The sequence below is a fragment of the Podarcis liolepis genome, assembly GCF_965112155.1.
Source record: "Podarcis liolepis genome assembly, chromosome: 17".
Classification (NCBI taxonomy): Eukaryota; Metazoa; Chordata; class Lepidosauria; order Squamata; family Lacertidae; genus Podarcis; species Podarcis liolepis.
Window position 1 is genome coordinate 32,056,395 of NC_139571.1, and position 1,153,433 is coordinate 33,209,827.

Here is a 1,153,433-nt window from a genome sequence, read left to right on the forward strand (position 1 = left end):
GCGGACCTTAGTTTGCTGACCTATGGTGTAGTGTACCAACAATTCTAAATTAAACAAACAAACTCGCCCCAGCTATCAGTATGCTGGAAACACAGCAGTAAGGAGTTAAGGGTTGGTCCGTCGGTCCACCTCAGATTTGGCCTGCTTTTTCCTGCAGCAGGCTACAGTAGGCGACGTTTGAGCCTTACAAACAACCCTTTGAGGTAGGTTTGCTTAGCCTGAGACACAGACACTTCACCATAGCAACTCAGCTTTCTTCCTGTTAGACTTGAGGCTTTTCAGCTGTGGATGAGAATGCTTTGTAAACCAGAATGCGTAAGTTATTTTAAAGGAAACCTATAACTGTTCCTTTGCAGTGTGGTGAGTTCAGCAGGTTGGGGCTGTTCTTTCTCTCTCTCCTCTCGCCCTCCCCGTCCCCTCCTTGTCATTGTCTTTTTGGCAGATTTCCACTGTGTGAGTGAGTGAATTAATGGCACAGAAGTTCTGTTCATAGGCTGATAGACGCAGAGCGACTTTGCAGCATTATTCTGGAGTTGTGTGTGGGAGCAGCTGGGTCACTCCTATCACAGAAGCATGAGCTTCTTCAAAGCATACCTTTTGAAGGCCATTTTCGTGTAGGACTTCAAAGTGCAGCATCGAATGGTGTGTAAGCCAGGTTAACGCAGGGTAATGCAATTTATCAAATACTGAGAGTGGGGATTTGTTTACCGTCTTCATTCTTTTTTCAAGAGAAAAAGTTAATTAACAAGGAAGTCGTTCCTTAGCATCTGATGAATTTCCATCCTATGCAGACGCCTCCTCAGTCTGTCATGTTGATTGTCACATGCGACATTCTTACGCATATCGTGTTCTATCTGAGTGCTGCAACTGTTGGTAGGATATTTGCAACTAAAGATAAATTGCAGGGTGTGTTCTTTTAATCTTTTATATGAAACAACTTTCAAGTTCACCGTTTTGAAAGCAGAACTTTATTTTTGCCATGAGAGCTGTTCTGAGAATAGTCACACTGATCAGAGGCATTTAGATGTTTATCAGACCAATCCCATAAAATGAAACAATAAAAAATAAACAAAAAGAAAGAGAACTGTCCTTCATAACACTGTGCCTTGACTGATTGTGAGGGTGCACACATTTTGGAAGGCAAAGATGCAGAGCTAATCAGATGGTTGCAAGCTTTGACCTGGCCACTGATAAAAAATCTAGACGTCTACAACTTTGACGGGATCAGCAGTTGTTTTTAGTTTTTGTTCAGTATTTTTTTTACTGTAATTTTTTTAAAGATGCCTTTAAACACTTTTTATCCAGCCTTTCCACCTAGTTTTATAACATTTATTTCAAAAGATGATGTGTCCCCAGAGCAGGCAAAAGCGAGGGAGGGGGTTATCAAGGACACGTGTGTATACACATCTATGCTAGGAAGTAAATATACACATTCAGCACTGCTGGACATGTTAGCATCCATTTATCAAAGAGTTCCATATGGGCTAGTCTTCCATATTGGTTTCTATTCACTCTGCCAAATGGGCAAAAAACTCCTTTGCTAGTCTGTTGCTTCTGTATCGTTCTGGTTGAGTACAGAGGCGTAGAAGAATCATAGAATTGTAGGGTTGGAAGGGGCCCCAGGGGTCATCTAGTCCAACCCCCACTCCATTTCTTCTCTACTCCACTCCACTCCACTGAGAAGTGGAGAGAAGCAATTCTGAATTTGAATCCGCCCTTCATTCTTCCACTGGGCTGAAGAGTAAGACAAATTAGCTTTTCCATACCCACTTCAATTCTCAGGTACTCCAGCAATGAAGAAGCGAATCTGAAATCATCATATCTTCATGGGCCTTTTTGCAGCATCGCAAATAGCATCTCAGTTAGCTGAAATGCAAATCCACTCATTTATTTATTCTGTGTGGGCTGATTCCTGGGACAATGCAAATGTGTATTCTGTTATTGCTGGCCGTAATCCAAGCGCCTGGCTCCTGGCAGCAACACTGAGCGAAGGCCACACAGTGCTGTTGTGGCCGCAGCGGCAACAAAGGCATTTTTTCAGGCCGCTTCACAAGTGTTGAGCCTGTCAGCCCATATGAACAGGTGGCAGACTTTTTGTTATTATTCTTTTGCATTTGGTGCTACAAGGCACCTAGATATTTCATGCTGGCCCCTAGGAATGTGTCGGTGTGGGTTTTCTTTGGACAAGTTCTATGGATTGCTACGTCCTAGGAATTTCAAACATTTTTTCCTGGATTATAGATATAAACACAAAGGTGCCTGGTAAGTAACCAGACTCCCTAGAACTCACATCCTGCTTCTGAGCTTCCCAGAAGCATCTGTCGGACTCCTGTTAGAAATGGAAAGCTGGGTTAGATGGACTTTGGTTTGAGCCAGCAAGGGATTTCTTATATTCAGAAATACAAATTTAGGCGAGGCGTTCCAGTTTCCTCACTGTGGGCTTTCCCCCTTCCCTTATTTTATCATACTTGCATTCCACATTTTGCCCAAGGAGCTCAGGGTAGCGTGTGCCTCTTATTTATACATACAACAACCTTGTGGTGTAGGTAGAGAAAATAAAGTGTGCTTTGCCCAGAAACTTGAATGCAGGCCTCGTTAAGTTCAGATCCAGTGTGCCATGATAGAGAGTATTCTCAAAACAAAAAGGAATAGTTTAAATGATTTCCACAATGTATGTATATTTATTTGAGAATTTATAGGCTACCCTTCTGATAGGTGTGCATATTTGGCGTGGCTTGCATCCAATAAAATAATGTGATTTCATGGTAAGTTCACCACAGAAAATATAGGCTGGAAGACAAAAGTTATCACCAAACAGCAGAAGACTGGAAGGGAAAGGAGATTCCAGCTAAGCGCGCAGAAGAACTTTCTGGCAGTAAACTTTCTGTTTGATAGTGGAACAGACCCCCGTGAGAGGTGATAGACTCTACTTCCTTGGAGGTTTTTTTTTGGCAGAGATTGAATGGTCACCTGTCATGCATGATCTAGTTGAGATTCCTGTGATGTAGGGGTTAAAAGGTAAAGGTACCCCTGATTGTTAGGTCCAGTCACGAACGACTGTGGGGTTGTGTGCTCATCTTGCTCTATACACCGAAGGAGCCGGCGTTTGTTCGCAGACAGCTTTGGGTCATGTGGCTCGCATGACTAAGCCACTTCTGGAGAACCAGAGTCGCACATGGAAATGCCATTTACCTTCCCGCCGGAATGGTACCTATTTATCTACTTGCACTTTGATGTGCTTTCAAACTGCTAGGTTGGCAGGAGCCGGGACTGAACAACGGGAGTTCACCCCGTCGCGGGGATTCAAACCGCTGACCTTCTGATCGGCAAGCCCTAGGCCCTGTGGTTTAGACCACCACCACCCGTGTCAATGTAGGGGTTAGGACTAGGTTATCAGCAGGGTCTCAACTAAATCTACAATTCTATGATTCCAACGACTCAGCTGTTGAGTGGTCAGGTGAGCGTTGCTGCCCCCCATGCATTGGTCTGGGTCTTTAGATGTCACTTACACAAGTGTGTCCAAATATGTCACACCCACTATGGAACAGAATTCCTTGTGATGTAATTTCTGCAGAATGCCACCTGTCTAGAATGTCCAGTGGAACTTCCTCAAGTCATGTGGTGGTGTGCATGGCAGGCATAGATTTCAGCCATCTTGACATGGCGATGATAGAGGCCTTTCCCCCTTCTCTGAACTTCCTGGTGCACACCAGTACCAATTTGGGTTTCCTATAAACTAATGAGAGAGGATCGCCTAGCTCGCCTCCCTGAAGAGAGAGCGCTGCATACTGCCAGTAGATGGGCACACTGCGTGTGTGCCCAGTGCTTAATCTTTGTTTGAGAGGAATGAAAAAACATGAACAAGCCGGTGATGTGGATGGCTCTAATGGGAGATTGAACAGGTATGATAAGATCGATAAGTTGAATAAGGACCATGATTTGATATGACTCTCTTGCCCATAGTAGGTGCTATTAGAAAGGCCTTCAGTGGCTTCCCCATATACATGGTTGACAAATATAACCAGAATTTGAGGAAGGACAAAGGAAGCTCAAGTGAAGAAACTGCTACCTGTGTCCTGTACATGGAATTGTTTAGAATTATCTTCACTATTAGCATGTGAACTTTTTCTTCTCAAAGTGACTTAATAATAATGATAATAATTTTTATTTATACCCCGCCCTCCCCAGCCAAGGCCGGGCTCAGGGCAGCTAACAAGCAATAATAAAAACAAGTTGAATGAATACAACTTAAAAACAAGATTAAAATACAACAAAATATTGAAACATTAAAATATTAAAATGCAGCCTCATCACAGGAGGCGAAAGGAAAAAGAAAAAAGAAAGGGGGAGGGAATAGAACGCGAACAGATATTTAAAGAGTAGTGGGACAACCCTTTCTTATTGTTTGATGTAGTCTTCTTTTGCTGTTAAAAGGGATTTCTTCTTGAAAAACATTATTTTTTAAAAAAAGGATATTCACTTCCCCAGTTCCCTTAATATTCCCGTTTGTTTCATAGCAATGCAAGACTGGAATGCACAACGGCGCCAGATGCCGTAGGGGACATGGGAAGCAACGATTTCCTGGAGAAAGATGGGCACGAAAACCTGGGGCATGACTTCATCAATGGGACCACCAGCGGCAATGCGGAAGCAGCCCGGAGGCTGGCAAAGCGTCTGTATCATCTGGATCGATTCAAGCGGTCTGATGTAGCGAAGCACTTGGGGAAAAAGTAAGGATCTGGCTGTTCATGTTGCATCTGCAGAATGATAAAAAAAACATGAAAAGTTCACTTTTTATTAATGTGGCTTTTTTCTTTTCCTTCTTTCTTTTCCTGCATCTTAAGCAATGAGTTCAGCAAACTTGTCGCTGAGGAATACCTCAAGTTCTTTGATTTCACAGGCATGTCTTTGGATCACTCACTCAGGTAGGAAATCTCTGTGTCTTTTCCTGGGTTGTGTCTCATCCACTGATAATGTGCCTATTTTAAGGTGTGCCTTCGCACTCTTAAGGTGGGTTGGCATGATTGCCCCTGACCCACCCAGCAACAAGCCTCTTCCCACTCTGTCCTGGGCCTGACCTGCCTACATGCATTGAATATAATGTACAATCCTGCACACCTAGGCCTTGCTGGCCCATAATCCAGACCTGGCAAGACACCAGCATGGATTCTAGTGTTTTGCATCTATGCATGGACTATTTGTCCACCCTGTGACCTTTCCATCACTTGATTATTGGGAAGCCCCCAGGTTTGCATGCCAGGTATTGAACTTAGGGATTTGTAAATCCAGAGTGTGTTTCTTATGACTGAGCTATGATTCCTTCCCTGCGCATGGGCTTCTTACCCAAGCTGGGGCTTGGAGCAGAACGGTCAGAACGGAGCAGGAGCTGGAATCTGGCAGACATGATCTATCAGTCCCTCTTTAGGCTTTTTTAAAGAAACCACAGATAGGTCTGCATTCTCTGTGCTTTGTAATTCTTGAGTGGCGAAGACTTAAAACCTATGAAACACCTCCCTGAACCCCACAAGAGCTTTATTTTTTTAAGAAAAGGGAAAAAGAAAGGGGGAAGCGAGAGAATAATAACAAATTTGGAAAGGCTTGCCATTGTGTGATCTAAAGACTGAGGGAGACAAGAGGTAACAAGATCTCTATGAAATATATATAGGGAGGGGAGATGAGAGACCCCAACAGCTGTGCTACCTTAAAAAATATACAGCTATTTGGATTAGCTGGATTTTGGAATGTGTATCTAAACAGTGTGCTCTCTCTACTGGAAGGAAGATTTTAAGGAAGCTCAGCACCCAGCAAGTCCTAAGTGTGTGTGAGAAAGATAGGACTACATTTGGAGAAAAAGGAATCACAGCCAGTCCTAGTCCCATCCCTCAAATGTCTGGGGGTGCAAGAAGTGTAACAGTGGTTTACACAATCTTTCATTTTGTGGGGGTTGTATTGGAGTTGTTTTTTCCTTTGCCTCCCCCACCCCCCTTACTGTAACACATTTATTGAGAAGCAACACATTCTAAGGCTGGAAACAGGTACAGTGGTACCCCGCAAGTCGAATGCCTCGCAAGACGGAAAACCCGCAAGACGAAAGGGTTTTCTGCTTTGGAGGCGCTTCGCAAGACGAATTTCCCTATGGGCTTGCCTCGCAAGACGAAAGCCCATAGGGAAATCTCCGGGGACCTCTTTTAAAATGCTGGCGGTCGGGAGCAAAGACCTTCGCCCACAGCCGGCCCCCAGAAGAGGTCCTGGACCTCTCCTGAAGGCCGGCGGGGGGCAAAGGTCCCTGCTCCCCCCCCCGCCTGCCTTCCCGGGACAGCGGAGACTTCTCCGCTGCCCCAGGCGATCCCAAAATGCTGGCGGGCGGGAGCGAACGCTTCGCTCCCGACCCCCAGCATTTTAAAATCTTTGGGCGAGTGTCTGCAAGCCTCGCGCGCCCGGCAGGAGGTCCCGCCGGGCGCGCGAGGCTCGGGCGGCAGCCTGCGGCAGCCTGTCACCCGAAGCACGGGGAGCCCTTCGGAGAGCTCCCCTTGCTTCGGGCGAATGCCTGCAAGCCTCGCGCGCCCGGCAGGAGGTCCCGCCGGGCGCGCGAGGCTCGGGGCGGCAGCCTGTCACCCGAAGCACGGGGAGCCCTTCGGAGAGCTCCCCTTGCTTCGGGCGAATGCCTGCAAGCCTCGCGCGCCCGGCAGGAGGTCCCGCCGGGCGCGCGAGGCTCGGGGCGGCAGCCTGTCACCCGAAGCACGGGGAGCCCTTCGGAGAGCTCCCCTTGCTTCGGGCGAATGCCTGCAAGCCTCGCGCGCCCGGCAGGAGGTCCCGCCGGGCGCGCGAGGCTCGGGGCGGCAGCCTGTCACCCGAAGCACGGGGAGCCCTTCGGAGAGCTCCCCTTGCTTCGGGCGAATGCCTGCAAGCCTCGCGCGCCCGGCAGGAGGTCCCGCCGGGCGCGCGAGGCTCGGGGCGGCAGCCTGTCACCCGAAGCACGGCCGCCCGGAGCTTGCGGGGCGGGAGGTGGGAAGAAGGGCCTCCCCTCCCACCGCCAGCCCTCAGAACAGCCTTCTGAAGGCTGGCAGTGTAAAGAAAAGCCCCTGTCCCCCCCCCCAGCCTTCAGAAGAGGTCGGGGGACAGACTGTCCCCGGACCTGGTCTGAAGGCGGTTTCCCTAGGAACACATTAATTGATTTTCAATGCATTCCTATGGGAAACCGTGCATCGCAAGACGAAAAAACCGCAAGACGAAGAGAATTGCGGAACGAATTAATTTCGTCTTGCGAGGCACCACTGTAACAGCTTTTTAAAAGTGGTTTGAGAGAGATAGTACTTCCCATTGCGTTTATACATCTAATTTTTCTCCCACTGTTTCCTCTGCTGAAACAGCTTCTGCGGGTTTTGGAACAATATTAAAAACCTGCAATATTTGTTTGACTAGTAGAGGTAAAAGTAGGAGCTGCCAAGCTAGCAGTTTGAAAGCATACCAGTGCAAGTAGATGAATAGGTACTGCTGTGGCAGGAAGGTAAATGGTGTTTCCATGTGCTCTGGCTTCTGTCACAGAGTCCTGTTCCACCAGAAGCAGCTTAGTCATGCTGGCCACACGACCCAGAAAGCTGTCTGCGGACAAATGCCGGTTCCCTTGGCCTGAAGGTGGAGACAAGCGCCGCATCCTGTAGTCGATTTTTGACTGGACTTAACCGTCCAGGGGTCCTTTACCTTTTCACTTTGCAAAAGCTGGATAATGTTGCTCTTTTGAACCATATTCAGTTCTCTGAAAATGCTGTCCTCTGTTTCCAACCTCAGTACAAACATCTTTAAAGGCTACAGAAATTTCTGGTCATTGACTGTAGTAAAATGACTTGACTTGACTCTTTAAAGGCTGGTTTAACTCCCCCCTCCTCTTTTTACATTTTTTTCTCAGGACATTCTTCAAAGCCTTTTCTCTTATTGGAGAAACTCAGGAAAGAGAGCGAGTTTTAGTTCATTTCTCCAACAGATACTACCAGTGCAACCCAAATGCCATTTCCACACAAGGTAATTTTACTTCCATTGCTTTTAAAACATTTCCATTCCTACCTTTCCTCAGGCAGAATTCAAGGTGGCTAGCAACAGTAGAAAATTAAAGCAACATCACGGTAATGCAAAGATAATTACGCAGGAAAGACAACAAAGTCAAGGGAAAACAAACACACCCACTCAAAGCAATTCCCAGTAAAATTAGAACAATTTCCCAGTGAAGCATAAACACACTGAAGGCCACAGTTTGGCTTTGGCACTTGTCAGATCAAACGGCCACTGTGATTCCAACTGAGTCACTCCAGTCTTTTGAGATCTAGTCGGGGAACAACGGAAACCTAGAAATCTCAAAGCAATAAGGCAAGATAGAATATGCTATTTGTTGTCAGGTTCAAGAATTGGTTAGGACTAGTGTTAGGTATTTCCATTTACAGGAGGGAGATACCTGGATAGCAGCCCCCCCCACCTGATGCCCTCTAGATGTTTTGGGCTTCAGCAATCCCAGCCAGCATCTGAAGAGCTCTGGCTTGGGAAATGATTAATACAGTGGTGCCCCGCAAGACGATTGCCTTGCAAGATGGAAAACTTGCAAGATGGAAAACGAATCTCCTATGGGCTTGCTTTGCAAGACGACAATGTCTTGCGAGTTCCTGCTGGTTTTTTTTACTCCCCCCCCTTTTTCTAAGCCGCTTATCAGCTGATCCGATCAGCAGATAAGCCGCTAAAAGCTGCTAATAGCGCTAATCCGCTAATCCGTCAATGGGCTTGCTTCGCAAGACGAAAAAACCGCTAGACGAAGAGAATCATAGAACGGATTCTTTTCGTCTTGCGAGGCACCACTGTAATAATAATACATCATATTTGGGTGTTGAATGCCCTTGTCTCCCACTTAAAGCACCATATCTTCTGCCACATTGCTTGGTGTATGTGGACCAGCTTCTTTCTCTCTGTATGAGGAATGTATTTTAAAGAGGTGGGCTGCTAGTGTGTGCTGAACTCTGCCCCTGTGCTTTTGCCCTGTAGCTCCTTGGCCTCAGGTGCTTTTCTCCCTTCTAGGTTCAATGGAGCAAAAAAGTACCAGGGTGGTTGGAGTGTGCAGCATATAATCAGCAGGTGTGGATGGGTTCTGCACCACCTGGTTTTGTTCCTCTTTGCACCCATTTGTTGCACTGGTGACCTAAGGGAGCACACCCAAACCTCTAGATGTGTTTCAGCCACTGTCACATGCAGTCTGAGCTAAGAAGCTGAACAGAGAACCACATTTAAAACTTGCCTCTACTATGAACTCAGTGCAGGACTCTAATCAAATCCAATGGAATTTCCCCACTCCCCACGTCTGCAGTGGGTTAACAACAGCAGGAGCAGCAGCAGCAGCAACAATAGCAATAGTACTGGCCTGCCTCTCAAGACTTACTTAGATAAAATTAACACCCTAAAGCACTATAGAAATGCTATATTGTCCATGAAGCATTATATCTTGTCCCACTTCTCTCTCCTCCTTTGCCACCAAGGGCTTTCCTGAGCCCTTCTGGTCCCATCTTACCTGTCCCATCTGCCACTCTGGCTGTCCTTTGGCTGATCTCTGACCCTCCATTCCCTGCTTTTGCTTTGCTCTGCTGTTCAGTATAGGTGGTGATGAGGATATGCCAAAGGCAATGTTGATCTCTGTAGTCTATCCTACATTACTAGGGACGCAGGTAGCGCTGTGGTCTAAACCACTTAACCTCTTGGGCTTGCTGATCAGAAGGTCAGCGGTTCAAATCCCCGCGACGGGATGAGCTCCCGTTGCTCTGTCCCAGCTCCTGCCAACCTAGCAAGTAGATAAATAGGTACTGCTGTGGTGGGAAGGTAAACGGCATTTCCGTGCGCTCTGGTTTCCGTCATGGTGTCCCGTTGCACCAGAAGCGGTTTAGTCATGCGGGCCACATGAGCCGGAAAGCTGTCTATGGACAAACACCTGCTCCCTCAGCCTTAAAGCGAGATGAGCACTGCAACCCCATAGTCACCTTTGACTGGACTTAACCGTCCAGGGGTCCTTTACCTTTACCTATCCTACATTACTATTAAAAGCATATCCCACTTTCCTTTCCCCCCAATGGACTCTTACCCAGGTACATTCACACCTTGGTTTCACAAGTCCTACAGTACAGTACTGGGGTACTCCCAGACTATTTATCTGTAAATAGCTGCAGTAATCTCTAAAGGCAACAGTAGTGAGCACTAATGATCTAAACTGAATATATAACATGTAACTCCAGAGGCAGTTTATCTCTCATTGCCAGATGCTGGAAATAAACAACATGGGGTGACTGTCATTGCTGTGCCCTGCTTAGGAGCTTCCCCACCTGTGCCAGGCACTGTCTCTCAGCATGACCTACCTACCTCACAGGATTGTTGTCAGGATGAAATGGGGAGCTGGAGAGGCATGTGTACTACTTTGAGCTCCCTGGAGGAAAAGGTGGTGTATAAATGTTATAAACAAACAAACCAATAAGACATTGAAAAATAAATATGCCCAGCCACTTTGGAGGCAGCGCTGAGCTGATGGAACAAGGCAGCTATTTTCTTCTCCAATTATTCCTCCTCCTTCGTGCATTTGCTTTATAGAATAAGGCACCCCCCCCCCAAATCCTATGATTTAATGTTGTCATTGGGGGAGCACAAGGGGAGAATGAAAAGGAAAAGCAAAGGTAACAAGGTGAGCAAGCGCTGTTACATAGGCTTCTTTAGTTTCTATTGGAGGAATGTGGATTAAGGAATTTAGTTAATGGCTTTTGTGATGATGTAGGTTTAAAGACAGGGAGGTAGTGGAAGACAGGAGTGCCTGGCGTGCTCAGGTCCATGGGGTCATGAAGAGTCAGACACAACTAATCGACTAAACAACAACAACAAGGTTTAAAGACAGGAATTTAACGGGGGCAGGAACAGAAAGAGGTGGCATGCTGTGGGTGTTCTGTGGGGGTGAGGGTCTTGTTGAAGGTATCAAAAGGGCCAATCCTTTTACATTGAATTTGGGCTAGTCTGGTGTTGGGGACAATGACTTCAGTGAGGCTGAATTTGGTTAAAACCATTGGCTTAACTGGACTGTAGATTGGGTTGTAAAAAGTCAGACAAAACCTTTGGAAGGTCAGCTTACACGGTTGAGGTTGATATTCATGGATCTTTGACATTTGTGGAGCGTTCCTTCAAAGCGTTTGGGTCCTAAACTTAGGAGGTTTCACCTTCCCGCCCCCTCCCAAAAAAGGAAAAAATTGGGCTAGCTGTTTCTCCCTTCCTCCTTATCAACTCTTATGACTTCATCTCATGAGACGGTCTCTCTTGATTACTGTCATGCATTTCTTTATAAGCAAATTGCTTTTGGAAGAAGAAGGGAGTGTTAATTAGGCTTCAGGGGGGTCCCAACTCAACGTGAATCATTCTTTCATAAGCAGATGTGAGTAGTAGGAAGTGTGATTTCTCTCCCCCACCCCACCTGTCTGTGTGACTTTCTGTGTGTCATGCTTGGGGTGTTTTCCCTCCCTACAGATGGAGTCCATTGCCTCACATGCGCAATCATGCTGCTGAACACTGACCTCCACGGCCATGTGAGTATTCTGCAAATTGTCCTGTTTGCTCAGAAATTTTGAACTGCTCTTTCAGTATGCTTGTTGCAGCTGAGTACTCAAGTCCTCGCAGAGTCGGGTTGAAGCAGCCAAAAAGATTTCAGGTGACATTGGCAGAGGTGGAAGGCAGTTGTGTGAAGAGCTTATGAAATTGGCAAGGGAGCCAAAACCAATATGAATGCGTCCCATAAGAATGAGGGCCAGGCTGGATGCAGTGAATTGGGCAAGTCTGGAAACCCAGTAGCTCGGAAGAGGAAGGCAGGTAGAAGAACAGTTTCACAAGCACAGAGGACCAGCCAGATTTTGGGCACCGGAAAATCTCCCAGACTATTGGATTTCAGGAGACCCTGAAAGATGCAATGCAAGGAGTGGATTGGGATGGGCTCTCCTTGATCACCTGATTTCCTTACTTAGGGTGATGTGCCTGAAAAGCTGGATGTTCCCTCTTGGCCCAGTTGTATAGGGAGTTGATGTCTGGCCTGCCAGACCATTCAAGCCCCAGTGCAAGCAGAGCTTGTAAATCATCCTCACAGCACAAACTACTCCAACTTCAAAATCTGAATGCCTGGCATCCCTGCTTTGTGCACAAAGGGAGGCTATATATAGATGGCAACTTCTCAGAGGTTTGGCAGCCATATTACAGAGCCATTCTTATCCAAGATACAAATGGTCATGTTTTTTTCTTTGTCCTACCATGACCTCTGTCAACCAAATTCTGTCGTGCTTATTTAGCTGTACTCTGGAAAAAAACCTGTCAATAACTCTACAGAAGTATGAGCGTCATTTCTGCAGGAGACACGTATAAGTTCTGTTGCGGCTGTTTTTCGTGTTTAGCAGAAAGTTCCCGTGGGCACTAACACACAACCATATACCGTATTTTTCGCCCTATAGGGAGCACCGGCCCATAGGGCGCACCTAGTTTTTTTTGGGGGGGGAGAATAAAGAACCCCCCCAGGCGTGGGGCGGGGGCGGGGGAAGCCCGAGCTTTCCTGACCCCAGCCCCCAGAACAGGCTGCTATCCGCAAGCCTTGGGAGCCTGTGGGAACCGACCCCTCTTGCTCTCTAGGCTTCAGCGAAAGCCTGCATTCGCCCCATAGGACGCACACACATTTCCCCTTCATTTTTGGAGGGGAAAAAGTGTGTCCTATAGGGCGAAAAATACAGTACCCCAACAGTTTTGAACAACTATTTTAAAATGAGTTTTTAAAAATGTTCTTATGTGACCTTTAAAAAAGAAAAAGTACAAAGCTGTATCTTATCTCAAGTGTTCAACCTGGGTTGGGGGAACAATAGTTGTGTGCCACTTGGTCACATTGTTGACTGGCTTCCCACAACTATGGCAAGTGCCTGCAGCTGAGAGTGGCTGAAAAGGGAGTAGTGACTCACCTTCATTAGGTTTGTACAGTTACCCATTAGCCAAGGCTGGATCAGTGTTAGTGACCTCATAGAGGTGAGGGGGAAGTTGCTCTTCTTGCTTCATTAAGGTTAAAAAGGAAAGAGAAAAGATCTACACGTATCCTGAATATTAAAATGTAATTTTCCCAGGCATTGCTTTGCTGCAGTGTCAGGGTAACATGCGGGCACTAGGTGGCAGAACATGCATAGCATTCTCTGAACTGTTCATGCATCATCAGATGAATGTGCAAATTCCTATCTGGGCCTTGCATTTTAAATCCACATGTAAAACAGGTATCACCATTGGCCAGAAAGCAAAGGGTCACATACTTGAGCTTCAGTTGTCTGGGTAAAGAAGAGGTCAGATGCCAAGAGGCCCACCTGAACCAACCTGAAACTAGCTACCTAATTTCGTGCTTGTTTCCCAGAAAAGGTCTCTTGTTTTGGGCAACTTTCTGCTCTCATCACAAACTTAGGGCTACGTATAAAATAGGGTTACCAGACGTCCCTGTTAACTGGGGAGAGTCCCCGTATTTGCGAATAAGTCCCCGGACAAATTCCATCCTCGGAATGTCCCCGGATTTCATCTAATGTCCCCGGGAACCGCAACAGCGGCAGTCTCAGCAGCCTGGAGCAGTTGGCTCTGGCTGGCTTCAGGAGCTGCTCGGAAGTCCCCATATGATGGTGGTGCAGGGACTCTAAGATGCAGCTTCCGGGCTGCCTCCACCTTCCCTCCGAAAGGCAGTGTGAAGCCTCGCTTCCCAGCTGAGGGATCCCTGCCCCCTGCTGCTTGCACGCAAGTAGGAATGGGATTGGGGCTGCTCCGATGGAAAGGGAGGCATCTTGCTGCCTGAGCCGAGCCGCTGCTGCCGCTCTCGGCCCTCCTTCTCCGCCTTGTATGCCTGACCCACCCCATTACCACCACCAAAGAACGAACAACTCAGGGGCTGCCCAGGCTCTTGGAAAAAGGAGATATAGAAGCCTCAGAGGAAGGGGAAACGTGGTGGTTGAGGTCAAGGTGGCGGCTGCCCCTCTGCTACCGCCATCGTTGCAGCACCAACATCCCGAATGTGTATTAATTAATTAATTAATTAAAGTGTCCTCGGATTCATTGGAGAAAAAAACCTGGTAACCTTAGTATATGAACTGTAACTCTTATTTGTGGTGGTGGCATTTCACTGAATTTCTTTACAGGGGGTTAGAAATTCCCCCAAGAGTTTCATGTGGTTGGGACTTGCCAGCAGTGGTGGCAAGCCCCACAGCTTTTTAAGGGCACAGCTTTTCTTAAGGGGTAGGATGTAGGGGAGAGGGTTGTTAAAAAAAGAGAAAAGAATCCTTTTGGCTTGACTTCATTGCAAACTTAACCCTATTTTCCCAGAGCTGCTCTTCTCAGTTAAGTTTCCATCGCCTTCTTTCTGTTGCCGCCCTCTGTCTCATTTGCCCACACTCCCATTAAATTCTACTGGCTGCGGCAACTCATGTGGTTTTGTGAATGACATCATGATGTACTTCGGATCTGATGATATCACATATGCTCATCAACAAAATTATGTGGAGTGCCACAGCCAGTAGGATTAAGCAGCCACCTGGGCAAGTGAGGTGGAGGAGAACGGAGGTGGCAACAGAGAAGAAGGGAAATGGCGCCGAGTAGCAGCAACAGCCAGGAAAACAGAAAGGGTGTCAAACAGCATTGAAACCACACAAATATTTGTTAAGGTGAGTAGTTTGCTGTTAATCTGGCTGTTGTGAATGAGCAGGTTCTGAAGTTGCTTGCACAAGCGGCTTCCACATGGTTTTTAGCATTTTGCTTCTGCCACTACAACTCCCAGTCACTACCTGAGGGACCCATGGCTTTGCGCGGAGTGCAGGGAACTTCACTAGAGAGTTGGAGAGCAGTACAGCCCCTCTGCCTGCATACTCTGGACTGAAATCCAATATGATTTGGTATTTAGCCATTGGTGAAGCCTGAGAGATACGTAACTGGAGATTTGATTTCCAACCTTTTTAGATGGTTTCTGAAGCTGAAATGCACTTCCTCGTTTTGCTAAGTGTGAGAAATGCGTAGGGCCAACTTTAACTTGATAAAGCAATATTTCCCCATCACTTTTGTGTCTTCCCTTTCCTTCGGAATGCTTATCCTAACTGATAATACTTTTTGTTTTTTGTATTGCATTGTTTTTCTAGGTGGTAAGTTGGGCATTTATTGCTTGGAATGTAAAACATAGCTTGGAATGCATTGAACCAGATTATTTGTTTCCTAACTATAATTCAGTGCTTCATCCTGTAAGCATGTATCAGGATTTTATTTTATTTTTAAACTGTTTTAAAAATTTATATACATCTTTTTTCTTTTTGAGCCCAAAGTGGTTCACCGTACATGAACACACCCATCAATTGCAGTATTTTTCCATGTATAAGGCGCCCCCATGTATAAGACGACCCCTAGTTTTTTGAACCCAAAATTAAGGGGCAGGAAACCCTAAAATAGAAGTAACATTCTGGACAATCTGCAGCAGCAAATTGTTGATCTTTCTTTGGGCAATCGCCCTCAAAGTTTCCAGCATGAGGTGCATGCAGTGCATGGTGGTGCAAAGGCAGTGGCTAGAGCACCACACGCTCACCACACAATGAGAGCCAGTGTGGTGTAGTGGTTAAGAGCGGTAGACTCATAATCTGGTGAACCAGGTTCGATTCCCTGATCCTCCACATGCAGCTGCTGGGTGACCTTGGGCCAGTCACACTTCTCTGAAGTCTCTCAGCCCCACTCACCTCACAGAGTGTTTGTTGTGGGGGAGGAAGGGAAAGGAGAATGTTAGCCGCTTTGAGACTCCTTCGGGTAATGATAAAGCGGGATATCAAATCCAAACTCCTCCTTGGTGGTGGCTGCTGCTGTGGGGAAGGAGGCTCCTGAATCAGATGCCGAGAGAGAGCCTAGGGAAGGCAGCGCTCGCTCTATGCCAGCCCATGCCGTTGAGCAAACCTAGCTGAGGAAGGTGGTGAACAGGCTTGGGATTTGAGAGGGGAAGAGAGAGAAAAAGGAAAGAAGAGCGATGAAAGGTAGCCAAGGCAGTTCTTAGTGGCGGCGGCTGCTCTTAATCCGGTGGTCAAGCCAGTGGGGGCTTCAGGAGGCGAGCCAGTCACCAGCGCACAGCCCAGAGAGGGAGGGGAAAGGGGGTGGCGGCCCCAGGGAACGCCTCAGCCCACCCAAGCCAAAATCCCGAACATTTGCTCAAATATTTTAAACCTCACCCCCCCCATGCTCATGTTCTGTGTATAAGATGACCCCCAATTTTTTACTCTTTTTTATTTTAGCAAAAAAAAAAAAAAATGGTGCATAGCGCAAGTGCTTGAATTGCACAGGGATGTATGAGAAGGAGGTCCAGGGTTTCCACTTCCACCAGGTTTTGGATCCAGCTTGGTTAAAGAGGAACCCTGGTTTGCTTTCAAAGTGGCTTAATGTTACTGTTGATGAAAAGGGAGTCCTTGATCCCACAGTCCACTGGCTGAAAAAGAGGACTTTAAAAGAAACCTCATAATCGGCAATTGAAAAGCTTCTTTCCCCTCTTTTGGCACTTAATTTTGTACAGATATATTCCATTTTTGTGAGGGTTTAAAATATATATATATATACACCATAACTTTCTTTTCAGCTTGTCAATTTCAAGCTCTCGCTCTGGCCGCATGATTCCAGCTTCTGTTTGTGGCAGGACCTTAATGTTCTTGGAATGCAACTCAGTTCCATAAAGTGCTTTGATGGCCATGGTTGAAAAGCCTGTGCAATTGTTAAGATTCATCACCACCATTATCCTAGCAGGATCACTTTCCCGCTGATTCCCCTCTTCCCAGTAGGGTTGCCTGTCTATGCTGATTTGTATTTTGCAGCTGTGTTCATGCAGACACCCTTACAATGTCTCTTACCCTGGGATTGCTGCTAACAACTTGGTTTTTAACTTAACATGGGGGGAAATATCAATTAGAGCTTTTAATATGCAACTCATTTTATAGGCTACTGTCCTTTTCTTTTCTGAGAATTGCATTAATATTTATGTGTCATTTATCTTTCAGAATATTGGCAAAAAGATGTCCTGTCAAGAATTCATTGCCAACCTTCAGGGAATGAATGAAGGCAAAGATTTCCCAAGGGAACTCTTGAAGGTGAGGCACTATATTATCTTTCCGTTGTGGGAATACAACATTAACTCTAACTCTGCCGTCCGGCTGTGCTAGGGTGATGCTTTCAAAATGATCGAGCTTCTTGTACTTTAATGATTTTTATTTGTTCGTTAGAATGAATGGTAATACATGTGATTGGCATATAGCAGGCACTATCAATTTATCTTTGATGTTCTAGTTATGGACATTTATTTTGACCACTCCTAGTGCAGCTGTTCCCACACTCTGCACTGGGAGAGGGGCTGAAGCCATTACACCAGCACATTGGATTCTGCCACCATTCTAGGACAGGGATGGACAAGCCTGAGGCTTGAAGGGCCTCCTTTGTTTTTGGTTTTTACTAGAATCTCAAGCTTCACCGGAGCCAAATGATGGTGCATGGGGGCTTTTGTATATTTAGGACAGTATGCACCTTAAATAATTTTGCACAAGCAATTATTGCTTACTCAATGGGACTTCCCCCCTCTTCCCCTCTCCTTCCTCTGCTTGCACCTTGTGTCATCCTCAAGTCTGCTCCAGGGGGTTGGGGAAACCCCCAGAACAGATTTAGGGGTGCAGGAAGGAGAAGGGGGGAACATTTAGTTGCACCGATGGAATGTTCTCCTTATTTCTGTGTTGAATTCTCCCTGTAAGGTTGTATCCACTGATAGTCATATTCAGAGTAAGCCCATTGAAAGTAAGGGGTCTGACTAACTTAGACTTCTTAATTTCAGTGGGTCTACTTGGAATAGGACTAGCATTGAATACAACCCTTAGCATTAAGGACCAGAGTTCGTTTGAGCACATGTTTAGAGTAGACATTTGTTTTCAGGATTAGATCTGACCTGACAGTCGTTTCTCAGGCATATGTGCGCGCACACACATAGTTTCCCTGCAAGCTTTTTCTTGGTTCAGTAACCTAATGGGGGTGGAGGACCATTTTCGTGTTTGCTGCTGTTTAAACCATTGGGAAGCAAAACCTCACTTGCCGATCTGCTAAAAACTACTCCCATGGTCTACCAATAGATCACGATCTACCTATGCCTGCAATATGATACTTGGAGCAGGAAAATGGGACGCACCATTGATGTGTCATGGCTGCCAATGCTTACCCAGCAGCATTGTACCAAGGGAGGAAGTTATAGATGAACCAACGTTCTCTGATGCAGCGTGGGTTATGGGTGCAGCAGTATCCCAGAAGCATCGCCATTGCCCAGAAAGCACAATCCCACCCCTGAACCCTGACTCACTGAACAAAGAGGAGGACAGGATGTCAGCAGGCAGTGCTAATATACTATCTCACAGTTGGAAACAGAATACCTGTCCTTAGTTTTGGGAGCTGATTGAGACAATATATGCCCTTCCTTTCTAGTGTAAGAGTGAACAGTGCACCTCCAGTTTTAATTTAGAAAACATGTGGCTTGAGTATCAAAACTTTGGCAAACATTGCCTTAATATTAAAAAGGTAAAGGGACCCCTGACCATTAGGTCCAGTCGTGACCGACTGGGGTTGCGGCGCTCATCTCGCTTTATTGGCTGAGGGAGCCGGCATGCAGCTCCCTCATGTGGTCATGTGGCCAGCATGACTAAGCAGCTTCTGGCAAACCAGAGCAGCGCACGGAAACGCTGTTTACCTTCCCACCAGAGTGGTACCTATTTATCTACTTGCACTTCAACGTGCTTTCGAACTGCTAGGTTGGCAAGAGCAGGGACCGAGCAATGGGAGCTCACCCCGTCGTGGGGTTTCGAACCGCCAACCTTCTGATCGGCAAGTCCTAGGCTCTGTGGTTTAACCCACAGCGCCACCCATGTCCCTTTGCCTTAATATTAGTCCATGCTTAAGTCTTCCGAGGATCATGGATCTGGTGTGTGTGTTTACAGGAAAATGAGTTTAGAGGAGTGAGTGAAATTGTTTCTGGCCCTGTTGTGCTCACAGGCATCTTAGCATGCCTTAGACCTCCATGTGCTTGTTGATCAATAAGATCAGAACAGAAGAAACTGGATTCCTCTCCAGGCTTCTTGATCAGAGCTGTTTTTATGCAGCATTGGAACCTGCACGGCACCAGAGGCCAGATGTAGCAAGGACAATGCACAACAGGGGCCTTTTGTTCATATACGACTCCCAATCCAATAAGGTATATGGAGGCAGATCTTGCTTCAGCACTTGAATTGTCCAAACTGGATTGAGACTAGCAAGTGCCTTGTGTAATAAGCGAAAGCAGAGAAAGCCAGACAGGCTTTTTATTAGAAAGCTAAGGCTGCCTGAGGAGTATTTATGGTAACAGGTTTTTTTCTAGGTAGCTTTGGAAAGAAGGTGCCTTTGGGCTTTTACATTTGAATGGAAGATATAATTTGAGATCGGGACATTCTGTATGGTACACATTACTGCTTTTCTCCCCTTGCGTGCCGAGTTGCATATGTGTTCACTCAATTTGTTCCAGCAGACGAATCTGAATAGTTGGAGAAGCCTGAGTTTGAGGTGCTGAACATTCCCCATTGTCGGCACTAATAGGAATGTTTCTCTTTCTTTTGTCCGATTTGCTTGTGTAGGAACTGCTGGTTGCTACTGCATTTAGTTTGCAATGGAAGATTTTTTTTTAAAATGATGTTTTGGTGCACAAAGAAGTGTGACTTGAAGTCTTGTAACACCAGCAAAGGAAGACTTATGTTGATTTTTTGGTCTTTCCTTTTGTTGTGATCCTGAATGAAACATATTGATACTTGGAATAGAAAAGTTCTGTATGCCCCCTGCACTGCAGTTGGAATCTGGAGGGTAAACTGGCCTAGAATTTGGTCTAGGGAGGGTTAGGAATAGCAAATAATTTCTATCTGTGAAGCAATGCAGATCTGGGCCTGAGCGGAATTGGGATGGGAGAATTACGGAAAGTTTCAGGTAAGCTGCTATAAGTTCCTTGGAGGATGGGTGAGAAATGAGTGCAATAAACAAGCCTAGTCAAACTTTACTCAGTGCTGGATTTTTCTGCAGTAGAAGTAGCCAACTTGGTGCTCTCCCGATATTGAGGGCTACAGCTCCAATCCGCTCCAGCCAGCATAGCCAGCAGTCAGGGGTGATGGGGAGTTGTAGTCCACAACATCTGGAGGGCTTTCCTGTGGCTTTCCGATTTTTTCCACTTTGAGGGAGGCCTCTCCCGTGAAGAATCTACCTGCATGCTGCAAATAGGTTTGTGGGGCATATTCTAGGGAGAATACAGTGGTACCTTGGGTTACATACGCTTCAGGTCACATACGCTTCAGGTTGCACACTCCACTAAGCCAGAAATAGTGCTTCAGGTTAAGAACTTTGCTTCAGGATAAGAACAGAAATCGGGCTCTGGCGGCGCGGCAGCAGCAGCAGGCCCCATTAGCTAAAGTGGTGCTTCAGGTTAAGAACAGTTTGAGGTTAAGTGCGGACCTCCGGAACGAATTAAGTACTTAACCCGAGGTACCACTGTACTCATCTTGCCCAGGGTACTTGGGGGGGGGGGCTCTCAGTGTTTGCCCACATGAACTGAAGATCACACTGTAGAATACAGTCTGCGCTCTCCTACAGCTGCATTGAAGGGGGTCAGACCTCACCTGGAGTACTGTGTCCAGTTCTGGGCACCACAGTTCAAGAAGGACACTGACAAACTGGAACGTGTCCAGAGGAGGGCAACCAAAATGGTCAAAGGCCTGGAAACGATGCCTTATGAGGAACGGCTAAGGGAGCTGGGCATGTTTAGCCTGGAGATGAGGAGGTTAAGGGGTGATATGATAGCCATGTTCAAATATATAAAAGGATGTCATATAGAGGAGGGAGAAAGGTTGTTTTCTGCTGCTCCAGAGAAGCGGACACGGAGCAATGGATCCAAACTACAAGAAAGAAGATTCCACCTAAACATTAGGAAGAACTTCCTGACAGTAAGAGCTGTTCGACAGTGGAATTTGCTGCCAGGGAGTGTGGTCGAGTCTCCTTCTTTGGAAGTCTTTAAGCAGAGGCTTGACAACCATATGTCAGGAGTGCTCTGATGGTGTTTCCTGCTTGGCAGGGGGTTGGACTCGATGGCCCTTGTGGTCTCTTCCAACTCTATGATTCTATGATAACCGCAGCTGCATTGAAGGGGGTTGGACTTGATAACCATTGGGGTCCATTCCAACTCTGCAATTCTATGATACACTTTTAATAAATAAAATAAAAGCGAAACTGGTGCTTTTATTTAGGCTGGTACCCTTAGGGCTGAAGGGCTGAAGAATATCAGCTCTTAAGCCTCAGCAACCGAAAATAATTTCCAGCCAATATGTTTTGGGGTAGAAAGGCCTAGCTCTGATGAAGGTTGCTCATCTGGTCTCCCCACATCCCTCCCTGGTTCCCTAGATTGGAGCCGCTGCTTCTTTCTTGGCTTCTGTCCTAGACAAGTATGTAGGAATTATTCAAGCATGTGTTTTTAAAGATACTGGCTCTGGCTGTTTGTGACTGAGAAAGCTTCAGCCAATGTTGACAAATCAGCTTATTTATAATGCTGTCTTGGAGAGGTGCAGCGGAATGGCCCCAGACTCTAATTACAGGCTCTTATTGACTGGATCGATCTCGAGCGCCGTATTTAAGCAGCCCACTTAGTGTAATAAAGGCAGCTTCCTCTTCATCCCTCTCTCCCAGATGTATATCTTTCTGCTAGCAGATTGTACTTTTTATGACCGTATTCCAGACATAGTCCTCCCAGCTGCTCTAAATGAATTGGCCAATATCCCCCAGTTCCTTCAGCTGGAATGAAGATTAAAGACCTGTCTAGGCTAAACGTGTGGCGAGGATGTTGCATTCCATCAGATCTCTGGCTGGTGTAGCTCAGTTCTAAAAAACCCGACGACGGTTGCCTTAATTTGGATGTGCCTTGCATATCTTCTGAAATGAGAAGAGAAAGGAGGTTGTTGAAACTGTCTGGTTTCTTCTTTCAACAAGCCTTGAACTTCCTTTTCTCCTTCTTACATTTGGTCAAACAAACTCAAGTCTCTTGTGAAAGGGGGCTTATTTGTATGTTATATAAAGGGATTAAATGGTTCCTCTGGTAAGAGTTTTCAGGTGTGGGCATGCACCACCGGGGGAGATTTGATTTAAATCAAATTGATTCACGATTTAAATCACAATTTAAATGACTAGTCAGTAAGACTTGATTTTTCATTTTTCTACAGAAAGACTCATTCTTGCTGGTATAATCTTATAATAATAAATTTTCAGAATAGTTTTTATAGCCATATCAAAAATTACTGATTTGGTTATACTATTAGAAATACATAGACAGATCATTGTGAAATCATTGCGAGGTTTAATAAGTTAACTGTTTATATTTGGACAACTTTTCTGCTGTACTTTATTGGAAGGAGGAAAATAATCATTTCCTTAATAACAATTTAAACAACTTATTTACCTAAAACAATAACATTATAGCATATGTTTGTTAACTAATGTGGTTAAACAAAACAAAAAAACCAAAAAACAAAACTTAGACTGAGTTTTAACACACATGAAAAACTTAAAACAAATCCTTATTTCCTGATGAATAGTCTTTTTGGACTATAATATAACTTAAATAGAAAACTATATTTAGAAAGATTTTTCCTCCAAAAGCATTTTATTTAAAAAATCTGATTTAAATTTTAAAAATCTGGTTTAAATTTTAAAAATCTGATTTTTTAATATATATATATTTAAAAATCATTGATTTTTATCCACCCTGTGCAGCACACATAGAACAAAACCACCTCTTTTCTAATCTCTTGCATGGGAATGACTGCGGTGTAGCTCAGGGCCATAGGGGAAGGGGAGCCCCCAGTGCAGCTCCTGCGGGGGGGGGGGGCTGGAAAAAATTCTAGTTGTTTGCAATTATATCTATCTCGTTATATTCAATTGAGTTCCTATTGAACAAGAGAAAAGAAAGCCCCATTTGGGATCTGAGGCATAAAGATGTAGAAAGAAAGTTACATGTTGCAGGGAGTTAGTACAGTGCGTAGTAAGCCCAGGGAACTTGGTGCCACAAGGTGTGGTGATGGTCACCAATTGAGAAGGCTTTAAAAGGGATTAGACCAGGGGTCAGCAAACCTTTTCAGCAGGGGGCCGGTCCACTGTCCCTCAGACCTTGTGGGGAGCTGGACTATATTTTGAAGAAAAAAATGAACGCCCCACAAATAACCCAGAGATGCATTTTAAATAAAAGGACACATTCTACTCATGTAAAAACACGCTGATTCCTGGACAGTCCATGGGCCGGATTTAGAAGGCGATTGGGCCGGATCCGGCCCCTGGACCTTAGTTTGCCAGTGTGGTGTAGTGGTTAAGAGTGGTGGACTTGTAATCTGGTGAACTGGGTTTGCTTCTCCGCTCCTCCACATGCAGCTGCTGGGTGACTTTGGGCTAGTCATACTTCTCTGAAGTCTCTCAGCCTCACTCACCTCAGAGTGGTTGTTGTGGGGAAGGAAGGGAAAGGAGAATGTTAGCTGCTTTGAGACTCCTCCAGGTAGTGATTAAGCGGGATATCAAATCCAAACTACTACTACTCCTCCTCCTCCTCCTCCTCCTCCTCTTCTTCTTAAGCCAATGCAATTCTGGGCTGCATCAATAGGAGTATAGCGTCTAGATCAAGGGAAGTAATAGTGCCACTGTATTCTGCTCTGGTCAGACCTCACCTGGAGTACTGTGTCCAGTTCTGGCCACCACAGTTCAAGAAGGACACTGACAAACTGGAACGTGTCCAGAGAAGGGCAACCAAAATGGTCAAAGGCCTGGAAATGATGCCTTATGAGGAACGGCTAAGGGAGCTGGGCATGTTTAGCCTGGAGAAGAGGAGGTTAAGGGGTGATATGATAGCCATGTTCAAATATATAAAAGGATGTCACATAGAGGAGGGAGAAAGGTTGTTTTCTGCTGCTCCAGAGAAGCAGACATGGAGCAATGGATCCAAACTACAAGAAAGAAGATTCCACCTAAACATTAGGAAGAACTTCCTGACAGTAAGAGCTGTTCGACAGTGGAATTTGCTGCCAGGGAGTGTGGTGGAGTCTCCTACTTTGGAAGTCTTTAAGCAGAGGCTTGACAACCATATGTCAGGAGTGCTCTGATGGTGTTTCCTGCTTGGCAGGGGGTTGGACTCGATGGCCCTTGTGGTCTCTTCCAACTCTATGATTCTATGATTCTTCCTATGGATTAGACAACATAATGTAGGATAAAGCTATAAGTGGCTGTAAGCTATAAGTCCTGATGGTTATATGCTACCCCAAAGATCAGAGGCAGCATTCTCTGAAATACCAGTTGCTGGTAGGGTGGGAGGCAGAAGGGGGCGGGCATAGCCTGCTTGTGGTGTTCCAGAGGGGCATTGGTTGGCCCCCGTGAGAAACAGGATGCTGGACTGAGAAGCTTTTGGGATGCTCTTGAAACATGTCTGCAGCTGATAATGCTGCCAATGGAAAATAGATGTGGCAGTCTGCCCTTCCTCAAGGGCATTTTTCATACAACTTAAGAGGCGCAGGTATGTGAAACATCACTTTCTAAATTAAATATGGGAGGTGGCTTAGAGGGAACTCCTGAATACCTACAGCCTCCTTTCCCCCCAAGCCTCCCAATGTTTCCTGTTGGATTTGCTTGGTATCTGTGGGTCCACCAGATGGCACTAGGCCACCGTGGTAGCAGCACACCAGTTGTGTTGGACTATCTTATCTCCTGTGGGACTAGAGACGCCCACTGCCTGTAATTAATAATAAAACAGGAAGCGTGGAATAGATTTTATCTCTGAGTCATAGCTCTCCCTCTTTTCTCTAGCTCTAGTCCCATTTTGGAGGTTTCTGCTACATCAGTAGCTGCATCTGAAGGAATGGTGTAGTCTCTTAATAACCTTTCTGAAGGTTTAGTAATAGATGGTGGGGGTCAATTCTACTTTTCTAGAAGAAGAGCTCACCACGAACTTCTCCCTTGGTTCTCTCAGAATGCCAATGGCGTCCACCTGAGAAGTGGATGAGATGAGCTCCTGTGAACTCTGGCTAGAAAAAAAGCTCTGGTGGTAATCATAAGAAGCTATAAAACAGTAGAGTTGTTTTTTTTTTAATTATTTAACCCTATGAGTTAAACTTGGCTCCAATAGTTCACTGTACAGCTCTGACCACTCTGCCACCTGGCTCCTCCCTCTGCCCATCCCAGTAAGCATCAGTGAGGCTATTGCTGTGGCTTTCCCTCAACTGGACTTCTTCTGTAGCCCAAGGGCAACTATCAGAGCTGATGTTTCTGGCAGGGAGGAGAGAAGCAGAACCCTGTAGCCAGCGTGGTGTAGTGGTTAAGAGCGGTGGACTCGTAATCTGGTGAACCGGGTTCGCTTCCCCGCTTCTCCACATGCAGCTACTGGGTGACCTTGGGTTAGTCACACTTCTCTGAAGTCTCAGCCTCACTCACCTCACAGAGTGTTTGTTATGGGGGAGGAGGGGAAAGGAGACTGTTAGCTGCTTTGAGACTCCTTAGGGGGAGTGAAAGGCGAGATATCAAGTACAAACTCTTATTCTTATTCTTCCTCTTCTCCCTTTCTGGCCTTTGGAAGGGGAACCAGGCAGGGCTTCCACCTGCTGTAATGTTCTCTGAGCTGTGTGTATGTCTAATCAGCTGATGGGTGAATCCAGAGTGTGTTTCTTTGCTCTATAGTTCCAGGAGTAAAGGTTACCTGGTTTGGATCTGCTCAGTATCTGAACGAGAGAGTGCCTGGAAGTGTCACTTACTCTCCTGTAAGCTTCTTGTGATGGACAGGATATAAATATATCAAAACCAGCCCAGTGCCTTGTGACTTACTAGGCATAAACTGAACCTGATGGCTTCTTGGCTGTATTTTTTTTTGTTTTTTGTTCAAAGGCCACCATATCTGGTAATCAGAGCTTCCTGGTTTGTTTATTACTGTGTCATTTCATAAATATGTATCATCTTCCTTTTCTGAATAGAAATATTTTATTCAAAATAGTGGGCAAAAATATAAGAAAAGCACAACATTATAAAGCAACATTATAATAGCAGGAGAGATGATAAAGCAGTGAAAGGAGAACAAAATATTAGACCACCTGCCTGAAAGTAGGAAGAGAGGAGAGACAGTCAATTCTCAACAGAGAGAGGATCCCACAGCAAAAGTGAGCAGGTCCTGTCTCTGGTATACAGCAGCCATCTTCCTGGTGGTGATGGGCAAGAGAGCAGAGTTATCATAAAACACGGGCAGGTTCATGTGGGCCTTAAGGTGACACTTTCCTCAATCTGTTTTTGGTGCTTCAAAGACTAGTACTAGCACTTGGGGCCCAACTTGCACTTGGGGCCCACTTGAGGTAGTAGTAGTAGTAGTAGTAGTAGTAGTAATAATAATAATAATAATAATAATAATAATAATAATAATAATAATAATTTGTTATTTATACCCCGCCCATCTGGCTGTGTTTCCCCAGCCACTCTGGGCGGCTTCCAACAAAACACCAAAATACAATAACCTATTAAACATTAAAAGCTTCCCTAAACAGGGCTGCTTTCAGATGGTTGCATTATTATCATTTTTAAATTGGATACAACAGGCCGAGGTGGAGTGGGGGCAAACAAAATGGGGAAAGTGCAGTAGTGGTGGATTTTAAGCTTTTCCTCCTGCACGGCAGTCCTGACAAGAATTGCCTCTAGCTGTTATTTGACTTGCGAAGGTTGCTTCCATTGGCACCAATAGGAGCTCCCTTCTCAGGCCAAACAGCAGAGTGTTTCTTGGAGCGATGGTGCAAAGATTTGATGGTTGCCAAAAGCATACATCAGTTTGCTTAAAAAAACAAGGTTTGTGTGTGTGTGTTTGTGTCTTGGTGAATCGTTAATATTGCTTGTAGGTGTTTTGAGGTGCTAAAAAAAGAAAGAAAGATGCAGCAGTAAACATTTGTAAAAGGCCCTGCTTGCTTCCTGGCTGTCATGTTCGCTTCTGTTCTCAACTTTTTGTTGTCTACTGCAGTATTTTCATATTATTGTGACTTAAGAGTTTTGATTGATATTTGTTTATATTACTTTGGATTGCTTTTTGCCCTCTGGTGTTTTTAGCCATCTTGAGCGCCTCATTGAAAAGCAGGAAATAACTGGTTTAAAAAGTAAACAATGTGTTTTTGTGTTTTTTGTTTTGGTAATCTAATCTTGAAAATATCTCGCAGTACCCCTTTATCAAAATCTTAAATGATGCCCCTGCTGTTGCTTCTTCTGCTTGAGACCACTCTAGCCTCTTTGCCTGATTTTTGTCTGCTCAAAATTAGCTGTTGTTAGAACAGTAGAGTCTTCAGAGGTTTTCATGATGAGTACAGCTAGTACTTCAGGAAGTTACCCCAAGCCATATGCCACCAGCGGCATATGCCTTGCAAATGTAACGCACATACGGTCGTGGCAAAAACCCCACTGCTTATAATATGTGTAGGTAGTTCTGAAAGCACTACGTTCACACGGCATTTAAAAAAAATACACAGCACCACCACCTAAAATCCAAGGAGATCTGGCTTCATATGTCTGCAGTTCCACCAAGTTTTTTAGGTTTAATATGTAAGTGTAGGTGGGTTTAAGATGGACAGCTGTGTGCAGAATAAGCAGCCAGATCAAAAATAATCGAAATATACGCTTAATATGCATGTAATGAAAATGAGTGAACACAGATGCGGCTCTCACAAGCAGGTGCATTTGTGCATTTTCTCAGAATAGTTTCCAATGTTTAATCACAGCATATTCATAAATAGGAGCATGCAAAGAAACTTTTCGTCAAAGCATTGTGCATGTGTGTGTGTGTGTGTGAGAGAGAGAGAGAGAGAGAGAGAGAGAGAGAGAGAATTGTATGCAAACCGGTTTTTTTGTTTTTTCTTGTTATCTTTTTGCTTTGGAAAACACCAGACACCAGAACAGGGTTGAAAATTCAAGGATGAGATTTTACCTTGTATTGGAAATGAAGGAAGAGAGAGAGAGAGAGAGAGAGAGAGAGAGAGAGAGAGAGAGAGAGAAAGAAAGAAAGAAAGAAAGAAAGAAAGAAAGAAAGAAAGAAAGGACTTGTGAGTGAAATGGAAATGTATGTGCCTAAATGAAGCTGTATACTGTAGTTGGGTGTGAGTAGAATAAGCAGGCATGTTGATGATAGTGCATGCAATGTACAGTAGGTGTAGAGTGGGAAAGAACCGAGTGAGAGGGAGATTTACAGTCTAATCTATGTGACTATGCATAAGAAACAGAGCAAGTACAAGACAGATTCTCTGCAGTGTATATGCAGATATGATTTCGGAGTTTAGCTACCGGTAAGTGAAAGCTAACTCTTATTCAATAATTGGGAGTGGATAGGAGGATCTTATGCTCTCATATACCACAGGCTTTATCCATGGTTTAAAATCCCACTCACAGTTAAAGGGAGATGTCGGTGATTAAGGAATACCAGGCCTCTCACTTAGCCAAGATTCTGACCTAGGGCTTGAAGCTGGGTTGTAAACCCTACTTAACTTGGTTACTCTAACTGCAAATTGTGCTATTTGTAGTTAGGGTGGGACTGGAGAATGAGCAGATACTGGAGAGAGAGAATATGTGACCTGAAATTTCAAGTAAGGTAGCCCCAGTATTACATCAGTATCAGCCTAATTGTATGTGAGACTTTGTTGAGCAGGGCCAGCTCTGCCGTTTGGCAGAGTGGGCAGTTGCCTCAGGGTTGCACAAGTGAAGAAGGCAATGCTCTGCTGCTTCGCCTCCCAAAAGACAACTAAGTCTTTGCTTTTTGACACTAGGGAGAACAACATACCGGGGGCCGGGGGAGAATGGGAGATGGGAAAGTAACAATGGGCAAATAGTAACTGATGTTAGCGCATCGGCTTCATCCAGCTAGCGAGAAAGATGGAAGGCGGAAAGCCAAAGGTTCCATGAGGAAAGTGGGTTTTGAGGAGGGGTTTGACAGAAAACAGAGGCCTTTTTTCAGGTGTTTTTTAAAAGTTATTATGTGAAGGGTGGTGAATTAGCTCTGCCTTACCCCCACAATGCCTGTTTTCAAGTTGGAAGGAGATTGTCTGCCGTGTGGAACCTCTTGTCTGAGAGGAGGGTTTCTATGCAGTTTGGAATCCCTTTGTTTCAAAGCATGTGGGTGAAGGAGGTTTCAAAAACCGTGGGGTGTCTCCATGGATACAAGAGGGTCTCCGTTGCAGACGGTCCCTTTGCCAGCTCAGAGAAGGTGACCAAAACTGTCATGGGGCAGATCTAACACTTGTCTCCACTATTCCCCCCACCTCCCTAGGGTGGGAACTTAGGAGTTTAAATAATGCTTGAACAGGGCTTGGACACTGCGTAGATCCTCTGAGAAAGAATTCCAGGCATAAGGAGCAGCAAGGGAGAATGGGAGAACCATGGTTAGAGTGTCATGCTAGCATTGGGGGCAACCCAGGTTCAGTTCCCGAGCCAGCAATGAAGCTCCCTTGGTGACCTTGGGCCAGTCACCCTCAGCCCCTCCTACCTCACTAGTGATGTGAGGATGAAATGTTTGCAGGTTGAGGTGCAGAGGAAGAACCATGTATGCCACCTTAGAATGAATCACAGATTCAGGTGAACTTCCACTGTGCAGAGGTGGCTGAAAAACAGCAACCTGAGTAGCAGCTGTTGCCACGAACCGGTAGTCTACCTGGTCTGTCTTTTCGCTGCTTCTGTCCTCCACTTCAGCTGTCTGTGTGCTTTGCTGTGTTCCAAGAGTTCCAAGACTGGTTAGTGGTCTTGGCACATGCAGGAGACGACAGTTTCCAGACACAGTGGCTGTATCTCTGCCTGGAGCGGTACAGCTTGCGAGAGCAGAAATAAAATGCAGCCAGCTAGAACGTGCTGTTGCAGCCAGATTTTATTGTTGTGTCTCCTCTCTGTGTCTTCACACCCATCACTTCTTGAACTCGGGGACAAAAAGTACCCAGGCTTTTAAGTGGCAAAATACACATATGTCTCAGTCACTTGTAAATGGTGTGTACACATTTAAATGGCCATGTTTCCCTACTATGTATGGGGTCTCTATCCTTTTCCAGTTGTTGCTTCCAAGCATTTAATGAGGACTCTTCCTTCATTGTCTGCTTGATTAAATCTTTTTTTATAAAATAAAATAATGACCCGGTTTCTAACCGATTTAACTTGGCAGGTGCTGTTTTATTGATTTTGTGTTGACATCCAATTGTTTTCTCTTTATACTGTTTCTGTTATTTCTTATTGGCATTGAGTTATTTTTATCTACCTTGCTGTTGTAATCCAAGGTTTGCTACCTTAGAGAACCCAAGAATATAAAAAAGAGCCCAGCTAGATCAAGCCAATGACTCATCTAGTCCAGCATCCTGGTCCCACAGTGGCCAACCAGACGTCTTGGGAGAAACCTGCTACCAGGAGCACAAGAGCACTCTCCCCTCCTGCATTTTCCAGCAATTGGCATTCATACGCATAGTGCCTTTGACTGTGGAGGCAGCTCATAGTCAACATGGCTAGTAGCTATAGGTAGCCTTATCCTCTATGAATTTCTCTAATGCTCTGTCAATGCCATCAGGTTAAGTGCATCACTACCTCCTCTAAGAGCGAGTTCCGTAGTTCAACTTATGTGCTGTGCAAAAAAACAACAACAAGCCAAAACTTTTTTTTATCTTTCTTGAATCTTTCTACATTCAGCTTCATGGGATGTCTACTAGTTCAAGTGTTAGGGAATGGGGGGGGGGAGGCTTTTCTGCATCCACTTTATCCATGCCTTGCATAATTTCACACACTTCTATCATGTTACTTCTTACTCCCCATTTCTCTTAAGTTAAAAGGTACAAATTGCAAGGTTTCCTCATAGGGGATTTTGATCATTTTGGTTGCCCATTTCTGAACCTTAACCAGCTCTGCAATACTCCTTTTTAAGGCGATGCAACCAGAATTGTACACAGTATTCCAAATGCAGTCGCAGCCAGAGATTTGCATAATGGTATTATGCTATCTGAAGTTTGATTTTCAATTCCTTTCCTAATGATTCCTAGCATGGAATTTACATCCTTCCCCCCAAGCTATCTCACACTGGGTCTAAACCTACATTCAGCTATCCACTGCAACCCCAAGTTCTTGTTCCTAGTCAGTCACCGCTAGTTCCGAACTCTTGACCACGTGTGTGGAATCCAGCACATGTGTGAAATTTTTCCCCAACATGCAACACTTGTTTACACTGAATTGCATTTGTCATTTTGCTGCCCGTTCACTCAGCTTTGCAATGTCCTTTTGGAGCTCTTCACAATCTCTTTTTGTTTTAACAACCTTGAGCAACCTATAGTATCAGCAGATTTGGGCACCTCACTGCTCAACACTAACTCTAAATGGTTTGCAAACAAGTTCAAAATCACAGGTTCCGATACGAATGGTTGGTGGGTTCCATTTTCTGCATCTCTATGTTTGAAATGCTAGGCAAATACACACACTTACATATGCCCATTTTTTTAAACATGCACAAACCATTCGCAAATGACACATCTGGGGATGTTCTCTGCCATATATATTCTACCAGAGTTCAAAATATAAAATCTGTATTGGTACCTAGGCGGTGTCTATATCGCAGCAGGTTTGCACTGATGTGGTTGACTCTTTATCATGTTTCATACTGTTTTGCCAGTGTTGGCTATTTGGTTGTCCTTTACAGTGTTGCTTTTTTTTAAAAAAAGATATTTTGTGGCAGTGACCAACTTTCATCATGACAGATACAGTGGTACCTCTGGTTAAGAACTTAATTCGTTCTGGAGGTCCGTTCTTAACCTGAAACTGTTCTTAACCACTTTAGCTAATGGGGCCTCCAACTGCTGCTGTGCCGCCGCCACCCAATTTCTGTTCTTATCCTGAAGCAAAGTTCTTAACCCGAGATACTATTTCTGGGTTAGCAGAGTCTGTAACCTGAAGCGTCTGTACCCCGAGGTACCACTGTATACCCAGTGGTCCAAAATTGAGCGAGGAAAACGGGACAATCATCCCTCAAGGATACCCCAAACAGGATATTGCTTCAGCTTCTTAAATAAACCTGCCTACTTCACATTCTCTCATCCTCAAAGGGCCCTTAAAAATTATTTGCACGTGGTCCATGTTTCCATGAGCAGCTTCCATATGGTTCAGATAACATTTAAATAACAGAGCCATGTGTGAGAGTGACAGTCATGTGGGTCTTGATCATGGACTCATCACCTCTCCAGGAGGGAGAGCGGGGAAGACCCGGGTGGTCCATTCTCTCTTGTTTGGCTGAGTCATTTAAATGTCATATACTGGAGCTGCTTCCATGCAGCTCCCTGGCATTGTTTCAAAGGGTCCTTAAACGGTAAAGTGTTGGAGTTGGTAGGCATCTCTATCTGCGTTCATAGCAAGCAGCAATAGATTGAATGGGAATTTAGACTGCATTTCCACCATTTCCGTAAAGATGGTTCTGCTGTATTCTCTCCCCGCCCCACTGCCCAATGATCTTTGCTTTAAGACTCCCACCCACCCTCCAACGCTGCTTGAGTTAAATCAGAGAGATTCAAATGAGTAATTTTAAATTTAAATCCGCTTTTCCATTGCACTTTAGATATTCCTAGAAAAAGAAAGAAACACCACACATTTATTGGCCTGATATAACCTTTACAAATGTTGATTTTCAATGGAATACAGGGGATATATATATATCATTGCTTAAATCATATAGAATTTTACTCTTTTCTTCCAACTTGTACCTGATATTACTTAAATGATAAATTGCTCTTTCCTTGTGACTTTTTTTCAGTTGTGTAGGATAATAAGTAAACTGCACACATTCCACAATATATTTAAAAATACAGATTTCTGTTTGCCTTTATTCCTGTGTATACATGAAATAACACTGAGCAAAACAACCTCTTGTAGATAACATGTTCAGAAATTTTTAGAAGCAAGCATTGGTAGACTGAGAAGTGCTTTTTTCCTATTAGATGGTTTGTAAATTTGGTTAGTAGTAATAAATATTTATGATTTTGAGAACTGTGCAAATTTCAGGCCCCAGACAGCTAGGGGGCATAAAAAGTCACCCGGATAAGCTCAGAAGAAGAACTATTTTATTGGGATTCCACAAGACTCTGATTTGAAACTACATCTTTCTAATATTTGACCTAAAGGCCAACATATAAACATATTTCATTTCTTATTAATGGTTATGCATTGGAAGAACTCATCGTTTTCTATTTTGTTATACAGTATTTCCACCCCTTTAGCTGTTTGTATCCTGTTGCCTATTGTAGGTTTCTGCCTCTAATATTCTTACTGTCTGGCATTAATTGTCTTACGGCATATACCAGTAAGCATAACAGAGAAAGCTATATTTAAAATGTCCCATGTGAACAGAAACTGACTTGTTTCATATGTGCCAAAACAGTTAAAAAAAACTTTTACTGGCCTGAACGGGAAACAAACCGGAAAAAGAGGTGAACATGATCTAGAATTGCACTAGAAAGTTTAATGATATGACTCCCTGTGGTTCACAACTCTTTCTCCAAATCTCTGTAGTCTTGAAATCCACAGACAAAGATTTTGTGATCAAAAATGGACAAAAGAAATAGCGCATTGGGATCATATAGTTTATTTTAAAAATCAACTCATTACTAGGAGAAAAGTCCTTTTCCAGTTCATTGTTAAGTCTAGAGAAGCACTGAGATAATAGGAAATGTCAGTTACCAAATGTTTCTATGGTTCCCACTGACTCTGAAATGTCCTTAAGGAGAGATATATGTACTCTCTACTGCTGAAACCTGTTAACTACTTAGCACAACTCCTGGCTGAGATAACTGGCAAGTGCAAGACTGCATTGTGCCATACTGTCCATCTTAAATCCCTTCCTTCCTTCCTTCCTTCCTCCCTTCCTTCCTTCCTTCCTTCCTTCCTCCCTTCCTTCCTTCCTTCCCCTCTCCATTTTCCAAAGAACAACTGTTGTATCAAGTTAGGGCCAAATATATTTAAAACAAGCTTGGAAAGGAGAAAACTGCAGCAATCCCTAAATGTGTCTTAGTTTAATAAAGAATTATGGCAGAAAAAGAAGAAATGCAAATTTTGCACACAAAATGTTGCTGTTTTGGTTTTGTGTTTGTGCTGGAAATAGCAAGGAGTTTACTAGCTGAACATTTTAGGTCAGGCTTTCTGCTGAATTTTATCTTTGAAGCAGGGTTCCCCCCACCCCTGTACAATAAAAGCTATTTCTTCCTGAATTCTTAATTTTTCCCAGCTGGTCTGCTCGCTTGCTCTGTCTTCATGTTGCCTGCCCTCCCCATCTTCCCCTTTTGGAAGCTGCAGAGAGGCATTTATATTATTTTGCTGTCATTCTCTTGCACTTTAATTAAAGATCTGTTTATCTGACTCTTGATTTTTCTGTCTGTCAGGGGTCCTACCCACCCTGTCCCTGCAAAATAAACCTTTGATTAAAGTGAATTAGTGACATTGTGTGTGATCCAGACCATTCATTTCAGATGGCTAAAGGCAAAAGGGAACAAATGTCCATTCACTTGCTTTACATAATGCAAAGTCATCCTGGGTTGACTGCAGTGTACGTAAGAGGCTTAGAAAGCAGAAACCTGGTTGTTGAGTGGAGCTAGCTGTAAAGACCACATTGCACTTATCATTTAAGCACTTGCTTTAGTTACCAGTTAGTTTTGGGGTCCAATTCAGAGCGAGGTCCCCAATTTTTAAGGCTGAAAAAAAAGGGTTATCTGAAGGGAATGCCTTTCCCCATATATTCCCCTGTGGACCTCAATATAATTTGGAGAGTCTCTTCTGGTGTCCACAAAGTGTGGCTGGTGAGATCTATGGTTGAAAGCCTGCTCAGAGAAGTATTTTTTATGTAGGCAAACACACCAAGCTGCCTCCTTCTCAGCCTTATTTAGCTGGGCCTTTGATGTGTGGAATTGGATGCTAGATCAGGTTGTTAATCTTGGTATACAACTGGCATCTATTTTAATGGTTTCTGCTGGAGCTTTTAATGACTGTTATTGTTGGGACTGATTTTTATTGGTTTTGCTCATGTTGCTTGATTTGTATTTGCATTTTTAATTATGAGCCTGTGTGAGAGCTGTGCCAGCGCAGAGGAAGATAGTCTGAAAATGAGAAAATAAATGTTGAATGCTTCGTGTTGTGTATCATCCTACGTTTTGCCACTTGACTATGGCCTAGTTCTTGCAAACAATAAATGAGGACGTATATCTGTATCTTAGCTGCAACACTTTAGATGGAAAGTGCAGTTCCCATGACTGAATCATTCACATAACACTTGGCCCATATCCTTGCACATCAAAAACTATATGACTGTCTGATTGACATCATAGTTCTCTGTGTGATGAGACATTTGTATTTGTGAAAGAGAATTCAGTTATGTGGGTCTTCAGTAATCATAGATTTGCAATCTCATCTCCTCTGCATGAGAAACAGACTCCCGCTTTTTTGTAAGGGCAGAGGAGATAGACATTGCTGTTTAAAACTATGGGTATTGCTGAAGGGTAATGGTCTGGTTCAACCTTCTCCAACCTAGTGCCCTCCGAGCACAATTCAAAGTGTTGCTGCTGACCCTTAAAGCCCTAAACGGCCTCGGCCCAGTATACCTGAAGAAGCGTCTCCACCCCCATCGTTGAGCCCGGACACTGAGGTCCAGCTCTGAGGGCCTTCTGGCGGTTCCCTCCCTGTGAGAAGTGAGGTTACAGGGAACCAGGCAGAGGTCCTTCTTGGTAGTGGTGCCCGCCCTGTGAAACACCCTCCCGTAATCACTGTGTACTTTATCTGTCCTGCATCTTTCAACATTCAGCCCACAAATTCTGGTGTTACTGGAGACAGAAAAAAGCTCTTCTCTCCATCCACTTTCTCCATGCCATTAATAATTTTACAGACTTCTATCATGTCACCTGTCACGGGAAATGGGGTTGCTTGTGTGTAAACCTCCAGCCGTTCCAAACTGCTTGGGGGGGGGTTGTGTCTTTCTCTGACTGAGCAGCCCTTGGCGCTGCTGCTCAGTCGCTAGCAGAATCCGTGAGTGGGCGTCTCCTAAATTTCCTCCAGCATAAGAATTCCTTAACGGACAACCTTCGCCTCGCCTCTCTGCGCGGAAGCCTTCTGCGCAGAGTGGGCGTGCCGAGTGGTGGTCCTCCGCCCTCCTCACTGACTTCACTGGAAGAGTCTCGGAGCCTCACCTCCGAGATGCTCTCTGCCTCTCCCTTCTTCCTGGTGTCACCTGAACTTCCTTCCCCAGATGACGTTCTCTCTCTTCCCTTATTCGTTCCCTCTCCTGCAGAATTTGGGAGCCTCGCCTCTCCCCTCTGCTCTGATGTCAGTTCCCTGACATCACCTCTTACTCAACTTTAAACTAAAACGTCCCAAATGTTGCAATCTTTTCTCACAAGGGAGTTTGCTCCATCCCTGTTGATTATTTTTGTTGCTCTTTGGGGGGCCTTTTTCAAGTCTACAATAGCTTTTTGTCCTGAACTTGTGCAGAATGTTTCTGTTATTTTTTTTATTACCCCTTTGTCACCACAGCCAGCACCTACCACTCCCCATTAAGGGAAATCATTTCCAAAGTAATTCTCCTTTAATTAAAAACGCCCGTGCCCTAACCCTGAGAGAGGCAGTGATAAAATCTTTGTTACCTCCCAAAATGAAGGGAGTTGAATAAACTCTGCCTGCTTTATTGTTCAGTGTTTCAGTTAGTGATGAAGCATACAGGCTGTTTTTTGTTGCCCGTTGCTATCTGAATTACACATTCAGACATTTCAATAAAAGCCACTTATTAGAACCCACTTAAAGTTGCTAAGTGATAGTAAATGCCAAATCCCAAATCAGGAAAGCACATAATGGGAACCATGTATTTGCATGCCTTGCTCATCATTCCTCTCAAAACTCAGAAGCTTTGTTTCAAGCAAAATCAGCCTTTCCCAAGAACAGCAGGGTTCCGTTTGTTATTGTTAGTGTTATTATTACTTAGGGAAATAAAGGAATAACTCAAAGCCCTGGCCAGCAGCAATAGGGCAGAACAAAGCAGCAGATCTATCAGCACAGCAAAAGTCTTGCCATTTTGCGTCAGGGTACAAGGGTTGTGTGTGTGGTTCTACTGTTTTGCTGCACAAGGCCCAGTCGGGTACAACAAATGGGCCAGCTTTGGATCCATTTCCAACCCTGCTGTGCTCCATCGTTGGGCCTTATGATGGCTGCTGCTGCTGGGAACACCTCTGGCGACAGCTACACGTTTCTGCTACACGTTTAGTGGGCACAGTGGGGGCCTCCACCACCCTACCCACCCACACTGGTGGAGCCTAGCAGAGACAGATGCTTCTGCCTTATCCTGACCCCTTCCTGCAGCACAGCAAGAGATTAGGATTGCTCTGTCCATGTCCATTGTTTTATCTTGCAAGTTATGCATCCATTATGTGGGACAGAACAGAGGCTTCAGAACATTTAGTTTCCCTTCACACACTTTTGACACTGAAGTAAATTTCATTTCTTTTTTTTTAAATAATATTTTTATTCATTTTCCAATACAAAATTATACAATCAGAACATCTTATTTATCACCAATTTCTCCTTTTTGACTTCCCTCAACTCGCCTGGTAATCCTTCATGTTACTTACTTCTTCCACATTTCTTAAATTAATATTGCACTACAATATTATTTTACTTTTTATGTTATTTTTAAAACAATATTTCTAACTTATCTTATCACAAAACTTCCTTAAAACTTGCAAACGTTATCTGATTATCACTTAATTTTTGCATATATTCTGTAAATTTTCTCCAGTCTTCTGTGAATCTCTGGTTGCGTCGATTCCGGATCCTTCCTGTTAATTTATCAAGTTCCACATAGTCCATCATTTTCATTCTCCATTCTTCTATCGTAGGTAGCTCTTCTTGTTTCCATTTCTGGGCCGAAGTAAATTTCATTTCTGACAGACAGGTGGCTAGATAGGCTCCACATGAAGCGTGGAGGTGATGGCTAAGATCTACTGTGGCATAGTGACTGTGTATTGATTTACGAAGGCATGGGCATATTGGGTCTAGGGTACCTCAGGGATTGCCTGAACCCTAATATTCCAGCTCGATCACTGATATCATTTTCAGGAGTATTTTGGTCGTTTCTTGCGTTGGTGAGGCTCGTTTGACCACAATGAGAAATCGGGCCTTTAAAATCATTGGCCCAGTCTTGTGGAACAAACACCTGTAGAGATTCAGTAGGCGCCAACTTTTAAACTCCCACTAAACACTTTTCTATTCCACCAGGCCTATGCAGGCAATTAAGAGTACATCCCGCACAATCGTCTATTTATGTTTGTTTTTAATTTATGTTTTGCTTTTAACTTGTTTTCAACTTTTTATGATGTTATTGTTTTTATATTGTTTTATGTTTTTATATTGTTGTAAACTGCCGTGATATATCTTTATGATACAGTGGTATGTAAATATTTTTATAGATAAATAATAAAAGACTTTTTAGCAATTAATGGTTGTCATTTATAATCATTAAGTACGTTTGCTATATTTTGAGTAAAAAAAGTGAGTAAAGATGAAACCTAGTAGCAAATATATTAAGCCTGATTTGGGTTGTAGAAACCTAGTTTCTTTGCCCTCTTTAATATCCCCAGTTACAGTCAAACTTGTTACATTACATATTGTAGTTGTTTTATTAGGAGATAAAGCCTGAGCTCCCTATTAAACGTTGTTGTATTCAGTTTTGTTTGTTTTTTAAAGGGGAAAAAAGGCATTTGGGGAAATAGCATGTTCCAGAATATTTTGAATCTTTCTTTGGAATTGGGAAATCTCTTAATTCAATGTCACATATATTCCGGTCCCTGTGACATATTACTCCCACTTCAGTGTGGGAAGGAAACAAATTGCCAAATATGTCCTTTGATGGTCCTCCCACTGACCTGCTAGAAAATATAAGTTCCAGCCTGCAAGTAGACTGAAGGAGAAGAAGAGAGATAATTTACACCAGCTCCTTAAAAAAACTCACCCCCCTCCCCATTCCCTACTGTTTTGGGAATTATTAGCATGCAAATCTGTTTTTTAAAATGGCAAGGGTAATTCTGTGTAAACAGCTTAAAATGTTTCTTTCCTCAACTGATGAGATTGGTTGTTATTTGGATATTACTGTTTTACCTCATTACCGAGCAGCTTCGTTTGGCTTCAGTCAGGAGGATATTTGTCACCATGCAATTAGCATAGGAGGTCGCACGGCTATTTTTAAAAATCATACATTTAAAGAATCAAGCAAGATTTCAGCATTGTCATGATTAGAATTATTATCTTCTGATTCAGGAATTGCGCCTGGAAAGTAGGTTTTAGGGGCAGGGAGACCGCCTGGGGCAAGGAGACCTTCTCCCCCAGGAGTGCTGAGGCTTGATTTGACAGTCAGCTGTCCAGTTACTGGACCAATGTGAATATCGCTTTCTGAATAATATCTTCCTGTCCCAGAAGCACTTAAAAGAAGCATTCATTCAGAAGTGGCAGCATTTCTGATGGCCAAAGAGCCAGGGTTATGACTGGAATGGACATAGCCATAGCACCCATCTATCAGTGAGCTGCCATTTTGCTTGGAGTTTGCCCACATGAAAAATACCATATTCTGGTGCATGCACCTCCAGCAATGTAGCATGAATAATGTGTGAGGTGTCCCAAAGAATTATGGTGCAAAAGCACTCTTCAAGCCCATCTAAGTGAATGCCTTCTTTCATATGAACTTCCTGAGATCTTCTATGGAGCCCTTGCTCCATCTTTGAGCGGTGGAGAACAGGGGTGGCAAGCAAGAACTGCTCAGTTGTGGCATAGCATTTTTAAAATGTCTTTCCTGAGGAAGTCTGCCAGGCTTAGCACCTTGATGATTTTAGGCAGCACTAGTTCCACCCTTTCCCCTTGCACTGGCATTGTCCCACTGCTCCTCGGGCTTCCTCTGACAAAATGGCCCCGCTGTTCCAGGATGACTTTGTGTCCTATTGGTTTGGTTCTCATTCTAGCCACTTCCAGCCATTGTAGCAGTGGTATGATTGCACCATCATTCATTCAAGACGGCAGCACTGTGCGTAACTCCTATTGGCTTCAGCGAAATTGGTTTCTGCTAAACAAGCAGAACATTGTGCAGTTGTTGGCATCTGTTTATCTTGGGAGATAGTGGATGGGTTAGCCATTAGGGGTAAAGTCAAACCGTTGGAGAGTTATAGCGCCTGCTGTGGCTGTAGAGACCGATACGGGAGAGACATGTTTTATTGCAGCTGGGGCAGGTGAAGGCATCCTGTTTCGCTGTTACATATGCACCATGGTGTTTCTTCTTTCAATGCAAATACTAGAAATACATATTTATATGGAAAACTAAATGATGTGCCCTGTCAGATAGGGTGTGTATCTTTGGGATCAAGGAAAGGCCTAAAGAGTTAAAATCTGAAAGCTGTAATGATATTAGTCATTTCCACGTAATGCATGAAACATCTTCTCTTATCCTGTTACTGGAAACCATTTTGGTCTTTGCGCACTTAAATGATAAGTAGTTGCTCTTGGGTATCACTGGTTCCTATAGGTACACAGACAGTAGTTTGAAGTACTGGTAAATCTCGAGAATTCATATAAGCGATAGATATCAAACTAATAAAACACCTCAGCAATTGCCGCCATGACACTGTTGCACAATTAAGGTTGGAAGCCACAAGGCCATGGTGACTGCCACTAATGCTTTTGTTTGGGGAAAATCCATAGTTCAGTGGTAAAGCATATGTTTTCTATCCAGAAGGTCTTGGGCTCAATCCTTGGCATTTTCAGGTAGGGCTGAGAAAGACTCCTGTCTAAAACCCTGGAGATCTGCTTCCAGTTAGTGTGAGCTAGATGGACCACTTGACTGATTTGGTACAAGGAAGCTTCCCTATGTTACAGTTTACTACAGATTGTTAGATGTAGAGCTGGGCGGGATACATCTTCTGATGGAGAGGACATAAAATTAATCCATTATTGCTTTCTATGTTATAAGAACTTTGTCCAGTACAATCATGTCACTTGGTTACTATAGTTTATTGGAAGGCTTCAAAAAAAGGTTGGGTTTTTTTTGTCACTTGACTCTGGCTTAAAAACTGTGGTAATGGATTCTTCTCCTTTTGTTTGTGTAGAAAGCGGAGCCCTACTGAAAGCGCCATAGGTAGAGTTTCTCCAACTCTGCATCACAAAGGCCATCTAGGATTTCTTTCCACAGTGAAGGGCAGGTCTTTACACCAGTGTTACCGTTTAACATCTCTAGGTATAGAGTTCCATTCATCTCAGCTAATTTAGATATCCAGTTCGGCCTAATTTATACAAATGGCTTGGGAGGCATCCAGAACTTTGGGAAGATCAGAAGCTAGCAGAGCCGTTTACTTGGACACTTGTTTTTATGTAGTTCCTACATGGTTCAAGGTCTGCACAACACACAGCTCCTCCCCAAACAGACTCAACCATTCTTCTCCAGCGATGGCGAGTCCCTCTTTGAGAGAGGTAAAGGCACTTATGGAAGGAAGTTAGGCGTTGTGCCCCCTCCCCTGGGGGAGTTGCACATTGAATCCGCCTTGTTTCATATTCCCGGAGGTGTTCCAGCCAGGGATGAACTTTCGGCCAGAAGTCTCATTCCCATCTCCCTGTCATGTAGCCTACATGACTTAATAATGCCACACTGAGTGTTCTTTTCTTGCTTGGTGGCCAGTGATGGATATTGTGGGATGGAGGGAGCATCACAGATTCATTACTACAGTGGTACCTCGGGTTAAGTACTTAATTCGTTCCGGAGGTCCATACTTAACCTGAAACTGTTCTTAACCTGAAGCACCACTTTATCTAATGGGGCCTCCTCCTGCTGCTGCTGCGCTGCCAGAGCACAATTTCTGTTCTCATCCTGAAGCAAAATTCTTTACCTGAAGCAGTATTTCTGGGTTAGCGGAGGCTGTAACCTGAAGCGTATATAACCTGAAGCGTATGTAACCCGAGGTACCACTGTATATATTATGTGGTGTCAGGGAACTTGACACCAGTCAGCTCTTTTCAGCACCTGCCCTGTGCTTTGAGTAGTGTCTGTTTCTTCCCTCAGGAATGTTTATTCTGTTTTATAGTCTGCTTGGAACAAAATACACGTGCCTTGTAACAGTTGGAATTGTTGCATTACATGTTCAGATTCTTGCAGTTGTTGGCAGAATGCTTGGAGGTGGGAGCCTAATCCTTCCATGGGTAGTTCACCATAAAAGGTGTTCTCTCTCTCTCTCTCTCTCTCTCTCTCTCTCTCTCTCTCTCTTTCTCCCCTACCCTCCAATATGTCGTCATCCTACAATCAGAGATCATGGCAGTACTTGCATTAATGAAACCTCCTTTGCAAGCAGCCTCCCAAATCTTAGTTTCATTGAAGGCTCAAATGTGAATCATTTAAACCTGACACTTAAGAAATTTCTAAGGATCCCAGTACCCTGGAATTCATGGAAGATTTAGTTTACTGTCAATAAGTGTAAAAGCCAGTTGTGAAGATTGTTGAATCTGTATCACTGATTGAGTGACACAGGTAGAATAGGATTTAAATAGTACTTTAATTTAAAGCATTTAAAGTATGAAAAGAATAATTCTAGTAGATGTTTCTCAGTACTTTCTAAGTGTCTAAGCTGATAATTAGAGTGCATTCTGTGTTCTATTGATAGAAAAGGTACAGTATATCTAAAAGCCTTCTTGATGATACTAAGGAACAAAATTGAGAATAAAACTTTATGTTGAGGTCCCACTCCAACCTCGGTGTGTGTGCATCGATTTGTACAGGTTCGTGTTAATAGACTATTAAACACACACATAATTAATATTAAGGAAAGACTGAAAATAAATGTGATGTTTATCATATTGTGTTGTCATGTTAACATTACTTTATGGGGGGGGGAAGGAAATTCTTAACTTGAATATCTATTCCCAGCAGCTCCTAGAAGGCAGTCATTGTACTTGGGATGGCTCCTCTCACTGGTTGTGAAGGCAGGACCCCCTTGTTCAGATGATCTCACCTGGTGGGAAGGTCTTTTCCACCCTCCAGACCAGCTGGTGGAGCAAGGACTACCCTTCAACCTCAACAAAGACCCCATTACTGTAGCAGGGCTTCATGATTGACAGCCCACCATTCTGACAGGGCAAGAAGCTTTAGAAATAGAGAAGCACCTAAGGAGTGAATGAAGACAACAGCAATAAACACATTATCAATAGAAGAACAACAGTAAAGTGTGCTAGGAAATTCCCAGGAGGCCCTGACTGCTGCCTCATATGTATGGTGTTGTCAGAAGCCACTTGTACGAACATGACCAGGAGCCAGAAGGAAGAGGTAGGAACTCTTCTCCAGGAACCTCTCGGAATAGAATTTCACCGTTAAGGAGAGACCAAAGGAAAGACTACTTCATACAACACATAATCTGCTTTGGAATTCATTCATACAAGGTGTGTTGATGACCACTAACTTTATGTTTTTAAAGAGAATTACTCATCCATCGAGGACACTTCTGTTAGCCCACATAGCTACATTGAGCCACTCATGTTCAGACACATCTGACTACCAGAAGCTGAAGATAGGCAGGGAAATGGTTGTTCACTTCATGCTCCCAGAGACATCTGACTAGCCAGAATACCAGAGTATCCAGTTAGATGGTTGTTCTTACAATATACTTTTGATGGAAGCTCTATGTTACTCTGGATCTTTCCCTTCCAATAAGGGAATACAGAGTAATGGCCTTATGAATCCACTTGTGAAAACTAGGTTACTTCAAATAAAGGTCAAATAGGTTAGTGAATTATTTTTGGACATGGACTGTGTACTTGTCAGAGCTTGTTTAAATTAATTGAAGCTGTCTGGCTTGCACCGGAATGCAAATTTATGGAATGATTTTCAACAGCAGAGTTGCTGAGCCTTTAATATGGTTAATTCTCCAGTGAGTTGTTGTATTATTCTACATCATTCTCCATTATAATTGTCTCTAATATTCTACAAAGGATACATTTCCTTACCCAGGCATTCTGTCCTAAGTGCAGTAAGCCCAAATCGTATCTACCTGGATGGTTTTAAAAGAGGATTGGACAAATTGATAGAGGATAAGACTATTAATGACTACTAGCTATGATGGTATGTTCTACACCAGCTGTCAGAGGCACTGTGCCTCTGAATATCAGCTTCTAGGAATTGCAAGAGTACAGGCAGCAACTGATTTATGCTTGTCCAGTATGTTTGCGACTGCGTATGCACTCATCGGCCCAAACCTAGAAGTGACCTAAAAGTGTCACAAAAGGGGCAGCACAGAGCAGCCTTACACGGGCTTCACCCATGCGTGTGGGGGTCTGGAATGTGGCTCCCATGCAAATCTGTCGCGGCCTGTACAGTACTATTGTGTTCAGGTCCTGCCTGAAGCCTTTGCATGATATTGGACTAGGTGAAGCCTTTGGCCTGATCCAGTAAGTTCTACTCATGTTCATTCTGCCCTTCCTCCTCAAACCTGGTTCCATTCCAATACCCTCCATGCTCTTCCAAGCAGCATTGGATAGCATCATAAGCTGCGGGTGCATTTGAATCCTGATTTTGTTCATCATTGGTTTCATAAAAACATAAGAACATTTGCTTGATCATACTGCAGTTCCATCCGTTCCAGCTGTATGGGCTGTAGGTCCAGTAGTGGCTGACAACATCCCCCTTGGAAGCACATAACCAGGGCTTGATAGACATGGTAATCCTCTGTTGTTTCTTCCCAGTCTCGTTACCCAATAGTGACACTAAGTATGGAGCCCAGACATAGCTATCATGACTAACAGCTATTGATAGTCCTCTGCTGTATGATCTGGAGCATGCTCATTTAAGTGCCGGAGGTTTGATGAGTGTGATTCAACCACCAACATAATACCTTACTTTTAAAAAAAATCTCGGGGGAATAGCACCACTGGTAATTATCCTCGCCTCTCTTGGAACAGTTTCATTTCCACTGCTGAAAGTGGAAAATAATGATCCCAGCGCTGTCCACGTAAGCAGCAGGGAAAAGATAACACCTGCCCTTTCCCCCTTTCTCCCAGTGGCACATTGATATATCACCTTTTTATAAGTACTTTTCACAGCGAGGCCCTGATGGGTAATTTGTGTGTGTGATCAGACAAATCAGAAAGGCAATGTAGACTGGGGTGTGTTCTTTGACCGTAAAGATTCTAGGTGACAGGAAAATAACACTTCCTTAGAATACACATAAAATTATCCCTGAACAAACAATAGCCCTTTACAGTGCCCAGGAATCCTGAACTTGCCCATGGCATGCGTTCTTGGCAGCTGCCATTGATGCCAGCTGGGCTTTGGCATAGCTCCTTTCTGGAAATAGCAAAGAGGGACTCGGCGTTTATTTAGAATGTATTTCTCTCACCATTAGATAACCATAATTGCTATCTATCTCTTTGAGGGAGGTAAGGCAAGGAGACTGAAATGTACAACCGATGGGACTTTTTAGACAGACTGAAGTCCTAGCACCTGAGTATTAAGGGCTAAAGGGATCTTGGAAGACAAGTGGTGGTGGAGGATGAGTGAAATGCAGAAGAAAAAGGGATGGTGTTGGGGGAGGTTTTAAAAAGGAGCTTAAAGGAGAAGAGGTCCAGGCTATTGTGGAGAGTGGAAGAATAACTACCAAGTGGGTTGTTGGGGGCCAAATGACATTAGATGATGGAAAAGTGAATTGATGCGCATGTTAGTTGGAAGGACGTCTAAGGAAGAAAGATGGTGCTGTTTGGATATGAGGAAACTGGAATGTGATTCAGCCAATGTGGGCCTTCAGGGAAAGAGAAGGAAGGGAGAGAAACAAAAAAGAACATTCAGTTTTGTTCAAGGTCAAAGCAGTTTTCCTCTTTTGTCCTGAACTTACCAATCCTTAGTGTTGGTTGGTAAAGCCTGAAAAGGAGAGAACGGAAAATTCCCTGACAAAATTCATATATAGGATCCCCTAGTCCTTACTGCTTGCTTGTAAGAGGAAAAAAAACTGGCCAGCTGGCTAACTTCCCATTCAACAGCAGCCTGACAGGTGACATCTATCCTGATTCAACATTTCTACTAAGAGAGAGTTTATTGCACTCCCTGTCCTTGGTTACTTACGGGAAGATTGGAAGCTGCCTTGTACCAAGTCAGACTATCTGACACAGTATTGTTGACACTGACTGCCAGAATTTCAGGTAGGATGTATTTCCCAGCTCTGCCTGGAGAGTCCAGGGATTGACAAACAACCAGATTGAAAATGAAAGTTCTAAAGCTTTATTTGCAAAACACATGTTTCCATAGCAAGGTCTTCTTTCCCTCGTGGAGATTGACTCTGGGGAAAAGGGGAAATAGGAGTGAAGATATTGCCCTACCTTGTAAGGTAAAGGTAAAGGTCTAGTCGTGGCCGACTCCGGGGTTGCGGCGCTCATCTCGCTTTATTGGCCAAGGGAGCTGGCGTACAGCTTCCAGGTCATGTGGCCAGCATGACTAAGCCGCTTCTGGTGAACCAGAGCAGCACACGGAAACGCCCTTTACCTTCCCACCAGAGCGGTACCTATTTATCTGCTTGCACTTTGAGGTGCTTTCGAACTGGTAGGTTGGCAGGAGCAGGGACCGAGCAACGGGAGCTTACCCCGTCGCGGGGATTCGAACCGCTGACCTTCTGATCGGCAAGTCCTAGGCTCTGTGGTTTAACCCACAGCGCCACCCGCATCCCTGCCCTACCTTGTACACTAGTCCTAAATTCATACACACAAAAAATGGGGTATACTCACACCCATCCACCTGTCAACGGCCTGGGCTAAGAATCCTGTAACAAACAAAAAGAGGGAAAAGGTGAGTGCTGCAGACATATGTTGCCTCTTCGGGTTATGCTGTGATAGTCTTCTCCAAATTGGTGCCTTCAGATTGGCATTGAGACAGTCCTGCCTTTATATAAGCATGGAAAACGCAAGTCCATCCCACAGGATCTAAAATGCCATTGGGTTGAAAAAGTAGCATTACCTTTGTCAAAAATCCATTGCTATAATCATTATTGTCTCGATATTTGTTCTTTTGATGTGCATGGAAACTTCCATTTATGTAGGTTCAAAGTTAGCAGCTAAGCCCAAATCAGTTCTTCCTCATCTGCTTGGCCAAACCTGCTCATTTTGCTTCTTAGCCTTTGCTTAGGAAGAAAACCATTCATTCCACTCTCACACACAAATGTTTCAGTATGGTTGTCATGCAGTTGCTAAGGCTTGAACTATTTCTTATCATCAGGGTCAGCATACACTGCTCTGCACAGCTCATAACTTAAGTTTTTAATCCAACTGGGTTTAAAATACAGCTTACTTAACAATTAAAAATAGGAGGATAGAATACATGCTTTTAAAAGTATTCTATCTGAATATAACATAAGCATAAATGTCTCTGATAAACATTTAAAAAGGTAAAGGGACCCCTGGCAGTTAAGTCCAGTCGTGAACGACTCTGGGGTTGCAGCTTTTACAGGCCGAGGGAATGATAAACATTTACTTCATTTTAATTGTGGCAAGCCCAGCACCACAAGGATCCTTGAGGCAACAGGGTCATTGCTTGTGGCGTGATCTTCACTCCCAGCCATTTTGTTTTGTTTTGTTTTTAGTATAGCTTTTACTTTTCTTCTCTTCTGACAACCACACTGATATGTGCCCTCAGAGCTGTTCCTCCTTGCACTGTGTTGGCATAAGCATGTATTGCTTGCTGTGAAGGCACACTCTTGAAACTGACAGCTCCTCCAAGACCTTACAAAGTGTTGTAGTGGGTCTGAAGCTTTGGGATCAACCTTCACTTTAAGACTGCTCCAAAGACATCCACACACCTCCAAATGGGGCAGCTTTGGTTTGGTATTTGTGCTTCTTCCAAAGTGGATGCACACCAGTTTTTCACGGGCATTGTGAAGATAGGTTTTTACTAACACAGAAAATGAGGAGGCAAGAAAGTTTCTAAAGTTTGATCTGCTGCTACTGTATTATTCTTATTTTTATATTTGTCAGAGCAGCAGGCAGAGGTGCAATGAAGTCCCCAAATTGTGCAAAAGCAGAGAATCTGTTGATGAGGCTGCAAAGAAGCATTTAGGCAACCTGTTAAGCTTGTGTTCTCTAGGACAAAGCTCTTAGCCACTTTCAAAAGGACCTTTATGACCCTGCCTTTTAATTTTTCATAGCTCCACATCGGTTTCTGTTGTTACAGTGATTGTGGAAAACTTTCCCCTACTCTTTAAAGTAACCCTGTCATATCCCGGGGTGCTAGCATAATAAGGTAACTGAACTTAAACATTCACAACTGAGGTGGAAAAGTCATGTGCTGATGATGGCAGTGCTGGCAGCAGCTTTACATAAAAACATCAGAACTCAGTAACACACCAGTGTTTCAAAAGGCACTGACAAAGTTTAGGTACCTGCCTAAAATATGGCCTCTGCTGTTTGCGGATTATGTTTGTTTACTTGGAAATATGCACAGTTCTCTTCATAGACTGATTATGTGCACATTATCCAGGAGCTGTGGTGAATATGCACAATAACTAGTTGTTATGTACTGCTCATCTTAAATTACCCCCAATGTATATATAAAATGTCCTTGGTAAATCATGGCCTTTAATTAGTCTTCTGTGTGCACTGTTTGATTAATTTAAAATCTTTTAAATGATTTCCTTGGGCTTCATATCCTTCCCCAGGGTCACTAGAATTGAAAACCCCAGATGGGAGCGGGAATATATTTTGACTCTTAGTGCACATAGTTGTCTATGCAGACACGCAGGAACAAAATGCCAATGTACCCCTTCCCTTCCACCTGATAGCTGCCTCCTCAGGTGGCAATTGTTGCTAAATGCATTGTAATAAGGCGCAAATCAAGTGCATTGTGAGAGAAAACATTCTATTAAATGACTTCATTTAAAAAGGAAACTGGATTGCTAATACTCTGCTTCAGAAGGCACTGGGGGAAAATATTACTGGATAAACCTCAACATATAGCAAGGTGGACAAGAGTCATTTGCCATTTATTGGGGGGGGGGATGTGGTGTTGGTTCAGAATGTTGTGATAACATGAAAATGTGCCTGTCTCGTCTGCATTTTGTACATTTTAGTGCTCAATATGCACATTTTGTGGTCAATACTGTGTATATCTCAAGAGTGTTTCTCTGGTCAATATGCATAGCCTTCATGAAACACTGGAGATTGTTCACACTTCAGCATACTCTTTCTCTTAACTTATGCAAGAAGGATAGTTCCTAACTTGAGAGAATGTGCAGAACGCAGCAATTTATGAAGGAGTTTTGTATACTGATGGTTCAGTAAACTTTGTAAGTGATGGTGGGCAGTGTTCATAAATACCTGGTAACTGTAGATTCATCTGAAGGAGTGTGTGTGTGTGTGTGTGTGTGTGTGTTATTAGATAGATAGATAGATAGATAGATAGATAGATAGATAGATATAACAATAGATCTAGCTATTAGGGAACTGTGCCTGGTAAATTGGAACAGTTGGCGTATGTGTGCCCTTCCTGGCATCCTCAGTCATATGCAGTTCAACTTTTGTCTTTACCTTCTCCAGCCAGTGCTGCCAGCTGATACTCCCCCTGTGTGCCAACGTACTAGGGATCAGTTCTCATCTGAGCTTGGTTGCTATGGTTACATGCAATCTGCTGTGTTCTGGGTCTCCAGGAGCTAGAAATGATTTGGGGGGTGGGGTGGGGGGGTTGGACTTCGTAGCCTTTAGGTAAGCACCACCGTTCCCTTATATGGAGCTTACTTCCCCTTACGCCGTTTGAAACACTGATTGGGCAAAAAGCCCCACTCCTCTTGTGCAGCGGTTTACGGGCTGCTTTAGTTGGCGAAACCGATCCAGGACTTGGACTACCATCATAGCCTCTGCCTTTTTGTTCACTTGTGCTGATTTGAAGGCAGAACCGGCCACACTTTTTAAGCCTCTTCCACCAGTTATTTTGGGAACAAAGGTTCATATATGAGCCTTCGCTGCCAAGGCTGGGACACTGGGGTTTTGCTGCTGAGTTGTGTGACCTTGTGTCTCAGTTAACAAATCTGAAAATTGAGAATGAGCATGTAAGTGAGCCATTCATGCCTCTTCCCACCCCCACCCCACAACCCCACCCCCTAAAACTTGAATTGAGACACAAGTTCTAAATCTGCACACCTATGCACAAATTACCTGGGAGTTAATTATAATGGTTAGGTTTTTAAAATAATAATAATAATAGCATTTAACATATATTGCCCTGGTAATCCTAGTTGTAGGTGTGGAGCTGGCAGAGAGAAGCTTGCCTTAAGGAGAGGCAAGATCTGAATGGGGGATTTCTTGATTTCCAGTACCATATCATAGCTACCAAGTGCTTCTGTGTATTAATGCACAGGGCTGCCCAGTAAATCCCACTTGTAATTGAAGCTAGTGTCTGCAGACCATCCTGTGAAAAAGCAGCATCTTTTTTTACATGCTTGTCTTTCCTAAGATGTTTTGCAATCCATTTAGCTCCCACCCTAATTTTCTTTTCGAAGCAGCGGCTACCTGGCAGGCTCGTCTCCTTCGGGGCAGTCTTTTATTTGTGCCGTCTAAATTTTATTGCACCCAGCTTAATGCACTTTGACATGGTATGGCTGGAATACAAGTGTTGCCTGTCTGCAGTCAGAAATGAATTGCTTTTTTGCTTGGCCTTTTGCCATCTGTTCCGCTCTTTGAAACTGATACCCTTGAGCCGCACTGGAGAATGCACCCCCCCCCTCTGTGTATGTGTCTGTGTGTGTGTGTGTGTGTCTGTGTGTATTGGGAAAGGATGGCGATATGTGCTGAGCAGCAGGGTAGTGAGTAGGGGTGGGGTTTCCACCCTTTTATATTTTGCAGCCAGTGACGTAGGCAGTGCCTGGAACAATCACGCTGCCTCAAAACAGTGTAGTTGAAGATGCTCTGTGTGTGTATGTGTGTGGTGGCTGGTAGTGGGGGACCAGCTTGGTGCATTTTTAAGCAAACACTGATTGCTGCAGCTCAGGCTCCACAGAGATTCCTCTCCTTCTAAACTACCTTGAAGAGAATTTGTGAAGTGTGGTTTATTTCTCCTCTTCTGCCCCCCGCTTCATATATATATATAATATATATATATATAGGAGAGAGAGAGAATATTTATTTGCTTTGTGGAAATGATTGGAGTTAATAGTGTCCAGAGCACCAGCAAGGTCCGAGTGAGAGCTACAGGTTCGGTGAAATACCCGCGGGAGGACCCAGTCTGGCGGCAAACTCACCGCTCAAAGTCCATGAAAATTTCCAACTCCACTGAGTTTTCTGCTAAAGAAGCCAAGGTAAATGGATGCAACATTGCATATAAATCTCCACAACATTTCTGGCAGTCCTGAAAAGGGGACGCTGCCCTTGAGTCTTTGGCTGATAGTGCCTTTTATTTCTTACAAAATACCGTGGGGAAGGAATGAGCCGGCAGGTGGGGGCGGAGGGACAAATCCCAGATTGAAGGTAGGTGCTGGATGGATTTGATAGACTTTCAGAGAATGTCTCTTCATGGAGCTGGGTCAATGCTGCCAACTTGGTAGCCGATCCAATCCAGCCGGTGTTTTTCTCTTTGGCCATTTACCTGTGTTCCTGTGCTACATGGGGTGGGGGTGGAGCTGAAGGGGAAAGATCTACCTTGCAATTTCTAGACAGAAATGTTCTACATGCTGATTGCATTTCCCTTCTCCCTTAGTGCGTGTCTGTGTGGGTGGCTTGCATGATTCAGGTGATGTTTTTTAAAATGCATGGCTAAATATTGCAATGAAATATTCATTATTACATTTCTCTCTGTGTTTGTGTGCATGGCATTTTTTTAAAATAAAATTGTCATCTGTGTACTTGGTTTGTCACCGCAGACAGTACTGTATCCAGCTGGCTCCAGCCACCTGCTTTAGGAGCTGTGTGGAGTGCCTTTAACTGTCGTACTGCGTTCTGTTCTGCTGATGTTGTTGTTGTTGTTTTAAAAGCAACATTGTGTAGCCTTGTCTGGGCATCTGCATGTGGGCATGATTGAGCACAAATTTAACCATTGCCCTCTCTGTCTCTTTCCTCCTGTTGCAACACATAATGGCAATGCTTTTCCACTAGCATACAAGTCAGGAAGTACGGTAGCCTTTTATAAAGGAGTGTGGTAAAAAAATAAAATTTTGAAAAGCGTCCCCAGTAAATCGGCAGTATTGGAAGTCAGATGTAAATGCTGCTACTGTTATACCTGTATATGCTTGGTGTTTATGCACACGTTTCATTTCCCTGTTCTTCTTCCCTCTTGCATCATGTTGCCTTCAGGGTGCTAGGTTCGAAATATCCATCTGCATGAGAACCTCACCAGTTTGGGTGGGGAGTGTGGGCGGGCATGCCAAAATCATGTGGACTTAGCAAGGATCTTTAAACTTGCTACCATCCTGTTGTGATTCTTCACAAGGCAGACATTTAAGCTTTCTTGCCCCTTTGCAGGGAAGGGGCAGGACTGGAATCTTCAAGGTTGCACATACTTTTATAGAGGTTCGGTTTCATTCAGGTCCTCCCCACCCCCCAAAGGAATGCCATTGTGGGGGGAAACAATAGAACCTCTCAGTTGGTGTTCGCTTCCTGCAGCGAGATCTAGCTGGTTTGCAGCAAATGAACGATATAATGAAACCCTGCATTTTTACTGATAACCATTGCCGAACGCATGAAGAGGTGTATACATAAATATAACATTGCTGAGCTGGCGCGCTACTAAGCATGCTATGATCATGATTAGTCACAAGGGGCATCCCCAGGGGAAGGGCCACAGCTCAGTGACCGTGCACATGCTTTTCATGCCAAAGGGTCTCCAGTTAGATCCTTAGCTGGAGAAGGCACCTGTCTGAATGAAGGGCTTTGCTCGGGCAGCATAGACAACACTGAGCTAAGATCTGAGGCTATAAGGCAGCTTTCTCTGTTTCTTTCCCCCAATATAGTATCATAAAACAAGTGCCCTACCCCCTTTTCCTGTGAGCCTCTGGTAGCCTGAAATTACTAATTCTCAGTTCTCTACTGGTTGTAATCTAAAGCCAGTTCATACATGCTTATTCGTTTACCATATTACCACATGGTAAGCCATCAGAGTTTACTCAGCCGAAGTCGGCTCAGTCATGATACTTTCGAACTGAGGCAGTTTGTAGACTTGACCAATAGTCACCACGTGATGGTTCATAGTCACCAAGAGGGTTGGGTAACACGTTAAAGATGAACAGCTATATTGTGGGAGAACTTTTAGTAGTCTTGAGAAGTAGTCTTCAACCTTTTTGGACCTGGGACTTACCTTTAACCCAGACATGCATTTGGGGACCCACGTCTTTTCTCTCTCTCTTTTGCCATATATTTATAGGGCAGAAGTGCTGCTATTGCAACCCGCATTGGATCCGGCAGTGATTTCATAGTGGGTCCCAGCCAGCCCACCACTCGAAGACCAATGCCCTAGAACAGGGGTCAGCAACCTTTTTCAGCTGTGGGCCGGTCCACTGTCCCTCAGACCATGTGGTGGGCTGGACAATATTTTTGGGGGGAGGGAATGAATGAATTCCCATGCCCCACAAATAACCCAGAGATGCATTTTAAATAAAAGGACACATTCTACTTGTGTAAAAACACGCTGGTTCCTGGACCGTCCATGGGCCGGATTGAGAAGGCGATTGGGCTGCATCCGGCCCCCGGGTCTGCCCTAGAACCTACTTTAGCCATAATGAGAAACAAGCGTTCAAGGAATGTAGATGTGCTTGTGTGAGCCAGGCCTTCAAAGAGTTTCTTTATGCATCTCAGTCCCCCAGCTGAATTTAGTGAAATCATTTGTGTGTGTGTGTATGTATTTATAGTAATCCCATTTGAGGGCTAGGTCTCATTTATGGAATTAATCTCTCTTTTGTTGTTGTTATTAACCCTATACAGAATATAATAAAAAATATCTGACATACAATAAAAAGGTAAAGCGTAAACATTGAATTAGGCACAGCACAAAGTAAAAAAAGCGATGGAGGGTCAGCCAGGAAAAGAGATAACAGAATGACCTTCAGCATATTCTTGTGAAAGTCATTTAACCACTGAGTGACTTAGTTTCTCTCCTGCCCCCACCCATGTGGTCCATTTATATCACTCTCCCTATTATTTCAGTGAGTAACTAGAACGTGGACAAACTGAATGGAGAGAGCGAGCAGGAGTAAATCCCTGAAGCTAATGGTGCAAGGAGATGCCTAATATATTCTGGGAAACCTTGTCTTAGGAGAGAGCCTCCACCAACTCTTCTCCAACCCTCCCAAAAGCTGTAGGCTAAGGGCTGTGAATGAGTGGACTCTTGTTGCAGGCAAATGTTCATAACAAGTAGGAGAGCCCCAGATCTCAGTTGCTGGAGCTGGGAATTATCCTAATGCACTCTTCTCCCATATAAATGAATAGCGGCTGCCCAGTTTAGTGGGTGATCTAAAAGTGGGAGTACTGTTGTGATGAGGGCAAAGCCTGTCCACTCAAATACTCAGCAGTCCTGCAGAGGCATATCCTGACACATTGCAGTGTCCTTTGTGATGCTCCCTACGTACACAGACCAACAACTACGTACACAGACCATCCATTCTAATGAAGTGCATTTACTGGCTTATAGTGAGCGCTTAGCAAGCGGGGTAGTACTAGTTGAAGTTGTTGCTCCTCAGAAGGGTGGGAGGGAGGGCAGGACCAGCCCTATCAAGCCCCAGGTGAGGCACAGTTCTTTGGGTTGCACCCTGAGGGAGCATATAGATGAGGGCAGGAAATGAAAGTCTGACTAGTACAGCAAGACTCTTTAAAGTGTTGGCCGTGGTGGGAGTTGGGCTCTGCTTTAGACAAAATATATTGGGATGGTGAGTGACATGTTACATCTCAGTAATCTAATGAAGTCACACTGAGATGGAAACAAGCTGCCTGGATGCTGTTTTCTGGAATACAGTGGAAAATGCCCCTCTCAGCCATAGCAGGAAGAAGAAGTGAGATTATGAAATCAGAAATGAGATTATCCAGTTTTGCTTCAAACTCTTCCCCTGCTACCCCAGCCCCCCAGAACTAAAGATTTAGCTGCTGCTGCTTTCTTCTTCTTCTTCTTCTTCTTCTTCTTCTTCTTCTTCTTCTTCTTCTTCTTCTTCTTCTTCTTCTTCTTCTTTAATTGCTTTCTTCAACACACAAAACAGAAGTTATTTATAGATATCTGTTAGCATTTCTATAGGGCTTTTAGTGCAAAATGCTATGCAAGGTTTAATTCATTCATCATTGCACGGAGCTGGTAAATTGAAATTGCACAATGAGATAGTTTAAGAAGCTGTAAAAAGCCCACAGTTCTGGTTGAGACCAAATACCTTAAGTTGTCAAATCTCTTGAGTGCTATATCACATTGGAACACACTGTGTATTGGGGCGGTGGTGGGGAGGGAGAGAGAACTATAAGTGGACAAATGGGATCACTTCCCCTAACAGCACTGCTCGTGTTTACAGAGCCAGCCATCCATTTCTTCCTCTGGGATACTTCAAGCTACTTGGTGCTCAAGCAAGCCAGGTTATCATCTCTTCCCACCCTGCTTTTCTGTTTTTCCTTTTCCAGTTGGCAGACAACATTCCACGGATCTTGGCAACCATGGGCATTTTGAGTCCCCATTGAGCTGCTTGGGACATGGGGGGCGGGGAGGTTGTCCCCATTGGGTTTGGGTTTTTTAAGGGTCTGTTCTTGGTTTTTTTGTGATTTTGTAGACTGGGGTTCTACTATTCCCAGACATAGTGATGCCTCCTCCTTGTTTCTCAGTGGCTGGTTTGTCTTCGATCCTGTTGGCATGGGGACACTAAGTTCATTATTTGAGGGAGTAATGATGAAATGCAAATCCACAAGTGCACCCCCATTCTCTGCTGCCCTGCCTACAAGGCTGCTTCATGTTGTTCCTGAGATTCTGGCTTCCTAAAATTCTTTGGCACCTCTGGCATAATGATTGTGAGAATGCACAGAATGCATTTTCCTGAGTGAGGCAGTTGATTTTGCTTGTTAAGGATCTAAGGTCTAATACAATTTGAGGCTTTGCAAAGTGCGGTTTCCCCCTAGGGGAGCAGCTTTTAAAATGCAATGGCAAAGTGTGCCTTTGAAGAGCCTATTTATTTATTTATTTTGGCGGGAAGGGAAATATATCTTATGGAAAATAACAAAACCACCCAATAATGGATCTTTTCTTTTAGGTTTTACACCCTCTTATTCTGGCCAGGAGGATGAAATTGTGGCCAGGCAGGTAAAATTCTGGCCAGTTAGCAGTCTTGCCATGACAATCCAGGATAGATGTAAGCTTCTACTCCAGATTTCATCTTCAAAGCATACAATTTCATTAGTATAGCCATTGCTATTTTTTATATGACTCGAACATGCCTATTACCGCACAGTGACTCAGGGGTGGAGCTAAGAACGGACGCCAGCTGTCCCAACTCCTACTCATCCCATTTCAAAATGCCAAAACATCACCGCGCGCGCGCGCACACACACACACACACACACACACACAGAGATTTAGGCTTAGTTTAGCTAATCCAAAGCTAACATGGACAACAAATTGCCTAGTCAGTTGTGCGCGTCACTCTGTGTGTGTGTGTGTGTGTGTGTGTGTGTGTGTGTGTGTGTGTGTGAGAGAGAGAGAGAGAGAGAGAGAGAAGTGTGTTGCACACTAAATCAATCTATTTTCTCCCACATGGAGCAGATTTAGTTCATGCCGAGTTATATGCTAGCTTGAGTTTCATTCTCAGCGTACAGCAGTCAATCACAAGTAGCAACGAAACAAAGCTGGCATTGTTTAAAAGTATTGCAGTTCAGGATTTTGAACTGCAAGAAGCTAATCCCTAGACTGGTACGTCATCAATCAAACATAAACATAAAAGCTTTGCAGGCTAAAGCCCAGCTCTTCTTCTTGCCAGTCAGTCATTGCTTCATAAAACTCACCAGCTGGTGTTGTTAAGTGTAATAATGCTCCTTTCTCCCCTCCCTTTTGCTGCAGCTCTTGGTGCAAGGTCTGCTCTGTTAGTCACTCAGATCTTTTTAACTAGCCTGTCCTCGTAACCCTCAGCCATTGTGGGATGAGATTTAACAATTCCAGTTTTCAGTCAGCAATGGTGATAGATGGACACTTCTTATTCCGTGGATCACTTTTTAAAGGGACTCATCGAAAACAAAGGCACTCCGGTTTGTGCAAAACTCCACAAGAAATATGATTTGACACAGGATCCTTTTACATTGCATGCCCAAGATACTTTGCACCTCACCACATTTTGGCAATAACAGTACATTAAACACCTAAACAACTGGCTGCCCTTTCATGACACCCAAAATCAGCTGCCTGAAGCAGCCTCCTTACTCTGCCAGACGTGCTTTGACATTAAATGGGCAACGACAGGTAAAATCTCAGAAACCAGAAAGGCGGCTTGATAAGTTTTTGGGTGCTTCCAAACAGTTGTTTATTGTGGCATCTGGAGATCCTCATGCATGCATGTTTTGTGCAGCATGTACATGAAGCCACTGTCATCAAATGCTAACCTGTATTCCCCCCCCCATTTAATCTGGATTTACTCTTTCCAAGGAATAGTTAATAATTTCCTGTTGCTTACCCATTTGTGATATCTCAGTGACTAATAAGCAGTATTAAACCCCCATCTAGAAGCACTCTTACAGTGGTCACAAACCTGGAAATCTTATTTATCCCATGATTATAAACTTTGCACTGAATTCTGCAATAAATTGTGCACAGTATTAACAATTACGGAATTGGTGGTTTATTGCAAAAAAATAAAAATAGATTTACAGTCTTATGAAGATTACTTGTTCAAATTTAGCATAAGGTATCTCAGGGGTTGAGAACCTCTAGCCTGCGGCTCAGTCTTGGCCCAAATCAGCTCATGAGGCCATTTGTTTGAAAATAGAGAATGTGCAAACAAAGCAGACCCCTCCCCACACGTTGCAGGCCAACTTGACAGGTGAACGAGACACCTAATGTCATCGTGATATCAAATGATTGATAAGTGGGTGGCCCCGCCCACCTGCTGAAGTTGGTCCACATGGTGAGGGAAGATATTTCCCATTGGGCCAGAAGAGTTGTCCATTTCAGCCGAAATCATTGAGACTTCAGAGTGCTCAACTTTGGTTGGATTGTGTCCAAAACATATAATACTTTTTCAAATCGAATGCTACGTTCCTGTGCTTCAAATATGATCCAGTTGATCCCATGCACATGTGCACAGTTTGGGTATCCTTCGTATGGTAATGTTATTTTTTTTTTTTAGGGCAGAGTATTTGCAGCCCCAGCCCCTGGTTTTCATCTCTTCCCCCAGCGGCTTTGAAAGGATGTAGCCAGGACAAGTTGTGGTGTAATCACTGGCTGTTGAGTGGGAAATGCTTTCTTCTTAAAAAATAAATTAATGAGTTGGAGGTTGTTTCTTTTTTGCCCTGAACTTAGACAGGCACTCAGCTAGCAGTTCCCTCTTCCTGCAGCCTGAAGTGATTCAGTCAAAGAAAATGCTTTGCAATTTGATTTTATGGATAGTATAGACTGCCCGGGAGATGAGGCGGGGTGGAGGGGCAGGGAAGGAAGGGAGTGTTAGAATAGTCGTGGAGTGATTTTGATGGTGTGGGGGTGTCACACACCCTCATAGCCTTGGGGATAGGCATGCAGTTGAGCCTCTTCGGAGGACCATGGAAAGCTGCCTGGTCATCACAATACTTGTTTGCTTAACCCAAAACTCTGGACTCAGGTACAGGGTCTTTACCTTTTCCTTCTTAAACTGGAGATGCCCACAAGTGCACCTGCATCCTTCTATATTCAAAGCATGCACTCCCCAGTCTTTGATTCGACAGACTTGCCCAAGTCAAAGGTGGCTTTGGAATAACACATTTCCCCTGTCGTAATATATTTTAAAAATGTTTAAAAGGGCACAGCAAGGACGGTTGTCTCTAGGCAGTATTATGAGCGAACTTGGACTTGCAAGGTTTCCTCATCTTGCTTTTTAATGGAGTCAGCATCACTTTTCTCTTTAAGGGACCCTTTGGCTGACTTTGCAGGCTTAAAAGCCTCCTGCGGCACCAGCCACCTAATAAGTAATGGGTTTCCCATGGAGCAGTTCCTCAGCATTCAGTGGCTTAGGATGGCTGGGCTTTTTGTTTACCAAAATGATTTTCCTCTCCACAAATAAACAGCTGGGATAATTAGTTCAGCCTTCATCTTTCCCTGCACACCTGGTTGTGCTTTTCATTTCCCTTGCTGCTTTCACCTCAATGGATACTTACAAGTGCTTGTCTGGTTAGCCTTGTCAGGTGTTTACAGATGCTGCTGTTCAGCATTTTGCTTTCGAGAGTGAGTCCGAATGGAAAAAAAGACTGGTGTGACACACAGCCTGAATGTGTGGTAAACACCGGAAGCTGCTGTCACCCATGATTCTCTGTGGGTACACCACAGCATCCTTTTTTATCCCTTGGTTTTTCTCCAGCGAAAACCCTATACATGTTGCACTGGAGATCAGAATGGAAAACTCGTTCAGTTTTAGTGCCAACCAGGACTGGGCATGAATCTGCTGTTTTTCCACTCCCATGTTTCAAATGGCTCCAGGGATTCCTTCGTCTTAAGATTTGCGTGCCTTGCCATGCTGCAACATGAAGGGGACTACTTCTGATGACACCATGCAGTGGGCAGTGGGGGATAAAGATAGGAATTGCTGTTTGAATAGGACAGAAAGACTTTTAAAGTATTGCCCCTAGCTGAGGATGGGTGAGTTCGTTGGGTTTGGGATCCATTTCAGACAGTAAAGTATATTATTGGGTGGCATTCAAGAGACCACATACAGCCATGTCTGAATGTTGGCCTTAATTGGAGTGTAGCCAAATAAATACCCTCCAGATATTTTGGACTACAACTCCCATCAGCTCCAGGCAGTATGGCCAATGATCAGGGATGATGAGACTAATAGTCCACAATTTTTGGAGGGCAGCATGTTGGCTAACCCTGGCCTTAGCCTCACAGGTGGGCTATGTCACGCATTATCTTAGGTGCACACCTCAGAATGCAAAAGGTGAATGTAACTGAGTATACCATAACTATTATGCAGGTACTCAGTGACAAATCTGGGTTTGCCTCTGTGTAATGGATTGGTGCCGGACTTAATCTTTGGAGACCTCGGTTCAAATTGCTGATTAGCCCCCAAATCACTGTTATGGCAGAACTGAATCTGAGCCAGTGCTCATACAGATCCGTCTCTAGAGATTGCTTTCAGTGCTGGAATTTCAGCTGGAGCTGATCAGTAATAAAGGAGAGAGTCTCTGACCACGTGCAGAAGGCTTCTTCCAACAAAGTTTCATGATCCAACCAATGTTTCATTACAGATATCGATAGAGGTTTGCTGAGGGATAGAGGGAAGCTTTTAATGTTTGATGCATTACTGTATTTTAATATTTTGTTGGAAGCCGCCCAGAGTGGCTGGGGAAGCCCAGTCAGATGGGCAGGGTATGTATAAATAAATATAATATTATTATTATTATTATTATTATTATTATTATTATTATTATTAATATTCATTTGTAGCTGTTTTGTAGTAAGCATATTTTTCACAGAGTGGCTTGGACCTCAATGAGAACAATTTTTTGAGCAATTCTAAATGTTCACCTATGTAATATTTTTACCTGTAATCTTCCTGGAACAGGAGCTCGAAAGCAGATCAGCAGCCAGCTCTCCCCCTCCAAACAGCAACAGAATTTCCCCAGGTCTTGAGAACTCCACCTACTCATTTGTCAGCAGGAACTGTTTCCTATGGTTTCAACTAGCAATTTCAGCCATTTAAGATTCAAATTAAAATAATTAATTTTCTTGTCTGATTGCAGTTAGGTTTTTCTTCAGGGTTTCAACCCTCAGTCTCCAACCTGCTTCCCTTTTCAAAATACATACATTCATTCATTTTCAAAGGGTTAGGTTCTGGGGTGGTGAGGGTGTTCTTCAAAAATATTTCCAGTAGCCCCAAACCTTTCTAAGGGCTCGGAAGCCTTAAGTCCATGATACTATATGCTTTTTGCAAACTGTGGATCATCCTTAAGCCTAGCACTTACATTAAGGAAGCAATTTTGCATTAATGTTTCAGGGCTGTGGGTGGGCACCCTACATCTGCTGGGCAACAGGGAAGGTCCGATCCATGAAATTCCACTCTGTCTCAGATCTGCATGAAAACAAGACTAAATCCTTTCCTTCCTGGTTCTGCATGGGCTTTTAAGGGGAAACAGGCTGTGCAGAACCCAAAAGGCAAAAAAATCATGGTTTGTTGTTGTTGTTGTTTTTTAAAAAAACTATTCAATGAGGTGGTCCAAGGACTGCTGCGCTGCCTCTGTTCCTATAAAATACATTTCTTTTTAAAAAAGTTTAAACAGGTAATCTAGCCACCCACAGCCTTGAGCATCTAGCATACAGAGTTCCTTGCTGCTGCCTGCTTTGAATGCAATACAACAAGTCCACCTGGGATTGATGGGTTTTAATGACCAGTTGTTCTCGGGTGGAATGGCTGCCCCTAATAATGCAGCCATGGGTTGTTGTTTTTTCTTCCTCCGTAGTTCCTCCTAAGAGCAATGCAATGTTATCGAGTCCTGCTGCTCTCATACGGGTTTGCAGTGTGCAGTGACAAGGAGCCCCATGCACTAGCTAAACGCTCCAGGCTGTGAGTGTTTGGTTTACCTGTCATGACAAGAAATATGTTTTATAGGAACAGAGGCACTGCTACAGCACTCAGACTGCCTCGTGACCTGGTCCAGGTCATGATCCTTCCGGATTGAATCAGGCGAGTCTGCTTCAGAATCTGAGTTTGGTAGATTTAGAGCCAATTTAAGCATGGTGTTCTCCTACAAGGACTTCTCAGCAGCCACAGACATAGGTAAAGGGACCCCTGACTGTTAGGTTCAGTCGTGGACGACTCTGGGGTTGCGGCACTCATCTCGCTTTACTGGCCGAGGGAGCCGCCATACAGCTTCCAGGTCACGTGGCCAGCATGACTAAGCTGCTTCTGGCGAACCAGAGCAGCTCACGGAAATGCCATTTACCTTCCCGTCGGAGTGGAACCTATTTATCTACTTGCACTTTGACGTGCTTTCGAACTGCTAGGTTGGCAGGAGCAGGGACCGAGCAACGGGAGCTCACCCCGTCGCGGGGATTCGAACTGCCGACCTTCTGATCGGCAAGCCCTAGGCTCTGTGGTTTAGACTACAACGCCACTGTCCTGTAAATATGAAGGATGCACCTATCAAGTTGTGACCTGCAGGCTTTCCTCATGCTAGTCAAAGGCTAGAGTGATAGTCTGCTCTCATTGTTGTTGTTTAGTCGTTTAGTTGTGTCCGACTCTTCGTGACCCCATGGACCAGAGCATGCCAGGCACTTCTGTCCTCCACTGCCTCCCGCAGCTTGATCAAACTCATGCTGGTAGCTGCTCTCATTACTGGGTACCATATTAACATTTGAGTAGTAGGAGCATGACTTAAATAAGGGGAGCTGCTTTATCCCCCATATAGGACTACAGTAAATGTAGTATCTTCTTGATGCTTGTTTTTAACCAGCTTGAAGCATTCTGTTTAAAACCAGAAATCGCTATTATACTATATTGGAACTGATGTTAACATAGCTCCTTAGTGTACTCTCCACTTGCTTCTATAGCAGGGTCTAAATATGTCTGTGGCTATAGTTTGCCAAAGTGTAAATTTCATCCAGTTATTAATTTGCCCAATTCATTAATTTAAGTACAGTGCGCACAACCCCTTTCACGTGATTTGAATCTCAGGATACCCATAATAGGGATGCAGTTTTAATAGGCTTAATTGGGATATTAATCAATTGCAGCTTTAGCTGATTGATCTGTGAGGCCGCAGATTTAATCGATGGAGCTGTGTGATGCTTCATTTTGAGGCTGTTGCAGTTCTGGCACTGAAACCTCCCAATTTTGCTCCAGTGCCCTCTTGTATGCCATGCAGAATAAATAATTAAAAGTCTCTTTGGGCTCGAAGTGCCCAACCTCATAGGTGTCTACATGATTTGCTGCTCTGAGGTTGGCTTTTATTTATCACCATCTGTGTTTCTGCATCATGTGTGATGGGTTCACTCCGTTGCTTCCAGGTCAAAGACAGAACAAAGTTACCTGTGCCTCAGGGGAGGCTGTGTCATATGTCTCTGTCTTGAGTTGATAGCCACTCCCAGTTTAATAAGGTAAAAAAAGAAGGCCTCGATATCAAGAACTGGATTTCTGTTTCTATGTTTGTTTTTCTTCCAGTCTGTAAACTGTTTTTCTCGCATCTTTTCCTGTCAGCTACATCATCTGCTGCAATTTGTGAAGACTGAATAGCCATTTCATTGCTGTGTCCGGTTCTGTTTAGGGCAAGTGAAGATTAATGGTTGTGCTGGTTAAATGGTTTTAAAGTATTCATCTTATTAGAGTGATTTAATTAAAAGTCATAATGTGAAATCGTTTATTATTTAAAATCATAGCAGTAAGATATGAGAGAGGACAATAAATTGAGGCTAACAGCTTACAAATTATGTGTTCTTTAGTTGCTGATAATAACCCATGCAAAGTCCTATTTATTTGAATGAAAGATAATTATGTGGAGTTGGTGATGAGTAGTGAAGTTGCTAAAGTTTGCAATTTGTTGATTCATAATACTAACTTTGGCAACTTACTGGGGAACCCGCGGCTCTCCAGAAGTTGCTAGACCACATCTCCTATCATCCCTGACCATTAGCCACGTTGTTTGGGGCTGATCTGGAGAGCTACAGGTTTCCCCACGCCTCTTAGAATACTTGTTCTGTCCTGAGATGAGCATTTTGATCCAAAAGAACTTCACTATCTCAGATTGTAATCCAGATTGTTGAGAAACTCATCCCTCAGGCTCACTCACCTGTTTATCTGGTACCTTGAACCGCCCTGAGTTCTATGGATGAAGGGTGCTATGCAGAGTTAAAAAAAATAATTATAATTATAACCCTGCTAGGGCAGTTTTTCAGGCACCAGGTATCCTGGAAAATGTCACTGCTACCACCTATCTGATAAGTGGGAAGCAGGCTGCGAAGTTGGGACTCCATGGGCAGTAGATATTATTGAGATGAGGAATATGGCTTGGAATAAATCTTTCTTTCTTTCTTTCTTTCTTTCTTTCTTTCCTTCCTTCTTTCTTTCTTTCTTTCTTTCTGTGTGGGGAGCTTGGTTTTCAAGCCCAATTCTGAATTGAATCAGGTTGTGAGGTGCTTATTCCATCATTAGGAGTGAAAGATAGTGGTATGTGTCATTTGAGATCCTGTAGTTGGAATTAATGAGATAATTGAACATGTGCTTCTCTCTGCCATTGAATCTAAATGAGCAGAGGATCTATTTCGATATAACGTTTTGTAAATGGCCAAGTGTTTCTATTGCTAACTAAACAAGTCCAACCCTTGTAGACCGTGTGGCAACCATATGTAAGCTGCTCTGAGTTCTTTGGAAGAAACGTGGGGCTTTAGTACCCATACGTTAAACTAGGTTCAGTTAAAGAGGCTGCTTCTATCACAAACAGGCATATGGCCAGGACATCCAAGGGCAGACAGAGCTCAGGGTCGTACAGACAGTCACAGGCCTTTTGTGTTTGTTTTTTTGGATGGCAGCAACATCCTACTGGATGGCACCTGTAGTAAACAGATGGTAGCTGTAATAAATGCTTTTTGCTGGCATATTAAGACCGCATGGTTTGATCTGCATGTTTATTCCCTTGAACAGGAGACTTGTAATAGAGAGGGTGTTCTGAAAGGCCATTCAGTCTTTGTGTGATTTATATTGCCTCGGAGTAAAGGAAACTGGCTGATTCTGTGGCAGAAAGTTTGTGTATCTCTAGCAAGAGGGAGTTGTTGCTGTCAGAATATGTTCTTTAAAAACATGTGAAATTGTTTAGAGCCTCAGGTCGGTATCCACGGTCTTTCAGAGTCAGATTAAATACAGCTCTTTTGTGTGCATTCTGTTTTATGAAACCAGTATTGTCCCGAGCAACAGCTACAGGCGTTTGAAATGGGCTGCTTGCTTTTTACATCATAGGGATGGCTAGGTTGATATGCTAAAAAGCATTATATTTGTATAAGTCTGAGAGAATTTGACATCAGTAGGCGTCAACAGAGGTGCACTGGTGCTAACATGATCTTGTACTACTGAAAAACAAGCATGGAAAGAGAAAAAGTAGTGTCCTTTCTAGAGACAGTGGTGTAACCCAGCACAGCAAGGCCAACATGGAGTGCCCCAGATGTTGTTGGACTACAACTCCCATCATCCGTGACCATTGGGTCATGCTGGCAGAGCAACATTTGGAGGGCACCATATTGGCTACCCCTACAGAATAGGGTGAGCTCCCGTTGCTCGGTCCCTGCTCCTGCCAACCTAGCAGTTCGAAAGCACGTCAAATGCAAGTAGATAAATAGGTATCGCTCCGGTGGGGAGGTAAATGGCGTTTCCGTGCACTGCTCTGGTTCGCCAGAAGCGGCTTAGTCATGCTGGCCACATGACCCGGAAGCTGTCTGCAGACAAACGCCGGCACCCTCGGCCTGTAGAGCGAGATGAGCGCCGCAACCCCAGAGTTTAATGGTCAGGACTTAATGGTCAGGGGTACCTTTACCTTTACCTTTACAGAATAGGAACCTTCTGGAGATTCTCCCATCAGGGCCAGCCATAACTAAATTTTGACTAGACGGGTGTGTTTTCTAGACCAGAGTCCAAGAGTTAAGTTGCTGGAAGTGGAGCTGGAGGCTTGACCTTAGACGGGGGGGGGGGGGAGCATCCTGGGGTCTGTAGGCAGCAAATATTGCTTTGAGAAGGCAAAGGCAGACTGCCAGGCCCCTAGTATTTATACTAAGGCTGGTCAATGCAGCGGCTTCATGCTGATTGCCTATAGCAGCGGCCATTGTTGTACACTCTTTCCCCCTACTTTGTCAGAATTCTGTGACAGCATATGCCATCCATGGTGGCTGGTGGCTCACTAGACTAAATCCCAGAATCAAGTCAGGAGGTTCCTTGACGTCTCCGACACCCACACCCTTCATCAGTGGACTCCAAGTTTCCTCAAGCCAAGAGTAGTTGAATTCTGTTCCTCATCTATCCCCTGGGGTAGTGGGAGGGGTGGATGGTGAAGATGACAAGGAAATTGGTTCATGATCTATTCATTTTCTTTCAGGGAATGTCACTAATGTATTGCATGATTTAAAAATGGAGGGTTCTTGTCTGTAAAAGTTTCAGAACACCACAGGGAGGCTGCAGTTGACTCTAGGAAGGTTCACATGTCCCCCATCACTACCACCATTATGTTGAAAGTACATGTCAGGAGGTTATTGGGTTATGCCAGCTTTGGTCCAGAGAACTGGTGAGTGTGGAAGTCTGAATGCACAATTGGAGGATGGGTTGATTGCTACGTACTGTTGTCATGATTGTGGGGTTAGCTGGCACAACCCTCTGGCCCTGTCTTGCATCCTTTGAATGCATGAAGGAAGTCATATCACATACATACACTCGCCATCCGGGTGGGACTACCTGAATAGGATATTATAGAAATGCTGAATAAGATATTATAAAAACAAGCAACCTCAGGGGATGTTAAGATTTTCTGGCAGCCAGGAAATAGAAACAGACTGAAGAAAATAACGATTGACGTTAGGGAGTAGAAGGATGCAATCCAGGGGGGAAACAAATCAGTGCAACAGCACGAATGCACAATCCTTCATTCATATGGGGAAAGCTATAGCTCGGTAAAGCTGTCTACTTTACACACACAATATCCCAAGCCCAATTCTTGGCACCTGCAGGGATGGCTGAGATCGACCCCAGTTTGTTGTTTTGGCTATGCATGGTCAGCATAATCAGTCAGCCTTGGTTCCTGAGCTATATAAAACGGAACAGTGTGTTATGGTTCTTTTGTAAAGAGAAGGTGTAAAGAATCTTCCCTCCGTGCCCTATCCCTATCAGCTAAACTAAATGCTTTTTGGCTTATAGGTTATAGGTTTGGCTTATAGGTTGGACCCCCAGTTTGTAAATAAAATTGTGTTTTCTAGAACATTCTGTAACTCCGGTTTCAGGCATGCAAGAACTTTTAGAGGGATTAAAATCATACTTGAAATCAGGTCTGGGACTGGACTCTGCTCTCATCTGGAAGGAAGATTGCCTGGGAGGGTGGACACCAGGTCTAAAATCCTTGAAAGAAAGGAGAGGCATGCTGAGTGCAATAAGTAGTGTCAAAGAAATAGCAAAAATTTAGCATTTTTGCCAAATCAGGCAGCACTTGTTGCTAAGAACCCAGCATTCATATATGACTGTACATACATAGTGAATAGCTCCTGAGTGACGTTACGTATCCAAAACTCCAATAGATATCTTATAGAGGTGTTTACTTCAATACAGAATCCATGTCTAGGTGATACAGTCTACATGTTTCGGAGATTTCTGCCATACTTTTTATGCTTCCATTCCTCTAGGTTGGGGAACATTTGTCCCCTTGCTAAATTTCATCTTGCACCTAGGCATTTTCAGAAAACTTAACGTATGCCACCGGGGTGGAACTACTATGAAACTAATCAAGCTTAAGTTTCAAGGCTCCTAATCCTGGAGGGGCCCCAAAAGAAACTATAATACATACTGAGCTGTAGTAGTTTATTTTTTAAAATAAATAAATAAATGGTGGTGATCTATCATGGAACAACCCCATTGAAGAAGAAAACAGTGGTTACACAGAGCTTGTTGCTGGTTGTGAAGAGGCCCCCATGACAGTTCAGGGCCCCCAAATGGAGATCTTCCACTGTATGCCCCCCTCCTTAGGAAGAGCAGGTTTAAAGAACAGCTGGCAGGCATCATTCTTGTGGGCACATATTCCAGGAGTGGCACCCAACGCCACCCCCAGCCCTGCTGATCTTTTCTGAGGGAAGGGCAATTGACTATCACTGCTTTTGTGTGTGTGACAGTACTCACAATTGCCTCTTAATTTGCTGCCTATTTCATATGGGTACCCATGGCACTTTTATGGAGAAATGAGTACCAGCACTTTTTTTAAAAAAGCAAAATAAACCCCAACTCCTGCTAGTGGCTGGTTGGGCACTGCTACTGAGAGGCACTCCAAGATGGCAACACCCTAGTATTATCTTTGTAGGCTTTTGTATTTATTTATGGTATTTTAATAGAATTAAGAATATTTAACAATGAAGAGCACAATTAAAGATAGTGTTGATTCTGTGGGTCAGTGGCTTTGAATAGGAAAAAAAAGTTTCCTCACATCTACTGTAGAAAATGAGGGAAAGGTCTGGCAGAAAGGGGTTGCCAACTTTCTTTCCTGGCTAGGTTCCTAGACCTATGACAGCTGCTTGACACACAGAAATTTTGGCAATGGAAGCTTTTCCTGGCAAAGGGATAAAGGCATAGAAAACTTCATCCACTGAACCTTGTCAGGAAGCTGTTAAAGGCATGGAAGCATGGCCAACTTTAAAAATAAAAATGATCCTACTGGTAAGAAATAGTTGAACTTTCTCTGTAGCTTAGACTCATTCAGGTTAAAAAAAAATCCACATGGACTGAAGTGGTGAAAGAATGATTTATTAAAGACAGCCTTAATAGTGCTATATTGCGCTTGTATGTTTATTTGATTTTATGTTTGATAAACTATATAATAATATATAGCATAACGAATGATTCCTGTTTCATGTGGTATTTTTCTTTTTTGGGTACTGGGAGTCCAAAACCTTAGCACTAACATGTTTTTAGGTAGCCTTAGCTGGTTGTTTTCTATTGTGTGTCAAGAGATGGCAGTCTGTTTTTGTGATGTGCAAGTGGAACATTATTAGTTTAACTAGGGACTAATGTATTATCTGTGGCATCCTGGCAGGCCTCTGGGACTTCCCATAGTGTGGCTACTTCCCCCCAAACCAGAGTTGTGAAGGTGTGATTGATGCCCGGCAACTGGGAATCGTTCTCATCAAGGACATCCCGCCCTCCGCAATAAAATATTGCTTGCTCATACCAACTCATACTCGGAGATTGGGCTAACAATTGATCTGGTCTGAATTGCCATTAAGAATAAGACAGAAACTAATACGTTCGGCACTGGAAGATTACCAAGTGAGAGAAAGAGCAGCCACTGGAAACGGGGAAAGCAATAACGGATTTCTAGCAGTCATTTAGGCTTGTTTTTGTTTCTTCCAAATGGTTTCATATACCCCGCTTGTTAATAGCAACAACTGAACAGCACTCTTGTGCAACGAAATCCACTTCCAGAAAAGAAAAATGGATTTTCCGAGGCATAAAAAGAGATGGAAAAACATGGCAGAAAGTACCACAACCACTTGATGGCAACATTGTGGACTCAGCTATACAGCTACATATAAAACATTTTAAGTGTGTTGTAAAGTTCCTCATGAGAAGAGAAGACTCCCTGGAAAAGACCCTGATGTTGGGAAAGATTGAGAGCACAAGGAGAAGGGGACGACAGAGGATGAGATGGTTGGATAGTGTTCTCGAAGCTACCAGCATAAGTTTGACCAAACTACGGGAGGCAGTGGAAGACAGGAGTGCCTGGCGTGCTCTGGTCCATGGGGTCACGAAGAGCCGGACACGACTAAACGACTAAACAACAACAACAGAAGTTCAGTATACAAATGTGACACTAGATAGTGACAGTGAGCTATGGAAATTTCGATGTATTTTTCAAAACTTTTTTTTTTTAAAAAAAAGCATTTTCACAGCGTTTTTTATATGTGCATAGATTCTACCTGTGTGACCGCTGCATTATTTTTGTGAAAATAAATCAGCACTATTGTTCAAAGTGCGCCTATTCTGGTAGTGACCTTAGAAGTGATAGTTGTGCCTTTGAGCAACCACTGGGAGAATGATGCTCATCCTGTTCTGGACAGGAATGATTCCCCCTAAGACCTATAGCAGCAAAGCTGGGGGTGGGGCGGCTCCTAGAATCAAGCTTTGCTACCTCAACCCCAAGAGCCTCTGTGGTGAAGAACATCTTCCATCTGCTGAATCTGGCATGCCAATTCTGGCCAGAGATTGCCTGGGCATGGTAATCTATAGTAACATTTAAAATTGACTAAAGCATTATATTTGGGACTACCCTTAAATGCTATGTGAAACTGTAGTTAGCTCAGAATACAGCTGCTATGACCAGACTGGATGTTGGGAACAAATTTAGACTAGTGCTTAAAGAACTGGACTGGCTTCTGGTGCATTTCTGAGCACAATCAAACATGTTTGCACTTAATATGGTGGATTGGGACCTCTAAGCAGTGGTGGTGCCTTGTTTATGGAAGTCTGTCTCCAAAGACGCTTACCTTTTCAGCATCAGTCGGTGTGATCTGTTTGTTTTCATAAAGATTGTTTAAAGTTTTGAGTTTTCAATTATTTTAATCTGTTGCTTTTGATTGTTGGTCTTGATTGTGCTTGTTTGATTTTTGTATAGATTCTTATTGATCCTTTTCGCTGCAGGACAGTGCGTAGATGGCATTAAATAATACTAATAAAGTGTGTGTGCATTCATGCGTTTGTTTAAAACCTGTCTGCATATCAAAGAGGCCTAAAATGCAATCTCTTACTGAAACTAACATTCAAGACTCTTAACAGTCATACTATAGGTTTCTCTTGCTGGAGATAAGTGATTGCTTGATATTAAAGGTATCGTAATTTAATATTATTATTTTTTAGTATACTATTTGATATAGGCACCACAGAGTAGGGATCGGCCCTCGCCATATGGGATTGGCATGGTGCTTAATAATATAACGGAATTCTGTCAAGTAAAACTGCCTGTCTGTCTTCACAGGGCACTATACCACCTGCACTTTAAACAGCAATAGACAGCAGTATGTGAAATGATGATGATGATGATGACTGTCAATTGAGAGATGTCTGAAATGTATTGATTGAACTCTCAGTTTTGATTTTCGTTTGCATGTGTGTTTGTGTGTTATTTGGTAGAAGATCACAATCTGGTATTAGGGTAAATAATGTGGGATATTTTTTGTTTGCACAACATTAGCTACTTTACAACTGCATGAACTACAGACAAGCCACAGACAAAGAGCTCTTCTTCAACAAAAACAGCAGAAGAGGCTGTGGTTGAACATCTTGCCTTAAGTGGACACCAGCTGCTCTTTCTTAATTGGCTTGTTTCTTGACATACCAAGGCCTCTGTCGCTGTTCGGCTAGGGAAGGGCATAGGGTTAAAGAGCCCCTTTACCTGTGTCTGGAGAAGTCAAATGTGTTGCTTAAAAAAGAAAGAAAGAAGGATTGAGCTCAGGCTGTGTGTTGTGGCTCCAAATGAAAAGCCCCAGGAAAGCCTAGAAGCAAAATTTGGGCTGCTGGTTTCCTAACTCTGTAAACAATCCAGCATTAATCTTGGTCTGTGGCCTATCACTGTTCAGTACATTGCTTTTGATTTCTCTTATTTGCAGGACAGAACCCCAAAATTCTATACACATACCGTATTTTTTGCTCTATAAGACTCACCTTTTCCCTCCAAAAAAGTAAGGGGAAATGTGTGTGTGTCTTATGGAGCGAATGCAGGCTGCGCAGCTATCCCAGAAGCCAGAACAGCAAGACGGATTGTTGCTTTCACTGCGCAACGATCCCTCTTGCTGTTCTGGCTTCTGAGATTCAGAATATTTTTTTCCTTATTTTCCTCCTCCAAAAACTAGGTGCGTCTTGTGGTCTGGTGCATCTTATAGAGCGAAAAATACGGAATATGCCAACAGTTATTCAATCGTCCTTGATCTGAAGGGTCAGCAAATTTTGATTGCCTGGTATTTCTGCTGTCCATCATTGACCCTGCTCTTCCTCCAAAAGGGGAGAGCAAGTTTTCTCAGTGATCTAATGCTGAGTTTTGGGGCCCAGCATAAGCTCCCTCATCCTACCCAGTTCTAGACTAGGCAAGGGGTTGGTGGGGACTTTGACCGTCACTCTATGGCTTTGAGGACCTTGGAAGTCAGTGTGACATCTCAGTGGGACTTTGGAGAGCCTCCAAAGTCAGTGCAAGGTCACAGAGACCATCTGCTGTTCTCTCGACTTGGGTAAAAAGCGAGTGCTCTCAGCAGAATTAAAAAATGGCAATCACATTTGTGCCACCCTGCTCTTGAATAATATTTTCATTTGTGCTTGATTTTGCCGTATATGGGTGCTTTCATGATCAAAAGCAGCTTGCTTGTGACATTTAGGTCTTTTTTTCTAAATAAAAAAAATCAGCAGTCTTCTGTGTGCGGTCAAGACGAACCCAGTAATTTCTTCTTCCTTTCCTTTTACAGGCTCTCTACAATTCAATCAAAAACGAGAAGCTTGAGTGGGCAGTGTAAGTATATTGTGCAGAATTAATGAGTTTTAAAAATGACGCCTGTTATGGCATTCCGCTTGATATGCAGGCAGCATATGGAACAGATTCTAGATCTTGCAGAAATCCACCCCAGCAATCCAGGGGAGCAACCCACCAAGTCCTCTTGCATTCATTTGCTGTATAGTCATTATTCATTCAGGAGAGCTAGTACAGTATGCCAATTAAGAGACCGAGCTACAGTGGACTTGAAAGGTCACGGGTTCAAATCCAGCCCAAGCCACGAACTCATTAGGTGGCCCTTAGCCAAACCAAGCACTTCTCAGCTTCAGTCTTTCCTTCTATTTGCAATGTAAGGATAATAATGCTGACAACACCTTACAGTAGTGTTGCAAGCATTACTGAAGTATGTTTTGTGAAGCACTTCAGATACTGTAAAACAGACATTTGATAGACAGGATTATCTAGTCCAAACCCCTGCAATGCAGAAATATGCACCTGTCCCATATGGGGATTATTTCCAGGACTGTTCCCAGAATAAAACAATGAAAGTGCAAATACAAAACGCTAGTAAACTAAGTCACAGAATCATAAAAGCCACCACTGAGAAGGCCCTGCCCGCCCTGCCCAGTAGCCACCTGCCTCACTCAGCAAAGTCACTTGAAAGAGGCCCTGCTCCAAAGATCTTCATGTACAGCTAGATGCATATGGAGACACGTGGTTCTTCAAGTTCTGCCTCTCCTAAATCATGATGGGCTTTATAGGGTCAACCTTTGGGGAATGGCACGGCTCAGTGGTAAGAGCATGGATACAAAATGCCCCAGGTTCCAACTCTGGCATCTCCATGTAGGAATGGGAAAGATGTCTGAAAGCCTGGAGACTCACTGCTGGTCGATGTTGTCAGCACTGAGTGAGGTGGACCAGTGGTCTGACTTTTTATAAGGCAGTTTCTGATGTTCTTAGACTGCCACTTTCAGTTGAATCTGGAAATGGTTCATAACGCCCAGTCCCAGTTGGTAATCTAAGTAGCTTCATACTACCCTAAGTGAAGTCTTCAAACTGTCTTCAAAGTAAGCCTCATCTAGCTCATTACAATAATCCTGCCTGTAATGTATATGTAATTTTTGTCTCTCAAAACAAATGCCTTGTACATACACTCAGGGCAGCTTGATGGTTATATTGCCTCCTCGACTCCTGCCCTCCCCTTTGCCTAGTCGCTTGTGCTCAAGCACTGGAGACGCTTTTTAATTATTGTTGCTTTTTGTTGCTGTAGTAATTTAACAGATTTATAGGCTGCTTCATAACATAGAGCCCATTGAAGTGGCGCATGAGATAAATAACAAAATAAAATTCAAACACACAACTTCTCAAAGCAAGAAAACAATTTACTGAGAGATACAACTGTGCCACAAAGGACTGGGTCATTTCAGAAAGCCTTCTTAAAGAAAAATGTCTTTAATAGGCATCTAAACACCATGACAGTAGGTGTCTCCTAATTTCGGCTTGTGATTGATTGCAGAGAACTGGAGCTATGACACCAAGAACCTGGTTTCTAGTACAAGATGAGCACACCTCCGGGGCATAGAGTGCTCTCAAGGAGGCCCAGCAGCGAACATACAGGAGAAGGCAGTCCGCTAGATACCCTAGTCCCAAGTTGTTTAATGTGTATCCAGAAATCGCAGTGTGCCTTTGTTCCTTCCCTTGAGATTATGCAATTGCTCATGTTACTGGTTGAGGGGGAGATCATTCTGCTGCACTGAGTTTTGTTGTTCCAATGGGAAATGTGTCCTTGATGGATAATTTTTCTCATGGCACAGTTTCAGAGTTTCTACTCTGCCTTACAAATGTGCTGTTTCGATGGTGTTTTATGGGAATTTTTTGAAATAGCGGAGATTGCACATCAGGAAAATGTGCTGATTTGTGCATTTGGACCTTAACTCCCTGGTCCACAGAAGACTGGATGAGCTGTCCTCAAAGCTGTAACAAGAGCGCAGGTTGTCAAACCCTTATTATATCCTGAAATCCACATGCCTGCTGTTACTCCGGCTAGCAAAACGAGTTGTTAGCGATGAAAGGCCACTTGTAAGGGTGGAGGACGTTTTTATTTGGCTCGGAAACTTCATCTTAGAGAGAGAAATTAAATCCTCCGTTAATCTGTGGCAGCATGAATAAAACACGTGCTTAGTTTTCGGCCTTTTATCTTCCAGGACATTGTGTCAGAACTTGCTGAGTAGAAAACACGTCTCGGGTCAGATTTCTTCCTGTTGGCTTGTTGTCTCGTGTTTGTCTCTTGATTAACTATGGATAGCTTGACAACGAACTGATATCAAAGATAATTAATTGCGGAAGGCCTAATGTACCCCACTTCGGCTGCTTTCAGGAAGCTAACAATTGGAATTCAAAGCCAAGCATGAGGAGTCCAGTGTCTGCCAAGACACTTTAATCATTCCTCTCTGTCATCCCTGCTTGCTTGACTTCCTTATGACGCTGGTGCTTTCTGTAGTGAGAGAGAATTGTGGCTGTTGTGTGAAGGCTGTGGCAGAACAGAGGATGTCAGTTTAAATGCAGCCGTGCCCATTTTGATGTTGGTAAGAAGGCTGCTTTTATGGAGCCAGCTATTGCTGCTTTAAGAGCTTTTAAGTTACACCAACTGCAGTGGAACATCTGCAGGCTCTTTTCCTGCACTGATGGTGGTTTGCGGGATGAAAGATGCCATAATTACCCGTTCAGTATTACTGAGTCCTTTGCACTCCCATGACAGTAGCAGTCACTATCAAATTGCTCCTGATGATAATGGAAGTTAATTATTATTATGTATTATTATTTATACAGTCCCATTAGTGTACAGTTACAGAGGGGGGGAAATAGGCAAGACCCTCACTTCAAGGAGCATCCAATTTAAAGCAAATGGGGGGGCAGGCAGGGGGGGAATGAGAGGGATGAGAGGCAGGGATGACTTTTGGGATAGGGGAATGTGGGCAAGTGCAGTTACATTGGTACCTAAAAGCAGACCGTTGGAGTAGCTGTGGTCCTTCAGGATTTTCATTTAAATCAGCTGCTGCTTTTGACATGTGGTTTCATCACTGTTGAAATCAGCTGCCAGCCTCCACTGTCTGAACTCTGCCTTCTATCCTGTCCTTCATTTAACCTTCATCCATGTACTTAAGAGTGGCCATAAGAACTTACCTCCCTTCTCCTCTTTCTTCTTCTCTACTGATGGAGAAAGCTGTTTCCCTCTCAGTGGCACTTCCAAGAGTACCCAGTTTTCTAGGGCCATCTTGCTTGTGATAGCATCATGTAGTAGAAACCAGCCAATTTAGGACACATGTGTCATCGTGGAGACTCTGCCCTGAATAACCAGGGAAGGTGGAGAAGTGAGAAGGCAAATGACCAGGGGGGGGGGGGCAGGGTGTAGCAGAGGATGACAGAGGATGGGTAGAACTCTGTGTTCTTTTAACTATACCGTTTTAGAACAGTGCAGTTTAGATTGCAGTTCCTTTGCCAAGAGCTCCCTTGTTGGGCAAATCCCTCCGTAATGGAGAGGAAGCCTCTCCCCTACTACCTTAGTGAAACTCATACCTCTCAGGCTTGGATATGGGCTTTGCAGGTTCATAATGTTCATCACAAAGAAGGGGTGAGTGCATTTGGACCTTAATTCCATATTTCAAATTCTTTTCCAGCTCTGGAGCCAAAGAATTCTGGGCCAGAGAAGAATCTCGCCAGAAAACAATTATTTGGGGCTGGAGCACTGGAACACAAGATTTAGATGGCCCTTGGGAAATGTAGAATCTACAGAATCAAACTTATAGGACTAGATCTTGTTTTGAGAGTGCCCTGCAGCTCAGTGGTTGGGCAGATCCTTTGCATGAAGAATGCTTTCAGCATCTTTGTCTAAAATGGTCTTGGCCCTAGATTAACAGGAAAGACCTCTTTGAAGAGCCCCTACCAGTCAGGATAGACAGTGCTGAAGCAGATAGCCAAGTGACCAAAGTTAAATGAGGTAGCTTTTTACTTTGATAGAATCATGGAATCTTAGAGTTGGAAGGGACCCTGAGGATCATCTAGTCCAACCCCCTGAAATGCAGGAATATGTACCTGTCCCTTTTGGGGATTGAACCTGTGACCTTGGCGTTATCAGCGGCACACTCTAACCAACTGAGCTATCCAACCTGTTTGATCAGCAAGCATATTCTGTACAGTCTACACCACCCGAACTCCTGACATTATACAGGTACTCCACACTTGACAAGGACACTTGCGGAATTACTTGCTTCTGTTTGGAGTAATTTATAAACATCTTAACATTTAGAGGGTAGAATTGCTTTTCTTGATTAGGGCCAAGGGGCTTGGGGAAATGAGCATTAGCTGATAAAACTCGAAATAAGCGACGGCTGGTGTGTTTCTCTTCTACAGTTAGGAAGCAAAGGAGATATTGCAGAGGACTGATTTATCGTCCATCCATGTCAGACTCCTTAAGATGACAGAATTTCCACCAGGAAAGATGTCTTCAAAGGGTGCATTTTACAGTTTAGATAGCAGTTCTGTTAATTGAGACCTGGGCTGTGACTGATTTCAGCACAGAGAGAAAGACAGAATACTTGTATAGCTTTTCTACAGCCATGACAAACCTATCCCAGATCCAGGCTCTCCTACCAAGAAGGTGTCCAGGTTGTAGGCCTGAGAAAGGCCTTTCTTTCTCTCTGACCTTAGTGAATTGCTGTCAACTGGAGCAAACTACATTGGGCTAGACAGACTCTGTATGGTGCAGCATTCATTCAAATGACTGTGGCCTCTCTCCACTGGTGCTGCAAAGTGAGCCCTCTGCCCTGTGGGAAACATTGTGCTGTGCTGCTATGGGTGCAGCAGATGGCTCTTACATTTTAGATCAAATAACAGCCCTCGCTCCCCTTAGTTTATGTCACTCCAGTAGTATTGGAACAGAATGAACTAGTGCATTGCTGATGAAACAGAGGGGGAGAACTTGTTGACAGTCAGTTGGACAAGAGGCGTTCTCTGTCTAACCGCTCTTGTTCTATGCTTTAAACCAGAATCTTGAAGTTATTTACTGCAGTCATTATTTGCAGGATTAAACCGAGTCAATAAGTTCTTGGTCAAAAATGTATGATACACAGAGAGCCGCTGCCCCTGGTTAGCATTCCGACATTTTGCCATTTTAAAAAATGTTATGTCATAGTTCATACATTTTTTAAGAAAAACCTGGAATCCTACATGCCTTTACAACTACATTCTACCTTCCGTTCCTTCATAATCTTTACACTCAAGCGAGAGACGTTCTTAACAACACCAAATCTGGCAATTTTTTTACAACAGTGGCATACAGCAGTGATGATGAGGGTGATAGTATACCACCTTTATCTTCTAAAGATCTCAAGGTGGTGTATATGGTCATCCCCCCCCATGTCATCCTCACAACAACCCTGTGAAGTAGGTTAGGCTAAGAGATGGTGACTGGCTCAGGGTCATGCAGTGAGTTTCATGGCTGCGTGGGAATTCGAATCCTGCTCTCCCAGGTCCTAGTCGAACACTCTTAACCATTACGTCACACTGGCTCTAGTTACATGTCTTACATAGTTAATGCTCTCTTGGGGTAGAAATGTTGATACCAACAAATTAAAACATGCAGCCCCAGGGGAATGGTGCAGAGGTTTTGGTTCTGATTCATATCTCTAAATATAAATATATGAGCCATCCTGCTGAAACTAATAAGATTTCTTGCAGGTTTAAAATTAGGTGTATGTTAGAAGTACTGCAGTTCGTTTTAGACCACAGCGCCTAACATGAAGGAAGGAAGTGTCTTTCCACTTACTTGGTAGGCTGAGGTGATAAAAAAAATTGTTCCTCTCCTTAATCTGATTTTAAAAAGATAAAGATTGCATTGGGCTCGCCAACTGAATTTAGGTGTGTGTATGTATGTAGGGACGCGGGTGGCGCTGTGGGTTAAACCACAGAGCCTAGGACTTGCCGATCAGAAGGTCGGCGGTTCGAATCCCCGTGACGGGGTGAGCTCCCATTGCTCGGTCCCTGCTCCTGCCAACCTAGCAGTTCGAAAGCACATCAAAGTGCAAGTAGATAAATAGGTACCGCTCCGGCGGGAAGGTAAACGGTGTTTCCGTGCGCTGCTCTGGTTCGCCAGAAGCGGCTTAGTCATGCTGGCCACATGACCCGGAAGCTGTACGCCGGCTCCCTCGGCCAATAAAGCGAGATGAGCGCTGCAACCCCAGAGTTGGCCACGACAGGACCTAATGGTCAGGGGTCCCTTTACCTTTACTATGTATGTATGTATGCATGTGTTGTTGTTTTTCCAAATTTGCTTTAGAGATGATGAAGAAAAGAAAAAATCCCCCTCGGATGGTACCGACGAGAAGGATAATGGAACTCAGTCGAAGTCTGGCAACCGCATAGGCAACTCTGGTAACCCTTTCCTGGACATTCCTCACGACCCCAATGCTGCTGTATACAAAACTGGATTCCTGGCACGTAAAATCCACGCTGATATGGATGGGAAGAAGAGTGAGTGCATTTCAATGAGAACTGTTTTCTCTACATGCTGCGATGGAGAAGGGGGGGGAGGGGATGAAATGACCGGAAAGCTACATGGGTGCAGCTGCCCAGTCCAACTCACTTGCCCCCACTGCTGCATGGGAATGGAAGTAAAGGGTGCCGGCAGACGAGTCCAGGGTTTCAGAGCAGCCTTTGCACCTTGCAAGCTGGAAGGAGAACCGAAGGGACGTTCACACTGTACAAATCTATGTGAAGCTTACCAAGGAGGGAGCCCCCAGATGCTCAGAGCAGTCTGTAAGCGAGGCCTTGTAGAAGGAGGAGATGGGAGGGTTAGTGGAGGGCTCCAGCCCCTTCCTCTCTGACTGAATATTTTTGCTGTTTCACCAGAGCTCTCCATTTCTCACCTGGCTATTTCTCTTGCACCCAACAAGTTGTAAGATATAAACCCCTTCCCCTCTCCCTTCTTCACCAGAGCTTTCTTGAAGGGGAGGCCGGTCACTTCGTATACTGATGATGGCTTCCCCTGCTTAGGCCTGGCTCCTTACTTCAACCCTAATCCCTCACATATTCCAGCCCAGGCTACACCAAGCATGAGAGACATGACGAATGGCTTTCTCTGCACCCATTTTCACACCCTCCACCAAACTGAAGGGCTTTCTGTCACTGTCTCGGAGGAAGTGTCTTCAGTGAAAATAGGGCTGGTATATCAATAAGTAGCTGATAGAATCACGAGTTTAACAGCAATGTTTCTTCCAAGGATGTATTCAGAGGGCCTTCTCGGTAGTGGCACCTGCCCTGTGGAACGCCCTCCCATCAGATGTCAAGGAAATAAGCAACTATCCTACTTTTAAATGACATCTGAAGGCAGCCCTGTTTAGGGAAGTTTTTAATGTTTAATGCTGTACTGTGTTTTTAATGTTCGATTGGGAGACACCCAGAGTAGCTGGGGAAACCCAACCAGATGGGCGGGGTATAAATAAATTATTATTATTATTATTATTATTATTATTATTATTATTATTATTAATTCTCAACAAGACATATGCACTGTTGCTTATTTCTGTTCCTGCCCCCATCTTAAACAAGGGGCAGATCCTGAACAGAGCACGATCTTGATTTATATTACCAATGGTTACTTATGCATATATATTTTTTGTCCATGTTCTACTTTGACAGCTCCACGAGGGAAGAGGGGATGGAAAGCCTTTTATGCTGTTCTTAAAGGAACTGTGCTTTATTTGCAAAAGGTAAGAGGTTCCCTGGCAAATACACTCCCTTGAACTCCTTGTTGGATGAAGAATAAAGGAGAGGTGTTTCACCCTGTCTTCTTCCTTCGTTGGCTTGTGTGTGTGTTCTGTGCCCAGAAGCCAAGTGAATGATAGTATGGTCTGCAATTACTTCACCTCTCTGGGGCGCTTTAGATGCTCCCTGTATCTGAGCTGCATTTGGCTGTTTCAAGGAAGGGAGCAGAAGCCGGAGTACTTCATCTCCACATAGTTTAGGGCAGGAGCGGGAAACCTGTGGCCCTCCAGATGTTGCTGGACTACAAATCCCATCACTCCTGTCCACTGGCCATGCTAGCTGGGTCTGATGGGAGTTGGAGTCTAACAATAATTGGGAGGGCCAGAGGCTCCCCAATATCAGCTACTCTAAAATGAGGCTGCATTTTAAATTGCATTTTAACCTGTATTTTAAATTGGTTCCCCCCTGCTCTCTTTTTCCCCTATTATTTTTTTACTGTGATTTTATTGGTGTTAGCCACCCTGAGCCAGGCTCTGGCCGGGTAGGGCAGGATATAAATAAATAAATAAATAAATAAATAAATTATTATTATTAATATTATTATTATTATTATTATTATTATTATTATTATTATTATTATTACTACTACTACTACTACTACTACTACTACTACTACTACTACTATTACTGTTATCCCTGCATTAAGGTCTTATGTGAAGTCAGGGGTGAAGATGAAGGAGCACATGTTGTCTCCCCAACTCCCTCAGAGATACTTAAACTTTCACAAGTTTGGGAAATTCTTCCTCTTTCCCCAGCACAGCACGTGAAACCTGGAAGCACAGGGTACTCAAAAGAGTGGTGCATGTTAAGTCACAAACGTTTCCTCTTTGCTTGTTTCCTTGAAATACCCAGAACACCAAAGTTTTGCCATGAAATAGACACTATGTAATTAGCAAGTGCCAAATGTTTTCACATCTGAAGGAAATTTATGGAGACTGAGGCAGAGATAGAAGGTTACAGGAAACATTTTCTCCCATTATAGATGATAATCCTATCCCTGTTTACAATTAAAAACGAACAGATGGTACTCAGGTTTCTTTGTTTCTTTTTTTTATCCCAACTTTCACAGCAACCGCATTTCATTCTAAGACAGAGAGATGAGCTCCTTTTCTTTTTGATATGTGTGTGTTAGCTAATCCCAAATTCAGCCATTACAAAAGCAATTTTTCAAAAACTGATTTGAAAAATGGAGGATTTTAGCCGACAAGGCAATTGCAGGATTAATTTTTGAAGGAGAGGTCTTTAAGGACATGAATGAAAAGGCACGTGTGGCTTTGAAAAATTACCAAGTGTGTCGGAGTTTGCTACACTTTTGTCATGGCCACTCGACTGCTCTTTGATCTCTTTGATTGTTTTTTTTTATAAAAAAGATAATGTTGTGCAGATGGGCAAATTGCTTACATTTTTATTTTAAATGGTGGTCCGTCGTCAAGGGAGGGTGCCCAGCCGTGGAAAATGAGCCAATAACTGGAACATTTTTGAAGGATTATTGCTTGCAACATAGGAACCTGCCATACTGAATGAGACAATTGGTTTGTCTAGCTCAGTATTGTCAACATTGATTGACAGCGGCTGCACAGGCAGGAGACATTCTCAGGCCTACCCGGAGATGCTGGAAATTGAATTTGAGATCTTCTGCATGTAAGGCAGGTGTTCTACCAGTGAGCTATGACCCTTCCCAGATATTAATGGAGGGACCCAAGGGTAGCTCAGTTGGTTAGAACGTGGTGCTGATAACGCCAAGGTTGCAGGTACGAACCCCGTAAGGGACAGCTGCATGTTCCTGTATTGCAGGCGGTTGGGCTGGATGATCCTCAGGGTATCTTCCAACTCTGTGATTCTATGATAGGTTCTTTAGGTAAGTTTTGATAATACAAGGCCCAACTAGTGAACTTTTAGACTGGGAAGGAGCTTGAATTCAGGTTTCCCTGTCTGATACACTATCCGCCAAAAGGGTCCGGGTTGACACGTTAACTTCATGGCACTGGGATCACTTTAGTGTGGTTTCTTCTCACTTCTGTGAGAGTAACATGAGAAGCTCTGAGCCGCTGCCACTCCCGGTAACTGGAACAACATGGTTGTGGAAGGGGAGCTGCCATATGGGACCTTTCCATTTAGGACCAGGGCTTCTGACATAGCTTTTGCTGCAGTGGCTCTCACAACATGAAGGTAATGTGAAAGGAGCCCTAAGAGGAAAAGAATTTGCATTCTTAACAGGAATGAAAGTAGCTTCAACTGTGGACTTTTTTTCCTAGCAAACATCTCAAGCTTCAACTCCTTTTTCAACGTGATAGCTTCAGAAAGGCATCACTTTTCCACCATCTTGCTTTATGACCTTGACTCAGCCAGTTCACCTCTGGATGCCTCTGCTTTCCCGCTCAGTATTTTTTAAAAAAGAAATGCCTTGATTCATCTCTGCTTCTGTAGCCTAAAGATTGTATCGGCCACAAGCTTAGTCACTGAATGCCAGAGATTCCCTTTTCTGAAACGGAAAAGAAAAGAAACATGGTAAAAGTGGAGAAAAGGAATCTACACAACCCGCAGAACAAACATGCAAAGTCATAGCCTTCAAATGCCATGTTTAATGCCACAGGCCCTGTTTTGAAATATAATTTCTCAGTGGGGGATAATGGAAAATCGAAGAAGTAAGCTGTGAAGAGGAACGAGACACAGAAATTGTGTGACACGGCATCCAGGGTTCTTTACAATGAAGCTGAAGGTAGAAGATACGTAAGGGGCAAGCTTGAACAATTCTGGGAACTGCCAGCTTTTTGGTCAGAGCTAACATTGTCGGACAGCGACTCACAAAGCACTGGTACAAATACCATAAAATCAAGTTCAGGAAATGCTTTCAGTACTATGGCGAAACATCTGGAATAGCTTAGTGAGGCAGGGAATGAGTCTATTGTTTTTTGGCAACTTGCTTATTGGAACTAGCAACATCCAGATTTTTCTCCTGAAAGCATTAAGTGGCATAGATTGGGGCAGGCTGAAACTGCCTGCAGTTCCTAAACAACTTAGCAACAAGTGTCCCGTGGGTTCAGGAGTGGAGCAAATATATCAATATACATAAGAATGCATAAAGTTCCATCACTTGTGTGGTTAACAGATGACGCAGAATGTGGTTGCGCAGATAGGAACAGGCTTGGTTCTTAATGGCTGGGGCCTGTTCGTGACAAAGAGTGCAGGAGAGTTCTGTTATTATTACCTTTATATTTTGCCTTTCTCCCAAATGAACGCAGGTGGGTATGCAAAACGAGTCCATGGGATTGCAGTCCAAGGCTCTAATCCTACGTACACTTATTTGGAATAGGCCCTGTAATAGACAGTAGGATTTATGTCTGAGTAAACACCTCTTATAAAACTCTAGGGAAACACCATGGGAACAAGGGACCAGTGAAGTCCCTGAGATTGATTGCTCAAGCTCCCAGACCCAAAGGAGCCACTGCCTAAGCAGAAAGATTTTATTCATTGCCAGACATACCCCCATCTCTTTTCTTGATCTTTTCTGTTGATGTCAAAAACTTTCCTCCTCCAACCTCCATTGTGAAACGTGAATTGGAATCATTTACTACTAAAATTGTAGGTCTGTTAATAGCAGACGCAATGTCAGTAAAAAAACCAACCGAGGTGTCATGTCCATTGTCAACAGCAGGTGACAGATTATATAGACTAATAAGACTTAGAGGAGGACAGAACTCATGTACCATTGACAGTTTTGTAGAAGAGTGGATTTCAGCAAGAGCAGATTCCCTTGTAGGGTTGGGAAAAGATGGCCCTGCTGAAATTCTCTCTTTTACGCAACTATTAAAAGGCACAGCAGCTTCTCCTCTGTTTCCTGAGCTGTGTTTTTTCCTTGCCATACTACTGTTAACAAGCACACAGGCACAGATCCGCTCACTTGATTTTTATAGCATTGTTTCCCATCCTAAAAAACATACTTTGACTTCCAGTTAGCCTTCCTATATAGGATACATTGCATATTAGTCAAAACCCATCTCCTGAACACGGCAGAATCTATGATTTACCTTTCTTAATATACTGGCTGCAGGCTGTTCTACGGTGAATTTGCTATGGGTCAGTACTGAGCTGAAATTGATTTAATGAAGAGCTGACCTGTAATGTCTGTCTGCTGAAGACACATTATGTAACCAGTGTGGACGCTACTGGAAGTTGTTTTTATGACATTTTTTCCTTAATAATGTTAAAAAAACAAGCAGCCCCCAACAATGTACTTTGGAGATGTCATATAAGCAAAGCATTCACTGCTGGGGATGGGAAATGGAAACCACAGTGGCAGATCAGGGGATCTTGCTACAGAGCAGCCTACTGTGTGGGATTATTTTTTTACTCATCAAGAGTTTTCAAAAGTAGACGGCCAGATCCAACAGTGATTAGGCCCTTAAGAACACAAGACGATCCAAACTTGTTCTATGGTAGGATCTCTCAATCTCTCTCTCTCTGTTTCATAGAGAAACTCCTTCTTGAACATTGCACATCACTCTAGCAGATGATAGGCAACGGTGTCTTGCACATTAGGAAAATTGTAATTGGGAAAACATTAGGAGATTATGATGTGGTAGTAGAGCTTATGTTTTGCTTGCAGAAGGATCCAAGTTCAAATCCTGGCATCTCCAGTTAAAGATTATTAGGTTGCAAATGCTTGTTTTGAATCTGAAATGCTAAAAAAACCCCAAACATTTAAATAGCAGCATTTTTGTTTTTAAATACGTAAGTTAATCCTATGCAGATTTACTCCAAAGAAAGTCCCAAAGAGTTCAACAGTGCTTACCCCCAATTGTTTGCATGGGATTGCAGTCTTAAGTCTCAGTGCAGTGGGATTTATCTCTGAATAAACATACACAGGGTTGTAGCTGCATATGGGATTGTTGGTTTGTTTTTTGCCAAATTAGACGACTCTTTTAAATAACACTTTTGTTTATTGCCTTCTTTTGGAATGTAATCAGGCTTTAAAAACACCGGCACTATATAATAATTTGTACTCTCTTAATTTGGGCTTCTGCAGGATGAATACAAACCAGATAAAGCTTTATCAGAGGAAGATCTTAAGAATGCAGTCAGCGTGCACCATGCATTGGCATCGAAGGCGACAGACTATGAGAAGAAGCCAAATGTTCTGAAGCTCAAGACAGCTGACTGGAGGGTCCTGCTTTTCCAAGCCCAGTAGGTTCCCTTTTGGTTCCTTTAGGGATTCAAGCAAAATATGCTCACAGTCAAGGATGGTGTGTCTTCTCACACTGGATTTAAAATAAATAAATAAATAATTCTTGAATATATGAGAGTATGAAAATAAAAAGGCATAGACTCAGTAACTCAAACTAGTTTTGAGCCAGCAAGCTAAGTGTATCACAGGATAGGCTCTCCATCTTTTTGTTCTTATTGCTTGTGGAATTTTTTTTTATTTACATGGCAGAATAGTTGCTTGTAGCTGAGAGTAGAGTATGCCAGGAAAGGGGAGAAAAGAGCCAGGCCCGTCTTCCAGCTCATCAAACCCCTGCGGTTCCATCAGTCACTCATCAGCCTGACAGCTGGTGCAGTTTAGTATCAGTTCAAATTCCAGTGACACAGCCGTGATCCCTTGTTTGAACTTGCGTGAAGGCATAGACCTGGTGTGCAGCACCCCAACCCTGTTCAGATGTGGCAGCAGATCCTGTTTTGACCCTGATGCTACTGATTGGATAATCAATGCAGCAGCAAGACAGAGGTGGGGTTGGGGTCACCAAAACCTCTAAACGTTTCATTTTCCTTACTGGGCACCTCATCCATTCTTGGTTCGGTGTCTGTACTTGGTTGGGGCACTGCTATGAATTCAGTTGCTATGCCACCCACCTTCTGCCTAATAGACTCAGGTTTTTTTAAAATATTAATATTTTTATTGAAAGAATTTCATTTTTAAAGAAATAATGTGGTACAAATGGAAAAAGGGAAAGGGGGGTGAGAACAAAGATGCATATAAAAGAGAAAGAGAGAAAACAATAATAGCTGAGGTGACAGAGATGGTCCTAGGCTTGACTACACCCTCCAAACCAAACATGATTATCACCAAACGAAGGAAGTTAATGCCCAAATAGAGCTTTAGTCGTTTTCTGGAATAGGGAGTCCAACCAAAAAGCAGTATAAAACTGGTGGTGTTTTGTTTGGTTTGGTTTTGGCCAAAACCAAAGCATCATCTCCATGCTGTTCTATTTTGAATAGTAAAGAAACATTTACAACCCAGTACCCAAGGTGGTATTGAGGAACAATGGCTGGAAGTATCCTTGGCCCTTGCTAGTCACAATTGCTTGTGATCTTTGAGCTTTTTTGTTTTTTCTTTACTCTTGAGGGAACTGGCAAGGATCTGGTGGAGTGCAGCCAACCACTGACATTCTTGTCATTTCCCTCCATGGAAGTTTCAAGCCAGCATAAGAAACTATAACCAAGCCTTTGGCTGATTATCGTTCTGTGGTATTTTAGATGTTGTTTGTGGGGTGTGGGTGGGTGTTTTGTTATGTATTTTGTGTTCTCGTTTCGTATTTTTATGTTGCGAACCACCCTGTGATCTTCGTATGCGGTATGCAAATTCAATAAATAAATAAACTGGAGGCGATAAATACTTCACTGAGAGAGAAAGCTGCCTTGTCGCAATGAACGAAGCAATGAGTAGACTGCTGTTGAAAACCATCACTGAAGTCATTTAATACAGTACTGCAACCTATAGATACGTCTCTCTATTGTGCTATTCTTTGGGAAGGTGATTGAATGTGCAACAGGACCCAGCTGTAGGCAATCCCAGATGACCAGATTATCTAGCCCCTTATCCTTCTGGTTTCCCGGGGACTGTTTATGGGCTTCCTACTGCTCTGGTGGGTGACTTCTGCTGGGAGAATTAAAGAAGGAGTGCCATTCTGTTTAATTATCCTAGATGAATTGATTGTGGTACCCTTCTGGATAGCTTTTGTGGTTTGGGAACACTGCCATGCAGTAATGATCCCTGAAGAAGCTAGACTGCTGCAGCCCCTCTACTCCCATGGCTCTGGCTCTTTCCAGGTTAAATATTTCAGCTGCATTTGAAGCTTAGTGATAAAGCACCAAGTATTAGACAAGGTAAACATTTCACCTATTAGGAGAAGGGGGGCTTCTAGGTTAGATCAACCTCTAGCAAAGGATGGAGAAAGAAGCAGGTGGAATCTTCCAAGCAGTGCAGTCAGTGCCCACTGTCCAGTATTGAGATGCTGAAGTAGGAAATATGATTCAGAGCAGCAGTTCCTTTTAGGCCAGAGCAGATGCTGGAGAGAAAGCAAAACAGACAAGATCCCAGACTGACTGACCTTTTGCTCTCTTCTGCAGGAGCCCGGAAGAAATGGAGTTGTGGATCAACAAGATCAATTCTGTGGCAGCCGTTTTTTCTGCCCCACCATTTCCAGCTGCTATTGGATCCCAGAAGAAGTTTAGCCGCCCACTGTTACCTGCTTCCACAACCAAATTGTCTCAGGTGATTAATCTGCAACCCTAAGTGTATTTCAAGTGTGCATCTAATGAGCCACAGAAAGCTCCCCCGACCCCCCGTTTGCAAAGAGCAAACCATTGATAGGGCAAGTGCTTGAATTTAGGGAAGGGGGGTGCTTGTAGGTGTTAATCCCCCTGTTTGAGGACATTTTTCAGATTAGTCCAGACCCATGTGAGCTGAAGCAAAATGCTGTAGCAAAGTGGAGCAGAGCTTGCAGTAGGAGGTGCTCAGTCTTCCATGAAGGCTAGCCCCAGAAGTTGAAATGATGCTCTTGAGCATGCCTGAAACATTGGACACTTTTGAGGATGGGTAGAAATATTTCAAGTAATAACCAGTAAAATGTTGTTGCACAATTGGTTGGAATATATAGAGGGGAGGGCATGAGAGGCACTGCCTGCAGCCTTCTGCATTCAATACCTTTGTTAGTCTTGAGCACCCATTACTGGAGAAAAGGAAAGGGTTTTGCCCTCATAGTGAGTGGCAGCTACTTAACTTGTACAGGAGAAAGTTTAGGGGTTTACTTGGAAACAGAGTTTGGCTGGAGGCAAAAGTCTTTGCTTGTTCTGCTGGACCCAGCCTCCTTCCAGCCTTTGAGAATCAATCATGTTTTGATCTGGCCCTACCATATCATCTGCAGAACTTCCTAAATTCTGTTAAATTGTGGCAAGAGTGCTGAGACTGATATTTAGACAGAGGCACTTCCAGACAACCTGTTTATTGAGCGTTCATCCTTATATCACGACAATGGCTATATAATGAGCATACATTCTCAGTTGTTTGCAGGGTGGTTAGATGATGTGGCATCAAAGCAAGTGTTATCGCACACTTTCCAGTTCTTTCTTCTGCCACTTTCCTTACAGCAAAAAGTGCAATCTTCTGGGGAAGCAGATTTGTTTCACAAATCATTGTGAAACCTGAATTTGCTAGAACACAATGGAATCCTACCCCAAAATAGCCACTGTCCAGAAGCACACAAACAGACAGAGCCACTTTTGTGGCCAGGTCTCTTGCTCACTTGTTCTTTCTCTTCCTTGCTGCTATGAACTGGGCCTGCAATATTATTTTACCCTGTATTAAATCCCAGGTTAGCTTACAGATTTTGATTATTTTTTGATTTGCCACAGTACAGAAACTGGTGTCTGGCTACATAATTTCCTGTTTCAGCTACCCATTCAGGAAAGTAGGGCCTTGTGTGTTGGTAGAAAGAAGAGAAGGAGAAGTGAAAGGACAGGAGCTGTTTTAAGCCAAAAGGCAGGGACAAAAAGTGTTATGCTTTCCAAGGAGATAAATTCAGGCATAATCTGAGAACCGTCTGTTTTTATCTGTGAGATAGAGAACTTGCCAGTAGGCTCCTGCGTATACTGCAGAGGATGAAATGTGTACTGTCAACTCTGCCTGGCTGCTGTATTAGAAGTTGCTGCTCATATCAAGATGTGACTACACATAGAGTTGCTTTCGCAGGCTCTGTTTCTGTACCCAAGATCCAGAATGGAGTAGATAAGGAAGGAAGGAAGGAAGGACAAGTAACTGCTTCGGGCCCTAATCCAAATCAGGACCATGGCATGTGGGGAGAGCAGGATCTGCCTATTTCCCTGCACAATTTTTCTCCATGAAACCCCCACCTGCTTATTTGCCCCTAAAGATGCCATTTTCTGCAACAGGGGAAAATAGCACCTTTGAGGGTGGTGGGGGATTTTCAGGGGATGCCTGAAGATGCCAGATCAAGGCCCCTCCAGTTGCTATCTCTTCCTTTTTGTTTGCTTTTTCTTTTAAAGAAGCTCAGGATAGAGGGTTCTGTGGTAAACATGTAGTCCAGCCTGGGTCACCATTTTTACTGTAGTGACCCAGTTCAGACATTTAATCTCCCAGTTCCCCAGTGCGCTGTGGGCACCTCCCCCCACCCCCCACATTGTATGTGAATTGCCTCCCCTTCTCCGTGGTTTACCATAACAGTAGTTATGCCAGAATTGAGCAAGCTGTAATTAGCATTAACCAGAAATAGCTTTGAAATCATGCTCAGATAGGTTTATAGACCATAATTTTGAGCAGTCCTCGTTTGTTCTGACCTTAATTGGTCCTGAACGAGAGGCATAATAGTTGTGTTTGCATGCAACGCTAACCTATGGCAAGCATCCCCAAACTCGGCCCTCCAGATGTTTTGGGACTACAGCTCCCATCATCCCTAGCTAACAGGACCAGTGGTCAGGGATGATGGGAATTGTAGTCCCAAAAACATCCGGAGGGCCGAGTTTGGGGATGCCTGGTTTAGTGCTACATGGGCAAGTTGCAGCAACCACTGGGCTCATGCATTCCCCCTTCTCCCAGCATTGTCACAAGAAAAAGATAAGCAGCTTTGAGTTTTGATTACCTGCCGTTTAGCGGTCTGAACCATAGAATGTGCTTAAATTTTACTAAAGTTTGTTGGAAAAAGCCAACTTCATAGCAGTTCATTAGCCACTGCTGTCTGAGTTTGGACATCAAGATAAGCCGCAGTTCATCTAAAATAGAAGTGAAGTATAAATAAATGAGCATCCAATAGTTACAGTTAGCTGACCAGGTCTCTTGACTGACCCTCCAGAAAGTTATTTGTTGGTAACATTTCTCTGTATTTGTGTTACCTGGTTCAAAACAGCCCCTAGCAATATATTATGATACCTGTAGTTCATATTCTTGTCCCTTTCCTTTACATTTTCTAAATATACTAGAGGTTCGCTGTGACATATACTATTGTCTCCTGCAGGATGATCAGCTGAAATCACATGAAAGTAAACTGAAGCAAATCTCCACTGAACTAGCTGAGCATCGTTCCTACCCACCAGATAAGAAACTTAAAGGCAAGGAAGTGGAGGACTACAAACTGAAAGATCATTATCTGGAATTTGAGGTATGTCTGGGTCAGCCATGGCAGAGCACCGTTACAAAGATAGCCGCTGCAGAAACAGTGGAAATTATCCTGTTTCATAGGATAATTAATAGTGGGCTGGCATTTAAATAACTGTTTCAAAGCAAAATTGCAGAATGTCATTTCATGTGGGCAGTAGCCAGATAAAAACGTTAGTAGTTCAAAGTATCTGGATGTATGTGGAATCCAGCAAAAGTGAGAACCATAAATGCTAAATAGAAAAGTAAACTCGAAGGGAGAAGTAGCTTTGTGAGCTGAGTCCCCTTCCTCTGCCTGCTGGCTTAAAGGCTGTAAGGGCAGGTACATATTCAGAAGAGAAACTCCTTCGGTGCAGAATCCTCAGCTGACCCAGAAGGATCAGTTGAGGATTGGGGGTTGTTGCCTGTGTGTTTGTTGTGCATGTGAGTGAGAGTGGGGTGGTCACACCGACCACTGCCACACAACTTCTTTAGGGTTGGCCGAGGGTGAATGCATTCTTTGAGCCAAGAAAAAATCCGCATTTATTGCAAAGCATTCTGGGGCATGTTCTGGGTCTTGTTGATCACCTCGTGTCAACTGAGGGTGCACTGTCAAGCATCGATTCCCGCTGTTGGTTGCGTAAGAAGATAAACAGATGAGGGAAGTGTCTTTCAGGAAAGCTTCTCTGCCTCCGGTGCTTTTCTAATTGAAAGACCTTTATAAGTTTCCCAAGAGCCCTGTAGATTGGGGTGGGGGGTTGGGGGAGGCGAGAAAGATGCCACAACTTTTTGACTGACAGCAGCGCAGGCAGAAAAACACCAGGACTTTAGAATTACTGTATGATGACCCAGCATCTGTAGCCCCGTTTCCTCTTATTACAGCTCTCTGGCGTATACATTATCTGATGAAAAATGAATCAGCCCAGAGCACTATCAGCATTCATCTCACAAGTTCCCTTATTTGTGAGTGACATGCTTTAGCTATTTAATTTATTTGTCTCCTCACTGCTGGTGGAAGTATAGATACCAAGTGTATGGCTGTCTTTCTTCATTTAATTTTAAAGTGGATTTTTCTTGCGATCTTTTTCTGCATGAATCTATCTCTTCAAAAGCTCTTTGGAAAGGCCATTCATAGCCATCTTTTTCTCTCTCTCTCTCGCCTCCCCTTTCATAAAGGCCTTGAAGTCCTCTTGCATTTGAATAATAATGATTACCTGAATTTTGTTTTTTGAATTAAGAGTGTGTGCATTTCCCCCCTCATTGTGGCATGCAAATAACTTGACAATCGGTTTTTCTCCCCTTTGAAAACCGTGTGGGCAACTGGTGGAACTTCATCAACATTTGCACTGATTCATTGGAGACGGGTCAGAAGACGGCATTGTTAAATAAAATTATTCTGGAAGGCCAGAGTGTGCATTTTGCAACTCTTAAAAGCCTTTTTCTGAATCCCAGCTAATCACTAGTTATTTGAGTTAATCACAGAGCCATTGTATGAGGCTGCAGATAGAACTGCCCTACAACAGAGGGCTGCGTGCTGTTCTAGACAGTGAATAAATTCAGCAGTTTGCTCCTTGCAGAAATACATAGGGTCTCCTGCAGCTCAGTATTTTGGGCCTGGTGTGCTTAGTAGATTTGTACCTGGAACAGAATGTGCTTGAAATGCCACAGTCCTCCCAGCCGAGGGGCAGCAAGGGTCTGTACCTTAAAAATTAATTCAGAGCGAGGCCATAACTCATTGGTATGCAATGCACAGAGAAGAGCCAAAGTTCTTGCCTTGGCTTCTCTAGGAATGCCATTTTGACATCATGATACCGAATGCCAAAAAATCTGAACAGAAAGACAAGAACCAGCTATGTGCTTAAGGGTTCGTTGAAGTCTTTCGCAGTCAAGCACCCACCCACCCATCTGTGTGAAAGCCTCTCTTTTGACATACAGATAAAGATATTTACTGCTCAGAAATGGGCAGAAAACAATAAATGGCTCCTGTGTTTTCAGACTTCCTAGCCTATAGCAGTAAAAAGTATCCAGGTCCTGTAGCACCTTAAAAACAAAGTATGCTGAATTACATCCTTCTCCAGCCTTGGGTCTCCAGAAGTTGTTGGACTAGATCTTCTATCACCCTGGACCATTGGCCATGTTGACTGGCCAAATTTGCCCATTTCATTTCCCCACTTTTTGAGACTTCTTGGCTAGTTCATCATCGGGGAAACTTTCCAGGTTGATAGTAATTACCATAATCTAATGCCCTAAAGCCCTTGGAAGTATTAGTCCAATTATTCTGTAGGACAGAAATGTTCAACAATTGGACACGTATAAATGTACAGGTTCTCATTGGCTCTTGGGGATCTAATTGTGTCAATGTTCAGTGTAAATATGCAGTTCCAAAATGAAGGGGAGGCTTCTCTGATTCATGGAGAAGGGCATTATCTACTTCATCAAAGAGATGGGGGTTTGTCTTGCTGTACCTAAAATTACAGTGCTTGTGACTGATCCGGTATATTTTCCATATTAATATTATGGACTGATTGTAAAGACTAGTAACTGGATTTCAAAACTTTGCAACAAAATCTTGTTGAAGCCTTGCTATATAAGTAGACGGCATCCAAGGATTACAGATAAAACAATTCAGGGTTGTTGTTGTTGTTTTGATGGTGTGTACCTTAAAGAACAATAGTTATATGCACACCCAGACATTTTACACATCTTACGAGCTAGCTCCCTGTTTGTTTTCTTAAAAACTACAGTGGTACCTCGCAAGACGAATGCCTCGGAAGACGAAAAACTTGCAAGACGAAAGAGTTTTTTGTTTTTTGAGTTGCTTCGCAAGACGAATTTCCCTATGGGCTTGCTTCGCAAGACGGAAACGTCTTGCAAGTTTGTTTCCTTTTTCTTAAAACCGCTTGAAGAGGTGCAGTTGCGACTTGACCGTGCTTCGCAAGACGAAAAATTCGCAAGACGAAAAAACTCGCAGAACGAATTAATTTCATCTTGCGAGGCACCACTGTATTCTGGTATATTGCCCAAGAAGACATATTCTAACTTCTGTATGTTTTCCCCACCCACCACCAGATAGACATTCCGTCATAGAGGGGGCAGACATTTATTCCACTTGGACTCCTGCTCTCCTCCCCCCATATACCCCCATGCCCCCCCAAATTGGTTTGTGTCAGGAAAATCCACAAAACAACATGTGAGGGGAGGAGAGAGGGGGATCATTTAGTCAGGCAAGTTGAAATACTTGTGCTGACAGAGGAAGCGGAAGAGTATGATGTTGAATTCCTACCACAGAAGACCTTCCTCCCTTAAACCACACGTAGCTGTTGATCTACCCAAATTAGGTTGGAATGATGGAGGAAGTGTTGGAGTAATCACAGCTGTAAATCTGTTCCCTAGAACTTGTTACCGATCCACCTCTTCCAGATGTTCCACACCCCCCAAGTGAGGCCTGTCCGCAGTATGGGAATCACTGCTTTAGGCAAAATCCAATGGTAACTTAGGGATGTGTGGGACATCTCCACCTCCCCTCTCCCAAAACGTTGATAATCTTGGTGAGACTCTTTAGATTTTCCTCAAATTTCCTCAAACGTTTTGCCTGAGGAGGAACCACTATTCCCCCCCCCCCCCCCAGTTTCACTTCAGGGGAAATTTCTGTGGCATCTCAGTTTTCTTGCTATCCATAAGGCAATTTGCTATAGTTATGCTGTGCACTTGCTGTGCAGGTGAGTAGGTCCTCTCACCTGGGAAGAAATCGCCTTGCTCGACTTCCTTCATATATCACTGAAGTTACACTGTAGATTGAGTCTTTCTTTTTCTCACCTTTTTTCTTTTTCAGAAAACTCGGTACGAAACCTACGTGTCTCTTCTCACAGAGGGAGCCGGCAAGGAGTTGCTGAGCACCAATGAGAACGACGGCCTGGGACTGAAGAAATGCCACTCAAGCCCCTCATTAAATCAGGAGTCCCCTCTTAGTGCCAAGGTGAAGCGTAACATCTCCGAGAGGAAAGACTATAGACCCGAAACACCGAGCATCAAGCAGAAGGTTACTTAGGGCAACTGAGGCAGGCTGGAGGAACAACATGATCACTCGCTCTTTGATAACCTGTCCTTTGCAAAAACAAAACAAACAAAAATTAACACATCTGCCTGAATGGGGTGTTAGTGACATTTTCAATTGTAAATTTTTGTTGTTTCTGTACAGGTTGTTGGAGATGTTTTGGCTTCTGACTTGCATTTGCCTAGTTCATTTATCATAAAGCAATTGATCCAGTCCTTTTAAAAAGAGAGAGAGAGAGAGGAGGAAAATAAGGTACAGCGAGGGAGAGATTTGATGATGTAATTATCTCTCTCATCTTTTTATCTTACTTTGTTGGCTTGTAATTTTCATATCTCAAGTCATCTGCTGCTTTCCTGCAGTAGGGCAAGTAACTGGACAAACCGAAGCTTACTGAGTCATTTAGCTTTGTGAACGGATTCTTGCATTTTCCAAGGTGGCACAATAGTAGTCTCACTATTCAGAGACTAGGTGAAACTGCACATCCTTGGGGAAAATTAAGTTTCTAAGTGCTGCAGAGCTCTGTAACTAACATGTGGTGGGAGCCATGTCAATTGCTAGACTGTGAAAAAACCCCAGTTGTGATCTCTGAGCCCCACACGCTGTAAGGGGCTGAAAAGCGAAGGAGAAAAAATGGAGTTAACAAAGCTAGCATACTAGATTTAGACACCAAGGAAGGCTTTTGGTGATCTTAAATGGCTCCAACCAAAACTGGGTTATTTTTCCATTTCATTGAACTGAAGGTTTTTTCCCATGGACTTCTCTGTTTTATCAGCAAGTTGTGCTACCTGTACAGTTTTCAGCAGTATCTTAGTCATACAATTGCTGTACAGACAGCTGTAATGTGTATTTATTTTCCATTGGCATTACGATCCTCCTCCAGAAGTATGTTCAGGCACTTTATAGTCTAAAAGACTGCAGCTGAGAATTTCTCTCTGAATGCTGGAATGTCTGAAGGGACAGCATGTTACTCAGTTCCCTTCTGTAACTAAAAGTCACGGAGACCTAGAGATACGGTGTTTGGAATGACAGCTAGATTCTTTCTTCCTACAAATGAAAAACTGGCTCCATTCCAGCCATCCTGTGCCAGCCAGCAGATCCCTCCAGCTAAAATATCACCCACCATAGATAATGCCCTCCACATTCTGTTTCCTTTCATCGCAAAGAGAACATGGGCTAAGAATAAAAATGATAGATTTTCACGTTGGCTCCCAGAACAGGCAGCTCAAAGTTAAGGACACACATTGCTCCCGTATGTGATGGGTGAGGAACCTGCGGCTGTTCAGCTGTCGTTGGACTGCAACTGGCATAATCTCTGGCCATTGGCTATGCTGACTGGGCCTGATGGGAATTCAGCAAAGTGTCCACGGGTTCCCCATCCCTGCTGTTGATCTGAGGGCAATGTGTGTGTATGTATTTCTGTCTGTCACAGACAGGGTAAAGGATGAGCTTCCACTTTCCCCTGAAGCCATCTGCCTCAGAGATGAGGAAGAAGGGCTATAGTGACATGCTGTACTAAATCAAAAGCCGCCATTTGCCAGGACACAGGCTAGGTGCAACTAGAAGTGTTGCTCTATCCCTCAGTCTCTGTGGCGAAAGGCGCATGTTCCTGGCATTGGCAGTCAGAGTGGCAACTAGTTGAGATTAATCCAAGAAGTGGGACAGGAATCCCTTGTCACCTACACCTTCCCAGGGAGACCCAACCTGTAGCTGAGAATTGTCAGTCCTGTTACGTTATGAAGGGCGAAACCAGCCATTAATGTAGACCGGTTGATAGTCACTGTGAGAATGAATGAGCCCAGAAGTGTGGCATTTGTGAGGCAGTGGCTCGCAGGTTCTTCTGCCGTAGCTCATTTTTCACCAGTGGTTCAGAAAAGTCAGCAAGCTGTCCAGTTATAATGAGAAGAGAGAGACAGTAATAAAGTGACAGAACCGATTAGCATTGTCTGAGAAGGAAGAGGTGACCTTGGCTTCACTCCTGTGTGTATCGTCTCTGGTGGAGTGCAGGCAAAAAGTGAATATGACTTTAAAAAGATGGGGTGGGGGAAAGGAAATGCCCACTGTTTTGAAAGCTGGGGAAGCAGGTAGAGGTGAGGAAAAAAGAGAGATTGCAGTTACCAACATGTGCAAAGCCATGATATTCCATTGTGATTTTCTCTGGCGTTTTCCGTAGATGGAACAAATTGAATTATTCAGGAGCCTTCTGTGTTGCTTGGCTGTTGGCCTCTATGGCTGTTTGCTGAGTGTTGCTGAGTGGTGTTTGCCAACTCTAGAATAGCAGTTTTTCTTGGAATGGCTGTGACGTAGGTTCAGACATGGTGTTCACCCTAAAGTTTGGAGTAGGAATTATCAGGTGGTGGGTGGTATTCACCTTGCTTCCACTGAAGATGCAGAGTCACGGGGTGGTCAAGATTCGCACAGTTAAACCACTGTAGTCTGATGATCAAAGGAGAGGTAGTGACTCTTTATACCCTTCCCTTGGAGGTTAATGAGCTTTGCATCAGCTAAGATTTGGGAAGGGAGGATACATATTGCAGTCATGCAACAACTGGGTGACCCATTTACGACTCTTTTGAAGGAGAGATGACAGTGTGTGTGTGTGTGTGTGAGAGAGAGAGAGAGAGAGAGAGAGAGAGCACAGAGGAGCTGATCCAGTATAATGCCCATATTTGTGTCGGTTACAGTATGCTTTAGGGTGCCCAGATGCACAGCTTTGTAAGAGTTTCAGGCTGAGAAAAGCTGCTCCTTCTCAGTCTGCCTCTTCTGCAACTGTTTAAAGGCACACAAGCACTATCTTCTTTTGCATTTCCCCCTATATATACCCACCCCTTGACAATCTGCACTGTGGGGCAGAGAGCTTTTCTCTTGGCCAGATAGCACTGTCTTGGGGGTCTCATCTGAGAGGTGGGTGACGCAGACATTGTTGGAGGCTTAGGGTTGTACTCACTGTAATGCCTACTCAGAATAGACCCAGTGAAATTAATAGACACAACTAATTTTGGGCCATTAATTGCAGCAGGTCTGTTTAGAGTGAAGCTTAGTTGAATGCAACCCTTAGTACTTGGTACCACTTCCTAGGTGCAAGTTGGCAGTGTCTTTTGGAGCAGTGGGTGGCTTTGTATTCTGGGGGACAGGAGTACTTGTTTTGTCTGCCTGACAGTGGCCCTTGGGCTGGAACTGCCTTTTGTGCAAACCTGATCCCATCACTGATGGTTCTATGAGTCTAAGGATGGTTTGAGTTTGAGCATGGTTTCCAAAGAGAATGAAAGAATATTAAATTATAGAAGATCGATCTCTCTCTCGATCTCTCTCTCTCTCTCTCTCTCTCTCTCTCTCTCTCTCTTTCCCTCCACACACACACACACACACACACACACACACACACACACACTTTGAGTATTATTTTCTTTCCTGAATGAATGAATCTGTGGGTGTTTTAGTGACCTGGATTGGCCCAAAGGCCAATGGCCATCTTTGCTTTAGAAAATTGGCAGGGAGAGGAGAGCGGAAACCAGTAAAAGAGCTGAGTACTGGTAGTTCAGGGAAAGGAAGGAAGGGCACCTGGGGAGATCCGTATCCTCAAAGGAAGGTTCCCCAGTGAAACATTCACCTTGCTCTTTTGCCCATGGATAAAACATAGCTACTACTGACGTGCCATCCTCTTTCCCCCCCCACTTCCTGTTGTTGAGAAGCTCAGGATGCAAACTGAGCCCGTTGTACACCATGTTCCTGTGTGGTAGCTTAAAAAGGCTGGGTAACCACAGAGAAACCTTCTGCTGATCATTTTGCAGTACTGCAGGGCACCAAAATAGCCCCCGAGATAGCAGTTTTAAGTTGCACAATTGAAAGCTGGAGTGTGCTTCACACGTGCTCTCGTTCGCAATGTGTACCATAATGAATGCCGAAGCCTCATTGTGAACATTGACGGAGCAAATAAATTGAAATGCTGCATTTTATATCTGTTCTTTCTTATTTATTTTAAGAACCGTAGGGGAATTCTAATTATTTATTACTAGCAAAATGTCCGTCATGATGACGGAGCATATGTGTTGAGGGAGTGCTTGTAAATTGCAAGGACAACCCCACCCCACCCACCATTCCCACCCTGCACCTCTCAGACAGCATCTCTGTTAGGCCCCTGAAGGTTTTGCTTTCAGTGCAGCATTGTTCCCAAGAGTAGCTCTTTGCTTTTTCTCAAAGCACTACATTTATTTTTCCTGTATATTTGCTTCACGGGAGAAAACTGAAAAATGCACCTGAGGAAGCTAAGCTTTTTCCCCCGCCCCTGGTGACACGGGGACTCCAGCCATTTGGGGCTCTGTTTCTTGGTCACGCTAGAATGCGACTGAACTATGGGTTGTGGCTTTTATATACATTCAGATACTTCTTTTATATTCACTTGAGAAGCAAGCTATAGTTGTTCTGATCTAGCATTTCCATAGTGGTGATAGGGACATACATACTCAGAAAAGGTGAACGTTGATACAAAAGTACATCCCTACCTGGAATTATAAGCCATGTGCTTGACCTTAACTGGGGCCGGTTATTCCTTGAAATTATGCCTTGTTATTCTTTTAATCACTTCTCTTTCTTCTTCTCACCCCTCTTGGCCTTACCTTTCACCCCTGGATCTGTTCTTTGTGCAACAGCTCCACATTCCACAACACAACACTGCAGAGTAGTTTCTACATGTGTATATTAACTTGGCTTGTACAGTATATTTATAAATACTCTGTTGGTTGTACAGTATATTTATAAATGGTTGCTTGGTTGCTTGGTTGCTTGCTTTTAAAATTGAGAATCCACATAGTCCACAGTGTAGTAGCAATCTGGGTTTTCAAAAGGAAATAGGATTGCAAGCAGCGCTTAACCTTCTGTACAAGAATTGACCTTTAATGGAGGGTGGCCGACTAGGCTCAATGGGGTGCTGCTCCACCCATGTTAGTCTCTCAGCCAGTTCCCACTAGCCTACCTTCTTACTTAAAACCAGTCCAGGGAGAGGCACTGGCTGTCAGCTTCTTCCCCCTTAGTCTCAGTGTTGCCCTTGCAGAACTCAGCGGGGAGGAGAGTTGGAATAAAAGTAGAATTAGTTGGCTCTACCTCTCATTGGCACTGGTTCTGTCTACTGTTTGGGCTTCCTGCATTCCACCCCACCACCTTCGATGGGCACCAGCCAGAACTGATTATGAGGTTATGATGAGATGGCCAAAACAGATTAGTAAAGTGTTGCTTTGTCTGCTCACCTACCGCAAGTAAGAATTGTCTCCAGGGAAACCATTCAGGATAGCTTTAGAAAATTCATTTACACAAATGACTAGCGTGGGTATGTGTGGGCAGATAGGCTTATAGAACTTTGGGTTTGGTAGTTTCTGTGGTCTAACTTGCAAAGCTGGCCCATATGGATCTTCAGCCGATGGGTTTTTGCCTAATCAGGTTGCTCTCACACAAACTGAAATGGTTGGAAAGTATTCCAAATGCTGATTGCTCCCCATCATGTGCACATGCGCAGAGCTCTCTAAGTCAGTATTTCAGTTTTCCTCTGAGGAGTCTATAAGTAAACCATAAGTAAACTAAGTTCTGCTAAGCTGAGATCTTGCATCTGTTCCTGTTTTATTGCAATTAGATGCTAAGTAAAAATTATCTTAAAGAAAGAAAGAAAGAAAGAAAGAAAGAAAGAAAGAAAGAAAGAAAGCTCTTCGTTTATTTAAAAAATATGATTTACAGCCTAGCCATTGTTCAAGGAGTCATTTATATTCTCCTTTAATTGTGAATATGACATTCCTGAGCTCAGGAAGCTTCTGGCAGACAGTTTGTATGGCATATGTGCTTGCTTTTAACATCTTGCAGTCATATCTTGCAGCTTCTACAACTTGGCACCTTCCCTGTGCCAAATTTGTGATCCGTTCCCAGGATCACTCCAAATGGTGGATTAAATCAACTTAATTTTCTGATTTGCAATGTGCCCTAGGTACCATTGTCTGCAAAGAGGTAATGTGCTCACGTTTCTCAGCAGACAGACTTGTCTGAAAATCAGTGATTGATTTAAATTCCTCTTTCAGACTGTCAAGACTGCTTTAACTGGTACACGGCAGAACAAAACTGTCTTTTCATCAGGCACTGTGCTAGAGTTTACTAGGTTGCCAGACATGGTTGCAAGTTTCGGAAGAGATTGGGGTCTTTATGTGAATATTTTTAAGCAAGCCTCCATCTCTAAGCCTCAGCTCCCCGTCTGCAATAGGCAGAAGATAGCACTGGGCTGGCAGATAGGGTTGTTGCAAGGCTTGCTGTGATAATTTATGTTCAGTGCTTTGAACACTCTGGAAATGTTCAAGTGCTAAGAATGATTCTATCCCAAATTTCTGGATTTCGTTTTGAATTTGGGCAGAATGAAAAGATGCGGATGGGAGGAGCATAGTGGGTCAGTACCGTGTCTGGGCTATTGCCAAGGAAAACAGGCAAGATCATGAGGCAAAACATGAACCTTTGCTAAATAATGGGTCTTGTATTCTTGATGAAAAGGCCTGTAAAATATTTTGGACAGCTGGCTAGTGTCTCTTCAAAATAAAAAAACAACAATTCTTTAGAGAGGCATATCGTAGCACTTAGGATGTCATACTGCATGTGAATTTTGCCTTGAGAACTTGAATTGACTGGCAAATTTAGAACATAAATTTCACCTTGTACTAGTAACGTGTGCCATGCCTTTTAAGTGACTGTGTGTTGTATGACAGGTAGCTGTTGTGGCAGAATACAATAGGTCTCCTATTGTATAATGAGCTTATTGTTTCTGGGTGCTTTGCTTTAGTCATCATTTCCTATCTCTACCCCCCCAAAAAAAAATAATAATAATCAGCTGTGAATGGATGTAAACTACAGCAAGCATTTGCCTCTTTTTCAGATGCGGCTTTAGGAAAGAAGCAGCCAGAGGCATTAGCTATTTTATTCAGTTTACATAAGGATTGCTGGATAGTAATTCCAGAAATGTTCCCTTTAGTCCAAGCCTTCTCTGACTTCTGTGTTCATAGCAGAGATGGCATTTAAACCGCACGTCCTTCCCACTTGTTTCGACTTACGTTTAAAGTTTTTCTGTGTTTAGAATAGCGGTTTGTCTGAAGCAACTGTAACCACCTTTGCTCAATCCATAGCTGCAGTGAGCTTTCCATCCTCCCTTACGCAGAGGTATGTGAGATTCAAAAGCTTACATATTCATGTGACATTAGAAGTTAGTCCAGTCGGGACCCAGTTTATTTCTTTGTTACCTCTTGAAGAAATGGTGTAGTTGACTTGACATTTGCAGTGACTCTGAGGATGAGGTTTTATTTATTATTTCTAACAGGGAAATGCCAACTCAAGGAGATCTTTCTGTACCATTGTTTTGTGGTTATTCATTTGATTTCTTGGTGGAGACATTTCCCTGTCAAAGCTGATTGTAAATGGTTAGTGGGAGTTTAAAGTAGTACCGCTGCATAATGTGTCGGCATATGAATCAATCGGTTGTGCATAGCAGTACTGAAATGTGCTCATGGGATCAGGAATACCATTAACAGGGACTTCATGCCTTGCTTCTGTTTCAGTAAAATGCCCTTAACACTTGCTTAGTTCCTCCACTGAAATTATACACAAGGGTTGGGCTGGACCCTGCTCTAGGTCTTGAAAGCCCATGTCCTGAGTGGTGAAGCTTTCACCATAGCAACACCGAAAAGGTAGCACTCCATTTCTCTTTTCTTGGATCGCCCAGTGTCAAGGAAGAACATTTAAAGCTTACCCACACTTTAACTTTTGTCTCCCTCTTTCCACGCACAGGTCTGCAGGTTCAGGGTCCAAGCGTTTTATTTTTCCTCCGGAGCTTTTCCTGCAAAAAACCTGCTCTTTAGCGCTCAATCAAAGCAAACATCAATTTGGCTTGTCGTTTACTCCGATTAAGCTTTAAAGAGTGGGTTTTTGTGGGGAAACCTCAGGAGCAAAAGCGGGGGGCGCTTGGACAGAGAGCTTTAAAACGTGGACTGTACCTGGAAAGAGCAGAGGAAAGCATGGATAAGCCCTTAAAGTCAAGGCAGAACATGGAGCTCTTCCCTTCCTCCTAAGCTTCCCCTCTCACCTCTAGTTCATCTGAGGCCTGCACACAGAAGAATCAGAGTTAAGATGGAAAGCATATCTCTCGAGTATCCCTCACATTGAGGGACATAGTGCATTACGCACTACTGCCAACCTCCAATGACTTGATGATCTTATCTCAAGACAAGGAGAGTAGGCCAGACTTTTCTCAAAGGTAGTCAAAAGGGTGTCCTAATGAAAAACATGTGGATACTGTTGTAGAAGGCAGCATGTGGAAGAGTTTGGTGCTGGTGGTGTTGAAGGCTGCCATCGGCTGTGGTGGCTTGTGACAGGTCTTCAGAGCCACACACAAGTCAAGAGCATCAGCCTTGAGTTGAGTTGCTGGAAATCCCTCCTACAATTCCAGCAGCCGTTGAGAATGCTGGTGTGTCAAGGTTGAACTTCAGCAGTCCTATACACAGCTGCCACCAAAATGGTTTGTTCTTGCTGGTACGAGCTTATAGAACATGACCTCTCTGGGGAATGTTGATCATAAGCATAATAGGAAGACAAAACAATTGTTCCTGTGCACTCATGCATGCACACAAAAACACACAAACCTGCATGCAAACAAACTGGTGCAAATTCCTTTGTTACCCCTTTATTTTTATTTTTTTAAAGGAATTGTCCGTGTATATTCTAAGCTAAAATCTAAACAACAACTGAGGTTGAATTGTAGACTATACTAGCCTTCATCCCGTTACACGACTATAACCCTAACCATGTAGGTTACCTGGCCTCCATCAGTCTTGGTTCACGGCCAACCCTTTCCCCTAATTGTTGTCCTTCCACTACTGTTCATTGGCCAATTGTACTATTGACCAATCATTTTCTTCTTAGATACGGAGTAGATTTTGTTATGCCAGGCAGGATCCTGAAGCTACTCTATGTGCCAGGATTCTGCCCATGAAGGTTAATTTCTCCCTATGGGAACAAGAAGGGGCAAAGCACAACCTACTTCCTTCATACCAGTAGCCAAAGGGTCCAAAGCATTTTGTTAATATTCTCTACAGGTACTATAGAATTTCCTTTAAAATCTCTATTCCCTCTTTACAGGTACTAGAAACACAATTTCATATTTAATGAAGGCACTTATGGAGACCCTCTTCCACATGGTAGATGGACTCACTTATGTGGATATTGTTTTTATATCATTGAAATAATATTTTGGGGATTAAGTTTACATTTGCTTTTGGTTTTTTTCCTGTATATAAATACACTTCTGTCTGTTTTACCATTGCTGGAGTCTCCCTTCTATGGTATGCAGACAATAATTTGCCTGATGTTACAAAGCTGTGAGATATCGTAGTTTCCTCCCCAGCCCCTTTCTTGTGTACATGTTCATGACCATGACAACTACGTTTTTTAAAAAATGAGTTGGAATATTCTTGCTTTGGCGCAATGAAAACATAAAGCCTCTTGGATGGATTTTTATGTTTATGGAAGTGAACAAGCTGGTGAAGGATTTCACTTATGTATATGATATATGTATATGTAAAAACAAAACAAAAAAAACTAGAAAAGAAATAAACCAAATGTATTTCATCTGCTGGAACGGAAGGTCATTATTTAAGCTTGCCCTGTGGTACCGTTGCCAAAGAACAGCATAATTATCTGATTGGTTTTCACTTTCTCAGAGCATCCCCACATTGTGAGTCATGTGTAATAATAATAATAATAATAATAATAAGGCACAAATCCCCATTCAGTTTATTTTTTTTATTTTTTTCCATTTTTAAAAAATCGATATTCAGTTTAAGGTAACATTTCGTTTTTCAGCTCCATCAGCTTTCACTCCCAAGTTTTTGTGGGCTCTTGACCCAGTGGGCTGTCAGCGAACACTGCTAGTGTCCTGAGGAAGATTTTGAGCATTTATCAAGCATGGTAGTCCACTGGAAAAGCTATTAATTCATACTGTGTTCATTCGTGCATTTTTCACCCATTGAATAAAGGCATATCACTGGCCTATGAAACCATCCTCATAGTCTAATCCTCTCAATGCTCAGACTGCCTTGGCCAGCTTCTCTGCTAATGCATTAGACCATTCTTGTCCTGTACATCCAGCCTTTTCTCCATGGAATAAATACACTTGTTGACAAACCTGGTGACACTTATGACAATTGTTTTTTTCTTCCTTAAATCACTGTTTAAAACAAATCTGGTTACATAACAAAAAGCATAAGGAGAACTGGTTGATTTTTTTTTAGGCTGATACTTTCAGGGTAAACATTTCACATGAAAGACTGATCACTGGATAAGACCCAACTAGTTCAACCATTCGTGAAATATTTCGCTTTACCTATCTGTAAAAATCGCAAGCAAACACATGGCAAAGTTCTAATATGTTTTAAAGGCTCCCTGGGACTACACTACAGTGGTGCCCCGCAAGACAAATGCCTCGCAAGATGAAAAACTCGCTAGACGAAAGGGTTTTGCAGTTTTTGAGCTGCTTCGCAAGACGAATTTCCCTATGGGCTTGCTTCGCAAGACGAAAATGTCTTGCAAGTTTGTTTCCTTTTTCTTAACACCGTTAATACAGTTGCGACTTGACTTCAAGGAGCAACTAATAGAACGCGGTGTGGTAGCCTTTTTTGAGGTTTTTGGTGATTTTTGAAGCTTTTCCAAAACTTCCGACACCGTGCTTCGCAAGACGAAAAATTCGCTAGACGAAAAAACTCACGGAACGAATTAATTTCGTCTTGCGAGGCACCACTGTACCTCATAAGACATTACTATATATATTTCCCAAACAACATATATAACCCCTGAACTCCATTCCCAAGCCTGGTATCCCCTCCTTGCACCTTACCTGCACACCCTGTGCTTATTGTCCTTGGGCAGTTGCCTCTGGATCACATTTTGGACCTGAACCAAGTCTCTGCGCTGGACCCTGACTTGCTTGGATGGTGTTGCGCCTTCAACCTGCTGTCCTTGGTAAGTGTTCTGGTAAGAGGCTTATATCTCCTGGCACTGGGACATTAGCCTCCAGGGGTACCCACTGGAGTTCGACAGTCAGCATCATAATCCCTTCCCAGCACATCTCTTGCCCAACACAGAGAGAAGGGCTACCTAAAATGGCCAAGCTACCTTTCTTCTGGCAGAGAACCCAAGATAGCGTACACGTGGTTCCTAGGCAGTCAGCCCTCCAGGAACTGACCAGATGCAGACCTGCTTAGCTTCATTAAGCTGGTGGCCTTCAAACCATATTCTGGGATCGTGTTTATCTGTCTTAACGATTTGGAATTGATGGAAGAAGTTGAAGTTCTTGCTTTTCCCATCTTGCCCCGAGAAGTAGGTATGGTGTTGAGAAGTTTTACCAATAAGATTCCTGTTTGCCATTCAGTCATTAAAATTAAGCTGATATGCCAGCTAGCCAGTAAGAGTCACGCTCTTGATTTTACCCAATTTTGATCAGGCTGTTAACCTATCCCAAAATATTACGCTATTACATGAATGTTAATGTCATGGATATTCACCATCTCTATATCATCATCTCTCTCCCCCACCCTGCCACTGACAGCTCTGATAAGCATTTTCTGCTGATCCCTTTAATCTTTACTCATCTCGATTGCTCAGAATACATTAAGCAAGAATGGAATGGAATGACAAAGCAGTAGCTTCAGATTGCAAACTGGAAAACAGTTGTGCCTATTTTGACTGGGGCTGTATATTGTGCATTCAAGCCAAGGGCAGCCTTTGTTCGTCCATTTAAGAAATTCACATCCCACCTTTCGAAGGGGGGGGGGGAGGAAAGGAAGAAATCCTTGCAAGGCAGCTTTACAAAATCTTTAAAGCAGGATCCAATAATTTAAATACACTTAAAACCAGCCAAATCCCCAAAAATAACAGCAGTCACTACCAACCAGCATGCATCATGTGTCATAGATTATTGCACCATCAAAGCCACCTTTGTTTGTTACTTGCGTCTCAAGGTATGAATGTTGACATTGGGGGCAGGGCATTTAGCTCTGCCCTCCCCAAGCCAAGCAGCTATTGCTACTCCCACCATAACTTACACGGGGGGAGCTTTCTCTACAGCTGGATACCTATTTTGGGAGTTCTAACAAACCTGGTAATGGTAGGAGTCACATAACTTCAGGGATGCAGCTAAATGTGAATAACGTGAAGAGGACTTGGGTGACAACTTGCCTGTTGGAATGCAGCTTTGGAGATCAAACATCACAAACCACGCTTCCATATAACCTCATCCTAAAGGGGTACCTTTACCTTTAGGGATGCAGGTGGCGCTGTGGGTAAAACCTCAGTGCCTAGGACTTGCTGATCGTAAGGTCGGCGGTTCGAATCCCCGCAGCGGGGTGAGCTCCCGTCGTTCAGTCCCAGCTCTTGCCCACCTAGCAGTTCGAAAGCACCCCTAAGTGCAAGTAGATAAATACGTACCGCTTTCTAGCGGGAAGGTAAACGGCGTTTCTGTGTGCGGCGCTGGTGCTGGCTCGCCAGTTGCAGCTTCGTCACGCTGGCCACGTGACCTGGAAGTGTCTTCGGACGGCGCCGGCTCCCGGCCTCTTGAGCGAGATGAGCGCGCAACGCTAGAGTTGGTCATGACTGGCCCATACGGGCAGGGGTACCTTTACCTTTAAACCCAGTGTTTTCCAATGGCATACATTTAGTTGTCAGTCATCAAGTGTAGAGAAGAGAGATCGAGGGATGAACATGCATGTGTGAACCAGCCCTTTGTGACACACTGAAATAGCTGTGATGGGTAGTAGGCTACATTTCTATACTAGTAAATAAATACGACACCCACCCCTTTTCCGGGCATCTTCCTTCAGTCAATTTTTTCCCAGGGCTCTTCCCCCATTTCCGCAAACTGTGTGCTCGTGTATATGTCAACAGTGAACCGCAGCAAACCCAAAACACATTTGCAAGCTTTGTCGCATGTTCATGTTGGTCCAGAAGGACTCAGGAAGAGAGTATGAGAAAGAAGAGAATCTCCAGCCATTAAGCTCATAGGCACAGTTTGTGATTTAAGGCACTGTGTCTGAACGCCAATTTTTTGTTGTTGTTCTGGAGTTTCCCCTGCTAAAATCTCTTTAAAGTGCAATTGGAACAAACATCAATCCACAGTATACCTGAATTGATGTTTGCTCCAGTTGAGCTTTAAAGAGCGGGTTTTCATGGGGAATGCCCAGGGCAAAAAATATTTTAAATGCTCAGACACAGAGTGTTAGCTTGCAAACCTCTGCCTGGAAAGAGTGATATGAAAGCCAAGTCTGAATAAACCCACAGTCTCTCAGCCTGTTACCTCTTTCCACCCCCCAATTATATCATCAACATTTTTAGCATATACAGTCAAAACACAATTGCATCTTTTATTTTTGTAGACTCTCCATCCTGTTTTCCATGGAGTTGTTGTTTCTCCCCTTCTGCTGCACCCTATCTTCTATCAAATCATAACCACAACATTATAATCTAATTACTTCTGTTGCTCAAAGCTCTAATCCTCCTTGCGAGCTCATCACACTGACGGAGGAGCGGGAGGGGGGACACGGGGGGAGCGCACCACCCCCTGCACCATCGGGGACACCCCCTGACACGCGCCATGCACCCCCCTGTGCCGGGCACCATGCCCCTGCGGGCAGCATGTCACACGCCTAGAACGCATGCCACACCCAGCAGGTGGGATGTCACACCCCCATGGGTGACGTGCCACGCCCCCGGGATGCATGCCAGCCACGCCTCCGCCTTCTCTCTGCCCCCGGTGACAGAGCATGCAGCTTCGCCACTGGCTCATCATACAGTGGTACCTCGGGTTAAGTACCTAATTCGTTCCGGAGGTCCGTACTTAACCTGAAACTGTTCTTAACCTGAAGCACCACTTTAGCTAATGGGGCGTCCTGCTGCTGCTGCACCGCCGGAGCACGATTTCTGTTCTCATCCTGAAGCAAAGTTCTTAACCTGAAGCACTATTTCTGGGTTAGCGGAGTCTGTAACCTGAAGCGTATGTAACCCGAGGTACCACCGTACTATAATATTTCTTTAAATAGTCCGAAAAAGGCATCCATTCTTCCATAAAGCACTCATCATTTTGCTGTTAATGTTGCCAGTTCTGCCTTGTGCACTACCTTACTTATCTATTCTTCTTTGGTTGGAATTCTTTCTTCCTTCCATTTCTGCGCATATAAAATCCTAGCTGCTATTGCTATGTACATAAAAGTCTAAACCACCTCAAAGGGTTGTGAGGATAAAATGGAGAGAGGAAGAGCCATGTGTGCTGTCTTGAGCATGGTGGAATATACGCTTAAAAAATAATAATGAATCATTAAATTAAATAATACTGCCACCAGCACAATTGACTTATTTGTAATGCCAAAGAAGAGATGAGTAGGGTTGGCACGTCACGTCCAGCAGACCTGAAATCTTACCAGCTGCGTGACTTTCATGCAGTTGTTAAAGGCACCAAAGATGTGGCAGGGTAGAAAGTTGGCATGCTGCCCTTTTGCTCTCTGGTGCCAGAAGGAGGACCAGCCTTGTCTTGCTGTATCTGTGAAAACGAGACTCATCCTGCCAGATGCCAGGAACAAGTACTCTCCAATGCGAATGGAGGAATGTTTGCTTGAATGCTTAAGGCCAGGCAAAAAGCCAAACTGTACTTCTGGTTTTAAAAAGGGGGCGGGGAGTGGGAGGCTACTGAAGAGCAACCAAAAGGAAGGATAAGGTAATCTCAGGCCCCGGGCAAATTCTTGTGTATCTGGAGTGATGCAAATGATCCCCCCCCCCCCTTCTCTGCGACACCAAGTTGGAATGATCATCAGTAGCCTTGCGGGCTGTGCAATTGCAACTGAGAAGAGGGTGAGAAGAGTCACTGAGAAGCGGGGGAGGCCAATTGGCTCTAATGCTAATCTCCCACTTCCCAGAATACAACTGAAAATTAACTGGATCAAATAACTAGCAGCCTTTCTGGTCTGGTCAATTTCAGTTTTAGGGTGATAGAAAGTGTTGGCTTTGGTTTGTCATAGTTTGTCATGTTTGTACCACATTTGTCACTGTATGTACCACATACAGTGGTACCTCGGGTTAAGAACTTAATTCGTTCTGGAGGTCCATTCTTAACCTGAAGCACCACTTTAGCTAATGGGGCCTCCCGCTGCCACTGCACAATTACTGTTCTCATCCTGAAGCAAAGTTCTTAACCCGAGGTAATATTTCTGTGTTAGCGGAGTCTGTAACCTGAAGTGTCGTAACCTGAAGCATATGCAACCTGAGGTATCACTGTACATTTTGCCACATTTCCTTATCAGTTTGCAGTCATCATGAAAATCATCCCAGTATGCATATTTTCTTTACGTTTCCCCCTAATACAATGCCTTATGCTATTTTCACCAATCTATACAGGTTTTTTACACACTTTCCCAAATATACAATTTTTTACACATTTTTTTTAGGGCTGGAAAACTGCATCACAACATTCAAAAAGTGGGAATTTCAATGGACAGCTGCATTTTGGTTTTTGCATTGTCGGAGGGAGCCCAAGCAAGGTAGGTTTGCATTAAAATGTGAAAAGTACAAACTCCCCCTCATGCCTTCATGAACTTAGAAAAAAACCAAACATTTTAACACACTAATAAAAATGCTCTGAGCATGCGGTGGGAGAAGGAATTGTAACTCATGGTTTCTCTTCAGTAAGTGGTCATTATAGTTGCACCCAGTGGTATTTTTCTGGAAAAAGAGGTGCCGGAACTCACCACGAATCCCTCCCTTGTTCTCCTATAATGGTAATGATACCCAGCTGAGAAGTGCTGGAACTGAAATCCAGTGAGTTCTGGCTGGGAAAAAAGCCCTCATTGCACCAAAGCAATGACCCAAACACAAGGCTGTTCCTAACTGGACACTTACGGCATCAGGTGGTGAGTTGCATGTGTTGTTGCTTTTTGAAGTCATTTTTGTTTGATTTTACAAATATAAGTTTATAACAATCCAAATACATATCCATATAGGGGACGCGGGTGGCGCTGTGGGTTAAACCACTGAACCCAGGACTTGCCGATCAGAAGGTTGGTGGTTCGAATCCCCGCAACGGGGTGAGCTCCCATTGCTCGGTCCCAGCTCCTGCCAACCTAGGAGTTTGAAAGAATGTCAAAGTGCAAGTAGATAAATAGGTACTGCTCCGGTGGGAAGGTAAATGGAGTTTCCATGAGCTGATCTGGTTCGCTAGAAGCGGCTTAGTCATGCTGGCCACATGACCCGGAAGCTGTACACCGGCTCCCTCGGCCAATAAAGCGAGATGAGCGCTGCAACCCCAGAGTTGGTCACTACTCGACCTAATGGTCAGGGGTCCCTTTACCTTTTTGCATATCCATATATGGAGATTACTCAGAATCTCAAGACTTCCCCCCCATCCCCTCCATGGATCCTAATGTTAACATTTAAAACTGCATATTATTCCATAATCCATATTTTATAACAGACCATATTGTCCGTTGCATTTGTTACATTACAAGTGTGGTTAAAATCCTGCTAGTTTTTTCACCTGTTTGCAGTGGTCTCCTAATTGGATTATAAATTTTCCCATTTTTAAAAAAAGTTTTTGTCCTCTTGGTTCCTGAGGCTTTCCAGTCAACTTTGCCATTTCAGCATAGTCCATCAACTTGATCTGCCATTCCTCTTTGGTAGGTTTTATTTTATTTGTTTTTTATTTTTATATTTTGGAAATGTACATCCAGTTTTCCCCCCTTTAAATTTTTTAGAGAGTGAGGCCCTAAGCTAAAGCTTGTTTAGCTTATACGTAAATCTGGCACTGGCTATACCAACCTCTGGCATGTAGCTTTCAGACTGAAGAAGGCTCCTCACCCCTGCTTTATATACTACTGGAGCAGAGAAACTTCCTTCCACCGATGGGGAGTGTTGAAGTGAGGGTAGCATCAGAGGACGTGTGCTGTCTTGCAGTTCAAAACGAATGTTCTTTCCACCTTTTGTGCAACAATGCATTATAAAAGGAAGCGATGTCTGCAGCCTGAACACCAAGCTGAGCCACAACGACTCTTTGTTAGCGCCAGTGCCTTTTATTTTAACAGTATTTCTTAAGCACCGGGAATCAAGAATTGTCAGTCTGCATATGCAGGGTGGAATATTCCTGCCAAGCTACCGGGGAGTTACATGCTGTGTATAAATATCAGAATGTACTTGCTTTCCATCTCGCCTCTGAAGCCAAATTTCTCTCAGCCAGCCAAGGGACTGTATGGCCCTCCTGCTGAGATAGCTGGGGGTCTCGACCTCCTCTAAGAACATCAAGTCTCTCAGCTGCCACCCGTCTCACCTAGCTTTCCCCCCACCCCTTAGGAGTTTGTAATTCTAAGCATGCCGTGCTCAAACAGGCCCCATCACGCAAGATCCTTTTGCACTCATGTGCTTCTCAAGCTAGTTCAGTACTTTGACTTTCTTTGAGAGGGGATCTCTTTGTTCATGACTGAGAAACACATGCAACTCAAGAACAGCATTCCAAGTAGATGCTGTAAGCCACATTGAGCATGGAAAGGCAGCATACAAGTAAAATTATTATTTGTTTCTTGTTCCAGAAGGCCGTGGGTACAGATTTTTCCTCAGGGTTTACTCCCAAAGCCACAAGGCAGCGGAGGTTTAGGATCAGAGTTTTCCTTCTCCTAGATGGGCTATGAAGTGTAGGTGGGTTCCCATGATCAAGACACAGTGATAACAGCAAGAACCTTGATTGAATTAACAGAACTGAACAACAGGGGCAAAGCAACTGCTTACATACATTTCTGAAGGGCTGGGCCACTCCCACTCCCAACGTGATTGGCTATCTAAACTACCAAGCTGCGAATCATAGCTCAGAGTTTAAGGGCCAATGGCAGAGGCCCAAATGCTGAAATGTTCTGTGATTGGATATCATGTATTGAATCAGAACACAGGGGCTCATAATCCTTAGTTTAAACTCAAGCTCAGGCAAACACAGACCACTGAATACATAACAGGCTACCTTCCCAAGTTGATGAGCCCCATTTGCCCCTCACTTCCCTCTACAACATGTGCAGAAACTGCCTTCTTGACATTTGGACCCACAATTGGTCTCAGCTGCTCATTCGGCCAGAGCCTGTCTTCGCCTGCAGGGGAAATCCCTAACTGACCGACAGTCTGAGACTGTGGGCATAGCCGGGAGGTGGGGAGGGGAGCTGCCCCCTGGATCAAGTAAAACAATACAAATATTTAACTAACTGACCAATCACCTCGGTTCTGCTCCCCCCTAACAACAGTCCTGCCTCCACTAATGAAAATCCTGGCTATGTCCATGTCTGAGACACACCGGCTACTCTCACCTGGTTTAGCCACCCAGTCAAAGCTATTCCTGGGATGTTTCTGCTGACACATGCCGACAGCTTCTAGGAGCCATAGGTGAGAGCTGAGTGCAGGGTGGGCACCCAAGGTGGACAAACTACTCCAGAAGGATCACATTGTGTCCCCCACCAGAGGTACAAACCAAGGGAGACATGCTGGCTCCCTCGGCCTGAAAGCAGAGATGAGCGCCACACCCCATAGTAAAAATTAACTGGACTTAACTGCCCAGGGTTTCTTGACCTTGACTTTTACTACTCTGCCCCTAACACCACGTACACCATACCCAAATCCAGAGTGGAGTCCCTAAGGATGTGTGGCTGTCACCTTGTACGCCGCCTTCTGGTAACTTCTGCGGCCAAGAAGGTGCCAGAGGTATTGCTCTGCTTTCCTTTGGAGCACATCAACGAGGTTGAGAGGGAGGTCTTGTTGTCTGGGCAGCCCAGGGCCTCCAGATACACTGCCCAGGCCTGCATCCAGGGAGGTTACTTCGGTGCTGCTAGCACAGCAAAAGCAAGGCAGAAGAGGTTATTAGTGCATGTGCTTGTATATGTGTGTGGGCTGGGAGAGGGGATTTGTCTACAGGTATATGTGTGGAGTATGGGACACGGGTGGCGCTTTGGGTTAAACCACAGAGCCTAGGACTTGCTGATCAGAAGGTCAGCGGTTTGAATCCCCACAATGGGGTGAGCTCCCATTGCTCTGTCCCAGCTCCTGCCAACCTAGCAGTTGGAAAGCACATCAAAGTGCAAGTAGATAAATAGGTACCACTCCGGCGGGAAGGTAAACGGCATTTCTGTGCGTTGCTCTGGTTCTCCAGAAGCGGCTTAGTCATGCTAGCCACATGACCCGGAGGCTGTACGCTGGCTCCCTCGGCCTATAAAGCGAGATGAGCGCCGCAACCCCAGAGTCGGCCACGACTGGACCTAATGGTCAGGGGTCCCTTTACCTTTACCTTATATGTGTGGAGTAGAAGGAAGTGTGGAGGGTATCAGTCCTTAGTGTCTCTCTCTCACACACACACACTGTTCTCATCTACTATCACAGGTGACATCCAAGGCTCAAAGGTCACTCTGCCATGCGCTGATCCCTGACAGGTGTTTGAAAAGTAGCAAACACCTCCCCAGAAAAAGCAGCAAACCCAGGAGGGTTATTGAGCCCCGTAATATGTAGCTAGAGGGTCATGACATTCTCAGGCCAGGGCTAAAACCCAGCTCTGATAGAAAACTGCCTAAGAAGGAATGAGAACTGAATTTCAGTCATGGAACTCATGCCCACGTTGTGTTTCTCAGGCAACTGAGACACTTGAGTGGTGGGTGGTAGCTAGCAGTTTCAGCTGTATCCAAGAAACCAAGAAAATCCCAGTCCTGTGTGTGTGTGTGTGCGCGCGCAATTTGTGACTACATTTAAGACAGGCTGGTGTAGTTCAACTCAGGCTGACCGAAAAGCAAAATTATTCAGAAGGCCAATAAAACAGCATAGTCACGCGACAAAGGGGCGGAGGCTGGAATCGAATTTGTTTGGCCCTTTCTGGCAGAGTGACCTGCCATTTTGTGTGCTCTGTGGAGGCGGCAGCTGACATCTGTTGATCTTTTTCTGCTTCTTGCTCGTTGCACAGATTACGGTTTTTTACCTGTGGCAAATTGGTTCCCCCCAGAGTTAGCTGACATCTATGCTGGTGTTACGGTGCACTCACAGTTAGGAATTTTGATAAACGATTTGATGTGTAAAACCTTTGGGCTGATTAAGTATGAAGAGCTCCATTGCTCTGGCATCCAGATGGATGCTCGCTATACTGTTTTGACCAGCTGGTAGGGAATTTGTGGGGGGGGGGGGAAGCTTCACGCTAATTAACAAGAAGCTTGGCAATGATTATTTATTACCCTTCTTTCCACACACCCCACCCCCAAACTTTGTTGTGAAAGGGGAAAAGCTACGTACCCTTTGAATTTCAAAAGTGGGCTTTGCTGTTTGAGACTTCCACACAACCTATTTAGCATTCATCCCGATTTGTTTGCATGGAGATTAGACAATGTTGGCTATTTAATGAGCATTTGTTTATATTTGTTTGCAGAGAGGCTAGATGACATTGCTTCGAAGCAAGTGTTATCTCACACTTTCCAGGGCATTTTCCTTACTGCAAAAAGTCTAGCCTTTCAGAGGAAATGGATTTGTTGCGCTAGACATCCTAATCAACCATAATTGTGCAACCTGAATTTGCCAGATTGTGACAGTGTCAGTGAGAGTCTGGGCATGCCGTGACTGTAACTGCTGGGGGAAGACATGCTCTCAGTCCCAAATTGGGTGTGTGTGTGTCTTGTGACTAGAAATAACCAACCAAAGAACAGCAGCACTGAGAACAATTATATGCCAGAACAATGAGCATACAGATGAAATAGAATCCAGAATGTAAAACCAAAGGAACATTTTTATAACAAGTTATTGTACTCTGACTGTTCCACCTAAAACCAGCAATTTCCAGGACACGCTGTGGCGCTGAGAAATGATTTAACGAAAGGACACAAGGCTTTTGCGAGCACAAAGACAGAAGCTGTGGAGAAACGTACTCGTTGTGTCCTTGGGACTTAAGACTCTGTCATAGATTCAGTCAGACTGTATGTTAATCTAGCCCAGCATTGCTTGTTCTGACTGGCAGAAGCTCTCTAGAGTCCCAGGAAGAGCGTCTTTCCCATCACCTGCTCTCTGACCCATTTTAAGTGGAGACGCCAGGGAGTGAACTTCTGAATACACAACATGTGAACTACTACTGAGCATGACCGGATGCTCTGATCTTGTCTTTTTGGGGTGGCGGGTATTTTGCCTGTCACTCTAAGGTAAAGGTAAAGGGACCCCTGACCATTAGGTCCAGTTGCGGCCGACTCTGGGGTTGTGGCACTCATCTCACTTTACTGGCCAAGGGAGCCGCCATACAGCTTCCAGGTCATGTGGCCAGCATGACTAAGCCGCTTCTGGCGAACCAGAGCAGCGCACAGAAACACCGTTTACCTTCCAGCCGGAGCGGTACCTATTTATCTACTTGCACTTTGACGTGCTTTCGAACTGCTAGGTTGGCAGGAGCAGGGACCGAGCAACGGGAGCTCACCCCGGTGTGGGGATTAGAACCACCAACCTTCTGATCGGCAAATCCTAGGCTCTGTGGTTTAACCCACAGTGCCACCCACGTCCCCACCCACCACTGTACTTATTTTGCTCTCTGGATACCAACCATGGTCACACGGAGTCTTTCTCTATGTGGTGCAGTGATGTTAATGCAGAAACGCTCATATCTGGACATTTCAGCAGCCCACTGGGTTGTTGCCAGAGGGATGATAACCTTACCACTAGCTTGGATAGCACCATATAGTCTTCGCCTTCTGGTTTTTTTTGATCAGCAACCGAAGTTTAAGCTTGAAGTCTTTGAAAGCGTTGAAACAGAGACATTCGAGACAGCTGCTTTTTAGGCAGTCTAACAATCAAAGCTTGAAGCAACTGCTCCTTCGAGGAAGAGGCATGTTTTGCTTCGCTGTGACGTCTTTGGACAGTTGTCTCATTCTCATAGCATCTGTTTTCCGTGTCTTGTAGGTGGTAGCTGCTTTCAAGAGAGAATCCGGCTTGTGTGTGTGTGTGTAAAACCATGGTTTATCAGCGTGCTTGACATAGGAGAGTTTGCAATCAATGGCTAACAAAGTCTTGACAGATGCACCAACTCTTGGGGGGCGAGCTGTCTTCGGACCTCTCAATATTTGTTTGATGAGGGTCCGGCACCCTCTACGTTGAGGGGCCAAGCACACCGCCACAGAAGGCTACACCAGACTGCACAGCCTTGGGAGACACTGCAGGGACTGGTCTTGCTACTCCACGTTTTGGGATCGGACAAGGAAGGCTGAGGATGGTTGTTTTGCATTCTTTAAAATGGGATGAAGTTTCAAGAGAAACATTTCCTTTGTGGGGGTGAATGTCAGAAGCTTCCTTGCGGGAGTAGCTATAAGCAATCAAAAGAGAAGAGAAGGGAAATTGGGGTCAGGGGTGGTCTACTCCTTAAGTCTCTTCTTGGTGAGAGATCTTTCATATACCTTTCCAGTCTTTGAGAGGAGACACTCGCCATATTCCTGAAACTTGCAAACACTTCCCTTTGTCATTCTCAATTTCCCCAGTATGTGGTCAGCTACACAATTGTTTTGTTTTTACTCTTGCAAAGACATTGTTTCTCATTAGATGACTGGTATCTTCTTTTTTTTCTTTTCATTTTTGGTGTTCTTGCCAAGATACCTTTTATTTATGGGAACAATGGGTAAATTGGATTGTTGTGTTTACTGATATTTTAGAGCAATATTCATTTGTACAGAGCATATCTGGCCAAGTGCATCAACGGTATCACCCTCATTCCTCTTGGGAATTAAGCTTGAGACTATAACCCCCCACCCCCCCACCCCCCTTGCGCCATTGTAAGATGTAACTTCCATTAAAGTAAGGAAGGAAGGAAGCAAAGAGATTGATTGTATAAATGGCCTAACCAGCTATTAAGATCTCAGTGTGGAGCAGCAAGGTTTTCCTTGATTTTGTAAAAGGTTTTTAAAATGGCATAGCACTTTGTTCTTGATCGCAGCTTACTGGAACCTGAATTCTCATTACTGCTCCGTCTGACAAAATGGTCAGTCAAAGCCTTCACCATTCCATACTTAAACGGGAAAATATGGCCAGTATGCAACATGGGAAGCAATGAGGCAACACAAAGAACAGGTAAAGGTAAAGGGACCCCTAACCATTAGGTCCAGTCGTGGCCGACTCTGGGGTTGTGGCGCTCATCTCACTTTATTGGCCGAGGGAGCCAGCGTACAGCTGGTCATGTGGCCAGCATAACTAAGCCACTTCTGGCGAACCAGAGCAGCATATGGAGACGCCATTTACCTTCCTGCCGGAGTGGTACCTATTTATCTACTTGCACCTTGACGTGCTTTCAAACTGCTAGGTTGGCAGGAGCTGGGACCGAGCAACAGGAGCTCACCCCGTCGCGGGGATTCGAACCGCCGGCCTTCTGATTGCCAAGTCCTAGGCTCTGTGGTACTGTGGTCACTGTTAAGAAACTCTAGATTGTGGGCTTTTCCACCCGCCTCCGGAAATACAGGCACCATCCTGTGGGTTCACAACAACAGAAAATCTTCCATGTCCAGCAGCTGATTTGGATAGGCTGAAATCCAACACAGGTACAGGGAAGCGTTGGCCCTCCAGGTGGTGCTGAACTACAACTCCCATCAGCCCTAGCAAGCATGGTCAGTAGCCAGGGAGGATGAGAGTTGTAATTCTGCAGCATCTGGCAGGCAAAAGGTTCCTCACAATGGGTCTAACAGATTGGTTCCAAATGGGATATCAAAATCAATATTAAATTTGGTCTTACAACAGGAATAGGGAACTGTCACAGGAGTCAGTAATCACACAGTTCGAAGTCAGAGTTGTCTTTATTAGCAAAAACACCATCTCTACAGACTTGGTTGAGTGTCAGGCCTAATGAGCAGAGCAGCTCATTCCTGGTTGTCTTATTCTATGAAAATCAGGTGCCACCTCCCCACAGGTGTCTAATACCTCCCCACAGGTGTCTAATACCCTTCCTCTCCCCACAGGTGTCTAATACCCTTCCTCTCCAAGGCTTTTCCCAAGCACCCGCAGACTATGCCTGCATGCAGCCAACCTCTCCCCTGCCCTTTCCGTGCCTCTTCTGGTTCTGGGAGACAAGTATTGCAGCAGGAGGGGGAGACACCTTGACTCATCTCTACTTCTGGGACTCCCTCCCCCCACGCTCCTGCTTCAGCTTTGACCTCTTATTCTGGACTGCTCTTTGCCACAGGCTCTCCCAGCTCACTAAGCCCTGTTACCTCTTCAACATCTGACACCTCCTCTTCCCAATCTTCTCTCTCTGGCCATTCATCATTGTCCTACCAACCTTCCCTGGGCTCTGAGCCTTCTTCCCTTGAGGGTTCCCCAGCTGGTTCCTCCCACTATTCCTCTGTGTCCAATCAGTCCATCCATGACAGGAACCTTAACCCCAGAGGCCACGTTTTCCCAAGATCTCTGTCTGGCCTTGAGAACCTTCCCAAGCCACACACCTCACTGATCCTGCTTCTCGCCTTCCTCAAATTACTTTGCCAGGCTGAAATACAGACTTGTAGAAGGGCAATGTCTCTTGCATGCCAGAATGGGGTGTGCGTGTAGAAATCTCCGGCTTTTGCACGGCTGGGACGTAGCCTACCATACAGAGGGTAAGAGTTGCACCTGTTGCTCCAACCACTTTGTCTCTGTTTTTGAAAGTACAGTTGGAAGTACCTTGGAAGTCGAACAGGTTAGTTCTCGAACGTTTTGGCTCCCGAACGCTGCAAACCCCAAAGTGAGTGCTCCGGTTTGCAAGCTATTTTTGGAAGCAGAACGTCCAATGAGGCTTCCACGGCTTCTGTTGGCTGCAGGAGCTTTCTGCAGCCAATTAGAAGCCATGCTTTGGTTTCTGAATGTTTTGGAAGTTGAATGGACTTCCAGGACAGATTCTGTTCCACTTCCAAGATACAACTGTACTTGTAGTAAAATATCCTTTTCAAGTTTTCAGATCTGTTGTCCAGTTAATTGGGGCCTCTTTATATGCGATCAAAAGGTTTGTATTCATGGCCGTACTAGTGGCACTGTTTCTGCCATGGACCCCTCCTTGGGTTTATGTGAAATATGAGATTTGGCAATCCAAGAATCTCACCAGACAAAACAGATGACGAGTGGGAGGATTGTGATGTGGAGCAACCGATATGTGCTATTATTCAGATTTGCTTCTCCGTCCTTGCCGGTAAAAAGAATAAGTGCTCATCAGGTGCTTCCACCAAGCCAAGAACCTCATGCGAAAGGTTAATAAGGGTCACCTCTCTGAATCTTCACCTGTCGTAATTCTTCCTGGCAAGAGCTAAATTCTTAGAGATATGCGAAGTTGTTAAAAAAGCTCCAAGGAGTTCTTTAAAATTTTGCTGGGAAGGTTCATGCCAATAAAAACGACCCTTCAATGAGCCCATCTTCCCTTCTCCTTAACAGCTTGGAACTATTTTAAAATATTCCACAAGGGGTTATCTCTTTTCAAGTTAGCCTGCAGTGACACTGCAGTGCCAGTCAGTAAAACAAGTGACCTTGCTAGCTAGGAATATATTCGTGCCAACGAATGCTCAACTGTGTTAAAGGCCCTTGTGCAAAATTACGGAGGAGGACTAAAAGGAATACAGTGGTACCTTGGGTTAAGTACTTAATTTGTTCCGGAGGTCCGTTCTTAACCTGAAACTGTTCTTAACCTGAAGCACCACTTTAACTAATGGGGCCTTTTGCTGCCGTTGCGCTGCTAGAGCACGATTTCTGTTCTTATCCTGAAGCAAAGTTCTTAGCCTGAAGCACTATTTCTGGGTAAGCGGAGTGTGTAACCTTAAGCGTATGTAACCTGAAGCGTATGTAACCCGAGGTACCACTGTAATGCATAGTTATTCTCTATTAGGATGATTAAGAATAATAATGAATGTTGTTATTATCAATTCTGATTATTGTTTATGAAGACTCCCAAGCTTTATATGTCGGATGCTCCCATCAGCCCCAGGTAGCACAGCCATGTTGCCAGCAGCTAATGTTTGGCGCAGTCCAATACCCACTGCAGGGCCACAGATTCCCCTTCTCTGTCCTAGGAAATAAAGTTTCCTGATTGGTAGAGGATAGTGAGAACAAGCTGATGACTCAGTCCTTCAGCTCTCCTCCTATGAGATGGAGCCAGGGTGGAATGGCTGGTGAAATGTGAGAAATGGCCGTCGCCTTGGCTTTGGTGCGTTGCACACATAAGGCAAACGAGTTTGCCAAGCCTCCTTATTAATTTGACGCTGTGAGCAGCCATGAAACATTTAGAGTCTGTATGAAATATTCAGATTCCTCTGTGGCGATTTTTGAAAGGCTGTGTGCATAATTTAAAGGTAAGTGTAATAACACCAACGTCATTAGTGCTCAGTTTAGGGAGGCAGGAACAGAACCGGAACAATATGAATGTACGATCTTAGAAAAACACCCTCTTGAGCATAAGGCCACACACCAAAAGAATGTCTATCGCCCACACATTTTTAGCTGCTATTTAGTTATGTGTTTTGTCCTACATTCAAAGAGCCCAGAGCATTGTGTATATCCACCCCTCCCTGTGGCGTTTGCCCTCCTAGGTAGGCCATAAGGAAAGGGTTAAATGAGTGTGAAGTGATTGGCCAGTGGGAACCCAAGGGGAGGAGTTAGAGTTGTTGGGAAGTCAGTTGGGAGTTGGAGAAGGAAGAGGGAGGACAAGTCTGTGGGTCGGTTTAGTTTTGATGTGTGAGAGTGAGGGAAACTGTTAGGAGGAGTCAGATAGATAGCTGGGATAATCATTTAGAAGTTATTAGGAAGGTATAGGCCGGTAAAGAAACTAAGATTAAGAAACTGACAAGAAAAATTATCTGAAACCATAAACTTGTTCATGCTTATCAAATAAACTTGCTTATTTGATTTAATGTTAACAACTGTCTAGACTCTGTGTGTACCCGAGAGAAGCGGGTTGGTGGCAGCGGGGAAGCAATCACAGTGGTGGCACAGGGATCAATAGACCGTCAAACGTCCGGGGACCCTGTGTGATCGCCACCCCTCCCCCATTATCTTCACAATAGCCTTGTGAGGGAGGCTGGAAGGCAGAGAAGTGGCAGCTTGCCCAAGTTCAGCCAGTAAGCTTTGTGACTGTGTAATTTGAACTTGGCTCTCTAGCTCAGTCGGTTAAAGCATGGTGCTGATAATGCCAAGGTTGCAGGTTCAATCCCCATATGGGACAACTGTGTATTCCTGTACTGCAAGGGATTGGACTAGATGATCCTCAGGGTCCCTTCCAACTCTACAATTCTATGATTCTATTATTCTGCTTGGTCTGCCGCAGCACTAACCACTACGCCACACTGGCGCTTGTATGTTTAGATTGTTTCTGTGGCTATGAGTACAGTTTGAATTCAGGTAGCTCCCGCACAACTTCCAGAATGAAGAGTTTAACATAAAAGAAAGAACCAGGGGTCTAGTCCTTGAGCTATATTAAAGGTAAAAATTAATTCAGAAATTATGCATATCACTTGTCTTAATGTCGCTTATCTACAGCAACTCAATACTGCTAGTAGCCCATAAATTGCTTTATATTTTAATTCCAAACTGAAAAAGAAGACAAATCCTAGATAATACTTAACTCAATGGGGCTTACTTCTGAGTAGGCATATTTAGGATTGCACTGTTTGTGTAACAAAATTGTATGGAGAGCAAATATATCATACAGATTTTTTGAATAATTGCAAAGTACGGTGACATATTTCTGGCACCCGTCAAACGCACTTCTCTTCCTACACTATAAATTTTTAACTTTTTAATTTGGCTTGAATCAAATGTTTACAAGAAAGGAAACAGAACAGAAAGAAAAGAAAACCCCAATGCAGTAACTGAAATGTATCATGTCATTGAAATCAGGACCAACAGATCTAATTATTCTAAATCCAAATTCTGATTCCAATAATTTTGTAAGGCTGCCATTTCTGAAAAGCCAGAGAATGATCTCTTTAATCACTGCCCCGCGGAAGGATGACAGTAAATCTGTCCATATATATGATGTCTAATAGTTTTGTCAGCCTGCCTGTAATTATGGATAGACATTGCAAGCAATGAGCTAAGGCCATTTTTGCAGAAAGTTCATAAACCAAAGCTGAGTTCTCTAATAAGGTTCATCATCAAGGTAAAGCATGAGAAGAATCGAGACAATATTCTTCCATCGTACTCACGACATAAATCTGCTGACTTGAGAATCATGCCCCACAGTTAAATGGGTTCACATGGTAAGTCTTTGGGGAAGGGATCATTGTTCAACATATTTTTAATGTTTTTTTTTTTTAAATAAATTTATTAAAGAAAGAACAACACAAAAAAGAGAAGGGAATGAGAGGAAAGCAACTAAACAAAGACAACACTGTCAGCTCATCTTCGCAATATATCAATACATCTGTCATCATTTACACATACAGATCCAAATGTCTGAATATGTATCCAGACATGGTTGATGTTTCTAGAAAGTGCATTCAAAAGTAGAAAGGGTATTAACATCTTCAAAATATTGCATAACAGATGGTGAATATTTACCCTCCCAAGCTCAAATTTTAAGTATCTTAGCAAGGACAACAAGTTAGCCCCCCCCTGCTCTGAGGTACCATTTTACAGGAGCCTATGCTGTGTCTCCTGTAAATTAAGAGATTATAAACTGCTTAATTGTTTTGTGGATCTTGCCCCACATCTGATTGGACGTAGCATTCCCTGTGTCTCTAAACCACAATCTTAAGAACAATCTCTCTTTCCCTTTTCAAATTCCAGATGATCTGACAGACCATTTGTTCAATGGCTGAGCAGCTGCTTTTTTTACAAAGTCTATGGCAAGAATCTGCATTTGAGCATTTGAAAAATTGCACAAACCCAAACAGAAAGCAGTCATCATGAAATTATAAAACCGTATTTTAAAATCAAAGTGCTCAAACAGTAAAACACATCCGAAGGCAGATGTCGCTCATAATTAGGCAAGGAGAAAGGCCTGACTAGGAAGGGAAATGAGACGACGCGTGGCTTCAAGTTTCAGTCGTGCAGCCTTCTCCAATAAGGTCATGTTGACTAGGGCTGATGGAAGTTGTCCAAAATATCTTGGTGGCCATCAGTTTGGGGAAAGCTGCAGCAGTGGCTGGATGGCAAGATTTACCAGAAGGGGCAAAGACCTGATCTTGGATGTACCCAAATGCTTCATTTTAGGACCCTTTGTTGTGGTTAAGTTTTTTAAATATCTCACAATGATCAATGGTGCAAATGTTCCTGATGGGGTGCTAGGGGAGGGGTAGTACCCCTGGTGGGGGACGTGTCGTGCTCCTTCTGGAATAGTTTGTCCACCTTTGGTCCCCAATCAGCTCCTAGAAGCTGTCAGAATGCAACAGCAGCTACACCCCGGGAACAGTTTCAACTGGCCAGTTCTTCTTTCTCTTTGGTGATCCCTCATAGCCAAATAACATTGTCTTCCATTAATATGGTCTTAGCAGTGTGTCCATAAGTGACTGTGGAGGCCAATTCTGGATCCACACATCCTTCCACAGTGGGGACATCCTCAAGGTGAGGATCTGCCACACGTGCCTTCCTCTTAGCTCGTTTCTCCCTTTCATGCTTCTTCAAAGTTCACAACGCCTTTGGTGAAGGCTGCTCTCCAGCTGGAGTGCTTGCAGGCCAGTAATTCCCAGTTGCCAGTGCTTAAACTACATTTTTTAATCTTTGCCCTGAGAGCATCTTTCAACCTCTATTGTTGTCCACCGGCATTACTTTCTATTCTTAAGTTGGGAATAGAGTACAGTGGTACCTCTAGTTACGGACTCGATCCTTTCCGGGGTGCCATTTGCACCCCGAAAAGTCCATAACTAGAGCGCTGCTTCTGTGCACACGCTTGGTGCGATGGAGCGCTTCTGCGCATGTTCGATGCACACAGAACGTTTCTGCGCACACATGCATGGCGAAACCCATTTGCAAGCCGAAAGGACACAACATGAACCTAATGCAACATGAGGTATGACTGTAGTCGCTTTGGAAGACGGTAATCAGGCATCTGAACAACATGACCAGTTAAACCAGGTGATCAGCCATTTGATTGCCACTGCATCTCACTGGTTCTCAGAGTTAGGGTTGTCAAAACTGATTCTGGCCAATAAGTGAGGAGCATGTGACAGATCCCACAGCCGGTCCAGCGGCAGAGCCTGGGGAACATCTCCAGATACTATTTTTAATGGCACAATAGTTACCCATTTATTTTGGGGGTACAGTTAAGATAGGGGGGTCGCTGTTGGGGAAAGAAAGACATGGCCTTGCCCCTTGCTTTTCTGGCAACTCCCCTTAAGTCTGGTGTGTGGTGGGCCAAGGTGGCTTTTTACCTGGTTGGGCCTCGCAGTAGGTGAGCAGCTGAACTATAGATGCACAGCCTTCCCCACTTGGGCCTCCCCGGACCTCGTATCCACAAGGCTGGGGCATGAACTGGATACACGGCATGAATATTTCATTCCCCGTTCTCCGAGCGAACTCCAGGCTCCCATCAACAGCACCAGTGTGTCAACATCATCAACAACTCCTTCTACCTTGTTCCTGTCACAGCAGACAGTAGAGTACAGCGGATTCCCTCCTGAACAAGACCTGCATAGTGTATGCTCCAGCAGTTATTAAACACATCACTCACGGAATGATGTGACCTTCACAGGGGATCAGGCAGTAGAGTTGGCGATGCAAAAACTGATACTCTGTACCTGATCGGAATGATTTCTGAGGGAGGCAGGAGGACTGCTGAGGGGAGGGAGGAAAACTCCAGTCACGCTGTATAGCCGCTGCTCTCCAAACAACCGCAATCCTGCCATGCCTTATTTCCCTGTTTATCACAGATGGGTGCCTATTCAGCTCAGTTTTGAGAGTGGAAATATAACACCCTGTGTTGAATTATAAAATGACGCATAATTTGAAATGCTAGCCCCAGCAATGAGAGTGCAATATTTATGAAATTGGATAACAATATTGAAGGGATCAAAGTTTAAATGTTAAAAAGGATAATATATTTTGTTTTTAGAGTAAATGGACAATAAGGGATTTAAACTTAAACTGCAAGCGAAAGTACCAAAGAAACACATGAAACAAGGTTACAATTTGCTGATAAATTTATTTTCAAGAATGCATTGTGCGGGAGATGTGGGGAAGCTCGATGGAAAGTTGGAATAAGCTGTTGAAGGGTTATGATCTTTTTTATTTTATTTTACATTTTTCTTTCTTTGTTTCTTCTTCTGTTTTCTGTCTGTGTCTGAAAAAACGCAATAAAAACTATTTTTTTTAAAAAAAGAAATATAACACCCTGTGTGACTTGGGTGTTTTAGGATGCTGATAGATGGAGGTGGGAGTGTAATGCTTAGGGGTATGGCCATGAATGCATTAGCTGCCTCCAGGTATACTAAAACACTGTGCTGTAAGCCTCTGCCCTCCCCTCCCCATTGCTTGATCTCAGGGGAGCTGTTATGGGCTAGCCCAGGGTCTTTTCTTTTGCTTCCTCCCCCTTCTGAAATCTTGATTTTAAAAACAACTTTACTTACAGGATAGCCAAACACGCTGCAAAGTGCAATTAGATCTCAGTCACCCACTGTCTTAATTTATCGAGAGGCAAATTATTATTATTATTATTATTATTATTATTATTATTATTATTATTACCCCAGCCACTCTGGACAGCTTCCAGCAAAATATAAAAACATAATAAAACATCAAACATCAAAAATTTCCCGATACAGGGCTGCCTTCAGATGTCTTCTAAAAGTTGTGTAGTTCTTTATCTCCTTGACATTTGACAGGAGGATGCTCCACAGGTAGGGTGCCACTGCTGAGAAGGCCCTCTGCCTAGTTCCCTGTGACCTCACTCCTTGCAGTGAGGGAATCGCCAGAAGACCCTGGACCTCAGTGTCCAGGCTGAACGATGGGGGTGGAGACGCTTTAACAACAAGAGACAAGAGTTCATCACTGTCCCCGTAAAGTGGCTTAAGTCTTCATATTTCCTTATAACTTAGCATATTATATTTCCTGCAAATTTGTGCCATGGCCCCATGCCCCAACTATTTTAATTACCTAGAAACATGCAGCCTGTCTGTCATATGGGGGTAAGGTAAAAAGTAAAAGATAAAGGACCCCTGGACAGTTAAGTCCAGTCAAAGGCGACTATGGGATTGCGGCGCTCATCTCGCTTTCAGGCCGAGGGAGCCGGCGTTTGTCCACAGACAGCTTTCCGGGTCATGTGACCAGCATGACTAAAATGCTTCTGATGCAGTGGGACACCATGATGAAAACCAGAGTGCAGGGAAACACCATTTACCTTCCTGCCTATTTATCTACTTGCACTGGCGTGCTTTTGAACTGCTAGGTTGGCAGGAGCTGGGACAGAGCAACCGGAGCTCACTCTGTCGCGGGGATTAGAACCGCCAACCTTCCAATCGGCAAGGCCAAGAGGCTCAGGGGTTTAGAGACCACAGCACCACCCACGTCCCGATGATAATACTAGTCTACCTATTACTATGGTAATACAGTACTAGCCTATCTTACAGGGTTGTTATGAAGATGAAATCGTATGCACGAATCACTTTGAACAGTCAGAGGGCTTCTCCAGATCACTCTCATTTAATGAGCATCCTCTTGATACGCTTGAACAAAGTTTACGTGGGGATTGTACTTTCTACATGGAAGGTTGTATTTCTATTTGATGTGCATATGTTCTAATACGTTTGCAGGAAGGTTATAAGGGAATGAGCATTCATCCTGCTGACACAACTTCTTTGTGCATTCCACATACTTCAGTGCATTTACTCATCCCTTTCCAAGCCACAAAAGTCTATTTCTTTTTTTAAAAAATGGACTTACACTTTCATCCGCTCTAACTGTACAAGCCTAAATTTTCTGATATGTGGCATGTGCTTGAACCCCTTCCAGAAAGTGCTCCATGTATACAACACTAATCTCTCACAACAAATGTAATCGATCTGTAGAAAATACAACCTGAAAAAGAGACGTGGCACGTACTTTTGTAAACCAAGAATTTTTAAAACAAAAATTATTATAAAATAAAAGCAGTTATCACTTATGGTCTTGCCAGAGGTTTATTTTAGCTTATCTTCTCCTGTGTGCACATTTTATTTTGATACTTTTTGTGATGGTCTTTTTTAAATGTAGATTGCAGATTTGAAGTACAAATTATATTATTTTGCTATTTGTCATGTCTGCTCTGTCCTTTGGCTGCCAGCAATGTAATGAACTTTAACTTAATGGGTGCTGCAGTCTAACCAACACCCGTCTGCTCAGGCCGTATGTCTGCAGAATTCATTAGATGAACTCGGCTGTGAATTTTGTGACTCGAAGGCCAAAGATTGATAGCTGCAGGGTGGGGTGGAGGGATACATTAAACAGTGATGTGGAAGTACTTCAGACAAAGAGCGGCAGGTCCTAAGAGTAACGCCCACACAGCAGCACTTGTTTGCCATGTTGGCATTGCTGGAAGGAATCTTGCAAGGTTTCCCACACCCCAATCCATGACTGGTATGCTGATTCGCAGGCAATAAGAATTGTCTCTATGTGCATCTGTAAACAAGCAAGTTGAGGTGATGGCACCACCACAGCAAATAAAATAAGGTGAAAAAGAACGGGAAGTAGCAGAACTTCAGGATACTTCAGGCAGCAGAACTTCAGGCAGTTATCAGACTAGCTCCATGTTTCAAATGCCTGCAAACGTGACACGAAGGCCAGCAACAGCAAATGTGGGAATCCCTTGCAGACCACAGCACTGCCTGGAGACAGTCAAGCTGGGACCAGAGGAGAAATGACCGCTGGGAGGAACACAGAGAGAAGAAATGCCATGGTGCATCAGCAGCAGCACAACCGGACACCTTCACCTGCCCCAGCTGCAGCAAAACATGTCTCTCCCGCATCAGTCTCTACAGCTACAGCAGGCACTGCAACCTTCCAACAGTTTGGCTTCACCCTCAAAAGTGCACTCCTCCATCGTTCCCCAAGACAGATGGATGCCAACCAAATTGATGGCCATTCCTTGAGTTCTGTCCTGTGCTGCTGGAGGAACCAGTCTTGGAACTTGAACTAGCCAGAGCACTCCCAAAAGTGCTCTGGCTAGTTCATGGAGGAAAACAGCAGAGGGGTGATATATTCTAGGCATTACTATTCCAGCCGCCCAGAGTGGCTGTGGCAATCCAGTCAGATGGGCGGGGTATCTCAGCTAAAGCATCTGTGACAGATAGCCATCCAACCTCTGCTTACAAACCTCAAAGGAAGGTGAGTCCTAAATGTTAAGTTGTGGGTGAACATATCAGACGACACAGCGATTCTCCAAACAGCTCTTGTTTATTCACAGGTCAGAAAAGAACTGAACTGAAGGGTTTATCCAGTCTGCTTATATAGAGCTCCAGTACAATGAACTGTAACAACTTTCTGTAGCTATCTAATCACTGAATGTCACTTTCTATCCCTTATTTGCATATGTGGACCTGAACTATCTACAGTATCCCCCTGCTGGCCCAGGGTGAGAACTTCAGTACATAACACTAAACCTTTCAATAATCTAAGTGATTACAGTAGTAGATAGGTAGCCGTGTTGGTCTGCCATAGTCAAAATAAAAAAATTCCTTCCAGTAGCACCTTAAAGACCAACTAAGTTAGTTCTTGGTATGAGCTTTCGTGTGCATGCACACTTCTTCAGATACACTGAAACAGAAGTTGCCAGATCCTTCTATATAGTGAGAAGGTGGGGAGGGGTGTTACTCAGAAGGGTGGTGGGAATGGGAGATAGGCAGATTCCCACCACCCTTCTGAGTAACACCCCTCCCCACCTTCTCACTATATAGAAGGATCTGGCAACTTCTGTTTCAGTGTATCTGAAGAAGTGTGCATGCACACGAAAGCTCATACCAAGAACTAACTTAGTTGGTCTTTAAGGTGCTACTGGAAGGAATTTTTTTATTTTGACTAAGTGATTACAGTTCTCTCCTTTCAGACGGTGGGCAGTAGTGGTACATGGTCTGAATCCAAAAGCAAGTATTATTGTAAGGTCACAGAGCTGGCAACCTAACTCCCATTCTGCCATGCTTCAGCTCATCACTTTCAAGAGCTGGCATGGACTTGAGTCCTGACTGTCTCACGAGGGTTAGGCCCACAGAGCAGTGGGAGGGAACTTGAATGCTTATTTTTACTAGGCTGACAAAACCACACCACCGACTCTGCTTGCCACACTGCTGATCTTGTCCCAAGATGGGAAACCTAGGGCTGTCCAAATGTTGCTTGACTACAACTCCCATCACCTTGTGACCAAGCTGGCTGGAGCTGATGGGATTTGGAGTCCAACAACAGCTGGAGATGTGCTCAAGTTTCCTGTTCCTGGTCTGACCACCATGGTGCTCTCTCAGCCAACGTTACAAGCAAGAGAAAGCCAGTGTGATTGGAGATGTTCTATATATAATGAATATTCATGAGATGTTCTGCTTATTGCTTATTGCCTGCTTTGCCTCCCCCATCACCCTTCTTTATGTGGTGAGGCTAGTAGAGGCTCACTTTTGACTCGGTGCTACTTACCTCATACAAAAGATACTGGCAGCCAAAATGCACATCTACAGAAGGATCTCTCAGGGCAAAGAATAAAGGCTTACTGTGCAAAACGGCGGCTGTGCTGGCGCTAATCGATACTTGCCTGATGGATGGCCTGCCAGGAGTCTTTCAAGCACATCAGTTCAGCAGCGAGATTTTCTGCTTGCTCACTGCTTAACAAAATAAATAGAGATGAATCCAGGCATTTAACATTAAGTTCTGATTCAGGACTCAGATTGTTTAAGATGCATTGCCGTCGCTGCTGGGTTTCATCCTTGTAAAAGCATGCTACGCTCTGAATTGTTTTTAAAAGTGTTTTTGTGTGAATGTTTTTTTTTAAAAAAGAACTGTGCCCTAAATATAAGAATGCTTGGGAAGTAAACATTTTTCTTTGAGGGAGGGGAGGAGCAGAGTTCTGTTTTTCAAAAGAATCAGGCCAAGTATTCCCTTCAGTTTTATAAACTTTGGTTTCTTGCACTAGGCATAAAGAAGGCTGGTCACCAAAGAATTGATGCTTTTGAATTATGGTGCTGGAGGAGACTCTTGAGAGTCCCATGGACTGCAAGAAGATCAAACCTATCCATTCTGAAGGAAATCAGCCCTGAGTGCTCACTGGAAGGACAGATCGTGAAGCTGAGGCTCAAATACTTTGGCCACCTCATGAGAAGAGAAGACTCCCTGGAAAAGACCCTGATGTTGGGAAAGATGGAGGGCACAAGGAGAAGGGGACGACAGAGGACGAGATGGTTGGATAGTGTTCACAAAGCTACCAGCATGAGTTTGAGCAAATTGCGGGAGGCAGTGGAAGACAGGAGTGCCTGGCTTGCTCTGGTCCATGGGGTCACGAAGAGGCGGACACGACTAAACGACTCAACAACAACAACAACTAGGCATAAGCAGCTGCAACTTGGGGAGTAGCTGAGATTGCTCAGCTAGTAGAGCATGAGATTCTTGATCCTTAGGGTTGTGGGTTAAAGCCTCACGTTGGGTGAAATATTTCTGCATTGCAGGGAGTTGGAATAGATGACCCTCAACTCCATGATTCTCAGAAGGGTGTCAAATCCAGCCTCCACCTTACATGCTGTCACTGCCTTCAGAAATCTGGCTTGAGGTGGATAGAAACAGGGTCTTTTAAAAAATAATAATATTACTGTCTCATTGAATGTTCTGCCTACCAGACCTGACCTGGCCAGTTCACTGAGACAGAAATCAGCGGGCCTAACCTAGTTGCAACTCCCTAGTGATTTCAATTAGACCTAAGCAAAATTAAAGGAAAATCATTTGGATTGGAGTCCGTATGTTTTAACCTGTACGGTAGCCACCACAAAAATTAAAGCAGCCCCGTGTTGGTACCAAGTAAATTTTGAAATGATGGGACAAAAGAAGGGGATAAAAAAAGCAAAACCCCCGAATAACACCAATGTTTGGGTGGTTGTTGCTTAAATCAGATGGATGCTTTTAAAAAAGAAAAGTAAACACAGCTCAGAATATAGTTGTATTTGTCTGATATGCTATGCATCATTTCACTAGAAAATTTGCATTATGTTTTGCAGTGGAAAATGTGGATTGTGTGAGTGAGCAACAGCTTAGGTTTCGGTTGGCTTGTGCTTTAATATGATAGGATTAACAACTCTGCCAGGAGAGAATGAAGGCAGAGCCTTAGAACTTTTGTTTGCAATTTCAAAACTTCTCCATCTCTAGCTGAAGAGTCTCCCTGAAAAGCTGGGGGAATATAATACAATTTAGGCTGTGATGTCATATGTACATATTTATGATGAAGTCCTACTGAACTCAGCAGGATTGAGTAGGATTGCAGGATGGCTTTAAAGGCAAATTAGGCAAATTAAATGGAGGTTAAGGCTGTCATTGGCTTCTGTCCAAGAGGGTTAGTTACCTTCTGCCTTGACGGTTGGAGGCAGTATGAATCTGAAAACTAGTTGCTGGGAATCCCAAGTTGGAAAAGTGTTGTTGTGCTCAGGTTCTGCATTTTGGTTTGCGATGGGCGGCTGGTTGTAAGAACAGGCTGCTAGAGTAGATGAAGCTTTGGCCTGATCTGAAGCTTCGGCTCTTCTTACACTTTTATGCCTGAGATCATGTTCCCAGCAGAATAGAGAAACTCACCTAGCAGCTTTGAGCAAGCCGTAGAGGGCTTCTGCATTTTCAAAAGCAGTAAATGGGAAATGACATGTAATGAATTAAAAAGGATGTTCAAAATAACCTTTGTGTAAAAAACACAACAACCTGAAAGCTTTCCTTCTGGGAATTATAGGGACCGAACTACCTAAATTGTCTAGAAATTTATTTATGTATGCTATTACAGCAGCAAAAATGCTACTTGCCCCAAAGTGGAAAGAAGCAGAAGTCCCAGCAAAGGAAGAACGGATACAAAAATTTATGGAATATGCAGAAATGTCGAAACTTACTGGAATAATAAGAAATCAAGATAACAAACTTTTTAATAAAAGAATGGAAATGGTTTGTTGAATATTTACAGATAAATTGCAAACAGATAAAAACATTGGCAGGGTTATTGTAATAACCTGAAGTTTCATAAGAGTACATATGTAAAGTAGATGAACAAATGAGCAAATTAAATGAGTTTGGAAATGCAGAAGATATTTAAAAAATAATAATTTAAGGAACCGCAGAAAGAGGTGGAAAGAAGTCAAGTTCTGAAATGTCAAAACGATTGTAAAATTAGTGAAATGTATAAACTTGAAAAGTATAGATAAATAAAAATAAAATAAAAAGGAGGCTTTAAATACCCTAAGAGAGGACCTGAGGGAAGCCTATGTACTCTGTCAGGTTCACCCCCAAGGAGAACCTTGTCTCCAGGCCTGCCTGCTATTGGCCATCTGTAGGTAGGGGACTTCCACATGTTCAAAAGCATTTGCATAGTGTAAAAGACTGAGATGTGAGCAGGATATGCAGGAAAGGGTGGGAGAGTCAGATGCAATGCAGGACCAGCGGCGTAGCGTGGGTTGTCAGCACCCGGGGCAAGGCAAGTAATTTGCGCCCCCTAACCCGGGGCAAGGCAAGTAATTTGCGCCCCCTAACCCCTAACCTGCTGCCGCTGCCAGCTTCTTCTTGCTGCTGCCTGGGCTGGGGTATTTACGGTAAGGTAGCCACGGCGGCGGCAGCGGGTCCGTGTCAGGTGATCTGAGGCGAGTTGCCGCTGGCGCTGCCGCCCAAACAACACCGCTTGCCCGGAGGAGGAGGAGGGCAGAGAGGCGAGGAAAATGCAACATGGCCCAGCAGCTGCAGCAGCGGCGACGGGGCTGTGAGGAGGGGCTGCCTGGCACGCCCTCCGCGGCCCTGACGCGCAGGGACCGTGGCGAGCGCTGAGAGCCGCTACCAGCTCGTCAGTTCCACGAGACATGGGGCTCTGCTACAGCCTGCGCCTGAGGCTCTTCGGCGACTCCGGAGGTGGCGAGCGCGCCCCCCCAGATGTTGCGCCCGGTGCGGCCGGCCCCCCTGCACCCCCCATGCTACGCCACTGTGCAGGACAAAGCTTGATGTGGTTGGTTGATAATTCCATATCTGGGCAGATGCAGCCATCAGTGATGGTGGTAGTGGTGGTGATTTTATTATTTGTATCCCGTCTACCTGACTGGGTTGCCCCAGCCACTCTGGGCAGCTTCCAGCATATACAAAAAACATAACAAAACCTTAAAATCAGGGCTGCCTTCAGATGCCTTCTAAAAGTTGTATAGTTACTTATCTTGTTGACATCTGATGGGAGCACGTTCCACAGGGAGGGTGCCACTACCAAGAAGGCCCTGGTTCCCTGTAACCTCACTTCTCGCAGTGAGGGAAATGCCAGAAGCCCCTCGGAGCTGGACCTCAGGGAGATGCTCCTGATGTGTACATGCCCTTCCCAAACTGTCTCAGATCCTGATAAATCTTGTGTCCTACACAGGCATTATCCAATCACCTGCTCTGAATCCATGCATGGTACTTACCAGCTAAAGAGTTTCAGGGCATTGGGAGTATTTGATTAAACTGCATCTCTTATTGCCTCTAGGCTGTGCTTTGCTCTGTCATTGTCACCTTCCTGCCATTTCTGATCTTGTCTGCTATGCTTTCCAGAGTAAGTGGCAACATTAACTCTAATGGCATTTAGACTAATAGGACTCACTTACTCCCAGTTCCAGCCCAGTGCTTTTGCTTGACAAAAGAGAAGGGGCTAGAACATAAATTAAGCATCTTGTGTTTGGTGAGAATGCATTGGAATGGCCCTGACATCTACTCTGTCCTCCTGCCCCTTCCTATCAGCAAAATCTAGCTAAATATTTTCCAGGCAATACAAGGGTTACAAACACCTTGGGTTACAAACACTTCGGGTTATAGACTCCACTAACCCGGAAGTAGTACCGCAGGTTAAGAATTTTACCCCAGGATGAGAACAGAAATCGTGCGGCGGCAGCGGGAGGCCCCATTAGCTAAAGTGGTACCTCAGGTTAAGAACAGTTTCAGGTTAAGAACAGACCTCTGGAACGAATTAAGTTCGTAACCAGAGTTACCACTGTAGTGAATTTCTAATCTAGGAGGAAAGTGTCATGGGAAGGCTTAGAAGAGACACCAGCCAAGAAGCTAGACAAGAACTTTATTGTCTCTCTCCAACAAGAACAGAACAGTGACGTGAAAATTCAGATTCCCCCTACATACAACCAAGTCCAGCGCCACCTCGTGTTTAACCACATGATGACACTATGTACAGACAAAAGGACAGCAGATAGGAGGAAATGAGAAGGTAATTTTGTCTTTAGAGAAATGTAGTCGATTTTGTAGCATTATTTTATGTGCATCCAGGGCTGGCCCTGACCTACAGCAGAGTGAAGTGACCTGCTTCATGTGGCACCATCAGAAGAGGATAGATGAAGGCAGAAATAATGCAGGGACACATTTTCAAAAGCTGGACCCAGCAAGAAAGCAATGGATCTGTTAATTTTGGTTTTTTGAATGTATCAATTTATTCAATCAACAATTCAGTTCTCCATATGTCTGATGCAATCTTTCTTTCTCCTTCCTTCCTTCCTTCCTTCCTTCCTTCCTTCCTTCTCCTCATGAAAATTGGTGAGCTTTTTGGTCCACATTTTGCCCCAGTTTCTTCCAGCTATTTTTTGTGATTAATTTAGCCATAGTTCCTGAATTTTGAAAAATGTGCTTTAGATATGCACATTTATATTAATGTCAGCAATGGTTTATATGGAAAGCAAATATATATGGACCTAGCTGTATGCTTGACCACCCAGTTGCTAGCTACAAATTACTTCAATAAAACACATGTAAGCTAGAAGCTAAATAATTCAGCTTACAGCTTTGTTATTTACCCTAAATCTCAAGATAAATGGATTCTTTATTGCATTTTGCTTAAGATGCCCAGTAGCAGGTTGGGCTTTTTATGCTTTGGGGAGGGAAAATAATATAGCCCTTGCAAACAAAGGATTCCTTAAGTGTTCACCCTGGTTAGTTTCTTCAGTGGGCTATTGGAAATTCAACAGAGCATTTAGGATCATGGGATGCTGTCTTGTGCTGAGTCTGTGAGACCATTGGTCTAGCTAGCTCACAATGGTCCATGCTGATTGGCAGTGGCTCTTGGGAGATTCAGATAGGGTCTCTCCCATCCGTACCTGGAGAGGGCAGGGGTCCAACTTGGGACCTCCTGGAAGCAAAGCCTTTCAGCGTCTGCCCAGTTGTAATCACGCACTAGCTTGTTTTCAGCCTCAAATGAAACTTTTTGGTGTGACTTCCCTCTAAGCCCATGGGCATGAAGACCACCAAAACATCTTGACTGCCCATTACTTCATTCAGCCTGAAGTTCAGAAGCACACAGAGGAGGACCCATCATTCTGTATGCTTAGTTATAACGTCCAGGGTTTACTCCCTGGTTAAAGCAGCGATAGGGCTCTACGTGGGGCTCCCTTAGAAGGTGACCCGGAAACTACAACTAATCCAGAATGCGGCAGCTAGACTGGTGACCGGGAGCGGCCACCGAGACCACATAACACTGGTCTTGAAAGACCTACATTGGCTCCCAGTACGTTTATGAGCACAATTCAAAGTGTTGTTACTGACCTTTAAAGCCCTAAACGGCCTTGGCCCAGTATACTTGAAGGAGCGTCTCCACCCCCATCATTCAGCTCACTGAGGTCCAGCTCCGAGGGAACCAGGCAGAAGGCCTTTTTGGTATTGGTGCCTGCCTTGTGGAATACCCTCCCATCAGATGTCAAGGAAATAAACAACTATCTGACTTTCAGAAGACATCTGAAGGCAGCCCTGTTTAGGGAAGTTTTTATTGTTTGATGTTTTATCATGTTTTAATATTCTGTTGGGAGCCACCCAGAGTGGCTGGGGGATAAATAAATTATTATTATTATTATTATTATTATTATTATTATTATTATTATTATATCTGTGGCATCCCCAGATGGCATTGGACTCCAACCTTCATCAGCCCCAGCCAGCATGTCTAGTGGCCAGGGATGATGAGAGGTGGCCCAACACCATCTGGCCCTTTAAATAATCCTCTACCCTGTTCTTGTTTGCATAAATTGATGGGCAGAGATGAGCATGGAGCTCTCCCACAAACACTACCCACCTTGCACCTCTTGCTTTAAGTCTGCAGTCCTCCCAACTGACTTGGAAGTAAGGCCTACTGAAATCAACAAGACTTATTTTGCAATCCTCACCCACCTAGCAAGGAGTAAGCTCCATTGAATTCAGTGGGGCTTGCTTCTGAGTAGGCATGTTGAGGATCGTAGCCTTAGTTCTCTGTCAATGGGATTAGGACAAGGCAAAGGCAGCAGGTAGGTCAGAGGTTAGATACTCCTCCATGATACATATTCCTCCTCATACACATACGGATGTCAGATGTGTAGGACCACACACAGCAACACAGCCCAAGTTTTCAATTCTACATGCCTGGGATTCGTAGCACATTGAATAAGCTTACAGTTTTCAAGTCAGGGTGAAGCTAGCTTGCGAGGAAATGCCTCACAATGCAATATTTCAAAAGGAACTATAAGTTACCTGTGGGTTGTGAGTAATCTCTACTGCAGAAAACAGGTGGGAACACACTGGGACCAGAGTAAATGACAATGTGCGCACACAGCCTGATTCTCTAGTGCCAGTTTCTAGTCCATTTAAATATCATACAGCAAAAAAGGTATTTCTGAGTCTATAAGTCATTAAAATTACAGGCAATAGCAAGATTGCATACTTATCAGCTTCTGTAGTGCCTGATACTTGCTAAATATTAATGCATGTCAGGCAGGAAAATTAACAGCAGCAAATTGTGTCTATACATATTTAATAAAGCGTTCCAATGTATTAAACCATATGATTTATGCTTAAACATGAATATTTATTGCTTAGTACGATTATTGAGGGCCTGGGTCAAATCAACAGATGATTTAACCCAGTGCTAGTCCAATGATGTCAATAACAGCAATGATAATCTCATACCCTTCAACATTTCTCTGATGAAAATAGGGACGTCCTGTTTAATAATAATAATAATAATAATAATAATAATAATAATAATAATACCCTGCCCATCTGACTGGGTTGCCCCAGCCACTCTGGGCAGCTTCCAACATTTAAAAAAACTTAATAAAACGTTAAACACCTGCCGTATACAGGTACTGTATGTCTTCTTAAAGTTGTACAGTTACTTATCTCATTGGCTTGGGGGAACCTCCAACATTTCTCTGATGAAGATAGTGACGTCCTAAAGGAAAATCGAGACATTCCAGGATCAAATCAGAAACAGGGACAAGACTGTTCCTGGGAAAAAAGGACACTTGGAGGGTCTGAAAGGAGATGGTGTTGGACTTTCAGAGGAAGAGAGGAGAACTAGCCCCGCTGTACATCGGGGAGGGCTGTGTGGAGAGAGTCTCTTCCTTTAAATTCCTAGGAGTTTATCTCAGTGAAGACCTTACTTGGAAAATAAATACAACCCAGGTGGTTAAGAAAGCCCAACAGAGACTCCATCTCCTCAGAGTATTGCGAAAGAATGATGTCAATCAACATTTGATGATCTCCTTCTATCGGTCAACAATAGAAAGTGTCCTTTCATATTGCATCACGGTGTGGTACGCTGGTTTGACATCAACTGATAGGAAGTGCCTACAGAGGGTGGTGAATACAGCACAAGATACTATGGGCTGTCCCATGAATCTGCTGGATGAAACAGCGGAAGAACGTTGCCTCAGGAGAGTGAGGAAAATTCTCAGGGATGATTCACACCCTGGCCGGCACTTTCTTGATCTCTTGCCCTCGGGCAGAAGATTTAGAAGCATGATTAGTTGCACCAACAGGGTAAAGAACAGCTTCTATTCATGGGCTGTTAGGCTGCTGAATGAAAAGATAACAACAGGGCAACTGACTTTCGGGTTTGGTGGGTGTGCGTCAGTAAACGAGGGGAATTAAGACTAAGAGAGCTGAGTGGGGGGTGCTCATGTAATCTCACTGCATACAAGTTGTACAAGTGACAATAAAGTATTTCAATCCATCAAAGTTTGGAACTTGGACGAGAGTGGTTGGTTCAATTATGAAGCAGCTCAGCCTGGTAACTTATAAAGACTCTGCAGGCTTCAGCTCTTCCTGGTCCTCAACCAATCTTCTTATGTTCTTATGGCACCACCTCACTTGCTTTCAGGTGGACCAACCACCATCTCCCTTCTTCACAGACAGACAAAACGGAGTCTGGCCTAAGCAACTTGTTCTTCCACCGCTTATGGCACTGAAGTGAACTTCTGTAAATGCGGGACTGTCCCTGGAAAATAGGGGCCCTTGGAGGTCTGCATGTGCAAGATCTTCAGAAATTGCTGTAGCAAGGACAATAGTTGGTTGCCTGGTTTCTCCCAAAGACCATTGTGATGGGCAGGCATGCTCAGTTATTGCCTAGAAATAACCTCTTACACCAGTGAATGATATGCTTCAAAAACAAAACAGTATTTAGCAACTTGAGTGCAAGATAAGCAGGCTCCTCTGGGATAGATCAACGATCTATCTCAACTCACTACTTTTAAATCAATAAATCGCCTACCCACTTACGTTGCCCTTGAGTGCTTATTAAAACGCTCTTGCTCAGTGTTATTGCAAGCACTGACCTTATCCAGTTTGTAATTCTAATTTTTATTCTTTGTTTGAAACTTGGCTCTTTGCCTCAGCAATAATGGAGAATTCACAGCTTGGGTATATAGCTCATGAAAAGATTTCACTGCAACTGCCTGAGGTTTATGGCCTGTAAACTTGGGTGCCGGCTGGTCCTGGCTTTAGAGATTAGTGGAATTATCTAGCTGAACCTCACCAGACAGTAGGTTATTTCATACAGCTCTATCAGCCTCTCTGCGGATATGTGGTCTCATTTTAAATAAGGGCCTGGCTGTAATAATTTGCTCTGGTGAGTAACTTTATATAAGCAGTTTCTTTAAACTCCAGAGGGGTTAACTAACAGGGTAAAGTTCATAAGTATGAGTATTTTATAGATCAAATCTGTATTAAGCTTCTTCTAAGCATGACTATAAATGTGGGAAAGGTGTAGGGAACCTTTGGCTATCAAGATGATGCTGAACGAACTACAACTCCCATCATCCTGAACCATTGGCTATTGTTAATGGGAGCTAATGGGCATTGTTGTGGATCCAATCTGGCCCTCCCAGTGGTGAGTTTGGACCATTTGAACCTTGCCCCTCCCACTCTACCCCCTGTTAAGCAGCAGCAGGTGGTCAGATGAGTCTGGCCATATCAGAACAGTACCATTAGTGTTTGCGAACTAGGCACTATCCTTCTGTTGACGCTGTCTAGAATTGCATTAGCTTTCTAGATCACTGCATCACAGTGCTGACTCATGTTTAGCTCGTGGTCTACCAATACATCCTCTTCCCCCTCCTCTCTCCTTTAATTTTGAGTTAAACCCTACATTTTAAATTCCAAAGTGTCAAAGTTTCTCATCCCTAAATTCAAATGGCAAAACTGGAAATTTTGGTCTCTGTGTGTGTCAGTGAAATTCGTTTCACCTCTATAGAAGACACGGTAACATGGTAAAATTCTAGATAGGTTTGCAAGGGTAAGGATGCCAGGATTAGTTCAGCATCACTCCAGTAACAGATGAGCATATGCAGGGTACACCAGTGGCCATGTCCACAAAATGCAAGGTGGCAGGATCTCCAAGGACATGCTCTATGGGGAATTGGCTTCTGGGAGTAGGCCTGTTGGCAGACCAACTCTGTGTTATAGAGAAAGGCTGGCAACACCAACGCTGCCATATGGGAATCCCTTGCGGTGACCACAGGGCCTGAAGACAAGCAGTCATGCCATGTATCTGTTAGAATTCCTGCTCCATGATTGCAGTCATGGGATTGTTGTCTTTCACATGGCAGTATATGTTTTGAGTGGGATGTGACGGAAACAGGATGTTTGTGTTACTGTGTTCTGTGAAGTGGGACTATTGTCCTTTGTTTCTCTCTCTTTGCTGTCTGATGCTAAAGAGAGAGGGAGCCATGTTGCAGTGCTCCGTGTGTGTTTACATGTAAATAAAGTAGATTATCCAAAATGCTGAGTTGCTGAGGTCTGTTATGCATGATGCACAAACTCTGCGGATCCCTAAGTGTGCCAGTGTCTGTTGGCATTGGTCGCTGTGATGTTCAGGCTGAAGAAAACTTTTGAAGCTCCCGAACGATTGACCAGGAGGGAGAGAACATGCCAGTCAGGCATGTGTCTCTACCAGGGTCCTACTCGAGTGTAGGCTGAGCTCTTGACAGTATCCATAGCTGTGAGCAGAGCAGAAATGACCACTGCGGGGAGACAGAGAGAATAAATGCTGTGGTGCATCTCCAGCAGCACAGTCGGACACCTTCATCTGCCCCAGCTGCAGCAAAACATCTCTCTCCCTTATCATTCTGTACAGCCACAGCAGGTGCTGCAACTCTCCAATGGTTTGACTTCACCCCCAAAGGTGCACTCTTGCACTCTGTCCTGAGACAGACAGATGCCAACAACTAACACCACCAGACCAGCAACCCTCCAGACAGTCCAGTCCAGTTCATGCACGCCCCTGTATGTGAGTATACTTGCGTTTAGAACAAACACACTGCAGGAAACAATCTTCTGTCACTCCAATTCAGTTTTTTCACACACCTACACAACCTACCCAAACATCTCCTTTTTTTGGAAATTATTAAATGTATCATCACAATTCAAAGAATTTATGGGAGTATACGATTTCAGATAGCATGGGTTTCTTTTTTCATATTTGAATGTTCCTCCATGCAAGAAAAACTCTCTTTATGTGGAAAATGAATTCGCCAAGAAGAAACCCACACTAGAATGCTTCTCCCTGACTTGCCAGTTTCTCACACAGACAGGAAGATTTTTTGTGTGTGGGAGAGCATTCAAACACGTTTTTCTCCGCTTGCGATCTGAAATGGTGCAGTCCCAGAAATTCTGTGTATCAGCTCTAAATTGAAGGATGGGCAGAATTTTCAGACGTGCCCCAATTAGAATGTGAAAAGCTGTTAAAGTAAAGGTAAAGGGACCCCTGACCATTAGGTCCAGTCATGACTGACTCTGGGGTTGCGGCGCTCATCTCGCTTTATTGGCCAAGGGAGCCGGCGTACAGCTTCCGGGTCATGTGGCCAGCATGACTAAGCCGCTTCTGGCGAACCAGAGCAACGCACGGAAACACCATTTACCTTCCCGCTGGGGTGGTACCTATTTATCTACTTGCACTTTGATGTGCTTTTGAACTGCTAGGTTGGCAGGAGCAGGGACCAAGCAACGGGAGCTCACCCCGTCGCGGGGATTTGAACCGCCGACCTTCTGATCGGCAAGTCCTAGGCTCTGTGGTTTAACCCACAGCGCCACCCGCGTCTGTTACATGGTTGCAAATATGCACATACATTAGACTGGGATCTATGGCCTTTATATGCCTGTGTATGTATGTATGTGTTTGTCTGTATACATGTGAAGTGCTTTAAGGCTGTGTGGGCCATCAAAATCAGTGTGCAGCCTATTGACTCAGAGCTCACAGAATTGCTCTGGCTGATCCATCTCAGAAGCCATGTGTCCCACATTTTAAAAAATCTTCCTCCTTATGCAAAGCAAGGCATATCAAGAAGAATGTTTGTTCATGGTCCTGTGAGAGGACTGTACCACATGCACGTTTGACCTATGGATGGTTTTAAGCAAGCAATCTTCCATGGGCATTCTGATACATCACAGAGACAACTTTCCAAGTATCTCTTGCTTAAAAATGAGTTTATTTAGGGTTAGAGTGCTAGCCATTTATCAGAGTAAGAGATGGTATTTTGGCTTGTTAGGCATTTGGGATGCTTGGGAGCAGGGAGGAGCTGGATTTAAAGGAGGAAATTTCACTAACTTTCTTTTAAGAATTCTCTAAAGACTTCACATTTGATTTTCTTAAGCCGATGAAACGTAAAGTGGGTTTTTAAAATAATAATAAAAATCCTGAACATTGCCACTAGGGGGCATTGCTTACTTTCATATGGCTGTAAAGAATTCTTGGAAGGTTATGCAAGTTTCTGTGAAGATGCAAAAGACAAATGGGACTTGCAACAAATTCTTGTAGTAAATTCCTTCCCCTCAGGAGCGCTCATGTTCAGTGTTTCAGCCATCCTAGCCATGTCTTTCTCTACAATACTATAAACTACAGTATTGGGGCTCAAGCAAGCCAAATGACCCCAACCCTGGCTGCCTGCTTTTCCTTTAGAACTGACACTCAGTATTCCATGGCTCCTCCTGTAAATAAAGAATGCTCAGTCTTCACTGGGCTGCTTTTATTTATTTATTTATTCATTCATACATACATACATACAGTGGTGCCTCGCAAGACGAAATTAATTCGTTCCGCAAGTTTTTTCTTCTTGCGAGTTTTTCGTCTTGCGAAGCACGGTTTCCCATAGGAATGCAGAGAAAATCAATCAATGCGTTCCTATGGAGACCGTCCGGGGAGAGAGGGGAAGCAAGGGGCGGAGGGGAGAAGATCGCTTCTCCCCGTTGCCGCCCCTTGGTTCAAAAGTTGCCGCCCCTTGTTTCATAAGGGATCTGGGGAGAGAAGGGAAGGCGCACGCGCCTTCCCCTCTCTCCCCGGAGATTGCGGGGCTGGCAACGGGGAGAAGCGATCTTCTCCCCACCGCCCCTTGCTTCAAAAGAGGTCCGGGGACAGCGGGGAAGACGCGCTGCGCTTCCCCGCTATCCCCGGAGCTTGTGGGGCAAGCTTCGTTTTGCGAAGCAAGCCCATAGGGAAATGCGTCTTGCGAAGCGGCTAAGAAAACGAAAAACTCCTTCGTCTAGTGAGTTTTTCGTCTTCCGAGGCGTTCGTCTTGCGGGGCACCACTGTACATACCTCGCCCATCTGGCTGGGTTTCCCCAGCCACTCTGGGCGGTTTCCAAAAAAGATTAAAAATGCATTAAAACATCATTCATTAAAATCTTCCCTAAACAGGGCTACCTTCAGATGTCTTCTAAACATCAGATAGTTGTTTATTTCTTTGGCATCTGGTGGGAGGGCGTTCCACAGCGTGGGCACCACTACCAAGAAGGCCCTCTGCCTGGTTCTCTGTAACTTCACTTCTCACAGTGAGGGAACTGCCAGAAGGCCCTTGGCGCTGGACCTCAGTGTCCGGGTTGAACGATAGGGGTGGAGACTCTTCTTCAGGTATACTGAGTCAAGGCCGTTTAGGGCTTTAAAGGTCAGCACCAACACTTTGAATTGTGCTTGGAAACATACTGGGAGCCAATGTAGGTCTTTCAAGACTGGTGTTATGTGGTCTTGGCAGCCGCTCCCAGTCACCAGTCTAGATTAGTTGTAGTTTCTGGGTCACCTTCAAAGGTAGCCCCACATAGAGCGTGTTGCAGTAGTCCAAGCAGGAGATAACTACAGCATGCACTACTCTGGCGGGACAGCCTGCGGGCAGGTAGGGTCTAAGCCTGCGTACCAGATGGAGTTGGCAGACAGCTGCCCTGGACACAGAACTGACCTGCGCCTCCATGGACAGCTGTGAATCCAAAATGACTCCCAGGTTATGCACCTGCTCCTTCAGGGGCACAGTCACCCCATTCAGGACCAGGGAGTCCCCCCCACCCTGTACTTCTGTCTTGTCAGGATTCAACCTCAATCCATTAGCCACCGTCCATCCTTTTAGGGGGTTTTAGGGACCCCCCAATTGCATTTCTGCAAGGCTCAAGTTCCTCCCAGATGTCTTGATATATCTTTTGCTTGTAACTCAGTGGCCTTATTTTGGCTCACGCCCTGCGGGGCTACTGAGTTTGCTTTTCTAGGAGAAGTTGCTGAAGTAGGCTCCAGGCAGCCTTCCCCAACATACAGTGGCGTAGCGTGGGTTGTCAGCACCCGGGGCAAGGCAAGTAATTTGTGCCCCCTAACCCGTGGATTTGCGCCCACTAACCCTAACCCCCAGATGTTGCGCCCGGTGCGGCTGGCCCCCCCTGCACCCCCCATGCTACGCCACTGCCAACATAGTACCCTCTAGACGTTTTGGGCTATAACTCCCATTAACCACAGCCAGCATGTAAAGTCCCGAGGGGGATGGCTAATAATAGGATGAGAGGAAATGTCAGTGGCACAAAGGGAAGTGGGAATGGATGCTAAATGTGGGGGAAATGCAGAAGTGTGGAGGCCAGTCATCAGTGCCCTCGGATGCTCATAAATTATCATCCGATGAGAACAATCTGTTTCTAATTATGGAGAAGTCACATGTGAAATCCCAGATGCAGAAATGCATCATTGATGCTGCTACTGATGTTCGAGGAAACCCCGACTAAAGAACTGTGGCAAGAGAAATTGATGGACTACGCAGAATTGGCAAAACTGACACACAAACTACACGACAAGGATAACTGTGATTTTAAAGAGGAATGGGAACCCTTTACAAAGTATTTAAAGAAACAACAAAATGAACTGGACTCCTTGGCAGGTTTTGCATAAACATTCACAAACTTTTTATTGATAACATTTAGATAGATAAATTAAGGATCTGTACCGTTTTGTAACATGCAGGAAAATAGCATATGTTTATAAACCAGAGATAGGAGCTGAGGGAAGTCGGGGGGGAGGGGGGCTATGTTTTGGGGAGGGGGGAGGGAAAGAATGGGGGGAATATAAGGATGATATGTTTTTTGATAAAATGTTATGTTGAAATTACGAATAAAAATACATTAAAAAATAAAAATAAATGATGATCTGATGAGAACTATCTGTTTCTAATTATGGAGAAGTCACATGTGGAATCCCAGATGCAGAAATGCATCATTGATGCTGCTGCTGATGTTCGATTAAGACAAGTGGCAAAGAGGTTTGGAAAAACTAATAGTTAAACCACGGGGTGGGATATTTATTTATTTATTTATTTATTTTAAAATGAGACTTGCTCTGGTGGAACTAAAGACTGTGATTGGCTACCGAACGCTTCATGGGCATCATCCTGTGGTCATTTGGGCTCATTTACAGGGCACTCAGCAGCTCAGAACCCACCAGGTCTACTGATGGAGTCCTGCAGCAGTTAACAGGTCCAGGCAGCAATACTAAGGTCTGTTTCTTCAGGACCTGGGAGAGCTCCTAGGAAAGAAGGATGTAGCTCCAGCAATGTCCAAAGCTCATTTGAGGTCTATATTTTCCTCTTCCCATCTTAGGCTTCACCCACACCAAACTTGTAAAGTTCTTGGAAGAGCCACTACCCTTTGGAGTCGTCGCTACCAAAATAGGTGGGTTAGTTCTATTTGGCGGGTTCACATGTTCAGCTGCTCCCATTCCCTTGTCTGACAGGCCTTTGGGCAGTTCTTGGCATGGATGGCAAGTTCTGGAGGCAGAGCTGGCAATGACCAAGCAAGCTGTCAAACTAGCAGACAGAGTAAACAGTCAGAAAGATGAACACTCTTGAGAAGAGGCCAGTGTTTATAAATTGTGCAGATGGGTGAGCCAGGACAGTGTCGAAGGCATAACAGGGGCACATGAAGACACACCAACACCTTGTGCTGCCTGACCATTGCTGAGTTGGTAGCTGTGGCACGACTCTACAGCCATCTTCCTTTGCGGTGCCAAAGGACAACTGGTGGGCCAGCAGCTTTCTCCCCTAGGAAGGTGCAGAGAGTGAAGGTACCTGGTCCAGTTGAAGGTCACTGGTGTGAGAATGTCTACAGTTCCCTGGGGATTCTAGGTCAGGAGCATCTGAGAACTGTAAGACCTCTTGAGGAATGGGATGGCCCTAGCTTATTATCAGAGCAGTCACCGTCAAGCCATGTCAGGGGTACAAGAGCCAAGAAATTATTTAGCTGAAGATTAAGCTGGTATAGTACAAGAAGCACAGTTCAAAGTGTTGGTGCTGACCTTTAAGGCCCTAAACAGCTTTGGCCTGAAGGAGCATCTCCATCCCCATCGTTCAGCCCAGTTCGTTCTGGAGGTTCCCTCACTGCAAGAAGCGAAGCTGCATGAAACCAGGCAGAGGGCCTTCTCGGCAGTGGCACCCGCCCCGTGGAATACCCTCCCATCAAATGGCAAGGAAATCAACAACTATCTTACAGTGGTGCCCTGCAAGACGAATGCCTCGCAAGATGGAAAACCCGCTAGACGAAAGGGTTTTCCGTTTTGGAGGTGCTTCGCAAAACGAATTTCCTATGGGCTTGCTTCGCAAGACGAAATGTCTTGCAAGTTCCTGCGGGGTTTTTTTCCTCCCCCCCTTTTCCCCAAGCCGCTAAGCTGCTTATCAGCTGATCCTAAGCTGCTAAGCCACTTAACAGCTGATCCGCTAAGCCCGCTAAGCCGCTAATAGCGCTAATCCGCTAAGCCGCTAATGGGCTTGTTTTGCAAGACGAAAAAACCGCAAGACGAAGAAACTCGCAGAACGGATTCTTTTCGTCTTGCGAGGCACCACTGTACTTTTAGTAGACATCTAAGGGCAGCCCTGTATAGGGGAGTTTTTAATGTTTTGTGTTTTACTGTGCTTGATGTTTTAATTTGCTGGAAGCTGCCCAGAGTGGCTGGGGCAACCCAGTCAGATGCATGGCATATAAATAAATTATATCATCATCATTATCCCTCACATTCAGATCATGAGAAGGGCCACGATTCAGATGTTTGCTTCATAATTCAAAGACAGCATAAGGGAACCTTGTTCCTCAGCTCAGGACAAGGTGACAGACTTCATCACCGTTGACATTAGTTTATTATCATTAAAAAAAACCCATAGCTCTTTTCATTGTTTAAAGTGCTTCAGCTGAACTTACTCCAGATTCTCCATAGTCAGAGTGACGTCTCCTTTTCCGATTGTTTGGACAACAAGCCAGTGATGGCTCTTTTGTGTCTGTACAGAAAGTTCCCTGGTCTCTCTGCAGGGATTCATTAAGAGCTGCCGCAAGGCAAGGAGAGAGGAAAACCACAGAGTCGAGTGTTGGACTTGGCGTTTAGCTGGGACTATACGAAAAGGAGTTTTAATGTTCAGTGAGTCAGCTTGCAAAAGGCTGCAGGCTGCCTCTTCCTCTCCCCTACCATTACTTGCTCTCGTTACGGTTTTGCAAAATATAGATTATTTTCTTAATGCAAATCCTTTGGCTGTTACTCAAGTTCCCATGTGGAGTATTGTGCATGACATACCATGCTGGAACCAGTTCCATTCTGCCCCTCCTTCTCCTGTTCCCTTCGAGGGAGACAGTGCCTGAGATTAGCTTTGCTTCATTTCTGAGAATAACTCTAGGGGACTCTCTGGTTCTGTTTCAATTGAAATGGCACAGAATAAACCATTTCCACAGAATAAACAAGCATGGATGACAGGCCGGGAGAAACGGCTGAGTCATAAAGTTCCTTTTCCTTCCTTCCCACCCACCCACGCTAGATCAGGGTCTGTAATTTGTGCTGGGGCTTCTCAGCGCTTAGCACGTTTTCAGCGCCATAGCTCAGGGCTTGCTCCAGGTTTTGAGGAGGCCCTGAGAAAGGAGGCTTCTTGCAGGAACCCTCCTCTGGTCAGTGAGGCCTGGTGGATTCACCTGAGCTCCAAGCACTGCTGGGAATTTGGGTCTCGCTCGCCACCCTTTTGATTCCCCACAATGCCCCACAGCAGTGATAGGTCAGAGGTGCAGTGGGAACTTGAAAGGAAGGCTCGGTCCCATAGCTCTCTGGTAGAGCATCTGCTTTGCATGTAGTGGGTCCCAGGTTCAAATCCTGGCATCTCTAGGTAGGGCTGGGAAGGAAGCCTTTCTGAAATCCCTGGAGAGTCAGTGTGGACATTATGGATGAAATATACTCAGAGTCGAGAGTGGATTTCATGCTCTTTATTCAGCTCATAGTGGTGAGGAGGAATGGAAGCTCCCCCAGAATGTCTCCTTTATATACATTATTTACACAATGGGCCCCACGTGATTGGCTAATTCTGGGATTCACCTGTAGGCCAATCAGGTTGCGGATTCACTTCCACCTGGAGCTGGATTGGGTGGCTCCTGTGGACCAATCAGACTGCTGCAGTCTGGATCCTATTGTTCTAGGACCAATCAGACTGCTGCATTCTGAATCCTATTGTTCTACGACCAATCAGACTGCTGCATTTTGGATCCTATTCAACTCAGTACGTAACAATGGAGGTAGATGAACTGATATTCTGATTCAGGATAAGGCAGCTTCCTATGTTCCAAGATCCAGCCACCTGACACTGCTCAGTGCCAGACTAGAAAAAATGAGATAGATAGATGATAGATAGATAGATAGATATAGAGGCCTCCATCAGCTGTGCCCCACTCCACCAGGGTACTGGGGGTCTGACAGTTGCCCAGTGGGGTCTGACAGTTGCCACAGCATAACCCTGGAAAGAAAATACGATCATGTCCCTGAGCAGGTGCAGAGTGCAGAGTACGTTGTTGCTCAGTTGTAGAATAAAATCTTCCACAGAGTTAGAGGCACTCAACTCCAATGATCACAATGGCCTCTGTTAACTGCACAATGCTTCTCAGTTGTGTAATGATTGTGTCTTTAATTTATTTTCCAGTGTGGGTTCATCCGTTGCCCAAATCTTGTTTACTGGAAGGGCATTTTGTTTGCTCTTTTGTGCTCTGAGTTTCCCTGGAAGTCCTGCAGGACTACTGCAGCTGTTTAGATTGGATGCTACCTCTCTGTAGAGAATCCTACCTATGCTCTTCTGTTATCTCTGGTGCTCCACTACATACAGAAAAACCTCTTCACCCCTCATCTGTTATTGACACAAGCCTTACCAGTGCATCACAGCTGCCCTTGGGCATCTTGCCTAGCACACTAGAGGCTTTTGATGAGGCAAATACACACAGAGCGGCGGAAGTGTGCAAGATGTGTACTTGTATAACTTGGAAAAGGAGAGCCAGCCAGCGGTAGTAATTCTGTTGACTTAACCGCAGATAACCACAGGCCAAATATGCAATGGAAACAGATGCACCCAGCACAGTGGCAGAACACGGGGGAAACCACATAGGTAGTTGCCCCGGGCACAAAATTCTTAGGGGTGCAAAAATTTCAATGCCCAGTGTTGCCTCCATGCAGCTATGCACTTCCACCACTGTGCTCCATTGAAACCGACTTCTCCATGCAAACCAGGAAGTGACTTCTCCAGGCAATGGAATGACTCTTCTTTATTTACCTCTGCATCTGCGATTTTCTGGGTGACAAGGACGCCATCAGGCAGTTGAATGTGCATGTATATTCCAGCTGTTTCCCTCCCTCCCACTGCCCCTTGGTGCTGGACACCCGCGCTATGCCACTGGCACAGCATAATTGAATACACATAGGTTTTTTTCCTATATAGGAATTTGCATTTGTTACTCAACAGTTATATTCCAATTCAACAAAACTAGTGAATTCCTGCTCAAGCATGGGAAGGGTGGAAAGAAAAGAGATGGAAAGAAGATAAAGTCCCTACCAGAGAAGAATGGCAGGTCAAGTTGTTGGAATCTGCCGAAATGGCTGAAATGACTGGAAGAATCAGAAATCAGGAAGACCAAAATTTTAATAAGGAATGGGGAAATTTTATAACTTACCTTAAAGACCATTGTAAACAGATAAAATTGTTAGTGGGGTTGGAATATCACTTGTAGTTTAATGGTGAATTTTAGATACAGTGGAGAGATAAAAGATTTGGATTATTATAAAAGATGCAGAAGGAAATGATTAACGGTGGGACCCACAAAGGGGAGGATGGAAGTCTAGGAGATTCCTTGGAATCTTGTTTTTATGTTGTATGTTGGATATGTGACTGTAAAATGTTAATCTGAAAAACCAAATAAACAATTTTCTTTGGGGAAAAAAAAAGAATTCCTGCTCACCCAACACCAATGTTTATAACTCATATTACACACAATTGCATTTTAAGGTTCTGCCTTTCACCCTCTCTAATATGTTTCATGGTCAGATTTGGTGTGAGGCAGCTTCCTATAGACAACATCTCATTTATTCTGAAATGAGGAACTTTTACAGCTCTCTCCTCAAATTGATTATTAGTATTAGTGCACTACGCTTGCATCTTTACCCCTTCCTCTGAGGAGCTCAGACTGATTTCCTGGGAGTTATGCCATTTTATCTCCACAACGTCCCTGTAAGGCAAGCCAGGCCAATAGACCCAAGAGGGAGATGCTCCTGCTAAGTGCGGACGGGAAGAGCAAGTGAGGCCACTCCGGGGGAACACGAGGGCAGAGTTCTCTTGCTGCAATGCCGACAGTAGCTGCCTTGGAATGTGGCACTAGGACTTGCCGATCAAAAGGTCGGCAGTTCGAATCCCTGCAACAGGGTGAGCTCCCGTTGCTCAGTCCCAGCTCCTGCCAACCTAGCAGTGCGAAAGCACACCGGTGCAAGTAGATAAATAGGTACTGCTCCAGCGGGAAGGTAAACAGCATTTAAGTGAGCTGCTCTGGTTCACCAGAAGTGGCTTAGTCATGCTGGCCACATGACCCGGAAGCTGTACGCTGGCTCCCTTGACCAATAAAGCGAGATGAGCGCCGCAACCCCAGAGTCGGCCACAACTGGACCTAATGGTCAGGGGTCCCTTTACCTTTATCTTTAAGAACCACCAGGGATGTGTCCACCAGCCATGCAAACATGTCCAGAAACAAACAAGAGCTTTGCACATATGGACAAAAAGCATTAAGGCCTTGAGGGGGAAGCTTGGGAGCTCTGAACAAGCTCACTGAGAAGCCCTGTGCTCACAAGGGTTTCCCTGCTCTCTTCCTGGAGCGGCAGAATGATCCATGTCCCGGGCGATAAATGACCTGGGAAATGCAAAGCAGGTTCTGTCAAAGAGGGAAAGGGGGAATCCCTTTCAGCTGCCCTCTGACCCGGGAAAGCAGACATGCCGTTGAAACAGGGAAAATCCATTCAGAGGGGAGAATCTGGAGTGGGGGAAAAGGATTTGGATTGGGCAGGGAAAGGGAAGGCGTCTCCTCCTGCCTCCACATCTATGCCACTCACATCTGTAACCTCTCAGAGCAGCTTTTTCAATCATGAAAGGGTGCATTGGTGAGGCACTGCATTCTCTCCCCCCCCCCCCGTCTTTAGATGGTATTATCACACTTCGCAATGTGATAAGCTAGCCCCTGTTGTTGCTTCTTCTGCTGAGTTTGGGTCCTGGACTTCTGCCACAAAATCCTGCCCTGACGACATCACTGATTTGCACAATAACATGTAACGTTGCCTCGGTGGTGGTACTAGACGTCCCAGACAGCAGCGAACAAATGCCAGAGTCTCATGCCCCATTGCCCATCCTCCTCCATAATGCCAAGTTCAATTCACCTTGTGTTCTCCTCAGGAAGAACTTTCTGGTGGTAAGAGCTGTTTGACGGTGGAACGGTTTCGCTTGGAAAGTGGAAGACTCTCGTTCCTTGGAGGTTTTTAAGCAGAGGTTGGTTTGGCCATCTGTCATGGATGCTTTAGCAGAGATTCCTGCATAGCAGAGGGTTGGAATAGAGGACTCTTGGGGTCCCTTCCAGATTTACGATTCTACGATTCCTGCTGGCGATATGCTGAGCATTCCCTTTGCCCTTGTCAGTGATGGCCAATCTATGCTCTGGAGCAACGGCAGGTCACCACAAACGGTAATAATAATATTAAGACTGAGAGGTAAATTAAAATTAAATTAAATTAAGACTGAGAGGTAAACCCAACATAAGGCTGCAGCTTTGGGCAACAGTTCCACGTGCATTTTGGTTATATCTCCTTAAACTGACAAGTAAAAAATGAGATTTCACCCACAGAAGAGTTCTTATTGCACAGCAAATTGGAATGTTGCTTACCAACACTTTAGAAGACATCTGAAGGCAGCCCTGTTTAGGGAAGCTTTTAATGTTTGATGCTTTATCGTGTTTTTAATTGGGAGCTGCCCGGAGTGGCTGGGGAAACCCAGCCAGATGGGCAGAATATAAATATATTATTATTATTATTATTATTATTATTATTATTATTATTATTACCACCATTGACCAGTAGTGCGATCCCATGCATGTCTACTCAGGTCAGAAGTAAATCCCATTTAATTTAATGGGATTTACTCGCAGGTAACTTTGTACGCCTGAATCGTGAGCAATGAAGAGCCTTGTGCAGGAATGTAAAGACTAACAAATTTATTACAGCATAAGCATAACTCATGATAACATTCCATGCATCTGATGAGTTGGGCAGCAATCCATGGAAGATGATGGCATAATAAATCTGTAGGGTTGCATCGAACACTGACAGAACTTCCCTCTCCTCTCCTCTCCTCTGGAACCAGTGCTATTTTTCTAGAAAAAGAGGTGCCGGAAGTCACCCTTGTTCCCTTAGAATGGCAGCGGCATCCATCTGAGAGGTGCCAGAACTGAGTTCTGGTGAGTTCCAGCTGAAAAAAGCCTTGTCTGCAACCCCTCAGGTTCGAGAAACTTTCTGGAGCAGATGTTGGGTTGGATCCAACTCTTAATCTTTGAAGTGCTACAAGACTCCTCGGTGCAGCACACTGCCGTGGCTCTATCTGAAAACCTGAGAAAATGAATGTTACTTTTAAAAAGCTAAGTTGAGAACAATATTAAAGCAGAAACATGTTTCGAAAGTCATTTCCCTTCAAACTGGCCTACTTTAATAATCCAAAGAAGACATATCTCTAGGTTGCATGGATTTTAGTTAAGAGTATTGAGCATATGCTTAAATCTCCCCCTTGGAGAGCAGTAGGTCAGAGAACTTTAGCTGGACCATATGTGCTCTGTTTTCATAGGGTGTTTTGTTTTTATTTTATTTTATTTTATTCTATTCTATTATTTTATTTTATTTTACAGTGGTACCTTGGGTTAAGAACTTAATTCATTCTGGAGGTCCGTTCTTAAACTGAAACTGTTCTTAACCTGAGGTACCACTTTAGCTAATGGGGCCTCCTGCTGCCGCAGCACCACCGCCACGCAATTTCAGTTCCCATCCTGAAACAAAGTTCTTAACCCGAGGTACTATTTCTAGGTTAGCGGAGTCTGTAACCTGAAGCGTCTGTAACCCAAGGTACCTCTGTATTTGCAAATATTTACCACCGGAAAGGACTGACCAAATTCTTCAAATTCACAGTTGAACTGTAACTTTCAGTGAATCCACAGTTCTTATCAAACCATGTTTGTTTTGTTTCTAGAACTGTCATGGCAAGCCAATTAAGGACGAAACCCTATACGCACTAACCTGGAGAGTGATTTTTAACTGAGCTTAGTGGGATTTACTTGTGAGTAGACACGCCTAAGATTTGTGAGAGTGGCTACTACTCATTGCAATGGAGCTTGTTCATGAGAATTTCCCAGTGGATCATGCCCTAAACTTCTGACAAATCCTCTAGAAGTGGATTTTCTTTGCATTGCATTCCACGAGATCTGAGTAGCAACATCTGAACACCAAGATTCTCCCCAAGAGCTTGTTTTCTTCTGCTAAATCAGGTAGCTAACACAGTGCCCCCAACCTGAAAGGGCCTTTTCAGTTGTGGTACCATGACTCTAGTACGCACTCTGTGTGTGTGTGTGTGTGTGTGTGTGTGTGTGTGTGTGTGTGTATGCGTGCGTATGCCATCATTTTATTGGGTCATATTTCTATTGGTTTTAACTGTAAACTGCCCTGCTAATCCCAACTGAAAGACATGGTGTGCATTTTACTAAATAAATAGAGGCTCATGGTAACTCCAGGAACATTATCAACACAGTTCAATGACTTTTTTCTGATGAAAGCAGATGTGTGCCTTTGGCACGCATGCCTCGCGTACGGGTCTATTTGCTTGTTTGGAACGGTGTGTGTTGACAGAACCTGTGGGCTAAGCTGATCGGAGATGGATGTACTTCTGGAAAGTAATCACCTGTGGTCTGAAACAAGTGAGTGATAAATGTCCCTCCCTCTCCCTAAACAATGCCCCTGAGAATCATAGCTGTCAACTTTCCCACTTTTTAAAGGGAAATTCCCTTATTCCAAATAGGATTCCTCGCAAGAAAAGGGGAAAGTTGACAGCTATGCTGAGAATTATGTGTTAACATGTATACTGATCCTAGACACATTAATTGCGAAATGAATATGAACTGGTTATTTTAGGAGAGGAGTAGACAGACTTCAGGTTTATGAGATTATTATTTTTATTAATTAGACCCCAATCTACCAACCAGATCCAGATGCAAAAGATATCAATGCAGAATTATACTGTTAGAATTAGGGGTGGGGGATAAATTTGATGCAGTTTGCTTTTAAAAAGCGAACCAAACTGATTCACACTTTCTGGAACAAAACAAAGCCACTTTCAGAATTCTCACTTCTCTGAATTTTGCAATGTTGTTCTCTGGCCAAGAAACACACAAATATACATATACTAAGGTAAAGTGTGCACCGTGATGGATATATTAGTGAAAATACCATAAAGAAATGTATTTATATTTGGGAAAACTTCTTGGCAAAAATGTGTATATTAGGCAAAAATTGCATACAAACATGGATATATAAAGGGGAATTTGCACAAAAATGCCGGTGAATTTTCAGGAGGGTTTTCTTTTTCTTTTTTTAATCACAAAACTGATGCAGAATTGCGGAGAACTGAATTTAAGACTGCAAAAGTGAGAAACTAGGAGAAAATGAAATGGACAGATACACCCATCCCTAGCTGGAATTAAGGAACAGGGTTCCTTTGAGCACATTCTGAGGCTAGGCATTTGATTTCGGTATCAGAATTGCACTGCACGCAGTCCTTTCACACTCCCACTCCTGGTTATCTTCCTTCATTAATTTATTGTGGGGGGAGGCCATTTTCTCATTGTTATTACTGGGAGTCAGAAACCTTTACTGCAAATCACCCAAAGATCTGACAGGAGAACCTGATCTACCGTCCACCCATCCTGGTCTTAGGAAACCAAGGATAATAACAACAAAATCACCGGGGGGGGGGGGCTACGTTATAATGACAGATAATACATTATCTTCCCTCTTGCTGCAAGACACTTCATTAATTCTCTTTGCCCTCCAAGGGAACAACGGATTCCGCCTCCTGTAGCGTTAAGTGGTTGGCAACTGGAGCCTGAATTTGATTATTACAACTGAGAGCCAAATTGCACCCCCGAGAGCCACACTTGGAGAGGAGGCAAACCACATCAGCACATGCTAAAAGTGCCTGGTATGTGTGGGCGTCTTGGAAAAGAGACGGAAACGCCATTGGCAGGCATCCATCTCCTGTACACACATATAAACACACCGAAAGAAAGCAGTTTGCAGTTGCAAAGCTTAGAGGTGGCCATGGCAAGGATGCATTTTTCTCTCCATCGCCCCAGGGATCCCATTGCCAGGAAAGGAAGAAAATGTCATATTGTAAAGGAGACCAAGAAAAATGATAATTGAGAAGATGTATAAGAAAAGGCGGGACGCAGGTGGCGCTGTGGTCCAAACCACAGAGCCTAGGGCTTGCCGATCGAAAGGTCGGCGGTTTGAATCCCCGCAACAGGGTGAGCTCCCATTGCTCGGTCCCTGCTCCTGCCAACCTAGCAGTTCAAAAGCATGTCAAAGTGCAAGTAGATAAATAGGTACCGCTCCGGCGGGAAGGTAAACGGCGTTTCCGCATTCTGCTCTGGTTCGCCAGAAGCGGCTTAGTCATGCTGGCCACATGACCCGGAAGCTGTATGGCGTCTCCCTTGGCCAGTAAGGCAGGATGAGTGCCGCAATCCCAGAGTCGGCCACGACTGGACCTAACGGTCAGGGGTCCCTTTACCTTTATGAGAAAAGGCAAAGTCATAGCTTGCATGATTTTCAAAGATCTCTTCCTCTCTCTTCAGCCTAATTATGTTTATGATGCATAAATAATTTCAGTTCATAGTCCATAAATGATGCATTCCACGCTTAAGGACATGTGGTATCTAGGATGCCCTCTGATGCACAGAAAAAGCCTCGGATTGTACTGAAGCAAGACCTTATTGGACAAACTGCCCCAAAAGGAGCATGATGCGTCCCCCACCAGAGGTACTCCTCCTCCCCTAATTCTCCATACACCCCAAATGACTCCTGTTGAGCAGGAGAGGGGATTTCAGCATGTGCATCTTTTCTCAGGCCTGTATGGCTCAAATCACACCTTCCAAAATTTCCCCATCCATAGGACTATTAAACAGGAAGCCCAGCAGGACCCCTCCTGCTGAGTCCCTCCTCCAAAGTCCTTTGGCCCATTCCTTCATCTTGCTGATGTTGCGTCTTCATCTGGCCTCTCCAGGAGACAAGAGGTCCAAAGGAAGGAGAAGCGCTGCATGCTCTCCTTCTGGGAAGTGGTGCAGATTGGGGCCAGAGGGCAAGCGAATGGGTAGTGGCGACAACGGCACTGAGCTGAGTCCACGTGACCTAAAATCTGGAGCCAATGCTGCTGTTACAGGCTATCAATGCGTACATCGCAATCCACCCAACCCCAGAAGACGCAATGCGTCTTTGTATCCTCTGCGCACGCAAAAGCACGTCATCTCACATGTCAGCAAGGCCAGGCCACCCAGGATCGGGGGTCCGGTCCTGGCTGCAACACTGTCCCCAAGTGCTGTGCTTTCTTGTTTTCCTGTAGGAATGAATGTCACATTCACAGATATGGGATAAAATAATGGTCTTCCCGGGACTGGGGCACAGGCTAAATCTGCTCCCTGGATGCCCATCCACTAACTATCAAGCCAGAATTTATCTCCATGGACCCAGCATGGTTTCTGTTTCTGCGTCACAGGATGGAGTGTGTTTTTATTTATTTATCCTATTAAATTTTGTCCATCAATCTCTTTCCATGAGTTGCATCTAGAAGCATTTAAACAACAACAACAAAAAACCATCAGCAATAAAAACATCAGTAAATACGATTTTTCTAGGGCCAACATGGGTGAAGGCCGCGATCAAAATCTCCACTTAGAAGGCTTGTTGGAAGAGGAAGTTCTTTAATAGTTGTAAAGACAATGAAGGCAATGGGTATCTAATATATAATGGAAGAGTGTTCTAAAGGCTGGTGCTTCAATAGGGTGGGTGCTTCCTGATAAGAAGATATCCACAGGAGGCTGTCTCCTGGCACAGCCCAATGACCGAATGGGTATTCAAATGGGTGGGGTGGTATTTCAGGTATCCTGGTGCCAAGCTATTTAAGGCTTTGTTTGACAGCACTAGCACCTTTAACTGATCCCAGTTGTTGATTGGCAGCCTGTCCTTCAGCAGTGACTTAACCTGATGGTGACTTTCTGCCCCAGCAAGGTGCTGCATTTTGCTCTAGCAGCAGCTTCTGGCTCAACCTCAGGGCAGCTCCACATACAGCACATTGCAGTAGCTCAACCGAGAGAGTACCAGCACATGGATGACAGTGGTCAGGCTGCTCCTGTCCAAGAGCATCCCTAGTTGACTTACCAGTTGAAACTGCTAAAGGGCACTCCTAGACGTCACCGTGTGTGATGGCCTGGGACTCGGGCTCAGACTCAGAACCAGAGGAGACTCAGTCTGCACTGGATCATTTGCATCACCTGAACCAAGTCTGGGGCCTGATCCTGAAGAGTCCCAGTCTGCACAGGTTCCCCTGCAACAAACACCAGGGGCCTGAGCCTGCCATGGCTCCAGATGTGGGGACTACCTTGTTGCCTTCAGCTGGGCCATCACTTACAGCTGCTCCACTATCGGTTTGGTCAGGGGAGGCTGAGGTGGCCCCTGGGTCTAGTAACCCACTGACGTCTCCCGAGTTGCAGAGACTAAGGTCTGAGAGAAGGAGAGACCTGAGTACTCGCAGGAGGAGTGCTCGCCTTCAGGCAAAACAGGGAGGTAAGTCGCCAGGGGATCAGGACCGGCCGCTACCCCAATAAAGATAACAGGCTGTCGGACCCTGCTCCAAGTTGCAGGAGCGACATTGCTGTATGCTAGATCCTGCCTGAGACCCTGTTCCTGTCCTTGCCTGGTTTCCTGCCTCGTGTCCTGCCTTGGCCCTGTCGAACTGACTCCTAGAGGAACGTCCAGATTCAGGACAAGTCCTGGACCGCGTTTTGTGGGTTACCCCCAGGCCCAGGAGACCGTGGCCTCTAGAGAAAGATGGTTCCAGGACGACCTCCAGACTACAAACCTATTCCGTCATGGGGTGTATGGCTCCTTCCAAAGCAGGCAATTGACCAGTTACCTGGACTTGTGAACTGAGCTCACCCAGGGTGCCTTCCCCAGGATTCAGAGCCAGTTTGCTGGCACTCCTCCAGCCCACCGCAGAGTCCAGGCACTTGTCTAAGACTTTCACAGCCTCTCCTGATTCAGATGTTACAGAGAAGTAGAGCTGTGTATCATCAACAAACTGATGGTACCGAAATCATCGTAACACAGTGGCCCCAATACCCTGTTCACTGAATTTCTTCAGGTCAATGGTATCAAAAGCCACTGAGATATCAAGCAAAAATAACGGAGTTGTACTCCTCCTGATAAAGGTCATTCAACAAATTGATGAAGGCCAGTTCAGTCCCCAAACCAGACTGGAGCCTGGACCAAAATGGCTTGAGATAATTATTTATCATGGCTGAGCTGGGATGGGGGAGTTCTGTCGGTCCTGGCTCAGCTGGGACATTCCAAGATCTGCCTATTCCAGACTTGCTCATCCTGGGGGGACCTTGGGCTGGCTTCAATTAAACAAGCAGGAGCCGGCACAGGGTGCCCATTCCACTACCCTGTGCTCCCTGCACCTCTCAAATAAGCTCTGGAGGGAGGAGGAGAGGGGAGACTGTTTCGTCTGGCAAGCAGAACTGCTTGTACAGACGGAGCAATAATAATAGCCCAATGTTGAATTCCTCCCCTTGCATTTGGATCTTACTGTTACATGGAAGTGTTATGTTGATAATTTCCCATTGCCAATTGCAGTAGAAGGTGACATCTTTGTGGTAGGTCATGACTCTGGGCTCCAGATCTTGAAAAATCATGCCTTCAGGGGTAGACGCATTTGCATTTCTGTCTTTTATCCATGTAGAGAATATAGGAGCTACATTCCCCTTTGCATCTGGTGACATTGGCCCAGAATCTGAACCCCAAACCCTGGTGCAAAATGAAGAGAAGTCAAACTCTTCCAAAATGCTTTTGCTCTACTCTCTTTAGTATTTTCTTTCCTCCCCCCTCCCCAAAGAAAAATTATATTTAGCAATTGCTCGGTCTGTTTCCTAAGCAAGTCCCGCCATGCAATCAAATGTCAGACTTTCTCAGGGGGGTTGGTTGTGCCACAAAGTCCAAGCTCAGAACTGTGGAATGTATTTTAAGTGCAGCAACCACCAGCTGCCTCTGAGCCTCCCATGCTGCAGACCTTGGTTTCCTCGCTTGTGAAAGAAGAAGCCCTTCTGAGCATCTGGGGCAAAGATCTTGGAAAGATCTGGGGAGGAAAAAAGGCAGCAGATTTTGAGAGTGCCCATGCACGATACGAGATGACAGACAGACCATTGCGTATTTGAAAGTTAAAGGTCGTTTGTACAACTGAACAGTGGCGGGGGGGGGGGGGGAGCACAGGAGCAGTTGCCCTGAGTGCAGAATTGTTAAAGGGCACAACATTTCAACACCTGGTTCTGCCTCAATACAGCTGCACACGTCTGTCGCTGGACTCTGTTGAAAACGGCCTCTCCATGCAAACCAGGCAGTGGCCTCTCCAGACAATGGAACAACTCTTCTTATCGCTGCGGCTGTGATCTCCTGGGTGACAAGGATGCCATTAGGCAGTTGAATGTGCATGCATGCTCTGTCTGTTTCCCTTTCTCCCTCCCACCCACTCAGAACGGCCCCTGGCAACCCACGCTATGCCACTGTGATGAAGGCATCATTTCACAGTGGCATGAAACAGAAAGGCCCTTATCAAGACCTTGGGTGGTGGTTGCAAGTGTATTGCAAGTGTAGCAGGGCAAGGTTTCTCATACTACATAAAACAACTGCTGTGTTGTTTTAATGGCTGCATCATCTATTTTAATGGTGGGTGCCTATATTTTAATGTTTGTGTAAAGGTAAAGGGACCCCTGACCATTAGGTCCACTCATGGCTGACTCTGGGGTTGCAGCGCTCATCTCGCTTTAATGGCCGAGGGTCCCAGCGTATAACTTCCAGGTCATGAGACCAGCATGACTAAGCCGCTTCTGGTGAACAAGAGCAGCTCACGGAAATGCAGTTTACTCATGGAAATGCCGTTTTCCTGCCAGAGCAGTACCTATTTATGTACTTGCACTTTGACGTGCTTTCGAATTGCTAGGTTGGCAGGAGCAGGGACCGAGCAATGGGAGCTCACTCCATTGCGGGAATTTGAATATCCAAAGTTAGTTCTACCTAAATGCAAGTTTTCTGTCCGAGGTTGTAGTCTGGCTGACTGCTGATAACAAAGCAAGCAAGCATTTTTAAAAGTCATTTAAGTCGGAGATGAGTGGGCAGATTTCAAGATGCACATTTACAGAATTCTGAGCTCCATAATTTGACTGTAGTACCAGAATAGAAAAGAGATCTCCTGTCGCGGGGATTTGAACCGCCGACCTTCTGATCCTTCTGATCGGCAAGTCCTAGGCGCCACCCGTGTCCCTCTCAATGTTTGTGCAGCTGGTTGCTATACTTTGTAAACCTCCTAGAAATCCATTTTGGCATTAAGCAGCATATCACACCTTGAGTTGGAAAGGCAGATAGCAAGATAGGATCATTGGAAAGGTGTGCTAAAGAAAGAGGTTGTTATGAAACAAATCCCACAAAAAACACATTACTAATGAATGGGGATGTTTTCATGACCTCGTTATCTGAGGGTGGGGCAACTTACCTTTCTTCTCTTGGTAGCTGCTTCCTTATGCTTACCATTGTATTTCCACATAATACCCTGGATGTTGCATTTCCCCAGAGCATTCTGTAGCATATAATGCACTCTTCAAATACACATTTCCCCTACAATCCGTGAAAGGCCATCTTCACATTTAAATGACACGAATGCCATATTTTGTTTTCCAACACACTGCATTCCAAAAAACACAAAGGAATTGAGAAACTGAAAATTCAACACATAGGGGCATGTGCTGTTTTGGATCTAATTAAGTCCTGGAGTTCGTCATAGTATGTATTATGGTGTATGCAGAACAAATCAAATCAAAACATGATTTGCTTAAAGGGGTGGTGGCAGAACACAATGAAATTACAATGCTTCGTTCCAGTGGAATTTTGATCCACCCTGGATAGTTTTAAAAATAACAACCAATTCTCCCAGGCCTTTGGCTAATTAATCTATGACCTTTTTTTGAACTGTGTGTACAAGGGGAGTTTATTGTTTTGTTTGTTATTATGTTATGTATCATTGTGTTTTTTATATTGTATACCACCTTCCAATCCTCAGATGAAGGGTGGCATTTAACTTGAATGAATGAATGAATATCAACTGCCAGGGAGCAGAAAAGACAGCCATACACACATCCCTGGCTTCCTACCACCTTGTATCTTTCTTTGCGTTAGATTATAATAGATTGTACACCAGGCAAAATACAACCATGTGCAGAATTGCAGCTTTGCTTCTGCCCCCTGCCCTCTGCGCCTGTCCTCAAGTCAACTGATTAATTCTGTGAACTCAGATTAGGTGAATGCCAAGGTCTGCTTTTGCAAACAGCTGGAACAGCTTCTATGAGCTTCTAGTAGTTACCCTTTTTCTAGGTTCACAAAACTCTCTTCTAATCCCCCCTCCCCTTACAGAGGTCCTGTACCTTTAGCAACAGAGCTCTGTGGGTTGTGCTATTGCAGTCCGCAGGTAGAAGAGGACAGGTCTGAAAGCTCAACCACATTGAATAAATAAATAGACCTTTCCTACATACAGGAAATTAGACAATTTGGGATTATCAGTATCTACGTATTAAAAACAAAAAGACAAAAACACCTTAGGCTCCAATCCCATGCTAATTTACTTGGTAGTAATTTCAATTGTACTCAGGGGTGTTTCTTCAAATAGGTGTACATATGTATTGGGCTGCATGTTATCAAACTATAACCCCCAAAGTGCCCTCATGGAGCAAACTGCAAACTCACCTGTTTTGCAGGTATTTGTGGTGCCATTTTCTTCTATACAATGCTGTCAACTGCTCATCCAAGGCAGACTGCATAATAACTATGACTTGTAGTTAATTCAGACTTGGAGTTTGATCTTTGCGGAGCATTTAAGCCTCTTAGGAAGACACTGAATGGGGTCTTTATGTATGTCAAACACAGAGTCATTTATTGCCTCTTTGGGGGTCATTGCATAGTGAGTTAGCAAAGGGATTTGCAAGAGCAACTGTTTTCATTTCTTGGCATTCCTCTATGACAGCATAACAATCATATAAACCCTAGATGAGGCCTACAATTGTAGATTTTGTACCTCATGGTAGACTCTTTATGGAATACAGTGCAGTGAAATTTAGGTCATCTCCAGAATGACAGTATTTTGTGGGAGGGATTCAGGTGCATACAAAAAATGTAAAGGTAAAGGTACCCCCTGACTGTAAGGTCTAGTTGCGGATGACTCTGGGGTTGCGTACTCATCTCGCTCTATAGGCCGAGGGAGCCGGCATTTGTTCACAGACAGCTTCCGGGTCACATAGCCAGCATGACTAAGCCGCTTCTGGCGAACCAGAGCGGTGCACGGAAACGCCGTTTACCTTCCCGCCAGAGTGGTACCTATTTATCTACTTGCACTTTGATGTGCTTTCAAACTGCTAGGTGGGCAGGAGCTGGGACCGAACAACGGGAGCTCATCCCGTTGCAGGGATTTGAACCGCTGACCTTCCGATCGGCAAGCCCTAGGCTCTGTGGTTTATGTAGGTTTGCACAAAGTGAGTTTAAGTGCTCTGTTACCCTGCCACAAAGACCTTTTTGCTGTTAGAAAAGTGATAGGGCAATGGGATTAATGGGAAGACGCAGGACTGCAGCACAAACAAATCAGAATGAATTAAGGGACAACATTGTTTGTCGTATAACCCCCCACTCCGCAAACAAATGGCGAGGAATGCTCAGTAGAGACCAGACATTGTGTAAGTTTTGTGCAAGCAAATCAGGATAAATGCTCAATAAACAGGTCTTCTGGGGGAACCCTGAGAAGAGAGGGAATGACCTATTCCTAGAAAAGCTGCTTGACGTTTTTTCACAGCACAGAGATCAACATTATTGCCTGCCAATGACCAAACATCAGGTTTCTGTTAAAGGCACAGCTACAGTTGAAAAGCTGGCAATCCTGGCTTGTGGGGGTTGAATGAGAAAGGGCAGTGGGAGTCCAGAAACTTAAACTGGAGAACTATCCAAAGCTCACCATGGCGCTAATGCCCTCTGTGGATATGCCATTTGTTGACAATCTGGCGGACTCTGTTTGGCGGACTCTTGCAGGATTTCAGCCCACTGTTTCTGCAGCAGAATTGCTTAGGCAGGGTTTGTTGAAAAAGAGATGCAAAATTATGAACAGCAAGGAGATGTTTCCATGTAATTTTATTGCTGGCAACCTCCTTACCAAAACTTCAGCCCCCCTCACACCAACCAGTGCCAAAATGTTAGGATTTCACACGCCCAAGAAGACGAGAACCTGTTTTAGATCTTGGCATGTTACTCCACTGTAAGAATTTCATTAAAACTGTAGGACACCAAAAGGTGCTTCGGAGGTGAGGAGGAAGCTAACCGAATTAAATGGTTTCAAGAAATGTCGAATGAGTTTGGCCCAGCTGGTTGAAATTCAATTTAGCACTCGACATCGACCCAAATCTGAAAAAGTTGCAAGCGCCTGGAGGCAGGGAAAGGTTAGAATTGAATTCAGCATTAACAGGAAGCGTGAGCAGCAATCGCCAGAAGATATGATTAGAATTGTAGGAAGGCTCCAGACTAAGATAATTGCCTTTCAGGAGGTGACCAGTGTTACTGAAAAACTAAGGAAAAGCATACATAAATGCTGTAATTCGGAACCAGGTCAAAGATAAGCAAAAGTGACTTAGGATATGAAGACCCTGGAATATAAGAAGCTGCATTTATTCATTACTGAGTATCCTTTATTGTGTGTGGGTGCTCCTCTACTTCTCCTGATTTTATTTTGTTTGGAGAGAAAGGCTGTGGTTGACAGAATGAAGAGAATCTGTTCCCATGGCTCAAACCATTTGTTTAATAAATATATGTAGGACGGCAGGGAGAGGAGTGGGGAATTGGCTGGTTCAGAGAGGGCTGGCAAGGGAAGCGACTTTGTCCGTGAGGAAGACAGAGCTTTGCAGGAACTAAACGTTTCTCTCTTGGACCAAAATAAATAAATAAAGCAAAAGCCATCATTCCCCACCCTCCTTTCCCACCAGCCAATCATTTCCTCACTCCTGCACTTTTATGCAGCCTGGCAAAGGGCTGGAGGGACGATGTCTTTCCCATGCTGCAGAAATAGCCAAGGAACCATGTGAGCCTGATCAACAGAGGAGGGAAAGAACCAATGGCAGAAGGGACTCGGGCTCCACACCCACCACCCACCCCTGTAGTGGGAAGGGGCCGGCACCCGGCTGTCTCTCTGCATTGCATGCTTTTAAAAAATGGCTGGCAAGACAACCAGATACACTTGGCGGGTGGTATCTGCCCCTCTGGCATTACGAACTAGACCGTACTCAAAAAATGCAGCACGGGCTGTTTTAAATCCAGTGTCTGGATTTTCCTGGAATCTGGCTTTTGTTGTATAAATCGACTTCTTTGCCTACATGAAACAGAAGATTCCCTCCTGCTAAAGTTGAAAGAGTTAAACATGCCTCTAAATTGACCCATGGGTGGAAGAGATGCAGACTGGAAGTTAGAGAAGAAGGAGAAAAGACAGAAAGAGAAAGAGAGTGAGTTATGGGCATCTGAAGGACTAGACCAGAGAGTCACTGTTCTACCTGGTAGAGATTTGAAGAGAGAGATATAAAAAAAGGAGACACCTGCCCAGAAACTGAAAGCTGAATTCAGACTAAGTTAGTTGAACTTAGTTCACATTGAAATCAATAGGACTGATGTTAAACCATGACTGACTTGACCCACTTATTTCAATGGGACCTACATTCAACTAATTTAACCAGGATCCACCACGGAGTAATTTGGACAGCCTATAATGCAAACAAAGAAATAGGTCACCAAGGGTCATACCACAACAAGAACCCTATTCACTTTTCCAGTGCCAAAACTTTATCTCTCTTGTCTCAATTATCACAACCCCAAATATTCTCTTCCTGCCCTTGTTGGTTTCTCTATTGCTGGGTGTGTGAAATTGTTAATAAATAAATAAATAAATAAATAAATAAATAAATAAATAAATAACACACACACACACACACACACACACACACCCCACACACCTGGCTGGGTTTTCCCAGCCACTCCGGGTGGCTCCCAAGAGAATATTAATATTAATAATAATAATAATAATAAAGTGACAAAACATCAAACATTAAAAACTTCCCTAAACAGGGCTGCCTTCAGATGTCTTCTAAAAGTCAGACAGTTGTTTATTTCCTTGACATCTGATGGGAGGGCATTCCACAGGGCGGGTGCCACTGCCGAGAATGCTCTCTGCCTAGTTCCCGGTAACTTGGCTTCTCACAGTGAGGGAACCGCCAGAAGGGCCTTGGCGCTGGACCTCAGTGTCTGGGCAGAACAATGGGGGCGGAGATGCTCCTTCAGGCATAGTGGGCCAAGGCTATTTAGGTCTGTAAAGGTCAGTACCAACACTTTGAACTGTGCTCGGACTGTGCTGGTCCCATATGGGCCAATAGAAAGAGCCAAGGAGGCCACTTACGTACAGGGTCCCATAGAAAGAAGGGGGTCAGACTGGGCCCGGACCAAAGGCCTGGCGGAACAGCTCCGTCTTGCAGGCCCTGCAGAAAGATGTCAAATCCCTCAGGGCCCTGGTCTCTTGTGACAGAGCGTTCCACCAGACTGGGGCCAGGGCTGAAAAGGCTCTGGCCCTGGTTGATGCAAATACATATGTAATACATTGGATTAATTAAAACAGGTCAATATGCCTGTCTGCCTAGCTATCTGCTATGTGTTCCGCTGTCCTTTTAAGGTATTTAAGACAGGACGGTTTCCATTTTATCTTCACAACAACCTTGTGAAGTAGATTAGGGCGAGCACTGATGTCTTGACAAGGCCACCCAGTCAGCTCCAGGACATGTATCTCTTATTGTGGCTGGGTCTGTAAACATATGCATTCCTTGAGCAAGTGAGCTAAGCAGAATCAATCATTTTCCAACTAGTTTATATGAAAATCTAGCTAACGCAATGTGTATCGTATTACTCTAGGAGGCTTGCTCAGTCCTGGCTCTGTGACTCTTTGGATATTTCTGGGAGTTTTCTTCCAGCTGCAGATAATTGTAATCAGGTTGAGAAGTGTTTTGTGCCATGGCCTAAATATGCTCAGTCCAATGTTAGCTGGCTTTGAGCCTCAAATCCTCAGCGAAGTGCGTAGCCTTAATGTGCTAAACATTATTAGATCTTCAACTTAACTCTCCCACTGACACCAGTGATATTCCAAAGTGCTTAACTAAGGTTGGATCACAGAATCCTAGAGCTCAAAGGGGTCCCTCAAGGGCCATCTAGTCCAACCCCTTGAAAAAGCAGGTGCCCATAGAGAAGTCAGCAAAGGCAGTATGGCAAAGGCAACCAGTTTATTATGGTCATAGACCAGCAATTTAAAAATGGCCAAAAATATAATAGTTATAAGAACAAGATACAATAGTTATCAGAACAAGCCAGAATAAAAACAGGGAGACAAAAGAGTCGCTAACCAGCTAGAATTTTAGCTGTTACTAAAACAATTCAATTGCATGCCCAAGAAAAATATGAATGCAGCTTTGGAGGGGGGGGGCAAACTGTGTGTTCTCTCTCACTTGTCTTCTCAGGAGTGTAGAGCTTGGTGACTGGACAAATAGAAGCAATAGAGCATGTGCTTCTCCAGTGCCTATACTATAGAGACCAGGCATCCCCAAACTTGGCCCTCCAGCTGTTTTGGGACTACAACTGCCATCATCCCTAGCTAACAGGACCAGTGGTCAGGGATGATGGGAACTGTAGTCCCAAAACAGCTGGAGGGCCAAGTTTGGGGATGCCTGATAGCTAATACATTCGTATTCGCTTCCCCTCCCCACTACTCCATAAGTACCCAGGGTGCATAGGACAATTTTATACCTCCCTGCTGCTGTCAGATACCAATTCTGCTACAGCATACAGTGTTGCCAGATTCTGCACAGCAGCATTCAAAATTTGTCAGATGATGACGACCTGTGCCACAAACTAGATTTAATGAACACTCACATCAGGGTGCTCTCTAAACTGATAGTTGTAGTCTTTTATATACTAACCTTTTATGCTCTTCCATATCCATTTAATGTCCCCAACCCTTCTTTTAGATTCTTATAGTCTTTTAGATACACCTTCTGTTTTAATACTTTTTAGCCTTCCGAAATGTTTTACAGATTCTAAATGACTGTACCCCACCCTACTTATGCTGGTCTATGACCGTAATAAAGATCTGATCGATTGGTGAAGAAACTCTCCATGCAGGAAAGTTGCAAAGTCCTGGGACTAAGGTTACCAGTGGATTTTGGCTGCAGTGATAGTGAAAATTCTGGAGCAAGTTTGGAGGCCTCTGTTCAGGAAAAAAGAACTTACAAGGAAGAACGCAAGAGAAGTTCAGGAAGGTTTGTGATATTCCTTGGGCAGGGCAGGGGAGGCAGGGAGGACTCTGCATGTTCCAAACTGTGAAACAGGAGAACATGAGAAAATCAGATGAGTCTGCTGGATCAGACCAATGGGCCATCTAGCCTAGCATCCTGCTTTCACGGGGGCTGACTAGATGCAACAGCACTCTGTCCACTTATGATTCCCAGAAACCAAAAGACTGAGGCAACCTCTGCAAACTCTGGAACATCTTACCAATGAATTTTGGGCACAATACCTCAGGAAACTCTCTTGCGAAAGCCAATTGAAATAAATCTACTTTCATGTGGGACATGTGCAGGAGAAATTCTGGATGGATATTGCCCTTTATCTTTAAGGTGCATTTTTCCAGACCATATGGAACACACATTTGACGCTTTTTCATTTAAATGTCCAACACCTGTATATTCTCCCACTGTATACTACCATGTGTGTGTAACTGCTGGTTTTTTTAGAAGCTTAAATGCAATGCACTATATCCAAAGTTAGTAAAGGTAAAGGGACCCCTGACCATTAGGTCCAGTCATGACCAACTCTGGGGTTGCGGCGCTCATCTTGCTTTATTGGCCGAGGGAGCCGGCATACAGCTTCCGGGTCATGTGGCCAGCATGACTAAGCCGCTTCTGGCGAACCAGAGCAGCGCACGGAAACACCGTTTACCTTCCTGCTGGAGTGGTACCTATTTATCTACTTGCACTTTGACGTGCTTTTGAACTGCTAGGTTAGCAGGAGCAGGGACTGAGCAATGGGAGCTCACCCCGTTGCGGGAATTTGAATATCCAAAGTTAGTTCTACCTAAATGCAAGTTTTCTGTCCGAGGTTGTAGTCTGGCTGACTGCTGATAACAAAGCAAGCAAGCATTTTAAAAAGTCATTTAAGTCGGAGGTGAGTGGGCAGATTTCAAGATGCACATTTACAGAATTCTGAGCTCCATAATTTGACTGAAGTACCAGAATAGAAAAGAGATCTCCTTTCTTAACAAAAACATTGTTCTAGAAAATTCATCTCCATTTTTCTTCATTTCAGCAGAGGGTGCTGGGGTGGGGGCTCATTTTCGTATTGGTTAGCAATTGGGACTACATTAGAAATCCTTGCTCCTAACTTCTGTCATGTGCAGTGTGAGTTCGATCGATGCAGGTATGGCATCTGTCCCGCCCCACCTTTGCGGAACTAAGGCTGCAACCCTGCGCAAAACTCCCCCAGACAGAAGTTCCCCTGGCCTGAACACAGTGGGATTCCACTTTGGCATGCGCAGGTGTTGATGAAAGTATAGTAGCTTTGGGGAGGAGATACCAGGTGGCAGTGGCGTAGCGTGGGTTGTCAGCACCCGGGGCAAGGCAAGTAATTTGCGCCCCCTAACCCGTGGATTTGCCTAACCCCCAGATGTTGCGCCCGGTGCGGCCGGCCCCCCCTGCACCCCCCACGCTACGCCACTGCCAGGTGGGAAACCAAACCAGTCCGTCTGGTCCCGCTCATGAATCTCCCCCATCAGGTCTGATTTAGCAAGGATTTTTCCTATATCCACGTCGCGACTTCGGGGACGGGGAGACACTTGAGCGTCTTAATTCAATTCCCCAGTGGTTTCCTTCCGCGCCTTTGCAGCCCCTCGTCCTTTAAGTTTGGGGCTTGCAAGGCATTCCTCCGCCCACTGCCTTCTCGGCTCCCAGCAAACTCCAGCTGCGCCAAAAGGAAGCGAGCCTTGCAGAACTGTTTGAGAGGAGCCTTCCTCGCGCGCATTGCTCAGCCAAGGGGTCGGGCCCCTCCTCCCCTCCTCGAACCAATAGGTGCCGAGCTTCATTTGCATATTTCTATAAAGCGCCGGCTTGGGCGGGGTGGGGGGCAAGCGCGAGTATCTTGCCTTCGTGCCATTCCGAGGGCGCCCTCCGAATCCTCCCCGCCTTCGCACGGCACAACTTGAGGGGAAACTTTCCCGCACGGACGCCGCCCGCCACCTTGCGCTCGCGGAGCTTCTACCCGGCCTCTGCTACCCCGGTCTCCGGAGCGATGGACAGGCGCGCGCTGCTGGCAGCCCTGTGCCTCGTCGCTCTCGCCTCCCAGCCCGGCGCCCCGAGCAGCAGCAGCAACGCCGCCTCCGCCACCAGCACCACCTCGGTCCCAAGTAAGTGCAGACCCGCACGCAGCCCAGAGAGCGAGGCGGCCACGCGACCAGCGAGCGCTCTGCGAAGCGAACCTGGCTGGGGTTGGCGGGAGAGAAGGAGCGTCGCGCGGCGCCCGCGCTGGCTTTGGGGTGGCGGGAGGGCGAGCAGTAGTAGCAGGTAGACGCGTCGAGCGGGCGGAGTGGAAGGGAACCCGCGGAGGCGGCTGAGGGGCAGAGAGGGCGGGAGGAGGACAAGCGGACGTCTGGAGCGCGAGGATAAGGCGCTGGTCAGTCAGAAGCGGGCGCCAATTTTCGCGGTGGGTCTGGAAGGGCGGCTGACAGGGCGAGCTCACTGGGAAGTAATGCGCGCCGACGTCAGGGGACTTGGCTCCCAAGTTTGAGTGCAGGGGCGCCTCCGGCATCCCGGGACGGTGCCAAGTGTCAAGCGGGGAGGGGGGGGGTGTTCGGAGAAGTTCATACCCGAGGATGGTAGGGAAAGGTATGCGCGGAAGCGCGGAGGACCCTGTAAGGGCTTGTGGCACAGTCCGCGTTTCCGCAAGCAATCCAGCCACGCGTCCAGCGCGCGCGGGATGAGGCGACTTAAGTTTTTGCCGCCTGCCCGCGACTGCGGAAGAAGCAGGTGTGCTGTTTAGCGGTGAACCTGCCCCGCCCGCTAGGGCTTCTCTGTGATGAGGCGCCCTTAAGAGAAGGGCCTGCCGGTTGGACCATTGCGCGGCAGTTTTGTGCGTATTGGCGGGGAAATGTGAGGCGCCGCGGAAGGGAGAGAGAGGGGAGAAGACGACCCCAGATTGGAAGGGCGAAAGGAGTGGGAGTGGTGGCGGCGGGTTGAGATACGTAAAGAATTTTGGGGACGCTTGACGGAGTTACGATGCCGCAGCTCGACGCCCTGCGGAACTTGAGCCGAAAAGGAAAGGCGCGCTGAGGCGAAGGGTTTGTGGGGCTCGGCGTGCGCGTCGGGGAGGCGCAGGTTCTGTGGCTCGGGGCGCGCACGCTGCGAGGCGCGAGCTTCCTTCCCGCCCCTCGGCTGCTTTTGCGCGCTTCCTTGTTGCTGCCCGCCGCCCTTCCTCGTGTCAGCGCCGCCGCCGCCGCGTCAGGAGTGGGCAGGGCGGCTCTCCTCCGGCACCCGCGCGCTCCGGAGGAGTGTGCTGGGCGGGGAAGGGGCCCGCCGGCTGACGGCTGCTGCTGGTGACCGCTAGTAACTCCTCCGCTCGCGAGCCCAGGAATGCCTGGAACGTGGGCCAAGGTCACCCTGGTTCAAGGGCTGCTGGAGCCGGTGCAGGCAGGGAAGGAGGGAGGGATCGTGCGGAGGGAGAGCGGCTGCTGCCTCGGCTCCAGCTTCCGTGCCGTGGAAAGCCTGGCTGGGATGCTCCCTGGAGGATGAAAGCGCCACTCGAGGGAGGGAGGGGGGAGGAGGAAGTGCCTGTGGAAAGTTGTGTAGTAACCAGAGAGGGAAGGGAAGGGAAAAGCGCTGTTTCGCGGGTGTTTTGGTCTCCACAGGGTGCGTTGGAAGTCAGTCGTCTAGTCCTCATGCACGCGCATTTATGTTCTTGTGCCCATTGGAGGCCAATATAGCAACACACACCCCAATCTCCAGATGCAATCCTTAGAGACCCGGGTAGAAAGCTGAAAGGATGGAAGAAAGATTGGCCGTACACTAGGTTTGCAGTTCAAGGGAGATAGATGGAGAGTGCCTAAAATTCTCCTTTCCGCCCCTCACACAAAACTTGGCAAAGTGTTAGCAAAGGGCTTCTCTAATCGCACTGCACACTGCATGTTTTCTGTCTGCAAGATGTAGCCCTTGTTTTCTGGTATATATGCTCCTAGTAAAGTACTTTCGCTGACTACCACCACCCCATTGGGCTCCTTGAAGAGGTTGTTGTTGTTGTTGTTGTTGTTGTTGTTGTTGTTATTATTATTATTTAAAAGCCTTAGTCGGAGTTGCTAGAGTTGTTGAAAGTCCAAAGTTGCTTGTGCAGAAAAAGCACCTATTCGTTGCTTTTTAAAAGCACCTTTCATGACTGTAGGTAACAAGTTACCATCTGGTAAGGTAGTGTTCAGTATTCAGGCTTACATATTACAGATTAGTCACTCTGTGACCACATTCCAATTTTCATATGTTGCATTATTCCAGTCTTGTGGCTGCATGAGCAAAATGGCAGGACTAATGTGCTTTTAACAGATTTGTGATGGGTAGAAACAGCAAGTTCTGCCTTCCCTAGCTTCACATATTCTGAAGTCAAGGTTCATTTTACAGTTCGCTTGCTTGCTTAACAGGTTGTAGTGAAGGAGATCCTTTAACCATGATCCTGGGTTCACACAACACACAAAACCAAACCTTGGCTTAGTTGCTGTGCCATACTGACATAATAAGCCTGAGAAGGAACAAAAGAGGGAAATTCTCCTCTGGGAGGTAGCATGTTTGCATGGTAATGGCAAACCAAATTCTGACTTACCATGGCATGTGAAGAAGGCAATAATTTGAGCACATGTGGATTCTTTCAGAGTTTCTGTCTCATGCTGCTCTGTGAATAACACTAGCATGCATGTCCTGCTCAGGCTTCTTTATTTATATTGGGGGTGGGGAGACCATTCACATTTATTTTGCATGTGTAAGGTGGCAGTTCCATTCCAGAAGTTACTACAATGGATTCAAACACAGTGCAAGCATACCTGTGCTGTATCACTGCCACCTGGGAGGCCAGCATAATAGACCAGATCTAGAGGACATTGCAGGCAGCAGACATTTGGCCATGCCTCTGTTTATGAACTTACAGTGGTGCCCCGCAAGATGAATGCCTCGCAAGACGAAAAACCCGCTAGACGAAAGGGTTTTCCGTTTTTCGTTGCGCTTCGCAAGACGAATTTCCCTATGGGCTTGCTTCGCAAGACGAAAACGTCTTGCGATTTTTTTCACTCCCCCCCTTTTTCTAAGCCACTAAGCTGCTAATAGCCTTTAATAGCCGCTAAACCGCTAATAGCGCTAAGCCGCTAAGCTGCTAATAGGGTTGCTTCGCAAGACGAAAAAAACGCTAGACGAAGAGACTCGCGGAACGGATTATTTTCGTCTTGCGAGGCACCACTGTAATCAGTTCCGGAAGTCCGTTCTTAAACCAAAACTGTTCTTAAACTGAGGCTCGCTTTCCCTAATGAGGCCTCCCGTCGCTGGTGCACTTCCACCACTCAGATTCCATTCTTAGACTGAGGTAGAGTTCTCAAACCAGGACACGTTTTCTGGTTTTGTGGAGATTGTAAACCAAATCGTTCTTAAACTGGACTATTCTTAAACCGAGGTACCACTGTACTGTTAAGTCCTGTGTACTTCACCAGCAAAAGTTTAGGCCAGCAGTCTAAACTGGGCAGAACAGGACCACACATCATCAGCTTGAAACGTTCTATTCTGTGCTCTGAAAGCACACATAGCTAAAATGCAGAAAATGAAAAGAATGACAAGGAGAACTCTTTAGTCAAGTAGGAAAACCCCCAAATATTTTCTTAATCCCCCTTGCAAAATACCTCACTTGCAACCAAGTTAAACACCCATTTCTCAAAGATTAGGCTTGGCCTCTGGTTCACCATCGGGTGTCAGTCGGTGGGCTTTTGTTCCTGATCAGTGAAGCTGTTTACAACATACCACTTGCCAGCCATTGATCACAGCATCTTTTTTGTGTCCTTCATAAAGTCAGTGAGTTACACTGCAGGAAGTTAATGTAGCTTATTTAATACATATTTTCCCTATTTCCATAATAGGGAAAATAATAACTACTTGAAAGGAACTTGGCAAAGCTTCATTTTATTGTGAATTGTAGAATTATAGAAAGTTTGTGACCAATACCTTAACATAACATTGGTCAGTTAACAGCTGAATTGCCAGCTTCTTATCTGTAGCAGTTGTTTCCGGAATACACTGTGTAAATGCTGATACAGTAGTTGCAAATTTTGAGTATTGTTGTTCATGTAAATTGCAACAGTTTTGTGCACAAAGTTCAATAAATGCTCTCCTGCTCTCAGCTGATATGAATGGTGGTTGCAGTGTTTTATAGAGAATACTCTTTCCCTGATTTTAAACTAGAAGCCTTCTTTTCATTTTTAGTGGCTAATGAAGCTTCTCTCCTGGGATTAATAACAGCGTCAGGTGGAGAGGGTGGGGCTTCACTGGAAAACATTATCCCTGATTGGAGGTTTTGATTGGGCCTCCAGATGGTTGGCATTACAAATTGCAGCAATAAAATAATTCTAATTATTTATTCTTCTTAGTGTTGCATCCCGCTTTTGGTGCTTGAACCCTGCTTTTGATGGTTACTAGCATTCCTACTATAAGTAATTGTACTTGAGAGGTAGGAAAAACATTCCCACTAACCTTTACTTGCTTCGTGAATTCTATGATTCTAGGGCAGAGCTTTCCAAAGTTTTCATGTGGGTGACACACTTTTTAGACATACATCATTTCGCAACACAGTACTGTAATTCAGTTTTACTAGAAAACCAGAGGTTAAACTAACCCCTTTCCACCAGCCCCGGGAGGAGCGCGGGGAGCGTTCACGCAGCACACCTGCACACTGCAGCTGACACACTAATGTGTCGCGACTCAGTTTCTAAAGCTCTGTTCTAGGGTGTATAGACTGTTAGTTGGTCTAGACAGTTCATATTTATTTGAGCTCTTCAAAGGTGCTGTAGAAATCTTAACAGTCATATACTGCATAAAGGCAGTATATGTGTATGCTATGTATACTTAGCTGGCAGGCAGCAATTCAAATGAAATAAGCTTGGCTTTTCATGCCAAGATGTCTTGCTAGGTATAAACTGGTAAAAGTTTTGTGTGTATGAAATTATATGAACTTGCTGGAGTTGTAGAGTAGCTAAGTATAGAAATGCAAAGGTGTAAATAAAATAGAGACAGGGTGTTCTTCTTTGTGTTTCTGTTTGGAACAAGAACATTTCATGACCAGAAGTCTATTACAGGGTTTCCTGTATGCATTCTGTATAGTTGAAGGCTCTCTTTATTCCATCCAGAAGTCTGTCGATTCATCACTTAATGGAGCAGCAAAGAGCTTGTTTTAACTTAGCTTAAGACCTACTCAACTATGAATTTCCTTTTCTTAGTGGGCAAAATGAATATTTATTTAGCAATCTGTGATAAACCTAAAGATATACTTAGGAACTGGCAATAGGTTGAGGAGACAATGCATTTGTTTTGCAAGGCTACTGTGAGTAGTACTTGAGACTGACAACAATGAGGTGCGAAAGCTGCCATAAAATATCATAAGCGGTAATATGAACTAGCACCAGTCAGCATAAAAAAAAGAAACCCTGGACCATTAAACAGCATGAACCTGGGAATGCCTGCCTGAACCAAAATTCTTCAGCTAGGACTGAAGGAATAAAACGTATTTCTCTTGAAAGGGAGCTCCCTGAAGATGGCAGTGAGTCCTAGCAGGTTGAAAGGCATTATGTAAAATAAACAAATGGGGGAAAAAATAATTCTAAAATTTATTTAGTTCTAATAAATGCACAATACGGTATGTGTGATCCCAGCCATACTAAAATATTTTCCTTCAGAGGCAGGGGAGCCAAAGAGTCACAGATTCCAAAGTCTGAGAATAATTTCCACAAAAATAAATGAGTTTAATTGCTTCCTTTACTTCCCTTCCACTACACACACCTTTTAGCCTTCCTGGCACCAATGCACAGAAGCCAGTGAGACAAAAGTCCTACTGATTTCAACCCAAGGAATATGGTGCTGGACTCATTTTGCAAATATGGGAATACACCCTTTGAAAATGCTGGCATTTCTTCACCTAGAGCTTAGGTTAGGGTATTAAACATATAACTGTTAGAGGAAACATTGGTCTACTTGGATATGATGGGCTGAATCACCCTGAGACCTCCAGATGTAGGGTGGTATATTAATAATAATAATAATAATATAGATAAATTCCAGTGCAACATTCGTGATTTCAGTGGGAAAACCTGTCAGTTCAATATTTTTGGTGTATATACATCCTAGGATACATGTAATAGCATGATAGCTCTTGTAAAGGTTGCAGAAAGTAAAATCTCAGCCTAATTAAGAGTAATCCAAGTCTCTGTTGTATTTGTACACATATATTAGACGCTATGGTTTCATCATTTCCTTTGCTAGTTCTGAACAGCACTCCACAAATATGTTCCCAGAACATTGTGAACCTCTTATGTGAAACAACAAATTGAATACACAGTTAGATAAACAAAGCAGCTGTAGTACCAACATTTGCTATGTTATGAGAAGGTGAATAAATATTTGATAGGTAGAAGCAGACCAAGAGCTGCCTATTGAGCAAAGGACTGAGATTAGACCATGCTTAATGTTAAAATTAAGCAATCTTCACTGCAAAATATGTTGTCTGCCCCTTTTGTTAAAGAGCAAGATGGAAGCTGCTAGTGAAGTCTAAATGTCTTGATTCAAGTAAAGTAAAATATTTGATGATGGTAGGATTTATAGATAGCCAGGCACACAAGCCAGGAAAGCTTTTATAAACTGTGTTTTGTGAAGTGTGCTGTGTACACACACATGCAGACAGATTACTAATGTTTGTGAATTAACTTGCAAGGCTAATTGGTAATGTGATATATTTTTAAATTATAATGGTATGCATTTTCTTTGTGCGGCAAATGAGTTACATGCTGATGAATTCCATTGTAGCTAGGGATCAGAAACAGGGTGACCCATCTGCCTCTTTAGCTGCTAATACAGCTGCTAAAGCAATGATAGTTGTGGGCATTGGTCTTGCCAGCATCCTAGGATGGGCAGGGGACAGTGGTCCACCACCCTCCATACCATCCTCAAGGAAGACCCTTCAAGAGGTTATGTTTAGCCTGGAGAAGAGGAGGTTAAGGGGTGATATGATAGCCATGTTCAAATATATAAAAGGATGTCACATAGAGGAGGGAGAAAGGTTGTTTTCTGCTGCTCCAGAGAAGCGGACACGGAGCAATGGATCCAAACTACAAGGAAGAAGATACCACCTAAACATTAGGAAGAACTTCCTGACAGTAAGAGCTGTTCGACAGTGGAATTTGCTGCCAAGGAGTGTGGTGGAGTCTCCTCCTTTGGAGGTCTTTAAGCAGAGGCTTGACAACCATATGTCAGGAGTGCTCTGATGGTGTTTCCTGCTTGGCAGGGGGTTGGACTCGATGGCCCTTGTGGTCTCTTCCAACTCTATGATTCTATGATTCTAAGAGAACTATGGCCACACAGGCTGTGTGTGCAATGCAGAACGATCACATTATTTGCTGGCGTTCCTTTTCTTTTAAGTCATTTTAATGTTTTCATGTTTTGTTCTCACATTAGGGAGCACTACGGACAAAAAGTGGGACTTCAGCAGCATCGAGAGCAAATTTTCTTTAAGGACACCTGGGAAACCTGATGAAGACACCTGCCTCATAGTTCCTGGCCAGGAAACCAGTGTAGCGCAGTGCAGCTTCAATCATACCAGTAAAACCTTTGTGGTTATACATGGATGGACGGTAAGAAGGGTTGCAGTTCTCCTGATGCTTCACAGTTGCTTTCTGATTCAGAGCGGTTTGAACAGAGTCTATTAGCGAATTTTCTGTATCATTCTCATATGCTATACTACATAATAATAATAATAATAATAATAATAATAAATTTTATTTATATCCCGCCCTTCCCAGCCGAAGCCAGGCTCAGGGCGGCTAACAACAATAAAATAGTACAACATTCTAAAATCATTTCATTCTAAAATTAATTCAAATCAAATTGATGTCAACCATTGGGCTAGAGTTCTGTGCAGATTGCCAAAGGAGGGAGTCAGGCTGTGCCCTGACCAAAGGCCTGGTGGAACAGCTCTGTCTTGCAGGCCCTGCAGAAAAATGTCAAGTCCCGCAGGGCCCTAGTCTCTTGTGACAGAGCGTTCCACCAGATCGGAGCCCCAGCCGAAAAAGCCCTGGCTCTAGTTGAGGCCAGCCTAACCTCTCTGTGGCCTGGGACCTTCAAGATGTTTTTGTTTGAAGACTTCAAATAGTTGTCACATTTCTGGGTGGCGGATAGCCTTCTGAGCTCCATTTAGTGTTAAAAAGTCTTTAGACTTGTTCTTAGAAATACATATTATGTGTTTATAAGTAATTTGCAGCAAATATAATATTAAGCTTAAAAAATAACTATCATAACCTTTAGCAAAATAAGAGCAGCAGAGTTCAATGAGAAAGCAAGGGCCAGTCTAGTGCAGGGTTTCCCAAACTTAGTTCTCCAGCTGTTTTTGGGACTACAACTCCTATCATCCCTAGCTAACAAGACCAGTGGTGAGGGATGATGGGAATTGTAGTCCCAAAACAGCTGGAGACCCAAGGTTGGGAAACACTGGTCTAGTCCATCATTCTGTTTCCACCGTTGGCCAGCCAGATACTTCTGGAAGCCAAGAAGCTGTCAAGGGTGAGTTGTAGGCAGCTGTCAGAGGTGGTTCAAGAGTCAGGGCTAAGGGGTGAAGTCAGGCACAGAAGAAACACACCACTGTTGAAAGACCTTACTATTCAGGTAGTGTCCCAGCCCAAACAGGGAAAGCTTTCTGATTCAGGAGGGCCCAATAAGACAGGGCCACCCAGAGCATGAGAATACTTCATTGCTGGGAAGATGTTCTTAGCTGAATCACTTTCCAGGGCCCCATATGGAACTGAAGGTTCCCAGTACTAGCCCTGGTCCTTAAACAAGCAGGGCATTAAGACCAGGGCATTGTTCTTGTCTGACTCAAACATCTGGTATTCAATGGATATATTGCCTCTGTGCATGCAGTTTCCATTTAGCTTTCATGGTGAATAGTAGACTTATCCTTCGCAAATGTGTCCAGTTCTGTTTAGGTAGATTTTCATGTTCTGCCTCCATTCCATTGCCTCCACATGCCTCCAAATGACAGTTGCTGGGAATTGCAAGTGGGCAGACCCTTGTGCTCAGGTCTCGCAGGCTTTGCACAGGCAGTGAGAGAACAGGTTGGCAATTGCCAGAACAGGATGCTAGACTAGACGAGTAGAGTTTCATATTCTTATTTAAAGCCATCTAGGCTACAATTGATCACCACATCTTGTGAGAGGGAATTTTGTATGTGTTCACTATACTAATAATAGGTCTAAATTGGAAATTTGTGTATTCTGTGTGGAGTCCCCAGTCTAGGTGTGCATCTGCATTCTATGATTTTGATGGTTCAGGCAGTGGCTGTTTACACAGCTATATATGGGACGTAGGTGGCGCTGTGGGTTAAACCACAGAGCCTAGGGCTTGCCTATCAGAAGGTTGGCGGTTCGAATCCCCGCGACAGGGTGAGCTCCTGTTGCTCAGTCCGTGCTCCTGCCAACCTAGCAGGTCGAAGGCACGTCAAGAGTGCAAGTAAATCAATAGGTACCACTCCAGCGGGAAGGTAAACGGCATTTCCATGCGCTGCTCTGGTTCGCCAGAAGTGGCTTAGTCATGCTGGCCACATGACCCGGAAACTGTACTCCGGCTCCCTTGGCCAATAAAGCGAGATGAGCGCCGCAACCCCAGAGTCGGTCATGACTGGATCTAATGGTCAGGGGTCCCTTTACCTTTACAGCTCTCTCTCTCTCTCTCTCTCTCTCTCTATATATATATATATTCTAAGGATTTGTCATGGCATTTGGCTCGTACAGTAAAGCTTACTTGCTTACTATACTAATACTGCTGAAATCTGTCCTCAGTGATTCCCATCCCCCTAAAATATACCTTAGATGCTGCTATGATATAATTCCCTAATCAAACATGCTTTCCTCTTAGGTTCCCACACTGGAAACCTTTGAAAATTGTGTTAATCTTGTGTGTTCATACACTGCTTCCTTGGTTGGGGGGTCCCTGTGACAGCTTGAGACAGAATAATGTGGTTTCTATTCCTGTCTTGCAGGTGATTGGCATGTACGAGAGCTGGGTCCCCAAGCTGGTAAAGGCTCTGTATCAAAGGGAACCCCATTCAAATGTTATTGTCGTTGATTGGCTGTCTCGATCCAGCTTACATTATCCAGATTCTGCTGCCTACACAAAGGAGGTGGGAGAAGATGTTGCCAAGTTTGTTGACTGGCTGGAGGTAAGCAGTTGCATTCATTTTTAGTGCATAATACATTCAAGGAAGGTTAAAGGTGTAGAATATGTACTATAAACGCTATATATTAAAGCATAGCTATGCAGTCAGCGAAATCTAGCGATGCATCTCTTGTTGAAGTGTGCCACATGGGGCTGCAGGTGGGGCAATTACATGTTTAAATATTCTCCCAATGGAGGGAACGTTCTGCATATAGACTGGGCAGAAGGCCAGACTAGAGAACCTTCTTTCCATCCTATTGGATTTCTGCCCGGGGATTTTTTAATATGGAAGAACATCTGAGAATCCGAGCTGCAGCTTGAAGCGGTACACTTTGGCAAGGATCACACCTCTTTGTCCTTTTTTTCTTTTCTTTGTCCTTAGTCTCCTGGATATATGAATAGTAGCCATGCTCCCCCAACCTTGGGTCTCCAGCTGTTTTTGGACTACAACTCCCATCATCCCTGACCACTGGTCTTGCTAGCTAGGGATGATGGGAGTTGTACCCTGCTCTAGCGCAAGTTGAGTGGGTTTGTGGTAGGCTTCCTGCTGTAGTATTTTTGGACTAAATCGGGGTGAGGGCCACATTCTTGTATAGATAACCTTCTGGGAGCCTCATTCCTGTGCTGGGAAGCACTGGAAGCAAAAGTGGGCATAGCAGTCAATGTGAACTTTACCTTTGTACTGTAGGTTGGTATCCACACACACACACACACACACACACACACACACACACACTGTTCTGCAGCCTCCATCCAAGCAGGAAAGAGGCATGGTCAGAGTTCAAGGAGGAGCCAATCCAGGCAGGCAAAAGCACTCAATGAAGGTGCAAAGCAGCACTGGGCATGACTTGTGTGTGTGTGTGTGTGTGTGTGTGTGTGTAGTCTGGGAGCAGTCCAAGTGCTAGGCTGGCCCCTGTTGCAAATCAGTTCATCAGCTGTTCAGTGTCAAGCAAGATAAAAACTATAGATTTAGAGCTTAATCTTTTTAATATGATTTTTTTCATAGGAGCAATTCAGTTACTCACTGAACAAAGTCCATTTGCTGGGATACAGCCTTGGTGCCCATGTTGCTGGCATTGCTGGGAGTCTGACCACTAATAAGATTAACAGAATTACTGGTAAGCTAATATTGATGCCATTGAGTTAAAAAAGGAAAGGATGAATGCCGTGGTTCCTTCCACGTTACAAAATGAATTATCCTCAGAACAAAACAAGGAAAGGGTCATTAAAATGTTACATAAAGGCTTTACAACCTTTCTGAAATGGGATGTAGTGCTAATAGTTATAGGATTCTGTTTCTAGCATCATCATCACCATCACCACCACCATCATCATTTATTATTTATACCCTGCCCATCCGGCTAGGTTTCCCCAGTCATTCTGGGCGGCTCCCGAAGGATTAAAAACAGAATAAAACATCAAATATTAAAAACTTTCCTAACAGGGCTGCCTTCAGATGTCTTCTAAAAGTCAGATAGTTATTTCCTTGACATCTGATGGGAGGGCGTTCCACAGGGCAGGCGCAGGTGCAGTTGAGAGCTATTTATATCTGTGGGAATTTTGCCATTGAACTGAATGAGAAATGGGGAGGAATTCAATGTTACACCAATCCATTGGTACAAGTATTTCTACTTTCCTGACAAAACAAATCTTCCCTGTCCTCCCATTAGGGTTCTTCCAATCCTCATTTGCGGAAAGAGAGGGGGCAAAGGCCCGTTGTGCTAGTGGGAGACCTTGCACTGTCTTCTGCTAGAATGCAAGGTTAGGTGAATCCGGCCTATGGAACTCTACCACTAATATTCATTCTTTTAGACCAGAGTTTTCCAAATTGTGTGTTGTGACACATTAGTGTGCCGGCTGCAGTGTGTAGGTGTGTCATGTGAATGCTCCCTGCACTCCTCCTGCAGCTGCAAAGGGGTTAGTTTAACTTCTGGTTTGCTAGTAAAACTGAATTACTGTGTCGCGAAATGATGCACCATATGTCTTTAAAAAAAGGGTATCACCAACATGAAAAGTTTGGGAAGCTCTGTTTTAGACAATGTGCCGTACAAAAGCATCATACTTAAAGGGATTTCTAACAGTTTTCTTCCCTCCTAAGGTTTAGATCCTGCTGGCCCGAACTTTGAATATGCTGATTCATCCGTACGCCTTTCCCCAGATGACGCTGTCTTTGTAGATGTCTTGCACACTTTCACAAGGGGTTCCCCAGATCGCAGCATTGGAATACAGAAACCTGTTGGGCATGTTGATATCTACCCTAATGGAGGTATCTTCCAACCTGGTTGCAACGTCGCGCAAGCCCTGCTCCTGATAGCAGAAGGAGGACTTCAGGGTGAGTTTTCAAGTCTGATTCTTAATAAAGGCATAAATATGGCCGAAAGCTAGTGGTTAATTGTGTTCATATGTGCTACTGAACATTAAATTCTTCTGAAAACTTGCTTCCCTTTTTTCAGATCCTTCGCAGAAACACCCATTAAGTTTGTACTTTTTCTTGTTTGAATTCACGCTTATTCCAAGTTTAGCTAGATTTTTTTTTTTTTAGTTTCCCAATCACATTATCAATTCTCAACTGGGGAATTCAAGAGATGCAGTGGATGAATGGTTAATAAAACACTCAATATTCTCCAGAGGTGTTATGCATTAGAGAGCTGCTTATTTTAATGTTGGATGGCTAGGTCCAGCATATCCACTGCAAATGGGGACTTGACCCACAATATTTTACTAGTAAAATACAATCAACAGTGTCATAGAATACATCATTCTTAAATGTGTCAGAAACACTCATTTTTAATTTATGATAGCTTAATCAACTATGGGACGCGGGTGGCACTGTGGGTTAAACCACAGAGCCTAGGACTTGCTGATCAGAAGGTCAGCGGTTCGAATCCCCGCAATGGGGTGAGCTCCCGTTGCTTGGTCCCTGCTCCTGCCAACCTAGCAGTTCGAAAGCACCTCAGAGTGCAAGTAGATAGCTAGGCACCGCTCCAGCGGGAAGGTAAACGGCGTTTCCGTGCGCTGCTCTGGTTCGCCAGAAGCGGCTTAGTCATGCTGGCCACATGACCCGGAAGTTGTACGCCGGCTCCCTCGGCCAATAAAGCGAGATGAGCGCCACAACCTCAGAGTCGGTCATGACTGGACCTAATGGTCAGGGGTCCCTTTACCTTTAATCAACTATAGCCTTCAAGGTAATAGTATTTAACCTATATCATATATATGTGAGAATTGATCTTCATGCTGGTCCCTATTACATTGGTTATTTCTTCTTATCTATAGTGAAAATCCTTACATTGGAACGAGCAGAAAAATCACACTTCTTCTTTTTCTAGGGGGGAAATCTGCATCATTGAAACTTACTGATTTTGGCCTCCAAAAAGTCAAAACTGGAGGCCATTTACTGCGCCTGCATATATTGTATATGTTGTTTAACAAAGGGCACGCATCTGTAAGCTGTGCATCCGTAACGTAATGGCTTCCTTTTCCTTAAAGACGCAGATCAGCTGCTGAAATGCTCCCATGAACGCTCCATTCACCTCTTCATCGATTCCCTCTTGTACGAGGAGAAACCAATCATGGCCTATCGCTGCAACTCAAAAGAAGCGTTTGACAAAGGGCTCTGCTTGAGCTGCAGAAAGAACCGCTGCAACAACTTGGGCTACAAAGCCAACAGAGTAAGAAGCAAGAGGGGCACCAAGATGTACCTGAAGACTCGAAGTCAAATGCCTTACAAAGGTAAAAGTGGTGATTCTAATCTCTGGGGGGTTTTTTGTGCGTGAATATATATAATTTAAAGAGAATGATGGAAAAGCCTGGTAGTTCTCTTGCATAGGCACTACTTATTCAAAGGAGCTTGTGCAGGAACCTTCCACCTGAATCATGCCTCTCTTTCCCCGAGTAAGGAGAGAAGCAGGCTGCGGCCGTACCAGCTGTTTTGTCTGGATCTGACATTGTTAATTTCGCTGGTCGCCCACCTCTGAACTGAGTTGGGTCTCCCCTCAATAACAGCTGGAATCAATCTAGCCTACCTCAGATACTGGCACAGACTAAATGCCTCTGAGGGCCATATTCCTACTAAGCTCTTCTGGTTAGAGCAACTAAAAACAAGTGGCTGGGTGCAAAAGTGTCACAATAAGTTTAGGGCTTAAAATCTCCAAATGGAGAAATATTTGGCCCTGAGTTCACATGACCTTAGAAATTGGATCTTTGACCAGAATGCCAATCGAGATAGAGCATCCATTATAGCTGCTCGTTACTCTTCCTGGTACCCCCAAATTAAGATCAAACATTCAAGACCTTGAGACACCGACTTTCCCATGACTGAGTGGGGCATTTGTTGAACTAAGGTTCCAACAGATGCCCTCAGCATACTTAGAGGGGAGATACCTGGGAATTCCCAATATGGAACGCAAATGCATTGATGGATGCAATCAGGTTGAGGATATCATGTGCTACCTGCTAATTTGCCCCCACTGTATACAGTATAGGGCCAATCCCCCTAGGAAGTGGCAGTCGAACTCTGATTAAAGATCTACAGATGACACGCCTGGTACCCAAATTTGCTCTGGCAGCTAAGAAGCTCCGTTCCAGACATGTTAATGCTCTCTAATTTTAAAATTTCATGCTGTAAACTTTTTATGCTGCAGACTTTTATAGGGTATGTCATGCAATTTCAGAGGAAAGCTTTGCCTTGCCCTCAGCTGTACATTGTAAAGGCCTTTGGCTATGCACAATAAATTGATTGATTGATTGACATTGTTAATTCATTCCATTATTGTCCAGAATCCAGTCACAATGCAAAAAAAACACAGCATTGTTTGCAGATATGAGATAATCAGATAAAGTTCTATGATTGGGTATAAATTGATTTATTTGTTAAATTTATACCCCACCTTTCCATCACATGATACAGAAGGTGATTATCAATGGATTTTATGATCTTTTGTTAACTGATGGTGAATAAATCTTACAAAACTGACTTTGTGACTTGGATGCAGAAGTGTTGATATGCTTGAATAAAAGTAGTGGCTTCTAACTCAAGATAATTAAAAAGAATTGAATTTAGGTTTTTCATCTGTTGTTTTTGGTCTCTCTTTTTGTTGCTTAGTCTATCATTATCAAGTCAAGATCCATTTTTTCGCAAAGGTGAATACAACCAAGAAAGACCAGCAATTCCGTCTCTCTTTCTATGGCACGAAGGATGAAAGTGAGAATATTGCAATTTCACTGTGAGTATTGACAAACAACTGCATTTATTTTGGGTAGTAGAAAAATGTTAAATGTATGGACATACAGACAGACACACAGAGTTATACAAAGACTCTATAATCAATCAGTCATGCAGAGGCTTGCTTCTCAGTCTGCATCTTGTAGTCTGACTGAGTCCAAAACACACACCTCAAAACACTTCCGCATACAAAGGCAGCCATCCAGTTTGAGAAATAGTTAAGGAGCTAAGCAGCTATGCAGGGCAGAGAGTAAAAAATCACTTTGCCTCTTTCTGTATTATGGGACTCAATTGACCAGGTATGGCAAAAGCTTCAAATTGCTTAGGAGTTGTGTTGTGTAAATGATAAAGCTATGAGTAGAAGTCATATGTGTTGTTCTTTGTGTATGCAGATCTCCACCCATTCACTTTAAAATAAAATAAAATGAAGAGTTCAGTAGGCGCTGTATTTTTATGCCCTTATGTCTCGTGACTTAATCACATAGATAACTGAATTTTTATTGCAGAGTTCCTCTAATCATATCTTTGTGTACAAAGATTACAGTCACAAGGCAGTTAGGGCACCTAAGTCTACCAGAGATTTAAAATTAAATCTGAACTTCCTTCTCCCATGTGAGATTCTGTGGGCAGACGTAGTCTAATACAGTGGTACCTTGGGTTACAGACAGTTCAGGTTACAGACGCTTCAGGTTACAGACTCCACTAACCCAGAAATAGTACCTTGGGTTAAGAACTTTGCTTCAGGATGGGAACAGAAATCGTGCTGCGGCAGCAGCGGGAGGCCCCATTAGCTAAAGTGGTGTTTCAGGTTAAGAACAGTTTCAGGTTAAGAACAGACCTCTGGAACGAATTAAGTTCTTAACCCGAGGTAACACTGTAATGGTATTGAACAATGGGTTCTGTCTCTACTTCATGCTCTTGTTTTGAGTCGTCTCAGCTTGGTCTCTTGCAAGCCACAGTCCCACTTTCTCTCTCGTGTGCCTGTGTGGATGCTACAATAAGGATTGACATAGTGGGTAGAATTGATTATTTAGTGGAACATCTTTGCTCCTATACATGTTTGATACGATGTGTGCTATGTCCTATGAGCCAGCACCTTAGTCTTTTCCATGTTTCCTCATTTAAGAAACAACTGCATTCTCAGATAACTGAATTCTTACAAGGTTTCAGGGAAGTATTGCCTAAGCATAGATTTTCTTTTTTAACAGGCCCGAGATCTCCACAAACAAAACTCATTCGTTCCTGATCTACACAGAGGTTGACATTGGGGACTTGCTCATTGTCAAAATCCAGTGGGAGAAAGGCTCATTTCTCGACTGGGCCGATTGGTGGGGTACCCCTGAGTTTGGCATCCAAAAAGTCAGAGTCAAGGCTGGAGAAACCCAGAAAAAGTAAGAGAATGGATTGTGCTGTGTGTGTGTGTGTGTGTGTGTGTGTGTGTGTGTGTGATTTACCTTGCAGCGCATTTTGCTTTCATCTAGGACTAGTTGCCATCTATCCATTCTCTGTGAAAGTGGTATGCTGAAATTTTCTGTGGATGGGAAACCCAGATGAGTTCAGGCAGGGCTGGTGAACCTGTGGCCCTCCATCGTGGCCCATGGTCAGGGAACATGGGATTTATAATCCAGCAATATCGGAGTTCCACGGGTCCACCAGACTTGAGTTAAAACATCTCTACTAGCAGAGTTGAGAGAGACCTTGGCACCATGAGGTGCACCATGTGAGCGAAAGGCAGTTCTTCTCATGCAAGGGAGATTCCCCTCACCACCAGCAGCCTTCCACACCATATCCCACATTGTTTGAGGGTCCTCTGACTCTTGTGATAAGCTGCTTTGGGGATGCTGGAGGATGGAGAGGAACAGCCCATTCAGTGAGCGGAATACTTGACGCTCTCTGGACACTTTAGACCATGGGTTGGCAAACTAAGGCCCGGGGGCTGAATCTGGCCCAGTCGCCTTCTAAATCCGGCCCACGGATGATCCGGGAATCAGCATGTTTTTACACGAGTAGAATGTGTGCTTTTATTTAAAATGCACCTCTGGGTTATTTGTGGGGCATAGGAATTCGTTCATTTCTTTCCTCAAAATATAGCCTGACACCCCCCCCCCAGGTCTGAGGGACAGTGGACCGGCCCCCCGCTGAAAAAGTTTGCTGACCCCTGTTTTAGAGTGTCTCCCAATCAGAGTAGACAATCTTGAGCTCTATTAGCCAATGGACTGTCTTGATATAAGGTAGTTCCATACAGTCAAACTTCCAGAGAGAGCATAGAGGTGGGCTTCCTGTCCTCTAGAGTGCAAGGAATCATCAATACATTGTGCAGCAAGCAAGGAGGAAATGCTGTGATATGGTCCAGTAAAAGTTTTACCATATAGGTTTGCTGACGGTGTCAATAGGATAATCAGCAAGCAACATTCCCCCCCCCCAGTGTTTTTCTAATTTAGTCTTCTGCTAAAGATCAGACTTCAGTGCGAGTATATAATTGTAATACTTCTCTGCACTATACAGTGGAAGCTTGCAGCATTAAATGTTTTACAAAATATGGTCCAGGATGGTATTTTTAATGTCACAAAATCTTTGTGGTTTGTAAGCATAACTTGCTTCTCTGGAATAATTCAAAGTGCCATATGTATAATTTCATCATAGAAGAAATAAAGTAACATGTTAACCTGTCTCCTCCCTGCAATTATAAAATGCCACTATTCAGAAGACTTTTCCAGTGTAAGAAACAGATTAAATAACAAGAGATAAGACGTTGCATTTAGGATGGTGTATTAATAGCTGTTTCGGGAAAGAGCTATGGTAATATTCTGTGTACTCTGCAGGTTGGTGTTCTGCTCTCGCGATGGATTCTCTTACCTCAAAAAAGGAGGTGGAGCTGTGGAATTCGTAAGATGCCTTGGAAAAAACTCCATTGATCACGATTCATGGTAAGAACTTTGCAGCTGTATCACTGAGAACTCGGTCATGAGTGATGGGTTGCCACCACCTTTCTCACAATTGGTGGGGCAGGGCAGTGGCGGGTTTGGAACTGCACAGGAACAGTGGCGGACATGATCCAGCACTTCTGCCGGTGTCATCACTGCCCTGCCCCACCTAAGTCTGATTCAGGCAAGCTGCAGCAGAGGCATTGCTAGTTAGCAAGGTTAGTATCTTGAGTGCAGCAGCTCCACCCCACCACACAGGTCACTGTAGAATCCAACCCATGCCTGCTCTTCCTAAACGGTGATTAAGAGCCAAGTTTCATTATAAGCAAAATCAGGCGGTGCACTCTTGCTAGACTGTACCTCAGTGACGGGGCCAGTTAGGGCCAGAGGTGCCACCTTGAGAGTGATTAGGTCGGTGTGTGTATGTGTGAGCATCGTGCCTCCCTCCCTAACCTGGGCAGAATCTTTCTGGGGTTTGGGAAGGAGGTGCCAGGCCTCTGACAGGATGCTGGAGCTCTGCTGCCTCTTTCCCAAAGCTACCTGGCTTTGGGAAGGTGGAAGGAGGGCTCTTGGACCCATTGGAGCAGCGTGCCCCTCTCCCTAAGCCAGGCAGAAGCTTCCTGGGCTTTGGGAAGGAGGTGCCAGATGAACATTTAAGGGGTTAGCCTAGACCCCCTAGTCCACTGACCGCACATACTGCAGGGTTCTCCTCGTTCTGTACGTAACCTACTAGGGCATTGTAGAGAAAGTCAAACATAACGCTTCTCTCTGATTGTGTGCAGGCATCCTCCCATGAGATATAATTCAAACATATCCTCTGCATTCTGAGGGAGAGGAAAAAAAGCACAAACCACCAAATACTTGTGGGAATGTTCAGGGATGCAGGAGAGGATATATTGTTTGGTTATATCTTTTCCAACTTGTGTTAACAAGTTCTACAATTTAGCTGAGTAACATTCCCCTTTTTAAACTTGCACAGCGGATGCGTTTGCTCAGGCTCGCTAAAGCCTCTAAAATACGTTTCCTTGTTAATTCCCCATTTAGTCTCTCACAAAAAGATAGACATGACAGTCTTCTATAAAAGTATAAAAAGAGTTTACTCACACATTCTGTTCACAAATGGATCCCAGAAGGCAGACCTAAGTTACAAAAGTAATATACACCCGGAAACTATCCCATAAGGAGACAGCTCCTTTGTCCTCTCTTGGCTGGAAGCCAAGACGAATGTGGTGTCAGAGAGAAAGAGATTGCTGACCAGTCCTGCTTTTTGGTTACCTTTGCAGGTGAGGTCACACCTAACTCTAGTCACATGCAGAGGAAGTCTGTCCCAGCCTAGGAGAAACAGGAAGTTCCGACTGGCTGGTCCAGACATCCCCTTTTATGTCCACTCTAGGGATGTTGTACTTGACTGCTCTTGTGTTTCACATCCCACAATACTGAACCCTGGTGGGCTCATGCTGACAAGCTATTTTAACTGCCCCCTCTTCTGCCTTCTGTCAGCAGTTCCCACCTCCACCCCCAAGTTCAATCCTGCTGTGCCCATGGATCTCATGTTCCTCTTTCTTTGCCACCCCATTGTTTTCTTTTTTAGAGACCAGGTCAAGTCACAAAATAAATATCGGCGCTTGAGTTCCTCGAAGGATAGCAAGTGGGTGAAGAAGTTCCATTCAGGGAAAGAGCCAATATGTTGGCTGTTCGGGGGCTGAACCCATTGAAATATTTATCGGTCTTCTGCAATGCTGTCTACTTTCTTCGTTGCTCTAAGAGACTCTCGCCCAACCCAGGCTATAGACTGGTTGCACCAGAATGTGGTTGGGGTTGCCCAGTTGAACGCACACCCAACTGAAATGAATGCAGTGCAATAGACAACATTTTCAACGAGAATTCAAATCCTCACTGTATTCCCGATCCAGCAAATGATATGCGTGCAGAAGCCTACTGTGAAATATGGGGATGCCCTTCTCTGGGTTAGAGCATTTTTGTTACATCTCAGTATGCAAAAGAGCGCACACTAGCCAATTGTTCTTTTTTAAAAGAAGCCTCTCACATTGCATTGAGAGCAAACTACCATAATTGTCACACCACCTTGTTACAGTTTCTCACTTTTTTATAATGTACTGTGTGTAAAAAAAACCAAAACTATTTATTGAAAGGCTAGATATTTCAATTGATGAGTTTGTATTTTTATAGGGGTTTTTTAATGATCACTTGGACATTTTGCTGGACAATTTCCATTCAGGTCATTCATTCAGTGTTGCATCCTTTGACTGAAAGGCAATAATTTCACTTGAAGGGGGAGGGCAATAGATAGAGTTCTCACTTAACATATTCCTGTTATATACATTTCTCCTCCAACCCTGAACATGACTGAAAGACTGCAGGGTGAAGACTCTGCAGTTGGTCAGCACTTATGTACACTTAGGTATTACTTATTGAACACTTACTTTTTAAATAGGATAATAAATTTTCCAGAGAAGAAGCTAGCAATTTTTTTTAATGTCCTATCTTCATTTTTTAAACAAGAATGCAGTGCATCTGTATAAAAACATATGCACTCTCTGGCACTGTACCAAGCAATTAGTAAATAGGAGTAACGGTGTGTTAAAAGATTGCAGGAACACTATTTCCGTTATCAATTTCAATTTGACAACTCCTAGTCTTGAGCAATTGTTACAGCTGCAATCATGGTTCCTAGGACTAGGATAAAGGACAAACACCTCTTTGTTGCTGGTATACTTAAATTTGGGGATGGAACCTATTTTGTTGCTCAGCAATATGAACAGCAGAAGCTTGAATAACAGTGTTTGTCTGAAATCATCTAGGTTTTAACAAAAAGCAGTATTGCACACTTTTAGAATATGCACACTTTCATATTATGCACAAGCGTTACACCCTTTGAATCAGAAAGTCATGGACACATGGACAAGCTATAAAACAAAGGGGCCCGAAGAAGTATTTACTAGAATGCTCAAAATACTTTAGTAATCATTTCAGTTTTGTAGCTGATAACTCAGTTAAAACAAAAAGCTGTTGGTTTATGAGGATACCGGAAAAAGCGTACCTGGAAATATATATGTACTGACCTCCTATCTCTTGTTCCGAGGGGCTATCTGACATTTAATATTCATTGTTTGAGCAAAAACATGTCACAAATAAATTGTTACCAAAATCCTGTGTGTGGCGGCAAAACTGTGGTCCAGTACGCACGTACCCGAGTCTAACACAACAAACTGCATCCTTCAAGAACATTCTTTTTAAAAAAGAATTTATAATAGTTTAGCTGGCTCAAAAATGATTTCTATGCCCTGATGAACTATGGTGTAGGCATGATAATTTTGAGTTTGATAACTAAGTACTGAAGGAGATCTATAAAGATGAGGCAGTGTTTCTTCTTGACAAAAGTTCATACTTCCATTTTCAAATTCCTGAAAAGTGAGGGTTCAGTATCTATAAATGTATTATGAATTGCACATTTCAAGGCAAAATCAAATATAAATATCAACAGCATTTGATCACCAAATGGTGAAGTATTTTATATGTGAGAAAATAAAACTAGGCTTTAAATGTTCTTATTTATTATCTGTAAAATACCTGTATGTATATGTGCCAAAAGGTTAGTTTGTATATATTGCTGAAGTTATCACGGCTATATGCATAATAAAAAAAGTGCCAATTTTTCTAAATGAGAAATTATCAATCAGCTATATGAAAAATGCTGCAATGAAAAACCTTTTCCCCTCCCCAAGATGCATCTCCATTTTGTACTACACTGAAACATGAAAGCTTATTAAAAGTTAATTTAGAATGAAATCACTGGCATGACTTTCTTTGGAACAGTTGGGGAACTAGAACAGATCATACTTACAGAAAGAAATTTAGCAATGCACTGGAATATATGTGTGAAATTGACACTTTCATCCCGTCTGCAAGCAACACCCTGTCTCCATAAACATGCCCTCTAAATAGGATGGGCAGTCCATTCATATAATTAAAATCCCAGCAAAATATTAAGAAAATGAAAACTTGGTATGATACATTAGGACAGTCCATGGGGGGAAATCAGTCCTTTGTTGCTTTGAGGTATTTCAAATCAATTGTTCATAAGGTGCAAACTGTCCTAGGATCCCTACCAGAAGCTAACTCAATTATGTAGAACGTTTGTGTGTTTCCTTAAACCATTTGGCACTAAGGACATCTCTTACATGGTGTTAACAGTTTCACATTAATTAACTGTTGTGGCATCCCTCAAAGAATATCATCATCACAACCACAATTTATTATTTAACCCTGTCCTTCGGGCTGGGTTTCCCCAGCTACTCTGGGCGGCTTCCAACAAAATATTAAAAATACAATAAAACATAAAACATTAAAAACTTCCCTAAACAGGACTGCCTTCAAATGTCTTCTAAAAGTCAGATAGTTTATTTTCTTGACATTTGATGGGAGGGTGTTTCACAGGGCATGCACCACTACCAAGAAGGCCCTCTGCCTGGTTCCTGTAACCTCATGTCTCACAGTGAGGGAACTGCCAGAAGGCCCTCAGAGCTGGACCTCAGTGTCTGATCTGAACAATGGGGTGGAGATGCTCCTTCAGGTCTACTCGACCGAGGTCGTTTAGGGCTTTAAAGGTCAGTACCAACACTTTGAATTGTGCTCGGAAATGTACTGGGAGCCAATGTAGGTCTTTCAGGATCAGTGTTATGTGTTAGGTCATTTTAATTTGGCGAGGGTGCAGAAAAAGAGGTCCCTGTCTCACTCCTCTCCACAGAACTGCAGTTACTTTTTAGGTCAAGAGGCAAGTTGAGGTTGACAGCCTTGGGCGGCAGAATCCACAGGGTTTAGCAGATCTGGCCTCTGAGGAATGCATCACTCAGTGCCACAGTGTAAGTGACAGCTGCGGCTCACTTCTTGGAAGTCAGATCTGCCATCTGTTCCAGCAGTCCCTTCCTCCACTACATCTCACAGCCCTAGTGAAGGAATGCCATTTAGTGGTTCGCCTCAGTTAGTGGTTATCCCCCCCCCATCTCAGGGAGAAGCAGACAGGCTGCGTGCAGCCTGTCCTCTTCTCCCAGACCTTCCCGCACCTCCCGCAAAAGCCCACATTTCGGGGAGAAGCGGACAGGCTGCGTGCAGCCTGTCCTCTACTCTTTGGGGCTGGAGGGGGGGACCCGGTTCCCCCACCTCCCACAAAAGCCCACAGGAGCCACGCACCCTTCAAGGAGCGCACAGCTCCTGCGGGCTTTTCTACGAGAAGGGAGAAGGGACTGAAGCTGCCAGTCAGTCCCTTCTCCCTCCTGGGGAAAAGCCTGCAAGAGCCGCGGGGACTTTTCCTGCCTGCCTCCCCCCTGCATTCGCTCCATAAGACACACACACATTTCCCCTTACATTTTAGGAGGGGGAAAGTGTGTCTTATGGAGCGAAAAATACAGTAAGTTCAAAACAGTAGCGAGGAGCACAGGAGTCTGTAAATCGGGCTGATGGTGTTTTATATTCAAAAATATAAATTATATTCAAAAATATGTATTGCCCTTCTCCATCATTGATTCTATGATGGCTCTGACTGAGAGCACCCAAATGCAGAGGCCATAAAAGTCTTATTGGTTTCATAAATTTAAGACAAATGAGCCAAATGGCAGCTCTTTTAATGCTGATGCTCTATTTTTGGTTTTCTAGCTCCTTGATTTTCAGGACCTTTTTCGTAAGCTGTTATCAGCTTATCAGGTTGCCCACTTATCCAAATAGCTTGGCTAAATAGTTATGCAATTTTATTTAGAAATAAAATTGTGAGATATCCTGTTGAGAATTGGAGATATAAGAAGCACGCATATGGTCTGGGACTACCCAGTTCGAAGCTTTCACTAAAAGCCCACGTAGCTTCAGTGGCAAGGAATGTTTATTCCCAGCTTCAGCTGATGCACTAGCTACAATAATTTCTGAACTGGGATAGCTTCGTGTAAGTAACCTATGTTCTAATATGTCCAGACATTGGGCTGTCCGTGAAGTTTGTCTGGAAGCTTAAGCTAATGTTTGAAAACACTGCAGTCAGCCCCTGTGTGCCATCCACAAGGCTCAATTCAAGGCTCTATACTAAAGTATAGAGCTGTTGACATCTCTTTAAAAAAAGAAAGGGTCTTTTTTCAAAATGAAAGTTGGTATATACTACAAATAAGAGAAGGCAATGATTTATTTAAAGCCAAAAAAGCTCTCAAAGCTACTGACAAAGATCAGTAGTAAGACAGCCCCTGATCTCAGGCTTGCAATCTAAGAATCCTTCTCCAGAATCTCCTGAAATTAAATCTCCTAAAGGGTCAGTAGAGGCCGCCCCACAACCTTCAAGGAATAACCAGTTCCCACTAAGGGTAGAAGTACTGCACTTCCTTCTAAATGGAGTTACATGGGACTGTTAGAAAGCACAACTCAGCTTGCTGTTGTTACTTGGCTAAACTACTGAAGTAAAAAAATAACCTGGGCAAGCTCAGAAGCACTGATCTCATTACTCCGCTGTCAGTGAATGTTTAGTTAATAATAGCGCTCCACAGTCTGAATTGGTGCTGCCTCCTCAAATAAACTAATATTTTATTTATCTGATATCTGGTATTATCTGGTATTTATCTGGTATCTGAAGAAGTGTGCATGCACACGAAAGCTCATACCAAGAACTAACTTAGTTGGTCTTTAAGGTGCTACTGGAAGGATTTTTTTTATTTTGACTATGGCAGACCAACACGGCTACCTATCTACTACTAATATTTTACCAATAGCTTCCCTTCTACATGCTTCGCTCGTTCTCACCATTCATATAAAAATACCCTGCATGTGCTCAGAGGGATTTTTCCACGACCAGGGAATACGTTTTTGAGACTGAAAAACCCTCTTGAGAAATTTAATTAGTCATACTGAAACTCTTCTAGCTCCACTTTAAATTACTCTCTCTCCCCACCCCCACCCCCCGAAGTAGGAACCTCTTTGGGAGCCTAGAAGTGTGAAGATGGTGAGGGGAAACAGCTGAGGAATTTTGCTGGTCTTATCAAAACTTGTTTGGCTTGCTTTGAAATTTCCCAGATGTTTTGCACAATCAAGAGGTCCCAAGTGTGCCTCAAATCTGGCTTTAGGCAATACTTGAGGCCAAGCTATAGGTATTCTAGAAGCCAAGGGGATTATACGGTGGTGAGCACTGCTGAGATAATATATGTGGTATGTTCTAAAGTATGATATGGATGACATATATTGATATTTCTAGTAGTAATAGCACTAGCACCATTGTGGTAGTGGTTACAGGAGGAACCTGTTGACAAAATATCCATCACTTTAGTCCCGTGTGAGTGAAAGCTGACTTGCAGAGTCAAGACAGTAGACGCAGATCTTTGTCCTCCTCATATGATCCTCACAACAGCCCTGTGAGGTGGTTGGACCTGAGAGATGGTGGCTGACACAAGGTCATTCCAACAAGTTTCAGGGCTGAGTGGGGATTTGAACAGTCCTCTCCACTCCTGGTCTGTCGCATAACACAAGGGGGGACCTTATCCAGAAGGCTTGGCAAGGGGGAGCCTGTCGAATCACACTTTGAACACAGTTCCACAAAGGTGGGGCCACCGCTAAAAAAGCCCTCTCCATCGTCCCTGCCAGAATGTTTGCTCTCCCAGGTGGGTACACAAACAGGGCCTCAGAAGCAGAACTCAAAGTGTGGGCAGGCTGCTCCAAGTTCAGTGTAAAAATTAAGAACCTCAGTAATTATTTCTGAATTTTCACCTATGTATATAAATTAGCAAATACACATCTGTGTCCTCCATGGTTCTACCCCTTGTATGGTCACACATTTCTTCATTTTTGGCTGTGCATACATTGTTAGCATTTGTATTGTATATGCATTGTAAACGTATTCCACAAAGAATATATGGTATTGGGGAAAGGAGGTGGCAGTTGGAAATTGGCAGCTGGCAAGTGACAGTTGGGAATTGCTTGGTTATTCTGTTAGTTGATTCTTCATGAATTGGGGAGTGTGGTGACTTCAAGCAGAAGTCTGTAGGAATTTGTGAGGGAAGGCAAGCTATATAACTTATGCACTGCTACAAATGAGTTTTTTTGAAAACAAAAAAGACTAAACCCTCTCTTGGGATCAAGGGAGAGGAATGCATTGGTGTGTGTGTGTGTGTGTGTGTGTGTGTGTGTGTAATACTTGTTCTTCTACTACTGCCAAACTGACAAGTAAAGATTTATCTTCAAGTCTTGTGTAAGGCATCTATTTTTTATATATATCAAAAATAGCTAATATAAACGGCTACCCTAACACCTATTCTCAAAGATTTGCACTGCTTGCCAGCTAGTTTTCCTGTTCAAATAAATTTGCTAGTTTTGTCCCAGGCCGTCTGGATCTTGGCACTTGAAGGAACACCTCCATCTTGCATGTTCTTCTATGTGCCTCAAGATCATTAGATGAAGTCCTGTTTTGTGTCAGCCACCCTCCCCCCCCCACACTGAATGAGGTAGTTTTAGGCCATTTCTTCAATAGCTCTTTGGAACTCCTTGCCTTAGGCCACTTATTTGGCCATTTCTCTGCAGGTTTTCAGAAGACTTGAGTGAGACTTTTCAACTCAGCAAGGCACTTGGATTGTTAGAAGGCAACTGGTAGTGATTTGATTCAGTTCACATCCTGTTTCTGCTTTTCATTTGTGACTGTTTTATATCAGGGATGTAGAGCCTGGGTTCCTCCAGATGTTGTTGGACTCTACCTCCCATCAGCCCCAACTAGCATAGCCCACAGTCAGGGATGATGGGAAGGGCAGGTCCAACAATCTTTGGAGGGCCTTTCTTATATTGTGGTTTTAAAAAAACTGTATTTTCAGATGATGGAGTGTTCAGAGCTAGCCGACCTGACCGGAAGAGCCCGCGACCAGAAGGAGGAGGAGTACCAGGAAGAATGGAAGAAGTTTAAAGATTATTTAGCTAAATATGTTAAGTTAAACTAGTTGGAAAAACCTTACAAATACCGGATAGGCTTAGGATTGCAATATGTATTAAGTGATGAATCAATATGTTTAATACTGAACTGGGAAGAAAGATGTCAAGAGATAAAGTTAATTTTATAAGAACACTGATTTGGAAAACCGTTAAAATGATACATATTGAAATCCAACCTGGGGGATACGAGGAAGTCACTAAACAATGTTAATTAGATTAAGGTTTAAAAAGGCTATGGTCTATGTTTGTTTGTTTATTTGTGTGTATTTGTTTGTTTAAATTTTGGTGAAAAACTAATATTTTTTTAAAAAACAAACAAACAAACAAACAAACAAACAAACAAACAAACAAACAAACAAACTGTATTTTCAATACTGTGCATGGCTTTGCAATACAGCAAAACACAGAGCGACACAGCATTTACATTTGCCCTACACTTGATCTTAGCCCATACCAGGCCGAGAGGCTCCCTAGCTTTGCAAAATATGCTACTAGAACATGCCAAGTTTTTCTTTTGCGGGTTGCGTCTGTATTTGGGATGCTCCTTGCACTCAGCAAGGCCTCCACTGGAAACGAGTCCCAATTTATGCATGTTACAACTTCAGCTAGGATTCTCTACGCACAATAATGGAACAAAGCAGAAATGCCCACTAAAGCAGAATGCATAAGCAAGGTGATGGATTAAAACAGAACTGACGAAGTTAATGGCTAAAATAAGAGAACCTAATGATGAAGGTTTTGTGGAAGAATGGAACCCTCCTTTTTTTGGATCATTTAAAGAAATATTATCATATGATGAACACACGAGCAGGATTGGAACTATGAGCAACAGATGGGATTAAAGATCATAGTAGTTTTGTTAAGGGTTAAGAGATAGAAGACAACGTGCACTAGAGAGAGAAACAGAAACACATTGGGTCAGCAAGTTGGGGAAAAAGTTTTTTATTATGTATGTGTGAAATTTTGGAAAACGTAATTTTAAAAAATGGGAACAAGTCCTGAGAGATTTTGCATGAAGCAAAATTCTCTGGTGTGCAGATGCACACACACATACACACAAAGAGCCAGAAAACAGCGTGGAGAGTCAAAAATCAGTTTGCTTGCCAGAATCAAATGGGAGGATGAAGAAAACATATTTCCTTGTCAAGCTTCGTAACATAGCAAATATTCAATTAATTTCAGACCATTTTTATTATTCTTGCTTTTAGAGCCATCTTCAGCCAGCTGAGGAAGCGACATCTGAAAGTGGATCAAGATAAAAAGAAAATCCAATATAAAGTTATCTCTACTCCTCTTAAAAACAGTCATGCGAGGGAATGTTATCATATGTTGGCACAATGCCTAGTGACATAGGAAGTTTGATCTTGGCTGAGGTCCCAACACAGTATCAAAGAAATGATGGAGAGGAAACTGGTTTGCTTTCTTTATCCTGCTCAGTTAGACGTCGTAGAGACGTCTCTAGAGGCCCATTTTAATATCAGTCTTAAAATGCAGCCTTCTTTATTAATTCATTTTATGGAGCTTCATGTAGAGATTTAGTAATCTGCATGATATGACTGTCTGAACCCTACAGAAATTCTTTTCACTTCCCTCAAGGCTTGAGGCCCACAGATGAAGATTCATACCTGGTTTTCCAAAAAGTGTGCTTTGCCACAAAATGCAATATTTTGAAAAAAATCAAAAATACTGTTCAAAGGAGAGTAACTTCTTGAAACCATGTGAGATACTGTTAGAATCATAGAACCACAGAGTTGGAAGAGACCACAAGGGCCATCAAGTCCAACCCCCTGCCAAGCAGGAAACACCATCAGAGCACTCCTGACATATGGTTGTCAAGCCTCTCCTTAAAGACCTCCAAAGAAGGAGACTCCACCACACTCCTTGGCAGCAAATTCCACTGTCGAACAGCTCTTACCATCAGGAAGTTCTTCCTAATGTTTAGGTGGAATCTTCTTTCTTGTAGTTTGGATCCATTGCTCCGTGTCCGCTTCTCTGGAGCAGCAGAAAACAACCTTTCTCCCTCCTCTATATGACATCCTTTTATATATTTGAACATGGCTATCATATCACCCCTTAACCTCCTCTTCTCCAGGCTAAACATGCCCAGCTCCCTTAGCCGTTCCTCATAAGGCATCGTTTCCAGGCCTTTGACCATTTTGGTTGCCCTCCTCTGGACATTCACCCTACTTGAGAGTCAGCATGGTTTGAGTGTCAGACCAGAACATGGGAGGCCACGATTCAAATCCCCATTCAGCCACGAAGTTCACTGGGTGACCTTGTGGCAGTCACTACCTCTCTGCCTAACCTACCTCTCAAGGTTGTTTGTGGGGATTAACTGAGGAGCAGGGAGAACCATGTACGTTACCTTGAGCATCTTGGGGCAAAAGGTGGGGTATAAATACTATACTTTTACCTGCCCTACCTGGTAAAATACTGAGTCCAGTCAGGGTTAAATTGGAACATAAACTTCTGTTTATTTATTGCCATTTAACAAGCGTGTGGTTTCATAAACAGTATCAGTCAATTACAATCATGGGGTGCCTACTTCCGCTACCTGCTCTCACTCACTAAACCACCTCTCAGATATTTACTTGTCTTCCTAGCTCCTAACTGTTCCTCAATCAGCTTATTTCGCTGCACTAACTCAACCTACCCACAGACTCTATCCCAACTCACTCCCACTCCAACCAACCTACCAACTCCCAATGAACTCCCCCTTCGCCCCTCCCAGAGATGGTTTTATAGTCCCTCTGACTCCACCCCCTGGGTTCTGATTGGGTAACCTGTTTAAGTATTTCACCTCCATCACTTTCATATGTTAACGTCACAGGCACCATCAGCCCCTGCCAGCATGGCCAATGGCTAGCGATGCTGTGAGCTGGAGACTGAAATGTATCACCTTTTTAAAAGGCCTTCTCCACTTCCCCCCCAGAATGTAGAATGGAGAACAAAACATGGCAAGACATTTTATGAGGAACAGGCATGGTGCAAATGCAGAGCAGTGATTAGACTGGTGAACTAGACCCAAGAGACCAGGGTTCGGATCCCCACTCAGGCATAAAGCTCTTGATGTCACCTGAGACCAGTCACAGTCTCTCAAGCCTATCCAACCTCAGAGGGTTGTTGTGGGGCTGAAAATGGGGAAGAGGAGAACCACGTACGCCACCTTGTGTATCTTGGAGGAAAGGTGAAATATAAAGGTAATAACAGATGGAAAAGTACAAGAAAATGGGGACTATTCCTGGTGTAGAGGGAGAGTTGCAGTGCAGTCTGTGTTGGCCAGCTGTGACTTTCCCTTCTTAAAGAAAATACATCCCATGAAACAAAGCATTTCTTCAGTGCACACATAACCCCCTCTTTTTCCTTGGTGACATTTACTCTACTCGTCTCTCAATGACAGTGTCTGCCAACAGGGAACTATATTCCATATGTCTCAACTCCTGAGAGATGTGGAGGGTTAGATCGTGATTCAACAATCTGCTACGCCTTGGGAACAGTGGGTAGCAGGGCACAGATCGAAAGTTGATGTGGAGTCAAGTTTCATTTCCTAATAAGCTATGCTACCCTGAGGAATAAGTAAGCAATTCCCTGACTGGTGGAAGAGCCTTGTGCCAAGAACTGAAGGTATGAGCCCCCTCACTGTGGCATTTAAACACGGGAATATAGGGAACGGTCTTAGACTGAGCCAACCTCTTTTTTTGGTATATTTTTTATTAAATTTTAGAATATTCATTTAAACAACCTTAAAATACCAGTGACTTCCTTTCTTCTCTCTCCATGGTTCATTTTGCATCACATAAATCCCTGCATATTTTATATAAACTAAACCATTCAGTATTCCATTGTTACATCCACCAAAACCTATTTACACTGTTGAATTTATATTATGCTGCCCATGTTTTCAAATACAGTGGCACCTTGGGTTATAGACGCTTCAGGTTACAGACTCCAAACAATGTCAAGCACACTCCATCTAGAATTTGCATATTACTGGGGTACATGGTTTTCTTTTACTTCCTAAGTTATAGCCCATTCTGCAGACCTGCCATGTCCGTAAACACATGCCTAAGACAGGTGTGCAGACTGTTAGAAGATTACCATGGAATGTCGGGAATTAGCTTTTGTACGTCAAGATTTCATGCTGATAGACATGGCTGTCAACTTTACCCTTTTCTTGTGAGGAATCCTATTAGGAATAAAGGAATTTCCCATAAAAAAGGGGAAATGTTGACAGCTATGCTGACAGAGAAAAACAATTGATTCTCTTTATGCTGCAAGTGCTATTGGGACTCACTCAAGAAGATAACCATGATAGTCATGCTCCTGTCCGCCCCCCCCCCTTTGGTGAAAGTGTTTTGTGAATTGAAGTTTTTTTTAAAAAAATAATAATAATGTAAAGATTAAATTTGCATTTAACTTACAGCTGAGCCACACAATCAGCAGACTTAGGTAAGGTGATATATATCTGTTGCTGGATTGTACCACTTCATAGTGCAGGGGAAGACTAAATCTGAATACTGTAGAATGCTTCCTCCTTATCAAACTCTTGGAACGTACAATAGCATCAGGGAGAAAGTTAACCCCAGATTGCCTGGTTAACTGCACTAATATTTGAAGGACACTTCACTTGCTCTGGATTGTGCCCCATGTTTCCCCTCATTGTATGATTCTGTCGCCTATCACAAGACAGGCTGTGAATCCCAGCTAACTCCCCTTTACTGAACTTCATGTTGCAGAAATGGCATTTGTTTGCACTGGCTTCAGGAGAGTTAATCCGATGGTCTTTGCCTGGAGAAAGCAGTTTCGAGTTCTCCAGCAATTCCTGGCTATCTCTGTTTCAGGTCCTTCTGCTAGGTTGATCTGTATCTCTGGTGCTCTTTGCAATCGGCACCTTTTAAGTTAAGCCACCCATCCAACAAAGTATCTGAAGAATTTCATCTTCCTCTGAGAAACGGTGGTGGAATTTCTCCTAACTGATGCACCAGTGCAAAAGATAATGATAAATTGTGGGATTGCTTTGTGTAAATATTGTTTCACGGTTATCTGTTTCCCTATGGTGTGGAGAGTTCCAAGAGAGAACGTGGTCCAGCACTGGGCAAAGGAAGTTTGAACCCACGAATTTTAATGGACTTGAGTGTGACTAACACCATGTAACCATAGTGTTTTTATGACATCCATTTATATATAAATCACAAGCTAAGAAAGGGGCAGTAACCTGGAAAATGCCTACCTTTAAAGTATCATCTGTTTCCCCAAAGGAAACATGATGCAATCTCAGATTCCCCCATCCCAAAGGCAGCAATTGGCCAGCTGACAGAAGTTCTTTCTCCTTCGCTGGCTGCATTTGAGGACATAGGGTATGCTCAGTGATAACCTTCTCCTCCATGAAATTGTCTTATTCCTATATCAACTTTGCTGAGAACCTTTCATTGCTACTTTGCCTTATCTTCCATAACTCCATTACTACCTGGGAAGTTCTTTCTTCAGCCTTTGACACGAGTTTGGTGGGGCTTACTCCCAGGTACATGAGCATAGGTTTGAAGCCTTCATGACATTATCCAACTGAGAGGTAATTTGGGCAAAGGACGTGGGTTCTTCAGTAAGATAGAACAGAACAGGAAGTAGAGGCATGACACAAGAATTGGAATCATGGCACTGGGTGACTCCATTGGCTTTGGGTAAATTTGAAAAATATACAGCTTGAGGATTCAGTCAGGCCTGCCGGTTATTGGGTACTGAGAATTGCAAAAGTTTAAGGGTTCTTGCGGTCATTTCACTTTGGCCCATATCTCTTTTCTTCCACTGCTGCTATAATCACACTGGACTTTACCCGCTACTATCCTAAGGGCTCTCTTTGAAACCTTATTCCCCTTCCCACTGCCCCACATGGTCTAAATACTTGGATGAAGCATGGTGAGAAAAGACCTCTTATGCAGAGACACAGCTGATTTAAACCACCACCACCAGTTCAATGGAGTCAGCACATAAACATTGTGTCCTGAACCAAATTTAAAGGGGAAGTGGGGGTGGGGGTGATTTTTAGCAGCATGTTTCAGCAGGCTGACCAGGAAAAAACCACACCGATGGAAGAGGAGAGGTCATGCCCAATGGGGTTTGCACAATTCTGCCCCTCTGTTTGTTTTTTAAGAGTAACTGTGACTTCCGCACAGGAAGTGAGGGGAGCACAAGATGGGAGCATGTCATGAGGTCTTTATTAACAGTTCTGGCCAATTATGGTATTAGGAGGGAGATTGCATTAATTACACGAGTTGCGCCCCATGTGCATGCATGCCAGGAAGAGGTTAAGCAGGTCACCCGACCCTAAATTTCATATCTGAAGCCAGTTTGGTGTGACTAGGACTAGGGAAAACCACACTCAGCTAGTACGTTCACTGTGTGACTTTGGGCCACTTCCTATCGCTCAAACCCGACTTAACTCTCAAGGTCTTTGTGAGAATAAAATGGAGGGGACCATGTGTGCTGCTCCAAGCTCCTTTGAGGAAATGTGGGAGAAAGACGTTAGAATGTCACAGTCCTGGGAGAATCTCTTATCCACATTTTCCTCATGTTACCTATTAAGACTGGACTGTAGCATCTTGAGATGACCACTGGGGAAGGACCATATACCGTATATACTTGAATATAAGCTGACCCAAATATAAGCCGAGGCACCTAATTTTAGCACAAAAAACTGGGAAAACTTACTGACTCGAGTATAAGCCGGTTCACCACACCACAAACCTGGTGGTGGCGGCAGCGGCAGAGGAAGAACAAGCAGCCAGAAAGGCTGCTAGTTCCTCCGCTGCCAACAGCGGCAAAGGCAGAGGAGGAGGAAGGAGCAGGGTTATATTTTGACAGTTCATAGTTTACCAGTATAGAAAAAAAAGAATCCATTCCCCTTCAAATCACTGTTCCATTTTACTCACTGTCATCTACACTGACTGGCAGCAAGAGGCCCCATTTCCAACTGGGTTGAACCTGGGATCTTTTGCATGCAAAATATTTGCTCTAACACTGAGCTGTGGTCCTTCCCATTTAGCCATCATTCTTCCCCATGAGCTGCCGATGTTTCCTGATATGCCGTATATACTCAAGTATAAGCCGACTTTTTCAGCACATTTTTTTATGCTGAAAAAGCCCCCCTAGGCTTATACTCGAGTGAGGCGGGCGGCAGCGGCGGAGAGACGAGAAGCCCGAAAGGAGCCCTTTCTCACCACTGGTCCTGCCGCCGCCGCCCGCCTCTCACAAGGGCAAGCATAGGATCCGCGGTTGGGAGAGGCACCATGAAGTTTGTTTGTTTGTTTATTGAAGGCCCAGCCACAGTGGCTAAATGCAACATGTGATTAATAAACTCAAGCAGACAATGATCTGGACTACTAGAAATGGCCACAACTTTATTGAGCTGGATTTTTGGCTCAGGCCAAATATTGATTAATATTGATTAAATTGATTGATTAATATTGATTACATATATAAGTGGTACAGGGCGGTATATAAATTCAATAAATATAAAAAGGAGAAATAATTATTCAATTTTAAAAATGTAAGGGAACTCAGTTCCCCTGTGTTCCTACTCAAAAACAACAACAAAACCCTGAGCCTATGACTTATGTATTTATATATATTATTGATTTTTAATTTCAGATAACGAAACATACCCACAGAAGCGGCAGCAGTGGGCACTGCTGGGCCTGCATGGTGGAAAGGCTTCTCTTCAGCACCAGACACTTACCGGTAGCTCCCAGGCAGGCCTTGTACACAGCAAGCACAAGAAAAGCCAGCACAGCGCCTGCCAGTCCGGCCTCCCACTTGCCTGTCCATTCCCAACTGCAAGGGCTGGCAGACTTGATGACTGGGCCCTCTCACTTGCTTCCTTACTCTGAGGCTTTCCTCTGGACCACATCAGTGAGACCAAGAGCGGGGTCTTGTCATCTGGGCAGGTCAGGACCTCCATACACCCTTCCCAGGCTTGCACCCGAGGGAGGTCATTTTGGTGCTACTAATGCAGCAGTTTGACTTCACCCCCGGAGATACACTCCATTGTCTCATGAGAGAAACGGAGGCCAACAATGTCATTGTGGCTTGTATATGGTCATCCTGCTTGGCCCCTGTGGGGAGCAGGATTAGGTAGGCCTTTGGTCTGACCCATAGGAGCCAACTCCTAGGGCCCGAGGGCTCTTCTACCCCCACCCCTATAACATATTTGAAGGGACCGTTCCGTCCCCAAAGTTGGTGGTGTTATGTACTGAAGTTCTCACCCTGGGCCAGCAGGGGGATACTGTAGATAGTTTTCACTCAGGTCCACATATGCAAATAAGGAATTGAAAGTGACGTTCAGTGATTGGATAGTTACAGAAAGTTGTTACTGTTGCTTTGTAGTTGAGCTCTATATAAGCAGGTTGGCTGAACCCTTCAGCTCAGTTCTGTTCTGGCCTGTGAATAAACAAGAGCTGTCTGAAGAATCGCTGTGTCGTCTGATATGTTCACCCACAACTTAACAGGTGGGCATTGCCATTCAAATGGTGTGTGTGCATTGCATCTTGTGGTCAATTATGCAGGGTGAGGCTTATCTGCCCCCCCCAATATTTTATTCAAGTTGGCACCCCTGGTCTGAACCAGCAGGAATTTTCTTAGGGCTGAGCCAAAGTATGCACTGTAGTGCTCAGTTTTGCTTTCAAAGGCGCCTTGCAATATAGCCAGGGGTTATCTGTTTAAAAAAAGAGAAATAAAACATTCCACAGGAATCTTTCTGCTTCTGCCTGAGCAGATCTTCATTTTGTTTTTTGTTTGGCTTTGCTTTTTTCCAGACATCCAGAATATGCAAGCAGCATAAAAACCAGAAGCCCCATAGACTGATGGGAAAGCATGATAACCAGTTACCCCAAGCGACTCCCAAGGTAGACATAACTCTTCTTCATGCTAAAACGGCAAGGTTTTTCCTCATATCAGTAATTTTCCAAGGCAGGTTGTTCAGCAGCTTATGTCAGATAAGAAGATTATAACTCATTGCCTCTGCTCTGAGCTACTTCCAGCCTTAGTTTTTGGATTGTCTCCAATCCACCGCACAGCAAGCAAAGCTGCAAACGTCAACATGTGCTAATTAAGACTGGGATTGTTAGAAACTTTGCCATTACATATATGCGTACAATCATTTAATTTATATGCCACCTGTGCTTGGTTCAAAGCATGCTCAAGATGGCTTGTGTGGAAAAAACACATAATTACAACATAACAAAAGCAGCCGCAAACAACAAATAAAACTGCAAAAAAAATACATAACCTAAACTTCCTAACCTGCCTTCCTAAACTCAGCCTTCTTCCACTTTTGCTATGTTTGTTCCTTGCCCTTTGCAAGGTATATCTTTTCTAAATCTGACTATAGAAGACTGTCTTGTACTAGCTAAGACTAGTATTGTCTTTTCTGGGTGACCTTGGGCCAGTCACACTTCTTTGAAGTCTCTCAGCCCCACTCACCTCACAGAGTGTTTGTTGTGGGGGAGGAAGGGAAAGGAGATTGTTAGCCGCTTTGAGACTCCTGAAGGGGAGTGAAAGGCGGGATATCAAATCCAAACTCTTCTTCTTCTTCTTCTTCTTCTTCTTCTTCTTCTTCTTCTTCTTCTTCTTCTGATGGGCAGCAGCTGTCCAGGGTCTCAAGCAGAGACTCCTGCTCCCTAACCCTTTTAACTGGAGTTCCCAGGGATCAGATATCCTGCCTGTTCAGCCTTTGCTTTGCAGTCCCTTCTCCAAGCAAAACATATGGGGATACACTTGTAAACATGGCCAACTTAATTTACACATTTTGTTCTTGAATGCACAATGTCGACGTTTGGGGTGGTCAAGGAGGTATGTCCTTCCGTGGGCCTCATCCAATAATTAATCCTGCTCCTGAATATTACTGGGGGGGGGGGAGGCATAGAAGCCACTGAGTTCCTTGATCAGTGTCTCCAAATGCCTATATCTGATCTGACCTCGTCCTTTGGCACTAGAACACTCTTATTTAATCTTCTGCAGAAAATATTACTTGCTGCCCTGTGGCCTTGAGCTAATAGCTGATTTCTCAACATGTGCATGGCCTAAGAGAGTTGAACAGTGCCTTACACAACATGGGTAGTTCTGCTTCTGCATTTTTTCTCCCAGCTGTTCATCTCCAAGTGGGAAAATGAAGCAAGAGTATTTGTTCTGGGTTATGGGTGAACAGCAGCAAAAAGGCAGGAGCTGGTGGCAGTAGGAAGTATGTGAACATTCTCCTACCCTGGATGGAAAATGGGAAGATGGAAACACTCCTGCTTTGAACAGCTGCTAGGACCAGCTTGAAATGGTGGTGACCAAATTTCACAACCCTGCTCCTGTAGTTTGCAGCTAGAGCCATTTCACTTTTTTAGTTGGAGAGAGAAATGATTTGTGTTATTCGTGTGTGGGCTTCCCATGAGCATCTGATTGGCCAATGTGAGAATGGACAGGCCCTTGGGCTGTTGCAGTAAGGCTCTTCCAATGCTCTGAGGCATGTACAGTGGTACCTTGGTGTCAGAGCTGCTTGAAGATCCTAGCTCACAGAGGATCACGCTAGCCAGCGATCATTAAGTAAAAGTCTTTATTGAGTTACAGTTTCCATTCTCAAGCTGCTGCGTGCAACTCTACGTCTAGTAGCTAGATCGGCGCATCTCCGTCTGAGTCTCCGCCCCGTGTGCACCAACTTAATATCCTAGCCCGGCTCCACCTTTTCCGCCTGACTGTCCTCCTCTGGGTCCCTCTACCCCCCGGGGTCTCTTCCTTCCGGGATTCTTCTGACGCTGACCCCCCGGACCCTCCTGTCTCCTTGCGCCGGGCTTTAGGACCTGGCTCCCTTTCCGGGCTGCTTACTGCGCCGCCTTCCTCTGCATTTGAACTTGGCGCGCGCGCCCAACCTTCCACTTTCCGCTTAACCGTTTCTTCGCTCCCCGATGGAGGTGTGGCCACTCCTGACTCGTGCCCTCCCTCCTGTGGTGAGCTGCCAGCGCTTGCCCCCTGGCTCCCTTCCTCTTCCCTGCTCTCTGGCGGTGACGCTGGTCCCGATTTCCAACTGCTCTCCTCTGAGTCCCCTCTGGCTCTATCTTCCTGGGGTGCCCCCCTAGACTCCCCCCTTGCCCTGGCCACTGGTGCTCCTTTCTGTGAATCCTCTGATTCACTGGAAAGACTCGGAGATCTCGGGTCGTCGTCATCACTCATCTTTTCTTCTGCCTCCTCCCCTTCGCTCTCTGTTTCCTCCCTTGCCCTTGCCTCTGCTCCTAAACCCCTGACACTTGGGTTACAGGTGTTTCAGGTTACAGGCTCCGCTAACCCAGAAATAGTTCCTCGGGTTAAGAACTTTGCTTCAGAATGAGAACAGAAATTGTGCTGTGGCGGTGCGGCGGCAGCGGGAGGCCCCATTAGCTAAAGTGGTGCTTCAGGTTAAGAACAGCTTCAGGTTAAGAACGGACCTCCAGAACGAATTAAGTTCTTAACCCGAGGTACTACTGTATAGGATTGTACTGCCTTAGGCACCCTACAATCTCTTGGTCTCAGCCCCTCACCTACAACATGAATACTCATTTATCGTTTAAGGGTCATAAGAACCAATGCAATGAAGCACACCTAGTAAGCATTGCCGTCTTGTTCTTAGAGCCTCTGTGCAGTGGATCCCAGCACCAAACCTTTAGAGATAAATCAGAAACAAAACAGGGACCTTGCACTACTCTGCATTTAGAACTAATAGAGAATTAGTTGATTTGCAAAGATATATGTTTTATATGCTCAGTTGGACATAACATCTTCTCATTCAGTTGGCAATTCTTGAAGCGTATATAGTAAAAAGTGACCCAACAGCCCTAAACTTTCCATTTGTAGATTAACATAACTTGGTTAACAAGACTAGATGGCAAACCATCAGCAGGGACTTGTAGTTTTATTTTTATTTTTCACAGTGCCTTGTGCAATCAGTAAGAGGAACCTCAATGTTTTATTTCTGCCTTCACAATTCATAATAGTGAAGGCCAGTACGCACAGGACAGAGAAGGGCAAGTATTTTTTCACATTATTGGTAAGTGACTTAGGGGAGAAACTACCACAACATGCGGTGATAAGTCCAGATGAATTCTTAAAGTGACAAAGTCGTGGAGGACACATTTATCCATTCCAAAATCCGTAGAAGGTTGATACTTTTATGAGGCCAACCAAAATGTTACAAAATGGTGTGCAAGCTTATCAGTGTACATGGTAACCAGCCCAGCCCCAAGACATTGTGTTGCCTGTGGCAAAGGACAAGATGGTGGCCTCCTCGCATTCCATGTACAAAAGTCAATCAGACCGAGAGCCGAAACTTCCTCCAACGGTGGCAAAGAGACAGCAGTGCATCTGAGGGCAGCAGGCCAATTTAGGGGATGCAGGGCAGGCAGACTGGATGGCGCACACATACTCTAACACGAGGGGCATCAACATAAGAAAACCCTGATGGATCAGGCCAAAAGTCCATTTTGTCCACCATCCTGTTCTCATTGTGGCCAACCAGATACCTGTGGCAAAGGTTTTCAACCTTTTTCAGTCCACGGTTGCCTTGACCAACTACTTTCTTTCTGCGGCACCCCTGTAGGGCTCAGGAGCCCAGTTATGTCACCCCTTGCCTGCAGAGCTGGCAGCCTCTCACCCTTTTTCAAACACCCTCCCTTGCGGAGTGTTCCCTCAGCCTCCTCTCTTCTCCCCTCTCCTTGGGAGTTCTCTGGGAAGCCAGTGCTGCTGCTGTCCCTCATCTCTGAGCCACACACCTCGTGCCCCAAAGAGAGGTGCCTCCTCACACTGCTCCACAGGGGTCTGGAAAGAAGAGTTCCCCAGCCTTAGCACCCCAACGGAGACTGGCCAAAAGTGAACGTGAGGCCAGCACCTTACCTTGGGATACAGCAGTGGCAGCAGTAGGCACTGTCGGGCCTGCATGCACTGGGCCCTTAGCTCCCAGGCAGGCCTTGCACACAGCAAGCACAAGAAAGGCCAGCACAGCGCCTGCCTGCCCGGCTTCCCACTTACCTGCCCATTCCCAACTGCAAGGGTTGGTGGACTGGGTGGCTAGGCTCCCTCACCCACTTGCTTGCTTACTCCAAGGGTGCCTCAGCTCCTGGCAATCAGCACCCCTGGCCAGCCCCAGAGGCACCATTGGGTTGTCTCTGCCTGCCTTTGGGAGGCAGAGATGCGCGAGGGCATCAGAGGATGGAGGGAAGGAAAGGAGGCCAGAGGCCAGTGTTGCCCATGGCACCCCTGACCATCATTCAAGGCACCCCAGGGTGCCACGGCACACAGGTTGAAAACCACTGACCCATGGGATTGGGCAGCCTACAGATTTAAAACCTTACATGTTCTTTCAGATTCCTGAATAATCAGTGGGTAGTTAAGTCCCTTGGTGGCACCAGATGTTTCTGGTGTCTGTTCTTGTTAGAGAGAGACAATAAAGTACTTGTGTAGCTCCTTGTCCAAATGATAAGTTCCACCATGGAAGCAGTAGCGGGACATGCTTTAACCCTTGCTCTGTGGCTTTCTCAGTGCATATTAGGCCCCCCTCCAGTTGGTATTTGCATTGGGAGAGAAGCTCCCATTGCTGCCCATGGGAGCTTCTCCCCCAAGGCAAGTAGCAACTGGAAGGGGTCTCCACTAAGGGTTAGGACTGTCATCAGGGCAATGGATTAACTTCCCTCTCCCTTATGCTACAGCCTCAATTCAGATCAGAATGGTTAAATTTAGGTGTATATACATGTATACATATATACACAAACATGCTGATGAATGATATAAATCTGCTTTGGCCTTAAAATTGTGCAAAGCAGAAAACAGGATACTCCCTGGCTGACACTGCAATGAGTTCTTTCACTTTTATGATGTCTCTTCAAGGGAATGAACTTACTGGCCAGATAACTCAGGCTGGAGATTCCGGTAACCTGAGATGGTGTGTGTATTTTCCAAATATGGATGGACATCTGGAAACACTCAGCCTCATGTGTTTGCAGAAACAATGCCCTGAGAATATCTGCATTGAGATGTGAGTTGATTTGGGCAAGGAGGTGTAATCTGATCAACAGTCTCGATAATGTTCCAAATGCAGGGTTCTCAAGACCAGGTTCTCGATTGCACAGGGAGTCTCCATTGGATACGCAAGACTCCCTGCTACAGAAATTTACTCCATCACATGAGGGGCTGGAAGGAATCATGTGGCCCTGTGGGTGAGGCTAAACCTGTTCCCCCAGCCATCCTGCCCTTTTAGGGTAATAATTCCTGAAAAAGACTAAAGGTATTGTGAGATGGTTCACGAGACCATAACAATGGTGCCTGGCCTGTTGTGGAGCAGTTTGCAATACTCCTTGAAAACCAGGTTTGCAGCTTGAGGGTGCTTTTAGAGCCAGTTTGACAGCTGTCAATGATGTGCCTTATCCCAATTTGAGTTGGTTAATTGACAAGAAGCATGCTCTTCTGCAAAACAAATCATCTGGCCACAGTTTCCTATCACACTTTGCTAACATCATTAGACTAGCACTGCAATACATTGTATGTGGGGCTGCCTTTGAAATTGCACCAGGTTCAGGATACTAGGCTGTTGAATGGGACCCATGTTGTGTTGGCTGCCAGGTTCTTCCCAAGCTCAAGTCAAAGAGCCCCTTTGAACCCCGGTAAGTCCTAAAGGGTTTGAAGCTGGCGTACCTGAAAGACCGCCACGTTCCATGTGAGTCTGCCCATTGGCTGAGATCCTCAGATCTGAGGATCTCCTCCTTGAATACCAGCCATTGAAGATTCAACAAAAGACTGCACGCCCACTGGCAGCACGGTGGGGTGGAAGCATTTATCTGATCTCCTGCCAGGTGAGGCACTGCTGTTTACCAGGAGAGGCAGTGGCAAGGGTGGTGCGGTGCAAACACACCAACGGAGCCAACCCAGTGGTCCTGCCAGCACATTTTCACCGCACTCCCCTCCCCACCACCTTGCCCTTCCTTGTAAGCAGCAGTGACTCACCTGTTTGGACATCTCAAAAGTGACTCCAACCCACCACACTGTTTCCTATTGACTGACTGGCAGAAGCTCTCCAGGGATTCCGGCAGGAGTCTGCCCCAGCCTTCCCTGCAGATTTTCAAGGACTGAACCTGGGACATTTTGGATGCAAACCATAACTCCACTACTTACGTCATTCCCACATTACTATTTCTTACGTACTGTCCATCTTGTTCTTTTAACACACATTTTATTTTATCTGTCTGTAGACAGATAAGCAGGCAATGTCACTTAATCAGGTCTCCTGATCACTAAGTGCTGCCTTGATGGAAATATAGATATAGATATATATATATATATATATATATATATCAGGAGAACAAATTTTTATTCCCTTAAAGGGTCTAAAAAGCTTGATGCACCCAGTTGGCACATAGAATATAGCAGCCCATTTGACGTCAGCGAAGCAGAGGCTGTTTGGAAAACTGGGAGGATAATCTGGTCCCCAGAGTGTGCTCGGCTGCAGTTTTAAGCAAAATAAAGATAAAATTCAAGGTTTGTTTGAAATCTACCACAAATTAGAAAGAGCACGATAGCAGTCGGTAGCTGCTTCCAGAAGGGAGCAAGAAATCCTTGCTCTTCTGCTGTAACGTACAAGTGGAATTGCAACTCGCTTTTTTCACTATTCGAGATGTGGGACTTTTTCCTGTGGGTATCTCTATACATGCATTGTACATTTAAAGCAGTACCATACCACTTTAATCAGTCACAGCTCCTCCCAAAGAATCCTGGGCCCTGTAGTTTGTTTATTATCGCCTTTACAGAGCTACAGTTTCCTCGCAAAGAGGGGTTAATTGTTAAACCAGTCTAGGAATTATAGGGGAAAGAGGGGTCTCCAAACAAATAAACTATAGTTCCCAGGATTATTTGAGGTAAGCCACAAATGACTGTTTAAAGCTGCCTAACACTGCTTTTAGGGACGCGGGTGGCGCTGTGGGTTAAACCACAGAGCCTAGGACTTGCCGATCAGAAGGTTGGCGGTTCGAATCCCTGCGATGGGGTGAGCTCCCGTTGCTTGGTCCCTGCTCCTGCCAACCTAGCAGTTCGAAAGCACATCAAAATGCAAGTAGATAAATAGGTACCACTCTGGTGGGAAGGTAAACAGCATTTCCATGCGCTGCTCTGGTTTGCCAGAAGCAGCTTAGTCATGCTGGCCACATGACCCGGAAGCTGTACGCTGGCTCCCTCAGCCAATAAAGCGAGATGAGCTCGCAACCCCAGAGTCGGTCACGACTGGACCTAATGGCCAGGGGTCCCTTTACCTTTTTAACACTGCTTTTTAAAAAAACTTTTCATTTGTGTAATGCTTTTCTATATTATTATACACAAGCTGAAGAAACAACAAAGATCAAACACCTTATAACAGATCTGATACAATACAATACAAAAACCTAATAATAAAAACATAACTTTCAAATAAACAACCTGTATCAAAGTAATATTCAGTAACTCATTACAATATAATAGCACACAGTAAAATTAAATATCAGCAAATAATAATTAAACAGAAATCCACTCTTAACAATGACAATAAATAATTTCTAAACTATAAAAATGACAGCAAGTCACAGTGCATAAAATAACAATAGAAATCGAGAAGCAAAGACGCAGGACAAAAAATTATCCCTGAACTTCTGCTTTAAAGGTACAGATGGAGCCTCTGTTCCATCCACACCGATGGGCTTGACATACCTGTTGCAGCTGGAGAAGATGGAGACACAGTTTACTTGAGGGGATGTTGAATGAAAAGTTCCAAGAGGGCCTTTTTTAACACCCCACCCCCCCACCCCATTATTTATTTAGTGCCAAAGAGCTTATTCATTTAAGCATGATGACCTGATTACTACCCATGAAGCTTGTCTCCTTTGTATTAAAGGAAATATAGACTTCACTGCTGTAAAAAAGAGCCAGTGTGGTGTAGTGGTTAAGAGTGGTAGTCTCGTAATCTGAGGAACCAGGTTCGCGTCTCCACTCCTCCACATGCAGCTGCTGGGTGACCTTGGGCCAGTCACACTTCTTTGAAGTCTCTCAGCCTCACTCACCTCACAGAGTGTTTGTTGTGGGGGAGGAAGGGAAAGGAGAATGTTAGCCGCTTTGAGACTCCTGAAGGGGAGTGAAAGGCGGGATATCAAATCCAAACTCCTCCTCCTCTTCTTCTTCTTCTTCTTCTTCTTCTTCTTCTTCTTCTTCTTCTTCTTCTTCTTCTTCTAAATTGCTAGTGACGGTCAGAAGCTCTTCCCTCAGCAAGGACCCTTGGGGGTAACAGTGCCCTTTCTGGGGTGAGGCAGCGGACCAGACATTTTCGGGAACTCGCCTTCCCCTGCAATACAGATCAATGCAGACAGTGGGGCATTTTTAAAAGAAACATTACATTACATAAGCTTTACACCACTTTCTCACTTAAGTGCTATTGCAAAAATGTTTTTTTAAGATGTAGTTGAAGAAGCATTGGCTAATAATAATAGTAATAATAATAATAGGGAAACTTGGAGGGTCTGCTGAAGTGGCAAGTAAGGTGACACATTTGGTACACCAGAATTTCCCAACTGCACTGCAATTCCCATTCAGAGGTTAAGTGTGCCTTTGAGGCTGCCATGCCAGTCTTCAAGTATTACACAACATGCAATAGTATGGAGAAAAAAGCAGACCTTTTAACACTGCTGTCTGTACACTGTGCCCTACGCTCTAAGGATAATGGAGCCAGACAGCGCCAATGCATTATGAAAAGGCTGGGAAAGAGACTGTATCTCTTCTGCCATCTTCCGGCCGTTAAAATAGCTACAATGGGTTATGGAGCTTTCCATTCCAATGAAAGTCGCACAATTTCAGATACATTTGAATGACAGGATCTAAATAGTTTTAGTGGAAGCAACAGGTCTCTATCTACCCTCTGAATTCTCCTCGGCAAGAGGAGCTCTGAAGTTCCCTTGAATGTCTCTGTATTTACTTAGTTATCTAAAACATTTTCGTCTTGGCTCATCGTATGGCTTTACAATCTAAAAGCCACAGGGTCAAAAACATTGCAATGTGATAATGGAATCAAAACTTGACAGTAGTGAATTTCTGTTTTAAATTACATTTTGGTGGCAGCTTTCCCAATTGCCTCTGTTTGAATGGTCAGGGACTCTTCCATGGGTTATCAGCAGGCAAATCCTTCCCAAGAGTAAGAGATGCAGTGATCAGTATAGCCACAGCTGTTGATTTCCAGCTGTTGATTGCTGAGTTGCAGCAAGTCAACAGGTAAATATTTTCTGCAGCACAGAAACAGAGTGATAGGAAAAGTTGTAGTGGTTAGATTTCTGTCTTTTGTGGAACTGTTAGAAGCACCTGTCCATTAAGATTCCTTTTAAAAAAAACCAAAACCCACAAATGAGGTGCACTAAAAGTTTGCAATGGGAAATGTTCCTGTTCTTGATTCCAGGCAGCTGGCTATCACCACCTGCAGGATATTCCATTCGCCTCCTCCCATTTTCCCATTACTCCCTCCCAACAGACAGACAGCATTCTGTTTCCACCAAGATTCTGTTCCGCATCAGTGGCTTGCGGTCAATGGACTAGGGGGACTAGGCGAGTTCCTTAAATGTTCCACGTAAATTAGAGTATTCTAGTATTAAAAGCTTGCAACTCCTTTCCAAAGCCTGGGACGCGTCTGTTTGGCTGAGTGAGGGAGCTGCAATGCTCACATGCGTGACATCAGCCAGCCGCACCCCTCCAATAGCTCTCGCAAGCTGGCACCTCTGGCCCTAACTGTTCCCCTACGAAAAAATTCACCGCATGCCACCAGTCCTCATCAAGGTTTTCCTCCCCCTTTAAAAAAAACTTTCCCTATTTTTTGGTACTTCTACTAACTTTGGGGTTCCCCTAAGACTGCTGATTCCTTCCTCTTTCACATGGATGGTACCAAAAGAGGTTTGATGGAGATAGCAAGCTGTTGGCTTGCTGTTGTTTACCAGAAGGATGCAAATCTGGCACATCTGGTGGTGACCACACCTGGTCACCGCACTGACCTCGCAGCCACCTGTGCTGCCCCTCCTGCTAAGCAACAGTGACCCACCTGAGAGGAAGCTAGTGTTGTGGCTCTGTCTCTTCTCTGGCATGGTACCATTTTGGCTTTAAGAGCAAACTTATACTCCAAGAATGAGTTTGCTATTAGTGCATAAGATGCTTTTCAAGAAAACAACAACACCAGTGAACAACTTTGATTTTGTAAATCAGAGACACCATCAAATGCATCGTCTTTTCCTCCTTGAGTGCCTCCTGCTGTAATAATAATAATAATAATAATAATAATAATAATAATAATAATAATAATAATAATATTTATACCCCACCCTCCCCGGCCAGAGCTGGCCTCAGAGCAGCTAACACCAGTAAAATTACAGTAAAAACATAATAGGGGAGAAAAAACCCCAATTTAAAATACAGGTTAAAATGCAATTTAAAATGCAGCCTCATTTTAAAAGAAGCCCATAGATCAAAACCATAAGGGGAGGGAAACATAGGGGTCAGACTGAGTCCAAACCAAAGGCCATTTCTGCTTGCCATCAGTGGGTTTCAGATTGTGCCCCGAGGATCCTTCCTGTGTGTGTGTGTGTGTGTCTGTGTGTGTGTGTGTGGTTTCTAGGGCGCCCTCTTAGAATCATAGAAGAGTAGAGTTCAAAAGGACCATGAGGGTCATTTAGTCTAACGCCCTGCAATTCAGGGATGCTTTGCCCAACGTGGGGCTTGAACCTGAGACTGAGATTAAGAGTCTTATGCTCGACTGACTGAGCTATCCTGGGAAGTATTTTGCAAGCCTTCCTGCACTCCCCTTTAACCTGCAGCATCAGAGGTTGAAGCAGGGAGCACGTTTTGCAATCTTCCCTGTGCTTCTTCCGTCCTCCCACAATATTGGAAGCGCAAAGGAGAAGTGCACATCCTTTGCCAACATCCTACTTTGAACCCTAGGACGCCTTACAAAGTGCAGGAAATCCAGGGCAAATGTCCACAGAGGTGTTCTGCAGTGGATCATGTATCAACAATGCAATATTCCCCAAATACAGGAGGCTTCAAAAATCCAGACTGGGGTGACTGCAAAACTGTATCATATCAAGGAGACTGGTTTCACTAGGCTTCTACTGTCCTGGAAAAGAAAAACATTCAGGGACGGCAAGACTACATATTTCAACCTTCCTAACTACTCAAGTCATCTCCCAATGGAGGCCTTGTCAGGCTAGGATGTTTGTGATGACAAGGATCTGGCTTCTGCAGCCAAAGGTTGTTGAACAATGTACAGTTGCTTCTGAAATGCCTTTTTGCCACTGCCTAGTACACAATTCTGCTTACTCAGGAAAGGCTTGCTCCAAGGTTCTCAGTTTGTGCATGTATTATGACTACGCTGGGGTCAAGTAGGAGTACTTATTTGCCCAGCACATTCTGTTGCACAACATTAGAGAGCTAAGAAGGCAAAAGGTTTTTTGGGGGGTGAGGGAAGGAAACCACGTTACTAGGGAGCCCTGCCATAGCTACAGGGGTGCTAGCTGGGTTTTCTGACCTGGGTGAAGCCTTCTGAGGAGCACCGTTGAGGCTCCCAGCCTGTCTGTCTGTCTGTGTGTGTGTGTGTGTGTGTGTGTGTGTCCCCGCAAATGTGAGTGGCAGGGTGTCAAACTGGGTCTTTGACCTGGGTGATATAAAGCCTAGTTTCGCCCCTGCTGGGGAGGAAAAGAAAACCCATGACACATTTAGAACTGTGTGTCCTGTGCTCTGTGTGAGGGTTTAAGGCTGCAATGTTATACATCTTTACCTGGGGAAACTCCATGATCACTGCAGATGGTGACAGCAGCAGCAAAATTAAAAGACGCCTGCTTCTTGGGAGAAAAGCAATGACAAACCTAGACAGCATCTTAAAAAGCAGAGACATCACCTTGCCAACAAAGGTCTGTAAAGTAAAAGCTATGGTTTTCCCAGTAGTGATGTATGGAAGTGAGAGCTGGACCATAAAGAAGGCTGATCGCCGAAGAATTGATGCTTTTGAATTATGGTGCTGGAGGAGACTCTTGAGAGTCCCATGGACTGCAAGAAGATCAAACCTCTCCATTCTTAAGGAAATCAGCCCTGAGTGCTCACTGGAAGGACAGATCCTGAAGCTGAGGCTCAAATACAAAACATAAAATATTACATATACATATTACATTTGTGAGAATGGAGTTCACCATGATACAGAAGCCCATTTTTATTTTGGATAACGTAAGGGATAAGCAAAATCTCTAGCACTCGCTTAACTCTCCCACTGCAATAAATAGAGCATGGATGAGGAGCCTGTGGCTGTTGGAGTTCAGCTCCCATCAGCCCCAGCAAGCATGGCTGGTGGTCAGGGATGATGGGAGCTGTAGTTCATCAACTTCTTAGAGGACCACAGGCTCTCCACCCTTGCAACAGAGCTTCTAAGAGTTATTGTCGGTCAGAATGATCCACTAAAGCATCACAAGACAGTGATCAAAGTGCCAAGTTTGGCAGAACTCTTCATCAGATGATTTTTAAACAGTGTTATGTATATTCTTGTCAAGATATTTTTATACTGCTGTGCGCCACTTTGTGTGAACTTTGTCCCAAAAGCTGCTTTACAAGTGTGTATAGTTTTATAAACATTTCAATAAATAAATAAAATGCTAACATTCTATGCATGTCTTCTTAGACATATATACCCCATAGAGGTCAATGGGACTGCAATCCTATACTGACTTACTTTGTTGTAAGCCCCACTATGTGCAATGAGACACTTTTTAGTTAGTTGTGTGTAGGACTGTCCTCTAAGAAGCTACATCCACATTTCTGTTTGCTCTGCCACTTCCCCCCGAGGAAACCTGTCATTTAGTGCTGAATCGGAACAAACTACAATTGGATTTATCGCAGGTTGTCATTTGCTCCAATTTAGCATTAAAGAGTGAGTTTTCCAAGGGAAAGCAGTGGGACAAAAGCAAAACAGTTCAGACCCATGCCTAGAAAGCATGAGGCAAGCAGCAAACTGCTCGGAAACATGGAAGTGTGGGTAAGTCCTTAGTTAGGCTCTACTAAGAGACATCACCTTGCTGACAAAGGTCCGTATAGTTAAAGCTATGGTTTTCCCAGTAGTGATGTATGGAAGTGAGAGCTGGACCATAAAGAAGGCGGATCGCCAAAGAATTGATGCTTTTGAATTATGGTGCTGGAGGAGACTCTTGAGAGTCCCATGGACTGCAAGAAGATCAAACCTATCCATTCTTAAGGAAATCAGCCCTGAGTGTTCACTGGAAGGACAGATCGTGAAGCTGAGACTCCAATACTTTGGCCACCTCATGAGAAGAGAAGACTCCCTGGAAAAGACCCTGATGTTGGGAAAGATTGAGGGCACAAGAAGAAGGGGACGACAGAGGACGAGATGGTTGGACAGTGTTCTCGAAGCTACCAGCATGAGTTTGACCAAACTGCGGGAGGCGGTGGAAGACAGGAGTGCCTGGTGTGCTCTGGTCCATGGGGTCATGAAGAGTTGGACATGACTAAACAACAAAAAAAGTGTTATGCAGATCCCAAGTTGCACTGGAGGCTGATAGGACAAAGAAAGGAATCATGACTGATCCCCCATTTTTGAAAATATGAAATCCAGCAGTTTTTATAAGGCAAGCTAGCATTCACCCATGGGCTGCTCTTGACCCAAGAGCTTCCAGCTGTTTACTACTGCTTATAGATTACAGTGAGAAATAGGTTTATATAACCCATCCTTAAAGCTTTATATATTTTCCCATTTTACTGATCAAAACATTTGCCTGAAACCGCATGTGGTCTTGCTAATGCAGCCTACTACAGACCTGGGTCATCTTTCTTCTGTTTGGTAAGCCTTTGCCTGAGAGTATACGAGCATAGTCAGGTCGGTATTAACTCATGCATGCCATCAACTTGTCAACATGACGTTGCTTAATCTTGAGGCTAATTGTTTCCTTCCCTGCCCTTCTCTCTAATGCTCCTCAGACATAGATGGCAAGGGGAAATATGCGAAATTTAGAATGGTCCGTGAGTCATTTACCAATCACGGGGGAAATGTTGCTAAAGTAGTGCAATCTCACATGGTATATCCGGATAGATAAGGAAGTCAGTGGTATATTAGGCTTTAGCTTGTGGAAGTCGCTGGCCACAGGGTTACACAACCCTGCCTTTGCCAAAACAATACCAGTCATTCTTAATATGACAGGAGCAATCTGGGTACATTTACAAGGTTAGTAGTCAGGAAACTGTCAACCCCTTTGAGAACTTTAAAGTGGTCTATAAATAAATCCTTCAGGTGGGTAGCTTAGTTGGTCAGAGCCTGGCGCTGAAAACACCAAGATTGCAGGTTCTTCTTCTTCTTCTTCTTCTTCTTCTTCTTCTTCTTCTTCTTCTTCTTCTTCTTCTTCTTCTAGCACTCGCAGCCGAGTAAGATTGTCTTCCATAAACATGGTTTTAACAATGAGTCCATAAGTGACTGCGGAGGCCAATTCTGGATCCACATGTCCTTCCACAGTGTGACATTGGTTTCTGGGTGGGAGTTGATCATGGTGTGGATTTGCCAAGTGTGCCTTCCTCTTAGCACGTTTCTCCCTTGTGTCCTGAGTTTTAGTGTCTTCAAAGCCCATGACACCATTGGTAAAGGCTGGAGTGCTCGCAGGCAAAGTGTTTCCCAGTTGTCCATGTTTATAATACATTTTTAAAGATTTGCCTTGAGACAGTCTTTAAACCTCTTTTGTTGACCACCAGCATTACGCTTTCCATTTTTAAGTTCAGAATAGAGTAGTTGCTTTGGAAGACGATCATCAGGCATCCGCACAACATGACCAGTCCAATGAAGTTGATATTGAAAAATAATTGCTTCAACACTGACTAGGTTGTATCGATGCTTTTGCAAGACTCTTGCTGGTTATGCCACTGTCACCAGGGTTTCCTACCTGACCCTATGTACCAGGGCTTGTCTCTATTTTCTGGGACTTGCCTCGGTTAAGTGTTATTTTTTGTCTTTATTTTGCCATTCACGGAAATGTTAGGGATGCTTCTTCAAAACATTGATAGTGCAGAGAGCTAGCAATTAAGTCATCGCAGGGGAGGACAGGTGCGCCTTCTCTCTCATGAGCCCTTGCCTGCTGGTAGGACATCTGCAAATGGGCATAAAATGCTTCCCGCCTCCATCCTCCCATAACCTCCCATTAAACCATTGATTCATTAATTGTCGCCAAATATGTTCAAGATCTAGCTGTTTCATTTTTTAAAAAGGTACAATCAGATCCATTATGAGAATAAACACACAACAACAACAAATAATTATACAATTCTGGTCCCTTTCTAATAGACTGTGTCTGATAAAGAAAGCACTGCAAAAAAGGTGATTGCAGAAGGAAGGAAGGAAGGAAGGAAGGAAGGAAGGAAGGAAGGAAGGGACAGAGAGAGAAGGAAGGAAGGAAGGAAGGAAGGAAGGAAGGAAGGAAGGAAGGAAGGAAGGAAGAAAGAAAGAAAGAGGAAGGAAGGAAGGAAGGAAGGAAGGAAGGAAGGAAGGAAGGAAGGAAGGAAGGAAGGAAAACTTCCAATACTGTAGTGATGAGGCTGATGAGATTGACTCGGTATCCTAGGAAGGAACATAGGAAGGCGCCTTACACAGAAACAGACTCTTGTCCCATCTAGATTGGTATTGTCTGCACTGACTGGCAGCAGCTCTCCATTTCTGGAGATGCCAGTGACTGAACATGGGACTTTCCACCTGCCAAGCCTAGGGAGTATTCTACACTGTCTTGGATTCATCACAACACAAACAAGCTACAAAGAGGAGCACTTTGCATTCACTGCATGCATGACATGAGACAACCACCTCAGTTGCGGTGAGGCTGCCCAGATAGGACTAGTGCAAACAGTGGAGGATGCAGAAAGAATGTGACCCCTGATACGCTGCAGTGAGGAAAGGGAGAAGCCCAAAGGGTGGGGAGAAATCTTTCATTTCTTAAGCTGCAATTGACAAGATAGGCTTTGGGGCTTTTAGGCTGATCCTTAGGCAACACCTGCTGATCCTTTGTGGTGAAAGTCATCCTGTATATGTGTGTTTGTTTGTTTCTGTTTCTTAGCTCACCTTCCTACAGCCAGCGGAAGGCTTAGCTGGATATAATACCAAGGGCACCGCATTCAAAGCCATATTGATTCACCACCATGTTCTAAGCAAATCAGATTGTGTGGGAGACGAGGTCTGTCATCACAGAGATTTCAGCTGGATGCATGTAAAGGTAAAAGTAAATGACCCCCTGGACGGTTAAGTCCAGTCAAAGGCGACTATGGGGTTGTGGCTCTCATCTCGCTTCAGGCTGAGAGAACCGGTGTTTGTCCATAGAGAGCCTTCTGGGTCATGTGGCCAGCATGACTAAATCGCTTCTGGCACAACAGAACACCGTGACAAAAACCAGAGCGCCGTTTACCTTCCCACCAGAGTGGTACCTATTTATCTACTCGCACTGGTGTGCTTTTGAACTGCTAGGTTGGCAGAAGCCGGGGCAGAGCAACAGGAGCTCACCCTGTCGTGCAGTTTCGAACTGCCGGCCTTCCCATCAGCAAACCCAAAGAGGCTCAGTGGTTTAGACCACAGTGCCACCTGTGTCCCTTGAATGCATGTAGTCCTTTCAAAAGGGCAAGAAATATTTACTAAATTGAAGAATATATTAAGGACTGGGTCACATCACCTTTTTTATTGTTATGCACACCTGAGTACAAAATACAGTGGTACCTCGGGTTACATATGCTTCAGGTTACATAAGCTTCAGGTTACAGACTCCGCTAACCCAGAAATATTACCTCGGGTTAAGAACTTTGCTTCAGGATGAGAACAGAAATCGTGCTCCGGCGGCACAGCGGCAGCGGGAGGCCCCATTAGCTAAAGTGGTGCTTCAGGTTAAGAACAGTTTCAGGTTAAGAACGGACCTCCGGAACGAATTAAGTACTTAACCCGAGGTACCACTGTAGAGACAAAACTTGTGAATTAAAGCATTCACACATGAGTGGCCATTTCTCTGCACAAAATACACGAGTTTTAATTGTTTTTACTTGCTTGAATTTTATCTTATTATTATGGGAGTAAACAGGCATGTGATACACAAAAGTCATGCCTGTACCCTTTTAAGGTGGAATGGAACTATATCCTAACAAGCGGATCATCTATGCTGTTAAATGAAGTGTCCTCTGACCAGTGGCGTAGCGTGGGTTGTCAGCACCCGGGGCAAGGCAAGTAATTTGCGCCCCCTAACCCGTGGATTTGCGCCCCCTAACCCGTGGATTTGCGCCCCCTAACCCTAACCCCCAGATGTTGCGCCCGGTGCGGCCGGCCCCCCCTGCACCCCCCACACTACGCCACTGCCCCTGACTGAGCTCTCTCTCTCTGTGCTTCTTCTAACCCTTTGTAACGTGGCAGCTCATCAGTCTCTGCCTCATTATCTCCCTCACAGCTCGGCTGTAATTCTTTCTTTCTTTTAATATACATTTTTATTAATTTTTTAACATATCATTTCCAACAGTCATTTAACATAACTTCTTATCTTATACAATATTTTAGACTTCCATCAACAACCTCTGAAGATTTTCCGTTCTTTATCACTTGTTCTGCATTTCTTAGTTTCTCTATTACTTTTAATTATCGTTAACTAATAATTCTCTCCATAGTTCAAGTATTTACTCCAGTCTTCTAAGAATCTCTGGTCCCGCAGATTTTGAATCCTTCCTGTTAATTTATCTAATTCTGCATAGTCCATTAATTTCATCTGCCATTCTTCTTTTGTCAGTAGTTCTTATTGCTTCCATTTTTGTGCCAATAATATTCTTGCTGCTGTTGTTGCATATAATAACAACTTACAATCCTGTCTGTTAACATCCTCCCCAATAATGCCAGCTCGGCTGTACAGTGGTGCCTCGCAAGACGAAATTAATCCGTTCCGCGAGTCTCTTCGTCTTGCGGTTTTTTCGTCTTGTGAAGCACGGCTATTAGCGGCTTAGCGGCTTTAAGAAAAAGGAAACAAACACGCAAGAACTCGCAAGACGTTTCGTCTTGCGAAGCAAGCCCATAGGGAAATTCATCTTGCGGAACGACTCAAAAAATGGAAAACTCTTTCGTCTTGCGCATTTTTCGTCTTGCAAGGCATTCGTCTTGCGAGGTACCACTGTAATTAAAACTTTGCTCATGTGCTCATGACATCGATTCCATAAAACATATTTTGTTGCACTGTGCAAAATATGAGCAAGCCAGGGCTGAACTGATACTACCCTTGCTGGTACCTTTCCCGGGAAAATCAGAGGCTCACTATGTCAGGTTCCTAATGGAAGACTGGACAAATGCTAGAACATTAGCAGTGGCAAAGCTTTTATTGGTGGTTGCAAGAACCAATGATCCCTGTATTCTGAACAAAATGCTTGTTTAACCTGGAGGTAGGCTGTATGAATTGTGTATTGCTTTGTAACGATTTGTTGGGTCTTTGGACCGTAATAAAGATTGTTGTTGTTGTAATTCAGACTGGCTTCCCTCCTCCCTGTCAGCTACAGGAGAAGGGCGAGGCGATCTCCACCATTCATCTTCCTCTTGATTCCAGTCCCTGACTGCAGGCTCCGGGACCCAGAGACACACATGGGCAGGGCAGGGAACGCTGTGGAAGCTGGCACCTGCATGGGCGCACCTGGTTTGCACCACCTCAAAATTGTGTGCCCAGAGCCACAGTCCCCCTAACTCCCCCCCCCCTGCTATGCCTCTGGAATTATGTGGCCATATTCTACCCCCAAATGAGCACCACGTTAGCATGGAACATGGCTGTGTTGGGGCCTTCTTGGTGGTGTCCAGCTTGTGCCCCTAGAAAACACCAAAGCCCCCCCCAAAAAAAACTTTTGGTGTTGTCTGAATCTGACAATGGCCTGGTTCACAGTTCACATTTGTTGTTGTTGTTTAGTCGTTTAGTCATGTCCGACTCTTCGTGACCCCATGGACCAGAGCACGCCAGGCACTCCTGTCTTCCACTGCCTCCCGCAGTTTGGTCAAACTCATGTTTGTAGCTTCGAGAACACTATCCAACCATCTCGGCCTCTGTTGTCCCCTTCTCCTTGTGCCCTCCATCTTTCCCAACATCAGGGTCTTTTCCAGGGAGTCTTCTCTTCTCATGAGGTGGCGAAAGTATTGGAGCCTCAGCTTCAGGATCTGTCCTTCCAGTGAGCATTCAGGGCTGATTTCCTTCAGAATGGATAGGATTGATCTTCTTGCAGTCCATGGGACTATCAAGAGTCTCCTCCACCACCATAATTCAAAAGCATCAATTCTTCGGCGATCAGCTTTCTTTATGGTCCAGCTCTCACTTCCATACATCACTACTGGGAAAACCATAGCTTTTACTATACAGACCTTTGTTGGCAAGGTGATGTCTCTACTTTTTAAGATGCTGTTGTCATTGCAGTTCACATTAAACCTTAGTTAAACCGCATGCTACTCCTGCCACTCCTGTTGCTGCCAGAAACGAAGCCATAGTTTGGCTTAGAGTTATGTCTCTGTATGCTGTGGTGGCTAGAACCCTGATTGTGAAAAATTGGAAAAAAAGAAATAATTCCAAGAAAAGAAGAATGGCAAGATAAACTATTTACTGGTAGTTACGTCGAACGGGCATGTTTGACAGATGCGACCAGAGGTCACAGCAAACAAAAATTTCAAGAAAATTGGAAGAAATATATACCAGAAAAGGCAATGCCTGCAAATTACTACTTGGACTTGTTTTAATTAACTTTTGCAAATTGATTTATGCTTAGAATATAAATAATTAAATGGAAATATAAAGAGAGTAAAAAAGAAGATAAAAGGAAGTAGATTATTATGGTTGATAACAGAACCGTGCAGAGGATGAAGGAAATCATCAAAGAAAATGGATTTGAATTTTAGTTAAAATATACTGTCCATTAGGGTATTTTTCAGGTACAGTACACTTTTATTTTTGTTATGGTTCTTTTTGTTAATATTGTTATTCCTTTTTTGTTTTTCCTTTGCTTTTGCTTTTTTTCATTTTTATTTGTTATATAATATCTGTTATGTTTGTTTGTCTGCACATAAAATAAACAAAATTTAAATTTAAGAAAGAAAAAAAGAGTTATGTCTGAATCCAGGCCTGTAGTTTGTTTCTCACAAAAATACAGTCGTATCTTGGTTGCTGAACACCTTGGAACTTGTACATTTCAGCTCCTGAATGATCGAAAACCAGAAGTGAGTGTTCTGGTTTTCAGACGATTTTTGGAAGCTGAATGTCCAGTGTGGCTTCCACAGCTTCTGATTGGCTGCAGGACACTCCTGTAGCCAATTGGAAGCCGCGTCTTGGTTTTCGAACAGTTCCGGAAGTCAAACGGACTCCTGGAACGCATTCTGTTCGAGAACCAAGCTACGACTGTACTTTGATCGGTCAGTCAAAAACAAATCTTAGTTGCTGCTTAGGGCTTGTTTAGAGACATCACCTAGCCAACAAAGGTCCATATAGTTAAAGCTATGGTTTTCCCAGTAGTGATGTATGGAAGTGAGAGCTGGACCATAAAGAAGGCTGATCGCCAAAGAATTGATGCTTTTGAATTATGGTGCTGGAGGAGACTCTTGAGAGTCCCATGGACTGCAAGAAGATCAAACCTATCCATTCTTAAGGAAATCAGCCCAGAGTGCTCACTGGAAGGACAGATCCTGAAGCTGAGGCTCCAATACTGTGGCCACCTCATGAGAAGAGAAGACTCCCTGGAAAAGACCCTGATGTTGGGAAAGATGGAGGGCACAAGGAGAAGGGGACGACAGAGGACGAGATGGTTGGACAGTGTTCTCGAAGCTACCAGCATGAGTTTGACCAAACTGCGGGAGGCAGTGGAAGGCAGGAGTGCCTGGCTTGCTCTGGTCCATGGGGTCACGAAGAGTTGGACACGACTAAACGACTAAACAACAACAACAACAGGGCTTGTTTGGAGAGAAAGAAAACCACAAATGCAGCTTCAGGCATAAAGCTAGCCCAAGCCGTTGTTTAACTCCTGGCTGCTCAGCAACAGAGCCAGAAGCAAGTGAGGGAGAAGCAAGGTACATGAAATTTTTAGCAGTGTGCACATTTAAACCATAAAGCTGATGTCCCCTTCGTTATTTTCGCCTTCCCAGCCCCCCCACGCTGCACCAAATAAGCACCAAGTTGCCATGGAAAATGGCTGTGCTGGGGAATATTTAAGATAAATATCTCTTATAGTGCTGATCTTGGGCTCTTGTGAAAAAGCCTCTCCTTTGAGGAGGGCGGGACTGAATACAATGGTCCTTGCAGTCTCCAAAATATTTCAAAACAGATGATTTTAAAGGTATTGCATGCACATTTAGAAACAGATTAAGCTGAAATGTTCTAATCCCAGAAGATGTTTGGCGGGATTTCCCACCTAATCCCAGGAAGCCTCTGAGCATATATAACTGCTGCAGATACATCACAGGTATCAAGCCAAGAGAGAAGTCCAAGCTGCTAAGTGAAGACCAAAAAAAAAAAAGGTAAGCAATAATACTTGCACTGATATGTGTTTTGCGTCTTTGTCTGTACTTTTATGGTAAACAGGAATAATAGGTAGGTTGAAAAGTAAGACGAGAGCCAGCTTGCAAAATCTAAACTGCCTTAAGCTCCTTGAGTTCAGTGGAAGTAGCATCTCCTGTTCTTTCACATCAAAATCAAATGACTTGTTGTGACTTTGCGCTCCATTTCTATAATTTCTATAATTCTGATGTCCTGTAAAATGTGTGTGCTCTCTACTCTTGTCAGTTTGCATAGTTAGTGATGGTCATTAAATGCATGGTGCTTTATTATTATTTTTTGTAAACCACACTAAGAACATATGACCGAAGGACAGTATTAAAATAGCTCTAACCAATAAATAAAAAAATGAACATTTACTCCTCTTTCTTTCAATAGCATCCTCCTAATGCCCAAACGAAAGCAGCTACATGAGATCTGCTTATAGTGAATAAGTTCACAGAGTCCAGGGCTGTCTCCCCTGAGAGGCAGAAATTCCAAGTTCTCTGGAATCTTTCTTAATTGACCTGTGCTCTTTTTTTAAATCAGAGATGCCAGAAGGTGGCCTGGGATTGCTTGCATGCAAAGCCTGGGCTCTGCCCTTGAACTATGGCCTCCCCCTAATAAAACGGGACAAGCACAACCCAAATTAAATCTTGACTTTGGATCCTGTCCACATACTGGATTCAGTATCTCAGGTTATGGTATGGGTCTTCTGAGTGGCACTGGGTACCCATCCAGGCTTGTTGACTGTAATATGGTTGGAAAATCTCCAGGTGAATTATTTGAAGAGCAACTGTAATCAACAAATTACGCTAGTAGGACTACAAGAAGTTTTGTAAGGAGAAATATACGAAGGGTTACAAAGTAGAAAAAGATAGAGATATTGGTTATGAGTTTGAAATGCAATAGGGAAAATAAGAAATGCATACTAAGAGATTAGACTGGAAAATTTTCAGACAGGACTGATGAAAGTCAAAAAAACTGAATAAGATGTAAAAGTATGTTTAATTATTGTTGAAAATGGTATGTTAGAATATATATATATATATATATATATATATATATATATATATATATATATATATATATATATCTATATGCGCAGGTTTTGGTGTCTTCGGGTGTCTTCCCGTGTAAGAGTTGGGGTGTCTAGGCGACGTTTCGACGAGGTCTCACTCGTCATCTTCAGGCTGGTGCTTTCGGCTTCTTGTTACTGGAACAGAGCAGGATCTCAGTGTTTGAGTTCCTCAAACACTGAGATCCTGCTCTGTTCCAGTAACAAGAAGCCGAAAGCACCAGCCTGAAGATGACGAGTGAGACCTCGTCGAAACGTCGCCTAGACACCCCAACTCTTACACGGGAAGACACCCGAAGACACCAAAACCTGCATTCCTGTACCCGTGAAAATCTACGAAAGCATATATATATATATATATATATATATATATATATATATATGGAAAATCTCCAGGTGAAACTACAACTGGTGAAAGAGATTTATTAAATATTGCTAGGACCGCCAATTATAGATAGTAACAACAACAACAACTTTGGGAGTGAGATAGATGCCACATACCCAGAATGTTCTGGTCAAATATAGCCACATTGTTCACTTCCACTCCACTTCCATTCTTAATTCCTGTCCCTGCCCATTCTCCCTCTCTCTCACAGTCCACATGTGAATACCTAAGTTCAATTTTAGTAACACTAGCATTCAGTGTTGATTGTATGAGATTGTTTTTGCTCATTGCTCTTAGGGATCAAACAAGCAGAATGAAGACCCTGATCCTTCTTGCCTGCCTTCTGGCCCTCACTGCTCATTTTGAGGTAGGCATCGAGAGTTGCCATTAAATTGCCGTTAAATTGCTGGGCGGTAGCGGTGGCAGAGGATAGTGGTCGCAGGGGATGGAGGCTGGGTGCCCACAACAATTTTTTTGTGGGTGTCAGGGCCCCCTGGAGTTGGCACCTGTTTGGCCCATTTTTGCAGTTCTGGGCAGGCAGCAGAAATGGTAGACTGGCTGATCACATGCTGGCTTGCATTTGGCTAGGAGAGTTGCATGTTTGGATAAACGGTACGATTGATGATGAACTTTGACTTGCCATAAAGGGCTCCTTATATCTACAAATGAAGTAATGGCATAGGAAGAGTGAAGTATTTTTATTTATTTATTTAATTCACGATGGGAATAAGCACAGAGTTAAATACATTTATGTTTACCAATGTCTATGCCAACTCTCCATTGTTCTTCTCTGTCTCCTCTGTCCTCCCAGGCTAGCAAGAGTGGAAGTGGAAGCAATGAAAGAAGGTATTGGAGAGGCTTCCGTCCACAGCCAGCCTACTTCCCTTCCTATGCAAGGAATCCATACTTTCCCTTCCCTTCCTATGCACGGAATCCATACTTTGCACAAGGGCCTTATGGCTACCCCTCACAGAATCCATATTTCCCACAACCACAGTATTATTATGTCTTTCTCCCTGTCAACGCTACCGGTTGAGGTAAGTGTCCATTAAAATGGTAGTAAAGGATTGAGTTTTTTGCCGCTCCGCTAGGGACCGGGTGAGCTGGGCTGTTTTGAGCAGTCATTCAGTGACTGCTTGCAATGAAGGTTCAAGCCCAGCTTCTATCTTTTTCACTGAAGAACTTGGATTCATGACTTCATGAATGGTTTCTAGGACAAAACCCTAAACATTTTGTAAACAGTTTTTGGTGGTTGTATACCTGACCAGGCTAGCCTTCCCATGAGGCAAGGTGAGGTGACCGCCTCAGACGGCAGGATCCCCAAAGGCAACAGATCCCAGTGTAGATCTTTACCCTCCACTGTTCCTGATGTAGATCTTCACTGATCTACTACACAAAATCAAGTGGTGATTCTCTGGCTAAACCAGTATAAAAATAGCAGGCTTTGTTTGGTTTGTGTCTGTGTGTGAATGTGTTCTGAATAACCTGAAGCTGAAAAGCGATTTTTCCACCCTTATGGATTTGATTATTACCGATTCGTTCTTTTCAATTAACAGGTCTCTCTGAGATACGTTCTTCAAGACGGGCTCTCTAAGAAACAATTTGCTTCTGTTGCCACGAATCACCTGATATAATGCATGATACATGATTTAAATTTTTGGAAAGAATTATGCTTTGCAATATATTCCTTTGAATAAATATGTCCAGCATCTACTTATGTTTCCTGTGGGTTGTTTCTTCCTTTCTCTCTCTTCCCTGTCAGGGCCGGCCCCAGACATTTTGGCGCCTAAGGCAAATCAGAAATTAGAACCCTCCCATAGGAGTCAATTCCTAGGAGCTGAGGGGCCAGCCCCCCAAGTTGATGGGTACTGACATTCAAATGGTGTGGGTGCACTGCATCATGTGATCAATAATGTTGGGCAGTGCTTACCTCCCCCCCCCAATATTTTATTCAAGTTGGCACCCCCGAACCCTCCCAATTGTAGTTTGCTAAACGTACTTTTTATATACTGTTGAGGCCCCTCACGCCCCACTACCCTGATGCTGCACCCCTTGCTCCCCCCTTGTTTCCAATGCTGATCTTCTCTTGGGGAATACAGTGGAACCTCGGTTTTCGAGCGTCTTGGAAGCCGAACAATTTGGAACCCGAACGCTGAAAACCCAGAAGTAATTGCTTCCATTTATTAACATGCCTCGGAAGTCGAATGGCTTCCAAAGTGCATTTTTCATTCTCTCCCCCATTGACTTTGCAGCCAGCCCATCGATCCCCCGTTTTCGAACATTTCGGAAGCCAAACGGTCTTCCAGAATGGATTACGTTCGAAAACCAAGGTTCCACCATATTGGAAATATGGGGAGAGAAGATCAGCATCAGAAACAAGGGGGGGTGGAGAACCCGTGCTATTATTTTCTAAAAAAAAAAGTTTAGGGGTACTCTCATTTTCCTATTCATATTGAAATACTGCCCATCAATGAGGCCAAACTTAGATTCACAAAATGTTTTGGTGTATGCATCCCCCTGCGCCACCCCAGGAAAAAAAAGCACCGGAGACAACACAGGAGAAATGTTGGAAATGGGAGAGTCAAGATTAGCATCGGAAACAAGGGGAGGGAGTCAATATAAGCATCTTAAACTAGCAGGGAGCATGGAGATCAGCATCAGAATGAAGATCTTCACTCTCCTCTTCACTCCCCAATTTTACCCGGTGCTGATTTACACTCCTTCCTTCTTAAACGTCACTCTTTGCTGCTTCTCCCTCTTCCCCAAGAGAGGGAAGTGAGGCTGTGAAACAACTCCCTTGAGTTAGGAGAGGTTGGTTGGCTCACGGCAGCTGTGATTCCCTCCCTTAGTTCACCTTCTCCACTGTCTAGGCCCGGGATGAGCAAACTTTTTCAGCAGGGTCCACTGTCCCTCAGACCTTGTGGGGGGCCGGATTATATTTTGGAAAAAAATAATAATGAATGAATTCCTATGCCCCACAAATAACCCAGAGATGCATTTTAAATAAAAGGACATATTCTACTCATGTAAAAATCCGGGCTGGATTTAGAAGGCAATTGGGCCAGATCCGGCCTCCAGGCCTTAGTTTACCTACCCATGGTCTAGGCTGTGCTGCAAACTGGGTTGTTGTTGTCCTATTATTTCTTTGTGTATTTCACTTATTAGTTACTCACTACAAAAGGTTCTCTAAGCTACTGTCAGGGACTGGGCAGAGGAGGAATGGTGGAGACTGCCTCCCCACCCTGACCCTCCCAGGGAGGAGGAAGAGGAAGACAGTATAGATTTGCAACAGTGGTTTGTGGAGGTCACAGCACATAGGCAGATGAAGGGGAAAGTTGGGAAATAATAGGAGAGGAGGAGCAGGCAGAACTGGAGCAGCAGCTGGCGGACACAGTGTCGTTAGAAAGCATTCCAGACCCTCCATCTCCCAGAATCTGGAGAGCCTTAAAAGTAGGGGAGCAAAGAGCTCAAAGACAGAGGGCATGTAGTAGCACCCAGAAAAGTGACGAATGAGGAAGTGGGAGAGATGGGGGGGGTGGATTTTCGCTTGTGACAATGGCGTTATCCAAGAGGCTGGGTTCTATAGCCTCTCTCCATAAAGATTAAAATAAAAAAGAAACTTTTCCTTGTCTTTATACTTTCCTGGGCAACCAGCTGAGAGCCGCTGACAGCATCCTGACAGCTACATACAAAAAAAAAAACAAAAAAAAAACAAAAAAAAAACTCAAAGGCATAACATAAAAACAAAAATAATGCATTGCAGCAAGCCTAAATTTCTTAAATTTATATCCTGCCCTTCCTCTTTCCTCCTAAACAGACCCAGAAAAACAACATCATCAGAAGAAACTTAGCTACAAACAGCAGAATATTTAGCACGATTTGTCAAATGCCTGGGAGCAGCGAGAGTTTTTCACATGGGGTCATAATGGTGTCAATGATTGTGTCTGGTGGACTTCACTGGGGAGCTGCAAGTGGGGAGCCACAACTGAAAAGGCCTTCTCCCATGTTGCCATCCTCTTAATCTCCCTCAGAGGGGTTACCTTGAGGAGGGCCTCAGATGAAGGCCCAAGGACTTAGGTTCATACTAACTCTTCCTCGAATCTGATTCCCACTGCTGTTTAGGGTGAAAGGACAAGGAGGTGAGCAGGTGGCAACAGCTGCTAGTGCTTCTCATTGCTCCTAGCACCCACAAATTTTACTCTTGGCAGCAGTGGCAAAAGAAGTAGCCGTGGGGTCCCTCCTGAGGTTGTGGGCCTTGGGAGTTACCTGAAGAAGCCAACTCCTGACATCAGCCCTGGAGACAAGGAAAAACCAACCTAAGATGCATCACAAGGCAAGGGTGATGGGGCAAAAAGAAAAAGATGCTATGAAGGATGTCAAGGCTGTTGACTTTAATGCTGGTCATTAAAGTAAGTCCCACTAACCTTATTGTGAATTGAAGACTGGTGGTTGTGGAAAATGGAGGCTATTGGTCCCAGTCTGATGACAGTCCCATGTTTAACCAGGTTAGGGAAGATCACTTGGGGCATAACATGAAACTGGCTCCTATGGCAAGGAGATTGGCATTCCATAGTGAGATCTGAAAAATCATATTAGTTCCTGGTTGTATTCTTCAGCAGAACTCACCATGAGTTTTCTGCTCCAAATCCATGACCTGGTGGCTTCCAGTGGGGATGGTAAAACTCACTAGAAGACACCCATGACCACATTGTGGGTGTGGGTGTTTTGGAATGGCAATTTGTCATCATAAGCCACAGCAACATATAGGCCACCTCTCATTTCAGCCTCTGGGGCTTCCTAAACCAAAGCACAACGAAAGCAAATTAAGGGATTATCATCACACAATAGTTGACTTTAAGAACAAAACCCAGTCATTCCTTTCCTTCCAATTCATATCAGCCAAACCACAAAGCTCATCTTGATGAGGCAACAAATCCTTTTTGTTTCCAGGTCCTTCAGACTTAAGTTCTTATCTCAACCCTACAAACATTATTATTCATTAACACGTTTGCATGAATCAAACATGAGGTTTTGGGCTTATTTTTTTTAAAAAAGAAAGATGTGCACTGATAACAGCGATACTGCCTTTGTTGTGACTAATGCAACTTTGGAGAAGCCAATTGGCTGGGTGATAAAGGGGGTCAGGTACAAATAACGTGGATTGCCATGGGACACCCGGTCCAAGGTGCCACAACCAGTTTTTCTAGGAGTGTTGCATTAGGAAGGAACAGTCAACAGGTAGGTAAATTATCTGCTTTTCTAATCAAAGTTGCTTTATATTTTTCCTTGTCGTGTAGAGTGATGCTTAAGATCTAAATCTGCTTTCACCGATTATTTTCTAAGTGGAAGCTGGGCTTAATCAGGCCCTTGATGAATTTATGAATTTTGAGTGAAGAATAGCCTAAAATGACTACAAGAGAGGAAGAAGGGTCCATGGGCTTAAATTAGCCATAGCTCAGTGAGAAAATATATGATTTCATAACACATGAACCTGTGAAATTCATTGTCTGAAATTCACTGACTGAAGCATCTGGAATTGATCCCTCTTCATGAACTATCTTTCTGCCTATCTTAAACAGTATAGTAATACAGAAATTTTCTTTTTTCAAGTAACATTGATTTTTTTTATATTTTTCCATTGTGAATATTATTATTGTTGAAAACATCCCACTCTTTCTTCAAGGAGCTCAACAGGGCTTACAAGATTTTCCATGTCCCTCACCCAGTCCTATTTTTCTAGAAAAAGAGGTGCTGGAACTCACCATGAACTCCTCCATTGTTCTCTTATAATGTCAATGGTGCCCACCTGAGAGGTGCTGGAACTGAGTTCCAGCGAGTTCCGGTTGAAAGAAAAAAAGCCCTGTCCTCCCCATATTTTTCCAAAACAAGCCTGTGAGGTAGGTTGGACTGAATGATAATGGCTAGTCCAAGGTCACCTAATCAGCTTTGTGACCGAGTAAGGATTTGTAATCTGGATTCCCTACTTCAAAGCCAATACTCTAACCACTATGCCACACTGAATTTCTGTTCCTATGGCCTATTTCTCTGTTCTGCTTCAACAGTCAACCTTTCAAGAAATAGCACCCACCTATGAAATGACTGGTTTGGCGAGGACTATGGAGACCAGACGCACAGAAGCTTAGGGCTCCTATATTCTTATCAGACCAGCAACAATGGGGATAGCCACAGTGCCAATGTGAGTGGCGCTGTGGTCTAAACCACTGAGCCTCTTGGGCTTGCCAATCAGAAGGCCAATGGTTTGAATCCCTGCTGCGGTGGTGAGCTCCCATTGCTCTGTCCCAGCTCCTGCCAGCCTAGCAGTTCAAAAGCATGCCAGTGCAAGTAGATAAATAGGTACCGCTGTGACAGGAAGTTAAACGGAGTTTCCATGCACTCTGGTTTCTGTCACAGTGTTTCGTTGTGCCAGAAGCAGTTTAGTGATGCTGGCCACATGACCTGGAAAGCTGTCTATGGACAAACACTGGTTCCCTCGGCCTGAAAGTGAGATGAGCGCCACAACCCCACAGTCGCCTTTGACTGGACTTAATCATCCTTTACCCCTTTCTTTTCTTTTTTTCACCTTTTAGTCACCTTTTCTTCCCAAGAATACCCCAGGCAACAACACTACATAGGGTTGCTATATTTCAAGAAGGGTTTTTTTTGTGTGTGCAAAGTCTCCATATTCACCAATTTTTTAACACTTCCGATATAGCCATACGCCAATTCAGCAAGTCACCACATGATCCTGCAGTAAAGTATTCTTCAGGTTGCTAAAAGAAAGAAACAAATCCTTCTGCCATCTCACGTAAAGTAAGTAAAAAAACTTAGCGTTCACTCACAACCCCTAAAGTTCAACACAATATTGGGGGGACATTTTTTATCCCAAGCTGAAAGTAATGTAATTCACGTGGGCTGAATATTCGGCCCAACATGAATGCAAAAGTTTCTAGAGCTGTTTACAAAGATCAGTAATAACACTAGACAGTCCCTTTGAAGGAGAAATTTAAAATTATTGAGGAAGTGGGAGAGGAAGTGCAAGCACTGTGTTGGTTGGAGGAGGCAAGGAAGTGTGAACAAAGAAGGGATGGTGTCTGGAAAGAATAATAATAATAATAAAAATTTTTATTTATATCCCACCCTCCCCAGCCGAAGCTGGGCTCAGGGCGGCTAACAACAATCAAAATAGTCCAACATTCTAAAAACATTCATTATAAAATTAATTAAATCAAATTAAAATCAAATTAATGGCAACCATCAAGCAAAATTCTGTGCAGATTGCCAGAGGCGGGGGTCAGGCTGCGCCCTGACCAAAGGCCTGGTGGAACAGCTCTGTCTTGCAGGCCCTGCGGAAGGATGTCAGGTCCTGCAGGGCCCTAGTCTCTTGTGACAGAGCGTTCCACCAGATTGGAGCCGCGGCCGAGAAAGCCCTGGCTCTAGTTGAGGCCAGCCTAACCTCTCTATGGCCTGGGATCTTTAGGATGTTTTTATTTGAGGACCGTAAGTTTCTCTGTGGGGCATACCAGGAGAGGCGGTCCTGTAGGTACGAGGGTCCTAAGCCGTATAGGGCTTTAAAGGTTAAAACCAGCACCTTAAACCTGATCCTGTACTCCACCGGGAGCCAGTGCAGCTGGTATAGTACCGGATGGATATGATCTCGCAGCGAAGACCCCATAAGGAGTCTCGCCGCGGCATTCTGCACCCGCTGGAGTTTCTGGGTCAGTCTCAAGGGCAGCCCCACGTAGAGCGAGTTACAATAATCCAGTCTGGAGGTGACCGTCGTGTGGATCACAGTGGCTAGGTCAGGGCGAGAGAGATAAGGAGCCAACTGCTTAGCTTGGCGGAGATGAAAAAATGCCGCCTTTGTTATAGCTGTAATCTGCGCCTCCATAGAGAGGGAGGTATCGAAGATTACACCCAAACTCTTAACGGACGATGCTGGCACTAATTGCACCCCCGCAAGAGATGGGAGTTGCCCCCTCAATCCCATATCGCTCCATCCCAGCCAGAGGACCTCTGTCTTCGACGGATTTAACTTCAACCGGCTCCCACGTAACCATCCAGCCACAGCTTCCAGACATCTGGTTAGTGTATCTGGGGCCGAGTCAGGATGGCCGTCCATCAACAGATAGAGTTGGGTGTCATCGGCATACTGATGGCAACCCAGCCCAAAACTCCGGACAAGCTGGGCGAGGGGGCGCATAAAGATGTTAAAAAGCATCGGGGAGAGAATCGCACCCTGAGGCACTCCACACACCAAGGAGTGGCGCGATGACAATTCCCCCCCAAGCGCCACCCTCTGTCCCCGACCAGAGAGAAACGAGCGCAGCCATTGAAGGACTGTGCCCTGGATCCCCACGTCGGCAAGGCGGTGGTCCAGGAGTTCGTGATCGTCCATGTCGAAGGCTGCTGACAGGTCTAGAAGAAGTGGAAGAAGTGAGAGATGGAGGAGAAGAGTGGAAGAAAAAAACCAGGGAAGGCAAGCAAGGAGAGGGGGGAAAGAGTAGCAAAAAGCTTAAAAGAAGAAATGAGTTGGTGGGGAATTGAGGGAACAAGGAAGTGAATGGAGTTAAGGGAAACTGAGGAAGCAAAAAGGAAAGGATGGGAGGGAGGGAGGATGAAAACAAAGAGGTAAAAAAATAGGTGGAAAGGCAATGGGAGGGTGTTGTGCTCCCCTCTAATCTGGCCTACCACTGCCAGATGGCCTGCACAGGTAACAATAATATTATTGCTACTATTAATATATTAATTATTTATATTTATATAATATTATATTTATCTAATAATGTATAATATATTAATAATGTTAATGATAATAATGAACATTATTATCCTCATGAATAATATCCTTACCTGACAAGTAAAGCAATCAATGTGTACATAAGGAAAACTGTCCCCCCGACTTTGTCGGTGTCCCCCACCCACTGAACTTTGAGACTGGCTATGAGAGTAAGGCTCCAGCTAATTTGTATATTATCCTGGTATGTGGCTGAGACAATTTTTTCTACCCTGGAGTGCAACTGGCACTTGCTTCATGTCACTCAGCTGGTTTCTCTCCCAACAGAAATCATCTGTACCAGATGAGACCCGCCATCCTGTTGCTGCTCTTTTTATTTGTCGCCATGGGTTCCTCTCGCTCGGTGCGCAGAGTGAGTATAATTACTTCACGACAGTCGCCATCTAACAGCTTGATCTGTCTGTCCAATCAACTGAAGTCAAAGCCTAAACTTTGCTCTCTGTTGTGTTGTGCTGCTTGTCTGTGAACCTTGCCAAGGCATATTCAGCAAAAAAAATAAAAAATGGTTCCCCTAGTGCCTCTTAATGTAAGCACAAAAGGCATTTGATAGAGCAGCAGGAATTTTTAAAACTGATCAGGGCCGGCCCAAGACATTTTGCCGCCTGAGGCAAAAGAGAAAACAGCATATCCTCCCTCCCTGCCACCTTATTTTTCACCACCTCACCGCCCTCCTCCTCTGCTTCCTAAAGCAACTGGAGGTGGCCCAAGGAAGCCCCAGCACACTGAAGACACCGGAGGAGAAGGAGAGTTTGGATTTGATATCCCGCTTTATCACTACCCGAAGGAGTCTCAAAGCGGCTAACATTCTCCTTTCCCTTCCTCCCCCACAACAAACACTCTGTGAGGTGAGTGGGGCTGAGAGACTTCAGAGAAGTGTGACTAGCCCAAGGTCACCCAGCAGCTGCATGTGGAGGAGCGGAGACGCGAACCCGGTCCCCCAGATTACAAGTCTATCGCTCTTAACCACTACACCACACTGGCTAGCACCAGAGGGAGGCCAGAAAGAAGCAGGTTCTGCTCTTCCCGGGTGATGCCAGAGGGTGGCAAATGCAGAAGGTGGCAAGCATCCTCTTCCATGGGAGCTTGGATCTGCTGCCCCTCCAGTCTGCTGCCTCACTGAGGTTAATGGATGAGCCGGTCCTGTTGTTGATGCAGGGCAGCTGCACCATTCAAGAGAGTGGTACATGTGACACTAAAGCATACTGTCTTTTTTGTGTGATCAGCCAGTTCGCAGCATACTCTCCCAAATCGGAGATGATGAAAAACGGGACGTGGGACCCCCAGACGCAGTTTGCAGAGACAATTGCACCACCCCTCCCCACTGCCAAACAGGGGCAAAAGCAGCAGGGGAGGGGGCCCTCCCCTTACCCCTGGGCCAAAGCATGAGCCAGGACTCACCTCTGGTGGGGGCATAGGTTCAACAGTGCAACGGAAAGCAGGAGCGCAAGGAGACTCCATTCTTCAGGAGCCGATCTGCTCCTACCCTCGGCTCAGTTCCCCACTCCCCCCAGTGCTGTGGGGCGCATGTCCACACCCACACACCAGCCCCATGCAAAAACACATGTCTTTTGGTCCTGCTGTCTCACGAGAGAGTGCGGAGCAAAAAAACCAGGACATTCTAGGATCCATTCAGAAGCCAGGATGGTTTCTGTAATTCTGGGGTGTCCTGGTCAAATCAGGATGGTAGGGGGATATGTCCATTCAGAACTGAGGAAGGTCTCATTTGGTGGCGGCTCAGTGGGGCTGAACAGCCCTTATGATTCTGAAAGGGAATGTTCAGAACCTGGTCTCCAGTCACATCCAAACCATCCATTCAAAACACTCTTAATACCATTTCAACAAACCACGGCTTCCCGCAGAGAAACTCAGGAACTGCAGTTTCTAAAGAGTGCAGAGAGCTGTCCGGAGACTCCCTTACAGGGTAAAGCTTCCCAGCACCTGTAACAAACTATAGTTCCTGGGATTCTTTGTGGGAAGCGTTAACTGTCGAAGTGATATGAGCACTTAAAATGTGTGTTGTAGGTGTGACCTTCTTCTCTGATCTCTCTCCAAGACCCTAGCAGATCAAAAGAGATGTTTCCACTTGTCTTCATTGTGCAATGAAATGACCAGCGTACATGAGAACATGCTTTGTTTTCACAGCCTAGAAATGGAGATTGGACCAAGTATAGGCCAACGCTTGGACTTCACAACTGGTGGTTCTCAGGAATTCCCAGGCTGCCACCTCGTGTGGTGGTGGTTTTTGTGCCTTTCAAGAAGCCCTCGGTGACCTCTGGTAATGCAAAACCTGTGACGCCTGGAAGAGTTCCGGATATAAACAGAACTAATACAACACCGGGTTCAGAAACAGGAACTAGTGGTAGAGGAGACAGGAACATGGGAAGAGGGGATCGCGACCCCCTGGTCACACCTACTCAACATTGAATTGCTGAGGGAGTCCAAGGTTAGATTTCCTGCATTTCGAAAAGGCAAATGCAGCCGAGTGTGTGTCATGCAGATTAGGTGTTGAGAAGGGGGCTTTAATTTCCCCACCCCAGTGCCATTTATCCTGATCTAAATTGCTCTCTGGAGCTACTCTGTGCTTTGGGAGGCAAAACATACAGACGCTATACGGGCTCCAGTATGCTTTACGCCTTAGCACAAATAGCAGTTGGGTGGGGTGGGAGGCGGGATTTAGGTCAGGTAAATGGCATGAGACGAAAGGGTTAACAGTGGTTCTGAATCCCCCCCCCAGCTCTATTTTCTTTTTAAAGAAATTGTTAGAGAACCAATCATGAATCTTCTGCGCTCTCATTTTGTTGAGCCCCCAGATGCTGCACAGAATTGAAATGAAACACCATGTAATCAAAAGGAATTACAGAGATCTCAAACTGAGTTAGCATTCATATTGGGGTATAGTTGTTTTTTTGGTTCTTTTAGGGTTTTGGGTTTTTTTTTGCTGAATGGAAAAGTAAGAAGGATAAGTATTAACCTTAGCTGTGTTTTCTTTTATTTCTGTTTTCTTCCTGTTCCCCTCAGAGACTCAATAATCCCTTAGTTTCTTTCAAATTTGTTTTCTTTCTGTATTTTGGTAAATCATCTTTATTATCTTTTATTGGTTGAAAGCTAGTTATGACTTTTGTAACCATTTAATATATATACGTACTTTTACATTAAATTGGAAATCCATGTTAAATATCATGCCATTGATATTTTATTTTTTAAAAAATAGTGCTTGGCTGACATGGTGTTTAAATAGTGCTTAAGTTCAAAACACTTTGACCACAGGGTCTGATTTGTAAAGTGCTGGCTTAAAAAACCCAACAGTTTTCTTCAGTCTTTACATCTCTGTACCACATATTAAAATCATAACATGTTGTATACCAACAGAACGGTGAGATCAACTGTGACAGGTGAAATAGGTTGGATGGTATGTTGCATTAATAAGTGGAGCTGAACCAAGCAAACAATTGTCTGTGGCTAACAAATCAATAGCCAACCTGATCTTTGTAAATGGCATGATTGCTGTATTTCCTAAAATGGACACCAGAGGGAGGAAAAACACAAGCTACTGCAGGATAGCATATTTTTTATTTTATATTTTGAAAACAACTTCATAAAAGAGAAATAAACGACATTTGTTTTGAGTTCAATACAATTTCTAAGATCAGGAATTGTAAGGAAACGATTGGAAACATCAGTAGTAATCTTCTAAATGAATATAAGAAAGGCAAATAGAATACCTTGAGCTGTTTTTGGTGCTAGATGTAGGTGTGATGTTTTTATCTTGCACTTGTATCTTGCATTCACCAAGAATCAGAGAAAAGGAAGTCTATTTCAACTGACAGTGCAGAGTCGGAATCAATGCTGGATTTACGTATAAGCTAAACAAGCTATAGCTTAGTGCCCCACTCTCTTGGGGGCCCCCAAAAAATTTAAAGGGAAAAAAACCCCTGGATGTACATTTCCAAAATATAAGATAAAAAACAAATAAAATAAAGCCTACATACAGCAACAGTTCTTTGTGTTGTGTAGGCTCCTATGATGTAAGTAATAGGCCCAACCTGCTAGTCTCCTCCCTAAAATATCACTGGTTTGCTATTATTATTTCATGTTATAGCAAGTTTCTAGAGACTAGATTATGAGTCTTTGTAAATTGAGTGTCTAAAGGAACCTTTGTTATTGCCAAATGCCAATGTGTTTGCATTATTAAGTTTGTTATGAATAAAAAAATCATTTTAAGTTAGGGCTTAATAATTATTTCACTATTAATATACTTCTTCTCAATTGTATTTCAGTTCAACAATTACTTTGATAAAATACATATTTTGTTATGTGCAAGTGCCTTTAGGTACCTATTAGGTTCATAAATTACCATATAGCAGATATTTAACACACACAAACCAGCGGCAATTTGTTGTTGACAAAGGACAGCTGGCTATATAAAGGGCCTCATTACCTTCAGTAGCTTAGGGCCTCATCAAACCTAAATCCAGCCTTGGTCGGAATCATCCAACAGCAAGTGCCACACAATACAGTCCTAGTGTTTGAGGCACCCTGGATTCAGCTGGCCTTGTTCTGCTGGAGCTTCAGTACAGGCTCCTGCAGTTGTGAACCCTTTTTAGCAAAGCAGCTGGAGGAGGAGGAGAGGATAGAGGAGGAAGAAAGAGCTGTTAGTGGAGAAGGAGCCTTTCCCCATCCTTTGGACCCCCTGGGAAACTCAACAAACCTGCTGCACCTGGAGCAGGGTGTGGAGAGCGCAGCTGAAGGGGACAGAGCTGTGGGCAGCCAGAGGAAGGGCCATCCATCTTGGGTCTACCCATAAAAGCAAGTGAGAGACTAGGGTGATGTCTACAATTTCCAGGAACTCTTCTTGTTGTGAGATTTTTGTGGGTGAGCTGAGAATTTATTTGGACCCTGGGTGAGAAGCCAGAGACTGAGAGAGCTGATACATGTAACTTTGTATTAATACAGTGGTACCTTGCTTCACGAAATTAAAAGACGCCTGCTTCTTGGGAGAAAAGCAATGACAAACCTAGACAGCATCTTAAAAAGTAGAGACATCACCTTGCCAACAAAGGCCCATATAGTCAAAGCTATGGTTTTCCCAGTAGTGATGTATGGAAGTGAGAGCTGGACCATAAAGAAGGCTGATCGCCAAAGAATTGATGCTTTTGAATTATGGTGCTGGAGGAGACTCTTGAGAGTCCCATGGACGGCAAGAAGGTCAAACCTATCCATTCTTAAGGAAATCAGCCCTGAGTGCTCACTGGAAGGACAGATCCTGAAGCTGAGGCTCCAATACTTTGGCCACCTCATGAGAAGAGAAGACTCCCTGGAAAAGACCCTGATGTTGGGAAAGATGGAGGGCACAAGAAGCGGACGACAGAGGACGAGATGGTTGGACAGTGTTCTTGAAGCTCCCAGCATGAGTTTGACCAAACTGCGGGAGGCAGTGGAAGACAGGAGTGCCTGGCGTGCTCTGGTCCATGGGGTCACGAAGAGTCGGACACGACTAAACGACTAAACAACAACAGCAACCTTGGTACCCAAACAGCTTGGCTCCCAAACAAATCGGTCCCTGAACACCGCAAACTCGGAAGTAAGTGTTCCGGTTTGCAAATATTTTTTTGGAAGCCAAACATCTGTTTGGGCTGTCAGCATTGTTTCCGAGGTCAATCAGCCAATAGTTTGCGAATGTTTTGGAAGTAGAACGGATTTCCAGAACGGATTGAGTTTGAGAACCAAGGTACCACTGTATATGTAACTGTGCATTTCTGTAATAATTTAAGTTGTCTGCTATTTCTCCAGGTGTTTTTGGTTTTTGTTTTGGCACACAGCTTAGAGATATTTTAACATATTAAGTGTTGAAGAAATAATAAATTTATTTGTACCATGCCCACCTGACTGGGCTAAATTATAATGATACCCCCCAAATAGGTCTAGGGTTTGAGCCAAATTTCAAAATTTTCAAAACAGAGATTTATATCTAAAACATACATGCTTCCGCACCTCAGCTGAACACCTTAATATCCCCCCTACATCTCCAGTTCGCATGAGCCGGAGCAGCACGGGGGTTTGCTTAGCTGAGGTGTGGCTCCCCCTTGCATCACCTGTTAGCTGGGCTGGGAGGCTGAAGAGCCCCAGGAAAGCTCAACTGTGCCTCCAGCTCACGAGGAGACCCTCCCTAGAGCGCGTAGAGGATGTTCCCTTCAGGCTCCAGGGAGGGTCTCCTCATGAGCTGGAGGCACAGCCAGGCTTTGCTGAGGCTGGTCAGGTCTCTCCCCACACTTCCATGGACCAGCTGAGAGGTGCCAGAACACTGTTCCAGCTGAGTCCAGCTGAACAAAAAGCCCTGCTCAGAGCCAAGTGGTGGGACACTGAAGACAGGTCAGTCGATAAGTGGGGTAGGCAAAATGGTTGGGTGCTGAACAACCAACAGGCTTGAGTGAGAGAGAGGAAGAAGCAGAAAGCACTGCAGACATAGGACAGACAGCTGAGGAGGAGGTTGGGGCTGAGGGGGCTGAGGCTGGAACAGATTCCCTGGAGCCTACAGATCCTGCTGTATTCAGCTCCCCTCCTTCCTTGTCTCCAAGAGCATGGAGAGTTTTGCATGTAGCAGAGCAGAGAATGTGGGGTGGGGGTGTGGGGCTCTCCAATGGAGTTTAACACTGCTGGGAAAACAGCTGCACAGTGGAGAAGACTTCGGGGGGAAGGGGGAGCCACAGATCGTCAGTCCTGGCAACTGCTTTGCCGGGGCCAGTCTTGCCCATAGGTTTCTCTGTTTGTATTCTGTTTCCCTGAATAAAGAATCAACTTTACTGCTCATCTCTGAGTCCCTTTGCTGACCTGCAATAGCCCTGACACCAGGTGCAAACAGGCCCTTTACAGGAGGCGGAGCTAGGTGTGCGGGGCTAGCAGCGGGGGCGAGCTTCCCGGGGGGGGGGTTGCGACGATTTCACCCCCCCTGGGATGACACCCAGGGCGGCCCACCTCCACCGCATCCTCTTTCTCTGCCAGTGGCCCTTTATCATAGAACTGTTCTGAAATCCTATGTGATGGCCTGGGAATCGGATTCAGAGGCTGAACCTGAGGAATCCCAGCCTGCAAAGGAGTCCCTGCCTCCAGGACCAGCTGAGCCGGGGCTGGGGCTTGAACCTGAAGGGCCCTCACCTGTGCTGGATCCTCAGGTGCAGGCACCAGCTGAGTCTGCTCTGGCTCCAGAGGTGATGGAGGACCCATTGTCTGCAGGTGCTCCACTCTCAGCCCCGTCAGGGGAAGCTGAGGTTGCCTCTGGGTCCGGTAACCCTCCAGCCTCTCATGAGCTGCAGAGGCTCAGGGCAGAGAGGCGGAGGGAACTATGTTCCCGCAGGAGGAGTGCTCGCCTCCAGGCCAAGAGAGGCGAGTGACCTGTGGACCGGGACCGCCCTATGCCTCGGGGCAAATAAAAGCCAGCCAGCGCAGTCCCAGGTTGTGGGAGCAGCATTGTTGGTAACCTGTTCCTGCCGGCAGCTTGTCCTGCTCTTCTGCCAGAGTTCCTGGCCACACCTGACTCCCTGCCTTGGACCCTGCTTCAGCTTTGACGGACAGCCTCCATACCACACCCTCAACCTCGGACTGGACTCGGACCACGTCGCATGGTAACGCCCCCAGGACCAGCACATCCTTACTGTGGCAAGAGTGGTGTCACCTTGTGCAGAGGACAGGGATAAATCAGGATTGTTGATGTGGTATCCTCCAGAGGTTTTGGCCTCTGACTCCCATCATTCCAGCCACCTTGACTGGTGGTAGAACATGATGAGAATTGTAATCCAAAACATTGGAGGGGCACCACATTAGCCTTAAAATCAGGCCTTAAAACCCTAGGTAAACACTTGGGACAGGTATGGGGGGAATCTTTGGCCCTCCAGATGTTGATGAACTGCAGTTGTCATAATCCCTGGCCATTGGCCACGCTGGCAGGGCCTGATGATCATTGTAGTTCAGCAAATCTGGAGGGCCAAATGTTCTCTACACCTGGCTTAGGAGATGGAGGTATAGAAGCAGCCTAGCTAGAAGGTTAGGGTTGGAGCAGGAATGTTGTTATTGTTGGCACTCATCTGTCTGAAGAGACAATGGAGTGTGCCTCCAGGGGTGAAGTCAAACTGCAGCACCAAAGTGACCTCTCTGGGGTGCAAGCCTGGGTAGTATGTATGGAGGTCCTGGGCTGCCCAGGCGACAAGACCTCCCCCTCGACCTCACAGATGTGGTCCAAAGGAAAGCAGACCAATACATTTGGTACCAGCTCAGCTGCAGAAGTTGCCAGAAGGAGACATTCAAGGCACCAACCAACCGTCTCAGGGACTCCATTCCGGATTGGGGTAGGGTTTACTTCTTAGCCTGTTCTTCTCCTGAAGATGTCCCACAAGGCAGCAGAGGTTTAGGAACAGAGCTTTCCTCCTCCTAGATGGGCTTCCTTCCCAGGTTGCCAAGCCCCACAAGAAACAAACCCTATAGAAGAGGGACGGAGAGATAAAAATTTTAGCGCACAGACGTGCAAAGGATGAGTTGAATCAATGGTTCCTTTATGTGGAGCAGCAAATGTGAATAAGAGAATGGGGGTTCTGTAGGCTCTCCCTGTTTTGGAACCTACCTCTGCTTTATCTTGAGAAAAAAGGAGGCCTTTTTCTCTTTAGGAGTGTTCTGCAGGGGGATTTCATTCTCCTTAGACACACAGGAATAAAGAGCAAGTGTGGGTTGTGTCCTTTCAATATGTTGCACTGCCAGCCCAACTGATTTTGATATGCAACTGATTGCATATCAAACAGCCCAACTGATTTTGATATTTGGCAATTTCAGTGTTGTGAGTCAAGGTGAGTTTGGTGTTACATTACTAGTCACCAGACAACCAGGAAGCCCTTAATTGGCAGCACAAATCCGAAGCTATTTTAGGAGATCAGTATGGGATTAGGAGCACCTTTTGAATCAAATGTGTGCATTGGTTCTTGCTCATTATGTCTACTTATGCTAAGTCTATTATGAATCACATTTTTGCTTACTGCACACTTTGAAAATAGCCCATTTATTACATGTAATTCTTAACCTAAATGGGAAACATTAGTTTCTTCATACTCTAGAGAAAAGTTGGGGAAGTAAAATTATATACCACCAGTCGATCTGTCATTTTCATCTATATTATCACAATCTAATTAACCATCATTTCTGTTTTGCTGATGCTGTGTTCATCTCTACTACAGATAATCTTGAGGACATTTTTGCCTTGTCTAAACCATTAATTATGGTATGATGGTCAGGTTACCCAATTCCAGAATTAGGTGTAGGTTTGGTGCAAGAAGTAACTTGTTATAAATATTCTTTTTGTTTCCTTTTTCTTTTTTGTGTAATTAAGAGAGAGGTGGGGAAGGAGGAAAGCATGAAATCAAGAGGTGATAAGAAAAAGTGGGTGAGTTAAAATATGTATTTTAAAAAATGTATTGCTCGTGTAAAACAATGAATTTCAAAAGAGAATGACCTAAAAATAGGAGTTTTAGGCCCAGTCCTAAATATATTTATTATTCTGGGCACTTCACACTAAGTTTAGTGACATTAACTTCCACCCAAACATATGTAGGGGTTAGGCTGTGTCCAATTTGCAAAACACTTTGCATTTCATTTGAACCGGACCCTATATATGGTTGAGTATCTGGATGCACCTCTGTTTCTGTGGTTACTGTTCAGTTTGTTCAGCCTAAGGATGTGCTCAGAATGTCCGGAGTTGTAAGGGCATTTGCCTAGCTGATTAAAGTAACCAGAGGTAGCATGTTCTGCTGGGTGGGCAAGACAATAAACGCTTCTTTATAGGAAAGCAAGTTGCCAAAGGTTTGGAAGAAAAGCATGGCAAGACTATTACAGAAGGAACTCTTTTTCTTTTTTTTAGACCCCACCATTTTTAATGACTACTGGCCTATACATTCCATCTGTATCAGATGCTTGACACCCCAACTTCAGGTGCTCCTGGAAGACACTAATTTTTTGGATCTATTTCTATTATGGCTCTCAGCCTGGTTTTGAGACTGAAATTGGAATTGGACAGGGGGGCTTGCATCCTCTTGCTGGATCTCTGATGGCCACACCGACCTGTCAAAGGGACTCAGGGGGAGGGGAGAGATTAGCATCCAGTCCACCAGGTAAATCTAGTTCCCCACTCCTGGTTTATGAGACCCCTTAGGCTTCCACCTTGTCCCCAAGCTGTTTAATATTTGCATGAAAGTTCTGGATAAGTTGTCCAGAGATTTGGAGTGTAGTGTCATAGAATCCAGAGAAAAGGGCAAAGCCCACCCCAAATAAACCCTCCAAGGAGGCCTTTGTCAAGCCCACTCCAGCTACTACCCATCTCTTGGGCTTCCTATTCCTTTGGTCCTCCCACTCACAGCCTTTCCTTAGTAACTGCAGCAATGCATCTTCTGTTGTTCCTCTACTTCCTTCCTGAACGAAATAGGAAGCAAAGACACACAGCTTATACCTCATTTCTCCCATTCATCTCCCAACCACCACCACCCAGGACCAATAGCACAGCTGCCTTTGTGATCCCCCCAGGGAAAACACATACATACACTGGGGGGGGGGGGACCTGACCTCTCCCTGCAAATGTTAGGAAGAGTACAAAGGGCGGGAGCGAGCCTAATGGGCATGTGGCGAGGAGGGATGTAGTGATGCTTGCAGGTGCCACAACAGAGGCTCTGATGGGGCTATATGGATGTAGACCCAGAGAATGAATCAGAAGAGCGACCACATTTGCAGAACACATGTAATCTCTCACCCAGCTAGGGCTGCACACGCACCATACATGTAAAGCACATTCCCGCCCCCTCCAAGAATCCAGAGAACTGTAGTTCATTAAGGGTGCTGGGAACTGTAGCTCTGTGAGAGGCAAGCTACAGTTCTCAGGATTCACAAAGCTACAATTTGCAGCACCCTTAACTACAATGCCCAAGATGTGCTTTAAATATGTTCTGCATATTTGTTGTGTGCACCACCTAGAAATGTTTGTGCAGAAGTGCCTTCTGAGTGTACATGTCCCCTCTGTAAAATGGGGCATCAATCTGAAGAACCGGCAAGTTGGCCCAGGATATGGGTGCTCCTGAATTATGAATTATGGTGCTGGAGGATTGAATTATGGTGAATTGAATTATGGTGCTGGAGGAGACTCTTGAGAGTCCCATGGACTGCAAGAAGATCAAACCGATCCATTCTTAAGGAAATCAGCCCTGAGTGCTCACTGGAAGGACAGATCCTGAAGCTGAGGCGCCAATACTTTGGCCACCTCATGAGAAGAGAAGACTCCCTGGAAAAGACCCTGATGTTGGGAAAGATGGAGGGCACAAGGAGAAGGGGACGACGGAGGACGAGATGGTTGGACAGTGTTCTCAAAGCTACCAGCATGAGTTTGACCAAACTGCGGGAGGCAGTGGAAGACAGAAATGCCTGGTGTGCTCTGGTCCATGGGGTCACGAAGAGTCGGACACGACTAAACGACTAAACAACAACAAACAACAACATGGGTGCTCCTGAGGAATAATGACATGTGATCTGAAAGTGGGGTGATGGTGGTTAATTGCCTTCTCTCAGAGGCAGGTGTGTTCCACCCCTCAGAGAAGTGGGTCTGGTTTGGTTTAGCTCATTCCATGTGTGTTCCACCTCAGTGAGAAAAGACTTCCCTCAATAACCACAGACTTTCTGTGACATAATGATACTTGCTGCTAATAAGATGTTGGGCATTGCGTGAAACACAAATGACTGTGTGTGGGTTCGGCTTTGATCACTGCCCACTTGGAAGAGAGTTTAAATTCCATGCAGGAGACAGGTACATCCCATAAAGTCTTCAGCAGCCGGGGAAAGAGCTTCAACAAAGCAGCAGGAAGACCAAGCCATTATTTCTTCTGAATTTGCCATACAACCACGTGGTAAGAATTCCTTGTAATGCCAAGGTTGAAATTTGCAATGTGAATAATGAAAGACGGTGGGGGGAAAACTCATTTTTGATTCTTTCATGCAGGTACCAATTTGAAATATGAAGATTGTAATTCTACTCCTTTCTCTTCTGGGACTGGCAATCTCTTTACCAGTAAGTAGCTTTTAATCTACTCAAGCTTGGCTGTTTTGGTAAGACACATACATACCTAGCAAGCTACAGCAAGGTACACTTAATGCACGGCATAGCTCTGGGCTTCTAGCTGATAATGGTTCAACATGCTTCTCCCTAAATCCAAGCCTGCAGGGCCAGTGAAACTCACCATTCCACATGTAACTTGGCTTCCTCTGTGCTGCAATGCTTTCCCAAACAGGAGGCAACTTCATACTCCAAATATTGACGCTTAGGTGTGAAAATGTTCATTTTCAGACTTTATTTTGTAATCAGCATTTGCACATACCAAATTTCAGCTGGTTGAAAGTAGTATTTTTTGGGTGGGCGGGTGTGTATCCTTATCTCCCCCCCCCCATTTCCTAGGGAGAGACTTACAAATGTCTCAATTTCACACTGTGCAAGTAATCAGGGGACTGCAATGGGCTTTGCCTATGCTACATGCTAGCTTTCTGAAAGTATTTCCATCAGCGGCGGTATAATGTTTCTGGGGCCTGTCAATGTCTTTCTTTTCAGCCTTTTTCTGCTAACTAGTCCCAGACTAGGTGTGTGCTTTCTGTGTGGCAAAATACCTTAACCACATGGGTTGCAATTTATAACACACACACCCCAATTTGAAGGTGAGACATAGAAATGTCCTGCTTTCAGTGGTGTGTGTGTAGTAATTGGGGTGCACTGAACTTTACGTGTGCCCATTTTCAGAGCTCTAGCTCACTGAGAAATACTCATTTTCATTTCTCAAGTGAGCCAAGCAGACAGTAAGGGGTATGTGTGTATGTTTTCAGAGAATGAGAAGGTTTAGAAAGGTTTATATACAGAGGAGAGATTGCCGGCTTGCTTAATTCAAGGCTAGGCATAACAACAACAACAATTTAAATAACTAACAGTTTGCTGCCCTTTCATGGTGTCCCAAATCAGCTGCCTGAGGTGGAAGGTTTCCTTTGTGTAAAGGCAGCTGCTTGCCTTTCATTGCTAATGTTATTTTGCAACGCACTATGTGCATTGATTGTGCCGTTTCTGTGTTTCCCAAGCTTCTGATAGCTGACACACATTTGGCTTTTAAAAAATAATAATAATAAGTAAATCCTGAATTAACATTAGGGACATGCATCAGTTTCAAAGGAAATTCTAAAAGCTTACTTTTATGTATGAGAAAGAGCTACCCGCACACAGAAGCGCCCTCAACCTTGCTTTTTGAGGCATCTGTGTCCTGTGGGAGTCTTACCTGGGGTTGCATGTCCAGACTTTCCCAGAGATATTTGAAATACCGTGGTCAGCAGCAGTGTCTGGGCAAAAATTGTTGAAATGTCCGGGAAAATCAAGACACCTGGCAACTGATGTTGGCAGTGTGTCGTTTTTACTGATTTCCCATAAAAAATAGTTCAGAAACGTTAATTTTGTTTGCGGTTTTGATTAAAAAAACTCAACAACTTTTTTGTCCGCATTTTCACGGTTTGAAATATGGCAACCCTAGTCCTCCAAGGATAGATCATTCTGCTATGTCCCAGGTTCAACCCCTGAATGTCTCCAGTTTAAATCAGGACTGGGTAGCAAAGGTTGTGAAACCTTTACCAGAGGCCTTGGAGAGATTTTTAAATGCTTGGAAACAATACCCAAGAAAGAATAAGCAGTTCCGTGTATATTCCCTTAGAGTAGCAATATTTACACATGTAAATCCAACACTGAAAAGTTCATCAGCAGCTCAGTGCAGATGCACCTGGCAAACACAGAGTAGTGAATTTTATGTGATAATTTATGCCATAAATATAATGCTGCAACTCACAAAGCTCTGCTGATGCTTGATCTCTGCCCATCTCATTGCACAGAAAGTTCCATGTTCTATTTCTGTAGACTTCTGAAACTTCAAGCTGTGGTGCTGGGGAGATGTTGCTACCATGATGCATTGCGGTAAATGGTGCACTGCCCAAGCAGTTGGTGCGACATGACCTATCAGACATAAGCATTCAGGAACTACTGCGTTACTATTATTTCATTTTAGTAGGTTGCAATGATGCTCAGTGGCGTAGCATGGGTTGTCAGCACCCGGGGCAAGGCAAGTAATTTGTGCCCCCTAACCCGTGGATTTGCGCCCCCTAACCCTAACCCCAGATGTTGCGCCCGGTGCGGCCGGCCCCCCCTGCACCCCCCACGCTACGCCACTGATGATGCTGGAACATGAACTAGGTAATTGTCATAGGAAAAGCGAATGAAACGCAACACCAGTGGCAGAGGAAGGGGGTGGGGTGGGGGCGGGCTGCCCCGGGTGTCGCCACTGATGGGGGTGACAAAATGCAGGGCAGCACTCACTGCGGGGCCTGCAGCACGCCTGAGTCACGTGTCTCTCCTTGGAGTGAGGTGGTGGCTTGGGCACCCTCAGGCTCCACGCTGCCCCAAGTGGTCAACCCGCTGCCTCCCCCTCAGCTGTAGGGCGGCTGAGTGGGAGGTGGCAGGCAGACTCTGGAGGCCCCACGGAGCATCCTGCCCCAGCTCGCTCTGCCCAGCAGGCAGCTGGCCCTGCTCTGAGCACAGGGTATGCGCGCCACCCCAGGCGCCTGATCAGCTTGCTCCACCGCTGTGCAACGCCAATCCATTTTGGTGTACTTCATCTGGAATGCATTTGCTTCCTCCTTAGGTGAACCAAATGGGCAGAATCCTTGCTACAAGCAACAGCAGAGAGGTAAGCAGTGTGCTTGTGTGCATGCTTTGTAATGTTAGGAAAGCGTTTTTTAAACTATGTACCGTATTTTTCGCTCTATAACACGCACCCGACCATAACACGCACATAGTTTTTAGAGGAGGGAAATCCGTAGGCATGCCACCCGTAGGCATTCCCTCCATAACACGCACAGGCATTTCCCCTTACTTTCTAGGAGGAAAAAAGTGAGTGTTATGGTGCAAAAAATACGGTATTTCCTTGTCGCTTTTACAAGCTGGATAATTAGCTAGACAAATGCTTATCAAGATGGCAGTGATGCTGGAGACTGGCACAGATTCGTCCCCCTATATACATATTGTGAGTTGCTGGGTTCCCTTGGCAGCTCCTCAGCCTCCCCCCCCCCAACTATTGGTTCTGGCCAAAGCAAAAGGCAGAGGTGGGCCTGTTTCTCAAGGTCTGGCACTGTTCAGCACTAAGCCAGAGTGCACTTTGGGGTGAATTTGAGGGCGAATGCTCAGTAGAGGAAGCTGAACAGATGATCTCTGTGGGAATTAGACTGTGGTTCCTATTTGCAGAGTATGCGGAAGACAGACCTGGGTTATCTGACCCTTTCATTCTCTTTTCCCTCATATAGAAACGATGCAAGACACTCTCATTTAAAGTTAAAAGAATGCATAACTTTTACTTTGTGTACTTGCAGTTGTGATGTGTCCCCCCCCCCCATTGCCCTCACAAGCTGGTACTTCTGTTCAGAAGTTTTGTGTTTCCTGCAAATATTTGGCTTCTCTGATGTACTATCAGCTCTGGTGACAAATGTTCTATAAGGGCTGGTGAAGCTGTGGGTGTTATTGTGCCGTTTTTGTTCTTTTCTTCCTTTTGTGCCAACCCGAACATCTCCCAAAAGTCTTCATCAAAACATTCTGTTTTGTTTTACCGCTGTAGACACTTTGAATTGTTTTCAGTCGAAATAAACTGCCTCCCAAGCTTAAGTACATGTGTGTATAGGAAAACATCCGCAGTACAAGGGAAAGTCAGCAAATTACTATATATCATAGTATATGAATAGTCTACATCACTTCTCCAATGATGAATAATTCAGATTTATCACTTGCAAGAAACTGTTCTGTAATTCAATCCTCAGATACTACGACTGATGCAAAGATACAAAGCCATGGGGAACAATCCACAGCAAACACAGGTACCTTAAAAGCAAAGTAATTGAGGTGCAACAAGTTGGAAAAGAAAAATTAAGTTTTAACTGCATTGTTCTTGTGAATGTGACTTCTCAAGATAATCTTTAACTGCTGCAGAATTAGGTCATAAGTTTAGTTCTGTATTCCTGTGTGCTGGCTTTACCACTGAATATTACCAACATTGAAATTTCAAGGCTAATTTGATGGCTCAGTAGAAGCATCCGGTTAAATGGCAGTGGAACGAGAAATGGAGAACAGGGAGCTTGGAATGCCAACAATTCCTTATCAGACAAGGCTGCCCCACTTCAAGTTGCTCAAAGCTCACTTTAAGCTTCTCCTAACTTAGATTTGGACTTGGACAACACCTCTAATCTTTGCAGCTGGAGACTGAGTACAAGACCCACAATCCTCAGCTGCATATGGCAACCAAGGCTAGGTTCTACTCAGTAAAGGAGGTGCAGAACTAATAAGGAGGGGAATAATGGGGGAGGGTGTCTATATTCTGAGTTTTGCTAGCATTTATTGTGAACATTTCAAGGTTTCTGAGTACACAGTAGGAATGCTTCCAAAAACTCAGGTGGTTTTTGAGACAAATAGGAGTGTGTCTGCACATGTTATAATCCAGGAGAACTAATGGAGTCTATTCTTGCCTCAAAGGGACATTTGGCACCACTACTCAAATAGACTTCTGTCAGTATCCTTATCTTTGAGCCTCTTGCTCTCTCTCTACTTTATGGGACTTCCTCCCAATCTTCAGCATCCCCAGTAAAGCTATTTCTGTCCCTAGAAGCTGATGTGTGGTTTTAACCCCAGCCAAACTGACAGCATTGCTGTCCTTCACAGACCCACAGATACTGAATTGCAAACATTCTGATACACTTCCCACCCAGATATGATGGTAGACGGTAGACGGTAGACGACAGACAGATAGATGATAGATAGATGATAGATAGATAGAGAGAGAGAGAGAGAGAGAGAGAGAGAGAGAGAGATGAAGATAGATAGATGATAGATTGATAGATAGATAGATGAAGATAGATAGATAGATAGATAGATAGATAGATAGATAGATAGATAGATAGATGATAGATAGATAGATACTGTAGATGATAGGTAGTAATAGCTTGCTCTTCACCAAATGGTCCAGGGCAAGTTACAAAAATATCACAATAAAAACAGGTGCAATTTATATTAAAATCATAAAAGACCACAAAACTAACCGATAACAAAGTTAACAAAACACAAGCCCAGAACAGCAATGGATAGGAAGGAAAGAGGAAGGAAGACATATACTCAACCAAAGGCAATCCATACTAGATCTTCCAATAGGTAACAGTGGCTAACTAGTACAACCTCAGTGCAATATAGAATTAATTTCATCATTAGAAAGAGAAAATCTTGGAGCAGTAAGCAACACTTTGGGAGTGCTTTTCTTTATTTCAAACAGAGGCCATCTCTCTTTTAGAGCTGAAGCAATAAGCAAACATAAACCTGATCCTTAAAATAAAATAAAATAAAAACAACGTTCAAATTGCATACTTCATCCTTAATTTGTGTTCCCTCCTTGATGGTAGCAAAGGCCAAGATTGGGGCCTGGATTGCCTCCAGCAAAGCTGGTTCCAGATCAGAATCCATCAGTAAACCAGGTGCCCAATGAGGTAAGCTGGAAAGAATTCATCTCACAAGTCAGTGTTGTGTGATGCGTTTCCATGGTAGTGGGTACCGCTATTTTAGAAGTGCAGACAGAGAAATCAATGCCAGCTGCTCGACTCCAAATTGCAGGCCTTCTGGCTCATGGGGGAATGACCCAGTGGAACTGGTCTGGCTAGGTCCATTAAACAAGATGCTGTAGGTGGGCTGAAAGGAAGCAGCTTAGAAGTCCCAGGCCTTATGGTTTGAGAGCAAAAATGAGAAAAGTTTGCAGCAGGCAGATCTGATATAATGGCTCACATTCTAGAGGGAGTCTGGTGCCTGACTGCCTTCACAGATGAGGCTTCTGTTACTGTTATGGAAGGCTGCATATACATCTGCTCTGTGTGGTTCAAGACAAAGAGATCTGGGCGTTGAATGGGAAGACATTTCTCTCTTACTGCTGGTGTTATTTGTGCTACTAAATTGACTGTGCAGAGAGGAAGTGAAGTGGTTAGAAATACATTTTCTTAAGCCCAAGTTAGTGGTTCCAGCTAGGTCCCTCCTTACTGCACATGAAGGGGTCAGTCTACGGACTGACAAGAATAATGATGATTCTGGGTCTGTGGAAAAACTAGTTCACATTCCTGCAGCAGCAAGTGTAGGACAGGTGGGTCAATCCTATTCAGAATCAGAACTGGGACTAATGGACCTCGAGAGTCCCAAATGCTCTTGCTCTCGTGTGTTTCAGAGCTAAATACCCTTGTTTTGAAGTCATTTCCTTAGTCTCACCTATTTCCACTGGACCTACTTCTGAAGAAATGTGTTTGGGATTACATACAAACTCTTTTCACCACAGCTTGACTGTGGCTCAGATTTCAACTAAGAATATGGGAGATAAATTTGGCATATCTCACGCCCAATACCTTGATTCAAACTATGCTTATCCATATTATTTACTCTGGCTAAAATTCTATACACAATGGGGTTAACTCCTATTGAATTCTGAGTGGGCTGCACTGTCCATCTGTTCCACCATAACCAGCTTTCCAGGTTATATTTATTAAATGCACGTTGATCAATGTGATTCTTTGTCACCCTTTAGCAGGTTGCTCCACTTGAATGGACGTTTGCAAATTTCCCAGTTACTTCCAATTTCCCACAAAACCCATCAGAGCTGGGAGGGCCAAACATGCAAGTAAGGAAGCTTCTTAAAGGGTTATGTGCCGTCTTAAAAGCAGATCATAAATGCATTGTGCTTTTCTAACTTGTAACAGAGATTTGAGTGTTATTTTATTTTATTTCTCCATGTAGTCCAGGAATTATTTTATTTCAGCATATAGTCCAGATGTTGTTCAACTCCAGCTCCCACCATCCCTGACCATAGGCTATGTTTACTGGGGCTGATGGAACATTTGGAGGTCCCCCTCCTATTACCTTCTTCTAGGACCTTGTTTTACCTTTTCCAGTGTTTTTAAATAAAACTGAAGGATACATTGGCCTGGTTGACACATCACAATCAGCCAACCATGGCTAAGCACATGTGTGTTGAGGTCTAAGCCACTTTGTTCCATTCTCCCGTTGTGCTGAGCTAAGCCATGGTTTGGCTTAAGATGTCTTCTGAACCTGTGCTCATGATGTAGCTCTCCCAGACTCTCTCCACAAGCCATAAACCACAGGACAAACCTTAAAGCTCATAGTTAGTCTGTAGAGGGCTAAACCACAAGCCCATATCTGGATGACATGATAAGCCAAGCTATGGTTTATTTGCAGTGCAGTGCAGCTCAGCAGCAGAACAACTGTAGAGGAGAAAAGCAGCAGCAGGAGTCCCCATGTTAGTACAGTCATGCTAGGCCATGGTTTCACTTAACGTGGTATGTGAAGCAGGCCATCAGTTCTTCACTGCTGTGAAACATTCATTGTGGAAGTCACTCAACAGTAAGTTTTAAAAATGAGATTTCAAATGGTTTGATCTTTAAGGGCTAAGCAAATATTCTAGAGCTGCTATTATTGATTTGAATGATTTCTCCTACTCCTCAGCCAAGAAAAGTTCCCAGAGCAGCAAACACTGTATTTTAGTTGCATCACCTGATATCCAGAATACTCTTTGAACATTAGAATACAAAGTAATATCCTGCCTATTAAATGTGTTATATGCTATGACTTTCAATGTTTTTGCATAAATCACTTTTAAAAAGCTCAGTCATTTTTGTGTTACAGAACTTTCCTGGCTATAATGTACTACCGTTCACCCAGATGCTCCCATTGGACCTTAATTCTGTAAGTTATTTTTCTTCCTAAGCATGCCATGTTCTATATTTGGTTTCATCACTGCAAGGTTATTATTTTTTTTAACAAAAAGAAATGAAGAAATCATTTTGGTTTTGCTCTATAGGAAGTTCTGTTATATCTGAAGGTATTCTGATGTAAGAAGACACCATTATTGCTGCTCCTATTACAGAACTTCTATTTATCTAAAAGAGTCAAAATATAATGTCATAAGGACGATGTGTCCCAATTTTCTGGTACATCTCTCTTTCAAACCACTGTCAATGACTTCCTTTTCTTTTTTGAATTGTTAAAGTTGTTGCTCTTTGGGGTTCTAAGAAATACACACACACACACACACACACACACACACACACACACAATATCTCCCAACCCTGTAGCAGCAGGTGCTGTTGCTTACAAAGAGGGGCAGGGGAGGGGCAAGGTGCCAGAGACCTGGGTGCAGTGCGAATGGGCCAGATGAGCCAATCCAGTTCTCCCACAACCCCCCTGCCGCTGTCCCAGTAAGCGGCAGTGACTCATCTGCCAGGAAACTAGTGTGCTGGCTCTGCCCACCCACTGACCTCATGGTCAGATTCAAGCTGGATTGAAATTTCTCTGAAAACAATTTTCTGATAAATGTGGTGAATTTTTCTTTTTTTCTTTCTTGAACTGAACTGCTGGAGAATGTATTTTGAGGGGAAACAGCCCTAATCCAGAATGTAGTTTCTATCAGTTTCCTACTTGAGCAGCACCCCCCACCCAGCTGCTTTTTGCCCCCAAGCTGCTTTTTGCTGAGAGGAGAGGGAATTTTCAGCAGGAACTTCACATAGGTTGCCTGTCTAAAATGGGACCCCATGTCTTCAAAGTCAAAGCACACTTTTTAAAACGCTGCAGATAAAGTAAAATAGTGTTTGGCCCTGTGTGCCCCCGTTTAGCAGGCAAGTGGAAGAGGATCTATGGATCACCAGAGGCACAGGTGGAACAGAACAACCAAAGGGCTTCCAATGTCCCATGGTGGTCTGCTCCTCAAACTGACACCTTTTTCTCAGAGGTTTCTGTCTGCTGTTCCAAACTGTGCTTGGTGCTGTGAGTAAAAAAAGCTGGTGCCCAATTCTCAGGGCTTCACGTTGAGGCCACACACTCATACCCTCCAACATTTCTCCAATGAAAATAGGAACATCCTATTCCATAATAATAATTTCATTCATTATACCATGCCCATCTGACTGGGTTGCCCCAACCACTCTGGGCAGCATCTAACATGTTTAAAAACATAATAAAACATTAAACACTAGAAGAAGAAAAAACCCTTTCCTATACAAGGCTGTTTTCAGATGTCTTCTAAAGGTTATATTTTTACATATCTCCTTGGCTTGGATAACTCCATATTTTGCTGATGAAATATGAATAACTCCATATTCCGCTGATGAAAATAGGGATGTCCTAAGGAAAAGTGGGACATTCTGGGATCAAATCAGAAACTGGATTGGCTTCTGTAAATACAGGACTGTCCCTGGAAAATAGGGACACTTGGAAGGTCTGCAGGCTGCCTGTCAAATGATGCAAACAACGACATTGTTCAAACTGACTCAACATTGTCTTGGCAACATTGTGGCTGCCCTTCTTACCCATAATGAGCTGGCCTTGGCTGAAGGCCTCTGCTATGACAACAAAGCTCATGTCCCTGTCATCTGCTGTGTTTGGAATTAAAATATTGATGGTTCTGAGAAATTTTAATCAGATTTTACATAATTAATTTCAAATGGAGCATTTATTCTCTTTCTGTATTTGTCCCTGATAGTTTCAAACCCTTATTTCTTTTCACATAGCTTGCTATCCTATTGGGGGCATTGACACTTCCTCAGACGCTGCCTGTAGCGGGCGTTGGAACAACTATGCCACAACAGCTGCTGCCACCCCAATCGGTAAGTATTTTATAGCACTTTGAGGATGCGATCTCATACCTGATTTGTTGTTTGGTCGTTTAGTCGTGTCCGACTCTTCGTGACCCCATGGACCAGAGCACGCCAGGCACTCCTGTCTTCCACTGCCTCCCACAGTTTGGTCAAACTCATGTTAGTAGCTTTGAGAACACTGCCCAACCATCTTGTCCTCTGCTGTCCCCTTCTCCTTGTGCCCTCCATCTTTCCCAACATCAGGGTCTTTTCCAGGGAGTCTTCTCTTCTCATGAGGTGGCCAAAGTATTGGAGCCTCAGCTTCAGGACCTGTCCTTCCAGTGAGCACTCAGGGCTGATTTCCTTAAGAATGGATAGGTTTGATCTCCCTGCACTCCATGGGACTCTCAAGAGTCTCCTCCAGCACCATAATTCAAAAGCATCAATTCTTCAGCGATCAGCCTTCTTTATGGTCCAGCTCTCACTTCCATATATCACTACTGGGAAAACCATAGCTCTGATTACCTGGCAGTAAATCCCACTGAACTCTGACCATGCACTTATAGGATGGCACTGTAAACATACTAATGGTGCAAGTCTATATAAGTCTGCTCCAAAGTGAGCAAAGGATGGCGGCTAATAGTGTCTACACTATTCACCCTTCGCCATTTGGGAATTTATGTTGGTGCTAGTGAAGAGATACTGGTGCAACACTAAGAAAAACACACTCACCCTTCTAGATAAGACAGCACAGCTAGAGATTGGAAACTGGAATGCAAATGAGAATAATGTCCCCATAACTTCTGTGATTACTTGTAGCTTTGTAAGGGGTAATCTACAGCTTCCAGGATCATTGGGTCAGAAATGTGCTTTAAAAGTATGGTGCGTATTTTAAATTTGTCAAGGAGGTGCCAATTATGACAACTTTTCTTGCAGATGCTTCCAATTATAGTTGCGCAAATGGGGCCACAGGTAAGAAGTTAGACAAAATTATTTTAATAATAATAATAATATTTATACCCCATCCATCGGGCATCCACTCTGAATCTCTTGGGCTCTTGAAATATAGTTGTCCCTTTCTTTTTTTCTTTTTGCCTGAAAAATGAGGGGCGAACGCCTGCCAGATATTACTGAGCTACAGTTCCCATGATTGCGGACCACTGGCAATGCTTGCTGGTGCCAATGGGAGTTGTAGTCCAACAACATCTGAAGTGCCACAGGGTCCCCATCATTGCCCTGTTCTCTCATTGCACCTAGTTAGCAGTTGGGTGAGGGAAAGGAGTGACCTCACATTCCCTGCCATATCCACTCTCCGTGTGCTGGTGGAAGGTCTGGTGAACTTGTACTACACATATAGGCTCCCTGCATGATTTAGCTCCCCCATGGCCTGGCGGGGGGGGGGGGGCTAATGGCCATGGCCTCGCTTTCCTTGCCCACCCTCCAACATTTCACTGGGAAAAATAGGGATGTCCGATGCCGTTTTTCTAGAAAAAGAGGAGCTGGAACGCACCATGAACACCTCCCTCATTCTCCTAGAATCTGACATTATTGTTAATTGCGTGAGGGAATATGGCTCTAGCTTATTACAGATGCTCATTCTCATAGCAAGGGGAGATGTAGCTTAGTCACAGAGCATTTTCCTCGCAAGCAGAGGGCTGCATGTTCATTCCCCCAGCATCTCTTGGTAGGGTTGGGAAAGATACAAAATACTGAGCTCAACAGTCTGGCTCAATGTGAGGCCGCTTCCTTCCCACGTTTTGCTCTCGAGAGAAACACAAGTGGAAAGCATGGGGATTATTTCTCTGTCCTGGATCTGGCAGGGTGTTTTAATTCCAATGAAACCTGCACAGAATCACACACAGGCAGATAAGATACCAGATGGCGTAGATGCGTGCTAAAGAGCTAGGAACTGGTGGTGTTGCATAGTGGCTACGTTTGTTGACAGACCGAGCTGTGAACAAGGAAGTCCATTTTGTACGTTGGCTCTGCCATATAGTAGTTTGCCTCTTAAGACTACTAGGCTACTATTACTACCAATACTACCCTGTTTGCATTGAATTCGAATAGGTGTGTGTGTGTGTGTGTGTGTGTGTGTGTGTGTGTGTACGCGCGCGCACACACACATACACACACACACACCATTTCTATTGTTTTTATATACTGAATCGTTTCATATCTGTTATTAGCCTATTGTAAATTTCTTTTGGGATGCCTCATGGCAAACTACCCCTAAATGAAATAAACAACAACCACAAAGCCTGCTGGTGTTAGTATGTTGTGTACATTCTTAAAGATATCATTTAAAAATATATAAAAATATTTCTGCAAATTTAGCTTTTACTTACCTCACCCCTCTCCTTTTTGGGGCTCTAGGGTGCAGTGCTCAGTTCTGAAGAAATGGTAAGTAGCTCGCTCCTTAATTTCTTATATTCTTTTCTCAAAATAGTTGGTCAGCAATCACCACCAAGCTGTTTCAAGCCCACCCTGTTAGTGTGGCCCCCTCACTTCTGTGGCCTCCACTACATAAGAGAACAACGAAGCACCCATTCCAAGATCCTGTGTCAAGGAGGGGGAGGGTATGTCAGAATTTAGTCTTGGTTTCAGGACTCAGTACCCTGAGTATTTTAGTTTTCGTTTTGAATGTGAGGAAGCCTTTAGTCAAGGTATATGAAAACTCTGGGCTGAGGGCCAAAACTGGACACCTTGGAACTCTCCCCTGGCCTCCCCTCTATCCACACCTGATGATGCTCTAGGCACAACACACCCTGGCCAGCTTCCTGATTGTGGGTTTGTGTGACTACCCCCTCTGGTCACACCCTCACCCTCTGGCCTCGCCCTCTTTTGGCTCTGACCACACCCACCGCTAGGGACGCAGGTGGCGCTGTGGGTTAAACCACAGAGCCTAGGACTTGCCGATCAGAAGGTCGGTGGTTCGAATCCCAGCAATGGGGTGAGCTCCCGTTGCTCGGTCCCTGCTCCTGCCAACCTAGCAGTTCGAAAGCACGTCAAAGTGCAAGTAGATAAATAGGTACCACTCTGGCAGGAAGGTAAACGGTGTTTCCGTGCACTGCTCTGGTTCACCAGAAGCGGCTTAGTCATGCTGGCCACATGACCTGGAAGCTGTATGCTGGCTCCCTTGGCCTATAGAGCGAGATGAGCACCGCAACCCCACAGTCGGTCACGACTGGACCTAATGATCAGGGGTCCCTTTACCTTTACACCCACCGCTGCAATGTAAAGGGGCTTCTGTTAGTTGGATCTGGCCCAATAATAACTAATAAGGATTGATCTGTGGGTAGGCTTGCCAAAACAAAAAAGGTTCATGTGCGTGACAGTATACCCGTCACCGAATCCAACTTTTCTTGGAGCAGAATTTGGTATTCTCCCATCTCACCATGGGGTTTAGGGAGATGCTGAAGTTCCAACTCAAGCACTGTGGATAAGCAGGTGCACTACATTTCTCCTCCTCCTCCTCCTTCCTCTCTCTCTCTCTCTCTCTCTCTCTCTCTCTCTCTCTCTCTCATGTCCAAAGAGGCTCTCTGTGACGTTGATGTTAGTTGTCAAACATCCTGACAAGTTTTCTATTGCTTTTCTTCTCCCTTTGTAGCCACCACAGTCACAGATCGTTGGGGTTCTAGTCCCTGGAGGAGGATTCTTCCCTTTGGGCCAGGCTCTTCCTGAAGGTCAAGAAGATCTTCTTCCAGCAAACCAGGCTGGTTCTAATCCAGGCAACCTACCATTTCCAGAGGGCACAGCAGCAGCCATCCAGAAGATTTCTCCAACAGCAAGTGATGGTCTGAGTGAGGTTGCAAGCGGGTTATACCCAACCCCCTCGGGCTTCAGACAGCCAGGCCCTGTGACGAATGGTGTGTTTGCCGAACCAACTGCTGGCATGAATATGGAGCCGAGTGAACTCCGGGAACCGCCTACTTCTCTCGTAAGACTTGATAAGGACAATAATGGGAAGCAGCAGCACAATCTGTCTCAGTCACATGTGAGAGGAGACAGCTACGTGCCATTAAGCACTGTGGCAAGTAAGCCATTGAAAGAACCATAAAGGGAGACCTCTCAATTATCATGTCTTCTGTGTATTGTATATCGTATGCAGATGCTAACATGTGTGTGGTAACTGAGTTGAAATTTGCGCTAGGGGTGGTTGGAGGATTTTTTGTTTTTTGAAAAAATAATAATCATTATGGATTGTATCTAACATTAATCCTGCTTAGAGGAGACCCAATGACATTAATGGACATGGGTAACTTAGGCCCCTCAACTTTAGTGGGTCTTAGTTGGATACAGCCTTACTAGTTGGAAAATTTGGAAATTCCCATTCCAGAAAGGGAAATACTCTTTTAACAGCCTTATAACAATGCTTAGCAGCTTTTAATTCCGGCTCTAGATCTTAATGACGAGGGGTTGAGTTGGGTGATAAATATTTTAAGAAAGATTATCGTGAGATTCTTTTTATTTAGTTTCATGCCTCTTTACAGTGAGATCCTTTTTCATAAAGATTCTCTCTTATATACAGGCAGGAATCTTCACATGCGGAAGTTCCATTTAGGGAGGGCAACCAGAATCTCCCTTTTCCCTTTTCCAGACACTGTGCAATAATTCATTGGAAGCCTAGATCCGTAGCCTGCAATCAAGTTCCATATACTGAGCGGCTACTGTGATAAATGATTAATGGCCAAATTACACATGTGGGCAGAAGACCTGAGTTTTTAAAGACAGGAACTGCCCAAATCACATGTAAAAGGGTGCCATTTAAAGTACAAAAGTGGGTGTATGATGTCCTCTGTGCTGTTTTTGTCCTCAACTAAGTCTGCAGGGGCCACATGCCAGTTCCTGCCTGCTAGGGATAAGACTTGTAACAATGCTTCATCCACTTTCTTATATGATGCAAAGCCAAAAAAACAGCAAATTATAAATTCATGGGGGATAAATGTATCCTGCCGAAGATATCAGATAATGAGAGACTGTCCATCAAAGAACACATTCATTATATTTCACGATTTGCCATGACTTGGTGAACAGTGTGCTACAAATGTCCCTTTCCTCATTGTGCCATATTGCATCTGATAGCAATTTCTGGCGGCAATGCATAATAAACAATAAGTCAATAAATATCTTTTCAGAGGCATGTGATTGGGCTTGAATTTAGTGCGCTATTCCAGCTGAAGGTTTTAATCATATTAAAGGGAATGAGAAAATTTTCCATTCACAATATGAAGCTTGTTCTGGTTATTTCTTCTTTATGGTTGCTTGGAAATGTTTGTCACGCTATTACAAATATTACGCCTGAGCAAATGTAACAGCTTGTCTGATGGAACGAGCTCCCCTCGTCCCCATGTCCTGTTCTGGGGTTTCCTCATGCGCACACCCCAATTTTAGGGACACAAGGGGAAAACCCTGTTGCACAAGCAGAGGTTCATTAGCTAACAAGAGTATCATAACAAACGTTGCTCGAGTTTAACAAAATCTAATATAGTTTGAAATCCAAACTAGAGCTTTAATAGCTACTCTGTAATTGGTGGAGCCTCTTCCCACCTCCTAGTTTTGTCTGTTTATCATTCTTCTTGCAGTAATCCCAAGAAAACCCATTAATCCCAATTTTATTTTATTCTTTGGTAGATTTACAAAAAGAAAAACACACACCAATAAATAATTTTTAGAAAGGCGCAAGATGAGACACTGACGCACAAAGTATATTTAAAAAATATCAAGACTCCTTTGCACTCTGCTCCGCTCCTCCTTTCTTCCCACCCAGGGCAGCCCTACCCTCTGCCTGCACACACACACACACTCTCTCTCTCTCTCTCTCTCTCTCTCTCTCTCTCTCTATATATATATATATATATAATTTATTATTTATACTCCGCCCACCTGGTTGAGTTTCCCCAGCCACTCTGGGCGGCTCCCAACCGAATGTTAAAAACACAATACAGTATTAAATATTAAAAATCTCCCAATACAGGGCTGCCTTCAAATGTCTTTTAAAAGTAAGATAGTTGCTTATTTCCTTGACATCTGATGGGAGGGTGTTCCACAGGGCAGGCGCCACTACCGAGGGTGGTACATATTTTAGAGCTGACATGTCATGTGGGGCTGGACCTCAATGTCTCCCCCTCCTGGCCTGCTCTCCAGAAGCCACTACGAGCTGCCCAAGAGAGGAGGCTAGTGGTGGCGGCCAAGGAGAGGCCATGGAGAGGCAACGGGATGCTCCCATACCCCACCCAGAGGAAGTAGCCTGAATCCTCGCCAGAGTTTTCTGCCAAACACTGCAAGGTCATGAATCATGACAAGAGCATTCTCTCTCACAGACTCACCAACCACAGTGTGTCTGTTTACCCAGTTACTATTTCTACACACATTTCTTGCTGCAGAAGCTTACACAGCCCTGGTGATTTGTTGCAGAAAACCCTCACTAAAATGCCAGTAATTGTAGCACAACCTGTGTGCTATTGCTGTTTTCCTGAGATCTGTTAACCCGAGAACAAAGCATGTCTGGGAGAAGCTTTCACACCCTTCAAAAAACAGGGGAGTTGTGAAGCTCCTGCAAGGTGAAATCCCTAGGCTGTCCAGCAAAAACTATCTAAGGTGGCAGGCCTGTGAAAGACCCCCAGAGCCTGGGAGTGTCTGGAGACAGTAGACAATATTGGACTAGATCAAGGTGTCCCAACCTTGGGTCTCCAGCTGTTTTTGGACTATAGCTCCCATCATCCCTAGCTTGCAGGACCAGAGGTCAGGGATGATGGGAATTGTAGTCCCAAAACAGCTGGAGACACAGGTTTGGGAAACCCTGGGCTAGATGGACATATGGTGTAAGGCAGTTCTGTATGCTTCTAGTTCATTGGCCATGTACTGCAGCCCTCCAGGTGCATGGCAAACTTTCCCTAGCTTTTGCAGTCTTAGGCAAGCAGCAAGAGTCATGCAGCTCCACAGCTGGCTCACCATATATCTCAGTAGACTGTGTGACTTGTGATAGATCACCGGTTGTTTAAGCAGCCATCCTGCTCTGTTGCTGTTTGAGACTTTCTTCCAACCAACTGCTGAGACATGTAACTACTGCCTGTCTCTCCACAAGTCTTTGCTCCTCCACTTCTCTCCCTTTCTTCTCTTCTCCGTTTACTCCTTTGTCATTTCAACCCCTCTTCCGGAACTCCCTCCTTACAACGAAGGCACGAGGTACCTGCACATTATTGCAATTTATGAACTGTCGCCCATTTAAAATGGTTTGTGCAGCTGTAATGTAAGTGGCTCTGAACACTTTGCAATGCTAACTGGGCTTCCCTGTTTGCTCAAACGCCCCATCTGGTCTCTTCAGAAGCCACTTATACGTATTGGGTACGCAGGAGACATCAGCTGGGTAATTTGCTAATACTTTAGGTTGCTCATGGCAGCTCCTGGTCTTTTTGTAATTAATATTTGCTCAAACGTTTCCCCAGGCTAATCAGTATTGATTGGAAAGATCAAAGCACTCCCCAATCCTGTGCGATCTTTACTTCTTTTTAAATGAATTGCCCCTTCTCGGACATGCATGGAATCTGAAACGCAGCCTTTGCAAGGAGAATATGAAAGCAAACTATTTTAGGATGGAAACGTATTTCCATTTCAAAGCCCCAAAGAACTATTTCTCTGGATCTTCCACTGGCAGACAAAGTCTGGGCTAGAAATACATTCACTGCAGAGATTGCTTGCCTCTAAAAGCAGTGGCGGAGCTTCATGCTCCAGCACTGGGAGGTGGAGAGCAGGTGGGGCAGGGCATGTGTCCTGGGGGCATGGTGCCCAGTGCGGGCGGGGGGCAGCCGTGATGGCACCCCACTGGGATCGCACTGCCAGGGGCGGTGTGCTCCCCCCACACTCCTCTTCCTCCGCCAGTGTCTAAAAGAAGGAAGCCTGGATAGCTCAGCTGGTTACAGCATGGCGCTGATAACGCCAAGGTTGCAGGTTTGGTCCCTGTATGGAACAGCTGCATATTCCTGCTGTTCCATACAGGGACTAGGTGAGCCTCAGGGTCCCTTCCAACTCTACAGTTCTGTGATCCTGTGAAGACCAGACTTTGTCTGGAGTTCCAGCTCTTCAGCTCACAAAGACTCCAAGGGAAAGCTCTAAGCCAGTTTCACTTCTACTTATGTGGTTGGTTTCACAAAATAGTATTGGGTGACTGTGATTCAACCCCTGCAGTGGATAGGCAGGGCAATATGACTGAGTCCTCAAGGCCACTTAACAGTTACATGAAGCCTCTGGGGGCAGTCTTTAGAAGATAGGTGAGAAGGGGCCACCAGTATGCTGGTGACACCTAGCCCTAGTTTGTGAGATGTAAATGAGATGTGGGATAGTATTTCTTAATATTGGGGTGGACATTATTATTATTATTATTATTATTATTATTATTATTATTACCCCACCCATATAGCATTAAATATTAAAAACTTCCCTAAACAGGGCTGCCTTCAGATGTAATAAAACCCTCTCAATTCAAATTGGATTGGCTATCTCTCATTACACCCCTAAATAATCTTCCCATTTAAAAAAACAGCCCTTTCCCCAATATTCTGTATGTTCTTTCTTCTTTCTTTCTTTCTTTCTTTCTTTCTTTCTTTCTTTCTTTCTTTCTTTTTGCAACTCTGAGTTTTCCAGTTGTCCTTATCAAACTTAAGCCATAAATTCTCCTCCAAGCCTGGAAATAAAACCTTGAAATCACCTGGTTTCTAGCTAAGATTGTACCCTCATTCCTCAAACTAATTGCCCCAAACAAGATTTCTGTCTCTAAACAGGGATGAAAAACTTGGTTAAAATAAAAACAATCCAATTTAACAAACATAAAGGCACACACCTGGGCAATTCCAGACAACAGGGGAAGTAATCACTCACACAACTTTAGTTCATATCTTATATCCCCAAAGTTCATCCCATAGTTTATAATTGGGGTGTTTTTCCTTGAACAGCTGCTTCCTATCTAAATAAAAGAGGAGAGACATAGGTAACTCTCAAATTCAGAACAAACAATATGTAACATCAAAAGGTAACTAAAGATACAAATGGATGAAAGGAGTAAGATATTTCATTCCCAATTAAGCAACAATTCTGTGTTGCTCCAGAACAGGCTTGAGTGGGTCACAGTGATAAATCCACTCCTTTTTAATTAGAATAGGGAGTAACCAGAATCCACTTCTCCACGGATTCCTTTGGTGCTGCTATCAGAAAACTGTCAACCAAAACTATATTCAAAGGAAGATATAGTGCCCATCTCTTTGTTAATGTCAAAGTTTGTATGGTGGGAAGAATGATCCATGTATTCAAGGATGTTTAGCCATCATTTATTTTGCTCCCTCCAGTCTTTGGACTTGGCACAATTATCAAAGCTTCCTGAAACCCAACTTCAGTTCATACAGGAAGTGTATGAAGCAATTGCTCCTTCTTACAGCACCCCAAAACCCAGAAAATAAGTGTTTAAAAGTCCAGTAACTAAAACAAAGTAGTGGATACAAAAATGCATGTAGTAGAGTAAAGTTTGCATAAGATGCCTATAACTATTAGGGATGCAAAAATGTGCCCGTTAGGAAAAAAGTGCCTGCAAAGTTGTATGTAGTACACAAAATTCACACTAAAGTGCTGCTGGATTTTCATGGAGACTTCCTATAGGAAAAAATGCAAACTGATGTAGAAACGTGGAGAAGTGAACTTAAGAGTGGGAAAATGAGAAGCTGGGTAACTCAGTTGGTTAGAGGGTGGTGCTGATAACGCCAAGGTTGCAGGTTCAATCCCCGTACGGGACAGCTGCATATTCTTGCATGGCAGGGGTTTGGACTAGATGATCCTCAGGGTTCCCTTCCAACACCGCAACTCTATGATTTAGCCATTACTAGGTGGCTTGAAAGTTCCAGAAAGACATCTACTTCTGCTTCATTGACTATGCAAAAGCCTTTGACTGTGTCGACCACAGCAAACTATGGCAAGTTCTTAAAGAAATGGGAGTGCCTGATCATCTCATTTGTCTCCTGAGAAATCTCTATGTGGGACAAGAAGCTACAGTTAGAACTGGATATGGAACAACTGATTGGTTCAAAATTGGGAAAGGAGTACGACAAGGCTGCATATTGCCTCCCTGCTTATTTAACTTATATGCAGAACTCATCATGCGAAAGGCTGGGCTGGATGAATCCCTAGCCGGAATTAAGATTGCCGGAAGAAATATCAACAACCTCAGATATGCAGATGACACAACCTTGATGGCAGAAAGTGAGGAGGAATTAAAGAACCTTTTACTGAGGGTGAAAGAGGAGAGCGGAAAATATGGTCTGAAGCTCAACATCAAAGAAACGAAGATCATAGCCACTGGTCCCATCCCCTCCTGGCAAATAGAAGGGGAAGAAATGGAGGCAGTGAGAGGTTTTACTTTCTTGGGCTCCATGATCACTGCAGATGGTGACGGCAGCCACAAAATTAAAAGACGCCTGCTTCTTGGTAGAAAAGCAATGACAAACCTAGACAGCATCTTTAAAAGTAGAGACATCACCTTGCCAACAAAGGTCCGTATAGTAAAAACTATGGTTTTCCCAGTAGTGATGTATGGAAGTGAGAGCTGGACCATAAAGAAGGCTGATCGCCGAAGAATTGATGCTTTTGAATTATGGTGCTGGAGGAGACTCTTGAGAGTCCCATGGACTGCAGGAAGATCAAACCTATTCATTCTTAAGGAAATCAGTCTTGAGTGCTCACTGGAAGGACAGATCGTGAAGCTGAGGCTCTAATACTTTGGCCACCTCATGAGAAGAGAAGACTCCCTGGAAAAGACCCTGATGTTGGGAAAGATGGAGGGCACAAGGAGAAGGGGACGACAGGGGACGAGATGGTTGGATAGTGTTTTCGATGCTACCAGCATGAGTTTGACCAAACTGTGGGAGACAGTGGAAGACAGAAGTGCCTGGCGTGCTCTGGTCCATGGGGTCACGAAGAGTTGGACATGACTAAACAACTAAACAACAACAACAAAGGTGGCTTGAAGTCCTTTCTTAGTTACTGGAACATATTATGGCTTCCTTTCCACCATTGCCACTTATTTTTAGGAATATTGCACCAGAGGCCAGACAGCCACCAATACCGCAGGGCAATTAGGCCATTTCCATTGTCTAGCCAGATCTCTGCTTGCCTTGCTGAGTTCTAAGTAAAGCTATATTTTTCTAACCGCCACAGATTTTGCTTGTGTGTATCAGCAAGCAGAGCACCATCCATTACCAGCAATTTCAACATCGTGTTCTCTGTCTGCCCCATTTTAATTACCGTTTGTGCAACAGTGAAACGCAAAAGCTTCAGAAAGTCTTGCCTCATCATTCTGATCTGAGACACTACTTCACTTTCACACATAACCCAGCCTTCTGAAATGTGCAGAGAGATCAAAACAGGCACTTCTTCGACACCTGCCCAGAAACATCAACTTTCAGCCGTTTTGTCTTCTTCAAGAGTCACCCATAATTCAGACAACTGATGAGTCAAAGTCTGTCTTGGTCCAGTTCCAGCCCCTTTCACAAGCATTGCTGAGGGTAATTTGCTTCTCCTGCCTATACTAGCAGAGGTCACCCTATGGTTCAGGCTAGGCTGCCATCTGAATATTCAAGACGAAATGGAAACAAACTCATCAACATTCACCAGGTTTCCCTCTCTAGCTCTGGGGTTATGCTTCAGGCACAGCATCAAAAGTGTTCCTTCCAGTGTTGTAACGCCAGCCTTTTGGCCACCAACAGGGTGCACAAAGACCACTTACATTACCCTTCTGTCAAGGCCCACAGTGTTGGAATATAAATTGTGTGCATCCCAGAATTTTAGGAATTTTCCATGGACAAAGCTAATATTGACAATGACTTCCATCCAAAATGGCGTCACTATAAGCCACCACCACACCTTTCAACACCACACTTGGCAGAATGTCTGTGCATGCAAGACGTTTCTGACAATTCCTTCATCCAAGTCGTTTATGAAGACATTGAACAATAACGGGCCCAGGACAGAACCCTGTGGCACCTCACTCTTCACTTTTTCCCAGGATAACAAGGAACCATTAATGAGTCCTAGCCCAACATTTCAACCAGTGCACCACACTGGCTCACTTTAGTTCTGTTTGCATGCAAATTCTTTCCAAAACCTTTTCTTTTTCTTCTTTGGTCTTTTTTGTCTTTCTTTCATCATGGATGCAACAAGTACTAAGAATATATTCCATACCCTCCTTATTCCCAACTGCAAGGGAAGCAGGAGATGGTAGAGACAAAATTGACTTTGCCACGAATTTCTGCCTTGTTTGAACATATCTAGAGCACTTAAATAATACAATTTCCATTGACATTCTCTTGAATTCAATTCCTGAATTCTTTAGGCACTTTCAAAATTTCCCCAGAGAATCTGGCTATGTGACAAAGTAATTTTGCCTCGAGCCTTTAATTTAAAGGATGAAAGCAAGTCAAATCACATCACAGTGGAAGTCAAACGCCTGACTGCTGGTTTTGTCCTTTCTTCCAAGTTAAGAGAAAAAGTTCAGTGAAAGAAAAATAGTGCCACAGCAGGAAACAGAGACAGCTTTATTGTTATAATTTCATTTAGACGTGGGGGTATATTTAAAAGGAATATCGAGATGTAAAGGCCTTACGTTAAGGGAGGCATTCAGAATGGGTGTGAGGTACATATATTCTAACTTCATTTATCAGAAATTTACTTCAAATATATATAGTATTTCAAATCTCCCATTTTGGAGAATTAATATTGGTTGTAAGGTAAAAGTAAAGGGACCCCTGACAATTAGGTCCAGTCGTGGCCGACTCTGGGGTTGTGGCGCTCATCTTGCTTTATTGGCCGAGGGAGCCGCCGTTTGTCCGCAGACAGCTTCCGGGTCACGTGGCCAGCATGACTAAGCCACTTCTAGCGAACCAGAGCAGTGCACGGAAACACCGTTTACCTTCCCGCCAGAGTGGTACCTATTTATCTACTTGCCCTTTGACGTGCTTTCGAACTGCTAGGTTGGCAGGAGCAGGGACCGAGCAACAGGAGCTCACCCCGTCGCGGGGATTCGAACTGCTGACCTTCTGATCGGCAAGTCCTAGGCTCTGTGGTTTAACCCTATATATATTGGTTTTAGGTGAGCTTTTAAAAATGGTCATGTGACAATTCTATGCCCCCTTTGAAAAAAAAGTGAAGAAGTGATTTGAATTCTTTAGTATTCAATGATTTTTATCTGGATTCCATGTTCTGAAGGGTTTTTTTGGTTTGGTTTAGGTTTTTTTTTTAGGGGGCATTATATGACTTTATATTTTCTGAAGAATTCATGGGATTTTGGGATGGGAGCATCCTGTTCTTAATGCAGGGGTATGTTCAACATTCATTCACTGTAGTCATTCAACAAAGTGACTCACAGGTGTGAACCATCACAAATTAATCACCTCATACAGAACCACCATGTCATTTCATAGAATCATAGAACTGTAGAGTTGGAAGGGAACGTGAGGGTCATCTAGTCCACTGTTTCCCAACCTTGTTGTTTCTGGACTACAACTCCCATCAACCCTAGCTAGCAAGAGCAGTGGTCAGGGATAATGGGAATTGTAGTTCGAAAACAGCTGAAGACCCAAGGATGGGAAACACTGATCTAGTCCAACCCCCGAAATGCAGGAATCTTTTTGCCCAATGTGAAACTTGAATCCATGACCCTGAGATTAAGAGTCTCATGCTCTACTGACATATCCCAGTCATATGATGTCAATTAAAATTAAATACCTTTTCCAGTAAAGGTCTCCCCCCCCCCTTCAGTAAGGGATCAGGCGTGGTGCTATGGTCTAAACCGTTGAGCCTCTTGGGCTTGCTGATCAGAAGGTCAGCGGTTCGAATCTGCATGATGGGGTGAGCTCCTGTCGGTCTGTCCCAGCTTCTGCCAACCTAGCAGTTCAAAAGCAGGCCGGTGCAAGTAGATAAATAGGTACCACTGCAGCAGGAAGGTAAACAGCGTTTCCGAGCGCTCTGGCACTCATCACGATGTCCTGTTGCCCTAGAAGCTGGCCACATGACCCGGAAAGCTGTCTGTGGACAAACACCGGCTCCCTCAGCCTGAAAAGCTTACCTACAGAAACAGCAAAAAGAGATGGGCTCTTTGGCAGGTTTTGAATAAACATTCTCAATCTTATTTAAGTAAAATATGAAGAAAGACAATGCAATAACATCTAAAGTATATTAATATGCAGAGGATAAAAAATAATGTAACAAAACATAAGGGGAAGATGAGGGAAGTGATTGGGGAGGGTGGAGATTGTAAAATGTAAAATTGGATAATTGTATTTGCAATTTGTTATAACGAAATAAATTTAATAAAATATTTATAAAATAAAATAAAAAGCGAGATGAGCACCGTACTCCATAATTGCCTTTGACTGGATTTAACTGTCCAGGGTTCCTTTGCCTTTACCTTTTACCTTTGCTTTGCTATTAAATTTCTTGAGATGAAATATTACAAAACAATTCAAAGTTTTCATTTCATACTTGTGTACAACAATGCACTCACATCTTTCTCTCTTATCTGAAAAGTCAACATCGTCAACGAAATGTTTCTGGTTAAAGACCACAAACCAATTCCAATTATCATTATGTCTCTTTATCTTGTTTATTCCTTTCCTTCATTCTTGATCCAACACATCCTCTCGTCAGATGTGTTAATGTCAACATAAGCATAACATCTTCTATATCCTGCTCTGTCTGATCCCCCTAGTTACAGGGCATATCCAAGTTCTTGTGGCTGCCATTAAATCAATGATAATTAATTGGGGATATCCAGTGCTTTTTTGGGGGGGTACTCTCATTTTCCTCCTCATATTGAAATACTGCCCCTCAATGAGGCCAAACTTAGGTTCACAAAATGTTTAGGGGTATGCATCCCACTGCGTCCCCCCAGAAAAAAAGCACTGAGGATATCTGTGACTTCCTTCTATGGAGCCTAAAATAAAATTATTATTATCATTAACATTATCATCATCATCATTATTTATTTATTTATACCCCACCCATCTGGCTGGGTTTCCCCAGCCACTCTGGGAGGCTTCCAACGAAAAGTTAAAAATATATTAAAACATCAGTCATTAAAAACTTCCCTAAACAGGGCAGCCTTCAGATGATAGTCAGATTTGGTGGGATAATAACTGTAGGTATATTATGCCTGATTACTGATGAAACTTCCTTCCAGAATACCTTAATTTTACCTGGCTCCAACAGAATTTTCTATGGGCCCAGTTACACATCAATAAGTGGGTGAGTTTGTACATGACTGCTTATATGTAATCGCCTACTGTGATGGGAAATTCCTGGAGAAATTCTAAAACTGGGAACTCATCAGTCAGAGAAAAGTGCTGCAAAACTTCTCCAGAACTACACTGATCAACCCCTGCTCACAGAAACCAGGATGGTGCCACAATGCCCAAAGCTGGGAGTCTGAGTGAATCCCCAAATGTTGGAGTCTTGATGAATCCCCAAAGCCATGAATCTGAATGAATGCCCAGATCCTTAGGCTACCTCAGGACCTCTTTTAACTGCTGAATATTTTGCAGAATTGGTTTCCATCCTTTCCCCCTCTCTTTACAAACTAAGCCTCCCACGTGCTTTACAGATTTACAGAAGCTGTCCCGGTTTCTGATTTGATCCTGGAAAGTCCTGCTTTTCCTTTGTTGTTGTTTAGTCGTTTACTCATGTCCGACTCTTCGTGACCACAGCACGCCAGGCACTCCTGTCTTCCCCTGCCTCCCGCAGTTTGGTCAAACTCATGCTGGCAGCTTCGAGAACACTGTTCAACCATCTCATCCTCTGTTGTCCCCTTTTCCTTGTGCCCTCCATCTTTCCTAACATCAGGGTCTTTTCCAGGGAGTCTTCTCTTCTCATGAGGTGGCCAAAGTATTGGAGCCTCAGCTTCACGATCCAGTGAGCACTCAGGGCTGATTTCCTTAGGAATGGATAGGTTTGATTTTCTTGCAGTCCATGGGACTCTCAAGAGTCTCCTCCAGCACCCTAATTCAAAAGCATCAATTCTTCAGCAATCAGCCTTCTTTATGGTCCAGCTCTCACTTCCATGCTTTTCCTTAGGAGGTCCTTATTTTCATTGGAGAAATGTTGAAGAGCATGAAGGTTGGAGTGAAGGAGATAAGTAAGTATACAACTGTTAGAAGACATCTGAAAGTTTAATGTTTTATTATGTTTTTATATATGTTGGAAGCAGCTCAGTGTGGCTGTGGCAACCCAGTCAGATGGGCAGGGTATAACTAATAAAATTATTATTATTATTATTATTATTATTATTATTATTATTATTATTATTATTGAATAATGGTAAAGGTAAAGGGACCCCTGACCATTAGGTCCATTCGTGGCCGACTCTGGGGTTGCGGCGCTCATCTCGCTTTATTGGCCGAGGGAGCCGGTGTACAGCTTCCGGGTCATGTGGCCAGCATGACTAAGCCGCTTCTGGCGAACCAGAGCAGCGCACGGAAACGCCGTTTACCTTCCCGCCGGAGCGGTACCTATTTATCTACTTGCACTGGTATGCTTTTGAACTGCTAGGTTGGCAGGAGCAGGGACCGAGCAACGGGAGCTCAACCCGTTGCGGGGATTCGAACCGCCGACCTTCTGATTGGCAAGTCCTAGGCTCTGTAGTTTAACCCACAGTGCCACCCACGTCCCTAGGATGGCCCTATTTGGATGTGCCCTATCAGCACTTGCCAATGTGGGACAGCACTGGTTACTTGCCAAATCTCCAGGATTAGCCTCAGGAGATTCCTGGAGATGGAGGTTGATTCCTGGAGGTTCCTGGCCATACCTGGGGAGGGGGCTGGCAACTCATTGAGACCACCAAATACAATCAATTACATTCAAATGCAATAAATGAGATGATATACCTGAACAGTCTACAAACGGTTATTACACAATAAGAGGTACATTACTAAGTAAAACATCCCAAAGGGTACACAGTATACAAATGGTTCAGCTTACACTAATCAGTGTAATTGGCTGACAATGTTAGCTATTATTATCAGCTGAGGAAGAGCATTTGAAACAGTTGGTTATCCTGGAAGGACTGTCCTGCTGCTGCTGTTTTTGGAGCACCAACATCCTTCAACTTATTCCCTGCAAAACACTGCATGAGTTGTGCTTTGTCTGATTTTACACTTACCTTGGAAGGCATGTTGCCTCAAGCTTGAGTGAATCTTTGTGATGTTATACTTGCCAAAAAAAATCCCTTACTTTGGGACATTTTCTTAACTCATATTAGGTGGTGTCACCATGTATATATTGTATGCGGATTGTAAATGAAGATACAATTCAGTAGTGATATAAAAGTGTTGTCATCATATTATTAGACCACCGTGTTGCTTTTGGATTGTCAGATTAACATATAATGTTGACTCTGGAAGAAAACATGAAATGAACCATTAAATAAATCTCAGCTGCTTTCATATATATTTTTCTTTCTTACCAGAAGATGAGGTTATGTCCTTAAATCAACATTTTCTCCTGGTTTTAGTTCATTTTGTACCTGCAGTGTGTCCATGTTTTGATACAGGTTTTGCAACTTGAACAGCTGAGTGGCAGGTAGGTATTCCACAGGGCAGTGTTTCTAGAGATGCAGCAAGGTGGAAAGCTACACCTGTGGGATAGCTACTAAAATGGAGCCGTTTCAGGTAGAACACTTCTGTTGCGGCATGGAGAGGGTGACCGCTGAGGCACCTGGTGTCATAAACAAGATTTCATCTCCATTTTGCTTTGTTGCACACATTCTGTTTTTGTGTTCATTTTCTATGTGTTAGACAATGGTTTCTATAAATATAGACTTGAGGATGCAATTATAAGTAATGAGATATCATGGCTTTGAGTTTTATGTGCTGTGGTAAGGGTAGGTGGGAACTTGCTGGAAGTCTGTAATTCCCCTGCCCTTTTGCTCGGTATTGATTGGTTAGCTGGCCATTTCAATAAGGCTTATATTCTAGAGAGAGAAGTTTACAAATCATTCCTGTGAAAGCTTTATCTTCTGAAGATTTCTCGAGTTGCCTCAAGACAAGAAGGGTTGGGGGATTTTCAAGACAGCGTGAAGGTAAACATTTCTTTCCATCTTCTGTAATAGATATGCTTGGAGGAAGGGGACTGTATTCCATCACAGACAATACTTCTGTCTGAGAAAAGAAAGCAGTCACGACAGCACACACTTTCCCCTGAATTTTTGGTTCTGCTTCAGGCTAGTGGGGTGTGGGTGGGTGTGGGTGAGTGAAGAACCCTGTGGAAAAAAGTGACAAAGCTTACATTACGAGAGCTCAAGGCAAGTGTGCTAGGCCATTTCCAGAGAGTCACTATTTTGTGGGTAGGATTTAATTGCACACTGACAACTTTAGTTTGGGCAATTAAAGTGGATTTGGTGCTCTTGCAGAACAAACCCCCTCCCCTTTCAAAAAAAATAACAATGGGTCTTTTGTGATGAAGGAAGTGGTCAGGGGAAGCACTGGGGGAAAGTAGGATAATAATTGTGTGAAGTAGGTCCTATAGCCTCCTCAGAAACAAATCAGAGTGAATGTTCAAAAACTAGCTGGTTATCATATCAACGCCCTGCAAACTTTGTGCAAGTTAATTAGGACTCACTAAACACAGACCCACCGAGTGTCCCTATTTTCCAGGGACAGTCCCAGATTTACAAAAGCCCTCCTGGTTTCTGATTTGATCCTGGAATGTCATTAGGATGTCCCTATTTTCATCAGAGAAGGGTTGGGGGGCATGGAGTTACGTGACTCCCAAGCCAAGGAGATAAGTAACTATACAACCTTTAGAAGCCATCTGAAGGCAGCCCAGTATAGGGAAGTTTTTTTAAAAAAAAATGTTTAATGTTTTGTTTTGTTTTTATATATGTTGGAAGCCACCTAGAGTGGCTGGGGCAACCCAGTCAGATGGGTGGGGAATAAATAATAAAATTGTTGTTGTTCTTGAATAGGATGTCCCTATTTTTATCAGATAAATGTTGAAGGCGATGTAAACAGTCTTCAGGAAACAACCTTAGTCTTTAAGGTGCCAAATAACTTACTTTGGTTTTGATTTTTGCTGCAATGGGTTGTCATAACTTCTTCCCTAAAATTTATCATTAAGAAACCCTTTCACCTTCCCTCAGCTGCCACGAGGCAGAATGTAATGGCCGCCACAGGCAGCTGATTTGGGGCTTGTTATTGCTGTATTTTTATTCCCAGGGAGAGGCACTTTTCTACCTCAGGTGCTAAAGTAACTTGACTGGCTCTGTGTACAAAATACATTTTGTGGTGTGTGTGTGTGTAAGTGTTTGTTGACTGGGAAGGGCACATAACATTTGCTGCTTTGCTTCAGGCAGCAAAATATATTGGGCCACCCCCAATTCCCCAAGCAAGAATTTCCACATTTGTCTTCCGTTCCTCTATAAGTGAATTACAGGACAAGTGTATTTAATCTAGAAGCCCTGCCACTTGTGGAATATGGCCCCGCTGTGCTGGAGAGCTTGCTTGGGATCAATTCATTAGCATTGCTTTTTATATCTCTGTGCACTCTCAGCCTAAAATTACTTTTTGCAGTGTTAGGCTATAAACATGTGACACAAGCTATTCTTTAGGGAAGAAAAATGTTTGGCACAGGGTGTATATTAGGTAGGCCTGATTGTGATTGTTATGAAAACCCTCATTATCTTGTAGACTAAAGTTTCAGACAGTTTCAGCATTATTCTTATTGGAGATTAGTGAATGCTCAAAACATATAAGCAGCAGAGCCACCAGGAACCAGAGAGGGGTTTACTCATGAGTACAATGGTACTTCTATTTGTGTATGTAGTTATGTATCCTTCGGGATACGTACATGGCAAACCTGGAAGTATTTTTCCAGGTTTCGCCCCGCGCTCATGCGCAGAAGCGCTCTATGTGCCACGTGCATGTACAGAAGCAACACCCTTCGGTTGCGGAAACCTCAGGATCTGACCGGAGCTCTGGAATGGATCCCGTCCGCAACTGGAGGTACTTGCAAAGTCCATTTTTAAAAGGAACAAGTTTAGTTCAAGTTCCTCTTATCCAAAAATGAACTTGTCTGAGTTCAAGTTTGCACTTTTACAAAGCAAACAAATTCACTCCCAGTTCATCCAAGCTCTTCAGTTCATAAAAAGTTTATCCTCACCTGCTTCTATGCTGAAGTGTAGGGTCTGAAATCAAATCAGTAAATGCACACAAGTAATAAGCTCTTTTGACAGGCAGAATAGGTAAAGGTAAAGGGACCCCTGACCATTAGGTCCATTCGTGACCAACTCTGGGATTGCGGTGCTCATCTCACTTTATTGGCTGAGGGAGCCGGCATACAGCTTCCGGGTCATGTGGCCAGTATGACTAAGCCGCTTTCTGATGAAACAGAGCAGCGCACGGAAACGCCATTTACCTTCCCACCGGAGCAGTACCTATTTATCTACTTGCACTTTGACGTGCTTTCAAACTGCTAGGTTGGCATAAGCAGGGACTGAGCAATGGGAGCTCACCCCGTCACGGGGATTCGAACAGCCGACCTTCTGATCGGCAAGTCCTAGGCTCTGTGGTTTAACCCACAGCGCCACAGGCAGAATATTAACAGGTAATGATTCCCCCATAGCTGCATTACAGTACCAGAAAAGGCTTGCCTGTCACACAACTGGCACAAGGCATTGTTCATTTAGTTCCTGTACCTCTCCTTTTCTCCATAAGCTACTCCTGTTGGAAGAGCAGGACTCCGTTCAACAGGGAAGATTCAAAAATGCCTCGCATTCCTCCTTCTGACTGCTTGGCAATAGTGTTAAGTGACGAAGCATCCTTAGACATGCAGAGCATCATGGGAAGGGCCTCCTCTACCATCAGGTTGAGTGTGATGTCATGATTTGGGGCATAGTGAAAAAGCAGCAATTAAATCCATTTAATTATTGATTAAAATAAATTATTTGATTTATTAGCATTGTATTAACATTGTATTGTAATGTTGTATAATAATTGTTTTTTTTCCATCCTCCTAGGGATGTGGGGTTTTTGTTTCAGTTGATAAAAGAACTTCACCAACCATGGGTATTAAGTACCTCAAGCATGGAAGGCAAACCATATTTGTCAAAGGGGTCTTTGCACTGACTATGCCACTATTTCACTGTTTACTATATTTCGTTTCCAGGACCTCATCATCCTCTGAAATTCTTCCCAGGTCCTTTTTTTACTCAAGACATAACATCAAAGATATGAAAAAATGGATCCTTATCTCAGTCCTATTAGGAATCTGCTCTGCAATGCCGGTAACTAATACAATTTTACCTCAAACTGTTGTCCATCAAATTAAGGAGAACCTGTTTCATGCTTTGTTTTGTTACTAGTAGTATAGATTGTTATTTTGGAGACTTGACATGCACAGTGCTTTCCAGAGTAGATGATCCTCTGGTTTTTTCTCCATAAATATCAAGATGGCTTCCAAGACATTTTACAAATGGTTTGAATTTTATATGACAAAGGCCCAGTGTTGCTACATCCCTGCTGCGACTGGGAGCAGATTATGGCCTTGATGGCCTGCTCCTCACACAACCTCTTTGCCTATCCAGAGAAATTTCCCCCCTTCCTTTCTTCTCCCAACATTAACTTTAATTTTTGCTTCAGATGAGCAGCAGCAGAAGCCATGGGCAATGCAAACCAGGGCTGAAAACTATTGTTTGCAAGTCTTACAACATTAAACAGACATGGCTTCCTCCAAAAACTCACGGGAAATGTAGTTTGTTACGGGTGCTAAGAGTTCTTCGGAGACCCCTATTCCCCTGACAGAGCTACAATTTCCATAGTTCTCTGGGGAAATGGGTTGACTGTTAAACCACTCTGGGAACTGTAAGTTCATATGGGAAATAGGTATCTCCTAAAAACTCTCAGCATCTTTAACAAGCTACAATTTGCAGAATTCTTTGAGGGGGAGCCATTATTGTTTAAAGTGGTGTGATGATGCTTTAAATGTGCAGTGCAGGTGCAGCCTAGGTGATGAGGAGTCCCATTGCTTTAATCAGGACTATGTCATGCCTAACCCAGCTTGGATCGGGTCCATTCGTTTTTGTGTCAACAATGTGTGGTTGCACAAAGCTGAATCTGTGGCCATTTTTAGACACCTAAGCCTCAGTACAATATAAATTCCATGCAAAAGAGCAAGCCAGCAATGGCAAACTTGCTTCTTCCCTTTCTGAATACAGATGATTAGCACCTTCCTAAATGTAAGTGTTGCAAAGGGGGGGGGGGAGAGATTCAAGAGATATTTTGTTTGTCCGCAGATGCTTCTTCAACATGCCGGGATACCTGGAAGGGGTGGTATAAGCCTTGAGGTATATTTTACCCCCCACCAGTAGTTGCAAGTACAGTGGAACCTCGGGTTACATATGCTTAAGGTTACATATGCTTCAAGTTGCAGACTCCGCTAACCCAGAAATATTACCTCGGGTTAAGAACTTTGCTTCAGGATGAGAACAGAAATCACGCAGCGTTGGCGAGACAGCTTCAGGTGTTCAGGTGGTGCTTCAGGTTAAGAACAGTTTCAGGTTAAGAACGGACCTCCGGAACGAATTAAGTACGTAACCAGAGGTACCACTGTATCTCTAAAATATCCAGAAGTCATTATGATAACCTTCAAGGAGAGCCGGTCCAATTAGCATCTTAAAATAAGCTTTTCTGAATGATGGTGTTTGCTGTTTTAAATCATTAATGCAGTAATGAATAATTAGCCAGGGCTGCAGTGCTACAGCTGGTGAAAGGCTAGCTGAATTGTCTTAGGAAGCTGTAAATGCCATCCTCCAGCAGAGAGGGAGATCTACAGACAGGCCTTGGCACAGAGAGCCCTGCAAGTGCAGATGTTCCACTAGCAGTGGGGGTGGGCAAATCAAGGCATTCGGGGGCACGTCAGGGCAGCCATGGATCATGGGGCCAAAACGCCCTCATGCCCCTGGCACACCCACAGAATGATCCAGAACCAAAGGCAGTTTTAGCGGTGCCATCAATGTTTTAGCTCTCTCCAGTATATTTTCTGTGATGCTTAAGTAAAGGGGTAAAGGGGACCCCTGACCATTAGGTCCAGTCGTGTCCAACTCTGGGGTTGTGGCGCTCATCTCACTTTATTGGCCGAGGGAGCCAGCGTACAGCTTCCGGGTCAAATGGCCAGCATGACTAAGCCGCTTCTGGCGAAACAGAGCAGCACATGGAAACGCCGTTTACCTTCCCGCCGGAGCAGTAGCACTTTGATGTGCTTTCGAACTGCTAGGTTGGCAGGAGCAGGGACCGAGCAATGGGAGCTCACCCCGTTGCGGGGATTCGAACTGCTGACCTTCTGATCGGCAAGTCCTAGGCTCCATGGTTTAACCCACAGCGCCCCCGCATCCGTGATGCTTAGGAACAACTAAATTCTGTTGCATATGGGCTTTTATAACTAATTCACCACCCAGGACTGTACCTGTCATTATTTACTCTCTCTATCACCTGCAACACATGATGGTTACAAGAGTTAATCTCAACATCACCTAAGAACTGACATGCAGCACACACCTGCTGGGCTGCTGATATGCACAATCTGCTAGTGGAGGTTGGTGCACTAGGGCAAATGTGGCAGTGCCCCCAACAACCTTGATGTGCCCTCTGCCAGCCCCTGCTTGCCTGCCTTCTTACAGACATCCAGTCCAGGGGGTGGCACTGGCTGCCAGCTTCTCACTCCGCCCCCCTCCACCATCTTTGCAGATGTCAGCAGGGAAAAGGATGGGGACCAAAGTAGAATTAGTTATCTCTGCCTGTCATATATTCTCTGGAACCATTTGATAGATGAGAAGGATGAATTTTATGTATACAGTGGTGCCTTGGAAGTCGAACAGAATCTGTTCCGGAAGTTCGTTTGACTTCCGAAACCAATTGGCTTCCAGTTGGCTGCAGGGAGCTCTGCAAGTCACGTCAGACGTTCGGGTTCCAAAGAACGTTTGGAAACCGGAGCGCTCACTTCCGGGTTTGCGGCATTCGGGAGCCAAAATGTTTGACTCACAAGGCGTTCAGGAACCAAGGTATGAATGTACTCTGTGTTAAGAGCTAAATATGAATTACCTTTAAATGCTCAATGACAATATCTTCAGAAAAAGCATTTGCTGACTACCACTTATGGACCAACAGCTTTTACAACCTCAGAGGCCCCAGAGATATTAAAACAGCTGATTAATTCTTATGTAACAAGAAAAAAAAAACCTGTTGTAGAAATATTTATTAGCAGCAAACCAGTTCAATGAACATATATTAAGGGAGGAGCGGAATAAAGAATTTGAAATCTCGATCTCGGCCAAGCAGTGGGAAACTGTGTTAAGCTCTGTAACAGGGTTTCCCAAACTTGGACCTCCAGCTGTTTTTGAACTACAACTCCCATCATCCCTAGCTTGCAGGAGCAGAGGTCAGGGATGATGGGAACTGTAGTCCAAAAACAGCTGGAGGTCCAAGTTTGGGAAACCCTGTTCTATAACAAGGGTGGCTCTGGACCTTAAACAAAGACTCGTACAACCTGCAAAGAAGAAAATTTGACAGATTTTCACCACCCCTTTCCTCTCCTGGACGCTAATGCTTCGGGCCACCCCATGAAACTGTCCAGTAGGAGATTCTGAACAGATAAAAGACAAGTGCTTCTGTGCACAATGCATAAGCAACTTGTGGGAATTGCTGCCACAATGGCCATTAGTTTGGATGGCTTTCAAAGAGGAACAGACCATTTTAATACAGGATTGGTTACTAGCTGTGATACTAGGGTTACTAGCTGTGATAGCAACCTCCACTTTCAGAGGCAATGTATTTCTGAATACCATCTGCTGGGCGCAAAAAGTTGAGAAGGGCTATGGTTTCATGCTGCGTTTGAGGGCTTCCCAAAAGAATCTGGCTGGCTGCATTTGGATACAGGATGCTGGCCTAGACTGGATGTGTGTGATCTGGGTGTGATCCCGCAAGGTTCTTTTATGTTGATCTGACACAGGCATTCTACAATATCAGGGAGTTCTTCCACAATAAGAAGGCATTCTGCATGTGCTTAGAAGTGTTATTACTTGTGTTCCAGGCACTATATCTGGCATCAAAAGATAAGGACCTTGAGTTAAATACCAATTCTGAGCATCAGAAATGGGCGGGGGGGGGGGCAATAAGAAGGAGATGAATATTGCAAAGATAAAATGGTTGGTATTAATGTTGTGGGTTTTTCATTTCTTTTCAGCTGATGAGACAATTGGCGGGACCAAACGTGGCAAGTGTACTCCCGCAGGTAACTGTTGCTAACTACAGATAACCTCTTTGAAAAATTCTCTTTGTAAGTGAATGTAACTGCAATAGAAAATACATGATGCAATTCTAGAATATTTTCCTATATGACAAACTACCCAAAAAATCTGTTGTTCCTTTGGCAATAGAAATCCAATTGTAATAACTTGCTTGCTCAGCAGATGTCTGCTTGCATCTCCAAAAAGTTATCCGGAGGGTTGGGGGATGCCTCTAGAGTAGATTTGCGGGGGCCCAAATCTTCATAGGGGAAGGAGATGAAGGAGTATTCCCATCCTATCTGCTGGCATGATGTTGGATCTTGTCTTAATATTCAACAACTGATTATTTCCTTCTATCGGTCCACGATAGAAAGTGTTCTCTCATACTGTATTACGGTGTGGTATGCTGGTTTGACAGCCCTGGACAGAAAGTCCCTACAGAGGGTGGTGAAGACAGCACATGATATCATGGGCTGTCCCCTGAGTCCATTAGATGTCATCGCAGGAGACCGTTGCCTCAGAAGAGCGAGGAACATTCTCAGGGATGACTCACACCCTAGCCAGCACCTTTTTAATCTCCTGCCCTCGGGCAGGAGATATAGAAGCATGATAAGCCACAGCAACAGGTTGACGAACAGTTTCTACCTGTGGGTCATGAGCCTGCTGAATGGAAGACAGCAACAGTGCAGCTTATGTCCGGGGTTGGTGGTCATACAACAGCACACAGAGTATAACAAGGGCTGAGAGATTGTGAGATGGAGGGGGGCTTGTTTAATCTCACTGTAAACAAGTGGTACAGTGACAATAAAGTATTTCTATATTTCTATAACAATCACATTGTGTTCAACATGTGCACAGCCTGTGCACCCAGATAGTTGCACTGTATACTTTGTTCAACAAGTGTGCGGTCTATGTATCTCTGTATACAATAGCTGAGCTGTACAGATGCATGAATTGCACTGCTTCACACAAACACTTGTGCATATGTAGAGACAGCTTGGGCCTGCAGGCTGTGCAATGTGTGATCAACCCTCAAGCAGTTTAAAAGTCAATTAAAAGAGACAAAGGAAAGGTACATTCTGGCTCAAGTTGGCCATGACCAAGGCTGCAATCCAATCTGCAATTATTTTATGTTCAGTGTGACATATAGCTTAGGAAACGTAGAAAGGATTTGTCTGTTCTACATTGAGAGGAATGGAATCTACTGTGTTATCCTTTACATGTCTTCTCAGAAGTGAATCCCGCTGAATTCATATAGGACTGCAGTCTTAGCCTGGGCTATCTTTGTTCCATTGGTTTATTGGATATACAGCCTATTTTAATGCATGTTTACTCAAGACTAAGTATGCTTACTAGAGAATAAGTACTTACTTCCAAGCAAACTTGCCTAGGATTGCAGCTACGTATGGTCACAAACTAACTTTATCTAGAGGACTATGGATAAAAAGTGCAGAGCTTTTTCTTTCAGAAGGCATTTGGAGGTCTTAGAGTTTAATGCTGTACTTTTGAAAAATCCTGTTGTGCTCTTGTAAGAAAGGCTTTATGTTTTATTCATAGATATGGGTTTATGTTGTCTGTATTTCTTTACTAATTTGTAAACTAACTTGAGGGTTCCTTGGGTACCTAAAGGCGGAATAATTGTAAATACTTCTTTGTTCCACCTTCCTCTTCTGCCTCTATCCCTCTGTAATGAAATATATGGCTGTATTATCGAGCAGAAAAGAACTGGGTATGTCAACATAACAGAAATCAATAAGAAAACCCATTCCCAACTATTTATGATGCCACATTCTAACGCGAGTTTTTAAGAATGCTAAAATGTGAATTGCAGCTGCAGAATATCTGCATTGATTTTTGCCATTTCTTTAGTATGCTCAGGGTTATAGATATGCAGATCCGTTTAATACAATGTGGATACACAACTTTCTTCCACCACATTCATCTTACTATTGGTTAAGAGGAGGACCTCAGCAACATGAAACTCAACAGGTAAGCTGCTTGTGCTACAGTAATTTTGGGAACTGTACTCAGTATAATGAGGATTAAAAATAAGGTGCTTCCAGGCCTTTAGAATTTTGCGGGAGAGATTCGGACTTTAGGTTTGCCCCATTAAAGTGGACTAAAGCCTGAGTTCAACAAATCCTTTTTTAAAAAACACCCAAAAACCCCTTGAGCTTTTTGTGGTTTGGAAAGCAATGGGGAAATGCATTGAAAAGTGTGAGGAGAATGAAATATTAATAGGAAGATGTGCAAAACAGCCTGCAAACAAATCAGGATGGATGGAGGATAAATGTTCATTGTCAAATAAAATATCGGAATGAATACTCAAGTCATAGTCTATTTTGGGCAAAAAGATCAGGATGAATGCTGAATAAACAAGGCATCTGGATGCGATGCAATCGCTTTCATATCTCTTAAATGATGACAGCCAAACTATTCCCCAAGATATTTGCTAGGAAGAATGGCAATTTTCTGTTTGCTGTCAGGGCACAGTTTATAGGGAGAAAGCCCTCTTGGAACACATAAGGAATGATTAAGGATTGTGCTTTATAGGCATTTAAAGAGATCATCTTTATTTCAGTACAACTCAGTCATTAGCATCTTTTGCTAATTATTTGGCATCTTGAATACTAATGAAAGAACGTGAGATTTTGCAGGCAAGAGCCTAATACATTAGATACTTTTTAAAAAGGCATGCACTGCCTTTGGTATCATGGACATAACTTCTTAATGACTGTACCCTTTTCCTTCTGGCTATTTGTCCTCCCACGCTCCTCTCTACAGTATGAAATCAGCATGCCTGTACACCCTCCTCCGCTACCATCTCAGCAGACACCCATTCTGCTTCAGCAGCCTGAACTGCAAGAGCAACCTCTCTTCCAGCTCATAAATCTCATTCCTACAAGGCAAGTCCAACTCCAGCAGTATGATATGCAACCACCATTCCAGCAGAAGCCATTTCTGCTGCCGGAGGGAAACCAGCCAGTTGTCCAACAGCAGCCATCAGAGAGACAACCTCAGCAGGTCAGTTTTATAAACAGGTGACATCTAAGTCCCAAAACCACCAGTAGAGGTTTCAGGGACTCCAGTGCTTGAAAACTGAGCTCCACCCACCCCCAGATGATAGATTCATTTTCCTACCAAAGGCCAGTTTCTGAATTTTTGGAAGATTTTTCTTCCATAGAATTTCAAATTTCCATCCAAAACACTGCTGTAAAAGCATCCAGCCTCAACTGCAAGTTAGGATTAAGGCCTGTCTTTGCTTTTCTTATTCACTTTGCGTCTCCTAGTCTTATGTCTCTAAATGTTTTCTTGATAGATACAGTTACCCGCTATACAAGAATACTCAGGGACATTAGGTCAGACAGTCAGTATAGAATTTTATTTCGTATCGCCTTGAAAAATTAGCATTGAACTCTATGCACAAATAGGCAGCACCCATAGTTTTTTTGATACTTTTCTTGGGTATGTATTATTGTACCTATTCTCTCTATATATTAGTTTTTGCCTTGCATTGCATTTCACTGGATGTTTCTATGCTCCTTTCTCTTGCAAAGCTCTTGGAACCCCACAAGATGCAGCCAAACAGCCACAGCAAAGATCTGTATGTTGATTCTCAAAACAGTCATGCAGCCAGCACACTGATTCCCATAGCTGAACTCTCTTAACATGCAACCCCAGTGGTGCAGTTAGGTGCTTTCAGGCTCAGAACTTTGTGGTATTACAGTGGTAGTACCTTGGGTGAAGAACTTAATTCGTTCTGGAGGTCCGTTCTTAACCTGAAACTGTTCTTAACCTGAGGTACCACTTTAGCTAATGGGGTCTCCCGCTGCTGCTGTGCTGCCGTCGCAAAATTTCTGTTCTCATCCTGAAGCAAAGTTATTAACCCAAGGTACTACTTCTGGGTTAGCGTAGTCTGTAACCTGAAGCGTCTGTAACCCAAGGTACCACTGTACAGGGAAGGTGTGAGGCAGTAATACATATTACTTTGATCATTCCGAAATGTGGTCAGTCAGTTTTTCGGCTAGGGGTGGAAGGAGCTGTCAATTTCAATTCTCTTGGTTTCTCATTTTTCTTAAATTTAGTTCTTCACATTTCTGCAATTCTTTTTTAAAAAAAACCCTCAGCATTTTAATTTGAATTTCTCATAATAAACATATTTTTTCATGCAATTCTGTCTCAAGCACACGTTTTGAAAAGCAATTACCTATAATATAAGGCATTTTAATGTTACCGGTATTTTCATTGACATACAGTGGTGCCCCGCAAGACGAATGCCTCGCAAGACGAAAAACTCGCTAGACGAAAGAGTTTTCCGTTTTTTGAGTCGTTCCGCAAGATGAATTTCCCTATGGGCTTGCTTCGCAAGACGAAACGTCTTGCGAGTTCTTGTGAGTTTGTTTCCTTTTTCTTAAAGCTGCTAAGCCGTTAATAGCCGCTAAGCCGCTAAGCCGCTAATAGCCGCTAGGCCGCTAAGCCACTAATAGCCGTGCTTCGCAAGATGAAAAAACCGCAAGACAAAGAGACTCGCGGAACAGATTAATTTCGTCTTGCGAGGCACCACTGTATTAGCTTTTACACACACTGTCCCCTAATATATTATTTTTTGTAAATGTTGGAGAACTGCATTGCAAAATTTGGATAAGTGTCAATTTTGAAAGATCCATGTGTTTCAGTTCTAACATTGCAAATTTGATGCAGTCACCTTTAAACTGAACCAGACTTCTCACCCATCAATATTTGTGGGTTGGTGGGGGGAAGGGCTCCTGCGCTCATTCTCCTGAGTTTGGCCCTGGACTTATGACCCAAAGTCCAACCTTGAGTGCATCAAGTAAGTATCTTGCACAGGTTTAAGAATGAGCTTATGTCCAAAGTGACTTTTCTGAGAAGTTAAGCTATGCAAGAACTCTGTTTATATGGGTGCTTTCTGCACTATCCATCATGAGGCAAAGCAGTGCATGGTAACACAGAGATCTAAAGCAAAGGCAGTCATCAAGTGTCTTCCTTTCAGCCTTGCTACCCCACATGCACACCCCACATTGACCTCACAGACAAGTCTGGGCAGGGCAGTAAAGGACTAGGCAAGGCATTTCCAAACTCAGCCCTCCAGATGTTTGGGGACTACAACTCCCATCATCCCTAGCTAACAGGACCAGTGGTCAGGGATGATGGGAACTGTAGTCCCCAAACATCTGGAGGGTGAGTTTGGGGGTGCCTGGACTAGGCAATACAGGGGTGGGAATCCCACTTAATCATTCTTACTAGTAGGATTTATTGATCTGTCTTGAGAAAAGCCATCAGTACAGTGAATCACGTAAAATTATTGCAGTACCTTAATCTCACCCAGGAGAGGTGTTGGACACTTCTTCCTTGGAGGTTTTAAAGCAGAGGTTGCATGGCCATCTGTAATGTATGATCTAGCTAAGATTCCTGCATTGCAGAGGTTTGGACTAAATGACCCTCAGGATCCTTTCCAACCCTACATTTCTATGATTCTATACTTGCTGCGAAGAAGTGATGACTTAAGTCCACAGTGTAGGTGCTAACTATAAGAGCAAGAACTGGGAACCTGTGGCTCTTCAGATGTAGTTGGTTTACAACTCCCATCATCCCTGACTATTGGCCATGTTGGCTAGACTGATGGGATTTGGAGTCCAGCAGCACCTGGAAACTCAAAGGTTCTCCATCCTTGTCTTAGGGCATTTTGGCAAGACTACCATTGAGAACAAGATGCTGACGGGCCTATGGTCTGATTCTAAGCTCTTCACTGTTTTGCATGAAACAACAAAGAGTACTGTTCCTGAAAGCAAAACTACTGCTAATTGCTTTTCTCCTTTGTCTAGATGCCACCCAGTTTGCATTACATGTCTTACATAGCCAACCAAGGAGTAAGTATGTTGCATTCATTTACAGGCAATGAAATCCTTATCATTATCATGTCAGGGAGACAACCAAAACATTAAAGGAATATCTGGGGTGCGGTACATCTCTGTGTGCTCTGCGCACAGTATGAGAATGCTGGTGACACCAATATTTTATTATTATTATTATTTTTAGTTTGGATTTGATATCCTGCCTTTCACTCCCTTTAAGGAGTCTCAAAGCGGCTAACATTCTCCTTTCCCTTCCTCCCCCACAACAAACACTCTGTGAGGTGAGTGGGGCTGAGAGACTTCAAGGAAGTGTGACTGGCCCAAGGTCACCCAGCAGCTGCATGTGGAGGAGCGGAGACGCGAACCCGGTTCCCCAGATTACAAGACTACCGCTCTCAACCACTACACCACACAATATTGTTGTCACCCCAGTAGAAGCTGTGGCCAGCCAGCACCAGAACCAAAGGGCAAAGTGGATCTAAGTGCAGCACTTTCCCCTCACAGGAATGAATGGAGAAGGAACTCAGAGATGCCACCTGAATGAGGGCAGAGCTGGCCCTTCCGCTACGGCCAATCCCAGCGCTCCCTTTCCTCCCCACCCACCCAATGTTTTCCTTATCACAGTTTGATTATTTTGTCTCAAAAAGCTCAACAAGAGTATCTGAGAACTAACTTGCCACCCATCTACACATCTCAGCCCATTCATCAGCATAGTCTCATCCTTTTTGTCAATCCCACTAAAATATGACAAACGGATGAAATCAAGGAAATGATTTTTCCGTATGCTGCTTGCAAAAGAATATTTGCATTCTAATTTAGCTATTCAAATGTGTGTGTGTGTGTGTGAGAGAGAGAGAGAGAGAGAGAGGGAGGGAGAGGGAGGGAGAGGGAGGGAAGGAGGGAGCACACTTATGGGAATGATCATAAACTTACCCCTGGAAGCTACACATTGCAATTTTTTTTTAATTTCAAAAGACAGCAAGAATTTTCAGTGAAGGAAAGCAAAACACTCCAGAGCTCGTTAACTTGTTTATGATACACTAATGTTTCAAAGGGAAGGAAATAATATAAGCAGCAATGTGGACTTTTAAACCATGTAGACAGAAATGTTTTATGAAGTACAATCAAATGGGTATAATATGCTTTAAAATGAAGGGTGTTTTCCCTCCACTGTACGTGTATTGGCCTGGGATGATTTGGTCCTCATATGCTGTTTGCTTACATGTTCCTTAGGCGGCTCCTGCCAGACTAGGAATAGTAAGCTCAGAAGAAATGCCGGTGAGTCGTGATAAGTTGAAATATGCCTCCTTAATTACTACATTAATTTACACTGTGAATGAATGAAAAAGCAAATTCTGTCTACAAAGATACCTTATGCCAGTTTTCCCTTACCTGGTGCCACCCAGATCTTGATGGGCTCCAGCTCTCATCAGATCTTGTCTACATGGCCAGCGGTCAGTGATGTTGGGAGGTTTCTACCCTAAAACATCTGGGGGACAGCTGGTTGGGGGATGGGTGTCTTATGCTATAAACATTAAAAGCTAAGTATTATAATAGCTACCATTCAAGGGACTCTATGAATTGTAGTGATGGCATTCAGAGTTGCTAAGGAACATTTCTCGGTTACCTCACAAAAAAATTGACAGTACTTGGAGAGGTCATTACCCTCAAACTGATATAATGCTGATTACAGGATTGTAATGTCAGCAGATCTCCGTAATTCTCCTACATGGCTAGATAAGTATCACAGTACAGGTTCACCAATATTGAGTGATGTATGCAGTTTACCACTGATGCTGGAAGAGAAATATTTGGGAGAAACAAATATATAGTAGGGTTTCTTTTTCTTTTTTCTTTTTTTTTAAGCCTGTCAGTGCCAAGGAGGGTTAAAAAAAAAAAAAGCTTGGCCTTTGAATAAGCAGCCACACCCTTTCTGACACAAAACATTTTCCCTCAATTAAAAGAAACTACTCCAATCTGAAGAGACGCGGGTGGCGCTGTGGGTTAAACCACAGAGCCTAGGACTTGCCGATCAGAAGGTCGGCGGTTTGAATTCCCGTGACGGGGTGAGCTCTCGTTGCTCAGTCCCTGCTCCTGCCAACCTAGCAGTTCAAAAGCATGTCAAAGTGCAAGTAGATAAATAGGTACCACTCTGGCGGGAAGGTAAACAGCATTTCCGTGCGCTGCTCTGGTTTGCCAGAAGCGGCTTAGTCATGCTGGCCACATGACCCAGAAGCTGTCTTTGGACAAACGCCAGCTCCTTCAGCCTATAGAGCGAGATGAGCGCCGCAACCCCAGAGTCGGCCACGACTGGACCTAATGGTCAGGGGTCCCTTTACCTTTTACTCCAATCTGAATCAGTAAGTGATCCCCAACACTAAAATCCTACATTAGACTCTAATTCACCAGGAGGTGAATGAGAATCAAGCCCAGAATATTACATTAAACACATACCTGGCATCAGAAATGCCAGCCCTATTTTTAAATACTCCCTTCTCATCCCAAAACATCTAGAGCAAATGTTTCAGCACTGAAGTCACAGCCCCCACTAGTAACAGAACATGATGTGGAGCAGGAAAACATGCATTGATTCAGTTTGCTCGACGCCTCTCTCCTCCCCTGGCACAAGCAGCAGCAACAAACCACGCTCCCTGGTTTAGCCTTTCATCTGAACCAGGGACTGTTCTCTTGTTTCACTCAGGCCACAGTTGGTAAGCCCAAGAACAAACAAAAGGGAGCAAAGGAAGGGAGTGAAAACCACAATCTCCAGTTTGGGTATAACACTAAGCCAGGGGTTGTGCAAAGCAAGGAGTGAAGTGAGAGTCCCCTGCACATTCACAGCTATATTAACTATAGCTTACCGTAATGTGAAAATACTGCTGCCAGTGTGGATATTGGAAGAGCTCTGCTAAATGCTACTGGGGTGGGGAAGGGCAGAGATTTAAGACGTGGTTTTCATTTCATGGACATGTAGCACTGCTCCCTGGAGACCACCTTTCCTCCTAATATTACTGGGAGGTTGACACCAGTGGTACAAATGGAAATACCAGTGCAAATGGTTAGAGCATGCTGCTGATAATGCCAAGGCTGCAAGTTTGATCCCCATATGGGAAAGCTACACATTACCGCTTACAGGGCAGATGATACTCAGGGTCCCTTCAAACTCTACAATTCTGTGAAATATCTTAGTTGAGATTCTAACTTTGGCAAAATCCACATTTGTTTTTCATAGCAGGGTAAAGCTTAGCAATGGGAATTTATGGCAGTTGTGGTAATGGGACACTCTGAAATTTTTGCTCTCCCAGGGTGGTGGATTTGGCGCACCAGCCTATCACGCACCAGGCCCAAACCTGTTTGCCATGGATGCTAGATATGGAAACATGCAACCGAGCCTCGGTGGGCCAGGTGATTACACTGTGGAAGACGACCAGCTTGGAATAACAGAGCAGCCTGAAGTTCAAGGAGGAGCCAACGCAGGAGCTAACCCTTCAGGCAAGGGGAGCAACATAATCCCCCTAGATGGCACCCAGGGTGGTGCCTTGCCCAATGCCAACAGCAACCTGCTAAACCCTGCGGCCCAGAGCAAAGGACCAGCAGGTGGACCCCAGGCCACAGCAGCCCCTCCGGCAGCTGAAGGGCTCCCTGACAGCTTCATGCCTTTTAACGCTGACGCTGCCATGCCTTTGGATCCCACCATGTTCCCCAACACCGTACCCACAGCCAATGCAGGAAATGAAGCTGGCTACCCACAAGTAGGTCAAGATATGTGGCATTTCCAAGAGCCTTGAGTGCCCTTAAGCAACGCATGCCCACTTCTGCTCCTCAGGTATTTCCTGTGCTTGATGCATTGGCTTAGGAGGACTATTAATCTTCTACACAATGAGCACCAAAGCATTAAATGTGCTAATCAATGTATGCAGCTTGTGGCAGTGATGGCGTAATTTCCCACCTCCCCCGCCCCCCCCCCCCATGTCTTACATTTCACGTCTGGAAAAGCAACAGAGGTGCCAGATGATTAATGGCTAAAAAATGAATTCTGTTTCTGCTGGCAATCGTGGAGGTTCCCTTCCCTTTTGTTTATGCCATTTTAGCTTTCATATGCTTTAAGCCCTCGCCTGATTGATATTTTAAAGAATGATTATTATTTATGAAACCTTTGGCATTAGAAACCAGAAATGCACTCAAGATTTATAAGCAGTTGCGTGTTAATCTGGAGCTTACGGTTGGTGTGTGTCTCTGATTCTGATTAGAAGGCTCACTGTGTTGCATTGATTTATGTAGGCAGCATGTAATAAACTTTTATTTAGCCATATTAATGCTTCTTGCAGCTTGCTTTTCTTAAAATGTCGAGTAAATGACAGCGCAGTTATGCAAAAGCTGTTTGCAAACACAACCAATTCTTAACCCTCAGTTGGGTCACCTTTTCCTTCCCAGATACTTTGCCTACTGCACATTACACGCAGAACTTTCAGGTAACCAGATTTAATTTTGGGGAAGCCAAAGTCCCCCATTCATACACTTCCCTGGGTGGCCAAGGTCATGTCCCTAATCCCCAGGGGCAGCCATCTTGTTTTGCTGCCTAATGAAGAATGGGAAAGTGCTGTCCCTGCCTGCAGCTGAAGTCTCATTTACCAGGGTCACATGGCAGTAGCTTCTGGTGAAATCTCTCTGGAAGCCAGCCAGAAATCTCTCTGTGCCCCCCAGCGGTAGTAGGGGGAGGCAGGGTACCCATGGAGGCACCATGCCATGGGATTGTACTGCAAACCCCATAAACTGAACTGCTGACACACCCAATTTTACAGATGCAACTCCCTTCGCATCCCTCTTTACTTAGCATATAGATTTGCAACTGGAGAAGCCAGGTGTAGCTCAAGGGCTTCCAGCTGCTTTCCTAGCACAGACCTTGAACTGCCAAATTGTCATAATCTAGGCTAGGGACATGTGATGCTGGATCAGAGCAGGGTCCACGCATTCTCTGTTCCAAAGCGGCCAGCCCAAATTCCTCTGGGAAACGTCCATGCAATTCCAACACACTTTGTGAAAGATTTTTGGTGGTCAATCCAATACCTTTTGCTGCCAGAGGCCATCCTGCTACTGCCACCCTCAGGCCCAGGTCAAGGTACAAAACTATTCAAGGGGGACTAAGGCGTTTTAAGAACTGTGACAACATATTCCACAAGCACCACCCTCTTCTTCTTCTGACAGACTATTTGCTGCCCTTTCATGACACCTCAAACCAGTTACCTGTCTTTACCTAGACCTGGTTTTATTTCTTTGGCTGGAAGGAAGGAAGGAAGGAAGGAAGGAAGGAAGGAAGGAAGGAAGGAAGGAAGAACTTGCTCTCCCACTGCCAGTTGCGCCAGCCTTCATAGACATTGTTTACTGGAGGGGTTTTCCAGTGATAAAATAAATTACTGTATTTTGACCTGCTGACCAAATGAAGAGTCTGACAGAGAGTCTGGGTTGAACTAGAGCCTCTTTATAGAAGATTAAAACCCAGAGAAACCCTGCAGAGGGCAACACTATTGCATACCCTCCAACATTTCTCTGATGAAAATAGGGATGTCCCATTCCACAGCAACAACAACAACAACAACAATTTTATTATTTATACCTGCTCATCTGACTGGGTTGCCCCAGACACTCTAGGTAGCTTCCAACATATATAAAAACATAATAAAATATTAAACATTAAAAACCTCCCTATTCAGGGCTGCCTTCAGATGTCTTCTAAAGGTTGCACTGTTACTTATCTCCTTGACTTGGGGGTCGCATAACATAACTCCATATCTCCCGACATTTCTCCCATGAAAATAGGGGTGTCCTAAAGATCATATCAGAAACCAGGACAGCTGGAAAATAGGAGCCCGTGGAGGGTCTGCTATTGGTGCAGGAGCAAACCTGAACCCAACTGCAGCCTCTAGAGTGCAGGCGCTGGAAGCATGGCTGTCCAGCCTACATTCTACTTCCAGACTATACCCTGAATGTGTGTAGGAAGGCCTATACTGCTCCACCAGCAAGGCTCCATAGCTTCAGGCTGATGAAGCAGTTTAGTGTCAGAAGCAGCCCATATCCCACCTCAAAGCCCAGACAGGAAACCTCAAGGGCAACCCATCACCCTGAAAGGTGCCTAAAGGGGGTCACCAGGCTGAAACACAGCTGCTCCCCTTCCCCCACCTGAACTCCCACAAAAGGGGGCAAATCTCTATTTAGTCCCCTTTCCTCCATAGCTCACCCATTGGGCTAGTGAGATGGTTATATCCTTGCAACACTGGTCTGTCTTCAACCACCATAGCTGAAGATGAGCCTGGCCATCAAGGGTCAACTGAGAAAACTGCTCCATCAACAAACTGGCACTCCCCAGAATCAGAAGTGCCAGAGAAAATCATTTGAACAGTGCACCACCTGTGCCAGACCTGATCACCTCTGGACCACCCACTCCAAAAAATGTACCAAACATGTACCAAGCAGCCAATTGTAAAAGCTATGTCAACAAAACAAGAGCCATCCATCAAGGCCCAACAAATAAAAATCCCAGGGCTGACAGGCAAAAGGCAGATTTAATGTCGCATTTGCCCATCAAGGACCCACTAACACAGTTCTGAACCATACAGATCAAAGGAGGTATAGGAAACTGTGCACAACTGATCTGGGATGTGATGATTGAGTGATGGGACAAGTGGTGAATAAGCTTAAACTCACTTGGGGCTTTCTAGGGCACTATAACTAGAGGCAACACCCTAAGAGAGGGCATTGGAGGGACAGAAAAGAGGCCTAAAACCTTGCCTTTGTTAAATTCCTTATATATCTTCTGCCAGGCTAGAGACTCCAGATTCCTTGCAAAAGAGGGCCCTCATAAGGGATGTGAAAACTAAAAAGAATACCTCCCTGAGGTTTAGCTCAGTATTCTCCCTAAGGGGATAGTCCTTCAGAATTTGGCACATGGCATCCACCCTAGTTGGACATGGCCTTTTTTGAGATGCACTGTCCTCCCTCAGATCCTGGATTTTTGCCCTGGGAATCCCTGTAGCTGTACTTTAAGAATTGACACATTCAAATTATGAGAGGTCCCACAGATGGAGCAGTCATGTTGACATTTGTAGGGATTCGGTGTGCAAGGGCCACAGGAGCTGTACTCCCACAAATACACCCCACTGGCTGGTACTGAGGTGGACCAGGTGGTGGACTGGACCTTTGCCATATACAGAGGCCTCATAATCCAAACTGTGTTGGCAGCCATCACAGAGGCAGTGTCGTTTATTATTACAGCTGAGCGATGTGTTGGCAAATATGGATTCTTACCATTCTTAGAAAGTTTTGAACCGGACCTTTGAGACAGCGTGAAGACTTTTTGCAAAAAATAAAATAAATGAACCGCATACACATTTAAGTTTTTGAATATGTAAGGCCCCAGAGGCAAAATGAGGCCATATTCTAGAGCTGCTTGGCAGGAGCCTTTGCCTGGAAAGATGTGTGGAGAATAATTAGTTTAGTACTCAGAACTCCAGAAGAAATCTGTGCCTCCACAGCTATCTTGGGAGCGTTGCAAAATGCTGTTGCCATGAGCAACGAATCCTGTCCTTGTGACCATGAGCCCAGTCTCAGAATGATGTGGATGTCACGAACACCCCCTCCTTCCCTGAATTCCCTGCACATGGAAAAGTCTTTGTAAAGAAGGGGAAGGGTCATGTCTTGTGCTTGGTGGACTGGCAACCTGATCATGAGGAGCAGAGAGTCGACCTCTTATTTAGCACCAGGACCCTGCGCTGCAATGCAGCAATCGCCTCTTTCTCTTGCCTGATTCTGTGTGTCTTCAAAGCACACATTACTTGTGTTGACACAAAAGGGGGCTTCTTCACTGGTGGCATCAGTGCTTTGGAATGCACTCCCTGATGAAATATGAGAGGTCCAATCTGTATTGGCATTGCACTGTTTACACAGGCATTCCCATGATCTTTAGATCCAAATCTCCTGTTTGTATTGATGTGTTGTTCTAACATATATTTTAATCATGGGTGTTTATATTTTAATGTTTTTATAACTGGTTTTAATAATTTGCAAACCGTTTAGAAGCCTATTTTGGCATGAAATGGTGTATAAAGTTGTTGTTGTTAAACATGAGTGAATGGCTTATTTTGTGCTGTGCTTTGAAGGCACTCTAAGGCAGTTAGACAAATTCTTCTTCCTCTGTGAGTCTGCAAATCTCATCACTCAGTGAGATTCTGACCTCATTCTTTCTTGAATCCCCCAAAGATACCAAGATCTCTTAAAGATATCCAGGGATGGGGGGACGGGACAGGGCAAACACAAGTAATGGCCGGGCCGCCTGTATTTTGGATCTGTATATCCAACACTGTAAGTCCTAGACAAATACACACTACTGTGAATTCACAGAGCTCTGTTAACAACTGAGACTTGGTGCTTGGATAGACATTGGCCCATGTGCACTGAACAGCACAACACACTAAAATTTACAGTTAGGAGGCATATTATGAGCTGTAGAGCACAGAGAAATATGGAAATATTTGTTCAAGGTGTTTGGAAGGTTTTGATGAAACCCATTACAGTTTTATGAATGTAACTTGAAAATATATTCCCAGAGGGTGAAAATAGGGCAGCACCAAATAGAAAAGAGAAGGAAGGAAGGAAGGAAGGAAGGAAGGAAGGAAGGAAGGAAGGAAGGAAGGAAGAAAGAAAGAAAGAAAGAAAGAAAGAAAGAAAGAAAGAAAGAAAGAAAGAAAGAAAGAAAGAAAGAAAGAAAGAAAAGTCAAAGTCAACAATTTGTATTCTTGTTTTGCTAAGGAAGATTTCCACTGAAACAGGCTGTGCAATTAACTACTCATATGATCACATTTCTCCGAGCAGTGAGATGTTCCAGAGGTGCTGTTATATGTTGTTTTCACAAATGCATGCATCTTTATGCAGACTTTCCCCTAATCTACACCTTTGTGTTAATATTTTTTTGCTGGAGAACTGCACCGCAAAATTCAGAGAGGTGCAGAGTTTGAGGGATAATTGTGATTAGGTTTTTGGAAGTGTGAAATTGGTAATTTCACATTTAAATGTGAACCAAATTTCTCTTCCCCCCCCCCCCAGCTTGAAGCTTACTCAATATTCCCCCTCATCTTCATATTGAAAGGAAACATCAGTAGCAATAAGCAAGTGGCCTTTCAGGTAAGCTTGTCCACCATTGCTGATCTTCATACCAAGAAATACTGACTGGATAGCTAGGCAGGAGTCAGCAAACTTTTTCAGCAGGGGGCTGGTCCACTGTCCCTCAGACCTTGTGGGGGGCCAGACTATATTGGGGGGAGAATGAACGAATTCCTATGCCCCACAAATAACCCAGAGATGCACATGTTACTCATGTAAAAACACGCTGATTCCCCTCCAATCTGTGGACCGGATTTAGAAGGCGATTGGGCCAGATCCGGCCCCCAGACCTTACTTTGCCTACCCATGGGTTAGCAAAACAACAACAACAAACTTATGGTTACGTGAAACATACTCAGTAGACACACAAGACGTAACTGGCTACACTTTTGAATAAAGTATACTATTCATTGTATCAAATTGTAGATTTCAGCAGAGGTTACATAAAGCTCAACAAAAAAGCAGAAGACTCAGTAGATTAGTTCATTCTCTAGTCAGTTCATGTATGAAACTTCCGTTGAAATCTACAATTTGATACAATGAATAGCATACTTTATTTATTCAAAAGTACAGCCGGTTACGTCTTGTGTGTTTATTACCCATGGGTTAGAGCATGGTGCTGATAACGCCAAGGTTGCAGGTTCGATCCCTGTGTGGGACAGCTGTATATTCCTGCCTTGCAAGGGGTTGGACTAGATGATCCTCAAGGTCCCTTCCAACGCTTCGATTCTATAAATCCCCTTCCAATTCAAGGAATCACCAAAATGCAATCTAAAAGTCCCTGGACCAGTCAGCTGAATATTTATGCACTGATTTCTATTACCCTTTCTGGTTCCCCTCTCCCCCCCCCCCAAAAAAATCTTGTGATCAGAATTTGCTGTGAATTGTGTTTTCTTTTCTTTCATAAAATACTAACCCACTCCATAAATGCCAGACAGCACATGACGGTGATTGTCCAGACCAGTCCTCGAAATCCTCGAAATGCAATTCAGCTATACTTCTTTTCTTTAAAAATGCCTGATGTTTGGCAGTAAATATATGTTGTGAGAACAGAAACAAAGTAAGCCTAGGAGAAATTTTCAGACAGTGGTGAAGCAGTGCCAGACCTCTGGAGCCTAAAAGGAATAATCAGGAAATGTGACGTCTACCCTGGTTCTGCTGATGGTTTCTGTATTCTCCTTTCATCTTTCATTACAGTTCAGCACCTTTCTACTTTCATTTGCTCTTAGATGGGTAATTTCATACCAGGGAAAACAAGCTGAAGGGAGGGAGCGTTTTTTGCCAGGAAAGGTGTGCAATGTAAAGAGTTCTCAATGCGCTCAAGGGCTGTTTATAACAAGGAGAGGGTTTGTTGTTTTTACACATGTAAAAACAGGGCAGAATGATACACTAGAATCATGGCAGATGCTGCCATGGCAGACAGTGCAATCATAATTTTACATTTCTGTCACTTTTTCCAAAAGATCAGCATAAGAAGGCTCCGTATGCTGGGTGCAGTGTTGCTGGGTGCAGTGGATGGGTAAGAGTTCTTAACTAAGTTGTTGTTGTTGTTGTTTAGTTGTTTAGTCGTGTCCGACTCTTTGTGACCCCATGGACCAGAGCACGCCAGGCACTCCTGTCTTCCACTGCCTCCCGCAGTTTGGTCAGACTCATGCTGGTAGCTTCGAGAACACTATCCAACCATCTCGTCCTCTGTCATCCCCTTCTCCTTGTGCCCTCCATCTTTCCCAACATCAGGGTCTTTTCCAGGGAGTTTTCTCTTCTCATGAGGTGGCCAAAGTATTGGAGCCTCAGCTTCAAGATCTGTCCTTCCAGTGAGCACTCAGGGCTGATTTCCTTCAGAATGGATAGGTTTGATCTTCTTGCAGTCCATGGGACTCTCAAGAGTCTCCTCCAGCACCATAATTCAAAAGCACCAATTCTTCGGCGATCAGCCTTCTTTATGGTCCAGCTCTCACTTCCCTACATCACTACTGGGAAAACCATAGCTTTAACTATACGGACCTTTGAGAAAGAGTTAACTAAGTTACCTTTGAGAAAGAGCTGGTGGGGGGGGGGGGAGAGATTTGCGCACATAAAATCACCTCAAAATGGTCATTTGCAAATTTTGATGACAAATGTTTGCATTGTAGTCTCTGATTATTTGCTGGGTGCTTCTGTTCGACACCCAGGGCAGATCCACACTATGCGTTTAAAGCACATTCAGTGCAGATTTAAAGCAAATGATTGCAAAGGTTGCAGGTTCAATCCCCGTATGGGACAGCTGCATATTCCTGCCTTGCAGGGGGTTGGACTAGATGATTCTCAGGGTGCCTTCTAACTCTACAATTATATGATTTTCTCCCCCCCCCACACACACACACTCAAAGAATCCTGGGAGCTGTAGTTGCCCTCTCATAGAGCTACAGCTCCCAACACTGCTGAAAAAACTACAGTTCCCAGAATTCGTTGGGGCAGCCATGTGCTTTAAATGGGCATTACGTCTGCTTTAAATGTATAGAGTAGATCCACCCATAGTCATACTCAGTGGCGTAGCGTGGGTTGTCAGCACCCGGGGCAAGGCAAGTAATTTGCGCCCCCTAACCCGTGGATTTGCGCCCCCTAACCCCCAGATGTTGCGCCCAGTGCGGCCGGCCCCCCCTGCACCCCCCACGCTACGCCACTGGTCATACTAGTATTTGTTATTGACAGCTGGTTGTTTTTTTATAGTATTGGAAAACTAACATCAAGTGTAATAATGGTATCTGGCAACCCCCAGAGGCATATGTTAGTCTGTTGAAGCAAAGGCAAGAAAGATTCATGCCTCAGCAAACCAAACACTGTATTTTTCCGTGTATAACATGCCCCCGTGTATAAGACGGCCCCTGTTTTTGGGGACTCAAAATTAAGAAAATGGGGGGAGAGATTGCATCCGTGTATAAGATGACCCCCAATTTTAAACGTATCTTTAAAAGTAAAACCTAGTCTTATACACGGAAAAATACGGTAGTTTCTTATGGAATGCACCTTTATAGATCAGATGGCTGTAGTTTGCAAAAATGCCATAGTAAATCTCAGTGCTTTAAGGTGCCACACGATACATTAGTTTATTATATCTGACAGTACTGAGCACTGCTGGAATGCAATAGTGTACAGCATGCGACAGAATATTGTCAGGGGCATGCACACAGCACATAGGGTATGGCTGCACATCACCATCGGAACCAGAAATCTTAGGGTATAACCCATTATACCCGGGAATAAATCTATTTGACCTCATTGAGGATTACTTCTGTGTAGGTTTTGCATTGTGTTTGATTACAGGTTTAAGCTGATGAATCAATTAAGTCTGCATGAAGTCTTGCATGTGAGACAAAACCAACAGTTCTACAAAGAAAAGCATTTCTTTGTTTTTAAGGCGATGCGCACCAGTTCGCAGCATGCATCTTCTTAGAAGAGCAATTGCTTCCAGGTTGAAATATAAGAGGGCATTAACTCTTGCAGGATAACACTGGTTGCAGGGCCAGCCCACTCATGAGGCAAGATGAGGTGACTGCCTCAGATGGCAGTAGGAGCACCAGGTCCTGGGGACACCAGCTCCCCTTTGTCCCCCCTATATTTTCGGGGTAGGGGCCAGGGGGGCTCCCAATGCCCAAAAAGCGTAGAGGCATAGCCACAGCCAACCATGACAGGGCTCCAGCGGCCAGCTTCTTCTCCTCCTGCAGCAGAGGGAAAAGAGAATTGACACCAGGAGGAGGGTCACTGGCCATTGAAGCCACGCAGCCACCACATTTGGCTCCCCCGTCCAGCTCCCCCCAATGTCCTGGCATCACACACAAAACACTGGGACATTGGGACATCACACGTGTGACACTGAAACCCCCCCCCCCAATCGCCCTGGCACCTCTGGATGACAGGATCCACAGGGACAGCAGATTCCCATGTAGATCTTCATTCCCCGCTTGCTCCTGATCTAGATCTTCACTCACTCCTTCCCTGACGAGAGAGGAGGGGTGCCATTTTGTGCTTCGCCTCAGGTGCCAAAACGTCTTGCACCGGCCCTGACTGGCTGTGCCTGCAGTTTTTGAAAGCGTGAGCTTTAAAAATAATTGCATTAAAAAAACAACAACCTGCTGACCAATTCATCAGAGGTATGTTTTTAGCAGATTAAAGTGTTTTTAATCCAATGAACTAATCAATTAAATACCATAGGGCTGAACGCATTATTTACACATTGTGAACAGGACTATTCCAAAGAGTACATTCAGCATCCATCTGTAATTGCATACAGCACTGGTGACAATCACTTGTTTTTCATTCAGGAAAAACAAACCATGAACCTGGGTTTGAACATGGTTTGTTTCCCAGCAGTGTGGCAGCAGCAGGAGTGGGGGAAGAAGATAGTGCCCACAATTTCAGCAGCTTATGCCACTATGCTAAAGATTTTCATTTAAACCATAGTTTACTATATGGTTTAAAGTGATGCACGAATAAGGCCATTGGGCTGCATATGCTTATATGGATGGATGCACATATAGCAGTGCATATTATTTACTATGCCTTACTAGCTTGATACGTAAATTATTTGATTTCTGTAAAACAGTGCTTTCTCAAAGCTTCTTTTTTTCCAATGCAATTCATGAACCCTCTTTCGATGCAAGTTTAGCTATTATTTGAATATGGTCATGTAGTTTCTTGAAGTTGCTGTTCCAAGGCTACACTTCTATATCCATTCACCTGGGAGTAGGGATGGAGGAGAAATTCAATTTTGTTTGCATTGTACCTAATTTGCATTTCTCAAGGCAACACATGAACCAAAATGCACCCGTCCCCCAGATTTTAGCCATCCTATGAAATTTGTACTTCTGTGAAGTTTGCAATGCAGTTCTCTGGTCAAGTAATGTGTACACACCAAAATGTACACACGAGGATAATGTGTGCATAAAATACGTATATTAGAAAAAACACACACACAAATGCATTATACAAGGGGAAATTGCTTGCAAAAATATGCACTTTAACAAACCCGCATACAAAACTGTTTATTAGGAGAAATTCACACTAAAATGCTGACATTTTTTCATAACGATCTGAAAAATAAAACCTCACAAAGTACTGCAGAAATATGAAGAACTCAGTTTAAGATTAGGAAAATGAGAAAATGAGAGAAAGCAGAAAGGGCAGCTTTGTCCATCCCTATCCAGGAATAAGCTCAACTGAACCCAAAGAGACTTACTGCTGAGAAGACATGTATAGGATTGCACTGTAAGCTTTTCCTCCCCACGACTTGTTATTAAACATAATAAGAGACTTTGAGATTTGGCAGCTCCTGTAATAACATATGCAAGACCTTACATACAGTATCAACTGCCTGGCTGTAGCCTAGAGTGACGTCAAATGTCTCACGAGCACTGATTGGCTCCAACCTTGCAAAAACAACATTTAAATGTTGCCCTGCAGATGATTTTAGAATGGAGAGCAAATTGCTTCGATTTTCAGTCTTAAGTTGTTTTCCCCCCTCATCCCATCTCAGGATACCAAGAATGCTTCCCCACATTTAAGAGGTAATTCTATTTCATATGACTCCCCTTCATTTTGATTTTTGAAATTTGCGTTTTACTTTGCTAAAGAGCATAATGGTTGATTAACTGAAAAAGGAACAACAAGCAATCAGTGACCGCGTTATGTATTAATTGATGTGTCATTTTTTTCATTACTTTGCAAATACTGTGCAGCAAAATAGATATTGCTTTAGATTTAAAATCATAATAATAACAACAGCACAGTCCAATCAGAGTTATGTGACAAGTCCCACTGATTCCGACGGGAGAGATTTAAACATTCATCCATGGGACCTACTAATTTAGGAATAAATCCAATTGAACTCAGTGGGGCATACTTCTGTGTAGACAGGTATAGGTTTGCACTGTAAATCGATGTTTAAAAAGGCAGTGGGGACCCAATCCAACATGCAATTGGGGCTATCTAAAAGCGAAAATTCTTAGGTATGGCTTTTGCCATGCTTCCTTTGCTGTATCAACTTTGCAAATGTCAGTAATTTGCCTTTTTTATTTAAACTGTTTGAAAACAAGGATGGTTGGTGATGTGATGTAATGTTTCTTGGGATTTTGTTGTAATGTATATTGCCTGATCTTCCCAATGTCTATTGTGTATGATACAAAATATTTAGATTTTTTTCACTGTGTTTTGAGATTTGCAACCCAATTCTGTTTTAAATTATTAATAAAGCTTGTTACTTCTATCTCTATGGTACGGTGGTACCTCGGGTTACAAACACCTTGAGTTACAAAAAAACTTCAGGTTACAGATTCCGCTAACCCAGAAGTAGTACCTTGGGTTAAGAACTTTACCTCAGGGTGAGAACAGAAATCGGCCGCCACCAGCCGCCAGCAGGAGGCCCCATTAGCTAAAGTGGTACCTCAGGTTAAGAACGGTTTCAGGTTAAGAACAGACCTCTGGAACGAATTAAGTTCGTAACCAGAGGTACCACTGTAATGTGTTCATTTTTGAATCTAAAAGATGGAGTTGTCCACAGTAGCAGATCTGATGTGGAACTTCTGCTGGGGGTAAATGTGCATAAATGTCCCTAGGGGCATGTGTTAATCTCTTCTGCGTGATCTGTAGATTTTGCAATGTTCTACTTATGCAAGATCTCTTAGGCTCACAGACTAGAGAGGCTAAACTTCTACTCCAGCTGTGGACTTACTTTCTCAGTGGGGCAGGGTGTGGGGTGTGAACAGTGCCGGATTTACGTATAAGCTAAACAAGCTATAGTTTAGGGCCCCCCCCCAAATATACTTCTTCTTAATTGTATCTCACAATGAATATACTTCTTCTTAATTGTATTTCAGTTCAACAATTACTTTGATAAAATACATATTTTGTTATGTGCAAATGGCTTTAGGTACCTATTACAGTGGTACCTTTCTTTACAACCATAATCCGTTCCAGAGGTCCGGTTGTAAACTGAAACAGGTTGCAACCCAAGGAGTGCTTTCACCAATTGCCCCCCCCTCCAGAAAAGGGTGGGGGGTTGTAATTTAAAAAATGGGTTGTAATCCCAAAAAAGGGACACACACTTCCGGTTTGACGTGGTTGTAATCCAAAACGGTTGCAAACCAAGGTACCACTGCAGGTCCATAAATTACCATATAGCATATATGCAACACAAAAAAACAGTGACAATTTGTTGTTGACAAAGGACAGCTGGACATATAAAAGGCCCCATTACCTTCAGCAGCTTAGGGCCTCATCAAACCTAAATCTGACCCTGGGTGTGAAATAGCAGAGGCATCATATCTTCCTCTGCCTTTTCTGGGAATATATTTATCAGACACTGTATAGTCTTATATACCTACTACATCCAGGTAACAAGTGCATTTACCTGAATGGAATCAAACCAATGAAAATACATGGGTCAGATGACACATACTCAAACCCATGTCGTCAATAGACTCAGAGTGCCCAGAGTGGCTGGGGCAACCCAGTCAGATGGATGGGGTACAAATAATAACCATTATTTAAAGGAGGCAACCATCAATTGGCTGTAAATGCCATTTCAGAAAGGGTAAAAAGACAATAAATTAAACAAGTTATGGAATTATGAACTGGGTGTCAGCCACTGAAGGTGCCTGGGTGAGAGAGTTTCAGTTGGTCCTCCAGATGTCAACTCCAAGGCAAGAGAAGTGTGTGGTGACAGACTGGCCGCTGTGGAGATTGAGCTTTCTGGCAGTCCACTTTATGGAATGGGGGGGGGGGGGGACTTGGGCCACCACCCTCAACCCTGCTTCCTATTGAAGTCATGGCTCACTTCTGTAATTACTGAGGTTTTTTTATTATCTGTATTGTTGCTTTATACTATTATGCTGCACGTTTTTAAACAGTATACCACCTTGGGGACAGAAAGGAAATTCGTAAATTATTGTATAACTAGTAAATGAACAACCATGGCTGAAATGGGTTATTATGCTACACATATATAATAGCAGCGCTGTCTCTGAGTTCAGAGCAGCTTAAAATTGTATGGGGCAACTCCAGCCAGAGTCTTAATAGCACAAGGATGGAAGAACGAAGAAAGCCTGACAAAAGATCAGTGGCAAGGGAAATTGATGGACTATGCGGAGTTGGCGAAATTGACGTACAAACTGTGTGACAAGGACAACTGTGACTTTAAAGAAGAATGGGAACCTTTTACCAAGTACTTAAAAAAACAACAAAATGAACTGGACTCCTTGGCAGGTTTTGAATGAACATATACAAATTTATTGTTGCTAATATAATAGATGGATAACTGAAGGATCTTTACATTTTTGCAACGTGCAGAGAATAATATGTATTAAAAAATCAGAGAGAGAAGCTGAGGGAAGTCGTGGGGGGGAGGGGGGAGGGTATGTGGGGGAGGGAGGGGAAAATGGGGGAAAATATAATGAAGATGATTTGTTGGAATAATTTGTTATGTGAAAACAGTTAAATTAAAAAAAAAAAAAACTGTGTGGGGCAACTCAGCCCGCACTCTAGAATGTGTGCACGCATGCACACACATGCATGAGAGAGAGAGAATGTCTTATATGTGGGACATACAATAAAGTTAATTCAGGAGGGATTCCACACACATGGGGAAGGAGACAGAACTTCCTACACTCTGCCAGGTATAGGACAGTCAGTTGGGAAAGAGTTGGGTGTCTTCTTTTCCCCCTTCCTTCCCAGTATAACTTTCTTGATCCCCACCCTCCTGTTGCTTTCAGCAGGAGGAAAATACCCATGCCAGCTGCAAGCCAGAGGAGTAATGGTGATGGAACTTTCTGCTACCCCAATGAGGCACTTTCCACTAATGGGGAGGGAAATTCACAAGATCAAGCAGCCCCACAGCAGACAGGCTGGAAAGATACAGCTGCTCCCTAAAGCATCATTTAGCAGAACATAGGGTGGTGCAGTGGTGGTGGCGCTGTGGGTTAAACCACAGAGCCTAGGACTTGCCTATCAGAAGGTCGGTGGTTCGAGTCCCCATGACAGGGTGAGCTCCCGTTGCTCGGTCCCTGCTCCTGCCAACCTAGCAGTTCGAAAGCATGTCAAAGTGCAAGTAGATAAATAGCCTAAGTGCAAGTAGATAAATTACCTTCTGGCGGGAAGGTAAACGGCGTTTCCTTGCGCTGCACTGGTTTCACCGGAAGTGGCTTAGTCATGCTGGCCACATGACCCGGAAGCTGTACGCCGGCTCCCTCAGCCAATAAAGTGAGATGAGCGCCGCAACCCCAGAGTCAGTCATGACTGAACCTAATGGTCAGGGGTCCCTTTACCTTTTTATTGCAGTGGTGGGGGAACAGCTGGCCCTGCAGATGTTGTTGCAGCCCCAGCTTGCATGGCCAATTACATGCTGCAGAGGAAATTTGGAACACACAACTCTTGGGGTCTCGCAGGTGGCTCTAACGAGCGATTTTTGGGGGCCGTGCTCTCGTGAGAGCCAAAACGAGACATCCCAGGATCCAGTCAGAGGCTGGGATGGCTTCTGTAATTCTGAGATGCCCCCTTGAGGTATATGTAATAATTAGGGGTGACAAGAGTTGGAGTCCATCCTCACCTCGAGGTTCACAGCTTCCCCACCCCTATGCTTGGCAATTATAAAAAAAATAACTGTCCTGCTTTTCTCTCAGGTGTCGTTTGTGGGGTGTCTTCTTACGCAGTGCAGTTCTGAGGCTCCATGGTAAAGGAGACGACGCTTTCAAGACATAGTCAACATCAGGTATGCCTGGATCTGTTTGCTGAGGTATACCAAAATCTGTTCCTGCTTCACTTCCAACTATTCTACGTATCTTAGAACTAGGCTATGTCAGTCTTCCATAAACAGGTGTCTCTCCATCTGCCTTTTAGGTAGGTTTGTATTAACATGCAGGCCACACAAATGTCTCCTCCACCCCTAGTCATGTAACCAGAATGAAGACTAGGCTGCTGATTTGCAGTAAAGAACGCCTGAAGATGCCCACTCTTAAAATTATTGCATGATATAATCAAGGTGGGACGCAGGTGGCGCTGTGGGTTAAACCACAGAGCTCGGGCTTGCCGATCAGAAGGCTGGCAGTTCGAATCCCTGCGACGGGGTGAGCTCCCGTTGCTCGGTCCCTGCTCCTGCCAACCTAGCAGTTCGAAAGCACGTCAAAGTGCAAGTAGATAAATAGGTACCACTCCGGTGGGAAGGTAAACGGCGTTTCCATGCGCTGCTCTGGTTCGCCATAAGCAACTTAGTCATGCTGGCCACAAGCTGTACGCCGGCTCCCTCGGCCAATAAAGCAAGATGAGCATCACAACCCCAGAGTTGGTCACGACTGGACCTAATGGTCAGGGGTCCCTTTACCTTTACCTATAATCAAGGCAGTGTGCTAAAATGAATGGCCCAATATATGTGATGGACTGTTGATTGTGTGTATGGTTTTTTATAGGCCGGAAAAGGTGAAGGATGAAGCTAACCTTCCTGTATCTTTGCCTCATGGGCACAGCTTTTGGCATGTCGGTGAGCATTTCAGACCCAGCCAATTTGCTAGGCCTCTCCCCTTTTTAATTTTCCTCTGTGTGATCACTCAGCACCACTTTTTCTTTCTTTCTACTGTAGCTGCGCAAACCCCGTAAGGCGGGATTTGGAAGTAAGAGTGAAGAAGTAAGTAAATTCCCTTCCATTTTTCTCATTCAACCAGATTTATCCAGCTCTGTATTTCCAGGGGCTACTCTGTCCCCCAATAATCCAAGTCCCTTGCAGGTGGTTTAGTCTGTTTCAGCTAGTAAACACTGCTTCATCGTAATGGAGCACCCTGACTCAGAGATGGCCAAAGCCAGAGGTGAATAAAGGGGAAGGACCATAGCGGCAGAGAAAGTCTGAGATTCACTCATAGGCATATCCAGGGCTGAATCTACACAGATATTAGAAAATACGCTGCTTTTTAAAAAAACGTAAAATATATATGGAATTTGCCATTAGCTCACCAGCGCCACCTAAGGTAACATTTGTATAATGCACTTAAAACATTATATTTCCAGCTGTATAGCTGAGTCCTAAGTATGGCTAGGAAAAGCCCCTGCCTGAAATTCTGGAGAGTCCAACTCACCTCTGTTCCGAAGCATTGTACAGTGGTACCTCAGGTTAAGTACTTAATTCGTTCCAGAGGTCCGTACTTAACCTGAAACTGTTCTTAACCTGAAGCACCACTTTAGCTAATGGGGCCTCCCGCTGCCGCCGGGCCACCGGAACACGATTTCTGTTCTCACCCTGAAGCAAAGTTCTTAACCTGAAGCACTATTTCTGGGTTAGCGGAGTCTGTAACCTGAAGCGTATGTAACCTGAAGCGTATGTAACCCGAGGTACCACTGTATATACACCCCAATCCCAAAGAGAAGCAACAGTCTCACACACTCTCTTATGCAAACATTTTCCCCTGATGAAATCAACATCTGGCAGCATTAGAGTGGCCAAGTGAAAAACAGAACAGGGCATGACTCTTGCACCTTTATTTGTTGTGTAGAAGACTGAAACTCAGCTGGTGTAGCTTGTCAGGTGGTGGGGGGGGGGGTTGAGCCCTGCCTTCCTTTACCCCTGTCCACCCTAGGCAGAATTCTTCCATGCCTGGCTTCAAATTTGCCCATTTCAAGTTTGTCTGTGTACAGCTGTAGTTCTCAGCTTATTGTCTAGGGCTGGGTCAGCAAACTTTTTCAGCAGGGGGCCAGTCCACTGTCCCTCAGACTTTGTGGGGGCCGAACTATATTTTTTGGGGGGAGGGGGATGAACGAATTCCTATGCCCCACAAATAACCAAGAGATGCATTTTAAATAAAACACATTCTACTCATGTAAAAACATGCTGATTCCTGGACCATCCGCGGGCCGGATTTAGAAGGCGATTGGGCCGGATCTGACCCCCGGGCCTTAGTTTGCCTACCCATGGTCTAGGCAGCTCTGAAAACAAGTGAGGTTCGGCAGGCTTAGAAAATAATTTATCACTTCCAGCATTTTGAAATGACTAACAGGATGCAGGCCAGGGATAATTTACCCTCTCTCAGTGCTAGTGAAGCCAATGGGACTAGAATCAAGTTGATTCAATTGAAAACCGGTTCTGTTTAAATACTGTTGTTCACAGAGAGCCAGATTCAAATGAAACAGAGTCTGACAGGTATATTTCTTGACAGATGATGCAGTTTGGTCCATTTGGCTACATGAATTCCCCACAAGTAAGTTCACTCTTTTCTTGGTTCTTGAAAAATACACTTTCTATACTTCAGAGAATAGCTCAGTCAGTAGACCATGAGGCTCTTAACCTTAGGGTTATGGGTTCAAGCCCAACATTGGGCAAAAGATTTCTTCATTGCAGAGAGTTGGACTAGATGATGCCTTTCAACTCTGTTATTCTGTGATTTTATTACATGTTTTTATTATTATTTCTTTATTATTTGTACCGCACCCATCTGACTGGGTTGCCCCAGCCACTCTGGGCAGCTACCAACATATATTTAAAAACATGTATATCCTGCCTTGACACTAAGGATCTCCTTCATGGCTTTCCTTCAATTTATGCTCACAACAACCCTGTGAGGTAGGGTTGAGGGAGACCCAAGGCCATCCAGCGAACTTCATGACAGAGAAGGTATCTGAACCAGGGTTTCACTGGTCTTAGACCAAAACTCCAATCAGAAATGCTATCTCACCATGTGCTGCTTTTATTTCTCTTTTAATCACATTTCAGCTGGCTCATTTGGCAGCTTCTTTATATGGCTACCGCTCGGGTTTCCCGCAGATGTTCCCCCAGCAGTCTATATTGCCCCAGCAGAGATTTCTCCTCTGGCCGCAGCAGACACCAGTGCATCAAGTCGCCAGGCTGCCTCCACGCAAACCTCACCAAACTCCAGTGGCCAGGCAGCCGAACATCAGGCCAAGGCCGCAGTTAAAACCACAACATCCGAGGCGTCCGCAGCCACAACCACGATTACAGCCGCCACCAAAGCAGCCTCAAAATACCTACCCTTCTCAGACTCACCAACAAGTGCTGGTTCATCAACCCCAAAGAGGGAAGCAGCAACAGCCTCAGGTAAACAAGCAAGTTTGATCTGGGGGGGAAACTGCTCCAATGTCCCCGGCATTTCACCGTCTGCCAGTGTAAGGGATCAGCAGGGATGGCCCTATCATTAGCCAGAATGAAGGATCTGCTTCAGGCAGCAGATGTTGTAGGGCAGCAGTGGAAGCCACACACACACCTACTTCCCTCTGTTGGAGGACAGAGCTGTGAGTTCCACACAACCTTTCCTGAAACTCCTAATATAATTGGTTTTGCTCAGGTGGGTGGCGGATCATGCTGTCCCATTGAAGTAAGAGCCGGCTGCCAGTCCAGTCAGCTTCTGTACATGGACCAGGGATGAGAGGAGGTGCCATATTGACCTTTGCCTCAGGCAACAATATGTCTTGGGTCAATCCTTGCCTTCAACCCTTATTCCCATCGCTGCATTTGCAGAAGCTGCAAATTTTCTACTTATCACAAAATGCTAGGGTGACCCCTTGGCCTACTTTACAGGGGGAGGGGAATCCTATATTTGAAGGCATTCTCTATTTGAAGGACTGCTCTGCCCGTATATGGCTTAAAAATAAAGAACCCCAAGATGGGAGAGCTGTGGCCTTGAAATTAGTATTTGGATGGCAGACTGAGCTGGCACCAATGACACTTGGTCACAGTCTTCTCGCTATGGGGAGATTCACTTTCTTTCTATGCAAATTACAAAAATTATGTCTAAATTTTGCCCTCTTTTGCCCATGCATAAGTGGCCACCCTAAAGACACAGGAAAAAGACACAGGTGGCGACCCTAGTTTTCATTTTTAGGCTATGATTATAGGGCATACGCATCAGAAAAGAGGGGTATAAGGGGAAGAAAAATGAGAGCATGTGACGTATTGCACATGTGCCAGCACTGAACTGTACACACCATACATTTAAAGCACATTTCCCCCCACAAAGCATCCCAGAAACTGTAGTTTGTTAAGGGTGCAGTGTGGGGGTAAACTACAGTTCTCATGTTTCTTTCTGGAAGGGCGCATGTCTTAAATGTATGCTGTGAACACAACCTTAGTTTTGGACATTTTCCACGTTAAAGGGGGGGATGTGTTATGTGGTGTCAGGCAAACCAACAGAACAGAAGCTACTCTCAGTGGTCATTCTAGGCAAAACAATGACAGCTGGAAATGTAGGTGGAATCACACTATTCTTTTTTATTGTAATCATTACATAGTGACTTTTTTTTTTGCAGGGAGTGTTAGATTTTGTCATAATGACACCTTCTCTTTCCCTCTCCAGGCATTCCCACCACAGCAACAATATCCTTGGCCTTACCCTCAGGTGAACGGATGTTCCTTGTTTAACACACGCAGAGAAATTTTAAGGGCTACAGTTGTGGGGTATTTTTTTGTTTTTGATTAAAAAGGACTTCTGATTAATTGGCCAGCAGATCTCTCCTTAAAATAAAAATACTTCTAAGTTAAATTCTTCTAAATTCACAGGTGGAAGATGCTTTCTCAGGGCAGCCAAAGCTTCCTCCTCTCAAACATGGGAGGAAGTGCTCAGAAATTCATTTTGGCATTAAGCAGTATACAGTGGTGCCCCGCAAGACGAATGCCTCGCAAGACGAAAAACCCGCTAGACGAAAGGGTTTTCCGTTTTTCGATGCGCTTCGCAAGACGAATTTCCCTATGGGCTTGCTTCACAAGACGAAAACGTCTTGCGAGTCTTGCGATTTTTTTCGCTCCCCCCCCCTTTTCTAAGCCACTAATAGCCTTTTAGCCGCTAAGCCGCTAAGCCTTTAATAGCCGCTAAACCGCTAATAGCGCTAATCCGCTAAGCCGCGAATAGGGTTGCTTCGCAAGACGAAAATACCGCTAGACGAAGAGACTCGCGGAACGGATTATTTTCATCTTGCGAGGCACCACTGTATTGATGGATTCATTAATATCATTAACGGCCAGTAATCATACTTTTGAAAATGATCCCCACTGTGACATGTATGTACCTTATCTGAAAGAATGCCTACCCCCTCAGCAGTGTCATTGAGTCAATACTGTATGCAGATTGAGCTGATCACTGAAAACTCACATAGTTAATCTACTAAGATTTCTTCAACGGATTTGTTGCCAGCACCACGACAGCACTGGTCCAATGCACGCTTCCTCACAGATCTTTGTGATTTTTGTTTACATAGGAAGACAAGCGAACCACCCATAAATCAGAAACCACGCCTGTGTTTGGGTGATTTTTGGGAGATTCCATGTAAAAATTATGCAGTTCCATTATGATCCATGTTTTTGTACCATGAAAACACTGGGAAACACCAGATCTATAGTTCTTATGGTAGAGTCAACAGGTGCCAAAATGATCTGCCATGTGATTAGGGGTGGAAGGAAGAATCCCTGAAAAACTTAAGCAGAATCAGGGGGCTGCATTTTTTTTTGGATCGTTGTGACTCCTAGATCTCTCCCCATTCTCTCTTATCTTCTTGTTCACTCTGATGCTGTTCAGATGCTCTGATCTCTGAAAAGCGGAAGTGGGAATTGGTGCTGATCTGCTGGGAGCCTGAAGGGCCCTGCCCTGCTTCTCTCCACCTGACTTGGGGTGGGGCCCGACAGGCTCCAGAAAGGAGTGCTGCTGCTGCTGCTCAGCAGAGAGGGCCCCGCTTTTGTTTTGTTTGTTTTTTTTAAAATGCTTTTATTTTTTATGTATGTCATTTTAAATTGTGATTGATATTAATGCGCCAGAAGCGGTTTAGTTGTGCTGGCCACATGACCCGGAAAGCTGTCTGTGGACAAATGCCAGCTCCCTCAGCCTGAAAGCGAGATGAGCACCGCAACCCCACACTCGCCTTTGAGTGGACTTAACCCTCCAGGGGTCCCTTTACCTTTTTAACCTTTTTACCTAGATTTTATGATTTATGTGGAAATTGTTTTCCATTTGGTTGTGTACTTTTTGATGTGTTTTATTTATAGTGTATGACTTTTGTTATGTTGGTAATTACGTAAATCTTGTCATGTTGTGAGCCGCATTGAGCACTGTTTTAACTGTGGAAAGGCAGCTTACAAATAAAAGAATGGATGATGGATGGAATTGCTGCCCCTTCCTCATTAAACTACAATTATGCTAACGTGGCTGTTTTTCTTCTGCATTGTAGATGTTTGGTCATGGAGGCTTCCAACAGCAACCATTTGGTCCATATCAGGGAGTAAGATATTCCATTTAAAGGCTTCAGGGGTAGTGGGGACAATTTTGGGGACCACTTAGCTCTATCCCATAGCTAAAGTGGCTTGTTTAATCAGGAATGATTGATTGACAATGCCTTTGTCTGAATTAGTATCTCCATGGGCTGCTAGGGATTGTGTTTTATTCTTAAGATTATGGTTGTTTTAATTGTGTTGTTGTGGTTCTGATAAAGTTATAAAAATAAATAAACAAGCCCTGTGAAACTAGTATAGATCCATACAGTGAATCCAAAATGCTGTTGATTCTTCCATTAGAAATATAAAGAAATGAATTCAGTAGAACAAAGGGGGAAGAAGTTAAGCACTTTTTGTAGTGTGGTGGGTGGGTTTGAATCTGTCCCTCATTATTCATCAGATAGCTCATGTCTGAGAAGCGAGGGAGAACCTTCCAAATTTCAACACATCATGTGTGCTTAGACACTGGTCTTTATGTTTTAGAATAGCTAAGCAATCTAATTTCTATGCCCTCCCCCGCAAAGTCTATCCAAACTTACTCGGTTTTCTTTTTCTCCAGCGTATGCCATTTGGACAGCCACCTGCCAGCAATGAAGAAGGGGTAAATACAATTTGATATAATTGGGATGGTGTGAGCTAAACTATATATGAAGCTGCAGGAAAGAGGACTTCTGAGGCATCCTTCCACATTCTCCTGCTATAATGTTCACTTGGGAGCCCTCCCTCCCCTTGACCTTCAGGAAGGTCAGGATGCACAGACCACATGGCTTTAATGTTTCCTGATTCTAGTGCTCAGGACTGCTGAGTGATGAATGCAGCTCTGAGGTCAAGGGCTTCAACCCACAGTTAAAATAACTTTTATAATTCTATTAACAATAACATTTCATTCACAATTGCTAGTAATTTTATTGTATTGGGTGGTATCAAACTATTTTACTCTCTTAATTATATTTGTAGACCCCCTATTATGGATATGGCTACCTTGGGATGGGAGGCAGACCTCCGTATTCTGAAGAAATGCTTGAGCAAGACTTTGAAGAGGCAAAAGAAAAAGAAACCCCAACACCTGATCCTGCAACCAACTCGACGGTCTTGGAAACAAATTCAACCATCTCTAATCAACCAAGCCAGGCAGCGAATGGCACTTCTTCTGGGCTCAGTTCAGCAGGCAATGGGGCTAATTCACCAGGCCTTGAGAGGAACTTGCTCAGTGGAAACGGGATCCCAACACCGTCACCTACGACTCATGTGTCGGCAAGGAACGGAGCAACATGGAATGGCATTGATCCCTCAAGTCAAAGGCCTCCATCTCCAGATGTCAATGCCATTCAAAGCTTTCCTTCAGGGGGCCAACAACAACCCCCAGGGTATGGTGCACATGTCTATAAGCCCCAACCAGATATGGGAGATACAAGGCACAATGCTTTGATTTCTAGAGGAAACCCCTCTACCCAAACTGAAAACCCAACAAATTCCTTGACTTATGGAGAGTACTCTAACCACAGAGGCAATCTCCAGAATACAAACAGCAACCCTCCCTCAGTAAACAATAGACCTAACTTATATGAGCAACAAGGGCAACCCCATTATCTTGAGAGGAACCCATCAGGTCAAAGAGAAAGAGTGCCTTTTCCTAGTTCTGATCCACAAGGCCAGTGGAATAAAGTTCCAGTCTACAGGGATAATGGTCTAAATCATTCCCCATCTGAAGGCCGTTCCCTGGATCCGCAGTTTAATACAGAAGGACGAGTTGAGGATGTCTATAATGAAAGAGAATACACTGAACGGCATCAGCCTTCTGGAATGCATCGAACAAGCGCATTTTCCCATCAGGAAGCATTCTCAGCCACAAGCAGAACTCCATTTGAAACAGAAGCCCGGCGGTATGAGTGGAAGGAGAAGCCCTTTATTCATCCAGATCGCGAAAGAGAACAATTTCAATCTTCACAAAACCGGAGGTGGAACAACCAAGAAGATCCACAGGTCTTCCGAGATGCTCCTCCCAGGTATAACTCGATGTATTCATCTAGTTCTTTTCAACGAACGGGACATGCTGCTTACTCTGAAAGGGATCTCAATGGCCAACAAACCCATTCCTTTTATCCCAGAGGATGGGAGGATAGAGAACATTCACCCACAATGAGCCCAGCAAACCAAAGAGAAAGTCCACCATATTCTCCAGATTTGCCTTCAGATCAGATGCAAAGAAACACCTATCACAGAAACGTTCTGCAGGAGCGTGAACCCTATCCCAGGCAAAAGCCATGGACCCAAGAAAAACAGGTGCTTGACCTTGACAGAGAGTACAGAAACCCTCCATACAATCCAACTCAACACCATGCATATCCAAAATATTCTATGGAGAATCCAGCCAACCAAAGAAGTAATTTGCCATATGAGGAAATTAACCGGTGGACTCCAGAAGAACATTCTCCAGTTCGTGGTGCAGAAAGATTGAGACAAACAGAAAACACCCCATATCGCGTGAACAATGCATTCGGACCCAGAGAAAGGAATCTGGAGAACCAAGCACCACATTCTCCATTACAAAGCGGCACTCTCCTCCAAAGCAGACCACAGTATCCCGAAAGAGATGTTTGGGTCCCCCAAATGGTGGGCCCATCTGCTCCGAAAGAAACTTCGCCCTACTTTAATACCTACCCCACAGACTTCAGGAAAAACCCAGCGCATCCTGAAGACCCAGAGGGAGCCATGCATGGGAGAGCACCAATCTCCAGTATTGATATTGCAGAAAGAAGACATCATTCTGACACACTGAGATACCCAGGTGATTACCCAAGAGAACCCAGAACTGCCACTTCACACACAACTGACAGCCACCTGTGTTGTGCAGGTGACTCCCCAGTGCCAAGAGAGAACTTACTGGCACCACTGCAAAGTGCTCCTCGTTTCCAGTTTGCTTCATGGGTGCAAAAAGGAAGCTCAACATATCCAGAGAGCAACCATGCAAAGCATGCCAGGCATGCTCCCTACCCAGCCGGCATTCAGTCTAATCATAGGGATATTTCTCTAAAGACTGGGAAAACAAAATCACAGAGAGAAAACTTGGATGCATTTGGAGAGGAAATAGCAGGCCTACAGACTGGTCCACCGTGCTCCAAATCACACCTAAGAAAACAGAATGAACCTGAAGCCAACTATGAAACTGGTCTACCTGCACCTAGGAACACACCTTGTTATGGAAGCAGCATCCGAGGTGATGGACACAATGTCCTTGCTTGGATCGTGGGGGAAAATCAGTCCAAAAGAGAATCTGAAAGGGCAGCTTCTATGAAGTTTGTTCCTGAAAATGTACCACCGCCACCTGAAGGGATCAGAAGTGCAGCTCATGATGGTGAAGATGTTAGGAAAGGAGAACGCACAGCACTTGGGTTCAAGAGGACTCCATGCTTTGGAAGCTGGTTAAAGCAGTATTTATCCAGCACGGGAGCTCCATCTGGTGATCAGCAGCACGATCAGTTTTATCCAGATAATCCATTGCCCACTAGGAAGCCAAATATCATGGTGCCACCTGTACCACAGCCAATCTCTAGTACTGATCCATCTCATGATATAGAAGAAGCACCATTGAAATTCGGATCCCCGGGAGAAGAATTGGCCGAGCAAGCAAAGGAAAGGACACCGGACTGTTTACTGTTCCCAAACAAATGAAATGCTAAAGAACCTCCTTTTTTTCAAGTTTGGAAAACAGCATCTCTAAAAAACGACAACGGCATGCTCATTCAGAGCACAGATGCAGGAAAATGAAACGTACTTAATTGCATAATTACAAAGAGGGGGAAATAACAGCTGAATTGTGTAGATAGTTTGTGCATGTGCATAATGTAGGTCATTTGGTATTTGGTTTATCAAACCTCGGCTGGCATTTCACCCTTCAACATTCTAACCTTCAACCTTTCTTCTGGTTTTCTGTAAGACTCAACCAAAATGGGCTCGCAAAATTCTCTAAAATCTAAGCTTACCAGATTTCCCCCCCCCCCCCCAATAATTCCAGGAACACTTTTCAACTTCCCCATTCCAGGGATGGATTTTGTCAGGGGACTGATTTGTAAATCAAAGGACTGTCCCCGGGAAACGGGGATGTCTGGTAACCTTACCAAAACCTGTTTGCAGAGGATGGTGAAATTCTTATTAATATATTTCGATTTATTATCTGCCTTCAGGTCCCAGGGTGGGTTACAATAATTTAAAATTCAATATTAAAAACAATTTAAAACAAATTACGGCCATGGGGATAGGTGAGGGTGGGGAAGTTATTTCCCTAAATATTCTCTTGGAAGCATGCAGAATTCAAATGGAGAGAGAGAGAGAGAGAGAGAGAGAGAGAGAGAGATGGACTATGTAGTTCTGGCAAGCTTCTCCCCTTCAGACCTTCCCTCAACATGTTAGTAGTGTGGGACTGGTCTGAGATGTCACAATATGCCCATGTTGAGTGTGTGCAATCCTGCTGGCTCTCTGAATAGGGCCTTATGTATATGCACTAAGCCTTTTCCTTCCCTGCTGGTTTCACTTTGCACAATGCTTTTCAAAACGGCAACACCATCAACATTATGTAAACATCGGCATGGCTTTTCCTTACTGGGGCACAAATTACTTGTTTGAAACAAATGTAATCTTCCCCTTCTTTTCTGAACATTTACTTGACATTAAAGTGCATTTATTATGGACACTTTTCCTCCCTTCATGTCTGTGTGGCACATTTTCCTGGTTCCATTTTGCTCCGTCTCTCATTGCAGAAGATGCCAATTAAACTGTCACAAGTTTAAAGAAGTTCAGAATTCAAAACTGGCAGGGTTTAATGGTGCTCTTAAAATAGCATAATTAACCAGCTTCCAAGGAAAACAGCAGTCTCTGTTGCTTCACCAGTGATATGATGTAATATAGTCCCGGAGACAGCAAAGTGGTTTAGTACTACCTTAAAGCCAATTAAATGTAAGAGGTGCTGATTTAATCCAACAATAGAAGTACCAGGATGTCAGGTTACATGGGGATAATGGTCCTCTCTGTCCTTCAGAAGGCAATTAAAATGTTATTTAAGCACACGGGACACTAAATGCACAGGAACACAGGAAACTGCCTAATACATAGTCAGGGAGCTGGCCCATCTTCCTTGCTATTGTCTGCTACAGTGACTGGTAGCATCTCTCCAGAGTCCTGGGCAGGTGTATTTCTCATCTGTATCTGCAGATGTTGGGGACTGAACCTGGGATATTGGACACACCAAGTGTGTGCTTTGCCCCCGAGCTATGTGTACACAAACAGGGTGGGCTGCAGTCTTGCACACGGTAACAACAATCCACACACAGAGCTGATTTCAATGGACTTAGTTAAACCTAAAGGTGGACAGGTCTAGCCTATTCTTCGTCGGATGTCTTGCATCAAGGCATTGTCCTTTTGATACATGTTGTCATGAACACACCTGCCGCAAGTAGAGAAACACAGCATGTGTTAATAAGCAGTCAGATAGCTGGGAGCAGCCCCCCTCCCCCTTTCTCTGACACAGAATGGAATGTTGATAAGGAGTTAGCAGAGAGTGGGAGGGTGAGAAGTCAGCTCACTCAAGAAGCACTAGCAGACTTGCAAAGCAGAAGAAATAGCATTTCTTCGCCGGAAGAGGAGGCAATTAATCATCTGAGCCCAAAGATTTGACATATAGGAAAGGTTGCAAACCTATGGGACATATGGGACAGGAAGCAAACCTAGAAACGTAAGTGTCATAGGTTCAGGATATTCTGCAGAACCAGGAGGCATTCTTCAGAAGGGTCAACTGATTCATATGCCGCGGACGTTTGGTTAGACATCCGAGGCTAATTGTTTGCATTGCAATAAATCTTCAAGCTAATTATGACTTGTGTGCTGTGTTATCAAGATGGCAGCCTGGGCTCCTGACACATGTCCCCAAATGGATGTTTGGACTAAAGGTGGGTTTTGTGTCTGAAAACTGGGTGGCTGCTGCCTGCTTCTATGCGTGTCTCAATGGGTTTAATGAGACTTATGCCCAGGGGTGCCAACTTGAATCAAATATGGGGGGGGGAGTAAGCCCTGCCCTGCATAATTGATCACATGGGGTGATGCACTTGAATGACCATTTGAATGACAACGTGCATCAACTTTCTGCAATCCTTTGTGTGGCAGGGGGCCAATTTGTAGTACTTGGACACACACACTCCAGGGTAATGAAGATGTTGGTTGATGAAGTGAAAAAGAGGGTCAGGCTTCTGTAGCTTTAATCGTTGAGTGAATGAGATGATTTCAGCAGCTGTAGCTTGCATGAAAAGCTGCACCTGCTCAAGTTCCATCTACTACACAACTGTGAAAGTGGCCAGTGCCGTTTTCCCTTTTGCAACTCATTAAATGCCAAGGTTCCAGCCACCTCTAGCTCAAGGAAGGCCTGTGGGCTGGATGCAACCCTTGACATCTCTCCATCTGACTCTTGGGAAGAAGCAGGAGCTTAGGGGCAGACCATCCGCTTTGCATGCAGGAGGTCAATCCCTGACATTTCCAGTATGGACGATGTAATGGTTTTAGGGGTTGCTCATGCGTAAGTTGCTGCCACTCCTGGCTAGGTTACCTGGTTAACCTTTTCTGACTGAACAGCCTCTAGCATCGTGACTGTCTCAGTCGCTGGCAGAATCCGTCAGTGGGCGTTTCTTAAACCTTTTCCAGCATAAACGTTGTTTGACGCCTAGTCTCCGCCTAGTCTCCCTGCGCGGAAGTCTTCTGTGCAGGGAGGGTGTGGGCAGTGGAGTACCCGTATCCTCTCCGCTGGTCTCCGGCGAAGAGTCTTGGAGCTTCCTCTCCGATTCCCCCATCTGCCCCCCTACTCCACTGGTGTTACGCTGATTTCCTTCCCCAGCAGATGGGCTGCCTCTCTCCCTACTGGGACCCTATCCTGCATCCCTTTGGAGCCTTCCCTCCGCCTCTAGCTCCGATGGCAGTTCCCTGACAGATGACACTGGGCTGGATGGCCAAATTGTGAAATTGAGGATGGAAAGAGGTGTGTGCAGACAACTCTGACTTATGCCTTTCTAGAATGGAAGTCTACAAAAGTATGAGTCACATCCATTGCTCCACCTACTTTTATCTCTTGCCCCCCCCCCCAGCGGCAGAGGTTTTCAACTTTCAACTAATAATTTATTATTTATACCCCGCCCATCTGGCTGGGTTTCCCTAGCCACTGGGCAGCTTCCAACACAATATTAAAATACAGTAATGCATCAAACATTAAAAGCTTCTCTAAACAGGGCTGCCTTCAGATGTCTTCTAAAAGTCAGATAGTTGTTTATTTCCTTGACATCTGGTGGGAGGGCATTCCACAGGGCAGGTGCCACTACCCAGAAGGCCCTCTGCCTGGTTCCCTGTAACTTGGCTTCTCGCAGTCTTGAGTCCATATCAGGGGGAAAGGAGGGGTTTACACAAATATATAACAATAGCATTGCACAAAAGAGAACATCACCCTTAGGCTGGGAAAGCTAACCCACCCTGTCTTAAAGCAACTATCCTCTCCTAGCAAATATATATATATTAAAAGCTCAAGTGGAACACTTCGTTACAAATGTCTACATTGCCACTTTCTCGCAGGGCTGCTTGAAGTATAGGAAGAGGAGCTCCTTGACATGTTCTGTGCCAGCTCAGTAACATTTTCAGGATCTGCACATAAAAACAAGAGGGGAGCAAAATATTACCCTGAACCTTTCTCAACAGCTATAGAAAAGCAGTAAAATCTTATGACAGCCATATGGTTGGTTTTACCATATAACTACCATATACCATCTCATATATCAGTACTGTATCTGTTCATTTCACTTCAATTGGCCTCAAGCCTGCTGGTTTGCGAGAAAGTGAGGGGCACTTCCTGTAAGCTACAAACTGATGGGCTTGTGAGGGAGCCTTGCTGCTCAGTGACACTTTCTTTGTATGCAGAAACCCCTAATTTTAGTCCTTGGCATCTCCCAGCAGAGTTGAAAATATCTCCTGTTGGAAACCCTGGAGAAACTCCACCAGCTAGTATAGATTGGGTTCAGACCCTTTGGCCTGCCAGATGTTGCTGGACTACAAACTCCCATCAGCCCTAGGGGCAGTCCTAGTATCTGGTAGTCCATGCCCAATGGCAAGGGATGATGGGAGTTGCAGTTCAACTATGGCTGGAAGGCCCAGGTTTCCCACATTTGTACTGAGTTAGGTGGACCAATGGGCTGACTCTGTCTGAGGCAGTTTCCCTATGTTCATTACATTACAAAACCAAGCAGTCTTTCACAGAAACATTTGGAAGATTCTGTGCTCAGATCCCCCTTGTGAGCTTCCTGTAGGAAGTTCATAAGACCAGAGCTATGGACTGGAAATCCCAGTTGCTTCCGATCTTGTCACAGTAACCATGCAAAGGGAAGCCAGCTGTTCTGCTCTTCTAGGGAAGATGACTTAGGAAAGGACTTCAGCCCTGTGGTTGGGGACTCTGACAACTAAGCATGCAGCATGAGCCCCTCCTCATGAGTAAGCTCCCTCGTGTAATCCCACACTGGAAATACCAAGAGGCACACAAGGAGGATGCTGAATGTCAGAGATGCACCCATTTCCAAGCTAGCACACGGCCCCTTTGAGTCCACTCCACTCTCTGTTAAGGGGTGTACAGCTTCAGAAGTCATCAACTCCTCCATCAGGACAGGAGGTAGAGATGTGGATCCCATGGTCCTCCAGGTGTTACTGCTCTCCAACTCTTGTTGTCCCTAACAATGCTGGTCTAGGCTGACAGGGTCTAAGAATATCTGGAGGGCCACAGGTTCTCCATCTCTTCTAGAAGACCTTATCTGAATGCTACACTCTCTTGAAACAACATGGGCTGTATTGGACACCTTGCTGCCAGCTATGCCCCTTTGGATTATGCTTAGTGCCCAAGTATCCTGCCACTGGAACAGGCAACTTCCAATACATGGCTTTCTCCGCCGCTCTAACAGGTATGCCACTCTTTGTCTTTCAATATGGCTGTTGCATTTTTATTATAATTACTGCATGTTCCCCAACTCCTGACTCAATTTGGTTTTGACACTTGCAAAAGATTCCACACCCATCCACACCATACACCAAATCTGACTTACTTGGTCCTTTGTTTTCCCATGCTCATTCCCCAAATGGAAGTTGTGCTTCTCTGTAACGCCAAGCTTACTAGCAAGAAGCCTCCAGTTTCTTTTTCTTGTGGCTATCTCTGTGGCCACCTTAACAAGTTGCAGGTCACTCAGTCCTTCTTTATCCTGAATATCTGCAGTGAACTGCAAAAACAAAGTGGATTATTAGAGAACTGCATTCCATGAGTGAGCCACATGGGCTTCGATGGACTCAGCTTCTGGTTAGAACTTTATTCTGATTGGTTAACAACATAAAGTTATATTTTAAATGACCTTGCTAAGCGGAAACCCATTAAACTAAACAGTAGCCATATTATAAAAACTTCTGAGGAGTTATCAGGTTTGCATCTAACAGCCTTGTATATTTCTCTTTTGCTCCCTTCACACTCTGTGAAAAGACAGAGCATGTAGAATGATGTACAGTGGTACTTCTGGTTACAAACTTAATTCGTTCTGGAGGTCTGTTCTTAACCTGAAACCGTTCTTAACCTGAGGTACCACTTAAGCTAATGGGGCCTCCTACTGCTGCTGCCGTGCCACCGGCGCGCGATTTCTGTTATCATCCTGAGGTAAAGTTCTTAACCTGAGGCCGTCTTAACCATTGGCACCGGGAGTGCGGAGCACTCGGGTGCCGGGCTCTCAGGGGCACCAGGCCGAGAGTCTGGGGCCCGAGAGTTGGCGTCTGGGGAAGAGCCTGCCCGTCGGAGCACCACAGCAGGCTCTTCTGCTGCTGGAGGCTCTGCACTATGAGTTCGGGGGGCAAGTGAGCCAGCGAAGCGCTGAGGCGGCTCCACCCTCCTGCGTGACTGGGATTGGCGTAGGGCCATGGAGAGGCCCGCCCAGAGCGTGCTGCTCACACCACGAGGCGCACGGCTTTGCTCAGCTGTCAATACTGACGCTTCGGGCTGGTTTGTTGCACTGGGCTGGGGGGGCGGGGATAGGAGGATCTTTGCACCCCGGCGCCGCATGTGCTTAGGACAGCCCTACCTGGGGTACTACTTCTGGGTTAGCGGAGTCTGTAACCCAAAGTGTTTGTATCCTGAGGTACCACTGTAATAGGGCTGTGCTTGTGGCCCCGCCCAAACCATGTGCAGCTCCTCCCTTTCATATAATTCATGAAATTGCATGGGTGCCTCTGGATGTAGTTACTGGCTTCCTCAGCTCTGGAACCTCACACAGTAGATGATGGGGACAAAGGGAGAAACAGGTGTGTGTCTGGGCAGGTCCAGATGTGTGGGCTCACTGCAGCTTTCTAAGCACTTTGTCCCTTCATGCAAGTAACTGTTGGCTGCTTTCGGCAAAACGGTTGGCAACATCTCGCTTTGGATCACAAAACAAGATGGTATCCAAAATGCTATTTCAGAATGTTCCGCTGAGTTCTCTTTAGAAGCTATGATTCCATAGGAACAGGTCAAGAGTCTACATGGACATAGTACTGGGATTTCCACAAGATTTGAGACATGTTCCATATGCTCTCCATGCAAACAGCCCTACCTGCCATTTCTAGACTACTGCATCTCAAACCCTTGGGTCAGATTAAGTGTACTTCAAATAGATACACAAATCAAAAGCAGGCGATTTAGAATTGCACTCTCTCTCATGCACATCCTTCTGAATTAATTTGATCTTTCAAAAGCCAGACCAATAAGAATGCCATTCAGAAGGCTGCTAAGCCTTGGCATTTTGCAGTTCTCTGCATTTAACAGATACGAGCTTTGCAAATATGTGGACTTATTAGAATTCTGGAAAGAGATGTTGACTGTACTCATATTGCTGGTTAGATGCAGAGATATTAAAAGTCCAACAGATATAATCTTGTTACGTTTTACGTATAATATGTCATGTGCATATTCTTTAATATAGATTGGTGACCACTTTCTTTTCTCCCACAAATTATTATTAGTGAAAAGGGACAACTTTTTTTAAAAAAGGGAAATCTTAAAAATAAATCATAATGTCTACTTACACTCAGATAAGAAGTAGGATGCTCAATTTGTGTCAGATTTGGAGGTATTATTGGAAAATCTAGTGTAGATTTGACTATTTCTTCTGAAAAGGATAGAACCCAGGCAACAAACATATCTTCAGAGATATACCCTAAGGAGAAAATGTTCTTCTTACATTAATGCTATTTATCTGCAAGATAATGGGTGCTATCCTGTAACTAAAGTTACTAAATACCCGTCAGTGGCAGCCCCACACAGAGCACATTACTGTAGCCCAGTCTGGAAGTTCCCAGAGCATCATGGATATTCTACTACTAGGGAAGCTTGGTTTTAAAATGTGCTCTGATCCAAAGCTCTTCAGATATTCAGAGCTGGAGAAACGACTCCTAGGAAGAGCAGGACTCCCTATTCACTGAATTGTCAGGGGCAATAGCTGCACATGAGTGCAATGAGGATGGTTACATATTTCTATCTGGAATTGTCATGAATAGGAAAGTCCTTGTGGATGCAGAAAAGCTGTTTGCACACTGGGTTTCTGCGTAGAAAATAGCCTCTGGATCACAGAGTAATTTACAGGTACGTATCTACATACATAAATACTTACTGCAAATTTATGTATGTAAAGAACCAGCAGTGACGGTATACGATGCTTTGGTTTTAAAATAATAAACACGATCTAGCCATAGTTAAGCACTTTTAAGCCCCATTGGTTTCAGTTGGGAGAAAGTGAGTACATTCTTAATTGTCTCATTGGAATTAACAGGAACAGCTTGACTTCAGTTGAGTCATGTAAAAGCAAAATAATCCTGGAAACCACATCTCTTTGCAAACTCCCCCTCATTTCTGTTTGCCACATAACGAAGAATCCACAAGATGGTGCTGTGTCACATCCTTTATGAAAAAAATACATTGTTTTTGATCTTCTTTCAGTCAATTTAAGTTTCCTGTTAACATAGTATCCTATACATCATGGACCCTGGAATGCGCATTTCTTCAATCAATATTCTCAAAAAGTCAGCAAACTACCTTGATTGTCTTTATCCACTTCCTTGAGGAAAGTAGCAGAAAGTTCATCAACGGCACTGCAACTTTGCATAGGATATAAGTCATGCAGCAAACCCCTGAGTTGTTCCTTGCCAACAATGCCAGAGAATAATGTTTGGTATAGTCCTAAGCAAGGGAGATGAAAAACAAACTGGAGGTTATTTTCTGAATCTGCTCCAAATATTTTTCCCGTTTTTATTATTAGTTAGAATTACTGGCCATTTTGGAGAAGTAAAAAATCCTGCCATCGTTGTCCCCCTCTCCCCCAAATTACTGATACTTCCACCTTTCAAGATTATTCACATGGGGAATTTCAACCAGTCATGGATCACAGAGTGAACAGGATGATTTTGTGCCATGGATTCCATCTAACAAGTTGCTAGGCAGTAGCGGAGGCTAAAATCTTGTGGGTACAGAACTGAAATCTTGGGTCAGATTAAAAAGCCCGCCTAGATCTCTAAACATTTTAGATCAGGGGTCAGCGAACCTTTTCAGCAGGGGGCCGGTCCACTGTCCCTCAGACCTTGGGGTGGGGGGCGGACTATATTTTGGGGTGGGAGGAAATGAACGAATTCCTATGCCCCACAAATAACCCAGAGATGCATTTTAAATAAAAGCACACATTCTACTCATGTAAAAACACCAGGGAGGCCCCACAAATAACTCAGAGATGCATTTTAAATAAAAGGACACATTCTACTCATGTAAAAACATGCTGATTCCCAGACCATCCGCGGGCTGGATTTAGAAGGCGATTGGGCCGGATTCGGCCTCCAGGCCTTAGTTTGCCTACCCATGTTTTAGATGGGGCAGGAAGTCATAGATGGGGTACAATGATGTTAGCCAGCAACCTGGCATCAGCAGTCAGGTTCTGAAGACCTTTCCACATCACACTATGGAATCTGAAGCAACCAAACAGCACCGCCCCAGAAACTGCTTCTCTTCTGCAAGTAACCAGTTTAAGCAGGAATTGCCTATTCACCAAGACGCCACTGTAGACACAGCTTTGGGAGCAGGACAAGGAGGTACAGCAGTGGCAGTGGGTGAATAATTTCTTGGAGACTGGATCTACTGCCCATATGGATCCTGTTGCCTGAGGTGGTCACCTCACCTTGCCTCATGGGTGGGCTGGCCCTGGGTCTAGCCCACAGCCACTCTCTGCATCTCCTCCCTCCTCTGTGGTAGTAGCTTCAATCATGGATTTAATGGGACTTTGGTCTGAGGAAGCAAGGAAAACAATCTTCTCTTAAGTATATTTATCCAATACTGCACAGACAGAAGAAAGGAGATTTAGCCAAAAAGGGTTCAAGAAGAATTGACTTTGGCCTCAAGGCAAATACAAGCTTAGCATTCACAATATTGTTCTCTGGTGACAATATCAGAATGCCACTTTTATAAAGCTAAACTCCTGTGTACCAATGACACTTACAATCCGGAGCACCCTCTGCCCCACCAATTTTGTTAAGGAAAAAAAAGAAAAGCATGCACTTGGGAAATCAATAAATCTTTAGATGTGCGTCATTATCATTTTTATGAGTTCGGTGAAATCACAGATGCTGTATCCTCTTCATTTGGGATAATTGCATTGTTTGCATGCATCACGGGAATTAGAGTGGAATGACGGTAATTTATTGATTTGAACAAAAGGGCTTACCACTCATGTGGTAAAAACAAACAAAAAGGTATTGGCTGGTTTAAAAGCCAGATGTGCCCCAAAATCCTGTCAATAACTGATGTTTCTAAGAACCATTGATTTGTTCTTAAGCAAAGCCAATCTGCAAAGGGGTTTTTCTCAAGTTTCCCATGTTGGAGCAAGTTAATTGAGCTAAGGGGCAGGATCTCAAAAGATACAAGAACTGTTTATGATTATTCTTGAGCTCAAACCTGGCACTTTTTCTGTGGGCATGACCAGTGCTATTTTACTAGAAAAAGAGGTGCCAGAACTCACAATGAACACCTCCTTCATTCTCTTAGAATGTCAAAGGCACCCACCTGAGAGGTGCCAGAACTGGTGGGTTCTGCCAGAATAGGTGGGTGCAACCACCTATACAAATCTTCATTGTTGAATAGATGGGTCTTTTTCCTTTGCTCTTTCTTCCAAGGCTCTGCCTTGCTGTGTATTCGACTCATTCATTTATTTTTTTGTCATAATATAGTGCTTGCTTGGTCTATTCTGCATGGTCTCTGATCTGGCTTTTTTTGTTTGGGCCAGAAGATAACCCTGTAGAAGATTCTTTAAGTACTTAGAACATAAGAAGAGCCTACTGGATCAGGCCAATGGCCCATCAAGCCTAGCATCCAGCTCTCACAGCAGTCAGCTAGATGTCTATAGGAAGCCAGTAAGAAGGATCTGGGCACAACAGCAACTGAGACTTCCTGCTTCTTGTAGAGATGGGCCATAGCCTTCATAGCTAGCAGCCTTTGATGGGTGACAAACACATTTATTTGAATTGTGATGGTGTCATGGCTAAAGCCACAATTCTGGAAGATGCTTCAAGATGAATCTCTTGAAATATTTGGATTGTTTTCAACCTTCTTTACTGGTGTTCTGATAACAGTAAGGACTTGTGAGATAACACACATCAGACAGAGTTTTATACATTAATAGCACGTTCTGCAATTACATTCCTAATCAATGCGGAGAATACAATAGGTGGCTTTTATTTTTTTTTAAAAAACTAGTTTTGTGAGTGAAATATCAGTCTTAATCATTTCCTTAGTTATTATTTCCTCAAGAACGTTAACCCTTGATTGGGTATCATATAGATTCATCATAATGACTGTTGGATAAATCTGTCAATTTAAGCTTCTCTCGGTTTCTTATTTTCCCAGTCTTGTTCAGTTCTCCATATTTCCACATTCAATTGTGATTTGTTTTTAAAACTCTTGAAAATTTACCAGCGTTTTAGTGTGAATTCATTCTCTTAGAATGTCAAAGGCACCCACCTGAGAGGTGCCAGAACTGGCTGGAAAAAAAAAACACCCTAGGCATGGCATTGCTGATGTTGGCAAGGTCACAAGCTGATCTTTAAACCCTAAATGGCCTCGGTCCAGTATACTGTACCTGAAGGAGCGTCTCCACCCCCATCATTCAGCCTGGACACTGAGGACCAGCGCTGAGGGCCTTCTGGCGGTTCCCTCACTGCGAGAAGTGAGGTTACAGGGAACCAGGCAGAGGGCCTTTTTGGTGGTGGCACCCACCCTATGGAACACCCTCCCGTCAGATGTCAAGGAAATAAACAACTATCCAACTTTTAGAAGATATCTGAAGGCAGCCCTGTTTAGGGAAGTTTTTAATGTTTGAAGTTTTATTCTGTTTTTAATGTTCTGTTGAAAGCCGCCCAGAGTGGCTGGGAAAACAAAGGCCCTAGCATGATAGAAAGGAATTCATTTTTTAAAATTTTATTTTAAAATGGTTTGCAAGTAACTTTAACACACAATGGTGGATCCAAACTAAGGAAACTGTACTTCATTCCCATTGAGATCATTGGGCCAAGTAAGCCATGGTGTAAGTAAGCTCCATTGATTTCAATGGAAACTAAGAGAAATTAAAATGCAGTGCGATCAGCCCTCTGTTTACTCGGGAGTATTCTATCCTTTCTATTAATTGCTTTATTCAGCTGCCCAAATCTTTCAACATTGCTAAAATGTTGCCATACTCCCAAGCTTCTCTTTTCGTTTTCTCTCCCCCACAGCTCAGTTTTCTTCATTGAAAAACAGCCTTCAGCAGAGGATATCTAGATTACTGAAGTGTGAATCTCCTTGCAAGCCTGGCAGTAATCCAAAATTCCTATTAATTTGGAATATAAGAGTCAATTTCATGGTTTAAGTCTCATGATGCAAGCCCACATTTCAACGCTGGTCAGAGATACCAGGCTGTGTCGCAAATACTGCGGACTGATGCTCTGCCCTACTCAGAACCTTATCAGGGATTCTCAAATAGCCACCCTATAGAATCAAGCAATGCCTAACAGTGACTGATGAATCTATTTTTGATGCTATTATTCTGTGACCAGAGTTAGTACAGTCGGGCTGATGAATTTTTATTCGGACGTCAGCTGCTAGCTACACATCTGAATAATTCTTCAGCCTGCAGGAAAGACGCATTAGTATCTGTCATGGCCCTTGGGGGGCTCTGTAGCTATCTGTTTTTGTTGCTGTTTCATTGTCACAGATTTGCAAGAATCCAAGCAAGCTTCATCTTATTCCAAGAGAAAAGAAAACAATCACGGAGTCCAGCACCCCAAAACTACAAAAGTGTTATTATGGAGGTGGATCCTCACTGCTCCTTAACGTTTCCCCTTCAAGCATCTAGTGCGGCTGTTAACAATTTGATAACTAAGAACATCCTAGTCTGATCTATCACCCACGTCTGGATCAATAGCTGCAGCAAACAGCTTCAAACGAGTGAAAGGAAAATATGAAGAAGAGCTGCGGAAGGGACATGGAAGAGATTTGAAGGCCTCGGATATAAGATCACCAGGTTAATGTGCCAGACTAATGGGTTAAAAAAAAGGACTGACAATCCCGGGACCAGGGAGAGGGGACGCTGGAAGAAGATTGGATTGTTTTTATTCTTTTTATTCTTTTTATTATCAGAAATGTTTTATGAACGTTGGAAAAATGTTGAAATGAAATTACTTGGCTCTTGTAAAAATGTTTAAAGAATCAGGTAAAAGGTTATGGTTATGAGAAGCTGGTAAAAATAAGACTTAACTCTTAAGTTTTAAGGTTTTTTATAAGATAAGATGAAAATAGAGTAAGGTAATGTAAGGACAGAATACTATGAATTATGGAAAGGATTTGCTGTGACAATTATTAATCAAGATACAAGAGATGGGAGGAGGAGGAGGTCATGGAAAGAAGGTAATGAAATTCGAGAATTTGAAAATGATGGTTTTCTTTTTTCTTTTTCTTTTTCTGTTTTTGTCTTTTTTTCTTTGTGACTTTGTCTTTTTATTTCTTTGTAATTTTTTAAAAAAACTTTTTTCAATAAATATCATTTAAAAAAAACCAAAGAAACACAGTCATGGGTCCCTAAAGCATGCAAGCCCCACAGCAATGACCCTTGCTAAAAAGAAAGCAGTAGAAATCCTGAATTCTAGTCCCTACCATTCCTTCACTAATACAGTGGTGCCTCGCAAGACGAAAATAATTTGTTCCGCGAGTCTTTTCGTCTTGCAATGTTTTTCATCTTGCGAAGCATGGTCCGTCGCAACTGCGCCTCTTCAAGCGGCTTTAAGAAAAAAGCGCAAGACGTTTTCGTCTTCCGAAGCAAGCCCATAGGGAAATTCGTCTAGTGAAGCAACGCAAAAACGGAAAACCCTTTCGTCTAGCGAGTTTTTCATCTTGCGAGGCATTCATCTTGCGGGGCACCACTGTATGTTTTCCTGTCAATGATGGTGATGTGAGGTCCTTAATATATCATTCATACCTTCAGACTCACTGCTTCAGTACACGAAAGTTTAAAGCCCTACAGACATGTTCTAGAATGAAGTGAACCACTCATAAGTCTCTGACGCTGACCTAGCTAGGAAGATCCAGGTGTCTTCTTATTATATAATATATGAGAAGAAATGCACCAAAATTGAGTGAATATATGGTATAGGAGGAACTAGTGTAGTGGTACCTCGGGTTAAGAACTTAATTCGCTCTGGAGGTCCATTCTTAACCTGAAACTGTTCTTAACCTGAGGTACCACTTTAGCTAATAGGGCCTCCCACTGCCGCCGCACCACCGCCATGTGATTCCTGTTCTCATCCTGAAGCAAAGTTCTTAACCCAAGGTACTATTTCTGGTCACTGGAAGGACAGATCCTGAAGCTGAGGCTCCAATACTTTGGCCACCTCATGAGAAGAGAAGACTCCCTGGAAAAGACCCTGATGTTGGGAAAGAGGGCACAAGGAGAAGGGGACGACGGAGGACGAGATGGTTGGATAGTGTTCTCGAAGCTACCAGCATGAGTTTGACCAAACTGTGGGAGGCAGTGGAAGACAGAAGTGCCTGGCATGCTCTGGTCCATGGGGTCACGAAGAGTCGGACACGACTAAACAACAACAACAACTATTTCTGGGTTAGCGGAGTCTGTAACCTGAAGCGTCTGTAACCCGAGGTACCACTGTACTAGGCATATTTACTTGGGCAGGAGTGGGGAACCTCAGGCTCAGAAGTCAAATGCCCTTTGTATCTGCCACTCATGACTCTTCCCAGGCCACACTCCTGGTTGGCCCTGCTTTGCTCCTTGATTGTTTTTGTCTGGCTAGAATGTCTCATCCCATCGAATCATAGAGTTGAAAAGGACCCTGAAGGTCATCTAGTCCCAGTGGCATTGCTGGCAACATCAACCCTGCCATGTGGGAATCCCTTGCAGATGACAACAGTGCCTGGAGACAGGCAGCAAAGTTGTGTAAACAAAGTAGTAGCCAGAGCAGAAAGGACCGCTGGGAGGAGAGCAGAGAGAAGGAACGCCGTGATGCATCTGCAGCAGCACAACTGGACACCTTCATCTGCCCCAGCTGCAACAAAACATCTCTCCCACATCGGTCTCTACATCCACAGCAGGCGCTGCAACTGTCCAACAGCTTGAACTCACCCCAAAAGGCACACTCCTCCACTGTCTCCCAAGACAGATGGATGCCCACAAATTACCGTATTTTTTGCTTGATAAGACGCTCCTTTTCTCCCACCTAAAAAGTAAGGGGAAATGTCTGTGCGTCTTATGGAGTGAATGTGTGGTTGATCGCTGGCTCCATTTCTGGCCCCGCCCCCTTGCCCAGGCCTCCATTGTTGAATGTTCTGCAGATGGAGGCTGTTTCTTTCCCCAGTGACATGTGACTGGCTGATTAAATTATCTGTCTGGAAATTGTAGAAATGGCTCCCTTTCCTTTCCTAAAGAAGCTGCAGAACTGTGAGCTGAACCCCATAAAAACAGGATTTTTTCCGTTTGCAAAGTAAGCTCAAAAGCTTTGAACTGATCCTCAAAAAAAGGGGCTTTCCCCCTTTGCAAAAGAAGCTGCAGAACTGTGAACTGATCCCCCCAAAACGGGGTTTTCCCCCTTTCCTCCTCTAAAAACTAGGTGTGTCTTATGGTCAGTCTTATGGAGTGAAAAATACGGTATTTATATACTGAGTACTGTAAAATCTATATTTATGCTATTTTCCTCTCATATACCTACCATGTCCATAACGTCTGTGTGTTTTGTTTGTTTGTTTTTCCTCTTTTTCTAAGATGTATATCTGTTGAATCTTTTTTTTTTTAATGACAGAGCCACCCCTTTCTACTCACAACAACTCTGTAAGGTAGGTTAGGTGGAGAAGCAATTGTGGGCCCATGGTCACCCAATGAGCTTTGTAGCTGAGTGGGGATTTGGTCTTCCAGCATCTAGTCCAACACACTAAGTAGTCATTGGACCACACTGGCTTTCAAATGAAGTTTGATGGGTAGGCTTATAAGGAAAGACATGATCCTTCAGATATCCCAGTTCTAAGCCACTTAGGGCTTTACATGTCATAACCTATAGAAATCACACAACTGAAGTTACTCTCAAGAAATTCACGTCCATATTTTTCAATCAAAGCTCCTTTCTCCCATGACTGTAGGCGAAATAATTTTAGAAAATGCTGTGAGATAAGAACTGGATTACAGTCTTTTGTTTCACAGAGAAGGCCAAGCCCCTAGAGCTATATCATTTCTGTAAAGCATTGGGTGTGTGCCTGGGGCTGGGGTTTTGAGAAGAAAGGAGCAGTTATTCCTGTTTGGTTGTTTTTAAACAAAATGATTTAATAGCAATAATAGTCGTTCCAGCAAAGGATTGTCCAGCAGCCAGCTGGAGGTAATAGCCCAAAACAAAGCAAAATTCCAGAATATCAGTTTCCCCCATCTGGCCATTAATCTGCAGGAAATGCACTGTGTGCTGTAATTGCTTTAATTAATCAAATGAACTCTGCACTTCAAAACTGGTATTCCTGGGTTTTTCAATTGAGACAGCTAATCCCATCAGGTATTTCAAAAGCAAAACCTTTCAGCACTTCTTCACTCCTTCCAAGCCTGGGTAATGAATCAATAATTTCATTTTGAATGCAGAGCAGCTGAACGTGGGCAACAGATTTATACCTACAGCAATGTGATGCCTGAGTATAATGTTATTCAACCTGTTTCTTGGATTTCTCAAGAAGGCTAATCCAATAGAATTTACCATTAACCAACTACAGGAGGAGATCCTCCCTGGAGCTTGAAGAGGACCTCTGTAAAGTAGAACATATAGTCACCTTACAGGGCAACAGGGGAGAAGAGAGGATGATAATTTCATGAACTAAGAATACCATTTTAGGATCCAGCCCCATGCCCAGGAAAGATAGTTGATGTATAAAATCATTCTGATAAAAGTCCTGATCTAAATCTACAGCAGAATGGACTAAAACAACCTAATGCAATACACATAAGAAAGTGAGTAAACCCTGAACTACAAGCCAGTAATGAATTAGTATGCAAAAAGCAAGTAAACTAGAAAATCCTGTGGCTTCAATCTCTACTCACTCATCTGGAAGCAAGTCCCATTGAAATAAATGGGGCCCGTGTCTGAAAACATGTAGATGCCATCAAAAAGTAAATGGCATTTTCCATTCCAAGAGACACAAGACACAACTTTTCATGAATACTAAACTACAGAGAAAATTGATAGTGATCCCTGGAGAACAAAATACTGGGTAGAAGAATATCCCCCGACAACACGACAAAACTACCACACACGACTGCTTCTGTATAATCATCCCACACAAGCAAGCAAACCTCCCTGGACTTGACTGGAGTTCGGCTGATTTACAAAGGCAAAGCCCATATCTTACTCAGACTCTTAGTCTGCCAATAGGTTGCAGACTGCAGTACTGAAATAGCCATACATTCATTCTCATTTGCAGCACAGGGCATTTGCTGATTTGATGTCCCAAGCCATAAACTTGTCCACAATGAGGTGGGAATTGGGCTACAACCAATGTGGGTGCAACCACCTATACAAATCTTCATTGTTGAATAGATAGGTCTTTTTCCTTTGCTCTTTCTTCCAAGACTCTGCCTTGCTGTGTATTCGACTCATTCATTTATTTATTTTGTCATAATATAGTGCTTGCTATTCTGCATGGTCTCTGATCTGGCTTTTTTTGTTTGGGCCAGAAGATAACCCTGTAGAAGATTCTTTAAGTACTTAGAACATAAGAAGAGCCTACTGGATCAGGCCAATGGCCCATCAAGCCTAGCATCCAGCACTCACAGTAGCCAGCTAGATGTCTATAGGAAGCCAATAAGAAGGATCTGGGCACAACTGAGACTTCCTGCTTCTTGTAGAGATGGACCATAGCCATCATAGCTAGCAGCCTTTGATGGGTGACAAACACATTTATTTGAGTTGTGATGGTGTCATGGCTAAAGCCACAATTCTGGAAGATGCTTCAAGATGAATCTCTTGAAATATTTAGATTGTTTTCAACCTTCTTTACTGGTGTTCTGATAACAGTAAGGACTTGTGAGATAACACACATCAGACAGAGTTTTATACATTAATAGCACGTTCTGCAATTACATTCCTAATCAATGCAGAGAATACAATAGGTGGCTTTTATTTTATTTTATTTTTTAAAAAACTAGTTTTGTGAGTGAAATATCAGTCTTAATCATTTCCTTCGTTATTATTTCCTCAAGAACGTTAACCCTTGATTGGGTATCATATAGATTCATCATAATGACTGTTGGATAAATCTGTCAATTTAAGCTTCTCTCGGTTTCTTATTTTCCCAGTCTTGTTCAGTTCTCCATATTTCCACATTCAATTGTGATTTGTTTTTAAAACTCTTGAAAATTTACCAGCGTTTTAGTGTGAATTTTTCCCTTATGTACACAGGTTTGATGTAGTTCTGCCTAATATACATATTTTTTGCAAAGTGCATAATGTAATGCATTTTGTGTTATTTTCATCTATTTCTGCATTTTTATGCAAACTTTCCCCTAGTAAATGCATATTTGTGCACATTACTTTGTGTACAAAATTCAGAGATATGCAAAGTTCAAAGGATGGCTCCATTTTGGTTTATGCACTGTTTCAGAAAGTGTGAACATGGCAGGTTCCCCTTAAAATGCAAATTGAAATGGATTTCTCCTCCCTCCTCCTTAGATATGACATGAATGGATCTCTCAGTAGCCTTACCTTATTATATGTTTAACAGCAGTAAGAAGGAAAGGAAAAAGTCTAAAGGCATATCTGCTTCTTAAGTATATTCCAGCTGTTATCTTACCCAGCTAGGGACAGTATCTTAACATTTGTTGTGACAGCAAATAAGAGCTCAAGATCAGATGCCGGCATACTCTACAAGGATAATACTGTGCCGTGCGAGGCCTCTGTCGAATGTGTCAGCAGATAGTGTCTACTGCAAGATTTAACACTGAAACTAACGGAATGTTGTGCTTAAGAGCAATTGAATAAACAGAGAGGACTAATATAAATCCTGGAATTATGTCTTACCTTTTACTTTGGTCTCCAAGCTGCTTTTAGATAGCCAGGACAAAGCATTACAGTAAGTCTGGAATGTTAACTGGTCACCATCCATGATGGGAATTTGCTTTAACAACTGAAACAAACAGACAAACTTATTCAAAACCAAGGAGATAAATGATTTCTCTATCTTAAATACAGTGGTACCTCGGATTCCATACGGTTCAGGTTACATACGCTTCAGGTTACAGACTTTGCTAACCCAGAAATATTACCTCGGGTTAAGAACTTTGCTTCAGGATGACAACAGAAATCGTGCTCCGGCGGCACGGCAGCAGCAGGAGGCCCCATTAGCTAAAGTGGTGCTTCAGGTTAAGAATAGTTTCAGGTTAAGAACAGACCTCCGGAACGAATTAAGTACTTAACCCGAGGTACCACTGTATTTTTCTCCTAAATTTCCATGCAGGGCCAGCCATAACATTAGGCATAGTGAGGCAATCGCCTCAAATGACAGGTGTTATGGAGCAGCAGCAGCAGCCATCCAGCCACTCCACCTGAGCCTCCTATTTGTTCTCCTCTGTCAGAAGACACAGCTATGTGTGCCGCACAGACTGTCTACCTTCCTGAACCCCCAAATATTAGCAAAAGTGGAGATTAGTACTGAGCGATCCATTGTGTATTAATGACATTGTTTTCCATGCAGAGCAAGACACTCATTGCAATGCAAATATCTGCATTCTCCATTGGCTATATGCTCAGGATTGATGAACCCAGTTTTTGCTATAGTACACATATAACTAACAATTAAGCTCCTTATTTTGGAGATTTATAGCATCATCACTGTGTAAGCTTGAGAATGAAAACAATATTTGCCAATTTCTTCTATGTGAAGTGACTGGCAGCAGCTTTGACTGTTGCACCAATGATGCTTTGCACATATCTCTTTTAAGAGTACAGCACATGCATTCCCCTTGCCACAGGAGGGAGCACTAGAATCAAATTTTAAGCAAGCAGCATTTCCTGCCTCTTTGCTTCCTTTTATTAAATAGGTTAACCAAATATATTAAAAAGCACCAGGTTGTCAACTGCAACTGACTTCAAAACATAATTATTTATATTACTTGCCAATTAACAGCTATTTGTTCTCTTAAAGACTCATCATGTTGCAGAATATAAAAATATGGTTACTTATACGCCTTAATTTTTCATCCACCTTTCTTCCAAGGATTCAAAAAATTGTAGAATTGGAAGGGTCATTGAGGGTCATCTAGTCCAACCCTGTGCAATGCAGGAATCTTGCATTATTTTCTTGTGCCCCCCCCAATATTTAATCTTCACAACAACCCTCCAAGGTTGGTTAAGCTGAGAGGATAAAAACCAAAACAAAAGTGTTGTTTCTACAGCGGCAGGCACATAGGAACAGGGGAGAGAGAATCTGTTAAGTTGTGGGTGAACATATCAGATGACACAGCAATTCTTCAAACAGCTCTTCTTTATTCAGATGCCAGAACAGAACTAACTGAGGAGCTCAGTCAGCTTGCTTATATAGAGCTCCAGAACAATTGTAACTGCTGCAACTTTCTAAAACTATCCAATCACAGAACGTCACTTTCGATCCTTCATTTGCATAACTATCTACAGTGTCCCCCTGCTGGCCCAGGGTGAGAACATCAGTACATAACAGAATCACTACTTTTTCATATAAAATATTGATTCTATAGATTGGTTGCTATGCACATTTCTAACACTGTCTTCCTTGGGGGGGGGGGTCACTGCTGAAAAATACTTATAGTATATCATCTGGATGATGTGCTGTAACTATTCTTCAGAAATTGCCCCTGAGAGAGAACTCGAGTTTAAAGTCTCCAATATATAGAATAAATATTCCTTATCATTAATCAGCGGTTTTCCTGTTTCTTTTGTTCCACTTTCAACCGCCAACCACAAATCTTCCCCTTCTTAATCTGTGGAATGAAGGCAAAAACTTTTATGCCTTCAGCCACATGTGTTTTGTCCTGGCTGCCAATATATAGTAGGCTTACAGTTCCAAGTTTTTAACGATGCATAACGATTACTGGAGGTTCTTCTCATACTTGCAAGACCTTTTGCATCGCACACATTCCTGCAACTGGGTTCTGTGAACAGCTAGTTCTGTGAGTAGCGAGCAAATTTCTAAGGAATGTTCAGGGATAAAGGCTGACTTACTGTATCTTCAGAGGGCCAAGAATCTCCATGGAAACCCCACTACACAAGGACCAGACTGGCAAAGGAAGAGAAACCATTGCTGGAAGAAACTCCAGAAGGCAGTGAGGTTGATGAGTCTTGATGGCTGTGATGAGCAACCAGCAAGACTTTTTCACATTTTTATTATTCTTTTAAGGAGGGGGAATACTGTCCTTGACCACCTTGTCTGTGAAGTAAGCTAATCCCCCACCTCAGTCCCTGAAATTCTTAGAAAATTCTCCTGCTCAGTCACAGTTTGGAGATGGGTTTTCTTTCCATTTCACTATTACAGTGGTACCTCGGGTTACATACGCTTCAGGTTACATACACTTCAGGTTACAGACTCTGCTAACCCAGAAATAGTACCTCGGGTTAAGAACTTTGCTTCAGGATGGGAACAGAAATCGTTCTACGGCGGCGTGGCAGCAGCAGGAGGCCCCATTAGCTAAAGTGGTGCTTCAGGTTAAGAACAGTTTCAGGTTAAGAACGGACCTCCGGAACAAATTAAGTACTTAACCCGAGGTACCACTGTAGTTTGACCAAAAATATCAGGCTGGCTGTAATAAAAAAAGTACCATTTTCATACTTTCATTGCAATTAGGTTCTCCCAAAAGACATTCTATCTGTTGCAGAAATACCACTTGTGAAATGCAAGCATATCGTTTATTGTCTCATAAATAAACCTTCTTCTATATAGAGATATATGTTTATTTTCATAGAACATTGTCTATTTTACAGTGTGTGTTTTTTAATAAAAATAATAATATTGTAACCCACCCTGGAACCTTATGGTGAAGGGTGGGTAAGAAATCTAATAAATATCATATTTTTTCTTGGCTTGCACTGCAATTGTTCTCCTGTGGGGCACCCAGGGCCAAGCAAGGGTTTCCCCCCTCCTTGGACAAATCCCTGTTTAAAATCCCCAAGAAAACTTTCTTTAAAAAGCAGGAAGTGGAAGTGTTATCAAAGCATTTAGTCCAATAGATGCAAGCATTCAAGCTGTATGATCTCATTCAAAACATAAAAGAAAACAAGACTTTTTTATTTAAAAAAACCTAAACTCCACCCTGTTGGAGTCGAATGGAGGACGTATGAGTATCACATGCCTGCCTGGATAACACTTTAATAGAGTCTAAGAGTCTCTAGGAGGTGGACAACAATTCTCCATCTTTTTCAAGGACGTGATCAGAGAACAAAAAGCAGGACTAGGACTGTGACCACAGAATTCCAAGTAGAAGCTTGAATCTGAATTCCCCTGGAATGAAGAATCCAGCCCTGAAACAACGAAAGCCTTTGGGGAAAGGTGACCGTCCACCTCTTATGGCAGGAGCCATAAGTCCGTAGAGATGGCGAGAAGGGAAGCTAGTGCAAAGCGAACAAGGGAAGCTTATTCAAAGATAAGGATTCCATTCTCCTTATTACACACATTTGGTTTGAATGAAATACGGTAAAATGTTGAGCCATTAGTTAAGTCTGGAAGGCTTACATCTTCCTAAGGTTGTCCAGGTGACAAGAGAACACAAACAAGAAGAAGGATGCACACAATTTCCTGGCTCCCAAACTGGCTGTTGAGCTCTATAATAGCCATGACAAGCAGGTCATATACCATTTCTAATCTAATACTATTTGAAGGAGGTAAAGAGGTAAGTCTCGCCTCATGTCCTTGTAGTTCATGTGTGGCTTGGCTTATTCTCTGTTGCAATCCAAGCAACTGTTCACTATCGCAAAGTGAAATTCACAATTTCTGCATGGCAGAAATAAGAATAGTCCTTTCCCTAGTAAACAAACTCTCTGTGTACCGATTTTTGGACTTTGTTCTTTCACAGCAGACGGAATCCTGTTGAAACCCCTTGAGGCTGGAACATCTTATAAATACACAATTGATCCAACAGCTTTGAAACGCTATTGCTCTTCTGCATGACCTTGATTTGCGGCAGGTTTATGGAATTATGAACCTGTGGAAAAGTTCAACTATGTTTTTTCCGATATCTTTGTTTCCAATCGCAGCGTGGATCTGTAGGCTGATTGGCCCTGGAGCTTTTCTGTATCTCTAGAAAGAAACAACTTCTTGGCTTCACAGACAGCAAAGCAATTATAAATTCCTCAGACTCTAATTAAAAACCAGATAGGTTTCCAAAACACTATTAAAGACACACTAGGGGAATAAGGATTTCAATTTATTGTCATGAATATCAAGCTCGTTTCCTTATTAGCTGCAAAGCAGTGAAGAGTAAATGTTCCATAGGCAAAGCATTCTGTTTAACAATGGTAAAAAAAATGTACCTCAACAAGAAAATGGTGTTTTGCAATTTGTGCCTTCTTTCCACTGAAATATATCTACAGTAAATGAATCTGCACTAATGAGAAATATTTCCCATTAGGAGACACTATAATCTGCAAGCAAGTGGCAGGCATGTCGCATCTTGTCTAGGTTTATCTTTTTCGCTGTATGTTTTCAAAATCTATGCATATTAATTTTGATTTATGAGCCGAGTTCTTACACTGGATACCTCCTTAAAATTGTTCATTCCATTTGACTGGTAGCTATCTAGATCATTAATGCCCCTCTCCTCCCAAGATAAATCCTGTAGGTCAGGCCCATCCAACTCCCAAGAAAATGTGATCTACTCCCAGTATATATATATAAAAAAAACTGGCAGTGATCTATCCATTGTCATTGAGAATTGACCAGAGTTCTTCAGCTTTTCTTGGGGAGAGAAGAGTTATTAAACTTTTGGGGGGAAATCGGAGTTGTTGAGCTTTTCTGGGGGGAGAGCAGAGTTGTTGACCTTTTTTCGGGAGGACAATATATTTTTAAGGGGGAATAACATACACTGCTCACCTCATTCGCAAAACACCAACAAACAACATTGACTGGTTGAACATCGCTGCTGTAGGTTATGCATGTGCAACTGTCAAATCTTTCCCCCTGGGGAGACATAGATGCCCACCATGTCAACTTACGGAAGTGGGTGGGGAACAGAAGGAACAGCAGCTATGGCAATGGAGAATGCTCTTAAGTTTGCTTGGATCCTAAATCGCATACTCTTGCCTTACTGTGCATGAGCTAGAGACCCCACATTATCATGCCACATTTTCTTGTTCCTTCAGCAACTCCTGCCTCACTTACAGCTAGTAAGTGAACTGCATCCACCTTGAAATATTCAAGATAATCCCCCCATTTATCTGGTCGCATCCAAAAATGAAACTGAGATGAGTCACGACCCTCTCATGATTCTGAGGCTCTTCTCCACACTTTAAGTTCACATCAGATTTATTTATTATTTTAAAATGTTTGTGATCCAGACTTATACTAAGAGCTAATAAAGATAAACAGCCACTGTCTATTACATAATGGTCTGAGGACCTCACTGCCCTTACTTTTCGCACATCTGGATGGATTATATAAATGTATATGTTTTAATTTAAGATGGATGTGCTGGTGGTTATTTCATGTGAGCTGAAGTTTTTTGTTGTCATTTTTCCTTTTCCTTTTCCCTTCTTTATTTTTTAATAGCAAATTTAACAAACAAATAAAAATATTTCTTATAGTGCTCACCTTGGGTGGAAACCTCTGGTAAACCAGTAGATTCTACAAACAAATCACTGATGTTAAGGTAAAATTGTTGGCCTGTTTCTAAAAGAATTGTAATTTAAATATGTGCTTTTATAATCAGACAACGCATTTGCAATGGATCAGCTAAGTCAGCTTTCAAAAGCAGTTCCTAGTCCTTTAACAATGGACAAAGATTATTTTGTGCGTATGTGTCATAATATTCCAGTCCAGATATTTTAAAGGGATGCTGATAAAATGATGTTCCCTTTGAGGCTCTCATGTCTTTAGTGCAATTAAGACGTTACGCAATAACAGGCTATTCTGCAGTTGTCTCATTTTAATAAGGGGAGCGATTTTATTGTTTATAGTCAATTATTAATAGCAGTGGAACTATCCAGAGTAGGTCAACTGGCAATCGCTGCCTCTGATTATTATTTCATCTGGCTACAAACATTCATGCTTGGTTTTTAACTCTCTTAATAAAATTATGTTCGCTGTCCTGGCTAAAATGACCCAGTGCCTGTTCTTTCTTAAGGCTATTGTCTACTGGGGAGCGAAGCCAGCACGGTGATGCCCCTTGGGTTTAAAACACACTGCTTTAAACTAGGTTGGTTTTTTTAGACTGCAGCTTCTCTGCAGCCAATAGAACTTTATTGGAGCTGAGTGAATGGTCAGAGAACATTGTAAAGCATGTTGCAGGGCTGTGGCGTCATTGAAGCTGAGCAGCTGTGGACGTAATCAGTGCCTGGGTAGGAGACCACTGGGAGCCCCACATAAGTTGCTCAGAGAGCAAAAGATACAAAGAGCAGGGGGGCAAAAAAACAAAAACAAACCCATGATGAGCTCTCCAACCCCACTAACTGTTTAGTTGAGCATATTCATTCTTCTAACATCATTACAATGTCCATGTCCTGGCTTTGCTTCAGTATCTGCTGAAGCCAGCGCTGCTGGTGCCAGAGGCAGGAAAACATAGACTGCAACATTTTACAGATGGGAAGCTTGCCTTGTACAGAATGAGACATGGCTCATCTAGCTCAGCAGATCTCCAGGGTTCCCAGGAAAATGCTCAGATGTAACCAGGGACCTACTGCGCCACTGCGCTATAACCCTTACCTAATGGCTATTTCTGCTAGAACTTCCCAAGGAAGGGCAGTATCCGAATACAAAAGACCAGGTAAAACTGTGAACCCCTAGGGGTAATTGTTCGTAGAAGTGGCTTGGATAAAATAGGCTAAATGCAGAAAGTGAAGAAGTTGGCAAACTTTATAAGCGGGTAGGCTGAACAAAACTCTAGCTGTAAGATTGCTATAAATAAGAACGTACAGAGTCGTCTGGTTAGCAGTCAGACAGAAGCCTAATCTGCTCTGCTCTGCTAAAAATAAATGAATGTATTACTGCAACTAGAACATACTGGACATTCTTTTATACTCAAGAAACTCAGGCTGAAGGAAACTTCTTTGGCTCCCCCCAGGAGCTCTTAATTAGCTGTCAATTAGCTCAACCACCATGAGTGACTCTTGCAATTGCACCAACTAGCGGCTTTAACACTCTAAGAAGAAATGAACTCTTAGCTTACATTTTGATCCCTTCGCATTGCCATTCCAAGATAATAATAATACTATAATCAAGCAAAATACTAAGTTAGATCCATTCATTTCAATAAGTCTGCTCTGAGTAAAACTTAACTGAATATCACCCAATGTTTTCTTCTTCCACCCCCTTTTATTGAAAACAGCTTTTCCGTTTCATTTTCTACCATTATACCTTGCCCTTAAATACAAAACTTTCCCAGGAAGGCTGACAAAATAATAAACATATATATAAACCATTCAAGACAAATCAATGCAAAACAACAATAACAACAACAACAACAACAAGTGAAACAGTAGGATAAAAACAATAACCTACCATCAGTTGAACAAATCATTACAAGGGAAATGTTAGGGGAAATAAGATGGTTTTTGCCTGGTACTGAAAGGGTGTGGAGGCTGCCAAGCATGTCTCCCCTGGGAGAGCATTCTAGAAGAGGGATACCCACAACTGAAAAATGAATGCAAGAAAAAAAGATTTGCAGTTGCTACTCAGTTAAGCCTGGAGCCAAAAACCTGAGCAGCCAACTGAAGCCAATGTTGTTCTGAAAGGATGCATGCAGTGGCGTAGCGTGGGGGGTGCAGGGGGGGCCGGCCGCACCGGGCGCAACATCTGGGGGTTAGGGTTAGGGGGCGCAAATCCACGGGTTAGGGGGCGCAAATCCATGGGTTAGGGGGCGCAAATCCACGGGTTAGGGAGTGCAAATCCACAGGTTAGGGGGCGCAAATTACTTGCCTTGCCCCGGGTGCTGACAACCCACGCTACGCCACTGGATGCATGTATAGCTGTGATGTAAGTTTTCTGGGCACCCCTTTTGCAGTGACATCTCTATCAAATGTGTGAGATTCCTAATGATTTTCTGGACGACTTTCCTTTCTCCCCTTGCTTATTGCTGGGCAGGCCTTATCTAAGAGAAAGAGCAGAAAAGTTCACCCAGCGGCTGCTGGTTGTACCTTCTGGGCAAAAGGACTGTTGGTTTGCAGGAGGCGCATTCGAGGCACGTTCCCCTTCTGGTCTGGCTGAAACATAAGGAACCTACTCCAACATCTTTGAACCTCTGGCACTGGCACTGTTCAGAGAAAGAAGGCAAATAAAATATTGACCGTTTTTAAGAGTACGTCCCAGAAATTTATTTATTTTTAATTACATGTTAGGTGTAACATTGTGTGGATATGCCAAATATGTGTTATACAGGTAGCTGTGATTGGCTATAGCACCCTGTTGAATGTAAAATAACCAGATTTACTACTATGTATGGGAGGTAAAGGTAAAGGGAGCCCTGACCATTAAGTCCAGTCACGAACAATTCTGGAGTTGCGGAGAGGAGTCTCTGGGTCTCTCTGACCTTTGAGGCTCTCTTTAGGCCATTAAATTTTCCCAAGCCACACCCATCACAGGTTCTGCTCAACTCCTCCCTTAAGTGCTTAACTATGACAGTGCATCTTCCCAGCTTAGATGGAGAGGTCCACTCACTTTTGCCACTTATCCCTAGTATATGGCCCCTGAAAGTTTGCTCATGTGGGAATGTGGCCCTGGGGCCAATATGAGTTTCCCACTCCTGCACTAAAAAAAAATCCTCAAATGAATTGAGTGATATTAGATTAAGGCCAGGCTAGATGTTTGATGTGGTGAATGTGTACATTTTTAAAGAATGTAAATAGCAGCTCAATCAGCACTGGGGACACAGGGGTGGGGGAGAGTAAGTTTAACCCCTTCCCCCCTGCCATAGTCAATGAAAATTCCCCACCCCACTTGCTATTTTTATCCGGAGGGAAGGATACCAGTGACACCACTGGAGATAAGCTCCTCCAGCTCCAGCGAGAGCAGATTTTAGGTCATGTATTCCCTCGTTTACAATCACACAGATATGGGCAAACTATGGGTGGTTGCTCCTCTTCTACTTCCACATATATCTACTTGCAACTGAAGAAGAAGAGTTTGGATTTGATATCCTGCTTTATCACTACCCTAAGGAGTCTCAAAGCGGCTAACAATCTCCTTTCCCTTCCTCCCCCACAACAAACACTCTGTGAGGTGAGTGGGGCTGAGAGACTTCAAAGAAGTGTGACTGGCCCAAGGTCACCCAGCAGCTGCATGTGGAGGAGCAGGGAAGCGAACCCGGTTCACCAGATTACGAGTCCACCGCTCTTAACCACTATACCACACTGGCTCTCCAAAAGACTGTAGTCTTTTGTAGCAAGCCTTCTCAAGGCCAAGCTTGGATCGGGATGCCATTGGGACCACAATGGAGCGGGCAAAAGATTGAGGCACCACCCATGCCAAGGTAGTGCCCGCCACCACTCCAATTTACTTTTCAAAAGCTATTTCTGCCATTGCTAACCGCATAGTGTCAGCTCCAGTTTGACCCTTATATATTCAAGTTGGATGCTCCCACCATCACCCTACTGCAAAGAACAACTAGGAGGAAAGCAAAATGTCCCCAGACTGCCACTACCATCAAAGCTTTTGAAATAGCATTGTATGAGAAAGAAAAAAATAGGCTTTTCTAAAAAATAATAATACTGTTTTTATTTATTTTGATGGTACAGAAGATAAATTTTGAGAAAACAATTGTTACAACAGTAATCAGCAACTACCTTGTCCTGATAAAATTACAGACTTTTATCATGCCGTGTGTTAAAGTTTCATTTGATTACACTAAGAGATCATGCCACATTTTACCACGAGTGCTGGGTGGGGGCTGGCATTTTTGTCAAGGCAGATTCCAACTCAGCTGCAAAAACAGAAAGTGATTTTTTTCCCCACTGCAGCACTAGTTTTCAAAGGAGGTTCTGAGTCACTGAAGCTTTACCTGTTATTTGCTTGACAGAATTCTGGTGCAACAAGAATGTGCTTCAAAGACAGATGTTGTCTTCCCTTTCTCAGCTACAGGAGTCGTATTGCTCATTTTATTACTAAATTCTGTCTGGAGATGTGCATCAAGAAATGCTGATGTGATATTCACCCTGGGTAGAAGACGGCTTGCAGGGCTTTCTGGAGAGACAAGAATCTAAGCAAGGCTAAACAACCCCCTCTCTCCAGATTGAAGAACGATTGCTTTGTTTTTTGTAACAAAAAGTCAAGTAAATTGAATTAGAAGTGTGTCTACACCAGACCTCAATATGTTTGGGGCTACTAATCTCATCAGCACCAGCCAACTTGGCCAATGGTCAGAGATGCTGGGAGTTATATTTAAACAACGCCTGGGAGGCAGCAGGTTGGTTTACACTTTGTCCTAAAGAAGGGGCATCTTTTGGGGTTTTGTTTTTGGCTTTCAAGTCAATTCACACATTTTTAGTTGCATTTCAGCATCAATAAAACTGCTAATTTTTTCACTTCTGAAAAAATAGAGCTTTTCTGGACATCAAGCAACAGTATCAATTGCAAGCATTACTATTGTCATAAATTCAGATTCATTAATAAATCATCAATAAAGACCTGCAGTTCAAAGTGGTTCACGAGATTTTTTTAAAAAAAGGTTCATTTTTAATTATTACTGAGCATACAGAATTATTTTAGCTTATGTCATGAGCCACTATGAAGGTCTATGGACAAAAGGTGGAATGAAATAAATAAATACTGCATTGGGTGTTCTACTCACGTGTAAATACAACATGTGAGTTGGGAGAGTGGGGCCAAGTATGCCAAGCATCGTTCCTGTTGTCCTCTGTCAGCTGGAAGATGAATTTCCTCAGTCAGTAGAGCATGAGACTCTTAATCTCAGGGTTGTGCAATCAACCCCCACATTGGACAAAAGATCCCTGTGTTGCACGGGGATGGACTAAATGAACCTCAAGGTCCCTTCCAATTCTACACCTCTATGAGCTTGTGGTATTTGCAGAGGGTTCCAATTGTGAGGGGACCTTCCACAAGTACCATAACCTCTCCACTTTGGAAGTTCATCCTCCAACTTAGGGAGGCTGGTGACAACAGCAGGCAGAGCTTAGCATGCTCATCAATACTTACATGTTGTTTTGACATAGGAGTACAATGCCTGAATGCCAACGAAGGTCCATATAATTAAAGTTATGGTTTTCCCAGTAGTGATGTATGGAAGTGAGAGCTGGACCATAAAGAAGGCAGATCGCCGAAGAATTGATGCTTTTGAATTATGGTGCTGGAGGAGACTCTTGAGAGTCCCATGGACTGCAAGAAGATCAAACCTCTCCATTCTTAAGGAAAGCCCTGAGTGATCACTGGAAGGACAGATCCTGAAGCTGAGGCTCCAATACTTTGGTTACCTCATGAGAAGAGAAGACTCCCTGGGAAAGACCCTGATGCTGGGAAAGATGGAGGGCACAAGGAGAAGGGGATGACAGAGGACGAGATGGTTGGACAGTGTTCTCGAAGCTACCAGCATGAGTTTGACCAAACTGTGGGAGGCAGTGGAATCCAGGAGTGCCTGGCATGCTCTGGTCCATGGGGTCACAAAGAGTCGGACATGACTAAACAACTAAACAACAACAAGAACACAATGCCTGAAAGAGACTGTAATGGTTTGCCCAAGGCAACAGAACAAACCTTTTGGCTGAGAGTGCTTTGAACCTTGGGCTTCAGTCCTATGCACAATTACCAGTACTTTTGAGTGGACCTGTATAGGATTGCACTTAATTTAGTAGCATTTACTCTGAGTAGACAGGTATAGGATTGTATGTTAATACCTGGCCAATATTCTCCTCTTATCTTATCTTTGTGGAGAGTTCAAGACGAGGATCCAAGTGTTAATCTAAAAATTAGTTGCAAAGCCGACCAATTTCAAAAGGCAATGTTACTGCTTCATTACTAGATGTCAGGGACTGGGCTGAGGAGGAATGGTTGGAGCCCCACCCCCCTTTTCTGAACCTTCCCAAGGGCAGGAGTACAGTATTGATTTAGAATAGTGGTTTGCAGAAGGGCACAGCCCAGAGGGGGAAAACTGGGAAATACTGGGTGAGCAACAGCTAGAAGAGGAAGCGCCAAGAGAGATACAGCTGGTTAGATTCAGTGTCCTGGGACAGCATTCCTGACCCCCCCCCTTCGCCCAAGAATAGATGGGCTTGGAAAGTTATAGAATAGAAAACGCAACAGCAATAAGCTCAGATTACCCGATGTAGGAGTGACATATATTAATGGGGACAGAGGGGGTAAACCTTTACTGGGAGCGACACCATTTTTTAGAGAGAAATTTGCATTCCTTTGTCTCTCGTTGTGATTATTAAAGAACTTATCTAGTAAGAACACTCCTTTCATTTGATCTGCTTAGTTACTGCCACCAGGGGAGGGATCCGATTCTCCGAAGCCTGACACTAGAGTGTGTAATGTCTTGTTTTGCAATTCTTTCCCTCCGTACAATTTATAATTGTGATCGGTTTGCTGATGGGGCAAATGTCAGGCCTGGAAAGGAGTACATTCAGTGCCCTCCAGCTTTAGCAAAACTACTGATTGCAGCTGGACTCAAAGCTACCACCAAGCATTGCTTCAGGGTAGAGGGATTATTTGTTTTGTAAGAAGCTGGAAAGTTAAAAAAATGTGTCAGAAGCTAAAACAAATACCTATTTATGGGTTGGAAAGATTTGCTCTTGAAAAGTATGGTATAAATGAATAAAACAAAGATAAATGGCATCAGATGTAATAAACCAAGTGTGTGATGGCACAACCATATGGAAATGTCATTTCATAATGACTATGTTGCCACATAGCCACTGCCCTCGCTGTCCCATCTTCCCATCAAAAGTTGCACCTTTTGTCATCAGAAAACGTCTTAGATACTTTAAGCTGCCCAGCAAGGGAGGAATCAGCAAATACAGTACCTAAGTGTATAAATTCTCCGTGTGGCTGTGCAATGTTTCTCACACTTTATTACACTTTCCAGACCCCCCCCCCCCCGGTCTTCCCATGTGTGCAGTAACTTAGCACATCACAAGAGAGCTGTTGAGGATTTAGTACATACTTGGCCATTGTTGCCTCGCTGTTTATTGGATGCAGAGGAAATAGATATGTTGATGTGTTGGAAGGAGTGGGTCCTAATAAGTGCTTAATTTCCAGAACAAGAGATGCTGGATCTGGAAATAGCACTCTCAGCTGGAAGCCTGTATGCAAATCCCCAGTATATTTGGCAACAGGCATGGGGTGGGGGCTCTCTGTGCTTACTCCATGAGAAAGGAAACCCATCCCGAACCTGTGCAGGGTTGCTTTCATCTATTATTCCTTCATCTGCCCCTAGCACTGTGGACAGATGGTAACGACAGGGTTCAGCCCTGGCACAATCAACTGATCTAATGCAATATTAAAGCACGTGCATTAAACCTTGTGCATTGCGGTTTTTCAGCATCATCACTGTTTGAAGGCTCTATTGACTTGCACATTCTCCAATCCACATAGCTAACACGAAAAATGTGTACAATGCCAAGTGGGCTGGATGCCTTAAATGGATGTCAACTGCAAACAGCTTACACTGCCTCATTCCATAATCTTGACCACACAATCTTGCATAACAATTGCTTCATTCCGATGACAAACATTCTGCAACATCAGCTGTTTTTGAACCATGTTCAGAATCACTTTGTAGGCTTCAGACGATGGAAACTGCACCCTATCCCAAGGCAGAGTGCTCTACTTTACGTGTAGGGTGTGCATACACCCTATTACTGGGTGTAAAAATAAATTACTTCTCTCCATGGGACATTATGAAATCTGCTCTTTTATATTAAAATTGGGTTTGTAATTAACGTGGCAGCTGCAGTCACGTGAACAAAAGTTCAAAATCATTGTTTTTTCTTAGTAAATCATTAAGATTTTTGTAGGGATATCGTGGAGTGGACAGTGAGGTCCGGAAGGAGCACACTCTCCACCAGCAGGCGGCCTCAGTCTGCCTGCACGCGTGACCCTGGGGTGCAGGAAACACCCCCCCCAGACAAGCCACGGCTGTCGGAACATCGTCCCCTATGTCTGACCTTTTGCGGTCTCAGCAGTCAGTGGTGTCCTGTCTGTAACCTTTGTCCCTGAGACCTTTTGTCTCCTTCGTCATACACTGTGCAAGGGGAAAATGACGTGGTGGAAACTGCCATAATAGCTTTGTACCACCCCACGATCTTGGGACGGAAGATGTGTAAAGGTCACAGCCCAAAATGTATTTGCCTGGCTTGCATATTTGTCTCAATAAAAGGAGGCTCCACAGGAATGGCAGCAGCTCGCTTCAGCCCACCTGTGCGCAGCTCACATGATGATCAACACCTGTCTTGGGCCTTCACTTCAGATTTTGCTTTTGCTTTTTTGGATTTTGATCTAGTTAGTTTGTGTTCACAACAGACTTAACACAGCATGTGCTAGCCTTACTATAATGATATCACACATGGAATCTGGGCGGCATGTCATTCTTCCACGTATCTCCATGCCAGCATCAGTTTCTACCACAAACCAGTGGCACAAGAATGAAGACATATTATCTGGGGGGTGGGGAATATGGTGACTAGGTCTAGATAGTATTTATTTATACAAACATACATACATACATATACTCATACATACCGCGCCCATCTGGCTGGGTTTCCCCAGCCACTCTGGGCGGCTTCCAACAAAAGATTAAAAATACATTAAAACATCAGTCATTAAAAACTTCCCTAACAGGGCTGCCTTCAGATGTCTTCTAAACATCAGATAATTGTTTATTTCTTTGACATCTGATGGGAGGGCGTTCCACAGAGTGGGTGCCAATACCAAGAAGGCCCTCTGCCCTCATGCCATGGCAGCAAAGATAAGTAGTGACAGACTCGGCAACTGTTTCAAATTGTTCCCTTGTAAAAAGTGCAAAAACATAGGAAGGTGCTTTATACATAGTCTAATTGGTGTGTAAGGTCTGATGAAATGGACAGTTGCCTTGAGTAACCATCCAGCCAAAGCCAAGGTCCCATTTCCATTACGAACATATGCTGGGTTCATTCCCCCTTTGACCATCATTATTTCCTTAAGGAATCCTAGGAACTTAAGTCTGACAAAGTGCTGAGGATTTTCTACTTGGGCCTCTATCCATTCCTTTCACAGATCTAACAGATTTTAAAGGGGAGAGCAAATGGCTCAAACCAGCACAGTCTATTACATGGAGAAACTATGCCGCTAATAATATCACCATAAATATGCCATTAATTAAACTTATTTTGGCTACGTAACGGGTAAAAGGCGCTGTATGAAGTCACTTTGAAGGGATACATTTTTTTAAGCATGCAAATACTGTACTGTAAAAAGGATTACAGGAATGTGTTCAGCAATTATTGGTGTGGACAGAAATAGCACTTTATCCTTCAGAGGCCAAGAGAGAAGATTAAGGTGTGAGTCACAGCAGTGGCTGATGCTTTTTTTTTTAAATAAAGGGATGCTCTTACTTTTGCAGGTCTCGGCATGGATCGCAATCCAGTTGGCTTGAGATGGATTTGTAATTGCCGTAAGGATCTGACCATCGTTCTTTTGGAAGTGACTGGCATAGATTCCCATAGTCCAAACAAATCCTACAACCTGAAGCAATGCAGTAAACTACTGTTAGGAGAACTCGATTCTGCTACACTAGAGAACTAGAAATCCTCACTTTATTCTAGTGCAGAGTAGGGACACTTTTTCAGTGTGATAGCTCCATTTCCTTCTGGGCAAGCCTTCAGGGACAAAAGGCCTGTGGTGGGTGTGGGCAGAGTGAGGAATGTATATTTTACCTACAGTAAGTACAGTAAGGCCAGGTTCTATACAAACACCCTCCTCTCTTTCCTGTGTTAAAGGTAAAGGGACCCCTGACCATTAGGTCCAGTCGTGACCGACTCTGGGGTTGCACTCATCTTGCTTTATTGGCCGAGGGAGCCGGCATTCAGCTTCCGGATCATGTGGCCAGCATGACTAAGCCGCTTCTGGCGAACCAGAGCAGCGCACGGAAACGCCGTTTACCTTCCCACCGGAGCAGTACCTATTTATCTACTTGTACTTAGACATGCTTTCGAACTGCTAGGTTGGCAGGAGCAGGGACCGAGCAACAGGAGCTCACACCGTCACAGGGGATTTGAACCGCTGACCTTCCGATCAGCAAGTCCTAGGCTCTGTGGTTTAACCCACAGCGCCACCTGCGTCCCTTTTCCTGCGTTGTTAACTGTTAATTTTGAACGGGCTCCTTCGCAGTCCTGTTTCAAGTCTTACCAGCTTTGGGGAAAACTAAGTTTGGAATCCTAAACAGATATGCTTGGAAGTAAGCTGCAGTGAAATCAGTGGAATTTCCTTCTGAGAAAATATATAAGATTTTGTATATTTATTTTAATTTTATTTATGTATTGAATTTATATACCGTCCTATACCCGGGGGTGTCAGGGCGGTTCACAGAATAATTTGGCTGTAGGACTCTACTGCTTGCCAGGAAAAAAATTCCATTGACTTTTTCGGCCTTGCATACTATGGGGCTGGATATATATCTTTTCATGACCTATTCGTGCATTAAACATAGGCCATCTGAAGCTACAGTTTGCTAGTAGCCATGATGACTGTATACAGGGTTTCCCAAACACAGGTCTCCAGCTGTTTTTGGACTACAGTTCCTATCATCCTTGAGCACTGGTCCTGCTAGTTAGGGATGATGGGAGATGTAGTCCAAAACCAACTGGAAACTCACATTTGGGAAACCCTGCTTTATTCCATCTCCAGTACAAGAACAGATAGGTCTCTATATACCAGTTTCTGGGAATTGTTCTGGTGGACTTCCCCATAGGCCTATGATCGGCCACTATGAGAATAGGGTAAAGATGCTGCACAAAATGCTCCTTTGTTCTGATCCAGTAGGGTTCTATTTCAAGTCTTACTTACTTACTTATTTTCTAATGCTAGGAAGAAAGTATCATAGGTAAATTGGAACAAGCTCCATGCAAAGGCAATAGTTTTTAAGAAACTCTTTGAGGATATTTAACATTTCAGAAGTTATCTCCCATCACACTCATTTGGAAAGTGCCACCCTCCCCCATCCCACCCCCACCCCCATAAATAAATAAATGTGCCAGTAACAGATTTTGAGCCTGGAGTTACAGAAGATAGATATGGAAATTGAGAGAAGCATCCTTGCCTGAGGTGTGCATACTCATTTGAAAAAATCCAATCACTGTCTCCAAGCCAGCAAGTTTACATGTTGTTGTTGTTTTGAAACCAAAACATGTGCATAGAATGGGATGAGAAACATGCCACCCATACTCAATGATGCCTCAGAGCTTGGGTGTAGGTAGGGAACCTGTGTTTCTCCAGCCAAACTAGTAACAAACTATAGCAAAAGTGCTTCTGACTTTGAGGTCATCATGTTAATTCACAATCTGAATTAACTCGAGACACAGCTTTGCTGAGTTTGTGGCAAAAAGAAACAAAGGTTTTAGGGAGTGGTCTTGCCCTGTGGCTCCCTGAAGGGGTGACCCGAAAGAGAAATACTCTGAGTCAATACTTTGCAGATACCCCCACTATCTGCAGCAGGCCATACCCTAGAAGTGGTACTGTGTACCCTGATACCAAGCTGCTGTTAATGTCCAAAAACAAGGCCATCTTAGATGGCCTTGCATCCACACATACACCCATGTGCCTCTCTTCAAACACTGGTAGTGATGGCAGTGGTTGCTAGCCACTGGAGCAGGGGGGCTAGATGTTACAAATTTGCCACCCCCAATTTAGTGCCCCACACTTTCTTGCTGTCCTGGACCCATTGAAATAGTTCCACTGCCTAGTTCCCCTCCTTATGCAGAAGCAACACCTGCAGAAACTAAATGGGGCAGTGTGGAAGCATGTTCTTTCTTCCCACTTCAGTAGAACAAGAGCTGCTTCTCACCTCTGGCAATGCTGTTGGGGAAATGGCCAAAGAGTTTTTGTTTTTAAATTATTCCAGGAAAGCAGATTTGCAAGGGGAGGGAGGGAAGAAAGCCGAGAGAGAGAGGGGGGGGGCTCTGCTCCTTTAAACTAGTTTAAGCAGTTGAAGTTACAGATATGCTTGGGGTTGCTATTGCCTGAAGTGAGAGACAGAGAAATGGCTGAGGAACATGTCAGTCTTGCTGCTCCCAGGCACTTTTCCTGAAACAAAACAAAGGACTCCCTTGCCCCCTTCTTCCACATACAAGTTTGATGAATCCTTTTGAAAGAACTCCGACAAAGAGGGAGAGAGAGAGGTTGCAGTTCTGAAGCAAGTACTCCCCACACTGACAGCTCTGCCTCGCATATAATATTACACCTTGAAAGGAAAGATCAAGCATAATTTAGAAAACGTCTCAAGATCAACGGAGCAGGGAAGCGGGGACGAAAAGAGCAGCAATGCACTCACCTCGTTTGTTTGTTCTCTCTGCAATACACAAACACACCTTTTCAGGTTGCTACAATGCACTGTATCCAGGAAAAGCCTCCTCATCTTGTTATTGGATGGAAGTTCTCAGGGCTTGTCTTTGCCCAGAAGCTCATGGCAAATGCCGGTGGGGTGGGAAGGGGGGAGAGAGTCACAATAGCATAACCCGCTGTTGCCTGGCCTTCGTCTCATTCTTCCAGAGCTACCAGAGCCTTCAGTTGAGCTTGGAGGAGGGCTTTGTTGTCTGTATGTAGCAAGGAGAGAGAATGCCTCACTGTACAAGGAAACAAAATTAGTGGTTGCTTCCTAAGGGAACAACCCAGGCTTAAAAAAAACACCAAATCTGCTCCTTATTTATTGCTAAGAGGAACTTGTGAGCAGCAATTAATGCAGTCAAATTATTTGTAAATTAAATAGATTAAATCGTTTAATTTGTAAATTGAATAAATAACTTGCTGTTGAGAGCTCAAGATTTCCCTCTAAGTAGGGATGGAGGAGAAATTTGATGCAGTTGACTTTGAAAAGTGAACCTACCTAATTCACACTTTCCCAAGTAATATGCAAACTGAAATCCAAGCATCCTTTGACATTTGCCCTTACGTGAATTTTGCAATACAGTTCTCAAGCCAAGTAACGTGTACGGAAAATCCATCTGCTACAGTAAAGTGCGCATATGAATGCATATACCATATTCATAAAAAATGACATACAAAAAAGCAATATATTAGGGAAATTGCTTTGCAAACCTGTTTGTCTTAGGCAAAATTGCACACATGGGTGTCTATTAGTAGAAGTTCACTTTAAAATGCTGACCAATTTTTACGAGGACATTTTTAATATATCACAAATTAATGCCAAAATGTAGAGAACTGAAGAACGGGCAAATGAGAAACCGAGGGAAGCCAAAACTGACACATTCACCCATCTCTACCGATTAAGCACATCATCACACCTGAAAGCCTTTCTATGCATAGGGCTCGCGAGAAATGGCCTCTGAGCATGCTCAGATGAACTCTGCCTTAGGATGATTTTGTATGTTATACAAGACATTGAGAACAAGTTCTGGGACTGAGATCTGGAAGACTCTCACACTTAGAGCTGACACTTTTTAGCCTGCCAGCTTATGAACAGTTCAGTCAGCCACTCACTGTGGCAGAGTACAACATCTCAGGGTGAAAAATATCATCCTTGGGACCCTGCCGGCATTTTATTTTAGTGATTAACTACAGAGCTTGAGATCTAGCCACAAATTCCTTGTTATCCCATAATATGCCTTCTGCAATCTGGTGCCCTTCAGAAGTTTTGGACTAAAATTCTCAGCATCCCCAACCAGTATGGTAACCTGAAAAATCTGGAGGGCACCAGGTTGGAAAAGGCTACCATAAAGGAATTACAGTGGTACCTCGGGTTACAGATGCTTCAAGTTACAGACGCTTCAGGTTACAGACTCCACTAACCCAGAAATAGTACCTCAGGTTAAGAACTTTGCTTCAGGATGAGAACAGAAATCACATGTCAGCAGTGCGGCAGCAGCGGGAGGCCCCATTAGCTAAAGTGGTACCTCAGATTAAGAACAGCTTCAGGTTAAGAACAGACCTCCAGAACAAATTAAGTTCTTAACCCGAGGTACCACTGTACAGCTTTCCAGAGTGTGGTTAACAGACAAGATAACACCAGTATAAATAAAATTTCAGCACCCCATCCCCTTTCCCCCCTAATTCTATCCTACACTTACATTTTAGCAAATTTCTGCTGCTTTTGAAGAAGAACTCTGTCCCTTTGCCCTTAAAAATGTGTTCCTGCAAATGAAAGCAGCTCTGATCAAAGAATGTTTACTTTGGACACACAATTCAGTTTGCTCATTGAACATGTGAGCAAACACCACCCATGCTCTGCTTTCTCCCTATTATGGAGAGAGTTTTCAAAATATGAACTGTCCACGGAAATTATAAGCAAATGTCAGTCTTTCCTGTCACAGTTTAAGCTTTACCTAAATTGCTTTCTGTTGGGCCAGCCCTAGATTTCCAGGATATAATGAGAAGTAGAATAAAAATGTTGTACCAAAAGCACAACCTCCTATATCACCTTCCAGCTGAGATTATTCCTTTCCCTGTCCTGTGATATAGGATGTCTGTCTGCAGGCCTCAACTACTAAAGTTGCTTAGAGATGCAGTGGGACTCACTTCTGAGTAGGTGTGCATAGGATTGTGCAGATAGTTCATTTCAATGCAAATTAGTGTAAAGTAAGTATGTTTTTGAGACAGGGGCGTAAGAAGGGGATACAAACATCCCTAGGCCAGTCTCCAATGCTCCTGTTCCACTAGCATAAGAAATTTGCACTAGCAGAACAGAACTCTCCCCAGCAGCTCCTCTATATCTCAAAATCAGCTCAAAGGGGTTGCGGGACCCTTAGCAGATTTGATTCCAGCATGCAGCAGGAGGAGAGGAAACTGAATTGGCTCAGCACCAATGGAGCTCTGCTTTGGACATAGTCCCTATTTTACTATGATCAGGAGTGGAGGAAGGGGGTGAGGTGGGGGCAGTCCGCCCCAGGTGTCACCACTGAGGGGGGTGAGAAAATGCCGAGTGGCACTCACCAGTGTGGCCAGCGTGGTGTAGTGGTTAAGAGTGGAGGACTCGTAATCTGGTGAACCGGGTTCGCTCCCCCACATGCAGCTGCTGGGTGACCTTGGGCCAGTCACACTTCTCTGAAGTCTCTCAGCCCCACTCACCTCACAGAGTGTTTGTTGTGGGGGAGGAAGGGAAAGGCGATTGTTAGCCGCTTTGAGACTCCTTAGGGTAGTGATAAAGCGGGGTATCAAATGCAAACTCTTCTTCTTCTTCTTCTTCTTCTTCTTCTTCTTCTTCTTCTTCTTCACCGCGGGGCCTGCAGTGCGCCCGAGCCACACATCTCTCCTAGGAGTAACACAGTGGCTTGAGTGCCCACAGGCTCTGCGCTTCCCCAAACGGTCCTCCCGCTGCATCCCCCTCAGCGGTAGGGCGGCTGAGTGGGAGGAGGCAGGCAGACTCCTGGGTGGCCCCACGGAGTGTCCTACCCTGGTTGGCCCCGCCCCATGGCTGGCTGGCCCCGCCCCCGGGTGCAGGGCACACGTGCAACCCCAGGCACCCAAACAGCTTGCTCCGCCGCTGACTATGGTTACCAACTAAAGAAGTGGCCTGGCTTTCTCTTTTGACTAGAAGACAGTGCCTTCCACACAGCAAGGATATAAGCATCATCACCTGTGAATGCCTGCAATTAAAAAATTCAATTCAAGGCAAAAGAGCAGTAGCCAGTGAAAAACCTGTCAAAACTTTAACTTGCTGGAGAATTGTTAGGGGTATTCATATAATATCTAACTGTCTAGGAGGCCAGTGAGTTTTTTGTTTTGATCCTGGAGCCACCAGTTGTCTTTGATATGCTACAGAGTTTTCAGCCTTTAAGCCTAGCACCTCTTGCCAGGGACCCAACAGAGATCCAGTCTGGAGTCTGGATTCAGCTTGTTGAGCATCCATAAAACATTTGGGCTGCTCAGCTCTTCATTCAGAGTTACTTCCAGATTGAATTTCAAGTGGCTAGACCCATTCCAAGGACAAACCTAAGCATGCCAAGCAGCTACCTAGCAACGCTTTCCATTTTCCTTTCAACTTGCAGGATGCAGCACACAGTAACTGCGGCAGCATGAGCTTCAGTTAAGAAGCCTTTCAAGCCACCATGGCAGTCATAATTTAAAAATATATCTGGTGGCCAGCAAAGAACAAGCAAGCAAAAAACTGTGGCCTGTATGTTTCCAAATCATTGACTTGAATTAATGCAAGTCTTCCTTTTAAACTCCCCCCAAAAAAACTTTTTTGGCAAACTTAGTACAAACTGGTCCAGGGTCTGAATCTGTTGCCAAGGACAAAACATTATGGGGTTGCACTCCTAGGCTATTAATACACTGGTTGCTGTGAAGGGGAAACCTCTTAAAAACTACAGTGTGCTATTCTATAACAGCCTGAGTTACGTATGCTCATACTGTTAAGAAGCGCAGATTCCCACCTTTCTCTTTAAAGTGTAGATTCAACTGGTGATTTAGTCAATGATCAGGACTTGATGGGCTGGAGTACAAAATTTTGCCAGGAAGGAGCTTCCAGGCTAATTGGAAGCTGAGCCCAAAAATTACCAAAAAGTATACTCCTGTCATAATTAGTCTGAGCCCAAATACAAATTCTCATTGGTGTTGCAGCATCCATGCACTCTCTTCTCTGGCTTGAGTTTCCCTGGCTGCATGGATGCTGATGAGAACTGATGCTACAGTCTTTATTAAACACTGCAGTGTGGGTACTTACACCCTAGGAGATGTTAAAGATAGGAAATGTTAATAAAGTCCTTATTAAAGATCAATAGCTTCATGACTTGACAACATTTATGGGGATCAAGCAATGTATGTTGAAAGTGTAAAGCAATTAACAGTGACCCATACCATTTATTTGGTATTGCTCAAAAAGAACATCTTTGTAAGAGAGATCGTAACAGGATCATAACTTACCAGCAGGCTCTTTCCGCACTATACATTTAAAGCGGTATCATACCACTTTAAACAGTTACAGATTCCCCTGAAGAATCCTGGAGACTGTAGTTTGTTAATGGTGTTAAGACCCCTATTCCCTCCACAGTTCTCAGGAGTTCCCTGGAAAGAGGGGTTGACAGCTAAACCACTCTGGGAACTGTGGCTCTCTGGGGAAAATAGTGGTCTCCAAACAACTGTAGCACCCAGGATTATTTGATGGACACCATGACTGTTTAAACTGGTATGATACTGCTTTAAATACATAGTCCAGATGGGACCTTAATGATAAAACACTCCAATTGGCTAGTTATAGGCAATAAGAACCCATCAGTCATCGTGGTGTCTGAGTGGGAGGTTGGCTGACCTCTAAGATTGTAATTGAACTTGTATTTCACTACAAGGAGGGGTGAACACTCCCTTGATGTTCCAGAACTACCTTGTAAGCACATGAGGGTTTGTGGCACACTTCAAACTCTTTGAACTCAATGGAGCTTATTTCTGAGTAAATACGTATAAGCTTGCATTGTACCTTTCAAGCGTACACTTTAAAATGCAGCATTTAAAGAGTCTTATTTAAAAAAAACCTATGTGACAGCGATTTCTGTTCTTCCTTTTATTCTAATAGTGTGGAGAGTTTTGTAATTGATTTAAGGCAGATCTTGGCACCAATCTTCAACTCACACACGAACTCTTGGCTTTATGTTGACAATCTTTTCAATTAACTGAAGAAATTAATTAGCAGACATTACACACAAGAAATGCTGTGAACTGCAGGCATTGTGTTGCTGACCGTATGAAGTCTTCCTTTCGTTAAACTGCTGACAAGGATGTTGTGCTGCGATCACCGAGATGACTGCAAATTGCTCTGGGTCTCAAGCAATGTGCAAACCAAAAGCTTTTTTGAAAATATTTGTGCATGAGTACATTACATTATTTTCATGGTCCCGTAGAATGCTCATAATTATGAAGTTCAGGGTGTTACTGGAGGGTGTGTGTGTGTGTGTGTGTGTGTGTGTGTGTCACAAAAGATATCTGTCTGATCCAAGAATGCCACATGGCCACAGCTAGTCTACTCAGCCTACTCTATTCGAGCTAGAATATTGTTGCCAGTAAACAAAATAGAAGCAGTATTAAAAGTTTTTAAACAGGAGCCCTTCTCAGTAAGGAAAGAAATCCTATCCCCCCTTGGACTCAACTGCCAGGTGACTCAAAAATCATTGACTATTCCCCATTCAATCAGCACCCATTGCTCATTCCCCCACACGTCCTGACCTAGCAAGGAACTAGCCAGGCAAATAAATTTAGAGCAACCTAGCAAGGGGAGCTTCCTCCATGAGCTATAGGGAGTCTTAGCTGATGAAATGCCTTAGCTCCATCTGACAAAGGGTGAAGGAGAGTTAAGCAGATGTTCAAATTCAGCAGCAGGGCAACAAAGCTGGGGCACACCACTCTCCCTTGGCCTAAAGCAAAACCAAGCTCTCAATAAAGCAACTTAAACTACAGAAACAATTATGCAGGTAGAATGCTAGTGGGGGGTAGGGTAAATGCTTTTCACTGTTTTGCACTGTCTGTCACATGTACAACTATCTCCCTGTTGGACAGAAGCCGTGGGTATGTCCAAGGTGCAATGAACTCCTGGCTCTCCAGGAACAAGTTTGTTTCCTTGAGACCAAGGCGGTTGACTTGGAATAGCTAAGAGAGGCAGAGAGGTTGGTGGGATGTTATAGCTGTGCATGCTCAGGACAGGGTACTGAAAAATATTTGCAACCCATTTGTGTCCTTGTGCTGTATGCTTAAGGATGACATCATTGCAACTTATGGTGATGATGAAGGAAACAGCCAAAATCTGGCAAAGCAATTCCCAAAAGGTCTAATTAATCTTGGCACAATCCCTTTACACTGCATACACTTTACACTGTAAAAATAAGACCAGATTTGGTACTGGATTCCTCCTCTAGAGGGGCCCAATGCATAGACAGACAGGGCAAGTATCTTTTAATTGAAGAGGAAATCTCAGGAATTATAACTTGCCATTCAAAAAACTGTATTTGAAGAACATTCAGGAACTGAGGTTGGTGTGGGATGCTGCTGTCAGAGCCTTGTTGAGGGCCCATTATTCATAGCATATATTATTCCAATATTATTCAACCTCTACTGCTTTCCAATTTGTTTCTGAGCCCAATTCAAAGTGATGGTCATCACCTAATGAGCTGTTATTGGTTTGGCTCCAAAATTGAAAGGCCGGCTGGCTCCGGCGTGATTCTCCCCACCCACTGAGATTTTTGGGGGTGACTCTGTTCTGTGTTCCTCCTCTTTCTGGAGCAAGGTTAGTGGGTATATGAGACAGGGCCTTTTTGTGACTATGTTGTGCTGCTCCCCAGGAGGAGCCCGTGGGACAAGGCACATATTAGTACCAAGGACAGCTCTTATGAGCAACTCGCTGAAGCTGAACAGATGTCTTTCAAGGCTCTAACACTGTAATGCTCCGTCCTCTTTGTTGGAATACTAGAGAAAGTAGCCTGAACATGATGCAATGGCCTACTTCCTGTGTCATTGGACCAGTGAGTTATTTGGGAGGTACCTACTTTCTTAAACCCATGAGTCTGGTTCTGGTTCTATGGACCCTGGTGTTATGGGATCCAGTTCAGCAGGTTTCTGCCCACCTCAGGTTCTGAAGTCCCCTGGTCACCACCATCAGGGTCAGAGGCAGAAACCTGGTTCAGTGCCCAACCAGTGACACTGTAGCCTCTGACATGATGTCCTGCTCAGCGTTGCACTCTGACAGTAGATGAGCAGGACAGCTGGAATGCCCTCATTTAGTGCTCTCTCTCTCAACTTTTAGATGAACAATGAAGAAAACAACAGTGTTGTTGGTTTTTATTGATGTTTTATTTAGTTTGTTGTTGTTGAAAACCTATTTTTGTATTTTATGAGTGTTGAATACAGTCATACCTCAGGCTAAATATGCTTCGAGTTGAGCGTGTTTGAGTTGCGCTCCTCGGCAACCTGGAAGTAACGGAGCGCATTACTTCCAGGTTTCGCCGTTTGCGCATGCGCAGGTGCTCAAAATGACATCATGCGCATGTGCAGAAATGGTGGCGCAGACGTGCCGTCGCTAGTTACATTTACCTCTAGTTGCAAATGGGGCTCCAGAACGGATCCCGTTCGTATCTAGAGGTACCACTGTAGTGTGTGTGTGTGTGTGTGTGTGTGTGTGTGTGTGTCTGTCTGTCTGTCTGTCTGTCTGTCCATCTGTCTAGAGATATAGATGCATACATCACACAATTTCTTATATCTCAAAAAGTCGAATTCATACAATCTTTACAAACTTTGGTGGATTCAGAATTCATATATTTGGTGGCAAGATATTAACATGTGTCCCACTATTCAAAGCATCATTAAATCTAGATTTTGTAGATTTCAAAATTAAATGCCCTTGTATGTACTGAATTCAGCATTTGATTATAGAGCTTTTATACTTTACCAGTTCTAGTGTTCTGCCTCCCTGCCAATTTACCATTTGGTTAGTAAAACACTTATTGGTGTTACCTCTAGCAAACTTTAAGAATGAAAGCTGACACATATATTATATTTTAACTTCAGAAGATTAGACATGCCTCTGCAGAATTAGTATTATTAACATCATTATTATTTTACAGTATATATACTCTGTGATACACACACACATATATGAATGAGAGAGAGAGAGAGAGAGAGAGAGAGAGAGAGAGACTTCTGTTCTTTCTCTGGTATCACTTAGATTTGAACTATAAAAAACCTTGCTGAATTATAAGCCAATAAAATGATCTTACCGCCCCCTCCCAACCCTGCCCTTTTTGCTACTTTGCTTTGCATCTCCTGCCACGAGAAAACAAAGTGCTGCAATGTTCCCCAGATTTATCTGTTCATATATTTGGTTGACGTTCTACAAGGCCAGCAGCAGAAGCTGGACAGAGAATACTGCTGTAACTTTCACCTCCGTTTATGCTGAAGACTGCGTCATTTCTTTTTCATGAATTGAATTATAAACCTTATCCTCTTGATAATATATAGATCTTATATCTCAAGGCTTACTTCTTATAAGCTTGTCATCAAAAGCAGGGACAAATCTGGGGCCGCTTTCTCAATGGCCAGTGCTGGCTCCGGGATTTCGATTGGCCCTTGAGCCAGGCATCCACATCCTCTTCATATGGAAAAAATATGGTGAGCAAACAGAATCCTCACACACATGCAAAGTAAGGATGATAGCTCCATTGCAGGGGAGGCAGGGTTCCTGAAGCCCTGGCCTCACACCATTTAGAACTGACCCTGCAATTTGCCTTAAATTCCCTTTCCCTCTCTGTAAGCTGAATCTCCAAGCACAATGTCCTCACTTGATTTGCAGGAGAACCTTTGGAACGGCAATTGTGATGTAGCAGGCCTGTGCTGAGGAAGATTCAGGTGCAAATTCCAGTCTAGAAACAGTGGTCCTGGTCCAGTCCACATCTCTCACACTTACCTACCTTTTAGGACTGCTGGGCAGATAAATGAGTCCCTTGGAGGAAGGTTAGGACACAACCGTGATAACATATAGAAAAACAGCTCTGAAACATTTTTCTTCTTGCAAGAAAAGAGGAACATCAGCATCCCTCCACACTACTGTGACAAAGAAATGTGCTCTGTGCTAAGAATATTAACTTAGCTCTCTAAGCTCTATGACAAATTACAGCTAAATTGTAATAATGTGCCTGCCTTTTCTTTAATGAAACGTCTGTGTTTTGCTGCACATGACTGCACTTCTGTTTTGCTTCCCCCCCCTTTCCCCCCTCCCTCAAATGGAAGGTGTTCTTATATAGCTCACAGATGATATTTCTGTGCATAAACCAAAGCTCTGAAAGACTTTATCAACTCATGTCAAGCTGTTTGAAGACCTGGCACAAGCAATTTCATCCAGGACTCTTGCTGGTGATGTATTTTGAAGGGAAATATTTTGTAAGAAAGATCCAAAGATTGATTTAAATCTTTTGGTTAAAGCAGAGTTGGAAAACCCGTATCCTCCAGATTTTGTTAGACTACAACTCCCATTCTCACTGACCATTGGGACACAGGTTCCCAACCCCTGATTTAAAGACTACAACTCCCACCATCCATTGGCCATGCAGGCTGGAGTTGATGGGAGCTGAAGTCAACAACATCTGGAGAAGGCCACAGGCTCCAAAATTATAAGTTATTCTAAGCAACCTTCTATCTTTATGACAAGATATCTGGTAAAACCTTTGCTCTTCTGTTTATTTCAGTTCACAGTATTGTCATACCTTGGTTGTTGAACTTAATCCATTCCAGGAATCCGTTTGACTCCTGAAACAGTTCAAAAACCAAGGTGCAGCTTTTGATTGGCTGCAGAAACACAGCATGAAGAAGAAGAGGAGTTTGGATTTGATATCCCGCTTTATCACTACCCGAAGGAGTCTCAAAGTGGCTAACATTCTCCTTTCCCTTCCTCCCCCACAACAAACACTCTGTGAGGTGAGTGGGGCTGAGAGATTTCAAAGAAGTGTGACTGGCCCAAGGTCACCCAGCAGCTGCATGTGGAGGAGCGGAGACGCGAACCCAGTTCACCAGATTACAAGTCTACTGCTCTTAACCTCTACACCACACTGGCTCTCTCGGACACTCAGTTGCAGTGAGAGAGCAAAATCTACCCTGAAAACATGAAGCTGAGTGGCCTGGAATTTATTGGTGGGAACTCTGCAGGGTGTGTATACCTTGTAATTGTGAGCAGAATGCCTTTTGCACACACTCAGGGTCCTTGCAGTATACAAGTCAGATATGCACTTCAGCCATCATAATGGTGGGCACTTTGTGAGAGTTATAGAACAGTAATTATTTGCTACTTTGAGGAACACATTGCTCTGGTATGCTTGTTTTGGGGGGAACCTTTTCCACCTCACAGTATGGTCTCCACACCACAGCCTGCCTCAGAGCTTTCGGTTTTAAAATTCAGCTCCTCTTGCACTAGGCTTGTGTGTACGGGGGAAAACTGTGGCTTGAAGGGAAGGCGAGCTAGGCAGCCGTTTGACACTGATAGGTATGGCAATACATCATAGCAGTATCAGTCAAAACACTGCGACTCAGGGCTTATTCTTACATATAGCTGACAAATGGGAACCAAACATGCTGCTACATGCTTAAATAATATGCTGCGGGGAAAGGGGGGAAGAGCAGCGAGTGCGGGTGTTGTTGCCATCAGAGATGCTGGGAAACTGGGTTTGCTCCTCAGTTTTCCGGTGCTGAGACCCAGGGTGATAAAATACTTTGGATAGGCAGCCTGCCAAGTTCAAGCTACCAGCAGTTGGTAAGACAGGGGTCAGGCTGAAGATCAACATGTTATCGGAAACTGGGGTGAGTGATAGGTAGGTAGGCAGGCAGGCAGAGACAGAGTACAGTGCTATTTCTCTAGACAAAGAAGTGTCAGAACTCACAATGACACTACCTTGTTCTCTTAGAATGGCAATGGCGCCCAAATGAGAGGTGCCGGAACTGCATTCCAGTGAGTTATGGCTGAAAAAAAGCTCTGGATAGATGATGATTATAGATAGATAGGTAGGTAGGTAGGTAGGTAGGTAGGTAGGTGATAGATAGATGATAGATGGTAGATGGTAGATGATAGATGATAGATGATGATAGATGATAGATGATAGATGATAGATGATATAGATAAATAGTTAGATAGATGATAGATAGATAGATAGATAGATAGATAGATAGATAGATAGATAGATAGATGATAGACAGATAGATGATAGATAGATATAGATAGATTTGGTGGTTTAGAAATTCTTTTATAAATAAAAAATAAATAATGCCACCCCAAGAAAAAGCTGATCTGGAAGCCAGTGGCACCAAGCTAGCTTTCCAGTACCACCAGCCTCCACAGGTCAGGAGGATTTGTGGCTGCTATGGCTGCATTCACACAGCACTTTATTCTGTTTTCCTGATGTTTCCCTAACTGTTGATTTCTGTGCTCTGTTTGAGCTTTCACATGAAGTAAAAGCAGGATAGGGCACAATTTTAATACTCATTTCCATGTTATTTGAAAACTGGTGAGTGTTTTTGTCCTCTGGAAGCAAAGAACACAGAAAGGACTGCTAAATTAGCACTGTCTTCTGATATATTTATGAAAACAGCTTTTATGCCGTGTGAAAGCTCAAGTGCAATGCAGAAATTTACGGTTAGGCAAGTGTCATAAAAATGGAATAGACTGCCAGGTGAAGGCAATCTCTGTGAGTATCCCAGTTGGAACTGGCTACCTTTCCTCCTCTTGCCAGGAGCCCAGGCAGCGACACAGAGAGTGGAGAGCCAACACCTGCTTTGCAAGTCCTACATCCACCTGGTAAAGTGTTATTTTGAAGAGTAAACCCGGCTTGGGGAGCAGTGACATACTTTGTGCTACTAATTGGCTAATAACTGTGGGAATTAAATTGGGGGTGGAGAGAGAATCACACACACCACCTTGAGCTTTTTGGAGAAAAGGCAGGCTATGAATACAGTAATTACAACCAAGAGCATTGTCTACTGTGCTCTTTTGGGTCTCTAATTTATTTAGCCAGAGTTTACACAGGAGACAAATCAGTTCATGGCATTCCCTGCCCCTCTTGTGCTCCAGAAAAGAAGATGGTGCAAAATAGGATAAGTGATGTCTTTACCAACAGACAATATCACTTAGTTCATTTCATCTCTGCTTCATGTATACAGACTTTTCACCAACGAAGTGCGTAAGCTGCCTTTTCAGATATATGGTTTTAATAGTATACAGTCATACCTCGGGTTATGAATGATGTGGGTTGCGTGTTTTCGGGTTGTGGACCACGCCGAACCTGGAAGTACCGGAATGGGTTACTTCAGGGTTTTGGCACTCATGCATGCGCAGAAGCACAAATTGATGTCACACGCATGCGCAGATACGGTGCTTCAGGCTGCAAACTCTGCGGGTTGCGAATGTGCCTCCCGCACGGATCACATTCGCAACCAGAGTTATGACTGTCTTTGCATTGAGACCATTTCAGTTTTCTTCCAATGGAAAATACAATGTAACTAACTGTAACTGTCCAGGTGAACAACTAGGGAATGTTATTGAGCCGTCTCACCTTTCCTTATGCCACTGCAGGTCTACTTTAAACAAAACGATAAAAGTCTATTTAAAGCCAGTTATCTCCTTTATACTGAGATGCTTGGAAAGGTCATATGGACCTTTAGAAATATTTTTGCATGAATCAATGCACATCCAAATTGATCCAGCCCCGTCTTAATGTTTTGTCAATATCTGCTAGCGTATTTCATATGCCGCCCACTAGTAGCCTCTCTGACAGCTTCAAATGATGCTACTTATTCATAGGATGGTTTGCAATGGCAAAGTGAAACCAGACAGATTGTCCAGATGTGTAAAAACTGAGGGAAAAGATGGCACATTGCTCCAGGTGTCCAGAAAATATTGCATGGAATGCAGAGCAGATACAGACAGAAAGAAAAAGAAGCTCTTTGTAAAAGCAAGAAAGAGTAGCTGCTGCAAATAAGTTTTCTCCCTTTACCCTCCCATTACCGTCTTACCTCTTTATAAGAACTAGGCCATTATCAGTACTGTGTGCCATCCATCGAATTATGTTATATTTAAAAAGGACTGAAAATACTTATCAGGAAAGTGAGGCACTGGGAAAACTAATTTGATAAAGGCTTGCAAACTTGGACTCCAGGATGAAGGCTGGATGGCTCTATGGGCCCTGGTAGTAAGGACATATAGGGTTTGTGTCTGTTAGTATGACAGGTTGATCCTGATTACAGGGAACATATGAGCCAGCCAAATAGTGCAGCCAAACTGCAGCTAAAAGCTCCCATATGGAGCTATCCAAGGTACTGTAATCCTTGCTGCTGAGTTGTGTACCAATTACTCAGCTGTGTTCGAGTTTGCCGCTTGGCACTTTGCTCCCAGATAAATGATTTAGAGAGGGTGGGCATACCTCCTCCCACATTTGCAATACGCAGTTGTCCAGAACACCTATATTTCTGGCCAACGTATTGTTTCTACAGTTGTTACAGAAGTTTATATGGGCCTACATATTGGCTGTATACTAAGGGGTTGTATACTATGGGGTTGTGGCACTCATCTCGCTTTCAGGCCCAGGGTGCCAGCATTTGTTCGCAGACAGCTTTCCAGGTCATGTGGCCAGCATGAATAAACTACTTCTGGCACAGTGGGACACAGTGACGGAAGCCAGAGCGCACAGAAATGCCGTTTACCTTCCTCCCCGCATTGGTACCTATTTGTCTACTTGCACTGGCATGCTTTCGAACTGCTAGGTTGGCAGAAGCCGGGACAGAGCAATGGGAGCTCACCCTGTCACAGCGATTTGAATCACTGACCTTCTGATCAGCAAGCCCAAGAGGCTCAGTGGTTTAGACCACAGCGCCACCCACGTCACACAATAAGATAGTACAAACAAGATAGTCCCTGTGCTCAGGCTTACAAACTTGAGGGAGGGACCTATAATTAACTTATGTTACTCTGTAAAGCATTACATCTATAGTGGTGGTGGTGGTGGTGTTGTTGTTGTTGTTGTTGTTGTTGTGTTTTAAAAGCATTTTTACCAGGCTCTTCAGCTGAAAAAAGCCCAGCTTAATAAGGTCAGTACAAACAAGACAGTCCCTGCGTTCAGGCTTAAACTAAAAAATACAATGCAAAAGGGAAGGTGGGAAAAGCAAAGCTTGACCCCAGCTCTTAAAGCTGCCCAGTTCCTATAATGACCTGCTTGAATGGAAACAGTTCTGCTGTCTTTCAGCAGAGCCTATCAAGTGGGATGTGCTTCCGATCCCTTCATCTGCTAAAGCCAAGTGGAATACAGGTGGAATGATGAAGGTGATTATTTCATACCATCTAAAGATAGAAACACACCAGCCTGGACACTGTGTACCAAGCATTTTGATAGCAAACCTACTAGCCCTGTCTCAGATATACTCTACAACTCTACAACCTTCAATTCCATCTCATAAAACGTATGCCAAGAAGGATCTGGAAAGAATTCATCCCATTTGATCCACTTAACAATGATGTCATCTGTAGCTACTTCATCACAGATCAGTTTGTTGCCAAGAGTTTAGCACAGACTGGTGGATGCCAGTGTTGTTGTTTATTTTGCTTTTCTTCCAGTAAGTCCAAACTATAGCAGGACAAAAAGCATCACTGGTGCCAAAGTGCAAAAGACTCAAGTTAAGTTTTGACAGCTTGGGTAGAGAGAGCAAGCTTTAAAGTCCTGTGGTGTATTAGCATTTCTGCCTTGTGCTACAGATACTGCTGTGGGAAGAAGAATTCATATAAGAGAAATTATGGTGGTGGAATATTGCAGCCAATGGTGGCTGTACCCATTGTGATGGATAGGGCAGAAGGCAGGGAACAAACAAACAAAAATAAAGGCAGTGTGGGAGCCAATGCTAGGCAGAGCCAAATAATTCTGGTCTTCTCCCCCATCTTCCTCCTCTCTGCTGAGTTCTAGAAGTGCAACATTGAGACTAAGGAGAAGGAAGCTGATAGACAGTGCCACCTCTTTCGCTGGTTAAAAGAAAGAAACAGCACTGCCCCATCTGCCCAAACAAATCAGACACCACTTATTTCAGCTGCGCGAACTGAAAACGTGAATTAATTCAAGAGAATCTGGATCCAAATACTTTACCTTTCTCTCTGTGTGTAGCTCAGATTCCACCAGTTGTGGAATTTTTCTTGCATTGTTTCTGAAGAGTGATATCAGCAGCACTAACCTGATGACATTATTTGAAGAATGGTATTTCATGGTTTATGTCAGGATGCTCTCCTGGCTGGTTGTCCAGGAAAGTATAAAGCAAGGAAAAGTTTCTTACCATCCTTTTTTATTCCAGACTTTCTTATCATCCTTTTTTATTCCAGCCTCTTGGATAATGGCTTTGTCCCAAGTGAATCTCCACTCCCCATCTCTCCCACTTCCTCATTCACCATCATTCTCATCATTTCCTCTATAGGTGCTGCTACGTGCCCTCTGTCTTTGAGCTCTTTGCTCTCCTACTTTTAAGGCTCGCCGGGTTTTGGGAGATGGAAGATCTGGGATGCTTTCTAATGACAACATGTCAGCCAGCTGCTGCTCTGGATCTCCCATGATTTCCCAACTTTCCCCCTCATCTGCCTCTGAACTGTGACCTCCCGCAAACTCCCATTTTAAATCTATACTGTCTTCCACTTCTTCCTCCCTGGAAGGGTCAGGATGAGGAGACGGTCTCTACCATTCCTCCTTTGCCCAGTCCCTGACAGTTTAGCTTCCCTTGCTCCAGGAAAAACACTAAATGGACCCTTCACTGCATGCTTACCAGGGATTCAACAAGTATTCATGCCTACCTGCTCTGAAAGCAAGAGCCATTTATTATCTATGGCATATAAATGTCCTGATGAAGTAACAGGCTTACAAATCTTATTGTGTACACAGTAACAAAAGACATTAAGATGAGTGCTGAGTCAGAATAAGGTGCAGGTTTTGTGAATATTTTTCTCCCCCATGTGAAACTCACCGTCCTCTTTGCTGATTTTTTATGAGGTTCCAAAGGGGGGCACAGTCATGACATGCAGTGAATGTTCCTCAGAACCTTGCCTTGGAGCAAAACTCCAAAGCGAGTGTCCTCCCACCCCAGAACAGCTGTTTTTTCAGCACCACTTTTGGTCCATATCTGAGTTCTTCCTTACAACAGCCACATCATCATTTAGCCTCCAGATGTTGTGAACTACAAGTCCCCTCTGTCCCAGCCAGCATTGCCAATGATCAGGGATGATGGGAGTCGTAGTTCATAACATCCACAGGGAACCACATTAGCTATGCCTGATATAGCCACTCTGGTATGCTAGGGGATGGAATGAGGTAAAAACAGCACCAAAGTGAAGTAGGAAGGTACATGTTTATGGATAGCAAGAAACTAAGTGAAGAGGATTTTCCCTACAGCAAACATATGGACCATTCATTATTCTAATTCCAGGGCTGTGTGTGTGTATTTATTTTCACACCAATCCAGTTTGATAGGATCTTCCTTTCGCTGCCCTTCTCTTTGCTTCCCATAGCTGACTGTGACGGCCGGCAGCTGCAGGGGGTGTGATAAGTGCAATTTATTTCCATCTAATGCAGATAGAATTTTAATAGCACTAATTCATGAATATATTTATATCCTCCCTCATTGCTTTTATTCTTTATGAATAGCTGTAGGGGGAAATGTTGGGTTATAATTCTCTCCCCTCAGGACAAGGGAAGAAAGGGGGAGGGATAAGGAAATGATAATACCTTGGGGAAGCCATAAGTCTAGTTTTCAAAAGGTTAAAAGAGGCAGGGGGAGAAAGGTTTTACAGGTTCCAGGGCTTAGCAGGGGAAATTGTATGGCTGCACCAAAAGCAGAAGGGAATCACACATTTGAGATAAGTGCAGCTCTGCTCTGAAATGGTAAATGAACCAAATATCTATGTGTGAAACATTCCAATGGCTTGAAACCTAGATTTCCATAGTCATGAGGTGTGACTGCTTCCACCTTAGCTGAAATCAATATTTTGCACTTATTTTTTTAAAAAAATCTGCCCAGTTTTCAAAGTCAGATTTTGAATATTAATTTTTGACAGTCTAATTTGCCTTTTCAACACAGACTTAACCCCAAAATTTGAAATCTGGTTTTGGTGTCGTTTTATCATTTTGATTTTAAGAGGCATCAAAGGTAAATTGTTATAAAATGTAATCAATCGCATATTGCTTAGCATTGCTGATGGAGTTTTGACCCCTTTTCTTTGTGTTTTTCCCATTGCTACATTACAATTAAAATTCATGATTTGCAGTGCAATCCTAACCATGCCTACTCAGAAATAACTCCTATTGAATTCAGTGGGGCTTACACCTAGATAAGTGGGGTCACAGTTGCTGCCTTAATTTCTAAGACCTGTTTCAATCTACTGTGGGAGAAAACTACCATGGGTTTCCCTAAAGATATGGTAGTTAATATTTCCCCAAATTTGGTTTAGCTGTAAAAAGAACAATTTCCCCCGCTTCCTTTTCATATGTAATACATTAAAATAAGCTACATTCCCCATGTAGTTGAGGAACAGATTGTCTTCAGCGTTCACTTAGATTCTTCTGCAGTGTTGATAATGGGAAGCAATTCTACGAATTCAGGTGTAATGCTGAGCTTTCTGCCTGGACAATTTAGAAACATGTTTGCTAGCTTTGTACATTCAAATGGCTTGAATAGCTGCAAATCAACAAAGGAATAATACATGTTCTTGATATTCTTTCAGCCTATTATTAACATGCAGCTTATAAATGCAGGGGGAAACAGCAGGCTCTTTTTAATTTTTAATGCTTCGGGGCATGCAAAATTACTAGTAGTAATATAATTACATATTATGATACAATAAATGTTTGCATGGTTTTGCTTAACATAGGTGTAGAAACGCCCAGCTTGGACAGCCTTTGCGTCAAGTGGTTTTTCTGATTCAAATCAAATGCATTTCACAGGTGTAGCTCTCACCAGTCACCTGTTAGGAAATTTATTCTGAATAAGCACATTTCATTGTAACAGCTATTGACATTTAAATTTTACCGCAGTGATCTACTCTGGTCTCAATATATTTATGTTTCTGGAGATTTATTTTATTACAGTCATTTGGCAACTTTATACAATAGTAGATGTGAAATGAGTCACCCTGTATGTCCTCTGTGCTACTATAAATAAATAAAAAGAATTATTTGTTCATGTGGGGGAGGGGAGAGAGAGACTCATGCACTTGTAAGGGCGAGAGTTACTGGAAGGGGTTGAGATGTTCTAAGGAGAAATCCCATGTGTCCTTCCCATATGCCCAGTGAAAGAAGGCATGTTGCTTGACAAGAGTGTGGGAATGTTAAAGACAGTAGGGAAGGATATATTGAATAATTATTATCCCTCCCTCCCTCACACTAGTGAAGTGATGTAGCAGAGCAAATTCCCCTCAATACAGTGGTACCTCGGGTTACAGACGCTTCAGGTTACAGATGCTTCAGGTTACAGACTCCGCTAACCCAGAAATAGTACCTCGGGTTAAGAACTTTGCTTCAGGATGAGAAATCGCGCAGCAGCGGTGTTGCAGCAGCGGGAGGCCCCATTAGTTAAAGTGGTACCTCAGGTTAAGAACAGTTTCAGGTTAAGAACAAACCTCCAGAACGAATTATGTTCTTAACCCGAGGTACCACTGTATACCAAACTTTTTCATGTATTGGATGATCTTTTTTTCTAAAAAAAGGTATGTGAAAAATTGTGGGTCTTCTTATACATGGGTAGTGCCTTGATGTGGACTTAGGATTGGTTGCTGCCAAATTTGTGGGTGCGGCAAGCTGTGTTGTTGATTGGCTGTTGCTGGAGCAATTGGGTGGGTGCTTGGCTGCTTTTGCTGGAGAGGGGAGCTCAAGAACTCCGGGCAATCCCCCCGCCCATTTTGTAAATTTGGAGTCCCCCCAAAAAGGGGGCATCTCATACATGGGGGGGTGTTATACACGGAAAAGTACGGTAGTTGGAAGCTAGTTTGAAGAGTCATTTGAATCTCTTAGTTAAGATTATTTCCTGGTGTCCCCTTTAATCCCTCTTCAAAGAATAAAGACACAAGAGTCTTTCTGAGTAAAGTAACAAAAGGTTTACTCACATTTCAGTTCACGATTTGATCCCTAAAAGGCAGACTTTCCTTGGTAGTTACACAAAGAAACTGTGAGTTCATCTCATATGGAGACTGAACTCATGGGCTTCAGGCTGAGAGCCAGCAGACAACAAACTTACATTAAGACAACAAAATGGCTGCAGGAGAGCAGCAACAAGACAGCAAGAATCAAGACAATAGAAAGGCAAAACAGACTGAGAAAATGGCTGCATGACTCAGCGCTTTTATGGAGTCAGCCAGAGCCATGTCCATCTCCCAGATCACATGCAGGGGGAGGAATAAGGAATGTTGCATTTGACTGCACCAATGGATTACATCCCACAATGAGGCCTGGTGATGAGCCAAATTAGACATTGTGAGGAATGTATGACTGTCATGTAGGGCAGTAGTCTTGCTTAAGTGCTCCTCATAGCTTCCCAGCAATGTCTCGTGAAAGAATGGCGCATGACTGAACATCATTGTGCTCAGACTATCCTTGGCCCCTGTAAGTGATACTAATACAGTGGTGCCCCGCAAGACGAAAAACTCGCAAGACGAAAAACTCGCTAGACGAAAGAGTTTTCCGTTTTTTGAGTCGTTCCGCAAGACGAATTTCCCTATGGGCTTGCTTCGCAAGACAAAACGTCTTGCGAGTTCTTGCGAGTTTGTTTCCTTTTTCTTAAAGCCGCTAAGCCGCTAAGCCGTTAATAGCCGCTAAGCCGTTAATAGCCGCTAAGCCGCTAATAGCTGCTAATAGGGTTGCTTCGCAAGACGAAAAAACCACAAGACGAAGAGACTCGCGGAACGGATTAATTTCGTCTTGCGAGGCACCACTGTAATGTACCTTGGAGGTCCAGGAGATTCTGGGAAGCCATGAGGAGCACTTAAGCAAGACTACTGCCCTACATGATAGTCATACATTCCTCACAATGTCTAATTTGGCTCATCACTTGGCCTCTTGGACTTAATGAGTGGCTTCACAAATTCCTTGCCCTGCATGGAAAGAAATAAAAAGAGAATTAGTTCATTCACAACATCTACGTATCTTGATTCCAAGGCTGATTGTTCAATAGCAGAAATGTGTAGACATTTGACATCTCTTGGCTGCTTCCTTCTCCCTCGCCTGTCACTAGAAAATGTAAGGCGATTGTTCTCAGTATCCCTGTCATTTCCTGGACTTCTGCCATTATTTTATTTTGTGTGTCATTTATATGTCAGTAAATATTTGAACTATTGAAAAGCAATTGTGATAAACAGATTATGCTAGCAGGACTGCAAGACGTTTTGTAAGGAGGATTCGGTGAAATATTGCAAGGAAGACTATGAAGAGAATTATTAGTTAAGGACAATTAAAAGTAATAGAGAAATTAAGAAATGCAGATTAAGTGATAAAGAATGGAAAATCTTCAGAGGTAGTTGACGGAAGTCTAAAATATTGTATAAGATAAGAATGTATGTTAAAGGACGGTTGGAAATGATATGTTTTAAAAAAATTAAAATGTATGTGTGTGTGTATACACACACACAAACACACACACACATATTTTAATTATTTTTTTAATAAAAAATTCGTACCCCTGGAATGAATTAAGTTCTTAACTAGAGGTATCACTGTACCTGCCATTGTAGAACGTGGAGGTGTGTCTGGATGCTGGGTGCTGGATTAGTAACCAGTTCTCAGGAAGTAGAGACTGAGGTTAGATCTGCAAATGCCCTACCAATGCTACTGTCACTGCTGTTGCTGACTGCTGCCCCTCACTTGAGTGCCTGGCTATTTTTCTTTGTCATCCTATATATTTCTTTTTTAAAAAAATCCTGCAAATTTGTAAATAAACACCTATTAGATGAGCCTCCAGTACTTTTCCACATGAATGTGATAGCACCGTAATGGCTGCTCCTAAAATATCCTCCTTCTGAAGGAAGCGGAGGAGCGTGAAGCAATAATTTAAGCCCACAAATTAATCTACTGGAGGGACTCTTAAATGCAAAACCAGGGCAGCTCAGCAATGCATGTGAACTCCAAGGGACCACAGAACATTCACATTTGATGGAGGACACTACGAGGATGAGTGTCCTATCTATTTTGCCCACCGTGCAAATTAGCCAAGGATGCTCTCTGCAATTGGCTTCCATGATTATGCAGCTTCCACGACAGGCTATTTGTGACAACCCGTAAGGTAGCCGTCAACCTTTAACAACTTCAGAGATGAGAAAGGAAAGCCTCCAGTGAGCACTCACACCCTGCTCATTATGTAAACGCTGCACTTGGCTGAGATGTGGCACTTGGGAAATGAAAAGCAGATCTGAAACAACCCATATATAAAACTATAACAGATCTACAGCATTTGCCTTCTGTATACATTCAGAAAGCAGCTGCATCTTCACTGCGCAAAGTCTTATATATACACACACGCATACACTGACCAACAATGCCAGGGAATGCTTGAGGTCATTGAAGTGCAATGGCGAACTGGGAGCTAGGCCGGGGTGAGGAGGGAGAGATGTTTTTCAATGTTGGAAGTAAGCTATGAAAACAGGAGCTCACACTGACTCACTCAGATTTCACAGGGATTAATCCCTGCTAAATTGTTCCTCTAAAAAAGAACCATTTTCTTATAAAACATCACATGTGCAAAAGTGAAGACCCCGCAGCTCATCATAAAAGGATGATTTCATCAGTCACTGAAATTACCTCTCTTCTCTCGCCGTAGATTTGTTTGTCATAAATGCAGACATTTTGTCTCCTCTTCATTTGTCGCAATGTTTCATTTCCATCCTTAATTGGAAAGCTGAAGCACCTAAAAATGAGGTGTAGTTTCAAAGGATAGGGTTGCATTTCCCATTTTTTTATGCCTGGGTCACAGGTGGCTTTCGGGGATTTTTTTCTGGATCAAAATTGGAGTTCCATTTCCTACTTACATAAAAATACATCTATCCTTGAGCAGTTTTCAGATGAATGGGCAGCCATCACCACTGCAAGAGCAAGGGATTGCCCAGTTAATAGTGCCGTTCTTATTTCTTTCCTCCTCCTCCTCCTCTCTATTTTCTTTCTCTTTGTAATAGCTAAGCTTTTATTTATTTCCTTCCCTTTATTTGCTACACATTTCTCATTCACTAAGAATATAAGAACACAAGAAGAGCTCTGCAGCTGGGTCAGGCCAAGGTCCTGAAGGAATGGGTTTCTGTGTAATAAGTTTAAAACTGACTCAAACCCACCCCCTTTTGTTCTTTCAAAAGAGAGCACTCTAAAATGCGTAAAACTTGAGCTGTTGAGCAAAAGCATAATAAGAACAGCTGCATAAACAAGCTCTCTCCTTTATCAGTCACGGCAAGGGATGACCCTGGCTCTCTAGGGCAGTGTTCCCCAACCTTGGGCCTCCAGCTGTTTTTGGACTACAATTCCCATCATCCTTGACCACTGGTCTTGCTAGCGAGGGATGATGGGAGTTGTAGTCCAAAAACAGCTGGAGGCCCAAGGTTGGGGAACACTGCTCTAGGGGAACAAAGAAAACATGTCAGTACCTTATCTTATGTGCTGACCACAAAATACTCGCAGACCGATGTCCGGGAAAAACGCCAAAAGCGTGTTCCCGGAGATGATGACCTCTTCCCAGATAAGAGTAGGAAGAGGAAGATCCTTTTATGGTTGAGAGTACCAGAGCAGGAACATATGCGATGTCAACCTGCATACATAGGCTGACGTGGTTGGGCTCCTAGGGGAGGAAGGAGAGGGTGCCTGGAGGATATATATACTGCATGAAACTTGTCATTTCTTTGGACTTGTTGTGGACTTGATCACACAAGTGCCTTCTGCTAGCCGGAGAGCAGAATAAACTCTTTCTTTGAATCCACCTCGGTGTCATTTGACTTCCTTCCTCCTGTCCAGGAGCAACGCAGACCCAATCGGTGAACACCAATAAGGCTACATTTCCATCTGGTCCAGCATCCTCCTCTCGCAGGGGCCAACAAAATGCCTCCAAGCAGGAACTGAGCACCACAGCACTCTCCTGGGAGTGCACACTCAGGGGGAGCAGTCCCAAAGTGTGATACACTGTCAATCAAAACACAAAGTAATATATCAATAAAATACTCTGATGTGGTTTGGCACTGAAACCACCTTGGCCACCTTTGGGATGATCTCTGTTGTGGGAGAGAGGTGGGGAGTGTGAGTCTGTTGATTCCCATCTGCTTTCAAAACCACAAGCCATGGTATCTTTCTGGAGACACTGTCCAATTAGGGTGTGGGTGGCACTATGTTGCAGAGTTTGTGTTCGTATGTAGGTGGCCATTTCCAGAAGGTGGTATTGGCAGATCTTTGCTTGACCCAAACATATCTCTACATCAAGAATCTGTCTCATCCCTCAAGCAGGACCAACTTGAGATGGACAGCAGTTCTGATGCAACCATCTTTACTCTTCTGATCTTCCAACAAACTGAAGCTCAATCCGTTCCAGACAAGACAGAGGCACTGTTAGTAGGTGTCTCCTCTGTCCAGATGGCTGTTTTTGTTTTGTTTGTTTTGCGTGTTGATGTTTGTTTGTTTTTCTGCTGGGGTGCTCCTGGATTCATCACTGCCATTAGAGGTTCATGAGGTCTCTGTGGCATGCAGTGCCTTTAACCAGTTTAGACTCTTTGGCGGTTCATGCACTGGTAACTGCCCACTTGAATTACTGTCATGCACTATACAGTACATGGAATCATCAAATTGCAGTGTTGGAAGTGACCACAAAGGTCATCAAATCCAGCCCCCTGCAATGCAGGAATCTTTTGCCCAACATGGGACTGAAACCGACAGCCTTTGTATTCAAACTGAGCTATCTTCTATGAACATGGTGCTGCCTTTGAAGATGATCCGGAAACTACAGCTGTTGCAGAACTTAGCAAGAATTCTGATAGGAATGGGAATTAAGAACATATTGCGGCATTTCTTCTTCACTGTCACTGGCTCCTGGTCCATTTCTGGACTGATTTAAAGTGGTGGTTTTGATCTATAAAGCCCGGTGCAGCTTGGGACCTCAGTATTAACATCACCTTACCCCATATGTGCCTACCAGAGCCTTAAGATCTGCATCAGAGGCCCTTCTCTGCTTTCCTTCTTATTTTGGAGGGTGGTTTTCCCTAGAAAGACTAGACTGGTGCCCATGCTAATGTATTTTTGGTGCCAATTGCTTTTTAAAATCTTTTTTTATTCCCAGGCCTTTCAGCATTGTATTTTGATATCCTCTTAGCTTCATTTAAACATATGCATAATATAATTTAAATATTGATATTGCATTTTTGCATTTGTTTTGATGGCAGTTAGGGTGCATTTTAGCCTTTTTAAGGTTCTTTTAGTTCTATGTATAATTTGGTTATTTTCTGTTTTAGTGTTGGTTGGTTGGTTTAATTTGATTTTAGTGTTGTGTTGCGTCGTGTGGGGTTTCTATGCTTTTCAGCTGGTTTCAGTTGTCTGTATGTTACCCAGAGAATTAAAGAATATAATAAAAATATAAACAAAGAGTGACATCACATCTGAAGCAGTTCCATGTATCTCTTGTACCATATATACTCGTCATTACAATTGAGCACACACACAGTTACAGTGGTGCCTCACAAGACGAAAAGAATCCGTTCTGTGATTCTCTTCGTCTAGCGGTTTTTTCGTCTTGCGAAGCAAGCCCATTGACGGATTAGCGGATTAGCGCTATTAGCGATATTAGAGGCTTTTAGCTGCTTATCTGCTGATCCGATCAGCTGATAAGTGGCTTAGCGGCTTAGAAAAATGGGGGGAGGGGAAAAAACCAGCAGGAACTCGCAAGACATTGTCGTCTTGCGAAGCAAGCCCATAGGAAATTTGTTTTGTGAAGCACCTCCAAAACGGGAAACTCTTTCGTCTAGTGAGTTTTCCGTCTCGCGAGGCATTCGTCTTGTGGGGCACCACTGTATTCCCCAGGAAACTAGAAGAATAAAGTGAAATATTAGGTGAAATTATCAACAATAAAACATGCATTGGGTACACAGATCATATAAAAATAAAAATAAAACATGCTATAGAAGACCATAATAAAAAGCTCTGGTCTGACACAAAATTATTAGAAGCCAACACCCTGTTAAGCAGATCACTGAAATGTGAAATAGACTATAGCTCTGAAAGTCAACAGAAATCTATCCATGACTATCTCTGAAGAATTTAACTATAAGAAGCCATATATTGCTTACAGAGTCGTCAGCCATGTATTAATTTCATGAATTAGCAGGAAAAGTAATAGCCTGCTTCCTATTCTGGTAGGAAGATTTTCTGAATAGGAACAAACACATACTTTACACAGCTACAAATACGCCCTGCTTTAAATTTCAGTTATGTGCTGAAGCTGGAGTCTTTAGCCACAGAAATTTTAACCAAAAGGCGTGCCTTTTTATGGACTAATATATGTTTTACTATTGCTACATATATATTGCATATCACTTCCTGCAACAGGAAACAGTAACTGCCCAGGACTGCCCAGGGCATAAACAATACTTATGCACTTAGGCCCAGTTCAGATGTAATGGGAAAGTATGCCTGACCAAGTCTCAGGCTCACAAAATCCCTCACCTTGCCTCATCTCTTCTTCTGCATGTTATGAGGAGGGAATCAGAAGCATCCGGTTCTGATGTTAAACTAACCACAGTTTTCTGTGTCATTCAATTTGGGAAAATGTGGTTTGTTTAAACTATGGTTCTGAAACCATGGTTTAATCGTGACCTTTTTTCACTAACAACTATAGTTTAAATAAGGCAGTTTCCCAAGCTCAGATGTCACAAGAAACATTGGGTCATTTAAAATCAGTGGATGCTTCCCAACTCCTCCTCTGGTGTGCAAATGAGCACAAGGACCAGGCAGTTTTGTTGCTTGTTTGAAACCATGAAATAATGCACATTCTCTATATTGATGAAATAATGGCTGCCTAACAATATTGGTGCTAGCTATTATTATGTGGGTGGTCATGTCTTACAGTAGACAGGCACTTATATAAATGAGTTCTATATTTGAAGTGCTATTCAGACTGATATAAATATTTTTAAAAATCTTAGGAATGGAGAAGAGAAACCTTGAAGTTGCCTACCACTGAACCTAGTGAACTAGTGAAGCCTAGTGGTTGGCTGTTCAGAGTAATTGCTCATATGGAGAAATGTACAATACTTTGATTAAAACTTGAATTGTTATTTCTAGATTTGCATCAGTAACTAAATTAGCAAATGCAAATTTCATACAACACTATGTCCTTTTTGTCCTCTTTTTTGGGGGGCCTGTTATGCATTTCCAAAAAAGAGGGAGATGCATTGACAAGGCACCCTTATTATAATTAATGTCAAAGTGGTGTGAGGGGTGAGATAAGAGCTAGCTAAAGTGTTGGTATAAGGTCTTAGTCTAGACCAGTTGTACAAAAGCTTAGTCTCTCTGTTAATGACGAACAAGTTTTGTATCCACGTAGATACACACACAAGCAAGCACGCTCACTGGTTTAAGGAAGCATTGAGAGAAGCACTCAATCCTCATACCTCCCTACGGAGCCTTCTTTCACACATGAAAGACCATGGCTGTGAATTGCTCATTTGGGCAGGCTGTCTCACACATATTCCCATCCAGCTAAATGAGGGGAATGTTGTTAAGTGATGCTAGCAAAATCAAGTCGGAAATTAGTTTTCTTCTAAAATCTCTATGTTTAACCATGTCTCCCATGGTCAGGGGAAAGGGAGCTTGCATCAGAAGCCAACCAGCACAACACAAGCATTTTGTTCTAAATCCGCGTCATAAATTGCAATGGAAAGGATTAAAATTTAACCAGAAGCTTATAGACAAAGAATTGGCTGGTTGGTTCAAATCAATCTATGAAATTTAAGCTTCCCTAACTATTTATTTTGGGTGGCACTGTGGGTTAAACCTCAGAGCCTAGGACTTGCCAATCAGAAGGTTAGTGGTTCGAATCCCCACGACGGGGTGAGCTCCCGTTGCTCAGTCCCTGCTCCTGCCAACCTAGCAGTTCGAAAGCACGTCAAAGTGCAAGTAGATAAATAGGTACCACTCCGGCAAGAAGGTAAACGGCATTTCCGTGCTCTGCTCTGGTTCACCAGAAGCGGTTTAGTCATGCTGGCCACATGACCCGGAAGCTGTACACCGGCTCCCTCAGCCAATAAAGTGAGATGAGCGCTGCAACCCCAGAGTCGTTCACGACTGGACCTAATGGTCAGGGGTCCCTTTACCTTTAACTATTTATTTGCGCTTGTTACCCCACTGAGGGCCCCCAAGCCCCAGTGCTCTAAGAGCAGCAGAAACAATTTAACACATGTCTTGGAGCACAGGGGAGCAACCTACATCTGAGAGGCCACACATGGCTTCTGATTTCTTTTTTTGTGGCCCTCATCTATTCCTGGAGCTGCCCCATTCTTCCATCCCACCAGCTTCTTACTTCTTTTTCATTTCCTTCTTCTTTTTCCTGGCTTTAAAAAATGTTTTCCCCTCTCCCTTTAATTGGAAGGGGAAGTGTTTAATTCACTTAAAAATGGCTCAGAGTAAATACTGCAACATTAATGTCATTATTATTTATTGTCTGCTATGTCTGCTATTTTGATAGGGATTTAGCAATAAATGATCCCAACTCCAGTTCCTATTGAATTCAAGCTTAATCCCCTCCCACCAAATGAATGAGGTTTTAAACTGCTTAACTAGCTCAGGGATGGGGGGGGGCTGGTCATATAGAAATATCCTGCAAGACGATAACACTGATAGCCCTGAAACATCTAAGTTGTTTTGGATTTTTGTTTAGAACATGTATGACTTAAGAAGAGATGGATTACTTGAAAACCTTGTCTTCTGGCATTTTGAGCATTAGTTGGGGATCCCTTGTGGGCTCAGATATTTCTTGGAATTTGTCTAAATCTGAACCAAAGAACTTATGAACCAACCCAAAGAGGTTGACCATTCAAGTCCACCACCAAGGACTTGAGGTTGCTATATGTCTCGGCCTGCATAAACAGGGGAGAGGAGTTGCCTATTTGACTAGCCATATATGTTGTTAAGACCTAGCCTAAAGGGAGACTTACAGTGCAAACCTAATTCTACTTACTCAAAATTCAGTGGGGCTGACTCCCAGGTAGATGGGGTTTGAATTGCAGTCTGGAACAGTAGCTAAATATATTATCACAGAACACTCACACATACCCACAAAATTAATAGAATCCTTTCCCACAATTTAAACCACTTTGTAAAAAAAGAAATAGTAAAATATACGGCATAGTGTTAATATGTTTCAGCCATGTATCAAGAAAGATTATTAATGATTAAGATTTATGTGTGAACATTTCATTTGTTTATATATTGATTTTCTTTCTTTTCAGCCTTCCTGAAAAGGCAAGATCTTCCTAGCAGAAGTAATTTATGTGCTTATTCAATATCTTATCAATTCAGTTTTGCATATCAAGAAAAAATTACTTCTCATCCAGATGATTTCTTCAGCATCTGCACTTAATTTCTTTCTAAATGTCAGTGTGACACCGCAGTGGTAAAAAAGAGAGAGAGACCAATTTTCCAGTTAACATTCTCTACAACGCAAAGTACAACTAGTACTAGAAATGAATGCAAATGCTTTCTGTGGAAATGTCTCTATTTACTTTCCTCAGAGAGCATGCTGCAAGCTAACTCATGCTGCCTAGAGAAGGAATTAATAACTATGTTTATAACCATTATAAATATTATTATTTTTAATTGGGCAAATGCTTGTGAGGCAATACACTTTTGTTAATGTGTTTAATTAAATAGATATGCCAGTTGCTACTTCTATCAGGGGCTTTTTTCAGCTGGAACTCACAGGAACTCAGTTACCGCACTTCTCAGGTGGGGGCCTTTGCCATTCTAAGAGAATAAGGGAGGTGTTTATGGTGAGTTCCGGCATCCCTTTTTCTGGAAAAATAGTGCTGCTTCTATCCCAGTTTGCTGGAGTTACTCGATTTAAACCAGGCATAGGCAAACTCGGCCCTCCAGATGTTTTGGGACTACAACTCCCATCATCCCTAGCTAACAGAACCAGTGGTCAGGGATGATGGAAGTTGTAGTCCCAAAATGTCTGGAGGGCCGAGTTTGCCTATGCCTGGTTTAAACCATGTGTGTATTGCCCCATTTCCCTGTGTGGGAAAGAACCACACTATGCATCCCTCCCTGTCAGGGGCTGGACTGAGGAGGAATGGTGGAGCCCTCCCCTTCTCCTGAACCTTCCTGAGAACAGGAAGACAGTATAGATTTAGAACAGTGGTTTCCAGAAGGCCATATTTCAGAGGTTGCAGAGGGGAAAAGCTGGGAAATATTGGGAGAGGAAGAGCAGGAAGAAGCAGCACCGGGGGAGGGACAGCTGACAGATTGAGTGTCTTTGGAAAGCATTTCTGAGCCCCCTCTCCCAGGACTAGGAGGACATTGAGAGTAGTAGAACAGAAAGCACAGACACAGAAAGCTCAGATCAGCCGGGACAGGGATGATGTAGAATAGAAGAGATGGAAGGAGTTGGACTTTACTCGGATCAACACTGGTATTTCATTGTCTCCTTACTCTCTCTCTGTGAATACTGAATAAATTACATGGTAAGAACTCTTCTTGTATATCTGGCTTTTTGGCTGCCACCGGGGGAGGGATTGGATTCCCTGAAGCCTGACATTCCCACATGGCTGTCCAATGAGCAGCACAGAAAGGAGATACACCCAATAGCTCCAATGCTGCTAAAGATGATGTCAGAAGGCTTCCAAAAAACATTTTCCTATGGAGATGCTCCATGTGACATGCCAAAAATAACTTTTTAAGGCCTTTCACCCTTTGTACACTGTCCAAAATTCATGCAGCAGCTCCATGTCAGGATTATACCGGAAGTGCTTGCATGCTGTGGACTGATGTACCGGGGAAGAGGCTCTCCAACTTTATGCATGGAGATTCACCCATGGGGAAGTTGTTGTTTTTATTTTTACACCAGCATATAATGATCTCTGTCAGGCAAGCAGCCTGATAAGCAGCAAGGACTCTCCATCAGTTTTATGTAAGTTTATTTACAAGAAAAACACATTGAGAGATCAGCTCCCCACCTGCTCTCATTAACAGTAGCTGATCAGTCTAAATCATTGTCCATCCACCAACAGGAAGAACACCAAAACCACGCCTTTCTTCTCCTTCCATTCCTTTGTTCTCTGAGCTTCTCCAGTCGCCTAGTACGGGGCCTGAATGGCTGGCCTGTCTCCTTCCCACTCCCAGAGGGCACAGCCTCAGACTCTGGCTTATCTGCTGGTTGCCTGGCAATGCTCTGGCTGCCTTCCAAGTCTTCCTCTCCTTGGGAGCTAACAGCGTCTTCCCTGGGAAGAAGGGGGACCAGACTGCTCTTTCTAGACTCTGACAGCCAGCTCTCATCTGCAGAGTCAGTCCCCTGCTTGCTTTTTCTGAGGCTGAGTCTTCTGCTGCACTCGGGGGGGGGGCACGTTCCTGACGCAGCAGCTGCCTTGTGGGCAGGAGCAGCATGGTTAAAAATCAGCCCTGAGATATGCCACCCTTTACTTTTAATCCAAAACGTATTCCCTCAAAATAAGGCTCTACAGTTTACCTTAACTATTTGGATAGGTATCAATGCAAGAATAATGTGTTCCTCCTATTAATTCTCTGTAGGAAAATATATGTTTTCTGATGTGCCTGGAAAATTAGCATTTCGTGAAACCTAGAAAAGGCAGGTGGAGTCAGAGCTGTGCAGGTGGATCAGCAAACAGCAGTCATGACCCGAACTCCCTTATGAGGAATTAGGAAGGACTACCTGTCCAATCAATGTCAATATGCATCCTTGCTGATGTGCCTGTTTTCCCTGAAGCCCCCTCTTTGGTAAGAGCCACATAGTGGTGCGCAGACTAAATCCCTGCATGCTCCAGTTGCCTGTTCAAGAATAAGCCCACTGGGCTAGAATCCTTGCAAGACACATGAATCATGACTGATGAGGCTGCATTGAGACAAGGTTAAGCTGTGTTGAAAGTGTCAAGGCATAGGGAGGGGAAATAATGGTACGGATCTACATGTAGCTTTGATTGCATTCTGGCAAATACAATCTGTTCTACCGATGGGCCAGCTGCTTGGCTGAAAGTATTTTTGCAGATTATTAGCAGGAATGCTTTGGTACCCTGTCCAGGGGAAGGTAATGATTCAGATTATGCAAAGGAGCATTTTTTGTGCGTTTGTTTTTTAAATGGCATTTTCCAAGCGAGTTGTTCCTTTAATCCAAATAGAAACATTAGGAAGATACGACACAGAGCAGCAAATAGAATGGCTGTAAATTTTGGAAATGGGATGTCAAGCTAAAAAAAAAAAAAATGCACAGAAACCCATGTTCTACAAGCTGACTGCAGATATGTGGTGATGCTATCCAAAACAATGATCAAAGGATATGAATTACCCAATTCAGGTGACATATGTAACATCCTACCAGGATGCGCCGAAGTCATCATAGCAGTCAATTAAAGTCACATTTTCAATGCATGTTTCAAATCTGCCTGCTTTCATCTTTCATCCAGCGGCACTTTTTAAAGTAGTATTCTGAGCTGAAACACAAACATGCTGCTTTTGAGTTCTATTCAAAGGCTTTGATTCAGCAAAACACTCCAATGTATACTTTAACAGAAATCCTATTAGCTTCGATGGAATTATAAGCATGTCTTTAAATAATGCTAAATGAAACAGAGGAAAGATAAACCCTAAATTCTGCTGCTGGTTTTACTGAGCAAATTATGTGGCTGAGAACACAGGGAAATTCCTTTGGAAAATGCTGTCGGAATGATCTCAGCTGTCCACGGAAGTTTACAAACATCACTCTAATCCATGGAAGGTGGACAAAGGGCTTCGTTGACTCATTTGTTCAGTATGTCTGAAAAGGAAACATGTTTAGGATGGTATTCAGCTCCCACTTGCCACCAACTATACAAGGATTTCCACTTGTTTAAATGGATTTGCCCTCCTTCTCACCAAGTGCCTGTCCCATATCCTCACCAAAACTGCTGCAGAGGGTCAGAAGAACCCCTAGATCAGATCAGATCTGAAGGAGAGGAGAATGTTCCACTGAACAAATGCACTATGAAAATTCACATAACACCACATTGAACACAACTCTTAATGTTTAGGGCTGAGGTGAGGATGATGAAGATTGCAGTTTCATTTAATACCCACCTTTCAGCCTAAAGTCCCATGGCAAGTCCTAAAAATATACACCTCAAGTTTCAAAAGCCAGGCTACTCACCACATTCCGCGATCTTTTTCATGTAAAAAAAAAAACCAAACACACACACACACTCATTCCAAGAGTGTTAAGAGTAGTCAACATGATTGAATAGTGGTATGTGCAAAACCACAAAAGTAAAGGAGAGGGATGATTATGATGCCTCCCCAAAAGCAGCCAGGATGACAACAGGGCATTGGGTGGCAGCAATTATACAATAAAAAATCATATACAAATATGAATTGAGGGGCTGAGCTATGGGCAGTCTGATCAGTTGCATTAGATTAGCTATATATGAGGCAAATACAGAAAATTAGAGGACATTCAGTATAGCTCTAGTAGTGATAATGTATACTACTACCTATGAGGGTTTCTGATGCCTGGTACCAGGGCTGGACAAGATACCTTTGGTCTGCTTCTTCATCTGATGCTCCCTAACTTCCTTGTGGACTGGAATGCAGCTCCTAGTCACATTATGCACATGACTGAATGTTGTAATGCTTTTTGGCGTACAAAAGGGGGTCACCCCAAAAATGTGTGTTTTATATAAGAGTGGTGAGTGAAAAAGGACACTGCTGCATACCCGTCCTCCTGACAGCTGAGTCACTACTGTTTACTGGGAGGGAGAGGGATGAGGTGGCAAGGAGGTCGGCACTGTGTGAGTGCACTGGGAGCACCAGTTTGGGTCAACTGATGCACCAACACAACACTGACCTCCCTGCCACATTGTCGCTCCTCTTCTAATACATGACAGGCACTCAGAAGCTGGAAGACCAGGTGTGTGGTGCCTCCACTCCTCACCAGCCACTTCTGGCTTTACATATGTGATGAACACACAATGCACATGTGACTGTGTTTTACATGTGAATGTGTTTTACAGGTGAATGTTTTGAAAAGCATTGAAAGGGGGATGGATGGATGGATGGATGGATGGATGGATGGATGGATGGACAGATAGCTTGATAGATGGATAGATGGACAGACAGACGGTACACCTGAGGGAGGAAATTTTCAGATTCACATGCCGTTCAGCATAAAATAGTTGGCAAGTGATTCAGTGCTGTGCCTTCCAAGCCCATTTCAGCAAAATGACCCAGAAGAATGAGATGCCGGGGTAGATTATGACTGAAGGTTGCTGAGAGGTCTAGAAGAATAAATAGGATCACACACACACATATACACTAACACTTTAGTTTCAGGCACTTGGGAGAGATCCTGCTACAGCATAGACAGCTTTAAAACTGTCCCAAGCAGCCTTGCTTCACTTCTTGATTTGGGACTTTCTGTATCTTTTACATACACCCCTGATATTTACGCCCTCAAAATATATATTAAAGCATGTGTTTTCTCTCAAATAAATGTGTATGTTTAAACTACTGAGAATTGTGCTGCAATATTCAGAGATGTGTGAAATCTGGTGGACCATCTAGTTTCCATCCGCACAGTGTGTGCCAAGAAGTGCAGAGCAAGCCATTTGATATAGGAACATGCAAAGGTTCAATTCTTCAAGCATCCCTTTCACTTGTGGATAATAAAATCCATCTTATACACACATATTAAAGATACACAACCTTTTCCCTACTTTGAATAGGGTCACCCTAATTGTTGCATTTTTAATCTTTAGTGGAGCATTGCAGATATAATTTACCCCAAAAAATTGTGGAATTCAATAAGACATGCAATTATGAGGGAAACATGGTATAACTTTTAAGCAGAATAATCAGTGCACTCTTTTATATAAAGAGAGTTGACATACAATGTAAATGGTATTGTCTGGGGACATTTTAGAGAGAATGCTTTTTAATTGTTGGGGCAGTATATGTTTTGGAGAGCTATAGTAGCATAAAGGGAAATTTTCAGATTCACATTCAGATCAGCCTAAAATAATTGGCAAGCCATGCAATGTTGAAGCTTGGATGTCACTGCGAATCAGACCTCATTGTAGTAATGCTGGTGGAAATTACTGAGCCGTTTAACAAAGCTGAATCCTCAGTAGATTTTGCAAATTATTCGTTTCTTTTTGTGATTGCCAAGGGCTTGATCCTCAATTTGCACACAGAAGAAAACCATTTCTCCTGGCCTGCTGTTTCTCTCCACTCTGTGAGTTGGGATTAGCAAGGAGTGAACAGGCAAGGAACAGGGCTGGAGAGTTCGAAGTCACACCTAAGCACCTACAGTACTTTTCCGTCTATAAGACGGTGTTTTTTACCTTAAAACAATGCTTAAAAATTGGGGTAGTCTTATAGATGGGTAGTGCAGAGGTTGGGGGGACTGTGGAAATGATTTCTGTCTTGAGTAGTAGATTGTCACTGGTGTTATTGTGGGTGATAGGCTGCTGCGGCAACGTCTGCTTGCGATTGGTCGCTGCTGTGAGAATGCTCGCTGGTGATTGGTCACTACTGCGACAAAGGCTGCTGGTGATTGGGCTCGGCTGCGGCAATTGGGCGTGTGATTGGCTGCTGCTGGTATCGATTGGAAATACCATAGGAGGCTACTGCGTTGCATTTGATCGCAAGCGTTTGGAATTTGGGTGAGCTTTTTTTCAGCATTCCTCCCATTCTGGACAATCTCCCCCCCCCCCCATTTTCTTGATATTGAGTCCTGAAAATTAGGGGGTGTCTTATCCATGGGGGCGTCTTATAGACGGTAAAGTACAGTAGGTCATGCTCCCCCCGAAGTGAGCATAACTGCTGAGCCACCATGAAGGAAGAAAAGTCCACTGCAAAACCTCTTTGCTTCACTGAGATGCCTGATGAGTTAAATTCTAGTGTAGCTGGCCTCTTTCCTGGAAGCAGTCCCATTGAGCATCAATAAGAAAAGGTCAAATCTGGATTCAGTATAGCGTCTCTTGAAAGTGACAGCACAGAAGGTCCACATCAACATGTAAACCAATCACTGTCCACTTCTGATTCACTGGATCCTTGCAAGTAGGCAGTTGCTTGCCTGTGCTTTTCAGACTGGTTGGAAGTACTACTGAACTGACTACTATTGAGATAGTGGAAATGTTATTTATGTATGCCACTACTGCAGCCCGTGTTTTGTTAGCCCTAAAATGGAAAATGAGCGAAGTCCCAACTAAAGAAGAATGGCAACTTAAACTGATGGAATATGCACATCTTGAGGACCTAACAAATAGAATAAGAGAACAAGAGGAACATACATTTAAAGAAGATTGGAAAATGTTTATTGAATATATGGGGGGAATTGTGTATATTTGAAAACGTGGGTAGCATTAATATAAATTCAACAGTGTAAATAAATTTTGATGGATGTAATAATGGAATACTTAATAGTTTAGTTTATATAAAATATGCAGGGATTTATGTTATGCAAAATGAACCATGGAGAGAGAAGAAGGGAAGTCATTGATATTTTGAGGTTGTTTAAATGAATATTCAAAAATGTAAAACAGAAAATTTAATTAAAAATATGGAAAAAATAGATCAATGGTCTGATGCATAAAGCAGCTTGCTGTTAAAAGAAAGAAAGAAAAAGAAATGTTGTAATAACAAATTATCTTCACAATGACATGTTCTTGTTATGACAAAGAAATAATATTTTGAGATACAATAAACTACTATACCTTTCAACACATATTCATGAAGTCAACTATAGAGGATATGACCCTGAACTTAATCCTGATTTGTGTCCTAGATCTGGTGTAAGATGTAAGCACTGTCAAAACTGCTTGGGAACAGTGATCACATGCTACCCAATTCAATATAAATCTGAATGAAAAATCACCCAGAAAGTCTAACATGATCATTTTTAGTTTTCAAAAGAGGGAACTTCTCAAGTGTTAGAGCATCAGCTGAAATACACTTGAAAACATAGGAGCCAGCTGTTGGAGTGTTGTGGGTGTCAAACAGTTAACACTCTGTGCTAAGTGGAAATGCTGACTCAGCATCATGTGATGAGTCAGCATCACAAGACAAGTGGAGAGTTGCCTAACTGGTCTATAGCCAGCTAGTGGCGCTTTGGGTTAAACCACAGATCCTAGGACTTGCCGATCAGAAGGTCTGCAGTTCGAATCCCCGCAACAGGGCAAGCTCCCGTTGCTCGGTCCCTGCTCCTGCCCACCTAGCAATTCGAAAGCACATCAAAGTGCAAGTAGATAAATAGGTACCACTCCGGCAGGAAGGTAAACGGCGTTTCCGTGCGCTGCTCTGGTTCGCCAGAAGCGGCTTAGTCATGCTGGCCACATGACCCGGAAGCTGTACGCCGGCTCCCTCAGCCAATAAAGCGAGATGAGCGCCGCAACCCCAGAGTCGGCCACGACTGGACCTAATGGCCAGGGGTCCCTTTACCTTTACCTATAAAGTGGTATGGTTGACTTCCCTGTGGTGGCTTCTCCCCTGTAAGTAATCCCACCTGTGTATGCTGATTCCTGGATGTAAGAAGACTGCAACTGAAATAAAGCCCTACTTCAAATATAGCTTGACTCCTGAGTGCTTCCATACATTGCAACACCAACTTCTAGGGGTAAAGGTTTAAGGGGGGCACCCCAAAAGTTGCCCTTCAAATGGTGTGTATGTAGCATATCTGATGATCGATGATGCGAGGTGGGGCTTACCTGCCCCCCCCTATTTTATTCAAGTTGGCATCCCTGCTTGAAAGGAAGGGTCAAGTTGGTTAAATCTCTTCAGGGCACTTTGAGGGTATTTAAACCCAGACAAATAGAAGCTCAGACAGAGTATCTAATGTACAAGTAAGTACAAGTAAACCTGCATGGTTAATGAGCAATCAATGGCTAGGCACACATTACCATTTACTCTGGCTCCAGTGTACTCCCACTGGTGGTGTTTGAAGATGAGGACACATGACATTAGCCACAAGCCATCCTGTAGTTTCTTGAGATTTACTGCTATTTGGTGCATTTCCCCTTCAAACCAGCTTTCATCTGATTTGAAAACATAAGCCCACGTTCTCTTTGCAGATGAGCAGGGGTGTGTACATTTGAGACAATAGTTGCACATGAGCGGCAGACAGCAGATATTGCAGCTTCATTGAATAGGAGGTGGGGGTTGCAGGAACAGGGAAACCAAGCAAGAAATGCACTCCAGGTAAAGACATCCTGGCCCCCTCTCTGGCATGTATAGCAACATGAAACTGAGGCTTGAAACACAGTAGGGGGAAATTACTTCACTATGTTTTGTGCTGCTGCTGTGTGCATAGCCTAGGGTGCTATGAAAGGCAAGGTGGCTTCTTTCAGTGGCAGCCTTACCCAAATGACAAGACCAGGGGTCAGCAAACTTTTTCAGCAGGGGGCCAGTCCACTGTCCCTCAGACCTTGTGGGGGACTAGACTATATTTTGGAGAGAGAAAAATGAACTATGCCCCACAAATAACTCAGAAATGCATTTTAAATAAAAGGATACATTCTACTCATGCAAAAACACACTGATTCCCGGACTGTCCGTGAGCTGGATTTAGAAGGCGATTGGACCGGATCTGGCCCCCGGGCCTTAGTTTGCCTACCCATGGACAAGACTATAATGGAGTCTGGCAATACACACACATGCTGATAATAAGGCAAACGGCAAAAGGCAAAGCAATAACTTGAGGAAATAATGAAAACAAACTATGAACATTATCTAGATGCATTAGGAAGAGGAAACCAGCCAGCAGTTGCACTAATAGGCCACAAATGTGTGAAAGGATCACTGGAGGAAAATGAGGAAATTGCATTATTTGCAGTGGTCATCACTGTGGAAGATATTGGGCAAATTCTCCAGCCTCAAATCACATTTGCTACGGGGTAAGGTCCACTGCATGGTTGCCGTCGTTCCTGTGTTGATTTCTTTAGCTGAGAGTCTTTTGACAGCTATTTGGTAGGATATAAACGTAATGCATGCATACAGTTATTCATATATACATGGTTGCATAAATGCATAAATATATTTGCTTGTTCATTCATTCATTCATTCATTCATTCACTCATTCATTCAGGGTGGTGAAATCCCAAGCGCACAGTGAAGATCTCTGAAAGGATCTCTCATAATTGAAGATTGGGCACCACCGTAGCAAATGAGGCTTCCTTGAGTAAAGTGATAGAAAGATGTAAGCGTAATGTCCACAGTATTCCTACTGGTGTGCCATCATTGCCATTTCCCCACAGAAGTGGGGGACATGCAGCTCTGTTAAATTTGGACAATGGAAGCACATGGGACTGCCAGATTACAGTTCCTGCATCTCCTTGAGGGTGTGGGACTTTGATGAGACTTTCACACTATTTATCCGTCCCATGTAATTCCATAATTCAAAGGTTAAGAGTCCGTCTGGCTTCAATCCATGAGTAAGGCACTCCCATACAGTTGTGGCAGTCACACCAAAGCATGGGTAGGCAAACTAAGGCCTGGGGGCCAGATCCAGCCCAATCGCCTTCTAAATCTGGCCCACGGACAGTCTGGGAATCAGCGTGTTTTTACAGGAGTAGAATGTATCCTTTTGTTTAAAATGCATCTCTGGGTTATTTGTGGGGCCTGTCTGGTGTTTTTACATGAGTAGAATGTGTGCTTTTATTTAAAATGCATCTCTGGGTTATTTGTGGGGCATAGGAATTCATTCATTTCCTCCCCCCCCCCAAAAAAATATAGTCCATCCACCCACAAGGTCTGAGGGACAGTGGACCGGCCCCCTGCTGAAAAAGTTTGCTGACCCCTGCACTAAATCAGCCTCTCCTTTTTGAGGCAGCTTGTTTAATAGTTGCCACTTCCAATTGCTACCACAACATAGCAGTTTTGTTTCACACTTCACTTTTGCCACATGGAGCAGAGCCCACATAATTTCAATGCAGGTGGCAACCACACTGCTGAGCTCATATATGAATTGGCCCTCAGGCTAAGACAAGAAGCAGAAGAGCAGTATAATTGGAGGCAGCCCACTGGAGCCAAGACTACAGAGGTGGTCTTTCCCCTTTTTTTAAGATAAGCAGATGGTATGAATAAAGTGGCATGCTGACAAGTAATTCAGTCCCATCACTAAACCCAGAGGCTATTCTAAGCCTTCTGTTTCTGACGGGAGGTCCTATCTTAGCAAACCAATGGATAAAGCTTTTTTCACCTGGCATGCAATTATCCTGTAGAACTCGTTATCAGCCAAGAGACAGTATGAAGGCTAATGGTAAGATTCAGAATAGGATTAGATACATACAATGCACAGTTTCTACACTTGCAAATTAAATAGTACTAACTGACTTAAAATGCTAATATATAACAAGGCTCCTGAAAGAACAAATTCTTGGAGAGTTATTAACCTTATTCAGCTCTCCACTGGTGTGTATTATATTAGAAGCCTCTCAAGTTATTCTGAAGAGAAAATGACCAAACCGTATCTCTCTTTTTTTGAAAACTGGTTTCCATGTCTTTTCAGACAATGTTGTTTGTGTGATGTCATTCTGTTTAGCTGGAATAGAACACATTGCTAGAGAGATTCAGCTGGAGACCTGCAGCAAAAGGTATATGTTGCTGGCGTCTGTGGCTAAGGGGGTTGAAAAAACAAAATTTAGTGTCAAAGACAGGCATCCCTGTTTGCATTAAAAAACAAAAGTTTTGGAACATTTACAAGGTCAAGCAGTCTACATGCAAGTCAATGGAGCATGAGGATTCTGAATGCAGTTCAGTGCTTGACTGGGCCTCCGGGGTGACTGAGGGGGTAATATAGGACAATACAACATGCACCAATTAACATTGGTGTGGTAAATGCAGTTCAACATCAGTGAGCCATGCTAAAGAAAAACAAATCCCAACTTAGCATATACACTGATGGGCACTGAGTTGGCAGTTGCTAGCATCCATCTGTCTCAAGAAACAATGGAGTGCACCTCCAGGGGTGAAGTCAAATCGCTGGAGAATCACAACGCCCGCTGTGGCTGCAGAGACTGGTAACGCGTAACTGTTGCCTCTCAAATTGGTTTTGCTGCAGCAGCACCTAAGTGATTTCTCTGGGGAGCAAGCCTGGGCAGTGTGTGTGGAGGCCTCGGGCTGCCCATCTGGCAAGACCTCTCAGCTTGGCTGCAGGAGTTGCTGGAAGGAGGGATACAAGATGCAATTCAACCATCTTAGGGACTCCGGATTTGTGTAGGGTTTTCTCCTTAGACTTTTCTTCTCCCCAAAATGTCCTGCAAGACAGAGGGTAGAGTTAGTAATGACTGTCCAGAAAAGAGATCTTAATGGTGGATAAGCTGAACGAAAAGTTTGACACCCAGTGTGTGTCCACTGTGAAAAGATGGGCTCCATGCTGGAGACCATTAGGAAAGGAATCAAGAATAAGAATAAGAAATGGAAGGAACAGAATGATGACCTAGAGAGAAAGTTTACTGTGATCTAGCAAAGCTCTTACGTCCTTATGCTATTACCTTTTCAAATCTCTCCTTGCAGCCATGGAAGTGGGAAATGCTTTAGTTTTATAAATGAAAGACAGGTCATAGTCTGGCTTTGTGGCACCATATTTAACCCCAAGCGATGTACGGAGCTTTATAATGGCATCCAATGTGTTGATGTCTTGGAAACCTGTTCTCAACAAATTTTGTACCTCCCATGGCACAGTACTGCACCCCAGCCTCAAGTTCCTCTCCAGCTCCAAGATCTTGTGGCATGTCTTCTTCTTTGGCAATCACTCATAGCCGAGTAAGATTGTCTTCCATAAACATGGTTTTAGTAATGAGTCCGTAAGTGACTGTGGAGGCCAATTCTGGACCCACACGTCCTTCTGCAGTGAGGACATTGGTTTCCAGGCGGGAGTTGATCATGGTGTGGATTTACCAGTCGTGTCTTCCTCTTAGCACATTTCTCCCTTGCATCCTGAGTTTGAGTGTCTTCAAAGCCCATGACACCTTTGGTAAAGGCTGTTCTTCAATTGGAGCACTCGCAGGCAAGTGTTTCCCAGTTGTTGGTGTTTATAATACATTTTTTAAAAATTTGCCTTGAGACCACCTTTGTTTATCTTTGTTCTGTATCACTGCTAGCCCAAAAGCCACATCAGGGAGCATGTGTTCCTTCAGATGTGGTTGGGCTCCTGCTTCCATCAGCCTCAGCCAACATGGCCACAGGCTCCTCATCCCTTCTCTGTGCCACCAGAGCAGCCGATCACAGGAGAGAACTTCAACCATTTCAAGCCAGAATGCTAGCAACACAAAGCAGAGTCCTCCTGGTCCTTTGAATCAGATAGTCACAGACAGCTGAGCCAAGCCACTGCCTGCTTTGTAACGCCAAGTTCTGCTCCATTCATTTTGTATGGGCAAGTTTGTCTGGAGAAAGGGCTACTTGGGTACCTTTAATGGAACACAAGCAGGCAGCTCCCTTATTTTCTAAGTACTTGCTGCCTCTCCAGGTTTTTTTTGGGTGGGTATGGTGGGGGTGAACCTTACCAGCACTTGTGCCTGGGTCAAGCTCCTAATTGGCCACTTTGCTATTCTGTGATAAAGCAGTGTTTGTGCTTGTCGTCTTGCAGTTGCCAGGCAACTATAGAACAAAGTCCTCATGTCACCTATAAGTCAACCTTGGAAGATTACTGAGTGGACTTCCATAGAAGCGAGTTTCTGGGAGCAGTGGGAGCACCCAGCAGAGAGCTGCTTAATGCCCCCCAAGGCTGACATCTGGTCCAAATGTCTTGTTTGCCTTTTGGGCACTTTGGCTCCATATGCATCTTAATTCAGCTTGTGCTCTTAAAATGTCCTCAATTATGTCAGATTGAACCTTGCAAAAACAGCGGGGTGTTAATGAGATTATTTGTAGAAATAAGGCTGACATGGTTCTCTCCCATAACACTAAACGGAAACACGTTGTTTTTCTGGTTGATAGAAAAACCCCTAGTTTCATTTTCTAACTTTAATATGTATGTTGTTGCTTTGGGCAAAGTTTAGCATGCTTCCTAAAAAATAACTAAATACACTACATGGAGTGGTTGATGTGCTTAGCATTTTGCAGTCAATATTTCCCTCGCCCCTTGGGGCTGATTTTGTGTGTGTGTGGTTAGATCAAGGGATTGTTTTTAAGATTTGATTACCAGTGTGGTGTAGTGGTTAAGAGCGATGGACTCGTAATCTGGGGAACGGGGTTCGTGTCTCCGTTCCTCCACATGCAGCTGCTGGGTGACCTTGGGCCAGTCACACTTCTTTGAAGTCTCTCAGCCCCACTCATCTCACAGAGTGTTTGTTGTGGGGGAGGAAGGGAAAGGAGAATGTTAGCCACTTTAAGACTCCTTCGGGTAGTGATAAAGCGGAATACCAAATCCAAACTCTTCTTCTTCATATTGTGCGTTGATTTTATAATCATACAGTTGCAGAGTTGGAAGGGGCCTCAAGGAACATCTAGTCTCACCCTCGGCAATGGAATCACAGCTAAAGAATCGCTGACAGATGGCCTTCCAACCTTTTTTAAAAAAAAAAATCCAGTGAAGGAGAGCCCACCACTTTCTGAGGGGATCCATTAATGTCAGAAAATTATTCCTAATGTTTAGTTGGCATCTCCTTTCTTATCGTTTGAACCCATTTAATTATCTTGTATTATGCTATTATTTGTAAGAAGCTTGGAGATACTGTTATAATGGAACAAGTTCCCCGTGCTTTATTATACTTATCTGTAAGATGCCTGGCAAAGAGTTCTCCCTCTGTTATTTGCATATTCTTCCATAAGCACACATTGATTTAATAGAAGGCATCACCTTGATATTTGGTACTTCACTAGGGACCAATCAGGCAACCATATTCTGCACATAAACATACAGCAAATCCATTTTGGGAGGGATCTTTTGTTGCAGATGGCATGCGAGGGAGAAAGAAGAGCAAAGAAAATGCTAGATTTGTCTTAAAGGAAAGCAGGAGTTTTTACTGCCTCTTGAATCTTGAGACATCTGGCTAGCTATAGAGGCAGTGAGGACATATTTATGCAATAGCCGTGATGAGCAGGCTCTCCCTCCATCCTTGCCCAGTTGGTATTGATTGGCTGTTTACTCTCATTAAGTGGCTGAGAAACGCAGCTACAGCCACTTGTCAGCAGAGGCTGCTCTGCTGCCCTAGTAGAAAACTAGGAACGGTATGCCTCCTGATGTTAAGCAGGACCTGGTATTTCTGAAATCAAGTTCCTGGTTTTCCTACAAGCACTAGTGTGATCCAGCAAGAGGCTATGCAGGCAGGGGGGTAGCTTGGTTCTTAACAGCTGAGCTTACAATGGCCAGGGACAGATTTTTAGAGTTTCGCCTAAAGTGATTTCTATTTGCTGTTAGGATGACAAAGTAATGTGCTACAGTTTTGCTTGGGGGCGGGGGGGGTTGTACCACTATAACACAATGTTCCACTCTATGTTCTCACAATTTAATTATTTGAATCAAATAAGATATATTTGTGGGTTTGTCAAAATAATGGAAGGAATATACTTCTCTTGGCTAAAATCCTGACTAGTCCCTCTCTTTCTCTCTCTATACGGCAGGTTTGCTTATAAATAGCTTTTAAAAATAATAATAATAAGAATACAGATAGCTTTTTGCTCAGCTGGGAGGTTACAAGTTAAGTTGCATAACTCAAAATGCATTCTTCATATCACTTCTTATCTGCCCCTCTCTGCATATGACAAAACAATATATATGGATGCATATGGACTGAGAAATAATTCATGTTCTGTAGTTCAGTTAAGTAATTTTAGATTCTGGACCCAGTGCTTTTATGCCTCCCCAACCTCTTTAGATAGTAATGGGCATTAACTTCAAATAGCATTTGTGTGTGAGTGGGGACCTCTTTAGATGGTAATGTTTAATTACTTCAGTTAATTCTCAAAATGTAGTAAATCAGCCCTGCTGCTTTTTTGGGGTAGTGGGGCTCCTGCTCATTTTGCTGAGTGGGACCCTGGAATTCTGCCCCAATTCCTGTCTGGACAGCACTACCTTTCGTGTCAACACAGGCACCCAGGTAAATGTGTTCCCACTATGGAGCTCTTTGCACAAACTGTACATTATTACTTTGAAGCTACTAAGATCTTCATGTGGGGGAAGGTAAAATATAGCTGAAGCTTCTGTTGTGGTTCTTCAGTGGTCAGCCAGGAAAGGGAAGGGTGATGAAAAGCAATTACAATGGCACACAGTGCTATTTTTCTAGAAAAAGAGGTGCCAGAACTCACCACGAACATCTCCCTTGTTTTCTTAGAATGGCAATGGCACCCACCTGAGAGGTGCCAGAACTCAGTTCTGGCTGGAGAAAAAAAAAGCCCTGGCAACACATTCTATTTCTCCTCCTCGTTTATATACAAGTACAAACTGTTGCCAAACATATCTTTTCATAATTCCATCAGATTAGATGGCTGCTTGTTATGTTATTCTAAGGGCTGAACAACACATATGGACATGAATGTATGAACCACCTCCATTGAAATGGAGGCACCTGACACCACGGAAGTTCCCCTAAAACTAAGCAGGTTTGGCCCAAACTCACCTGGGAACCATGTGTAAGGTGTTCTGAACGCTTTGGAGCATGAGCACAGCATAAGTGTAATAATGAGCTCCATCTGTGGTGTTTGTTGTACGATTTCTCATTGTCGCATGAAGGCACCACATGCTGATGCATCATTCACTATGCAGAGCCCATGCAGGCCAACTCAGGAGTAATTCCAAGTTAAATGATGCTTACTCTAGGACTTTTTTCCAGCGAAAATTCACAGGAACTCAGTTCCAGCAGCTCTCAGGTGGGCTTGACCATTACCATTCTAAGAGAAAGAGGTAGGAGTTCGTGATGCGTTCCCACACCTCTTTTTCTAAAAAAATTAGCACTGCTCCTAGGCAAGAGTGGACGTACAATTGCTGTCTTAATGAGGCACCCACATGAATGCCCATCACCTCAAGACAGTCCTCAGGTGATGAGCATTCACAGGATTTATTTGGTGATCCAGCTACACCCACACTTGTCGCCTGACCAAGTTTACACATCAGTGATGGGTTTGAAAGGCATCTCTCTCAAGACGCACACACATAAACAAACTGCACACAAATAACCCCACGTGACTGTGGGGGAGAACGGTGTCATCATGCCCACACTCCAAGGGGGCGTAGTGGTGACTGAAGGTAATGCTTCAGAGGTACTCAGCACCTATGCTCAGGCATCGCGTCGCATCCTCAGACACACCCCTGTATTAGTGAAGTGGGGGAGGGGTCAGGCTAAGGCCGAAAGGGGAGGAGCTTCTATGCAGGTGAAGCATTAAAACTGGCGCGTGAGGCGAAAACATGCTGCCCCTCCCCCATAGCCTAAGCAGCTGAGGTAAAAGCGCGCGCAAAAGAGGGCGCCCGCAGAGCCCGCGCGGAACGTAAACAGAGCCCAGGAAACACATGGCTGCCGGCGCTGCTTCTGCTGGCGGCCTCGCGCCTTCAGCAGCTCGGCAACTCCGCCGCCTCCCGGCCTCTCGCTGCCTCCTCAGTCAGTCGGCTTCAGCCACTGCAGGAGCAGCTCCTGGCGGCAGAGGCTAGAGAGGACTGCTAACAGTTGGGCAATACCAAGCAGCGTCTTCCCCGGCCACGGTCGCCAACTGCGCGCAGCGGCGAGGCGCGTGGGGCTTAGAGAGCAGCGGCCCCTTCCCCCCCCCCCGCCGCCCGCCCCTCAGGCGCTTTCCCGCCTTCCTCTTCCTCCCTCCTCAGTCAGCGGCGGCGGCAGCAGCAGCGGCACCCTCCCCCTCCCTCCCTCTCGGCCAGGCCAGGCGGCGCGCAGGTGGCGAAGCTCGAGGCTGAGGGGCACGCTGGCGGCCACCGGCGCCAAGAGAGCTCGGGGCTGCCCTCGCCGTTTCCCGCCGGCCATGGCCCCCCGCCGCTGTTGCTGTGGCATCCGCCTGCTGCTGCGCCCGGTCGTCGTCCTCCTGCTGCTGCTGGGCGCCTCGGCCTCGGCGGGGGCGGCCCCGCCGTGCCCCTCCTCGCCGCCCAGCGTGGACTCGGTGCAGGGGCTGGCCCGGCGCGCCTCCGTGGTGATCGAGGGCAAGGTGCTAGCTCACAGCGTGGTGGAGCCAGGAGGAGGCGGAGGCGGAGGCGGCGGCGGAGGAGGAGGGGAAGAAGCGACGTCGCTGTTGCTGCTGCTGCCGTCGCCGCCGCCGCCGCTCCTCACCCTGCCGGAGGAGCAGCAGCAGCAGCAGCCGACCGCCGCCTCTGCTTCCAGCACCACCTTCTCAGGGACCGTCCCCTCGCCAGCTCCCCGCGCGCTGGTGCCCAGCCCCAGCCCGCCGCCCGTCTCCTGGGTGACTCGGGTGCGCGTGCACCAGGTGTGGCCGGCCAAAAGCGGCGGGCTGCGCAAGGACGGGCTGCTGTGGGTGCTGCTGGCCGAGCGCGGCTCCGCCTGCGGGAGCAGCCTCAAGGAAGAGAGCCGCTACATCTTCTTCATGGAGCCCGTCGCCGCCGCCGCCAGCGTCAACGGCACTGGGGCGCCTTCGCTGCTGCTGCCGCCGCCGTCGCCTTCGCCGCTCTTCCGGGCGTCTTCCCCGCCCCTGGAGACGGGCAGGAGTCTCAAGAAGGAGGTCAGCAGGGCGCTGTGTACCCGGGGATGTGGTAAGTCAGCAGGCTGGCGAGGGGGGTCCGAGGAGCGGTGCCTGCGCTGGGCTGGCCCGCATCCGCTTTGCGGGGCAGGTGGGGGGATGAAGGTGGGGAGAAGGATGAGGTTGGTTGGTTCTTCGTTCCTTCGCTGCTCGCCCTCTTTCTCGCCACCTCCGTCCCCGAGGTGTGGGACTTGTGGCCCGCTCTGGATCTTTCCTCTTTGGAGCGATTTGCAGGTGGATGTGGATCGCAGGTCGTTCAAGTTGGGTGCCAGCCATGGGTGGGAAACTTTGCGAAAGCTCCCTCTCTTATACACACAGCAACAAGCAGGCTACGAGTTTGGGGTTGTGGAGAGTGGGTATATTACTGCAACGGAATGGAGCCTTTATCTCTCCTGCCGATTTATTTTTTAGTTAGTTTGCTAAGAGAAGGCTGCATTTCAGGCCATCAAGAAAGAGGGAGGAAACTGGAAGGCTCCTTAGTGCGGGGCAGGGTGTCTTTACATCACCTGAATAAAGGCCTTGGCTGTTTGTTTGTCTGTGTTTGCTTTCTTAGAAGGAGGAAGGTGCTTGATGGGGTGATGCTTTCCAACCCTTGTTTACGTTGGTATGTTGTTGGATGTGTAACTTTAGATGAAGCTGTAGGCTTTTGAAGCAGAACGAACGAAGAATTTGGTTGCATGTTGTATCTGGAAAGGTTGCTCTTTGGTCGTGGCGAATACTTCCTTGCCTGGATCTCCTTTGGCATATGGGATTGGCATATGTATTGTAAATAAATCCAGCAGGGCCCAGCCATTTTTCAACTGCTCACGTTGTATCCACTCTTAAAGCGTTTTGATGCCTCCAAAATCATTTCCCTCAACAAAAGAAGCAATTGCGCTCTCTCTCAGCTTCAGTGGCTCCCAAATGTTAACACTCCTCTAGACGTAATTCTGCCCTCCCATTTCTAGATGTGTTAGTACTCATGAGAGCCACTGGATTTAACTGGATTGTTTGCAAATGCAGTGCCCTGTCTTGTTTTATAGCACCTGAAATTCAGTCTGTCAGCTCTTGTTAACGTGAGGGTTTCAAGATGATTTTGTTTTCTGGCTGGGAGAACGTAAATGGTTGTTGGAGGCAGAGCTGCTGAGGCTGACCAACCAAATCCATGAATCCTGGTGATCCTTTTCATTTTGTGTACTTTCACCTCAACTCAACCGGTTTCTGTTTTCCTGTTTCTTTAATTCGTAATTGTTACCATAATCATTTCGGCATTTTCTAGCTACCCTGTGCCAAATTACTTCAGAATGGCTGCAGAAGGGAGCTGTCCACATTAAACGGTGCTGATGTTGAGTGAATGACGTCGGGATTCCCCAGGACTGGCGGATAGATGTCACTGTAAAACAAGGGAAATACTCTGCGGGGACCTGACATATTGGCTGATATAAAAGCTGAACATTTTTCTACATCAGGTTGTTTTTTCTTATGGTGCAGTGAGGAAAGAACGTGTCTTTATCAATCCTTTGTAGTAAGGTTTTTGGTGTGATTAAACAAGATACAACAATGGATTGGGCTGCTGCAAACAAAACTGGACACTGGCATAATATGAATTAAGTGTGGGGGAAGAATTGTGGGAGTATTAGAATCCTGTTTATTCTTGTCTATTCCAAAACATTGCCATACATCTCACAGGTGTGTTAACATTAATAAAGCTTCTGCTTTTCCTGTGACTTTCATTCATAACAGTTTTGAGGCTCCCGTGATCTGCAAGCTAACTTGAAATATATATTCCATTACATGTAGGATACAATGTTGTTGTTGAGACACACACAGACACACGTGTGTGTGTTTAAAAATCTGAATACTTCAGTAGTTGAGGCATTCTATGGAAAATGAGGAAATATGCAAAGGCAAGTTAACGTATAAGAGTTAACCAGAGTGGAATGTTTTTGTTCCCTTTTTCCTGCTGTGGACTTGAAGTATGCAAATGAACATATACAGCATGATTGAGTTTCTTCTCAGCTTGAAATGTGAAAACATAAAGATGGCAATTTCTCTCTTTTTTTGCAGAACTTGAATTTTAAAATATAGGTTGTGGTGTTGGTTAATTGTGTGTATCTGCTGTTGATTAAGTAATAAAATGTGAATAACACCCTTTGCTGAGGTACGCGGGGGGGGGGGGACGGGACTCTCAGCAGATTTTTGCCTTAACCATATTGAGTTTAGCCATTCCCAGAAAAATTAATGAAAGAATGGATGGTGTCTCATTGCTGACGTCTCAGTTCCCATCTTTCTGTCCATAGATTGATGCTTGTTTATGTATTTAAAATATTTACTATTTATCTAAGGCAGTTACTGACTCAGGATTACTGCCTCCTTTCATCTTAAGATAGGATTCCACCCCTTTTGCTTAGTCTGTAATAAACTGAATTTACCCTGCTGCTGTGACTTCTCAGCATCTGACAGCCTTTGACTTCCATAAAAGTCAAACCTGGTGAGCTCCAAATGCTCTAAACACTGCAGTGAGGCCCTAAACGTTTGTTTGTTTTTCAAGTCAAGGACTAGGGTAAACCATATGTTATAACAGTATTTAGTGAATAATGGTGGAGAAGTGTTAAATGGAATATCAGATGGCATTAATATCTCTGGCTTCAAACTCAGCAGTTCAGTTCTAATACCATGCTGAATCATGACTAATGGAAGTTTAACTACAGTTTAGTGTGATGCCTGAACAGATAAACCATGGATTGCTATTGATCAGCAGTTCAGAATCAGAAACAATGTTTAAAATAGGCTTGTAAATTATTGCTTGTACTAATTATGATGTGTGAATTAACAGAAGATAGAAACAGCCATCATGCTGCCTTTGGAGGCCACTGCATCTAGTGATTGGTGTGCTGAGCATACGTAAAATTAAAGCTGATGAATAACTGTAACCATGTTTTGCTTGCACATTGGGAAGCTGTAACCATGGTTTGCTTGCATATTGGGAAGCTGTAACCATAGTTTGAGTTTTAATCTATATTTAGCTGTGAGGTCTGTCAGAATATATTCACTATATGATTAGTGGTTGATATGGTTTGTCAGGGTGTATTAATTATGGAGAACATCCATTACCATATATTCAAAAGGCCAACTTCTGAATCTAGATAACTAGGTCTCATGCTTGTGAGATTTTATTTATAGATTGATATGTTTTATTTCATCTATCAATCAAGTTCTTAATTTTATGTTGTTGTTTACTTAATTTTGAAAGGAATGAATCCTTTCTCTTTATAAGTGTACTTTTTAATAGCAACCTTCTCCCCCCACCATACATTAAATATACAGGATTCCCCCCCCCCACTTCCCAGTTCAGGATTGTAGGAGAAAACTTGTTTTTGACTTCAAGTAAACTCTCACAGAAGAAGGGGTATTATCTCAACCATCACCAAAGTTACTTGCATTTCAGGAGTAATACATAACTCAAAGATAAAGACTGTAAACCTTAATGATGTGATTGCTCCTTACTCAAAATAAGATGTTCTATTGACATCATGGGTTATAGATTATACAGAGATCAAAGCAGTCAGATAAAGCTCTTTTTTCATGCTGCGGTAAAACTTACACAAGCTGCCTGATGAAGGAGAAGCTGTTTATCTGCCTGTTTTGTAATGTTCAAATGATTAGCTGTGTGCACCCTTACTCTCTCATTAGTTGCATAAAGTCCACACTATATAAATTATATGCTTCCAATATCAGAGATGCTGCCAGCTACCATACATTCTCCACGCAGTGCATATTTTACTACAATTCTTCTCTAACACTAGCAGCAGCTGGTCAAGCTAGAGGAAAATGCCAGCCATTTGGGGGGGGGGCAATCAGTTATGGGGGAGGGAGGGATGTCAATTCCTTCATCTATTGGTTGGTAATCATTAGGATTTGGCATTGAAAGCAGGTGGTGGGCATTGCAGCCATGTGCAAGTGTAAGATTGTTGATTGGTCCCTTGCCCACACTGATATAGCAAGTTTGGGGGTGGCTAGCCCATCAACATTAGTGTAGTTACCCAGTGCTAGCAGAAGTGCCCTTTGTCTCCATTGCCACCTTCCAACAGTTACTGGTAAATGTGGGCATTCTCCTCCCCATCTTGATCACTTGATAGCTGCATCTAGCAGTTCGTTAGGGCTTTATTGGCCAACGCTGACTACCACCCTAAAAGAAAACCAATACCGAAGTGCTAGAATTCTGGACTGTACTACATTAGACTATACAAGTCTCTCTGTGTGTGTGATATTTCCTGAAAGTTCAGATATATAGGGTGAGTCCTTTAAAAGAGACCCTGTGGCTACAGAGTACACATGTTCCACAGGGCCTCTTTTAAAAGACGCACCCTGTAAAATGCTCACTCTGTGTAATAAACCAGGGATCAGACAATACCAAACCCTTTTCCCTGATGTATTAGCATAGATGTGTGGAGGGTTTTTTTGGTCTGTGGAGAAGCATTCAGAAGCATGTCTTCCTCACCTGCAATCTGAAGTGTTATGGCTGAGAAGTAGTACCATTTCAGTCTGCATAATTTGTGGATCATCTGTTACTGCACACCACTATACACAGGTGTTTTACATATCCCTTGATTATCTGTTTCATACAGATGGGGTATGCAGTGTAGCTTCCTAGTCCCTGTGGATGGCTCCCGTTCCTTTGTCCTACATACATTCCAGTGCCTTCTACTTGGGTCCTTTTTAAGAAAAAACGGGCAGGGGAATGCCATGCAGTTGATTACAGGGAACCATCTGGCCCAGGGTTTGTTTGATTGGACTCTAAATGAGCCAAGAAACATCTGTGTACTTCTTTCTTGAATCGTGCAAAGCAGCCTTAAGTCCAGCCAAAATTAAAGTTGGCGTCTTCTTTCTGTACTACGTGTTTTGATTTGGCCTGCAGGAGAAGATTAATAAATAGCATGCATGAACTTCCTTTGTGTTCATATATATCAGGTATTTGGAGAACTGATTCCCTTTGTGCCTATTGATCTGCTGTTTTTGAGGCATCCAGTCATTTGCATTTTCTATTTCTTTCTTGTAGTTTGTTGCCTTGTTTCATTTACCTACTGTGAGGGATTTCTAAAAGCAAAACATTGCGCTTGTCAGTGTATGTTGACTATGTGCCTCCATTTACATAAAATATTGCTGCAAAGGATTTTCTGTCCAGAGCTAAAGAGATTTCTTATAAAGCTGTATTAAGTGGTAAGCTTTAAGAATAGCAATAACTTTACTGCCAGTTTTACATATAAGACTGCAGAAGCAGACTTAGCCAATAGCCGAGATAGCCTGCATGTGCATCAGTATTATGTTTAAATGTGTGCATTGAGTCTGCTAAAAGCCACATAAAGGAGGGCCTTCATTACTTACTTAACTTCTTACATTCTTTCAGATTCAGTATCTATCAAGACAGTTATTTGGGTGTCGTCCCCCCCCCCCAATCTTGTCTCATCTAACTGAGTAAAACTTGAAATATAGTCACCTGGGGAAACCTTAAGTACAATCAATTTTAAATGTATTTGAAAAGCTGTCTGAAAAATAGCTCACTTCCTTATTTACCCACTCTGGGGAGTATATTTTCATCTCTATATACTAGGTTAGACAGACTCAGTACTAATGGAAGTGACATACATACCTTCCTAGACACAGGAGTTATGCGGTTCTCAGGAGGTTTGAGGTTAACAATCTTGTTTTCTTTTTTAAAAAACAAAACAAGTCTCAAAAGAGCATATTGTAAATATCATTATTCCTAAATCAGTGCAAGCTTAGGCATGTCTACTCTGAAGCAAGTCCCAAGGAATTCGGTGGGCTTCTTTCCTAGGTAAATGTGTATAAAAAGGCAAAGGACCCCTGACAGTTAAGTCCAGTTGCGAACGACTCTGGGGTTGCGGCACTCATCTCGCTTTACTGGCCGAGGGAGCTGACGTTTGTCCGCAGACAGTTTTTCCGGGTCATGTGGCCAACATGACTAAGGCGCTTCTGGCAAAACCAGAGCAGCGCACGGAAATGCAGTTTACTTTCCTGCCGGGGTGGTTCCTATTTATCTACTTGCGCTTTGATGTGCTTTCGAACTGCTAGGTTGGCAGGAGCTGGGACCGAGCAATGGGAGCTCACCCCATCATGGGGATTCAAACTGTTGACCTTCTGATCGGCTGGAACAAGCTCCATGCAAATGCAATAGTTATCCACAAGAGGTTTTTTAAAAGAAACTATCTTTAACATTTCAGAAGTTATCTCCCATCACACTCATTTGCAAAGCGCCACCCTCCCCCATCCCACCCCCACCCCCATAAATAAATAAATGTGCCAGTAACAGATTTTGAGCCTGGAGTTACAGAAGATAGATAAGGAAATTGAGAGAAGCATCCTTGCCTGAGGTGTGCATACTCATTTGAAAAAATCCAATCACTCTCTCCAAGCCAGCAAGTTTGGCTAGGTTTGCAGGAACAGGGACCGAGCAATGGGAGCTCACCCCATTGTGGGGATTCGAACCGCTGACCTTCCGATCAGCAAGCTCAAGAGGCTCAGTGGTTTACATCACAGTGCCACCTGTGTCCCATGGTAAATATGTATAGGATGATAAATTTAAATGTTTTAACCAAATGAAAGAGAAGAGGACAAAAATAGCTCCCTCTCATGTTATCAATGTAGCTGCAAGCAGTAGATCAGGTTGGGTAACCTGTAACCTAAAGGGCTGCATGCAGCCCTCCTCTTGCTTTCCTGTGTGTGTGTGTGTGTGGCAGCCTGGAGGGAAGAAAATGGGGGCTGTTTTGAAATACGGAGGATGGAGCCCTCTGAACGCAATCGGTTCACACTCTAGCAAGAGCCGCCTGTCCCCATTCAGCAGCTTATTGAATGGGGAGGAAGAGAGAAAGAGGGAGAGAGAAGAATTCTGGTGTTCTCCCCACTTTTGGCCGTGGACTCACCCACTGCTGTCTTCTGCCCTGTTCACATTCAGCACGTTCTTCTCCCTCAACAGATTACCATTGAGGCAATGAGACCCTTGGTTGAAAAAAGGTTCCCCACTGTTGCAGTAGATTGATCAATGAAAAGTATAGCTGGTTGACTGATGGAGAACCAAGGGCAAATTTTAATAGCTTGGTTGTTTTGGCTCTGGTGTGTTCATGTAACACAGAAGTAGGAAACTCCCATGGAGTTTCCATGTATGGCAACTTAAAGTCTCCTTGAAAGTCTTCAAGGTCTGCTGGAGAAGCTCTCCTTTCCATCTTGCCATTGGGTGGGTCAAGGGACGGGATATGGCAAACATCTTTGGTGTCTTGTTTCCACCAACCGTTAAAATCATTCTTATTTTCCCAAACTAGACTGCTTCATTATCCCCTGCTTAATTGTGTTGTTGTAGCAGTTTCGATGTTGTTTATTATTGTATAACAGTTTGGGTACTTACGTGAAAAGCAATATATAAAATATTTTATACACCAGTGTAGTGGTTAAGAGCGGTAGGCTCGTAATCTGGTGAACCGGGTTTGATTCCCCGCTCCTCCACATGCAGCTGCTGGGTGACCTTGGGCTAGTGACACTTCTTTGAAATCTCTCAGCCTCACTCACCTCACAGAGTGTTTGTTGTGGGGGAGGAAGGGAAAGGAGAATGTTAGCCGCTTTGAGACTCCTTCAGGTAGTGATAAAGCGGGATACCAAATCCAAACTCTTCTTCTTCTTTAATAAACGAATAAAAAAAAAAAAAAACCCTCAGGTCTAGAGTCCGAATGCATCCCTCTAGGCCTCTCTGTCTAAACCTTAGGACTTTCTCCAGGTCACATGCCTTACCAGCCCTGCACGGCACCCTTCTTTACCTCTACTGTAATTGTGCCATTTAATTGTGATAACACCTCCTGCATGCTTGGGTGAAGAAGGATGGAGAGGTGCTGGTGGGTGGGTCAACAGCTGTAGCAGTCTCTGACTTGTGTGACTGAAATGTAGCCTATTGTACGAAGTCGCACCCATTTTTTGCCTCTGGCCCCACTCACCACTGGAATATGAAGCCCCAAACGTTCCCTGTAAGGAAATGTGTGTAGCTGTAAGGCTGAAAAAGTTTCCTACCCCAGCTGTAACAAAATGAAAAAGACAATATTAACAGATCACTTTTCTTTCTAAGAATGGCTGGTAGCTGCAGCTCATTCAATTCTAAATAATCTTCAATTACCTTCATTACCTCAAAATGGGTGTCTATATTGCCACTTTTGTACATTCATTTAAATGTAATCGATCATCATTTCGTCAGTTAAATGGTAGAGGAGCAGTCAACTAAAAGTTATGTAATTCAGTTGGCAATCTGGGTTGTTTTAGTTAAATACTGCTTCCATATTAAACATAGACAAACAGGGGTACATCATATGGTGGCTATGTATGCTCAAAAGTGGGTGCAGCAAGAAGTCTACCCAAAAAAGAGAGGTGCATTTTATTTCATCTAGGACATGACCATACCAACAAGAGGAAAGAGACTCAGCAGGGTCCAAGTTGGTCCCACATTTTAGAGTCAAGATGCTTCAGAGAGAGACACACACAGAGAGAGAGTGTGTTATTGGTTCCAACAAAGTGCAAATGTAAAATACGTATAAGAAAATATAATAAGAAATAAGAAAAGGGGAGAGGATCTAAGAAAACTTACTGCCACTGAGTACATTATGGGAATACGTACATAACTCATATCACCCACATTAAAATAGGATACTATTTTTTAATTGTTTTTTATGTTCACAGTATCCTATGGAGAAATCACAAAGAGAGAACATATGGACCAGATCTCCAAATCATCTCTCTTAAGCTTGGTTATTGGTGAGGGAGACTGAATATTTGAATGCTCCAATATATGTATTCCCTGAGAATAGCAAATGAGCATGACAGGGGGAAATTTCTAGGCTAGCTAGCTTCTTGATATTCAATATTTAAATGTGCTGGGATCCTACAGAGTCTCCAGTCCAGGAGCAGATACTGCTGCTGTGTTCTGCCTCTTTTTTTCATTTCTGCACTGTGTGGGTCTTATAATGCTGCTTGAGTACACCTGATCCCTGAAATAAGCACCATATGGATGTACCCTAGGTAACAGAAATGTCAGATTGCAGTGCACACTGCTTGTCAGTACGTTGTACAGACACTTTTTAAAGAATGTAAATCCTACTGCTGATTAAGTGAGTGGATTACATGACTGTAGTGCAGGCTACTTGTGTCCCTACCTCTGAAATAAGCTCACTGATTTCAGTAGACCTAGTTTTCTGAATAAAACCAGCTGAATGTTTTTTCATATGTGCAGTGGTTGCAGAGATACGTCAATGGAGTTTTTGTGTTCTTAAGGAACAATTCTAATAGGGTTCTTAAGCCAGAAAACATTTTGCAAGTTACTTTGTCCAGTTACGAATCAAACAATGCTAATCAGTTAAGCTGCCATCTGCTACATTCATACTATCACTAGTAATTATAAATATGAAAACAGATTTCTTTTTCTTTACTGGGAAAAAAGGAATAAGGATTAAAGAGAGAGACTTTAGAATAGTATGGAAACTCAAAGCCATTGTTTGCACAATTGTTTAATTTAGTTTCCATTGAAAATATACCTTTAAGGCTTTCTGATAATGGGTGCAATTATCTATCTTGAGATTGTGAGTGTTTATTCTATGTCTATTGCCACATATAAGTCATATTTTATTGTGTAATGTTCCGGAACTGCAGTACTATATTTCTCCTTGTGCCAAGATTATCTTTAGAAAAGCAATGAGAATCTAAATTACAATGTGCCATGATTATTTTATCCGCAACAAAAAATGTGAGTCATAGACAACATGAGTGGCTGTCTTAAAACACCTAAAATGAATTGTACTACAGAATGTGTAGAACAAACCCTTCTTAATGAGGAACAATATATTAAGATTCACTTCTTTCTGAAACTTATATGTTTAATTTATCTCTTGGAGCAAGTTGCATCAATATTTAAAGTTCACCCTTGACTATGCAGTTGTATTTATTTTATTTAGTAAATTTAGAGAGCCGCTCTATTTTATCCTGATAAATGGTGACATTATTGTTCTGCTAATTGACAAAATGTTTGAAACAGAATGTTTTGTCATCAAGAGTGAAACACCCACTCCGGTTATTGCAAAAATTCCAAAGCTTATTTAAAGAAACATGCAACAGTCACCTGTATAGGAAAAAAAGCAGACATGTCTTACAATGATTAAAATCCTCTCCAAGTGACCTTTGAGAAAACTAAACAATAGGTGTTCTATCTCTACTGTCACAGGCATTATGCCTTTGAATACCAGTTGCTAGGAATCGCAAGTTGGGCAAAGTGCTGTTGTGCTTGAGTCCTGCTTGTGTGTTCCTACAGGTATCTCGTTGGTCCCTGTGAATACAGGGTGTTGGATTAGATAGAGCAGGGGTCTGCAACCCGCGGCTCCGGAGCCGCATGTGGCTCTTTTACACCTTTGCCGTGGCTCCTGGGAGGGGAGGAGGCGCATTGTGCGCCCCGACACTCCCCACTGTGGCGGGCGCTGTACTGGCTGTGACGTCGCATGGGGCGGTGTGTGCGTTAGTCACGCACCGTCCCGACGTCACCTTCCCGCCCGCTGTCAGATCGCGGCTCCGGAGATATATTTGTTTTAAATGTCGCAATGGTTTTGCGGCTCCCAGGTTTTTTTTCCTTCGGAAACGGGTCCAAGTGGCTCTTTTTGTCTTAAAGGTTGCAGACCCCTGAGATAGAGCATTGGCCTGATATAGCAGGTTCTTCCAATGTTCATTTCCTATCACAGTGAACTAAAACAAAAACATGGTAGGAATGGACACGTTAAGTTAGTGTTACAAAGAAGAACTGCCCCCGCTTTACGTATTTCAGAATAAAATGCATAATACAAAAATAAAAGCAAAGATAGAACTGGAAAAATCCGGGGGGGGGACATGTCTCTCTCCCCCCCCCCCAATTTTTTTGTTGGTTTTCACAACATTATAAACAAACACACACACACACACACACACACACACACACACACACACATAAGACAAACAAACATAAATCATAGCCTTATTGAAAATTACACTTATTAACATTGTTAAGTGACTTCCTCGCTTCCCCTTGGTTGAATTTCATTGCACATCCTTTTAACGGTTTTCCAAACATGTCATTGCACCAAACTGAAATATTTTTCTTCTCCTGCAGCCATATTTTCCAAGCTGTATATCTGCCCATATTATTTAAAACAAAAGAAATGAATATCACTTACCGGTAGCTGAAAATATAATCCTCTGGTAGTTATTATTCTTTAGCCTTAAATAACTTGTTATTTTTTTCCATTATTGCTATATCCCATAGTTTGATCAACCAACTCCATAACTCTTGGTATATTTCATAATCAGCGTTACAAATATTTTCTGACACAATCACTCATTGAATCAAATCATGATCTTCACAACTGATATTATCAAGGATGTAGCCCACTAATAACAGGCCTCAAGCATCTGGCAACAAGTACATATAAATTATGCCTATTACATGTAAAATTTCTGTCCAAACTTTTCTCATTTGGGGGCAGCTCTGTCACATGTGCAACCATGTACCCGTGGCACTACAGCCCTTTGAACATATGCTGGTCCCTAAAACACTTTCTAAAAATCATCCACTCAGCAAGATACTATCTAGATACTGCCATAGACTGGCCTCTTTTAAACATTAGCAGTAGGGGAAATATGTAGTTACAAAAATAATCTGTAACAATATTTAAATTACACTTTCCCTCAGAAAATAGGGAAAAACAGTTCCTAGGACTTGCCGATCGTATGGTTGGCGGTTCGAATCCCCACGGCGGGGTGAGCTCCCATCTTTCGGTCCCAGCTCCTGCCCACCTAGCAGTTCGAAAGCACCCCTAAGTGCAAGTAGATAAATAGGTACCACTTTATAGCGGGAAGGTAAACGGCGTTCCGTGTGCTGCGCTGGTGCAGGCTCGCCAGAGCAGCTATGTCACACTGGCCACGTGACCCGGAAGTGTCTGCGGACGGCGCCGGCTCCCGGCCTCTAGAGTGAGATGAGCGCACAACCCTAGAGTCTGACAAGACTGGCCCGTACAGGCAAGGGTATCTTTACCTTTACCTTCCCTCAGAAAATATGGTGGCAATGAGAAAAGGAAGCTTGTACTCCTCCTTGCCTCAATTTCTATGTTCTAGCATAATTTTAATTGCATATTCTCAAAAGTTTCTCTACTAAAGTGGGGGTTCATGTCTTTGTGCAGCTACTGAAACTTAGGTTGTTGTTGTTGTAAATCAATTAGGCTTTTCAAAATTACCATATAACAAATCATTTAATTCCTATGACGTTTTTAAATGCTGGCCATACATATGCCGACTGCTGTAAATGTGCCTCATTGTGAGTTTTCATACACTGGTAGTTCTATATACATTTAAACATTTTTAATATGTTGAGACAAATATTGATTTTTATTATAACCCAGTTAATATCAATCAGGATGCTCTCTAGTGGTTGTGTTGTTTTTGTTTTTAATGGCTATCTGTGCAAGCAACTGCACCTCTCCTTGCATTGAAGGAGAGCCTCAGAACTGAAGAATAGAGACACAGCAAATGTCTTTAATAGCTACCTCCACACACTCCATCCTCTTGTGATGCTATATTGTTAACATGATTGCTAACTATCTTTCTCCTTGTCCCCTCTTCCTGGTTTATTATTTAGCAGTGTGCTAAACTGCCTCATTAGGAGCTGCTGTTAGAACAGTTAATGCTACTGTATTCAAAACTTAGAGACTCGTAAGAGAAAATGTACAGGATCTAGATAACTGCCAACTGGATAAGGGAAAGCGTTAGAACTAATTTAAGATCTTGACCTTGAGAAAGCAACCAGCATAAATGAGTTTTCAGTAAGAGCTGTGTATTGTTTAAAACTGACTTCATGCAATGAAGTAGTTAAGATATCTTTTATAACTTTCATAACCACCACAAGCTGGTTTTAAATAAGAATATACGTTTCCAGTTGTAAGAAACCATGACTGAATCAACTGGTTTGTTTGTTTTTTATTGCTGTAGGTCACTTTGGATGCAATATGTCTAGAAAAGTGACATGTAACAGACCGTCCAAGTGTCTCTATTTTCTGGGGCAGCCCTGGATTTACAGAAGCTGTCATGGTTTCTGATTTGATCCCAGAATGTCCCTCTTTTCCTTAGGACGTCCCTATTTCCATCAGATAAATGTTGGAGGTTTTGGAGTTATGCAATCCCCGAGGCCAGGAGATAAGTAACTATACAACCTTTGGAAGACATCTGAAGGCAGCTCTGTATAGGAGAGTTTTTAAATGTTTAATGCTTTATTACGTTTTTATATTTGTTGGAAGCCGTCTAGAGTGGCTGGGGTAACCCAGGCAGATGGGTGGGGTATAAATAATAGAAGTATTAAAAGTATTAATGTTGTTGTTGTTGTTAAATAGGGCACTTCTTTCATTGGAGAAATGTTGGAGGGTTTGATATTATAAACACTCTGCAATGAAAATTAATAATAGTAAAGCACAACATGTGAAAGGCTTTGTTTAAGTTATCATTTTATGGAGTTGCTCACATGTTTCCTGAGTTGCTTACATGTTTCACAGTGAATGGGAGTTGAGCTAAGTCAGGGTTGTGAACCTAAGTGGCCCTCCAAATGTTGGTGATCTGCAGTTCCCATCACTCCTGGCCATAGGTCATTCTGGCTAGGGCTGATGGGAGTTGGAGTCCAGCAACATCAGGAAGGTCACAAGGTTCTCCATTCCTGACCTAAGGTCTGAAATTGAATAGTAGAATTGTGTTGTGGGTGTGCATACCAACTTTCAACCTCATATTGTATGTCATTTTAAATCTGGCTTTAATTAATTTTGTTTGTTTATATTTTATTGAAATATGTCACAGGTTTGGGCTAAAAATACCAGTAAAGGAAATTCTGGCAGCAGCATTGTTGTGCAAATGGTTGCATAAGAGCTCGTAGAATACTTTTCACAACATGGACTTGGCATCAAGCCTACATCTTGAGATGCGGTGTGGTTTCCTGTTCTTGCAGACATTGTGCAAGAAATCAGTCAGTGCTTGTGCCAACAGGTGCATATTGCTGGATTTCAAGTCTCTTTTCTCATGCAAGGATCTTGCGCTAAGTTAGGGAGAGTTCTTCCACTTACAAAAGGGACATTCTGCTTGCCAAGGGAACCTCTGCATAGATGTGCAGACTGAAATGAATGCTGGGAGTCTGAGAGGTGTGCTGACTCGGGGCCTTCACCATGTGTACCCCTTGTACCCCTTCCTTGCTGCAAGCCCTGAGACACAGCACACTGATGACGACAACAACAACATTATTTATACCCTGCCCATCTGGCTGGGTTTCCCCAGCCACTCTGGGCGGCTCGCAACAGAATATTAAAAACATGATAAAACATCAGACATTAAAAACTTCCCTAAACGGGGCTGCCTTCAGATGTCTTCTAAAGGTCAGATAGTTGCTTATTTCCTTCACATCTGAAGGGAGGGCGTTCCACAGGGTGGGCACCACTTCTGAGAAGGCCCTCTGCCTGGTTCCCTGTAACCTCACTTCTTGTAGTTAGGGAACTGCCAGAAGGCCCTCGGCGCTGGACCTCAGTGTCCAGGCTGCACACTGCTGAAAAGTTTTTCATAAAAGATTCATATCAAGTTATTAGTACATTCCTCTTTTGCTGCTCTGCCAGGATACAAGCCAGGCTCTAGCACCAAAACACTGCTTGTTCACATTAAAAGTAGTGCACCAAACCAATGAGCTTGTTACAGTAAGTGCCATACTTTTAACCATTGGGGATGCCAGTCCTAATGCCTGCTATACATAGCAGAAACTAATATGATCTGTCACCCCCATTTTGAAAGAGTTTAAATGCAGACCACAAAGCTACAACGTACAGTGGTACCTCGCAAGACGAATGCCTCGCAAGACAAAAAACTCGCTAGACAAAAGGGTTTTTTGTTTTTTGAGCTGCTTCGCAAGACGATTTTCCCTATGGGCTTGCTTCGCAAGACGGAAACGTCTTGCAAGTTTGTTTCCTTTTTCTTAGCACCGTTAAAACAGTTGCAACTTGACTTCGAGGAGCAACTCATAGAACGCGGTGTGGTAGCCTTTTTTGAGGTTTTTAAAGACTTTGGTGATTTTTGAAGCTTTTCCAAAACTTCCCCGACACCGTGCTTCGCAAGACGAAAAAAATCGCAAGACGACAAAACTCGCAGAACGAATTAATTTCGTCTTGCGAGGCACCACTGTACAACTTATTATTTTGTACTTTTATGAGGAAAGAGTCCCACATCCCCTTAACAGAGAGTTCTGGAGAACTTGAAAGGCCGATCATTATTTTGTGACATTTTCAACTATGAAATTTGGAGTTTATGTAGTGCACTACGCTTCTTCTTGTTCCTGGATTGTTAATTTTACTTCCATCAATATTTTCCATCTTATTTCAGCAACTATGAGGATCACAGAGGTTCTTTAAAAGGATTGAAAAGTGGCATTCTCAATATTTATTTCCTTTCAAAAGCCTGCAGGCTACACAAATGCGTCTTGGGTGCCACATACTGTGTGCAGGCATATGTTGCCCACCCCCAAGATAAAGCAGCACACAAAAAGGATTATATTAGCTAAGCTGGACGTTAATTTGCAAAGCCCACTAGAAACAGAGTCAGTTCAATGCCAATTTGATCAAATTACCTACTCCTGTAGGAAGGAAGGTTGTGTGATTTTAAGCTCTCTGTGGGAGCACTGCCCTGTTTTTTTAGAACTCTTTCTTCTTTGGCGATCACTCGTAGCCGAGTAAGATTGTTTTCCATAAACACGGTTTTAACAATGAGTTCATAAGTGACTGTGGAGGCCAATTCTGGATCCACACGTCCCTCCTCAGTGGGGACATTGGTTCCTGGGCAGGAGTTGATCACGGTGTGGATTTGCCAGGCGTGCCTTCCTCTTAGCACATTTATCCCTTGAGTTCTGAGTTTGAGTGTCTTCAAACAGTCAGTTCAATGCCAATTTGATCAAATTACCTACTCCTGTAGGAAGGAAGGTTGTGATTTTAAGCTCTTTCTGGGAACACCGCCCTGTTTTTTTAGAACTATGGAAGGCTCAGTTAACACTCTTGGTGTCTCCCTTTATTCTTCTGCTGTAAAAATCCCATTTGGGAACTTAAAAAATCAGACATCCCCAATAGATTTTTAAATTTAATTTTACTATTTCCACTTAGTGTTCCTTTCCCCTTTTTATTTTACTATTCAATAAATATGCAGTTATACAATCAACATCTAATGTAAATATTTCAAAAGGCATATAGATATTAATATGCAAATATTTACTATGTTTATAAATAAAAGGAGGCCATTTTATACCCGGGCAATATTTAGATACGCTCCGCCACTAACCTAGGCTCTTAAAAATATGGTTAACACGTTAACTCTCACAGAAGGCAGAGATGCTTTTGGACAGTAAGAACCATAACGTGGGGAAGGGTATTTACCCTGTTTTAGATGAGTTGGCACTAACTCTGAAGGGTTGAGTGAGGTGCAGAGCATGGGAATTCTCTTGAGCCCAGCTTTGCTCTTGGATACCTGGGGCTACCTTTGAAGAGCATTTAGAAAATGCAGCTGGTGCATAACGCTTCTGCCAGGGTAGCGCTGGGACGCAATTATTTGCAGGTTATTACTACAATACTTTCCCAACTACAGTGGTACCTCTGGTTACGACCGGGATCCATTCAGGAGCCCCGTTCGCAACCTGAAAGGACCTCAAACCATGTCTGTGCACGCGCGGGTCGCGATTCTCTGCTTCTGCACATGTGTGTGACGTCATTTTGCACGTCTGCGCATGCACAAGCGGCAAAACCCAGAAGTAACCCTTTCCGGTACTCAGTGGCGTAGCGTGGGGGGTGCAGGGGGGGCCGGCCGCACCGGGCGCAACATCTGGGGGTTAGGGTTAGGGGGCGCAAATCCACGGGTTACGGGGCACAAATGCACGGGTTAGGGGGCGCAAATTACTTGCCTTGCCCCGGGTGCTGACAACCCACGCTACGCCACTGCCGGTACTTCCAGGTCACCGCGGGATGCAACCTGAAGACGCACAACCTGAAGCAAATGTAACATGAGGTCAAAAATAAATAAAAAATCCTTCCAGTAGCACCTTAAAGACCAACTAAGTTAGTCCTTGGTATGAGCTTGGTATGTGTATCTGAAGAAGTGTGCATGCACACGAAAGCTCATACCAAGGACTAACTTAGTTGGTCTTTAAGGTGCTACTGGAAGGATTTTTTTTATTTTTGACTATGGCAGACCAACACGGCTACCTATCTGTAACTGTAACATGAGGTATGACTGTATAATGATTCCCAGTTTATTTCTGAACCCAGTTCAGAAACGTTGATATTCAAAGCTCTAAATCAGGATTTCCAAGCCACCCTCTCCTTGACCTCACTGGTTGTGGTGGCCGAAAACTCTGCTGCTGTCTAGGAAGAATTTCTGACAATGGACAGCCCTCTCTATGGGCAAAACATCAAGATGCCCACTAGGACACTCTCCAAAGGACCATGTGATTGAATCCACTGGGGCTTTTATGAAGAAAATGTTGTAAACATTATATTTGAAAAATATTCAGAAGATCGTATAGTAATACATATAAACTCTTCTTTGGAAAGACAGTAAATAGAATGGCTTTCAAAGTTGGTGAAAGCCATCGCTTACTTGCCATGATCACTTTCCTCCAGTGAGGCAGGGAAATCTTTTGTCTGAGCTGCTCTTTTATAATAGCTCCAATAAAAGACACATGCAACAAAGACAGGTCAGAGAGGGAGTATTTTTGCAGTGGCACAGAATGGCTTTGACAAAGTTAGTGAATCAGTGGAGCTGACAGACGAGGCTCTCTCAAACTGATTGATATTTTCCAAAAGAATGATTAAATACGAAGAGTAGTGCCTTGTCACAAAGAAAAGAGCTTACCCACTAAAGATTAGGTATTTGATATTACACTGATAGATGCACACTTTAAAAAGGCCTTACCCCGGTTGTCATATTTAAGGGCACCTAAATCTTATCAAAAGCGTCAGCCTGTTTTTGTTGTTTTTTGCTCAGGCATACTAGATCCAAAAAGGAGGGTTTAAAAAAAAGAAAAAGAAACAAAGACCTGTAGACAAGCCTGGTGTGCATGTATGTATTTAAAAATGTAAAAGCAATCCAAGGGATTTTTGATACATGTGACACCAAGTAGTGCCGATTATCTGTGGGACATAAATAGATTTTGATGTCCAAATTTATTTTCTGTATAAAAGTATTGAAGATGCTTTGGTAGCCAAACCATGAGAATGAGATTTTAATTATTTGCCGTATTTTTCTGTGTATAACACACCCTCGTGTATAAGATGGCCCCCTATTTTGGTGGACTCAAAATTAAGAAAATTGGGGGGAGACTGCCCAGAGTTGTTGAACTATTTTTAGGGGAAATTGCCGAAAGTCGCTCACCCGTCTGACCTACGCTGCTGTTCGCAAGCATCGCTAAAGCCATCTAGCATCCCTCCCACCGCCAATCCCCCGCCCTACTGACGCAACGACAGCCAATAAACACCAGCCCTTGACACAGCCACCAATAACACGCCAAAAAGCCGCTGACAATCTCAGGCTCGTGGCAGCAACCAAACCCACGTCCCCCCTATGCACTATCCATGTGTAAGACGACCCCCAATTTTTAACGTAATTTTTAAAGAAAAAATCCACATCTTATTCACGGAAAAGTACGGTAGTTCTAATTTTCAGCCTGTTCTAGTCTGAGAATTCAAAATGTGGCAAAATACTTTTAAAAAAACGTAAGTGATGCATATTATGGTAAATGTCAGAAACTTGGAGAAAGCTGACACACTGAGCAGTTTATAACATTACTGTTGAGCCTGTTCAAAAACATACAACTTAGTAGGAAATTTCATATTTTACCACATGTCAGATATTTGGTGTAATGTACCCCATAACATATCTTATATGAGGGGGAGGAGAGAGGGGGGAATAAGTTTGTCTATTTCCACTGAAGGGCACTGCCAATAATAATAAAGGGATGTTCTACTCCATAGTAGTAGTAGTAGTAGTAGTAGTAGTAGTAGTAATTTTATTCTTTGTACCTTGCCCATTTGACTGGGTTGCCTCAGCCACTCCAGCATAGACAAAAACAGAATAAAATATTAAACATTAAAAACTTGCCTATACAGGGCTGCCTTTAGGTGTCTTCTAAAAGTCAGGTACAATGGTACCTCAGGATACATACGCTTCAGGTTACAGACTCTGCTAACCCAGAAATAGTGCTTCAGGTTAAGAACTTTGCTTCAGCATGAGAACCGAAATTGTGCTCCGGCGGCGTGGCAGCAGCAGGAGGCCCCATTAGCTAAAGTGGTGCTTCAGGTTAAGAACAGTTTCAGGTTAAGTACGGACCTCCGGAACGAATTAAGTACTTAACCTGAGGTACCACTGTAGTTGTTTATTTCCTTGACATCTGATGGGAGGGCGTTCCACAGGGTGGGCGCTACTACGAGAAGGCCCTCTGCCTGGTTCCCTGTAACCTCACTTCTTGCAGTGAGGGAACAGCCAAAAGGCCCTCGGAGCTGGTTCTCAGGGTCCGGGCTGAACAATGGGGGTGGAGATGCTCCTTCAGGTATACAACTCACTGTGCTCCCATTTTGTAGAATTAGCTCCCAATGAACATCAAGCAAGCACTAATGATGTGTGGCTTTTGCAGACAGCGAAAGACCTCTCTGTTTACCCTGGAAGTTCCTGATACCAAGCTTTTTTCGTTTTGTTTCTTGTTTCATTTTGTTCTGGCTGCTGTAGTTGTTGAAGTTTCACAACCATTTGGATGTGTTAACTGCAGTTATTTATTGATTTTAATAGTTTTTATGTGCACTGTGAACTGCTCTGAGATTTATAAATCTTTAAAAAGTGGTATATAAGGTTGATTTTTAAAAAAATAATAATAATAAAGTTTTTTCGCTCTTTGTATAACCCCCACCAAACTACTCTGCACCATCAGAAGGCAATGTCAACAAATACAAGATTTGCTTGACATTAGCAGAAGTTGAAACTGGGTGTTTGGTTTCTGGACTCTATGCTTCAGTCCTAATGAATCAGCTGTTTAGCTCTAGTCCTCTGTGACACCATAGCTTCATATTCAACAGCAGCCAGAGCAGCTGTAATGACAGTGCAGCCTGCAAGCCCAGAACCAAGCTTCTTGGGGAATTCTTACATAGCCTCACTGTGATGTCAGATCAGACACTGTCCTCAAGAGAGGTAGGGCAGGGCAGGGCAGGGCAACTCTATAAGGATGAAGGTTCAACCACACACACTGCCTGTAGTACCAACTAGGGGTGGATCTACAAACAGGGAAAAGAACGCTATAAACAACAGAAATTAAATCGTTATAACAAGGGGGGGGGGAACGCTGTGGAAAATCATAGAATTTTTTTTTTGCTCACCAGTACGTGTTGCATGGCCATTGAATGCATAACAGATTCAAAACACTGTTTTTTGACTAATGTAGCTGAGTTCAAGGTCTTTGCTGGGAGTCAGGTACCACAGAACCCCCTTCTCTCCACTTCCGGCTACATGTGTTTATAAACATACGTAAAGAAAACTTGGATCCTATTGCCTGGCTCTTCTTTGACGTCTATGGTGCAAGCCCTATTTCTTCACACCCATGATTTTCCTGAGCTGCGAAAAAGCTCATGAGTCAAGGGCAGGCTATGGCAAGACTGGCAATTTCCTCCTTTTCTATCAGCTGCTAGTGCAAGAGCGCTGACCCAACAATGTGCAGTCATAAGTTGTCAATCTTTGTGACGTGATACCTTATAGTAGAAGCTTGTGCTTCGTTGTAGTGCTGTAATTTCTCCTACCCTGAGGTTCTTTTAAAGCATTTATTTCTTGCAAAGATTTATATCTTGACCTTTAACAAGCGTCTCAGTCAGGGCAGCTAATAAACAAAAATACCTCCCAATTAAATACACACACAAAATATAAATAATAAATAAAACTCCAGTAAACAAAAAAATGATACGTTCTCAATCCCACATCACTAGTCTTCATGGAAAGTTGATATCTTAGTGCCATTTGTAGCAAGAACGTATCCATTCCCTTAATATGTACAGATTTTCAGTACAATAGGGTTTTTAACTAAGAATATTCAAGAGGAAGGCAGGCTGGCTTTATATGGTTATATCAATATTTGGAGTACTAATGCAGAATAAACCCTCCTGATTGCTGGAGGGAAGATATTGATCTGAGAAATCCCTTTCAAGTGGCATAGCGGTCTATTTAACTTCCAGACATAGTGTGGAGGGATAGGAGAATATCTCCTTTTTCAGTCTTGGAGATGTGATCACCCTTATTCCCTCTTAATTAAAACTAGTAATGTGAGTGAGTTCACAACTGGGGGAGGGGATAATGTCTTGCTGAAGTCTGCTCCTGCTCCTAGTCAACCCTCTCTGCCATTTCTGAAGTTCTTTTTTATTTTTAAGGTTTTAAATTTTTACTTTTGAGAAGGGAGAGGAGATAAGAGAGTAGGTCAGATACGGTAATGGCTTCATGGGAGTTGATCTGGAGGAAATATGACCCTCCTAGCTTATTTTTCCTCCAAATTTTTCCTCCAAGTTTCTTACTAGACAAGTCCAAGAAAGATATCCTTGACATCTCTGTGGAAATGTTTAGCTCTAATCCTATTCTGTACTGGAGGAAGATGTGCCTTTCAAGCATAATCTGACCAATATATTGGTTTGGGATGCCTTTTTTCTTGTTTGTTTATACCATACTAGCACAACTTTTGATTTGCGAATGTTATTGCACCTCACCAGTCATTTATTCAGGTCTGCCAAGAACATAACAGCCCTGCAAAAAGAAGCTAGACCACCATATATAAGTTGTGACCTCTGTTTGGCTTGCTGGTTGCAAATGGTGCAGATCTGGTGTATAACAATAATTTTGTCCCAACCCAACAAGCTAGCAGACACACTAACAGTAGCAGAATGATCACCAAATGGCGGGAAAGCATATTGAAATGTGGGCTAGGGAATCTTTCCATAATGTATAAAGGTTGCTTTGGTGCCTTCATACCTTGAAAATCTTATTTTGTTTCTCCCGTATATGTCACTCAGTTATCTGTGCAGGGAACAGTTTTTCTGATTGGACAATGTTCTGAAATTTGCATGGGCCCAGATTGCCGGTTGCTTCTCTTTTTAAAATTAAGAACTATTTCCCAAATATAAAGATGTGAGTAGTAGGCTTTGTTGATTTACTTGCAGATATTTTTATTCATACTTGTTGTAAGTATCGCCAACTGACTTTGACCAGCCCAGACATTATTTTAAAATGTGATAATCCCATCTATACAGTAATGTCCTAGGAGATATTATGGTGGGTACTGGTGCGGTGATTAGTGGTTGAACTTCACTGATGTCACAGTGAGGCTGCACAGCAGAAATGTAGGAACTAAAAGCACTACAACTTCCCAATCATCTGCCAGGCAGCATAGGCTAGAAACTCCCTTTGACTGCAACTGCAATGATAGCTCATGGATTAAGATGCCTTATATCAAGATCTCTCAGATGATAGTTTAGACGTAAGTGAGTCCCGAGTCAAAGTTACTGAAGGAAAGAGGCAAAGCAGGCATTGAAATGAGAAATGGGAGTGTGCTTAAAGCATAGGTTTAAAAGGAGGTCTGAGGAGCAAAGGGCAAAGGATTATTAGTGGAATTATTATTATTAAAGGGTGAGTGTTCTGGAATGGTGAAATATTCAGCAAATGTTTTCTGTGAGTTGCCATTTTTAATGGAATATTTTTGCCGGTCATTCTCTTGTACAGTGACTAAACATCCAATATTGCTACAGTCCACTAGCAAATTATACGCAATCCATTATTTTGCCACTTCCAAACCATTCTGATGATTGTGGGGTAGGGGGAATGACACTTCAAGTGTATTAAGGGTTAACTACTCAGGAATAAATTATATTGTGTATATGCCCTATGATTCCTTGATAATTCATAATGTTCATTCATCAGTATGGGTGACAATTAAAAAAAACAGAAAACAGTTATGAGGTTGGCAGGCAGGTAATTATTTGCAGTGTGTTTTGCAATTACAGAATACTCAACCATTAAAATGCCAACAAGATTTTTGATTTTTTTTTAACAGCAACACAATTTTGCATAAGGCTTTCTAGAAAAGCATTCAACATGTTTTGCTGGAAGAGAGGCTTTTAAAATGTAAAATCCTGTTGAAAATTTGAATGTGAGCAGCAATAATAATCTGTGTTCCGATTTTGTTAATTAAGGAAAAGAGGCTGCAGGAGAAGCAATGTGGATGTGTCTCCCATTCTTATAAGCATATGAAGTTGTCTCATTAAGTCAGAGCCTTTCTCTGTTTAGCTCAGTATTAGTCCCATATTATCTGCTAGGACTGTTGCTGTCACTCTTGTGTTCCAGGTGAGGTCTCCCCTTCCTTCTGTTCTTGATACTTGGGATCTTTTTGATGGGCATGCCTAAATCAACTGAGAACCCTTTCCAAAGCCCTATCATTGTCCACTCATAATGACCTGTGCTCATGGTCATACTGGGTTGGTTATATGTGATCCCACTTTCAGTTCTAGTTACACCTGCCAAAGGTTCTGGGTGGACATCATGCTTTGTTTCAGTGGGTGTCCTGTAGCTTCCTGCTGAAATGCTGAAACTTTTTATGCCACAAACATTACGCTTTTGTTGTGCTATAGTGCAAGAATGGCCCTCCAGACAGCAGTAATGTGGTAACATGGTTCATTAGAACAATGAAATAAAGTGGAATGATTCATGAATAGTGCAGTGTAGATCCAACAGCAATGAACTATTGTTGGGTCAATGACACCTTGCCAAATACACCTAACAACAACAACAACAACAACACCAGGGTGATATGACTGAGAAGCTAAGAGCCTGGCTGATGGGACCTTACACCCTCTTTCTCCCAAGCTTGTGGGTATAATTAGGCTTGTCCAGTAGCCTTTAGAACCCTGAAAATCACATGGTGACTGTTGCTTTTTTTTGCTTTTTTTTTGGTTTGCTGTCTATGAGCATCCAAGACATAGGATGTCTTTCAAATAGCACTTAATGGACACGTCTTTTTAAGTGCCTTTAAAATGGAAATACTTTTATCTACCTGTCTTCCACATTGCATATTGACTCCGAAGTAAGAGAACGATGACACCAATGACCATTGTCCAGTGACTTGAATGGAAGACGCCAGTTTACAGGCAGCAGCAAACCACCTGCTCTCCCAAGCACAACCAAAAAGTCTTCTCTTTCCTGTAACCTCAGCACAAGCAAGCTGCTGCTAGGGTAAATGAAAATGAATGAAGAGATCCATCATGAACATTCTGAACAATTTCTTTCATTTTGGTATGAATAGTGAATGTCACAAATTTGCTGTGCTTGTTTTAGGTTCTTCCTGTTCGTCACAAAACAAATGTGCCTTCCCAGGATTATGTAGACTTCCTCCTCAGAGCCCCAGGTTGGATGGGGGGGGGGGAGGGCAGGAAGCACACCATGTTCCAGTTAATAGCCAGTATAGTCAAGTATAGCTAAGGAAAGTCCTATAATGATCCCTCTGTTCATAGCCAAGAAAGTTGTGTCCTTCATTCTTAAAACCATTTAATGGGAAAATGTCCTTCATTAAATGCTTATTTGCTTGGAAGTCCATTTTTTAAAAATGTCATAAATATATTATATGTCTAATATTAGTAAGCTGCACTATGGGTGAATGAACTCCTCTACGCTTGATTAAAAACAAGTCTCAGAGAGCATTAAAAAAAGAAAAAGTGTTTCCTGACAGTTTTCTCCCGGTTGATAATGTTGGTGTGTGTACATTATCTCATTGCCCCCTAGGAACTGTAGTTTGGTGTTATCTGCCCTGCATTAACCGCACAGCATCAACTACAAAGGAGCAAAATGTGGTGGGTGGGGCAGACAGGAGAAGGTTTTAGATCTGAATGCAGGACAGCAGCCCCAGAAAATGCCTGCAGGAAAGTTGATGGACCCAAATACAGAAGATGCTCACTAAGCATAAAGAGTGCTTTATCAAGTAATCTGGTCATTTACTTCACACAGAAATCCAGGAAACTTTTATCAAGAGGAAGGGGTTAGCAGTGTGTCAGGGAACTGCCATCAGAGCATCAGGTGGTGGAGGGACTCAGGCAGGATGAAAGAGACTCAACTGCTGAAGCAGGGACCAGCAGGGGGAGGAGTGGGTCTCTGAGGGAATGCGAGCAGGAGGGAGGGCTCAGGGAGGCTTCCAGCGAGAACAGTGGGGAGGTATCGGAGTCTCCCATAGGGAGACCCACACCTCGCAGGAAACTGTCACGCCGTGAGTCCAGGAGACGCGTTTCCGTTAAGGAACTTCTTTGCTGGAAACGCTTCCGCAGACAGCCACTGTCGGACTCTACTAGTGACTAGAGCAGACATGTCTGAGGAGCTCCGTCACACACGGAGGTTTGTGGGGTCGCACAAACTCTGAGGGAGCACGTTTTCACGCACAAGCAGCTAATCAAACCCTCACAGCAGTCCGACAGTCTTTGTACGCTGCCTGTGCAAGAGAAGGCATCATGAGCGAACCAACCGGAACCGGAGGAGCAGGGGCTGGAGCTGGTCCAAGCTTGGAAGATAGATACCGAGCGTTGGAGGTTCAACTGGCCCTGCAGACGGCGAGGTTGGAGGAGAGAAGGGCTCAGGATGCAGACAAGAAGGGGAGAGCCACGCAATTCCCCAGAAGGGTACCAGGATTGGTGCAGAAATTTGGGGGGGACCCCAAGGACTACCATGCTTTTAGGACAGAGATGCAATATGCCCTTAATGTGCAGTTCGATGAGTTCCCTGATGAGGAATCGCGAGTTGCTTTTGTAATTGGGCATCTTGAGAAAGGGGCTAGAGACTGGGTTCGACCCCTAATGGCAACGCACAATGACATACTAAAGGACACAATGAAGTTCTTTCGTGCAATGGATATCATGTTTTCCAGCGATATTGAGGAAGGGGTGGTGCGCAGACAGCTAATGGCTTGTAAGCAGGGAAGTCGATCTGTCCGTGAATATTGGACTGAGTTTACCATGCTGATTCACAGACTGAGTTGGGATTTATCGGCGGCACCCGTTCAAATGCTATTTGAAGAAGGTCTTTCTTCGGGGGTGAAAGACGAGCTGGCACGGAGCCCCAGGGCGGAGTCTATGGATCAGCTGACCAAATCTGCGCTGACCATAGGAGCGCGGCAGGAGGCAAGAGCCTTGGAGAGGCGGGAAGGGAGAGGGGAACGTTGGAAGGAGTTCCGCATTCCAGACATTCCTGAGCCAGCTTTCCCGCCGGCAGAGCCGATGGAAATCGGAACAGCGCGCGCGCGCGCATTTTCAAAAACCAGCGAGGGAGCTAAGAAGGAGGGAAAGGGCCCCCGGAAATGCTATCTCTGCCAACAGCCAGGCCACTTTGCCAGAGTCTGCCCCCAGAGGAAGGAATGGCAAGGGATGGTGGGAGCTGTTGAGGGGGGAGAAGAAGGGGGAGCGGAGCAGGTAAAAGCCAACGCCTGGTTGCCACAATTGGGGCACTGCAGCCAGGCCAAAGAGCAGTGAAAGTGCCCGTGCCAGAAGCTCCTCGACCTGCTCTAGTGATTGAAGTGTCGCTAGAGCTGCAGAATGGGCACCCCCTAAAAATAAAGGCGCTATTGGACTCAGGCAGCTCCTGCAATTTTATGAGCAAGGAGTTTGCTGCTGAACACCAGATACAGACCATCCCTTTAAGCAACCCCCTGCAGGTGACCACGATTGATGGCAGGGAGTTGTTGGGAGGAGGAGTCCGCTTGCAGACTGTCCCAATGATAATGAGGGTGGCAAGGCACACAGAACTGATAGCGTTTAATGTGGCCACCCTGGGAGGCGCTCCCATTATTTTGGGAATGAGCTGGCTAGCTCTACATGATCCGCTGGTTGGCTGGCATCAAAGAGTGGTGTCCTTTGGTTCAGCACATTGCCTAGAACACTGCAAAGGGGAGAAGGGTTCAGCAGGGGCCCAAGCCACCCTAGCAGGGACTGAAGTAATGGGGAAGGTGAAGGTACCACCACAGTATGCAGATCTCAGCGACGTGTTCAGCGAGAAGGAAGCTGACCAACTACCACCTCATAGACCCTTTGATTGTCAGATCAATTTACTCCCAGGAGCACAGCTTCCCGTGGGCAAGTTGTATGCCATGTCAGACAGGGAAATGCAGGAGTTGCGAGGGTTCATTGACAAGAACCTGAAGAGAGGCTTCATCAGAGAGTCCAAAGCAGCAGGGGGGAGCCCAGTGTTCTTTGTGGACAAAAAAAATGCGGACAAGCCGAGACTTGTATGTGATTTTAGGCGGCTGAATGCAGTGACTGAACCGGTGGCGTTCCCTATGCCCAGAATTGATGATATTTTGACCAGGGTGAGGAAGGGAAAGATTTTCACAAAGCTGGATCTAAGGGGGGCGTACAACCTGATACGCATAAGGAAAGGGGATGAATGGAAAACCACTATGTTTACCCCTTTGGGGGCGTTTGAATACCTCGTTATGCCATTTGGATTACAAGCAGGCTCCGCGTGTTTTCAATCTTTTATGAACCACGTGCTGGGCCCTTTGCTCTACAAGAATTGCGTTGCCTTTCTAGATGATGTGTTGGTGTATTCTGAGAATGAGGAGCAACATGTGAGAGACGTCAGAGAAGTGTTGAGCAGACTGCAAGCCAACAGGCTGTGGGTCAAACTGGAGAAGTGTCGGTTCCATACCAAGGAGGTGGAATTCCTGGGGTACCGCCTGTCAGACAAGGGATTGGCCATGGATCCCGGCAAGGTACAGGCAGTGCTGGAATGGAAAACACCCAAAACCAAGAAGGATGTGCAGAGGTTCCTAGGGTTTGGAAACTTTTATCGTAAGTTCATCCGCAACTTCGCCCATCTGACGGCGCCCATCACTGACTGTCTCAGCAGTAAAAAGAAGTTTGTATGGACGGCGGAGGCGGAGCGAGCGTTTGAGGAACTGAAAAGGGCCTTCGCCTCTGAAGAACAACTTCTGCATGTGGATTTACGAAAGAAGCTAAGGGTTGAAACAGACGCATCTGACAGAGCCATAGGGGCGGTGCTTCTTCTGCAGCCGGGGAAGGAGGAGTCAGAGTGGCGTCCGTGTGCCTTCTTCTCGCGGAAGCTGAACAAATCCGAGAGGAACTACACGGTGTACGACCGAGAACTGCTTGCTATTCATGAGGCGTTCCGGAGATGGAGGCATCTGCTAGTTGGTGCACAACATAAAGTGCAAGTGTGCACGGACCATAAAAATCTAGAGTACTGGAGAACGGCGCGAGTGCTCAACCAAAGGCAGTTGAGATGGGCCCAAGAGTTCTCCAAATTTAACTTTGAGATTTGTTATGTGCCAGGCCCAGAGAATGTTAGGGCGGACGCTCTCTCACGCAAACCTGAATATTTGGAGGGGGAGGGAGCACCCGAAGAAACCCATATCATTCCAGAGGACCGCTGGGTGTGTGGGGCGACTTTGGTGGGGCAAAGGGAATTGGTAGAGGGTACGGTGCAGGATGCATACGCCCAGGGGAAACTCAGGGATCTCAGAGGGGAGGAAGACAAATCCGGTGGTTTTGAGGAGAGAAATGGGGCATTGTATTATAAGGGAGCGTTATATATACCTGAAGGGGAATTGAGGGAGAAGGTACTCAAGCAGCTGCACGATAGCCCCACAGCAGGGCACTTTGGGCAACACAAAACCATGTGGCTGGTTACCAGGGAATTTTGGTGGCCCAAGGTCAGGGAAGATGTGCGGGAGTATGTGAGAGGGTGTGAACAATGCCAAAGAGCCAAGGGGGAGAGGCAGGCGCCGGCTGGTTTATTAGAACCACTGCCCACACCTGAGAGACCGTGGGAAGCAGTGGCAATAGATTTCATGACTGATCTGCCAAGGTCTAGAGGGAAAACAGCCATCATGGTTGTAGTAGACCTGTTAACTAAAATGGCCCACTTCATAGCCTGCTCACATGCGGTTACAGCAGAAGAAACCGCCAAATTGTTTGTAGAGAATGTGTTTAGGTTGCATGGCGCCCCCTTGAGGGTGGTTTCAGACCGAGGGAAACAATTTACTTCCAGGTTCTGGAGGAAGCTCATGAGCTTACTGCATGTAGAGGTTAATTTCTCGACGGCCCGTCATCCTGAAACCAACGGGCAGGCGGAAAGAGCAAATGGGGTTCTCCAACAATATTTGAGGTGTTATGTTAATGACAGAGAGAATGATTGGGTGGAGAAGTTGGCGTTGGCAGAATTTGCCTACAACAATGCAGAGAACGTGTCCACGGGGATGAGCCCCTTTTTGGCTAATCACGGGTGCCATCCCAGAGCCTTCCCAGGGGGGGAGGGGGAGAACTGGAGCGTTCCAGCTGCAGAACAGTTCGTGGAAGAAATGGAAGCGATCCATCGCCAGCTCCAACTCAATTTAAACAGGGCTAAGGAGGAATATAAGAGGCAGGCAGACAAAAACAGAAGGGAAGGTGAAAGCATCAGGGTGGGGGACCAGGTGTGGCTGTCAACCCAAGGGTTGCCATTCAAAGGAGGTTGTAAGAAATTAAGACCCAAAAGGCTGGGTCCGTTTGAAGTCATACAGCAGGTCAATCCAGTGGCTTTCAGGCTCCGGTTACCGAACCACATGAAGCTGCACCCAGTTTTTCACAGGTCGTTGCTGTCACCGTATAGAGGAGACAGTGAGGGGAGGGTCACTAGGGGACCAGCAATGGAGGAGAAGGAACACAGCTACCATGTAGCGGAGATCCTCGATTCCAGGTGGAAGGGAGATCAAGTAGAGTATTTGGTAATGTGGGAAGGGGAACCGGAGTCGGAAAACACCTGGGTTAGGGCAGAGGATGTCAATGACGAGGTTTTAATAGAGACTTTTCATCAGAGGTTCCCACGTAAACCTCAGCCTGTAGCGAGGTTCCGAAGGGAATACTTTGCCACCACCGACGAGGAAGAGGAGTTGGAGGGGTTCCCAGATTCTGAAGAGGAGGAGGATTCAGCTGGCCAGGACGACGATCGATGGAGAGAATTGTTCGAGACGTCAGAAGATGAGGAAGATTCGTTTCGGGGTTTTAGCCCTTCACCTCCCAGGGGGGAGGAATTGGGAGGGGGTGAGGGGGGCCCTGGAGGGGAGGTGGATGTCAGGGAACTGCCATCAGAGCATCAGGTGGTGGAGGGACTCAGGCAGGATGAAAGAGACTCAACTGCTGAAGCAGGGACCAGCAGGGGGAGGAGTGGGTCTCTGAGGGAATGCGAGCAGGAGGGAGGGCTCAGGGAGGCTTCCAGCGAGAACAGTGGGGAGGTATCGGAGTCTCCCATAGGGAGACCCACACCTCGCAGGAAACTGTCACGCCGTGAGTCCAGGAGACGCGTTTCCGTTAAGGAACTTCTTTGCTGGAAACGCTTCCGCAGACAGCCACTGTCGGACTCTACTAGTGACTAGAGCAGACATGTCTGAGGAGCTCCGTCACACACGGAGGTTTGTGGGGTCGCACAAACTCTGAGGGAGCACGTTTTCACGCACAAGCAGCTAATCAAACCCTCACACAGTGCATTAAAGAACTTCCATGCAGATAATTTGCTGCGGCGCAGTTAGATAACATTAGACTCTGGTCATAGTAGTTTTACAGGGGTCCCCCTCTTTAGATGGAAACATGTCTTATTTCACTTAAGCCAGCGCTGCTCCAATTCACAACGAGCTGCACATTGCGCTGTGTGGGGCCCTGGACTTCTACAAAGTCCTGCTTTTACAGCGCCAGCATCACCTGGATGCTTGGTTTATTAGATGTGGGGGTTTTTTGTATGCATGCATGACAAGAATCCAACATTCCAAGCTGGAAAAAACTCTCAGGAAAATGGTGCTTCATTCATAATACAACTGAGTAGTATAAGGTTAGATGAAATCGGCATAACAGAAGATGCAATTTTAGCAACATCCTTAGTACTTTGTAGCTTGTTTCAAAGATTATTACAAAGATTTGTCATTGCCAGGGAAGCATATACGTGTGCATCTAACCAGTGGAAAGGATGACAAAGCTTTAAACTGTTGTGCGCCTGTATTTGTTTGTTTATTGCTGACATGAATTTCAAATCAAGGTCTTGCTTATGAAGAGGTAGAAGCATGACTGTGGAGTTTTGAATTTGTAAAAGAAGGATTTGTTTTCTTTAGGCCTGTCCAAAGCCATTCTGATAATCTACCTAACTTCTGAGTAACATTTTGCATAGCATTCCAACTAGAAAGTTGTACTGTATATTGATTCACATCACTCTGTTTGAACTAGGTCATTACTAATCCCTAAAGCACGTGTCTCTTGTCTATCTAGATCTCCTTATTTATGCACATCTTGTTCTTCCATTCTGTTCACCCACCCTTCAGTTAGGGATTTTTCCATACATCCAAGTTATTCTGTCATTTAGCATGCTGGTATAGCAAGAGAGATGCAATCTTGGGGTGGCTGTTCTTGTGTGTTTGTACATGATTTGTGCCTCATCCCATGCCCTAGGCCCTATCTTAATAATACCACATTAAAACAAGCATCTTACAGATGCCAACAATGCTTGTGTAGACCTCTAACAATATACTTCTCTTTGATTATTTTTCCACCACTGCTCCTCAACTGTTAGTAACTCCATTTCTTTCTGTTCATCTAATTCTTATACTTCATTTTGTATTTTGGCAGGAACCCTAACCCAGTATTACACAATTTCTGGAAATTCTCAATCGTATTGAGATTGAGATGTCACTACAGTAATTCCCTTTCTGCAGGTGTCACTCTTGGGTGTACAAGCGAACACAAGTGTGTTTGCATACACTTAATATTGTTCCAAACACACAAGCAAACACAAGTGTGTTTGCACATACTTAATATTGTTCCCCCCTTCATGGATCACTGCCTTGCCGTGGCAAAGGGGCTTGAATAACTCAGAGAAGCTATGAGCTATGCTGTGCAGGGCCACCCAAGATGGACAGGTCATAGTGGAGAGTTTTGACTAAACGTGATCCACCTGGAGCAGGAACCGGCAAGCCAATCCAGTATCCCTGCCAAGAAAACTCCATGGACAAAGACAACAGGCATATAAAAGTTATGACGCTGGAAGATGAGCCCCTCAGGTCGGAAGGCGTCCAACATGCTACTGAGAAAGAGTGGAGGACAAGTACAAGTAGATTCAGAGCTGATGAAGCGGCTGGGCCAAAGCCGAAAGGACGCTCAGTTGCGGATATGCCTGGAAGCGAAAGGAAAGTCCAATGCTGTAAAGAAAAATATTGCATAGGAACCTGGAATGTAAGAACCATGAACCTGGGTAAGTTGGATGTGGTCAAACATGAGATGGCAAGAATAAATATTGACATCCTGGGCATCAGTGAACTAAAATGGACAGGAATGGGCGAATTCAGTTCGGATGACCATAACATCTACTACTGTGGGCAAGAATCCCGTAAAAGAAATGGAGTGGCCCTCATAGTCAACAAAAGAGTGGTGAGAGCTGTACTGGGATGCAATCTCAAAAATGATAGAATTATCTCAATACGAATCCAAGGCAGACCTTTTAACATCACAGTAATCCAAGTTTATGCACCAACCACTGGTGCTGAAGAAACTGAAATTGACCAATTCTATGAAGACTTACAACACCTCATAGAAATGACACCAAAGAAGGATGTTCGTCTCATTATAGGGGATTGGAATGCTAAAGTAGGGAGTCAAGAGATAAAAGGAACAACTGGCAAGTTTGGCCTTTGAGTTCAAAATGAAGCAGGGCAAAGGCTAATAGAGTTCTGCCAAGAGAACAAGCTGGTCATCACAAACACTCTTTTCCAACAACACAAGAGACGACTCTACACATGGACATCACCAGATGGGCAGCATCGAAATCAGATTGATTATATTCTCTGCAGCCAAAGATGGAGAAGCTCTATACAGTCAACAAAAACAAGACCTGGAGCTGACTGTGGCTCAGATCATCAGCTTCTTATAGCAAAATTCAACCTTAAACTGAAGAAAGTAGGGAAAACCACTGGGCCTGTAAGATACAATCTAAGTCAAATCCCTTATGAATACAAAGTGGAAGTGAGGAACAGGTTTAAGGATTTAGATTTGGTGGACAGAGTGCCTGAAGAACTATGGATGGAGGCTCGTAACATTATACAAGAGGCAGCAACTAAAACCATCCCAATGAAAAGGAAATGCAAGAAAGCAAAGTGGCTGTCCAATGAGGCCTTACAAATAGCGGGGGAGAGAAGGCAAGCAAAATGCAAGGGAGATAGTGAAAGATACAGGAAATTGAATGCAGATTTCCAAAAAATAGCAAGGAGAGACAAGAAGGCCTTCTTAAACGAGCAATGCAAAGAAATAGAGAAAAACAATAGAATGGGAAAAACCAGAGATCTGTTCAAGAAAATTGGAGATATGAAAGGAACATTTCGTACAAAGATTTCCATAATAAAAGACAAAAGTGGAAAGGACCTAACAGAAGCAGAAGACATCAAGAAGAGGTGGCAAGAATACACAGAGGAACTATACCAGAAAGAAATGGATGTCTCGTATACCCCAGGTAGTGTGGTTGCTAACCTTGAGCCAGACATCCTGGAGAGTGAAGTCAAATGGGCCTTAGAAAGCACTGCAAATAACAAAGCCAGTGGAAGTGATGGTATTCCAGCTGAACTATTTAAAATTTTAAAAGATGATGCTGTCAAGGTGCTACACTCAATATGCCAGCAAATTTGGAAAACTCAGCAGTGGCCAGAGGACTGGAGAAGATCGGTCTACATCCCAATCCCAAAGAAGGGAAGTGCCAAAGAATGCTCCAACTACCGCACAATTGCACTCATTTCACACGCTAGCAAGGTTATGCTTAAAATTCTACAAGGCAGGCTTAAGCAGTATGTGGATCGAGAACTCCCAGAAGTGCAAGCTGGATCTCGAAGGGGCAGAGGAACCAGAGACCAAATTGCAAACCTGCGCTGGATTATGGAGAAAGCTAGAGAGTTCCAGAAAGACATCTACTTCTGCTTCATTGACTATGCAAAAGCCTTTGACTGTGTTGACCACAGCAAACTATGTCAAGAAATGGGAGTGCCTGATCACCTCATCTGTCTCCTGAGAAATCTCTATGTGGGTCAAGAAGCTACAGTTAGAACGGGATATGGAACAACTGATTGGTTCAAAATTGGGAAAGGAGTACGGCAAGGCTGTATATTGCCTCCCTGCTTTTAACTTATATGCAGAATTCATCATGCGAAAGGCTGGGCTGGATGAATCCCTAGCCGGAATTAAGATTGCCGGAAGAAATATCAACAACCTCAGATATGCAGATGACACAACCTTGATGGCAGAAAGTGAGGAGGAATTAAAGAACCTTTTAATGAGGGTGAAAGAGGAGAGCGCAAAATATGGTCTGAAGCTCAACATCAAAAAAACGAAGATCATGGCCACCGGTCCCATCACCTCCTGGCAAATAGAAGGGAAAGAAATGGAGGCAGTGAGAGATTTTACTTTCTTGGGCTCCATGATCACTGCAGATAGTGACAGCAGTCACGAAATTAAAAGACGCCTGTTCCTTGGGAGAAAGGCGATGGCAAACCTAGACAGCATCTTAAAAAGCAGAGACATCACCTTACCAGCAAAGGTCCGTATAGCTAAAGCCATGGTTTTCCCAGTAGTGATGTATGGAAGTGAGAGCTGGACCATCAAGAAGGCTGATCGCCGAAGAATTGATGCTTTTGAATTATGGTGCTGGAGGAGACTCTTGAGAGTCCCATGGACTGCAAGAAGATCGAACATATCCATTCTTAAGGAAATCAGCCCTGAGTGCTCACTGGAAGGACAGATCGTGAAGCTGAGGCTCCAATACTTTGGCCACCTCATGAGAAGAGAAGACTCCCTGGAAAAGACCCTGATGTTGGGAAAGATGGAGGGCACAAGGAGAAGGGGATGACAGAGGACGAGATGGTTGGACAGTGTTCTCGAAGCTACAAGCATGAGTCTGACCAAACTGCGGGAGGCAGTGGAAGACAGGAGGGCCTGGCGTGCTCTGGTCCATGGGGTCACGAAGAGTCGGACACGACTAAACGACTAAACAGAATATTGTTCTTGAACATTCCAAACTCTCAGCGAGACGAAGTGTGCATGCAAAGATCCTAAGCGTTTGTACTTAAAAGTCAGTCCCATTGAGCTCAATGGAACTTATTCTCTATAGAGATCATGCTCAGCCTTGCCCTCTAAAAGCAAGAGGGACACTGAGGCAAACAAAAAGTCAAATAAAAGAATGTATAAAGGGGCACCCTATGTAGAAAGGGACAGGATAATTAAATAGCTAAATCAATGCAAGTGTTGCGTATATTTTATTCTATAGTTCCATTGTCCTAGAATTAGGTGTTCTGGGAGGGTTTGCACTCTTCCTAAAGGAATAGGTTTATGATTCTATGATTTTACTCCTGGATTCCCATTTAATTCTACAGCCTAAAGGTGGCTTATGTGGCTAGGGGTACCAATGCCCAACATAGGCTGGTTTACCAGCTAGAGTAGCCTGGCCTCAGTTGCCCATGCTCTGGTGACTTCCCATCTGAACTGAAGTTCAGGGAGCACGTCTTCCAGGACTCGCAGCTAAGAGGGTACTGCTTGCCTCACTCCTTTATTACCTCCACCTACAGCTTCCCTCCAGATTTCCACCCCCTCCAAATTGTAGCAGTCTATGCTGAATTACAGGCACCATTTCCAGTTCTGGACCATGACTAGAGAGTGGTAGGTAGGTGGGATTTGAAAAGGTACTGTGGTGCCAGGTGTGAGGCAGTTGCGGTTTTATCTCCAGAGAGCAGACCTGAGTTGGAGTCCTCAGTGGACCCAGACAGGCCCCTACACCCCAGTGTAAGCCTGCCCCGAGCCTGCCAGCCATTGGTCTAGTCTTGCAGGCGGGCTGAGTTCTAAGAATCCAACCAGAGGGAGAGAGGTTGCAGCATCTCTCTCCCAGCAGGAATTTCCTGGCTGTGGTAGTGGGCTGTCACCGTCCTGCAAAGTTGCACATTGCTCAAGTAAGCGGCATTCGCCTGCAGAGGTCCCCACAGAGATGGGAGGGCAACAGCGGTTGAATAGGAGCTCTTGAAACTGCAGTGCCTGCACACATATTTGCTCTTGAGTGGTTTTCTTAGGGCTTCAGGTGGCTTGCAACTGACAGGTGGCTGACAATGAGGTTTGCCATTGGCCTGAAGAAAATAAACCATCTGTCAGCTAACCTATGTGATCAGTTTTAGCCAGAGTAAAGGTTGATTCCAGATTTATTTTCATTCCGAGGGCATATATGGGCATCAGCAATGGTTAAGGTAGTAGTTCTTTTCTTTAAGAAGAAAAGAAAGTGACAGCAATGAAACTGATGGGCCACTTTTATCAGTTTCACCGGAGAGACAGCTATAATCCCAAAGCCAGCTAACAGTAGAGATCTCTCTTCCCCAGCCTGCTAAGACAAATGGGTATATTTTTGTTCAAAAGGGCATCTGTGCACACAGTATTTTTTCCTTGATGTTTAACATCTGAATTGAAAACTTTGGCTCTGGAGTCTATATATGAAAGCTAAGTATCACACACAGGGTTCTTGTGGGATTTGCATGCAAGATTTCAAGAATCATTCATACTGACATACATAGCACTCTTTTCAGGCTCCGGAAGTGCAAGCTGTAATAATGGCAGAAGGCAAGTATGTGGGTGGTACTCCTTGGCCATGGCAAGGTAAACTGGAACTGCTAAATCTGTGGAGGAAATTGGAAGCCTCGCCTCCTAGGAATGATACTGACATGTGACTGTACATGTCAGAAACAATTCTGCTTTCTTCACTTCTGAGCAAAGTACCACCAGTCTCCAACCAGGTTTTGTTGTGCTATCAAGGACTGCTGATCCCCTTACAGCATTCCTTAATTATAATAGCTAAAAGGCTTCAAGTTTGCAAAATACCCAGTGAACAAGGCTGCAGTCCTACAAACCCTTGTTTAATGGTAAATTTCCTTGCAATCAGTCGGTTTTACTTCTGTGCCTGGGGCACAAAACTGAATAACAGTTGCTGAAAACAGTTGCTGAGAACAGTTGCTTAAAACTATTCAGCAGTTGGTGGAAATACCTGCTTTTTCATTTTATTCAGACCTGTCCTTCCTAGCTAATTTTGCATTACATAATTAATGCGTAGGAGGGTGGTTGTTGTTGTTTTCCTTCCTGCGGATTCTGGATTAGCAGTTGCAGAGGCATCAGATCACAACAAATATATTTGTTACGTATTTATTTAAAAAACACCCTATGAGCTTCTTGGTCTAGTTACCAATGGAGCATGGGAAGTTACTAGAGTCATAAAGAACGGAAGCAAATGAAAAAGCGGTAGTTTCTTGATTTCTGTAAGAAATAATAAGAAGGAAAGTACCTTTTAAATTGAGATGCTTATTGGCAAAGTTTAGGTCAGAACTTCTGTCTACTGGCTGCCATTTTATTTGCCATTTATTTCAAGAGCACCTGTGCTTTGTAAACTCGGTATGACTTGCTGCATGTATTTCAAGGTGCTTATGCTTTGTAAGTGATGAATAAAGATGTCAGGTGAACTTTAAAGAGAACTACTTTGTATAGAATGTCATACAACAACTTGGAAAGCCCAAGTTAAAATCCTTGGTCAGGAAACTCGTTATGTGACCCTGGACTAGTCACATAGTTTTAAAATTGGGGGGGGGGGTTGTATCTATGCCACATTGAGTACCTTGGAGGTAAGCCAAACCATAGTAATTAAGGCTATGGGGGGGGGGGTTTAATAAAAAATAAAGGCGAAAACAGCTCCCCTTAACTATTTGGTGTTCACTTGTTTAGTTGAACTTGTTGAGAGTCCTCCATGAACTTGGAATGAAATATTTTGGCATGTCCTATCAGTTACACAATTATTTCTTTGACTTGAAATAAAAAATATAAAACAGTCTTACTTATACATAACCGAGCAGTAAAAAAAATAAAAAATGAACGAAATCTTCCTGGTTACCTTATTGCAGACACAACTTGAACTGTGAAGCAGCACTGTTGCATCAGGAGGGAAAAGCCACCAGGGAGGTATATTTTGCTTAAAAGCTGAAAGCATTTCAATTTTAACTTTTAATAAGGCAATATCAATATATCTGGGCATGCAGAGAGTGGCACTCAGTCAAAATATCTCTTCAAGTATGAAGCACAGGGAAAATTGTTCTTAAAATACATGCCTTTGAAAGAAGCAGTGGCAGCTTAGGGACTTGCTATTCAACATCACCATTTATCATCATTTATTGGAATTGTCAAATCCTTCTAGGAGGTGCATGCTTCTTGGTCTGACTGCTTTATTGCTGCATGTGTCACTCAGCATTTATGTAACCGAACTAATTTCCTAACATTGCCAATTCTTCCTTCAGATTTCTCCGTCTTGTTCTCATTGAGACTCTAGGCCACTTAATCCCTTTTAACAGTTTTAAAAACACACACACGGCTGTAAATTTCCGAATACACTCCAGCAGCAGCCTTATTTTCACATCACAAACCATGGCTCTATACTGATATATTGCAGTATTCAAAAGATGTAGGTGAACAAGGCTACAATCTTATAAACACTTACATAAGAGTAAATTCCCTTGCAATCTGACATTTTTGCAAACCTGTAAAAAAAAACTGATATAAAAATCACGCTTTTCTCATTTTAATTTCTTACATTTGTGTTTATACCTAACTAGATACCAGACTGACTCTGAAAATCATATTTCTCTATCCACTTCAGGTGAAACAACTTTTCCCTCTTTTTGTTTGTTTGTTCTTATCTAAAATATTCCTGATTTGGACAGAAAATGTGAATTATAGTACAGTACTGAAATGGTATGCAATAGTAGTAGGAGGAAAGACAATTCCACATGAATTTATAATAAATTTCATGTATCCTACCCTATCCTCCTTGCAGAATAGTAATGTGGTTTCTTTCTCACACACACAAAAAACCACCCACTACATTATCTCTGCACTGGTATCACAAATGGAGTACGTGGGTGGCTTTGACTCAGCCCCGAACCAAGAGTCATATGTATCACACTTTCTTCGTGAACAGAATATTAACGCTGTTCTGTGTTGTTGATGGCAGTGTTGGTCAACTTAGGGCTGATTCTTATATAATTGTTGCAGCTTGGGCGTTGTTTTTGCATGGTTCGTAGCAGCAGAGGCTGGTTCTTATTAGGACTAGTAGGGCAAAAGGCCAGGGGATGCCAACTTGAGCCAATGATAGGTGGAGCCAACTCATTCTTCTTCTGGCCCCATCCTTCTCCATGTTGAGTTTCTACGAGGGCAGTACTGAGTCTAAGGAGAAGGAGGCTAACAAGATCCAGTAGCACTCCCTAGACTGGTTGTTCAGTAAGGAGGTGGGCAGGTGGGGGCAGGCTGAAGGCAAGCTGAGCTGGTTATGGCAGTGCCCCCACTTGCCCTAACAGACCAGCCTTCGTTGGTTCCTAGAGATGCCAAGAGTAGCAATTTTGCAGGTGATTTACTTCTCTGGCCAACACTGACATGGAAAGTACCCGTGTAATCCATCTGTTGCATATGCTTTCAGGTTGGAGGCATTCCTAGTGCAGAATGAGACTATACAGTGGTACCTCGGGTTACATACGCTTCAGGTTACAGACTCCGCTAACCCACAAATAATACCTCGGGTTAAGAACTTTGCTTCAGGATAAGAACAGAAACCGTGCTCTGGCGGCAGGAGGCCCCATTAGCTAAAGTGGTGCTTCAGTTTAAGAACAGTTTCAGGTTAAGTACGGGCCTCCGGAACGAATTAAGTACTCAACCCAAGGTATCACTGTACAAAGCAGAACTGATTCCCATGCCGTGACTATGGTTTTTTTATTATTATTTTATTACATAATGAATACAATATTACATAATGAAAAAGAAAAAAGAAAGAATACAAAGTAGAAAACAGTTAAAAACAATTCCATCTTTTTGTCACTTATCTTTCATTTACTTGTTTCCTGGACCTCCTCATACCTCCCTTTTTTGTACTCCAGTTCAATTTATTAGTTCAGCAATTCCTTTCCCTCCTTATTTTATCCTGATCTTTAATCTTAATATATTATAACATTCAATTTTTACCTGTTAAAAATCCATTTTTTTTCATATTCTTTTATACCATTACAGCTAGAAACCACTTAACTTCAATCCAACATCATTCTAACATTCATTAATTTTGCAATATTTCTGTAAATAGTCTTTAAATTTCTTCCAATCTTCGCCATGACTATGGTTTTAAGTCCACTTACCTTACGCAATGCAAGAACAGGCCTTTTCTGTGGTGGCTCCCCGTCTGTGGAATGCTCTCCCCAGGCAGGTTCAGCTGATGCCTTCATAATACACATTTAGGTGCCAGGCAAAAACATTACTCTTTCACCAGGCCTTTGGCTGATTGGCAACCAGTTCCCTTTTAAAATGTGTTGGGAAGTGGGGTGGGGCATTACTGGGTCGTTCTTGCTTTTATTTTCATTATGTGTTCTGTGTTTTTATACTTTGATTTTACATTGTGAACTGCCCTGAGACCTGCAGGTATAGGGCGGTATAAAAAAGGTAAAGGGACCCCTGACCATTAGGTCCAGTCGTGAACCGACTCTGGGGTTGCGGGGCTCAACTCGCTTTACTGGCCGAGGGAGCCGGTGTACAGCTTCTGGGTCATGTGGCCAGCATGACTAAGCTGCTTCTGGCGAACCAGAGCAGCACATGGAAACACCGTTTACCTTCCCGCCAGAGCGGGACTATTTATCTACTTGCACTTTGACGTGCTTTCAAACTGCTAGGTTGGCAGGAGCAGGGACCGAGCAACGGGAGCTCACCCCGTCGCGGGGATTCGAACTGCCAACCTTCTGATCGGCAAGTCCTAGGCTCTGTGGTTTAACCCACAGCACCACCCGCGTCCCTATAGGGCGGTATACAAATTTAATAAATAATAGTAATAAAAATAATACCTTAAGTGGTCAGGCGGCATTGCAGCCTGGCCATGGGCCATATGTCAGCGATCTGGCTGGTTGGCTGGGAGGACTGCAGGCCTGTCTGCAGATTGGCCAGTGGTGGGCAGGCCTCAGCCTGGGGATTCCCCAGGGGTATGGGCATCGCTTGGGTCTGCCCCTGGGGGAATAAATTGAGGTCAGCCCAGCACTCCCCCTTGGGGGCCTTGGCATGCATTTAGCCTTGCATGAGGATTTTATGGTGTGGAAAAACGTTAATATATCCAAAACTATGTACCATAGCCATGTTGCCTGCAGCTTACACCCCCAATAGCAGAGAATTGCTCTATATATTTCAAAGGCTGTCTCTGGGAGATGGAAAATCTCTCCCCCTCACCTCCCTCTCCTGCATGTAGAAGCTTTAGATGTGGAAATTAATGGTCTGGTGCTTTCATCATATCTGGTCAAGAGCTTTCTGCTCCATGTTCTTAGGCTAACTGCTATAATCAAGGTTGAAGTGGATTATTAATGTGTTGAACTCTGGCAACCAGCTTAAGCAGGAACAAATATATTTACTATGATTCATACCTCTGTTCTGTCTACCAGGTAATCCACTGTTAAATTAGGCTTTACTATGCATACGTATCTCTCCTACAGATCAAAGGTAATTCCAGTGAAACTGAACGGATTTAAAGCTAGAATGCATTGGGAAATTAGCAGGGCAGTTTGCTATTCAGGATTATAGAGAACACAGTGAAAGCTTGCCTGACCACTGTATTATGTTTTCCAACTGGAGAACAGTGAGGAGCGTGCATATATATATATATATATATATATATATATATATATGCACAAAACAACAACAACAACAACGACAACATACAGACATATATGTTTAGAGCCATTCAAAGAGAATACTGTGTCTGTGTCAAAAACTACCGTATTTTTCGCTCTATAGGACGCACCCGACCATAGGACGCACCTTGTTTTAGAGGGGGAGAACAAGAAAAAAAATTCTCCCCCTCTCTGCGCAGCGCCCCTTCAGCGAAGCGGCAGGAGAAACAGAGCCCCTTCCATTTCTCCTGCAGCTTCGATGAAGGGGCGCTGCGCATAGAGGGGGAGAATTGTTTTTTATTGTTCTCCCCCTCTAAAACAAGGTGTGTTCAGTGCATTCAAGGTGCTGTTCAGTCACCTTCAGTGAAGGCAACCCAAAGCCTCCGGAGCGCAGCGGGAGCTACTGCTGCACTCTTAAGGCTTCAGGCGGCTACCTTGGAAGCCCAGCTTTCCCCCGCCAGCCTTCTGTGTGCAGCCTTCCCGCTGCTCCCCGAGCTTGTGGGGCTGGCAGGGGAAGCCCGGGTCCCACCCCCCAGCCCCAGGGACCACACATTCGCTCCATAAGATACACAGACATTTCCCCCTAGATTTTAAGAGGTAAAAAGTGCATCTTATGGAGCAAAAAATACGGTAAATTGTGGATCTGTGAAATGTATTGCTGAATCAGCATCAAATCAAATGCAGAGCTCTTGAACCTAGTGGGGAGGGAACAGGGATGATAATTTTATGATCCCCAATGATGCTTCAATTATTTGAAGGGGTAAAAAGGAAGGGATAAGGAGTAAGACCGAATTAAAAACTTGCATGAAGAAAATTTACAATAAAATAAAAAAGCAGAAAAGTTTACTGTCCCCATCTTATTGCCATGATCTGCCTCAATGGTGAGGAAATCATCACCATCATTTTGTGCCACTTTTCCATAAAAAGAATCATGCTCAAAGCAGCTTACAGCAAAGAAATAGTGAGAGGAAGAATTTTTGTTGTTGTTGTTGTTGTTGTTGTTGTTGTTCTTCTTCTTCTTCTTCTTCTTCTTCTTCTTCTTCTTCTTCTTCTTCTTCTTCTTCTTCATGTGTTTCCAGCAGCTGTTCATGTATATGCATCTTCCAAGAGCAGCTCAGAAGGTGGAGACTGCAGTTAAATAATCATCTTAAACTTCTCCAGTGCTTTATATGGCACCTTCTTTAACCCTACTACGTGGCATGAGGCCCATTTTTAATTGTTTCCCCTTAGGTAACATATGGTTACATAGCTGTGCAATAAACAGACACTAATCTTAAAACTTGTAACATGTAGTTTGATACTGTGCAATATACATAAAAGCAAAGTTTTGAAATATATATATATATATAAAAGCCTGAGTTAATAGTAGCAGTATTTACATTTGCTAGTAGCTTTATACAAAAAGAGCCTCAAAGCGGCTTAACAAGATAACGTACAAACAGATAAAGGCAATTAAAACCCAGAATAAAGTAAAAACAACACAATTCAAAATATCTAAAATTATAAAAAGAATTATGGAAATCTAGCTTTCCTTTTTCTGCTATTGGCAGGTTAGCATACAGCTTCTTAAATTGTTTCTATGTTTCTGCAATCCTTCCTCAACTTCCTTGATCGCAAGTAATTTTTATAATTTAGCTTCATGGTATGGCTGCTGAAGCAAAATTTGCATTCTCTTTGTAAATGAACAGATGGGTATGGGAAATATCTTGCTTGCTTGGATGTGCCCTACATCCACGGTTCTTTCTGTCAAAAAAAGTTTCCCCAAACAGGAGCAGGAAAGGAAGGAGCAAGGAATGTCATGGTGGGCAATTTCTTAATGAGAAGGCTAATTTCTAGAGAGACTCGTCTGAGTGTCTCTGTAATCTTTATCCTCCCATTAGCCAGAAAGTGCTGCAGACCTTTTGTGAGTTCAGAATTTATGCACTACTAATGTCAACATTGAAGCGGATGAAATGATACCACTCGCTGGGCCTCCTGCGCTCTTGGCCATTAGCCACCAATGATTGCAGATCCATTGTGAGTTCAGAATCTGCGTGCATTAATGTCAACACTGAAGCAAGCTAAGAGGTGCCCCTTGCTGGCTTAGTGGTGAGATAAATACTTGGCAGTTAAGAAGCTGAGCATGAAAGATAAAGCTGTGCAGGAAAGCTCTGGCTCTTTGGGTTCTTCCCAGGCGGGCAAAATGTATAGTCAAAACTAAGCTGTCCACTCCAATGCTTTCAGCTTTTGCTTCATTGCAAACAGTCCCTCTATTTCCTTATTCTCTTAATGTCAATTGCTCAGACATTGTCCTGATGAAAGCTTTTTCCTTGGGGAATCAACTCTCTATTGGACTCCTGTGTCTACATCCAAAGCACCAAAGATCACACCCTGATCTGTCTGCATTTTTGGCCCACAGCCTGCAGGTATCTCAACAATTCACTGGCAATTCTCCTCTATGGATTTTCCCATTAAACTCAAAACTACATCATCTCACCTAGGTTGGCTGAAACAGATCCATAGGATGCACCCTTTCAGGGTTGGAGATTTTCCTTGTGTACACCCTAGCACAGGGGTGGCCAACCTTTTTGGAAAACTCTTCAGGGCATTCCCTTCCTCCCAATAATTTTTGACTTGAATTCTGAGAGTGGAGCAAAATTTTGAAGCTACAGAAACAAGGGTGGATGGGTGGGCAGTGGCAGTCTCTACTCATAATAGCAGCAGCGTTTTTTGTTTCTTTACACATGGGCTCGTATCTTATCATTGATTTGTCAGCCACTTTTACATGATAAATCATGCATGCTCAACGCAGCTTGGAACATCAACAGGTTTACGTAGGTTAATTCACTAACAATGATGAAGCACATACTTTTTTAAATAGCCATGTGAACAATAAGCTGGTGAAAACATTTCACCTTAATAAATGTATTCATAATAACAATACAACAACACAACCCAGACAACAGCAAAAATAAAACATCTCCATAACCAAACCTTGACCTGAGCAACAACCCCTAAACAGTTCCCCACCTTGATGGCCTTTAGGCACTTTGGGCAGCAGGAGCAACCTTTGCAGGTGGAGTCAGTCAGGGCCCCACTCTGCCAGACCAGGTGGAAATGAACCAGACAGAGAGCAGGTTTGGTTTTTTTGCAAGGCTTCAGTGAGACGGTCTCTGGCACCTTCAGAGTGTGATTGTGAATGGCTTTTTTGTTTTGTTTTTACTTTTTGCTGATGGCTGTGGCAGCGGCGGCTGAAGCAATGCTGCTTTTTGGTTGCCCAGCAACCATTTTGCCCCCCCCCCATAATGTCCCAGGCACAGTATCTCTCTAGACATTTTGGGGAAATACAGAGATCTGTAGGTTAACATAAGTGATGAAAGCTTGGACCAGAAGCAAATGCTTGGATTAAAATACAGTGGTACCTTGGGTTACATACGCTTCAGGTTACATACGCTTCAGGTTACAGAGTCTCCTAACCCAGAAATAGTGCTTCAGGATGAGAACGGAAATTGTGCTCCGGCGGCGTGGCAGCAACAGGAGGCCCCATTAGCTAAAGTGGTGCTTCAGGTTAAGAACAGTTTCAGGTTAAGAGCGGACCTCCAGAACGAATTAAGTACTTAACCTGACGTACCACTGTATAAACAAGTCAGTGTGTGATTACAGATAAGAAATTTCGATCCCTTCAAGATTTTCAAAGTATAGGCATGCTCTAGAAGTTCTGTAAAACATTCTGCTTGTTTAACTTTGAAGGGCAGTTTATAACCTCCCACTTGGCTCACCTGCTGAAATCAGTGGACTTTTTAAACTTTGCTTAACTTGAACTAGATCATGCCCAGATTTGTAATTTGTTATATACTGTTGTTATACACACTCTAAAAACACACACATGTGTTATACATATTCCAAAGCAGCCAAGTAGTGTGTAAAAATAAACACCAACTTTAAAGCAGAAGCAATGAAAGTCATATTTTTGTTTTCTTGGGTGGCAAGAAAAACAGCTTTGCTAATTAGCATTCAGCCCTATGAATGATGCAGTTATAGCCATGCCAATGAGAAATCTCAAAATATGTCTAAAATATAGCTGTGATGTGAACAAAAACTTAATAGACCTCACTTCAGTATTTAATTATAATATGCTGTAAAAAGAAACCACTGGAATTGTTTTGCAACCTTTCAAACCAGATCTATCTAGTTTCTTTTTGCTATACACATTCCTTTATTCTTCTCCTCAAAAAATTCAATCAATATTTAATATCAGAGCATGCACTAATATTCAGTTCTTTCTCATCATTTACCTAAGACTGCAGGTTTCTATATGAACCAGAACAAAGCTGTAATACAAACAGTTTGTTTGTATCAGCAAACAGTAGCCATAAGTATGTTTGCTTGTTTTGTTGCGATTCGAAACATGGCTTTAGGTCAAAAACTGCTGTCCTTGGAAAATAGAATTACACTCTGGTTTTTTACCAAAGGCTAAAATGTAGTGAAAATATTGTTTAAGATACATAATAGATTCAGAATCCTTTGTTATTTGTTCTTCTGTAGACAGTGGAAGAAATAATCAGGGATTATAGACCCGTAGGGTAAAAGATGTACAAAAAGGCTGTTGTACCAACATTTTGTTCTAGTTTCGGATGCTCCTTTCCTCACAGGATTCTACACTGATGAGAGAATGGGTGAGATTCATGTGTGATTTCACTTATTTCTGCTATGACTTGGGATCTCCTGGTTCACCTACAACAGGGGTCAGCAAACTTTTTCAGCAGGGGGCCAGTCCACCATCCCTCAGACCTTGTGGGGGGCCGGACTATATTTTGCGAGGGGAAATGAACGAATTCCTATGCCCCACAAATAACCCAGAGATGCATTTTAAATAAAAGGACACATTCTACTCATGTAAAAACACGCTGATTCCCGTCCCATCCGCGGGCCGGATTTAGAAGGCGATTGGGCCGAATCCGGACCCCGGGCCTTAGTTTGCCTACCCATGACCTACAACCTGCGCTGCAAGAAGAGTGGGAGATGAAGCACACAGCCTGTGTACTGCTCCTGTTTTCACCCCAGACAGAATCCTGTTATAGTAAAGTACCACCAGAAATGGCCAAGAAATGGTGAAGAAGAACAATGCACCCCTATCTTGAAGGCATTATTATTGAGATGCCTGTCATCATGTGGTGCCAGGAGCAGGTGCCAGGAGCAAGTCAGCAATAAGTCACACGGTTTCAGTGAAGTTAATTCAAATAAACAAGACAGCTCAAGAGGCCAAGCCTAGAGAGCACAGCAACTCTTCCTGGTAGAACTTGCCCTGATGAGGCAGTTGTGAGGACTAAAAGTCCCCACCTTCCCACAGTTCCTTCTCCCAAGCAACCTGAGGCTCTGTCATCTTGCCCGTCTTTACTTCACCCTCTTCATACCTTTTCGGATTCTGGGAGATCAAGAGGGAGGGGAGCTGGTCGCCACAGGATGGGGAGACAGCCTGGCTTCCTCACCAGCCTGAGTCATCCCTGCCCTTTGGTCCCCTGTGCTCTGCAACCTCCTCTTCTGGACTACTCTCTGCCACAGACTCTTCCTGCTCACTAAAACCTGTCATCTCTTAAGCTACTGACACCACCACCTCCCAGTCTGCTCTCTCTTCTGATGCTGGCCACATATCAGGTTCATATGTGAAGAGGCTCAGAATACCCAGAACAGGCACACTGATGTTAATGGCCATGGCTAACTTAGGTTTGCATATTTCAGTGGGTCTTCTCTGAGTAGAATTTAATGGGGTGCAACCTGCAGTGCTCGATGCAGTGCATATTGAAGAACATCATTGTGACAAAAGAGGCAGCAAGGTGGAAAGCTCTTAAATGGATTTGACACAGGACACTTTGGGGACAGCAAGGAGAAGATTATGACTCATGCCCCTTGGAAACAGGGAGAGGACAATCGTGTGTTGAAAGGAAGGCAGAAAAAGGATCTTAGTAATATTGCGTAGAATAGAGTGAAGAGGTTCACTTTCAGCCCACCAAGAAGCACTCGTGCACATACTGAGAGAATTACGTCAAATTATTTTTTGCTTTTTGCCCAAGATTAAAAACCTTGGATTGGAAGATGGGAAACAGATCAGGTGTCGAGTCGTATTAGATTCAACATTCTTTATACTGAATGGATTTCCCTTTTTCTTATGGTGGAAGGGGTTTAGTCCCACATGTGTGGCAAAAAGAACCTTTCAGCTGATGTTTACAGTTTCTCTGAGCATCCAATCCAGACTGTTGCTTTTGCTTTCTCCTATTTTGAAGTTGTACCTTTCTTGACATACGAGAGTGGTTTTGAAAAATTAAGAACATTTTTGAGTTAATGAGCATATGAGCAGTTGCTTACAAATTCTTAGCTACTCATTTGATTCTGTGATTAACTGCTTTTCACACATTTTAAAGCACCGAGACCAGTTCAATCATTTATTTATTTTCTTTCCATGCTAGCAACCATAAATTTCCCTAGGTATGTACTGACAGAGAGCCATTTCATACATTACACAGAGGAATACCTGAATTTACCATATACACTGGACAGGGAGCTGTGGATCTTTGTTTATGCTACAGTTGTGCTGTTATTATTATTAATTATTATGGCTACTACTACATTTATTACCAGCCCTTCACTAGCAGGTCCCAAGTGGGTTCCGACAATCTAAAATGCAACATTAAAAACAGTTAAAACAAATTACAGACACAGGAATATGGCGGCTCCTGAAAAAACACACATCTCAGGTGTCAAAAGAGAGGTTAAAGAGGTGTGCAGTAATTTACATTAGCTTTAACGTATTGTTTGCTTTCTCTGCTATGACAGCTTTCACCACAATCAAGGTTTTACCACTGTAAACTTTTTCATATGTAAGGAATTATGCTACTTTTTATTCCCCTGTTTCCAATCAGTGTTAATTGGCTGTTATTGAGCCAAACTCTGAGTATCTCAGGTTTAGGATTTTCTGAATATTTCTTATTGCATATTTTCCTGCTACAAATTCTGCATTAGAGAAAAATATTTTTGTTGACAGGCATATAAACCTTCTGCCAATAATTTTCTAACATCCACATAATTTAATTAGCCAAAGGCCTGGGAGAAGAGGAATATTTTTGCTTGGTACCTAGATGTAATGAAGGTGCCAGGTAAAGAAGAGTTTGGATTTGATATCCCGCTTTATCACTACCCGAGGGAGTCTCAAAGCGGCTAACATTCTCCTTTCCCTTCCTCCCCCACAACAACCACTCTGTGAGGTGTGTGGGGCTAAGAGACTTCAAAGAAGTGTGACTAGCCCAAGGTCACCCAGCAGCTGCATGTGGAGGAGCGGAGACGCGAACCCAGTTCACCAGATTACGAGTCTACCACTCTTAACCACTACGCACACTGGTTCACCCTGAACCTCTCTGGGGACAGCATTCCACACGTGGGCTTGGGAAAGGATTGGTAGCTTGTTTTAAGAACATCTTCAGAGACACATCTGTATGCAACACATTGTAGTAGTCCAGTTTTGAGGCAGGAAGTGCCACGGTTTGTGCACTAGCACTGGTTATTAGCAAGGACTAGAAGGTAATCCATGCCACTGAAACTGACAGGGCCTCAAATTACAAGCAGAGGATTTTGCCCTTAACAGTTAACACATCGTGTGCCATCCATCAGGCTTGTTAGAAGCGATGCAGGCAATGAACAGATGGAGCCAACACTGGTCTTTCATCCCAAATATTAGGAGCCTTTGAATAGGTGTTAAAACGTTAGCTTATGCTGTGCTTTACAGCCATAGAATAAAAAGTCTTTATATTTTCCACTGTTGTTAAGGCAACAGAAACCACATTCTCATTCTCAGTGGACCAGGGGTTTGCCAGACATCAGGGTTTTATGAATATCCTACTCTATGTGAAATGCATTTTACAAAGATGTTAAATATTCATGGGCTTTTATGCAGCCAAATTTCTTCCTAACATTAAATGATATACGATATAATCTCTAGTGATTTTTAAAGGGGGCTGGTGATCATTGTTATGCTGGTAAAGAAGGAAGGTATCCAGCTAACTGGGCTAGGCTAGGTTTTAATTTGAACACATTGGGTGATAAAGCTTTTTTGCATGCGTTCTGGTACTTGTGTAGCATCATGGCTGTGGACCAGTCACAGTTTAAATCTTATCTCTGCCATGAACTTACTGTATGAACTTAGTTACAGATAGGTAGCCATGTTGGTCTGTCATAGTCAAAATAAAAAAGTTCCTTCCAGTAGCACCTTAAAGACCAACTAAGTTAAAGTTCCTTCCAGTAGCACCTTAAAGACCAACTAAGTTAAGTTGTATGAACTTAGGTAAGCCATTCTTTCTCAGCCTCCACTTCATCAGTATTATGTGGGTGATGATTCAGCCCTGTAACAAGGACTTCTGAGCTAATATACATGAACCACTCTTCATGAAATAATCTTAGTGTGCTGTATAAATGCAAAACCTGATTAGCATTTTCCAGAAGAGTGGCTTCATTAGTACATTGCACTGAAAAATAAATCTTCCTGCACCTTAAAAAGGTAAAGGACCCCTGACAGTTAAGTCCAGACGCGAACGACTTTGGGGTTGTGACTCTCATCTTGCTTTACTGGCTGAGGGAGCCGACGTTTTGTCTGTAGACAGTTTTTAACAGCTTAACTAAGCTACTTCTGGCGAAACCAGAGCAGCACACGGAAACACCGTTTACCTTCCTGCGTTACCTATTTATCTACTTGCACTTTGATGTGCTTTCGAACTGCTAGGTTGGCAGGAGCTGGGACTGAGAAACGGGAGCTCACCCCGTTGCAGGGATTCAAACCGCCAACCTTCCGATTGGCAAGCCCTAGGCTCAGTGGTTTAGACCACAGCACCAACCGCACACCTTAAAGACTAACAAATTTATTGAGGCACATGCTTTCATGGACTTAAGCCCACTTTATCAGCTACATTATCCTGAGTTACAGGTATATCTTTTTGTAGCTGTTCCACTGAATCTGCTATCAGAAAGGGTATTATTTATAAATAAATAAATAAAAAGCCTGCCTTTGAAGACCCTGTTTCACTGACCTGGTCATCCTTACACAAAGGGAAGCCAAGTGGGGTATGCATGTGTGGAACAAGATCCAACCATGCAATGAAAATTTTCAAAAGGTGTTTTTATTTACAAACAACAACCAAACAAACTTTAATATCTTGTTAGGTGTCATGTTCTGAATCAACATGCATTTTCAAGTTTCTTTTTCAGTCCTCTGTTCTGTGCATGTTTCTGCAGTCTTTCTATCGGCTTTTCTTTGTGCCATGACTGCAGATTAAAACAAGACACAGCATTATTGTTCTTAAAAAGAAAGAAAAAGATATCCCAGATACTCTGGGCATATTCCAGATGGAGTGTGAAAAGTTTCGAGAAGAGTTTCCTCCTTGTGTCCTAGCCTATGGATGAGATGGGGGGGTGTGGAATACAGAGCGCTGCACCCTTTAACAACCCTCAACATGCATATGCAAAGTAATACAGTTAATTGCTCCCCTGTTGCAAAACGTTTCCCCACAACCCACCATTCCATCTGCAGGGGGAGCATAGCAGCTAAAAAATTAATGGTAAGGGAAGTTGTGCATTTCACAACTCAGTTACATATGTAGTGTGATGGGCAGCTATGGTGTCTTCCTAATTCTCCCCCTTTCCGTGTTTGTCATTGGGGGCGAATGATGCAGATCAGCTGGCCAGCCAGCCTGCCAATGAGTGTTCAGTAGCTGGAAGACAGCCGGTCCATCCCTGGTCATCTATCAGTGGCCAGCTGCTCATCAACAGAGCTCTTGCTGGCTGACTAACTAATCTTTATCTCTCTCACAAACACCAACACAGAAGGGAGAGAAATAGGAAGCCACTGGCATTCAACCCACTACATACAGTGGTACCTCAGGTTAAGAACTTAATTCATTCTGGAGGTCCGTTCTTAACCCGAGGTACCACTTTAGCTAATGGGGTCTCCTGCTGCCGCCACCGCGCCGCCGCTGCATGATTTCTGTTCTCATCCTGAAGCAAAGTTCTTAACCTGAGGTACTATTTCTGGGTTAGCAGAGTCTGTAACCTGAAGCATCTGTAACCCGAGGTACCACTGTATACATAACTAAGGCAATTGTGGAGATTTTGCTATGTCTTTATGTGCATCATGCCTTAATTCACTGGCAGGGGAAGACACACCTCTTTGGGGCAGGTGAAGATGCACGCCATTGGCGCAGGATGAGATGCATAAGGGACTGAGGATGCTAATGGGCTGCTGCATATATGGCTGATGAATTGAAGTTTAGATTGATGGATCAAAAATTGTGCTGTTCTTTGTAACAACATCTAATAGCAATGTAACAATGCCAAGATTATATAAAAGTTATTTCGTAATGGATGCAACTCTCATGAACTAGTATAAAAATAAAGTGAAAACCACGTGGCAATACTATCTTACCAATATGTGACTCTTAACTTTCGAAACATCGCATTGCGGAATCTATTTTGTTATGTTGCCTGCAAAAGTGTACTTGAACCCTCTCTTCATTTCATTCTAACTGCAACAGTGAGCTCCACAAAGCCTCTGTCCTTTGTTTCCTTATTGTTTGTATTATTTGTATGGAGTTGCTTTTGAAAACTCAATAAACACACCTTAAAAATAATAATGTGAAAGCAAAATGAAATTTCAGTTCAAATAAAAAAACTAAAACAAAAGGTACTGTCGTTGTTAAAGGATGGATTGGCCCTTTCTAGTAACACTGCATCAAATATTTAAGGTATCATACATTTTTAAGGTGGTTTTAGCTAAATTTAATTTCTGACAGGAGTACCTTTCTTGTTTAAAAGCTTTGTTGTTTGTAACCTCCAACCCCCTTCTGCTCTGATTTTTTTCCCTTTTATGTTTTGTAACCACCCTTCCTTTACCTTTAGTACACCTTTTATGTCTGACCCTAGACCAAACCAAATAAAATAAATTCAGACAAGCAGCTCCTTTTCATTGCAGGTGTATCTGGGAATTTCTAAAAACTGTGTTAAAACAGATTTAGAGTTTGGGTCTGCTTTGTAGCTATCATCAAAATGCACGGCTCTCTAAAAATTAGGCCAGTTTGTTTTCAGACTGTAATAAGCCTACTAAGATGGCTGATGAATCAGGGACAAAGGAAGGCGTTGTGACACCCAGGGCGGGTGTTGCCACATAGGGCGCATGTGCGGAGTCACTACATATGACGCGTGCGCCGTATGAAGCGCCACCACACATGCACTGTATAGCAGTTTTCCACCGGCGCCGCTCCAGTGCCGCACGGACAGCTGTAGCAGCGACAGAGGGATCCCGGCACCATCTGTACGGCGCTGGAGCAGCGCTGGTGGCAAACCGCTATACAGCGCATGTGCGGTGTCGCTTCATACAGTACATTTGTGTGACGCCGCACCTGCGCTGTACTTAGTGGTTTGCTGCCAGCGCCAGGATCCTCTGCTTACAGCTGCAGCCGCGAACGGAGGATCCTCCACATGCGGCTGTGATGGTGCAATGGCTACTCACGCCGCCACGAGCCCCCTTCTTGTCACCCCCGCAGACATGGAACCCAGGGCACACTGCCCCCCCCCATTGCGACGCCACTGTGATGAATTGCTTCCTGTATAGTGGTTAGATATTGTGCAGGCGTAATGTAAATAAACAAAGCAACAAGCCCTGTCTTTTCTATTCGTATCACAGTTCTCTGGCTTTCATTTAGGCTGTGTATATACTCCTTTTTTACTCTGCTGTCACCGCTGGTTTGGAAAGAGTTGTACACAGTGGTTTTTTTCTGGGGGTACGCAGGGGTATGCATACCCCTAAACATTTTGTGAATCTAATAGGAGAAGAAACTAAAAGTTTTAGTTTCTTCTCTAGCATGGTGAATTGTCAGTTCCATTGAATAGCATGGCGAATCGTCAGTTCCGTTGCTACCCCTGATGGCAGCCTCATTTCCTGTCACGGTGTTTCCTGAGTTTCAGACGGAAGCGGGCGTTTAATGTGTGAAGTAGGAATTGGAATCTAGCACGGTAATTGGTCAGTTTCGTTGTTACCCCCTCCAATGGCGGCTTCATTGCCTTTCCCGGTGATTTTCTTGAGTCAAAATGAGAGTACCCCTAAACATTTTTTTTAAAGAAAAAAGCACTGCTTGTACACATATGCTGTATCTATCTTGTCATTTCTTATGAATGACCTACTTGCGCATTAAGCTGGTAATGTGTACATAAACTTAGAATGCATTTGTGTTGTTCATCCAAATTGCAGAGCACATTGCAAGCTGAAGGGCCTTCTTCTACTGTTATTATTATTATTTATTGAATATGTATTTTGCCCCCCATCCGAAGATGGTTCACAACATAAAAATACAAAATCAGAACACAAAATGCAAAATAAAACAAGAACAGAAACAAACCAATAACCCCCTTCCCCACCTACAAATACATTAAAAAAGGGTATATCATATTACATATACACAATACACATCTGAAAGACAACATACAAACCTCTAATCTGATATAAGACAGAGTTCTTCTGCTACTATAGACAGAAAGGCTTGATGAAATAAAAATATTTCCAGCTGTTGTCAGAACTCAGGTACCATAGGAGACTGCATAATTTCAGAGGCTAACTCATTCCATAGTCAGGATCTTACCACCAAGAAACATGTTTTCCAGGTTCCAGCAAGTTGGATTTCCCTTGATGGTGGAAAAATCCACAGAGCCTCACCTGTCATGTAACTTACCTAGCTGAAGACTGCCCATCCCCTTATCTATGGCAGCCCATCAGTAGCCTTGCAGTTTCACACCATGCTCGATTTTGCCACATGCAATCCACAAGGGTTCTTTCTTATTACTGACTGCAGTCCCATTTCTGGAAATTAAATCCACAGATTAAACCCACTACACAAATTAAATCCACAGCAGAATATTCAACATATTGTAGTCTTTGCTTTATTCTCCTAGATGTCCGTAACCAAAGAGATTCTTATACAGAGACTGCCTCTCTTGCTTTTCTTCCTAGAACATAATCTGTTTAATTGATGTATGTATGTGTTAGTACTAATGCTACTCCCATACTGAGATGAGAAAGAGTGTCCTTGTATGTTGTTCCCAGAACAAGTCCCTGGATCAATGCATTTTGATTGCAGAACATTGTTTTATTAGAGGTATTTGTTGGGTTTAATCTCCTTAACATCCCTCAACACATGGCAGGCATTAGTGATCCTTATGTCTGTAAAAGTGTTTCAAGGGACAGACCTTCAAAGCCATTAATAAGCTGATTTTCAGAGATGAGGAAAAGGGTACATTCTACTCAGTGGTGTTCAAGTATTGGATAGGAATACAGAAAATGTACAGGGAGGAAATAACACCAAATGGGAGGCAGGAGTGAGCATTTTAAGGCAAGGAGACATCATACTTACAGTTGTAACACTGGAAGATGTCCATCTATACGTGCACGTTTCTGTGCATATTGCTGCTATGAATGAATGCTTGCATACGACTCCAGCAAATATATGCTAGATGTTGGTGTCCCAGTTATTATGTGCAATCTGCAAATTGCTTTTTCCAAGAATATCCTTGGGTGAAATTCCAGTAAAGGCTTTGGGAGACTGCAAGGCAACTGAGGAGTAAATGGTTTGTAAATTGCAGATTATTTTTTTATAGATTTCTGAAAAGTATATAGGACATTTTTCAAAATGAATACTTGGAACAAGTGGGGAGAAGAGTCATCTTATATGACAAGAGGAGCTTTTTAAAATAAACGTTATTAAAATTTATCCACTGCTAGAATGATTCAGGCACTGTATGATTTCAGGCAATGCAACTCTCTGACCTTGGGTGAATCTATACTCTGGGGGGACGGGGGACAGACCACTATAAATAAGTCAGAAATTAAATCATAACAAAACAAAACTAAAAACCCGCTAGGGAAAATTCCATAGAAAATTTTATTTGCTCTCCATCGCCATCTGGTGTTACATGTTTATAACACATTCAAAACACTTTTTTGACTAATGTAGGTGAGTCCCTTGTGCCTCAGTTAGCTCACTTGTAGGAAAGGGGACGGAAGCTGCATCTGGCTGAGAAAGGCAACTGGTGCTGTGGTACAGTGTTGTTTTAAATGAGAAAATTATTTACAGCTCCAGTTCCACGTGCAATCAGAGTGATTCCTGCTGAGTTCACACACACACACACACACACACACACACACACACACACACAAGTTTCTCTCTCTCATCTTTACTCAAGGATGATTTCCTTAGCCATATATTGGTGGCTGAAGCAGGATGGGGAGCACAATCAATGCCTGGTAGAGGCACCCAACATTACAGCTTTCCTAGGCCTAACATTGATTAGGGAGGTTAGGCTAAATCAGGGGTTTCCCAAACTTGGGTCTTCAGCTGTTTCGGGACTACAACTCTCATCATCCCTAGCTAGCAGGACCAGTGGCTAGGGATGATGGGAATTGTAGTCCCCAAAACAGCTGGAGACCCAATTTTGGGGAGCCCTGTGCTATATACCGGCGCTATTGTGCCATCTTGTGGCACACTTGTATGGCCTGGCGTGTGGTTTGGGAATCATTGTTGCAGACCGCTTGGTGTTTTGTACATTGTGGTCTGCTTGTGGGACTCTCTTGCCAGACTATAAAAGGAGAGGCGGGCAGGTCCTTTTAATTTGTCTCATATAATTTTAGCCTGACATTATAGCAAAATGCCTACTTGTGGCTGAGTTCATTACATGGAATTGGAAAATGCTTTTGAAATGAATTGCTGTTCTAAATGCCAGTGGAGTGTAGAAGCAGATAAAAAAGGAATGGTGAGCAGCATTTGCGGGTTTAGCTTTTATTTTTATTCTGTGCGTTGCTGCCCTGAACCCTGCCCATCTTGGCAAGTTGTTAATAAAACCAGAATTTAATTACTGTTTTTTGCTGGGATAGCGATGGTTGTGTCTACCCACAACCCTCCAATGGTTGTGTCTACCCACCCACCCCACACCCTGGTAAAATCACTTTGCCTTACTAGAGCTGTGATTGGTGCCTTGAACTAAAGTGTGGGTGGAGAATCTTCTTTGCTGTTGAGGGTTATATTCTCTGAGGCATAACCTGTCAAGGCTAGCATGTTGGAGGTAGGTGGGTCAGAGCTAACTCTCTGCCATTCCTTTCTCTTCTTTCACACCCAACAGACTGGGGTGGGGGGTGGGGGGGTGGGGACAGGTCACTCTAGCTGGTGGCCTGGCTCTGAAAATGATGGTTTGCGAAGGGCCTTCCCCCACTCTCCCTCCTTTCATTACTCCATCCATTTCAGCTTTCCCCCTCCTCTCTCTCTTGCTCCTTTTGCTCCCCCTCCACTCATACCTAATTAAACCAAAATCTGCATGCACCCATTGGGCCACAGGCTAGTCAGTGTGGTGTAGTGGTTAAGAGCGGTGGACTCGTAATCTGGTGAACCAGGTTCGCATCTCCACTCCTCCACATGCAGCTGCTGGGTGACCTTGGGCTAGTCATACTTCTTTGAAGTCTCTCAGCCCCACTCACCTCACAGAGTGTTTGTTGTGGGGGAGGAAGGGAAAGGAGATTGTTAGCCGCTTTGAGACTCCTTCAGGTAGTGATAAAGCGGGATATCAAATCCAAACTCTTCTTAGTCATCCTCACTTAAAAGGCAATACAGTGGTACCTTGGTTTATGAACTTAATCCATTCCGGAAGTCCATTCTTCAACCAAAGCGTTCTTAAACCAAGGCGTGCTTTCCCATAGCAGCGGGGGACTCAGTTTACAAATGGAACACACTCAACAGGAAGCAGAACATGTTCTGCTTCCAAGGCAAAGTTCACAAACCAAAACACCTACTTCTGGGTTTGCAGAGTTCTTAATCCAAGTTGTTCATAAACTAAGCTGTTCTTAAACCAAGGTACCACTGTACCTGTCATTCACACTTTATGTATTTGCTGCGGGAAGCACTGGGGTAATACCTATACTGTAATACCCTCAATAAATATGACTGCTGCATAAATTGTGAAAGCATGTAACATTCTAACAGTGGGTCACAATGGATTCTTCACTCAAAGTGTGAGTGTCCCTTCACAATGTATTTTGTACACCTGAATTTCAGCAAGTTGGACCCTCCATTCCTACTTTAGGCTGCCTGCATTTTTTTAAATTGGCCATTCATGCTTCATCTATTTTTTTATTTAAAGAAAATAAAGACTGCCCTGGATTTATTTGGAGAGATGAATAGGCAATGTCAGAGGCACTAGCCAATTGGTGCTGTTCAAATCCAGCTATTCGGTTTTAAATTCAAAACACTCTCGAAAGCTGCAGAGTTGATTTCTCCCCCGCCCCCTCAGAGCTTGTCTTGGGAGGAAAAAACATGTAGATTTGTAACAAAAACAGTGAAGGGCGCTTCTGAATCAGGTTGCACATTTATTTGAATTAGCCAAGATAGGCTTCACAAACTGCAATAAACCCCAGGACATCAAAATACTACAGCAGCCTTTGCCAGCTCAAGTTGATGGGAGATGCAGTCAAACAGCTGGAGGGCACCTGGTTAGTGAAGGCTGAACTTTAGGGTGTTGACTAGCAGACACTGTGGCAACTGATGGCATGTCCAGAGTCAATTGCAGGCAGCTATGCATCCAAGCTATCATATTATTGGCTGGCACTGCTCCTCAATGGAATTATCTCATGGAAAAATTGTTCTTCAAGGGATGATTGATGGGGAAACATTTAGAAGCAGAAACATTATTGCATTACAATTACAGACCTGCAACACTTGCTTTTTATTGCTTGGTTATATGCCTCTGTGCTACACTATCAATGGATAATAAATAGTTGTGTATCTCTCTCCCCCCTCCCCCATCTGTTATTGATGGCAGAATCTCAAATAACTACCACAGGCTTTTTTTGTTTTTCTTGAAACTGATAATTTACTAGTCTTCCCCTACCCCAGTTGAGCTGTTCCTGTCTTTCCCTTTGTTTTATATTGCATGCAGCAATTATATTTTTATGACAAAATGTTTGCTAATGTGTAGAATGCCAATTCAGCAAGCACTTGTTATTTAATTCAAGGGTACATGCCAGACCTGAATTCAAAACCTGCAAGATCTCCTGGAAATTTTGTTAAAATTTCAGGAATCTTTATTCTCACTTTCTTTGAAATTCATGTGTCTAAACTCATGTTCCCTAGTAGTAGGGCTTAAAAATGCTGAAACTATTGTGCCCAAACAGCCAAAAACATAATCATGCAATCTTATACGTGTCTGCTCAGAAATAAGCTCCACTGAATTCAACAAGACTTACTCCCAGGTAAGAGACTATAGGATTGCAACATACATTGTTAATTAATGCGGCAGGGGGAAATCAGACTATTTCTCTTAACATTTGGCATGGCAAATGGCATTTGTGGGTTTAGGTTATATTTTTACTCTGTGCGTTGGCACCCAGAACCCTACCCATCTTAGCAAGTTGTTAACAAAACTGTTCTAATGGTAAGTTTAGCCTTAGAACACACACCTTTCACTGGTCCTGGTCCGTACCCTCCGGACGGTGCTTTTGCCTGTCTAGAATGTATGTTTGAGCTATAATAATGCTTGCCTGGACATTGGATGGAGGGTGTGGGTGATTGATTGATTGATTGATTGATTGCATTGCATTTATATCCCATTTTCAGTGGTACTTGGGTTACAAATGCTTCGGGTTACAACTGCTTCAGGTTACAGACTCTGCTAAACCAGAAGTAGTACCTCGCATTAAGAACTTTACCTCAGGATGAGTACAGAAATCATGCGCTGGTGGCAGTGGGAGGCCCCATTAGCTAAAGTGGTACCTCAGGTTAAGAATGGTTTCAGGTTAAGAACAGACCTCCAGAACAAATTAAGTTTATAACTAGAGGTACCACTGTATAGGTGTGTGTTCTAACAAGCTAAACTAAGGCCTCACTATAAACTCAAGATCTTAAACACAGGGCTAAGGCAACAAGGAGCCAGTGTGGTGTAGTGGTTAAGAGCGGTAGTCTCGTAATCTGGGGAACTGGGTTCGCGTCTCCGCTCCTCCACATGCAGCTGCTGACCTTGGGCCAGTCACACTTCTTTGAAGTCTCTCAGCCCCACTCACCTCACAGAGTGTTTGTTGTGGGGGAGGAAGGGAAAGGAGAATGCTAGCCGCTTTGAGACTCCTTAAAGGGAGTGAAAGGCAGGATATCAAATCCAAACTCTTCTTCTTCTTCTTCATTATGCCACATGGCCAGTTGCTAACTCTACTGCCCAGAACATTCACCTAGTGAGAGCATGGCCTGGTGTAGACATAATGCTTAACCAAGAAAACTGTGGCCTGTGGTGAGGTGAAGGGAGAATTATGTGGGATGGATAGAAAGGCCTTTAGTCTCTGGGCCTGAGGTTTCCCACCCTGGCACAGAAGTTACATTTCACAGCAGTTTGATTTTATGACTGGTTTATTTCCCCTAAAAAGAACCCAGGAGGCAGACAGAATAATGAGACTTGTATTGCTCTATTCTAGAGAGGGAAAGAATCACACACAAATTATATTGGAGGGGCTGAGAATCTTTATATTAAATAGACGTGATTTTTCAAGTGAATCCACTGAAGTCTTGCAATTCTACAGCATTAGATGTTCCTCAAGGAAACATATTAAAATATGGTACGGTCTCTCGTGGAAATAAGTAGGTAGTTCAGTGCAATTCAGATAATAAAGTTCATTATATATGCTCCCTATGTCTAGGTTTATAAGGTTATGAGGCGTGAGATGTATTTAGTAGAAATATTTGCAGATTCCTACTTGGCAGTATGTTCCGTCTCGTTGGTTGGAATTTTACCTAAACAATCTCTACTGCCCACTGGTCTTTGAACTGATAAGGAGCTGCCTAGTTAATTAAGACACATGCAGCACAATCTTATGCATGTTTGTTTGGAAGCAAGTCCTACTGTGTTCAGTGGGCCTTATTCTGAAATAACTATGCACAGTCAGAAGAAAAGCCTGTTTGAAGCCCAACTGGGACATATACCTCAAGTAGACAGTCCTTCACAAAGGAGCCTTGGAAACTGAGCTGCAGCTCTCTGAAGTAGGGGAGTTTGGGATACCCAGCGAAGGATTCTCAGCCCTCTGTCCAAAGTCTTATTCTCCTTTCAGAAACTATCGCTTCTTCTTTCATAAGCTATCACTATTAAACTGGTATAAAAGAGATATAAGTCCATAGTGTAGACGTGTCCACAGATGCAGCAGGGGTTCCTTAGGGGACAATTTTTTATTTATTTCATTTCATTTCATTTCAATTCAATTCAATTTTATTTTATTTACTTATTACATTTATATTCCCCATGTCATCCTCACAACAACACTGTGAGGTAGGTTAGGCTAAGAGATGGAGACTGGCCTAAGGTTACCCAGTGAGCTTCATGGCTGAGTGCGGATTCAAACCCAGCTCTCCCAGGTCCTAGTCCAACACTCTAACCATTATGCTTCAGATAAGCAGCAGTCACTAACAACATGTCTGGGAGTGCAAAGATCAGAGGCCCAGAATGCAAGGAGCACACCAGCCTTAAGGAGCAGGTAAGACCTACCACCAGTCAAGACCTACAAGATGCTAAGTAATCCTAAGACTATTCACCCCTCTTGGAGAACTTCCAAGGAAGTGGGGGAGAGATGCCCTTAGGAAGCTAGGAAGACGCCTATTCACTATTCATGATGGATAGTCCAGGTTTTCCTCTAAGTGCTTCCATGAAAAGCTATCCAGAGTTGGATAGATTCTGGCAACTAACTGATGGTAGCTCCTCTTTCACCTTTCTGCCCCACAAATATTCATCATGATTTTTCACAGGGCTAAGGTGGTCATGTGTAGAGGACAGTCCTCTCTTTTAAGGCATCTTCTGTTTGAAAGGCTGTCCACTTGAAATTTAAATGGAAAGAGTCAAAAGAGGGGAGAATTCACACTTCTCCAAATCTGGCTGTTCTCCAGCCAGGTATTGTGTACAAAATGCATGTATTAGGATAAAGAATGCATGGGAATGCATATATCTGTGAAAATAACATACAGGAATTAATTATACTAGGGGAAATTGCATGCCCAAAGGGGTGCATTAGGAGAAATTCACAGCAAGAGGCTTTGGGTTATGTATTTCCTCTTTCAGCGATAAATAAGTGGCTGCTGTATTAGGGCGTGTTGAAATTCCCAAAATGAGGAGTGCTTAAAAAGTTGCAACATGACTTGGGGGATTCAAAATATATTTTGGCTAAATTAATATAAATCAGCTTTGCTTTGTAAGGAAAATGTATGTAAAATTCCATAGAAATAGTTAAAAATGATTACCAAGTACTTGTATTAGTCTTAATCATTATATTATATTATATTATATTATATTATATTATATTATATTATATTATTAACCCTATATTACTTAGCATTTACCTGACCATTTTAGAAGGTAAAATTAAAATTATTTGGTTTTCCAAAAGCAGTACTGTATACGTACTTCATCAAACATAGACTTACCAGGCTAAATGTTGTCCAATCACAAAAATAATAGCAGATTTGAATTCCTCAAACATATATTTAAGACTCACTGAATAAATTTGCAAAAATTAAGTTTCACCACTTAAAATGACGCACTTACATAAGCTTCGATTGGTAATGCAAATTGATATTCAAATCCGTGTGTTTTTATGTAGCTGCTGAAACATACAAAGGAAATCATCGGGGGGGGGGGGAATTCATGCATACATATGTAAAGGCATCAAATGGGATACAAGTATTTACTTACTTTGTTCTCGGACTTCCCTTGGGGATAAATAAATATCACAGCTGGGTTTTCTAATCTTTAGTCAAAGGTCAGTCAAAGTTCAGCTAGTTGTTTGTCAGCTATTCATGTCCATAAATGACACTGATATTTGAAAGCCAAGGAAATGTGTGTGCATATATCTCCCAATAATTATTAATTTATCAGCTCAAAATGCAACTAAAAACAAATTTCAGAAGCTCTAAATCAATCGCTAGTCAATAACCTCACACATATCCAAATGTATTCAGATGATGAAGGCTTTCCTAAATTGCTGTAGGAGAAAAATTACATCAGGAAATGATTTTCAGATTTACACAAAGGATTTACTTTGCGGAACATAGATTAGATTGAATTTCAGAATCTGCAGAAGATATAGAATGCAAACCAGCTGCACTGACTTTAGCGGGAGCTAGATTGCATGCTGCCAGAGGTAAGCCACAAGTTTATGGGATGGCTCATATGGGATGAGCCAGTAAAGGAGTTGCACCAGGGGATCAAAGCCAATAGTGGAGGCCAAAGGACAAAAAGGAGGCAAAACTATGTAGAAGGCAGAAGGCAGGACCAGGGGGTAGAAATTATACAAGATGACCATGTTGTTCAACATAAGGGAACACGAATTCTTTCTATATTTGTTTTCTATAAGAATTCAGTGGTCCACCGGGGCCAGAGAGCCCAAGCATACTGCTGTGAGCTTCCATTCACTACAACTGAGTTTGGCTTTGGTTTCTCTTTTGGGCCCGGCTGCTGACTTTGTCCCTTGACTCTGATTCCCTGGTGCAATCCCTGAAACCCAGCTCATCTCACAGTGCTACCTGTGGTTCAGCCCTGGCAGTTGCTGATGCAGCTCCCACTGAAGTTAATGTGCTTGTTTTGCATTCTTTATCTCTGTCTGTGTGATTGTATGTGTGCAAGTGCTGTGACTTCCAGATGACCTGTACATTGAGCATTGATCCTGATTGGCTCATGTCCTTCTGGCTTGCACTCTTTATAAAGATTTGAGGAGTGAGGTTATCACCCCTCTATTATTATCCATTCCGGGTCACCCAACCACCGTTACAGTGTCCTTTCTCTTGGCAGATCAAGATGAGCAGGTGACAGCAAAGGTTGCAAGGTTTTTAGCTGGGGCAGTTAGAATAAGATCCATTATTTGACTATTGACCCTAACCCCCAAAATGTATTTTATATAATTGACTTTTTACCTTTATCTTCTGTATACCACATTTTGTTTGTTTTATTGCTATGGCTGGTGGCTGATGCAAAGAAAGATTCATTCATTCATTCATCCTGATTTGCATGTGGGGATGTTGCATCGATGACATCTTCCACTGTGTTCTCCTGTCACTTTCCTTACTGCAGAAAAGTCTGGTGGGGAGATGGGGGTTTGTTGTGCAAGAGTAAATTTGTCTTCATGTGATTTAATTCCACCCAAAACCAGCAACCATCTGGACTTGCCCTCCGTATGTGTATTGTAGACGTTAGAATGAGTTGCCTATTCCTTTCAAACACTGTCCATTTCTTTATATGAAACATTTTTGAAGGATGCCAATTTTTGTTCAGTTTCTCGACTTAATGTGGCTCTCAGAGACTGTGGCAGGTAGACCAAGGTCCCTGTCCATTTAATGAAAAAGAAACCAAATCTTTATGGATCTCTTAGAAATCTCAGTACGTAAATGGCGTGTTTATCTAAAGTGGATAAAGTAGGTAAGGGATTGCAGCTTAAGCACGAGACATACACTGGAAAATACTCTGGTTTGATAATCCCATCTGCCTTCTGTCCGTATTTATGGTTTACAGTGCAATCCTAACATGTTTACTAAGAAACAAGTCCATTGTATTCCATCAGCTTTATTCCCAAATAAATATGCATAGGATTGTGCAGTTTTATTATCTTTTATTATCTTATTTCTGTTGGATCCATAGGTTTTCCTTTCAAGTGCTATAGTATTCTTCACTATTTTCACTACAACAGAATAGCTGTAGAATGTGGCACTGCGTAATTCAGCTGCCTGAAAATATCAGCTTTTCTTTTCGTTATTTTTGAACATGTTGCCAATATACGCTTGACTGTGACTCATTCTGCCTGGACACTGAGGTCCAGTGCCAAGGGCCTTCTGGTGGTTCCCTCGCTGCAAGAAGCCAAGTTACAGGGAACCAGGCAGACGGCCTTCTTGGTAGTGGCACCTGCCCTGTGGAACGCCCTCCCACCAGATGTCAAAGATAAAAACAACTACCAGACTTTTAGAAGACATCTGAAGGCAGCCCTGTTTTAATGTTTAATAGATTACTGTATTTTAGTATTCTGTTAGAAGCCACCCAGAGTGGCTGGGGAAACCCAGCCAGATGGGCGGGGTATAAATAATAAATTATTATTATTATTATTATTATTATTATTATTATTATTATTATTGCTGAGTAAGACCTCTTGTGGTGAATGGGGATGAACCGGGGGGTGGAGGAAGGGGGGTACGGTGGGGGCGGGTCGCCCCGGGTGTCACCACTGAGGGGGGTGTCAAAATGCCAGGCGGCACTCACCAAGAGGCCTGCAGCGTGCCCGCAGGCTCTGCGCTGCCGCAAACAGCCCGCCCACTGCCTCCCGCTCAGCTGTAGGGCAGCTGAGTGGGAAGAGGCAGGCAGACTCCTCGGAGGCTCCGCCTCAGCTTGCTGGCCCTGCGTCCTGCCTCGGCTTGCCGGCCCTGCCCCTGCCCCTGGGCAAAGGGCACACATGCCGCCCCAGGCGCCTGATTGGCTTGCGTCACCACTGGGCTGAACTTCAGTATCCTGTAAAGTTGCTTCCTGTTCCCCAAGAACTAAGCAGAAGCTGAACAAAAAACGATTCACAGAGAAGTAGTAAAACAAAACAAAACAAAATAAATTTGTAGAATAAGAGGAGCCATGCACCTTGGCCAAATTTGCATAAACTGTACAGTGCACAAAATCTGGTTGTATTGTAATCAAAGTGTTGAGATCCCTGCATTGCAGGGGGTTGGACTAGAGAACCCTCTGGAACCCTCCAATTCTAAGATTCTAAGTGTTGTTTTTTTTAGCTGCAAATTATGCATAGTGCTAGCATGCAATCAGCAGAAAATCTCCAAAACTGTCGTGCAGTTTACCATACAGAAGCCTTCATTACCCCTGGATTTGTCATGAGTAATGATTTCCGTTTTCAGCTGTGGAACCCTTTGGAAATGTGTGGGGCTCCAGTTTCATGTGATGCTTCCCATCACTTTTAGGAATCTGATTGATTAGGATGTGAGACAGCATACAGGCTGTGGAACTCCCTCCCTAGAGAAGTTTGTTTAGCATAATTCTCTTTTAAGCTTCAGGTGGGCTAGTAAGAACTTTTTTATTTTTCCAAGCTTTTAATGTGGATTAAATTTCCTTAATTTGCTGTAATTTGACTTTTTTTAAAACAACCCCCTCAAACTGCATTTTTTGTATTTCTGAAAGACCCTTGGAGTTTATTTTGTAAATAAAAGTAGGAATACTTGGCCAACAAACAAGTGGGACCAAATAGCATTTGCTTTTATAGCAAAGATGCACTTGCATAAAACACTTGCATTTGCCTCTTCATAGTTTTCAGTTTTTCATAATTGTTGAGTGTTCAATGTCAAAGCAATTTATTAAGGTTGAAAGCTAGGGAAGATATTGTCTCCAGAGAACATGCACTAGTAGTATATGGTTCAGAAAACTACAAGGAAATTAGAAAGAATTTGCAAGTCTAAAATTCTAAACTCCCTCCATATCCCTTCCTAGATATAAAGACCTAATGCTGTCTTAATAATGGTATATTCTCATTTTCATTCCCCATGTCAACTCAGCAACCTGTCATTGAGACATGACTGTCATATAATTCCTTGTTCGTGCATTTTCACACACAAAACCCCCTAGACTTATAGACGAATAGGTTCATAGAATTGTAGTGTTGGAAACTGTGCAACCTTTTCTTCACTTCAAGTGCTCAAGTCCATTTTACTCTTAGCTTAAATGATAAAATGAAAATATTTTAAGAACTAGCCTGACATGCTTCATTAATTTGGAGTTGCTTTCTTTTTTAGAGCTGGTGAGTAATTTCCATGTCGACACAGCAATGGCAGGGTAAGATTGGAATGGATGAGATTATAGCATGGTCAGAGGTTATACAAATGAATGCCAATAATTTAGAAACAGAGTTGATTTTTTGGCACAGTTCTCCATGTAGAATTATTGCGATTTTAACCTCAGGGATCTAAAAACAGAGAAAGGGAAACAGTTTTATACCAGTCTGTTCCTAATTAGGATTATGCAATGTTTGCCCATGATGTCTTTGCTGAGATGTATATTCACATTTCTGATAATGATATGTTTACAACAACACTACAGATTAACCTAATTTTTCTCTAAACCAGATTAAAAGTTATAATTGTTCCTAAGGAACTCTTTCATCACATGGCCAAAGTAACACTTCTGTGGTCTAGCAGGTTCTATTATCATGTAGGAGATCACATTATAAATGGCCAGTATACCTGAAGGAGCGTCTCCTTGCCCATCGTTCAGCCTGGACACTGAGGTCCAGCGCCAAGATCCTTCTGGCAGTTCCCTCACTGCAAGAAGTGAGGTTACAGGTAACCAGGCAGAGGGCCTTCTTGGTAGTGGCACCCGCCCTGTGGATGTCAAGGGAAAAAACCTGTCTCATCAGATGTCAAGGAAAAAACAACTGACTTTTAGAAGACATCTGAAGGCAGCCCTGTTTAGGGAAGTTTTTAATGTCTGATGTTTTATCGTGTTTTTAATATTCTGTTGGGAGCCGGCCAGAGTAGCTAGGGAAACCCAGCCAGATGGGTGGGGTATAAGTAATAATTTGTTGTTGTTGTTTGCATAGGCAATATCTTTGGTTCAGCTCCTGACATCTTCAGTTAAGCACAAAGGATCTCAGTAAACATGACCTTAAATCATAGAGAACTGTTGCCAGTTAGGGCTAGATAGACTAGCGTTACTTGAGCTGAACAACCAATCATCCAGTTCCGTTCGTCAGCTTCGTATTTTTAGCTAGACACAAAGCCGGCATGCTAATAGATGGTGATCAAATGTTCACATCAGAAGTGGGAAATTACAATTAGTGACATTCTCTAATAGGAAATTGTCTTGGGCTAGCTAGTTGCATGGCTATGATTTAAACTTGCATCTTGACATCAAACTAGGAAGTGCTTGTGACTCTATAAACCAAAGTTAAAGAATGTATATATTGTAAAATGCTGCCATTCAGAAGGTTTTCCCCCCTTCTCCTAAATGTTTATGTGAGAGTCTATTAAGTTTCTAATGTAACCCTGGTGACAAGGTGACAAATCAGCCTTGACACAGACATCAGGAAAATTACCACAGTAGCTTATAGCAAGAGAAAGGAAAACTGCAATGTAAAAGATTCAATTTCCTGGCTTCTGAAGGATTTTGGTAGGTTGAAGCCAATCTATTTTTGCTGAATTGTGTGTATTCCCAAAGCTTGCCAGATGCTGGAATGAACAAGCAAGCAAGAGGCAGGTCCCTGGAGATAAAAAGTTCTCAATACAGAAGGGAGGAATGTGCCTGCTGTAAACAGGGAATTAAAAAAAGAAGTTGGTTTTGCTGCAGTGACAGGGCATGTGTGTGCGCGCTTGCTTGCTTGCTTGAAAGAGATATCTATCAAGAGCGATGTGCAAACGAATGTTTATTTTCTTATATTTAGTAAGTTAGAAAAATTATTAATCATCTTCATGGTGGAATCTGAAATTAGGGATGTCACAGAACTCTACCATTGCAACACTTCTGCAGTAAATGAGGCACTAGGTTTTTTATTTTTATAATGACGCACTAATTTTGCAATTAACCAACCAAGGACATTGCTGGGACCACTTGGGCTTTGTTTTGGACCACTTTTGTCTATCCCACTTCCAACATCCGCTGCCGGTCCTCTCCTGAAACTAGGATAAAAGGTGTAGGAGAGCAGTTCCTCAGCCACACTGGTCCCAGTCTGTTTGCTTGCTTGGAAACAACAGGGCCGCCAAGCTTTAAACAAGGACTGAGTCACCTGCATTAGTGGTGATATGAGGGTCTGTGGGGACACTGGCAAGGGAGTAGCAGGTACAGCTATGAATACTGAAAGCTGCCTTCAGTTTCAGTCAGGTCACAGGTCCACTTAGTCAGCGATTGTCTACACCGATGGACAGTGGCACTCCTGGGTTTCAGGTCGGTTCTTTCTCACCCTTGACTGAAAATGCTAGACATTTAATTTGAGACCTTTTTGCATGCAAGGCATGTGCCTTCCCACTGTGCCTCAGCCTTCCCAGTACTGTTGCCTGGCTGAGAACTACGGCTGCTTTTGCAAGGCAAGGACGAGGCCAATTGCATAGATGGGTACTGTGTTTCTCCCCAATGCCCACCCCCGTGATACCCATTCTCTCACTATCAGTAGGAAACTTGTGATAGAAGTAGCCCTAATTCAGAATATGTTTGAGGCGTTAAAAGAAACCCCCAACCTTATCAGAACTCTATATTATTTTGAAATATAAAAAGGACTACTAGAACTTAATCGTAACATCTCATTTTATAATATTCAGATCTGAATATCAGTACAGGCATAGATACAAAGACCCGGAGAACACGTACTCCATTAAAAAGTTTTTTTGGAAAGATTAATCACGCTGCAAGAATAAGTAATCACTGAAAAATGACTTACAAAACAATAATGTAAGTTATTGTCTACTTAATGGAAAAAACAATATTTTATTGATGAAATAGGGATGGCCTCATTTAACAATTTCCACATTCTTAAAGTTCTAGGTGATACATTTGATATTATCTGATATTATTATCTGATGACATCCAAATTTATCAGTCATAAAATTAGGCAATTGTGGTTTATCAACTTATTTGAAACATTATTAAATAGTTTGATAATGATGTCTGTTGGATGGATGTCAATCTTAGCACTGAAATCACTCTGCCTTCAGACTTCTACTTGCAGAAGCTGCTCCCCATATAATCCCTCACGGAAACCTTGCATTATCATGTTGTTTCTCCTGGTTCTATTTTACAAATAATGATAATGTTTCTTTTCCAGATCATCCAATTTATTTTGCCGTTTTCTCTTTTAATCTTCAGCTTACTTATCTGATATATCAAATTTTCTTATCACTATTGTGTTCTGCCAATTTTAGATAAAAGATTATTCTAGTCCTTCCGGTGCAATTCTAAATGTAATCATTATTGTTGTATGTGTCTTTTGATTTGACCTGCAATGAAGTTGAGCAGCCATTTTGTCAGGAAACTATTCCGGGTGCATCTTTCTTCATTTCCCCTGCCATTAGAAAGTTTAAAGATGTCCAGTTAAACTCAGTTCGGTTCACAATACAATCAGTGAATCATTCACCAACTCAAAAAATAAAATGTAATCTATCTGTTCTGATTATGTTTATTGGACTAAGCACAATAGACAAACATCTACGTATCTATCTATCTATCTATCTATCTATCTATCTATCTATCTATCTATCTATCTGGGGTTCCAAGCAACATGCTCTGTTAGAGCAGAAGATTGTGGTATGGATTCAGAGTGGTCTTGTGCAAGAAGAATGACGCTTCTGATTGTGCAAAGCAGCACTGCCAAAGTCTACACTCAATGCACCTCCCATGGACCCTCCTTTGAGGAAAGCTGAAAGGGGCAGGAGTGGGAACGAGAAGATAGGAGACCTCTGTTGCTTGAACTCTGTTGCTTGAACTGAGTTCCACTTCTTCTTTGGATTCAACCCATAGTGTTATATTGAGAGATGAAGCATTTCTTGGTACGTGTCGCTCCTGTTACTCCTAATTCCACTGCACAAATCATATCAGTGTTTGTATTTAAATACATATTCAAATACATGTGTTGTCTAAAAGTACAGATTTTAAAAACATATAGTAACTTTTTGTTTTTGTTTTTAAATTTTATAGCTCATCTATAATACATAAAGACCACCCACTTACTGGTAAATTACAATAAATTAAAAGCAATGTGGTTGTAAATTATCATTAAACCTTTTATTACAGAAGTATTAAGGAAAAGTCAATTTGTTGGTAGATTAACTTGTGCTTTTTAATAATATGTTAGTTTGATCGTTATCACAATAGGTCATTTCCCTCCCAGTCCAAGCACATTCAAAGAGCAAGGTATATTGATCTCCAGAATATAACTGGAAGTTTCAAGAGAGCATGACTCTTTAATGTGGAGATTCTAGAGGTGGAGGAAAGCCCATTAATGAAAAGGGAGAATTTAGAAAGCATGAGCCAGAAATACAAAACAGCACAGCTTGTTATTTGTTTTCCTTCAACTGAATGTTGTGAGAATTCTTCAGTGAAAAACTGCCTATGTAAGAATGGTACTCTGTGTTGTCAGTTTGATGAGTGAGTCAGGTGTGGAATGTCAATGTACTCAAGGAAAGAAAGAGACGCAGCTGAAATGTGCTTGGCCTTTTTTTGTCAGATGTTGCACTAGGAAATGTGAGGCAGAAAGAGTTACTACCACATTGGTTTGGCTGCTCTATCAAAATGCTTCCTCTTTCAGGATTCCTGTGGTGCCTTGAGGAAGAGTTCAGGAAGATGCCTCACCTGAGCAACACACACATACACTACAAACCATGCATGGCCCATAACTACACACACACACACACACACACACACACACACACACACACACATGCAAGTGTGGCCATCCCACACATGTACCCCTAAACAGCAATTAGTCTTGAAAATGGAGTTTTCACCTTTTTCCAAACCTTTTTTTTTTTTTAGCAGGGCTGTGATCTTCCTGAAGAATACAGCGGGGGAGGCAAGAAATTACCTTTCATCTCTGGTTGCAATCTCCAGGAAGCTCACGAACTCCACAACAGTTAGGGCTTTTAAGAAAGCCTCCCACCAGAGCCAATATAATGTTTCGTACAAGCTTAATTGCAACTGGTGAGCAATAAGAGGCAGTTGTGGAGGGGTCCCCAGCTGTAGAGGGAAAGGTTAATGCTTCCTTCAGAAGCTACGACTCCCCTCCACCCCCAAAAGAGCCTCCCACCAGCACCATTCAGTGGTGGGCTTTGGACTCTTCAACAGCACCCTGTTCAACACTAAAATTCAGCACCCCCTTCCTGTGTGGTGTAGTGGTTAAGAGCAGCGGGCTTGTAATCTGGTGAACAGGGTTTGCTTCCCTGCTCCTCCACATGCAGCTGCTGGGTGACCTTGGGCCAGTCACACTTCTTTGAAGTCTCTCAGCCTCACTCACCTCACAGAGTGTTTGTTGTGGGAGAGGAAGGGAAAGGAGATTGTTAGCAGCTTTGAGACTCTTTAGGGTAGTGATAAAGTGGGATATCAAATCCATACTCCTCCTCCTCCTCTTCTTCTTCTTGCACTCTATTCTACAATATGGTTGTGGCACCCTCTGCAGTGTAGTGCCCGGTGCAGCCGAAGCAGTTGCGCTACCCTAACACCACCTCCACACCGTTATTTATAATATTTTCTATTCAACCTTCACCATAAGATCCCAGGGCAGAATGTTAAAATAGACCATTATAAAAACCAATAAAGACCATTACACTTACGAAACAAAACTGTCCGAAGCGGGAAAAGAACAGTATAAATAAACCCTTACTGTCAGATGCTAGGCTAGGGTAAATATGTGTGTCTTCAATTAGTATTGAAAGAAATCTTCAATTGGCTACGGTAGGAATATAGCCTTTAAAAACCATCAGTTGAGCCATGGAGGGAAAGGAGGTAATCCCCATGCCACTTGCCCAATCCTCTGAATTGTGGGGCCCCTGTTAGTCATTTAGTGTTGCAGTGCTGTGATTGGCTCTGCTAAAGTGGTGTGGGAGAAGATGTTTCTGCGTTGAACTTGATGCACTGGAGAGAGAGAAAAATCTTAGGCCACCTCATTTATCAGTATAATGCCACAATAGCCAGAGTGGGGTCTAATGAAGCTTTAAGATTTTGATGCCTTCCAGGTCTGCCTATTTTCAGCCACTCGGTTGATGAAATTATACCAGCAGTGCAGATATGCCAGGATAAAGTTGCCTTAGTTGTGTACCTTTGGCATAGTGCCATATCTCCACCATGCCGGGAACATACAAAAAATCCTAAAACATTCCATCCCTCATAATTGAACATTGCAATGTGATCCGATTCATTAAGGAGATATTTATCTTCTATTATTATTATCTTCAGTCCCACCCTAGCATATTAGGGAGGATAACAGCAGTTTGCATATGCATAAGCGGCAAACCAGATGGGACATTTGAGATCCGTGAACAGCTGTCTTGACGAGAGCTGAGTAGAAATTTTCTGCAGAACATCCATTGAATTTGACAATACCTGCGAGACCACATAACACTGGTCCTGAAAGACCTACATTGGCTCCCAGTACATTTCCGCGCACTATTTAAAATGTTGGTGCTGACCTTTAAAGCCTTAAATGGCCTTGGCCCAGTATACCTGAAGGAGTGTCTCCACCCCCATCATTCAGCCTGGACATTGAGATCCAGCGCCAAGGGTCTTCTGCCGGTTCCCTCCCTGCGAGAAGTGAGGGTACAGGGAACCAGGCAGAGGGCCTTATTGGCAGTGGCGCCCGCCCTGTGGAACGCCCTCCCATCAGATGCCAAGGAAATAAACAACCATCAGACTTTTAGAAGACATCTGGAGGCAGCCCTGTTTAGGGATGTTTTTAAATGTTTGAAGTTTTATTCTGTTTTTAATGTTCTGTTGAAAGCTGCCCAAAGTAGTTGGGAAAGCCCAGCCAGATGGGCAGGGTAGAAATAAATAAATTTATTATTATTATTATTATTATTATTATTATTATTATTATTATTATTATTGCCGCCTTTCCTTAGTCTTCAACAATATGCATTTATTCTCTATTTACCTTGATACACAATATGTATCATACTGTATAACTTAACTTCCAGTCTTTAGCTTCTGCTATTCGAATGGCAAGAACTGAGAGGCTGGAGACAGAAATGTGCCCAGGAATACACTAGCTGGCACACCAATCTTAAACTGTGAGTCTGACAGATCTAGCCTGGTGGATATCATCTTGAACTAGATTAAAAGAATCATTGTTATTTATCTGCACTGTCCAGTTTCTTTGGTTTTTGTATTTAATTATTGTTTAGCTTACGTAATGTGCAATAATACTATTTGTAAGCTACCAGATCATGATTGCACAGCTTCTGTCTGTTTTTCCCCCAGACGAACCATCTGCATTTGGTTCTTTTAGATCAGATTAAAGTAATTCTCTCTTTACAAGAGATTTATGTACAAATTGCTTGCTTTGGTGAAGATCAGTCATGAAGGGACAATTGCAACATCTACTTCATAAACAGGAACTCATGATAAAGAGCTCAACAACAACAAAAAACCACGTTTCAAATAAATCAGTAAGTCTATGTTGCAAACCTCCCAAGAAAGGACAAGCAAATTGAGGCAGGATGGGTCATTCCACGGCATACATTTGGATTTCATTCACAAAGAGTTTAATCTAGGTATGGACATGTATCCTAAGGCCCCCATGGAGTGGAACTTCACCAGATGGTCATTTTCCCTCCCGAAACAAACAAACAAGCAAAAATCTGAAACATTTGACGGGGGGGGGGGTTAAATAAAAAAAAACCCATGCATTTAGTGAGGTTGAAATGTCATTTCCAAACAAATTCAAACTTTTACTTGGCAGTTATTTTTATGAGAATACTTGTAAATATTTTAAAACATGACAGCACAATAGCACACCCATTCCTCACATTTAATTTGAACACACACACATCCCAAAAGTGAAGGCACCGAAAACTGTTAGCAGACTAATTTTAGTGAAGATCTGTGTGCCTCTAAATATATATATATCCTGGGAACAGTCACCTTGAAAAGTTTGTTGCAAGTTTGATTTTTATATTAGATTGGCATTGTGTGCATTCTGATTGTGAAAATGTGGTCACCTGGTTCTCGATAAACGGTGTTGTCAACCCTCTTCGAAATAATGATGACATAGCCCAGGAAATCCTCAATTGCTCAATTGTGTGGGTGAGGTGGGGAGGGATGCCATGAGGAAGGAGCGATTGGACAGAAGGATAATTCTTACTGTAATAAGCCAATATATGTTGAGTCTGAACTGGGTCAAATTACCCCATACTGCCCAAAGTCTTTGTATCAAATTCTAGTCTTCCCAGTATGACTACTGGAAACCAGGCCGACTCAATACATTTTGGCTTCTGGGGCGAACCACAGAATGGCAAGGGAAGAAGAGGTGAGTGAAGATCTACATCAGGAACAGCAGGGGAGGGGAATAAAGATCTACATTGGCATCTTCCACCCCTGTGGATGCTGCTGCCTGAGGCAGTCGCCTCACCTTGCCTCATGTGTGGGCCAGACTCTACTGCAAATGTGAACTGTTCTACACAAGGTTATTCTGGCTGGTTATTTTTATGCAGTATGAGATAGCTGAAGGAAATTGGCAAACCCCCAGATAGTCTGCAATAATGAATTGAAAGCTTTGTGTTTTATTAGTTGTGAGTGCTGGATAATTATGTGGTTAAGATAATGCCAGCATAGGAATCATTCTGTAATAACTATAAGCAGAGATACGTGGAAGATAAGAGCATGAACAAGCATGTGATTTGTCTAGACAGCTCTTGTTACCTACATTCTGTTATTGCAACAACAACAAAGGTGTTTGTCAGGGTAGTGGAACTGTCATAAAAGCAGAAAGCAGTCATAAAACGTGTTTGTTTCTCAAACCCAAATAAGACCATTTATTATAAATGTATATATTAAACACATTCAGAAAACCATACAGTTCAGGTGTCTCCCAGGATTGTGCCACTTTAGGAATAGAGCTGTAGAGTGTGGGGGAATGATCTCCCAGGGCAAAGACTCATGGGAAGGCTAACATTTCAGGAACGTGATAAAATCAACACAACAATTTTTGAATTGCACTGTAGCAATTCATGAAGACTGCAAAGACTAGAATTGGGATTGGCTGTGTCACTGAGTTCTTCAGTGTGTTCCCCTTGCAAGGGGGCCTGCTCAGCACTTCGCATTCAGTTTACTGGTGGTGCTTCAATCCATTGCCCACGAGCTTTTTGCACGTGCTGCATTCCACTTCAAAGTGTCCCATCATCTGACATAATGTGATTGACAGCATGGCAACACGCTTATCATATTTGGCTTGCAAGTGGAAGGAGAGGATAAGGATCTGGTCCACTGGTCAGATCTTGTTCCCCATGCCATGCATGAAGCCAAACTTTGGTTTAGCTTGGTGTGGCACAGCAGCAAAAAATTACTGGGGAGGAGCATAGTGACTGAAAACTGCTCTCCAGGAATCTGCACATTTATGCACTAGAGCTAAGACAAGGTTCAGCCAATATAAGAGAATTAGGCTGCAGTCCTTACCTGAGAATAAGCCCCATTGAAATGAGGATCTTGCTTCTGAGCAGACATGCAGAGGATTGAAAGCTTTCTAAATCTCTTATCCAAGAATATAATGCTTTATTTGCAATGTCAACAAACTCTCAGTCTTACAGACGAGGCCTTTGTCATTTGATCAGTAAATGAAGTTTGTGCAACATCATGGTGCTTGATTGCTTTAAAAAAGAGAGAGAGATACTGCAGTACAGTACATGATGGCATCAGTATAAACCTGTAAAATAGCCATGCCAGGAATCATCATACCAGCATTTCTTGTATTTTTTTTGTTTAATTTTTATGGGAACTATTCTTCCCTTCCCCACCCTTCACCCTGGCCAAAAAAGAAAAAATAAGGTTCAGAAATGAATGAACCAACAATTCAATACTAGAACACCAGAACAGGCAACATCTTCTATTAACCTTAAAGAATAAATAAAGCTCACATCTAGAGGCATACCCAGATGTTGGGAAAGCAGCCTCTGCCCACTCCCACCCCCTTTCTCAAATACTTCACCCAAACAATCCGCCTTTCTTTTAACAGAGGCCAATCTTTTAGGTGGGTCGTGATCTCGCAAGGCTGTTTCTCTCTTTTGTTGCTCAAGTCAAAGCCAATTTAATGGTGGCTTTTGCTTAATTAACATGCTAACCAGTGATTGTTAAGTCTGTGGGAGTTTTTTTGTTCTGCAGTGCTCTGATGCCGTAAGGTGGAAAGGCACCCGCTGGCATGCATTGCCTGTGCTTCCCCGGCGACGGCTGATTGAACCGGCGCCCGCAAATCCGACTGTACTTGACACAGTTATATTAAAAGGTCAAAGTAATTGCTGCACGGAGCCAAGGTCACGCCACAGCCAAAACGTGGTTGGCACAAGGCCCTCCTTTCATGCTCTGCTGGCTTCAGCAATCCCCTGAGGTTGTGGGTTCTGATTGCATTTCCAGATGGTCTCCTTTGGTAGGAACACCAGTCATGATCTGTCCAGAGGCATCATTTATGCTGGCAAAGAGCAATGCAAGGAGGTCGCAGTAGTGCATGAATTGCAGTGGGGACGTGAGCTGCAGCAAAACCTTGGCTCCTGGCTAAACTATTATTCAGGAGAGGAGGCTGTGTTTGTTTAGTTTCCGCAGACAACAACAGGGAATATAAAGATAAGCGGTAATTGGTACTCCTCTAATTCTCATTGTTCATACTTTTTCATTACAGAGTATAAGACTCCAGAGTGTGCAGAGCTCTAAGAAATGTATCTAGCTATATTGGTAAAAGTGATACATATCTGTCTGATATGCATTTTGGATTTGTTTATTTTTTAAAAAGAAATATTTATTGGTTTTTAGACAAACACAAGAACAACTAAACTATTAAACATTTAACTAGCAATACATCTAATACATTTGTTCTGTTTTTAGACGTAAGTTCACACATTCAGTGTTCAAACCTATTGCTTAACATAACCTCTTCACTGAGAAGATGGAGCAGTTGGTATAACAAAGTCTTGATTTGGGTCATTAACATAGTTAAAGAAAGGGGTTCATGTTTCTTGGAAAGTGACTCTTCTCATTACGTCTTTAATGGCCTTTTGTTGTCTGGTGAGATGCTCAGACATTCCTGCATCCCAGATACTATTTCCCCATGTCTTCAGGAGTACTTCAGTCTGGTTCTTCTACTGCTGAGCTACCCCTAATCATGCTGCGCTGAGTAACAATTCTACTAGTTAGCCCACTAGTTCTCTGTGGTGCAGGATGGAGCCCAAGTCTAGGTCCAAAGATAGTAGTACCAGGGCAGGATTTGGAGAAAGAGGTTGGCTTGTAATTATGGGTATAGTGGAGAATACTGTATTCCAAGAGGTTTTTTTTTAACATGGGGACATTCCTATTAAATGTGAATAAATGAACCAAGTTTTCCACATCCAGTGCCAATGGAGGATGACCTTGAGTGAGGCCTCTTGTAAACTAGCAGAGATGGTTTTAAAGGAATAATGCAGGCTGTTAGGGTTGTCATATGTCCTCTTTTTCCAGGACATATCCTCCCTTTCATGGGTATGTAAAATGAGAGTCATCCATAGTTAAAAGTAGAAGTCGGCAAATGTGTCCTCTTTTTTGCTCTTCAGAATATGGTGGTATATCCGATATTGCTCATAGTGAATACTGTAGTCACAGAGATTACTGGGTCCTAAGAACCACATGAGCAGAGCTCCATGTCCTTTGAGGAACAACATTTCTCAGACAACAACCTCCTCCACGACCCATGGCATTAGGATTGCCAAATGGCAGGGCTGTTGTACAAAAAACAATGTCCTGGTACCTTTAACAGCAGCTCAATATGTGGGAATTAGCGGGTGAAGCTTTCCAAGGCATACAGAATAACCACCTGCTAATTACTACAAGAACAAAGGGCAGTTGAAAAGTTAGCAACCTTCAATAGCATCCTCTTTTGATGCTGGAACAACTTTCAAAAACAGTTTGTGCTGTGGGGGATGTCTGCTGTTCAAAGGCAAAAAGCCTAACATCCACCTGGCTACGTCCACAATAGCTATTTTGGATACCATACACAGTGTTTTATCTTCTTTTTATACAATAAAAAAGCAAAATGCACACTCAGAGTCAGACCAACAAGCAATAAATAGTTGCATGAGGAGGCAGACCTAATTAAAAAAAAAAGACTTTCCTATATCCTAGCCTACTTCAAAGCAGCTCATCACATACTTTTTACACGAGTTATCCCATGAATACTTAGAAGGTCAGCTACAGAAAATAGCATCCTGATTCTTTCTAAATTGGGATAATTAGTAAAAGGGTAATTAATTTATATACCGAAATTCCTGTTTCATCTCTTTTGTTTTTTGTTTTTTAAAGATATTTATTAAAATTTTCAAAATATTACAAAATGAAGAGAGAAAAAAGAAAAATACAAAATAAAAATAATTAAAAACAACTCAGTTTTCCCATTACTTATTTTTCATTAGCTTGTTTCCCGGACCTCCTCACGCCTCCCTTTTTGGTATTCCAATTCAGTTTGTTGGTTCAGCAACCTGTTTCATCTCTTTTGACCACTTTGCACAACATCACTGGCAACATTAGTGTCTCTCCCCCCCCCCCCCCATATTTCCATAAGCTCAGCTGTACTAAAAGAAAACTTTATAATTATAAATCTAAAACTAAAAATGGAAATAAATAGCTGCTGACCATCCCTTCACTGGAATTGTCATGTGTGGTTCACTCACCTTTTACACAGTCAGGTGCTGCCGCCAAATTATTGTAGTCCACTATTTTCCTTGTTATCCTCTCATTTCAGACCAGACTTATAGCGAACTTTTTGTACAAACACAAAATGCAATTGCAGCATGATCCACCCTCAAACCTGAAGTGGTACGCCTATGGCTCTGATGTTAATTATTCTTAGCATATTAGCATCTGGATTCTTAGTACAGGAAGGAAGCCCCATTGACAGAAATTAAGCCAGTTTATGCATGCATGCTTACTTGGGAGTAAGTCCCACTGAGTGCAGTGAAGCTTGCATTCTCATTAAACACATTTTGTGAATTCTATGCATGCAAAATTATACTGACTCCAAAATTGCACAATTCATTCTGCTTTTCCCTGCAATCTTAAATAACTCTTCCAAATTAGGAATTTGCTAGTTAAGAACCTTGTGCATGATAGCTATATCATGCTCAATTTGTTAGAAATGCTGTTATTTTCCAGGCAACAGCTGTATGCACACAAAAATAGTCATGCCCATAATGCATTTTTTATTATTGCAGAAATATCTGTTACTTAAGATTGCTTTCTGTCTGTTTTATAAACAGTGTAGAGAAAAGGGGTTTTTTAATGCATGCTAACTGCACTTAATTGAACAAATTGCTGAAGTATCTATAATTTTCAGAGCTCTTAATTTTTCAAAGAAATAGGAGAGAAGACAAATTAAATCCTTGGTTAGCTTAAAGGCAGGTTCTAATTTTAATCTTTTTGTGCTATGAAAACTTAATGCTGGCTATGAATCAGCTTTATTTCCTATCTCAATTACCTGTCAAGAGCTTTTAAGACTGTATGAGCAAGACTTTTAATCCTGCAAGGACATGATTTTCATAGGATTCCTATTGGCTTCCTTGGTGTTTCCCACCGAAAAATAAAGCTTCCAGAGAGGCTTTCTGCAAGTCATTTGGTGTCACCTAGCCTACATAGAATCATAGAATTGTAGAGTTGGAAGGGACCACAGGGGTCATCTAGTCCAACCCCCTACACCACAGATTTGTTTTGAGAATAAAGGGATAATCTCTCATATGCTGTCCAGAGTTGCTCAGAGGAAGGGTGTGCTACACACTGCATAAAGCCAGAAGCCATCACCAAAATTTATTCTCTCATATCACTTCAAATATTTATCTAAGGTGGTGAAAGGCAATGGCTGCAGAGGTGGCAAGAATGTTCTGCCTCCTACAGATGCCACCTTCCAATCCACAAGTATTTTTTTTTTGTAGAAAATACCGCACCTTTTTCCAGCTGCTACAGTAGTTCTGCTCTCTGTGACAGCATCTTCTCCTGGTTCCCTTCTCTACAGATGGACTCTTTCCTCCCCACCCCCCACCCCCCGCCAAAAAAAGATCAGGCTATTCCGTACAACTGTATTTAGAAATGTCAAAACGGTTTCAAGTTGGCTTGTTTCAAACAGACCGTAGCTAACATTAGCCACCATTGGTCAGTTTGCGTGGCACAGCAAGCTGCAGTGGATAAGCAAAAATGCAAGTGAAACTTCTGAACTCCTGGTATCAGCAGAGAGGGAAGGCTTGCCTCGACTTGCTCATCTCATTATTAAACTACAGTGGTACCTCTGGTTAAGAACTTAATTCGTTCCAGAGGTCCGTTCTTAACCTGAAACGGTTCTTAACCTGAGGTACCACTTTAGCTAATGGGGCCTTCCACTGTCGCTGCACGATTTCTGTTCTCATCCTGAGGTAAAGTTCTTAACCCGAAGTACTACTCCCGGGTTAGCGGAGTCTGTAACCCAAAGTGTTTGTAACCAGAGGTACCACTGTATGGTTTAATGCAGGGATCAGCAGTTTCTGCCCTGTAGACAGGATACAACCTCTTTGGTACTGGGGCCCTGTGTCTTCCCTTTCTTGACCCTCCTGTGTAACACAATTAGCAGAAGAGATGTAAATGGGATCTCTTTTGCTAAGCTTAAGTGCTATGTGGGGGCAGATTTTGGAGGGGCAGGTGGCGAGAAGGCACTATGCAATTTGATCTTTCTGAAAAGGATTAATCCTTTCCTGTGAATTGATTCACCCCCCCCCCAAAAAAAACCTGTCCATATGGTAATTAGGCTTAGAAAAAAGTTTCAGGGAACTTTCCCCCAAAACTTAATTGCACTGACAGGTGGGGGCATGCAAAGGAGGCAGCCAGGAAGGAAAAGGGGACAAATACAGAAAAGTAAAGGTAAAGGGACCCCTGACCATTAGGTCTAGTCATGACTGACTCTGGGGTTGCGGCGCTCACCGCGCTTTACTGGCTGAGGGAGCCAGTACAGCTGGTCATGTGGCCAGCATGACTAAGTCGCTTCTGATGGACCAGAGCAGTGCACGGAAACGCCGTTTACTTTCCCACCGGAGACCTATTTATCTACTTGCCCTTTGACGTGCTTTCGAACTGCTAGGTTAGCAGGAGCAGGGACCGAGCAACGGGAGCTCACCCCATTGCGGGGATTCGAACCGCCGACCTTCTGATCGGCAAGTCCTAGGCTCTGTGGTTTAACCCTCAGCGCCACCCACGTCCCTATACAGAAAAGTAGGGGAGGAATAAAAAGACAGAGAAAGGCAGAGAAAGAAATGCAAAGAGGGTGACAGTGAAGGATGAATATGCCAGAGCAGGGATGGAGAGGCGGGGAGTTGTCATTGCCCCTGCCCACTCTTGCACCCATCCCTGTCCAATGCAGCCCTCAGAATAGGTGAAGCAATGCGAACTGTTCAGTCGCTTTTTCAGTTCTGTATTGTTAAGGGGAAAATGTTGCTTTCTGTTTTAGTAGTCGTTTGGACCAGGAGGTTTAAACTTTTACAGAGGGATGGAAAGTTCAATCCAGGAACTTGGGGTAGTTATGGGGAAATGGATCTCAATGGATTGGGCTGGGAGATATTCCTGCCTGACACCTTGGTAGGTCACTGCCAGTCAGTGTAGACCAGGGCTCCCCGAACCTGGGTCTCGGGCTGTCTTTGGACTACAACTCCCATCATCCCAGTGGCCAGGGATGATGGGAATTGTAGTCCAAAAACAGCTGGAGACCCAAGTTTGGGAAACCCTGGAATACTGAGCAAGATAGACCAATGGCCTCTTATTCTCCTACCATAATGATAAAGGTTATCTGCCATCTATACAGTGCCATTCTCAGAATATTCAACATTTGACCACAGTCAAATAATAAGAGAGTCTACCATCAATATTTGGCCAGCATTTCTATTTTAACATATTCTCAGATTTATAATAATGATGATGATGATGATGATGATGATGATGATGATGATGAAATACTTCCATGCTCTTTCCAAAAGAAAATGGTTAAACAAAAACATCACCATACCCATTTTTTTTGTACCTCTTGTTTTCTGGGGAGAAACACAGCAATAACGCTTTAAACAGCTGTGGAAAATATCGCAGCTAACAAAGTAGTTCCACCTAATGGGTCTAGAGGGGCAGATTTCACCATACATTGAAAGCAATAGGGTTTTACCATAATTATTGCAATCAAATGTGAAGGTACAATGGCATATAAAAAAAACACACACACACAAAGGACAAAGATTACTACGGAGAGAAAGAAAATAATCCCGGAGCACATGACATGTTACTTTTCTCTTCCATTTTATTTAATTGTAATTGTTTTTAAGATTAAACGCTCTCTGGGGACACAATCAGTTTTAAAATTGAGCTCGAAGGCAAGCAATTCTTTTAGACTATTTGTGATTCCAGGGATGTGACTATAATTTATCAGCTGAAGGGAGGAAAGCAAACTGTCCCTTGGTAATTAGGTCCTGCTGCAGGAGAATGTATGTTTTCCTTACTGTCCCATGTTGAGTGCCACAGGATTTTATTTTATTCTGTTTTTGTATTTTGTAAGGGCACTGCAGTGATAATAAATACAAATAATTGGCAGGTTGTTAAGGGAAGGAAGTTAGAGGATCACTTGTTTTAGAAGCCTAAAATTGATTCCCTTGAGAGTAGCATTGCGCTGCCTGATTCAAAAGTAGCCCATCTGAACTAAAGATCTACAGGTGCAATTTGCAAACTACCTTTGCTTAGGGTTGCATGTATATTTAGCTGGGGAGAGGAACATAACAATCAAAACTGTAAATCAAAAGAAGCTGAATTCTGTGACATGCACAAACAAATTTGCCTAATTTGTTTTGCAGTGAAGTCTGCCCTCTGTGATTTATTATCCAGTTGAATAATTTCACTTCTACCTTTGCAGTGGGACTTCCCCTCTCCATCCCCTGCACACACCCTAGACCAGGGGTAGTCAACCTTTTTATACCTAACACCCACTAATGCATCTTTCTTGATGGTAAAATTTCCTTACTGTCCACCAGTGCTCAATGGAAGGAGGATTCAGCTTGTGCCATAGAACCCCCTACCGCCCACCTAGAATCCTGAAACACCCGCTAGTGGGCAGTCGCGACCAGGTTGACAACCCCTCCCCTAGGCCATCTCCAAATCTGCTCCGAACGGTTGGGGAGAAACCCAAAACAGAAGTAGTGAGGTGGAGGAGTGGAGGAAGGCCTGTTGTACAAGCAGAAGTCATGCAGTGAGATACTTACTGCTACTTTGGATACGCCTTTTGTTTTTGTTTTTGTCCATGGAGTTTTCTTGGCAGGGATACTGGAGTGGCTTGCCAGTTCCTGCTCCAGGTGGATCACGTTTAGTCAAAACTCTCCACTATGACCTGTCCGTCTTGGGTGGCCCTGCACAGCATAGCTCATAGCTTCTCTGAGTTATTCAGGCCCCTTCACCATGACAAAGCAGTGATTCATGGACTGCAAGAAGATCAAACCTATCCATTCTTAAGGAAATCAGCCCTGAGTGCTCACTGGAAGGACAGATCGTGAAGCTGAGGCTCCAATACTTTAGCCACCTCATGAGAAGAGAAGACTCCCTGGAAAAGACCCTGATGTTGGGAAAGATTGAGGGCATAAGGAGAAGGGGACGACAGAGGATGAGATGGTTGGACAGTGTTCTCGAAGCTACGAACATGAGTTTGACCAAACTGCAGGAGGAAGTGGAAGACAGGAGTGCCTGGTATGCTCTGCTCCATAAGGTCACAAATAGTTGGACACGACTAAACGACTAAACATCAACACTTTGGATACAACCCTATATGTTACATATATTTTCATAAAGACCCCACCAAGCCTTCTTAGCACTCTCCTGATTTCACTAAGCTTCACACACTTTTGCTATCTGAATGGCTAGATCAGGGGGTTTCCCAAACTTGGGTCTCCAGCTGTTGTTGGACTACGACTCCCATTGCCCTTACCTAGCAGCACCAGTGTTCAGGGATCATTTGGGAACTGTAGTCCAAAAGCAGCTGGAGAAACAAGTTTGTGAAACCCTGGATATACTTTCTTTTCTTTTTCTTTTATAGTGAAAGTTGTGGTTGTCAGGCTAAATGTTATGAGTTTTCTCTTGCACACAAACCTTGGCTGCCTTGTTAATACCAAAGTGGAGTCTATGAGAGTCTTAGAACTCCCATCATCCCTAGCTAACAGGACCAGTGGTCAGGGATGATGGGAACTGTAGTCCCAGAACAGCTGGAGGGCCGAGTTTGGGGATGCCTGAGGTAGAGGGACCCTCTGCAATTTGCTGTAGATGTTCCTTCCATTTCACATTTATTGCAGACAAGCCTGAGCTGGGTTTTTGGTGTTAGCATAACATTTGGCAAAGAAATCAATAATTGCGTACAGTCTGAAGGGGACTATGTGTCCTTGTTCTATCTCTGCTTGCTTCTGTGTAGGCTCACATTTAGCTACGTCCATGAAACTTAAAAGCTTGCATATTTGCTCTCCAGCTGAAATAGTTTCAGCATTATCACATGCCATCTTATCTACTTTGGCCTCTTTTCACAAAAGGGTATTCTATCTATTGTTATATCCTGTATCTGTATTATGGTGGAATAATAGTACCTAGCACTCCAGAGTGTTCAAAGCATTTCACATACATTTACTAATCTTTACAATAGTTATGCAGAATAGTTTAGCATTGTTATTTCTATGTTTCTGATGAGAAGCTAAGATTCTGATAGGGCAGGGAGGACTGTGAGGTAGCAGATTGCCTGTAGCTACTTAGTGAGTTTATAACAGGCAAATTTTGAATTGGGAATTTCCTGGTTCAAAGCTGTTTAAATGCCCCATCGGCTTCCATTGTATTCTAATCTACATGGTGCATTTTCTAGTCCCCTTGCTAATACCAGTTTTCTAACTCTGAAGAGCACTTGCATCCAAGAATATGCTGTTTCTCTTTGGTGAAAAATCACAATCAACAATGATATTCTACCAGGTCCCTTTACCAGATCATTCATATTATAGTAACTTCTGTCCCAAATAAATCATATGAAGAGAATAAAATGTTTCAGGTGGCAGATGATCTGAATGTTTAGCACAAAATGGTAGAATTAATGTTCTTTCTAATATAAAGATAATAAATCTGAAACACAGTTCCATGTATTAACCAAGGAAGTATGAGAATAAACACCATCTGGGTCCTGATTGGCTCCTGCGAGATGCTTATCTTAGATGGATTTATACATAAGCTCTTCTGGCAACAAAAGCCAGAGAGGTCTGACCTGTATCCATGTAGATCCCCCCAGCAAATAGTAGTCAAGAGTAAAAGGACATTAGTCTTGGACCAGCAATACCAAACAAGACTTTTCCTTTTTGCTGACCCCTGCTCTAGAGCATGACTAAGAAGCCTGCCTTGTTAATTTAGAATCATAGAATCATGGAGTTGGAAGAGACCACAAGGGCCATCGAGTCCAACCCCCTGCCAAGCAGGAAACACCATCAGAGCACTCCTGACATATGGTTGTCAAGCCTCTGCTTAAAGACCTCCAAAGTAGGAGACTCCACCACACTCCTTGGCAGCAAATTCCACTGTCGAACAGCTCTTACTGTCAGGACGTTCTTCCTAATGTTTAGGTGGAATCTTCTTTCTTGTAGTTTGGATCCATTGCTCCGTGTCCGCTTCTCTGGAGCAGCAGAAAACAACCTTTCTCCCTCCTCTATGTGACATCCTTTTATATATTTGAACATGGCTATCATATCACCCCTTAACCTCCTCTTCTCCAGGCTAAACATGCCCAGCTCCCTTAACCGTTCCTCATAAGGCATCGTTTCCAGGCCTTTGACCATTTTGGTTGCCCTCCACTGGACACATTCCAGTTTGTCAGTGTCCTTCTTGAACTGTGGTGCCCAGAACTGGACACAGTACTCCAGGTGAGGTCTGACCAGAGCAGAATACAGTGGCACTATTACTTCCCTTGATCTAGATGCTATACTCCTATTGATGCAGCCCAGAATTGCATTGGCTTTTTTAGCTGCCGCGTCACACTGTTGGCTCATGTCAAGTTTTGTTGGAAGCTTTTGAAAGATAAATCCCCAATCCATATGGGACAGACAGCACTTGAATCATAAAGGTTGTGATCCTGCACACAGTTATGAAACCCATGGAATCTAGGGAGATTTAAGCAGCTTAAATGTTACGCAGAACTTCCATTGTGGGCTAGAATTTAAAACAGTGGTGCCGCTAAGGCTGGACTTTGAGAGGAAGCTCAGAGCTCTGCAGCACAAGAACCCCGGAATGACCACCCAGGGAGCAGCAGTTGATAGGAGCAGTGGAAAACAGTTCCTGCATTGGCACCTGATATGGCATGGGCACACTAGGGTGCACACTTCTTCTTTTGAAAAGCATGTTATTGGATTTCAGTATCACACTATTAAGATCATTCGATCAGCCAAGCAGTTTTGCTTGCCAGAGACTGGGGTTTCACCAATGCTTAGTCATGTGGTGCCCGATGTGGTTACATATTTGCAGTTACAGAAGAAGAAAAAGAAGAAGAGGAAGACAAAGACAAAGAAGAAGAGTTTGGATTTGATAACCCGCTTTATCATTACCCGAAGGAGTGTCAAAGCGCGTAACAATCTCCTTTCCCTTCCTCCCCCACAACAAACACTCTGTGAGGTGAGTGGAGCTGAGAGAAAGAAGTGTGACTAGTCCAAGGTCACCCAGCAGCTGCATGTGGAGGAGCAGAGACGCGAACCCGGTTCACCAGATTATGAGTCCACCGTTCTTAACCACTACACCATAGATGCTCATTTTATTGTTTTTACATACATACATACATACATACATACATACATACATACATATTACAGACACAAGTGTGTGTCTGTAATTCTTTCCTTCTTTAGGTCAGCAGAAGCACCTCTCATTTTACCCCTGAAGTCATGATGGTCTGTGACTTTTAAGTGAGTTTAATCTATGAAACTGTATGTGCTCAGGGTATTCTTTTTTTAAAAAAAGCAAAGCATTGGCAGACTGTTTCTTTGCTTAATTTTTGCTGCATCATGGAACGTTGAAGGCAGTGCAAAGCGCAAAATGGTGGTGTGGCAGAGAGAAGAGAAATGTTTTTTTAACCTGCTTCACAAGTGAAATAATACACATGGACATCTCAGTGCTCTCTGCCCCCTGCCCCCAGTTAAGACCATTAAATCCAGGGACCTAAAATCGCCCAGCTAAAATCATGAAGGCCTGAGGACGTTAGACAAACTACTTGTGAAACGGTGTGTGGGAGTGGAGGGTATATAAAACAATTCACTGTGCTAAAAACAAGGCCACTTGTGAGAACCTAAGCAGCTATTTGGATCCTGTCTCTATAGTTACTGAAGTTTAAGTTAGTATGACTTGTCTACTCAGAAGAGAACTCCCTTGACTCCAAAGAGAAATTGTGTGTAGGATTGCAACCTTGGTTAGTTAAACATTTAGCAAATTTCTTAGACAATTTCTAGTACATAGACCTGATCAGCACCATATATTCTCAGAAGAGGCATGGTCCTGGAAGACCTCCAGAGAATGGAAGGTCTGTAATTGCAGCCATGACAGCCAGCTAGGGGCTAGTTAGCAAACACAGAGCAACTGCTAACAAGAACTGAATTTCAAATTTCAAAGCACCAACACCAATAAATCAAGTTTAGAATCCCCCATCCCCTCTCCAGCCCTTTTATACTTATTGTCATGGAAATGTATTCCTTAGGGGATTAAGGAATTTTACAGAGAGGGTCAAGCTGTTTTCTTCCACACTGAGTCCAAGGTTCGCTACACTAATGTCCATCCCTTTATATTTGGCTTCAAGTAACATGCATCTGACAGTGGTAATGGATTCTTGGCAAAAGCACTGAAACATCAGGTAGCTCCACATCCTGCCAAGTTTAGGGCATCATTGCAAAAACAAACAAAACAAGGGATCATTACTCGGACCATCATAAACATTTAAATATCAATCATATCTACTTAAGCCTCCTTTGCTGTAACACTGTAATACCGGCACCAAGCAGCCCTGTGAGAGGTCAGGGAAGCTAATGATCAACCTTTTTATGTCCCAAGGGTTATGGAGATCCATTTAAAAGTGGCATGGTGCAGGGAGGGAGGGAGAGAGAGTACTAATATTTAGCATTAATCCAGTGAACTAGGCTAATATTATTACCATTCTCTAGGGATGCACTAATCTGTCAAATTCGGTTTCTCTCCGTTTCTAATTTTTCCAGTTCACTTCTCCAAATTTCAGTGTTCAGTCTTTCCCAGTAAAAAAACCCCATGAAAAATCCATAAGCATGATTAATGTGATTTGTTCACTAATACAAGCATTTTTATACATGTTATTTTAGTAGGAGAACAGTGTCACAAAAGGGGTGAAGGATGTGATTTGGTTTGCATATTTGCTTTGGAACTGTGAATTAGGTAGGTTTGCATTTAAATCTGAACAAGGAAATCTAATTCTATGGACACAGGGGCACTGGTTTCTAAGGGTCGAGCCCTTTTTTGGGGGGCCCTATATTTTCCTATATGTTGTCCCAAAAGTGCAAAGCCAAAGTAGGGTTCACATGGTGGAACTGAGAGAACAAAGTGTTTGGTAATCCTTCCCCCCAATGTGAAGGGATGTGACCTAGCTAAGTCTGGCGGGCAGCTTACTCTGTGGTCTTAACCCCTTATTACATAAGTTAGAGTTAAGCATGTCGGTTATATGAGGGTGATGTATCCCACAAATTTATGAGCTAAGTAACAGCTGGACTATCTTTCTCCATTTGTTTTTTATCTCTTCACAATGTGAACATACACCCATCTCCACCATTTTTCTCCTTTTTCTTTCACCCAAGTTTGCATTATTTTGTTTTATTGTAATCAGGTGTGTGTGTGTGTGTGTGTGTGAGAGAGAGAGAGAGAGAGAGAGAGAGAGAGAGAGAGAGAGAAAATAAAAATTAACAAGGAAGAGGCAGGAGAGCAATGGGAGGTGTTCATGTTGATTTTTAATTGTGTTCTAATGGTTCCTTTTTATTTCCTACATTGTATTTTATTGTACAGTGGTACCTCGGGTTACATACGCTTCAGGTTACAGACACTTCAGGTTACAGACCCCGCTAACCCAGAAATAGTACCTCAGGTTAAGAACTTTGCTTCAGGATGAGAACAGAAATCGTGCTCTGGCAGCGCGGCGGCAGCGGGAGGTCCCATTACCTAAAGTGGTACCTCAGGTTAAGAACAGTTTCAGTTTAAGAACAGACCTCCAGAACGAATTAAGTTCTTAACCCAAGGTATCACTGCATTACAGTTTGAATTCTATGGAATACAGTAGCATATAATAAAATAAAAGAAGAAAGAAAAATACAATTAAAAATCATACGGCACCCAGCACAGCTGGCCCAGACTACCCCAAACTTTCGGTATCAAGAGCATTACTTTTTGGTGCAGTATTGATCTGCACATAGGAAATGTTATATAAACCAGAATAGCTCTGTAGACTTCTGCCACTCTTGACATTACACCAGCTCCACAGTGAAGCAGCACCCATTGCAGTTCTAGAAAAATCAAGATGTGCTTTATGTTTCCAGGATGCACACAAGGCCAATATTCTTGTACTAAATTAGGTTATAGATAATTAAATAGCAGCTAACGTATATGTGCCTGGGAGACGGTTCTTAAACATCCCGAAAAGCAATGATTTGGGAGAGCTTAATGTTTTGGGGGCACGAGAGGGAGAGAAATTAGAAACATTTTACAGAGATATGAAAGGCACTTACATCCATTCACGTCACTTATCATCTCCCCTGAGCTTTAACAAGAAGCAAGGTTAACATTTGGTCATTGTTGTTGTTTTTAATGCAATTTGCCTCATTACATTACCCTGTTAAAATTAGATTCTTATAGCCTCCTTAGTGTGCAGCCCACTTAAGGGTTTTCTGTGGGCTTGGAAAGTAAAGGTGATATTAAGGGGAATCGCCAATCAGTATAATTATCCTAAATAATAGGGAAACAACTCATGCAAGTGATGATCTTTTACTCTGCTCCCTCTTAAATACAGTTCTGGCATTTATCTGCTCATGTTAGGAAAAATAGCTGCAGCTGCTCTGTAGAAGTTGGGCTTGTTTATTTCTCTTTTTCTGTTAATAGCGTCTTCCCAAGGTATGTGGAGACCACAGGTCAGAGGCAAAGCAGATTATGTTTAATACAATATTTCCCCCCCTACACATTTTATTACTTAAGCTGAGAGTTTTATATAAGAAGAATGTCCCTGGCATTTTCAGAGGCCAAGATAGGGGAAGCAGGACCCTGGTTCAGTCCCTGGCATCTTCATGCATTATTCAATATGTGTTGACCCAGTTTGGGAAAGCAATGGGATTTATGTTAGTGAAAGGGGATGAGATAGGAATGACTAACCGTAGCCGGATTTGCAGCTTTATGTACATTGCCTGAGCAAAATATGGCATTCCCTGCTTAGTCTGTCCATTTCTGTGAACACCATGCTTCATCCATTCATGTGGGCGTGCAAAGTCTGTGGTTTTATGTACATTCTCACACCCTTTGATGTTCACGGCAAGCCATCCTACTGCCCTCTTCTTCTGCCTAGAACACTGAAAGCACCTAAGTTGGCTTTCAACTCTTAAGTGCAGTGCTTTTTTCCTTTTAAAAAAATGTTTAGGGGTACTCTCATTTCCCGTTGTTGTTTAGTCATTTAGTCGTGTCCGACTCTTCATGACTCCATGGACCAGAGCACGCCAGGCACTTCTGTCTTCCACTGCCTCCTGCAGTTTGGTCAAACTTATGCTGGTAGCTTCGAGAACACTATCCAACCATCTCATCCTCTGTCGTCCCCTTCTCCTTGTGCCCTCCATCTTTCCCAACATCAGGGTCGTTTCCAGGGAGTCTTCTCTTCTCATCAGGTGGCCAAAGTATTGGAGCCTCAGCTTCAGGATCTGTCCTTCCAGTGAGCACTCAGGGCTGATTTCCTTCAGAATGGAGAGGTTTGATCTTCTTGCAGTCCATGGGACTCTCAAGAGTCTCCTCCAGCACCATAATTCAAAAGCATCAGTTCTTCGGCAATCAGCCTTCTTTATGGTCCATCTTTCACCTCCATACATCACTACTGGGAAAACATCACTTCCATACTCATTTCCCTACTCATATTGAAATACTGCCCCTCAATGAGACCAAACTTAGATTAACAAAATGTTTAGGCGTATGCGTACTCCTGCGTCCCCCCAGAAAAAAAGCACTGCTTAAGTAGAAAGAAAAACCCTCAACAGAGGCAGCCACACACAGCACTACTTCTTCACCAGGGCACAGTGATGCACTTCTTAGGCTTTTGTCAGACTCCAACAGCACAGTGAGATTTGGGGATCCTTTATCAGAGGGACCGAACAACTGCTCAGGGCCTACTTTCATAATAATAGCACTGCAGTTCAATGCCTTCTGCAGGTGAACGATGATAAGTGCTTTTTATTTGTCTTTGTTCTGCTGCCTGTCAGTTTTACTTGTGTGTCCCCTACCTCTTGTATTATGAGAAAATATAACTTAAGTTTTCCCTGGTTGCCATTTCTACATCATCCATATGGTTCATAAAATGCATACCCTATCACATATATAAAAAAGATATAGCTATACAGCAGTGCTTACGACTGAACCGGGAATAAAATGGATTATTATTCTGTGTAAATGTGAGTATTGTAAACTGACCTAGACCCTAGAGTTCTCCTCTTTCTTTCTTTCTTTTCAGTGGCTGGAATTTTAATGGGTGGAGGATAATGCACTAACAGGAAGGGAAATGAAAAGGGAAAGTATTTGTAAGGTACAGGAAATTCGTTTTTTGCTGTCATTTATTTGCTTAAGGGACCGTTAGGGTTGAGTTGGCATTTCCTCAAAGACTCTTTTATGTACAGAGAAAGTGTCGAAATACATTTACAGCAAGGACGGCTCTTGCTTTTAGATTGCAAGCCATTTGTAACCCCTGGGTTTAGTAATTGCTGTTGATAAAAGGAGGTATCAAGGTAAACAGAGATCATCACCACAGCAGCAGCATCCACACTGCTGCAATTGAGCTGGTGGCAAGCTCTCCCTGTTCAGGGTTGACTACCTGACCTATAGGAGCGATGCAGCAGCTGAAACACTCAGTATATTGAAATGCTTGCCCCCGTGTATCATAATCTGAGAAAAAAATTGAATTGTGTAACCAGGAGAGAGGGATATTTTTCAAGATCACTGGCAGTCATGCATAAGCCTCTTTCTATTGGGGCTATTTAGAACTGGGTTATTTCTACTGCATATAATTGAGTTGTTAATTCTAGTTTCATCGTAACTTGGATGCAATTTGATTATTTTGTTTTAATTCTTCACTGCCTTCAATATCCCTGCATTCATTCATTTACACAGAAAGGCGGTCTGCAAATAAAACTACATTTTTAAATGTTGTAAATGTATTTAAATAGTCCAGAAGGGAGCCATTCTCCAGTCCTGGGGCCTGAAATGCAGCAGGCAGAAGATAAGAATAGAAGGCAAGGCTTGTCGTTTTTATATAATGTGGCCAATTTCAGAGTCTTGTAACCCACCTGGATTCACCAAAAGACCCATCTGGTCTTGTTTCCTGCTTCCTGCAGCAGGTGCATCGAAAAAGCCCATAACTAGGGCAGAAAGGATGCAGTTATTTCTCAGTAGCTGGTAATTCAGAAGCAGAGAGTCTCTGATTCCATCTGATATGCAAATATTGAACCCATTCTCCAAGTGTGGATCCTTATGTAGTCAGCAGGCACAAACAAATTTTGCAGAAATTGCATTCTCACAGGGCACAGCATGATGGCTGACATTTGGGAATGTGGGGAAAAGAATGCAATGGAGAATTCTGGAAGAAGACATGGCTGTCCTCAGACGCTTTACGTTTCCATCATAGGGAAGGTGCTCCAAAACTGATAATTTTAGCTGCAACCCTGCCCCTTTGTTTGTTTGTTTGTTTTCCTCCTCTTCTAGCTCTACAGCAACTTTTCCCCTTCGCCTGCCAATTGCAGAGTCTGATGCTGCATTTTCTTGTTCCATTCTGGGGCCGAAGAATATGTACATGTGATACCAAGCTTGGCCCTAGCTTTAGGTTCTTACCAGTATTTAAGGTACAAAATAGGTGTATCAGCCATTACTAGCAAAATGTAAATTTATTGTATAGGAGAGGCAGGTAAAGAGGCCCTGGAAAGAGCTCCTGGTCCTATAACCACAAGAGCTGTCTTTAAACACCTGTGCACACTTGTCTTTCATACTTTCCACGTTTCGTGCAGGAAACAAAAGTGTACACAGTTTATGCAGCAATTTCCCACTTATAGAGGATGCCCTCTGGCTATCCTGCATTACTGCACTGCCAACACCAGGTGGTGCTATATAAAGCTATTATGTCACCACAGCCCACACACCACTGTGCCATAGAGCCCCTTGGTTTTTGGAACAGTATTTTAATCTGGTAACCCAACTGAGGCTGGATTTCTAACCCCACGTACCTGGAAGTAAGCCCCATTGAGTTCTACAGCACTAACTTCTCTGTAGGTGTGGTTGGGACTGCATCCTAATAACTTAGAAATGAAAACAAACAAAACAAAAAAAATGTGTGCAGTTTTATGTACTGGCATTAAGTTCTGTGTCACGGCAAGTTTAGGATCATTTTTTGCACAGAATTCTAGATCCCATAGCTATAAGCTGCTCCATGAGTGCAGACAAAGGACAAGTACTTATTATACTCTGCAGTGTTTAACCAGTTGGGGAAATTGCAATGTGATCGAATTAAAATATATTCCTGTAATAATGAAACATGTGCCTCACTTTGGGCAAACATCTGTCTTTGTCTTAGGCTGGAACTATACATTATGCTCTCACTCTATTATGCCGTTTGCTGCTATTTGCCGGGGGGAACTTGGAGAGCACTGAAGCCATGTCAGTTTTTGAATGACCAGATATTACTGGGGAGATGGTGGAAATGAGATGCAGCGCTGCTGTTTTTTTTAAAAAAAAGCAGCCAAGAATCGTCCACAGTGTCTAGTTCAAGGTGATATATACTATCTGTTGCCTCACTGGCAATGTTTAAAATAGACATGCTACAAATCCCGCTAAAGATTGCGTCTTGCGATCCTAACCTCTCACCCCCATTGAATCCAACTTTCTTCTGAGTAGATATGGTTAGGATAAGGCTATCAGATTTTTTTTTTAATGAATCTGGGGACACTTTTCAACTTCAATGGATTTTGTATGGGGACTGATTTGTAAATCCAGGGACCGTCCGTCTGGTAACGTTAGGTTAGGATTGCATTGTGGCTGACTGCAAAGTTAGTTTTGTTTGTTTAGATAATAGTAAAAGAAAACCAGTTCCAAATAGAGTTCCATATAGATTCCCCCTCAAGTAGGTGTTAGTTTTAAAATATTTATATATAGAAGTGGAAAGTTCATTATTCCTTACGAGTATTGCACAGGTCAACAAGTCTAACGCTGAGTGACTCTCAGTGCGCGAGTGTCAATCTAGTTCAAAGTACTGTAGGGAATTTGTCGTAAAGTATTCCACTGCGGTGTGAATAGATTAATTACTTAAGCAGAGATTCCCTCTTCACTTCAATTATATCATAGTGGAACACTTTGTACATCCAGTGTGTATTCAGTGACATGAGCCTGGCTGCTTTCTTACTCTTGAACGACCCTCCAATAAGGATCCACCCGACCACAGATTTCAGTGGCTGAAATCGTATCTAGAACTCTGCAATCCATATTGGATCTTACAGCATGGTCATTTCAAGAGGGGCTCACAGCCGTGCAGCCAGCCTGCAGCCAGCCTGCCCAAGATGGACCCCAGTCTTTCTTCCTCCTCCCTCTTCCCAGGACACCCTGCTAAAAACTCTTTTCCTGTCACCTCACACCCAGTTACCCTGGCAACCTTCCAAACTCCCAGCCTCTGTTCACACCTCAGGACAAGGGGGAGGACAGTTCTGTTGCATTGCCAATGGCTCTCATTGTTGCTGTATTGTTTCTTAATGGCACTAGCTTGGCCAGGCTGTTTTGCATAGGCTAGCTCAAAAATTCCTCTGCAGCTTGTATTTCTCCCTTCACATCTCAAATAATCAAAATCCTACCATTTATTAATTTCTAGGATTTAGAAGGCCCACACCCCAAATCTATAACAATATATTTGTTGTGTAATTTCATTTCTGATAAAATTCCGATGATTAGGGGTAGAGTGGACTTGTCTATGAAGTAAGCTGATTATGCAGAATATGTTGCTGGTGATTATATATAAATTAATGAATAAAATATGTGTACCGTCCCTTAAAAAGAAAGCCACCGTAATTTGCTTTTGATGCTGTTGGAACACATTATATCACATGTCTACTAAGAAGTTAGCACCACTGAGTTCATTGTGACTTACTCCCAGGCAAGCATGCAGAGGACTGCATTTGAAGGCTGCAATTCTGTTTACTCACTTAGCTGGAAGGACGGAAGCCCCATTGAACTCAGTGGGCCCTGCTGCTGAGAATGGGATTGCACCAAATGCCCTGGCGCTAAAGAATCTCAAAAATCCATTACCTGAAGATTATCAAGAGCCTGCTGTCTCCTTTTGGCTCTTTCACCTTCATCGCTGCTCGTTCTACGATAAGAGCTTGTTCAGAGCTTTCTCTGACAGTGACTGAATCTCTTTCTTTTCAAAATAAAATTACTATACATCTCTATTATTAGGACTAATGTTGTGCATCTGGTTTTGGCACGTTAAGATTTATAAGAGTTCCCCCCTGTTGAAATAAACATTTGGTTTAAAAAAATATATTCTCAAAAACATTATTAAGAGCCTTTGCATCAGAGGCAAAACATGCATTAGCCAGAAATCTTCTATCCCAGAAGGAGAAGGAGGAGAAGGAGTACTTTGCTGGGTCAAACCAAGTGTTCATCTAGTCAGCATCAGATTTCTGACCATGACCAGCCATGTCTGACCGTGCTGAATTAATAGCTTTTTAAAAAGGTTTGTTTCATTCCATTCTTTTCATCCCCCTGCAGAAGGAAATAAACATCAGTTGGACATGATAATGTACATTTTCTTTTACCACTTTATGGATATGCTTAGTGTCCAAAAATGTCCCCTTTATTTAATCAATAACCTTATCAACCCAAATTATCATAGAAATACACGAACATTTCCATCAATGTCTACCAAACATGCAGGTGACAGAGTAGGACCAAAGAACAGAGGATGGGGGGGGTCCCATTCCATAAAGACACATCTTTCAAATTTTACACCATCCCAACTCTTGTTTCCTGCTGTAATTTTGTCTTAAACAATGCATATTGGAAGGTGTCCCACTTCAGTAGCTTGTCCCTTGCAGTAGGTACTTACTGTTCCTGACATCCTTGTACCATTAAGTCCACCACTTAAGTCCACTGTCGATGGGGTACAGCTGCTGTTTTGCAGCCTTTGTTCCCTACAAGACCGTACATTGTTCTTCCCCGGGGCTCATGAGTGCGTGGGCATCAGCCAAAGCTTTCTGGCTTGCAAAGCTTAGGAGCCATCAAGTGAAGCGCACACCACCAGTTGTGTATTTAGACATGTGAGGTGCTGGGTAGCTTTCCTGCTTCTGCATAACCAGTCAATCTGCAGAAACAGGCAGCTTACTGAGCCCATGGTACTATGCCATGCGTGGCTGGTCCGCTGCATTTGGCTGGGCCAGTCACAACAAGTGGTGCACATCTCTGGAAGTCTGTTTCCGCCTTGTACGAGAAATTTACAAACCCTAAAGGTGATCAGCAAGAGCCATGGCATCCCATTTTTTATTCTCAAATAGTGTGTGCCAAGCTCCGCTGTGAGCATTTACGAGAAGAGAAGCAATGGAACGGCGCACTCCCGGCAAACCACTGTGTGGCATGCCTGCCAAGCACTCAGAAGCGCAGAGTGAGGGAGGAAAGTTGGCCCTTCATTTGCTACAAAGAAGGCTTTAAATGCCGGTGAAGTACATGGCAAGTTGCTTAATAAGCCTATTCGCTCCACTTAACACTGTAAAGGCAAATGGGCTTTGTGGGAGCCCCTGTACATTGGATCTGCACTGTAGTGTCTGCTAAGAAAAACAAATAAATTGAAATTCACTGAGGGGGAAAAACAAACCCACATGAGGTGTTCGAAATTATACAGTGATGCCTATTGTTCCGAAACAACAAGTGGTCTATCTTCCTAGCAGTAGGTACTGCGCCAGATTCTCTCATTTACATCCCCACAACCTCATTCAGTCCAACTGGCGCCTAAGCAGGCAAAGACACAGTCTTTCAGGGAGGATGAAAATCTACAGGGATGATGGAAATCTACAGTACTGAAATTCTAGCAGAGCCTATTCTGGTTGATTCTGGTTAGGTGTGGTCATATGCAATGCAGCTGTGAGCCAACAGTTTTCAACAATGACCCATTTTCCTCACTGGGGCCAGCATTTGTCTGTATGTCACAGGAAGTTCCCCTGATCACAGCGCCTCTGTGATGCCAATGATTCGAGTGTTGCTTGTGGGTATTGACATGCGCTGGAGGTAGAGGAAAGAGACACTCCTTGGTCGGTGGTTCGAATCCCCGCGACAGGGTGAGCTCCCGTTGCTCAGCCCCTGCTCCTGCCAACCTAGCAGTTTGAAAGCACCCCTAAGTGCAAGTAGATAAATAGGTACCGCTTTATAGCGGGAAGGTAAACGGCGTTTCCGTGTGCTGCGCTGGTGCTGGCTCGCCAGAGCAGCTTCGTCACGCTGGCCACATGACCCGGAAGTGTCTTCGGACAGCGCTGGCTCCCGGCCTCTTAAGCGAGATGAGCACACAACCCCAGAGTCGGTCACGACAGGCCCATACAGGCAAGGGTACCTTTACCTTTATTGATACAAATTGAGAAATATGTACTATGATTCAGTGGAAATAGAAATGTAGAGTTGTAGAATTGTAGAGTTAGAAGGGACCCAACCCTCTGCAATGCAGGAATGCAAAGTCCCTGACAGATGGCTGTCCATCATCTACTTAAAAACCTCCAATGAAGGAGATTGCATCTCACCATAGCAGGGAAGCCTATGACCAGGTAACCTGTGTACCTTCTGCTGCCTGGGTACTGATTGTTGATCAGCGGCTTCAAAGCCCACTGTTCTCCTTTCTTTTGTTCTTCCATCTTTCATTTGGGCTTAGGTCAGATAGCCTTTCAAATAGAGCAGTGGTTAGGGATTATGGGAGTCGTAGTCCACAAAATAGTGAGGATCCCATGCTTGGCTACCCCTGAAATAGAGGGTCACCCTCTGTAAAGTAGGACACATGGCCACTCTAGAAGGAGGCCAAGGTGAGGGTCCAGTATGTGCAGGAAGGCAGTCAATGCCAGGTAAATGTGGAAGAAACAGGCAGTTGAACTGGTGAGATCAGTGGAGTTGAGAAGAAATCTGTAGGGCGCACAATAAGTACTGTGGCTTGTTTTGATGAGTCCAGTAGAGGAACAGTGACTCCAATGAGTTTGGTTCCAGCTCAGATTCAGGACCAAGTCTCTTCTGCCAACAGGTCTTGAGGAAAGGCTGTTTTAAGCAATAGGCTCACTTTGCGTGCTACTACAGAACTCTGGCCACAAACAGGAGCTGCAAGATGTCCAGCCGGACTATCAAGAATAATTTGCTTTTCTGCATTTGTTTCAGTATTAGTATCCTCCACAACCCTTTGGGCAAATATTTCCTTTTCTTCTTATTATCACCCCAAAGGAATGGTCCTCCTCCTCCTCCATGGACTCCATGATCTCTGCTGAAGACAGGATGGTTTTTAACTTTGAACCAGAGATGCTCCTGTTCTTATGTTCTCATCCCTTTAATACCTTCTTGTCTTCGATTCCCAAGACCTTCCTCTCTTCCATTTCCTCTGCTTCCTCATTTTCAGGTTGAAAAGATTACATGGGAGCCTGAATACTGAAATCATAATAAAAGCGGTCGCCAAGTTAATTGTAGAGAAAAACACTTTGTGCATTCTGAATATAGAATTAGGACTCTCTACATCTCCTTTAAAAAAAAATAATCACAGCCACTGGGCTATGCTTCTTTGTCATTGGCTGCTCCCATTTCTTCCCTCTGTCTAACGCAGAGGGAATCCCTAAGAGAATGCTGTCTAGGACAATGTGGCAACTTGACCTTGGTGGATTTCTCTTTTCTCTGTTTAAAGCGCTCTCCAGAGGGTGGGGAGAGGGCTTGCACATATTGTAGTTGGCAGGGAACTCAAGCAGAACATACTCATTGACATGGATATCATTAAGGCCTGTGGGAGTTTGATCCGCTTGGTCTCAGATCATCAGAGATGCATGGAGTTTCCTCTGCAGGAAAGGATGTGGAAGTGCTAAGCCTGAGGCTGCGATGCTGTGGAACTGGGAGAAAACTGGAGCAGGGGATAAGATGCAACCCATTCCCCAACCTGCAAAGCATTGGTGACGATAAAGCGTTGCTCCGTTTCAGAATAGGGGTGGAGGAGAAATCCAAGGGCATTAGTATAAACTGGAAGAGGCAGGAAGAGCAGCAGAAACATGCCCAGTATTTGGCCTTATATGAAACTAAGAGTTGATTTGGAGTGGGGATCCTTCAAGCTTTCTAACTTTGAAAGTAGATTTTTAAATCAGAAAAGTCAGTAAAAGAAACAGGAGAAATCCCAAAGTCAAACAACAGTCTTTTCCACCTGCTTTTCCTGTTTCTCAGTGCATTATTGTATAAGCCCACCATGGGTGATGGTGACTGCAGAGGTTTGAAGTGATGCATTGCAGGTGAACTGGAAGAGGATAAAGCTCAAAAGTAAACAAAGTTGTAGAAGCGCTTAAAGGACACATTTTGATGTAAAGAGTAATGTGCCCTTCAGAGGCAGCTCTGAATCTATCAGCATAAAAAGACACATTGCTCTTCTTTCCATTTCAATCTCCTCACTCCTTGTTATTGGCTCAAGAGAAACATCTGCTTGAAAAGTTAAAATTTGGCTAAACGTTTTATGGTGCTCCAAAGGTAGCAACATATGCTGAACTGGCATGTAAGACATGAGACATCCTTTTCATTTTTGGCTTATCTTAGAAAGGGCACCTGTTTCCTTTTTCTTTGAATTTGCTTTTCAAGGCCCTTCCCCTTAATTTGTTCTCTTCCCCATTGTCAAAGCATTTGCGTAGGAACGAAGACCTTTTTCTCTTTTCCTTTCTATCCCTCTCTTTTCCTTTTGAAGCAAGTTCTTTAATCTTGAGTAAAACTTTGCTTTCGTGTGTGCTTAGGATTTCAGTCATATTCTTATCCTTACTGAGCTTCCAGATAAGGCATGATCTAGTCTCCTTCCAGATAAACATTTGCATGGAGATGTTCAGTTGCACTGTTGTTACATGCTGCCTTGTCTAGTTGATGAAAATTGACAATAAACAAAATCCTTCTGCCTTAATCCAGAATTCTTGTACCTTAAATGGCACTGATGTGCAGTTCTGTTGAGCTGGTCTGAGCTTTGTACTTCCCAGTTTAAAAATGAAAGCTCTTGGCAAAAAACATTTTCAGAAAGTCATCTTTTTCCTGACTGTTGCATCCCCCACCTTCCCCACGTGTGTTGGAATACTAGTAAAAAAGAGACTTCATTGCTCTAGCAGGGTGTTAAGTATTAAGTTGTGGGTGAACATATCAGACGACACAGCGATTCTCCAAACAACTCTTGTTTATTCATAGGTCAGAACAGAACTGAACTGAAGGGTTCAGCCAGCCTGCTTATATAGAGCTCCAGTACAACGTAACTGTAACAACTTTCTGTAGCTATCCAATCACTGAACGTCACTTTCAATCCCTTATTTGCATATGTGGACCTGAACTATCTACAGCAGTGTTTCCCAACCTTTTTTGGGCAAAGGCACACTTGTTTCATGAAAAAAATCTCGAGGCACACCACCATTACAGCCCCGTGACGTCAGCGCGCAGCGTCACGCCGGGAGGGACATGAATTGCTAGCAAATTACATAATCACCTCCTTGAGGGCTGGCTCATCTTCTCTGAAGGCAGAACCCCATTAATTAACAGCACAGACTCACACCATAGCCAAGACGAGGGGGGAAAACCTCAGTCATGCACAGTCATGCACATGTGGGGGCTAAATGAGGACGAAGACCGGGCAGAGAGCAGGGTTCAAATCACCCCACCTGGCCAGGACAATCCCTGGGTGCTCCCTTGGGCCACTCGCCTGACCCACCTCGCAGGGCTGTTGTTGCGAGGATAACACGGGGAGAACCACGCGCGCCCCCGGGAACTCCTTGGAGGAGAAAGCGGGCGATGAATGCAATGCACGAAATATATGAGAGGCGACCAGGTTTTGCAGGTGAGGGGCCCCCGCCAGCCTCCGCTTCCAACACCCGGCGCAACGACGCCGAAGTTTCCCCCCGGGCTCGGCTCGGGGAGCAGCGCTGCTCCCCCCCACGGCTCCCCTTCGCCCTCCCGGCTCTCTCTGCCGCCCACTGGGGACCCCCCTCACCTGCCAAGTCCGGAGCGCCGGTGGAAGTTGCATGCATGCATGCAGGGCGCCGCGTTGCCATTGCATTGCACTGCACTCCATGCAACGCCTGCACGCATGCATTGCCTTGCACGCCCGCCAAGGGGTCTCCCCGCGGTCCGATGCGTCCCCTCCGGCGTGGATGCAGCATTGCAAAAATAAAAAACCCCCGACGCAGCCCTACCTGGGGGGCAGCCTCCGCCTCCGCCGCTCCGCCTCCGCGGGGATCCCCGGGCTCCATCCTGCCGCCCGATCTCCGCGGGGGCGCAGGCAGGCTGCGTGGGGTCTGCGCGGAAGAGCCCCTGCCCGCCCGGCCGCCGCCGCTGCGCTCATTCCATGGCCGGGAGAAGAGCGCTTCAAACAAAACGCCCGTCCCGCCAGGCCACGCTGGGAAACGTAGTTTGCGCACCCCGTGCGGGCGCGGAGCCCAAGGGCGAGGGGACTACGGATCCCGGCAGCCCCCGCGCCGGGGACGGAGGGGGAGAGGCCGGGTGCAGGGATGGAGGGACGGGTGAGCGAGCGAGTGAGTGAGTGGCAGCCACCAAGCCTTGGCCGAGAGCCAGGAAGGGCCTCCCCGGAGGAGGAGGAGGAGGGAGGCGCAGAGCGGGAAGGAGGGAGGGAACCCCAGGGGTCATCTAGTGACGGCACCCCAATCGAAAATTTGACTTTTTTAAAAAGAAAAAAATCTTTCGAATTTTTTAATTTTTCCCGCGGCACACCAGGCAACATCTCGCGGCACACTAGTGTGCCGCGGAACAGTGGTTGGGAAACACTGATCTACAGTATCCCCCTGCTGGCCCAGGGTGAGAACTTCAGTACATAACACAGGGAAAGTTAATTGTTTGGAGACGTGTATATTTTACAAGGACGAATGCATGGAAGTTTTATAAACACAGTGCATAATAATAAAATAACAAAAGCAATACATCATGTGGCAATCAATCAGGACACAGGTTGGAAAGACTGACTCACCGAAATGTCTGAATAACGAAAAGGGGTTGACCAGTGTAGTCATTCTATATCAGCACAAAAAAGGTGCAGTTAAGTGGAAGGAGCAGCATGGCATTAGTGGAAGACTGGCAGCTCACACACTGAGCACCCACTGGGAAGTAGGGGAGGAAGCTTCTGTGCTCAGCACCATTGGTAGGAGCTGCATAGCTTCCACATATAGGGCTGGCATGGCAAAGATAAAAAGGCAAAGTAGATTGGTAGGAAGGGACACAGGTGGCACTGTGGTCTAAACCACTGAGCATAGGGCTTGCCAATCGGAAGGTTGGTGGTTCGAATCCCCTCAACGGGGTGAGCTCCTCTTGTTCGGTCCCTGCTCCTGCCAACCTAGCAGTTCAAAAGCACGCCAGTGCAAGTAGATAAATAGGTACCGCTCCGGCAGGAAGGTAGACGGCGTTTCCGTATGCTGCTCTGGTTTCACCAGAAGCGGCTTAGTCATGCTGACCTGGAAAAAGTGTCTGCAGAAGCGGACAAACGCCGGCTCCTTCGGCCTGTAAAGCGAGATGAGCGCCGCAACCCCAGAGTCATTCACAACTGGACTTAACTGCCAGAGGTCCTTTGCCATTTTTTAGATTGGGGGGGGGCTGCATATTTATTAATGGAAAGGCACATCTCTGCATCTTTTAAACAGAATGAATTCCATTCATACATGTGTGACTTATGGGAGCAGTGTTGGATTGTGGATTTTTTTAAAAAACAACAACACATACAAGAGACAGTGCTTATAAGGTGCCCAAACTGCTGAAGTACACATGCTAATCTGACGGTGGCCCATCACCCTCAGTGTGTTTTGTTTGCAAGGCAGCATAAGAAGCAGATTTTTGCAAGATGTGTTTTGCAGCTCCTAGAGGGGATTAAATCAGGCTCCAAACTGAAACGGAGTCCTGTCATTTTCTTGGAATTGGGAGGCATTCTGTTTGCTGTCCCTCATATACGAAACAGCATAAGAGCAAAGCGCAGGAACTGCGTCAAGCAAAAGAGAGCTTGGTCAGCAAGAGATTTTCAGTTGTTCCTTTACTAATCAAGGATTTACTGTCAGAGTACCTTTCCGCTTATCTCTTATACAGGAAAATTTGTGCCTGTTCAGCAGATTAAAGATAAGTCAGACTTGGAGAGGAAGGTGTCCTCTGTAGATCCTTGTCAAATACGCAAACACACAAGGTGGAAACCTTTTGCTATATTGACATTTAGTGCTCAATTGCTCTCATGTTCCATTTCAAAATACATTAAAGATTTATTCCAGGCGCACACGTAAGTTGTTGAATACAAGAGGCAGCTGCTGCTGATAGAAATGTTTTACAATAAATACTTTGGTAGTGATGTTGCCATGTTGAATCCAGGTTTATTTACTGCATTATCATAAGCACACAGTACTCTACAGTATTTCTGAAACCGAATGTAACTGACCTGTAGAAAGGAATATATGAATTGAAAACAGAGATGTTGTATGTACAGTGGTACCTCGGGTTAAGTACTTAATTCGGTCCGGAGGTCCATTCTTAACCTGAAACTGTTCTTAACCTGAAGCACCAATTTAGCTAATGGGGCCTCCTGCCGCCGCCGGAGCACGATTTCTGTTCTCATCCTGAAGCAAAGTTCTTAACCTGAAGCACTATTTCTGGGTTAGCGGAGTCTGTAAGCTGAAGCGTATGTAACCTGAAGCGTGTGTAACCTGAGGTACCACTGTACCCTTCTTAACTATGAGAATCCTTTAATAAAAACATTTTTCAACAACAACAACACTGTTCTACTATCACTTAGATCAGAATTTTCCAACTTGTTTCTCCAGCTGTTTTGGGACTACAGTTCCCATGATCCCTAAGCACTGGTCCTGCTAGCTAAGGATGGTGGGAGTTGTAGTCCAACAACAGCTAGCGAACCAAGTTTGGGAAACCCTGACTTAGATCAAAGCATCATGTCCCAATGCAGGGTGTTTCATAAGCAACAATATTTGTCTACACCATTTGTCTACATCATCCCTAGCTAACAGGACCAGTGGTCTGGGATGATGGGAGTTGTAGTCCCAATACATCTGGAGGGCCGAGTTTGCCGATGCCTAGTCTACACTTATACCCCCTTCACACCTGCAGGTTGGCTGCTATGTTTCAGATTATAGCAATAAATAAGGAAAAAGCAGCAGTGAACAAAGTTCCCTGTGACTCAAGTGAAGGGATTAGAATACAACTGTTTCATAGATGCAGCACTTTCAATTCTGTGATAGAAACTAGAAATCAAAGACTCCTTTTAGGATGAATATAAAGAAATTCCTTCCAGTAGCACCTTAAAGACCAACTAAGTTAGTTCTTGGTATGAGCTTTCGTGTGCATGCACACTTCTTCAGATACACACTTCTTCAGATACACTCCTTTTAGGATGGATTCCCTGCCCCACCCCCCAATAAAACCATAGATCGTACATATACTGTATTAACTTTCTCACCACCACCTCAATGATTTATCCACTCATCCTCTGCTCTGATGCTGCCTCCCTCCATTTATCACATAAGATATCTTGCACCATCAGTGATCATGCAGCAACAGTGATGACATCAAGCCTATGCAGGCACCAGCTGATGATGTCAGCACCAAAAAATCCTTCTATATGTTGCCTGACTACCACTACTATCATCCCTGAGCATTGGCCATGTTGGCTGGGGATGATGGGAGTCCAACAACATCTGGAGGAAGGCAGGTAACTGTAACTGTTTAAAGAATAACAAAATTTATGCACCACCTACTACTCAAACCAAAGACCTCTCAGCGGTTTATCCTTGCTCTTGCTAGGGAGCACCCGCAACCATTCCTCCTCTCTCTCCATCCCACAGGGCCCACAAAAACCCAAAATAATAACAAAATGTGTTGGTGCCCTTGCCCTTGATGTAACCCAAAAGGCTGCTATGACATAACTTGTGGGGAAAGCTGTTTGCTTTGATTATTTGCTCCTTGTCAGTGTACATTTCTCTCACAGATGTCAAACATCGGATGACAAAAAAGAAAAGAAAAGAAAAGTCACTTTCAACTCTCTTTTTTAAGGACATGGTGGCAGGTGTGGGGGTGGGGAGGAATCGGGCCCAGAGGATTCCTCAGTGTCATGCGGTAACTCTCCCGAGTTCCAATCCATTGCCTGAAGACGATATAAAATTGACTGATAGATGCTAACCCTCTGTCCTACTTGTTTTGCTGATAAGCGTTGTGTGTGTTTAAAAATGTGGCTCGCTTTCTTCATCCCCTGAGATTGGCAATGCTCCTGGGTGGCACATAGATAGGGACGATAATGCCTTTTTGTATTAGTAGTGCTGAGTGGCACTTTTCACAGCTGCTGTCTTCCTTCGGAGCTGAGGGGAAAACATTTTTATGGCCTGTCATTTGCACAGGGATTTCTTCAACTCCTGCATCGGAAAATGAAGCCAAATGATGAGAGGATATGAGCAACGATTTTCCTTTCAACGGGAATGATTTGTCAGAGGAATACTTTGCATCAGTGTGCCGTATATACTGAAGGCTGAGGGGAAGGTACCCACCCTCATGATGAGGGGGAAAGTGCTATGAGACTTCACAGGCAACAGGGGAAGCCCTCTAGGGTGTCATTATGTCCATGGGCACCACTCTGGCAACTCCAGCTCTAAGCATTGGGGCAGAGTGTTGTTAGTTAGAACACCTGTAGGGGGGTACACCTAGGCAGCTAGACTGGTGACTGGGAGTGGCCGCTGCGACCACATAACACCGGTCCTGAGAGATTTGCATTGGCTCCCAGTACGTTTCCGAGCACAATTCAAAGTGTTGGTGCTGACCTTTAAAGCCCTAAACGGCCTCGGTCCAGTATACCTGAAGGAGCGTCTCCACCCCCATCGTTCAGCCCAGACCCTGAGATCCAGCACTGAGGGCCTTCTGGCGCTTCCCTCATTGCGAGAAGTGAGGTTACAGGGAACCAGACAGAGGGCCTTCTTGGTATTGGCGCCCACCCTGTGGAACGCCCTCCCTTCAGATGTGAAGGAAATAAGCAGCTATCTTCTCTTTAAAAGACATCTGATGGCAGCCCTGTTTAGGGAAGTTTTTAATATTTAATGCTGTATTGTTTTTAACACTTGATTGGAAGCCGCCCAGAATTGCTGAGGAAACTCAGCCAGATGGGCGGGGTATAAATAATAAATTATTATTATTATTATTATTATTATTATTATTATTATTATTATTATTATTATTACACCTGTTCACCTTCACTGATCTGCCTCTGTTTTCATCTACTGGTGAATAACTAGTTTTCACTTAAAATCTGACTGACTTTTGGTTTGTTCATACTGTGTGATCTGTGTTGTGTCCTGAGGTTCTGAAACAGCCTTTCCCAACCTGTTGCCCTCCAGATGTTTTTGGACTATAACTACCAACATCTGGCCCTCTGGCGCTGATGGGAGTTGCAGTCCAAAACATCTGGAGGGTACCAGGTTGGAAAAGGCTGTTCTCTAAAACGATATCCACATATCTCTTCAAATGGTGTCTTATCTGTGCTGTGAATATGGGGTGGGGGGTGGGGAGTGGGAAGCAGGATGTATTCTCGTTCAGTGCAATGCAATTTACAAAATGGTTTCCAAAGTGCCGAAAACATGTAAAGCATTTGTTTGGCTAAATCAATATTATCATTCTCTTTTCTTTTTTGCATGTGTATTGTTAGGTAAAAATGTGTGCAGAATTAGTCAGAATATAGTAGCAGGTGGAACCCCCACAGTGCTTGTTGGTAGTGCAAAAATTGCAAATGGAAAAAGGACTCATTAGCGCCTTATGAAAAAATTACAGTATATGGCCTGGCACAATGAAGTCTCTCTCTTTATATATATAAGATTACAAATACCTTTTAATCAGTGCATTGTGAGCTATTCTGTTAAAAAGGCATGTCGCCATCGCTAGGTTTATTATACAGTTCTGCTTTTGTCATCAATGTATTAAGGACATGTGTATTTTCCTCAAAATCTGCTTTTGAAATTCGTTGACTACTAGGGAATGGAGACAGGCACAGTAGTTTTCTAGTCCCAACGGTGATAATTTATGGAGATGCAGGCCCCCAGATGTCTAAGAACTAAGGAGAGAAGTGGAGCCACGTTGATAGTTTTCAAATATAGAGCTTGGCATAACATTATTTGAGACTTTGGCATATTTGTGCTTGGCAAAATCGCTCCATGCAGAATGTGTGTTTATGTTATTCAGGTAATCTCATGTCTCCAAACCTGGATGTTAAAGTAAATCAGCCGGGAGTAAACTGAATTTATTCAAAGGCAAACAGTGAGCTTAGCAGAGCTGTCTCAGATGACAATGAGCAATGAAACAAAATTTACAGAAGTTGAATTGTGAGTTGTTTTCTTTTCGTGTTGGGTTAAATAATGGTTTAGATTAATAAATTTCCCATGTGAATCACCACCAAACCAAGAAGCATAGGTTATGGCGCATGTACTATATAAGGCAGATATATTTATGTAGCATGGCTATTATTCTACAGTAATGAGCCTAGAAGTATGCATTCCTAATCAGTTAGAATCATAGAACTGTGGGGTTGGAAGGGACCACAAGAGTCATCTAGTCTAACACCCTACAATGTAGGAATCGTTTTCCCAAAGTGGGGCTCGAACCCACAGCCCTGAGATCAACAGTCTCATGCTCTACCAACTGAGCTATCCCAGGAATAGGCTCTGAGACGATAGCGAATACCTAAGAGACTGTTTCTGCTCCTTCCCCCTGCTTTGGGAAAGGTAATTATTGCCGCTTCAGTGCTGATTTCCATTCCTCTTTGCCCCTGTCTCCCTTATTTTTCTGATCATGCCCTCTTCCCACACATGGCTGAAAGGCAAGCCATTTACACTTCAATTTGCCTTGTTGCTCTTGGTGTTATGTACTGAAGTTTTCACCCTGGGCCAGCAGGGGGATACTGTAGATAGTTTTCACCCAGGTCCACATATGCAAATAAGGAATTGAAAGTGACGTTCAGTGATTGGATAGTTACAGAAAGTTGTTACTGTTGCTTTGTAGTTCAGCTCTATATAAGCAAGTTGGCTGAACCCTTCAGTTCAGTTCTGTTCTGGCCTGTGAATAAACAAGAGCTGTTTGAAGAATCGCTGTGCCGTCTGATATGTTCACCCACAACTTAACACTTTGGCCTGCATTTTGGTCTGTGAGATTCCTGGCATCTTCCCCACCTCCATTTTTCTTTCTTTACTGTTATCCATAGAACTAGCCAATCAAGCTGTTGGTCCAGTTAGGCTAGTATCTGAGAAGCCTTTGCATATATAGCTGTATCTGCTAGCTGTTTCTCTGTTTTGTAAAACATATGCAAACCCAATTGAGTGTCTTTCCATACCTATTTTCCTCTGTAAATTGTGCAAAACAACATCCCCATGGCATTTTGTGACTAAAGGCCCAATAGCCTTGAAATCACATGTTTAGAAATTACAGATCTTGATAACACATGGGCATGTGTTAATACTCCTCCCTCTGGAAGGTGGTAAGAACTGCTGCTCTTCCTCCTTGCCAGTGGCTGTTGGCTTGCTTATCTGTTGGCACTCTGGGCAAAGAGGTGAAGCAGAAAGGAGGAGCTGTAACTGCCGACTCCTGTTCAATTGCTATCTCACTAGCAGTTGGACAAACAGACAGCACTCGAGGGGAATCACTGCAGAAGGGGTGAAGGTCCCTGCAAAACCCATTTCCAGTGTTTTACAACCTGTTTTTGCAGTCCAAGGCAGGCAACAAAATGTCTACTGAGCTATAGCAAGCTGCCCTATATGATTGGTGAGCTGTGTTCAGCATGGTGTGTCACCTGAGTTCAGACGGGTAGACTCCTAAATGTCATTGCTCATAACGCAGCAAGTTACTAGCATTAAAGAACCTAAAGAAAGCCTAAAGTGTGTTTTGTGGACATTGTTGACCCTCATAGTTCTTCATAACCCCACCAATACTAACAACAACAAATGTCAGAAGGCTCAGGGATGTCTCCGTCGTATTTATTACCAGGGACAGAACTTCTGGCTATATTCTATGCAAGGCTAGTTCACCTTGTACATTGAATACTTGCCACTTATTTAGCAACCAGCAGGGCTTTTGGATACCCCCTCCCTGCCATGGTGTTACAGTGATTTCAGAACTATAAACTTGAATTACTGTCCTGGCATTTCAAGGAAATTGTGGTGTGTAGCCTAACAGCTTTTAAAAAAATCCCCATACCCCCGTAATTTTATGGCAATCTGCATTGGTCTGCCAAACAGTGGGTAAAAAAATGTCCGTCCTTGTAATTCTTTGGTGTCTCCCAAAGCGAAGGCACCTTTACCAGTCTGCTTCTGTGATTTATATAGGTAAGGTCCATGATCAGACTGATGGATGAGAGACATATAAGCCCCCCAGCAGAGGGAGCAATGTCAATGTCACTGCTTTTGCTTTTATGTGCAATAAGAAAAGGGTAGCTAGGAAGTAGATCTGAGAGTGGGCACAGGGCATCGTTTCACTGCATGAGATCATTAACTGGCCTTAGGCAGGTCTCACCCACCAAACACACAAACATACACCACAATATATAAATAATAATACTTGCCTCTCTTACAGGGTTATTGTCGGGGTAGCTGGAATACAGTATGTAAAGTGATTTAAGTGTTTAAGAAAAGGTGCTATAATATTTTCTTATTTATTCATTTTGCTGCAGAAGATTAAAGTCATACAGTCCCATTTGCAGTCTAGTTAATAAAACAACCCATGGCAGGGGAAGAGGGGGGCGGCGGAGTGGGAATGAAGGCAAGAAATCAAGAGGAGGAAGAGGAAGCTGTACAAAATTATGGGAAGGGAAAGCCAATAAACACGTTTTAACTCTGTATATGACAAAACAACTTTTAAAATCACTACAGTGACAAGGACTAAAGTGTGAATGACAACTGATAACAAGGCAGTTAAAATACAAGCTCAGCTATATAACTAGGCAGCCATTGCACGGAGATAGCACCTAGCCATGTGTAATTGTAAAACTGCCCTGTGAGGTCTCAATCCCTTTTTCTCGCTTCTGCCCACTCTTGGGTGGTTTGTGGAGGGTGCAAGGAGGTGATGGCTGTTAAACACATTTGCACCATCTACCGCAGGCAACTTGGGCCCAGATCCCCAAACCTTTTAAAATATGATAGTCACACATTGCTTGAGAAGCAGCCCTGACTGCATGCCAGTTTGATCTAGTCAGGTTAAAAAACAAGCATTACTTGTGTTGACAGTCTGGCTGTGTGAGCAACACCAATAAGCGACAGCATCTCAGACATGTTGACATTGCTTCCTGAGCCACGTTAAAAGATATTACCACTTAACCTGCTGAGCAATGCTACAAGTCATACAATGCAGTAAATGTGCAGGTATGTCAGCAACAATTGCTGGCGGCCGGCTGGGAATAAGACACTGTAGTAGACAGAATGCCCCCCCCTCCAAAGGCTATACTAAGCTGTCATTGGCACATGCTTTTGAGGAATATCAGCTGTAGGATTGGCTCCAAGTTTGCTTCCCTATTGCTAAGTTACGAACAAAGGGTGGTACTCAACTACGTCATGCTCAGAGTAGAAGTCTACTCTACCTCATTTGTCAGACCACGTGATTATGTTATTATATCCCTGGAAATTAGCCGTATGAAACTCAAGTGTGTAGACATGCATAGGATTGTGCTGTATGCCTCTGGTCACCTCTGCTCTGTCCCTGCTCCTGCCAACCTAGCACTTCGAAAGCATGCCAGTGCAAGTAGATAAATAGGTACCGCTGCGGCAGGAAGGTAAACGGTGTTTCCGTGTGCTCTGGTTTTCATCACGGTGTCCCACTGTTCCAGAAGCGGTTTAGTCATGCTGGCCACATGACCCAGAAAGCTATCTGTGGACAAAGGCCGGGTCCCTTGGCCTGAAAGCGAGATGGGTGCCACAACCCCATAGTCGCCTTTGACTGGACTTAACCCTGCAGGGGTCCTTTACCTTTTTTACCTTGTACACATGGACACAGCAATCTTAAATTGGTGGAACTCACACTAGCTTAAGTTAAGCTCGTGTAAATTAACCCTATTTCAAACTCCATTCAGGAGCAGGGCTATTGGCAGCTGAACCAGCCCATGCCAGACAGAGACAAAACAAGCCTTTAAAATACAGATTGACTTACACCATTCTTTTGGCCAGCCTATGTTCCACCAGATTGTCGGGTTACATGATTAACCTGAATGAGGTTTGGAGTAGGTGTAACTCTGTCCTTGCCTCACCACACCCCCAGAACGCCCCTTTTGAGGGTGAGGGGTTATACCAGCTTATGTTCTGCTGACTTAAGTTCTGTTGTCTGAGCCCTGGCTGAAGCAGAATTGAGGGATTTATACCAGAATATCCCCAGTGAACCAGGCTGCAGGTGTTACAGTGGTGTAGCTCTGGCTGAACCCTAGCATAGCCAGGACAGCCCAAGATCTACCAATTCCAAACTCACTCATCCCAGCAAATCTTGGGTTTGGATTCTGCTGTGAGCTAACAAATTAGATAAGCCAATGTAAATTTCTGGTGTTGTTTTTTTTGGAGGGGTGTACATTTAAGTTTTTTGGGGTGTAGCTTGCTTATTTCTTTATTTAGACATTTTGTAGCTGCATACCTGTAGTGTGTGCATGTGTAATTTTTTAAAAATAAAACCAAATACAATTTAAAAAACTTCTTATAAAAACACCAAAGATATCACTGAAGCTATTTTTATTCATAAGCACCTACACATAGTTGCGCCATGTTCATAGCATTATATCCTACAGAGACTGAAATCCTCATAATTCCTTTTTTTGTAATCAGAATTTACTTCACTGGGGATTTGCACCAAAGGAATAATCCGATGCCTGGATGTGAGAAAAGGGGTGGGTGAGTGGGGATTTTGTCTAACTTCTCTCTTGACACAGATTAAAGGAAAACTGATGCTCTCTTGATGGAGGGTTTCTTAGCTACTTGGAGCATTGTTCAAACAGCCTTTGGACTTGCATCTTGCAGCTTCAATCACATAGAAAAGGGAGAGTTTCTGAAATCTTAAATATTGGATTAGCCGTTATTTCATTCTTAGCATGCTGTGAAAAATATATCCGGAGTCATTAACAATACCTTAGCATAAATGGTTATGCATTAAAATATGAAAGGTACCGCATAGCTTCTTGTGGCATACAGCTGAGAAAATGGTAGTGGCTTAATGCACAGCTTTAACAAATAAATAATTCCATGCTGCATAATGAGCTTCGAAATATATATTTCCAGCTCTGTGACTTAAATAGACCCACAGCTAAAGAAAGATTGAGTGAGGTACTATTCTACCTGCACTTACAATTTATACCCTACCTCACCTTCCATTGCCATGTTGCAAAAACATGTTAGATTTCCATCCCTTACAGCTCAATCCTGGGGCTTACTCTCCTGTGTGAACAGAACAACCTTTCTGCTTAAGTCTAATTAATTCATGAAGGGGTTAATGCCATAGAGTAAGCTGTACTGTCAGACATAGCTAGGTCATTCCCCCTCACCTTGAGTGGAAGGTAATCAAACTACCTGAAAAGCTGAGCATGTGAGGAAGCTAAATTACGGTAGTTGCTCCAGCTGAGCCAAATGGCTCTTACAAGCCACTCTTGATTTGCTATATGTTCCAATAATTTAGGAACTTTCACCACTGTAACTAAGCCAAGTTTTACTACCCCTACTGCTTTTTCTGAATGTTGTATGGAAAAGCACATGAATCTGACCTTTGCAGAGTTTGTAGGTAAACCATTTTTAACCTACCCAGTGTGCGGTCTTTTTCTATGCCACCAGAAGATGGAAACTTTTGAAGGCACTTAGAAGGGCATAGTTTAAATATATTTCCATGCTTTACTTTGCTGCCTATTTTGTGATTTTAAATCTCTGCTGGAGTTCTGTCACGAAAGTGTTCCTGCCCCAAACTTGGATCTTGGCATCCAGGAATTCTCCTTTATTTCTGTATTTATTTTTTACTTGAACAAACATATATCATCTGCCCTGTTGCTTCTATAGACAATAGTTTGAATATTTTATCACTCTCAATGACTGTGTGCTGTAAATCTTTTACATGCAAGGGCATTCCTCTAAAACTCAGCCTGAAAAAACAAGTCAGCGATTACTGGAGGTGTCAGTCTAAGTTATTATTAGGGTAAGCCTGGGGAATTGAACAAATTCCTAAGAGTGGGCTAAAAAACTGCTGCTTGGCCACTACTTGGCACTCCATTCAACTTGATGGCAAATAACATCATGATCCATGATAATAAATTGAAGTCCTTCAGGCTTTGCATGGCTGGGCATGATGATTGGGAGGGGCTGGATAAATATTGTGGGGAGAGCAACTGTTATGTGAAGTGCCCTGCAATTCACTGTGAAATAAGCATGCCTCAAAGGAGTATAGGCAGACCTGGCCTAACCCCAAAACCTACAGGTGCCCAGAAACACAGCCTGAGGAAGGAATAATTTTCCACATCCATGGCACATCAGTTTCCATTTTGCTCCAAGTTCTGACTTGCTGGTGGTGATTAGCAGACCCTCCAAGTGTCCCTATTTTCCAGGGACAGCCAGTGATTTACAGAAGCTGTCCTGGTTTCTGATTCGATCCTGGAATATCCAGCTTTTCCTTAGGATGCCCCTATTTTCGTTGGAGAGTATGGAGTTATGTGATCCCCAAGCCATGGAGATAAGTAACTACGCAACCTTTAGAAGACATCTGAAGGCAGCCCTGTATAGGAAATGGTTTTTTAAATGTTTAATATTTTATTATGTTTTTATATATGTTGGAAGCCGCCCAGAGTGGCTGGGGCAACTCAGTCAGATGGGTGGGGTATAACAACAACTATTACTACTGCTACTACTATGGAATAGCACGTCCCTTTTTTCATTGGAGAAATGTTGGAGGGTACGGACTGGGAGTAGTGAGAGTGAAGACCTACCAGCAAATGTCCCAGTAATGGCTCACGTAAAGAAGTTATTTATGTAATTCAGACAATTTATATACCACTTAATAACAACTCTGTTTAAGTGGTTGTTGGCTCAACCACTTTAAGTGTTGCTTGGCAGGGGGTTGGACTCGATGGCCCTTGTGGTCTCTTCCAACTCTATGATTCTATTCTAAGATAGCAGGCCAGTGAAGAAATAGATAGTTCGCTGACTTCCTCTCTTCCCAGCCACAGAATGCTTTCTGCTTTCTAGGTGTTCATGGTTGCAATTCTCCCTCTCTTCCTTTGCAGTTACAAAAAAAGTGGTGAGGTTTATTTACCCATTTTCAGCATTCTTAGTCTTGTTCCCATTCTCTCCCGAGGACCAATAATGAAAAAAAAAAACCCTAAAGGATGAGCTGTTGGTTTTTTTGTGGTTGGTTTTTTTAAAAGCCCCATGAGTTACGTTGAAAACCGTGAGCTAATTACATGCATCATCAGAATGAGAATCTCATTTCCGTGAAGGTGGTAGATGTCAAGCCACAGCAGGTGAACAGGCAGTTATTCCTAGCTTGTCTTTGCACTGGCTTTTTCCATTGGTTTAAACATGGTATTTAGCACTGTTAAATGGGCATCGCACAGCAGAGTCCACAATCGATAGCTACTAAAACCAATTTAGCTAATGCAGTGAAGCTTCATTTTTAGTAGCTAGGAAACGTTTCATCAAACCATAAGGCAGAGCTGTGTGTACTCTGTACTAAATGTACAATTCTGTAACGCTAACTTTAATAAGATGCTAAGAAAATCCAGAATCTGTTACATGTGTAAATTATGCAAAACAAGTGAGAAGATTTGCATTCTTGCTTATTTTGCATTATTCATTGGCTACAGGGGACAGAAACCCTGTCCAATTAAAAACTAAAAACCTTATTTAACCATCCCTGTGACTTCTGAGATTCACACAATTCCAAACGTACCTTTTCAGCCTTAAGACCAAGAAGCCTGACAGAAAAAAATAATAAAATTAAAACAAAAGGAAGCTGAATTTTGCAGCCAGCAGTGCATTCTGTGGCTTCTTATGTATTCCTCTAATATTATACATAGCCAGCTTCTGAGAAATTAAACTACCATCCTGCCATGAAAGAGCTTTCATGGTGGGCTTATTCCTGTATTTATCAACTTGCCCAGTTGGATGAATGCTTGAAATCAGATCACAGAGTAAAAGTGCATATGTCTAGTGGGGTTTCTTTTTTAAGGCAATAGCTTTCTTGTATTTATTGGGCTGCTGTGATCTGTTGGAATGCCCCACCATAATCCTGAATATTCACTCTGACTATCTGGTTTCCTTGCAAATCTCTTCCTTTGGAGTGAACATAAGAAAAGCCTTTCTGGATCAGAGTAAAAGTCCATCTAGTCCAGTATTTTCTTTTCACGGTGGCCTACCAAGATGCTTGTGGTTAGCACAATAGCACTATCCTACTGCTGTTTCCTAGCAGCTGGTATTCTCAGAGATATGCTGCCTCTGATTCTGCAGGTAATATAGGCATCACTTCTAGTACTAAAGGCTATTATTATTATTATTATTATTATTATTATTATTATTACCATCATCATTATCATTATTATTAATACCCCACCCATCTGGGCGGCTTACTGCATACCTTAAAAACACAAAAACATCAAGCTTTAAAAACCTCCCGAAACAGGGCTGCCTTTAGATGTCTTCTAAAAGTTGTGTATTTCTTTATCTCCTTCGCATCTTATGGGAGGGTGTTCCACAGGGAGGGCACCACTACTGAGAAGGCTCCCTGCCTGGCTCCCTGTCACTTCGCTTCTCACAGTGAGGGAACCAGCAGAAGACCCTCGGAGGAGGACCTCAGTGTCTGGGATGAAGGATGGCGGGTTTAGGCGCTCCTGACCCTCCCTTAATTCTTCTAATCTTTTGAAGCCATCCAAGCTGGAGGCCATCACTGCATCTTGTCAGAGTAAATTCCATACTGTTTAACTATGTGCTGTGTAGTTAAGTATAGTACCTCCTCCTGCCTTTTCTGAAACTTCCAAAATTCATCTTCATTGGATAGCCCTGAGTTTTAGTGTTACGACAGGGTGTTTAGCCGCTTTCGTCAGACCATGTATACACCTCTGTCACATGTCCCCCTTACCTGCCTTTTGTCTCAACTAAAAAGCCCCCAATGCTGTAACCTTGCCTCATAAACGTCTTGCTTCAGCCACTTTGATCATTTTGCTTGCTCTATCCTTTCCAGCTCTTCTGCAGTGTCCTTTCTGAGGAGTATCAAGCAACTACACTGAGCATCCCAAGCTGGGGTCACACCATAGATTTGTATAATGGCCGTATGATATTGGCAATTTTATTTTCAGTTCCTTACCTTAATGGTCCCCAAATATGGAATTCATATTTTTCACACACTGCCGCACACTGAGTAAGGTTTGTACTCTGAGAACATGGCTATCTTCATGACCTAACTCTAGGTGATTTATGAACAAGTTAAAAAGCACAGGGCCTTGAGGGGACTCCACTTTCTGTATCCCTCTATAGGGAGGATCGACTTCTTTTTAAAAACACCAACAAAAAACAAAGTCAATATGTAAATACACCAAAATGACTAAATTGTGCTAGTAGGAAAAACTGACTTGAGGTCTCTGGATTTGAGGAGCTGCACGACAGTGCTTATACTTCAGTTCTCCAGACAAATCAGTTTCTCCAAAGTTTTTGTTCACACATGCACTTGATAATAACAACAATAATAAGTATTATTATTATTTGTTTACTCAGCATTTGATGACTGAATGTGTGGATTGACTCCATTTAAAAGATCTGCATCCTGAGATAATTTACTGCCAGTAAGGAGACACTGAAGTCTTCTAAGCTACTAGAAAGAGTAACAAGTAATTGTTGCTTTGTAAGAAACATCGGAAAGCATTGCCTCGATGCAGAGAAAGGCATAGACCTATAATGAAGAGGCTGCAGTATCTAATTGGGACAAGGTTCCTTTGTTTCACTTGCAAGTAATGAAGCTCCATCCATCTTGTACACATAAAATGCACATCCTTCTTTGTCATCGTGATATATTTCCATGTGTGAGCACATAAATAGTGATAATATATGGGAGGAAACTCTGGTGTGCAGCTGGCATGTATCCCAGTATACATAAACTTCTGATTTAAAACAATAGGGACATGAAGAGGATGGCAGGATGGAATTCTGTTGTTTCTAAATATGCTGGTGCAATTCATGGTTAGAGTCAATTAAAATGGAAACACTTTATTATAGGATTAAGGTAAAGAGTGTTTCTAATTGGGAAGCGCATACTTTGAATACATGCTGGTTCCTTAATTAGAGATATTCTTCTGTCTTTTGGTAAACATGCAAATTAGAGACTAGATGGTTCCCCACAACTTTCCAGATTTTTCCCCTTAGTGGTGTTTCTTAGGATGCTTTTTAAGTCATGTCATGTAGATCTGTCCACTGGTATTAGTGTCTGCAGTACTTAGGCTGTTATGTTCATAGTATTCAAGTTAGAGTCCAAAAAATATGACAATCACAGCTTTACCTTTTAAACTAATAATCCGCAGGCATGTAGAAATAAACTCTCTTGAAAACACTGAGTTGAAATATACCTTAGAATTTTAGCATTGGGACCCCAGAGATCATCTGGTTTAACCCCCTGCAATGCAGTAATACACAGTTGCCCCATACGGGGATTGAACCTGCAACCTTGCCATTATCAGCACCATGCTCTAACCAACTAAGCTATCCAAAGAACAAGGCAGCTAACAAAACGGAATGTGTAAAAGTTCGATGTGAAACATACAAAGGTTATAAAATAAAATGGTAACAGAAGTAAAATAATGGCAAGGTTTTTTTATATAAAAATACTACTATTCGTCCCCCCCCCCCCCAAAAAAAAATAAGGCTTTCCTAAGAAGAAATGTTAAAGCATGAGCTTTATGGATGTAAAAGCATTCCATGTTTGGGAGTGGGGGACTGGAAAGTTGAATTGAGTATGAGAAACAAAAATATCTCTGGTAAATTGCAGAACAAATGATTCCGGACTGCAGCTATGAATGAATGATTAGTGTAATATAACTAAGGCTATAATTGATAAATTGATCCCTTGGGACAGTTAATGGAGGACATAAAGGGGAAGGTTGTTCACTCTTGAGAAGGATGTCATTACAAGAAAATATGAAAAAATAATTGCTCTTGTGTCATTTTGCAGAATATCTAGTATTATTGAACAGATAGGGTGTTCTGGTGCAGAAAAGGTGTAGATATGGTATTTAATGATTGTCACATATTGAAAACTCAATAAAGACATTTTATATGTTATACTATATTTCTATCCCACTTTCCCACAGAGTCCTGAAGGCAGTACTTTACATGCTACAAAATTGTCCCCATCTCTCCATGTTATCCTCACACCAATCTCCTAAATTAAGTTATGGCTGAGGTCATCCATTCATGGCTGAGAGGGGACTTGAATCCAAGGTTCCCAACTCCTAGTCTAATCGTAACTTCTACACCGCACCATTTTGTAAAGTATAAGAAACGTCTTAGGGTTGCAAATATAAAGCTGTGAATAAGAATCATCTGAGTGAGGTCTGCACTGGAGATGACTAAATAGAGCCAGACGTTTACATGTGAGCCAACGTCCCTGAATGACATTTTTTAAAAAGGCCCTTATCTGATCGTTCTCAACTCTATCTTATGTCTTGCCTCATATGGCTAAATATAGTTAAAATAGTTGATATTAAAACAGCTCCTAACATTTCAGTGCAATGAAATAAAGTTATTAACTGCAGTGGGTTTTAATAAGGACTTGAAAATGTCAGGAGTAGTAAAGGATGCAGCCAGAACATTTGGATCCCAGGAAGGGTTGAGGAAATGCAAAATGGGAACCAAGGCTGACATTTCAGTGGGTTTAGACGAGCTGGGGCCTACGCAGGGGACAAGATTCATAGCAAGTATCAAAGGCCTACTTTTGGCTATATTGAATTTTAAATATCAAGGTAGGGAAATTGGCGCAATCCAGGAAATGTTAGTCACCACTAAGTCCCCTTGAACTCAGTGGAATCTAAGCTAGCTGTGCCTGCAACTGAAGAAAGAAATGATTAGGAGGCAATATGATAGCCATCTTCAAATATTCGATGGGGTGCCACATGTTGGGAAATTTCCATTCCACCTTTAGTTACAGATATGGGATTGTTACATGTCACATGTCTGTTTACATTCCAGCACTGTTTGCTGGCGTAAGCGGAACTTCCGCTGTGTTTTAATGCTTTTGCTTTTCTCTCTCGGAAGAGACAGCAAGGAGAGACGACATGTTTCTTTGTCTTGCTTTATGTTTAATAAATCCGTAGTATATAGTATGTCTCCACAAGCCTCAAGCCTCTTTCATTTCACAGTTTGCTCTGCTAAGTAAAGTGTGCCCATGTCAGCAGACTTGGGTCACTGATTTATGTCGCACCAGAGGTTGAAGGATCTTTGCAGCGTGATGGTTGGAAGGAGACGATCCAGCTGGGGGCTAGCCCGCTGGCCATTCAACCCCTGGATGCCGACATCACATAATTGATGAGGCAAATTTTCTGCTGCACCGAAGGACAGGACCTAAACATTTGGAAGAATTTCCCAATGCTACAAGCTGTTTGACAGTGGAACAGACCACTCTTGGAAGGTGGTGGACTCCTTCATTAAAGATTTTTAAGCAGAACTAGAAGGCTAGCGATCAGGGATGCCATAAGAATGGATTTTACTGCTTCAGTAGGAGGCCGGACTCCATGATGATCTTTGACCCTTCTTCCGACTCTTAAATTCCATGATTCTAATTCCCATTCTAAAGCTTTAAGTGGAATTGACTGTGGTGAACTCTGACAGGACAGTTAGTATGATTACACTTAAGTAAGTAATTGCCTCCTAAACAACCACCACAAGGCAATTTACACATAAGATAATTAAAAATGCAAACACTGTACAACAAATTTAAAACAAGACTAGTGGATACTCATTGATAAAGACCCATTTATCCAACAAAAATGTCTTCAACTGCTTCGGAAAGTTCCACTAGTGGGCACCTGCCGTATCTCAACAGGAACACTATTTATTCCACATTATGTGCATTACGTGCAGCCACAGTAAATGCCCTGCTCTGAGTTATCGTGGAGCAGGCTTCTGAGATATTTGGAACTTGCAGGGGGAACTTTCCCACAGACCACAGTCATCTACTGGGTACACCAGCTATATTTTAAGATTGCTTGTTGTGGCTACTTTGTAGACCTCATCATAGCTCCCCCCCCCAAAAAAAAACCAGGTATGCTCCTGAGAAATAATCACATTTGATAGATCACACTTGATTGGACTTGTTTGCACAGGGACTATTAGAATAAAAGGCAGATACCGCATGCTAATAAACCAGAACAACATTCTGTTCTGTTTGCAGAGGCGGCGTTCTGTTAAGGAGAAATATTTTGGGGGATGAATACTAATATACAGAAGCATTTTACCAAATACTTTATTCCCTTAGTGGGCATTTTAATGTATCAATCAATCAATATCCACAAAAACAACTTTGCTGCTTTCCAGCACCGTTCCCTCTTCCACTAAAGTCGGCTGGCATCTCAGCCCCATCAGCGGCCACCTAAAATTAAGCACTCTCATATAAATGTCAGCTCCACAGTCCCCATAACCTAATGCTGAATGAAGACTTTAACAACCTTTTTAGCCAGAACTGAGAGGAAAACATGATGTCTCTCCCTTTGGTACTTCTTCTCATTAGCTGATTAGTTCTGCTGTAAATCTCAATGGCTAGAATCCAAAGGACTGTGGAACTACTTCCAGGAGCTGCCCCCCCAGAGAGGATTTCTTCTTTATTGTTTTTAAATACAGTGGTACGTCGGGTTAAGTACTTAATTCGTTCCAGAGGTCTGTTCTTAACCTGAAACTGTTCTTAACCTGAAGCACCACTTTAGTTAATGGGGCCTCCTGTTGCTGCCGCGCCGCCGGAGCACAATTTCTGTTCTCATCCTGAAGCAAAGTTCTTAACCTGAGGTAATACTTCTGTAACCTTAAGTGTATGTAACCTGAAGCGTATGCAACCCAGGGTACCACTGTAGTAGTTACCGCAGCCCTCCATGCCATATGGCAAATGGCTTTTGAAACTGAGGGGGAGATTCAGAATCAGTTTATATGGTAATGGCAGCAAAGGCCGCAGTGCGAAACCTGTGCTCCTCCAGAGGTTGTAATTGGACTCCCATTATTCCCAACCGGTATGTGTGTGATGGGACTTGTAGTCCAACAACATTAGGAGGGCTACCAGTACTCTATATCGCACGTAGCTGTTCAAGGAAGGGAGGCATTTAAAAAAAGCAGCTCTGCTTTAGGGATTATAGGGACGGAAGTCGCCAAAAAGATGATTACCGTAAGCTGTTTATGTATGTAACGACAGTAGCTGGGATTTCTTTATGCACAAAAATGAAAGGAAGAAGTTCCCAGCAAAGAAGAATGCATAAGTAAAGTGATGAACTATGCGAAATTGGCAAAGTTAACAGTCAAAATAAGAGAAGCTAATGACGATTGTTTTGTGGAAGAATGGAAGCCTTTTTTGGAATATATATATATTTAAAAATCATATGATGAATTCGTGAGCAGGATTTGAACTACAAGCAACAGAAGGAATTAGAGATTATTGTATGGTGGTTGTGATTTGAAAGTGATTGTCAGGGTGCAGTAAGGGGGAAGAATTAATAACACAATGGAAAACAGGAGGAGAAGTCGATAAAACCAAAGGAAAAACATTATTGTGTTTTGGTGTGTATATGTGAAATTGTTGAAATTTAATAAAAATATAAACTGTGCATATATATATATATCCACTATGCAAGAACAACCCCTTTCCAAGAATCTAAGTACCTCTATAAATCCCAGACAATATTTCTTCTCATTATCTCAAACTATGCTATACTATAAATCAGGTCTGCACAACTTTCTACCCAGCCAAACATAGCCCACCAGCTATATATATTGTGACTGGCTCGATGTTTTGACAACTCCCTTGTTTTTGCAGGCAAGTTTATCTAGGCCTTGGGGTTAGGCTACCATGGTGTGGGCGGCGGTTGGCTCAGAAAGACAGCCTTTTAATCCTCAACCTGATTTACTGAACAGGGCCACAAATAATGTGCTTGGCGATTTACAGAGAAATGTAAGCCAAAAAGTGAGGTCCCTGCTCCAACGAAATTTCGTCCTCAGATTCAACAACAAGAGTAGACCACAGAGGGAGGAAGACCTGTGGGAAGGGGTTGAGATAGAGGAGCAAGGCTAATGCCGAATAAATGAGAGCAAGTTAATTATTAATTATTTTAAGATTTATAAACTGATTTACAGCCTGAGACCAATGTGGTGGGCAACAAGTTAAACATAAGATAAAATCTCCAAAGCACAAATTCTAAAAACAATTGAAACAATTGTCACAAACTCTAAAAACAACAAACCTATTCATATACACTGTTTTTTTTTTAAAAAAACAACAACACACAATTGCTACAGATGTACAGTTAATATTTTATAAGTGACTGGGTCACACCTCAGGGAAAGCCTTTAAAAAAAATAAAAATCAGAAGGTACCTAAACATTATGACGCTTGGTGCCTGATTCATTTCAGCTAGAGGACTGGGTCTGCGACATGAAAAGCTCCTAGTACCTATGGGGCATGCCGTATTCTCAGCAGTGCCCCATCTGAGGAGTGCCGTTGCTAGGCAAGAATATATAGGGGCAAGGCGGTCCCTTAGATAACATGGTCTGAAGTTGTTTAGGGTTTACAGTGCCAGAGGAAAATCTTGAACTCCACCCAGTAGCATATTGGGAATGTGTTTAGCTCCCACAGCAGAGGTGTTATAGGGCATTAACAGGACAACCTGTTCAACAATCCAGCTGCTGCATTCTGTGCCAGCTGCTGCTTCTGGTTTAAGGTGACACTTTGCTCCAGATCCCATATTGACCACGCCCAACAGCTTCATATAGGTGTTAAATAGCACTTGGGACAAAATAGTGCCCCAAGGCACCCCATAACACAAATGCCATGCCCCAACATTACAACAGCATTCTTTCCAACATTTCTCCAGTGAATTATTATACAGTCATACCTCATGTTGCTTCATGTTACGTTCTTGCAGGTTACGTCCCGCGGCAACCTGGAAGTATCGGAAAGGGTTACTTTTGGGTTTCACTGCTCGCGCATGCGCAGAAGCACAAAATGATGGCACACGCATGCGCAGAAGCGGCGAATCGCAACCCGCACGTGTGCAGACGTGCTGCTGTGGGTTGCGCTCTTTTCATGTTGCGAACGGGCCTCCGGAACGGATCCCGTTGGCAACCAGAGGTACCACTGTATGGGGAAAATAATAAGAATAAGAATAAGAATAAACAATTTTATTATTTATACCATGCCATCTGACTTGGTTGCCCCAGCCACTCTGTGTGGCTTCCAGCATATTAAAAAAAACATAATAAAACATTAAACATAAAAAAAATCCCTATACAAGTCTGCCTTCAGATGTCTTCTAAAGGTTGTATAGTTACTTATCTCCTTGGCTCAGGGGTCACGTAACTTCATACCCTCTGCTGAAAATAGGAACATCCTACCATACCCTCCAATGTTTCTCCAAAGAAAATAGGGACACCTAAGGAAAAACAGGAAATTCTGGGATCAAATCAGAAACTGGGACGGCTTCTGTAAATCTGGGGCTGTCCCTGGAAAACAGAGACAGTTGGAGGGTCTGCTACAGTCTGGAACCAACCCTATAGGTAACATCAGAACCATGGTAAAACAGTGCTCCCCAAACACCCACCCAACATACAGTCATACCTCATGTTGCTTCAGGTTACATGTTTTTGGGTTGCAGACCATGGGAAACCCGGAAGTACCAGAACAGGTTACTTCTGGGTTTCGCCGCTCGTGCATGTGCAGAAGCGCCAAATTGCACCGGCGCAGATGTGGTGCTTCAGCTTGCGAACACTGCGGGTTGCGGACGTGCCTCTGTCACGGATTACGTCCGCAACCCGAGGATCCACTGTATCCAGTCCAGGAGAATACCATGGTATAGAAAGCCACAGAGAGATTCTATGGATGTACTCATAGAAGTCAAACATATTGAATTCAGTGGGTCTTGAAGGTAACCATGCAGAGGATTGCAGCCTGAGGCTTTGTTTCGACTTGGAAATGCGTAGTAAGAAGTTAAGCCAAAGGTAATAAGCTCACCTGTACTACATCTGACCTTGCCAAATTTAGTCAGAAGAATTATAGTTCAAGAGTCCCTAAAACATACTTGTCCATTTTACATCTGGTGCACAAGGGCCATTAGGTGTCCTATGTACATTGTAAATTGCCTTTGTGGGAGCAATTAATTTACATATTTGGTCTGCAATGATATTTCCTGAACTGCAGTCATAAAGTTTCACTGAATGGCTTCTCTTTCAATCTCTCCCCCAGCCCTGTGCTCTTTCTCTTGTAATCTATCTTTTCATCATATAATTAGTGCACTTAAAATCCATTTCCTTGCCATTTCTTTCATTTATTACAATCACCCACTGCCTATGGAACAACTCCTGTTTAAAGAAGGGGTGTTTAACATTTGATACACGCTTTATATTTTCCATGTTGTATTCAAGAGACCTGGAACACAAGCCTGCTGGACTTTTTTTTGCAACAGTAGTAATCCTGCTTGGCATTTCTGCACATCATGACTTTACTGGCCCCTGGTAGCTCTGAGGTTACATATTTTGGTTTCACTCTGGTGGGCTTGGAGTGACGTGATTTCCTTCCTGCCACTCACCATTGGCCCTGCAACTTGTCACTCAGTGCAATTCCTCCTCCAAGGACGGAGAGGTGAAATACAGTGGTACCTTGGTTCTCAAATGCCTTGGTACTCAAACACCTTGGTTCTCAAATGCCGAAAACCCAGAAGTAAGTGTTCTGGTTTTTGAACATTTTTCGGAAGCCAAATGTCCGATGCGGTTGTTGGCTATTGTTTCTGGGCACCTTCACCAATCAGAAGCTGCACCTTGGTTTTTGAACATTTTGGAAGTCACCTTTCTGTTATGGCCACTTCTGTATAATTTCTCTGAGAAAAGTAGCAATTTATGTGTGCAGCTGCCACTCTCAACTAAAATGGCTACCTCTCAGCCTGGAAGTGAATATTCAGAATGCATAGAGCTTCTAATTGGGATAAGTAACAAATTAAAGGAAAATGCCTAAATGTGCTGCTAGCATTTTAAAAGCTTAAAGAGGAATCTTCCAGATTCCAGCCACTACATTTTCCTACAAAGTAATGCAAGTCTCATCTGATAAGAGTGGATCGTACTGCACCAAAGCTTATGCCAGGGGTGAGGAACTGAATCCAGTCAGTCAGTGGGACATGCTTTTTTCCACACACACCCATGGGCCCAGGTGTGACAGGTGTCAATCACCTGATGCCACAATGTCAGGTGGCCAATTCCACTTCCAGAGACACTTCCAAAATACTAGCAAGCAGCTTTATATCATAATAGATCTGTTGCCCTATTAGGTGCTGCAGGATTGCTATAACAGACCCAACACAATTTATCTTCCCAGGAAATTAAGCATCTCATCTCCTGAAACCAATTGTCTCATTGCGTTCATGGTTGTGGGTAGTTGTGATTCCGAGTCATTCAGTAACACCAGCAGTAAAGCCATCATCTAATTTCATACTGCCTGCCATGACTGAAAGCAGCAAAAGTTAGTATCTGGAACCCTCCTTTGGGGGGGGGTTGCAAAAGATGAGGAACACTAGACAAGGAGTTTGTCTGTCTAGTTGCTACAAACTGTAACCTGGGCATTCAAAATTCTGTCTGTGCTCTTGTCCTTTTTTCATGAAAGTCAAATATCCCAAATTGTAAACAAAATGTGGTGATTGACAGAGGAGATTGACAGTGATCAGCAAAGCTCTCTAGTGCCCTTAAGGCACTCCAGAAACTTTCCTACTAAACAACTGAGAATGTAAGCAACTGATATTGTATCCTCAAAAAGGGAAGCACTTCAAGAAGCAGGTACTGAGGTTTTCTTAATGACCCCACATACAATAAGAATTTGTCTGCCAGAGTAAATTGTATATTTAATGGACTAGGTGATGTGCTACCAACTGGGAAATCTGATGTGTTAAGCGTCTAAAGTCAATGCAAAGAGCACTAGAATGATATGGACTTTTGGAACTAAATGATTACGTTGGTTAAATTTGCATGCTACCACTGTTTAGAATTACACCATGCAGGAATGTTTTTTTTACTGCGTTTTGAAACCTCGGGATCAGAATTATTTAGCACTTTTATAGCAGAGTGTGGAGAAACCCAGCTGCTAGCATATATGCAAGCTGCAGTGTGGACAAAGTGTATATCCATGCAAGGTTTAATATGCCCCAAAGTGCTATCCATATTTAATTTTTTTTTAAAAAAAAATATATATGTGTACTGGTGCCTTCATTTGCACCTTTAGCAAGGTAATCATAACATTTCAACCCAGATTTGCTTGTGGGGTGTTTATATGTCTTCCTGTTAAGTCATTCATTCTTCCCACACTTCTCTGTGAATTTCCCTGTCATTTTCTTAATCCCAAAAATGATTTCTTTTTTTACGTAGATTTATTGCTCTGGAGTGACAAAGCCCTTTAATCCACTTTAATTTTGCAAACCTCTAATTCCAGTATACTCTTGAATCCTTGCTACAGAATAATGTTATGAATTTGCAGGCGGTAAGCTGTATGCCAGACATAGGCGCCGACTCCATGGGGCTTGAGGGGGCCCGAGCCCCCTCAAAAATTCGTTTGGGGGGGCTCTGCCCCCCCAATAATCTCCGGCGCCCCTCCAGCAGAGCGCCATCGCCACCCCTCCCCCAGCCCAAAATGCACAGGGTCGGGCTGCATGCCTCCTGCCCTCCCTCCCGAGCAAAAGCTCCACCTTCGGAGCTGATTAATAGGAGCAGCACGCTCTCCCCTATTCGCTCACGAGGAGGCGGCGCCACGTTATTTGCATATTCATGAGCTTATTTATTATTCATGAGCTTTCCCGGGCCCCCCCCCCCAATATTTTTTATAAGTCCGCGTCCCTGATGCCAGAGCCTGCCTTCTAATATCTGGATACAGCACTATACCCTCCAACATTTCTCCGATGAAAATAGGGACGTCCCATTCCATAATGATGATTTTTACATGAATGCAGAAGGAATGTTTGTCGTACATCTTGCCTTGCCAACAAATCAGAATGGACATTCAGTAAAGACTGGGTGCAGTCTAACCACTGCATAATCTTGCTGCATGCAAATCAGGGTGAACGTTCCGAAAGCAGAAAAAGCAGTCTTAGGAGAAAGGGGATTGTGGGAAACTTCATAGAGGGCAAATGGGACTGCTTTCAGGAAGGGAATAGCTGGAAAGCTGGGCTGTGGGAGCAAGGAGACCAGAATGGAGTTGTGGGAAGAGAAGGATATTAATTTGAACTCATGAAAAAAATATTTGCCTAATCTCTATTTTTTTAAAATAAAAAAATTCCTTCCAGTAGCACCTTAAAGACCAACTAAGTTAGTTCTTGGTATGAGCTTTCGTGTGCATGCACACTTCTTCAGATACACTGAAACAGAAGTTGCCAGATCCTTCTATATAGTGAGAAGGTGGAGAGGGGTATTACTCAGAAGGGTGGTGGGAATGGGTGATTGGCAGATTGCTGAGATGAGCCTGTTGATGACTCTTTTTTTATTATTACTCTATTTTTTTATTATTATTAGCATCATCGTCATCATTATCATCATTAAATAATTATTAAAACTTTATGAGCTGGGAGAAAAAAGGATTCAGGAGAACATTTTCCCTGCTAATTAAGCCATTTAGAAGTCGTTCATAGAAAATAACCTTGGCAGAATTTTATGTCAAAATTATAGCTCGCGCTATAACACTCAGACCAAGTCCCCAGTGCATTTATTTCATGTCATTTTTTTCCTTGTTGAATATCTTGCTACATGACCGGAAGAGTGCTCTGGGTCTCATTTAATAGTCCCAGAAAGGCTGGAGGAGGAAAAGCCACATCTTCTCCCCCCGAAGCGAAAAGAACCTTGATTTTTGTATGGCTGGCTGCTATCTCTCTTGTATACCTTTATGAAAACGGCGTCTCAGGGGCAGGGAGGCTGCATGTAATTGGCAGGAAAAGTCTACGGAACTGATGTTAACTTTCAAACTCGAACGACGGCTTGCGGGTGGGGAGGGCAGGTTAGGCCCTGATTAATGGCTCTCCTCTGCAGCGCTCAAGGCTGCGGTTTGGTGGACATCACAGATTTGCCTCTGTGTGTACCTTTGATCATGAAGCATGAAGGTTATTCCCTTGTGCATCTTGTGCCGTAAGCACATTCGTTTCTAGAACTGTAGATTCTTGCTGCTCCGTCAGCTTTTCAGCAGTGAAATTAGCTGTTACAAATGCAGTTGTAGTAGAGGTCATTTCATGTCAAGGGTGGGTTTCGGGAAGGGGGGGGGAGAAAGAGTTGTCATCTGTCTGCTGTGTAAAAGCTAAATGTATCATGGGAGAGGGCTTTGACAAGTCCGTGCCTTTTGAAAGTAGTAGCCTAACATTCTGGAGCAAACCCCCGTTGAGTTCCAGGGAGCTTTCATGATCTACATCCCTGGAGAGCATGGCATTCAAGTCAGAAAAATAAGTATATAGATAAGAGATTAAGTGTTTCGCCAATGCTGGGCTTGCAGAAATAAATGTAAAACCTAGGCTTAGCTGTTCATTTCTATTTATAGGCACTCATGCTATTTTATTTATTTATTTATTTGCTAGTACACTCTAATCTATGTGGATTAAAAGTTTATCAAGTGGTTTATACATTATTATTTTTTAAAAAATTGTGCTGCATCTGGGTTATTTGGGATGCTAGTTCATGAAGCCAAAAGAAAAGGTGCGACCTGTCAGTAGAAGGTCTGTTATACTAAGTTGAGCCTATCAGAGGTCCCCCCCCCCGACACCCAGTTTCTTATTTATGCTCCTTCAGTCTCATACCCTGCAACTGCACCAATCCATCCTGTATTCACTGCTTTTGGTCTCATGAGATTAACTATTAAGTTAATAGCTGCTTTAGAAGAAAACGAGGGGTTTGCTCCATGGATAGTGTTATGACTGGAGCAGCTTGCCTGCTGGGGCGGAGCCATGCTGAACTTCACCCCTCCAAAAAAGACAAATAAATGCATACAGATGCCTCCCTGCGGTCTTTAGGCTGAAATTGTGTACAGTGGTACCTCTGGTTACAAACTTAATTCACGTTTCCGAGCACAATTCAAGGTGTTGGTGCTGACCTTTAAAGCCCTAAACGGCCTCGGTCCAGTATACCTGAAGGAGCGTCTCCACCCCCATCATTCTGCCCGGACGCTGAGGTCCAGCGCCGAGGGCCTTCTGGCGGTTCCCTCATTGCGAGAAGCAAAGCTACAGGGAACCAGGCAGAGGGCCTTCTTGGTAGTGGCGCCCGCCCTGTGGAACACCCTTCCAGCAGATGTCAAAGCGATAAACAACTACCTGACATTCAGAAGACATCTTAAGGCAGCCCTGTTCAGGGAAGTTTTTAACGTGTGATATTTTACTGTATTTTTGGTTTTTATGGAAGCCGCCCAGAGTGGCTGGGGAGGCCCAGCCAGATGGGCGGGGTATAAATAATAAATTATTATTATTATTATTATTATTATTATTATTATTATTATTACAGAGGTCCGTTCTTAACCTGAAACCATTCTTAACCTGAGGTACCACTTTAGCTAATGGGGCCTCCTGCTGCTGCCGCACAATTTCTGTTCTCATCCTGAGGTAAAGTTCTTAACCCGAGGTACTACTTCCAGGTTAGCAGAGTCTGTAACCCAAAGTGTTTGTAACCTGAGGTGTTTGTACTGTATTTCTGCATCTGTGTTTCTGCATCTGCCGCTTCTTTCTTGCCAAGCAGTTGTCACAGTGAGTTTTCCTTGAAGGTGATACAGTGCTACTCATTTCCTATTTGCCACCAAGCTTCTCCAGCCAGCGAGAAATGCTGCAAGGCATAAAGTGAAGGCCCTTGTCAGTTGACTTGTTTTGGAAACCACTGAACCCCTCTTGTCAAATCATTGCTAGTCTTCTCACACACAGCCAAGCCTTTCGTGTTTTTGTTGAGGAGTCTGAGTCATGGGATATGCATCGCTGGAGCTGCTGAATCCCCACATGCCTCTTGCAGCCAGCCACCTCTATAATGATTTTACTTGGTAAATAAAACAAATGTGACTGCTTCTCAGTACCGGACAGCTTTGTTTTCAGTCAAAGAAGTGCTTCTGAATAGTTAGCACAGAGTCATATGGTACGTTTCCGGGCAGAATTCAGAGTGTTGGTGCTGACCTTTAAGGCCCTAAACGGCCTTGGTCCAGTATACCTGAAGGAGCGTTTCCACCTCCATCATTCTACCCGGACACTGAGGTCCAGCACCGAGCGCCTTCTGGCAGTTCCCTCACTGTGAGAAGCCAAGTTACGGGGAACCAGGCAGAGGGCCTTCTCGGTAGTGGCACCCGCCCTATGGAATGCCCTCCCACCAGATGTCAAAGAGAACAACAGCTACCAGACTTTTAGAAGACATCTGAAGGCAGCCCTGTTTAGGGAAGCTTTTAATGTTTGACAGACTATTGTATTTTAATATTTTGTTGGAAGCCACCCCAAGTGGCTGGGGAAACCAAGCCAGATGGGCAGGGTATAAATAATAAATTATTATTGTTGTTGTTGTTATGGGGAACAGGGTCTCTTCCCCCTCCCCATATTTCCAGTGTTAGGGAGGGAAATTTCCACATAAATCACCACAGTTTGAAATTGGTATATGGGTAACTGAGAAAAGCAAAGCAAAACCTCAGTCTAACTGGGAGAGTTATCCCCCACCCCACCCAGCTTTTAGTGAAAAATCTTTGGCTGTTGATGGTCACCGTTTTGGAATATATTAAAAAAAACCAACTTCTGAAATTGAATATTAGATACAGTATTTGTGTATTAAATAATCAGTAGTCTGAGGAAACAATGCTTTAACATTTAAAACTTCCCCTTCTTCCCCCAGTTAGGGTGACAGATTTGTCATTGATAGTTGGTGGTTTTCCCCCCAGATACTCTGAAATTCAAAACCGGGATGGAAATTAAGGAAATACAAGTAAGACCTGCGACAAGATATTGCTGTGTGGACTGTGCTCCTGTTCAGGATTTCCTTCTTCAGGATACTATATTCTGTGCCCTCCACAATTTTCTCTAAGCAGCAGTCAGTCATTTTGTGCCCACATACAGTACCTTGGGTGGTTTATATACAATAAATAAGCAGGGAGTGAAAATCGACATCAGGAACAAAGGGGAATAAAGAAAGACCTCAAAATCTGCTGCCCCTGTGGATCTTGCTGCCTGAGGCAGTTGACTCCTCTTCCCTTCCCTGACTCTGTCTGGCACTGGAAAGACTATAAAGATGGGTGCCAGGTGAGCCGCTTTGGAAGACTATTTCATAACTGGGATTGTGATTGCTGAAAAGGGGGCAAGTTCAGGAAGTATGAAGTTCTGCAGGCCATAACACATGGTTGTTGGACAGTATTCAGCTCAATAAGTCATTAGCTGGCCTGGTCTATAAAATGAAGCTTTGTCTATGCAAGGCTTATGCAATCTACAGGTGCAGTACATATTTTTGTATTCACTTTCCAGTGCCACTGTACTTCATCTTGCCCTGTCCATGCATAAAATATCTAACAGCCGAGGGTTCTTTTTCATGCTCAGTTAATGTCATGGGTTTCTTTGAACAAGATTGTATAGAATCCCAGGTTTTCATAGGGTTTCACTTGGATAGGTAGCTAATCTTGCAAATGGTTTCTTCTTTCTTAAGTTTGGATTTTCCTCCAGTTTTTTCCCAGTTCAGCCCACCAGCTGATTCTGCTGTCCTGAACAAGCAACACCTTCTGGTCAGCAGGTGGCACTAGACAAAAAGGTATTTAATAACAAGTGATGGTTCTCATAGCAAAGAAACCTTTAGATTTTTGCTATTGTAGTTCTTGGTTTCAGCTTTGTCAAAACCTTATTTCAGATGAACTGTGATACCAGAGTCTTGTACATCAATAAGGAGACACCAGGAATTGGGCAACCCTGTCATCTGCATGGACTAAGTTTCCAGAGAAATGAACATAATAGTTTAAAGCCTGACTTGATCAAAGCAAACAAAACTGTATTCATTGTGTGTTGTGGGTAACTGTTTAATCCTAAAATAAAAGAACATAAATGTTATTCATATCAAAACAGAATCTAGGAAAATAGGAGTGTTGCAATCACAGCCACCACTCGTACCCCCCACCCATAATGGTTTGTTACACGTTATCTCCAAGTTATCTCAAAAGTATCCAGTTTCCAGAAGCAGGTGATAAGGAAAGCTATCCAGTTGGAGATGAAAGCCTTTATATCTTCAAATAGGCTATCTTTGCTAATCATGGCGTGAGGATATTTCTTCACTTTGCATTTTCCAGACAATTATTGCTTGATCCAGACAGTTTTAAGGGATTAATTCTGGATGTAAAAGCAGCTAAGAAAGATTTTCCCCCTGATTAATGGCCCTGAATACTGATAAAAGGAACTGATAACACTAATAACCTGTCCATAAAGGAGTTTAATGACAAATCTAACCATGCAGGCAATTATGGAGGTAGGGGTGATTTAAAATGTTTCCCAAACACGTTTATGTGGGTGTTTTGTCTTCCTCACTATCCATATAGAAAAGCCAGTTCCCAACATTCTGTCACACTCTAATATAACCAGGAAACAGTAACCAGAATTAGGCTGTGCTGGTGAATGGTTCAGGCATATACTCCATGCCTCTCCTGCCCTTAAAGGCTGAGGTCAGGAGCAGTGTTAGAAACTCAGAGATATAAGTTAGGCACCAAATGGCCCCTTAAACCAGGATTACAGTCGCAGAACAGAATACCTTGTTGCCATTTGGGAGCTAGAATCATAGAATCATAGAGTTGGAAGAGACCACAAGGGCCATCGAGTCCAACCCCCTGCCAAGCCGGAAGACAGCTTCAGTACAATTTTTGGTTCCTGAAATTCATTCTGATAAAATATAATAGACGGCGTTCTACAGGATGTGTGTGTGAAAACAGTCAAGATCCAAGGATCCCCAGGCATAAACTTCCAGATGGTGGAGACATCAGGTGCCATCCTGGCACTCAAACATCCAAACTTGGTCACAAAGGATTGATAGCGAGGTGCAAAATGCACCTATTGCCTGGTGAATTTCAAACGCTGGTCAGGAGGGGTGGAGGGCATATTTAGTCTCACGCCAGTAGTGTAACTAAGGCAAGTCAGGGTCAGCCCTTTCCCTTCTGACATGGGTGAGAACTGACTACAACAGGACAGCTGCATGAAGTAGCGGCTCTGGAACTGCAGCATCTACTCCACTCAAGGTTGATTTTAATTAAGCGGTATATAAATTGTTGAAATAAAAATAAATAAAAGGGAGGCCTGCCAGAGATGGCAAGTTTATGAACCGTTCACATTTCTGGTTATGGAAGCTTTATGAAAAAGTAGTTCTGTAATAAATGTATTGGTATTGGGCATAAACATGCTGTAAGTGTCTGTATTTTTATAATTTGGGTACTGTATTCTGCTCGGTATTAATTATTTTTACATAATTTTCTTGCTATAATGGCCAGCATTAAAATGCAATGATAAACAGATAAATGAAAGGGGTGTAATAAATGAAAGAGCCGTAGAGGCAGCAACCCCAATACAAAATCTCAGCCTAGGAAATACCAGTGGGTACGCAACCCATTGTAGCTCTTCAGAGCACTTATTAGTTGTAGAATTTCTGTCCTGCCCAGAGGCTCTCAAAGTAGCTTACAATAATTATTAAAATGATAAGATCGATTGGGGGGGGGGGAGAGCACAAAGAAACAGAACTCTTCAGTACCATATGAGGTTAAAACAAGAGTCTAATAATTGTACAATCTGAAAAGGCCTTGGCAGATAAAGTGGTTTTCACTTTGCGCTGGAAAGTCCTCAAACTCATTGCCAGACAAGCTTCCCTGGGGAGAGGGTTAAAAAGTATAGCCCAATCTCAGATTAGGAGTGGGGAGAAATTAGGTTTGGTTTTCATTCTAAAGTGAACCTAACTAATTCACACTTGAAATGCAACCCAAACGTAGCTGTCTTTTGAACCCCACACTTCTTTGATTTTGTGATGCAGTACAAAAAGTGCAGCCTACAAAATGTATATATTAGAAGGAAATGTGTATTAAAACGCATGCAAAAAAATTGCATATATTAGTAAAAGCATACAAAATGCATTACTGTATATATGGGGAAATTGCTTGCAAAAGCATGTACCTTAGGCAAAACTGAACATTAAAATGCTGGCAAATCTTCCTGGGGATGGATGGATGGATAGATGATAGATAGATAGATAGATAGATAGATAGATAGATAGATAGATAGATAGATGATAGATAGTGATAGATCAGATTGATGTAGAAATGTCATTGTAACATCTTAATTTAGAAGCCTAAATTAATCCATCCCTTATCTCAGGTCAACCTGCCTCATCTCCCAAGGTGAACACATTGGTGCAAGGAAAAAATAGGTATAAAAGGAGAATTCCTAGTTTCCAAGATTTGTGGCAAGAACTCCTTGGGGAGAACCACTCGTATTTGTTAGTGAACAGCTGCTACCACCTGCCCCTTCCCAGAATGCCCTCGACACAGTGTCATTCTGGGGGGTTCTGGGAAATGAATGGCAGGTGCCATTCTTTTGTGGCGGCCACCAGACAACTGCTGTAAATATATTTACTGTTCATCCTTGCTGAAAACAGGGCCAGGGCCAGGTTTTGGGGAGGCCTGGGGTATCCCCACCCACTCCTCAACATCACTATTGCTACTGCTAGAGAAAGAGGGCACAGTGAGAAAGATTTATCACAGCTTCTAATTGCTTGCTCTTCTAATTGCTTGATCACACAGGATCAAACAAGATGTTCAACTTAATGCTAAGAGGGATGTGCATGTGTAGAAAGAGGTCTGCTCATGCAACTGGGCTTCCCCTCCCCTCCCCCCACTTGCCCTCTAAACACATGCTGGAATTTACACTAACAGCCCCCCCAAGCAGATTTAGGGGACGCAGAGGGCATGCAGTCCATTGTGTGAGTAGACTTGTTTCTATGCATGCAACATATTAGTTGAGTCCCACCAATTATTTTTAATATGTAGCCTGCATCTATATATATGTGTGTGTTCCCCCACCCAACTCTTTTTTAAAAAATCCATTGTTTTTCAATGAAGTTCATCTCAAGGAACATGAAATCCCTGATAATTCACCCACATCACAGCTCCATGCTTTGTGCTTCTTCTCAAACTTGCTACAGTTGTTTTCCATTTCGTCTTTCACATGGAAGATTTTCTAGCTACTGCAGGTGGGGGGTGGGGAATAATCCAAATAACAGTTTTTATTTCCTCAAAGCAGCAGCAAAAGAAAATCAGTCTCCTGGACTGTAATACAATTGCAAAATTTCAGGGCTTTTCCTCCCTGCTGTTCTCTCTTTGAACTTTTCACTAAATTACTATTGCGCGGACAGGCGGAGTCCCCAGATCCTGCACGGCCCCCCCTGTCATGTGGAATAACGACTCAAGACAACGTGCTATGGGATTAAATTGGCCACAACTTTATTAAATTTCAAATGTGGGTAGACCTTGGCTCAGGCATTGGGCGTTCTCCCTCCCTGGTCCCCCGCCGGGGACCTAGGGAGCATCAGGGTTATCCAGTGTGTGTGTGGGGGATGGGCCGGCTCTGGAGAACATATGTTCAAGCAGAGATGGCCGCCCCCGTAACGCCGCCGCCGCAGGAGAGAGCAATGACGACCTTTCGGTGTACGGCCAAAGCCTCCCTTCAGAAAACCCCTTTAATGGGGAACCCTGGTATCGCCGCCGCAAGAGGAAGATGGACAAAAGGATTCCGCCCAAGGCCTGATACCGCCAAAGTTGTGACGTTTTGCTACGGGAAAGGCGAAACCTGCCAATGCAGGGAAATTCCTTTCCGGCCCTTTAACAGCGACCTTAACGTAGCAGCGCCCGCATACCTGTGAAGAAACGTTAACCTGCAAAACCTGTGAAGAAAAGTTAACCTGCAAAATAAGACATTAACTGAGGGTGGGTAGGGTGGGAGAAGCTCTGGAGCCAAGTGAGGATTCCTAGGTAAGATCCTCCCTCTATTGTGTGGGCAGGTAATCCCTCCCCTACCTGGCCTGGTCTCCTTGGCAACGCTTCCCCCAGGTGGGATTGGACAACTGACTGAGGTAGGCGGAGACCTCCAGGTATCCCACCTGAGGGAAGGCAAAGCCAAGCCTATGCTGTTGGGGCGCTCCAGATCTAGGGGCTGCACGCGCCCGCGCAAAGGGCGCCCCCCGTTTTAAGTGGGGAGCGGTCATTGCGCGGACAGGCGGAGTCCCCAGATCCTGCACGGCCCCCCCTGTCATGTGGAATAACGACTCAAGACAACGTGCTATGGGATTAAATTGGCCACAACTTTATTAAATTTCAAATGTGGGTAGACCTTGGCTCAGGCATTGGGCGTTCTCCCTCCCTGGTCCCCCGCCGGGGACCTAGGGAGCATCAGGGTTATCCAGTGTGTGTGTGGGGGATGGGCCGGCTCTGGAGAACATATGTTCAAGCAGAGATGGCCGCCCCCGTAACGCCGCCGCCGCAGGAGAGAGCAATGACGACCTTTCGGTGTACGGCCAAAGCCTCCCTTCAGAAAACCCCTTTAATGGGGAACCCTGGTATCGCCGCCGCAAGAGGAAGATGGACAAAAGGATTCCGCCCAAGGCCTGATACCGCCACCCGAGACCGCAAAGATTGCGGTCTCGCCGCCAAGACTACCTACATCTGAAAAACGCCTTTGCCATCCTCCAACCAGTCCATCAGGCCATGCCTGATGTCGCTTAGCCAACGCTCATTGCCAAGGTCCGATAGGTGCACGCCATCCGGCCGAAATAGCTCCTGCATGTAAACTTTAATGTTGGGGTGTTTCACGACCCGACCTCCCATGCGAGTGGTTGCAGAGCGCACTGCCCTATTGATTTTTTTCCACAGTGTAATTGAGTCTAGTGGGTTTGATGTTGCCACGCCAATGCAAGCGTGGTAAAAGTTCGGACCAGAAAATCGTGATACTGGGGTGAGTGGCGTGTACGCTTTCCAGGTCTGCGATCGCTGTTTTGATCAGAATTATGCTTTTTTGCACGACCAAGTCATTTTCGCCGAGGTGGAGCACAACCGCGCTTGGCGGGTGGCGGAACGCAAGTTCGTGACGCAACCGAGGGAGCAGGGCATCCCACCGCATTCCACGTTGTCCGAACCAGGTAATGGAGATCTTTGGCTGCAGACCCAGATGTTCACCGCCTGGACCAGCAATGGCGTGGATGGCCGCCCAATGCACTATTCTGTGGCCGAAGATCCACACATGTTTGGGGGTTGAGTCTGAAAGAAAGGATTATATGGTATCTGTCAGTGCCTGCTGGTTGTGTCTAATGTAGCCTTTGAAGGCAGCTGAACGCCACCGCCCCATTGTTTTTATGTGTTCGGCCGGGAGGCCGCTCGCAGCTGCCGTGGTTGCTGCACCAATGCGAAAAGAATGCCCGGAAAATTGTGCCGGGTCGCCTCCACAGGCATGTATGGCCTTACGCAATATTGAGACAAATTGGCAACGGGTCATGGGGCGGCCTGATGCATGAATGAGGAGGGGGCCTGGTCCCGGAGGGCGTACCTTCAGGAATTTTCGTGTGTCCGCGACGGGGCATGGTCCAGTGTGTGGGGAGGAGGCTAGACTTAGCGTGGAACCCCTGCCCAGTTGATCGGTTTTGGAGCTTCGGATTTTGACCTGTATCATGTGCTTGTCAAGGTTGATATCAGCCACAGACAAGCCCCTGCGATGAGGTGACAGTGTGCCCCCAACGCACTCTCCGATACGGAGCGCACCAAAGAAGGCCAGGGAGAAGGCCGCCCTGAAGAGCCTAACCTCATAGTTGGACCAGCAAATGCTGGGGAGCGCATCCCATATCGTCTGGAGGATCTCAATGGTTACTGGCCTCCTCTTATCTGGAATGGGCGGGTGGGAGCGACGCCACCCTGCAATAAGCTTCCTTACGTGGAAAGTGTTACAGGGGTCTGGGAACCAAAAACAGTTGCTGAAGTATGAGATAGCGGCCTTGTGCAGGCTGATGGTCTTAAGGGCCATGCCTCTACGCTTTAGGTGAACCAAATATTTTAGAACATCATGCTCCTTAGCAGCACGTCTGCGTCGTAAACCAAACTTATCTCTGAACCCCTCGAATTGGGACCATGCTCTGGTAGAGGACTGCAATGTTGATGGTGCAAGGGCGCTCAGTACTCCTGCTGTCACTTCTCTCGTCCAAGTTCCCAGAGGTCCTCCGGAAAGGCTTCTGGGAGTTGATCGGCCTCGGGTGCTAGGTCGCGAAAACGCTCCATCTGAAAGCGAGACAGGGCATCTGCAATGTCGTTATTGAGGCCGGGGATGAACCGCGCGGAAAAGGAGATGTTACCTTTCAGACATTCCAGCACGAAGAGGCGGAGCACGCGAATTACCCTGTTGGATTTTGCAGATTGCTTCGCGATGATTCTTACCACCGCCTGGTTGTCCGACCAGAAGCACACCCTGGTGTCCTTGAGGAGGTGCCCCCAAACCCGGAGAGCCACTAGGATTGGGAAGAACTCAAGAAAAGTTAAATCGCGTGTAATGCCCTCCGCGTGCCAAGCTGTCGGCCACGGCTGCGCACACCAGTGACCCCTGAAGTAGACACCAAAGCCAAAGCGACCAGAGGCATCGGAGTGCACCTGTAGCTGTTCCTTAGGCAGCAGCCAATCTTGCCAAAAGGACACCCCATTGTAACTTTCCAGGAAGGTCAGCCATATTTTGAGGTCCTCCCTTATGGTGTGTGTGACCCTAATGTGGTGATGGGGGGCACCACCGCCAGCCGTGAGGCGGGCTAGGCGTGCGCAAAAGGCGCGACCGGGCGAGATAACCCTGCATGCAAAATTGAGGTGTCCTAGGAGTGTCTGGACCTGACGCAATGTGGTCTTCTTCTGGGCCATCATGGTAGTTATCAATTCCCGCAGCGTGGCGAGTTTGGCCGGGGGCAGGCGAGAGGTTTGACTGACAGAATCCAGTTCAATACCCAGATATGAGATGACAGTGGTTGGACCTTCGGTCTTGTCTGCTGCCAGTGGAATGCCTAGTTCAGCCGCCAGCTGAATGAAGCATGCCAGCGCCCTAGCGCATGCGTCTGAGCCCGCTGGCTGCACGAAAAAGTAGTCATCCAGGTAATGGGAAATGCAGTGGGACCCCGACCTGCGTTTCATGGCCCATTCCACGAATGTGCTGAAGGTTTCAAATGCAGCGCATGCGATGGAACAGCCCATGGGCATAGCTTTGTCAAAGTACCATTGGTCCTGGAATTTGAAACCTAGCAACCAGAAGTCCCTGGGGTGGACTGGTAACAGACGGAAGGCTGATTCGATGTCACATTTTGCCATGAGTGCGCCCGGGCCACACTCCCTAACCAGCCTGATTGCCTGATCAAGAGATGCATATTTGACTGAGCATTGTTCTTCGGGAATGGCATCATTTACTGACCCACCCTTTGGGTAAGAAAGGTTATGTATTAATCGAAACTCGGCTGGTGCCTTCTTAGGGACAATACCCAGTGGGGACACTATGAGGTTAGGAAATGGAGGTTCTGTGAAGGGACCTGCCACTCGCCCCAGCAAGCATTCTTTGGTGATCTTCTTCTCGGCAATGTGTGGCATATCTCGGACAGACTTTTGGTTGGGAGGATTGGTGCATGAGGGGGTGCCTACCACTGGGATGCGGAAACCTTCCTTAAAACCCTCCTCAATGTATTTTGCTGCCTCTTTATTGGGGTACTGGTGTAACAATGGCAGCATTGCTGATAGAGATATGGGTGAGGGGGCTAGGGAAAGGAGAGCACTATTTGCGGGCATTGTTCTTGCTTTGCTGAGCGCCAGAGGGGCCTGTAGAGGCTCCGGCCTCTCTTTTGTCTTGAGATGTGCCTGCGCCTGATCCGCGGGGGCCTCGAAAAAGCTTCTTCCCCCGAAAACATTTCATGGTGGGGTGAGATCCACCACAGCGCTCGCATTCATGAGCAAAGCGACATTTTTCTCTGAGGCAGGAGCCGTTGTTATACTCCCAGCAAGATCTCTTGGGGGCCTTGGATTGATATTTGGACTGTTTCACATTGTCGGGCCCTTTCTTGAAGAACGGGGCAACCAACTCAGACCACACATCATCATCTTTGATATCCCATCTAACTGTGTCGTCCTCTGCCGCCCGTTCCCTGAATGCCTGGTCATAGGCGAGTGCCGCCTCCCCCCCAGACATGGCTTCAGCCTTTAGGATGATGAGTAGGTAGAGAAGCTCTGGAGCCAAGTGAGGATTCCTAGGTAAGATCCTCCCTCTATTGTGTGGGCAGGTAATCCCTCCCCTACCTGGCCTGGTCTCCTTGGCAACGCTTCCCCCAGGTGGGATTGGACAACTGACTGAGGTAGGCGGAGACCTCCAGGTATCCCACCTGAGGGAAGGCAAAGCCAAGCCTATGCTGTTGGGGCGCTCCAGATCTAGGGGCTGCACGCGCCCGCGCAAAGGGCGCCCCCCGTTTTAAGTGGGGAGCGGTCATTTTCAGATCTCTGGGGGAAAGATCTGGCAAGTTACGATGACATCTCTTGGCAAGCACTGTCTTCGGAAGCGTGTACCTGTCAAAATATGTGATGAATTCAAATGGCCTCAATGGAAGGAAATGTCATTCGATTGTCATCATGACAAATTATATCTCTGCATGTAATGGATAAAACTTTATCCCAAGAATCAAGAAACTTTATATATGTGTGTGTGTACACACACACACACACACACACACACACACACACACACACAGATTATCCCCCCAGGGGTTGGCATTTGCAGGGCTGGGGCGGGGGTACTGTCTTTGAAATTACTCTCCATTCCTCTGACATGGCCAGACTTCTTTCTCTGCTGCTGCTTCTCAGCTGATTTCTGTATCCTGTAACAGTGTTCGGTTCTCTATTTATTTATTTACTTGTTTGTTTGTTATTATATATAATATAATAACAAACAAACAAATTCACAAGTAAATAAATAGAGAACCAAACACTGTTATTACAGAACCCTATTTTTTGTAAAGTTAATTATTATTTCCATTTTATAATGTACATAAAGCAGAGAGAACGATTCTAACAATGGACAAAAATTGAAATATGAAACACAAAACTATAAAATAGGCATTTAGAATGAGTAGTTGCACATGAGTTAAAATAATAGAGTTCAAGTCATGAAGTTATCAGGTCATCAAATATAGTTCCAGAAGTACTGTTTCGGGGCGGGAAGGTGGGGGGGACTCCCCGAATGGAGTAATTGTGCCCCTAAAGGACCAGGTGTGCAGCTTGGGAGTCATTTTGGACTCACAGATGTCCATGGTGGCACAGGTCAGTTTTGTGTCTGGGACAGCTGTCTACCAGCTCCATCTGGTATGCTGGCTGAGACTCTACCTGCCTGCGCATTGTCTCACCAGAGTGGTGCATGCTCTGGTTATCTCCTGCTGGGACTGCTGCAATGCGCTCTGTGTGAAGGTGACCCAGAAACTACAACTAATCCAGAATGCAGCAGGTAGACTGGTGACTGGGAGTGGCCACCAAGGCCACATAACACCGGTCTTGAAAGACCTACATTGGCTCCAAGTACGTTTCCGAGCACAATTCAAAGTGTTGATGCTGACCTTTAAAGCCCTAAACTGCCTTGGCCCAGTATACCTGAAGGAGCATCTCCACCCCCATTGTTCAACCTGGGCACTGAGGTCCAGCTCTGATGGCCTTCAGGTGGTTCCCTTACTTTGAGAAGTGAAGTTACAGGGAAGCAGGCAGAGGACCTTCTTGGTAGTGGCTCCTGCCCTGTGGAAAGCCCTCCCATCAGATGTCAAGGAAATAAACAACTATACAACTTTTAGAAGACATCTGAAGGCAGCCCTGTTCAGGGAAGTTTTTAGTGTGTGCTGTTGCATTGTGCTTTTATATTAATTATGCTGGGACCTGCCCTGGTTGCCTGCAGTAACCCAGTCAGCAGCATATAAAATTATTATTATTAGGATGACATCAGCGAGGCCAAGAGAGCGGTCATGTTGCCTGGGCAGCCCAGGGCCTCCATGCACACTGACTAGGCTTGCACTTGGGGAGTTCACTTCAGTGCCAATAACACAGCAGTTTGACTTTCTCCCCAGAGGCACTCTTTGTTTTCTCTCGAGACAGATGGATGCCAACCACAGATATCTTTTCAAGTGGTTTCATAGAATCATAAATTAAATTAAGCAATAAAGAGTACAATTTAGAAACTAATCTCCCCCCTACCTATTAGGCTTAATAAATTTCCAAATTGTGTTAAAATGGAACCCTATTATAATATTATAATAACATAATAATAAACAAGGATATAAGAAAACAAAAGAGATCAGCAGTAACATCAAGCAATAAAGCATCATAATACCAATGTATTAAAGTCCCATCAAAAACATCATGAAACAGCAGGTTACTGACTAAATGCTAGCCTAAATATTTATTTATTTGAAATCTTTATATACTGTCCTTCACTCTGTGTGTGTGTGTGTGTGTGTGTGTGTGTGTGTGTGTATCTCCCCCAGGGTGATATACACAAAGAATGAAAACAACAATATTTTACTATGTAGCAAATTATCCACATTAGAAACCCATCAGTATTTTCTTCAAAATATATATAAAAAATAGCATATTATCGGATATCAGAATTGAAAGCCAGCAAATAACTGGGTGAGCAAATGGGGTTTTAAAAAGCTAGATGTATGTGTATATGTATGAATGGTTGTGAACATTTGCGGGGGGGGGGGGTTGAATATATAGAGAGGTAAAACTTCACAAACAGAAAACTTTCCTGTGACTTTCCTACATATTATTAACAAATTATGGATGTGTGTTGTTAGTTTCGTAGCCGAAGTTCTTGCCAGAAGCTAGGAAGACAGGGACTCTTATCTCTTTGTTGAACTAAATATAGTTACAGATTATCAAGATGGTTTTTCTTTCTTATTAAAACACTTTAAATAGGAAACTCATATGCATAGATTTACATTTGTTATTTTGTAACATGCCTTTCATCATCCAACTTCAGAGCATGCTACGAAGCATAAAATCAGCATAATTAAAATGGATATTCATCAGCCTCTAACCAATTATAATAAGTATGCTTCATACCTGTTTTAAGGATTCACTGCTATCCACACTGATCCATTGAGTAGTTGGGACATATTGCTGGGTGAACCTTTATGGAACAATAAACTAATTCTTCCCCATCTAGAAGGGGAACGATTCTGGGAATCTTTTTATTCCTTCAGGTACTCCTGATCCAAACTGCATAGGCCTATCAACATAACCACCAGCACTTAGAACTGTCATCAGAAATGTACTGGTGATGTACAGGGAAGATGTTTAAGAACTGGCAAGGTAAAAGGCAAAGGTAAAGGATCCCTGGGTGGTTTAAGTCCAGTCAAAGGTGACTATGGGGTTGCAGCACTCATCTTGCTTTCAGGTTGAGGGAGCTGGCGCTTGTCCACAGACAGCTTTCTGGGTCATGCAGCCAGCATGACTAAACCGCTTCTGGCGCAACGGAACACCGTGATGGAAACCACATGGAAACGCCATTTACCTTCCCACCACAGCAGTACCTATTTAGCTACTGGCACTGGTGTGTTTTTGAACTGCTAGGTAGGCAGGAGCTGGGACAGAACAACGGGAGCTCACCCGGTCGTGTGGATTCGAACTGCCAACCTTCTGATCGGAAAGCCCAAGAGTCTAAGTGGTTTAGACCACAGCGCCACCCTAGAACAGGCAAGGTATGACTCCACTGACTACTCCCCATCAAAAACTTGCAACTATGTTCTGAACTAGCTGACAGCCTTCAAAAGCAACCTCACATTCATTGCATGAGTCTAATCTGGCAAAATTCTTCAAACGTGAGATGAACAGCTTCGGCTTGGTATTCTAAATTCTTTTCATTCAAATGAAAAACTTAGCCCGGGTTAATTTTGTTTATTTTTAACGTGGTAAATTAATTTTTCTCCATGAGAGCTTAGTGAAAAATGAACAAAGAAAGACAGGCTAGGCATTGTGTTGCCTGTGGCTGCTATCCTAGATGTCACGAAGAAAGTGAAGACCGTTTCCCAGGTGGAAGACTCCATTGTGTTGTGTTTTATTGTTGATGATAAACAGAAAGTGGTGTGTGTCACTGAGCACTGCCTGTCACACCGCTGGCATTCTGCAGGTGGGAATTTAATTGACAATACTCAATTTCTGATTTCAAGGGGAGTGATTTCCTTGGCTGGAGACATACTCCTGTGCCTCTGCTGACATTGTTTTTTAAAATGTGTGTTGGAAGCCGAATTAACAAGATCACCTCTTATGATATAGAAAAAGAAGAAGCAACTTGGGGGGGGGGAGGATAAAATGATACCTAATAGCACATAACAATGCAAGTATTTGGTTAGGTGAAGTTTGGGGATTTTTTTCGTGTATCTGCTTGACTCCACTAATTGCAATTCTCTAAAAGCAAAGGCCAAAATTAGTGTCCTAGCTGGACCTGCAACAAAATTAGCCAGACAGCCAACCCTGCCTTATTTTAGTGTATTCTATTTCACTCAATCCCAATTATACTTTACTTTTCTTTTTTTACCCTTCCTGACACTTGACATTCTGTGGCCACTGATCAGTTTTCATCGTGCTGTTTTCGAGTTTGAAAGTTTGTTTTCGTTGGGTTGTTTTCCTAAATATTTTTTTCTACTTCTTCAAAACTTGAGGTTTCCCCAAGCATATCGATATCTCTCTTTTGTGTTCCTCGTAGCTTTCATAACACATCACTTGAGTTCACTATCACTATATATAAAACTGGGATTTGTAACAGACCATTGCAGTATGGAATGCTGCTCTTCAGACAATGCATTCCATCCCTCTCCGAACCCTCCCCAGTTTAACATCACCACCAGCAACAATTAATCAATTTTTTATGGCCACTGAGTATGAACGGTCCTCACTTGGCAGTTTGGGTATCCCTTTTTTATATTACATTTTTAAAGATTTATTTTGTACTTCTGCAAATGCTGGAATTCACCCAAGACTGTTGATGCCTCCCTGTTGTATGTGTCGTGGTGCTGTTTTGCTTATAGAAGCGATGGCGTTCACAGCCTGAACACCAAAAACAAAGGGAATTATGATTCAGTGTGGCTCCATTGCAGAAGATATTAGAGGAATACCCATATCTAAGCCATTTTTTTTCCAGCTGGCGGATCTATGCCGGACTGAGGCCACAAAATCTGATACTCGAGAACTAGGTAAAGGTAAAGGGACCCCTGACCATTAGGTCCAGTCGTGACCGACTCTGGGGTTGCGGCGCTCATCTTGCTTTATTGGCCGAGAGAACTGGCATACAGCTTCCGGGTCATGTGGCCAGCATGACTAAGCCACTTCTGGCGAACCAGAGCAGTGCACGGAAATGCCATTAAATGCCAGAGCAGTATCTATTTATCTACTTGCACTTTGATGTGCTTTCGAACTGCTAGGTTGGCACGAGCAGGGACCAAGCTATAGGAGCTCACCCCGTCGCAGGGATTCGAACTGCCGACCTTCTGATCAGCAAAGTCCTAGGCTTTGTGGTTTAACCCACAGCGCCACCCGCCTCCCACAGAGCCACCCGTTTTTGGTACCTGCTAAAAACATTTTTGTTTAGTCAAGCCTACCCAGATGCTTAGGAAAGCTGGTGTGAATTTTAGTCTGTTTTAGTATTTTAACCTATCGTATGTTTTAATATATTTAATGTTTATTTTAATGTTTATTTTTCCTGATTTAATGGCTTTATCTTTTTGTAAACTGCTTTGAGGTTTTTTTACCGTCTAGTGGTGCATAAATTTTATGGGGGGGGGGGAATTGGCCTTAAGACGGTGGAAGTGTCACGTTATGTTATATGACATCAAATCTATATCATATAGATTTGTTATTATTTTTGAATTCTGTAACATCTGTAAAGCATTTATAACTGCTTACAAATCAATTAAAATATTCTGCCGTAAAATTTTAATTAAAAAGGTCCCCTGTATCTAAGGGTGTGAGTTGTGCCCCATGAATTTTCTGGAGTTTTTAAAGCAAGCAGCTATCATTCATATTTCGTCCCTGACCATCTATAACAGAATAATGATTATGTATTTTAATGAAGCACTGCAAGATTACTGAGTGGCACTTTGAACAATCAAAAAGTGCTGCGCAGAAGCTAAGTATTATGCTCAAGCAAAGATTGCTTTAAATATGTCAATTAGTATTAAAATAGTGGGCACTTACGGGGTGGCGCTGTGGGTTAAACCACAGAGCCTAGGGCTTGCTGATCAGAAGGTCAGCGGTTCGAATCCCCGCGACCAGGCGAGCTCCCATTGCTCAGTCCCTGCTCCTGCCAACCTAGCAGTTCGAAAGCACGTCAAAGTGCAAGTAGATAAATAGGTACCACTCTGGCGGGAAGGTAAATGGCATTTCTGTGTGCTGCTCTGGTTTTGTCAGAAGCGGCTTAGTCATGCTGGCCACATGACCCGGAAGCTGTACGCCAGCTCCCTCGGCCAATAAAGCGAGATGAGCGCCACAACCCCAGAGTCGTCCTCGACTGGACCTTTACCTAAAAAGAATACAGTGAAGGCGCCTGCTTGATATCAATGGGCAGGGAGTTCCAAAGGGTAGGTGCTGCAGCACTAAACTATTGAGCTCTTACAAATATGGAATAAGTATTATGTAGCACCTGTAGTAGCACCAATTCTACTGATCCAAGTGGGCACATATGGGGGAAGGTGATTTCACAGGTACACTCATCCCAAGTTGTTAAGTGCTTGGCCCAGTAGCAAACTGGCAAATAGTGCATATCAGTGCACAGGTTTTATATGCTGACAAGGCCCCGCTGCTGTCAGCACGCACGTTGCAGCATTCTGCATTAAATGCAGCTTCCGGATCAAGCGCAAACGAAGCCCCACATAGAGTACATTGTGGTTATCCTACAGAATACTGCACTTAGGGGGTTGGCTTCAGTGTAAGTCCTACTCAAAGTCAACCCATTTAAATTAATAGGCATGGCTAACTTAGGGCCACAAGTTTCAGTGGGTTTGCAACTTAGTTAAATACAACCCAGAGATACTTTTTTTTTTTACTTTTTCCTCTCCTCAATTGCATGGAGTCCAATGACAGTGAAGTCCAAAAGAATGGCAACAAAGCAAACAGGCTTGTCAACTCCCTGACACAGAAATGCTTTGAAATGTTAATCATTTATGCTTTTGCAAAGTATATAGTGAGTGCTGCCTAGAGGTGTGATGTCAGCACAATGTGTTGTCATTAGCTATGGCACAATAAACACTGTAATATTACTTGTCAATATTATCTTAAATGTCAAGGTATAATAGCTACCGTAAGTTTACAACAATGTCTGCTTGTTTGTTCGCCTCCCCAGCCACGCATCATGCACCTTCCCTTGTTAAATATTTCTTCTGCACATCACTTTTCTGACAGCTAAGCAATAAAGTTGTAATAAACTCAAATTATGTACCTAAGTAATGGGTCTTCTTCACAGACTCACTATGGTAGGTGTCAAGTGCTGCGGTCGTTTTGATTTAGCAGGCTATTAATGGCTGCATGTGGCATGACATAATCAAAGCATTAAAGCAGAATTGGATTCCCAGAGGATTCATTTACAGATTTTTATTTTTTATTTTTTTGGAGGGGGGTTGTTTGCTGAGAAAGTTAATGGAACAGAATTTAGATGACTGAGACTCAGTGTAGCAGCTCATCACTTCTTTTGCAAAATATATCTGCACCAAACTACCCCATTATTTCCTTCTGCATATAAAACATTTGCTTTGAGGGAGCTTATATGGAAAATATGCTTTTTTCGGCTGGAACTCACTGGAACTCAGTTCCAGCACCTTTCAGGTGGGCACCATTGCCATTATAAGGTGTTCATGGTGAGTTCTGGCACCTCTTTTTCTAGAAAAATAGCACTGAAAATATGTGGTTGAGAGCCAGTCTTGCCACAGTTGTTGTAGAGGAAGTTTAACTATTTAGAAAATCGTATTATCTAAGAAAAAGTTTGGGAGGAGTGCGATGATTAATGAAGCTAAAACAATTATCAGAAATAGGTAATCAGAATTTTGGGCATTTGGATGTATGCAATAACAGAGTTGGGGAAACTTTTTCAGTTTGAATCAAGTAGAGCTGGGCTGAACATTCTCCAGTTTTGATTTTCAAGTAGAAACTAGCAACATATGTCTGGCAAGTTTTCATATTGGCACAGTCTGAATGGTGAAAACAGAAAGGTCATAGGGGGCATTGTTACAGCTTCATCTGCCCCAGCTGCAACAAAACATGTCTCTCCTGTATCAGTATGTACAGCCACAGCCGTGCTGCAACCTGCCAACAGTTTGACTTCACCCCAAAGGCTCTCTCCTCCATTGTCTCCCAAGACAGATGGATGCCAACCAACCAAGCCAATCAGACATTTGCAAGAGAACAGATAGTGAATACAGACAGTAGGAGTAATTTAAAACAGGACTCTTAGTGGTGTGGTAATGCCTCCATAATTTTCAAGGATCAGCTCCAGACTTACAAAATCCAGAAGATTTTATGTTGAGGGCAAATATAACCTGAGAGAACTGAAGTACTGTAGCTAAACATTCACTTTACTCAGTCTTGGCCATAGAACTATCTCATGTTGTTGTTGTTGTTGTTGTTTAGTCGTTTAGTCGTGTCTGACTCTTTGTGACCCCATGGACCAGAGCACGCCAGGCACTCCTGTCTTCCACTGCCTCCCGCAGTTTGGTCAAACTCATGCTGGTAGCTTCGAGAACACTATCCAACCATCTTGTCCTCTGTCGTCCGCGTCTCCTTGTGCCCTCCATCTTTCCCAACATCAGGGTCTTTTCCAGGGAGTCTTCTCTTCTCATGAGGTGGCCAAAGTATTGGAGCCTCAGCTTCACGATCTGTCCTTCCAGTGCACACTCAGGGCTGATTTCCTTAAGAATGGATAGGTTTGATCTTCTTGCAGTCCATGGGACTCTCAAGAGTCTCCTCCAGCACCATAATTCAAAAGCATCAATTCTTCGGCGATCAGCCTTCTTTATGGTCCAGCTCTCACTTCCATATGTCACTACTGGAAAAACTATAGTTTTAACTATACGGACCTTTGTTGGCAAGGTGATGTCTCTGCTTTTTAGGATGCTGTCTAGGTTTGTCATTGCTTTCCTCTCATACTATCTCATACTTTATGTTAAACATACTGTAAAGGTAAATTGGAGGTTATAGGCCACCTTTAGTTCCTGTAGAAAGAATAAACAAATGAAATGTTCATCTCGTGCTGTAAGCAACTTCATGATGGTGAAGGTGAGAGTAGATACGCTAAGAAAAAAAGAGGTAGCCAAGCTAGTCTTAGCATGAGATGATCAAAGAAACAGTGGAAATAGTTGCTGAAAGCATTGGTGCAGGGAGAAGAATTACTTTTGTGTAATGGAATTGCAGTGCAAGCATAGCCAAAAAAAAGCCGGAACAACCTGGCAGACGTTTTGCAGAGAACATGGGCTTAATTTCCCTTTTCCTCCATATCCTTTTTTATAAAAGAAGAATCTGTCTCTTGAATCTGCCTAAATATGACTAAGAAGACATTTCTGTGGAATAACCTTTCTAGAAGTAACAAAGCGTGATCTTCCTTAATTTGTTGATCCGAGTCTGCTCTCCCAATTAGTGTTTTAATTGCTGGCTTGAAACATTAATATCATTCAGAAAATTCCACCATGGCACTTTGCCCCCAAGGTTTTCCGGGGAGAAAGGCATTACATTTAATTTATCTTTTCAAAAACAATTAGTTGTTTTGGAAACCTCAGTTGCACGCAAAGATTTCAAAGTGAGGTGCAGTCTGTAGAAAGTAGTGAGTTCATATGAATTGTCAAATTACTTTCATTTTTTGTATTCATGAGAAAGGACGGGGGCATTTTCATGCCTGTGAAATAATTATGACAATCCACATGACGTGGTTTTTTTCCTTTCAAACATGATTTCATCCTTCCATTGAGAAGGTTTGGCTGGGATTATCTCCATTTGACAAGAAGGGGTGGTACTGCTCCCTGTCACCATTGCTACCTTACTGGAGCACTCCCGAAACAGGAACAGGCACAGTGCTTCCCAAACAATGGTGGGCAGGAAGTTGAAGAAGAAGAAGAATTTATTTATTTATACCCCACCCATCTGGCTGGGTTTCCCCAGCCAGACTGGGCAGCTCCCAGCATAATATTATTATTATTAATAATAATAATAATAATAATAATAATAATAATAAAGCAATAAAACATCAAACATTAAAATCTTCCCTAAACAGGGCTGCCTTCAGATGTCTTCTAAAAGTCAGAAAGTTGTTTATTTCTTTGAAATCTGATGGGAGGGTGTTCCACAGGGTGGGCACCATTGCCTGGTTCCCTGTAACCTCACTTCTCGCAGTGAGGGAACTGCCAAAAGGCCCTCGGTGCTGGATCTCAGTGTCCGGGCTGAACGATGGGAGTGGAGACGCTCCTTCAGGTATACTGAGCCAAGGCAGTTTAGGGCTTTAAAGGTCAGCACCAACACTTTGAATTGTGTTCGGAAACATACTGGGAGCCAATGTAGGTCTTTCAGGACCAGTGTTATATGGTCTCAGCGGAATGTCACAAGTGCTTCATCCACTAATACTGGCCATGTTGCTGGCTCCATTGAGTTGAATCACAGACCAGTGAGCCAGTGGAATGGTGGTTTACCACCTCTGCCATATAATAAGAACTGGATTTTGGCCACTTCTCAATGTTATAGGAACTCCATTCGTCTCCACCCCCCACCCCCTACAGGGAACCAGAGCCCTAAGCTGAGTGTATTTCAGGAGAAATGTGTGGCTATTACATTTAATAACAATATTATTAACTTATTTTTTACACTTTCCCTTTTTATCGCTGTGATCTGGACAGTTTTAAAAGACTCTGAAAAGTAACTGTTGTGTAATAATAAACAAACAAACAAAAGAAATGCCCCACAATTTTTTTCAGCAATTCCCACCCCACCTTGAAAGGCATCATTTCCTGAAGGAGGTGTTCAGCATATGTCTCCAACAAGCCTTTACCAGCCACAGATGACAAGCTTTTGCCAAGTCTTTAAAACTTCTTAAATAAATTGCTAGTATCTTTCATATGAACTGTCATGTGTGAGCCTCCCATGGGAATTTTAGCAGCTCACTGTGTTTTGTTTTGTCTGTTTCCAAACAGTCTTCAAGTTGTTGTTAAAAAAACACAAAAATACCTGGAGAGTCCACTTTGTATTATTTCCTTGCAAGTAGGTTTAGCATGAAATACCAATCTCTGATAGCAATATATAAAAGCAAATAAAAGTTTATAGCAATATAGCAGCATACTAAAGGGGAGGGGGAGAGAGAAACAGAGCTGACAAGCCAGGAAAAAATGCCATTCAGAGAGCTGCATTTTAATAGTTCATCCAGTACTCCACCAGAACATTAAAATAATAATAATAATAATCAGGCAGTAGAAAACTTTGTATTATATGCATCAGTCATGCTGATATGGTGCAATCCAGTGAGGTTTTTTAGAGTCAAAAACCTGCTTTATGTGCATTAGAACAGGGTGGGAAACCTTTGGTCCTCCAGATGTTGTTGGACTCCAATTCTCACTGTGGCGTTTGCCTCCTAGGTGGGTCATAAGGAAAGGGTTAAATGCGTATGATGTGATTGGCCAGAGAGAAACTGATAGGAGGAGTTAGAGTGGAGCTGTGTGGAAGTCAGTTGAGAGTTGGGAGTTGGAGAAGGAAGAGGGAAGTTAAGTCTGTGGGTTGGTCGAGTTGTGTTGTGAGTGAGTGAGAGGAATTGTTAGGTGGAGTCAGATAGATAGTTGGGATAATCAGTTTGAAGTTGTTAGGAACACATAGGACAGTTAAAGAACTAAGATTAAGAAACTGCCAAGAAAAATTAACTGAGACCATAAGCTTGTTAACAACTGTCTGGAATCCGTGTGTATCCATGAGAAACGGGTTGGTGGCAGCGAAGAAAGCAATGACAGTGGTGGCACAGGGTCAATAGACCGTCAAACGTCCGGGGACCCTGTGTGATCGCCACACTCACCATCCCACACTATTGACTATGCTGTCAGGTACTGATGGGAGCTGGAGTCCAGCAACATCTAGAGGGCCAAAGGTTCCCCATCTTTGCTTTAGAACAGGTTTTCTACTATTTTACAGTCTCACATTTAATAATACTAAAAACTCAGCATTTATGCATTGCTGACTAGATGATTTTTGGCCCTCTATATACTTCACAACCATATATGGTAGGTCAGTATTATGGTGTGTACCTAATTGGCATCTTTAATCCTGTGGTTCCAATCTGACTATAACATACAGGTCTGGAATAATTAACCTTGTCACAACCAAAGCCCCTTACAATATGAGGGGCAGGGGGAGAGAGAATTGGGTACAGTAGCAAAAGACCCTCATGTTGATGTTCTGTGGCCTTAACTATGCAGAGAAGATACCTATAGGAAAGGAGATTAATTCTCTAATAAACACAATAGTATTTGCTGGCATAGAAACATAGAGTTGGAAGGGACCCAAGGGAAGAAGAGTTCACCACCTCTCATGGGAGTCTGTTCCACTGCGAAACAGCTCTTAGTATTAGAAATGATTAGTCAGAATCTCCTTTCTTGTAACTTGAAGCCATTGGTTCAAGCCCTACCCTGCAGAGCAGGAGAAAACGAGCATGTTCCCTCTTCCATGTGACAACCCTTAATATAATTGAAGATGGCTATCATATCTCCTCTCAGTCTCTTCTTTTACAGGCTAAACATACCCAGTTCCTTCAAACACTCCTCATAAGGCTTAGTTTCCAGACCCTTGATCACCTTGGTTGCCCTCCTCTGCACACATTCCGCCTTGTCAACGCCCTTCTTAAATTGTGGTGCCCAGAATTAGACACAGGACTCCAGGTGTAGTCTGACCAAGGCAGAATAAAGTGGTCTTTACTTGTTTAGAAGGATGCTTCATTGAAATCAGTGGGATACCGTTCCCATATGAAATCTTTAACATGCTTCGATTAACTATCGCAATATAATGCCTTACGTTAGAAATATATAAGTAAAACATAATTTATGCTAGGTTAAATATTATATAGGGACGTGGGTGGTGCTGTGGTCTAAACCACTGAACCTAGGGCTTCAATCGGAAGGTTGGCGGTTCAAATCCCCGCGACTGGGTGAGCTCCCGTTGCTCAGTCCCGGCTTCTGCCAACCTAGCGGTTTGAAAGCATGTCAAAGTGCAAGTAGGTAAATAGGTACCACTCCGGAGGGAAGGTAAACAGTGTTTCCGTGTGCTGCTCTGGTTCGCCAGAGTCATGTTGGCCATATGACCTGGAAAAACTGCCTGTGGACAAACTTCAGCTACCTCGGCCTGTAAAGCGAGATGAGCACCGCAACCCCAGAGTCGTTCGCGACGGGACTTAACTGCCAGGGGTCCTTTACCTTAAATATTATATAAGAGGCAGCTACCAAGGAAACAAAGGACCCACGCTGAGGTTGACAGAAGTCAAAACATAAAGAAGAAAGTTATTTTATTTTTATGTAACAATTTCTTAGTATTCGATGTTATGGGGTTTTTTATTTGTGTTGTGTTGGTGTGTTGTGTTGTTTGAATGTTATATATAAAACTAATAAAGAGTAATTAAAAAAAGAGAAATCAGTGGGATGCCTCTAAGTAAATGTGCTGGAGTTTGAGATGTAAGGCAAAAAAGTGATGGCCAATGCTATTTTTACACACACCAGACAATTGCTATAATTTGCACTGCAGTTGCTATAAGCTATTGATTGCTACCCACTCTGTGTTATACTGAGGCTGAATATTTCATCTTTTTTTCATATGAAGATGAACTTGTTGTCCTAGTAGTCCCTGTTGCTAAGCATTTTCTTTCCCTACTAAATCCGCACAGTCAATAACCTATTAGTATTCAGTGCTCTATTAAAAAAGAAGAGCCTGCAAACAGTTTAAACTTTCAGACTACCAAGAAATCTATAATGCAAAACAATGCTGATGAAGTACAGCATGTTGGCTTACAATGAAGTGTCATCTTTCTTCTTCCTGAAACGCTGCTGATATTTAAATGCTTGGGTGCCTGGTTCAGAAAGGCACACAGCATGGAATAGGAGATAACAGCTGTAAAGCCATGATATAGTTCCATAGTACAAGGACTGGAAGTTTTTGCAGTGCATGCAACCAATTGGGACTGCAGCTATGCCTTTCACAAATTTAACCTTTTTATGACAATTTACACACCAGAAATTTCCTGCTTGGGCTTCCGAAGTACGCCTCTTGAGTGACTTCCAAGATGAATCAGTCTATGGTATCCTTAACGCCCATGGGAAAGAGCCTTAACATACATTGTTTTCTGTACTTGGATCAAGGCTGCAAACCTTTCCAATAATATGGAGCTTTCCAACAAACTATGTCAGTTTCCTGTCTTGTCCAGCTGAAGGCCACACAGTAAAGTGTGCAATTTTGCACACGCAACTGGGAGGCAGCTTACTGTGGTCACTGAAACCATAGACTTGTGCTTTAAGGGCTGTTGGGATTTCAGTAAGGATAGGAAGAGTCCAGGTTGGGAGCCAGCCTGATTCAAGATCTGCAGGACTGTGGACAGCTCCCAAGCAGATGATTTCTTCCAACAATATTCAGAGGAGAACTGAGTCCCTTCACAGAGTTGTAGATTTCACACCATAGTCCTTCAATGAGTGGATTTCTTAAATACCCCCCACTCCCTCCCCCTCCTTATCTAGGTCACTTGACCACTTGAATGTGACAGGGTGTCTCATGTCACTGCCTAGGTTACTGATGGGAGTCATGAAAGTTGGGATAGGCAGCTGCTATTATTTGTGGCCTAACAAAAAACCTTGATGCACCTGGAAGCAGAGTCCAGGTGACTAGGGTGTTACACATGTACATGTATAACCCAACTGCAGTCTTAGACACTGAGGGAGCATCCATATTGCAGAGCAAAACAACATTTAGTTCCAACAAAAAGAATTATTTGTGTGTGTTTAGTGGGCAGGCAGCTGTTTGAAGGTCAACCTTGGTAAGAGAAGCTATTATGGTATCTTCATCATGGAGGAACAGTAGAGAGATGGAGGGTGATTACAGCCTACCATTGTAGTACCTTATGTTTGTTAGGAACACAGGAAGCTGCCTTAAACCAGGTCAAACCATTGATCCATCTAGCTCAGTATTGTCTTCTCCAGCTGGCAACGTCTCACCAGGGTTTAAGGCAGGGTTCTCTCCCAGCCCTATCCGGAGGCACCAGGGATTGAACTGCATACAAGCCAGATGTTCTGCTACTGAGCTATGAGCCTTCTAAGCCATAATGGACAGTCCGATTATTTTTGCCTATCTTCAAATTAAGAAATGCTTCTTCTTCACTGTAGCCTGGGGTATTGTTAGGCAGTAGGGCCCATGCTCCAGCAATGCTGTGTCAGGCTCCAGATCTCCTGCCTTATTCCTATATTATTATTATTATTATTATTATTATTATTATTATTATTATTATTATTATTAAAACTTTGCTTACAGGGTACCTGAACACATTACACAGCCTAGTCACCTACCATCTTAACTTGCCAAGAGACATGTTATACATTTATGTAAATTCCAAGGCTATAACTACAAACTATGGACACCATGGTCCATGGAGGAAGGTGCCATCAAAAAATTTATAACAATTGGGATTAACCAAATCAAAGAGCACATTACTTTTTTAAAAAAAATATTTTGGTAGCCTCTATTGGTTGGTTCTTTGAATATGGATATATGCAATGAGTGACTAATTTGCAGCACTGTAAAGGATGTTGGATTCCAACTCCCATCAGCCTCTGCCAGCACGACCAATGGTCAGGGAAGATGGGAGTTGTAGTCCAGCAACATCTGGAGGGCATGCAAGTTAGCTAACCTAATTTAACCAACAAACCTATCAATTACCTTTTGGTCTTCCTACAAAGCAACAGATTTCCTCCTGCAACAAGTCTAGAAACTTGGTGGCAGCAGAAATTTATAAGAAATGTACCTTACCTCATTTTAGTAATTATAAAGATTACAATTTAGTCTAGATCCAACCTTATATGGATGGATTTGATAGATGCATGATTGCTGGTTTTGTTTGTCTGTAATTGTGGGGTCATTTTATTATTCTCTTTTAATTATACTTGGAGCTGCAAATTATATTTCAGAATGTTTAGTTGTATTTTACTGTATTTTACTGTTTGCCAGCTAATTATTGTGTGTCGTAATGGCCAGCTGGCTGAGCAAGAAACCCAAGCTTGATTTGACTATTCAAGTAGCTTTGCACAATTATGACATGAATAACAATTTAAAGTAACTTGTCACTATTCCTTGCTGCTGTAAGGGAAGTTCTTCAAGCAAGTTTGGATGTGCACAGACCTCTTGGATAGACAGCAATAGCAGAGGCTTAAGTAAATGTGATCATTCTGTGTCTGTGGGTAGGTTATAATAGACACTTCTTTATCTGTGAAAATTCATAGGTATCTTTCTTGTATACGTATAAAGCGCCAACAATTATTTATCTTTCATTAAGAGCACTGAACAACTTTTCATTGCAAGGCTCAGTGACATACCCATATTTTGCATCACAGCTGTAGCATGTTTGTATTATGTGTCTAGCACTTCTGTTGGATGAAACCATGATCATGGCAGGGGCTCTGCAGAGCCTTCACAGCTCTTTCGAAAATCTGCAAAAACAACCTGGTATCTTGCAAAACCCAGCAGGATTTTGCAAACTCCTTAAATTTATATTGGCAACACTCTCTGGCTGCCAGCATCATAAATAAATTCTGATCTATCTAAATAATGAAAATGTGTTGATGGTAACATGAACAAAACAGCTATATTTTGCTCTTCAGATTCTGAAGACCATTTGGCTCACAGCAAGATATTACATCAAGGTGTATAACCAGCCAGTTAATATTATTGCAGGCAAAACAGCAATTTGTTTAAAATGATACTTCTAATATTTCTGTTCCATTTTGCATTTAACTGGAGTTTCTACATGGTGTGAGTCCAGGGTCACTATGGCCAACACTCAAATGCACATCTTATCTTAAAATTACGGATGGTTTAATCAACCTAAGCCCCCCAAACCTATGGTTTGCAGGGGGAAAAGAAATTCTATTTGGTACCTTAGATATATTTCCAAAGCTTTCTAAAGAACTAGCTATCTAAATCTATTCAGGCTTATATCCCTTCAACTATGGCATCATTGGTTCACATTTAGTGAGAAACAGCAAGTCCATCAGCTTCATCAACATTTATTTATTTCAAAATGTATAGGCTATTTTTCCATCCAAAGGCTTTCAGAGGTGTGTACCACCCCTCTCTAAAAGAAGCTCTGCAATGAGAAAATCAACCAATTACAATGAAAAGAATCAGTTACATAAAACAAACATTAAAAGCAGAATTTAAACTCTTTAAAAAAGCGGGATCAAAAATTAAACAGCCTGACCTTGTTTTCCTATTAAATCTATGTTCTATGCAAGTGCCAATATCAAGTGTCTGCATTAATATAATATGCAGATACCTTCTGACTGTCCAAATATACATATGAAATAAAATGTTGAGAATTTGATGAAGTTTTAAATTTTGTAATTCATACTTTGATATCAAGATCCTACTTCATAATTTGACATTCAGAATTTGAGGTGAAAAGTCAAAGGCTGCCTATTCAGATTTGTCATACAATATAAATGCATTGAATTACAGTGGTATCTTGTTTTACCAACTTAATCCATTCCGGAAGTCTGTTCTTAAACCAAAACCGTTCTTAAACCGAGGTGTGCTTTCCCTAATGAGGCCTCCTGCCGCCGGTGCCCTTCCACTGTTTGCATTCCATTCTTAGACTGAGGTAAAGTTCTCAAACCAGGACACTATTTCCAGTTTTGCAGAGTTTGTAAACCGAATCATTCTTAAACCGGACTTTTCTTAAACCAAGGTACCACTGTATACTGCAAATTAGCACTGTCAAATGTTGATTGTATTACAGAAACTTTGGATGCCAAATATTGTTGCTAGAAATCAAATATTTGCACATCCAGAGAAGACTAAAGATAATATTTGCTGTGAAAATTCCCAGAGAGAGACATTCATTTGAGCAATAGCTGCACCAGTTTGATATTGAAGTAGCCTTGGTTCTGTTCTTCATTGTTTACAGTTAGTCTTCTATTCTTGTTATTATTTGTATTAATCTTTCCTTTTAGTACAGAAATGATTCCTCCTTTCTTGAGGATATTGCCCATCTGGTAAAACATGCTGTTTTGTTCCTTCCTTGTTGGCTCGGGACACATAAAACAGACAATAGAAAGAGAGATTAGCAGCTTTCTGAACTCTTAATTGCTGCTTTATAACTAGAGTGTCAGAGACAAAATTAATACCCATGTCTGTTCCTTTCATTTCTCTCACCTCATTGAAATTATTGCGTCTCACCGTCTGCACCAACAGTGAGGGATCCATATGAAGTAAATACAGTCATACCTTGGAAGTTGAATGGAATCCGTTCCAGAAGTCTGTTCAACTTCCAAAATGTTCGAAAACCATATTGCAGCTTCTGATTAGCTGCAGGAAGATCCTGCAGCCAATCAGAAGCCGCAGAAGCCCCGTTAGACATTCGGGTTCCAAAAGAATGTTCACAAACCAGAACAATCACTTCCCAGTTTGTGGTGTTCGGGAGCCAAAACATCTGAGTTCCAGGGCGTTCGGGATCCAAGGTATGACTGTACTGTATTAGTCAAAATAAAAAAAATTCCTTCCAGTAGCACCTTAAAGACCATGCACACAAAAGCTCATACCAAGAACTAACTTAGTTGGTCTTTAAGGTGCTACTGGAAGGAATTTTTTTATTTTGACTATGGCAGACCAACACGGCTACCTATCTGTAACTGTACTGTATTAGATGAGAGAGCTGGTTAGGTTATTATTGATTATGTAGTATTTTGTTTACTTGCTCATCTACCCACTAGAAAATGACATGTTTGATAGACAATAGATAGATAGATGATAGACAGACAGACAGACAGACAGACAGACAGACAGACAGATTCACATTCTATCACTTTGTTGTACAGTGAGCTGTCACTCTCACACCATGGCAGAACCAGGTACTAATAGGTTTAGGAGAAATACAGAGGAGATGAGTAGCAGGTATGCAGTTTCGATACATTACCATTAATCTCCCCTCCTGCCTTGCCCACCACATTGCAAAGTCTGGTTGGGATCCAAAGCCTGATAACCTCATGCCTCTCAGAGCCTTGGGCCACCCCTTTGAGTTGTTATTTCTTTCAGTATTGAGTTGTACATAAATCTATTATTTTTATCCAGCCCCTGGGCATTTCCAGGAACTCGTTCACTGCTGAGGTGGTGGTCACTGCTGAAGTGGGGCTGAAACCACTTCAGAAGGAAAGAGCCCTACCTCAGCAGTATGTGTAAGGAAGTTAGATGGTGCCTGGCTGATGAAGGTCATTCTGGACTGGACTGGCCCATCAAGCAAAAGGGCAAAATGTGGCTTACACTGTTGTTTCCCCAGGCCATTTCAAAAATATTTGCAGCACCAATTTCTAAATTCTGAAAACTTGTCCACCCATACACAAAATCATACATTGGATGTAAAATTTTGCAAAACATGGCATACAGTATGTAATTATGCCTACTAATAGTCCAATTGCAGAGTGTGAGCTTATTATTCGCTGGGTTTGGGATGCTCCTCCATACTCAGTACACAAATAATTCAAGATTCTTAAGTGTAAAATAGAAAGGATAGAATGAAATATGTTCGTCCTTATTATGCCATTCAGCAACCCCTGTAATATTTCTTTCATGTACTAATAAGATTTTTCTTTAGAGTTAGAGAGGGATTGACACAGGTGTAACGCCAGGTGTAAGAAAATGAGCATCTCTAATGGGCATCTTATATATGGTGAAAAATTATCTTGCTGCATGGTGTTGCATGCAGCTGTGTAGAAGCTCTGCACTTTCCCCTTGAAGAGCATATACTGGGAGCAATTCTGCTTACATCTGTTTGCGTGTGTGGATTTGTGACTTGATACTTCTGAGTCATCCTCTGCTGCAGCTGGCTTGCAAGACCATTCATGGAATCATCATTCATCTTATAAGTGAATGTAAGATACAGAGAGATTTCTCTGGATCCTGGCGGGGAGTGGATGTCATTCCAAAACCAGCCATCCTATTTCTGCTGCAGCAGGAGAGAGACAATTAAACGTATTAATAAAATGTTGAGTAATGATTTGACAGATCTCAAAGCAGCATTTTCTCCTAATGTTGTCTAGCATGCAGGTTATGCCAGTATTCCTCTTACTGCTGAACCCTAACTTAATTTTTGGACTCTGAAAAATCCAGATAATTCAGGCTACACGAATATCTTATAACTCAAACACGTGATTTCAGGGGCATTCACTGTCCTGGTTAGAGCTTTAGAGCTAAGATTGTTGTTGTTGTTGCTGCTGCTGCTGTTGCTGTTGTTGTTGTTGTTGTTGTTGTTGTTGTTGAACAGTCGTCATTCATCCCAAGCAATCTGTTGTTTCTTTGGCTACCAAGGCCTGTTTACACTTGTCTGTTCATCATTTAATCAAGAGGTGACCTTGAAAAAGAGGAAGGCCAACACCCTGAGAGCAGTGAGAGACGAGATGACCATGCTCACTATTGGCATGCAGCTCCCAGCAGGTTGACCAAGAAAAAAAGCTGTTTGTGACATATAGAGAGCAGTACCATATATATAATATGAAACAATACCAATGAGAAACAAAATCCATTTCACAAGAAGAGCACAAGAACATGATACGCACCAACAGAATCCTTAAAACCGCAGAGCAAACATCATCCTTCTATCCATAATATTAATATCCTGCAAATGCCTTGCAAATACAGTGGTACCTCGGGTTACATAAGCTTCAGGTTACATATGCTTCATGTTATAGACTCTGCTAACCCAGAAATAGTACCTCGGGTTAAGAACTTTGCTTCAGAATAAGAACAGAAATTGTGCTCCGGCGGCACGGCGGCAGCAGCAGGAGGCCCCATTAGCTAAAGTGGTGCTTCAGGTTAAGAACAGTTTCAGGTTAAGAACAGACCTCCGGAACGAATTAAGTACTTAACCCGAGGTACCACTGTAAATGGGTTTTAATCTAGTGCCAAAACAAGTGTATTCTATAAGCAGGGCATGGGCTGTTTGGTACAGAAAGGTCCCTCAAATGTTTAGGTCACAATTCACTTAGGGCAGGGTTTCCCAAACTTGGGCCTCCAGCTGTTTTTGGGCCACAACTCCCATCTTCCTTAGCCAGCAGGACCAGTGGTCAGGGATGATTGGAATTATAGTCCAAGAACAGATGGAGACCCTAGTTCGGGAAATCCCAATTTAGAGCTTTTAATGTCATCACCAGGCACCTTGAATTTGACCCACAAGCATTTAGGCAACTAAGGCAGATCCTTCAGAATTGGTGTTGGATGATTCCAAGACTCTTTACCAATTAACATTCCGACAGCTGCTTTCCGCACTAATTGCAGCTTTCAGTTCCCCTTCAAGGTCAGTCCTGTTGCCTGCAAGCAATAAATAGAGAGATGTGTCTGGAGTGTAGAAACCCCTTGAGCTCTATTGTGCAAAGGTAAGAGTGTCACCTGCTGTTCCACCTACTCCTGCCTTGGACCCACCCACTATTGGCATGTGGCCCCAGGAAAATTGCTCATGAGGGTATGTGACTATCAGGCTGAAAAGGGGTTTCCCACCTCTGTTGTATAAGGCCTTTGATTTGAAGAGAGGATCCATAAAGGGAATGGTGCATATCTCTCTCTCTCTCTCTCTCTCTCTCTCTCTCTCTCTCTCTCTCTCTCACACACACACACACACACACACACCACACACACCCAAGGGCAGATTAGCAGTGGTCATCATATGCCTTTTCAGACATTCATTGCACAGACAGACTGTGGAAATGTGAACATTTTTCCTGCATCACAGGCCACCAGTTGGCCAGTCCTGCCCTGTGATGTCAACAACATATCTGTTTGAAGGCTGGCATACAAATACTTTAAATAAATACATTATTATGCTCTAGTGCAGGGGTCAGCAACCTTTTTCAGCTGTGGGCCGGTCCACCACCCCTCAGACCATGTGGTGGGCTGGACTATTTTTTGGGGGGGAAATGAACAAATTCCTATGCCCCACAAATAACCCAGAGATGCATTTAAAATCAAAGGACACATTCTACTCATGTAAAAACATGCTGATTCCTGGACCGTCCACAGGCCGGATTGAGAAGGCGATTGGGCCGCATCCGGCACCCGAGCCTGAGGTTGCCTACCCCTGCTCTAGTGGGAGCATGAAAAGGCATACAGTGGTACCTCGAGTTACGGGTGCTTCAGCTTACAGACTCTGCTAACCCAGAAGTAGTACCTCGGGTTGAGAATTTTACCTCAGGATGAGAACAGAAATCGTGCGGTGGCAGCGCGGCGGCAGTGGGAGGCCCCATTAGATAAAGTGGTACCTCAGGTTAAGAACAGTTTCAGGTTAAGAACGGACCTCCGGAACAAATTAAGTTCTTAACCAGAGGTACCACTGTACTTTGGTGTAATGTCTACACCCAATGACTCTCTGCCCCCCCCCCCCAAAAAAAACACACACACACCTGTATGCTTACATAATTTGGTGATATCGTAGGGTGGCCAAAGAATTCTGCCAAATAACTTTGAACTCAGTCTTTCTAAATGAGGAGCTCTGTGGACATTTAATCAATATTATGTATTAGTTTTAGAGGGGACAATCTCGGCTCAAAAGAAATCTCTGTTGGCTTTCTTCTACATAATGTCACACCACTTATACTCAGATTTATTTCGGACACTGCCGTTTTAATTAGAGCAAATAAGCCAAGGTTAATATTTTCTTCTATAATCGTTGAAGCCAATTTTGTCCCTGCAATAACTCCTGGGATAATAGCAATGTCCCAAATGGTAGTAGCTCAGTGCTTAGCTCTGCTATCTACACACACGTACCACATTCTGCAGACAGCGGTCAGATGGCGCTTTCACATCTATCAATGGCTACTAGTCAATGATGGCTATGTGGGGCTTCCAGGATCAGAGGCGGCGGGCCTCTGAAGACCAGCTGCCAGGGTATCAATGAGTGGAAGAGGGCTTTTGTGCTCATGTTCTGCTTATGGGCTTCCCATAAACATCTGGCTAGCCACTGTGAGAATAGAATGTGGACTGGATGGGCCTTTGATCTGATGCAGCTGGGCTGTTCTTGTGTCCTTATCTTCACGTGAATATGAAAGGGAATGAGACTGGAAATCAAAAGATAGGACTGTCAACTGATTGTTATTATTTTTTAAAACAGCTGTTTAATTCAATTTAATTATCAAAAGCTCAAAAAATGTACATTGGAAATAACTGGGAAATTGAAATATTGAAGGAAATAAACTTATTACTTAAGAAACAACCAGTAATAAGAAGGAAAACCATATTTATCATATTGTTTTTAATTATCACTGCCACAAGGCGGAACCAAAAAAATAAATAAACAAACAAGTGTGCCCTAAAACATTAGCCACACCAATTGAAGCTTTAATCAACTGAAGCTTTAGATGATAGATCAGCTGATGAAACCACACAGCCCTAAACAAACACTTTGTTCCGTAATGGCATAGAGAGGGTTTCCCATGAATGTTACACAAGGCACTACTGTTTTTCTGTTGGCATTTGTTGAGAAAAATTGCCATGAACAGATTAGCAGGTGGTGAGAAAGCTGCTTGAGGCTAGTCCTGTACACATTTACTATGGAGTAAGTCCCAGTGATCTCAGTGTGTGTGTGTGTGTGTGTGTGTGTGTGTGTGTGTGTGTTTGTTTGTTTGTTTGATATTACACCTTCCCCACCCCCTTGCAGGACCTACAGGGCTCATGACATGAATTAGATACAGCTAAAAAAACAACCCAAACCAGTCAGTTATAAGTATTTAAAAACCAATTAAGCAAGTTGCCATACTAAAAACAGCATACTAAAAGCAACTTAAAACCATTTACAAGCACAAGAGAAGAAAATATCAAACCCTCCAAGTGTCCCTGTATTCCAGGGACGTTTCTGATTTAGAGAAGCCGCCGGTTTCTGATTTGTTCCCAGAATGTCCCGCTTTTCCTTAGGCTGTCCCTATTTTCATTGGAGAACTGTTGGAGGGTATGGAGTTATCCAACCCTTGAACTGTCTGAAGGCAGTCCTGTACAGTGGTACCTCGGGTTAAGAACTTAACTCGTTCTGGAGGTCCATTCTTAACCTGAGACTGTTCTTAACCTGAGGTGCCGCTTTAGCTAATGAGGCCTCTCGCTGCCGCCGCACCGCTGCCGCACAATTTCTGTTCTCATCCTGAAGCAAAGTTCTTAACCGAGGTGCTATTTCTGGGTTAGCGGAGTCTGTGACCTGAAGAGTCTGTAACCTGAAGCGTCTATAACCCGAGGTACCACTGTATAGGGATTTTTAAAAAATGTTTAATGTTTTATTATGTTTTTATATATGTTGGAAGCTGTTCAGAGTGCTGGGGCAACCCAGTAAGATGTGTGGGGTATAAATAGTAAAATTATATTTATGAAATGGGACATCCCTATTTTCATAGGATAAATGTTGGAGGGTATGAAATATGCAACCAAGCAGCCACCATAAAGGTTCTCTCTATCCAAGTATAACTTAGTTCTTCATAGACATGCATAGGATTGTACCTTGAATAATGTGCTACAAAACTCTTTTAAGGTGTTTGGGGTTTTTTTAAAGCCATTTGCACAAGACTAGTTTGGGTGATGTTCCATTAATCATGGCGCCTGTAAAATTACCTTGGAATTCCACTGTGAAGCCTTGCAAAATAAGCCAACACCACTTAACAGCCCATAAATGATTTTAGGAACTACACACCTAAATTAGTCACACACACCCTTTCTTGCATGGGCACTTTGGAAGAAATTTTTATTCGCTACAGGTGACCTGATGAGCGGCTGTTTACAAGCCTGGCCCTCTGCCGAAATACTCTTTGACCCCTACAGCTCCCTGCCTGTTTCCAGCAAGGAAGGAGCTCCTGTGCTCTTTAATGCTTTTATTGGAGGGAGAAAGGACATCAGCAGCTGCCACAATTCGCACCACTGCATCATCTGCCAACATTCTCCCTTCTAAGCAACTGTTAAAAGGGCATGGAAGCCTTAACCTGCATTGAGTTTGGCAATCCTAATTCAGTGCTCCATTGTTCCCGTTGCAAACTGTGTGGCCTTGAATATAATAGCCTTCTGTCTATTTTTTCACCCCTTGCCTTTTGTGTTCTTTTAATTCACTTTCACAAAACAAAACAGCTATCTCTCTGCTAAGTAACTTTGCTCATCAGAGAAAGACTCCTCCCTCCCCCCCAGCTTTTCATCACCATCATCATCATCAACAACAACAACAATTTAAGGTATAGCCAAAATGAAGCACCTTTTCTAATGGGGAAGATTTAAAGAGATACATAACTATCCTATTGACATCAATGGGATTTAAATGTGTCCAATTTTGGATGAATCACTAAACCTTACCAAAAGAAAATCCTATAGGTCACTTAATTATTTCCATATGGCAGGTGATGGGGAAGGGGGCTGAGGCTTCTTGCAAATCTGGGAGAAAAAGACACTTGGAGGGTCTGCTTTAATTCTTTCCCAACCCTTAACCAGCTTTTGGTTATGTATAGCAGCTGAAATTTACATCCAAATTCCATCCCCCTCCCCCCATGCACATTTCCAAGCCCCATTTAAACTAAAAAAAAAAAGGCTCAGGAGAGTGTGAGTGCAAGAGAAGTAATGGCAAGGGGAGGGTTTGCTTTCTGTAAATCACCCTCCCCATACGAGATGTGGAAGAAAAGATGGAGGCACAGCAACCTTTTCCTACGAAGAGAAAAGCACATTGGCATGTGTTGCCTTGAGCAAAAAGTGGCCAGAGGTGAAAGCGGGTAAATAGTTTATGTATCTCCACCAGCCTGTTGTGGCTGTTTTTGGGTTGTTTTGCTTATTTGTTTTTGTTTTGTTTTAACTGGGAGGGGAGGAGATATACACAACTGCATGTCACATCTTGTTTGGGCCTCAGTGTGAGATTGTCCCTAATTGGGCTTTGAGTCTTCAAACTATGCCAGCTAGTTAAGCTTCCTTTTTTCCCCTTCCTGGCTTGTCAGGATGGTGACAGATGTCAAACAGTCACATGCTTCCAGAGCAGCCCAAGCAACTAAATTGTTTATTGACTTCTTGACATATACAAATAAAACAAGTTTCATTTTGCAGCAGCTAAGCTTTGGGTTGCTGCCAAATCTCAACAATGGCAGAATCTGGCTCAGAAACTGCAGTTCCAACATACTGGAATATTCATCGAAAAATGCAAAGCAGCCTTAGCAACTTTCACAACACCTTTTTTTCCAGATCCATTGCATGCTCATCCAGGAGTGGATTTGTGGTTTCAGTGAGCATTTTACAGTTTAACAATATTTTAACCCTTTTGTTCTGAGATCTTGGCCATCCCATGATACTGCCTCTATATGGTATGAAGACCCCTTTCAATGTGATGAAAAATTTGCTGTTCAAATCAGTTGCTGGATGACATTGCAAAGTTAAGTGAAATATTCATGTTTGAGAAAACCTATTAACTGATTCGTGGGAGATGATGATGATTTTTTTACTGCCCTTCATCCAAATATCACAGGGTGGTTCACAGGATAAAAATACAAAATGAGAACACAAAATACATCATACATAATAAAACAAAAACAAGCAATAACCCCCTTCCCACAAACATATCTTAAAAGCCTTAGAATGTTAATCAGCCCAAAGCCTAGTTGAAAAGAAACTTTTTTGCCTGGCGCCTAAAGAGATGTAATGAAAATGCCAAGTTAATCTCCCCAGGAAGAGCATTACACAAGCAGGGAGCCACTGCAGAAAAGGTCCTTCAGACCTCTTGAGGAGGAGGTGCACAAAGAAGGAATTCAGTTGGTGATCACAGGGCCCAGGTTAGATCATATGGGGAGAGGTGGTCCTTGAGGTATTGCAGTCTTGACCTGTTTTATAGGTTAAAACCAGCATTTTGAATTGGGCCCGGAAAGTAATTGGCAGCCACTGCAGTCAGGCCAGGATCAGTGTAATATGCTCAAAGTGTCTTATCCCAGGGAGCAACCTGACCGCCAAATACTGTACCAGCTGAGGTTTCAGAACCATCTTCAGAGGCAGTCCTATATATAACACGTTGCAGTATTCTAACCTAGAGGCAGGGCCAGATTTAGGTTTGATGAAGCCCTAAGCTACTGAAGGTTACGGGGCCCTTTATATGTCCAGCTGTCCTTTGTCAACAACAAATTGTCACTGTTTTTTTGTGCTGAGTATATGCTATATGGTAATTTATGGACCTAATAGGTATCTAAAGCCATTTACACGTAACAAAATATGTATTTTATCACAGTAATTGTTGAACTGAAGTACAATTAAGAAGTATATTCATAGTGAAATACATCCCATGCAACCAGTCCATGCAGAATGTAGACACCCTATATATAGAAATGAGCAAACCAGAGATACTTTAGGGAGCAGGCTGGCAGGCGGGGCCCATTACTTACATCATAGAAGCCCACACAACACAAAACACTGTTGCTGTATGTAAGTTTTATTTGTTTTTTATCTTATATTTTGGAAATGTACATCCAGTTTTTCCCCCTTAATTTTTTTTGGGGGCCCCAAGAGAGTGGGGCCCTAAGCTATAGCTTGTTTAGCTTATACGTAAATCCGGCACTGCCTAGAGGTTACCAGAGCATAAAGGACAGAAGCTGGGCTATCGCTGTCCAGATAGGGATGCAGCTGGAACACCAGCCAAAGCTGATGGAAGGCACTCTGTGCCACCAAGGCTACCTGAGCCTAAAGCAACAGCAAAGTGTCCAGAAGTACTCCTAGTTACATACCTACTCCTTCAGAGAGATTGTAACCCTATCAAGAGCAGGCAACCTCCCATCCACCTGGTCTAGTGAACTGCCCACTAACAAGAGCTTCAGTCTTACCTGGATTGAGCTTGAGTTTGTTGGCTCTCATCCAGTCCATTACCGAGGCAACACAACTGTCCAACACATCCACTGTCACACCTGCAGATGTAAAGAAGTAGAGCAGACAACGTACTCCAAAACTCCAGGTAAATCCACTCAGCAATTTCATTGTAGATGTTAAACAGCATAGAGGTTGAAATTGAACCCTGAGGAACTCCACACCAAAGCCTCAACAGGACCTAAGAGCACTCCCCAAATATTACCTACTGGAAACAGCCATCCAAGTTGGACCGGAACCACTGCAAAATGGTGCCACCCACCCCTAACTTGGACAGCTGCTCCAGAAGATACCATGGTTGATGGTACTGAAAGCCACAGAGAGGTTAAGAATTAACAGGGACACATTTTCACTGTCTCTTTCCTGACAGAAGTAATCATACAGGGCAGCCAAAGCAGAAACCAGGCATAAACCCCGATTGAAATGGATCTAGTTTCGTAATTGCTGTTGTTTTGTAGAATTCCTTTCTTTCTTTCTTCCTTCTTTCCTTCCTTCCTTCTTTCCTTCCTTCCTTCCTCCTTCCTATTTTGCATAATTTAATTCACTAGCCACAGGGAGGAAAACTGAAGCCCAAGATCAGCCTCTTCTGGTTTCTTAGGGAGGAATTCAATACCATGCCCAGGCATTCTGCAATCAACTGCTTTGCTCTTGAAACCTATATTTCAGTGCACTTGTTTTGGCAACTCTGCTGATCCAGGGAAAGCAGCTCAAGGGAAGCATAGCAGGTGGCTTTCCTGTTGACCAGTGTGCTTGGAAAACAGCTGGATGCTGTCTCAGTAGCAGTTCCTTCAGAGGTATGGCAGCAGATGGCAAAGTGCTCCTTCTTTGATGGGCAATCCAAAGACAACTGTACTTGAAAGATGCACATGTGTAGTCTCTCTGAAATGAAGAAGAAAAATGGCTCCACCTGTTGATCAGCCTCTGGTAATGATTGAATTGGTGCACATAAGCTTTCCTGCTCATTTTTCTTGGCATCACTTGAATAATAATTTGGAGATATGTGATAAATGAAAAATGCAGTTTTTAAGCCTAAAGAAGCTGTGAGGATTACTGTATGATGGGAGTATGATGAGTGATATATATATATATATATGGCAGGTGTTGGAATGTGCAATATTTACATATTGTTCTCATTGAAAGAATGGGACTGTAAAGTTGCATTGCTCTTTTGCAGAAGTATCGAGGTGTTATTTCTATAAGCAGGAGGCATAGTGCCATACCAAACTGATAAGCTTGCTTCCTGAGCAGGGTTACAGGAGAATGAGACAATTTATGCAACTCAGTGTTGGTTGGTGGTTTGGCTAATGAATAAAATACTAGGTATAAAATAAAAGGAGAATTCCCTGGATGCCTAAATCCTCCTTGGCCCAAAATATGGCAACAGAGTATAGCATAACGGACAGGATGGGTGGGTGGGTGGAAAATCCAGCAACGATTAGGCAAGAGGGCAGCCTGCCACTCCCTTAAATTGGCCAGGGGTGGGCTAGGCGCAGCCCCAAAGCCCCTGCCACTGATTGGCCTAGCGGGCATTGCCCACCCATACCTAAAAGGCCATTGCGGCTAGAGGTGGGTTGACCAACCTCTCCCCCGCAGCCGCAGCAGAAAATGGCGGCCACCCTGGACCCACTGTGGCCAGACTATGCGAAAAACATCACCCACCTGGAGCCCCAGGTGAGCAGTTATTATCGAGAGTTGTTTTTGCATGGAGCAAAAACACACATATAGAACTAGGGGGGGGGGGTTTGGGGGGAGGCAGGGTTGGTGTTTGGCTTAGTAGGTCAGAAGCCATGCACCCCTCGATCTAGGGAAAGGTAACATGGAGTTCAGGCCTCCTCCTCCTTACCTCCAACTCACAAACGCACACAGAAAAATGAAATAACAAGGAAAAAAGAAAAGCTGGCAGCCTGGTCATATGGATTAGTTTAAGCTCTGCACAGCAAAATGTTATTTATCCCATGACAGTTAAAATGAAACCCTGTCCCTGGGAGAGCAGGGCAGAGACTGCTGATTCTATTCCAGTATGCAAAGGAAGTTATTTGCTTTCCCTGTGGCTCACGAAGCCAGGCAAGGAGCTGGGAATGGACCCTGTTTTCTGTTTTGTTTGCTCCCATCAGAAACAGTGGATTTCCTGGTGGAACTACGTTGTGTGGGTTTGGGAAAGGCAGAACCTGCAAAACAAAGGACAGAACTCTTAATAAAACCTGAGAATCTGTGCTGTGTAAGTGCTAAGAATATGAGATGGGGAGCCTGGGGCTCAAACCTTGTCTCACCGCAAAACACGAGGCCCTTAGGAAATCACTACTTCTGTGACTTCAGTCCCTCTTCCCCTCCATGGGCATAAAGCATTGTTACAAGAATTGTTACAAGAATGCAGTTGTCAGGATTACTTTAAGGATGTGATATATGTAGTATTATAGGGCATCTAGTCTAGCATAGCTGTCAACTTTTCCATTTTCTTGCAAGGAATCCTATTCGGAATAAGGGAATTTCCTTTAAAAAAGGGAAACGTTTGCCATCTGCAATGCAGGAATTTTAGCTAAAGCATCCATGACAGGTGGCCATCCAACCCTTGCTTAAAAACCTCCAAAGAAGGAGAGTCCACAACCTCTCAAGGGAGACGGTCCCACTGTCTAGCAGCTCTTACAGTCAGAAAGCTCTTCCTGATGTTTAGTCAAAATCTCCTGTCTTATAACTTGAAGTCATTGGTTTGATCCTACCCTCCAGAGCAGGAGAAAACAAACTTGTTCCTTCTTCCATGTGACAGCCCTTGAGATACTGTATTTGAAGATGGCTACCGGTGGATTTGATTTAAATCAAATAGATTTAAATCACGATTTAAATCACTAGTCAGTAAGACTTGATTTTAAAGCGAGATGAGCGCCGCAACCCCAGAGTCGGCCACGACTGGACCTAATGGTCAGGGGTCCCTTTACCTTTACGACTTGATTTAACTCATTTTTTTTACAGAAAGACTAATTCTTGTTGGTATCATCTTAATATTGACAACCAGAGGAAGGTTTCATTTTGGGAATAATAAATTATCAGAGTAGTTTTTACATTTATATCGAATATTACTGATTTGGTTACACTATTGGAAATACATAGACAGATAATTATGAAATTATTGTGAGGTTTAATAAGTTAACTGCTTATATTTGGACAACTTTTCTGCTGTACTTTATTGGAAGGAGAAAAGCAGTCATTTCCTTAATAACAATTTAAACAATTTGTTTAACTAAAACAATAACATTATAGAATATGTATCCACATTTGTTAACAGATGTGGTGAAACTTTTTTTAATAAAAAAAAACTTAGACTGAGTTTTAGCATAAATGAAAAACTTAAACAAATCCTTATTTCCTAATGAATAGCCTTTAGACTATAATGTAACTTCAATAGAAAACTATCTTTAGAAAGATTTTTCCTCCAAAAGCATTTCATTTTAAAAATCCAATTTAAATTTTAAAAAAATCTGATTTAAATAAAAAACATTTGATATAAATTTTAAAAATCTGATTTTTTATTCTATTTTTTAAAATTAAAAATCATTGATTTTTATCCACCCTGATGACTATCATATCTCCTCTCAGTGTCCTCTTTTCCAAGCTTAAACATAAGCTTTATTGTTAACAGAAGGCAAAAAAGGAAATAATATTATATTAGGTGGCAGCATTTTTAAACTTCTCTCATATTGTTCAGTTAGTTTTGCTTTTTTCACCCCACATAGACATTCCTCTTCTTGGTCCCGTGCTGCAGACTAGTTTTGTAAGCCTCATGGTCAATGGCAGGGACCAATTCAGAAACATTTGTGACTCCTTATATGTATAACCAACTCTTCCTTTTAGAAAGCTCTGTGGCTTAAATGGAACTGACTCTTGGTGGCTTCCACCTTTTCACAGCGATCAAGTCAAAGCACCATTGACTATTACCAGAACTTTCACTAATCTCAATAAATTCTGTGTAAAATAATTATTCCTGAAGGGTGCTCTTTTATCCAGAGGCTGATAGCACAGTGGTACAGCATATGGCTTACATACAGAGATACAAGGTTAAATCGCTGACATTTCCAATAAATAGGGCCCTTCAGGCAACAGGACTGAGGGGAAATGATAGCACGATAACATGTGGGAGAGTTATTTGGTAAGGTTAGCTGGTCTCCTTAAAGGACAGCTTTTTACAGTCAGTAATAAAAACAAAGTGAAGTATTTAAGATAACATTATGTTTCTGTCCATAATTTAATGCAAATCTTTATTCATTTTCTTCAATAAAAATTTCAGACGCCAACTCATGAATCATAGCAGAAACCCACAAAGCCAAATCCATAGACTTTGTGGGCAGAAATAAAAAGAGACCGTAAGGAAAAGATACAAATGTATTTTGCAGAGAAACACAGCACAGTCTGTCATATGTACATGCCGTTTCAAATGTCTCCCTGGCAAGTACAGAATACAAAGAAACACTCAGTTCATCCACTTCTGAAATATGTCAGGAAGGAAGTACGGCATGCAAGATTAGACAGGCTCATTGTACATTGTTAAGTGACCTTTTTCAAGCTAAAATCCCATTCTGAGATATTTCATGTCCAATCATGCACCTGGCTTGGCATTCAATTGAAGGGAGAGTTCCTGTTTGTCAGGGCTGCAAACTTTTTCAGGAATAGGCCAAAGTGGAAAGGTAATTTTCCTAGCTGCAATCCAGATTTTGACAGGATCACGCACTGATCATTTTATAAATGTCCCCACCACAGGATAATGCAGATAATTCCATTTATTGCTTATGGAATTAAAGGAGAACACTGTTGTGCAATTTCAACTGAGATGACCTGTTTCCTAATCTTTTAGTTAAAAGCTGCAGATGATTCCCTCTTGGCCAACCTACCTGCAAGATGGAGCTGGTTGGGACTGAGGAAGGGAGGAAAGAAATCTGTTTCCAGTTGGAATGGGGCCAGCAGGACAGATCGGCCTGTGCTTTGAAGCAGGTTTCAAAGAAGTAGTCATAATAATGAGAAAGCAGGTTCATCAAAAGCATGGTCATTCGATTTGGAGGATCTGATTATTCTTTATAGGCACAAGCTTTCTGTCCGTGTAGCTTCTCCATAGCCACTGTGTAGAAGTGTAAATACTGTAAAAGTAGCATCAGGCATTGTTAAGTCCCTAGTAATGTCCCATCCAGATAGATACACACATCCTCTGAACATTGGCCCAGGTAAATCTACAATTCCTGGACACAGCAACATATCTGAGCAAGCACTCTCCAACGCCAAACACACACACATTTTCCTGAAACATGCCACATGTTGTTTCTATCACAAGTCAAGGATCTTCTCAGAGACAGAGACAGGTATGTGTAGCATGATTATAGAACAGAGCTGGGGAACATTTGGTTCCCCAGATCTTCCTGATCTACAACTTTCATCATAGCTCATGATTCCACCAGCAATATCTGGAGGACCAAAGGCTTTGTAACATAGAAAATCTCCAGGATGAATTACCCAACTCTATCCCTTCTTAGTTGTAGGCTGCAAGTAAAAACATTCCTGTTTGCCCAGGCATTTGACTCCTGGAGCTGAGTAAAATGTTGGACCTCTGGCTCACAACTCCGAGAAGAAATCAAGTGAGGTTTCTGCTGGCAGGTTGGGACAAAGATACCACCGCTCTAGTAGCTTCCTTTTTAGCCACAATTTTACCCAAAAGGGTTCTCAATGAACCATCCCTCTGGGAAATAGACTGGGCATAACAGAATATCTAAGTGCACACAGCCACAGGGTGACCCTATAACCCATGACAGCTTCACCCTTGTCTTATCCCAATGGTTTGAAATGTTTTATATTGCGACACCAATAAAGATATTTGATTTGACTCCTGGAGCTGAAATCTGAAATACACTTACTAGTCACATTGAACACAGTGTTGCTTCTGAGTAAACATCTGTAGGATTGAACTGTAAGCTTTCTAAAACAAAAAAAAAAACCTGTGATGCTCTTTCTTCATCTCCTTCTGCTGTTGCCGCTCAAGAAATTGTTTAAATAAAAAATCGAAATAATATGGTCAGCCTAGAACTCCCCCTCTGTCTTGGCCAGGTTCTGATGTTACAACAAACCATGGTCTGTTGTTAGATGTTATGAACCAGCACAAGCCTCATTCTTCTGTGCTCCTGTCCCCCATTCACACACAAGAGTTAAAGCTTCTATTCCTGGAATAGAAAAAGAAGTGGTTTATAGTGGCATTTGAACTGAGCAAACTGTTTTGTTAACAGAATATTAAACCAAAGGCATTGGCTTGTTCTTAAACCAGGAAAGGACGCTTTAAATCTCTTCCCTTCATGCATGAAGGTGAGGGGGAGTGTGCAAGCCCAAGGCTTATGCCAGCTCACGCTTGTAACAACAAATCATGATTTGTCATTATATCATACCTGGGCCACTGAGTCCATCCAGTATATGAATATATGGTGACAGGGAAGCTGAGCACTTCAGCTGCAAACGCAGCCACCTAGAAGAAAGTCTTGCTGGTTTTAATGGTACTTAACTTCCAAGTAGCCTAAGATGACAGCCTTAATCCAATACTTCTAAGTATATTTCAGGAGGAAATGAAAATGCAGCTATCCGAACAAACATTCAGTGCCCTGTTATCTCTTTCCCTCATGAGAAAGCAACATGACATTAAGCTTTTCTTTGTGTTATGCGAGTCCTTTTTTTTTTTTTAGTGCCAGTTCCTTTAAAGTTCAGTAATCTTTCTAGTTCTTATGTGATCTAAACTGTCTCCGGAGAAGTGATCGAGAATGTTGTTAGGGAAATGTTTGTGAATAGGGTAAAAGGATGGGTGGGTGAAAAAGCACGCTCCGCCACTGAAGTCCTCTGTCACATGCTTCAGTCCTAAACACATTTACTCAGATGTTACTGCTGTTTAATTCCGCGGGGCTTACACCAAGGGAAGTGGGGCTAGAACTGCAGTCTTAGATGAGGATGAGGGCCAAAGTGGAAATCCGTGCAGACTTTTTTGTCCAAAGGCTCCTTCATGAGGTGTTCATGAGGTGTGCTGGGTGTCATTCCAATAGTATTGTGGAGCAAAAGGGAGAGAGAAGCCAGTGTGGTGTAGTGGTTAAGAGCGGTGGACTTGTAATCTGGTGAACTGGGTTCGCTTCCCTGCTCCTCCACATGCAGCTGCTGGGTGACCTTGGGCTAGTCACACTCACCTTGGGCTAGCCTCACTCACCTCACAGAGTGTTTGTTGTGGGGGAGGAAGGGAAAGGAGATTATTCGCTGCTTTGAGACTCCTTAGGGTAGTGATAAAGCGGGATATCAAATCCAAACTCCTCTTCTTCTTCTCTCTGCTATCCAGTTACAGATAGGTAGCCGTGTTGGTCTGCCATAGTCAAAATAAAAAAATTCCTTCCAGTAGCACCTTAAAGACCAACTAAGTTAGTTCTTGGTATGAGCTTTCGTGTATCTGAAGAAGTGGTATCTGAAGAAGTGTGCATGCACACGAAAGCTCATACCAAGAACTAACTTAGTTGGTCTTTAAGGTGCTACTGGAAGGAAATTTTTTATCTCTGCTATCCAGATAAAGATCACCTGCCTCATGCCTGCCATTAAGAAAAAATATACTACGTAGCACATGCCTCGTTTGGCTCTGAGTCCAAATGAAATCAGTGGGGCTTGGTTCTAGAGCAGGCATCCCCAAACCCGGCCCTCCAGATGTTTTGGGACTACAAATCCCATCATCAATGACCACTGGTCCTGTTAGCTAGGGATGATGCGAGTTGTAGTTCCAAAACACCTGGAGGGCCGAGTTTGGGGATGCCTGTTCTAGAGTAAATACATTAAAGACAGTGCGGCAAAAGGAGCAATCAATTGTTTTCATATGAAGCCATGTTTCATTGCATACCCTCCAAGTGTCCCGATTTTTTCCAGGGACAGTCCTGGAATTATGAAAGCCGTCCAGCTTCTGTTTTGATCCCGGAATGTTCCTATTTCTCCTGCCAGCACTGAGCTTGTGGAAGAGGGTGAGCCACCTTTCCCCCCAGGCGGTGGCAGGAGCAGTGGCGGCAGTGGGGGGAGCATCCAATTGCCTCTCCATGACTGCCACTGCCTAGGCCTAGCCCCTCACTGTGCACCAGCTCCGAAGGGCAGACAGAGGGCAGGGCCTCCTGGATAGGAAGAAAAGGAGAATGGAGCGGAGCTCAAGGAGTCTTGATTTAAATAAACAAAATTTAAAATGCTTTGTGCGTCCGCGTCTAATCTTGCCCCTTTCTAAAATGTATTTATTGGTGTGTGTTTTTCTTTTTGTAAATTTACCACAAAGTAAAATAAAATCGGGATTAAGGGGTGGTGGCACTCACCTTCTTCTAATAGGAAATGTTCTGTGGTGGGCAGGGGGACACACAAAAAATGGGGTGGTGGTGAGCGGAGTCCGTTTGGGGGAGGAGTGAGAAATGTCCTTATTTTCATCTGAGGAATGTTGGAGAGCATGTTGTTACAGGCGGTCTTCCGTGGCTTGTGGAAAGAGCCTCTAAAGCACAGTGTTGTCAATAGGCATAACTGTGCCAGCGATACACGCATAGGATTGCAATTTTAGTGTCTTTGAAATAGCCGCTTAACCATACTGATGTAGGCATCAGATGGAATGCTTTCCAGACTTTCCCTCTACTGCCAACATATAAGCAGACTACAATAATATATTAAATGGCAACCTGGGTTTTTGCTTGTTAAATCACCTGTTTGGAACTTTTTAATACTCTGCCTTTTTTTACAACCAGATCCTGGAAAACAACAGCACCTTCCTCTCTGCTGTCCCTGTTTTACAATGGGCGCTCACACCTGAAGCCTGTTTTTCTAAGCCCCAGCATATCCTGTGCAGGCCTTAGTAGAATTTGCTGTTTAATATTTTAAACTTTTGTAGTTCAGTTTACCCACTCTTCCTCCCAATCCTGCATTTGTGGAGTGGGAGCTGGGCCAGATACCCTTCCATAAAAGATTTACATTGTATTTTTTTTTTTAATCCTCTGAGAGAGATCTTCATTTGTTATTAGCTTTATTTTGAGAAGCAACAGGAATGTATGCCGTCATACAGAAAGACAAAACAATCTTTGAAGGCGGTGAAATGTTGCTAATTTCAAATTTCCTCCCAGGTTTGCTGAGTCAATACTTGCAACCCCTGCAAATGTACAGAAACAGATGTTAGTAGTCCCACCCCCCACCCCGGTCCCTCTCTGAAATAAATTGTATTTATTCCTATGGAAGTTAAGTGTGGAGGCCAGAATCGCAGTACTGTAGAGGAAAGAGCTGCTTCACATGATCAGCATTCCACTTGCAGGACTATACCACTGACAGTTGAAGATCACATTTTGCAATGATTCCTCACGTTAATGAAACCAATCTTTTTAGGAAGAATGAAGGTACATTTTCCTTAACGTGCTAGTTTTGTTTGTGCGTACGCGGTTTCTCTTTTTTTCCTCACGTTGTTGTTATTTTTTACATGGAGGAGCATTCAAATATTTGATGCCCTACCCGCAACCTGCAGTGGTTTAATCTAGCAAAAGATGTCCCTCTCGTTGTTCTGCTGATCCTGTAGTCTCACCATTATAACAACTGGAAGAGGGGGAAATGAGATTTTATGCATAGGCTAACCTTTATCCACTCAAAAACTGAAGAAGGTGTTATGTACTGAAGTTCTCACCCTGGGCCAGCAGGGGGATACTGTAGATAGGTTTCACTCAGGTCCACATATGCAAATAAGGAATTGAAAGTGACGTTCAGTGATTGGATAGTTACAGAAAGTAGTTACTGTTGTGTTGTAGTGGAGCTCTATATAAGCAGGCTGGCTGAACCCTTCAGTTCAGTTCTGTTCTGGGTCTGTGAATAAACAAGAGCTGTTTGAAGAATCGCTGTGTCATCTGATATGTTCACCCACAATTTAACAGACGTCTCAAACAGGGATATGGCAATTTGCATTCATTTGCAAGGCTGTTATCCCTGAGTTTAAGGGCTCATCCAGACTTCCCTGCAGGCAATGTGCTTTAGAGGTCACTGGTTTGAATCCAGCCCTGGGCTGAGGTCTCCTGACAATAATGCTGATCAGGTGAGGAGGAGGGTTTTGATCTTCAATACAGAACCCCGGGCAGTGAGGATTAAGCCTCCTCACCCAGCACATCACAGTGGAGAACAAAAGAACCCATCCTTATTTATCGGGGTTCCCAAATAACGAGGAGGGAGAGAGGTGGCCTGAAGGACAGGAATGGTTTGGGTGAGTGTCAGGGGAGGCTCTGAAGGCGTGACTAGGCCAGCAGCCCGGGGGAGGGTTGCTCATCCTTACACATAAGATGGGAATTCCAGAGGTTGGGTTCCTCTATGGACAATGGCTTAATAACCTGCATTGCAGCCAGATTCATGTTTGAGAAACAGGAGACAGAGCGCAGGACCTACCCTTTTGATCAGTTGTGTTTGTGCGTGTATATGTCTACATCGCTTTGAGCCATTGTGAGAAAAGCAACTAACTATGTGATCATAAGGATATACAAATTCAATGGGACTTAGTCATTGTTTTGGAATGCAAGCTAAGAAATGTTTTAAATAAATAAGTGAATGCATGTGGCAGAACGGTGTTGTGGCATGTAATGGTTATGCTTTGGGACCAATCCAAAGGATGAGGGTTTTGTAAGACGGTTGTTTCCTCTGAGTTGGTGTAATGAATCAAGAATCCACCATCTACATGGAGAGTATATCAGGATGTTCCATCTCCACCCTTTCTCTCTCTCTGTGAGGCCATTTATTAGTCATTAAATTTACAGGGAATTCTGCACACCGTCAACTTTGCATACCAGACACAACTGTGCTTAATTTATTCTAATTTTTTATTGCAAAGATGTTCAGACTTCCCGCTCTCAGGAATCACTGCCTCACAGGGAAACTATTCTGCTCTAGGATGGGACTTGAGGGATTGACTTAACTGTTGGGCCAGAGACACAGAGTGCGATATTGCTTCTACCCTTCCAGCAATCTTGTGCAAGTTTGTTTGAAAGTACGTCCCATTGTGTTAAACAGGACTTACTCCAAGGTAGATGTGCAAAGCACTGTAAGCTTGGTAACTCAAAATATAGCTATTCGCTGAAGCTTTATTCACTCAGAAACTGAGGAAGTCTCAAACAGGGATATGGCCATTTGCATTCACTTGTAAGGCTGTTATCCCAGAAGACATCACTGAGTTTAAGGACTCATCCAGACTTCTTTTTGTGCTGCACGTTCCAGGCACAGGCCCACACTTTAAAGTTCCTTATCTGAGGGTGTTTTGTTTTGTTTTGTTTTTTTGTCCCAGTGCTTTCCATGGGAAAACTTGCATTTTACTGCTGAATCAGAGCAAAAAAAAAAAAAAAGTGTTGTAACAAAAGCAAAAAACCACCACTCGGACACAGAGCTTTAAATCTCAGACCTGTGCATAGAAATGCAGCACAAAACGAAGTTTGAATGAGCCCCAAGTCTTGTGGAGAAACCTGGTCAGTTTAAGTCCCAAGAGTAAATGAACCAATATTTATTGTGAAGGTGGAAGAATGATTCAGGATGTCCTTTGAATCTGCAGGAAATTATTAGACCTCAGGAACTGATTCAATATTGATTAGAAATGAGTGTGTGTGTGTGTGTGTGTGCACGAGCGCACCTTTATATATTTAAAATGTTATCCTGAAGGAGTAATTCTGATATTGCTGAATAGGCTATACTACTAGAGAGTTAAGAGAAAGTGACATAAAGATAGGGAACATGATAAATATATAAACAAATAAAATTTGGATTATGATGACCGAACATACATTTTGAAATATTGATGTTGCCATTTATATTATTAGTATATGTTTAATACATTTTGCATGCTTTCCTGATGTATGCTATGCAAGTCTTTACACACACACACCTCATATCAGTTCTCTATAGCCTAAGGCTGCAATCTGAAATACTCACCACAAGCCTCCACAGAAAGCAGTAGGACTTACTTCTGAGTAAACAGAAGTATTGCACTGGGCATTTTGCATTGTGAATCTGTTGACAAACCGAAACTATACAGTACCCAGAACAAAATCACTTGAGGATTGTGGCAAGGTGGAAATATAGATCACTGAGCTCTGTTTTTGCTTTCTAGATTCAAGAGATAAGTAAAAAAGGGGGGAAGAAAGAGCAGCCATAAGCAATAAGCTTATTGAAGAAAAAACAAGCAGAAGCAATAAGCGTTAAGAGAACTGGGTGGAGGGGGGGGGTGATTGCATTTCAAGTAAGATGAAGCGTTTTAACATAAAGAACACGATGTTTAAGTTTGAGCTAATTTCTTTTACCATTCTGCTTTCTAAAAATAACCGCAAACGATGTATCGTTTTTCTGTTCCATCTTGTTTAAGAGGCTGCTGTCAGTGTGCTTGCTTATGTCAGTGGCCCTGTAACTTCAATTTGAGCGCTGTGTACTTTGCTCCACATGACAACATCGGCTGTTATCAGCGATAAACAGAATGGAAGGCTTTGCAGTTAAAGGTGTCGTGATGGGGCAGAGACAGGATTTTAAGAAGCAGGCGGACACTTATCAGATTTAGCAAGGAATGGGCCCTGGATTTTAGAGAATACAACCCATGGGTCAAATATAGGAATTCCTTTCAAGTCAGGTGACCTCCCTGCTCAGGCCCAAATGAAAGAAAACTCTTAAATGTCACTCATGTACTGTTTAGATTAGAATGTATTTCGTAAGAACTACTGTGAATGCAGTATTTTCCTTCACCGCTTCTCAAACTTGGGAAATCGAAACTATACTGTCTTTGAACCAGAACCTACATTTAGCTGTCATGGCTGTTGATGCGTCAAACTTCCATTTACATATATCTGAAAGATCATTCAATACAATGCAAAGATCCAGAACTTTCTGAAATGTTGTGTGAACTGCAATAACCATTTGATTGTTCTTCTTGAGGAATTGTAACATTAGTTCATAAACCTCAATAAGCAGCTCTACATATCTCTGCGCTCTGGTAAAGCAGCTGTCTATCCTTTATAAATAATGTCGTCCCCCCCCCCAAAAAAAATAATCATTAATTGAAAAGCCCAATTAACAAATGTGGATAATACTGTACATTTAAACTTATGGTAGGAAATGAATCTGAACCTGCAAAAGCAGGAGGATAATTCTCTGTGAACTAAAATGGCCATAGTTTTGAGAGATCTGATGAAAAATTGTCACTGTCTCTTTGTGTATATTGTGCCATTTTTTATTTTAAAAATTCTTATTTTCCACATGGAAAGTCTTGTTGTTTATCTTTGCACATATCTTTTATCCTGTGTATCATTAATAATAGTTAGGCTCTTTGTTCAAGGCAGCTACAGCTATTTCTGAGCATACCAAGTAAAACTGTTGTAGAGAGATGCAAAATCTGTTAAGGCCAGTGCCCTACCAATAGGCAAATTGAGGAGTCCTCCTCGGGTGGCAGATGCAAGGGAGGCAGCAGCAGCAAACCCGTGGTTGTTCTTAAGTGCCCCCCCCCGCAAACCCCTTTCTTTTGGAAGGCGGAGCTGCATTGGTTACGTGGTCTGTCCTCCTGCTACCTCAGGAGCAGTGGAGGTATGTAAAGGTAAAGGACCCCCGGATGGTTAAGTCCAGTCAAAGGCGACTCTGGGGTTGCAGTGCACATCTTGCTTTCAGGCCGAGGGAGCCGGCGTTTGTCCACAGACAGCTTTCTGGGTCATGTGGCCAGCATGACTAAACTGCTTTTGGTGCAACAGGACACTGTGATGGAAACCAGAGCACACGGAAATGCCGTTTACCTTCCCACCGCAGCAGTACCTATTTATCTATTTGCACTGGTATGTTTTGGAACTGCTAGGTTGGCAGAAGCTGGGACAGAGCAACAGGAGCTCACCCCGTCACGGGGATTTGAACCGCCAACCTTCTGATCAGCAAGCCTAAGAGGCTCAGTGGTTTAGACCACAGTGCCACAGTGCCACCTGCTCCCACAGTTGTGTAGGACACTTTGTCCTACACTGGGTAATGTTGGTAGGGGTGTGTGTGTTCGCGCAGCCCTGACACTCCAAATTATACTATCCATATGCTCCACAGCAATATAAGAATCACAATTTTTTTTGGTTTCTTCGAATTTCTGGGAAGTGCCTGCTAATTCTAAATACATTCTTCAGAATTCGGCAATATAAAGCACTGTCAGAAAACACACACACACACACAGACACACACACACATACTACAATGCTTATTTTATTTTCCTCAGTGGCAGATAGACCAAAGAATCACTCCAGCATGTTTAGGAAACCCCACGGGATCGTTTGTGCACATTTACACATGAGAGCCTTTGGGCCCTGATACTGCAATATGTTGCATTTGGTGGTGCCTGTCAAGAGTTTCCTCCAGGCTAAGTGAGGCGCCTGGAAATTAAAAAAAATAACAACAACAAAAAACCACCAATCCGTTTCTGCACAAGCATGAGGAATCAGCTTTGCAGCAAATCTTTCATGTTTCTTTGCTTAGTTAAAAAATGTTGTGATTCTGATTAAATTGTGACTGTACCAAGAAGGGCCAATTTATACCACCTGCAGTCTTGATTAGAAGTCCTTTCCCCACCCACCAAAGCATTATAGTGCAGCTCACAGTTGCTTGCCCTGGGCAAATTTGGAAATAAATGTGGAAGGCAAATAATAAATAATGCAGGTTGCTTCATGTGACCGACTGCTGTAGTTTAAGGAGGCAAGGGAAAAGATACTAGTCAAGGTAATATAAATTCACTGGGATGGGAATAAAGTTTATAAATAGGCAGGGGCTGGAAAACACCATAGGGAGTACTCCAGGCAGTGATGATGATGGTGATGGTTTATTTCTGTGGCTGAGAAAGCTAAATTCTGAATCAAGAAAAGCCACCATCTGTTAACATGGGGTGGAATTCAATTAATGAACGTATACACACACACACACACACACACACACACACACACACACACACCACACACACATACCCCAGCCAAGACTGGGCTCAGGGCGGCTAACATCAGGTATAAAAACAATTGATTAAAATACAACTTAAAAACAAGATTAAAATACTACTTAAAATGCAGCCTCAGTTCAGTGGAAGCCCAGATCAAAAACTGTTTGGGGGAGAAAACGTCAAATCTTCACCAAGGCCAACTATCCAGACTGGTCCTACGGGGGCCAGAAAAGTCTGGCAAGTCCCCAAATAGGGGTTCCATCACAGAAGGAAAATGAAAGAGGGGGAGGGGATCAGGCTGGTTCAAAGCCAAAGGCCAGGTGGAACAACTCTGTCTTACAGGCCCTGCGGAAAGAAATCAGATCCCGCAGGGCCCTGGTCTCATGAGACAGAGCATTCCACCAAGTGTTGAAAAGGCCCTGGCCCTGGTTGAGGCTAATCTGACTTCCTTATCAGGACCACCTGAAGGGCAACCCAAAGAGGTTTGAGGCTGAAACCTGCAGGGCTCATGACGGGCTGCCCCTGACATAGAATCATATAATTGTTGAATTGTAAGGGACCTGGGATCAATTAGTTCAACGTCCCGCTATACAGGGATCGAACCTGCAGCCTTGGCGTTATCAGCACCATCCTCTAACCAACTGAGCTATGGGGGCTTGGACATGTCTTTCTGCTCCTTTTCCCCCTGCTCCGTAACTTTTAAGTGATATGGAATGTGTAGCATGATGCCAAAAACCAAGATTTTCACACTATGGGTCCACTTCATTGACCTCTCTTTCAAGGACCTCTCTTTCACTGCACTCCAGTGCAGTGAAGTAACATCAATCATTTTATTATATCACTAGAAGTTAATGCTACTGAAGAGAGGAGTTACCAAGATGCGAGGCTGCTGTATTCAGCAGTGGCACGCTCTCCGTCTGAAGCTGCAATTCTAAGCTCTCCATGTCTTGTTCCCCATTCCAGTTCTTCTGTTGGAACTTTGGATTCAATTTAATGTGCTCATGTAACAGGCAGATTATTGTGAGAGCTATCAGAGTGCTGAAGGGCAAATGGAATAAATTGGCGAAAAGAATGTATATAGGAAGGACACGCAGAACACAAGTCCATTTAAATCAACTGGTTAGAGCCTGGAGGGCTGCTTGAAAGAAGAGTTTTTACATTAAGGATTTTAGAAGCTTTCTATACAAAAGTGTTACGTATGGAGCTAGGGTCAAAGAGAAAATATAGATTCCTCTCCGAAATACAGAATTACATTGCTATTGTCCTCTTAAAATTATTCACAACTAAAATGATATTTGTTTTACATTTCCTGGGGCTTTGTCACCGTAGCTGCCTGCAAGACTATTCACACTGGAAAGTAATGCCCTTCTGAGATTTTGGTGGTTTTTAAAAAATATATAAATTGCATTGTACTGGCTTATAGATGGTAGCCAAAAGAGTAGCAGCAGAGAGAAAAACACCTGAATAATTTGAAACACAACATGAAGAAGATCTCCTTCACATTGCAGTTCAGATTATTCAGATGTTTGTTTTTCCGCTACTCCCCTCGCCCCATAACCTAAAATACACTGGCCTCAATCCTGTTTTAGTTGTGTGCAGCAGTTGTTGCCGCAAACAGCAAACTCTTCCTGGCAGTTTAATTGGGCCCAGATAAGTTATGCAGATGTGCACCCAGATACACACTGCAGCCTCATCACCTGCTCAAGCAGAAGCCTGATTCTTGTTCCATGTACAGATCTCCTTTGCTGGACTGCGGCAATGATGCTTTCTGACTTAATTATTTCAAAATGGATTAAATAAAAACGCTCCCTCAAATACAATACCTCATATACCCCAAATGATTTGCTGCTTTGGAAAAACTTAATACTGCTTTGCACTAGAGCTGGTAAACACCCCGGTAAGTGTACCTTCATAAAATATTGCCCTAGATTAGCAAGAGCCCTGAAACAATTTTGCCATATGCTGTCCTCATCAGGACTCATTTTTTTAAAAAAATAGCTCCTTTATGAAAGGGTTTTTACACAGCTCTGCTTTTACTGCACATCGTGCGCAGGAAGTTAGAAGAGAAACAAACACATGCAAAACTTTTAATAAATTTAGACTGCAATCCTATTAAGTGGGATGATATGCCATTGAATTCAACAGGATTTAACGTCTCCTGAGAAGATAGGTCTAGAATTACACTGTCAGGGGACAATTGAAACCCTGCATCTGCCAGAAGGAGGGAGTTAGGATCCGGTGGATCTCTGGCTCAGCCAGCTGCTTCCTGGCACAGTCATGCTATGCCTGTGTAAGCCCCACATCCCAGCTCTGCCAGAGATATACACCAATGTAACACCCTTGTGTAGACAGAACTGGGACTCAGCAGGCTGAGACAAGACAGGTAGATATTACACTGGTGTGGTCCCAGAAAAATGGACTCGGGAAACAGGGGGACTTTTGCTGGATCTTACTTCTGTTTAGCTTATTCTGGTGGAACATACATCAGCAAAAACGGTGATCCGAATCAAGCCCCTTGTCTCAGCTGAGAGACCAGCAACTTTTGGTTCCTCCTCTCTTTGAACACTTTCCACTTGGCCCTTATAAGGTCCCTGTTACTAACATCTAGTGACTTTGTTTCCTTTCCTCCCTCTCAATCCCTTTTTCCTTTTGTGTCATGTCTTTTAGATCATAAGCCACTTTGGGTGCCCTTCTCAACTGGAGAGTGAGGTAAAAATATTTTAAATAGGTAAATTTGCTTTCCTGTAAAAAGTGTGTGTGGTAAAATGGTAGGATAAGGCCTGCATTCTATGACAGGGGATTCCTTTTATGAGATATCCCTCTGTGACTGTTATTCAAACTTCTAACACAGCAGCTCCCTTTAGCTCAGTGCCACTAATGTGACCTATTTTCCTTTTCTTGGTTGATTCATTCAATCTGGTTTAATTAATGAATTATAATTCCAACCTTTTCTCCAATCCCATTTCTAACTTATCACTTCACAGTCAGCACAGCATGGCAAATATGGCAATTTAAATGGATTTTTTTCCCTTCTCTCCTAGAAAAAAAATAAATATAACTTGCCCAATACTAAAGTGATGCATTGATTCCTGGCAACAGCTGCTAGGAAGCTATTAGGAACTGGAGTTAATCATTCTTGATTGTTATTGTCAGTCAGTTCCCATATTCACAATGCAGAACAATGTCAATACTGCTTACACGGATTTTATTTACAGCCATATCCACTGAAATTAGAAAAAAAAGAGCTGCTAGGGGTTTTTCTTCCCCTGAGACATGGGATGTGAAACTTTAGGCTAAGTCTGATTTTTCAGTTCCACAAAGCTGTTGGGTAGAAAGTCTTTGTAGGAGTGTACCAGTTCAGTCAGCCAGTGGAATAAAATGTTTCTGAATTCTCCACATTGCACAAGTCTCATGTTGATTTCATAGAACTTCTACCTTAAAGGGATGAAGAGAAAAGACTGCTGGCAAGCATCTATTAAAAAAAAGAGAATGAACACACACATTAATTAAAATATACATAACACCATAGAGCAATATGTACACTATAACAACTTCCAGAGGTGCACTAATATTATTTATTATTATTTCTTGGACTTCTTATCCCCACTTAATCGTACATGCCTACGGCAGGTTTGAACAATATAAAAAGCACAAGACTAAAATCAGTTAAAACAACTTAGAAGCAGAAGACGGAGAGTATATAGTGCATCCATTCTCACTTAGATGACTTACTGTGCGAGCCACTGCCAATTCTAATCTGGGGACTATTCCTCGCCATTGCAGCTGGCCAAATGTGTAAGCCCCTGGCCCTCTTTCTGCTTTATGTCAGCACTACCACTAGGGCTGGATTTAGGTTTGATGAGACCCTAAGATACTGAAGGTAATGGGGCGCCTTTAAATGTCCAACTGTCCTTTGTCAACAACAAATTGTCACTGTTTTTTGTGTTGAATATATATGCTATATCAGGGGTCAGCAACCCACAAGCAGCTCACGGGAGCAATTTAACCAGCCCATGAGCTGCCCCCGAACCCAGCCGCCCGCTCAGCGAGTCCCCGTATGCTGTGCTAAACTGGCATGGCACGGCACGGGGATTCGCTTCCGTGGCACTGGAAATCACGTCTGCATATGCCCAGACACCGGAAATCGCGCACACACACAATCCAGCCCACGGAGAGATCTCTGCGGGACTTGACCGGCCCAGGCAGGTAAAACCTTGCCGAGCCCTGTACTGTATGGTAATTTATGGACCTAATAGGTCCATACACAACACAAAAGAAGAAGAAGAAGAAGAGTTTGGATTTGATATCCTGCCTTTCACTCCCTTTAAGGAGTCTCAAAGCGGCTAACATTCTCCTTTCCCTTCCTCCCCCACAACAAACACTCTGTGAGGTGAGTGGGGCTGAGAGACTTCAAGGAAGTGTGACTGGCCCAAGGTCACCCAGCAGCTGCATGTGGAGGAGCGGAGACACGAACCCGGTTCCCCAGATTACGTGACTCTTAACCAATACACCACACTGGCTCTCTCAAAACACTGTTGCTGTGTGTAGGTTTTGTTTTATGTGTTTTTTATCACATATTTTGGAAATGTACATCCAGGGGTTTTTTCCCTTTAAATTTTTTTGGGGCCCCCAAGAGAGTGGGGCCCTAAGCTATAGCTTGTTTAGCTTTTACGTAAATCTGGCACTGACTACTACTGTAGATAGCCAAAGAACATTACTGCAGCAGCCAGCTCAGGAAGGATCTACAGTTCTACTTGGTCTTATAAAGCTGGTTAATGACCTTCTTCTCTCTAACCAACTTGTAGCTCAGGTCCTAACTGAGATGCATTGCCTGCCCATTCACCACTCTCCAGATCCCCAGTCCTAATACCCTTCTTACTCAGGACATTCTTGCTATGTTCACTGTCCATTGATGGCTCATGGCATGCTTCCAAACCTCTACGGTATATCTCAGTTGAATTAACGTTGATTTCATATACTGCTTAAGTGTTCATAGAGCTGGCAGCTCTTGCCAATGGTGGTTCATTCTTTTTGCTTTAAAAAGCAAGGTATTGTGGCACCTGAAAGCTTCATAAATTTACCACAGTGTGATTACATTTGTAGAGAAGAACCTACTTTATCAGCTGCATGAAATGGAAGCTCGTGCTGCAATTGATTGATTGATTTAGCTATTTAATATCCTGCACTTCAAAGGGATGCAGGTGGCGCTGTGGGTTAAACCACAGAGCCTAGGACTTGCCAATCAGAAGGTTGGTGGTTCGAATCCCCACGACGGGGTGAGCGCCTGTTGCTCGGTCCCAGCTCCTGCCAACCTAGCAGTTCGAAAGCAGGCCAGTGCAAGTAGATAAATAGGTACCGCTCCAGCGGGAAGGTAAATGGCGTTTCCGTGCGCTGCTCTGGTTCGCCAGAAGCGGCTTAGTCATGCTGGCCACATGACCCGGAAGCTGTACACCAGCTCCCTTGGCCAATAAATCGAGATGAGCGCTGCAACCCCAGAGTCGGCCACGACTGGACCTAAAGGTTAGGGGTCCCTTTACCTTTACCTATCCTGCACTTCAGCACACATTTCTGGGGCAGCTTCCAATACAGAAGTGTAAAAGTTTGTAAACATGTGATAGTCTTCAAAAGTTAATGTATGAGTCCTTATGGTGCCATGTCATTGGTCTTACTTTAGTGATTACATTTTTATTGAAATTTCACATTTTTTTCCAAATACAATTCAAATTGCATAGCACGGTACAAGCTTCCAAGATCACAACATTTTTTTGTCCTAACCCTTTTTTTGCCATATCTTCTTAGGTTTAATGGCTCAAGACTCACTTTTATTTCTCCTGTCCTGTTGTCCTGCTCATCCACTGAGGACTTGCTAGCAGACCATGCTACCCATGCCATTACCATACTAATATACTTTCAGCCAGATTCATGGTTTTATGTAGAAGCTGCAATTTCCTCCACACTGTTTTCCTGCTTGGGAAGAACTTGTACCTAGGATTTTAATTCTAATTTGCCCGCTCAGTGGTGTGTTATAAGTGAAGTGACTGTTGAAGAGACATGGCTTTACACTTGTAATGCTTTTAAGATCCAATCAGATCCCATCCTTCAATTGTCAAAGGAATTCTCTCAAAACAAAAAAAAGTCTCTCTGTCTCATATATCTAGAAGTTACAGAAAACAGCAGTGAGATTGCTTGGTCTGGTTGTTGTTGGTTTTTTGTTTCCTTGCAATTGTAGACCGACTGAAATTGGACTTGTTTTCAAACTAATTCCCTTTTTTTAACAGATTGAGTTTGCTGTTTAAAATAACCTATCACTCTGCTGCATGCAAGATGAGTTCAGTAGACCCTAGACTCCCTTTAACACCACATTTTGTATCAAAGAAAATATTGAACAGACTTTATTGGACTCTTTGGGCTGCTCTGGAAAGGCACAAGAAAAGTTTATAGTGTTGAAAACAATGCAAAAGGAATGAAGAATTCTGTCCAGTTCCCTTGATTATATAGTTAAAACTTACCTTTTTTCTGGCTCAACTTTTTAAAGGTCAGGCAAACACATGATTTAATTATCATTGCATTATTAAGACTATTGGGGTTGTTCCCTAGTCCCAGATATTTCCCAACATTAATGGCAAAGTTGTCATCTCCACAAGTGAACACAATATATTACAGTGGTACCTCAGGTTAAGAACTTAATTTGTTCTGGAGGTCCGTTCTTAACCAGAAACTGTTCTTAACCTGAGGCAGTGGCGTAGCGTGGGTTGTCAGCATCCGGGGCAAGGCAAGTAATTTGCGCCCCCTAACCCGTGGATTTGCGCCCCCTAACCCTAACCCCCAGATGTTGCGCCCGGTGCGCCCGGCCCCCCCCTGCACCCCCCACGCTACGCCACTGACCTGAGGTACCACTTTAGCTAATGGGGCCTCCCACTGCTGCTCCTGCGCCGCTGGAGCACGATTTCTGTTCTCATCCTGAAGCAAAGTTCTTAACCCAGGGCACTATTTCTGGGTTAGCAGAGTCTGTAACCTGAAGCGTCTATAACCCAAGGTACCACTGTAGTTTCTTTTAAAGTGAGCAAAGGGTGAAGTGATCTTCTAAACCTTCCAAGCAGTTTCAGATCTTGGTATACAAAATCCTGTTGGGTTGCTCTAAAAACTTTCAGGTGTATTGTAATACTAGTGGGAAGTATCTGGCATTGCTTGGAAGCCGATAGTACCACTGACTGACAAATCAGTGCAGTTTTGAAAAGTTCAGTCCACCATTTTGAGTCAGTATGGTGAGCAACAGTTCAGAATGATAAGAGACAGAGACAAATCGTGTTTCTTGATCTCTTATGCTCTACTGATTGAGTTCTGCAAGTAAATTGGCAGCGGACTCAGATATACAGCTGCAAATACAGTGGTACCTCGGTTTAAGAAGAGTCCTGTTTAAGAACGATTCGGTTTACAAACTCTGCAAAACCGGAAATAGTGTCCTGGTTTCTCATTAGGGAAAGCACGCCTCGGTTTAAGAACGGTTTCGGTTTACGAACGGACTACCGGAACGGATTAAGTTTGTAAACCAAGGTACCACTGTATAATGTTTTAAGTGTGTTTTAAGCGCAATATTCAATGTGACAATAGATGGCGATGGTGAGCCTTATGGAAAATTCAATCTATTTTTTTAAAAAAAAAACTTTTAAAAAAATTCAACGCGGTTTTTATGTGTGTCTAGATCCCTCCAGTGTTTGTTGGTACAACTCATGGCACATCATTGGAGATGGGGCCTGAGTCTGCCAGGCCAGCTTGGTGTCCAGCTGTAGCTCATGTGCCTCCGTAGTTGTTGGGCAGCCTCTCTTGCAGGAAGTAGCTTGGGCTGGCTAAATTGAACCCGCCTCCCCGACTCCAGGATGTCAGGCTGTTGCAGGGTGGGGATGCCGCCCAATGAACCACTCAGCCCCTCATCAACTGCCTCAGTAGTCTCACCCCAATCCCTCTCTCCCCACGATCCTGCCAAAAGGCCCCCCATTTGAGGGTGATAGCACATGGGATAATTGTTACTGCACACCATGGGGATGGGGAAACATTCAAACGAGATATGTCATTTTTGTGTCAGCAAACCTTACTCAGAGGCATACTTCTTAAGCCAGTGCTTCACACTTCTCAAACCTGTGTTTCCACAGGCAACAGTGCGATTTCATTTGTGCGCAGATCGTGCTTTTGATTCAGTGTATGAATTTACATATGCAATGTGGGGAAACAAGCATTTAAAATCCAAATGTTAGTTCTGGGGAATGAGCTCCCCGCCATCTGAATGATGTGACAGGCTGATGGGTTGTTTTATATGCTGGTAGGCACAACTGATAGTGTTGTGACACCTTAAAGGCTTGCAGATTAATTGTGGGCTCTGCCGCGCAAAATATGCCACAATGTGAGTGCAGTCTTCTAAGTACCTTCCTGGGAGCAGGTCCCATTGAACACAGTGGTCTTACGTCTGAGCAAACATGCGCAGGATTCCACTGCACTTCTTGTTAATCTTTAATGTGCTTAAGACTCTTTGTCATTCTTAAATACCTGCATTATGGAAGGCTAATTTGTTGTTGTTGTTTGCCCAAGATTCATGACATCTAGACTTATGTTCATGGCAGACAGTAATATGGATGATGTGAGTTACCGGTAATTAGCAGGCAACTGATGATTAAAAGATCCTTAGGGCAGGAGCAGGTTGCCCTACATTGAACATTTAAAAACTTCCCTATACAGGGCTGCCTTCAGTTTGTATATTTACTTATCTCCTTGGCTCAGGGGGTCACATAAGTCCATACCCTCCAACATTTCTCTGATGAAAACAGGGTCGTCCAGAGGAAAAGCAGGACATTCTGGGATCAAATCAGAAACTGGGATGGCTTCTGTAAATGTGGGATTGTACTGTCCCTGGAAAATAGGGACACGGAAGGTCTGAAAGCACACATCCTGTGCTGTTGAACTTCACTTTTAAAATATTTTTACATCAAAGATTATAGTATGTTAGACTAAAATTAAAAAGTTAAAGCTCTGAGAGTAATGAGCCTCTTTAAAACTGTACCTCATCTACACTTTGCATGCAGTTTATATGCATGCCATCTTGACACTGCGTTCAGTCTTTTGTAGTCATACTTGCATTTTTAAGAATCTTCTTGATATACCGGTATTTTCCCTTGAGGAACTTCCAAATGCACCTGGATTTCTGTACACCTTTAGGAATTTGTTTCTGTCTACTGTTTCTAAGTTTATCTCCTCTGTTGCTTGGACTGCTTCTTAGCTCAGAAGTATGCACCAGAGAAAGACACGATCGAAGAAGAAGAAGAAGAAGAAGAAGAAGAAATTGATATGCTGCCCATCTGACTGGTTTACCCTTACTCTGGGCAGCTTCCAACAAATTCAAACACAATATGCACTGTCCTATTCAATAAACATTCCATAAGGGTTAAGGTTTGCAGCACTGAATTTGAAGCTGGTTGCATTTCAAAGCATGTTGTTTAGATTCTTCCAGCAGGTCAGCAACACAAGCCTCATCTTCAATTGATTTCAGCAGGGGCTTCTCAGATGTACCCACATGCAGAATTTAATTCCTGTTGAGCCATTGATTTGTGTGACTGGTTATGGGGAAAGACTGTAAGAGGCTTGATATAGTTAATATCCTAAACTGCCTTTGCTTAAGAGCAGCTTGCTGTAGTAAAAAACTGAAGGCATCTATTCTATTATTTTCCCCTCAGGTGTGTGTGTGGGGGGGGGGGGAATCTCTTCAGAGTAGATTGCATAGCCAGCAGGTTTAGATTCTATTTTGGAAATGGAAAAAGGAGTCTGAATGCTGTAGATGGAAATGTCTAGGGCACCCTGGAATGATTTATCTGCTATCTTTCAGAAGGCTGAATTACCCTAATCTATCAGCATTTAAACTCTGTGCTTCGGGTGTCATTTAAAATATTTAGGAGCTTCATGGATAGGCTTGTAGACCTATTTATCCTCAATGTTCTCATGTGAGACAAGAAGGATGTGGTATTAACTACATATGTGTATAGAGATGTTTCCGTATATATATATATGCAGATCTGAATGTGGCATGTTACATTGCAGAATCTTCTCTTATATAAAAACATGTGCATCTATGCATTCAGACATCAAGATCCAGTACCTTGTCTGTTTGTAAAATGCTTTTGGATTGCCCTGGACAATATAAAGCAGATAAATAATAATAATAATAATAATAATAATAATAATAATAATAATAATAATAATATTCCTCCCTGCAAAATACAGACTTAAAGCTTATTCAGAGCCATAGCTGGGGGGGGGGGGAGCCAGAATTTTTTGCCCCAGTTGAAGCCTTCTGAGGGGCACCATTGAGGCTCCCAGCCTCTCTCTCTCTCTGTCTCTCTCTCTCTCTCTCTCTCTCTGTGTGTGTGTGTGTGTGTGTGTGTGTACAAAAATGCTTGTGTGACAAACTGGGTCTTTGACCCAGGTGAAGTAGAGCCTTGTTTTGCCCGCCTAGGTTTGTTCACACTGTGGGTTTTGCATCCCACTCCTGGAGAGCTGGAATTAGTGAGTGACAGACAGCAAGCAAGAAAGAGACTCTTTGTGGTAGCCATTTTGTATTAAGACACTCTTCCCGTGGGGGCCATTTTGTATTAGACCTCAACTTGTGGTCATTTTTCTGAGTGGTGCCCCAGGGCACTTTCTCGAAACGAGTGCTTCACAGGCCAAAAACGAGCACATGTAATTTATACGTAATAATTGAATTTGGGCTGTCAACTTATTTGAGCAGGTTTGAATGTCATGCTACACAGGCAGTAGACATGTTGTTCTTCTGTGCCGTTCTTAGTGTGAAATTCTTTATTTTAAACCTGGCAACATACCTGATAAGAGATTTGTTTGTTTAACTGTGGTCCAGATATACACTATTAATCCCATTGGTTCAATGGGATAAATTACATATGTGCTAAACGCTCCCAAACTGAAATAATTAAAGGTGCTTCGTGTTCTTTGGTGCTCTGCCCACTATTCCCAAGTGTTCATTACAGAAGCCAAAAACTCCTCTTGCATTTGGATGTAGATTGGAGGCCTAATGCCAATCTCATCAGAGCACAGGAAAAACCTCTTTGTCTGCATATGTGTGTGCCCCACAGATGCTGTGACAGTCCATATATCATCGTAATAGGTACCCATTAATTTCCGAGAACCTGGTTTTTCAATTTTCTTGAGTTGACAGAAATGCAGTGGCAATCCTTTGAACTGAGTTCAGGAAAGTATTTCATGCAGGGATGGTATATTGATATATTTTATTCCTCAGCTGTATCTTTATTCAGGATAAACCTGCATCTTCCGTAAGGCCGAGCACAGTGCATATTTGTTTGACGTTGGTTCATGAGGCTGATGCCACCATTATCCTTCGCTGTTGATTTTAGAAACTGCTGCTTGCATTTTAAACAGCCCCGTGTTTACAAAGCAGAGAGCTGTCTTATGGCCGAGGCTATCCCAGAATTATAGGTATCATTTTGTTCCACTATGCTAAGGACAGTGGGCACAGTCGACAAAGTGAGGTACTTTTCAGCCCCATTGATTTCAGCGGCAGACATTTAAGGATGTTTGATTAACTCTTCCATGGAAATCAGCAAGACTTCAGGGGGATTTGGACAGAGTAATACCCAGTTTTTCCTTGCTCGCCACCTTCATAGTTCGTTAAATAGAATAACACAATATATTCTACATGACACATTGAACTCTATAAGACTTAGGCTGCATTCCTATCTATACACACCTCTATTACTTCTCCATTGTAGAATGATATTCTCCATGAACTTGAGTGGATTTGAAGGGGAAATAGATTCTTGGAAGATAAGGGTATAATAGATACTAGTCGTGATAGTTAGTTGCTGGGGATAACAAACATAAGAGAGCTATTATGTTTGTGTCCTGTTTGTGGCTATCCACATGAACCAACTTTTGAGATTAAGTACTACTAATACTGGAGCATGATATATATAAAAAATTAAGCACTTTTGCAGTGAAACCATATGCATGCTTATTTGGAAGTAGTTACAGATAGGTAGCCGTGTTCGTCTGCCATAGTCAAAATAAAAAAATTCCTTCCAGTAGCACCTTAAAGACCAACTAAGTTAGTTCTCCCAGGACATTCTATACAAGATCTCAAAGTAGCTGTTTTACTACAAAGGAATTTCAGAAATAGACTGGAAAGAGAAGCTGCTGAATTGCAACTCATTACCAAACTTAAAACCATGGAGAGACCTGGTTTGAACAAAGACATTGGATTCTTATCTCATTATACATGACTAAGCCATTCTTCACCTTCTCACCCCTTGCCTTTTCCTGTAAGACCTATTGCAGTCGTTAAGAGTCGTCAACAGGCTCATCTCAGCTATCTGCCAATCTCCCATTCCCACCACCCTTCTGAGTAATACCCCTCCCCACCTTCTCACTATATAGAAGGATCTGGCAACTTCTGTTTCAGTGTATCTGAAGAAGTGTGCATGCACACGAAAGCTCATACCAAGAACTAACTTAGTTGGTCTTTAAGGTGCTACTGGAAGGAATTTTTTTATTTTGACTATGGCAGACCAACACGGCTACCTATCTGTTTCTGAATAAATGTTCTACTAGCAAATAATCATTGCTAGAAAAGCTCAGATGTACACATGTGGTCTAGATGTTGCATTCACCGTATGAGGCTTGGCATTATGAATTTTCTGCCCTTTAGCAGTATTGTTTGGTAGAACTCATCACATGAGTTAGAGTCATCATCACATGGTGTGCTTACCCATACCATGTCAGCAAGTAGCACTGGTGCAGATTATTGCAGAAAAAAATTACACATAAGTTACAGGTTTCTAAGGGACAGGAAAATTCTGGTGATTCTTGCTCATTGTGGTAGAATATTATTTTATATAGTTTTGTTTCAGATTTACAGGTATCTCTGCCTACGCCATCTACAGAAATCTGGATGGCACGGTCTTAGATTGGATGTCATTACTTAATACGCTTAGGTTTTGTATGCCCTTACTTTAGTTGGTCATATTATGATTTTTTTTTTAATCTGTCTTTGTGGTTCTGTAATAATTAGAAAAATGAATGAAACAAACAAACAAATAAACAGCCAATCACCAGATATAAGTGTTGTGAATCTAAGATTTCTGGATTGACATATTTTGTTTGGTATAATAAAAGCTGGCCTATCATTAATTGGGCAAGATAAAGAAGTCTACCTCAGGCAACATATTACCAATTAAGTATACTATTCTATTTTTACCATCAGAAGGAGGGCATCGTGTTGATATTTTGCCTCATTTACTGGAATGTCCTGAGGGAACACTATGGAAAACTGACGTTAAATGCAGATCCATATGCAACTTTATATGCTTGAGGACTGCGAGAGAGGCACTTTGGTTTGTAAGGGAGTTGTCAAAGCATGAACAGATGAGAGACTAAAACAAGTTTATTGGTACGCTTTCAAGTGAGAATATCTAAATATTCCTTTCCTTTCTCTTTCTCTCTCTTCTCTCTTTTCCCTGTCCCTTCTACCCCTCTCCTTTCCCACTTACTGTCAGGAAGGGCCACTTCCGAAGGGCCAAGTCAGGATAGCCTGGTATCGGCAGAGACTAATGGCAACAGCAGCTACAACAGTGAGTGGATTTTGAATGGGGGCGGAGGGAGAGGGGAACCAAATGACAATGTTATCAGGTGTGGCATTCAGCTCCTGAAATATGCTGTAATAACCTGTGTTGAGGAACGGAGAACATGTCTTCCATCTCCAGCAGTCCTAATCAAAACAAGACTTAGCAAAATGGGGTTCATGATTTCAGCAACAGTTTTGTCTCCTTGGCCACTGTGGGTGACTGAGACAGACCCATCTGCCTTACTCCATTGTTGCTCATAAAGACGTATCAGTGGCATAAGCTGATGCAAGAAAACAGAGGCTTGGAGCCAGGCATACAGTTAGTGGCTCATCAGCTAAATGAGTCCCATCCTTGGCATGTGCTAATGGGCCTCTGCCAACCCCCAGTTTGGTGCTGAGCAGGAACATTGATTTATGATGCCGCATATGCTTTTCCTGCTCTATTCTTAGAATGGGCAGAGAGACCCTGCTTTCTGCACAGCTTGACTTACCTCCAAGCCTTCTTTAACCACGAGAAATAAAAGTCATAATTAACCTTAGTAATGATTTGGTTCCTTCTTCCCAGAGTTTTGCAAAGGACCCTCTTTTCCCAAAGTTTTGCAACGAACCCTCTTTTTTTAAAAAATAAAACAAGTTATTCCTCGCAAGGAAACAGGAGAGGGAAAATATCTTAGCATCTAGGGCTCTTCTGCTAGCTCCAAGACAAAATATCTGCCCCAAAGGTTATGGGTTTCTGCAGAAATATCCTTGTGGCAAGGAATTCTGAGGCCCTTAGCTCGATCCACTGCAGTGTTGATAGAGGAAAACTGAGAATGGGGAAGAGCAATACACGTGGGCTGGATAAGAAGTTCTAGTTTGTGTGCCGGGTGATGATGAGTGATGCAGGCAAATGACAACTGATGCTGATGAAGGAGGCAAGAAGGATAATCCTTTAGATGTACTATGTGGGGATTAGCAGAGAACATGGAGAATCCAGCATCTGGCAGTGTGCCTGGAATTGGGAAGTACAGGCTTTCTGATAAAGCCATATGAATGAAAAATATATTTGGGAGGTGCATGGTTAAACAGAATGTTAATTCAAAGAGGTGGTTCAAGAACTTAAAATAATCTCTGTTTTCTTTGGCAATGCAAGACGACCCAGTGTTTTTGAAAATGTTCTCTTCAGTGGTTTGAATTGCCTTCATTGTCACATGTCCTGATTTGTCATCAGTAACATCACAGAATCAAATCTGATTGGATATATAATATTGTGAGTGGGGATAGTGCATAATCCAGGAAGGAGGAAGCAAGGTACCACCAGGTAAAAAAAAAAAAAAAATAGTGCCAAAGCAGCTGCGGCTGCTGCCACAAAGTGTAAGAATGTGAAAGGTAAAAATTGCCTAGTTTTTAAAGAAGAAATTTCCACCTCACCACCTGCAAGTAACTGATATAGCTGGATCAAGCACTTCTTTTGAGATTCAGGGCCTGACACAAAGCTCCAGACCTCTGTCTCTTGCCTTAAACACAGTACCTTTAATATGTTTGCCTGTGAATCATGTTGATACCAAGTTCATTGAGTAGGTTTTCCTCTGTGTATTTCCTCTCTCTTTTTAATAAAGAGAATTTTATTGCTCTTGTGTGAGTTTGAACATAGTTAAAATGTTAAATAAATGCAACTCACACACTTAAATACCAGAGCCGTTTGTTGGAAGTCATATTCTTGCTAAAAATATAAGCAGTATTTTTTGTGTGTCCCTCTCAAAATCTGAAGCCTGCCTCCATATATAGAACTGTGGGCATTTCTGTTTAATGCGTCTGTGAGATTAGGCCCTACTCCGACCCTTCTTCATCTTTTGGATATGTCTTGACTGGGTCAGATGTGATCTAAAGAGTGCAAGGTGTACATAGACACCTTAATCTAAAGAGGGAAAGAATCTAACTATGGCATTGTGCTCCCCAGCCCCAGATAATTAAAAGACCACTGAGAGTGGTTTGGATCGAAACAGGCCACAACTTTATTGAATACAGTTGAAAGAGGTTTAGCTTGGGCATGGGGCAATCAAAATACTTCTGACTCGCCCTCCAGAAGTGACATGTAGGTCAATCCAGGCGGGGGTCCCTAAGACTTACATCAAATAGGGTGACCACCACAGGGCCGCCATCTGGGAGAGTGCCATCGGCCCTGGCCCCACCTCCCCCTGGATCTCTTTAACAGGATACCCCAGCGTTTTGGAGGGGCAGGCAGAGACTACAACCTCCCCTCCACCCAAGGCAAAGGATTGCCCCAATGCCCAACCCGGTTGTGATGATTGCTGTTGTTCCATGCCAAAAATGGCTTATCTCCTGAGTTTATGCCAATAAAGCCCAGAAGCTTGAGGAGTCCGGAGTCCACCGTTGTTTATTGCAAGGCAATAGGTTACAGTTTGATTGTTTCACAAAACTGCAACCGCGCCCAGTGGTCCAGACAGTGGTATTTATAAAGTTTCAAACAAAGCATTTCAGTTTTCACCAATCATATACATCATTACCTCATTTCATGTTTAATACACATGCACAATAAGCGCTGGCAATTTATGCTGATACAGTTTTGATTCCCACCGTGTTCTGTTACATTGTGTTAGTATGCATGTTGGGAACCTGTGTTACGTGTAGCCATTTGTACCATGTAGCATCTTACGTTCTAGCTTTGAGCTGTATCTTTGTGATTGACATGAGCCAACAGTGTGACGCGGCAGCTAAAAAAGCCAATGCAATTCTGGGCTGCATCAATAGGAGTATAGCATCTAGATCAAGGGAAGTAATAGTGCCACTGTATTCTGCTCTGGTCAGACCTCACCTGGAGTACTGTGTCCAGTTCTGGGCACCACAATTCAAGAAGGACACTGACAAACTGGAACGTGTCCAGAGGAGGGCAACCAAAATGGTCAAAGGCCTGGAAACGATGCCTTATGAGGAACGGCTAAGGGAGCTGGGCATGTTTAGCCTGGAGAAGAGGAGGTTAAGGGGTGATATGATAGCCATGTTCAAATATATAAAAGGATGTCACATAGAGGAGGGAGAAAGGTTGTTTTCTGCTGCTCCAGAGAAGCGGACACGGAGCAATGGATCCAAACTACAAGAAAGAAGATTCCACCTAAACATTAGGAAGAACTTCCTGACAGTAAGAGCTGTTTGACAGTGGAATTTGCTGCCAAGGAGTGTGGTGGAGTCTCCTACTTTGGAGGTCTTTAAGCAGAGGCTTGACAACCATATGTCAGGAGTGCTCTGATGGTGTTTCCTGCTTGGCAGGGGGTTGGACTCGATGGCCCTTGTGGTCTCTTCCAACTCTATGATTCTATGATTCTATGATTCACATATTAGCTGTATTTATGCCTCAGTGGGGGGAGCGGCAACTTGCAAAATCATCAGTTTCATAAAGCAACAGGTTACCATAACTTCCCTATTAGAAGCACACTCAGGAATTTACAGGGGTACATATTATTACATTTATTGTGGCCCTTTGGGCCACCACCACACTATGAGGTAGGCAAAACCACCGGGCTGGAGCCAATTTGCCCGGTGGACAAATTCCTACCTGGCCCCATAATATGGTGACCACTGTAGCCAGAGCAAAGTCATTGACCATTGGCTTTAACCAAGGGTCGGTGAGTAGGGAACCTGATGAAGGAAAAGCAGGCAGGGTCCTAGGTGTGGGCTGCTTAAATGGCTAGGGAGCGGTCCCAAGGGAAGCCTTCTTCTCCACTGGCTCCCCACCCCAGCCCACCCTGTGTCTGAGCCTCCATTCATTTTCACAAATCCCAGGAGCAGGCCAGGATCCAGCTTACGCCCACACCACCTATCCGAACAGGGGACCGATGCCACAATTCTCTTGTTGGGGCTTTAGAGGAGCCTTTGCCATCCTTCAACACGGCTGCACCAAAAGGGTGAGAGGACTTCTCAAAAGCCTACAGAAAGTGAGTGGGACAATTTTGCCACAGAACCCACACTTAACAGCAAGGCAAGAAACGGAAGAGGAACGGTAGAATTGTCCTGAAGTGAAGCATAGTGTCAGGCTGGTCCTTGAGAGCACAGAGTGAAAAGGGGTCCGTGTTGGAGATTTGAGAGCTCCCCAACCATTGAAAATCTAGGTTTAAGTTCTGTTTTGAGCCCATACATTCCAATGGAGAAGGGAGGGGGACTTTTAGATGAGCAATTCCTATTATTCCAATATTTCTATTGTACTGTTGTCTCTTCCTAGAGTTTCCTGCCTATTTCCCATTTTGTTTACTCTGCTTAATTAAAAGTTGAAATTACATCATCCTAGTGAACAATGACTAAACTAGTTACCTTTGTTTCCTGTCTTTTTGTTCTCTTACTGTTTGTCTGTGTGGCAACCATTATTTAACAGGAGGTGTTGATTAGATCTTAATGCTATCTAGATTATATACTATTTGCCAGGCAATTGCTCTAAATGCCTTATCCCATCAAGGAATAGATGTATTTGTAATAATGTCAGGGTTATAAATGAGTTCTGCACATTGACTGTGATGAAGAACATCAGAAAACCTTTGTTACAGCAGAGGGATCTTCATATGTCAAATAAGGAAAGAATTTCCTTGTTTAGTTTAGGGCCTTAAAAACGTAAAGGACTCCTGACAGTTAAGTCCAGTCATGGACGACTCTGGGGTTGCACGCTCATCTCGCTCTATAGGCCAAGGGAGCCGGCGTTTGTCCACAGACAGTTTTTCCAGGTCATGTGGCCAGCATGAGTAAGCGGCTTCTGGCGAAACCAGAGCAGCGCACGGAAACGCCGTTTTCCTTCCCACCAGAGCGGTACCTATTTATCTACTTGCACTTTGACGTGCTTCGAACTGCTAGGTTGGCAGGAGCAGGGACCAAACAACGGGAGCTCACCCTGTCGCGGGGATTTGAACCGCTGACCTTCTGATCGGCAAGCCCTAGGCTCTGTGGTTTAGACCACAGCGCCACAGTTTAGGGCCTTACACCTGACTAAATCTTATATAGAAGGGATTAGAAGCAGCTGTTGATTAAAAAACTAAGTTGCATTAATATTCAAAGTAAGTCCAGGTAGACTGTTGCTATAGCTGGAGGCTTCACATTTTTAGTTTCCTTTTTGATCAAAAGATTATTTGCAGGTAAAGTATTGTTGTACTGTAAAAAGAATGAGAATAACAATGAGAAAGTGTCTTAGTGGACTAAAGGAAAACAAATCAGCTTTTCTTTTCTTCAGACTCAAATCATGCAAGCCCTTTATTTAGAGTGTGTAATTTTACCTGCAGTAAATTTATCTAGCCATCAATCTAGGACCTCCATGCACGCTGCCCAGCTTTCTGCCCCAGAGAGGTCACCTCAGTGCTGCAAATGCAGCGGTTTGATTTCACCCCGCAGAGACACTCCATTGTCTCTCGAGATAGAGGGATGCCAGCGACAACATGTGCTCATCTTTACACAAAGTATTAGGAGCTCAGGACGGCTCCTCAGTACTCTCCAGCACACATTTGAGATCAGAATGGTACCAGGGTCAAGAAAGTTCATAATGGGAATCTCTTTTCTTATTAAGTTACGCCAACTTTTACTCATGCCAAGATCTACAGTAATAAACCATGGGGGGGGGGGAATCAGGTTGACACACACCTGTTCACACCATGATGGGAACATGGGAACAGGTCTGGTCTTTTCTGTTGGGAAGACAGAGAATAGAGTACAGCTAGCTCCTAAAGAAAGAAAGAAACAAAAACACAGCTATCCTAATCTCTGAGGTGGTCCGAGACCCTGAAACTGTGACAATCAGTTTAACTGTCATGGTTTAACATAAACTACAGCTTGCTGAAGGTGTGGAGAATTCTCTGTTGATAATTACAGTTCTCAGTGATCCCTGGGGAGATGGAATCACTGGGCGTATTTAAGATTGTTGTTGTTGTTGTGTCCCCATCGTTCTACCCAGACACTGAGGTCCAGCGCCAAGGGCCTTCTGGTGGTTCCCTCTCTGCGAGAAGCCAAGCTACAGGGAACCAGGCAGAGGCCTTCTCGGTGGTGGCACCCACCCTGTGGAATGCCCTACCACCAGATGTCAAGGAGAAAAACAACTACCAGACTTTTAGAAGACGTCTGAAGGCAGCCCTGTTTAGGGAAGCTTTTAATGTTTGATGGATTACTGTATTTTATTATTTTGTTGGAGGCTGCCCAGAGTGGTTGGGGAGGCCCAGCCAGATGGGCGGTGTATAAATAATAAATTGTTGTTGTCGTTGCTGTTGCTGTCATTTGACTTTACATACCACCCTATCCCTCTTGGTCTCTGGGTGGTTTACAGAATAAAATAATAATATAAAACCACAAACTCCATAATCAAAATAAAAACAACAACCCAATAACCTCCCCCCCAACCCCCACATTTTAAAAGGGCATAGGATGTCAATCAAATCAACCAAAGTCCTGGTTAAAAAGGAACGTTTTTGCCTGACGTATAAAGGTGTATAATGAAGGCGCTAGGCAAACTTCCCTGGAGAGTAATTTCCCTCTAAAAAGAAAAAGAAATCCTTCTCTACCCACATATTAACTAGGCAAATAAATTTTCATAGGTTCCTGCAAATTAAAAAATACTGGAGAGGGAGGTTTTAGAAAGCATCTATGTTATAGAACTGAATTATTGCTTCTCCAGTCTTGGCTGGGAAAGGTAGAGCGAGCCATCCTCATTATTCCCTTTGTACTGATGAGAACAGTAGCCATTTATCAGTATGGTAGATTTCCTGTATCCAATAGGTAAGCTAGGCTTTAACAGTCACTGAAATGAGAGCTAAATTTAGAGCTATTAAGTTTAATAGCTTATGGAATAATAAGTTACACTTTGCAAAATAACAGAGAGTGGAGGAGCACAATTAGACAGGGACCAGAAATGTGTGTCTATTTTTAAGCTTTTTGTACTGCCTTTCCACTGTTACCTATTCCCAAAAAATGTACTGTACTGCAGCAACAGCAAAGAACCGCCATAATAAAACTCTATTAAAAGTTCGCAAGTTTAAACTTTACCGAAGCAGATCTGCCTTAGCTTGGCATCTAAAAATATGGAAAGGTGACACATTGGAAAGAATTCCAGAGAGCTGGGATGAAGGAGAAATTTCACTCAGTGTGCATTTAAATTTGAATCTATCAAATTCACACTTTATGATACAATATACAAGGAGAAACATAGTTATCCTTTGACATTGTCACTTATCCAGATTTTGCAATGCAATATTTTAAAGACCATTTTGCTGGTCTTAAAAAGCAGGCACATGGGTGTGTTGAAGGAGTTCTCTTGTTTAGTCGTTTAGTCGTGTCCGACTCTTCGTGACCCCATGGACCAGAGCACGCCAGGCACTCTGTCTTCCACTGCCTCCCGCAGTTTGGTCAGACTCATGCTGGTAGCTTCGAGAACACTGTCCAACCATCTCGTCCTCTGTCCTCCCCTTCTCCTTGTGCCCTCCATCTTTCCCAACATCAGGGTCTTTTCCAGGGAGTCTTCTCTTCTCATGAGGTGGCCAAAGTATTGGAGCCTCAGCTTCAGGATCTGTCCTTCCAGTGAGCACTCAGGGCTAATTTCCTTAAGAATGGATGCCTTTGATCTTCTTGCAGTCCATGGGACTCTCAAGAGTCTCCTCCAGCACCATAATTCAAAAGCATCAATTCTTCGGTGATCAGCCTTCTTTATGGTCCAGCTCTCACTTCCATACATCACTACTGGGAAAACCATGGCTTCAGCTATACGGACCTTTGTTGGCAAGGTGATGTCTCTGCTTTTTAAGATGCTGTCTAGGTTTGCCATCGCCTTTCTCCCAAGTTCTCTAGGACATGCTAATTAGATAAATAAAGATAATAAACAATGCAAAAACTGTTTATAGAAATATATTTAGTCAATAATTTTCTTTTAGAATTAGTTCCTTGTGTCGCTGTGGGGTTATATTTATTCTTTTTAAACTAAAAAAATGTTATATTTATTCAGTGTAACAGTGAAGTGTGTCCGCAGATTTAATTTAGTAATAGCTTTGCCTCAGCTATCAGGAGGGAATCTCTATTCAAGATTAAAAGTAGACTTAGCACAGGCAGTGAAACCTTCTTTTTTTAAGGTTGGGCCCAGGATTTACAGGGTTTTGAGGATCAAAAACGAAACCATGACTCATTTCTGGAAGTCAATGTAATTGAGGGAGTCTTGAGGAACTTCATCCTTGTGACTTCTGATCTGCATCTCCCCAGCAAATGTATGATTTAGAACTTGGCTAGCCACGTGCTTTCATCCATTCCAAATGTTCCGGTAATGTCCAAAAGTATACAAAAATATATATCTGAAATTCATAATTTGTGAGAAAGTATGTCATGTGTATTTAAAAAAGAATTCCTTTGTGTATTTGGACACACCTCACAATTTAATGTAGAACTGGGACAGGTTGGGGGGAGCAGAAAAAAATATGTGTGAACAAGTGTGAGAATGACACTGACCTGAAACAAATGAGTACACCTGCTAGTCACTGATAATAATAATAATATACCCTGCCCATAATAATATACCCTGCCCATGTGGCTGGGTTTTCCCAGCCACTCTGGGCGGCTTCCAGCAAAACATTAAAATACAATAATTCATCAAATATTAAAAGCTTCCCTAAACAGGGCTTAAGGGACGCGGGTGGCGCTGTAGGTTAAACCACAGAGCCTAAGGCTTCCCAATCAGAAGGTCAGCGGTTCGAATCCCTGCGACGGGGTGAGCTCCCGTTGCTCGGTCCCTGCTCCTGCCAACCTAGCAGTTCGAAAGCACGTCAAAGTGCAATTAGATAAATAGGTACCAATCCAGCGGGAAGATAAACGGCATTTCCGTGTGCTACTCTGATTCACCAGAAGCGGCTTAGTCATGCTGGCCACATGACCCGGAAGCTGTACGCCGGCTCCCTTGGGCAATAAAGCAAGATGAGCGCCGCAACCCCAGAGTCGGTCACAACTGGACCTAATGGTCAGGGGTCCCTTTACCTTTACAGGGCTTACGTTTAAGGAACCCAGCAACCCAGGTTAAGGCTTAGGTGCTAACTGTTTGTAACACTGCAGTGCTAGAATGTTCATAATGCATTTGCAAGGGAGGAGAATGGCAAACAATTTGGCCACACCCCTGTGACCTCCTAAGAGCCCTACTAGGTCCAGTGGGCACCAGCCCCCCCCCCCATGCTTGCAAGTCATCTTAAAGTTCAGCTTCAGAGTGTTGCATCATCATGTGCTGCAGGCACCTATTTGCCATTTTTCAGCAAGCTTGCTTGGGGTAAAGATGGTGTGGTTGAGCATGTTTGTTAACACCACTGTCACCCCAATAACTGAGACATATCTTTATTTCTAAGTATGACTGAAATTAGGAAAGTGTGCTAATATATTTGTAGTACCAATATTATTTTGTGCTTAATACTGCCTAGTTTGAAAGATATTGAGAGAGAGAGACAGAGAAAGACACACACAGAGATTCCATTAAATCTATTGCGTACACATGCAGGTACCTGTATGTATCTGACAGGCTCTTCCAAGATTGCGTTCAGCCCTCTACCTACTGACCCCCTGAGGAACTCCATTACAAATACACTGATTATATTCACTTCGTGATAAGGGGAAGAATTATTCTGCACAAAGTCAGATGTGGTGAAACAGTCTGTATTACTTGCTTATCTTATTTTGTTCTAATTTTTGTACTGGTCAGTAGAGATCACCATAAAAGGGCTATCTTATTTCTCATCACATCCTTTTTTCCTTCGGCTGTATACTGAATACTGATTTATCCTGGTCTCCTTTTCTGTCTCATTCACAGTCACTTTTCTATGCTGTGTTACCATTTTTAGTTCTGGATTCGGCTCTCCTATATACTTTCTAAATTTAAACCTAACTTGATATTAGTGCACTTCAACAGAAGTGTAAACTATGCAGCTGGATTTTTCAAATTCAGTCCAACGGCTAAGAACAGAATTTGTACCTGAACGACAATTATTTGGAAATGCGGCTGTTTGAAGAGAGAACTGTCCACTGTGTCATTATGATGAATTGTTGTCTTCATGTGTAACACATGTTCACTTGAATCATCTGGAGGTATTTGTTTTTCAACAACCTGCTTCTGGCACATTGGAGTCTCAGTTATTGTAAACTGATCTCTGCAAGGCCGAGATTTACTAGCCTAAGTGTGGTCCAAAAGGTGCAATCCAGTATCCCTTAAAACCCTTAACTTGGAATGTGTGCTCACACGGGTCAGCTTAAAAGACAGCAAACCTAGACAGCATCTTAAAAAGCAGAGACATCACCTTGCCAACAAAGGTCCGTATAGTTAAAGCCATGGTTTTCCCAGTAGTGATATATGGAAGTGAGAGCTGGACCATAAAGAAGGCTGATCGCCAAAGAATTGATGCTTTTGAATTATGGTGCTGGAGGAGACTCTTGAGAGTCCCGTGGACTGCAAGAAGATCAAACCTATCCATTCTTAAGGAAATCAGCCCTGAGTGCTCACTGGAAGGACAGATCCTGAAGCTGAGGCTCCAATACTTTGGCCTACTCATGAGAAGAGAAGACTCCCTGGAAAAGACCCTGATGTTGGGAGGGCACAAGGAGAAGGGGAAGACAGAGGACGAGATGGTTGGACAGCATTCCCGAAGCTACAAACATGAGTTTGACCAAACTGCGGGAGGCAGTGGAAGACAGGAGTGCCTGGCGTTCTCTGGTCCATGGGGTCACGAAGAGTCGGACACGACTAAACAACAACAAAACTCCACAGAAGAAAGCATCTTTGTGTCTCCTTTCCCAACTTGACCAAAGGTTCCTTGGAACCTGTTTCTTCCCAAAGCTCCCTACTTTTCTGAAGAACCCATCACTTAGTTATTTGTACTAGTCAGTTCAAAATACTCCTGCCTTTCTCCCCTCACAAATAGAAGTGTTTGCATATATCACCATAGTGTCTTTTTTAAATAAGTAGAATTATGTTGGTGGCATAGTGACCTCAGTATTGTCCACATAAGAAAGTAATCCTGCATCCTTTTGAAAGTCTGTTGTTTTTCTCCACTGATGATTTGTAAATTTGTCTGTATCGTATTTCCTCTTTTTCCTGCTGCTTATGTCAGTGGGAAGTGTTCCAGAAGGCATCAAACAGACCTAAGTCTACAGGGAAGAGAGATATTTTGGGATGTTTGAACCATGGGCTGTTCAGTTTCCAAACAATATAGGCACATAGGCATTTTGTCAACAATGGTGGCAATGTCCACCATGTTTGGTGGGAGAGACAGACATCACCATTGGCCACTATTTGATCAGGCATTTCAAATGTATGGTCACACATGTACACACACATCTGGCCAGAGGTGTAAACGCCACCTTTAGTTTTATTATAATAAATAATGATCTCAGACTTGGATTTCATATATGAGATAGCTGCATCATTGTGGACTGAAGAAAAGGGGAATCCTCGTCTTTTCTTTCTTCGGCACATAATTTAAAACTGTCAGATCTCCTTGAAAGTCAAACGTGCTGCTCTGAAGATTTCTGAATTTGTAGACTAGAAAGTCTGGGGGGATTTCGGGTTATTTTTTTCCTTCCAATGTTCCAACCAGTGCCAGATTCTTCTTAAGAAATTCCCCCTGGCCAGTTTTTATTATTGTTCTATTCTGTTCTAAACACTATGAATGTGCTGTTAGTTTCTCAACTGGTGTCTGGATGAAGTTTCAAGCTGTTGGGGCACCTTCTTCCTTCTCCACATATATATGCCTGTTTCATAAGCATATGACGTTCCAGAATGGCAGCACATCCATTTTATGTCACTGTTTGTGGTTTTGGGTAGCATACACAGCCTCATTGGGCATCTCCCTTTGGATGGTGCTAATTGTTCATCACTTGTCACTTTCTCATATGGCATGGTGGGAGGGTGAGGATAGACATATCACACTGGTCATACACAGGAGCAAGCTTGTCTTGCACACTGGGAGTTCGACACTGAAGCCAGCCATCAAATCTGTGTCCTTCAGTGATCCTTTTGAAGGGGCCACGGCACTGTGCTCAGGAAGTGTTGAGGGCAACTCTCAGCAACATATTTTGCAAAGGAGAAAAGTGGTAATCTGGAATGTGAATCACATATGACTACCTGCTGAAGTGAGTGCTCATTGCTTGCAAAAACATTTGGAGTCTTGTAAGTGTAATTAGTAATTTGTTCCAAACTACGGCTGTCATAGTTATGCTGATTGACAAGGAAGGTGCTCACTGAGGGAATTTCTTTTTTTAAAAAAATAATAATATATAGCTTGTAAAGTGGTTTTAAAGGAAACCTTTTTGGGTACTGTTGACTCCCGATACCATTTGTGGTGGCGTCAAGAGAAGTGAGGGATTTGTTTGCTATCGGAATGAACAAAGTGTTCTTCTCTCTCTCGCTCTCTGTGCCCCTTTCTCACGTTAGATAGTCTAAGTGGGGCATATTTCTGCGTAGACATTTATAAGACTTTACTCCCTGGCTAGGCTGCTGCTTCTGCCAGCAACTGAAGCTGCAGATCTGCCCCCATATGTATGGAGAGTGGAGTCTGGAAGGGCTCCCACAGGAACACAGTAAACCACTACTGTCCCTTCCCTCTTTGCCTATCCAGCGTGTAACTGCTCTTCAGAGTGGACTGTGTCACTGAGCAGCATTCAGGTTAGAGCCTCCTGCCTTGTCTTAAAATATCACAGTGAATGCTCTCCCCCAAGTTCCCCCAAATGATTCTCTGCTCATTTGCAGGAAGTAGCCGGCAGACCAGAGGTCTGGGATGGCAAACTGGACAGTAGGACAAGAGATGGACTTGGATGGACTGACCAGCATGTTCGGAAAAGCAAGAATTTGCTTCTGGGGTGGGACAGAACGAGTACACCGGTTGTTGTATTAGACAGTGTTTGAGGACTTATGAAATGCTCCATAGAACTGCCTTGTCAGATAATGGAAACGGGTACCATAAGGTTTTAGGATAGTTTATTATACTAATAATTTTGAATCAACAATGAACCCCAGATGCAGTTTTCACATGGGAAACTGGGTCCAGCAAGGAGCCAGACTATTGACTTTTCCCTTTAAAATATACTTCACAAATATCTTGGTCAATAAGTTTGAGCCCGTCACTGGTACTAGGCTTTTGTAAATTTGTGTATATATTCTTTTTCTTAGAAATTCAGGAGAGTTTTAGGTTTGATGAAGGCAAAATGCTGCTGAGAGCAGAAGTATGAAACTTGGGTAGATCAGGAACAGCGATGATTCCTTCCAGGTCCTTCCATAACCACCAGGCCATCAGTAATTGCTTGTCAACACCTCTCATAAGGCCGGCTATACAAAAAGAAGAGGGAAATATTTTTAAATAAAAAAACAAGAGTTTAAGGATATGTGAACACAGTACTCTACATGTTTCTCCTGTACACATCACCTGAAATAGATATGAACCAGAAATTCCATACTCCTGCTCATTCATTTCAATGAGGTCTCCAGTCCCCTGGTGCATTGGTTCTTAGCACATTGGCCTATGATCTCCCCACCCCTGCAAACAAGTTTGAGTGTTAGGGTGTACAGCAAAAAACACATGTCGTAGCCAAAGAGCAAGCAGCTATACTGTGTGTATTTGAAGTGTTACTTTAATAGTCAATATTAGGGCTGTCAGTAAATTAAATAATTTTTGATTCATTTTTCATTAGTTAATTTTTCATTAATTGCTTGGGGCAGAGGAAGCATGAGAACTTAAGAGAATGCTTTGGGGGCAATGTATAAGGTGCATTATACAATGCAAATTTTAAAATACGATTTTAAAAAAATGAACTCTTCTTTCAAAGAAGAGATTTTGTGATGAAACCATTAGAATATCACCAGAACAGAGAAGTTACACTTGAGATGGAGTAATTGCAACAAAGTTTCTTATGTTAAAAAATAAAAAAGTTCCCTATCATCTGCTGTAATAAGGTTTGCCTGAACTGAACTGCAGAAAATCTGATTTTATTTAGTCATCATCACTATTGGCCTTAATTGGGCATCATCATATTGTCTAATAACTTTTAATTAATTTAAATTATGTTCATATCCCAAAATAGCATGATGATGCTTTATCAGCAGCTTTAGCAGAAAACAGGTTTCCTGGCACTTAAATTGGTACTCTCATGTGCTCAGATTTACTCAGCAGGGAACAATTAGATTCAATTAAACATTCATTATATATTAGGTGATGAAAAATGGAGGCATGTTTTGTTGCTGCAAGTTCAGAGAGGTGAATGCTCCACTGTTTCAAATGGGAAGGCTGTATGTGTGAGGTCTCAAGATGCAGTATCTTTTTAAGTCATGAGTTTCTGGAGCTCCTCAGGAGGGGTTCCACAATATTAGTCAAATCAGAGACTTAATCAACTGGATTCAGTTCCAGAGCAATTTGCTGCTTGTCGCTAGTCCAGTGGCGTAGCATGGGTTGTCAGCACCCGGGGCAAAGCAAGTAATTTGCGCCCCCTAACCCGTGGATTTGCGCCCCCTAACCCGTGGATTTGCGCCCCCTAACCCCCAGATGTTGCGCCCGGTGCGGCCGGGCCCCCCTGCACCCCCACGCTACGCCACTGCGCTAGTCTAGGCCCAACCCTGCTTTGGTAGCAGATAGCCATAGGGATGAAGAATAGGAGTCTTGCTTTAGGGAAAATAGGCATGGCAGCAAGGAGGGAGAGCCTGTTTGCATCTTCAAATAGCTCGGTCAGTAGAGCATGAGACTCTAAATCTCAGGGTCGTGGGGTTGAGCCCCACATTGGGCAGAAAGATTCCTGCATTGCAGAGGGTTGGACTAGATGACCCTCGTGGTAACTTCCAGCTTTACAATTCTAGGATTCTACTTTTCTTAGTAAGGGTAAAGGTAAAGGGACCCCTGACCATGAGGTCCAGTCGTGGCCGACTCTGGGGTTGCAGTGTTCATCTAGCTTTATTGGCCAAGGGAGCCGGCGTACAGCTTCCAGGTCATGTGGCCAGCATGACTAAGCCGCTTCTGGCAAACCAGAGCGGCGCATGGAAACGCCGTTTACCTTCCCGCCGGAGTGGTACCTATTTATCTAATTGCACTTTGATGTGCTTTCGAACTGCTAGGTTGGCAGGAGCAGGGACCGAGCAACGGGAGCTCACCCCGTCGCAGGGATTCAAACCGCTCACCTTCTGATTGGCAAGCCCTAGGCTCTGTGGTTTAACCCACAGCACCACCCATGTCACTCTACTTTTCTTAGCTTCACTTAAAAGGACCGTCATTAAAACATTCTAATGCTGCTATTTATTCATTTCAACAATCTTTGCATCTGTTTGCTTAGTTACCTTCATTGTCTTTGGCTGTTTGCACAGTATACCTTTAAAATGCATTCAAAGCACATTCTTGCCCTCAAAGAATTCTGGGCACTGTAGTTTCTTAAGGGTTGCTGGGAATTTCAACTCTGTGAGGGGTAAATTACAATGCCCAGGGGCAAAAAATGTTTTTCAAATGTGGTGTGGTGTGTAAATTTTGTATTTTACAGTGATACATAGAGCAGTTACATTCTGACATGTTGAAGAAGTTTATTTAAAACTCCAGGTGTTTTGACGAGTTCTCGTTACACTCTTGACCAAAAGTCAGAAAGAAGAGGCAGCCGCAAGCAAAGGATGTAAAGAGTTCTTAGGGCTACTTACAGCCACTGCTGTTACCTGTTCTCTAACTCGTTGGTTGTAGAAATTCTGTTTCTCAGTGGGCAAGACAGGAATTCCTTACACATTTGAATCTACTCTTTGCTTTGTTAGTGCTGCACAGCATCCTGGTGTAACGAAATAAATAAGGCTTAAAAACTGTAGCCCTACAAATGCCAATAGTCAACAGCTATCCTTGTTGACATCATTCTGCTGTACAAGAAAACCCAAAATATTCTTCTTAAATAATAATGGATACAGAGAAAAGGGGGAGTTGCGAGCCATATTTTAAAATAGCCTTTAAACAAGAGCAGGATGCTGTTTTGTGTTTGTTTGTTTTTTAGTCCTACTGACAGATTGCTAAAACACTGGGTTATCCATTATTCTTACTGTGATCGTGTCAGAGCACCAAGACAGAGTGTGGCATGTCAGTCTCAGTGGGCAGCTATGGTAACCACATCCTGAATGGTGCTTGCCAAAAGCTGGGTTAGAGGGATAAGGAAATATCTTCACAATGCAGGGGCACTGAGGCACGCTCTGGAGGTGTACCCACACAATTAGGCGAAGCACACTTCAACCATATTTTACTTTTATACCCCCCCCTCCTGCCAACCCTTCATAGCACTATATTCCCTCCTTTTGCTTTTTTTTCTTTTTTGCAGGGGTATATGCCAACCTAGCAGTTCGAAAGCACATCAAAGTGCAAGTAGGTAAATAGGTACCGCTCCGGCGGGAAGGTAAATGGCGTTTCCGTGTGCTGCTCTGGTTCGCCAGAAGCGGCTTAGTCATGCTGGCCACACGACCCGGAAGCTGTCTGCGGACAAACGCCGGCTCCCACGGCCAATAAAGCGAGATGAGCGCTGCAACCCCAGAGTCGGTCACGACTGGACCTAATGGTCAGGGGTCCCTTTACCTTTATGCTGAAGATACAGTTTCAGTTTGGAGAAATAACTATGCCCCCCTGCTCCCTAAAGCAGGACTGTGTGGATGCTGGAAACACAGGAAAGGAAAGGCCCCATCTAGTCAGGGGCACAGAATTCAGCTTCCAGACAATTCCAACTTTTCTAGACCTTGTGGCATATGTTTGAAAGAAGCTTGTCATTGCTGCCTAAATAAGCACTAGCCAATATATGCCTGTATGGGAGCTGATGAAGCACAAAATGGCTTAGTGATGCTGCTCTTACCTCGAAGATGGAAAAGCAGAACAGTGGTACAGTGATACCTCGCACTACATATGCTTCAGGTTACAGACGCTTCAGGTTACAGACTCCGCTAACCCAGAAATAGTACCACAGGTTAAGAACTTGGCTTCAGGAAGAGAACAGAAATTGTGCTCCGGCGGCACGGCAGCAGCGGGAGGCTCCATTAGCTAAAGTGGTGCTTCAGGTTAAGAACAGTTTCAGGTTAAGAATGGACCTCCGGAACGAATCAAGTTCTTAACCCGAGGTACCACTGTATAATGATTTTATATATATATATTTTAAAAAGAAACTTTAATCCAAATTGAGATAAAATATTGCTGGTAGTTTCTTTAAAAAGTGTTATTCACGCTGCCCTGCAACAGATACATGACAGCTGAATACAATACATGCAATAAAATTCAGCTATCATGAAAGGGCAATGGCTAAAATTCATTCTCCCAGAACCCATTTCTGTCTCTGTTAAAAAATATTTGGCAACCTAGGACTTTATCTCTCCCTGAATTGCAACAGATAACCCAAAAATGCTCTGCCTCCTTACTACATCAACACAGCACCTTTAACCTGGGAGGGTCTCTCAACAGCTATCAATTCTTCCTTAGCTTGACATGATCTAGTTCTTTTCAGCCAGTCTCTCCAGGTTGCATTGACTTCCTAGAATCTTCTCATTCAGAACTTCTGATGCAAATTTTTAAAACGATTCTAATGCTCTGGGAAGCCCCGTTTAATTAGGGACCTCATCCTGGCTACACTTGAGGGGAGCCACCTGTTACAATCTTCCATAACATTCTGCCAGCAGCTGTGGGGCCTAGATTCTTTATAGCCATTTGTGTCAAGGAGAAAGCTACTAGTATGATCTGCATGAATTTTATACTTTCTGCTGGTGTAAGATTACTGACTACACCAGGTGCAGAGCAGTGGAAGCTCAAATTGTATTTCCCCCCTTCTTTTGTTCCACAGCAGCTGTAAGCCCTGAACTAATGGCATCTTCCTGTTGTGTTCTGAAGCAGTGGGGGGCAGTGTTGGCCTATAGTATGAATATTATATTTGTGCATTCCCAGTAATAGAATGTCAGAAATATATAGCATTGGGCATTTCTCAGGATGCACAGGTTTATGAACCTGAAATGCATAGTGCATTGTGTTGATGGGAACCTGGGGCTACTGTTTGCTATTCTAAACTATCTGAGCACCTTATTATCTGCATCTGAACTGACCATCCTGCAGTCTAAGGCCTGAGCTATTCATTACATGTAGCTCCATCTTGCTTTCTTCCCCCTCGTTTTTTCCAAGTTTTGTTATTCGGTGCAGTCACTGAATCTGCATTCTGGAGCAGAAGACCTGCACAGGAAGAAAAGAAAGTGCTTTTTTTTTAACCCTTTTCCCCATGCTATGTTTCTGTTTGAAGCTGGACCCCAAGCTGCTTTTTACCTTTGCTGGGGGGAATACACAAGTATCTGTATTGTTTCCTTGGAGGGGGGAGTCAACTCTCTGTGTAGGGGTAGGGAGGGGGACAATCAGTGGGATAATCACCAGAGGGTGGGGGAAGTTAAGAAGTCCTTTGCTGCTGCTGTTATTTGCTTTGAATTGCAATTTCAACAATTGCACAGTGTACCAACAATTGCATGGTATACAAAAAACGAAGACCCAGAAAAAGAATCACAGATAAGGAGAGAGGGGAAAGGGCCATAGCTCTGAGGTAGCATATATGCATTTCACGCAGGAGGTCTCAGTTTCAATCCCCGGCTTCTCCAAGTACCGTATTTTTCGCTCTATAGGACACACTTTTCCCCCTCCAAAAATGAAGGGGAAATGAAGGTAGATTTAAGAATGTCCACTGACAAGGAATGTCCAGTGTCTAAGAATGTCCACTGTCTCAAACCCTGAAGAGCCACTGTGTAGACTATTCTGAGCAAGACAGACCCGTGGTCTGACTTAGGAGAAAACGGCTTCCTAACAACACTGAATCTTTGGTTTTGGCCTCAGGTGGCTTCCTGGGCATCTGTTGAAAGGGCAGAGCCTGTTTGGTGCCTGCTTGATCTCAGTTTTGCGGTAGAGACTTTGGAAGCTTAGTGACACTGGAGCCTCTTTAAAGTACAATGTACAGTGGTACCTCGGGTTACAGACGCTTCAGGTTACAGACTCTGCTAACCCAGAAATAGTACCTTGGGTTAAGAACTTTGCTTCAGGATGAGAACAGAAATCGCGAGGCGGTGACGCGGCGGCAGCGGGAGGCCCCATTAGCTAAAGTGGTACCTCAGGTTAAGAACAGTTTCAGGTTAAGAACAGACCTCCAGAACGAATTAAGTTCTTAACCTGAGGTACTGCAACCTTTTCCCCCAGCCTTTTATCTCTACTGCTAACCCTGACACCCAGAAATGTTGTGATTTCTCGCCCCCACAGCATGAAGATAAGGGGAATCATTTTAGCTACAAACTTTCTGCAACTTAGGCTGCCATTAAAGCATTCTCTGTCTTTTATTTCTATGCCAGGAAAAGCTTCATCAGCTCCCCCCCCCCCACGTCACAGAAACAGGGGCTGGTAAATAAAAGTTGGCAACCTTCTGTGTACACCACTGTAGGCAGAGGAGTGAAGGTTCCTGTGAATCACTGTGGTATCAAGACATATCTAGAAGCACCTTAGGCTGTCATATAAATCTCACTGAGCTCAATGAGGCCTCCACAGCTGTTGTTGTTGCTGCTGCTGCTGCTTTGGGTGAAGGAAGTAGGAAACTTTGAAGATGGGTACTGGACCTTTGGGGAGCAATTTAGATTCTGTCATACTCTGAGTTAGGTGCATCGGGATCCAAAAAAGGCTTGGAATTGTGGTTGGGTTTGTTGTTGTTTCAAAGCAGCCACAAGCTATTTCCAGGGCGTGGGTGAGGGGGAATAGCTTGTTTTTTCCACAACCCAATTCCACGCCTGACTGGAATTCACCCACCACTAATCCCTAGTTGGAGGATAGAGTGGAAGTTGCAGTGTGTTTTCAGTTGGGAGTCCTAGGGTTCTGAGAAGAATTGGCAGTCTCTTCCTATGCATGAACTGACAAAAGACAATTAATGCAAACGGCTTCCTACTTGTGTGAAAGGCCCTTTCCACATCATGTTTTGTCCTCCTGTGCTCTAACTGTACACAAAATGAGGCCAGAGAGGTGTAACCCTGTGCCACATTCCCTGACATCAGAGTATCTGTCTCCCTGTTGGGTATTTATATGTTGTCATAGCTCTGCGTGGAATTAGTGTGAATCTAGCAGCATGGTCTGAGGCACAATAAGATTTGGTATACGTCTGTATATCTCCCCCCCGCACCCCTGTCTCTTGGATAAACTTGTGCCAGCATACCCCTGACATTATGGCTGTATGTTATCACTGGCAGAAAAATATCTCAAGGTGTGCAAACGCAAGGGGCTTTAACGAAATTCTAAAGCTGCAGGGTTTGATTAAGCCCTCAGTAAATTATAAGAATTAGAGCAATAATAATTTCCATTACTGAGTTTGGCATTCAATATCTGGAGGGAACAGTAAGGGCACAAACATAGAAACGTAAGGCTACATTTTCCTTCTTCCATCCTAGAGGGCTGCTGTTTTAATAGAAATCTGAACTTTCGTTGCATATTGTGATTGAATTAAATTGTATAGTGACAAGAGTCAATTCAGCCTACGTTTTGTTATTTCTCTGGCTGCAGTGATGCACGGCTCATTTGAATGAAAGCAAAGTTAATTTTTCAGTTTACAAAGAGAGCAGTTCTGTGCCATTCTTGTTTCCCTGACAACACTTGCTCTAATATTCAGCACTGTCCTAATATTTTTGATATTATAGTGCAGGGATGTGGCAAACACGGCACCGGAGGATTCTGAACAGCAATGCCGGGTAGCAGAGGGAGGGGAGGCAATTTTCCTGCAGGGTTCAACGAAACAGCTTCACACACACATACCTTACACAAGCGCGCATGCACACACACCAGGAAAGCTGAAAGGAATGGGGTGAGATGGAAAAGAAAAATATTGGACAAGCCTGGGTGAGCAGAGATTTCCAAAAATATCCTCCCATCAGTCGGACTGCAGATGCACCACTGTTTATCAGAAGATCAGGCCATCTGCTATAGTGTTTCCCTGGAAAATCCTAGCAGTGCCCCTCCCTCTGTCTTTGCCAACCTTCCCTTGCTATCAACGACTGCCCTCCTATGCACAGACTGTGTAAGTTAAAAGAAAGAATTTCCTGATGATGTCAGTGCTGTTCTTTTGCAGGGAATCCCTGAGCAGGGTGGAAAAAAATGTTTCTTGAGAAAAGCCAGTCTCTCCTCTCATATAAGGAAGGAAACCTCTGGCCATAAAGAATTATTATGGTGTAGGAGATAGGGCACTGCTACAGTCCACATAATGCACCTCTTAATGGGTTCTCCTGAAAATTGTTTTTCGGAACACCCCCCCCCCAAAAAAAAACCCCACCCTGATACAGCTGTCTGTTAAAGATTGCTAGCCAGCCGTGGCAGCTCTGCAGCAGATTACCGCTGGGAGCATTCCTTAATCCACATGCTATTACAGGATCAAAGCGAGTGTAATGAAAAATTGAAAGATTTTGTAGACCCTCCGATAGCAAGCCTGCACCACTCTTTTATAATGAGTGGTATTTTCCTCCCTGAGTTGTCCAAAGGAAATCAACAGACTGCACAAAGGGGCAGAACTGAGTGTGCCTCATCGGCAGAGGTGTTCTGCAATTTTATAGAATAGATTATACAATATATTCTTATAAATAACTTGTAGATTTATCTTTTTCTTTATTAGAAATTTCTGCTCCTGGGTGCATAAAATGTTATGAAAGTTCCATTCTTTCTGTGAGTGAGGTAGTAATAGACTGAGAGTATATATATATATATATATATATATATATATATATATATATATATGTATGTATTTGTTGGATATGTGATTATTTTCTAAGAATTAATATCTGGGATACCACAAAATAGTTTGGAGGAAAGGAGGGCAAATGATTATCTCTATTTCATAAGTACATAGGAAGAGCCTAGTGGATCAGGGCAAAGATTCATCTAGTCTAGCATCCTGTTCTCACAGTGGTTACCCTGTGGGAAACCTTCAAGCATGAACAAAGCACAAGAGCATTCTCCCTTCCTGTGGTTTCCAGCAATTGGTATTCAGAAACATTGCTTCCATTCGTGGAGCCAGAGCTGCTGCTGCTGCTTCCTCCTCCTCCTCCTCCTCCTCCTCCTCCTCCTCCTCCTCCTCCTCCTCCTCCTCCTCTTCTTCTTCTTCTTCTTCTTCTTCTTCTTCTTCTTCCTTGGTGATCACTCATAGCCAAGATTGTCTTCCAAAACAGGGTTTTAGCAGTGAGTCCGTAAGTGACTGTGGAGGCCAATTCTGGATCCACACGTCCTTCCGTAGTGGGGACATAGGTTTCCAGGTGGGAGTTGAACACAGTGTGGATTTGCCAAGTGTGCCTTCCTCTTAGCGCGTTTCTCCCTTTCATCCTGAGTCTGAGTGTCATCAAAGCCGATGACACCTTTGGTAAAGGCTGTTCTCCAATTGGAGCGCTCGCAGGCCAATGTTTCCCAATTGTCAGTGTCTATACTACTTATTTGCCTTGAAAGAGTCTTCAAACCTCTTTTGTTGACCTCCAACATTATGCTTTCTATTTTTAAGTTCGGAATAGAGTCGTTGCTTTGGAAGACGATCCTCAGGCATCGGTACAACATGAGCAGTCCAAAGAAGTTGATGTTGAAGAATCATTGCTTTGACACTTGTGATCTTTGCTTCTTCTAGTACACTGGCATGAGTTCCCATAGCCACTGTGACTAGTAGTCACTGCTAGCCTTATCCTCCATCAATTTGTCCAGTCTTCTTTTAAAGCCATCCAATTTGGTGGCCATTAATGCCTCCTGTGGAAGGGATTTCCACAGTCTAACTATGTGCTTGCTTTTGAATTATGGTGCTGGAGGAGACTCTTGAGAGTCCCATGGACTGCAAGAAGATCAAACGTATCCATTCTTAAGGAAATCAGCCCTGAGTGCTCACTGGAAGGACAGATTGTGAAGCTGAGGCTCCAATACTTTGGCCACCTCATGAGAAGACTCCCTGGAAAAGACCCTGATGTTGGGAAAGATGAAGGGCACAAGGAGAAGGGGACGACAGAGGACGAGATGGTTGGACAGTGTTCTCGAAGCTACCAGCATGAGTTTGACCAAACTGCGGGAGGCAGTGGAAGACAGAAGTGCCTGGCGTGCTCTGGTCCAGGGGGTCACGAAGAGTCGGACACGACTAAACGACTAAACAACAACTATGTGCTGTGTGAAGAAGTACTCTCATTTATATGTCCTGAATTTTCCAACTTTCCGCTTCGTTGGATGTCCGCAAGCTTTAGCGTTATGAGAGAGGGAGGAAAAACCTTTCTACTATACATTTTCTCCATGCTATTCATGACTTTATAAACTTCTACCATGTCACCTTTTTTGTAAAATAAAAAGTCCCAAACACCTCAACGTTTCCACAGAAAGGAGTTGCTTCGTTCCCTTGATCATTTCCTTACATAATAAATGGGAGAGAGACTTTTTCGATTTTAACTGAGCATAGTTTCCCTTAGAAATAATACAAAACAGAGAGGGATAGGATTTCTTTTACACAGCACTATCCTGTTCTTCTCTCCAGTTTACCTTGCCAAGCAGCGCAGGAGACCAATAAGATCTTGAGTGGCCACCAAAAACGATGGAGTGGATTGTTCTAATATGGGGAATACTTTAAGATCACATCAGAATGGCTTGGCTGGGTTAGATTGAAAGTCCCATCTAGGTCAGCAATTGTGTTATTAACATCAGGCAAGCAGATGCATCTGGAAGCTCCCAAGCCAGACACGAAAGTGATACTCATCTTCTGTGTTTGTGGTTTTTTGTGTGTGTGTGTGTGCATGTGTTTTCTTATTCCCCCACACCCACCATAGCATCTGGTACATTGAGGTGGTGCTGTCAAAATCTGGCCTCCCCTTTGTTGGATGTTTGCTTCCTCTGTGAAAGAGGCTTCTATTTTTCTGCCCCTTATTCCCAGGGGACTTGAGAATTTCTTTAGCGTTTGGGTAGGTGCAGGGTTTTGAGTTGAGCTAAGGTGGCCATAGACAGGGCTGGCCCACCCATGAGGCAAGGTGAGGCGAACTGCCTCGGGCGGCAGATCTGGCCTCCAAAGAACACATTTGCTTTGTTGTGGCATGCTCCTTGGACACCAGATCGGTGGCCTCCTCAGTAGCCCCTCCCCATACTGCCTTTACAACGACCTCTCAGCAAATAGGAGGCGCTGCTAGTCTCCTCCCATTCCTAGGGATGCAATAGTGAGGGCTGCCCTCTGGGGTCTTCTGGGGTCTGCACTCACCCAGCGTGATTCAGAGAAGGCCAGCCCACCACCCCTCTGACAGCATGGCCTCCCCTGATCCCCTCCCTCTTGCTCCTAATGTAGATCTTCACTCACTCCTTCCTTGGTGGCAGGTGGGCTCCATTTTGTGGTTCACCTCAGGTGCCCAGCTGTCTTGTGCCAGCCCTGGAGTTGATGAGTGTGTTTTTCTTGTAGCAAACACGTCCCCAGTACTCTGAAGCCTCTTTGGCTCCTCGTTATTCCTGATCTGAAAAAGCCCCATGGGAGAAGCCACCTCATGATAGTCTTTAAGCATGGGCACATGTGAAGGTTGCAGAGTGCAGACCACTGGGAACATTATTGGCAGAATGAAAAAAAGGACCCTTCCAAAACCCAAAAGTAAGGCGTGAGAATTTCAACACCCCCCCCCCAAAAAAAATAATTATCTCCCCTATGATAATTTTTGAATGCAGTATCATTTCCCATTAATTGATGGAGAATAGTTGGTGGAGGGGGGCAGATTAGGAGTTTTTTTTGGCACAGCACTGATTGAACCACGCCATATTGTTTTGTGTGCTTCTGATTTAGCGCAAAATGTATGGATTTGGAAGAGGTTCTATTCCCGAATTCTGGAGCGGAAAGAAAAAGCATTACATGCTGAAAGAACAGCAGGCATTCAATTCAAGATTCATGTGTACTGTGTACGTGTGGCATTCTTTGTGGAGGGAGAAAAAGCGGGCAGGTCACCACAAGTTCAGGAAGTCCCAGTTCCTTGCAGCAGGCTCAGAATCAGTAAAAAGGAATATATGTGCAGGGGAAGGGGGAAGGGAGCCATGTCAGCAAGCATTTTTCTGCCATTTAGCTCAAAACCTCATTCTCTGGACTCAAGATTTAGAAATTCTAAGATCAGGATAACCATGCAAAAAAAAAAAGTCACCGCTATCTCTGCTAGCAATCATCTTTGCTATTGTTATTACAGCACTTTTCATTGTAGAATATGTATCTTTTCCAATTTTAGCACATCCACAGATTTAATATTATTTTTGGCAGCGGTAAAGATTCTTACATCATTCCATTATCTACATAAGTAATGTAGAAGATGAGGTGTTTCCAGAAACTATTATTGTCAACAGCAGAACTCCTTAACTTACAATCAACAATAATCAGGATTTTTTTTCCTTTTGTGAACAAGATATCTGCATTCTTAAACATCCCTTCACCATTATTCCACTTAAGAAACCTAGCAAAACAGCACAAGCTTGAAATGTGTACATCTGGATTCATTTAGTCACTTGAGCATAAAACTTAAATGTGGAATGAGCATATGCCAATACAAAGAGAACAATTAATAACTCAGGGCCACTTCTTTAAAAAAGAGGGACTGATTGATCTACTGCTTCAGGATTTAGGGCTCTCTTGTGGATCTACACTGGCTTATGTCCAGATTCCACCAAATATTTTCAGAGCTGTCTTGATCAATTAATGGGTAGACAAGTATTCAATGCGTTCTGCAGGTGCATATTCTGTTAACATAAATGAAACTTCATTATGGTATAAAGTACATACAGTTGCTTATCATTTTACTCACAAAATAGTAGTAGTAGTAATTATTATTATTACTATTATTATTATTATTATTATTATTATTATTATTATTAATACCCCACCCATCTGGCTGGGTTTCCCCAGCCACTCTGGGTGGCTTACAGTACATATAAAACTAATTAAAACATCAAACATTAAAAACCTCCCAATACATGGTTGCCTTCAGATGTCTTCTAAAAGTCATATAGTTCCTCATTTCCTTGACATCTAATGGGAAGGGCATTCCATAGGGAGGGTGCCACAACAGAGAAGGTCCTCTGCCTTTTGTGAAGAAAAATATTGTGAGTCTTACTGTCCTATAGAAAGTCCTCCCTGTAAGTCCTACTCCTTCCCTACCAAACCTATCCTAAAAAATGAGGATCGGATCAGCAGCAAGGAGGCCCATTTCTTAAGGGCTGGATATTGCTAAATATGTGTAGGGACAACCTTCCCTGCCACAGAGTGAATGGGAGTTCTATTTCACAGTAGGCCAGGAGGCATGAAGTGGCAGCATATTCTGCTTTACTAAGGACTGTCCTCTATTTGAAGGTGTCCTGTGTTTGAGGGCTTTCCAGTCCCAAGTCTGGTTTAAATATAAGAAACCATAAAATGGAGATAAGGAGCCCTGAAGTCCTTTATCAACAGTGAACAGCATATGATCAGCCAACGTGCTGCCATCTGCCTTATTGCAGGGCAGATACGTGGTTAAACTGTATGCAGAGCAAGTCTGCCCCTGCAGCCTGATAGAGGTGGAAACCGTCTCTCATGTCTTGCTCTCATGTCATTTTTATGAGGATATACGCTCACCCCTGTTATACAGAAAATTCCAAGTGGGCCTGAACCTCAGTGCTTAAAATCCTTGATAGAGGATAAGGATCCAGAGATCACACTAAGGGTGGCCAAATTTTGCACAGCTGCCGTAAAACTCAGGGAACAAGCTGTGCTATTACAAAGGCCTCAGATGCAAACCCTAGATAATATTTTAGAGACTGAGACCTAAACCACATTTCTCACACCTGTCATATTCGTATTGTTTATTGTTATATTTGATTGTTAATTCAAACTTAATTCTATTGTGTTTTAAGTTCACTTAGTATGGAATGTGAATCTGGTCTGGGACTGTAATAAATTTCATTTCATTCATTTCATATGATCAGCAGAACAAGAAGGCACACCAGCACCTGATGTCTTTCCCTCTGTGGTGAGATTATTATATTATAATAACCATTTCTAAATTTGCCTCATACATTTAAATCACCATGTGAAAATGTTATGTAAATTGATAACATCTCTTCCTTTTTTTATGGCGACACGAAGGCTATTTTTGGCAATGCGTAACTCCGATGCATCCCAGTGGCAAATGGCACAGTGGCCAGGCCTTAAGGATGAAGCTTACAAGCTGTTTCCTGTCTCCCGCCTATGCCAGCAGCTCATTCAAAAGGGCAGATTTCACAGAGAAGGAAGGAAATGTCAAGCAGAACCTGGCTGTCAGCATCGTTGGCAAACCAATTAAGAGCCAGGTCCAAATTTCAGTGGGGGTTTGAACTTGGTTTGTCGTGGGACCAGGATTTTTGGGATCTCCATCCCAAACTGGGTTTGGTAATTAAGTCTTCCAGTATGGAATCAACCACACTAGCTAGCTGTTCTACAGGACCATATGTATATGTATGGACTATAGCTGCATATGTATTAGGGATCTGAGAAACTCAAAGGAGGAATTCAGTTGCTTTGACATTCCCCATTTCTCATCCTTGATTAACAGGGGGAAAGCATTGGCCAATTTGAATTTTTCCAGCCTCATCATGGAAATACCTCCTCACCTTTTGAGTTTACTCTTGGTTGAAGATGTTGCACGCACACACAACATCACACACATCTTCATATGTGATGGAGCTGCTCCTAAGGTTTTGTTTTTATTAGCTGCATATTTAGCTAGACAGGCACCCTCTTCTGATATCTTTCTGATCAGATCAAGGAGTCTATTGTTTATTTGGAAAGCCACTGGATCAAAGATGGTGTGCTTACCATTCCCTTAGAAATAAATCCCACTGGAACCACTTTCCCAGTGAGTGACTTCAGACTATAGCAAAGGAGTGTCATTTAATCACATTCAAAGACAGACAGAAGAGGATAAATGTAGCTTGTACTTGGGGCTGTAGGAAAAAGAAGAAGAGAGCCTTCTAGCCATATTCGAATTGCAATGGTTTAAACTTCAATCTTCTATTGATAAACTGGAATTAGTTTAATTCTAAAACTAGTTTAGAAAAGTGTGATTGGGGGAAAACGCTTGCTAGACTAGAAGAAATCCTTAGTTTGTCTGTAAAACACTCAGCAAGCAAGCATTCTGTTCTAACATGATGCCTTATAGACCTATTGATCAAGGCAAGCCCTGAATATGAATATCTTGTAGCAGATGTCGTCTCTACAACCTGTGACCTAAAAGCAGCCTGCTAACCATAGAGGCTGCTAGGTGTCTGGCAACCACCACCAGCCTTTGCAGTCCCAGGCAGCTATGGAAATACAACTGACCTTGGTGAGCTGCTGTATATGCCTGGTGGGCTGCATTTGGTATGGTGAAACACCGATTGCAGTAGTAGGCAAGTATTAGGATGTTCTCTCCCCATATTGTCTGAAATCATTGACATCCACAAGGATAACTGTCCACAATGAAAATAGTACAGTGGAACTTCGGGTTGCGAACATGATCCATATGGGAGGCACGTTTGCAACCTGCAGTGTTCACAGCCTGCAACACCATGTCTGCGCATGTGCGGGATGTGATTTGGCGCTTCTGCACATGTGCAAAGCACCAAAACCCAGAAGTAACCTGTTCTGGTACTTCCAGGTTTCGGTGCGTCCGTAACCTGAAAGTGCGTAACCCAAAGCATCTGTAACCCGAGATACCACTGTACTTATTTCAGTCCATAATGGGACTCTCAGGTATCTTTAGACTCACAATGGGAAATAATCAACTTGAGGCAGAAGATGCACTGCCTCATTATTAATGAATCTCCACCATAGAGATAAGCAAAATAAAATCATTCTGCTCAGTAGAAAGCTTAGGACGTAATACGAATTGTCACGGAGACCACCCCTGGAAGTGAGGTTTCCTTCCTCCTTTCTAATGTCTTTCCTACTCATTCAGGCTGTTATTTTCTTAATCTCCGTGTCAATGCCAGTTTGGATCAGTGAAATCTTGAGTCATTAGCATTCCTCCTCTCAAAGAATGACTCAGGCTAAATAAACTGGCAACAGTACATGTCAGGGCCCTCTTCACCTCTTGGTTCCGGCCCTGCATTGTTCGTCCAGGAATGAAATTCCAACCCACAGCATTCCTTAAAAGCAAACTTTAAATTTGGTGTCTGTTAGGTATTTCAACAAATTGTTTGGTAGTGTAATAGGTCAATGCTGGAATGGAACCCAGTACAGACTTGCAGTGCATGTCAGAGTGACATAATTGCATAATGAACATGATCAGATACAAAAGGATTGGAAAGGTAAAACCTGAGGGGGAGGCATCATGTTATTTAAAACTGCTTTTTGGTTTCTTTCCTCCATCAATCGCCATCAACCTTTCCTTTGGAAAGGTTTTTACAGTATCTGGTGAAATAAAATAATACACGGAACTTGAATATCTGCACAGAGGTTGGTTATTGGCAAACCTCCCACCCCAAGGAAATGTCATCCAGCTTCTCCAGATACCAAGGCCCTTTCTCTATCACCTTTATGTAGCTTGAAATAATTTGAGGTGGCGGGGTGGGGAGAGCCATTGAGAAGTAGGCAAGGGAAGAAACCTTCCTGTTGTTGATGCAATCCAAAGAGAAAGGGCCATCTCTTTGCTGTTGTGCTCCAGTCTTTTCCTTTATTCCAGATGGAAAGAGATGAGGAACAAGAGTTTGTCAACAGCCCATCAGGAGAAGCGATTAGCTTTTTCACCCACCAGCTTTGAAAATGGACCATAGTAGAACTAACTAACTGTCGAGTAGCATTCTTAAAAAATACCAGGTATATTCAGAACAAAATAATGGACCGACTCCCATCTTGTATTTGTTGGTGCTACTGCTAGCAGGTCCGCGAGAGAGGAGGTGTAGAACAGAACAAAGCATAAACCAGATGGGATCTGGCAAGAGTCTACTTCTGACAGAGCTGTATATATGGCTTCAGCCCTATAAATACAATTTTTCTACTCTATGTTCCTATGTTTACTAATCCCACCTGTATGCCATGTTCAGGTTGCAAGATCATGTACACACAGTTGTTTTTGGTGGCTACTGCAGTGCAAAATCATTTAAGCTGGAAGTTTGCAAAAGCTCAAAGATCCACTGGTACTGCCATTTGGTGGTTAAGTTTAAGTAGTTGGGTATTATTTTAAGTTACTATATTTCACTTCTTTGTAGTTTAATTGTTATTGCTAATATTATATCACTTGCATTAGACTTTTGGGATGGGGAAGACAGAAGTTAAAACCGGTGCATAATTAAATACAGTTTTGTGACTTTCTGAATTTGAGGCTTGAAAATCCATATGAGATTACAGTCTGACATCCCAAATAGATTTTATGAAACCCCAATAGACACGGTGATCTCATTAGTGATGGTAACATTCGTTTGTACGAAAGGAAGCTAATACAAAATGAAATAAATGGTTCTTCAATTCATCTATCAGGTCCTGTCAATTATTGACTCCCACTGCATGCCAGCTGTCAGATACTATCAAATGTTGATTGCTACATGTCTGATACTGTCAAATGTTGTTGTTTACTGCATGTTGGCTGTCAGATACTGTCGAATCTTGATTACTAATGTACGTCAGCTGTCAAAGGTTATCAAATACTGACTTCTACATGCCAGAGACTGTCCAGTACTGAATCCTTTTACATCCCAGCTATCAAATGCTGACTGTTTTCTTCTAGAAAGTATACTGTACTAAAAGCCACTGCATTCTGCCTGTCAGGGCAATGTCCATTACTGACTGCCACTGCATCTTCTGATGTCAAATGCTTGACAGAAAACATTCAATGAATATTCAAATCTCAAATATTCACACTTCAGGAGCATGTTCTTTGGCACAGTTTTGTGGAGCAAATTGTTTCAGCTATAGCCCCATGTTGTACAGGGAGCCTGAAAAGGCGAACCTGCAAATTTTAAGACAAAAACTCCTCCCATCCACACACATTGCTTTGGCCTCCAGAAATCTGTACCAAGCAAACCTGACTCTGGATATAATCCTGTACTGAGCCACATGTTCTCTTCTTTCTCTTTTCCTTGTCCTGCTACTTGGCTATAAATTAGCTCCTGAACTTTAGACGGAGTTGCTAACAGCAAAAAAGCAAGTTGCAACACTCAGATGGGCTCCATTTCCAGTTCTTTGCCCTGACTTGATGAGATGAGTGATGCTTGGTCTTCATTGTCATGGTTTGAGTCTTTATACCAAGGTGTGGCTCCTACGTCTGCCTAAACTTGCTCTGGGGAAGTCTATATTGCTACAACTTCAGTACCACCTCTGCATTCTGGGGTTTTTTTGCTTTAAAGGGAGTGGCAGACCAAGAACGGGGGGTGGGGGGGGAGGAAGAAGAAGAGGAGCATACCAACGAAACAAGGAAAAGCAAATAGCGTTAGGAAACAGCAGGCAGTATTTTACATTTCATGGCTGAAAGCTAGATATAGATCTGAAGCCCGATTATTGTGTCATATATTAAAACGACAGCCTCTGCCAACCATTTATCACATTCTTATCACACGTTTTTTCCTTAATTATCCCATATGATAAGCATTTTGCAGACAAGTGTTAGAGGCAAAGGGTATATGACTATATATCTCACGTTATTTTTATGTTGCTCTCTCAAGTGTCTTAAGTATATTCACGTTGGATATGAATGAGATCATGTTTAAATACATGCCCTTGGGCATATCCTGTCTCCAGCAGGTAAGGGTAAGGAAAGCGAGTGAGATCAGATACTGTGGAACACAAGGAGTCATCATGCCAGTGAGTGCAATACAGGGATGGGTTTTTTTGCCATAGCAACATTTCCATGGTCTTGTAAACTTAGGAAACCCTGGATCTTGCCTCTGGGACTCTAGCAGAAAGAACTGCATGCCAGGAGAGGGAGTTGCTGCCCTACCTCTACTGTGGTTCAGTGCTGCCACGACGGATGGCCTAAGAAGGGTATTGCACCTACCAGCTTAGAATAGGTCAAGTAACACTGACTGCTGCTGACTCTGACCTGACTCCCCTTTATGAGCATCTTTCCCCTTGGATACAGACTAAATTGGTCTTGGACTGCCTATCCCAGCTTACCTACTTGCCTCAAGGCCACCAGCCCTGATACATAGGAACATTTGTTTATGTGTTAGGGTACCTGAATGTGCCTGGTTCATTTGTGCGATGGTTATAATGTAATAGTCTTCTTCTGTGTGCAAACTTCACTGCAATTGCATTTGATGAAAATAATCCACTGTGTGTGACAGGTAACTGACAGATTGAGGGGAACGTGATGGTTGTGTTATGGTATTTGTGATGAAAAAATATGCTCCTGGAAATACCATAGGGAAACCAATATATTTTTCAAGCTGTATGAAATACTCTAAAACTCTTAAATGAGCATAGGAAGCCATACGGTTTCTCCAGTGCCATGCAGTGACAGTTTACTCCACTGGTGGCTCTTTTTAATGTGGTTGAAGTCCTGCCATGTGGTTTTTGTCCTGCTAAATATTCCCAATCTAGACCACTACATTTCAAAACTTCTACCTTCAGGTAAACCTTTCCACATCAGTTTTTCTGTGGGCACTAGCACAAAGGGGCTTCCATGGGCAGCAAAAAAAAGGAGTACCACTGGTGAGTATGGCCACACACAAAAACCCTTAGGTCTGTCTATCTACATATTGAAAGTACTATTTAGAATCATAGCTGTCAACTTACAGATTTGAAAATAAGGGACCAGTAGCCTTGAAAATAAGGGACCAGCAGCCAAAATAAGGGACCTGCAGCCTCACCTGTTCCAGGCACTCCAGTCTTCCTGTCCTCCTGCAGGCTGGTCAAACTCATGCTGGTAGCTTCGAGAGCACTGTCCAACCAACTTTATAACCAGAGGTTCAACTGAATAGAATCTGAATCACATGCACCACAAGGCCTATGCAGCCTCAACTTAAGATGGCTCCCCGGCCTGGCTTTGCACTGCAAAGTTTGCAGCAGCACGTGCAACAAAATGGCATCCAGCATTCAAAAAAACCCTCAGCTTGCATTAACTAGGCACACACAAGGCATGCAAGCTCCACCCCCCAGTTGTTCTTAGACTTCTTATTGGGTGAGCAACACAGCCAAGCAACACAGTTGGAGCCTCCCTCCTCCCTGGCCGGCAGGGAGGGAGGGAGAGGAGCTGCTTCCTTTGAAATTTAAGGGACATCATTTAAGGGACATCCACCAATAAGGGACAGCAGCGGGACATGGCGCTGGAATAAGGGACTGTCCCTTCAAATAAGGGACACTTGACAGCTATGTTTAGAATGTGTCCAGTACCCTTTTGCAGCTGGTCAGTGCAAGAGGAGATTGATAACAGGAGACAGACTATCTTTTAGGCATTTCATCTGCCCCTGCCAATCTTTTAATTGAGGGAACCCTAGAGTTCCTAGAAACAACACTGGATTAGGGTAACTGCTTTGAGCTCATCCAAGAAAATAACAGTGAAATCCTATACATGAAGACTCGGATGTAAGACCCATGGAGTTGTATGGGGTAAGTGGGTATATGTTTTCAGCTTAAGTCACACACTGAGGTTCTCATTTCAATGTCAGCTTTATACAAGTTTGGAACATTCTGGAGATGTTTAACATCCAACGTTAACAAAAACCAACTTTCATATTTATGTTTTAAGCCATGCAGCTTGGTACTGAGGTTTTAATCAACCAAGGTTTACCCAGTGTAGACCCTCTGAAATTAACGGACCTAACCTGGTCATGTTCATTAATTTCAATGATTCATCTTTTGAGTAAAATTTAGTTGAATACCACCCACAGATTCAAGATGCAGTTTTTAAATTCACAGGGGATGAATATCCACTATACGCAACTCTTAAAGTTGCTGTATTTATGCATGATTAATACTTAAATATGCATGCACAGAAGAGCAATGTCTCCACATTTTAAGAACATTTAAAAAACATGGGTGAGCTCCCCCTCTCTGGCATGCTCATACTTAAAAATGTTTTGGGGGGAAATAGAATTGACTGGAAGCTGCTGCCGTTCAAGTCTAGTTAATTTTATCACTCTTGTACAAGACAACAAGGGAAAGTGACTGCAAATACTTTCTTTTTCTTTTTCACAAAGACTTTCCCCCTTTTCTCTTCCATTTGAAATTACTGTTATTGGCTCAGGACTAGGGTCATGGTAGCAGCAGCAGAGAAGTCTCTTCCATTGCTTTATGGCATTGGTGACTAACCTTATTTGTCCTGAGGGCAACATTCACCCTTGGCCAACCCTCCAGAGACTGCATGCCAGGAGTGAGTGCAACCAGATGCAGGTGTGGCAACACTACATTCTCACATGCACATGCGCACGCACATAAACATGCACAGGAGGCACATGGGCATGCACACACAGAGAGTCCCTCCTCCGCACCTGATCTATGCCAATCAGGAGAGGAATGGTTCTTATTGTCCCTTCACTGCTCCTCATATTATCAGTTTGATGACCAGGGATGGGATTATCTGCATTCCCCAACAAGACACTGGACTTTGCCCACCCCAGTGTTGTGTGTCTCCTTTTTTTAAAAAGGTGCTGCTGCCAGCAACATCGATGGGATCTTTGAGGAAGTGGAAAAACTTGCTTGGGGACCAAATGACCCCCCAAAAAAACTGGGGGTTAGTCTTCTTTGTTTTATGAAAATGAATCTCTGTACCAGAACCTTTAAAGATAACTACACCATGTATAGTAACTCTTACACATCTGTTCCATGAATCTTCAAACTTCAAGGCCTGCGCAAGATATTTTGCAGCCTAAGGCGGAACAGCAATTGTCACCCTCCTCCTGCAAATCAAGGCACACTGTACCCAACCTGGTAACTCCCATTATTTGACCATTGGCCTTATGCTGGATGGGGCTGGAGGTCAACAGGTTATGGGAAGCTGCATTAAACATTGTGGAAGGAAAGGGAACTGAAACACAGGGATATCATTTTCAGGGGCAATCATGGCTTCTTTGTTACCGTATATATACATGTTATATATACAGTACATGTTATATATACATGAGAGGTTCCAACTTTTCAGTAGTTCCTGTATCTATGCCTGAGTTTAAAATTCAACTTATCTTAAAAGTAGCAGGATAACTGAAAGTTGTTTCATTGTTTAAAATTGTATTTCCCATTTGATAGATCTAATATTTCTTATCCATACAGTTTTTTCCCATACCCCAGTTTTTTATTATCCTAATAATAATCTTCGTGAGATAGGTTAAGCAGAACCCAGTGATCTTCCTGGCCGAGTGAGGATTTTCGCCCAGTTCCCCCACTATCCACTACAGCACTTTGAGTATGTTGAATATACTTTCATTACTTTGTTTATCTGAACTGTGCGGACTACCACAAAAGTTATTGTTCCTATTTTTTGTGGATTTTCTCAAAATGACTTTAAGCCTTGGGCTGAAGCGTAGCTGTGCTCAGTTGGTTCTTGCAGGTAATAGAACTAGTCTAGTTTAAAGAAGCTCAAGAGAAAAGGGGACCTATAGTATTCACAAATATCACTGCTGCCACCCCAAATCTGACAGTGTCACTTTCCTCCACCTTAACATTTTAAGCTGTTAAGGATTAACTAAAAAGTTGGACATTAAATGCCGACAAAGGCAATTGGCTTCACTGTTTTGGCTTTGCAGAGAGGCCTGGGACATTGCATCTCTTCCATATGGACTCAGAACTCTATTAACGACACCAGCTATTTGTCAGTATGTCAGCAGGGAACAGCGAAGCTGAGAATATTTTATATGGCAATAGGGAAATAACTGGGAAGAAAGCTTATTCGTTGGGCTACTGGCAAGAAGATCATTTTGTTTCATTCTCCCCTTTTCCCCAAGCAGTAGGATGTTCCAGGGTAGCATTACGGGATCAGTTTCCTTGTGAAGCGACATAATACACTGGGTATGTGGTGCTTTTGTAATACATGTTTATTTACAAATATACGGGCTGAAGCAGGAAGGATGCAAGAAGGCACACGTTGCAGGCACTGCTGGCTCCCCGTATCATCAGTCCAGCACCCAAAGATCATAAAAGTCAAGCAAGAAATGTCCAAGTCATATTTTCTAGCCAGCTGCAAACACAAAACTATTTTCTCTTTCTCTGGCCAAATGCATACTACTTCTCCTTTCAGCCTGCAGAGGGGTGGCGTCTAGGTGCCTTCCACACTGGGCAACATAATTCTTTGAGGGAGGAAATGTGCTTACTCTCTTGCTAAATTTCTCATTCCATTAAGAGAGATCACTTTATTAGCTTTGTGTGTTTAACATTCTGGAAATCTTATATTGGGCCTTACAAACTTCTTTGTATTGAAATCACAGCTAAGCGACAGAGTTCCAGCCAGCCATTCTCTCTCCAGCTTGGTCCAATCTCATTTGTAAAATAGGAATAAAATTATCCAGGCTGCCAATAAGAATAAGAATTTTTTTATTAAAAAAATCCACCCTAAACCTAAGAGACAGAGTGGACTATACAAAATAGGTAGATCTGCATTGTGCTTTGTCTCCAAATACATTTTTAATTTATTTTTTTAAAAAAAAACTGTGTAGAGCTTACATACTGACCCTAGACATCATTAACAAAATTCCCTTTGTAGAACAGATCTATGGTGTGGTTTCTTCAGAAGACTATTGAAACATCAGTTCCCTAATAGTGGGTTAACTGTGTGTTTGCTTCTTTTCTGTTGCCACTAAATTCTTTTAAACACAATAACTCAATTATTTTCTTGGGCTTTCTGCCTATGTGCAAGCTTTCTACTTTAAGGAAGATATGTTCTCTTGGAATTTGGCTCTATAAGACATTTCAAGTTAAGTCCTGTAAAAATAATAATTGAGGATTAAAGAATGGGAAGCATTAGAAGCAGGGATGGAAAGTGTGGATCTTTACCTGCATGCCAAAGATTCCTTTCTCATCCAATGACTCTGGTTTTGCTGGACCACGTCTAACAAATGTACCTGTATGCTACAATGATGACTTGTACACCCTTAGTATTTGACTCCCTAGAAGTTTGACAGTACTGTGCTCCTATCTCTATGCTCACTGTTTTATGGGAGATTCCATTACAGCCCACAAGATGTCACTGTGCAAAAGTAAAATCTGAAATGAAGCAAAATGTTATTATCGATAATTACCTATCATTTTTTTCCTCCTTACCCTTCATGAGAACTCTGGAGATTTTCGCAGCTATAATCAGAGGGAGAGAGGGGTGAGGTAATGTGGAAATTAGATGCACTGGATTAATTCAGGGCTTTCAGGGGTTTTTTTGGCATTTAATTGCATATGTTTAGCACACAGTTAATTGTATGTACTTCATAAAAATAGGGGGGTCCTTTGGGGATGTCGGATAGACACAAACATGACACGGTTACTATGAATTAGGCCTAGCACAACAAAAATTAATTCATTTAAAACATAATAATTAGTATTGTGAGAAAATAAATTGTCAGAGAAATGCATGCAGCTACAAGGAGCAATTAACAACAGATACCATAATTAAAACAAGCAGAACTAAGTACTGCATATCTGTTGAGTACAATAGTTACAGCAAAGCATATGATTATGTTCTTGGTTGCATTGTTTGAAATGCAGATATGAATAAGAACCCCTAGCCATAATCAAAGCACTGGAACAATTTATGGAAATCCACACAGCAAAAATTATATTTAATATTCCATTTCTATATGTAACCTGACAGTTCAATAAGGAGTATATCATGAAAACTTACAAAGGGTACTTTATGCAGGCATTACTCTAAATCCTTTTTTTTTTTTTAATGCTTCTTTATTGTTAGCATATTGTAGGCCACTCCATGGAGACATGAACAGTTGCTAGGAAAGTGCAAATAAGATTGCTGTCCTGGGAGCTATATTTAGCCAGTGATTCCTCTGAGCATAGAGATGCAGTATGAACTTGGCTTTTACTTATGTGAGGTAAAGGTAAAGGACCCCTGGACGGTTAAGTCCAGTCAAAGGCAACTATGGGGTTGCGGTGCTCATCTCGCTTTCAGGCTGAGGGAGCCAGCATTTGTCCACAGACAGCTTTCCGGGTCATGTGGCCAGCATGACTAAACTGCTTCTGGCACATCAGGATACCGTGACAGAAGCCAGAGTGCACCGAAATGCCGTTTACCTTCCTGCCGCAGTGGTACCTACATATCTACTCGCACTGGCGTGCTTTCAGGTTGGCAGGAGCTGGGACAGAACAACAGGAGCTCACTCTGTCATGGGGATTCGAACTGCCAACCTTCTGATCAGCAAGTCCAAGAGGCTCAGTGGTTTTGACCACAGCACCACTCTCGTCCTTTACCTTTACCTTCTACTTATGTATTGTTGTAATATAGCAAATCTTTCCCAGTGTTCTGAGTTATAGTACTATGGGCATGTAAAACAAGCCCTTTAACTTTTCTGGGCTATTTTGCTTGTGACCTTGGAGCATGCCATGGGCTATGTGGAGCTTGAGCTTTAAACTTTCTGCAAGTTTAAAGTGAAGCAAGAATGAACTTTGCCAAGGGAGGTTTCTTTTTCTTAGTTGAGCTTGGGGAGGTGTAATCTGCTTCTGGCCTTTATAATTAGGGAGGTTCCACTGTTGCCCCAATGATTCATTAATTTGCTGTCAAAAGCTTCCATGAGTGTATACCCTCTCTGTTCCACGGATGGGGTAGCTCCACACAGAGCTGTTCTGTTACTTGAAGTAAATGGCAAAACCCACATGTTCAGGGGCTGCATGTGTACATAGAAGCACATACAGAGCCCTAGACTGCCGAAGCTCAGTGCCTGATGCTCTAATGCAGGGGTAGGCAAACTAAGGCCCAGGGGCCAGATTTGGTCCAATCGCCTTCTAAATCCAGCCTGCAGAGGGTCCTGGAATCAGCGTGTTTTTACATGAGTAGAATGTGCCCTTTTATTTAAAATGCATCTCTGGGTTATTTGTGGGGCATGGGAATTCGTTCATTCCCCCCCAAAAAAATATAGTGTCCCCCCCCCCCCAAAGTTCTGAGGGACAGTGGACCGGCCCCCTGCTGAAAACGTTTGCTGATCCCTGCAGTCTAATCATTACTAATTCTGCACTTAGGTGGGCTTCCTCTTCGTATTGTGCAGAAAGCAGGAGAGACACATAGCTGCAGTAGATTTTGTTATTTCAGGTGCAATGCAATCATTCTTTCCCCAGACCATCTCCATCCAAGTGAGGGTATATAGCAAACCCCCCCCCAAAAAAAACCACATTGTAAACAAATGCAATACAGTGGTGCCCCGCAAGACGAATGCCTCGCAAGACGGAAAACTCGCTAGACGAAAGAGTTTTCCGTTTTGGAGTTGCTTCGCAAAACGAATTTCCTATGGGCTTGCTTCGCAAGACGACAATGTCTTGCGAGTTCCTGCTGGTTCCCCCCCCCCTTTTTTCTAAGCCGCTAAGCCGCTTATCAGCTGATCCGATCAGCAGATAAGCCGCTAAAAACCACTAATAGCGCTAATAGCACTAATCTGCTAATCCTTCAATGGGCTTGCTTCGCAAGACGAAAAAACCACTAGACGAAGAGAATCACAGAACGGATTCTTTTCGTCTTGCGAGGCACCACTGTACTTCCTGTTACAATAGAAATTACATTCATAGTAATTAGAACTCCATTTAATTAAAAACTCACATTACTTCCAGTAATGGGGATTTCAAAACTATCATGGATGAACTCTGGGACAGATCAAGCCTCTATATAGCACTAGCCAAATAGGCACGAGAGAATTATGGATGTAGTGGGAATTTGCAGAAGCCTGGCTTGGGTTTGGACCCCATGGTTTAGAAATGGCACTTGAGCCTTCTAATCCCCCCCCCCCCTTTTCCCCTCCTTCCTGCTCAGATCAAATCTAGACAGTCAGGAGAGGAAGTCCTATTCCTCTCTGATGCCCTCCAGCTCCCCACAAAGCCATCCGTGCAGCCCCCAGCCCCCAGGATATTCCCTCTTACCTTGGGTGGATCGAGATACAGGAAGAAGAAAAAACTCTATAAATAAGTCAGAAATTAGATCATTATAACAAAAGAAAAAAATCTCTATGGAAAATCATGTTTTAAAATTTCCTGTTCTCTGGTTCCATCTGATGTCGCATGTTTAATAGTGCATTCAAATCGCTGCTTCTTTACTAATGTAGCAGAGTCCTTCGTTTGGCAGGAACAGTGGTGGCAGCAAAATGAGGTCTAAATCGGAAAATATTGTATGCTGTGTGGAGCCTTCAATCTACATGCACATCTGCATTTTATGATCTTGATGGTTCAGGCAGTGGCTCTGCTTTTTATATACAGTTACATAGTTGTATAAATTTTTCTTTTCATATGGTTTTGTCACGGCCTTTGGCTAGTACAATGAAGCTTATTTTGATTAGAAGATGCAAAATGGGTACTTCCTTCCCCCTCTTCGTACCTGGACCTCTCCTTCCCCCCTTTCCATTGGCCCATACTAAGTGACACAATATCTCTGGCCTAATCTCCTGCTTCTCACCCCTGGTTATGTCTGCTCTTCCCACAAGGCTTTCCTGCCTTTACCTGCCTCCTCATCCCTCAGAGCCACTTTTCAGCTGCCTCCCAGCCTCTCAGAGTGTCATCACTGCTTCATAATGGGAATAAGAACTATGGTGATGTCAGTCAAGGGAGGTGGGCAAAGAATGGGCATGAACTGCTACCTGCCTGCTACTCTGGGGACAATTACCACACATACACACACACCACAACATTTTGTGAGGGTAATTCAGGCAGCAGAACAGGCCAGGCGATGCTCTGGGCTGGTTTTCCACAGACCGCGCCTGGCCTGCGCCTTATCGGGTGACGCAGCGTGGCCTGGTGTGGCGTGCCCAAGCAGCTTTGGGAAAGTTGTTCCAGCCTGTTGCCAACTGGACCTGCTTCCAGCGCCTCCAGTGCCACAGACAAACTTCTCGTAAGTTTTTCTTCCTTTTTCTGGTCCTGTTTGTGGACTCGCACCACAGCAGAACTAAAAAACACCCATCTTTTGCTCCCTTGCTCTGGCGCAACCAGCACAGGGGAGCAAAATAGGGACATTCAGGATTGGGAGGAGAAGTAGGGGCATCTTCTGCCAATTCGGGATGTCCTGAATAATTTGGGACTATTGAGGGGTCTGAATTACTACTTGCATGGTACTGCACTTCTGAATATGCCCTGGGCTAAGTAAAGAGTACATGTGAATGCACACTGGTGTACTAATACGTAAAGTTATGCAACAGGAATCCGCTTAGTCATTTTGCTGATTAATTGTTTCTGCCCCTGGAGAGAAATGCTAGCTTTATACGTACGTATTTTTGGCCAAAAAAGAAGGCTGTTGTTCTGCCATTTTTTTATATCTGCCTGCCAGAACAAATAAATATGAGAAAAGAAGAAAATTATAGAGCTACGTCAGAATTAAAATAAGAGGCATGAAACAAGAACCGTTCTAAGCCCCAATGCAGCAATACACTTGCTGGATCATGGCCTAGATGTGTTTTGGCAGAAAGGGCAGCATAATTCTTGATTAAATTACTTAAGTGCTATTGTCAGGCAAAGCTCAGGCTGAGTTGAAAAGCAACTTCCCTCCTCCTTTGTAGTGTAGACATTTTGTTAACAATGTGGTGTTTGGCCTTGCTAAACTGCATAGAAGCCAGATATAAAGGATTCAAATACCAGTATGGGAAGCAGAGCAATTCATTTGGTATTTAAGTAGGTGAAAGCCTGCACATTTATTTCAACCAGAAAGTTAAGAGGAATAGTAGTAGTAGTAAATTGTACTGTACATTGGAGCTCAGTCAGGTTGAAGGTGAGCCAGAAGGGCAGACAGGAAGAAAATATACCTTGAGTTTTGAAGCACAAGAAGAGGAAAGCACCCAATCAGCAACAATCAGTGAAGGAGAAATCAATAATGTGTGCAAAATTGGATTTATTAAATGAACAGGAAACCCTAAGATAAAACTGTATATATCCTAAAGCATATATAAAATAGTATTGAAATATGATATAAGAAAAGGGACGCGGGTGGCACTGTGGGTTAAACCACAGAGCCTAGGACTTGCCAATCAGAAGGTTGGTGGTTCAAATCCCCGTGACGGGGTGAGCTCCCGTTGCTCGGTCCCTGCTCCTGCCAACCTAGCAGTTCGAAAGCCCGTCAAAGTGCAAGTAGATAAATAGGTACTGCTCCGGCGGAAAGGTAAACGGCGTTTTTGTGCACTGCTCTGGTTCGCCAGAAGTGGCTTAGTCATGCCGCCACATGACCTGGAAGCTGTCTGTGGACAAATGCCGGCTCCCTCAGCCAATAAAGCGAGATGAGCACCACAACCCCAGAGTCGGTCACGACTGGACCTAATGGTCAGGGGTCCCTTTACCTTTATGATATAAGAAAGCGTTTGTGTTTTTCTCCTTTTGTGTTCACTTTTTCTCCAAGGACCTCAAGACAAATGTGCTGAAATCTACTTTATGGAAGGCTGTAGCCTCTCCTTCTAGGAGTGCAGCTCAATGCTGCAGCCATAAGAACATAAAAAGATTACTTCTGGATCAGTCCTTCCAGGATGTGGGAGAGTGCTGTTTAGGATATTTAATCTTAATTATGCTAACTAGAAATCACCTAATTGAACTCAGTAGGATTTCCCATAAGTAAACATGCTTAAGCTGTGCTTCACATCTTGATAGGAAAGTTTGGGTAGGGACGATTTTGCCTCAATTAATTATAGGACTACTAAACGGGTCCCCTCTAGCTGTTATGAGTCTGTCGCTCTATCATCATACACAATTATGAAGATAATTATCAAAAATGAATAATTCACTTGGGTGTCTCAGCTGCGGTACTTGGAAGAAAGCAAATAAACATTTAAGTATGAAGCATTCCTGTTCACCGTTCCTGTCAGTCAGCCTTGCCCTTCCCCAGAATACGCCAATTCATTCCTCCTCCCTTTTCCCCACCCAACAGTAAGTCAGCATTCTGTCATTTGGTTATTTTTAGGGTGTCTCCCACTTAGCATCCTCCCCCTAAATATTTCTGTGCTTCTACAAACATTGGGGTTTGCTTAATGATACCACCATCTTGTGCAAGCGTGGCGCCATTTTGGCTACAGGGTCAGTGCCCCCCACTGAACTCTCTTAAGTCACCACTTAGACAGGTGGAAGGATTACCTTAACTAAGTAAGGATTAGCTTAGCTGAGCCATCCTTTAGTTGGAGTCCCTAAGCCTAGCCATGGTGATGCAACCACGGATCGCAGTAAAAGCTCTGGAAGACTGGCATCATTGCTTCCATTCTGTCCCCAGCTCATTGGAACCAAGTACTGATTGTGTTTCCCTTTCTTTTCTTCTCTCTACCTTCAATATTTTCCAAGTCTTGCACATCCCTGACTCTCACTAGGTGGCAAAACCTACTCCTCTGAATGTAAACTCCTTTCCTGGTTCTTTTGCATTCCTCTACTTTGCAATTCGATATTAGGAGGACTCTCCGCCTAGGCAACACATAGGTGGATTGGCCTATGCAATGTATTTAATAGCTCTTTCTATTCTGTATGTTTCTGTAGTGGGGTTTCAAGCCATAAAGCATTTTGTTGTTTCTAAATAATTCTATATTTAACTTTAATCCTTTATTCTTTTATAAACAAATATTGCAACTGCAACAATGGTGTAGTTTTTGCTGGCTCTCCAAAGCAAGCAAGCAAGCACACCAATACTGATCAGTGCTAAATCTCTCCCCCCCCCCCCACAATAACTAAGATAATCAAAGCCATCACAGTTCCATCTGTGTGCAAGCAATTATCTCCAGTAAAGATCCAAAGAACAGTAGTGCTAATTCTAAGTTTAATGTTGCTTTTGCGTGAATGGACATGTAGGATACATATGTGTACACCGACACACTTAACAGATCTGGCAACTATTTCGAAAAGCAGTAAGTAGAACATTCAGAAATGATAAGAGTTGCCAGCTGGATAGGAAGAAAGACTAGGATGGACATAGACATTTTCATGGACTATTGTCTAGGAAACATGTTGTTATTAGGAGCATAGACTACAAGGAAATTTTAAAAGCTGGTACAGTATTTCTAAGATATTGAGTGAAATTGTTAGGCACTTTTGAAATACACTCTAGGTTGGATTCCAAAATACTGTACCAGAAGCACATATTCCTTTTCCTTTCCTTTTCTGATTTCAAAATGAAATCCTTCTAGTTTCAATGCAGCTTTGCTGCCTGAGTGTCACTGAAACTGTATAGTAACCTTTCTATGACAATCCGGGAGTGGTTGATGTTGTTATTTCTCATGTTCTTTTCTGTGAAATGGGACTAAAAGTATCCTACCTGACAAAGAGTCAAGCAAATCCACTCCAAAATAAGTTAATCGTGTTTAAGTTGCCACTAAGATTAATTTGTTGAAGATTTATTGTGACTAACATACCATTATTGATTTTAATGGGGCACATGTGTATTAGCTCCTGGTATTAGCAAGTCCATGCGTCATTAATTTTGTTTTCACGTCCCTCATAATAGTTCTTCCCCCAACTTCACAACCCTTAAATCTATCTGACTCGAAGTTAGCAACAGTGATGTTTTGATATGGGTAATCTTTGTGAAATGCAGCACTTAACTTCATCAGAAACTGTTCCACTTCATCAGCTTTTCTCGGGCAGTTCTGGAACACTCGGAATTGGATGGTGAGATCTCCATTTTGTAATCACTCTGAGATTTTCAGGGTCATTGCCACCACCTTTGCTGCTAAACCATGACAGCTACTGTCACAGCATCAGCCCCTTTTATTTCAGTAGCCAAGCACTTTAACAACAGAAACGTTTTTGATGAGTGTTACGTTAGTAAGCTTTCAGCACTGTGGATAAAATTCATACAGGGTTTTGCTTCTGAATTGCCTATTCTCTCTCCTTGTCCCCATCAATAAACCCTATCTCTCGGGCCCATTTCAACTTAACAATACAGTTGGCAAACCCATTTTCTGTAGACAAACAAGTCAGAGTCATCTAAAGTAGCCAGGTCCCCACAATAAAAGATTTGAGGGGGCTGGGCTCCCCAAAGTTGATCAGCACTCCCATTCAAATGGTCTGTGTGCACTGCATCATGTGATTGATTATGCCAGGCAGGGCTTACCTGGGTCAATATTTTATTCAAGTTGGCAACCCTGGTGGTTATCTGTTGTTGCTGCTATAAAGCACCAGCAATATCCACTGTATAACATGTACAGTAAGCAAAAAGGAAAAAGAGAATGAAAGAAGTTCCTGCCACAAGATGCTTACAATTGGAAGTTTAAAAAATGGGGAGAAAACAAAAGGTACATTTTATTTTATATGATGATGATGATGATGTGAAGCACCCCAAGATCTTCGGATGAAGGGTGGTATACAAATTGGATGAATAATAATAATAATAATTTATTTTGGTGGTTTACAAATCCTGGCTAGAGTGAGGAATTATCCTACCTCTCACTCTTTCTGTGATAGCAACTGTAGTACTGTGGCAAGACTTTTCCGGCAGGTAATTGGACTACTGTGTTGTTCATTTTAAACTGACTCATTTTTTTCACAGAAGTACTGCCCCCCCAGCTATCTCCTTTATCACTGTTTTTTATTTTTACTTTTTTATTATGTAATTGTTTTGACTTCTTGTTGAGATTGTCTGCTGCCGTAATTGCAAATGGTAACAATTACGGAAACAACTGTAAACAAGTGTTTCCCAAACTTGTGTCTCCAGCTGTTGCTGTTTTTTTACTACAGCTCCCATCATCCCCAGCTAGCAGGGCCAGTGGCCAGGGATGATGGGAATTGTAGTCCGGAAACATCTGGAGACCCAAGTTTCGGAAACCCTGCTCTAGGCAGGAGCACAGTGAAGACTCTTCTCCCTGCACCAAATCCCTACCTTCCAGCTCATTTAATCAGCAGAATCAAGTGGTGAGCATCGCTGTTCAGACTCAGGGTATACAGTGGTACCTCGGGTTACAGATGCTTCAGGTTACAGACGCTTCAGGTTACAGACTCTGCTAACCCGGAAGTAGTACCTCGGGTTAGGACCTTTGCTTCAGGATGAGAACAGAAATCGCACGGTGGCAGCACGACAGCAGCGGGAGGCCCCATTAGCTAAAGTGGTCTTCAGGTTAAGAACAGTTTCAGGTTAAGAACGGACCTCCAGAATGAATTAAGTTCTTACCCCGAGGTACCACTGTATAGTGGGTTGCCGAGGTGGGGAAGGGGAGAAGAAACCCTCCCGAAAAAGAGCGTGTGAAAAAGAGAAGGTTCCAGAAAGCACTGACAGGCTGAAAGTGGAAACCTAGTCCTGGAGCGAGAAAAGAAACTGAAGAAAGGATTGCAAAGAGAAAATGAAAGGCAGAGAGAGGAAGGCTTTAAGTAGCCCTTCCAGCTGGCTGTTTCCATGCGCCTCCCACCCTTTTGCACACTGGAGGCATTTGCAATTCTGTTCACCACCAAACAACTCGTTCTGCCCACAGGCAAGAGCCAAACAGTGAGCCAGCTGTATGTTTATATGTGCCCACATAAGACTACGTATAGAAGCATTCAGCTTGCTTGCCTTTTGGCACAACAGCCCTCTCCTGTACGTGATCCTCAGACTCGAGATGTTAATAGCATGCCTGGCGGCCCAGCCCAGCCAGGTGCTGGTGAAAGTGCCACTCCTTTTGTGTCAATCAGCAAAGTACAGTTATGTAAGATCAGGAGTGGAGCAAATGCTTCTCTGAGTATGTGCTGCCTCAGGCGGGTGATTTGCATGTGCCATTTGTGTGTTGAGAAAGAGGGATCAATTGCAGCCACATCCCTTGGCGTGCACATGCACATCCAAGAATAATATATGGCTATTAGAATGATGTGCTCACACACTCCACAAATGATCATATAGATGCAATCATGAGACTTAAATGAAGAGCCAAGACAAATTGCAACCTGGCACTGACAACCTACACTTTGTCCAGGACTTCATCATAATTCTCTGTACAATCCAGTATGTCTAAATTCAGGAAAGAAATGAAAGAAAAGCATTGTTTGTCTTTGTCCTCCTAAAGCATAACAAGGAGAGCACTTCAGCTTTATGCTGTAACATTCCAAAGGGTGCAGGTGAGATCCCAAATATAGTCCCCCCAACATCTAGGTAAAGGTAAAGGGACCCCTGACCATTAGGTCCAGTCGTGACCGACTCTGGGGTTGCGGCGCTCATCTCGCTTTATTGGCCGAGGGAGCCGGTGTACAGCTTCCGGGTACCATGTTTCAATTCCCTCTCTAGACTCTTCCTTCGGAAACTACAAATTAATTTTACAAAACCTCAAAGCCCAATTGCCAATATTATTCATTACTGTGAAAATGGTCTACATTATATTAAGATGAAAGATGAAGTTGAGGTATTTTGTGTGTGTGTGTGTGGAATATTTCCTCCTCCCCACAAAAGGCCTCCCTCCCCATTTTAAAAAGTCACATCTTGCTGCAGAATCACAGTCCATTCCCCACTTATCAAGGCACGTGCCAAGAGAGTGGGAGGACCATAATGTTTATGATTCCCTCCATTAGAGCCTTCCTCCCTTTTGGACAGACAGGGCAAAGATCACATTCTGCATACTGCTGTCCGTTGCCTCCTTTTCAAGTGGCATGCGCTCGAAAGGAGATGATCTAAAACACTGCAGGCAGTGTGTGACCCAGTCTCTTGACAAACAGCCTACTGAGGAGGAACGATCACATCGCATACCACAGAACGGGCTGTGGACACTTGAAAGGAGGCAGTCCGCAGCACTATACAAGGCATGATCCCCCAACTCTTGCATGTGCTTCAACAAGAGGTGCATGGATTATGAGTTTGCAGAGGCGATTCTCTCTCACCCTACCCCACTCTGTAATACTGCTCTTTCAGCTAAGTTTGTGCCCCCTGAAATGTCACCTTTTTGCTGTTTCTTCTCTGTTCTGACATTTTCTATAGAGAGTTTGTTAACTTCCTATTCTTCTTCATAGAATTCATAGAACTGTAGAGTTGAGGGTCAGTTAGTCCAACCCTCTGCAATGTAAGAATTTCAACTTATCCAGCTTCTATTTAAAAACATCCCGAACCTCCTGAGGGAGATTGTTCCACTGTCGACCAGCTCTTACTGTTAGAAAGTTCTTCCTGATGTTTAGTCGGAATCTCCTTTCTTGTAACTTAAAGCCATTGGGTTGAGTCCTACCCTCAAGAACAAGAGAAAACAAGCTTGCTCCATCCTCCATGTGACAACCTTTTAGATATTTGAGGGTGCGTATTATATCTCCTCTCAGTCTCCTCTTGTCCAGGCTAAACATACCCAACTCCCTCAACCATTCCTCATAAGTCTTTTCTTGACGTACATCTCTCAGGATGGCATCTGTGTTTTCAACAACTTCTAGCTAACCCTTTGTTATTCCCTGTGAGTCTATCTTGCATTGCCAGATGTGGGAAAGTCTGAAGCACCTCCTTTGTCATTACAGTGGAATGTATTTTAACTTTGCCTCATCTTTTATCACTCAGTATAAAAAGCACTGAGATCCTCCCTTTTGGATCCCTGATGTCCTGATGCTGTAAGTTGAGGCAGTAGCTTATAGGACTGAGCAATAGAAACCTAGCAATACATGCCACAAAGTTGGTGACCTACCCACACTGCTGGGGCCAAGACCACTGATTTGTTGAAAGAACAGTAGTGAAGGTATGTGGGGGATTTGAATGGACAGAAACAACTTCTGATATCTTTGTACGGTGTCCAGTGACCCTTTATACTGTACAAGACTCAAAGAGGGCAGTAAAAGTTATCCTAGCCCATACTCTATAGTAAGGGAAGCAGGGCATGTTGCTCAAGAGTAAATCAAACGAATGAACCATTAAAGCCCTGTATGGCCTAGGACCCTCGTACCTATGGGACTGCCTCTCCTGGTATGCCCCACGGAGGACTTTACGGTCTGCAAATAACAGCACCCTGAAGATTCCGGGCACCAGGGAGATTAGACTGGCCTCAACCAGAGCCAGGGCCTTTTCGGCCATGGCCCCAGCCTGGTGGAATGCTCTCTCACAAGAGACCAGGGCCCTGCGAGATTTGACATCCTTCTGCAGGGTCTGCAAGATGGAGCTGTTCCTCCAGGCCTTTGGTCAGGGTTCAGTCTGGCTCATTTTCTCTTTGTATAAGAACAAGCACGAAGGAGGTTTCCCAGCCTGCTCACAGGTCCTTAGAATATCAGTGGAAACAGTTGTTCCTGGCGAATATTAACCACTTTCAATTTTAACCTGAGGATTGTCATTTGTCCAGTTTTAAATTTAACTTTAATTTATTTGAATTAATTTTGGGATGCATTTTAATTGATTGATTGCTTGTTTTTATGTATATTGTATTATTTATATGATGTTAGCCACTCTGAGCCCGGCTGCAGCCGAGGAGGGTGGGGTACAAATTATTATTATTATTGTTGTTGTTGTTGTTGTTGTTGTTGTTGTTGTTGTTGTTGTTGTTGTATTTCTATACACCTTCCTATGACAGACAACCACAGTTACATTTTCTGCTCTGGGCTCCTTTGGAGGATTGTGCAGGATATAAATAAATGTATAAGAACAATTTCACTCGGTGCAGGGATTGGTGAAACTGACCCCCATCAGTGGGGCAAGCCCAGCGTGGGGCATAAAACTCACCTTTAAGGCTGTGGATGACATATATGTGTGAGAAAACGCACTACTGCTGTCGCAGCAATATCAAACGCAGGGGAAGCTTCCAGTTCTCCTCACACTGTGGCACAAAGGCACGTGGTAAAGTGATTTTTGGGGCAGGGGCGTGGTGGCACTGATACACCTCCTTTGCTACAGACCCTCCTGTGTGAAGATCTTTCTGATACGGAATTTTATTTTGAAGTTTAAATTACAAAGTTCGGGAAGCCCCAGGAGAGGACATTATTTGTGGCAGCCCTTAATTTGTGGAATTCCCTCCCCACAGAGGTGTGCCTGGCACCTTCACTGTACAGTTTCTCCTTTTATGCTGAAAATGCACCTCTTTACCCTGGTCTTTAAAAAAACCCAAAAAACTTATGCTGTATTTTAAATTGCTGTGACCTGCTCTGTCATCTTAGGATGAATGACGGCTAATAAATCAAATTAACAACAACAGAATTTTTTATTATTTCTCCTCGTGCTGTTAAGTTGGTCTCAAACTTCCATCAAAATGTCTAGTTGAATGGATTATATTTCTTGTTGGATATTAGTTGCTCCTAGCCAAGATGGCTGTGTTCCACCTCCATTGTTAGAGGAAGTAAAGCTTTGAATAAAAGTAAAGGGACCCCTGACCATTAGGTCCAGTCGTGACCGACTCTGGGGTTGCGGCGCTCATCTCGCTTTACTGGCCGAGGGAGCCAGCATTCAGCTTCCGGGTCATGTGGCCAGCATGACTAAGCCGCTTCTGGCGAACCAGAGCAGCGCACTGAAACACCGTTTACCTTCCCGCTGGAGTGGTACCTATTTATCTACTTGCACTTTGACGTGCTTTCGAACTGCTAGGTTGGCAGGAGCAGGGACCAAGCAACGGGAGCTCACCCCGTTGCGGGGATTCGAACCGCCAACCTTCTGATCAGCAAGTCCTAGGCTCTGTGGTTTAACCCATAGTGCCACCCGCGTCCCAAAAACTTTGAATACCATTTACTTTGTGCTCAGGTCCTGCTTGCGGGCTTTGCATGGACATCTGGTTGGCCACTGTGATAACAGCATGCTGAACGAGATGAGTCTTTGGCTAGACCCAGCAAATTCTGCTTATGTTCTTGGGCTGATGCCTTTTAGCCTACTAAGGCCCTACGTGACCTAGCTTCAGATTTGCAGCATTTGGCATGATTTCTAATACTATTGTGCTCTTTAAGCGAGGCCTACACCACTGAGCCAAACAGCTCAACAACCAAACACTGTGGTCTGCCAAGTACTTGACAGCCGATGTGCTTTTGAAGCCCCAAGCTGGAAGCAGAAGCAGGATGTTTATTGAGTATCGGTGGGCTACCATACATGGCTGGACTGCATTTGGCCCGGTAGGTCACAGGTTGTACAGGCTTGTCTTAAACAAGTTTCTAACAAGTCAAAGCATATTGATGGACGGAGCTTCCTTGAGGCAACTGTGTGCATGTAAATATTGATAGGGAAGGTTTGTTTATAATTATTACTGAGAACTGAACTGAACTTGTAATGGGTGTGTGAGAGAGAGAGAGGAAGAGAGAGAGAGATCATTGTTTTTTAATGTGTGTGGGGAGGAGAGCCCCTAATTTACATATATTCAGAAACTATGCTTTTAAGAAGTCCAGGGGAGAAATGCCAGCACTGTTCTAGTTTTGTCCAGAAAGGGAGAGGCGTGTTGAACTTCCTGATGGGCTTGCCCACCCTCTCCCTGTTCAATGAACTCATTTAACTTACATTGTCATATGCCAAGATAGGTGGGCCTATTGAAGCTGCTGCCCATTCACCATAGTTCTTGCATGAATCATTCTTCTTATGAATGAATGCTGAAGATGAGAGAGAAAAGGGCACAGAGCTTGTTGGTGGTGCCTTTGATATTTCATGAATGATTTCTGGAAATAACTTCCTATTGTTTTCGCATTTTTCTCCCTCAAGAAACAGGGACTTTCTGGTATGAGCTATTTCATTCACATTCTTGGTCCTTTTACTAGTTGCCAGCATGCATAACATTCCGCGGAGAGGAGGATTACAAAATAAAGTAACAAACTGCTACTGAGACCTTCCAAGGGGTGGATATGAGCGCAGCCAGCCAACAAAGAAAAAGGTTGATTAATCATTTACCTTTTAACCAATTTATCAGTTAAATTTAAATAAAAAAACCTCTGTGTAGATGCCTTTTTGAGATAGGCAAGTGGTAGAAAGCTTTATTTTTTTTAAAGCTAGTATTTAAATATATCTAAAGAGAGCATTTAATCCTAGCATTAATACGGTTACATAGTAGAAGAGAGTGAAAAAATAAAGTGTGTCCTTAACTTGCAGCCCCTGCAGTTAAAAACGGCCCACTCATTTAATTTTGACCCAGGTTAAAGCAATGTTAGTTGCAAACCCTTGTAAACAGAAATAGTTTAAGAAGAAGGTGTTCAGTCCTAGTTTAGTTTAAAGCTAAAGCGCCTTCATAGGGTTTGAACAGGGGCCTTCCAGCTAGCACCTGGACAACTCATCAAGCAGTCACACAGGTCACAGCCTCAGCCTCACACAACAGGACTTCTCCCTGTGCCCCATCCAAATCCCCCAACCCACTGGAGCAGAGGTTGAGAGTATGCAGAAGTGAGGAGGGGGAAGTTCCATTGCGCAAGTGGAAATCTGTTGCATAAGTGGAACAGCACTGTTAGATGCAACTCATTATCCGTAATTTAGCATCTGTACAAATGAATTAGTACATGTATATTTTATCAATAGGGACACGGGTGGCGCTGTAGGTTAAACCACAGAGCCTAGGACTTGCCGATCAGAAGGTTGGCGGTTTGAATCCCCACGACAGGGTGAGCTCCCGTTGCTCGGTCCCTGCTCCTGCCAACCTAGCAGTTCGATAGCATGTCAATGTGCAAGTAGATAAATAGGTACCACTCCAGCGGGAAGGTAAATGGCATTTCCATGCGCTGCTCTGGTTTAAGTAGCGGCTTAGTCATGCTGGCCACATGACCTGGAAGCTGTACGCCGGCTCCCTTGGCCAATAGTGAGATGAGCGCTGCAACCTCAGAGTCGGCCACAACTGGACCTAACGGTCAGGGGTCCATTTACCCTTTACCTTATTTTATCAATAAGTGTGTCCTCTCTCTTTTTTTAATGCCTAATGCCCCTGCAATGACTCACACTTGCATGTATGAAAGAGTTAACCTGAGCTCATGTTGCCCATGAGCATGGCACTTTTCAGGCTCCCTGCAGTCTTTTGTTTTGCTCCTCCTATTCTCCCCCACCCTTCTTGCTTCCTGAAACAAGCAAGAAGTCATGTGGATATGGCTCCCAGCTGCAAGAAAAGCCAAGTGAACTAAATTTCTCCCAAAGGGAGATTTTACAGCCTGCATCTTTGCTACCCCAAATATTGTGTGGGCCTTTTTGTAAGGAAACCAAGTACTTTTCTTTCAAGTCATTTGGAAACTTAATCATCTTCAGTTTACTGCTAACAGAAAGAGACCTGTTTGCTGTAATTTCTGGAAACTCTGGAAACGAAACATTCACTTATTTGCAAAGCTAAATGTCTGCAATTTAGTCTAAGTATTTTTATGGGGAATGTTGACTTAAAGGTGTATGAGGGTAGCTATAAATTGAACCAAGTTTAAGTGTGCTTGTAGCAATCACCATTGTGCTAACTCTGCTTCAAGAGAGTAAGAATCTCTCTTCCAAACCACTCTCTACAACACTCTACAACCAGTCTGTGATATCTGTGTATTGAGCCTGCTCCAATTCATTCTGGCCAGCTACAGAGTTCTGCACATACGAAGAAACTCCATGATACACAATGGAAAAGAATATATTCTGGGTAAATTGGAGTCTACTGCCTGCTATCCCCTCCTACTTGCACAAGGTTAGGGCATTTTTCTTGCAGAAGGAGTAGCAGAGAGTGATGGCAGTGAGTTGCAGGCCTCAATTTGAGACTTGCTTTTTTGTGTGTGTTCACCTCAAACTGGGGGCTCAAAAGTTTCAAGCACCTCCTCAAGTAATTTCCCCATCACTAAAATTTACATTGCTCTACCAGAGTCTGTACTTCTTTTTTATTTTTCCCCTCATCTGGGCAATATTTTTATTCTTTAAAGGCAGCCCTTTTGTCTTTTATAACTGACTTGACTCTGCTTGCTTACCATGCTGGCCTCCTCTTGATCCTGTTCATTCTTTTCCTAATCTGTGGTGTACATTCTAGCTGGGCATCTATTATTGTGGTTTGAACCTCTAAGCTTCCCAGGGAGATTTGACGCTGTTGACTCTCCCTTTCAACTTCCTTTTAATTAATCCTCTTCTCCCACTCCACCCCCCTTTTAAAAAAGTTACTTCTTTTGAAATTAAATATGGCTCTTCATTGGCTTCCTGGGCAATCTTTCACTTAGAAATATGCTGAATTTGATAGCGCCAGTTCAACAATATCTGCATCTCTTGTCAGGTTCTGGGACTAAGTCCAGAGTCACTTCCCCTCTAGTTGGTTCGGTGGCCAAACTTTCAAAGGCGCAGGCCTTTGAGGATAGTTTATGTCACCCACTAATGCAATACTTTCTCCTTTGGCTTGCCTCCCTGATCTCCCTCCCCCCCCCCATTTGCAACTTGCTCTCACTGAGAGCCAGTGTGGTGTAGTGGTTAAGAGCGGTGGATTTGTAATCTGGTGGACTGGGTTCGCGTCTCCGCTCCTCCACATGCAGCTGCTGGGTGACCTTGGGCTAGTCACACTTCTCTGAAGTCTCTCAGCCTCACTCACCTCACAGAGTGTTTGTTGTGGGGGAGGAAGGGAAATAAGTTTGTTAGCAGCTTTGAGACACCTTAGGGTAGTGATAAAGCAGGATATCAAATCCAAACTACTACTACTCCTCCCCTTCTGCCTCTTCTTCTTCTTCTACTCCTCAACATCAGGAGAATGTTCCCAGTTCTCTTTTTCAGACCTGTTGTTTCTAACCATCACAGTTCTGCTGAAGAATTTGTTCTTCTCAATTTATCTGGTTTATTGGACTGTATGCATGCCTTTGACATTTGAAACTCCCTCCAATACACCCTTCCCTATCCTTCTACAGACTTTGTATCTACATATAATCATATCCCACTTATTTTGCCATTCCATCATATTTCTAACACACCCATTACATCTTTGTCTCTTGTTCTGCAGCACCAAGTACTCACTTTACGCCCAGCTTGCCATAGAGACTCCTAAGATTAGCATACAAACACTTATACATTGCATTGCCCCCTTAATGTCCTTTGTATGTGTATTTTCCCCGATGACCCTTTGGTCTCTTTATATGAAAAACAGCTGGTGCAAACATATTCTGAGTATTCCGAGAACAGTACAAGGACTGGGGAGGGAGGATCTATAGACCTGTATGCATCTCTAACAGATGCACAGAGTGGTCTCTGAGGATTTCCCCATACTCTCTGGATTATCTCTCTTCTGACCTCCTGCATTGACTTCCATTACTTCATTTCCCTAAACAGACTTGTTTCTAATATTTTTACATATTCTTGAAGCAGAAATGATTTATAGGACATATAACAAGAGCTGTTCCATAGCAAATATTCACAATGGGTCCATTCTGCCCGTATAGTGGGTAAAAAAAAATAAACTCCAGTATCATTTATTAGTGCAGTGTGCTATTTGAATAATTTGCAAACACCAGCTTTTTACTGCTTTTGCTCTTCAATTCATTCATTATTCTGCAATTTGGGAGGACGAAAGGCAGGTTATTAAATTCAACTAATACTAATTTAGAAAGAGTAAAATAAATCCAAATCAATAAATCCATGTTAAAAGGCACTATGAAATGAATTGTGCTTGCTTTAAGTGTATGTACATGTGTGCGATTTTACATGGCTACTCAACTACCCTTTGGCTAAAAGAATTTGCTTCCAAGAATAAAACAATGCTTGAAATCATAAAGCACTGTCTGTAACTTATGCCCAGAATTAGGTGACTTATTCAGATTTTATGGCTGAGTTGTCAAATCTTTGTCTTTAAAACTGACCTGATTCCACATTTTGTATTAACTTTTCCAGTAGTGCTTCCCCCATAATGAAACACGCCAACTAGATCACAGTTATGTGAAGATTTTATTCCCCGTTTTCTAGTTTGTGGGACAAATCCATATCTTTGAAAAGAAGAGTCATGTTTCTGGCAACAAACTCCATTTTGCTAGCTGCCTTTTCTTAAAGCACCAGTTTCTGACTGTATATTTTGTGACAATATTGTTATTATTATTATTTAATTTACAGTGAAGAATTGCCATTCCTTTAGGACTGCCAAGAACAGCTTGGAAACATGAACTGTAAGGTCTCAAATGCCCAAAGGCAGATAAAACACTCCAGCTGCTTGAGATCGCTTTGCTCTAAACAAAATAGGTCCCTACACTCTACGCATGTGCCTTGTTTTCCCCACCTGCCATTATCCTATTGCAGCATTTATCCCTTCCCCCACCCCTGTATTTTTGTCCCTTCTTCTACCTTCTGGCTTTTCTGTTCCTGTCTTGTCTTGATCTCTCCTATCTCCTACCTCCTGCTTGACCAAGAGCAGGTGTGGCATGGTGGATTCAGTGTTCCACTCAGGCCGGGGAGATGTTGCTCAACATCTCTGCTCAGCCATGAAACTCACTGTGAAGTCATGGGTCACTTGCTGTCTCTCAGCCCAACCAACTCACAGCATCACTGTGTGTCACAGTTTCATAAAGGTGGCGGGTGCCCTGTATTATCTGGAGAAAAGCTGGAGAAAAACATGATAGATAGATGATAGATGATGGATGATAGATAGATAGATAGATAGATAGATAGATAGATAGATAGATAGATAGATAGATGATAGATAGATGATAGATAGATAGATATAGATAGATAGATAGATAGATGATAGATAGATAGATATAGATAGATAGATATAGATAGATAGATGATAGATAGATAGATAGATAGATAGATAGATAGATAGATAGATAGATAGATATACCTCCTACTTCTTCCTCTTAATATCGACCCCATGCTCTGGCCAGTTGAGCAGATTTGTTTAAAGCCAAACAAAAAACAAGAGCAAAACAAATGGCCCTATACTGTGTCACATCCCTGATGTCTCTGAAGCCACAATTGCCTGCTCTGAGTGACAGCAGTATATCAAGGCCATCCCATGTACCTGGCTGGGGACTGACACACGATCTTTCTGCATGTGCTCCAGTGCTCAAATTACAAGTGGAGCAGAGGGGGCCTGGCCCCCATACCTTTTGCGATGGCGTCAAATTATTGTTCGTGCAAAGCCATAAATCAGCTAAAATCAGGAGAAGTTGGGGATGAGTATTAATTGTAGGATGCCTTCTTTAAAAAACAACGACAACCAAATGCAGCTGTGAAGAGTGCAATTTAGAATGAAAAACCAATAAGGGGAAGGGATTTTAACCTTTACCGCTCCAGGACTTTCCCCCTAAAACAAGCAAACAAACCCATGAAGCTCCTCTGCAAAGGAGAAATGTGTGTTTTATTCTGGTGGGGCTGGGGAGCAGGCTGAGAAGAGGCAAATTTTCTTTAGGAAAACTATCAAAGGGCTAAGAATCCCTTCTACAACTGGATTGGGCTGGAGTGGCAGGAAGGATAAAGTCCCAGAAGGGGAAATTTCATGCTACTGAGCATCATGTGTAATTTGGTCCTCAGGCAAAGAGGAAATATGAGAAAATCTGGTGAATTTTTTTTGGGGGGGGCGAGGGAATATTTGAGCATTCAGTAAAGGAATGAGCAGAGAATTCCATGCACCCACATGCTCTCACTGAATTATCCGAAAACTCCCTCCAAAGTTCAACTTGTCAGATACAGTTTTGTCATGTTCTGGTAGAAAATATTTACTTTTAGCCCAGTCTTGGTGCTATGCTTCCTGGGATGAACATAATAGGAATTAATATATTTCAGCTTCTGAACATGAGAAGAATGGTTCAGTGTTCCTTCTCATCACTGTATAGAATTTTATGTTCTGGAAGAAGTCACCTTTTGCCTGATCATGTGTATTTATCAGTTGAAGGTCCAGGACTGAGAAATAGAGTGTACCGTATTCAAGTAGTTCATTAACAGAGTTGTGCAAAACTACACAGAGAAATGTACTGGACTTTAATTACAACAAAACAAATGAAATTGTTGTGATTATGAAACATTTTTCATTCTTTACTATGGTGTAATGCTGCCTGAGCACACATTTACCAAGCATCTCACGTGGGGCTAACGCACTTTTCACCTTCCTTTTCAAGATATATTGGAACATTGATAAGAAGCAAAATGCACAGTGAAGGCAGAAGGAAACACGATTCAAGTAGCTAGCCCTGTTGGTCTGCCTTAGTCAAAATAAATTAAAACAATTCTTTAAAAAGATAGTTAAAAAGACTCTTCTTAAAAACCTAAGAACTGCCTTAAAAGAATCAAGTCTTCAAAAAAAAGTTATATGATCTAAGAAAGTCTTTAAAAGAATCCTTCTAAAAGAATTTAAAAATTATAAAGTAGACCTTAGAGACCAACTGAGTTTTAGGTATAAGCTTTCGTGTGCACGCACACTTCTTCAGATACACTGAAACAGAAGTCATCAGACCCTTATAGGAGGAAACACGGTTATTAATAAACTAATAATATTTAGGACTTCCTGTTCCTCTTAGAAATTTGGCTGAAAAGGCATACATTTTTTCAACTTTCCAACAAATTGTTTCTCTCTCTCATTATCTCTCCATTGATCTTTTTCTTGGGCTGTATTATAACTATTGAATTCATGACCTGTTAGAAATTCAGGCTTCTCTTGCTCATCCTCCACTGTTGTTGTTTTAAGAGGCAACTTAAAAAAAATGTTTTAGATTATTCTTTCCCTCTGTAATACTTGCTTGCAGATTAATTTACACACTTTTTTCCTTTCAGTGTTGACAGTTCTCTTTCTTGAATAATTTCACTGCTTTCATTTATTTTAAAACTTCCCTTAAACAGTTAACATACAACTTTTTTTTTTGCACATGCTGTGTGTACAGTGTGTACTTTTTACTTAGGTGCTTAATAATAATTATCATCATCATTATTACCTTCAAACATTGCTGCAGCCAAGTGATTGGGGCAAAGAACGTCATTCCTTGTGAGAAGCTACAACAGCTGCTCCTACAAGGAAAGGAAGGAACTGAAACACAGCTTTATTCTTGTGGTCGCTTTCTGAACATCCTTGAAATAAATGCCCTATCCCCATGGATTAGGAGCAGATGGAGCATGATCTGGCTGCATTGAGGCATTCTGCCCTGCTCTGAAATAATTGGGGTCTAAGGCACAGTTTAACTCACCTCTGCTGGGGGCATTTCCAGCCTATGACAGCGCAGAACAAAATCGTTGGCGCCGTGCCAGTTTAGTACATACTGGAAAACCACATCTCATTGCTCACCGATGAACAGACTAAACAATGGTGAGTGATGCAATGGAGGTGATATCCACAACTAGAAAAGACAATATAGCATTTGGGTATGGTGCGACAAAGCTTGAATCTTCAAAAAAATCAAGATGGGTGCCAGAGAGTAGATGGAAGAACGGGTTACAAACTCCCTTCTACCAGCGGATTCCTCCCTCAGCTAGAACAGAAGTAAGCTTGGCAGAGGACTGTGTTTATGTAGGTGTGTTGAGAGGTGTAGGAATGGCCTTGGAGAAGGTGGGCATTGCCAGAGGAAAATCAGTGGCTACAGAATGGGTTAAGCCTTCCCTTCCACTGGCCACTTTCCCCTTGCAAATTATTGGGTGTGGGAACAGTTTCTGCATTGGTGGCTTCAGGTCTCAGCCAACAGTGAAATCCCATTAATCTTTATGGAGTAAATCATTTATTATTGTATATGTTTTTGAAATGTCGACAGATAAAGGAGACATTTTTATATACTGGACAAAAAAACCCCTAAGGACTAAAACCTAAAATTTATCGTCCCCTTTGTTATACTACGCCTTTAAAATGAACAGTGAAATCTCATGGCTCATCAATAATCTTCAAGACTCTCAGTGGTTTTTTGTTTTTGTTTTTAAAGAAACTGCTCTTGGTGTTATTTTGATTACAAAATAAGCTTATGTTTTTTTTTTTTTTAATCTTCCTACGTACATATGGGATGAATGAATTCCTGCAGTAGGTGGAAGAATTCAGAAGCAGACTCTGAAACTGCAAATTATTGTGCACTTGTAATCTCTTGTTTGAACCTGACAGTTTTAAAGTTACCCGTCAGTACTTCCTTTATAAATGTTCATAAAAGTGCTCTTTTGATTAGGTTATGAAATGCGTTTTGAACGTTGGTTTTAACAGTGAATTACTATTTCAAACTGTGTCACAGTGACACAGTTACGGTGTCATTTGGCTGCTGTTTGCTTGTGAATATATCCATGATGCCCCAATCTGCTATGTCAGAGAGATGAAACACATACCAGCTGTTAGAAGAGAATCCTTCGAGATCAGATGTGAATCTGTTGCATAGAGCGTTCCATGGGCACATATCCAGATCAAATTCAGGAAGGCAAAGAAAAATGTTGTTTTTTATATAATAATAATAATAAAATTCTTCATCAGGTCCTACCAGTAGGCAGAGTGAAGCAACTGCTTAATATAACAGACACTAGGCTGTTCCTCCTGATCGCCTTAGCCATTCTCCTCTTCAGAAGAACAGAGATGTATATGCAACATGTCCTGTCCTGAACCCCCTAAACCAAAACTGCTTCACAGGATGTGGTTGAGGATGGTATCCCATTGCTGAAGTAAGAGTCAGCTGCCTCTCAGTTATCTTCAGTACATGGATGGAGAGTGGGCACTGTCCTGTCCTTTGCCTCAGCAAACATGCCTTGGGCTGGCCCTGCAGGACGTTATTACAGACTATCAATCATTTATACACAGATCATGGGAACTGACCATTTGGTGAATTTGGTCCCATTATTTCGGATGGTTCAGAGTCCCTATGGAAGCCATGAATTTCGTTTTTCAATACACCAGGACTATGACTCTACAGAGGCTTCCAAGAATTAGTCAGTAGTTTTCCCCAGCTCAGTCACTATTCCACATTCCAAGACAGCGTTTTCCCTAGGAATTAACATGGAAGTGTTTTCGAATCTTCAGAGGCGTGAGACCCTTTGCCTTTGGTGAATATGGACTCGGACTGTTCAGCAGCAGCATCACCATCACGACCAGTTAATTAGCTTTAATTTAAATTTTAATTACCGTAACAACTACATTTACATTTTTGTTTTGCACACAGTTCTGTTAATGAATGTGGTTTCTGCTCATGCATCCAGTCATTCTGGCGATTCATATAGTTCATTCATACAATCCGACAAAACTGCTCTCTTTTTATGCAGAGTGCCCATTCTTCATTGTTCCTAGCCACCAGAGTCCCCCATTCAGAGCTCTTTAGGTGTGCCAGAGTCCTGCCTTATCATTAGAGTTTTTCACTTCCTACGTGGGGTTTATAGGCTTGTGGTGGAGTGCTGTGATTGGGTGCTAAGCTACACTATATCCTATGCTTTGTTGTGATCAAATGGGCAGGGTGGTCATACTGACAGGGGCAGCTATTTTCTAATTTCCCCTCTCCCATTGCAACCAATGGAAATGAGATTCCTTGCACCAGGTCCCCTATCAAAATGAGCATAAATGTGATATGGGGAAGCACAGAATATGAGTATGGCTTATGAGTTCTCCTCTCCTGTACTGTCTTCATCATGCCCATGACTCAACCCTTCTCTGGCTGTTCTGCCTGTCAAGATATGCCAGTGGAACAGCTACACCAGCAGAACATCTTCCACCAGCATATTGGTGGAGTTCAGCATACTTGTCATGGCTTGGGTATTCTGCTAGTGTAATGAGGCTTCTGAAAAATCCCATAGCGTCTCAGAGGGAATTACTTGAATATAGGATTGCCCTGTCAGTCTTGGTTAATTTGTGAACACATTAGGCACCTTCAATACTGTTTGCGTTCTTGAAAAGCTAATGAGGACAAATTAGTTTTTAATTCCTAGTAAATATGTATTTAATAGTCCATTAGCACTACGTGAGTGTGCAATAAATGTTAGTATCCTTGAAAAGTAGTACTTAATAGCTGGCTTAAGCACAGGCTTCAAACCATACAAGCCATATTTTCCCATCAGGTAAGCAGAAGAAGAAGAAGAAGAAGAGTTTGGATTTGATATCCCACTTTATCACCACCCAAAGGGGTCTCAAAGCAGCTAACATTCTCCTTTCCCTTCCTCCCCCACAACAAACACTCTGTAAGGTGAGTGGGGCTGCGGAACTTCAAAGAAGTGTGACTAGCCCAAGGTCACCCAGCAGCTGCATGTGGAGGAGTGGAGATGCGGACCCGGTTCCCCAGATTACAAGTCTACCACTCTTAACCACTACACCACACTGGCTCTCTCACACAGGTACAAATCAAATGGGAAGGTATGCAGATACATTCACTTCATTCATTCTCTATGACAAGGAATGTTCACGTCCAGGTGACCACAGAGGCAAGCTTTTTGAGGTTCTTTTGTTTTCAGTCAGGCTATGTAAGGGTAAGAAGGTTTCCCTAGGGAACTGAACTGGGTAGGCAACTGCTAGCAGAAGCCAGATGAAGCTGCCTTTAACTGAGTCAGGTCATTGGTCCATCTGGTTTGGCATTACTCCATTTGACTGAGATTGCACCGGACAGTATTTTCATGCTGTGTTGCCTGAAATCTTTTTTAACTGGAGATTGAATTTGGGATTAAGCTCTTGTGCTGTACCACCGAGCTATGGACTTTCTAAGAACTACCATTTGCTGGCCCCAGAGACTAAGTGGCAGCTGCTGGCCATAAATTTGGTGAGGTCCACATTCCATTAATCACCTCTGATTGGCTGATGTTGCTATATGGGGTAGCCAAGTAGCTATTATCAACGAAGTCCTCTGCAAGCTACAGCGAGTGGCTGGAGAAAGCTCTAGGTGAGAAAACTACTGAGATCCTGGCAGCAAGAAGTAAAAGGAGAGGTCCTCTTTCTTTTCTTTTTTTTAAGGGAATGGTGCAGTGGTAGTTATGAATCAGTGGCTCTTTATGAGAAACCTCTAACCTCACCTATGAAAGATTTATTTGCAGATTGTTAAAGAGATGTGCAAGACTTCAGTTTTATTAGGGCAAATTGTTTATTTTGGTCAACCACCAGACAGTTAGGCGGCACTATTTTTGCATATGTAAGTAAAATGTTTTGAAAAAGGGTTTTGACTTTGTTCTTATATAAACATCATATATATTCAGAGGCTGTCACCGTTTGAGAGATTCTGAGACACAAATGCCATGGAGTGCCTTCCTTTTACTCCGCATTTTCAAAAACCTTTTTCAATAGTTCTGGAATATCTCCTCCCCTTCTATCTCACATTCAAAATTGGGTTGTAAATAAAGTGTTGAACATTTGATGCCAGATACACACTTGTTTCATACACTTCCATATCACTTTATGGTTGATATAGACAGCTATGAAATAGTCCTTGAAACTTTGCCTTTAACAGCAGCATAAAATCCAGACGTCATCAAATGTTCATATTTATTAACCCCATTCTGTGATCAGCATCACCTGAAATCAAGCTGAAAGCATGGCTGCGGAGCCCTCATGGACAACCTTCTAGTGGCTTCATGCTAGTGCTGGGTTTAACCTGATATAAAAATGGGCATGGCCAGAAGCTAAAGTGGGAGGAGCAATGGTTTGAAGGCTACCTTTATGAAATGAGCTATATTCCAGTCATGCAATAGCAGAGGTTTCTATACACGTGTGTATACCCACTCATCCTCTAGCCTCCATTCAGGCAAGCAATAAGCATTGCCACAGTTCAAGACCCTTTCCAGGTAGGGTAAAGCACTCTAGGCACAGAGCTGGGTTGATGAGGGGTGCAGAGTGGGGAGGAGGCAGGGTCAGGAGAAAGTCCTGAAGGTCAGATAAAGGCCTGAAGCATCCCTTTTGGGCTCATGGTGAGAAGATACAGGGGCCCAAGTTAAAGGCTCAAGAGCAGGCCAGGCTATTTTTTTTCTTGTCAACTGACAACTTAGGAGGGTGGGCCTGAGACCCTACAATATTCATAGGCATTGTACCTCTGAATGCTGGAACGAAGAACATGAGATGATGATCGCATCCATGTCATCCTTGAGCTTCCAGATGCAGATTACCAGCTGCCGTTGGAGATGATAGTGATACTTCCTTATTTATTTACTGTTCTTCTACTAAATGTACACAGCATACCATATGATTAAGATAACAGCCATGTGATCTAAGCCTTGATAAAACAGAAATACAACTAACAAAATTTATACAAGCTAGAACGACCAACTTGTAATATAGCCAACTTTAAACAGACAAAAGCCAAATAGCAGGAAGGGTGAAACTGGCAACAGCCAAACTAAATGATGGACACCCAAAAACAGGTTTTGAGATGCTAGTTTCCCTCGTGACTAGAGAATCCTTTAACAGCTAATGTGTGTGAGGTTACTGGCATTTTGGATGCAAAGAACATAATCAGTGGTTGCTTCAGGAAATGTAAATTCCTGTCCTATGATACTGGAAAAGGGGACAGGGCTAATGGTCTTAAGGTACAAGAGGATAGATTTCTGTTGAAGGTTAGGAGAAATATTTAGTAGTTAGTACAGTTCTACAATGAAATAAATTACCTGGGAAGCGGCTTTCCCTCACCAGAATTATTGAAACAAAGGCCGATCATCCATCTTTTGAGAATGCCCTAACTTGGTCCTCAAGGCCACCTCCAACTCTGTGATATCTATCACATCATGCCATACATTATGAGTCATTATATGCAACAGTGGGGAGAGTATGAAGAGACTGGGAGCTGTTGCTTTCTGTCATAGCTTAAGTGTGCAGTAACATCTGGTTCCTCCACCCTGTATTTCTGCCTGTGTACATCAACCGTGTGTCAATGCACATCTAATGTAAGCCCAATTCATGTCCACCCCCAACCCAAGAATTGTGCTCATGCATGCAATACCATGCACAAGTGAGTCGCACCTCCTCTGAGCTGAAACTCTAAAGCCATTCAGCAGCAAAATCAGAAATTTGGATTTCCTTGCAAGCACTCCAAAGACCCATAAACATGGTATTTTTAATAGGTGTGGGAGGTGAAATGGGTTATAGGAAAAAATAAAGCCATGTTGCGCCAGTCCAAAATGAATGGTTAGGAGCAGTAGAAATATAATTATTACAGTTACCTTTCACAATGTAGATGGTGCAGAGTTGCTTAATTATACCCAGCGAGAGTTTCCTTCAAATAATTGCTTTAAATGTCATCTTTAGTTGAGGAATGTTTTCTTTAACACCATCCCGACACAATACTACTCGTTTTGTGTTCTTGCCTCAATGTCCCTAAACACCACTCCTCTCCCCCCGCCTCGCTTTTATAAAAGTCCAGATTTCCCACATTGTTTTTCCACAAATAAGTGTAAGTGTAATTTTTCTCATGAGCCCATTACATATTTGCCAAAACTATTTTTATGTTGCTCTTGGGTGGTTATTTTGCCTGTAAGTTACATGTGGACTAAGAAAGCAATTGTTCTTAAACTGTAGTATTTTCAACAGTTCCTGGGCCTGGAAGAGTAATTATAGAGAACGAAACTGTAACTTTCTCAAATGTACGCAGCAGTAATAGAAACTCTTAAGGGCAGCCCTTTATACTTCTGGTGTTCTAAATCCTGGCCACATAATACGGCAACTCCTGAGCATTGTTGAAATTCAATAGTTAGAAACAAGCAAGGATGCCTTCTGAGCCCTTTGTTTTATATTTGCTTTTCATTTCTTGCACTTGAGCACCCAAGAGGCCCAAGTGCATGACATCTCGAGATTGTAGATACCTTTCCCACAGTGCTGTGGGGAATTCTCTGGTGCAAGCCTTGTTGAAATGAATGTTTGAAACACGAGTGCAGCCTGCAGTGACAAAGTGTTTTGAGAAGTTGGCCTCTGGCCGAGTTCTCCAGACTCTCGTGTATACATTCCTTAAGACCCAAAGCCTAAATTTAGGCTGCAGACCTGCACACTCTTACTTGAGTGTAAGGCCCAGCCAATGCATAAGGAGTTGATACTGAATGAATGCACATAGGGCCAGGCAGTTATATAGACTCTCAGCTTGTGACATATCCTGAACAATTGTCACTAGCCCTTAAATAGTGTCTTATGTCATAGCATTCCTTATTTCCAACTTCTGCCATGAAAAAGCTTTTTCTCCATTAAAGATGTGCAAATCCTCCAGTGATTGCTCTTGAATAGAGGTCTTTCACTTCCCTCTAATAATGGCTAAAGCTGCAATCCGAAGCCTTCTTAACTGTGAGACTTGCTTCTAAGCAGACATGGCTGGGATTGCTATTCAAGTCAGCATCCCTGCCTAAAAATAAGATACCACCACACCCCTTGGAACATCTCAGAAAATTCTAAATAGTTAAGGTGTATATGCATCTCCTGAATGGACTCCTGAAGCACAACCAGAAAGTGGCTGCAACGCGTCCCTCACATAATTATTTTTTGTCGTGATAAATCTTTCATAGGAGATCTGATTCTCTGTTAGGGTTTTGCATGTAATAGAGAAGCCATCTCACCAGGATAGTGTGTTATCAGAGCTTTTTAAAATTTATGTTTAATGCTTCATTTGCACCTTTCCACTGGTACATCCATTCACAGCAGACGTTTAATATTTTCTTTTTTTCCAGAAGCTTAGCCATGTAGCTTCAAGCTCCCGGACCCTTGTTCCTTCATAATCTTGTTTCAGGGTTAAAGGTAAAGGTAAAGGGACCCCTGACCATTAGGTCCAGTCGTGACCGACTCTGGGGTTGTAGCGCTCATCTCGCTCTATTGGCCAAGGGAGCCGGTGTACAGCTTCCAGGTCATGTGGCCAGCATGAGTAAGCTGCTTCTGGCAAACCAGAGCAGCTCACGGAAATGCCGCTTACCTTCCTGACGGAGCAGTACCTATTTATCTACTTGCACTTTGACGTGCTTTTGAACTGCTAGGTTGGCAGGAGCAGGGACCGAGCAACAGGAGCTCACCCCGTCGCAGGAATTCGAACCGCGACCTTCTGATCGGCAAGTCCTAGGCTCTGTGGTTTAACCCACAGCGCCACCTGCGTCCTGTTTCAGGGTTACCCACTGCCATATTTCTTTTGCAGTTGGGAGGGTGGGGTGGGTGATTTTCATTGAAAGCACAGTGTAGGTGGGAAAGTGTTAAATCCCCCCCCCCACACACACACATTTCATGGTCAAATGCTGATCACCTTCCTTCCCCTCCACTGTTATTTTTAAAAGGAAATAAAATTAGGGGACAAGACAAAGGAATATTTAAATGCAACCCACACATTTAATGAATCACCTGCTTTGACCCTGGGTTCTTTGGAGCGGTTTCCTACAGATCTGAATAACTGTATATATCGCTATTAGTTCATGAATGTTTCCCTCCACCCCTCAGGATCTATGACAATTAAAATGATAACATAAAATATGTCTGCTACTCTATTGGATAGGAAGTGACTGTTCTTTCCAGAATTACTATCCTTAGGGGATTTCAAATCTGCTACGGTGAGTCAGCCGCTGGTAATGACTAGCATGAATACAAGTTGTTTCACCAGTGACTGACAAGCAACCCATCTTGGCCTGTTCTGGCGCAATCCTCTTGCAAACTAGAATTTGAGTATAATTGTTTACATTATGAGCAATTATACGACTCATGTGCAACAGCATGTTTAGATGTCCACAAATACCCAGCAAAAATTTGCCTATTCTCAGTATCTCTTGTTACTCATAAGAGACATTTAAGCAGAGGGTTCCCAGTTTATTAGGTTCATTGAGAACAAGCGTCAGAGGATGCACTAACCCACTTCCTTACATAAAAAGTGGATATAACACTGATTAGAGAAATGTGTTTTTCTTCACTTTGGTTGCTCCCTTATATTAAAAAATGCCAGTTTGTTATCTAATTGCACACATTCCAAATCTCAGTGGTATGACAACTAGGTCTGGCAGATATATGGTTTTCAGCGCTGTGATATATCACCAGCTAAACACCAAAATATGCTGATATATCACAGTGTCTGAAATAAGGATGGAGCTATGTACAGGCATGGGATGCGGGTGGCGCTGTGGGGTAAACCACAGAGCCTAGGGCTTGCTGATCAAAAGTTGGCGGGTCGAATCCCTGTGACGGGGTGAGCTCCCGTTGCTCGGTCCCTGCTCCTGCCAACCTAGCAGTTAGTTCGAAAGCACAAGTAGATAAATAGGTACCACTCCAGCGGGAAGGTAAACGGCATTTCTGTGTGCTGCTCTGGTTCGCCAGAAGCAGCTTAGTCATGCTGGCCACATGACCAGGAAGCTGTACGCCAGCTCCCTCGGCCAATAAAGCGAGATGAGCGCTGCAACCCCAGAGTCAGTCACGACTGGACCTAATGATCAGGGGTCCCTTTACCTTTTATGTACAGGCATTGGCTGGTTTCACAGTTTTCCCTGCATCATTATTTTTGCATAGCACACACTCACACACATCATGATTCCCAACATATTACCAGGTCAGAAATTATGAAACCGATATCACGATATGGACTTCAAACCAGTTTGGGATTATATATCTATTACCCAGCCCTAACTACAAAATTGGGTTTGGTGACTGTGTGGCACCTCAATTACTGTAAGCCAGGCATAGGCAAACTCGGCCCTCCATATGTTTTGGGACTACAATTCCCATCATCCCTGACCACTGGTCCTGTTAGCTAGGGATCATGGGAGTTGTAGTCCCAAAACCTCTGGAGGTCCCAGTTTGCCTATGCCTGCTATAAGCAGATACTAACTTACTTGGCCACACCCAACCTATAGCTGGCTCGCTAATATTTCTGTCCTACCTGGATCTTTGGAACTTGTCCACTGATAGGGTCAAGGTAACCTAGCAGGACAAAATTCTACTATATTATACCAGGGCTTTTAGTAACTGTTATAAATGGAACTGGCACTATAACCCCTAAGTCTGGCATGAGGAGCAGTATTCCAGGGTATAGCCTGAAGGCATTATAGTGTACAAAACTTGCTGAAGCTAAGTGAATTTAACAGTGCATTCCTTCGCACATCTGTTCAGAGCTAAGCCCTGTCGAGTTCAGTGGGACTGACTTCTAGGAAAGAGTGTATCGGGGTTGCATACAGGCCGTGCATCTAAAGCACATGACTTCGCCCAAGGAATTCTGGGAATGGTAATTTAAGGGTGCTGGAAATTGTAGCTCTGTGAGGAGTAAACTACAGTACCCAGGATTCTTTGCAGGAAGTCATGGTATGTATGTATGTATGTACGTATGTATGTATGGTATGTATGTATGTACAAAGAGCCTAAGTCTGGTCAGCTCTCGGATACAAGATTAGGAAGAAAGGATGGGATTAGTGAAACAAGCGCTATATATTTTGCAATCATGACACGCATCAAATCTCAGCTGGGAGTCTGGCTGCATAACACACACACACACACACACACACACACACACACACACACTTCCCTTCTGACTTCACCGGAATAGCATTGCCTCTGCACACTCTCATGTAGCTCTGACACTTTTTCTGAGGTTGAGGCACAGAGGTTCTTTAATCCCATTTCTTGCATCAAGAGAGCCTTTGAAAGGAGCAGAATCACCAACACCCTTTGTGTACCCCAGCTGTTTCCCATATACAAAGCAAGAGATACAGACATGGGGATGCCTAGGTAACTTCTGGAGGGCACCAGGGTCTCCAACTCTCTTCCTACCTCTGGGTTGAGGAGCCTGTGACCTTCCAGTTATTGTGGGGCCCCAACTTCTTTCAGTCCCAGCCAACATGGCCAATGGCCAGGGGTATTAGGAGGTGTAGTCCAGAAACAGTTGGGGGCCCCTGTCCTACAGGCAAGCTTTTGCTGTTCATAGCATGAGAGAGGGAGTTAAAAAGTCCTTTGCCTGTGTCTCAGACTCAGCATGAGTGGGAGTGAGTCAGTAGGTGGAGCCAACGTTGCCAGCCCTCCAGCCTTTGTTCAGTCAAAACTATGTCCCCTGTTGAAAACTCATTGCCAGGAGTGAAATGAGTGAATGAGTGTATAAACCAGAAAAGAGGGTGGGGATATATGCCAGATGTCACAGCTCTAGACGCTACACAAGAATTTACAGGTACAATAGGTCTGCACAGCTCAGGGTTGCTAGGATCCGTTGCCAAAAATCCAAGGCCCAGATCCACAAAAATAATGAGATAATTGAGCTGATGAATCAGACAGGTTTAGCTTGCATGCTTTTTCTAGAGAAGTAAAAGTTCAGTTTCTAAGCAATGCAACCATATACCTAGTTCATTTTTTTAAGAGTTAAGAAGTACACACCCATACATTAAAGTTTTTAGTGGATGGCCTTCTTGGCATTGTTATCCCAAGTGGTGGAATTCTCTCCTCAAGGAGGTTTGTCTGGTGCCTACCTTATTTTCGTTTCAGTACCTCAGAACTTCTTGTTTCTGAGGGTATCTTCACCTAGTAAGCTGCTAAGCAAATAAATGAGATTCCCATATCAACATGCAACCAAATAAACGAGTTAAGCAACTAAATGAGATTTTCTCCATTTCACCATGCATATATGAAAAGGGAGCTGTTATGGTCTTGATAAAACTAACCAATATATGCAGTTAACCACTGAACATGGACACTGAACCACACATGACAGTTGTTGAACTTAAAGGTGGTGTCTATGTGCTAAGAAGTCACAATATGCACACTGGCCTGAAGGAAAACTATTAGTTTATTATGTTACTAATCTTGAAGCAGGGGGAGAAACACCCATGAGATCCTTAATAATTACCATCTGGAAGGCTGCAGGTGTTGAATGCTGGATTTAGTTTTCCAAAGCAGACAGAGACATTTCCTGAACATTGGAATCAGATCTTCAGCTGGTCTGAATCAAACCTGTTTCATTGACTTCAAAGGTGAAATGACTTAAGCTGAAGCTCTGTTGATCTAACCCAGTACAAGAGCTGGCCTGGGATCCACAGTTTCTTTTATGTTATGTGCAGCTCAGAAGGTCAAGCATATTACAATGGTATTGGATGGGATCCCAATTTTTTTTGAAATGTGCTTCAAAAAAGATAAATGTGCTTCACCTTGCTCCGGGCCCTGAGCTCATACAAGCAATCAACCTGCTTCCTTTTCATAAGGATTACAATGTCAAAAATGGTGATTTATTTTTTTAAAAAAGATAGCTAAGGTGTCTTTTCCAGAAACATCTGGAACACACCACATTCTAGTTAGGGGAAGTATCAGTCTCTGGGTGTTGATAGCATGTACAAGCTGACATAAGACAAGAGCAAATGGGCCTCCGTTGACTACTTAACACGTTTTAATACATCTGTCTGCACCAATGGCTTTCCATGCATCTTCTAGTTTAGCAGGGACAACGCCCAAATAATATGAGTGGGCACAGCCCTTCTTGATCCTCCTGCCATATTTTGGAGTTGTCCTCTTCTCCTGAAGGTTGTACCTGTCTTGGTTGTTCTTTCCAGGCCTTCTTTCATGGTTTTTCTTTGTGTAACTATAGTACCATGCTGAAAAATATATACAGTAAAAACATCCCCAAACGCTTGATTTTTCTTCTTTCCCTTTTTTGATTTTATACCTTGAATTCCAGTAAGCACCATTTGCATAGCCATGGTGTTTAAATAGTAACATTAAAATAATAATAATAATAATTCCTTTAACGTCATTGTACAATCTGTGCACAATGAAATTAAATAAGCCTCTCTCCCCACCCCCCCAAAACTCTTATTGGATATTTGGTCCAGGTTGAATAATCCTGCTGTGCGGATTTTAATTGCCGGGAGCAGCCATCCACACAGTGGATTAAGTGGTTGAAAAATTAGGACAATATTTTGCTCAAGGTGGTAATAAAAACATGTCTGCTCTTTCTAAATATAGAAAGTCAAAAAGCAATTGAAGGGATTGCATTTAGTAAATGAGGAGGGAAATTACACGCAGGCTCATATATAAGCTTTAGACCGAAAGAGGCCTTGGACAGACTAACACACTTAGTGAAACCTTGCCTTACCTCAGCACAGCACAGAAGTAAACAGCAGAGGAGCAAAGTTGCTATGAGCACATTCCCCTCTCAAGGATGGCACATCCATGCCGTCATGGCAAGCTGCAGTTATCGAGTCATGCAAACTGCTCCCTGCTTCGCAATCCAAATAATCACATCCCTTCAAATAGTTTCTGTGTAGTGAAGGAGGCTTTTGACAAAAATCTTTACAAGTGGAATTGTAAATGATTTCCTTTCCACTAAAACAATAACTCTAGTGGGCAGTTTGTCGATGAGAAATCAGGAAACAGCCACTTAAGGCTGTAATTTCTTGAGTATTCTGTTCAGTTTGACTTGTCTGGCATGAGTTATTTTCTTGGTTAAATAAATAAGATGTAGATTGGTTTACGTATGATTTGCACTCACTGTGCTGCTAGAGACAGATAAGGGTTCATGTTTTATCTTCACATTAGAAGCATGTTTTATTCCTAGAAATATAATGTACATTAAAGTGTCAAGAGAGTGGCACTCCTAAAAAGCATGTAGGCTTGTTATGAAGTTTCTGAGAGATGGAGGAAGGAGGAGGAGATAAAATTGTTTTGACATGTCAGAACTTGTCACATTTACCCTGTAGTATTTTCCATTGATTTCAAAGGCTGTTGTTTCCAGTTAGCAAGCTTAGGATTGCAGCCTAATTCTCCTGCTGCCTTACAGTGCAATTTACTATGTCCAGAATTTTCTATAAGTAACTATTTTAAAACATTGCATCAGTTTTTCATTGTCAGACTGTTGTGCCACCGTTGCAAATTTGTGACAATATCCCACTTCATGAAGAGGAAAAGTAGTCAGGGATTATTTAATTTATGTATCCATAACACCACTGTGGGAACAGCACAAAGCATGGAACCAAGCAAAAGAGAAAGCACTAATTATACACCATTTCTGTTTGGTCCTGGCTTTTAGACAAGCAATTTGAAAATTCATGGGAGCTGCCCCTGATGTGATACAATTTTTTTTCCCAAAAGAATTTCTCAAACAGATAAAGTCCCCCAAAAGAAGAGGAGTCTGAATGCTGGTGGGGGAGGGGGAGTCAGAAATGAATTCCCATAGCAAATTCCTGTGTCTTTCTAAGAAAGCCCACCGTACAATATTCGGCTCTAAAATGAAATTGGTTTGTCTACTGACTCCTTTTAGGCGTTAGGATATGACATTCTAATGTGTTTCTCAGCTGTATGTTTGGAAAGTGTGGTCATCTCAGGCCCAATCCTTTCTCATTCCTCAGTTAGCCTAAACAGCAAAGTGGCATAAAGTATGTTCACAGTAAAAGACCGACTGTGTCAAAAGCATTTTTCTTACTCAAATGCTGCCTTGGGATGGTTGTGAAAGTTTGACCTTTGTGTCCCCTCTGGAATGGAGCAGCTGTTGATTTAGAGCCCCCAAAATATGCACTTTGACACTTGTTCTGCTAATATGAGAACAGCTGAGAACTCACCCAGGAGTCGCCCAACCCACTGGGCAGAGTGCAAGCCCCATTGTAATGAATGGGATCTGTGCTAGAGTGAAAGTTTGCTCTTTGCATCTTTCATTCATTCCACTGTGTAGCCATGTTTGCATGTTCATAGTCTTGAAGGTGCCACAAAACATTTTGCTGCTTTCATTTTAATGCAGCTTTTATATTAAATATATACTTTACCCTTCAGGCATATACTTTCACTCTTAATTGCTAGATTAACAGTTAATAAGAACTATTTAAACAGAGAAGGATAGCACAGGAAAACTGTCTAATAGATTGTGCCACGCAGACACACTAGGCAGCTGCTTAGGACAGCTCAGTTAAAAGGATCTGTTAATGTCCCTTCAGGGACACGGGTGGCGCTGTGGTCTAAACCACAAAGCCTAGGGCTTGCTGATCAGAAGGTCTGCAGTTCGAATCCCTGTGACGGGGTGAGCTCCCATTGTTCGGTCCCAGCTCTTGCCAACCTAGCAGTTCGAAAGCACATCAAAGTGCAAGTAGATAAATAGGTACCACTCCGGCGGGAAAGTAAATGGCGTTTCCGTGCGTTGCTCTGGTTCACCAGAAGTGGCTTAGTCATGCTGGCCACATGACCCGGAAACTGTCTGCTGACAAACGCCGGCTCCCTTGGCCTATAGAGCGAGATGAGCACACAACCCTAGAGTCGTCTGCGACTGGACCTAATGGTCAGGGGTACCTTTACCTTTACCTTTACCTAATGTCCCTTCATGAGACTACTGCAGAATCCTCATTGTTGTCCTTGGAAGTGGCTAAAGAAAACTTGGAGCCAGCCTTGGGGATGTGCCCAGTGCTAGCATTATTTCCCAGGCTGGTAGAATTTGCTGTAATAAATGGCTCTTGATGTTAAAGCATAACCAAAATAAGAAAACTAGCGTCAGATGTGTACTCTTTTATAATTAACTCATCTGAGAATAGTGGCATGTGGCTGATTGCATCATTTTCACGTGGTAAAGCTTTTAATGATAAACTATCAAGACTTGATAAGTTATGCATGGAGCTGGTGTTGGGATGAATGCAGCTTCCTTGCTTGATCTTCACTTTTGTATCTCACTTCTTTTCTCATTTGACCTTTGGATAGGCATCAAATGTGCAGCTTGCATAAGGCCAGCCTCTAAATAAACACTGAAATGTAAAGGCATGAGATACAGACAATGGAGAGGAGATTGACTGGAAAATTTGGAGAATGTTAGTCACCAAGCACTGTGGGACGGTTGTACTTCTTTTATAAATGTGTGCCTTCTTTTCTATAATATTTGAGGCCATTTGAGGGAGGACGTAATTCCTAATTCCAAGTATATAATTGTTGCTATAATGGGAATTATGCTCAAGAAGATGTTTAACTAAGAGAAACAGTGAAAAATCAGAACAATTCTCTTTCTTTTAATTGAATTGCCATGAGAAACAAAATTGGTTGTTCCTAACGCTCCTAAAAGGAAATTAAACCACCACCATTTGAAAGATAAATGCAACTCATTATGGTGATGGATGGAATAAGTATGGTTATTTAATGCTAGAACTCTGCAATAAAGGTTGTCACCTTTTTCTCCTGGACAGAAAGTCTGTGCATTAAACATCTGGATGGCAGGCAGACGTTCAACAGACAAGGCCTTTTTAGCATGGAGATGTTTTAGAAATAACTTGGGAATTATTGAGAAGAGTAATGGAAAACACTCCAAGTATGGGATTCCTACTTCTTGTTAAAAGAAAAGCAGGCTGGGTGATACATGAAGATCCAGGCAGATCCCTATGCTTCTGTTTAGAATCGTAGAATTGTAGAGGACCACAAGGGCCATCTAGTCCAACCCCCTGCAGTGCAGGAATCTTTTGCCCAGTGTGAGGCTCAAACCCACAACCCTGAGATTACGAGTGTCATGCTCTACCAAGTGAGCTATCCCAGGGAATACTTTGCAAGGCCCTACATCTGCCATCTTCACAGTCCAAACAGTCATGCTTCCAGGAAGAGCCTATAGCCCTTATCCTATGGAGAGCCCAAAAAGCAGTCAGCTGTGCTGATCCATATATGTACTGCTTTGTGGAGTGTGTGTGTGTGTGTGTGTGTGTGTGTGTGTGTGTGTGTGTTGGTGCCTGAAGCATCCCACCCAATCTGGGCTATAGTAGAGTTGCTGCAGACTGACAGCTAATGGCTCATGGACTGGCACCATCGAATGGACTACAACTTTGAATAGCATCCAATGCTGTGTGTGTAGAATTCTGCTTGCACGCTACAACTTCCATTTCCTCTCTTCTCCTTCCACGGCCCGGCCTCAAAATCTGCTCGGGGGGGGGGGGGAGAGATGCAGGGGAAAGGAGGTGAAAGTTCTGTTGTGCATCTGTTGTGCTGGGGAAACAGCAGCGCTGGATACAACCCTAAATGTTTGTAATTTGATTTCTTCTGATTTGAAAAACCTAAGCAGCAGTAATTACTATGGAGAAAATGCTTTATGTGAACAAACTGTATCACGTTAATTCTGTAAATGCAATTCTGAAAGAATTTCATTAAACTAACAGCCAGGTGTGTTTCATTTGCATTTTGTTTTGTTTTGGGTTGTTGTTTGTTTATCAGATAATGGGGGAGGAAAAAACAGACCTTAAAGAATAAGCAATGGGCTTAAGGACTTGCTTTTTTCCCTTAGATAAACATGGGCATGAAATACACCAAATTAATTCTTTTTTTTTTTCATCTTCGCCTCCCCCCAACGGACGTGCATGTATTTAATGCTCCATTTAGAGTAGGCACTTTCTTTGTCCAATATCAGTAGAAAACAATTTAATCTACAAAGGCTCACATGTATGTTTAAGTTCTGCTCGGGGCTTTGCAGTGGCATCTGGTTGACTGAGTGCTGGACTAGACAGACACTTGGCCTGATCCTGCAGGGCTCTTAAAGAAACTTATTTCAACTGACATCTAGTCATATGCTGCTGTGCAAGTGGACACTTGTGCAATGGGACACCTCCCCCTTCTGCCCTCTAAGTCCAGAGCAGATCTGTGGGGAGTGCAGGGGTGCACATGGGGAAGAAGACAGAGTAAACTGCACTAGTGGAAATCCTTGCGCTGCTGGGACATAATCTACTTTATCTACTTTGTAGATTATGACATTTACTTTGGTCAGCCTGGTAAGTCAAAACAAGCCCTGTCGTTCAATAATTCTTAAGATTTACTGGCCGTTTTCAAGGCAAACCAAGTGCCATTGCCAAAATCTCACTCCTATTCCTTGCAAAGGAAAAGGCAAATGTTCATAGGGAGACATGTGTTATATCGTGCTTTTTTACAGTGTTCACAGCAGTTTAGATACAGCTTAGTTGGTAGAGCATGAGACTCTTACTCTCAGGGTTGTGGGTTTGAGGCCCCACAATGGGCAAAATATTCCAGCATTGCAGGGGGTTGGACTAGATGACCCTCATTGCCCCTTCAAACCCTACAATTCTGTCTTAATGGCCTTTACAACACATCTTTGGAGTGGAACAGAATTATTGTCTCTATATTACAAAAGTTGGGGAAAGGGTCGCAGTAATGGCTTGCCTCGGGGCAACGAGTGAGTCACCCATCCTCACGGCGCACACCCCTCACAATTTTGCTTCACCGGTTCTCAATTTTATGTTAGTCATGTGTCATGTTTACAGCATGTGCTCTGAAGAGATTGCAGTGGCTCTGTCAGGCTCCTAAATGTGGCATAAAATCAATCCCTCAGTTCTATAGAAGAAACAGACTCAACTCCTGATAAAGATCATCTGTGGCTTCCTGTACTGGGGACGAAAAGTTGAACAAACTTAAAGGTCATCTGTGTTTATATTAAAAAATACTGGGTTGCACCATGTTTTGTAACAAAGTTGGGTCATTATTTATCTACTTATCCTTCTTTTCTTTCTTTTTCTTTGCTTTGCTTTGAGCTGGATGAGTTTGCTTATCGTGATATTTCCAAGTCTGTAAACAGCCGATGAGTAGGAGCTCTACTTCCCTAAATAGAGTGTTAGCTCACTTTTTATTATCAGTACAATAGAGAACTGCCCATCTGTTGCTCTTTCACATCTGGAACCACAGATGCTCCCTCCTTGCAGCCATTAATTATTGCAAGGAAATTACTGCAGTGTGTTTACCAGTTATATTCTCTCTCACCTCTTCTCCTCTCGCTGCCTTACGCCATTGCTAGTGTCTTTGAGTCATCGCACTTTAGGAGCTGCCCAGGAAACCAGCAACTCTAGTCGCTCCTTGGCGTAATACATTTTTGGAGATGGGTATTATAGCAGCAAACATATACATATGACCGGTTGCTCATTAGTGTTCTGTTGGCTGCTCATTGTATATGTTCTGTCAGTGGTAAGAGAGCAAACTAGTACTTTGTGGCTATCTTCTAAATTTTTATTGCTTCTTTTGTTTCTTATATTGTGTTGTATAAAATATAATCTATAAGAAATAAAAGAAGCAAATAAAAGTACAATTAAAAAACCCACAAAACATCTAGGACAATTGCTACAACAGGCAGAAAAATCATCAAGTGGGCCCCTTGGTTGAGAGCCAGCGTGGTGTAGTGGTTAAGAGCGGTAGTCTCGTAATCTGGGGAACCAGGTTCGCGTCTCTGCTCCTCCACATGCAGCTGCTGGGTGACCTTGGGCCAGTCACGCTTCTTTGAAGTCTCTCAGCCCCACTCACCTCACAGAGTGTTTGTTGTGGGGGAGGAAGGGAAAGGAGAATGTTAGCCGCTTTGAGACTCCTTTGGGTAGTGATAAAGCGAGATATCAAATCCAAACTCTTCTTCTTCTTCCCTAAGGCTCTCAGCAATTTTCAAGTGGACCCAGCATCTTATAGAAAGCTTATTTCTTTATGGCAGAAAACCAAAGTAGACTTGGGCATCCTGGGAGCCAGCATGGTGTAGTGGTTAAGAGTGGTGGACTTGTAATCTGGGGAACCGGGTTCGCGTCCCCACTCCTCCACATGCAGCTGCTGGGTGACCTTGGGCCAGTCACACTTCTCTGAAGTCTCTCAGCCCCACTCACCTCACAGAGTGTCTGTTGTGGGGGAGGAAGGGAAAGGAGAATGTTAGCCGCTTTGAGACTCCTTTGGGTAGTGATAAAGCGAGATATCAAATCCAAACTCCTCCTCCTCTTCTTCTTCTTCTTCTCCTCCTCCTCCTCCTCCATGAAATCTTTAAGAAAATTCTAAGTCCTTTCTGGATCAGACCATGGTTCCAGCTAGTCCGTATCCAACTGTGACCAGTTATGAACAGAACACAAGGGAGATACCGTAATTCCTCCTCTACTTGTCCTTTGCATCTCATCATTAGAGGTATATTATCTCAGAACATGAAGGTTCTCTATAGTTGCCATGGCCTCCATCAATTTTGTCCAAACTACTTTTATTAAGTGATTTATGATCGTATGTTCTCTGGGGACAGAGTTGTGGGCACCTTAAATACATTTCTTGTGGCACGATCTTTTGCAGACAGTACTGCATTGTCTTCTCCATTGGATACATTAAGTAGTAGACAATGCAGTGTTGGAGAAAATATATTGGATCCAACCTTTCCCTTCCGGGAACAGAACAGAGGTAGCATCCACAGGGTGGGACTTCCGTACCATATCCTTCACTCTGCAGGCCCCTGTCCCCAATTTGTGATCCAAGTGCTAACCTCTCTCACATTGCACCCATCAAGTTTGTGTGCGGGGGGGGGAGGGAAATATGGATTTAAAAGATAAAGGCACACATGCTGAAAGTAGTGATACATTAGCATTCACTACCCTGGTGCCCTCTAACTGTTTGGACTACAACTCCCATCAGCCCCAACCAAGATGGCCATGTTTGCTGGTGCTGATAAGGGTTGTAGTCCAAAACATCTAGAAGACACCAAGTTATTGAATGCTGCAGTGCATTAAGTAAGTTCGTCGGTATATGTCTGCTTAGCAGGGTTCTCTATTCCTATTTATAGTTATGCAGCCAGTTTATTGTGGCTCAGATGAGCTGTCATTCAGTTCTAGATCAAAACATACATCTGCATGGGATCAGAGTGCAGAAGCCTCTTTCCCAATGGCATAATCCTGCATACATTGAAAATACTAACCAGGCTCCCTTTGATCTATATATAAATGAATAGAGTTATTTTGAAGAAGAAGAAGAAGAAGAAGAAGAAGAAGAAGAAGAAGAAGAAGAAGAAGAAGAAGAAGAAGAAGAATTTTAGAGTCTCAAAGCTGGTTTCACTACCATACAATAGCATCACCATACTAAAAATGAATTCAATGTATGAGTATTTGCTGCATATATTCTTATGCTGATTTCATAGGCACACGAGAACTTGCAAAAACACACAGGAATCCAACTTTCTGATAGTTCTCTTCTGGAGTTTCAAGAGAAGCATTACTTTATATACAATACTACTGTGAGGGAAGTGGAGTGATCAGAGGCAGTGGATGTGAAATCACTGACATTACATCAGAAGGCCCCAGCCTGAAGCAGTGCACTCCTCCCTGTGTATATGTATGCTGTCCTGATGTTTATAGTGTTCAGACTGGTATTCAAGCATGTTTTACTCAAAGCAGGCCTAAGTTAGGTCCATTAGTTTCAGTGGGTCTACTCTGAGTAAAACTTGAAACCCAAACTCAATATTTGGGGCAAAAGAGCCATATTTCACATGTTAAAAGCTTTCTCTCTCCGAGCTGAAAATTCATGGTTTATCTCACTACAGCCACTATTTAGATAATTGCAGACAACAAGGACAGCTTACGCAAATTAGTGCCTGCATAACAAATGTCAGCAGACCAATTTACGTAAGTTGCACGCAGTAAAATTCACAATATGGCTTTGCTTCTCCAGAACCAATATGCATCTGCAAATCAATGGGGGGGGGGGAGTTAGGACATGGTCTGAAGACAGTTGGGTCAACTGCAGGACCTGCTGCCTCTTCTACCATCTACAAGCAGACGATACAGCTTGCTTACATAGTATGTTAAATAATATGTGATATTATACTCTGCTTCTTGGTCAGCAGCAGAATTGGTAATATAATTCCGTTCATAGTGCCTTATATTACTTGACTTCAGTTCTCCTATGTGGAGTGACTTCTGGGAAAGAAAAATGGAATATCAGGGGCAGGGTGGGGGAGGTAATTGGCTGTCACTAACAATTGTTTAATTTATGTAGACCTGTTCTATCCTATTTCTTACTCTTTGGTTGACCTATCTCATTGGACTATTTTCTTAATTCACTGATTTGCCTATCTCACGTTCCACCCGCTATTTCAGTTATGTGTTCTGCTCAGTTTTTCTGTGTTCATATTATAGAACTGTAGCATTGGAAGGGAGCCCTGAGGGTCATCTAGTCCGGCCCCCTGCAATGCAGGAGTCTCAACAAAAGCACCCATGACAGGTGACCTTCCAACCTCTGCTTAAAAAGGTCCAAGGAATTAGAGTTCACCACCTTCTGAGGGAATTGAACAGCTCTTAGCATCAGAAAGTTCTTCCTAATGTTTAGTCAGAATCTCCTTTCTTGTAACTTGAAGCCATTGGTTTGAGTCCTACCTCTGGAGCAGGAGAAAGCAAGCTTGTTCTCCCTTCCATGTGACAGCCCTTGAGATATTTGAAGATAGCTATTATATCTTCTGTCAATCTCCTATTATCCAGGCTAAACAGACCCAACATCCTCAACCGTTCCTCATAAGGCTTGGTTTCCGGACCTTTATCATCTTGGTCACACTCTGCACACATTCGGGCTTATCAATATCCTTCTTAAATTGCATTTTTTAGATTATCTCCATTGGTTACCCATCATACACAGATTCAGTTTAAGATTTTATACTAACTTTTACATGAGGTATTTGTTAGGCTCTGCCAATTTTTTTTGCTTTCATTTTGTTCCCCTCATTAAAAAAAACACCACAATCTTCTTTATTATTGCTTTTTCTGACTCCTGGAATTTACTGTATTCTAAAAAACAGGGGGTCAGTCATTGTGTATTTCTTTGTACCAGAAATCCAAGGTGCAATCTGGAACCCGTATAGCATCTAGTAGAACCTAATGCAAGTACATGAGCTATCTCCTTCTAAACTCCATTTGAAGACTATGACTGTATAAAGACTTTAGGTTTGAACCTGAGTACTGCTTTTCTTAGCGTCCATCATAATGACAAGTTTTAGGAAAAATCAAAAATATTGCTCACAATTCTGTTTTTACAGACCGACACAGATTCCTTTGCTTTTTTAAAATAACTGATTGTAAACCAGATCCATCAATTTATTTAGAAATCATTCCAAAGTTAGTAGAAAGCAGGAACACCCTGTTATCTTCCAATGTTGTAATTTTTGAACCTGCAAAATACTTTTTTTTTTTTCAAAAGGCAGGAATAGCTGGGTGACACAAGAGGAAAATATGTGATCCATGGGAGTGCCCTCCCATATACCAGTAGGCATTTTGGGAAGAGGTGATAATCACTCTAAAGGGCAGGAAAGATACTGTGGCAGCACAGGCTCTTTTGTGTTTTGGTGGACCAGGAAAAGGAGACACTTTCAAAAACAAGAGGGCATGGAAAATACTAGGAGCAGCAGCAGCCACAATCATTATTGTGGCTTTAGTAGGAGGGAGGAAATGGAAAGTCACTTACTCTCCTTAGACTTGCACTTTGCTAATCTAGTCTTTTGCAGAGACTGAAGAACAAGTGACACTTGTTCCATGTCCCTGTGTTTCAGTTGCCCTTTGCATCCACAATCTGTAAATCACGTTGCAGTAATCATAGGATGCATTCACCCTATCTGGTAGCAAACACATTATTAGGCATTATACTATTCCATTGTTGCCATTCCACCCATGCCATCCAAACTGCCATTCTTCAGCAAATATATTTTCAAGAGTGATTCCAGCATGGAACCATGGAATTAAATCTCACCAGGAGCTTTGGTCAGTTTGGGCAAGAATGCAGACCATGGTTTTCCTGTCCCACGAAAGGTATTAACTGCCTTAGTATTGCTAGGATGATTTTTATATCTGTAAAAATATTAATATTAATAACAGAGTGTTAATTATTATTGTGACTTTGTAGTTATTACACTTGTCTCAGACTGCTTTATTTAATGTTATTGCCTTTTTTAAAAAAAACTTTTATTAAGTTTTACAATTTTATATTCAACACAATCAGCATTATCACATACAAAATATATGAATCCCAATCTCCCCCACCCCCCTCCCATGACTTCCGTCAACTTCCTCTTCTGGTTCTTTAAATATTTGCTTTTCCTGCCTAATTTATTATACCTTAATTTTGTAATCTTTTATTTAAAGATTGTTATATTCTTATCATTTTTATACCATATTTCCCAAATCACAGCTTATGTTTTGTTATTTACCCAATTATTACCTCTTAACTTTTATGCTTATTTTCTTAATTGTGTTTACTCAAACCCTGCTAGTGAGTCCACTTCTTTACAATGTTTCTGTAAATACACCATAAACAGTTCCCGGTACTTTTTAACGTCTCTATTGTCCTTGTCTCTTACGTTTTCCAGTGAGTTCTGCCATTTCAGCGTATTCCATCATTTTTCCTTGCCGTTCTTCTTTCGTTAGTATCTTGTCATCTTTCCATTTTGGGGCTGGTAATACCCTAGCAGCTGTTGTAGTGTACATAAATTATCGTATTTTTCGCTCTATAAGACGCATCAGACCATAAGACTCACCTAGTTTTTGGAGGAGGAAAACAAGAAAAAAAATATTCTGAATCCCAGAAGCCAGAACAGCAAGAGGGATTGCTGCTCTTGCTGTTCTGGCTTCTGGGATAGCTGCGCAGCCTGCATTCGCTCCATAAGACACACACACATTTCCCCTTACTTTTTAGGAGGGAAAAAGTGAGTCTTATAGAGCAAAAAATACAGTAGTTTCTTCCATTCTTTTGGCAAGTCTTGACCTGTAATGTCTAACAAAAAGGCTTCTGGTCTTCTAACTAAGGTTATCTTAAGCATTTTTTTCATTTCATTATAAATCATTTCCCAATAACTTTTAGTTACTCATGTTATTGCCATTTAACCCTGTTGTTTACATAAAAAAAATTCTACAGCCCCATATACATGTACCAGTCTACTAAGAATAATATTTTGTCCATTGGATTAAATGGACTCTAGTCAATGAAAGCTTCTACCATAAGAATTGTGTTAGTTTTTAAGGTGCTATAATTCTTCATGGGTTTTGCTGCAACAGATCATCATAGCTCTGGAAATGGTATTCCAGGAATTTATGCATTTCCCCAGTCTTCTAGAAAATAATAAATAGTTGTATATCATCTGAGTCTTAATTATGCAGCTTAATTATGCACCTTAACTAGTGCACCTTGTGCCAGATTTTACTCAACCATTCTCCAATCAGTTGTTGCTGCTGCTGCTGCTGCTGCTGTTGCTGTTGTTCCAACATATGCTTCTGTCTGTAGCTTCTTGAACTCTGGGGGGATGGGATCATCTGTCCCAGATGAGGTCACATGCTTCCTGAAGGAGCATGTTTGCATCCCAGTTGCTCCTGGTTTATACCCTCAAAGCTCAAACAGCCGAGACTTCTTGTATCCAAGGTAGCACTTATTCCCCTCAACCTCAGGTCTACAAGGAGAAGCCCTGCTCCGGGGGCCTCCTATTAAAGTGCTACGATGAATGAGCATCCAGGGTCGTGGTTTGAACTCTAGCATAAAGTTTCCTCTTTCAGACACACGGGAGTTCTCACAATTTGTGTGGGTTTTGTTTCGGGATATATTTTTTTTTAAAAAAGCATTATCCGTGTTCATTTTCGAAGTAAACTGGCCATTCATCAGGGCACATGAGGTACGTGTGCGGGGGTTTCTTATGTAAACTCACTTGGCTGGGATCAGTAAACATTTCTGCATTGTCGCAAATAATCAACAAGAGTGTAACAAATGCAAGTTAAGGCCTGTTTATCATTATGACTTTAAACTGTTTATAGGAAGGGGAGCACTTTGGACGTCCTTCAAGGGAGTGGGCAAAGCCATATGGGGTGGTTTTGGTTTGTTGTTTTCAGAGGGACACATGGTCATTATTATTATTTTGCATCCATGTTGTGGCTAACATTTAACTGTTATGATAACTTGCAATGTTTATGATTATTCTAGCTATATGATGATTTGAAAGCTATTAGACAGGTCTAAAGCTTAACTTGCTTTTGTTACATGCTTGTTGACTGTTTGAGTACCTCACATGCCCTTTTGAATCACTAGTTTGCCCTGAGAAGGTGTGTGGATAATGCTTTCTCTGCCCACATAACATTATGAGAGATCCCAAGCATTAAGCTCCCAGCAGTTTACAAAGGGAGGCATAATGATTGAGATGGAAGGCACCACCCCACTTCTTGGACATATGCATCCTATAGGACAAAGGCCCCAGTTTTTAAAAAAATGAACCCAGATGTAGAGATCATCATAATTTATCTTTAAAGGTTGTGGTTTTGTTATTGTTTATAAGGATAATGTCTGCACAACTTTTCATCTCGGGAAAAGAAAAAATTGCCAAGATAAAGTGGATTTTCTCACACTTGCTTGTGCAAAACACTGAAACATTCACATGGATAATGTTTCTAATTTCTGTTTCACCTGTTGAGCTTCTTAACATGTTTATACTCACCGATGAGAATGTACTGTATTGTTGTTGTTTTACTGATGACAACAGTTGCTTTTTATCTCAGTTTTACGCCAAGAAACAGTTCACTATTTTCATCAGTATAAAACAACAGCATTTCTTCTTCTTTGGCGATCACTCGTAGCTGAGTAAGATTGTATTCCATGAACATGGTCTTAACAGTGAGTCCGTAAGTGAATGTGGAGGCCAATTCTGGAGCCACACGTCCTTCCACAATGGGGACATAGGTTTCCAGATAGATCATCACTTTTCTGTTGTAATGATGATGATGATGATGATGATGATGATGATGATTTTATCACTTATACCCCAACCATGCTAGGCGGCTTCCAGTACATATAAAAATATAATAAAAAGTCAAACATTAAAACCTACCCAATACTTGGCTGCCTTCAGATGTCATCTAAAGGTTGTGTAGTTCTTTATCTCTTTGAAATCTGATGGGAGGGCGTTCCACAGGGAGGACACCACTGCCAAGAAGGCCCTCTGCCTGGTTTCCTGTAAGTTAGCTTCTCGAAGTGAGGGAACCGCCAGAATTTCTCTCTCTCTCTCTCTCTCTCTCTCTCTCTCTCTCTCTCTCTCTCAGTTTTCTTCTTTTAAGTTCATACTTGTGTTGTTTCAGAACAAGATGTACAGCATATGTATTTTCAAACAAAACAAAACCCAGTGCCAATGAAGATGTTACAATCTCTCACAGTCGGTGCGCCCAGCTGCATTGCATTTATATGGTAATATGCTAACTATGGTGTGTCCTTCACTGGTCACAGGGATTATTAGTTCTTATTGCAAAATAAGAATCTTGCATCAATTGATCCTGTTTTTTCCAGTGTTTGTTCCTATAACAGTCAGCTTTAGGAGTATAATTTAGGTCTCACAGCAGTTCAAAAGAGCATCAAATTGACTGTTTGGAATCTATTTTAAACAAAAGAAGACTGCATTTGGCAGAGCAGTAGTAAGAAAGAAAAGGAATAATGCATAGCTAAACATTTCAAAACTCCTCAAAATATGAATGGATTAAATAAAACAGATGTGGGAAGGGAATAAGAGGTCAGTTGGTTCTCTGGAGTACCTCCATCAGTTCCCTCATAGCCCAGGTTCCCCATATAACTATGGATAAGATCCAGCCTTCTGACATAACTTTCTGCCATTTCATTCACATAGAAACAGCAAGCATTGCAGGGCGTGTTGCTCTTCATGTATATGAATATCCCACTCTGCTTGGCTAGAATTCATTGCAAGGGTTCACACCGCACCCCGCACCCCCAGTGGTCTAGCACCTTTTGCAAATTCCTGGAACAGTATGTCTTAGGATGAAATAGTGCTTTGAAGGCTATTGACCATAGCTGCTTACATTGGGCTGCATCCAGGCTAAATTAGTTAACCTTAGTTCCCATTGATATCAGTGGGAGCGTTAGTTACGACATAAATTCAATTAATTTAGTCTGGATCCAACCCATTGTGGATCAAAGAACAGAAAGTAGAGAATTGTCGAAAGAGAGAACACAGGTTTGCATAACATTTGCATAATTTTTATGTATAGATGCAAATTTAGAAATAAGTATCCTAACTTTGCAGGCAACTCAGTTTTTTCACCCCATTCCTTCACTCTGTGTCTCCAGCAAATAATGTGGCATAAGGGGTGGGAAAAGGCAAAAAGTCAGGAATGCTGAGCAAAAGGAGCAAAGGATGCATTTGAACAGTGCAGTTTTATACATGCTTAGCTTACGCAGACTGAACTCACTGGGACTTGTTTCAGAGCAGACATGTCTAAGATTACACTGTTAAACAAAAGAAAACCGCCTACTTTTTGATTACTTTTCTCATGTCTGTAAGACAGTGCAATTTCTCACATTACAAAATGCATACACAGAAGTGCAGGCACCTCTTATGAGATGATGATATACACAGGTGTATGACGGATAACAAATTAATAAATTAATTTTTAAATCACAGACACACATATACACACACACACACATGGGTATATTCTACAGCAATGTGTATGAGTGTCACAATCAAGATTCAAGCAATATGGATTCAAGATTACTGTGATGCATTAAAATTCTCATAAGAATTTTGTAAAAATGTTAAGGACTCCTAAACAGATATTGTACTCCTAGAATTTGGTGTCCTTAACAAAGCTGTTCAGAGAAATGTCTTAAAATATGTGAACAACATAGGCCAATTATGCTGCTATCAGAATGGAGATTGCTTTTGCCATTCAAATAATAACAAAAACTATGCTTGAGTTGCTTTGCAATTCATTTGTAAGTGAGAGGCAATTAATCATCAATTGACAAACTCAATCAGTGAAATTAGATTTTGCCTCTTTAGCCAGAACAAAGGCCAAAGTAATTATCAATGGTAGATGGACTACCTACTTCAGATGAATGACCTTTGGGCATCCTCATGCACTCTCTCTCTCTCTCCTAATTTTAAAACTTCAAGGCATTTGCTTATAGAAAGATCACTGAGCATTCCTTGGGTGCCCCCAAGAGTTTCCAAAACTAACAGAGCAATCCTATCTCACCTTGGAGATTACAAGAGTCCCAGCATGTGGTTTGTGGTTGTTTTTCTGAAAGCTTCATTGACTGTATGAATAGATTAGCAGCGCTCTTCAGTCAAGAAAAGAATTAACTTTAGTCCTTTAGCCGCGTTTTCTGTTCCATCCCAAACCATTGTTGCCAGAAGGTTACCCAAAAGGTTGGCTTCACCGCTGGTGGCTGTAACCACATTTATATCCACAGTAGCAGGACTTGAACTTGCACCCTGTTATTTATTTATTTTCTCACTGAGCTACATTCAGATTACAGTTCTGCTTCTGACATTGCTGTTCTAGTGCTTAGCTAATTAACCCACCCTCCCTTCAGTAGTGCAGCTAGGCAGGGGTTGCCCAGGTGCGTGGGGGCTTAGGGTGCCACTGCAAGGGCCCATCCCTGAAATTGGCGGCTATGGAATTTAGGCAGCTCTCCTACAAAAAGTTCAGTAACTGATTTTCCCCCCAAAAAAGGTCAACAAATTTGATCAACCCCAGGTGCTGGTGGGGGTTGCTACACCACTGCCTCCCTTGCAAAAATATATATTTCCCCTCACAAAGATGATGGTAATAATAATAATAATAATAATAATAATAATAATAATAATAATAATTATTATTATTATTATTATTATTATTATTATTATTATTATTATTATTATTTATACCCTGCCCATCTAGCTGGGTTTCCCCAGCCACTCTGGGCGGCTCCCAATCAAGTGTTAAAAACAATACAGCATTAAATATTAAAAACTTCCCTAAACAGGGCTGCCTTCAGATGTCTTTTAAAAATAGGATAGCTGGTTGTTTCCTTGACAAAGATAGCAAAGCAAATGTGCTATATGCAAAATTTTAAACAATGCTGTAGAATTAAAAGCATTTTCTTGGGGGGGGGGTTGCCACCACTAGACTATTATGGGAATAAAAGCCCCTCCTTCCCTGCCTAACATTGTTTTCTGCATCTTGCCCAAAGGATTGTTTGCAGGCCATATTTGAGCTGCCAGGAAATCAAACCCTATTAGGACTGTAGGTATAAGTGATTGTCCTTATGACCACTTGGTTGCGTAGGTCAATTGTGGGAGGTGCTATGGGATCTTCCTGCAATGGTGTGTGGGTATTGTGTGTGGAAAGGAGTATGCACCAGATTCTACCACAGCATTCCTGCTACAACCACATATTGACTGGGGCATATTTGACGGGGGGGGGCACGGGTACAGTTAGTAAAGAATGTCATGATCAGTGGGTGGCAAGTGTAATGGCTATGAGTTACTCGTGCGTAAACTGGTGCCACTCTAGGCTAATTTGCCTTGTTAAACCTTTCTGACTGCACAGCCCTTGCTCATCGCGGCTGCCTCAATCGCTGGCAGAATCCGTCAGTGGGCGTTTCTTGAACCTCTTCCAACATAAAAGTTGTTTGACACCCAGTCTCCTCCTCCTCTCACTGCGCGGGAGTCTTCTGCGCAGGGAGGGCGTGGGCAGCGGAGGACCTGGGCTCTCCTCACTGATGTCCAGTGAAGAGTCCTGGAGCCCTCTCTCCAATTCCCCCATCTGCCCCCCTTTATCCCTGGTGATGCGCTGATAGGCTTCCCCCTCAACTGAGCTGTTTCTCCCCCTGCTGCTGGGTCCTTCGCCAGCATCATCTGTGAGCCTCCCCTTCGCCTCTCACTCTGATGTCAGTTCCCTGACAGCAAGTAAACTTGTTAGTCAGTAAAATTCCATCAATGGTGTCTCTGAAAATTTTTACACATCACTTGGGAAGACAGGCGAACTAATATCAGTGTACTGGAAGAAGCAAGTTAATATCAACTTCGTTGGAGTGGACATGTTGTGTGGATGCCTGATGATCGTCTTCCAAAGCAACTACAGTGGTACCTCAGGTTACATACGCTTCAAGTTACATATGCTTCAGGTTACACACTCCGCTAACCCAGAAATAGTGCTTCAGGTTAAGAACTTTGCTTCAGGATAAGAACAGAAATCGGGATCCAGCAGCGCAGCAGTAGCAGGAGGCCCCATTAGCTAAAGTGGTGCTTCAGGATAAGAACAGTTTCAGGTTAAGAACAGACCTCCGGAACAACTTAAATACTTAACCTGAGGTACCACTGTACTCTATTCTGAACTTAAAAATGGAAAGCGTAATGCCGGTGGTCAACAAAAGAGGTTTAAAGACTGTCTCAAGGCAAATCTAAAAAAATGTAGTATACACTGACAACTGGGAAACAGTGGCCTGCGAGCGCTCCAGTTGGAGAACAGCCTTTACCAAAGGTGTCATGGGCTTTGAAGACACTCAAACTCAGGATGCAAGGGAGAAACGTGCTAAGAGGAAGGCACGCTTGGCAAATCCACACCGTGATCAACTTCTGCCCGGAAACCTATGTCCCCACTGTGGAAGGACGTGTGAATCCAGAATTTGCCTCCACAGTCACTTACGGACTCACTGTTAAAACCGTGTTTATGGAAGACAATCTTACTCTGCTACGAGTGATCGCCAAAGAAGATGATGCATGGGCCTATAGCTCCTTAGTCATAAAAACACTCAGCATTGTGTGAATCTATGACAACTCACATTTAAAAGGAACTCAAGCAATAGTGTTGGGAAATAGCCTGGAAAGATGCTGCTGGACTCGATGCTAGAGTCACTTAGCACGACAGCTTCAAATGTTAATGGGCACAAGTAATCACTTCCACATGAGCCCATTGAATGATGAAACAGCAACATCTGCAGACAGGATACGACATGGAAAGAGCAACACCAGTGTGGGAAATTATCATGTCAGATGCTTCAACAACATGGTATCCTGTTTGCAGATGTTACCATTGCAGCATGCAATAGAAACATCTGTCACACCAAGACATTCATAAAAGAAATAGCTCTATCTTAAATCCCATTATTGTCAACAGGCACAACTAGTTATCTCTTGATCAGAAAAAAACAACATGTGATATATTTGTGCTTTTCTGCCAGCTCTGAAAATCATGCTGTTGTTCTTAACTAAAATATCCATTGATATGTGATCATCCCCCCCCCCCCAATTTTAGGCTTTTAAAATTGCTAGGCTGGTAATTAGGGGGAAATGACAACCCGCTGTCAAATACTGAAAGAACCTGCACTTTTCCATTGTCATTATCTGCTGCATTTGTTGGCCAAAGAGTTCTACTTTGTTCAGATGTAGAAACGGCAGATGACCCAAGTACTTATGTGACTGATAGCTGCTATCCATCTTACTTACCACTTCATGGCACTTAACAAGCGAAAAAGAAGATTACAGTCATACCTCTTGTTACGTTCGGTTCAGGTTACGTCTTTTCAGGTTGCGTCCCGCGGCGACCCGGGAGTACCGGAAAGGGTTACTTCCAGATTTCGCTGCTTGCGCAGACGCTCAAAATGATGTCGTGCGCAGAAGCGGCGAATCGCAACCCACGCAAACGTGGGTTGCGTTCTGCTCATGTTCCGAACGGGGCTCCTGGTAAAGCAAGTTAATATCTATGCTGGACTTTTAAAACATACTGCTGCATGCCACCCCAATCTCCAAGCAGCATGAGATTCCAGAGGTTGCAGGCTCTGACCCTGGGTCCGTTTTTGGAAATGAGACACAACAGATACTGTTTTGTCTTTATGATATATGGTTTGTTTACACATGAGCCTACAGCGGAGGGGTTCACAGCATCAACACCCTAAATGGGTCTTGTTTCTCCCACAGTCGCAGCTTTGGAATCAAACAGAAATCAAATATTGCTCTCAAATGTTGCTCTTTCTCTTTCTCCAGCTTGCTGCTTTACTTCTAGGTCATATCACTGCAATCTCTAAACTCAGGCTTTGTCCTTCTATCTATGAGTTGAGGGAGGGTCCTCACCCAATTGCCCATCTCTCACAGAGCCCCCTTAACTTTGTTCTCTTAATGGCACATCGCCCAGGTGATCACCTCAACACAGGAAGCTGGCCTGGCTTATATTTCAACACTTGCTGGATCCAAGAGTTAGGAGGATCTCACATACAGCCTACTCACCCCCTCCTCCTGCAAATTCTTAACATTACACTTATGTCCCTAAGCTCAAAATGTGCCTATCTTGCTGAACCAACAGCTGAAATAAATGACTTGTCATTTCAGAGATGCTGATTTCACATTTCTCGTTGGTGTCAATCACATTTAAGCAACATAATTGATGGATTTTATCCAGTCCAGGGAGGAATAAGAAATTATATTCAACTGATGAGCATGTTATTATGCAGAACATAACAATATTGAACTTGGACTCCTGCTTTTAAAAATACCTAACTTTTTTCAATGTATTGACTTTGGAGAGGGGCTGGTTATAGAGCTTTCCCTTTTTATTGAGAAAAAACAGTGTATTTTCTTTTTGCGGGATTATAAATAAAATGGGTATGGTTCAGAGATATATGCATACATATATACCCCTCAAAAAACTAGATAATTATAATTATAAGCACAACTGTGAATGGTATACTTATGTGTAACATTGTAGAATAAAGACTCATTTTCACAACATCACAGTTCTCGCCAGGTAATCCTTTTCAAGTTTGCAGCATCTGCTTGGGAGAATCGGGGGGGGGGGGGGGGAGAACATCAGTGCCCAGGCCATAGCTGTCAACCGTCCCTTATTTGGCGGGAAACTCCCTTATCCTAGCACCGCGTCCCGCTGCTGTCCCTTATTTATGATGTCCCTTAAATTTCCCGGGTTTCAAAGGAAGCAGCTCCTCTCCCTCCCTCCCTGCTGGCCAGGGAGGAGGGAGGCTCCAACAGTGTTGCTTGGCTGCGTTGCTTACCCAATAAGGAGTCTAAGAACGACTGGAGGGTGCGGCTTGCATGCCTTGTGCTGATCAAATTGGTCACGTTGCCTGGGGACTCGCCTTTGCTCAGCGCTTCCCAGCGGAGAGGTGACAGTGGTTTTCCTTGCTGCATCCCCTTTGCCGGGTTGCTGCGCTGTGGGAACCACCGCTTGAGGTTTCGTTTGGCTGCTGCTTCGTTGGGCTTTCTGCCTTTGGCTCAGAGGGGCTCAGAAGTTGAACATACCTGTGCCTGGAAAATCCCTTATTTTGGCTTCTGATCCCTTATTTTCGAGGCTGCTGGTCCCTTATTTTCAAATCTGTAAGTTGACAGCTATGGCACAGGCTCTTGCACTCCTTTTTGTTCTTTCTTTCTTTTGTTTTTTCTGACTGCATTGTACACATGCAGCAATCTCCCACTGAACTCATTTACTGAGTGCCATTTGCTTGTTGAAAATCTCACAGAAGCCAAAACCTTTCATTTTGGTCCTACCCTAACCAGCAACAGCCTCAACCTATCACAACGTGTGCTTTAATTGCTCCTTCGTGGCTTCGTATGCAATGTTCCCCAAGAACATGGAGCTCAGGGACTCCTCCGTAGCAGGATTCTGCCCTGGCAGGCCCGCCGTGTTCCACCTCTAAATCCTCTAGACTCCCAGTCTTACATAAATTATTTAGTTCTTTTCTTGTGTTTTCATTTGAAAGAGGGATGATATTCTTAAAACTTCTTAGAAGAGTTTTTAGAGACCTCTCATACAATTGCATTAATTGTTGTGACTGTTGTAAATTTTAAAGTGATAGTTTTGTCGAAAGTACATAACTACAGTACATATAAAATACCACTGAACAAACTATACAATACCTCCCATCTTTTCAAATGCTAATCTCAGCACATTTGTCAAGCTTTTTTGTGATTCATTTTAGGACGTTTATTAATCTGAGGCTGTGTTTCAGCAGCAACATTGAACACAGAACACAATTCTGATTGACAGGAATATTAAACAGCTCTATTTTGGCAGCTGTTGATCAAGCAACATCCACTGGAAGCTAAGAAGTTGGTTCTGTTGTTTGAGGTTAAAAGAGAAGTTGGAAGATCAAAGTGGAGGGAAATTAGCATTTTAGAGCCTTAGGTTTCTCTAAGCAGTCTATCAAACTGCATTTTTTTAAAAATCAGAAGGTATTTCGTTTTAGGGAATACTGTGAAGTCATGTGGTACAAAGTTGAAATATGCAAATCAGTTGAATTAGAATCCTGGTCTGATTATGATGTAACCTCATCCCCCTCCCCCCACTGTTATTAAGGAAGCCATGAAGCCTGGGTCCATTAATGAGGTGAAGTGAGTGAAAGAGATAACACCAGGGCCCTTAAATTACTGGAAAGAGCCAGTGGGCCACTAAATGCCACTGTTTCCAACCACTAGTGGAATGAAATTAGCAATAAGCAAAATAACATTTATGCAGATAACTCAGGTCAACCTTCTTCACATGCATTGTAAGGATAAAATGTATTCAACAAAAATGGTGGGGGTGGAGAAAATTTAAACTGATATATGCACACATTATCAAATAAGAACAATGACAGCATTTTCATACCCACAGTCTTTCCCCTCAAGCCATTAGTCAAGAACCAATTATTTAGTTTAGTTTAGAGAATGTTTATACCACTCTTCCTTCAATGATTTCAAGTGGTTTACAATAAATAGAATACTAAATACATACCATTTTTCAATTAGAACCTCAGATTTCTTCAAAGCTGACTTTTGAAGATTCCTTGGTTAGATGTAACTGCAGACCTTCAATCTGTCTGTCTGTTGCTGGTTGACTAGATCAGGCATCCCCAAACTCGGCCCTCCAGATGTTTTGGGTCTACAATTCCCATCATCCCTGACCACTGATCCTGTTAGCTAGGGATCATGGGAGTTGTAGTCCCAAAACATCTGGAGGCCCAAGTTTGAGGATGCCTGGGCTAGATAGTTGGACAGCTGTGACATGTTGCCAGTTGGATGGGGACAAAAGACCATTGACTTCCTTCACTCTTTTCACATCTCCTCTTTGAACTTCTCTCCCAACGTCTAAATCATCTCCATCTCCTGTGCTTTTGTCTCCTTAGACTTGTACAGCTCATCCTCAGAGACAAAAAGCGCTTTCCCAGAACAGAATCCAGCAGAGTGCCCTATTCAAATTTTTATCTTGAAATCTACAAAAGTGCTTCAAAAATGGCTTCAGCGTAACAAGATAGTGGTCATATCTAAGCCATACATTCATAGCACTCTTACACCACTTAATGCTTCTAGGAACTGTGGTTTGTTAAAGGAGCTGGGAACTGTGGTTTGTTAAAGGGTCTTCTAACAACTCTCAGCTCAAAATCATACAGCCCTGCAAAATTCTTGCCTTGTCACTTCTGTTACCATCATGTACTGAGCCATCAAGCAAGACCTGAAGTTAAATAAAATATTCCTTGCTGAGAATGGCAAAGCATTACAGTGCAATTCCGTATGTGTCTAGTTAGGAATAAGCTGGATTTAGTTCAATGGGACTTACTCCCAGGTAAGCATATATAGGATTACAGCTTTTATTAAATCAGTTGAGAAAGCTATGGATAGTGGCAGCACATGGGACTGTGGAATTTTTGGTTCTGGCAATGGATTCATTGCCTGGGGAAATCTATTAATTGAGCTTGGATAGGCTTTGTGCTGTCTAGGTATCCCAAATATTACCTTGTTATAAAGAATCATGTGAAGTTATGGAGTTATGTAATGGATGTATGGAAAAGACCAGCTCTCTTGTTATGCACACTATGATTCTTATGCATTTGCATTCGCAGGTATTGTTGTATGTGAACTTCGCTGCAATACAATAGGTTCAGCCACTGGTTCCTGGCAATGTTTCATGTAGTAACAGGCTGAAAACTTCCCGCAAGGAAGTTGCCCCACAGAACTTACCACAAGGAAGTGGCAAGTCTGAGAGAGGCTATAGAATGGACATTATGTTAAATTTGCAAAATTCTACCAATTTAATCACCTGGCAGCACTGACATCGACAGGGACACACAGTCATTGAGTTATTAGTTCAGTACATCCAGTGCAGTGTAAGCACTTTTTGCAACGCTGGTAACATTAATGGTGATTAATAAAGGATTTTTAGGACTGCTAAATCGTTTGGAAAACATTTTGCAAAATGACTCGGGGGCTGCATCCTCCTCATTATTATTATTATTTCTGTGTTGATGTCATTGTACCAAAACCTGACATGTTGGGAAAGAAAACTGCCATTTGGTCAATGGGAAAGAAAAGCAAGAGTCTTTGGTTTTCAAGTTACACATTTAACTGAATCTGGGTTGCCCCCAAATTCTTTAAATTGGTTTTAAGTATCTGCAGTTTTGCTGTCCAGCAGGAGAGTATACGGTCTCCTTTTCTAAAAATCTGTGACTATTTGAAGGAGATAATGGATTGGACAGCTGACTAAGCAGTCTGTTGACCTCTGTAGCAGCCAGCTAGATTGATGGTCCTTTCCTTCTCTCCTGGGGAACTGAAGCATGCAAACCTATCTTTTGTTATTTTGGAAATACAGAGTTCTTCTGTAACACTTTATTGAGGAGGACTCTGTAAGATAACCTGTTGAGGGTAGCACCTCTAGGATACAATAGATGTACATCAAAGCAAAGGAGAAACGAAGAGTTCATAAAACGTGAAAGTGAGCACAGCAGAGGATTGATGGCCATGGGATCAGAAAACCAATTAAGTTAAATATTCGCCCAGCAATGACTGCTGTTCTGTCTGACAGAGAGGTGGAGGAGAACAGTATTATGGGATTCACATGCAAACACATGCTGCTCAATTTCTGTAAACCTAATGAAATGAACAGTAGATCTGCTGTCAATTCATATTTTAGAAATATTCATGACTTAGTAATAGCAGCAGCAGCAGGAGTAGAATTTATTATTTGTACCCTGCCCATCTGACTGGGTTGCCCTAGCCACCCTGGGTGGCTTCCAGCATATATAAAAACATAGTAGAACATAAAACCTTAAAAAGTTTCCCTATACAGGGCTGCCTTCAGATGTTTCCTAAATGTTATATAATTACTCATCTCCTTCACATCTGATGGGAGGGCATTCCACTGGGTGGGATTTTATTACTTGTTCTACAGTTACTTTCTGACTTGGGCCAAATTAATGGGTGACTCTGCAAGGCCCTCCCACAATTTCAGCTTCCATTTTGAAAAGGAAAAACCTCTGGCCCTTTCTACTAAAGATATATAATTCAAAACATGCTCACAATATACTACCAAATCATTCAGTAATTAGAAATCTGTCCTGCTTTACTTAGAAAAGCTCTTAAAGCATCCAGATAAAGGCTATCAAAGCATTTTGTCTTAAGCAGTCTCAAATAATATATGAGATATAAAACAAGTCACTGATTATTTCATGTGACTATAGCTAGCATCCCAGTATAAACTAACACACCAGCAAACATCCAACCCCAAGTGCAGATAATATTCTCCTGTCTTAACCTCCTCTTTATGGCTTCTTGCAGTCTCCAGATCTCTCTTGGTTAGCTCCAAGATTTGAGCTGGAATGAGGAGTAGGCGGTTTTCTCCTGACTTCATGTTGTGTTTCAGAGACATAGTACAAGGTCAGGGTTGGCAACTATCATTCTTTAGTTGGCCAGCCAAAATTGTCAACCTCTGTCCCCTTCCAAGTACAGTGGTACCTCAGGTTACAGATGCTTCAGGTTACAGACTCCGCTAACCCAGAAATAGTACGTCAGGTTAAGAACTTTGCTTCAGGATGAGAACAGAAATCGCACGATGGCGGCGGGAGTCCCCATTAGCTAAAGTGGTACCTCAGGTTAAGAACAGTTTCAGGTTAAGAACGGACCTCCAGAACGAATTAAGTTCTTAAGCCAAGGTACCACTGTACCCGGTGTTCTAGGTGACAGCTTAAATCTAGAAAATCAAAAATTTAGGAAGACAAAAGTGCCAAGAACTAAGCTGAAACGAGCAGAACCAAACTGAATGCCTATTCTGTAATTGTATGGAATTATTATTTTTCTTATTCATAACAAATCCAACTGTGACAATAAGCAGCCTCATTGTATAAAAATGAAACTAATTGGCCTTAAGAGCAATTCCAGCTCTAAAATTCTGTGAGCTGCTAAACCATCTTAACAATTAAATTTGTGGGGGTGGAGGGAGTTTATAATCAGTAGCAGACTCTGGCAAAACAGGCAATACTTAATATCCTACATGTGGTAACACAAAAAATCTACTGAAAGGTAACAAAAATGCATTTATAAACTTCTTTCCCCACATTTCCTGTCCAGTATTTGTCTCTGGAAGCTGTGAAGAGTGGCAAATGCAACAAGGTTTTTTAAGGGTTGTGGGAATCATAATATTTAGATACATCTGAATGGCACAGCTTTTTCCCGTGAGCATTTCTCCAAGCTTCAGAAGGGGCCACCGCTCAGCAAAAGGTTCTAGGTTCATTCTCTGTCAACTCCAGGTAGGGCTCAGAAAGACCTCAGGAGATCTGTTGCAAGTCAGTGCAGGCAATAGCAAACTAGCTGGACCAAAGACCTGACTCTGTATCAGACAGCTTTCTGTGTCCATCACATGGTACAAGATACCTATAATTGCTTAAACTGCTTTTTTTACCCCCACTAATGCTCAAATGATTTCAATGACGCTTTCATCTCCCATCCCAATGTTTCTTTCAGTGAATTAAGAAAAGTGACAGTGACCAACCATAGTCAATCCACAAATAATATTGAAAGGCATTGAAAGTACAGTGGTAGCTCAGGTTAAGTACCGTATTTTTCACTTTATAAGACGCACATTTTCCCCTCCAAAAATTAAGGGGAAATGTGTGTGCATCTTATGGAGCGAATGCAGGCTCCTGGGCTTCAGCGATAGCAACGCGAAGCCTCCAAAGCGCAGTGGGAGTGCTCCCACTATGCTCCGGAGGCTTCGCGTTGCTTTCTCTGAAGCCAGGTTAAGAACTTAATTCGTTCCGGAGGTCTGTTCTTAACCTGAAACTGTTCTTAACCTGAAGCACCACTTTAGCTAATGGGGCCTCCTGATGCTGCCACGCCACCGGAGCACGATTTCTGTTCTCATCCTGAAGCAAAGTTCTTAACCTGAAGCACTATTTCTGGGTTAGCGGAGTCTGTAACCTGAAGTGTATGTACCCCAAGGTAGCACTGTACTCAGTTATCTGAGGTTCTGCCCTCCCCAGCAGAAGCCTGCCCCCTGCAATGTACTATTTACAACAACTTTGATTTCCTTAAAAAAACCAAAAACCTCAACAATTTTGGCTGCCTCCTCCCCACAAAAATCCCATGTGACCTACTCTGAAAAGCTGTTTTACACAGTGGGGGAGGTAATATGTTAAAAGAGGAAGAAGGGGCTGTGTATATATCTTAGTTTCCCCCTCAGCCCGTTTTCATTTTTAGCCACCCCGGGCATGTCCCCAGAGTGGTTGCTGAGGGACATCTCGGGTGAGGACTGTGAAGCATGTATCTGGCCAGGGTAAGAAACCACAAACTTTCTTCGCAAGAGCCTCTTGGATTTCAATAGGTCAAAGTAGGCCGTATGCCAAAGCTTGTGACTCCAGTGGAAAGCTGGTCTGTGATTTGGTCTGAGCAACAAAGAGCTTGCTGCTGCTTCCTGCTTCACTCTTGCTGTGTCTTCTCCCACTTTGTCTTGCCAGGCCCAACCCAGCCTTGTATGCCTTCTCTTTGGTCCTTGCGGTAAAGGACTTGGCAGGTGCAGAGTCAGACAGACCCTATATTATTGAAAGTGTGCAAGAACCTTTGTACCTGGCACACCAGGAACCAGATAGTTCCACTCCCCAAGGGCCTGTGAATAGACAATTCATGGCATAATAATTTTTCTAGGATCACTTTCCTTAAAGGTCTAACATGGGATTCATTGCTTCAGAACAATGACATGCAGGTTGTGTCGTGGAAGCTGCGCACAGAAAGTGTAGTAAAATATGTGATGCCAGGGTGCTCATTCTACCCAGAAAGAATGTCTTAAAGTGTTCAGATAATGGGAAATTAAAGATGTGTATAAAGAGACCCTCACATCTGCTATTTTTGAAATTCAAGGGTAACTCATATAGGGGAAGCCACACAAATTTCCTAGGAGAAAGTGTGTGAGCCATAGCTGTCAACCGTCCCTTATTTGGCAGGAAACTCCCTTATCCCAGCACCGTGTCCCACTGCTGTCCCTTATTGATGATGTCCCTTAAATTTCCCGGGTTTCAAAGGAAGCAGCTCCTCTCCCTCCCTCCCTGCTGGCCAGGGAGGAGGGAGGCTCCAACAGTGTTGCTTGGCTGCGTTGCTCACCCAATAAGGAGTCTCAGAACAACTGGGGGTGGAGCTTGCATGCCTTGTGCCGATCAAATCGGCCATGTTGCCTGGGAACTTGCCTTTGCTCAGCGCTTCCCAGCGGAGAGGTGACCGTGGTTTTCGTTGCTGCATCCCCTTTGCCGGGTTGCTGCGCTGTGGGAACCACCACTTGAGGCTTCGTTTGGCTGCTGGCTGGGCTTTCTGCCTTTGGCTCAGAGGGGCTCAGAAGCTGAACATACCTGTGCCCGGAAAATCCCTTATTTTGGCTGCTGATCCCTTATTTTCGAGGCTGCTGGTCCCTTATTTTCAAATCTGTAAGTTGACAGCTATGGCATGAGCTATAGCAATGACTGGAGCTTGAATATCTTCCCGGGGGCTGGGGGGGGGGAGAAGTGTCTATTTAGTTCACTTACCTCCCAAAAAAATAGAGACATGTAATTTTCCCGCTTTGCATTATTACCCTGGAAGCACAAACCCTGCAGTAATGACTCACACACAATTTTCACCATTTCCTATAAAATGGGAAACCACAATATATAAACTGAGGTTGTTTGTAAGCCACATGTTCTGTACAGACAAGATTGTACCAATGTGAAGGCAGCCGCAAAAATGATATAGTTTGCAATGGAATTTAGCAGGCTAGAAGCAATAAGCAGGAACATATTCAGAAGATGACCAAGGTGTGAGAAAGCAGGTATTCACCATGTACACAAACTGGGAGGCATATGCCAGTAAACGTCCTGCTCCAGGAAAGACAATCCCCACCCCACCCACCAAAAAATCCTGCCAAACTGTGCTTCCCTTAGCAATGACCCATTCCACCTTAGGGATCGCTGATTCATATTTTGAGACACAGAGGCCTAGGTGTTCTCCAGACCTAGAGTTTTCCCGTCTCACCTTCAAGTCACCCCAGAGAGGCAGTAACCCACCAGTCACCCATGAGAGCAGCTGCAAATTTATTGTCACTCCTCCAGAAAAAGCACTGATGCAACAATAAGATGCCAAACAGCAAGGAGGTTTAGCAATCTGCTCTTGAAAGGAAAAGAAAGAGGAAGGAGTAGGTGGGAATATCAGTAAGTGAAACATGGGAGCAGCTGGGCCCTCGTTTTGGTCAACATATTATCCAAACTGTTTGCAAAGTCAGATTATAAAGATAACAAAGTGTAATTCAGTCATCCTCCGTATACATCTAACGTCCACAGGCTGGAGCTACTGCTCAAGAATGAGTGTGTGACGCTCTTTAGCAGCTAATTGAACACCGAGTGGTGCAGGCGGAGCAGCTGTCTCAACTTGTGACATTGTTTTGAGTTAGTGCAAGAAATCTGAGCACTAAGCATCTCTGAACACCAGAACTGCATGGCATGAATGTAAAACGAACCCGCTTCCAATGTAGACAGGCTTGCATGGGAATCCTCTTTAAGGAATATTTGTTGATTAAAAATATGAATTGTTCAACAATCTTACAAGAGTGACTCACTCTAAATCCACAATTAAAGGCAACTGAAAGAGTTCCATTGGTTTCCATGGTAAAATGGCACAGTATTTTATTGATTGATTGATTGATTGATTGATTGATTGATTGGTCGGTCACTTCTAAAGGTATGGTACTAACATAGAGAGAGAGAGAGGAATATATGTCTTCCTAGTTAACCACTGCGAGAACAGAATGTTGAACTGGAAGAGCATTTGTTGTTATCCAGCAGGGTTCTCACAATCTATTGAGGCTGCTTCCAGCACTGTCTGGAACCAACAGCTTCTCGCTTTGTGCCATTATATTTGGCCATAGCCAGCCTGGATAACTTATTACCTGTGGAGTACCTACCATGTTAGGGATGCAGGTGGAGCTGTGGGTTAAACCACAGAGCCTAGGACTTGCCAATCAGAAGGTTGGCGGTTCAAATCCCCACAATGGGGTGAGCTCCCATTGCTCACTCCCTGCTCCTGCCAACCTAGCAGTTCGAAAGCATTAAGTGCAAGTAGATAAATAGGTACAGCTCCAGCGGGAAGGTAAACGGCGTTTCCGTGCGCTGCTCTGGTTCACCAGAAGCGGCTTAGTCATGCTGGCCACATGACCCGGCAGCTGCACGCTGGCTCCCTTGGCCAATAAAACGAGATGAGTGCCGCAACCCCAGAGTCAGCCACGACTGAAGGTAAAGGGTCAGGGGTCTCTTTACCTTTACCTTTACCTTTACCTACCATGTTGTAGTAGCAGGCCAGCTGCTTGAAATCTGTCTTGTTTTAGCAGTCTCAGGCAGACAGAAAAAACTAGAGATGCAGCCAATAGGCTGCCAAATATGACTTAGTAGACTGTGTTAAGCTCCTGGATCATAAGTAGTACAGGCCAGAGTTACAGAAATTCTTGCCATTTTAGCTACACCACTTCACTCCTCGCCTTAACTTAAAGCATTTTTACAAGTGATACCAGGAATGGTGGTCAGTCTGGTATATATCACATGACCGCCATTCAGAGTAAAGAAAGCAGATGATTCATATTAAAATCAAATGTCCATTCCAGGCTGTGTAGCTTTATAAATTTGATTTGCAAATACAGAAAATGCAAAAATGAGGACCCCAGGGAGGAGTTTTGCTGGTTATTGATTTTTCAAATATTTTGTTTGGTGAAAGGACCCCTAAATCTGCTTCAGAAGTTTGCCTTAAGTGTTGCTGTGCACCAAGTGTTGCTGTGCACCAAGAAAGCTTGCTTCAAACTGAGCCATTCCCAACTCTCCCTAGCCAAGGTACTGCATGTTGTACTGTTCACATGGTCTGTGGTCACGCTCATACCTCACTGGGGAAAGAACAAAAGCCAAGTCAAAGAGAAAAGGGTTAATGCTGTGTACACCTGATGCCTTTAAAGCACATTTGCAGCACACTCTTTCTCAAAGAATTCTGGGTGTTAATTCCCAGCAACTCTTAAACTTCAGTGCTCAGAATTCTTTGGGGGAAAGACTGTGCCTTGAATGTGCTCTAAAGGTATACTGTGTACACTGCTCAGTTCAACAGTATTGATTTCCTTCTGGCAGAAGGGTGAATGGATGTTAGCAATAGCTGGACAAGGCCTGTCCAAATATCTGTAGCAACCACTGGCACTAACAGCCATTACAAGTACCCAAAACCTTTGTAGACAAAGGGATCTCCTTTAGAGCCTGTATTGGGATGGTTATGCCGTGGCTCTCTTCCTATCTCTTCACTCCTATTAGTCCTGGTTTTACCCATAGGTTGTGCAGGTAAATAATTGAAAAGCTGTACAGAGGTACAGAGTTAATAGTGACAAACTCCTGTTACTAGGCTCAACCCTATTTTTCTGGCTTAGAATTAAAGTTGTGCAGAATAACCTAGCCTTTAAGCAGTGTGTTTGTGACTAAACATGACTTTGCAATGATTAACTTAATTTTCTTATTATCATTAGTTGACTTAATTCATTGGAAGTGAGGGCTACTTCACACAGGCTTTTTTTTAGGCACACACCAAAGTATAGCCTGGAAAATATAAAGTGTGAATGAAAGAAACAGGCTTTCCATCATGTGTCTCACACAGGTATACTTATTAGGGACCTGAATTGCTCTGTAGAGTGTATACTAGTAGCAAACCCAGATTAGCTCCTGTGTAATTTGTAAAATGGCTGTTTACCCAGTTCTGGGGTAGGTGGTGGTTGCAGCCCATCGTGGTAGACGCTGAGCCTGGGAGAGCTATGCAGGACAGGGTGGCTGGCAGTTGGGGGAATCCCCTGGCCGGCTGCTTGGATTGGCGGACTTTCCCACCTACTAGTTACTTGAATTTTGGGCTTCTCAGAGGAAAGCCTTGCCTTGCCCTCTGCTGTACATTGTAAAGGCCTTTGGCTGTGCACAACAGATTGATTGATTGATTGATTGATTGATTGATTGATTGATTGATTAAATTTTGGGCCAAGCCAAGTGGGCAGGGCTTGGTTGGGAGTGAACAGGAGTGGAGCAGCCTTCACTCTAGTCCTTTCCTAGCCAATAAAAGCCGACTGCAGCTGACCGTAGGACCGCAATCGGCCGAAAAAAACATCCTTAGAAGATGACTTCTAAAAGGGTATTATTGGTACCTAAAATGTTTAGAAGTTGTCTTTTTCCTGGCTTATGGTCACACGTCAGCCAAAGATAAGTTATACCTAAATGTAGTCACTGAACAACCTGATACTGTAATACAGAACACTGAATTTAATTTCACACTTCACAGAAGGTAAGTTCGCATTTTTTTCCATTCATGTTTCTTTTTTTAACCAAGAGCTTTGTCCAAACTAGAGAATGAAATGTTGCAATAAAAAAGAGTTTTATTTTGTTTGAGGTAATGACATTATGTCAGCCCTGTAACTTAAGAGACCCCCCAAATCATTCCACTAGAAAGCACAGGGGTGATCTCTCCTGTGGAAACTTTTATTATACCTGCACTGCTGCTCCCAGTTGTCTAAGATGACTCACTGGGTTTCCGGTCTGAGGCAAGACCCACTGTACTTACCTGGCATCTCAAGGGGCAGAACTAAATGGAATCTACCTGATGGGCTGGAATCAAATTAAGGTTGATCTGCAGGGCCAAGGGGAGAGCCAGGGCAGAATCTAGCAAGTCACTTGTGGCCACCCAGAAAATGTTCTGATGCTGCAGTGCAAAAACAACAACAACAGAATTAAGAAAAGGCAGAAGCAATGATTGAAATGGGTTTCCATATTTCCCAGCTCAAATCCAAATGCCATATAGGGGGAAACGGTCCCATGTATAAATTGGATTCGCTCGAACAACAGCTTTCTAAATCTCATGCAGTTGATTCCAGAGTAAATGAACCAGGCTATTACTGCTTAGTGCTGACTCAATAAATGAGTAGCTCCCATTTAGCATATAGATGTTGTCTTCTTCTCCATTTGGTTAGCACATTTTACATTTGAAATGTGCTGGGGCATTTGAAAACAATTTACTAAGAAACCTGCCATATGTCTGCCCTTTGGTTTGCCTTCTGTATATTTCTGTGGAGATTACCACATCCAGATGTCAGATTAGCTCTAAAGTGTAGTGTTTGTTCAGATTTTCATATTGGTTTCTGCCACAATGCAGATTAATTAGTCATTCCAGTCTGACTGGCAACACTACCTGGGCTCTTTAGGATACTAGACCCTCCAGCCTTTAGTTCGTTCGTTCGTTCGTTCTTTCTTTCTTTCTCTTTCTTTCTTTTTCTTTTTTGCTTTGTTTTCTTTGGATAACTGACCTCACAGCTGCTTACCATACATCACTTTTTAGGCTTTTGGATGCTGTTGCAGAAAAGCATGATAATTTGTGGCAGATTACCCTTTTTTGCTGTTGCATCATGGCAGCCCTGGTGCAAAAGTATTGAGGATCTAGAAATGAGATGTACTGAGTGACTTGGTTGCCCTAGAATCATATGGTGTCAAGAACCAGGAAATTAGCTCTGCAAATATCCATCCTTTAGCACGCACCCATAAGGTGATCTGTTGCTAAACAGCTGTAGTTATAAATCTTCCACCTTTCTGAAGCAAATGCCTGCTTGATCCTGAGACCATGCATAGTTGACAAGCTCCTGCTGCCAAAGGAGTGTCTAGATCTGTAAAGTGGGGCTTGTTAAATCACCACAAGCTTCTCTGTTTCAGCTGTTTATGGTTTCTCATTAGGAATGGGTCCATTAACCCTCTGTCAACACATTTGTTGGTGGGATAGAAGCCTGGGTTGCCTTAATTGCAATAAAAAATATGTACGTTTAGATACAACATTTTAAAAATCTGTGGCGCTTTGAAGTCCCAAATTACATTGCATCAAAATTTTAATGCCATGGCTAGATTTTTGAAACTACAATGGAATATCTTCAAATACACTGTGACACTAAAAGGTTTATACATTTTTTGATTAAAGAAGTTGTTCAAAATCAGAACTGATCCTGATATTTTAGGGCTAGAGATGCAAGCTTTAATCATTTAATTAGCAGATTAATTAACTAAAGGTTTAGTTAACTGGAATGGGACTTCAAAATAATGGCACACCTAATACAGTTTTTGAGGCTATTTTGGTTCTGGCATGTTGCTGTCACAGGGAAGAGAAAGGGAAATGTCTTACATTTCTTTTCTTTTTAGCAATGAGTGGTCATTTTTCTTCATTAAGCTTTCAATTATTGTTCGCTAACCTTTGTTATCTCTAATATTCCATTTATTTAAATTTAATGAATCAGTTGCTCATAAGCCAGCAGATTAACGAACTAGAAAGTATAAAATCATTTATTAGCCATATTTAAAACTAAATTTTAAAAAATAAGTTGCAAAAACCCCCTGAAATTTCCTGTTCTTTATAGATTTTGTAGTTTACAAGTCTCATATCCACTTTTGCCAACCTAATGTGAATATTACATGCAATTTTAGCAGTATGTAGTGCTTCCCTGTTTGAAAAGTTTTGGCATTAGTCTTTATTTGCTAAATATCCTGGGACGCATGTATCTCAGACATTTCACCACTCTGAGTTCAACTAAAGGTGTAAATATTTAACAGTTTTCACAGAATTTCATTGGGAGAACTGACTATTTAAGTACCTACCTGAGTAATTGCAAACATAAAATGTTAAAAGAAAATGTTAATATGAAACGTTGTTTATACAAGTTTTTCTGGAGGTAACAGACTTTTTGTACAGTTCTAATAGATGTGACTTAAGGCCTTGATAGGGGACGCAGGTGGCGCTGTGGGTTAAACCACAGAGCCTAGGACTTGCCGATCAGAAGGTCAGTGGTTCGAATCCCCGTGATGGGGTGAGCTCCTGTTGCTCAGTCCCTGCTCCTGCCAACCTAGCGGTTCGGAAGCACATCAAAGTGCAAGTAGATAAATAGGTACCGCTCTGGCGGGAAGGTAAATGGTGTTTCTGTGCGCTGCTCTGGTTCGCCAGAAGTGGCTTAGTCATGCTGGCCACATGACCCGGAAGCTGTATGCCGGCTCCCTCGGCCAATAAAGCGAAATGAGTGCTGCAACTCCAGAGTCGGTCACGACTGGACCTAATGGTCAGGGGTCCCTTTACCTTTAAGGCCTTGATAATGGATTATGATTATTGTGTTATGATGTTTAAACCAGGGGTCCCCAAACTGTGGTTCATTGACCACCAGTGATCCACAAGTGTCATTCAGGTCGTCCATGGTGTGCTGTGGATTTCGGGTTGAAGACAGGAAATGGCACATCTATTGCAGTAAATACCCACCTTGATTTTTCATTGTATTTTTAATGCTTCTTTTATTTCTTATGTTGTGTTAAAATTGTAATACAATATATGAGGAATGAAAGGAACAATGTTAATAGAATTAAAAACCATACAGCACCTAGCACAGTGCATTACAATTGCTACAAAAGGCAGAATAAATCACGAAGCTGTTTGATAAGCAATTCTTAAAGTTGTTTGTAATTTTTAAAGTTTGGGAACCATTGAACTTGACTATTAGAATTCTGCTTTTAATATTTGTTATTGTCTGTTTGTATTATTGGGTACTATGGTTCCTTTTTGAAGGCAGAATGGCAGGATATGCATGAATAAACATGCCTGTAAATTCTTGAATAATTTATAGCAGATCCTTCATGTTTGCTGCCTAAGGATACTATCTGATAAGGTCCTTTATGGCAGTGCTGGATGTTCCCAGAGATGTGTAGCTGCTGCCAAACAAAGAACATCACTAGAAACATGAGGTTTAATTATAGGTAATTCAAAGCATCTTCCATTTGACAGCTGTAACATGCTCACAGGTCTAGTAAACCACTGCTGCATCTTTGGGCTGATCTATACATTCAGAAGAATCACATGATACAGCTTCTCCTGTACTGTACTGTACAATATACATATGGGACGCGGGTGGCGCAGCGGTCTAAACCGCTGAGCCTCTTGGGCTTGCCAATTGTCAGGTCGGCAGTTCGAATCCCTGTGACGGGGTGAGCTCCCGTTGCTCGGTCCCTGCTCCTGCCAACCTAGCAGTTCGAAAGCACATCAAAGTGCAAGTAGATAAATAGGTACCACTCCAGCGGGAAGGTAAACGGTGTTTCTGTGCGCTGCTCTGGTTCGCCAGAAGCGGCTTAGTCATGCTGGCCACATGACCTGGAAGCTGTACGCCAACTCCCTCGGCCAATAAAGCAAGATGAACACCGCAACCCCAGAGTCAGCCATGACTGGACTTAACAGGGGTCCCTTTACCTTTACAATATACATAGAATGATACTTCACATTGTACACAGTCAGTGCAAAAGTGGCACACGAACAGCAATAGCACATACTTCAGTGCAGTTCATTTTTTTAAAAAAAACAAACATTTTATTCTTTGAAAAAGCAAACTCTAAAGGTGGCTAGCATGAAACCCCCAGGAGTTACCTGTCTGAAATTGGCAGGATTAACCCCCTCTTGAGGGGATATCATGTCTTCACGTTACATGCACATATGTGGAAAAAACCAAGGAAGCTAGGACCATGTTAGTTTTTCAATGCAAGCCAACGGGGTTTCTGAAGATTTTTTTTTATTGGATATGGATGTCAGGTCAGGCTGTGACCAGATTGTTCCGGATCAGATTGAGGCCAATGTGAATTTTTGAATCCGGTCCTGAATTGCATGAGGGGCTGTGTGCACAGCCATATTGTCCGAGAACATTAATCACTAACATGTGGGGGAGAACAAGATAGAGTTTGTTCTTAATTCCATTTGGATCGTGTTCACAGATTTATATTTGGAAAATACATGTGTACCATGTCAGGGGGGAAATATTATAACTCCTAGCAAAATGACTGTATTTGATCCCCATTAACAATGTTGTGTGTTCTGCAGAAGACCAGCAACAGAGAATTGTAATGCTTACTACTAGAGGAATACTGTGTGAGTAAAAATATTTCCATCACAGTTACACAAGGGTGCAGCTTAGCTTGGTCGAGGCATGCCTTCTATACTCTTCTCTTTGCCTACTCAGACAGGATACATTTCCTTTTTGTCATGTTATCTCCCTGGCTTTAACTAAGTCCTTTCCTTTTATAGTCTCAGAGGTTGTTGAGCAGTATTCTTCAGGAATACGACAATGGAAACAACCGTATATGGCTTCTTTAAAAAAAAAAAAAAACTCTGCTGGTGCACATACATCAGTCTTTTAAAAATGTGCTAACGGTAGCCAGACATAGGCTGCACAGTAATTAATAACAGAATACATTAAAATATGTTCTCAAGAGTTCAAAGGAGGCTACAATCACAGGGGAGGACAATAAACAGCTGTGCAAGGAAAGGCAGTATCCTTTATTTCCAGTGTGTTTGGAGGTCTATGACTAAGTATATCTTGAGAAAGAATATAAGTCCCAAAAATGCAGTTGCCAGGTGGCAAGTGGCCACCATAAATCTTTTTTCTGGGGACCACCTGATCTTGATTGCTCAGCATAAGTTGAGAGACTTCCCTCCCCTTTTCTGAACTCTTCAAGCCTCGCAAGGACCTCAGAGGCAGGAAAGGGCTCTCACTGCAGCATACAAACTTGCATGCCAGGTTCCCCTTCCTTCAGGACATGAGGAATCACCTAGGAGGCCTTTGCTTCATCACCAAACTCTCTGCAATAACCTCTCAGTTCAGAGGCATCTGTCAGTTTCTTGAGTTTGGGACCAATGTTAATCTCAAGGGTGACACTGTTGGATATCCTGGCTTGGTAGGGATCCAGCCCCCAATTGGCTTCACTACGCTAAGTTCTGCCTCTCAAGTTCAATAAATTGGCTGCCCTGTTCTCATTCACCCAGCCTTGTGGATGATAGAGGAAAATAATGCTGCTGACAGCTACATTTATGCTATATATTGTACAGTCCATTTATGCTATAGCCCTAAGCTATAGCTTGTTTAGCTTATACGTAAATCCGGCACTACAGCAATCTGTTCCATGCAGCTTGGGCATGACTCAAGAAAGGCACAAGCAAATGGCTCTTGAACTCTCTCCCCCCCCCCCACTGTGAATTGTAACAGGAGCTTGGGCAGGAGCAGAGCCCTTCCTCACACTATATACCTCAGTCTCTCACCCTTTCAAACCCCCTTTCCCTGTGAGGCAGTTAGCACAGCTAATGCCACTGACCCCATCCACCCTTGGGTCAATTAAAAATACATTGTTATCCCTCACCCTCCTGCTTACAAACAATTGTTAATTGGTGATATATGAACTGAGTGATTTCAGATGAGCCCTTGAGCCCTTTTTCTTTTCCAATTTTCAGGATTTTAAAGATAGCCTTATAGGCTAAGATTAAGCAGAAGCTACACAAATATACATAGTATGTGTTGAACTGTGAAAAAATGTGTGAGAGTGAATATATGTGTGTATATATATATATATATGGCAATTCCGTAGAATGGTTATTTGAGGGTTGTCATGACCAAGCTTTTATGGCTTTAATTTAACACATGAGTAGTTTCCTGGGTAAACTTTCACTTTAATCCCTATTTCACGGCATGAAATAATATGATATCCCCACACAGCATATTTCCCATTCGGAGGGTAGCTCAGGCAATTCTCATATGCTTGCGTAGCTCAGTTACTGTATGAAACTTCTGTGGCAACTCAATTGTACTGCAAAAGAGGAAGAAGTAAACCTGTTGAAATACATTTTTAAACTTAGTTGCTGCTGCTGCTGCTACTGCTGCTTTGAGGAAGTGTGTGGGAAATTTGCACTTGTGAGGCTTGTGTCGTGTTTTTTTAAAGACAGAATGTCAAAATATCCAGCGTGTTCCACATTTAACACACAGGGCAGGTTAACATGCACTGAGTAAGATTCAAATAACAGGGTTTTTTTCTGGCCAAATTAGATGTTTAAAGAGAAATGCAGCTGCTATTATCTCTTGTCTTTTTCCTTTACCACACTGAATGCAATCAACATACGATGTGGGGTCATTGTACCACGTGTCACCTTGTCCTTATCTCACATCAGCAGGGTGGTGGAAGTGAACCAACTCACAGCACAACGATGTTCCATCGCATGGACTTTTTATTAGCTGTGGCAAGAAAGAGTTAAAAGCGTTTAAACCCTTGGGAATATGGCCTTAAACTCTTTCAACCTGACTGAATGGTCATGTCTACATTTATACCTATTTAATGGCCATGGCTTTCCCCAAAGTATCTTGAGAACTGTAGTTTGGTGAGGGCGCTACGGCTGTGGGCAGGATTCTTGCATCGCAGGGGGCTAGACTATATGACTCTTGGGTCCCTCTCAACTCTGCAATTCTATAATTCTGTTAGATATGCCTCGACACATGGAGATTCTTTGGGGTAGAACACTTGTGAGAGTTACAGGTTTTGAGGGACCCATGGCAAAGGTTATGTCAGTGTCCCTCCTCCATGAGAGCACCTATTTTCTTCTCTTTATCATTGCAGCCATTGCACTTTCTCTTGTATCTTTCTCTGGGCCTCTCAGATGCAAGCACCTCTCACTGTTCGCTCACTTGGACAATGCAAATGAGAAGGTTTCAATAGCAAAGGGCATTAGGTTCCCAAGTATTGGTAGTAAACCTCCATGGGCCTTGCAGGTGTGTCCAACAACACCAGCCCCCGAAACCTAAGTCCTGCACAGTATTATCCCCGATAGGTCCATGTCACAATATGATGTGTAAGGTTAGCACTCTCATGCATCCAGATAATCGCTTATCCAACTGTTTCGGATAGCTTTGTTTAACTATAACATGGTAGGGCAAGCGCTCCCTTTAAAACACAGAACATTGTTCCCCATAAATCCCTTCCATGATCAGAAATTCTTATGAAGTGTCTTTCTGGGATGTAGCCATTTCCTGCTTGTTAACATAACTAGTGGTTACTGGTTTTAAGACCTTGAGAGCTCAGAAATAATAAATATTAAAACTTTTCTGCCCACATGATGACATCTTCCTGAACTTTAGCAGATTGGGTCCATAAAATTGGTGATAAATCAGATGATGTTAGATCTTTCACATCGCTTTGTGTATACAAAAGCAGATATACAAACAGCTCAAAAGTCTGCCACCGCCGCAGAAAATACGCTAACAAAACGTCAGCCACTGCCACAAGTATTACTGCTGCCGAGTCACTAGCTTAAAAGCCTGAATGCCCACCCCCACCCAAATGTTCCCTTGGACCAGTGTTTAGATGTTTTATATAACCTGGAACTTTATAAATGTCAATAGAATAAAAGCCACTTTTAGACTGATTCAGCTGAGTAGGTGCAAAAGATTTTTATTAAGCTTGGAAATGTTTAATTGCTGGGAAAACACAGAGCTTAGATACAAAAATACTGTTTTCTTCTGGCCAGACCCTCAACTTCTCATCAATCAATCCTTGACAGATACACCACATGATGTGGATATAAACATGAGTGTTCCCCACACCACCATCCTTTTTGTACCAGGTTGGGATTGCAAAGCAAAATAAATTTGGTAAATTTGACACTTTTCATATCAGCTATGAAGGGACACGGGTGGTGCTGTGGGTTAAACCACAGAGCCTAGGACTTGCTGATCAGAAGATCGGCGGTTCAAATCCCCGTGACGGGGTGAGCTCCCGTTGCTTGGTCCCAGCTCCTGCCAACCTAGTAGTTCGAAAGCACCTCAAAGTGCAAGTAGATCAATAGGTACCGCTCCAGTGGGAAGGTAAAAAGCATTTCCGTGCGCTGCTCTGTTTCGCCAGAAGCGGCTTAGTCATGCTGGCCACATGACCCGGAAGCTGTACGCCGGCTCCCTCGGCCAATAAAGCGAGATGAGCACCGCAACCCCAGAGTTGGCCACGACTGGACCTAATGGTCAGGGGTCCCATTACCTTACTATATTAGCTATGTCCATGTTGGCTTACAATCCCAACATAGAGAGATACATGATAACTTGATGGAAAGAATAAATAATAAAATCATCCTGGACTTCAATCTAGATGCCAAAAAAATGAGAGACAAATATCTATAAAGTTCATCTATAAAGAACAAGTCATACAGTTTTGGGTGTGAAACCCAAGCAGAATAAAACATATGCATATGCATACCTATTATGCACACAGAGAGAGTGCAATATGATCAGTATGATATAAGGATTTACAAAATCAGTACATGGAAAAAATACTGAATTGGAATATGAACTCAGAAGAACTGACCAACAACAATGAATGATGAAAAATATAATCAACATTGTCCTAACTACATGCTCCCTCTTGCTTGTGGAGATAGTTACATAACACAAAGCTCATGACTTCTGTTATCAGCCATGTGTAGTGTGAACAAGCAGCTGTGCAGGTAAGTGAATACTCTTCTGCAAAATGGTGATTGCAATAAGAAAAATCCTCACCACAGTGTTTCAACATTTACAAATTTCTAATTGTCCGGTGCTAAAAATATTGGCAATATCTAAAGCAGTGTCAGTGAAGCTCCACTGGTGCAACAACGCTTCTATTTCCTCCTCTTCCCCCATCTTCTCGGGATGACCCCCCAACTCCCTGGAGCTTATTTCAAGGGTGCCGGGGGGGGGGCTGCAGGGGAAAGGAAGGGGGAAGTTCCATTCTGCTACTGCAAGTCTTAGGACATTAGATACCACCCCATTAACTGAAGAAGTCTTCCATCAAAGTTCTGGAGAGGCTCAGATCTGTGTATGTTCAGTTGGAAGTATATCCCATTGAATTCAATGGGGCTTTGCAGTTTTAAAGAGTCAGAAGTACATTGGACCACACAATTGCATGTGCCTTAGCTTAATAATACAACAACTAGTTATTAATGTATTTGATAAATGCAATCACCCCTTTCCAGGATCAAGCACGTTTTTCGAATGACCAAAGATATATTTCACTTTATTTGAACTAGCTGGTAATGTGATTTCATTCATAAATTATTATCTAAATATATATAAAATTCAGTACCTAACATTCCCTCATTCTAGCATTACCAACAAACAGAATGCAGAATGTATCTCGGTATCTGAAGACAGCAGAGGCAGTGAACAGGTTTAGCCTTTGCCCCAATGATATTGCCAACTACACACTTTTACTGTACAATATCCCATATGAATGAATGATTTCCATTCACCTGTAGGGGTGAAAGTAGGTGACGAAACCAGCCCTTTGATTGTTGGTTGGCTCTGTGATGGCAATCATTTTGGGCAATGCAATGTGTCTTTGTCAGGGTAGTTCACGAAGGAAATCTTAACACTCAAATGATCCTTGAAATATACACTTCTGTGTCTTGCTAATGATGGGCAATTTCATCATTTTAAGCAGCAGTGAACTGAGCATTTCTGATTGTTTCGAAAAGAAACAATCTCTTTTAACCCTGCTGTGTAGAGAAAAAAAAATCAAACTTGTGGAAAATTTTAACTATGAAAATCTTCACATCTGTTTTAGAATTATATTTATAAAGGCACACATTCAGCCAAACTATTTGCTGCTTACTGAGCACTGACCTCTTAAGGAAATAGAGAGATATTACATCTCATAATATAAATCCCCTTTCCCAGTGTCCCCGCTCTGCAAATATTACTTAAGCTCCAATTTGTTTTCTGTTCCTTAGATGTTTCTGCATTTTGATAGCTCAGGAAATGATGTCACAGTATTATGCGCCAGGAATTCAAACACAACATCAAAGCACTGAAGATTGCAGAACTGAGTCTTATGTCATAATTTGTTTCTCTTTTAAAGCATTCTGCAGTCATATCCCCTGTTCCTTGTTGCATGAGATACTAACATATGAATTGAATTCACAGGATAGCTTCCAATTTGATGGATTCAATTTTTGCGACTTTCTTTTTTCTCATCATACTGTAAATAATAATAATTCCGCTATTGGTTACCATAGTGAGATACAGTACTGCTAATTAAAGGTAATAAAGTTTCTTTGGTGTTCAGCAACTGTTGATTAATATAAAGGTAAAATATCAGCTAAGCTAATTTGAGGGTTTTAACCTTCTTTACTTGAAAAATGCAATGGCATCTAATGTAACTCTGATTATTCTTTTTTTCTCTCCATGAGACCACCTTATCAAACTTGCAACTAGGTTGAATATTTTGTTAATCTTTTAAAAACAAATGGTAGTCGGCAGTTGCCAGAGTGTAGAAAAATGACCACCTTTTCTGCCCCAATTCAGTCTACAGCACCACTTTTCTGTTACGTCAAAATCAGGAAACTTCTGTTGCACTACAAACCAGGATCTTATCCGGAAGGTAGCTCAGAATTATCTCAAATGTCTAAACCACTGAGCCTCTTGGGCTTGCCTATCGGAAGGTCAGCAGTTCGAATCCCTGCGATTGGGGTGAGCTCCTGTTGCTCTGTCCCAGCTCCTGCCAACCTAGCAGTTCAAAAGCACTCCAGTGCAAGTAGATAAAAAGGTACAGCTGTGGCAGGAAATTTCCATGCGCTCTGGTTTCCATCACGGTGTCCCATTGAGCCAGAAGCGTTTTAGTCATGCTAGCCACATGACCCAGAAAGCTGTCTGTGGACAAATGCCAGCTCCCTCAGCCTGAAAGCAAGATGAGTGCTGCAACTCTATAGTTGCCTTTGACTGGACCTAAACATCCAGGGGTACTTTACCTATATCATGTTGCCTCTTAGCATCCTGATTATCTGACAGTGCAATCCTATGTATATTTAGTCCAACATAAGGCACGTTATATGGGACGCGGGTGGCGCTGTGGGTAAAACCTCAGCGCCTAGGACTTGCCGATCGCATGGTCAGCGGTTCGAATCCCCACGGCGGGGTGCGCTCCCATCGTTCGGTCCCAGCGCCTGCCAACCTAGCAGTTTGAAAGCACCCCCGGGTGCAAGTAGATAAATAGGGACCGCTTACCAGCGGGAAGGTAAACGGCGTTCCGTGTGCTGCGCTGGCTCGCCAGATGCAGCTTGTCAAGCTGGCCACGTGACCCAGAAGTGTCTGCAGACAGCGCTGGCTCCCGGCCTATAGGGTGAGATGAGCGCACAACCCTAGAGTCTGGCAAGACTGGACCGTACGGGCAGGGGTACCTTTACCTTTACCTTTACCTTTACCTTTAAGGCACGTTATCTTCAAAAATGTTCAGGAGTAGGAACATTATTAAATTTAAGAAATCGTATTTTATGTAGGATCAGAAATGGAATACCATTGTTATAGGTTCAAAATAAAAGCTGCTCTGCTAACTTATTTTAGACCGCTCTTCTGCTAATAGCAAGTTCGCACAACTTGTTTACATTACCCAAATGTTATAGGTCACATTACCGAAATGAGTGATTATCAGACTGTGAGTCAGGACACTCTGATGTCCTACGACTATGAAAGGGGCAAGCCTTGAAAAAATAAACTATGTTGGTGTATACACCATTTGGTACACTCTGAATGTGGAGAACAACAGATTAAATGAGCACTGATACTCCCTTCTCTCTGCCAAAATAGGGATCTGACATCATCCTGTGTGAGACAGTAAGGATGAACCAGGATACCCTGATGCAATGACACGGTACACGGAAATCCCAGAAGCATCATCATTACCCAGAAAGCACAGTCTTATCTTCGAATTCTAAATAACTGGGTAGAAGAGCGAGTAGGATACAGTGATGAGTGCCGCAACTCTATAGTTGCCTTTGACTGGACCTAAACATCCAGGGGTACTTTACCTATATCATGTTGCCTCTTAGCATCCTGATTATCTGACAGTGCAATCCTATGTATATTTAAAATAAAAAATTCCTTCCAGTAGCACCTTAAAGACCAACTAAGTTAGTTCTTGGTATGAGCTTTCGTGTGCATGCACACTTCTTCAGATACACTGTGTATCTGAAGAAGTGTGCATGCACACGAAAGCTCATACCAAGAACTAACTTAGTTGGTCTTTAAGGTGCTACTGGAAGGAATTTTTTATTTTGACTATGGCAGACCAACACGGCTACCTATCTACTATGTATATTTAGTCCAACATAAGGCACGTTATATGGGACGCGGGTGGCGCTGTGGGTAAAACCTCAGCGCCTAGGACTTGCTGATCGCATGGTCGGCGGTTCGAATCCCCGCGGCGGGGTGTGCTCCCATCGTTCGGTCCCAGCTCCTGCCAACCTAGCAGTTCGAAAGCACCCCCGGGTGCAAGTAGATAAATAGGGACGTGTGTGAGACAGTAAGGATGAACCAGGATACCCTGATGCAATGACACGGTACACGGAAATCCCAGAAGCATCATCATTACCCAGAAAGCACAGTCTTATCTTCGAATTCTAAATAACTGGGTAGAAGAGAGAGCAGGATACAGTGATGCATAACTAATCTATGTATCTGGCAAAGCAGATGTCTGGCTATTGCTTTGTGGGCTAGTTAAAAGAGTATACATATATCGTATTTTTCCATGTGTAAGACGATGCTTTTTGCTTTTAAAAAAGGCAAAAATTGGGTGTCATCTTATACATGGATAGTGAATGCAGAGGGGGGACATGCAATTAATGGCGGCAGCAAGCAGGAGATTGGCAGCGGCGATGGGGCGGGTGATTGGTGGCTGCAGCAAGACCTACTGGTGATTGGCTGTGACTGTAGCAGTTGGGCAGGCAATTGGTGGATGTGGCAAGGTGGGCAAGCGATTGGCGGCTGCAGCAAGTAGGCGGGTGAGCTGTTGGTGGCTGCAGCAAGACCTACTGGTGATTGGCTGTGACTGTAGCAGTTGGGCAGGCAATTGGTGGATGTGGCAAGGCGGACAGACAATTGGCGGCTGCGGCAAGGTGTGCGATCTGCAGTGGCTGTGGCAAGCGATTGGCAGTGGCGGGTGGGTGAGCGATTGGCAGAAGTGACCTCCTCCACCCCAAAAAAGCTAAACAACTTAATTTCTTAATTTTGGATTTTTTTAAAAAAGGGATCGTATTATACATGGGGGCGTCTTATACACGGAAAAATACAGTATATTTCTTTCTAGATAGGTAACTGGGTTAGTCTGCTACAAGAAAAACAACTGAGCCCTATGTCACCTTAAAGATCAACAAATTTGTATGGCATAAACTTCCATGAACTAGAATCCAGTTCATCTATTAATCTTAAGACACACACACTCTACGTGTCCTATGTGTGAAAAGTACAAGAAACATGAGTCCAAGTACTAAAAGATAAAGTCAGTCTACCTTCTTACACATCTTGATTAAAAAAACAACACTTGATTGTAAATGCAAATGAAGTTCCATGTTAAAGCATGCATCACTCCTAGTTCAGGAATTTTCTGAGAAATCTGAAGATGCTGACATCATTACTGTTCTTATGACAACAAGGAACATACAATATCCATGCAATACTGGTCACTTCTTTTCTGAAATCACTTGAAGTTAATCAGATTAAGGTGTCGAAGAACTTGTACTGATATCAAGATTTTATTCTCTTAGAAACGAGTCCACTACCTTCCCTTTCTAAAGGGTGCTGCGGCTTTCTTTTCACTGTTTATTTACCCAACTAGGAGATGAAACAAAACTTGAAAAGAGACAGCAGTGATGTCAGATCACTGCTAAAAGTATGTAAACTGCCATGGTTGTAGTCTTTTCAGCTACTGGCTGCCAATATGCTCTCGGACCCAAATCAAATGACTTGGAGTCCAAATACTTGGAGTGACTCTCCTTGCCACATCAAGCCTGGTGATATGCTGAGAGAGTCCTGCTAGTGGTCCTGTTGATGAATGAAGAGCAGTGTGCATGTGTTTGTGTGTTTATAATGTATTGCAGGGCCTTCTTGATGGTGGCACCCTGGTTATGAAAGGAGGTGTGATTGGCTTCCTCATTAGATAGTTTTCAATGAAGCCTTGAGACAGATCTCTGCTCAAATCCTTGATGCTACTCATGAGTCTTGTGCATTGTTGCGTTTGTTTTATGAACTTGCATTTTAATTTTTAGTACTGGTTATGTGGTTATTGTATTTATTGTATTAATTTTATTAACTGCTGTCCTGGGATCTTAATGAATGCATGGTGGCTAATAAATTGAGTAAATAAGTAAATAAACACTGAAATACTATTAAACCTGTGATTGTGGCACCAGATGAGTAGATACTTTGCATGTCCACCTAAGAATGGTATTGCTCGCTTTCCACATGATTCTTCTATAATTGCTAATGTTCACAAAACTGTACTTCAATCGGATAATACACTAACACAATACAAACAAGTGGGGTACAGAATCTCTTTCAACTACCAACATATAGCCTGGTTCATAAGATGTGTAGCAAGATTAAATCTGTTGCACCTAACAGAAACAGCTCGTGCTAACATGGGAGAACTTGCTTTTTTGAGACCTTGGAGTGCGGCCCTGCAAATATTTACATGTGAACTAAACAAATGTCTTTCTTATACAGAGCTCTGGATCCGACCCAATTTGTGGGATGCATGATCAGGATCTACCTGTGTAGATCCTATATAGTTTCTTCTAGCCTGTGGGGCTTTAGGTGATGGGGGCTAATCAGGAAAACAGCATGGGAAGAAAATATTAACCCACCCCCAGCACTGCAGCCTCAAGCCTGTTCACACACACCAGAACACAACCAGCCGATCAGCTTTTATAACAAACAAATCCTAATTTCCTGATCAGAAATATCCTGACTCACATCTAGTTTCCATGCAGCATAGCCTTAGGTAGTACTTGGTACTACTACTTTTATTCTATCTCACCCAAAGTTTTGTGCTAATATTTTTCATTGATTGTAGTTGTTTTTAAGTGTTTTATTTTGTAGTTGTAAATAGTATGGTTGTGGGCTTTTTAAAGCCAGCTAGAGAATAGTAATAATGGGCAGCTATGCAAATTTAATAAATACATTAAATTAAATTACAGTGGTACCTCGGGTTACATATGCTTCAGGTTACAGACTCCACTAACCCAGAAATAGTACCTCGGGTTAAGAACTTTGCTTCAGGATGAGAAAAGAAATCGTGCAGTGGGGCAGTGGGAGGCCCCATTAGCTAAAGTGGTGCTTCAGGTTAAGAACAGTTTCAGGTTAAGAATGGACCTCCAGAATGAATTAAGTTCTTAACTCGAGGTACCACTGTACTGGGATAGATTGATCCATGAAGCAGCTCTGTATAGGACGGTTTTATAAATAATGTTAATCAATAGGATGGTTCTATGAATGAGGCTCAGAATCTTTTCAAAGTATGGTATTTTCCCCAAAAGAATACTTTTTTCTCCTGTGCTTTATTCATGTTAGACCAGGCTTCCTCAGCCTCAGCCCTCCAGATGTTTTTGGCCGACAACTCCCATGATCCCTAGCTAGCAGGACCAGTGGTCAGGGATGATGGGAACTGTAGTCTCAAAACATCTGGAGGGCCAAGGCTGAGGAAACCTGTGTTAGACACAGCAAGCGATATACCACCCTAATACAATAGAAAAAGACAGAGATCACTTTGCTGCAGGGGACAGTTCCCTCCTCCTCAATCCCCAGTAATGTGTGCTGAAATTGATGTGTCGGAGGGGTGAGGGAATATAGAGTAAAGCTAGCTTTCAGTGGTTAGGAATTTGAAATGGAACACGAGCTGTGGAAAGGACTTATTAAACACCTTGCAGTTGCGTAGTTACCTGCAGGTTACTGTGAGAACATCAAAACGTATGAAACAGTTATACTTGTTGCAGCAATTCTGTCATCAATAAAGGTGTACACCCAGATGCATCATTAATAGGATTGCACTTTAAAGCTGAAATTCTAGAGACAGGAAGTACCATAAGTATCCCTATTTTGGTCCAGGATGAAATTACAGGGGGGGGCAACACTTTTCTGCCCCCACCCCAGTATGCCCAAAGAAACCCCAGCTGGGATCCATGATGTCACAAAACGGTGCCTTCTGGAGACTTTATTAAGCATGGCTGTTGATCCACAGGTTCTAAAGCTCCCTTGCTCCCCTGTAACACCCACAAAATTGGCACAATTTTATGAAAGAGAGTGTGTGTTCGGGTGGGGAAAGGAAATTCTACTAAATGCATGGAAATTTCCATGCTGGGGAAAGATAAAGGATGAGAGAAGATGATGCTGTGTTTAGAGCAACACAAGCATATGAATAAGTTTTCCTAAGTACTACAATGTGCCCTACAATAACCCTGTTGCTCAGTATTGCTATCCTCACATAGCAATCCTCACATAGGGAACCTTGCACGATATAGTAGTCCACCAAGGGAGCTTGTGGGTTAAGAAGGTGAACTTTGAAACAAAAGCATTATCTGATTCACAGCTCACAAAAATCTCCAGTTTACACTGGGAAGTGTAATATTGTTACTCTGATTCTGTTTACTGATTGAAGCTTGTTCTAAATAAAATCATGTGAATTGCTGCCTTAGCCAAAAGGCAACAGTAGGTGCAGGTCTTCTGGCCTGATCCAGTTAAGCCTCTTAAGACTTCCCATAAAAGACCAGACTAGATGAAACAACCCTTCTCTGTCTTTAAATTTTGGTCAAGGGCAGAGAAGAGAACTGGACAGCCCTACTGTGCAAGCAGAGAGTGTTCAAACCCTTTCCAGATCCGCTATTATACCAACACTTTCCCACTTACCCCTGGGGAAACATTTGTGCCGGGCAGGGGTGCCAACTTAAATAAACTATTGGGAGGGAGGGCAGTTAAGTCCCACCCTACATAATCGATCACATGATGTTGTGCTTGCACACCATTTGAATGGCAGTGCCTATCAACTTGTGGGGAGGGGCAGCCCCCTCAAATATTTTATTGGGAGGGGACGAAGGGCAAAGAAAGCTAAGTGACAGTGGCCATCCTCACACCCATCTCTCTAGCAATACCAGCTAAAGAACAACAAGGCCCCTGGCATAGATTATATTCCCACAGAACTTCTGAAGACCAACATTGGGTGGTGGGGCCCCCTATTGGCAACAATATTCTCCCACATTGATTCAACAGGCCTATTTCCCGAAGGGTGGGCTGAGGCGATAATCATCCCAATTTATAAATAGGGCCCCACATCGGACCCGGCGAGTTACAGACCTATTAGTCTTTTACCTATACCTAGCAAATTATATGCAAAACATCTCTATATCAAATTAATTAGTTGGATGGACACTGAGGCCATCTTGGCAGAGGAGCAAGCTGAATTTAGGCAAGGCAGATCTACCATAGATCACTGTTTTGTCTTAGCACATCTTACTGACAAATACGTCAAGAAAACTTGTGGGGTCTTATAGGCAGCCTTCATTGATTTTGCCTTTGATTCAATTTCTCTAGCACTACCCAATGGGAATATTTTATTTCAAATGGAGAAGCATTTAAAGCCATAAATGGCCTCGGTCCAGTATACCTGAAGGAGCAGCTCCACCTCCATCGTTCTACCCGGACACTGAGGTCCAGCGCCGAGGGCCTTCTGGTGGTTCCCTCACAGCGAGAAACCAAGTTACAGGGAACCAGGCAGAGGGGCTTCTCGGTAGTGGCGCCCTCCCTGTGGAACGCCCTCCCACCAGAGAAAAATCAAACTTTTAGAAGACATCTAAAGGCAGCCCTGTTTAGGGAAGCTTTTAATTTTTAATAGGTTATTGTATTTTAGTGTTTTGTCGGAAGCCGCCCAGATGGGTGGGGTATAAATGATAACTTATTATTATTTAGTCACTGAGACCCCTGCATTCTGACGTGACAGCCAATACACGGGTCTAGTATGGGAGGGGAGAGAACTAGGCCCGTGTCCTGTTAGGTTGTGCTAGTTTTTTTGTGTACTTCAGAGTGTTTTTTTGTGGGGGATAGGAAGAGAAGAAGAGACCCTGGCTAAGAAGCAGCGCCCCCCCCCCCATCACTGGTTTAAGAACTGCCTTATCCAGCTGCAACTGAAACCACAAGGTGTTTCCCTCGGCACCAGCCGGAGCGCGTTTCACGTCAAGCCCAGCCCGGCGTCGCTTTCCAGGCGCAGCTGAGGCGACCTCTGCCGGGCTCTGCCTGCCTCGGGAAGAGCGGCCCGCCGCTGCCGCCCCTCCCCGCCCGCCCGCCCGCCCACATTCCCACACCCTCCTTGCCCCCAGGGGCTGGACGAGGCTCCTCCTGTCCCCGGCAAGCGGTGCTTGCCTGCCTGCCTGTCTGCTTGCTTGCGTGCGTGTGGGTGCCTGGGGCGGGCAGAAAGGAATCCCCCCTCCCCCCGCAACTTTTCCTTCCTCCTTTTCACTCCCTCGCTCCCCCTCCAAAAAAGAAAAACCCAAAACGCGGAGGGGGGGGGCAGAGTTTGAAACCAAGCAAGAACTCCTTGCGCCGAGTTTCCTCTCTCACAGCAGTCCGAGGGATGGGAGCCAGGGCAGCAGAGTGAGAGCCGCCGAGGCAGCTGCGGGTGCGCAAAGAGGAGCGGAGGAAAGCGCGGGGGGCTCAGCCACCCCCGAAGCCCAAGCGGAGAAGAGCCGAGAGAGGAAACTTCTTCCCCCTTTGCCCCGCCGCTCTCGACTGGAGGATCGCTCGATCCGTCCGCGCGCCGTTGCCAGAGACCAGCGAAGGTTGCGAAGGCGCAGCGGCAGCAGCGCTGGACATGAGCGAGTCGCGCCGGCGGGCAGCGGGGAAGGAGCGCGGGGCCGCCTCCGCCTCGCCGCCGCTCGAGGGTCCCGCGAAGAAGCGGAGAGGCAAGGGCAGAGGAGGGGGCGCCGGCCGGAGAGGCGCCGCGCGCGAGGAAAGCGGGCCAGGTACGTCTTCCAGGGAGGCGAGAGGAGGAGAGGCGAAAGTACCTGGGCTGGGGTTGAGCACACAGGTGGCGGCGGCGAGGGGTAACTGCTCTGTCCGGGGGGGGCGGCTCTGAGGGGTCAGCCGTACGTTAACTTTCTATCTCTCCCCCCGGTCCCCCCCCAAAAAAAAACTTTCTCCTCCCAACTCCACAAGCCCCTCTGGGGGGAAAGGAGGCGAGAGAGCTTCTGCTCCTAACTTTTGGGGGAACCCAGTGCTCCCCCCCCCCGCCCCGTGAGCGCCCCACGCTCTCCTTCGGCCTATCCCTTTCTACCAACATTGCTGGGTTTGTGGAGATAATCGGTTCCTCAAGTCACAGTCCGCCTGCAGCTGCGCGCCTAAGTCAGGTGCCCGTCCAGGTGGCGAAGGAAACCAGGCGCGCGAGGTTATCCTCGCTACTTGGCAGGACAAACGCAGGCGAGTAGCTCTAGGGAGCTGCCGCACGGATCCCATAGGAAGGGGTCGGCTGTGATAAGGGGCGATGTGTATTTACCCTTTGATACGACTCCTTTTCCTCTTGGGTTGAGGGATCATGTCTGAACAAGTCTGGTTCTCTTCTCCCCACCCCCACAGCCTAGCCTTCCTGCGTACCTTGTAAGCCACCAGCCCTAAAGTAACTCGCTAGGGAGCAAGCCACGTTGCACCCAGCAGAACTTTTGATTACGCATCCTAAGGATTGCGCCACACAGGGACAAGGAGCCAGGGAACGTATTCTTACCCTTCAGCATCTTTCAGGTATCTGGTGCATAACACCTGTACAGTTACCTCACCTGGATGCATTGCCATCATCCCATAATGTGCTCTAGCTTCCCTTCTACATTCACAAAGTGATGAAAGTATGAATTGATCACATTTGCTACCTGCCTCTTCTCTTTATAAGCTCAGGGCAGCGTATTTGAGATGATCTCATTTTGTTCCCTTAGCCCCATGAGGAAGATGGTGACTTGGCCAGGCTTACCTGTGCAGGTACTCAATGTGCAGGTTACTCAAAATCATACTCGGAGGAGACCCTTTGAAATTAATAGACTAACAAGTCCAGTTACTTCGTTTGATTAGGTCATGACTCTTTTAGGTCCAGTGATTTCAGCTGGTCTACTCTGAGTATGACCTAGCATGATCCCATCTTTAAGGATTTTGACTCAGGCCTTCCATATTCAACAGCTTCTACTATGCCACTCTTGACTTTTCTCCAGTTTTTATATACGATATTTCTCTGGATGAAGTAGGAAGAGTCTCTGATTACACACGCAGAGCCACAGGTAGCAGCTCCAATTTAATTAGCACAGAGTTACAGAAAGGTGTGGATTGTATGCATGTGGTGTGTTACTCCAGTTGCTGAGGGCACAAAGTGGACATTGCCATATCTGTGCATGTTTTTGGTTAAAGTTTGGACTCTAATAACTGGATAAATGTGGAACAAGAGGAGACTGATCATTCTTAAGAACTGATACATCAAAAACCACCAACACTGCCTCTCTTATACCCATTATATCCATAAATACTTTGCTAGTGGCATATAAATTTTGCATTAAAAACTGGGCTAGAGCACTGCAAATGCTACACTGCTGGGACTCTTCCAGAAATAGTTCTAGCTGCCACAACACCTGTAATGTGCTACTGAAAACACTGGTGAGATTCAGCAGTCTGTTATTCAAGAAAATACATGGTTTTGTGAGAATATAGTATCTCGCAAGTCAACTGACACCATAGTAGACAATAACGCTGGGGAGGAAACTGGCTGAAACATTTACTTGAAAGTTAGTCCCATTAATTCCAATGCTTTTACTTCAAACAAGTGTTTTAGGATTGCAGCCAAAGTGCATTTCATCATTTCCAGTGAGATACAAAATCAGTAAAGTGATCCTCGACTGAATTTACTTCTGTGTGACTTTAAACCTTGAAAAGTCATAACTCCAACATAATTTTGCAGCATGCTCCCTTGAGTTCAGTGAGACTCCTCCCAGGATTGTAGCATTAGTCTGATAGAGAGAGCTGATGGGGTAGTTAAGCATGTGAGCGGGGAAGTCCTTGTTTGAAATCTCACCTAAAACTCCTGGTAGCCTTGGAGAATCAATATTCGCTCAGCCTCAGCCCTGCATTTACAGTATGGAGATAATACGGACCTATCATGCAGGACTGAAATGATTTAAGTTAAGCACTTTGAACGTTTGAAATGTGGCATATAAATGCTAAATACTATTTTTATATTTTGTGTATTGTATTTCCTGAGGCCAAAAGCAGCACTTGCCCTTTCATTGGGTTTATTCTTAATTTTTTCAGATTCACAGATGTGGATTCCAAAATATGTTAAGGAAGTTCATCTGACCCCTCCTTCACCCTCCAGTCCCCTAAAAAGTCTGTTGGGGGGGGTGGCTTCCAGAGCAATGGAGTTTAAAAGTCACACGATGTCAATCTCCATCATACTGGAAGTTTGATAGGAACCGTATCACTATGAAAAACTGTTTAATTGTTGTGGTCCAAAGCTTTATAACTTACAAGGCTGGGGAAACTTAATGATAAAAAGTAAAGCTGCAAAAGGAGCTGCCTTTTAATTTAGAAATTCATAGATCTCACAAATCCAAGCCCCTTTTTAGACATTCAACTTATGGTTAACACCAACGTACAAACAGAGAGTTGGGTTGTACTGAGTAGCCTCTCCCACTGGTGTATGTGTAATAGGCTGAACATCTGGAGTGAGATACTTTGGTGTCTACAGACTGCCATGTGATCTGGAATCCCAATGGCTTAGGTTCCAGATTGTATTGAAGCTTGTTTAGGAGAGAGCTACTACTCACTTCAGTCACTTGGACACAGAAACACCTAGAGGAGGGTCTAAGGCAGGGTGGTCCAACACATGGCCTTTTTGGGAGGGGGCAGCCCTTGGCAACATTTGACAATTCCCTCCTTGTGCTGCCTTCCCAAAGTCAGGTGAGCAAGGAACTAGGCTTGGGGAAAGAGGCATGTGGACTCCTTAAAGCCTAGTTAGCATTTTCCTAGCTTTGGGAAGGAGGCGGAAGCGCTCTAGGCCCCTGCAAGGAGCCTTGCACTCCTTCCCCAAGCCTAGCACCTTGCTTTGGGAAGGAGGTGAAAGGGTTGGGGGAGGGTGTCCAGTGTTGGCCTCACTCGCCCCCTCCCCACGTTACAAGGCAGTGTGCAGCTGGTGGGTTCCGTGTCAAAGTACTCTTGCAGCCCACTTGATATGAAAACTTGGACCACTCTGGTCTAAGCAGTGCAACGCTACTTCTTGCTTATGTATTGGTGTTAACCTTTAGTAGCATGGCCAGGAAGGTTCATGTCTCCAACACTCATCACTGAACAACTTTGAGCTGGCAGTTTCTTGTCAAATAATGAAGGGGATATATATATATATAGGGGTGTGTGTGTGTGTGTGTGTGTGTGTGTGTGTGTGTGGGTTTTGTTGCACTCTGTTTAATGCAAATCCTAAATTGGTAGACTTCAGTGCATTTTGAGGTGTTTCAAGACGGACTGCCAGTAGGACCAAGCTGTTTATATTAATGCCAGTAAGAATATGTAAATATTATGCCAATAGACAGTCACTATAGAGGACCTTGGGGAACACTTCTAGATAAGGAGCACTTTTTAATGGAATTTTCTGTTTAGGAGCAGCTTTGCAAGATAATGTTGTAAAATACTGCCCTCCCCTGTTGTTTTCTCAAACTGTGTTAATGTAATAATGCCAACATTGCAAAAGCCAATATGCCATTGTACTAGGCGGTAAGCAAATCCATGGGGACAAGTAGATTTGATCCTGAACCTAATATACACCTATAATCTTGTTTGTTTTGGGGAAACAGTATGTTACTAAATACTTCTTTATATTAAACAGAGGCGGGAGAGATGTCACTCTTTTGCCTTAAGCAGCTTTTAAGTTGTAAGCTGAAAATATTTTCAGATAGTATTTTTTATTCTTCTTACGTTTCATGATATCATTTTCAGGTGATGGCAACAGATACTGCTGCTAAGTAATTAAATCTATGGAAATAAAGTTCTGAAATAAGCAAGCTTATTTAGAACAGCAGTTTATATATACTCTGTGTTTTTAAGAAGTGCAATGGAGAATTAACCATTAAGAAAATAGAGTGGGTTATTAGATAGGATACAGTATTGTATGTATGGAAGGAGGGACCATTATACAAGGAATGCAACTACTTATCTTCAGAAGGTTGAAAATCACAGTGTAAAAACCTTTAAAACTAAAAAAGATACGCAATTAAGATTAATCAGACAATAGAAAAATTCAGCGATTTTATCAATCTGAAAAAAGTTAATAACTCAGATTTAAGCCTCCGTTCTAAATCCATCATTTGGAAGTAAGTCCTGATTTTAGTGTTGGTTTGAGGTCAATAGCGTGCAAGAAAAAAATGAGGCCGTTCTAAACCCTTGCTGTTTCTGCAAAAGAACAACAAACAAGCTGTAAATTCTTGACAATGCTTATAAAACCTTTGTTAGCCACAGATAAACAGTTCAAGTTAGATACGTTGAAGCTAGAAGGCAGTGCAATAGTTTGAGAATAGGATAATTTGTATTGGGACATTACTCCAAATTGATCTGAATGCTAGGTAAAGGTAAAGGTAAAGGTAAAGGTACCCCTGCCCGTACGGGCCAGTCGTGTCTGACTCTAGGGGTGTGCGCCCATCTCACTTAAGAGACCGGGGGCCAGCGCTGTCCGCAGACACTTCCGGGTCATGTGGCCAGCGTGACAAGCTGCATCTGGCGAGCCAGCGCAGCACACGGAAACGGCGTTTACCTTCCCGCTAGTAAGCGGTCCCTATTTATCTACTTGCACCCGGGGGTGCTTTCGAACTGCTAGGTTGGCAGGCGCTGGGACCGAGTAATGGGAGCGCACCCCGCCACGGGGATTCAAACCGCCGACCTGACGATCGGCAAGTCCTAGGCACTGAGGTTTTACCCACAGCGCCACCCACGTCCCTTAGATCTGAATGCTAATGTTACCCAAAAAGATGATCTATCTTAAATTGATAGTTCTGAAGGCAGGTGGATGTCCGCTTGTAGTTATTCATCTTTGGACATGACATGGTATGCTCAGATGGTTAGGTGCATGCAAGCTTAGCCATAAAGTGGTCCTAGAACATTATCAGATAATGTTTTGAAAGGTTTGTTGAGTGTTCAAGGAGGAAGGAGACTTGTCTCTCTTTTGACACGTAATTTTGATTGATCTGCAGCTACAATATTTCTAAACAATGTACATAGGCTTTACAGATGCACCTAACCACAGAGGCTAGTGTTGGTACACACACATTTTCATTTATATAAATAAGGGAGCATTATAAGTTCATGTAAGCAAAAGAGACTAACAAACTCATCTAGTTATCCCTGAATACAGCTGTGCTTTTGCTGTCTTCCAGAACTAAGTAGGGCATCACATATGTACATAGTTCACAGGATCACACCCATTCAAAATACAAAAGAATTAAATACTTTTCTAAGCAACTGAAAGCTAATGACTTGTGCCAAGTTGCATCATGTGCTCAGTTTTATATACTACCATGGTCAAGTGTACTCAAACGCTAAACTTAGTATTAAAAAAAAACAAACACCAAAAGCCTATGCCTGTTTTAACTATAAACATATTTCTTTCCTTTTGAGGAAGAGGGAAAGATTAAGTATCATTAAATATGACACTCTAATGACACTGCCTGATATTCCAATAAAACTGAAGAGGGGAAATCTGACATAGCAGGTGAAAGAGCAGACTATGCTAGTATGAAAGAATACTTTGAAAACATTGCATTTGAAGTTGTATACCTGTTGTATCCATCTAGCCATATAATGTGTTTGATAGATGCTGTAATCGAGACAATCCATTTATGCATCCACAAAGCACTCCGCACATGCATAAGAATATTTTCCTCCCTTTTTTGACCCAAGACCCTCACCTCCCACTCATGTAAATGTTACAAGGACTTCACAGTACTACTAAATGGGAGGGGATATGTTCTATCAGAAAAAAAGGGAACTTGATGCACACATGGCCTTTCTTGGGCCACAGCCATTCCTAGTTAGCATGCATGTCCTCTTTTCTTTTCACTTGTCCTGTCCTTCTGTGCTTAGAGGATTTCCTTAAAATTGTAGCCATCAGCTTCTGTATTCCTCTTGCCAGTTGTTTCCATGAGATTCCTGGCTCTCTCCCCAAGATGAAATGTAATAGTTGTGGGGAAGGTGACTGACATACCTTTGATTCTGCCAAGAGTTATAGGAATTACTGAAAACACATATATCCCAGGATATTCAGGTAAGCAGAGATTTCATTTGTCATCTCAAATTCTTTAATCTCTTCAGGCATTCTGGAAATATATCATGTGAGCAGGGACACGGACTTATAAAAAATATTGGGGGGGCCCGGGAAAGCTCATGAATAATAAATAAGCTCATGAATATGCAAATAAAGTGGCACCGCCTCCTCGTGAGCGAATAGGGGAGAGCGTGCTGCGCCTATTAATCAGCTCCAAAGGAAATTGGGTGGAGCTTTTGCTCGGGAGGGAGGGCAGGAGGCATGCAGCCCGACCCTGTGCATTTTGGGCTGGGGGAGGGGCGGCGATGGCGCTCTGCTGGAGGGGCGCCGGAGATTATTGGGGGGGCGGAGCCCCCCCAAATGAATTTTTGAGGGGGCTCGGGCCCCCTCAAGCCCCATGGAGTCGGCGCCTATGCATGTGAGAGGGGCTGTTGGAATGTGTGTGCTAGGTGCATCACTCTCTCCTATCTGGGAGCCAGTGTGGTGTAGTGGTTAAGAGCGGTGGACTCGTAATCTGGTGAACCGGGTTCGCTTCCCCTCTCCTCCGCATGCAGCTGCTGGGTGACCTTCGGCCAGTCACACTTCTCTGAAGTCTCTCAGCCCCACTCAGCTCACAAGGGTGTTTGTTGTGGGGGAGGAAGGGAAAGGAGATTGTTAGCTGCTTTGAGACTCCTTAAGGGGAGCGAAAGGTGGGATATCAAGTCCAAACTCCTCCTCCTCCTCCTCCTCCTCTTCCTCTTCTTCTAACACTCTCTATGAGTTGGAAGTTGACCGTATGAAATGGGAAGCCCACTTCTGTTTGTGTAGGGCTCCCCATGTGATGTGCAACTCTGATTTTTCTACAGTTCTGCACCATGTGGGGAGCTGCCATAAATACAGGAGGATTCTTGCTTGCACTGAGACAAAGGTGGAGCCAGCACACTCATCTCCTTGAGCTCCCTTCATGAGCTATGGTTTTGAATGCCTGAATAGACCTTGAGCACTGTGTGTTTCTATTTGTAGGGTTGTCATAGGTCCGGAATATTCCAGACGCAGACGGTATTCGGCCCTCGTAAAAAGCTCGACAACTTTTGTGTCCGGGTTTTCACTTTTTGAAATACGGCAACCCTACTGCTTGTGCCTTTATTTTCAGTGACACAGATATAAGGGGTGGGATTTAACTGAGTTGCTGCATGCGTGGAACAAGGTCCATTAATTCAATGGTACTGCCCCTCTCACCTCACCCTTTCAAACTCCTGGGAACCCTTTATTTTCCGCTTTGGGGGAAACCCCAGAACAGGCTTAGGGAGCATGTGTGGAGTGGAGAAGGGGGAAAGTTTCATTGCAAAAGAAGACCTTGTTCCATGCATGCATGCATGCTCCACTTGCCCACCTAAGTTCTTTAAACCCATTTCTTAACAATACAGCTTTCTTTAGCCAATTGGGGGAAAGTCACTTTAAAAATTGCAGATTATACATAGATTTTCTTACTCTGTTCCACGGTGAGATCCTTTTGGAATATGGATTAATAAAGGCATTCAGTTATTTATTGGTGGCTTCCTAGCTATCATGCAGACACTCCCAAGTAGTAAAACGTGCGTTGAAGAAGACTTGAGTTCCACACAGCTCTCTCTACAGCTGACTGAGCGGAGAAACTAGTCATGTGAATCCATCCATAAAATGTCTATAAAAAATTAACTTATGAATCAAAGGTGATGGTTAATAAAACCATTTTTGTAGGCCTTGGAATTGTTTGGTCATTTTACGTAACGGGTACTAGGTAAGGGGCACTATCTCAGGTTCAGTGGAGCTTGAGTTTCATTGAAATCAGTGACACATGACATAATGCCGTACATATGTCACTGTTTGAGGAAGCTTGCACTTAACTTTTCCTTCATCTTCATATATGAGATTATATGATAGTATAGGGCACGTTCCAAATATTTGATGTAATATTTCTAGGGCCATTTGCAAAAGCAGAGATATTTAGTGTAGTCGTCAGCAGTCAGCACTTCCAGACTGAAGTTTTCTTCTTTCCTCCCCTGCTAAGCTACTCAGTTAGGGAGCGGTGGCACGTTGGAAGTGATTCTGTGTTACAGCAGTTCCTTTCTGTAGCTTGATACCTTATGGAAGGGGAGTTCTCCATTGTTCTACCTGTTTATTCAGCACAGTGCAAGCAGTAGATAGTCTGTGTGCATCTTCCAATTTCTATTGTAGTACTAGCAATTTAGGAAGAATGTAAAACCATGAAGACACCCCATTAACTTTCTCATTCCCTATAAGTCCTTTGTGGGCCTTAACACATATTGTGTTAGTTTCCCCCCCCCCCTTTCTTTTTTGTTGACGTCTTCCAGAAAATGGATGACCCACCTAGCTACTTACTTGAAAAAGTTTCAGACCTACCCATCCCCTCAAAAAGGTTCAAGATAAGACCTTATGCTCTAATCAAGTTGGATAACAATTTTGTCCACCATTACTACAGACCCACATATTTTCTGTGACTCTTTCTATATTGAAGTGAATGTTCATGTTCTCTTAGGAATCTACCTGTTTGTATGCAAGAGAGAGGAGACATACTAATCAAATAATGCTAATTGTGGCAGCAAGACCTCTTAAGGACTAAGCAGGATGGTATAGTATGGATTTGTGTGCAGACCTGCAGTTGATACAATTTTTAGTGGAAAGGATGCATGGCTAAAACTGTTCATTGTAGCAGGTCAATAAAAGACTTCAATTCTGTGTTTAATATTTTACTCCTGTTTGCTATAGCAATCTTGAATTAAACACTAGGTTATACAACATTGTTATACAGTGGTACCTCGGGTTAAGAACTTAATTCGGTCTGGAGGTCCATTCTTAACCTGAAACTGTTCTTAACCTGAGATACCACTTTAGCTAATGGGGCCTCCTGCTGCCACTGCACCGTTGGTGTGTGATTTCTGTTCTCATCCTGAAGCAAAGTTCTTAACCCGAGGTACTATTTCTGGGTTACCAGAGTCTGTAACCTGAAACGTCTGTAACCCAAGGTACCACTGTATTAGGTGTGATGGCATAAGATATAACTCTGACTTTGTGAGGCAACAGCTCCTTTCTTACAGAGAATATGCATGCATGGTCCACAGTAGTCCAAAGGGGGAGAAAAACCAACTTCTAAGCACTTTTCTGAATTGGCAGTAGTACGTGCATTGAAATAAATGTCAGACTTTAATGTGAGGATATGTGGAAGGGTTTGTTGCTGTGTTTTATTTGTTGCTAATACTTCTCTTGCCCTCAAATGTTCTTGAACAAATGGATTTAGCTTGGCTTGTTCTTAAATCCGGAAAAAATTGCATCTCCATTCAATGGGACATATTAACACTTGTAAGTACAGGTGGCGGAAAAACTGAGAGGCTTGGAACTGCAAATCACTTGACTCCTTCTCTCCAAATGATATCATCAAACTGTTATTCTAACCAAGTTTGTAAATAAGCTCAACAGTTTTGCTGGGTATCTTTGAACTTTAGCAGAGTGCCCAGTATAGGCAGTTGAGATTCAGAATGACTGGTTCTAGAACTGTATATGCTAGATTTATGTAGTTGCAGAATTGCATATATGCTGCAGTTCTGTACGTGTATATCTCACAACAAGACCCTTTGAATTCTGAGCAGATACGTTACACTGTAACGGTTTCAAATTTTTAGCCTCAAGGAGAGGGTATACCAAATCATTTGCTAAGAAAAAGCAGCCTATTGAATTGACAAATACACTTAAGCCCATAAACATAATTCAGTGTGTTCTACTTGTGCCACAAATAAAACTTTGTAAAGAGGTTCTTATAATACGCAAAAGTTGATGTAATTTACTCCAGATAGTAGTAAATCTGATCTAAATATACAGGTTGTGGGGGGAGAGTAGAATCCCATGAGGTAGACAATACTTTATATAGACTTTATGGCAAATGCTTGCAACCAAATCAGCTCCATGTGTACTGATTTCTACTTTGCATTCAGTCTCTGTGTTGGACAAATTTGTCTCCATGCTATCCATGCTCCATGCTGATACCAGGCTTGTACAGCAAACCATAGAGTGCAAATCACAGGTGTACAGCAGTCTTAGAAGCCGCAGTTCCAATAATATTTATCACTTTTATTCATGTAGAAGTATTTAAGCTCAATGGAAGTTGCAAGTAAATTTGTTCATAGTAGGAACCCAACTGCGTATCAGACTTAGACTGGACAGAACACAGTTTTTCCTTCTGTCTGGTATAAGTCCAAAGTAACTCCAGTGATTCATCATATGCATGTGGTTTGCATTTCCTTGAAACCAGTGAGTACTCCTTGACCACCAAATGTGTTATAACATTTCCATTATAAATACAGTTCAGGGGGGAATATGAAGCGAGAGGGTTTAGAAACAAAGGGGAAAGGATTGGAAAATGACAAGAGCATATCTGGAATCATAAGCTGAGGTTATAGGAGTGCCAGCAACTAATCACCAAGTGACAGAGCATCCTCGTGTCTATCAGCATAAGACAGAAGTGCATAAGTGCATTTTGAACAGTTCCTCTCCAGGGTATGAGTATGCAGTCAAGTGCGCTTTGTCAAATCCCTATTCTACATACCTGCCCACTTGTGAGATCACAGTAAAGTTTACTTCACTATTAGTCTGAATGATCCAGGTTCTCAGTATAATTGTATTATTTATATGATGAACTTACGATTAGCCACTGTGCCTCCTGAATATTCAAATATGAGGGAAAGCTTAAGGGAGTCTGAAGATGGCTGGAGGGGGTGGGGGTGCACTAAAAAATGAATGGTTGTCAAAAATGGATATATGGAAAGTAATAAGATATACTGTGTGTGGCCACGGAAGATGGACCTATAGATAATTGATAGAAGGGTGAAAGATTTAATTGTTAGTATCACCACAGCCATCAACAAAAACTGTTTGCTGACTCCTTAAGAGATGCATTAGACATTGTGAAATCTAAAAATCTAACTGAATCGTCACTGGCTTATGTACTCAAATCCGCTCAGGCAGTTTCCTGTAACTAAATCAGTCAAATAATGATAAGCAACTGCTGGGTCTTCTTTAAATGTTAGAAGAAAGATGTGTCATGTCAGATAATTGCTGAAGAGGCCAACTTACATGATCCGGTAAAGGCATGCCTAATGATAACTTCTTTTTGATATTTCTGTTAATATGTTACATCAAACTTTAAAAGTCAGTTTTACATCTGAGTTTGGGGTGGTGGGGGAGTTCATTTTACTTGAGCCAAGGGCATTCCTGAGATGGAAAAGTAATGCACACTCCCATATTATAAAGCAACAGATAGTGGATCCTATATGAAGCAAGGTACCCAAAGCCATTCTTATTTATTATAGAAATGCTTGCTAGAATGGCACTGTCATGGAGTATTGGAACATGGGTGGCTGCATTCTGGCCAAATTACCAGCTAGAATGAAGCATCAGTTCTGGCAGTGGTATTCTAGCTGCCTATACATTTCTAAGCCAAATTCAGAATTCTGGTTTTAATGTACAGGACCTTGTATGCCTCAGGGTCCAAATCCTGCACAGAACACCTCTCTTAACACGAACCTATCCAAACTATCTTCATCACCTGAGGCCCTTCTCCATGTGCTCCTTTTTTTGAGACATCTAAATGGTGGTAACATGGGAGAGTGCTTTTTCAATTGTGCCCCCCCCCCCCAAGCTATGGAATGCTCTTCCTAGTAAGCCATCTGGCACTGACTTTAATGTATTTTCAGTTCCACGTTAATACACTCTTTCCAGGCATTTGGTGGATTGTGACTAGTTACCCTACTGTTGATATTTTTAATGTGTTGGTGGTGGTGTGGTTCTTGAGGTTGTTGTTTTGTTAGTGTATTGGTTGCTATGTGTTTTAACACTGTTTTTATTGTTTCTGAGTCATTTAGCCTTTTTTTTTTTAATTAGGCGACTAATGCAACAAATAAGTCAAATTAATAATATAAAATAACTGTAGAAAGCTGAGGGACTTTAAATCTGTTACACCCAAACCCCAGACTTTATTACTGTCTTCCATTCTGAGTGCATGTCACAACCAGGCTTGCCTTCCGTTTCACCCCAGTATAATACTCTGATCAGGCCTCTATGTGCGTTTCACAGGCAAAAACTTATAAATTGTAGAGCAATACCCTTCAGTTTGGAGTTAGCAGTGTGGACTTGAGAGAGCACAGTTAGCTGCTTTTGGCTGGAAGGTAGAGAGTGTTGTTTCCTGACTCAGCAATTGTCTTTTATTTTAGGATTTGCTTCAGCTCGTAAGATACGATTGTGCTTTCTTATTATGCCAGCTAGTTTAGAAATAATTATTTTCTAAGTTTATTTAACTGATTGCAGTTTGTGTTAGGCCAATAAATCTAGTTGTTCAGTTAATTACAACTGGTGTGGTCTGATCCAAGGCTTTTCTAATTAACCTACTTATCTAAACCGAGCCAATATCCTTTAAGAATGAATGAGTGCTGACCTCTCTTGGAGAGTTAGGTGAGCAGAGAGTGGGAACTGACAAAATGATGACTCAATCCACTAGTGAGACTTTTTCAGCCCATAGCAATGGGGTGCTGCTGCTCTCTTAGCCTCATTTATTGTTGGTTTAGTCCCAGTCATAAATGTGGAGAAATTAGACCCTTATTTGGCTCTTATTGTGACTTCTGGTGTGCCAAGATTAGAAGACTCTCCAGGACCCAATGCAGATGCGAACAGGTAAAGGCTGATCATTTATATAGCCAATTAAAGATATATGTTTTAATGTTATGTTTTTACCTAAGGTCATAATAAAAAGTTCTTCTACTACTTAAAAATATGAAGTAGATAACCAAGGAGGAAGAGGTGATTTTTTTACAGTTGGTTTTACCATCTTACTTATCTTTATTCATTTCAACAGTTAATGTACAGCTTAACACCTTGGTATCTAAGCAGTGTACAGTAAGATTACAAGCGATAAGATAAAATTACTTAAAACTAACCATATAAATCAAAACATTTACGTAAAATGCTTGCTTAAAAAAGGTGTACTAGATGTACTAAAATCTAAAAAACTATAATTTGCAGCTATCACATGCAGTGCAGCAAAGGAATAATGCCTATAGAATGGCCAGCCAACGATCTTCCACCAAGGATTCAATGGACAATAAGGCGTTGTTCAGTCTGTGATCTGAATGAAAAGAACATATTTGCACTTGCTAAGAAGCTGTCAATCTCTCTAGCCTTTCCATGATACTTTTTGTTCCTCGTGCTCTTAAATTAATGTTAGAAAGTGGGCTACAGTTGACTACTAATATGTCATTTAGAATATAAAAAACATGTTAAAGGTGCAGAACTCTAGAAAACTTGGGAGAGCTATGTCAGGTGTGTGTCTCAAGCTTGTCTCTGACCAGTATAGACGTACAGTATGTCTGTGTGGCCATATTCTGACTGCTTTATACACAATTTAAGATGATGATAGGAACATTATCCTAACGAGCGAGATAAAGTTACCTCTCTGAGAATGTTAAAGGTAAAGGTAAAGGGACCCCTGACCATTAGGTCCAGTCATGACCGACTCTGGGGTTGCAGCACTCATCTCGCTTTACTGGCCGAGGGAGCCGGTGTACAGCTTCCAGGTCATGTGGCCAGCATGACTAAGCCACTTCTGGCGAACCAGAGCAGCGCACAGAAATGCCGTTTACCTTCCCGCCAGAGCGGTACTTATTTATCTACTTGCACTTTGACATGCTTTCAAACTGCTAGGTTGGCAGGAGCAGGGACCGAGCAACGGGAGCTCACGCCGTTGTGGGGATTCGAACCGCCGATCTTCTGATCGGCAAGTCCTAGGCTCTGTGGTTTAACCCACAGCACCACCTGCATCCCTCTGAGAATGTTAGGCCTTTCAAATATTGTTTCTACAAAGATGCAGAGAACGATGGTTTGTCCTATTGACTTTATCCTTGGCTGCAATCTTGATTAGGATAGTACTTCGAATCATAGAATCGCAGTTTTGGAAGAGGCAGCAAGGGGCATCTCATTCTTGTTTAAATCAGGATAAAGAGTGAGTAGGTTCCAGCTACAAGATTTAGAAACTTGTGTCCTCTCTCCCAAAGGTCCCCCTCCCCTTTTTGTGACTCAGTAGTGGGCATTTGGAATTAAAAACAAACAAGTCATGATACCACTGGTCTAGTGTAGAGGAAGAGCAACCACGCTCTCAAATAAGATAGGGCTAATTGTTGAGGAGAAATAATCTTTTGAAATGAGTGACAAATTAATCTCGGAGGTGTTTTTTTCCTAGTAAAAATATTTATATGCTCTTGGCACTCCTGCCCTGTTTTGTTTGAGGAGGGAAAGTTAAAGCCTTTAACCTGGATGTAACACATGAACGACTTCAAATATGTCATGAAAAGGGTAAAAAACAATTTGATAATTAGTCTTCCCCGAATACAGACATCGCTTGAGAACTAACTTTACCGCTCAATCTTATTTTGCCTGGAAATGACAAGAGCTACTTGGCTACAGCCAGTGGAATGCAAATAAAGTGGTAAGGACATACCAGCACTGTTGCAGCCCAGCTCTACAGTCAATAATATTTGTGTACAGAAAGACAGTCCCTGTGCAATAGGCACAGAAACTATTCTGGACATTGTGCAAATATTGATAGGAGAGAAAGGCAGAGCATATTTTGTGTCTGGTGAAAAGTTGAGGTTTGTTAGCTTATGTAAGGTTTTTTAAAACAAAAAGAGATAAAAAGCTGACAATGCATGCATGGTTTTTTTCCCCCTTCTGGGAAAATGAAATTCTTACCCCCACCCCCCCAAATTAGAAGCATCTAATTTTATTCTGTAAACTGCATAGGATTGACTCCCCCCCCCCCAGTAGTTACCGGTATTTCCTGTTATAAAAACCTCTAGCTCAATAATTTCCAAATAAAGCCAGATTGGGGTGGGGACAAAATAAATCCCTGTTACTTTTTAAGGTTCAGGAAAAAGTGGCACCCAGTGAGCCTTTTTAAAAAAATAATTGTGTAATAGTGTGTCTGTGGCAGGTGCTTAACAGTAGACAGTGAGGAACAATACTTTCAGCAGACTGCTGAGTGTTCTGGAAATGCTATGAATTCTTACCAAATCAGTGTGCTGTTAACATTCCAAAAGTAACAAGACTGAAGGCAACTTTAACAGTGCTGATAGTTTATCATGTTCCGTTTTGATACAAGAAAGCAAACCAAGTGTCAATAGTTTATGTGAGTCACTCAGGCAGTGCAAAAAAAGCCTACATGGATGTCACTGGTCATTTAACCCTCAGTTACTTTCCTCTGCATGCTGTACTCTTGTGAATTTGGTTTGTTTCTGCGTTAAGTATTGTTGCAATGTCACAAGGTTGGGATGAAGTTGTCCTTTCTTTTATAGTTAATATAAAAGCTGGAGCCCAGTGGCGTAGCGTGGGTTGTCAGCACCCGGGGCAAGGCAAGTAATTTGCGCCCCCTAACCCTAACCCCCAGATGTTGCGCCCGGTGCGGCCGGCCCCTCCTGCACCCCCCACGCTACGCCACTGCTGGAGCCACCTTCTACTTGAATGTCCTGCCTGCTGGAGTTGCTTTTATTTTTAATTAATCTTCTCAGCATTGCATCGGAACGCCTTACTTTCTTTTTATCATTATTTTCAGTGATGCAGGCTTTGTGTAGAGGGGAGGTTGGAGTCTTTAAGATTGTTTGAAAGGAAAAGTAGAGATGCTCCTCATGTTTAACTTGGACTGTGCATGCCTTGTACCCTTATGAGAATGTTGTGTATGTAAGTTGTAAGAAACCTTAAAGTAGTCTTCTATGTATGGGACCTGAAAGGGAGTGCCACTTGTTGTGTTAGACAACGTACAACTTGCTGTATTGGACATTGGTCTTAGTACTAATTATAGATAATATAATCTTTTTCTATTATACCATAACTTCATATGTAAGCTATATGAAAATTGCATATTAGGGATTATAAATACCTACATCTTCTGCTGCATGTGGCCAACAGAGAATTTGCTCCAGGTAACCATGTAGGAAAGATTTTAAAATGTCCTTTTTTCTTTTTACTTCACGAAGAACATGTTCTTTGAGCAAGTGGGCCAATAACACTTGTGGGCTTCCTTGCAAAGTTGCACATCACAGTTGGCCTGGTGCCAAACTGGAAAGAGAGTGCCTACCTCCAAATGATGCGTCACTGATTTTTCTGTTGAGAAAGGAATACATTTGGTAAAGCTAAAAAGGTAAAGGACCCCTGGACAGTTAGGTCCAGTCAAAGGCGACTATGGGGATGTGGTGCTCATCTCGCTTTCAGGCCAAGGGAGCCGGCGTTTGTCCACAGGCAGCTTTCTGGGTCATGTGGCCAGCAGGACTAAACCGCTTCTGGCTGCAGGTGGTACCCATTTATCTACTTGCACTGGTGTGCTTTCAAACTGCTAGGTTGGCAGGAGCTGGGACAGAGCAATGGGAGTTCACCTTGTTGCGGGGATCTGAACCACCAACCTTCTGATTGGCAAGCCCAAGAGGCTCAGTGGTTTAGACCACAGCACTAACTACATCCCTCTCTTATAGCTTCCTAAGATCTTTCCCCACTGCAGTGTCACAAAACATTCAGGACAAACATTTTCAGGCGTATATGGTAGTGCAAATGTGTAGCATCTGGAATAATTTGCCTTTTCCTGGTGAAATCTCCTGGTGGAATCAATTCACATAGCCTAAAAATGGGGTGGTGGTTGTTTTAAGTAAGACGTGTAGGAATCTAGAATGGCATTTCTCTTATTGCAGTCTGGCTATCACATAATCTTTTAATGTAGCTACTCCCCTGGCACATTTTTCTGGCCACCAGAGGGTGCTCCAGGAGCAGCACATACCAAAACGCAACCTTTTATACGCTTACTTTTCCTATACTCGTGTAAAATAAGAATTCAAAGGCCAGGCCTTGCATGTTCCACACCTCGTGCTTAACATTTTTCGAAGATTTTTAATCAATCCCCAGTCACTAGCTGTAATATATATATCCACACAGAGATCTTGGACTACTTTTTCCTTTAAGTCTTGACTTTTTATACTATAGTCTACTGCCTTTAGTTTGAAGGGGTTAGGAAATGCTTGCGTATTGTTCTTAATATTCAGGGGGAAACGCAATTTGTTTTCTTACTGCAATTGTTATCAGGCAGGCAATAAGACTTAGTGCGTTGTTTTCAGTTGAAACAATGGTTTTTAAAGTCTTCCCGCCTCCCCTGGTTAAAATTGTGGAGCACATGAAGTTTAAATACTTAAAACAAAGAAAGAAATGTGTTTAAACCAGTAACCAAGCAGATGGGGAACTGTTAATATGAGAAAGTAAGACTGTAACCATAGGTTCTTGCAACAGTTGGTATTCTGTAATGTAGGGGTAGTGGAAGAGTCCTTGCTAGTTTCCACATACACTTTGTAAAACCCATTGTGAGCATTTACTCATTGCATGAGAAAGTGCCTAAGCAAACATTTTTAATCATTAGTGTATACAACTGCAGGATTTTGGTCACATTGCCAGGACATGCCAGGCCTTTCAGATCACTGTGACAGCAAGGAGGCAGCTGCTTTCACTAGACAGCTGTTCAGCTGTAGAGTTAGCCTTGCGTATTTTACTGGAACCATATAGTTCCATGGGTTTTTTTTGCGTTTGTTTTATGTGCATCAGGAAAGTTTACTAAAAGGCTGCTTTTAAAAAAGTTGCCATTTTCAAAAAGTTAAAAAGCTCAACAGATCTATACTGGTGCACATGTGCATACATGTACTTTCACACACACATGCACACACAGGTGGACTGGATAGAAACACAGGTCTTGGCATGCATTATGATCCGATCTCATGTGATATGATTATGGAATAGGTTCAATGTGAGGTCAAAGGGATGTTCATGAACATGCTGTCCTTTTTCATTTCAGATTCATTTTCTTCAGCTCCGCTCTGGTATTTATGTTTACTTTATATTTCTGCTAAGGGGAAAGAAAACCCATCAGGGATTGCTGCGTGTGTGGCCAGTTTCCTTTCTTCTTTGCCTTTATCTGTATAGACACAAGACTATATATATATATTCCAGTGGGGTGGCCATGTTAGTCACTTTCAGGGAAATCTTATCAGGAGCCCTGTGACACCTTTGCTGCCAAGGAATTTGCTGCCAAGGAGTGTGGTGGAGTCTCCTTCTTTGGAGGTCTTTAAGCAGAGGCTTGACAACCATATGTCAGGAGTGCTCTGATGGTGTTTCCTGCTTGGCAGGGGGTTGGACTCGATGGCCCTTGTGGTCTATTCCAACTCTATGATTCTATGACCTTAAAAACAAATGTACAGACTTAAGCGCAATAAAAAATGCAGTCCATACATAAAATGAAATCTTAATTAGCAGGTATATAAAGGCGAAAATTGTATGGTCAGAACTGAATGACAATGAGATACGAAATAACAGGATAATTAGAACTTTAAAATATGTTACACTGGCAAATCTTCAACCTTTTACAGTAGCAGAGATTATTGTAGTGAGCTAGGAAACCACTTGAAAGGAGCAGTCGTAGATAGATGTGTCTCATGTTCTTCATAATTCTGTCTTAAATCTGCTGACACTTTTGCCAGGAGCCATCTTTCACAGTGCAAATTTATGTTCTTGTTATGGTACGCATAATATATTTCATGTTCTTTAAAACACTAAAGTAAGCTGAGGCTTAATAAAGTTATAACGATTTTATATAGTTACATTTTTTTTACAGTGCCGATGTATAAAACCACCCCATGACTTAAATTTCCTGTAAATTTCATATCTCTAGCAACTTTATTCCAGCCACTTCATCTGTGTGTTTTTTAATAGTCTTAACTTTGGCTGATCAAAGTGTGTAGGTATTGATCTCAACCTTAGGTCTTTTTCTGAAGTTATTACAAGCTGCTTTTTTCCCAGACCAAGTTTAGGCATTATGTGCTTAGATCAGCAATACTAGCCAGAGCTTCAACTAATAAGGAGAGTAATTTCCCAGCAATACAGTTGTTGGCCTGAAGTGAAATTTGACACTGGGAACTTCAGAGTTGTCTCCTGCAGTCAGTTTTAATACCAAAATGGTTGTGTTTTGAAAGTGAGGTTTCCATTGCTTTGGTAACCTATCAAAGGTAGCTGCAATCTGCTATTATGTTCCTTAATATTATTATTAAAAAGTAAAGGACCCCTGATAGTTAAGTCCAGTCACAGACGACTCTGGGGTTGTGGTGCTCATCTCGCTTTACTGGCCAAGGGAGCCGGCGTTTTTCCAGGTCATGTGGCCAGCATGACTGAGCCGCTTCTGGTGAAACCAGAGCAGCACACAGAAACCTTCCCGCCAGAGCGGTACCTATTTATCTGTTTGCATTTTTGGTGTGCTTTCGAACTGCTAGGTTGGCAGGAGCTGGAACTGAGCAACAGGAGCTCACCCTGTCGTGGGGATTTGAACCGCCGACCTTCTGATCAGCAAGCCCAAGAGGCTCGGTGGTTTAGACCATAGCGCCACATGCAAATGCACTCTATGTGGTTGGTATGGAAGCAGCAGTTAATGCGGAATCATGAGGCTCAGCTACACATCTGCAAATAAAACGTTTTAAGAGTGTTTTAAGTACAATGCACAACGTGGCACTAGGTAGTGATGGTGAGCCTTATGGAAAATTCAATGTATTTTTTAAAACACTTTAAAAAAAAATCAGAACAATATTTATATGTGTTTAGCTTCCACCCTGGGGTGTGGTTACAGACAGAAGCAAAATCTTGTCAGCATATTACACCTCTGCCCAAAGATCTGCATTGGCTGGCAATTTGCTGGCAGGCCAAGGTCAAGATCATACTAGCATATAAAGCTCTTAACAGCCTGGGGCCAGTTTACATAAGGAGTGACATTGCCCCCCACTCCGGTATGCCTGTTTAATAGCTTTGATCATCAGAACTTTGCAGCCTTGCACTTGTCCACTTCACATCTGTAAGTCATTGTAGCAGGACACTTTGTGCTCTGTCGGACAGCAAACATTTCTGTTGTGCTGTTTTAGATGCTTGCTAAAAACCTTGGTTTTTACATGACTAAAACATGTAAATAAATATGTGTGCGTCTTTTTAAATCTTGTTCATTTTATTTGTACATTGCTTCTGCCTAGCTGCTTAAAGGGTAAAGGGACCCCCGACCATTAGGTCCAATCGTGGACGACTCTGGGGTTGCGGCGCTCATCTCACTTTATTGGCTGAGGGAGCCAGCATACAGCTTCCAGGTCATGTGGCCAGCATGACTAAGCCGCTTCTGGCGAACCAGAGCAGCACACGGAAACGCCATTGGCAGGAGCTGGGACCAAGCAACGGGAGCTCACCCCGTCGTGGGGATTCGAACCGCTGACCTTCTGATCGGCAAGCCCTAGGCTCTATGCTTAGAGAGGCATAATTGGCCCTTCTATGCACTGCCTCCTTCCAATCTGAAATATAAGGGACAGGGCCTTTTCAGGTGAGGTAGAACGCCATTTTAGAGAAGCCAATTTGGCACTGTTGCCATTGGCCTTTCACCATGTTGTAAAGATGTGTCTCTTCCATAGAGCATTTGGCAGGAGAGCTGTAGAATAATTAAACATTTCTTTCATTCCTGGCTAATTTCATCTTTTTGGCAAACCCTTAACAATATTTTGCTTTGTTGTAACAAGTTTACTGAGATTAATTAGTGGGATATATGCATAGTTTGTTTATTAAAACGTACTTAAGTATAACAGCAATGCACAACCCAAGGTAGCTAATACGTCAGTTTAGGTGTGCCTGCTTTGAGGCCCCTTGAGCTATATTTTGTCTGCAAAGGAATTTTATAATGCTCCCTGCGCCAAATTTGTATCCATGTGTGGTTCAAAAGGGGGGGGGGGAGGTTTCTCATTGTATTGGTGCACAAAAGGCTTACTTGCCCTAACCTTTCTAGGAGCCACAGGTGAGAGCTGAGTGCAGGGCGGGGAGCAAAGGTGGACAAACTAACCCCAAATGGAGCATGACATGTCCCCCACCAGAGGTACTGCCCCTCCCCTAACACCCCATGAACCCCATCTTGTTCACATTATATTTGCCAATGTTACTTAATATTTCCACATTGTGTGCGCATATTCTTTTCCTCACAGAAGGAAGGAAGAGGAGCTAATCCTGAAACTGTTTTCAGGACTATGTAGAAGGTAATTTAATTACATCATAGACCCTGTCACCACCTAGTTTGGGGTGGTGGTGGTGGAAGAAAAGCCTGTGTTTTAAAACTGTTTAATTTACTATTTCATTAAACCTTTGGCACTTTAGTGAGCCAGGCTCCCTCTGGGAATGGTTCTGTGAAATTTGTCAACAGCTGAATCACACAGATTTGGAAAATGTTACTCTTCTTAATGAAGAAAAATAAGGACTACCGAAACAGTTTCATGATTTACTCTATTTTTGAATTAATTCTGCAATAATAACCTCTTTTTTTCCCTAGAGTGATGTGGAAAGTCATCCAATTTTTGCTCAAAAGCAAAAATTTCTATTTCTGAAAATAGCTAGTTTCCTTACCCCTTTCCTTTGAACTGAAATTGATTCAGATTTCCCTTGACAAATTAGATGTCAGGCATCATTAGGACTGGCTAGTTTCATGGTGGATTTGTGACTAATGACTCCCACTCTGAGCACTGACTATCAGTTTTCATGGAAAAAGTCACAGTCCAGAACAGAAAGAGAATAAACAAAAGTACGTAGCGAAATGCTTTGAACATGTTCTTTCTACCCCACCCCCAGCTGCCCCAGAGAAAAAGCTTGAGGTACTGAGAGAGAGGTCTGAGGCCACTTAAATTCAAAAATCTTGTCCTGCATAAACTCTTAACAGTAGTATAAAGGTAAAGGGACCCCTGGCAGCTGAGTCCAGTTACAAACGACTCTGGGGTTGCGACGCTCATCTCGCTTTAAAGGCCGAGGGAGTCGGCTTTTGTCCGCAGACAGTTTTTCCAGGTCATGTGGCCAGCATGACCAAGCCGCTTCTGATGAAACCAGAGCAGTGCACGGAAACACCTTTTACCTTCCCGCCACAGCGGTACCTATTTATCTACTTGCACTTTGACGTGCTTTCGAACTGCTAGGTTGGCAGGAGCTGGGACTGAACAACGGGAGCTCACCCCATCGCAGGGATTCGAACCACTGACCTTTTGATTGGCAAGCCCTAGGCTCTGTTGTTTAACCCACAGCGCCACCCACGTCCAACAGTAGTATAGGTAATAGTATTTCTAAGTAATATAGACAGCTTAGTGGGGTCATTTTCTCATTGATAAATAGGAAATTCATCTGTCATTGTTAACATCAATATTAATTTTGCCTTTTCTCCCCTCACCCCAAGTATAGGAGGGTTTTTTTTGTCCTTTTTTGTGATGGGATTTGAACCTGGTTGATGCCACATTAGTAGTATTATACATACTGAGAAACTATCTCGGGCCTCAGATTCATGACATGCACTTGTTTGTTTTCACACCTTCTGCACCTATTGGGAGCTGCTATCCACATTCATTTCCCAATACATGTATCATAAAAAGGTGGCAACTGCTAGCTCCTGGAGGAAACATAACCCATTTGTGAAAGCTGTATGGACTTCTGCCAGAAACGGGGGGGTGGGGTGGGATCACCTCTAATTTTCTTCCTGTCTTTCTTCTTTCACTCTTGGTGGCATTTGAAATGACCTAGGGCTGTGTTTTATAAAGTTCACTTTTTTGAATTAAAATTGAGTCGGCTCTTCACATTTTAAACCTAAATGTTAGCTTTTTGTATGTATCAGGATAAGAATTACCTTGCTTCAGAGAAGCCAGCTGTTTGAAACAGAAAAACAGTTACTTCTTTCGTCATGGCTTCTTGTCATGGAAAAAGGTGGGATATAAATAATAATAATAATAATTAATAATAATCCCAGAGCTCATGCGGAGATTCAGCGGTTAGCCTCCTCTGAAGACAGATAATTCTAAGTGCGTCTGCATTGGGAGTGAGTGAATGATTCAATCACATCCAGTACAGAAAGCCACAATAAATACCTGCCCCTAGGATAGCCTGCTAAGAAATCCTGCAGAGGTACAGTGGTCACATCCTCTGTTGCTCATTACTTTGGTCTCATGTGAGCCTTATTTGTGTGGAGAGAAGCACACAGAGTTCACAGAGCACACTGTTAAAGAATTACTGATGATGATGATGATGATTATTATTATTATTTATATCCCGTCCATCTGGCTGGGCCTCCCCAGCCACTCTGGGCGGCTCCCAACAGAATTAAAAACACAATAAAACATCAAACATTAAAAACTTCAGATGTCTTCTAAAAGTCAGATAGTTGTTTATTTCCTTGACATCTGGTGGGAAGGCGTTCCACAGGGCAGGCGCCACTACTGAGAAGGCCCTCTGCCTGGTTCCCTGTAACTTCACTTCTCGCGTTGAGGGAACCACCAGAAGGCCCTCAGAGCTGGACCTCAGTGTCCTGGCTGAACGATAGGGGTGGAGACGCTCCTTCAGGTATACTGGGCTGAGGCCGTTTAGGGCTTTCAAGGTCAGCACCAACACTTTGAATTGTGCTCAGAAACGTACTGGGAGCCAACATAGGTCTTTCAGGACTGGTGTTATGTGGTCTTCCATTATAATGACTTTCATAATTACCCAGCTGTGTCAGTGTTAGAAACTCAGATATATAAGCTAGGTTCCAAATGGCACCTTAAACCTAGGTTATGGTCACCACAACAGAATATCTATTTGCCAAGGGGGTTGGACTAGATGACCCATTGGGTCCCTTCCAACATTAATTCTACAATTCTATGATCTCAGCTACATTGCTTGACTGTAGCCTGCTCTTACAACAATTTACTTGTCCCAGTATGCAAGAAGGAGAAACACGCACAGTGGAAACACAAATGGTATTAACTATGGACTAAAGCAGTGGACCCATGCCAGTTGCAAAACACACCTGGCTCCTGGCTAATTTCTGACTCTGCTTGTTATTCTCAGCCTTGTCAGCAGTGCCTAGTTATTGTTGCAATTTTCGTGGAACTTTGAATTTTCAGAAGCAAGTTTAGTTTTGTGTAGGCAGAGAGTATCTTTTAAACTAATGACTGCCTCAGAATTTTGTTGGAGAACAATATGTTTGCCCACTGCTGTACTTCTTTAAAACCTTAAACCTTCGGTTGAAAGCACAATGCTGCAAATGTTTGAAGGAGGACTGTGAAAAGGACATTTTATGGCAAACTCTTTGTCAAAGAAGGGCTGGCATTCCATTTAAGTACATCATATAGAAACTTGTTTAATATTGTTCCATTGGAGAATCAATTCATTTTTTTTTTCTGAGTATACTTTTATTGTACTATGGCATAATTCCAGAAAGCTGTTTTAATTGATTGGTGAATTCAATTTAATACACACACAGAGAGAGAATGAAAGCTGTGTATTGCTACAAATATAACAGAGGTCTTAAACCAAGCTATTCAGTAGTGAAAGCTTTAAAAAGCACTACAAGTCCTTTCAGTTACTTTCAGAAACGCATTTCTCTCGATTTTAGACTGCATGATAGACTTAAGAGCATCGTAGTCAGCAAGTACATTCCATCAATCTACCACTAAGATGAGGATCATTAATTCATTGCCTCTTAATAAGTAAACTCTGCAGAACAGTCTTCTGAAAATTGATACAATGCTACATCAAGACATTTTTAGTCTTAATTTGAGAAATATTGAAAATCAAGGGTTGATTACAGGGAAATTGTTACCTTCCCAAAAATATGTGACTTCATACAGTATGCTTAAAAGACAACCTTGAACTTTCCTCCTTAGTTTAGTTCACATAAGCCTCTAGGTAGATCTGCTACTTAAAAGACATTGCATAGGTTGGTGAGCATGCATGTTCAACCTTTGTTGACTGTGATGCAATGTCACATGATTGCTTGCATGTATGAAACAGCCATTATAGATCAAACACCACAGAATTTTCATTATCACTTCAAATAAATATGGAAGTAGTGATTCTCAATGGAAAAAAACAACCATACACTTATCTCTGAGTAATCAAAGCAATGAACAAGCATTTATGAATCAACCATATGAAAGCTACATTGGAATAGCATATTCTACAGAAAAGGCTGTGGAAAATTAGCAAGCAACTTCATAGTAATTTCCACCATACTTCACATCCCACTCCCCAAAACTGTAGATGAACTCAAAGCCTAATCAGGGCCATAAGTTTGAGTCTGGCACAGAAACCAAATTCTCTACCTGATGAGAACATTTAATTCGTGAATCAAGAGCATATGGGAACTATACACCAGATTCTAGATGGACTAGCTACGTGTCTTCATCTGTACTGGAGAAGAACCTTCCATTGGAGAAAGCAATTATCCTATATGCTCAGAAGTTTGTTTGCTCTTACAACTGGGGAGCTTGAAAGTTTTACTCTTTTATTTCCTTATATAGCTTTGTATCTTCTTGGTTTCCCCTCAGTGTATATCCTCCTTCTAGCCTCTCTGTGGGCTCATCCAGTTGATCAGCAACTGCACAGTACTCTCTTTTCATGTGGGACATGCTTATTTGAAAGCATCTCTTCTGTAACTTAATACGACAATAGGATCTATAATCTTGAAGTTTTGTTGTGGGTAGAGATTTTTCACATAGAAGTGCTTTCAAAGAAGTAAGTCATGTGCAGCTTTAGATGTATTTTGAGAAGACTGTACCACATCAGGCAATGCATGCTTGATTATGATGGGGAGGAGATTATTATATCCCATACAGCAAGCTCAGTGTTTGCCTCTGTCTCTCCCCCCCCCCCTTTTCTTATTATTTAGATTCTGGGTCTAGGGCTTGCTGATCAGAAGGTCGGCAGTTCGAATCCCCGTAATGGGGTTAGCTCCCGTTGCTCGGTCCCTGCTCCTGCCAACCTAGCAGTTCGAAAGCACCTCAAAGTGCAAGTAGATAAATAGGTACCGCTCTGGTGGGAAGGTAAATGGTGTTTCCATGTGCTGCTCTGGTTCGCCAGAAGCGGCTTAGTCATGCTGGCCACATGACCCGGAAGCTGTACGCCGGCTCCCTCGGCCAATAAAGCGAGATGAGCGCCACAACCCCAGAGTCATCCGCGACTGGACCTAACAGTCAGGGGTCCCTTTACCTTTACCTACATATGACAGAGAACTCTACAAGCCACATTTCCTCCCCCCCCCCCAATTTAATAGCACATAAAACTTGAGAGACCAGTATTCAAAACTAGTTCAGGGCGAAGTAAATTTATGGACTCTGACTGAGTGGTTTAGGTAGGGTCTTTTAGGACTTGCCATGGAGGAAATGTGAAGGGGGAGATAAATTAGTGCAGAGTTCTTGGGGGCAGCGGTGACACTAGTTGTAATGAAATTAGACATGTAGTGAAGGGGAAGGAAACTAAGGAGACTATGTATGAAAAACTTGGAGGAGGTTGAAGCAGGAAGACGGAGCTCAGTGAGAGCATGAGGGGAAAAGAGAAAGGATGTGTGAGTGAGGAAAGATCTGTAGCGAGGAAAAGTGAATGCAAGGGAGTAGAAACTGGAAATGCAGCGGCAATTGTGGGAGGTATGCATTGCTTATGAGATTTGGGGGCTCTGTAAGGGGAGGATGCGGCTGAAATCATTTCAGGGGGCCTTGTTGTGCTCTCCCCTACTGTACTGAAGCCAAAATTCTTCTGCTAGACCTCATCCTTAATTTACTTTACCTAGCCAAGAAGTCTTTATGTTCTCACTATGGCAACAAGGACTCTTTGCTTGTTTCCTCCTGAAGCCAGTATGAGCATGGCAAGTCCGTCTGACTGTGGGGAGAGCAGCTGTGCAGCAGAAGGAAGTTGCTTGACTGCAGTAATCGTGTTTGGCAGGTCAAGGGTGATTCCTTGCCTGCGGGGATTTGTGCAATGCTGTGGGCTAGCAAAGTGGTGTTATAATAACCCCCAGATGTTTCCTCTACTTTCAGTGTATATGTTCTGCATAAGCCTAAAAATTAGTCCTAGCATAGGAACAATGAGAATTTGACCAGGGTGGGTGGGTGGGAAGAAGAGAATAGCTGTTTGTTCCTTAAGAATTGCCTTTTCTGTACTGTATATTCTGTACTTCTTAGTACTGATGGCTGCCTGCTTCAAATAGAAATCTTTCAGTATATTTCTTGCTTGTGGCATGCCCCCAGAATAAGCCATTCAATTTTGATTTCATTTGAACACATGCGTAACACTCTAGAACCTTTAGATTTTACAGTTCAGGATTTGTAATTGATATTTAGCCATAGCTAATACAAAAACCACCAAAAAGCAGGTTTCCATTTCTTTGTCATACTGATATATAGACAGCTTGATATGCTAAATCTTCTATATTACACTACAAAGAATCTAGCATAAAACTGGGTGGCGTATATAAAACCGAGAGAATCTCTAGTTTAAAACACCAACTATGTTAGCTTTTGTAGTTCAAAATCTTGATAGGAATTGTACCTTTGCCCATCTTCCTCTCATTATCTCCCCCCTTTTTCACTTACTCTCATGTGTTGTCTACATTTTAAACATCAAATTGAAGAAAACTGGCTGGGCTTTTTTTTTTTTAAAGTAACTGGTTTGCATGAGATGGATTTATATAGTTGAAAATTTTGAGTTTCTAATGCAGAAGTACAGACCTTGTCCCTAATGATATATCACTGTCTTATTGACAGAAAGCATCTCTGACAGTAACTATATTTAGCAGGCTCTATCTCAGTGCAGGTTTTTGTAATCTTATAAACTTACTTCTTTCCTGCGATGAATTGCAGGAGTTTGCATTTCCTTTTGAGGCTTTACAAACCTACTTTCATACTAGGGTTTTTTATTATTATTCTTTATTGTTCTTATACAGCACAGGCCCCCTGGGTAACCAAGAAAAAACTAATAAGAATAAAATAACAGAATAACTCTCCAAATGTGCTTTTTGAATTGCTTCTAAAGCATCAAAGTATGAAATATTACATTGTCAAAACTTGATTTAATCCTGTCAAGATTTTTTTTTGGGGGGGGGGGGAATACTGTTATGCTGTTTCATTATATCATCTACAAATTCCAGACAGAACCACAGCCTAGATAATGACTTGATCTACACTCTGCAATAAATATATTTGACCTGGGTCTCATTTTCCTAGAGCAATGTGTGTCCCTCTCTGCTTCTCTCTGTGTGTGGATTCATAATTCTACCAGCAGGGGGCTAATGATGTGTAAGATTAGCAGAGCTGCTTTTTTCCTTTTAAAAACAAAAACCGCCCAAAAACATTTCTATCCCTTGCCCCCCCCCCACATTTCTCTTTCTAATCACTTCCTTCTAAGCATCTTCCCATTTCACTTTTGTCAGATCAATATCAGTTTATTGATCAGGTTTACTGAAACAAAATGCTGGAGAATTTACTGGCTGTTGGATCATAGGCTCATAATTTGTAGAGTTGGAAAGGAGCTCGGAGGGCATCTAGTCCAACCCCCTTCCATGAAGGAATCTTTCGCCCATCGTGGGGCTTGAACCCACAAACCTGTGACTAAGAGTCTCGTGCTCGATCAGCTGAGCTGTCTCAGGCTTGTCCTTGCTTTATCTAACTGGGGCTCCACACTGAACTATGGAAAAGGCAAACACACCTCATTAAGGACTCGGTGTAAGGAATCTTCCTCCTACCTTGTTAACTATGTATTGGGGAGAAAACAATATTGATTAAAAACTAAGCTATCTTCGATAAAATAAGGTTTCAATGTATATTCCAGTAAAACTAGAATCATCCAAATCTTCATGGTGCTTACGTTGCATATATTTAAGCTTTAAATATACAGGCTCAATAAGATTCTAAACTACTCTAGTAACTGAGCCACCAGCCAAGTTAGCAGTGGTGCTCAGATTGATTTCCTAATAAACTGTTTTTTGCTGCAGATAAATGCACGGCATTCCTAGTAATTCCCTTCAGTGTCCTTTTCAGAAGATTCTTTACAACCATAAACCTCCAACGATATAAGTTAAGGCAGCTTCATAAACCATTAAGGAAATTAAGGCAGGATACATTCTCGTAGAAAAAGCCCATTGAATCACGCATGTGTATTTAAAATACTTTGTTGGGAAGCAGTGGAGCAGATATTTGCTGCCCTTTCTCTTCCCTCCCAACCCATAACATCCTAATTGCCCCAAATTAGAACAGTTTTCTAAATGCATTGCTTTTGCTGAATTTGAGCATTTAGAGAGGAAATACTTACTACAACATCAGCAATGCTATGCCAACAATTATATTACACCATCGTTACTGGGATGTTGTGCTGGCATTGCAAGTAAATGTAGCTTAATGTATGTTTATATTCAAGGCGCCAATAAATAAATTAAGTTAAGATTGTGTGAACAATATTGTTTAACTTGGGAGGTAAACTCCAGCTGATTCACACTGCTGAGTTTCTCATTGTGATCAGGTACACAGACACAACTGCATAGAGGTATCTCAATGTACAAAACGGGCGACAGATACAGTAAGTTCACAGGCATTTCTGTCACAGCTACCCTTTTTTTGCAATAATGCAGATGGCTGTCACTTTAATTGCAAAATATACACTGGTTCACACTAGCTTTCTCTATGCAGTTGTGTGTCTGCTTAAATGATTACATGTAGACATTCAGCAGCTGTTGGTCAGTTCTTACTTAATACTTTTTTGTGACATGATAACTACTGACCCGTGCTAGGGATCATGAGGAAATGAATTGAAAATAAGACTGTCAGTATAACTATGCCGTTATACAAATCTATGGTGTGACCACATTTGGAATACTGTGTACAATTCTGATCGCCTCACCTCAAAAAGGATGTTGTAGTGTTGGGAAAGGTTCAGAAAAGTGCTACCAAAATGATAAAGGGGATGGGGTGACTCCCTTAAGAAAGCTTGCAAGGTGTGGGACTTCTTAGTTTAGAGGAAAGGTTTGTAAGAGAGGACAGAAGTTCATAAAATAATACATCACACAGAGAAAGTCGGCAGAGAACTTTTTTCTTTCCCTCTCGCGCAGCACTAGAACTTTTGGACATCCAGTGACGCTGAGTGTTGGAAGAGTCAGGATGGATAAAAGAAAGTACAGTGGTACTTTGGTTGTCAAACTTTATCCGTTCCGGGAGTCTGTCGGACTCCCGGAACCGTTCGAAAACCAAGGTGCAGCTTCCGATTGGCTGCAGGAGCTTCCTGCACTCAATCGGAAGCTGCGCCGGCCATTCGGCTTCTGAAAAACGTTTGCAAAAACTCACTTCCAGGTTTGCGGCATCCGTGAGCCGATTTGTTCAGGAGCCAAGCAGTTCGACAACCAAGGTAAGGTAAAGGTAAAGGGACCCCTGACCATTAGGTCCAGTCGTGACCGACTCTGGGGTTGTGGCGCTCATCTCGCTTTATTGGCCGAGGGAGCCTGTGTACAGCTTCCGGGTCATGTGGCCAGCATGACTAAGCCGCTTCTGGCAAACCAGAGCAGCACACGGAAATGCCGTTTACCTTCCTGCCAGAGCGGTATCTACTTATCTACTTGCACTTTGACGTGCTTTCGAACTGCTAGGTGGGCAGGAGCAGGGACCGAGCAACAGGAGCTCACCCTGTTGCGAGGATTCGAACCGCCGACCTTCTGATCGGCAAGTCCTAGGCTCTGTGGTTTAACCCACAGCGCCACCCGCGTCCCAGTGACAACCAAGGTACCACTGTACTAATTCATGCAGCACATAGCTAAACTATAGGACTCATTTCCCCAGGAGACAGCGATGGCCACCAACTTGGATGACTCTAAAAGAGGAATCATTTTCTATCTCTCTTTATAATGTCTTTCATAATGTTATGTTGGAAACTTTCTCTAAAGTCGTTTCCTGGTGTCTGCCTGAAGCTCTTCTAAGAAATCTGTTAAGAGTATATTGATCCTGTACTATGGATTTTTTGTGGCTTTATCGCGTGTAGTAATTCACCTAGTGAGGGTAAACTTGTCTCTGAATCAGGTGCTCATTTACACACTCATGAATTTAATTATGAGTATATTTAAAGTCTCAGACTTGAGATTTTTAAATACAAACACCACATGGATTTAAGCAGGTCTGAAATTAATGTTGCTTTATTTCCATACCAGAATGGTTTAAAAGAGCTCATTCCTTTGAGTTTGCTTTCGATTCTAAATATATATTTTGCCACAGAGAGACATGGATGTAGGCTAACCATTTTAATGAATTCTGCCCATGCCAACTCACAGCAAGGTTAGACAGCTATGTAAGGCACACATTGAACTTAGGGGTCACTACCCCAAACATGAGACTTGTTCTTTAATTGGTCCATCCAGCTTCTCTCTGTGTTTCAAAGACAAGTGTAAAGGACGTATTTAAGGACTCTGGAGACAAGAGGAATAGGTCTCCTGTTCTAGGAAAGACCCAATACAAGTCTCTTGCTTAGGAATGGATGGAAAAATGTAGAACTGGCTCTGAGACTATATGAGCAACTTTTAAAAATGCACTGAGAGGGCTTAATAGGATAAATCTGAATGGTTATTTCCCTCTACAAGGCAAAAGTAGCTAACCATTTAGATTATTAGTCTCCTGTATGTTTACAAAGCATCTCTAGAACTCGGAAGCATTTTCTCCTCAGAAGTCTTGCTTCTTATCTTGGTTCTTACTAAGTCTTGAGATCGTTACCTAAACAGTTTGCAAATTTGTGAAAAAGTTGAGTTTTACCCCTCACTATCATACAGGGTCTTATTATGTAAGTTTTTGGAATGATTATAAGGCCTGTTATTTTTGTGCCATCAAAATAACTGAACAAAATTTAAAGGGTTTTGTTTGTTTTTTAAGCAGTCATGAAGATTGGCTGTCTGGCCATGTGGTACTTAGGCACAACCCCTTTAAAAAAACCTGTACAGATAAAATAGTTTCTGGATCATGTCTTGATTTGAAAAGAGGCAATATATTAATTCTTTAGCAACCTATTAGCCTATGGACTGTGTAAAACATAGCAATTTACCAAATGTTAAGGAATGCAAAGCAAGCACACCCCTTATGAGAAATGGCCTAAGTAACATAATTTATATCTGAAGCTCTCTGTGAATTTCCCATTTTCATCCGGAGAGATTTATGTTTTACTGCATATAGCCATATTCTATATATTCCAATAAAAGGAATCACTTTACCTACTGTGGGTGTTTCAGAGGTTCATTGGAGAAACCAGAGAGTTTGGCAGCTAAAGCAGAGAGTTGAGGCACATAAATGTACTGGGCAGTAATATGTAATTGGGAGAGGGGGATGGGCCTAGGGTTAAGTCTCAGTGGAAACCACCTTCTGCTCTGAAAGTTCTGTTATCTATCCCTGACATGAGGATTTGGCTTAAGTAACTTAATACAGAGACACATGCGAAACATCTCTTCTCTATATAGCAAATGTTTTTTCTGTATATACAATCTCAGCTATTATGATTAGTCAACTTATATAGCAAATAAATATGGGATTTAATGAGAACTGGTTTTAGATATTGCATTATGAATTATTTTATTTTTATTGTATACGGCCTTGCAGATTTTTAGGCAAAGGACAGTATAAAAATATATCATAAAAATGATATAGGAGATGTGAGTGCTAGTGACTGACAGTGTGCTAAGTGAAATAAATCATGAGACTTAATCCCAGTTCATGTTAAGGATCAAGCTTATTATTATTATTATTATTATTATTATTATTATTATTATTAAGGGTTATGTTAAACAAGCATGATGAAATGTGGTGCCTTACAAAAGACCATTTGCCTACAAAACAATGGCTACAGGGGGTTTACAACCAGAGAAAATCATGATATGGCAGCTGTTTGAGCTGGCCAATCATACTTTTATTCAGAAGTAGGCTTCACTGAGTTCAGAGGGACTTCCTCTCAACTTATGTCTGCAAAGGCAGCCAAGCTGCCGTCGTAATTTGCAGCGCACTTTCTTCCCATGCACCTTCCTTTGAAGTTTAACTGATCTGGCCTTGCAGTATTGTAAAACCACAGCAGCTAAGTGACTAGTACAAGGTCAGTCAATGACTCATGATGGAGCAAAGAATAGAACTGTGGTCTGCCAAGTCCGGGGCCGATTTCTGCAAGATCATTTCTCTCATTTCTTCCTGGGTAACCCGGGCTGCTTGTTTCTTTGGAAATTAATCATGTTAAAAGAGGGACATGGAGGATCATATTGAGGGGGAAGTAAGAAATCTCTAAGGTAGATTTGGATGTCTGTCTGTCTAGTTTTTTCCCCGTTACATATGAGACTGTGCAGTATTTCAGTGAATTTTCAGGCATGGAATGTGTATGAAACATGGCTCACTTTACCTTAATATGAACACTGCTGCTTTGAGGATATTCCCTTGGACATTTTTAACGGCTTTTCTTTCTTTCTTCTTTTTCTCTGAGTTTGTTTTTTACTGTCTCACAGCATATCATGTAAAGTTACAAAAATTATTTTAAAACAGCTCTGTCCAATGTCTTCTCGCTCTGCGAAGGATCAGAACTCCGCAAATGGTGCATTTACCTTATAAGCAAATTGATTTGCCAGCAACATTTGCTTTTAAAAGGAGCTATTCTTAGGATGTCATTCCTGATGTTGACTAATTGTTATTTTAGTTGGTGAAAACTATAAATGCTTTTGCGTATTAATTGGTGCATAATAGTAAAAAAAAAGGGAAAAATCAGATCATTTTGGCATGTGCTCTTTTAACAAATGTTGGTAAATGTCAACATTATAGTAGTGGGGATTGATTAAAGTGGTTGCAAAACATCTGAAGCCTTGAAAATCAATCAATGTGTTCCTATGGAGACCGTCCGGGGACAGAGGGGAAGCGCCGCGCGCCTTCCCCTCTGTCCCCGGACCTGTTTAAAGCAAAGGGCGGCGGGGAGAAGATTGCTTCTCCCCATTGCCTGCCCTGCAATCTCTGGGGACAGAAGGGAAGGTGCGCACGCCTTCCCCTCTGTCCCCTCTTTTGAAGCAAGGGGCGGAGGGGAGAAGATTGCTTCTCCCCGTTGCCGCCCCTTGGTTCAAAAGGGGTCCGGGGGGAGAGGGGAAGGCGCGCGCGCCTTCCCCTCTGTCCCCGGAGATTGCGGGGCTGGCAACGGGGAGAAGTGATCTTCTCCCCGCCGCCCCTTGCTTCAAAAGAGGTCCGGAGCAAGCTTCGTTTTGCGAAGCAAGCCCATAGGGAAATGCATCTTGCGAAGCGGCTAAGAAAACGAAAAACTCCTTTCTCTAGCGAGTTCTTCGTCTTCCGAGGCGTTCATCTTGCAGGGCACCACTGTATACCTGAACCCTGAAAAAAGCTGGCTTAAATGCCCCAAGCAGCAGGAGGAGATTAACAAAGGTGTTCAAGAGAAGTTTGGGGTTGCCAAGGATCCATTAGAACCAGAGCCGCCTCATTTTTTCTCTTTCACAGGGATAGGCCTGACCTTCCCTTTGTATACACAACAATCAACTGACATACATCTTTTCCAGTTTGAAGGCACCATTAGCTGTTGGTTTTGTATGCACATGTGCTACAGGCTGATTGTCTACATCAGTTTTTCCCAAGCTTGGGTCTCCAGCTGTTTTTGGACTACATTTCCAATCATCCCTAACCACTGGTCCTGCTAGCTAGGGATGATGGGAGTTGTAGTCCACAAAAAACAGCTGGAGGACCCAAGTTTGGGAAACACTGCTCAACATTAACACAAAGTGTTTAAGAGCCATCTGCACGGTTTGTATTCTTGAAAGTCCATAGAGGGTTTAAAAAAAAAGTTTTAAAGTGCTTTGGGTTTTGAAGCCAAAGTCACCAACTGGAAATGAAGCACGTCTCAATTCACCTAGTTTCTTTACCATTCATCAGATTAGAGGGGGCTATCATGCTTTATATGTGTTGTTTAAAAGTTTAGTGTAATGGCTAATTCACTAGCTATACCCTTACTTTTGCCCATATGTTCATGGGTATACTACTAACCGATATCACCTTAGGATGAAGTGGTGGAAAGATACCTGTATCTCCCATCTATTCATTGCTACTTTGCAGTAGATGCTTGTATAAATATGTGGCTTTATAATCCAATGAAATTAGTCTCCCTGCAAAATATTTCACCTCCCCAAGTAGAAATAGATGTTTTAAAGACATGCTAAAAAGAACATTATTTTTGAACCCATGCAACTTTGGTTACACTGAACATCTGCATAAACTTTTCTTTTTCTTTTTGTTGAAGTACAATTTCTTCTTTGTATGTGATAATACTCTTAATATATCCACATGGCTACCATAAATTAGTGATTCTCATTTGTTCCCTGGCTCTTGATGCTTGACTCCTCCACCCCTCTCCTCATTATTCTTGTAAAAAAATGTCAAATGATCTTTATGAATCTTAGAACACCCTGAATTGTTCAGATGAGTCACCTTTTGTCTTTGAAAGGGGAAAAACAAGAGCTAACTAGTCACTTAAACATTCTTTTTTCTTTCTTTCTTTTTTAGCTGTGCCTCCTAAATTGAAGGAGATGAAAAGCCAGGAATCAGTTGTGGGTCAAACATTAATTCTCAGATGTGAAGCCATTTCTGAGCACACCTCTCTCAAATTCAAATGGTTAAAAAATGAAAAGGAAATAACAAAAAAAAATAGACCGGAGAACATCAAGATCAAGAGCCCCAAAAAACAAAAGTAAGTATATAGTGATGTATCTAAGAAGCTGAGTTGTAAGAGGAAAATTGAATTATTCACCACAGAGTGGGCATCTACTGCATTAATTACCTCCTTGTGCCCAACAGTGTATTGTGATGTGTGCAAATGAATGGAAATAGGTTATCACTTCAGTTTCACTGAATGGTTTTATGATGGTGCTGCTGTTATATCTTGCTTCATAATAATAACATTGTAGCTCTTATATAATCCTTATATTTGTTCCAAGGTGCATACATTGCTTTATACTTATTATCCATATTAGCATCTGTTGGAAGAACCAAACTGTTTTAAACCCAGTTAGGAAGATTTGCATCCACAGTGCTTTGGGCACACAAAACATAATAACTCTTTGGGGAAGGTGTTGAGGCTTTTCATTATTTTCTTTCTAGGTGTTGTGCTGTGTTTGGAAAGGAAAACGTTCTCATCCTCTCTTGGATGCTCATGGACCTAGACCAACATTAGCTAACCCAGATGCCCTCCATTTGCTGAGCTGGGGAACACCAGTTGGCAAAGGCTGGCCTAGACACTATTAGCAGAGTCTGTGAATATGTGATCAATCTCATGCATAGGTCCTTGGGTGTTAGCTCCAGTTTTTATTAATGTGGCTGGATCAGTTTTTAATCATTAATAATGGTGATGTCCATATCCAAAGCTACTATCATACCACAATGACATTACAGTGGTGCCCCGCAAGACGAATGCCTCGCAAGACGGAAAACTCGCTAGACAAAAGAGTTTTCCGTTTTGGAGGTGATTCGCAAAACGAATTTCCTATGGGCTTGCTTCGCAAGACGAAAATGTCTTGCGAGTTCCTGCGGGGGGGTTTTCCCTTCCCCCCCTTTTTCTAAGCCGCTAAGCTGCTTATCAGCTGATCCGATAAGCCTAAAAGCCGCTAAAAGTCGCTAATAGCGCTAATCCGCTAATCCGTCAATGGGCTTGCTTCGCAAGACGAAAAAACCGCTAGACGAAGAGAATCACAGAACGGATTCTTTTCGTCTTGCGAGGCACCACTGTATCCAATTTGGGCATTTTAAAAACCCTGTTTAGCTATGAAACTCAATAAATCTCATAAATAGTTGGTTGCCTCACCTACCTCACAGAGTGACCATGAAGCTAAAATGTTAGTGCAAACTACTTGAAAAATAAGCATTTCACAAAGAAAATTATATTTTTTCGTGCAGGCAAGCCTGAGGTCTGCCTCCCATATTTGAGTAAAGGTGCACATTAATTCCTACAGTGCTTTATTTTCATTGAATTTATATCCCACCCTTTTCTCCAAGGAGCTCAGGGTGGTGTACATGGTCTCCTCCCCCCCCCCACTTCACTTAATCACCACAAGTTATGCTGAGAGGCAGTGACTGGCCCAAGGTCAACCAGTGAGCTCCATAGCCAAGTACAGATTCAAACCCTATTCTCCCAGTTTCTAGTTCAGCTCTCTAACCACCACGCTATGCTTTGCGAGACAGAAATATTAGTACAGTAGCTGGCTGAGCCTTGCTTTGCATAGTCTTCCCCAGAGGTCGTAATATGCCTTGGTTCTTCCTTTGCAGCAGTTTCATTTTATAACTTAAATCCTGTCATATGCCTCACCTGAACAGTGGCCCAATGTCAGCATGTACAGAGGAAGGGAAGGAGATGGCTTATACCCTAGATTCCGGCGTACAGTGGTGCCCCTCAAGACGAATGCCTCGCAAGACTGAAAACTCCCTAGACAAAAGAGTTTTCCGTTTTGGAGGTGCTTCGCAAAACGAATTTCCTATGGGCTTGCTTCGCAAGACGACAATGTCTTGCGAGTTCCTGCTGGTTTTTTTTCCTCCCCCCCTTTTTCTAAGCCGCTAAGCCACTTATCAGCTGATCCGATCAGCAGATAAGCCGCTAATAGCACTAATAGCGCTAATCCGCTAATCCGTCAATGGGCTTGCTTCGCAAGACGAAAAAACCGCTAGACGAAGAGAATCACAGAACAGATTCTTTTCGTCTTGCGAGGCACCGCTGTATTAGGCGATTGGGCAGCTGCCAATTTGGGGGGTCGACTTATACGCCCAGTCTTATACGTGGCAGCTTCGCTGGGCAGCAGAAGTGGGTGGCGGGCTCTGCTCCAGGCGGAAGCCACCCAGCGAAGCCGGCTTAGCATCGCTGGGCAGCTTCGCCGGGCAGCTTCCTCCCGGCGCGGAGCCCACCGCCGACTGGCGCTGCCCAGCAAACCCATACCTGGCGTATAAGACGACCCCCGACTTTTTAGAGGATTTTCCGGGGTTAAAAATTCATCTTATATGCCAGAATCTACAGTACTTTAGTTTCATGTCATTGGATTCCCAGATTCATGAAACATTGGTGTTTTTAGTGAGTTCTTCCTGTTCAAATGCTATTGGATCAAGTATCAAGGCACATATGTCCTCCATGCTGCTGATCTTGGCATATGTCATTTCCTAGAGTGAGAAAGAACAGAGCTTTCGTAGCTTCATTTCGAAGAACTAACATATGGAAAGCTTACCGTGCTTATTGTCATGGCTGCAGTACTCAGTCCCACACAGCAGCCAGAATCAAAGAAAGCACTTAACCTTTTTTTTTGTGGTACACAAAACATTTTTTGCTTCTTACAATTAAAACCAGATAAATGCTCTGTTGTCCTCATCTGTCATTGTGTCAAAGGTAGTGACAAATGGTTTGGGTAAGAGTCTGCAACCACAAACTGAGTCTGATTGATCGTGGCAAAAGTATTTTTAAGAGCTTTGCATAAGACGCCTATGCAGGGAAGGCTGGCGGAGGAGACCTCACACCTGTACTTTCTCAACTGTGCCTCCTCCAGGATACTTCATGCACTACCAATGCAGATTGGGGGGGGGGCAGGAAGGGAATTGCCATTGTTCATTAGGGATGCAATCTCTCACTAGTGAACTAGTCTCCTTAGGAGTCAGGTACAATAAGTTGTACCTCGTATTGAGCCAGAGAAAGACAGAGTTTGGTTGTGCCACCCACCACAAGTCGCCAACATTCTCCCTCTCTGAGCTGGCAAGGGTGACATGGTTCTGGGAAGAGGATGGGACCCAGACTTCAATTCTAGGGGATTATAACATGCATCTTGAGATCACCTTAGGAGGGCTGTTTTGGGGTGTCATGGCCACCATGAAAACAGGGAGCTGTCCCTGTGGTCATTTATTTTCTCTTTTTCTGTATTTCAAAGTTCTAACAAAAATCCATATATCATGGGCCCAGTTCAGATAATATGACATATCTGGAATTTAGTTATTTATTTGCAAATGAGACCAGTAGATGGTTTTGTGGCATGTTAGTAGTGGTGTTGCCCTGCATGGATGAAGCACCCCTAATTTTTAGCATCTCTTTTTGAATTTTCTTGCAGCATTGAAGTGACCGTTTGTCTTCATATTTGTTTTAAGGACGGGCAAAATATATCCCCGCCAAAGGCTATTGGTTTGTTGAACCCTTAAAATGCAAAACGAATGGCACACTGTTACTTGGAAAACAGCGGAGGATGACGTGTAAAATAATTGTACTGAACTTTTAGTACAAATATGTGTTATCTTTTCAAAAGCGATAATAAGCCAAAAGCAGTGATTTCTTCCCCTGCTCCCATTTGCGAGCAGAATTCCCAGAAGCCTTTACTTGTTAGTACTGCTTCACCTGGCTAGTGAAAATCAGAACTGAAACCACTGAGGACGGAAGGCACGTGAGTCGCCCAACACGTTGCACAGTCAGAGTAGTTTCCTTCTAGTTCTTCCTCAGAGACACCTATTCCAGTTGACAGGCCCCCAGAGTTCAAAGGTGATGGGAAAGTGACTGTGGCTACTCACATATACAATCTTTTAGCTGCCTTTTCTTCTTTGAACATGCCTGCTCTGCAGTGAATAGATACAGTGGTACCTTGGGTTACAGACGCTTCAGGTTACAGACTCTGCTAACCCAGAAATAGTACCTCAGGTTAAGAGCTTTACCTCAGGATGAGAACAGAAATCGTGTGACGGCAGCAGGAGGCCCCATTAGCTAAAGTGGTATCTCAGGTTAAGAACAGTTTCAGGTTAAGAATGGACTTCTGGAACGAATTAAGTTCTTAACCCGAGGTACCACTGTATGTACTGTGGATTATTTTTCACTTGCAATATCTGTAACGGCCAAACTCTTGGGGTGGCTTTCTGAGTTCTTACTCCAATTAGAACTTCATAGAGCTTAAAAAAATATATATTAGATGGCACTGACTGTTGCTGCTGTTTTTGTACGTTTATCGAGCATTCAACCCAAATTATCTGAACAACATAACAACAGCTGTTAAATGGTTTCCAATATGGATTTGGAGGCCTTAATAGGTCACTAGGAGGAGCTGGAAGTGAAGCATTGAATAATTTTGAGGAATAGTTTCATGAAGATGTATAAATCATGGTGGGTAACCATGCTGTCCAGTGCAGAAGACAATCCTAAGAATCAGCTTTCATTTTTTTTTAAGTTTACAAAACTGAAAGCCTGAAACTAATGTTGTAAAACTCTCCAGCAGTCCCATTTATTTCAGTGAGAGAGTTAAATGTGCTAACCTTCCTAAAATGCTTGATTTTGATTAGATGGGTAAAATACCCGCTTTTCTCTTTTTTTCTCCCAACTCCAATGGAAATTAATTAACAATGCAAAGAAACTGCTTGTGTTATAGTGAAACCTTCCACAGCCTAGTGCCCTCCAGGTGTTTTAGACTACAATTCCCATCAGACCTAGCCACCATGGCCAATGGTCAGGCACAATTTGACTTGTCATCCAAAACACCTGTAAGTTGGAGGAGGCTGTTGTAATGTATAAGTGGTTGTAATCCTTATTGTTCCTGTTTTCCCTTAGGACATTCTCAGAACTTCGCATTTCTAGGGCTTCACTGGCTGATGCTGGAGAATATACATGCAAAGCAAGCAACAGGCTTGGGAATGACAGCACGAGAGCTCGGGTAACAATTACAGACACCAATGGTAAGACACCAGTGCTTTTTATTTTATCTGGAAGTGCTTTCAGAAGTAGGCTTTCTTGCAAAACGTGGGGGGAAGATCACATGGAGGAGCCTAACTGAGATAAAAAAAAACGCTGAAATGAAAAATACTTGTTTGCTGAATGTAGGTAGTAAAAAGCACCTAATGTAGGTACAAATAAATTCCAAATGGTATGGTATTATTCAAAATACGAGTAATGTAACCGAGTGCTGTCTGCATTAGTTTATTTATTAATAACTTGAAGCAACTTGGAACTCTGAAAACCTAACTTAAATGTATATTTAGCACTCATGAAAAATACACTTTTTAAAACTGGGTATTTGACCGTATCTGTTATATTCTGCAGATAAGTGTGTGCATGTTTCTTAAGTGTGGAATCAGTCTGTCAGGGTTGGCATTTAGAATCTAGGCCATCTTCTCATGCTGTACTTGTCTTCAACCTAGCTGCTAAAATGCCTACCCCCTTTTCTCGGTGTCTCTCTGGTTTCTGGGCAGGTAACAAAATTGACAAATATATCTCTAAGCATGTGGGTGCTTGGTCAGTTACTGTCCTCATTAGGTGAATTGTTGCAATACAAGTTATATGAGGGATAAAGGGAATTGTTAAATGCATTACCTTTTCTTGAGGAATGTAATTTAGATTTGTGATTGTGAAGAGCAGAAAATAGGCCAAAAATAGGTCTTTCTGAACTAAGAAACATGTATGTTTAAACCTTTGTTCTGCTTTACTTATCTCAGCAGATACTAAAGGTTCTGTTTACTCCATCAATATGCATAATCTTTATACCAGTACTTCTGGTTATGAGCCTCTTGGCATATATACACAAGTTGCCATATTGTTTCTTTAAGTGGACTAACTCAGACGTACTGACAGCAGCAATATGTCTGTATTTAAACACACCAGAACACAATGGAACTTTGGGCTCATTAAACTTCGTAAAACCTGAAAGAATTTAACTCTTTTGAAATGCTCCTTTTTAAAATGTAGTTTAGAAGGGAAAGCCACATAGTAGACTCTTTGGTCATTACTGTAATTCTACATGCTTTTTTAGTGTATAGCTTATGAGTTCATGCTTGATACAAAGCTTATAGTTATGGTCGCAGGTCCATTGAAGTAGCTGAAATTTAATAGCAAGTGGTGCTAATGTGTTCTATAATTTGCATAAACTAAAGCTCTGGACTAAACAACTGAAACTTTAATATTTTTATTTCATTACTACAGTGGGACCTCGGTTCCCGAACACCACTGTTGCCATACATTTAGGTTCTCGAACGCCAAAAACCCAGAAGTAAATGCTTCTGTTTTTGAACGTTTTTTGGAACCCAAATGTGTGACATGGCTTCCGCTGGGTGCAAGAAGCTCTTGCAACCAATGGGAAACCGTGTCTCGGTTTTTGAACGTTTTGGAAGCTGAACAGGCTTCCGGAATGGGTTTCGTTCGAGAACCACTATATTACCTTTCCCAGAATTTGCTTACGCCACCAAATACATTGTTCTTCCATATACTGGACCACATGCAGGTAGATTACATATTATGCAGGATTATGTCGCTGGCCGTTGCATGTATAAGCGAAAAAAGCCAGACTGACCTAGGGAAGAGCCCTGTGCTACCATCCCAACCTGTTTGAACCCAGTACTGAGCAGGCTTTACTTCCTCCCATGCAAAGCAGGTAGCTTTTGTAACCTCATTGCTTACTGGGCTTTGGGAAGGTCTTGTGAGATATCAGGTGGCCTTTCCAGGCGAGTTTTCCGCCCCCTCGCCCCTTTTTAATTTAATTAAATTTTGGCAATCCGCATGAAGTTGCAAATGGCGTAAGTGAAATTGGCATAAGATGCGATCTACCTGTATACACATTTTGATTATTAGCAGCAACCCTTCCCCAACCTCCTTCAAATCTTTAAACCAATTCATACATTACCATAAGGAAGAACGAAGCCTGGCGTCATTACCTTGTCTATATTATTGAATATTGTCAAAGCTGCTAGGCAGTCAGATATGCAGGTGGCTTGGGCATCAGTGTGGTAGCATATTAATTGATTCCTCGTTTTTTTCCTACTCAAATTACAATATTTTCAAGGATGAAGGTATTGAGGAGTTTCTCCTGGAGTTCTTGTTCAACTTGCTCACTGTTGCTTTCATTTCTCAAATATTAATAAGGTAGATTCCATGCAGACCATAAATGCATTAAAGTGTTGATCTGTATACATGTAATCCAGATGAACTATAAAAAGATACCTAAAAATAAATAAAGTAACAATATTCATGGTACTTTAGACTGTCACTACATTAATTATTGTGCTGGATTACTGTTGTATAAATATTGGAATGATGGGTTGAGCAGATTTTTATTTTTCTTTGTAAACTTACATAGTTCCCATGCATAAAGGAGTTGTTTGCTCATAAATCTGCACCGTTTCACACTTGGAATAGATTTACCAGTTCCGAGCAATATCCCAGAGAGTCAGGACTAAGCCAGACATGCTAGGCTGAAGTAATGACTCAGATAAATGGACACATGCCTGAGCATAAGGTTATTCCCATACTGTGTTCCAGCCAAAGAAATGGGGAAAGAATCGTAGAATATGTGGGGGATCTCGTTCAGAAACCTAAAAGGTACATCAAAAAATTCCACCAGAATACACACATCATTTGTTACAGTTGCATTTTTGTAGCAGTGAGGGCCTTGAAGATACTATAGCTAAATAAAATTGGCATAATTACTAAGGAATGCAAACTAACCAAGATGACAAGTTTTTGATCGTGTAAAGAAAATACTTTGTACAATACATTTTTCCAATAAAAGGTTCTGACTTTCCATAACTGCTTGCTGGTACAACCATAGCAACCATCTTTCACGTTAATAACAATAATACTTGGCACTTGCTGTTTCAGACTCTTTTGAGGAAACAGGCTAAAATTTGTTTTTGTGTACGAGAGAAGGACTTGGATATGATAAGATTAAAACTGAGCCAGATTTATCAGTGGACACCGGGAACATGGTGGTAAAACAATTATTTGTAGTGATTATTACTGGATTTATATTATGACAATAATAAAGAGTACTGCATTGGGTAGGGCTAGGCTATCTAAAGACATGCCCACTGGTCTCTTGCAATTGTGGAGCTTATCATACTGCCCTGAATTCCGACATTACTTTTGCAGACTCTGTACAGTGTATGCTAGGGACACGGGTGGCACTGTGGTCTAAGCCACTGAGACTCTTGGGCTTGCCGATCAGGTCGGCGATTCGAATCCCAGTGACAGAGTGAGCTCCTATTGCTCTGTCCCAGCTCCTACCAACCTAGCAGTTCGAAAGCAAGTAGATAAATAGGTACTGCTGTGGCGGGAAGATAAATGGCATTTCGGTGCGCTTTGGTTTCCATCATGGTGTCCCGTTGCACCAGAAGCGGTTTAGGTATGCTGACCACATGACCCGGAAAGCTGTCTGTGGACAAACGCCGGCTCCCTCGGCCTGAAAGCGAGATGAGCACCGCAACCCCATAGTTGCCTTTAACTGGACTTAACAGTCCAGGGGTCCTTTACCTTTGCCTTTTTTACAGTATATGCTATTATTTTCACTCAACATCTAATTGGAGAACTGGTGAAATTGTACACAATTTGAGAGGACTGTTTCAAGACAATTGGTCAGGGGGGGAGCAAGTAGAAGATCAGAACGATAACTGTGTTCACAACAATTGGAAGGTTGGTGTGCACATGGAGAGAATAGTAACAGAGGTCTACAAAGGCCCCTGTTGTAGTTGTCAGTTGATTTTGACAATTACAGACCCCTTGTTGCTCAGCCTTGTTCACTCTGAAAAATCTCCGAATAACTGTGGAACATTCTACTCTCTCTTGAATGGAAAAGAGAGTTGTTTCAAGATAGCTCTGTATTGCTCTGTGATTTTGCCTGTCAAAAGTTAACACTCCCGGTTATCCGTTGGGAATGCCTTGTATTGTTTTTCTGAAGGGGGCTATCTCATCTCAAGAAAGTGGTATTAATCTCCATTAATCTAAAAGAAAGCGATGTACAATTCGGTGAATGTACCGTTGCTGCCCATTAATCTGGTTTGCACAGCACACTTGCTCCAATCCACAGCTTTGCATGAAGGATCCTGCGGGGGGAGGAAGGGATTGTGGTCATTAATTACTATTATCATTACCCTGCCCTCCCTGGCCAAGACCGGGCTCAGGGCGGCTAACACTAAATATATAATACATTAAAAACTCAAAATCAAACGATTAGTTTAAAATACAATTCGAATCATATTGAAAATCAAAATACTGACCAATATAGGAAAATACACTTTTTTTTTGTATATGGGGCAGATGATGCCTGACATTGTCTCTTCATTTTTTTCTTTCACCACCATCTTGTTCTTTAGATTTTAAGGGTTGAGGATCTGCATGAAGGCAAGCTCTGTTTGGGGTTTCCTTCCCAACAGGGGCATGTGAATGTTCTAGAGGCTGCCTTTTCCATCTATATTTGAAAGATTTCCCCCCTTAATAAGGCTGCTGTTCATTCTGTTTTTATCACAGGTTATTTCTCCTTTTTTCTGCTAGCTGTTGTGATGCTGGCAGTCTCGTCTACCCTTCAGCTTATTGTCCTCCCAGGAATATTATTTCCACTTAGCCAGGTATTTCCTGATAAGGTTGCCTTACTAGCAGGTATTTGGATATCTCACCTAGGTCACCTTCAAATAAATAATATTTTGAAACCAATTAATAGAATCAGGGGGGGAAACTAAAGGTCATATACATATTTAGCTTTTTAATGCTAATAGGTTCTCTGTTCTTAAAAACTACAATAAAGAGTGTTATTTTGCCATGTTTCAAAATGCAGCCCTCCTTAGGAGAGAGTAATTGAGGTCAGGAAAGATATGTGAAGTTCTCCAAGAGGGTGATATAAATAGCAAACACTGAGGCTTAGGTACATTTATGATAATTGCTTTTCGCCAACTAATTTGTCACTTTTTCCTCTACAAAGAGTCTTGCTACACCTTTATTGTGTGGGCTTTGTCACACTGTAAGTATCTTATGAAACTCTAATGAAGGGCACTGATAACATCTCTTATAAATTAAGGAGAACATTTTAAGGTATGTGTGCCAAACGTAATAAATTTGAATCTATATTTAGACTTGTATGGAAAGGGCTAGCAGCCTCATACCCAGCAATGCTTGAAAATTCCAAGAAGCCAACAAATCAAGGAGTAGTTAAAATCAGTGCAGTTGTATAAGGTTCAGTCCTCTAGTTTGATTAAAATTGTCGTCCACTTGTATCCTAACATAGGCAAAGGCCTCCTTGCCCTAAGGACCATGATGCAAAGTCTGCTGACCCTATATTGAAAGTGTCCCAATGCATGCTGAGCAGCAAAATACATAGTAGTGTTTAGCATCGGTTGTGTTGAACCTGGGAGGTAAAGGACACTGTGTTCCGTGCGCCAGAAGCAGTTTAGTCATTTTGGCCACAAGACCTGGAAAAGCTGTTTGCGGAAAAACGCTGGCTCCCTTGGCCTGAAAGCGGAGATGGTGTGCCGCAGCCCATAATCCGATTTGACTGGACATAACCATCCAGGGGCCCTTTAAAGGTAAAGGTAAAGGTAACCCTGACCATTAGGTCCAGTCGCGGACGACTCTCGGGTTGCGGCACTCATCTCGCTCTATAGGCCAAGGGAGCCGGCGTTTGTCTGCAGACAGCTTCTGGGTCATGTGGCCAGCATGACTAAGCCGCTTCTGGCAAACCAGAGCAGTGCACAGAAACGCCGTTTTCCTTCCCGCCGGAGCGGTACCTATTTATCTACTTGCACTTTGACGTGCTTTCGAACTGCTAGGTTGGCAGGAGCAGGGACCGAGCAACAGGAGCTCACCCCGTCGTGGGGATTCGAACCGCCGACCTTCTGATCGGCAAGCCCAAGAGGCTCAGTGGTTTAGACCTTTACCTAAACATGGGACCTTTTTGCAAGCGAAACACAGTGCTCTACCACTGAGCTACAGCTTTATCTCTTGTCTTGAATAAGATAATTACTGGATTGGTTACCTACTGTATTTAAGCTTCAAGAGCTTAAAGCTAGAATAATATTGATAGTTCTAGTATGCCACGCCTGCCTATAAAATGAACTGGTCCTTGCCCCTCAGAAAAGTTTGAAATGTGGCTTGTAAATAAGTTTAAATTATTAAACAGCTGTTAACAGGAAGTTGACCAAAGATCATTCATCCTCCTCCATGGATTAGGGTTTTAAGGGGGAAAAAACAGATTATTTGAGGACTTGAGCAGAGGACTTGTTCCGATTCCAGGAGTCATGCCTGCTGAGTTTCCTGTGGGAGCAAGGAACTCCTCTCCATCAGCTAGCCAAATCTATGTGCTTGAACAATTGATTGTATTCTAGGGTGGCTGAACTTTTCTGAGGATTTCTTAGGCTACAGATACCATCTTTAATCTGTTTTCTCATTTTCTTCTAAATGTATGCTTATTCCTTCTGCTCACCTGTAGAAGGGGAAGATGCATGGGTGAACATTTCTCATTTCCAGGGAATTTTGTGGTGCTTCAATCAAAGATTGAATTGTGAATTGGCTCCCTTAGAAGAAATGCTTTGCTGTTGTGAACATAGATGAAGGAAGACAATGGTTCTGTGTATTTCTTGAAGGCTGGCAAATATTTAGAAGGCAATTGTAGCTCTTCCAGAAATCTTGTTGCCATCTGCCTTTGGCAAGCACTGGAGCAAGTATTGCACTCCTTCAAGTAACTTCTTCCTGTTTTCTGTTTATCCCATTCCTGTTTTCTTCTAATGGAGCCAAGAACTAGCTTTTCCTAGAACAGTGATTTTACACCAGCTGTAACATAAATGTGGTAATGATAGAGTTTAGTAGTTACTGTCTCAGGGTCTATGTGACTGAACTTCATGTGACTATCAAATTAAATACTTGGTGTATATTATTAGCTCACTAATATTTAAGTTGGTTCTATAAGCTTGGCCTTTATTTGGCTGAATGATACATTTGTTTCCTGTAAGAAATGCGCTTCCTTAAAAAAAACCCTGGACTTTTTGTTAGTAAAGTGATGGGGAAATGCACTGAAAAATGTGGGATGAACAAATGATTAATTCGAAGACACTACACAAGCAAATCACGAAGAATGCTCATTGTTGCATTACTTTCCTGAAAACAAATAAGAACAGATGTTCAGTAAAGACCGGACACATTCCTCTAACCTCTGCATAAGCATTGTGCAATTAAATCAGGATGAATTTTCAATAAACAGGTAATCTGGAGCCCTCTACAGCATCCCCAAGGATGGAAGAGAGGCTGTATGTTAGTCTTGGAAGCCTTGAACTGTACATTGGAGAGAAGTAATAAAAGTATTTTGTGTGGACACCTAGTGGCTTTGTATGACTGGGAATGAGTACAATTAATAGAGGAACTTCCTTGTATTTTGCATAGCATTCAGTATTTCTAAGAGTCTGGCAGATCTGAAGAATTGGATTGCCATAACTACATCTATCATATTCCATCTGGCATATTCATTCCTTCAAATGTCTGAAATTTCTTCTGCCGGCTCTTACCATTCTAAGCCAGAAAACCCTGATGCATCTTGAAATAAGATTACCCATGTCTTTTCTCATGTTTCATGTTGAACTATAGACACCATTTAGCTCATATAGAGAGGTGAGATACACATGCATTATGGCTTTTCATACTACAAGTTGAAAGTTTACAGTTTAATTGAAAGACTTGTCTATTCAGGTATCCCTAAGAACAACCCTAGCAATCATCTTGGGAGGTGACTAATGGTTATATATAGTTGCTTTGTCAAAGGGTTCATGTGTTACACAAGAGTTAAGTGTCCAGAATTAACTGAAGTATTTTTGTATGTGTGCTCATTGAGATACTACATTAGTTGGAAAAAAATCAATTCTGAAAATAGACACTCAAAACATTTTTTCTTTGGTACCACTTCTGCATGAATAGAATTCTAGGTCTTGGATGGGGGGGGGGTCATCTAGCCCAACCTCTTGCTCAATGCAGATGCAATGACAGCATCCCTAATAGATTGCTACTTATGGATGGCTATCCACCATGTTCAGCTTCAGCAAAGGAGAGTCCACATTCTCTTCATGATTACACTGTCAAACAGCTTTGTACCATTAGAAAATTTATCCAAATATCAGCTTTCCTGCAATTTCTACCTAGAAGGTCTAGTCCTGCTCCTAGTCTTGTCCTCTGGAGCAACAAAGAACAAGTCTGTTGCATCTTCTGTGTGACAGGCCTTCAGATATTTGAAAGCTGTTACCATGTTTCCCCCTCAAATGCCTTTTCTCTCCAGGCTATGCATACCCAACTCTTCCAACTGCTCCTCATAGGTTTCAGGTCATTGGCATCCTTGTCCCCCTTCTCTGGGTGTGCTCCAACTTGTCAATGCCCTCTTTAAAATTTGGTGCCCAAACCTCAACCCAGTACTCCAGATGTGGCTTGACCAACGCAGAATAGGGTGAAACTCTTGCTACTTTGTACAGTTCTATTTACACAGCTTAAAACTGCATTAGGTTTTTTTTAGTAGTCATATTGCAGTGCTGGCTCAGCTTCAGCTTGTGGTCATCTAAGATACCTAGATGCTTTTTGCATGACCAGAGGAGAAATGACCGGGAAGAGCGCAGAGAGAAGAAACGCTGTAGTGCATCTGCACCAGTGAAACCAGATGCCTTCATCTGCCCCGGTGGCAATAAAACATGTCTTTCCCATACTGGTCTGTAGAGCCAGAGCAGGTGCTGTAATTCTCCAATGGTTTGACTTTACCCTGGATGGTACACTTTTCCATTGTCTCTCGAGATCAATGGATGCCCACAATAAACACTTCTGTGAAACCAGGTCTCCCATATCTTATACTTGTGCCTTGTTCTCCCCCCTCCCTTTTTTTGTACAAGACATTTGCGCACATCTATATCTGTTGAATTTAATCTTATGTGATTCAACTCTGTGTTCCAGATAGAGAACATATCTATCATTTTCCAGGTTCTAATATAATTCCCCATGTTGGAACAGACAGAGGCAAAATAGCAATCGAGTAAAATTAATTCACCAGGACTTGGCTTGCCAAACTCTACACAGCCTTCACTTATGTCAACCCTTTTCAGTTTTGCCATTTAGGATATTTAATTGATATGATACTTGTTCTGATCCATCCACTTATAAGGTGTAATTTTCTTAAGGCAAATGAAGAGTTGCAAGAAACCAAACCTCACTCACTGTCCTAAGAAGAACTAGGTCTTCATTTCTTCCCTGTTTCTCAAAAAAACATTTATATTAGACGTTTTGGGTTATATTAGAATTTGACTTTGCTTTCCCTGCAAGTTTCATCAGGACACAACCTTTTACACATGGCAATGCCCTGGCATGTGTAACTGCTTCTCATTTTTGTTTTGTTTTGCAGAACCCACCAACATGATACCAGTTTTGACAAAAGCATCAAACACATCCTCACGTAAGTCAAGTTGAAATGTTTGCCTCCTTGAAGCAAATTCTACAGGCTCAGCCTTTCTCTACATCTTTACAGTTTACCTTACTGGATCTTCAGCATGTGGGAGAAAAAAGGAATCAATATGATTTCCTGGGTCTATATCTCTGACTTTGTTTAATACAGTAGTGATACCTCAGCTGGAGTTTAGTGCCACCATCATCTTTAAATGTGGTCTTGGGTTGCCCATTGCAACAGCCAGTCCCTTACAGTAGGGCTCTAGAGATCACTGTTTATAACTTGGAACCTGCTAGGTGTTCATCCTTTCTTCTTCCTTAATAATGGCATCTTTCTTATTTGGCCCAGTATGTAGATGCATCTAATTTCTTCTGCTGTTGCATGTGCCTTCTTGTAGCATGGCAGTGCTGAATTTTAGTGCTTTTGGAAGTTGTGAAAAAGCAATCTCAGAATAGGTCTTTTGCTTCTATAGTTAATATCGCATATGCTTCCCTTCTAGGAACATGCATGCTTTATAAAATATTATATTAGTGGAAGCATTTTAGATCTGCCTTCCTTGGGATGATTCTCAGGGTATTTATAATGGGGGGCACATTCAGGTTTTCTATTAACTTTTCTTTATGATGTTACAAGATTGAGTTCCACCTCCCTGATAAGTACCTGTACTTAATGTGCATACTGCATGCAGCTGCTTGTTCTGCTGAATTGTCAATTTCGTAGGACTTCCAGTTTTCTGAGACACCTCTGTTTAACAGAGCCTGGCTATAGAATGAAATGGGAGCATTTCTGAACTAGAGCAAAAGGATTCCTTCGCAACATTAATGTGTATTTTGAAATTGTCTTCAGCCTATTCTTGGCTCGTTTTTAATCGGTCCTATGGTCATTTTCCACACAGTTTCAGAAGCCTAAACAATCCTGATTCCTTTCCTAGTTCTCTTTATTTCAACTAGTCTTCAGAGTCATTTTTTAATTATTTGTCAGCTGGTCTGTATCAGTTCTTGTGTTTTACATTTTAAACTAATTCAAGTTGAGTTACTATTCACTCTAAAACTTCCGCACGTTACACTGGCTAATCTGAAGCTTCTTTAAACTTGCCTCTTGGTTTGGCCTTCCCGTCCTAGCATGGATATTTTTAAAAGAGCTACATGTTACAGACTTTTTGTTTGTAGAACCATCTAAACATAGCATTTGTTTCTTGTGAAACCGAAAGTCCAATTGTCATGAGCCAGGAAGTGTTTTATTTCTTGCACTTTCTGCCAATTTATGTAATAAAACAAAGTGATTCTTTTCAACCCTTGAATTTCTGGGTGGCCTGTTACAAACAGCTGAAAACATTTCCCAAGCTCTACCTATTTTGTGCCAAGGACTATGGAGCTTGCTTATTTATTTAATGGGTTATTCATAGTGTACCTAGGACATCATCAGATTGCTTTCTCTGTTGCTTATATATTGAATTTATATACCACCTTTCATCCTTGGATCTCAGGGCGCTTCACAACATAGAAATACAAAAAACAAACAAACAAACCACATGCTAAATACAAGAACAAACTGATAACAACTCTCCACACACACACACACACACACACACACACACACATTTTTGAAGATATGGAATATCAATCAGCTTTTCAAGATTCTTCCTTTCCAGAGCTGCTTTTCCTTCTTTTGGGTTTTTCTGGGAATGCACTGTGGGCTCCAATAGGAAGGCGGAGCATCTCTATTATCTATCATATTGCCTTCTGTGTATTGCAGAACTTATAGACAAGATTCCAGCATCGACTGAAGGAACAAATACATCTTCTTGTAAGTACATACTAATAGCAATCTTAATGAATTCATTCAATGCGTTCTTTCTGGTTCGGTTAGTACACAATAAATATTCAGGGCTGCAAAAGTTTTCCAAAACAATAAGCAACAATGAGATTTTCTAGAAATAGGTTTGGACTCCAGGTTTCAGAGGGAGAGAGCAACGGAGACCTAAGTGTGCCATTGAGAGGAGGGGTCTTGTCCCCCCTTCTTGGCATGTTTTAGTCTTTCCCCCTGCTTACAGCAGGGATGGGCAGACTTCCATTCTACAAAGATTTGGCAGAAGTGGAATAATATAATTCTTCTAAAGCTACAAAATGGATTGTGGAAGTTAGAATGGTGGATGTGATGACTGCAGGCAAAAGTTGTGCACTAAGAGACATCTCTGAAAGTGTTGCATACAATGTGGAGCGGTGTTTTTCTGACACAGAATCATAGAGTTGTAAGGGGCTCCATGGATTAGGTAGTCCAACCCCCTGCAGTACAGGAATCTTAACTACAGCATCCATGACAGATGGCCATCCAACCTCTGCCTAAAAATTCCTGATGAAAGAGAGTCCATCATCTTTCGAAGGAGTCCGTTCCACTGTCGAACAGGTCTTACCCTCATAGAATTCTTTGTGATGATTAGTTGGAATATCCTTTCTCGTAACTTGAATTCCATGTGACAGCCCTTTAGATATTTGAATATGGCTATCATATCACCTGTTAGTCCCCTCTGATTCAGTCGGGCTAAATGTACTCCTCTTACTCAGGCTAAGCAACTTCTCCAGACTCTTTTATCATCTTGGTTGCCCTCAGCACAACTTGTCAGTATCCTTTTTAAATTGTGGTACCCAGAATTGGACACAGTACTCCAGGCGTGGTCTGACCAAGGCAGAATAGAGTGGTACTCTTCCCTTGATGTGGACACTACTGTATATGTCTGTTGATGCAGCGCTAGCTTTATTTGCTGCTACATCAAGCTGTTGACTCATGTTAAGCTTGTGGTCTACCAAGACCCCTAGGTCCTTTTCACATGTACTACTGGCAGTCCAGCTGTATTTGTACAGCTGGTGCTTCCTGCCTATGTGTAGAACCTGACATTTGTTCCTACTGAAATTCATTTTGTTAGTGTGGGCCCAGTTCTCCAATCTGTTAATGTTACCTTGAATTCTGATTCTGTATTCTGCGGCATTAGCTACACCTCCTGGTATGATGTCATCTGCAAATTTGATAAGCATCCTCTCAATTCCTTAATCCGGGTCATTTTTAAAGATGTTGAACAACAACAGGTCCCGGATAGAACCTTTTTCCAGGATGATGAGGAACCTTTAGTGAGCACTCTTGGGGTTTGGTCAGTCAAGTTAGTGCACAAGGATGCTACATATTGGAGGAAAGGTTGTGATGCAGCACGTTCAGTATAAACACCACCATTTTATTTTAGCAGAAGTAAGAGTATAAGTTCCTTATCTCAGATTCCGGTAGTCCTGCCTTGTAGGGGCAGGTGGTGTATTGTATTGTATTGTATTGTATTGTATTGTATTGTATTGTATTGTATTGTATTGTATTGTATTGTATTGTATTGTATTGTATTGCAGGCATTCTATCACGGGATGAGGATGTTCTGTTGTGCTTGGGGGTGTGATTTTGGTATGCTCAACTCACATGGAGGGTGTGACGATAAAAAAGTGGGAAAACCATCCATGGACCCTGAACTCCTTGGAGTAAGAGTGAGATTGACATGTCAGAAATGTGTAATATATTCCACCTGCTGGCATGGATGGTAGCTGTTTTCAAGCAACGCTTCAGAGGGCCATCTTTGCCCACTGAGGCTACTCTAATAGCCCATCGGCATGACAACTTTAAACAGCACTTGACTGATCCAGTGTGATCTTGGGAGCCTGGAGTTCATCTCTGCTTCCCAGCACTAATTACTTAATTATTCCTCTTTTAACGATAGCCCAGACCTAGTGCTCTATATGAGATAGACCATTGGACTGATCCATTATGACAGCTCCCGTGTTCTGTAAAGCCTACCGTGCAAAACTGCAGATGAACTATATATAACTGACCTTAATTCACACTGGTAACTACAGCAGAAGTGAAATATCTAATTTTTCCAAAGCATTTTGACCTTGCTATGAGGAGAATTGAGGGAAATATGTCTTAAAGTTAGTATTAAGATTTCACTTGCATATTATACTAGCTATTGGATTGTTTCCTGGTTTTAACTGGGTCGCACAATATTTATTTTTAGGTGCATATAGTAAATAAGTCTCTACCAACAGCAATAAGGAAGTTAGCATTTTCAAAGGTATCCAACGCCGTTTTGAGGTTCAAGCTAAATTTCATCCTTCTGTGCTAATGTAAGATAAAAATACGTTGGGGTCCACATTTTAAAACTGATGAGCTCAACATTTGCATTTGTGTGCCATACTGCAAAGATGTTATTTTTTAAAAAAATGTCCAAAAAACAGGGGGAAATGGAATTGGCCTCTTAAGAAACTAATTTTCGCATTCTAAACACAACTATCTGAAAATGCCTAATGGATTTCAGCTTGTCTCTTCCCCTCCCACCAAAGTAAGCATGGCTGAGAGCAGAAAGACTATTCTTAAAGTTTCACAAGAACATTGCATGCTGATTGGTATTTCACAGTTACGTACAACTTGTAACAGCCACCATGAGAACAAAGTAACTTCCTTTCCCTTCTATGACAATATGGGAGCTTATTTTAGAAAATTACATATTAATAACACCTTTGCACCAAATGTTACAAAATTACCATAAGACCATTAGGGGGGGGAAATAAGAGGCAAGCTTCTATATGACACTTTTAAAGAAACTTTACCAAAAACAAAGAACCATGGCTATTTAAGTCTTCTTGCAAAACATGTTTAAGTAGCTAATTTTCCATAGTTCTTTTTAAAAATATTTTTATGGAATTGCTTTGGGCTTTGGAAAACATATTTAAAATCCATAATTATCTAATTTTGCAGAAAGGTGTTTATTTGATGCAGTATCACTCCAGTGCTTTAATTGAAGTTAATTTATTATTAAATATTTATTTATACTCTGCCTTTCCCCCCCTAATAAGACTCAAGGCAGTTTACAGATGAAAATAAAAACTGCTTAAAAACATAGAAAAAGTAATCCTTAAAAACAATTATGCATAGAGAGAATTAAAACTATATACATATATAAAATATATTAAAACTATATCAATAATTGCAATAAAAAACAGCACAGTCCCAGCCCATTCATTAAAAGCAGTCAGTTTCCCAAAAGCCTGTTGTAACAAAAGTGTCTTCACCTGCCGGTGGAAAGAGAAGAGGGATCCAGTCTGGCTTCTCTAGGAAGAGAGATCCAAAGTCAGGGAACAGCCATTGATAATGCCCTCTTTCCACATCCCTATCAAGCACCTGTGAAGGTGGCAGGACGGAGATAAAAGCTTCCCCTGAAGATCTCAAACCCAGGCATATTTGTATGAGGGAATACAGTCTTTCAGACTGCTTGGACGATTTTTAGCACCTACCGGTATAATGACAAGGTCTCCTAGCCGTAACCCCTCTGACATGATTTTATAGCTCCTCACAAACATAGATAAGTATGTGACCTGGCGTGTAGCACTCTTTGCAACCGCCACTAGGAAAATTAGAGCAAATTATATAGCCACCAACTTTAAAGGAGATTAATTTATTTGACCCTATCTGCATCAAGCTATAGTCTATCTTTATCACCAAACTCCGAATATACTTGCACATTGTATTAATTAACATTATTTTTTTAATATATTAGTGGCCATGTGGTGATTTTGGCCTATAAATTTTATTGTTTAATGTCTTAACCTGTGTATTAAGGTACTTTTAAAGCTCTGTTCAGAGTAGGTAATGTCTTGATAATATAAATGTTTTGTTTTTTGTATTAACCCAGCATATTTTCTTTTAATTGTTGAATGATTCTGTGTACATTGCGGCAGCCTTTGGCTATGTGCGATAAAACTGACTGACTGACTGCTTGGCCCTAGGCCGTGGAGGTCTTTATAGATCATAACCAGCACTTTGAATTTTGCCTGGAAACAGACCAGTAACCTGGGAGTCATGTGCTTGCTATAACCAGCCCCAGTCAGCAGATTGATTAGGATGGTAACTGACTACTTTTGAATTGTTAGGGAGTCCAAGAGAATGTGAAAATATTCATATATGGTTTTAATTAATTCCACAATAACTACAAATGACTAGATTATTGCTTTTCAATACTGCGATTTGTTTGGAGTGAAGAAAAGTGACAGTACCCATTATGGTGCCACAGGTTCTGTTTTTTGCTGCAGCAAACCAACATGGCTATCCCTCTGAGAAAAGAACCCACTTAAGTACAACGTATATTGCAGAAAATTGAGTAACACAGGGCCTTTTTCCTCCTTGCTTGTTGCAGGATAGAACTTCCCCTGCAAGTGAACAAATAGCTGACGTTCAAAACTTACTGTGTTTTTCATTAAACATAACTTCCGAGCTCTTCCTTAAAAGTCTTTGGATTAGTTAAGCAGTAGATGCAGTTTTTCTTGTGTGTTCAGGGTTGCAGTGACCTGGAACAAATCTCTAGCAATCTCCAGTTCTTTTGCATTTTGCTGGTAAAGGAGAAGTAGTTCTGAAATCCTATACCCTAGGGCCTTGGTGGCTTGATTTCATGAGTTTTAAAGTTAACTAGCTGCTTTTACACCCAAAAGGGAAATGCTGTCATTTTGTGATGTTAAAGGAGGAATTCACGGAAACATACTGCTTCAACATCACAAGAAAATAACTATAAACTGCGCTTTCTAAACACAAGTTGTTTTAAAATCAGACATGTACACAAATAAGTTTAAACTTTTAGTGCAATGGTGGAGTTGAATCCAAGGCCATAATCACGGTAGCCATGTGTGATTGGCTATACAGTGGCACCTTGGTTGTCAAACAGCTTGGTTCCCGAACAAATTGGCTCCTGGACACCACAAACCCGGAAGTGAGTCTTCCGGTTTGTGAACTTTTTTGGAAGCTGAACGTCCAACGTGGCTTCTGCGGCTTCCTATTGAGTGCAGGAAGCTCCCGCAGCCAATCGGAAGCCACACCTTGGTTTTCGAACTGTTCCAGGAGTCAAAGGGACTCCCGGAAATGATTAAGTTTGACAACCAAGGTACCACTGTACTCCCAATGGAAGGTGAGTGCATTTAACTTGGGCAGCAGCCCTACACATGCCATAGCAAATTTTGTAAGTTGGTGTTTCTAATATGCAGAATCGTGTAGAGTTTTCAAGTTTTATTGGACACACTTTAGTAGCTCTCAGCATTGGGATATGAACAATGAGAGTGTCCCGCCTTCTGTTCAAGCAAGTGTTGATGCACCCCTAACCAAATGCCTATGGAAAGGACAAGCAGGACAAAAGTCCTGCAAAAGCACCCTGCCCACTTGCAATTCCCAGCAATTGATATTCAGAGGCATACTGTCCCCAGTAGTGGAGCTATAACATAGCTTGTCTTGAGCAAGACACTATATCTAGCAGACTAATGTACTATTTCACAGAGTTTTGAAGATTAAACATTCAGTATGGGTAACTTTGTACTGTACTTGGAAAGTGTTGCAGGAATCATTGAGTAGTGAGTTTATTTTTCTAGGGACACCATTCCTGAATCTCTGGAAAAGAACTAAAACAAATAGCCTTCTAATTGTCAAAATACAAAAATGCTTATCAGATCTGTATATATTGAAGCTGGTGCATGTTACATGTGGCCTTCTGTGGAACAGCAGTGTACTGAAACAGGTTGGACTATTTGCCTTCAGCCCAAACCTATTTTGGTACAAAAAATAGATAGTATGGGTTTTTCCATTACTACCTCTATCAGCACTTTGTTCCTTCTTTGACATAAAAAATATGGGTTCAAAACCTAAACAAATATTCACCTAACTTGTACATAATTGGATAGTGTGCTGAAGGACAAGAATATACATACCAAATATCAGTATAGATACCTTGTAGACACAGAGTCAGGAATAGGTCCTTCATATATTCAAGTTCAAATAATAGTTTATTTTAGGGTTCAGAAATGCTACTCTTATCCAACTTTTTATATTTCTTTGAGCATATACTTTACTGTCCGTGTTTATAGCCACTGAGCTTTCGGTAAGGAATCAGTCAAGTGCATATTGTTTGGTTAAGACTCCTTGATATTTATCTGGTTTATCTACATCTCAAAACATATTAAGACTTGCCTGTTTAAATATAATTTAGACAAATAGACCATTTGCAGCTGAAATTAGCCATTAAGGAAAATTCATTGCTTTGTACTTTTCAGAGATTCTGTTTGAAATATTTACTATTATATTAAAAAGAGAGAAACATGGAGGGAGAAGATAAATTTTCTCAAAAGCTAAAGGGGCCACATGTTGATTCAAAGCCTGCAGTTAAAAGCCTACTCAGCATCTCTTAAAGAGGTTGAAGCCTATGAGGATGTAATTAGCACCTGGAGTCCTTCCCTCTCCCCTCCTTGCCAATGTCAGAGGCAGTTCTGACTGCTTTGGCAATGGGACAAAGAGTCACTCTCCCCTGGAAGCATCTCCAACCATGACCAGACACAGAGGCACAACAGGTAACAACATCGGAGCCATTGCAGAGCTACGGTAGTTGAAGGGCACTGAATATCACCCATATGGAATTCCTGTGTACAGTTGTACCTCAGGTTATAGACGCTTCAGGTTACAGACTCCACTAACCCAGAAATAGTACCTCAGAACTTTGCTTCAGGATGAGAACAGAAATCGTGCGGTGGCAGCACAGCGGCAGTGGGAGGCCCCATTAGCTAAAGTGGTCCCTCAGGTTAAGAACAGTTTCAGGTTAAGAACGGACCTCCAGAACGAATTAAGTCCTTAAGCCGAGGTACCACTGTAGATCCCAGTGCCTGTGGTGTCTTCCTAGTTCTGGAATCCAATAAGTCTGCAGTGGAAACACAATAAATTGCTTAATGTGCAACTTTTAAAGGTAAAGGTAAAGGGACCCCTGACCATTAGGTCCAGTCGTGACCGACTCTAGGGAGCCAGCGTACAACTTCTGGCTCATGTGACCAGCATGACTAAGCCGCTTCTGGCGAACCAGAGCAGTGCATGGAAACACCATTTATCTTCCCGCTGGATTGGTACCTATTTATCTCCTTGCACTTTGACTTGCTTTTGAACTGCTATGTTGGCAGAAGCTGGGACCAAGCAATGGGAGCTCACCCCGTTGCGGGGATTCGAACCGCCGACCCAGAAGCTTTACGCCGGCTCCCTTGGCCAATAAAGCGAGATGAGCGCCGCAACCCCAGAGTTGGCCATGACTAAACCTAATGGTCAGGGGTCACTTTACCTTTACCTTTAATCCCAAGGCAGGTATTTTCTGTGTATGAAATGCTTAACATTTATACCACTTTTCAATTGATCAGAGTTCTTCACACGCATTATCTCAGTAGTTCTAGACATGAAAGATAGGCCATTATTATTCCCATATTGCAGGATGAGCCAAGTCTTGCCCAAGGCCGCAGTAAGTTTGTGACTGAGATGAGATTTGAACCAGGGCTTCCTAACTTGCAACTCTTTTATTTGCTACACGGCATGCTTTTTGAGTTTGAGAAATTCCTTTTTTGTGCTTTCCCATCCAATTTGACTGGCCTAGTATGTCAACAGAGCTGGCCTTGCGCCCCTTGTCCCTTAAAATCAATATGTCTCCTATCACTGAGAACTTTATCATACATAATGTGATAGCAAATATGTGCTCAGGAGGGAGCTGCAACTAATACTTGATTCTTGACAAATTTATTTCTGTGACATCTGTGGTTATAAATCAGTTTGGCACATTCACACTTTGTAGTTTTATGTATGCACACAAAGCATATTGCATTAATACCTTAAAAAGATAATGTGTGAAGCAGCTTTAACTCAGCTTGAACTTTTATTTAACTATTTAGAAGGGTATCTTGTTCATTCCGAATGTTCGGGATGGGCAATAGACGTTGAAAAAAGGAAATCACCTGCCCCTCCACAAATACCATAAAAATGTGATCTAGTTCAAAATTTCCCTATGCTTTGCTGATATAAACTAGATTGCTAAAGTCAATAGGCCTTACAACTCTTCTGAGGCATCTTTGTTCACAGGGATACTTGGGCACTGTTTGGGTTTTGTGAAAATATGTGGCTTTTGTTTTCAAGTTCAGAAGATGCACTTAGCAACATGTCATTGTTATATTTAGTAACACCTACTGAAAGGTCTGTGTGGGAAGAACAGAGCAGCTAAGGAAAAAAGGCCTTGGGTAGAAAAACCTGACAATTGGGAGCAATTTGTACATGCCGTCACCTCAGAGCTTTCATTTTTTAATTCCATAGAATAGATAAAGGACTTCATGCTGGCATAATAGCTGTGGTCCGGGTTATTCAGTTTCGTTGGATAGTCTTATATGCACTGTCCTTTTGAGATAAAACAATTAAAGCACAGCTAGTTGTATGGTCTCTCCAATGGAGGTCCAAGTGATAAAAGGACAATGATAAGTGTGAACAATATTGGAGCTGAAAGAAGCTGATGCTGCAGTCACAGAGGTCTAAGTAAAAGCATATATAATGATGAAATATAACTGGTAGAATTGAAAAGGTATTAAGGAATGATCACTATCAGCTATTTTCTGCGTGTGAAAAATAGATATCTGGGATTGGCAGCTGAGACTGCTGGTTGGCAATAGGAATTGTTCAAGAATTTTCAATCTGCTTTGGGGGGGCATTATGGGATTGTGATCCTAGATATATATTTTTAATATAAAGAAACAACTTGTACACATTATAGATGTTTATTTATGCAGTGCTACATACTTTATTTATTTACTTATTTATACATTGGATTTTACAGTAATGGTAGATGGTAGAGTTGGAGGAGGAAATTCACTGGAGGGGTGTAGTTGGAAATACAGTGGTACTTCGTGTTACATACGCTTCAGGTTACATACACTTCAGGTTACAGACTCCGCTAACCCAGAAATATTACCTCAGGTTAAGAACTTTGCTTGAGGATGAGAACAGAAAACGTGCAGCGGCAGCGCAGCGGCAGCAGGAGGCCCCCATTAGCTAAAGTGGTGCTTCAAGTTGAGAACAGTTTCAGGTTAAGAATGGACCTCTGGAACGAATTGAGTACGTAACCAGAGGTACCACTGTAAGTGGAGACATTTAAAGATAATAAGCAGCTTGAGTTGTATGTATCATAGCATGATGGAAAACCAGTGCAGGGATTTGAGAAGGATTGTTACTACAATATTTTGAATCTCTTACATTTGCTGTGAAAATGTCCACTCATAAGAGTAGATTTCAGAGTGGTTCTTCTGATTACTTTTAACTGTGGCATGGTCATAGAATTCCAGTTCCTATACAGAAAGTGTTACTAACAAAGTGTGTTTCCATTGGTACTGCATCTACAAACCAAAGTTCTCATCTTTATAATATATTTGAAAAACAGAAAATGGACAATAAGAATGTTTAGAGTCCCTCTCAGTATGGGGCTTCCTCATACAAGCTGCTGCTGATTTCTCTTCCAGCTCTTGGGTCTCAGTATATCACTTTGTACTTAACATGCTCTCATTCAAGTGACTAGTTTGAGTTGGCTTCCAAACTAGATGCAGATTATTTACCTCCTGTGCTTTGCATTTCTAAAATGTTGGAAATTGTGGAACAGATGACAGGTTGCTTTGTTTTTTAAAAACGTAATTTATAGAGCTGGTGCTTGCAAGGTTGTGATTTATGCAAGGCAGGGAAAATTATTCTGTTTTTTTAATGGCAGTAATGTCTGATTTCCCCTCACTTTTATAATACTTTCCCTGCTGTATTTCATCCTTAAGCATAGCTTGCTAGTTCATAATTGTTTTGCATCTTCAGTCTGTTAAAAATGCATGGCGAGTGGGCACAAGAAGCTCGTTTAGATTGTCAGGAAGGAAGTTGTGGCCTTTTGAGTCACTGTGATTTATGAATATTTTGGTGATGTCAGTGTTTCTTCAATGACTACATACATATCTAAACACATGCATGTTTCTTCTTCCGATTGCCCTTTTTATGCTGCCTGCCTGCATCTTGGTAGTACAGAGGTACCTCAGGTTACAAACACCTCGGGTTACAAACACTTCGGGTTACAGACTCTGCTAACCCGGAAGTAGTACCTTGGGTTAAGAACTTTACCTCAGGATGAGAACAGAAATCATGCAGTGGCGGCAGCGGGAGGCCCCATTAGCTAAAGTGGTACCTCAGGTTAACAACGATTTCAGGTTAAGAATGGACCTCCGGAACGAATTAAGTAAATAACCAGAGGTACCACTGTAGTTGTTTGTTGTGGATATTAATTTTTGACTCAGAGTTTACTACAGTGAACCTTCCTAATTCTGGAAGCATAGCAATAGAATCCTGCTGACCACAGTTCTACTTCTAAAATGAGGGTAATCTTTGGCTATGAGCGGGGGGCGAGGGAATATTAAGAGACAATGCCCATAAAAGCTAGGGTTTGCCTTATGAACTTATGGAGCTATTGGCAAAATAACAGTTCGTCAGGAGTGTTTTTATTATTTGGGGGAACAATTCATAGCAGAGAGTTGTTCGCATGTTTTCTAGCAATAGTCTATGCCTCTTTGAAAAGTCCTTGATGTACCCCTTCAGAATCCTGACTTTGAATTACCATTTTGGAACTTGCGTCTTGGGATCTGGCTGTCATGATGAAAAATATGCTGCCAATGAAATGGTGGTAAAACTACTGTGTTTCTGGTGGAGGCTATTCCTCACCTGGATCTTCATATCTGAAAATCTCAAAGAAGTGTATTGTAATATGTATGTAAACAACAAATTTTTAAGTTATACAGATAATGTGTTTTATTGTTCCCATCCCAAAGGATTTAATGATACACTAGGAAAATAAAATGATCAGAGTATCAAGTGTAAAAATTGACTATTGTTATCCTTGAATACCCCACAAAAAATAGGTAAACTTTTTAAAATAACAAGGTCATGAGTAATATGGTTATGTCGGGGAATGAAATGTTGGCAAAGTTTAAATTCATCTTTCAGCTGTAAATAATTGTTGGATGATCAAAATAGACATTGGTTTGTTACAAAACTTATAATTCATTTGCCTGGCCATAGAAGAAAATGAAATTGATAGTCTGTCAACATATACACACTCATGCAGGGCTACTCCACGACTTTCCCCATGATTTTGGTGTGCCTAATGGTGTGTAAAAGGGCCCCTGAATCTGGAATACTCCCTTGCTTCCATTTAACACACTTGTCTTATAAACCCACAATGCTTACACACTCACTCATTCATTCATTCATTCATTCACTCCAGTATACCTGAAGGAGCGTCTCCACTCCACTGAGGTCCAGCTCTGAGGGCCTTTTGGCGGTTTCCTCACTGTGAGATGCGAAGTTATGGGGAACCAGCCAGAGGGCCTTCTTGGTAGTGGTGCCCACCCTGTAGAATTGCCTCCCATCAGACGTCAAGGAGATAAAATAACTATCTGGCGTTTAGAAGACAGCTGAAGGCAGCCCTGTTTAGGGAAGTTTTTAATGACTGATGTTTTAATGTATTTTAATCTTTTGTTGGAAGCCGCCCAGAGTGGCTGGGGAAACCCAGCCAGATGGGTGGGGTATAAATAAATAAATATTTTTATTATTATCATCATCATTCATTCATTGAATTTATATACCGCACTATACCTGGAGGTCTCAGGGCGGTTCACAGAATAAAATCAAGATATAAAACCACAAAATGCATAATCAAAATAAAAAAACTCAATACCTTCCCCAAAACCCCACATTTTAAAAGGGCATATGTTATCAAATCAACCAAAGGCCTGGTTAAAAAGGAACGTTCTTGCCTGCCGCCTATAGGTGTATAATGAAGGGGCCAGGTGAACTTCTCTGGGGAGAGCATTCCACAGATGGGGAGCCACTGCAGAGAAGGCCCCTTTTTGTGTTGCCAACCTCCGGACCTCTCAAGGAGGAGGCACACAAAGGAGGGCCACAGAAGGTGATCTCAGGGTCCGGGTAGGTTCATATGGAAAGAGGCAGTCCTTGAGGTATTGCAGTCCTGAGCAGTCTGCAATATAGCAGTAGTCTTGTTCAAAGCTCAGCAATCCTTTCCATTCTAATTTTTGGTTCTTGGTGCCAGATCTGAAATGTGACTATTTAACAGGCATTCAAGGATATAGCAGCCAGAAAGGGAGTTGAAGCATTACCAGGGGGAAGGTTGGTCTTTTGCTGTAAACCAAATTGCAAAAATCCAAGCAGGCCATGGAGACTAAATTGCAAAAAAAATATGAACTGTTTTTGCTATAAAGATTCTGCTATATAAAAATTACTGGAAACCAGTTTTGGTATAATGGGTGATATATTTTCTTTGACGCTTGTTTGCTGGATGCTGTATGGATTTAACAATGAAAACATTTTCTTTATATTCCAGAGAGGTAGCTGTGTTAGACTGCTGCAGCAAAAGCAACAATAAATTCTAATCTTTAAGTACTACAGGAGTCTCTTTATTGCTTTGTTGTCCTGTAATACAATAATGAGAAGAGTTAGAAGGATTGTTGATCATTTAAAGCAGTAGAACAAATACAACTTGACCTTATTCTAGTTTAATCATAGCCATCAATACAGATTGTTTCTGTTTGGGATTGCAGACTTCTTACTGCCTTTTATGGCTGTTCTAGATATATTTCCCCTGTATTTGTGAATATATAAATATATGTAAATCTGCCAACAAAATGCAACACTTCAAGGGGTCTGATAAAGTGGGGGGGGGCACAAGATGCCTTTTTGTTCTTTCCACATCAGACTAACATGACTTACCTTTCTGGAATTCATCAGCAACCTTGAAAAATGGAGGCTGGGTGGGATTCACATGTGTAATAAAGCAAATAGTGGATTATTATTATTTTTCTAGTTGCATAAAATATATTTGCTTCATTAGTGAGCAGCCCTTTTCCCTAATAGGATTAGTGCAAAGAATTATAAAGGATCTCCTTATCCTCCAGCACTCTTGTTCCGTACGCCACAGACACTGAAGGGCATTTGTATGGAAAGTGTATGTCAGCTGTCGGAGCCTAGCTAAAGAGGTTGCTGGTAATCAATGGCCACATGGGAGAGACAGAGCCATCATTCAAGGGGAAGACTGCAGCTTTTCCTGCCATGGTTCTCAGATTCACATGGACAAGAAGGAAAAATAATGACTTGTTAAGTGCCACCAGCTATTAATGGTACACCGCTAATAAGAATTTGGATAAAAGGTGAAAGTCCATAAGATAAAGGAGAAAAACCTGAGCACTGAGGCTTGTTGGCTTCCCCACTTTTTAAACAAATTTTTTTGGAAGATGGAATTGCTTTTAGTAGAATTCTACTCAACCTCTTCTACAGCAGACAAACGTAGCTACCATATTAAGCGTCTTGTGCATGGGGAGGCAAACTAAGACACGGGGGCCAGATCCGGCCCAATTGCCTTCTAAATCCGGCCCGCTGACAGTCCAGGAATCAGTGTGTTTTTACATAATGTGTCCTTTTATTTAAAATGCATCTCTGGGTTATTTGTGGGGCCTGCCTGGTGTTTTTACATGACTAGAATGTGTGCTTTTATTTAAAATGCATCTCTGGGTTATTTGTGGGGCATAGGAATTCATTCATCCCCCCCCCCCCCTTCAAAATATAGTCCGTCCCACCACAAGGTCTGAGGGACATTGGACCAGCCCCCTGCTGAAAAAGTTTGCCGACCCCTGGTCTTGTGAATTTCCTCCCAGTGCTGGAGTTACTTTACAAGAATAAAAAGTATGAAACATAACGGCTACACATTATGCTCCTAGGTGTGCTTGGAAAGAGCATCGCTGTCCTATGTATGTCAGTTTCACCTTTCTTGAAATCTTAAAAGATAGGGTTTGGGGGTTTGTTCATTTTTTTTTACTTCTTGCTTTTACTCATTCAGTTTTCATACAGAAGCTAAATTCTGTCACTGCTCGTACCACGTGCCTTCTGGAAATTGCTGAGTAAATACACTTGCACTTAATCACATTAATAGATCAAAGGAAATGTGCAAGCCTATTACAATCAGTTAATTGCTACAGAATAATTTGAGGTTGTCTGCTGGGGCACTGCAGAGCTCTGCTATCCCCACAAAATCAAACATGGTTGGGGTTTTTTCCCCCCTTCCTAAATATTATTTGTTATTACTTAGCTATTCTATTTGGCAAGACTATAGGTCTAGCTCATCACCTTAATGCACAGCCTCATGCTTCCCTCTGCCAATAACTATAACTTACTATTTCAAAAGTAAACGCCATGCATAGACTTTCTAGCTGCTGCATCCACATAAATAATGTATTAGGCTTCCTGTACTGATGGATGCTGGTTGGTGCATAGAGAATGGGGGAAGGAGTGGCTGGACAATGAGCTGTAGTAGAACCGACTGCAAACAGACAAATGTTTTTTAATCTCATCAACATCTACTACTCAAAAAAATATTGTAATATCTTTGGTGCTTTAAAAAAAAAAAGGCAAAAGCTTAAATGATTAATTCTGCCCCTCCCCGTTTTACACTGGACCTTTATATTGCTGCAGCAATTCTGGAAGCGACTATTGTCCATCCGCTTGATGGACTAAAATAACCTGGTTGGTGATTCTATTTTTGTTTTTGTTGATGCATTGCACTGTGTTCTTTGCAGCAGTTCAGAAGCTGCTTGTACTGATGCAGAGCAGGAGAGGTTCCGCTTTCCTTTCAGCTCACCCTGCTGCTGTTCGGTCAAAGCAAGGTTAGAATTCTGCAAAGGGTTGTGCGTAGGGACCATAACATTTAAAACACAATTAGAACATGCCTGAAATTGTCTTTTTCCTATCATGGCTGTGAAGACATTGAATTTGACCTCTCTTCCCTTTTTCCTGCCATACCTCTTTCTTAGTAGAATCAGCAACTTCTTAATGACTTATCTGATTATGCAAGCTTCCTTGGATTTGATATGGCCTGATCATTGATGATCAATTAGGCTGCCTTACATCTACAAAGACCCAGCTTGGAATTTGACAGACACCTGTCAGGTGGAGGGATGTGTGGTTTCAATTTTTATTGCCAAAATTGCAAAAGGGGTAACAAAGTTTAGAGCTATATGGCAGAAGTGTAGATTTTCAAAACTCCTACTGTTGATTTGGAAGTAATAATGCCACTGGCGGAGGAAGGGGGTGCAGTGAGTGTGGTCCACCCTGGGCATCATCCGGGGGGGGGGTTGACATCGCTGTGCCCCCCCCCCGGGACACTAGCCACAGGCAGCACCCCCCTGGGCCACTCGCAGCACCCCCCTGCCCCTGGGACGTTCACCATGGGTGGCAAAATCACATTTCAGTTTACCAGAGTTGACAAAGACTGCCTCTCCTACCTCACGAAATTTGACGGCGATATTTTGAGAGGGAACATAACCTGTACCAAAAAATGGGTGAAGTCAAATCAATGTGATGTTTTACTCTGACATCTTGAATCAAAATGGTGGTCGGTGTCCCAAGATAGATGAAGATTGCCATTCCCACCACAGGAACCAAGTTTGGTGATAATATATTGAGAGGTGGCCAGACCATAGAGAACAGATAGCCAGACAGATAATCCACTTTCCAGAATATATACTGGCCTGAATATAAGCCACACTTTTATTTCTAATTCCAAACGTGAAAATTTTAAGTGCAGCTTAAATTTGCAACCTTACAAAAAATTGGCTTTTACGATATCACTGTAGGATTTTCTTTTACATTTGCCATTTACGGGTGTGAGTGCCTGTGGAATTTAAAGGGAGTGGCTTATATTTGTGTATTGTCATTTCTTTTATTTTCCTCTTGGATTTTAAAGGTGCGGCTTATTTGCGGGTGCGGCTTATATTCGGGCCAATACGGTAGATGTTTACCTGTAGTTTTATGTGAATGAACAATGTACTGGTGCACATTCCTAGAGACTCCTTGCTTTGCTTCAATTGTTTATTTCATCTGGTTGTTTATTTCCTCTGGTTGCTGCATAATGTAGAATTGTCTTTCAACAAATGCTTCATCTTCTAGGAGATTGTTGCATTCAAGAATATGCTAGGCTATTGAGGAATCCATTTAGGGAGTACAGTGAATCTAATTTAAGGAGCAGCTGCTGGATATTTAAAATCTGACAGCTTTTAGTGGCAAGAATAAGACTAATTGTGCTAATTCTAAAAAGTAAACAGATTTAGGTCTGGGTGGCCAACCGAGATTAATGGTAGTAAACATTTGTTGCATTCTCGTGGGCAGTGGAAGGGTTCTTTGAGCAATTTCTCCTTTTAAAACAGTGTTTTTCTTCTTGAATAGTTTTCTTGTAAAAATAGTCCCCTGTACTAGGATGTTGGAAAGCTACTTTATCTATCTTCCTTCCAACAGAATCCTTGATGCTAACAGATTGTTTCCCTGCTTAACTCTTGGCAAGAATATAAATTTAAACTGGGACAAATCTTGATTAGTGTTCACAATTTGGCCACAAAATAAAGTAAATCTGAAAATTCTCCAACCCTTTTTTGTGTGGGGGTGTTGTATATCACTAACAGTATGCACAGTTGTCGTTACATTCTCTCTTTTACAGCAGTCACAAATTGTATGTGGAATCACACATACTGTCCGGTACAGTCTTATAGAATAGCGCTTGCCTGCCTAGGGCTTCTGTTGAGTAAATCCCTTTTTCCCCTTAAGTCGTTCTCAGCCATGACACTTATCTAGTCCATTATAGAAAGCAGAGCAAGTTATATTCAAAGCATCCCTCTTCATATACTGTCTGGCAGAAAGGCAAAATATCTCATGCTTATATGTAAAAAAATGCTTTCCTGGACTAAGGCTTATCATGCTTTTTGCATGTTGTACCTGATACAGTGGTACCTCGGGTTAAGTACTTAATTCATTCCGGAGGTCCGTTCTTAACCTGAAACTGTTCTTAACCTGAAGCAGCACTTTAGCTAATGGGGCCTCACCGCCGGAGTACGATTTCTGTTCTCATCCTGAAGCAAAGTTCTTAACCCGAGGTACTATTTCTGGGTTAGCGGAGTCTGTAACCTGAAGCGTATGTAACCTGAAGCGTATGTAACCCGAGGTACCACTGTACCCTGGTGAACCAGGACTTTTTTCAAAGGCAGCTCACAAGAACTCAGTTCCAGCACCTCTCAAGTGAGCACCATTGCCCATTCTAAGAGAATGTGTTCATGCACCACTTCTTCTGGCACCACTTCTTCTGGAAAAACAGCGCTGCTCAGAACCCTTGCTAATTCATCACTAAATGACTTGGGTCCCCAGCACTTGAAAGAACATTTTCTCCAATACCTCCTGACCCAAAAATTGCTGTCTGGGAGAGAGGCCTTACTTGTGGTCTCACCAGTGTGAAGAATGAGGATGCAAGATAGGTCATTCTCAGTGACAGCATCTCAGATATGCAACTCCCTCACAAGGAAGATCTGTCAGTCCCCCTTTTTATCTGCATTAAGGAAATAGGTAAAAACTTGTTCATTTATCCAGACTTTTGGCCAATATTTTAATGAAGTTGTAATTCCTGTCTATATTATTAACTTCTGAATTGTTGTGTGTCACTTTAATGAGATCTGCCCTGGGCTCCCCTTTTGGTTAAAGGGCAGGTAGCACATTAGAAATAATAAATAGTGATAAATTATGCAAGGGCATATCTCAGCTGTCCTACCTCACAAGGAAAGCAGAAGGAGGTTTTTTCTTACAGTGTGACTGTAAGGAAAGAATAAAAGCTCAATTGAGATGAAATTGAGAAGAGTGTTTAAGTGTGCAAAACAGGTCTGCAAAAGTGGAATTCCATGATAGTCTGGCAGCCATGTTTGTTCCTTCATGTTAGTTTAACTTAGTCCACAACTTTAAACAGAATTTTGGTGAAAAACTACTTTCCTTCTTTCTCTTTTGCCTGCACTGTAGTTACTTGCATCACAGCTTAGCAGGGTTAAGGTATGGATAATGTATTTCATTTTTCTTATTGATGTAGCTGTTGCAAAGCCTTGGGAACCATCAAAAAGGATTTGAACAAAGGACTTGGAAATAGATCTTAAGTCAATGATAAAGCATTGTTACCAGCAGCAAGTTTACTGCAAAATCTCTACACTTTATGCAATATTTCAGTTTGCAGTGGTTTTCTCTGGTTTTCTCTTAATGTCACTGAATGCAGGTCATTAAATAGCTTTTCTTTCTGCATTTTCTGTTATATCACTTCCATTCTATGATTTCACAAAAGGATTTCTTTCTAAGACTGACTTTGCAGTCCTGAAGTAAAATTATATCCCCCTCACCTAACGTGGATTACTTTATTAAATCTCATAGATCTTAACCCATTTGATAATATTTTCTGGCTATGCCAAATGCCAGCGTTAATAACTGGTGGGAATTGTACAGCATGTGACCCAAGGATGGAGTTTTGTTTTAAAGTGAACATGTGGTTCTGAGGTTGCATTCCGTCATGGTCTCTGGAAGTAGTTTCTAGTGAGAGGGCCGTTGCCATGCTTTATTCAGTTCTGTTCAGTACCAGACTGATGTTAGTAAAGCAGAACTGATTCAGAACAAACTGACTGAAATGATGCATAGGCTGCAGGGGCTGACAGGAGAAAAGATTGAAAGAGTGAAGTATGTGGCGGTTGCTCAAAAGGCTGCTGTGCAGAGGAGCTGGGATAGCAGAGGCCTGATAACCTAGGGCAAGGGAATCATGTCTGAGCAATCATGCAAGGATGCTTTTGTAAATGAAAGATGGCTTAATTCTAATTTCTCTCTATCTCTCTCTGATGCTTTATATGATACAGATATAGTAACTTCTCTCTCTCTCTCTCTCTCTCTCTCTCTCTCTCTCTCTCACACACACACACACACACACACACACACACACACAGGAGGGAGGCAGACATGCTAGAAAAATTGTGGATTTGCAAGACTGTAATTTCTTCCACTGAGAACAGTCACTAGAAAGTTGGTCAGAAATCGAACATATTTTTATGTATTTTTGAAAAAAAATCACAGACATAATTTGAGAAAAAAATTCAGAAAAGTTGCTTGGTTTACAGCAAAGAAAAGCAAAACAAAAAACCACTTCAGCACCTTAGAGATTAACAAAGCTTCTCTGTTATCATTGAGCTTTCTTCAGCATAGTTCAGGCATCCCCAAACTCGGCCCTCCAGCTGTTTTGGGACTACAATTCCCATCATCCCTGACCACTGGTCCTGTTAGCTAGGGATGATGGGAGTTGTAGTCCTGAAACAGCTGGAGGGTCGAGTTTGGGGATGCCTGGCATAGTTAATCATCAACAACTAGACAGTCGCACTACAGTATTTCCTGGGAATCTTTTCTTCACCACAAGCCATATGCTGAAACTGAAAGTTTATTAACAGATTGAAAATGTTTGATTCAGTGGCTGCAGTCCACAAACCATAGATTACAATGAGTTTTTAGTGTGGTGAGAGTTCTCTGTATGTTGCCACTTATGTAAGCAAGGTTGTGAAGCAATGGCTAAGACTATCAGGTTTCCTCCTGCATTTCAATCACTTGAGAGAGGAGGGGGAGTCTAGCCGAGTCCAGCCCTACCATGCTAAATCTCAGTAAACAGCAGAGGCATACTAGGGTCTCTTGCACCTTTACCAAGGAGCTGTATCAGCGCCTTCTCACTCCCCGAAAAAAATCACTTGACTACAATAGCTACATTATAAATTAATGCATTTTATGCAACCCGAGTACAGTGGTACCTTGGTTTAAGAACAGCTTACTTTATGAACAACTTGGATTAAGAACACTGCAAACCCGGAAGTAGGTGTTTTGGTTTGTGAACTTTGCCTTGGAAGCAGAACATGTTCCGCTTCCTGTTGAGTGTGTTCCATTTGAAGATTGAGTCCCCCGCTGCCATGGGAAAGCACGCCTTGGTTTAAGAACACTTTGGTTTAAGAACAGACTTCCTGAACGGATTAAGTTTGTAAACCAAGGTACCACTGTACTCAAAGCATCTAGAGCAGCGGTTCTCAACCTGTGGGTCCCCATATGTTGTTGGACTACAACTCCCATCATCCCTGAGCTCTGGCCTTGCTAGCTAGAGGTGATGGGAGTTGTAGTTCAACAACATCTGGGGATCCACAGGTTGAGAAAGGCTGGTCTAGAGTGTGGGTGAAGCAAAGAGGAAGGGCAAAAAAGTGCATGTGTTGTACCACAGTGCGTGGATGGGAAGCTTCTTGGCACACATATATATAATACACTCCATAGTGGTTTTAACAATCCCTAGGTATACCTCTGCTTAATATCACTGACTTCCTCATTTAATAGCTTTAATCCTAGGTGGTCTCCCATCCAAACATTGACCAGAACTTTGAGTTATCAAGGATGCAGGGTGTCAGTGATTTTCAGTGCAGGGCGCCAGTGTTTTGCATAGCTTTGTATTCCTCTCATATAACTCATGTCCACCTTGCCTTAAACGTCATCTAACTATCACGTGTACACTCATCAATCTTTATTTTTCTTCTTTCCTACTGCTGTCCTAATGTGTGCCTTCAATTACCGAATTATCAGGAGTGGGGAAACCTAAATCTTGGGCTAATATATATGCAGATTTTATCATTTGCTTACATTATTCGAGAACAGGGTTTTGATTTCTAAGGTTCAGGAAAAACATGAAACTTCAGCTATTGTTTATGCTGCTCACTGCCTAATTTTTTACCAGGAGAACATGTGGAATCACAGTCACATTAAACCACAGTCAAATTAAAGCTTACGTGAGTATACTGTACAGAAGAATCACAGAGCTGGTTCATGCCAATATCACAAGAATACCTATCCAAGGCACAGATCCTGTCAGGTGCTGTTCCGGTTGCTCGAGAGTAACCAGGCAAGGCTCCGACCTGCCTTTTACAGGCTTTATTTTGGTGCAAACCATTTACAGTGAAGAGCGTCATAAGTTCATGTCTGGCTCAATTGCTAGCAGAATCCGGGAGTGCTCTGTTTTTGTACCTCCCCCAACATAAAAGTCTCGTCACCCCCAGCCTTTTCCGCCCCTCCCTGTGCCTCAGACTACTGCGCAGGATGGGCGATGGCAAGGGCGTGCTCCCTGCCTCTCCAGCTTGCTGAGGCTCAGTGTTAAGTCTCTTCCTAGCATCCTCTGGTCCTTGCACCTCTTCTCCACTGGAAGTGGGGCTTTCCTCCTCGCCGGAAGAGGAACTGCTTTGCAAGATTTTCGGAGGCTCCCTGTAACACAACTGCCCTTCGATCTCTCGCCTCTGATCCGATGGCAGTTCCCTGACAGATCCTTGTGGAAAATTTCATAGCTTTTTACAAAGAATGATGAGAAAAACCCAACAAATCACCTAACACTTCTGTAGGCACCAGGTTCCCAGGTTCCTTGAGGGCTTCTCCTTAAGGTGGTCTCTCTCCACTCCTCAGGGTGGGGCAGACCAGCAAGCAATGCTGTGCAACAGAAGGCTGTGCTTCTATGCTGCTGCTGAAGCCTCCCTTACCTGGGTTGTTTCTCCACCAGTGGCAGAAGCGATGGGGAGGGTGGCACCTGTGGCAGCACTGCCTCTTGCGCTTCCTCCACCTCAACCTGGGGGTTGAGTCGACTCTGGAAGGCTCTGTGGTGGCCTTTTCATCTACTTGAACTGGAAATTGAAAGGACAGCACTGGAAGCAGAAACTGACCACCCTGGCCCCAAAGCCATGAAACCAAGCGAAGCTAAGCTACTTCTCATGGAAGAATTCTGATTGCTTTATTCACTTACTGCAAAGAATGCTCAACATTCAAAAATTTGGTGCCTTTAGTGGTTAAGCTTGCTTGCATTGAACGGAAGGTATGTTGTTTTCTACAGGCTTACATTGGAGTGGATGAATTATCAGTATTAACCAAAATTCCTCCCTAGTGCCTCTTGATTAAAGCTCATAGAGACGCAGTAGGCTCAGCAGTGCCAGGAAAGCTGATGCAGTGTTCAGTCTCCAGCAGCTGCTGATTAAGGGTTCCTAGCACGTTCCATCACTATATATTGACACATTGGGTTGCAAAATCTCCAAAGAAGCTCCTACAGTGCCAATAAATCTGCTTTATGCAAATGTTACTTACATTTCCATGACCGTACTTAGGCTATTCTTTTGTGCAATAAGGATCCAATATGAAGCAACAAAGAGGGAGAGCTGCATTTTAATATTTTGCTGAAATAGCACCAAACGCTAAGATTAGGGTGGGCGAGTTTGGCGTCCTGATAACTTCATTTCTTCTGATCTTACGTAAAATGACAGTCAAAAATTAGAAGAACAACTATTGCATATATTTCAGTAGTATGGATCCGACAGAGATCTGAAAGTGGGAGGACAAGATTCCCAGCGATGGACAAATGCACGCCCTTGGATATATTCAATAGGGAATTCTAAAAGAGATGTACATTTTAAAATCATTGTTGTGGTAACTTTTCATAGAAAACACTGGTGCTCTTGTGAAATAATAATAAGGATATGGTGTGGGGCTACTTTCCAAAAATGGTGTCCCTGGCTATTTTTTTAAAATTATTGGTGTAAACAACTGCACAGAAGGCAATGGGGCAGTGAGGTCTGTATCCCAAAATTCCTTTTCTTACAAATATAAATAGCTTTATTTGGCATGACTTTGTCATGCAAGTCATGAACCATCTATAGGAATTACTCGGTCTGTTGCAATTCTCGCTGATAGGAAACCTTTGACTATTTTTCATTGGGAAACCAAATGTGAATTTTATTTGCCAGTTAATTGTGTTTGGTTTCTACTCAAATTTATAGTCCTTGAAAGTGGACTGTAGTGGAGCTGATGACATTTTACTCAATATAATTAGTAAATGGTTTGTAAATACTAAGAAACAGTGGAGGATGTCAAACTGAATAAACTTTAGCTTTGGTCCTCTTTAATTTTGGAAGACAAAACATAGTATTTTTCAAGCAAGTTTTCCCCCCATACACAGCTAATGCAATACTACTATAGAATTGTGTTCAAAATATTTATTCCAAAATCTAACACATGGATCGTATGCTTGAAAAGCTTCTATTTAAATAAACAAAAGCAAACAAACCCTGTCCTTTAAATCATAATTGTGTTGCCTGTGATGAATTCTACTTACTAGACTGATGAGAAGGCAAACTTTATCTCTAGGTAGCAGGCAGAAAGAAACTGCAGCTGAAAGGCCTATGTCCCCTGGGAGGGATCGGATATCCGACAGTCTTAGCATTAAGTCCAGCCCATAAGGCTGCCACCTACAACCTTCCCCACCCTCATCCTCGTTGCAGCTTTGTTAGATTGCTCTAATCGATTGCCATCCTTTCGTGACCACACAGTGGGAGAAAGAGAGAGAGTCTAACTGGCTCCTCCATTCCTCCCTTAGATTTTATGGCCTCTCCTCCATCTAATTGGATGAAATAGGAAGTCACTGGCAGCCCTGCGTTGCTGGGTGTGCTGATTTAACTCGGACCAGCCCTGCAGAGGGGTGGGGGTGGGGAGAGAAGAAGGGAAGCAGAGGGAATCTGTATGTCAGAAGAACAGAGTGAAGGAAAGAAGAAAGGGAAGAACTAAAGGGAAGGAATACTGGGGAGGGACAAAGAAGAGGGAGGTGGTAAGGACCGAGGACAGAGTTGCCATTATCTCCTTTTCGAATCTCTCTGTAATGATATTGCTTGCAGTGATGCCCAGGGAGCAGGCACCTGCTGCTCTGTAATGATTCAGCCTCTTTCTGCCGGCTCTTTCGCACAACAGGATGCTGTTGCTACTGTCATTGCTGCTGCTGCCGCCGCCGCCGCTGCTACTGCCGTTCTTACTGATTTTCCTTTTGCTCCTGCTGCATGACGGCTGTGTTTTCCTCCATCTAAGCAGCCACCCGACTCAGATGCTCAAGGTGAGAAGCCAGCCTCTGGCTCTGGGCTCTTCGTTCACTTAAACAATTTCCCTCAGGATTTCAGATTCTTCTTCTTTCCCCTTAATCTTCTTATTTTTCGCTCCGTGAAGAACTGAGATGGCTTGAGAGGAATTATAAACAACAAATTTTTAAAAGTGAGCAAGGAGGAGGAGCAAGGAGCTGAATCATTAGGAGAGGCTTTTCTCCTTTCTGAATATTTGGAAGGATTTCTCCCCCTTTATTTGGATCGTGTTCTGACACTTGAACTCTTGATACCGATGCTGTGATCCGGTAAGATTTCTCTGGATCTTTCCCCCCATCTTTTGGCTTGCTTGTTAGTGATAATGGAAAGGTTTTTTGAGGCCTTCTAGAAGAGAGCTCAACCGAAGAAATACATGCTTAAATATGTCTGAAGCTACTCTGGAGAGTTTTCCCAACCCCTCGAACCAGCTCAGTCCCACTCCATCACTCGAGGGGCTTCCTGCTGAAGAGGACATACCAGAGAATCAAAGAGCAGACACAAGGGTGCAGGGAATAGCAGGCCTTGCTGCTACTTGCTGTGTGTGTCTGGAGGCAGAGCGGCTGACAGGCTGCCTCAACTCTGAAAAGATCTGCATTGTCCCGATCTTGGCTTGCCTGATCAGCCTCTGCCTCTGCATTGCTGGCCTCAAGTGGGTCTTTGTGGACAAGATTTTTGAATATGATTCTCCAACACATCTTGACCCAGATAGGATTGGGCAAGATCCAGTGACTGCCGTGGATCCTACTGCACTCTCTGCTTGGGTGCCATCTGTAGTGCATACTTCTTACTTTCCAGTACCCACCAATGTAGCTAACTTTGAAGTCACAGGGCAGCCTTCTGGTTCACCAGCTGCCCCTGAGGTTGCTTCTAAGCCGTCTCCATCTAGAGGTGACCAGTTAGAGGATCAGTTTTTACTCTCTTCAGTGCCCTCCTTACCCCCACCTAGTATAGAACCTGAAGTGAAAGGGTCCACGACAACATCTCTGCCACAAGAATTTGAAACTAATATCCAAACAGCTCCACCAAAACTAGGTAAGCATTCAATCCTATTCCGTGGGCAGAATTGTCATTCATATGCATACAATACAGGTGCAATCGACATTAAAGAGTATTCATATTGTGATGATACGATTGATACTAACAGATTTGCTAATAATTAAAGAGGAGTGTGTTAGCTCAGATATTTGCTTTAGCCTGTCCTTTTGTTAAAGTTGCAAAAATAGATACTTGAGAAATCGGGGGTGCTAGTCATGTAATACTGACAATAACTTTGTTCAACTGATGGTACTTTACAAACAGTTCCTCTGGTCCATTTAAGTAACGAATTGTATATGACTGTTATCATCACTCCCTTTTGATCTTGATTCTTTTGTGTCCCTGACAGATTATGCCCTTCAACACTCATTCATACTCCCTCCCCTTAAGTTAGCTAGTTAGTGCAAAGAGAAAAAACAAAACTGTTAATTTAGCAAAAGCAATGAAGTCCTGCGGCACTTTAAAGTCTAACCAATTTTATTATGGCATGAGCTTTCATGGCCACAGTCTGCTTCATCAGATGTATGGAATGTGAGCTGCACTCCTAGCATATGATGAACTGGGCTCCAGTCCATAAAAGCTTATGCCCATAAAATCAGTGAAGTCTTCAAGGTACCACAAGACTCTTAGTCTGTTACAGCAGAGGTGCCAAGCATGACTATCCCTCTGGAAATTTGTCAGTAATTCTGATCATTTATATTTCCAGTTAGAACCTGGTACCAACCTGTACAGATATGAGCTACTGGCCCAGTATACCATTGTGTATAACCCTTCCATTTATGGCTAAATTTGAGCAATAGCTTGCCATAGGCTAAAGCCCTGGAATCTCTTTATATTGGGAGCTCTGTCTTGGGGAGTGTGGTTTAATGATAAAGATGAAAGAGACTCTAAGCATGTGTGGAGTGCATTTCCTTTGCCACTGAGTAATTTCAGTCATGTTCCAATATCTGGGATCAGGACAAACCATTTTCTGCTTGGAGGATGTTGCTTTTAGCCTGATAACTTAGGTTTTTTTAGAAAATCCCTGGAAACATTGGAGGCAAAAAAATATCAATTTGTTTAGATGTATAAGCTTGCCCATTCTGAAACAACATCAACAAATTTATTGAAATTCACCCCACCCTTTACTGACTTGCATCTAAGCCCTGCAAAATAGCTTAAACTGGAAGATCTAAACTCTAAAGTTTCCTTTTCTTTTATTCCTCGATGTAGGAGACTGGGCATGAACAAGCTTTTAGCTTTCACTTGAACCTCTTGCTATTAACATATTTTAGAGAATAAAATGCTATGTTGGAAAATAAAATTGCCAACATTTTTTTGAAATACAAATCACTGAAATGACACATAAATAGTGAACTTCTATTAAACATGCAAAGGGGGTGTGTTTTGAGAGGGTGATGATATTTAACAGAGATGTGCAATGGTGAACACTGATTTGTTTGTTCTTATAACATTGTAAGCTTTATTCCCTACCTCTTCACCCCCTTTTTGGCTAATATACTTTTGAGGTATTATTTCGAGAGCATCATAAATCAACCACATGGTCATTTCTGGCAGATGTATGTCAAATGTAAAAAGATTAGCAGTTATACCACTAATTTACAGACCAATCCTATGCATGTTTGCTCATGTGGACTTTTCTGTCTAGTAAGTATGTTCAGGATTGAGTCTTCATGCACCAGATGATTTGAACGGTATAATGAGAAATCTCCATTGCTAGCAGTGCAGCTACACCCATCTGCAGGAGCTGTGGATCTTGCCCAGTTATTATAATAGTCCAAATGTGAGTTCTGCAAAGACAGGATTCAAAAGGCACAACATTACAGCTCCTTCAGAGATCCTTTGCATGAGAATCCATTACAGAAACACTGGCCGAAGCACAACTTACCTGAGTTGATAGTCTGTCAGATTGCTGAGCAAATAAAGTTGATTAGTATAACAAAGATTGGTCATGTATTTGCCTCGTTGACTTACGGAGCTTAACCAATTTTAGGTAGATGGGGGACATGGGGGGAGCAAGCTTCTTTCTCACCTTTTTTTTTGGGGGGGGGTCTCCTTAAGAATGTTGCCATCCCTCTGCAGTTGGCAAACTGAACATCGTTTACAAAAAGCAGCTTCCCGTAGGAACAAAAATGACAAAGACCTGTAAAACCGAACATATACACAGCCTGCAACATTCTGTACAACAGAGAAGAGTTTATGAATTCAGTAATTTGAAACTGAGACAGAATTTGCTCATAGCCCACCCATCTAGTGGGTTTCTTGAGAGGAGTGGAGGGGGGGAAGGTGGCCTAACAGCAAATCATTATCTGCATTCCTCTCAGCTCACATTTGCAAGAAGGGAGGTGGTGGAGGAAATTTTGGAGGATTGCAACAACTGTTTTGTTCTTTAAGTCTTAAATTCCATATAGGTATTTACAGAAGGAGTAAGGAACTTGTTAACTGATTTGTCTTCGGTTTGCGTTGAGTAAGAATATTTACTTAGACGCATAAGGCAATACAAGCTTTAGAACTATGAAGATCCCTCTAGAATTGGTATGGGGATGCAAGGCTGCAAGATACTTGCCATGGCTCTGAACTTACCATGTGCATTACCTATTTCACGCAGTGCAAGTCATTTGGGTAAGGGAGGGTTTTATTTATTTATTTAATCCTCTAGGTGGGTTGTAAGAGCCGGGTGGGCACTTAAGCAAGTAGATATTTATTCCTAGTAAGATTGCAAGGCTTCATACCAGCACTTCTTCAGGGCTAAATATGTGCTGTCATCGTTCATAGTTTGAGACTGACATGTCATTTTTGAACCAGACTTTTTGTGGTTACAGAATCCCATTTTCTCCTCTCCTTTTCATCCAACTCAGCATATTCTGTTTGGGGCTCTATCTTTCAAGGTCATAGTCTGACAAGGGCTAATTGATTCTTCTCTGTACTGGAGTCTGGGGGAGAAGCAATCCTAGTAATTGTCTCCGCTGTCTCAAGAACTCTCATACCTTTTAGTACCGTACACTTTGTATTTTTTCAATATAGAAATAATCCCTTTTCTTCCCTATGCATTCTCATTCTAAATTAAATGTCACCCTGGTTCTGTTGAAATAGGAAAGAAAACCTAGTGTTTTACGCAATCATATATAGGGCATATTCATATACACATCTGAATGATGTATCTATGGTTTACATTATATTCTTGCCATAACCTGCAATCTCTCTGTGAAGATGAGTTGGTTTCATGATTACTAATCATGCTCAGATGAAATAGTGCTTTACACATAACCCACAAAAACACCTTCGTTACTATAATGGTTATGTTCAGGACACTGCAATCATTTCTGTGGTAATAGCTGTATTGTATTATATCGACAACATTTTTTCCTGTTATTAGAGCTTATTAGAGGTTTGAGCTTTTTTCATTTTCTATTTGAATGAACTGTAAGGAGTTCCTGTGCAACATTTGATCACTAGCTTCAAACAGCCCAAATATTTGATAGTGGCTTTTTACCTACCACTCCCTACCTGGTTTCACCTGCCAGATTCTGACTCTTTGTTTCTTTGCACGTGCATAATGAATAACAGAAAGGCACAGTGTGTGTGTGTGTGTGTGTGTGTGTGTGTGTGTGTGTGTGTGTGTGTGTGTGTGTCTAGATAGATAGATATAGATGATATAGATATAGATATAGATATAGATATAGATATAGATATAGATATAGATATAGATATAGATAGATAGATATAGATAAAATTTCTATCAGAAGACTTTGTGTCCCTGTTGGCCAGCAGGAACAGCCCTACTTAAAGAGTCCCCTTGATGCATGATCAGCAAAAGGACAAAGCAGTGCTTTTTAAAGTGGTAGCTTCAGTTCTATTTAAGTTACTGTTGAGGAAGGCCTAACTAAATCCAAGCTTGCAAGGTTTTGGGAAACAATGGCTGTGATCCAGTCTAGGCTCTAGGCACACCTGGAGCCTTTTTGAGTAGGTGGGAAATAGACTTAATAAATCTAAAGCAAATATATTATTTATTGTAAAGATGGGGGTAAAAGTTGAATTAGGATCTTGAACAGAGCTAAGGTGACTTTTCACAACTGCACAAAGTTTGAGGGCAGTAAAACTCACTCAACACTAAAGGTAATCATTGTGAAGCAGGTGTGACTTATTTTCAGCGAGTCTTACTCCCAGATAACTTAAGAATAGACAGTCAGCCAAGGAGGTGTGAAATGTAGCCATATTAACTTTTCATTTGTGAACAGAACTCTACTACAAGCTTTATTAATTTAATCATTGTGTCTCGGTATTACAAGATAGACAAAAGTGGGTGAGATTAATCTCTTTAATTTAATAATGGCTCAACCTCCATAAAGTGTGTTATACCCTGCCCCTTGGCATCCTCTGGTTCATTTTAGCTAATGCCCACTCTGCTGTTTTCACAACTTCGCTGTCCACCCTTCCTCACACCCTGAGTTGGTCTTTGACAAAAACTGCATTAGTATGTATGATAAAGCCTCATACCAGAATACCTGTTGCCACATCCTAATTATACTACAGCTTAACTAAGATACTTGCTGATATACTTGATAGATATATTTGCTGTATTCAATTCTGGAGGTGTAATGCTTTTCATCTGATAATACTTAGTCACATTCTTTGCTGCAGAATTCATTTTAACTTTATCTAGTAATAGAGCTGTCTTGAACAGCACACCAACTCCACCTTGTAGATGCAAGTGGAGTCTTCAACTGTAAACTCATCCTCCCCAGTAAAAGAAGAATAAACACTTTCTTTTCCCTTACCCTTTTTTGAAGTGTCCATAAGAGGAACTTGTTGGCTCAGGCCAATAGTCCAGTATTCCCACAGCAGCAACCCTATGAGAAGCTCAAAAGTAGGACCTGAGCACAACAGCTCTCTGCCAACCTGCCATTGCCAGCAACTGATATTTAGAGGCATATACTGCTTATGACAGGGGGACGTGGGGGACGTGGGGGGCGCTGTGGTCTAAACCACTGAGCCTAGGGCTTGCCAATCAGAAGGTCGGTGGTTCAAATCCCCGTGACGGAGTGAGCTTCCGTTGCTCGGTCCCAGCTCTTGCCAACCTAGCAGTTCGAAAGCATGTCAAAGTGCAAGTAGATAAATAGGTACCACTTCGGCGGGAAGGTAAATGGTGTTTACGTGCGCTGCTCTGGTTTCGCCAGAAGTGGCTTAGTCATGCTGGCCACATGACCCGAAAAACTGTCTGTGGACAAACGTCGGCTCCCTCGGCCAGTAAAGCGAGATGAGTGCCACAACCCCAGAGTCGTTTGCGACTGGACTTAATTGTCAGGGGTCCTTTACCTTTACCTTTTACTGCTTATGACAGTGAAGGCAAAACCTACCCATTATGGCTAGTAGTCATTGATAGCTTTATCCTCCAGCATAAATGCAGGGGCTGAACTTAGGGATAAGTTACGTATTTTTATTAGTGGATCAACAATTTCACATTCAAGCTCTTTAAGAACTCATGTGGGGATGCCTCCCAGACCCAGCAATTCACCAGCTTTTAATTTTGTCGATAAGGCCTAGAACTTTGTCTCTCATCACCACTATCTGCATCAGTTCCTCAGACTCCCTTCCTGTGAAAGTTAGTTCAGGAACAGGGACCTCAATTAGCATCTTCCTCTGTGTGGCCTTCAATCTCTTTTTGTCTCCTTTATTATCCAAAGGACCATCTCCCTAGGCAGTCTCCTGTTGCTATTGCATTTAAATAATTATAGTGGTTGGGGTATTTGTGCTTTTAGCAATATGCTCCTTAAACTCTTTTAGCATCCCTTGTTGTTGTCCACTCCGCTAGTATTTCTTTTGCCAAAGTTTGTGTTCCTTTTGGTTCTCATTTGGATAAGACTTACATTTTCTAAAGGAAGTCTTCTTGCCTCCAACAGTGGACTCTGTTAGTGGACTCTGTTCACTAACCACCTAGGGACTACCTTTGTTCTGGTGGTACATTTCTTGATCTGCAGTATACATTCTAACTGAATATCAGTTTTTGATAGCACTATGGTCACTATTCCCAAGTGGTTCAGCAACACTTACATCACACCTGGTCCTGGGTGCCACTCAAGATTAAGTCCAGGGTCGCCACCCCTCTGGTTGGCTCCATGACCAACTGTTCTAGGGCACAGTCATTTAGAGCAGTGTTCCCCAACCTTGGGCCTCCAGATGTTTTTGGACTACAATTCCCATCATCCTTGACCACTGGTCTTGCTAGCGAGGGATGATGGGAGTTGTAGTCCAAAAACAGCTGGAGGACCAAGGTTGGGGAACACTGATTTAGAGTATCTAGAAATTTTCTTTCTTTGCCTTGACTCGAACTCACATGTAGCCAGTCTGTCTGAGATTAGTGGATGTCACCTATTACTAAACCAATTAGTGTCAGTGCTGATCTGTGGCAGTGTTCATTTGGTCTTCCATATTCATTCATTGGCAACCCAGTGAAACAGGTGATAACCAGTGATTAAAAAGTGATTAAAAAGTGCAAACTCAATATTGTACTAGGAAACAAATAAATTCTTTATTGGTGTTCACTGCATCATTTAAGATGCATTGTTCCCTTCAAATAGAATATAATTTTATTAGGATTTTTTTAGGAAACAAAAATAAATTGAAGCATTTAAAGTACCTATGGAAGATAGTAGAGTTTAAAAGTGGCATAAGTTTAAGTGTATTACTTAAATGCATTAGTTGTTTTTTACCTGAAAGGCCTCTAAGCATAAATATATTATGCCATAGGGACAAAAGCAAAATGCATCTAAAATATTACAATTTCCATACACCTTACAACCCTCTGCACCTCCCATAACAGCTATAGAAAATTTGCAGGACAGTATCAATAGAAAAGAATCAGCTCGGTCCATCAAATTATGAGGGGGGAAGGTAAATCTTTACCTGCTGCCAAAATGACGTTCATGAAGGTGCCAGGTGGATCACAACGGGAAGAACATTCCACAGAAGCAGAGCCACAGCTGAAAAGGCTCTCTCCTTTAACATCATCGTTCAAGCCTCCCTCAGAGTAGGGACCTGGAGAAGGGCCTCCGAAGTTGATCTATGACTCTGGGTAGGGTCTTTAAAATATTGGGGTCTTGAGGCATAAAGAGCTTTAAAAGTCAAAACCACCACTTTGAATTAGGCTCAGAAGCCTACAGGTACTAATTGCATTAGTACCGTACTAATTGCATTGACAAAGCAATCAATTAGAGCAATTAACATCGCCTTCTAACTTCCTCCAGCCCCTCTGTCTAGTTGTAAAACAGAATTGGTAAGTTTCCTAGCATACTAGCATTCAGGAATAAAGTTAATAGTTGCCCATCTAGGGCTGTGGGTCAAGATGCTTTGGCTTTCGGCTGGGTGAAAGCAAATAAAGCGAAGTTGGATAGACAGCAAGCAGAGAGACTGTGATATTTACTCAACATTATGTATCAATAAGAAACTGGACAAGGAGGATGCAATTTTCCATCATTTCCATTGATTTTGTTACTTACGTAGGTGAACCCACAGAAATTGTTGACTATGGATTGCTGTAAACTGTCGGGGGGGGGGTAATAACTGGGATCCCTGTTTTTCCATCACATTAATTTGGAGCATTCCAACAATGTTTATAATTCCATGTCCATTGTGACACTCTTGTTCCATTCTTCTCATATCTTTATGTATCTTTAGTTTTCTTCTCATCCAAGATGCAAAGGTCTCACATGATGGTCAATGACACCTAGCACAAACTTCCAGCAAACCTACACATAGTATCACAGACTTGAACTTTTCATCCATTTGGCTTGATGTTTGCTGTAGTTAATGGTTCTGCGAACCTAGCAAGGTCCAGGTTAGCATAATACAGTGTGTTCTGTTCCGTTGTACAATAATATTGTTAGTTGCTCTAAAGTTTAAACTTTGTCAAAAGGTGGGGAAATGACACTTGACAGTTCAGTGTCTGTGTGCCATCCTACATTGCCTTGCCATCCTTTCACAAGTATCTTCACTGCAGTAAAAGTCAAATGCAAGTGAATTGGTATGACAAGGGCTGGTGCTGTGATGTTTTCATTGTAATATCTGTATGTGATCTTATATTTGTATATATTTTAATTCTACTAATGCTTAATTGTTTAAAAAGGTGGGGTGTGGCATGTGGGCCTAGTTGATCTCCTGGGAGTGAAAAATGAAAACATAAAAGTGGAAATAAAAGCAGTCTGGTAAATATGAATTGAGGGTATGGCTGTCCTTTCATCTATTTCCCCTGGGCTCATCTTCCATCACCCACAGTCCCCTTTTGCTTCTCCAACTACACCCCTGTTACCATCACCCAACTCCCAAAAGACCAGGAGGGAATTAGAATGGGCAGCTGTCATTATCATTTTTCTGCCTTTTCATTGTACAGAACAAATGGCAGCTGTTCTCCGTCTTGCACTAAGTCCCCAGAGAACAGTCTTAAGTCAGGAAGGAAGGAAAAGAAATCTCCCTTCCACACTGTTACGGAAGTTGTGCATTGACTGTCTCTTTCTTAACCCTCCACACAAGATTCAGGAAAGGCAGAGTCTATGATGCACACAAAAACTTCAAATTCAGGTATATAGTCTAAATTAGGCTTGAACCTGCAAAAATCAAGTAAGCAAATGCCTAACTACACAGCCTCTGTGTGAGCCTTTCTATAAATGGAAAGGCTTCAACATATCTAAATCACATTTGAAAACTGGAATCCTCGCTTTCTAGATCATAATATGTGAGTGTGACCTTGAGTGGAATAGCCAGGTGTGCATACATATTTTGGAAGAAGGTGTCACATATCAGAACGATAAGTATCTTAAATTCCTTGTATTAGTAGCAGCAGAGTAAATTAATAATACTGCAGTTACCCAGCTGATGGCATAAAATTGTACTATGCCATTTTTAATAACTAGGCGATACTTTATACACACGTGTCATGTGATACCATTCAAAGTGTCATTGTACCCCGCTCCCATTTAGAAATTTACTAGAAATAGCTGCCATCAATTATCATTTTTCATTGTTTTAGTGATGCTTTATTTGCCTTTGTGCATTGCAGATATGTAAGGATGAATTTCCCTTCAGTTTGCAATACAGTCGTTTTTATTTTGGAACAGAAAAAAGAGTCTTTCCCAACAGCTGACAGCAAGGCAAAATGGTGTTTCCAATAGGGCAATGTTTCAAGTTGATGTGTAGCTGTGCATTTATTCCGCAGTATGCAGCTAGAAAGATATAAATGGAAGCTTTTATGCTTTGAACATTTGCAGTCTTGCTAATGGAAATGCAATAGATTTTGCTGCAGAAACCTAACTCGGAATCAATACTGATGCAGGGAACCAGCTGGTTCAGCAGTGGAGCATGTATCTATAGAAAGAGATAGAACCCGGCTATACAGGCTCCTGGAGTCCATGTTAATTTGGGATAACACGGCTCAACCAAGCTTGGAAAGCAGATTTGGCCCCACCCATTTCTTAGTATGGGCTCATTGATGGACGAAATGGGGGAATGGGAATTGAGGGGGGAAACTTCACTATTCCATAAATCACTGAGGGTTAGTACATGTGACGTTAGGAGCAATGTAGTTTCTGGATACAGCTGAATAATGCTTTGGTAATTGTGCTTGCTGTGTTCTATCTATCCTGCAGCTATTCCTATACTATATCTAGCACCAGCACAGCATAATGAATGACGAATATCAGAGGTCAGCAAAAGTTAAACATTTGTTCACAAACCGTGCATGTAATTGTAGGAAACTGGCAACTATTTCTAGTCTATATATATATATATATATATATATATATATATATATATATATATAAAACAAGCTTTGTTCACAAGTTTTGTCACTATCCCATGATCATCCTCAGTGCTGCAGTAGCCTGGTTTTTTTGTTTTACTCCCTGTGCTCTCACAAGCTAATTGCATATTGACTGATGCTTCAGTTAGCTCTTGACTGCTGCTAAATTCCTAAAGGCTATCCATTGGATTATCTTGAATGGTTGAGGTCTATGACAACTGATTGGCTTGGGGTATGTTTGTATGTAATGCATGATAGTTGGCCACTTGACTTGCAGAGCAGTGCAGACACATCCAGCCAACATATGAATTCTTATACGTAGTAATGGGACCAAGACTTGTTTTCCACAAAAGGTAGGTCACCAGTGTGATCCCCACAGATGTACATAGGTTCACAGAGGCATTCCTGCTCCTGATGAAATTAGATTTGAAAGAAGCATTCTTTGGAAGCCAATAGAATAGGTTGTGGTGTTGGTGTCATGCCCAGGACAGTATCTGGTTTGCAAATATGCCCCCCAAGTATGGAAACTCCTGATGTGGACTCTTGATGGGTGTCTAATTTACTCCTATGATTACTAAAAAAAAGATCCACTAGTAGGCAGTTCAGGCCAAAATAGAGTGCAGATACAAGTCACTGACAACCACACACATTAGCAAGGGGTGGAATCCAATGTGGCAATAAGGCAACATTTCATCAGTACACGGAGTTCTGCTTGTGCAACAGAATGGTCTCTCCCCCCCCATCCCTCCATGCACCCCTTAAATCTCTTCTGGGGGTTCCCCAACACTTTTGAGCAGATACTGTGGAGGGTGAGGGGTGTGCATGGGGAGAGAGGGGGAGATACTGTTACACAAGCTAGGTTAGTAGGTCTCTTAAGCTTCTGTTCTCTTACATTGGAGAAAGTAAATATAGGCCTTGATAGGACTGCACATTTTGCTAGTTACTGATAATGGTAGTTGCTTGTAAATGTTACATCGGCTCATATCTCATCCTGGAAATTTCGCCATCAACAATTCACAGTATTTTAACTTAGCACACTTGTTGACAAAGTTATTGATGCCCAGTAAGGCATATTGACATCATTAGATAAACAGCATCTAAGAAATTGATGTCCCCTTGTGATATAGGCCCCACAAAATAGACATAAACAAACATTAATCTTCAGTTTTACTGGCACTACGTTAATGATCTTTCATACTTTATAATATTTTCCCCCTCTTCTACTAACTGTATATGACTTTTTCTCAACAATTTGTACATTGGTGATTCATGGGATATGGTTTTCAATCACTTGGTAGCAGATCATTTTTGAGATAAAGGGAAACCAGCAATGGCTCATTCATGTAGTATGCAGTGGCATGCGACATGCAAAACAAATCCCAGCTCTGATTAGAGTCTTTGCTGTTACTCTTTCACCAGTCAATTAATTCTGATGATGAGACACATCAAAGGGGAATAGAAGGCACCAGGTATATGCAAATGTTTCTCAACCACACAAACCCAGCGTCTTAAAATGGCTTGATTTTTCTAAGGTCTTAGCTGCAATCTACATGAAGGTACTAGAACTAGGTCTCTGCTGTGATGTTTACAGTTTTTCACAGCAGCTAAGTTAGACTGCTGACAAAGATGGTATTTTGAAAGAGAGGGATTTTTTTTCTCCATTAAAAAAAAAATGGCAGTCCCTAACCTGTGGAGGTACAGAGGTACAGCTGGCATCCTCATTATGCAGTTTTTGTCATATGCAGAAGACTTGCCACATTTAACTTCTGAGATGTATATACAGCTTACACAGGGGTTCTGTTCCATGTATTACATGAAAATTGTGTAGACCCAAACCCTTATAGCTTCCCCATGACGGACAGGTGAAGGGGAGAGTGGGAGCATTCCCAGCACTCACAGATCCAGTGCACTGTGTGGGCCTTGCCCAGCAAGCAAGGCAGAGGGCTTAAAAGCTCTCCACCTTGCTGGGTAAACCCGACATGATAAGAGCTTTTAAGCTCTCCACGTTGCTGGGGACTTGCACAGTTTCAACCAGCCTGCCTTCAGTCATGTGTGGTGGAAATCATGCAAGACAAATGTGCATAAGATGAGGTATTGCTGTATTTTACAGCCCACCCCATTAGTTTGACTATAATTTGTTTTAATTAATTTTAGTATTGTATTTTTGCATTATTGTCATCTTATAGTGAAGGGCAGGTAAGAAATCTGATGATGATAATCACAATGATAATCAGGAGTTCATAGGCAAGTCAGAAGTTCGGAAATCTGGACCAAAATGAGAAGACAGGCAGAAGTTAGTCAAGATTCCAAATCCTGAAAGTAAGGGAGGTTGGTGGTAGGACTTTCAGGACCACGGACAGAGCCCAGGCAACAAACTTGGTGTTCCAAGGAAGGCTCTTCCTTCAGGCAGGAGCCAATAAAAGAGAGATAATTTATGACCTTAAAACTCATGAGTTAATTGACTTCTTTTTGAAATGTGATTTCTATTCTGTGCTAAATATCCGAGAAATGAGATTCCTCACTTTTCTTTGTAAGACTTCTATTAATCTTCCCCACCCCACCCTTTCTCAGTTTTTAATTAACTGTCATTCATGCAAAACTGGTGTTATTGACTTCACAAATTTGTTGTATATCCTTTAACCACAATTAGAAAGTATAAGCTCCTGGTGACTTTACCAGATGTGCAAAGCGATGCTTTTATAGAGGCCTGACTTCCAGGGGGAGGAATAAATTGTGAATGATGTACATTTAGCTTGATCACTTAGTTAAAAGAGCATTAGAAAAGAGAAGGCATATTTGGTGAATGCATCAGAGATTCAGGATGAATTAAAACATTCTGTTCATTTAGCAAATCATTCTAGGTACCATTTGGTAATCCAACATGTGGACTGTCACACATGTTCAAATATGATGATATTGGGCAGATTCCCAGCAGCAGAAGCCAAGCTAATATTTGCACATCACATTTTGGCTACTGCCTGTTATATGCGGCTTATGTATATGTACATTTATTTGAAAATGTATATAATTTTGTATAACATTAGGATAAGCTATTCAATGTTTATTTATTTTATTTATTGACTATTAAAGCCTGCATTTTCATGTAAAATGGCAATGGCAGCTAACAACAATAAAAGCAACCAATATTACAATGAATGTAGTAAGAAATAACACAGTAAAAATATTGACTACCAGGTTAAATGTAGACAAAAAGTCAGACAATGGTAACCAGCTAAAAACATATTCAGATTAAAATATATATTTAATTGTCTTGGCTTAGGTTTTTTGTTTTTGTTTGTTTATTTACTACCTTTCCATAGGGAGCTGTCCCCCAAGCAGCTTACAACAAACATCTAGTTATCAAAATATAAAACAGTGAGGTGGGGGAGAAAAAAACAGTGTACAGAATTTACCAATTCAAATATGACAAAACAATATAGAATAAATTAAATATTACAAAAGGAAATGATCCAGGTTTAATACATAAGTATAGTGCAAAATTAAAGTTATCCTCCTTCCTAAAACTGGTGGTGCCAGTCAGCAGCCTTGCTGCAGCATTCTGAACCAGCCTAAGTTTCTGAGTGGCCGTCAAAGTCATCTCCATCATGACAAAAGATGACACCTCTAGGAATGATGTAGTTGGTACAGCAGCCTCAGATGGACGAAAGTGTTCGGGCCACTGCCGAAGTATTCTGGCCAGTTCCAAACTTGCAGGAGTTCATTCAGGAATGCATACAAACCATAAAGTTGATTTTTTTAAAAAATGCAATCCATCTAAAGCACAATAAATTCCAATTCTTTGAAGTACATTTCTACTGATCAGGAGCTTTTCTGTCTTATCCAGCACATCCATTACTGACACCAAACAGCTATTCACAAAAATGGACATTTTCCTTGGATTTTGATGGAGAGGCAGATGGTTATCTGCATACGATGACACGAAAGTCCAGGCAGCCCACCTGGTCAGTTTTATGTAGATGCTAAAATACCACACAAATATACTGAAAAGAGGAGAAAGAAGAACACTGGGATTTAGGTGAAGTAAGCTCTGGATTAGAGAATGAGAGAAGGGATCAAGAGAAACGTGAATTGAGGATCTGGCACACAAACATCCTGACAATCAGTTAAACTATCAGAAGCTATTTGCATCGGACACAAAACCAGCCCTAGTTTTACACCACCACCCCTTTCCACTGTGGTTGACTTCCTCAGGTAGCATAGTATGTGATAATTTTATGTTTCCCATGCTATTTTTTACTGTGTGGAGGGAAATATAGAACTCTCAGCCATCAGGCATCACCTAACTGTCTCTTTGTTCTAGCCTAGATTCAGCAAGGTGCATGGAGAATAATTTTGTACTACCAAATAAACTTTAGTTTCTTTTCTCACACGCCATCACTAATGAAGTTCCAGCTATAACACATGATTTATTGAGCACCAGGAAAAGGAATTCACCCTCCATTACTATACCACCCCCCTCTGTCATTACATCATTATATTTCCTTCATATCTCATCTGTCAGAACATTCCAAGCCCTGACATTACTTTAGTACCTTGCAGGGAATCAACTTAGTTTCATTGCTAATAGAATTTTGCAAGATATCAATAACAATATTCCCAATTTGTAGATCCTTCATCCGTGTAATTTTAGTGATCTATGGCTATAGGTATATTCCATTATGTTTAAAGAGTAGCAGTATTTCAGGATCAAAGAAGCAATCAATATGTTAGCACAAAGTATTTTTCAATGCTAGTTAACTGGAAATTGATGTATAGATCCCTCTTTGTGTTAATAAAAATGGGAATATACACAAAAGTATTGCTAGTAATTTTCAACATTAAAAGACCACAGAATGAAATATATATATATGTGTGTGTGTGTGTGTGTGTGTGTGTGTGTTCATTTGCTGTCATTGGAGTATGGAATATAGTTAACATGTATTGAGGTAAAACTTGTGTTACATTATAAAGTGTGTGTGTGTGTGTGTGTGTGTGTGTGTGTGTGTGTGATGAAGGTCATGAGGCAAAAATGTTTGAAACCTTCATTCATGCTTTTAAATGCCCATTTTCCTGATCACTGATTATCATGTTGTTTTACTTTAGTTTAAGCCCCAAATACTCAACATAGGCAAGAATGGTAGATGTGCAGGGGGGGGGGTGTGGGTTAGTAAAATATTGAACCTTTGTGGTCAAAATGTACGCAAAGGACTCACCTTTACTTTCAGATGTCATCTGCAATTTCCCCAGGGTATTTGACTCTCAGGATTTTTATTTTTATTTTGACTCTTTTCAGAAATTGATTGTTGGATGCAGTTCAAACAACAAAAAGTCAGAGCTGAATATTGACATAGTTAACTATGTAGGTTAGATGATATATCTCAGTACCTGACACTGCAGTAGCTGAAGCCCAAAGTGATAAAACAGGTACCATTTTCAAGAGTAGGGATGTACATGGAATTTGATGGTTTCAATCTGATCAGGCTTTTCCCACATCACACCACCTCCTGCATCAAGTGCCCAGTTAAGAGCATGCTGGGGCGTGAAACAGAAAATATAGCAGCATTTGAATAGTGGAGAGTTAAGCTCATGAACTTCATTAACATTATGAAGCATTGCGCCATTTTCTCATGAGAAGGAAAGATAGATCATCACTGCTAAAGAAGAGGGCAGGAGGTAATGTAGTTGCTTAAATGACTATAGTTAAGATTCCTGATGGTTTCTCTGCATCTACAACTATACAGTGGTACCTCGTGTTACAGATGCTTCAGGTTACAGACACTTCAGGTTACAGACTCCACTAACCTGGAAGTAGTACCTCAGGTTAAGAACTTTGCTTCAGGATGAGAACAGAAATCGCGTGGCGGCAGCGGGAGGCCCCATTAGCTAAAGTGGTACCTCAGGTTAAGAACAGTTTCAGGTTAAGAATGGACCTCCAGAACAAATTAAGTTCTTAATCTGAGGTACTACTGTATATTACTACCACTATTAATTAGGGGATACATAGCACGATATTCTGGATATCAGAGAATTGTTCGAATCAAAAATAGATTTAGAATATAACTTTAATTGGATTTCTTAGCTGTATTGATAACAGTAGGGTAGGAATCTTTTTGGTTGCACCAAGTTTCTCCCTGTTTGAAGAAGGAAGGGATAAAATATATAATCTGCACTATTTTAGAGCCTACATGTCAATCAGTAGGACTGCAACTACAATTTGAAAACATTTTGGGGGAGGCCCATAGCTCAGTGGGACAGCGCATCCTTTCATGCAGCCCCAGCATCTCCAGAGAGAGAGTCCTGCTGGAAAATTGCCCCTCAGTGTCAACCACATAGGGCTAGATGGTCCATTGATCTCTCTCATTGTAAAGCAGCTTTATATGTTCCCATGTTTCATTCAAATACAGAGATTATTGATTTGGGCAAGGGGTTGGCTTGTATTTTATAAACTAGAGGAATGCTGGTGGAGCTTGGCATTTAGAGAATAGTACTGATCTGGGTTCCAGCTCAGGCTCTGTTACCCCACCCTTCTGTCCATGTACCACCACAGGTTCTTTTGGTCAGGTTCTCTGTGATCATAGCATTTTTCACTATTGTTGTTGTTGTTGCTTAGTCGTTTAGTCGTGTCCGACTCTTTGTGACCCCATGGACCAGAGCACGCCAGGCATATCTGTCTTCCACTGCCTCCCGCAGTTTGGTCAAACTCATGCTGGTAGCTTCGAGAACACTATCCAACCATCTCGTCCTCTGTCGTCCCCTTCTCCTTGTGCCCTCCATCTTTCTCAACATCAGGTTCTTTTCCAGGGAGTCTTCTCTTCTCATGAGGTGGCCAAAGTACTGGAGCCTCAGCTTCAGGATCTGTCCTTCCAGTGAGCACTCAGGGCTGATTTCCTTAAGAATGGATAGGTTTGATCTTCTTGCAGTCCATGGGACTCTCAAGAGTCTCCTCCAGCACCATAATTCTAAAGCATCAATTCTTCGGCGATCAGCCTTCTTTTTCACTATGCTATATAGCCAATGTGCTCAGTCCCTACGCATTCCCATCTGTTAACCTAATATTTTTTCTCTTTGCTCACATCACACTTTTCCTATACCCCCATTTCTCCATTTGGAATTATCCCAGAGGTTTGCCCACAAAACTTAGATTTAAGCTACTCTCGTTTTAAGCTACCCCAGGGCTATTTTGCACAAACAATATATTCTGGACTGCACTGCTTGAGAACTAGAGGCTGGGCAATTACAAGTTTGACTGCTCCCCCTTACTACTTTTTTATTTTAAAAAAGCTCAGTGTATATAGAAAAAGAACCTAGTCTCCTTAAAATATGAGGGGATTTTTTTTTCCTATGGGAACTTTGGAATGAGTGATTCCACCTTAGGCATTTTCTGCATTAATCGTCAATTTTCCAATTAAATGTGGGTCCTAAAACATACTGTTTTATATTAGCCATCATGTCAATACTGTAATACAGTATGCAACTTCCTTCTTAAATAGTGAGACAGTACTGTGACTGACAGTAGTGCCAGCACAAACATTCAGTATTCATGAAGAGCAGCATAAACACCCCTTCATTTCATTTGTTACCAGTTTACCTTGGGAGAGAGAAAAACATGCAATCCAGCTGCAAAATGAGCTCAAATGGTTTTATCCTGCTTAATTTTAATGCACAGCCTACAAGGGTAATTGATCTCACAATTGTTCTTCTCTCTCCAAGCCTCCTGCAGTCTCACTTGACTTGGTTAGATTTAAAGCACAATTAGTGACACTACGATTAAGAAAGGCATTCAAGAAACATGAATGAAATACCGAAGGGTTCTGGAAAAATCTTTTCAGATGAACGTTCATGGGAAAGGTGTCAGTTAAGAGTAACAGTCATTGGAAACAATGCTGTAATGCAACTAGGAATTGTCCTTTGTTCACAAATGAGTAAAAAGGTAAAGGACACCTGACAGTTAAGTCCAGTCGCGAATGACTCTGGGGTTGCAGCGCTCATCTTGCTTTACTGGCTGAGGGAGCCGGCGTTTGTCCTCAGACAGTTTTGCTGGGTTATGTGGCCAGCATGACTAAGCTGCTTCTGGCGGAACCAGAGCAGCGCACGGAAACGCCGTTTACCTTCCTGCCGGAGCGGTACCTATTTATCTACTTGCACTTTGACGTGTTTTGAACTGCTAGGTTGGCAGGAGCTGGGACCGAACAACAGGAGCTCACCCCATTGCGGGGATTTGAACCGCCAACCTTCCAATTGGCAAGCCTAAGAAGCTCAGTGGTTTAGACCACAGCACCACCCGTGTCCCACCACAAATGCCTAGCTGGAGGCTAATAAAGTTTTGGAATGTAAACTATCACACAGTTTTGTTACATAGAACGAATTACATGAAGGAGCACTTTTTCAGTACCTTCTGACCTGGACTTTGGAAGCATTGGGAGAGATTCTGCCTATGGAACTCCCTCCCAGGTAAAATCAGGTGGTTCCCCACTCCAGCTACGTTCAGGTGCAATGTGAAAACTCACCCATTTGCCCAGTCTTTTGAGGAGAGATTGATGCTATGGGGGTATTTTTTCCTGTTGTTTTTGAGGATGATTTATTTTTATTTTTCAAGATTAGTGCAGTGTTTTATGTTAGCCATCATGTGATCCTGATTGGGAAGAAGGGTGGGATATAAAACTGAATAAATCTGTATTGCAGAATTTGTACTTTATTTTTATTTTTTTTCAAACAGTGCTAGACAAACGTGACTCAAAAGCCTTCAGATCAGACATATGCTGTTTGACATTCTGAAGGTAGGCGAAGCTGCCTGTCTGCTCCTAAATACAGTTGGCTTTTTGAATTATGCATTAGGCTATAATATGGGGACAGCACTTCATATTCTTCTTGGGGGGTGATGATGGAAAGAAGGGGGAGGTACGAGATATACTGCCACTTTTCATTTTTTATGTGTTAGCTGGGTTAAAAGCAACCCTTGAATTGTGTCATTTTTTTCCCTGGGCCTAACTATTTAATCATCTAAGAGAATATCAGCCTGAATTTTGTGGTAAGATTTATTATGCCCCTAACTGTCAGCAAAGTGCTTGCTTCAACTGAGCATTGGGAAGTACTCCAGTTTAGAACACTAATGGGCTTCAGTCTCAGAGAAAAAATAGTGTTGGTGATTGAAATGTCACTGCAGAGTTAGCCCTTCGAGCTGCATGCTAAATGGGACTGAGATCTTGGAGAGATTGGTCTCTCCTTCTCCCTGAGATATTTGTGAACTATATACCACCAAATGGTATAATGGCAGAGGAGCTTTTATTTATCCTTGTTTTAGAAGCAGCAGGTTTTTGCATTCATATGCAAAGAAAATAATACCATGTTCCGGACATCATTTTATTGTCATTATTAGTTTGCACAGATTGGTACAGGTCAGAAAAGACTTAACAAATTTCCAAATACTGGGAAGCAAACCAGCAACGCCACTGGGAATAGAATGAATGCTTCAAATCAGACTGAATTCAGTTCTGCTGCATCCCTAATCCAAGCAATCTTAGTGAAAGACTAATATCAGTCTGTGTAAAACATAGGAAAATATTCCCTTTTCATCAATATTGGCTTGACAGAGAAGCCATTAGTTAGGAATGTGGAAAAAGGTGGCTGTTTCCATGGCATGAAGACACTGAGAACACTCTCTCTTAGCTTTGTCCTTGACTGATGTTGTCATTGCTTTGGTCCATTTAATAACTCTGGTGCACTGCAAGTATGTTACCTTTAAAGCAGAAATTGAGGAGAGGAAGCTAGAAATAAGCCTTTCTTCCTCTGCCAGTTTGCCTCTTAATAATCATAGATGCCATTGCATCCAATTTAATTGTTCCTGCTGCCATGAGCAAAAACAGTCACGAAACACTTGCCTCAGCTAGAAATTCGGGATTGATTTGATTAAGCTTGTACTCTATCGAAACACTCTTTCGCTAGGCTGCAAGGTTTGGGACAATAAAATTGCCATGACTTTCCCTGTGTAGATTCCATATGATGTCAGGAAGAGAAGCTGTAAAAGCTGCCTCTAGGCTTCTGTCACGATCCCAAGATCAGCAGTGACCCAGCCACATAGACTGAGGTGCCATTGTTGCTGACCGAGGAGACATAGGGTTTAAGAACTACAGTGGTGCCCCGCAAGACGAATGCCTCGCAAGACGGAAAACCCGCTAGACGAAAGGGTTTTCCGTTTTTGAGCTGCTTCGCAAGACGATTTTCCCTATGGGCTTGCTTTGCAAGACGAAAACGTCTTGCAAGTGTTCCGATTTTTTTCGCTCCCCCCCTTTTTCTAAGCCGCTAAGCCTTTTAGCCGCTAAGCCACTAAGCCTTTAATAGCCGCTAAGCCTTTAATAGCCGCTAAACTGCTAATAGCGCTAAGCCGCTAATAGGGTTGCTTCGCAAGACGAAAAAACCGCTAGACGAAGAGACTCGCGGAACGGATTAATTTCGTCTTGCGAGGCACCACTGTAGATATCGCTACGACCTCCACTCCTAGGCCCCCAGAAACTGCAGCCCTTGAGCCCATTGCCATCAAAGAGCCAGCATACTCCCTGCCAAGGACCTTTTGCACTCTGCAGTGCTAGTGTGACAATGTAGGCAAAGTGGCTGCTTGTGGAAAGTTGACAAAATGCTAGGCTCTAGGTTGGGAAGGCTCTGACCTCAGCAGGGAAGTAGAACCTGAAAGGTGTGTAGTCAGTCTCTGGGAACATAAAATGGATCACTTGAGAATGAAAGCATTGAGCCCTGAAGCTGAGCTCTGTCCGGGGTCCTGAAAATTCTACCACCAACCTCCCTTGCTTTCAAGAATTCTAATCTTCACTGAATCCTGCACTCCATGAATCTCATTCTAGTCCAGACTCCTCGCTGGATTTTTAACCTCTAGTCTGTGGGCTCCAATTTACCAAGACAGCTGCAGGAACGCAGAAATAATACATCATAGTATATTCGAGCTAGGGAAACTTAAGTCTTCCATCCATGTTGAGAAAGTGCTGTGTGACTAGTTACAAATGTTATATGCACCCTGTGTACTTTTCCTGCACATTTAGCCCTTGGCTCCAACATAAGAGTTATCTAATCAAGAAAGGTCAATAATTTTCTATTGTTGCTGCTTTTCAAGGGGAATTTTTTTTCATTATTCTGAATTAGTCCTGTATATTTTCAGTCCCTGTGTCTGTTTGTCAACCCCCATAAGAAGTGTCAGACGTGCTCAAAGATATGGGTTGTGAACTGTATTTCTAATCAAGAGAAATTGTTGTTTTCTGTATATCTCTCTTGCTAAATAGAAGGCTTGCACAGGAGGCAATAGATCAAGGATGGAGAATCTGTGCTCCTCTATATGTTGTTGGACTCCAGTTCCCATCCACCGTAGCCAGCATCTATTCATCTATTGCAGAGATAGGGATGGCAACAGCTAGACGATTCATTGGTCTGCATCCCTGAAATAGATTATTATAAAATTATTATTATAATTTTTTTGCCAGAAATGGCCGCTTCCCCAATTTTCCTTGTTGCAGCCAGAGTATGGGCCTACACAGGGCTTGGAGAAGATTGAACAGGGATCAGAAGCCTACAGTGAACAGTGCACAGCAAGTTCAGGTGGCTAGGGCAAGGTCAGATTGTACATCATCTGGGACAACTATCTGTACAATCTCACAAAGAAGGCGGCTGTTACTTGAATAGAAGTCTGAGCACCTAAATAGCACAGCCTGCCTATTCAGTGCCTGCCTCCCACTGACTCGTTTTTCTAAAGGCCTCATCTGCTTCCAGTGCATCGACTTCATGATGTAGCAAAATATCTTATTGAAGTTGTCACACATTCAAAAAGATATATTAATGATAACATAAACTGTAAATGAAAAACAGATTGTGTTGGTGCATTTGGCCTACCTGCACCTTCAGAACCAAGAATAGTAGGGTTGGGTTTCTAGATTGTGGTAGATCTCAGCAATTTTGCATCCTACCTATCCTTAATTGCTGTCTCTTGAGTTTTGGAAATGTTAACCAATAAGAAACGTCTTGAGTATAATAAGTCATTCAGTTGTTCAACCTTTGGATGACCTTGGAGTAAACGGAAAGGAATTACCATCATAAATATACAATCCAATTATATGCAGCTGATGTATTTTCTACTGTCTCTCCAGTTGGTGTTTATTTTCAGGCCTCCTGTACTGTACTGCTTCAGCTGAGCAGGGTTTTATCTCCCTTTAAGCATAACCAAAGATTGCTGATCTGAAAAATAAATGTTTAGGGTGGAGTATATAAACTGTTGTGCCATCAAAATGTTATTGTTATTATTACTAATTATTATTATTTGCCCACCCCTCCACTCTAAGGTCCCAGTTGCAACAATTAAAGCACAATATTAGAAAACAGTTTAAAACAACTTAATCGCAGGCATAAGACGGGTTCTTATTACTCAAGCAATGATATCAGGAGATTGACAAGTCAAGCTTGTCTTAATATATATGTAGCCACCCATGCCTGGGCATTGTTTTTGCATCTAAACATTGGAGCTAGAAACTTAACAGTGGTACATGACTGGCTGATTCTATGCCCTCAGGTACTATGATAATGTACCTGTTAGCCCTTGTTAGCAAAATGTTTTACAGAATTTGCAGATGTATTCCTGGTCATTTTTTTGCAGTTGCTCTGACAATAACTCTTGTCTCAGTGGTGCAAACATACCCTGTATATAATTTCCATAATCTAGGTGTGTTTCAATGCACTATTCAGTGTAGAGTAGTACTGTATAGCATGTTTCCTGTAGCAGATCACAGCCAATCCGCTCTCCCTTATCTTTACTTGATGTTGCAAAGGTAGGATACAATCCAATCAAAATTAAGCACTTTTAATTTCACTGATTTGAGTGGGGGAGTTAGGCACATGCTTGAATGAAATCAGAAAGCTTAAGGGGAAAAAACACTTTAGCAGGAGTATGTCTGTTGCTTTCAACTTTGCTGCAACCCCCACCCACATTTAACATTCTGAATGTATTAATGGGGTACTGGGGTGAAATGGAATCACACAGGAAGGAATACATCATCAAATAGCTTTAAAAATATAATGATTTGTACTCTCTTGGGGGTTATTACTAGCAGTGTGTATTCACAAGTTAATGCCCATCTAATGTAGCCATAGTTTGTACATCAGGATGAAAAGCCATTAACAAGCCCTTTGGAATATCCAAGTGCCTCCTACTATTTTCAGTGTTCAAATGTTCCCTAGAATTAGCACGAGATTGCTGGGTACATCAAATCCAAACAGTTGAAAACTACTAAGCAACGTTTGGTTAGGAATATTGCCTACCAACAGATTTTGGACGATCACAAGTAGATCTTAAAATAAATTGTTTAAATGGCAGGAACAACCTTTACAAACTTTACAAACATTGTAAAGTTAGCAGCTTTGCAATCGCAGCCTGAAATATCAGGGGTAAATAAAAACTTTTCCTTGCTTTCATCTGTTCTATAATTTGTGTACGATTTATGAGACTTCTAAAAGGCATGTGGTAACTTGCAGTGGCGTAGCGTGGGTTGTCAGCACCCGGGGCAAGGCAAGTAATTTGCGCCCCCTAACCCGTGGATTTGCGCTCCCTAACCCGTGGATTTGCGCCCCCTAACCCGTGGATTTGCGCCCCCTAACCCTAACCCCCAGATGTTGCGTCCGGTGCGGCCGGGCCCCCCTGCACCCCCCACGCTACGCCACTGGTAACTTGCACATTAGAAGGATATTGTGCCATGTTCTGTATCACGCTTAAGTTATCTGATATTAGCACAAAATCACTTTGTAGTAGTAGAGAATCTTTATCAATTGCCATTGGACATGAATAAAAAACGTCTTTTCACTTGTGGATTTGTTTTCTGATTGAATCTGGGGCAGAGGGGAGTTTTTACAAGGCCAAAATGACATACTGCTATAAAGTAGAATGCTGTTGGCTACTGCCTCATATCAACTGGGAGCAAACAGAAGGAAAAGCAGATCAAAAGCATTAATCTCTTATGGCTGCAGTCTAAAGCATATTTATCGGTCCTACCCTGTGAGACTTACTACCAAGTATAAATTTAGAATCAAGCCTTTAAAATCATCTCATTATTCCACTTTCTTTGCCAATTAAACCATAAAGTCAATAAATGGTAATGTTTATGCAATTTAAAGAAATGCAAATAACTTCTCTGCAGAAATATTTCCAGAATGGCCAAATATGCTCACCATTAAATACTTCCAAAATTCTAATTTCCACTTTTCCCCATTGCTGTTATTTGGCATCTTTCAACCATCCTTATGCATGCATCTAAATAGGGTTGTGGATATTTATTTGGTTTGAGGCTTTGCTGTATTCAAATGACTTTTGGGGTGTGAGGACCTTCAACGCCTTCTCTCTCTCTTACGCATAATCCAATAGGGAATTTTGTTCCAATTCAAATGCATGTTTGAGGGGAAACATCTATCAGATCAGGTTGGTCCACTGCAAAAGTCCACTAAACAAATTCCTCCCCACTCCCTACATTCAGCTTCAGCCATGATGGAGCAAAGTGCCTACAGTTCTCAATAGTGTCATCAAAACTGTATTTCTGTCTATAAATGTGTCCCTTGATTTATTCACCTCTTTTCACAACATACTAATAAATATTGACCAACTGTGCTCTCATCTGATAATTAAGATTGCTCTCCTTGGGAAATATCTGTTTTGTAATAAAATCCCTTCTAAGAGATGGGTCTAAACTGAAGTCTTTAAGGATATTTTACAACCTATCACTAGCTGGAGTTTTAGTGTTCTAGTCCATTAACACTAAGCTGCTGGAGACAAAGATCGCAAGACCAGGTTAGTTTTAAACCTGAGCCTGCAGAGCTATTTCCTACAAAATCATGTTGTAGCTGAGCATTTATTTCAGCAGCAGCAGGATTTTCCCCAAAGTTATGAGACTAGCTGAAATGTATTGTTAAAAACAACAACCCCAAATGCTGTTTTGTTTTCTAACCTCTCAAAGAGGCATCCTATATCCAAGATACATTACTCTTGCGACTAAGCAGCTGCCTGTGAATTGCAGGTCATAGATTGCCATTTGTAATCTCTGCATCCTTGTTTCTCTGAAATCATTTATCAGTTACAATTAGGAATAGAGGAGAAATCAAATTCAGTTCCAATTTAAACCTGAATTTATCAAATTCTCACTTTCCAAAACAAGATGGAACCAAATCACAACCATCCTTTGAAATTTGCACTTACCCATATCTTGTGAAAGGGGATGTGGGTGGTGCTGTGATCTAAACCACTGAGCCTAAGGCATGCCGATCAAAAGGTCAGCGGTTCGAATCCCTGCAACAGAGTGAGCTCCCGTTGCTTGGCCCCAGCTCCTGCCAACCTAGCAGTTTGAAAGCACACCAAAAAGTGCAAATAGATTAATAGGTACTTCTCCAGCAGGAAAGTAAATGGCGTTTCCGTGTGCTGCTCTGGTGTTGGTGTTCCGTTGCACCAGAAGCGGCTTAGTCATGCTGGCCACATGCAGAGCGGACAAACGTCAGACAAAAGTAATATCTTAATAAAAATAACATTAAAAATGCATTATTTTAGGATTTTTTTTGCAAAAATGTTTACGTTAGTCAAAACTGCACGTGGAAATGTGTTTATTAGGAGAAATCCACACTAAAATGCTGGGGAATTTTCATGGAATTTTAAAATACAAATTGCAAATTGCTGTAGAAAACTGAAGAACAAATTAAGATTGGAAAAATGAGATCTGGAAAGAACCAACATTAACAAATCTTTTCATCCCTACTTATAAGCAATAATAGAGCAGGAGCAACTACCAATATATAGCAAGGATAGTAACAGATTTAAACTCCAAAGTAAGTAATATATAACAGTTTAGAAAGCGACACCTACATGATTCCAGAACTCACCACTTTCTGAAAACATTGGGGTGATCCAGGCTACATTAGTTGAATAGGTATCCCTTGATTTCAATTGGAACTGGTGGTCATCCTAAATCCACTTATCTGGGAATAAGCCCCATTGAATTCAATAGGACTTTTGAGTAGGCATGTTTAGGGCTGCACTTATAAACTGGATCCAAACTGAATCCAAACTGCTACCCTTTGTAGGTAGTTTGTGCATTTCAACTAAGGCATTACAGAAAATATAGTATCCTTTTACTAAATAGATCAGTATTCTTTAGAGAGATACGTATACAGCTAAAAGTTATCACACTACTTTACCAGCATGTAATGGCAGATTTAAATGTGTGTGAGTACCTCAACATCCGTTAATCTCTTGTTGTATTGTTTTTAAGATTGCATTGTTAGAATAATTCTTACTTACATAAATCACAAGAGCAATGAAATATGAGATAAAAATTGACTCAGCAAAAATACTGCTATTTATCTTATTTATTTATTAAATAATTAATAATTTGCCTCTCAGTTGTCCAAACCAGCTTCCCTTACACTACCACCTTAGAAAATCTTCCCCTTCTTTCTGCTTATCATGAGTCGATCTTCTTATTTTATTTTATTGTATTTTTTAAAAAAAACAACCTTGAATCGGGAGACACTGAACAAGGCAATGAAGTGGTTTGCAATGTTGTGTAGTGATAAGGAAAGGAAGGAAATTGCTATATCTTTCTTTGGCAAATCTCTACAAAACCTTTCCGAACAATGGCACTTGTCAGACTCTGTAAAACTAACATTCTGTGTCTGCAACAGGAATTGCTGTGGGCAGAAACCTGTAAAAGTTTGTGTTGTAACCTTCTCATTTTGTGTTATTGGTGTGGAATTGCATACTTCATATGGAATGCTGAGCATCTTAACTTCACGACACTCTTTGACCCTCTTTCACATGTCTATAACATTCACACAAAACTGGATGGAGGGTACTAATGAAACATGTTGAAGCCACAAATGCCACTGCTGGTCTTGGAAAGTGCAACATTTAATTCAGAGTAGTTTACACACTTAACTACCAAGCTACTACATCTGATGGGCAGTCTTGGGAAGATCATGAAATACCGTATTTTTTGCTCTATAAGACTCACTTTTTCCCCTCCTAAAAAGTAAGGGGAAATGTGTGTTCGTCTTATGGAGCGAATGCAGGCTGCGCAGCTATCCCAGAAGCCAGAACAGCAAGAGGGATTGCTGCTTTCACTGCGCAGCGATCCCTCTTGCTGTTCTGGCTTCTGAGATTCAGAATATTTCTTTTTCTTGTTTTCCTCCTCCAAAAACTAGGTGCGTCTTGTGGTCTGGTGCGTCTTATAGAGCGAAAAATATGGTGCTTCATTTTTCAGAGGGTTTTTTTTAAAATATATGTACATATTTGTTGTACATAACTGTACATATAAATGTTGGCACTCAGGAAAACTCATGGGCCTTTTAGGATCCTGATCAGTGCCATTCCATTCCCCAAGCCATACTTGTTTCTCCCCACCTGAATTCTAGATACTAAAATACTGTTCCTGAGAAAATATGAAATATGCATATTTCCTTATCATGGAGCCAAATATCAATAGTCAAATATTTAGTTTCACACTTGCAGGTGTTGAGCATCAATTGGTAAATGTAAAATGGGATACTAGGAGCAGTATATAAAGGAGAATCAATATAAAAGAGCTTATTTCCTCACTTCAACAAAAATTTGATGTAACGTTTGGACAACGCCTTGTAGTTATGACGCAAGGCTTAACTATTTTAACATAGGCACTGCCAATGAAATTCAAGGAAGTCTTTATCTGGATGTTTCATTGGCACAGTATTAAGGGTAGGAAGTCACTGCAAATTTTAACTGTATTTCTTAGGCAGTTAGGCAGAGAGAAAATAATGAGGGCATATATGTAGGAGAAGAGAAAGAAATGTTTTGACACTGCAGAGTGACAGATATGGTGTAGTGCCTATCACTGGGGCCAAAAATAGGTGTGCGTGTGAAGTAGATATTCAGGCTGACTTGAAATGAGGTTCTGTGTGGATTTTACAAAAACCTGCAATAGAAAAAGAATGGCCTGAATGCCTAGAACAGTAAGATGTAGGTATTTGAATTCCCCATTTGGTTTCCTTCTCTGTTTCTCTTCCCTCTACCACCTCTGATTTTTAACATGCCTGCTTAACTATAAATGGCAGGATATTATTATTATCCTTGTGATTTCATATGTAGGTCCCTCCCCGCAACACACACCTGTCTGGCAAATGGAATAGATGTTTTGCATCCATGAATATCATCCTAGCTTAAAACATGCATAATTTTTCTGAGACGGCGCTGTTAATGCAGGTCAGGAGCGTGACATTTTGTAAACAATAGGTGCCTGGCTGGTGTAAATCTAAGTTAGCTGAATGGCGCAGGATTTGGCCCTTAGTCTCTGCTGCTGACTCACTGCTGGCAGCCACAGCAGCAGGAAAAGGGGGGAAATCTGTGATGGGAAGTTGTAGTGACATCCCATCTACTTCATCCAATAAATTCTGCAGTGAAAGTAAGAGCAGGATGAGAATGAAAATGAAAGATGGGTCTGGCTGCCTTGCACTTCTCTGAATAAAATGTCTTGGGGATATCATGCTTTGGTTTTGATTACCAGCATTTCTTCTTTTAAAGCATTTGACAGAAGGTGTCCCACTCCTCTCTCCAAAGGAAGAGATTCTTCTTAACAAAAGGCAAGCCTTTCTTTGTAGTGTAATCATCCACCTCTTTTTTTCATCTGCATATAGCTGTCATAATTTCAAATGCTACTTTGTGGGCCTTCCTGATTATTGCATGTCTTAGGAAAGCCCCCCCCCCCCCCGCCACATTATGATTTTAAGACATGGCATGATGCACGGAAGCACTTCCATGTCTGAAAGGAACGGCACATTTTATTATTGTCTGTCTAGCACTTTTCAGTGTAGTCTTGTTCTGTTGTAGTTGTCATTTTTATTCTTGGCAGAACACTGTGAGAGAACACTCAGAACCTATCAGCACCAAACGGGTGCATTAGAGCTTACGGTTTCTCCAGTATAGTGGTACCTCGGGTTAAGTACTTAATTCGTTCTGGAGGTCCGTTCTTAACCTGAAACTGTTCTTAACCTGAAGCACCACTTTAGCTAATGGGGCCTCCTACTGCCGCCGCGCCGCCGGAGCACGATTTCTGTTCTTATCCTGAAGCAAAGTTCTTAACCTGAAGCACTATTTCTGAGTTAGCAGAGTCTGTAACCTGAAGCGTATGTAACCTGAAGTGTATGTAACCCAAGGTACCGCTGTACAGAGAAATGCAGAAACTTCATGGAGTCTCAAGGTTTGCTATGAAACAAGAACATTAAACAACAAAGTAGCCATCTCCTTCCTTGGTTCAGCTTTCAGATACAGCTACTATAAAGTATCAGATAAAACGGAAGGAAAAAAATATGACGAAGATGATTGAGAGCTGGAAATGTTTTAGGAAAGTTATGCAGAACTTTGCGCTAGATCAGACCAAAAGTCCCATCTAGTCCAGCGTCCATTCTCACTGCGGTGGCATTTGGGAAACCCAGAAAACAACTTCCCTCTTCCACAGCTGTTCCCGCAACAGCTGGTATACAGAAGCATGCTGCTTTTCCGTTAGTGGAAGTAGCGTAGAGGCCTTATGACTAGAAGCCATTGTCCTCTCCATGAATTTGTCCAAACTCCTTTAAAGCTATCCAGGTTGGTGGCCATCATCACATCTCATAGTGAATTCCATGTTTTAACTTTGTGCCAAGGAATAAGTCGTTCCTTTTGTCTGTTATAAAGGATAAGGCTGTCATTGGCTACTAGCCATTATGGGTATGCAGTGCGTCCGGTGTTAGAGGCAGCATCTCTCTGAATCCCAGTTGCTGGGACTTGCAAGTGTGGAACCTGTTGCAGTCAGGTTCTGTTGGTGGGCTTTCGCAAAATGATCTAGATGGGCCTTTGGCCTGACCTAGCAGGGATCTGTTTGTGTTCTAATGATTCCTCAGCCCTCCAGCTTCATTAGATGATGCCAGGTTCTAAAAAGACTGTCCCCATACCATACACTTCTATAATGTCTTCTCTTCCTCTTAACTAAAGAGAAACCCCGCCCACCCTTAACTAAAACGCCCCATGCATTTGTCATATAGGTAACTTGCAATTTATGTGCATTTAACTTGGGCGCATTCAGCTTTAGGTGCTTGGCAAATATATTTATATATATTGGGGCAGGGGGAATCTTTGGCAATTTCAGGAGCTTCCGGTTTGTCTGCGGAGGGAGATGGCAGCACGGAACTGTTACCAGGCAATATGGACGTCAGGGGTGCACGCCAGGGTTAGGCGCCCCCCTTAAATAGCCACGTGGATAAGAAGGGTCTTGAGGGGTCCAGCCAAGTAAAGGGAAACTCGCCGCGCCACCAAAGCTCCACCGCTGCATTGGCAGCAAGTGAGGGGGGGGTGAGAGAAGCGGTTTGAGTTCGCGATTTCATCTGCCATTGCACCCAGTGTGTTTTGACTATACACAATTTGGGCTGTATGCTCTATCCCTGGAATGTAATGCCCATGTAAGTTGAGTTTTCTGTATTTCCTTATAGTTGCTCCAGTCTTCTTATCGTTTGGATTGTTCTTTTTTGCACAAGGAAATACTTCTTTTTTGTAAAGGTAAAGGGACCCCTGACCATTAAGTCCAGTTGTGGCCAACTCTGGGGTTGCGGCGCTTTACTGGCCAAGGGAGCCAGCGTACAGCTTCCGGGTCATGTGGCCAGCATAACTAAGCCGCTTCTGGCGAACCAGAGCAGCGCACAGAAACGCTGTTTACCTTCCTGCCAGAGCTGTACCTATTTATCTACTTTCACTTTGACGTACTTTGGAACTGCGAGGTTGGCAGGAGCAGGGACCAAGCAATGGGAGCTCACCCCATCGAAGGGATTCGAACCGCCGACCTTCTGATCGGCAAGTCCTAGGCTCTGTGGTTTAACCCACAGTGCCACCCGCATCTCTTTCTTTCTTTCTTTCTTTCTTTCTTTCTTTCTTTCTTTCTTTCTTTCTACGAAGTGCTAATACTGTGTCTTTTCTTGTCAACTTAAATCAGCCCTGAGACCTTTTTTTCTTTGAGGTAAAACATAATTTAGCTTGATGAAAGCAGTTATTGCGGGGGGGGGGATTGTTTTGTTTAGCAAATCTAAATTAGACATAGTTTACCTTCTACATGTTGTAAATAGGCTTTGCTGTATATTGTAAGTGAATATGGAATTTAACGTGAAAAAGAAATAGAAAATATAATTGCTATGAGGTATAATGCCACCTCATTGCAATTATATGTTCTGTTGATATTGGAGTCAGTGAAGAATAGTACTGATTTTCAGTTACAAGCAGTGGTTGTATTCAAAATCCAAGAAGGCAAAAATATACTAAAAAGCCGGCACAGTTTTCATAGGTTTCAAGGGGATGAGTGCCAGTTTGGGGGAGGAAAATATTTATGGGTGAGTTGGGTTGTGAGGAGTAAAATGGAAGAATTACTTGAGTTACTTAGCTGTAGCATTATGCAGACAAAGAGTAATTAAATATTAACTACATTCAGCTCCTATATATGCCCTGTAATCTCACAGCAGAATGTAGAGGCTGTATATTCTGGAAGTGTAGGAGAAAAGCTTGAGAAAAACTGCATTGTGAAGTTAAATAGACTGATACTGCCTATAGTAATGCCACCAAATTTCACAATATTAGAAATCAATAGTGGCCAGTGAAGTATTCACCCCCACATTGTAAATATATAAACAAAATCTCTGACCATTGGATGAAATGATACCAAATTTTAGAAATATAGAAGTACAACTGAGACATTTGGTAAATGCTGAAAATCATTTCAGAAAGAGCGACTTGACCAGCTGGCAGGATCAGAAAAACTGAAGTCCATATTAGATTTGAGAAGGGGGAAATTTGCAACAGTAGAGCAAAGATACTAGAGCAGAATTCATGTAGCATGGTGTATTAAATATACCTACCACAAAGCAATGTCCAGTTCAATGGCAAAAGAACATGTATGGCTGTTCGTGCTCGCGACTCTGAAAGTCAAAGGGGATCCCCAAAGAGTGCTAAATGACTCAGGGACTCAGAAGATATATAGCGTTGAAGAAAAACTTGACAACCCTTTAATATAACTGCAGCAACTGTGTTTCTCAAATCAGTTAACTGTTGGCAGTGGCAGCTAAACTGCAGAAGGAACCATCTGCAGTCTATTTGCTTTGCGGTAGTCTTAACCATAAACGTAACAAAATTAAAATTAAAGAAAACACAGAGACTTGGCAACTATATTGATAACAGTAATAAGTATCCCACTAGTTCTCTAGAACAGGTAAAAAATAAGGTTAAGTTCCTTGCTTTCATTTGTATCACAAGAGGAGTAAGGTAAAGGTAAAGGACCCCTGAAAGTTAAGTTCAGTCGCGAACGACTCTGGGGTTGCGGCACTCATCTTGCTTTACTGGCCGAGGGAGCTGGCGTTTGTCCACTTGACAGTTTTTCCAGGTCATGTGGCCAGCATGACTAAGCCGCTTCTGGCAAAACCAGAGCAGCGCACAGAAACGCCGTTTACCTTCCCGCCGGAGCGGTACCTATTTATCTACTTGCACTTTGATGTGCTTTTGAACTGCTAGGTTGGCAAGAGCTGGGACCGAGCAACGGGAGCTCACCCCATCATGGGGATTCGAACCACCGACCTTCCGATCGGCAAGCACTAGGCTCAGTGGTTTAGACCACAGTGCCACCTGCGTCCCACTAGAGGAGTAGTTGAGAAAGAAGCTGGAGAAAGTTAAACTCACCAGATTGTGCTATGTGCTGTTAGAGGAGATTGCTGTTGATCTGGGATGCTGGCAAACATCATGTTTAAACCAGGACTGTAGTTAGTATTAGCAATGGTTTGTGTGAACAAGCCAACTTCACCCTATGGTTTGTGATCCTGGCTTGTTTGGATAAACAATTGTTACAACTAACATGTTTCCTGTTTCAGTCATAAAAAGATACTGTAGTTAGCTGAAAGCAAATGTTCTCAATCTCGTCCTTGCAGCTGCAGACATATACACATACAACTATTTCTGAAAAGGTCAGTCGCTGAAATTATAGATCCAGAATGTCTTTGAGGGCCAATTTAAAGGGTAAGAGAACATTAAGCTGGTATAATGGTAATTACAGACATTTGGAGCACCCTGGAAATGTGAGTAAAAATAAGCCTGTTTAGTTAGACAATAAGCTAAGAAAGTAACTTTCTTGGTAAAGGGGCCTTATAAACCCCAAAAGACAAAGTACAGCTGACATAAATCTGAAGAACAGATGAAGACTAGGGAGTGCAGCAAGCTTAAGAAAGCATTTTAGTGTGTAGAAATCGAAAGCTACTGCGGCACCATTCATTAAGTTGGCTTTAGACAGCTGGCATCTAATTCTGCAGACCTCTATGACAGGAAGAGGCTTGTTTGCAGCGCTTCAGCGTCATTGGTGAAGTGCAGCTGTAGTAAAAGCTGTTCAGCCTGGTGTTTCTGTTGCTTCCAAAGCATGTTAAAGGTAAAGGACCCCTGACAGTTAAGTCCAGTCGTGAACGACTCTGGGGTTGCGGCGCTCATCTCGCTTTACTGGCTGAGGGAGCTGACGTTTGTCCGCAGACAGTTTTTCGGGTCATGTGGCCAGCATGACTAAGCAGCTTCTGGTGAAACCAGAGCAGCGCATGGAAACGCCATTTACCTTCCCGCCGGAGCGGTACCTATTTATCTACTTGCACTTTGATGTGCTTTTGAACTGCTAGGTTGGCAAGAGCTGGGGCCGAGCAACGGAAGCTCACCCCGTCGTGGGGATTCGAACCACCAACCTTCCGATCGGCAAGCCCAAGGCTCAGTGGTTTAGACCATAGCGCCACCCACCAATGCACGTTACATCAAGGCTAAAAGATTGACAGCAAATAATGCCAATAAGACAGCATAGTGGCTGTGAAGTGGCAAAAAGTGGCCCATATACAAAGGAGATTATACACATTTGTTATTTTGGGCCCAAACACATCTAGAGGAGCAACAGATTTGTGTCTGTAAATGCCCATGTCTCTGCACAGCTTGACACAGAGGAGAGACAGATGAACTTGCTGGCTTTTAACCTTGATGGAAAGCCACTCTGTCATTCACTCTGCTTTGTAGCTTATTGTCCAAAACTGCCTCCACCATCCTGGCGTTCTGACACCTCACTCTTAAATACAACATATGCCTTGTGTCCCAGATGTCTTCCAGAAAAGGATACAAGCAGCCAAAATAAGCAAGATGGTATCTTGAATACACACAGGGACTTGATGTTACGGAAAACATCTGCACAACCAGTCTTCTAGTTGCATGAGGAAATGTGAACACACAATTTGTAAAACAGGGGTGTTGTTTTCAACCCAAATCCTTCTCAGTGTGGTTCCCCCCCCCCTATAACGTTTTTTACTTCATAGATTTTTGTAAACTGTCCATTTCTCAAGCAGATAAGCCTTTTCATAACTGAAGGAGGTGCATATGTTGACTGCATAAGCTCATTGTGATCTAAATTAGCCTCAGCCTGAAAATTGCAATGAATATGTGAAAGTACTGGACAGCTAAACCCAGGGCAGTCAGTCTGGCATTATCCCCAGCAGATGGGCCCCTTTTCCTGCTCTTCCTCATACAACAAAAAAGAAAATATTTCTTCCTCCACCACCTGAAATCCAACATGCAGAAAATACTACGCAGCTGACCAGGCAAAGGCAGAAGCCTATTTTACTTGACCTGGTTAGTTAATGCAGAGGCTGCCTCCCCACCATTCAGAGGCAATATTGTACAGTGGTACCTCCGGTTACGAGCTTAATTCGTTCCGGAGGTCCGTTCTTAAGCTGAAACTATTCTTAACATGAGGCACGCTTTTGCTAATGGGGCCTCCCACTCCTGCTGTGCTGCCGGCACACGACTTCCGCTCATATCCCGGGGCAAAGTTCGCAGCTAGGGGCATCTACTTCTGGGTTAGCAGAGCTCATCACCCAAAGCATTCGTAAGGAGGATGGTACATAACCCGAGGTTCCACTGTACACTTCTGTGGTTTCTTCTGTGCCTGGAGGTTCCAGCACCCCAGATCACATACAGTCCAGATTAGCTCACTAGGCTAGTTTGCGGCCCTGACATTATATGGTTCTGTCTGCTACAGCTCTGTACAGCCATACCTCATTTTACATCCGCTTCATGTTACATTCTTTCAGGTTACGTCCCGCGGTGACCCAGAAGTACCGGAAAGGGTTACTTCCGGGTTTCGCCGCTAGCGCATGCGCAGAAGCACAAAATGACATCATGCGCAGAAGCGGCAAATCGCAACCCGCGCGTACGCAGACGTGCCACTGTGGGTTGCGCTCTTTTCATGTTGCAAACGGGCCTCTGGAACGGATCCCGTTCGCAACCACTGTAATTGATGAATCCTGACAAGGGTGCTGTGTTGGCTACACTGGCGTGTTTGCAAACCTCCCCACCACTTTGCCTCTCCCATTCTCCCTCCCAGGAAGCAGCAGTGACACTGCTACTGGGAGATCAGGTCAGTGCCACCCCCCTCCTTCCACTACTGGGGTGGCCTCTTTCTTGTGTTTAGTAATGCTATTTCTTATCTGGATGGATTCCTGCATTCTAGATTTCAATACATCACAACAGGGTCTTTTTTACTCTGACGTTTGGCAAAGTGAAATAGTGTGCTGTTTGTTTTGATGCTGGACTCCTAGTGGTTGCTTGATATTCTCAATATTCTAAGTCTGGAGGCCAGGACACATTGAGTAAGGAGGGAGGCAGAGGTACAACAGCTGAAGAGAAGAGAGATTGACAGAAACAGAACAGATAATTTAGTGAGTGCCTTCCAGGAAAATTAGTTATTGCAGTTACTTTTGGTACTTCTGTTCTCAAAGAACAGTTCAAAGGGGAAAGGATTCCCACTGGCTATGGATATGATTAATGTCTAAGGGAATATTAAAGACATGTTTCACTTTTGACAAGACTTTTGATTCCGCCTTAATGATGTTTTTATGGAGAGAATAAAGGATGGGTAGGCCTAGCATAGGATCGTGTCACCCTCTGCGTGGTGAGCTCTGATTGAATCTGCTAAGCATTTTGTACTGCTGAAATAATTAATTAATCTAAATACTATTTTTACCTCAAAGGATGTATTTCTCTGTATAATCTGTTAAGTGATGCGTGCATTACAGATTTAGCATTACGAAAGACGAGATAATTTTAAAAAACCACCCAGAGTACTTTAGGCTTATGAGCTATACCCCTAACAAGCTGAACACCAATAATCCCAGCTCTCCCCTTTCCCCCTTCTAAAGTGCTGCCTCTTCCCCCGCATCCACCAAACTCTGGTTAGATGTACTCAATCAGAATGAGGTTACAGCTCAGCACCAGGGGGGAATTCTGCTGCACTGCACCACCAAGCTCTGCTCTAGTTCTGAGCTCTCAGTCACAGTACCATATCTTCTATAACAAAGTATGTCTGATTTACTTGATTTAAATCAGATTTACTCTCCAGTTCATTAGGGACATGGGCAGCGCTGTGGGTTAAACCACAGAGCCTAGGGCTTGCCGATCACAAGGTTGGCGGTTCAAATCCCCGCGACGGGGTGAGCTCCCGTTGCTCGGTCCCTGCTCCTGCCAACCTAGCAGTTTGAAAGCACGTCAAAGTGCAAGTAGATAAATAGGTACCGCTCCGGCGGGAAGGTAAACACTGTTTCCGTGTGCTGCTCTGGTTCGCCAGAAGCGGCTTAGTCATGCTGGCCACATGACCCGGAAGCTGTACGCCGGCTTCCTCGGCCAATAAAGCAAGATGAGCGCCACAACCCCAGAGTCGGCCATGACTGGACCTAATGGTCAGGGGTCCCTTTACCGTTACCTTTTCTCTCCAGTTCCAGTAAGAAATTTGGAGCTTTGTCATGGATAATGTTTGTTTGTTTGTTTGTTTGTTTGTTTGTATGTACCCCACCCATCTGGCTGGGTTTCCCCAACCACTCTGGGCGGCTTCCAACAAAACCTCTGCCTGGTTCCCTGTAACTTGGCTTCTCACAGTGAGGGAACCACCAGAAGGCCTTCAGCGCTGGACCTCAGTGTCTGGGCAGAAGAATGGGGGTGGAGATGCTTCTTCAGGTATACTGTGCGGAGGCCGTTTTGGGCTTTAAAGGTCAGCACCAACACTTTGAATTGTGCTCAGAAACGTACTGGGAGCCAATGCAGATCTTTCAAGACCAGTTAGCCCACATAGAAGAGCAGGGCTCCTCTGTAAACCATCGGTGGAGGGTACAAATTCCATCATAGGTTCGTCCTTCCTTTCCACGTTACTTTTACTCTCATGGATCAGGGCTTTCAAATACAATTTCTGGTTCAGTTTGAAAACTAGGTTGGCCAAAGTAGGATAAAAGTGGAAGAAGTTATAATAAGTGCTGGGATGAAAATTTGAAATCCAAATTAGCCTTCCTTTGATAAGCAGACTCATTGCAGTATTGGGATGTTCTCTAGAAATGAAAGTCCTTCAAAGGGAAGCTAGGACATAAATAATAAACTTCAAATACATCGCAAAGTAAAGGTAGTCACAGACTTGTTAAGTGGAATAGCATTGGCGCAGGATTGGTTTTGTTCGCCATTAAAGGAAATTCCCCCTGGAATTTCCGCAGGCACTTTGAAATAGATGAGTAGCACGAAAGGCATTTTAAAATAGGGTGCCTACACTTGTCTAGTTTTCTTTATGCCTGATCGAAAGGTCTGTTTAAAAACTATCTTTATAGTTTCTTCTTTCCCTTTTTGTAGACATTTTTTTTCTGTTTTAAAAAAATTACTCCTCATCTGTGGGAACTACAAACAGGTCTTCTGTAAAGTCTTCCGGCACCTTTTGATGCTGTCGTGAGCTTTTGCCATTGAGATGAGCAAATTTTCTCAATTTTAGCATTTCATCTTTCTTATCAGAGCAAGTGGGTGAAATCTATTGTGTCTGTGAAACCAGGGAAATGTGTTTATCGGGTAAATTTGCTTGAGATCTTATCAGCTGCACAATGTCAGGTCTGATGTTTTACCTTAGCTTCTTACATACAATTTTAAAATTGACATACTTGCTCCTCCAATGAAGAGTCCCAGGAAACTCCTTGCTTTGGGGGGGAAAATTGACACTGCTCATACAGACATTGTGCTACCCTTGTTGAGATCAAGTTTTTGAGTTAAAAGATACTTCTGTTTTAAAACACACACACACACACACACACACTTTTTTTTGTCCTTCATCAAGTCCCACTGAAAAGTATCTTACAGTCCATGTACCATACATACAACCGGACCTGCAGTCCAAAAGCTCTTGTTAGCATCCTGAAAATAGCAGCCTTCATTTTTAAAATGTTCATGGATACAGTTAAGTTTTTGAGCAGATGGTTGAGCAAAAAGGCCAATCAGATCTCCATGCCTGCCTTTGAAAGTACTAATCACCTGACTATCCTTCACATTTCATTTCCCCCTATGCAATGGATGTTTCTCTTAAAATGAGCCTAAGACAAATGAGAAATAGAATGTAAGTAGAGTTATAGTTAGGTATGCGGGTGGCGCTGTGGGTAAAAGCCTCAGCGCCTAGGGCTTGCTGATCGAAAGCTCGGCGGTTCGAATCCCCGCGGCGGGGTGCGCTCCCGCTGCTCGGTCCCAGCGCCTGCCAACCTAGCAGTTCGAAAGCACATTAAAGTGCAAGTAGATAAATAGGGACCGCTTACTGGCGGGAAGGTAAATGGCGTTTCTGTGTGCTGCGCTGGCTCGCCAGATGCAGCTTTGTCACGCTGGCCACGTGACCCGGAGGTGTCTCCAGACAGCGCTGGCCCCCAGCCTATAGAGTGAGATGGGCGCACAACCCCAGAGTCTGTCAAGACTGGCCCGTACGGGCAGGGGTACCTTTACCTAGAGTTATAGTTTAGTGAAGTCATTTGGTGAGCAGAGGTATAGGATTGTCTGTGAACAACGACCTGTGCTCCTGTTGATGAGAAAAAGGTGTTCTTGGACAACCCCCCCCCCCCCGTTCCATATTTTGTAACACAGATAACACAAAACTAAAATTTGTCGTTAATAGTTAAGCTTGTAAGTATACAGCAAAACATACTACTCCATTTGTTTTGAAGTATAGCTGGTGATTGTTTTGAAGTATTCTCTGGTATGCATTTCTCTAATTTAATTTAAAGTTCTGTGTCTGTAATTTTTTCATAGATTACCGTATTTTTTGCTCTTTAAGACTCGCTTTTTCCCTCCTAAAAAGGGGAAATGTGTGTGCATCTTAGGGAGCGAATGCAGGCTGCGCTGCTATCCTAGAAGCCAGAACAGCAAGAGGGATTGCTGCTTTCACTGCGCAGCGATCCCTCTTGCTGTTCTGGCTTCTGAGATTCAGAATATTTTTTTTTCTTGTTTTCCTCCTCCAAAAACTAGGTGTGTCTTGTGGTCTGGTGTGTCTTATAGAGCGAAAAATATGGTAGATGATAGCCAAGCATAGGTCTTTATTTTCAAAACATTGCTTCTGACCCAGTAGGAATAATTATCAATTGCCGTGAACTGTTGGGGTGTCTGTTGCTCCACTCTTATTGCAGCAAGTTTGTCCTTTGGTTTTAAACCAAGGTACCACTGGCACTGTGACTTGGTGTGACAGAAACTGCTGTGCTGTTATACCCTTGCCTTTAATTAAGTAGTCATTAAAAATGAAACACTTTTCACTTCCTCTTGCTCAGAAAGTGACAATGATGGAAGGGCCCAGCATGCCCATGATGGTGCAGAAATTGAATCATTAAATTAAAGGACTTGTAAAAACCCCTATCCTGATTAGTTAAACAGCTTGCTTTGCTTCATGATTAATGGGATTGCAAGAATCAGATCTGATCCCCCCTTAAAAGAGAGACTTGCCTGAATGATGATTAGAATATGTGCACGCAAACAGATGTGGAGATCTTGCAACAACAATAAAAATGAAGAACCATCTTATTTTGGGAACACACAGCCTTTGATGTGTTGTTATTGTCCATTATTGTCACATAGCACTGAATGATTTGTAACAATCACTGCCGGAGTTGAAATAAGGGGGTGAAGTCTTAGATGATCTCTACTGGAGTTGCCATTCAGCCAAGCTGCAAATTCTGATTTGCTTGTTTGTTTGTTTGTTTGTTTGTTTGTTTGTCTGTTTGTCTGTCTGTTGCACTTGGTACCTTCTTCCAATGAGCATAGTCAAGCTTATAGCAGTAGACACTTGCCTTTCTACCAGAGCTTCCCTATGCATGTTCATGTTCATTACAGTGGTACCTCAGGTTACATACGCTTCAGGTTACAGACTCCGCTAACCCAGAAATAGTGCTTCAGGTTAAGAACTTTGCTTCAGGATGAGAACAGAAATCGTGCTCCGGCGGCGCAATGGCAGCAGGAGGCCCCATTAGCTAAAGTGGTGCTTCAGGTTAAGAACAGTTTCAGGTTAAGAACGGACCTCCAGAACGAATTAAGTACTTAACCTGAGGTACCACTGTATTGGTCAAACAGGACAAAGTGTACAACACCCAAAGAACAGCCCATTATTTGATTATAAATGGATGTTAATTAAAAACATTTAATTTCGTGTTTGTTTTTATCATTTGATCTCGCCTCTGACTCAGAATCCAAAATACTTATGATTTCTGCCCAGTGATAGCTTCGTTCCTTGACTCATTTCTGTGTCAACTGAGATTACAGTAGGGGAGATCAGCTTCTCAACTAAATGCCAAAATAAAATAGGCATACTGAGATCCTGGGTACAAAGGTGCCTGGAGGTAATGTACTCCAAAATCTTCCCTACCCTAAAGCATACTTTAAGCATTGTCTACATCAGACAAAAAAAAGCACACCGAACAAATGTGTCATTTTTTTAATGGTAACTCTGTCACTGGAAGATATATATACTTCACGTTTTCCTGGGCCATCTCAATTGTATCTGTCATTGTCGCTCCATTGAGGAAGACTATACACAATTATATTTTCAAGAAATCTCAAATGCTTTGTCTTGCCAAGGGTTTTAAAAATAATAAAATTAATCTCCTGGTCCTGATGTTCCCACATTTCCAACCTTGCTGTCTACAGTTGATACTGAACAGTGTAGCCATCTGCAAATAAAACCTTTAGAGACGATAAGAGTAATACCGGAACCTTTCCCTTCTAAAATGAGGATATCAGGAAGGTGAATATGATAAATCAGAAAATCAATGATGGGAAAAGGAAATTGGAGGGTCTTCTTTCACTTAGCATATTCCCTCATGATTCACAACATGAGACTGATTGGTAGAGAATTTTCATGCTAATGACAGATTTGGTGTAGCATGTACACCATTTCCTTTTCTTGTAGCCGTCCTTCCTCCAAATGTGTTTCAATAAGAAAATGATGCTAGAAACATGCTGCTCTTTATATCTTAGCCAGACTATTAAACTAAAGAATGTAATACAATACCACTGGGGCATCTATCATACAGAAAATGGAATGGAGAAACAAGACTGAATTCCATCTTGTTCCTACACACACACACACACACACACACACACACACACACTACATTCCCTTAAAAATGATAATAAAATATGCCAACCATGTTATGAATTCCAAGGACAATGACTAGCTTACTTTCATCTTTTCATTTTCTTCCTATCTTTTTTCCTTGAATACTTGGATCAAAGGAGTTTTAAAAAACAATTTCCTTTCTAAACTTTGGTTGAATCTAGGTCATTTAAGTTTTGCTGTCTCTTGGGTGCATAGCTCTGCCTGGATTTGTTCAGAGTAGAGGGAATACAGTAGGACTGATTTTTGCTTCTGCATATTAACAATTCGGTGAATAATGCATCATACAGAAATCAAAGAGAGAGTTGTGGAATGGATATGGAATGAGGAAAAGACCCACTTTCACAAATTTTTGATGAGGTTTTCTGCTCCAGGTTTTAATTGACAATTGCGTATCTGTCAGATTTGTGTGACATGCCAAGTTTCTACAGAAGTTTTTTTCCTTAATATGTGTTTGTATGAGCATGGACTGTTTTATAAGCCACGGACAAACATTCAGCATAACAGGGCAGCCCTGATTAGGGAAGTTTTTAAGGATCAATTTTTTATGTTAAATCTATTATTATTACTATTACTATTACTATTTGTGCAACCAAATACACAATATTAGATTGTGGAATAACAGACCAGTCGTACAATTAACACCCAGAATAAATGCCATTGATTTAGTCATGCCACTAATTTTTGGAGTACAATATTGAAAGAGCAGTCACATACGGAATCTAAATTTATGACTACCTGATGTAAATCCATATTTGGTTATCTTATGTTTTGACAAGCATTACAAGCATTATTTGTTACTTCATCTATACTTTATATACTGTATGAAATTCATTAACATTTTATAATTGTATAGTTGTTCACTTGTTTCTTACTGATTGGTGAGATAAGATTCTCACTGGCTGCAGCTCTACAGTTTAGATCAGGGGTCAGCAAACTTTTTCAGCAGGGGGCCAGTCTACTGTCCCTCAGACCTCGTGGGGAGCTGGACTACATTGGGGGGGGTGAACGAATTCCTATGCCCCACAAATAACCCAGAGCTGCATTTTAAATAAAAGCACACATTCTACTACAGTGGTACCTCGGGTTACATACGCTTCAGGTTACATACGCTTCAGGTTACAGACTCCGCTAACCCTGAAGTAGTGCTTCAGGTTAAGAACTTTGCTTCAGGATGAGAACAGAAATCGTGCTCTGGCGGCACGGCAGCAGCAGAAGGCCCCATTAGCTAAAGTGGTGCTTCAGGTTAAGAACAGTTTCAGGTTAAGTACGGACCTCCAGAACAAATTAAGTACTTAACCCGAGGTACCACTGTAATGTGAAAACACCAGGCAGGCCCCACAAATAACCCAGAAATGCATTTTAAATAAAAGGATACATTCTACTCATGTAAAAACACACTGGTTCCCGGACTTTCCGCGGGCCGGATTTAGAAGGCAATTGGGCTGGATTCGGCCCTCGGGCCTTAGTTTGCCTACCCGTGGTTTAGATCTCTTGAAACCAGAGCAGCTGAGGTAATTGCAAAAAATGAAGAGTGTTTTCTGCTTTGTCCTCTGCCGCTTCATCCTAGCACAATTGGCATTTAGACAGCTATGTTGCTTCAGCCCCTTGGGGAGGCAGCTACACAGTTGTGCCAGAATACACAGCTCGGGCACATTTAAGTTACCCCCAGTAAGGAAAAACAGTAAAGTTACATCAAGATTCTGCTTCTGACCGCTGAACTTCTGTTTCTCCCCTTGGCCAGATAGCAGCAGCCTGCTGTTCATTGCTCCCTGATCATTAGAGCTGTTCTAGAGGTTTGGTAGGCGCTTGTGTGAATTTCAACTGTGCAGGATTGCACCCTACCTGTTTGAGGTCATTGGGTGTTGGTCCTGCAGGAAGTTGTGATGAAAGGCTTGGAACTGACAAAGGAATGTTAAACTGAGATGATCAGTTGTTGAAACAAGTTCTGAAAAGACCTCTAAATGCTTCTCTTTTGAAATGTTAGAAGGAGATGCCCTTGCAGCGCTGGCGGGTTTATTTGAGGCTTCAGCAGATGTGGTCATGTGTTTGCCTTTTGATAGACCTTGGCCGATAGCAAAGGGAACAGAGGTGGTATATAAGCCTCCTTTTCCCTACTCTCTTGCTCAATCAAAAGTCAGCGCATATGAGTTCCCAGAGAGGCATCTTGTCAAAGATCATAAGGAGGCTAGATCTTCAGAAGGATAAGCTTTTCAAGTTTAAGTAGTTTAATTCTTAAAGCATTTCTTGAATGGAGGCTGAGGAAGCCAGAACAGCCACTCCCGCATTTTTGATCTGTACAGTGGTACCTCGGGTCCAGAGATCCGTACTTAACCTGAAACTGTTCTTAACCTGAAGCACCACTTTAGCTAATGGGGCCTCCTGCTGCTGCTGCACCACCAGAGCACGATTTCTGTCCTTATCCTGAAGCAAAGTTCTATTTCTGGGTTAGTGGAGTCTGTAACCTGAAGCGTATGTAACCTGAAGCATATGTAACCCGAGGTACCACTGTACATACTTGGGATTCAATTATTAAGAATAATTAGTTGCAGTTGAAACTTTTCCCTTGCTACTTACTACTTTATTTTGTGATCTTTTTATCCGTTTGGCAGTGACTTACCTCTTCATAGAATATGTGTGAATGATGGAAGGTAATGAACAGGGTTTTTTGTTTTGTTTTGGCTCATTTGGTGAAATTTGTGAACTATTGACTTTGTGCCAAATACCTGAGCATAAATCAGTAACAATTATGCTAAAACCAGTGGAATGGCTGTCAAATTAATCTCAAGATTTTGGGGGCAGACTTAGCAGTTTGGATAAATTCAGCTGTTTTAATCTAAGGGGGAGAGGTGGCAGAGACTGTTAAAATTATAAAGCACATTGAGACAGTCAATTTGAGGGGGTGGGGAATCCCTATTGTGTTACATGAAACAACTGGTTAAATATTCCGAATGTCAGAAAAGGGTCTGCCACCATGCAACACACACACACAATTTGCATACTCTGTAGCTGACGCCTATAATTTGAATAACCAGGAGGTACTTTCCACTTGCTCTATTCCTGACTTTACCTAACAGGAGTTGGTCTGCTACAGTGGTAGAGTCTATGCAATGGCACAAGATAGGCCCAGGGTCATGTGTATATGTGTGTGTAGGTGAACGCTGTGTGTGTGAACGCTTCATCTGCCACTCTCATAAGCTCCTGCCTCTAAGCCACTTTGACTAAGCGAATGCATTGATGGATTGATTAAATTTGTATCCCACCTTCCTCCAAGGAACTCAGTGTGTCCGTCGTGATTCTGTCTCTTTCATCACCCTGTGACTTAGGATAGGCTGAGAGATCATGATTATACTATCATCTCAAGTAATGCCGCCACCCCTTGCCACCATTTACAAAGAGTTTAAAGTAATATCCCACTTCCTGGGGACAAACAACAAAAGAAGGCCTTCTCCAGCTGCCCTATGTGGGAGCTTTCCAGGGGTATCTAACTAGCCACTGAAGGAAACAGAACACTAAACTAAATGGCTCTTGGTCAAACCCAACAAGGCAATTCTAAATTAGTTATTACCTAAAATTTTGACAGCAGCAGCAAAAATTAAGGTGGACATAGCACTGGGTTAGGAAGAACCCAGCTCCACAATGGGGGTGCAGATCTCCCCCTCCCCAGTCATCAAATCAATGATTTAATGAGAGGAGAGAGGACAGTAACCACCTGTCCTCACCTGCTGAGCTACTTTTAGCCATGCCCAGTGATTGGTAGGGCGCAGAAATGTGGCACATGTCTGTGATGTCACATGTGTGTCAATGGGAGACCTTGCCCAGTGCCACATAGCTTCAATGGCCACAGCTGCTACTCTCACACACTTAGAAGGAGCCTGCCTTTGATGTTACACCACGCTCGGCTCACAATTCTTTGGCCGCCTCCGCCCCCTCGATATTGGGGGGGGGGGTCCTGAAACCCCTGCTAAGGAATATTGAGGGGAATTGTGTTACTTCTGCCACCTAGAGTTGGCACGCCTGGCCATGCCCAACACTGGAGGTGGCCAATCAAGACTGGAAGTTGACCAGAAGGCATGACCACAGTGAAGATTAGAGCAGGGTATGCATTTTCTATGAAGAGCAAGTATGGAAGAGCCTTGAGAAAAGTCAGCATCTCATAGGAATGTTATTAAATGATGATCTGATTGTTAGATTCTTATTCATTAAGTATAAATGATTGTAATATAATTTATTGGGCAGGTTCTAATAAAAACAAATAATTGATAGTAAAAATGTTAATAGTTATAAAAAGTAAATTTATCAAATATTTTTCGTTGAAGTTGACCACAGGTATTTTTCAGTGCCTAAATCATTTTTGCTTTTTTAAAAAAATTAGAGACTTTAAAATTAGTTTTACTAAAGTTAAATATACCAAATGTTTCGTGGAAGCTAAAACAATGTAATATTATGCTACCTTATATTTCCTTATTTATTACACGTCCTAGTTTGCCTTCAGAGTCTTTCCAAGGTCATTGAGCACTTAACTTAATTACTTTTCATTGATTTCTTGATATTTCAAGCCTGCCTTAGTGGGCCCCTTCTTTAAAAACAGAAAATGTAAATTGTGCTTTTAAAGACACAATTTTCTGCCAGTATTTTAGTCACGTTTGTGAACTTAACTGCTTTCAGAAAATGAGTGAAAATACATTCCAATTCATTTAGTAGTACTGCCCCATTTTTAATCCTAATTTCTTTTTACTCGCTATCAGCAAAATAAATAAAGAAACCCTCTTTTGTTTTGCATTTCCAAATGACTTAGCAGAAGCGATTTAGTAGAGGAGGGAGAATTAAGAATCTGGGAGATTGTGGAATATAATGGAAGTACATTTTGTATTGTCTATTATTACACCAATTTGGTTATGGGAGAAGTCATTTAATCACAGCTACTATCCACTGAATAATACCTTTTTTGTGATCTGAATAATTAAGGCTTGAAACAACCGTGAAGAAATGACCTTGCACTGCAATCATAAGATTTGGTGCAACAATAAATAAGAATTTAGGCTGGACTGAATTGTTGCACTTAGTCACTGACACAAGAATGCAGCGTACAGTTTTTGTACAGTAGGCAGATATGCCAGCACAGATGATTAAGATCAGGCAGCCAGTGAGAGGAATTAAGTGGCTTGCATGCTCTCCTGGTGTCCTTCACACACTGTAAAGCATTTTACATGCTATGGAGATAAGATGTTATGGTGTATGTAAGTGAGCAGATCATTTTTAAAATTCTTTCAGCAGTATCTTCGCAACTGACTAATTCACACCATCACTTTTCAAGCAAAGCATTTCCTATCATGGGTTGACTGCTTGGAGGAGTTTATTTCGTCTACAACTGCATCGCTCTGGTATCAGGAAGGAACAACAAAGTTCTTCTCTAATCCTGCGGAGAAATGTCAGCAATTGTGTTGACCTTACCACTGAGATGCCATACTCTTCTCAGCTGAGATTAAGATGTACATGATTGATCTAGATGTATAGCTCCCAGGAAAGCCCTAAAGTCAGCTCTGCCGAGTTGTAATGGAATAGCCCGAAGAAAGATTCTGCTTACAATTTTGCCCTTACCTAGTCAAATTTAGTTATATCTTAGCTGACCTTGACAAAACTTTTTTCCTGGAGAAATATAATCGTGCTTGGCCCACTGAGTGAAAACAGCCAATGATATTATATTTCTTATGGCATAAAATCACTTAAGTCACTTGAACAAAACTATGTAGTAAGAAGCATCAACATGAGTGGTAAGGTCCAGATAAAAATACTGAAAATCAGCACAAGCACTTATGTAATCAATTGAACGTATATGATTTAATTCAACTCAATTACCTTTTTATTGAGTGCCATGAAGGCACTAATCCAGAATGCGGCAGCTAGACTGGTGACTGGGGGCGGCCGCCGAGACCACATAACACCAGTCTTGAAAGACCTACATTGGCTCCCAGTACTTTTCCGAGCACAATTCAAAGTGTTGGTGTTGACCTTTAAAGCCCTAAACGGCCTCGGCCCAGTATACCTGAAGGAGCATCTCCACCCCCATTGTTCTGCCTGGACACTGAGGTCCAGCGCCGAGGGCCTTCTGGCAGTTGCCTCATTGTGAGAAGCATCTTAAGGCAGCCCTGTTCAGGGAAGTTTTTAATGTATGACATATTAGTGTATTTTTGGTCTTTGTGGAAGCCGCCCAGAGTGGCTGGGGAAACCCAGCCAGATGGGCGGGGTACAAATAATAAATTATTATTATTATTATTATTATTATTATTATTATTATTAGGCAGGAGCACACCTATGTAATGGATTCATTCATACAATATTTTTATGGGCTCTCACTGCACTTCCCGCTGTAACGAATGTATGAATATCCTTGAACAGAGATATTGATGTAATGAATGTATGAATATCCTTGAACAGAAGCATGGCCTGAAATCAGCACTGCTCAAAGCTCCAAGCTAGCTCCAGCCTTGGCCATCACTCTGGTGTCCTGCTGGAATGCTGTGTGGTTCAGGCGAGAACTGATCTGGTATCATGCACATTGCACGTATTGGCTTTGAAGTGGACCCCAATGGTCCATCGACTTCACTAGCCTGTTTCCTTCTAGTACTGAATTTAAAACATTTTCCCCTCTTGCTCTTTGTTTTTGGTAATGTGCACCTCAGATTCTTTTTTTTAACATCCCTAATTGTCTGCTTGCATGTCTTTTGCCAAAGTTTGAGTTCCTTTTTTGCTCTCCTGTTTCGACAAGGCTTTCATTTTCTAAAGGAAGCCTTCTTGCCTCTAATAGCTTCTTTGACTCTTCTCATTAACCACACAGGAATCCTCTTCATCTCAATGATACTTTTCTTGATCTGTGGTATACATTCTAGCTGAGCTTCTAATATTGTGGTTTTAAAGAATTTCCAAGCATTTTGGAGATATTTGACCCTTGTGACTTTGTGTTTCAACTTCATTTTTACCAATCTCCAGAAGTTTCTTCTTTTTGAATCGAAATATGACTTGTGTTCGCTTTTATTAGCAACTGTTCATTTACATATATATTGAAATTGATAGCACTATGATAACTGTTGTTGTTGTTGTTTAGTCATTTAGTCGTGTCCGACTCTTTGTGACCCCATGGATCAAAGCACGCCAGGCACTTCTGTTTTCCACTGCCTCCTGCAGTTTGGTCAAACTCATGCTGGTAGCTTCGAGAACACTGTCCAACCATCTCGTCCTCTGTTGTCCCCTTCTCCTTGTGCCCTCCATCTTTCCCAACATCAGGGTCTTTTCCAGGGAGTCTTCTCTTCTCATGAGGTGGCCAAAGTATTGGAGCCTCAGCTTCACGATCTGTCCTTCCAGTGAGCACTCAGGGCTGATTTCCTTCAGAATGGATAGGTTTGATCTTCTTGCAGTCCATGGGACTCTCAAGAGTCTCCTCCAGCACCATAATTCAAAAGCATCAATTCTTCAGCGATCAACCTTCTTTATGGTTCAGCTTTCACTTCCATACATCACTACTGGGGAAACCATAGCTTTTACTATACGGACCTTTGTTGGGAAGGCGATGTCTCTGCTTTTTAAGTAGATAACTACTCACAGTCAATTCAACAGCATTTATATCTTGCTCCGGCTTTTAGGTGCCACCCCAGCTTCCAGGGTCACCATTCCTCTGGTCAGCTCCATGACAAATTGTTCTAGGTCTCGGTCATTTAGGATCTCTAGATGTTCAGGAAAGCGTATTGGGACAGCTCTGCTCAGAGGTGAGCTGATGGCAGGGGACATAGTATGTCAGCTTCACTTCAGTGAGGTTGGTGATGGGGGCTTGGCTTCTAGAATGGGCAGCAGAGAGGCACAACTAATCTCATAAATGTGCATGGGTGTTCTACAAAGCAATCTTCTCATAACTGGAATTGGGCCTACACAATCAACAAAATCCACATTGTGTTTCTGTTACGGACTTAAGAGCCCTGCTGGATCAGACCAAGGAAACACCTAGTCCAGGAACAGTGACCAGCCAGATGCCTATAGGATGCTTATAAACAACTGTATGCAATTGGCATTCAGAAGCATCATGTGTCTGACACTGCACATCATGTTGTGCAGACTTCTATACATTTTTAAAGATCATATCCCCCTTTTTTCTGTATCAAATATCAAAATGGACCAGGTAGCCCCCTAACCTGACAAAAGTTTTAGTTTTCACTTATGGACTAATATCTATTGCTTCCCTGTTACAGATATAGTATCCCTAGCTTTATCTTACCCATTAGATCTTTTAGAAATCAGGCTTGCTTTATAGAATGAGAGTCAACATGAAAAACAATCAAATCACTCTTAATAATGATTGCATGTGAGATAATTTCAGCATTTGGTCCGAGTCCAAAATTATAATTGAGCAGAGTTAAAATAGAAGATTCTCATCCTGGCTTTGAGTGTCATTTGTCCATTATTAAATTAGCAGCTGAAACTCAGGAAATAATATTATATGACTAGAAATATAATTTTGCAAAGTAGTCAGCTATCAGGTCCTCCTAAAGAAGTGTTGACAAAGAAGTTGCCTCAAACTTTATATAGTTTAAACAGGAAAAATGAAAAATTGTTAATTGTTTTGTAGCATTACTATGCCAGACTACTGGTGTTTGTAAAGTTATGTTGCAGCTCTTTATCCTGTTACAACTTCATTGGGGTTATTTTTTATATTAGATAAAATATACTACACCTTTCTATTACAATAATACAGCAGCTTACAATATTTCTAGAAAAGGGCACACTGAATTCAGATGGTCAAGGTTGGGTATTTTAAACCTGGGGTATTAAATAAAAAACACCAACATTATAGAGGACTGTATATACCAGGAGTAGGCAACTTTTGCGGCACTCCAGATGTTATTAAACACTGGTTCCTAATGTCCCTGGCCATTGACCATGCTAGCTGGAATTGTTAGAGTTGGAATCCAGTGAAATTTGGAGGGCCACACATTGTGTTAACTTTAACTAGGAGGGAGTGTCTGGCATTGCTGCTGTTTAGATTCAAAATGGCACCCAATGGTTTCCAAACACAGACCAAAACCAGCTCCTCAACTTCAGTGGCTATTGTGCCAAATTTGGTTACAATGTCTTAACAGTTCTCCAAATACGTGCATTTTTGAAATGTTGAGTCAACCTTTTGTTTCAAAATGACATCCAGGTTATCCCAAAATAGACGAAACCATGTTCCATGACCATCATGTTGGATATATTAAACTTTGTATAAATGTTCTGACAAACAATTTTTCAAAATACATTTGATTGGTCCATTATGGCACACAATTTTTGTCCCAGTCAAAATAAGTTAACCCTGACAGCCTAGGAAGTTCCCAGTTTGTGAAGATAAACAATGAAGAAGCAGTGCTGCTTAGAGAAGTTCATGTGAAGAGGTTTTTACAACAAATTTTACGTTTCTCCCATAAACTATTATTAAGATGACAAAATGCAGTTGTTACCTTAAAAGGGGTTACTACAAACAACAGCAAACTATAATAATAAAAAACCACCATAAGACAATACTATACAATGTTTTTACTGCTGTTTCCAATTAGGTGTTATAATTCGTCTTTATTTTATCAAAGGGTATATATTACCTGTAGCTGAGTAACTTTAACTGAACCTCTTTGGAAACAGCAATGAAAAATGTCATGAGGGACATCCTCACCTGCTCCAAAGATTCCATGGTGAAGGTTAAATGGAATAATATGGAAATGCTTGTCTTGGTTGTAGATAGCACTTACTGAATGCTGAGTAAAGTGAAATCTTTCCTCAGGGGAAATTTACAAAGGCCCAATAAAGAGGATTCATAGCCATGATAAAATTTTATCAATGAATACTAAGGAACCATCTTAGAAATTGGTATGGGTGATGGATCTTCTTGAATAAAAGTATTGTGGATTTTATTCCCAAATTCTATTTTGGCAGCATAAAATTTCATTATACAAAAATGTTCTACCGAAACACCATCAGTTGACTCATTTTTGCTACCCATGCAATCTATGCGGGAGAACAAAGTTTAAGTTCTTAAGACCGAAATATCTTAGGTAACCTATTCTCAGCTGGAATTTAAAGTTTAATGCAATGCTGCTCCAAATTTGAATAAGGAAAGACATGTGGAGCTAAGTCTCAGCTAATGAGGTTCCTTCAATGCATTTGGCTGCATCAAATATAAACCTGTATATATTGAAACAATTTTTTTTAAAAAAAATCCTTCCAGTAGCACATTAGAGACCAACTAAGTTTCTTATTGGTATGAGCTTTCGTGTGCATGCACACTTCTTCAGATACCACATGCACATGAAAGCTCATACTAATAACAAACTTATTATGGCAGACCAACACGGCTACCTACCTGTAACTGTATATATTGTTTTTTCTTGTCATCCTGTTAACTCCCTCTGCTCAGAGAAGTCGTACTCCCTTTATTATCTGCAGTATTTCCATTCCTCTTGTTCCTATCTTTATCGTAGCCAAAGGACAAAAAAGTCCCCCCCCCCCCACAAAAACTTAGGCTGTATACATGCTAATCTGTTTGTAGCACAAAAATGTAGTTTTTCTCACACTGAAATCATTCATGCTCTGCTTTAGCTGCTTTCAACATAGATTAATTCTAGATCCTACCACCCATATGGGTAGGTGTGGTTACCTTATAGGCATTTGAAAATCATCCCCTTGATTATATTATCCACACTTCTTCCTACTCCCTAAATATGCCCCAGGGGAATGAAGAAGGAAGTAGTGATTGTGATCTTGGTATACACTCACCCACAACATTATTGGGCAGGTGTGGATATACAGGTGTGGATATTGCCAGATCTGCCTACATCTGTTTTCAAACGGACACACTGCAGGGAATCAATCTGCAATGAGCTTTTATTTTTGGAATGAAACCAGTTTCTCAAAAAGTACTTTCAGGAGCAAATAATCTGCAGTAGATCTAGATAGTGTGTGGGCTGCATAGAAAAAAAACAAGTACTCCAATCATGTGTAAGCAAGCCTTAGATTTTAATACTTCAGGGCAAAGCTTGTAAAAGAAATATTCTCAGGGTAGCCAGTGATTGACCAGTACAGATTTAAATAGATTATTTAAATGAATTCTTGTTCATTTTGTTTACTGTGAGTAATAAGTAAGGTAGGGAGGGATATAGATTTATTATTGCAGCATCATTACATTAGGAAAGCTACAGCGAGGGAACTTTTTAGCATTTCATTATAAATCTTATTTTTGACAACCTAAATGCATTCTATAAATATTAAATAACAGAAATGTATCAATTTAGTCTCTGCGTGAGATATCTATGGAATCACTTCTGTCGATGAAATAAGATAACCACACAAAGAGAATAGAGTCAAGAATTTACTGTTTGTTAAATGGAACTCTTCTGCTACAAGAATCTGTGCCTTTTTTGTACATTTCAAAGCATCACACACAACAGGGGAGGTTAATCCATTATGGAGAATGCAGTGCTTCTCCACTAGGTCAGGCTACCCCAGACTGTCCACTGATAGCCTCCTTATTACTATAGTTAGAGGGTGTCACTGACTGTTAACGATGTATGTTCACTATTCCGTGATCTCTAGTCTAGAGTATTCTGCCTGCAGTTAGAAGCTTTGGGGGTAAGAGTAAGCAGGAGAAAGGAAGCAGCTTTAAAATGTGAAATATTCTATTTGATGAATAGCTGCAGTGTGTCAGTGACATTTTACTGTAAATGTTCCTTATGTGGCTGAAAGGAAAATCCCAATCATGCTATTCTGCAACTGTGATGAGATTTGGAGGCAGATGGTTGAGATGAAAAGGGTGCATTTTTCTCAAAAGAGGGAAATCGTCCATCTTCTTGAATTTGCAATGTGCAGCATGCCCATGCAGAAAATCTGATTTCACTGTTTAAATGATTAGTAGCTCACCGAGAGCTGCCGAGTGATTCTCAGATTAGGAACTGCATCGTCAAGAGTTTTTAGTTTTCCTAGGAGGAATCTCTTTCTGACTCCAGTAATTCCTCCCTTTGGGTGATAGGGCAGAAATTGGATGAATCTATGTTTCCTTTTTAGATGATTATTTTTAAGATTGAACTAGACCATGGGTAGGCAAACTAAGGCCCGGGGGCCAGATCCGCGGGCGGTCCGGGAATCAGCATGTTTTTACATGAGTAGAATGTGTCCTTTTATTTAAAATGCGTCTCTGGGTTATTTGTGGGGCCTGCCTGGTGTTTTTACACGAGTAGAGTGTGTGCTTTTATATAAAATGCATCTCTGGGTTATTTTGGGGGCATAGGAATTCATTCATTTCCCCCCAAAAAAATTATAGTTCAGCCCTTCCCCCCCCCCAGGGTCTGAGGGACAGTGGACCGGCTCTCTGCTGTGAACTAGACACACACCTAATCATTACAACCCACTGGGAGGGGTGCATAGAGAAGAAACCCCACAGAGCACCTGTAGCACCAAAAACAGGCGCCCTCATCTGTCCCACCTGCAGTAAAACATGTCTCTCACATATTGGTCTCTACAGCCACAGCTTCCTCAGGACCAGAGCAGGGGAGGAAAGAGTTAAATTCCTCCTGTACACCTGCTGCCATTCCTATAAATATGACACACACACACCCCGATGCTATTTTGGCATTTAATTGATATGACAAAAGACACTGAATATGCAATGGTTTTGTTTGCATTATTGGGGCTATATTCTAGTACAATATTCTGAGGCTGAGTTTCCCAATGTTAGGTGTCCAGCACTCTGGTACCTGTTTTCCCATTTAGGTTTTTGTGTATCCAGTGTAAGTAGCACTGGAACCATCCCTTTTGGCAGGACATTTCTGCTTCAGTTATGGATTCTGCTAACAAATAGGAGTTTTTACTGCCTTAAATTCATGCTGTTTTGGCTCTTATGGCAAACTGAGAAATATGTGTGCTTTAGGCAGTTAAAAAAAACATTTTGGAGTTAGAGCAGTCAGAATGATCTATCCAAATATGAGTACAGTGGTACCTTGGTTTAAGAACAGCTTAGTTTATGAGCAACTTGGATTAAGAATGCTAAAAACCCGGAAGTAGGTGTTTTGGTTTGTGAACTTTGCCTTGGAAGCAGAACATGTTCCACTTCCTGGAGTGCCCCGCTGCTATGAGAAAGCATCCCTTGGTTTAAGAACGCTTTGGTTTAAGAACGGACTTCCAGAACGGATTAAGTTAATAAACCAAGGTACCACTGTATTTATCTTCTTACGGAGAAATAAATGTATGCTTATCATCCTTCCAATTTTCTTTTCCCCTCCTATGGTGCTGCCACCCATCACATACAACATATAAAGAACTATTATTATATCACACTGTTGTTCTTTCTGAAGATATAAATTGTTATTTTAGGTAGAGCTGACCATCAAATAATTTTAGTAATAGAATAATTTCTATATTCATTTCTTAGAACATGATACAAAATCTGCAGATGATTGTTTTTGTTTTTTAACCCAAGTGAAATGATCCATGTCTAGCTTTAGGAGAGAAAAATGTTTCTCTTTTCTGCTCTGTTTGACCTTGTTAGAATTAGGCTTTTTAAGACTCGAGAGATAAGATTTGATTCCGTTCAGAATCTGTAAAGGATGTCTTGTCTGATGTAGTAGTAGTGTGTGTGTGGTTTAAATAAATAAAAGATAAGGGTCTTTTCTGAGCAGTCATTTTATAAAAGTACACTTGTTTCTCATTTGTTATACTGTATTGGCCCGAATAGAAGCTGCACCCGAATATAAGCTGCATCTTTAAAACTGGAGTGGGGGGAGAGAAAAAATTCCCGAATATAAGCCACTCCATTCCTTGCTGCTCATGGCTGCATACTGTGGGGGGTGAGCTGCACTGCGTTGCTGGCAGCCTTCCCCCTTCCTTGCTCTCTCCCTTCCTGGCCTTGGGGGAGAGGAAGGGGGACTGCGTGTGGGGCGGGCACCACTTTGCCCCGCTCCTGGCTGCATACTGTAAGGTTGATGTGGTGTTTGCCCGTTCCTTTGGAAATGTTTGAACAGGGGAGAGAGAAAGGGTTAAAAATATAGACCAATAGGAAATCCAGAGGCGGAGCCTACCTGATTATAAGAGAGCCAGTGTGGTGTAGTGGTTAAGAGCGGTAGTCTCGTAATCTGGGGAACCGGGTTCGCGTCTCCGCTCCTCCACATGCAGTTGCTGGGTGACCTTGGGCCAGTCGCACTTCTTTGAAGTCTCTCAGCCCCACTCACCTCACAGAGTGTTTGTTGTGGGGGAGGAAGGGAAAGGAGAATGTTAGCCGCTTTGAGACTCCTTAAAGGGAGTGAAAGGCGGGATATCAAATCCAAACTCTTCTATAAAAGGGCTTACCCCGAGGTTTGAGTTAGTTGGTTGGTTTTAGTGGGTTGGTTGGGAAAGGCAGTTGGAGAAGCAGTTGGCAGGCAGTTGGAAATAGAGAGACAGTTAGGGCAGTGGGTTCTTGAGTGAGGGGAGGTAGGAGAGAGAGAGAGAGAGAAATAAGACTAAGAAAATAAAGGGTAACGACGTTTGGAATGCAGTTAAAGTTTGTTTGTGTCTGAAATAAACTACACTCTTCTTTATTAATCTGAGAACCTGGCTGAGACTGAAGTGATTTTACCAGGGAGGACCTGGTTGGTGGCAGAGGATTAGTGGTGTACGGGTCAATAGTCCGTGAGACGACCAGGGGCTCCGTATGAACGCTACAGTCACGAATATAAGCTGCACTTTAACTTTTCTCGATTGGAATTTGGGAAAATGGGAGGCTTACATTCAGGCCAATACGATATGTAGTACTAAGAGTCTTCTTTCAGTATTGCAGTTCTGTTGAAATGGAAGTATGAAAATCTTTTTAGACCCCATTGTATGGTCAGACCATTTCCTGGTGAGACTTAGGTTTGCAGCTGCTTCTGCTCTTCCTGGGTAGTTAAAATGGTTTGTTTCTGAAGGTTGATGGGATCTGATAGATTCTTTAGGGTCTTTGGGGAGTTTCCAGCTAGCATGGCAGGCGCTCTCTCAAAGCCCTAGTTACTCTGTAGAATATAGAAATGATTCCAGTTGTTTCACAATTACTTGCAAGTGCCCCCACACACAGTGCACAGAGTCTTGCTCCTAATTTACTAGAGAGCTGGGGGCATTGAAGCAGATAGGGAAATGGCTTGAATCCAAGTGGCAGAAAATATCATGCTGGCAGATACACAAGTAAGAGCAAATTGAAATCACGCCTACTTTGTGCCACCGATGGCAGAAAATCAATATTTAGCCTCACCGTGGCACCTTCAGGAGATTGTCAGGTGGGTCTTTTCTCGGTGATTCAGGACCTACTTAGTCTTGTTTTAGTCTGTTTTTATACTGATTTTTTTAAATTGTTGCTTCTATCTTCTTGTAAACTGACTGGAGAACCGTCTGGTTGAAGCTTGGTATGTACAGTGGTACCTCAGGTTAAGAACTTAATTGGTTCTGGAGGGCCGTTCTTAACCTGAAACTGTTCTTAACCTGAAGCACCACTTTAGCTAATGGGGCCTCCAGCTGCTGCCGCGCCACCGGAGCACAATTTCTGTTCTCATCCTGAAGCAAAGTTCTTAACCCCGAGGTAATATTTCTGGGTTAGCGGAGTCTGTAACCTGAAGCATCTGTAACCTGAGGTACCACTGTACATGCATAGGATAGATAAGACTGTCTTGCGGTGCCAGCTCACGGGTGCTTAAAAATGGAACAGAAGCATTTCAGCACCAATGCAGTATCACAAATCAGGGCCTTAAGCTGGCATGACAATGACGTAACCATGCTATTATAGGAACATAAGCCGGCAGAAATTATAAAGATCAGGATATTAGTGTAAGTGAGAGTGAGAAGCATTAATTTCATTGTTGTTTAGTTGTTGTTTTTTTTAATCTTTATTGTCTTAGCATATGCAGCTGCCGCCATATCCTGCATTCGTTTTTTCCACAGAGCTTACTTATTTATGTTGTGCATAAGGATAGTCTGGTTTTCTTTATATTGGGAAATATTTAATAATAATAATAATAATAATAATAATAATAATAATAATAATAATAATAGATAATAATTTATTTGTATCCCACCCTCCCCTGCCAAAGCCGGGCTCAGAGCAGCTAACAACAGGTAAAAATAGCACAGTGTACCTAAAATTGCAGAGTCAATTAATTAAAATACATTCTAGAATCCATTCAGAATCAAATTAGTGGCAACTATCAGTTTAGAGTTCTATGAAGATTACAGAAAGAGAGAGGGGATCAGACTGTGCCCTGGCCATAGGCCTGGTGGAACAGGCCCTGCGGAAAGATGTCACGTCCCGCAGGGCCCTAGTCTCTTGTGACAGAGCGTTCCACCAGATCGGGGCCACAGCCAAGAAAGCCCTGGCTCTGGTTGAGGCCAGCCTAACCTCTCTGTGGCCCGGGACCTCCAAGATGTTTTTATTTGAAGACTGTAAAGTCTTCCATGGGACATACCAGGAGAGGCGGTCCCGTAGGTATGAGGGTCCTAGGCCTTATAGGGCTTTAAAGGTCAAAACCAGCACCTTAAACCTGATCCTGTACTCCACCGGGAGCCAGTGCAGCTGGTAGAGCACTGGGTGAATGTGATCCTGCTTTTCTGCTTATAGGCTCTTAAAACGTTTTAACCACATAGATGTGGCAATTGTAATAGTCTCCTAAGCATGTTGGATTGCATTCAGTGGGGCTCACTGCCCTCCAAAGACCCTGATTATACTCTTAAGGAAACTAGTGAATGCCATTTATTTTAGCGAACATAAAAACAAAATCCAGATGTTAGGGGAAAGCTTTACAGTTGCCTTTTTATCATGACGATGCTATTTCTGTTTTCATATGTAAAATATTTACTGATAAAATTGTATATTTTATTTATTTCGGGTGTTCAGCTGCCCTTAAGAGGATTTAAGTTATGAGGACATACATTTTTTAGAATAATAATATTATTAATAAATGCATTATTTTAGTCTTTGGCTGCAGTGCCCCATTGAGTTCAGTGAGAGGTCACCATGCAACAAGATGAGGGGTAAACTAGGTTTAAAATATAAGCCTAGAAATAACTAAAATTTCTTGAATGGTTATATGCCTCAGATTACATTCGAGATTTCAGAATTGCTTCTTCCACACTAACTTCAGAGTAACATTAAGAATGAAGGCCTGAATCTGCTTCCCTCTTTCTTTTTATACCATGTTGATTAGATTGTAAGCCTGCTGGAAGGAATAGTAGTAGTAAAATAGTGATACAGATGTGGGTGCTATCCAGTAAAGTGAAGCACCACTTTTTCCATTTTCCTTGCTGCTCACATTTGGTGGAGGTAAATGCATTCCCACATAAACTGTGTCTTTGGTACCAAATAATAATAATAATAATAATAATAATAATAATAATAATAATAATAATAATTTATTATTTCTACCCTGCCCATCTGCCTGGGTTTCCTCAGTCACTCTGGGCAGTAGTCAAAGAGAGAGATAACTAGAGCATGCACCACTCTGGCAAGACAGTCTGCGGGCAAGTAGGGTCTCAGCCTGCATACCAGATGGAGCTGGTAGATAGCTGCCCTGGACACAGAATTGACCTGTGCCTCTATGGACAGCTGTGAGTCCAAAATGACTCCCAGGCTGCACACCTGGTCCTTCAGGGACACAGTTGCCCCATTCAGGACCAGGAAGTCCCCCACACCCGCCTGCCCCCTGTCCCCTCAAAACGGTACTTCTGTCTTGTTAGGATTCAGCCTCAAACATTGCTCAACTTCCTTTCAAAACAGCCTCTGCTCTGTTATCTGCTCCCTCTCATCTCAAAAGTCAACACAACCCAAATGTTTCTGGTCGTGCTGCCTGCACCATAAATTAACCTAGCCGGCCTCTTCTGCAATTTTAGATGCTTTGCAGAGCCAGCACTGCTGCCAACTGGGTCAGTCTCAAGTCTATCAGTGAGAAGGCAATCTGGCACACTCAACCAAAGTGTTTGTCTTTTGTATTTCCTTTTCTTTTTTCAGCTTGGACTCTGAAAGGAAATCAGTCCTGACTTTGAGTCATGTACTGCAATAAGACACACGAAATTGTTTCAACAAGTTTACATACCCTTGCTTTTTCCTGAAGTGTCTATCTTCCAGGCCCAGTGGTTTCCTGTTTTCCTTGGGAGTTGAATGGAATCTTTAAAGAGAGATGTCTAGTGTTCATATTCTAAAACTGTATTGTAAAGCTGTGGAAATATTATCCCAGTTCAATAATCAGGAATAAGAAATAGGGGTTGATCTTTTTTCAAAGGTAAACATGGCAGAACAGCAGATCTGAATTTTACTTTTGTAGACTAGTTTCTGCATTCACACCCCTCCCATCTAGGCATCCAAGCAGCATGAGCACAGAAAGCACACATTACACCCTTGCAAAAATACTCAAGAAGGATATGAAGTAGGGGTGTGTGGTCTAGGGAGAATCTCAAGGTCCAGTTAGAAGGAAGTGGAGGGCTGCAGTTGGCCATTGGCTCTGAGGTTCCCCACACCTGTCCCAGATAACCAACACTAATAGTTAATGGCATAAGCTGTACTTCTTCCCATGCAGAGCTCCTTAACCAAGCTGAAATAATGTGCCATTATCTCTGTGCTAGAAACATCTATGGTGGTTGAGGAACCCTTTGCAGTGGGGTTACTGTTTTCATGCTAAGGAATTAACAGGTGACTCCCACCCATCTAACTTGTTACTTGATTCAAAATGGTTTCTCCGTGGTTTTCCCCGTTTTCTAGAAAATCGGCAGTTCTCAAGGTTATATATATATATATATATATATATATATATATATATATATATATCGCTTCTTGAAAGAATCAAAGTAGTGAAGGCCAATCCATTGCATGTTGGTTTCTCCAGAAAGCCGATTCTGTCGCACAATGGTTTACTCTGTGATTTAGGAAGCTGTTAAATGAGAGATGGGGAGAAAGGAAGCATATGGAAATACGGTGTCACAATTTCTCATTATGTTATTCTCCTCCTCTTACTGCTTCCTTGCAACTCTGCCTGCACCTCTTGAAGTGGAGTGAGTTACAGCGAGGCGTCTGCTGACAGCAATGACAGCAGTACTTATTCACAGAAACGTGTGATAGAGTGAGCTCTTTCTTCTTTCAGTCATCTCTTTTTTTGCCAAAGGAGACACCCTTGTCTACTTACAATTCAGCAAAGGAGTCTTGTTCATGACCCATAAGTTCTGAGACTGGCACATTTTCTCTTCACTGAGCAGTGACATCGTACCTTGTGGGTCTGATCGGGTATCCACTTGAAATTACACCTGACATCGGCAGAAACCCTATTAAAATACGTACAAGTATATCTTGTACTTGAGTTCACACAGATCTAAAGGTAGCCTAGGGAACATGGGGCTTTTAAAAAAAGATTAAGGCTGTATAAAAGATACTCAAAAGGTACTTGTAAGCTTTAGCAGTGCAGTGCGGTTTGTTTTGGGGGTTTTTTTGAAAGAATATAGAATGTATTTCCCTAAGTTAAGGCACAAAAAGGTCAACAATGCTTCAGGTAAGCAAAACTTTACCTTGGGTTTTTTTTTGTTGGTTTTTTTTGCAGAGAATTTATTATGATGAATTATTAAATTGGTTTTACTCGGAAAATTGTTAGGTGCTCTGTTAAAGGCAGAGGTAAAGAAATATTTAGAAGAATAGATGAATTATTATTCTCTGACATGAGAGCTCTTTTTATTTCCTTTCGGTAAAGTACAAATCCTTCTGGGATTTTCTGGCTGCCTTAAAACATTATACTTTGAAAATCTAAAAAGAGAGAGAAAGAGCTGAGTAAAAGTAAAATTGTTGCTTGTGACATTTCATTGTGCGACACTTGAGACAACTACGTAGTTAGTAATTCTGTATTTCTAAATATTTAGAACTTAAGTTTTCTTCTTTTGGAGAAAGACTGCTTTGCATAGATTCATGGAAAATAATAGCCTAGACTATCGATCAGTGCTAAAGTCAAGATCAGTGCTATTTACTCAATTCCTGTTTGGAGTGAAATTGTTCATTCTAATTTAGAAGGATTTTCTTTTATCACTTTGTCTCAGTATTGTTTCATTGATACTGTTTTGGGGTTGTTAGCAGATAAAGTCAGACTAATGCGGTCAAAGGAATCAGCATTAAGGGGCTATTAGTAAAAAAAAAAAAAAGAAATGCATAGAGGTGATGCATTGATGTTATGTAGAAGGATTTCTGCTTTATTAGCCATGTTAGAAAGTGCTGAATTTGATAATGTATCAGAGTTGGTGCAGATTAATTTAGGTGCATGTAGCACAAGTCTGTGAAGGATTTAAGTCTGAAGACAACAAGGCAGCCACTTAGCAGAGGTTTACACTATAAACTTGCATAGATTTTGTACCACCTTAACAAACACGGCTTCTCCCAAATATCGTGGGAATTGTACTTTGGTGGGGATGCTGAAAATTCTCTGGTTGGCTTGCATCACAGTTCCCAGGATTCCCCAAAGAGGGGGAATGACTGTTAAACCAGCTTTGTCTGCAGTCTAGATTTGTCCACAAGTTTGTATCAGCTAAGAGCTAATTGTTACTCTGAAACTCCCAGGGTGATCAGTTCTGATCTCACAGCTGCTGGAAGAAAAAGTGCAAAGCAAGAAGGCCGCAGCAATTATAGATAGCTTTAGGCATGACTCCTCTACAACCATCCTTGTAATTCAATTTAAAGCATTCCATTAGCCTTTGTGGCAGTAATAAGCTTTGTCTGCAGGAGCTCAAGCAGACAATATTGCTTTTCTTTTTCAAATTAATGCATTCACTTTCTGAACTGCAGGGCGTCTCCAGAGTAATAGTCTGCTTTCAGGAGGAAACATTTTAGAGGGTTAAAGTGGGAGGAGTGGGAAATGGAATTCACATGTGATTCTAGGTAGGCATATGCAATAAATATTTTGACATGCTCAAACTTCTTAACACAGCCTGTGGATTATTAAACCGATGTCTAAGTAAAAGGAGAAAGAAGATTATATTAGGAGAGATTACTTTCCAACCTGGAGTTACTTAACAACATCTCTTCCACATATTGAAGATAAGATGTGGAGTTCCTTAGAGGACATTGAGTCAGGGAAGACCTCCTGGAGCCTCTCCCTCCTAAGGGCTTAACCATATGCTTGCTGAGCGATTCTGCAGAACTACGCAGAAGCAATGCCAGCCCCCAGATTGCTAAACCTTGGAAATCAGTAGTCCAGTGATCTGGAGAATTGGCAAATGCCTTGGAATTGGGAGTAGAGCAACTAGCAGTTCACATATGAGAGACAGAGAGCTGAGATTGTGAATAACGGCTCTCCTACTACCTGTTATATCTCTCTTGTGTGGTGGGTGCCATCTAGACATTATCCTAGCAATGTGGGAGCCACCTATCTATGAACAATTCCTGCTGCTTTCCTGGGAAGACATTTCAGTGTCCCAGCCGCATGGAACGAGTCAGATCACCCAAGTCTTTTGTATGGGATTGGCACGTAAACTTACATTCTCCAAGCTACATGGAATTTCCTCATTGTGAAGCAGCTCCCACCTAGCTAAGAGAACACTGAACAAGCACCAGTGTTGAGATCATACATGTGTGAGCGCTTTGAAGGTCAGTTATAAAATTAATGGTTATAGCATTGGTCGTATTATTAGCTTCCTTCCCAGGTGACCCTCTTATAGTATTATAAAAATTATTAGAGGCCTCAAGCAAAATATTCAGCTATTTCAAAATAATACATTAGTTTCAACCATCTTCACTTCTGTTTCTTCCTTTTCCTTCACCAGCCTTTTCTGCCTGCTTTGCCCCTCTATAAAATTGTCTCATACAATGGCAGCAAAGCTATTCCTATTTACTCCGAAGTGCATATGTTCAGTGGAGCATACTTCCAGGGCAGTGTGCATAGGATTGCAGGCTCAACTAAATTCTTCATTGGAGTGCTGGTGATGTATTTTCCACACTGTAGTGTCTGACAATAGCAAAATAATTGCAATGAGCATATTTGCAGGATTACCAACATAATTCTGTATTTGATTATTTCCTTACAACCGGTGAAATGTATGTGAGGCCAAGAGGTTGCCAGGCTATTAATGTCCTGTTCTGGTTCCGCATTAGAACCAATGGAGCAAGACAGTACCAAGGAGAGCTCCTAGTGAACACTTTGCCCCCAGAAGAGTTGGGAATGAACCGAGGCCTGTTTCAAAACTAGGGTATCTTGAAGGGCCAACCTGTCAGCCTGAAAATGGACAATTCTCCTATATTCAAGGCCTTTTTGCCTGCAGGGCTGAACTGGTGAGGCACTTGAACCAAGGGGAAGAGGACTGTGAGGCTCTTCATTCTGGTTCTGTGTGCCAGGGAGTTGTGACATCAGATTCAGTTGGTTCCTGAAAGTGTCCTTTCATATTGCATCACGGTGTGGTACGCTGGTTTGACATCAACTGATAGGAAGAGCCTACAGAGTGTGGTGAATACAGCACAAGATATTATGGACTGTCCTGTGAATCCGCTGGATGAAATAGCGGAAGAACATTGCCTCAGGAGAGTGAGGAAAATTCTCAGAGATGATTCACACCCTGGCCGGCACTTTCTTGATCTCCTGCCCTCAGGAAGAAGATATAGAAGCTTGATTAGTCGCACCAACAGGGTAAAGAGCAGCTTCTATCCGAGGGCTGTTAGGCTGCTGAATGAAAAGATAACAACAGGCCAACTGACTTTCGGGTTTGGTGGGTGTGCGTCAGTAAACGAGGGGAATTAAGACTAAGAGAGCTGAGTGAGGGATGCTCGTGTAATCTCACTTTATACAAGTTGTACAAGTGACAATAAAGTATTTCAATATTCCTGCTTGGCAGTCTATAGTTCAGTGGATCACCAGCAAGTTCTCAGGCTGGTTGCTTAGCCAGTGACACCATAGTCTCCAGTTTAATGCCCTGGTCACTGCTAGATTCAGGATCAGGATAGTGTTTTGGGGTTTTGTTGTTGTTTTTGCAAAGAAAGGAGACATGCAAGATACCATGGGCTCATCTACACTCATTGTTTATAATATTTAAAATGTGTTATTAAAATGTGACACCAGAAGGCGCTGTAGAGCAGTGAGCCTTCAGCAATGAAGATGCATTGAGCATTTTATAATATTATTTTTAATGACGTTTTACAGATCATTGTAGACCCAGCCCATGTGTAATAGAACTCTATGGCTTTACATTGTATATACATTTGCAAATTTGTACAGTGACTTTGTTACATGCAAAGCATAGTTTACCAATTATTTTAATTTCACTGTTAATTATAGCTGAACTATAGTATGATATAGTTCATCTTTTCTTTAAACATTCCCAGCTGGAGTGCTTTCCTTTTGGGCTTTTAAAACCAATGCAGTGCACCATTGGGTGTGTTTTGTGTCCCTGAGCTCCCCCACTCTCCTCAAGAGAGTGAGGTGGGGATTCATTTAAACACACAGGTGATGACTGACCGCAACTTCTCTCCCAATCATTTTCGCCTTCTGCAGACTCATGGAGGTGAACTTAGCTGGGAGAAAGATCTGATCACAACACTTCCTCTTTCTTTGTGACTGGTGCAGTTCTATATTTAAACACAGAGGGCTAGGTGACACGATTGCAACGTGTACAGCGGGTGTAAGTGAGGATGTAGAGATCATAGGAGTACCCAAAAATATTCTGGACAGGCTCAATAGCTGTTTTTCTTTGTAATCAAGAAGCTGAATGTTTATTGCACTAATATTTCAAACACTCAAATGCAAATGCTGTCATTCTAGTTTGACGCTGTTCTGTGCAACAATATTAACACCCCCCCTGTGTTTATTCTAGCCACATCTACATCTACCACTGGGACAAGTCATCTCACAAAGTGTGGTGTGAATAAGAAAGACTTCTGTGTAAATGGAGGCGAGTGCTTCATGGTCAAAGATCTCCCAAATCCACGATATTTGTGCAGGTAAAAAAACCAAAAACTTTTCTTTAGTAGAGTTGTAGCATCTATTGACAAACACTTTTTCTGCGTTACCTGGTAAATTGTTTAACAATGAATAATTTACTTCACAAATGAACAGCAGAGTCACTGCATTTATTTAACCTCCAAAACATATTGTATTATGGTCTGGTTCCCAGAGTCACCTCAACAATTTACTAATATTAACCTTAGATCTATTGTTAGATCCAGGGTTGGTTTGTCAACAATCATGTGCATTATTAGGAGTGATGTATGTAAGTGTGACACTTACATAAAAGGTTTTAAATGCAATTGTTACTGAAATGAAGCACTGTTTAATAAATCAGGAGGTGTAAAATACAGTGGTGCCTCACAAGACGAAATTAATCCGTTCCGCGAGTCTCTTCGTCTAGCGGTTTTTTCGTCTTGCGAAGCAACCCTATTAGCGGATTAGCGCTATTATCGGTTTAGTGGCTATTAAAGGCTTAGCGGCTATTAAAGGCTTAGCGGATTAGCGGCTAAAAGGCTATTAGCAGCTTAGCGGCTTAGAAAAAGGGGGGCGAAAGCGGGGGGGAAATCGGAACACTTGCAAGACGTTTTCGTCTTGCAAAGCAAGCCTATAGGGAAAATCGTCTTGCGAAGCAGCTCAAAAACGGAAAACCCTTTCGTCTAGCGGGTTTTCTGTCTTGCGAGGCATTCGTCTTGCGGGGCACCACTGTACAAGTTCTGTTTTGCTTCCATTTTAAACTAACTATCCAGTACACTGTCAGCAGGAACACCTTGCAATATTTAAGAAATGCATGCTCTTTTTAGTTTTATGGCCATCCATATTAGCATTTAATGATGGAGCTGACCGAAAACAGTTTAACTGATAATGAATTCTTATCAGACATATTATACCTGTCCAGTAATAAACACAATTAAAGTTCATCCCAAACCAACATAAACAATACTTAGAAGAAAATTAAAATGTATCTAATCATATTCCTTAAAAGATGACCTTTAAAAAATGGAAGTCTGCATTAGCTGAAATCAATATATGAAATTCACATCCGCTGCTCCTTCCTACCTCTTGGCCACATAGTCCCCTTAATGTTGCCAAGTCACAACCCTGCAGTGATATTGGCAGATTTCCTAGTCAAATTATAGATTTCTCTTCAGAAAGGGGAGGATTTGGATTAGCATTATATGTAAAGATAACTGTGAATCTGAGAGTGAAAACCCTGCCAAATGCATCTGATTAAAGAAATGAGGACTGAGGAACAAAACAGATATTGCTATGTCAGTGTATTGTGTCCAGCCAACCAGAAGACGTGGATGATGCTTTCCTAAAACAGGTTACAAAACTTTCACAGAGAAGAGTCATAGTATTACTGGGGTATTTCAACCACCCTGACATCTGATATCAGTCTAGTTCTGCTAAGAGTGAACTATCCAATAGAGTCTTGCCTTGCCTTGCTGACAACTTCGTATTTCAGAAAGTGGAAAGAGTAACAAGGGAGTCTGCAATCCTGGATTTAATCCTGGTGAACAGGGGAGAACTGGTTGATGAATTGAGAGCAGGGGAAACTCTGAAGGAAAGTGACCATGTCATCTTGGAATTCATAAGGGGAAGGGATGTGAAAAATGAGCATAGGTAGACATCTTCCATGGACTTTGGAAAAGCCCATTTCAAATGGCTCAGAGAAAAGCTGGGCAGGGTTTCACGATTAGAAATACTTGAATGAGGAAATAATTCAAAGGGGATGAGAGATTCTGAAAAGTAAATTGTGGAAGGCACTATCACAAACTGTTCCATTGAGAAGGAAAAATGGAAGACAGTTAAAGAAGCCTGTGATTCCTCACAGGGAGCTCTCCAACAAGAGACTTAAAGGGGGCATGTGTGGAAGATAGCAAGAGGAACAGATCGCCAAATATGAGTGCACTGGATTAGGCTGAACGTCTAAATATGGTGTCAGGAATACTAAAGCTCAGAATTAGCTAAGGCTTGCAGGGGATGGGGGGGGAAAACAGCAACCAACTCGCTTATGTTTGGAGCAAGAAAAAGAACATGGAAGGACTGCAGCTTGAGGAAGATGGCCTGAGAGATGGCAGAACTACTTGAATGTCTTTTTTGCCTCAGTCATTTCCTGCAGTGGGAATTCTACCTAGGAAAAGTAGAACAAATTATACAAGGAGAAACTTGCAGCCTACAATTGCGAAGGAGGTGGTTAGAGAACAGTTAGACACTGGGAATTAGTTCAGGTCTCCAAGACAAGATGAATTCTGTCCAGTGCTTTTTTTCTTTAAAAAAATGTTTAGGGATACTCTCATTTTGACTCAAGAAAATAACCATTTTATAGTTCAAATCAGGGGAAATAAATACAGTAAATGGATAAAAGTACAAAGAACATGCATTACCTCATATTACACAGATGACAGCTCACAGTTACTTCCACATTGGCATGAGGTTGTGTGCACTAACATCTTCCTACTCATATTGAAATACTGTCCTTCAACGAGGCCAAACTTTCATCGGTAAAACACCACACATCCACATTCCACACTCCTTCACACATTAAACGCTCGCTTCCATCTGAGACTCATGCTGGTAGCTTCAAGAACACTGTCCAACCATCTCGTCCTCTGTCGTCCCCTTCTCCTTGTGCCCTCCATCTTTCCCAACATCAGGGTCTTTTCGAGGGAGTCTGCTCTTCTCATGAGGTAACCAAAGTATTGGAGCCTCAGCTTCAGGATCTGTCCTTCCAGTGAGCACTCAGGGCTGATTTTCTTAAGAATGGAGAGGTTTGATCTTCTTGCAGTCCATGGGACTCTCAAGAGCCTCCTCCAGACTATAATTCAAAAATATCAATTCTTCAGCGATCAGCCTTCTTTATGGTCCAGCTCTCACTTCCATACATCACTACTGGGAAAACCATAGCTTTAACCATTTTTTTAATCAATAGGTATCACTATTTTCATGGCCACTTTTGGTTGTTGCAGACAGACCTATAGCATAACAGGGGAAGCAGCTGGGTCTTTTTGAGTAATATGTGACATGGAAAAGTTAACCAAATGTTGCACAACCCCCTTGGCATGAATGGCAAACTGACATTTAATTTTAATTGCTTTCTATTTCTTCCTTTAAGTATTACTTCTGCATATGCTACATATATACTTGTGTCAATAAATTGGCAAGAGTGCTAAATAATAAAAGAACAACTGTACAAATTACAAAATATGGGGCCCTTGCCACATGGAAAAACCTCTGTGCTGTTGTTAAACTTGAACTTATCTTTGAAGTTTCCATGGATGTATATTTTATATCTAAAGCCATTTCTGTCCACTTTTTGCATCTGGTAAAATAGTAATCATGTCACAATAAACATTATACTGTAAAATTAGCCTGTTGCAGCAAAAATAACCAAGATTCCAGTTATGCACCTTTCTGGTGCATCTGAGGAACTGAATTCCAGCCTATGAACGCCTGCAACGCAACAATTATGTTAGTGTTTGGTGGACCACTCAGAATATTTTATTCGCTTCATGCTGCAAGTTGCTTCATGCACTTTGCAAAATATGACACATGTTCTATAAACAAGAAGCCTACTAATTTGATGTTACCACATGAAATTTTGTCTGTTTGCCGCAACAGATTTAGATAGCTTCTCTTTTTATCATTTATTTATAGAATGTAATTGAAAGGAAAGGTCAAAATACCTTATTTACATGTTGGAAACCGTATTTGGGAGTCAGTGATTTTTCACTAATTGTGTGGGAAGCTCTCAATCTCATACTTTCCAGAGTTCAATTAGTGTCAGCATAACCATAGATAAGAACAGTGCTTTTTTTCTTTAAAAATTGTTTAGGGGTACTCTCGTTTTCCTACCCATATTGAAATACTGCCCCTCAATGAGGCCAAACTTAGATTCACAAAATGTTTAGGGGTATGTGTACCCCCCAGAAAAAAAGCACTGGATAAGAACATAAGAAAAGCTTTCTGGATCAGGCCTGAGGCTGTCTAGAAGGGGCTCTTTCATAGTTTGAATCCAGACATCCATTTGACTTTTTCTGTACTTATTCCAAGGCATTATTTCTGTCTTGGGTTCAACATAGTACAGTGGTGCCCCGCAAGACGAATGCCTCGCAAGACGGAAAACTCGCTAGACGAAAGGGTTTTCCGTTTTGGAGGTGCTTCGCAAAACGAATCTCCTATGGGCTTGCTTCGCAAGACGACAATGCCTTGCAAGTTCCTGCAGTTTTTTTTCCTTCCCCCCCCCCCTTTTTCTAAGCTGCTAAGCTGCTTATCAGCTGATCCGATCAGCAGATAAGCCGCTAAAAGCCGCTAATAGCGCTAATCCGCTAATCCGTCAATGGGCTTGCTTCGCAAGACGAAAAAACCGCTAGACGAAGAGAATCACAGAACGGATTCTTTTCGTCTTGCGAGGCACCACTGTACTGAATGGAAATGATAAATCCAGCCAAACACTGGCTAGTGCTTATCTTTTAGTCTACCCCATGGCAGTAATAGCAACAACAACACAAAAAGAAGCAACACCATGGCATCTGATTTAGAAGTTTAAGGGCGACTTTGTGCTTAACACATGCCCATTCTGGTTACTTAAAGGTTCCAGAGGCAGTTTCTACATGTAACCACTGGGAGAGGCTATCTGTAGGTTTGGAGTATGGTGTCATCAGTATGTAGATGATAACCACCTCTGCTTCCTTCTCTATTAAGATTCTAACGAGGGAGTGAAAACCCATAACCAGTGTCTGGAGGCTGTGATGGGCTTAATGCGAGCTAACAAGCTGAGTTTTAATCCAAACATGACAGAGGTGCTCCTAAGTATGTCCTCTGTTCTGGAAAGGGGTGTGTTTCCTCTGAAGAATAAGGTGCACAGTTTGGGGGTTCTCCTGGACCTGGCTTTGCTCCATGATGCTCAGGTGGTAGCCAGGAGTGATTTTGCACAGCTTTGGCTTATGCGCCAACTGCGCCGCTGCCTGAAGGGCAGGTCTGGCCACTGTTGCACATGCTTTGCTCACCTCTGAGTTTGATTATCGCAACACACACTACTTGGAGGTTTCCTCTGAAGAATGTATCTAGCAGCTACAACTGGTGCAGAATGCTCTGGGCAGAAGTGGTGGCGAGGGCATGTTACTTGTGCTACGTTGGCTCCCAGCTTGCTTCTGAGCCCAATTCCAAAAGCTGTGTGTGGCCTTTAAAGTCCAAAACAGCTAAGGTGCAGGTATGGGAAGGAATGCTTGCTTGCATCCATGTGAGACTGCCGGCCTGTTGTGGTCATTTGAAGGGTCCTTACTCCACATCGTGTCTTGCCTTTGTCTGAGGCGAGTGTGCGAACCAAAGTCTTATCCACATTGGTACTTAGGCTTTGAAACATCCTCCTTCTGGAGTTGCATTTGGTTCCTTAGACAGTATTTTTCATTGGGCTTCACCTTTTCCCCACCAACCCCTGATGTTCCTAAGGTATTATTATTGTTTGTCATGACATAATCCGACAGCAAATTTATATTTTATATATTTCATTTTGTAATTTAAGTTCTTGTGCACTACTACGAGTGGCCTTTCAACTAAAATGTGGCATTAAAATAAACCTTAACTTACTTTACTTTTTTAAAAAAAATGGACTCAAATGAATTTTTTTTGTCATTGTTTATCATTTACATTGCAATGTCAAGATTATGAATTTGTTGTTAGAAACTAATGCAAAGAGAAAATGTGATCTAATAAGTTAACTAATCAGCAAGTGATGAGATGGTCCATTGTGAATATATGGTGCTTTTTTTTCATGAGGTAGATTTTTTGTAATAAAATTGCAAATTAAATCTATGCAATCAGAGTATCTATAATAAATAAAAAATAAATAAAATTTCCAGTAGCACCTTAGAGACCAACTAAGTTTGTTCTGGGTACAGTGGTACCTCGGGTTAATAACTTATTTCATTCCAGAGGTCCATTCTTAAACTGAAACGGTTCTTAACCTGAGGCGTGCTTTTGCTAATGGGGCCTCCTGCTGCTGCTGCACTGCTGGCGCGCGATTTCCATTCTTATCCTGGGGCAAAGTTCTTTTAAAAAAATATTAATAATTTCAACATATAAACTATCAAAACCTATCATATTCATTAATTTCCCCCCTTCCCCCCCCCAAAGACTTCCCTCAGCTCCTCTCTCTGATTTCTGAGCACATGTTATTCTCTGCATGTTATCAAATTGCACATATCCTTACGTTAACTATCTATCATGTTATCCTGGGGCAAAGTTCTTAACCTGGAGCAACCAATTCCTGGTTAGCAGAGTCTGTAACCCGAAGTGTCTGTAACCCGAGGTACCACTGTATAAGCTTTCATGTGCATGCACACTTTTTCTTCTTCGTTCGTGCATGCACACAAAAGCTTATACCCAGAACAAACTTAGTTGGTCTCTAAGGTGCTACTGGACAATTTATTTATTTATTTATTTATTTATTTATTTATTTATTTATTTATTTAGACTTCTTCAAACCAACACAGCTACCTACCTGAATATAGAATATCTGTAAAACAGACTTGGATATTTTGTCTTTTTCCATTATTATTTTTTCCCTCCCAGAGGTCATTGCGAGGAGTTTTCATATTCCATAGGAAACAGAGTAGCATTCTCTCTGTTTTTCTGGGTTCTGCTGTTTTTTTTCAATCGCTGATCACATTTTTGCCCTTTAGGTGCCTACAGGGATACACTGGGAAAAGATGTGCTGAAGTTCTGCCCATGAGAAGCCAGAACCAAGAAAGTATGTTGTAAAATAATGTGAAATCTGCTTTCTTCTCCAACTGCAGCAGTCAAAATCAGTGTCACTTGGTGTTTTCATCCTTCAGTTTGAACTGGGCTCTGTTTCTTCTGCCTTGGGCTGTACATTGTCATATGTACATTATAAATCAGTATAATGGTTTTTTCCTCTTCAATGCATTTTTTTTCATTATTAAAACTGCATGCTATCCTATATGTGTCCTGAAACTTTGACCTAAAAAGAAAGCTTGCTGGTGTGTACTGATTTCATTTTGCCATAAAACAAAAGTGATGTTTTCATTGGGAGTGTTGTACTCTCGTGTTATATTTCTCTAAAGTTCACCTCAATTCACTTCACTTTTGAGCTTTGATGGCAGTGATAAACAGAATCGGTTGCTGGAGATGAACACACCAAGTCCAGGCCACACACACACTAAAGAAGCTTCTCTCTTAGCGTGTATTCACCTCTTCTCTTTTTCTCTGTTTTCTCTACCTTTTTGTTTTTGTTTTTACTCTCAGGTGCCCAAATGAATTTACTGGTGATCGCTGTCAAAACTACGTAATGGCAAGCTTCTACAGTACGTCCACTTCCTTTCTGTCTCTGCTTGAATAGGAGCATGCTCAGTTGGTGCTGCTTTTCTTATCGCTTCATCTTTCCTCAGATTTTTTTATCTGTTAACTAAACGGATTACACAAACTCTGGCGTAGATTGCCTCTGCCTTGTTTGCATGGAAAAGTGACGGCACAAGAAATTTCAAGAATTCAACTAAGATTTGAGTTGGCAAAATTAGGCAAATTGTAAAGGCACCGCTCTAGTTTTAACAGTTGAACTCAGCTGCTGCAATATGAAAGAAGCCCAAATAATAAATAAAATGTAGCGCTGCGCTAATGGAGTACATCCATAGGCCTAAATCCAACACAGAGCTAGGCAGACTTAAGCCCACCGAAACCAGTGAGCTTGAGCAAATTAGGTTTCAACCATAGTAGTTATCCAAACAATAACCATGTAACAAGCACGTTTTGAAAGGTGAATTTAGGCGGTCCAATTTTATCAGCCATGTGAAAAAGCGTGTAAGGTGAGATACATAAAGAAGGTTTTCACTGGTGGTAATGAATTATCAATAAATATTTTATATCACGCTAGTCTTTTTTCCCCAAAGGGTGTTTAGTTGCAAATAATGTATTTTAAAAAGTATGAAAATATCAAGAGCTCTGCGGTGTCCCTCAAAACCTCACTAAGCATTTAAAGTACCTCCTTAGATGCCAGACAATTTTTTTATCCTAATGAGGATAAAAACAAGTAAAAACACCCTCATAAAAAGCTGAGACTGAGAAAACCCCTTGAATGTCAATAGAAATATAATTTCATATGTTCTTACAAATACTGTATCCACTCATGGAGTGAGTGTCCTGTGTTTGTGCTAAGTTGTACAGGTTTTTTCCAAAACTAACTAGAAAAGATGGAACTAATCAATATACTGTATGCTAGTTCAGTTTAATTTCCATTAGTGCACAGCCTGCACTGGACATACAGTTCCATCTTCCTCATCTATGAACAAAAAAATGTATATGAATAATCTACAGTAACCCTCCTAAGCCTTACCTCTCCCATATTTCAAGTTTTCTGTTGGGAATGAGGGAGTTAGATTCCACACTGGCCAGATGTTTATCTTAAGTACTAAAAAGCTCATTTGTATAGACTCTACGTCATAGTGCTTTAAAAGTTTTCTTGACAATTGTATTCCCCAAATAATATGAAACTATTTTCTAATTTATTTTCTATTGCTCTTCTTTTTTAAAAAAAGTATTTTTGATGGTCAAGAATATATGAAAACATAATATTAAAATGGAGTTGTTTGCCTAATTAGATTAAAAGATTGAATATGTTATGCATTTGCTGCATTTTATGTGTGAGCCATTAAAATAATTGATTTTTACTTGTGTTGCTTTCCTAAAATATAGACCTAAATATTTCAACTTAAGTAGTCCCGTAGACCATTACTTCTTTTGAATTCCAGATTACCGTTACTGTGGACAACAATGAACAATGTCCACTCACTTGCCAAACAGAACCCCTGATTTGTCTTCTCTTTACCCTACTCCCATCACCTGCATATCCCTCAAAATCTTCTCCAGAGATCCTCAGTCCTCCAGAGCAATTTATTAATTTGTTAAATTGCTTTGCTGCCATTCATCTGAAGATCACAGGGGCGGTTCACAACATAAAAATACGAAACGAGAACACAAAATACATAATAATAAAACAACCAATAATCCTTCTTCCACAAAAACATTTTAAAAGGCTATCGAATGTTAATCAGCCAAAGGCCTGGTTACAGAGAAAGTCAGTCTCTTTGGGGGAGGAGACAAAAGAGAGCCCCTGTTGCATGAGGGGGTCACTTGCTCATGCTACATGGGATTCCACCCTTTATATTTACATAGAATGCATGCACCACACAATTTTCTTGATATTGCTTTGTAATACAAACATACATTTCCTTTTTGTATTCCCACATATGCTACAGTGATTCTCCCACTATAAAATACATGGTGGTCAACATTGACCCATTTTGAGGGATATACAGTACCACATTTTGGATTTTTGTGCCTAAGATGCTCTGCTATGAAATGTCTTAAGATATTTTCAAAGCCGCACCTACTCATACTTCTTAGCTCCCTCAACTTCTGAGGAGCTTGAACAATCAGAGAACCGTAGAATATTAGAGCTGGAAGAGACCCCAACCCCCTTCAATGCAGAAATCTCAACTAAAGCATAATTAAGAAACAAATTTACAACAAGAACTAAAAAGTGCACTATGTTACTATAAACTGCAAAGGGCAGAGCCCAGAGAGAGTATTAACTGAGCATGCAGCCAATCCATATTCTCTATATTTTTGTTCAACCTAATGTAGTTCAAATATGGATATTAAATGGAGATGGATGCCATTACTGTGCTAGATGCTCTATCTTCAACTGGATTGAAAATATATGAATAGCAATTTTTATTTTGTTGGCATAGAGAATTCCATCATCAGTGTTAGCCAGGCATGAATTCAAAATCCATGGCCAGAGAGCCAGCAAAACTATGAACATGTTGATCATTATTGGGTTTAAATTTACATAATTTTGGAATATGAAACAGGGCTTGTTTCAAAAAGAGGCAGCGCTTTGTTGCGAGTGTCTTAAATATTGCATTTGACATTCAAAGTTAAGACTTTATTATGTTAAATATGAACGTACAGAGATGGTATTATACCAGTCTTTCCTGGTTTTAATCATAGCTGGATTATTATCATCATCATTTATTATAATTATCCTTATTATCACAGTCAATATGATTGAAAGCTGTTGGACAATGAGCCATCACCACATGGGCACAGCTGACCTCAGGAACAGATAGTTGCATGTGTGCTGCTAAAAAAGTGCAAAAAATACTCAGTTGAATCTACATTCAACTTTCGCATGCATTGGCTGCCGTACCCTCGTGGTGATGGATTTTGTTAACTGTATTTAAAGTAATGTTTTGTTTCTAATACAGTATATCACAAATGATGAAATATAAGAGAACAGTAGCAGAGTAAATTAGAATACATATATAACAAAGCACGGCTGTCTGGGTTATTTTTTAAAAATCAGGGGAATGTTACCATGAATATCAAATATCAAATGGAGTGATACACATATTATTCTGGAGTCAGAATGAGCAATGCATGTTTCCCTTGCATGCTTTTTGGCCAAGGTTTACGTGCCAGAATATATTTTCTTTAAGTACCGATCTCCCGTTGAATTATTTCAAATAGAAGCTGTCTGAAATGAGTTACTTTCACTGGAATTAATTTCCATTCAGCCTGCCCTCCTTGCCTACAAACTAGTGTAAATGCAGTAATATATACGCATGAGCATGTCACTAATTCTACTGAAGACTCTACCAAGCTTTCTATGCAACTAATATATATTGTTAGTAGTGTTCATGTAGGCATGTAATACTGGCTCTGTAGGGGAAAATCTCTGAATTCAGATTCGTTTAAACCCTTAAAATGTTACTGATTTCTGGGAGGGCAAATTTCCCCACCACCACCCTTACCATGTATAATTTTTTACCTTAGGTTTCTAAGAGTAAATAAGAGTAAATAAATGTTGGTCTTATTTAAATACAGAGGAACAGAAAAGGTGGTTGTTTTTAAAGATGTAGAGAGGGGATCCAGAGGTAAGCAGAGTAGTAACATTTTGGTGCAGGAAATAAGGATTAAATGTAATATGGGCAACCATATGTTTTATAAAATATGCTCTTGTGCACGCTACACACACATGTAACTCCCACTATTGTTGGCCTTCCAGACCTAGCAGCCTGTTGAAGAAAGTGCTTTTTTTCTTAAAAAATGTTTAGGGGTACTCTCCTTTTCCTACTCATAGTGAAATATTGCCCCTCAATGAGGCCAAACTTCGATTCACAAAATGTTTAGGGGTATGTGTACCCCTGCATACCCACAGGAAAAAAGCACTGGCCGAAGACAATTTCAAAGGACCCAAATAAACTAACTCCATGGGTACTATTATTTAGGTGTTGCTTCATTGATTAGTCAGAGTACCAGTGTGTGAGACTTAGGCACTCCAAAATTTGCCGCGTCTAATCCGGCCCCAAACTTTATTTTTCTGCTCCAAACCCCTATGTTACTGGAGATACATTCTTTCTTATTTCCAGTTTATAATAAAATGTAAAGAACACAGGAAAATGAGTTGTATCCCCAGTAATTTTCAGCACAATCAAAATGTTCTGGTGCCATAATGTTTTGCAATGAGGAATGCTGTTTTAAAATGAGATCCTAGCAACTCTATTCCTTTTCAAGCAGTTTCCTCCGTTCCTAATTCCTCTTCTGAGACTTCCATCCCAGACGATAAGATAAAAGTAGTGTTTTTCACATTTGTGCCTTTAAAATATAAATCTACCTAGTTGATCAGCATGGGAAACCAATTAGCTCCACAAGGCAATGGACAAAGAAGATGGCACTTTCCCTTCAGACATAAGCACTGTCAAAATATAACTTGGTTCTGTTTTAACTAATAAACTCCCCGGGTTCAATTTATTACTCTGTGTAATAGACTGAAAGTCAATTTGATACAGCCCAGCGTAAGAGGGGAAATATAGAAATATAAACAGGAAGACGTTGCCTTGCTAGAGTCACTATTTTAAATGCCCACTATGAGTTACAGGCCTACAAACTAGCAAATTTCATATACAGATGTTTTTAGATCCACGTGTTGGGCAGATGCTACAATAGCCAGGTGTTACGACAATCAGTTCAAAGAGTCCGTCACCATGATATATCAGAAATATATTTAAGGGTTCACATAAACTGGTGCATTCACCATGTTCCTCCAGATTATATACAGATGCCAGAGTGTATTTGCTGTAAACAATCGTTTCACAAATGGACACAAGAGCCTGCCAAAGCTTACATGAACTCTGCCACATTAACCTCATGCCATTTGCCCTGTCTCCTTGTGCAAACACCAAATAGATATAATATCCATGTGTAACTTGTTTTTTTTTTTTCCAGTACAGTGTATTGCTCTTTTCTGAAACTATTTTCCTTTTTCTTTCTTTTTATGTCAACTTTCTGCATTGGCAGAGCATCTTGGGATTGAATTTATGGGTATGGAACAATCATTCCTTTTAGCTTTGCAGATTTTAGACCCTGAGAGATTGAAAACCTTTTTATTTCCCCCTCTCCCTTCAATTCCTAACCAACTTCCTTATGCTTTAGAAGGGATCATACAGCTATAACAGTTTTTGCCAGCTCCCTATCTGCACTTAACATAAACATGTATAAACTGTGGATTATGCTTGAGGTGGCCATAAAAGACTGGAAATTTACTTTTCCTGCTCGGTTTCTTGGCTAACTTGCTTTTGCTACAATCTAGCATTGCTGCTGTCCTGTCTTGGAAGCACCTGCCAAATTTCCATCTGTCACAAAGAAAGAAAGAATGGCCATTCTGTAGAATGGCAAGATTACTGTTTAGGACATAGGAGACCTAGTTTGAAACTTGCACCATTCTACCACCACAAATCCTGCTGAAATGAATGCTTTAATAGAGGATTTGAGGATTGCAGATTGAAGGACTTGTGGGCTTGACTTCTTCCATGTATTCAGCGAGCGTGGGCAGTGCCTAGCATGTGAAGCAAAACCAGGTAAAACAGAGGCAATGTAAGGCAAAGCACAGGGAAAGTGAAGCAGGCCTATAGCAAGGGACATCTGCAGCAGTTTTAGTACAGACCAGAGACCTCTACTTGAAGCCTTTTCACATGATTTGCTGTGACCTATTGCTTTGCAAGGGACGCGGGTGGCGCTGTGGGTTAAACCACAGAGCCTAGGACTTGCCAATCAGAAGGTCGGAGGTTCGAATCCCCGCGAAAGGGTGAGCTCCCGTTGCTCAGTCCCTGCTCCTGCCAACCTAGCAGTTCAAAAGCATACCAGTGCAAGTAGATAAATAGGTACCACTCCAGCGGGAAGGTAAACGGCGTTTCTGTGCGCTGCTCTGGTTTGTCAGAAGTGGCCTAGTCATGCTGGCCACATGACCCGGAAGCTGTACGCCGGCTCCCTCGGCCAATAAAGCAAGATGAGTGCTGCAACCCCAGAGTTGGTCACGACTGGACCTAATGGTCAGGGGTCCCTTTACCTTTACCTATTGCTTTGCAAAAGGCTTTCTGCAGGATATGTTTGCTATCCTTTGGTCCCCTATTTTTCCAACTGCCTGGTGACTGTGCACAAACAGCCTACCTGACGTTCTTCTTGCTCCATGTTGGGACCCTCTGTGGGCTCAGATCCTAATGTCATTACAACAGATAATGTTCTCTGTGGCAATGAATACACATGTGTGTGTTGCATTGCTTGTGTTTCTGAGCACCAGCCCAAAATATAATATTGGAAGCACAACACTTAAAGAGAAGTCCAGACCACTGGAGCGATCAAACCACAGGAGAGATTATTTGTAGCAGGATAGGACGCACCTGATTGATGATTTTTAAAGTAGGATAAGGACAATAAAAGCCTTATACTGGCCACACCCAGTGTAATAATAATAATAATAATAATAATAATAATAATAATAATACTGCAGGAGGAATTTTCAGCAGAGTGCTAATCAGATGCAGCAGAATGTAGATGAGGTCCATCTGTTCCTCATTATTTCCAGCTGGGTGATGTGTATTCAGTTATACATCCCCATCCAAAGTCTACTGCAATTAACCTGTAACACGTACAGCTGGGCTGGGGGCAAGTAAGCGTTCTTCCCTCATGGCACCCACTCCCTCGCACAGATGATTGAACCCTTTTAGAAAGAGGCACGAAATCACCAAAAAGTGGGGATACGGTTTTATGGAGGGTTTGCAAAACATTTCCTCCATCTTGGCACCAAGAGAGAGTGAGCAGGTGTGAGAATGAGCTGCAGGATTATAAACTTGGAAACTGTCGAGGACGTTGCAAGAGTGAGGAAGTGAAAGGACAAGGAGGGAGAGCGCAGGTCCACCAGGAAGAACGTTTGTAACACATTTCTTCAGATTACTGGCTTTTAAGTAATAATAAAAGCTTTCCAGAAAGTATCACAAGAAGATACACAGTTCACCACACGTAGCATGTTGTATGCCTTGAGGACGCCACACAGACTGAGAAACTTCTTGTTAGTAAGACAGGGGCTGACTCAAAACGGTAGCAAAATGGTTTACGTTTTTACAAACGTTTTATTGTCTTTTCCATAGTCACGGCCATATTATATCTTAAGCTGGACACAGGATTGCCACCAAAGCCAGCATTCCCGTGAAGTAGCCTCTGCATGCAGTAATATCTAGGAGTACTTGCCACATGGCAGTTCTGCATCATGCAACACATTATTGCAGGGAGAGATCGCCATAGGAGATGCCACTGGTGATGGTATCCCTGGTGTTGGTGTAATCATAACCGTGGTCTATCATGGGCAGGAGGGAGGAGAAAACACTATTTTCACAAGTTAATAACTGGTAACTACAAACAGAATTCTATGTTAACCCTTTCTGAACTGCACTAATTAACTGGATTGCATTTAGCATGACCTTTCTGTCTCTTGTTGTATTGTAACATTATAAGACTCCAGGTGCTTGGCTGCTCAATCAGTGCTTTCAGGTGAGCATAGGTTAGGAGTTATGCTGTATGTGAAATCCCTTCAAACTCTGCTTCAATCTTATTTTCAAGCATTTTCCTTCACTCTTTTTTCCAGTTATCAAGCATGCTGTGCCAGGCTTATAGTTGACTTCTCAAACTTTTAACTTTCTCTTTCCCGTCAGTTCCTCTCTTTTTCTTCTCTCCCATATATTTGTGATTGCTTCCCTACCTTAACTTCCTTTTCTTGGATTTTTATTTGTATAATCAGTTCAATGTTCTAGTTTTTCTTTTCTCACAAAACTGACCCTTCCTTCCCTCTTTTAATAAGTAGTGCTATTAATTTTTGCCTGAATATGTTCAGAAGCCTGTTAACTGATGTTTACATTGGGATTGGCTTGTAGGAAATAACTCATCCAACAATAGGATGCATTGTATCATAGAGATGAAAGGGTTTTATTTAATTCCAGTCTTGGTTCATAGTAAATTTCAAGTTGCCCTATTTCTTTGAAGTATGTCTCAGAAACAAACTAGATGATATCCACAAAGTGTGTGTAATGCCTCTCATGGCTTTTTTTTAATTAGAAAAACTATTTTCAGAGGGGTTGTGGTTGTGGGAAGGGAAAGAGAGTATGCCTGTGATCCTCTGTTCAGTCCTCGATGAATAAATCCCATTGAATTTAATTCATTTTAAGGCACGTAAGAGATCACAGCAAAAGGGGCAATACCAAATCTAATAAAAAATAAAGTGGTCTTGCTAGAGAGCCTAGAAATCTCAATTATCCATTAAACATTTTGGTAACTGTTGTTTAATCTATGATACAAATAAAAGTCCACACAGGCAAAGCCTGAGGATAATAGATAAGTACAAGAAAAAAATTCTTCCTTTAATCTATTTGTCTCGAAAGAAATGGGCAGAGAAAAAAACGACTTAGAAAGATGTGCCATGAAAAACAAAACTATCTATGCAAAAACACCAGTGCACATGTAGAAGCCAAACTACGTTTTCCAAAATGCCATGAAAGGAAAGCAAAATTTCTTCCAGGCATAGTCAGCACTTCATGGAAGTTCCTTCCTCCCAAACTGATACACCGCAGCATATCAGCACACGCTGCCAATTATTGGTCAGTGCCCACTATGATGTAATCAAACTATATGCTGGGTCAATGTCTAAGCAAATATTTACGCTCTTAGGAGCAACAGTGACGGCAGAGGTGAAGAATTTGGGACCTAACAGGCCAGTGCCAGAAAACAGTAACAGATGAAGGCAAAGCAAGACCTAGCAGATGTCTTATCTGCAAACATACAAAGATCAGCAGACCAGGAAATTGCCAAACACTAACAGACTCTTAAGCATAAAAGTAGCAGACTTTCAGAGTCTGTCCCATTGATGGTAACCTAATTTCCAAAAGAAATTGAAGTTATTTTTTCTCCCCTCCCTCCCTTAAATTTAAGCATTTATGTTTATCAGCAGTGCTCCATTCATTCAGGGATAGGGAACCTGTGGTTTTCCAGAGGTTTTTGGACTACAACATTCCTGACTGGCTGGACCTGGTGGGAGTTGGGTGCCCTACGTCATCCAGAGATCCACAGGTTCCCCATCTCTGCAACTCCTTGTTGGATCCTCACACCTTGGTTGCGTTACTCTTGCTCTATCAGGATGATGTAACAGTTTTGCAATTTTGTACTGAAAATACAAACCACAAAAGGAATAGAGGAAACAAAAAGTTCCATGAGCCAGTGTACAGTTAGTATCAATGTTCTAATTGTAACGTTTCCTTTGTTCAACATACACAATGATGTTTTGCCAAGTGTGACAGACAATGGAATGTGGTGGGGGGTTTTCCAAACCAAACATTGCTTGCCCTAAGAATTACTTAATAATGATAAAATATCACTTGAGTGAGGTCATTGCGGTGGAACAGATCTTCTTCACGCAACTGTTCTTTTTGCTACAGTTATGACATTTGAGTAAGCATAGCAATATCTGTGTGATACAATGCATTGCTGCCTATTGCTGCAGCCACTTTGGGGCCAGTGGAAAGAATTGGGGTCAGCAGATAAACTGCATTAGCAATCCTCTAAAAGTGGTGCAATTTTCACCGGTGGCGTAATTGCAAGCCAAACTCAAAAGTACAATGGTAACTTTTCTCATGTAAAGATTGCTGTGATCTAAGTTAATACTGGAAAAGCAGCAGTGTGTTTTAAAATGCCAAAGAAGAAAGGGAAAGGGGAGAGAAAATTGTTGGGTTCGGGGGAGAGATTGCTGTAAATCTATCTTCATCCAGCTCTCTTTGCAAGGAGGAAAAACCTGTTTCTACACTACATGCATTGTTGTTCTATCAGTGCATTTTATTTTGCATAATTTTTTGTTTTTCTAAATTTTTATTAAAATTATGTTTAAAAACAGAATTTTTAAACTACAAGTACAAATTAATTTGAATTATATTTATTTTAAACTTCATATTCCTCCATCCCTAGTATTGCATTTGGATCTTAATTTCTAAACTTAAATTTTGTATGGTGATTGTGCCATTGATTTCACTGCGTGAGATTGTAAAATAATTGTTTGTGGCACTGGTTTTTTATTATCTAGTGTACATTTTGTAACCTTCTCCTTTTTGCCCCTTTCTAGAAGCTGAGGAACTCTACCAGAAAAGGGTGTTGACCATAACTGGCATCTGCATTGCTCTCCTAGTAGTTGGAATCATGTGTGTTGTGGCCTACTGCAAAACCAAGTAAACTTTCCTCTTCCTTTCTATATTTGTGTTTATCACTGAGGGATCGGGACCCTGTCAAAACAATAGGCTAAGACAGTGTTTCCCAACCTTTTTTGGGCAAAGGCACACTTGTTTCATGAAAAAAATCTCGAGGCACACCACCATTACAGCCCCGTGACGTCAGCACGCAGCGTCACGCCGGGGAGGGACATGAATTGCTAGCAAATTACATAATCACCTCCTTGAGGGCTGGCTCATCTTCTCCGAAGGCAGAACCCCATTAATTAACAGCACAGACTCACACCATAGCCAAGACGAGGGGGGGAAACCTCAGTCATGCACAGTCATGCACATGTGGGGGCTAAATGAGGACGAAGACCGGGCAGAGAGCAGGGTTCAAATCACCCCACCTGGCCAGGACAATCCCTGGGTGCTCCCTTGGGCCACTCGCCTGACCCACCTCGCAGGGCTGTTGTTGCGAGGATAACACGGGGAGAACCACGCGCGCCCCCGGGAGCTCCTTGGAGGAGAAAGCGGGCGATGAATGCAATGCACGAAATATATGAGAGGCGACCAGGTTTTGCAGGTGAGGGGCCCCCATCAGCCTCCGCTTCCAACACCCGGCGCAATGACGCCGAAGTTTCCCCCCGGGCTCGGCTCGGGGAGCAGCGCTGCTCCCCCGGCTCCCCTTCGCCCTCCCGGCTCTCTCTGCCGCCCACTGGGGACCCTCCTCACCTGCCAAGTCCGGAGCGCCGGTGGAAGTTGCATGCATGCATGCAGGGCGCCGTGTTGCCATTGCATTGCACTGCACTCCATGCAACGCCTGCACGCATGCATTGCCTTGCACGCACGCCAAGGGGTCTCCCCGCGGTCCGATGCGTCCGCTCCGGCGCGGATGCAGCATTGCAAACCCCCCCCCGACGCAGCCCTACCTGGGGGGCAGCCTCCGCCTCCGCCTCCGCCTCCGCGGGGATCCCCGGGCTCCATCCTGCCGCCCGATCTCCGCGGGGGCGCAGGCAAGCTGCGCGGGGTCTGCGCGGAAGAGCCCCTGCCCGCCCGGCCGCCGCCGCTGCGCTCATTCCATGGCCGGGAGAAGAGCGCTTCAAACAAAACGCCCGGCCCGCCAGGCCACGCTGGGAAACGTAGTTCGCGCACCCCGCGCGGGCGCAGAGCCCAAGGGCGAGGGGACTACGGATCCCGGCAGCCCCCGCGCCGGGGACGGAGGGGGAGAGGCCGGGTGCAGGGATGGAGGGACGGGTAGGCGAGCGAGTGAGTGAGTGGCAGCCGCCAAGCCTTGGCCGAGAGCCAGGAAGGGCCTCCCCGGAGGAGGAGGAGGAGGAGGAGGGAGGCGCAGAGCGGGAGGGAGGGAGGGAACCCCAGGGGTCATCTAGTGACGGCGCCCCAATCGAAAATTTGACTTTAAAAAAAAATATATCTTTCGAATTTTTTAATTTTTCCGCGGCACACCAGGCAACATCTCGCGGCACACTAGTGTGCCGCGGAACAGTGGTTGGGAAACACTGGGCTAAGAAATGTGCTTGCAACTGTTGATGCAAGATTAAGCAGCTAAATAAACTCAAGAATTTATTTGTAACCTTATAGTGAAGCTGGAGTGTGCTATACTGTATTGTATAATCACACAAAAAATCCTATGGAGATGACCCCTCAGAAGGCTATTATTGTTATTGTTATATTATTATTATGCCACCCATCTGAATGAGTTGCCCCAGCCACTCTGGGCAGAAGGCTGCCTTCAGATGTCTTCTGAAAGTCAGATAGTTGTTTATTTCCTTAACATCTGATGGGAGGGCATTCCACAGGGCAGTTGCTACTACCAACAAGGCAGGTAGTTACTGGGATTGTTTGTCTATAAGGAGACGATCCCTTAGATTTTTCTAATCTAACTCATGACCCACTGAGATAACTGCCTAAGTGTCCCATCTGTTCTGAAGGGCTTCAGAATTAAAATTCATTGTTAGAAAGTTCTTAATCATGTTGTAGGATGACTCCTGAACCAGGTTTAAATCCAAAAATCTCACCCACACTTTAATATACTAGCTCAGTATCTTAATTATGAATGTCAAAATGCATGTCGATAGGTAACTGATCTGTCCCCCATGAATTGGCAGCCTTCAGTGGCGTCGAAACTTTTTTCAAAGAGGTCCAAATTTGATGAAGTGAAGGGCCAACCAAATCCTTTTTTTAGGATTGAAGTTGTTGACCTTTTTTATGATTTTACCCCAAAGTTGTTTAGCTTTTTTTTAGGATTGAAACTGTTGAGGTTTTTAGGGTTTTACCCCAGGAAATAAACTGCCACAGGGGCCGACCAGCGGGCCAGATTAGGCCCCCAAAACGAACTTTGGACATACCTACACGAAAGTCTTATTACTGTGTCTTATATTGTACACCTGACCCATGGTTAAACTCTGATCTATTTATTGTGCCTCTTGACATTCTGAAATACATGCACCCAATCTGAACATAACCCTAAGCCTAAATTGCATGGCAGCAGCTGGACTAGGGGAAGAGCACTGCAGCTGTGAACTTCATTCTGAGAACCTGCTCATTTGCTCATGCTAAGCCATGGCTGGCTAAATTTTACATGCAAAATGGGCCATAATCTAACTGCAGTGTTATCTAATCTGATGACAGAGCCACACTTGTTTGTGAACTAAAATTGGAGGTGCACTTCGTTCTTAGAGAAATATAGGAATTTAAAGCATATTGGAATAAGAATTGCTTATTCTTAGAGTAGCCCATCCTTATGTTTACTTGCTGAGGGTAGGTAATTCTGTTTCATCTCTGTATTGGAAATGGGCCATTTTTTTTCTGCACATGAAGGGCACCTACTAACCAAAAAAACACAAAAGCAAACCACTAAAGGGAAACAGAAAAGAAAAAAGTATTGCAAAAGCTAAATGCGCATTCTGTTCCTTGCAGCGGTGCCTCTTCATTGAATTAACTGCTGTACAGATGGAACATTTTGGAAGAGTCAGTGTTATGTGATGTCACCTTATCACTTTATTAACATTGCCACTGGAAATGCCACTACACTTTCCTGTTAATGAAATTTAAATAAGAAAAAGGCATACACTTATTTTGCAGCTAGTAAAGGTTTTAGTGAGGGATCATTCAGTCATTTCCTGCCATGAGAACACCTATTCTTAATCAAGGGAATGCCAGTGTTAACCTTCGTGTGCAGAGTCAAACCAATATAAACATACACTATAATATTATATAATAAAGCAGATTTCTTTGCTGCGGCTGTATCCCTTGACTCAGGTGAATTTGCAGCTGATGCAGTATCCTCCTCCCATCTATAGTTCAGCACAGGCCAGCGAGTGATTCAGCACTTTCTGTGGCAGCAGAGCTTGGGGGAAAGCTCAGTAAAAAAACAGTTGCATCATTCTGAACAAAGTTCATAGCTTAAAACCATAAGAATTACCACCTTTGGATTTTACTTTATTTAAAAGCATTTTGAAACAGCTTACATTTTTAAAATATATGACTGCTGTACAAAAAGAGTTTCTTTTTTTCTCTTTGCACAGCTAAAGTCAGTACATGTCCACGGCTGTACATTACATTGCAGGCAGGCATCAGGATAACCAGGTTATTTCAGAAAAGTGATAAAATGCACATGAATTCAGAATAAAGCCTTGCAAGGGCCTCTGCACCTAGATACTGTACAAGAAACTAGCTGCTGCTGGGAATGGTGCTCTCCTGTAAAGATAAGAGATAAGAGCATTGTTTTCACTGAATTGTAAGGGACCCAGAGGTGCATCTAGGCCAACTCTCTGCAGTGCAGGAATCCTGCCCACATCCATCCCTGCGTAGGTTAACAACCAGATACACGGACCCATTCTGCCACCTGAGTTTCTTAGAACCCACCTATTAAAGTCATAGGCACACTGACAAGGGGAGAACCATGATCATACTCCATAGAAAGTCCTTGGGCATTATGCCAAGCACCTTCCAAAACATATGAAGTGCACTTTTGGATAGAGACAAAGAAACAAGGGCGAACGTGAACAGATAACATATATATCATAGGGTCTTGCTTCTCAATTGAAATCCATGGCTGTCGTCCCCCCTTTGATCTCAAAAGAGCAACAGACTGTAAAAGTTTCAGAAAGGCAATTCATTTTTGAAGGTAGACCACCTTTCCCGATAAATCTTCTCTCCTCATAAGCCTGACAGAGTTCTGGAAGTCCTGAACTCTTCGCGTCGTATAGATCTCTTGCAGTTTCTTGTCGTTCAGATAATCCATGTATGGGAATGTGCTGGTCAGATATGGTTGCAGAGCAGAACTGCTTTGTCCGTTTGACTATTTAAACTGTTCTTTATTTGAAACGCAGGAAACAGCGGAAAAAGCTGCACGACCGCCTCCGGCAAGGCCTTCGATCTGAACGCAACCATAGAGTCAATATGGCCAATGGGCCTCACCACCCACACCCGCCGCCAGAAAATGTCCAGCTGGTGAATGTAAGTTTTGCAAGTGTAGCTCATCAGTTCATCACCAGTTTTTATCTGAGAGCCATTTAATCAGTTATCAGATAGAAATGATAAGCATGCTTCTCTCCCCCGCCCAAATAACTTGTTATTCTACCACAACCACCTAAAAAAGCAATTGTAAGAGTGAAGAAAGTTTTCCAATGTAACTGGTGTGCCAACCTGAATAAAATATGGGGGAGGCCAGGTAAGCCTCATCCCATATAATTGATCACAAGATGTGGCACATGCTCACCATTTGAATAACAATGCCCATTAACTTTTAGTGGGGGCTGAGCCCCCTCAAATATTTTATGGAGGATGCCAAAGGAACCCTAAGCCCTAGGAGTTGGCTCTTATGAATGTAACTCAGAATAATACTAATTTACAGACTTTCTTTTTCTGGGCAAAGGCATAATTGAAGTTACATAAATTAAAGTTATAGGGAATTCAAATCCTGGTAGTTCTTCTATATGAAATCATGGAAATTAGATTTTATCAGCACAGCAATGTAGAGACATCCTTTTGCACAGATTGTCCACAAAAGAGCAATCATGAACCCTGCACCTTGTCCAGACAACAACAGAACCTGAAGCTAGAAGCAGGGTATTTTTGTGGGCCCCCTTTCTGGTTTTGCACATGGAATTTTACTTTGAAAGCCATCTTAAGGACATAGAATATTAACGTCAAAATAATACTGAGCACTGCCAACTCAGGTTGAACCATCTGCCTAAGAGGTAGGCTACAAGAATGTTCATTCTCACAAAATGGAATCCATGTGAGGGGGAATATTCCCATGGTTGAAGCAAAGGATGTGCCATATCCTGTGTGGATCCCACGTTCATTCACTTTCTTAATCACAAGAGCAATCATGCCCTTGGTTCTCTGAGAAAGTAGAGAAGATTTCATTGCAGTTCTTTTGCCTGCCACCACTTTGTTTCAAGTAAAAGAGCTGCCCTTGGTCATACATAGCTCATGTAAAATATTACCAGTGTGGTGTAGTGGTTAAGAGCGGTGGACTTGTAATCTGGTGAACCGGGTTCGCTTCCCCGCTCCTCCACATGCAGCTGCTGGGTGACCTTGGGCCAGTCACACTTCTCTGAAGTCTCTCAGCCCCACTCACCTCACAGAGTGTTCATTGTGGGGGAGGAAGGGAAAGGAGATTGTTAGTCGCTTTGAGACTCCTTAGGGTAGTGATAAAGCGGGATATCAAATCCAAACTCTTCTTCATGTTCATTTCAGTGGAGGTTCTGCCCTCATAGCTTCCAAGATGTCTTTAGAGCCCAAACGTACTCCCAAGAAAGTGTTTCATGAATATGGAGGAGCTACTGGCTATGTTACTCAATGTACACACAGTGCTTAAGCGTAAATAGCATTAACAATGTGATTTCTCCTAATCCATGCCTGCTGGCAAAAGGAGAAGCAGCTTCCAATCCACTGCTACTGAAGAGCTTTTTCAGACATTCTCAGGTTGGTAGGGAGCAATGTCTGCTGGCCAGAACAGAAGTGGAGAGGTCTTTGCAAGATTAGACATGCAGGGCACCACCTCATTTGACAGGTGCCACTCTGAGCTAAGGAAAGGGCTAAAAAAAATGACAATGAGAGTTGAATGCAGTCCATGGCCTACTAGACAAGAAACCTGATTTATGGATTAAAGATAAAAGAATGGGGTGAACTCCTGAACAGAACCAAAATAGCACTCAGCTAGCAGTACATTTTACAGATGAACCAGAGCTACCTTGGGGGTAATCCTAAGGATCTTTGCAGTCAGTAAGAGTTTTGCCGTCAATTCCAGCGGACAAAGTATTTTACCTGTTCTCTGTGTTTAACCAGTGTAGATATTTCTCATATTACATCATTCCCTGAGAGAGCCAATTTGTAGACAAACTATGCCTGTTACTTAGGTACCACATAGGCGAACTATTTCTTCTGTCAATTGCTTTTTGAGCCATTAGGAAAGAATAGGCCAGAATTCAGACTCTATTGTTCCTATAAAGTCCCCAAATGATGGCCAAACTAAATATTTTGAAAGACTAGTTTGTAAAAACACAGGAAACTTATGCTGCCCCTAACACACTTCACAAAGAACTTAAGAACAGGTTGCCTCCTCACCACTGAAATTCAGGGGACCAACATTTATTTATTTTTTTGGTTGTTATGGGTGGAGAGAGAAGGTATTTGAAAAGGGAAGTCAAAACACATCCATAGCCCCTACTCAGAAGTCTTCCCCTTGGTTAGCCAGAGCATTAGGAGAAAGCCAGTCCATATTCTGGCCTGATGTGCTGTTATCAGAAAGCACCTTTAGTGCTGTAATTTTAGATAGCCAAACCTTTCTCCCTAACGAACTAGTTTGTAAGGTGGAGGGAGTTTCAGTGAGAGTATTCATAAATTTTATTTTTGCATTTTCTATTTTACATAAACAAGTGAATTAAATACATAAACATATAATCCCTTTTGACTTCCCTCCCCGCCCTCCATTGTGGATCTTAATGTAATGATTTCCCCCTCTGCATCTCTTTCATAACTCTTATTTTTTTATAAATCGTTTGTTAATCCATAGTTCAAATTTTTACCACAAGTTTTCTGTCAATCCTACCAATGTGTGTAATTGTTTGCAATAGCTTTTCAAATAAATCATAAACTTTCCCCATTCTTTATTAAAGACCTCCTGAGGTCTCAGTGGGAGTATTCAAGCACATTAACCTGCCAGACCAAATACACAGGGTTCTCCTGACACACACAGAAGCCACTGGTGGGGGGGGGGCCACGAGGGAGAGGAGAAAGGCCAGTTACACAAGTAGAAGCCCTTCCATTTAAAGGATTAATTGGGTGAATCCCATCCATGATGTATGAGTTGTGCTTATAAATATGAGTTGTGTCTCCCTTTTATTTAGCAATATGTATCAAAAAATGTAATATCCAGTGAGCATGCTGTGGAGAGAGAAACAGAGACATCATTTTCTACAAGCCACTATACCTCAACGACTCACCATTCCACAACGGTCACCCAGACACCTAGTCACAGGTAGGAGGCTGAAATAAAACCTGCAGGTTTTTGTTTCTTCCTGTTTTAAGGAAAGGTGCATCTTGGTAAACTTTTAACCATGTTGGACCTTTCCGGTGATTGCAACAAATCTTTGATTACAGAGACTTTTTACTGGGTGCTGAAATGTTCACATATTCTTCTAAACCATATTAAAAAGCAGCTTTTGTTGGCTGAGGGGAAGGGCTAAAGCAGTTGTCAACCTTTCGTGATTTTAGAGCCCATGTCTGTTGCAGAAGAGCTTTCCAAACTGTCTGTCGTCACAGGTTAGTGTGTCGGCTGCAGTGCATAGGTGTATCGCACTAACATTCCCTGCGCCCATCCCGGGGCTGGAAAGGGGTTAGTTTAACCTCTGATTTGCTAGTAAAACTGAATTAATGTATCTCAAAATGATACATGTCCAAAAAGTGTGTCACCAATGTGAACAATTCGGAAAGCTCTGTGTTGTAGTAATTTCATACCTTGATCACACTATTATTCTTAATGACTAATGCATCATATGAGTAACAAAGTAATCAAAGTAACAAGGTAATCAAATTTTTGTTCCTGGGTGTTGCAATTATTCCTTTGAATAATAGATTCATTCCTATTAAGTTGTTGTGTGGAATTAGGCTATGCCCAATTCTCATTGATGCCTCTGATGAGAACAATGTTGAGCAGTGTAATTCCTGCCCAATGTGTGACCCACAGAACTGAACATGTCTCACCAACCATATTTAGCTGCTTGCCATGTGCTTGAGAAGGGACGCGGGTGGCGCTGTGGGTTAAACCACAGAGCCTAGGGCTTGCCGATCAGAAGGTTGGCGGTTCAAATCCCTGCAACATGACCCGGAAGCTGTACGCCGGCTCCCATGGCCAATAAAGCAAGATGAGCACGGCAACCCCAGAGTCAGCCACGACTGGACCTAATGGTCAGGCGACCCTTTACCTTTACCTATGTGCTTGACAACCCTGTTTTTCTAGTGTCAGACATACAGAAAACTCTTAGTGGCCCCAAAATACCCTTGGACCCTACCATACAGGGGGCGGGCAGGCAGTTCAGCTTGGTGGATCACTGGTTGCGAAGGTCTGGCCATTTATTCCTTTGCATGATGGCAAAGCCCACTTACTTGGGAATAAGTCCTGTGCGATTTACTCCTGGGTAACCCGATATAGATACTGTAGGTGTTGCCACAGTTTACCACTCAAGGCTAGATGAACACACTCACATCCAAGTGTCTTCATCTTGCCTTTAAAGAAATACAAATATATGGTGGACGCTAGCCAGGCTATTCAGCTCTGTAGCCTATTTTAAAAACCATTTGCTCTTATTTTGTTTAATTTACTGTTTTGAAATGTGTGTATTCCTCTCCAGTGGTTTTATTTGAGAAGAGGTAAGCTACAGTATAGTGGATGCGGGTGGCGCTATGGGTTAAACCACAGAGCCTAGGGCTTGCCGATCAGAAGGTCGGCGGTTCAAATCCCCGCAATGGGGTGAGCTCCCGTTGCTCAGTCCCTGCTCCTGCCAACATAGCAGTTTGAAAGCACGTCAAAGTGCAAGTAGATAAATAGGTACTGCTCCGGCGGGAAGGTAAACGGCATTTCGATGCACTGCTCTGGTTCGCCAGAAGCAGCTTAGTCATGCTGGCCACATGACCCGGAAGCTGTATGCCAGCTCCCTCAGCCAATAAAATGAGTTGAGCACCGCAGGTCACGACTGGACCTAATGGTCAGGGGTCCCTTTACCTTTAAGCTACAGTATCCCCCCTCTCTCCCACAGCAACCCTTTCCGCTCTTATCTGTGGTTTGTGTATCCAACAATTAGGTTTTAATGAGGATGTGCAAGACCATTAGTGATATTCCGAATAAATTCCAAGTAAATATGCTTATAGTGAACTTCATAATTTATTCAGAGCATATAATTTCTTATTTGTTTATATAATTTGGCTTTCCTTGACACAGAGCAGTACCATTTGTTCCTTTGTATGACAGTCAAATCTTGAAGACTATGTCAGTTGAAGGCTGAAAGTTTCAAGGTATCCCCCCCCCCCATTTTGTGTACATAGTAGTTTTTTTAAGAATTATCTTCTTAATCAGCAGCATTAGAAAAACTTTACCTCTATGCACATTCCTGGATCATGCATTACATAGTTTACTCTTTCCAGTGTTAAATTTTAAAATATTCTCTTCTGTTCTTCCCAACGGCTTTTTATTAGTTGGAGCAACGGTCGGACGGAAAGCATAATCTCCGAAAGCCATTCTGTGCTTGTGAGCTCCTCAGTTGAGAACAGCCGGCATGCAAGTCCGTCAGGCCCCCGAGGGCGTCTCAATGGCATTGGAGGGCCACGGGAATGTAATAGTTTTCTCAGGCATGCACGAGAGACACCCGACTCCTACCGCGATTCACCACACAGTGAGAGGTACCTACAGCCAATAATTCGAAAGGTGTGACTATCTGGGATACAAGCCGGCAGAAATGAGTTCATTTTTAAAACTGCTTTTTCAGTCTTTCAAGAAATCCTTCGGTTTTTTGATTGTATGTTTGTTTATTCATCTCAAATTTAAAACTCAGTGATAGATGGGAGTTGGGGAGGGGGGGGGAGAGAGATTCTAAGCTGAGAGCAGACTTCTTTACAAGGGGATTTTATGATCTTCTGAATAATTAGCCAAAGATGTTGATCCCTCCCATGGCACAAAGTCTTTTGGAGTGGCTTTTTAGGAGGAAAGTGCAGCTTAAGTGCAGATGCAGCCAAAGTAGACTGTAAATAAAGCAGGTGATCAGAATAACTAGGAAAAGGTTCCTACCAGGAATTATGAAAGTCTGGTCTGCTTTTTCAACCTCCAACCTGATGCACCATGTGTGTAAGAGAGATGTGCTTAAACTATAACATTAATACACAGCATATACCCTTTTCCTTATTTTAATAAGAAATTTCGGTTGATTTATTCTCAACCTCTTTCAAAGCAAAAGATACAAAAAGCAGGTTGAAGGCATCTTCCCTTCCCTCAGTTGAGGTTTTGGGAGAAGAAAACTCCACTCACTTAGATACCACTAATTGATGTCGTAGTCACGTAGTTGCCTCAGTTCAACCATATATTTAACGTGCATCAATTCCTATTAAGAGAAATGTGGAATATAGAATAAGCACCACTGAATTATTGTTTATGTGACTATTTATTATCAGAGTAGGGCCCACTTGATTCTTCTCCAGGAGGTCTCTGTTAACTTCCTTTCTGGAAAGCAAATGCAGTGAACACTCGGGTTGCGAACGTGATCCGTGCGGGAGCCACGTTTGCAACCCGCAGTGGCACATCTGCGCATGCACAGGTTGCGATTCGGCACTTCTGCACATGCGCGACCGCCGAAACCTGGAAGTAACCCATTCCAGTACTTCTGGGTTTCGGCGCGTCTCTAACCTGAAAAAACACAACTTGAAGCGTCTGTAACCCGAAGTATGACTGTATCTGGAATATACTCCCATGACTCATACCCAGTGTGGCACAGCAAATGGAAGACACACATGGAGGAAATAAATCAATAGTAATGATAGATACATAACTAAAATCTATCATGTGAGACACGCACCTCTGAATAACCTTTACAGTATTATTTGCATGTAGTCATATGCCTGAAAGTCAGAAATGCCTGAAATGCTGCAGGGCCTTATAGTAGATTAATTAACTGGGAAGAGTGCTTCCATTGTGCTACTATTCTTAAACTTAGCCTTGAATGCGTTCTGAATTCATATGTAAATGAGCACCATGATGAAGATCCTTGGTGTAAAACCTTGAAATTCCTTTGACATCCATACAACCAATTTGCACTTTCCAGCCTTGAAATCTTTCAGCGCTTAAGATTAAATTTTCTCTTCTCTAAAGCTGATGGAAATGAATACCGCTGGAGATGTTATCTATATTTCATCATGGGTTGCTTATTCATTTTCATGAAAACTTGTGAAAATGAGGAACATTAATATATAAAATTTAATTATACATGCTAATCAGTTTTGTCTCAAGCATTGTACAGATTTGGAGTTTAGGAATGCAAGTATTTTATTTTATTTTTAGAAAATGAAGACGTGTATCACTGCAGCCCCACTAATGTAATTCAGTATTGCTAGCAATTTGGCAGGCTGTGCATCAAGAATCCAAATGGCTTGGGAACCTCCAAGAAATTATTTTTCTTAATGCTGTCACGTTTTTGTTCTTTCACTTAATTCTTCTCCAGCTCAATTTTATCTGTACTTCTTTAGGTACGTATCTGCTATGACAACACCAGCTCGCATGTCACCCGTAGATTTCCATACTCCAAGTTCTCCAAAGTCGCCTGCCTCAGAAATGTCTCCGCAAGTCTCCAGTTTAACAATGTCTGTCCCTTCTGTGGCAGTCAGCCCGTTTATAGAAGAGGAGAGGCCTCTCCTTCTGGTGACCCCACCCCGGTTACGGGAAAAATACGAGCATCACATGCAACAGTTCAACTCCTCTTACCACCACAACCCCGCGCATGAAAGCGGCAGCCTGCCACCAAGTCCGCTGAGGATAGTTGAGGACGAGGAATACGAAACCACACAAGAGTATGAACCGACGCAAGAGCCCCCCAAAAAACTAGTCAACAGTCGGAGGGCCAAAAGAACAAAGCCCAATGGCCATATTTCCAATAGGCTGGAAATGAACACCGACACAAGCTGTGAGAACAGTAGCTCAGAGAGCGAAACAGAAGATGAGAGGATAGGGGAAGATACACCTTTTCTGAGCATACAAAACCCCATAACAGTCGACCTGGAATCAGCTACTGCATATCGACTGGCTGACACCAGGACTACCCAAAACAGTCGGTTCTCAACACAGGAAGAATTGCAAGCAAGATTGTCCAGTGTAATAGCTAACCAAGATCCCATCGCTGTATAAAAGAGAGAGAGAGCGAGAGAGAGAGAAACACTTAAAAAAAAAAAAAACAACCCACATAGATTCACATGTAAAACTTTATTTTATATATTGAAGTACTCCACCTTTAAATTAAAAACAATTTATTTTATTTTAGCAGTTCCGCTATTAGGATTAAAAAAGACAAAACAGGAAAAAAACTTTTATAAATTAAATATATAATGTATATACAAAAAGTGTTATGTGCCATATGTAGCAATTTTTTTACAGTATTTCAAAAATGAGAACGATATCAATGGTGCCTTTATGTTATGTTATGTTGAGAGCAAGTTTTGTAAAAGTTACAAGTGATTGCTGTTCCACAGTATTTCGCAGAAGTCTCTAACATTCTGGGTTATATCTTCCCCACAACCTCTGCCCACAACCCGGTCCCCTTTTTTTCTTTGTGCATTGCATTAGTGGCGACTGGCTGTACAACTTGCAAGAACTGCAACAGTCCCTGTGTTTGCTTGCTGTAGCCCCTGGTCAAAAACGTTCTGTACTGGCATAGCTACCTAAAGAACAAAGCATACGCCTTTCTTTTATAAGAGGTGGTTATTTCCTTACCTTATACGAGTTGGGTTTTGTCTGCTCTCTCACAGGACCACGGTTTGCTTCGGGAGCCTTGAAGGAAATGGTAGAGCCAAATGTTATGCCATTGTTTACGACAGGTCAATACCAAAAGACGTAAAGCTATATTAAATATTTGACAGAAATACTGTGGGCTTTAAGTTTAATATAATCAGCCAAGAATCTCCCTGAACCTCTATAATTTTTTGTAATCGTGTTTCTTTGAAACACAAGTTCAGGCTTGCTTGGTCACAAAAAGTAAATGCACCATAATCCAGCAGGGAAGTCCTCCTATGCAACCAACTTTGAAATAAATGGGAACTATATATCAGGCCTTTTGACCAACTCCTATTTATTCCAGTGTGGTTTATACAGAAGAACACCCTGCTGCATTGTGCCCAAGGTAAGTTGGTTGCAGTTCCTGGGTAAAATATTAGACCAGCTTTTGTAACCAAACAAAAAAAGAGGGGACTCATAGTGCGGGGAATTAAAATGCCAATGATAAAACAGTCATTTTGAACCTGTATCTGTACCCCTACCATGGAGTGAAATCTGGTGCGCTTCAAATGGGTAACATTTTTTTATGTTCAAACTGGAAAACAAATGTCTCTTCTACGGGGAGGATCTCTTCCTTTGCAATCATTGGAATTTAAACATACTTAACTTTGGTTAGATTTGGATTGAGCCCAAAACTGCCAACTTACATACAAGATGAAACCCAAATGAGCTAGAAAGAGAGGTCTGGTGGTGAAAGGCTAAACATTTAGTAAAATTGAAGGAAAGTGTTGATCTGTATTGGTTTTCATCTAAATATCTGTAAGGCAAAAAATTGTACATTTGTCAAGCATGCATTTTGTTAGATAGATAATGCTACTAATCAATCAAATGACTTTTTTGCCCCTGTCACCTAGAAGGTGAGCTACGCAAGACCCTCTTTTTAGAGAAAAGGGGAGTGCAAAAGGGGATCATCTCCCCGCATCACTTTTCACCTAGCCAAACGTATTCCTCAGAGCTCAACTGAGGATAAAAGAGCTGGGGGTAGGGCAGGCTGTATGGGGATATGCTGCAGGTAGGCCTCCCCTCCATTTTATCCTTAAAATGTGGGACCTCTTACCCTGATTTTATGTGTGAGTGAGGCAGTCTCTGGTTTAAACAAATAGGTATCCCATCTAGTTTGGTCCTTAGGCACCAGGAATAGAGTTATTTCAACTTCTCACTTTACAAGCCAACAGCCCCTTGTTGGACCTGAGTTTGGGTCAGAATGATAGTCCTAGCCTTTATACATCTCAGTTTGTGCAGCACAGACTGGTGACCGAAGGTGGTATTTTCATTTATTTTTGTGAATGAAAAATAAGGTTGGTTGTGCTGACATTGACTCTCAGGAGAGGGTTAGGAAAAACAAATCTGTTCACAGTTCGTAACTAGTCCTTTGAGTTCAGTTAACACTGATGTATGAGGCTGAGATCTTTGCAACTCCCAGAGAGCCTAATCTGGATAATGTAACTTGAGTGCACCGTAGTCTAAGGCTGCAGTCCTAATCCTATGTACCAGGAGAAACTTAATCAGTAGGATTTACTTCTGCATAAAGCTATTTAGAATCATGTTGTAACTGTTGATTAAGTTATATTACAGGGGGGAAACCATTGAAACAACTTTCCTGCAATGTAATTTACATGAACACAAGCTTGAAGTTTCCATTTCATCATACTGACTTCAAGCGCATGTTTAAGTGCTTTGCTGAGTATTGGCTGCCGGTTCAGAACCTAACAAGGGAATGTTTTCTAGCATTAGCTTCCTGGCACTCTGGGATTCAGCAGTATTATCTTCCTTTACTGGTGAAGATCTTGTTTTCTCAAGGCAAGAGAAAGCATTGCTCTGTTACCCAGAAACCCTACACAGTCTCCTAAGCCAGCTCAAAACATTACATGGCTATAAAAGTTACACTGCATTGGTCAAGTAAGTCACAAAAATATAACAGTAAGAGGCAGAAGGAAGGAGATTCTTCACCAATCCCCAACATTAAACCTAAACCCTGACACTGGCCTTGGAAATGCATACCTTCCGCAGTCATCTTTATTCCACTTCCTAAGGTTTCACATTAAGGTGAGCTACTACTTCAGTTTTGAGCTCTAGTGTGAGTTAGGCCCTGCTACTGTGTGGATCTGAGAAAAGAGTTTAAATTGAAAACGGATCAGCTTTAATCCACTTTACAGAGCAGCTGATGTCAGACCTCAATGTTTGGACTGAGTACAATACTGTGCAGTTAAAAAGACATCAATAGAAGCTGCAGACTTCTCATTAATATTCCCAATAGATTTCTTCATTGTACTTGTCTTCCTTTTAGCTGTGTTTGTTTTGCTCCATTTTGTCACATAACAGAAAGGGAAATCACTAGACCTCGTTCTTCACCCATGTCAGTTTTGATCCTAACTAAATTCACTCTTCCTAACCTAGGACTCTGCAGGCTTTTGCTTGTCTTGCCACTTCCCACCCCCACCCAGTCTTTCCTCTGAAATGGAGTAAAATTCATTGGGTTTTCCAGCGATTGACAATTCAGCGCTAAATAGTGAATTTTCCCAGGGAAAAAGGCGGGGCAATCAGAAAACCTCTTAGTGCACGACTGTACAGGATTTTACCATTATTCTGTGGTGCAGTGCACCCCTGCAAGTCCAGAAAATGTTACCAGTTACATGATGTTTTGTGTACCTACCCCACTCCCTTTAATGCTGAACATTCATGATTTCTCGAAATATGTTGTGCAGACTACTGCAAGATGAAAACTGAATGTGGTACATCAGCCCATCCAAAAACCGAAGAAATAGCACATACTTTTATTACCTTTTGTCCCTTTCTGCTGGCTAGCGTCATTGTTGATAAAGGTTGCTGGATCTCACACTGCTCTGTTAAGCTCCTGTCTAGGCAAGGAGCTGTCACATTTCTCCATTTAGCACCCTGCTGCAGCTGACAAGTCGCCACTAGAAACTGCCTGTTAAAATCATAAAAGTGGGGAAAGAGTATAAGGGCTTAATATTATCCCAGTATTGTAATAATATCTTGGAGGGTAAGTCTGCGTATATATGATATATAAAATATATTTGGTGATACATTACCAAAGGATATTTTAAAGTAATAGCTAAGTGTGACTTTCCCCTGGCAAGGTGATAAAAGTTAAAGAGTTCCGCCAAAAGTAGCAAGCATTCAGAACGGTTATTACATCTCTTATGCTGACATTTTATTGATGTAAAATAAAATAAAAAGTTATTTGCTACAGCTGAGGTCAGCATTTCCAAGGTCCGTATGCACTATCATGGATTTGAATGCCGTGGTAGAGGAATTATCAATTTAAAATGTCAGTGCAAATGCATTTTGTTGTTCATTCTATCTGCAACTACAATATAGAAAGTAGGTCTCATTCTTATGCACCAGTTTTATCATTGTTTCCATATTGACAATATATCCTCAGCTATGCTCAAGCATCTGTCATTAGCTGCTGTGCAATAATATAATTAATTAAAAGTTACTAGGGAAATTCTGGAAAGAATGGATTAAAGAGATGAGAAAGTCAGTAGCTAAAATCGGGGGGGGGGGTATATCTATGCATTTTACTATTATTTTGCAGTTTGGAATGATCACTTCATTAACGAGAGCAAACACCTATGAATGAGTAAAATATTTGTGAAGCGGATGTTTATAACCGAATCACAGAAAGGCTGCAGAGAATTAGGTGTCTTTTGCTAGATCTCTTAAGTTCTTCTGAAAACAGTCTTGTGTACAAAGTACTACATCTGATTTTAAGTGGTTAGACGATGAGGGGATTGGTAATACTTCCATGCGCCCAAGTAAAAATGGGTTACCTATGTATCACCACCTTTGCTTTAAAAATATCTGGAATGTGCTGTACATTAACAACAGTCCTCTGAAATGTAGTAGCTTCTCTCTTTTCTGTTCTTAAAGCTCTGTTCTCTGAAGCACATGAGGTCATAGATTTCCAAAATGGGAACAGTACAAAAGAATCTGTTTTAAAACAACTTTTTTCCCAGTTGTTGTGATTGCTAAGGGGCCCACAGCCATTAAAATCTAAAAAAGAGAGAAGCCAGCAATGATCAGCCGATTCAAGTGGTTTAAAATTTAGGCACAATTTTTTGAAGTAGCTTAAGTTCAATGAAAAACTGGTGGTAAGGCCTTTTAGACTTTTTAAAAAATCTCAGCATTACAACCCTAAGACAATACAGCGAAACCTCGGGTTTCGAACGTCTCTGTTGACGAACATTTCAGAACACCCAAAACCCGGAAGTAAATGCTTCCATACGAGCCTCGGAAGTCGAACTTCCAAGGTGGCGTCTGTTTTGAGTTTCCCTATTGTATTGAGGCTTCTGCATTGAGTTTTCAGTTTCCAAACATCTTGGAAGTCGAATGGTCTTCCGGAATGGATTATGTTCAAAAACTGAGGTTCCACTGTATACAGAGTGGCTTAAGACAGGGATGATGATCTTGCAGCCATCCAGGAGTCATGGAACTTCAATTCCAATCATCGCTGACCACTGGTCAGTGACAGCCATGCAGATGCTGGAGGAAGTGTGTAAGAACAGAGGGCACAAACAGAGGTCAACAAAACATTCTGATCAGCATAAAGCTTCCCGTTAGTTCATATATACATGAACTTTGGTCTCTTGTTAATTGTTTGGTCTCTCGTTACTTGTTTACAGTTAAATGTATTATGTTAAAAGAGTTTATTTTGGATGACAGGAACATTCCATCTGGGTTATTAATCGGCAATGGCTCATTTGCACATCTGCAGCAATGCTGCATCTATGACAGAGAAACATGAGGAAATAAATCAAACGCTTAGACAACAGCTGTGGTAATGAGCAAGAATTTCTGACCCATCAAAGCAAGCTCTAGAAAAAGCTGCTATTATGATTAATATTTTTTAAAAAGCAACTTCAATTCTCAGGGCACTCTGTTCTAATGCATTCAAGCTTTGCACCATCATCCTGTGTTTATTAGGTATAGTCTCCCGTCTCCCACTTAATGTTTGCTAAAAACGTGTCCTGAACGAAACAGCAGTCAAAATAAAGAACTCCTATTCTGAATGTAGTTCATGCTCCCCTGTGGCAAATAGTACCCTATCTCTTAAGAAAGAGCATGGCAGACCCAGCTCTGCAGCTGCTATGGCGCATCAGAGTTCTCCGCACAAGTAAATATCTGCCAACGGATAATTTGTCTGCATCCTTATTTTGTATCCCATCTCACCCTGCCATTAATGCACAACCAACAATATAGGCGATGCCCAACATTGGAGTAAACCCATTGAAATCAATTGGCTTAGGTTCATTTGTTTCAGTGGGTCTACTCTGGGTAACAGTCTTATGTGTTTCCTTTTACCTCTTATTTCTTGATCCCAAAGCTGCCACCATGTTCATATTTTCCCTCAGCTCCTTCATCTTAATCCAGCTAAGGATTGGCACCTTAAGCATTTAGAAAGCCTGGCTAACAGTGCACATCTTTCACTTGGAGACAAAGCAAAGGCTGTTCTCACTCTTTTCCAGTACTGGCTGAATTCCTACCAGCCGTGGCAATATCCAACAAACCAAACATATATATACGAAATGCTGCAGAGAAATGTAGACAATTAAATGGCCACATACCATTTTAAGTATATATTCTTTTTTCTGTAAATACATCTTGTACATACGTGGATGTTCCCCCACAATCATTTATTGTCTTTATTGTCTTTATGAGTTATATATCAGTTATATCACTGTAAATAACAATGTTCTTTATTATTTATATTTAGGCATTTAAGAGAAAGAAAAGAGGAAGTCTTTTATTTTAAGATAAATGTCAAAAAATGTTTGGTTATACCTTCTCCCTCCCCTCCCAAAAAACCCCTATAATGTATCCATTAATTTTCATATATATATGAAAATTATATATAGTTTTCATATGTATATATATATATATTATTTATTGGTTTGGAGAGAATGTATCTGTAATGGAAAATGTACAAGGAATGCACAGTGGAAGGCCGCAAGGTACTGATAAACTAAAGAATCTATAATCCCAAATATTAAGCAATAAGCAATTGTTGATTTATTTAACGTTTTGTTGTTCATTTTCAGTAAAGAGGTGCTGGAATAAATTGCTACTGTGTAGTATTGGCACAGTTGCTCTGTAGACCATTTCAGTCCATGAGAGTTCTCCCAACCCCACCTGCTCCTCCAGTTCCTGGCACTTGTGTCCAACTATAATGGCAGAGTTCTAATGTCATCTATGTTCAGACATCTGTTTGAGAAAAAGTTTGATTCTTTGTTGTCAGTTCCCCCTCCTCTTCCCAATTTCCTCTGTTCTTATTTCTGGAGTAGAGTTGACCATCCAAGTCTGTTACTTGTTGCCTATGTTCTTAGAGATCACATGTCTAATTGCTGCTAAGCAGTTTGGCATTAATCAGGGTTCAATAAAACAATTAACAATAATTCAGCGACATGTCTGACATGTCCTTAATGTCGCTAGCAGAAACAGCGCAAAAATGTTAGCGGCGGTGGTAGGAATGTGGAAGGGAGAACAAGAACCCACAAACTGCAGTGTTATGTATACATGGCTAATTGCAACCATTTCATGGTAACAAAGGCACTGTTAGCAAGAAGCTACAGCCAATCCCATCTTCCTGACAAGGGCACCTGTGTGCATGCTCATTTTCAAATACCTGCTTCTCACATTTGTATACACCTACATAATTCACTTTTACATTGTCAGAACTATTAGCTGTGCACCTTGAAAGGAGAGGGGTGAAGAAGACTGTCACATTGCAAACCGGTCCGTATCCTGAAAAGCAATGGAACTAATTTTCACTATGACCACAGCATCCCTTTGTGAAGCTTAATTCCAGCATCAGGTGCATATGCACTATACAATAGAACGCTTGTGGGCCACTCATTGCCACACAGTACCCTGGTTCAGATAATTGGCTTACAAGATGCTGCCCATCCAGACCATCATCATTCTATTAATTGACCCAGGGTATATTTTCTCCACAAATATCCACACACATCAGGGCTGACCAGTGCATGTTTCAAAAATCCAATGATTTAAAGGGAAAAGCCTCTTGGGAGACACAGTTATTCATAACTTTACCCTATAGTAAAGTTAAAGGTACCCCTGACCATTAGGTCTAGTCGCGGACGACTCGGGGGTTGTGCGCTCATCTCGCTCTATAGGCCGAGGGAGCCGACATTTGTCCGCAGACAGCTTCCGGGTCATGTGGCCAGCATGACTAAGCTGCTTCTGGCAAACCAGAGCAGCGCACGGAAACGCCGTCTACCTTCCCGCCAGAGCTGTACCTATTTATCTACTTGTCCTTGATGTGCTTTTGAACTGCTGGGGGGGGCAGGAGCTGGGACCGAACAACGGGAGCTCACCCTGTTGCGGGGATTCAAACTACCGACCTTCCAATCGGCAAGCCCTAGGCTCTGTGGTTTAGACCACAGTGCCACCCACATCCCTATTACTATATACATATATACTATCCCATAGAAACAGCATATTTATGACATGCTCTTTTGGTAGACCAGCATCACAGTTGCACACGGAGTAGACAAAGGAATTTGCTCAACCCACCCAGCTGAAAAATAGGGAACACAGCATGATCGGCTGGGATGGGTAGAGCATGAGGCTCTTGATCTCAGGGTTGTGGGTTCAAACTCCACATTGGATGAAAGATTCCTGCATTGCAGTAGATTGGACTAGATCACTCTTGTGGTCCCTTCCAACTCTACAATTCTGATTCTAATGGAGAGCAGACAAAATCAGGAAAGAAGAGCAGATTAAGTAGAGTTAGAAAACCGCTCTACGGTGCTTACAGCTACAAACGTTTTTAAACTATTCTTTGCTCACTCAATTTAGGTTCCACCTTTTCTGATATTTTCTGCCAAAGACAAACTCATAATTTTTCAGTGAAGCAAATGACCAGGGCTTTTTTTCCCAGTTAGAACTCATTAGAACTCAGTTCCGGCACCTCTCAGGTGGGCGCCATTGCCATTCTAAGAGAACAAAGGTTCATGATGAGTTCTGGTACCTCTTTTTCTAGAAAAATAGTACTGCAACTGACAATTTGCATATTAGAAAGGGCAGATAAATTCCACACACACACTTCAGCTCCAGTACTTTAAAGGTAAAGCAACCCCTGACCGTTAGGTCCAGTCGTGGCCGACTCTGGGGTTGCGGCACTCATCTCGCTTTATTGGCCGAGGGAGCCAGTGTACAGCTTCCGGGTCATGTGGCCAGCATGACTAAGACGCTTCTGGCGAACCAGAACAGTGCATGGAAACACCGTTTCCCTTCCCGCCAGAGCGGTACCTATTTATCTACTTGCACTTTGATGTGTGTTCGAACTTCTAAGTTGGCAGGAGCAGGGACTGAGCAATGGGAGCTCACCCCATTGCGGGGATTCGAACTGCCGTCCTTCTGATTGGCAAGTCCTAGGCTCAGTGGTTTAACCCACAGCACCACCCGCGTCCCTCTGCAGTACTTTAGCTGGGTACAATTATCCTAAGTCAGAGTATTGGCTCATCTAACTCAGCATTGCCTCTATGATGGCTGGGAGGCTCTCTGGGGTTTTAGGCATGTCTCTCCCAGCCATAACTAAAGATGCTGGAACATTCTGCATACAAAGTGGGTGATCTGCCACTGAGTGGAAGTGCTTCCTTCCCTTAGGAGAAGTTGCATCAAACGGCAGGCAAAAGTAGTTTTCTAATGCTCATGCCACGTCCTCCTCCTACAAGCAAAGAAAGCTGTGCATAATGTGGCTTGCAAAAATTGAACGTGCTAATCAGAACCAAAACCTTATTTCAAACCCTTGTGAAAGGTCTTAGATGTGGTGACTGTACATTATTCAAGGTTAGGATCTATTCAGTAAATACAGTCGTACCTTGGATCTTGGATCTCAAACGCCTTGGTAGTCAGACGTTTTGGCTCCCAAATGCCGCAAACCCGGAAGGGAGTGTTCCAGTTTGCAAACGTTCTTTGGAACCTGAACGTCCAATGGGGCTTCCATGGCTTCCGATTGGCTGCAGGAGTTTCCTGCAGCCAATCAGAAGCTGTGCTTTGGTTTCCAAATATTTTGGAAGTCAAACGGACTTCCGGAATGGACTTCCAAGGTACAACTGTAAATGGCATTGCATCTAAAAAAGCCCCAAACCATGTTCATGAGCTGCTTCTCATTGGACCCAGCAAGGACGCACTATGCACAAACACATATCTGCACTCAGATATGTGTAAAATATACACAAACAGCCATGTATGTCCTCTCATCAATGCACAAAGATTCCACACTCTTCACGCATAGTCACATGAATCCAAGAAAATGTGCCTGTAATCATGTAACCAAGTGTTAGCCTGTAACCATATGTACGTTGAAAACAACAGTCAGGGAGAAGAGTTCTCATCTAAACTCCCTGACATACTAATTTTCTTTGGGGATTTTCTTTCAGGGGAGGAACATTCAAGCAAACATGTCTCTTCCCCAGCACATGCACACACCTGCAACAAGTGGTATGATTCAGGAACAGTAAAAGCCATTCTTTATGCACATCAGCCAATACTACATTTGCCCGGGATGCAATGGGAGTGAGCACAGAAGCAGAAGATTGAATTAGCAAATCAGATTGATCCGCTCACATGCTTGAATAGGATCTGCTAAGTGGTCACGGTGGGGGTGGGGACAGCTTGGCCTGGGAGTGGGGATTCAACAGCTATAGCTCTTCACAAGAAGGAGATAAACACTGTCACCTGCTAATACATATTAGGGGAAAGTTTGTATTAAAATGTAGAGTGAAAAATAGAATTAAAAATGCCTTTTACTAGGAGAAACCACTTGTAAGAATGGGCATAGTAGGCAAATTTGCATACAAAATTGTATGTTGGGAGTAACGAACAATAAAATGTTGACAAATGCTTGTTAGGCCTTTAAAAAATACACCCACGGAAACTGACGTGGAAATGTGGTGGAATCAAGTCTGGAAGGCTAGAAACTGAAATTTGTGTGCCCATTTCTAACTGAGAATACAGGTACAATTCCACCTGCCCTGGGCCCATGTGCATTGCCTGTACATACAAAGAACAAGTGTCCAGGCCTCTTGTTTGATCCCCTTGCTTCTGCTGGGAAGCTCCCAGATTTAACAGAAGAGCAAGGATGTAGATGCCCAGAACAGACAGCTCTTGGCTGACCCAGGAGGAGAACTTACAGTCTGAGCAGCTCTGTTAGGCTAAGCGGAATTGCTGATAGGCTCATTTCTGCCCCTGGCACTTTGCCATTTATCCTTCACACTGCCTCTGAAATGGAAATTACTGTGATAAAGACCCAAGTGCTTGGGGGGGGGGGTCATGCGCACAAAGGGAGGGGGGAGCATTTTGCTGTTCATCACTTTCCTGCCCTGTCCTACAAAGCACTCAAGAGAAGCCCAGTCCCCTATATTACTTACAAGACAGCTGCTTGGTCCTAGAGCCTTAGAAAAGGAGACTGCAGCCTGCTCTGTCAAGTAACATAAGGCAAGACTTCTCTTTTTCAGCTTAGAGATCTAATAAACGCAAATGCAGGTTGAGACGGGAAGCTGGAGAAGCAAGGAGGTTAGGATGGCATTCTAAGGCTGCTATCCCTTTCCATTTTAACAGTGTTAGTGGGATTCTGTTCTGCTATTTAATCTTCACGCTACTAGTTGGCACCGACCCAAACTGTTCTATAAATGTCAGCTACTACAGACCTTGCAGCTTGCTTTATTAGAGAAATGCCTCTTATCTAATAGGAAACAAAATGTTAATCTGTTCGACCAATTGGGCTTATGCAGAGCCTGATTATCATATGCAAATAGAGAGCACGCTAATTGCAAAATGCTGAAGGGCCCCATTTGTCTTCTGACCTTTACAAAAGCTTAGTGGATAGATTTCAAAGACATGCTGGCGGCGGGGGCGGGAGCAGAGGGACAACCAGCTGAACTCTGATAGGGCATTTAGCAGGAGGAGACTGCTGGCACAACCTATCAGTGAGCTGCCACAACCTATAATTAGAGTTGCCAGCTTTTTTTGGCAAAGCTCCTGTGCTATTTAGTGGGACACAGGTGGCGCTGTGGTCTAAACCACTGAGCCTAGGGCTTGCTGATCAGAAGGTCGGCGGTTCAAATCCCGGCGACGGGGTGAGCTCCTGATGTTCGGTCCCAGCTCCTGCCCACCTAAGCAGTTCAAAAGCACATCAAAGTGAAGTAGATAAATAGGTACCACTCCAGCGGGAAGGTAAATGGTGTTTCCGTGCGCTGCTCTGGTTTTGCCACAAGTGGCTTAGTCATGCTGGCCACATGACCCGGAAGCTGTCTGTGGACAAACGCCGGCTCCCTTGGCCTATAGAGCGAGATGAGCGCTGCAACCCCAGAATCGTCCATGACTGGACCTAACGGTCAGGGTACCTTTACCTTTACCTGTGCTATTTAGCATTAGGGTGCTCAATGTGGTGTGCATGGGCACCACCAGCACTCTCCTTAGCAGCCCCCAAGGCCCACTCCCCTCATAGTTTTTTTAAAATAAGTTTTTTTGGGGGGCGGGGGGGTTTGCTTTTTATTTTGATGGTTTGGTTAAGAAGGGCTGCCTGATGGGGAGTATGGATTTTTGTTTTTTTGTTTTAGTCTGTGTTCTGTTTTGTTTTTGTTCTTCTTGTTTTTGCAGGTAGGTAAATTGCTTTTCATGGGGTAGTGCTTCTCAGCATTACCAGTTTTCCTTCTCAGAAATGGATATTTTTGTGGTGCTCACAGCAGCCTTGCAGCTTTCCAAATGGCTCCCCAGGCTCAGAAATATCAGGGAAGCCCGCTTTAGACAAGCAGACATTTGGCAGATGATGCCTGGTGGGGAAAGCTCCACTTACTGAGACCTTGTTATATGCAAAGGACAGGAGCCATGCCAGAAAGCTCCTGTTAGAAGAATTAGCTTCCCCACCCCACCAGAATGTTAGTCCCAATTTTTGAGACTGTGACATTCCTATGTGATGGTGTCTAAAATGTCCTTGCTAGGAAGTATCTCCCCCCAAAAATATGCTTTAATTTCAATCTATCTCCCCTTCTAACTATAGATTTGCTACTTCATTCACAGAAAGCAGCTGCAGATCCAAGCCTGAAAAATCACAGTCATTCTCTTCCCCCCGCCCTTCTTTATCCGTTTAACAAGGGCAGCTGCCTGGATAACAATTTCAATTACTATACGGAAGAGGGAGGGAGAAACCTTCACTGCATCTCTGTAAATTCTCTCAATCAATAAGGCAATGGAGTGATGTTGCGGGGAAAACAAACTGTATTTACTCTTCCAATTCAGGCGATTGTGAAGGGCTGCTGGAAACGTACTTACTGAGAAATTAGCCCAGTGTGAGTCCAATTGGAGGACAAAGCAGCATGAAATGGATGGTGGCCTGCGGGTACCACTCCATCCAAGGGAAAACCTACCTACAATGAGCACTGGATGTGCCCCCTTCTGATTCGGAAACTGCTGCAGCCAAAAAAAAACCGAGAGAGAAGGTGGGGAGGTTAATTTCACGATAGCAAGCTCCAGTTCCCCAGCAGCAATAGGGAGACGACAATTCCTTCACACAAATTGTTTTAAAAAATGTGAACTCCCCGCGAAAGCTGTGCTGATAACCTCTTTCAGCTTTATGCTAACTATAAAGGATGGGGCAGGGGCTGACAAAGCCATAAGGGGCCTGGAAGATCTATTTTCAAATTTAGCCAAGAAAAGAAAAGAAAAGGAGTGCTACTGCCCTAACAAAGCCAAGTTCCCAACACTTGTTTACACACCATAGTGGAACTTTTGCACAGCAAAACATTACAGTGGTGCCCCGCAAGACGAATGCCTCGCAAGATGGAAAACCCGCTAGACGAAAGGGTTTTCCGTTTTTGAGCTGCTTTGCAAGACGATTTTCCCTATGGGCTTGCTTTGCAAGACAAAAATGTCTTGCAAGTGTTCCGATTTTTTTTCGCCCCCCCCCTTTTTCTAAGCCGCTAAGCCGCTAATAGCCTTTTAGCCGCTAATCCGCTAAACCTTTAATAGCCGCTAATAGCCTTTTAGCCGCTAATCCGCTAAGCCTTTAATAGCTGCTAAGCCTTTAATAGCCGCTAAACCGCTAATAGCGCTAATCCGCCAAGCCGCTAATAGGGTTGCTTCGCAAGACGAAAAAACCGCTAGACGAAGAGGCTCGCGGCACGGATTAATTTCGTCTTGCAAGGCACCACTGTATGTTTTTGAAATAAAAAAAAATTCCTTCCAGTAGCACCTTAGAGACCAACTAAGTTTGTTCTTGGTATGAGCTTTCGTGTGCATGCACCCTTCTTCAAATGTTTTTGTTAGTCAGGGACAGTGAAGTTCTACTTCCTAAAAATGAAAATCCTGCTCTGGCTCCCTCTGGCTTTTGAGTTTGCATCAGGCACTATAGCAACGTACTTCCAAGTTTAAAAAGTAGAAGCAAAAGCTGAGGTTCTCCAGATGGTATGTTCTGCTGCTCTGCTTTCAGGTGAAGTTTGTTTATAAAGTGACACTTGGCATCAACAGAAATGGAGCTTTAGCTGAGGTCAGCCTCTTCCATGGCAAAGATCCTAACCGCATAATGCTATGCATGTTTAGTTAGAAGTAAGCCCCACTCCCCCCCCCCCCAAGTAAATGAGTACAGTGGTACCTTGGTTCTCAAACACCTTGGTACACAAACAAATTGGAACCTGATTTGCGAACTTTCTTTGGAAGCCGAACGTGCTCCAATTTGAGTGTTACGCTTCTGATTTGAGTGCCACACTTCCATTTTGAGTGTTACACAGAGGTCTGTCTGCTTTTGCTATTGATTTTGTGTTTTTGTTTTTGCGGCTCTTTTGTTTTTGTGACTATGTGGAACCCAGTTCAGCTACTGATTGATTGATTGCGTGACTGCAGTACATTGATTATTGCTTTCATCTTATGGATCAATGGTCTCGTTAGATAGTAAAATCCATGTTAAATGGCTGTTTTGGGGGTTGTTTTTAAAAGTCTGGAACGGATTGATCCATTTTGCATTACTTTCTATGGGAATGAGTGCCTTGGTTTTGGAACGCTTTGGTTTTGGAACAGATTTCCAGTATTAAGTAGTGGGTTGACAAAGCAGACGACACAGAGATTTCTCCAAGTGGTTCTTTATAGTAAGCTGGAACTGAACTGAACTGAACTGAACAGCAAACTGCTCAGCCGGCCTGCTTTTATAGGCAGCCGGCTGTCAACACTGTAACAACAACCACCCAGGGTTTCCCACCTAAAATAACTGACGTGGACCTGAGTAAAAACTATATACAGTGGTACCTCGGGTTACATATGCTTCAGGTTACATACGATTCAGGTTACAGACTCCGCTAACCCAGAAATAGTGCTGCAGGTTAAGAACTATGCTTCAGGATAAGAACAGAAATTGTGCTCCGGCGGTGCGGCAGCAGCAGGAGGCCCCATTAGTTAAAGTGGTACCTCAGGTTAAGAACAGTTTCAAGTTAAGTATGGACCTCCAGAACGAATTAAGTACTTAACCTGAGGTACCACTGTACATGATACTCCTGGTGGCCAGGGTGAGTACTTCAATACATAACATCCAGAATGGTTTAAGTTTGAGAATGAAGGTACCACTGAATAGGATTACAGCTCAGGAGATGGGAAATCGGTGGCTATGTTCTGCCTCCAGTCATGCTTCTGCAGACCAGTTGCTGGAAGCTACAGTTCCTGCAGGCATCTGGGTGACCACTGTTGGAGCAGAGCTCATCTTGTGGTCTTAGGAATTCCTCACAAGATGAACTCACTGGGTAGTATTAGGTAAGCCACCATGCTGTTAATCAAACTCCCCCCTACAATACACCATGAAGATATTATAGAGTTGTTGTCAGGATTAACTGAAACCAGACTCTCCAAATGCCCCTATTTTCCAGGGACAGTCCCGGATTTGCAGAAGCCATTCCAGTTTCTGATTTGATCCCGGAATGTCCTGCTTTTCCTTAGGACGTCCCTATTTTCATCAGAGAAATGTTGGAGGGTATGTGATACGATGTACTTTTGCTGTAAGGCCCTGCTGTGCAGGCTAGGTTAAGCTGGAGGTGGGAGATTAGGGGTTTTTTAAATGCCATTTCAAAATAGGAACATGTTTCTCAGGATTACACTGAAGAGGGAGAGCATCAGATTGGGGGGTTTTATTTTAAAATAGAGGGAAATCTTAATCGGTGCTTCATTAAGTTTCCCCTGGCTTTGTTGGCTCAGACAATGGCAATACGCTGGATATTTTCTCTTTTGTTTGTCAACATCTGTGAGTCGTTCAGGTCAATTAGTTCCATCTGTAGCTGTGGCAGCAGCATCTTCTGGTGACACAGCAAAAGGGCCATTAAACGGCTAGAACAGCTGCCTTTTATGTTCCAAATAAGAACTTCCTGCAGTTTCTTTGCAATTCACGTTTGAGTCCAGCATCTTCTGCACTGTTCTTCTGCTAAATAATGGATAGTTTCTATGCAGAGCTTAGTGTGCTCTGTTTTTTTTTTATTTTAATCGGCACTTTGGTAAGACATCTTCTGTGTCAAGAAAGGTAAAGTGCTGCAAACTGAATAAAGTATGCAAAACAAAGACATTTTTGTTGCTTATTAAATTTACTCTTTTTCCCAGTTCTGCTTCTTTTATTTACAAGGCCAGGTAAAGACACAGAGGTTCTGATGAACAGTCACTTCTCCAGCTTTTCACTAGGCAAGCCCTATTGTGGGCTGGTGTCAAAGTCTTATACACATTTACTTGGAATTAATAGGTAAAGTTTGACTCAATGGGGTTTACAGTGAACTTGGGGAACTTGCAGTCTTATAGATGTTGCTTTATGATAACTTTCATCATCCTTGACCTTGATGGCTGCGAATGATAGGAGCTGGAGTTGAATAATTACAAGTTCACATATAAGTCCAGGGTAAGGAAAAGGTAAAGGGACCCCTGACCATTAGGACCAGTCGTGACCAACTCTGGGGTTGTGGCGCTCATCTTGCTTCATTGGCCGAGGGAGCCGGCGTACAGCTTCCGGGTCATGTGGCCAACATGACTAAGCCGCTTCTGGCGAACCAGAGCAGTGCACGGAAATGCCGTTTACCTTTCCGCCGGAGCGGTACCTATTTATCTACTTGCACTTTGACGTGCTTTCAAACTGCTAGGTTGGCAGGAGCTGGGACCGAGCAACAGGAGCTCACACCGTCGCAGGGATTTGAATTGCCGACCTTCTGATCGGCAAGTCCTAGGCTCAGTGGTTTAACCCACAGCGCCACCCGCGTCCCATAAGTCCAGTAATTACAGAAAGAGGAATCCTTGCCTCTGAGATGTGTGGGAAATCTCTATGTCTTGATGTAACATCTTTGTTTCTGTTTGTGTGAAAGAGGGAGGGGGGGAATTTGGAACAGCTCAACTCTCTGCACATTGCTTTAGATTGTACAGCTTTTTCCCCTCTCACCTCTCCAGCAATTAGCAAAGGCAGCTGAACACCCAGCTAGATCCAAGAAGGTCGGGTTTCTAGTCCAGAATGGAAATGGCTGCATGCATGACCCATGAAAAAGCTAATGGCAAAAGTATGAACCCAGATCGTAAACAACAAAACGTAGCTGGAAACAGAGCTGGGCTCTTCTACAGCAGTTGTGTTCATTCAATCAAACAGAGCAGCCAGCAAACACTCACTTTTCCTGAGCAGAAGCTAACTGTTCCCAGGCAGACCATATTCAAAGTGCGTATGAACACACACACACACACACACACACACACATACATACCGTATTTTTCGCCCTATAGGACGCACTTTTCCCCCTCCAAAAATGAAGGGGAAATGTGTGTGCGTCCTATGGGGCGAATGCAGGCTTTCGCTGAAGCCTGGAGAGCGAGAGGAGTCGGTGCGCACCCACCCCTCTCACTCTCCAGGCTCCAGGAAGCTATCCGCAAGCCTTGCGCACCTGGGGGGAGTTCCCCCGGGCGCGCAAGGCTTGCGGGCGGCAGCTGGCAGTGCGGAGCACGGGGGGCCCTCCGGAGGACGCCCCGTGCTTCGCGCAGGTGTCCGCAGCCTTCCGCCCAGCGCGTGGGGCGCCCTGAAGCAGAGCGCCCCTCACGCCGGGCAGACACCGGCCAGCCCCACAAGCTCGGGGGACAGCGGGGAGGCGCAGCGCCGCCATCCCACTGTTCCCCGACCTGGTTTTGGGGGGGTGAAATAAAGGGGGGAATTTCCTTTATTTCTCCCCCCAAAAAGTAGGTGCGTCCTATGGGACGGAGCGTCCTATGGGACGAAAAATACGGTATATGAGGATGTAGAAGCACAGCTGATATGATTGTGTAAGAAGCAGAGAAGAAGCCTAGAGAGATAAAAGCCATTTTAAAAGCTCTGAACAGCTCCTGCCACGTGGAACAAGCAAGCAAGCAAGCAAACATCACTGCCCTTCTCCACATGGCTGGCATTTTAATATCTGCTGCAAGAGCCCAAAGCCTGCTTACAGCACAATCCTATGCATGCCTACTTAGAAGTAAATCCCTAGGGAAGTGGGTGTAGGACTGCAGCTATAGCATCTCTGGATGGCCACTGTGGGAACAGGATGTGGGACTAAGAAGGGCCATTGGCCTGATATTTGAGAGCAGCAGAGAGATAGCTCAGTTAGGAAAGCATGATACACTTAATCTCAGGGTCAAGGGTTCAAGCCCTACTTTGAGCCAAAGATCCCTGCACAGCAGCAAGAAGAAATTCCGACAAAAGAAGAATGGCAGACAAAATTAATGGACTATGCAGAATTGGACAAAATGACAGGAAGGATTCGAAACCTGCGGGACCAGAGATTTACAGAAGATGGGAAGAAGTATATGAATTATTTGAAGAACAACTGTAATCAACAAATTACGCTAGTAGGACCACAAGACGTTTTGTAAGGAGAAATATACGAAGTGTTACAAAGTAGAAAAAGATAGAGATATTGGTTATGAGTTTGAAATGTAATAGGGAAAATAAGAAATGCATACTAAGAGATTAGACTGGGAAATTTTCAGACAGGACTGATGGAAGTCAAAAAAATTGAATAAGATGTAAAAGTATGTTTAATTATTGTTGAAAATGGTATGTTAAAAAACTAATAAAACAACATCACCCTACCCTTAAAAAAAACAAAAACACTCCTATATGATTGAGTGTTCTATTCTCTTCTTTTATCCAAAGCTGTTTCAATTTAAATGGAATATATTCTCCCCCATGCAATTTTCATGAGGTACAACATGAGAGAGAGCACAGAGCGGCTGTATCATTAGTAGTCGTGCAGGAGAGGGATTTCTGCAAGTGGAGTTTGTCACGCCACAGGGCTGAAGGGATTTGAGAAACTACTCCTACCGAGATCCCCTCCATCTACTGATATTACTGGTACAGAATCCCTTAGAATTACTATCTGGAGTGAAAAAAATAAGGTAGCCCCTTTTTTGTCAATCCATGAGCCTAATAAAATGATGAGCCATGTTGGGCGTTGAAAATGAGTAGTTTTCACAGGAAAAAAACCAACCACATTACAATGTAATCCTATACATACCTACTCAGAAGTAACTCTCAATCCGTTAAGTTAGTCTTACTCCCAGGTAAGGTTCGCAGCCTTAATTGTGTAAAACAAAAAACCCATAGTCAATAATAGATAATTTTTAAAAATCTAATATCCAAGTGGGCTATCGGTTTCATGCCTTTAGCCCGAGAGGGCAGTAAATTTGTGGAGCTTCGCTGAAAAAATGCAGACTGAACAGTGTAAATTCAGTAATGATTGTGATGAAAAAAGCTTATTCTTTATATTTCACTTATGGATAAAATTGAACTGTCTTCTGCATTTAATACAGCAAAATGTTCCTCACTTAGCCTGCTTTCCGACACTGATGAGCAATTAAACATCTCTTTATCGAGAGAACATTGCTAGTGGAAAACAATATTCTACTTTCATCCGTCAGCACAATTCTAATTATACAGACTTCAAAATGGGGTGGTTGGTACCATATTGAGGAACTAAACTATTTTTATATACTTATAACCTTAGTAGAATTACTAGACATGCTGACAGTAATGGATAGCTTTCACTGAACAAACATCTTGGTTGGGTAAAAGAGTAGGCGGAATCTAATCCATAATACCCAAATTTGAGCAACAAAACGACTTGACAAATCTGACATATTCTGTGACAGTGGATTGTATCCAATGAAGTCACTTCACAATACAGTGGTACCTCAGGTTACATATGCTTCAGGTTACATACGCTTCAGGTTACAGACTCCGCTAACCTAGAAATAGTGCTTCAGGTTAAGAACTTTTCTTCAGGATAAGAACAGAAATCGTGCTCCGGCGGCACAGCAGCAGCAGGAGGCCCCATTAGCTAAAGTGGTGCTTCAGGTTAAGAACAGTTTCAAGTTAAGAACGGACCTCCGGAACAAATTAAGTACTTAACCTGAGGTACCACTGTATGTGACTTCCGCTCACACAACAGAACTTCCTCACCTTCTCCTCCCCACGTGCCCCCCTGCCTACCGCGCAGCTGTAGTGGAAATGCTGAAGACAATTGTATTTTGAGGAGTTAGGTGGCATGTCCCTTTCCCTTAACATCCACAGTTTGAGGTCTGCTGGATTCTTGTGTTTCACACACCTGTTGGGAATTTCTTGGGTTCTTCTGTGTTGCAAGTGCTGGCTGGATGCCCGGCTGCAGGTAGTGGGAGACTCTCAGCCACTCTGTATTAATTCCATCTCAGGGGCCTGTGCTAATCATGAGTAATGCCAGGCGCACTTGATTACATCAAGGCAGGCTATAAAAGCCATAGGTGGGAGGGGCCCAGAGAGCTTCTACCCAGATCAAAGGACCTGATGCTGGGAGACCAACGGTCGGGGTCTTTCTCCTGCTGCTCTAGCTGGGGCTCCGGGCAGCTGAAGGGGAGATTGGGTAGCCCCTGTCGGGTATGTTTTATTTTATGCTTTGCATGCCTGCTGTTTATTGTTAATTAAACTGTTTTGGTTCCCCTTCGACTTCCTCATTCCTTTTGTCCTGATACTCTTGGGAAGAACTGCTGTATTTGGCAGCACAGCAGCTTCCAAATATGTTCTGTCTAGCCCCAACTTCCCATGGAAGGGCATTCTACAACCTTGGAGCCACTACTAAGAAGGCTCTGTCCCGGCCAACTAGACATGGAGGTGACTGTAAAAGACAGTTCATGCAGAAGAAGCCAGCCCTTCAAATATATCAGCCTTAAATTGTTTAGTGAGTTGATCCCTGAAAAGTGGACTAGACATCTTAACCACATTCAGTACAAGAGGCAAGAGTGTTTCAATTGGGTCTTTCCGGTCCAAGTCTAAACACTCAATCTGCTAAGGGTTTATGTTTGCGTGACTTTGGGATAGTGACTTTCTCTTAGCCTAACCTACCTCAGCTGGTTGTTGTGAGAATGAAAGAAGATAGCATGTATGGGTGCTCTGAACACTCTGGACAATCTGAAAGAATTTTGTTATTATTAAAACTATCCAATGAGTTCATACTCAGTGCCCCAAACAGTCATTCCCTAAGAATGCGCATGTAACCATTTTTGGCATAAGAGCCTACAGAATGGAATTTGTCGCACAGATAAAGCTCTCAAACAACAGCGAGCTCTGATTCCAAGGACATTTCCTCTGATAACAAACCGTCAATGTGGGGGAGAAAAAATATATATTATCCACTAATTTGTCTGAGGTCGATGATTTAAAAAACAATGTTTAGGAACTCCAGACATGCCCCGTGCAAATAATGGTTTTATAACTAATCCAGGCTGCAATCCTAAACATGCTGGCAGCAAATCCTATTGAACTGGATGTGACTTCCAAGTAAACATGCTTAGGAATCCTCAGGAAGGCTGAAATTCTACGCTCAGTTGCAGAAGAGTAAGGTACATTGTGCTCTATGGGACTTCTTTCCACACACAAGAACAGGCTGTAGGTAGTTTGCTAAGTCTTGCAGCTTTTCTTTCAGCCAGGTACATACACATGAGCTAGCAGGACAAGCCACAATGAGATCAGTGCTGGTTATTTAAAAATCCAAGCATGAGTTTAAGCGAGAGTGCTGAGGTTGGGGGGGGGGGACTTTGGCTCAGTTCCCTTTTCTGATATGAAGCTCACTGTGGGTGTTTCTAGACACTGGTGCTAGAGTGACAGCAACATGAAGACACCTCCTGAAACAGGACAGTTTACTCTATGGTTTTAACCCCTTCATGAATTAATTAGACTCAAGCATGCTGGTTATACAGTCATACCTCGGAATAAATACGCTTCAGGATAAGTATTTTCGAGTTGCGCTCTGTGGCGACCGGGAAGTAACGGAGTGTGTTACTTCCGGGTTTCGCAGTTCACACATGCGCAGACGGTCAAAATGATGTCACGTGCATGCGCGGAAGAGGGTGAAACGCGACTCGCACATGTGCAGTCGTGTCTTACGTTCTGTTCAGGATGCGAACGGGGCTCCAGAATGGATCCCATTCGCATCCTGATGTACCACTGTATGAGTCAAATTTCATATACAAATCTCATCTTAGAAGGCTTGTTGAAAAGGACGGTCTTCAATATTTTATTTTATTTATTTATACAGTCGTACCTTGGTTTTCAAACAGCTTAGTTCTCGAACGTTTTGGCTCCTGAATGTCACAAACCTGGAAGTGAGCATTCCAGTTTGTGAACTACAAGCCGAACGCCCCACCAGGCTTCCGCGGCCAGAAGCTTCCTGCAGCCAATCAGAAGCCGTGCTTTGGTTTCCGAACGTTTTGGAAGTCTTCCGGAACAGATTCCGTTCAGCTTCCAAGGTATGACTGTATTTCATTTCATTTATTAAATCTGGATACCACCCTTCTTCCAAAGATGTCAGGGTGGTTCACAGCATAAAAATACAAGATTAAAAAATACATAATAAAAACAAGAATAAAAACAAAGCACACTAATAGGACCCTCCAGCAGACACTGAAAAGACAACTATTCAACTGTCTACTATTCAAGGGGAAGGACTTCCACAATGTTAAAGGCCCAATTCCTATATTATGTGGAAAGGACCTTTCAATGAATCGGCATCCAGACACTCCTCACCTGCAGAACGCAAGGATCAGTTGGGCACATAAGTAGCTTTCTCCACCTACATAAAGGCAACCCAATGAATCTCCATAATATTAATAATGTGCTTTTTAGCTGCCAGCTCTGCATGCCAAAAAAGGCGTGACGGGGGTCTGACAGGAAAACCTCAAATCTGCATCCTTTTAAGATTCAACTTCTACACTGCATTTCTGGGTGACACTTCAGCGCTGAAACAGGAACGAGCCGTTTCATCTATTGGCAAGCTGTAGCTCAAATCCTGCTCTCTAGAGACTACCAGTTAGGAAAGAGGAGAGTCTCTCGAAGGTTGCTTGTACATTTTGTAAACTTCCCCCTCCCTGCCACACACCTATAATTCCCATTTGGAGGGGTTAATCCGATGACAAGTAAAGGGATTATTAATCGAATCGGCTTTAGACAAGTGCAGTCCAGGGAGCCGTATACTTCTGCCAGTACACCTGCGGACTCCTTTCCCTGTCTGTAGCCCACTCCCTCCCTCCCTCCACAACACACACACACACACACCTGCTATTCTTAGGCATTCCCCAAGGAGGGACTTGCAACGCTGCCAAGTGGTATGGTTCATTCTGCGTGGTGGATTAATATCCACTCAGGGATCGGGATGAGATCATCTCGTTCAGTTTCATCCATGCTGTCAGGGTTTTGAATCTTTGCTAAGATCTCATATATGCTGCAGCCTTTAGGCCCAGTACCCCCATGCACTCAGAGTCCACTCTAACATAAGGCTGTAATAAGAACATGTCGCATTAGTACTGCAGCAAATGGCAAAAGCCCAAGTCTTCACGAAGAGCAGCTCTAGCCAATAAAGGAAAGATGTGTGTGTGATGGAGGAAAACCAGCTGAGGAATAATGAAAGTATACAGTGCCATGCGTTCACTTAATTTTGGAAGAGCCCCACCTCAGAGTTAAGCAGTTTGAGTTGTGAGAATTAAGGGACGTGGCTTCCTGAATGGAGATAAATCCTTCTCTTTCTTCCATGGATTCATAAAATAAAATAATAATAATAATAATAATAATAATAATAATAATAATAATAATTAATATAATTTATTACTTATACCCCACCCATCTGACCAGGCCTCCCCAGGCACTCTGGGTGGCTCCCAATAGAATATTAAAAACATGTTAGAACATAAAAAAATAAAAACTTCCCTAAACAGGGCAGCCTTCTAAAAGTTGTGCAGTTGTTTATTTCCTTGACATCTGATGGGAGGGCGTTCCACAGGGCGGGTGCCACTACCGAGAAGGCCCTCTGTCTGGTTCCCTGTAACTTCGCTTCTTGCAGTGAGGGAACCACCAGAAGGCCCTCAGCTCTGGACCTCAGTGTCTGGGATTAACGATAGGGGTGGAGATGCTCCTTCAGGTATACTGGGCCAAGGCCAAAGATGTGATGATGGCCATTAGCTTAGCCTCTTCTTTTTTTTTAAGAGCTGGAAAAATTAATGGAATATAGGTCTAACAATGGCCATTAGCCATAGTAGTTACATGGAGCCTGGGCACACAGATAATTAATCTGGAGGTAAGTTTTTTTCTCCAACATTAGTTGACAAGCACTCTCCTTTCACTGGCCTTGCTCAAACTTGCAATGGTTCGATGGCGAGATTGGGTACCATTCAAAGATCATTGCTTCTAGCAGCTGTAGCACACATTTTGGCAGGGGAGTCACCTGTCACTTGCAAAAGCAGATGGCATCCAGGGCATCCTGGAGCCAGAACTTGTCATTTGCCAGCCTGTTGTTTTCCCATCTAGCTCAGGTGGCAGGCTGGAAAATGCCACTGAAAGATGACAGGCTGAAAAAATCCCACCTTCGCTTAGCAATGACCAAGTGAAGGGAACATGCATACTTTGATCCATGAAGGAAATGTTAAAAATGGCTCTGTCAACAGTGGTAGGATGATACGATCAGAAGCACAGCTGCTTGTTATCTCATCTACCCCATGCTCCTCTCGCATCATGGTTCATTTATGAGAGCTGAGCACCAGTTTGCGATCTGTCTGTGCCTGCAAGCTATGAACCTCAAACAAACATCCATCCATACATACATATGGACAGCTCCCTTGCACACCAAAAACAAACATTTTATAATTTCTATAATATTCCCTGAGTGCTCACTGGAAGGACAGATCCTGAAGCTGAGGCTCCAATACTTTGGCCACCTCATGAGAAGAGAAGACTCCCTGGAAAAGACCCTGATGTTGGGTAAGATGGAAGGCATAAGGAGAAGGGGACGACAGATGACGAGATGGTTGGATATTGTTCTCGAAGCTACCAGCATGAATTTGACCAAACTGCGGGAGGCAGTGGAAGACAGGAGTGCCTGGCGTGCTATGGTCCATGGGGTCACGAAGAGTCGGACACAACTAAACGACTAAACAACAACAACATAATATTCTTTCTTTCTCTGACACCCAAGCATACACTGCTCCCTATCCAGCTATACTTCTATAGAGGACAGTGTGGTATAGTGGTTAAGAGTGTTGGACTAAGATCTGGGAGACCAGGGTCCTAGTTTCCACTCAGCCATGAGGCTTACTGGGTGACCTTGGGGAAGCCACACTGGTTCCAGATTAAGGGAGGAGGATTTGCAGCAACAGTCAAGAATATAATTCTGAAAATAGGATGAATGTGACAGAACAGGGGGTAGGCGGGAAGATGACAATCTCCTCCTTCACTTGATTTGACAATCATCAGAGAAGGGAGGGGTGGTAGTCCAGAACATATGTTTGCAAAATGCAAGGTGTATTTACTAATGTTTAGCAGTGGTTTTAGCGGCGAGTCTGCTATGCCATGAGCGAATGAAAAAGCAAAATAAAAGAGTGCTGCAGGAAACCCTCAGGGGAAAGTGTGTCATGATGCACAAAATCTACTGCTCACAAATGCGGCCCGTAATTTTTTTACTAGCCTTGCAGCCAGTGTGGGTAGGGTGCTCACCTGACACTACAGCCAGGATTTACAACTTTCCCTTGCTCAGCCTCATTCAAATAGAAGCTTCCTCCAGTGACATTTCCACATTTAAAGCCTTGATGAGCACTGCATGCTCTGGCACCCATATAATTTATAGCCTGTCATTAAGGGCTTTAGATGGAAGAGACGTTACACGGGGGGTGCTTATGGCAGTGGATGCTTTTGATAGACTCGCAGTCTCACTCAGCCTACTGCTCTGTGTGGGCAACTATTATACTTTTATTGCCTGCAGAAGATGAGCTTGACTGGTTTTGAAGCGTGACCAAGTTCCTGGCATTGTATTGCAGTAACCCAGAATGACAACATGGCTCTGTTGGGGGATTCCCCATCCCTAATGGTAATTGCCCCACCGGGGAAGGGGGGAAGGGATTTTAATGGAAATTGAGACTGGGGAGGGAAGGCTTATTGCACAGCAATCTCTACAAGCATCATGGGAAGAACTGCCTCAAATCTAGTGTTTAAAACACGTGACATGATTGCTAGGTATCTCATTGGTGTGACATGTGCAGTTGGGCTCTCCCTCAGTATATAGTGAACAGGGAAGGCTAGTTATTCGCTTGATTTTGCTCTTGTTGAATGCTCTGGCCCAGTTCTCAGCTCAAGTAAACCTATCAAAAGTGCATTTGAAATGTTGCCTTTTCAGTGAAAATATGCTGAGGTCCCGCTCCGAAGGCCTTCTGGCAGTTCCCTCACTTTGAGAAGTTACAGGGAACCAGGCAGAGTGCTTTCTCAGCAATGGCGCAGTCCCCGGGGAATGCCTTCCCATCAGATGTCAAGGAGAACTATACAACTTTTAGAAGACATCTGAAGGCAGCCCTGTGTCAGGAAGTTTCTAATGTTTTGTGTTTTATATGTGTTGGAAGCTGCCCAGAGTGGCTGGGGCAACCCTGCCAGATGGGCAGGATACAAATAATAAAATGATGATGATGATTATGATGAAGAAGAGGATTTGTCCACCTCTAAAAGTGAGCAAGCAGAACACAGGATAAGCAGCATATGAAAAGTAGCAAGTCCACATGACACAGTGTAGAGGCCATGGCTATTATGAGAGCCAAACAAAACCTTCAGCTAGGTCCAGTCATGGCCGACTCTAGGATTGCAGCGCTCATCTCGCTATATTGGCCGAGGGAGCCGGCGTACAGCTTCCAGGTCATGTGGCCAGCATGACTAAGCTGCTTCTGGCAAACCAGAGCAGCGCACAGAAATGCCGTTTACCTTCCCGCCAGAGCGGTACCTATTTATCTACTTGCACTTTGACGTGCTTTTGAACTGCTAGGTTGGCAGGAGCTGGGACTGAGCAATGGGAGCTCACCCCGTCGCGGGGATTCAAACCGCCGACCTTCTGATCGGCAAGTCCTAGACTCTGTGGTTTAACCCACAGCGCCACCCTCGTCCCTCATTAGGAATGTATCTCCTTTAAAGACAGCCTTTCCCAGTCTCAAGTCTAGGGTTGCCACCTTTGTTCTGGCAAAATACAGGACAGGGTGCGCGGAGAAGTTGGTGGACAATTTTTTGTTCATCTGTTGCAGACTTCAAAGCAATCCATTACAATGTATTGCAGTCTAACAGGATGGTCCCTCTTGAATTTCTCTCTCTCTCTCTCTCTCTCTCTCTCTCTCTCACACACACACACACACACACACACACACACACACACAAATTTGTAAATTTGTCTATGCTTGGCTACCATAGCTTCAATACATGACCTATCACACACCTTTTCCAACACATGCATTTGGAGAGGATCCCCAACTTGGTAGAGAAAGAGACAGAAGACCTGAAATACAGGACAAAACTGTATCAATACAGGACGTAACATTTTACATTGAAATACGAGACAATCCTGTATTATACAGCACAGGTGTCAACCCTACTTGAGTCCCCAGATGTTGTAACACCCATCAACTCCAGCCCACATGATGCCCAATGGGATTATGGGAATTGTAGTCCATCAACATCTGGAGACCCAGGCTTGGGAGAAGCTGTCTTTAAGCCTGAATAGAGGCGTTTTGCCATCCCACACTGGATAAGCTGCGACCGTCCCTTATTCAATCCAGAAAACTGACATAAATCAACACAGAAAACAATGAGTTACAATGATTTGACAAAGATGTTGCCTGGACTCTCTGTTAAAACAAATGGGGTGGTGGTGGGGAATTGCAATTCTAGAGGAAAGATGGACTATAATTCACTTAGTCCATCTCTAGAATAATGACAGAATTCTCTCCACATCGCCACCTAGGCATAAGCATGGCAGCCCATTATGGCAGCCAGCCCTTGCTAGCAGATCATTCATGGCTAAGGCTTCACATCTCTTTGACAGTAAGCACTGTTTGGCTGCCCAACACTTTTGCAAAATAGAAGGCAGGTCATTGGTCTATGTCTGTACACACAGCACAGAGAGACACCTAGTGGAAACACCTGGTTTTGCCTTGTACTGCAAAACAGCTACCTGCCTTCTAGACTGACCAAGTTGCTTCCATTTGGACCTTCAAACAGGTCAGTGGGGCTTTACATTTCGTTGCATTTTTAAGCTAATAACATAAAATCTATTTTAAAAGTGCTTTTTTCTTAATTTCAAAGTCTGCTTGAAAGTCTGTTTTAGAGGAGTCTAAACCTCATTTTTTGTGAGTTGGGGGAATAAGGAAAAGCAATGCTTTTGATCCTCATTAATCAAATTCAGCCAATTGAAACAAAGTAAAGGAGGAGCTCCCAAGCTAACATCAGCTTAAATGCAAGTGTTTGTTTTGGTTTCTGAGCCAGGGATGAAGTGAAAAATTAGTTTCCTTTCACATCTTAATGCAAACCCAGCTTATTCACGCTTCCCAAACCCAAATGCGCAAACCAAAGCATAGCTACCTTTCCAAATGTGCACTTCTCTGAACGTTGCGGTCCCATTGGAAAACCAAATAAAAGCATACAAAAGCAAGTATATTAGGGGAAAGAGTGTCCAAAATGGAGTATGTTAGGAAAAGTAATGTGCACAAATGCATATTGGGGGGGGGGGGCATTTTGCAAAAATGTGGGCATTAGACAAAAAATTGTGTACAAAAAAGAATGAAAGAATGTATTGAGCGACATGCACATGTGTATTTGGTATGTACAGATTTACTTTTTAAAAAAGCAAATGGATACGTATATGAATTTAAGGTTGGGGACATGAGACACTTATATCCGATTATCTTCCATCGCTTTCTGGGTCATTTGCTAATGGTGCCTGACAAACTTTCATTCAACATTACGCACCACAACCAAATAACTCTACCTAACTAAAAGCGTGCCAAAATTACATGTGCGAAGTGTGTGTGTGCATTAATTATCTGTCATGGTGGGGGGAGACAGGTGCCAGCCAAGAGGCCAAATACCTATCCAAATAATAAATTATTAATTATTATTATTATTACCCCGCCCATCTGGCTGAGTTTCCCCAGTCACTCTGGGCGGCTCCCATTTGAGTGTTAAAAACAATACAGAAGAAGAAGAAGAAGAGTTTGGATTTGATATCCCGCCTTTCACTCCCCTTCAGGAGTCTCAAAGCGGCTAACATTCTCCTTGCCCTTCCTCCCCCACAACAAACACTCTGTGAGGTGAGTGGGGCTGAGAGACTTCACAGAAGTGTGACTGGCCCAAGGTCACCCAGCAGCTGCATGTGGAGGAGCGGAGACGCGAACCCGGTTTCCCAGATTACGTGACTACCGCTCTTAACCATTACACCACAGCATTAAATATTAAAAACTTCCCTAAACAGGACTGCCTTCAGATGTCTTTTAAAGATAAGATGGCTGCTTATTTCCTTGACATCTGATGGGAGGGTGTTCCACAGGGCGGGAGCCACTACTGAGAAGGCTCTCTGCCTGGTTCGCTGTAACCTCACTTCTTGCAATGAGGGAACCGCCAGAAGGCCCTCGGCACTGGATCTCAGTGTCTGGGCTGAACGATGGGGATAAAGACACTCCTTCAGATATACAGTACCGAAGCCGTTTAGGGCCTTAAAGGTCAGCACCAACACTTTGAATTGTGCTCGGAAACGTACTGGGAGCCAATGCAGATCTCTCAGGACCGGTGTTATGTGGTCGCAGCGGCCCCAAAGGTGCTGTCCTTAAACATTTCTGACCACAGAAGCTCTTGTCTCCCTCCACCCATCTTGCCAGGTAAAGCCTTGCCACTGGTTAACCAGGACAGAACTATTCTGTCGCCAAACTACAAATCAGCCTCATGTACAGTCCCTTTTGCTGGTGACGAAACGGTTATTGAAGGCTCTCCATCGCTAGCATTGCAGTTGGAAATGTCACAGTTCCAGATGGCACAGCCTCCTGGAAGGGCGGGGGGCGGATGGAGGCTCTCTGCAAATACTCTTCAAGAGTAGCTTCCATTTCACTTCCAGCCTATTGCTAATTTTATTTAGTCACTGATGCAGGCTATTGATTTCAAGGCAGATTTAAACGTCTAACCAAGCCACGGGGGAATAGCGGCATGTATTTAAATTCCATATGTTGATTAAAGCTGTCAAGGGTCACAGATGCAATTATATATGCAAAGCTGAATGCAGTCTATTCCCCGTGTCCTGAAAGGCAGTGATTAAGGAAATGGAGCAAAGCTAAATCCAGAAGCCGAAAAGATTGCGGAGAGGGGGAGATGGGTTCCTCCTGCGAAGACACTTACATGTGTTTATGTTAGAGGTCCATGGATATTGCCCATGTTAAAGGGTATGTGGTGTAGTGGTTAAGAGCGGTGGACTCGTAATCTGGGGAACCAGGTTCGCGTCTCGGCTCCTCCACATGCAGCTGCTGGGTGACCTTGAGCTAGTCACACTTCTTTGAAGTCTCTCAGCCCCACTCACCTCACAGAATGTTTGTTGTGGGGGAGGAAGGGAAAGGAGACTGTTAGCCGCTTTGAGACTCCTTCGGGTAGTGATAAAGCGGGATATCAAATCCAAACTCCTCCTCTTCTTCTTCTTCTATGGCAATCCACTGGGTGAGCCATGGACCATTTACCCATCCTAAGAAAGTGAGGGGCAAACCCTATGTTGGACTATAGCCACCAGTTATATTCAGGGCCAGGTTTAGGTTTGCTGAGGCCCTAAACCACTGAAGGTAATGGGACCATTTATATGTCCAGCTGTCCTTTGTCAACAACAATTTGTCGCTGGTTTTTTTGTGTTGGATATACAGTGGTACCTCGGGTTAAGAACTTAATTCGTTCTGGAGGTCTGTTCTTAACCTGAAAATATTCTTAACCTGAAGCACCACTTTAGCTAATGGGGCCTCCTGCTGCCGCTGCGCCACCAGAGCCCAATTTCTGCTCTCATCCTGAAGCAAAGTTCTTAACCCGAGGTAATATTTCTGGGTTAGCGGAGTCTGTAGCCTGAAGTGTATGTAACCTGAAGCATATGTAACCCGAGGTACCACTGTATGCTATATGGTAATTTATGTACCTAATAGGTACCTAAAGCTATTTGCACATAACAAAATGTGTATTTTATCAAAGCACAGTCATACCTCGGGTTACAGACACTTCAGGTTGCGTTTTTTTAGATTAAAGGTAAAGGTAAAGGGACCCCTGACCATTAGGTCCAATCGTGACCGACTCTGGGGCATCTCGCTTTATTGGCCGAGGGAGCCGGCGTACAGCTTCCGGGTCACGTGGCCAGCATGACTAAGCCGCTTCTGGCAAACCAGAGCAGCGCACGGAAATGCTGTTTACCTTCCCGCCGGAGCGGTACCTATTTATCTACTTGCACTTTGACGTGCTTTCAAACTGCTAGGTTGGCAGGAGCAGGGACCGAGCAACGGGAGCTCACCCCGTTACGGGGATTCGAACCACCTACCTTCTGATCGGCAAGTCCTAGGCTCTGTGGTTTAACCCACAGCGCCACCCGCATCCTTTTTTAGATTACAGACCGCCAAAACCTGGAAGTATCAGAACGGGTTACTTCCAGGTTTTGGTGGTTGCGCATGCACAGACGCGCTAAATCGCGCTTTGCGCATGCACAGACATGCCACTGTAGGTTGCGAACGTGCATCCCACACAGATCACGTTCGCAACCCAAGCATCCACTGTAATTGTTGAACTTATCTTACGTTTTGGAAATGTACATCCAGGTTTTTTCCCCTTTAATTTTTTTGAGGCCCCTCAAGAGAGTGGGGCCCTAAACTATATCTTGTTTGGCTTATATGTAAATCCAGCACTGGTTGTATTAACAGTCACACATTATGCCAAGTTGCAAAGTGCCCTTGGGAGGGAGGGGGGAGTGATTTGTTCCAAGTTCCTTTACCCTGACCCTCCCACAAAGCTACTTCCACCCAGATCCAGCACTGACTAGCAGGGATCAAAACGGATGGTGGGAGAATTTGAGGGGAAAGGCAGGGATAGTATTAAGTAACCACTTTCCTTCTTCTGCACATGCATGCACTCCTGAGAGCACTTTGCAGCAGAGATGGGCAACGTCGCGATTAGGTCATTTTAGACTTTGAACCTAATGGTAAGGAGGGGCGGGCGGGTGAGCACTTTGCGGCCGATATTTGTTTATTTATTTACCTAGCAAAACTGATATGTTTACTTTAGTCGGAAGACCTCTAGGCAGCGTACAAAGGACACTGCTTAAAATAGTCATTTAAAAGAAAACCCTTATAAAAACAAAAATTTAAAAACAAGTTAGCATGAAATTTAAAATATGAATATGGCCAGCAATGTCAAACAATTATAAATAAAATATAAACAGGAATCAGCAATTTTAAACAATTAAAAATAAAATTACTTGCTAAGATTGCATGCCTGGGCAGGCTTGCTGAAGCAAAAATGGAAAAGGGGGGGAGGTGTTAGCAGGCACCAAAAACAATACAGTGAAGACCTTTCTGGGAAATAATAATAATATATAATGAGCTAAAGAAAATGTTTAAAAATACATTTGCTAAAAAAAACCCCAGAAGTCTTTTTACTAGGTATTCTGGGTGAAGAGTTTCCAAGAGAAGATAAAAGACTTCTTATGTATGCAACAATGGCAGTGAGAATGCTTCTAGCCCAGAGATGGAAGGAAGGAGAAATACCTACAAAAGAAGAATGCCAGATGAAATTGATGGAACATGCGGAAATGGTGAAAGTGACGGGGAAGATCCAAAACCAGGAAGATCAAGTATTTTCTAAAGACTGGAGTAAATTTGTAATTTACTTAAAAGACCACTGTAAACAATTAAAAATCTTTGGCAGGGATGTAAAGACACTTGTAATGTGGAATTGTTTTAATGGTAATTATGGTTATATAATAGATAGATAAAGGTAAAAGATGCAGTAAATTTAATCTTAAAGATGGAACCCATGGAGGGCCGGAAGGTGGTCTAAGAGTTTGAAAGAACTCTGCATTTTAATGTTTGAAATCACTGTGTTTTATAGGTATTAAAACTTTTCAAAAATTAATTAAAACATTATAATAAAAAAACCAATACAGTGAACACGTTTTAACTGCCGATATCAAAACTTCACCGACTTTTTGGCTTCTTAGAATACCTGAGCAACAGCAGGTATGTATGAAACAGCTAGTAGACTATACAGATGACACTCAGGCAGTGCTGCTGACCCAAACCTGTGTGGCAGGGCTGGGTCTGTAGGAAAGAGTAACCTTCAAAGCACTGCCATAAAACGGAAAGCCAGTATTTGCAAAGTCCAACACACCCTGCTTACTGCAATTTGCCATAAAACGGGATGTTTCCCCACCTCCCCTTCAGCATGTCTGACCCACAAAAATCACAACACAGATGGAACAGAACGCTGGGCTCTGCCAGTTTCACACTCACCTTCAAGCAGACTCAAGAAGGGTGTCAAACGCAGACTCAGAGGGGTGTCAGAGGTCCAGCAGTAGGAGACGCGGCTGAACAGCTGCGCTCCTTCAGACTGCAGGCGGAAAACTGCATGTTGTTGGAAAACTCTCTGCATGTCAAAAGCTAGCAGAGGACGAGAGAAAGACAAACCTATTTCCAGTGCAACTATAGGAATGAGCAGTACTGAACATTTAAAGTAAAGGTAAAGGGACCCCTGACAATTAGGTTCAGTCGCGGGCGACTCTGGGGTTGCGGCGCTCATCTCGCTTTATTGGCCAAGGGAGCCAGCGTACAGCTTCCGGGTCATGTGGCCAGCATGACTAAGCCGCTTCTGGCGAACCAGAGCAGAGCACGAAAACGCCGTTTACCTTCCCACCAGAGCAGTACCTATTTATCTACTTGCACTTTGATGTGTTTTTGAACTGCTAGGTTGGCAGGAGCAGGGACCAAGCAACGGGAGCTCACCCCGTCGCGGGGATTCAAACTGCTGACCTTCTGATCAGCAAGTCCTAGGCTCTGTGGTTTGTGGTTTAACCCACAGTGCCACCCACGTCCCTTATTGAACCTTTGCCTCAGTTGTGATTACTGTATGTTATTATTTGGCTTTTGAGAAGTGCACAGGTGACAAGCACTACCTGTTAAGTGTTAAGTCATAACTGGGGCCTGGTGTGTGAATGCAGCAAAATGTGGCAGTAGAAATACTGAGGTGGCAGAATGGACTGTGCCAATTTGAACTAGGGTGCTTTTCATTTTAGAATAAATTCATGTTTAGAGTTCTCTGCAAGATTTGTTGTTGTTTTTTAAAAGCCTAGCATGTAAGGGAAAGGGGTTCCAGCAAAGCCCACACGCTGCTATTCTAGTTTTTTACATGTAGTGAGTTTTTATGCAAAAAGCAAACACTACCAAACCGTTCTGTTGTGTACATAAACCAGGCCTGTGTTCCACGCAATTGCTTTCAATGAGATATAGATCATGATGAGTCTTTGCTGCCTTTGTACTTTTATATCTTTTCCTCTCTTTCTTTGCAACTAAATGCCTCGTTCCACTTAGTCCTTTGGCTCAACTTTAAGCACTGCAACAGTTGGCTGCATTTAAAAATGTACCAGTCTTCCTATTCATAAAATCAGGGCTTAATCAGTTGTTTCTCAGGGCTCAATTTCTCTTAAGATTCATGTTTGATCTCTAGAAAATCTTTACCCAATCCTAGACAACACGCTTACCTGAGAGAAGCTTTTAGGCAAGACCCTCCAAAGTACGTACGACTTGTCACAGTCTACCGGTCACTGTCTCCTTCAGCATTAATTAACCCCTCTCCACTTCAGAGGTGGCATTTTCAGCCCTCCACAACTCATTTCTGGTTGTTTTTCAGCTGCTTCCTGTGGTTTCACAGGACTATTTCTCCTGTGAACACAGCAGAACCAGATAACTAAATTGCATCCAATCATTACTGATTTTCTCCACCTGAACTGCCTCAAGTCATTCAACCTGAGCAATCACTTTTAATGGAATCTGTAATTTTGACATAAAAACACAGCATTTCTCATTTCATAAGCTCACTTACCCATGGTTTAATAGTGTGTGTATTAAAACTTCATTGATCCAGATCACCCATATCGGAATCTTTTTTTATAAGCTATGAGTGTTTTGTGTCTTCACTTACATGGATTTTTATATGCCTTATTTTCCCTTTCTGTTTCTGAACCACACAACACACACCATGAGAGCAAGCCTTGGGCGCAAGTGTGCCTCTGACCTGTCCTTCTTAACACAGAGACAATTAAATTATTAAATTCTGTGCTTACCATTGTTTTATTTGTAAACACAATCTTTCTAACACACAACAGATACACTCAGTCCATGGATGGGATCACCATTAACAAGCCCCCTCAAAGATCCACAGAGACCTGGGGGTCACTTCCAACTTTTGGGGCTCCTGGCCATGATAAATATTTTAAAATGACAACACATAAAACCCAAAATACGGCACCATAAAGGGGGTGGGGCATACGGCAGCTGTCACTAGTTGTGGTTTGTTTATATCAGGTGTGGAGAACCTTTGGCTCTCCAAATGTTGCTGAACTACAATACCCATCAGCCTCAGTAGGCAAGCTCAATGGTCAGGAATGATGGAAGTTGTAGTACAGAAACACATAGCGGGTCAAAGGCTCCTCACACCTTGTTTATATCATCAGCTGATCTGAAAGGACATAGTCATCATAGTCTGCTGTTGTGCCATCAGAACTGATATATTTTTATATCAATTTAGACCTGAAGGAGCGTCTCCACCCACAACGTTCAGCCCAGACACTGAGGTCCTCCTCCGAGGGCCTTCTGCTGGTTACCTCACTGCGAGACGTGAGGTTACAGGGACCCAGGCAGAGGGCCTTCTCGGTAGTGGCGCCCGTCCTGTGGAACGCCCTCCCATCAGATGTCAAAGTAATAAACAACTACAGTGGTGCCCCGCAAGACGAAATTAATTCGTTCCGCAAGTTTTGTCGTCTAGCAAATTTTTCGTCTTGCGAATCACGAAATCCCATAGGAATGCATTGAAAATCAATTAATGCGTTCCTATGGTCAAAAAAAGTCCAAACAAAGCCAAATTTGGTACAACAAGAGTTTATTAACTGCTCTTTAAAGTCACACATACTGTAAAGAGCAGTTCAAAAATTGAAGGGAAAATAAATTAACTTTATAAACATGACAGAAAAAGATTTAAAAATCAACAAAGTGTACGGTACATTTTCTAAGACTCTGGGGGACCACTCAAAGAAGGCTCCTCTTCCACTCTTTGCTTCTTGCTGAAGAACCCCCTCCTCAACTGTTCCGCCAGCCACCCACCACACAGAAATTCAAATCCAGATTTTTTTAAAAAAACAGCAGAGTGGCCCAATGGTCACAGAAAATCATAAAAATTCCCAAAACAGCCCCACAAGCTCCCAGATTCCTGCAGAAACCTCTCCAGCTGTTCCCCCAGCCAGCCAGCACTCAGAAATTCAAACTCAGGAAAAAAAAATTGAAAAAAAACAAACTGGCCCAATGGTCACAGAAAATCATAAAAATTCCCAAAACAGCCCCACAAGCTCCCAGATTCCTGCAGAAACCTCTCCAACTGTTCCCCCAGCCAGCCAGCACTCAGAAATTCAAACTCAGGAAAAAAAAATGAAAAAAAAACAAACTGGCCCAATGGTCACAGAAAATCATAAAAATTCCCAAAAAAGCCCCACAAGCTCCCAGATTATCGCAAAACCCCCCCACAACACCAAGTCCTTGAATCCCAAACACCCCAACCCAAAATCCAACCCCCCCAAAAAAAGTTTTAAAAGTTTAACTTACCAAATGGATGCAAGAGAAGTTCTGGAAAAGTTTTGGAAAAGCTTCAAAAGTGAGCAAAGTCTGAGAAAATTTTGCAGTCTGAGAAAAGGCTGCAAAACCACGTGCTAACAGTTGCTCCTCGAAGTCAAGTCGCAACTGCAGCTGTTCAAGCTAAGCACCCTTTGTTTTAACGGTTTTAAGAAAAAGGAAACAAAGTCGCGAGACGTTTTCGTCTTGCGAAGCAAGCCCATAGGGAAATTCGTCTTGCGAGGCAACTCGAAAACGGAAAAACCTTTCGTCTAGCGAGTTTTTTGTCTTGCGAGGCATTCGTCTTGCGAGGTACCACTGTATCTGACTTTTAGAAGACATCTGAAGGCAGCCCTGTTTAGGGAAGTTTTTAATGTTAGATGTTTTATTGTGTTTATTGGGCAACCTAGCCAGATGGGCGGGGGTATAAATAATTTTATTATCATTATTATTACTTACTGACTTACAATATTCTTTATGGCAAAACCTACATCATTTACCAAAAAACTGTGCCTGTCATCACACATCTTATTTTCAGCTCTAAGCTAAGAGTGTATGTCACATTTTGGTCCACTGACCATAAGAATAAGTTATTAAATGCAAAACCATTAACAGGTGTCTAAATTTGAGGCCCACTTTGAACATAATGTGCAGGCCACATCCCCACCACCAGGGGACCCCTGTAATTGGCCCTGATCACAAAGCTCTCTGCAGAAGAGATGCTCAAGTGTTGAATAATTTCTGAGTGAGAAGCAAGGGCTCAAAGCCCACACCGAATTTTGTTCACATTCGGCATTGATGCTTGTAGCAAGGGAGGCTGGTAGACGTGCCAATGCACAGATGCCAAGGGGCAAAGGGAGCTGGCGCATGTGGTGTTAGGGCAGGGGCCTTGTAGCACAGCCCCATTCTCTGCTGATTCAACAATTCGAGCATTGCTTCTCAAGAAGGCTGCAATGTCAGGGAAATCCTAGCTACAGATCGTGGCAACATCTGTGCATCTACGTGGTGAGGAGGATTCTACAACTCTTCTGCATACTCAGTTAGAAACCTTGGCATACCCTCCAACATTTCTCTAATGAAAATAGAGATGCCCTGTTTGTTTGTTTTATTATTATTATTATTATTATTATTATTATTATTATTATTATTATTCTCGGTAGTGGCACCCGCCCTGTGGAACGCCCTCCCACCAGATGTCAAAGAGAACAACAACTACCAGACTTTTAGAAGACCTCTGAAGGCAGCCCTATTTAGCGAAGCTTTTAATGTTTGATGCATTACTGTATTTTAATATTTTGTTGGAAGCCGCCCAGAGTGGCTGGGGAAGCCCAGCCAGATGGGCGGGGTATAAATCAATTATTATTTTATTATTATTATTTATTAATCCCCCGCCCATCTGACTGGGTTGCCCAAGCCACTCTGTACGGCTTTCAACATATATAAAAACATAATAAAACATTATTTTTTAAAATCCCTCTACAAGGCTGCCTTCATATGTCTTCTAAAGGTTGCATAGTTACTTACCACCTTGGCTCGAGGGTTGCATAACTCCATACCCTCCAACATTTCCCCCGATGAAAATAGGGACGTCCTAAGAAAAAGCAGGACATTCCAGAATCAAATCAGAAACCGGGACGGCTTCTGTAAATCTGGAACTGTTCCTGGAAAATAGGGACACTTTGAGGGTCTGCAATGGGAGGAGTGTTACAGCTAACCAGACGCTTATGTAATAATGAATTCTTGCAGTTTCTTCTGATTCAAGTTTGGGGCAGATGTGCAGTAAAATTATTCCGAGCAACTGGAGGGCGAAACAGATGATCTACCTGGCCCGTGATTGCATGAGAACTACGATAAGTGACCTTCCAGGTGGATGGAAGTGGACGTTCCAGAGTGAGAGAGCTCCACTCCATCATAACTGGCCTCCTAGTATTGGATCTTTGTACACAGCCGCCCAAGGAAGCAGCAGAATGGCATGCGTGCTGAGAGAAATATGCAGTGCTCAGCACCTACAAAGCTTCACATCTGCCGCAGAAAGAGCTGCATGGCTCTCCGAGATTGAAGCTAGCTGCGGCAAAAAAAAAAGGATGGACAGTCCTCCTGCCAACTGCTAAAAGCTTTTCTCCAGCAGTAACAGACTGCCAAGCACTGTCCTTCTGGGATATGGCTAAGTCATGTCAGGGTCAACTGCTCTGACAAATTACTGGAATTCTGTCAAGGTACGGAAACTCAGTACTTCCCCCTCCTCCCCTCAGCCCACTTGCGCTACAAGAATCCCCCAGGCTAAACAGCGGCTGCTCTGCTGAATGAATGAATGAATGAATGAATGAATGAATGAACTAATCTAGGAGTTAACATCAGGAGTATGAATGTGTGCGCTGCCATCAGTGGTACTGGGTTACAACTACATCCAATAAAGAGGTGGCCTGCAGCGCAATCTGGGTTTGTTTGTGTAGAAGGGAAACCTAGGGAGTTCCGTGGCGCTAAACTCCCCCTAGTAAGTAAGGGCACATCCTTAAGACCTTAGCTTTCACAGCGGTTTTTCAAGCACACAATATCTATATTTTTTCCAATAGTGCAAACCTATACGTGTCCACCCAGGAGTAAAACCCATTGAGTTCAGTGGGGTTTTATTCCTAGGTAAATAGTAAAATCATAATATTAAAACAATAAAAACATAATAAAAGTCATAATAACAGACAGCATAATAATGGAATAATCATAATAACAGTCCCCGTCACCCCAACAAGCTTTAACAGGCCATAGATTATTTAATGGCTAAAGACCTGTATCCCATATAAATAAATAAGTAAGTAAAAATGCCTTGGACCCTTTTAGAGTCTAGGTCAGGCAAAGGCAAACTCAGCCCTCCAGATGTTTTGGGACTACAACTCCCATCATCCCTGGCTAACAGGACCAGTGGTCAGGGATGATAGGAGTTGTAATCCCAAAACATCTGGAGGGCCGAGTTTGCCTATGCCTGGTCTAGGTGAAGGCTCTTGTGACTGAACCCTCGTGCCATACAAGATGAAGTTCTGAATTAGAGATGGAATTTCCCCCTTATACACACTTTCATATGAGGATGCATTCAGTCATGCAATTCCTCGCCAACCAGTGTAGATCCAGTCTTGTCAGGTTTCAGAAGGAGGTACAAATATCACTTTGGAAGGTACATGGTCATAGCTCGTAATGCACAGGCTAATAATGGCCAATACAGAATTTCAGCACAGCAAGGAGAAAAACAAATTGGTACTACTCTACACTTCCCCATGGTAAAGATGTGGTGGTTGCTTTCACACCCCTTGCCAGACCATCACATCCATCAGTGACTCCTTAAACTACATTCAGATATGTAGTATAGCCAGAATCTATTGTTTCTTTCTCTCAATTTTCCTGAAGCTTCTAATATCACATAGGCCCGTGTAAAGAATCGCTTCTTGAAACAATTCTCACGTCGCCAGTGAATTAGAGCCTTGAAATTTAACACTTTATTGTTTCTTTCATTATTTTAAGTACTGAGGAGAAGGGGAGGGAATTCTGCACTGAAGACATGACCAGCCCACCAAACATTATTCAAAGATCAATGTAATTTTTTATCGGACTGCCATCGCAACTGCTTGAATGGCCTTACATGTTCATTACAGAAGGAACAATTCTTCAAAAATTATATTGGTTTCTTCTATTGACTGGTCGTCTGGATAGCATTTCTTCAATTTGGAAGCATAAAGGTCACCTAGAATTACAGATATATTTTAGACGAGGAAAGTACCTGTAAAAATATTTATCCGAAAGCCAATTGTAATCAACCCCAGTGACTTGTTTGCGCTAATCCAGATTTTTCATTTGTGTGCTAGTGAAAGCCCTCTGTGCACACAATACAGGCCAGGGAATGTGTATGCAATCACTATTCTCTATATAACCTGCACAACTGAGCCAAAAAAACTATAGCTCTGAAAAAAAGGCTGGGGAGGGGCATAGGGTCCACCTCCCCTAACACTTTCCTGAATATGGGGAAGGGCACACAGCTAGCAATGTCAGAGGATTCCCAAGGAAATGGGAGCAGAAATTGCCAATGTCTGCTTATTTACCCCACGCTCAGAAAGGAAATCAATCCAGCAAATACAATCAATATTCACTGTTGCTGTTGTTTTCAATCCATAAATAATATGGATTGAATTTGCACTGCATTTGCTTTGCAGTTAAATGAATGGGTTGGAATAACATGAGAACCACATAAGTAATTATGTAGAATTGTGCCACACCAGGCAGCAAGTCAAGTAACATAGCTTTTGTCAGAAGCTAAGCTGCAGTGGAACAGAAACAGCGCTGCATGCAACCAGTATTACACGGAACGGAAATCAGTACCTTTTACGCCTCCATTAAATGAACGCCCCGTCCTAAGTAGCCCAGTCTTTTTTTTCAGTTTTGGTCACAGTGGCCACCAATTCCCTGTCTTTCCTGTTGGGACTGCATGTTGGGAAACATGCATGCCATTGCATGTTTCAGTAAGGGTCAAAGATTTTTTTGGAGTGTGTGACTAGAATGAAGATTCCCAGCAAAGGTCAGAGGATGGTTTTGTGATACATTCAAGATTAAACTGCAAAAAGCAGCACAATGTAAGAACATTTATTCTGGTTATTTTTTATACTACCCAATAACCAGAAACATAGCTACCTACGAAGAACGGCCATACATGATCTGTGAAAGAATGAGAAATGTTGCATTCTGTTTAGAGGCCGTTATCCTAATTGCTCTTATGACTAACTGCTAAACTGTTTTGATTCCCCCCCCCCCTTAGAAACATATTCTTTGAAAAATCTTAAATTGTTGGTGATTAAACCTTGATGGCTTGATTTCCATATCATGCATAACTGCCTTAACCAGATTTATCCCCTCACAGAGCTACAATTCCCAGCACCCATAACAAACTGCAGTTCCCAGAATCCTTTGGGGGGTGCTTTAAATATATGGTGAGTACATGGCTGAAAAGGGACGCAGGTGGCGCTGTGGCTTAAACTACAGAGCCTAGGACTTGCCGATCAGAAGGTCGGCGGTTCAAATCCCCGCGACGGGGTGAGCTCCCGTTGCTCAGTCCCTGCTCCTGCCAACCTAGCAGTTTGAAAGCACGTCAAAGTGCAAGTAGATAAATAGGTACCGCTCTGGCGGGAAGGTAAACGGTGTTTCCGCATGCTGCTCTGGTTCGCCAGAAGTGGCTTAGTCATGCTGGCCACATGACCTGGAAGCTGTACACCAGCTCCCTTGGCCAATAAAGCGAGATCAGCGCCGCAACCCCAGAGTCGGCCATGACTGGACCTAATGGTCAGGGGTCCCTTTACCTTTACATGGCTGAAAGCTGGGATAAGTGTGTGTGCATGTGTCTGCTTTCAAACAGTTTTGGGGATTGGGATTTATGAGCCTACTGGGGGTCTTGCTCGAAGTTCTGCGCATAGCCCTAAAAATATCTACATGTCAACCCCCTAATTGTAGGTTTATAAATGTGGCCTCTACCACAAGGCAATATAAATCTATAGAACAATTTCATTTATATGAATTAACTGGGCTGACATCCAAAACATTACGAAAAGTGGAATTATTGGGAAATGGGACGTTGCTTCTCTATAGTACAATCCAGCAAGGCTAAGCAGTTTTAGGTCCCATTTAATTTAGAGTTAAGCAGGTGCATGGCTAAGGAATCCTATGCTATTATTGTAGTACAAGGAAGAGATGCTGGCACTAAATGAATGCAATGGCTGCCATGTTTTATACTTGCCTAAGAAGGGAAACCCATGGATAGGAAACTCTCAGAGTGACAGGAAAAACAGCATGCTCACTGTCTCCTTCACAATCAGTAATGTCCAAGCATCACATGGGCAATAAGAGAGCCAATCTGGCCAGTCCAAGCCTCTCAAACCCCCAAACCTCCAACACAGAAAGAAACCAGACTACCAGGTGGCTGCCACAGGTACAACCAGGTAGGACTGGGAGAGACTCCTGCCTTGAAATCCTGGAGAGCCCCTACCAGCCAGTTTAGATGGTCCAATGGTCTCATTTGGTATAAATAAGCTTCCTACAAGGTGTGACCAGAAACTTCAGTGAACGGTCACAAAAATTGGATGGCGAGAAATATTTGAACATACACACCTTACAGAACTTCAAAGTAGGCCCCCTCTGATACAATGCACCGTTGACAACATTCGTAGAAATGTTGGAAACTTCTGGAGAAGTCCTCTTTTCGTACTGCTTTCAGTTCCCTCGTCACAGCAGCCTGGACGTGTGAAATGTTGGGAAATCTGTGCCCTTCAGATTCAGTTTTGGAAAAAGGAAGAAATCCGCTGGAGCCAGATCGGGAGAATATGGAGGGTGGGACACAACTAAGTAACCTCAGTAACGATTTCACGTGGAATATGCAATTCTTCCACCATCATTCGGATGGACAAACGCTGATCCCACATCAATAACTCATGAACTTCGTCAACATTTGCCACCGTTCTGCTCGTTGGTGGTCTGCCAGACAAGGGTCATCTTCAATGGTTTGCCGCCCTTCACAGAAACACTTAAACTACTCACACACTGTCTTTCGAGTTACCGCTTCACCTCTGTACAGAACTGTGAGCCTTTCATGGGTTTCCGATGCTGATTGTATGTTCGAATATTTCTCGCCGTCTGAATTCTCTGACCATTCACCGAACTTTCCAGTCACACCTTCTATATTCCTAGCTCTCTGGAGAGTTCTATGATCCCCTTGTAGCTGTCTTTCCTCTAGTGGAGGAAATGCATCCAGCCGCATGGCACCAACAACCAGTGGCGGATTTACGTATAAGCTAAACAAGCTATAGGTTAGGGTCCCTACTCTCTTGGGGGCCCCAAAAAAATTTAAAGGGAAAATACTGGATGTACATTTCCAAAATGTAAGATAAAAAACAAATAAAATAAAACCTACATACAGCAACAGTGTTTTGTGTTGTGTAGGCTCCTATGACGTAAGTAATGGACCCCACCTGCTAGCCTGCTCCCTAAAATATCACTGGTTTGCTCCTTTCTATATATAGGGTGCCTCCATTCTGCATGGACTGGCTGCATGGCAACTTCTGCAAATGGTTTTAGATACCATTTATTTGAAGCCATGGAGCCTGCATTCGCTCCATAAGATACACACACATTTCCCCTTACTTTTTAGGAGGGGGAAAGTGTGTCTTATAGAGCGAAAAATACGGCATTTTGTTATGTGCAAATGGCTTTAGATACCTATTAGGTCTATAAATTACCATATAGCATATATTCAACACACAAAAAAACCAGCGACAATTTGTTGTTGACAAAGGACAGCTGGACATATAAATGGCCCCATTACCTTCAGTAGCTTAGGGCCTCGTCAAACCTAAATCCGGCCTTGCCAACAACCAAAGAGACCTTATGTGATGTGCCCAAACTAAAGCCCAGACCTAAAGCACAACCGCTGGCCCAGAATCAACGCTTCAAAAACGCACAAGGGATATTTGCTCCATTCACTTCATCTGAAGTTTTCAGAGAACTTAATAGCACATTTTTTGCACGTCATTAATTCTGGATCCCACAATGTCTTGTTTGCCTGTCTGTTTACCGTTACTAGGTATTGGGCTGTTGAAGTCAGTCCCTTTCGCATGGACCCCTTCCCATTTGCTGCTCCATCCATCAACTATTCCCTCGACTGCTTCTTTAATTTCAGGCAAATAATTATTTTATCATTTTGCGATGATTTGTGCCATCTGCTAGCCCAGGCACTTCAGTAATCCAATCTTGGTGACATTGTTTCTTAGTATTTGTGCCTTCTCTGCTTTTTTGCGTGTGTGTGTGTGTGTGTGTGTGTGTGTAGGGGGTTTAACTATAAATTCAGAGACCAACTCCACCTTCAGCCATACCAGTGTTTTCGAAACAATTCTCTGGCATGCATTTTCAACACCTCTATCCAAGAAAAAGAGGGCTGCATTTTTATGTGTCGGTAATTTACACGCTGTGAACAACAGATGTCCTAAATTTAGCAGCGAGGGAAGTGTTTCTGAAACTATCAATACCTGAGGCAGAAGGTCCCCCCTCTCCACTGCCTTGCAGGATATCTTCAGGAGAAGAAAAGGCTCAGGACAAACCCCTAAGCAAATTTCACCACAGCACTCCTTACTCTTCTATTTCAACAAAGGTGCCAAAAGTTACAGCCCAATGTATTTTAATTTTTTTACCCGTGAATGTGAATGGGCCCAAATAACTGAAGAAACCATGGAGACAAGGCATGCTCAGGATCTGGGGCAACCCATAAGAACTGCCAGAGTTTTACCCCCATCAAAGCTGCTATGCCTTTTTAGCAGCTGGGTGACAAACCGATATTTGGGTTTTTCTCCTCACAGAGGCCCTGTGAGGTAAGTTAGGCTGAGGGACAATCATTGCGCCAAGACCACCCAGTGAATTTGACTGACCTAAAAGAGACGGGGGGGGGGGGAGATAAGATATAGGGAAAGAGGATGGAAAAATGTGTCAATTTCAATTTCTTACTTTTCCAGTCTTAAACTGATCCTGAAACAATTAGTGACTTTTTTTTAAGGCTCATTAAATGTTGTCAGCATTTTAGTGTGAATTTGTCCCAAGGTATTTTAGCTACGGAGTTTCGACTAATATACTGTGCAAGCAGGTCCTGCTACCTGCCCACTCATTATCATCCGCAAATTCACTTATACAAACTTAAAGAATTATGCCCCAAACCTCACTATACACTCTGCAGATTCAAATAATATCCAGACAGCTGCAGCTTGTCCACTTCTTTCCTTGTTCATGCTTTGCTGGTCAGCAGCAGCTATTTTGGGGCAGAAAACTTGGAGAGAGCAGGAATAGAGATTGGACAAATCAGAGAGCAGGAGAGAAGAGGCAAATCATTTTTTTCCCTTTGTCTTGCCTTTGTTCATTGGCCACAGCAATTTTAGGAAGAAACCATTTCAGGAGCGGGGGGGGGAGATCACTGATTCTTGATGGAATCAGCTGAAATCTTGGGGTCGTTAGGCAAATGGGACCCGTGTGTATACATTTTTGCAACTACCTTCCCCTAAAATAATACATTTCTGTAAGTTATTTTCAGTAATATATAACGTTTTGTGCACTCTTTACCATAGTATATGTGCATTTTCGTCCGCATTACTTAGCTGGAGAACTGCATTGCAAATTTTCGAGTATTTCAAAGGATGGTTCTCATATTGTTTTGGAAAGTGATAATTTGGTAGGTTTGCCTTTAAATCTGAACTGAGTTGAACTTCTGCCCCCACCCCAGTGCCGGATTTATGTATAAGCTAAACAAGCTATAGCTTAGGGCCCCATTCTCTTGGGGGCCCCCAAAAAAATTAAAGGAAAAAACCCCCTGGGTGTACATTTCCAAAATATGATAAAAAAACACTATTAATATACTTCTTAATTGTATTTCACTATTAATATACTTCTTAATTGTGTTTCAGTTCAACAATTACTTTGATAAAATACATATTTTGTTATGTGCAAATGGCTTTAGATACCTATTAGGTCCATAAATTACCACATGTATATATTCAACACAAAAACCAGCAACAATTTGTTGTTGACAAAGGACAGCTGGACATTACCTTCAATAGTTTAGGGCCTCATCAAACCTAAATCCGGCCCTGCCCCTCCCTATGGGGTAATAAGCAGTGGGAAAGGAAAGTTTCAACTCTTAAAATATATATATATACCATAAGCGATTGGGACAGACAACGTATCTCATCTGCTGTCATCACATGCAAGATTGATCCTGATATAGCAAGAAGAAACCCCTGTTTCGAATTCTTAGTACTGTAACGCTTTTCTGTTGCCGTTCCGATTGACAAATTTACTCATCCACGGCTTACCGCTGCAGCCTTTGACACAGAAACCCTGGACATGTATTTGTCTGTGTTAATAAGTATACATGCTATGTAGGTCTTTCAGTACACATAAAGTCCAAGTAAACAAATTGCAGTTCCATCTGGCCATCTCCAAGGCAGTCCTCAGAAAAGCTTTCGATTGTATGAGTCATACTTTCCCCCAATCAGTGCAGTCTATTATGTAGGTGATTGTGTAAGAAAATGTCTGGAATGCAATTCACCTAAGTTTAGAATTGTGTCGCAGGGCATGACTAGGTAAAAATAACAACCTTTGCTCTATGATGGAAGTGGGAGAGAGAATATTCATTCACACACACACTCTCTCTCTCTCTCTGTCTCTCTCTCTCTCTCTCTCTCTCTCTCTCTCTCACACACACACACACACACACACACACACACACTATACCTGCTTTAGTTCTGAACTGTTGAAAGCAGTCTTTAATATTATCAATAGAGAGATTTTACTTTCTTGGGCTCCATGATCACTGCAGATGGTGACAGCAGCCATGAAATTAAAAGACGCCTGCTTCTTGGGAGAAAAGCAATGACAAACCTAGACAGCATCTTAAAAAGCAGAGACATCACCTTGCCAACAAAGGTCCGTATAGTTAAAGCTATGGTTTTCCCAGTAGTGGTGTATGGAAGTGAGAGCTGGACCATAAAGAAGGCTGATCGCCAAAGAATTGATGCTTTTGGATTATGGTGCTGGAGGAGACTCTTGAGAGTCCCATGGACTGCAAGAAGATCAAACCTCTCCATTCTTAAGGAAATCAGCCCTGAGTGCTCACTGGAAGGACAGATCCTGAAGCTGAGACTCCAATACTTTGGCCACCTCATGAGAAGAGAAGACTCCCTGGAAAAGATCCTGATGCTGGGAAAGATGGAGGGCACAAGGAGAAGGGGACGACAGAGGACGAGATGGTTCGACAGTGTTCTCGAAGCTACCAGCATGAGTTTGACCAAACTGCGGGAGGCAGTGGAAGACAGAAGTGCCTGGCGTGCTCTGGTCCATGGGGTCATGAAGAGTCAGACAAGACTAAACGACTAAAGAACAACATTTTTTTTAAAGTTCTTATAACTATATTTCCAATCATATTTATGCCTGTAAGTGGCCCTTAACGGCTGAAATTCCCTGGCATTTTGGAGCTTGAACGAGCACATAGCTGTCAACGTTTCCCTTTTTTTAAGGGAAATTCCCTTATTCTGAATAGGATTCCTCGCAATAAAAGTTGACAGCTATGAACGAGCATGGGAAAAAGCCCTTAATACAGCAGGTTACACTTAAAGATTTTTGTTTTAAGTGAATCCTCTTTCATTTGCTTTATGTGGCTGTATCTAGCATCTTGGGCTGCCTCTGACTCCTCTTCCTTCTAGTTTCCCTTCCATTGCATCTTGAACCAGGCCCTCGTTTCTTAGGATATGTCCTATCCTGCTTAATTGCCTCTTCCTCATGCTTTGCACAGGTCATAAAATGCAATTAAAATAATCAAATTCAGTTCAGCCTCTTATCACGCTACTTTCAGGTTTCTTACAGCCGATTGTCCTGTCTCCAGCCTGCACCATCGTGCTGCCTTTAAGCAGATCTAAATCAAACCTAAAGCACACAGGGCTTGATTATACTGAATTATTCTTTTATCAAATTGCAACCAGAAACCATTTTGGCACATAGCAAACCACAGCCATCCTTGATTCAAACCCCCTCATCTCCCCTGGCTCTCTAGTACTCCAGAAGCTTCTTAGAGTCATGTCATGCACACAGTTCCCCTGCTTTCCTCTATCTCCGCCCCACAAGCACTTCGATCCCACATGCCATTAAGTGCTGTCAGAAATAGAACCGACTGGGCTGATCACCATTTAGTTCTCATCCTGCAGCAAGATCAAGGAACAAGGTCAAGAGGTTTCTCTTGACATATTAAAGAAAGAGGGAAGGGAGGGACATAAAAATCTGTTTGCAGAACAGCAGGCATGTTCGTGTCCTGCAGCAAGAACAACAAAGATCCCAGTGGCCCGCTAGAAAAGACTTGGGCAAATTTATTGTTACATGAACGGCTGCAGGATGGAGCCTCTGCCTTGTCAGATGCCTGTTGAAGGAGTGTAGAAGTTGGTAGGGAAAGGGATGAAGATCTGTAATTTATTTATTCATACATTTACAGAGCAAACCTATATAAGTCTACTCAGAAGTAGGGCTAGGGGAGAAATTAGATTCTGTTTGCATTAACCTGCCCACACACTTTCTCGCCAGAATGGTACATGCCCTGGTTATCTCCCACTTGCAATACTGCAATGCGCTCTACGTGGGGCTACCTTTGAAGGTGACTCAGAAACTACAACTACAGTGGAACCTCGGAAGCCGAACGCCTGTAAACTCAAACATTTCGGCTCCCGAATGATTGGAAACCAGAAGTGATTGTTCTGGTTTTCGAATGATTTTTGGAAGCCGAACGTCCGGGACAGCTTCTGCCACTTCTGATTGGCTGCAGGACGCTCTTGCAGCCAATCGGAAGCCGTGCCTTGGAAGTCAAACGTTTTGGAAGTCAAACGGACTTCCGGAATGGATTCTGTTCGACTTCCAAGGTATGTCTGTTGTCCAGAATGCCGCAGCTAGACTGGTGACTGGGAATGGTCTGTGGGATCACTGGCAAATTTGCTGTATTGGGTCTTAAAAACCAGGAGCACTTGGGAGCAGCTGCTCCTTCAAACATGGTGATAAATGTCCTCGTCCTGCTGGTTTCAATGGGAGACTTGCTTAAATCTCTACCTTTGACGTCAATGGTATTTTTTTAAAGGTTTATTTTGCCTAGGCAGTGCTCTGAAAATTAACCTTGTTTAATTGTTTCTCACTGCATAGTTGTTTTCTGCATGAATAATCTTCAATTTTTCAATATAGCTGATTTGTAACACATCCCTAAAATTATTGGTCTGTAGAACCAACTTTTGAATGGCATTAGTTAATGCATATCCATTGTGCATGATGCTTTCTGCAGATTCCCTCTATAAACCAGCCTATAATTTTGTGAATATAAATATCTTAGTACTTCATGGGTAGCAATTAACCTTTCCCCAGCAAGCTCATTTATCACTTGAGGTTGCCCATGAAGAAACATCTAGATTCTACTGCTTTCAAATAATTCTGAATGTAAATGAGCCCAGAAATTTGCAGTATGGCATATAAACACCGAGAACAATATAGAGATGTTCAGCATGCTTGCATCTTATTGATTTTGCAGGGAAGTATTGAAGTCCTATTGATTTGATGGGACATAAAACTTGTTCAACATGTTTCAAGGGCAGCTTTGAGCAATTGTGTGGGGAGGGACCCTATGTCTGAATTGGCCAACTTTATAAATTTGATTTTGCACCAACAGTTCTGTGTGAAACAGGAATATCAAACACAAAAAAATGTATCACTGTATTGCAAACGTGCCTTCAGCAGCTGGTAAAAATACGCACACTCCTATCCTTTGGGTTGCCAGAAACGAAACAACTGGGTATTGCCCAAGCAAGAAGCAAATGAAGTAGGAAGTGCAGTGACAGAAAGTCCCCAACAGAAAAGGTAAAGGTAAAGGACCCCTGACTGTTATGTCCAGTGGCAGACAACTCTGGGGTTGCGGCGCTCATCTCGCTTTACTGGCCGAGGGAGCTGGCATTTGTCCGCACACAGTTTTTCCAGGTCATGTGGCCAGCATGACTAAGCCACTCCTAGTGAAACCAGAGCAGCGCATGGAAATGCTGTTTATCTTCCCGCCAGAGTGGTACCTATTTATCTACTTGCACTTTGACATGCTTTCGAACTGCTGGGTTGGCAGGAGCTGGGACCGAACAATGGGAGCTCACCCCGTCGCGGGGCCTCAAACTGCCGACCTTCCAATTGGCAAGTCCAAGCGGCACAGTGGTTTCAACCACAGCGCCACCCGCATTCCCAACAGAAAGCCACCACCGACTCATAGTGAACCTCCCACTGAAAAATGAAGGCACAATGCACTGAAGCACATCTACAGTTGGGCAAAGTATGAATTTATGCAAGAGGTGGACCCAATGTCAAGAAAGTAGAGGTTGGCACTTGGATGAGGATGTTAAGCAGATGTCGGGGAAAGCGTGTAGGTGTGAGTTGTTCCAGATCCACTGCCATGTGAATGGGCTCCTGGTTCAAGAGGAGAGGGAGATGGAGTTGCAGGGATCTCAGAAATCTCCAAAGAGCTGCTGCCAAGAGGGTGCTATGCTGTCTGGGCAGGAAAGCCAGTAAATCATAAACTGAGAATGGCACCTCAGTGATCAGTAGGCTTGCCGCATTTTTCCTGGTCTCGAAAGACGACTCAACCCACTGTTCCAGAAATGACTCTGCTCTCCCCACTTGGATCTTTACTAATTTGCTGACGGTCTTATACAAAGCATCTCATAAAAGCTCATAAAGTCCCAGCTTGGGAATTGCTAAGAGACGTCCATAGCGTTGCCACCTAGTGGCCAGAAGCCAAATTCATTTCATTAGAAAAGTTGAGACTCGGGTGAGACTCAACATTCTTCAGAGGTCGAACACTTTTCCCAAGATGGATGCCATAGGCTTGGGGCCTGTGTGAACAGAGCAAACCGAAAACCAGTCATTACCTCAGATTGCTGGCCTTGCCTCAGTAAGTTATAACTGACACAAGGCATTAACCAAGTTTCCATTTTAATGTGACATCGTATACCAATTTGTTTTCCCAAAGTTTTACATAGTACAGTGGTACCTTGGTACTCGAACGGCTTGGCTCCCGAACAAATCAGCTCCTGAACGCCACAAACCCAGAAGTGAGTGTTCCGGTTTGCGAACGTTTTTCAGAAGCCAAATGTCCGGCACGTCTTCCGCAGCTTCCGATTGAGTGCAGGAAGCTCCTGCAGCCAATCAGAAGCCATGCCTTGGTTTTCAAACCGTTTCAGGAGTCGAACAGACTCCCGGAATGGATTAAGTTCAAGAACCAATGTACCACTGTACCTACCATATAATGAACACTCGTTTTGATTTGTCTCTACAGAGGTTATATGACACTGTATCAATCAATTGTTATCCTGCACTTTCCAGTGCTCCCCCAACCTGTGACTTTTGGTACTGCGAAAAGTTCGGGTTTTCTTAGCATTGAGTTTGCTGTTCCAGAGTGTCAAATCTATGTTTGTGCACCCTAAACTTGCAGTGTATTATTTAATCCCACCTGCCAAAGACAGGCAGCCTGAAAGTGGATTTTTATTTTCTGAAAACTTAATCTCTTATTGTGTGGTGTGAGAATAACATTGTTAGAGCCACAGGCCTTTTCTATTTCACTGCCTTAATCTTCCATACTTCATTTACATCGTTAAGAATCAAAGCTTTTTGGCTGTGCAAGCTTTCGAACTTTTGAACATGCTCACACTAGTGAGTCACAGTTTACCAAGCTGCTTCAGAGCACACAATTGCTTTCCTTGCGGTAAATAACGGGAAATGGGAGGGGGTAAGAGAAAATATTTGCTTGAGCTATGCATGCATGAAGCAAACGGAGTAAGAGGCAGAGGCAGAGAGGAAAGAATACAGCCTGGAATTAGGATTTCTACCATGAGCCCTCCCTGCTTTAAAACATACAATGAAACAGGCACTTTATCAAAGCTTGTGGGGTTTTCCAGTGTTGAGTGGGATCAATGCTTCCTTCCCAAATGCTTGGGGAATGAGTCACTAATCAAATGTCAGCTACAATTTCTTCATTGTGCAAAATACTGGTTGCTCTGCAAAACTTCACAGAGATGTCGTTTTGCAGGAGAGGGTACTCTGGAATGGGCCCCCCTCCCACCAAATCTAGGTCTCCCCCCCCCCCACTCCCAAATCTAAGTTTGTTCTTAAATGTCACTGTAAAATATTGACAGATTCTAGAGTCGCCATACGTCTGGACATATCCAGAATACTGCAGTCGTAAGCAGTGCCCATGCTACCAACTATATGAACCACCAAGTGGCTTTGCTACTTGTCTGGATCTGCAGAAACAGGAAGTGTTGGTTTGGTGGGTTATGAACTGTGCAGGCCTGCACTAGAAGAAGCAAGAAATCCACTAAATGTTTGGAATCTGTATTTTTAAATGGGTGAGAGGTGGGTGGTGTTGGAGAGAGGTTTGGGAGAGAGAGTCTTACTCTCTTGTGGCTGAGTGAAGCACAATGGCAATCGCTCTTAGCACATTAAAACTTTGTTAGATTTACAGTTGCCCTCCCCCACCTTTAAACAAATGTTCCCCACAAAAATACTTAGGCTAGAATAAATCACAGACACTTAGCTTTGCACATAGGTGAATATTTTACTTATGAATTTTCCAGATGTTATGGCAAACAAGCCTCCATGCTGGCAGTAAAACATAGATGAAAAAGGTTCCAGACAACTTTAAAAGAAGATAACTTGGTTTCCTTGCAAATGGGAACTTGCAATCTTTGGGTTGGCAAAGATGCAGGCTTTAAAAGCTCCCTTTTGGGGTTGATCCAGTTCACTTGGTTTTTGTTGCAGTTGGGAGCCATAGCCACATGGCTCCTTGCTTACTTGTTCCTGGAAGTTGCCTGAGCAAGGATCATGCCACTCTGACTTGTGGCTAGATAATACCTCCACTACCACCTCTTGGTTGACTGCCTTACTGTCACCAGAATTAACCTTTAAATTACTAACTCAATAATGCCTTCCATTGAACTTTCAACACTTCTCCTTCTTGGCTTCTTTAAAATGTGATAGCAGTGTATATGTGTGTGTGTGTGATAACTTTCAGGAACCAGAGAACAAGTTCTGTATTTATCATTTTCTTACTGCATTCTTGCAGAAACTTGCTTGGCACCTGTAGAGCAATAGGAGGGCATGTATAGGTGATAGAAGTTTAAGCACCAGCAGAGGCTCCATTTTAATTTCATTAAAAGCTTCTCGTAAAGTTCTCATTAATCACTTGGTAATGCTTTCACATTAATCTTCCCACTGTGAAGCAACTGCAGCTTTGTACCACGTCGCTGCTTTGCAAAGAATAGAACTTGGAAGATATGATAGGCTGGCCAGGATAGCCCACCAAAGTCCCTTGAGCCAATCAGAAGGCTGCTAGGCCTCCCTATTTAGGCCAGCAGTCCCTGGGTGGCTGAAGAACAACCCTCCCGCCTTCACATTATGTTGTGCTATGTGTGTCTATTCTTTCACATTCAAGGATGCAGTGCCTGATGTATGCTAACCCCTTTTCTTTCCTGCGCTACTCAAATGACCTTTGGTGGAACATCCCTATCCCAAACAGGTGTGATCTCAGGGTACCCTGTTAGAGGGGTCTTGTGGGAAGTCTTTGTCCAGAAGCCCGGCGTGGAGCAGATGGACCAAAGAGCATTCAGCAGCAGCCTCAGAGGGCCACCTAGGTAGACTCTCATCTTGAGGTGGTCCTTCCATTCCAGGTTTGACCAACAGGGGCTGAAAATGAATATACACCCAGTGCCTGAGCCAAAGCCTACCTACATCTGGAATCAATAAAGTTGATACCATGCCCTTAGAAACTCTTGGCCCTTCTGCATAGTTTTTTCCTAGCTACTTGCATAGATGTTTGTGCTGTGCTTGGACTATGTGCCTCTTTGCCTGAAGGTTATTATTTATTGTTAAAGACTGCAGGCATCACTTTTTAGCCAATTGTATGCCTACATGAGCTGCACTTGATTTTAAAGAAATGCTCAGATTTCCACTACTGGAGAATCTACTTCATTATGTGAACTGTGTGCGACTCAGTGACAAAAGACATCAGCAATGCAGCAATTTGAAAATGATATAGTTCCTGAGAGAGAAATTTACTAATGGAAAGGCCATGTAAAGCAAACTAATGATGTTTTATCTATACTTTTGTCAGTATGGTGTAGTGGTTAAGAGCGGTGGACTCATAACCAGGGTTCGCTTCCCTGCTCCTCCACATGCAGCTGCTGGGTGGCCTTGGGCTAGTCACACTTCTCTGAAGTCTCTCAGCCCCACTCACCTCACAGAGTGTTTGTTGTGGGGGAGGAAGGGAAAGGAGATTGTTAGCCGCTTTGAGACTCCTTAAGGGGAGTGAAAGGTGGGATGTCAAGTCCAAACTCCTCTTCCTCCTCCTCCTCCTCCTCCTCCTCCTCCTCCTCCTCCTCCTCTTCTTCTTCTAACTAATACCTTGGAATGTCACTTAATTACCACTGGTGACTATTAAGTAGTTGCTTAAATGAGAATTTATTGCTGATGGCTACTAGCTAGTGAGCACCACACCACACTCAGTACTTAATTTTAAAAGTTATTAAATTTAATTACAGGAAGGAGTCAAGTACTTACTGGAATTTTACCGGTAGTCTAGTAAGTGGATTAAAAGCCCTTTGCCACATTTGTGCAACAAATCCACTTTCTTATATATATATAAAAAATCAGCCTTTTTGCTGTTAGAAAAGTGATGGGGAAATGCTCTGGAAAGTGTGGGGTCAACAAACAATTAACAGGAAGCTATATCAACACCCCACAAGCAAAGCCAAGATGAAAGCAAGATGAATGCTCTTTGTTGTATAACCCTCTGCAAACAAATCAGAATGAATAAAGACCGGACAGAGTCTAAACCTCCGTTTAAGCTTTGCAAATCAGGATGAATGCTCAATAAAGAGGTTATCTGGAGGACCCTCATGTCCCCCCAGCTTTGGAAGAAGAAGAGTGATATTGCACTTGATGGTTCAGTTTATGCAGCACCTCACTTGCTGGCACCAATACGAAATGATCTCACTGCTGCTTTCAAGCAACCCGCTCCTAAATTCACAAAAGCAATCTCTTTTTATGACTCTCCGGTGCCAGATATCTTTGTCATGTCAGAGTGTATGTTTGTGCTGGTTGTTACTTTGATTGATCTTTACAGCTTAGCATTTTCGCTTTTTATTCACCAGCGTTACAATCCCATGTCACGGGAACTTTATAAATGCTCTGCACGACAGCACTCCAAATTCAGGCGGTCTCTCCCAGGAGACCAGCAGCGTCAGCCCTGTCATTCTCCTGCCTCTTCAAGCCAAAGGCTTATTCTGTCTTGACAGCCAGTAGGTAGGTTTGTGGGTGTTCACATCCCCACATTTCCTCCAAGGAGATCAAGGTGGCAAAGATGATTCTTCCACTTCTCATTTTCTCCAGCCCAAGGTCACCCAATGAGCTTGACGGCTGAGTCAGGATTTTAACCTGGTCCTACATGGACACTCCACTTTTGGTGCTGCATTCTGTATACAAACTCATTTGGGTATCATGGTGCACATAGGCACCAAAATACTTCGATACAGACTCCAAAAAAACTTCAATCCTGACTCAGGCGTGGTTACTTTCTATATTATAGCAGTCACACAGAGGCTACATCTTCTGAGGAGCATCTTCCCATGGTTCAATCCTGTCCTTTCCACGAGTGAACACACCTAAGAAAGGCATCTTTGGGCAAGTTGGGCAGCTCCAGGTAACCAACTTCTTCTGAGAATAGCCCTCTAAGGTGTCCTAATCATCATCATCATCAATATTGTTACTTATTACTTACCGTATTTTTCGCTCTATAACACGCACCCGACCATAACACGCACATAGTTTTTAGAGGAGGAAAATCCGTAGGCATGCCACCCGTAGGCATTCCCTCCATAACACGCAGAGACATTTCCCCTTACTTTTTAGGAGGAAAAAAGTGAGTGTTATGGTGCAAAAAATACGGTATACCCCGCCCATCTGGCTGGGCCTCCCCAACCACTCTGGGCAGCTCCCAACTGAATGTTAAAAACACAATACAACATTAAACATCAAAAACTTCCCTACACAGGGCTGCCTTCAGATGTCTTCTAAAGTTGTGTAGTTGTTTATTTCCTTGACATCTGATGGGAGGGCGTTCCACAGGGCAGGCGGCACCACCGAGAAGGCCCTCTACCTGGTTCCCTGTAACCTCACTTCTCACAGGGAGGGAGCCACCAGAGCTGGACCTCAGTGTCCGGGCTGAACGATGGGGGTGGAGACACTCCTTCAGGTATATGGAGGAGCTCTTCTTCAGATACCCTCCAACCCACAGAGGGTAACCAAAATGGCAACAGTGTTGGGTGGAGCTGGAACTTTCAACTGTCCATACATACACTTGCTTGCTAAAGTCTAATCTGAACTAATCATGTCTTGTGGGTTTTCCTCTTTTCTCACCAGCAGTATTGTATAAGCCTGGGCAATGGATACTGCTGAATCCTGGATCCCAACCCAAATCAGGCCAAGCTGGGTTGATTGGATGGGGTTGAGGACCATTTGGTCACCTTGGGTTAACCTGGAGTGATCTGGGGGGTGTCAAGGGGGGGCAGTCTGCCAGTGTGGAGTAGAGCCTGCTTGTGTTTCCTTGACCCCTCCATCCACATGTTTAATTTGGATTTAAAATCCTGATTAAACATGTGGATGGAAAGGGGGGGTAGGAGAGGCATGCCCCGTCCCCCTCCCTCTCACCTGACTATGGAAGGCCCCCTAATTGGTTTGGAGCCCGGATCCAGGTTGGATCGGGTCCACTTTGAAGTGCTGGATCAGGTTCCGAGACAGATAGGGGTCCAAAAGTGCTTTACTGTGTCAGGCTGCAGGCATGGAGGTCAGTGAGGAGCTGCAACAGCGCGGACTTTCCTCTGAGCAAGCCGTTAAACCTGGTTTGAAGGCAAGCTCGAATATATGGCATATTGAAAATAAAACATAATGTAGCTTAATATAATTTTAACAGCTGTCAATATATGACACAATCTATGATGCCCATGTTGGGTCCTTTTCCGCATTGCACCCGTGCTAGGTCTGGTGGACCGTTTACGCAGAGTTTCCCTGTTCTTCTCTGCCCCTGCATCTTATTAGCATGCGACGGAGCATTTTTAGAACTGCCGAGTCATCAGATGTCAGCCTCTAATATTGAAACAAATCAATTGAGTGCTGCAGCGAGCGTGCATTTCTGCCAGTTTATGTCACGTCCCCGAGGTTAATGCTGTTGCTACTTCCAGGGTATATTACATTATTGTGCCTGCCGTTTTCATGTCTGCGTCTATTTTTGGATTTCAGACACACACTGTTAAAGACGTCGCCCTCCCACTGAATTACAGCATTGTGAGATGTTAGCTGTGAATATATGCCCAAGTGTGTTTTTTCTCTCAAAATCAAAACAAGACATGGTGCTTTGCATGTAATGACAGACACCTAGATAAAGGTAGGTGTACTCTGTAAAGGTAAAAAAGGTAAAAGGTAAAGGACCCCTGGACAGTTAAGTCCAGTCAAAGGAGACTATGGGGTTGCGGCGCTCATCTCGCTTTCAGGCCAAGGGAGCCGGTGTTTGTCAACAGACAGCTTTCCGGGTCATGTGGCCAGCATGACTAAACCGCTTCTGGTGCAATGGGACACTGTGACGGAAACCAGAGCACACGGAAATGCTGTTTACCTTTCCGCCGCAGCGGTACCTATTTATCTATTTATACTGGTGTGCTTTCAAACTACTAGGTTGGCAGGAGCTGGGACAGAGCAATGGGAGCTCACCCCATCACGGGGATTTGAACCACCGACCTTCTGATTGGCAAGTCCAAAAGGCTCAGTGGTTTAGACCACAGCGCTACCCGCATCTCTCTGTAAAGGAAGATGACCTCAATGGCCATCTAGCCAGTGGGATGTAGTGGTTAGAGTATTGCACCAAGGCCTGGAAAACCAGGTTTGTTATAAACAAGCAAACAAACCCATTTGCAAACTGATGCAAAAAACATGGAGGACCAAGCTTCAGAATGGAAAAACCGGAAACTGAGAGGAACAGAAAGTGACAGATTTACTCATTATTATAAGGAATGCCTGGAAGAACAGGAACTGGCTAACGTGCTGAATTACCAATCCAATTCTCCAGGCATCAGCACTCAGAAACTGGTGCTTATATAGTCACAGTGGGCTGTGTCATAGGGCATGCTGAATTTTTCAGCTGTCAAATTCCCAGAATGAGGGTTGCTAGAAAGTTGCAACATGACTTGGGGATTCAAAAGATATTTCAGTTAAATCAATACAATTTAGTTTTGCTTGGTATGTAAAATGCGTGTAAAATTGAATAGGAATCGTTAAAAGTGATTGCCAAGTACTTGCAGTTATGTATTAATATTAATAGTATTATTATTTAGCATTGCTTGACATTTTCAGTAGGTAAAATTAAAATTATTTTTGTTTTCCAAAAGCAGTTTATGTGCTTCTTCATCAAACGTAGACTCACCAAGCTAAATGTTGTCCAGTCCACAAAAATAATAGCAGATTCAAATTCCTCACAACCATATTTTTAAGAAATCCGTCTTACTGAAGAAATGTGCAAAAACTATCCCCCGTCCCCTGACAATGGCACGTGCCCTACTGTATCAGTTTGACTTGCCAATATTTGCCTGCAAAGGCACAGGGTCTCTAACATGGGTTTAGGCCTGATTCTGTAAACATCTGACCTTGTACATGTACTAGCTAAGTCTAGAAGTCAGCTACAGAGCCTAGGATTTCAGCTACCTGGGAGGTCTGAACATATCGGTGCAGCCAGCTACCGATGCTGAAAATACAGATGATATATTGCAACAGCCCTGAGAAAGTTGCTGTTGTGAGAGGCAATGCTAACAGCAGAAATGTCCTGGGGTTGATGTGTGCCCAGCAGCAGCTGTTGAGTTTTACGTGACCCTTTTCATGAGAGTGTCAAGGAAAACAGCCCCCACCCCAATGACTATAACAGACCCCAAAAAGCCACAAGAAGCAAGCATTTCATTTCAGGCCGTTAAGGGTGATGCTGTAAGAGCCAGGCAAGTGAAGGAAGGAAATATGCTGTATTGGGCTTGAGAAAACTCATCCCAAGTCAACCAAAAGACAGCATCTCCAGTGGGCTCAGAGAGTCATGAGGTTGCTCCTCTTATTTTAGCCTAATTAGGGATTTTTTTTAAAAAAAATAGTTTCATAAGTTGTTTCTCAATTTAATAATAATAAAAATAAATTTTATTTATATCCCGCCCTCCCCAGCCGAAGCCGGGCTCAGAGCGGCTAACAACAGTAAAACGATAAAACAATCTAAAATCATTTCATTATCAAATTAATTCCAATCAAATTAATGGCAACCATTGGGCTAGAAGTTCTGGGAGGATTGCCAAAGGAGGGAGTCAGGCTGTGCCCTGGCCAAAGGCCTGGTGGAACAGTTCTGTCTTGCAGGCCCTGTGGAAAGATGTCAAGTCCCGCAGGGGCCTAGTCTCTTGTGACAGAGCGTTCCACCAGATCGGAGCCACAGCCGAAAAAGCCCTGGCTCTGGTTGAGGCCAGCCTAACCTCTCTGTGGCCTGGGACCTTCAAGATGTTTTCGTTTGAAGACCATAAGTTCCTCTGTGGGACATACCAGGAGAGGCGGTCCTTTTACATGGTTTTGTATGCATTGTGGCATTTTATGCGTTGTGACTTGCAGTTATTTTTTATTGAACATAGTTTAATAATTATTTATTGTAGTTGTTAAAGAGTGAATTTCTGTTTAATTGTTCTCCGCGGATGTTTTGAGAGTTAACTATTGTGTACTATTATATTCTAATAGATTATTGAATATAACTTGCACTGATATAAGTCATTCCATTTTAAAGTTATGTTTTACTATGACTTTTTGCAGTGGGTCAGATTATTATAAGGAGTGTGTGTGGAGTAATATAGAATGGTGGTATACAAATAAAAAGTGAAATGAAATGAAATGTCCGTGTTTGAAAATGGCAAAATGCATGTGATGAAGGCTTTAACATGGGGAGTGTGGAAACTTCAGTGCCGTTGGAAAGTGCCTTTGATATGTTGTGACTGCCACCGTGGCTATTTCAAAACCATTGTAATTTGTGGCATTGCATGCCTCAGTTGCTTGAGGTTTGTATGCTGAATGTCGGAAGAGACAGAAAAGAGTCTGAGTGTATCCCTGGCTGGTAAGAAGCTACTCTTAGGGGCTGCTTTTGCTTTTCAGGACTGATGCTTCTTCAGGAATTAGCATTGTCTGCAATGGCTTTTCAACCTACTCATATAAGGTAAAGGTAAAAGGTAAAGGACTCCTGGATGGTTAAGTCCAATCAAAGGCAACTATGGGGTTGTGGCGCTCATCTTGCTTTCAGGTCGAGGGAGCGGGCGTTTGTCCACAGACAGCTTTCCGGGTCATGTGGCCAGCATGGCTAAACCATGCCATTTACCTTCCCACCATAGCAGTACCTATTTATCTACTTGCACTGGCATGCTTTCAAACTGATAGGTTGGCAGGAGCTGGGAGAGAGCAACGGGTTCTCACCTCACTGTGCAGATTCGAACTGGCAACCTTCTGATCAGCAAGCCCAAGAGGCTCAGCGGTTTAAACCACAGCGCCACCAACCTACACACACATATATATACAGTGTTCTACAAAAGGTGCCACTAAGCGCCAGCATTCTGTCCTCACAAGAAAACTGACCCTGTAAAAGTTTGCCCTTGGGATTTCCTTCTACTTGGGCAGGTGCAACATGATGTGAGTTAGTTATATTTCACAGAGTTGCAGGGAGGACTTTTAAGCAAAATGAAAGCTAAGTATTTGGCATGATAAGCTTCTTCTTTTTTGTTAGCAATCTAGTCACCATTTCATCCGAATCATGGAACTGTGCAAACAAAATCAAGACAAAAAAAAGGAAAGCCTCTAATCAACTCTGCCTATAATGCCAGCCCTATAAACTGGAGATTGGCTTGCAGGCCAAATGTGCTATGATGTTTGCAGATACAGATTATTTGTATCTCTTTCATTATGGTTATCAAATGATGCATTGAAAATCTCCCTGTCCTATTAAGTGGAATACCAGCAGTCTTAGGCCAACCAATCTCTCTCTCTGCATTAAATATATATATTGCTTTCCAGATTTCTATCTTTTTTATTTAAAAAACCAACTAAATAAACTCACAATGAAGAAATGTGTGTTCTTCAGCCACCTTAAAAGGATTAGCTGCATCTTTATCTGTAGATCTGGCAAAAATCCAGAAAAAGCATTCATGCTGTTGCAGGAACTGAATATATTTTTTTTAGCCGATAGGAATGGGCAGTGGCGGGGGGGGGGGTGTTTCAGGAGAGACACTCAACCCCAAGTCCTGGCCTGGCACCCAGCAGGCCAACTGGGGACAAACTAGACATATGCGTGATTGGAACAGTCTGTGTTAAATTGTTTTGTTCTAAGAGAAGGTGGAGAGGTGCTCCTGCTTTCAATCAGATCACAGCATGGAGGCAAGGAGGCTCTAAACAGTGGGCGCTGGTCTGTTAGGGCAAATGGTACACAGACCCACCTATCTCGTCTGCTTGCCATCCTACTTACGACCGGTCCAGGGGGTAGCACTGGGTGTCAGCTTCCTCCTCCTTGGTCTCCGGAGCTACCCTTGCAGAACTCAACAGGGAGGGCGATGGGGATAAAACTAGAATTACTCAGCTCTGCATGTCATTGGCTCTGGTCTCACCTACAGTTTGGCTTCCTCGCCTTTTGCCCTACCAGCCCCAGTGGACACAAACCACTATTCTGCATGAGGCTAGATGTTGGGGAGGGGGCGCAAAACATGTGCTTATGAGGTGGAAAGAGTTATGTTCAGGAAAACTGGGTCAGGGAGAGTTTTGAAACTTTGCCCAGCTCAGAACAATCTGTTGTTGGTGGTGTTGTTGGTGTTGTTGTTGTTGTTGTTGTTGTTGTGTACTGAAGTTCTCACCCTGGGCCAGCAGGGGGATACTGTAGATAGTTTTCACTCAGGTATATGCAAATAAGGCATATGCAAATAAGGAATTGAAAGTGACATTCAGTGATTGGATAGTTACAGAAAGTTGTTACTGTTGCTTTGTAGTTGAGCTCTATATAAGCAAGTTGGCTGAACCCTTCAGTTCAGTTCTGTTCTGGCCTGTGAATAAACAAGAGCTATCTGAAGAATCGCTGTGTCATCTGATTTGTTCACCCACAACTTAACAGTTGTTGTTATTGTTATTTTGTTTTCCTGAATATTTACCTGACAGTAAGAGTTCTCAGCGGCACCGTTTCTTTTCACACAGTATTTTACATCGAAAAGTAACCACTGCAAGGCCCATTCTCATAAATTTTTTTAGTGTGTGGCAAAACTTGTGGTTTTCAGGCAGCCTGCGTGTTTTCTGTGGAGAGGCAGAATCAAACAGACATTCTCTTCCATCTTCAAAGGCCACAAGCAAAAGTGGTTGTATGAATGTGGATAATATACACAGAATTCGGATGCCAGGATTCTTCGTGCTGAGATTATAACCCTTCCAAATGTACTAAAAGCTTAAAGCAATGCCTCCTCCCAAATTTCTTATAGGCACACTTTTTTCTGAGTTAAAATTGCTGGTACACTTCACTCTTAGCAACCCATGAGAAAGTCATGTCTGCTCCAGGTTCTCTCAGTGTTTCCGTCTTAAAAGTTACTTGTGATTTTTTGTTCTAGGTTTGGTATGCCTTCTGATTGGAAGGTGGCACATATAGAGCTGTGTGTGTCTCATGCAGAGACACAGTAGGAACCCATTTTGGAGGACAGGTAACTACCGTATTTTTTGCTTTATAAGACACACCAGACCACAAGACGCACCTAGGAAAACAAGGGGGGGGAAATTCTGAATCCCAGAAGCCAGAACAGCAAGAGGGATCGTTGCGCAGTGAAAGCAGCGATCCCTCTTGCTGTTCTGGCTTCTGGTATAGCTGCGCAGCCTGCATTCGCTCCATAAGACGCACACACATTTCCCCTTACTTTTTAGGAGGGAAAAAGTGAGTCTTTAGAGCAAAAAATATGGTATTTGTTTAAGAAGTAGCAGAGCAACTCATTTGGACCTGAGTGAGGCTGTTTGGAAGGACAGCAGGCTGGAGCAATAAGCCATGCATAGACGCAGCAGACAGAAATGAAGACAGAGAACCCATCTCCATTGATGGTTCCCTTAAATTCACACAGGAACTTTTAACTATTTTTATTTTATTTTTCGCAGCACATAATCTGGCCTAGAGAGAAGGCCGTCATGCATATACCTAAAGACCAAGTTGGCAATAAAACTACTGTTTCACACAACGGCTGAAATCGAAGCATTTGTCTCTCTCTCTCTCTCTCTCTTCAGGACGGCATGTCTTTTTAATGTGTTTTTAGTGGAAACTGTGAAATACAAGTTTTATGTATTATTACACACAGCATCCCTCCTGCCAATCACATGCCTTATAAATGGCAACAGGCATAAAAAGCAAACCTGTGATGAAAAGTTATGATCAGGATACTGAGTTTCACGGGGAGCCGTTTTCAAGGCCTTAAGTTTGCCTCCATCTGTTTAAACGCTCCATAAATCTCACCAAGTGCACAGATGTACCCGCTGAAGCAATAATTACGTGTGTGAGGTTTGATCCTCGGCTGGGAGAAACAGAAGTTAACCAATTTACCTCAACTATAGAGTCAGCCTTGTCCTGGGAAATAAACAATACACCATACCATGATAAAAAAATGCATGGTACAGTGAGAAGATGACCTAGAGCGAAATAAGGTGCTTCCAGATTGTCATATTCAGTGCTTTTTTCTTGAGGGGGGCACAGGGGTACGCATACCCCTAAACATTTTGTGAATCTTTGTACTTTGGTCCATATACTGTATTTATTTCCCCCTATTTGAACTATGGGATGCGGGTGGTGCTGTGGGTTAAACCACAGAGCCTAGGACTTGCTGATCAGAAGGTTGGCAGTTCAAATCCCCGCGACGGGGTGAGCTCCCGTTGCTCGGTCCCTGCTCCTGCCAACCTAGCAGTTCGAAAGCACGTCAAAGTGCAAGTAGATAAATAGGTACCGCTCCGGCAGGAAGGTAAACGGCGTTTCCGTGTGCTGCTCTAGTTCGCCAGAAGCGGCTTAATCATGCTGGCCAGATGACCCAGAAGCTGTACACCGGCTCCCTCGGCCAATAAAGCGAGATGAGCGCCGCAACCCCAGAGTCGGCCACGACTGGACCTAATGGTCAGGGGTCCCTTTACCTTTAAGCTACAGTATCCTCCCCTCTCTCCCACAGCAACCCTGTCCCCTCTTATCTGTGGTATTTGAACTATAAAATGGTGATTTTCTTCAGTCAAAAGGAGAGTACCCCTAAACATTTTTTTAAGGAAAAAAGCACTGGGCATATTTACACACAATCCTATATTATTATTCGTATCATTATTGTTACATTTATTTTATTCATACACACCCTTTCCTGCAAAAGCTCAAGGTGGCACACAGCGTTCTCTGTGTTTACCTTCTTGACAACCCTGCAAGGTAAGCCAGGTTGAAAGATTGCGGCTGGCCCAGGGTCACCAGGTGAGCCTCATGAGATCTGAACCCAATTCTCCCTAGCCCCAGGCCCAACATTTTATCCACAACAACCACAATAAAACTTTTTTTAAAAAAAGTTTTTATTTATATTTTCAGGTTTATACATTTCATCAATTTTACAATCATTTTAACATTTCAAAGCTTTACTTCCTTCCCCCACTTTCTGCAGTTCCTTACATTTATTTTTTAATATCTTCTGCATATCCTAATTCATTTAATTAGCTCAATGAATTATCTTTTAAATATATACCCTTATGAAACTGCAGGTTATTACAATAATCCTGCAAATGTTTTTATCTGTTTGCAATTTATCTGTAAATATTCAATAAACTATTTCCATTCTTTTATCAACAGTTTGTTATCTTGATTTCTTATTCTTCCGGTAAGTTTTGCCATTTCTGCATATCCCATAAGTTTTTGTATCCATTCTTCCTTTGCTGGGACTTCTGCTTCTTTCCGTTTTGGGGCAGGTAACATTCTTGCTGCTGTAGTAGCATACATAAATTAATTTCTATACAATTTAGATAATTCTGTCCCTATAATTCTCAGAAGGAACGCTTCTGGTTTGGTTTTTTTACAAGGGTTATTTTGAACATCCTTTTCAATTCATTATATATCATTTCCCAGTAAGTTTTAACCTTACTACAAGACCACCACACATGATAAAAAGAACCTTCTTTCTCTTTACATTTCCAACAACCACAACGAAACTTCCTAGGGCATTTCCCCACAACCTTGGGTGTAAGTAATGTTTTCATTTGGGATTTCAAGAAAGGCCCATGAAACTGAGCGGGACTTACAGCGCATGTCCTCTCAGAAGAAAGTGCTGCTGAATTCAGTGGGGACTTGCTCTCAGGTGAGAGAGGGGTAGGAATGCATCCAGGGGCGTCTTACCCATAGAGGCTAGTGGCGCGGGGCGCCAGGGCGCCAAGTTCTGGAGGGCACCAGGGAAGAGGCAGAGGCTGGACGTGGCGCCTCCTGGCATCAGCTCGCCGCCCTCGCCCGCCTCCACCATGCCACGCCGAAGCAGCACCATGCCCAGAGCCTCCGTCTGCCATGGCCACCATGGCACGAAGTGGCCTGCTGAGCCAGGAGCCACTATGTCCAGCCTCCACCTCTTCCCTGCCAGAGGAGCCGCCCTCTGTGGCGATCACACAGGGTCCCCGGACGTTTCACCGTCTATTGATCCCTGTGCCACCACTTTATTTCTCACTGCCACCACCTACCTGGTACAATACTGAGTCCAGTCAGGGTTAAATTGGAACATAAACTTCTGTTTATTTATTGCAGTTTAACAAGCGTGTGGCTTCATAAACAGTATCGGTCCATTACAATCATGGGGTGCCTATCCAGACCTATAACTTCCACTACCTGCTCTCACTCACTAAAGCACCTCTCAGATATTTACTTGTCTTCCTAGCCCCTAACTATTCCTGACTCATATTATTTCGCTACACTAACTCAACCTACAAACCTAGACAGCATCTTAAAAAGCAGAGACATCACCTTGCCAACGAAGGTCCGTATAGTTACAGCTATGGTTTTCCCAGTAGTGATGAATGGAAGTGAGAGCTGGACCATAAAGAAGGCTGATCGCCGAAGAATTGATGCTTTTGAATTATGGTGCTGGAGGAGACTCTTGAGAGTCCCATGGACTGCAAGAAGATCAAACCTCTCCATTCTGAAGGAAATCAGCCCTGAATGCTCACTGGAAGGACAGATCGTGAAGCTGAGGCTCCAATACTTTGGCCACCTCATGAGAAGAGAAGACTCCCTGGAAAAGACCCTGATGTTGGGAAAGATTGAGGGCACAAGGAGAAGGGGACGACAGAGGACGAGATGGTTGGACAGTGTTCTCGAAGCTACCAGCATGAGTTTGACCAAACTGCAGGAGGCAGTGGAAGACAGAAGTGCCTGGCGTGCTCTGGTCCATGGGGTCACGAAGAGTCGGACACGACTAAACGACTAAACAACAAAACTCAACCTACCCACAGACTCTATCCCAACTCACTCCCACCCCAACTCCCAACGAACTCCTTCCTTCGCCTCTCCCAGAACTGGTTTTATAGTCCCTCTGACTCCACCCCCCTGGGTCCTGACTGGGTAACCTGTTTAACTATTTCACCTCCAGCACTCTCATATGTTAACGTCACACCCTCCAGCTGCTGCCCGCCTCTTCCAGCCCCACTGGCAGCACCGTCCTCCCTAAAAAAAGGTCAGCAACTCTGGGAAAGGGGGCAGCCCCGGAGGGAGCTTTGCACCATGGCACCGAATATGCTTAAGACGGCCCTAGATGTATCCTTACTCACCAATGAACATGCATAGGTGCAGGTCACAACGTTTTCTAACACAGCAAGTTGTATGAAGGTTTTTTTTTAGAGAGATAGAGGCGCTCAGACTGTTCCTTTTTAAAACACCAGCCTTAAGTCAGGCCATGCAAAAGCTGCTGGACCGATGGAGCTGAGGTAATCTGAGCCCTCTGTTTATTCACAGAGGAGATAAAAGCAGACTGCACAAGCCCTGCCAGCTTCCTTAACGCTCTTATGAGCTTCAGTGAAAGACTTACTTGATGGGAAGAGAAGGAATTTCAGTCTAAAGTAACTCATGGGTCACTGACCTTCCGACTAACGTCGCTTACAAGCCACATACACACCGCCCAGATTGCTCCGGAATCTTCCATCAGAAGTTTAACTGGTGTGAGACTGGGAAGGGGTGGCACAGATAGTGAGAGAAAACCCGCTTCGAAAGCGCTGTTCTAATTCTTTCACCTTTCCTGAAGAGCTGACTCTTCCGGACTAAGAAAATGCCTGTAAATGTCTTAACAACCTGCGTGTGCATCGTGTTAAAAGTCAAAACCATTTTTTAAAACTGTTCAGATGACAAGGCTGCAAATTGTGCTTCTATGGCCTACACCACAGTGACCCCTGGTGGTCTAGATCCAGACAGCCCCATCTGCGATGTCGAAAAGACCTGGGGAAGTTATATGCCATGAGACCACTTAAAGGCGGAAAAAGCCATGGTAATTTCATTTCAATATTGATCCTTAGGATGCGGTTGGAAACTTTATGAGGAGAAGTATATATATTGTAAGAGCTAATAAAAAGCCCTGGAATTAAAATGTTGTTTTTAAACATCTAAGTCGCTGCTCGCAAGAGATGCAGCTGGCACTATGCTGTTAAGTAATGTTCTGCTTCATCCTCTGGTTTGTCTGTGTTAAGAATTTACTTATGCTGAGTTCCAGGAATTGACGGAGCAGTCATGACAAGATGCATTTGCACAATTTACGATGTGCCCCTCTGAAGAAGGTAATACTTTCATCTAAAATTATGCAGAAATGTTGTTGTTGTTGTTTAGTCGTTTAGTCGTGTCCGACTCTTCGTGACCCCATGGACCAGAGCATGCCAGGCACTCCTGTCCTCCACTGCCTCCCGCAGTTTAGTCAAACTCATGCTGGTAGCTTCGAGAACACTGTCCAACCATCTCGTCCTCTGTTGTCCCCTTCTCCTTGTGCCCTCCATCTTTCCCAACCTGAGGGTCTTTTCCAGGGAGTCTTCTCTTCTCATGAGGTGGCCAAAGTACTGGAGCCTCAGCTTCAGGATCTGTCTTCCAGTGAGCATTCAGGGCTGATTTCCTTCAGAATGGATAGGTTTGATCTTCTTGCAGTCCATGGGACTCTCACCTACTTTGTCCCAAAGTTAAATCTGGCGATGGTTCCCATTGGAACTAGCAGTTCGGAAGTCAGGGAGGCCAGCAGTAGGCAGAGGCAGAGCCAATGACCTCTACAAAGGCAACATTGAGACTAAGGATGTCACAGGAACGTGCCAGTCAATGATCACCCAGTTCAAAGTTAACTTTATTCACAAAAACACAATCTTCATAGATTTGGCTGAGTGTCAGGCCTAATGAGCACAGCAGCTCATTCCTGATAGTCTTACTCCATGAAAATAAGTTCCTGAGACTGAAAATCCCTGCTTCCTCACAGCCGTCTAAGCCCCCTCTTCTCCAGGGCTTTTTCCAAGCAGTTGGAGACTGTGCCTGTGTGCAGGCAACCTCTCTTCCACCCTTTTCATGCCTCTTCTGGTTCTGGAAGACAAGGAGGAAGGGGATATTGTCGCAACAAGAGGGGAAGATATCTGTGATACTTCACCATCCTGACTCACCTCTGCTACTTGACCTCCCTTACCCCACTTTCATGCTTCAGCTTCTGATACTGATTCTGGACTGCTCTCTGCCACAGACTCTCCCAGCTCACTAAGCCCTGTTACCCCTTCAACTTCCAACACCTCCTTTTCCCAGTCTTCTTCTTCTGACCACTTTGTCGTCATCCCACCACCACTCCCCTGGCTCTGAGCCTTTTTCCCTTGGTGGTTCCCCAGCTGGTTCTTCCCACCATTCCTCTGTGTCCAACCTGTCCATGCCAAAGGAGGAGGAAGCTGGCAGCCTGGTTGTATGTAAGAAGGCACTGACTGAGGGCAGACTGAGGTAGGTGGGACAGTGCCCCATTTGCCCTAATAGACCAGCCTCCTCTGGCCAAATCTGATTGGCTGCAGAGCATCATAACATTAATCTACCAACTCTGCAGTGTTTGAAACTCCCATTGTTCTAGGCGCATTTTGCGATGGGGGATTTCATTAGTGCGAGCAGTTTCTGAGCTCTAGGTGCAGTGCTGAGCCTAAGATTTCAGATTAAAAGTGCAGAGTGGAAGGAAAGGAGGACCTTTTTCTGCCTTCCTACTTCCAGCTATTCTCTGAAGACTGGAGAAGAGACCCTCGTAAGAATATTAGTGGGGTGGGCAGGGGAAGGACTAGACCATGTGAAAAATGAACAGAATATTTTAGCTGCAGTTTATTCACTTTCAGCTTTGTATTCTTGTTATACAGTGGTACCTCGGGTTAAGTTCTTAATTCGTTCCGGAGGTCCATACTTAACCTGAAATTGTTCTTAACCTGAAGCACCACTTTATCTAATGGGGCCTCCTGCTGCTGCCACGCTGCCGCTACACGATTTCTGTTCTCATCCTGAAGCAAAGTTCTTAACCTAAAGCATTATCTCTGGGTTAGCGGAGTCTGTAACCTGAAGCGTATGTAACCCGAGGTACCACTGTATATATAAAAAAGTGTGCCTAGACATTCCATTGTTGCGCCCTGTTATGTACTGAGTTGAATAGGATCCAAACTGAAGCAGTCTGATTGGTCCTAGAACAATAGGATCCAAATTGCAGCAGTCTGATTGGTCCTAGAACAATAGGATTCAGAATGCAGCAGTCTGATTGGTCCTAGAACAATGCAGCAGTATGATTGGTTGGCAGGAACCACCCAATCATGCTCCAGATATAAGTGAATCCACAACCTGATTGGCTTACAGTAGAATTCCAGAATTAGCCAATCATGTGCAGCCCATTGTGTAAATAATGTATATAAAGCAGATACTTTGAGGGGACTTTCATTCATTCCTCCTCACCACTATGAGCTGAATAAAGAGCATGAAATCACTTTGCGACTCTGAGTATATATCACGCTCACAACCTAGGTTTAAAGGTGCCATTTAGCTCCTAGCTTTCATATCTCAGTTTCTAACACTGCAACTCTGTGGTCCCTGTGTGGCTGAGATTGGCCATGCTACTTTACCCAGGAAAAGGAGACTCCATAATTATAAGGGGGAAAGTGGTTCTAGGACAGCAGTAGGTAGGCAGCAAAAAGCATCAATGAAAGTTGAGCCATCGCACCATTTCACGGGGAGCAGGAAACATTTCTGTGCTGTTTTTGACCCCAATGTGGGAGAACATCTGGCACAGCTCTAATTCTTTGTGAACCGCGCCCCCTAATCAGTCGTCTTGATTGCTATGGATTGCTGAAAATATATACTACAACCCAGAGCCAGCTGTCAAATATAAAATATATAGATCAAAGTATGTAACACGGTGAAAACCATGTTTTCATAAATATGAACCTCTAGAGGTCAACCTTCATTTTAAAATAAAGTGTCCTCATGCAAGATGCTATTGTTTGCAATGCAACCAACAACAAAAAAGAGCTGGGAATCCATATTACATTCAGCTGCACACATGGAGTGAATAAGGTGATGATGCACTAATAATGTGCCGGTGTCAGGTGGCTCTCCATTGTCTCTGCAGTGTAATCAGCCTGGCCAAAAGTAAGCAGAGCAAAGCCAGCAGTGGGGCAAGATTGCCAATGCAGACGTCACCCCATATAAGATGATGCTGTGGTGAGAGCAGCGGGTCGCTGGAGGGTGAGGCAGCAGCTGGTTAGAGGGAGTGGGAGGGTCACGTTTCCCAGCAACTTGGCCTTAAGGACAAGGTGAAGGCAGAGCTAAACGGCTTTGGAAAAAGCTAAGCCAGGATCCTAAGGACAAGCTTCAATAAAGGCACTTTTCCCACTCCTCCCTGCCAGGAATAGAAGGCGGTGTGAACACTTGCTGGTGGAGCACAGTAGCGGCAGCAAGAAGTGAACATTTGTTACAGTTGAAATCAAAATTATTCAATTCCACCCCATTGCAAATCAGGGGTGGAATAATAGTGAGACTGGAGAAACCAGTACAGTCATACCTTGGTTGCAGAACGCCTTGGAACTTGTACGTTTCAGCTCCCAAACGATCAAAAACCAGAAGTGAGTGTTCTGGTTTTCGAATGATTTTCGGAAGCCGAACATCCGACACAGCTTCCGATTGGCTGCAAGAAGCTTCTGCAGCCAATCAGAAGCCACATCTTGGTTTTCAAATGGTTCCGGGAGTTGAACGGACTCCTGGAACACAGTCTGTTCAAGAACCAAGGTACAACTGTATAAGTTGCAATTTCAGCTGAATTTGGAGAAACCACTTGAAGCATCTGTTGTGTTAAGCTAGTTCAATTGCTTTTCTTTGATTTGCTCATTGCAAACAGCTGAACGTCTGTAAATTTTGATAATAAACCTGATTTGCAATGGGGGTTGAATAGTTTTGATTGCAACTGTATCTCAAGGTCGTAGTATTTAAACTTTTTCTTGTGTTGGGTAGAGAGAAAACAATAGAAATGCCTACCAAATTACCTTTCAGTTCATTTTAATATATATATATACGGTATTTTAAAACAACTATGCTTAGATCTTTTAATTTGTTTAGTTCTTGTGTGTTTGCAGCCCTTTTGGAGGAAGAGTGGGATGCAGTTATAATAAATAAAGTAAAATAGACTACAGCAAGCTCCATAACACTTCAGCTTTTGGGGGGGCTGGTCCTATGTTTGTTTGACTCACATCTTGGCCTGGGTATTTCATGCCAAATACTGAGAAATACAAATTCCGAAGACTGGCTATGTTTCGGGTCATATATTGCTTCGGGAAGTGTGAATTAGGCGCGTTCACTTTCTGATATGAACTGAATTGATTCCTCCCCCCACCCCCCACCCCATCTTCATCTGTACCTCTCAGTTCCTGCTGAGCAATACTCAGGGACAATAGACCCGGCCACCACCATGGATGTGAACAGAACCTTCTGCAACACACACACACACACACACACACACACACAAACACACAAACACACACACCATTCTAAGGCAGATGGCTTTGGTTCTCCTGCAGATACCTCAGTTCGGAAAGTATGAAAAGAAATCTCGCTGTGGGAGAGGAGCATTCCACAACTGAAAGATCTCTGTGTGTTTGGAAATCATTTCCCTCTGTGATCCTAAAAGCATTTTTCAGCAATTAGCACACACATGCGATGTCGTCAAAGTGGGAGAGAATGCAGAAGAGATTTTTAAGATCAGCTGTATGTTCCAGGGATTGTAGGTTTCACGTTCCCGTTGTAGAAATGCAAAAAAGTGATTTTCCTGGTGTGTGAGAAAGGTGCATATGAAACCTTTCACAGAATTACAGGAGACTGGAGACAGACTAAGCTTTCTTTTGGGAGAGTAGAAAGCGATTGAAACAGCCATCACACTGTTTGTGCTCTCGCCCCGTTCTTGCCTTCGGTAGGCACAGTGGCGTAGCGTGGGGGGTGCAGGGGGGGCCGGCCGCACCGGGCGCAACATCTGGGGGTTAGGGTTAGGGGGCGCAAATTACTTGCCTTGCCCCGGGTGCTGACAACCCACACTACGCCACTGGGTAGGCAGTAGGCAGGCTGCAGGTTTGTGCATTGTTTCAAAGCCTGCATAATTCCTTTGATCGAATGTGACAATCAAACAAAAGAAGTGTGTCTGTGTGTCTGTGCACACACTCACACTTGCATACAAGGGAAGCAAAATGACTATTGAACTGTTTTCAGTTCCCTCATAAAAACTATTGTCCATCTTTAGTCAATGTTGGATCAGATGGATGATCTACTCCAAACCCCCGTTCTAAAACAGGATATTCTATACTTAAGCCTTTCCTGGCAGGTATCTGCCAAACTATCCAAGAAAGGAGATGTTCCCCCAAAATATCTGCTTTATATACATTATTTACACAATGGGCCGCACGTGATTGACTAATTCTGGGATTCTCCTGTAGGCCAATCAGGTTGCGGATTCGCTTCCACCTGGAGCTGGATTGGGTGGCTCCTGCGGACCAATCATACTGCTGCATTGTTCTAGGACCAATCAGGCTGCTGCATTCTGGACCCTATTGTTCTAGGACCAATCAGACTGCTGCATTCTGAATCCTATTGTTCTAGGACCAATCCGACTGCTTCCTTTTGGACCCTATTCAACTCAGTACATAACACCTAGGAAGCTTGCTCCATTCGCTGCTCATTGGTTTCTGTAGTTAGACAGCTTTTCTATGTCTTGTTCATTCATATACATACAAAAGGGTATACTGACCATGAGTTGGATTTGTGGGCTTGTGCTTGATCACACTGCCTGCATCCCTTTGCAGACGTTTGTTAAGGGTGCTGAGAGTTGTTAGACCTCTATTCCACTGACACAGCTACAGAGTGGTTTAAAGATCAAACTCTTCTTCCCAGGGAACTTTGAGAATTGTAACTCTGTGTTGGGAATAGGAGTCTCCTAAGAAAGCACCCTTAACAAACTATAGTATCCAAGATTCTTTGAGGGAAGCCATGAGTGGCTGTTTAAAATGGTAACGTGATACTGCTGTAAAAGGATAGTACAGATGAAGCAAAGTATCTGCTGAAGATATTAATGTACAGGTGGGCACACATGGAAAGAAGCGATTCTTCAGTGTCAGGAGCAAGCCAGCAATAAATCACCATGGAGTGAGTGAAGTTAACTCCTTATTAGAAAAAAACACGACCTGTACAGGAATGTCAGGCCTAATGAACACAGCAACTCTTCTTTGTTTGTCTTGCCTCAGCCCAGTATACCTAAAGGACCATCTCCACCCACATTGTTATGCCCAGACACTGAGGTCCAGCTCCAAGGGCCTTCTGGCGGTTCCCTCACTGCGAGAAGTGAGGCTACAGGGAACCAGACAGAGGGCCTTCTCGGAAGTGGCACCTGCCCTGTGGAACGCCCTCCCACCATAGAATCATAGAATCATAGAGTTGGAAGAGACCACAAGGGCCATCGAGTCCAACCCCCTGCCAAGCAGGAAACACCATCAGAGCACTCCTGACATATGGTTGTCAAGCCTCTGCTTAAAGACCTCCAAAGAAGGAGACTCCACCACACTCCTGGGCAGCAAATTCCACTGTCGAACAGCTCTTACTTTCAGGAAGTTCTTCCTAATGTTAGATGTCAAGGAAATAAACAACTATCTGACTTTTAGAAGACATCTGAAGGCAGCCCTGTTTAGAGAAGTTTTTAATGTTTGATGTTTTATCGTGTTTTTAATATTCTGTTGGGAGCCGCCCAGAGTGGCTGGGGAGGCCCTGGGGAGGTAATAAATTATTATTGTTGTTGTTATTATTATTATTATTATTATTAGGCAGTTGTGGAGACTGAAGGTCTTTCCAAAGCAATCTGAGACTCTGCAGAAGCACCTGTCTCTGCTCCTCCCTCTTCATACCCCTTCTTGTCCTGGGAGATCAGTGGGGAGGGGAGCTTGTCACAGCAGGAAGGGGAGACTCCCTGGCTTCTTCACCACCCTGGCTCATCTATGCCTCTTGGTCTCCCTCCCTCCTCTCCTGCTTCTGAGTCTGTCATAGATTCTCCCTGCTCACTATGCCCTGTTATCTCTACGGCTTCTCACGTTTCCTCCCAGTCTTCTCCCACTTTCCCTCTGACCACTCATCATCATCCTATCACCAATCCCCTGGCTCTGAGCCTTCTTCTCTTGTGGGTTCACCAGCCCACCATTCCTCAGTGTTGAACCAGTCCATGACATCCGGGTTCTCTGGATCTGAGCCATGAAGAGCTTCAAATGTCAAAACTAGCACTTTGAATCTAACCTGGAAACGAACTGGAAGTGCAACTGACTGATGAAACACTAGCATGGTGCAATCATAGATCACCAGTTAACAATCTAGGAGTTGCATTCTGCACTATCTTCAGTTTCTGAACTGTCTTCAAAGGTGGCCCCATGTATAATTTGTTATGGTAGTCCAGCTGTGCAAGAGCAAGACTACATGCTGCTTTAGAAGTATATTTAAATAGCATGCTTAGAACTGGCTCTTTTTAAATAAATGCATTCTCAGGGGGCCCAATCCTCAGATCAGGCCAGTCCACAGGAGAGGAATTTGTGTCATTTTCTCATTGTGAAGCCCCCTCCCTGGAAAAATGCTGCTATTTGCTCCCCAAGGTAGTATTTGCTGGGAAGAAGGGTGAATAATGCTCCTTGGGGAAAGGTTAATCCCCCTTCCCCATTCAGCAATCTTAATCTGGATAGCGGATCCCCACAGCTTTTCGTTAAGAAAAAGGGGTACTTGGTCTTAAGCACACTGTTTAAATATGCTGTTATTCTTGTATGGCATGGTCTCCGTTGGGAACATGAGATGCTAAGGAGTTAGAATTTTCGGTCGCGGGGTCGAAGCAAAGCAGGATATGTCTATTATTCCAGGAGGCTATGCCAGGATCAAGGGGAAGCGGGGGACAATGGGAGGAGCCATTCCTCAGAAGGCCTATAGACTTACCAAAAAAAAGTAGACCTGTAAACATTGCAGCAAAAATGTAGAGCTGGTTGGAGTGAGACATGATTCTTCTGCCCTTCTATGCGAGTTTACCCACATTTGCCATCTTGCTCCTTCCGTTTCTGCTGCATAGTCTCATCTTTCCAAATCATAAATGTGCCACAAAAGCTCCCCTTCAGTAGAATTCAATTTTTCATGGACACTAAATTATTCATGCCCTAATGTGTCCTCCTAGCAGTTGCTTGCAATTTAAGCTATTTGTTCCTCCAACCCCAACCCTCCGGCCAACACACAATAACTCTGCCATTTTGACTGAGCCAGCGAAAACATATCCTGGGCCTTCCATCTCAGTGTACATGTTTACAGTCACCACAAGTGTTCTGCTGCAGCTGCAGCTTTGCACTGGTTATCTTACTACCAAGAGTCAAATGGATATTCTTGGAGATGTCCTTCAACAAAGATCTCCATTTGTCCTGCTTTTTCCTTTTCCTTTTACACAAATGACTCAAACATATAATAGGTTAAAATACAGATTCTGTCACAAAGACTCATTTAAGTGCGTCTCAGTAGCTGACTCATGCAACACTGCCTACGGAAAATGTGCTAAGGAAAATCACCCAAATTATCATTTGGATCCTAGCACAGAATTTTCCTTTTTCATAACTGCTGCACACTGCATTGACATCTTCATCAAGCTATCCACCTCAACCAGTCAAATTCCTGGTAAATCATTGCCAGTTCAGACGTCATGAGTGTACATGTGAATTTAAGGGGGTTTTTTGCCTTGATATGCATTGCTGTACAGTGGTGCCTCTGGTTACGAACTTAATTTGTTCTGGAGGTCCGTTCTTAACCTGAAACCGTTTTTAACATGAGGTACCACTTTAGCTAATGGGGCCTCCCAATGCCACCGCACCGTGATTTCTGTTCTCATCCTGAGGTAAAGTTCTTAAACCAAGGTACTACAGTGGTACCTCGGGTTACAGATGCTTCAGGTTAGACTCCGCTAACCCAGAAATAGTACCTCGGGTTAAGAATTTTGCTTCAGGATGAGAACAGAAATTGCGGCGTGGCGGCAGCGGGTGGCCCCATTAGCTAAAGTGGTGCTTCAGGTTAAGAAGAGTTTCAGGTTAAGAACAGACCTCCAGAACGAATTAAGTTCTTAACTCGAGGTACCACTGTACTTCCGGGTTAGCCAAGTCTGTAACCCGAAGTGTTGGTAACCCAAGGTGTTTGTAACCCAAGGTACTACTGTACACAGCTTTACATTGAATTGCACTTGCCACTTTAGAAAACCATAGAATTGTAGAGCTGGAAGGGACCATGAGCTCATCTAGTCCAGCCCCCCTGCGATGCAGGAATCTTTTTGCCCAACATGGGGCTCGAACCCATGAGCCTGAGATTAAGAATCTCATGCTTATACTGACTGAGCTATCCTACCTTTTTACTACCCATTCACTCCGTTTGGAGAGATCAGATGGGGCTCCTCACCATCCTTTTTTGTTTTAACTACCCTGAACAATTTAGTATCAGCAAACTTGGCTGCCTCATTGCTCTCCCCTAACTCTAGATCGTAGATCATAGAAATAGAAGGGACCCCGAGAGTCATCCAACCCCCTGCAATTCAAGAATATCAACATGCAGTCTCCCATCCAATCTGAAACCATACCGGACCCTGCTTAGCTTTACAAATGTGCTAGCAGTTTTATTGCTGCCCACCTGTCAATCAACCAATGCCATGATGCCAGATTAGCTGGTCTTGTGTCAGCCATGAAACCACCAGTTCTCCCTTACCAGAGCAAATTTCGAAGTTTAAATAAACAGTGAGCGAAATCTTTCTTTCCTTCCTTCCTTCCTTCCTTCCTTCCTTCCTTCCTTCCTTTCTTTCTTTCTTTCTTTCTTTCTTTCTTGAGCACCCAGAAAACCCTACAGTGGATAGACTGGCAGGATATGGGGGGGGGGAGTAGAATATACACCCTGCCTGGAATGGGTGGAAACTTCTTGTGATCCAAAGTCTGTTTGTGGCGAGGGGAGCCAACTTGAATAAAATAGGGGGGGCAGATAAGGCCTGCCCTGCATAATCAATCACAAGACACGGCATACGCACACCATTTGAATGGCAATGCCCATAAATGTTGCAGTTTATTTTATTGGAGGGCGAAGGGACCTCAGACCCTAGGAGTTGGCTCCTATGTTTGTGGCAATTGAGGGACAATGAAAGGCAACAGAGTTCACCCTGCTGTTGAAAAAACCCATTCCTCTTTGGGAGTACAGTGGTACCTTGAGTTAAGAACTTAATTCATTCTGGAGGTCCATTCTTAACCTGAAACTGTTCTTAACCTGAAGTACCACTAATGGGGCCTTCTGTTGCCACCGCCACGCAATTTCTGTTCTCATCCTGAAGCAAAGTTCTTAACCTGAGGTACTACTTCTGGGTTAGCAGAGTCTGTAACCTGAAGCATCTGTAACCCAAGATACCACTGTATTTAATGACGATACACATCACAACCCCTCCCTCTGTAGATGGAAAGCTTTTTTACAATGGCAGGCTGGTCGTCTGCACTCAGAAGCATTCCAGCCTGGCCAAAGGATACAGCTTTCACTTTGATTGAATTTATAGGGAGACCTTTGCTAAGCGTTATGGTTGCCAGCTTGTTCTTGAGGTTCTGAGAAATGTCAAGGACCACGTCAAAGAGGGAAGAGCATCAGCAAACACTGGATCAATGAAACTGATGGATGCTGGAAAGGAGTCCAGTTGAAGCCCAAGAGGGGGCTGGTTTTGTTTTGTTTTGTTTTAGTACGTAAAGTTAAGATAACCAAACGAAATGTAGTGAGAATGAATGGAAGCATTGCTCCTTTTTTTAAAAAAATACTATGGTGGGCTTTGGTCTGCATAGACTGACTGGGGAAGAAGAAGAGGAGTTTGGATTTGATATCCTGCTTTATCACTACCCGAAGGAGTCTCAAAGCGGCTCACATTCTCCTCTCCCTTCCTCCCCCACAACAAACACTCTGTGAGGTGAGTGGGGCTGAGAGACTTCAGAGAAATGTGACTGGCCCAAGGTCACCCAGCAGCTGCATGTGGAGGTGCGGAAACGCGAACCCGGTTCACCAGATTACGAGTCCACCGCTCTTAACCACTACACCACACTGGCTGTGGGTCTCTAAATCTGCAGGTCTCTAAATATAATAATACTAATAATAAATTTTATTTATACCCCCCCTCCCTGGGCTCAGGGCGGCTAACACCAATGTAGCTGGGCAATTCTCATCACCCCTGCGCATTAATGTGCAGGCCTGTGTTAGTGGGGCAAAATTCAAGGCTGCAGTCCCAAGCACACTTACCTAGGAGTAAGCTCCATTGAGTACAGTGGGGCTTACTTCTGAGTAGGAAGTGGTGTTGTAAATATGCTACTGGGGATATTTGGAATGATGCCCAAGAATCTGGAATGCAGCCCCTGTCTGTGGATGTTCCCTTTTTAAACACTAGATGGTGGGTAAATCTTAACCAGCACTTTTTGGCCTGTCTCCGGATCTCAGCATATGAGTGCCAAGTGCTAATGCATTTTATATTCTTCCTCCGTATCAGGAAATTTCAGTCTGCCAAGTAGCAACGGAAACTGCTGAGGCTGGGGGTCGGGGTGGGAACGGATGATGCATAAACATGCTGAGCAAAGGATTATTCTGATAGACCCACCCACCTGCTCTGAGGTGTTTGGTCAGAGAGGTCAAACCTGCAGTGTTCTTGCCACCCAGCATGGCCTCCGTCGCTCACCACAAACAAAATGCGTGATCAAGAGCAACAAGCTGTGTGTTTCTGAGCCTTGATTATGTCTTGTCAGGTCTTGATGCTGCAGATAATGATGTAGTCCTAAATTGTCCCCGTTCCACATGCAGTGATGAGAACATGTTGACGCAGCGAGCGGAGGGGAACCTCTATCAGCCCAATTTGTACTTGTTTACCCCAGCTGTTGGGATGCAGGTGGTGCTGTGGGTTAAACCACAGAGCCTAGGACTTGCTGATCAGAAGGTTGGTGGTTCAAATCCCCACGACGGGGTGAGCTCCCATTGCTCGGTCCCTGCTCCTGCCAACCTAGCAGTTTGAAAGCACGTCAAAGTGCAAGTAGATAAATAGGTACCTCTCCGGCGGGAAGGTAAACTGCATTTCCGTGAGCTGCTCTGGTTCGCCAGAGCGGCTTAGTCATGCTGGCCACATGACTCGGAACCTGTACGCCGGCTCCCTCGGCCAATAAAGCGAGATGAGCGCCCCAACCCCAGAGTCGGTCACGACTGGACCTAATGGTCAGGGGTCCCTATAGCTTTATCTTACCCCAGCTGTTAAAAAACAAAACCAAGAGTCCTAGCAGGAAAAAATCGTGGCAACACATAGTTGCCATTTTTTCCCTGGTAGGGCTGTTGTACTTTTTTAACAGCTAGGTAAAAAGCACCAATTTTCACTGATAAAAGGATTTCCCCCTCTTTTATTTCCCCCTGGAATCAGCATGTTGGGAAAAGCGACACTGACTGTGCGTGAAGAAGTCTTTTGGCCCCGTACTTCCAGTCCCAAGTAACGAAAACCATAAAGATACTCAAATCAAGCCCAAATCATCTGATATTGTGCAGGTCTTAACAAAAGAAAATCTCTGCCTCCATGAGCCTCTGCACGGTCAGCCCTCCCTCCTTAAGAGAAATGCTTCAGACATTATCAGAGCATGGACATGCTGCCTTGCCATTGCTGTTTATAATGCTGTTCAATAGATGACATCTCCATCACCCTGGCCCAGCCAGAAATGAAAAGAAACAAGGTCCTTCATTCAAACCACAAAGTGGCTCTTTGCAGAATTTGCCAGAGTGGCACAAAATCCAGTCTCCAATAACAGGGACCACACTTAGGTGAAACTCTATTTCTACGGCCTGCTTTCCGTAAACCATCCCCCCCTCCCAGAGCATTTGGCACACTGCCCCTGAGGTTGCTCCTCCTCCTGCTACACTGCTCTGCGATTCATCTGCAAGGTCCTCCTTTCTCCTGCACGGCTTGGCTTCCTGTCAGGTGCAGAAATGACATAAGCAGCAAGGCCACCCCTTTAGACAAGGCCCTTCGCTTGAGCGATGCCAGGAAACCAAACCATCTGGATGGAAGACTTGACACGTATCCAACTCAAGGGTGGGAGGAACTTCAGAGGCAAAATAAACCACACACACACACACACACACTGGGAAAGTAAAGTGCAGATGGCTGCATTTTGCTGTGAATGCTCCAATGTTAATTACACTAATAATTTATATTAATAGTTTATACGTTAGTATAAAAAATATAAGATGACCCAACTGGGTCCTTCGTCTTCTGGATTAGTATTCGCTGAATACGATGATTTCTCATCATCTCAGTGGTTAAAACTGCTTCCTATCTTATTAAGGCAACCGACAAACAACAGCTCCTCATAGAGGCTCCTCTGTGTTAGCTTGTTTCCCCCTCTAGCTTGAGTCAAGGGCCTATTGTCTCCCTCTAAACTCATTCTCTAAACACCATAGTCCAAAACTCCTGAGCTGTGAAATTTCTGTTCCTTTCGACCAGCTGCCTCAGTGCGTGAGCTTCTCTCTTGGACTGCTCAAAGCTCGGTATCCACATCTCCCGCAGTGCCGTTCTGTGCGTATTGCGAGACGAAAAAACAAATGGTTGAGGTTTAGGGCAGCTCAGGTGGCTTGCTTCTGCATTCCACTTTTTTGGTAACATTCCCTGGTTGAGAGAGAGAAAGAGAGGTGGGAGGACACAATCTGAATTTTATCAACCACCACGTAAGCAGGGATGAATATACACTCACTTCCACTTACCGATAAATAGTGGGGCAGGGGCCTTGGCTGGGGAGGGCAGGGTATAAATAACAATTATTACTATTACTACTACTACTACTACTATTATTATTATTATTATTATTATTATTATAGTGGAATGGCTTGCACAAGGGAAAGTGCAGGAAGCCGGAATGGTTCTGATGGCTGGTTGCACAACAGACTGTTGTAGGCACAACCTGTCGCACAGCCATCTTCCACTAGCACAACTGTTGTGCTGGATTTCATATTACACAGGTATTATCACCATCATGTATTTATTTATATAGCGCCATTTGTGTGCATGGCTCCGCATTGCAAATGCAGCCCTCCGTCTGAAAAAGACTCCCCTCCCCACTGAGCTAGGAATGAGGTCTACATGTTCGCTCCGTGTAGCTATGAACGGCTGAAACATGCTTGATGAATTTAATAATAATAATAATAAATTTTTATTTGTTATTGTATCCCGCTCTCCCAGGCCAAAGCCGGGGATGCAAACTTGACAGGGCTTGGATGAAAATGTGCCTGCCACTTCTTGCAGTCTTTTTTAATGCTGCGGCGATTCTGTAAACAAGCATTATGTTTCACTCAAGAGGCTGTGAAATATTGCAGTTTAATAAACTGTGGGCTGTCATTAGATCTAATCATTGCTTGATGTGTACAACCTACTCTGTAGGTCAGCCTTGACTGCTAACTGAAGACCAAGTCAGCAGCAATTTCACTCAAGGCAATGCCTGATGAATTATTTCGCTGCAATATTGTAGGCAGCTGGAGAAGAGTTGAACTCACAGAATATGAGACTGGGGGAGAGGGTATTAGAAAGCAAAGAACCTGTGGCCCTGCAGATGTTGTTGGATTCCAACTCCCTTCTACCCATGACCATGTCCATGCTGCTAAGTCTGATAGGAGTTGGAATACAGTGGTACCTTGGGTTACGTATTTCATTCGTTCCGGAGGTCCGTTCTTAACCTGAAACTGTTCTTAACCTGAAGCACCACTTTAGCTAATGGGGCCTCCTGCTGGTGCCGTGCCGCCAGAGAACGATTTCTGTTCTCATCCTGAAGCAAAGTTCTTAACCCGAGGTACTATTTCTGGGTTAGCGGAGTCTGTAACCTGAAGCGTATGTAACCCGAGGTACCACTGTACTACCACAGCTGACATGCCACAAGGTCCTTATTCCTCTTACAAAGACTCATATAAACGCGGGACTCTGGGAGAACAACATCTGCCTTCCTTTCCTTGGGAGCTCTCCTTGGTCCTGGAGAGCTTGTCTCTGGCCCTGCTTCTATCTGTCAGAACTCATACACCCCACCTGCCACAAAGTGACTCCACTCTACAATTAGTACCTGGCAAGTCTGACTCATGAGATGGTGCAAGCCTGGCTATAACAGGGCAGATGGCTTTATAATTACCTTTGCTTGTCTCCTCATATTTCCCCATATTCTAGTGCACACCATGCATTCAAAGGCATCTATGTAATTGTCCTTCATGATATCTTGCACTCCCCATGTGCGTTCCTTTATAGCAGCAAGCAGGTGTTGGTTGGAGATGTCCCCTTTCAGCTTCCATTCAAGGTAGGCCTCATATTTCTCATCATCTGCATCCAAAGCTTTGATGTACTGTGCCAGGTCCTTGGGGTGTGAGAATCCTGTGACCAGGATTGCACTCTTATTGCTAGGAAGCCAGTCTTTGACGCTAGGAGAGCCATAATAAACTGGTACCACACCCAGCTTCAGTGGTCTCCAGAGCTTTTCAGTGATATAATCTTCACAGACAGCATTCTCAAAGGCAAGGACAAATTTGTACTGAGCAAGTATCTTGTAGAAGTTATCGTTATCCATGGAGGCAGGGTTTTCAAGCTGCTCCGGCAGATCTCTGTTATGCAAGCAGGCACCATAGGAGTCTACTTCAATGTGAGCCATAAGCTCCTGTACATAGCTGTCCCGGTCAGAGGGAGGATCGCAGTCAGACTGTACATATACGAGGGGCGCGAGTCTTTTCCTCAAGCTGTTCTTGTTTTGCAAAGGAATCATGTACCTCAGGGATTTTAAGGCCTCAATGCTTTCAAGGTACTGTGTGGTGAGTGGCAGGTGTGAGTGGCGGCTGAACGTTGCCGTGTGGTTGAACAGAGTGATGGCAGGTCTCTGGAAGAGCTTGTAATTGTTTTTGGGTGACTCCTCGTGGAAAAGGGCCCAGTCATGGTGGTCTTTTCGGGGGAGAGGTAAACTATCGATGCTGAAGTCAGTACCTAGATGTTGAAAATACAAATGGGAGAGAAAGAAACCAGTATTGCTCCCAGTGAAAGAAATATTGGAAAACATTATTCAACCTGGCTGCACTTCCATGAATGATATGAACAGCATATTACCAAGGCAGCATAGTATTCACGACCATCACTGCCCCTCTCTCGCCTATGGCTCCCCCCTCCCCAACATCTTACTAACATGCAAAACAAGTGGGACCCACAATGGAATGTTGCATGTGCTTCTGTTGAGAGAGCCATTTTCCAGCATACTCCATTCCATTCCCCTCTCTCCTGCCCCAAGATTGCCATTCCACTCATCACACACACACCAACAGTTGGATAGCATGCCTGTTGAGATGCTCAGTTGTCAGAAGCAAGCCAGTGGCAAGTCACACTGTGCAAGCTGGAGTTAATTAGCAAAGACATGACCACTTGGTGGAGTGTCAGACCTAATGAGCACAGCAACTCATCTCTGTCAGGTCTTGCTTCCTATGAAGTAGTCATTGAGAATGAAGATCACAGCTGCCTAAGTACCCTCCTCTCCATGGTCCCCCCCCCCCCAGCGATAGGAGACTATGCCTGTGTGAATCTAACTTCTCCTTCGCCCTTTTCATGCCTCTTCTGGTTCTGGGAGACCAGGGGGGAAGGGAGCTGGTCTCAGCAGAAGGGGGGGACACCCATGACTCTTCACCAGCCTGACTCATCTCTGCTTTTTGGCCTCCCTTACCCCACTTTCATGCTTCAGCCTCTGGTTCTGGTTCTGGACTGCTCTCTGCCACAGACTCTCCCAGCTCACTAAACCCTGTTACCCCTTCAGATTCCAACACCTTCTCTTACCAGTCCTCCTTCTTCTCCCTCTGACCATTCATCATTGTCCCACCACCACTCCCTGAGCACTGAGCCTTTTTCCCTTGGTGGTTCCCCAGCTGGTTCTTCCCACCATTCTTCTGTGTCCAACCGGTCCATGACATCAGTCCTCAGTGAGCTGTACACAGATATACACTTGGGTTCTTCCTAAAGCTTTTTTTTTTTTGTACTTCTAGTCCTTGGATTTCCTCCAGATCTGCTGAGAACTCCCACTTCTGTGTGGGTGATGCCATTTTAGCTACAAATGGGATCCTGATTCTGCTTCTAAGCAGGTAAGCAACAAAGGCTGCAGCAAGGCTGTTCCTAATGGGTCTTCGCAATATAAAACAGTTAACACTGCAATCCTATATACAACTGTAAGACCCATTGAATTCAACAGGACTTGCTTCTGAGTAGACATTTATAGGACTGCACTGTAAGTTTATGCTAGTTTTCTATTTGAAGTTCATAAAAAACATTGCAGGATAAAAAAGTGCTGTGATAGGTATCTAAAGTTATATATAAAAAGGATGCTATACATTCTGAGAAAAGCTCAATAAAACTTGATTCCCTTAAACTTCCAGTGTTCGGGTCTATCTGAATAATAAATCTCTCTAGATGTGGTTTTGAATTATAAAGGGAATATCCTGCGGACATGTATTGTGAAAATAATATTTTTATTACAGCTCTGAGGAGAGAGATAATAAAGTCAGTTTTGTGCTTGACAGCCAAAATAATTCAGCCCAAGAATCACCAGCTCCATGGGAATTGTGAAACTTGTTTTAAAACTTTTATCTACTTTTCCTGCTCCTGGATTCGAGTTGTATCCATTGGGGGCAGCTGCAAGTTTTTAAAGAGAGTAGCTGCATGTTGTGACTTGGGTTTCAGAAACGGAGGCTTTGACAACATTAGCAGCAAAAAAATTTCAGTGCACCCACTAGAGAAGTACTGAATACAATTTTTAAAACCGCATTAAACTGGGGAACTATGAGCTCCCTCAAGTGGATATTACAACTTTTAGGTGATATTGTAAACAAACAGAGTCCAATTCTTGCTGAGAAAATAAAGTCAGAGCTGTCTACTAATGGTGAAGATAAAGGATATGCAGAGAGAAGCCTATAAAAGGATACTTCCAAGGTGAAACACTAGGATGACTGATTGATTCGATACAACGCATTAATCTTAGCCAAGCTGATAGACAATATGTCTTAAAGGATAGAAGAGATGATAAAAAATATGCTTCAGACCAGAAAAAGACAGAGAGGCATTACAAGGTTTATGATGAGAAAATGCAGAATAAGATTGTAATTATGAGCACATTTCATACTTTAATGTTTGTGACAAAATAAATAATGGTCTAAGTTACGGATGGGCAACATGCAGGTCACTGACATAACAAGTTTTCTTATGGTCCCCATAGGTATTTTCCAAGAGCTTTTATTAAAGTAAGTAGCCAGTCCTTATTTAGTAAGTAGCCAGTCCATTTAGGCTTGAACTAAGATCATGGTTTCCTGTCCCACTTAAGGTATTATTAAGATTTGCAATGCTAGGATGATTGTGTTACAACCAAATAGTATTGTTGTGAAAGGTATGTAGATTTTTCACAGACTGTGTTTTTTACATCTTGTTACCGTTTGTCTTCATTGTTTGCAATATTTTTTCCTCTAAAAGTGTGTACGTATGCACACACACACACACTCTACAACTGAAGATAAGAATTCATGCACCTGAATTTACACCCAAGTAAATCTGTTGGTCTTTATAGTAACGATAAAACTGGGTTTTTTGCTTGAAACTAATATGGCTACCTCTCTGAAAACTGACTATTCACATTAATTATCTCCATTTCCAGTGTTCAGCTGTGAGTACCAATCTTTATAGAGCCAAAATGGCACCAACCCCACATAAAAGGGAGGTTTCAGCAGACTTGGGGAAATCTCAGGGTTTGCAGGAGTACAGAAACATCCTTTGGGGGGAGGGGACTTAAGGCAGTAAGATCAATGGCCATAGCATGCTCACTGACCATGGTGGGGAACAGAAAACCCAGAAGAAAGGAGGACTGAAATGGAGTGGCTGGAATCCCAAACAGCAGACCCCGAAAAGCAGCACGCCACGCTGCAACATTCTGTTGCAGGCCCCACTTCTTTTCTCTGTTATGCTTGGCAGCTACAAGATAAATGAACCATGTGAGCGAGGAGGAAAGGCAAAGTCACTCATCATCTTGAAGAATAAAATGAACCAGCCTCTTACCATAAAACAGAAATGCTTTAGTCATAGAGTTGTGCTGATAGGTCCTGTTGATAGTAAAGAAGCAAGCGTCTTGTCCGCACCGACCAAGCCGCCCTGTCTCTCCTGTCAGCGGAGACCACCACAGCAAGATAGGATATCGGTCGTTGTTCAAAATGGTCTTTGTATCGCTGGGGAGTTCCGGCTTCTTTACAAACAGATAGGTGTATTTCTGCCATTCTTCATCTTTCAGTGCACTGTTTTGTGAAATGGAGGTTTTCGTCATCTTCCTTTCAGACTTTCCAAGTTCTACAACCACCTTTCAAGGGGAAAAAGAAATCTATCCTTATTGAAGTCTCATTATACATGGCATGAACTATCGTTCTGTATAACAGCGCACCCACTGAGGCCTGTTTTAAAATGGAGAAAAAGGTAGGCCCTGGTCTCTGTAGAATTTAGTTCTAGTAGATAGTAGTTGGGGAGATTATTCAATGATTGTGACCTTACTATTCTCATGTGACTTATGGTGTTGGGTTGGTTGGAATATTGTTTTCATCATTAGGCTGCCAACTTTTCATTCAACCACTGCAGCTGTGTCTCTTAACAGTATATCCCTGAGAAGCTCAGGCTTCCTCAGCCCTCCAGATGTTTTGAGACTACAATTCCCATCATCCCTGACCACTGGTCCTGCTAGCTAGGAATCATGGGAGTTGTAGGCCAAAAATGTCCAGAGGGCCAAGGTTGAGGAACCCCGCATTAGCTCATAATATTTACCTCCATACAGTGGTACCTCAGGTCACATACACTTCAGGTTACATAGGCTTCAGGTTACAGACTCCACTAACCCAGAAATAGTGCTTCAGATTAAGAACTTTGCTTCAGGATGAGAACAGAAATCGGGCTCCGGCGGCATGGCAGCAGTGGGAGGCCCCATTAGCTAAAGTGGTGCTTCAGGTTAAGAACAGTTTCAGGTTAAGTACGGACCTCCGGAACGAATTAAGTATTTAACCTGAGGTACCACTGTACTGCTAAAAGCTTCACATGTTAATATCATGCATGCATCAAATTCCGTTACTAATGAAAAATCCATCAATGGGGGAAGCTCATCAACAGAGGGCAGAGGTTGGGAGCGTTGCCTCAGGGAAGGGATGTTGCAGGAGTACACAACACCCAGCAGCCCTGACCATTGGCCATGCTGGCTGGGGCAGATGACAGCTGAGAGTCCAACATCCATGGCACCAAGAGCGGCCCCAGTATTTTGGAACACTGTTCCTATTGGATGTAACTCAGTGTAGTGCTAACTGTGGCATGCACGCAAGGTCTGCTCACGCAATAAGAATTCCCCCCTTCGCCCCCTTTGTCTGGGTGTTCCTCCAACCCTCCAGAGCAGATTTAGGGGGGCATGGGTAAAGGAGACAGTGGGGAAATCCTAATTTGATTTTAATTTGATTTAATTAATTTTAGAATGAATGTTTTAGAATGTTGGACTATTTGGTCTGTTGTTAGCCGCCCTGAGCCCAGCTTCAGCTGGGGAGGGCAGGATATAAATAAAAAATTTTATTATTATTATTATTATTATTATTATTATTATTATTATTATTATTATGCAGGAACAGGCCTTGTTCCATGCATGCGCAACAACTTAGTTCAATCCCAATTTTGATGCTCTGTCATCTGCTGAAAATGAGGTGTTTTTGTTTTGGTCTTGTCAGGAGTTTTTATTTAGAGAAATCTATTGTTGGTCATTTGCTTTGGTGTATTATTATATTTTAGTCCGTTGTGTTTTGGGTGCACACAGCTACAATGTTTTTCTGATTTGAGTTGGTGCCTTATAAATAAATATAAATACAATCAGGGTGGTCATGGAGACGCCGTACCCCTGGGGTAGAAAGATAGGCAAAAGAGGATCTCCCTTAGGACCTGGGAACCCAGGGGACTGTGCTGAAGCTGTCTGGGTGGGCAAGCCTGCCCTCACTTCTCTTCATGCCAACATTCCTGCCACAGAATCATAGAATTGGAAGGGACCGCGAGGGTCATCTAGTCCAACCCCCTGCAATGCAGAAATTCTTCGCCCAATGTGGAACTTGAACCCATGACCCTAAGTTTAAGAGTATGGCATGTTTCAGCCTAAATCAGTGCTCAACTCCTGACCCTGAGTATCTGTAGTACCTGGAGGGTGACGAGCAGAAAAAAGATGGCCATTATGCAGAAACAGGATGCCCAAAATCTCTTCTTCCTCATTGCATTCATGCCTTACGTCTGGGCATAAGAAGCAGGTGTTGCCTCTTCAGAATTGCTGCAACATACTCCACAGATGGTCTTAACTTCCCTTCACCTCCTGGTCCTTCTCCATTGCCACCAGTAATGGGGGAACCGATGCCATCAAGGGCAGTGATTAAAAATTGGCCGCATTTCTGATCTTCTACCATGCAGCTTCTTGAACCAATGACTTCTTGGAAGCGAATGCATCTGCTAAAGGGAAACAGGGCAGAGGTGTGTTTTAGAGGCACTGGTACAGCCAGTTTGATATACAGTGGTACCTCTGGATGTGAACGGGATCCGTTCCGGAACCCCGTTCGCATCCAGAAGCGAACGCAACCCGCATCCGCACGTCTCGCGATTCACCGCTTCTGCGCATGACGTCATTTTGACCATCTGTGCATGCGCAAGCGGCGAAACCCGGTAGTAACACGCGCCGTTACTTCTGGGTCGCAGCAGCACGCAACCCGAAAATACTTATCCCGAAGCTACTTCAACCTGAGGTATGACTGTACTGCGCTTCACTTTATATCAGAAAAGATATTGGACGCAAATGTTATTTCATCATAATCAAGGCTTTGTGTGTTTTATGTCTGTCACTATACAAGTACAAAAGAGAACAGGCTTTCATTTTAGGAACAGAATTCTGCAGTCCAAGAACTTCAGCTTTCTTTACATATAACAGAGTTTCTATTAATAACCAGTTTGTAGTCCTTATGTGCTTTGTGCCGGCAACCCCCTTTTAAAAACCGGTGTTCCACTGACCGCTTTCTAGTCTGCAGGTATGGAGGCTTATCTAAGTGTCAAGATATACATACTTTTGTTAGAAGACCAGCAACTTCACATTTGAGTCCTCAGTGCCATCTGAACCCAATGATATGCCAGTTTTTAATTTGTCAGTAAGGCCTAAAACCTTGTCACCACTCACTTCTTCAGGTTGGTTGGTTCAGGCACAGGAATCTATCTGCCCTCAGACTTCAAGTGTGAACAACTCATTTTATTTCTCTGTCATCTTGTTTGCCTCTTTTAGCACGTATCTGATTCCGGTCATTGCTGAAAGCTCCCTATCTCATTTCCTGCTACTGCTGTACTTAAATATTTTCTATGGTTGGCACTTATAGGAACATGCTCCTCAAGCTTTTTGTTGTCCCCATCATGGTTTGATTGCATTTATGTTAACAAAAGTCTGTATTTATTTATTTTTTCATTTGCCCAAGTCTTCCATTTTCTGAAGGATGGCTTCTTGCCTTAAATAGTTTCAATGACTCTGCTTATTAACCAATAAGCAGAGTACTGGCATCCTCTTGCCCCTGGATTAACTGTCTGGGACAAAAAACCTGAAGCAATTTGTTTCCTTTTCGTGGGATACTTTGGCGCAGCACTTCTGTTAACTAGCTAAGGCTCACACAAGACAAGACCTCTCACTTTAAACAGGGTAGCACAGTGGTACCTAGGGTTAAGAACTTAATTTGTTCTGGAGGTCCGTTCTTAACCTGAAACTGTTCTTAACCTGAGGTACCACTTTAGCTAATGGGGCCTCCCGCTGCCGCCACGCGATTTCTGTTCTCATCCTGAAGCAAAGTTCTTAACCCGAAGTACTATTTCTCGGTTAGCAGCATCTGTAACCTGAAGTATCTGTAACCCGAGGTACTGCTGTATAAGGGTCCCTTTGACTAGAAGAAGCTTCCAGAGTCAAAGTTGCCAACTTTCCTTTACTGGCCCTACTCCTCTGCCTTGAACAGCAGTGACAAGCATAACTACCACTACTTCTTCTTTTTAAGTAAAGCTGTTCCTGGCACAAGGATAAAATAAAATGTGAAAATTAAGCAAGCAAACGTTTCCCCATCAGCCTTCTGTTACAGGCACAAGGGACCAGGCAGCAAAACACGATTAGAAATCTGAATTCCTATCCTTGTTTCCCGATGGACTGAAAGACTCAAACGGCCCTTTTATCAGGGCAGCTGGGAAGGCGGGGGAAGCTTCAGGGAACCACGAAAGTCTTTCTTTTCTCTTTCCCCCAGTCCTTTAAAACATACAACAGCCTCAAGCGGCTCCTTCATCTTTATAGCATTGTGTAACATCCTAGACTGCAGGAGATCTGTCTCTGTCTCTCCCTCTGTGTATGTTTATATATCTATATTTATATTATATTTTTTTAAAAAAACTCACCCCGGATAACAGCTCTTCCGTCTTGTTGCTGCTAGGCTGTTTTTTGTGGGTTGGTTTTTTTGCTTTTTACTTTCAGTTTGTACTTGGTTTTTTTTAACAGCTCTCCGGAATACTGCAAAACCTGGAGAAGGATGGGAAAGCTACAGTGCTAAAACCGACCGTCCGTTTGGGAAAGCGCCTGGGAAATCCAGTTCATTAATTCCCACGTTCCGGGTTTCACTTGGGAACCAGCTTCGGGAAACAGAGCCGGAGCCAGGAATTGCGGGGAGAGACGACGTCGTCTCTCTTTCTCTTTAGATTTTGTAAAGGAAAGTTAGTCTAATTGCACTAATAGTATCAGCATTTTAGCGAAGTCATTCCCTCCCTGGAAGAAACCATCCCCCGAGCCAGGCGATCTCGGTAAGCGGGGTAGGAAACAACAACAACAACACGCAATTAAATAAATTAAGCATCAGCGACAATCTGGGGTTTTTTTGGGAGAAGGGCTTCGGGCTTCCAGTTGGAAAGAGCGCGTTTAAAAGAACCGGCAGCTGCGGCTCTCGCCTTTGCAAGGATGGACGGCTGCTGCATTATGCTAAAGCTCTTTGCCAGCGGGAGGACTGAGCTGCGTCAGTGGAATACATACATATATATTTACAGGAGCGCTAAAAAGACCTTTGAGATCATTCATCACGAAGCAGCTGAGGATCACACACACATCCGAATCATTTAAGGCGGGGCAGTTCCGTCTTTTATCCCTTAATAATGCTTAGCATGTCTTTGCTTAAGGTAATTTGTGCATCAGGCCTTCTTCTCAGGGAGAGTTCACATAAAACTGAAAATAAGAAATTCAGCAGCCAGCAAATTATCGGTCTTATCAACTCTTCAAATATATATTTATATGCATAGATAATTTGAAACATGCATACTCTTCAAATATATATTCATATGCATAGATAATTTGAAATATGTATACTCTTCAAATATATATTCATATGCATAAATCATTTGAAATATGTATACTCTTCAAATAGATATTTCAAATTATCTATGCATATGAATATATATATATCTACTCTTCAAATATCTATTCATATGCATAAATAATTTGAAATATGCATACCTGGCCATAGAATCATAGAATTGTAGAGTTGGAAGGGTCCACAAGGGTCATCCAGTCCAACCCCTTGCAGTGCAGGAATCTTTCACCCAGGGGTGCCAACTTGAATAAAATTTGGGGGGGCGGCAGGTAAGCCTCATCCTGCATAATCGATCACATGATGTAGCACTCACCATTTGAATGACAATGCCCATCAACTTGAGGGGCGCAGGGCCCCCTCAAATATTTTATTGGGGGAAGTTGGAGCCTATGCTTTCACCCACCATGGGACTTGAACCCACAACCCTGGAATGAAGAATCTCATGCTCTACCAACTGAGCTATCCAGCCACTGATGTGGCATTGTGGTGTGCCTAGGACAAGGCTCAGCAAACTTTTTCAGCAGGGGGCCGGTCCACTGTCCCTCAGACCTTGTGGGGGGCCGGACTATATTTTTGGGGGAGGGGAATGAACGAATTCCTATGCCCCACAAATAACCCAGAGATGCATTTTAAATAAAAGGACACATTCTACTCATGTAAAAACACCAGGCAGGTCCCACAAGTAACCCAGAGATGCATTTTAAATAAAAGGATGCATTCAATCATGTAAAAACATGCTGATTCCTGGACCATCCCCGGGCCAGATTTAGAAGGTGATTGGGCCGGATCTGGCCCCCGGGCCTTAGTTTGCCTACACATGACCTAGGAGAACAGGTTCATATCCCCACTCAGCTATTGAACACACTGGGTGGCTTAGGCCCAATCACAGCCTAAGAGCAAGGTCATTGTGAGGATGGCTCGGGATGGCTCATGTATGCCCTTTCGAGCCCTTTGGAGAAACAGTGGGATGAAAATAATACACACACACACATTGTCTCTTGAGACAGACAGGTGCCAGCAACAATATATACACACATACACCAAACACTATAGGGATGCAGGTGGCGCTGTGGGTTAAACCACAGAACCTAGGACTTGCCAATCAGAAGGTCGGCGGTTCGAATCCCCGCGATGGGGTGAGCTTCTGTTGCTCAGTCCCTGCTCCTGCCAACCTAGCAGTTCGAAAGCACATCAAAGTGCAAGTAGATAAATAGGTACCGCTTTGGTGGAAAGGTAAACGGCGTTTCCGTTCGCTGCTCTGGTTCGCCAGAAGCAGCTTAGTCATGCTGGCCACATGACCCGGAAGCTGTACGCCGGCTCCCTCGGCCAATAAAGCGAGATGAGCGCCGCAACTCCAGAGTCGGTCACACCTGGACCTAATGGTCAGGGGTCCCTTTACGTTTACCTTACACCAAACACTCAGGACAGATAGTAGTGCGCAGTTAGGTTTTTTGTTTGCTCTGAACTTGTCTCATGCCTCCCCACCCCACATTAAGGGACATCCTTGAAGCCGACGCAGAAAATCCAGCTACTGCAAAATGCAGCGACTTGGCAGACTATCAGCACCATGTTACACCTGCTGCCAATTAGCTATAGTACCAAACTACTGAACAAAATTCAGAGTGTTGGATCTGCTGTACAAAGCCCTTTACAGTTTGGGGTCGGGATCCTGAGAAAATCCTCTCACCCCTTATGTACCTAGCTGTGCTCTGCAGGAGAGGAAATCCTTCACATAGGATCTTATCAGGAGGCCCATTACGCATATTACAGGGATCAGGCCTTTAGCCTGTCAGCGCCTCCCAGCTTAGGAATTCCCTCCATTATATATCAGGTGTCCCCTTTGCTAATTAATTGTTATTATTTTTAAAATGAATTTACAGCCAATTAATTCAATTTAATACAAATTTAAAGTTGACTTCCTACGTTGTTTTCCGTGGTGTTGCCCTTCCCTCTCTCTCTCTCCCCCCCCCCCCTTTCTGGCTTCATCATACTTTACTCTACTTCACTTAAAATAAAAAAACCTTTGATAGCACACTGCTTCCAATTGTTTTAAAATTATTATTTATTTTTACTTATTTTTTTGTGAAATGAAAACAAACAAGGAGAAGTACATATAGCATCGCCACTTTCAATTCATAAGAGTCTTTTTTCACGGGCCGTTTACATTCGACATGAGACACCATTGTCATAGACTTTGAATGTTGAATTTGGTGTTGGATAGACAGATATTGGCTGCTGATGTGATAATGAGATGGAATATAACCATGTTACTTGACCTGCTCTGCCATCCACAGGAATCAAGAGGTTACTACATTCTCACTACTGAGAAAGTTTAACATGAAGTAAGTTGGTGCCGTGGGTTAAACCACAGAGCCTAGGACTTGCCGATCAGAAGGTCGGCGTTTCGAATCCCCGCGACAGGGTGAGCTCCCCTTGCTCGGTCCCTGCTCCTGCCAACCTAGCAGTTCGAAAGCACGTTGAAGTACAAGTAGATAAACAGGTACCGCTCCGGCGGGAAGGTAAACGGCGTTTCTGTGTACTGCTCTGGTTCGCCAGAAGCGGCTTAGTCATGCTGGCCACATGATCCGGAAGCTGTACGCCGGCTCCCTTGGGCAATAAAGCGAGATGAGTGCCGCAACCCCAGAGTCGGTCACGACTGGACTGACCCCTGGTCAGGGGTCCCTTTACATTTACCTTTAAGTTTCAAAATTTAATGTACGGAGGGCAGTGTTGACAACCTACAAGCTATGAGCTCTTCTTCATGGTACAGTAGTAGAAAAAATACATTGCATCCGATGTGTGTTCACTGTTGACACTTTAGGGATCTGATAACAATGTTAAACCTTTATTGCAAGCTTGTAGTCAGGGCTCTTTTCTTATGTTTAGGGTTGAGCAGAAATGAAAACATTTTGCATGGCCACAAAAGTGGTCCTTATGTCTACAGGGTTCTTTTCAGATTGCTAGTTTAGAGAACAAGAGGCACGAAACACAAAATCACTCCTCCCAGCTTTTCTCCACTGCCACTCCACATTTCTTCTTTCCCACAAATCCCCATTTGCTCTAGGGCAGTGTTTACCAAACTTGAGTCTCCAGCTGTTTTGGACTACAGTTCCCATCATCCCTGATCTGCTAGCTAGGGATGATGGGAGTTGTAGTCCAAAAACTGCTGAAGACCCCAATTTGGGAAACCCTGTTCTAGGGAATAAAAGAGGAGATCCCAGCAAGCCCCAGTATTTGGCAATTCGGGCCAAATTGCCGGCCTTATATAACAGCAGCCCAGCACTATTTTCATTTTATTTTATAGTGAACTGTGTCTTGCTTTTTAAGGCATTTAGGAAATCAATGTTACTGCTTGTTTATTAAACTTCCAGTACAGGAGATCACAGGGCACAATAATAAAAACCACCGCTCCCCCAGCAGCGCCTCCTGCTCTGCAAACTGGTTCCAAGTCTAGTCATGCAAAACTTGGGGGCTCAGCTGCAGATGTGCAGAGGTTTATTAAACGAGTACAAAACTTTGGCATCAGTTTGGAGGGGGTCCCAAAATTTGGGGTCCGTCTTTAATAAAGCTGATGTGTAGGTATGTAAAAAGCCACATGGGGTCTGATCTGGATGAGCACTGTGATGAGCAATCCAGATGTCACTCTGCATGTATGCATTGTCTGCAGACTCCTGCTCTCCCACAAAGATCTGTCTGGACTGGGTTGTAATGATCTATTTTAGCTTATAGAGAAAACCAAAGTAATGATACATAAAAGCAAAATGTACAGCCCAGCTCTGTGTGTGTTTACTTGGAAATTAAGGCTGCAGACTAAACCTCATTTGCACCGGGTAAGCTGGACCATAAAGAAGGCTGATCGCCGAAGAATTGATGCTTTTGAATTATGGTGTTGGGAGGAGACTCTTGAGAGTCCCATGGACTGCAAGAAGATCAAACCTCTCCATTCTGAAGGAAATCAGCCCTGAGTGCTCACTGGAAGGACAGATCATGAAGCTGAGGCTCCAATACTTTGGCCACCTCATGAGAAGAGAAGACTCCCTGGAAAAGACCCTGATGTTGGGAAAGATGGAGGGCACAAGGAGAAGGGGATGACAGAAGGCGAGATGGTTGGACAGTGTTCTCGAAGCTACCAGCATGAGTTTGACCAAACTGTGGGAGGCAGTGGAAGACAGAAGTGCCTGGCGTGCTCTGGTCCATGGGGTCACAAAGAGTCGGACACGACTAAACAACAACAACAAAAAAGCAGGTATTTGCAGTGCATTGAAATAATCACGCTCTTCATCTCCCACCCACAAAATTATTTATTTTCAGGAGGGTGAGCCTGATCCTGTTCCCTTGCAAGACATGTATGTACGGTATGTATATATGTATGTATATATAATGTATATCTAAATCAGTGGTTCTCAACCTTTTTTTGGCCATGCCCCACCTAAGCATCTCTAAAATCCTGATCCCTCACACCGTGACATATAATTATTATTATTCAAAAAGTGATTTCCTATTCACGTGGAGGAAGCCCAAAAGGCCATTAACTGTTAATAACTCCTTCTCAAATTGTCCCCCTTAAAAAAATCAAATTGCCCCCCTGTGGGGCATGTGCCCCACACTGGGAACCACGGATCTAAGTATGCTATTTATCAATATATATTAATAGATATATTAAAGGTACAGAAGAGGAAAAGCCCTACGATGCCTTGCATATGGAAATGAAGGAGTACCCGAAGTGGAACTAAGGAACGCAAAGCTCTTTGGGCATCATGTTCTTCCTGCACTTCCGGTGCGGCGACTTCCGCTTTCCTATCTCTATGGCAAAAGCCTTGTTCCCGTTGGCGGAGAGAGAAAGGAGGGCGCTGTGAATCTCTCCCGTTCCTTCCCGTGCGGCTCTTTCGTGGTGGAGGCACTCTAGGCCCAGCAGCTGCGCCTCTATGGCTCGGGGCGGCGCTTGTTCCTCATAGGGAAGCCTCCGCCGCTTCCTCTCTTCCGGGGTGGGCGGGAGGCGGCTGTGATGATGGCGGACGGGGAAGGCGGCTTAGACCCCGAGCCCTGCGCTCCTCACCTGGAGGCGGAAGGCGAGGCCGCTGGGGACAGCGAGCTGGACTCCGGGCTGCCCCTAGACGCCGACGGCTACGTCCTGTACAGGTATGTGCGAATGTCGTGTTTTATATACATAGATATATGGGGCTTACTTATGAGTAGACGTGCAAAGGAGTGCGCTCCAAAACTTAATTAATATATGTAGAGAGAGAGAGAGTTTTGGAGCGCAGTCCTTTGCACGTCTACTCATAAGTAAGCCCCATGAAGTCCAATGGCATCGACCCCTAGGTAAGCGTGTTTAGGATTGTAACCTCGGGATGCCTCTTTTGTTGTTGTTGTTGAGTCGTTTAGTCGTGTCCGACTCTTCGTGACCCCCTGGACCAGAGCACGCCAGGCACTCCTGTCTTCCACTGCCTCCCGCAGTTTGGTCAGACTCATATTTGTAGCTTCGAGAACACTGTCCAACCATCTCATCCTCTGTCGTCCCCTTCTTCTTTCCCAACATCAGGGTCTTTTCCAGGGAGTCTTCTGTTCTCATGAGGTGGCCAAAGTATTGGAGTCTTAGCTTCAGGATCTGTCCTTCCAGTGAGCACCCAGGGCTGATTTCCTTAAGAATGGAGAGGTTTGATCTCCTTGCAGTCCATGGGACTTTCAAGAGTCTCCTTCAGCACCATAATTCAAAAGCATCAATTCTTCGGTGATCAGCCTTCTTTATGGTCCAGCTCTCACTTCCATACATTACTAGATGCCTCTTTTATGAAAGCCCCAAGCCCCAAACCTGCTGTTTGGTTTATTGCTAGGTGTGTGTGTCTTTTGAGTTTGGGTGGGGTTTTTTTTTAGCAAGTTGGGGTGTAAATGTCCAGATAAATGAATGAAACACATTCCCCTAAGCAAGGCTTGGGTTTTTAAAACGAAGGATGCCCAGGTCTGTTTGGAAATAGCCTCGTCCACTTTCCTGGGTTTCCTTATTCCCGGAGAGGGGCTGATCGCTGTGCTTAGCATAGATGGAGAGACACTCTGAATTACTTTTATAATGTCATGAAACATGTGGTTGGAAATAGGGAAATTGTGGATGGGGTTCAGGGCAGTGGGGAAATTGCCAGAAAGGAATCATGCAGTGCTGCCCATATGTGCGAACCAACCTTGGTCTTTAGGCAGTGGCTCTGAACTATATATGTCCTAGTATTTCATACTTTACCCCGGTTGTCAAATTATGATTTTATTTTTTTTACAGGGATAGGAAGGAATGGGCTGATGTTGAGCCAGTACCTCAAGATGATGGGCCAAATCCAGTAGTCCAGATCATATATAGTGAAAAGTGTAAGTTTCAAGTTCTTCGGTTAAAAAATAAAAAAGGGAAGCCCACCTAAACTAGAAGTGTGGCCATAGAAAGGTGATTCATTCTTCATTACTATTGTCTTTATGGGAATTCAGAAGTAGAACTGACAGAGTAAGGCAATTAGGATGATTCATGTGTGAGAATCAATTAGGATGATTCAATGTGTGAGATTACTGCACTTGCTACTAGCACTTAGGTGGGGCTAAAGATTGTTTACAACCCCACCCACATATTAGAAAGCTATCATTAAAGCTTCATGTATAGGAGAAGCTGGGATACACATTTAAGCCTTATTTGATGCTTGATTGCCCTCGGTTTCTTCAGAAGAAAATACCATCAATAAAGAGGTGTCAGAGTTGTTTTTAGTAGATAATCTAGATGCACCTAAAACAGTAGCTTTAATGCTAGTTAATGCTGCTGTTTCAGCAAGAAAAAGCAAGCTACATTAGGTACTTCTCTGTTTGATACACAAACATATCAAAAGGGCATTTACATTTTAGGTGCATTTTCCAGATTACTGTACCTTCAGTGGGTGGGGGTGGGTTTAAAACAATATTTCTGTAAGCTGCTTAGAGGTTTTCTTACAATCAAGCAGTATATAAGTTTTGTTAAGTAAGTAAATAAAACACAATAAGCCAAAAAAAGAGAGAGGACAGGTTCCCTTTCTCCTCTGAGCCTTCAGTCCAAGTGTCAATAGTGGGAGTGACAAAGCAGGAGGAGGGGATTCAAAGTTAACGCACGACAAACGTTAACAAGTTAACTTCAGCTGAAAATGATAATTAAAGGTTAAAGCCATTTTGAAGAAGGATTTAAAGGAAGAGGCTGGGAGGTTGAAGGAACAACCTGCATGTATAGGCTGATGTGGTTGGATTCCTGGGGAAGGAGGGAGAGGGTGCCTGGAGGATATATATACTGCATGAAATTTCTCATTTCTTTGGACTTGCTGTGGACTTACCACGCAAGTGCCTTCTGCTATCCAGAGAGCAGAATAAACTCTTTCTTGGAATCAACCTCGGTGTCATTTTACTTCCTTCCTCCCTCCCGGGAGCAACGCAGACCCACTTGGTGAACTCCAGTAAGGCTACAAGGTGACGAAAGAGAGAGAGACTCAAACTGTGTTGGTTTTCTGAGAAAGAGTTCCAGGCATAAGGGTGAACTGGCAGAGTTGATGAAGAAAGCAATGTGGACTGTGTAGTACTTCCTTTGCTCTTGATCTGGAAGCCGCTGTTAGTGTAGAATGCAGCAGAGCAAGACCCTGTCAGCATATAGCACCTGTGCTGGGAGACCTGTGCTGCTTGCTGGTTTGCTAGCAGGCCAAGTTCAAAGTGTTACTATTATTATAGAAAGCCCTTAACAACAGGACCAGGTTACCTGCAAGATGGCCTTACTCCATATAGACCCACTTGGCTGCTTCGAACTGCGGAACTGGCACTGTTACAGGTGTTGCATCATACTGAAAATGGCTTAGGGTGCCAAGAGTTGGAGAAGGGAAGATCACAGGCAAGGACGTGGCAGGTAATAAGGGCAGGGAGAGGGTGGGGCAAAGCAGTGGAGAGCTCTAAAGGCCACAGGGCATTTATGCTGGATAGGGAGCCAGTCTAGGGAGGCCAGGGTCTGAGCCATCAGGGATGTAAATGGTTTTGGCAGTAGAACTTTGGGAAGAGATGAGAAGATCTTTGTCCTTCGAGGAGGATAAGACAATTGATGGTCATGATGGCTGGTGTACTGCCTCCAGCAATGGCCCTGGTATGCCTCTGAACACCAGTTGCTGGGGAAGACTGTTGTGTGTTCATAGCCAGCTTGAGGGATTCCCATAAACATCTGGTTGGCCACTGTGAGAACAGGATTGTGGACTAGATGGGTATTTTGGCTTCTTCTGACCCAGAAGGAAGGCTAGAGAGTGATTTGACATAAAGCGATTTCTCTCTCTCTCTCTAGTTAAAGATGTATATGATTACTTCCGGGCTGTTCTGCAATGTGATGAAAGGAGCGAAAGAGCTTTCAGCTTAACGGGGGATGCCATTGATCTTAATGCTGCGAACTACACTGTGTGGTATGTAGTGATGATGAATCTGTCATTTATTGTTAGTTGGGAATTGCTGAGTATACATGAAGAAAACCACAAGTTGAGTCTGAATTTCTTTTATTTTTGTGTGGAATCTGTAATATTTAAGTAATTTTTATCTGAATAGCTTGATTAAAATGCATTTTTAACTAAGCACAAGAAACTAGTAGTGAAACTGTGCTAAAATGCTACTTTCCCAGGCCTTGTTGCAAAATAAGTGAGTAGACATTTTCCTTGCAGAAAATTATTGCTCATGTGAGACTTGTATACCATGAGACACGACTGCCATTAATGCATGGCATTGTAACCTTGAGGTTGAGGTTGGATTACTGTCATGAGCTCTAAGTTTGGCTGTCTTCTTTTAAAAAAAAAATGTCCAGAAACTGCAGGTGATCCAAAATGAAATGGCTAGACTCTCTTCTGGAAGAAGCTGGGGGAGAACCATGCAATATCTGTTCTTCAACAGCCAATGATTGCTGGCCTTGATGAAAAGTGCTGGTGTTCACTTTTAAATCTGAATGGCTGCACCAAGGCCACCTGAAGGAGCAGGTCCTACTGAGTATTCTTCATTGGGTCTCGCATTTTGCTGAAGAATATTTTTCTTGTCTGATGATTTTTTTTTCTTCTGTAGGCATTTCCGCAGGGTTCTTCTGCAGTCCCTGAACAAAGATCTACACGAGGAACTCAATTATATCACAGCTATCATTGAAGATCAGCCAAAGAATTATCAAGTCTGGTAATGTCTGGCTCCTTTTTGATAAGGAAAGTTATTTCCCTTGAAAGGAAATGCCCACTTGCGTGGACTTGCCTGTCTTTTCTAAATTATAAGTGCAGAATGCTTACGTGGAGACCATTGTACATGGCAAGAATGTTTAAGATGAGGAAGGTTTTGTTTATATGATGACACGACATACATAATACGTTTTGCAGAAATGCCAGTATTGTAAATGCTTATAGAAAAACGAAAAGAAAGTAGGAGTGTTTGCAAACATGCACAAACAGCAACAGAAAGAAAGGGGGGGTACCCAAAGCAACATTTCATTGGCCATTTTCTGTATATAACCTGAGAAGAATTACAGTTGTATATGTTAATATATTATGAGGTATGTTAATATATTATAAGGTGAAATGCAGCAAACCAAAAGGATTTCAGGGGGGGACATGCAAACACTCACAATCATATAAAATTCAAAATTCTTTATAAACATTCTTAATGAAAAACAACAATAATTTGACGTCCACATAAATGCTTTGAGAAGGTGAGCAAAATGTCCTTATAAGCCAAGCTACTAGGTCCATCAATAATTACTAGTCTATGAAAATGGTCAAAAACCTACTTACTAGTTCTTCATAGCATAACAAATAACATTACCTTTGTAAACTTCCCTGTCTGATCACCTTTGTGCAGTTTGTGCTCGCCATAGATAACTAGGCTGATGGCTGTTTTCATGGCTGCCTTTGTCCCTCTTTATTTGTTCTTGGTTTGAATATGGCAGGCTGGCAGATGCTTTTTGACTGTGTTGTCGGTCTGTTTCCTTTCCCACCCCAGGCTCAGTTTAACACAACAGCCTGCATTTCTTTTTCCTCATTTGCTAACGGTCCAACAATAGCTCAAACCCAGAAGGGCAGCCTAAGCCCAATGAGGCTTCTTTAGTCCAGCAGTAGAACTAGTAGCTTACACTGTTGCAGCTGCAGCATCTTCTGGCACTTGACAAAGCAGGGCAGTGCCAAGTGGCTCTTGTAAAGTGCCTGAAAATCCTTTTGCTAGCAGGAAAGCTGTGAGCAAGAGTCTGTTGGTTTTCCTGAGATGCCATGCTAAGACTGCATGCATTGGGGTGTTGCATCTGTGGGTGGGACTCTGTGCCCCATCTGATTAATGGCTATTAATACTTTGCACAGAAGACGTGGCAAATTCAGACACGTACATCACTTGCATGCTGGCTGTGGCATCAAATGATGAAATTGTACATATGAATGATGAAATTGTACAATTGCACAGAATAAACATTGCACGGCTGAAGCCAAAGCTTTTTCTTCAAGTCATCTTGGTGTGAGACTGATTTTCATACTGATGCCGAGCTGGTTTCTCGACAGATGAAATTGTACATATGAATAAGCTAAGTGGATTAATCGCTGCAAGGACAGCTTTCTTTCTGCCTCGTATAAACTCAACACAATGCTCGTCAGTAGGTGCAACTTGCACTTTCAGCGGGAGAGTTGCCAAGCGGTGTGATAGAATATTGCAGCCTTTAATGAGCTGTCTCGCACTACAAGATCAGAAACAACCAAATATGACGATGTGCCACTCATTCAATTACCATTCCATTGAACATTTTTGTTTTCGAGTGCAAATGCCCATTATCCATCACTCTTGGCAGGATTGCATTTCAATAAAAAAACAACTAAACAGTAAACAGGCACTGAAGGGATGCTGGGTTTTTTAAGTTTTGTTTAAATAAGGATTTCTTCATGTTTTAGGCACCACAGACGAGTGTTGGTGGAGTGGCTGAAGGATCCATCCCAGGAACTAGAATTTATAGCAGACATTCTTAACCAGGATGCCAAGAACTACCATGCATGGCAACACAGGCAGTGGGTCATTCAGGTATTTTGATGTTGCTCTTAGTAGCAAAATGCCCACTGAGATTTGGGGTGGGGACCTTGTACATTGCAAGGAGCCCTGTGGAATGCCACTGGGAGTGAAATCCCTTCACCGATCACTATGGTGGGTAGAAGGCAGGTTTTGCCCCCTCTATTTCCCAAATGTACTTCCTTCTTCTAGCACTTCTCCTTTATTGTTGTGCTTTTAGGAATTTAAACTGTGGGATGATGAACTAGAGTATGTGGAACAGCTCCTGAAAGACGATGTCAGAAACAATTCTGTCTGGAACCAAAGATACTTTGTCATTTCAAACACAACTGGTTATAACGACCCTGCTGTTTTAGAGAGAGAAGTCCAGTAAGTAAAATAAATACTCAACTTCATTTGTGGCCATTTACACTTGTCACAGGCAGAAGGATACATCAGAGATGCTTGCTTATATATCCTTGCATGGTTTTTCTTTTGTTTTAGTATATTGGGTTTTACCATTAGATAAGGTAGCCTCTGCCAAGCTGATGCCTCCTGATGTTTCGGACTAGAACTCCCATCAGCCCCAACCAACACAGCAGAGTTTTAGAGTTGTAGTCCTCAAACTTTGGAAGGCATCAACTTGGTGAAAGATGATCTAAGGACATCAAAACTCATGCCCTTGGATTATTTTTGCCTTGTGAATAAAAATTTCTATAGTATTATCTTGAGGTATCCCCCACTATTTTCTTTTTAAAAAAAGAATCTGTAGAACATCTTTTCCTTGGTAGGAAATTTGTTTATTGGAGAGAAGACATTTTTAGTTGTGTTCAGCTAAGTCATACTTAGAGTAGACTCACTGAAATTAATGAGCCTGCTAGTCCAGTGGGTTTACTCTGAGTAGGACTGGTGTTGAATACCACCTACTCTATGTTGAATGCCGTTTACTCTCTGCTATTTGGGGGAAAAAATGAGTACGTTGATATGCATAAAATATGACTCCATATTTCCTCTCTTCTTTATCAAATACTCTGCTTTTCTTTTTCAGGTTTACCCTAGAAATGATCAAGATGGTGCCCCATAATGAAAGTGCTTGGAACTATTTGAAAGGGTGAGATAAATTTGTTAGTGGCTTTGGCTATTCTGAAGTGCAGAATATGCTAGCATTTGTTATTATTTTATTTATTACATTTTTATACCACCTTAATCTTCCAATGATCTCAAGGTGGTGTTCATGGTTCTCCTCTTCCCCATTTCATCCTCACAACAATTCTGTGATGTAGGCTAGGCTAAGAGATGGTGACTGGCCCAAGCTCACCCAGTGAGTCCAACACTCTAACCCAGGGGTTAGCAAACTTTTTCAGCAGAGGGCCGGTCCACTGTCCCTCAGACCTTGGGGGTGGACGGCGGACTATATTTTGAAAATAAAAATAAAAATGAATTATATGCCCCACAAATAACCCAGAGATGCATTTTTAAATAAAAGGACACTTTCTACTCATGTAAAAACACGGTGATGGGCCAGATTTAGAAGGTGATTGGGCCGGATCCAGCCTTTGGGCCTTAGTTTGCCTACCCATGCTCTAACCATTATTCCACACTGGCTTGCTGTACTAATAGCAGGCCCAGGGTTCAGCTTCCTGAAAAAATTTGCTTTCATTTTTAAAACAAGTTTCCAGCCTTTCACCGCAGAGGTATTTGTGAATGTACATGGGCATTGCAGCCAATGCAGTTGTGGAATACGATTTCCTACGGTTGGTAAGCTCTTAAGTGCATTTCCTTTGCCGCCATGACTAGCAAAACCAGAAAGAAATTGTGCAAAAGAAGACAGAAAACGTAAATCTATTCAGTTTGCCTACTTGTTATAAGATGCAGAACCTATGCTTTTTTTTTCATTTGTTTTTGATTGCGTAACTTCCATATTTTTAGCACGGTGTACATGGAGCCCTGGATATTTTGTAATTCCAGATATTTTGTAATTCCAGAGGCTGTAAGAAGGAGTTACTCCAAATGATTTTCTGCTCCCAGTTTTGGCAAGGGTAGGAAACTGTAACACAAGTAGAGGATGACTGAGTTGCAAAACAGCGTGGAGTGCAGACACCGAATGGCTTGCAGAAGGGCTGTGTCCTCCATGCAGGTTTGATAGGGGGGTGGAAGTTCTCCAAGTGCTTCAGGTGCTGTTGCAGGGGCAGAGTGATATAGATCAGCTTCGGGTACCAGAAAAAGACTGTCACTACCCAGTTCTGGAGGCTTTGCGTCTAAGATCAGAAAAGAAAATGTCAGGTGTTACATGGCCTTAAGAGTCACATTGTAGAGGAAGCACATACCGGTGAGGATGTGGTTGTCTTCAGGGTTGTGTTTTTTTGTTTTTTTTTAAAATTAAAATCGTATAATTTTTTGAGCTGCTCCTAGTATTCAGGGATAGAAGTTGTGAAGAACTGTTGTTGTTGTTGCATATTCTGTACATGGTGGGTGGATGTCTTACATAATGTAAATGGCTTACATAAACATATTTATATTGATGTAAGCCATTTTATTGCATAGAGCAAAGTGGTTTGCAGTCAGCAACAATCTTCTTCTTTTTTTAAGGCTACAAAAAATAGAACGAGACCAGGAACCACAGGTCCAAAAGAGCCTATAGCCTTGTTTTGTTTTTAAAAATATTTTTTATTACATATTTTCTTGGTTTACAAAAGTACGTGCAATGTCTCTTTTTTCAGGTTGTAAAGTCTTTTCTGCAGATCAGTTTTGAGACAGATTTGTTTTGAGACAGTCTAAGGTGTTGTGTACAGTCTAAGGTTGGGGAAGAAGAGAGGGAGGAGAGGAGGGGTGGGGTGGCGAAACTTATATTCTATTATATAGTGTAGGTGTGGGGTTTTGTGTCAGCATCAACTGAGCAGGTTCTCCTTCTGCCTTGATGAATTAAAGTTGTACCTGGTGCCCAGATGACATCTGGGAGGATGCCAGTCGGATTGCACACGCCATGGAGTTCCAGATGTTGTTGGACTCCAGGTCTCCCAACCCCAGCCAGTATAACCTGTGGTCTGAGATGATGGAAGGTAGGGTCCAGCAATGTCTGTGGAGCCACAGGTTCTCCAGCCATAGTGCAGACTTTAGTGCTGAGCAAATTGCCGAATCCTGATTGGTCTGTTGAGGTGCTTTCCTGGGCCTTGTTTCGTTTTCCAGGACTTTATCAGCTGTGCACGTTCCCTCTGGCACTTAGCTCATTGCCATATTTCAGGGGCAGGGGGATCTTGCCGCTTGTCCTCTGAATAAAGGTAAAGGGACCCGTGACCATTAGGTCCAGTCGTGGCTGACTCTGGGGTTGCGGCGCTCATCTCGCTTTACTGGCCAAGGGAGCCGGCGTACAGCTTCTGGGTCATGTGGCCAGCATGACTAAGCCGCTTCTGGAGAACCAGAGCAGCACATGGAAACGCCATTTACCTTCCCACTGGAGCGGTACCTATTTATCTACTTGCACTTTGACGTGCTTTCGAACTACTAGGTTGGCAGGAGCAGGGACCGAACAACAGGAGCTCACCCCGTCGTGGGGATTCGAACCGCCGACCTTCTGATTGACAAGTCCTAGGCTCTGTGGTTTAACCCACAGCGCCACCCGCGTCCCTCTGAATACCTGGCACTGATTCATGATACTAGTTGAGATGGGTTGTAGGTTAATGATACCTGACACTATTTGTAGTTGCTTGCTTGCTTATCATTTTATATAGGCCATAGGAGATTTCCACGTTCTGTAGGAAGCGTCAGATTGGTAAATGCACAGCAAATGGTGTGGTGACCGCATGCAAATGAAGTGTGGCATTCACAGCTGCATTTTATTTCAGGATCCTGCAGGACCGTGGCCTTTCGAAACATCCAAACCTCTTAGGACAGCTACTGGAATTGCAGCCAAGTCATAGTTCCCCCTACCTGATTGCCTTTTTGGTGGACATATATGAAGATATGCTGGAAAACGAGTGTGAAAACAAGGAAGAAACTCTCAGCAAAGCATTAGAGGTTAGTTTTTAAAAGTTGTTCAGCCTCTGTGTTACCCTTTTAATAGACTAGTTGCAATAAGCAGATGGGGAACTCAATCTTTTCTCCAGTCTTCTGTAGAATTTAATCTCACCTGTGGATAAATAGTCTGTCAGTTTGAATGTGGTAGCACCAACTTTTGGTACTGCAAACAAATTTAGTGAAAGGATAGTGATTTTTAAATTGACATAATTGCAGAATGTTATCCATTTTTGCAGAATTGAAAATTGTACAGAAGTGGCACAGACCACTTCTCTGCCATGCACTGCAGTCTGGAAGTTATAATTCTGAGGAAAATACTTGTTTAAGATGCAGTATTAATATGCTGTATAACTGCTGTCACAATTACTTTTATGCGTGCTGATTATCAGATTGCTATTTAATGCCAGCTACAAAGGAAATGTAAAAATTAAAGGGGTTTCACTTTTTATGTAACCATTTTGCCTCTTTCCATATATGCTGTTCTGTACAGCAGCTGACTCCCATTTCATCCCTAAATTATGCGCTCAGAACTTCTGACTTATTGTTAAGGGCTTTCAGCCAGCTGCTACCAGTCAACACATGAGGGACAGGATTTGCCTTTCTGTCTAGATTCAGTACTTTTTATTATTATTATTTTGGTTAGAAAGAACCGTGGGTTTTTTTTAAAAAAAGGCTTGGTTATAACCTGTGGTACATTAAGAAATGCAGTCTTCGGTTGACAAAAAAACTAGACTGGAAGGGTTGGAAAGCTGTATTTTAGTGTCCATTAAGAGAATTAGGCTTGTATTTTATCCTGCCATGTAGGAGAGAGAGAGAACTTTGTGTATTTCATTTGCTTTGCCAAATCTTAAAAGCCAGGCTGAGCTACCAGATTATCTGGATAGAGTATTTTGCTTTGAGAAAAGGAAAGTCTTTTTTTACATGCTGATAAAGCCCTCTACCAACTTCCTTTGCACTCCAAAAGATGCCTTTTAATTATTATACTATTATTACCATATTGTATAAACAGTGAAAGGACAAATCCATACCCAGTGGTGCTTACACTTTAGAAATAGAGAAAAGGGAAGCAACAGAAGGTTAGGAAAACTGAAACTGGTAGGGGAATACAGTAATGTGAATGAATACTCCAGTTGTACATTATTCCACTTCATTGTTGGTGTGTATGGGGCTTGGGGGAAATGCTCCTCGGCTAAATTTCTGTTCTTTGCTGTACCTTAAGATTTATTTATTTCTGCTAGAAAAGAATTCTAAATCAGTTAGCGTGGAGTGGGTTGGAAATTGGAAGATTGTTGGGTATTTATTACTGGAGAATCAATAGTGAATTCAATTACTTGTCTCTCTTGAATATTTCAAAATAAATATCACTGGTGAATACCACACATAACTTTCAGGCTTTCTAAGGGCACTGATGAGTATTCCCCAGGAAAACAACACCAGAGGATTCCATCCTTTTTGGGTCAAAAAATATTATAGAAACTTTTAGAAATAAAATCATTGGCTTAAAAACAATCCCTGTAGAATTAGTCTCGATAAATCTTGGTTAGGTTAGGATTCCACTGCTGAAAAATAGAAAATAGTTCTGGCAGGGGCTGATGGGAGTTGGAGTCCAAAACATCTGGAGGGTTACCAGGTTGTGGCACGCTGGGCAAGATTAAACCCATAGTTTGACTTGGCAGAATGTGGCTTCAGATCCATGCACCTGCTAACCCAGCAGAGTTCTTCCAGTTCCACTATCCAGTGTTGTCTTCTGGTCTGTTGCAGGTTTCCAGAGCAGGGAACTGCCTTTCTGCTTATATTGGCAAAACACCATGAGCCTTTGGGGTGCTATATAATAAACAAAATGGCGGGTATAAACCATGCAAACTGTTCAAACTTGTAATTCTCCTTTCTGTAGCTATGTGAAATCCTGGCTAAAGAAAAAGACATAATCCGGAAGGAATACTGGAGATACATTGGACGGTCCCTTAAGAGCAAACACAGCCCAAGTGAGGAGCAGAATGTGCCAACTTACGATGATCCGCAGTAACTCCATGTTAAAGCAGGAAAGAATATGACATTCGGCTCTGGGTGAACTACAAGAACTTTAAGAGTGGAGATAGCTAGGCAGGCAATTAAACAGAGTGATCTTCTCCACCCCTTCCCAAAATATGTTGCAACTCTACATTACTACAGAGGTATTGCTTCTAATCCCACCAGGAGTGTAAGGCACTCTCCATAACATACTGACCCCTGGTTACTGCTGCTGTACAGATTAACTGTGGGGGTGGTCCAAAGCACTGTGCATTTTAAAAAACACTTAGCAATTACTTGAATTGTACCAAATAAAGGAATTGTTTTCTTCATTTTATGTGAATAATGCTGTACTAGTGATTTTAATGCCCTAAATTGGTTCCCAGTCTTGGCCTCCACAGAGTGGCCGCTGTTCTCATAAAGCAAGCGCATGTAAGATTCTGCAAGTATTTGAGTTGGATTGCAGAGTCCTCGTTTACAGTGGATTTATGGAGTAACTTAATTTCAGTTACTTGAAAGGAATGAAGTTGTATATCTGAGCAGCTATGCAACACTGACGTGTGTTTTCATTATATCCAACTAATGCCATCAATAATTTGTATTAAAAGATATAGAACTTGTACAAGGACTTGATGTGTGCTTTGAGATTTGGATTTTCTTTAAAAAGAAAGAAAGAAATGGTGTCCCATACAAAGTGGGAATGGCGATGCTGTTGTGAACTCACTGCTAGTTTTGCAGTGCAGGGGAAATGCCTGATTTTGCCACCTCGGCAGCCAACCTTCCAACAAACCCACTCTATATAGTACAGTACAGTCAAACCTCAGCTCCTGAATGGCTCCATTTTCAAACATTTCAGCTCCCAAACGCTGAAAACCTTTGAACGTTTTTCAGAAGCCAAACATCTGACGCGGCTTCCGCTTGAGTGCAGGAAGCTCTAGCAACCAATCGGAAGCTGCTCCTTGGTTGTCTAACATTTCGGAAGCCGAACGGGCTTCCGGAACGGATTACGTTTGACAACTGTACACGGTAAAGACCTGAGCCATTGTTTACAAAGCCTGTGTATTCTCTTAAATAATCAGGTCACAATTTTTTAAAAAAATGCCTTAGGCAAGTCAATATCTTTTAGCCTCAATATTCCATTTGCAATATGGAGATATTACTGATTTAATTTGCAGAGTTCTAAACATCATGACGTGACACTAAAGAATGATAAAAATGCCAAATATTAGTATTCTTTTCCCTAGAGTGCTTCTATTCATTACAGACAATATAGTTATTTTCATTGTAGGAAGCTATTGTTATTTCTTACATTTATATACCACTTCATCTGAGGATCACAGAAGCTAAACCAAGAACAATTCTGGATTATTCCACCTCAAACCCAATATGAGTTTGCAAACCGTGATTCTCTTCTCTTTCTGGGGCAAAATCAACATTTTCTTTTGCGGGGACTATCTCGAGTGTGCATGGGGCTTCCCCTCCATTTAATCTTTAAAATATCCTAGAGCTGGATATTTCTGTGCAATCTACCTTCCAAACATCCTAACGGAAGCATCTTGCCACTTAAGTTAATGAAACCATGGGGCATAAGAATGTTTCACTCCAGCATGTGGAATTTGAGAGTACTTTCAGCTTCTAATACTCATATATTTTGTCTTCCCAAAGGGCCATGGCAACGGAGCCATAAAGCTGCCCTTCGTAAAAATGGCTAGCCACTTTCCTATATTCTTTCTTTGAGGCCAGGCTGCCACTAGCAAAGATGGCCACTTTTTTGTTGCTTCCAAGAGGACCAGATCAAAAAATGTCCTGAGAGAAGAGTGTCACAATTTGGTTAGGGAAAACTGGGTAGAAAATCACTGGAGGGAAAGAGCAGGCAGTGAAATGCAGGAAAGGAACAACAAGAAGTACTGTGTCATCTTAATGACTCATTATGGCCGAAACAAAATAAAAAAAATCCTTCCAGTAGCACCTTAGAGACCAACTAAGTTTGTTATTCGTATGAGCTTTTGTGTGCATGCATACAGTAGTCCACAAAAGTTTATGCACTGCTATAATAAATTTGTTAGCTCTAAGACACCATAAGTCTTTCTCTGGTTTTTATTGCAAGACACTAACACACAGCTACCCCACTAGAAAAAGAGATAGGCGTTGGAAAGGATACAGGAAATGGGCAATAGGTCTTCAGAGGTGTGAAGAAAAATGAGTGGGGTTGATGAAAAGTTTGGGGTAATTGGGGACAATGAGAATCAAAGCATGGCGCTAAAAATATGGAAATTTAGCCTATTTGAATAATTTATAAATAAATCAAAATATGCCTTGTGCCTCAGCCCTTAAAGGGGCTCCCAAGACGTTCATGACATGGGCAGCCACAGACGCACAGTGACACCAGCAGCCTCCAAGTAGGATGGGGGGAATGGAGGGTGGTGGGTGCCCTCGTGTGCAAAGGTATACCTAGGGATTGGTTAGGTTGGCCCCTACCAAAGGCGCAGGCCCAGGGGGTTGCGAAAATGGTGCCTCTCACTCTGGTTTGGAGTGACTAGGAGCCCGCCCACCCATCCAAGGACTCTGTGGACTGCTTTGCCCCACTGGGTGGCCAACATCTCCTTGCCAAGGGCCCAAGGGAGCCTAAATACGCCTCTGGTAATGTGTCAATATATAAGCTTGTTTTTTAAAAAACATCTACCTATTCATTTTCAGCGGTTGATGTGCGCTATTAAAACAAGTACTGTATCATTGTTGCCTCTCCCCCCCCCACATATTAATCTTACATAAAATCTTTGTTTATGTAGGATTGATATTACCTTAATAGCCTCAGAGTAAGTGTGGTCCCCTCACTGAGCATGGTTAGTGATTAAAGAACAGTGCAACAGTGCCCCAAAACGCAAGCCACCTATCTGTATTGGTGTGCACCTGAAGAGTCAGTAATAAGTTTCAAAGCTGGAGGAAAAACTTGCTGTGCTAAACTTACTGAGAGATGGCATGTCGATCTGCGTTGGCTCTGCAACTGCTTTGTCCTGGAGGTTAAGTGGTACCTTGTGGAGAAAGAACTTGACCAAGTGTTGCTGTTTGTAGACAATGCTCCTGGTCATTCCACTTTGCATATACAGTTGTACCTCGGTTTACGAACTTATTCCGTTCCGGAAGTCTGTTCTTAAACCAAAACCGTTCTTAAACTGAGGCACGCTTTCCCTAATGAGGCCTCCTGCCACCGGTGTCCTTACACTGTTCGGATTCTGTTCTTAGACCGAGGTAAAGTTCGCAAACACTCCTCCCGGTTTTGCGGAGTTCGTAAACTGAATCGTTTGTAAACAGGACTGTTCTTAAACCGCTGTATCACTGTAGTAATGTTGAAGTTGTCTTTCTCTCTCCCCACAATATCACCTCCATCATCGAACCTGATGACCAAGGTTTTATTTGCTGTTTCAAGGCAACTTACATAGGCTTACATCCTCATGGGTCCATAACATTAGGGATGCTGATCCCAGTCTTAACGCGATTGAGTGTTGGAAGTCCTTTAACATTACCAATTGCATCACATATATTAAGCAAGCTATAGATGCAATCAAGCCTGAATCAGTCGATGCATGTTGGCGAAACTTATGGAAAGAATGTGTGAATGATTTTAAGGAATTCCCTACTATTGACAACAAAGTGGAATGAATTGTTCAGATGGCCAGGCAAGGCAGTGGTGATGGCTTCACTGATACCCTTGAGGAGGAAGAAATTAAAGAATTAATTGAGGGACAAAGAGTAACATTGACTAATGAAGTGTTAGAGGAGCTGATAAAATTATGAACAAAAGAAGATGCGGGTGATGAACAGGGTGAGCCAGCAAGTTGGAATCTACATAAATTAGTTGAAGTGAAATGCTTGAATAATTTAACTGCTGACTATGATCCCTCTATGGAATAAAGGCTCAAAATCACACATGCTGTTACAGACGCTTTGAGACCGTACCAAAAATGCAAAAATGTTTATTTTATTTTATTTATATTCCACCTGTCCCCCAAAGATCGCACGGTGGCATACAGACTTCTCTGCCCCATTTTATCCTCATAACAAATCTGTGAGGTAGGTTAGGTTGAGTCTATGACTGTCCCAAGATCATCTACAGAGCTTTATGCCAGCTTGAACCCTTGTCTCCCAGGTCCTAGTCCAACCCTCTAGCTGCTTCACTCTTCCACAGTGTGACTATATATGTGAGAACCCCCTACACTATTTTTACCTGTAAACAAGAAAATGGATTAAGAGAAGGATTCGCAAGTGTAAATATGTCTCCGACTCTGAGTTTGAAATTCTAGTGGATTTCGAGACATAAATATATGGGGTTTTGGGAGGGGAAAGGGGTGCTCTTTGGTTTAAAAAACCCCACACAATTACCCACAGCCAGGGCAGAAAACTGATCAAGAGTAAAAGTGTGAGAGGGGAAATTAGCAAGCAGGGAGGAGTAGCCAATGTCACAGAAGACAGAATTGGGATTCAATGTGACCTTAATAGATTGGAGAGGTTCTACACTTAGGAAGGAAGAACCAACTGAACAAATATAAGATGAGAGACACCTGGATTGCCAGTAGTACATATGTGAAAAGGATCTAGGGGTCTTAGTAGACCACAAGCTTTGCATGAATCCACAGTGTGATGCAGCAGCAAAACAAGCTAATGCTGTTTTAAGCTGCATCATCAAGAAGTATAGAGTCCAGATCAAAGGAAGTCATAGCACTAATCTATTCTGCCTTGGTCAGACCACACCTGGATTACTGTGTCCAGTTCTGGACACCACAAATTAAGAAGGATATTGATAAGATGGACCTTGTGCAGATGAGGGTGACCAAGATGATCAAGGGTCTGGAAACCAAGCCTTACTGAGGAAAGGTTGAGGGAGTTGGGTATGTTTAGCCTGGATAAGAGGAGACTGAGAGGAGATATGATAGCAATTTTCAAATATCTCAAGGACTTGTCACATGGAAGATGGTGCATGTTTTTCTTCTCCTGCTCTGGAGGCTAGGACATGAACCAATGGATTCAAGCTACCAGAAAAAGGAGATTCCTACTAAACACCAGGAAGAGCTTTCTGACAGGAAGAGCTGTTCAATAGTGGAACAGACTCCTAAAAGAGGTGGCAAGACTATCTTTCCTTGGAGGTTTTTAAGCAGAAGTTAGATGGCCATCCGCCATGCCTAATTTAGCTGACATCCCTGCATTGCAGGGGGGGGTTGAACTAGATGACCCTCAGGGTCCCCTTCCAACCATTCTCTGATTCCAAGCCGAGCCTCCCGAGTTTACTCGGAAACAAACCCTACTGTGTTCAAACGATGCCTTCCTGACATGTGAATTAACGTGGTAGCCCAGCGTGTGCTGCTGGGACCCCCAAAGCTGCAAGGGCGGGGAAGAAACCAGCGCTTGGAGTCTGGACCGGAGTCTTAGTAAAAAAACCAAACCCATAAGCGATGTAGGAATCCCGACCCCCAAATTTCTGCACATCTCCCAAGCTGTACATCTATGGGGAGGGCTGTGGGGCCTGGTCTTCCGAGGCTGAAGCCCAGCTTCTCTATTTCATTTTATTCTTCAAACGAACGGTTGTTGTAGCCGCCCAGAGAGGGAAAGCGCGTTTTGTGAGGGGAAAGAAGGCGGTTTTGTGAGGGGAAAGGACCGAGAGCCGAGAGCGGGGCTGAGGTGCGTGAGGGGAAGGCGAGACCCTCCTCCCCTCAGCCGCCCGGCCGGCTCTTTCCTCCCTCTCTGGCCCGCTGTGTTATTTCCTCTTCCTCTCGGCGGGCGGGAGGAGAGACAGAGAGAAGGGGAGGTAGGCTGGGCAGGCCGGGCTAGGAGGAGGAGGAGGAGGAAGAGGCAGCGGCGGCGGCGGCGCTGTTACCGCCGAGCGTGGTGGTAGGACGACGGACGACGTGGGGAGGGGAATAGACCAGGGAGACCGACGAGACCCGCCGCCGCTGCTGTCGTCGTCGGGCGGGAGGGCGGCGCTAGGAGCTGGCGGGGCCCTGAGCGAGCTTACAGAGTCACCGTGTCACGGCGGCGGCACCCGCCCGCCCGCTTGCTGCCTCCCGGGAAGGCGGGGAGGGAGGAACTGCAGCCGCCGCCGCCGCCACCATCCCGGAGAGGCCTCACCATCACTACTACTACGAGCGCCGCCGCCGATTCGCCTCCCTCCGCCCGCCCGCGCCGAAGCGAGCCGCCTCCTGCACACGGAGGGGGTGACTTGGGAGAGGCTAGGCCCAGTCTCGAGCCTCGCCCGGGCCCAGGCTGCGGAGCCGGTGCCGGACAGCCAAGACCGGGGGTGGGTGGGTGGGTGGGGAGGGAACTGGAGCCCGGGACGGGCCTGGGCTGGGCCGGGCCGGGCCGCTGCCGCCGCCTTCTCCTCTGAACTAGGATGTCCCGACATGAAGGTGAGTGAGTGCGGGGCCGCCGCCGCCGCTGCTGCTGGCCGGGCCTGGGCGACACCGGGCGGGGGATGGGGAGAAGGAAAGGGAGCCAAGGAGAGAGCGAGAGGTGGATCATCATGGCGCCGCCGACGCTGCACTAGGAGGGGTGGCGGTAGTTCGTAAATCGGCAGCGGAGCCGGGCCTCGGGTAGCAGCCGCAGCCGGCGGTGGCGGGAGAAGGGCGGGCCGGAGCTGCTTTGCATTGTCATGGGGCCTGTGTCCGTTACGGCTCCCTTTTCGTCCCGGACCAGGAGGTGGCCTGAACTGCGGCCTAAAAAAAAACGAGGCCCAGGCGGTTGTGGGCGCCTCAGAGCCTGGTCTGGCTTTGGCCCCGCCCTAAGGGGGGGAATATAGTAGTTATGGGGCGAATGAATGCCGCCCCGTTTACCGGGACGACCTGCGCCTTTATGGCGGGCGTGATTTGATACGGAGGGGAAGAGTGGATGTGAGCGAGCCAGGCCCAGCTGGCAGGGCAGGGAAGCCCATGGCTTGGCGGGGTTGGGGGGAGAATAGGAAGGGTGGGTTTTGGGGGCAGGCTTGCATTGCCGGACAGAGTTGGGGGTTGTTGTGGGGCACGTGGGAATGGCGTACATAAGGCTTCAGGGCTAACGGCAAGTGAGCGCTTGGGACTGGAGCCGGAGAGGGAAGCTACATTTCGGTGTCTAGGCTTGGTGAACCAAGAGGAAGGGAGAATGGCAGGTAGGGGTGGCTATGCGCAAGGAGAGGATGTTGGGAAAGAAGTGGGGGCAACGCAGAGGGAGGAAAAATGTAGTTTGGCACTGTATTGCCGAAGGAAAATGGATGCATGCTCGTCAAAGTTATGGGTGGGGTGGACGATGATTAAATGGTGGAGAAAACTGGCAGCAGTACCAGTGGGGATATACGCCTGGCGAGGAGGGTAATGCATGGGTACCAGAAGCCTGAAAAGTACACAGAGGGCACTTTGTGTATGTGCTAATCTGGTAAGAGAAATGTGCACACAGAGTTGTGCCGAAGTGAAGTGTGGACATGTGAGGAAGTGAGTTTTGAAGAGGAAGTTGAAATTGGGAACACTTCAGAGTTGGTGTGACTTGCAGCATATGCTTCAGGGAATTCTTATTTTGGATGGCAGAGAAAGGCTTGCGATGGGTGGTAGCCATGAAGAGCAGAAGATAACGTAAAGTTGAAAAGGTTCCCTAAGGGAGAGTGAATATATAGGGCCAGATTGTTGATGTAGATAAGGGCTTGGATTATATTCTAAGGTGGTTGAATATACATTTTCATACTTTTTTGCTGTAAAGTTGATTGTAATCTGAGTAGCTGTTGAGAAACTAGTAAATTGCAATTCTATCTAATCTGATAGGTCTCCCCTAGTCTAGGGCAAGTAAGAATTATTTATTATTTACCACATTTACATTCTGCCTTTTTCCCCCAATTTGTTCAGTGTTGTTCTCCCCCTCTTCATTTAATCCCCTCAATAGCCCTGTGAGGTAGGCTAGTCTGAGAGGCTTTGGCTGGCCCAAGGTCAGCCACTGAACTTCATGGCCAAGTGGGAATTTGAACTCTGGTCTCACAGGTCCTAATTTGACCCTAACCAATGCACCATACTGGCCGACCATTCAAGTATATATCTATTCAAGCGTCTTTGTGGCATATATGTGCATATGGGCTGATAAATTCACAATAGCTATTTACAACATGACGCCTTAAAAAATAAGTGGCTAATGTGTGGTCCTCCTGATGTTGCTCTACAAGGATCTTCATCTTCCTTGATCGTTTACAGTTCTGGTGGCGCTTATGGGAATGGTAGTTCACCAAGTTCTGGAGGGCCACACATTAGCCACAGCTAACTTGAAACTTACTTTCTTGGATATAATTGTATGCTGCCTTCCTCCTTTTGTTTACTCACATTTTGCAGCACCATAGAAGACAACACGGACAATAGTTCACATTGCTCTTGATATTCTTTTTTTGTTGATGTGGAAGTAAATGGGTGATCAATGATCAAACAGTGAGAGGAACTGAAAATTTGAAAAGGTTTGTGGGTAATAGGAAGAATTATGTGTGACTAATGGACCATATTTTGTTTTGTTTTCATTTTTCTGGTGATGTTAATTAGCAATAAGATGACATACAGAAGTTATATGTAGTAAAACTTTTAAACAAGCAAGTACGAATTTAACAGCCAATGGATATGGAACATTGTCATGGAGGCAGATACGTATATATTAATGATACTGAGGAATAAGTAATCCATGACAACAAAAAACTTTTGTATTTAAATGTTAAATGTTGCTGAAAGTGTTAACTTCGATTACGTGAAAAATAATCTTCCATTTTTTACTAATGGTTGGTGTCTTTTTGATAGTTGGAACTCCATTAGCTAATTCCATTAGCAAATTCCAGCTATCAAAGGGCACGACGAACCCAACAGTAAAAGATGGAAGATAGTTTTTCAGTGTTATGTAAAGTTCAGTCTTCCATATTTGCTATTGGTTAGTGCCTTTTGACAGTTGAAATTCCATTAGCTAATGGAATTTGCTGCCAGATGTGTCAATGAACACAGCTTAAATAACTTTACCAGGGGATTTGATGAATTCATGGAGAGGTATGCCTATCATGGAACCTCCCTGTTCATAGACAGTAAGCCACTGAATACCATTTGCTAGGGGCCAAATGATATGGGAGTGTTGTTCCCTTTGTGCTCTGCTTGTTGGCTTCCTGCAGGCCTCTGATTGAATACTGTTGGGGACAGACTGCTGGACTAGATGAATCCTTGGTCTGATCCAGTAGAGCTGTTGCTTTTAAATTAGTGAATAGTAAGTTATTTTACTGTTGTCCTTTTGAGGCTGAATGGTTCTTAAAAAGGCTGCAATACAGTTGTGTGCAGGCTTCAAGTATAGTAGTGGAATAAAGCTCCATTGTAGCTGTGCTAATTAAAATTATAACGGAGAGATGCCAAGTACGTCTGAGGTTTATATGTATCCTGTAGATGCCAGCTCTTCAACGTGTGAGAGCTTTCTACTATAAATGACTGTAATAATAGCTGATTTCAAAATATTTGCTTAATTGTAGGATCTTGGAGATTCTGCAGCCACACAATCAACTTGGTGCATGTGCACATGTCCTTGTAATTTGTGAACTTTTGCCGTTTTACAGCCTGATCATGTGCATTTTTACTTGGAAGCCCCAGTTCAATGTTCATAGGGCTGCAGCCTTAAAGTCAGTTTTAGTTCCTGCAATGAGAGTTCAATGATGAAGAGAGATAATATTTTTTTTATTAATGTGCATCAACCCAAACTCAGACGCTCTAAAAAAATCTGAAAGAAGTGTGATAACCTGGAGTGTTGTTTTGCAAATTATGGATATTATTCTTAGCTGCATCTTGTTTTAGTGTTTGCTGTATTAGTATTTTGGTTGTTGTTTTTGTTGTGGCCAGTCCATAAAAGAGGACACTAAAATATGATGCAAACATGGTTACAATGCTTGTTTTGGCACCTTCTGAGTTCCCTGACCATTTTGTCCACTAATAAATCTACATCAGCTGTGAAATTACCTGAGTAACTCCTGTTTCAGTGAGTAATGTTGATTTTCTCACAAGTAGTTATCTGGACACGCAGTTTGAGTCTTAGCAGGAAGCAAGTAAGAATACAAATGGAAATACAGTAGAAAGATTTTGTGCATCAGACAGCTGTTTGAGAGAACTATGTGTTAATGATCTGAGAAGCCTTGGGTTACCAGGGTCCTGTTGTTCAGGAGTAGGTTGGGGTATATTAACTGGCGGCAAAGACTTGGGAACCAAAGCTGGAGTTCCAGGAAGTCAGCCTACTTAACTTGTAGCTGATCTGATATTGGATGTGGCCTCAGTGCCTACTAGAGCATGCTGACAGTTTATGTAGTGTGGCTGCTCCAGATCCCTGCTGGTAGCTTAGTAAAGAAAAGCTTTGATTCTGCAACTAGTTATTGGCTTTCAGTGAAACTGCTTGCTGAACAGTTGTGTTTGATATATTTTCAGTGCTCAGACCATATTTTTTGTTGCTCCCCCTTTGGGTTATGGCAGCTGAGCAATCTTGATCCTGGCTGTAGGTTTGTGGGAACATTTGTTGGGGAAAAGTATATATCTGAAAGGCAAATTCTCCTCTGTTTTATGATAGTTCTGAACTGCCCCATGACATTGTCATGGTTTTTGAAGAAATTGTTTTATTCATCCTTCAGTGCAGATGCATTGTTGTAGGGATGGCTTGGACTTAGCTTGAGTCCACGCTTATTTTGGCATTCTTTGGCTGGTACCCGGTTTTGGCACTTAGGATGCACAGCTCCAGAAACAAGTACATAACAAGTTTGAAACAATGTCTGTAATAATGTGTGAAATTGCAGGTTTGTGTATTGCTCCAAATATTGTACAAATTGGTCTTTGTAATGAATGGATGTTGAGAATTGCCAAAAGCCTATTTCATCCAGATTCTGTTTACAACAGCAGTTAACCAGATGACTGTGGGACAAACAGGGCATCAAGCTAGCAGAGGTATACTGCCTTTGAGTAGGAAGTTTGTTTTTAATTCTCATGGCTCATAATCAGTGAGATTCTTGATGCTCCATGAATTCTTCTAATTCTCCTTTAAAATCATTAAGTTAATGGAAATTACATCTTGAAGTAGTGGGTTCCTTTTGATTGTGCTGACCTTGTCCTAATGTAATGAAAAAGAGGAATAACTTGATTCAATTTATTCTGTGTACAGTGCATAACATAGCCTGGATTCCCCGTCCCTGGCCCCTAGTGGGTAGGTACTCACAATTGTTGCAGGGGATGGGAGACCTTGCAAGCACTCTACTCTGCTTGTCCTCTTGTACTCTGTAAAGCCACACTGACATTTGACATCACAGTATACAAACAATCTGTAACCAAAAAAATTGAAAGAACAGAGGTGAGGGGTGGAAGTGAAGGCAGGAGTTAACAGAGGAATAATGTTATTTCAGTTAAACACATTTAGGTTGAGTTATGGAGGGGATTGTGAGTTGTGTCAAAGTCTTCACAGAAAAGCTTGGTTTTGAAGGAAAAGAGAGAAGGGACACCATGAAGTTTTTCTGGAAGGCAGTTCCAGGGGAGAAAGTAATTTCAAAGAACAGGGGATCTTGGGACACCTGTGGGTAGTGGAGTTGGTGGAGCAAAGGTCACAGGCAGTCATATATACACATGTAAGAATCAGAGATAAAGGAGGTTAAGGCTGTGGAGAGGTTTGCAGGTAAGGACAAGGAGCTTATACCTGAGACTGGAAACCAGTGTAGGAATACAAAGAGGGGAAATATGAGCTTATTATCCACGTGCCTAAGCAGGAGGAGGAATACTGATCAAGGAATGTTGATCAATTTCCTAGACTAAGCAGAGTGAGGAGGGCTGCTAGGGAATTAGTTGTATTAAAGAATCCCACTTTTCTGTTAAAACAATAGAAGCAGTTTACAGTAGGAGTATAAAAACACATTAAGGTAAAATGAAACTTCAGAAACACATAACAATATAACAACAGCAATTAAAACTATCAAAAAGCGAGCTAAAAACTCCAGGAAATAACAGTTCATATATTGTACCAAACTGGGATTTTAAAGAAAGGCTTTACTAACTATCTGAAAGCAGGAGATAAGCATGGTAGATCTTCACCAGGAGGAAGTTTTCTAGACCTTTTACAATCTTGGTGCTACCACTGAGGAGGCTCTGTCTCAAGGACCCACCTATCTGATCTTATGTATGAGTAGCATAGAGAGCATGACGTCCAAGGGGTTTTTTTTAATTGACATTTTTAGTAATCCAAAAGTGCAGTAGCAGGATTTTACATTGTACCATATACATAACAACCAATAAATAATAAGAAACAGAATTAGTGACACCAAGACTTCCATGTTTCCTTAACTGGCATGAATGTTGAATATTGAACACCTAAGCCTGAAGCAAAGGAAATAAAAGTTCCACCAGATGACATAAAAATGTTCTGGATCTTCTGTCCGTCCTGCAAATACGCAGTTTTTATATGCAGGTGTGTTTTTGGGGTGTTGTTGTTTAGTCGTTTAGTCGTGACCGACTCTTCGTGACCCCATGGACCAGAGCACGCCAGGCACTCCTGTCTTCCACTGCCTCCTGCAGTTTGGTCAAACCTATGCTGGTAGCTTCGAGAACACTGTCCAACCATCTCGTCCTCTGTCGTCCCCTTCTCCTTGTGCCCTCCATCTTTCCCAACATCAGGTTCTTTTCCAGGGAGTCTTCTCTTCTCATGAGGTGGCCAAAGTATTGGAGTCTCAGCTTCAGGATCTGTGCTTCCAGTGAGCACTCAGGCTTTAACTATATGGACCTTTGTTGGTAAGGTGATGTCTCTGCTTTTTAAGATGCTGTCTAGGTTTTTTGGGCAGTCTGTCCTATTTTGTTTAGGGCTTTAAAGGTTAGTGTGAGCCCTTTAAATTGAACCCAGAAACAAATTGGCAAAGAATACAGATAGAACAACACTTTTTCTTCTTCTTTTGTCTCGATCCCTGAAGATGCCAGCAGCATTTTCCATTAATTGAAATGTCTGTGTTTCCAAAAAGGCAGCCCCATGCAAAGAACTATTGCAGTAGTAGGAGTCTGGAAGTAACCAGGGCATGGGTAATTGGCAGTAGGTTCATCTTCTCCAGAAAAGGCTGCAGCTGATGAACCAGTTAGAAATGATAAAAGGCCCATTGCCCATTGCCACCTTCATTATCAGAGAGGTAATGGATGATGGAGTACCCACAAGCTACATACCTTCTGCTTCAGGGGAGTATGTCTAAAATAGGTTAAATACCCTTATGAAGAAATACTGATGGACAATATTTTTATTTTATCTGGATTACATGTGAAGTTAGGATTTCTTGGTGCTGAAGTTGAATCTGTTTAAGTTATTCTGTTTGCTTAAAAAAAATCCAAATGATTTCGTGACACAATTACAAACTTTGACTATCAGTGCTGTTCACTCCAGCTTGCATTCTGTGCATTAACTGGCACTTGCCAAGTATATACATTGTTGTTGGAGTGTTCACTGTTTACTTCCCTCTCCTGTGAAAACTGTTCATGTAGGACTATCTCATGCTTTCTGCTTTGCTTAACTAGTTACTAGTTTGTAACACCCATCTCCTTATCCTATAACTGCTAAATTTCCTTAAGAGCATTTAGTAACACTCAAAGTCTCTTTGAAAGCTCAAACACAAAATGTCAAGACTGTCTTTGTTCTGGACATCCTCAATGAATCTTAAGAGGCTGGTGAAGCAAAACTTCCCATTGCAGACTGCTGATTCCACCCCCACCCCCCCAAAAAAGCAAATGATTTTCCTTCTATATAAAGCCTTCATATCCTTAAGTTTACTTTTCACTAATTTATCTGATGAACATGTTATTTCCTGAAGACTCTTGTTTTGAAATTCTACACAATTGGCTACTACCATATTGGCAAAGAGGCAGGCAGATTTTTAGAAATCAAGTGTTACCATATTTTAGTCCTTAAAATATTAACTTGGATTGATGACATTCCAACCCTAGTTACTTGTTGCTTTGAAATTGAAATTCGAAATTGTCAGTTCTAGAGCTTCATCCTTTCTCACCTCTGTCCTGTTTTAAGATTAAATGCTTGAAAATAATGGTTCACTTGTGACCATCTTTCTAGCATCTTATGTAGTAAATAAACATGGATGCAAATGACTTTGCTTCCCCACAGTTTCCCTTTCATTAGTACTCCTCACATATCTTTGTTACCTACTGATCTCACTGCCTCTTTGGGATTCTTGTTACTAATGTGTATTTTTATTTAAGTTCTGAAATTGATTTATTGTAGTTTTATAAGTTGAAGATCTTTATCAAGCAGAGGCCCTTGGCTTTTGTTCTTTAGTTAGCATACAACATGGAATAATTTGTGGCCCCCAGGAAGAGAAACTAAATCTTCACATCCTTTGTTTTAAGACAGCCAGAGCACAATCTATTCATATATATATGGCCATGTTTTAAGACAGCCAGAGCACAATCTATTCATATATATATGGCCAGGATGTGGGCATATTACATATTGGAATATGCTGAATGTGTATGTCTTTACATTTTCCTGTTGGTGCAGTTTAGATTAGCAATTCAGCTATTAATGAATTCTATTTATCAGTAGCTAATGGGATGAACTGCACTTTGAACCATTTTACTTGCTAAATGCCTGCCTTGGAAGGCCTGTGCAACATCATGGTTGTACAAACGTAATGATCTGTGCAGAACAAGGACTTAATAAGACATTAATTTTTTTTAGTCTTGTCTGCTGCTCCTAAAGACGTTATACCCAAGGTAGAAGTGGACGCTGAGCGGGGTGAGATATATTCCTGATTCTCTGGTTCCTGCCATCTGTGATTTTTTGGAACATTGTCAGTTATTGGCCTTAAATGCACAAAATCATGGGTGGCTTATGAACGGAATTATAGAATAGGCCTGAGTCCTCTTTCATACTTATATTTATAACCCTTCCTGTCAGTATTGAATACATATTGAATAAATATTCCAAGATTTATTCTACAACTTTGTTTACAAAGTGTGTACCTTCTTACGCTGAAAGCTTGAAAGTATTGCAACTTCAGTGGTTGGAATTCAATATATGTACTGTACATGATGAATGAGGTCTCCTCATGCAAGAGGGCTTTCTCCCCCTGTGTTTCTGATACATCTTCAGCTTCTACACAGGAAACTAATTCAAACTCCAGAAAAATAGTATCTGTGCAGCATTACTCTACACACTTCACAAAGCTTAGAATCTCTGAATTATAGAGTTGCAAGGTACCCAAGGTACTCTCAGGGTTATGAGTTTGAGCTTTACGTGGAGCTCGAACTCATAACCCTGAGATTAAGAGTCTCATGCTCTACCAAATGAGCTATCACAGAATCATAGAGCTGGAAGGGACCACAAGGGTTGTCTAGTCCAACCCCCTGCAATGCAGGAATCTTTTTTGCTCAGCATGGGCTCGAACCCCCATGACCCTGAAATTTAAGAGTCTCGTGCTCTACCAACTGAGCTATCCTTCTCACATTCTGCTGCTGTGCTGGCACAATGGCTGCTGTATCCAGTACAGATCAAGCATATGTGAATAGGGCATATTCAGTAGAATGGTGGGCTCTCCCTGTGTATTTTGCCTGCAGCAGCCAAGAGGCCATCTACTTGGGACACTCATTCACCTTATTCAGGTGATGCCTTGCAGCAGCAGCAGCTGCTGCTGCTGCTGCTGCTGCTGCTGCTGCTGCTACTGGCTTTTCTCTCAGAGGGGTAAGAAGTATCTAACAGATGGCCTTAATGGAAAACTTGTACTACCAGAACATACAAATGCAATGAAATGCAAATGCACTACCAGAACATACAAATGCAATGCAAAAAAAGCAACACCCGCCTGCATAATACAGCCCATTGGTGGGTACAGCCCACCAATCAGAGAAACTTCTAACAGCCGATGAAATCACCATGATGAGCACACACTTCTGCACCACCAGAACACCCCCCCCCATCAGCCTCAGTAACACCACCAGCAGTTAGCCCACTATTGCCAGTCTCCAGACATCCTTAGATTGCCATAGGGGTTCCAGTTCCTTAAAGCTTTTCATAAGCACATACACAAAGGAATGGAAGGAAGATACACACAACACTTGCATATATTTCTGGGCAGACTTCTTCTGCAGAGCAAATACGGCATTCCTGCAGTGGGTCCAGGATCTACAAGAGAAGGAAGGATCCTTTTACGAAGCAGCCAAGGGGATGGGCCAGGATATGACAGCAAGGATACGTACACGGTGACAGCCTTCAGTGACATTGTAGGAGTTAAAGTCCTATGAAGGAGAAAGTGATGGGACTGGCCCTACTCACCTTTTGCATGCATGGAAAAGCTTAGTCATTGACAGTGGACCTGGATACAAATTTAATTCATTCCGGGGTTCTGTGCGCACCCCGAAAAATATCCAGAGGCGCCACTTCTGCGCATGCGTGTGATAGAGTGCTTCTGTGCATGCGCAAGAGGCGAAACCCAAAAAAATACTTCCAAGTTTGCCGCTTTCACAACCTGAACTTTACGTTACTCGAAAGTCTACTGTATTTAAATATTTGTAGGGCACTTTACAGGGATTAGTCCTTGCAAGGCAGCTCACAATATTAATTACATTCAAGTGTAATTAAACATTGAAACATTTAAAATTATTATAGAATTGGCAAGAAAACAGTATCAACAAAAAAGGTATAAATATAAAAACAAAAACAAGCTATACAGAAAGTTTAGAAGACAACAATGAAACAACAAAATGCTCTCTTCCCCTGTGTTGCGGGGTGGAATGTTTTCTGTTTCGTAAGTACTAACAATGAATGGTTGCCAGTTGTAAATACAGCACTGGCTAAGCTTGAAAGTTTCAAAGTTTTTAGCTTTGTTTACTACAACAAGAGGCCTGGAAGGCTGCATTTGGCCCATGGACCTGAGCTTTCCCATCGCTGCTTTATAGTGCATCAGAAGGATTTCCAATGCAAACTGAAGAATTAACCTAATTTGCTTAGGAGAACCCACATCGTTGCTTCCTCCGCTATCTCTTGAGATATTGGAATAATGAAAGTTTTCCTATCTGGGGTAGTTGTAGGAGTTACTGGGATCATGTACATGAAGCACTCAAAACTTGCTGTATAAAATCATAATTTTTTTTAAAAAAACATTGTTATTGGTCTTCTTGCCAAATTGAATTTATTTTTAGCCTTGCAAGTCTTTGGGTAGTTCTCAGATCTTCTACTTCAGCTTCTTAGTAGACTTCTGTGTAACATACTAATATGTTTCTTCTTGTTTAATTTAGAATCATTTTGCATTTGAAATCTTGCAGTTTGTGGAATTATTTTGGCCCTTTTTGTTGTAAGTGTGCCATGCTGTTTACACTCCATGCAGCTTGCAGGCACTTCTAACTGCTGATGACGCATTGGGCAAAAGATTCCTGCATTGCAGGGGGTTGGACTAGATGACCCTCGTAGTCTCTTCCAGCTCTACAATTCTGTGGTTCAATGATGCTATGAATAGCAATGTCCTGCCAGCCCTCATTTGATTTTGTTTTAATTCAGATGCTGCACTGGATTTTATAGTTGTGTTGTCCAGCGACACAATGTTGAATTTGACCACTGTTGTGCTTAATTATGGTCAATGCTACATTCCTTTATTCAGTTAACAGACACACAGAATCATTGGGTTGGAAGGGGACAAAAGGCCTCTGCACAGTCTTGTTTGGTGTCATTTTCTTTGATTAGAAACTGAGACAAACAAGACAAATGCTCTTTAATCTCCTTTCCATCCTTTAGGTACAGTGGCTCCACATGATTTCTGTTCTTTTTATATATGAAACTGCAAAGTCTCTTGCTAGCTTCAAGGGATTCTTTTATATTCTACGCAAGGATGAATTTTACTTTGCCTTTAGCTCTTCTTCCTACTTACAACTCCTAGTATAGGCTTCTTATATCACACTGGTCCAGAGCAAACTTTACATTAATAGAAAGTTCACCCATAGTTGCATACATACATCATTTTATTTATATGTCACCTTTCCATAGTTAAAACCAGTTCAAGGCAGCTTACAACATAAAAATTATATAATTGCAAACATAGCAAAAGTAGTTGTAAACAATAAATAAAATATCAAAAGGTACACAACCAAATTAAACAATTTCCACATAAATCATGATAGAATGATAGATTCTAAAATAAAAGTACAAAAAATTAATATTAGTAGCAGCAGCAACTCTCCCCCCCACCAAAGAAAACCACCTAAACCAGGGGTCAGCAAACTTTTTCAGTAGGGGGCTGGTCCACTGTCCCTCAGACCTTGTGGGGGGCCGGACAATATTTGGGGGGAAAAAATAAAAATGAACAAATTCCTCTGCCCCACAAATAACCCAGAGATGCATTTTAAATAAAAGTACACATTCTACTCATGTAAAAACACCAGGCAGGCTCCACAAATAACCCAGAGACACATTTTAAATAAAAGGACACATTCTGCTCATGTAAAAACCCGCTGATTCCCAGACTGTCTGCGGACCGGATTGAGAAGACGATTGGGCCCGATCTGGCCCCTGGGCCTTAGTTTGCCTACCCATGACCTAAACGGTACCCCAGTCCAAGGGTCTGTTCAGCAGCATTCGCTTTTGTAGCTGGAGTCGTTTGCGGCCTCGCCCTTTCAGGGCAGGTGGGAAAAGGCCTGCAAAGCAGGGAGCCGGTATTCCAGGACTCACAGCCAAGATGGTCTGATAGTTATGAGATCATTAGTGGGACATGAGGTTGCCTGTCCTCTGTCTCTGCTTACCCCCCACCAGCTTACTACAGCAGTGCAGATATTTACTATTGTTAAGGTTAATTATAGTTCTCTCTTGTCAAGATGTCAGGATGTCAGACACCTACTGATCTGGATTGAAGAGCATAGCCTTTTCTGCATCCTGTTTCATTTTGAACATTTTGCTCATATTCATATTTTTATTTATTATTTGACTAATAATATAGATTCTTACCTGATCTTTCCTCTCTCTCAAAATACAGCTCTTCAGCAGTTCAGAATTGTCACGTTTGGACCTGTTGTCTTGCGTGTCAAGAACTGCAATTCTTGAGTGACAGTGATGTACTGGCCTGGGCGTTAGGCTTGCACCTGAAAGATCTTGGTCAAATCCCTAGTGAGCCACAAAGCATACTGATGATTTTGGCCAAGTCACTGTGTGTCAGTTGATTCTATCCCATAGGGTTGTTAGGAGGAGTAAGGAGAGGGGACCCTACCCTGTTTTGCGCTCTTTGGCAGAAAGATAGGATAAAACTTTAATTCTGAAGAACAGAATTAAATTGACAGAGCCACAGTTTTTGAACATCTTGTTGTCTGAGATCTCTATACATTGTAGATGTGAAGAAGTATAGGTAAAGGTAAAGGTACCCCTGCCTGTACGGGCCAGTCATGTCCGACTCTAGGGTTGTGCGTTCATCTCACTTAAGAGGCCGGGAGCCAGCGCTATCCGCAGACACTTCCGGGTCACGTGGCCAGCGTGACGAAGCTGCTCTGGCGAGCCAGCACAAGCACAGCACACGGAAACACCGTTTACCTTCCCACTATAAAGCGGTACCTATTTATCTACTTGAACTTTGACGTGCTTTCGAACTGCTAGGTGGGCAGGAGCTGGGACCGAAAGATGGGAGCTCACCCCGCCGAGGGGATTCGAAGAAGTAGAATTATTTGTTAAAACTTACTCATTTTTCTAAACCTGTAAATTTGGTAGTTTATGATGGAGTCAATGGTGTCCAACCTGTTTTTAAAATGTCTGATTTCAAGAGAGGATGGAGGTATATGGCGGAAGGGGTTTTTCTTTGAAAACAGATGAAAGAAAATTCTAAGTGCAGGAACAGTTTATAACTTACAAAATCCATGCACTTTGCAGGCACCTGGGCTAGACTGCTCTGTACTATTTTGGAGATTACAAAATCTGGATAGAGAGGATTTCAGGCATTCCCTAGGAGACTTGGTACAAAAAGTTTGATGGACCACTCTGTGTACTAATATGAAAATACAGTGGCTTGTGTGGTTTATGATTATGGGAGCTGGTGAGAATACAATGAGTGTGTTTACAAACAGTGTGTGGGTGGTGTAATGCGGTGCTTGACGATTCATAAGTCTAAATGCAGGATGAATCGGAATGGGTGTTTTGTCTTTAGGAAATGAGACTTGTGATCTGGTGCAAAGTATTCATAGGCATCAGTTTTTGAAAAAGGTGTCATGTAGTCTCTTGAATTTATTCCAATACATTAAATTGACAAGGAGTTCAAACTATTTGAGGAAAAGGTACTAAATAAAGTAAAACAAGGAAGCATATGGCCTGTGTGCTGGATCTGGCCCACCCGTCTCCACAGCTTTATCTCCAATTCCTGGCATGATCTTTTAAGGGCAGCTTGCTTTATTGTTTCATCTCAGGAGATAGCAGAGGTGGGAGATAAAGCCCCTGCCTGCTCTTTAAGTGTAATGGGCAGCATTTTCACTCACTCCAGCACTAGAAATGTTGCCTTTTAGTTTGCAGCTCCTTTAGCTGAGGTTCAGGAAAAGCAAAACTAAATGCTGCAGAAATTGTCTTCACAGTTGCATGGGAGGAGACAAGGGAGAAGGGAAGTGTGAGAGCTTGATACTTGCTTAGTCTTGTTCCAGCGAAGCATAAGTGACATGCATGTGTGATTTATCAATATAAAGAAAAGAAGGAAAAAGAAGACAGTGATCAAGTAATTACCTGAAAACCAGTAAAAATTTCCTTCAATACTTTTATTTAAAGAATTGGAATCGAAAACTATTTTTATTGTGGAACTGAAGTTAAGCTTTCCCATAATTGTATTTTCATGCTAGAAAAGGCTTAGCCTGTTGAATTTCTGTATGCCATATTAAAGGCACAAGAATCCTGTGTCCCCCCCCCCCATGTCAACCATAAACTGAAGCCTAGGCGAACCTTTTAGAGACCGAGTGCCCAAACTTCAACCCCAAACGCACTTATTTATCGCAAAGTGCCAACACAGCAATTTAACCTGAATACTGAGGTTTTAGTGTAGAAAAAACAATTCATACATTAACATCTTTTGTCTTAAAAGGAAAACGCAATAACAGAGCTTTCAATGATACAAACAACTTTTTTTGAAAGGTAAAAGTTTGCATTTGGCATGCTTTTGAACATTTAATGTGATTTTTGCTGTTGTATGCATGCCGATAATTTGTCTAACCTTGCTGAACTCAAGGCGGCTTCCTCCCAAGTAGAAACAACAGACTGGCCGGAGGCCCTGGCCCTGGCGCTTAACAGAAGTTGACACCTGCTCAACTGCTCACCAGGGTTACCACCCGAGAGCAGAACAGGAAGGCGGGTCGGGCACAACCAAGCATGATGGCGGAGAGGCGGAGCTAGCCCAGAGGCGGCCGTCAGGTTTGGTTGCGGTGGCAGATGGGCTTGATTGGTGACTTGAGTAGCAGTGGCACAGGCTTTGGATGGAGCAGCAGTTTCCCAGCATGAGCCCTCCCCACCCCCCACCCCTGGTGCAACCCTAAGGGTGAAAATGGTGCCCTAGCAGTGCTGGGACCATGCTGGAAGCGGCCAGGAGCCTCCTGCAGTGCTGGAGTGCCAGTTTCACCCCCTAGCTATGGCCCTGCTGGGGTGACGTTGCGTGTGCCCACAGAGAGGGCTCTGAATGCCCCCTCTGGCACATGTACCATAGGTTCGCCACCACTGGCCTAGGCTGTCAAATATTGTTGGATCACAGTAGCTGTCATAAGCCTTAACCATTGACCAGCTCTTAGGAGCTCCCTGGTGTCCAAACAACTCACATATGAAACACAGCTCTGACTCCAGTCATTGGCCAAAAGCACTGTTACTAAAAACACTCAGAGGTCCTCTTAACATTAGGTAAATTTTAAATTGAAATACAGTTGAACCTCCGTTTACATAACCCTCTGGTTACGTAAACATTGGGATGTGTGCACGGCAAATCAGAAAGTATTTTACCAGGTTTCGCCATGCATGTGCAGAAGTGGTTCTCAGGTTGCGAAAACTTCGGGATCCACCTGGACCTCCGGAATGGATCCCGTCCGCAACCGGAGGTACCACTGTATTAACCTATTCTAGTATTTTTTCTCCCAGAGGAATAACCTCTTTGTAGCAGAAAACACAATTTGTAGCACCTTAAAGACTAACAAATTTAAGTAACTAAATTTGGCACTGTTTATATACTTTAGAAGCAAGATGTATATATTTTGTAATGACACAGATTAAATATTTGTTTTGCAACTATGGTTTCTAAGAGCATTTAGTATGTGCATGATACAGTTAATTGTATTGAAGCTGCATTTCTTAGTGATGGCAAATTTAAAATCTGGCGGCAGAGTCCTAATCACGCTTCTCATGTCAGCTGGTCTGTAGCAGCATCTTTTATTTCCAGAGCACTCCTGTTCCATTTTCTGGTTGCTTGGTGTTCTGTAATCAGTTCAAGCTTTTTATGAAAGGAAGATTGCATAGAAGAGTTCTCCTTCCTGTCTATGGTCCATAGCCAATGGTAGTGAAGAACCTCATTGTTGTAGTATTATTGCTGCTACTATGTCATCCATGTACAGTACAAGATGTTTTACACAGAATGAGAGGACAGGCCCTTCCCCCAAGGGGCTTACACCCTAGAACAGTGTTTGAAATTCCCATTGTTCCAGGCATATTTTGTGACAGGAATTTCATTAATGCAAGCAGTTTCTGACTCTGGGAGCAGTACTGGGACTAAGATTTCAGTTTAAAACTGCCACTGCTGGAACGAAAGGAGAAGCTTTTCTGCCTATCCACTTCCAGCCACTGTAGGAGGACTGAAGAAGAGACCCTCATAAGAATATTATGGGGGTGGGCAGGGGAAGTATGGTTTTGTTTTTTGCAGTCTTCAGATGAGGACTAGACCATGTGAAAATGAATATAAGATTTTTGCTGCAGTTCATTCATTTTCAGCTTTATATTATTATTATTTTTTAAAAACGCGCCTAGTCATTCTGTTGTGGCACCTATAATTTAGTTTTAAGGTGCCATTTAGCTCCTAGCTTTCATATCTCAGTTTCTAAAAATGGAGGTGAGGGAGACAACAGAGGAAGGAGAGGGAAGCTTATGTGGAATAATTAAGTGGCAAATACGCTATTATTTTGGTTTTAGGTTTCCCTGGTCTCAAGAATGCATTCTAGTCTAATGGTTTCAGTTCCCTGGTTTCCCTTCCTATTGTGAGGGTGGGAAATTGCCTGAAGACTGGTACAAACAGGCAAACTGTTCTTCGGGGGGGGGGGATTATCAAATCATATGACTGAGCAGAATGAGGAAGCAGAGCCAGATTGATAGATGTCCAGTGGGAATTGGGGACCAATTTTCGAGTGTTGGTAAATGAAATCAGAGTTGTCTTTAGTTTTTGTTTGTTTAAAGGGTTAAAACACATTTTAAAAACCTCATGATAGTATTCCCCACATTGTTTTACTGTTATTTGAAGTTAAAGACAATCATAACTATTAGGGAAATTTTCGTATCTTTGAGATGCATTTGTATTCAGTAAATGTTTTGAGATCATGCAGGGCAGATGCAAACTGAAAAAGTACTGCAGTTGTTTGTTATGGTGTGTTGCTGTCATTTTACCAATTCAAGAGTGTATGCACTCCATTAATTGGGCGACCTGAGCGTATAATAGTTTTCTGTCTGTCTAATTCAGTTTGGAAATAGTTTTCCAGTGTAGACTAGTTTTTGTGCAGAATTGTGCATCTTAATTGAAGTCCTAAAAGGGGTAAAGCACCTTGTCTACTTTGTTAGCCTCAGTAAACAATAACCACCCATCAAAATAGGACAGTGGTAGTATCAGTGGTGTCCAATGGTAGTATCCTGGTTGTTGTGGATGCAAGCAGTTTTATTCTCCCAATTTCAAACTTGTGCTACCAAAAGCTCCTTCACCAGCCCCACCTGGGCAGACTGCAAAAGACAGAACCATCCAGAAAAGGTTGGTTGAACAGCACTTTGTAGATGTTGGGGTGGTGAAGAAATCTTTATTTGCCATAATCACTGCCACAAGAGGAAGGTGGCATAATGAGCTGTAGTTGATCAGAATTGCTGTGATTTTTTTTTGCCACCTGGGTTCTAGCACCCTGAAGCTCTGATGTATACCAAAGATTGGAGCAGACTCTGTGAAGCTGGAAAGGGAGCTGGAGAAGAGTTGCATCAGCCACCTGGTGTTGTGTCTCCATTCCACAGAGTAGCCAGTAATTTGACAGGACTGTTAGCCATGCCAGCTGGAAAGCCCCCTAGGGTCCCCAGTAATGGAGAGTCTATTAGTCTCCCTGTGTGTGTACCATTCTAATAAGGCCACCATCCTTGCATGGAGGAGAAGCCACCAATAATCTAAACCTCAACAGGAAGGGATCTTGACAATGACAAGGTGTTTGCTAATAAATCCTCACCCTCAGATTGCTGTCCTCCTGCTCAGTTGAGAGAATCGAGTATGTCTTGCCATATGTTGGTACACGCCTTTGATTGTCATGGTTGCAAAATGGAAACAAAGCAATATTCCCCTCCTTTACTTTGCTGTAAATGGTCTTATGTACATAAGAGTATATTGGAAGTCTCACTGAAGTTAATATTCCTTGTGGAAATATGTGTCACCAGCTCTGCTAGAATGTGGTTTGCAATATGTATCGGAGTGCACATCTAGTTCAGAGAAGTGCAGTGCATTGAAATTACATCTGCTTTTGGATGTGTTTTTGATTTAAGCTCTCAGGTGTGTATATAAATGCTAATATGTATCTTGGCTAGATCATTTTCATTTGCATGGACATTCCAGCACAGCTAGTCACACATAGCCATGACTAGAGTTAAAATAAGGTATTTGTGTATTGTTGTTTTCTCATTCCCCAACTTTGTGCACTCTAGATGCTTTCGACTACAGTTTCCATAAGCCCGAGCCATCACAGCTATAGCTGCTATAGTGAATATTTGTTGTTATTATTTCATTTATATCAAACCTTTTTCTCCAAGGAACATTTTCTCCAGGTTTCTCCCCCTCCTCTGTTAATCCCCACACAAACCGTATGAAGTAGGCTAGGTTGAAAGGCAGTGACTGGCCCATGGTCACTCAGTGATTTGAACCCTGGTCTCCCAGGTCTGACATTCTAACCTCTCTCTACACCACACTCATAGTTAGTGTTTTCATCAGTTGGGGTAACTAATGCTACAGTGTTGCCCAGTTTTCCCTGTTGTTCTTTTTCTGTCTACTTTGAATGGAAGATTAGGTTGCCATTTAGAAGCCTTTTTAGAAATACAATACCCTTAAATTGAACCTCGTCATAGTTCAAATGGAGATAAAACCTTGGTGCATGATACCATGATCATGGGCAAATCAAGCAGACTTCCATGGGAGAAATATTTTTGTTCAATCTTATTCATTGGTAAGGATTTTAAAGTTGAAGTCCTATATCTTCATTGATTTTTAAAAAATATAGTCTAGTTCAACTAGTAAATTACATGTCCAGTGAAATCCTGTGCATATTTGGAATGAGCTCCATTGTTGCTCCCTAATAAGTGTTCATAGTACTGCAGCCTGCATGTTAAAATGTCCAACAGGAAAGCTCTTTTTGCTTTTGTACCAGCTGAACTATAAGAAATTGGGTCAGAAACCAGTAAGAGATGGTTGCTCTTAAGGTATTTGTCTGAGGATAAAGCTGATAATTGCTCTTGATTATATTGTTTCCTTGTCTTCAGCACTGGAAAGTAGTTTTAATGAGTGAGGTTGCACAGCTATAGACAGGAAGCCCAACTGAAATTAGTTGGACTTAACTTCTGAATAAACATGCTTGGGAACTTGCTGCATATATGACTTCAGCATATAAAATGTGTCAGAATTGTGAGAAAATTGAACTATTTCCACCACATTATATTCATTGGAGCCTGTTCAGAATCGTAGCTTGTTTGTATTTCTCCTCTGCTACTCATATCTGTGTGTTTGTTTTTTGCCAGAACTATTTTATTTGCCCTTCCTGTTTTTACCTTGCAACTTCTCTGTTTTTCTTCATGGCAGCAAAGTGTTAGGTCCCTACTCAATACAAATCAGCCTGTTGTTTCTGCGCTAGGACTTCCCCTCATCCCTAGTTAGAACAACTGAAATCTGTTTTGTAGTGTTTTTCTGGCACACCAGCAAGCCTTTCAGTCCATGGATATTGTTCAGTGATACGCCTTCTTGAATTAATTATATGAATGAACATTTCAAGACATTATATTGGGTGCTTGTGAAGGAGGCTGTGGAGTCTCACATAAACAGACTCTTTGAATTCATATTTTTATTGATAACTTTAATTATCAATAAACATACATTCAGAAATCCTACTTACAAAAAACTACATTTATAAAATATGTAATATGGTTTTTCCATCACATAGCAACAACAACAACACCCCCATAAGGGTATAAATATTTTTTGCCCCATAAGCCACCTCTCAATGCTTGGTAAACATTGAAATGATTTCAGATATAGTGGATTGAAATGTCCTTTGTTCCTAATGCAATATTAATCTTATTAAGCCAACAATGAACTGAGGACAATTCATTAGTTTTTCATTACTCTGCTATTAACATTATTGCTGCTACTAAAAAAATTGCAACTAATTTTCAGTCCTTGTACCAATAAAATTTAAAATTTTCTAAAACCAATTGTGAGCACAGCAGAAGGCAGAGAAGCCACATTATAATAAAATGAGTATGTAGTTAAGGAGTAAAGTTAATCTGTAAGGCCTAAAGTATAATGTCAGCTCCTATACAAGTTGAAATTATACTTAATACTAAAGATACATTTAGTGTAGAAGTCCAATGATCTCACTAATAAAAGCTAAGGAGAAATTAGGACTTTGGGTGAATTTAAAATGAAGACAAAACCAAACTTACAATGTTTTAACATAATGAGTAACAGAGCGGACGTATTTAGTATATTTGGAACAATACAGAAATGTAAATCTGTACATTTATAATCTGTCCCCCACCTACCCACAGGCATAAATGATGTAAGATCCAAGTTTCTTTTCAGTTTTAACTAGATTTTGAAGTATGGGGTTCTTGGAGACTTCTTTGTTTTGTGGAAATAGCTGTATATACTGTTCCCAGTTTGTTGTTTTATATCAGGCTGCCAGTATCTGCAGCTATAACCTATTTCCCCATGTTACAGAGAATGCTGGAATCTTACTTTGGATAAAATAATTACTAAAGTATACAAATTAATATGATTCAAAACTTAAAACAGGGTAACTTAGGTTTTCTAAAAGCATTATTTTATTATTGTGCAGCTCAGCTTGATGTCAGAATGCTTAAAGGATGGTGATAAATCTTGTTACTTCCTAATTGTGCAGGAGGGTGTCTCCTTTATCATTAAAATACTGTACATTCTGTGGGCTCTGGCTAGTCAAAGGAAATGAAGTGTTTACAAAAATATTGTGGTAAGCATCAGCACTTAGTTTTTTTATGCTTAACTGTAAACTTATTCCAAACTATTTGAAAAAATTAGCTAAATTGCACCCTACACCAGTGTTTCCCAACCAGGGGCCATGTGGCCCCCTGGGGGCCTCCTGGATATTCCAAGGGGGGCCGCAGGTGAAAATTGCGTAAATGGGGGCCACAGCATGAGGTTAGGGGATCTCCGAGGGAGGTAAGAAGTGAAGGGGGGGAATCATTTATTTTTAAAAAAATCCTGATTGACTGGCAAGCCGCTTGGCCAATCACAAGTGGATAAGGGGGCGGCCCACCAGGGCCTAATGCTCCTTTTTGCCACATGTGTTTTCTTAGAGCAGTCCTGGTTTGTTTCTGGAGGGAGAGAGTGATTGCTGAGCCTCCCATTTTGACCAGTAGAACCTGCGATCCAGAACCCCCAGGTCAGGTAAGTGTGGTGGTGGGGTGGCAATTGGTAGGACTGGGCGATCTGGAGTTGCTTGTTGCTGCCACCAGTGCTAGGCCTGACTCTGCAAGGTGCAATCCACTCCTGCAATCAACACCTGGCAGATCAGGGCTTTCAGATGTTGCCAAGGGACGCTGCTGCAGCTTCGGCCTGGCTCTTCAAGGCACAGGGTGAAATCCACCCCAGTACCTAGCTGAATGGTGCGGCTGACTTGCATCTAGTAAATACCTAAGTGTCTTCTCAGAAGAAAGCCTCACTGAGTTCAGTGGGCCTTACTCCCAGGTAAAGGTGTGTGTGGGGGGGCTATAGGGTTTTATCTAGGCAGCCAGGACTCCTCCGGATGACATGATTTTTTTGCACCAGGTCAGTGAAGACCACTTGCTTTTTAAAATTTTCCCATATATACAGAACTCCCTGTGCACCTTTTGGATTATATCTGTAGGTTTTCCCCTCTGTGTCAAATAACTGTGCTCAGATAAATGTTGTTTACTTTTTATAATACATGGAAGATGGATCTCCTTTGGGAGGTTCTGAACTCTCCTTTCTTGGAGGTTTCTAAGCAGAGGTTGGATGACCATCTGTCATGGATGCTTTAGCAGAGTTTCTTACATTGCAGGGGGTTGCACTAGAAAGATGATTCCATGTTTTTCTGCTTTAACTATTTCATTATGTTCCTATCATTTTATGTAATTGTATTTTGTATAAATTATAAAAAATATAAGTAAATTACATTGTATAAATTATAAAAAAATATAAATAAAACATGTTCTATTTACAAACAAAACATTTAAATAGGTATAAACCTTTCTACCGGTATGATGGGAGGGGACATGGGTGTAGCCAGAATTTTTGTTAGGGGGGCAGACTTATGTTGGGGGGCAGAACCTAACCTCAGATTTGTATTGAATTGTATTGCTTTTTACTTGTGGGGGGCAGTTGCCCCCCTTGGTTACACCCATGGGGAGCCACAGTCGGAAAAAACCACCATTCTGAATTCAAAAGTCCTGAAAACCGCAAAATGAGAGCTGTTGGCAATGATGAGAACATGGATGTATTTCTTGTACCTTGAACTTGTCATCATGGGTTTATTTTTGAGACGTGCAGATGTTTTTGTTTATTTTTATATTGTATTCTGAAAACTGCCATGAACAAATGTGGAATTCCAAGATGTGGTCTTACTGTACATAAAGCCACATCCAAATCAAGCATTTATCTTATTAAGACTGAAGAACTTATTTTTTCTCCCTTTATTGCCTATTCATCTTCTGGAAGTTGAAGAGGGGAGGGACCGTTGCATATCCTGTTGGCTTAATTAATGCAGTGTCATGTGATGCTTGTGAGTCAGTGTGAAATGAATTTCCCTATAACTAGGGTTGCCACATTTCAAAAAGTAAAAACCAGGACACATAAAAAAAATGCTTGAGCTTTTTTAAAAAATGGTTGAGATTAGACATTTGGGTGCATTTACGAACAGTGATTACATAATTTTTAGTTAATGAATGTATTTTAACTAATTGACTTAAATTAATATTGCCAAAATATCATTCATAGGTATTTTAATAGGTACTGTAATAAGTTTAACATACAAATTTATTAACCCCAAACTACCATGTAGTATTAAAAATCACATTTGCTTCTAAAAATAGTTTTTCACTCTCTACTGTACTATCATATTGGAACCATAGTTGTCTCAACCAATAAAAGAGTGTATAGCCTTCACTCTCAGCCACATCTATTACAATTTGACTACCATTGTTTAATAAGGAGAAATTCTCAAATTGTGGTCTACAATCTTTGTTCATGTGGTCACAGAAAGGTTGCAGAAGAGTCAAGAATATTTGACCTTGGCCCTGTGCTTGATTAATTTTTTTCTGATGTGATGGTAGAGATTGAGGCTGTTTTGACCAGTGCCAGATTATTGAACTAGATAACAAGGCCCTGGCGTGGGGCCCTTGACCTTCATCGTATGTTGCTGGTGATTACTGATTTCTCCCTAAACACCTGCCAGTTAAGGTACTCATCTTAGCAGTCTAGCCTGGTTTATTACGAGATCCACAAAGAACCCCAGCAATTTTCAAGTGGCCTATGGAAAATACAGGGGGGGAAGTGAGAACGATTGGTCAAATGACACTTTAGTTCAATCTGCCAATTTAAAATTGATCCCTCAAACAAAAGAGGATTTGCACCTTCATGGACTGGTGTAGTTTGAGTACTGGAGTCTCTTGAACTTACTTGCAACAAGTGATCAGGTTCTTGAACTTGCACTGGAAAGGTGTGTAAGTGGTGTAAACTGGGCCATTCCCACTTTATGAATTGTAAATCAGTGTTAGAAACTCGTATACAGTCGCCAAATGACACCTTAAACCTGAGTTACAGTCGCCACAATGGAATATCTAGGCGCCACCCCCCCCCCCCGTTGTTATGCTGAAAATAAATTGTGTATATCATCAGTACAATAAAATCCAAAAATCATAATGTGGTGCTTTTCCACACTTTTGCTGCTGTTTTGATTCCCTTGGGTTATTTCAGGTGTCTTTTGTGGCCTTTGAAAAATGGAAGCAATTAACCATTCTGAAAAGAAAGCATCAGAAGGAGCACCGGAAACTGCACAAGGTTGCCTGGCTCCTCCTTCAGGACTGCCCCAATCAACCGTCAGAGCCCAGCCTGGCCCTGCAACTTTTTTTTGGGGGGGGGTGCTCTTGTAAAGGAATCCAATTAAGTAAACACTGCTCCAGAGCGTTTAATTACAAAATTGAAATACTGTGATATTGTATATTGCTGTTTGATACAAACATTATTTACGCCTTCATTATAAGAAAGCTTATAACATTTTGATGAGAAAGCAAACCCCATTAAGCTCACCTTAACATTTCTAGATGATACCAAAAGAAACAGCAGCCTTTTAAATTTGGACGCGGAAACGTTAGCGGCTGAATAATGCTGAAAACATCTTAGGAAAGTAGTCTGTTCCATCATTTAAAATTAGATTGAGCCATTTTTATCTTTATCCTTCTACCCTCCAGTGGCATAGCTTTCAGTGGTTCTGTCCTATTTCTATTGGCAATCTAAATCTGTTGGGGAAGTAAAAGTGTGGGGATTGGGGAGACAGAAAACACCTCGGCTGAAGTTCAAGGGCGAATGGTCATAGAACAACGTTGGAAATTGGGTCAGCGTTCTGGAAATCCAAAGAGAGGTGGTTTTATTGCTGATAAATGGAGTGCTTGTATGTTGATTGAGGCCTGCCATTTAGTTGGAGGTAAAGGTAAAGGTAAAGGTACCCCTGCCCATACGGGCCAGTCGTGTCCGACTCTAGGGTTGTGTGCTCATCTCGCTCAAGAGGCCGTGAGCCGGCGCCGTCTGAAGACACTTCCGGGTCACGTGGCCAGCGTGACGAAGCTGCAGCTGGCGAGCCAGCACCAGCGCAGCACACGGAAACGCCGTTTACCTTCCTGCTATAAAGCGGTACCTATTTATCTACTTGCACTTAAGGGTGCTTTCGAACTGCTAGGTGGGCAGGAGCTGGGACCGAACGATGGGAGCTCACCCCACTGCGGGGATTCGAACCGCCGACCATTCGATCAGCAAGTCCTAGGCACTGAGGTTTTACCCACAGCGCCACCCGCGTCCCTTTAGTTGGAGGACTGTTGGCTTAAAGTGTGGGTGTGATTTTTGTTAGGAAAGCAGTTCTATTTTATTGTCACTGATGCACATTCATATTTCACTTATCAATAATTTACTAGGGCTGGCAACGTTGGGGGGAGGATGTCCTCATTACAGGTAGTCTGAAAGACGAAAATGCATGGTGCATTCTTGGTACAAGCTCACTGCATAGCAAGTTGCTATATTTTCTCAGCCTCGGTGTTCCCTGCCCTCAGTTGCATTGTGTGGTCTATGTTACAGTGTTGCTGTAAGCACTATTTTGAGTACCTTGATTTGTAGTAAGTGATCCGTGGCAGTACTGCCCTTGTGAAGGCTGTGAGCTGGTGTCTGCCAGTTAAGTGTGAGAGTCATTGTAGAAATACAGAACCAGCTGCCAGGGTCTTCTGAAAAATAGTTGTGGTTTTGAGAGATTGGCATGGATTGAAGCGAGGTACTGCTCACGATCTTTGCTCTAGATCTGTAACTGAAAGAGAACGTTCAGTTCTCTTTAAACATTTGCATGGCAATTACAGACAGGCAATTGTGCAATTACTATAAATTAGAAGCTTGAGATTATGAGTTTACTAGGTATTTTAAAACATACCTAGAAACATTTTAAAGTTGGTTAAATGTTATGTGGCTCTTAACAGATTCATAAATAAGATTCCTATTCATGCAAACTTCTAAATAAAAAGTGGGAAGGTTATTACACTTTGTAGTTGTGGGTTGTTGTTTTTTTGCAAATTATTATCTTTAGGATTATGCATATGTTGGGTTGGATCAGGATATAAAGGTAAAGGGACCCCTGACCATTAGGTCCAGTCGTGACCGACTCTGGGGTTGTGGTGCTCATCTCCCTTTATTGGCTGGAGCCGGCGTACAGCTTCCGGGTCATGTGGCCAGCAAGACTAAGCCGCTTCTGGCAAACCAGAGCAGTGCACGGAAACGCCGTTTACCTTCCCGCTGGAGCGGTACCTATTTATCTACTTGCACTTTGAGGTGCTTTTGAACTGCTAGGTTGGCAGGAGCAGGGACCGAGCAAGGGCAGCTCACCCCGTTGTGGGGGTTCGAACCGCTGACCTTCTGATCGGCAAGTCCTAGGTTCTGTGGTTTACCCCACAGTTCCCCCACCCACGTCCCTGGATCAGGTTATACTCTTGTGCAAATATAAAATCAAACAGAATAACTTATTCTGCTTGGTGGATTGGATTCTGCTCCAGCAGTAGCTCCACCTTAAGGACAAAGTGGGGGAAAGAGCGTTCCAGGAACAGTATTATCCTTGGAAAGTCTGCATCCAAATCCCTGGCTGCAGAAACATTGCAGAATGTGAAGAAAATTTGTATTGTAGTGCAAGGAGATCTCTGGAATGTTGCTACTTGGGTAAGATCTCTGGAACTTGTTGCTACTTGGGTAACAAGGACTAATAGAGAGGTTGTGTGGTTGTGTCAGATGAAAGATGTGGAGCTGAAAATTTTCTTCTACCATATTCTTCTGTTGAAAAGTTTCTCCTTTTAGAAACTCATTATTTCATTTTGTTATTGACCATTCTTCTGAATTAACACATTGCCAGTCAACTGAAGTGGACACAATAGTAGTTATAGTTAAACTCAAAGTTACTATTAATTTTTAGGTGACTACTGCTAGGAAGCACAGATATTTATCTACACAGCTCTTCAAGCATGCTACAATTAGTATGTTAATGATATCCAGTGATTTTCATACTTTGAGTTCTTGTTTTCAGGGTTAATTAAGAAGATATTCACTAAGCAACCCAAATGGGTTTCTTTCACATAACTGCAATAACTACACCCAAATTTGTTGTTTGTTCGTCCAGATTATAGCCCACCTTTCTTTCCCAATAGAAACTATGTGACTAACACGAAACACTTAACAGTGGAGTTAAATTAATTTTTGAAGTTGTAGGTATTACTAGGTTCACTACTTCACATTTAAATGTAGTATAATGTATAGTTAATAACCATTTCTTTTTGTTTGTAGGTGTCAGCTGCGATGCATGTTTAAAAGGAAATTTTCGAGGTCGCAGATACAAGTGTTTAATTTGCTACGATTACGATCTGTGTGCATCTTGTTATGAAAGTGGTGCAACGACGACAAGGCATACAACTGACCATCCAATGCAGTGCATACTAACAAGGGTAGATTTTGGTAAGTGATTCTTGCTTTTTTGGGGGGTCACAAGACATATATAGTGATTTTTATATAACTTAGGATGTTTCCCAAACTAACCTTGCTCTTTTCAGATGGCATACGTATACATTATTTTGTTTTGCTTTTATTTTTCTTCATTTAGTTTTGATTGCATTTAATATGAGCACTATTCAGACAAGCACTTCACAGGGAATTAAAAAAAGTTAAGCCCCTTGCTGACACTTTATGATTTTTAGCCTCCCATCCAATCGATGTTTACTTGGGAGTGAAGCCTAACTGGACTCAGTGAAACTTCTGAGTCAACTTGCATAGAATTGGATTTTGTGTATAAGAAGAAACAGGAAGATGGGAAGGGATATTCGGTTATTTAAAAAGCACATGAGAATTTTCATAAACATGAATAATCAAATACAGGTTAATTCCTTTTTATTGTTGCTGTTCATCAGTGGTTTGTTTTGTTTTATTTTGTTGAACCTGGAATTAGAAGGAAAAACAAGTGAAGTTAATTCCTTAGCCTTTCAAGACGAAGTAATAGTGTGGCAAGTGGAAGTAGAATGCAAATTGTAGATACAGAATTCAAAGTGTTGGGGGATTTGAGAGCGAGAGAAAACATTTCAAAAATGAATTGGTACCTTCCCCCAGAAAACCGAAGGTATAAACCTGTGCAATATGGCTATTCTCATTTTAGTGGTACAGAACTTCAAATATTAAATTCCAATAATATATATATGAAAAGCCCACAGCATAATCAGAGCAGAGTAAAAGTAGCCAGCATGCCATCAAAAATAACAAGTTGTTCCATTTTGGTGGTCAAAACGTGTGTTGGCTCAGCTGGTGTATGTTTTGACCACCAAAATGGAATTAGATGTCTCTAATTTGTAACTGTTTCTTGTTCGTTTTCTCTTTCTCTCTCTCTCTCTCTCTCTCTCTCTCTCTCTCTCTCTCTCTCCCTTGTGGGGGAGAACTGCTGTAGCCACTGCACTACACCTTTTGACTTTGATACATAACATATTCACTTGCTTAAACCATGTAATTTTGCGTTGCTAGACATACTACAGGTTTGGGCAGCCTCTGTAGCTTCAGTGCACCTTACTCATTTCTTGTATCTCCTTGGGACATACCTGGGTTATAATGGTGCTACGGGAGTGTAGCTATAAAATACCTTCCAGTCATGTAAGCAGGTTCTCTTTTACTAATTTTATAGCTCTCTCTTACTTTGAGGTTCTATGACTTTATCATTGTTGAAACGTTATTTTTAATATATATGATCAAAATTTATTTGTCTGAAGCATTTTAAACTCCATTCTTCAGCCTGAGATAAGACTCCTTTGAGGCCAATATTTTGTTTTGAAGTGGTATTCAAACAGAGGGAGGGCATATTAGCTCTCCAGACAAGTACCAGAGCCTATATTTAGCAGAATGCTGCCTCCAGTGTATGTGGTTGTACGTCTATCAAGTACAGGTTTGTTTAGTGTGGTTTACCTGCCTCCTCTCAAGCTTGTTTGGTGGTTTGACAAAAATAGGAGAGCTGCAGTTTCTTCATTCACACATTACAGTGTTTCCTCCTCATCCACTTATGAATTACGTTTGTCTCCTGTATTCCAGTTTCGACATACAGCCCTTAGCTTGTCCTGTCCCTATTCTCTGAGTGGAGTTGCAGGAAGTCCAGCCAGAAATTTCCCTCAATTTATTCCCTCCCTTCTGCCTGTCCATTCCTCAGCCAGGCCTTCTGTCAAATCTTTGGGAGAAGAGGATCTGTGAAAGAGCCTGTGTGGGGTCAAGCAGGGAACTGGGGAGACTCAGGTCCAAGTTTCCACTGCACCATCAAGCTCATTGGCTACTTCACAGCTTGTTGCAAGGATAAGATGGGGTTGAGGGGAAATCTAAAGGCTCATATGTGTTTATTTCAAGAAAATGGGTTCATCCTGGAAGTGTGGTGGTTGTTGCATGTCAGGGGTAATCACCCCCCTTCATGGATAGGTTGGTTTGCATAGTAAATCACCACAACCCGTGCCAGTACAGGGAAGTGTATCATTGGTATGGTGCCTTTTATTATAGAAGAGTCTGCACAGGACATAGATTACAGATGGTAGCTATATGCACAACCAGCAGAGGGTTGTGATTGTGCCGGACTGTGCGTTGAGAAGAACTATGCTGCTTCTGCAGCGTTGTGCAGCAGAAGCACAAGGGGAGAATTCGCAAAGTATGAGTTATGAATCAGGCCTGAGTGGAACTAACTTGCTGTTTACACACCAGCTCATATCCTGTTCTGCTTTCTGGTTTGTTTGCTGTAGTGTAGAAAAGGACTTCTGGAGCTGCAAACTTCTTGCAGAAAATGAGGGGGCCAAATTTCACTTTGTGAAATGTGACTAATGTCTCCTGTGGCTTATAATTTTTCCCATGTTACATTTTGTTCAGACGTGTCACTGGAAGACCTGAGTATACTGGGCCTTTCCCGCTATATTGGCATTTCATTCTACTTTGCATTTCATTTTAAAAGAAGATTCAGGAGTGAGGAGCAGGAACAATTCATAAACACAAAGGGACAGGCGGCTCTTTGCATTTTCTTCTCTTTGATGAACCAACCCCTTTTTAAAATTGTTTATTTTTAATTCAATGGGTATGCATGTGTTTTTTTTTAAAAAAGAGAAAAGAACAAAACAACAGTACACATCTTGGGTACATAAAAGAAAAAAAATGGCACCATTTTTTTATATATAAATTCACATTTAGATTAAAATAATGAAAGAGCGTTAACAGATTCTAAATGTAAGAAAGAAAAATTTGGGTAAGTCATGGGTAAGGTAAACAAATGGGTAAAATACTAAAACTACTTTCAGATAAATAATTTGTGGGGACTATATTGAGCTTGGGCGATTCTGAGATATGTAATAAAATTACAACAAATATCCACATAATCCTCAGGCTCTGCATTTTCCTGCAGCATACACCGCTGATGAGCAATTTTTTCCATGACTGCAGCATGTACAACCCTTTTGAGCCAGTTATTGATTGTAAAATTTGAAACCATCTTTCCATCCCTGGGCCCACAGCAGGGCAGGTTTCCGCTACCAGATAAAGGCCAAATGGTTTTAATGTTGCTGAGGAGTTGTTGCTTTAAAATGTAGAGAGGAGGTACCGAGCTTGAACTGGCTGGACCACGTTACCAATAATGTTGCAAATTTCCCCCATAACTGCAACCCAGTACTGACTCTTTGCATTTCCTTCCCTCTGATGAAACAACCTTTTTTATGATAGTAGGATCTAGTATATAGAAGACTTCTATCCCACTTTTAAATATGGGTTCTCAGAGCTGCTTGCGAAAGAAAAATAAAACAATATGAATAAGCATCAAATGAAAACAAATAGCATAAAATGGAACAGGTCCATCAAAGCCTCCAGTTAAGTGCCTCAGCAAATTGATTCACCTGCAGGGTTGACTGCTTCAGCCTGGAGCTCTACTGGCAAGCACCACTCCCCATTCCCCATGCCCCATGCCCCCAAACCACAAAACACCACTAGCTTTATCTATGGTGTTACAGATACATTGTGATGCCTGGATTGCAGTGCGAAACTTAAGATTTGCCCTATTCGGACATGGATTCCAGAGGTTTCTGGCTAGTGTCTGGGATGACTGTTGCAAATAGCTAAACCAGAACATCATTTACAGAAACAGCGGTAATGGTACCAAAAGCTTTGCTCTGCAGACCAAAACTGATGGGGAGGCTACGTGTACTCTTAAAAACTCTTCATGCTCCTACAGAGATTAAAATCCTTTATAGTGAGAAACACATGTACAGTGGTACCTCGGGTTAAGTACTTAATTCGTTCCGGAGGGCCGTTCTTAACCTGAAACTGTTCTTAACCTGAAGCACCACTTTAGCTAATGGGGCCTCCCACTGCTGCCGTGCCGCCAGAGCACGATTTCTGTTCTCATCCTGGAGCAAAGTTCTTAACCCGAGGTACTATTTCTGGGTTAGCGGAGTCTATAACCTGAAGCGTATGTAACCCGAGGTACCACTGTATTACAAAAAGTGATGGTTCTTCAGTAGATTTTCATTTAAGAAAATATTGGTTGACTACAAGGGGGCGTAGGGAGCCTGTTAGCTTATTGCCATGGATATAGTTTTCTGGGATATTCATTAGAACTCACTTGAAAACAATATTAATGTCACTTATGTGGCCTCATTAAAATCTGCTTAAGTGCTAGAGTAGAGATATATAGAGCAAGCTTTCTTAAGTACTGTCCTATTTCTGTTGGTTTCTGTGGGACCAGGTAGCAGTCTGTATTCCTGAGTGACATTCTTGCTCTTTTTCAAGTTCACATAAGCATCATTTGTGTATTTTCATAGCTTGGTACGTACAGCAGCATTCAAGGATGTTTTCTATTTTGTATGTTTGAGGAAGAATAGCTGTACTTGGATCTTTTACCCAACCTTTCTTGTATTGGAGTAACTTTCACTGCGGGGAGAGTGGGATTATCCGGCTTCAAGCATTCCGTGTTGCTTTAATGTTTGCATTGTGCAGTCATAACATTTGTTCCCTGTTGAGAAGAGGGGTCAGCAAATCAGAATCTAACATCTGGGACCTGCATTCTGTCACTACAATTTGTCTCATTCCTGAAGCAAACCTTTCCCCAGGACTGCATTTAAACAGTTTGGTGGTATAGATGTTAATCTTGGTTTCAAATTCTGGTTTAAGGGAATTGTTGGTTAGTTCTAACCAGGTTTAACGTTAGAGCTGACAGATTCCTTCAGCATAGTTAAGACATGGAGAATAGGTGGCAGTTTTTCAAGTGAGGCAGCACATATATCTAGTAGAGGTTATGTCTGTCATTATCATAGAATCGGAAGGGATCACCAGGGTCATCTAGTCCAACCCCCTGCAATGCAGGAATCTTTTCTAACCCACAACCCTGAGATCAATTCTCCTGCTCTACTGGCTGAGTCCAGTCTGCCAAGTGCACTGCTGTTGCTGCTGCTGCTACTCATGGTATATTCATTTCATTGTGGGACTTCTGCGGGAACAAAGAAAATGCTTCTGCTTTCAATGGGGAAATAATATTTTCCTTGCATAAACACATGTCAAGTAAGGCTTTATTGTCATTCTACAGTTGTGGTGGTGGAGAGCAGCAGTTTGTGTTTCTGCTTGTATATTTGTTTGGGGTTGCTTGGCTTTGTGACCACTTTCTTGTGAGTCCAGGTGTACAAACTACAAATGCAGCAGAGGAAAACTGGATCTGGTGTTTGAGCTTTTCTTGTTTAAAGAACTAATGATGTATATTATTCTGTAAGATGCCTTAGTGGTTGTTGACACTGGTTTGTTTTCAGGTGTGAAAATATTAACACACTTAGCACTTCTAAGCATAGTATTATTAGGATTACTTTGTGTAGGAAAATGTCATTAGCCTTGTAGATTCTTTCTCAGTTCTGAATAATAATTAATAAAAAAAAGATTATGTGGCTAACAAAACACAAAATGAAAATCCTGTAGTGAGAGATGATTGTGTTCGATTGGGTGTGCAGAACAACTTGTGTAAACTCAATAGAACTTCCCCCCTCCCCCAAATCTGCTCTGGAGATTTGGAGGCAAACCCAGAGCAAATTTGGGGGCTGCAGGGGGAAGAAAGAGAGGGAAAGTTGTGTTGTACTCATGGAAGTTCCACACATACTGTGAATTAGTTGGATGCAACTCTTCATAATTGAATTGTACATTAGACCATATGTTTGAGTTAAGTTTAATGTGTCCTATATTTGTAACCATGATCATTTTTTTATGAATGGAATTCTCACATATCTTATTTTTTCCCCAGATTTGTACTATGGTGGAGAAGCTTTCTCTGTAGAGCAGCCACAGTCTTTTACTTGTCCTTATTGTGGAAAAATGGGGTATACGGAAACATCTCTTCAAGAACACGTTACTTCAGAACATGCAGAAACATCAACAGAAGTGGTAAGCACAGTCAGCCTTGCTTCTGAATAACACCAACAATAGCTTGAAACTTGAAATTCTGCCTATCGTGGGGTTTTTTAAAAATAGAAAATTAGTTACAATTTATAAATACTAATTTAATATTAAAAGTTGCAGGAGATCACTTACCAATGTCTTTTTTTTCCCATTGACAATTTTATTTTCAGGTTTTCTCTTCTGGCCCCGCTTCCCCTGGAAAATCCTCCCCTGGAAAATAATACAGACTTTACCTTGAGAATCCTTTGTGCCATATCTGAGCAAATGCAGTTGCCCCTTCTCTATTCTGAATGCAAGGCCATGCTATTTACACTTGGAGGAAACGTGTGACCAAAATGCTTTAAAAGAGAATCAAGCAAATTCATGGAGCAGAGGGCTATTGAGGGCTAGTAGCCAGGATAGCTATGGTCTGCCTCCATACATGGAGGCAGCAGAGCTTTTGAATATCAGCTGCTGGAAACCACAGGAGGGGAGAGTGCTCTTGCACTTGAATCCTGCTGGCTGATTTCCCACAGGCATGAGTTCGGCCACTGTGAGAACAGGATGCTGGATTAGATGGCACACTCGCCTGATACAGCAGGCTCTTCAGCCAAATATCTATCTTTAGGGTGTTCAGAGACCTTCACGTACATTATCTCAATAATCCTTACAACTACCCTTTAAGGTAGACCAGTATTGTAGACCACAGTGATCCATGCGACAGTCGTCTCCAGGCTTGACTACTGTAATTCGCTCTACGTGGGGCTGCCCTTGAAGCTGTCCCAGAAACTCCAGCGGGTGCAGAGTGCTGCAGCGAGGCTCTTCATGGGGTCTCTGCCATGGGAGCATATTCACCCAGTGCTTTTCAAGCTGCACTAGCTCCCGATGGAGTACAGGGTCAGATTTAAGGTGCTGCTTTTGACCTTCAAAGCCCTTCACGGCCTAGGATCCTCGTACTTACAGGACCGCTTCTCCCGGTATGCCCTGCGGAGAGCCTCAAGGTCCATAAATAGCAACACCCTAGTGGTCCCGGGCCCTAAGGAAGTTAGATTGGCTTCAAACAGAGCCCAGGGCCTTTTCAACTCTGGCTCCGGCCTGGTGGAACGCTCTGCCTCATGAGACCAGGGCTCTGCAGGATCTGATTTCTTTCCGCAGGGCCTGTAAGACAGAGTTGTTCGCCTGGCCTTTGGCTTGGAGCCAATTTGATTCCCTCCCTCCCTCTCTTTTTTTCTTTTCCTTCTCCTCCTGTGATGAGGCTACATTTTAATATTTTAATGTTTCAATATTTTAATATTGTATTTTAATTTTGTTTTTAAGTTGTAATCATTCAACTTGTTTTTATTATTGCTTGTAAGCCACTCTGAGCCCGGCCTTGGCTGGGGAGGGCGGGGTATAAATAAAAATTATTATTATTACTACTACTACTACTACTATCCATGCATTTCCAGAGGCAGCCTATGAAGCTCATTTGAGCCAGAGACTTGCTGGCTTGTAGCTCATACTCTTTAACTATGCAATATGCTAGCTTTCAGAGGATAGCATGCATGGGAGAATAATCAGAAATATTTGGGTTGTGATTTCTTTTTTTGGGGGGGGGGACATCGGAGGAAACCTGGTTCTCTCATTTTCTGCGCTTTGGTTACAGTAAGATCCCTGTTCTTTTGTTAACATCGCAAGCTTGAGCTTAGTAGGGTGCAGTTTCATTTTTACCTAGGTAAAGACACCTATATAGTGTTGCCATTGAATCAGCATATTCTGAGTCCATCAGCCTGTGGACAGTTTGGTGGTTGGAGAATAAAACAAATTTTGCTTCCAAGTCCAGGTTTACATTAGAAATTTGGTGCAGAAATTGCTAGTTTTCAGTTAAAGAATGTTCAGCTGATTCATCATTTTCCTTTTAATTGATTATGTGTAACTAAATATGCACATTATCAAAACCTCCATATGCTGGCTTGAAATACTGGATGAAGAACAACTGTTCCATTATTGTCCTTATAGTGAAGTCTTCCAAATATGTAACCAAGCACACCTTTCTGCAGTTGAGGTATTTGTATACCTTATTGAAAGGCTCAGTTAATACTCAGAGTTCAAGCTTTCATTGACTAATCTACCAATTAAACCTTGCAGCACTACTGATCTTACAATTCAGCCCGTAACATAGTTAGGATTGATTCCACAGGGTGGCAGTAATGTTTCATAGATGTGAAATACTATACCAGTCTGAATGGTGATGATAGTGCTTAGCAAAGTGCTCCATTCTTCCTGGTATCCCAGGCATTGCTCTTGAGAGTTTTCTGTGCAATGCCGTAGGGAGGTTAGGCTTATTCCAGAAGTAATCAGAGGAACCATAATCCTGTCTCATTCACTTAGAAGTCTCTCTGTCTCTGCAAATGTGGCAGGTTGCTTGCAGGCAGCTCTTAAGGTTTTTCTCCTATGCTCCAAACTGATGACTTAGCAAAGGCAGCTCAGGTAACAGCAAAGGAGAAGACTGGAAGGGGCAGAGGTGCCTGAGCGCTGCCTAACAAAATCAGAACTTGTATATAGGTTTATTTAAATTGTATTCATCAGATTTGATGCACCAATAGGTGTGGCACAGAAAAGCTTTGAAGTCTTGTATGTTTTGGTCTCCTGGACAAACTCACACAGGATTATCTGTCATTTATAAAATCCCTTGGGTTTAAAGAGACTCTGCAGAAAGAAATATTAACCTTCTCGGGAAGAAATATTGGGCAGCAAAACTTGGTATGCGTCAGTGCATGTTCTTGCATAGTCAGATAAGTCTGCATTTTGTGTTCATTTTACTTCTCATTATTGAAAACAGAGTGGCACAAGAAGACACAGCAAGCTTAAAAGTATGGCGACGTGGCTGAAGCTGTTTCCCGTCCCTTTAGTAAAATGATTGAGCTAAATCAAATCACTCATATTTATTGAAACACAAGTGCTGTTAAATCTTCCCTTTGTAATCGTTTGTTTTCTGTCTAAAGTGGCTGCTGTGTTCCATGTTTCCAATTATTATTACAATTGTTTTATGTATTGCCTTCTAAACCACTGAATCAAGGCAATTTGCACATAGGATAATTAAAAACAGTTAAAGCACACAAAAAGAACAGATGCCTTTAAAACAGAACTAAAACGTTTAACAAATGGACACTCATGGTAAACACCCATTTATCCGTCTGGGAAATATATTTGATGTTGCATCTGCTTTGTAGTTTTGTTTGTTTTTTGTACAAGTCCTACTTTCAGTACTTTTATCTGGCTTGAAAATAACCTCTTGGCTGGGGTAATAATTGTTTTCAGACAAGACAGCCCTGTGTTTAGTATTGTCCTGTAATATTAGTATAGTGGTAGGTGATCTGCTTTTCTCCTCATCTCCTCCTGGAAAGGAGAAACAGCTTCTGTGTTCTGCCTCCAGAATGAAGATCCTCTGCTTTCAAGGCTGCTTACTAGGCTTTCTGTTTTTCTGCCTTTCTAGGGGGGGGGCGGGGGGCGAGTGCAAACCTCCAGAATGAAGCGCTCTCATACAGAATTCTGTTTGGAAGGATGTGCCCCAGTTGCCTGGACTGACCCTATATTTCTTTCCTACCCTTTCTCGGTAGCAGAGTGTTAGGGACAAAAAGTAGTTCTGTTAGGGAGAGAATCAGTCCAAGCAAGCCCCCTCCTCTGGAGTTTGCCAAGATAAACTAGGTGGAGCTGATGAACTAGTTCCTCTCTAGCAAGGAAGAATATACCAGCCCACACTCTGTCTCCATAGCAGTGCCATGGAAGCTCCCTGCTCTTTTGCCTTCTTTTAGACACAAAGTGCTCCGTGTTACGTCTGGGGGAGTCAGAAAAGAAGCAGTTGCTTTAAGAGCCGTGGTTTGTGAAGAAACTATGAAGTAGCAAGGACAGTTGCTCATCTTGGCTCTTCCCTGTCCAGCAGCATGAAAGGCACAGGGCTGTACCTGTTTGTATGATAGCAGCTCCTTCCTGTTTGTACTGGCAGCAAGGAGGGGAGCAGTGCTCAGGCGACAATCAGGTGACTGAATGGGGGCTTTCCCTGACTTCCTGATTATTTGGAAGGCTGGTCTTCAGAATCGTTATGAACTGGAGGGTGAGTTGTACGAGGGCTGCTATTTTCTCAGCATGTAGTAGCTTCTGTTCAGCGTGTTGGTCATTTTTTTTTTGGCCTTGAAGACACTTGCTCCTATGGCCTTTCTTCTGTCATTACAGATTTGTCCGATCTGTGCAGCGTTACCAGGAGGAGATCCCAATCATGTGACGGATGACTTTGCAGCTCATCTTACACTGGAACATAGAGCTCCAAGAGATTTAATATCCTTGCCTCAGTCAAGAAGCAGCAACTGAAGAATTTTTTTGCTTTCTATACTAATAGCCACCCATGTTGATTCTGAAATAGGTGCTTTTGTTAGCGTGTTACATAGTTTTCTTTGAATAGCTAGATAAGCAAGAGAAACTCCAGAGCACTTCATGTTAATTGCACCACTATTGGCTAGTATAAACTGATAGGATTTACCGTATTTTTCGCCCTATAGGACACACATAAGGCGCACCTAGTTTTTTGGGGGGGAAATAAAGGGGGGGAAATTATTCCCCCCCCAGGCGCGGGGCTGGGGCGGGGGAGGCCCGAGCTTCCCCCGACCCCAGCCCCCAAACAGGCAGCTCTCTGCAAGCCGTGGGAGCCCAGCGCTGGCTCCCGCTGCTTGCGGAGAGGTCCGCGAAGCCTGGACGCGCTGATCTCAGCGCGCACAGGCTTCGGCATGCCGGCAACTCTCCGCAAGCAGCGGGAGCGCTCCCGCTGCTTGCGGAGAGATCCGTGAAGCCTGGAGAGCGAGAGGGGTCGGTGCGCACCGACCCCTCTCGCTCTCCAGGCTTCAGCGAAAGCCTGCATTCGCCCCATAGGACGCACACACATTTCCCCTTCATATTTGGAGGGGGAAAAGTGCGTCCTATAGGGAGAAAAATGTGGTATTTTCCTTTCTTTTGAGGAAAGATTTGAAAGAAAATACATTCTGTCTGAGCAAGTAACCTCTCCTCAAGCTTTGGGAATGCCCCAAGAAAGCGTTCAGAAGAATTACAAGAATAGCCTGTAATTCCGTTGGCATAAACATCACAATTAATGCAAAAATATATGATATAACAAATACACACTCCCTACCCCCGTGACTGATAATCTTTTACTGTATTCAGCTCATTAAAATACACATATCTATAACACCCAGGGGAGCAACTCCCTTCTGAAGGTTCCTTGGGCTGGAACTGGGGCAACGCGGGTGTCGAATAATTGGGCCCTTTCACCAAGTCTGGGGTTCCATTCCTCCCATGCAAGTATTGCAATGGGGAGGGAAATTGCTGCGTCTGCTCTTCAGAGGCTATGATTGCAGCACTAGGCTGGGAGGAGAGATTTAGGCCTCTCAGCCCAGCGCTGGCCACGAGAGTGGTGTGTTCCAATTAAAAAGAGCTTGCGTGGGGGGGGGGGGGAGGTGTGTTTGCATACAGTATGGATGCCTGGTGAGTGTAGTGCACGGGCCTTGGAGGGCTGGCTAGCCTTGAATGTGGTCATTGCTCCTCTAAACTAAGAAAGAAGCTTAGTGGCTAAGGCATTCCTGTTTGCGTGTTGACACTTTCCTTCCCTTAACTCATTGCTTACGACGAATCCAGTGGTGTTCGGCATGTACGTAGAATGTTTCACCCAGGCCGGGGTTTGGGTGGCCCTCGCGCACGTAGATCCAACATGCACTTTACTAGCAGTTCCACTGGTGGTTTTTCATCTTCGCAGAGTTCATATTCTCCAAGCAATAGGGAAGCCATGGATCCTATAGCTGGTAAGATTTGTGAATATTTACATATCCCTTTGTATTTTTGTGTACTTGCATGATTTAAATTCTTCCACCTCACCCCCCAAAAGCAGGAATATCTGTTGTTAGATTTTATCTCTGTTCCCTCTAGAATAGTCTTCAGTGAATCAGAGCTTTAAACATCCACATGGATGTTTATATTTTTAAGAAGTTGCTGCAACGATGAACTATTTGGGCTGGCTGAGAAAGTTTTAAGGAACTGCTGCTTTGAGCAATAATTCCGGCCACTTCAAAAGTATCCTCAGGGTTTGTTGAATGTACTACTGTGCTGTTAAAACACTAACAATGTGTCAGGGTAGGGGGATCATTGGGGCTGCATTTTAGGGACTATGAGTATACCTTCATCTGTTTTACCTTGTAGTAGCAAAATGGGAAGCTTATGGAATAGATACTGTGGGAGAGTGAGGTGGTAGTGGCAGAGGACTGTTTGGTTACATTAGATTTCACTCTTAATTCCCGAATCCTTTTTTTTATATTGGCAGAGCTTTTATCTCAGTTGTCCGGTGTGAGGCGTTCTGCAGGGGGACAGCTCAATTCCTCTGGCCCTTCCGCGTCTCAGTTGCAGCAACTGCAGATGCAACTGCAGTTAGAACGGCAGCATGCACAGGCGGCACGGCAACAACTGGAGACTGCACGTAACGCGACAAGGCGCGCCAACACTAGCGGCGTCACCACCACTATTACACAATCCACAGCAACAACCAACACATCCAACACAGAAAACAGTCAGCAGGCTATCCAGAACTCTCAGTTCCTCCTTACAAGGTAACTCGTTCTAGAGGGTCGGAATTGCAATTATTGGTTCTGAATCACTCCAGGAATTCATCCCTGCTTCTGAAATTTCTGTATTTTGATGGCATGTTCCTCCTTCCCACAAGCTGCTTTTTAGCCGCCTCCTTCAGCAGTCATTATCTGCAACCAAGCACACGTAAACTTTTGTGCCTTTTCTGTTACTGCTTGTATCTATTAAAATGAAATTGTTGGCTTAAGTGGCAAAGGGCAGAGAGGGGATAGAGTTTTAAAGTGGCTCAAACTGTAATTTAAAAGTAGGCGTTGAATGCAAGTTTTTCTTGCAATTCGCATTCCTGGAAAAATCAAGAAAATTACTGAGCAATCTGAGGGCCATTTAACACAGTGCTGTTATGTGTAGCTGCAATTCATTATGTTTAACTCTCAATTCCAAGATGCTGGCATATTTTTAAAAAATATTATGAATCAAAATATATTACAACAAATTAAATCCTTCATATACATATTCTCAAATCTACGCATTACAAAAATTGTATCTGTTGTAAAGTAGAAATACCGAGGATAGTAATGGATTCATCAAAAATTTCTCTTAAATTACTCTTTAATTCTCTTTAAACAAAATCTCTATGAGAACTCATAGAACAAAAGGGAACCAATTAATAATGGTCCTCCACTGTAGACTGATTATCATATTTTAAATATTATGTTATTTTAAAATCATTTTCATTTCTTCTGACTTCTTCCAAAGACATTATTTTACTGAAGGAGACTGAGTGTGTTGTCAGTTTCAAGTTATGGTCAACTTTGCTGTCACAATTTACATTATATGCTAACTTTGAAATAGTATATAAAGCCTAAAAGGAAAGCTAGATCCTGTAGAACTGAGACTAATAATCATCTGCTTGCCTCGTGTGCCCACTACATATGATTAGCAGCTTCAACTGTCTCCCAACAGCCTGCTTTTGTACCATTAGAAGTCTTAGGTAACCCCAGTGGAGTAAAAGACCACATATGGAGTACCATGGCATGGGCCTCTCAAATCTACACAGATGTACACAGTTGCCATATTTTGAAAAACCTAGCCACATTTTTGAAAAGAGAATTCTTAAGCCACTTTCCCACTTACTCATATTGGCCTCAGTAACTTTGGCCCCTTCAGTTTGGCCCTTCAACTTTGCCTTGCTTACTTCCTCTGTAAGATTACTCTTCCTTCCTCAATTTTATCTTAAGGGAATGCCTTCTTTAAAAAAATAGAGAAGGAACCTGGTTTTAAACATCTTGTTTGTTGTGATTCCTTCATTTAAAAGGGACTTCTCCTTCTTTGCTTACATCTCGGCAACTCGATCATATAAATTCTAAAAGATACCCAATACCATCTTTGGGTCAGAATAATCCCTGCGTGAAGATTCCTGGGAAATAGATTTTAATCTCATCTCCTGAATAGGTTCCTGGGGTCTTCCCTTTGTAGCAGAACGTCACAGCAACCCTCCATTTTGTTACATTTCCACGCAAAAAGTACCAAGGTGGCAAACTATCTGATAGCAGAAGATGGGAAAGTTGAATGGCGTGTGCAGCAATACATTCAACTGTCTGAGCGGTAATCCCTCCACATACTATGCAGGTTTGCTAAAGTTGTACTACCCTGCGGTAAACCGAGAATTTTTCAGGGGAACTGAATGGGTTCCATAGAAGCAGCATTGGAGCAGTTAAGGTCTCAAGAGTGCTGGTGGTAGGGACTCAGGGTATTGGATATAAGCAAGGAGTGATCACTGGCAGTCTCTGATCGTCTCTTTCCCAGAAGTGTAGAAATAAATCAGATGCATCTTTTCTGAACCCAAGACATCCACAGGTCTTTTCATGATCTTGTAGATTATTAGACAGTGTTCCCAAGCCTCAGAATTTTCAGCTATTTCCTGTTTTGTCTCCCCTTCTTGTGCAGGTTGAACGATCCCAAGATGTCTGAAGTAGAGCGTCAGTCAATGGAGAGTGAGCGAGCTGACCGCAGCCTGTTTGTTCAAGAGCTCCTGCTGTCCACTTTAATGCGGGAAGAAAGCTCCTCCTCTGATGAGGACGAGCGTGGGGAGGTTGCTGATTTTGGTGCTATGGGCTGTGTAGATATTATGCCGTTAGATGTTGCTTTAGAAAATCTAAATTTAAAAGAGAGTAATAAAGGAAACAAGCCTCGTCCACCTCCTCTTTGATGACATCCCACTTCGCAGACAATGTCCTCTGTGCTGTATTTGCCAATGAAAGTGGACAACAACTATCTTGGGTTTGTTTTGGTGATTGTAATTTCAGGTCTGTCACTCTTGTTACATTGTGTACATTCAAAGGAAGAGAGAAAGATATATATGATAATCATTTCCACTTAAAAATAATTTTTACTTCTAGCAGGTAAATGTAGGTTGCAGATCAGAGGGGAAATCCTCTGTGCCCTGTACTTTTTGACATGCAAAAAGGTTCTCCTAATACTCCACATTCAAACTGAAGAGGAAAAAAAATAATGAAATCTCTAATGAAGCTGCTGTGTGTATTTATGAATATTAATGAATAAAAACTGCTTGGATGGTTTACCTTTACTGCATGAGGTTTTTTGCAGCGTGCATGAGTTTTAGTGACCTTGTCATTTAAAAAAATTTAAATACAAGGAGTAAAACTATAAACGACTCCCTCCCCCTCCCCCAAAAGCTTTCCCATTATTCAAAGGTTACAAGGCAAAGAAGTTAATGCTCACTTAGCATTGTGTGGCCATCAAGTAGCTTTTGAATAATGTACGTCTGAACCACTTTTATTACATGTGCCGTTTGCACATCATGCAAGCTCTGCAGTGGGACAGCTTGTTTCCGGGGTGTGACGTTTTGCTCGGTGTGACCCTTGTGTTGCTCTCTTTAACCACCGCACATCCACGTGGAGTTTCAGCCTGCTTTTTATGCATCTCTAGGAGACACAAAAGTAAGGCCACTGCCAAAATCTTCTGGCAAAGGGGGCTTTTTGTGTGCCCTATAATCAAAATACTTGTTCAACTTTGTTTAAAAGTTTTTTTCCCCCTTTTTGTGGTTGTTAAAAGAAAACCATTTTCAAACTGTTAAAACATGTTTTATTCAGGTGTAGATTATTCATTTGCTCATTGTCTTAAAAGAAAACAAAAGTTAACCTGGATTATGTTGTCTTAGTTTTAAAAACCTTCACAGTCTCAATCATATGTTTTTGAGTTATTTATGTATTTGCTACCTAGTTTGCAGAGACTTGTCAGCAGCAGGAGAGCTTGAGGAGGTTGACTTCCCAAACTTTTGTCAATATATTACAACTGCATTCTTAATGCTAATTCTAGCACCTTTTTATTTATTATTTCTTGATTTTTTTCCTGGTATAAAAAAAGTAAAAAGCCTTTTTAATTGAATCATGCCACCTACATGCCTATACTATTAATCCTGTATGTATAAAAATGTACAGTGTTTTTGTGCATAGACTTTCATAATAGCCCCAAGGCAGGGACAGGAGGGTTTTTTTGTTTTGGGGGGGTTGGGGTGGTGGGGAAGGGAATGTAAAGTTAGACTATAAAGACAAAATTGCACACAGCTTCTGATAAAATCTAAACTAGGCTTAGACAATAATCATGTTTTTCTCTGGTTCTCTCACTTTCTTCATCTCTATCTCCCCCCTCAACCCTTTCCACTTCTGCTACATAGCAAGCATCTTAGAATTAAATTGCAGACTTGAGCAGTATGGTGGGGTTTTAAAAGGACAGATTCTCATCGAAAATGGGAAAAAGCCCCACCCACTGGTTTTTAGTTTCTGACTCCAGTTATTTCTATATAAAATACAGTACTAGATTTGGTTCTTCTTCTTTTTTAGTCTCTGCAACAGAATGTTCTAAGGGGGTATTTTACAGCAGCCCTCTGGTTATCTTGGGAGTTTAACCCAGCTAGGGATTTTTTTTTTAATTGTTGAGGATTTTCAAAACCAGTTTTCAAGCTGTAGTCTTTTCAAACACACCTGCACATTACAATAAGACACGCAGTTCAATAAAGCATTTTCAAGACTGTTGTTCAGTTGGTTCTTCTTTGGTGTTGGCGTGTTATCCAGACACATTGATGCCAGGCATTCTTTTTTCAGTGATATTTTAATAAGACCTGCACTGGAGAAGTTCTTGGCTCATAAGATGACACTGTTGTTTTTTTTGAGTTTGTTTTGTTGTAAAATGTAAATCTCCAGTATCCGTATGTGTTGGGGCATCTGCGGCAGAAGTACGAGTTTGAGACTCTGCTGAATTTGGGCACCCACAGCATTCCCTCACCAGCTGATAAAGACAGATCCAGTCTCTAAAGCCTCAACTACTGCGAACTCCCCAGAGTGCAAAGGTGTGTTACATTTCAGTTTTTCCAGGCTTTGTTAGATGTTTGTTGGCATCCTGCTCTTCAGTTATGCTGCCAGTGTCACTACCAATCAACACAATTCAGCACATCAAAGCAGATGGCTATCACAGAAGTAGACTAAAATTAGATTCAGTTAATTGTTATCAGTGACTGACAATTTTGTTTAAAATATAACACATTTTTGGCAGGAAAAGGACAGAAGTGTGGGCACTAACCCAAGCATTTCTGGGGACAGCAGTCCAGAGATGGACAGCTGTACCCACAAAGGCCTTCACCACTCACCTAACTGAACAGGTTTGTGGGGGAGCCAAGGCACTTTCAACACCTCGGTGAAACTTGCAAGTAGGTGTATAGATTCTGATGCTGAGAATACAGTCGTCGTGACACTGCGCTTCTCAGAAATGCATTTCAGGCATTGTATGCGAACAGTTTCGGGGACCTTCCAACTTACCTTCAATATTGGGATTAGCTCCACATTTCTGAGAGGTTCTTGGTGAATGGGTCACGTGCCATTTTTGCTTGGATGCACTGCTGAGTGCTGCTTGTTCCTGGTGCTAAGCTTCATTCACAGTACAGGACAGTGGCCATAATAATGTGCTAAAGTTGTCCATTGGGTGCTGATTCCCTTCCAATGATGGCTCTACTTGTTCACTGTTTAAATTCTTGCACAGAATTACGTTTTAAAGAAGTGTGCAGTTGTTGGAAGTAATGTTTTATGTACTGTTTTGAGATCTTTAAAAAGGTATAGAAGTCACGTCACAGGATCACCAGTGGCAGTGCCTAGGCGGTGAAATATATATATATATATACACACACACACACACCCTTCTGAGCTGGCTGCAGGTAGGGGGCCCTTTTTGCCAGCACAATAGCATCAAATTTTGCTTCCCCTGATTGCGTCCAAGAAAAAACACCTGGCCTGACTCTTCCAGGTACTGTAGTTGACAGCCCATCTGTTTCAACCTGCTACTGTCCTGGGTATAATACTGTAATCAGGTTATTTGGAGAAACCTGTATCACGGCCAGAAGGGCTATGTATTGTTTATGGAAAGTGATTTTATCTACTTTTATCAGAAGTAATCCATATTAGCACGAGAGGCAATTTAGCAACTCCAGCGAGTAGTCACAATCTGCTATTTATTGGTCAATGCTTGCTTAGTATTTTGACATACTCCATACTTCTCTTTCAACACCAACTAAGTTCAAGCCCATCTGACACGTTGCTAACTTTTGGTTAGGCTTTTTTTGAGAATGAGATAGTAAAGAGAAGTCTATAATCTTACCTATTTTATGAAGTTTATCACTGCCTTCGAGGATGTCTTCACACAATGCAAATTACAAGCACCTCCACCATCTGCGTAGATGAAAATTACCTATAGCCTGCTTGCTCAAAGCAACATAAAGCTGTTACCACCCAACCCAGCTACATCTCTTCACTCATCCCAAGACAGCTCTTGGGGCAGTGCTAATAGACTATTTGTGGTGGTGGTGAAGAGTTCTGCAAAACCTGTATTAGAGGAAGTTTGTAACCAAACCAAGATAACGAAACTTTTGCTATAAAAGGCATTTTCAAAACGGGGGTGAAAAAATCAGGAGGAAAATAAATGAGTAACATAAATAAGTGTGATGTTGCAACTTCCTCAGACAAATCCCCCCCTTCCAAATTGGGGGTTTGATGCATTTTGGGGGCTAGGGTAGCATGTTGATTGACATTTGGTCTCTTTCCTTTGGAATACATTTCTTCTGTGCAATAAGATTTTCTCCCCTCTATCACGGTTCTAGGTTGATAACTTTGATTGTCTCACTGTTACCTATAATTACACTGCCTTAAACTGAGTGTGCAGCACTATTAAACATGTTCAAACTCCAATTGTCAACATGGATACATCATATCAAATAGCCCCTCTTAGTGGTGAATTGTCTTGACCCTCACAGATCTATTTTGAGGATAAAATGGGAAAGACCGGGCGCAACAACCTGAGTTTTCCAGAGAAATGCCGAGATATGTGTATGATAAATAACAATTGCTTCATGTAATAAAAAGCAGCACCAAGTTTTATATAAGCCTTTATTTACAACTTGTTTAACAACTGTACACTGGTTTTGTAGCCTTGGAAGCATTATTATTTGAATGGGGAAGGGGAGGGTGCTTTGAACACCTGACCATATTACCTTGTCTTTACACACATTCATACTAAAACCTCTACCATGGCAAAATGGTAGATACAGGGTAAGATTCATAGGTGGGGAGAGAATTAATATTTGGTGGTTGGAGGAGTTTACACTCTTACGGGGGGGGGGTATCACTGGCAGTTTCATAAACAGTAATTTTGGTAACCAGTCAACATCTAGATCAGGACAGTCAAGTTGCTATTGAAAAATGGACAAAGGGGGGGGGGAGAGAGAACGTGAAAACTACATAACACACAGTAACCGATATGTTTAAAACATGCTTAGGATCTCAGAAAGTTGCAGTTGCACAAACCCAAACCGTTTCAAATAGACAGCCAAAAGTGCCTATTGGAGTTTATACTTTAATCTCACATTCCTCTATGACTCCAGCTAGTGGTCTGACATGTTTTAGTAGGCAAGGGGGAAAAAGACACAAGATACAAAAAAGCCCCTGACCTCAAGCCATGTATGCTAAGAGCAGCAGCAAACACAAAACAAGAAGACTCCAAAAGCAACCACACCAGACCAACTACAAGGCAATTCCTTGCAAACCAGTTAACTCAAAAGTTTGTGCAAGAGAAGAAAAGGTAGGAGAGGATATTGATGTCTCATGATTAGGTATTGGAATAATGAAGGCAGTGGACATCTCCCCCTCAAACTGCAAGGAGTTTGGAACTTACATAGTACTTGTCTATCCAAGTATCCGGCAAGTCTTACATTCAAATGCTGAACATCAAATTCCTACTACCAGGTCCTACACATCTGCCTAATGCAATCCTAAGCCAACAGCAACCCAGCTTCTCGATGTCAGAGACCCCCGCATCCAAGTGGGCAATGGTGAGTGACATGCAGGCCTCATCATCTGAGCCTGCGAGGGAACCAGGATTCAAACTGGACCTCAATCTTCCCCCTCCCCTGGCGCACACATTCCTTACTCAAGTTGGGGTGAGAGCCAACAATGGAGAGAACTTTTGCCACCACGCCTATCTTGGAGGTAGCTTGGGAGAGCTGCACATTTTCACTGAGCTGCTCTGCTACTTTGGAACTGATTGATTAGTTTATTTCCACCTAAACTACGTCCTTGAATTGTCAAATTCAGAGCACAACCAACATTCTAGGGGGGGGGGGGGAGACTGCTTAGAAGTTGCTGGTGCTCAGCAAGAGGAAAAGTCTTGGATCAAATAACTTGTCCTCAATTTAATCCCCCTCTGCATGCTCACAACAGAAAGAGAGGCTTTGGTTCTGCAGAACACAAGTCTTCCTTTCTGTTTAAGCAGGCGATACCTGGACTAAAAGTGTATGGCTGTGCTAGAAAAGGCCTGCTAATCAAACCATACAGCGCTTAGTAAGAGTTTCTTTTTTCACTTGACTGTGTAGACAATTCCTATGGCTTAAAAGCAGAGACCAGCAGCTGCACGCCTTGAGGCCAAGTCTGTCCCCTTGAGCAGTCCCAGGATGAAGGCCAGCTGTCAACCAAGAGGCATGCAGAGTGGATGTGATAGCCCTGCCAATGGGACTTGCTGGCATTTTGGAAGCACGGGGATTGAGAATTGGCCTGCCAATTTCTATTCCATCCTCAAAGCAGCCCTCCTATAAAAATGGATGCTAACCAGAGGCTTGGAAGGATCATTCACCATCCCACAGGACGGCTAACGTAACAGTAAGATACTAATGCAGCCACAAAGCAATCTTTCCTCGGGTTTTCTATCACACTGCCGCATTTCCTAGGTCGGCTTCAATACAAAACAGAATCTAGAGCAGCACAAGCGTGTGCTTAAAAGAGTATAACCTTTTTCTTTTTTTAAAAAAAGCAGCTTTAAAAATAGTTTAAAGGCAGCACAAAGCATTCCAAGTTACACTGTCAACATAATGTACATGTATCGCATGTATGATAGCAATAATGCATAACGTAAAGAAAGACATTAGTGCAATCTGAAAGGAAGTCAACGCGGGTATGAGGAAGAGAGAACATAAGATAAATACAGACAACCCTAAATGTAATCCAGAAAGGCCATGTCACGTATAATACTGAAAGCAAGGAAGAGTATGCTTCTTTGATATTTGTGATCTCCACTGATGTTCCTTTCTGGAGCTGCTTGTACACATCTGCACAGATGGGAAAAGAAGCCTTTAAAGGGAAATGTACAAGTCCGCAGTGGGCGAGGGCGGAAAGCAAGAAAGGATATATACACATTAAGACAGGATGCAACATCAATAAATAAAATATTGCATATATGTCAAGCCTCGGAGTTTCAAATAAAAAACCTGGAAGAGGTCAGGTACCACTTCCTATCTGCTTTCTCCAAGGAAACGTCTTTCTGGACTTTGCTGGTATTAAAAAAAAAGTATATATATATATATATAATATCTATATGTATGTATATAGTATTGAACAACATGGCTCCTTTAGTGCACTTTTAAAATAATAGCAGTAAACAAAGGTGCATTTATAAAATACATTTAAGATTAAATGTTAGCTTAGTAAATGGAAGAAGTTGCAAGAGACTTGCATGTTAATACTGTTAACAGGAAGAATTAAGTAGCAGCGGCAATGGATGTTAGCATACTAAGTGCTACAGGAGCTCAACAACCTACCCAACACCCATTTTTAGAACTTATGAATACTGTATCAAGTTTCACTCTCTTGGTGGCTGAGAAGAACTGGGGGCTTTATAATGTTGGATGGGAAAGTGGTAAAATCGTACGCACACACGGAGATAAGCATCTTTGCCAGCAACTTTTTGCTTTGGAGAAAAAGGTGCCAAGACCTTTAAAATGAGAGGTTTTGCTTATGTTGACTGAACAGGAGATAAAAAGAGAGAAGGCGTAGACCAAAGAGCCCTTGTTTGATAAACAGTGCAGCAGGTTAAGCAGCCACATATCATCGCATATATCCAAAATAAAAAGGGAGGCGTAGAAGCAGCAAATATTTAATTGCTGTCAAAATGTATTTTTTAAAAGACGTAAAAAAGATGACTACCCTGTTTAGAGACATTTTAAGAAGTTTAACAAATATGTATAGTTTAATGGTTCATAAAACATAAGCTACAGTATTAAGCGTTGAAAGCTCATTTGCTAATAAATCCACATAAGATTTTACCAGCTGACTACCTATGTACCCCTATATTAGATAGGATGTCAATGTGCTGAAAGAAAAAGAAAAGAAATTGCTCTTGCAATTTAAAACTTTCCTGACTGGTTGACTGGAGGAGATCCTGACCATATGCTCCCCCCCCCCCAAAAAACCCCCATTGTTGAGAGCATGTAGAAGTTGGTTTTTAATATACTAAAAGATATTTTGTACATCTTAAAAACTCAGAATTGCTTCCAATGCAGAAACGTCAAGGCTTCTCCGACATGGAGGTTGACTTCTTTTCTCCTAACTCTGGCTGGGGTTCTATCCACGTAGTTTTATAAAAATATTCAACCCAAACTGACAGTGTTTTGAAAAGAGCAACCAGTGTCAGTCTGCTGGCAGTAAACACAACTAAGTGTCTTGTAGCACCTTAAATACTAAGAGATATATTATAGCATAAGCTTTCGTAGATGAGTGTCCATTTCAGATGATGCTTTTTTTAATCATTGGTTCAGCCTGAACCATTCTCCAACCCAGACTTCCAGCATCCAACAAAGAACCAGTATGGGAGGATAGTTCTAGTCTGTCTTCAAGCCACAAACACATCTTCAGACTTCCCCTGTATGTGGAAGTGGACTGGGGCTATTGTGTTAACCTGAAGTTCATTGCAGGATAAAGGCAGGTTCAAATGTGTATCAGTCTGAAAATGAGCCCTCCCATTCAGGAATAATGTCCCTTTTTTCTTTTTTCTAAAAAAAAGGTGTCCCAGGGATGAGTTCCACATTTACCTGTCTCTTTGCAAGGTGGAGGTGCAGTTCCTGATCCTGCTCGCATGCAGTGATTCACACAAAGAACTTTGTCAGACATTACCCTGTGGGTGGGGTGTGTGCACACAGCTAACCCAAAGAGAATTATGTTCCTCCAGTATCATCTATTTTAATGGCTAGGAGACTGAAGGTTTTTCTCTCTTTAAACCTCCCAGTTATGACTTACTAGGTGACACCATCAGAAATGCCGCATATCTGATCTGTTTGCAAGCCATAAACAAAATAAAATCTGATACACCTTTCAGAGGGTCCCTTCACTTTCCAGTATTCAACTGAATATTGTAACTGATGAAAAACCTAATTCGACAGGAAGAACGCAAGGGACAGATAAAATCTACCAATGTCCTCAATTTGGAGAAAAATACAAACATGAAAAGGAAATTTTTGGAATACAAGAGGGAACATTGCCTAATTTTTAAGTTAAAAATCATACAAGCAAAAGCTACAACCCACACAACTGTAGGGTTTGTTTTTTCTTGCATCAAGCCAACTCATCCTAGAGTAGCCCCCTCCGCCTCTCTAGCCTTCACTGCCTGAAGACAACCTAGTTGGAGGGATATATTTAAATACAAGCCTGGTAATGCCCACACAACTTGCTGCTAAATGTTTCTTTTAGAAAAATATGAACTCCATTCCATTTGCCTAGCCCAAATTTTATCCATCGTTAGAACACATACTTCTTGAATAAGGAAGTACAAGCCAACATTACTGCTGCTCTATCCGAGGAAAATTCAGTGAACATGTTTATAAAAAATTAACAGACTTGCTTGGTTTATGAATTGTTTCCATTCCACCCAATATAAATATTTTAGAAACAAGCCTTTTATTTCTGTCTTTGCCACAAAATCAGTATACAGCAGCAAGACACAATGACCCTGATATACAGAAAGCCAGTTGCACTTAAGTCCTCTAGAATTTAGAGACACTTAATTTAACCACAACTGTCTTTATTCATTTCAACAGGAATTAAGTGCAACTGTCGTTCTGGGAATTTCGTCCTCGACTGTTGCTTTCCTTGGCTTTTAATGATCAACAAGAATGTATATTCGGTTCTCAATGCGTCAAAGTAAAATTTAATTGTGTTTTTAATGAAGGCTTCCTGACATTTCAGAATACTGATAATAAGCCTGCCTCCCACTTCAATGCAAACAAGAAATATGGCAGCCAAAGCGGAGAAAGAAGTTGCTTTTGCTTTCATGCTAGATGAAAAATGAAACAAAAATATGCTGTGGAAGACAGGCAAAACCCCAGCGCCAGCTAAGAGAGAAAGGAAAGCAAGAACGGAAATCAAAAGTAGAAAAAGAAAAAGATGCGGGTTCAATTGTAAAATTAAAGGTGTCTTCAAGTTTCTTTCAGGCACAGAACAAACAGGAATAGTTCTATCAGATGCACAACAGCCTGCGGAAAAGAAAAAAAACTCTCTCCTGCCACTCCCAACAGAATAAGAAGTTTTTGCCTACAGAAGCATTCAGCTGGCAAAATTAAGACTGCTGGAGATGTTATCTGACCCGGAATAGCAAGTGTAATAATATGCATTACTCTAAAACTGGTTAACTCAATACTAATCACTGCTCTTTTGCTTCCAGTACACTACTTGCCACCAGCAAAAACAGACAGGATGCCAATCTAACACCTTTGCTTGTAAGTGCAATTGAAAACTATGCATAGATACCTCCCATATTTTGTCTCCAGCTTCAAATTCACCATTGCAGAAAAAAGGCAGATTACCAAGTGAATGATCCTGTGAAGATTTTTTTTATTTACTTTTATGCCTACTGAAGGAAATACCTGGCTTACTTCATCTAACATTGAAACCATACTACAAAGGGCTAACAGCCACACCCTGCCTTTTAATTACTATTCTACACATTACTGAACTTTAAGAACTCCTTTTATGTACTAGGGTGGTGCTGAATAAAGGCAAAATTCCTTTTTTAAAATTAAGATGTGCTGTGCATTCTCGCACAAAATGAGGATGAGAAGAAAAACATTTTATACTGAAAATGTGACCATAAAAACCAGGTGGACTTCCAAGTTAAAGCCATCTCTGATTCCTTTCCCCTCCTCGAAAGGAAAAGGTCACTATGATCTACATTTGGAAGGACACACAACAAAAGCTGTTCTCTGCTGAACGTTAGACACACTGAATTTTTATTTTAAGGTGAAGTTTTCCAACAAAACCTCTAAACTACTTCCATGGCGGATCCATATGGAACTACTCGTCTTGAGGAACCCCAAACTTCTCACACATTAATTTGAAAAGGGTGCAAGTGGCTCAACATCTAGAACGCAATACTTGGAAGGATCAAAATCTGAAGGGGAATTGCTAGCCTTCCTTCATGACAAAGACCCATTAACAGTACAGGCATGTATGAAGATTTGGCACAAAAGGACAGCGAGTTTTCATGTCAGAATCACCAAGCCTGAAGGCAATGGTACCATCTGTAAGGCAATGAATGGACTCTCCCTCCTTATTGACCTATTAAGAATAGTCCTCAGTGGTAGATGGCAATTTGAAGACACCATCCACCAAAGACAACCAATCAAAATCAACCCTAATACACCAGGAATGGGAAAGTTTTTGAACTACAATTCCCATCATGCCTGATCATGTTGTCTGGGACTCAGAGGAGTTTGAGTCAAATGATATCTGGGGGACCAGGAGGGCACTGTTCTACACTGCTTCATAAAATTTCTCCATATGGTTTAACCATGTAGAATACTAGGCATCTGTAGGATCAAGGCACACAGTAAGTAGAATACTACTATGGTCCCATCTCCTAGGATTTCCAAGCAGGTGGAGAACTGCGATAACACGGCAATGAAAAGGATGGGTGCTCCACTTGGTTAGAGTGCAGAGAGGGAAGCTTTAAAGCAATTGGCCATGCAATGAATGGTTGCCATATTCCACTGTGATTGAACTAACCAAGAATGGAACAGGAACATCAAATCATTTTTAAACCTTAGTGATGCTAAAAGGGGAAAAAAGAACATGGGCAAATAAGGACAAAAATCAGCTTGCCTCTCCAAATTAAAGCCAAGAGAAGGATAAATAGAAGGACATGAACACACGCGATCAGGTACTTGCAGCCAGGTTACAGCTTCTGCCAGCATCTGACTATTGCTGCTAACACATTTCATAACAATTCTATGCAACACCATTGCAAATTCCATCACATAATTTAAACAGATCAGACTGGATCGAGAAAGAAAAGGTAATTCCCTTTATACAATGGTAGCCTTGGAAAGGATGGGAACATCATTTGCCAACGGGACATTTTCAGTTTGCTACTTAGCCATCATCAGCTTTCAGGTGAGACAGGACAATTCCATATAAACAAGGGGAAGAGAGGGGGAGATTCCATTATTACATTCCACTAGGTGTTTTCCAACATTTTGGCACATCAAAAGACAAAGGGAAGGCTCCAGAAAGTAAGACTAAAAACATTGAGAAAGTGTTTTCTTAAAAAAGAAAAAACAACAACCACCTTCCTGAAATGAGAAGTTAATAACAACCGCAAGGAACAAAGATACAGAAAGGATGCTGGCTAAAGTTTCCTGAAATGCTGTCACTCGTAACAGAAGTAGGCCTTGATCCCAGGATGGCTTCCATTCAAAAGGCAGGGCCTTCTTCTACCTTGCTGTCGCTGGCTGGACATGGCCAGGATAGGCTCTTCTGGTGCTGGTGGCTTGCCTTTGTCTAGCCAGGAAGGACTGTCCTGAACCTGTGGTAGCAAGTCTGTCTTCTGCTGCTTTTTTATGAAGAGCCATACCCTAGGAAGACAAAAGGCAGGTAGATGTAAGAGCAGCCTTGCTGGATAATATCAAAGGCCTCTCCTATCCAGCATTCTACTCTCACAGTAACCAGCCAGATGGCCATGGGAAGCCCACTATGAGGACATGAGTGTAACAGCAAACTCCCATTCATACTCAGGGAAACAGCGCTTCTGATACTGGAACTAATGAAACTAACATGACTGGTAGTTATTGATAGCTTTATCCTTCATGAATTTGTCGAATCCCCTTTTAAAGGTGTCCACGTTGGTGGCCATCACTATAAATTGTGGTAGCAAATTCCATAATTGAACCATATGCTGTGCAAAGCAGTAATTCCTTGGTCTGTCCTGGTTCTGCCATGGATCAGCTTCATCGATAACCCTGGGTTCCAATATTATGAAAGAGGTAATAACTAAAACATGCATTAAGTTTGCTCTACTATGGCGTGTTGGCTGCGCTGGACCGTCCCTTTCCCAAGCACGGCCACCCAGATTTGGGGCAGGGAGCCAAGAGTCCATAGTAAAACCCAAATGTTCATAATCAAATTTAGCATTTCCATTGCACGTTTTGAGAGTTCTGGCTAAAGCCAAGAGAGAGTAGTTTGCTTAAGGCTATCTAATAAATTCATGGCAGGGATGAGATGAACTGGCAACTTCCCAGGTGACAATCTTAGCCACACTGCACCAGCATGCATGACCTCTATCAATTCTCCAGCGGCAGTAGTGAACAACTAAACTTCAGAGGTATGGCAACTATAGTGGGATGTCTGTGACGAGGTTGCTTCCTGTGTACAGGTGCAAAGCTTCCAAAGATGAGCTGACGCTTGCTGACCAACCCCTACGTATGGGTAACTCCTGGAGGAAGACGAAAACATGCCCCTAGACCCAGCTTTAAGGTTATCAAAACCTTTCCTTTCACACTGCTTGACAAATTGATCATGATTCTTGAATTATGGAGGCGATGACAGTAGGAACCTGCCACCCTTTATTTCCATGATTGCTTTCTGATTAGGGTAGGAATACTTGCAAGCCTCACTTCCTGGCCTGTAGAGAGAAAACGGACTTTGGAGAAGGCAGATGCTCATAAAAGGCCCGTAACGCAGCACAGGGCCACCGTGAACACCATTTTTTCAACAGCTTTCCACCTTAGCTTTGCTGTGTGTTGCTGAATACTTGTTTATATCTCACAGAAATTTGCCTTTTCCCATCCAACAGCTAAGCTGGACATGATGGGGCAGCAAATGTGTATTTATGCATGTGTCTGTCCTTTTTGCGTGCAAAGCAGGAGGTGCTTTTATACATCTATATGTACATACATGAAAGTATGTATGGCACATACACCTTACCCTACAATGACTGGAAATCTTATTGAGGCCTCTGAAACTTTATTAGGCTCATAGCTGACGTACTTTCAGGTGCATCTTCAGAGCCAAGAAATATAGAAAAAAAGCTCTTTTTAAAAAATGAAAGCCGAGATTCTCAGGAAGCTAGATTTTGTACCCTGCTGTTTCAGGCAAAATCAGCCAGCCATTTAGAAGGGTTTTTGAACTATGTTTGACAATTATAATGAGACAGCTGGAAGAAATAGGCCTGGATACAGAAGCCACAGAAGGATGAGTCATGCTATGTAAAGAATTTTAAAAATTCCTCTAGCTTACACCTGCAACTGATCTACTAATCAGAAGGAGGGGTGAAAAGTAGTATTTAGGTGGCATTTTAAAAATAAAATATGGATTAAAAAAACAACCTGAAAGAAGGTAGGCTTTTTGTGTGAAAAGTGACTTTAGCCACAGTAGACTATTTCATGTACCTCCATTATGGAGTTTCCAGGAATGTTTGGGGCTTAGGACCAATGCTGTGCTCTCCCGCCCCTCTCCCACCTGTTTCCTGCAGCATCACAGCACACACACTTCCTCCTGAGGCCTGGAGCAGAGATCCTGAAGCAGCAAAGAGTAAAAACATACCACAAACTACAAATCTCTATGGTAATCAAATCGACGCCCCTGCACTTAACACTCTGAAGTTTGAGAGTCATCCTTGTTCAGGAAAACCTATTACAAACACAAGTCATATCTGAGTGTTTATTTTCACTTTGGACTACTTACCATATTGTACCAGGCACTGACAAGGTATTTCTCCTCCATATCTCTTTGAGTTTTCGTTTTCTCGTATTCTTTCTAATTAAGAAAAGCATTATCAAGAGCTTTTGATTATTTGGCATTCGTGCTAAAGGTATTTATGCAGCATTGCAGGTCCAAGTGCATGAATTTTACTCCCCATTAGTTGTAGCAACATGTGCTGGAGGTCACAGACACCTCACGTCATTAGAGCCATCATAAAAAAGCATTTTCAGTTAGTGACTACATGGTGCAATGGGGTTGCTCTGTCCCTGCTCCTGCCTACCTAGCAGTTCGAAAGCACGCCAGTGCAAGTAGAAAAATAGGTACCACTGTGGCGGGAAGGTAAACAGTGTTTCTGTGCTCTCTGGTTTCCGTCACGGTGCCCAGTTGCGCCAGAAGTGGTTTAGTCATGCTGGCCACATGGCCTGGAAAGCTGTCTGTTGACAAACACCGGCTCCCTTGGCCTGAAAGCGAGATGAGCGCCACAACCCCATAGTCGCCTTTGACTGGACTCAACCGTCCAGGGGTCCTTTACCTTTTACTTTTACATGGTGCACGGCTGCCTGTTTTTACATTCAGGCTGCTACTTCAAATCAGGAGCCCAGGATGAAAACTTAACCCAGCAGTGAACATTCAGGAGCACAATATAATTGCCAACAGCGCAGCAATTCTAAGCACAAGGATAGAGCAATCCTAACTTGGGGCCAGGAAAGAGTGAAGTGGCAGATCTCCTGCTGCATCTGGAGCTCTGGCACTCACACCAACCAGGGCAAAAGGTTTGTGAGTGGAGGTGGGCGTGTGAGGAAGCAGCTTCTTGTAATTGTTCATTATGCCAGATCCAGAGCTGCAGGCATTGCACCCCCATTTTTTGGCACTCCAATTGCTACCACTGGAAGGAGATCTGCTAGTGATGGCTTTCTGCCTGCCTGGGCAAAGCTGGGACCTCTGATGCACAGGAGAAGTCCCTCTGACTGGCAATATTCCTCTCTGTGATGAAGAGGCAGCTGCTCACAATGCAAATCTTGTCCTCATCCATCAGCATCAGGGGAGGGACAAGACTGCTTTCTTGCCAGAGGATTAGCCAGCTGGAAAATCAGTGGAACTTGCTTCTGAGAAAACACACATAGAACTGATCTGCAAGTTACTACTACAGTGGAATCTCGGTTCCCAAACATCTCCGTTGACGAACGATTCGGAACCCAAACGCCGAAAACCTGGAAGTAATTGCTTCTGTTTTTGAATGGCTTCTGCTGCGTGTTTTTCAATGGAGTTTGCCAACCGTCCATTGATCCTCAGTTTTCGAACGTTTCGGAAGTGGAACGGTCTTCCGGAATGGATTACGTTTGAAAAGCGAGGTTCCACTGTACTGCTATTCATTACAGATGCCTTACCCACCCTTGGCAATAAGGTCTCAGGGTAGGATACAACCGAGTAAAAATACAGTGGGGAAAATTCAGTGTAGCCCCATGGCAATCGTTCCATGGGGGCAAGCTTTTCAGCTTCCAAAACAAGTCAATTTTGAAGGGCATGGTGGCGGCGGGGGGGGGGTATGCCCCACTGCGCCAGTACAGGCTTCCATTGGCGGGACTTGTTGGTTGAATCCTGCCCAATGTCAAACTCAAGTTAAAACCATTTAGGCTAACCCAGCATAAGTTACCTCTAAAGAATGGAACATCCTGTCACGCTCTTGCAGCTGATTCTTCAGTGCCTGAATCTCAGGTGCCGAGCCTTGGTTCTGTTTGGGATCTAAAGTACGGATCACCTGCAAGGGGCAAGAACCATACAGCACAAAGTAAGAACGCAGGAAAATGCCTTCTCCTGGGTCACACTATTTCCCCATCTAGCCTAGCATTGCCTGTTATCCTTGGAAGTGAAGCTGCAGGGTCTCAAGACAGACAGATGTCTCTCCCATCACCTACGTCCCAACTCCTTTAGGTTGAGATACTAGAAAACCTGCGAACCTTCCGAATGCAAAATATGCATTCTGCCAACTGCGCTATGGATCCTTAACAAGATACACAGAGCTGGCAGAGTTAAAAAAAAAAAAAATCTTAAAACACAATCTAACTCATTCTTGGTATTGGCATATTGTTAATTCCTATTGATAATTTTGTGAGGCTACAGAGGGAGGACAAGTCTCAGCCCCCTAAGGAACGTGGTGGAGAACAGAAGATACTCACGCTTTTAGCCTTTTCCAAGTATTTCTTGTATCTTTCCTCCATTTGCTTCATTTCTTCTTCTTTTTTACGCAAAGCTTCCTGCAACTCTTCTATTTTGAGAGCTTTATTGGGAGAAGATGTCACATTTCAGATATTGCTGACAGCTTATAGGAACACTTTTTAAAGTAAGTTTGAAAAGACAGATGTGTTTATGGGGCTATTAAGAATATTTGAAAATGGAAATCCAATCCCTTTGACAGGGAAGATTGCTGGCTTGTAAACACACCCTCCCCCAAGAACACCCCCCCATTGCACATAAACATGATGTTCAAGTCAGACAGCTCTCTCTCTCTATACCTACACACACACACACACACACACACTGGGTGGGGAGGTTGAAACCCCTCCATCCAGTGTAACAATGGAGATGCAAAGGAAAACAAGGCAGCAGAGTACACCAAACCTTGTGTTCTCCTCTTCCTTTGGGTTTCATTTGCGTGGACCCATATGCAATTAAACTGCTGTTAGGGAGTTTAGTACACCATTTAAATGATGTTGTGCAAATGAATTTCCGAGACTGGACAGGGTACTCAAAATTAAGATGTTGACAAGCCTAATTCTGGCATATGTATTGGGAATGTTCATGGCAAGCGCAGTGTCTACCTCAAGCAGAAGATCTGAGGTGTAATTAAGGGGCAGCAAAATGTTCTTTGTTTATTTATTTATACTCCCGGGGAGAGGTGTTTGTGGGATTTTTTGCATCAGGTGCCAAAATGATATGGGCAATCTTACATACCATGATCCCTGACTCAATTTCTTTTGGGAGGTGGGGGAGTTAGGGGGTGTCATTTGCTGTTTTGCTACAGGCAGCAAAATGTCTTGGGACAGCCTTGCAACCTGTGGTTTTTTTTTTGTTTTTTGTTTTAAAAAAGATTACCTGTCTCCACATAGGGGTGGTATATAAGACAAATGGAGGCTACCTATGCCAGACTATTCAATGCCATTTAGAGTGAGTGCCAGTTACAAACATACAACACTGTGTTAACTAAATGAAGAAAAGAGCCAATTATCATGATTTAGCTGAAAACAACTAAATGCGGTGTTGTAAATAAACCAAATGCAGAGTCCTAAATTAGCTGTGTTAAGACATTTATTTGTGTTTTGAAAGAAGTGTTTTTACGATTATAACAATAAAATTCAGTTACGACGCAAAATATAAAACTACTTACAACTGTTGTTATATCGAGGCTCTAACTCTTCAATGATAGCTCGCTTCTTCTGAAGCTCATTATTAGCTTCATGCAGCTTTTCACTATTAAAAAAGACAGAGCCAGAGTATGACCGGTTGCTGAATTGCTTTTCCTTGGAAAATTCCTATTTCAGAATAACACTCTAAAACTTCTGTCAAATTTAACAAAATATATGCCACCTGATCCCTATTGGTAAAATTCATTAAGCTAACAATACAGTCCCAAGGTACCCTGAACTGGTGGTACTAACTTTTCAATAAAAATATTTAGGGTTAGGATCTAAAAATAGCTTTTAAATGCTCAATGTATTAACCATCTTCAGCTGGTTCACTCCTAACTGTGCTGTCTGGGATAAGAATAATTGTTTTATTGTTCTTACATAAGTAGTAGAAAACATTTTACTACTTACAGATGTTCATCAAGCTTCTTTTTCAGAATGACTGACTAAAAACAAAAGAAAAAAGTGTTATTTGAAGCATTCATAGTGGCATAGATTTGAAAACTGAGGGTAGAACAAAAAGTTAAAGCAAATGTGTGCAACAAAGCCTAAATGGGCAGCCTCAGGTACTTAATATTTTTCAGCTGGACCCTCTTAAGTTTATTTCTTCTCACAGTGCAAGACATGTGAAAGCAAGTAAAAACAAATATAAACCTGGAATCCCACCGGGGAGGGGTGAGAATTGGAGCAGGGAAAGGTTAAGGACCACCTGTTCTTATATCAAATATCACCTTCCCCCCAAAAAAGTAACTTTTCTCTGACAAAAGTGCACCACGAGCACAATTCAAAGTGTTGGTGCTGACCTTTAAAGCCCTAAATGGCCTAGGTCCAGTATACCTGAAGGAGCATCTTCACCTCCATCGTTCTGCCCGGACACTGAGGTCCAGCGCTGAGGGCCTTCTGACGGTTCCCTCACTGCGAGAAGCCAAGTTACAGGGAACCAGGCAGAGGGCCTTCTTGGCAGTGGCGCCCTCCCTGTAGAACACCCTCCCACCAGATGTCAAAGAGAAAAACAACTACCAGACTTTTAGAAGACACCTGAAGGCAGCCCTGTTTAGGGAAGCTTTTAATGTTTAATAGGTTATTGTATTTAGTGTTTGCTGGAAGCCGCCCAGAGTGGCTGGGGAAACCCAGCCAGATGGGCGGGGTATAAATAATAAATTATTATTATTATTATTATTATTATTATTATTATTATTATTATTACCACCACTGGGTTTTGTTGCCAACATTAGCATATAGATATATTTTATGGGCGGAACTAACATTTTTACAATTTAACAAAATGCTTTTTAAAAAAAGATTAAGGTTGTTCTCCTTCGTACCGCTCATGTACAATGTAATGTGCATCAATAAATTCATTTCAAATTCAGTTCACACAGCAGCCCCTAAGCAAGGTCCTGACCCATTCCATCTGTAGCAGCTACCTGTTCACTCACCCACCTCAAAAGATGAAGGAATCCTTGAAGCTATCGGAAGGTCAGTGAAAAGTAGTGGTACCCTCCAAGCCGTATGCATGGCCAGGCAGAATGGTCTCATTTAGTGCCTGCTGCATGAACTGACCCACAGTTGCATTGGGCATGCTATGTTACAGGCTGGGTATGTGGCTCCTCTGTTTTGGCAGCAATTTTGTCAATTGTCAGACAGCTACTACCCTCCGCGACTTTGTAAAATAAATGAGGTAAGGTCGAGGGAGTTAACCGGTGCCACACAAGCCAAAAACATAGCTGCTACATACATGCAATGTAGCCCTATTCAGACAAGGTTCATAGCATATGTGCACCGTTGATCTAAATGCACTAACTTGACCAAGTATGGAAATGTTTTGCTTTCTAAATATATAAGAATGCATAGTACATAAATTTGTTAAAACCACTTCCAAATTGTTCAAAAAGGTATAGCTAGGTTTGGATGAACATATTGAAAGTCTCATGTAAAAATCTTGTACATGCAATCGACATGTACATTGCCATGTACAACATTTGCAAAAGAGCAGTGATTATCTCCAATGCCCTCCCCTTCAGAAGGTGCAGTTGAGTCATACATGGGTTTCATGCCAATTCCCACACAGAAGTGTGTTCATTTAGGAATGTTATAAAATATTAAGGCATCCCTATTTAAGAAACACCGGGATGCGGGTGGCGCTGTGGGTAAAACCTCAGTGCCTAGGACTTGCCGATCGCATGGTCGGCGGTTCAAATCCCCGCGGCGGGGTGAGTTTCCGTCTTTCGGTCCCAGCTCCTGCCCACCTAGCAGTTCGAAAGCACCCTTAAGTGCAAGTAGATAAATAGGTACCGCTTTATAGCGGGAAGGTAAATGGCGTTTCCGTGTGCTGCGCTGGTGCTGGCTCGCCAGAGCAGCTTCGTCACGCTGGCCATGTGACCCGGAAGTGTCTCCGGACAGCGCTGGCCCCTGGCCTCTTAAGTGAGATGGGCGCACAACCCTAGAGTCGGTCACGACTGGCCCGTACGGGCAGGGGTACCTTTACCTTTATTTAAGAAACAAGGGATTTACAGCCCATCATGCCATGATTTCTGTCATAAGAACAATGTGAATTTTAATGTGGCTCAGTCCTGCATGGAAACGCCTACATGTAAATAGTGTAAAAGCATTAACTACAAATTAAATTCCGTAATAACTGAAATTGTGGTTGTTAGCAGTTCTTGCAAACTTCTTCACCTGTGTCGAAGGAAGCATGCAACAAACACAGCTGAAGCATTGCCACGATGACAACACACATAAAAATATTTGGGAGATGCACGCCCCTAAGGCTCTGCTAAGCCACAGGTGCACAACACGTAGAAAGTGTGAAACATAACATGAATAAGAACGAAAACTTTATCCATTTAAGTTTCTCTTAAAAAGAAAAAAACATAGAGCCACAAATTGGCATTGACTGATTAAGAGCAGATTGAAGAAAATAGGAAGCCATACTCACAATAGCCTTCAGCAGAAACCCGTGCCGAGAGACAGAGGCAACAGATTAGTACGAAGCAAACAGCAGCCAACAGAATAAACTACTTAGTATCTTTCTGAAGAGAACACATTTAAAGCAAGGCATTCTCAGAGCATGCACATTTTCTTCTCTCTGTGCTCTCTAAGGTCTCTTCCTCCTGTCTCATCCTCTAGAGAGCTGTGGAAAGCTAGCACAAACCCGTTTCAAGTATATGAATAGGTGCTCTAATTAAAACACAAATGCTGCAACGAGACATCTTTAAATAAAACACATACACGAATATCAACTTGACCTAAACTTTCAAAAGATGGTGGCTGAGGTCACTGTAAGGACTACATGCAAAAGCAACCAGAAGTAATTAGATGAGGTGAATGGCAGCCCACCTAACAATGAAGCAAAATGCAAATCTTTTTCCCTCCCCATTAAAAAGTGGCTGGGGTTGTACAGCATATACATCCAAGGAAAAGTAAAAAACTAACACACTTTGTTGAATGCTTTTAGGAGCATGGGCTGCTAATCTGTGGGCCTCCAGCTACTGCTGAATCACAACTCCAAAGACTCAGAGTGGGAAGGGACACCAAGGGTCATCCAGTGCAACCCCCTGCAATGAAGGAATATCCTGTCCACAACCATCTCTGGGTGGGCTCGAACCAACAAACGTCTTGTCAACAGCCAGACACACTGACTCATTGTGCCACAGATGATGCAAACTGTAGTTCTACAATGCCTGGAGGTCCACAAGTTAGCCACCTATGATTTGGTGTTTACATGGTGGTCCTGTACAGTGAACACACCAAACAGATGATCAACTCAGTTGCTCCATATTGACTAGGCTTGCCAGCAGGAAGCTTCTTATCTGAAAGTGGGAACTCTGCTCCCATTTAAAAATAGTTAGAACCAGGGAATCACATTATTTTATTTTTACATGTGAAATCAAATGAAGCTTTGAAAAATTTAAAGTCAACTGAGTTGGAATACCATACACTGGAAAAGTCAGCATTATTATAAACTGATTGCAAGAAGATTTTGTCTTTTTTCCACTTACATCTTCTGTTTTTAAACCTTGCTCCTGTAAGGATTTCTGCAGTTCTTCAACCTGAGATTGTACTTCAAGCAGTCTCTGATTTACGAGCCTAGAAATAATGAGAAAAAAATCACTTTCTTCTCAGACACAACTATTAAGTCTTATTTATTCTCCTTAAAACAAAAAACCATAGTCGCCCAATTTTGTTTACAATTCAGTGTGCAATTCATACAGCATTTGAACAAGTGGCACCAAGTATTATTTTTTAAACACACTGATAGCCTCACCTTTCCTTGTGCATTTCAAGATGGCTAATAGAAATCATAAAAGATGTGAAAAATAGCAAGGTAGCAATTGAAGAAGTTAAACATAGCAGCAATAAAAACCTAATAGACAAGTAATTATAACAAGACCAAAGGCCTTAACGCTAAGGTGGCAGGCCAAAAAGGAGGCAGCAAAACAAACCTCTGTCGGCAGGGAATTCCAAAGTCAGGGCATGGCAACAGAAAAGACCCGCTCTGTCATTCCAACCAAATGGGGAACTGACAATAATAGGGCCTTTCTAAACAAACTTTATAGTGTGATGAATTAAAGGGCAGTTGAAAGAACAATATTGATTGCCATCTCTTGCTGAATACAGCACCTTGCAAGCTGCTTCCAAAGGAAAATCAATAAGAAAATATTAACACAGTATAAAAAAATCCCTCTGACATTAAAACTTTTCCAGAATCCCGTTGTCTCAAACTGCAAGAAAGCAGAGCTCGGCAGGGCATGCCTTTGAACCACCAGGGATAAAGCTTGTGGCTAAAAGACTTCCTAGAGCCCCAGTTTAGAAGCATAATTTCACCAGAGAGTATGGTCTTTTGTGGAATGGAGAAAAGAAAGGAGAAACTGGGTCTTCAAGCCTGAAGAATTTTAGAGCTACCTTTAAAAACATACAGCGTGTGTCATAAGACTCCCCTAAGACCTACACTTCAAACATGGGTCTTTTTGCATTTTGTACAGATTTAGGAATGCATTACACAGTACAAACGTAGGTGTATGTGATAAGTGTCTCCCATGATGAACACAGCAGCATATGAAGGGGGCACACAAAGATTTTCAAAAATGCAATTAATATATCCCGGGGTCAGCTGTGGCTTGTAAGTGTGTTTATCAAATATCTGCAGACACAATGGTCTTCTTCATAAAGTACATTCTTCTTCCTTTCAAATATTATCATGTTTACCAGGGGTACATGCATCTCCCCTTAAAATACTGTGGAATTCACTGCAGAAACAGAACTGTTGTCATGTCATATGATCAGTGAAAGATAAAGCTATTAGAGCCCATAACCTTTGTCATAGGGCAAGTAGAACTGAAGAAAAGAGGAACATGGCCCCATTTTGAAGGGAAAACAGTCCTTTCTTACCTGTTCTCAGTCTCCAATTCATTCTTTCGGAGATTAGCATCATCCAGAAGGCTCTGTAACAAGGCAATTTTTTCATTATCAGATCCTTCTTGGTTCAACTTTAGTATCTTGTTTTCATGTTGAAGGCGAATGAGTTTTTCCCTTGAACAAACAAGATGAGAGCCAGGATTAGAAATTCAGCAATGGGACTCAGAAGAACATATCAGTAACATTAACACAGAAAGAACAGTATTTTAAGAACTGCCTTACCAAACATTGGGGGGAGGGAACATTATAAACTGAGTAGAGACTGATAACAACAGCTTCTCTTACTAATGAAAACATTAATGAAATACAATGCTAAATGCATACCTATACATCCTGACATAAAGAGGACCATATAATTCAGACTTACTTGATTTCAGGGGTACTAATTTCAGCTGCTAAACTGTCAGAAGATTCCTGACCTCCCAGGGGCAACAATCCTATTTTAAAGAGTGAAAAAGAAAATGCTTAGATCATGTAGGGCTAATCTAGGATGTGACAGAAATAAATTATTTCAAATGTAGGTAAAGGGACCCCTGACCATTAGGTCCAGTCATGGCTGACTCTGGGGTTGCGGCGCTCATCTTGCTTTATTGGCCGAGGGAGCCAGCGTACAGCTTCTGGGTCATGTGGCCAGCATGACTAAGCCAAATCTGGCGAACCAGAACAACGCACAGAAATGCTGTTTACCTTCCCGACTGAGCGGGATTCATCTATTTATCTACTTGCACTCTGACGTGCTTTCGAACTGCTAGGTTGGCAGGAGCAGGGATCGAGCAACGGGAGCTCACCCCGTTGCGGGGATTCGAACCGCTGACCTTCTGATCGGTAAGTCCTAGGCTCTGTGGTTTAACCCAGTGTTTCCCAACCGGTGTTCCGCGGCACAGTAGTGTGCCGCGGCGGCGGCGGCTGCTACTGCAAAGCAGGGAGAGAAGGAAACGGCGGCGGGGAGCCGGGCAGGGAAGTTGCTGCTGGGGATGAAGAGGCGGCGGCAGCGGGAGGCGGACTTCTCTCCCTCTCTGGTGCTGCTGCTGTGAGGCGCTTGCCAGCCCACCGGCCCCTCCTGAGCGGGATATGGGTGGGCGGACGGGGTGGGTGGGGGAGAGGCGCCGGGCCCGCCTCGTGCCCTGACAGGAGCTGCCGCTGCGCCCGCCGGCGCCCTTGACGCGTCGCCCCTCATGCCGCCTCGAGAGGCGTTGGGGGGCAGCGAGACTCTGCCGGGCCCCGCCCCTCACTCTGCGCTCGGCTTCAGGGCTGTCTTGCGAGGGGGCGGCGGGAAAAGGCTCTGAGGAGAACCTCGCTCGCTGTCCCGCGTCGCTTTTCCTCACGTCGTTTTCCCTTTCCCTTGAGGGGACGGGGAGGTGAAGGGAGCCCGCCTTCCTCCTCGCACGTGGCGAGTCGTCGGTGGAGGTAGAGAAACCACGCACATTAGATCCTCCTTTCCCACACTGGATTCCGTCTTTCCCGTTTCTCTGCATGTGGCAAACACCTCCTAAATGCCGACCGCTGTGCAAAACTACACACAGTGATCAGGACGAGACATTAAAAAAGAACCAAGTCGCTTCTTTCTAACCAGATGTTCTTCCACTTCACACGTCCTTTTAAACCCATATTTATAAAATAACAAGGCGGCTGTTCAAAGCATATGTTTGATTGAATTAGGCTACTCATCTGGTGCCTTTGAAAGGCTGGCTGCTGATGAAATATTTATTTCATTTTCCTCATTTCCCCCCTCACAGCTCCCCCAAACTCCCCCCTCCCACTCGCCGAGAACTGTTTTCAAAAACTGCCGACGTGGAGCAAAGAGAATGATGCCTTTTTAAGGGGGCGGGGGGGATGCTATTATAACCAGAGCTACAGAATCATTTGGGGGCATGAATATTCTTCAAGGCACAGAGCACCTAGAGTCCTTTTAAATATTTCTAACTTTCACTCTCTCTGCTACCCCATGGTGCTACATTAGCAACACGGATATCTCATCAGCAAAAATGTAGCTTCCTCTGGGGGAGAGGAAAGCTGTTGATTGGCGCCTCTCTCTCTCTCTCTCTCTCTCTCTTAAAGCAAAATTCGAATACATAGTTAAAGGATACCTTTAATAGGACAACCAAAGCTCACAGTGTGATATGTGAACTTCCTGACCACTCAAGACTGTTTCCCAAGTTGATGCTCAAAACATATTTTTTTTAAGTTACACTAGCTTGTCTGCAGGAGTTGCTGAAAGGAGGCATCCCTCCAAGTGCTGTAAGGACTCCACTCCAGATTTATGTGGAGTTTACTCCTCTTCCTTTTCTTCTCCAGAAGATGCCGCACAAGGCAGTGGGTAAGGATTTTTGCTCGGGTTTACTCCCACAGCTTTTCTCAAGAATCAGTAGAGCTGCAAGGCAGCAGAAGTTTAGGATCAGAGTTTTCCTTCTCCTAGATATTCATAATAATAATAATGGTTTGAAATTTAAGACTCCCCCCCCCCCCAAGGAAAAGGCACTTTCTTGCCCTGCCCGTGGACCAGAAGGTCGCGGCGGGCGAGGCCTTCAGCAGCGGGGCCCTTATTTGCGCTGCCAGCCTGACCTTCACCCTCTTACATATAGAGAGGAAAGGAGACGCGGAGGTGCAAAGGCTTGCGGGGCAGAAGTAAGCCCCGCTGAGTTCATCAGGGGTGCCAACGTGAATACAGTATGATATGGGGGGGGAGGCAAGTAAACCCCGCCCTGCATAGTTGATCACATTGGCAATGCCCATCAACTGGGGGACTGGCCCCCTCAAATGTTTTGTTGGGGGACCTGAAGCAGTGGCGTAGCGTGGGGGTGCAGGGGGGCCGGGCGCAACATCTTGGGGGGGGGCGCGCTCGCACTCGAGTGCTAAAATCCACGGGTTAGGGGGCACAAATTATTTGCCTTGCCCCGGGTGCTGACAACCCACGCTACGCCACTGGTCATCGGCTCCGGTTGTTGCCTTTCTCCACCGAGGTCGGTGGACCTTGCGCCCGGTGGACATGAGCCAACAGTGTGACGCGGCAGCTAAAAAAGCCAATGCAATTCTGGGCTGCATCAATAGGAGTATAGCATCTAGCTGAAAGGGAAGTAATAGTGCCACTGTATTCTGCTCTGGTCAGACCTCACCTGGAGTACTGTGTCCAGTTCTGGGCACCACAGTTCAAGAAGGACACTGACAAACTGGAACGTGTCCAGAGGAGGGCAACCCAAATGGTCAAAGGCCTGGAAACGATGCCTTATGAGGAACGGCTAAGGGAGTTGGGCATGTTTAGCCTGGAGAAGAGGAGGTTAAGGGGTGATATGATAGCCATGTTCAAATATGTAAAAGGATGTCACATAGAGGAGGGAGAAAGGTTGTTTTCTGCTGCTCCAGAGAAGCGGACACGGAGCAATGGATCCAAACTACAAGAAAGAAGATTCCACCTAAACATTAGGAAGAACTTCCTGACAGTAAGAGCTGTTTGACAGTGGAATTTGCTGCCAAGGAGTGTGGTGGAGTCTCCTCCTTTGGAGGTCTTTAAGCAGAGGCTTGACAACCATATGTCAGGAGTGCTCTGATGGTGTTTCCTGCTTGGCAGGGGGTTGGACTCGATGGCCCTTGTGGTCTCTTCCAACTCTATGATTCTATGACCCCGAGCCTAGGCTTCCTTCCCGCACCCCGCTTTCCGAAGACCGCACACCAGTTGGGCCAGTACATATTCCCCTCCCGTGACTGGAGCGGAACAGCCCTTTCTCTTCTTCCCAACCCTTGTCGTTGGAGGAGTCCCTCAGTCCCTCGCTTTGCTGCCTCCTCCCCCCCCCCCAAAGCTTGGAGGTTCCCCGGCAAGGGGGAGGGAAAAAAATTGAAAGTTACACTTTCGTGCGTCCCTCCCGGCATGACGCTGCGCGCTGACGTCACGGGGCTGTAATGGTGGTGTGCCTCAAGATTTTTTTCATCAAACAAGTGTGCCTTTGCCCAAAAAAGGTTGGGAAACACTGGTTTAACCCACAGCGCCACCCGCGTCCCTCATTTCAAATGTATTTCTATGCACATTCCAACTTTCATGCTACAATAGAAAGACTTAAAATGTAACTGATATAATCTATAACTTAATTTTGATTAATGAAACCCGGGTGTTTGACAAGAATTCTGAATTAAGGCATTTTGAGCTCAAATTGCTGAATCTGTATGCACCATTGCAGGATTGCTCCAGGTGAACAGGCAAATGAGCTATATTTCAATAGACTGTTACACCTTTTATGACCCATGACGCAAACCACTGTGAGATTTTTATGATATTGTGAGAAACAACAGCCTGATCCCCCAATTCTATAGAATTCAAGTGCTCTGAAAAAAGCAGTTTATTTATAACATCTGAAGTCTCTCCCTCCCTCCCGGCATGTTTTATCTTCCATATGGAAGGAACCTACTCTTACACCCTAGGACCATAAAGCAAATGACCCTCTTCTCTGGCAACGTCAACCAATTTATTTATTCCATGCAATATAAACCAAAATGTGGGAAGAGCAATAAAGGAATATTAATGGAAAAGAGACCCAGCAAAGGATACTAACTTGGGGCACACAGATTATTAAAATATACTCATGAATAACAGCACCAACCTATTCCCTGAAATGCCACAACAAAATCTTGTATTTCACACACCACACTCTCTACATGATGTTTTAGGTGAAATCTCATAATCTTGATTTTCTTTACCTGAAGTAGTAAGCTGCCCCTCTTGTGCTTGTACACATCGAATCTCTTCAATGGTTTCTTTCAGGGAATCTCTCTCCGTTCTTAACCGCTACATAACAAGAAAAACATAGATAAATATGGTAGCTAAAATGGCTACCATTGCATGTCAGGATTTTAATCATCTATGTATCCAAAAAAAGTCTTCCATGTGAAGAACTTCAAAGCAAAACTAAAAGAAATTAAATGAAATATCTGCTAGTTTGTCTTCTGAAAGGGCCTATTATGCAGTAGGTAAATATATCCAGACTCCACAGACTTGTGGAATCTCACCCCATCAAAATCATGCAGGGCTTTGAGCAACAGAGGAAAAATGCCAGTGCCAACTGTCAAATAGTTCCTTGCACTAACTGGAAAATTGTATTAGCAATTCCAGAAAGTTATGGGGAAGGAAAACAGGCAAGATAATGCAGTGAAGAAGTCTCTGATATATTCCCCATGCCACTTTTTGGGGGACATCAGCAGCATTGCTTTAAAGCAAAAAGGCATTAACTCCTTGTGACCCCCAGAGCAATAATGCCTGTGTGCCTAGCAGTTTAGAGCTGGCCGTATCCATCTACTAAACAGAAAGAAGACAAAGACCTCCCCCTGCTATATAGTAACTGAATGTTTGCACACACTGTCCCAACAGTCCACCACCTCCAGTCAAACCCTCTTTTACATTGAATGAGCGGTTGTTGCCAAAACCAAGAGTTCAATAGCAACTAGTTCAATTTTTGTCAGTGTTCCAACATCATTACAATGTGCATTTCCTTGCCCACTGTCAACCTATGAAATGGAGTGATGCAGCAAAATGCACAACATAACAGCGTCAGGGCCAGACAAGTTGAACTAATTGTTAGTGGAGGGAGGGTTGAAGGGCTGGGGAAGAGACTTGGCAAGGGGCTGCCATTTTCAGCCACATCTCAGTGTTCTAACATATACTTAGTAATGTATTTGAATGTAAAAAGCTAGACGCTTTAGAACCTGAAATTAATATACGTTTTATGTTTTCAGTGTATGAATGGTATGTAGGTTCAGAAATGGCCCAGTCAGGCCTACACTATGGTGGCAGCAGGGCCCTCAACAATAAACAACAAAAAAGGAATCATGCTGAAATACGCTGAAAAGAGATTTAATTTCTACCTAGGAAGCAGACAACGATGAAGCAAGAACCAAGATAAGGCTTTGACATAGCAGTTGCAATTGTGGGAGAGACAGCATTAGGCTGGAGAGGCAGAGAGGTGCCTCCAAGCATAGGGAAGGCGAAGACGAGACAGACATTAGCAGGGAGGAAAAGCAACGAAGACAGATGTTGGGAGAAAATTTGTGCAGCAGGAAAGGGTAAACTTGTGCCAAGCCGAAGAGATAAAGATGGAAAGTGACCCAGGTTTTTAACGAGTAGACTTAAGAGCAAGATGTTGATGTACAGGCAAACCTCCCTTTCTCCACAGAGCCTGCTCTAGTTAACGAAATAAGGGTTTTTCTACCTAAGGTTGTGCAACTACTCATGTATATCATCTGAAGAAGGGAAAAGTAGTGTTGATGACAGCTGAGCTGGCTCTGGTGTTACAGCCAAATCCATTTTCTCCCCGCACACTGAAAGCTTTTTCAAGTTTATTTTATGCACTTTGTCAACAGAGAATCGAAGTATAGAAGCAGATTTAAATAGAAGAGTACATTGACCTTAGTGGTAGGATGTTTTGTGAAAGGTATTCTGAAGTTTTTAAAGGATAGTGAAAGTGGCAGGAGAAAATGTCAGCTCTGGGGCATTGCCTGAAAGTGTGTCAAAAAGAATGCAGAGATGAGCTAACTAACTATAGTTCTGGTAAACAAGAAAGATAAATGCATCACAAACAGTGATGGAAAAGTATAGGATAGGGAAAGATTAAGGCAGACAGTGAACATTTCAATTTTCACCACATTAAATCTGAGATGGGAGACACCCACATCCAGAAGGAAACATCATACGTCAAACAATCACACAGAAGACAAAAAGTCAGGTATGAGAAAGTAGAGCTGGGAATTATTTGCATAAACCTAAAACCACAGATGAAAATGGGTTGGTTGACATGTAACTCCAAGCTAAGGTTTTATGCCAACAAGAAAGAGCCCTGTGCTCACAATGCTCTTTCGTCCCAATCCCTGTCTGAACTGCTAAGTTATTTGGTTTACGGCAAACCATGGCTTCCAGAGGCCCTCTAAACACACAAATAAACTGTGGAGTGAGAGAGGGAACAACATGCAAGCTCAACCCATAGACATAGGGTAAACCATGTTTTGGCATTACATATGAACTGACGTGTGAAACAGCGATGGAGCCTTGTAGAAAACCACGCAGAAAGTGAGACAACATGATCAGTTGCAGTAGTTAAAAGAAGTTACTAGGAACTGTCATGGAGACTTAGAGTGGGAGAGGAGGTCAAAGAAGGTAGACAAAGATAAAGAAGGCAGGAAACCAACAGAAGAGCTGGAAGAGGCTTTTAGAAGCACTCCGGAAATCTACTACATTACAGCACAGAAAAAGACATTTAACCTAGGATTTATAAGGGGACAACATCAAAAACCAACTCTTTTAAGAGATAAGAGTTAATAAAGTTGCTTCTATCAAGGATGAAAAAGCAACACTTAGATACATACATCTTTTTCTTTTTGCAGACTGTCTACTTTTTCTTTCAGCATCTTGTACTCAAATTCTAATTTGTCTGCTTTCTTGGATTCTTCAGACAATCTATTCTGGAGTTCAACTACCTGTAAGAGCAAGAAGGGATCACATCACCAATAACACAAAAATGTACGAATCATCGTAAGAGCCAATGGCACGTTCATTTGCAACAATTAAAAAAAGTTTATTGTTACAAGAATGAGCCCAGGTGAGTCTTGGACTTGTGCACTCCCCACTGCAATCTTCCTCGGGTGCAGTAACGACAAGTTCAGAAATTTTTGCTTCTGATTTCAGTTAAGTGCAGATTAGCTTTATATCGCACCCTAAACTGGTAAACTTTACTATGATTCATTGAAACGAACCAGCTGATAAGGGAACTGTATCAATGGTCGATTTTCACTCAACGGCAATCATAGCTGCCTTCCATTTTCAAATACTGAAATTGCTAAACTGAGATAAATACAATTACTACTCAATCTGTTGTTTTCTCCGGTTGGTAATATCAGTAGATATGGAGAAGCAAGTATTAATGGAAATGAAACTGGTGTCCAGCTGCTGTCTCCTGCAGAATTAATTACCCAAAGATGTAAGCAGACTGCTACTGATATCTCACAACTTACTCCATAACACAGCTACGTTAATGCAGCTGAATCTCAATTCAGTCTCTTCAACACACTGTCTCAGAGTATGACTTGGTTTTCTGGTTATTATACCAGATATATAAAATAAATGCAATATTTGTTCTGCCCTATCAGGGACTCTTAAGAAAGACAAAGCTGTTGTTTCCTCAGATACATGGAGAAATATCAGGTGGATGATTTTGCAACGAAGGATAAAACTAAACCAAAATGTGGCAAATTGGAAGCCTTTTTTTGGACCATGGGCCCTGAGTGCCCTATAAATAACCCATTTTAACTCCCTTCCCCATATTACTTTTTTAAAAAAATTAAAATATTGATGCAACTGAAAACGTTTGTACAAAAGAATATAATCACAACAAAAGGTATTATATTTATGTTTATAATTTCAAAACATTATAAATAATGACAGTCGTTTGAAAAACTACACACTCATCTAAAATGTGCTATTTTAATCATAATTATAGTTGACCAGATTCTATCAAACACGTCTGTTAATGACAGGGATTGCTTTTCTTCTAGTTTTTACTTGTTAACAAATTCACCACTATTTCTAAGTTCACTTCTAAGACTTGATCCTTTAAAAATAGAAGTCGCCAAGTGAGTTTTGTAGCTGTGGGGATATAAACCTAATCATCCCTAGTCCAAGTCCAACTCTCAATCCAAAATATATGGATTTTATGAAATTTGGAATAGTGTTTTAAAGCATTTCTGTGAAAAACTGCATGAGGGATTTTTTTGGTCACTGGCTTGGCTGAGGAACAGAAGAAATTGTAAGGTGACTGGCATAAAGCGATTTACAAGTGAGGGGCAATGTAGTGGCTCCAATTTCACTCCCTCCTGTGCTCACCTGTCTCTTGTACGTTTCCAGCTGACTGCGGGCTGCATTGGCTTTCCTCAACTCTTCTTCTAAGCTGACAGTGTTTTGCATGTACATTGTGTTCTTCTCCTCCAAGAGCTTCACTTGCCGCCGTAGATCTCCAAGATCTTCCAACTTCTTTTTGTATGATTCCACCTGGCCTTCTAACTTGTCCACTTTGTCAGATGAATGCCTGGAGGGAGGGATGTTGCACAGATTCCATAGGTGGAAAACCTTTACTGAATGTGTTTTAATGTAAGCGTTTATTAGCTGCTGCTCGGCCAAAGCTCTTAGAAAGCATTATTAAAAAAATAAGCATACTACAAATAACAACAGAATTCCAGCATAATATAAAATCAAGTAATCAAAAAGAAAGGGGCAAACAAAGATATTTTCACCTGTCAGAAAAGGAGGGAAATGATTGCACCAGGCAATCTCTCTAGGAATTCTAGAAGCAAAAGACACATCTGAATATGCCCTGTCTCAGTTATCACACCACCAGCCCTTAGTTCAGATGCTGGGAGGACATTGAGGCAGATCTTAAATGTTGAGGGAGTCATACAGCCAGTGTGGTGTAGTGGTTAAGAGCGGTAGATTCGTAATCTGGTGAACTGGGTTTGCGTCTCCGCTCCTCCACATGCAGCTGCTGGGTGACCTTGGGCCAGTCACACTTCTCTGATGTCTCTCAGCCCCACTCACCTCACAGAGTGTTTGTTGTGGGGGAGGAAAGGAAAGGAGAATGTTAGCCGCTTTGAGACTCCTTTGGGTAGTGATAAAGCAGGATATCAAATCCAAACTCCTCTTCTTCTTCTACAGACAGAAGCAATTGGTTAAAGTAGGCTGTTCCTAAGCCATTTAGGGCTTTAATGTTTAAAACCAGCACACTGAATTGTCTCAGTAACGGTCAGGAAGCCAGTGTAGCCTATTCAGAACTGGCAACGTACATCCATCAGAAAGCTGTGTATAGAATGTATCACTGAACTTTGTTCTTGAGAATCAGCCCCATGAAGAAACACGCATTCTTATGGGCAGAGAACTGGCTTACCTTAATACATCCATTTCGTCCTTCAGAGACTGAGCTTCTTCAGCCAGGTTTGTTAATTCTTCATTTTGTTGCCGCAAGTCTACAATTTCCTTTTCCAACTCTTCACAACGAATTCGATAATCATCCTTTGCTGCTTCTAATCTGTAAACCACAACAGATTTCTTTTGAATAAACAAATAAACAAGGCAACACACACAAAATGCTTAGCAGCTCCTAGGCAGGATTCAAATTTTCCTCTTTTGCAACCTGAAAACAAAGAAACATAGGACACAACTGAGTTGTTTTTTTCTTTAATGAAAGAAACTTAGATTACAGTGGCTGAAAATCCAAAAATAGTATGCCAGAGTTGCCTCATTCAAACTCTATCCTCCAGTGACCTCGCAACCCAAAATATATTTTGCCATATAAACTGATCTATTTGCATCAGGAACTGCCATCTTGTAGTAAAAACTTCACAGTTACACAGCACATTTGGCCAAGCTACACACAAAATTGAAACAGAGCAGCATAACATGAAAGTGTGGAATTTCTTTCTCTCACATGCAGGCATTTAAAATAGTTTTCTTTCTTTAAAGTGAGGAAAGAGATAATGGGGCCTTGCTCTGTGGCCCACATCCAGCTGATAAACTTCCATCTAGCACAGGAGTAGGGAACTGTAGCTGGTCAGCAGGCCAGATCCTTACCTACCCCTTCACCCTGCCAGAGAAGAGATGAGAGGTGGGTGGGGCACTCCTTGCAAAGAGCCCTGCACGGTCCTTTGAAATGCCACTGATTACTGGAGCTTCAAAGAGCTGAGCATGACTCTTTGCAAGGAGCAAGGGGCTGTCAAAGTGTCCTGCTCATGTCTTTGCAAGGCCCTTCAAGAATCGGTCCCATGGGGAATTCAGTAGTGCAGCCAAGCCCAATAACCATTCCTGCTGCAATCAACTGGCTACAGAACTTCCCACAGGGAGATCAGTAGTGGTCTATCCCAGCTCTCTTGCTCTCAGCAAGCCTCCCCTGCCAAGGTACAATCAGAAGTGTATTTTACGGCCCCCCACTATGCACTGGAAGCTGTGCCTCCTCTACCTGCCCTTTACCTTTCAACAAATTACATAATAATGCCAGGTCTGAGACAGGTGGGTATGGTTTGGAGAAGGTTGCAGGAGAAATCAGGACTGCGCTGGACCTAATTAGGCCTGTAGTCTGAAAGTTGCCCACCCTAATCTAACAAATGGGAGGGAATACAAGTGAATTTCTGATCAACTTTAATTTCTTCAGTTTAGAAAGTGAAATTGTGCTAGTTCTCAATGCAACATTCATAGTAAGCTTTTAGTGAACATTTCAGTTGCTTTCGTTGTCAAAATTATGTGCCACTGTGGAAGTTTTCATGATCTGTGATCTAAAACAAATAAAAGAAGAAAAACCATTGTGTTCCCTATTTCATAAGTCCCTTGCACAGAGGACTTTAGGTGGTGGGATATCAGACGGTTCAAAGGTGGATCGTCCCACCCACCTGTCAAAGCTGGTGAATGGGAGGTGAGGACAGATAGTGATCTGGCTTGCCAGGCCAAAAACATTCCCCACTCATGACCTAATGTGAAGTTATTAAAATATAACTGAACAAGTTAATATAGTTGGACTGAATTCATTATCTTCCAATACATGGTGGCTGCTGCGACTTTGCACCACCATGCAATTCTTACCTGAAAGTTTCCTCTTGGAGTTGCTCTAACTGTGTCTGTAGCTGCAGATGTCTACGGCCCGCTGGGCTGTTGGGATCTTCTATGGAATCAGACTGATTTAGGCGTTCCATCAAGACCTGGTTCTCTGCTAGCAAACTACTCTTCTCTTCTTGCAGTGTAGCAACCTATTACCAAAACACAACAACAAACAAATGTACAGCTAAAAGCAAATGATGGTGCCACTAGTAAGTCTTAAAAAGTAACGTAGAGGTGCAGGACCAAACTACATATTTAACAATAAAATCAGGTGGAAATCGTTTTGAGGTACATGTGTGTAATTCTCATAGCATAAACCAAAGATAACTCTATGCCCACTTAGCAACTCAAACAGGGGTTGAAATAGTTCAACTATGGGACAACCAATGGAGTATGAAGGAAGAAAACTACCGTATTTTTTGCTCTATAAGACTCACTTTTTCCCTCCTAAAAAGTAAGGGGAAATGTGTGTGCGTCTTATGGAGCGAACGCAGGCTGCGCAGCTATCCCAGAAGCCAGAACAGCAAGAGGGATTGCTGCTTTCACTGCGTAGTGATCCCTCTTGCTGTTCTGGCTTCTGAGATTCAGAATATTTTTTTTTCTTGTTTTCCTCCTCCAAAAACTAGGTGCGTCTTGTGGTCTGGTGCATCTTATAGAGCGAAAAATACGGTAATAATAGTGCCTTACAAAGGCAGGAAGAGCATAGATAAATTCTTTTATCAATAAGGAAAGTAAATGCAACTTCAAATACAAGTGAACCAACAATATATATGGTTGTATCCAATGTTACACTCTGAGTAGATGCACTGAAAATAATGAACATAACTAGCATAGGTCCATTATTTTAAGTGTGTCTACTCTGAACGAAACTTAGTTGGCTAAAATATATTCACTGGTATGGACTGTAAGTTACTAGTAAAGGGTGGATAGACGGGAACACCACAGACATGGTTCAGATTACATATTCCCTCCTCCCCAACTTCTTCTTTTGCAACAGAGAATGATTTGCTGCAATACCTAAACTGAGCAGACTGGTTTGCTATGAAAGGAGAAGTCAGGGAGAGCACAAGGGAAGTGGGATGTGAGCACACGAGCTTGAGTCTGCTTCATGTAAAGCCAACAATAATAATGTTATTATTTATATGCCACCCATCTGACAGGGTTGCCCCAGTCACTCCATGCCAAATCATAGTTGACCATGCTCAAATCAAGACACACAATCATGAAATGCACTTTAAATATACAATTATATCTGTAACATGTTATACAAAAATATTTTATTTCCTACAGGATGAGATTTATAATGTTGAAAATCTTATTTTACATTTACTGTGCAATAGTCTGCTTACCTGCATATCAAGTTCATGGCATCTCTGGGAAATTTCTTCTTTGGTTGCTAAGGCTTCATTTAGTTCTTCTGTTGTTTTCTTCAACTGTATTTTTTAAAACACAATATATTTCCATTTGCTAAAAAGATTATGATGCAATAATTTTCTAATGCTGTGATCCAAAGAAGTCATTCATGTACAAGTAAAAGAAACTAGGCATGCAAGGCACAGCTTAGTTTTATTTTTTAATCATTTCGCTGCAAAATCTCCCACAGAAAGGCAAAAAAACTGACAAAGCCTTGCTTCTTTTGGGCTATGAGATGCTGCAGAGAAATGTCTGAAAGCACCAGACGTCTACACAAACGATTTTTTGGAATTACAATGCACCACTGTAACAACTTGCATAGTTACAGCATCTTAAAAGGGCAACTACTATCATGGTTCGACCACTAATTATATGTAAACAAGAAATAGAAGTATTTTACATATTCACACTGAGCCCTACGATCTGTACATTAAGAAAACTACAGAAAAACATTACCATGCAAAGTTAATAAAGCTTTTAAAAAACCACTTTTCTTTATAGTTGCATGAAATGAATATTGTTTGCTTTAACTCTTTTTCACACAGCACAAAAGACTGGGAAACAAAACACAAGGAATAGACATTAAAGGTAAAACCTGCATAGACCCCTATCCTTACAAGGAGATACAGAGTGCTGGGGTATTTAGGAACATACCAAGCCACTTTACAGCAGGTCACACAACTTGTCTATCTAGTCTAAAACTGTATCAGGCAGAGGCCTTTCTTTTTACCTGATACTTGATCCTCTTTAAAGTGGAATCATCCCAGATTGAATCCGGGACATTCTGCATGCGAAGGATGTGCTCTACTAACTGAGCTACCAATTCCATCTAAAATTGTTGCAGCGCTCACCCATATTCTATAAATAAAATGGCTCACATCCAGCATTCTACAAATAATGCTTATATACAATGAGATTCAGATTTGTTGTATGCTGCTTACTTTGATTTTTTTAAAATATACAAACTCAAAAAAGCAAAACAAAAAAACCCCCCAAACCCCCAAGCTGTAGCTCATTTACAATATGCCAAGAAAATTGCATACTGAGTTCCACTAATAAAAAGAAAGAAAGAAAACATCTGGCATTAGGTACCTGACGGTCAAGATCAACGTAAGCATCATTTCCAGCAGAGACTGGAGATTCTTTACTCATCAACTGCAATTAGATTACACTGGATTAGAAAAAGCAAAAGATTTATTTTTATTCGTTTAATAAACAGGGCAGTCTAAAATGTTCAGAAACTTTGGGGTTTGTAGATATATACCCAAAAAATAAAGTCAGAAGCAAGCAATCAGGAAAATAACTTACTTTTACTAGTTGATTTCACAAGAATAGATACTCTTTTGCATCATTGCTTGGAGAGGGGGTTTGGGTGCGGGGAAGAGACCTTTTCGTTAGGCTGTGTCTATGTGTCTGAGCCTGCCACATTCCTTGTTACTTTATAGTCCCTTGCTATTCCAAAGTTATCTTTGTACTGTACATTTACCAGACAGAACACTTCTCACTCCTAGAACGGAATGGGCAAGGAGTTTTCTTTTGTTTTATTATCAACACCGAGATTTCCTAACTGGGCCTGCAACTGTATGCCCTTATTCACATTCTTAGTTTTATGCTGTGTCGTGATCAAAAGCAGAGATTACCTTGAGGCATGATCATAAATCAGACCATATCCAAGGTTGTGGAAGAGCCAGGTTGTCAGCTTCTGCTAGCAGAAGCAGTTGTACAACTCAGTATGTGAATGGGTATGTGTAAAAGCGCCCACGCACAAAAATGACCAGCTCCAATGGTAAAGGATAAAGGGGAAATGGAAGGCTAGGATGCTTGGATGTCTTTCCCCCCTTTGATTTTGCAAAATGAGCACCTTGGCCACAGCTCATACAGTGCCAGTTCATGGGATATAATGAACATTAGGACCGGGTTGTATGAAAAACTGCAGAAGCAAACAGAACCTTAGTATTTATGATCAGGACAGGTCTGTAACAGATGAAGATGTATATAAGACATTGTTATTGTTGGAGATCACGTGCATTTTAAACTAAGCTGAGGTCACCACATGAATGAAGTGTGCCAGTGGCAGGAAATTCACTTCTCTGAGCAGTATTGTAGTTTTAATATTAATATTAATTGTGTGCCATGAAGGGGAAGAACCACAATACACCATCTTGGAATAAAAACAGGACACAACTTAATTGACTATAGATGTGAGGTGAGATTTTGGCTCAGGCATTGGGTACTTCCTAAACCAGCCAGCCCACCTGCTGGCTGCTCAACGGGGGTCGCTCCTGAGTAAAGGATAGCCCCTATGACACACATCAAATAGGGGCAACTTATCAAGAACGCTACCTTTTGAGGTGTGCCATGGCCCTCAGCCCCTATCTAGATGTTCAAACAAAAGCACCTCCCCAAGGTTCAGGATACTCTGTTACCATAAAGGGTGAAGGAAAAGACTTACAACCCCATCAACAGACTAAGGATCCTACCCAATGCCTTACAAATGGCATGAAAGTTCACTTCTTTGAGGAGTAGTATATTTAGTAGTATATTTTTAATATAAATATTATACTTTACTATATACATTACCATCAAGGATATTACTTCGAATTTTGTGCAATATTCAAATAAGTGGCTGAATTAGCCCTAGATTTCTAGTCTAGACACATACAAATTTTGTCTGAGGGACTCATGCATGATCCATTGTTATTTGTTTGCTATTTGTTGCTTGTCATTTATTGAAGCAATCTAGAAAATGTGATGCCTGATGAGTTTCAGGTATGGTATAAAGCTTTTCATCACAGCAATGGTCTCTGCTTTTCCTGCTCAATGTACTTTCAAGTGTGTGTTTTAATAATAATAATAATAATAATAATAATAATAATAATAATAATTCATTAGTTTATGGAATTGTGTCTGCCTTCTTTCTTCACCTTAAGGCTTTCCCTAGATTTCCTGGATCCCAGAAAGTTCCAAACATTTTAAATTCTGGGGTCTAGAGGAATGAGCATCTTAAACCACAATTTAAAAACACAGTGTTGAAAAGTAAGCATACTGGTCTACACCAGAATGGTTCTAGTACCTTCCCTGTTGACTGCAGAAGAACCTCAAGTGCTATAAAGAAGAGATGGGGAACCTGTGACCCTCCAGACATTGTTGGAGAAAAGCCTTCAGCCCTAGATGGCATGGCCAATAGGGATTATGGGTAATGCAGTCCAACATCTAGAGAACCACAGATTCCCCACTCCTTCTATAAAGGGTCCAACACTGAAAGTGCAATGCACTGACTTTCCCTCACCTGTTATGCATGTGCTTGTTATCAACATTGCACTCATGTTGGACAAAAGCCAGAGCCAGTAAAACTAGTTACTGAATAATAAGTGAATGTTCTCTTCAGAGCCAAGGTGATTTAGCTTCATAGTACCTGGACTGCTTCCATACTGTTTTCTTTGCAATTGCCATCCTTTGCAAGAAACTTAGTGCTACAATGAATTCCACCCTTCCTCTTTGCAATTTCCCCCTTTTATACTATTCCATGCTCTGGGCTTGGAGATTAATGATGAAAACCCTCTTGAAATAACTCCAATGATGGTTTTTTTCCTTGTGAAAAGGTAGAAGGTTTTAATTACTGATTTGATTTATATTCTTGTTTTACTGTTTCCTCTCATAATTTATTATATTTTTAGTGGCGAAACAGTATGAAGAAAAATGTTAGGAAATCAATAAATAAAGCCACACAAACCCCAGCAGGAGAAACTGACACTGGGGCAATTCAGAGAGACTATTCAAGGTGCAAATCAAAGTCTACTCATAACTAATTCCCAGATGCGATCAAGAGGAAGTGAAAAACAAAGGCTGAAACTTGCAAACAGGAAACTTTCATCTGGCATTTGAAAGGACCTTTGTTGAATGGAGCCTGCAAGCAGACATTTCAGAAGGATAGGGAAGGGCACTGCTGGAATATACAGTGGAATATTAATTTTTATGTCAAACCTTTGCTGAAATTCTACTTCCAGCTAATTGCAGAAAAGCAGTGCACTAGAGTAGAGCCCTTTTCTGCAAGTGTGGAAGCACTCCTAGAATCCTTCTTTTGTCTCCAGGAGTCACAGGGCAGCTTACTAAGCTGTTCATTTTCTCTAAGCATGTCGGATGATGTTTTAGTAGGAATGTAGCTGTTTCATATGGACTAGTTTGCTTTAAGGCTGGTAAGACATTCAATAAAATTACCTGCCCCTCCCAGAAAAACCTGCTCAGTGTTGACCAACCAGTTATGAATCCTGTTTCGTGCCATATACAGAGCTACCAATACGCAACAGTGGTTGAAAAAATAACGCCACTTAAATTCATAAATTGAATGATCATTCAGAAGCAGCAGGGTTCAAAGAAAACATTGCCTAACACACCGCCCTATGAAGTATCCAAATCAACATTTACATCATTCTCAATTGCACCACTTGCAACATTAAAACAGAAAGCTGAAATGACTTCCCTTCAATTAGAGGATATCCGTTTCTAGCATTTCTTAAGCTGCTAAACTGAAATCTGGGACACAATCCAACCAAGATCAAAACACTTTTCATCCCTATTAATTTCAGTGGTAATGATTTAAACAAATTTTTAAACATGCTCTCTTAAATTAAGGGGACTTAAAAGTGCTTAACTTTGGTTCAAGTGGATCATTGGTTTTCCTACTTATTCCAATACTACTAATTACTCATAATTCACCTTTATACTGCAAATAGTGCAATCACATCCAATTACAATTAACCAGAAAACTAGTCATCCAGTTTTAAGAACAATGTTCAAACAACATTTAATGATTACCACAGCATAATCCTATGCATACCTACTCAGAAGAAAGTCCCACAGAATTCAGTGGGATTTACTTCCAGGTATGTGTGCACTGAATGACAGCCTCAGTGAGCCTAGTTACTCTTACTGGAAATGAAGTTCAATCGCCAAATCTTCTACTGCAAACTAAACTAGTAGTTCTAAATTGTTGTGGGAACCACAGGGAAGGAAAGACAAGAAGGGAACCTAGTATTGGTATCCAGAAGGTTATATCTTCTAGATTTAAAGAAAAGTGGAATAGTTTATTAAATATTCAATATACATCATAAATTTTATTTTGCCTATCAGAGGGTGACAATATTTCTCATTTTTACATACCATGCCCTTTTCTGTTAAATTACTTCTTTCTGCTAAACTGAAAGAAGCAGTTGTAACAAACTGCTGTCTCAGCCTTCCATTTACCACCATCCAATTCCTTACCTCCTGAATGGCTGTCATGACAACATGTTGAACAGACTCCTCCATCATCATGATGGTCTGGATATACTCTGTAAGAGAGAAATTTGAGCACGTAATCATCTATACTTACAACAATCAGAAAGATAAATAGCTCTATGCTTCCTGCAGTATTCAAATCTTCCATCTATCATATTGTAAAGATAAGTTTTTTGTTTATAAACATAAATGAGGCAGAAGAATGGTTTTCAATGCTTGCTGAAAACCTTGCTGCTTAGGCAAGTCTACTCAAACATGAAGTTTTATTATGCATTTTTTAAAAAAAAACACCTGTTGATTTTATCTATATTTTGATCATTTTATTATGTCTACATGTTTTTGAAGTTAATTTTATTGATATTTTCTAACAGATATTTTATGTTACTTTATGTAAACCACTTAAGAGGGTTTTTGTTTTTATTAGGTAATGTATAAATATTGTTAAACAAAACAAGAATAGTTGTTTGTGTGTCCAGTTTGAATGATGCACCCTTTCCACCAAAGTTTAACTGACCTTGTTTTTGTTCACAGTTTACAGCACAGCCCAAAATAAGTTGAAGCATTCTTCCAAGCTCAGCAACTTCCGAATGCTCCCCAATCAAGTTGACATCAGGAAGGATAAAATCATTGATCTGTTGCCCCAAAATCTGTGAAAATACAAAGATGCAGACATGGTGAATAGTATAGGGAGAGGGCACATCTCTTGAACTTGGCAAGCCTCCATATCTCAAGGACGCTAGATCTTCAGATGTAGGTCTGGGTCAACAAGGAACCAACCAACAGTACAGAAGGGGTTTATCTATAGTGGAGGAAAACAGAAGGCAGGAACAAGAAAACCCTTCCCTTGCCTGTTAATTTCATCCAGCAACCCACTCTGCCAAGATGCTGGGGGAAATTTAATTTTAGTCATGCTGTGGTATACGTTCAAGCCCCATGATGTGGGCAGCTCATTTGGTCTAGACGCACATGCACATTGAACCAATTAGTCCACTCTTTCGGTGAGAACAGTCTTCTCTTATGAAAACAGCACAGTATCTCTTCTAAGCTACAGCTGACTTTTAACAAGTATCTTGAGCCACCAATGTTCAAAGACTTAGCTCCATAAATATTTGTTGTTGTTGTTTACATTTACTGGTTGCTTTTTTGCCATGGCAACTCAAAGCAACTTACATGGGTAATTATTATTATCTGTCCAAAATGTATACCAGAATGTTCTTAAATGTATTTGTTGTAGATTGTTTCTCTTTGTGAAAATAGAAAACAGAAAGAAATTTTCTGAAGTGAGAGGCTCTCCAATGGATATATCTAGAATTGCATGAAGGACTTTTTTTTATTAATACTACAAAGCTGTCTACAAAATCAATTAATGCTGAACACTTAGTGTTCCCTATCTTTCCAAAATAAATTTGAATTCTGCTACTGATGGGAAGGCATAGCTATTGCTGAGATAATAAAGCTTAGCCTTTGTGGTTTTATCAAGAGACTTTCCAAAAGTATCTATTTTAATTGCTCTAAGAAAAAGAAGCTATGTGAGGAAGCATTCATCAGCTTAATAGGAGGTACATAAACAATGGACAGCATACCGTGGGGGGGGGGGGAGTGAGTGTGTGCAATTCCTTTTCTATAAATTACAAATTTGGGGAAAGATTGTCAAAGGGCCATCTAAAATATTTATAAAGGATCAGTTTGCTGAATTAAAGAGCTATACTTTTATCTTTAGTAATCCTTATTTACCTGTTACAGAAACAGAATAATGAAAATGAAGCATAACAAGTTGAAAGGAGAATGAAGTGGAAAAATCAGTTTGTATAAGCAAACAAAAGACCTTACCTCATGATTGTAATCCAGAATTCCTTTTAAAATTTTCTTCAGATTGCTCACCTTTTAAAAAAAGGAAGGAAAAAAATTGCATACTGAGAAACTGTGAGAGAAGGCCACACCGAAGCACAATCTTACGTTGCTGTCTACAAGAATTAATCTTTCTAGCCAAAAGCCATTTTTGCCTAAAACAGCCAATCGTTAAGATTTTTTTCGGCCTAAAGCAGCCAATCATCAAATCAAGATTTTGCAATTAATTTTATTTCTCATTTATAGATTTTCTCTGCTCATTTTCAAAGGGACAGGAAAGCAAATAGATAAAGCAACTACCTACATCGATGAATTTTGGGGCTCAGCCTTATACCCCCATGGTGCTTCTCAAATATAATGATTTCTTTTTGGGCCACACTGGGAACACTATGCACACAGCAGGGTTTCTGAGCCCTTTCTTGGCAGTATCTGCTTGTCCAAATTGGCAGAGCTTCAAAAGCAGCATCAACGCAACAGGAGTTGGGGGTGGGGAGGACAGAAACAAGTTCTTACGCACAACAGAGCCATTAGACAGGCTTGAAACAAGTATGCTCATTTTTCTACCCCACTTCTGAAACTCTTTGGACCTTGCGGTCCTTTTAAGTTGACAGCAAGATGTCAAAATGCCATTAAATTTAAAAAGCTGGATGGCATTTTGACATCTTGTTTTCAGGTTATCAAGACCACAAGCTCCCAAATAATTTAATTTCCTCATTAGCCAATAAAAATCAGTACTTAGGCTTGCTCTCGTTCTCAAATTCTTTAAACGGGCAATGCCAAAAATTATACCCTAGGCAAGAATCAGGACCCACGAGAATGGATTCAATACCATGTGCCAGTACTACAATAAAATGCTTGAAATGATTGTGCAAATCAGCATAATACTTGGAGTGAAAAACTTTATTGGGCAGATAAATTATAGTGTAAACAGGAGAAGTTAAGATTCATCACCAAACGTTTTGAATTAGACAGAATTTAAGGAGCGCAGTTCAATGGGAAGAAATAATTTACTGAGAAAATTCTATAAACTGATTATCAGAAATGTATATCTGGATCATGCACAATGCTTGCTTTGTCAGATGATAGATCATAGAACACAGAATTGTAGAGTTGGAAGGGACTATGATTGTCATCTAGTCCAACCTCCTGCAATACAGGAATCTCTTGCCCAATGTGGGGCTCAAACCCACGACCCTGAGATTAAGAGTCTCATGCTCTACTGACGGAGCTATCTTTCTTTAAAAGGAGCTATGCTTCTTTAAAAAAACAACAACCCTCAATTATCTAGACAAGTTATTTCTAAATGGAACACAAGGGGTTGGGGAGTAAATGGTACCAACATGGGATGCAGTCTTGAGTGCCAGAAGATCATAATAGAATTCCATCCAAGAAGAGCAAAGTATTTAATGTCCCTGATGGAGCACAAAGCAGTCTTTGGGGCAGTTTATCTTTTACTCTTCTGTGGGCATGCTATTGGTTGCTCCATATTACCATCAACCATATCTTATTTTTGAAATACTGAAGTATCATTTCAAATAGTCGCAGGCAGAACATTTTGACTGTACTGATACATCTTAGTTTTTGTTCTCTGCCATTTCCCCCAAAGGGAAAGCCACCCAACCGTTCCTTGCAAGCAACTGTGTACATAAGAAATAATGCAGCTTGGGTTTCAATGCTGCTGCCTAAGCCTGCAGTGTGAATTCCGAGACAGATTTAGACAACCTGGGGTGACCCACTGACAATACTGCTTCCGTGATTCTACTGTGTATCCTACTGTTAAGAAATATGGAAAGCTGTAAGATCCCTGGCCGAATGCAAATCTTTGATACGTCTTCATGAGAACATTGCTCACGTATGGAGAGGCTGCTAATGCATGGAGAAGTGTTCAAGTTGCCTCAACCCTGAAATCATTACAGATATTTTGGCTATGGGTCTCTTGTTTTCAAATGTCTTTCAGGGATCAAAATGCAGCAGCAGCACCTTAACTGTTTAGAAAATTTATTCATGTGTTGAAAATTCCATACAATTCTCTTGAACTTTCCTGTGAAATGTCCCATCTTCTACCTGCTCAGATATGTAAGAGGGGCAAGTTTTTAATCTTCTGGCTACATAAGGAATGCAAGCATCTATGTGTACTAGAACATTTTCATTTGGGAACAGATGGGTAGAAAAAAGTATTTCCACCATCAATGCAATTGTCTCTCAACTTTTTACATTCATAAGTCTTACAAGGACAAAGCCATTTGTGCAAGTAAACAAGAACTGTCAAGGATTCTGTTTTTCTCATCCATGAATCACCACAAGGCCAGATTATACTCAATCAAATTTAAAAAGGTATTTTGTAATATTTCATTTCCCCCTGACAACAGTACCATCAAGAAGCAAAGATTTCAGCAAAAGCTCGAGACTTGAAAATCAACAAATGTGGAATAATGAGAGTAAGATGTAGCAGTTCCTCCCCTCTGATTTTTACTAGCCAAGAGGAATCTGGGATTCAAGGCAAAAGCTCCCATTTTACCTCCAGATCAGCAGGTTAGACTGAAAAAGACTCCAATGGAAAGAATTTTAAGCCTTTGCCTTCTGCAAGCATGAACTGCAAACATAAAGAGGATTAATTCAGTCTTTTGGGCTGTAGTGTAGACTCCTCGTCAGCAACTGCTATGATGAATATGGCACGTGGAAAAAGGAGTGGAGAGCAGTGGGACAGGCCATCCCCACCAAGCAATTCATGAAACCACAACCTCCACTTCCTCCATGCATGTTCCTGCCTCCAGGCTGGCAACTTGGGGCCAGCTGTACATTTTGGGGTAGTAAGAGAAGAGAGTTTTGGCTGTTGAACTTACTGGGAGCCGTGACCACAGTGCTATCAAATTTTACATATATGTAAGTGGACAATTGCCTAGAAAGTTCACACAATCACGTTTTATTTCAAAAAAGGAAACTTCCTGAAAATGAAGGATTGGTAAAAAGGGAGCTGAAAAGAAAAGTCAAGGTCAAATCTCTCCAGAATCCTTGGGGGTTATTCAAAACCACAATTACAAAAACTTCGCTAGAATGTACACCATACGGAAAGGTACCCCAGGGCCAATACGATGCCAGCATGGTTGATGAACAAAGTCAATAAAGCTATTAGGCATGAAAATCTCTGACGTCATGCAAACATTTAAAGTTCAGAGGATATTAGCTGAGGGTCTCTTAGTTTCCATGTGATCCAACAGAACCCCCTTTACCGTGTTACTTTCCTCTCCACTCATGATCTCCCAAAATAATTCAGAATTTTTGTTCCATTAACACTTCACTTCTGAATCAGCATAGAGTAGGGAGTGGTACACTGGGATATAAAAAACCCACACCTATAGATAAGAAGAAAGATTTCGGTATTATGGATGATATTGAACAAATTTTTACTTAAAGCGAGCCTACTGAAATTAATCGACCTAGCCCAGTCCTTTTCATTAATTTCAAGGGGTTTACACTGCATAAAACATCACTGAATACCACCCTATATATTTATTTTGGCTTGATCTCATGTCAGTTGGGTGCAGAGTGTCCCATTGTGCAAGCAGAAGTCCTTCAGCAAGGCTTTTGCTGACGGGACCGGTTAGGTAAAATCAGCCCTGATTCAGTATTATTCCATAACCTACTCTGAAACTATGGAAAAGGCAACCTAAAATTTATAAAATGCACACACACATATAACTGCAATACTTTGTGTACTGAAAGTTAAAGTCAGAGTTAAACTATGAAAATACCTTTAGTCTCCAGTTGTCCCCTACTTCAGTTTTGATTCTGTTTAACCAGTTTTCATCAAAGTATGTTGGATCACTGAAAAAACAAAAGCAGAATAATAGTTAGCAATGTCTCTTACCACCATCTATAGTTTTTAAATAAAATACTAGGCTATTACTTAATAATATTATTCATTTCATTTCTATTTGGCTGTCTGGAATAGATATCACGATTGTCAACTCCAACAAAGCTTTCATAAGTGTATTATTATCGACATTTATGAGTTGTATGTCTCAATTATATGTCATATGTTTACTTTCATCCAAAAGTTCTAGAACATTAATTAATGTCTTATGGTTCCTATATTACTTATCACAATGTTTTTGCAGCCCCCTTTTTAAAAAAAGCTACTTTATTTGAAGATTTTCCTGCTTTCATTAACCACCATTAAGCCCTCTCATGTTTCTATGAAGTCCTAGAATTCCTCAATTACAAGATCAGCTTCCTTGCCCACAATTACCAATGCACAGTTGAAGGGAAATATTGGGTGTGTTCTAGCACACACCATTTCATCAGAAGAAAGCCAAACTGACATGATCGACAACTTATATAACTGAATGAATGGAACGTTTCCTAAAGTCCTCTACTGCAGTTTTCTGAAATAGTTGCATCACAAAGTTTTCTGGTGCCCTAGGGTGCTTTAACTGAGCATGTTTATTTTACTTGTATTTACTGACTTGTGGGGTTTGTTTCGTTCTTGTTTTTGTAACAAACTCTCATTTTATTTGAAAATCCACACACTGGCTGACTAGATCTGCTACAGAATTACAACTTAGAAACATTTTTGGTTCCTTTGCCTGTTCATACTTTATTGCTAGATAACTCACCTTCGCTTTCTTTATGAAGGTTTCTAACAGTGTGTTTCCTGAACTTTTGGAAGCAGAGGCATCCTTTTTCAGACGTAAAAATCAGTCCTACACTTCACTCACACCTGCAAAATTTACTTTCAGTGTGTATAACACCACTAAGAACTACTTACCCACAGAGGAGCCTACTCAAATCATTGATCAGGGTGTGCCTGCTAACTAAAAAGAGCTAAGAGTTGAAGCAGGAATCCCTTGCTGCAGCTGGGTACTTTGGGCTACAGGCCCTTAAAATATTCAGGGTGGAATTCAACTGGATACTTTGTGCTCACAGAAGATTTTTTCATCTGGAGGACAGTTCTCCTAATGGAAGAGGAGGGGAGGTGAATTTGCTGATTTACCTTCATGCCTGAATTCCCTCCTCTTCCATCAGAAGCGGCATCCACCAGGATAGCTCGGTTGGATAGAGTGTGGTGCTGATAATGCCAAGGTTGCAAGTTTGATCCCCATATGAGACAACTGCGTATTCCTGCATTGCAGGGGGTTGGACTAGATCAGAGCTTTCCAAACTGTATGTCGGCTGCAGTGTGTAGGTGTATTGTGCGAACGTTCCCTACACTCCTCCCGAGGCTGAAAAGGGGTTAGTTTAACCTCCAGTTTGTTAGTAAAACTGAATTACTGTGTTGCAAAATGATACATGTCCAAAAAGTGTGTCCCCAGCATGAAAATTTTGGAAAGCTCTGGACTAGATGATTCCCAGGGTCCCTTCCAACCAGATTCTATGAAAAGCCCTTCTGTGAGTGCAACAGCACCACATGTATTCCATCTTTAATTTCTTTCTCATAGCGTGATAGTGCACTCCGCCACACAGATTTGGAATTTCTGGTCTAACACCTACCTTCCTGCTGTCATGCCTTTTTACGCTTGCAGGTTCCCCCCCAGAACTGCTTGATTTTGAAATAGCAAATTATGCTACTGATCTAGAAGCATGTCAATCCCTTGGACACTCTCCTTCACTTGAACAGTCTCACCTGCCTCTTGACTAAGTCTTTTCTGTGATACCTGTTTGGAGGAGCAGAAGGAAGAGTAATTTGGATATAGTATAGTAGTTCATAATGTTTTTAAATCACATTTTTTAAAATCATTGTTGGGAGGGGAACTTTTTTGCTTACATTTTTTAAAATGCTATGAAAACATGTTCTGTATTTTTCTGTTTCATTATGTTCTGTATTTTTCTGTTTCATTATGCTCAAATTCAGTTTTTGCTGTTTGTTTTCTTTGTTCTAAAAAATCTAATATTCAAAGTTATGGAAGTTCCTACTATGAGATTAATGTAACTCACAATGAATGAATTATTGCATCAAGTATAGCTTTGTACCAGACTGCAATTAAGAACAACTAAGAACTACAAAATCCATGGTATAGAGACCAAATAATCTGTTATGAAGCATTTCTGGTAAAAGATTCATCCAGAATATTCTCTATGCCTAGAAGTCTCTTAGAAATTGGTTTGGCAGATCCATCTTCAAAAATGAATTTAGTATATACTATAATTATCTGAAAGGGAAACTTCTGACATTACTCTCAAATTACACAAACTGGAACATTCACAGTTAAATGTAATGCCTCTGTTAGCTGACTTTCCCTAAGTACATAGGTTGTAATGATAATTAATTAATGTTAAAAATTTATATTAAAGTCTTACGGTCTCACATCTACTGCAACTGACTAAGAATTGTCTTGCAGAACAAACAAATAATTAGGAGCCAACGATGTTAGCAGTGTCAAAAGGACTGATGAGTACTCATTTGTATGCTCCTATTTAAGTCAGTTGCATGGGAATATAAAGAGCTGCCATATAAGTCAAGGGTGGGGAACCAGCCAGCTTGGGCACCAGTCAGGGATAACAGGAGCTGTAGCTCAACAACATCTGGAAGCCCAAAGTTTCCCCACCCTGATATCAGTGCTACAGCTCTGTCTGTCACTCTCATTTCTAGAATAGATGAATGTAGATCCATTAGGAGCTTATACCTGCAGTTTATATGGAATGTACATGAGAAAAGTACAACCTTAAATCTGCAGATATGTAGCAGTGTGAGAGTCAGAGTTGTACTGACCTCATTGCCCTGTGCACTCTTTTCTGGTTCAGACTGCACACATTACTCTTCAAACATAGATCACCATCTTTCTGCTCTAGAGCATGAGATCCAAAGTGTGATATGCAAAGATGTGATTAGCCAATGATATGTTGGGACAGCTCTACAGTTGTCATGGCAGTCATAAAACTCTGAATTGCCTCAAAAAGGCTCCTCATGGACCACAACCATCATTTCGAGAACATCTGAAACAAGTCAGGTAGGAGAATGGTGGGAAGCAGGAAAGGCTTGATTTGGGTGAGGGGGATAAGATTTAATTTTCAAAATTGGAGTTCAACAGGACAGGAAGCCTGGTGAGTGTGATGGAATCTTCAGAAGCTATGATCCTCCCTCCACCCCCACCCCCATCATTAAGCCAAGGCTCTATGGCTTGTTTATCTCATAATTCAATATTCTTAACTTGTTTCCACTGAAGAGGAAGTTCATCTCATTTCACACGCACTCGTTTAATTTGTAGGAATTTGAGAGTTAAGATATTAGTAGCACAAAATCTTTGAAGATGCAAGTTAAACCTGCTGAAGTACAGCTTGATTCTCAGTGGTGAATAACAGGATGGTTGAAATAGAGAGTACAGATGAAATGCCGGTAACAAAGCCCCAACAAACTGGTTTGGTTAGTTCAAGCAGTGAATGAGGTAGCTTCCATTCCATTTCTGGCATGTTGTAGAGAAAGCACATTCACAATTTCTGTGAATAAGTTCTCTGTATTTTTGACGTAAAAGTGACACAAAATGAGCACAAATGTTTTATGCCATATAATAACTAGCAATATGTCTACCAAATGGTGGGAATGCCTATGGAAATGTAGATCCAACTCGGGATATATCCAAAAGAATGGGTAAAGGAACAAATCAACTTATTTTCCTTGATAGCTTTGATCTGTCTTTATTTGGCATACCCCCACTTCATTTCACTCTCCGGGCCAATTTCTTCTGCTTCATCTTTGCTTTACTGCAGCTGCATACCCCTTTTTTCAGTCCCATTAAACCGTAGTCCACCCACACTGTCACATTATTCAGAGAAAAGCCCAGTACAACAAATCCCCACCAGGAAGTCAATGTCTCTTTCTTTTTTTAAATAATTTTTTATGAACGATTTTCTTTCTTTACGTTGTTGATTGCTAAATACAGATCCACACCACACTGTAGCAGCTGCTGACGTTACAAAGAAAGTTCTTCATCCTTAATGCAAGAGAAATCTGTGCTGTTTCCCTTCACAGTTGAAGGGAAAGGGTCTTTTTGTAGACCTCTCTTGCAGATGAAAGGTTGTAGGCCCACCAAACATAAGCTGTTACTTTTCTCTCCCTCTGGTTTCAGACTATACTTCTCCCAGCTAAAGGGAGAGCTGTTTGGGAGGAAAAGGTGGAACAGTGACAGAGAGGTGTAGGACATTATTATATTCTAAATGCTTTTCGTGAATATTACCCTCAACAGAAAACCAAGTACTGGGGGCAGGGGGGGGATTAGTCATCTTCAAGCACATTTAATGTCCTTGAAAGATGCTAGATGTAGAAGTGCAAGAAACAGAGCCACTCTGTTTCTAACAGAATGCATTCTTATGTAAGCAACAGCACTTCCCCCAGCACTGCCTTGACAGAGTCATGTCACTGAAAGGCTAACACAGAGTGGGGGGTGAAAGGGTAATTTAGACAGTTTTCAATAAACAAGGTCATTAACAATGCTACTTATGAAGAATAGCAACATGGAGACGTCATTAACTGAACGCTTAGTCACACCAGCTCTGCTATTTCTTTCACTACAGTGCAATTTACTGAACAAGCAGTTTTATTTTTTATTGTGTATGCTCTATATAAAAGCCCACCAAATACATTAAACATCCATTCCCCCTATTCCTTCCTCTATTGCCAACACAACTGTCAAAATATGCTCTTCTGGGTGGAGATCCTTATTCTTTAGTTAAATATGCTATCTTGCAATATATCATATACAGTACATTAGTCACAGTCTATAAATAATTTTTTTAATTAAAAAAAGCCCCTACTACTAAGAACTGGCCATGTTTGCACATAATGCTAAACCATAAAAGCCTGGGTTAGTAAACTATACTGTGCAGAAATGCCTCCCTTCATGAGAGTGGATAAACAAATCACAATAGGGATAGTTTAACATACCAGATCAATCTGGCATTGTGGTTTGTTTCACTTTAACAGTCTTGAACTACAGTTTTCTGTTGGATTGTCAATTGTGGTTTCCTGGGTCAAGGAAAACCAGGTTTGGATGTTACACTAAGCTATGGTTTACTTGCTCATGCAAAGGGAAGCACGCAGCTCATGCACAGAATTGTTTTCTGTGTTTGAAAACAAAAGCTTGATACACCAACAATTACATTCATTAATAAAAGTAATTAATGTTTTGTTGTTAAACAAAACTTATTGTTCAGCAGTAAGGACACTTAAGAACAGAGTATAACATAGCAAGTTCTTATTAGGTGGATACTTGTCAGGGGCAAGGGGGAAGTTACTTACTTACTGAGTAAGTAAACACATTCACAATGGTTTTTAAAAAGTGTTCTCTTACATCTTTTGCAGGACTTGGGCCATCACGACTCCATTGGTTAAATCATCCACAGTCTGGCATGGTGCTTCAACATTAAATGTCTGGATCTGAGGAGGAACAGGTACATTTAGTCAAGTTACACCGTATTGCATCACGCCAGCACACCAAGAGATTTCAAAAGCACTGCAGCTCTTACTAGCCAACTACAATACATTATATTATTTATACATTGCAGAGAAAAGTAACAAACGAAAACAATTTAGCCCAAAAGGATAAATACACTGTCCCTACTGGTAATCAAAATTGTAAATAAAAAACTAATGACTTCCTCCGCAAGGCAGTAACTCTCTCAGCCCCTTTACTTATTTTACAATTTATTGATTATATCTCACCTTTCCTTCAATAAGCTCAAAGTGGCACGCACAATTCTCCTCCCTCTCCATTTTATCCTCACAACAAATCTGTGAGGTAGGTTAGGCTGAGAGACCATGACTGGTCGAAGGTCACCCAGCAAGCTTTAGGGGTGAACAGTCATGAACAGTCCTCATAAAGTGATGGATCCTTTAACAGGGTCTCTACATTAGATTTCCACAGCCCTCCAGTCACTATGAAATTTACTTTCCCTAGGTGGTATGGTAGCTGAGCCAATGACATCTTGGCCCTTTTAATAAAACTTCTGCTATAAAGATGCCCTCAGAAGGTGACTGTTAAAAATCACAGTAGGTAAAATGCGTCAACTGAACTTAACTCAAGAGAAAATAAATTATATGATCTGCACAGATCATATAATGCCACATTAGGTTAAAGTTTCTTTTTATGTCACTTTTCAATCAAACATGACTCACAAGAATAAAATACAAAAATGCAAAGTAAGAAGGAAAAGCAAAATACAATTAGTATCAATCAAATCCAACAACAGTGACAAAGGGCACATTATCTCACACAAGAACCAATGTATCTATGTGTGAATTTGAGCAAGAGTATCCATGCGTAAGAAGCCCTTATCAGGATATTTCTGCATGCTGTTTCTTGGCTCTTTCCCTCAATTAATACTTCCAAACTTCCACACGGTCCATCATATTTTCTTATCTGGAGATGCACAGGTATTTCTATACCTGAAGACACACACCTTTAAAAGCAATTTCCACAGGGTGGAAGTGTGCATAACAGAAGATTGCATCATAAATTTGTTAAGCATTTTGCATACTTTCCCCTAAAAGTGAATGTTGTTTTTCTCTGCACATTGACATGCTATAAATAACCACTCTAAGCTTCTTTGACTTTGAAATTACACCCCTTTCCACCTTTAAAATACATATTTTGGTCCTCCTGATGTGCTGTGATGGAAATGCAATTCACCTCTTCCCTGTCTGCAGCAGCCACCTTCCCTGCCTTCTAGCCAAGTGTGCAACACCAACTCTATAATATTTGATAATAGCGGTGATTGCAACATTAATACAATGTCTGCCCATCATCTCCTCCTTTTAGTGTGTGCATGTCTTCTCAAAACTAAGTCTCAGGATTCCCAGTATATGATATTCAGGAGTAAGTGGCCTCTAACCTTGAAACTTTTAGCTAGAATTTATTTAAAAAGTGACCTTTCTCCAACAGCTCAAAAAAGATAACCTCAAAACAAAACATTAACAATAATCAATGATGCTGTTACATGCCACCCCAGCCTCGAAACGTGGTATCTGTATGATATATAGTTTATTTACACACATATACAACCTGCGGCTATGATAGAGGGGCTCACACCATTATCACTCCAGCAAAGTGCTGTTTTCCCCACTGCTACAGCCTTGGATTAAAAAAGAAACCATCCTTTCAACATATGGAAGTCCTACTCCCAACATCAGATAACTCCTTGTTCCACAAAGTTTTGAGTCAGTGGACTTAGCTGTGGGCACAAGCTCCCTTCCACATTTAAGCTCATCATCTTCTTGCACTCTGGGAAGGACTAAACATTCCAAAATACTTGTGCATTATGTTAAAAATGGTGATTAAAAACACAGCTACCTCCTACCCTTTCATAATAGGTGCTGGCATTGCTAATACCTGCCTTGGTTCCTCCTTTTTAAAACTTTCAGTTTCCTGGTCACTATGTGTTTTTGTAGTGGCAGCCATGTTATTAACATACATTATCTGGGGGGGGAATGGGGACTAGGACTTGGGGTGGGGGGAGAAATAAAAGTGGCAGCTGGAAGACACTTGACAGTGATCAGTACTGCCTACAAGGTAACTACTTTGGCTGAGAGCCCGTACAACCTTGACCCCATCCCTGGTTTTACTAGACGTTATGGCAAGGGATGTTCCTTGGCAGCAGCTGATCTTTTATTTTATTTTATTGTTTCAAAGTTCCAGTTGCAAAGAGGCCAGTTTTGGCCTCATCAGATTGCAAATGAATGGGAAGCACCTGGAATAGCTAAGGGATGCCTACTTCCTGCTTCAGAGAGGGGGGATATTTTGGACTCACACAACTGAGAAATCATAAAACCCAAGGCATGCTGGCATGTGTTATACTGCAAACAAAGTGGCTGCTCTGAAACTTTGCCCCAAAAAACAAACACTCTCAACACACAAACTAGTTTAGGAACTTAAGTCCTTCTGTAGAATGCAGTATTCTACAGTGCACGAACAACAATTTTCAAACCTATTTCCTAACCCTGGAGAGTAGAAATATTCAACCAGTTCTTCATAATAAAACAGGAAGTTAACACCCTGGAAAAAGAATGGGAACACATTTCAGCCTGCCCATCTTCACCCAGCTGCTATTTTATATATATATGGAGAGTTTCAGCTAAACAAGCTTGTCGACCTACTGATCATTTGATCTACCCTAACCAGTTCTTAAAATGTTCACAAACAGGTTAGAGTGCTTGGGTGGATGTGGAAAGTTTCACAAGCAGCTCAAGGACAGGTTTAACTCATTTTCTCACCCAAGTTATCAAAAAATACATTTTGGAACAGCTTTCCATCAAATAATTAACATACACACTTTGGACACAAATGTTAACACTGGAAATTTCCTTTCAGTTGTTCCTTTCAGCTGATAACTAAGTGGCTCAAAGCCTTTAACAACAGGTAAGTATTCTGTTTGTATGCAGCTTCTTCTTGATTTTGATTGCACATTGTTATTCTTATTATCCATTGTTAGGTGCCCTGACAGGTTTCAGTACATATTTTAAAATAAATTGTGTACTATGACTTATTAATATCTGTTAATCTCAATGTGAACAGATGCCCTGGGCCCAGGAAACACCCTTACGCATGCCCTTTGGTTTGGTTCAGACGTTACCATCTCAGTCCAGTGAACCACAATTTGTGTAACTGGGGACAATATTTGTGCTCACATGCTCCCCCTCCCTTATTTAAATATTTACAGGCTTTATTTAACCGTAGTCTGTGACTTTGCAACCAAGGAAGCTATTGTTTAACCCAAAATGCTGCCTTCCAGATGTTTGGACTACAATTCCCATCATCCAATGACCATTGGCCTTGCTTTCTGGGGCTAATGGAGTTTTAATTCCCAACCAACTAGAGGGGTACCACACAATGTTAGAAACTCAGATATATAAGCTAATTGCCAAATGGCACCTTAAAACTAGGTTGCCGTCACCACAGCAGAATGTCTAGGCACCCCCCCAATAAGATTTATTATTGTTATTATTATTTTTCATATTTTAAAGAATTTTTTTTAAAGAAAAACTCAGTGGTTTACAACACATTAAAACATCAAATAAAGCAATCCAAATAAAACAAATTCAAGCTTCAATGAAAATATTTCAGATCATTCTGTAAGTGACATTTTGCTTTCTCCATATTTATTTACCTACTTAATTTATATAGCTGCCCCATAGCAGAAGTACTCTAGGAAGCTACTATGGTATAGTGGTGAGAGTGTCAGACTAGCACCTTGAAGATCAGGGTTCAAATCACCACTCAGTCATGAAGCTCACTGGGTGACCCTGGGCCAGTCACAGCCTCTTAACCTACATCATGGGGTCACTGTAGGGAATAAATGAGGAGTGAACCAAGTACACCTTGGAGAAAAAGGTGGGATATAAATGCAATAAATAAGCTCTTCTGCTTACCTGCTTAAGAAAGCTGGAGGGGCCAGCCAGGTGGAGATGTCAGCCGCCAAACTGGCATCCAGAGATCTCCACATGGTCACAACTGGACCCACACCAGTCACAAAACACACCTGGCACATGGCTAATTTTAAACACTGACACCAAGTTAAGAAAAGCTGGTTTAAGTAATCCCTACTTTGTGATTCCTCCATCATGGTTTGATAACCTGGGCCATAGGAATCACCTGTACAGACAGCACAAGAAACTGTGGGTTCTCCTACCTCTGGAAATATTGAATTAAGGCACACTAGATAAGTGAACAGATAAATGGATTTTTCTCAGTCCGATAAACTATGGTTTTTTAAACTGAGATAATTATGTTTTAACCGACAACCCGCTCCAACAGTTGACTTTCAAAAGCATTTGCAGGCAGCCCTGAATCGGAAAGTTTTTAATGATGATGTTTTAGTATGTTCCGATATACGCTGTGAGCCACCCAAAGTGGCTGGGGAAACCCAGCCAGATGGGCAAGGTATAAATATAATAAATAATAATAATAATAATAATAATAATAATAATAATAATAATAATGCCTACAGTGCTACAGGCGCACTGTGACTGAATGTGCATGAAAGAGTGCGTGCACTGTTCAGCAGTAACCTCCATTGTACATTCATAGCATTTCTTCTTTGGATCCCAGCCCATAATTCCAACATAGGCTTGTCAGTGAAACAAGAAAATCTTCTGAACTAGTCAACTCTAAGCAGAATTCAAGGCTACAGCAGGGACAGAATGACTCAAGTTTGTGTAACAGACATATGACACAGATTCCTTTTTGTCAATTTCATTCCTACCAAGCAAATATTCTGAAGAAAAATCATTCTCTCTTGCTTACAACTTACTAAATTGTGTGTGCAAATATACCTTCTTCCCATCATTGATAAATAAATAAATAAAAAGAATAGGAATCTGTTAAATATCGTATTTTTCGCCCTATAGGACACACTTTTCCCCCTCCAAAAATGAAGGGGAAATGTGTGTGCGTCCTATGGGGCGAATGCAGGCTTTCGCTGAAGCCTGGAGCGCAAGAGGCATTGGTGCGCACCGACCCCTCTCGCTCTCCAGGCCTCAGGAAGCTATCCACAAGCCTTGCAAGCCCGGGGGAGTTCCCGCGGGCTTGCAAGGCTTGCGGGCAGCAGCCTGCAGCCCAGAGCACAGGGCACCCTCCGGAGGATGCCCCGTGCTTCGGGAAGGTGTCCGCAAGCCTCGCGCGCCCGGCGGGAGGTCCCACCGGGCGCGCGAGGCTTGGGGCGGCAGCCTGTTCTGGGGGCTGGGGTCTCCACCCCCAGCCCTGCAAGCTCCCAGAGCGATGCCAAAGCTGCACGCAGCTTCGGCATGGCTCTGTGTCCCGTTCTGGGGGCTTGGGGAGGGGGAAGCTCGGGCTTCCCCCTCCCCCAGCCCCGCAAGCTCCCAGAGCGATGCCAAAGCTGCACGCAGCTTCGGCATGGCTCTGGGTCCCGTCCTGGGGGCTGGGGAAGCTCGGGCTTGCAGAGAGCTTCCTGTTCTGGGAGCTGGGGTCGGGGGAAGCTCAGGCTTCCCCCGCCCCAGCCCCGTGCCTGGGGGGGGGGAATAAAATTATTTCTCCCCCCCCCCAAAAAAAATCTAGGTGCGTCCTATGGGCCGGTGTGTCCTATAAGGCGAAAAATACTTTAAGTTGCTTTATAGAACCCTAAAAATTTAAGTTTTTAAAATAAAAAGAACAGTCGCCACCTTACAGATCACAATTATAGTAGGACTGCTGCAAATATGTTTGAGAAACATTTCTCAAAGGCTGTGCTGCAGTCCGTAGTTCTATAGCTCACAGACATGAAGAATTCCAAATCTGAACCCAATAACTACATTACTTAAAAAGTCTTCATTGCTGATTGTTGTTAGTTACAAACCACATACTGTCTTCCTCAGGCTGTACCAATTAGCACACACAGATTTTGTAAATCCTTCTAATATTGGTCTCCATGAGAACTACGAATCTATCATCAAAACAAAAAGGTCTTGCAAATGCCTTTATTTTAAAATGCTTTTGTTCTATTCAATAAAAGCAACCAAGAGAGTTTTCTACATAGGGTTGGATCCAGACTTATGAATGGAAGTTAACTTTAACTGATATTTGGGGTAGCCCCTCACTCCATCTTCCCTGGAGCTACTTAAGTCTTGAGAGAACTGAGGAAAGGCACAGGGCTGCCTTACCCATAGGCACTAGGGGTGCGTGGCATCCGGGTGCCAGGCCAAGAGTCCAGGGCCCGAGAGTTGAGTCCGGGGAAGAGCCCGCCCGTCAGTCAGAGCACAGCAGCAGGCTCTTCTGCTGCGGGCGGCTCTGTGCCGTGAGTTTGGGGGCGACTGAGCCAGCAAGACGCTGAGGCGGCCGGCCATCTCCGCCCTCTTGTGCGCCTGGGACTGGGCAACCAGGGGCGGCGCCGGGTGGATCTTTGCACCCTGGCGCCGCATATGCTTAAGACAGCCCTGGAAAGGCAGAAGAGAAAGAGCCCACGTAAGAGTCCTTGAGCCATCCGTTTCTGAAGAGACCACCACTTGGCCTTAGAGGACTCTGTTGCTCTACATTTTATACCATTTATTCTTTCGGTATTTTAAAACTGTATACTACTTCAGGTGCCTTGGTATAAAAATGGTATATAATAAATGCAACAAGTAAGTATTGCAAGTGCTATTTATTTCGCTGGGTTGACTCTTAAGAATAACTAAATATGCATCCAACCCATAAATGTTTCTCATACTGATGACAAGACAGTTTAAGGAGAAACACTGTGGTCATGTCAAAACCTGTGAAAGTAGTAGCAGAGTAGTAATTTGTAAGATCAACTAACTATAAAGTCCTGGGTATTTACAAGCTTATGAACAAGTACACCTGTGTGACTTGAAGAACACATCATACCAGTGTGTCTGGATTTTGGTCTCTGCTTCCTTTGGAAGTGCAGGGTATGATCTACAAAATTAACAGAGAGCTTCCTCTTAAACCTACCAGCTAAACACCAACATAGGATTGCAAAAGCATTCCTGGTAGCTGACCCTCACCTAAAAAAAATAAAAATATTCCCCTAGAGACTCACTAAAACCCAAGTTTCTTCCAGAAGCAGCATAAGACATGATGTATCAAATGATTCGCATTGACAAGAACTAAAGTGTTATTAGGACTCTGTCTTATACAGAGTCAGACTACTGGTCCATCTAGCTGAGTGTTTTCCACATTGACTGTAAGTGGGTCTGCAGGATTACCAACAAGGTTCTCTCCCAGCCCTACCTGCAGATACCAGAGGACCAAACCTGGAACCTTCTACATGCAAAGCAGATTATCTACCACTGAGCTTCAGCCCTTCTGCAATTTATGCTACTCACCCATCCATAACTATACATTATAATTTTAAAAACTTATTTGAATTAAACTGTAAATGGAATGGGCTTGCTTAATCCCTTTTCTCTCTCCCTTAAAGGTTATGCTGATTTAGGCAATGAGAAAGACAATGCACAAATGGGATACATCTGTCTGAACTGTATATGCAGAAAACAAGGCCACTGAAATAGGGAAAAGAGAATAATTTATTCTGAAATGCATTTTCATAATAATAATAATAATAATAATAATAATAATAATAATAATACAGTAATAGGATCTGATGTGTATCCCAGGGCCATTTAAAGGTTCCAACATGCAAGGACTTTCTGCCAGTTAAGATTGGTGCAAAAACTGCCTGTTATTTACTTCTGCTTCCAGGAAATGTAGAATGCAATAAGTATTCACTTCCTTATTAATTACTTCTCTAGAGCAGTGTTTCCCAACCGGTGTTCCGCGGCACACTAGTGTGCCGTGAGACACCGGCTGGTGTGCCGTGGGAGGGAGGCGGGCGAGTCGGGCGGCGAGAGGCGGCGGCGGCGAGGATCCGCATCGAGCCGGGGGCGGCTCCGCGGTGCTGGTGCCGAGCGGCGGGGCAGCGCGCGCAAAAGGGAGGAGCGCGAGACAGCGGAGGAGGAGGAGGCCGGCATGTCCGGGCAGCAGCAGCAACAGCAGCAGCAGCAACTCCCGGAGACGGCTCCTCCTCCGCCCGCTATCGCCGCCACCACCACAACAGCCGCCGCCGCCTCAGCTGCCGCCGTCCCTCAGTCCCTCGCTCTGCTGCCTCCTCCCACCCCGGCAAGGGGAAGGGAAAAAACTTTCACTTTTGTGCGTCCCTCCCGGCGTGACGCTGCGCGCTGACGTCACGGGGCGGGGCTTTAATGGTGGTGTGCCGCGAGATTTTTTCCCGGTAAACAGGTGTGCCGTTGCCCAAAAACGTTTGGGAAACACTGCTCTAGAGAAAGCAGCAAGTTGGAGAGAAAAATACCAGCAATTAATAAATATGCACTCAATGCAAAGCAGTGGAACAGAAAGCCTGCCCTCCACATTGTAGAGTTTACACACAACGAGAAGTTTCTCTCTCTCTCTCTTACAACACTAAAACTTCAATACAGCTGATTTTTTAAAGATTCAGAACAGACAAAAGTGTGCATAATAAATTTAAAAATCGTTACCCCAAGTTGTAGCTGATGGCTACTAATCTAGATGTTTTTAAAAGGGGTTTAATCAAATTCACAGTGGATAACCAATGTAAAGTCCCACAGATTTCAATGAGTCTAGCTGAAGCATGGCTTAACTTTTGAACCAACACATGAAGTCTAAGATGCATATTAACTAAAACAAAGAAAAATCATAAATGCAGAATACAGTTACAGGAAAATGAAACAACCAGTCAAATTAAAGATTACATGGAAAATAAAGGTGTCCAGCTCCCTTTGAAAGTCAGCATGTATGGACAGCATTCCAGAGATATACCGTACTTTTCCGTGTATAAGACAAACTTTTTTACCCCAAATCAATTCAAAATTGGGGGGGGGGGTCATCTTATACATTGGTAGTGTGTAGTTTGCCCGTGTAATTGGTTCTTGCCGCGAGCCTGATATTGTCAGCAGCGATTGGGTGGGTGCTTGGAGACTGCGGCAAGCTCTGTTGTCTATTGGCTGCTGCTACGTCAATCAGGCATGCTCAACAACTCTGGGCAATCTCCCCCCACTTTCTTAATCTAGAGCCCCCCAAAATAGGGGGTCATCTTATACATGGGGGCGTCTAATACACGGGAAAATATGGTAGTACTGCAACAGAAAAAGTCAAATCTGGACTCTACATAAGGTGAAACTGAAAGCAGTCTCATTTGAAAAATATTAGTTTCCAGGAACTCGGCCTGGAAATGAATTGGCAGCCAGCACAGGTATTTCAGTCTAGCACAACATCTGAGTCTGCATTCTCAAACCTTTTGATAGAAAAAAAGCAGTATCTTAAACTAGCTGGAGTCTGATGAAGAGTGTACTGGTGTGATCTTCTGTAGCATGGTGAGAAATATTGTACTTTGCGAACTGGAAAACATCACAGGATGTTGCACTAATACAGCAGAATCAAGCCTGAACTGGCAACAGTCACCCTCTAGATACCTAGCATTACAAACACAGAAATGGACATAGCATGTGGGTAGCAAGTACAACACTGGAGACAATTTATGCCCCTTTTCAGCAACCACAAAACTAACTATGTCCAAACATAACACATTCAATATGTAGCTGTTAAAAATCAAAGTGCAATTAGACAGCACAATAAACTCTGCATACATTCATTCGGTTATTTCTTTATTTATTTATAGGTTCAAGGTGTAAGAGACAAATTTTCACCCGGCAAAGTCCTGCTGAAGTTGTGTATCATCCCTGGTGTCCATGTACTTTTTGCTGATAACCTGAAGGTAATTTAGTTCTAGGGATAACAGATCACATGTTCTTGACTGGTGAGGCAATTCAAACCCCAGAGGATATGTCAGCTGGGAGAGGTTAGGCTGTGGCATATCTTCTCACCCCAGAATAAACCAATATAAATGGCTTACCCTGGCATATCTACTTACAATGGCTGACAAAAATCCCTGCTGGCATAAATTAAGGCAGTGGAACGTTACTCTGGTGTAAAGGTCAAAAAGGGTGTGTGTCATGGAAAAACTAAGTTATGCTGCATCCTAACTCCATTCACTGGTTCCACTCACAGACTTCTGTGTAACTTATACCATCAAGAATGAAGGTTAACTAAAATTCAGTCCACAGGACTTAGTGGAAGGTCGAAAATTAAAGGTTTACACTGCTCCCCACAAACCCACACAGTGGCTGTTAGGATACACCTTACCTTAAATTGAATATACACTGGCATATCTGCCCAGACTGCTCTGTAATTTAATCAACAATGCACAGGTTTGTAGGCAACAGCATCTTTCAGAATAGAATTTGATCTTAAATAGCCCAGCTGCAATCAACAGAATTGAATTTGTTTAAGTTCAAGGGTGCAGATTTCTTTTTAATTGAAGTAATAAGAAGAACACTACCTACAAAAGAGTTAAGGACCCGATACAAGTTGATATTCTTTATCTCCTGCACATAATGGGAACTTTATCTTCAGAAGCATTGTTTTCCAGGGTATTTGATTATGGATTCACACACAAGAACATGGGAAACCAGGCATGGATCCCAACTGTCTGCATACACATCTGGCTGAAAAATACACATATGAAATAAGCTACAACTATCTGCCTCTTAGCAATGCAGGTTGCCTTTATTTTCTCCCTGCAAAGTGCTCTACAAAAGACTGATAAGTATGACAACATGGAGGTATACCCCAAATATCTCCAACAGTGTATCTCTGTGTTCCATCACTCCTAGCTCTAGACCTGTGGAAATAATGCTCCTCTGGGCCCAAATACCTGAAGTCTCTTTAAAATAGAACAAAGACAACCTACTGATTTTAGATAGACAAAGCACACTACAACAGAATGTGTGGGTAGATTCCCCCCCCCAATGCCAAAGTTGCTTGGATGTCAACATCTGAAAACCACAACTAGATACTCACTTCTCTGAAATTAACAGATTATAAGTAATACCCCGCCTTCAAGAGAGAGATATAGCTATGTTAGTCTGTTGGAGATAAACCAACCAAGAGTCTTGCAGAGTCCAAGTACTAGCCTTTAAGTAGTTTCTCTCGTGGGTGGCGCTGTGGGTAAAACCTCAGTGCCTAGGACTTGCCGATCGTATGGTCGGCGGTTCGAATCCCCGCGGCGGGGTGAGCTCCTGTCGTTCGGTCCCAGCTCCTGCCCACCTAACAGTTTGAAAGCACCCTTAAGTGCAAGTAGATAAATAGGTACCGCTTTATAGTGGGAAGGTAAACGGCGTTTCTGTGTGCTGCGCTGGTGCTGGCTCGCCAGAGCAGCTTCGTCACACTGGCCACGTGACCCAGAAGTGTCCTCGGACAGTGCTGGCCCCCGGCCTCTTAAGCGAGATGGGCGCGCAACCCCAGAGTCGGTCACGACTGGCCCGTACGGGCAGGGGCACCTTTACCTTTACCTAGTTTCTCTCCAAGAAATGTGATTAGGTGCAAAGTATCCCACTGGTAGCCGCAAGTGCGAAGTTTTGCACAAGTTTATACAAACACTAAAAGAGACTGATGTGATTTAAAGGGAAGCAGAAGCTGCATTTACAGCAAAGCTGTGAAGGGAGAGATGGCGAAATAAGCAAGCCCAGCCCTTTCATGGCTTGATGACATTAATGCCTTCAAAGGACAAGAAAGATGGGGCGGAATCCAATATTAGTCATAGTCCATACAGACTAATGGACATCAAATATCTTAGATCCATTAATTACAGCTGGTCTACTCTAAGTAAATTTTGCTGGATACAATCCACGGGGAGAAGAAAGGAGATACTAGGTGTTCTACTGTGCTTTTTCACACACTAAAAAACAAAACAAAAGCCAGGTGGACCTTCACAGGGAAACCAGTGGCTGGTTTCTTGAGACTGTGTACCTGCCCAACACATGCTTTGCAGAAACTTACTTGCCACCTTCGCACTCTGAATTTTGCATATGAAAACAAATAAATACACAGAATCATACCACTCACTATACGCAGAGTGAGCTGGTAGTTAAGCCCGGATGAATCCAGCGGGTTGCCTGCATCTGAATAAGCAGGATGAGGCTGGGCACATCCTAGGGGGCCGAAGCCCATAACCGGGGTGAGTGAGGCAAAGCGTGTGGAGCCCCTCAAAAGAACAGAGACCGGCTCCAGGCATGGCAGGGCCCAACTGGGAGCTCGAGTTAGAGACAGAAGGAAGCCGCCCAGGCACCAAACTGGGAAAGGGATGGAAGGAGAGAAAGCACAGGCCCAGGGGGCAAAAGCTCCCGGGGAACGGCATCTTTCCCCCCCGCCACAAGCCTCGGTCACTCACCCAGGTGAGCAAGCTCTCCCCGAGCTCGGCCCGCTCCAGGCTCTCCACATTGAACATGGTGCAGGCCGGGCGGGGCTTTTTCTTCCAGCCGAGGAGCTGCCGCCGCCGCCGCCTGGGCCTCCTCGCCAGGCAGAGTCTTCGAGAGGCGCCGGCCTGCTTTCCGCCGCTCGCTTTCCGCCGCCTCCTCCTTTCTCCTCTCTTCCCCTCAACCCAGGCCGGCACAGCCGGGCCGGGCTGCTCTGTAGCGCAGACACGTCAGCCGGGCCCCGTCGTGGGGGATCCGCCCGCTCCGCTGGCACACCGGCCGCCGACAAGGCGCAGGCGCCCGCCGGCCCACTAGGCCCGCCTTCCCTCAGTCACGCCGCGAGGGAGGAGCGGCGCTCGGGTTGGCTGAGGCGCGCGGGGGGAAGCGGCCGAGGCTGCCACTGCCGCTGCCGCTGCCGCCGCTTCTGGTTGCTGAGAGGCCTCGCTTGAGCCCGTCAGGAGCTGAGGTACTGAGGCGAGTGGCCGAGCGCTCGTGAGGCGACCCGCCGCGCCCACTTTGGCGCTCTTTCCCGGCGCGGGCCGGCGGCTCCCGTCCCGCCATTAGAGGCGCACCCCTCGTTTCCTTTGAATATTCTTCCCACTCGTGTTCGCTTGGGCTGAGGCAGCTTTTCCTGAGCCCCTTCGGCGGGACGTGATCCTTATTCCGAGTCCTGACGGTTCTCAGGGGTGACTAGGCCGAAGAAACGAGTTTTTTAAATAATAATAATATTTTTGGAGGGAGGTAGCTTTAGGGTTCTTTCGCCCCAGGCCTCTCAAACGGTATTATGAAATATTTGCTTGCGGAGGATGCACTGAAATGAACGGGGTGTTTTAACCCACCCCTGTTGGTTTCATTTTATTTTATTTTTGGCAGCGCAGAAGTACTTCTCTGTAAAGCAACGTTTCCCCAAACTTGGGTCTTCGGCTGGGTTTTTTTTTTGGACTACAACTCCCGTCGTTCCTAGCTAGCAAGACCAGTGGTCAAGGATGATGGGAACTGTAGTCCAAAAAAGCAGCTGGCGCAACACACAAGTTTGGGGGAACGCATTTCTCGTCCCCGTAAAGTATTGAAATGCTTTATTCCGTGCCGCTGGAGCTAGAAAACTTTGATTTAAGCGAGGCTGGCTTTTTTTTTTTTTACTGCTGAAATTGCTATTCTGGTAAGCAGCTGCGTTTTGAGTGGGTGGGTGTAAATTTACCCTGAGGTTGCGGTGGGGGTGGGGTTGCACTCCTTATGGGGGCTGAGGAAAGAAAGGAAATCAGAAAATGGATCTGGTCTATGCGGTCCCAGTTTTGAGCACTCTGGAGGGTAAACTCTGAGAACTTCTCTTTTGGGTGGTGCTGTATTGGGGTGTGTGAAAAATACAGTGAAACTCCTATCTGGGATTAACTGGGAATAATGTAGCACTTCTCAGTCACTAATGCATTCCTGCCTTCAAGAGTTGCCTTGAAGTTCTACCTTGCTCCAAGGTAGAAAATGGCACACATACCCACCCACCTTCTACCTGGTCACACCGAATATCCAACTAACCCAGTATTGTCCACTCTGACTGGCAGCAACTCTCCAGGCCTCAGAAATCTCTCCAAGCCCCTGAAAGCTGGTGCCTTTAACAGGGCTTGCTAGGGAATTGAACTTGGGACCTGCTGCATGTGACTCAGGCAATCTACTACTGAATTATGGTTCACAAGCTACAAATTCTTAGAAAACTTGCTCTTGCAAGCCCTACTGAAATTAACAATTGTGTTCTTGCAGAAGCTTTACTAAATATCAGTTGGGATTGCAAAGGAGAAAGGCCTAGTATGTTGGGTTTATTGTTGCTTTTTGACCCTGGGGGAGGGGGAATTTAGGAGTCTGCTTCTATGCTTCAAATGAGAGCTTGTGGCCCTCTTAGTGTTGTTTGACTACAATTCCCATCATTCCTGACCTGGGCTGTTTGGAGGCCCAGGAAGATCTAGAGGGCCAAATATTTGCTACCCCTAGAGAGAAGCTTTACACGACTTTGAGTTTAATGCTCTTAAAGTAGCTTCAGAGACCAGTTCATTTGGTGGTGTCCAACTCTGTGCCTGATTCAACTCTCTCACCTCGTTACAAACTAAGTACAAATCATTGCAAATTCCTTATACCAAGTTAGGCCATTGGTCCATCAAGCTCAATATTGTCTACAGTGACTGGCAACAGCTCTCTGGGATTTCAGACTAGGGATATTCCTAATTCTACCTGGGATTGAAACTGGGACCTTCTGCATGCATAGCAGATGCTGCACCACTGAGTTGTGGCCCTTCATTTAATGCCACCTCTGCTCATTCTCTGCTTATATACCTGTCTAGTTTATGTTACTCTATAAAGCACCATGTACACAGCTATATAATAATATAAAAAACCGGCTAGAATTCCTGCTGTATCCGAAACATGCACTGAGAGTAGTAGGTGTGGGGTGCACCCTTCAGTAAAACACCATGTATACATAATCACAACCTTATACAGTTCTTCATGCTAATGAACAGGAAATAGTTTTTATTTACAGTATTTCCTTTGGATACTTGTATCTTGCTTTATAACCCAAATAGGCTCTCAGAGCAGTTACAAAGTATTTTCATAATAAGAATCAAATTTGACTCAAGTTACCCTTTAGAAGTTACTCTTTAACTTGAACCAGCTTTCTGTTCCACATATAAGTTGGTGGTGAAATACACTCCTTCGTCATTTAGATTTTGAGTGTGCCAGGGTGGTTAAAATTATGTTCACTATGTGTCCTTATTGTGGTCACAAATAGATAGTGCACTCACATTTACAGTTTGCCAATATGTAAGAAGCACCTCAATTAAAATAGTATAGACTAATGGAGATTCTTGAAATCTAGTATATCCTGCACTTAAATGGAGGTTGCATTGGGTGTCTCCTAAGGTCCTTCCAGGTTGTTTTATTTTCTTATTCCAAAACATTGAATGTTCTAGGTAAGTTTTAAAATGATTTTCCTAAGTCTTTACCTGGAACTTTTATTTCAATGCTGTATTGCATTGTTATATTTAACTATCCTTTAAGATATATATTGTATAGATTCAGTTTGTACATATTTGGGTGTCTTCGTTTATTGTGTAGATAATTGATGTGAGGCCCTTAACAGTGTAGTTAAGACACTGAGTAAATGAAGTACATGTAACTTGCAACTTATGCAGTTAAACTTGCACACATTTGGTTTTATGTGCTCTGTAAATAAAAATAAAAAGGGGTGAAAAGGGGTGGTCATTCGGGGGGGACGGACACTTTGACAATCACACCTGCCATGGAACCCAATGTGTTTTGACTATATGTGATTTTGGCTTTATGTGGTATCCTTGGAACATAACCCCTGCATAAATTGAGAGTTAGGTAAAGGTAAAGGGACCCCTGACCATTAGGTCCAGTCGTGGCCGACTGGGGTTGCAGCATTCATCTTGCTTTATTGGCCAAGGGAGCCGGCGTACATCTTCCGGGTCATGTGGCCAGCATGACTAAGCAGCTTTTGGCGAACCAGAGCAGCATTTACCTTCCCGCCAGAGCGGTACCTATTTATCTACTTGCACTTTGACGTGCTTTCGAACTGCTAGGTTGGCAGGAGCAGGGACTGAGCCAGGAGCTCATCCCGTCGCGGGGATTCGAACCACCGACCTTCTGATCGGCAAGTCCGAGGCTCTGTGGTTTAACCCACAGAACCACCCACGTCCCTAAATTGAAAGTTACCTGTACACAAAAAATCGTGTTTTCTTTCTAAAAAGGAATATAATACCAAATAATCCAGGCCATTCTTAGTTTTCAGCATTATTTTCAGCATTATTTGCCAACCCCTAGGAAAGAATAACTCAGAATGCCTATTGGAACCTTCTAGTTCCCTGTTGTGCCCTTTGTAAATATGAAAGAAAGTAAACACACAGTGAGAGAAGGTATGAACAAACCTTTGAATTCTTGTCAATGGAGAAAGAAATCATTCAGCATGAATGTAGTTTCTCTTTCTTGCCTGATGAGAGGTGTGTTGGCAATTCAATAATCTTCCCTTCCTAAGAACAGTTTTAGCTATGTGTTCTTTCTGGATGTCCTCCTGCTTAGGAAGGGATGCACCTTGGTGCTCAGAACAGTAAGAACATTCTATGGGCTTTTCAGAGTGCTAAAGTAATAAATTAACATATCAATAGATCAGGCATCTTTTCTGAGTAGCATGAGTCTTGAATTCATCTGTGCCTTTAGTAGGACTGGGATACACTTACTGCTTTTTCTTGGTTTTCTTTGCCTTTTAGTTCCCATTTGTAAACAAAAATATAAAAGCATTAATTTTTGGGGTCCGTGTTCAGTTGCTCTGGTTTGGTAGCAATTCATGTCAATAAAAGTTCAGCAACTGATTTGGTACACATAATGTAACTAGTACAATTCAAGTTCACATGATAAATTTAAAAGAAAAGGCACACGATGATCATTTGCTCATTGCGATGGAGCAAGCCAACAGTGTTGCAACTAAAGGTGTCTTCAGGCATTCTGCTGAACACACATAGCCAAATCCAGCAGTGCTATCCTTCCCCCTTTTCTTGGAGGAAGGCTTGTTACCTCCCCCATCAAGATTTGTGTTTCACAACTATTCATTTCTGTGTACGCTGATAGCTCCTTATCTCTTTCTTTGTTTCTGCAATATTGGTTTTTCATGTTTGGCTTCACAGTTCATTCCCTATTTCTATTTTCAATTTACATATATGGTCTCATTAATTGCACAGGTAAAGAACATTTGATAAATATGTACTGTATTGTTTACTTTGTATTATTCTTTCACCTCGCGTATGTGTTGCATGTTCAACTCTTCCATTTTTTAACTTGTATGTTGACCAAGCCCCTATTATAAGGAGAAGGAGGCCTCCATTGCAATCCTTGCCTAATGCTTCCCAGCCCTTTAAAAGGACAGAGTATAAAATTCCAGGAGAAACCTGAATATATAAACCCTCCCACACACTGGATTTATTTTATGTGGTTGTTCTGGTTTTGTGTGAGCCAGAGAGTGTACTACATCAAGAGCTTTGTTGCTTAGATGAATACTTATTTGAACTATTTTTTTTAAAGTTCTGTTGCAGTTCATACTCAACAGAGACTTTCTGTTATGGTTCAGTTCTCTTATGGTTTAGGAAAATAATAAATGTTCATTCTGGTTTTTGATTCATGTTTGATTTGACTCCCTATTCTAAACTAAATACGGTAATGTCTCTACCATAAGGGTTCTCTCCCCATACAGGCTGAAAATTATTGAGCACCCACCCCGTCACTAAATGGTGCAGGAGTAGTGCTAGTAACACAAAGGCAGCAGATAAAGACAAAGATTGGCATAATCAGCTGGCAATTACTAACTACATATTCTATTGCTATGCAATCCACTTTGGAAATTGCCATCTGCTGCCATTATGTTATTGGCTCTGCCCATGCACCACCATTTTGTGACTGATGGACCTCGGTAATTTTCAGCCTCTCAAGTGGGCCCTGAACATAGACATTTTGAGAACCTCTAATATGGACCACTGTTTTCCAAACTGTATTCTAGGAAATGCTTACGTTCTTCAGCACAATTATGGAATTCCATGAAAAGGTATCCCTACCAACCTTTCTCTGCTATCTTGACTTGCAGGCAAGAACTAGGAATGGGAGGTGCCTGCGGGATCCATGCTGCCTCAATAAGGCTGCCATGATGCCCCACAAGTTATCTACTCTATATACCAGATGATTAACAAATTTAAATTGGATTTGGGTTCATGGGGTTAGACTCTAGCCTTGCTTTGTACTCAGTGTCTTGGGCAAATTGTTAGCAAGGTACTCACACCAGCCTTTATAACTAGCAACTATTTATAACTAGCAACTATAACTAGCAACTATTTTGTGGCAGTGATCACTAGGCCCAAAAGGTTGGCATCCCATAGGCCTAGGGCAATATTGTTTGTATGGGCTGCTGGTGAAGCCAAATATTTGCCCCAAAAGAGGCGTCGGGTTCAATAGGGTTCAATAGTAGATTCACATAGGGTTCGATAGTAGATGCTCAGGTTCCTCAGCAGACAGGCATTCTTAAAAAAGTTTTCTGAAGGTAGAAAATCTGAAAACCACTGGTGTAGAAGATAACTGAGGTTAATCTTCAAGGAACAATCTTATAAAATGTGAAATGCAGTAGAGAAATCTTTCTCTAATTTTAAGGCTTTAGCTTTAATTGGTCTTATCTGAATGTTAAATTAATTGATTGAAATTTTAATCAGAAATTTAAATTTTAACCACAGATTAAAATTTGTCTGATGGAGGTGAATGTCATCAGTCTGACATGTAACCACTCACGCTTGCCTAATTAGATGGGCAGAACCTGTTATGCCATATAGTGGCATAGCAGCAACTATACCTCTCCTTGTATCTTTCAAGGACTTGAAAAACAGTGAAATGAGCAACCCATGTGAAAAGTGAAGCAATGAAACTGAACAGCAGATAACTGAAAAGCTCTTGGATTGTGCTGCATGCATGATGTAAAAGGGTAGCTAAAAGAAAGTGAGAAGCAGATAATTTTTCCGTACTCGTTTCTACTATTGAACTTCCCACTCGCTAGAGAGGAAATGGATGCTACAGTTAGAATACTTTGTAAAGTTCCGATTGCTGCACATCAAAAAGGATGTTGTAGAGCTGGAAAAGGGTAATCAAAATGATCAAAGAACTGAGGCAACTGGAGAAAAGGTCAAACACTTGGGGCTTTTTAACTTAGAAAAGAGGTTGGGAGACCTGTAAATTATGCATGGTGTAGAGAAAATGGCTAGGGAAAGGTTTTACTACCTCTTGTATGATACTAGAACCTGGGTTATCTGGTGAAGCTGAAAACTAGACAAGAGTGAATACAGTACTTTCTTTTATCTGCACACCCCTATTTTAGTTTTTGTTTCTTGGTCATGCTAAAGTGTGATCACAACTTGGAAGAAGGGGACAAAATGTTGGCATTTTGCTTTTACACTTATTGGTTGGGTGATCAGCACATTTATTTAAGCTCACTTTCTTTAAATTATAATGGTTACACTATAGACATCACTGCCTGTGCTTTACTACATAGCCTAACTATTCAGGGCAAAAAAGATTCCAAAACAGTTACTTATGGGAGTTTGCAATCAGTTAAATGTTGCGAATTCATTTTTCACCAAGTTTCTATTGTTCAATTTAAATTGATCCTCCTGGAAATAGAAAATGACACTATAGAAAATAACTCTTACATACATTTTTGTTGCTTTCCGTTTCTTTTCCCCATCACACAGATGTGAGCCACAGAAAAGCCAATTTAAGTCTCTTTTATTAAAATGGCCTTGATTAACTCAGGAATGCAGATTACGAGGCAACATGTATTCAAGGCAGCTATAGAAAAGGGTTACTTGTATACTCAAATATTAAGAGTCTTACATACCCATTGTGCATTTTACATGAAGAGCAGAAGCCGTGGTTTGCCAGTGGCAGCTGACAGTGCAAACCTATAAAGGTCTACTGAAAACTAAATTTCATTGAGTTCAATGGGACTTACTCCCTGGTGAGAGGGCATAGGAGTCTTTTATCTAACATTAAGAAAGGAGTACAATAAATGTAGTTACTCTGGAAGGATATAAAAAGATCAGGGCACATTATTTGAAATTACGTAATGTGCTGAAATTAGCTGGACTTGCCTCTAAGGCTAAGCAGATGCAATTAAGATTTCATTTTATTTTGACTGGCCAGTTACAATTATTTATTCCATCCTACACTGGAGGGCATTCTAAGTATTTCTGAACCATGCCATGTGGCAAAATTCCAGCTTTACCACATGAGAAGCATTTAACAAAGTATTTTCAGTGTCTCTCTTATTAGCTATCTATTCAAAAGCCTAGTGAAATAATACATCTGCACCAACATGTTCTTTTGTGACCTTAAAATTCAGTGCTTTTTTTCAAAAAAGAAAGAAAACTTTGCTCACAAGAATAAAAGCATCTGTTGTAATTAAAATGTAGCTGTTTTGTGGTGCTTTGTTCTTATTCAAGAAGCGATGGAAATAAAAAAAAGAATGTGAATAACTTGAGTTTTTTGCCGTGGGGCCAGTAAATTAAATTGGCCTTCAAAAATTCTATTTGCTAAAGGCAATAAAATTGTTTTTCTCCCCTGCACTCTGCTTTCTTGTTGTGTTTTTGATTTTCGTAGCAGCTCTCATCCTGGTTTTGCTAGATGCAAGTAAATGCTTCTGCTTTTATCAGCACTCACCAGTCTATGTATGTATATTTGTAAACACTGATGGGACTGCGGTTGCTTTTGGTCTGTCTCCTTTCCTTGGATGCAAACCTTAACCAAGTACTGCTCAAAATATTTTGAGTCACAGGTTATGTGCATATTTTCTTCTCCGTACTCTGTTCCTTTTCAAATGCAATTCCCCTGCTGGATGTACCTTCAGCAAGCTGATCAGTAGTAACATTAACCCAGTTGTAGTTTAGGGTTAACTGTGGTTCCTCTTTAACCAACTTGAAATCATGGTTTCAGATCCTATTTCAAGCACATCCCCGTTAGGGTTAAGTTCAGTTCATCTCACTTCCCGCACAACAGCTAACCATGGGTTAGGCCCAACAGCATCTTTGCTCCATAGCGAAGGAGTAGCTGTTCTTGATTACTTAATAGCATACTTCAGATTTGCATATTTGAGGAGTTAACAGGTCTTCTAAATTTTGGCAAACATGAATGATTGCCATGCACAGAAAGGTGCAAGATAACACTGCTAGCATTTTCCCCAAATTGGAGATAGAGGGAGAGTGACCCAAAACAGAGACAGATTAAGTGGATACTTGTTTATATCCAACTTAATATTTTTAAATGTTAGCTCTTTCATCAAATTTCACCTCAATTTCTTAATGTTTGCACCTCTGTATGTTTCTTGAGGGGATAGGGATGATTTAATAGCATGTTCCATCCAGATCTGACTTGTTTTATATACATACAGCTGCACTTTACTCTGTGTGGGCATAGAAATTACTCAAGCCTATATCTGCAGGTGCGAAAATAATGTAAACATATGCTGTGTTGAAGTATATTTTAAAAAGTAGCCTGAAAATGTTCTCTTTTTGCAAGTACAGCACAGCGGTTTCTCAGATGCTGTGTGTGAAACATTTACTGTGGGCCTGAAGAAAGCTGCTAATGACATGGTGCTGAGTCTTCCAGATGAGGTAAATAGAAGGAGTTGATGTTGTCAATGTCATGTCACTAAACGAAAGGATTTACCCATTGGCATTTTCAGTCATGTCCTTTGAGGAGGGGAAGCTTACCTGAAAATCAATTTATGCAAGCATAAAAAGGAAAAGGGAAGGCAAGCAAAGAAATTGGCATAAAATTATCATCTTAAATGCATTTACACATCTTACCACCACTACTACTACCACTAATAATAATTTTATTATTTGTACCCCGCCCATCTGACTGGTTTGCCCCAGCCACTCTGGGCTGCTTCCAACATATATAAAAACATAATAAAACATTACACATTAAAAAGCTTCCTTATACAGGGAAGGCTCAGTGTTATTAAATGCATTTACGATTAGCTAATTTCCTCCCAAAACTGGAAAAGCCAGCTGGCGGTGCAACAGAAGATTGAAGTGGTCAGGATGGAAGATAGGAGTAGTTTGGATGAGGAAAGTGCTTGATTCAGTCTGCCATCAACTTCTCTGATATATTGATAAATTGCATAAAAATGGGAGGGAAATTTGAATTCTAAGTGTGTGAGCAAACAGGAGACCACGGTTGTTCAGTGGGAAGGGGAAAGTGGTCTGCATATGCTCAGATGGGCTTTCCCAGGACTCAGACCTGGTATGGAAAACAGACTCCTGGGCTAAGCCCTCGTGATGTCTTAGCACAAATTAATTTTCCAGACTTTGGGGGAGGAGTTTGGAAAGTAGAACAAGTAAGGACAGCTTGTCTGTAACACAAGTGGAGGAAGAAAGAGCATGTTATTGTGAAGAGTTGCTGGAAAACTGAAAACAAAGCATGGGTTATTGTATGGAGGGGAACACTGTGTATGTGTTCTCTGGTTCAGTTGTCTGGCAATGGAGGTGGAGTTAATACTCAATTTCAAGGGAGATGCTGGAGCTTTAATCTATAGGGCAGATATACCATTACCCTGTAATCCTCTTAATTCTGTGATGACAGAGTAGGCTGCAACTTTTTAATGCTGGGGGGAAAGCACTCTGTATATGCCCTGAAGCACACACCATTACTACATATTTCTGCTTCAAAATTCTGTGCCATAGCTTAACTGACTGATTTTGGACTAATACCTTATTACTGTGCCTGTGCTGCCTAGCTGTTAAATGGGACTGGCCTCCTCTAAAGGATAATAAGTGACGTATATTGCATATATGCATATTATATATGTTTGTCTTACTATGTAGCACATGGCTTGTCTATCTGCTTTTGATTTTTGTCACTTCTAGTGCATACTTTCCACTGGCAACACACTTGAGACTGGATTGCGTTGGACGTGTCATTAAGCTATTGGCTATTCCCACTGCCTATTGTCCGAATTGTCATCCATTTAAGCACATGTCACCACATGAAATCCCATGAAATTTTAGAATTCTAGAATGTAGCAGGGTATGTGTGACATGGAGTTTGGAAATTTACCAGTGTGCCAACTTGTCACAGAACACAGTTTGATTTTAAAGTTTGAAGACCAGTGGCAACTTCAAGCGTTTTTTGTCTACTCCTTTTTAGTTGTAGATGTGAGCTAAGCATGAATAATTTTATGCACATGTATAAATCTGAATGCATGTCTTTCCTGGATTCTAGCTTTGGAATGGCCAGCGAAGAAACAGAAGTTCAGAGATTGATCCTAGATAGTGATTCAATGATCGAAGGAATAAGTGACCAGGTCCTGCTGGCAGTGGTGCTTAGCATCACATTCCTTGCTGCACTGGCATACATACTTTTAAGGTGAGATACTGTTAGCACTTGACAATGACCTACTGTATTTGTAATGTGTCAGGCATATATATTTAAAGTAATTTAAAATATTTTTAATGATACAACACACCTGTTTTTTGACTGCACATTCTTGGAAGCAACACTTCAAAGAATCAAACTAGAAAGTCAGTAGGGTTGATTAAAATCTCTCTTCACCCACAAAGCTTTTACTGAGCTTGGGCCAAATGAGATGACCTCCAGTCCTGCATGCCACTCATACTTGGTATATTTACAACACTAGCCAAATTGGGGAAGGAGACAGAGAAAGCATCTTTCCACTGCAGAGTTACATATATATATATATATATATATATATATATATATATATATATATATATATATATCTACACCCTAACCTGAAAAACCAGTCATAGAAATTGTATATGTTAACACCCTTAGCCTAGCTAGCTTGGAGCATTAACTAGCATAATAAAACTATGATATTTTCCCACCCAAGTTCTCTGTTTCCATAGCTGCTGCTACTTAAAACTGAAAATTCAGTTTTAAGATAGCCCATTTTCAAAATTAATATATGATGAAAACTAATGTAGACTACTTTGATGGGGATAAGAAATTCATTAACATAAAGGAAAAGGGAATGATGTCATTACTTTCATCCTAGAGCACAATCCTGTGCATGTCTGCTCAGAAGTAACTCCCACTGAACTTGGTGGGACTTACTCTTAGGTAAGAATGAGTAAGATTGTAGCCTTGAACACTCAAATATTTTTTAAAAAGCTTTCCATTTATGTGCTAATAGTATTTTTTTGAAAAAAAATACATAGGGTTAGAGTTGTATCTAATGAAGCTCTACGCAGAGTAGACACATTGAAATAATGGACCCAAGGTAGACACGATCATTCATTTCAGTGGGTCTACTCATGATAGTATGACTAGCATTGGATACTACCCTTACTCTCTGGGACAGGGGGAAGGAATTTTGCGCTGAAGTTTGGATCAAGTGACTTACTACTGCATAAAATGCCATTGTCCTGCAGTTAATTGGAGCATCTTAGAATTATGAACATGCTAGATGAATTCCATTGTGTATAGCTCTGATTTTGAAGTGTTTTGTTAGCATTGTATTATGCACTGTATTTTCTCTTAACAGAAATGCCCACCCAGCTATTCATCCAGAAAACCAAGAGCTAGTGAGAGCAATTAGACAACAAATACAATCAGAACAGGTATAATGCTAACTGCTCTTCCTTGCATAAATTGCATTTGGTGCCAATTCTCAGATAATTTCTCATGTGATGACCAGGAGGTAGATAAATCTGAACCTCATGGATTTTGTGCTCCTTTAGAGCCAACTCTGGTTATAATACACGGATGCTAGAGAATAGAATTCATGTCTCATGAACCTTTTGTAATAGCTGGAGACTATTCCCCCTGTTTCCCAAGTTCAAGGATGGGTGCTGTGACTTATGTAAAGAAAATGGCATAGCATATGCACAAAAAGGAAGCATTGGCATGCTTGAGGCAACACTGAGAGTGACAGAGGTACACATTTAAAAGAAAAGAAACATTTGGGGGTTGGAGGAAGCCCAAAAGAGGGGGGAAAGATTGACTCTGTATGTGTGCAGTCCCAGGAGGGAATGGTGCTAAGGAAGGAGCAAAATAAATACACAGACACAACCACCCCTCAGTTGAGAAGACTTCCCCATTCTCAGCAGGCTCCTTGCCTGAGAATGGGGAGCTTTAAAGTTGCAGGTGGGGCCAGCTGACAGTCTGCAACTTCAAAGGCTCCTTCAAATGAGTTAGAACAGATAATCATGCCCCCTGTGTGGTGGTGTAGGCAGCAAATAAAGTCTACTTCATAGCCTCCGTCACATCCCAAAGTAGCCACTTGGTAGAACTCTTCATTCTACGGCCATACTACCCTGAACATGCTCTTGAAAGCTAAGCAGCTTCAGGCCTGGTTAGTAATTGGATGGGAGACTACCTGGGAATACTGGGTGCCGTAGGCCTTTGCCTCCTTTGTGGGACGTGGGTGACGCTGTGGTCTAAACCACAGAGCCTCTTGGGCTTGCCGATCAGAAGGTCAGCGATTCAAATCCCCATGACGGGGTGAGCTCCCGTTGCTCGGTCCCAGCTCCTGCCAACCTAGCAGTTCAAAAGCACACCCAAAAAGTGCAAGTAGATAAATACCGTATTTTTCGCTCTATAAGACGCACCAGACCACAAGATGCACCTAGTTTTTGGAGGAGGAAAACAAGAAAAAAAATATTCTGAATCTCAGAAGCCAGAACAGCAAGAGGGATTGCTGCACAGTGAAAGCAGCAATCCCTCTTGCTGTTCTGGCTTCTGGGATAGCTGTGCAGCCTGCATTCGCTCCATAAGACGCACACACATTTCCCCTTACTTTTTAGGAGGGAAAAAGTGAGTCTTATAGAGCAAAAAATACGGTAGGTACTGCTCCGGTGGGGAGGTAAACGGCGTTTCCATGCGCTGCTCTGGTTTCAGTGTTCCGTTGAACCAGAAGTGGCTTAGTCATGCTGGCCATATGACCGGGAAAAACTGTCTGCAGACGCCGGCTCCCTCAGCCTGTAAAGCAAGATGAGCATTGCAACCCCAGAGTTGTCTGCGACTGGACTTAACTGTCAGGCGTCCTTTACCTTTACCTTTACCTTTTAGAACTCTTCAGCGAGTGGTCCATGGTCTGATGAAACCAGCTTCAGTACACACAGACTTGAACCTTCTGGGAATGTGCTATGACTCTTTTGCTAGGCACTTTGAGGACAAAATCACCAACCTTTATGGTGTTGTTAATGTGGCCTTTCCTCGTATCATCCTGCTTGAACCCTTAGGCCAGAAAGTTTATTTAATGAGTACCCAGGGAAGAAATTTGTGTGGTGGCACCCGTACTTTGGAATCCACACCCAACAATTGGTTCTTTTTGTTGAATGGTTTCTTTAAATGTAAAGGTTCATCGTTGTTCCACTCCATGTGTATGTCTTTAAGGGGCCCGAGCAAGGGCCAGAGCAAGATAACGAGACCCAGCTTTACAGCTGTGTAACATAGCAGGTGCTGCTGAGTTGTATTTGATTAAGGTGTGTCAGCATCTGGGTAGAGTATATAAGGAGCAGCATCTAGCTCTCCCATTACCCTGGGGGATGGGTTGGTGGTTGGGTCATGTTTGGTTGTTAATATATTTAGTGTTAATGGAGTTTTTGTTTTTCTTATTAAAACCTTCTTTAAGTTATTTTTGAGTCCTCTCTTTTTAATGCATGATCTCCCCAGCAAGCTCTCTGCAGCGTTACTATACTGCAAAAATCCAACACTTTTAGGCAAATCCTTAAGACTTTTTTTAATCCAACAAGGCCTTTTCAGGGTACATTGTTAGATAGTTTTCTCATTGGTTTTACAGATTAAGTTAATATATTCTCATTGCTTTAATTAACTTAGTGTTTTGTTTTTACTTTTTTAGACTCTGTAGGCTAACAAGTTGGGTTTCTGCCCTTCATTTTCTACTGTATGATTGTTCTTATGTGAGAATAAAGTCAGGAAAATATACTTGTGAGAAACACTTTCTTCAGATCTTGCAATAAGGATTAGTTTGCTGCTTCTGGCAGGTACAGCGATTTGCTCTGCTTGAACAGGTGACACTTCTTATTTCTTCCAGCAGAATGTACTTGAAGACAGACAACGTTTCTATACTGATATGTCATGCCCAGTGTGTTTACAACAGGCTACATTTCCCATTGAAACAAACTGTGGACATCTTTTTTGTGGTAAGCAAAATACGTTTTTGCATCACTTATTGCACTCTGTTATGCTGGTAAGATGTGTTAAGTAAATGATGTACAGAAAAAGGTGCTTTTGAAAATGTGGATTAGTTTTACAGCAGCATGGAATTACCCTTTGATTGTTTTCATTCAGCTGACTGTGTTAGATACTAGTTGTTTCTAACAGGTATTTAAACTATGTCCAAAAATGTAAAAATGATAATTGCTATAGCAAATATATTAAATTACTGCCCATTTTTATTCCTGTCCCACTTCATATATATTTTATGTCTATTTGTATAAGAGGCTCACAGCAACTCATAATACCAGTTTCATAAGAAAGGTTAGGCATCATTGGCATTTAAAGCTGGCAACCGCTTAAAAATGTAGATTGACACCTATTTCAATATTGTTTGTAAATATTTCTTAAGATACTGATTTGCACAGATGATTTAATGTGTTATGGAGAAAATAGTCCTTTCACCCCACAAAATGACACTGTTGCATCAGCTTATCATTTGGATCAGCTCATCATTTCTGAGTGTTTGTTGAAATAGCAACTTCTATTTGGGATACTGTCAGTTTAAGAAAATAGTAATGGTATTATTTTATCTAGGTTCCTGCATTATTGCATACTGGAGGTGTGGTCCATGGGGAGGTGCAATACATTGCCCTATCTGCAGGCAAACGGTAATAAGCTGATATTCAAAATTCTGATGTTAACTTTTGGTAACTTTCCCTTCAAAGTTTTTACATGTTTATGTTTCAGGAATATACAGAATATCATTGATACCTGAGTAGAATAGCATTTGCTTTCGAATCTAATGGCTAGGCATCATTTTAGATTATGAATCCCAGAGCAGTATCTACATTAATCTTTGTAGCAAAGCCAACTAATTATCCCATAGCACCTGCACATTTAAAAATTAAATAAAGACATTTATTTCAAAAATCTCTTAAGTGGGGAGGATAGTGATGTCATCATCAATTACAGAACAACCTACTGCTCTGTCCCAGCTCACAAAATAATAGCAACATGCTGCCATCTATATGTTTTCTCATGTGCTCAAAGTGAGCAGTTTTTATGGGATATGCCTCATAGCAAACACAGGACCAAAAAAGGAAACTTTGACTCCTGGATTTCTTCCTCCCTGATAATTCCTGTTTCAGAGACATCATGACAGCTGAGCATCTTAAAGGGAGTAGAGCAGACACAGTGGAACAAGATGAAACAGATGCCACGGCAAGCTTAGTTTCATAGATTTGTGAAGAACTAGCATAAGATTGGTCTAAAGTTCTTCTATCTCTAAGGGAAGATATCTCTAAACTGACAAAAAGTACAGCTGAAACTAAGGGCAAGTGACATGATCAGGGTGTGTGTGTAGTCTTGGTAACATAGTTTCATATGTAGATAATAGTTCAATGTTTAAGTCTCTCCCCTGCAACCATTCAAACCAATCTTATGGACTGAATTTCCTGTTTGCTTTGGGTTGTGGATAATTCTACTGTAATATCATGGACAAATTTGGCAGGTGGTTCACAGCCAAACACCCTGGTTTTCAGAACTTGCAGATTTGTTTGAGCTCAACAGTAACTTTAATCTCTGTGGTTATAAGAAGATAACTACAACTGCACCCATCTTAGTGCTTGGATTTTGCTTTTATGCTTCAACACATCATTAGTTGGCTTTAAAAAAAGCCCCACACATTACATTCTGTAACCTTTTAAAAGTACGGTATAAGAAAGGAAACAATCCATGTAAAATTATTAAGTAACTGATTTTCTATTGTGTTCAGGTAATTTTATTTTTACCTCTCTTCAGTGAGGGGCGAGAGGATGCAGTGCAGGTGCTTCAGGATGTCAGTGATTACAACAGAAGATTCTCAGGACAGCCAAGATTGGTATGTGTAGGGACAGAGTCAGGAAGACCAGGGACCCACAGTTTCACCCATCTGTTGCATCCAGCTTTCCTGCCAGCCTAGCCTTGGGAACTGAAGAGGGAGCTGAGGATTCTCCTTCCATTTAGTGTACCTCTGAAATCCACAAGGACAGTCCCCTCCCCAGCTGCAAGATTGAAAGAAGGACTGGGCTTCTGAGGTACCTGTGGAGCTCCAGAAGCAAAGCAGGATAAGGACATGTCTTAACCTTCTTCTTTGGCTATCAACAGCGCAGCCAGGATTTGTAGTTTTGAAGCTGTGGCTCTGAGAAAAGCCCAGGCTGTGTAATATAATTCTAAGGCACAATTATCACCCCTTCCCAATCCCCAAGCTTGAATTTGGGTTGAGGAGTCAGGAATTGTCTGACTTGGCACTGTGTTACAGAGATGGAGGAAGAAGCCCCCACCCTTTGTGGGGAGAGGACTAGAAACAACATCTTTTGGTTGGCCAGCAAAGCCAGCCAAATTTGAGGACCCCAAAATTTGAGAACTCTCTTGGATGGAAGTTGTGGGTGTGTCCAAGCTCCTGTCTGTTCAGGAACAAGTTTGTTTCCTTCAGGCCAAGGCGGCATATCTGGAAAAGCTTAGAGAGGAAGAGAGAGTGGTGGATGAGGCCCTCAGGGACATTATAGCTCTGTTCCACTTCCACAGTGATAGCTCCAGGGAGAGCGAGGGTCTTGATGTAGTAGGTATAACAGAATCATGGTGGAGTGGAGAGAACCAGTGGGACACATTATCTCTGGATATAAACGCCATAGGAAAGATGTATTGGAGATGGTGCTGCTCTGTACATCAAAGAGAGCATTGAGTCCAGCAAGCTAAAGGGGGTGGACACCTCCACAGAATTGTTGTCGATAGTGATACTGGGCCCCAAAAGCAATTTAGTACTAGAGATGTGCTATTGTCCCCTTGATCAAAATGCTCAGGGAGATCATGAGATAAAAAATGAAACCAAGAAAGCATCCCAAGGGGGAAATGTTGGGTGACTTCAATTCTCTCACATAGACTTGCTACATTTGTGTTCGAGTCACAACAAATAGGTAAAATTTCTAGATACTCTAAATGATTGTTCCTTAAAACAGTTGGTCATGGAACCAACCAGAGGGGTGGTGACCCTGGACTTGAATGGCACCCAGGAATTCTAGTGTCTGGACTAACTTTTGCAGGAGAGTCAGAGGAACTGAGGCAGCTAGCAGGGACACTAGATGAAGTTCTAGGCCTAATACAGTGGTACCTTGGTTCTCAAACGCCTTGGTACTTAAACAACTTGGAACCCAAACATTGCAAACCCGGAAGTAAGTGTTCTGGTTTGCGAACTTTTAAGAAACCGAACGTGCTCCATTTTGAACGTTATGCTTCCGATTTGAGTGTTACGCTTCTGTTTTGAGTGTTATGCTGAGGACTGTCTGTTTTTGATATTTATTTTGCATTTTTTATTTGCGGATTTTTGTTTTTGTGACACTTGAAAAATACTGGTTAAGGGGGGAAAATAACCAAGCATGTGTTGAACAAAACATTCCTGCATTGCAGGGAGTTGGACTATATGATCCTTGTGGTCTCTTCCAACTCTACAATTCTATGATTCTGTGTATATAGAAGAACAAACCTTGCTGAAACAGAACCAGCATGGCTTCTGCTAGGGGAAGTCCTAACTTACAAACATATCTGAGTTATTTGAGAAAGTCAACAAGCATATTGATAGAGGTGATCCAGTTGATAAATCGTGCACTTGGACTTTCGAAAAGCTTTTGAAAAGGTCCCTTGCCAAAGATGCCTTAGTAAGCTTAGCAGTCATAGAATAAGAGGAGAGGTCCTCTTGTAGAACAGAAATAGATTAAGTAGCAGGAAGCAGAGAGTAGCAATGAATGGACAGTTCTCTGAATGGAGGGATGTAGAAAGTGGAGTCACCCAAGGATCAGTATTGGGACCTGTGCTTTCTAACTTCTTCATCAAGAGTTAGGACTGAACAGTGAGAGGGCCAAGTTTGCTGATGATACTAAATTGTTCAGAGCTGTTAAAAAGAGGTTGTAAAGAGCTCCAAAATGATCTCTCCCTACTTAGTGAATGTGCGGTAAAATGGCAAATGCAATTCAAGTGCAAAGTGATGCAATGTTGGGGCAAAAAAAAATTAATTTCACATATATGCTCATAGGGTCTGAACTGGCAGTGTCTGACTAGGAATGATATCTGGGGGCTGTAATAGATAGCTCTATGAAGATGTGCAACAACTGAAAAGGGCAAATTCTATGCTAGGGATCATGAGAAAGGAATTGAACACAAAACTGCCAATAGCATAATGCCATTGTACGAATCTATTGTGTGAGTACATTTGGAATACTATGTGCTTCTGGTCCCCACATCTCAAAAAGGGTATTCTCATTTGGGCCAAATCTGTGCCATTTGCATTTGAGTTTCCCTATTGTCCTTATTAGGCCTTCATTGAGCCTGCTGGGTTCCCTAGTGCCATTCCCATTCCTCATACGGCAACACTAACATTCCCCCACCTCCATCTATCTGTGTAAAATTAAGCAAGTGTAAGTTGTTGGCCTAGGCATAGTGATGTCTTGTGAAATCTATTACGCATTATATGCCTATTAACCATATTTATATTCTACATAGAATTTAATACTATATGTTCTTATATAGTCTTGCATTTCTGTAATAATTAAAAACCCTGATTCCCACTGCATGGGGATTCAGTGGCCTGATGCTGGTCCTCCTTTGCCATCAAAATCAGAGGCAAAGTTCCCATGGCAGAATACAGCTCTAGGCTCAAATTTTGGGGAAATCATGCCTCTGTAATGATACATGTGTTTGTGTAATAATACATGCTTGTGTGTAATGTGATATGGGGCATGTGTAGTCTTGGTAACATTTTATGCGCAGGTAATAATTTAACACGTTTTAAAATCTCCTTTGTGCAGCCATCCAGATGAATATTTATAGTGAGATGCTATATTTATATTGTGGGCTGTTTCCTGTTTTGCTTCAGACTATGGATAATGCTACTCTAATGTATTGGACTACTTTGCAAGTGCTTTGCACCTTGGTTTTCAGAACTGTCAAATTTCTCTGAGCTGTATGGTATGTGTAACGCCTGTAGTTGTAAGAGACACCTAGTAAGAATATTTACAGTCACATATTTTGTTCTTATGCTAGAGCACGTCATTTGTTAGGGTATGGCTTTTCTGTAACCTTTTAAAATTTGGGTGGGGAACCTGTGGCTTTTCAGCTCCGATCGTTCCTGAGCAGTGGCCATGGAGGGAGCAGTGGATGGAAGTTGAGAATCCAACAACATTTGGAGGGCCAACAGATTTGTCACCCCTGTTTTAAAATCACTGCAGTGGAAAGGGAGGAAAGTTTGCATGCAGGTATTAAATGTTCAATTTTCTATTGTGTTCAGGTAACTTTATTTTTACCACTCTTCAATGAAGAACAAGAGGATGCAGTGCAGGTTCTTCAGGCTGTCAACGATTACAACAGGAGATTCTCAGGACAGCCAAGATCGGTATGTGTGGGGATAGAGTCAGTGGGACCAGGGGTACAAAATCCATTTACCAGTAGCACACAACATTACAGAGCACTGGAGCACCTCTGAAGTGCAGTGCAAGCACAGGGGCCAGTCCCTGCCCTTCCCTAGCATTGAGGTTGGAAGGAGGAATGGGCTTGTTTGGCTATAGTGCTTTGAAGGTACTCAAGAGTATGGTCGCAGAAGGACAAGCCCTAGCCTTGTTCTTTAGCTCTGGAGAGAAAGGCCTGGGTTTGTGGTTTTGCAACTGGGCTTCAGAGACAGTCCAGTCGTCCTTCCAGCCTTGGAGATGGCTGTTTGTGGACGTTTGTGCTAGAGTTAGTCCCCACTTCATCCTTTTCTAGCTCCAAGGTGGAGAGGAGCATTGGGGCTGTTTCTATAATGCACCGTGTAGTGTAATTCTAGGAACAATCTTCCCCGCCCCCTTTCCTAGCCATAAGCTTGCATTTGCGGCGAGGGAGCAAGGGATTCTCTTTGCATTTGTACTGTGTTGCAGAGATGAAGGAAGTAGACAATGACCTTTGTGGTGAGGGATCCAGAAACTACTTTTTTTTTTGTCAGCCAGCAAAACCAGCCAGATTTGTGGCCCCCACCCAAGACAAATAATAATCGCTGTTGATGTGGTGAATTTTTGGGAATAAAATAAGGGATTTAATTGAGAAATACCAGCTTTAGAGGCCCCAGGCATGGAGAGTTCCCAGCTTTTGTATGTCTTTAGAGACTCAGCAAGCTTTGTCAGAAAAGAGTTTATGCTATGTAGCAGTTAAGAGAGGGAGCTGTAAGCCTAAAGCAGGGGTAGGCAACCTAAGGCCCATGGGCCACAAGCGGCCCACGGGGGTTGTTTAACCAGCCCACGAGCCACCCCCAAACCAAGCCATCTGCCTGGTGAGTCCCCACGTGCTGTGCTAAACAGGCACAGCATGGTGCAGGGACTTGCTTCCACGGCGCCAGAAATCGCATCTGCTCAGACACAAGACGCCGGAAATTGGGGGGGGGGGCGCTCAGGCACACACGTGATCTGGCCCATGGAGGGATTCCGCTGGAGTGAACCGGCCCAGGCGAGGTAAACCTTGCCAACCCCTGGCCTAAAGGCTCCTTGTTGAAATCTTGCCCCAACCCATTAGCGCTGCTTTGGCAAGCCACACTCTCTCACGCTCCCCCTCTGCAATCTATTATGATTAATAATATTGGTCTGCCTTCTGGGTTCTTTTGGGTATGGGTAAGGATTGTTGAGATATAAAGCATTCTAACACTTAGAGAAAGTGATGTTTCAATATTGAGTCTTATTTAAGCATGTTTTGTATTGAATGTAAAACCTTGAACAATATTTTGTTTTTCCCATGTGTTTGTTTAATCTTGTACTTGGTATAAAAACCCCCCGATCCAAGATGCTGTTTATATTCAGAGTCCTTATGAATGAGAATATAGATCTTTAAGAGGGAGATACTGAGGGAAAGGGTCATGGACACAGTCCAAGAAGGAATTACACTATCATGCTTTTTCACCAATATTACAATTTGTGTAAATGCACGTGAGCTTGTAATATATGTGTCAAAAGTCCCTGAGATAAATGTACCATGTATAACATTTACCAAAAATTGGTCTTTCTACATTTTGTTTAGATTATGGAGAGGATTATGGATCTGCCCACGTTATTGCGCCATGCGTTCAGAGAAATGTTTTCCGTTGGCGGTCTTTTCTGGATGTTCCGCATCCGAATATTCCTCTGCCTCATGGGAGCTTTGTTATACCTGGCATCCCCCCTGGATTTTCTCCCCGAAGCCCTGTTTGGAATTTTGGGGTTTTTAGATGATTTCTTTGTGGTGTTTCTGCTACTCATCTATATATCTATAATGTACCGAGAGGTTGTAACACAGAGACTGAACAGATGAAGGCGGATGTCAGTGACCAACATTCAGGAGCACTAAGGGGGGTGCTTAACTAAATGAGCCACTATGAAATAATCATCTTGACACATTTTCAGTTTCTGCTATTAAATAGCTTCTAGCCAAACATCTTATGTAAGCATGAAAATTGTCATAATGGTGATAGTGAACTGGATTTTCAGTGTTTGTTATATAAAAGAGATCTGATTCAATATGTAATATACTGCTTACATATGTTTACAGTGGATGAGTAATTGTACGTTATTCAAGGTACCACCAATTATAAGGGAATTTCTTTTTGAATGTTTAACAACAACAAAAAGTATTCAGTTTAGCTGGACATGTATTTAAGGCACTACTCAATGTACAGTTTTTTTATTCAATGTACAGTTTCAAAGACTGCTTAATGTCTCATTGCGGGTACTGAAGTGGGAGGGAATTGTTGGTTTTTTAAATAACCTAGTTTAGCATCTCTGCCTATGCAGTAAGTGCTCAAGCTTGGGCAGCAGCATACTATTGCACAAACATTCTAAGTACAGTATTGCTTTAGCTGCAATTACATACATCTCTCCATATAACATTTGTACCTTGCAATGTACACTTGTCCATGCCATGATTAATGATGGTATGTGTTACGGATAATTGCTATTTACATTGCAGGTTCAACATGATGGCTTGGATAAAATAGAAGACAGCCCATCTCAAGAGGAGAATATATAGTATAGTATAGTATAATGTAATCTTAACTAAACCTTTGAACTTGAATCAAAACTAGGCTCCCTGATCATGTGAAATGCTTAGTCTAGTGATTAGCTGAAATCTAAAACTGAATGTTATACTTGAAATAACTTCTCGTAACGGGCACTATCACCGTGTTGTAGGTATACTTACATGTGTGCTTGCTTAGAAGTAATCCTTATTAAACTCACTGGGACTTGCTTCCAACTAAGCATGCATAGAATCGGGGTGCATACCTTCTAAGCTTGTACCACATGGTGTCCCTGAAACACCTTGTTTGAGATGCTTACCCTCCATCAAATTTAAATGGTTCTTGAGGCAGGAGAGAAGTGTTGAACAGGTGCAAAAACACTCCTGATGCTATTGCGTGGGAGACTGCACTTGGGCATGCACTGATCTGTGAACCACCTGCCCCCTTACGTCTTGGACATACAAAGAACTTTGGCACTGGTGCTTTGAACAGCCCAGGAAGAGAAGAGATAGCATCCTTTTATTTATATTCCTGTGTACAAGATTTACAAAACACCCCCCAAAATGCACAGATCAGATGCAGGGACTTGAGTCCACTGTCCCTGCAATGCTCCTTATCACTTAATCATGAAGTCACAGCCTTGTTTGGCCAGTTCCTGCCTCAAATAGTCATCGGGAAGAGAGCATTTTGGCATCACTAGAGACAGAGCTCCTTAAGAGAGAAAGATATGGGATCTTCTGGAGCAGCCTATGGGATCTTACCCCATTCCTCTCCGGTATGAATTTTCTACACCAGCGTTAACTATGGTGAAGGTTTATAGAAACACTAATATTAACCATAGTTAATATCAATCAAGGTTTTATTTTAAGCAGCTTCACTCTCTGTTTTTTTCATACTGGCAAAACCTGGCTGGTGTTAACCATGGTTGAAGTCAGTACCAATGCAACTCTTAGCCACAGCAGGGAAATTCATTCCAGAGGAGAGGAATGTGAGACACCACAATCTACTCCTGGTCATATAACCATGGTTAAGGGAGCAAGAGCATTCTGTGAACTGGTCCTTTGACAGTTTGCTTTGTTTAAGGCAGTAACTCCTTCAATTTGATAAAATCCTTGCCAAAGAAAACTCATCCCTCACTTACTTAACTGTACTTTTTTCTATTAAAGTCCCTAAGTACTTGAAAATCTATTTGATCCCCTTGTATTCCAGACAAGAGCATATTTTGAAATATTTGTATTGTCCATGCATCCATTTCCTTGCAGGGTAGCTGTGTAACAATGTAAACATATGAACATGTATCAAAATAAAAGTTAAGTGCATTGAAATACTAACTTTTGTAGAGTGGGGAGGTTTCTCTCTAGTCTCAGTTTAAGAATCTGTGCATGAACAAGGCAAAGGTTCTCTTAAAATGCAAAGGCGATTTCATTCTCACAAATGTTAATTGTTTCTATGAACTTAGTCTTAAATCTGCAAAATCATGGCTGGGGGAAATGTTTGAATGTATTAATTCTGTCTCGAGATTTACATTTGGTTTGTTCTATCTCTACTTGACATGAATGTTAAAAACAAGGGAAGGAAAGAGAGCGAGTTTAAAAAGAGAAAACACCTCCCATCAGTTTTACTGTTTTTAAGGCTGCCTCTAGTTCCTTTCAATACTTCTGCTTACTCTTGTCATCACTAGTATGTGATAGTGATGTGTTGCCTACCTCGGGTATGATGCCAGCCTGATGCACTAAACAAATCTTCCTTTATTTTTGGTCAACCCAAACTCTATGTAGAAGTTGGGGGAGAACGTATGAAAGCACTACTGCGCGTCAAGAAGTGTAGAGCCTAAAATAAAGTATATAAGAATATAAGTGGGCTGTTTCAGTCTTTGATGTTCCTCTAAAACATCCAAAAACAGTTGCAAAAAGAGGTTGAGTCAAACCCTAGTACATATTGCCTTATTTATTTTCTGGTGGCTGAATAGTCTTCTTATGCAACCCATTTTCGCTTTGAACAAAAACAGATTTCAACTGATAATGGTAACCACAGAGTTGTTTAGTAGCCTTAATGCCCTGTTTGCTACCTGCGCTGATAATTCTCTTTATTCAAGTCTGCATCATCAGTGCAAGTCCCTTTACGTAACTTTAGAATGTCTTCCAAGTGGCTTTTGTGTGCCTTCCTTGTCTGTCACTGGTGCTGATGTGAGAAGTGGGCTCGGTCCACATCACACCTTGTCACCTGTCACTGTTCAGCACTCGATTTCTGGAATCTCTGCAATCATTCTTGCAACTCATAAAAATAATACAAATATTGTTGTTAGCTATCCCTGTTTGCAGCGCTGATACTATGCACAGCCTTAGTTATTGGAGCCTTATGCCTCCTCACCCACGCTCTTCTTGCACCTGTTCCCTATAGGGTACCTTGTTTATTTTTCTGCTCAGTTGTTTTAGCGTCAAATGATAAGGCTATATTTCTTATTTTTAAAAACTGAAGAAATCAACATTTTATATTCTCAGTATATAATTTTAATATGGAATCAGTCATATGATCTCTGCATAATCTCAAACACATACTGTCACTGCCAACACAAAACTGTGGAGGATAACAGGAAATTTTTATTTCCTATTGTGCATTCTTCTGCATTGCTCTAGAGACGATTTTCTTCCAAAAGGAAATCTGCTTCCTAATCCTTGATGGATAATGTTTGATGTGAGGCATGAACGAACTAATGCTATTTTACAGGAATCATTGCCCTTTTTGCCTGCATATTTTAATATGTCCCTCTGAATCATATCTGGGGACCTACATAGCAATTTCATTCATTCCTAATAGTAATAAAAACCCATTAATTTGGGGAGAATATTTCAGCTCAAAGGCCACATGCAGTATTACAATCAGAAAAGAGAGCTTTTCTGTTTTATTGCAAGGCACTTCTCATTCAGAGAAAAAGATGGATTTTTCCAGTATTAGCTTTAAACATTATCTGGAAGAATCACTAACCAGAAATCCTAAAGTTTAGGAATGAATCCTGTAGAAAATAAATGATTAAAGTAATAACCATAAAGATTTGGACAAGAGAAAAATACTCCAAACAGAAATCTTGTCTTGTATCTCTTTTTCTTCCATTTCCCTGCTAATTAATGGTCTGTATTAATAAAGACACTAGTGGCTACATAATGCTTTTTGATGCACACACACTCAATTTCCCAAAGCAACCTTAAGGCCACATACTGATTTATTTGCTGCAAGTACTATGTCAGTTGACTTTCATATGAGGAACAATTAATGACCAAAGTTGGTGTAAAAAGGCTGCCAGAGATCTATGCAGTTGTAGGCAGCATGCTACCATAGATGTTTTACACAAAATGTAAGCTGGCTCATGTATTTACTGAAAATAAACCATGTTTGAAATAAGATATTTTTTTTGTCCATTTACTGTATTTCTGCATATTTGTAACACTATAATCTTATGCTTTATTCCTTGAAACATGTTTACGGACACAAAAAATCTATTGCATGCACTTTCTGCAGACACTTTTTTCAAATCCCTGCTCAGTCATGAAGCTCACTGAATGGTTTGAATCCATCAGTATCTCTCAGCACAACCAGGCCTCTTGGAAGGATAATGTTAGAGAACTCCAGCTACACTGCCCCATGCTCCTTTTTTTTTAAAAAAAGTTTTTATTTATACTTTGACTTCCTTCCCCCTCTTTCTGTCGTTCTCAATTATTTTTTTAAAATATCTTCTGCATATCCAAATTCATTTAATTTGCTCATTTAATTATCTACTTTAAATATATACTCTTCTAAAACTGTAGGTTATTACAATAATCCTGCTAATGTTTTTATCTGTTTGCAATTTATCTGTAAATATTCAGTAAATCATTTCAATTTTTTTATTTTAAAGAATTTGTTATCTTGATTTCTTATTCTTCCAGTGAGTTTCGCCATTTCTGCATATCCCATAAGTTTTTGTATCCATTCTTCCTTTGCTGGGACTCTGCTTCTTTCCACTTTGGGGCAAGTACTGTAGCATTCTTGCTGTTGTAGTAGCAGACATAAATAAATTTCTGTATAATTCTGTACCTATAATTCCCAAAAGAAAAGCTGCTGGGTTGTTGTTTATTTATAAAAGTTATCTTGAACATCCTTTTCAATTCATATCATTTCCCAGAGGCTCCTTGGAAGAGTGGATGAGATAAATAAAAGGATGTTGTCAGAGTAAATTGAGGTAAGAAGCCCTTTAGGAGCCCACAGTGCTCCATGACAAATTAAAGCAAATCTAAATTTGTAGTGTACAAATTCCCCCATATGCTGCGGAGAAAAGCTGTGAGTCACTAAGGCTCACTAAGACCCAAATCCTAGAAAGGAACATTCCCCAACTCAACAGAAACTTTTTTAATTTTTTTTTTAATAACTTGGGTGACAATCTGGTTCTTCTCTTCTTCTCGGGGGAGGGGAAACACTGACTCCTTAATTATTATTTACAGCAGATTTCTTTTTGTCTGAAATTGAAATGTTTTATGCTTTCATAAGGAGATTTGTTTTTGCCTGGCGAACAGATGCTTAATTAGTGACAGAGCAGGAGAGGGAAGATCAAAGCGGAGCAAGAATGCTAATGGAATGGCTCATTGCTGGCAGGTGACTAATGAGTAGTAGGGGGGTATATCAGGTGTTACTAATAGCTTGGCTCAGAAAGCTGTTGTGCTCCGCTCAAAACATATGCTGCGTTTCAGATAACAAATCTATTTCTCCCACTCTTCCCTGAAAATTTAGGCGGCAGTCAACAAATGGTTTGCGCTTCGGGGTTGCCAACTGACCAGCTGGCTCTTGTACCTTCAGTATGGGCCACACTGCTGTGGTAAAGGGGTCTGCATGGGTGCAAAGGGGACTGACCCAAAAATCAGGACCCGAGCAATGTTTTTGCTCCAGTTTCTTCTTACAATGTCTCACTTGGGGCAGCAGAAGGGCACAAGCAGCCACTCATTGTTCAGGAATACTAAGCACTCATTCTAAAAGGGTTCTAAAACACCCTGCAGGAGTCCCAATCAACAAGTAGAAGACTTAAGGCAGGGGTCAGCAAACTTTTTCAACAGGGGGCTGGTCCACCTTCCTTCAGACCTTGTGGGGGGCCGGACTATATTTAGGAAAAAAAATGAATGAATGAATTCCTGTGCCCTACAAATAACCCAGAGATGCATTTTAAATAAAAGGACACATTCTACTCATGTAAAAACACACTGATTCATGGACCGTCCGCAGGCCGGATTTAGAAGGCAATTGGGCCGGATTCGGCCCCTGGGCCGTACTTTGCCTACCCATGACTTAAGGTGTTGTACTCCTGCTGGGTTTTTCACACCAACCCTTCCTATTTCACAAGAATCATTTTTTAAAGTCAGGAAAGAAGAGAGCATTGCTGAGACCTTCGCCTGGAAAACTACCCTCCATTTCGAGGGGAAGATCAGGGAAATAATCCTCCAAAAATAGAAGCATCATTTGGTACTTGCTCACCAGTTCCAAAACTCAGACCCTCTAGTCAGATTCAAAACCTATCAAGCTCTTTGCCTTTCTGGTCTTTGCTTTGGGTAGGGATGACCCACACCACAATCTGAAGATCAGCTATCAAATGTCCATGAAGCACCCTTAGCTATCAAGCGGTACAAAAACCCAGAGAGTTGGTCATCTTTGCATAATGCAAATAAATGCATGCCACAAATTTGGTTCCCTTCCATTATTGTAGGCAGATGTTGGAGCTTCCTCTGAAGGAGGAGGGGAGTGGCTGAAAATTCATGAGCCTTGATCCAGCTAGGGAGAATAGTGTGCAGAACCAGACTGATGCAAATAGTCATCCGAATCCTGGCTGGATACACCTTTTATACAGATGTGCAGCAACACCTGGGGACACTCCTTGCACATGGCTTGGGCTGGATTGAGGCCATGGGTTTGTATCTGCATGAATTTATTGACTGAAGATCAGACCCATTTTCACATATCTGATTAGATCCAATCTGATTAGATGCTTAGGACTAAGCCCCATTCACTGGGACTTATTTCTGAATATACTTGGCTAGGGTTTATGGCTATATACTTCATTTATTCCATACCTAATCATGACACCTCTTCTAAAATGAGCAAGCATAGCTACAAAAACACAATAGACATACCAGTTCAGCAGATGAGAGCAAAGTGTTTTGAACAACTACAAAAAAATTCCACTGGAAATAGACAAACATTTCCATGCTGCTCTTAACAACTGCTTCTCTTCCTGAAAATGTGTTCCATGAACAGCCTAAAAGAAGTTTTCTTGCAAACGCCCTGCTTTCCCATTAAGAACCAGTTTAATTTTTGCCGATCTAGGACTCAGATTTAGTCTCAACTGAGAACATATGATCCACTGTTAAGTTCTCACATCTAACATTTACCATCATTATAGCTCTCTAGAGCAGCCTTCCCCAACCTCATGCCTTCCAGATGTTTTGGACTGCAAATCCTATTCATCCCAGCAGTGTGGCCAATGGCAGGTGTAGTTCAAAACATCTGGAGAGAACCAGGTTAGAGAAAGCTGGTTTAGATCTACTGTTTCGCTTTTTCATCTCTTCTCCCCTGGTTTCTCCAAAATGTTGTCTTGATCTACCAAATTAAGACCAATGATCATATTCCTCTGAATTGTTCTTGGTCTAGTCATTCATTCCTGCTCTGTCTCCAGAGAAGGTGACTCCCTACAGAAATCAATCAATCAATCAATCAATCAATCAATCAATCAGGCCTTTATACATTTTAATTTCTGTCCAGCAATGCAACTCCCAAGCAGTTTAAAAGACAATAATAATATAAAGCAACTTTTAAATTGCAAACACGTGCAAATAAAGTCCAGGGATTATAGAATCATAGTTGGAAGGGCCCACAATGGTCATCTAGTCCAACCCTCTGCAATGCAGGAATCTTTCGCCTAATGTAGGGCTTGAACCCATGATTCTGAGATATCTATTGTCTCTAATGAAGATATCTAGTGTATCTAAGGAAGTCATTTAATTAGCACAAGCACCTCCACCTGCACAACAGAACTTCTTTTCCTTCTCTTTACACAACTCCTCCCTAAAATATATTCTGGGATCCCTCCCCAACAGAGCCGTCTTAAGCATATCTGGCGCTGTGGTGCAAAGATCTGTGCCCCACCCCCCATTTCCCAGAGTTGTCGACCTTTTCCCAAGCCTCTGCGGGGATCGCTCTCCTCCTGCAGAGGCTTGGGAGGCAACCTGCACGCCCGCCAGCCATATGGTTGACGGGGCACAGCTGGCAGGTGTGCAGGAGGGAAAGGGGAGGCCGCCGGCAAAGCCCCACTCGCTGGGGCGTCCCTGAGAGGCTGGCACCCTGGCATAACGCACCAGTAAACCCAATGGGAAAGACGGCTCTGCTCCCCAAACATCTGGAGCAGATTGGAGGGGTGTGGAGACACACAGGGAAAGGAAATCCCATTGAGCAGGCAGCTGTCCTTGCAGTAATGGGACAACCTTTTGTAGACGTACTAAAAACCAGCAACTTCCAATTCCAATTTTTTAAAAAATGGTGAAACATGACTGTTTTAACAATAATTTTGAGATATTAAATGAAAGAGCCTGATGAGGGGGAGAGAATACAAGAGCAAGAGTCAAAAGACCCTGTTCAGTGGGAATAAAGCTATTGACACCACCAGTGTTTATAGCTGAATAAACAATTATCCAGATTAATTCCTGAAGATCCAGGCCACTAGGACTTTGCAGGTCAGGACTCCTTTAATTTTGCTAAACTGGTGGCCAGTTAAGACAGTGAAGAACAAGCATCGTTCTCTGTTTGCCACTCTCTAGAGCTGCATTCTGCACCATTTATGAGCATCCTTCAAGGCAGCCCACATACAGTACATCACATTAATGATGTTTCGATGTCACCAGAATGTGCTAGAGAGAGTGGCCAAGCCTTGGAATTAGTTACAGCCAACTCATTCTACACATCAGCTGGAGAGCAGCCTGCATCCCTCCAGATGTTATTAATAATAATAATAATAATAAATTTTATTTATATCCCGCCCTCCCCAGCCGAGCCGGGCTCAGGGCGGCTAACAACAGTCAAATAACAATCAAATAATAACACATTCTAAAAATATTTCATTATAAAAATTAGTTAAAATCAAATTGATGGCAACCGATTAAACAAAATTCTGTGCAGGTTGCCGGAGGAGGGTGTCAGGCTGCGCCCTGACCAAAAGCTTGGCGGAACAACTCTGTCTTGCAGGCCCTGCGGAAAGATGTCAGATCCCGCAGGGCCCTAGTCTCTTGTGACAGAGCATTCCACCAGGTTGGAGCTGCAGCCGAGAAGGCCCTGGCTCTAGTTGACAGCCTGACAGCCTGACAGCCAGCATGGCAAACCGAGATTAAGAGAGCTATTATAGTCCAGCCACATCTGCAGTCCTGCAGGTTCTTCTTCACCCTTGCTATACATACTTCCTATAGCTAAACTCAAAAAAAAACTGCTGGCAATGTGGTGTTAATAAAGCAATCAAGAAGGGAAAGGTGAATCAACATGGAGATTAGTCACAGGGTGAGTGGGCTTTAGAGAGGCGTGAAATAAGACTCAAAATGTAAACTAGCTTGGCGTCCACCCACCCTCCCATCATTAACAAGATATGCTTTTCTTACAAAGAAACAGATATGCAATAAAGAACTGGCTTCTTACCAGATTTTCTGCAGTCAGAGGTCAGTACTGCCAGCTTGTCTGATGGACGTTCAAGGCTGCTCAGATCAACACGCACACTTAAGAAAGCTTCTAGTATGCTATTTTGACCTTGAGTGGTTCACTAGTCACTAAGGGGAAACACAAGCTGAGTGGGTAAAGCATGAGACTTTTAATTTCATGGTCATGGGTTCGTCAGAGTCATGCGTCCCCTAGTGTGCCATTTTTAGGTGGCCAGGTGCAACTGGGCACAAGAAGGGGGGATTCCAGCAGGTGAAGCTTTTCTTATGCATGAGTAGAGAAAACTGCAACTGCCCAAAATCTGCCCCTCGCCCTTCCTGGCAAAGCAGCACCCTGAGAGTCTTCAAGGTTGAGAAAGCATGAAATGAAAAGCTTATAGCTCAGTATTCTTGCTAATTGCTGACAGCTACTGCAAT

The 1,153,433-nt window shown here is 42.9% G+C and overlaps 12 protein-coding genes and 6 long non-coding RNA genes across 63 annotated transcripts in view; 11 read left to right on the top strand and 7 right to left on the bottom strand.

The window, feature by feature from the left end:
• The window catches only part of LOC310696199 (PH and SEC7 domain-containing protein 3-like), a 152,619-nt gene extending 48,256 nt beyond the window's left edge, over positions 1-104,363 (top strand). For 4 of the 7 annotated variants that reach the window (XM_083481403.1, XM_083481402.1, XM_083481405.1 and 1 more), the window contains 12 exons: positions 4,518-4,730; positions 4,845-4,925; positions 7,907-8,019; positions 11,527-11,585; positions 17,064-17,153; positions 72,461-72,504; positions 78,821-79,014; positions 80,182-80,252; positions 85,334-85,491; positions 87,655-87,799; positions 90,555-90,698; positions 94,506-104,363. In XM_083481403.1, coding sequence (XP_083337529.1) covers positions 4,518-4,730; positions 4,845-4,925; positions 7,907-8,019; positions 11,527-11,585; positions 17,064-17,153; positions 72,461-72,504; positions 78,821-79,014; positions 80,182-80,252; positions 85,334-85,491; positions 87,655-87,799; positions 90,555-90,698; positions 94,506-94,721 — 1,528 coding nt within the window. In that variant the 3' untranslated portion in view covers positions 94,722-104,363. Of the gene's footprint in view, positions 1-3,598; positions 3,903-4,517; positions 4,731-4,844; positions 4,926-7,906; positions 8,020-11,526; positions 11,586-17,063; positions 17,154-51,057; positions 51,456-60,848; positions 61,018-72,460; positions 72,505-78,820; positions 79,015-80,181; positions 80,253-85,333; positions 85,492-87,654; positions 87,800-90,554; positions 90,699-94,505 lie in introns of those variants that run through there. The other 3 variants (XM_083481406.1, XM_083481408.1, XM_083481404.1) reach the window with 3 other exon arrangements.
• Positions 1-359,969, bottom strand: part of LOC310696250 (uncharacterized protein) — a 960,839-nt gene extending 600,870 nt beyond the window's left edge. The window contains exons 1-11 of the mRNA XM_083481566.1: positions 359,934-359,969; positions 358,181-358,442; positions 355,248-355,377; positions 347,844-347,959; positions 339,552-339,657; positions 329,023-329,166; positions 328,017-328,147; positions 326,024-326,194; positions 324,309-324,581; positions 210,809-211,115; positions 210,342-210,602 (exon numbers count right to left, since the gene is read on the bottom strand). Of these exons, the coding sequence (XP_083337692.1) occupies positions 324,456-324,581; positions 326,024-326,194; positions 328,017-328,147; positions 329,023-329,166; positions 339,552-339,657; positions 347,844-347,959; positions 355,248-355,377; positions 358,181-358,264 (1,008 nt within the window). The 5' untranslated portion in view covers positions 358,265-358,442; positions 359,934-359,969 and the 3' untranslated portion in view covers positions 210,342-210,602; positions 210,809-211,115; positions 324,309-324,455. The remainder of the gene's footprint in view (positions 1-210,341; positions 210,603-210,808; positions 211,116-324,308; positions 324,582-326,023; positions 326,195-328,016; positions 328,148-329,022; positions 329,167-339,551; positions 339,658-347,843; positions 347,960-355,247; positions 355,378-358,180; positions 358,443-359,933) is intronic.
• LPL (lipoprotein lipase) lies at positions 170,129-192,632 on the top strand. Of its 5 annotated transcripts, none has more exons than XM_083481522.1 (10): positions 170,129-170,599; positions 177,927-178,102; positions 180,502-180,681; positions 181,684-181,795; positions 182,776-183,009; positions 184,164-184,406; positions 185,779-185,899; positions 187,107-187,289; positions 188,721-188,825; positions 190,414-192,632. In XM_083481522.1, coding segments are annotated over exons 1-10 (1,470 nt in total). In that variant the 5' UTR covers positions 170,129-170,484; the 3' UTR covers positions 190,415-192,632. The 5 variants fall into 5 exon arrangements, 1 of the variants encoding a protein (XP_083337648.1); XR_014520490.1 differs by having other exon boundaries at positions 170,311-170,599; positions 188,721-189,308; positions 189,461-192,632; XR_014520491.1 differs by having other exon boundaries at positions 170,311-170,599; positions 188,721-189,279; positions 189,432-192,632.
• LOC310696285 lies at positions 229,902-231,534 on the top strand. Its single transcript, XR_014520522.1, has 3 exons — positions 229,902-230,188; positions 230,633-230,858; positions 231,378-231,534. It is a non-coding gene; the product is annotated as an uncharacterized lncRNA (long non-coding RNA).
• LOC310696155 lies at positions 235,011-241,229 on the top strand. Its single transcript, XR_014520455.1, has 4 exons — positions 235,011-235,059; positions 236,534-236,631; positions 238,883-238,967; positions 240,758-241,229. It is a non-coding gene; the product is annotated as an uncharacterized lncRNA (long non-coding RNA).
• AMTN (amelotin) lies at positions 243,176-264,434 on the top strand. Of its 3 annotated transcripts, XM_083481568.1 has the most exons (12): positions 243,176-243,425; positions 247,983-248,044; positions 250,627-250,697; positions 253,348-253,392; positions 254,513-254,569; positions 256,139-256,222; positions 257,299-257,391; positions 258,414-258,473; positions 260,294-260,389; positions 261,296-261,331; positions 262,733-262,759; positions 263,967-264,434. In XM_083481568.1, exons 3-12 carry the CDS (start codon positions 250,644-250,646, stop codon positions 264,414-264,416), a joined length of 1,002 nt encoding a protein of 333 aa, XP_083337694.1. In that variant the 5' UTR covers positions 243,176-243,425; positions 247,983-248,044; positions 250,627-250,643; the 3' UTR covers positions 264,417-264,434. The 3 variants fall into 3 exon arrangements, with proteins under 3 accessions (XP_083337694.1, XP_083337693.1, XP_083337695.1); XM_083481567.1 differs by lacking the exons at positions 243,176-243,425; positions 247,983-248,044 and adding an exon at positions 250,441-250,536 and having other exon boundaries at positions 250,629-250,697; XM_083481569.1 differs by lacking the exons at positions 243,176-243,425; positions 247,983-248,044 and adding an exon at positions 250,441-250,536 and having other exon boundaries at positions 250,629-250,697; positions 257,302-257,391.
• AMBN (ameloblastin) lies at positions 278,352-295,847 on the top strand. Its single transcript, XM_083481565.1, has 8 exons — positions 278,352-278,465; positions 281,549-281,666; positions 285,620-285,667; positions 287,532-287,651; positions 288,447-288,686; positions 291,506-291,550; positions 292,769-292,813; positions 294,841-295,847. The coding sequence occupies exons 2-8, from the start codon at positions 281,613-281,615 to the stop codon at positions 295,321-295,323; spliced, it is 1,035 nt and encodes a 344-aa protein (XP_083337691.1). The 5' UTR covers positions 278,352-278,465; positions 281,549-281,612; the 3' UTR covers positions 295,324-295,847.
• ENAM (enamelin) lies at positions 306,026-323,245 on the top strand. 2 transcript variants are annotated; one of them, XM_083481387.1, is made up of 10 exons: positions 306,026-306,231; positions 310,339-310,697; positions 311,054-311,192; positions 311,292-311,336; positions 312,856-312,897; positions 313,410-313,751; positions 315,007-315,048; positions 316,868-316,918; positions 317,470-317,511; positions 317,868-323,245. In XM_083481387.1, the coding sequence occupies exons 3-10, from the start codon at positions 311,139-311,141 to the stop codon at positions 320,580-320,582; spliced, it is 3,333 nt and encodes a 1,110-aa protein (XP_083337513.1). In that variant the 5' UTR covers positions 306,026-306,231; positions 310,339-310,697; positions 311,054-311,138; the 3' UTR covers positions 320,583-323,245. The 2 variants fall into 2 exon arrangements, with proteins under 2 accessions (XP_083337513.1, XP_083337514.1); XM_083481388.1 differs by having other exon boundaries at positions 310,339-310,427; positions 311,122-311,192.
• A 44,936-nt stretch (positions 359,970-404,905) lies between the features above and the next one.
• NRG1 (neuregulin 1) lies at positions 404,906-898,703 on the top strand. 20 transcript variants are annotated; one of them, XM_083481448.1, is made up of 17 exons: positions 587,605-587,623; positions 592,247-592,288; positions 603,148-603,222; positions 661,077-661,138; positions 761,950-762,133; positions 766,991-767,115; positions 776,556-776,606; positions 778,353-778,403; positions 868,502-868,628; positions 875,902-875,960; positions 881,014-881,037; positions 883,504-883,539; positions 886,151-886,253; positions 890,591-890,717; positions 893,618-893,748; positions 895,962-896,165; positions 897,999-898,703. In XM_083481448.1, exons 4-17 carry the CDS (start codon positions 661,105-661,107, stop codon positions 898,651-898,653), a joined length of 1,911 nt encoding a protein of 636 aa, XP_083337574.1. In that variant the 5' UTR covers positions 587,605-587,623; positions 592,247-592,288; positions 603,148-603,222; positions 661,077-661,104; the 3' UTR covers positions 898,654-898,703. The 20 variants fall into 20 exon arrangements, with proteins under 20 accessions (XP_083337581.1, XP_083337584.1, XP_083337583.1 ...); XM_083481449.1 differs by lacking the exon at positions 661,077-661,138 and having other exon boundaries at positions 587,606-587,623; XM_083481442.1 differs by lacking the exons at positions 587,605-587,623; positions 592,247-592,288; positions 661,077-661,138 and adding an exon at positions 404,930-405,180.
• LOC310696278 lies at positions 892,699-944,354 on the bottom strand. The gene is made up of 4 exons (XR_014520509.1): positions 944,236-944,354; positions 932,146-932,292; positions 895,503-902,224; positions 892,699-895,409 (listed from the first exon to the last, which is right to left on the bottom strand). It is a non-coding gene; the product is annotated as an uncharacterized lncRNA (long non-coding RNA).
• Positions 944,355-979,417: 35,063 nt separating this feature from the next.
• On the bottom strand, positions 979,418-990,490 carry FUT10 (fucosyltransferase 10). Of its 3 annotated transcripts, none has more exons than XM_083481525.1 (5): positions 990,270-990,490; positions 988,011-988,310; positions 985,866-986,160; positions 981,937-982,772; positions 979,418-980,432 (listed from the first exon to the last, which is right to left on the bottom strand). In XM_083481525.1, exons 2-5 carry the CDS (start codon positions 988,089-988,091, stop codon positions 980,208-980,210), a joined length of 1,437 nt encoding a protein of 478 aa, XP_083337651.1. In that variant the 5' UTR covers positions 988,092-988,310; positions 990,270-990,490; the 3' UTR covers positions 979,418-980,207. The 3 variants fall into 3 exon arrangements, with proteins under 3 accessions (XP_083337651.1, XP_083337650.1, XP_083337652.1); XM_083481524.1 differs by having other exon boundaries at positions 988,011-988,313; XM_083481526.1 differs by having other exon boundaries at positions 988,099-988,313; positions 990,270-990,487.
• Positions 990,491-996,052: 5,562 nt separating this feature from the next.
• On the top strand, positions 996,053-1,008,887 carry FNTA (farnesyltransferase, CAAX box, subunit alpha). Its single transcript, XM_083481564.1, has 9 exons — positions 996,053-996,367; positions 997,497-997,582; positions 999,540-999,654; positions 1,000,298-1,000,402; positions 1,002,145-1,002,271; positions 1,002,477-1,002,625; positions 1,003,284-1,003,346; positions 1,006,078-1,006,249; positions 1,008,144-1,008,887. Exons 1-9 carry the CDS (start codon positions 996,234-996,236, stop codon positions 1,008,273-1,008,275), a joined length of 1,083 nt encoding a protein of 360 aa, XP_083337690.1. The 5' UTR covers positions 996,053-996,233; the 3' UTR covers positions 1,008,276-1,008,887.
• LOC310696298 lies at positions 998,096-999,531 on the bottom strand. The gene is made up of 2 exons (XR_014520537.1): positions 998,687-999,531; positions 998,096-998,423 (listed from the first exon to the last, which is right to left on the bottom strand). It is a non-coding gene; the product is annotated as an uncharacterized lncRNA (long non-coding RNA).
• Positions 1,008,888-1,014,013: 5,126 nt separating the features above from the next.
• Positions 1,014,014-1,057,072, top strand: KCMF1 (potassium channel modulatory factor 1). Of its 4 annotated transcripts, none has more exons than XM_083481550.1 (7): positions 1,014,014-1,014,657; positions 1,041,777-1,041,944; positions 1,047,760-1,047,899; positions 1,052,106-1,052,207; positions 1,053,544-1,053,718; positions 1,054,234-1,054,516; positions 1,056,441-1,057,072. In XM_083481550.1, exons 1-7 carry the CDS (start codon positions 1,014,642-1,014,644, stop codon positions 1,056,700-1,056,702), a joined length of 1,146 nt encoding a protein of 381 aa, XP_083337676.1. In that variant the 5' UTR covers positions 1,014,014-1,014,641; the 3' UTR covers positions 1,056,703-1,057,072. The 4 variants fall into 4 exon arrangements, with proteins under 4 accessions (XP_083337676.1, XP_083337677.1, XP_083337678.1 ...); XM_083481551.1 differs by lacking the exon at positions 1,014,014-1,014,657 and adding an exon at positions 1,015,370-1,015,391; XM_083481552.1 differs by lacking the exon at positions 1,014,014-1,014,657 and adding an exon at positions 1,037,105-1,039,395 and having other exon boundaries at positions 1,039,779-1,041,944.
• Positions 1,019,203-1,020,931, bottom strand: LOC310696291. Its single transcript, XR_014520530.1, has 2 exons — positions 1,019,465-1,020,931; positions 1,019,203-1,019,359 (listed from the first exon to the last, which is right to left on the bottom strand). It is a non-coding gene; the product is annotated as an uncharacterized lncRNA (long non-coding RNA).
• A 3,856-nt stretch (positions 1,057,073-1,060,928) lies between the features above and the next one.
• Positions 1,060,929-1,121,774, bottom strand: HOOK3 (hook microtubule tethering protein 3). 3 transcript variants are annotated; one of them, XM_083481439.1, is made up of 23 exons: positions 1,121,507-1,121,714; positions 1,109,104-1,109,189; positions 1,105,310-1,105,473; positions 1,103,572-1,103,644; positions 1,099,802-1,099,852; positions 1,098,486-1,098,618; positions 1,097,957-1,098,024; positions 1,093,787-1,093,849; positions 1,092,631-1,092,714; positions 1,091,267-1,091,430; positions 1,089,582-1,089,722; positions 1,088,528-1,088,729; positions 1,087,015-1,087,125; positions 1,084,360-1,084,447; positions 1,080,041-1,080,110; positions 1,079,647-1,079,787; positions 1,078,257-1,078,344; positions 1,074,667-1,074,701; positions 1,074,237-1,074,319; positions 1,073,029-1,073,129; positions 1,072,506-1,072,610; positions 1,070,834-1,070,905; positions 1,060,929-1,068,726 (listed from the first exon to the last, which is right to left on the bottom strand). In XM_083481439.1, the coding sequence occupies exons 3-23, from the start codon at positions 1,105,321-1,105,323 to the stop codon at positions 1,068,586-1,068,588; spliced, it is 2,028 nt and encodes a 675-aa protein (XP_083337565.1). In that variant the 5' UTR covers positions 1,105,324-1,105,473; positions 1,109,104-1,109,189; positions 1,121,507-1,121,714; the 3' UTR covers positions 1,060,929-1,068,585. The 3 variants fall into 3 exon arrangements, with proteins under 3 accessions (XP_083337565.1, XP_083337564.1, XP_083337566.1); XM_083481438.1 differs by lacking the exon at positions 1,105,310-1,105,473 and having other exon boundaries at positions 1,121,507-1,121,774; XM_083481440.1 differs by lacking the exon at positions 1,121,507-1,121,714 and having other exon boundaries at positions 1,105,443-1,105,473.
• Positions 1,121,775-1,121,888: 114 nt separating this feature from the next.
• On the top strand, positions 1,121,889-1,147,704 carry RNF170 (ring finger protein 170). 7 transcript variants are annotated; one of them, XM_083481573.1, is made up of 9 exons: positions 1,121,889-1,121,997; positions 1,130,639-1,130,728; positions 1,132,344-1,132,487; positions 1,133,629-1,133,704; positions 1,136,143-1,136,251; positions 1,136,862-1,136,935; positions 1,138,042-1,138,146; positions 1,141,585-1,141,689; positions 1,143,333-1,147,704. In XM_083481573.1, exons 2-9 carry the CDS (start codon positions 1,130,724-1,130,726, stop codon positions 1,143,600-1,143,602), a joined length of 888 nt encoding a protein of 295 aa, XP_083337699.1. In that variant the 5' UTR covers positions 1,121,889-1,121,997; positions 1,130,639-1,130,723; the 3' UTR covers positions 1,143,603-1,147,704. The 7 variants fall into 7 exon arrangements, with proteins under 7 accessions (XP_083337699.1, XP_083337701.1, XP_083337702.1 ...); XM_083481575.1 differs by having other exon boundaries at positions 1,136,146-1,136,251; XM_083481574.1 differs by having other exon boundaries at positions 1,121,904-1,121,997; positions 1,130,634-1,130,728.
• Positions 1,136,861-1,138,097, bottom strand: LOC310696300. The gene is made up of 2 exons (XR_014520539.1): positions 1,137,428-1,138,097; positions 1,136,861-1,137,392 (listed from the first exon to the last, which is right to left on the bottom strand). It is a non-coding gene; the product is annotated as an uncharacterized lncRNA (long non-coding RNA).
• Positions 1,147,705-1,153,433: the final 5,729 nt, after the last annotated feature.

Excerpts from the sequence above, each read along its gene's own strand:
- AMTN (XM_083481568.1), top strand. The coding sequence starts at position 250,644 with ATGAAGATTGTAATTCTACTCCTTTCTCTTCTGGGACTGGCAATCTCT. Across the intron at positions 257,392-258,413 it reads TGGGAGGGCCAAACATGCAA|AACTTTCCTGGCTATAATGT; the intron begins GTAAGGAAGCTT and ends TTTGTGTTACAG. Across the intron at positions 261,332-262,732 it reads TTGCGCAAATGGGGCCACAG|GGTGCAGTGCTCAGTTCTGA; the intron begins GTAAGAAGTTAG and ends TTGGGGCTCTAG.
- LPL (XM_083481522.1), top strand. The coding sequence starts at position 170,485 with ATGGACAGGCGCGCGCTGCTGGCAGCCCTGTGCCTCGTCGCTCTCGCC. Across the intron at positions 184,407-185,778 it reads AAGTCAAATGCCTTACAAAG|TCTATCATTATCAAGTCAAG; the intron begins GTAAAAGTGGTG and ends TTTGTTGCTTAG. Across the intron at positions 185,900-187,106 it reads GAGAATATTGCAATTTCACT|GCCCGAGATCTCCACAAACA; the intron begins GTGAGTATTGAC and ends CTTTTTTAACAG.
- HOOK3 (XM_083481438.1), bottom strand. The coding sequence starts at position 1,121,563 with ATGTTCAATGTGGAGAGCCTGGAGCGGGCCGAGCTCGGGGAGAGCTTG. Across the intron at positions 1,098,025-1,098,485 it reads AAACTGTGAACAAAAACAAG|AGTATATCCAGACCATCATG; the intron begins GTCAGTTAAACT and ends TCTCTCTTACAG. Across the intron at positions 1,088,730-1,089,581 it reads GACGAAATGGATGTATTAAG|GCATTCATCTGACAAAGTGG; the intron begins GTAAGCCAGTTC and ends CCCTCCCTCCAG.
- FNTA (XM_083481564.1), top strand. The coding sequence starts at position 996,234 with ATGATGGCGGACGGGGAAGGCGGCTTAGACCCCGAGCCCTGCGCTCCT. Across the intron at positions 999,655-1,000,297 it reads GCTGCGAACTACACTGTGTG|GCATTTCCGCAGGGTTCTTC; the intron begins GTATGTAGTGAT and ends TTTCTTCTGTAG. Across the intron at positions 1,006,250-1,008,143 it reads CTCTCAGCAAAGCATTAGAG|CTATGTGAAATCCTGGCTAA; the intron begins GTTAGTTTTTAA and ends TCCTTTCTGTAG.
- KCMF1 (XM_083481550.1), top strand. Across the intron at positions 1,041,945-1,047,759 it reads ACTAACAAGGGTAGATTTTG|ATTTGTACTATGGTGGAGAA; the intron begins GTAAGTGATTCT and ends TTTTTTCCCCAG. Across the intron at positions 1,047,900-1,052,105 it reads CAGAAACATCAACAGAAGTG|ATTTGTCCGATCTGTGCAGC; the intron begins GTAAGCACAGTC and ends CTGTCATTACAG.
- FUT10 (XM_083481525.1), bottom strand. The coding sequence starts at position 988,091 with ATGAATGCAATGAGGAAGAAGAGATTTTGGGCATCCTGTTTCTGCATA. Across the intron at positions 986,161-988,010 it reads TTCTGCTCGTCACCCTCCAG|GTGGTTGTAGAACTTGGAAA; the intron begins GTACTACAGATA and ends TCCCCTTGAAAG. Across the intron at positions 982,773-985,865 it reads TAAAGCATTTCTGTTTTATG|GTACTGACTTCAGCATCGAT; the intron begins GTAAGAGGCTGG and ends TTCAACATCTAG.
- NRG1 (XM_083481442.1), top strand. The coding sequence starts at position 405,015 with ATGGAGCCCGTCGCCGCCGCCGCCAGCGTCAACGGCACTGGGGCGCCT. Across the intron at positions 767,116-776,555 it reads AACAATTACAGACACCAATG|AACCCACCAACATGATACCA; the intron begins GTAAGACACCAG and ends TTTGTTTTGCAG. Across the intron at positions 886,254-890,590 it reads GTGGCCTACTGCAAAACCAA|GAAACAGCGGAAAAAGCTGC; the intron begins GTAAACTTTCCT and ends TTTGAAACGCAG.
- AMBN (XM_083481565.1), top strand. The coding sequence starts at position 281,613 with ATGAAAAAATGGATCCTTATCTCAGTCCTATTAGGAATCTGCTCTGCA. Across the intron at positions 291,551-292,768 it reads CTTACATAGCCAACCAAGGA|GCGGCTCCTGCCAGACTAGG; the intron begins GTAAGTATGTTG and ends CATGTTCCTTAG. Across the intron at positions 292,814-294,840 it reads TAAGCTCAGAAGAAATGCCG|GGTGGTGGATTTGGCGCACC; the intron begins GTGAGTCGTGAT and ends TTGCTCTCCCAG.
- ENAM (XM_083481387.1), top strand. The coding sequence starts at position 311,139 with ATGAAGCTAACCTTCCTGTATCTTTGCCTCATGGGCACAGCTTTTGGC. Across the intron at positions 312,898-313,409 it reads GCTACATGAATTCCCCACAA|CTGGCTCATTTGGCAGCTTC; the intron begins GTAAGTTCACTC and ends ATCACATTTCAG. Across the intron at positions 316,919-317,469 it reads CATTTGGTCCATATCAGGGA|CGTATGCCATTTGGACAGCC; the intron begins GTAAGATATTCC and ends CTTTTTCTCCAG.
- RNF170 (XM_083481573.1), top strand. Across the intron at positions 1,133,705-1,136,142 it reads AACAAATACAATCAGAACAG|CAGAATGTACTTGAAGACAG; the intron begins GTATAATGCTAA and ends TATTTCTTCCAG. Across the intron at positions 1,138,147-1,141,584 it reads TCTCAGGACAGCCAAGATTG|GTAACTTTATTTTTACCACT; the intron begins GTATGTGTAGGG and ends TATTGTGTTCAG.